Genomic DNA, 1,138,630 nt, shown 5'->3' with positions numbered 1-1,138,630 from the left:
ATACACACAGCTGAGCAGTCCACGTGTAAGTACCACCTCCTGGCTGAGTTACCCACTGACGGGCTCGTCGGCCCTTTCTAGCTCTTGCCTGTTAGAGAAGAAACAAGAAACCTGGGGTGATTTTGCCTTAATAGGTAGATGACTAGGTACAGATGACAATTGGATTCTTACCAGGTAATTTTTAATATTTTTGATCTTGTGAAATGTAATGGTGTAGTTCTTGCCAAAGTAAATTTTTTCAGCAAGTAAGATTAAGGATGGACGGTTGGAAGTGAAAAGTGGTCAGATATAAATGAAAAAAAACCAAAACAAATACTCGGAGGAGCCACAACTCTCCATTCCTCTTCCCGAGACAGGCGTCACAGAAGATAGATTCACTACTAAATCGTATCATTTTTGTAGATCTAGTACCGTTTCTTCTTCTTCCCAATAAATGTTTGTTTTTAGATAATGCAAGAGAAGACAAGAATTTTTAAATTTACATGTATTTGATAAAACAACAATTTTGGAACATTTGTGAAATGGCTAAGGTAAACTTTAAGTTACATAATCATTTAAGATAAACTTTCAGTTATGTATTTATTTTTATTCTGTTTGCATTAAAGGCCTTCAATATTATTTATATCTCAAAATTAAATATGGAAACAAAACAAAGGCTTCATTTTGAAAAGTACCTTTGTTTCTGATACATGGTGAACTTAATGTAGTATATACAAATCTTGACTTATAGTAATGCACACCTGAAACTTAGATAATGTTATGATGTCATCACTTCAATAAAGAGAAAACGTCATCTGGGTACCATGTACCTGGACCGTGTCATTCAAACCTGTGTTCTTCAGTGGCCAATCGTATTTCTAGATGGAACATTTCTGGGCAAATAATTAAATTATATGGCCTGTGCAGTTGGAGAAATTGGTCTCTATTAACAAATACCACTGGAATATAAAAGGTTGATGCGTGGTTCCTAGAAATATAAATTACCATGATACTATGCTTTGTGAAAAATAAATACACTTGAAGAAAATATGCCTTTGCATCTCCTTGATGGCCTAGGGGTTAAGCATCAGTGCTATTACCACTGCCACCTGAGTTCAGTCCCCGGCCAGGGACCTGACAAGGCACAGCAGACCTCTCCTGTCTCCCCACTGCTCCCCTCAGCAGTGTATTTCAGTAGATCTACCTGTTCTGCTCCCCAGTATGTCCCTACTGACTCCTCTCATCCCTCCTTCCCGCCCCCCCACCCCCAGCCTACACTCCAGTTCTAGCAGTCAATAAATTAAAAACAGTGTTAAGGAAAATACACCTTCAGAGCCTACGCACAAGGAAATGAGAGAATGCTGTGTGAATTATGGTGAATGTATTCTCCTTAAGGGTTCCAGATACTGTGACTTGACTGGTAGCTTTCAGGGCGACTCCACATGCTTGGCAAGGGGTGTTTTGGCTGGAATTTTGAGAGTAAATTGATATTCTCAATATTTCTAATATTACATTTACCAAATAGTTCTGGTAAAGTTGATGCCTGTGCTATTTCAAAACTTCCATTTTTCATCTTTATGCTTTAATCCTCATGTACCTGAAATATAAGATAAATAACTTATAATCCTTACTTAAAGATAAAACAGATAGAAACTAAGTATTTCTGTTGAGAAAACATTTAAAGTTGGGCCGTGTGCTAGATGAAGAGAAAAAAAAAGCAGTATAGCAAATAATTCATGGAATTCATATTTAAAATTTGAAATTCTTTAACTTACTTCACAGAACTGCATTAAAGAATTGTTTCCTTTATTAAGATTTAAATCAGACCATCCTGGCTCATATAGAACAGAGGACACATTTTTACTGCTAGATTTTTTTAGAGCTTCACCAATCTTACACATTTCCTAGTGACCACAATTATTAAAAGAGGTAGTATTCTGACTGAAGTGTTACTAAGTCATGAACAATTTTATCAAAGCAAAGAATAAGAACTTGGATCCATGTCAAGAATTGGATAGATTTTTGTGAAAATCTTTATGATATACCAATAAGCCATTATTATACAGCTAGTGAAGTTCCTGAATGACCTTTCAGATATTGGACTAATGTGTATCAAGAAGCTTGTCACCCATACTCTCACTAAACTTGAGAAAATACAGAATATCTGAGGTGAAAAATCTATGACCGATACAACAGAATTCAAACTGAGGGGGCTGCTGTGCGCTGTCCTTCCCAGGGGAGTCATGCGCATCTCCCCGGGGTTGGCTCACCTCTGTGAGTGCTGTTGATCCAGTCAAGAACAATTATTGAGTATTTCTGGGCATTCATAAGCACTACCACCTGGTTAGCAGTGGGTTAAGGGATATAGGTAAGGGTGGAGGCAGGTTAGGGATGGTGAACACCTGAGCACCCAGAGACTGGGCATGAACCAAAGGGCAGAACCCCACTCAGAGTTGGGCAAGGTAGACTTGTCATGTCCCATAAAGCTTTATGACCTGAGCAGCCGTCTTCAGGTCACGGAGCCTCGGTATCTTCACCCATTAGGGAATGACTGTTTAACAGCAGGCTTTGCATTGGATGGGAAAGTGCCTGCTATTTCTTTGCACACTATAACACTGAACAATTTAATAAGTACATGCTAAAAATCCTTAATAGTTACAATATTGTTCTCTGTAGGGAGATGGCACTGATAAATAGGTAAAGCATCGCCAGACAAATACATGGTTTTTAATAAGCCAAACTAAATGTTGACATAACTATCCACTGAAAAGTCCTAAAAACCTCTTAGCTCCCCGCACCTCCCCACAAGAGTGCTGTTCTGGCAAAGCAGCGGCGCCTGAGGAAAGGTGGTTCTGCTGAAGCCCATTTAGGGGGAGGATCCTGACCATCTCTGTGGACAGTCCACCAGCTCACGCCCCTGGCCAGCTGGCTGGGTCGCGATCCAGGCGGACACGTGCCTGCAGAGGGAGCTCCTGGCAGCTGCTGCTTAAGAGGAGGACAGGATATGGAAAGTGGTTGTTTACACAGCCCCCTGAATTTTATTGACTCCCTCCAACAGAGAATCATCGTGACAATTATTCAAGGGACTGTCATTTTAAAGCAAATTTTATGAAAATAAAAACATTTTATATTTAAAGTTCAAATAGACTTCAAAAATATGTCTGAGCACTCAGTTAATAGAGTTTTCTTCTGAGCAACAAGTGTTTGCAGGAGACGGACCTAGAGAGAGGTGATCTGGGGACAGCCAGAGGTTGTTTGTTCTGGATTATCTGAGTTGGCTATCTAGACTGAGCTGGATTCACAGATTCTTATCTGGGCATGGATTTCACTTTTGTCATGTAGCTATAAAATATGTACTAAGAAATATGTGAATTTATGTTAGAAGCTATTCATATTTCACATCATTTTCTTGTTTTAAAAAACTTGCATAGAATTAAGCCTTATGGGGCCTCCCTTGTGGCACAGGGGTTAAAATCTCAGTGCTATCAAGCTATCAGCAGCTTCTGCAGCACGAGTTCCATCCCCGGCCAAGGAGCTACCCACAGGGCACAGCAGACCTTTCCTGTCTCCCCGCTGCTCCCCTCAGCACTGGATTTCAGTAGATCTGTCTGTTCTGTCCCCCGCTCTGTCGCTGGTGAAACCACTCAACCCCTGTACCTCTGGCCTACACCCCAGTTTTTGTATGCATAAATAAATTTTTTAAATTAAGGTTTATTCATCATGTGGAGCTGTATTTTTTTAACTTGTCCCAAATTATCTCTGCCTAAGAAGGGCTTACACTCAAATTCCTCTGGGATAGGGAATGTCCACTCTTCGTGTGCATGCCTGAGTGTGGACTCCACAGTCTAGAGAAAAATGATGCAGTCACTTTTACAAAGGGAAACAGAAGTTATTGTGGGCTAAAATTAAGGAAAAGAGTTTGGAAACTTGGATTAGAAAAGGGAAGTTTAAAAACTCTGCTCTGGCATGTGCTGTTGAGCCAGCGAGTCTCTACCGTCTGCACCCCTCTTATCGCAGCTGAGTGATGCTGCACATTTTTGAAAATTACAGTATTGTACATTTCACTTAGACTCCTTAAATATTCCTTGTCCTTGGATTGAAATCTGGACAGTGGTTTGGTCTTTTTTTTTTTTTAAGATTTATTTATTTATTTATACATACATACATACAAGCACTGGGTACAGTCAGAAGCGCGGGAGGGTGAGAGAATTCACCAGAGCCAGAGCGGGGAGCAGAACAGGCAGATGGACCGAGGACACTGCTGAGGGGAGCAGCAGGCGAGACAGGAGAGGTCTGCGCACCATGTGGCCATGTGGGACCCTCACCGGCTGCGGCCAGGGATCAAACCGGCACTGCAGAGGCTGCAGGCAGCTTTGCAGCCCAGCGCTCAACCGCTGTGCCACCAGGGAAGACCCTGGCCTGTTTTTTTTAAACAGATTTTAATCTAATTTTATCAATAAATCCTTAGTACTTATTGTCTTTAACATCATTTTGAACCCGAGTGTTTACTTTCTGAAAAATGCAAGAAATATGTAGTCTTTTTTTTCTACACATCTACCAATAATATAATTTGTGGTACTTATAAAAATTTTTCCAAATGATTTTATCCGTTATAAAATTGGACAGCTACAGCACATCAATATGCTAATCTCAAAGTATTGATCCTGTCAAGCCTAATATATTTTGCCTACGTAAACCTTGCTTCTTTCAGTATTTTGTTTTCAGTAAATTTCAGCTAGTTTTAAAAGGCAATCTTTGTTTGACAAGTAAAATAATTTTATCTTTTCTTTGGCAATCTCCTCTCTCCCCATTCCCTTTAGCAAAACCTTGGTTCGGAAAAACATATTTCTCCCATTGTACTTTCTTAAAATTGAATTTGACATTACAATTCAAAGTGTTAATTTGCCTCTTAATTCTTCCCAGCTATTTCCAGACAATCCCATTGTTTTAACTGCTCAAAATAATAAACAAATAGCTTCAAACCGTACCTCAAGGATAAATTGCTCAAATAGAGTTATGGACGTTTATTTTATTGAGTAAACCAAAGTTGTGAAATAATTTCAAAGGAAGATTTTAATAGTGTGCATGTTAAGTATAAAAATGAGTTATTTAAAATTTTTCTTTAGAATCCGTATTTTACATTAATAGTCTTCTGTTAATTTGCAAGTCATTATGTTTTAATCTGTTCTTTGAATCGTTATATTTTTCTATATAGAATTTTTGAACAACATGAGACCGTGTACCTCTAGAGGATGTATAATTCATCTTATAACTAACGGTCTAAAGCGTTTAAAACCTTAACGTTAAGATGCATTGTTAATGCTGACATCTTTCATGCATTTCTGCAGATCAGATTCATAATTTGCACCACATTCCGAACAAAATTCCTCTTACTGAGATGTGTGTTGCATTTGAAATCTGTTAATATTTATAAATGTGTTTCTTTTGTTTTTCATTTTCTCTTGGTGTGTTATTTAGCTGATTAAAACATAAATACAGTCAGAAAGTCACAGGCCTTTAAAAGCCATGTGCACTCTGAGTTCTTTATCTGCGGCCCAGGGATTGGCTTTGAGGCTGCTTAAACCCCAGCATAGTCTCAATACGATTTTAGTGTCTGTGTACACCAGTATTGTGCATTGCTTTCATGACCCATCAGTAACAAACAGTCTCAGGAACAATCCGCTCGAGCACCTCACTTACAGGTAGGGAACCCGAGACTTGAGCATGCCCTCACCAGCTCAGGTGTGGGGGTGAGCGCTGGAGCCCGGCGAGTCTGTGGGTGCCTCTGAGCTTGTGATCTGCAGGACCCCACAGAAGCTGTCTAGCCAGCCAGTCCCTTGTTGCACATCTGCATGTATCTGTCTACACTCACTCCCTAGTAAAGTGTGAGTGTTAGTTTTCTTCACTTAGAATTGAAGTGTAGTGAAGGAAAACTCCCGTTTCACTTCGGACGCATTGTTGTTATGCTGACACTCTGCTGTAATTATAATGTACTGCTTGTGTTTTGTGTCTTAAAATACGGATTTATGGAGAACTCTAAATTGATTTCTCGTGTGTCTGCAGATAAATGAAGTTATTATGGGGCACGGTAACCTTGTGACGTTTCTTTTTTCTCAGTCAAAAGAAATAAACTTTATCAGTTTGGAACTTCACATTTTATCTACATCCTACATCAGTAATTTACACAAAACTGAGTGGGGTGTTCACAAATATAAAACAAACAGGAGATATATAATACATGTTTTGTATCCTGGAAACAATGAAACCTCATTGTCTTCTGAAAATTGACAATGATAAAAAAAATGTAGGTATTCATCTAAATGCTTGCTCCAATGAGCATTAAAATTGAGTCCTATTTTATTTATTTATTTTTAAAGATTTATTTATATAAGAACCGGGGCACAGGCCACATGCACAGGAGGGTGAGAGGATTCACTAGAGACAGAGCGGGGAACAGAACAGGCAGACTGACAAAGTAAACTGCTGAGGGGAGCAGCGGGGGAGACAGGAGAGGTCTGCCGCGCCATGTGGGACCCTCACTGCTGGCCAGGATCAAACTGGTGCTGCAGAGGCTGCGGACAGCCTCACAGCACTGAGCTCAACCATCTGCGCCACCAGGGGAGGCCCAAAATTGAATCCTGTTTTAATGAAGACCGAAATTTGACTGAAATGATTGGGAGGAATGGAATAGGAAATGTCCCTTCAGATCAAATAATGAGCTGGAAATAATGACAGAAGGAATGCCCCACCAGTCCCGGGCAGCAGCCAGCTTGCACCGCAGGTCGCATTTGTTTTGTGCCAGTCAGAAACGCGGGGCTATCTGAGGAGGAGGATGTGCCTGCCTCAGTTAAACCTTCATCTTACTGGAAGTGGGCGGTGTTGTACACGTTAACTCCTAGGCTTCAGTTCCAGCCCTGGTGTTCAGAGGAGAGAGGGGCAAGTGTAGACCAAAGGACAAGAGTGTGGAGCTGCGTCTCTTGGGGTGGGGCAGGCTGACTGAGCAGCCAGTCAGAGCGGCAGCATGAGACGCCTCACAGCTGCAGGTTTCTTTGAAGGCCCCAGAGAACAAGGGCAGTGGAAGGGCCAGTTAGAAGGAGAAAAAGTGCTGAAGTGTCAGTTTGAGGCCCTATAAAAACTGCACTGAAATTAATTTAGCAGGAAAGAAGAGACTTAAGGCATTGATTTAAGTAGAAAAACTTGGACAGGGTCAAAGTTTGATTTGACAGGGTCATTAAAAGATGTTCAATAAGAAAAATAGGAAAGGCGATTTTAAATGAGAATAGGAAATTGCAAATATTTAAGCATATAATATTACATTAAAATGCCACAGTAAATACACTTGTCATTGCAGTCATACAGAAGGGCATTTAGGTATTTAGTTAGTAGCTAATTCTCAAAAACTCTGTTGCTGTTATAACTTATTCTTATGTTTCCTTTATAAATAAGAATTTCAACATCTGAGGAACTCTGACTAAAGTAAATCAACACAGCAGCAACCCACTTTATGAGGAGAGAGAGAATGAATGAATATGAATGAATATGAATAAATTTGAGCCAGATGGGAATGCGAGAGAATGTGCCTGCGCAGAGCGGGCGGGTCAGTCCCTTGGACTGTGGTCCCTTCCAAGGTCATATTTGATTCACTGCCAGGAACAGCAATTGAAAGAAAATCTAACAAATCAGCTGCTCAATTACATTAACAAAGGTTTCTGCTTCCTATGTACAGTACTCGCAAGACTTCCGTGTTCTACCTCTGAAGGTCAGCGAGCATTCCCATGAATCTTTGCCTGTTTTATCAAAAGTACAGAGTGAACTTTGGCAAAGAAGGTGACTCTAGTTAGCCAGACTTTTTAGGCAGTTATTGAAAAGACAATGGAAAGCTAGCGGATTTCACTTTATTCCTGAAAAATTAAAGAATGCATTTATAAATGGCATCCAAAGAATCAGAAGTGATCTCAGAGGGAGCTGTGAAATGCCCAGACAGCTGCTGTTAGCTTTCCCCACTGAGGGGGTGCCAGGCGCCTGCAGGGCGAGCCCCGTGCTGTGCGTCCGTCCGTGCTGTTCACATTCATGCCCTGCCAGCCACCCAGCCAGTACTCTACAGGGTGACCCATAACACACACCTTCCTGTGCTGTCTGCTTAGTAAGGAAAATCTGTGTCATCTTAGGAGACGGTGTGACTTCTGGTAAAAGACATGGGCCTCTTGGGGGAGAGGTTTTGGAATTTAGTTTAATAAAGAGGTGTTTTTGAAAGGATCATCTCTTTTTGCAGCTGACGGTGACAGTGGCTAGCAGTAGCCTGCAGGGATGAAAGTCTGCTGACTCCCACTGCAGACAAGAGAAGACGCCCCCTTCTCCCCCATGCGACTCAGAGAGCTGCACGTGCGATGCGTTCAGATCTGCGGGTGCAGCCTGGCGACGCTTCTGATAAACCCGAGTATGTCTCGGGTATCTGGCTGAGATCTGGACAAGGAAGGCAGTACATGTGTTGAGGGTCTGCAGTGCGCTGTTCATTCTTGGGCGTGTCCAGGTGCCTGACAAATTAGAGGAAGGACGGTATGGCTCCTCTTCCCTTTGAGTAAAGAATCACACACACCGGTGGGTAATTTCAAAGGAAACCAAAGCTGAACTGTTGTCTTGCGGCCTTGGGAGGTCTGTGGGTGTGGTGCGCTGGGGCAGAATGGGCCGAGGGTCTTGGAGTGAAGGGCCTGGCCCTTCTGCTTGACCTTGGGGCGCTGGGTGAGCTCCGGTTTTGCTTTCTTCTTGAAGATCAGACAGAGGTGCCTTAGAAAGATAATTTTTTTTAAAGTAACTGAGTTGAGGTGTACTGGTATTCTGCTACATGCGAGAAAGTTCAAGCATATACTCGTGACCAGGTTAGCTGTACAGAGGCCTAGTTCTTAACAGTGACCTCAGCGGTAAAAGTCCTGGCGCTTCGAAGCCGAGCGTACTGTAGCCGTGGCCGGGCGGAGTGTGTCTCCCCCGCTTGGCTCTTTCCCGTTTTCATCCTTCAAGGCTTTAGTCAAAAACCGCTTTCCAGTGACGACTCTGCTGCTCCTCTCAGAGAGGATGATCGTGCCTGCCGGGAAGGCCCGTGTTACTGTGGCAGCCTAGAAGGTCAGTGCAGAAGACTGAGCACACCCGGCTCTGTGAGAACCGCAGGCGGACACTCCCTCGTCAGGGCTGTTCAGCTAGACGGACGGCCGAGCAGTCACAGGAAGCACCTAGTGCGCTCTGTGGAGAGATGTGAGTAAACGGGAGTCTCAGCTTGGTAAGAGTTGAAAGACCGAAGCGAGATTTATATTCCGAATTCGAAGGTGCTCCTTCTTACTCAGGCTGTTTCTTGCTAGTAACGCTCGGCTCGCTTTCATCCGAAACGACACGGAGATACCGTTGAGATTTTAAGCACGAGAAGTAGCAGCAAACTAGATAGAAGTGTTATAACGAAATAGAAATAATAATTCAGCTAACGCCCTAAGTGATGTCTGTGGACTGTTGCACCGTTGAACAGACACCTGCGTCAGCCTCCCGCCTTCACTTTCCTCAGGCGACAGCTGAGCTGGTGGGAACTCCTGTCTGATCTCACCGTCTGTGAGGCTTCCACAACCACTCTCGTGCCTTACCTCACCTTGGCAGCGGGCCTGGTAGGAAGGGCGCGCTTTCCAAGTGCAGGAAGTGAAGCTGAGAGAGGGGCTGCTGCAGGAGGAGGCGCCCGCCGCCTCGCCCCGCTCTGGCCCCGCAGCCCACCTTGCTCCGCTGGGCCTCGCCCTTCCCTCTGGACCGCGGGAAACACTGGCCGCCAGGCGTGCTGTCTGCCAAATGCCACTGATAAATTGTCTGTTTGCATTGTTTGGAAAACAGCGCCGTAGCTTCAAACAAGTGCACCTCGATGGCCGCTTCCCGTGCCAGCAGCAGTCTCGAAAGTCTGATACTTGAAGCAGTGTTTACTCACCTTTGCCGTCGGGAGAGTCGCTGTCGTCTTGGAGGACAGGCTGGCCTCTTCCGCGCCGCACGGGCAGCAGGCGGCCGTGCTCCCCGGAGGCCCTGGCCCGAAGGAAAGTCGAGGGCTTTACGATTCCTGCATGTTCACTTTGTTGCGGCTCCTCCAGGTGTTCCCACATGTGTGGAATCTGCATGAGCATTTCCCAGGGTCGGGAGGAGGAGCAGGTGACAGTGCCCCTGTAGCGACAGCCGCTGCGCCTGCTCTGAGGGCTGCTCGAAGCGCCTGCTGCAGGTCAGGAGGCCGGGAGGCAGACAGGCGGGGCTTGACGCAGGCAGGGCCGCCTCAGCGACTCAGCTCTGCTCGGTCCCCCGCGAGACGGCAGCTGACAGAGACCGTCAGAAATGGGGGGGGGCTCTGGAAGGGGGGGAACCCAAAGAATTCTACGAAAACATAAAGGCAGGAAGTCGTTACCTTGTGAGCAGAAAGTTTCCCTTTTTTTTCCTGTTTGAATATAAAGTCCTTTTCCTATCATTGTATAAGGAGAAAGAATCAGCGGCGTGCGGAGTTTCTTCTTCTGCGTCTTCGGAGGGGCCCAGACGCGGCACGTGAGCGGCGCCCCAGGAGGTGGACGAGCAGGCCCCTCTGGAGGCCACACCCGAGCTCTGGCCGCTCCCTTCCTTGAGGTGGCTGCTGTCTCCCCAGACCTGCTGCAGCTCACTCAGGAACAAACAGCTCCACACTGTGGGAGACGCGGCTCTTCAGAGCCGCCCACCAGAGGCCGACTGCGGATTTCAGGAGCCGTTTCCAGCCTGCCTGCGTGTGGCAGCCCTGCTGCAGTGGAGAGGCAGCAGGGATGCGCCCTTTCCCGAGATGATCTGCAGAGTAACAAAATTTTACCAACCAAAGAAACCCAGACATTGGTATCAAAATAGTAAGACAGTAAGATTTCAGTGACCGAGTTTCATGGTCTGAAAGCCCTGACAGCGACTAGGTCGGTCTTCAACCTGAGGATTTGAGTTGCTGGATATTGGGTAAAAATTTAAGTTTTAAGATTTATTTATTTATACATACAAGAGCTGGGGTGCAGGCCAGAGGTGCGGGGAGTGAGAGGACTCACCAGAGACAGAGCGGGGAGCAGAACAGGTGGATTGCCCGAAGTCCACTGCTGAGGGGAGCGGCGGGGAGACAGGAGAGTTCTGCTGCGCCTAAAATGCTAATTCGCAACATCCTAGCAGTTAGGACTTTTCTATTTAACACTTGTTTCAACTTCCATAAAATGTTGGATTTCTCTCCATAAAGTTCCTTTAACTTTCTTAAAATATGTGTGTGCATTTTACACTCTTCTGTCACATGTGATTTCCAGAATAGGACAGAAAATCTTACGTGTATATTCCCTTATCTCCAAATACCTTAACAGATTCTCTTAGCAATGCTAACAGGTTGTTTTGGGTAGAGTGCCTTGGTTTTCTAGGTATATAGTTCTACTTTCTGAAATGAAAATAGTTGTATTTTCTTTTATGCAAGGCATATACCAATCATTTCATTATTTTGTATTTGCAAAAATTCCCCATGCAATTCTGATGTGAGTAGTGAAGATCGAAATTTTATCTGGTTTGTAATTGAGTCGTAGAGATCTAGTATTTGTTCCATCCCGTGCTGGTGCTACACGGCTTTGTTGATCTGAGGCCAACAGTCATTACAGATGTGCCCCTTACCAGTCGGCTGCCTTAAGCTGCAGAGACCCTCCTCGGTCCTGCTTTCTGACAGGCCAGGTCAGGACATGCGCATCCTGGCCTCCCTGCAGCCTTAGGCTTGGTCAGTTGAGGGGAGGAGGACAGGAAGCAGGTCAGATGGAGGCAGCCCACGGCGCTCTCCTGGGTGGTCCTCAGTGGTCCTGCCCACCAGCCTCCCCTCCTGCTAGTGTCTCTGCCCCACAGGTCAGCTGCAGGCAACCAGCTTGGTCACACCCAGCTTCTGGCATCCTTCTGTAGTAGCCACACTCTCTCCTGTAAGCTGTCAGTCCCTGGGGTGGGTCTGAGTCCCTGCTTCCTTGGAGCGGTAGCCGCTTTTTCTGTCTGCTGGTGTGATCCTCAGAGTTCTGTGTGGAGCTCTTGAGTCATGAATCACCTTTGACTAGTTACTAAGGCGTTCTATCCAGCAGTGGGGTCTGCAGTAGGGGGGCCGTGAGCAGCAGCAGAGGCTGGGAGAAGCCCCTCTCCCCCTTACTTTACTTGCTGCAGCCCAGAGCTTTGTGCTTCCCGCCACTCACACTGTCTTGGGCACAGCCCAGATGGGACTCCCAGAAAAACCCCAGTGGGGGGGGTTGGGATAGAGGGGGCTGTGTGGGGCAGCCGCCTTTTGTTCTGCAAAGGCCAGAAGATTCCTCCCTGGCACTTGGATCTCCCAGAGCAGGAAGCAGTTTCTAGGTCCCCCCAGCCCCAGGTTGAAGACTGCAGTCTGGTGTCCCTCCTCCCCTGGGCCCTGGCTGCCCACGCTCCCTCCCCGAAGGGCTGGGCAGGCGGCAGCGGCCTTGAGCGGGTCTGCTCCTTCCTCAGCCCGATATCAGGGTGTCTCAGGTGAACCTCCACTGTCACCTCTCACGGGGCTGCCCCTGCCGGAGCCGTCCAGCCGCCGCTGTGAGCTGCTCTGTGCTCAGCAGTCTTGGGGCGCTCTGTGCTCTGTGTAGAGGCCCTGGGGTCCAGCACAGGAGTGAAATTCTTGGGGGTTTAGTCCTGTCAGTGGACCTTCCTCCTCGGGTAAATGTGCACGCACTGACTGGACGGACACCCTGGGAGACTCGAGTCCCGCACCCCAGGCCTTCCTGGAGACCAAGTTAAAGGCCCCGATGCTGGGGAGTGTCAGCGGTCCCTCTCTAAAGCCCTGTGGGACTCCGCCAGAACAGGACTGGCTGGGCCACCCCAGCCCCGCCGTGCCCTGCCTGTGCCCGCCTTGTCACCCCTGATAACTTTGCCTTCATTGCCATCCTTGCTGTGCAGCCCACAGGGAGCTGAGCCACATTTGAATCCCCTTAATTACTGGAAACAGGGGTCATGGCATGTCACCGCGACCTCTGCAGTGAGTCATTTCCTTGTTCTGCTCGTTTGTCTTCACCGGGGTTGATGCAATGTCGCCTCCCCAGCCTTGCTCTGCAGGGCCCTCCGCCAGTCTCCCCCAGGTAGAGCGGATGCCGCGCTCTCCTGCGAGGCGCCTCAGAGGGCCAGCGCGCGTTGGCCCGTCCTGTGCGTCGTCACAGCTCTCAGCGCCCGGCCTCACCGGCCGCATCCCCCAGCCCGGGAACCTCACTCTGCCCCGAGTCTCTAGGCTTTCGTTCCTGAGACTGTCTGCCCTCCAGACAAATGAGGACCGTCCCCTCTGCGGCTAACCCTTTCTGCTCCCTACTGAACTCTGCGGTGGTGCGTGCTCCTCGCACACTTTGCCTCAGTTGCCCTTAGCTCGTGTGTGTGGCTTTCAGCCCGGTGTCTTGTCTCCCCAGTGGCCATGCATCCCTCGAGAACAAAGACCAGGTCCAGCTCTCTCCTGAATGGTGGCCGCTGGGACAGTGCTCTGTCCTGTGTTAGGTGGAAGGATGAGGACCTGGAAGAGGCAGCTCACCCCAGCCCCTGACCTGCTGAGGGGAGCAGTGGGCGAGACAGGAGAGGTCTGCTGCACCATGTGGGTATCTCCTGGCCGGCTGGGGATTGAACTCGTACTGCAGTGGCTGAGGACAGCTTCATAGTGCTGGGCTTAACTCCTTGTGCCACCAGGGAGGTCCCCAAAATAACTTCTTTATGTGACTCATTTCATTGCTATGGTCTGGAACCAAACCCAAAGTATCTTTAGGGTGGGTCTGAGGGTTTAACCTACACTGCTACTTACTTTGTTGCTCACATCATTCCAGTCTTAGCCATGGGACTATTTGGCCAACTTACCAGTCGCAACAGCATCCATGTAGGTCTATGCCTTTTACGCAGCGTTCTTAGATGGTGCCGACCCCAGTGGCCTCACCTGACGTTCCTACCTGCCGAATTACCCTGAACCACCACCACATGAATCTTTATGTGTCATGAATTTCTGATGCTCCTTGTCTGTGAAGAAGGCTGCCCTCCCGTTGCAGACCAGGTAATGAAGCCCACGAGTCTGTCTGTGTCTTTGCCAGAGGATCTGCTATACTCTAGTAGCAGAACAAATGCACAATTCTTTTCTGATGTAGAGAAGCAAAATTTAGTCAGAAGTCAAAGTGATCAAAAGGGTCATGAAACTAGGAAACACCCGGAGGTGTTTGCCTGTGGCCCTCCTTGAGGCCCTCCCTGCAGCCCATGGGTGCTGCCTGTGGCCTCCCCTGCTGGTAGGAAGCGGCAGGAGTGACTCTTGGATGTCTCAGGAGGTGGTTGCCAATGCCGCTGCCATGTGCAGCTCAGCCATTCCCCAGGTCATGCTTCCAGTACTTGAAACTTTGCTTTTTTTCTTTATGAATCTAAGACAAAATGTGCTTAAGTAGTTTATTTTTAAAAGTAATTTAAAGTACAGTGTAAACATACATTAACGATATTGTGGCAAATTGAATTAGAAGTAACATGAGGTTATTTACATGCTGGGGTACGCCTGTGTATATATACACAAAGTGCAGATAAATACAGAAACACTACCAAATAGACAGAGAATTCAATATAATTTACTGACGATCATTTTCATATTTATTACTTTGTCATGTTAATGGCTGCAAAGAAACTCCTGGTACTGAAATATAACATCTAAATATTCAACTTTTATATAAACTATAGTACCTTACAAATCTTAGCAGTATATAAATAGAATTCTGAATTAAAGAAACAAAAAGCAGTCAAGTCTTCCCTGCCAAACTCCCTATTTATTAGTAAAAGTTCTGCTCAGAGCTCAGAATGTGGTGCTACCTTGGAATTCAAGAATCAGTCACGCGTGGGCAGTGCCGTCCGTGAGGCAGGGGTGGTGAGGCACTAGGAGCCACAGACCCTCTCGTGAGCTGGGAGGGCGCAGGCCCGGGGCCCTCCTCTGCCCGCCCTGTCTGCGTGTGCCCCTTCCCTGTCGGGGCGCAGAGCCGCCATTCGCCCAGGAGTGCCAGAAATGTGCAGCCGTGAGCTGGGGTCGTCTCATGAGTAATGGGGAGAAGGGATAACTGCTGGGCCCCTAACTCTGCAACCGCCTCCAGCCACTGTCCAGAGCGAGTGCGCCGGCTTCCTGCCATGGGCGTGAGTGTGCAGCACGTGCACGTGAGGGCATTTCAGAGTGACGCAGCTGCTCGCACAGGACCCGAGAAGTCCCGCGCGTTGATCTGATGCTCTGGGAGTTCGTGCCGCTCGTAAGCCTGAGGCCCCGAGTTACTGCGAGTGGGGTCTGTACATGAGGCGGGAGATCCGGGGGGTGGATAATGTGCTCAGGGTGAGACTAGTCGCTGGTGACCTGACAGTGGGTCTTTGAGACTGTTCGCTCCGCAGAGGTGTGTGGACTTTGGGAGGGACCCCAGAAAGGTAGGAGGTAAAGCTAAATGGGCTGCTTTTCTCGTCGCAGGGAGAGGGCTGGGCGTGCTCGCCAGTGATGTTAGGGCGCAGCGGTCAGAGCAACAGCTGCGGATCACGCTGTGTGGTAAAGCCAAGGAGCAAAGCCTGTGGTCTGCTGCTAACACGGTCAGGAACGTCAGGCCGCGGGTCTGAGCACTGATTAAGTCATCCTGTGTGCACGACCCGGGGTGGAGATCGAGGCTGTGCAGGTGTCTCTGACCGTGCCAGGGATGCCCTTTCACTCGGGCACGGGCCTGTAGAGAGGCTGGAGCGAGGGGTCTGCAGGGGGTTCTTGCCACAGCACTGCGGTGCCGGCTCTGCCACCCGTACAGCGGCGTCCTGGAAGCCTGCCAGATACGTCATCTGGTGCGTTTTTACTTCTCTTACTGGGGAGCCTGGCTAGCTGGGGGTTGTGAGGTGCAGTTTCCCCCACTCTCCCTGGGAGAGCCGGGCTGAGAAGCCCGGAGACTCCCACAGGACCCTGAACAGGGCAGCCAGCCGCACGCATCCTGCCAGAGGCCTCAAGGCGAGCCCTTTCATTGTTGAGCCATTTCTAGGAAACAGGCTGCAGGGGCTGGTTTCAGTGGCCTCGGGGCGCACACAGGAGAGCAGCTGGCGCTCGTGCTCGGCAGGCGGCTTCTCGGGCCAGGGAGGCTGCGGCTCCTCCACGCGCCGCTGCCACGGCGTGAAGAGAGCTTCCTCGCCCCGTCCCTGCAAGCTTTGAACCTCAGGCGCACCAAGGACAAGGTCTTTTACAGCGTGTTTCGAGAAAGGGACCCCGCAGGGCCGCCGGGCATCGGGCCAGGAGGACGGGGGCGGGCCTGCGCCGTGTCCCACGCGAGGGCCGCCGTTCCTCCTGGGGCGCGGGGACCGGCTCGCAGCTCACAGACACCCGGCGGCGGGAACACTCTGTGCTTAAAAAAAAAAACAACGAGGTTGAGATTTCTTTGTGCAGCAGCAGGTGAAGTAGGAGTCTGAATCTTGTCTGGAGTCAAGATGGCCTTTGAAAGAAAATTTAATTTGCCTTAAGAGGTTAGGATGCCAGAGAGGTGGGTGCGGTGTAGGCAGGGGCTGGTACACGGGGAGACGACCTTCTGTTCCAGCAGAGGGTCCTGAGGAGGCAGCGCCGCTCTTGCTGTCACCCTGGGCTCTGGGGGGCGAGAAGCGCTGGTGCCCCCAGCCCCGGCCCTGCCGCCCGCCCGCGCCGTGCTCTTCCCTGGGAAGCGCGGCCCCCTGCGGTAACTGTGACAGCGTGTTTCCAAGGCCTAGGGGTGTGTTGCTCTGGAAACGGGAACTTGGGGGGGTGCGGGGGGCGGGGGAGAGACTGAGCACGGGCCTGCCGCTGGCGTCTCAGGCCCTGGAGCGTGGGGGCCGGCGACCGGCCTCTCGGCGCTTGTACCAAGGCTTTCGTCTCCCGCAGAGGCGCGGGCAGGACTCCTGGAACAGGAGCAGCGGTGGAGGCGCGACAGAGGTCGATGGTAGAGACGCGAGGACCTATTTCTGCACCTTCTCAGGTCCCTGGGATTCCCGGGCAAGGCTGGAAATCGAATGGCAGGACAGGAAATCAGCGGATCCGATGCTTCCCCGGAGCCCAGCCCGGCCTTCTGTGTAGATTCTGTTTCAGCTCGGCGCCGACGTGAGAAGGCCGTGCCGCCGGACTCGTGCCGGGAAACACGCTCACCCCTTGTAGGATTCCTCAGAAGCCAGCGCCGGAGGGCGTGAGGCGGCGGGGCCGCACCCGCCATGGGTCCCGCCTGTCCTGCAGGAGCCGGGGGCCGCGCGCCCTGTCCGTCCCTACAGCCCCGTGACAGTGTCCGCGCCTTGCCGCTGCGGCGAACAGGACCGTGGGCCCCAGCGCTCCCCGCTGAGAACACGTACAGTTTTAAACAGGCTTCGAGAAGTTGGAGCAGCGTGAGTGATGCAGCGCGTCCGGCCTGCCCGTTCCCCAGCCGCCCTGCAGCGGGGCCCAGCAGAGGCGCAGACCCGCGGGGCTGGCGGGGCAGGGGCGGCACCTGGGGCCGGCGGCCGTGACGGGAGGGTCGGTGCGCCTCTGCCGGGGCCCTTCACAGCCACCTCACGCGTTACTCTTCTGAACATTATCTCCTCAGTAACCAAATACAGATAAAGTTGAAGAGAAATCTTGAAATGCTTAGGACCAGCAAAACAATCACGTATAAAAGCAGAATATTTTCAAGAAAAAAAATGCACAATTTAAATTACATCAAGGAATGACTTCAAGGTTCCTCAGGGCGTCAGACAGTGACGGGCAGAGCTGGGGTAGCGCCTTCGGGCCTGAGAGGGGAGACTGTCACAGCACAGACGCGCGGGATTTTTAAATAAGAACCCAGCACAGTCAAAATGGCGAACAACTTAGAATTTTGTGCTTTTCAATTCTCCAGGATTGGGAGCTACACAGGCTGCTGGTATAGACCTCGATGGGAATGCACTGTTTCCATTTAGTGGGCTGATCCCCTGTCTGTGTCAGATAAAGCCGTAGCACTTATTATGTCACCATGGATACCATGAAGATACTGCCGTCCGCTGAGTGGCGTTAGAGGAAGACGACGTAGTTTTCTGGGACTAGTCCTGTTTTGCCTTCATAGGTTGCCTTCAGCCATCCTGGCTCCACCGATGGGTACACTGGCCAAAGAAACAAAAAAACGTTAGCTTTAGACGGCGACGGCCACGCGCACACTCAGGCGATCGCGGCCATCCCGGCCGGTGCCACCGCAGTCATGTGCCCTCCTCGGTGAGAGGACGGGCCCGGGTGGACCCCGGTGCTCGCTGTGTTCCGGATAGCGGCTACGCGGGCGGGGCCCGGCGCGACACGTCTCGGGCGCCTCCCTCAGCCTCCTGCTCTGCGCCAGCCCCGCGGCCTCCCAGGGACCGTGACGCCAGCGGAGGGGACCGTCCACTCACCGTTAGAAAACACGGCCCCCTGCGGGAAGGAGAGCTCGTGGCTGTGCTCCGCTTTGCAGGAGTACATGGCCTTGGCTTGGCTGAAAGAGGAGAGACGTTTTGGTCAGCTTGAGGACACGTACACTCACCGCGGTCTTAACCGTAGTCGTCCGCGCGCGCGGGCGTTTCTCAAGAGCCCGCCGCACCAGCCGCCCGGGCAGCCGCCCTGGGTCTGAGGGATGCTGCTGTTGGCTGGAATGTCGCCACTACTTTCCATTGTGTGTGTCATGACTTTCATTTTATTGAAGAGCAGCCCCGGACGGTAAGGGCCGCAGGGGAAGTGGCACCTGTGGCAAACAGCCCGTCTCGCTGCCCGGAGGCCACACGGACAGACGGAGGGCGTCTCCTGAATGGGAATCTGTCACCAAATGGGAAATCAGGCTCTGCTTTTTAATAGAAGCCAGAATTTTAATTTCAGCCACGCTTTGCTTAACAGCACTTCAGCCAACATGAAAAGGCCCTCATGAGGCCGCCAGTCACGTCCCTGTCGGTCAGGTCTCCTCGGCGACCATCCAGTTGTCTTGGGAGATTGTGGCTGGTTCTCTTCAGTCACAGCCCTGCTGGAGAGGCGCGCTGCCTGGCTTCTACCCTTCGGGTCCTCCAGGCCCCCTGCTGGCCTGCAGAGCAGCCCGACGGCAGTGTGAGAAGGTGGTGGCCACGCGATGGCCGTGGCGAGCCCGCCAGCCCTAGCCCTCTCTGGCTCCCGCCGCTGGCAGCCAGCGCCGGCTTCTGCTGGCTTCCTGTGTACCTGCCTCTGCTCCCCTCTCCTGTCAGGGGGGCCCTTTCTCGCCTCCAGGAGAGGGGGGTCCTTGCGTGAGACATCTGCATCTTCCTCTTTCCAGAAGTTCATCGTAAATGTCCTGAACCAACAAAAGCCAGGGCCTTCCTGACCACGAGCCGGAACAAACAGCAGAGCCTTCCTCCCGCTGCCTTTGTAACTGCTGCTCTGCGATGGTGTTTCTCCCCCAGACAAGCCGTAACCTCCCTGAACAACGCCCAGTCCGTGCTAGTAACTACTCACTGAAACTGAGGGGAGAAGGGGAAACGCGCTGAGCCGTGTTTCTACTCGACAGTCGGGGCACCTTCCTGCTCCTCCCCCAGGCCCGGACGTGTGAGCTGCAGATCAGCACCAGCCCCTGCACTGCCTCCCTCTGCAGTTCCAGAATGCCCTGGGAGCCCCGAGGGTGCGCTGAGGAGGGCGAGCTCGCAGGGATGGTCATTCCCGCCCTGCCCCATCTTTCATTTGAGGCGAGTCTCAGGCAGACTGAGGAAGCTCGTAGGGGACCTGTTTCGCCTCCCCGTGACCCAGCACGAGAAAGAGCAGAGCACGGGAGGCGCCGGGAGGGCCGGCTGCGTGCTGCTCGGGGCGTGTGGGTGCACAGCAGCCCGCCGGGCGGGCACTGGGCCGAGGGCGCCACCAAGTTCTGCACACCGGGGAAGGTCAGACTTACCTCGCACTGTGTCTTCCTGTACGTCGTTAGTCACGGCTAGTCATTTGCGCTAACTGAAGGTTGCATAAGCATTTCTCTAGAGATTTCTGTAAGATTTTTGAGACCAAGTGTTCTGTTTCTCCAGTCAGCACTGCCTTCCCGGCCTGAGTCATCAAGAGACGCCTAGCCCTTGCCGTCAGGCGGTTTTTGAAATTACACTTGAAGATGCCACTGAGGTTCTTTTAATATTTCAGGCTGGAGTTTTCCTTTGAGTAAACTCGGTATGCAGGGGGAGGCGTGCAGAATAATTACATCATCGGTGTGTCAGAAATACACAGCATAGGCTTTTCAGTTCTCTGTGGTTGTGACTAGACAGGTACAGTTTTCTTCTGCTGAGACACGTAACCGCAGGTGCTACGGGCCGAGCGCGCTGACAATTTAGTGCAGACGTCTATGGCAGTGAAATCTTCTCTCCAGGGGCTAACGCTGCCTTGGTGTGCTGAAGAGGATGTGAGAAGAATACTCTTACCTATTGAATTTTCTCTCCAGAAGATTTTAATAGCCTTTGAAAAGAATTTTGAAAACCTTGCTTCCTACATGAGAGGTAGATGACGACACCCTTCCTGAGAGCTGCCGGCCCTCGTCACCTGGAGGACAGTCCGTTCCAGGCCCCGGGCCTGGCTCCGACACCACCCACGCAGATGCGGGCCCTTCCAGAGGCTTCCGGAGGTCAGTGTGCGAATGTGCCAGTACTTGTCCACATCGTGAGGGAGACATCACTCACCCAGTCAAAGCAGACATGCTTTCTAGAAGGCCACTTCAACCTATAGAAAAGCTGAAAGCAATAGATGGCTTGACAGGTGAGTCACACCAGTTCAGTAACGTGCCCGGCTCTGACAAGGGCTGCTGGAGCAGAGCGCACGGGCCAGGTGGGAGCAGGAATTTCACACAGGTTTGTCCTTGGCCAGTCCCCTGGCGGCCTGACAGTGTACACGGGACACTGCATTTGCTCCCGGGTCGCTGGCGGGAGGGTTCTTAACATTGGCTACTTGTTCTTCGGATTCTGTGACCAAACACTGGGTGTTTGTGGCTTCAGTCCCTCAGTGCCGAAAAATCCCCACTGGAGCTTGTGGAGTGAAAAGGACTTCGGTGAAAGGCGGGCAGATGGCAACTCCCTGACAGCGAAGGGAGGAAGGGGCGGTGTCTCCACGTGTCTGAGCATCTCCCGGGCTGGCCAGCGGTGTAGGAACATTCCGGCGAACCAGCTTCCTGGTTTCCTGTGTTTCTAGGGTGGGGGCAGGCAGGACCGCGGAGCCCCAGCTCGGGAGCAGCGCCTGACGGGGAGCTGCAGAAATGCAAAGCGATTCTCAAATGCAAATTCTCAGTTTAAATTTCTAACACGGTAAGTATCACTTGAACAAAAGGCCTGTAGACGTCGCCAACATTTTTTAAAATCTTTAAAGGTGCTCCCGGGGAAGGGGAGCCTGGCGGGCGGTGCCGAGCCCTGGCTTCCCGGTGACTGACAGTCGCTTGCACCAGTCGCTGGACGAGCTACTGTGCTGCGCTTTGCTCCCGTGGCTTGTAACTACACACAGAGTGCCTGGAAAGCGGACAGTGGAGATGCTTGCTGGCTTACGGGCGACCGGGGCTCCGTTCTCTTCATTCTCACGCATTCGTCAGTTGAACCTGGAGGGGCTGCTGCAGTTTGCCTGAACTGCGCTCAGTGAGTTTCTGCCAAGCGTGAGCGCCTGGGCTGGAGGCGCAAGGCATCAAGGAAACGGCTGCAATGAACAGCAGCTCCTGAGGACACGGCAGGCACCGGGGCATTTTCTTAAGCGGTTCTCAAACTTTTTTTGTACGTAAGAATCACTTGGGGGAGGCTTATAAGAAAAAGCATTTTCCAGGCCTTGATCAGATACTTTGGTTGGGTCTGCGGCACATGGCAGGGCTCGTCATTGTCTTGGGCTGAAACCAGAGCCCTCTGCCTCTCTTCTTTTGTAGGTTCTGCTGGTGACCACCGCCGCCTCCTGGCCTGACCCTTAGCCATTCCACACGGAGCACCCTCCCCAGGCAGCGTGACCGCTGGGCGGGCAGTTGAGAGGCCCTGCCACGCGTCCTGAGGGCCTGTCCGCACTCCCAGGCTCCCCACTGCTGGGCCCGTGCCTGCCTTTGCCGTGTCCTCCCAAGCGGACGCCGGAAGTCACATCATCACTCTCTCCACAGTCTCGGCGGGTGGGACGCTGTCGCCAAGGAGCTGCCTTTTTTAAAGTCTCTCCCTTCCCACCCTGGGGGTGGACTGCTCCCCCCGCTGCTCCCTGACTGGCCCTGCAATCCCCCCGTTCTCTCCTTGAGCCAAATTAACCAAATGTGCATGTCCCCTTGCCGCCCACAGCCGAGGGGGAGCGTTCCTGGGGTCGGGCATGCAGGAGGTCAGCAAGGGTTGATTGCGAGTATCCACAACACACGAGTGTCGAGTGTGGAACAGTAGAACTGTGGAGGCTGGCTGTGGAACGTCACTCCCACCGTATTCTCGCAACTGACAGCTCAGTGTCCCCTGGTAAAAGGCTCCATCTGGTGGCGCAACGCGGCCGCAACAGGCCGGCCAGAGACCAGCGTCTCGGGCACCAGGAATCCCCTTACTCACGGGCACCAATAGAAGAAGGAAGGCGAGGTCTTGCACGGTGAGCCCAAGCAAGTACTCTGGGGGCGCAACGCACTCTGAGCACCCCCCACCCCCGCTAGGCGTTGTGGAGGAAACTGTGAGGGGCCATTGCTGGCTGGAGTAAGTCCACAGAGACAGCCATAGAATTTTTATTGACCTTCTAGTAAGAGCGGTATGTCCAGTTATCGATCCTATCTTGCCCTCACATGCTTTAGGTACAGCCTGAAGGGGGATGTCAAAAAATCAAGATTTATATGTTCTTTCAACAACTAAGCATGTCATCGTTGACCAAAGGGTAGGACAGTTTGACAAGATTGTTCTGGTGTCAGTTGCTTCCCATGGTGGGGGGTGGTGAGCGCTGCCTGCTGTGGCCCTCATCATCAGGGAGGTCTGGCTAGGGCAGCGCCCCTCAACACCTTTGGTGGAGGGAGGGGGAGCGGGAAAGGGGAGGGGGGGAAGCGGGAAAGGGAGGGGGGGAAGCGGGAAAGGGAGGGGGGAAGCGGGAAAGGGAGGGGAGTAGACAAGCACCCCTGGGTGGCGCTGCGGGCAAGGCAGAGAGGCCCGCCGCCCTGTCTCGGGGTCAGCTCCCTGGCCGGGGCATCGAACTCAGGCTGCTGTGGCTGGCAGCGCTGAGCCTTAGCCCCTAGGCCACAGGGGAGGCCCTTCCACGGCTGTGTTTTTAACCAGGTTTAAGGGCTCTGAGAACTTACCGCCCAGAAGCAGCTGGCTTGAGTGAACCGACGCTTTCAAACAGTTGTGCTTTTGCCGCCACCCTGCAAAGTAAGTTTTAAATGCAGCTTCGTTAAATCGATAAAACCCAGCTCAAAGTGAAACTCGGTGTTACCAGGTAAACGCAGCCAAAGCGAAGAGTTAGACTGTCCCCGGAACGTGACCTGAATTTTGTTTTTAACTTTTCACCAGGAAAAGATCTTTAGCTCTTGTTCCAGCTCCCAGCACGGCCCCGGCGCTCCGGGGAGCTTGCCGGCCTCCACCTGTCTCGGAGAACTGGGAGCAGCTGGTCGTAAAGGGCCTTCTCCTCCCCACTCTGCTCCCAGCGGCAGCGGCATTCCTGCGCTTGTGGAGCCCGAAGAATTGCCGCTCATGCCAATAAACAAAGGCGATTCTAAACTCGCTTATCTGTGTTTCTACTTTTGAGCAGTTTCTGTAAAGTGAAGCTCAAACTAAGAATCTAGCAGTGAGTGACTCTGCACCCAACCTTGTTTTCAGATCACGGGGGAGGGCATGCTCCGCTGAAGAGGGGAGACTTGGGTAGAAAAAAAAAAAAAGAAAACTGAAGCACCCTGAGTAATTAGGAGAGTATATTTACTAGCAAAGAAATCAGATTCCTTGAAAAATGTTCTAAACTAGATCTTAAAATTTTGAGATATTCCCCCCCCCCCCCCCCCCCGGAGCCAGACCCTTTGCTAGAACACTCGGCTCCTCCTCTCAAGGCCCGGGGCTGTTGTCCTCACCTCCCTCAGTAGCTAGAACTATCCTGGCTTGAGAGCGGACAGGCTACAGGTGCACCTGCCGCTGTCCGGCGCGGCTTTCTTCCCGGGAAGGAGAATGCGGGGTGAACACTGCCTGGAGCCAGAAGGCTCTTGCCAAAGGGAGGAGTGAATAAGTGAGTTTTAGACGCTGTTTCTGTGGCTTGGTGTCCCGCTGGGCCTGCCCTGAGCAGTGAACCTGTCAGGGCCGCCAGAGCCCCCGGCGCCTGTGGGACGGAGACGCGGTCCCTGTCAGAGCCCGGCCCCGCGCTGACGGGAGCTGGCGCACGTGCACTGGTCATTACATGCGGAGTCGTTTTCTCACGCTGGTTCCTGCTCCCGGGAGGACTCACGCCCCAGAAGAGCATCCAGAAGATGCCTGGGGGGAGGCTCAGGTGGCATTGGCTCCATGGCCCGCCGGGGAGAGCGAGCCTCCCTCTCTGCATTTTCTTAGTCCAGCTTCCCACTTCCTCTCCATGTCTCCCAGCTCTTGATGAGAAGACCTCACCTTCCTGCTGCTTGTTCCCTGGGGCTTCTGAGTCCTTGGGGTGGGCGGGAGTGGGGGGAGCCCACAGCCCTGCAGGCTGGAGACCACCTGTATTTCCCACAGGCCCTGCCTGGCACGGCAGCCTGCTCTGAGAGGCGCAGCTAGGCCTTCGGGGAAGTTTCTTGGCCTCAAAGCCCAGCTCTGCTAGAACATGCTCACGTCCTTGAACCACACCATACTCCTAGCATGCTCTGCTTCTCGGGCACCCCGGCGGCGGCGTGCGCAGTCTCCAGACGGGCTCTGGCCTCACTCTGCACCTGCATTTAGCCTTGGGCTGCCTGAGGGTTCTTTCGCACTGACCCACCCTGTGCGCCCCGGGAGACAGCAGACACAGTCACTTACACAGAGCCAGGCCGCTGGTAGCCGTTACTGGAGGCGGCGTCCGTCCTCGGCCGCCTGCCCACCTTTGGAGGCAGGTCTGGGTTGGGTGGGGCTTTGGGCGTCTCTTTGGAGCCGATCGACGTTAAGCTTTGAATGGATCCACTGTAGCTCTTGTTTCCTGAAAAGAAAGGCCAAGAAGACAGGCTGGTGCTATTAGACAGAAGCAGCAGCAGGAACGCGGTGACACAGAGCACGCGCGGGACAAAAGCAAGCGTTTCTCTGTGAGCACAATGAGAAGGCACAGAACGTCCCTGAGCACAGGGACCCGTCGCGCAGGGCGACCACAATCCACGGCCGCCGTGAAACAGCACCTCGCGGAGGCGGGAGGGCCTGGGGAAAACGTCGCAGCCCACGGGAGCTTGAAAAGGCCCAGCTCGGGGGGAGCAAAGGCGGCAGCGCTGCTCGTCCCTGCTGCACGTTCCTCTCTCCCTCTTGATGGGCCGGCGGGCAGGCCCAGCCCGCGCAGCTCCGCCCCGGCTCACCTTCCGCGGCGGGGATGGAGCGCAGGGAGGAGGCGGAGCTCCTCTTCAGGCCAGACAGCCCGTAAGGCCCCTTCTTGACCAGGTCTGCCGGCGGGGAGGCGTCGCCCGGGCCGGTGACCGAGGCCACGCTCTGGCCGTCGGATTCCACGTCCGTCTTGGTCGCATCTTCTCTAGAACTCGACTCGGGACTCGTTGTCCAGAGACCCAGGCTTTTCTGTCCGTTGGCAGACGACGGGGCCGCGATCCACGGGATCCCGCTGGACTTCTCCCGGGGCTGGCCGGGGGCCGGCTTCGTGGTGCTGTTCTGCTCGGAGGAGTGTGACGAGAGCGACTCGACGCTCCCCATGGGCGTGCTGTCGGGGCTGCTGCTGTAGGAGTCACCTGCGGGCCGCGGGAGAGAGCGGGGCCTTGTCCACACCGTACCTGCCCCCCCCCCGCCTCCCCCAGGCCCGCTGACCTCCCCCGCGAGGCGACACCCGCTGACGGACTCCAGTCCTGACAAAACCTGGGGCCGAGCAGGAGCCCAGGCGAGAGGGATGAGGCTCTCGGATGCTACGGAAAGTGCCCGGGAACCGTCAGGCCGGGCCTCCCGCCAGGGCCGCCGGCCTGTTCCCGCCAGGAGCGCGGCCGCGTCAGAAGCGCGCGCCGGGCGTGTTTGTAAAGGCCGGGCCCGGGAAAGCTGCCAACACGGAGCCAGTTTGAATTAAAATTGGGTGTTTTCTATCAAATTCAGGTGGCGGGGCTCAGCGTGGCCGGCTGACTGGCTCCGGCCCCCGCCGCCGCCTCTGGGACGCGGCTCAGGATGGCGGTGGGTGAGGCCCCCTGGGTCGTGTCTTTTTCTCTTTCCTCTCCACACTCCAAACCCGCGGCGCTGCCTGGGGTCCGTGTGCCGGGAGGAGAGACCTGCGCGCCCGGGACAGGAGCCGCGCCGGCCCCCGCAGAGCTGGTCCCCGTAGCGGTGACGGCGCCGTCCAGGCAGCTCGCGGCTCCCGGCGGGACGAGGGACGCCGGCGGGCCCAGGGCCCGCGCCCACACGTGAGAGGCGCCCGGCGGGTCGCCCTGGGCCGGCACTTACTGTCGGGCTCCGCCAGGCACGGGGTGTAGCGCCCGCGGGGCTTCCTGGAGCCGGTGGAGAGGCAGATGGCGCGCGTCCTGCGGGACCCGGAGCGCGGCTGCGGCTGCGGCAGGGGGATGCTGGGGTCCGGCGCCGTGTGGAAGATCTGCAGGGAGGGAAGGCGCGGGTCGGCGGGCGGGTGGACCAGCCCCGGGCCGGCGCCCGTGCAGGGAATCAACGCAGCTCGTTTTCGGGTCACACTGAGGAATGGTTTTCCTCTGGGTTTTCCTTCCAGTCGCCCCCGCTGCGCAACAGTTAAGGTCGCATTTCCCAGTGATTTCATGGATCCTCTCGAACACGAGCGATGTCTGCGGCACGAGACGCCGGTTCTGCCTGGCGTGACACCCGCCCCCTCAGCCCGGGGCGCCTCGCTGGCCCGGCCGGGGCCTGCCTCGCGGCAGGAGCCATCGCAGGCCTGAGCTGGGCCCGAGGGCCTTTCCCCAGACGCTAGGAAGGACGGGGCGCGCAGGGCCCCCCTTCTTGCAGCACGAGTGGGCACCGCTGGACGGGCTCGGTCATCTCGTTGGGCTTTCCCAGGCCCCTGTGCCCGGAGTTGCGCTAAGGCTGCGTGTGTTTTTAAAACACACAGATCGAGACAGTGTTGACGTGCACCGTCGCGCGTGAGTCAGGGGTGCAGGCGTGGACCTCGACAGCCGTGACCACACCGCCTCCCCACCAAAGCCCGAAGCCCGTCGTCCGCCACCGAGACCCCTCCACCCCCCATCCCGCCCCCCACCGCCGGCACGCTCCGTCTGCAGGCAGCGTTCAAGGCTTGGCTGGGTTGGCCTGTTCCTTTGCTCTGACTCTGCCGTTCCCCACGCGTGCGGTGACCGGGCGCGAGGAGGGAGGGATGTCGCGTGCGTGCACACGGTGCCCACCCGAGATGGAATTTCGCCATGTGCAGCACGGGTGGAGCTAGGGGGATGATGCTAAGTCCCAGTACGCCAGAGGCGCTGGCGGATTTCCCTGTCTTGAAGGATTTACCTCATACTGGATAGAGCTAGCGCGGCCAAGCCGTTCCCTGAATCTTTCTCTTCCTTAAAATTGAGAGTTTAATTCAGCAAGCGCAAAGGTGAAACCAGACTTACCTGTAAAGTGACTGTGAAATACTCTCTGAGCAGGAGTCAAGAACTGGCTCTACCAGTGCTAAAGAAGGTCCTGGGAGGTAAACGATGCAGAAGGACACGGTCCACTCTGCACGCACTGAGACCCTGAGCCAGGGAGGGTCCCGCCGAGGAAGAAAGCGCCGAGACGGACGCGTCCCAGGACGGAGGCCCGCACGATGCTGCCCGTGCCGCGCACGCGAGCCTCCGTCAGACGCGAGCTTGAACCCCCGCGTGCGGGAAGCGCGGCCTACCTTTTCGTAGTGTTCTATGAGAATCTCCACCACGATGTTCTGAAACTTGATATTCATCATGGCGGCCACCGTCTCCTCCTGGGCGCGCATGAGGGTGGGGCCGAAGATGACACCGAGGTTGGAGACGGTCATGAGGTTCTGCTGGCTGTGCAGCGACACCCTGCGGGGCACAGGCGCGCCGCGTCAGGCGCTCAGAGTCGGCGGCGCCGGCACAGGGGCAGGGGTGCCGACCCGGCGCTGTGCCGCGCAGGGCAGGTCGCGGCCGAGTGGGTCTGGTCACATCTGGGGCCGTCCATCACTTCACTAGCGCCACTGAGCGGTACTTCGTGGACGCAGCGGCCGCCTCACCTCCGCCCTGCGCCAGTCGGCAGTGACCGGGCGACGGCAGCCTGCGTGCTGACTTGAGAATGTGTGGCCTCGGGGGCCGCCCGGGGCCGACCTTGGCGCTGTAATCCCAGGAACGATCAAAACCACCCACTCGCTCACCTGATTTGGAAACTGGAGACACTTAGGCGGAGCCTCACCTCAGTGGCCGCGCCTTCCCTACCTTACCCCGCCAGGCGTCCGCAGCACGACGCGAGGTTGTGCTCGTATCTGAGTGAGCGATGCTCACTCTTCCAGAGCCAAAAATGAAATGATACAGGGACTCAAGGATCTGGGATTATCCATGCCGCTTCTAGCTCAAACGAGAATCAGCCTGGTTCACGGCTGCTTCCCCTTCGCCCACGGGAGCTGAGAAGGCCCCGGTCAGAATCAGAAGCGTTTCATCCCCGATGTCCTTGCAGACGGCCAAACAGGACAGACTCTGCACACTGGACGCTACCAGGGAGCAGGTGTGCAGGCACCCGGCGTGGGCCCATCTGACCGGGAAGCTGGGTGCCACCAGCCCCTTCATGGCCTTCGGGCGCCTGTTTCCCTCTGCCAGACGCGTGCTTACAGAGCACCTGGAGGGAAACCACCTACTCCTTCGCCCGTCCCTAAGCTGACATGGGAGGCTGTGGGCTTAGCGGGCAGAGGGTCTAGTTATGTGATGGCATCAGCCATGCAGGCGCACACACGTGGCTGACACATGCGGTGCCGCCTGCTTGAAAGGTATTGGGGGCACACGACAGCGCCACAGCACCCCCAGCCCCTCGGGACGGCAGGCACAAGCGTAACCCTGGCGGCAGCGGAGCGGGCGCGAGAGGATTACTTGACCAGGTGCTTCATCAGGATGTCCAGCATCTCCCGGTTCCTCTCCGGCAGCTTGTGCACCAGCGCGTGCACGGCCTCCACCCGGTAGTTCTGGTCGTCGGACTCTGGAACAGAAGGCGCAGGCGGTGCCTGTGAGCGCTCAGACGTGCGCGTGTGCGCTGCTCAGCGTGAGTGCTGCTGGCACCCTCAGGCCTAGGGGAGGGGGCAGTCGCCACGTCCCCAGGGAAGTGAGACAAGCCCAATTCCTTCCCGTCCAGACGCGCGCACTCAGCACCCCCATGCCAGACTCCGGGTCCGCGGAGCCGCTGCAGGAGCAGCACCCGGGCTCGGGACCCGTCAACAACCACCAGCTGCTGCAGCCTGTCTCCAGCGCGCCAGACACTGCCCCACACACACCAGAGGAAGCAGGCGGTGCCAGCCACGTTGGACAGATTCGGACGACCCAGAGCTACTTTTCCCGGTGTCAGGGCTGCTTGCAAACAGAGGCCTAGCAGACTGCAGCCCATGCTGACCGGGGGCAGTCTGAAGGGGAAATGCCCACTTCTGTCAGCCGGGGCTGACGGGCCGGTCACAGAGCTGTGTGACACTTGCGCCCACAAGCTCTCCGCCCTCCAGCAAGCAGCCGAGGAAGCGCCTGACTGACCCGGCCGCTGGGCACGTGACAAGACAGCAGGGACAGTCTCGGCCGAGGCCCGGCTGTGCCCAGAGCACGGACAGTCCATGGCCAGGGGGCTGGAGTGAGGCTGCCCGCCGCCTCCCTGGACGTGCGGCTGCAGATTTAGGGTCAGGCCCACAGTCTCAGCTGCGGAACCAAAAGTTGCTTTGTGAGAAACGGACGGCCTCCCGTCCAGTAAAGCAGGGCTCCTCACAGCTCTCGTCACCCCCCGCTGTCCCGCCAGCCGGGTCGTCGGTGACGGAACGCTCCCGGGCTCACCCCGCAGTTTCTCTCTCATTTACGCATAAACCGCACTGCCACGCTGCAGGGGCGTGGAGACGGAGACCTCGGCCGGTCTACACCGCGTCCCGCCGAGACACAGCACGCGCGGCCGCGCCCACGACGTGTGCAGGGGAAGGCACTTACTGACGGCGATGATGAAATCTTTGTGTAACTTGTACGTCATCAGCGGTTCCGCCAGGCACCTGCAGCGGAGAGCGGGGCGCGTTCAGAGCAACAGTCAGAGCAACAGTGTCTTCGCATTCCCCGGAGCGCCTGCACCGCTGTGAGGGCGGGCGAGGGCCTGGACCCGCGGGAGAGGGCCCGGGAGGGGCGCCCGCCGGCGGGAGACTCGGGTGCCTCTAGCGCTGGAGCCCGACCCTGTCCAGGCGCCGGGAGGCAGGTTTCCAGCGTGTGAGGCCGGGGCCGGGGCCGAAGTTCCCCCAGAGGGGGACGAGTCAAGGAGACGAGTCTCCGTTCCAACTCACTCCTCAAAAGCTCACGACAACCCCGCCGTCGTGTGGGACGACGCGGGTCTGGCGTTGGTAACATGCGCGAGAAGCCAGGACGCCGGCCGCAGAGCGGGCCGCGCGGGGGAGGCCTGGCCGGGCCCTGACACGGCCGGGGGAGGGCGCGGGGCGGGGTGGGGGGAATCGGGGGCCGCCTCACCGGAGGTAGTTTTTCAGGCCGCTCGTTATGGTCTTGTTGTCCCACAGCTCGATGTCGATGTCGATGTCGGGAGGGGATTTGGGAGCTGGAAAGAAGAAAAAGCTGTTCAAACGTGGAATTCAAACCATCGCTCACACTTCGCGTGCCGGGCTCGGACACAGGTGGGTGTGGGTGTGCGCGAGCGCGCTGTCCCTCGGGGCGTGGGGGGCACACGGAGGGCTGACGCGCGCTCGGCCCTGGCGTGCAGGGTCTGCCGGGCCCCGGCTTCTGGCTCCCTGAATTGGGTGCAGGTGCAGGGGCCGCTGCACCCACAGGGGGTGTCACTACGGGTGCCCCCGTCCTGTGAGAGCGGGTCCTGTCGTCACCCCGCCCCGCGGATGGGCGGAGCGCAGAGGCCGGTCCCGGGGCGCGCTCAGCCGCACGCCCGTCCCTCCAGCCACCGAGACCGAGACAGCAAGAGGCGCTGCCGGCGTCGCCGAGGGCCGCCCCCCGCGGCAGCTCCTGCACCCACACAGCGCGGGGCTTAGACGTTATTCGAAAATAACGTTTTATTGTGGACAGGCGCGGCCTGTATCTCCCCGGAACCCGGGTTTGGGTCATTTGCGAGAAGACGACCCTGAGCGAAGGCGCCGGCTCCACCCCAGACTTACAAAACGTGGTGTTCATGAGCTTCTGGACCTTGGAGTTCACACCCCCGATGCGGTACAGGCCTAAGATGGTGATGCCTGCGGGGAGCAGAGGCGCAGAGCGGCGTGAGCAGCTTCAAGGGCAGGACGCCGAGCCCAGACGGAGGCCCGCCCGGGCCCCGGTTTTCTCTCCCTGCGGCAGGCCCGCCCGACGCCCGCGGACACGCACTCCCGGGGTGCCCTGCGGGGCTCTGCGGGGCTCTGCGGGGCTTCACACCGGCCCGCCGCCCCCCCACGGCCCGGGAGCACCGGAGGGGCAGAGAATAACCAGCCCCGCAGCAGTCTGAGGGGTCGTGCGGAGACATCGTTTCTCACAGAGGCTTCTAGTACAGTTTTTGGTAAACTGAAGCTTAAAATGCAGCTGGGCGGGGCAGAAACAAATAAAATGTAGCCTTTTATGACAGCTCACACCTTGATACTCGACCACGCTCCTCTGCGCCTGGGCCCACGTGGGGCCGCGTGGCCGCGCCTACCTCTCGTCTCCACCGCGTGGATGCATTTCCTCACGAAGTTGAAGCCGGCCTCGTTCAGGTACACTGCAGGGGGACGGGCGGTCACTGCGGGGCCCCGGCTCCCCCCTTGCCGGTGGCTCCCCAGGCAGCCCCACCTCCATGCAATCCGGGCAGCGGCTCACACCCACCGGTGCTGTCCCAGCACATGGACTCCCTTGGGAGTGTCACACGTGTCTGGGCACGGGTGGGGGGGGATCCCCACGAGCACCGGCTTCCCTGCCCGCACTGAGGCTATTCCTGGGTCACTCATGGAGTCCTGAGCAGGGAGCTGCAGCTGGGAGCGGAGCAAGGTGCAGACACCCCAGCGGGGCACGGAGGGTGCACAGACACCCTCAGAGGCGCCACTCCTGAGCCCTGGGCGTCTGGGAGGGTCCCCACCAGAAGGTGCCCTAGACTTGCGGCAGCTTTCAGGCCTCAGCCCCGACATCAGGCCAAGCCCTTGGCTGGGTGTGTGCCCAAGGCGGCGGGCGGGGTGGGGGGTGGTGATTTTGGAGTTTTCCTGGGAATCTAAAATCCTTTCCACCCTCTCTCTGCACACCACGTCTATTAAAAATCTTTCACAGTAAGATTCTGCTCTTTGCTTTCGTACATGTGGGTGGCTGGGCCCTTTTCAAGCATGCACCCCTTAATAGTTTGGGGGCCCTGCGTGCCCCTCAGTCTCACGCTTACAAATATCTCACAAGAGTCGTGGTTACAGTGATCCCAGTACCGTCCCGAGTAACAGGTGTTTTCCCAGAGTGACAGAAGCAAATGCCACTGGAACAAGCCCTTACTGTGTCCAAAAGCTCTTCACATACCCGGCCCCAGGGGATTCTCAAAACCATGTTAGGAGGCGGGGAAAGCGCTTTGCTGAGCTGATGCCCGAGGTTGCTGACAGCTTCACTTGCCTTTTTTCATAAGAACTAGAGCCAGGTTCTAACTCGGTTCTCAGAGTAGCCCAGTTTTTTCCATTGCATTTTGTACCACATTTGAAATAATTCCAAGTATGTGCAGCGCACATCCCCCGAAGGCCTCATCCTATGAAACAGCAAGCCCCTGGCCTGCCTTCGCCAGGTGTTCGGGACGTCTCTGTAGGTTTGGAGACTGATGCAGGGGGGCCCAGGGAGGGCGGCGGACACAGTCCTTGAAGGAAGGTGAAGAGAAGCAGCCCCGGTCCCTGCAGCCAGCGTCCCGCTTGGGAGGGCTCGGCGAGTGGAGTGATCAAGAGGAGGACGGGGTGCCCCGCGGCAGGGGCTGAGCGAGAACAGCCCTCGGCCCTTGAGAAGAGGCTGCCGCATGGGCACTGGCTGGGGCTAGAGCAGGCAGCCAAGCGGTGCACGGAGGACGGCTACTTGCCACTCCTGCTGGCTGGCCTGCTTGTCCTCCGTGGCTTCTCCAAGGTCCAGAGCTCAGCAGCTAGCAGGAGCTCCTCCTGTCGGCTCCTCTCCCACCCAGGAGCTCCTCCTGTCGGCTCCTCTCCCACCCAGGAGCTCCTCCTGTCGGCTCCTCTCCCACCCAGGAGCTCCTCCTGTCGGCTCCTCTCCCACCCAGCCCTGTACCCGGGGACAGGACGGACAACTGGAGGGCCCAGGAGCCCTGTGGAATCACGCAGAGCAGTACTTGGCCTTCAGGAGTAGAGGCAGAGGAAGAAAGCTCAGGAACTTAGTCAATCAAAAGCTCAGTGTTGACACCTCCCCCCCGGAAGCTATTCAGGGCTAGCGCTTTAATTGACACCCAAATAAAGTTTCTATAAGGCAGTTTAGCAGCACGAAAGCTATTAATCTCCACAGAATTCAAACAGCCATGGGGAAAAGCACAAGAAGAGTCTTCCATTCAGCTAACAAAGTGAAAGTCCTTGTACCTTCAATTTCCTAGTAATTAAAAACCCAGCGGGTCCGCACAGATGTAACCTGCGGGGCTGACAGCACAATCTGTGAAGCTGTCCGCAACCTCTGCAGCATGAGTTCGATCCCCAGCCAGCCAGGGAGCACCCACAGGGCGCAGCAGCCCTCTCCTGTCTCACCCGCTGCTCCCCTCAGCAGTGGGTTTCAGTCAGTCTGCCTGTTCTGCTCCCCGCTCTGTCTCCTCTGGTGAATCCTCTCACCCCCTGCACCTCTGGCCTGCACCCCAGCTCTTGTATGCATAAGTAAATCACAAGTAAATAAATCTTAAAAAAAAAAGAATGATTTTAAGCACCATGAAAGAAAGTAAATCAAGTTAAAGAAACTTGAGATTGCTTTAGAAGGAGACAGATAATAGCCCTCGAAACAAACACACCGACTACTCTAAGTGCACGCCACCTGCTCAGACAGTACCTGGCGAAATGCCAAAAACGAGGCACAGAAAGCAGAGGGCGGTGAGAAGCGGAGACTCAGCATGTGCTGGCAACACACGGCTGGGTTTACTGAAAGTGCCGTGATGCTAAGGATTTTAGGGGAAACAGGTTCCCCACCCGCCCTCCGTGTCGGGGCGTGTCCTTACCCTTACGTTCTCGGCACGGTCTTCTAAGACCAGCGCGAAGGGCTCGTGTTTTTAGTGTAATAAATCGGCGCAGATGCCCGCCACTGCCATAAAAAAATCAAACTAAGTCTCGGCAGCGTCGGGTCTTTCGGGCACAAGGTGCCCGTTAGTGAGGCGAACACCACGGAGCCAGAAGTCAGCCCAGGGGCCGGCAGCTCCGGCCCGCCCCGGCTCTCACCACACACCACGGCCCTGCAGAGCCGCCTCCGCTGACGATTTCAGGCCTGCCCGTCACCACGTCCACGGTTGGGCCCCGTGGCGTGCCCAGCGGGAGCTCTTCCGATCACGAGTCCCTTTGTGGTCACAATGACCACCGTAATGAAATTTAAAAGAATCATTAAAACCACTTACTTTCTTCTTTCTTGCTGATAATGGCAGGGAGGGTGTAAATCTAAAAAAGAACAAAAGGCGTCCCCAGTTACTTGCGGTCCCCGCCAGCACAGAGGCGGGGGCTCGGGGCGAGTGGGGGTGCACAGGCAGGTCGCGGCCCGGCTCCCGGCCCGCCCCGGGCGAGATCTGCGCCTCCCCATCTCGCGCCACCACAGCAAGGTGCCTGCTGGCCCTCCAGGAAGGGCCGTGTGAATCCCGCCCCGGCGGCTCCTTCCTCAGAGCACCTGCTCGCCGTCTGTCCTCAGATCTCAGCCCACCCCACACCAACCCGCCGCCTCCCCGAGCCGTCTTCGCGCCCCCTCGGGTCAGGGTGGCCTCTGATCTGGGGTGAAGAGCCAGGCTGCTCTGTTTTAGATTCTTAACCTATCATTGCTTGACATTTTTGTAAAATACAATGAAGTTAAAAATATTATTAATAAAGCAGCATCCAGATGTCTTGGACCACGTGGAATGGGGCTCCCTCGAGCTGCTGTCAGAGTTCTCTGGCGCCCTCCCCGCGACTCCCGCTCTCCTCGCACTAAACACGGGCGGTCGGGCGAGGCCTCAGCACCCAGGGCCACACCCTGTCAGCCACGTCCTTCACTCGAGGTCACAGCTGTGAGGGGACCTCCCCCACCCCGGCTCTGCTCCATGCCGCGTCCCCCCTGAGGACAGACCGATCCCCGACTGCGCATTCAGGGCCCTCCTGACGACGTGGGCGAGTGACCAAGCCGGCCTCAAAGTCAGGGCTGGAAAACCAGGGCTCTGGTGGAGGGAGGATGTCAGGCCACAGGCGGCCTCCGCCTGCGAGGGCACCTCGGGGGCGGGGGGGGGGCCTGGGCACAGTCCAGGGCTGGCTCTTAGCCGCAGCCACCGGCTCCTCAGGAAGCACAGCACCGCCCCGCAGAGAGGTGGGGTGTGCTGCCGCCCGCCTAGCTCGGCGCATCGCTGAGCGAGTTGAGGGTCTTAGGGCAGCCCTGGGTGTGAGAGAGCCGGTGTCCCGTCCAGCGGGGGAGCGAACCCCGGGACAACAGCACAGCCTCCCAGATCGGCTACTGCGGGACCGTCACTCCTGCTCAAACATGCAAACGCAGTCGGAGGCGAGCAGCGATCAGAGCACGGGAGCCGCGTCCCGCAGCGCCCCCTCTTACCGGCTCCTTCCCGTCCATGGCTTCCAGCCAGAGCTTGCGGTTGGCTTCCGAGAAGGCCTGCAGCGTGATGATGCCGTGCCTGTGCGGAAGGCGTCATGCTTTAGACAGGCTCCTGCCAGGCGCGCCGGCCACAGACCGACACGCGCACCAACAGCCTTTCCATGGAGCACGCAGCGCGCTCCGGAGAACCTCTACAGGTGACAAACCTCTACAGGTGACAACGGCTCTATTCAAAGACCTTATAAAGAGCAGGCACCCAAAAATAAATCTAAAGGAAAAGATACATAAAATCTTCAAAGGCAGGTCAACTCCCCATCAACTGATAACTTGGATGCGACGCCAGCTACAGATCCCAAAGGACAGGGGCTCCGCCCTGAGGTACAGTTTCCGTACCTGTCACACACACACATGCACACACACACGCGCACACACACAGGGCCTACTCAGGGAAGCCTGGCAGTGATGTGGGTGGACAGTGGGTCACGGGACAGGGCAGAGGTGCAGACACGACCTTTTCACACCGTCCCACGCGGACTGCAGGGTGGAACCTGAGAACGTGATTCCACCTGATGTAAAATACAATCAAAGGCAAGAGCTGATCCCTCCAGCTGATAAACGTGCTAGCTGCGGAGCCAGGCCGTCCGGCTCCCGAGCCCCTGAAGGCCGAAGAGGCCACGGCCACACACCTGCTCCTCCGGCAGTGGGCCCTGTGCCGAGACACCCCTAACGCAGCACCTCCATATTGGGTATCCCCAGATTCCTCTTTGAATTTGCTTTTTAGCACTGTGCACCCAGTTATTTCTGAAAACACCACGTGCTAAATACTCCTGAGGGAAAAGTGTGTGAGAATAGAAGCTTTTACAGGAACGAGGGCAGGCGCTCGCACAGGCTTCCCTATGTGAATCGAACAAGAGGAAAGATCACTTAGCTCAAGACCAGATAAAAGAGAAAAGCCAGGCTCAAACCTTTCGACGACTTCTATGTCGAAGCAGAACCGTTTGTCAATCGAGTCTGTCTTTCGGCGGATGCAGGATTTCAACTTAAACATTTCTGGGGAGCTCGTGACCAGGCCGTTCTGCAACGAGAAGGGGACGGACTACGGCTGTGACGACCAGGTGAGCTGAGCGGACCCCCAGCCTCCCCCAGAGCTTGGGTCCCGGGCACTCGCAGAGGGGGTGCTCCCGCCCGGTGAACAGAGGCCCCCCAACCGTCACTGCTCAGTTGTCAACACCTCAAGCTGTTTATGAAACAATCACATAAACCCATGGAGTCGCCTGCTGTGATGTGCCTGCGGTCCCCGTATCAGTCACTCGGTAGGCGTGACACCTGCCTCCAGGTCTCCAGCGACCCGCCAGAGCCACCCACGCCGTGTCTACCTGCTGGGATTCTGCACCCCCCGCACCCCCCACTCAACCCCTGTTTGGCTGGCCCCCAGCTGCTGTTCTGCTACTAGGACTAGAGCTGTCTGGGGGTGCCCACCCCGGGCTCAGGCCACAGGACACGCTTCTGTATCGAAGGCCGTCGACCTTAAGGGTCTGCATTGATCTACTGTCTGGCCAATTCGCTTCTCGTCAGTTGCAAATCTCATAGATTATTCAGATCCGTCTGCCGTCGGCTCAGACTGTCCCGGAGCTGAGTGTGGGTGTCTGTAGGGAATCCCGAGCAGAGACACAGCGGTTGCTCCGTCTCGGAGGGTCCTGCGTGTCTCCCTCTGACGGGATGCTGGAGGACGCCCAGCACGGGGACAGCCAACGCCCGTGTGAGGACGCGCCTGGGAGGCCGCCGCTGCCCGGTTACCGTCTGGTCTGTTAAGGGAGGGGCGGGCCAACCCGGCTTCAGGTGCTCCCAGCTCGGGGGATCTTCGGCGACGGCCCAAATTACTTAACCCATAAGTTCAACCATGTGCCGCAGTCACGTTGTGTAAAAGCACCACCCCCTGCACAGGAGGTGTTCGGACGGCCGCGCCTCCCACTTCAATGCATCCTGGTCACCGGCCACGCAAGACGGTCAGCGACCAGAGGCGCTCAGCGGACGCGCGCCTTCTGAGAAACCACTGGTCAGCTTTTCAGCCACAGGGACTGATGCTGACGGGGCAGCAGCGCGGGGGGGCGGGCTCCAGAGGCCCCCTGTGCAGGGGCGAGACCCCTGACCGCTGGGGCTGCTGGCCCAGGACAGCCACCCACGTCCCCGCGGCCAGTCGTCCCAGGCGAGGCCCCTACACCTGACTCACCCGCTCCAACCCCCGGCCAAGGTGGAGGGCGACCCTGGCGAGTCCTGCAAGTCACCGAGGTCACGCAGGGCAACTTTTCAATTTTTCAGAGTTGTGCACGTTTATGGGAAAAGGAAGCTCGTGATTTTTTCGGTTTCCTTTCAGTAAACAAGCTCCACTTAAGCGGCGATTTTGGTGGTGACCTTGGCATGGCATTTTCACAGTCAACACCTGAAACTAGTAGGATGGGGCGATGCCGTGCGACCTCAGAATAAATAAACGTCCCCCCAAATAACTCACCATTTTCCCGCTTGATTTCATTTCTGAAACACTCATGGTGAAGGTTTTACTTCCTTTGTCATACGTGCAGTAGTGCTTGATCCACGTGAAGCCGAGCGGCCCTGACGCAGAGAAGAGACAGCACAGGGGCTGTTAGCGGGGGGCTGTGGGGCGCTGGCCCCGCGGCTGCTGCGCTTTGACACCGCCGCTCTGTCTTGGCGCCCGCGGGCTGAGGGTCTGCCGCGAGACGGGGAGGAGGTGCAGGGGGAGGGGTGCAGGAGGAGGGGGCACAGGCGAGCATCGGGAGCAAACGACAGGCTGCGTTGCAACCTCAACACACGCTCTGCAAAATCGAGAATCCCTTCCGATCTGGCTTGAACTAAGGGGCGTGTAACGCGGCGCACTTCCTCACGGCTCTTCTTGCCCTGCTGGAGATGCCCTCCACGCGGTTTAGCCAGATCAGGTCACCCCGTTCAAGCCCCTGCGGCGGCTCCCACATCCCGCGGGGCGAAAGCCCATGCACCTGCCACCCCCACGGCCCTGTTCCCTCTCCCACTTCACATCCTACTGCCTTCTGCCTCGAACGCACAGCAGCCCTGCATGGCCCTCCCGGTCCTGGGTCCTGAGCGGCGGGACTGTGTCTGCGCCGCAGGGCATTTGCACTTGTCACCCCCCCCCCCCCCCCGCCTTCAGAGATGACCATATGCCCCGTGACGCTTCCTTCAGGTGCTTCCCTCAACGTTACCTTTGCAACGTGCCTCTCCCGAGCGCAAGCCTCGCATCGCCGCCCCCTCACCTGGATCTCCTATGCTTTGCAGTCACCACGCTCTCAAACACGGTGTATTGCACCCCTCACCCCGCTCAGTGCACGTCGAGCGCACCGCAGGCGCCAAGGCCGCGAGAGGCAGGACCCTGACCCGCGCTCGACGGCCGACCAGTGCGAGCGCAACGCTCAGCTGTTCGCAGCTGGCGACACGTGTGTGAGGGATGAAGGACGGAAGGAGCCGCTCATTTTCCTCTAAGGCTCTGCAGTGATCTCCTCTGAGCTCTGCTCGGCAGAAAAGTGATCAAAATCACTCCTTAAAATGGGAAAATTTCCACCATCGAAGGCAGAAGAAATGCGAGGAACGCTCGCCTTCCCCCATGCCGCGCCCTCCGGCACACGCTCCTGTCCAGGCAGCCCGGGGCTGGGCTGTGGCGGGAGTTCGGGACCCTGGGCCCGGCAGAGACCTTCGGTTCCCCCAGGGGAGCCACCGAGCCTGCACCCAGGTGCGGAGAGGGTTGAAGATGGGGCTGGTTCTCTCTCCTTGGGGGTCCCACCTGCCGAACACCCCAACCCCCAGCAACAGCCGTGCGCGCCGTGACTGCGCCTGGCTCAGCACCACGTACCGAGAAGCCGGGCGCTGAGCGTGGATGCGGGCCTGGAGCCCAGCATTGCACGAACCGTCCACGTTATTCTCTGGAGCAACGGCTCCCCTGGTGTGACACCCAGCTCCAACAGCACCCCCACCACAGTCCTGGGGGACACCTACATCTTTGGCACTGCCAAGCTTTGCTGCCTTGACTTCAGGGCACCCGGGGCCCTCCGCTGTCCTGTCGCCCGGCGCGCGCCGGTGATGCCCTCCCGCACGGCGTGACGTGCTTTAGGACGCGGAGCTGAGGAACGGGAAGTGGCCGGATGAAATCCTGGCAGCGGCTTTATTACTCCGGCAGCCATTGAGAAAGCAATGCTAGCAAACATTTTCAAATAAAGCTGCCGGATGCTCCGATGACATTCCAGCCCCACGATGCCTTCGCCTGCCCCCCTCGCTGCGGGGCCTCCTGCCTCTGACCGCCACGGCCGCCGCCCGCCCGTGATGCTTCCTCTAAAGTGCCGGGCACGGGGCCAGGGCAGACGTCCTCAGGCAAGCGCTTCGGGAGTCCCGAGGCAAACGCTGGGAAAAGCAAAATTTATTGCAGCTCTAAAGTTGCAAAATAAAGCAAGTTTATTGGTCTTCCCCAGAAACCAGCGGAGGCTGCTGAGAGGATGTTTGCAGAACGGGAGGAAATGAACATTTTCGGAATTCCTACTAAGTGCCAACATTTCATCGAGGGGTTTCCGAGTGAGGCATTATAAAGAGCATTTTTACGTGGAAGACAGGCGCTGGGCTGCAGCGGGCAGCGCCGGGCGTGGGCGGGGCGGCTCTTAGAGGGACAACTCTCAAGAGATGTTGGAAGAGTTAAGAGACGAGACTTGTGCAAACAGGGAGTTGCCAGGAAAGCAGGGCAGCTGGAGCTGCTGCTGGTCGAGGCATTTCACACAGGTCCCGGCCCTCCCATTCCTGCAACGCCGTCCCCGGGGGCTGTGGACGCCAGCCTGTTAGCAGGATCCCCCGTAAACTGTCTCCCCCCAAAAATGTCTCCCCCGGGGCCGGGCTCCCTGGGTTGACTGGAGTCTCAGTGTCGTCCAGGCGAGTCCCGTGGAAAGTCCATCCCTGACCGGGGGCCGAGCCGTGGGCTCCTGCCTGGACAGGCCACCTGCACCCACCACCGTGCCCACAGACGCCATCGCTGGTCGCTAACTGCGTGGCCTCTCTCCTGCCTCCACAACGGATCAAGCCTGGGGCCGCAGCCTAGATCTCATCTGCAGCTTCTCAGGGACGTGCCCGCTCGGTGCAGCCCGAGCGCCGCGCTACGCCGCAGGGGGCGGGGCGGGTGGTCCTACCGAGGCTTTTAAATGACGGCAGCAGAAAGGGCTGTGACAGCGGCCCCCGTGTAAAGTAACTCCACAGGGCTAGAATCCTCTGAGTTTTAGCTATAATCCAGAGACACGCTACGGGCTGGGGGGGAGGGAGTAGGATCAAAACAAGGGGGGTGGGGATTGTATGGGGACTACGGCCAAGATGAAAATGCATGCATTGTGCAAAAATGAAGACTGATGTAAAAAATATATAAAATTAAAACAAAATTTCCAATTAAGCTTTATAATCCAATTAAAGAGCCCAAGCACACACACAAAACTCCCCAGGCCCGGGGAAGGTGCAGACAGGGCGCGGGAGGACAGAGGTGGGAGGCGGGGCTGTCTGGGGCTAGCAGGTGCACGCCCGACAGCCCCCCAGCTGTGCATCTTGCACACGTGCCATCGCTGACACGCCTGGCCGAGGCCTGGGAGCCGGGCAGGCAGACGCGGGGAAGGGGATGACATCTGCCCACGGGCGGCAGCTTGGGTGGGGAGCCCGGCGACAGGAAAGCAGAAAATAAGCAGTGACCGCTGCACAGAGCGGGTGGGCTCAGTGTGAGCCAGGAGACAAGCGGGCCCAGCGGGGCTTGCTGGGGTTACAGCCTGGAGAGTGGGGGAGGGGGCGCTTAGGGAGGGGGGCGCGGCAGGGCCCGCAGCACCAGGGCTTTATGGTCCGTGCAGACTGAGCCGCAGAAGTCAGGTCCATTAGGACAAAAGGCACCAGCACCAGATAGGGGCCCACAGCGCCCCACGGTTGCCCCCACACGCCCCCCACCAAGTGATCGGAGGCCCCGGGCTTGGACATTGCCCCAAATGCACCAGAGCTGGGACACGCTTGGCAAACCCGGGCCGTCCGCGGGCTGGGCCGCCGGGGAGCACTGGACCCCGAGCCTAAAGATGACGGATGTAAAGACTCCGCAAGATCAAACCTCCTTGTTGCAACACACCGTAGACCCATAAAAATTTAGTAGCTGTGCAGCACTATGGGGGAAAAGACCCAGGAAGGGAAATATTTCTGAGTTACAGTGAATACAACAGTCTCCAGGCTGGAGGATCCCCAGCTTGAGCAGCCTCGCCAGCAGTGGCCCCCGCGCCGCAGCCTGCCTGGGGCCCTGGGGACCCCAATACTGTCAGGCCCCGGGTGCCGACTCCTCCCTCATCACCTGAGTCCAACAGCCACGGCCCTGCAGCTTCCCCCGGGCCTGATCCCAGTGACCGGCCGGGGCAGCACCTGTCCTTCCAAGGACACCTGCAGGCGGGGAGGTGGGGCTCCTCGCGTGAGAAGGCCCCCAGCCCGGGTCTCCAGGGGAGCTCCTGCCAGCACCCTCGGGCGGGGTCTCGGACCAGGCAAGCCCACTGCCCCCTCCTGCCTCGAGCCCTGACATCAGGTCACATGGGCGCTGGGCGCCCCGCAGCAGCATCAGGCCCTGGAGACCGCGGCCGCGGCAGGCGCTGTGCGTCCCCCAGACCCGCCAGGGCGCGGCCACTGGGGGCCCCTCGACGGGATGCGCTGGGGGCGCGTTGGGCGGGACCATTATCGGAGTCCAACCGGCCCCCTCCACGACAAGGACAGTGTGGAGAGCTCCATCCTCAACAAGTTGGGGGGCCCTTCCTAGTTTTGGGGGCACGGCTGGCCTCACGCTGCTCCCGGAGCTCAGAGGAGCCTCAGGACGCACAGCACAGGGGCGCAGGCACGCCCCACCTGAGGTGGCTCCCGCGTCACAGGTGACCCTGAAACTGAGCGCGCACTGCCGGCCCGGCTCTCCACGGACTGCGGGCCCCGACGGCCGAGCTGCCCTGGGGGTGCGGGGAGCAGCCGGCACCAGCGAGCCCGGGAGGCTGGGCCTCCCCCTGCATGGACGCCCCTGGCCCCGCTGGCCCGCCCGCGTACTCACGTCGCTCCTGGACGTACAGGTAGCCCTCCATGGTCCACTGGCTGGGCGGCCGGTAGTCAGGGTTGGCCGCCTTCATGCGCTGCATGAGCCGCTCCACCTCCTGCCGCGTGCTTTCAAAATTATTCCTCGTCTGCGGTGGAGAGAAGCCTCATTCACCCAGAGCCCCCCCCCAGCCCCCCAGGGCGTGTCCACCGTGCGGGGCACCTTCTGCGGGTGCACCTGCCGCGACCCCAGTGGGCCCAAGGGTCTCGGGCTGCCTCGGGGACACCCCTGAGCCCATCTGCTCCCCAAGGAATACAATTCCGGTGGCAGAAGACGGCATTTCACGAAATACATAGAGTTCAATCGAATTTAATATTCCTCACTAAGGTCAAAAAAGCACAGGGCCTGTAGTTCTTTGGGGAATCAAAACAAATTATTCACACGCTTTTCTTCCTGTGGCACAAATAAAAAACACTCCTTACCCTCATTCCAAGCACTTTTTGAAGCTTGGATTCCAGAAATCCTAACAGAACCAAGGGGTGAGTGTGACAGTGAGAAAAATGAACAGGCCCCGCGTTCTAACTTCTTCTATAGCAAAAAGGAGTTGAGGGCCTCCCTGGTGGCACAAGGGGTTAAGACGCAAACTATGAAGCTGTCCGCAGCCTCTGCAGCATGAGTTTGATCCCCAGCCGGCCAGGGAGCTACCCACATGGCGCAGCAGACCTCTCCTGTCTCCCCGCTGCTCCCCTCGGCAGTGGATTTCAGTAGATCTGCCTGTTCTGCTCCCCACTCTGTCTCTGGTGAATCCTCTCACCCCCCTGCATCTCTGGCCTGTACCCCAGCTCTTGTATGCATGAATAAATAAGTCTTTAAAAAAAAAGTGAATATTTAAAAAAAAAAAAAAATTGACTCACCTGACAGTGAGTTTATAGCAGGTAAAGACGTGGAAACCTGAGGTTGTTCCCTAGGAAATTTTCATTTGCATTCAGGCCACATCATCTCAGCGACATGTTTGGAAACAGACAACTCACCCCACCCCTCACGCTAAGATCTTCTCAGAGGCCAGACACAAAAGACGCAGATCTTTTGTGGTCTCAGAGTCGGTTAGGAAAATCTTTCCAATGGCCACTTTTGCTAAATTTTCCCTTTTAAACACGACTACCACAACTTTTTCTGATTTTACTCCTCTCTCCTAAGTCCTAGGAATCTTAACATAATTGCATTTCATATGGAAATAAATCATAAAAATATTTTGGCTCTTGTAAATTTCCTGTTAATATTTCCTGAAAAAGCCCAGCTGCACTCCACATTGAAAAGCAATGGCCCGGCTGCATGTGAAATCGATTCTGCCAGGGACTCGAGGCTAAGCACAAAGCTCAAACTCAAAACACACGGAGAAAAAAATCCAATGAATTGCATTTCTCCGGGGATTCTCCAACCGCAGAGCTCCACATACAAACACCCCCTGTACCACCAGGCAGGTAAGCGCCGGACAAGCTTTGAGAAGACAAAGCTGCTACTCTGGAGAGCGCTCAGCAGGTAACACGTTCATTTACAGACAGACCTCCCAGCCAAGGCCGCACGACCCGCCCGCGGGACCCGGCGGAAAGCGACCGGCCGCGTTGTCTTTGTAATTCATGTATTAGAATATATGTGATATCTGTGAGAAATACAAATGAAACCTCCTATAATTTAGAAGACCGTCGTGGGCATGGTGCCTGCCCTGCACAGTGGCCTGGGCACGCGAGAGTCCAGGCACTGCTGAATCAGCTCCACAAGCCAAGCCTGACAGAACCGATGTTTGTGGCCGACGATCGCTGAAGAGTCACTCCGGATGCTTCCACACCACGTTTAAATGTCTTATTTCAAAGGAAACACCAGACGCGATGTGCGGGGCCTTGGCCTCCACCGGGTCAGCCCCGGCATGGACACGGACGGCTCGAGGCCGGCCCGCGGGGCAGGGGAGCTGCAGCAAGGGCGAGGTCTCAGCGCTGGCTCCAGCGCAGGGATCCTGCATGAAGCTGGCTACACGGTCTGAGGGTACGATTAGCTCCTTCCCGTGTCCCTTCAACCAGCTGCTAGAAGAGACTTTTAAATACGTCTCTGAAATGGCTTTTCTCAAAATGAGCGAGCCTGTCCGCCGCCGGCCTGGGGCTGAAAGCACCACGCGCGTCCTGGCCACAGCCCAGGCCCCAGGGCCCTACGAGTCGCGGAGGAGAGACAGGGGGACGGGTGCAGCCTTACGTTTTGCAGGTTGAACTGCAGCTGCTGCTTGTAGGGTGCGAACTCCTGGGCGAGCTCATAGCCTTCGTGGTAGAAAGTAAAGAGTCCCTGCAGGAATGACAGCAGCTGCAAAAGCAAAGACAGAGGCCATGAGCAAGGGTCATGTCCATTAATTGGGGAAATTACCACATTCTAATTCTACAAACTGCTGCAGTTTCGATGGCTTTGTGAGGCCCAGAAGCACCAGCGTTCTGGGGGTGAAACCGAAACCCCACAGGGGGACAGTCCTCCGCAGTGATTTAATTTTCGAGTCCTGGCGTGGGCAGCTGCGCTATCACCTACCCTGACATTCAGAGACACGTGCAGGAGAGATCACTCGCGGGGATAAAGGCCCAAGTGACCAGGTCCTGCCCTCGTAGAGTTCCTCGTCACCACAGACGCTAAGCCGGGCACAGTAAATCCCAGATCAAAGCGCTCGAGAGATTTTTTTTCAAGTGGTGCTCAGTTTATTCACGTATGTTCCAAACGGCACAGAGAGAAGCAAAAAGGGTTTTGGTACATTTTTTAATGATGTCATTATCGCCAGACAAGAAGTGAACGATGGTCCAGATGCTACTGGAAGATTAAATTTATAAAGTCATAATGCCAGGAATGACTCTCCCTGCCTCTATAAACAGCCGAGGCCGGCCTACTGAGATGTCTGAAGTCAGGCCCGCTTGCAAATCAGTTTGTGAAAAAAAAAGGAAGTTTGAGTAGAAAATTCTGAGCTCGGCCTGAGTCTCGGCTTCTCTTGAGCATCATCTGGCTGAGAGAGAAGATTCAGCCAAAGGAAATTGAGAGTGCCAGAAGGTGGCAGCGCTGATCCGGGAATGACAGGCATCCTTCTAGCAAGGGCTGGAGGGGACAAAACCAGGAAGATTGAGAGCAAAACCCGAAGCTAGATGCAGATCTTTCGTATAAACCAGTAAAATCTTGGGCCTCCCCGGTGGCGCAGCAGTTAAGCGATGGCTTGCAAAGCTGCCCGCAGCCTCTGCAGCGCCGGTTCGATTCCCGGCCACCGGCGAGGGTCCCACATGGCGCGCAGACCCCTCCTGCCGCCCGCTGCTCCCCTCAGCAGTGGACTTCGGTCCTTCTGCCTGTTCTGCATCCTGCTCTGGCTCTGGTGAATTCTCTCACCCTCCCGCGCTTCTGACTGTACCCAGTGCTTGTATAAATAAATAAATAAATCTTTAAAAAAAAATAAATAAACCAGTAAAATCTTTAAAACACCCCAATTTATATGCGTCCCCAATTCACATACAATTTGTTATGTTCTTACTATAAAGTAAAGCTATTGGGCAGTTTTTGATATGAAATAAGCTACAACTAAAAATAACTGACACAAAATTCTTTACTTGCTGAGGTCTTACTCCACGGACGGGCCCTCCAATTTGATCTGCTCCTATAATGAAGCCAGAAAAGACTGGAGACGGGACTAATATCAATTTAAAAATATCTTCAATTGACATTGCATGGCCAGGCTTGAACATGAAGCTCCAGAGCTTTTCAGAGACAAACTAAGAAAACACTTTGAAGTTTACAGACAGCGCGAGTCTTCTGAATAGTCGAACAAGCGCCCCTGAAGTTCTTTGGAGCACTGTGTCATGTTTTAATGTCTATCATTAGTCCCCAATTAAAGTGTCTAATTGTGCGCTCAGTGCCACTGGAGGAAGATGCTGTTCTCATATCATCCTAAGTACAAAGAATTTAATTAAGCGTTATGAAAAGGAGACTTTAAGAATACCTGCAATAAATCTCCCTATAAAACATCCAGTTCCCAAGGCCCATGTAAATAAATAAATCTATACAGCAGAATCCAGACTCACTTAGTGGAAGATAAATGTTTTAATCTCACAGTGTGCGCTGAGCGCCCGCCAGGGGCGTGCAAGTCTCCGGAACAGAAAAACCACACACTTCAAAGAGCCCCCCCTTTTCCCTTCTTCTCACACGGGCTTTCGAGGCAGCTTTTGGGGAGGCGCGTGCGGGTCACGTCTCGGGAGGGCAGCAAAGTGAAAACATGGCTTAGGTTTGGGGCCTACGCGCACACGTACATTTTATCTTGCGCAGAGTCTGTGATAGTAAATTAAGGCGACTTAAAGGACAACCTGAAAAACCAGGCAGATCTTAGTCTCCCCACGTACCTTGTCCACCCCCATCCCTCCTGACACCTCTGGCCTTAGCGCGGCCGGTGCCACAACCAGGCCAGCAATGACCCGGGTCAGGCAGCCCAGGGTCCAGGGCGCTCCCGCGGGGCCCACACATGTGCATGGTGACCCGCAGCCCGGCCCCAGGGGCCTGGGGGGACCTCACTGCCCTGAGGTGCCCCGGGTCCCCCCCTTTGCTTCTGAACAGCCATCAGGAACACACTGCCTGTCCCTTCAGAGGACGCCTTGGCCCCGCTCTTATCAGGGAAACTAACACTCACCGGCTCCACGAACTCAAACTTCTTTTTCTCTTGAACCTCTTGAATTTTGAAGACATATTCGAGGGATGCTTCATAGAAGTTCTGATGTTCTCGGTCAATCTGCGTATCTGCCTTAAGAGCAAAGAGGACACGTCATCGCTGGCCGAGGCTCCCGGGGACAGACGGCCCCAGCCCCGACACCCTCACGGCCTGCGCCTCCTGCTGGTGTCCACCCACCGCGGCCTCGGCGCCCCGGAACAGACAGGAAGGGGCCGGGCCGGCGCGTGTGGCCAGCTCCCAGCCCAGGCGGCGGTCAGGGGAGCCCCTCGCTCTCCTGGAGCCCCGGGCCCACCAACACCCCGTTTACTTTAGAGTTTACATCCATGTGGAGTCGCCATATACATGTAGTCAAAGCCGTTCATTTCCCCGACACATCTGACGCAGATCAGCTCTGTCCCGCAGCAGAGGGGGCGTGTCCTCGCCACTCCTCACTGGGAAACCAACATCGGAGTTTCCAAAGGAAATTCTTTTCCCCTTCACTTTCTTTCTAATTGTAAAAGTAGCACATGCGGATCGCTGTGAGTTTACTCATCAACGTGCCAAAGAAACACCAAGATAGTTGCGATCCTACCCTTACCATTTTGATGTGGGAGACGCACACAGTCTTACTTTAAAACAACTCTCGGGGCCTCCTCGGGGGCGCAAGGGGTTAAGACACAACCTATAGAGCTACCTGCAGCCACTGCAGCACGAGTTCGATCCCCAGCCAACCAGGGAGCTACCCACATGGCGCAGCAGACCTCTCCTGTCTCCCCGCTGCTCCCCTCAGCAGTGGGTTTCAGTAGATTCGCCCGTTCAGCAACCTACTCTGTCTCTGGTGAGTCCTCTCAACCCCACACCTCTGGCCTGCACCCCAGCTCTTGTATGCATAAAGAAATAAATCTTTATCTCTAACCTCCTGCATGGTGGATAACTCTTGGGTCTACACGTTCATGCAATTTATTTCCAGGCTCATGTCTAATGATTTCTTTTGGGTAAACTCCTGCCAACGCAAGTCACTTCAACCGTCTTGCACATAAGGCTTGTTAGGATGTGGCAAATGTACTTTCAGAATGATCTGCCCTTTGCCAGGAATGCCAAGGAACGCTGAGTGTCCCACACCCTCGCCAAGGCCGGATTCTTATCTTTCAATAAATTAAAGTGGCATCCCGTTGCTATTATTGATTTCCATTGTTTTTAAACGACTGTGACTTTGAAACTTAGAAAATCCATTATGGTCTATTTCTTCTCTGACGGGAGGCCTTCCTGGCACGTTTTTCCACGGACGCCTTTATCTTTTCCCACTGAGCTCACCTTGTATGTAGGAAATGCTAATCCCGTGTCATAGTTTATATAAATTCCCTAACACTTCGCACCTTTTAATTGGAGTTAATGTCTTTTGAAATCGATGATTCTCATGCGCGCCGGCTTCCTGCACCTCCTGTGTGATCCTGTCCTTCTGTTTTATGCTCAGGCAGAGATGGGCCCTCACATATCAATCAGCCGCCTCTCCCCATCTACCGTAGAGCCTGTCACCCCGAAAGTGAGTCTCCAGCTAGCTGACTCCCTGAGCTTTGGCAGCATAAACTGACCCCAATTCCGTCCCTGTAAGGGCGGCCTCGTCCTTCCCACGAGCAGCGAGCGAGGAGCGGCTGTGCAGGTGCTGCCAGGGCTGCAGGGGCAGGAAGGACGGGTCAGTGTCTCGTCACGGAGCTGCTGTGTGGGGGCAGCTCCCTGCCAGGGGTGGGGTTCCTAGGAGGGTGGTGAGAAAGGACCCGTCACGCGTTCCTTCTTCTGCTCTGAGGGGCCACTATGTGTGCTGTGCTGTGAGCTGTGGCTCCTGGAATAGGGGTGTGTGTGTGTGTGTGTGTGTGTGTGTGTGTGCATGCGTGTGTGGATAAGCGTGCGTGAGTGTGGGCACGTGCAGGATGTTACCATGTTTCAGGTTTTTACAGCCCAACGCAGAGCCAGAAGGGGCGCCCTGCCCGCAGCGGGGTGCAGGGACATGAGTACGCCTGGACTCCGCGCCAGCTGGCAGCAGGGCAAGTGAAGCGTATGGCCGGGGTGCCCTGGGCCAGGACTATGCACCTGGGACACCGTGCCCTGTGAGGCAGGGCGCCTCGTCCGGCGTGCTCCCCTGCCGGCTCAAGCTCCCTCTGGAGACTCAACTCGCCCAACGGGAGGGGCATCGAGAGGGCCTGGCGCTGCTGGACACAGGAGGCCTCACACCGCAGTGCGGGGCTTGCCCCAGGAGCCCTGGCCTCACCCCGCACCCTCCCGGAGGGTTATTCCAGGCAGCGCTTGAAGAGCAGCCAGCGCCTCTGAGGCGCGGGGAGCTGGGACGTGACACGGTGACAGCACTGCACCCGGGAGAAGCAAAGCTGCAGCCCCCTTTTCCATAAACAAACACTGGGCTCCACTTCACTTTAGCCACAACACCGCTCCGCTGGCGGGCAGAGCCTGAGCAACAGGCTGTCTTTTTCCTAAAGCTCTTAGCGGAGGCGGACCTCGGGGTCCGCCTGTCCGCCCTGCACCCCCAAACGACGGGGACGCCTTTCTTCACTGAGCATCAAATAAACGAAACAAGGAGCACATTGCTTTGCGCCCTCCCGGCTGTGGTTTACCAAAGCCGAAGGGAAGGAGCAGAGAGAATAAGTGAAGCCACGGAACACACACACCATGTTCTGGTCGTGGCAGAACCTTCTAGAAAGACAGGAGGAAAGACGACTAGTTATAAAATTATGCAGCTGCTGCTGAAACGATTGTACATTTCATGTTTAATGTAAAATATGTCACGATCTAGTAACAGTCAACTATGCGCCATCACATCAGAGGGACTCTGGAGCTTCCTGCCGTGGACAACACTCCCAGCGAGGAGGAGAGGCCTGCCCTGCTCTCCAGGCGCGCAGGCACGGCTGGCACGTGCGCGCACAGGTGCCCCAGGAAGCTGCCTGACCCAAGCCGTGGGATCCCGAGGCAGCGCCACCTCGCAGGCGGAAGGCCCGCTCCGCCTTCCAGCCGGAAAACTTACCTCTTGCAAATGCGACTCCTTTTTCTTTGCGGACAAATTTAAATGCTTGTCGAGAATGGAGTAGTATTTTTCACTCTCCTTGTCAAATTTCTTCTTCCCATCCTTGGGGAGAACAAAAAAGCCAGATTTGAGTCACGGCATGGAGAAGACTTGGGTTTTCCTCATCTCCACCACAAGCCAGCGAAGTTATTTAATAAAGGTGAATCGAGGAAGCCACGCGGGACGGGGGAGGTGGGAGCAGCCTCGCGGGAGGCAGGTGACCTCGGGGGGAGTCCAGAACCAGAGCGGGGAGCTTCAGGGGCTCCCCATGAAAGCTCTAAAGGGTCCAGCAAGAGATTCTGATCTGCAGGGTCAGGAGAGGCTGAAGGGAAGGACTTCTTAGGGGTTTTGGGGATTCAGGTGAGTCAACACACAAATACATAAACACCAGCTGTGAAGGCGGCTGGTGTTTCCAGAACTAGCTCTGGACAAGGAGGAGACACTGAAGTGCTGTCGGCTTGAGCGACTAGAGACCACGCAAAGTCCAAACACTGGCCAGCAGCACCCGCACCAGCCCCGACCCTCCGGAGCAGCCGCTCGGTGTCCCCGACGGGCTAGTTTGCCGGGGCAGCTGTGCACGGGCCGCTTTCCGTGAAGCGTCTTCCCTGCGGAGGGGAGCACACAGGGTCAGGTCCCCAAGGGAGGAGTGTGTACCTGGGCACACCACCTGCTCCAGCCGTAATCAAGGGCCCCACCGGACACGCTTTTTGCATTTACGAGTCCACGTAAATAAACACCAGGCGGCGCTACCCCTGAACGATTCCGTCTCTTCTTCCAGTGCTTCTGGAAGCGCCGTCTCGGTAGCACTTCCGCGTCAAGCATTTCTAAGCCGATCCAAAATGCAGGTTTCCAGTTCCCTCACCCAGAGGCCCGGGCACTGCTGTTTTCAATCACCTCCGTGACCACCGCGCATCACGCTCTGCTGAGTTGTCTGCACTAGTGCTGGGAAAGCGCCATTCGGTGGGTGGAGGGCAGAGGGGTGGGGTGCCTGGCACTGGGGTGAGGGTGTCGGGTCCAGGCCGATGCAGCCAGGTCACTGCCTCGGTGCGCCCCGCGTGAGCGCTGACGCCCTGGGCTGTGTCCAGGAAGCCGTCCCCACCCAGCTCCGCGCACAGAACCTGACCGAGCCCTGGGGGAAGAGCCGGAGAAACATGGTGGCTTTGAGACGGCTGAGAAGCACCGGCGTGTGTGCACATGAGGGTTTTCTACCAGACAGCAGGGGTGCAAGGCAGAAGCCCCCAAGGATTTTTGCCATCTAGAGAAAAAACCGTCCCTGCCAGGAGCAACACGACTGGAAAAGAGAGGGCGGCCGGCTCCTCAGGCGCGTGGCTGAGGCATCACGCAAGAAGCCGGAGCGGCGGCTCAGGAGGAAGCAGGGGTGCGGACAGAGGGGCTGGTCTCCCCGCTGCTGTGACGGAGACCTGGGAAACGTTCCTCTCGCTCGGTGGGTGTTACTCTTCAGCCTGGCACCGCGTGCCCCCGGCTGGGCCGCCCGCGCAGGGCAGGACCTGCCCCCAGGGCACCCGGAGACACGGCCACCCCAGCCCCAGAACCCCAGGCGCCTGGACACCCCAGCCACAGGCCGTCTGGGATCTCCCGAGGCCCAGGAGCCTCCTGGTGTCCAGAAGCCAGCTGTCGGGATTGGACGGGTGGTCTACACAGCAAGGCCCTCCTGGGGGTGACTACGCTCAGCTACTCCCAGGCACCCCAATCCACTCCCCACCAAGCCCCTCCCTTCTCAGTCTTTGTCATGGCCATTTCCAAAGGGCTGCTGCAGGGTGGTAGCACCTGCACTTGCCTGCACCCACCAATCCCCAGTGGTGCCCCCACTACCACCACCAGCAGTAAGATGCACAGCAAGCCCTGGTGTCCAACTGGGGTCTGCAGTGAACCCCCGCAAACTGGCCAGTCAGGAGAACAGAATACGTGTGAAGGTGGGTCCAGGTAAAAGCCATGCGGGCGGCAGGCACAGGGACGGTCTTCCAGACACGTCACCGACCAGAGAGAAGGGGGTCAGGATGCAGGGACCCCCGCCCCCAGCCCTGCAGCACCCACTTGCTGGACCGCCACCCCCAGAGCTGGGGAGGCAGCAGCCGGCGGGTCTCCAGGAGAGAAACACCCAATAAAACGAACACATTCAACAAGCAGGGGCAGCTGGAGGTCGGAAGGCCTGACAGGTGGCACCCGGGGCTGACTTAGCCTGGACGTCGTCACGCTCCCTCCACCAAACCCCATCCTCACCCATGAGACCTTTAGGAGGGGATGTGGCCCCGGGAGGTGTCACCGCGGCCGTGACGCGTGGTGGTGCAGCTCACGTAAGCCACGGAGTAAAGAAATGGCAAGTTTAATTCACAAAATCCACTTAATTTTTTAAATTTATTTATTTTATTTTGATATTCCCCATACAATTGCAACCCCCTGATTTTGACCCCAATCCTTCCTTTCCCCGCCACCCCTCAAGTGTGTCTCTGGTTCATAGTTGTTTGTTGATTTTGATATTTTCTTTTCTATAATTATTCATTTTCCTGGTCCCTTATTTAGGTTTTCTAGATTCCTGCTATGAGTGAGACCATCCGGTATTTTTCTTTTTTTTTCTGGCTTATTTCGCTGAGCATGATCCCTTCCAGCGCCATCCATGTTGCTGCAAACTGCATGTGTTTATCTTTTTTGAATGCTGAGTCATATTCCATGGTGTGTATGGACCCCATCTTCTTGATCCAGTCATCTATTTTTGGGCATTTGGGCTGTTTCCAGAGCTTAGCTATTGTAAACAGTGCTGCTATAAACATAGGGGTGCAGGTGCTCTTTGGAATTGATGTTTCTGTGTCCTTTGGGTAAATACCTAGGAGTGGGATTGCTGGATCCTATGGAAGCTCTATGTTTAGTAGGTCCAGAAATCTCCACACAGCTCTCCATAGTGGCTGGACTAGTTTGCACTCCCACCAGCAGTGCAGGAGAGTTCCTTTTTCTCCACACCCTCGCCAACATTTGTTGTTGCTAGTTTTTTAATATGTGCCATTCTCACTGGTGTGAGATGGTATCTCATGGTAGTTTTGATTTGCATTTCCCTGATGACAAGTGATGTTGAACATTTTTTCATATGCCTGTTGGCCATTTGCATTTCCTCTTCAGAGAAGTTTCTTTTTAGCTCTTCTGCCCATTTTTTGACTGGATTATTTTCTTTGTTGTTGTTGAGTCTCATCAGCTCTTTGTAGAAAAAATCCACTTAATTTTTCAAAAGATTTCATTCTCCCAAGCAAGTGCTGTGCCCGTCTGAGGTTTAAACAGCTGCACCTCCCCACTTTCTCATCGCACAGACATTTCTTTGTTCTATCAACAAACATGGGACGCTTGTGAAATGTCACCTTGTTGTCGAGAGTGGCGGCTTGTCTCTTGCAAGGGTGCAGCCTGGCTGCCCACGGAGGCCCAGACGGGGTTTATAGTCTTGCCGGCCGGGCCGGGCCACACCTAACCCTTTAAAAGCCCAGAGCCTGCGAAGCCCTCAGCCTGAATCACTTAACAGCTTCAGAGGGCAGGAGAAGCGGAGTGGGTGACGGAGAAATCGCCTGTCTTTACGGCAATCCGCTCCTAAAATTCAAAGCAATCGCTCTGAAACCCGGCTTCACCCTCTGCGCATTGTGCCAGAACACCAGGGAAAACCAACCAGACCTTGCCGAGGCGCCACGTGGGGGCGGGCTCTAATCCTCAAAAATAGTTAACCGTGATGACAAGCTTATTAATCCAGTTTCGAGACGAAAAACAACCAACTTGTGAAATCGCAGTGGAGAGAAACAACTTTTTTTGCCAAGGGCTACACTGCTCAGCTTAAGGCAAACAGTTCTTTACCAGGGAATTAACCGACTAGAATTAACAAAAACAATCCGCAAAGGCTGGTCACCTGCAGTAGTTCACAGCACTGGCGCTTCCGCTAGTAACATACCAATTGGTATAAATAAATCTTCAGGGATTGTGATTTTCATTTTAAATTAATCTCCAGGGCCTCCCCGGTGGTGCAGTGGGCTGAGCACTGTGGTGTGAAGCTGTCTGCAGCCTCTGCAGCGCCAGTTCGATTCCCAGCCAGCCAGGGAGCTACCCACAGGGCGCAGCAGACCTCTCCTGTCTCGCCCCCTGCTCCCCTCAGCAGTGTCTTCGATCCGTCTGCCCGTTCTGTTCCCTGCTCTGTCTCTGGTGAGTCTCTAAACCTCCCATACCTTTGATCTATACCCCAGTTCTTGTATAAATAAATAAATCTTTAAAAAAAAAGTAAATTAATCTTCAAAGACCGACTTCTCAAAGGAAGTTCAATTTCACATGAAAGGATTAAGTTTCCGTGCAGTTAATCAAACTGAATAAAGTAACCATCTGTCCTATTTGTCAATTGTGAATCAAAGTTCTACACTTGATCTTAGCCAAAAGGCGGAGAAGCGATGTGTGAGTCAAAGTTCTTCCTCACCATTCTTTTTTGGCCTTTTGCTTATTTCCTGTGGTCAAAAAAAAAAAAAAAACCAAACCTGGAAAGTTTTACCCCAAAGTCTCTATTTTCTATATTGCCAGCAATATTTGAAAGCCAATTAGTGGTCCATTTTAATGCAGTGGCTAAGAATAGGCGTCACTTGTTCGATCCTCGAGTCAAATATAATACCAGTCCCAAACGAGGAGCATCTGAGAGAAGTTAATTCACAATAACTTGGAGGTGAAATGTCAAACCCCAAGACTCACAAGTTGATCCCATAAACAGGCACATGCACCCTCCAGAATCCTGTCTAAGAGCAGGGCTTACCCCAGGTGAAGGCGCAACCCCCAGGCACTTCAGCTCCTGGTAAAGTGGAAGCATGTTCCGTGGGGAGCCCCTGCTCCCCGCTGGGAAACAACAGAAGCAAACAGGGACTCGAAGGCCGCCCGGGTCCTCACGGAGAATTCCTAAGCCACTGGCACACCCGACGTGCCGGAGGCCATGCGCACCGGGGCCTTTCTAGGCGCTGGGTCCAGGGGAAAACATGCAAAACCAGAGGTCACAGGTGCTTCTGCTTCAAGGGCAGAACGAGCACAACAGCTAGCTTGGCAGAGCTGGGAATGACAGCGACTGACCAGACCCCCGACTCTGGGGGCCTTTTCCAGAAGCATCTCTACGGCCTCCCTTGTGGAGGAATTTTCTTTTCCACTGGGTTGAGACAGAGACACACAGTCGGGCCTGATACACCCCTGAGGACGGCTTCTCTTCATGGTAGTGGCGAGACGGGCCTCAAACACCAGATGCCCCGGGGCCCCAGCCCTCCTGCCAGGCAGGCCACTGAGCACGGAGTCGCTGGAACAGCCAGGAGCTACCGTCAAACTGCCCACCACAGATCAGGACCCACCAAAGCACTGTGTCCAGAGCGAGGCCGCCCCCAGGACTCGGCTGGGTGCTCCCCTTCACCCCAAACACTGCTCCTTGCAAAACACACACGGGGGAGGCGTATCCAGTGTGTCCACACGGGCCTCTGGGCTCAGGGCATTCTCCTGGGTGTCTTCAGAGCTTCTCCCTGGGATGATCAGGGACGGGCGACCCTTCGCTCCCAGCGCCTCGCGCATCCCTGCAGCGGTACCGAGCGCCCTGCACACGAGGGCACCGGCTTCAACAAGACTCGCTGCCTGCGCTTGGGCCCTCGTCGCCCAGTGGGAAACAGACGAAGCTGAACAAACACAAGAAAATGCAGCGGGCAGCGGCGACCCGCAGGGATGAAGGTGGATGGAGACAGCGGGCCGGGACCCGCAGGGCGGGCGCAACTCCAGGCCAACAGGCCACAGGGAGAAAACCTGCGCTCGGCGTGTAATGACATCACCGTCCACCCTGAAAAGGTGCAGCTCCCGGGCCTGGACTTCCCATATAGGTCCCTGGAGACGGTCACTGGGAAGGAAGCTGACGGTCAGCGAAAGCCCAGGTGCACGTCAGGGAGCGGCCTCTGGCAGCCAACGCAGGAGGATGTGAGGGGGCAGCGACAGGCAGCAGGTAAGACCATCAGCACAAAGGCTCTGCTCCAGAAAGCCCCGCAAGGCTTGGTGCCTGCACAGACCCCAGCTGACAGGGCCCCTCGCTGGAGGAGCCGGGACGTGGCCATGATCTGTGACTTCTCCCTCCCCGACGCAGGGTACGGCCCGAGAGCGCCCACCTTGTGGTTTTCACCTTCAAGATGTATTTCACAACTTTCTTCCATGTCTGTAGTTCAAAATCACGGCGGTCACTTAGGGCTCTGATGTCTCCCGGCTAAAGGACTTTAATGAGCACCTCCTGGCCTCCCCGGGGAGGCGCTCTGCCCCGTGTTACCCACATCCTAGTTAGAACATTCCTCTAACATGCAGCTCTTCCTCTCGCGCTGCCTCCGGCAACGAATCCCCAGAGCAGCAGGTCAGAGTTCAAGGCTCTCAGCAGAGCAAACAGGCTCTGGGTCAGGAAGCTTCGGCTTGTGTCCTTGGCGGCCCCTGACACCCCCAGCCCCGGGCCCTCCGCATCGTCATCGCCAGCTCCTGCCCGTCCTGTCCAAGCTGTTCTCCTGCCAGGGAGACCCTCCTCCCCGGCGGGGCCTCGTCTGCACAGCAGGGCTCGCAAAAGCCCGTCGGAGAAGTGAGGAGCTTCTCAATCAGGGGTCACAGTGCTGGGCACACAAACAGTCCACACGGAAACTCACTCGAAACCAAGACACCACGAAAGGAAACAGACACCAGAGAACTTTCCAGATGGCTCAGGTCTCGTTCAAGGGGGGCAGGGCTGAGGGGTTTCACCTAGGTGACACCGCGCTCCGTGTAGCGGTTCACCTTAACAACCCGGCTGGCGTCCGTGGAGTCAAGTACAGGCCCTGACCTGTGGCCTGGGATGACCTGTGGCCTGGGCCGCCGTGGGCCTCCCCGTGGAGCCTTCACACCTGCTCCTCCCCGTCCCCAGCCCCGGCCTGGCCATCGGCCACCTGACCAGGTCCCCAGAGCGGGCTGGGAAGCATCCTCAGGACTGGAAAGTGGAGGTGGCCCCTGGAATCCGGGCCCGGAACAGAGGCATCTGAGCACGGAATGGACGGCGTGGGTGTCTGCAGGGGAGGGGAGTCGGCCGGCCAGCTGTGGTGTGTCCTGAAGAGAAAACTTGTTTCCCGTCTTTAAACACCTTCATGCTCACAGGACCCGAGGCTGCAGGGGCCAGAAACCCGGCATAGACCAGGCTACAGGAGCGCGGCTGGGCTGGGGAGAGCTGTGGGGCCTCCTGCATTTTCCTCATCTGTGATTGTCTTTGTTTTTTCTATAATTTATTTATGCAGAGAAGAACTAGGGTGCAGGCCAGAGGTGTGAGGGGTAAGGGGATTCACCAGAGACAGAGTGGGGAGCAGAACAGGCAGATCCACTGAAATCCACTGCTGAGGGGAGCAGCGGGGAGACAGGAGAGGTCGGCTGTGCCCTGTGGGTAGCTCCCTGGCTGGGGATCGAACTCACACAGCAGTGGTGACAGCCTGAGACCAGGGAGGCCCCATTTGTGACTATTCTGTCCAGCACCTTCCGCCTCCTCAGTCACTCGTGAACTATTAACTGAGCACCTACTATGTGCTCTGCGCCCTGGAAGGCAGGGCTTTTCATTCAAAGAACTTGTGTGTAAGCAGAGGAGACACTGCAGCCGTGACAGCCACGCCAGGGAACCACTACAGAAGACGGGAAGACGCGGTTCTGTAAAGCACTTGGCAGCCCAGAGGAGGAGGCCTGGCTGGTGCTGCGGCGAGGCTGAGGCCTCGCAGGAAAAACACACGCAGAGCACACACGGGGGAAGAGCCGCCCTCAGACTCCAGCGCGCTGGCAGGAGCCGCAGCCCCAGGCCCGCACTGACGCCCTCTCGTCTGTGAAGTGAACCAGAATCAATTACTTTTACGATTCCAAAATGTGAATCACTCGCAATAGGTTGTTATTTTAAACATTTTTATGATAAAAACAGGAAATTGGTGTGTTTGGGTCAAAAGAGCCTTCTGAAACGCCTCGAGATGAACAGTCACTTAAATTTTCCACAGGCACTTACAATGCATCTAGAACTGACCAGAGACGCTGGTTTAGTCACTCGTTTGAAGTCCGCGACTCCGCTCTTCTCCGGGCGGCGGTCTCCGAAAATACCCGCTTTTCTCTGAAGTGAAAGTCTAGATCCTCACGATCGCTTACTGACAGGGGTTTGTTCAAGGGCTGGGAGGCCACGTCAAGGTAAATGATGGAAACGCACTGAAAAAGCAAAGGCTGCTTTTCATGCCCCTGAAGCCCTCCATGGCCTTGGGGCACTGGGCCCCGCGGCCACACCCGCCTCCCTCTCTGAAAGGCCTGTGTCCTCCTGCGCTCCCACCCTTGTCGCCAGGAGCATCCGAGGAGACGCCCCCCAGACCTGAGGCCAGAAGTGCTCCGTCTGGTGACCGCACTCCGACGGGGCGCGCCCGGGAAGGACTCGGGCGCACCCTGAAACTCGCACAGTAGGTTTCGCTCCGGTCAAGCCACGGAGGGTTGCGGATGGAGCCGGGGAGGACAGATGCTGGACTGCACCGCCGGGGGAGGCTGGGGCGGCTGCTCGACCAGCGCCCGCCAAGCTCGTGTGACTTCATCAGCCAGCGATTCCCGGCCGGGCCCTCGCTGGCATTTTTGTGCCGATCTGCTAGCGCGTATTGAACGGTTCCTTTCAACAGCTTCTGAGTTTAGGAGATTTACAGGATTGTTTATGAAAACAAATTCCTCATTACTGAATACGGGTCCCCTGAAAATGAATACGTCAGAGGGAGAGGAAGCAGGCCGCGGGCCCGGGAGGGCCTGGGGGCAGGAGCAGAGGATGGAGTCTCACTTGGAAGCGCCACCACCCACGGACGCGGCTGACGGCTGCCACGGCACATTCCAATCGTCATTACAACCGTGGGTATCGATTTTGCTGAAAGACTAGTTATATTAAAGAAAAAATCAGAGATCAACAAGCGGCTGTAGACCAGAGACACACTCCTGGGGGTGGGGTAGAGAGGAGGGAGTAGGGTCAAAACAAGGGGGTGGGAATTGTACAGGGACTATAGCCAAGATGAAAATGCACACATTGAGTGAAAATGAAACATGATGTGAGAATTACATGAAATAAAATAAAAAATTTGCTGAAAGAGTAAGTTTGGTGATTTATAACAGCTGCAGAATCCAGCTGACACCCAGCCCAGGTAGGCTGGAGCGGGTGACGGGCAGCTGGCGGGACACACCACACTCCACGGTGCGGACACAGTGGGAGGACCACGCACGGTCACTACGGCGGAAGGTCGGTGTCGGGTAAGTGAAAAAGCATCAGGCTTTTCTGTCCTCCCGCCATCAGGATGGATGACGGATCCCTGCGGTCCTGAACGCATGCCTGATGGCGGCACCTGCAGCGGGGTGTGGGCATGCGCAGGTGGGTACACCTGTGCTCAGAGACTGGGCTTATAAGGCGGCGTCACGGGGACGCCAGCAGAACCACGAGAGCAGAACCACGAGAGCCCAGAAAGAGTGAAGACTTGCTGGGGGCTGGGAGCCTGCCAGCCTGCCGGCCCCCCGGCACCCCTGCAGCCATGTACCCGGTAAATCCCAGTAGAAGCCTGCAAAAGCCCCCGAGGGCTCCAGGACTCTCCTTCACTCGTGTGCTCAAATCACAGAGAACCTGCTCTGCCCCATCCTGCCCCTACAGTTGGGGCGCAGCGGTGGAGACGCCCCTGTCTCGATCCTGTTCTCATTTTGCCTAAGGGGGCATCGCTCCTAAGAGGAATGTGGAGGAAGAAAACCATCCGCCCACTCAAGGTGTCACGTGACCAGCACCCAATGGCCAGTGTTCTCCACACACGCTACGTCCCCCTGAGTTTTGTCTTCCGCAAACCCACGGCCGTCTGAGACCCTCACTCGCCTCTTGGGCTGTTCAGGGACCCCACCGCGATGCGCAGGGGCCCGGCCTTCCTTCTGGAGGACCCCCCGCTAAGCCAGTGTCTTTTTCTGGTCTTAACAAGTATTTTCAACAATCCACGCGGTTGGCCAAATCAAGCCTCTGATGCCTTTGGGCTCCACAATTTTGCCCCTGATCAAGCAGCCGTGATCTGTCTGGTACCAACAGCTTACGGTGCTGCCGTGTGCCAGGCACAGACCCCGTCCTCCGGGCTGGGGGAGGTGGAGCGGGCCTGGAGAGCGAGGCGGCAGCCAGCGCAGGGGCCGAGCTGGCCAAGGAGAGGCCGCGAGGGGCCCCTGTCCGGGCTAAGCGGCCTGTCGGCATTCGAGCCCAAAAGGTCTTGTCGTGGACGCTGATTATTTTTCCAGATGACTTTCTCACCTGAAAACCATAAAGAGGCCGAAAGGAAGGAGCCCAGAGGAAGGAGCCCCAAAGCCAGCCCGGGAGGGCGAGCCCGGGACACACAAAGTCGGGGGGCAGCGGCTGGGGGGGCGCCCAGTGGGGCCTGCGCGGGGCCAAGCTGCTGTGAACCAGGGCCGGCGGGTGGGAGATTCAGGCGAAAGGGGAGGGTGAGGCCAAGCCGGGGATCCTGTCCCAAGAAGACCAAGCCTCCGCTGCTGGGCGCCCGCTCTCTCCGCCCAGACAAAGCAAACGCAGAAGACAGGCCCCTCGCAAGGCGGGTGCCATCGGGGTCCCGCAAAGGGTGGTCTGTGCAGACAGGCGGGGCAGCGGGCACAGAGGGGCAAGGCCTTTCTCACTTCTCTGAGCCGGTCACAAGCCCCCCAGCCCAGAAACACCCCGAGAGCGCGGCCCGCGCTCCGCCTGAACTGGGACTCCGAGAAGGGACACGGCGCGCTTCTGGGCAGGGCGAGCCTGAGAAACCGAAGCTGCTCCTCGGGCAAGTCCGGCGCGGAACCGGAGCTCTCACGTGCCGGCCAACGCTCTCTGCGGCGGGGCTGCCTCGCGCACGCTGAGGCCACGGAGAAGCCTTTCTCGCCTGCTCCCCTGCGAAATGGACGATGCTGGGGGGCGGCACAGCGGGCCCGACCACGTTACAGCAACGCCTCCAGGCCCACAGGAGCAGCCGCAGGTGAGGCCGAGCAAGAGCCACGCCGGGAAGCCCGCGGCTGGCACAGAAGGCATGTGGGCAAGTGAGGAACCATCAGGCTTCTCCGCCCTCCCGCCATCAGCACGGATGAGGGCTCCCTGCGGTCCTGCACGCACGCCTGATGGCGGCACCCGGAGTGCGTCTGGGCACGCACAGGTGGGCGCACCTGGGCGGTGACTGGCTTATAAGGGCGGCGTCATGGGGCCGCCAGCAGAGCGGCAGCTTGAGCAGGGGACGAGCAGAGAAGCAGAGGTCACGAGAGATGCCCGAGGGCCCAGAGGGAGTGAAGACTCCAGGGACCGGAGGCTGCAGGCTCCTGCCCCCCCGCCTCTCCACCTGCCATGTACCTGGGTGCCACACTGCACGTAAAAAAGCTCAATAAAAGCCTGAAAAAGCCACTGAGGGCTCCATGACTCTCCTTTACCCATCTGCTCGGATCATGGAGCTCCTGCTCTGTGCCTTCCTGCCGCTCCAAAGAGGAACTGAGATTTCCCATGCAGCGATTCTGCATGGCACCTCCACCCGCGTGAGCTCCCCTCTACCCAGGGAAGGACAGCAGGCTGCACTGTCGCGGAGCTAAGGGACTGTCCTCAGTCATCCAGTCCACGCACGGCAGAGCAAGATCAAGCCAAGGTCTCCAGGACTCAAGAGCCAGCACTTTCGTCTCTAAGCCAAGTGACTGGCAAGCAAGAGTCAGCAAGTGGCCAGACCAGAGGCAGGGATGCTGCGGAGAAGGCCCCAGGAGCTACAGCCGTGGTTTTCTGAATGTGAGGGGCTACTTGGTAATGCGAAGAAGTCTCCCAGATGGCCCCCGAAAATTCTCATGTTCAGAGGAAACGCACACGGGCGTATAACAAAAGAAAGTCCAGATGTGTTCACAGACTTGTCTCCAGAGCACTCTCCTTCCAGGCCACATTAAATCCGAAATTCTCACCCAGGAACTAGGAAGGTAAGCAGCGTAACAGGCCAGAAAACACAAATAGAAAAATGACACCTTGTCCACGCACATGAGCCCCAACTTTCCAAGCGCAAACCCCTCCTTTCGCTTTTGATGTTTTTGATGGCACATCAAGAACACCACCCGAATACGGTTTACCACTCTAATTCTAATAAGAAATAGCAGCATTTGGCTCACAGACACAATCCCGCTCGCAGTGAGCTCACCAGCACAACCAGCTGGGACCAGTTAACCACATTTACCAAATAAGGCAAGTTTTTTTCAAGGCTGGAATCTTTCTCCAGTGAGCTCACTCCTCGCCGGTCTCTGCAGTAAGCGCGGAGGTCACGGCCCCAGCTGAGCCAGTAAATCACCAGGCTCCATGCAAACTGCAGGCCCTCTGGAGACCTTTCTGGTTTGGCTCCGTGCTGCCTGTGTCCGTGCCGAGACGAGAGACGCAGAGCCTGCCTGAGGAGCTGCCGGGGCAGAGCCGGGAGCAAGCCCGCGAGAGGAAAGCCCGCGCTTTACTGCTGGGACGAAACTCGGCAGGCCGGGCCGGGTTTCCATCCAGTTACAGCCACGGCTTGCAGCCCAGCCCTGAGTCCACACGGACACGCTCACAGAGGCCCGGGATTTGGGTGGACAAATGAGTTGTCTTATCTGCACAATCCCCCAAGCCCAAGATGTTTCCCCATCTTGATGAGCCGCTCGTCCGCAGGGCAGAAATGGGGCAGAATGAGCCTGAGCACGACCGGAGCCAGCAGCTCCCCCACGCCTGTCCCCAATTCAGAGCCGAACACCGTCGCCAGCCCGGCATCTCCGCGAGCGGAGTCTGGGGATCCTGAACCCCCACACCGTCCAGGCGCGGGGCCTGCTGTTGCTGCTGTCTGGGCAGGGAAGTCACGGACCTCAGGAGGGGCTCCAAGCCCACCGGGTCTGCCACAGCCTCCGTCTCCAGCCCGCTCCCCGGCCTTCCCGCTGCGCCCCGGTCTCCAGGCCGGGCTATCACCACCCGACTCCGGGCCCGGTCCCCCAGCGGGGCCTCCTCCCCGCCCTGCACAAGGGGGAGTTAGAGCCACTCGTGAAAACCCAACGTGTCGCTCTCCGGTTACAGCTTCTCTCTGGCCCCTCGGGGCCCTTTCGGGAAGAAGCAAGCACCGCGCGCCGCTGGCCCCCGGCCCTGAAACGCCAGGCTCCGTCCTCCCGTGTCCATCCTCCCGTCCTGAAGGATGGAGGGTTCACCCCTTCCCAGCCCTGCACCCCTACTTCTAGCCACATTCTCCCTGTCCTCTTAGTCCGTCGGTCAGTGTCTCCTCAAGGCGGCTGCCTGGCTTCTTCCCACACCGGCCTGCGCGCGGGGCCTGTGCTCCACGGGCTGACAGGGACGGCCAGGCTGCGTGTGTCTGTTACGTCCACTCCCCGTCGTCTCGCTCACCCCCACTGGCCACGCGCGGCCAGCCACGGCCGTGACAAGTGCTGACCAAATTCGCTAACACAAAGTGGTCCTGATTTAGCCTCTGCCCTGATCATCGCGCACAGTTGCTGGAGAAATGCACGCAAGCCTCTGGCTCGAGCTAGTGGTAGCTTTTTACAGAAAGTAAGATGCAGACCACCTGCATCTCAAGAAGGGAAAGGAAAACTAACTCTGGAAGGGGAACGGATGAGGAAGGCATCTTCCCGGCACTGGGTAAGACACAGCCGTGGGGAGCTGGTGAGGCCGCAACAGGCCAGCAGCGGGGAGCGTGTGGACAAAGGCAGGGCGAGGGCCGGGATCTACAGAAAGGCGGGCTCCCCGGCGCCCGGCGAGGGAGGGCTGTGGTGGGGACACAGAGCAAAGGCCGCGCTGTGCAACGTCTGCATTTTGGGATCAAACCGTCTCAAGAGCCATTGAAGGTGTCGTCATGGGGCGACCAACAATTCAAGATGGAAACACGCTCCAGGTTGACCCTACCCGGCTTGTAGGTTATCTCAGCTTGAGGCCAAGGGGAGGGCAGAGAACGAGCTCTGAGCAGGAATGCACAGTGCAGCTCCCGGGGAGAGTGAGGTGAGAGGGGACTCCTCGCGGACCCGAGGGAAAACCAGACAGAAGGGGGCGGTGAGAGCTGTGTGGTGACGGGCTGTTTTTGGAAACCCTAAATCCATGGTCTCACATGATGACCTTGAGCAGGTACCCAAGGTGTGTGTCTAAGAAAGACAATGTGAGTAAACCTCAGGAGTTATTCAACCCGGGGAGATGTCCTGGATACACAGTCGATCATCTCAAGCTTTTCCACAAACACATGCTTGCACTGGTAATGAAAAAGGAAATGCAAATGGCCTCCTTGGTGGCGCAAGGGTTAACACGCAACCTATGAAGCTGTCTGCAGCCACTGCAGCAGGAGTTCGATCCCAGCTGCCCAGGGAGCTGCCCACATGGTGCAGCAGACCTCTCCTGTCTCCCCACTGCTCCCCTCAGCAGGGTGTTTCAGTCAATCTGCCTGTTTTGCTCCCCACTCTGTCTCTGGTGAATCCTCTCACCCCCCACACCACTGGCCTGCACCCAGCTCTTGTATGCATACATAAATAAATCTTAAAAAAAAAAAAAGAAAAAGAAAATGCAAAAGATAATAAATGTGCTTTTACAATTATTGCCTGAATTTTCCATGTGCCCTGTGGCTAATTTTTATTGTATACAAGCCTCAGAATTCTGCCACCCTTTCCCCGTCTCTTTAGAATAGTTTCCTGTCTTTGCCGGGAGGGAGGGTCTCGCTGATCACATGGTGGCACTTCCCCTGCTAGTAGAAGGACATCTTTTATGTGGAGCAGAATTCCAGCCTTTGTAACAGGCTCTGTGCAAAAGTTAAAAATGACGTGCAGAATTTTTTAAAAGGTCATTCTCATTTCACAAATGTTCACTTCTGAAATGATGCCCCAGTTCTTCACCAGGAGGAGATCTGAAGGATAATAAAACGCAGCACTTACTTTTGCGGCTCCTATCTGCTCTTTCCGAAATTTCTCCAGTGGTGCAATTAACACATCATTAGCGTTTTGAATCTGAAATTAAAAATGCAAATACATTAAATTCCACATAATTTCATTCCAACAACATTGACCAAGAAATGGCTCCTGTTTTCAGCTTTTTCCAATAAACAGCTTTTGTTCTTGTTTGCTTCTATAAATGAAATAAAAACACCTTGTGTGCTGCGCAGTGTTTTTCCACTTCAAGATCTTGTTACAAATCATCTCTCTTGATCCAAACAATAATGTGAATAATGTGAGAACAAGTACAGGCCATCCGATCTTGGTGCGAATATTTAAATTTTGTATTCGAAGACTTAACTAAGTAATAGCAATTGGATATTAAATTTACAAATACCTTTAATTACACTGGTGAATGCAGTCAGTTAAGCGTCGTTTTAAAAATGAACCATTTAAAAGTGCTTCCGTTTTGCCACTAGAACGCTATCATTCTCCAGCTGCAAAATAAAATACGGCTCATTTTCCCCCTCTTGAATTAGAGTCCTTACACTTGGGGTTGGCCTGAATGTCCTCATAATCTTTCTGTAACAGGGTGGTCCCCAGGAAAGGGGGAGGTTCCCTGCCCCACCCAAGGGAGGGTGGAGCTGAGCAGGAAGAGAGGAAGCTGCAAGAAGAGACTGAGGAAGGAAGCAGGATGGAGCAAGGAGACCTGGAGGAGGCACATGGAGCCTAGAGACACGTGAAGAAACTGCGCTTGTCTTTTGGTCGTGGACTGGGTGACACAGATGTGGGTGAGACCCGTGGGGAGGTGACAATGGCAGCTTTTATCTTGATGTTGATTTTGCTCTTTTCCTTCCGGGCTTGTCTGGTTGTTTGTGACCCTTTTCTGTGGGTCCCCACTGGAAGATGCTTTAGACTTGTGGCAGGCTTTGGGGCCTTGCTCTGGGCCAATCCCATATGGATGGACTTTTACCCACGAGGGGACGGGTGACTTTAGGTGCTTCATTTAGAAACTAGACTCTTTGCCTTACCTGTATTGTTTCCTAGTTTTATTAAAGTTCCTTCCCATTAAAGTCTCCTATGTTTTGTGTTGATGCGGCGGATGGCAGAACCCATTTAGAATAGGCAGGTTTGCGGGGCTTGGGCTGCCCCTCTCCCTGTCCTATAACATTTCCACCCCACTAAAATAGTATCTGCTCTCAGCTCGGTGAGCAGCAGCTCAGCACTCAGCAGCAAACTGGGATTCACTTAAACTGCAAAACACGTAAATCTTTGCACACTGATCTGTAAGAATCCTGGGGGGTGGCGGGGGGTGGCGGCAGGGCCTGCAGGCAGAGACTCCGACATTTCCAAAGACAGGATCAAGCGGGAAGGGAATCTTGATGATAAAAAAAGACTTTTAGAAAGAACTAAGGCGGAACATTCTCACCACACATGAAAGAACTGGTGCCCGTGTGAGGGGCCGGAGCTGAGGGTGTGGCGGCAATAACTGTGTCACATATAAATGGATCAAATCAACCCCGTGCACATTTCCGACCAGAACAGCCGTGTGTGTGTGTGTGTGTGTGTGTGTGTGTGTGTGTGTCACACCTCAATCCAGCTGGGGGGAGAGTACGCCTTGTTAGCACAATTGGGGTTCACGTTACCCCTGCGCTAACATAACCTATCACATAATTAGCAAATGCCAAGATGAAGACAAAACCCTCTTTTACTTCGGAAGCTTCGCCATCTACATGCACGCAGGAATCAAAGCTGGAGAGCAGGCGATTTCCACAATCCAGGCCTCCCGAGCGGAGCAAAGCGAGACGCCAGGTCTTGCAAGGAGGACCTCAAATGCCCTGCGATGAGACAGCCCGTCAACGCTTCCGCCCCCAGGGCCCGGCCTCTCTCTGAGCCGGGCAGAGACTGTGTGCCGCCCTTCTGGAAAAGGTGATGCAGCAGCAGCAGAGCGGCCCCACTTTCCATTCCCACTCTCGAGGTCCTCTTGGGGCTCATGAGCCCACAAACATCTACACAGAGACCCAGACGCTCCAGAGGAACTCAGCTGCTGATTCCGACCCCACAGCCGCGTCTGCCTGGGGAAAACAGCCAAGGCCAGAGCGCCTGTCCTCTGCCGGGCACACGCTCTGCCCAGGGGCACGCGCTGCGCACCGGGCCCACCTTAAACAAGGAGGACGTCCTCAAGAGGGGGAGGGTCAGCACCGCTGCGGTGGACGCGGTGCTGCCCAGGGAGGCCCAGGCACTGAGCTCGGGCATCTGCTCTAAGGCAGCTTCTGGGCGGCCACCGACCCACGTCAGCTGCGGCCTCTACCCCGACCACGATCTCAGCACTGAAGCGGCCAAGGTGAATTGCTCAGTGCCCTCCACGGAGTAAGTGCTTTGGCTCTTGCCAAATAAACCAAGAATCACATCCTGCATTTTCTAAATATTCTATGTTTTCAGTTTTTTTCCCATTCTGTTTTCACCTGCCGGCCTCTCTGCCTGGATCCACCACAGTGGGCATCTGTCCAAGTCCGTGTGGGTGCAGGGTCGGCGATGGCCTTTCCCCACGAGGGCCCTGAAGGAGCTGGCCTGGCCCCACGCCGGTCACTGGGCGTTGCCACACGTGCCAGGCACGCCGTGGACCTGTGAGCCGGGGGGCTGAGGGCACGGGTTACGCTCTCCAGAATGTCTGCTTGAAGAGGGAGCGAGGGTGGGGACGTGCTCACGTGCCCTAACCCTAACCCTAACCCTAACCCTAATCAGAAGCACTCGTGAGGAGCAGGTAACACTGGGGAAAGGGTGACGCTGAAACCGACTCCTCCGAGAAGAGTTTACGTGGTAACTTCCGCAGAACCCCTGAGAAGCACAACAGGATTCTGACAAGAGGGAGGAGCTATGAGAACCGCAGAAGTTACGGCAGCCTCTGGATCGTGGGGGTGACCCGGACACACAGCGGAAAGTGACTGCCCCGGGAACAGGGAACTGCCGGAATAAACGTCAGCCCGGCCCGTGGAGAGGCGAGGACACGGCAGGGGAAGAAAGCGCTCGTCAAACGCTCCAGACCGGCTGGCACGTAGCAGGTGCCATCAAATCTGCGCCGTTTCTCAACTCACAAGGACATTATCTGACCGGACAAGCGTCTACGTGGTCAGACTCATTCCGCTAGAGTAAGGGATGGCCGGATGGCCCCCCAAATCCAGCCAGAGCAGCCGCAACATGACTCACTGCTGGCTCCTGAGCTGAGGAGGGCGGCTTCCTCCCGAGCCGAGGCCACGCGTCCCGAGCCAGGGGCTGCGGGGATGTTAAGAATCGAGAGATGCAGACAGGCCAAGCCAGATCAGGGGCCGAGAGAGCAGCTCGAGCTTGAAGCCACAGGGACTCAATGAGTGTCCAGGGGCGAGTCCAGGAAAGGGCCGAGGCAGTTCTACGGCAAACACAGAGGAGCCCGGGAAGAAGCCAGGGTGACACGGGGGTCCCGCCCCAGGCGCTGACCCTTCGGCGTCACGGTGAGAGCAGGGGGAGGAGCAGGGAGGGCTTGGGCAGTGAGTTTCCCTCGGGACCTATTACGCCCGGTGCCGTGGGAAGGCGCAAAGGGACTGTCTGTCACAGCATCTGGCTTCAAAATGGCAGGACTAGCCAAAATGAGCGGGCAAGAAGTTTTAATTAGGAAGGAAAGGCCCGAGAAAGGCAGCGGACAGTTGGGGCCCGGGATCCAACGCGGTTCCAGAAGCTCCAGGCTCGCCAGTTCCCTAACGCAGCCCGACTGGGCACGGCCAGCGAGGGGAGCAGAGTCCGGGTGGCCAGCGGCGTGCCAGTTACCCCTGGGGCCCGCGCTAGTTCCTTCCCCACGTTTCCTCACTTTTCTTTGGTTTGGAGATTTTTTCAATCTTTTAATCTTTTTTTCCCCTTTCCTCTCATTCTATCATGGTGAAATGGGGGGGGGGCACGTCCCAGCGGTCAGCACTGGACAGACAAGACGGGGTGGGGTGTGGGGGGTCGTGCCAGGAGGCGAGAGATAACAACACAGACGCGGCCATCATGTGATGTGGCGGGTGCTGCTCTGGGCCCCGCACCATGCTAAGCTCTTCACAATATTGAGGCTAAAGTTTATTTTAGATGACTAATGAGGTTCAGCATCTGAAAGTCATCTGGAACGTATTAGGCGAGTGTGTTACAGTGAAGCTGCCCGAGTCCCTTCGGCTGCTGGCACCGAGGCTGCCGGGACTCAGAGTGCTTCCCTTAGCTCTTCGGGTTTTTATCAAAATTGGAAGAGGAATATGCATTTATGAAAACAAATAGAACACATGTGGCGCGTGGCAGGCTCTCCATCAATGTTCGCTCATCACAGCACCGGCGACGCGGTCCTGAGAGAGAGGACTTGGGATGCAGCTCCTCGGTGCTGGAAATTAGATCCAAATTCATCCAACAGACTCGCCCACCTACGGCGCCACCTCCCACCGAGACTACATCGAAGCTCAATCTTTCCAAAGGCCACTATCACCTCCGTGTGGTTTCACGGCTGGAGCGTCACGCCCTCCCGTGTGCTCGGCGGACAGCAGGTGAGCTTCACTTTTGAGGTCAAACTGGAAACACCCGCACGTCGAGGGCACGGAGGCCACCCACACCCGCTGACCTGCTTTGGGCCCTCATTGTTGCACCGTCTCCGGGGGATGAGGGCCTTTCAGCCCCACGCAGGGCCAGCACATGATGACATTATTAAATTCTGAAATAATCCAAGTGTGACGGTCAGAAGGTGTTAAATCCGTGGCAGGCTGGAAAGCGTTACCATGGCTGTGGCACAATCAAAGAAAAGGATGTCGGAGGCCTCCCGATGGCGCAGGGGTTAGTCTCAGCGCTATGAAGCTATCCGCAGACTCTGCAGCACGAGTTCGATCCCCAGCCAGGGAACTACCCACATGGCACAGCAGACCCCTCCTGTCTCCCCGCTGCTCCCCTCAGCAGCCTGTTCTGCTCCCCACTCTGCCTCTGGTGAATCCTGCACCCCAGCTCTTATATGCATAAATAAATAAAAAGTAAATCTTTTAAAAAAAGTAAAGAAAAGGATGTCAGAGGTGGTGGAAAGTGCCTGAGATGTGATTCCAGGGCCCCTCTGGGGACAGACCCTGTGAGTTACCAAAAATCTAGGGAAATGCAGTTTTGGCTCCGCGGAGCTCTCTGGCCCCAGACTTACACAAGAGGCTGATGAAACTCTTTCCGGAAGGTGCCAGGGGAAAAAGAGCAAGTCACAGAGTTCAGGGGGGTGCAGAGCTCATATTTGTGGGATGTGTTACGTCGCATGACCTTGCTAAGAGGTTTTAGGAAAACGACTAAAGCAATTTGAATCTTCTCGCCTCGATACTGATGACGACATCAATTCCTGGAGATGTCTCGTGGAGGGAGGAAGACGCCATCAACTGTGGAATGAATCTTAAACCATACCTAGAGCTTGCATTGAAAAAACTTATTTTTTTCAGGTTGGTTCCTATTAAAACGTCAAGAGCACCAACGACCTCACGTGTCTCCTGGAGCAGAGGCCGACCTGGTGCTGGAGGCGGCTCCGGGACCCGGCGTTGCTGGCCAGACACTCACCACGGGCACATGACATCGAGCGGCGGATGGAGCTTCCTGCCGCTGTGCTTTTGCTCCTTCAAGTAGTTGGAATAAACAGCCACAAGGGAGTGCTCGTAAATCACGCACGAGTGATGGTGAGAAGCATTTTCCTGTGGTTAGAAGAATGACTCTCGGGCCTGTTTGGGTTTTCTTCTTCAGAGAAGCATGACCCAGGACTTCCTGCGGGCCGGGGGCTTCAGACTCTCCTGCAGATTCCAGCGCCTGCTTTTCACTGCTGAGAGCCTCCTCAGCACGTGCCCCGCCCAGGGATGGAGCGAGAGTCTTCAGAAAGGGGAGCGTCCGGAAACTTTCACTCTCCCCTGTCGAGGCGTGGATGGAAGTCCAGGGCTGCCGGTGCCAGTCACAGCGTGTCGCCATCAGGATGGTAACGCCCCGTCACCCTCAGTTTACTGGACGGCTCCGGGACAGGGGGTGGCCGTGCTCCGCCTCAAGCGTTCGGAGAGCACGAGAAGGCCCGGCTTCCAAGAGAGGAGCTGGGGCATTCGCAACGATCTGGAGCAGCAGGCGGCGAGTCTGGAACACCACGCTGAGATGCCAGCAGGGCCAAGCCCCGCCGAGAGGGAAGATCACCAAGGCAGGCGCTAGACAGTGGACGGAGCGTACCTGGTGCAGAAGGCCCCTCTACGCGGACCCGGGTACGAAGGGGTTACTTCCCATTGGTGCTTGCAACTGGGAACATGAGGCCAGAGTTCTAACCTGGGGTGACGGGCAAGGCGCTTCCTCTGGGTACCGGTCAGTCAGCTCCCCCGTCGCCTAGGAGACCGTTCTCTCGGTCAGCACGGCCCACCCACAGCACTTCGGAGCAGCCCAAGGTCAGAGCGCACGGGGGTGGAGGACAGACAGGACCTTTGCCTCCTAAATCAAAGACTCAGCGCGCAGCACTTGATCTCAGCGTGGGCACGTGATGCCGAAAAATCCTTTCTTCATCCAGAAAGTCAGAGCTGTGGAGGGTGACCCGGCAGGGCAGAGCCGTGCGGATTCCCGCTGACTCTTCCTGGCGGCTTCAACAGTGTGCTCTTTGCGCCTGTCTGTAAAACCAGTGCTCCCTCCAGCCCTCCCCGACCCTCACGTGCTGAGCTCCAACACCCCGAAAGTCAGCATGACTTTCTCCTTCCGCTGCTCTTCCCGACAGGCATCCTTTTCCTGTAGCAACGTACCAGGAGAAGGAACCGAAGCTTCTGGAGAATGGTGCCACACGAAACCCCCACCTTGTGTGTCCGAGTAGCCAAATAAATCCTTGTGCCCTGTTGCAGGCTTCTCCCCGGGCAGCAGCAGGATCCTGGCCGAGCTATTCAAACCCCCCAAGACCCAGTTTTCCTTTCTGTACAATGAATATGATAAAACGCTTTGCCTCACAGCCTGTCTATAAAGATGAAATTCATATTTTGTTTATTGCTAGGAGTTTGCTAAGAGACATCAAGCGAGCGTGCTTCCTGTGAAATCCGTTCTTCGGAGCAGAGCAATTTTAATGCCTAGATTATTTTTCAAATGACTAGGAAGTTGCTACTGGAGTTCTTAGAGTAGAATCTCACCCCCACACACCGAATATCAAGGCTTCTTAAGTGCAAAACCAGCAAGCGATCCTCTCTGCTAGAACCTCTGGCTGCACCGAATCCCCCTCAAAGTGAGGTCTGTTCTTTTTCAATGAAACCAGAATGTCTGTTCTTTGAAAATAAAACCACCTCCACTCCCAAGACGAGGGAGGGAAAACCATTCAAGCAAGGAGCCTCTGACTGCTTCACGGGCCCGCGGAGAGCGTGGGGAGAGCGTAAACGTCCAATCTCATACGATCCGCTCTCCTCTAACAGCCCTAACTCCGGCTTGTACCAAATGAAATGCTCTGAAGACAGCGTTGTTTGAACCAGAGAGGAAAGTTGTCCATCTTAGGAGCCTCGCGTTGTACTTAAAGCTCCTTTGGCTCCTTCTTCCCGGCGCGCGGTCACAGGCGGCGCCGTGAGCATGTGGATCTGAAGGCACTGGGGTACCTGGGCGGCATTTTCAACACCAGAACCCGGCGCCCCCTCCACGCTGGAGGCTCACTGCCGGCCTGATGACCGCCAGTTCCTCTGCACCCCTAAGTCGTGGGGCTCAGGTAAGGGCACAGGAGGAGTTCAGACGGGTTCTCAACCGTCAATAACGGGATCGGTGAAGGGTCCGCTTGGAACGGACATCTCAAAAGTTCCTTAGAACAATCGCCCAGACAGCACAGATGTTCACCATGACAAATACTGTTGCTGGTGGCCAAGATGCAGCATCGAGGGGCGTGTCACGCAAACAGCTGGATCCCCTCCCAGGTCACACGCCAAGGACACGCTGGCACAGCCGGTCCCGCACAGGGGAGCTCAGCAGCTCCTCCCCGCTGGTCATTCTCAGGAATGACCTGCTGGACTTGGGCACCTCTGGGACCCCCAGAAGGTTCCGAGAAAGCTCACATCAGTGAAGCCACAGGAGGAATCAAAGAGATTCCTGTGCCCCAGCTGTCTGCTCTACCAGTGCTTTCTGCTGATGAAAACAGACCCCTCTCCTTGCATCCACCTCAAAACCACTGTGGATCCCAGCTGAGTTCACTGTGACCTCCAGATTCCCCCTCCCCAGCCGCCTCCCCAGGACTAAAGGGTCAGCGTGGCCTGTGTGAGGGGCCGGGGAGGGAGCTGCCGCAAGCTGACAGCTGACGTGATTCATTGCTCGCGTCCTCCCACGCCCTCTGCTGCAGCGACTTCTGCTGGTGTCAAGCTTCCTCGTCTTGATCTTGGTCACGACGTGCTCTTGGCCACTTGATTTTTGGAGAGAAAAATTTAAATCATTTCATCTATTCCCAAGTCTTCCTTTGTGAATTCAAGCAAACTGCGAATACTCCCTATGAGTTTACCAAAGAAAAGGAGACGCAGTAAATGAACTCCCGGAGGCCGTCCTGTGACGGCAACTACATTTTAGCAGCCACGTGTTAATGTCTTCTCATCAAAATTGTTCTGTATTTACGCAATGGCAGATTGTTAAAACCTTAGGGAAGATTAGAAACAACCCAAAGACGATGCCTTTTCCTAAATGGCTTATTGCAGTTTTGCCATAATCGGGTGGGAAGAGAAGGGAACTGGATAGAAGAGGGATAGAAGGAGGAATTGTGCAGGGCAGAGACACAGGCGAGCATGGCCTGACTAGCACAGGGAGCCGGCATGAACCGGAGAGACAGGCGGGGACAGTGGGGGGGGGGTCTGCTGGAAGAGACACCCCGAGAGCGGCTCAGCCCCTTGCCTTCAGCGAGCTGTGGCTGAGCTCAGCCGACGGGAGGCTTCACACCCCGGAGCAGCAGGCATCACAAATCACGGCTGCACACGTCCAACAAATCACGGCTGCACACGTCCAACAGGCGTGCACACACATGCCTCACACACCCCCCGCACACACATGTGCATGCTCACAGAGACCCCAGAGTGCCGGAGGTTAGCTCTTCCACCGTGACTGCCTACAACCAAAGGGGCACGTGGAAGGCACCAATAGTAAACTACCAATGACTGTCAAGAGGGGGAACTATGCCAGCTTCCCTTGATCTGCTTATTAAAGCATCTCTTTAGGCATCTCTGAGCTTGTGACATGTCCAATTAGCACGTCTTTCCAACACCCGAAAACGAGTAAACTCCTCACACTCGATACAAAACCTGGGCCTTGGACTTCCGAGCGCCACAGCCACACCCCGCGCAGAGTTCTTCTCTAGCAGAGACGACAAAGGTTTAGCTTCACGCGTCTGCAGACAGCAGGTTCCAGTGATGTGGACTGCGGAGGATGCTGGAGGTGAACCCGATGCTAGGAGCTACGTCAAGCGTTGCCTACGGACAGCTCTCGCGAACCAGACACTCACATGCACGTCACGCGTGAGGCAGCTCCCAACCAGCCCGAGGCAGGCTGCAAAGGGCTCTTAATTGTGAGTCTCCAAGACTTAAGCGGCCAGTTTGGCCACCACTATTGTCACCTGCAGCTCCGAGTCCCTACACGACGGTCAGGACGGCCTGGTCAAGCAGTCAGAGGAGCCAAACCTCACAAGGTGCCCTTCAAATCAACCAAGAGCAGAAAGCTTGATCACCCTGGGAGGGGCGTGCGTCGGGAGGTGTGACCGGGAATGCCCGGGGCGGGGTTGGGGGGCGAGGACCCAGGTATGACAGGGGACCCCAGAAGCTGCTCAGTGGATGCCTTGTTGATAAGCTTGGAGCCACGGCCGGGGCCTGGGGTCTGGTTCTGATGCCAACACTTGGTCATCCAGCAGGTAAGAATTATCTCGTCCGCAGACTCAAGTCCCCCCGAGGCCCTAGAGGACAAAACACGCTCCTTAGTGTCACCAGCCTTTTCTCCCCGTCCTCCTGCCCCACGGAATGATGCTGGGTGATGATTCTATCAGTAAAAAGGCCAGGACCTTGCTTGTTCACCAGCGCCCTGCCTTGCGCCGCCGCCTCCATGATGCCCGGCGCCCCGTGTGGTGCTGCCGACGCAACATTGAATGTCACTGTCAGCCGGGCGCCCGGCCGGCGTGGAAACACACGCCAGGGCTCCGTCCACAAGCAAAGCTATTCCCGAGGCACCGGGTACCTCCAACGAGCAACTTCCACGCCTCATGACAGCCCTGAGGACGGCCACCTGCCTCTACACGACTGTTTTTGAAAGTAAACAAGTGTTTCCATCACATGCGCTCTGGCAGATCCTGCGTGAAAAGGCCGCGCGCTCTGGCTAAGCTCATGGGTTTTATCTTCAGGAGAAAATTCAGTCACACGTCAAAAAAAAAAAAAAAAAAACAGCACTAATTTGCAGTGACCTGTGGTCATCAGACATGGGGGCAGAACATGAGAAAGCAAAGAGCCGTGACCCTCAAATGTAACAAACACCGTCACTTCTCGGTTCTCTCTGCTCCGTCCTGGAGGGCGATCGCACCCGGTGCTCTCCTGAAGACCGGCTGTTGCTCTCAGCTGGGCACTGGGCAGCCGACCGGGCACGGGAGTAAGGGGCGGCGTGACGAAGGCGGGGAAGAGACCAGTCACTAGGGCCCCCCGCCCGGGAGGGGAAACTGACCCTGGGGCCACACGGGACAACAAAGCAGCAGCACCTCCCCCGGGCCAGGTGCCTCCCAGGCCCGCACACCCCCAGTGAGGACGGCGCCAGGGCCCGTCCATCAGGACATGGGCCAAGTGCCAGCGTCACCGCACGGGTCGCAGACGGCCGGAGGGGCGGAGCCGGGGCTGGAAACCGGGCCAGGTGGCCGGGCCGTCACCGTCCACCCCACTGGGCCTCATGAAAGCCTGGACAGGAGCAAAACAGGCCTCGCCCCCAGGCAAGTCACACGGACATGGGCGCGGTTGAGCAAAAAGAGCTAAAGCCGAGGGAGAGCTGCAGCCTGAGAGCGAGGAGACGCCTCTCCCTGGCCTCTCCTGGTGCTTCCAGAGCCTGGAATGTGCCCACCTGGGTCCCCATCACAGGGGCGTGAGAAGCGAGACGCAGCGTCTACTGCTTCCCAAAACACGCTTCCCCGGCTGTGTGGACGCCCCATGCACGCGTGTGATCAAGCGCCACGCGGAGGGGAACGCGAGCGGGTTTTCTTGGCTGACGAAATGCTGAGTTGTGATAATTTGATGCTGAGGTGAGAATCCGCCCGGTCACGGGGGCGATCAGGGAGCCATTCCTGCAACGGCGAACGTACAGTGGACGCTTCCGCCTGCCCTGGGGGGCGAGACGAAGGGGTGGTCAGGAATAGAGTCACAGTCACGCCCCTCCTCGTGGTCCACGCTCCCGGGTACGACACTCACTTGGGGTGTTTATGTCACGCACTATCTTGATATAAACAAACACAGGAAACGCTGTCACTGGGGCTTGTTAGCTTAAGACGAGGCAGCAGCAGCAGCTCAGACACACACACGTCTTCCCTATAAACGACCCCTGTAAGGACGGCCTGGATGGGACTATTTTGAGGGTCTCTGGGGGACGAGGGTGGGGGCAGGAGAGAAAATCTTCTGCAATAAATCCTCAGTTCAATAAGCCACAAAGTGAATCACACTGTTGTTAAAAATCAAACCAGCAGGGGCCTCCCTGGTGGTGCAAGGGGTTAAGACGCAGCCTGTGAAGCTCTCTGCAGCCACTGCAGCATGAGTTCGATCCCCGGCCAGGGAGCTGACCCACATGGCGCAGCAGACCTCTCCTGTCTTACCCGCTGCTCCCCTCAGCAGTGGATTTCAGTAGATCCGCCTGTTCTGCTCCCCACTCTGTCTCTGGTGGATCCTCTCACCCCCTCCTGCACCTCTGGCCTGCACCCCAGTTCTTGCATGCATAAATAAATAAATCTTTAAAAAAAATCAAACCAGGAAACATTGAGAAAAACGTCAGAGCTTCGATATGGAATGACACAAATCCACGAGCACCCCAGCGTTCTCTAAGCCCGACGATACGGCGGCGAGAGATGGGATTTATTCTGCAAAGATTTGCTTTTAAACTTTGCCAGGCACAGGGCATGGGCACTTCGTCACAGCCAAGAATCACTTCCCAAACAAGTTCCATGTCAGGGCTTCTGTCCTGGTCTTCTCCAGAATCCGACCGGGTCATAAGCGTCCCACAGAACAGGTGTCTGAAGCGCGCCTCACCCAGCGAGGCAAGTCCCTCTTCCAGCCCTTGCCGTGGGGCCGTCACCAGGCGCCAACCCAGGACTGTCCATCCTACTCAGTCCCCACAAACGTGGCGGATAAGCCCCTTCCTATGTGGGAACAGGAGGCCCCGAGAGAAAACCCCGCCACCTCATGCATCATCAACCCCCAATCTCTTTGGGTCGCGCCCCTGGGCCACGGCTTGAGATACTTTGTTCACAGGAGCTATGAACCAGGTGTGTGAGCTGCTGCTGCTTCAGGGAATGCGGCTGGCGACAGCTGACAGGCCAGACCCGGGCCCTGCCGGTGGCAGACACAGACGCGGCCTGCTTTGTGCTTCCTCGACGCCGTGAAGAGCCACTGCCGGGGGAGGAGACGCAGCTCCAGGCCCGGCAAACACAAGCAGCAGCCCCAGCACCGGTGGAAGGGGCTGCGGGCTGCGGGTGGCCACTGCTCCTGGGCAGGCAGCCCCGCTCTCCTGCCGGAACAGGCCTCCCGTCACCCCGACATCTCGGGCTCTCGTGAAGTCACGTCGACACCGTCCAACAACTCATCAGTCCGGGAACGCCGGATGATGCAGCCTTCCGCGCCGTGCAGGGACGCAGGGGGACGGAGGCCCAGGGAGCAGGGGAGGGCCAGGCCCGCCGCCCCGCCCGGCCGCAGGCCTGGGAGCCCGTGGAGGTGAGGCTCGGCCGTCGGCGGTGGCGCCTGACCTCACAGCTTCAAATCAGACGCTGCTTCCTTCTATTTATCCTTCATTTCAAGATAAACATCGACAGCCTGTCCGAGTGTGAGCTGGGGCAGCTGCGTGCATCACAGGCCACGGGTCGGAAGTTTCCGTGATGTTCCCCGGCGGTAAGCCATGTCTGAGCTGGCCCCGCGGGCACCCCAGAGGCACACCACAAGACGGGCCAGCCTTGGGGGTCTCCCAGCAAGGGGCCCCCGTGACACCAGGATTTATCCCCGTTTCTGGCTCCTAAAACCCTTGGGACAGCTCAGAAATGAGAGCAACAGGGTGTGTCTTGTTATGCGAATGAGGTGATGTTGGGGCCCCCTTAGGAGGAGCCCTGGCTTGACCATGTGGTGGGAGGCTGGACTCTCCAGCCTGACCCCATGACCTCCCGCAGAGAAGAGGGGCTGGGAGCTGGGATTCCACCAACCACCCATGTCAAGGGACAAAATCAAGCTCGCCCACGTCTTGGAGTTGCAGCAGGACCAAAGGATGGCGCTGGGACAGCCCCCAGCTCGAGCACACGGGGAGCATGGGGTGGGGCCCCTGGAGCGGCCGACACCCCAGGCCTTTCCCTGGACCTTGTCCTTGCTCCTCTTCCTCCTGGCCCTTCCCGAGTCACGCCTTTCTAGGACAAACGGGCAATCTGGGAAGGAAAACATTTCACGTTATCTGAGCTGCTGCAGCAAACCTCTGGAGAGCAGGTGGTCACCTGGGTGTGTGACCTCCTCGGCGTCTGAAGTCCAAGGAGGGGCCTGTGGGGCCTCTGATCTGCAGCCGATACATCGGGAGGAGGACAGGTAAGAACCTGGGCTGGCACGGACGCCTGGACTCACGGGAGGGGCGGGCAGGAGGGGAGAGGAGCGGCTTTGTGGGCCTGAACTCTGACCCTGAGCAACCTGACGGTGTCCAGGGGCAGACGGTGCCAGGACTGAGCTCAATTACAGGGTGCCGGGAAGAGCAGCCCCCGGAGCATTATTTGCTGGTGTGGCGTCCTCTCCCCACCGCCTGCACATCGCAGATCAGGTCTCAGGCCTCACTGGGCGCCAAATCCAGCCAGCTGCCCCATCACATAAAACCGTGACCTTCCCTCACATTCCACAGCCAACCCGTGACCCCCCCCCCCGGCCTTGGCGTGCACCCCCTTCCTCTCCCCGGGATTACAGCAGCCTCTGCTTTAAACAGCTCCGCACCCAGTTTCGCAACCCACGTATTTAATGTTCAACACAACTGCCAGAATGTCTCTATAAAAAACGTTTTATCGCTTCCCTGCTTTCATCATCTCCCCACAACGTCCAACATGAAAGACCTTCCCCTGCCCCAGCATCTCGAGGCCTTTGACCCAGGGACCCCTCCCTACCTGCGAGGAGCCCCGCAGCCCCGCCCAGGGGGGTCCCCCTCATGGGGTGTCTCTGCTCACACGCCTGAAAGCACACGGGGGCCTCCCAGAGCGCGCCGTCCTGGCCACTGGCTCCACCCCAGCTACGTCTCCCTCACGTCTCCTTAAGCCTCAGCCCAAGGATCACCTCCCTGCTCAGGGGTCTCTCAGCCCAGTGACACTTCCATGTCATTCTCCAAACTCACTCCCACTGGGATCTGAACACGCCATGGTCCCGGGAAACCCCACGCTGCAGGTGCAGGTGCCAGGCCGTCTGCACCGCCCGACATGGGGATTTCTGGGGAGACGCCTTCCCCTGGGTGACTCCAGGGCCAAAAGCAGCAGGTGACAGGCACAGGCATGGCATCTCGTGATACCCCCTCCCACTCCCCGGCTGAGGGACGGGGTGGGTGGGTGGCGAGACTGAGAGAACAGGGGATGCCAGAATCAGGCTTCAACAAGACAGACCGACCACGCAGCCCGTGGCGCCCGCACGAGCCAAACAGCCCCGCCGTGTGCAGGCTTCCACGCATTCTGGAACTACTACGGGAAGGGAAAAATCATGCGTGTTGATTTCCGTATTACGACTCCTTTCACGCTCTTGATCTCATTTTTTGGGGGGGGAGGATTTTAATAAGTTGATACATGAAGAGCACCTGGTAATCGGGATTTTACAAGTTACAGATTTTCCTCACGCTACAGCCAGATAAAAGGTTAAGCACGTCCGTAACTTTTTGCTTCTACTTTTGAAAGGTGAGCGGATGAGATTAACGTCTCGCATTAACTCTGACGCTGCATCAGCTCGGTTACCATTTTGGAAGTGGATCATTATACCCTGGGGAGGAGGGAGAACAGACCAGCGACGTGACACTTGGCAAGAGAGCCCCGCCTGGATGTTTACGAGGGATGAGTAAGCGATGGCCTGCTGTCTTCTCGTGGATGATGGCCGCGTCCCGCTGCCAAAACTGCAATTAAGATTATAAACAGCCTGGAAAGAATGGAGAATCAACAGCACAGCGTCCCCGTGGCCTCGGAGCTGCCCAGCCAGAGGGCAGGCTATCTGCACCGGCAAGGTACTAAATTACATTCCTGTGTTTCAGTGACAGGGGATACCCCGGGAAAACAAGAGCAAGCCCGAGTCACAGAGACGTGTAAGATCTGTTTTCAGAAACTTCCACCTCCTAAGTTACCCCTAAGGGGACTTTGTTTGGCCTTCCTTCTAGAATGTCCATGCAGACCTTTCACCACCATCTTCCTCCTGAGCCCGGGGGCCTCTCAACAAGGACTAGGATTCCAGGCAACTGAGTCCTAAATAGTCCCAACCCGTATCGCTCTCCAGGCCCAATGAGGAAATCTCATCCCTCCGATGGCTTCTTTCTTCAAGACCTTTCTCCACGCTGCCGAACAAGTACAGGTGATTTATGGCAGGCGCTCCTCTGCTGCCTGCACCCTGAAGCCATGTCCCTTCGGACACTCGGGCCGGCAGGGCGACCCAGCCCAGCGGCGGGGTTTCGGGGCCCCGGGGGGTCGAATGAGCCGGAGAATCAGGCTGCAGGAGAGAAAACTGCCTGCTGTATTTGCACAGGGAGCCAAGGCTGATAGGTTTTTATTTGAGCCACTGACAACTTTATGGTAGACCAGGCTCAAATCAAGATTACGTGGTGATAACGCCTCCCCTCTTGGTTCACACACACGGAAGACAGTGGACCTTGAAAAGCATGGTGTAAAATTTAGATTTTTTTCTACTTTATCACAGAAATCAATGCAGAGTGAGCATAATGACAAAGAAACGGAAACCCTGGCCTACGCAGACTCCTCCTGCGCCCTCTCAGCTCGTGACGGCGGCTCCTCTCAGGGCCACCCCGGCCACCCTCACTGCACAGCGGAGCGAAATCCACGGAAGCTGGAGGGAAGTTCTGCCCCTAAATTGAACTCAACCCCTGCACAAACCAAAACACAGCAGCCATTTGAAGAGCTATGGAAAAACCCTTCGGTATTAACTGCCAAGAACTTCCCATCAAATAAACCCAAATACGCCTATCTTTTATCTATGGTTCCACAGAAACGAGAGTTTACAAGCTTCCAGCAACTGCGTCGTAGGGTAAGAGAGAGGGGATTTCTGTATCTTAATTGACCCGAGGGGGGACCTCCATCAATCACATTCGACGTCACGTAATTACAGAGTAAGCTGTTTACACACGCCTTGATCTTTGAGGAGACTGTACTTTATGGCATATCGACAAGTAGAATCTATTTTTCACATGTTGACGGTGAACTAGATGGAAAACATTCTAGAAGTGGGGGGCACTGAGGTGATCGCTCCTAACACTGTCCCTTCCAGGAGGAGCCTGAGCCCCAAGAGGCCTCTTTCTATATATTCTCTCTCTAGGTGAAGCCTGGGAAGTCACTCTACTCCCTGGTTTGCTCCATGTTTAAGATCCATGGATGGGGCCTCCCCGGTGGCGCAGCGGTTGAGCGCTGGGTTGTGAAGCTGCCCGCAGCCTCTGCGGCGCCGGTTCGATCCCCGGCTGCTCCCCGGCCACCGGAGGAGGGTCCCGCATGGCGCGCGGACCTCTCCTGCCGCCCGCTGCTCCCCTCAGCAGTGTCCTTCGGTCCTTCTGCCTGCTCTGCTCCCCGCTCTGGCTCTGGTGAATTCTCTCGCCCTCCCGCGCTTCTGACTGTACCCAGTGCTTGTGTAAATAAATAAATAAATCTTTAAAAAAAAAAAAAAAAAAAGACCCATGGATGGTTTCATGTGAAACTGAACACTCCTCGGTCACTCTCACAGGGACCAGCTCACCAGCCTCCACTCGGTCCTCGGACAACGGGCTTCTGGCCTGCGCCAGCTCAGAGCCTCATCCCGAACATCAAGTCAGTCCTTCTATTTCCTTCCGAGCAGATGCTGGCGAGCGTGTGTCTGTCTCGTTGGGCAAAGGAAGTGACAGCATGGTCATTACAACTAGCCAGAGAAAGACAACTCCCGAACCTGTGGCCAAAGTCACTTACAGTCATTTATAATTTTTTTGATGATTTTATTTTATTCAAATACCCGTCTGATCCTACCTGGTCAACAGGCACTCAGGTAATAAAACAGCTGTAACAAAATGTTGACGATCATGAGCCCTGGTGGCGTAGGGGTTAAGTAAGTCTCAGCACTGTGAGGCTGTCTGCAGCCACTGCAGCACGAGTTCGATCCCCGGCCAGGGGCTACCCCCACGGTGCAGCAGACCTCTCCTGACTCTCCCGCTGCTCCCCTCAGCAGTGTGTTTCAGTCAGTCTGCCTGTTGTGCTCCCCACTCTGTCTCTGGTGAATCCTCTCACCCCCCGCAGCTCTGCCCTGCACCCCAGCTCTTGTGTGCATAAATAAATACATCTTTTAAAAAAATATTGAAGAACAGCTTCAAACATTACACCTGGCAACGCTGTGCTTGCCTGGGATCTCACCCACATGGCACCACACCCACACCGTGGGCTGCCAAGCCCCCAACAAGCGTCCATGCCTGTGACTGGCGTCAACTGCGAGCAGCGGGTGGCTCTCAGCAGGGGCTGCGGGACGTGGTCAGCCTGGCTTCATGCCCATGGTGGCCAGTCAGGACCGCAGCTAACTCACGGCAGGACTTTCCAACACCAGGGTCTCCTCCGTGAGTTTGTGGACACCGGGGCCTCAGTTTTGGCAGGCAGAGTCTCTGTCCTCAAATGCCAGCCCCCTCCCTTCCTCGGGCCTGCTGCTGGGCCGGTCATCACTCCCGCTGACAAAGTGCAGGTCACGTATGGAAGAAGGACTCAGGCGTTTTCTGGAAGATCACATGACCGGGAGGAAGCGGATTTAGGGCTTGCAAGATGGCCTCATCCTAGGAACACTTGGCGGGGAGAGGTGTTTCACCAGCTATTTTCTTGACTCTACGGCCTCTGCTTTTGGCAGCTTTGCTGAGCACGATGCTTCCACAGCCCGGCCAGGGGACGGGGCCTTGGAATGAAGTTGGTGCCTCTGTGGACAGTTCTAAGCACGTCCTGCTCCGCTGGGCTCCTCGGTGGGGGGTTGGGGGGGGTCAGGGAGATCCAGGTGATGCAGCCGTCCTGGCCGCACAGGTGAGAAGGCCCTGAGCAGCCCGGGGGGCAGCAGGGCCTCAGTGGTGCCCTTCCTGGCTGCGAGCCACGGCTGAAACACGGCTCGGGGCTCTGCCTGTGGCGGGGTCACGCTACCGAAAGAAAGCAGGGGTGTGGGACCCCCGGGGCGGGTGCGGAAGACTCTGGCTTCCTGACTGGCACGTTCCAGAACTTCTGTGACTATCACCCCTCCTCCGTTCCCTTGCGCCACACACGGGGTGTTCTGAAGAGGGATAAACATGTCCCTGTGCGTCGGCTCGTGGAGAGAGTCCTCTCGGGCTGCTGAGGCTGCTGTGGACACAGTGACACGAGCCTCACCCCCTCCCGCCCTCGCCCGGCCCGTGGGGGAGCCGGCGTTCCAGAAAGGGGGGCCGCCGGCTGCCTCCTTCCCACACATCCTGTTTCCCACTCACTTCTTTGTTGGCAACCGACGGGGGCTGCTGCGGGCACTGGGTGGGCGCGTCCCGGCGTGACGCTTAGCAAGCGGGAGGCCTGTTCTCCGGAAGGGCGGGCGGCAGCCCCGGGGCCTCCCCACGCGTTCCCAGAGCCGGCTCCACGTGGGGGCAGCTCCTCTGGCCGCCGTCGCTGACCCCCCCACCCCCGGCTTCACAGCCTGTACGGCTGGGCCCTACTCTCTCGGCCGGATCCTACCCGGTGACCCCAGGGAAACATTCCCTCCCCCACGGTCTCAGCAACAGAGCCCCGGGCGCGCCCCGGGAGAACGCAGGCCCCCCTTGGGGCTGGCTCATCCGCCCCGCGGGCCACAGGCTGCTCTGGCAAACTGCGAAGGCAGGAGCTGGGCTCAGAGCACCGCGGCCCCACAAAAGCCGGGAAATCACGCCAAGATTCGGGACTTCCCAGGAGGCCCCCTCCCCGGGGACACTCGCCCCAAGAACCCGTCTCACAAACTGTCTCGGCGTATCAGGGCCGAGAGCCAACACGAGCTGCTCCTGGTTCTACAACTCATGGAGACACGAGCCTGGCACGGCCCGTGCAAATGCCAGTTTCTGCCACAGAAGCGCAGTGAGTTCCCAGCGATGCAGCTCAGCGCCCGCCACAGACGACCCACCTCCCGGGAGGCTGAGGTGATTCCGTGTAATTATCAGTTACCTTCTAGCGGGATCGCCCGCGGATCCCATGAAGACCACCCCGCCTGTTGCGCTGGGCGCTGGGCGGCAGATGAGAGAGGAGAAGCAATAAATTCAGAGGAGAAATATAACCCGAGAGGCAGGGTCCTCGGTTCAGGGTTCACAATCACACTCTAGAAAGTGCACACAGCGATCACACGCCCGGCCAGTCATCACGCGTGTTTCCCCGCCGGCGACGGTGGGGTGGGTGTATTCCTCGCCCCGCCACAAAAAAGTATTTCCTTAAAACGCTGTGTACAGAATCGTGAAGCCCCCGCGTGACACCCTCCAGCGAGGGTGCGAGAGAGAGGGAGGGGGCAGGGCGGGCGGGAGAAGGGAAAAGAAAAATTCTCTCCTAACTCGATGCACGGGACTCCTGCACCCCCTGGCCTCTAATCATCGCTGAACGCTGCCAAGGTAGAGCCCGAAGACTGCAGGGCCGTGAAACCCTGGCCAGGGATGGGTGACCTGGCCCCGCGGACGCGCCCTCCTCCCGCCGTGGGCCGGGCTCTCTAGCAATGCCGAGCATTTCAAAATAAGCAACTGAACAAACACCAAAGCCCGGATGCTGAAAACCAGCTGCCTGGGTGAGCGTCGCCCCACAGAGGCCTTAACGTGGGCGGTGCCCACACAGCAGGGCTTGTGGGGCGGCAAGAATGCGGAACTGGGCGCCCGGAGGGCACATCCCCGCAGCCGGAGGGAGCGCGGCACAGCAGGCACAGCAGGCACAGCAGGCACAGCAGGCACAGCAGGCACAGCCGCAGGCCTGGGACCCCACAGGCTGGCGAGCCAGGAGGGGCGCCAGGAAGATGCTCTCCCCGGGGCTGCACAAGGCAGCTGCCAAGATCCTCTCCCCGCGGCCCAATCCGGCACCGAGGTGAAGGTCCCAGAGCTCTCCCCGAGACGATAAAGATTCCATTGTTTCCTCTCGGGGAACGGAGGGGCTCACTGAACGGCTTTGGAGCGGCCATTTCTGAGCACTCCACGGGAAACGCTCGGCTGCCCTGCAGAGTCTGACCCTTTTGCTGTAGTGAGGGCGCCCGCTTCTCGCCAGCAGCATGGACAGGCCTGCCTTCAAATACACTGGCACGGAAGGCACCAGCAAGGCCTTATGGCGACGTGCTAATTCCAGCAGGTGCTGGCTGCATCCATGGCCTAAATAACACGTTATTGAAAACCTGCTTCAGGGCCTCCCTGGTGGCGCAGCAGTTGAGCGCTGGGTTGCGAAGCTGCCCGCAGCCTCTGCAGCACCGGTTCGATCCCCACCCACCAGCGAGGGTCCCACATGGCACACAGACCTCTCCTGCCGCCCGCTGCTCCCCTCAGCAGTGTCCTTCGGTCCTTCTGCCTGCTCTGCTCCCCGCTCTGGCTCTGGTGAATCCTCTCACCTTCCCGCGCTTCTGACTGTACCCAGTGCATGTGTAACTAAATAAAAATAAATCTTTTAAAAAAAAAAACCTGCTTCAGAACTGGCCTTCTGCGATCACCATCAGAACAGCACACTCTCCCAAAGGGCCTCAAGGTGACGTTTGTAACCCTGAAATGTGGGTGTGGCCATGGAAAAATGACTCTTATGGACAGTCAGTCCTTCTCTGACCGCTGCACACACAGAGCCTCTCCAAGCAGAACGGTCGGCAGCAGCACACACGATGGTGCGTGGTCAGTCGGCGCCGCCTCTCAGGATTTCCAGTTGGCAGCCTGCAGGACTCCCAGTTAAGGGTTAATAGAACAGAGGCCTTCTGCAGTTAGAAAAACATCTCAGACTTCCCGGCTGTGGCTCAGTTCAGTGACTTCCTTGCAGAACTTGCCACAGAAAATATTCCCTCTGGCAAGACTTGGATGAAACTGGTGACTTGGGTGTTTGGGTCAATTAAGGCATGAGGGAATGTCAGGCCCCAACCAGACGCGGCCTCTGGAACTCAAAGCTGAGCCTTACGCTGCGCAGTGGAGGGCAGGAATGCGTGGAGGGCAGCCAGGACGGAAGACCACGGTCCCGCCGGCTCCTGCGCTGCAGTGACAGAGGCTGCTGTGAGCCAGCCCTCTTCGGGGAGCGGTGGAGGTGGGGGGCATCCGCACAGCAGCAGGGGGCCCCGGGGATCCTGCCCTGCAAGCAAGTCGCCTTTCCCGGAAAGCGCTTGTGCAAGTCTTGCAGGAAAACAAACCCAGTAGATGAAGCAAACGTGGCTCCTTGACCTCAAAGGTCTACGGTGGTTTCTGCTGCTTCCTTCACCCAGAGGATTTCCGTGTGACCTACTCACTGTCGGGGCACCGGCTTTGATTTCTAAACTGAACTTGCTGCGTACCGTCTGCTGGGGAAGGGAACCGGAGCTGGGACCAGCTGGGACCGGGGAAGACGACCCGGCTGGCTGCAGTCAGAGCTGGGGCCGGGGGGCTCGGGGCCCCTCGTGGCTCTGAGGCTGGATTCCTCCTCCAGCAATTGACACTCGGAAATCATCGCTGACCCCCACTCGTTTGCAGCGACCAAGCAGATCCTCCGCTCTGGGACAGCAGCCCACCCGGCCACGGGTCCACCTGCTCCTGCGGCGTCTTCCGTGGCTGCTCCAGGGTCTGCTGCCCGGCCCCTGCCAGCGGTTGGGGAACTGCAGACCTGACCCTCTGCCCTGCCTGTTGGGGAACCACCCAATAAGGTCAAAACTATGCCCCCACCTTTAGCCCGGGGGGAAGATTTGGGAGGCTGAATAAAGGGCCTTGATAAGGTTGCCATGGGAACCAGCCCGCAGATGGAGCACAAGGAGCACATTGACCCCGAGGGCGGAAGCAGGGCCAGGCCAGGTCCTGTGTCCAAGACCAACACCCAGGACCGGACACCCAGGCACTAGCTGGCCCAAACTGACTCCCCAGTCATGAAAGGCCTCAGCCCGAAACAGGTCAGGAGCGGATCCCCAAGGCCCCCGTGCGCGGACCTCTCGCGCCTCGCCGCTGCTGCTTCCCTTGGCAGTGTCTCCCCATCACCCCCTTCTCTGCTCTCCACCCCATCGCTGGCGAATCCCTTCGCCCCCTGCCTCTGGCCTACACCCTGGTTCTTCCCCACGACACTGCTGGAGACAAGAAGATGGGGTGTCGTGTAGGGGACCCCACGCCTGGTGCCGGGAGAGCGACACGCGGGGCAGCTCCATGCCCCAAGCCTTCCCGCTCCAGCGGCCTGGGTCGCCGGTCTCCGGGCCACAGCTGAGGACGCGGAGGGGTGCCGAGGGCTCAGGGGGAGCTTGAGAGTCAGACCCAACACACTCACGCTCTTTAAACACAAAAGCAGTGGGGACGGGGAGACGACACTGAGGTGAAGGGTGACCCTGTTGTGGGGTTTCATGGCCCCACCCCCACCCCAGACCAGTGCTAGACCCAAGGACTGCAAATCCCAAAGTGTCGTCACCACCGGGGGGTGGAGGGCGGGTCAGGCGACCAGGCTTGGTGTAACCAGACACGTGGGTCTTGGGGGCGTCTGGACATTTCGCCGGCTCTCAGCGAGCTACTGGGGTTCCAGCTCGGCGGAACAGGCAGGACGCAGCCACGGATGGATCACCCCCTCTTTCTCCCTGACTTACTCATTTCCTTATTGCCTCTTCTTTTGTAAATAGGCCTTTTCTCAACCTTTTGGTGCACCTGCAGTGGAGTCTTATGACAAGTCCCTTTTAAGCGCGCGGGTGAGGACCCAGTCAGGCACCATCTCACAGCGGGTCGCCCTGCAGGAACCCCTCGTGCATTCCTGCCATAAAGGAGGCCTGGACAATGATCCGGCCCCCGCGATCCCGGCCGGCAGGTCTGTGTCTGGATGACAGACGGAAGGACTCAGAGACGTCACAAAGTACTCAACTCTCAGAAGTTCTGAAGTTTTCTATAAACACACCCTGAAATTTTAAGGGAATTCAGAATGAATAAAGGTTGGACGGTGAAGAAATTCCCAACTTGTTTCTGGAACCAAATGACTCCAGAGATCTGCGTTCTGGCAAAGTGTGTGGACTCAACTCAGGGCGCCAGGACCCCCCTCTCGGCAGAGCTCAGGACCCCGTGGGGCTCCGGCGGTGGGGGGGGGGGGACCTTCTGGGTGAAACAAATCACGGGAACGGAGGCTCCACCCCTACACGCCTCTCAGTGGCGGCCTCCGCCTGGATGAAGAAGTGGGGAGGAAACCCCAATTCCTGGTCTGCAAAGGCTGAAAACCTAGAGGGGCCAGAAGAGGCCCGTTCACCGCTGAAGAAGCGCCTGGACTCAGGCACGGCTCACGACGTCCCCCTGCCAGGCGAAGACCCTCTTCGGGCTGCATCTCCAGCGAGGAGGCGAGAACCAAGCGGGCTCGCAGGGCGAGAAATGTCTGCTGCTGTGGTTTTATTTTGCTTTTCACGCTGGGCAGGAGGAGGGCAGGAGGAGGAAAGCCACCCGCCTGGGCATGCGAGCAGAAAGCCAGGCTCCCCTCGCCTGATAGAACAATGGGACGATTCTTCCATTGTTTTGAACAGCCTCCAAACCACGCTCCCTCCACTCCCCGCCCCCAAGTCTCCCTGCACAAGCACCTGATGTTCTGGAAACTGGGAGATCAAACTACAAAGAAGCCTTGCCCCACGCCGGCCTTCCCAGCCCCTGCCCCTCGCTTCACCGCGGGCAGCAAATCAGCCAGTTCTCTGCTTCCGTGGGGCTCGGCTCCCCCCGCTGACCCAGCCCAGAACCAAGCAGCCCTGGGCAAAGCAAAGCCCCACCTGGCCGGCCCTCTACTGTCTGGCTACTCCACTGCGAGAGCTGCTTGGAGGAAGGAAAACAATCGAATGAAAATTTGAAAAAAGAAATCAAATATTCACAAAGAAACGGGAAACGCTGAGGCTAGAAGAGCATTCCAGCTGTGCTCACTACCGCAACGCGGGATGTTCCCGTTGGGAGTAACTGGGCAGGTTATGTTTTGGGGTCTGGGAATACTCAAAAAAATTTCATATAAGTTAATTCTATTACCATAGAATTCCCAGATCCCAAAAATAAATCCCCAGTCAGACCCAACAGGAATGGTCTACTCAGCAGGGAGACCCTGGATGATGGTCTTAGGTCAACAATCCACTGGGGCCTCCCCGGTGGCGCAGCGGGGTGAGTGCAGAGCTGTGAAGCTGCCCGCAGCCTCTGCAGCGCCGGTTCAATCCCACCGGCCGTGGAGATATCCACATGGTGCAGCAGACCTCTCCTGTCGCCCGCTGCTCCCCTCAGCAGTGTATTTCTTCAGTCTGCCTGTTCTGTTCCCCACTCTGTCTCTGGCGAATCCTCTCATCCCCCCGCACATCTGGCCTGTACCCTGGTTCTTGTATGCATCAATAAATCTTTTAAAAAAAGAGTGCCCTAATATCAGGACAACAAATAGCTCACTAGCTTAAAACTTCAGCTGCACACTGTATTCTAGGCCTCAGCCCCTTCCCTCTATCTATATTTGGATGCATGTTTGAAAAGCTCCAGACTGATTTGATTTGATTTAACAAGTTATCGAGCCCAGATGCAGCGGACACCCCGCCACGAGCTTGGCGAATAAGAATCCAGTTAATAATCCCCACGGCAGCCCAGTCGGTGCTTCCTTCTCTCAGACGGCTGACCACAGCCCGAGAGCACAGGCACAGACGCCGGGAGCCATGCCCAGGTCTCCCACGGCTGACCGGCCATAGGTCCCTAACCCACAGTTCCTATTCTGTGCTCTTCACCCACCCCCGCCCTGTCATGCAGCCTCTCCTGAAACACCCCAACTGACTCAGCTCTTCGCCTGTCCTCTCCAAGCTGATCCTCCTCATGCCAGGAACTGCCAGGCCCCCAATTCCATCCCTGCTGCCTCTGCCCCCTGCCGTGTCCTGCCCTGGCGCTCTGTTCCCCCCGCCGGGACTTGCGTGCGCCCCTCCCCTGCATGTCCCCAGGAGACCAGCATTCCGGGCCTCGGCTCCTCTCACGTGAACAGTCTTACGACTGGCTGGTCTGTTCTAAACGCCACCAGTAAGATGGACCCCTGCAGGACGTGTTTATCAGCCGGGGTGCTTGCTAAGTGCTGTGAAGGCAGAGGGAGCCACCCCTGCCGGCGAGTGGGACAGTCCAGGCCTCTAACCGGACGGTGGGACCCACAGGGGCTCCAGCTCCGGGCGCCACCTCCAAGAAGGGTGTGCGCGGAAATGTCCCACGCCTCTCATTTTTATAGGCTGCATGTCTGCAGCTGGCAGGAAAACCCTCTAAAACTTTGCTTGGAAGGAATAAAAGGTAACGGCTATTACTGTGGCCAATTAAAAAAACGAAGCTTCAATGACTGAACTATGCGTTGCACAAACACAGTGTAGACGCCTGACTCCACGGTCATCGCTGCTCCTGATCATCCAGGTCCGAGACACAGGAAGACACTGGCGTTCGGGCAGGGCCTGCCCAGGCCCCAGCCAGGCTCTAGGCACCTGCGCCCCTGCCCGGCCTCGGCTTCCTGGGGCTCCAGGACGCCCGCCCGGTAAACACACGGCTGCCTGCACACACCTCACCTACCCCAACCACCCCCAGCAGCAAACAAACACCCCAAAGTTGCACGGCTCACTGTCCAGCAGTCGGCCCAGGCCAGAGGGCTCTGCAGATGTTCTGCGAAGATACCACCGTGCGTGCGAGACCAGAGGCGGGGTGACAGACCCCAACATTCTCGTAGCCCTGAAGAGTGTCCTGGTAGAGGTGCATTCAGCAGCCTCTGCCCTCCTGGGCTTGGGCGAGTGGCCAAGGGGCTTTGGGCGAGCCTGTGCGGGCCCCCCAGGGTGCTCTTGAAGTCTCTCCCCTTAAAAAAAAACTCAGAACAGAGACCCAGATAGGCCCCCTGCATTGTCACCCACCACCCAGAAGCAGCCAGACACACGCACACACACACGCGTGCGCGCACATACACACAAACACACACACCAAACCAGGTTCATACACACAGGAAACTCTAGCGCGAACCCAACCAGTGAAAACTGCTGGTCAACACCAGAGTAGACGTATTTTGGAAAACCCAAAAGTAGAAACGGAAGGATTTCAGTACGTTGTGCAACTGAGACGCTCCGAGGAACGTCTCAGGACGGGGACACGCGGCCCAGCAGGACAGTGACAGAGAGGCGGAGAGAGAGCACCGGCGCCCCGCAGCAGCCGCCCCGGCCCACGCGGGCTCAGCCCTGAGACACGGATGCTGCAACATCCAAAGCCTCACGCCGGGGAAGCAATGTGGAAAAGGGACTTTTGAGTAGTTTATATCTTGACAGCAAGAAAATGCAAAGAATGTGGAAGTTCTTTATTCGGAGAATACTTTTTAAAATGGATTGCTTTTAAAATAGCACTCTCTGGTGGAAAAGCTCCCTTTAAATACTTCCATACAGTCAGGGTTAACCTTGAAAAAATAGAAGGGTCTTGGGAAACAGGAAAATACAAAGAGTAGATGCTTATTGTCACGTATCCTTTCACCAGTCTTCAAGTCTGGCGATTTGATAGAGGCCCACGAAGCGTCTGCTCTGAGCCTGGTCACAGGGAAAAATAAATGTTTTCGAAATCGGTGTACCGAAATGTCAATTTCTTTTGAAAACTGTGCCAGCTCAGCTCTCTCTGCTGACTGCAGAACCTCTAATAATAGCAGAGAGACCTTAATTGTACTCATGGAATTGTTAGGGGGAAAAGGCTGTCCTAAAGCCAATCCCATACAGGCTCTGTGGACTCCACCCCGCCCCAGGCCAAAGCCAAAGACACTGGGAACTCCACATCCCATCCCCACCCAAGGGAAGGTGGCTGGGGCCTGAGGGTGGGGGTCAGCAGCCAGGTTGGGATAAAGCCAGACACGTGGGCTTTGGGGGGTCCCCTATTTTGACTCCCCGCCAGCTCGCAGCGTCCGGCCAGCTCTGAGAGTGCCTTTGGGTTTCCAGGTCGGCGGATCGGGTAGGACGCATGAAAGACTTTATTTCCCTAGTTTCTCCCTGAGTTGTCCATTTTCCTTATTTCCTTTTCCCTTGTCAATAAACCTTTTATGAACCTTTTGTGTGTGCCTGCCGTGGAGTATTCATAAGTCCCTTGTAAGCGCACGGGTGAGGACCCACAGCCAGGAACCCGCTCAATATCGGGGCTGCCCTATAACAGAATTACCAGCTTTTCCCTAAATGTTCTCGAGCAAGGGCTACTAAGGAGCAAGACCCCCAGTCTGCTTTCCCCAGGTACTGCTCCTCTGAAGACCCTCGGGCAGAAGTGTACGAGCTGGTCTCGCTCAGCTTTGGGCCGGCACTGAGCCACCTCTGCTCGCCGATGGTCAAGAGCTGGGACAGACATTTCTAATTGCCATTGAGTGTCCTGAGGCTTTGTCAGTTTCAGAATCGAAAGACAGAACGCACAAATATGAACCTTTCAAGTATTTTCTGAAGTCCTCACCAGGGATTGACTGCAGAACCTCTAATAATAGCAGAGAGACCTTAATTGTACTCATGGAATTGTTAGGGGGAAAAGGCTGTCCTAAAGCCAATCCCATACAGGCTCTGTGGACTCCACCCCGCCCCAGGCCAAAGCCAAAGACACTGGGAACTCGTTCAAGCCCTTCACCCTAAACAAATGACTGTTGCTCAAAGGCCACATCTATCAGGCTTGCGATAACCAGGTCAAGCACCCTGAGAAATGCTGAGCATCTGGGTGTGAGCTTCTCCACACTATGCTACATTTTGGGGTGACCAAAGCACCAGTATATGTACAGACAGAACATCTAATATATGTGCGGAAAGAGTACAACAGGCACCAGGCTTCTGAACTTAAGGGATTTAAACACTCAGTAAGAGGGCCTCCCCGGTGGCGCAAGGGGTTAGGCGTCAGCACTGTGAAGCTATCCACAGCTACTGCGTCACGAGTTCAATCCCTGGCCGGGGAGCAACCCACAGGGCGCAGCAGACCTCTCCTGTCTCCCCGCTGCTCCCCTCAGCAGTGGATTTCAGTGGATCCTCCTGTTCTGCTCCCCACTCTGTCTCTGGTAGATCCTCTCACCACCCCCCATCCCTGCATCTCTGGCCTGTACCCCAGTTCTTATATGCATAAATAAATAAATCTTTTTTTAATTAATTAATTTATTTAAATGTTATTTTTATATTTCCCATACAATTACAACCCCCTTATTTTGACCCCAACCCCTTCTTTCCCCGCTCCCCCACCCCTCATAGAGTGTCTCTGGTTCATAGCTTTTTGTTGATTTTGATTTTCGCTTTCTTATAGTTATTCATTTTCCTGGTCCCTTATTTAGGTTTTCTAGATTCCTGCTATGAGTGAGACCATCCGGTATTTTTCTTTTTCTTTCTGGCTTATTTCGCTGAGCATGATCCCTTCCAGCACCATCCATGTGGCTGCAAATTGCATGTGTTTATCTTTTTTGATGACTGCGTAATATTCCATGGTGTATATGGACCACATCTTCTTGATCCAGTCATCTATTTTTGGGCATTTGGGTTGTTTCCAAAGCTTAGCTATTGTAAATAGTGCTGCTATAAACACAGGGGTGCAGGTGAATAAATAAATATTTAAAAAAAAAAAGAGGGAAGACACAGCACGTGACAGAACCAGAACAGTGAGCTGGGGGCGCCGAGACCAGAGCTCCCTGCTGGGCTCTGGTATCTGGACCTCAAACCCGTGACTCCCATTGGGCCTGAGCTCAGCTTCAGCTTATTCTGCAGATCAAATAAAAAGTGTTACCTAAAGCAACTTGTACACTTCAAAATACACCCATAAGTGCTGGGACTATTTCCAATGAAATATAAAAGCTCCTCTTGTTTTGGTCATGAGAGAATGTCACCTCTCAACTCTTTCAATATTCCACCAGGTCACCGGAGGCCGAGGACTCATGAGTAGACGCGTGTGGTCACATTCAATCGTGTGACCCCCAGAACACCGTGCGTGGAGCATCACGTTTTTTAAATTTCAGGCGAAGCCACCGCACACCTGAACTTACTTTCTAATAAAAGTCAACTCACAACAGAACAAGGATAATCCACCCTCCTGCACATGGAATGCTGGTGGTGTGCGTGTTAGTTACCCGACACAATAAAAGAAATCGGATTACTTCCCAGGCGCCCGGCGTGAGGGAGGGACAGCACCACGCCAGGGCCGCGGATTAGCGCAGACGCCGACCGAGGCAGCCCGCGAGAATCCACGGCAAAGGACAAAGGGAAACCTCTCCTCGGGAGAATGTCCAGCATCTACAACATTCTCCAATTTCACAGATTCTGTCATGAAGGGGGAAGGGCCGCACGCAGGTTCACGGAGCTGACTGAGCCGCAGGGAGGCGGGCGTGGCCGGGGGTGGCGGGACTGAGCTTCCCGGCGTGAGACGCGCCTCTTCAAACAGGAGGAGGGTGGGAAATGGGCCGCATTTCACAGCCTTTAGTGCCCACGTATTTCCTTAAGTTCTTTAAGATCCTGAAACCCAGCTCACGCCCTTCTTACGGTGTGTGCAATGCTGCCTCCACACGCCGGCTGCCGGCACGACACAGAGCACGCCGCTGCCGTCGTGGAGCAGCACACGGTCCTCATCTGCCACGTGATGGATGACGTGGCGGCTCCGCAGCCCCATAACTTAAGGTTAAGCCTCAGAACCCTGTCCCCTGAGCCTGGCTCCCATTTCCAGATGCTGCCTCCCTCTGCAGCCAGGCCAGAGGAGAGAGGGCCTCGAGCAGGCTGCCCAGAACCTTCCCCGGCTGACCCCAGTCTCCTTTGTCGACTCGGCTCCTCTGACCAAGCTCTGCACTCGGGGCCCGCCGGGGCTCAGACCTCCCACCCTTGCCCGGGCAGATGGGTGGTCTCGTGCCTCCACGGAGCTGGACACCCCCTCTGCATGTGGACGGCTTCTAAACGTGCCCCCCCGTCCCAAAGCCTCCCCGTACTCTGACAGACGGACAGATGGATGCACGCACCCAGCTGCTGCCGGGTCAGGGCTGCCCGGGCGCCCAGCAGGCACCCAGGTTTCAACGTGTCCTCCTCCCGGCGGACACAGCAGGGGCCTGGGTGCTGGGAGCCCCACCCGGGGGGTCAGGGTGTCCTGATTCCTGCTGTCTCTGCACCGCTGAACGCAGACGGTGTGATGAGAGCAACCACCTCTGCTTCAGCGCAGAAGAGCAGCCGGGGCCGTAAGGGAGCGGGACGGGCAAGGGAGACCCTGGGCTGGGGTCTGGATGAAGGTGAGGCCGAGCCCGCGAGCGTCTGGAAGAGCAGGCGGAGCGCAGGGCGAGCGCCGCAGGCCCACGAAGCTCGTGGAGACTCACGGGATGAGAGAGAAAGGCCACGCTTGGAGAACGGGGAGGGAGCTGAGGGCACCGAGAAGGAAGGAATGGGGTGGGGGGCACGGATAGGGGTCCCCCAATGCAGAGAGAAGGATGTCAAGTCCGAAAGCCTAGAGGCGGAAGAGACAAATGTAGCATGTCATACAGATGACCACGCGGAGGAGGAGGCCGTGCTCCCTTTCCGAGGACCCCCACTGAGCACGGCCTGCTTCCCGGGGCTCCTGGGGTGCGGGTACTTTGTGGGCTGGTTTCCAACAGCCTAAAACAGGGGCGCTGGCAGTGCTGAGTCGGCTGGATGAGAAGAGCTTCCCGTGCGGCCGAGACTGAAGAGCGGGCCGCGCCAGCACCAGGACCCGGACGCCCGTCTTTGCAACGGGGACAGGCCACCGGACCCCTGACCTAGGACACCTCTCACCGAGTCAGCGGCTTGCTGCGTTCCACCGGGGCAATGCCAACGTACCCAAAAAAGACGCACTTAAAAAAATCAAAAGCCAGCGTCTCTCCTCAGCACCAGATCCCGGGAAAAGCACCCCCCAGCGTTACCACAGCCCCACACGGCGCGCGCCATGGCTTCTGTTTGTCACCAACGGCCGTTCGCAACACGGCCAGGTGACGCAGGGGGTGATGCAGGTGACGCAGGGGGTGATGCAGGTGACGCAGGGGGTGATGCAGGTGATGCAGGGGGTGATGCCGGTGATGCAGGTGACGCAGGGGGTGATGCAGGTGATGCAGGGGGTAGGCACCACCCCAGAAGCTGCTACGTCGGAGAAGATGGGTTTTCAGTAAGAAGAGACAGGCTAGCTTATGCCTTCAAAACTCCCTGAATTGGGGATTTCCTACTTTTCTGAGTGACCGTGCAATTTTAGGCGGCTTTAGGAGAAATTTAAAAAAATCTCAGAGGAAGTTAGTGTGGATCTAAGAGGAGATGGTGCGGCTGAAGAGAAAATCACTGCTCCCTGGGGCATTTTCTGCAAATACCGACGAGGGCATGCGAGGGAAGCAGTCCTCTCACTGAGCATGCTAATCATTGGAAGCAAAAGAGAATTTGTTTGAACTGTTAGATGCCTCCTTTTTTTCATCTTCTCGAGATTCTTGACTCCGGTCACTATTGTGACACATGTAGCTTCAGGCAAATTCAATTAATAAAACAAGTCACGGCTTATCGCTGAATAAAGACACGGTGACTCCACAGTGTTATGATCAACTACAGAATTCCTTTCCACTTTCCCGGGCGCCTAACACTGTCTTCATCCTACGTGAAGCGCTGGGTTTTAAAATACAAGTTCTCCAGCCCGCCTTTGGACAAAATCCGCACCAGCTCTGCTGGGAGTGTGAGACCACGCCACAAGGGTTGCTGCATTGCTCCAAGGTTTACGTGTGTTTAATGATTATCTTTTTATCATCTTTGTGGAGCCACAACCAGCTGTCTCGTCACCGGTTTTCATAATTGTCCTCATACTTTTTTTTCAGACCTTCTCGGAAACAGGTTCAGCAGTGAAAACCCGCACTATGAATTCACTTGCAAAAGCAAAATTTCTTCCTTGTCCCGACACGAAGAGCAGGCGAGGCAGAGATGGGGGTCTCAGAGGCACTAAGTGCAGGGGTCCTCGCTCCAGCTCCGCTGCTGAGGACACCCCTGCTCACTCCTGTCCTTGCCGCTCCCCGGTGCTGGCCTGACACCCTCCCTGGCATAGGAGGGCCTCACAGGCTCTGGGCTCAGTCTTTTCATCTCTTCTCCATGGATCTTCACTTCACTACCTGCATGGCCCCAGGGCCAAGGTCAGCAAGGTGCAGCAGCCACTCCAGAGCAACTCTCCCCTGTGCTTTGTGAGTCCCCTGTGTCCCCAACAAGGAAAACAAAGGAACACACGCAGCTGGGACTATGAAACTAAAAAGCTTCTGCACAGGGGAAGAAACCATAAACACTATCTGCCCACCTTACATCTGACAAGGAACTGATATCCAGGATCTATAAAAAACTCATATGGCTAAACAGAAAACAAATAACCCAATCAAAAAATGGGCAGAAGAACAGACACTTCTCCAAAAACTTGCAGCCATTTTCCAGCTGCCTGTAACAAACACCGAAACTTGTCAGGCCCGCTCTGGACCCCCAGACACGGCCAAACGACCAGCCAGCTGAGCACGCCTCCCTCTAGAAGCTCCTGCTCCTTCAGCAAATGCTCCGGTACCTTCTCCGGCCGCGGGCATCCGCGCAAAGTCACCAACGTGAGCCCCGGCTCAGACTGGGCTCCCTCGGAGTCAAGTCGCCTGCAAAGCACCCTCCTCAGATTGCTCCCCCACATCCCTCAGCACAAAGCCCCGAAATGTGCTCTATTTCTGGAGTCCTGTCCGCACACATTTTCTTTAGGTGATATTTGCGTGTATCATTCCCAACAAGCTGGTGCCAGCAGCACTGGAGAGGATGCTGGAAACAGCTGGCACCTCTGCAACTGGCGCTCACCACGTCGCCACCACCTACAGTTATTCCTCACGTGCCAGGTGCTGCTGCAAATGCTCTCCACATACTCATGAACCTGTGTTTGCAGCCCTTGGTACATGGATCAAACATTAAGCATCTGGGACAGCGAGGTCTCTCTCAGAAGGCCTGGTCATCCCTCTCACACGTCCACACAGAGCAATATTCCAAAGAATCACTCACCAGCCTTCTCCTTTCTTCTTCCACTGCAATGAGGAGTCGTGCAAATTCCTTCAATGACTGAGCTGTTCAGAAGATAAATTAAAGGAAAAAAAGATTAGCTCCTTCTTCAGCACTAATTTCTTCCTGCATAGGCATGAACATAACAAATTAGTTATTACTCTGAATACGACAGCCCCCCACCCCTTCCATGGTTTTCTTTTTTGGTTTTGGTTACCTCACCACCAATAAAAATCAGAAACAAGGAGCTATTTTAAGATGGACATATAGTAGTCACGTAACTTTTATTAAGTATATGGTTACAATTATTCTGTCTTATCACTGCCGTGAATGTCTTACTGATTTAGAAGTTACCCTTCACCATGGGTAGTAGGGAGAACACTGCAGATACAGGGTCTGCTACTATCTGGGATTTGGGACACTCTCTGGGGGTCTTGGAAAGGATGCCCCTCACTTAAGGGGGTGGAACTTCTGTGGTTTAATATCTGTACAAGCAGAAAACACCATCCTCAGCGGGATCTTACGAACAGCTACAGGTGAGAGGTGTGTGCTGCTCTGTGCTCCAAACTGTAGTTCAGAACATAGCCATGTATTTTTTTCTTCAAGGACATCAAAGGGAGTATCGTTAATATATTTCATATAAAACATATATGAATAAGAGTATATTACCGAATCACTTCCAAGCAGTGTCCTACAAATAATGAAAAATATATTAAATCTTCAAGAGCAGTAAATCCAATATAAATTATATGTGCACAGTCACAGTAGCCAAACACGTCCCCCACTGAGGTCCTTCTAGACCCTGGACCCCATGTTACCCCCACAGCCAAGGTATGTTAGACCTTCTAGTCTGTGGTCAGCATAACAAGCTGCACCTATATTTGGGGAGCTTGTTAGAAATGCAGGTTTTGGGGCCTCCCTGGTGGTACGAGGGGTTAAGAAGCAACCTACAAAGCTATCTGCAGCCTCTGCAGCACAAGTTCAATCCCCAGCCTGAGAGCTACCCACATGGCGCAGCAGACCTCTCCTGACTTGCCTGCTGCTCCCCTCAGCAGTGTATTTCAGTCAGTCTGCCTGTTCTACTTCCCACTCTGTCTCTGGTTAATCCTCTCACCACCCCCCACCCTGCACCTCTGGCCTGTACCCCAGTTCTTGCATCCATAAATAAATAAATCTCTAAAAAAAAGGAAAGAAAGAAATGCAGGTTCTCAGACCCCACCCCAGAATCTGCATTTCCACAAAGTCCCCAGGGGATCCATTTGCATAGTAAAGTTGAGAAGAAATGCTGTAGCATGTTTTGAGCAAAAATATCACAAATACAGACCAGACTGAAACTGGATTATGTAATAGTGTGTTATATTTTTATACTTTTGGTGAAGAAAGCGTCCCATCATCTGGCCCCCTTTGCCACAGCTTGGGAAAAGGATCAAGTATTCAGCAACGCTGGGAGAGCAAACTAAAAATAAATGAATAAATGGTAAGTTACAGTGGCTTATTCTTTAAAAATGCATGGGACTGAGGGGGATTAGCGAAAGTAATTCACCCACGTCAATTTCCGTACCTTCTATTTAATATGAATTATGCAGTATTAGGTTAGGTAAAGGTGGAATGTTGGGCTTCAAAATAACACAACAAACAAGGTGGAGGCAACACTGTCCAGCTTTGACCCTCCTCCCTGACCACATTCTCTGGGCTCCAATGTTCTGGGAAGCCAGAAATGGACGGAACCAGCACAAAGGTGATCCAGTAAAAGCAAATAATTGAGGCAGACAAGCCAAGAGTCTCATCCACAAAACTTACAAAGGAAGTGAGGCAATATCTTCACTCAAAAACTTAAAATCCCATTCTGCTATCTTTTTTCTTTTCAGAATCCCTGAGCTTATGCTAAGCTGGTCTGAAACGCTGTCATTCAGTTATCAGTTACCATCACAGAAATCAAAGGGTTACCTGGGAGACGTCACTTAATCCGATGAACGCGTTAATCAACTAAGACGCAGTACAACCTTTTCTTCCATTTTTATAAAAGATTTTAATCCTTCCAAAAATAACTCGATGCTACAACACAACTCAGTTTGACAACAGTAAGTTGGACAGAAAATCAGTTTATAAATAGAAACAAGATTTGAACTGGGGCATGGAATAGCAGATTGCATTTTTGTATTTGGTCCGTTGTAGTTCCAGTAGCTCTCTGCTGCTACCAGACATCTGCTGGTGAGGCTGAAAAGATCTAGGGAATTTGGGGTGAAGGGAACATGAAAAAGCCTGCAGAGAAACAAGCCAAGTGGTACGTGGATTTTGGCTACGGGAGCTCGAAGGGGCAGGTGAGAGAAAGGAGCAATGAATAGCTCAAAGTCTGTGTGAGAAGTCCTCTACCCTCAGATTCTAACCCAGTGCCTCCCAAACTGTTCAATAAATATAAGGAGAAAAACTTACATTGATGTTTCCTTTTATCACAACTAGCGACTGATGCTCTCTAACAAGGGACTCACCAGGAGAGAGAAGATACAGAATCCAGAACCAGGAGACCCCCAGGGAGCAAAGCAGCAGGGGGGTTCCCAGGAGGAGAAAGCCCAGGCAACAGCTGCACCCCAGTCCTGAGAGGATCCTGCGGAGGTCAGAGCAAGAGGCTAGGGGCTCCAGGCAAAGTCTCCAGAAAAAGAAGACAGAGCTGGTCGGCATGCTGATGTGTCCAGCTGCAGTGAGAGGAGCCGTGGTGCTCCTTTCTTTAAAGAAAACCCAAAGGCCGTGATGAACTCTTGGGGGCGGGGAGAACTATACAAGTAACACAATCGAAGTAAGTTGTGGGTAACTTGTACAAAGTCACGATAATAATTGGACCTCCCTGGTGTCACAAGGGATTAAGCACCGCACTATGAAGCAATCCGCAGCCTCTGCAGCACGAGTTCAATCCCCAGCCAGGGAGCTACCCACATGGTGCAGCAGACCTCTCCTGTCTCGCCCACTGCTCCCCTCAGCAGTGGATTTCAGTCAGTCTGTCTATTCTGCTCCCCACTCTGTCTCTGGTGGATCCTCTCACCCCTCACACCTCTGGCCTTTACCCCAGCTCTTGTATGCATAAATAAATAAATCTTTAAAAAAAGCAAAGTCACAATGATAAAAATAATTTAAAAATTGCTTCCAAAATTAAGTTTTAACCAATAAGGCACCTGGGGAAAGGCCTGTAGTGAGACAGAATGAACTCAAGATGCCACAGGGCCGCAGTATACAGGGATGAGACCCAACAGACAAAAAAAAAAAGTTGAGAAGTAGAAGCAAGATAATTGTGGGCTTGACAGAAAGTGGGAGAAATGGCCCTAAGCGGTGGGCACAGGTGGGAGAGGAGACCGGATTGGAAAAACATGTGACTTTTTTTTAAGCCAATAATAAAAAATAAAACATACTCCAAATGCTTTCTTTTCTAACCAGCCTAATTCCAGGAGGGCGCAGGTGGCAAAGCACTGCACTGCCTCAGGGCTGAGCAACACCTGGCCCAGCCGAGCTGGCAGGTATTGGTGGAGTAACTGACGACTACTTCTTTTAGATGGGGCGGGGGGACGAGCCCCCCACCTCAAACCTCCCACGTGGCACCCCAGAGATGACCCGGGCCCGGCAGGAGAGTCCCAGCAGTCCAGGCAATAACAGAGGAGCCCCAGAGTTCCCCCAAGGTAACCGCCACCCCAGGACCAGGCTGCGGCTTCCCGTCCACCAGGAGAGCTCCCCGTCTCACTCTGCCGTCGACCTCTCCACAGCTGACGGTGCCATGTTCTCCTGGACTTGAAAGGTTTCCCTGTCTGTTTCCCGTAGAAATACTATTTCTAGACCAAGCACAGTAGCGAACGAGGAGGAGAATGCCCGTGGGCAGGATTTGAACTCGCAGAAGCAATCGTGGGGCTGGGCGCGCTCCCTCCAGCAGCTGCCTGCGTCTGTCTCAGCGTGACCACACGTCCTGCGCCCTCCTGTTCCTGCCCAGAGTTTTCAGGGAACGAACTACAAGAATACTCAGATTTCTCTCTTTTACTATTACCAGCTCATCTCCACAAAATAGCTACTTCTTGGCCAAAATGAAGAGATTCATGTGCGTCACTTGTGCTGGCGACAAGCGAACACCAGCCAGGAAGACTAAATATGCATGGATTTTATGAATTAGTGACAGCTGCCGCCGAACTCTCTAACGCCAGGTGTAATGTTCGCCCCTAAATCTTTTTTCAAGCGTCATCCTGCCAGAGTGTGATGAGTAGTTTTACTAACAAGCAAAACGGATCACAGAAAGAAAGCAGGAATTAACAATCCCATAAAACACATGAAATCATTCAGGGCAGCATCTGGTACGCTGGGTTTGGGGAGGACCCCGGGCAGGCGGACAGGAGCCGTGAAATATCTGCCAGTCTAGGGCAGAGAGGCCGGGACCAGACAGAGCCCGGGGCCACACCTGCCTTGACTATGAAAAGTGGGGGGAGCTTAGTCCACCCCAGGTCTGAGGACCCCTTACAGTCACATGGAGCAGCCCACAGCTCTGCAAACAGCCGTGGACTTTTCTTCAAAGATGTTACTCAAGCAAATCTGAAAATATGTCTGCTGCATGCAAATTCCTCATTTCCAAATGCTTCCTCCTTTCGACGCAATTATCTGCGATGTTCCATGCTTTAGTTATCGATGGGAACACTGACATAAACAACAATTTTATTATCTGATGTCGGGGGTCCCGGCTGATGTGGGACGGAGCAGCTGGCCCTGCAGTTGCAGGTCCTGAGCACACCCAGTTGGACGGCAGAGTCTGATTTAGGGCGAGCAGGGTTCCAAGAATAATACTTAGCGCGCAGCGGCTGTCCCTGGATGATGGTCACACGGCTGAGTGAGGTTAACAATACGTTCCCACCGCCGCTTTGCTCCGCTCGGAGGAACCTGCCAGCTCTCATTCCAGACTTCATAAAATAAATGGTAAGGACAGGCAAATACTCTGGGAAATGACGTGAGCGCTCCACATTCTTGCCCACCTGCATGAAATTTTCCTGGCTGCCTTCTCTAGGCAAAAGCTTTCCCTTTCCTGAACATCTGGACCGCAAGATTACTGGAGAGCCATCAAAATAGAGTTTCACATATAAATTGTAACTTTTCAACAAACTGAGGTCAAGGAGATGGCTATAGGTTTCCTTCTAGTCTTCACAATGTGACAGCAGGGGGGCGGGGTGGAGACAATTTTGGAATAAAAGAAATCTATTATTTAAGTGTATTTATGACAAGATTCCAGTTCACAAAAATAACAGCTGCACTGTACCCTCGTCTATATTCCCCAACCCTGTCAATTCTGCAACATTCCGAGCTGTCTGAAGTTACCTGTTTCCCAGCAACCTTTTCAGCAGGCCTAAAATTGGGCCTCCCTGATGGTGCAAGGGGTTAAGCACAGCACTGTGAAGCTGTCCACAGTCTCTGCAGCACGAGTGCAAGCCCCGGCCAGGGAGCTACCCACATGGCACGGCAGACCTCTCCTGCCGCCCGCTGCTCCCCTCAGCAGTGTATTTCGTCAGTCTGCCTATTCTGCTCCCCGCTCCGGGTCTGGTGAATCCTCTCACCCTCCTGCGCTTCTGACCTGTACCCTGGTTCTTATATAAAATAAATAAATAAATCTTTAAAAAACAAAGCAAAACTCACCCTATCCTTTTGGAAGGTGGAAAACCTGTTTCGAGTCTGAAGTAAGAGTGAAAATAAGGGAGACTGCGCTGACCATTCTGATGCCATCCTGATGCCTCTGGCCCGGGCACACCCCTTGGGCACTCACGCCCCCCGAGCTGGCCGGCGGTGGTGCTGCAGATCTGACCCCCGCAAGGAGACTAGGAACCACATCTCTCACATCCAGCCAGTCTTTAGAACATGACCAGGCAATGAGGTGTCAGATATTCCCCCAGGGGTCTTGCCTCAAGCCTCAAAGGCATAAACATACTCAAAAGCACAGATTCAGCAACGGGGACAATGACATCAACACACACCCCCTGACGGAAGTGAGAAAGTGAGAAATCGCTGACGACCTTCGGATCACCTGATGCAGGGGGCGCCTGGGCTGGCGGTAAGGATTTAGACTTTAGGGCCTCCCTGGTGGTGCAAGGGGTTAAGCACAGCACTATGAAGCTGTCCGCAGCCTCTGCAGCACGAGTTTGATCCCCGGCCGGCCGGCGAGAATCCCACATGGTGCAGCAGACCTCTCCTGGCTCGCCCGCTGCTCCCCTCAGCAGTGTATTTCTGTCAGTCTGCCTGTTCTGTTCCCCACTCTGTCTCTGGTGAATCCTCTCACCCCCTACTCCTCTGGCTAAGTCTTTTTCAGGGAGAGCCAGTACTAGGCTAAGCATAAAGGCCCCCTCGAAGCAATGCCGTCGCGACCCCCTCCCAGCAGGCCAGGCTCTGCCCCCACCACCAATTCACTCGCTCACGCGGCTGTGACTCACGGCTCTGGCAAGCTCCTCCTTACCCTGGTGGGACTGACTCCTCACAGGGTAGGAGAGAGCCAAACATCAGCACGTAGCCCGAGACGGTGAGGCCAGCGCAGGGAAATGAGCCCTCTCCTTCCTTCTAGGTCCCGCCACGTGGCGAGAACGAAGAGTTGAGGTCAACACCCGCCGCCAAGGACGGGCAGCGCTGCCCGCGGGGCACACCACGTTGGAAGAGCTTGTGAAACATTTCAGTAAGAAAAAGTCACTGAGTAGGACAGAGGGTTTGCTAAGTGAGCATAAGTGACGAGAGGAACGCGCGGCCCAGGAGAGAGAACGGGCCCGTTAGGCTCACCACGTGGCGGCCACACGGCATGGAACACCTGCTCCCCTCAGCCCTGCTCTACTCGGCCCCCACAGCACCCAGGGGCCAAACCGCCTTTCTCTTTTCAGCGTTCAAGTGACTTTATTTTACTTTTTTCATTTTTATGCAATGTATGCTTCATCCGCTCGGGTCCAGTCCCCGGGGAATTCCCACCACCCACTCACCCATGCACCAGCACCACGGTCCCTTGTGCTCGTCCAGCCCTGTGCTCGTCCAGCAACTCCTCCCCCGCTGTAGAATGTCTGGTTTAGAGTTGCCTGTTGATTTTGATTTCTACATTATTATAATTATTTTATTTCCCAATCCCTTTTTGGGATCCCCTACATTCCTCCTATAAGTGAAACTATCTGGTATTTTTCTTTTTCTTTCTGGCTCATTTCGCTGAGCATGATCCCTTCCAGCGCCATCCATGTTGCTGCAAATTGCATGAGTTTATCTATTTTGATGGCTGAGTAATATTCCATGGTATATATGGACCACATCTTCCTGATCCAGTCATCTATTTTTGGGCATTCGGGTTGTTTCCAAAGCTTAGCTATTGTAAACAGTGCTGCTCTAAACATAGGGGTGCAGGTGCCCTTTTGGATTAATCTTTCTGTGTCCTTGGGGTAGGTCCCTAGGAGTGAAACTGCTGGATCATTCGGAAGCTCCATTTTCAGCAGTTTGAGGAGCCTCCATACATCAACATCACTGGTAATCAGGGAAATGCAAACCAAAACTACCATGAGATACCACCTCACACCTGTGAGAATGGCACAGATTAAACAAACAAGCAACAACAAATGTTGGCGAGGATGTGGAGAAAGAGGAGCTCTCCTGCCCTGCTGGTGGGAGTGCAAACTGGTCCAAACCAACTTTTTAACAGGACACACTTTTTAAATTTGTCCTGGTCCAACTTTTTAACAGGGCAGAAGACTGACCACATCACCAGACGCTTCAGTTACAAGAACAGGCGTCGGACCCTAATCCACGGCCTCCTTCATGCCCTTTATCTCCATGGATTAGTTACACACCTCCTCTGCTGGCGAGCAGGACTGTCGTTTTTCAGATTCTGTTGCCCTCCTCCTTTGCCAACAAATTCCTTTCCTTCTCCTCCAAACTCTGTCCCTTTTTATTGGCTACGGGAGCTGAGAGCGGGGATTCTGACGTCACACTGGCTAAGTCAGTGCTGTCCCTGCTGCCCGAGTTCACCCTCCAGCCGTACGCCAGTCTCCACAGGGGCCGACCCGCATTCTGCCTCCAGTTCCCACCCTCTGCCTCGTCTCTCGGGAGCACCAGGGCGCTGGCAGCCCACGGATCCCCAGGGACACGTGCCCGTGTGGTGCCTTCATACACCTGTCACTGTGAGCCCCAGCTCTGCCCGCCACCACCGCGTGGTGTCTGAGTGTCAGAGCTTGTGGCCCAATTGTCCGTCTTTGCTTCTTTTCTGGTCTCACTGGACACTGTCTTCTCTGACCCTCACCAACCAAGCACCTGGTCTCAAAGGACAACAGACACTGTCCACGCCAGAGCCTTCGCCAGGAGGCACGGTGATACCTGTGGAGACAGAGTCGGCGGGACCCCACAGGAGGGTCACAACGGCGGCACAGAAAGGACCCCACGGTCTGTGCCACGGTTTCCTGGGGATATTCTCTGAAGTGACAGCACCTGCTTGGAAACTACCAAACCGCGAAGTCTGAGTGCTCGCGCGTCTATACTCACTCACAGACGCGCGGGGTTCACACAAGGTAAAGTCACAAAAAGCAAAACTTTGGCACATGAATGCATACCAAAACCAGAACACACCAAGCCGGCCTTGCCATCGCAGACACTTGCAAAACCTCATTCCAGCTGCTTTTGTCCCAGGTTTCACAATCTCATTGCTTCAAATGCATTTCACAGGATTTCCAGCAAGACCCTGATGCTATGAAACTTTGTGTTTTTTTTTAAAAGATTTATTTATGCACACAAGAACTGGGGTACAGGCCAGAGGTGTGGGAGGGAGAGAGGATTCACCAGAGACAGAGTGGGGAGCAGAACAGGCAGACAGACCAAAAACACTGGTGAGGGGAGCAGCGGGGAGACGGGAGAGGTCTGCTGCGCCCCGTGGGTTGCTCCCTGGCTGGCCGGGATTGAACCCGCGCTGCAGAGGCCGCGGACAGCTTCACGGCGCTGCGCTCAAACCCCTGCACCACCAGGGAGGCCCCTATGAGACTTAGTTAATGCAACAGGAACTGAGGTGCAAAACCAGCCTCCGATCACATGTACTGTCTTTGCAACGAAGTGTGCGATTCTGATGTTGCTGTGTTTTATTTTTTTATTGTGCTTCACTCTTTTATTGTGTTTTAATGGTGTTTGGCTTGCTTCCCAAAGCCAAAACAACCCCCAAACTAGAAACCAGTATCTCTTTTAGGGCTCACAGCTGGAGGTGAGGTACCCAGGGGTTATCTTCATTTGCAAGTGACAAAGGGGGGCTCTGTTGGCAGGAGGAATGTGCCCCAAGATCCCACAGTCAGCAGTCAGCGAGGAGGAAGCAAGTTTTCAGAGTGTTTGGTTCCAAAGTCTATTCTCAGAGCAAAGAGGGGGGTCAAAAAAAAAGGCAGCACCCGCCTACCTCCCTGCTACCTCACAGAGCGCGAGAAAGAGCTTAATGGCAAAAGGCAACCAGTTCCAGAGCTGCGTGTGATGAGGTGGCCAGGCCCAGCAGCCTGCCTTCCAGATGACCACCACAGCGCGTTGCTGCAAACCGTATTCCAAGCGCCATCTCATCACCCCGCCTCAGCAAGGGACCCGATGCCCCACAGTCTTCACATTCCACAGTCAGAACGCCCCACCCCTCTCCCTCCCCCCTGCACCCCACCCTCCCGCCACCACCCTGTGGAAGCCTCCACATCCGCTTCCTGATCCATCTCCAGCTTCTTTTCCACAACCTCTTACCCTCCAGGATCTCTCTGCTGTGATTCACACACCCACAAGGCCGCGGAGTTCAAGCTCCTGACCCCTTCCCTTTGGCTGTCTTGGCAATCCTCTCCCTCAGCCCTCATCGACTCCCAGCCGTATTTCCCACAGTGGCTATCTACAAAGAATGTTCTTCTTTCTCAAGAGCCCAGCCCCAGGCTTCCCTCACCCCCACCACATGGCCTGGCCGGCCGGCCCTGAAAATGTCAAGGCGCTCTCTGGTCAACACTGGCTCGATTCATTCTCTCGCCCTTGTCTCCTGCACCCCGAGTCAGTGCCTACCCCCACTTTTGGGCTGATCTATTTCCCCCAGTCCCACATTCCTAGATTGTTCCGTGAGGCAGGTTTTTTCTTTCTTTCTGGACCATCACTGAGCTCTCTTCCTGCGCCCCAAACTGTCCCCCACATCTGCTTCTCCCCGCCCTTCCAAGTCTCCTCGCTGCTCATGGCTTGTCCCGGCCTCTGTCCGCCCACTGTCCATTCATCTCGCGTGCCCACGTCTCAGAACAGGGGTCCCGACCTCCCAAGGGCTGAGTCTCCTTGAAGGGTCTCCTCTCCCGCTGCCATCTGCAGCTGCATTTCTCTTCCCCGTGATGTCCATCATCACCTCACAAGCTGTTTCTCCTTCCCGAACTTGGCCAGCTCCCGCCCGTGCCTGCCAGCCTGACAGAGCGGGACGGCTGGGCGCCGAGGAGGGGTTAGGTTCGCAGAAGCAGAGGCCCGCACAGCCCTGGCTCTTGGGTCCTGACAACACCCCATGAGGTCATCACAGGAAAGCACCCACATCTCCCCACTGCTCTCCCCATTTTTCAGACAAGAAAACTGAAGGGCAGCCACAAAACAATATGCAAGTTCACAAGAGTCAACGACTGCAGAACGAAATGCTGAACCCAGATCAGCATCTCGGAGACGCACACCCCCTCCCACCCTTCCAGGCCCTTCCCGCCCAGCCTGCGGGTCTGAATGCAACAAGCACAATCACCTGCAGAGAACCTCGACTAGGAATTCCGCTGCACCTCCAACTTAATGTGTCAGCATTTAACTCCTAGCCCTGTTCCACCCCAGGCATCCTGGCCCCGTGTGAACCTGAAAACAGGCTCCTAACACCTCCACCTGGTAACTCACCTGGTGATGAGTTATTCCCAATAGTGGCTGTTCCTTGGGAATAACTCTCCCCTCCCCCCAACCCACAGGACCGTTTAGCCTGCGGCTTCCAGCTGCTTAGGCGCAAACCATGAGGCGGACTAATAACCAGACGGTGATTCCTACATAGTTTCTAAAGGGAACCGTGTCTGATGATGGCACTGGCCAACTCACAAACCTGGGATGGGCAAATGCAAGCTGGACGCCAGGGTGGGAGGGAACGCCACATTCCTTCCCGAGGGGCCCTCAGCAGCCTTGCCAATAGCTTAGCCTGAGGTCCCCGTTGCCAAGCTCGAACTCGGCGCTTTGGAACTAGCAGACAACCGGGACAGTCCCCTCCCCGGTCGGCCCTTGACGCGCGTCTGCTAAGCCGCACCGCACAGCAAGCAAACCCACCCAGCCCCGGTAACTGCATTTGAGCATCTTCTGATTCGGGCGACATCCGTCGGTGTCTCTGGCTCTGCACGCCAGCGCCCAGCACACTCTCGGTATCCCAGTTGGGGGGGCGGGGCATGTACTTTACTAACACAGTAAGGATGGAAGATTCTACTCGTGTCTGCATGAAATTATCCTTCAGTTCGTTAGTGAGAAGCTGTTAGGGGTAGAGAGTTCTAGAGGCTCTGGAGTCTGTATCAGCAGTAACTGTCTTTGGATGTGAGTTTCATTTGAAACTGATCTGATTTTACATTGATCGCGACTTGACGTTTTCATCCCTGGGAGTCGGCACAGCCTCTCCCGGACCCAGGGACAGCATTTCTCACCCATGGGCGCGGGTCCATTTTTTAAAAATATTTATTTTATTTATTTATGCATACAAGAACTGGGGTACAGACCAGAGACGCAGGGGGTGAGAGGATTCACCAGAGACAGAGCAGGGAGCAGAACAGGCAGACTGACTGAAATCCACTGCTGAGGGGAGCAGTGGGGAGACAGGAGAGGGCTGCTGTGCCCTGTGGGTAGCTCCCTGGCCGGGGATCGAACTCGTGCTGCAGAGGCTACAGATTGCGTCCTAGTGCGGTGCTTATCCACTTGTGCCCCCCAGGGAGGCGGGTGTGGGTCCATTCATTCTCCATAAACTGAAACTCCTTTCGGGCTCTGGAGGACCACGTGGCAAAAGGCCACGAGGCTTCCCCACACATTCGTGGGCCCACAGCTTCGGCAGCCCCACTGGCACACCCCACTGGCACAGCCCCACTGGCACACCCCAGGGAGGCCAGGCCGCAGGGCAGCCTCTTGGAGCTGGTGCCTCCCACTGTCTGCACCTCGAGTCTGCTATTTCCAGCGGTGGTTTTCCAGAAGCTCGATCAGACACAGAGATTTCCACAAAATTAAAGGATCCGAAGAACCCAACTCAGGGGTTTCCGCCTCAGCCCAGGCTGCAGTGGGAGGGGCCGAGACCCCAGAGAGGAGCTGCTGCTTGGGAGCTACTGACTTTGGGGGAGGAGAGGGAGCCTCGCTCTATGGGAGCATCAGGGTGCAAACAACACCAAAAGAGGTAAAAGTGGGTTTCATCAGGACCCGTGCGGATCAGCCTGTCCTACCCGGAGGCTCCCCTGTGCCTGGACACAGAAGCTGCGTGCCCGGCTGCAGGTAGTGAGGGAAGGAGATGCTCGGGCCCAAGAATCCAGCGTGGCCCCGAGGCACCTCTCTGCACAGATCCCTGCACCCCGAGTCAGTGCCTACCCCCACTTCTGGGCTGATCTATTTCCCCCAGTCCCATATTCCTAGATTGTTCCGTGAGGCAGGTTTTTTCTTTGTTTCTGGACCATCGCTGAGCTCTCTTCCTGCGCCCCAACCTGTCCCCCACATCTGCTTCTCCCCGCCCTTCCAAGTCTCCTCGCTGCTCTTGGCTTGTCCCGGCCTCTGTCCACCCACTGTCCATTCATCTCGCGTGCCCACGTCCTGCCCCCACTCACTCATTTTAGACACAGTTTCCAGGACTAGTGGTTTTCTGGTGCAAAACTGAAATTAAACTTTTATTATTTCAGTCACTTCTGAATAGTGTTGTCTTCGTCCATCAAAGAGCTGGCGACGAAAGCGATTTTGACACATTGAATCTGGCAATGCGTCCACGCTGGGGCTGATTAGAGACCGGCGCCAGAATAAACCTCCTCGTGGGCAACTTCAATCAGAAGGCTTGAGTGTCTCCTGAGAACATTCAAATTAAACAGCCTCGACTACACGGCAGAGCCTCCGTGATGGCCTCTGGCTCTCGGTCCCGTGCTCAGCGGAGAGAACATGCCTCAGTTTTCTTCACCACCACACACATCAACACGATGCAGACTTCAGAGTCACAGACTGAGGGAAGAGGCCCACGGCTCCACAGCAGAGGGACGCCACTATTCACACAGAACTCGAGAAACACGCCGACATTCCACGTTTCCAAAGAAATCTATAGTTTCGTTAAAGCCAGCAAGTTTCCGAGGTGTTTGCTCCTACCCCTTCTTCCTTCCGCAGCCAACGGTTTCACATCTGGAAATGGGCCAGTGTTTACAACATCCTGTAAATCTCACTGAGTACACAGGGAAAGGAGTATAAATTTTATAGGATGCATTTTATAGGCAGTTTGCAGCAATCCTGTTATCCTAACATTCGCTATCTATGTATTAAAAACATGGAACAGGGCCTCCCCTGGCGGTGCAGGCGGTTGAACGCAGTGCTGTGAAGCTGTCCGCAGCCTCTGCAGCGCTGGTTCGATCCCGGCCAGCCAGGGAGATACCCACAGGGCGCAGCAGACCTCGCCTGTTGTGCCCGCTGCTCCCCGCAGCAGTGGATTTCTGTCGTCAGCCTGTTCTGTTCCCCACTCTGTCTCTGGTGAATCTTCTCACCCTCCCGCGCATCTGGCCTGTACCCCGGTTCTTCTATTAATAAATAAATAAATCTTTAAAAAAATATGGAACAGAAATATGAAATGCTCTTCCTTATTTGTGTTGTTGCTCTATCGCTCTTATCACATTCCAGTGATCGCTGATGAGCTTACGTGTTCTTTGTCAAGCTGCTGACAGGAATAAAAGCCCTTCAGCACCGAGCAGCGTCTGTCACCTTGTAGGTGTTCGATAGGCCTGAACAGAGTGAACGAACAAGTAAACTCAGACTCAAGCTCATCACCTCGTGTCCGGGCCATCCCTGTGCTAATATTTGCGGCTTTAGAAAGCTGTTTCGCCACATCGGAAGCAAAATGACAGCGTTAACCCCCAGGCTCTCCCAGGTCTCTCTGTACTCTCAGATATAAGCGTGGGATTCTAAGAAAACAGGTCAACATGTTTAAGACAGAAGTAACATTTTCTGACAATAAAAAACCCAATAGCTTGCCAACTGCCCACCTCCCACCCTCACACGTACATAAAACGGAACAAAACTTATCCCAAAACTAGACAGAAGACTATAAGCCACTCTGCACCAAGAAAACAGCTGTGACAAACAAAACCCTGGGCAAAAGCTTTGCGGCCTTTACATTCTATTCAGCAGGTGTGACAATCACCGCAAGGCAACGAGGAAGGTGCCAACCTCACAGGCCGGAAGACTGGCCTTGGAGAAATGCTGTATGGCCACTGGCTGTTGTCTTAAAACAGAGGTCGAATCACGCACCTTCCACCACCCCAGGCACCAGCCAGCTGTGTAGTGCTTCACGTCACCCAACAGGCAACAAAACATAGTTCCGTTCTTAGGCAAAACACACAAAAATGTGACGAAAATGTCACCAAGGGGGATGCCGTGATGACTCCGGCTTGAAATGAACCCATCAAGGTGATCGAGATCACGCTATTTATTAAATATAGAAGAGATGTGCTCGAACTGTGCTCTGCGGGTCGTGGAAAGTGAATTAAAAAAAGCCAGGCTGGTCATGTCCCACTTCTCCCTGCACACAAACCAGACAAATGGTCGAGCAGGAGAGTTCACAAAAATAGCTCCGAGTGGGCGGCCTTCCTCGCCTTCCATGGAGCGGCAAGATGAAGCTCTAAGACATGGAGACGGGCCTGTGTCTCTTCCCTGAGTAAACTGGCAATGGCTGCCCCTCGGCTCCAGGTGAGGCTGCCCCATCCCTAGTGGTGTCTTCCTGCCACCTCCCTGACCAGGCGTCCTGCCTTGGGCCGGCTCCTTCACGCCTCCAGGCGAGATCCTTTTCCCAGATCTGGATGCTCCTCCCTTCCTCCCCATCACCTAGTATTTCTCCAAGCCTGGTCTGAAAGCCACTCCTCCTGCGTGACCCTCCCAGCACCTCCCACCAACAGAGCCGCCTGCAGGCGGAGGGCCCTTAGCACAGCGCCCGCTTTGTCGCCCTCCACACCATCAGGCCTGAGCTACAAGGGGCTGCTTAACAGAGGCCATCCAGAGAAAGGTAAACGTTTAAGTCACGGATGCGCCCTCAGACCTGGTTAACAATTGAGTCTGTATCAAATCAACGAGTTTTTGCCAACAGGAAATCCCAGAGCGGGTGAGAAAGCAGGTGGAGGAAGGCTGCCGGCCAGCTCCGACTCTGACCTTCAGCCTCTGCTTCACCCCACCCACCGGCTCGTTCCGAAGAGCAAAGAACCTATCAGACCAACAGGAAACAAAAGGAATCCAAGTCGAGAAGAAGTGACACTACCATTAGTCACAGACTGTTATATACAGAAAACCACAAAGGCACCACCAAAAAGCTACTAGAAAAATAAATGACTATGACAAAGTTATTTGGTGGGTTACAAAGTCGTCATAAAAAAACCTGCAGCATGTGTATATACGAACAATGAGCAAAAAGAAATTAAGAAAATAATTTCACTCATGTTCACCTCCAGAGAATCAGATGCTGGAGTGAGCCTAACAACGCAAGCTACAGGTGTGAACACAGGACTCAGAGAGAAACAAGGGATGGAGAGACAGCCGTGCTCGTGGGCCAGGAGTCAACACACCTGATGACTCCCCCACCCACAGGATACGTGCACCCAACACAGTCCTCATCAGAATATGGCCATGGACCTCAAGGAAACGGAAATTTCTTTAAAAAATAAATTTATTTATTTATGCACACAAGAGCTGGGGTACAGGCCAGAGAGGTGGAGGGTGAGAGGATTCACCAGAGACAGAGCAGGGAACAGAATGGGCAGATTTACTGAAACACACTGCTGAGGGGAGCAGCGGGTGAGTCAGGAGAGGTCTGCTGTGCCATGTGGGTAGCTCCCTGGACAGCCAGGGATGGAACCCCGTGCTGCAGAGGCTGCAGATTGCTTCATAGTGCTGTGCTTAAAGCCTTGTACCACCAGGGAGGCCTGGAAACTGAAATTTCTATGGAAGTTTGAAAGGCCTCAAATAGCAAAAGCAGTCTTGCGAGAAAAGGGGAGAAACAGGCATTGTGTTACCTGGTTTTAATATAAAGCAACAGTAATTAGAAGAATGTGGTGTTGGCATAAAAAGACACATGACTCAATGGGACAGAGCGGAAAGCCCAGAAATAAATCCGCGTACACAGCAACACTGAATTTGTGAGGAAGCAGCCATGAACACACTGGGGCAGGAGGGTCTCTTTAACAAACAAATGGTTCTGGGAAAACTGAAAGGTGCCATGTACAAGAATGAAGATGGATCACTCGCTAACTCCACGTGAAAGTAAATTCCAAGTGTACTAAAGATAAAAGTAAGTCCAAAAACAATAAAATACACAGAAGAAAACATTGGCGATACAGTCCATATTAATCCTAAAGTTGTTCTTGCAGTTCATCCCCTATAGCCAGGGAGAGACACACACAGTTGGGGTGACCTCAAATCACAAAACCTGTACACAGAGAAAAAATACATAAGTAGGTTAGAAGAAAATATAGGTATATACCGCCCAACGAATGGGGGAAAATATTTACTCATTATACAACTGATAAGGGGTCGATCACCAGGGGTTAATATATAAAAAATGATACACCCACAAACAATTTATAAGTGGGCAGCAGATCTGAACAGACAACTCACCAAAGAGAATCTCCAAGGCAAGAGACACACGGAAAAATGTTCATCATCGATTTTAATAAGGGAGATGTAGGTGAAAGCCACAGTGGGGTACCGGCTCACACCCTGAGGATGGCATGTATTAAAAACAAACAGCAAATGCTGGGCGATGTAAACTGGTTCATTTTGCGGAAAGATGTGGATTTACTGTGAAAGAGCAAAATGGAAATACTGTGTGACGCAGCAACCCCCTCCTGGCATCGATCCAAAGAACTTAAAACATCAACTGTTATATGCTCTATAATGTTTATTATGTTAGATGTAACTTTATCTCCACTATTATTTAAATTATAAATTTAATTATCATGGTGGTGCAAGGGGTTAAGCATCAGCACTGTGAAGCTATCCTTCCGCAGCCACTGCAGCATGAGTTCGATCCCCGGCCAGGGAGCTACCCACATGGCGCAGCAGACCTCTCCTGTCTCCCCGCTGCTCCCCTCAGCAGTGGATTTCAGTGGATCCACCTGTTCTGCTCCCCACTCTGTCTCTGGTGAAGCCTCTCACCCCCCACACCTCTGGCCTGCACCCCAGTTCTTGTATGCATAAGTAAAAATAAATCTTAAAAAATAATAATAAAAAGACAAAGCTAATTGTGATGAAAACATCTTTTAAATGAAGTGTTTTTTTAAAGAGATGGCCGCCACCTGAAATGTGCACCTCCCCCAGCTGTGTCCACCCTGATTGTGGGTGGTTTCTGGGTGGGTGCAAAAACAAGGGCGATTCAAAAAACAAAAAAAGAACAGTTATTCAATTGTCCCACTGAGAGCCATTAAAAAGTAAAATATGCTTCCTCCACTGAGTTCAAAAGAAAATGTTATTCGTATAAACAAGTTAGGCATTTGGGAATGTTCCACTTGAATAGAGGGCTTCCTGACTCATGTGACCGCATCTAAGTGGCTTGTAATAAGGGTTTATAAGAACTGGTGACTTTTCTTTCGATTCCACAAGAGAGAAAGTAATTTGTTTCCTAAAATGTAATAAAGATCGCTGGTCTCTTCTCCAAAAGCTCAGTTGTGGGTGGTCACTGTCTTGTCTACAGGTTGCCATCGAAAAATGGCCAAGAGTTCCGTGGCCAGACCCTGCCGCGTGCGTCACGGCCTCACGGGACAGAGATAAGGGGTCGTGACTCGCGTGGAAGCGCAGTTTCCGTCAGAGCCACAGGAAGAAAATTTTTGGAGCCAATTTTAATATTTTAATAGTGTAAGTTTAACAGTTGAATTGTATTCGCTTAAGCTGAACGGGTGTTGTGTTTTTAGCTAAGAACAATCTACACTCTTGCAAGTGCATTCCCGGGCTTGCAAACAACACGACTCTTAGTGCCAACCTCAAACACGGGTTCCTCTCTCCCGAGGTGTTTCTACACAGAGAAATCCTTTCTCAGCACCCCAAACTGAACTGTTTGCTCTGCCTCCTCCACAGCCTATCCTCTTACTTATTGCTTGGAGAACTGAGTCAAATCACACCTTTGGGTTGGGCCTCAAAGATGCGCCCTTAATGTGAGTGTACTTATTTAGCAAAAGATTTGTGCAAAAGTCGGACCTCCCTGGTGGGGCAAGGGGTTAAGCCTCAGCACTGTGAAGCTATCCACAGCCTCTACCAGGCCAGCCAGGGGGCGACCCACATGGTACAGCAGACCTCTCCTGTCTCGCCCGCTGCTCCCTCAGCAGTGTATTTCATCAGTCTGCCTGTTCTGTTCCCCGCTCTGTCTCTGGGGAATCCTCTCACCCCCTGCACCTCTGGCCTGTCCCCAGTTCTTGTGTGCATAAATAAATAAATCTTTAAAAAAAAAGATTTGTGCAAAATGTCCCCATCATTCCTTTGAAAACCGTCTTCAGCCTGGCACCCACGGGGCAGACACTCATCTCCAGGCCTGCATCTTCACACCAAAGTGGCCGCAGGCTCCAGGGGTCACTGGCCGCTGCGTCCCCCTGAGGTGAAGCCTGCTTCTTGGAGGGCAGCAAAGCACAAAGCCTGCACCTGGGCAGAGGCCGCTGGCTGCAACAGTGACCACACTCCCGCGACTTGAAAGGACACTATTTTAAATGAGTCTCCTGGGGGCTCCCCTTTCAACCTACTCTCCTAAAGACAGACTGGGGAGGCTTCCGGGACGGACAGCGCACTCCAGCCCGCACCATGCAGGAGACACAGGCTGCACCGGGGTCACCACCCTGTAGCCTTGCGCACGCCCTTTGCACGGAGCCTTCACAGCGGCGCTGACTCCGCATTCCCGGCCCAGCAGCCGGGGAGCGCCGGCCATGGTCGCTGCTAAGTCTGCAGAGCTGCCCTCGAAATGAGTGATGAGCCCAACAGGAAGAGACTAGTTATGTCAGCGTGGTCGGGCAGGCAGGGCGGGGGGGAGGGCTCTGGGTGCCCTGCTGGCGGGAGTGGGGTGCTGACTTACATCTGAAGAGGGGGACCCTGCACCTGGAGATCATAGTGTTGTCAGCCCATGGTGCGTCCAATAAAAAAAATAAAAAAACACAATTAAAAAACAGATCTGGGCAGTTCTTATGAAATAGGTTTTGATCTGAGCGCGTTTCCCGATGGCCTCATTCTCCACTCACACTGGCCGTGACCTCTGCTGACAGGGCTGAGGGTGGCCTGTCTCCACCACAGGAATGCTCTGTTTAGGAGTGTCTAAAGGAATGAAGTCCCCACCTAAAATATTTACGACTCTCCTTCATAAATGTTTAATCTCTCAAGTGCAAAGGTCACATCGCCCACGGTACCCCGGGGTACCACGCGCCAGTATCGGGGTGTTTATGCACAAGCACATTTGGACTTTCCAAGCACAGTTGGACTTTCCAAAGGTTTCCCAGATGACACAGCGCGATCCTAGGCATGCTAGTGACTAAGCTCTGTTGGGTGCACTGTGGCTCCACAGACAACATGCAGCACATTTTAACCTAGACTTCCAAGGCTGTTTAAAGATGATCGAAGGTGTTTCTCCACGGAGAAATCCTTTCCCAGCACCCAAAACTGAACTGTTTGCTCTGCCTCCTCCTTACTTATTGAGAGCCTTACTTAAGAGCCTATCTCTTACTTATTGCTTGGAGAACGGAGTCAAATCACACCTTTCTGTTGGGCCTCAAAGATGCGGCCTCAAAGTGCATCTTAGCTAAGAACACGGGGGTTCAAAACTCGGGGACACAGCAGCGTACGCTGGTGTTCCTGCTCCACAAAGGACAGAAATTCTGAGATTTACAGCCTGAGATTTACAGCCTTTTGTCTCCCTGGGGTCCGACATGCTCACTCAGCAGCACGACCAGCCTCTCAGGCAGGTGCCGGGGGGGAGGTGAGGAGCCCCACTCGCCTGGAGGAACCGCTGTAAACGGATTTTCTCTGCAGAGTCTTGCGCTGCCTGCTAGTGCGGCCTGACGGCAGGGCTCACCGGCAACCCCGCTCGCGGAGGTGGGGACGCTGTACTCACGCCCGCACGACTGTGAAGACAGTCCGGGACCGGCCCCCTTGGGATGTAGCTGCCCACAGGAGAGCAGAACTTGAGGACTGACGCTTGCACCAGTTTGGAAGCATCCCTCCTCCCGAACCCCAACTTGAAGGTAGCCAGTGCAGTCGTCAGCGTGGACACCCGGAGGAGCTGTGGGGTGCTAAGTCGCATGGACCCGATGGGCTGTCCCCCCAGGCCAGCCCTCACCAGCAGCCAAAGGGAGCCCCCAGGCAGCTCGTGCACCCATGGAGAAGAGGGGCGCAAAGCCCTCTTGCTGCTCTGGGATGGAAAGTAGGTGCCAGACAAGAGAGCAAGGCCCTGCCCGGGACGCCAGTGCTGAAGCTGCCCTGTGCCCCTGGAATTCCCCACGGGGCTCAGACAAGGAACCCCACTCCACTTCCTTCCACGCCAGCCAGGTCTCACCAGCACCGAAACACCAACAAACAAAAGCAGCCGCGAGTGCCAGGTCGGGTGGGGAGAGAGGGGGCAGCGGAGAGCAGAGTGCATTTACAGGTCAGACCCGGAACTCACGGGCGGGCAAGCCTTGGGGCCAGCTCCCACGGCCCAGGGACCTGGGGAGGACACGGGGACAGCGCCTGCTTCTCCTGGCTGGGCTCTAAGTCAGCTTTTCACCCGGGCCCAGAGTCAACACGGTGGGGCCGAGCCCCGTCACCGACTGGCTCTGCCAGCCGCCCGCAGCACAGCTCACACGAAGGCCTCCGCAAAGGTCTCACCTTTTGAGCAGGTATTTGCCCTGGCACCGCTCACTTATAAAAGGTGGACTTTTCATGCACGTCATCGATTTTGAGTGGTTGTTTCACTGAGAGTCTGAGGCCTGGGAGTGCCAGGACTCGCACTTCATTCCTGCGCCATTAGATCACAGCCCCGCGGGCAACAGGACTGGGGGCTGAGCCCTCCCTGTGCACCTGCAGCTGCGGAGGGCGGGGTGGGGGCGGGAGAGGGTGTCTCCTGCACTCCACCCACACCAGCCTCCCCATCAGTCTCGGGGACACGGTTCTCAGATCACAGCCTTGGACCGGCACCTTCCCACACAGCCCGTGATGGCCCCGTGTTCTGAAGGACGAGCACTGTGCGTCAGCTGCTGCCTCGCGCGGCCCGGAATCCAGTCTATTTCCCGAGCCTCTGGGGCTCAGTTAAAGGACAGGGACTGTTGGGTGGGAGGACAGGAAAACATTTTACACTGATTTTTCCAGAAATAACATGTTTGCAAATCTTTTCAATAAAGCCGAGGAGGGCCTCCCTGGTGCCCGCAGCCTCTGCAGCGCCGGTTCGATCCCCGGCAGCCAGTGAGGGTCCCATATGGCGTGACAGACTCTCCTGCTGCGCCCGCTGCTCCCCTCAGCAGTGTACCTCACCCCTTCTGCCTGTTCTGTTCCCCGCTCTGGCTCTGGTGAATTCTCCTACCCTCCCGCGCTTCTGACTGTACCCAGTGCTTGTATAAATAAATAAATAAATCTTTAAAAAAAAAAAATAAAGCCGAGGAGCTTCTGTATTAGATGATGTCTTTTAACTTCAAAACAATCTTCTAGGACCCTCCACGCAGTCTTCATCCCTTGTCCTCCAACCATTCATACATCCAGCTCCCCGAGCCCTCCGAACATCGCAATCCAGTAGTGACGGTCCTCAGCAAGCCTCCAGCTACTCGGCCACCCACACCTTCCAAATCCAAGCTGCTAGTGCCACAAAGATGCCCGAAGCCACAGTGGAGAGAAAAACCAGGCGATGCTGGAACACCCAGGGCTCCGCCGCCGGGGAACCTGCCTGCCGCTGCTCGGAGGCAGCAGAACCCGGGTCACGAGCCCCAGTCCGGGCCCTCCCTGTGGCCTCAGGAAGGACTTTAAAGTCCATTTGCTGGAGGGCCTCCCCCGTGGTGTGACAAAGGGCACAGAATCCTGTGTTATTGTTCCGCCAGGAAAACACAAGCATGAGCGAAAGCCCTTTCCAGAGTCCCAGGAGAGCGATGTCTTCGACAGCAGCGCCGGTGAGCGTGTGCCCCTCGCAGGGCTGGGCTGGGCGCAGCTGAAGGGGGCTGGGCACAGAGCACACAGCCGCCGGGAGCGGCCGGGGAGCGCCTGACCAGAGCAAAGCTTGGAGGAAAAAACTGCTCACAGCAGCAGAAAATGACTCACGGCTCCAGAGGAGAAAAGACGTTTCTCAGCCTGAGCATCCGGAGAAGCCCCCGGACCTGCCGAGGGGGCTGGCGGCCGACGCCCTGCCCAACTGCAAGACGCGGCACCCTGGGTCTGCTCCTTTGCAAGAGCCGAGGCCAGTTTTAACTCTTGGTTTCTTGGGTTCTCTGGAATGTGTGATTCTAGACGGTGCCGCCCGGTTCTGCAGACGTGGACTGAAAGGCACAGAACCCAAACCAGACAGCAACGGCCTCTGCTTCCTGGAGCGCAGAGCCCGGCCCCAGTGGCCGCAGGGCCGGGACGTGAGCGGGGTGTCCCGTCCCTGAGGAGTTAGCGGACCTTAGCGCCCCGGTGCCACGGCCGAGGCTGGCCTGGCTGGCTGTGCCGCAGGGGCTGCTTCCGGCGAGACGAGCCTGCGGATGCCAGGGGATGGAGAGGGCCGTGCCCGGGACGGCGCCGATGCAAGCCGTGAGATCCCAGGTGCTGGCCTTCCCCACGTGGGAGGCACTAGAAGCTGCTCAGGCTCCCACCTCCCACCGGCTCCCCATTTGCACCCCAGAAGAGGACAGCCTGGCACAACCACCTTCACTCCCAGAAGGGAAGCCAGTGCCAATGGGCATCCCAGGACACAGCCAGCCCCACCACCCGGGAGTGACCAGGCTCCTCAAGTGGCCAGCGAACGGGGTCCCGCGTGGGATCCACTCAAAGCAGCCCCCCACTGCCTGCCGGAGGCTCTGCTCGCTGCCCCGGTCTCCCCAAAAGGCACCTTGTGGGCTTAAGTGAGACACAGCCTTTTCCTTTCACAGCGAGGCTAAGGTTTTTAAATCAACACAAGTATGCTCACCGGCCAAACCACAGAAGGAAAAGGAAGAGCAGAATCAAGAGGGGTGGGTCGGAGAGGCACGCCGGAGAGGGTAACTCCCTGCTCCTCAAAGTGTGGTCCCTGAGCCAGCAGCACGGACACCCCGCCCAAGCTCGATAGAACGTGGGGTCACACGCCAGACCTACAGGATCGGACCTGCCTGGAGTAAGGGCTTCCTGTGCTTCACACATACATGAGAGTTTGGGGACCTGTTCTAAGCCTGCTACTGCTGTATTTTTTTTTAATAGAGGCATGTTTTATTTATTTATTTGTTTGTTTGTTTGTTTTGTTTATACATGCACTGGGTACAGTCAGAAGCGCGGGAGGGTGAGAGAATCCACCAGAGCCAGAGCGGGGAGCAGAGCAGGCAGAAGGACCGAAGGACACTGCTGAGGGGAGCAGCGGGCGGCAGGAGAGGTCTGCGCGCCATGCGGGACCCTCCTCCGGTGGCCGGGGAGCAGCCGGGGATCGAACCGGCGCTGCAGAGGCCGCGAGCAGCTTCGCAACCCAGTGCTCAACCGCTGAGCCACCGGGGAGGCCCTACTGCTGTATTTTTATACCAGGAAGGTGGATGTGCTCAGTATTACTCGCTAAAATGCACAGCTGAATTTCATACAGTCTAATTGTGTGAACTCTGTCCAGTCCAGCCTTTAAAATGACCCACGTCTACAAAATAAGAAGGACTGCTAAACACAACGCTTCTTGAAGCTCCTCTGCAGACAGAAGAAACTCAGCTACAGAGAAGTCTTGGAACGCACGGCCCAGGCTCAGCACTTTCTGGGAACTGAAACCGCCCGGCTCGGGAAGGGCGTGCTGGGAGCAGGTCGCTAAGTGACCGAGGCCACGTCAGGTTTGGACTCAAGTGTCCCAATGACCCATTTTTGTTCTTTATAAATAAACAGTCGCGTTAAAAGAGAAATCAGTAGCAAGCTGTGAAAGTCAGATGGTTCTTAAAACCAGTAGCTGTGTATTGACAGGGGATGCCCACAATGCATCTGTCTGAACCATTTACTTGCGGCAGAAACAAATGATGTTATCCCATCTTCTCAGCGGGCCGAGCTGAGTAATAGAACCATTAAGTAATTTCCTTATGGGAAAACCCACAGAGCTCAATTTCAAAACCATTTCTAACCCAGTCTTCCGCGGTCACCTCGGCCAAGGCAGAGGATATTTGAGAGGTTTGGTATTTGCGTGTGTAGACGAGTTAGATCAATGAGGTCAGTATCGGCAGCAGGACTTCTGACACCGTCACCGAGAAGGTGGAAGGACAGTACTCACCAATACTGATTTCGTCATCTGTTTCGGCATCACCGATACATTCAAACTGGAAATCTTGCAGAGACTGGGAGAATTTCTGGACTGCCACAGACAGATCTGCAATTGAAAGTCAAAACCGTGAGCTGAAGGTGCCAGTGGAGTATTCGAGTGTTTCTACATGGGGTATTACGATGTGGATTGAAAGTCTACATTAATCAGAGTGTTTAAAATACCTGTTTGACAAGTCTAAGTGGAATTCAAGAGGACTGCTGAAGAAATGCTTTAGGAGCTGGATCTGCTCTGCTCAGAGGGATTTGCCCTTTAAGAGAGAATTCTGCTGCCGGTCTTGGATTATCTGGAAGCCAATTTCCAAAGTCTTTATCAAAGAACTACCATTCACTCCTTATAAATGGAGCCCTTATAAAAATGGAGGAATGCCCCCGGGGTTGCCAGTGAGAAAGAAAACAGCCAAGCTTTGATTAGAAAGGGTCGCCACGCCACTCTACACACAAGGCGGGGCAGGTAGGGGACGCTCTCTTAACAGGCGCATTCTGGAAAGAGCAGCTGTTTACAAGTGACCTGTGATTTACAGGAGACTGAGCTACATATGCGTCCGTTCAGGCTTTAGCCGGAACAAAGCCTGGCATCTGAGTAACCCCAGAAGAAGGATTCGTCCCAATTCCCGGACATTAATAAAGAAAAGCCAGGATAATAAGAAGCAAATCCCTGCCATGGAGAAGTGCACTCTGGAGCCAGTCTGCCTGGGTGGAAAGCCAGCCTCCCTCTGACCCTGTGACCTTGGGCAAAGTGCTGAATTCTACTGGGCCTGCTTCCTTCTTCGTAAAGGTGAGTTGCGGAGGCACAACCAGCTCGCGGGGCTCAGGATGGAGAAAGCTGACATTTGCCAGGTGTTCAGAAGGGGGCTGCTCTGATCACTCAGGCTGGCCTTGCCAGGAGGCCTGCGCCAGCAAGAGAGTGCTCTTATCTGGAATCCACACTACACTTCATTTAAAGCCATCCTCATGGGCTAAGCCGATCTCTGAACCCTGATGTTTAGTTCACGCAACCTGACAAAGACGCGCTCCTTGGCCAACCTTCCGCCAGATTCCTCCGAGCCTCCCTTGAATAAGCCTTGACCTTGGCTCCTCCTTGACCTCGACGCCCATCTTTGCGGGTTTTAGCAAGCATCACACCAAGTTAGTTCAAAGAGATTGCCTCCCCCTGGATATCTGACCAAATCCCGCCTGTCCCAACTTCGACTTCCAAGTCTCTGACCTGCCTTCAGCAAGAATTCTCCCCCCAAGTGATCCCCTCAGCGATTTTCCATCCACTGATGACTGCCCCCCACCACGACCTGCTCATTGGCTATACATCCCCTCGTATTCTTGTTGGGTGCAGAGCTGAACCCCCTTCTATCTCTTTCCTATTTTGACAGTTTGGACACCCCGGCCAAGACTATGGAATAAAATCCTCCTTATCACTTCAACGCGTCAGAATAAAGCGTCTTAAAGAGGATCATTGTGCCCCCCGGGCCTACACATGAGCCAGAGCTTACCACAGTCACCCACCATACGCGAGCCCCTGCGGCCGCATGCCGAGTAGAGGAGGCGGCGTGACACGTCCTCTGGGCCAGCCAGGCCGGGCGTGCGACACGCTGAGAAGCACCCACACGCCACCCCCAGTCACGTGTCTTCATGCTGGACCCGGGAGAAACCCACTGGACTTGACTTCATCAGCAAGGCTCACGGGAAAGCACGACCCGGGAGCACGTATGAGATGGTGCTGATGAAACACCAACGCGCCACTGCACGAGAGGAAGGCGCACGCCGGCATATTTACGATAACTCACGCGCAAGCCGGGGAGCTGCGGCCGCCTGGCCCTGCACAGGAACTGTGGGGTGACTCCAGAAATCTGCCTTTCTGGGGAACAGGCACGACCACTTGGTCCGCTGGCACCAGGCAGCGCCTCCTGCCAGCCAGCTGTTCGGGGATGAGGTTAAGGACGACGCGGGAGGGACACCCTCAAGCACACCCTCGCCGATCACGGGTGGCGCAAAGAAAGACACACAAGGGTGAACGCGGGGACGGGCTTCCCCCGAAAGGCACGACACAGCAGGGCACGAGGCTGGCAAATAGATGGGGGCAGAGGTCGGCGGGTACGTGCTCCAGCGGCCAACGCCACCGCCGCCGCCAAGGGCGCAGAGGGCCTGCTGCTCTTCCCACAGGAAGGTGCCTTGGATGCCAGGCAGCTCTCGCGCCCAGTGGCCCTGCTTTGGGTCCACCCTGTGTGGCCGGACATTTGCCCGTGAGGGGATGGGGACCTTCGGGTGCTTGATGAAGAAACTATATTCTTTCCTTTCTCTTTGCTGCACACTAATTGTATTACAGCTCCTTTCCATTAAAGGTCTTACACACACAGTAGGTTTTGTCTTGATGCAACGATGGCAGAACATGCTTTGTGTGACAAAAGCACCTTTTCTCAGGGTGCACACAGGTCTCCTGTGATGAGTCTGGGATGAAGTCCATCCCCAGAGTCAGGCCCAGAGGCCCAAGCAGGGGCCGCAGTCACCGCATCCCAGAGCCTGTGGCTTCCGACCCGCAGCTTCTTCACGAACCCACCCAGATCCCGATCCCTTCCAAGACTGCCGTGAACATGATGTGAAGTTGGCTGAGCACCAGGCCTGGTACAAACAGAAACTTGAAATTCGGGTGATCAATGAATGTTCACTATGAAATCACTATTTATTATGATGGGAAATACAGAATATGAAATATTTTCATGGCAGGCATAACATTTAATCCGCGTATTAAATTACCGTCTCCGGTCGGGCTTCAATGAAAATAAACAGCAGGGCAAACCTCTAATAAAGACCAAACAGTTTGTAATCCCATAAATGAGCTGTGTCTGGCAGGCTGCTCCAGACAATTCCAGTCTAAAAGCAACAAACAGGAACCAATACTTGGCTGGATTTTATCCGCCGTTTCTATAAAGCTGCAAATTCTGTAAAAATGAACAATCCAAAGCCACAAAGACCTCACGGTTACTACACCCCAAGTTAAAAATAGGATGTGCAGAGGATGAGATAAGCCTCCCTTCTTCCCAGCCTGGGGGGGGAACCTGAAGGGGCCGGAGGGGTGACAAGGGGCAGCGCAGCCTCTCGGGCCTCCTCCTGCAGCCGCCACTCTCCGCTGCCTCTGTGGGGTTTTTCTCTCTCACACCCTCCCCTTCTGAAGAGTTTGTCTTTGGCCACCTTGTCCTACCTTGATGCGTCCTGGCCTCTGAACAGGTACTGTCCACACCTCTCTGCAGCCAACTCCTACACGGCGATTTGAGCCTGGACGAGGGACTCCCAGCAACATTTCCTAACCGCCCCTTACCTTACTTTGATTCAACTGAGAAAATGGTTCCTTTCTTCTGCAGCACGCAGCCCCTGAGCGCCTCCCCAGCTTCCAGCCACACGGGCTGGGCCCGGCAGGCCTCCCCGGTTCCTGGCCCCCCATCCCACGGCCTCTTCCCTAGTCCACTCACCCACGCCCACCCTTGGCCCCGAACCTACAACTTGCTCTGACCAACAGGTTCGGTAATGGCAAGTATTGCTTGCGGCCAGGATTCTCTTGGCCACGAGAAGTATCTACTGAGCCCAAATGAGGACTCTGGGGGTTCACGTAGGGGGACCCCACCTGCCACAACACACCTCAGCCCGATGCCGACTCTGTACCCAACCTCCTTCCACCAGCTCCTTCTCTGAGGAGGCCACGCACGGCTGTGCTTACAAAACGGTTCCCCACGTCACCTGTCACAGCACCATGGCTCCCGGAGGCCGCTGGAGCACGCCGCCGGCCGGCCCTGCCCGCGCACCCTCCGCCTCCAATCAGGCCGCCAGTCTCAGCCGGAGCTTAGCGAAACTCTCTCAAGGTCCAAAGCCAAGTCATCCTCTGGACGACAACAGCCCACTGTCTTCCTTGTGACCTTCCAAGGTCTCCCGGCGTCCTCAGCGCCCCACGTGAGCCGGACCCCACAGCGGAGGGGCTGCTGTCGACACCTGGTCCTCCAGAGCAGCTGGCTGGGCCGAGGAGGGAGCACGAAGCCCCTTTTAAAGCGCCTTTAAGACCTGCCTGGCTCCAGATTTAGTTGAAAGCCATGCGCAGGGGACAGCACACCTGCCGCCACACGCCGACACCCCTCAGCACGCAGCACCGCGCACTGAGGCGCAGGGAGCAGGTCGCAGCCGCGCCCCCGCTCTCGGTGGGAAAGCGCAGAGGACGCTGGGCAGCTTCACCATCTTGCATTTAAAAAACACACATTCCGTGGGTAAAGCGCAGCTCCCTTGGATTGACTTCTGCATCTCGTCCCTTCCATCAGGCAGCAGTTTGGTGCAATCCCCACGGTGCCGAGAACCGGCAGGTACCGGGCAGGCAGCTCGCTCCATCTCTGCGCGATGCCGCGCCGCCGTTTGTGCCCAAACCCGCGGCCGTCACGGCACAGCGAGTCCCGGTGAGGCCGGCCCTTCCCATAGTCCCTGCACCCAGCAGAGGAGCCTGAACTGGACACTGCCGAGGAACAGAAGCGACGGAGGGATTTGCCTCGGGAAAGGCAGGCTGGAGTCCTCGCGGGCGCACCGGGCAGGCGGCCAGACCCAGGCATGCTTGCAGCTGTGAAAGCGCCCTGAGGAGGGGAAACCAGGGTCGCAGCTGGACATAAACCCTGCCAGAGGTGCGCTCAGGAGCCACGACGGCGGGAAGGGTCTCAGGACCTTCTGGGGGGACGGCACAGGAACGCAGAGGCCTCTGAGCCACGCGGCCCGGACTCCTGACACCCTCGCCCGAGTCTCAACGCCGCGCGGGTGAGCCTGGCGGAGGGCGGACGCAGCCAAGTACTGACGGCCCAGAAACTCCAATCATCAGAGATTCGAGGTTTTATTTCCTCGCATCGTCTTCAAACACAACCAAGTCTCATTTTAAAGAGGCATCAGGGAGGCGTGTGTGCCAGGACCAGCATTGCACGTCTAGTAAGAACTTGATCGACCATCATCGCTTTAGTCGCTGTTATTCCACGTTGAAGGAGGAAATCAGCGGCTGGAAAGACAGGCCCTTCCTGGCTCTCGCCCACCGCCCCACACGGCGCCTACCTGGCAGAACCAAGAAAAACTAATCCCGTCAGGCCACGTTCCAGATTCACAACTCAGATGCAATTATTTTTAACTTTTTTTAAAATTTTATTTTATGTATTTTTTACATCATTTTTCATTTTTGCATAATGCATGCATTTTCATCTTGGTTACAGTCCCCACACAACTCCCACCCCCTTTGTTTTGATCCTACTCCCTCCCCACCCTGTGGTGCATCTCTGCTTTACAGCTGCTTGCAAATGTAACGCCGCCCAAGTGCTGCCCATCCAGGGAAGCACCAAAGGGGTCACTCATGACATCAAACCGCCCCTGCTCCCAGGTAGGTTTGCCGAGTGCATGTCCCATCGACTGCTATGATAAAACACCCTACCGCCTGCGATGACTGCGTGAAACCCCCAAGGATCATCCCAGTGGTTAGTAAGTACCCAAATTCCAGCATTCCTCAAGAATGCTGACCCCCAAATTTCTGAACCCCAAAATGTAATGTTTAGCCAAGCCAAGAAAGGAGCGAGCACATAAAATCTCCAAATTCCTCAGGACTTCAGACGGCGTGACAAACCTAGAATGAGGGTGCAGCTTTAGCAGCTGGCCGCGTTCACTGTGACAATATACTGGGCTCTTCACGCCTGTGTTTTTACTGATCTTCCGCGGCCCAACGCGAGAGCCTAGCACCAGGTAGTATCACCGTGACACACATGGGACGCCACAAGACGTGACGCGGTGCTGCTATCATGAATCGTGGTGGGAGGCAAGGGGCTGAGCCCCGTCCTGGACGGGCTGGGAAGGATGCTGGCTCCTCGCCTGGTTCTTTCGGAGAGACAGGGTTGTGCCTGGGCCGCCGGGAGCTAAAGGCACAAAGGTCACCGTTCTCCATCGACACAGTGATTTTGCAAGTTGTTTACTTTTTTTTTAATAAATTTTTTTAAAGGTAGATTTATTTATTTATTTATTTATTTATTTATTTATTTATTTATTTATTTATTTATGCAAGCACTGGGGACAGTCAGAAGCGTAGGAGGGTGAGAGGATCCACCAGAGACAGAGCGGGGAACAGAACAGGCAGACTGACGAAGTACACTGCTGAGGGGAGCAGCAGGCGCGGCAGGAGAGGTCTGCGTACCATGTGGGACCCTCGCCTGGTGCCGGGGATTGAACCGGTGCTGCAGAGGCTACGGGCAGCTTTGCAGCCCAGTGCTCAACCGCTGCACCACCAGGGGAAGCCCGCAAATTGTTTTCTATTGACTTGTTAGCCCACATCGACAGGCATCACTTTTCTGCCGTCCCCGCCCGCTGTGCATCACCAAAGCAACTTGAGAGGATTTCAGGAAAAGGACGTCTTAAAGCTCAGGCCACGCTGTGCACCCCACCTTTAAGGCTCCACAAGAAAAATGCTGGTCTCTGGGACGCGGGGCTTTATTACTTTTCCTGCTCTTGTTTAAATGGCCAGCGTTCCACTTTTCCGACCTCAATTTTTGAAACCCAGATTTTTTGGAAACTCTCCCAAATGAACCAGTTTACATTTCAATTAGATGCATTTTATCATGTGGTTATTAGTTCCAAAGAGAATCAACTCCATGCTCCACATTCACAGCTCAGATGCTGGTCTTACATAACAAAGCCTTGTGCCTGTGGGGTTTAAACAAATGGACACTTCGGCTCATGACGCACAGCTGGAAAGAAGGAGCCAAGGGTTGTAGTCCAGGTCCTGCTGGCGTTTATTCACTACAGGACCTCGTGGGACAATAATCCTCTGGGCCGAAGGAGGTGATATCACAGATGCTATCTGAGGTCCGTTCAAAAAGACCACCGTGGGGCCTCCCCGGTGGCGCAGCAGTTGAGCGCTGGGTTGCAAAGCTGCCCGCAGCCTCTGCTGCGCAGGTTCGATCCCCGGCTGCACCCCGGCCACCGGAGGAGGGTCCCGCATGGCGCACAGACCTCTCCTGCCGCCCGCTGCTCCCCTCAGCAGTGGACTTTGGTCCTTCTGCCTGCTCTGCTCCCCGCTCTGGCTCTGGTGAATCCTCTCACCCTCCCGCGCTTCTGACTGTACCCAGTGCTTGTATAATAAATAAATAAATCTTAAAAAAAAAAAAAAAAAGACCACCTTGGCCCTTTGACCCACTGGATCTAAATAGCTTACTAATGAAAGCAATTTATGGACTCAAATCAGAAATCATTCTTCTTCCTAAGGGACCTCCAGGAACTGCGAAGGGACTGCCTCCACCCGCTTACGGTCACGAGCCTGAAACCTCAGCTACTCACGACTCTGCAAACACAGGCACTGAGTCCCGGGGGAGGAAGATCCAGGGGGGAACCCCAGTCACTGAATGAGACTCTGGGGCCATTTCGGTCCTGGGAAATGTTCTTTCGAAATTTCCAAGGAAACAAAGGGAGAGTCTGATGCCAGCTGTACTATGATAATCGGTTAACGTCACAACACAAAGGCCTAACTCTGCACTGTAGTGAAAACAGCACCGTGCCCATCCAGGAGTCACCAGCCCGGCGGGGAACACCAGTGTGAGGACAGCGTTTGACTATCTGAGAAAGAGGCAGGAGATGGTTTGAACCACGAGCAGGAACAAGTTCAGGGAAAGAAAAGGGGAGCAGTCCAACCACAGGCTTCCCCCACTATCTGAAAGCATGGTGCTCCTATTCTGCAGGTGAGTTTTGGGGTCTGGGAACGCAATGACCATTCACTTGCATGGAAAAACCTCAGCATTCCCAGGCCCCCTCAAAATGACCTACGTCACACCAAATAGAAAGTCTACTCTCGGATAATGAGGGACCCCTGGATGGCCGTGGTAGGGATGGCTGCCCCACTGTTTCCTGGCGTGATCGCCAAGATCTCCTAAAAATCAGCACAATTGAAACAGAAAGACAGGAAGCCTCGGGTTAAAGCTGACCACCTGCAGGGCTTCCCCAGGCCTGACAGCAGCCTCAGGCACACAGCGTGGCTTGGGTAAGGACAGGCAACTTCCGGATCCAAGTCAGTACTTCCCATCCAAGTTATTTTACCAAAATTATGCTCTGCTTTCGCCAGGAGACACTGGAGAAAGTCCCACAAGAAGTCTGCTTCCCGCAGCATCTCAGTAACGCGGGCCTCTCTAGAGCTTCGCTGAGACTTGGCGCGCTTGACTGACCCATCCTTCAGGTTGCCGGTCACTGAGAGGGCAGGAAGCGAGGTGTCCATCCAGGCTAGAACCAGAGCCAAGCCCAGGCCACGTCCGGTCGACGGCTCAGGCGCCTCCTTCCACTCCCCTCCATTCACACGCTGGACCCTCGAGCCCTGGGAGGAGCAGGCACCGGAGCTCACTAACGAGAGCTCTCCCTCCTCTCGACGTGTTCTCTGCACGGCGGCCTTGCACGCCCGGGGAGTCCAAGATGCAGGACGGAGGCCTGTCCCTGTCCGCGCCCCTGCCCAGGAATAACCACGCTTCCCCCACGCCGAGCAGCATCAGGCTCCTTAGAACAGGAGAGTGAGTGTAACCACAGCTGGCACCTTGCTCTGCATTTATCTTCAATAACCCAGATAAAGTCTCCAGGCCACACCCACCCTGGGACGAGCTTCTGGCTGGAGACTCTCCTGGAGGAGGCAGAAGAGCAGCGACGAGAGGCCGACCTGCCGCCGCTCTCGTGTTTTCTGGCAATCAAGCTCCTCCACGTTCAGGAACCGCGGCCTATAAACTTGGCCTTCGAGGCATTTCTCCCCCGCCCTATGCCTCCTTCCCCTTCCCCAGAACATAAAACTCCCGGATTCTAGTGCTCACAGCTTGCACAGGATTATCATCAAGTGGCAAAGGGAAGCGCTTGGGCTGCAGACACACAGGTCAGGAGCCTGGTTCCCAGAACGTCAACCTTCCCTGCCTTGAACCATCGTCTCTGCTTCCTCACAGGCTGGCTTCTCTCTCACAGCCCCGCTGGGAAGGTGGGACAGCGCCAGGAGCCCTGGGGCTCACCCTAGAGAAGTGTTTCTTGGAGCCAAGAGCGGGGGGTGGGGGGTTTTTGGGGGGTGGGCGGTGGCCCTGGTGAAAACTTATTCAGCATAAAAGTCACGGAGCCAGGGCGTCTCGAATATGTGTCGCACTTGAGATTTCGCTGTCAGAGCTGACGGTCAGAGACGACGCAGCCAGGATGAAGATGCTCCAGTTCTGACGAGTCCAAAATCGCAGGGAAAACACCAGACTATTCAAAAGGCCACTTCAAGCCTGCAGGATCTCTCTCTCTCTCTCAGAGTCTTTCCCGAGACGGCGCAGGGAAGAGCCTCAGCTGGACGCAGAGAGCCTCAGCTGGACGCAGGGTGGGGTGGGGTGGGGGGGGGTGGGGGCGGCTGCCTCAGGAATGAGGAGGTTATCGAGGCGTTTCTAAGCAGGGAGCCTCCAACAACATGAACGTGAGGGGCGTGAGAACAGGCTTTCTGCTCACCCCACTTCCTGGCAGCCTTTCAGCACACAGGCCAGCAGAGACTCGTGTTTACAGAATAAACCAGAAAAGAGGGGCTCGTTAGAGGGGCTGGGGTCGGGGGGCGCTCACATGCACGCCCAGCACAGTGCTCACACTTGAGCATTTTACATTTAAAAGCTCTAGAAAAAATAAGCGGACAGAGCATCCTTCACTGTGCAAAACACCGAATCCTCCCAGCTCCAGCGAGCGAGTGCATTTACCCAACTCCGTCACGCCAGCCGGTCTGTCCATTAACATTCTCAGGGAGAAGATGCAAGTTGAAGTTATGTTTCAGAGTCACAGCGCAGCATTTTTCTCAGATCTCAAGCTTTCCAATCCTGACGTCGTCATGTTAAAACGAGGAATGTTTCTCCCACTTGATGTAAAACCAAGAGCATTTTCATTACCGAGGGTCAACCGTTCCTTATCTTGAAGATCATTTTGCTTAAACTCGGACTAAAGACAAGCAGTTAACAAATCTCAAATGACAAGACTAATACTTGCTGCCCCCCTCGCTTTTATTTTTTCCTTAAAAAAAGAGGAAAAACAAAAAGCAGGACGGTGAATTCTAAGGTAATTCTACTGAAGAGGCTACCATGGCCACATTCGTCTGTTTCTGTGGGTTTCCTCGTCTTCACCCTGGAATTCTGGAAAATCATAAGCTCATCAAAAAGATCTCAATCCAGGTGCAGCTTCACGAACCCCTCAAGTGCCTGCTCTCTTCCCACCTACAGAGATAGTGGCCACTGAGCTGGGTGCTAGTCAAGCCCACAGCTAAACATGGAGCTGACCCTGGCCAGGAACTCCTGGCTGAGATATTCCCACCACGACCCCCACCTCCTGCTTCTTCATAGTGAAAAGAAAACATTCAAACTTGAGTTATAGGAATAGACAGATTTCCATGTGGCTGCTTTCTCTGCAACATGGACTCTTCTAGAAGTAGCACGTCTGTAGTGCACTTTGTCACCTGATGGAGGAGGAGATATTGCTTATAAGCTCACACACTATTCTTACCCACCAAAAATCATAATCTCGGGGCTCCCTGGTGGCACAAGGGGCTAAGTCTCAGCACTATGATGCTATTGGCAGCCACTGTGGCACAAGTTCTATGCCCGGCCAGGGAGCTACCCACATGGCGCAGCAGACCTCTCCTGTCTCCCCGCCGCTCCCCTCAGCAGTGGACTTCAGTCGATCTGCCTGTCCTGCCCCCCACTCTGTCTCTGGTGAATCCTCTCACCCCCCACGTCTGGCCTGTACCCCAGTTCTTGTATGCATATTTAAAAACATAATAAAAATAAATAAAAAATAAAAACCATGTCTCACATGGCCTGTTCTCAAAGACTGAGTCTTCTTTTAGCACCAAGCAAAGGCCTACTGTGTGCAAAGCAGCAGAAGGGGCTCCGATTAGGATTTCTCCCTTGGCTTACAAAGAGATGACAGTCAGATGAGAAAGAAATGGCCACTTGAGCATGTTCTGAGGAAGAGGATGAAGAAGGAGCCAAGTGGGAGGCAACTAGGGACGGACTAAATCGTGGCAGAGGACGCAGAAGCCCACGGCCACCATGGAGCTCAGCGCGTGCCGGGAGCCGGGATGTAGCCTGTCGCCCTTGTGCACCCATAGCCGTGCTTAGCTAGAGAGCCACTGCAACGTGCAGGACGTTTCAGGGTGTTCATTCGTGCAAATAAGCTGCTCTGAGGCTGGCACAGAAGGCGGTGCTCTCGGGAGCATCCAGGACGGCTGTCAGCGCTGGCTGGTGGCAGCCAGTGTCATCACCAGTGGAAACAGCAAGCGGACAACAGTTGGAAAGGACCGTAGTTGTATAATGATGGCAACGACCATAAACCTGACAGTCCCCGAGCAGACCCTGGGCCGACACCCCCTCATGGCAGCAACACACCACCCCAAGAGGCCCTGCACACACGCAGTACGCCACAGGGGGAAAAGCCGGGCCCGAGAGAGGTCACCGGACTCGCCATCTCTGGGCCGGGGAGGGCTGGGAGGCAGTTTCTCGAAGGGGAGAAAACGCTTACAGAGCCACACGGCTGTCATCATTGTAAATAAAATTAATAATGAATCTTTAACATCATCTAAAACTAGTCCATCCTCATTTCTCCACTTACCTTGAAAATCTGTTTTCTGCTTTTTTACAAGAAAGGGGCCCAGCAGCGCCTACTCCAGGTATTTATTGGTGTGTCCTGAGCCTCTGTGAGGGGCATCTGAATAGAAACAGGCCCCCGACCTGTCCTCTGCCTTCCCTCCAGCCGCTCGCTCGCTGCCTACACTGCTGCTGTTGGTTTGGGGAAGGACCCGAATTCTGGATCGGGCCCAGGGCTTCCGCAGAGTGTCCTTGAACTTGTCCTTGAACTTGTCACCCAGTCCCTGGTGTTGTCTGGAGTCAGAGTGTGGAAAGGCTCGAGCAAGCAGAGGGGGATCCAGAATTATGTCTGTCCTGCCCTTTGACCACAAAATGTGACCTTTGTTTCAGAAGAAAAACTGCTTTGCTTTTTACACAATCAGCACATGAACTTGCTTTTGGGAAAATTAATCTGGGCCTAAGTGCTTAAAATCATTCTACACCCCAGAAGGGGTGCTACTAGAATTAAAAAAAAAAAAAAATCAAGAGGGAAAACACAGCTTCAGACGGGAAAACACTCACACCCCTTCCGGGGCTGGTGGGCTCTGGCGAGCCCCGGCTCTCGGCGGGGGGACAGGGCGGCAGGAACCAGGAGGCATCATCTGTGCACCCAGAGACCCGCGGTTTCTCCAGCCAAGTTTATCCCAGGAAGGCAGCTCCGGGGGTTTCCAGCACTTTTGCTCTCAGCAGAGCCGTCCTCAGTGAAATCCAAGGATCCCCCTCCCTCGCCCGCCCCCCCCAGGAGACCCAAGAGGGAAATCTGACACTACCACAGAGAAACCAGGAGAACTGCAACGGCTGAGAGTCCCTGCTGAGCTGGGGTTCTCCCTCCCTCCCTGCTCACCCCCAGGCTCCTGAGCAACAAACCAAGCAAGATGCCGCCCCCAGAGCCCAGTTCTAGATGGTTCCAGCAGGACGGACCTCACGACTTCTCATCGCCCTGCTCTCCAAGTAAACCTTTCTTTGCTTTACGCTCTTGATGTCTGGACTCTGCGTGGCGTCCCACACCACCTGGGGGGGCAGCATGCGCCCGACACACGTCAAGTCACACTCTGGAGGCCTCAGAGAGACCATGTGGGAGGCTGCCCATGCCCGTTCCTCTGACTCCCCAGCCCTGCAGAGGCCCAGCTCTAAAAGCCCCAGCCAGACTGGAATTGATGCAAAGACTTCCCGAAGCAGCAGCAGCGAGAGGACATGGAGCGGCTGTGCCAGGGGAGTCACTCTCCGCATTTCCTCTGCCCAGCTGGGCAGCCTCGCAGGCGGCCAGGGACCAGGGGGATTCCACACTGGACAGGCCACAGCAGAGGAGCAGGGATCCATCTGGCCTGGCACTGACTTAGTAGCGTTCAACTCTAAAAACCCATAAAATGAATCATAAAAACCATTTACCAGAGGACAGCCAGCGCAAACAGCAGCCTGGGACGCTCGCACAGGTCTCAGGCCTCACAGCGCAGCGAGAAGGTGGAGCCCGGTCGCGCAGGCCCGGCCCAAGGCTCTTGCTAGGGCGACTTCACGCCGTCCTGCCAGCCGCCACTGTGCCAACCACCTCCTCACAGGAGGCTCGAGGCCTCCGGAGACCGTCTCTCTTGGGGTTCGCAGCACCCTGGGGAAGCTGGCAGGTCGGCACCGGGGAACTCCCTGGCTCTGCCTGGTCTTATGCGATGCCGCGTGGTGGCACCAGTCTGGAAGGGCCGCACCTGGGGAGACGGCACAGGTGGGGTGTCAGGTGAGGCTTCCAGCAGGATGTTTGGAAGCCATGAGGGACAAGCCTTTCCGAATGAAAGTGTCGCCTGTGATTGCAGATGTGAAGAGCAAGGTCAGCAGCCCTGTGGAAGCCCTGGAGCGCAGAGAACGGCTGGCGGAGGGGACTCGACGGCTGCCGAAGTCCCCAGGGTTGCCTGTGGACGCTGCACGCACAGACTCCGCGTCTCCATCAAAGCACAGCGCTAAGGAAGCCGACCTCCGCAGCAGACGCTCAGGAGGCAGCCGGGCTCCAGGGTCGGGCTGCCTGGGCCCACGGTGGGCTCATGTGCTGGAGGACGGGGCGCTGCTGCTATTTTTGCCAGAACTGTTGAATTTCTCCTGCTCCAAAGTCTCAGAAGCCGTGCGATGGTCTGCCCTTACCCCTATCGACGCAAAGCCCCGATGTTTGTGACTGTGTGTGCAGTGTCTGAAGATGAGCTTTTCCAGAATGTGCATTTCCCACTATGGCAAAAACTTGTGAGAGAGAGCCAAAGCCATCACAGGCCATCGTTTCTCCAGACCCTTCGGCCAGTGCAAACATCACAGACCACCCCATGCCGGGGCATCTGCAGGACACCCATGTACTCGCCTGACCAGGCTCTCAAACCACCAGACTGACTCTCAAACCTTAATGCGCCTTAGGGTCACCCCAGGGAGCCTGGGCAAGGCAGCCCCCAATTCTGCAGGCTGCAGCGAGGCCGATGGGTTCCATCCACTCAAGCCCCCAGGGGCTGCAGACAGTGCTCCTGGCCCAGCATGGACGGCGCCTCCAGGAAGCACCCCTCTTCAGGCACCAAGCTGACCTGAAAATCCTATATAAATAAGCACAACTCACTTTTTTTTTTTTTTAAACATGCAATTGGGACAGCTCCAATTACATACTTTCTAAGATTTTTTTTTTTTTTAAGATTTATTTATTTATTTATACAAGCACTGGGTGCAGTCAGAAGCGCGGGAGGTGAGAGAATTCACCAGAGCCAGAGCGGGGAGCAGAGCAGGCAGAAGGACCGAAGGACACTGCTGAGGGGAGCAGCGGGCGGCAGGAGAGGTCTGCGCGCCATGTGGGACCCTCCTCCGGTGGCCGGGGAGCAGCCGGGGATCGAACCGGCGCTGCAGAGGCTGCGGGCAGCTTCGCAACCCAGCGCTCAACCGCTGCGCCACCGGGGAGGCCCACAAACTCACTTCTTTTGAGGAATCTGGAAGCCACCTACTCTGAACACTCCTTCCCATACTCAGCAGTGGGAGGGAAGGCGGGCAGGAGACCAATAAATCCCAAAGGCCATGTCACACACCGGCCAACCCTGGATCAGATCTAAAATGAGCTTGTGGAGTCGATGAGACACAGCACAGTGGGCAGTTTTAAGTCTACACTCCTGGGAAGTCTAGTTTATCTTCTATGAAAAGTCCTATGCTAGCCAATAAATTCCTTTCTATAGCATAAGCTATCTGTGTAACAAAAAATGATGTTGGATATTAGAGTCATGATCAGAGTCAAGCAAAACTGAAGAGGTCATATTCACTATAGGGTTTTTTAATTGCCTGCTTGACAATTAATGCCAGATCGTTATCCCCACAGGCACTACAACTCTCCTTGAATTGACAGTTCATGAGAAAATCCTATATCATGATTTTCAATACCGAGAATTGAGGTGTCCTATAATTTTGTTCTCATGCATTATTACCATATTGGGTGAAAATCTTATTGCCTCACTCAGCTAATAGTTACAGAGTCGTCCAGACACTGGCATGGCAGCATAAAGCTCCCGTGTAATTTGATGCATTTAAAAAAATCTGTGCTTGCCTAGCAGGTCTGACGTAGTGGTGTCGCATGTAAGCAATCAGATCAGACACATACAGTCAGGGAAAGTATCTACACGTTTAATAATCCTTGAAAAAAGAAACGCTTCCTTGATTAAGTTTGGGCGTGAGGAAGGACAAAGAGGGACAGAAGTTATATCCACCTCTGGCACCTTCAAGCGTACTCAGACGTGCTTTAAAAACCAGAAAGCACAATCCGTGTTCTCCCAGTCTATCCTGCCTCCCAAGGCTCCAAGGTGAAAAACCAGATCGTTCACACTCCAGATTGCACCGGTCTTCCGTTTCATGACAATGTTGATAAAAACACACAATTCTAAAGTCTTTACTTGGCTGGACTAGTGTCGCTGCCGTGCAGTTTTCTGGAAGCCACTGCGCCCATCGAACTTGCATCCATCAAGCTCCCCTGACACAAAGAGGGCCTGTTCTTGCTCCCTGACTATGGTCTCCACCCAGCAAGCCATTCAAAACACCAGCTTGTTATGCAACCCTAAGTGTTCAGAACTCAGATTCGCAAGTCTTTCCTTGAACTCCGCAGCACCGCAAACCCTCTAAACACCTGGACAGGTGAGTCTACTTTCTGAGCTGACTTTTACTGAGCGCTTAGTAAGTGCGAAGCACTTTGCCAAGGGCTTTGTAAGAAATCTTACAAAATCCTCGAGGCAATCACGAGTTAAGCACTTTCATTCCATTCCATTGATAAGGAAACTTACCTAACCTAAGGACATAATAAGTTGGCCCTGCATCACTGAGCTCCTGAGTCTGCACCTAACTGGAATCCAGCAGGTGACGCAGACAACTGAGCACAGGCCACGCCCCCATCCCGCCCAGCCCAGTGTCACGCTGGATTTGGGGCGCCTTGAAATGCTTCGCTCTGAGTACTGTGACGTGCACGAAACCGTTGATGAGGCCCCGTGCCTGGCCCTGGCGGATCACCGAACAAGTATCCTGAGTGAGTCAACCTCTTGATCACCAATCTGAACACCCAGGCACCCTCACGACTCTCCGGCTGGCCGAAGAGCCCAGAAAGGACTAGAACGCATTTCCCTCGGTGACACCGGGGATCAGCTGAGTGTCTGGAGACCCGAGGGGGCCCTCGCATGACCCAATGAGGCACAGAACGCCTCCCCCTCCACCTGGTTCTCAAGGCAAAGCCACCCACTGTGTCTGCTTCGGAGGCTGCAGCTGCGGAGCTGATCCCAGACCCGCCATCAGGCCCCCAGCACACCCCCGCACCTGCCTGACATGCAGGGCCTCCCCAACAAGTCCAAGTCCCCGCGCCCCAGAGAATTCTCCAAGCCAGACGTGGCTGTGTGTGTTTTGCTGCATCGAAGGCTCACAGTTTGTCAGGCTCTGGTGGCGATGAGCTGCATCCAGGGAAGCGCGTGCAGGGGTGAACACCAAAGGCGCTGCCGGCCCGGACCCTCTGCAGCCAGCCTGGTCACTCTGCCAGCACGGGCCGAGCACGGTAGTAGCTGCCGGAATGCAGTCCACGTGGGGTAAACCACCCCCCCACCCGCCCTCCGAGCTGACCTTCCAGTGGCAGGAAGTGTGGACTAAGGACGCAGTGAGATGGTGGCTAAGGGCTGTCAGGGCGGGAGGGGCACGGAAGCTGCTAAGTTGAAGACGCCGCAGAGGGGTCTCTCTGGGGCAGAGGCTTTGAACAGGGGCCTACTGCAGGCACAACGGTCACCGAGCAGAACCAGCATCGTGTCCCGGTGAACGGTGGGGGAGCCGCCTGTGGTCATCCTCTTCTCACCAGCGGCGGGTCCAGAGACGCAGCAGCAGCAGCAGCCCAAAGTGCTAGGCGGCCCTCATGCCCCAGAGGCGTCCTGCAAAGCCAGTTTGGCCAAGTTCAAGAGCAGCGCGCCGTGAGCCCACAGCATAATTAAAAATGCCTTGCTGGGCCTCCCTGGTGGCGCCAGGGTTAAAGACAGCGCTGCCAGGAATCGCCAGCCGCTGCAGCACGAGTTCCATCCCCCACCGGCAGGAGCAACCGACAGGGCACAGCAGGCCTCTCCTGTCTCCCCGCTGCTCCCCTCAGCAGTGCATTTCAGTGGATCCGCCTGTTCTGCTCCCCACTCTGTCTCTGGTGAATCCTCTCACGCCCCCGCACCTCTGGTCTGCACCCCAGTTCTTGTATGCATCAATAAATCAATCTTAAAAAAAAAATACTCCTTGCATGTTGTCTGTAAAGTACGTCTTGACCGGAGCTCTGTTAGAAAAAGCAAAATACTCACCGTGTCTGCAGTCTGGGGTCAGACTGGAGCTCAGGGGCCAAGAGAGAGGCCTCCAGGCCCAGAAAAGGAAGCAACGAAGCAACTGGATGGAGGACCAGACTGGGACCCGCAGGCCGGGCCGGACAGGTCCTGCCACATGCTCCCGAGGCCGTGGCTGCGTCCTCCGAGACGGCCACGGCACCGCGTGCAGACAGGCAGCACTCTCCCAGAGGACGGCTGGGGGGGGGTGCCCACCCTCACGCAAACGGTGTCTGTGGACCACTTCTGCGCTCCCCCCCAAAATCATGTACGCTCGCCCCTGCCACCCTCGGGGGACTGTTCCAGGACTTCCCTCACGCTCAGGTCCCTCCTCATCAACCCGCGTCTGCGGTTCCTCAGCCCACGGCTGCCTGGCGAGCCCGCGGGCGAGGACGGGTACAGGTGCCACCCGCGTTCCCCTCAGAGTCCGGGTCTAAGTGGCCCCACGCAGCCCAACCCCGCGGCGCCCGGGCCACCTGCCCCGACTCAGCAGACGCGGCTTTCGGGGACCCAGGAGCCCGCGGGGATGTTTCTAACAACAGAACTTGCTCCCCGACGCCATTCCTGGGGGCAGGAAAACACAGCAAAGAGCCGCTCATATCGTTTCACCTCCGGCAGACCTGCCAGGCCCAGCACGCGGCCCAGCTGCAGGCAGACTGTGCTCCAGGGGCACCTCCGGGAAGAGAGCAGGCGAGTGAGGCCGCGAGGCCCGTCTGCGCCCCCGCCCACAGCTCACCCTCGACGGGGAGGAAATAAAAACAAACCTGAGAAGCAAAACTCCGGGCGGGCGCGAGTTACAACTGGAGAAGGCGACCCTGAGCTCGTCCAGGTCACCCTCGGGCCACCCGGCCTCTCCCCAGAGCCCCTCAGTCACGGAGCCACCCGGAGCCGTGGCCACTGCCACCGGCGGCCTCCGCGCCTGCTCCAGCCTGCAGGCCGTGCGGGCCGGGGCGCCGCACAGCTCGCTCTGATCAGCCGCTGACGGCACGGCCAGGCGCACCCACCCCCGCGGGCTGCGGGCTCCACACCGGCTCTGTCCTTCCTCCTTGGAAGGGAACAAAAGTAACCATGTGAGCAAAAGTCAACTTTAGCACCACTACATTACTTACTTTTAAGCTTTTTTATTATTTATTTATTTATTTATGCATACAAGAGCTGGGGTGCAGGCCAGCGGGGTGGGGCTGAGAGGAATCCCCAGAGACAAAGTGGGGAGCAGAACAGGCAAATCCACTGAAATCCACTGCAGTGGGGAGCAGCGGGGAGACAGGAGAGGTCTGCTGTGCCCTGTGGGTAGCTCCCTGGCCGGGGATTGAACTTAGGCCGCAGTGGCTGGTGATAGCTTCACAGCACTAAGACCTCAATCCCGCGCCACTGAGCACACTGTCTTGGGAACTAGCTCCGCTGCCTCTAGCACAGACTGCTCGCCCCAGCCCACATGCCCGCTCACGCACAGCGGCACCGCTCCCCGGATCCAGCCTGAGCCTGGGAGGCACCGCTCAGGTCTCTGTCTCCTTGCGCAGCTGTCACTGTGGCAGCCTGGGGCAGGGAGGCCCGGCCAGCAGAGGCCCCGCCCGCAGCACTTCCACCATTGCCGCCTGGATACCGCATTGTTCAGCGGGAGGGCGGGTATAAACAGCACACAGGCAAGACTGGATGCACAGATGGGAACAGAAGGAAGCAGCAAATTAAGCCCGCATGTGCGTCGCGCTCATAAAAATAGACGCTCTCCGCCCAGGGAACTGGTCTGCATTTAAAACCAGCGAATTCTTCTACTGTCTGAATGCGCTGGGCGCCTGTGCTGTGCAAAATGCGCTGAATGGCAAAGGTGGCTCAGGAAGTCTTTATCCCATGCGACACTGTTTATCCCAAAGGCAACAGGAGAGACAAAACAAGGACACTCGAGAGATCTGAAGTCGTGACTCCTCCAGCTGCAGCCAACGCCAGCCACGCCCTGGCCCTGGCCTCGTGCCCACCGCGCTGGCACCGAAAGCTGATTACTTCAGTTCTTATTACCTGAGACGCCACGTCCAGGTTTCAGCAGGGCCTTGAAAGCAAAATATGCTCTCGGATAGCAATCTGAGGTTTTTTTTTTAAAAAAGAAACAACACTACCTCAAAGTACAGAGCCAGAGCAAGTGACCCAGAGGCCTCATCTGTAAGTGCTGGGGACTCCGTGTATCCTGAGAGCCTCTTCAAGGTCAAGAGTTAGGCAGGTTTTCGCTTTTGTAAATCTGGAATTTTCATCTTCGGCATATTTTTCCCCAGGAGAACAAAACTGGTCCTGTTATTATTGAAAACTACTGCTATCATTGCAAAAACAATGCTGAAATGTCAGAGCAAGGTGGGAAAAAGAAACTGTCTTCTCACCATCACAGTCATCTAAGATGTTCCCAATCTTACCACAATCATTCTACAGAAATAATTTCAACAGAATCCCTGAAGGCCCACCCTATGTTTTCCCTGCTCTTAGCTCTTCAACAAAACAATCCATTAAATTATGTCAGCTCACTGGTTTCTGGGCCCCAGTCAAGAGCAGGTGAACCGGACTCGGGAGAAGCGTGTCCGTATCACCCAGTCACAGAGACCAGGTGTCCCCGGGCGGTAACTCAGCACCAGCCAACGCCTCAACGAGGGAGCTGTGCCGCCGAGCCCCTGGCCCCAGAGCAGAGATCCCGTCCCCCAAGAGTCGGGGTGGAGGGGGGACAAGAAGCCCGGCTCCAAGGCTGTGAACACTGACCAGGTGCCAGGCCTGCCGGTGCCAGGACGGCGCCACGCCAGGGCGCCCCAGCCAAACCTGTCCCGGGAGCAGAGCTGGGCAGAAGCAGGGCCTGGAAGAATGCCTGGCTCGGATGCGACGAACAGCTTTGCTGAGGATCCCCTTCCTGCTGCTCTTCCTGCTTCCTGGCACCTGTCTCCACGCAGGGGGGTGGCTTCTTAGCCTTAGCAGGCGTGGGGTGTGCCGTGGGTCTCCTCCTGCCAGCGTGACCCTGTTAGTCTGAGCCTGGGGGTGCGTGCGTGCACACACACACACACACACACACACTCTCACACTCACACTCAGAGGAATGAAAGGAGAAAAAGGAGAAAGCGAGGCAGGAAGGATGAGGCTGGCTGGGCGCAGCCAGACCAGGGCCTGTGGCAGCCCACGCCCGGCGGATCTCCCGCCTGCGGGACCAGCGCAAACACTAACAGGAGGCCCAGCTGCTGGCTCCTGATGCCCTCCCTCGCTTCTCCATCCATCTGTTTGTTTCCTCCACATGTCTCCCTGCTGCCATGGAAACTGATGTTAAGTAAGTATCAGGCCAAAACTTCCATCTGAGCTCAAGGTCACTGCACCCGGTCTCCACGGCCTCCTCTGCAGAAACCCCAGACCTGTGTGACCGGAACTACCCCTGGGCATCCAGAGGTTTCTGGCAGTGTTCGACGTGGCCCGCACCTGCAGCAGCAAGAGGAGGAGGAGCGGTAGAAGAACGAGGTGAAGCAGCAAGAAATCTGAGCGCCCGGAGCTGAACCCTGACGGTCTTTAATTTATCCAGCACCCGTATCCTTATTTTTCATTTTTCAATTACTCTCAGGGTCTTTCCAATACTTTTTCCCAGTCAACTCTGTTTTATTTGAAAGCTGACTGGTCTTGGGCCTCCCTGGTGGTGCAAGTGATTAAACATCAGCTCTATGAAGCATCACCTGCTCCCCTCAGCAGTGGATGTCACTGGCTCTGCCTGTTGTGCTCCCCACTGTGTTTCTGGTGAATCCTCTCACCCCCGGCATCTCTGGCCTGCACCCCAGCTCTTGTATGCATAAATAAATAAATCTTTAAAAAAAAAAAAAAAGAAAAGAAAGCTGACTGGTCTTTTCAATCTACCGAGGAACAGCTGCAATGGACAATGTCACAAAGTCCCGAATTCTCTGCAAAAAATTCGGAAAGTGCAGTGGGACATCAGCCCTGTCCCCATCCCCAGCACTGTTCGCTGAATAAGAATTCAAACCTCCAGTCACAGGGCTCAGGACCCACCATACACACATTTCAACAAGTCAAACCAAACACTCTGCCTGGACAAGAAGCTCATTTAAAGGCTCCATCACTTACTGGAGGAGTCACTGCCAGCTCAGTTTTGGGACGGCCCACCCTCCCCGTGTCAGCACATCCCCCAGTGAGCGCTGACCACACACATCACAGACAGCCCAGTCTTGTCCGTCCTGCTCCCACTGGGCCCGCTTTGATTTGGCTCCTTGAAATCCGCTTTTGAACAGTCGACCCACAACAACTTTAGTTCTCATGCTTCATGTGTTTGAAACTTTGTCTCGTTTATTAGTTTTCATCTGAAAACCTTACAGGATGGCCTTGCGCTCTCTGCTTGGAAATGGCTCTGCTTGGAAATGGCTCACTTCAGCACCCCTTTTGCTGCCACCCAAGCTCTGCTTCTCCAAACTGAAATAGTCTCAGTAGAACAAGCTAAAAAGACACAGTTTCTCTCAGAAGCACATGAGCTTGTGCAGAAAAGAATTGTTTTCAAGAACTAGAAAATTTCTTATTTTTTTAAGAGTTGGGGTACAGGCCAGAGGTGTGTTTGGGGGGTGAGAGCATTCACCAGAGACAGAGTGGGGAGCAGAGCAGGTGGATCGACTGAAATCCACTGCTGAGGGGAGCAGCGGGGAGTCAGGAGAGGGTCTGCTGTGCCATGTGGGTTCCTCCCTGGCCAGCCCAGGATCGAACTCATGCTGCAGAGGCTGCCAATAACTTGGCAGCGCTGTCCTTAACCCCTGCGCCACGGGGGAGGCCCAAGAACTAGAAAATTTCCTGTGGGTGTTCACATCGGCTGCTGGACAGCTGCTTACACGGGGACGGACCAGGCCCTGCTTTCGGGGGCTCCAGGGGCCTGCCCTGAGCCCCTCGCCACAAGCCGTGACCACAGACATCTCTGTGGCACCGGAGAACTTCTCTGCCCCCCTCTTCCTGAAGGCAACCGCGGCAGGCTCAGCTCACGCTAGACCGGCCTTCACTCCGCGCACCTGCGTTGTTTTTGAGCCCGATTCACAGCGAGGAGTGCATCTTACCTTCCAGCGTGATCCACTCAACCCTGTGAACATACCCAGCAGGTTTCACTGAACAAGATTCAGTGCCCGTGCTAGCTTCCTTACTCTGCTTATTCCTAACACTAGTTCAATTCACAACATCGACTTCAAGAACGTCCTGAGGTCCTGAGATCACACCCACCGTCTGCAAACCACCAGGACGTCTGGCTGGGGACGTGGTGGCTGAGGAGACCCGCTCGCCTCCAACTCTGTTCCCTCCCCACCGCGTGGAACAAAACCAGGGCTGCTTTCCGCGGTTTCTTTTTTTAAACATGTGCTCCACGTAACCCGCCATCATCCCGGGATGACAAATGTTTAGTGGTATTTGTGATTCAACAGATGTTAGGTCCCGAAATCCCCGTTGAATACGCAACGCTGCAGCTTGAAGTACCTCAAGAGTCCATCCTGGAATTTTCCTCTCTGGCCTCTGTCCCCCCAGGGCCAGGCCCGCCGCCTCTCTCTCTCTCTCTCTCTGCTTATTTAGTATTTCTTGTGGCTCCACTCACCACATCCAGCCTCAAAATAATCTTGAGATAGTTGATAGTTTAAAAAAAAGAAAGCAACAACAACAAAAAAGGCTTTCCTCTCTTTCCAGAAATGTCTCTCCAGGCTTATCTTACAAAGGTTTTTTGTCCTTGGAGCCACCTACCAAAATAAAGTCATTTGCTAACTTGTGATTTTTTTGATGCATTTTAATGATGAAACTTGGGCCCCTTTCTAATAACACTGTCTTCCTCCAGCGAAGGATGCTTCGGGCCCCAAGGGTGCACCACCCCACGTCGTAGACGAACGAGTAAGTCAAGAGAAAATGAGGCCTCAGAAATCAGGAATTCGTAAAAGCGCAAACGACAGAGCTTCTGTGGGCTTATTTCTTAAGTCCTCAATTTCGTTATCTCCACTAATGGCTCCCATCATTGCTTTAACCGGGGATCCACCCACATTTTTTCATTTATTTTACACAATTAAATTCTAGTATCTTAATTGCCTAAGCTTAATGAACAAACAGGCTGGGACTAGGAGGCACCGCTGGCCGTGCCGGGCTGAGCTCGCAGGACGCCACGCCGCCTACTCAGACACCGGAGCCCGCGTGAGTCACAGAGAGCCAGAGGGCGCGACCCCCCCCGAACTTTCAAAGACTTCATAGCACCCGTCCCCCAGAACCTCCCCAGGTCTCATCTGTTGGTCACCTCAGTTAACAGAAGATATCAAGGGCCTCCCTGGTGGCCTAGGGGTCGAGTCTCAGGCTATCACCACCCCAGCACGAGTTCGATCCCGGCCAGGGAGCTACCCCACGGCACAGCAGACCTCTCCTGTCTCCCCGCTGCTCCCCTCAGCAGTGGATTTCAGTGGATTGGCCTGTTCTGCTCCCCAGTCTGTCTCTGGTGAATCCTCTCACCCCCCACACCTCTGGCCTGTACCCCAGTTCCTGTATGCATAAATAAATCTTTAAAAAAAAAAAAAGAAAATGGACTTCACAGGGAAATATTTCATTCCTCTTAAGCAAACCATTTCATAGTCTCCAAAGCATATCAGATCTCTGCAAAAGAGATTCTGCCTTTTTCACAAAAACAGAGTCAGAAACTTCTGCCTCATCCCGCCCACTAGGGTCAGTGATGATTTAAATAACAGAGCGTGCAGGACGCTGCCACCACGTTACAAGGCGAATCTGCTCCAGGAGGCCAGGTGGGGCCCGGGAACCAAATCCTTGCCTTAGATTATTCTTTTTCACTAAGAGAAAAAGAAGGTAAGGCAATGGAGGCATAACCATTTGATTGGAAAGGATGACTAATGAACACAATAAAAATTCAAACCATGTTAAAAACACAAACTCGAGATGACCAAAGTAAACAGAAGCATCCACTTTGCTCAAATGGAACTCTGAGGCATGAAGACAGCAGGCAGCTGACGACAATCCTTCCAGGGAGCACGTCTCTGCGAAGTTCCTGCAGGATAACCAATGGAGAGCTGGTGTTTTATTATCCCACATTCCTCTCAAATAAATACTTGAAATGGTCCAAGTGTTTTCAGCAGAGATTAAACAGAAACCAAATCCTCCCCATGCCGGATCTCTGTTTAGAATGCCGTGTTCCTGGAGCAATGCTTGATCCACAGGAGGTAAATAATTATTGTCTGATAATAAATGGATTTAATTATCATAATAACTCTGCGTGGGAACGAGGCTAGCCCAAATCTAAAGTAGATGACACAGGCTCTGAGAGCTCAGGATTCGTTCGGGGCTGACCCAGGGCCCTGGGGTCGGCTCAGCCTGACCTTGGTGTTGGAGAAGCCAGTCTCCCCGGGTGGGAGATGCCAATCTTGCTCACGGTGTGAGTCTCAAGCCTTCTTCTTTACACCCTGACCCACCTGCCTCAAAACCTGTCACCTCAGAGAAAGTAAGGCCAGGTTTTCCTGCAAAGGATTTTCATGGGAACTGGACATGCTTCTGGATGTTTATAAAATGTGACAGAAATAGTCAAACTCGCCATAGGTTCTGTGCTGAAATCTCGAGCAGAGACAGAGATGCAACAGCCTTCAAACCTACATCAGTTTTCCAGGCGACCCTTGGGGGTATCGACATGACCTGTATTTAACACACAAAACACAGCCCCATGGCAAAGTATTTCATGACAGCCTCTCAAGCCCTTCCTGGCGGAGCGGAGAGAGGAACCGCGTGAGGACAGGGCGACTGGCGGAAAGCAGAGAAAGCCAGAACTGGCTAGAAACGGGCGGGCAGGGCGGCAAGCAGGGGTAGGAGGTGAAGGGGAACCTGAAGGACTCACTGGCAAACTGTTTCCAGAGAAGAGTTAATGGGGACAGAAAGGGGCCTCCCCGGTGGCGCAGCGGTTGAGCACTGGGTTGCGAAGCTGCCCGCAGCCTCTGCGGCACCGCTTCGATCCCCGGCTGCCAGCGAGAGTCCGACATGGCGCGCAGACCTCTCCAGTCTCCTGGCTGCTCCCCTCAGCAGTGTCCTTCGTCAGTCTGCCTGCTCTGCTCCCCGCTCTGGCTCTGGTGAATTCCCTCACCTTCCCGCGCTTCTGACTCTACCCAGTGCTTGTATAAATAAATAAATCTTAAAAAAAAAAAAAAAAAAATGGGGACAGAAAGGGAGTGCAAGGACACGCTGGAAGTCATCTCAGCTTCGACCTCGTGGACGCGCCGTAGCTGGCTGCAGCTGGAAAAGACCCCGCACAGGACTCCTCTCCAACACGAACCCAACATAACAGGGACGCAAGTGACCGGCAGTGACCACCCCCATGCAGCGTGCTGGACGCGGCAAGGACACGCGCCTGGAGCTGAGGGGAAGTGGACGGGCGTGTGGGCAGAGGCTCGGCCGGGGGGCACGGAACAGCTGGTCAGCGAGACCCCCAGCTGGCGGGAGATGCCCTGCAAGGCCGGTTTCTCCTCTCTGGCTGTGCAGCGCAGAATTCCTTTAAAGGGCACCATGTTGACACTGCGTGAAAGATGAAGGGAATCCTGGTTCCCCAAAACAAGTGCTTCAGGGTCTGAAAAGAAACGAGCGAGGACCCAGCTGTCCCTGTGAAGGGAGGGCAGCGTCGTCCTAACCGGGCAGCCTCAAGAAGCTTGAAAAAGATTCTTTCTGGTTTCAGTTCAGCAGCCGCCCAGGCCGCCCTGCAACTCCCCGGGCCACACCCTCTCCCGGGATGACAGATGACGCAGGTTTTCGGCAGGAAAATACTTTCAAAGATGAGAGTCTCCCGCGAGCCCATCGCTGAGATGTGACCCGATTTCCTTTGGAGAACGCTGCCCACGCAGACTTCTCTCTCCTCCAGGGTCATCCGCGCCCACTCACTGACATCTGCATGGACGGCTTCAAACTCCTGACGCAGGAGGCCGGCCCGCCGTCGGGGGGCTTGGCAGCATAAATATGCAAATAATAAAAAACACATAGAAGCTGGGAAAATATTTGATGGGTTTTATGAACTTCTACATACATGATGCCGATATCTGCTTATTATTGTATGTTCTATTAAGTGTGTTCATGAGGACATGCAGGTTCAATGAAAAATGAAATTTATCATAGAAAATCTATCCCCTTTCTAAACACGCCTCACAGGCGTGTTGCTGCACCTTCTCTGCTGGCAGATTCTCAGCATGAGTGTGTCAACCCCTGGCTGACGGCTGTGCTGGTGCATCTCACAACAGGGCTGAGTTCTCATGAGAAAAAGTGGGCATTATTGTCATCACCATGCAAAAGAAGGAAACCAGGGCAGGAGGTAGAGCAGTTTACTAGTTACCCAGCATATTCCCTGTCTGTCTGTCTGTCTGTCTAATTCTAGCTCCCTCTCTCGTCCAGGGCCTGCAGTGTGGGGCCTGATCCCTAAGCGTTTCCTCTGTAGATCCAGAAGACGGAAGAACAGGAGCTCACCGCCCCCCAGGGGTTCCCTATGCTGTGCTGATGCCAGGGCGGGGCATTTACGGGTCACTCTGCGGAGCAGGGGAAGGAAGGAGAGGGCAGGCCAGGAGACCCTCAGCCCCGCGCACCAGCTCCCGCGCACCATCAGCTCGCCCAGCAGCTCCGCCGTGCAGGCCAGGCGCGGGCCCGCCGGCCCTGAGCTTCCAGGCCCGACGGCATCCGACATCCAGCAAACGCTAAATAAAACCACCAAGGGCATGCGAGCCCCGCCCCACTGCCTTTCTCCCCGACTTGTCTCCCGCCACATTTTGTTTCCTACTTTTACCCCCTTCATTTCTCTTCCATGCTTCCCAGGTGTGTACAAACTGCTACTGGGCTGTATTTTAAAAATCATTGACCCATCTACAAAGAAAATTCAAAGGACATAGAAATGTTTCCTCCTAAAATAGCTACTGCAGGATTTTGTTTTCTCCAGGAAATACACAAAGAGTGTATCTGAGTGTGTCATGGGAAGCTCTAACTTTGCTTTAAATAGACATTTAACTCTTAGCGCTTCTGGCACCATGTCAGTGCTCACAAACCTGCGGGGTCTTCAGTTACAAACGTGAGCTCCAGCACAGATGACCGTGTGACCCAGCAACTCCACGCCTAGAGTTATAGCCAAGGAAGCAAAACAGAACCTCCCTGGTGGCCTGGGGGTTGCATCTCAGTGCTGTCACCTTGACGGCCTGAGTTCGATCCCTGGCCAGGGAGCTACCCACAGGGCGCACAGACCTCTCCTGTCTCCCCGCTGCTCCCCTCAGCAGTGGATATCAGTAGATCCACCTGTTCTGCTCCCCACTCTGTCTCTGGTGGATCCTCTCACCCCCTCCTGCACCTCTGGCCTGCACCCCAGTTCTTGTACACATAAATACGCCTTTTTAAAAAGAAATCAAAACATTCGTCCAAACAAAAACAGGTACACAACTGTTCACGGGTTTATTCCTAGCAGAAAATAATTACAAAAGGAAAACCTCAAATGGCCTTCGACTCATGAACAGAGTGACAAGGTGCAGTGGTGTGTCCATACCCCGGGGGGCTTGGCAATGACAAGGAGTAAGGTAACGACACGTGCTAAAATAGAGCTGAACCTCGAAAACATGCTAAGGGAAGAAGCCGTCGCAAAAGGCCACAGACAGTACGATTCTGTTTATACAAAAAGTCCAGAACAGGCTAAACCGTAAAAACAGAAAACAAACAAACCAGAAAGGAACTTATGTAACAGTTGGCAGGGGCCAGGGAGAAAGAGATTGTACAGAAAGAGAACGAGGAGGCTGCTAATGGGAATGGAACTTCCATGGGGCAAGAAAACATTCTCAGAGCAGATAGCGGTTCCAAGAGAGATAAAGAACTCCTGCAACTCAACAGCAAAGGAAAACAAAAAAAAAAATGAACAATCTGATTAGAAAACAGGCAGAGAACACGAATGACGCTTCGAGAAGGGGCTGAAGCCACCCATCATCAGGGAAACGCAAGTCAGCCACGAGGTCCCCCCGCACCTCTCAGCAAGGCTGTCGTGGAGGACAGCAGCCAAGAAGGGTGGGCCGGGGGTGCACGAGGAAGCCTGGGGCCCTGCGGGTAAACGGAATGGAAACTGGTGCCGCCACCACGGAAATCAGCACGCAGAGTCCTCAAAATGCAGGTAGAACCATCTAGAACTATCTGGCCCTGCAGCCCGCTTCTGGATCAGATCCTAGGAAGTGAGAACAGGACCTTCAAGAAGATGCATCTGCTACTACAACGGGGTATTAGTCAGGAAAAAGGCCCCCCGGAGGACCCCAGGCCAGTGAGTCAGCTGACCGGACAGGAAGACGCAGCAGGTTAACAATAACACATCGATGCTTTGTGACCGACGAATCCCCTGTGCCACCTCACACTCTCAGCCGTACTTCCTGTGTTTGTGTCACTGCTGGAGCGAGAACTGCCCTTTCACAACATCAGCTCCTTTATGGCCCTTCTCTCCTCAATCTCATTGTGGTGAATCCACCGAGCTGTTTGTCCTCGACGTGGCAGAACTGGCTCTGACACGGAGCGATGCGGTGACCGTGGGCGTGCGCTTCTGCAAGCCCTGGTCTGACCCAACTTCCTGAAAGTCAGTATTTAATGACAATGAGGGAAAGTGTACCCGGGGCTCAGCTCCAGAACCCCACAGGCAGGTGCCCGCGCTGACAGACACGGGTCCCCGTGCCAGGGAAACCCAGGCCAGACCGCGCGGCCACCTGCTCGGAGACGAACCTGGCAGAGTAATCACATCCGCCCTCCCGAGGCCGCCAGCGTGGCCACGCACCCCACAGGCGCTGGGCTGACAGAACACCTGCCCTGGCGCGCAGAACGCGGTGGCTGCAACGGATGAGGCCGATCCCAGGCCCCAGACTGTCCGCGTTTGCAGGGCGACGTCAGCGAGACGCAGCGGCCAGTCCCTGGCGCGTGGGGCCAGCTCTGCCGGACCTGCTCCGAGACCCCCAGGCCGGGACGGGGCCGGCCGGCGGGACGAGGACCGGCCGAGCCCTCGGCTGAAATGGCGGGCGTCAGGGGTGCCGGGAAGGCGGGCGCCAGCCCAGGAGACCGAAGCGGGCGGAAGTGACCCTCCGGGGAGCAGGGCGCTGGGCCCACAGGTGGCCGCCACGGCTGCGGGAGGCCAGCGCCCACGAACGAGAGCCGGACGACAGCCCCGTCCCTCCCCGGTGCCACCTGCCGCGGTCTGTGTTGCCGTCTGCACCGCCTTTACCCCACGTGGCTTAGCGGTCTGGGTTTTTTTAAATTAATTTCTCTTCATAAAGCCGGAGAAAGGATGTGCCCATTTCTGCGTGCCTCTGTAGGGCCAGGAAAGGACGGAGCAGGACCTCTATGGTCCGAGCAGACGGGGTAAAGGAGGCGTCCTGGAGCCCTCGGGGGCTTTGCAGGCTTTTCTTGGGATTTACCAGGTGCACGGCAGGGAGGGGAGCCGGGGGGCTGGCAGGCCTCCCAGCCCCCGGCAAGTCTTCACTCTGGGCTCTCCGGCCTTCGCTCGTGGCCGCTGCTGCTCCACGCCTTTCGCTCTCTCTTTGGCTCTGCTCTGCGGGTGTCCCGTGACGCTGCCTTCTAGGCCCAGTCTCTCGGCCCAGGTGTGCCCACCTACATATGCCCACACCCCACTCCAGGTGCCCGCCATCAGGACGGCAGGGATCCATCGTCCTTCCTAATGGTGGGCGGGCCGAAGAGCCTGACACTCTTTTCACTTACCCACAGCTGGAGGCCGGCGCTCCCGCTGGGGCTGCATCGGCGGAGGTGTCCGGGCCAGCAGAACAGTGACCGCTGCCCTCGAAGAGATGCTGATGGCCAAAAGGAAGTTGGCTGAAGCAGCTTTTCGGTGACTCGAAGCTGAGGGCTCGCTGAGTTTTCTGCCCTCCCCGGAGACGCACTGTCATCACTGTCAGCACAGGGGGGCGGCCGGGCAGCCTTGAAGCCCAGGCAGGGAACAGCCTCGTGCCCAGCGCCACTGCCCAGCCTGCAACAGCTCAGACCCCGGCCTCTGCCTGCTGGGAGAGCACGAGCAGCGGAGACGAAGACACCTCAGAGGCCACCCGTTGGGCTTGTGCCGAGGCCCAGAGGCAAGGAGGACAGGAGGGCTCGGTCAGCCCGACTTCCGGCCCCCTGGAGCCCACTGGAGCCCAGACAGGCCTGGCTGCTTCCACCCGGAACTGCCTCCACAGGGGAGACAGCCCCCATCCCTGACCCACCAGCTCCTAAAATTAATCCCAGTTCCCTGGGGAGGGCCGCTGGCGGCTGCTCATTTAACTCAAACTCCAAAGACTATAAGAACCGAATGGCTGGAGTCGTGGCCACTCACTGGGTGACCAGGCTCCCGGCACTGAGCAGCTGCTGCGGGGGCAGCCAGGCGAGCCGGAAGCCGCGGGGGCCAGTGCAGCCCAGCAAACGCCCCGCAAGCTCCAACAGGGCAAACGGCTTGAACAACAGCCGTCCTCCCTAAAAGCTGCGGCACGGCCTAGTAAACCCAGCAAGCCCCACGGACAGTCTTTCAAATGTCTTTTTTTTTGACATTTTAGAAACAGTCAGCTTTGATGGCGCCCCGGGCCCCAGAGCCTTTTAGATACTCTGGCCTTTCCTGAAAGGCTCTCGTTATGAAGCCAGATGCATGTGACAGTATTGTCATCGTGAGGCTGTGCATGTTCCCGAACCAACGGCCAGGCACAGATTTGGGGGATTCCAGGCTCAGGCCTGATCAGGTGCAGGACACAGGGGTTCCTGTCCGTGCAAGAGTCTGGGTGACTCAAGTATCTCAGCCCATTCATGTTTGGCCACTACCACCAGCTTCCCCACCGCCAGCCCATTCTCTGTGTCCACTGTAACCCCTTATTTTAATGACAGTCTCAGAGCCAATGAGGGCTTACAATTACTGGGGCAACTATGAGCTCCTTGAGCTTACGCTTCCTCATGAGACTTCGGGGTGGCCACCCCTGTAGGGGAAACCCTGATGAGGGCAACTGACCAGCTCTTTCTAGAGGGCTGATTGACATCCGTGTTTTTAGCTCACTGCCTGCGCTGATGTATTTAATTCCACATTTCTGCCACCTTCACGATACAGCTCACAATATAAAGTGCTAAGACGACAGGAGAGCAAAATATCCCTAAACAAGAACACCCCGAGAAACCTGTAGTTAGTATCACAACGAGCTAAAGACATTTTCAAACATTTCATTTCCCAGGCGCTCTTATCAGAAAGCTACTAAAGGATGTTCTCCAACAAAACAAAAGATCAACCACCAAGCAAAATCACAGGGGGCCAGGAGAGCAAATCCGAAAATATGGAGAGTGCAGACAACTCAGAGACTCTCTGGGGGTGAAGGCGGGGCTAGGACAATATGACCCCGAGAAACGCCACGTCCCGCCACACTGAGCAGCAGCCCTGGTCAGAATCGACTGGTGCTGACAAAAGCAAAGTAGCCAATTTCTGGCTCTTGCCTTCAGTCCCCTCCCTTGCACTGGACACCTCCCCTGTGCCACCCAAAGTTCTGGTGGCAAGTGGGTCCTGAACACACACAAATTGAGGCTGGCCCGGACATGAAAAGCCCAGCAGAGCCAGGCTAAGGGGAGTTTGGGGAACAGAGCAGCCAGAAAGGGGGCAGGTGCCTCAGGCTGTCAAGGACAATTCAGCGCAGGGTTCCCATCTACCGCGCACACCCACCCAGACCCCAGATCACACGGGCATCCCGGTCCCGCACTGCAGTCAGGACCCCAGAGGAGACACCGTCCCCCACCTGGACGCGCCCCCTGCTAATCATTAACTAATGGCAGGTTCTACGGCGCCAACTTGGGGCGACCGACTGTGACCACCCACACCCGTGGCCTCCGAGCCTGTGTCCCAGGGCCGGGGGCAGAAGCGACACTTCCGGGGCAGAGGCAACACCACCAGGCCCGTGTCGTGACTGGCGGAGCGGAGGCGGGCACCGGGCAAGGGGAGTTTGAAGAGCTGCAGAGCCCATCGAGAAACGTGGCCAGCAATTGAGCCCACGGCACGCAGGACGCGGCCACAGTCTTGACGTGAGAGGAGACTTCGTTTCTGCAAACTGTCATCCACCGAGGTCAGGGAGGCGCCGCAGACGGGTTTTTAATCTGTTTCGCAGTATTGCTGCGGGTTCATCTGCCAACCGATGTGCTTTCAAGATTGTACGAATAAGCATGAGAGTGAGTGCTCCATGTTTGTATGTGTTTAATGATCGTAAAAAATTCAGGAAATCTGCTTAGCGTCCACTAGCACCCCTCTCTTCCGCATCTCCCCACAGAGGAGCGGGAGCACCTGGTAGTTTCCCTCTGAGCCCCAAGAGGAAGGAGCAGAGGAAAGAAAGCAGGGGGCTGCGGGGTGCAGGCTGGGCTCCTGTCCCCACCGCATCCATTCAGCTCAAGGAGCACAGTTCTATTCTGTTCTCTTGTTTTTAGAGAAAAGGTCTGTCCATCCCTGCAAAGGCAAAGCTCGTTCTACTCGAAGGAGGTTCACTGACTCAAAGGCATAAAGACAAGAGAAAGTAAAAAAACACAGGAAAGCCATTTTGAAATGTCCTTCAAAGACATGCCCTTGAAATCCATAAAAGCAAAGAATTAATAAAAGTGAAAAGAGGCCGTGAAATCACAAGTCGCGTTTTAAGGCTGGCACCTGCTAAAGCACAAAGTTCACAGCAATATTTGCTGAGCAGGGTAGGGATCTGAGTCATGCAGCTTGAACTAAAACCCGATTCACCATATCAAACACTCTCCAATATCAAAATACCAATATTGTGCGTGACCCAGTGAACAAATAATCCTACCGATAAGATTTTTATAGATGTTCCCTCATCTCACGGGAGTGACTTGCCGATAAGCACAGAGTCTAAACTCGGGTCTAAGTCAGTGTCATTAAGAGACTGTGATTCACCGCGTCGATGCGGATGTTGAAAAAGCCAGAATTCATTTAAAAGTGTTAAGAGTCTGACATACGTGTTCAAAATGGTAACCATCTAATCGATATCTCCATTTACAAGGACACACGGGCTGACTCAGGGCTGGTGAAGTGAGGGGTGGTCAGGGCTTCCCTGGCAGAAAGGAAATCGTGGGAAGGGGTAGGGCTGGAGTTGGGGGGTGCCCTGGGGTCTGCAGAGAAGCAGCAGGCGTCCAGGCCCAGGACACATTCCTACCCTATCAGCAGCTTCCGAGAGCAGCCAGTCAGCAGCTGCAGCATCTCCTCAGCGCACCCCACCCCCGGCCCCCAGGGACAGAGGTGGCTCAGTGGGAAAAAAAAAAATCAGTGCCACCACGTCACCCTGGGGGTCATCAGTGCTGCAAATCGCTCCCCTTGGCAGCTGGCGCTGGGAATTCTTTTAACGAGGAATGAAATGTTTTCCTTCCGAAACGAGAACAGTCATGATGGGTTGTTAAAGTCGGGCATCTCAGCACATCCGAGTCCCACCCAGAGACTCTGCTGGATGCTGAAGAGCATAAAACCAGGGAACTGACTCTCAAGATTCCTGGAATGGAAGGGAAAACCCTAAGGATGGGAATCACCTAATTTTTGCCGGGCTAGATTAACACAGCATCGTAAAATCTTATTACCAGCACAAGTGTCCACTTCCCAGCCCCCCCACGGCGGTGGCAGCCTCTCCAGCTGTTTGACAGGGGCCCTGACCTCCCAGCTGAGGGGGGAGCAGCCTCATTGAAGCTCTTTCTGAAGAGGCATCAGAGCTGAATCAAGCAGGCGGGTCGGAGACCTCCGCCAGGACCCGCAGGCCTCGAGGAAGTCTCCGGCGCTTGTGTACACAGAGGCCGGGGAAACGCAGATCAACCACATTTCCCACACATCTGCTTATCAGCGGCAGCCGCAACTGCAGAAATGAGTGAATGTGGGAATCAAATAACGTCTTCACTTGGTTCAGGAACGCGAGTGATAAACCAATGTTTTAGCACTTGGGGTGGTTCAAATAAAAAAAGGTGGGGGGATTTGGTAGCACACAAATTCCAGGACATTGCTGAGCCCCAGCCTTATCATGAATCTTGCTTCCAAACACCGCCCTGATGCGCCTGGGGGGGATCTCAGGTCTCCCCACACCGCGCACCTCCATCCACCCTGTGGCCGCTGACCTCGCACCTGGCAGGTGGTCCTGGGAACCACCAGTGCCCCCAAAGTCTCCGTACCCTGGGGAACAGCTCGCTCACCCAGCCAAGGGAAGAGCTTCCCGGGCTTCGTTTCTGTGGCTAAAATATTCAAAGCCTCGATTAAGGAGCAAATGCCTGGTGGGACAGGCCTTAACCCTGAGTCATGCCAGCCCCTGAAAGGAACTCTGGAGCTTCTTCTCCTAGAAACCCTTTCTGTTAGTAACAGTAAGTGAAGATCCCGGGGGCTCCAGAGGGAGGAAAGAGAACCCCAGGAGGAGGTGCCCCAGGAGGGCACCCCCTGAGAAGGGAGCAGAGCCGCCTCTGGGGCAGGCTGTGTGTTCTGCAGATCTGGGGGGCTCGACCTGCTTTTCGCCACTGAACACTCATCCCCGGGCCAGGCGCACCCACCCAGCCACAACAGTCAGCCATCAAGAAGCGCGGAGCTGGCAAAGGGAGGGACTCCCCGGTGTCCAGCTGTCCAGCTGCCCAGCTGTCTGTCCTCCCGTCTCCTGAATGCCCAGCGCTGAGTGTGCAGAGCCGGCGGCTGTGGAGGGACGAGCTCTTGCAACAGCAGGAGCGAAACCAGCAGAACTGGATCCCTAAGACGAGCTCGGGCTCCCTCCTGCTTCGGGACTTTTAAAAAGCGTCGGAACCGCGCACCAAGAAATTGCAAAAAAATAAAAATAAAGCAGTCAAGGGCGCGCAAGGCCGTCGCTCTCCCCGGCACCGGCGGGGGCCGCGCCGGAGGCGGCCTGGGCAGCCCGGCCGCCCGCCCCCCGAGCCCGCCCCGCGCGCGCCCCCGGCCGCCAGCAGGGGAGCCCGCCGCGCCCCGCCATTCAGACAAAAGGCGCCCCGGGCCCGCCCCCGCCTCGCCCCCGCCCGCCGGCCGCCGGCACTCACTGCGGAGCGCGCCGATGAGCAGCGAGCCGTCCTTGATGAGCTCCTTGATGAACTTGTTGGTGCGCTCCAGCTCGACCTCGTGGCACTGCAGGCGCTCCCTGAAGTCGGGGCTGTCCAGGTAGGAGTCGCTGAACTCCAGGGTGGGCAGCCCCATGGCCCCGGCGCGGCGCGGTCCGGACGCGGCTCAGAACTCCCGGCGCGCGGCCGCGGGGGCGCTCGGGCTCGGGCGCGCGGGGAGGGGCGCGGGGCGGCGCGGGGCGCGGGCCCCGGGGCGCATGGCGGGGCCGGGCCGGCCGGGCGGGGTCTCGCGGCGCCTCCGCAGCTGCGCGCTCGGGCCCGGACGGTGCTGCGCGCGGGCCCAGGCGCCGGAGCCACCCCGCGCCAGCCTCCCCCCGCGACGCAGCCGAGCGCGGGCGGACCCGGCCCGCCCCCGCGGCCGCGCCCCCGCGGCCCCCCGCCCCTCCGGCGCCCCACCCACGGCGGCGCCCGCGCTCCGCCCGCCCCGGCGCCCCCGCCCCGCCCCGGCCCCTGCGCCCCGCCCCGGCCCCGCGCCCCGCCCCCCGCGCCCCGCGCCCCGCGCCCCGCGCCCCGCCCCGGCCCGGAGCCCCCGCCCCGCCCCGCCCCGCCCCGCGCCCCGCGCCCCGCCCGCCCCGGCGCCCCCGCCCCGGCCCGCCCGCGCCCCGCCCGGCCCCTGCGCCCCGCCCCGGCCCCCGCGCCCCGCCCCGCGCCCCGCGCCCCGCGCCCCGCGCCCCGGCCCGGAGCCCCCGCCCCGCCCCGCCCGCCCCGCGCCCGCGCCCCGCGCCCCCGCCCCGCCCCGGCGCCCCCGCCCCGCCCCGGCCCCTGCGCCCCGCCCCGGCCCCCGCGCCCCGCGCCCCGCCCCCCGCGCCCCGCGCCCCGCCCCCGCGCCCCGCGCCCCGCGCCCCGCGCCCCGGCCCGGAGCCCCCGCCCCGCCCCGCGCCCCGCGCCCCGCCCCCCGCGCCCCGCGCCCCGCCCCGGCCCGGAGCCCCCGCCCCGCCCCGCCCGCGCCCCCCGCCCCCACCCCGGAGCCCCGCGCCCCTTGCGCCCAGCGCTCGCCGCCCCGCCCCGCGCGCACCGCCTCTCCCCACGCCAGAAACCCGCGCTCCCCGCGCCCCCCCGTGCCTCGCGCCCCGCGCCCCTCCCGCGCGCACTGCCTCTCCCCACCCCAGAGCCCCGCGCCCCCTGCGCCCCCTGCGCCCCGCGCCCCCTGCGCCCCGCGCCCCGCGCTCCCCCCCCCCCCCCCCGGTTGCCCGCAGCCCTGAGGCGCAGATGTCCCCCGACGCGGGCTGGGGGGGCCGCCCTCTGAGCGTGGGGTGGGGGGGATCGCGCCCCTACAAAGCTCCAGGTGGAACCATCTCGCGTCCCTTTCTCCCCCTTCTCTGATCTGAGGAAGTCAGGGCTTTCCAAGTCGCGGTGAAAGTGTGAGGGCTCCCCCCCCCCCAAGTCGGCTGGGGCTCAGGTGCCGCTGCCCAGGAATTTCTGTTTCAGGCCCAATGTTGTGCGTGTCATCTGGACCCGGGCGGAACCGTCCCGCAAGCCTGGAGAGTCCAGACTCGGGCTGGCCGCCCCTCGGGACTCAGCCCAGGCGCCCCTGCTGGGAGACGCGCTGGGAGGGGTTCCCCAGGAGCTGGGTTCTCTGGAACCCCTGTTTCCCGCAGCAGAAAGGACAGCAGCGCAGGACGCCCCGCGCCTCTGCAGGATCTCAGGGAACCCAGTTATTTTCTCAAGGATCTGCTTTTAATTTCTCTGTTTTCACTGCCTTGTCCATCTGCACCATCTGTTTGAAGCAACTCAACGGAGCATGGGAAAAATTCCATTAAAGTGCTTTACATTTTTCCCAATTAAGTTTCAGGATTGTCAGGATGTTCGGCATCGGAAGCCCTCGGGCGGGCGCAGCATGGAAACCCCACACTCCAGACAGGGAAGGTGATGCCAGCGGCGTCTGTGAGGACTGAACTGCTGCTGGGCCGGGAGGCGAGACAAAAACTCTGCATCCGTGTTCACACCATCACTCCCGCACATCCACGCGCCCGGGGACGGGGCTGGGGTCGGGGTGTTCTCGGTCACCCCTGGAGTGACAGCTCCGGGCCCGGCTGTCCTGCCCCTGACGCGATTTGACATCTCCTCGTCGCACCGCCTGAAAGGCCATCGCACCGCCTGAAAGGCCGTGCCACCACCTGAAAGGCCGTGCCACCACCTGAAAGGCCGTGCCACCTAACGCAGAGTTTCCTTTCAGCTTTTCTGTGGCTGCTCCAAGCAGCCGCCCCGATGCCAGCGGCGGAGATATGAACAGGATAAAATACAACCATCGCGTCCTGTTTTCCATTAACCCGAAGTCCTGTGGCTAAATGTTTAAAAATGCACCCACAGTCTCTGATAAGCAGCACTTCTCACGCCGGGCGTCGACTTTCATTTTCCTTTTCCAGCCTCCGATGTGGGAACAGATTATTCTAGATTCTGGATTATTCTGGATTCTAAGCTTGGGCTCTCTTACCCCGTCACGCGTGTGATCTCACGCGGTGGGAGGCTCGGGGCCATGGGCTGATGCACACGGAAGGATAAATAAAGCAGAGCTGACCCCGCGCGGTCCTCGGAATAGAAGAGGGACCAGGACCTGCCGGTTCCGGAGCCACACGTTAGGGCCACGCGGGCCCTGTGCATCGTGTCCTGGGCGTCTGCACAGACTGGGCATCGGGCTTTTCCTTCCTGCCCGCCATCCTCAACCCCCACGGTGCAGGGCGCTATCATGAACTTATTTTTCCCCGTAGGTGTTTTTGGGGTTACTCATGACTTACCCCGGTGACTCACGCCTTAATTATACCTGCGAGTCAGGCTTCCTCTGGGACATGAGCTCGGAGACTCGAGAGACACCAGAAGGGGTTTTGCTTTCAGGTGGATTTATGGTCACTGGGGAACTGGGGTGCCTTCCTGCGTGATTTTCCCACCAGATTCATGGACCCAGATTCCTCCTAAGGGAACAGACTCTCCCGGGGCAGGAGCCCGGACACCGACGAGCTTGTTTTCACGGGGAATTTTACTGCACTGACTTGTAACCTCCCCCCGGCAGCCCCGGCTCCCTGCACAGACAGACATCGCGCTTCATTTTCCCAGCGCTGAGGTGGCTGTGTGTGGTTTTGTTTATTTATTTTAAAAAGCCAGTAGCAAGCTGGGGGACAGTAAACGACGCTGTGATATTTGCGTATCTGCCCCAATGTTTTGTTTTTCCCTCCGCCGAACCACCTGCGCCCACATCCCCGTGAGGTTTGCCTGAAAGCCGTTTCTTGACCGAGGCTGTATCTGACGTGCAAGCCTGGCTCTTGATACACTCGACGAGTGCTACAGCTGGGTGATTACTATTTACCTTTAAAAACGGTTTATTTATTGAGGTGAGGTATGCCTGACCGAGAACCCAGGATTAGTTCCAGGTGCACGACATAATGATTCTGTATCCGTGCGTACTGCAAACGACCACCCCAACACGTCTCGATGAATCCATTCCCGCCCATCACCACTTACAAATCCTTTTTCTTGGGGCGAAGCTTTTAAAATCGCCGCCTTGCCAACTGTCAGATATGCGAGGTCGCATCATTAAACGTGGCCCCTGTGGGTGACATTCCCAGGACTGACTTTGTGACTGAAAGTCCGTACCTGGGTTATTATTTTTCAATTAATTTTGGAGATTCAGGCCTCCCGGAATCAGATGTTCTGAAGCAAGTTTGGGCCTGGGGAGAGATGACTAAACAGAAAGAGAAAAACCTAAGCAGGCGAGCACCCTCTCTGGCGTTTCCTGTACTTGTTCTTTGGACTTAACACTCTTGTTTTTTATTGGGCATGTTTTATTGAAGCAGCATCGGTTTAGAGCACCGTCTGCAATTTAGGGGCGCCCACATAGGCGGGTGCTTGTCACCACACCCTCCACCAGAGTCCCCTGGGTCCCCTCCGCCTTCAGGCTCTCCTGCCTCCCCCCGTAGTAGCCTCCATCCTAGTCAGGGTTGGTTTTGGGTTAGTTGTGCACATGCCTGTCTTGTTCTCTGTAGTTCGCATACGAGCGACATCACCTGGCATTTCTTTTCCCGGCTGACTTAGCTCATTCAGCTCTTCTTCATTAGCATCACAGCATCATTCTCCTTCTTGGGGTGGGGTGTCAGGCTGTTGGTGTGTTACAGGGACACATGGCCCCTCCAGGTGCCATTAGCACCCCTCCCCCACACCCAGGCACCTGCAGTCTTCACCAGAGTCCACCGTTATTTCTAAGTTTGGTTTCCTCTGACCCTTTGGCTCTCTAGAGCCCACAGGTAAGTGATACGCCCAGGTTTGTCCTCCTCCTCCTCCTGACTTTGCTGGTAGGAGCACCCCAGATCCACCCACGCTGTCGTGCGTGGCAAGGGCTCACCCCCTGACCGCCCAGGCCAGGTCACGGCTCTGGTTCCTCGCTGCATTGCCCAAGGTCGGTCTGGCCCCTTGAGGCGGGCGTGCAAGGGTTGTGTGTCGTCCTCGCCGCGGAAAACAGAGTGGGCCCCAGAAGGACAGAACTCACGCTCCGCGGCCAGTGGACATGTCAGCGCCCTCGAGGCCACTCTGTGGACACGGCCCATCTCTCACCTTCCTGACCCACAGACCCACACTGTCCACAAAGAGACAGCTGCCAACGCCGCCCCGCCCAGGGGCTGCCACCCGACCCTCCGTCTCCTAGGCCCTAAGTGAAGCAGAATCGCAGTGTTTTCTCCTGGCCGGCTGAGTCAGTCCGCTTAGGTCATTTAGTTACTACAGGAAAAGCAACAAGACTTAAGAATCAGGCTTCTATTTAGAAACATTCGAACCCACATGAAATTTGGATTCGGAGATATTCCTGCATCAGCAGGCAGGAGAGCGCAGGTTAAGCCAGTCCGGAGCAGGATGGGTTTATTCTGGCTTATTTTAAGTTTTAGAAGTTTTTTTTTTTTTTCTAATTTGGCCCCACCCTGCTGCTAATACCGCTGTCCCTCGTGGGGTGCTTGGGTGTGACCCTAGGTGCTCTGAGCTCTGCCGGTCTCCCTCTCCCTCCCCACTGCTGTCCCCAGACAGACCAGGGCTGCCCGCAGCAGGGCGGGAAGGAGAAACACCGCCTGGTGCAGGGGTAGGAGCGGGGTCTTCCCGAGAAGCACAGACAGGGCGGGAGTGGCGGCCTCGAGGGCCTGCTGCCCGGCTGCCACCTGGGGCGCGCACTAAGGAGCAGAGGCCGTGACCGGCGCTGTGATGGCGGAGAGGAGCAGAGGGGACGGGCAGAGCTCAGACGGGAAGAGGAGGGAGGAGCAGGTGACATGAGGAAAGACGGATCCTGGGAGTTAGGAAGCCACAGGCCCCAGGGTGGAGACGCAGCCCGAGGGCCGTCTCCGGGACCCAGACCAGCGCCCTGGGGTGTGGGCTCAGCAGCTTGAGGGGCTTGGGGTCCGGTACAGGCAGGCGAGGGACCAGGGACAGGGACGGAGGGAGCAGGGCCAAGGGCAGAGGGCAGCGCCAGTGCTCGGGACAACGTGGCTTCGAGAGCACCCTCGGGGGCAGACTTAGTCCCAGGACGGGGGAACGGGACCGGGGGGTGTGACCCTTCGCCACGAGCTGCCTGTGAGGGCGGGGAAGAGGGCGATTTCATGTAGGAAAGCTGTCGCCTTCTCGCAGGCACAGACTTCACTGTCCGCGTCCACTGCCCCCTGGCGGGGGCCGAGCCGTCTGCTGACCGACAGGCCCACGGAGAAGGCGGCTCTGGCCTCGCAACCCTCCTGTGTCCACGCAGCGGCTCTTGACAGACCCGTCCCTTTTAGGATCATGAACCTGCCCTTGTGGACACTGAAAGTGAAAGAACTCACCGGGAAGTGGGCAAAAGCCGAGGGGCAGCATCTCCGTGCATGGGCTGGGGCGCAGGCTGCTGCAGGTGCCCACGGGGCCGCCTCCTCGGCCCCAGCCTGTGCCACAGGCGCTGTGGAAGGGCCTCCGCCCCTCTCCGGCGCTGGGGATGCACGGCCCACAGTGGCCGCCTTGCCTGAGCTCATCCAGGACAAGTCGGGATCCCACAGGCCATGGAGCGCAAAAGCCCCAGCCGAGTAAAGCAGATGCCCTGGGCGAGCCCCAACGCCGCGGCTCGGGGGCAGGGGCCCCTCGCGCCCCACGAATGAAATGCTCCTCTCCCGGCTGGCAGCAGGCACGTCGGGCGGTGGCCACGCTGAGACCATTCATGAGCTGCGTGACCGTGACCGAGGGCGCCTGCCTTCCAGGCTTGCCGGCTGCCCGAGCAGAGCACTCGCTAGGCTGACGGTGCCAAGGCCACTGCTGAGTGCTGGCCACGGGCACAGCCCTGAGCTCGTCCACCCGGCGCCCGCAGCGGGAGCCCTGCGTGTTCCAGCCCTGCAGCTGGCCCTGCAGCAAGCCTGGGCCTCCCGACTTCTAACTGAAGGCCCTGCAGCCGCGGCCTCCACTGCACCAGGGAAGGGGCAGACGCCTGCCGGGCCGCCGGTATCCTTCACCCGCCGGCCTAGCCGGCCTCACGCACCGTGCAGCTCAGGGTTTTATAGCGGGGATGAGGACGCAGAGCCCCCACAGCAGACAAAGCCTCCGAGATAAGCGAGCTATCGCTGCCTGCAAAGCCACGCCAGAGTAAACGCCTGTTTGCACACTCGGACACACTCATAGCTCCTCTTGGCACAGCCCTTTCTCCATTTACCTCCTTGGCTTTCAGACGCTCAGCTTGCAGGCCACACCTATTCTCTCCGGCACCAGCCAGAGACAGCTCGCACGTGCTTTGGAAGCACGAGAGCCTTATCTAGACTCTTCTACAAATTGCATCCCAGTTCCTTGGGTAGAGGCACCGGAGCAGATTTGCAGGGGAGCCGGGGAGGCTCCCGGCTGCGGTGGGGCCTGCGGGAGTCCTTCTGAGCGAGCGTGAGGGCGGGTGGCCTGTGCTGGCAGGTCGTGAGGGCTGGGCAGCTGCCGCCCCATCCACCAACAGGCGGCCCCGAAGGCGCTGAAGGAAACGAAATCAGGTCAACGACTCCACAGCCCGCCAGGACCCGCCACAGCTCAGAGGAGCTCGGTCCTGGCCGTGATAAGGGGGCCCCGAAACTGAGCAGAGCCACCGTCTCCACGGTGTGGGCGTTCAGGTGGGGGAAAAGACCCAATGCGAAAGAATCTGCAGCCAGGAGTCACGGTGGCGATGTCTTTTACGAGAAAGAAAGCAAAAGGCAAGTTCTCCCTTAACATGAATAGCACTGACCTTCTGCCTGTGTACACCGTATCTGATCATGGATTAGAATATTTTGCAAAACTGAGCATGATAGCAGCAGTTACTTTCTCTTTTATTTACAGCTACCTTCTGTTTTCTCTCTCCAGCCGCCAGCTTACTCGCTCTGTTGCGAGACAGGGACTCACCAAGCTTGCACTTGCGTTTACAGATAAGTAAAGGGCTGTTAAAGTAGCAGTGGGGCCGTCACACCCGCCACCCCCCCCCCGAATATGAGTATTTCATTAATTATTGTAACACTTAAAACTTGATCTTTCCCCAAATTTTGTATTATTAAAAATTTTCAAGCCTACATAAAAGTTGAAAAAAATACCACAATGGATGCCAGAAAGCTCTCCACCTGCAGTCAACAAATGTCAGCATTTTGCCATATTGTCTCTTTTAGTGTCTCTATATAATTTTTCTGAAACACTTGGACATTAGACAGGTGACACTTTAAATATTTCTAAATATGTCACCAGGAATAAGGGAGTTCTCTGCTATAACTAAACTTTAGGTAAATTAATATATGATTAAAGAAATCAAATTGCCCATTTGAAAAAATAGTCTAAAAAAAAGCTAAATAAGATCTTATCAAGGTTCCAAACTCAGTCTTCAACAATGTCCTATAACGCTGTAAAATACGACTTCAGGGGCAAAAACCAGAAACTCACAGTCATCACCCCACTAAATCAGAATGAGGAATAATTATTGAGATTAGTACGAGTTTCCTTTGGTCCTGTGCTGAGAACATGTTTGCTCATCAAATTAGCAGCAAAGATTGTATTATGCAGAAGCGTTCCCAGATCCCCAAGCCCCTGGGTTTGCTGTGGCTTCCTGAGGGGACCAATCCTGGGAAAGGAAAGGCTGTTCAAGGAGCACCCCGAATTAGCTGTGGCTGTTAAATGCTTTTTGACTAAATGAGTGAATGAAATACTAGACACCGCCAGGCAGTATCAGCATCAAAATCAAAACCTGCAGCTGGGCCAAGCTCTGGATTCATCCAGAGACGCGCTAAGGCTGCAGAACAGCCCTCAGGACAATCCTGGGGGGTGTCAAGAAGAAGCAGGGCCTTGGAAGTAGCAGTGGAGGCCATTCTCACAGCGCTCTGCAGCGAGAAAAACACTCCACAGCTAACTCACTTCTCTGCAACACGATTGTTCCTGCATTATGTGATTTTGGTCAAGCGTGTGAAGCTGGAGGAGGTATTTCGTCGGCAGTGAGAACCCTTCTAAAAGTCCAGATTCTTTTGAGAGGAAGGCAGTGATTTAAGTGTTGGCGTCTTCACCTTAAAGTTAGTCCTTGATTCTTGCAAGTGCTTTCACCGCCCCAAATCCGGGCATGCCCGCAGCGTGCCCTCTGCTACAGGATCCCTCTTCCAAGCGCACATCAAGCTGCATTTCCTGCCCTCAGGCTGGGAGGGGAACTGGACAGGCAGTCAGTGGGCGGGCCCCCTCCCTGCCATCTGTGCCCACACCCTCCTGTCCGGGTCTGCCCTCCCCGCTCGGGCTATTACAATAAGCCGGGGCCTGTCTCCTGGGCCCCAGACCGCATTCTTCATCCACGAGCTCAGCCAGAGCAATCTTTCTGAAAAAGCGAATCTTATCATTCTCTTAAGGGCTTAAGACCCTTCAGGGACTTTTCATGATTAACGGAGAGAGTCCAAACCTTGTATTTGCCAAATCAGTCCGTGTCAGCTCTCCAACCGTATCGCTTGCTCTGTCTTTAGCCCCTGGGTGAGGCTCTTCAGTCAGGCTGCATTTCTTGAAATTCCCCTAATAGGCTGGCGAGAGGGATCATCTGGAGGACAAGAGGCCTCTGAAGCTTTCTATATTAGCTTTTAACGCTGAGGATTATCTTCCAAAATGACATAAGCCTATTTTAGGTCATTCCAATCTGGGCTTTTCCAGTGAGTGCACTCGGGCATCACTGGAGATCCGGTTACCTGGGGGTGGGATTCAGTAAGTCCTGTGTGGCCTCGGGCCTTTCTAGCCAGCACGGCCAGGGGTGGCTTGCAAATTCTGTTCCGAGAGATTAGCTTTGATGGGAAAAGTTGAACCGGCAGAGCGTGGAACTAGATTTTTCTTTTAAGGGCTTAGCTGCTCCCACTTCATTATCAGAACAAGATTCTTTTGACCATAGCAACCACACAAGCCTGGAGGTTTTGGGGATGAATGGACTCATGTGGCTTTTATTGACCATTTCTCCATTTAAAATAGAGTGAACAGTCTAAGAAGACCTCGTCTCTTCCAGATCTTTCAGGCACTTATCTCACTCTCCGGCAGTATCAAACCGTATCCAGACTCGGCACGGACTTCTTACCTCTTCCTGGACTCCTTTTCCGGAAGGCCATCCCCGTCCGTGATGGTGAATTTCAGGTCAATTGGGCAGCACGAGGATGTCCAGACAGCTTATCTCTGGGTCTTCCTGGAAGAGATTAGCGTTTGAATCGGCGTCCTGAGTAAAGCAGAGAGAGGCCCCTTACCAAAACAAATTTAATTTCATCCATATGGGGAACCCACAGGGACATGGGGGGGTCTGAGGACAGACCCCCCCTGAGGAGGGAGGATGGGGCTTCAAAGGCAGGAGAGGGACATGCGGAGGATGACGAGAAGAGCAGGTGCTTGATAATCAGGTGTTTCCAGAAAGTTCACAAAAGTTACCCCTGGTAATGACACTTGTTATGGGCCAGGCCCCTTATGTAAAGTTTTCCAGCGAGTTGAGAGAGAGGCAAGAGTTCCTCTAGAGCCTGCAAGCCCTGGATTACCTTCAGCTCAGAATAATCCACACGCCAGAGGAGGCCAGTCCTGAGCCTTTCCCTGCCTGGCCCTCGCCCCCTGGCTCTGGCACAGTCTGTGTGCTCAGAGACTATGGACTAGATTATAGACTAATACCGTCTGTGTTTCACACACAGGATGTCGGCGCACCATCTCGGCCCCTTTTCCATTCGGTAAAGAGGAAAACGCAGGCTAAAAACAGATTTGCCCTGTTTATTTTCTGATGTGTCAGAAAACTGTCCAGCCCGCATGTCAGAGCAGGAAGGATTGTTCAGCCCCACTCTGCAAATCCCTGTCTGGAAGTGTATGTTTAAAGAGTGTTCTGGTTTCCCAGACTTTATTCTCCTTGATGTCTCTGCTTTACCTGGACACTGTGTTCACTTCTGACTGTTCGCTACCCTGGGAACCCCGTCATGGAGGCCGATATCTCCACAACAATCTGCATTCTGAACATCTTAAAAGCCCACGCGCTAACCACAGCTGACTGTTTATTCCCTGTTTCAACAGGGACAAATATAGTCACTCATTTTTGCCTTTTAAGGTCAGAGCCCAATTTAAAACTTGGGGGAAAGAGGAACAGTCACCACGTCATAGAAAAATTTAAAAATGCAAAGTGTCACAGCAGTTTGTGTCCCGAACATTCACATTAACTCTAGAACAACGTGCAGATGACATTATTTAATGCAATAGAAACAGTTCTATGGTAGACAGCACATCTGAATGATTGATTTCTTTGAATTTTTTTAAAGATTTATTTATTTATAGAAGCACTGGGTACAGTCAGAAGAGCGGGAGGGTGAGAGAATTCACCAGAGCCAGAGCGGGGAACAGAACAGGCAGACTGACGAAATACACTGCTGAGGGGAGCAGTGGGCGTGGCAGGAAAGGTCTGTTGTGCCATGTGAGACCCTCGCAGGAGGCCGGGGATCGAACCGGCGCTGCAGAGGTTGCGGGCAGCTTCGCAACCCAGTGCTCAACCGCTGCGCCACAGGGGAGGCCCGCTTTTAATTTTTTTTTTGCACAATCAAGAACTGGGGTACATGCCAGAGGTGTGGGGGATGAGAGGATTCCCTAGAGACAGAGTGGGGAGCAGAACAGGTGGATACTCTGAAATACACTGCTGAGGGGAGCAGTGGGGAGGCAGGAGAGCTCCGCTGTGCCCTGTGGGTCAGCTCCCTGGCCGGGGCACTGAAACAGGGAGGCCCCAGTTTCCCGGTTCTTGCAGCTATTGATTGGCCAAATTGACAGAACCTGTGAGTCCCTACAATAATAATGAGGCCGCTATTGTTTCTTTTGCTGATACTCAGATAAGAGAGCACATCAACCACTCAAAATTATTTCCTCTCTGTGAAAGGGCAGGGTAGAGAGGCACATAAATTACCATCTCAAAGAGTAATTTGGTGCACTTCATGCCATAAGAAAAGATGTGGCATATTTTGTAAGTGATTGCAAACAATAGCAAATGGTTGTTTTAAATATAGTACAGCATTATAAAAAAGAATACCAAAGTGGACAAAAATTTTGCTCTAGCTTTTTTACTTATTGGAAATAACATCCTGTAAAAAGAAACACCATCCTAATGTCAACTTTTGCTGTTGATATCATTTGAAAATTAATTTGGAAACTACTGGTTAAAAATAAGTTCCCTCAAACACAGCATAATGTGCTATTAAAAATACTCTTGCACATCTGGAAAAGTATGAACCTATAACAGAATCAAACGCAGTGCTGGTCACCAAAGCTACCTCAGAAAACAAAACAAAAGAAAAATCAAGCTTTGCATAAGCTTCTGAAATATCTGGGTGGGGCAGCAGAAAGTTGGGTGGCAGTGACAGAGGGAAAGAAAGTGGCCTCTTGGGTAAAGGTAGCCCCGCACAGGCTGGTGCAGGCTGGTTGCAGCACGGTCTGGGGCAGGGAGGCAGTTTCAAGGTCACGTTGGGTCCGGTTCCAAAGCTACTGCTCACGCTGGACGTGGGTCATCTCCTCAAGGAGATAATCTTCCCAATCCTGATGCCCAAAACCAAATTCTCCAGCAATGTTTAAGTACCCAGATGCAACACACTGATTATTGCATAATCTCACCATCAGCTTTTCTTATTCTACAAAGCAACGTCGGACGTGTGACAACAGTATCCCCTCAAAAACTTAGAAAGAAGCTGAAACTGAAAACTGGGAAGGTCGCTGATAGCAGTTTAGTGATGAAAATGACAGGTGAGCACCCTGATACTGCGTTGGACACAAGGGCGGGGGGTGATTCCCTGTCCTGGGCTTGTAGGATTGACTGTAAAGAAAAGTGAGTTGGGTTTTACGGAAAACCTACTAAAGAAACAAGTCAAGAGAAATGGGAAGCGTATCGTTTTAGGGAAGCAAATTTGTGTATCATGTCTCTTGAGGTCTAACCGAGAGGAAAAAAGACTGTTATAGAGCAGCCCCGATATTGAACGGGTTCCTGGCTGTGGGTCCTCACCCACACACTTAAAAGGGACTTATTAATACTCCATTACAGGACACACAAAAGGTTCATAAAAGGTTTATTTACAAGGGAAAAGGAAATCAGGAAAATGGACAACGCAGGGAGAAAATAGGGAAATAAAGTCTTTCATGCGTCCTACCCGATCCACCGACCTGGAAACCCAAAGGCACTCTCAGAGCTGGCCGGACGCTGCGAGCTGGCAGGGAGCCAAAATGGGGGACCCCCAAAGCCCACGTGTCTGCCTTTTATACCCACCTGGCTGCTTAACCCCACCCTCAGGTCCCAGCCACCTTCCCTTGGGTGGGGATGGGATTTGGAGTTCCCAGTGTCTTTGGCTTTGGCCTGGGGTGGGGGTGGCGTCCACGAAGCCTGTATGGGATTAGCTGTAGGACAGCCTTTTCCCCTAACAAGACCAAAAACTTAGAAACAGCCCATGAGCAATAAAAGCTTCTTAACTGCGTAATTAAGAGGTTCTCGCAGAGACGGGCTGGTGCTTAAGACAGTCCCGTGGCCTCTCGCTGTGCAAATGCCAGTTTTAAGGGAAAGAGGCTTGTGAGAATTTTAAACAACTACACATGTTTAAAGCAAACTCTATTTTCAAAATCAGCTGAAGAAAACACAGTGAGCCCGTTGTCTGTAGAGATTTGACAATGTCTTGAAGTTTATATTCAACGATAAGTAACAGATGTGTTGTTTTAAAGCTTTTCAAGCCTTTTCTAAACCTCCGAGGGTATAGCTTGGTTATTTTATCCTTTATCGGCCTTTTCAAAATATTTCCGAAATAGCTTACTTCTTGGTAGCTAACGGTAGTCCATGCCATTTCATGAAACTGGAAAACCTGGCAGGCTCATGGCTCATCCCTGAGTATCTTGACATTGGCATGTGTTTCCATCTTGGGGGGGGATTTAGGTGAACACCCACAGAGAGGCAACTTCTTTAGAGTAGAGGCAGCTATTTTAAGAGCAAGCTCCTGCTAGCTTTTGCAGGGAAAAAGTGTGCTTATTGCGATCAATTAGACCCCGTGACAGTTATGAGCTTGTCTCCGTGTTGTCTGGCTGGGTGAGCAGGTCTGGCCTCAGCTGTGAGTCTGGAGTCTCCGCTGAGATTGCTGGAAAGACCAGGATCAAGGAACAGGATGCCTTGTTTCTAGTCATTGTCCTGTCTCTTTGTGCTGGATTTCCCCGTGCACAAAAACACTTGTGCTTTTCATGGCATTTAACCAAGTCCAAACGCGGGTTCAGACGAAAGAAGCAAAACACCTTTAAAAGTTACTTTTGCATTCTTTTTTTTTTTTCAGTTTAGCAATTTTCACAAGGGTTTAAATGGCATAATGCATTTCACATAATAACACTTAATTATTATTATCTTCTATTTATCCAATGATCTCATGGGACCTGATAAACACTAATTAATTGAGATTTACAAAACCCTGTGAAGTCTCCAGCACAATGGCCAGTTTAGCTTCCCACCCTCTCTCTGAGTGTGGCTTTGAAGTCTGAGCAGTTCCCAGGTGATAATAACTCACACGCCATCTGTGAGGCTTGGAGAAGGCTCCTTTTTATCTTATTCCCAGTGTTTTCAAGTAAAGTTTTTATTCATGATTTCTGGAAAGATCCAGAGGAGATCTTACCAGTGGATTTGGAGTGGGAGGTGAAACTCCCCCTGCAGGTGTGTTCAGATGTGTGGGAAGGCACCCACCTCGCGGCCCGCATCTCCAGGGAGTGCGAGACCCTGGTGTGGAGACTTCTCCGGAGCAGGAAGGCTGCAGCCCTGGGGGGTGGACCAGCGCATCCTCTGACTTCACAGACTCCTCCTGAGCCCAGCTCTATCCCTTCTCACTTTTAATTCTCTCTTTGACCATCCATCCTGGATCGAAAGCAGAGCAGTCGTCATACTAGGACAGGCTACGTGCTGCGAATCCAGAGGGAAAGGCCTTCCAGCTGAGGGATCCATGTCACCTCTTTCAAGTTTAGTTTTCTCTAGAAAGTGCCGGTAAAACAACCCCTGTCCTCCTGTTTCTCAACACTGTTGCCCAGGCTGGAGGGGGGCCTGGCCAGCGCGGGACAGCACGGCAGCGCAGAAGGCGCTCGGGGACCTGAGGAAACTCAGCACACGACGGGGCACCTGCGGAAGAGGGGGCGTTATGTGGGGCCGTGGATTTAACCCAATACTTCAGAGTCAGTTCATCGGGGGCTAAGATTCCCGGTCTTCTTGCTGAGGGAAATGCCCACCAAGCAGAGAGCGCACAGGAAAAGAGCGTTCTGGCAAAACTAGCCCCGTAAACACCCACGCCCACACTTGACACTGTATTTGCTGATTCTGAAGCCTCCACTGGCAGCAGCGCCGCAGACGCCTGATGAGAATCCGGACTGAGTCCCAGTGCTCCGTGCCCAGGATCCACCCCCAGCAGCTGGAGCAGTGCAGGATTGTGGGGGGCGGGACCTGGCCCGTGGGGCACCGGGATCTGGAGCCTCTCCACGTCCAAAGACCAGTGGGAGATTGAGGCTCCTTGCACTACACGGAATCCTTTCATTTCTGCGTGTTCAGAAGTTTATTTTCAATGATGGAGCCCAGGAGACAGCACATGGCATGCCGGTGGTGGTGATAACAGGGGAGCAGAGCCCCTGAAGCCGGATTATAATCTGCACTGAGATGGTCCCCGCAACGCCACGCCACAGCTGCCTTGTTCTCCCCGAGAGCTGTCAGACTGGATCGGGGTGGGGCTGGGGTCCTTCTTGCGATCTCCTCTGTGTTGTGCCGCTGGGTGACCTCACTTCCCCCCAAAGAGAGAGGCCGAGACTCAGGGCTTTGTTCATAATGGAGAGAGGACAAAACAGAGAATTTGAGATTCCAGTTCTGATTGGCATGAAATGTTAGGCTGTGTACAGGTTTGGGGTGCCCCTCTGGAGGGGGGCAGCCCTGCACACAGGAGCTCTGAGAGGCGATAAGGAAGGTTCTTGACCTAACGAGAGCCAGCATAGTGTTCCCTGGAAGCAGGACCAGGTCTTCCTGCACAATGCACGCCCAGTTTGTTTTTCACAAGACTAAAATGGATGTGGATTAAAGCAAGGAGGAGTTTCTCAGGCCAAAACTCTGACTCCCACTCTTTAGAAACAACTTTGCCCAAGATTACATGCATTTCTCTTGTTGGCTTGCGTTTTCCTTTTAACTCTTCTCAAAGCAACTGCTTGCAATTAACACGAGTCCTGACAAATTCCTCAGGAAGTGGGCTTTGAAAATAAAAGATAGTAGACAATGCGTCTGGGCCTAGGAGATAGGTGCCAATTCTTTTTGCTCGTGTGTAATTTCGAACCCTTTATAATAAACATGCACTTATTTCCAATGCCATAAACACTAGAAAAAAGGAAAATTGGGTTTGACGGGCAGAACAATACCACGATGGACGTCTCTCTTTTTTTGTTAATGACACATCGTTCTTAGGAAGAGCCTCGTTCCATGCTGGAGAAACTTCTCGTGTGAAAACACATTCTTGAGCGCTCAGGACATATGAAAACACCAGATGGTTCCAGAACAGTGGGAGACGGCGGGATAAAGTGGGGGGAGAGGAGGAGGCATGGAGTATGGATATGGGAAACAGCTGGCAGCGGCAGGCAGAGGTCCAAGCGCTGGCCAGCAGGAGGCGGCCAGGGCCTGGAACCTGCTGGGCTAGTAGAAACCCTCCCTGCCTGCGGCCACGCCAGGCCGGCGAGCTCAGGGTTTTGCCCCAGCCCTGGCACTTGCCCTGTGTCTCAGCACCGAGTCTTCTGAGTCCGCAACCCCAGCTGGGCCTGGTCTCCACTGCGGAGAGCCCTGTGCCAGGCCAGGCATCAGCAAGGGCCCGAAGTGCAGTCTCTTCTTTTTCTTAAACTATTGAGATGAAGTCCACGGGAACGTCTAAGACAACCCAGAGTGGGCACGAAACCTCCTGCGCAGCTGCCTCCTGACGCCCCGGGGAGACTCCAGCCCAGAGCCAGCTCACGTTGGCCCCCCAGCCTGGACTTCTGGAGAAGGAAGAACTGCCCTGCGGCCGGGGGCCCTCTCACGGCCTGGGTTTGAACCCTGGACTCAGGAAATCACACATGCGACCTTGAGCTGGTTACAAAATCCCTTGAGCCTCAACATCCCCATCCATAAAATGGGGCTGCGAACAGCCGGACCTCCCTCGAGGACAGGGGACACACAGCCTGGACTCCAGAAGCGCCGGGCGTAGGGCTCACACTTGCCGGCTTCAGGACGTGCTAGCATTTCTTCTTCTTCCTGAACGTGACTGTCTGAGCCTCTGCTGCCAGCGGCCAGCTCCTTCCCACATCTCGGCGGGCCTGGAGACGTCCCGGGTCTGTGCAGGTGGAGCTGAGCAACCTCTGCTGTGCTCCTCTGGCCTTGCACACACATCCGTTGGCGCAATTCGAGGGGTGCAGAGAAATACATGCCCGGTTCGCAGGTTGAAACCTCAAGCGATTGGCAGCCCCTTGTGCTTGAGGAACTCGCCGGCATTGGGAACTTCTGAGTGGAAACACCCCCACATGCACGTGCATCTGTCCCCTTGCCAGGACCTCTGGTGACCGCTGGGCCTTGAAGGCTGTAGTCAGCTGCTTGCTGGGCCCTTGAGCGAGGGGCCCCTGGGTCTGGGCCCCTGGGGCAGCAGGTGGCGGTGGAGGCAGGGAGAGGCCGGGATGACACTGCTTTGTTTTTGTTGTGAAGCCAAGCGCGGTTCACTGGCGTGTGAGAGCCGGGAAGCAGGGTCGGAGGGCGCCAGTGCAGAGCAGTGCTGTGACGGGAAACACGCCCCAGGGCGGCAGCGACTCCCACTGGCCCCATCACTGCTGCGGGGAGCAGGTGCAGGCCAGGCTGGCACTCTCTGGCCGGCCGTGTGGCCAAATTCCGGGTCCCTGAGTGTCCGAGAGCAACCTCTCAAGGAGATCGGGCATAAGGAGTGCACCCCTTTCTTCCACGCTGCCCGGGAGTGGGCAGGCGAGGCTGGACCTGACGGAGGTCAGGCAGCCTGGTTGGGTACCCACAGGGTGGTGGAAACACCTAGAGGCTGAGTGAATTCAACCCAACAGGTGCTTAGAACCATGTGATGTGTTCTGTCCCCGACCCCAGCTCCTGAGAGCCAGACACCCCCGCTGGGCACCCGGTGGGCTTGGGCACCGCGGCCTCAGCCTTCAGCAGTGTCTTCCAGGGAGACACTGGCCAAGATCAGCAGTGACCGCGCGACCAGACCCAAGGTGCCTCCTGGGGTCCACCGTGCGCCCACCTGCGGGATCCCACTGAGTCCCACCCCAGCCCCTGACCTCAAGGCAGACCCCACAGCCTGTCTGTGTGCAGCTGGCCAGGCCCACACTGCCAGCCCCGTGATCTGTGCCACCCAGGCTTTCCCATCTGACCACCGACTGGGTGTTGCAGACTCCCCTGAATACCAGCAAGAGGCCAGAAGAACGCCAGCGACTGCGATAAAAGTCCTGCTCTAGCAGCCTAATGTGTCCCTTGTCGGCGCCAGACACCAGCAGGGACGAGCAGGGACAAGCACATCCGTAGAGGCTTGAACTCTGACCCCTGGAGCAAACCTGGTGTCATAAACCAACATGACCCCAATAAACGTTACCGGATAAAAACGGAATCACCAAGTGAGAATGTCAGTGAGGATGGGGGTGACCGAGGGACCCCGCTGGAAGGAACAGACATTGACGCCCCCACGCAGAGCTGGCTCCTTGCAGACTCCCCACTGCAGAGAAGGCTCAAGAGGCCCGGCCGCGCCCTCTGCAGCTCCACCAGCTGGTTAAGGCTCCAAAGGAAACACAGTGAAGCTGAGACATCCCCGGGCAAGCTACCGCAGCACCCCTGTGTTTGGGGGTCTCCACAGTGATGCCGGCTTACCTCCTCCATCAGGGATAATTCTGGGTTTTGAGACACAGGAGGAGGCCAGTGGCGACCCCCCAGAACAAACCGTTCTCCCCCCGCAGACAGCTCTCCCCTCTGTCTCTAGAGCCTGTGTTACTTGGGTAACTCAATGTCTCCAAAATTTTGCTCCACAGAAGAGGAGCTTCCTGAGGTGATCTTTGCGTGGAGTTCCGGCATCGGGTTCATTCGGGAAACACCAGCCTGGGGGTGTGCCCCAGCCTGGGGGTCTACAGTGCACAGGAGCGTGTGACCACCTCCGTGTCTGCATGTGCGAGGCCTGTCAGTGTCCTGCTGGCTCATTCCCAGGACTTACGTAGTGGGACAATCTAAAAAAATATCCCCCGATGTTTTTCCGACCTGTGTGGCCGCCTCGGGGCCCCCGGCTTCTGGGGAAGGGTGGTGTGAGCAGGCCAGATGCCAACGAGGGGACTTACGGATTCGCAACTTCGGGGTGCTGTGACGCCGACCTCGTGACCTCGTCCAGTAGCTCCTCAGCGGGGGCCGAGGGGGGACAGCAGGATCCAGGGGCGGCTGCTCCCTGTGAGGAAGGCTCGTCGGGCGCCCTGGACGTCTGCGGTGAGAAAGACACAGGTCAGGTCTGACTCTCAGGACACGCTGGGCCCAGGAAGGCAGCGGTTTTGGGCGGCAGGGCTTGTTGGAAGTGGGGGTTCCTGGTGTCGGGGTTCCTGCCCGAGGGAAGAAGCCTGAGCCCTCTGGGGGAGGGTGTGGGCCGAGCACTGGGAGCCATGCCCGGGGCCCCCGTCCCAGGGCCCGTCCTAAGCAGCCTCTGGGTCTCCCAGCCAAGCAAACCAGCAGCTCGCAACCGAGTCCAGCGCTTCTCCTATCCCGGCTGGACGTGTCCGGCGCTGGGCGCCCCCCGGCCCTCCGCCCGCGAGGACTCACCCGCGTCTTGCTGGTTTCCATTCCCGTGGCCACAGCCCTGCTTCCGGCGCCCCCGACCTCACGTCTCCGTAAGCAAAACCGTCTCCGCGGGATTTTCACTCTATTTAAAAACACTCCTTTGGTGAACATGGAAAGCAGTTTATCCTAAGAAATGCTCAGGTCCCCGTGAAGTTGTATTTTTATTTTTTTAATTACTTTGTTTATATATTTTTTACGTCATTGTTTGTTTTTGTGCAATGTTTGCTTTCTCCTCTCAGGGGTGTTCCCGTAAACCCCCCTCCAGGTGCCCACAGTCCCTCGTCTCCTCCCGCCCCCTCCCCTGCACAATGTCTCTGGCTTCTAGCGGCCTGCTAATTTTGGTTTATTATTTATTTTTATTTTTTTCCTGCTCCCTTATTTGGTTCCCCTATATTCCTCCTATAAGCGAAACCATCCGATATTTTTCTTTTTCCTACTGGCTTATTTCACCGAGCATGATCCCGAAGTTATATTTTTAAAACATTTTAGCCATAACCAGAAGGAAGCAAAGGGCCCAGCCCGGGGTGCCTGACTGGGCTTGAACACGGGCAGAAGCGGGGGCTTCCTCTCTCCCCCGAGCTCCGGATTCTGTCTGGCTTGCCTGCCCTTGACCTTTGGGGTCCAGGTGAGCAGCCCACATACCATGTGCCTGAGCAGTTAAAAATACATCATCGAGCTAATCAAAGTGATGCTTGATCCCTGCTCGTGGTTCCATCCTGTGAGGTACCTGGCAGGTGTGTCATCTCAGCCTATGTCAGAGGCCTGCACATCTCCTCCTAGGACTGTCCCCAGGCTTGCACGCACATGCACACACACACGCACACACACAACACACACACACGGCTCCGAGAAACACATGAGGAGGGTGTGTGAGGTGTGGGCAGAAGCCAGATGACCGTGTGGGCAGAGTGTGTGGCGAGGGGGCTGCAGGGACTCTGTGAGCAGAACTCACGTGGCCACGAGACCCTACAAGGTGTCTGGGGCGCTGGAGTTTTCTCCAGCAAGGGTCAGGGGGCCACAGAAGGTCTGGAGCCCAGAAATGACATGACTGAGGAGATCTGTGCCTTGGGCCTCTGACCCGGGTAGCAGAATGGACAGGACTAGCCCAGCGATGATGAGAAATCCCTCCTGATTTCCTGCCTCTAAATTTTCCCTCATAATCTCCTCACAATAACAGGATGGAAATTTTTAGCCCCAGACAGCCTGTTCCGAATCGTGGGAAGACAAGCAGGGACTTCAGTCCCGGGCCCACCAGAGCAGGCTCACACACACAAGGTCAGCGACCCTTCGCCAGCCTCTGGCCCCAGAATTTGGCCTCCGCTCGCGTGGAAGAGGACAAAGCGGGAGAGACTTTCATCTCAAGAAATCTTGGCATCAGTGTGTGTGTGTGTGTGTGTGTGTGTGTGTGTGTGTGTGTGTGTGAGAGACACTGAACATGCAGATATTAAAAATCTGAATCTTCTGCTTTTTTCAGCGTTTGGAGAGAGACAGGGAGCAAAGGTCTCCGTGTCCCTGTGTACTGTCAGATTGATAGAAAACAGAGAAGGAGAAACGCCGTTGACTTAGGATCTAATTTGGGAATCCAGAGAGCTTTGCAAAACAAAATTTGTGTGCACACGGGCAAAGGAAAACAGAGCATCTAGTGATTACATTATGTCACTCTAGGCATAATGGCGGGTTTTCGAAAGCACCTATTATTTGCAAAGAACACAGTAATTATAATCTTTCCACAAAATACAATATTTCCTGGATGGCCGCCACAGCTGCTCGGAGGGCAGCTGCGGAAGGCCCAGCACGGCCCCCACTGCCCTCCTCAGGCCCAGGTCGGCCATTTTAGAGTCACATCTGGACATGGCATATAAAGTTTGTCAACGAAAAGGCAGGCAAGTGGTGCGGGGTCGTGGCCTTATTTAATGTGTGGAGCTGAACCCAGAGCTGTTGACAGTTGGGCCAGGGCACCCCAACCCACCCCTGGTTCTGTTCTCGGCTTCCCCTAAGCGATGCCACTGCCTCTTCCTCACCTTCTCCTGCTGGCCCTGCCTCGGGTCCTCAGCCTCCCTGATGTGCCAGGTCCCTGTCCACTCGCGGAGGAGGAGGCCCAGCCAGGGCAGGAGGCCGCCTCCCACGACGCTGGCCACAGACCTGCGGGCCCATCTTCTGGCCTGGCCCGTCCTGTTTCCTGCAAATGGAGTTGGACACAGTTGACCTTGTGTGACCTCTTTAACTCTTCCACTTGTGACCTGGACAAACACAGGACATCATCACTGTAATCACTGTGGGAGAGAGAATTACAGAACAGCCACCGGGGACGAGGCAGGCTCTGGCAGACTTTGGGGGCACTGCAGATGCACCCGCCCCAGTAAGCCTGCTTGTTTATGGGGCGTTTTTCTCTCCACTACCCCCCACATTTTTTTCAATGGTGTGATTTATGCTGTTTTTTCCCTTGATCATCAGGCACTACTGGCTTCAGATTTAAGGCTGTTCTGGCCCCTCTTGATATGTGCGAATGTTTCTTGGGGAGAATATGCTGAGAGGAAGCTAGTCTTGCAGTTAATGAGTCTCCGTGGATGGGGTCCAACACAGACTGTTTTCTGCAGACTCTGTTTTATATCAAATAATGAGTCAAGAGCAGTTCTGTAGAAATCAAACATCTAGCAGGGCCTGGATTAACTGCAAAGAAACTGGGATTGGGCAGCTGAGACCTGAGTTTCAGTCCCAGCTTCAACAATTTATACCTAAGTCCAGCTTGGTCCAGTTGACTCAAAATCCTAGCATTAGGCTTACTGTCACCCCAGAAAATAATTAAAGATTTATTTATGCATACAAGAACTGGGGTATAGGCCAGAAGTGGGGGGTGAGAGGATTCACCAGAGACAGAGTGGGGAACAGAGCAGGCAGATCCACTGAAATCCACTGCTGAGGGGAGCAGCGGGGAGACAGGAGAGGTCTGCTGCGCCATGTGGGTATCTCCCTGGCTGGTGATCGAACTCGTGCTGCAGTGGTTGTGGACAGCTTCATAGGTTGTGTCTTAACCCCTTGTGCCACCAAGGAGGTCCACCCCAGAAAATATTCTTAAAAGAAAGTATGATATAATTTCTGGTAGAAATAGAGCAATAGCATTCATGACAAGCAAAGGGTATTTTAGAAAAGTTATTAAGCAAGAATCAATAGGACCCAATTGGATCTGTAGTCAAGAGGGTGATTACTTGACAAATACAGCTGCAGCTTAATGAGCCTGAAGTCTGAACGATCAGGAGCAGACATACAGTCAGAAGTCAGGGCAGGCAGAGAGGAGCAATGAGGGCAGTGTTAGGGCCTGTGACCTCATGTGGCCACAGCTGATGGGGAACGGAAAATACAGGCTGGAGGGAGCCAGGTCGGGATCACAGACACAGATATGGCGCTGAAGTCTCACCGGTAGGTCTCCGAGAAAAGAAGGTGTAGAGGACAGATTCAGAATTGAGAGGGAGCAGGACTATGTTGGGGTGCCTGGCCTGACCTCAGACATCCTTAGTGGTTGAGATCAGGGGCTGAGAAATCCATATATGGCCCAGAACCCCACCCCCAGGGTTTCTGGTGCCACCGATGGTGGGGCCAGGTAGCTGGACCCTCTCACCCGGCAAATGTCCCATTTCTTCTCTGCTCCCATTCTTACCTTTTTTTTTTCTCCATCCTTTCAGATTTCTTTATACAGACGTAAAGTTACCTATTTTAGAAACTTTATTCTTGATCCATAGGTTTCCACTACATTAATAGAAGACAGTTTTACAGGAACCTTCTGGATTGTGTTGGTAAATTGTGCTTTTCTTCAGACGTGTGACTATCTTGTGTAACATGAAATCTATTGGTGTTTATTCTCAGTTAAGCTGCAAAAGTTTGGGAAAAGTTGGAGCGATTGTGTGAGCTTTTCCTTCTAGAATTGTTGATGTGTAATTTGTTTACTTTGGAGATCTTTTTTCTACCTAGTGTCTTCCAGATGATCTGGAATCCCATGAATCTGGTATCTTAGGAGAAAAAGAAATACTCTAATCAAGGGAGCTACAGATATGGTAGGTGCTTTTAATTGCAGCAAGGAACTGTGCAAGAGGTTTTTGGGAGTTCTCTTTCCATGTGCACAATGCCAGTAAACAAAGGCTTCCCCAGACTCCTGCCCCCAATTTTTCCTCTTCCTTGGTCCAGAGCATGCGTCATGGGGTCTGCAATCAAGTACGGTCCATATAAACCAGTGCCGTGATTTGTCTGAGGCTTTTGGCCTTTTACAAGATTTGCCAACCCACAGAGATTAGTCTAAATGAACCATGTGATGATAAAAAATTGGAAGCTTTTGGTTAAAATACAGAAAAAGCAATTCACTAGCCACAGATAGGGAGATTGCATGAAAGAAACAGAGGTGTGGCAGGAGTTTATTTTAGCAAAGGAGAGCTCTGTGTGCAAGTTCTGTGTGTCATTCTTAGAGCCTGTACCGTGATGTCCACGCAGGATGCTGACCACACGGCCTGAGCCAGGAAGAAGCAACACGTAGCTTTCCCCTTGGTTGTTCACGGAAGCTCAAGGAGTAAAGGCATAACGGGAGGTGGCTGAGTCCGCGTGGGAGGACTGGCTTTGTTTGAATGCGAGGGTTCGGCCAGCACATGGCCGGTGGAGAGCATGGCACAAAGAGCCACTGAGGACAGGTGAGTAAATAGTGCCAAGGCAATGAGCCAGACTGCTTGGACAGTCTCAACTGGCTGGATCTTGATGGACTCTTGTGAAGCGTCCACACTTGTAATGGGCCTTCATGACTTTTTCACATTTTGTTTCCACTCTGCAGATGGTCAGCATCCAGGGTGATGGCCACAGGATGCAGGCGTCCAGCGAGATCCATGGGCTCGCACCCGGCCGGGTCTGGACCCACCGTGAGCCACCGGGACAGCGGGTGGGGATCAAGCTGGATGCGTCAGAGGTGGTGACAGCTGCATGGGCTCCCACGGAGCAAGCTCGAGTCACTCAGTGACAGGGGTTAGGAGGAGAACTTAGACGGAGAGAAGAGAAGACATGAAGGCTCAGAGACAGTTGCGAGCATAGCCCTGTCCCAGGACGGTGACCCCACACAGAGCGTGGTGCGTGAGGTGGGCGAGTGGGACTGGCCCGGGCTGGGCTGGGTGTCCCGGCTCTGGCATGGCCCCGCTCGAGAGCTCCTAAGCCTCGGGAGGCCTGCAAAGGGCTTCCCGGGGCAGGTGACCACACTCTCCCTCTGTCCCAAGACCCCCGCAGTTACCTGAGCCTTAGAGGCCACCAGGAGGAGCGCGGAGCACAATTCGGAGGCTCTGAACTAGTCCAGGCAGGAAGCCACAAGCAGAGAGTAACCGCAGGGTGGGTCAGCAAGAAGACAATGGCATGATTCAAGCGGACGGTGGTCGAGAGGACGGAGACTGGGCAGCACCAGCCTTCCCTCTTCGGCAACTGGGGAGCTGGTGCCGTCACCAGAGACCAGCTGGCTGACCAGGGATCCCCGACCAGCCGGGCCGGCAGGGGGGCAGGTCAAGAACGCGGGGCCCTCTGGCCCGATGGCCGCCGGCGAGCCTCAAGAGTGTGACCTCAAGTGACCGGGAGGGCGGCAGCCAAATTATAGGGGCGGCCGGGGCGAGCAGGACGGAGGGGGCGGAAAACAGGGGCTTACGCCAGTTTTATTTGTAGACTTTTGGCAGAGAGCAGAAGGCGACGGGCAGCGGCTGGTGGAAAGAATAACAGGTAAAGAAAGGAAAGTGTCATAAGGTTGACAACACGATCAATGGGCTCCCAGCGTGTTTGCAGACAGAGCGGCCGCGGAGAAGGGGAGCTGGGCCCCGAGGGTGCGAGGAGTTCGCAGAGCCGGAGGTGGAGGCAGCCGTCAAGGTGCTGGCGCAGGGTGTGGCCGTGGGGAAGACCACGAGCCTCTTCCTCTAGGGAAGGAGGGAAGGGAACGCTCTGGTGAGAAGAACAGAAGGAATGTTCTCCGGGCAGCAGAAGGCGCCTGCAGAGAGGCCCGCGGGGGCGCAGCTGGCCGGGCCCAGGCTGCGGGGCCGGCTCAGGCGGGCGCGGGGCTCACGGAGACACGACGGCGGCTGCTGGTGCGGCTGCTGGGCTGGGTGGTGGTGACCACAGCCTTGAGTGTCAGCATGAATTCAGACGACCTCGCTCAGCTACTTGCAGGACGAATGAATCCCAGAGCGGCATCTGCCAGCTGCCCACGTACCCCACCCCCGTTTCTCGGTTCTGCCCCCATCGTGTTCCGGGAGCATCAGGCTGGGCTCGGGCGGGCGCCCGCTGACAGGACAGCGCCGTGAGGGTTGAGCCACAGAGAGCCAGGACCCAGCCCGGCAGGTGCCTACCCGCACCCTCGTCCTTCCCACGCTCTGGGCACAACGTGGGGGCCCAGGTCCCGGCCCGGGAAGCCCTCGGAGCCCCAGGGGGAACAGCGCTCCCCTCCTGACCCTGGCGGTGGGCACGGCTCTCAGGGGCTGCAGCTCCCCCACCTCTCGCCAGTGCTCCCTGCGTGTCTCCTGCCTGTGAGTCTCCACGGTCCCGGCACAGCACCAGCCTCATGTGTCCCGGGGCCACCGCGCGGGGACGCACAGCCGTCCTTGATTTAAAAGACGCACAATAAACCAGGGAGAGCCGTCCCCCATCACCGCTGGGAGCTGAGCGGCCGTGCTGCACTCTGCTTCCTGAGTCCAGAGCGGGGCAGCAGCTCCCCGGCAGCCTTGTCAGCAAGGCCAGAGACACTGTCGCAGCCAGCAGGGGCTCGGCCTGCCGCACGCAGATGCAGCCAAACATGCCCTTGAACAGCAAGGGCTGGGGCACCGACCCCCGTGCAGCTGGAAATTCCTGCGTGAGTTCTGACGCCCCCAGGCCTAGCCACAGCTGCCCCTTGGTGACTGGGGGAATTGATTTCAAGCCCCCCGGACTGCCACAGACGCGCAGGTGCTTCAGAGCAGCCCTGACCCACGAGCACTGTGAAGGGGGATCCAGGGACAGGAAAGCGGCCCCGTCCGTGGGCCCAGGCAGCTCACAGCCGCGGCCGAGGTCAGTCACATGCGGTCGGCCAGTCACTGCTCGACTCCTGTTCTCTTCACCGCGAGCACGTGCGGACAGGAGGCTAGGAAGCAGCAGCGGCACTTCGTGGCCAGGTGTAGCCCGTATAACCTAGACGGGGAGGAGAGGCCAGTGACAAACCGCGGCCAGGACTTCACCCGAACTGGAAGAGGCCGAGGCCCAAGACACGTGTTCATTGTCTGGCCTGTGAGCCTGTGAGCAACTGGCCACAGCGTCCCGAGGGCTGCACCCCAAGGGTGGCAGGTGCCCCTGGCCCACGGCTCAGGACGCCACTGGCCAGGTGCCCACTGACCGCTCGGACCCCCGGCACGTCCTCGGTGCGCACAGGCGGCTGTGCCCAACCTGCCTGGGGTCCGGGCCCTCAGCAGACGCGGGAGCCGCCAAGCACTGTCTCCTTTTCTTTTTTCTAACATTCGGGCGCAGGCTGACTGTGAAAGGGGAGGGAGGGTAAGGGACGCTTGCACAGGCACGCGCGGGCAGAAGGAGCATCCCGAGAGGGACAGGCTCGCCAGGAGAGAGGCCTGCAGCGTCCCCGGGGCGGCAGGGCTGCGGCCTCTTTCCATGTGAATGTCCACACGTATTGGAGTCAACTTGCTATTAAGCAAACATCTTTCACACTCAAAATAGAGCTGGTGGGTAGTCTGGAGGCATTCTCTCTCCCAGGAGTTCTGGAATGAGCGTTGGGCAAGCAGAGGTCGGAGGGAGCCGCCACCCAAGTGAGCGCGGGCCTCGGTCCAGCAGCGGCCGCCGGGAATGGACGCGCGTCTGCAGGGCCCCGGGGTGGCCGGGCAGACTGTGCCGTGAGGGGCTGTTGAGCAAGTATTTTGGGGAGAGTGAAAAATACCCAATTCCACTTTGCCAGACACCATTTGTAAATATCCCCCCTTCCCGGGAAGAAAGCTGATATGCAAACGAGTCGGCCAGTAACTCTCCTCAGCAAACACTTGTCTAAGCTTGGCCCGGAGGCCAGCGCTGTCGGGCAGCTGTTGCGAACGAGGTGCCTGTCCTTGCTGATTTCAAACAGTCTGGGCCGCGGGGCCGGGGCCTCCTCAGGGCCTCTCCCTTCCAAGGGGCCTGGGTGGAGGCGGGGGGCAGCAAGCCGGGGGACCAGGCGGTGATGACCCGGGCAATGCAGGTGCGGGCACCGGGGCTGTTGGTGGCTCCTCCCAAAGGCCACCTCGTGGCAGCCTCCACCCTGGCTCCCTGCACACCTCGTCCCCCATCCTCTGCCATTGCACGGACTCCAGCGCCCCCTGACCCTGCTTCCCCCCGCATGCTGTGACCTCTGCCCCCATGATACTGCCTCCTGCTAAATCCAGAGTCCCTGCAGGCCTTAGCTTTTTTTTTTTTTTTAGATATATTTTATTTATTTATGCATACAAGAGCTGGGGTACAGGCCAGAGGTGCAGGGGTGAGAGGGTTCAACAGAAACAGAGCAGGGAGCAGAACAGGTGGACCTACTGAAATCCACTGCTGAGGGGAGCAGCGGGGAGGCAGGAGAGGTCTGCCGCACCATGTGGGTAGCTCCCTGGCCGGGGATTGAACTTGTGCTGCAGAGGCTGTGGACAGCTTCATAGCACTGAGGGAGGCTTCATAGCACTTGCGCCACCAGGGAGGCCCAGGCCTCAGCTTTGACATCACTTCCTCTCAGAAGCCTCCCCTGAGCACACCCCACACACCTACCCATCCTCCCACCTCCTGGTATGTCCCCAACCTGGCGCATGTCACGTGGGTGATGTGACTGTCACCTGTTTGTCTCCTCATTATCTCAGACTTCTGAGAGGCAGATGCCAGGCCCTGGTGACAGCTGAAGCCTCAGCAAGTTGCTTAGAACACACGGAGGCACTAAGTGCTGTTTCACGGGGAGACAAAGCATCTAAGAAAACAAAGAGTTGACACCATGTCCCATCAGGACGCTGAAGAAACCAGTCAGCTCAGAGGGGAAGCCACAGGGAAATGTCTGACTCTTTAAAAATAAGGGACTTGTGGGCCTCCCCTGTGGCGCAGCGGTTGAGCACTGGGCTGCGAAGCTACCCACAGCCTCTGCAGCGCTGGTTCCATCCCCGGCCGCCGGGCGAGGGTCCCACATGGCGCGCAGACCTCTCCTGCCGCCCGCTGCTCCCCTCAGCAGTGTCCTTCGGTCCTTCTGCCTGCTCTGCTCCCCGCTCTGGCTCTGGTGGATTCTCTCACCCTCCCGCGCTTCTGACTGTACGCAGTGCTTGTATAAATAAATAAAATAAATCTTAATAAATAAATAAATAAGGGACTTGAAAAGAACCTTTACGTTTCCCTTACAAGGTTTCTGTAAGTCAAGTTTCTTTTCAAATAGATTATTTAAGTACTTCATCATGCATTGCAAAGGACAGGGCTCTTCCCAACAGAACACAACTGGAGACTAATCCTCAGGCCCCCTGGGGATGGAGAGAGGGTTGTTGCACAGCAGCTTCACCCCAGGAGCAGCTGCTCAGCCATGTCCCTCCACGCCTGCATCCCCTGCTGCTGCTCACCAGCCTGCGCTGGACTCCAAGGCCCGACACTTGGGAGACAGACAGGCCAGTTTTTTGTTTTTTTTTTTCCCTTCTGTAGAAAATCCTCCCTTCTGGGTTTGCAGGTGTGTCCCCTCGCTGAAGCGAAGGTTCCATTAGGCGCGAGCATCACAGAAGGGCTGCTGCGTCTTACCTCTGGTCTCCCCAGATGCCGTGTTACTTTGATCTGCCCAGAATCAGTGTCCGTTCTGGGGCTGTGACATGTGCCGGCTGCTCTGTGGTCACATCACCCCTTGTCCCATTGCCGTGGGATGAACCGGAAGGCGCTGGGGGTGCTGTCTCGCTGCTCACACGCCTCCCGGGCACACACGCCTGCAGGCCAGTGCCGCTTCCGACTTCTCCATTGGGCTCAAACTCAGACTGTCATTGTTTATCTTGTTGGGAAAATTGCCCATAATTTTCCAGGCGGGGCCTCTTTATTCTGACTTTTGTGTCCATTTGGCGGACACAATGTTCCCCAGTCCGAACATTTCTTCATTTTCTGACACCAGGCGCTGCTCCCAGCTCCTCCTACGCCCCCTTTGCTGTGGGATCCCCAGTTCTCACGGCTGCGGTGGTGTCCCCGTGCTGGCGGTGAGCTGCCTCCGGCCTCTGTAGCAGCGTGAGTGTGCAGCTGTGCTCTCTGCGCTGGGTGCTGCTGCCCCCGGCCTCTCCATGGACAGGTAACAACACCTCCACGCCTGCCTTTATGTGCCCAGGTGTGCACAAAACTGGGGCTCAAAGTGGCATCTCCAATCGCAAACTAACAGCATGGGAGCCCACCTAGTTTTCTCCCTTTCCACATTTGCAACTCCTTTGACAACACTGAGCTCTGGCTCCTGTTACCCCAAATATGTCAGTGTAATGGGTCACTCCCCCTGGGTGACCGAGCCCACCGGCAGCAGGCCCACCGCACAGACACCTGCTGACCTAGCTCCGACACGTCCGCCCTCTGCTGCCTCCACTCCTACACACCAGGACTGGTCAGTGCCCTCCACAAACGGTGACCACATTGGGTAGTCCCTGCTCCTGTGGGACCCTAAGAAATGCGGGGACCTCTCTCTTTTGAATCATTTGCTCGGGAAGAAGCTGGTGCCGCATCATGAAAAGGGCTGTGCGGTGGGGAGCGGCCTCCAGCCAGGGGCCCTACAGGGGAGCCCCCTTCAGACAGGCCCTCGGCTCTGCTGGTGCTTCCTGCCTCCGTGTCCTCGCTGCTGCAAAAGTACCCTAATGGGTGCTCCTTGGGACACTCACTGACAGGCAGCAGGGCCTTCTTGCGCTCCGCTCTGTGCCTCTGCTCCCTGAGTCGGCCTTCAGGAGAGGCCCCAGAGTAAGAGGCCCAAGCACCTGCCAACGGCCAGGGACATGAGCCACCTGGGAAGGGGACCCTCCATTCAGGGGCCCGCAGCACTGACCGGCACCTTCAGCGGCAGCCTCGGGGTGCCCTGGGTCACACAGCTGAGCAACCCGCAAATCCTACCCAGAGAAGTGGAAACATTAAGTGTTTCCAGTTTCTTAAAACCACTACATTTTAGAGCAAGCTGTTGTGTGGCAACAGATAGCGAATACACGTGCCAGTCCAGAGGTGAAATCCTGGGCTTGCTTTAGCCAAGCCTGAGACAGAGTGTGGCTGGACTCACCCTCTAGTAGCTGCGAGTCACGTAGACCCAGCAAAGTGGGGCGATGAGGACAAGCACCCCAGCTACGGCTCTGCAGCTTCGGGAGCCTGGTCTCCGGTGTGGGGTTCTGATGGGGCAAGCCCTGAGGCCTCCTCTGGGCTCACACCAGTGACGACAGTCCGTGTGTCAAGCGAGCGTGAGAAGTGTCTGTGGAGACAAGCGGGGGAAATGGAGCTGTCAGAGGGAGGGAGAAAAGAGGTGATTTGTCCCCTCAGAGGGAGGGACACCCCCTACTGGACACCCTAGTTTTCCAGAGGCCCACGGTCTTGGGCGTTTGGGTTCTCAGGGAGCCCGCGGTGCCCTCTGGCTGCTCCCACGTATCTGAGCTGGTTTGAGCAGCTTCCTTGTTCTTGCACCAAATGACCCCTGTAGGCCGGCGGCCCGCGGGGAAGCCGAGGCAGCTGCTGATCCTTTATTTCTACTCTCTGAGAGCACAGCGGGGACAGGAGCAATTGCCCTTGGGCAACATTTTCAGCAAGATTAGTTCTTGCAACACACTGGTCCACATACACGGAGCTATTCCCAGAGCAGGAAGCGCTCTAGAGGGGGGTGTGTTCTAGAGGGGGGGTGTTCTAGAGTGGGGCATGGTCCAGAGCAGGGGCGTGGTCCGAGTGGGGGGTATTCCAGAGCAGGGGGTGTTCTAGAACCAGGGGGGTTCCAGGGCAGGGAGTGTTCTAGAGCAGGTTATTTCTGGATGGCATCAGGCCATTAAGTCCAAGGTGAAGAATACAGCCAGTGCATAGCCAAGTTTAAAGAAAATACAAACATGTTTCTCTCTTGAGTAATATATATTTTAAGCAGTCTTACATTAGGGGGAAGCGGAATAAATTATCTCAACCCAAAATGATCCAGAAACATTATCAAGCATTTGTGACTCATCAGAACATCTCTGGGGTTTCTCATCGAAAATTTTAACAAACGGCAAATATTTGAGACATGATAATACGGCGGGTCTTTAAAACGTTTGAGGGGCTTAACCTACAGTTCAGGATAAATGAGACACCGGAAAACAACAACCAAAAAACCAACTGCTCTAACCCAGATAAGAAGGCCTGTGACTCGCTCCCCAAGAACTGAAGGGGCTGCGAGTCTCTGAGGGGACAGCAGGGCCCTGGGGCTAGCGGGTGTGGTCGGGGCAAACGCAGGGCGCGTGGGAGAGATGCTGACTGGCCGTCTGGGGAGAAAGTCCCACCGGTGCATCTGGTTCCTGACACCAGAGTCCGGAGGCGGAGGCTTGTCCCCCACGTGCAGTCCAGACGAGCTGCTGAGCTCTCCAGGCTTGTGCTTACTGGTTCAATCTTGACCTGATTCTGGTCCCTGTTGGCAGCTCCGGTTGCAAATTTAATTTCAGTTCAGAGATGAGTTGTATAAAAACAGATCGTTCAGGTTGTCAGCACCATGAAAACATACAGAGGAGACACACACACACACACACACACACACACACACACACACCCCTCCACTAGGAAGACTTGGCTGCATTTGGGGTCAATTTTATCTTAAAGTATTTTTTCTGCTCAAAATGCTTTCTGTTGAAGACACGAAGTCATCCACAGTCCACCCATAAGGCGTTTAAAAAAGAGTTCTGAGATGGAGAATTTAGAGCTCAGAGCAAAGGACGCGGGCAAACAAGTGATTTCTCCAAAGATGCTACAGAATGTGCAGGCGGCCCCGGCTGCCCCGGCCCGTGGGGTGCAGGCGGCCCCGGCTGCCCTGGCTGCCCCGGCCCGTGGGGTGCATGCATCAGCCGGCACTTTCGGAATCCGGGCGGGAGCGGAGAGCACAGTGGCATTTGGGGTTTGGCAGAACCGCTCCGATTATTTTTCAAACACTTCAGGTTTGGCAGCGGCAGATGGGATTTTGCCTCTTCCTTATTTTGGAACGAGGGTGAGCTTCCAGGAAAATGTAACCCGCATGCGTCTGATTTATTTAGTCTTAAGTCATCAAACGCTTGCCTCGAAACAACGGCTTCATGCTCAAGCGAGGCTTTTCAACTCCCCAATAAACTGTCGTAAAGTCTCCCTGCTCCCCACGCCCCGCTTTGCCCCAGTCCGGAGTGATTTCCCGTCTGCAGCGTCTCAAGCCCACACCTTGGAGACCTCTGGGTTGGCGCCCACGTCCAGCCCCGAGGACGGGGTGATTCAGGCCGGCCGGGAACCCGGCCTGGGCCACAGGAGCGTGGGCTGCAGGGTCACGCCATTTTTGAATTCCACCTTTGGTCCTCGGCACAAGAGTCCCTTTCTCCGGGCAGACAGTCGCCTCCCTGCGCATCCACATACGACCCTTGTGTCAGGATCCTGCCCGGAGAGCCTGTGAGTTTCTCCAGCGAGCTCAGCGGCCGGAGCTGAGGGAAGGCAGAGCCCCGCGGGTGGCCGACGGGCGCACGGAGCAAGGGCCAGCGCGGGGGAGCCAGGAGGCTGCGGAGCTGGAAAGGAGTGGAAGACGGGCCTGAGCGGGCACCGGGAGGGACGGGAGCTGCCCAGGACCGTCCGGGACATCGAGGCCAGCAGGCCAAGCTGCAGAGGCCCCGCGGCGCCTCTTTTCAAAAGCTGCCAGACATAAGTGTAACAAAACATACATACGACACGAGCTTCTAATTACGTCTTTAAAAATACTTTTATATAAAAATGGCATTTTGTTTTTGTCAGATGCTTTTCTTAATTTTTTTTTTTTTTTTTAACAGTTGACAGCACTTAGGAGTTGATGGGGGCGGGGAAGGGTGGACTTGGGACGCGCGTGGAGCTGTGGATGGCAAGTGTCTCAGCACGGCCCTGCCTCCCTCCCCGTCTCCTGGGTGCTGTGGCCCCTGCATATCACCCTCTGGTTCCTTCCTTAGCGCCAGAGGCCAGGGAGCGTGTCTGCTGCCTCCCACCTGTGCCGACCCTCCGCGAGAGAGGCAGACCCAGCCCCTCTCCAGGGGACCGGCTCTGGCGCACAGGAGCTGAGGCATCTCGCCCGTGGCCTCCGCACCTGCAGGGCCGCGGCTCCATCCTGAGGCCCACGCTGCTGTCCTGGCGAAGGGGCGGGTGGACGGCAGGGGCCAGGTGAGAGCTGCCCAGGCCAGGAGCATGCACGGAAGGCTAGAGATTATTTTCATTTAGATCGCGGCCGTCGAGAAAGCAGCTTAGTGACGCGCGTGCTCTTCTGAGGCCCCGGAGGAGCAGAGAACGGGCTGCTCCGAGCGGCACGTCCAAAACTGTGCAGCGCCCCTGTGGGGCCCGAGCCCCCCACGCTGCCTTCTCTGCAGCCCGTCGTGGGCGACCTGCTCTGCTCACACCAGAAACACATTCCTGGTGCAGATGACGAAAGTAAAGCTGTCTGTGAAAAGCCAGTTTATGCGCTGAGACAGTGACATAGCTTCGGCTGTAATTGTGTTTACAGGCAAAAATAAACAAGGGAATAAATCATCAAATAACACTCTCTTCTCCTTTCTTCCCGACCCAGCTCTCCTTCCCCGCAGCGCCCGGCCGGCCCCGCTGCGGGGGTGGTTTATCTTACCCCAAAAGCTGTTTGATCAACTTGGAACATGTCAGCTGAAAACAAATCTGTTTGATCAGGAGAGGACTGCCCGACGCTTGGTTCCCACACAGCAGAGGGGCCCGGATGGCGCTGCAGGGGCGGGGGGAGTCCTCGCTCCCGTGCACAGCGAGGCCAGGCCTGCCCTCGTCCCCTCCGCCTGAAGGTCAAAAGTCACTGCAGCTTTTTGCTGTTTCCCAAACACAGCGAGACCCGCTAGCCTGGGACTCAAAGCTCCTTCCCCTCGCGGCCTCTCTGCCAGAGGACCCGCAGGGGCGCGGCGGGAGAGCAGGGGCAGGACGGGGCCTCGCAGGTCAGCCGCTCCCAGAGCCGGACGGGCCCCAGCCAAGAGCTCATGGCGGTTTGCTGGGTTATTTCATCCTCTGTCCTAACACAGGCAGCCATGACGTTGGCGGGGGAGGCTTGGCCCGCGAGAGCCGCTTATCAAACGTGTGTTCATCCTCACTTAATCACAGGCGCGTCGAGGATGACCTCAGCGCTCGTCAGGAGCCGGCATCCAGCTTGCCTCTGGCGTAGCTCTCCCATCTGGTTTTGGTTTGGTGGCTGCCTCTCCAGCGCCGAGCAGAGGCAACAGAACAAGAGGACGGGAAAATGAAGACATGATGTGACTTGTGGGTCTCGTCCAGCCCAACCTTGACATAAATTTATTTTTTAGGACATGAGGGGTACAGTGCGATGCCAGGCGAGAGGCCCACGCACCAACGCCCGAGCGTGTTTCCTTTCTGATGTCGTGTCCAGGGACGTTCTGCAAGCCTGAAGCTCTGGGACGACACGGGGCGGGGGTGGGGGCGGCCTGCGATGGGGAAACGCACAGAAATGTATTGGTTTGAGTGGGCGAGAGATGGAGCCGAGTTCTTGGGGGAACCATGCACGATCCCCGCCCAGAGGCCCTCCTGCACGCCCTCACACCTCACTCACCCACAGTGACGTGGGGATGCACGACTCTCTGGACGAGCCCAGGGCCCTGGGCTGCGGGTCTCAGCACCAGCATGGGAATAAGAAGATGCACCAATGACTGCGTCACGGGCGTCATCTCTGCACCTTGCGGGCGGGCTGGGTGAGCATCCACAGCGCTGCCCCGAGGGGAAACCCAAGCTTGGAGGGCCCAGAAGACCCGGCACTATCCTGAAGGTGAAGCAGGACTTGATGCCTGGCTGGATGTCAGTGCTGACTTTCTGGCCCCTGCGGACACAGCCTGACACTCTGCCTGCCAGGAAAAGGGCTTCTGGAACCCTGGAGCCCACCCTCCTGCCTTCTGGGTCGCTCCTGGTGTCCTCAGCTATGTTCCCCCCACCCTGGTGCACTGAGTCAGTCGTGTCCTCATTGTCTCCTCATCCGTCCATGTGTCTGCCTCCTGCACTGACCTTGATGAAGCATCCTGCACCCCAACAGTGCTCCAGACACGGCAGGCACCGGAAGCGCTGCTGCTGGTGATGGATGCTAAAGCTGGTCACACGCTGGACATTTAGAATCCTGAAGGTCATGTCTTTTTTTTTTAAGATTTATTTATGCACACAAGAACTGGGGTGCAGGCGAGAGGTGCAGGGTGGGGGTGAGAGGATTCACCAGAGACAGAGTGGGGAGCAGAACAGGTGGATCTACTGAAATCCACTGCTGAGGGGAGCAGCGGGGAGACAGGAGAGGTCTGCCGCGCAGTGTGGGTAGCTCCCTGGCTGGCTGGTGGGGGACTGGACGCTTGCTGCAGAGGCTGCTGATAGCTTCACATTGCTGTGCTTAACCCCTTGCACCACCAGGGAGGCCCCCTGGAAGATCACGTCTCATCTAGCATTCTTTCCTGCATCTTTTCAGATGTGCAATAGCTTGTTTGCAATTGCACACCAACTTTTAAAACGTAGGCAGGTGCAGTTGAAACTACAACTTGATGCATAATTGCCATTATTATACTTGGCATTTGCAAATTTCATTCTAATTACAGAATTAGCTGTTGCGTTGTATCAAAAAGGAAAGGAAGTGTTTTAATTTAACATTTTAATAGGAACTGTGTGCATATTTACTCAGTTCATTACAAAACTATCATCAAGTAATTTTTGACTATCTGTGCCACAAAACGCAATTAGCTTTTTTTGATGGAAGGTGTAGCTGGGCTTTAATAGAGGCCGGTTTCACTCACAGCCGTTCACTGTGCTTAGCTCGGTCCTCACATGCCCTCTGCTGGCGACACATGCTCAGTAACTCGGGAAGTTAAATAATTTCTCCAGCAGCTGCCCTTTCACAGCCAGCAATCACATCTGTTCTGCCTTTTTATGCAGAGCTAGTATACTGAAAAAAAGAATATTTGCTTTGTCTTCCCAGGTCAGTACAACACCCTTTAAAATATATCTCAGAGTTTTAAAAATAGGAGTAAAAGAAATGCACATACACACACACGTATGTAATAGACACGGACGAAACCAGGATGTGTACCCGGGGCCTGGCTTAATAAATCGAAAATAGGTAAATTGAGAGATTTATCGGTGAGACGTTCTCAGTTTTTGTTTGCATGTCAAACACAAGTGGTGTTGAGCCACTTTCCAAGAAGCAGAGCAAGTCTCCTCCCTACGTGGGAAAACCAGCTCTCGGCCTCACGAACACACGTTCCTGCTGGTGGCCAGCCCTGTAGTTTGTACCCGGGAGGGCAACAGGGTTGGCCAGGGCCCCGCACGGCGAGGGCGCCAGGAGCATCCTTCGCTTACTGGCCCTCAGTCAACGACCCTCCCCTGCTACAGCTTGACTGTGTGACTCTCTGCAAAGCTATCTCGGGGTGGGGGGCATGAACATCTACACTGGAGAAATGATCTATCTGCCTCTAAAACAAATGATTACAAAAGCAGAACCAGAGGAAACTGTTTCATTCATGTTCAAAACCAAACAAGGAGCCGCGACAGCCAGGGACAGCTCCGCCGCCCGCCGCCGGCCGGTCCGTTCAGACGCCCCGTGACTCGGGAGGATTTTCTCTTTTTCAATATCTTGGAAACCGATAGGAAATCTTGTTCCCTGAACTCATCAAACTCGCGCTCAACATTGCACATGGGGTCAGACGCTTGTTTCCAGGCTGCAAGTAGGAAAAAGTTAGGAAATACCCAGAAAAACACAAACGCAACTTAACATGTTTCCCCCACAAGATGTCACTACGGCACCTAGGAAGCGCGGTCCCGCATGGATTCTCTGTGGCCTTGTTTTCAAAAAACAATAACAAAAAAATCTACACACAGGCACACGGTCCTGAAATGAAGCACATAAAGGAAATAAGTGGGTTCGCTGATGTCCAACGCCGGCTACACGTGCGCGCGGACGTGTTCACTTGGAAGGAAACTGAAATCTGAATTACATGCATCCAACGGGAGCCGCACAACTGATCACCTCCGAGCACGCCCAGGGCTGTATTGCGCTCCTCTCCTTCACCCAGGTGGTCACCCTAAGGGCACACGCCATGCCCCTCCCTCACCAGGATGCGCACTCGGCGCCTACGCCTACGACGAGCTTCCTGGTTCATGTGTGATGGTGGGAGGACGGATGCTGTGTGATAAACAACTGGCAAGTTCACGTCTGTTCCTTCTCTCTGCTGTACGTGAGCTTGAGGTGCAGAGTCCAGAGGTGAGGCAGAGCAGAGTTCACAATCCAGCTCCAGGACCTGGAGAGCTTCCAGCCAGCCATTAACCTCCCTGGTCCTGATTTCTTCTTCTTCTTTTAAATATTTACTTATGCATACAAGAGCTGGGGTGCAGGCCAGAGGTGTGGGGGGTGAGAGGATTCACCAGAGACAGAGTGGGGAACAGAACAGGCAGACGGACTGAAATACACTGCTGAGGGGAGCAGCGGGGAGACAGGAGAGGTCTGCTCGCCATGTGGGTCCGCATCCCATCTGGGGATCGAACGCGTGCTGCAGTGGCTGCGGGTAGCTTGATAGGTTGTGTCATAACACCTTGCGCCATCAGGGAGGCCCTGGTCCTGCTTTCTTATTCATAAAAGGGGGCAGTGACAGCTACTTCTCTGAGGCCGCCGCACGCGACCCGAGACAGCCTGCAGAGAGCAGCTCGCTCAGACGTGATTATGTGCTCTAGAATAGTAGCTATTGTTAATTTCAAGAGGAAATGTTAATTAGAATCATGCTTTACGCTTTGATCACAGGTCTCAGCACATGAAAGAGTCTGGTTCACAGATGGGGCACTCTTGCATCATAAAATTCAAGCCTATCTATAAAAATTTAAATGCTTGTGATTGTTGCTAGTCCAGCCTGGTGTCTCATCAAGGTTTTGCTTGGTGAGTGCGCCGAGGTCTGGCCGTGCGTTTGGGGACTGACCCTCTTCTGCGGTGATGGGGCCTGCAGTGGTCCTCTGGCCAGTGGTCAGCAAACAGCCGGGCTCCTCCTGGGCTCCTGCCTTGGTCCTGCTCTTGGGATTGTTCTGTTCTCCTATTTTGAAGCCTTCAGTAGCTCCCCAGGGCTGGGAGAACAAGACAGAAACACGACAGATATGCACAGTTTCCCCAATTGTGGCATCAGCCGGAGCTGCCCGGCCTTGGAGACTGGCTCAGCCACCGGCTGGCACAGCCAGGACCAACTCGGGGGGCCGCCACCCAGCCCAGGTGGTGCCCCGCCCCCAGCGACTGGGCTGAGACTCAGCCCCAGCTTCTCTTCAGAACCTTCCCAGGATGACAAAGTGCCCGAAAGACCCAGAGCATCCTGGGTCCGCGGGACGTCACAGGCCTCGCTCAACCACCGCATGGACTTTGGCCGAGGGGAGTCCCGAGGCTGCCAGAGGGCTTCCTTCTGTCGGTGGCTTCTGTTCATCTCAACTGGATTTCTGCATTTAAATGGGACACTGGGTAGAACAAAGAATTCACCTTCGCTAAGCACCTCTGCCGGCGAACTGGCCTGTGAGTGCTGAGGTCCAGATTCTCCCAGTGAAGGGGCCTCTGCTACTGGAATGTTCTCTGTCGCCCAGTAGCACCCACCCTGCCCTACCCACCAGCCACGGACCCCAGAAACCCAGCCACTCGCTGTTCTAACGACTCTGAATCTGCATTTTAACCAGGTTCTCCAGGGACCAGTGTGGACGGTGCGGCCTGCAACCTGTGGAGAGAGTTCTGGGTGGGGGTGCTGCCAGGCCCCGCCCTTGCCAAGGGAGGGCCACACCCGGTCCTTGGCACAGAGGCTGAATCTTCTTCAAAATGCCCCAACGAGAGTTTTCTTCTCCCTTCTTGGAATTTCTTTTTGACTTTGCCTTGCCTGCCAATGAATTGGTTAAAAGTAAAACTAGACAAAATGTTTGACTTGTTCTTTTGCCTTGAGTTGTGGAAGGAACAGCTATCTCTGTGTCCACCCCCACCCCTGCCCCCACACACACACAGTTATATATCGATTAAGCGATGCAGCCACGGGGCTCAAAAAAAACAAAACCAGGAGAAAGTTAATAAGACACTTTTGCCCATTTCTATACCCCATGTGCTCAGCTCTGCCCGCAAGCCCAGCAATACCCGCTCTCACTGATTCTTTATCCTTCAAGAGAGATTTTCAGGATAATCAAATAGACATGAATATGCACACTTCCTCCACTCCACACACGTGAGCTGAATTCTGCAGTTTTGCACCTTCCGTGCACCGAGTTCACAGTCACCACACATCCTGCAGATCACGCTTCACTGTCTGTTTTACCGTGAGCTTTCCCTGGGTTTTAGGGTTCTCCTGGAGTCATCCCAGGTGCCCACCCCAACTCTTGTATGTGCAATAATTTCACTTGCCCAGGAGAGGCCACTGTTGCACGTCCGGGCCCTTCCTGTTCTCATCCTCACAGACACAATGATGAAGCCCTTTGCTTGAGGTTCCTGCCGAAAAGGAGCTGCTAAGAAAAAGAAATCTTTCCCTGTTAAAGAGTCCTGGACCTGGAAATGTAAAGTAAATAATACGTTTGCTTCCTTAATAAGCAGATCTAAACTAGGTCTGGCAGCTGCTAGGCTGATTGGTCTCCCAGGCCATGCTGGAAGATCTGCATCGTCCCCTTTCCCTGCGTCAAGGATGTGTACGCTAACTTGCTACCTGCATCGATGCAAAGCGGTTGTGTATAAAAGAGACTCCGTCTCTAGACCCGTGCTCAGACCTTACGGGACTACCCAGGTCTGAGGCCTCATGCCTGAGTGACAAAGCTTTCCTGGCCTCACGATTCCTAAAGAACCGCTTGTTCTTCCCCTGCCTGGGGAAAAGGCTGGAATTTACTTCTGCAGCAGTGCCACCCAGTGGGTGCCAGGACCTGGGCGAGCCGCACTCAGCACCTGCCGCTGGGATCCCAGAGCGGGGCTCCTCGCCATGCTGGCTGAGGTGGTTCGTTTTTTCCTGGACACGCTCTAACCTACTAGCGTGGTCTCTCCTTCCTCTTAAAATACAAGGAGGAGTTGCTAGCTTGCAAGCAAAAAAAGCCTTAACTAGCACTTAAGACAACGACGAGAGAGATGGGGGAAGAGAAGATGACCCCTCCGCCCAGCTAGCGCGAGCTCGGGTTTGGTAGGAAGGGAGCGCGATCACCCAGGGGCACGCAAGGTGGAGACAAGATGAAGCCCCAGGCAGCCCCCCAGCCCGCTCTCTCCTCCCCGAGGAGACCGAGAAGAGCAAGATCAAGCACGGGGAAGGGCATCCCCTGCTAGAGGAGGAAGAGCCTGGAGAAAGCGAGAGCATATATGAAGGTTTCCCGGAGCCTGCAGCTCACAGCCCAGAGTGTGGGTGGGGTGGACGGGCCACCTGCACCTCTGCGCCCCAGGCTGGGGGGGGGTCAGCCCAGCAGGGAGAGAGGATGTGCTCGCTCAGGCTGCAGAACAGGGAGAAGCACGCCTTGGACTGTAGGGTGGGGAGGACAGAGAGACCAACTGTCCGCTTCTCAAGGGAGGGCATCCTTCTTCCACCGGGACACAAGCCAGCATATCCCGTCAGGTCCCACGTCACAGTCAGCCCCAGGGAGTCAGCCCAACACCAGCCACGGGAGACCCAAGGGGTCACTGTCATGGTGGCGTCTGTAAGGACGGGGCCCACACTGTGCTGTGACTGCGCCGCTGCAGGCCAACCCGCCGGCACCTCGCTCTGAGCCGTGTCAGCCCCGCGTGGGAACCAACGCAGAGACCCAGCACACTCCGGCTCCAGACGGCTCTTCGCCGGCTCTGGGACGGGCACCAGCCCTCCTGGGTAGAGCAAAGTTCCTGGAAAATCCCTTTTTTCGTGTCTAAATATACCAAGAAGCTCGTGCGATGCTGTGCTAGCCACGATGCAGTCTAGAAGGATCTTGCGATCCCTTGAACTTCATTTTCACGTCACAGGGGTTGCACGTTCTTGGAGCTCTCAGCTGCCACACTGGAAGCGCGTTTCCTTTGCCAGAGAACAGCCTCCGCCCGCGTCCTGGAGCCATCAGGGATGGAGACGCCACGAGTGGGGAAGCAATTTAGGCCGGGGGTTGCGTATGTAGAAGTTCCTGGGTGGCTCCGAGAGAAATCTGTGTGGAAAATGTCATTTTGGGATTGCATTTTTATGTTAGGCAGGAGCGGGGAGACGAGAGGTGAATAATGGACCCACGCCGCCTCCTGTTTCCAATGCCTTCTCCCGCGGACAGAGAAGACGCACACATCCCACAGCACGCACCGCAGCTGCTCCTTGGCAGAGGCGGACGATACTCTAAAGGGACACCCCAGACAGCCTCTCCTAAAGCACTTCTGGGTTCTGCACCCCGAGAGCGCGCCTTAGACCGCCTCGGTACTGCACGTGTGGGTTTGCAGGGCCCTCCGAGACAGCTCTCTGCCCGTCCCAGCCCCGGGCCAACCTCTCTTTGAGCAAACACCTCCGCAATTCATTCAGAATGAACAAATTCGTACCTTGGGGTTGGATGACAATTTGTCCGCTAGCAAAAAAAATTCTCCACAGTCTACAAGAGTCATTACCAGTTTCCTCGAATGTTAAATCTTCTTCAGTGTCATTTAAAAATGGAGTTCGCGCAAAATTCGTCCACCCAACGCACGTTGGGGAGCTGGCATTTCCTCTGAGGACCCCAGGGTGTGTACAGTATTGGGGTATCCGAGTATCTTGGGCATCGGAGGAAGCTAAATGCAGACCCAGCCCGGAGCAGAGGCCGGCCGGGCGGGTCTCCAGGGGCTGGCCTGGAGGTCTGCAGGGCCCCACCTGAGCAGGTGGAGAAACGCGCCTCAGCGGTTTGCTTATCAGTGTTAATATCCCCGCACTGGTCCCCGCAGACGGGGGTGAGTGTGGAGGAGGAACTGGGGTCTTTAGGGATTTCTTTTCCTTTGCGTCCTATTCCTCTACCAGATTTACTTTAAAGAGCCTGTCCTGATCTGTCCTGATCTGTCAGCCTGGGCAGCACCTGCCGCCATCACTTCATCTGAACGGGGGGCATCAGGCAAGGTGGCTGTGGCTGGGGCAGCCAGAGTGAGCAGGAGGCATCTGCGTCTGGACACGCCTCAGGGGGGCGCCCTGCCCTCAGGGTGACCCGCCACAAAGGGCCAGAGCCGGCATTGGCCAACCTCAGTGTCCTCACTCTGCTCCCGGCTCCTCCCGCAGGGTGCCCGGCACTCCCAGCTAGGAGCTGCTCCACAGAGACTCACTTTGCCTCAAATAAACTCCTGAAAGGCCCACACGCCTCAGGTCTCTTTCAACAAGGCAAATAAACAAGCACCGTGGCATCAGCGTGGAAGGACAGTCAGGCGGGCTCTCCCACACAGAGGAGGGAAAAGTAAATGTCCCTGGAGCTTCGCCAAGGAGCCAGGGGCCCAGGCCTTCGGCTCACCTGCCTGCGCCTCCCTGGAAGGTTTACCCACTCCAGGCTCGACAGGTTGTCTAGGAAGCTTAGAGTCATCTGTTTGTAGCCATTACAGGTGTCTGGGAAACTGGGTCTGCTAGTCCTAAGCGGCCTGTTCAGCCACCATTTTGTTACCTACAGCTCTAAATGCTAAGCAAGGTCAGAACGGCCCGGTCAGGTAGGGACAGGAGCCCAGCCCTGCAAGGCGCCTTTCAGATCAATCACGAGCACAAAGCTGGATCACGCTGGGCAGGCTGTGCCTCCCCAGGTATGACCGGGAACGCCCAGGGGGCTGGGGACCGACGTACAGCAAGGGACCCCAGAAGCTGACCGGAGGACGCCTTGTTGATAAGACTAAAACCAGGGCTGGAGAACGAGGGCTTGATCTCCGGGACAACACCGAGTCCTCAAGCAGATGAGACGTGCCTGCTGGGCGGACTCACGACCCCTGACCCCGTGGACGACAGAGCATCTTTTCTAGGCTCACCCTCCCTTTTCTCTCTGTCCAACTTCCTCTCAACTGGTGCTGGACGATCCTTCCCTCAGGATCTTGCTCTTCAGAGCATCCTGCATTATGGCGCCGGCTGCCCCACGCCTCCCGTTTCTTGCTCAGGGTGGTGTTGCCCGGAGCGGCAGGAAACATTGTTCGTGCCATTCTGTTTGTGAATTTTAAGACCTGCACAAGACACACACGCGCCACTTAGAAGAGAGCACAGAGGAAGTCACAAAGGAGGAACTTATTCCCTGGGCACTGGCTGGAGGAGGACGGACACCTCTGTAAAAGCGAGGTTGCTCTGGCATGAAGTCTGTCCTGTTTTTCCCTGGGTGACAGACTCTGGACGTCTGTTTTGTGCGAGGCTTTCGAAGGCTCTAGTAACATGATGCCTTTCTCCAGTGCTCTGCTCAAGCCTAGATGATTCAGCTCCACCTTTTTTCAAAACTAAAATTGGTGGTTCCCTTCCTGCTGCTAATGGGTCATTACTGTTTACTGTGCCCCCAGGACCCGGCGAGGGGTGGGTTCTGCACGCGGTAGAGGGAAGAAATGAGCTCACCTGTAGAGGGAAGTGGACCAGGAGAGGCCAGCTCATCGCCCACCGAGGGGCCGACGCCCCACACATTGGGCGACAGCGGGCAGAGAGTGAGGCCTGGGGGAGGCAGCCCAGCCGCCCTCCCCTCCGCGGTGCAGGGACGAGGGGCCGGGGGCACAGGGCAGCCGCCCTTCTGCAGAGACAAATGGGCCCCCCGCGTTTGTGACGACATTCCTGGCTCCAAGAGGGAGAGCATAACCACCTGGCGTGACTGAGGGGCAGGGGCGCAAGAAGGCCGGACCCCCGGGGACAAGGGGTTGGTGGTGCAGCTGCTCCCCAGAGACCCTGCGTGAACAGTTTCTTCCTCTACCCCCGGGGAGGACGTGGTCTCCCCGGTGGGATTTGGGCTCAATAAACAGAGGATCTGCTTTTTAAAGCAAGCATTCATTCCAGAGGCTCCCCGTGTGTTCACGAGGCCGTGCAAACGCTGCCGGTGTAACCCGGGAACATGTCACGCCCACAGGAAGAAGCCTGGCATTACAGCCCCTCCCCCAACCCCGGCAGCCTGGTCTCTCTGGATGGGCCTGCTCTGCCAGGTCGGATGTGTGGACCCTCGCTAGTGACCTTCTGCGTCTCCCTTCACTCCTGTTTATGGCTGCGTAGTATTCCTTGGCGCAGACGCGTGGCATCAGGATTGGCGCTCGTGACTTGCTAGCCTGACCTGGGTGGCTTCTGCCCTTTGGGGTGAGGAGTCACACAGCTCTTGGAGCACATTCCAAGGATCACACATCAGCTCCGCAGAGCTTACTCACAACTGGACGTTTGCACCCTCTGACCAACACTCCCCCACCCCTGCACCCCCAGACCTCGGCAATCTCCTTCCCTGCTTGCTTCTAAGAGTGCAGCTGCTTCTGTCCATAGAGCCCACAGATCGGCGACTCCACACAGTGTCTGTCTTCCTGTCTCCCTCACCGTCACGGCCTCCTGGTTTGTCTGTCCACACGGCGGGACTTCTTCATGTCTGAATGATATTCCAGAGCTCACACACGCTTCCACGCACATCTCACACTGGCACATTCAGTCGTGAGCGAATCAGCCTGCATCTGCGTGTCCGTCTGTCTATCAGGATCTATTTATTTACCCTCCAATGAGCACGTAGGTTGTTTCCCCATCTTGGCCACTCTGAGTAGCGCTCAGAGCGCATGGGAGAGAGGCCCCCCAGGCCCCGATTTTGCTCCCTTTGGACAGTCCCCCAGGGGACCCCGGGCGTGTGATAGCTCCATTTTTAGTTTCTAGGCAGCTCCACGCTGTTTTCTCCAGCAGCCACCCCGATTTCCACCCCCACTGACGGTGCACAAGGGTTTCCTGACCTTCATGTCTTCCCCACACTGGTTCTTCCTCATCCTTCCCAAGAGGAACTCGGTTGTTTCCTCAGCTCCGAGGGGCGAGCAGCAGCCCGGAGGCCGAGGAAGTGTGTGTGGGGGGTTGCACTGGCCCTGCTCCTGCCAAGGCCGTGTCTCTGGCCGAATGAAACGGAGCATGCGGGGGGCCCAGGAGAGTGTGGTCGCTTCCCCCGCGGGGACTGCGTGGAGGCAGGCGGTACGGTCTCCCTGAAAACATCAGGAATCATAAACTAACATGACTGCTGTGAGAACAGGAGGGGACAGGAGACCACAAAGAAGAAAGTGACTTCTCTCCGCCTGCCCTGCCAACAGCACCGAGGACGCTCTTTTTAACCAAACAGGACGTCTCGCTGTTCCGTTTAGGTTCTGCTTTTTGCCTCTAATCAACTATATTTCCGATGCACCTGATTAGAGCGACAGCGTGTACTATTTTTCCTTTACGTTCTCCTGTAACCACATTTATCCGTATCAGTATCAAGACTTTCATCCTCCGGCGCGCCGAGGAGCAGAGCGGGGGCTGGGGTCTACCTGCTCTCTTCCTCCCCCTGTAGCCACGTGCCGTGATCATCGTTTCATCTTTTTAATATTTAAAATAACACGTTTGTTTAAGGAAAAGTAAAAACCACAAACCAGGGGACTCTGATCAGCAAAAAGAGAAAAAAACTATTCTATTCACAGTGACCCACATTTAAAGCTCGCAGCACATACCAGTGTATATAAATGCGTTCTGCAGGTGGAACCGTCTTGGACATCGCTGCGTCACCATCCTGCCTTTCCTCTTTGCAGGGACTGAGACTCTTGCCCCGGCAGCTTGTTTGCACCATTTCTCCTCCACACCGTTCTCCGACCAGCGTCGCCGCTGTGAAATTTTATGTGCCTGCTGAGGCCCATCCTCACCCCTGCCCTGTCCGTGAAAACCACTAACCAGCAGATCTCAAGATCCAATGTGCAGTTCTGGAGACGGGGTGGGGCCCTGTGGGACCCGTGGAGATGGGCTAGCAGGACGCAGAGCGAGATGCCCCGAAAAGAGCCAGCTCTCGCCACAGCAGGAAGGGGGTGCAGAGAGGAAGACCAGGCTTGCCCGAGGCTTGTGAAGACCCCTCACCTCTCAACCCACCCGGAGGAGTCACGGTCACGGCCAGGAGTCCAGGCCGCTCGGGTGGGTGATGCCTGGTCAGTTATTCGTGACCCACCACCCAGGGATGGTCTTCACCCAGGAACATGCCTGTGCTCTGCAGTGTTCTAGATCAGGCAGGGACGGAACAGGAGGCCCTGTCTTCTCTAAGATAAAATACATGCTTTTTATTCAAGTTTATTTTTTTTTTTTTTTTTTTTTTATTTTTTTTAATAAATTTTATTGTTATATTCCCCATACAATTGCAGCCCCCCCATTCTGACCCCAATCCCTCCCCTCCCACCCCCGCCCCCCTAAAAGTGTCTCTGGTTCATAGTTTTTTGTTGATTTTGATTTTCACTTTCTTATAGTTATTCATTTTCCTGGTCCCTTATTTAAGTTTTCTAGATTCCTGCTATGAGTGAGACCATCCGGTATTTTTCTTTTTCTTTTTGGCTTATTTCGCTGAGCATGATCTCTTCCAGCGCCATCCATGTTGCTGCAAATTGCATGTGTTTATCTTTTTTGAATGCTGAGTAATATTCCATGGTATATATGTACCACATCTTCTTGATCCAGTCATCTATTTTTGGGCATTTGGGCTGTTTCCAAAGCTTAGCTATTGTAAACAGTGCTGCTATAAACATAGGGGTGCAGGTGTTCTTTGGAATTGATGTTTCTGTGTCCTTTGGGTAAATACCTAGGAGTGGAATTGCTGGATCCTATGGAAGCTCTATGTTTAGTAGGTCCAGAAATCTCCATACAGCTTTCCACAGTGGTTGGACCAGTTTGCACTCCCACCAACAGGGCAGAAGAGTTCCTTTTTCTCCACACCCTCGCCAACATTTGTTGTTGCTAGTTTTTTTAATATGTGCCATTCTCACTGGTGTAAGATGGTATCTCATGGTAGTTTTGATTTGCATTTCCCTGATGACAAGTGATGTTGAACATTTTTTCATATGCCTGTTGGCCATTTGCATTTCCTCTTCAGAGAAGTTTCTTTTTAGCTCTTCTGCCCATTTTTTGACTGGATTATTTTCTTTGTTGTTGTTGAGTCTCATCAGCTCTTTGCAGATTTTTGTGATCCGTCCTTTATCATTAGTGTTGGGTGCAAAAATGTTCTCCCAGTTGGTGGGGTTTCTCTTTGTTTTTGTTATTGTCTCTTTTGCTGTGCAAAAGCTCTTTAATTTGATGTAGTCCCAGCTGTTTATCTTTGCCTTCACTATCACTGCTTTGGGTGATGTGTCTGTAAAGATGTCTTTGATGTGCAAATCACGTAGTGTTTCGCCTATATTTCCTTCTATATATTTTATGGTTTCAGGTCTTATGTCTAGTTCTTTAATCCATTTTGAGTTGATTTTTGTGTATGGTGTGAGGTAGTGGTCAAGCTTCATTCTTTTGCATGTAGCGACCCAGTTTTCCCAGCACCATTTATTGAACAAACTTTCTTTGCTCCAATGCATATTCTTTGCTCCTTTGTCAAAGATTAGTTGACCATAAATCTGTGGGTTTATTTCTGGATTTTCTATTCGATTCCATTGGTCTGTATGTCTGTTCTTGTTCCAATACCATGCAGTTTTGATGATTATGGCTTTGTAGTAGAGTTTGAAGTCTGGGAGTCTGATGCCTCCATTCCCTTCTTTTTTTTTCAGGAGAGCTTTGGCTATTCGGGGTTTTTGGTGATTCCATATGAATTTCATCAATAATTGTTCTATTTCTTTGAAGAATGACATTGAAATTTTGATTGGAATAGCATTGAATCTGTATATTGCTTTTGGTAGGATGGCCATTTTAATAATGTTTATTCTTCCAATCCATGAGCAGGGGACGTCTCTCCATTTCTTTGTGTCTTCTTCTATTTCTTTTAACAGTGTTTTATAGTTTTCTTTGTATAGGTCCTTTACCTCTTTTGTTAGATTTATTCCCAAATATTTGATTTTTTTTGTTTCAATAACAAAAGGGATGGTCTTTTCGATTTCTTCTTCTTCAGATTTATTGTTTGTGTATAGGAAGGCTACTGACTTTTGCGTGTTGATTTTGTATCCTGCCACTTTACTGAACTGATTGATGAGTTGAATTAGCTTTTCTGTGGAGTTTTTGGGGTTCTCTATGTATAATATCATATCGTCTGCAAATAGTGATAGTTTGACTTCTTCTTTTCCTATTTGGATTCCTTGGATGTCTTTCTCTTGTCTTATTGCCCTGGCTAGGACTTCCAGTATTATATTGAAAAGCAATGGTGAGAGTGGACATCCTTGTCTTGTTCCAGATCTTAATGGAATTGCTTTCAGCTTTTCACCATTGAGAATGATACTGGCTGTTGGCTTGTCATAGATGGCCTTTATGATGTTGAGGTATGTTCCTTGTATCCCCAGAATTTCAAGGGCTTTTATCATGAATGGGTGTTGCACTTTGTCGAAAGCTTTCTCAGCATCTATTGATATTATCATATGGTTTTTATATTTCTTTTTGTTGATGTGTTGGATAACGTTGATTGATTTTCGGATGTTAAACCATCCTTGTGCCCCTGGAATGAATCCAACTTGGTCGTGGTGAATTATCTTATGGATACATTGTTGGATTCTGATAGCTAAAATTTTATTGAGGATTTTTGCATCAGTGTTCATTAGGGAGATTGGCCTGTAGTTTTCCTTTTTTGTGTTGTCCTTGTTCGGTTTTGGTATTAGTGTAATGTTGGCTTCATAAAACGTGTTTGGTATTGTCCCTTCCTTCTCAATTTTTTGGAAGAGTTTGTGAAGGATAGGCACTAATTCGTCTCTGAATGTTTGGTAGAATTCATTTGTAAATCCATCAGGTCCTGGGCTTTTGTTTTTGGGGAGGTTTTTTATTACCATTTCAATTTCGCTAATTGTAATTGGTCTGTTTAGGTGTTCTATTTCTTCTTTATCTAGCTTTGGGTGATTGTAGAGATGTAGGAATTTGTCCATCTCCTCTAGATTGTTAAACTTGTTTCCATATAACTGTTCATAGTAGTTACTGATTATTCTTTTGATTTCTGCTGTGTCCGTTGTGATTTCTCCTCTTTCATTGATGATCCTGTTTATTTGTGCTTTCTCCCTTTTTTCCTTTGTGAGCCTGGCTAGGGGTTTGTCTATTTTATTGATTTTTTCAAAAAACCAGCTCTTGGTTTCATTGATCTTTTGGATTGTTTTTTTAGTTTCAATTTCATTTATTTCTGCTTTGGTTTTTATTATTTCTTTTCTTCTACTGGTTTTGGGGTTTTTTTGTTGTTCTTTTTCTAGATCTTTGAGCTTCGAGATGAGGTTGTTTCTTTGCGTTCTTTCTTGTTTCTTGATGTGAGCTTCTATTGCTATATATTTTCCTCTTATTACTGCTTTTGCTGCATCCCATACATTTAGGATATTAGTGTCCTTGTCGTTCAATTCAAAAAATTTTTTAATTTCTTCTTTGATCTCCTCATTAGTCCAATGGTCTTCCAGTAGTGTGGTTTTTAATCTCCATGAGGTAGGAAAGTTCCTTGCCTTCTTTTTATGGTTTATTTCTAGTTTGATGCCTTCATGGTCAGAAAAGATGGTTGATATGATTTCAATCTTGGTGTATCTGTTGATGTTTGTCTTGTGCCCCAGTATGTGATCAATCCTGGAGAATGATCCGTGTGCGCTTGAGAAAAATGTGTACTCCGTTTTTTTGGGGTTTAGTGTTCTATAGATGTCTGTTAAGCCCAATTGCTCTAGGTCCTTATTTAGAGCTTTGGTTTCTTTACTTATTTTTTGTCTTGTTGATCTATCCATTGTTGATAGTGGTGTGTTGAAGTCTCCCACTACGTATGTGTTTTCTCTGATGTCTGTTTTCAGAGAGGACAACAGTTGTCTGATATATTTTGGTGCTCCTTCGTTTGGTGAGTATATGTTAATGAGTGTTATTTCTTCTTGAAGTATTGTCCCCTTGATCATAATGTAGTGACCATTGGGGTCTCTTTTTATCTTTTTGAGTTTGAAATCTGTTTTATCTGATATAAGTATAGCTGTTCCTGCTTTCTTTTTTGGTCCATTTGCTTGTAGGATTGTTTTCCATCCTTTAACTTTGAGCCTATTTTTATCTTTTGTAGCTAAATGTGTTTCCTGGAGACAGCAAAAGGTTGGGTTTTGTTTCTTAATCCAGGCTGCCACTCTGTGTCTTTTTATTGAAGAGTTTAGTCCATTTACATTTAGAGTTAATATTGATATGTTAACATCTGTATTTGCCATTGTGTTTGTCTTTCCTTTGATTTTATTTATTTATTCTTTTAATAACTTTTTTTTTTTTTTTGGCCTTCTTTCATTGTTATTCGTCCCTCTGAGGTTCTGGCTTTAGGACTCCTTGTAGTATTTTTTGGAGTGGGGGTTTAGTTGCAATGAAATTCCGGAGTTTCTGTTTGTCTGGGAAGGTCCATATTCTTTCTTCAAAGAGGAAGGAGAGCTTTGCGGGATAGAGTATTCTTGGTTGGCATCTGTTTTCTTGGAGTCTGTTGACTATGTCCCTCCACTCTCTCCTTGCCCGTAGTGTTTCTTCGGAGAAGTCTGATGTCAGCCTGATTGGTTTTCCTTTGAATGTTATCTGTTTCTTCCCTCTTGCCAGCTTCATTATTTTTTCCTTGTCCTGGATTCTTGGGAGCTTTACTATTATGTGTCTTGCTGTATTTTTCCTTTCGTCGTGGAAGTTTGGTGTTCTTCTTGCTTCTTGTATATCAATTTTCAGCTCCTTCTTCACATTTGGGAAGTTCTCTTCAATTATCTCTTTGAATATTTTCTCTGTTCCTACATCTCTCTCCTCTCCTTCTGGTATTCCTATAACTCTTATATTTCCTTTCCTCATGGAGTCAGATAGTTCCCGAAGTCTTTCTTCGTTCTTTTTCCTTCGTACTTCTCTTTCCTTTTCTGTTTTGGTTCTTTTTATTTCTGTGTCTTCAAGATTACTTATTCGTTCTTCCATTTCATCTATTCTGCTTTCATTGCTTTTCCCAGAATTCTTTAGTTCTTCCATTAATTCTTTGATCTCCTGCATTTCTTTTACTTCCCTCTTTAGGGACTCAATTTCTTTCTTCTGACCATTGTTTTCCCTCTCTAGGGACTCAATTGCATTCTTCTGATCGTTGATTATTTTTCCCTTATCATTGTTTTCCTTTATGACTTCTGTCAGTTTTTTAATCACGGCAATTTTAAATTCTCTTTCTGGAAGGCTCAGAAATTCTTCCAAGTCATTGTCTTTGCAATCTGGGGGCTGGCTTTCTTTTTGTGGTGTGCTTTTTCTCTGGAGAGTTGCTAGGTTGCGTGTGGTTCTTCTCCTCCCTACTGTCTGTTTTCTAATTTGCCGTATGCGTTGGGACACTGTGTTGTTGGGACTGGCCGGCATCTTGGGTGGGCTTCTCTGTTCCCCTCTGGTTCTTCCAGGAGTCATCTGTCAGTTTCAAGCAGCCTTTAATGGAGAAAGGTCCCTGTTCTAAAATGCCGATGTGGGGACACACTCCCCTGTGCGCCTGGTCTGCCCCGGCGGTGGGTTCCTGCTCCCCTCTGGGCTTGGACTGCAGGCCAGAGGGGGTCTGGCGTGGGCGAACTTCCCCCGCTCACCTCTGGCTTCTGAGGAAGCCTTCTGCAGGTAGTCTTTACTGAAGAAATGTCCCTGTTCTAAAATGGTGATGTGGGACACACTCCCTGCGCGTCTGGTCTCAGGCACACTCTTCTGCGCGCCTGGTCTGCCCTGGCTGTGGGTGCTCGCTCTCCCTGTGGGCTCAGACTACTTGTTCGGAAGGAGCCAGGTGTGGGCTAACTCCCCAGCTGGCCACTAGCTCCTTCAGTAGCCTGTGCTGGGGTCAAGTCGCTAGGTGGCGCCAGAGATCTCTCCTGGAGCCCTTGGGGAGCTGATTTTCCACCCCGTGGGACAGGGAGCAGAGCGGGGATGGTAGGGTACACCTCAACGGCTTTGGGGTGCTGTGTCTGCCTTGTGCCCCACCGTCGTGGGGAACCCACGCCCCTAATTTCGTGCCCCGGGTCTCAGTTCCAAAGCCCTCAGTTCCAGGACGCGGGCTGTAGCCCAGATCAGTGGCGCGGGAATGGCGCCTTTTGAATCCCGCTCCCCTGCCTGGGCGCCTTGTTCCTGCTCACTCAGGGAGGGCCTCCGCCGTCTCCCCGCAAGCCTAGGTCGTCTCCCCGCAAGCCTAGGTCGCAGGCGCGGGGACCTGGGCAGCTGCAATCCGGTCTGGATCCGCGCCACTTTCCGCGCAGGCTTACCGGGCGGCCGGGGCTGTGTGCTGGTGCTGGTCTCCTCCTGGGCGGGGCTCTCTTTAATGGCGCCTGGAGCTCACCTCCGCGGCGGATCCTGCAGGGTTCGCCTCAGCTCCCGTTCACGGGGTGTGGTGGCTGCAATAGTTCCTTTCCACTCACAGTCCCGCTTGCTGTGTCCGTTTTTCTTGTTGGCCGTTTTGGTTTGTTGTTTCCTCCTCTCTGCCGGGCGGAGAGTGCCGACTTTGTGGGCGGGGGAGGGGAGCAGGGTTCTGCGCTTCCCTCCCTTCTCGTCCTCTTTTATGGCCACTTTCTTCTTCGGGCAGTTTGCTGGAGTCGTCCGTTTATCTTCCGTGTCCCAGTTCTCACTGGGACCTGCCGCTTTTCCTCCCTATTAACTTTTTTTTAATGGGAGATCTTACTCGCAGCGTCTCCTCGCCGCCATGTTGCTCCGCCCTCTCCTTTTTATTCAAGTTTAAAAGCTCACAAGGGGCCTCCCTGGTGGTCTGAGGGATTAAGTCTCAGCACTAGGATGCTGTCCACAGCCTCTGCAGCACGAGTTCGATCCCCGGCCAGGGAGCTACCCACAGGGCGCAGCAGACCTCTCCTTTCTCCCCGCTGCTCCCCTCAGCAGTTGATTTCAGTCGATCTGCCTGTTCTGCTCCCCACTCTGTCTCTGGTGAATCCTCTCACCCCCACATCCCTGGCCTATACCCCAGTTCTTGCATGCATAAATAAATAAATCTATAAAAAAAAGCTCACAAAAAATCAGTTTACAAAAAATCAGCTCTTCAAAGGTGACGTGACATGTTTCTTGATTTTTCTTTTCACTTAATTTTGTTAAAGAAGTGGGGAGCCCGTTGGGAACTGAACTAACATTTATAAGCAGATACAACTGGGTAAAGAGACCACGTGCCCCAAGCCTCTGCCATGCGAGGAAAGGACCCTGGAAGAGGCTGTTTCTGACACACGCGGCAAGTTGGCACCAACTCAGTCTCTGCTGGAACTCACTGTTTGCCCTGGAGGCCTTGGGGTCCACAGCTGTCCTGGCTTCCTGTGGGCGGCCACCGCGGGCCCCCGGGGAAAGCAGGCTGTGAAGAAAAGTTATCACAACGTGGAGATCAGGCCAGAAGAGGAGGAGTATCGTCTCCTAAGTTTGTGGAAGGATTAGTTAATTCTCTAGGGAAATATTCCTGTGCTTACTTTACCAGTTACTATTGATTAGGCTTTGAAGTTTATATAGTTAGAAGACTGAGAAGTCAGAAATGATATTTACCAGTAAAAATGTAAATACTTTCTTTCCAATAGAAAAAAAAAATAACCCAAAGATGAGGCTTTCTCACCCCGTGGGACAGCGACCGGTTGTTAAAAATTGAAATCATCTACGAGCCCTGACCGGCTGTAGCCTCCTGCCTCCTGCAAACCTTCCCCGACCTGCCTCCCCTGCCGTGACCCAGCGCCAGGGAAGGAAACCAGCCTTGGACCAGGGCCATAGTCCATGGGTAACCACCTTGGTAGAGCTGAAGAGAAAACGAATGTCAAAAACTCTCTAGTAGCTGCCACGTGCTGAGGAAGCACATTGCTAGGTGCCTGGGAAGCAAAGCAGCTTAATACAGAGACTTACCCCTCAGGAGTGCCAGGGATAAATGGAATCCCCCTCCCCCCCAATTCTGGATTCTTTATGGACTGGTTGAACCATCAAATTAACATCAGACAGATCAGTAGAGAAAAAGACATTTAATTACCAATACATGGGCCATCTACAGAGAATGTGGATTCCAAGGACAATGAAGCAAAATGGGGCTACATTTACTTAGCTAAGGAAGGGGACAGGGGCCTGGGGGTACACCGAAAAAGAAGGGGGGCTCCCATGGTGAGGAGAGGGGGAGTCACATCACGAAGAACAGATGTTCTGTGGTCAGGTGTTTGCCTGCCATGCAGTGTCACCCTTGGTCTGATGACAGGGACATGTTCTGAGAAACGCATTGTGAGGTGCCTTCACTGCCGTGAGGATGTCACACACGCGCTCACCCAGATGTAGGTGGTGTGGGCCCTTGGAGACCGAAGCACATTCTGGGGTGCACTTCTTCGTGCAGACAGGCTTTACAGATAGAGCGGTTGTTTCGGGTAATAACCCTGGTGTGGGCAAGAGCCCTAATTCCATTCTTGCAGTTGGTTCAGGGAGTGGGAAAGTCACAGGGCCAGGGCTGCCCTGAGCTGAAAATAACCCACACGCCCAAATGTGCTGTCATGGGAGGTCTGCTCTGGACATGGTGGGGGGCCTGTCCTGCAGGGGTTTTTAAGGCGATGGGGTGCTTTCGAGAGTGCTGAGTGTCAGGTCTTCAATCAGTTATTCCAATATCCTATGTTGATTTAGAATGGCTCACAGCGCTCTCTGCCTGAGCGAATACTCTGTGGACGCCAATTTATAGCCGCAGATTAGTTCCGCGGGACTGTCCGGTCCCCTTTCTGGACGTTGGTTGGGGGGCCCTCGGCTCGTGCCACATGAGCCCTCCTGACAGAGGCTGATGAAGGCAGCTGGATATGGCTTCCAAACGTGGCACTTGTTTTGCCCACAGGCAACTGAGAACCAGCAGATAAAGGAGAGTTCTCTGCCCTCCCCTGGCGGCCTGACGCAGGACACACTTTTGCAAAGATGGCCCCCCCTTCTCGACCAGAAACACCGACGTCAATCACCTAAGACAGCGCTGGACCCCATCAGCCAGCGAGCACCCCACCACAGCAGTCATGGCTAGATCTCCCCTGCCATGGGTGTCCCCATAGAGTTACCCTCCTGTAACCTGCGCCCCTAGAACCTGAAAGTCCTTTCTCCCTGTCTCACCGGTTCTCGAAAAATTTGTTCTTTTATTGAGATGCTAGCTATGTAAGCCCAAGTTCTAACACCCCCACCCCCCTCCTGGAGCTAATGTCTTAATAAATATCTGTTTTTTTCTCTTTCTCGTGAATCTGTGTTTTTCACTCTAATCAATAGGACCTCAACAGAGAACGCAGGAGGGTAGAGGATTAAAGGTTTCTTCTTCTACTTATTTCCTGAGAGCCAGCGGTGAGACTCTGGTAGCAATTCAGAAATTACAATCTCACGTAATTCACAGAATTATGATCCTTTATCTTTGCCCCATTTTATTGGTTAGAAACAAGTGATCGGTCCCACCCAGGGAGTGAAAGTGAAACCAGGAGATGCAGAGTCACGAGGGGGTGATCTTAGAGTCTGCTCACCACCACTCACAAACAGGAGAGTGTCACGAACTTTACGCGTGGTTAAACTCTAGAGGTGTCAACACCCCTCCTGATGCTTGTCCAGAGACCAGAGAAGGCGCCGCATGAAAAGACACCCGCGACCGTCTGCACGATTCAGGCGGCTTTCCTGCTCCGGACTTACTTGTGTTTCTGCAAAAAGAGATAATTGGACTAGAGGACACCCGAGATCCTGAACCTCTGTGGTTGCCGAATTGTTTAACTACTGACCTGGGCTTTCAAAGCTGTAACATCTTATTTACTGTTATGACCTTTCGGGGTGACTTCAAAGTCAGAGAATCTGCAAATAAAAGGAACTCATCAGCGTTGAGACACTCTCCTTCCCCAAAGCCACTGAAAATATTCACAATGCAATGAGCAATAATAGTTTTTTGTTTGTGATGTGTGAGACGCTGATTTAAAGTCTTGCTTCAGACGCGGCCTCCGACGTTGTGTAAACCACGAACACGGTTCTCTGGGCAAAGGGAAAGCGCTTCAAGAATTGGGTCTCTGAGTGCCTGTTTCAGGTTCTGTGCCGCGGGAGAAGGCAGGGAAGACAGGAGTTAATTATTTTCTGTTTCCTGGGCTGTCCACCCAGGAAAAAAGCAAACAGACAAACAAAACCTCACTCTCTGGATACAGGGACCCAGTTACAACCAAACTAGGTACGGAAGACGCGTCCCAGTGAAATTTAAGGTGCCATTAATAAGCAGAATCTTAACAGATTCATTGGCAATCTGCATAAAGCCACAGCATGTGAATTAGAAGGGCCTAGAAAGGCGGCGGAGACCAAAAGGCCCGGAGCTGCGCACTGGCATGTCCTGGGGAGCACTGGCATGTCCTGGGGAGCACTGGAGTCTCTCAAGACAACAGAAGACTCCACCGCTGCACAGTCTCGGAATGAGCAAGTGCAACCAAGTCTGGGAGCAAGAACAGGTGGAAACCATCCTTCGAGGTTACTCCACATATTCTTTTTGGGTGAGCTCTGAGGCTTGGAACTAACTGGTGGGAAAGCCTGTCCGCAAATAATTTCTGAAAAGTAACTCCCCTTTCAATCATCACTGTTTTCACCAGTTGCCTGTTTCCTGCGAGCCCCTTTCGGGGGCAGGCTGGCCTTCGCCCTGCCCATCAAAGCCGCTCCATCCTCACTTGGAGCTTTGATCGTGTCCTCCCTGCGAGGCTTCCTCGCTCATGCCTGGAGAACAAATCTGCAAGTGCTTCTGTGTGTGTTTTTGATCTTCCTGTCTCTTCCCTCCTGATTGATTGAAAACGTTTAGAATGTCATCCTGACCGTCTGTAATTGAAGAACCTCCCGCCTGTGTCTTCTCTGGGGCCCAGGCGGGGCCTGCTCTCGCGTGGGCGGGACCGTGGTGAGGACAGCAGAGGTGACCGGGCTGCTGCCTTCCTGTGGCCATGGCTACGGCCGCCGAGGGGTGGGGGTTGTCCAGGCAGCCTCTCGGGGTGGGGGAGCTGTAACATAGCCACATTCCTTGAGAAGTTTCTCCAGCCCCACCACCACCTCCCCCCGAGCAGGGCAGGTGGCTGATAACCTGTGGAGGTCCACCGAGCTCCTTGGGGTCAGGCTCCAGCTTGTCCGGGGTGTGCTTCAGTGACCTCAGCAAGTGGTTTGGGGAGGATCTATGACTGCGGTCAAGGTGTTGATGTGGAAATGCCAGCATGGTGGGCTGAGAATGTTGTACGGCATGAAGGATACGCGGACACCAGGGCGAACAAGAAGCAGGCTGAATGCACCGATGCTGATTCAGTGGATTTGCATCCCAAGGCTGAGCCCCCTTTGTAGGAAGTCAGGGGCTTATAGACACCTGCATTTTCTGCAAGGTCCCGGGTGGGTTTGCATTGGCAGCTGTACATGGTCAGATATGATGTGAGTAAAGGGTCAGTACAGGGTCAGCAGTCAAGGGACCCCCCAGGTCCATCCTTCCTCATGGTGGTACATGGTCTAAGGTTCATATCAGGCACTAAGTTGCATCCCAGGAACTGAGCAAAAGGCTGTTACTAAGGTCCCTGGGCTGCTTGTCCTAGGACGCTGTGCTTCTAGAAGAGGTCTTTGGAGGCCTGGCTGCTCAGACGCCCTGTGTGCTGAGCCCTGGTCAGACCTGCTAATGTCTAGATGCCAACACAGTTGGGAGGAGGTGAGGCCTGAGTCTAGAATTTCTAGCAGGATCCAGCTGACCACAGGTGGAATACCCAGGGTCCAGTTATCCTCTCCTTCTACAAGGCGGTGGGCGCCGGGGGCGTCAAGACCTTGCCTGCTCCAGGAAACAGCAACAGAGCCAGGACCCATACGCAGATGGACTGGTTTCTAGTTCAGCACTCTCTGCCAAACACTTTGTAACACTCTCTTCCCTCCTAACTCCCTCAATAATTAGCATCATTAAGTCTTAATATATGTTGGTTTTAAAGGCATCCAATTTACTACTTAATGCCAGAGGGTCTGAATTTTAATCATTGGAAAATTTTACTTCCACATTTTTTTCCCTTGAAAGGTAGAACCAAGTCTTTCTATTTTCCTTAACAAAAAGGTACTAGATTATTTTAGAGTCTCTTGGTTAATTTGAAGCGTTGTAAAAGAACGTTTGAGAACAGAAACGATAGACCGTATCCATAAAACTGTTCAAAAGCATTAAAGACGGCACCGCTCTAATCGATGCAAACGAACTTCAGTTAACATTTCACGAAGTGGCCAGTCTCCATGTGGAGAAGCTGAAAACTGGGTGGCAGACAGGAAGTTTTTATAGGATAAAGGACGAGAGGAAAATGAAAAGATCTGGTAGGCTAGGCCCACACCAGCCTTGTCTGGGGTAGGAAGGAAAAAGGAAATAAGGGCAGAGGCTTGAGCCGACGCGGGGCGGGGCGGACTGGCCAGAGGGGCTGCGTTTCTGGTCCAGTGGAGCATTTAGGGGGACACGAGAGTCCACTTAGGTTTGGGTTTGCTGGCAGAGCAACCCCGACAGGGGCAGCTTCCCCTTGGCTCTAGTGAGTCACTCCAGCGTAACTGAGACCATTGGCGCGCCGAGGGCTGCAGAAGTCCCTATTTTATGTCCACACCCACGTGAGACAGGGGCCAGCGAGAACAGCCGGGAAGAGAGGCCTGGGTGGAAACGGGCGGCTGTCCATCAGAGCACGCTCTGCCATGCCAGGGCAAATGACAGACAGGGTGACAGCTCTCAGAGCAGACAGACGGCAAGACCCAGGCAGGAGGGAACGAACACCCAGCTCCCGTCCTGGGGTGGGATCCCATGGTCCTCGCAGAGGCAGCAGACCTGCCGCGACGACTGGACTGGAGAGCAGTGGGTGTCTACAGAGCCCCCCGGTTTAACCCTTTGCATGGGGACCATCGCCAGAAGCAGAACTGAAAGTTCTTCTTGGAAAGGGGTGTCTCCCTTCCTTCTACACAAGCCCCTTTATTCCTACAAGGCAGCACACATTGGCAGGAGGGTTGCAAGTGATTTTCCGGGTCAAGTCGTGCATCATGACAAGTATGGACTCAACCAGAAAAGTAAGCCTGAAATCGCTTACTCTCCTTCGTGACTGCATTTCCTTCTGCTACTGCCTAGATTGTTACTCGAGCAAATAAATCCTTTTAATTGGCCCACCCCCGGGGTAAACCGCTCGCCCCAGTAAGTAATCGCGGGGAGAGCAGAGGCTGCAGAGATGGGGTGCTGCCTGCTGAACAATCTTTGCTTTTATTTTACCAACTGATTTTAAAAGGCGGCATTGTAACTTGGCATTAAATATTTAAGAATGATATTAAGGTAAGATTGATTCATTTAGCAGGGATAATGGAGTGGGGAAGCCGCATGGAGTGACTAAAGGGCCTCGCAGTGGGAAAGCCAAGCTAGCAGGCATCAGTCCACACCTGGTAATGGCCATGAATAGGCTCGCCGCTTGCTATTTAAATAAATTGATGTGCAATTCATCTGCTGTTCGGAGCCATTGGAAATGCGCTGCACTAGCTCTGTGCCTTGGCGGGCAGCCCGATGAAGTGCCCGGGTCATTTATCAGCGTGCCAAGTGGAGTGCAAGTTGCTACTAAGCTCCCTCCGTTGACCACACTGGCAATTTGTATGAAGAGGCTACAGAGGGTGCCAGGAGAAGGGCGGGGGCTGGCACAGGGCATGGTAGGGAAGATGCTGGACTCGCCCACCCACAGCTCCTGGACAGCAGCTACCACAGTTCTTTATCCCCACAACGGGAAGAGCGATATTCCTGCTTTACTCATCTGTGAGTCACCCTACGGGCGAAAGCACATTTGGGTTTAAAGAGCGCGGTTGAAAAGTTGGGGTCTCACTCACCGAGTCCTCGCAGGGCACCCTAGTTCCGCCCCCAACCCTCTCCCTTCCCCTATATCGGTCCCCTCTGCCTCCGCACTGTGCTGCCTCCCCCTTTTCTGGTCCTGATCAGACAATCTCAGCGCTGGGAGGTGGATAAAAGTGTCAACCTTTATAAAGGCTCACACCCTCGGAGAGACACAGGATTATGTTTCTCGGTGCTAAACTGCACCGACTCATCTTGCAGTTTTATTAGCCACTTCTTGGTGATCTATAAATCAATAAGAGAGCACTTTAAAGGCACTTAAAATAGGTATGATCATAAAGAACAGAGAGCTAATTTGAGAGTTTTATTTATTTGATGGAAAGACTTGTAATAGATTTCTGTGGGTCTCAGTCATTTGGAAACATGCGGTTCTCTCTCTTCCATCTTGCCCAGCTGGATGTGTCTGGCGGATTGGCCGCACAATACAGAAATATGATTTATGCCTTTTAATTTTATATAACTCAGAACAAATTAAGCCCCTGCCTGGCATCAAAGTGGGAGTTCTGAAAAGCAAGGGCTTTCCTTTCAATAGCGAATTATCTCCCATTGAAAAGTTTGAAACAAGCAGTAGATGGGTTCGAATCATTTAAGCAGAGTCAATTAAATGGGGAGCAAAGTGGCTCCCAGAAAACCTGCTGGTGGAGGACGCCTATTAGGAATTTGCTGCTTATCATTCAGAGTTCTTCACTGTCGATGCACAATAATCACTAACATGGTTGACTACGGTTTGCTGAAAATTACTTAATCATTAATGTCTGATATACTTCGATATTGCCTAGGATGAAACGGGCAGCGGGCAGAGCCAAGGAAGGTATTTCCACGAAGGGCAATCAATTCGACGATAATTCAACTGCATCCACTCTACCTCGCACAGCCTCTCTTCTGAGTAGCGCCGGCGATGTTCTCCACACACCCCCCGACACCCCCACTCTACTCTGACAGCTGCCATTATGTGAGCTATAACTCATCTGTCTGCTCAGCTCCGTCTATTGATTTTTATCTTTCGGGGCTAACTGTCACCAGGATAAGGCTTTCAACAAGGATCTAGTTGGTATCAATTTCTTTATGTTTAGGAACAAGCACGTGCAGAGAAGCAATGGGATGTGGACGGAGAAAATATTTTTCAAGCGAACATTCTTTGTAAGATATTGAGACTGAAACACGCTAGTAGTTGACGAGGGAGCCGGCAGAACACAGTTAAAAGAGGCACAATTCTCCCTCCTCATACCATACTGTGATCCTGTCATCACAGCTTTGTTAAACTATGGTCTTTAAAATATATCATCGCTTATCGTCAGGGAAATGCAAATTAAAACCACAACGAGAGACCGTCTCACTCCTGTGAAAATGGTCCGTATCAGAAAGACCAAAAGCAAGTGCTAGTGAGGATGTGGAGAAAAAGGAGCCTCTTCCGCGGGTGGGGCCTGGTGGAAAGCTGTGTGGAGGTTTCTCAAAAGACTGAAAATGGATCTTCCATATGGCCCAGCAATTCCACTCCTAGGTGTCCACATAAAGAAGGCAAAAACACGATTCGAAGGGAAGCCTGCACTCCTCTGTCTATTGCAGCACGGTCTATGGTAGCCAAGTTGTAGAAACAACCTCCGTGGCACAAAATGGGCAAGTGGATCAAGATGTGGTCTGTGCACACGATGGAATACTACTCGCCGATCAAAACATGTACTCATGCCATTTGTCACCACGTGCATGGAGCTGGAAGGGATGGTGCTAAGCTAACCCAGTCAGGAGGAGAAAGAACAAATACCAGACGGTGTCGCCTATTTGTGAAATAGAGAGAAACCCATGAAAGGGTCAGTCAGATAAGCTTAAAATCAAAAACTAACCCTTGAAAGTTGAATACAGAGCTAAGGCATCACAGGGGCATGGGAAGGCGGGTGCTAAGTGGGGAGGGGCACAGTGGACAGGGGTGGAGCATGGTGGGCACTTTGGGGTGGGAACACTATGGTAACATCCCCGGGAGGGGGGAGCCTGTACTTTCAAAATACAAACAACAATGGAAACCAATGTTACCTCAATAAAAAATTGTTTAAAAACTAAGAACAAAATTTTAAAATAGTAATAGTCACGCATGTATGAAATGAACCACGCCAAGATTTACGTGATGTGCCAGTGAGTGACCATGACAATGCCAGGACCCACGCAGAAGCGCATCTGAAGAGGAAAGCTGCACAGGCCCTCAGAAGGGATGCTGTGAAATCGCCAAAAGATGCACAACTCAGCCTCGGAGGGGCACGAGAGGAAGGTTTTGAACCATCTTTTCTTTAGGGTGGAAATTGATTCTACACCTGCCATGCAAAATACAATTGCATTTTTGGGGAAACATTTGCATCACTGTCAATTTTCTACAACACCCATGAAATCACAGCTCTTTGTGGCCGGAAGGGACCTTGGACATCATGGAATTCAATCCTCTCAATTTAAAGATGAGATTCTGGGACTCAGAGAGGTGAAGTTTTTGCCCAAGGTCACACAGCAGAGAGTTGTAGAGCTGAGACTCCATCAAGGTTCCCTCTTTCTGTTTCTTCTACATTTTTTAAACTTTTTTTTGAGCATTTGTATTTCATTTTATATATTTTATTTTATTTTATATATTTGTTACATCATTTTTCATTGTTGCACAATGTATGCATTTTCATCTTATAGTCCCCATACAATCCCACCCGCCTTGTTTTGATCCTACTCCCTCGGCCCCCCCCCCCCCGTAGTGTGTCTCTGGCTTATAGTTACTTGTTGATTTTGATTTTATTACAATTACTCTTTCTCCTGGTCCCTTATTTAGGTTTTCTAGATTCCTACTATGAGTGAGACTATCCAGTATTTTTCTTTTTCTTTCCGGATTTCGCTGAGCATGATCCCTTCCAGCTCCATCCATGTTGCTGCAAATGGCATGAGTTTATCTTTTTTGATGGCTGAGTAATATTCCATCGTATATATGTACCACATCTTCTTGATCCATTCTACATTATTTTTTCAGAAAAAGAAAAGAAGGAAAGAAGGCAGCTGCTGCTCAACATGTCTACTTACATGCGGGGCAAGCCCCTTGGCGAGGAACTCAGCCTCACCCGCACGCGGTGAGCAGAGGCCGACCTCGCCTGTCCCCTCACAGCCCTGTGCTCCCTGTGCTCTGGGCAAACTGTTCAGTCCCCCCAAGTTTCATTCTGCTCATTCAGACAAAACAGAAATGACACATATCTCACTTCATCCACAACTACGTGGTAAATGTGTAATTCATTTAAAGTACATGCCACCAGCCGGACACGCAGTGAATGCTTAAGAAAATACTAGCTGTTAGCTTTTATGTTTATAGCTGAAAAAAAAAATTGGATAATTTGTGGCTGGCTATACCTTCCACAGGAAAAATAGGATCAACGGTTTTGGGTCGTAAGCAATGTTGCTCTCCTGATGAGCTTAAAAGTCAACAGTCCACATACACACCCTGCAGCAGCCTTTAGAAAGATCTGGGTTTTTTGTATCAGACAATCAATTTCAGTTATTTTCCAACTGGAGAGCAAGTATAAGGGCTCAGCCAAAGGGGAGGAAATGAGGAGCTTCCCCGACTCAGCCTGTGGCTCCCCAGCCTGCGGCGCTGCTCCCCTTCCTGTCTGCCCAAACGCCACTGCCCGCGTGGCCTTGGCTTGGGGGAAGGAGGGGGTCCTCTCGCCTTCTGTGCTTGAAAAGCGTTTATTGCAGCTACAGCCAGTTTCCACGTGTCTCTCCCCGGTAGCCTCTGGCGTGTCTCATCCGTCCTCCCAGCTTTGCTTGCCTCTCTGCACCCCAACACCCGGCCACCCCCCCACTTCAGGGGGTGAGACATCGTGGCCAGAGCACAATGTCACCGGACAGCCTGGGTCAAACTGTGCTCTGCTGCATGCCAGATGCTGCACTGTGAACAGGAGACCCCTCTGCACTGTTTTCCCTTAAAATAACAAACTGGGCCTTAAATCTCCAGGGGCTATTATGGGACTAAAGGGGCTAATTCATTTAAGCCCATAAAAAATGAGGTAGCTGTTATTATTATCTCAGAGTTTCGTGATCGTCCTTTTACCTGTCTGTCCTTCTAGGTTGTCTCCTCCGTGAGGTCTGCTCTCCCGATGGGGTCCGAGTGAGTCTCCAAGGCCAAGCGGAAATATTCCCTGGTGGAATGAAAGTGAGAATGTGAGACCCTGAAAGGCAGGGATTGTATTTCATCCCTCTGGGCTTAAGTCAGGGCTTAATACAGGCCTGAGTCATTGATAATCCGTGTGTGAGGAATGAATGAATGAATGCATGCGTGCATATTCTTCCCACGCCCTCCCCCACGTCACTTGGCTGGCCTTTGCCTGCAGCGCTCACACCCCCCTGCATTATACTTGCTGGCACTTCCTTTCCCCAGCCAGGTGTTCACCTTCAAGGTGAGGTACTGAGCTCCCTGCGGATTCCCCTGGCATTTGCCCAAGGCGTGTTTACCGCAGAGTGAAACTCCCAGGCCACAGCTTGGCCAAGGGGGTTCTGGAGCCTGCCGAGAACCTTACTGATCACGGAGTCCTGCTTTCATCATGATCTCAGGGCAAAACGCCTTTAACAATGCGCTTTTTAACACACACACACACACACACACACACACACACACCCCATATATTTAAAAAGTGCCAACTTGTTATTCTCATAAAAAATTCCAGAAGTTGTTTTCTCTTTTCTCCTAACTGTATGTTCTATTATTCAGAACTTCATATTGTATTTTTGTTTTTTTATTTTCTTCTCCACACTGCAATCTACGCAATGGATCTTATTTAAAAGGGAACATGTACTTTATCTTAGTTTAAGCTCCTGCAGTTTCCCATTATTCCCTGGAGGCACCAGGGCAGCTCGTTTTAATATGGACATCATCGGGATTAAGTCGAATCAGCAACATCTCAGAGACGCGGGTGGCAGCTGAACACCACGGCTGGCGTGGTCTGTGTTTCTATTTCAGTGGGACTCGTGTCAGGGCCGGAACACACATTCCTTCCCTGGTTTGTTAATTCTGCCCAAATGTCATTCTTGTCAAAGTGTCTACAGAGGCCCACCGTCGATGTTAAAAAGGTAGTCTTATGGAAAATTACTGTTAAAATGATTTAGCTTTGAAGCCAAGATGCTTTTCTTTATAAGCGTTTTTGGTCTTTGTCATACCTCAGCATGAATACTTCCAAGTGTGTTTGCCTTTCATAAAAGAACTAATTTGTTGAAATATCGCCATACAGCTAGTAATTAGGCATTAAGATTATCCCCAATTCTGCCAGGACACCGAGGCTCACATAGGTTTATAGACATCTAGCTAATGAGTCAGGCTCATTTAAAAAAAAATCATTTGTCATGCTTATTAGAATGAACCTATATTCCTTTATTACCCTGTACAAACCCTTTGCACATCAAGCCCAGAGCATAAAATTAAAATTGCATGAAACTTTGATCTCCTTCTTCATTAATCAGGCTAGATAATTATACACAGGTGTCAGCCTCTGTCTAATGGCAGATGCTTCCTGACCCCCAATATAATGGGGAATATTTGCTGTGTATACTTAAAAGGGAACCGAGTTGTGTGTAATATAAACCACACTCCTTTCATGATGCTAGGAGTTGAAAATTTTACCTGCATTATACTTAGGGATGACTTTAATTAGGAATATCTGACAGCTAATCCGAGGATAATGAATTTAAGGACTTACATGAACAAAAGGCTAAAAAAAGTATAAAACTAGGTCAAATTAATTTTTACAAAATGAAATATTCATTTAGATAATGTTTCGAGAACTTCATTTGAATTTCTTTGTTTAGCTTACCTGTGTTACCTGAATAAATAACCAAAGAGCCATCACTGTGTAATTCTATAATCACATGGTGTGATATCTGGTAAATATGCAGCACATACACCCTTTGTTGTGTGTTGACTATTAACACAGTGTGTGTTGTGTGTTGACTATTAACACAGTCCCATGCAATCAAGGATAGTCTGCTATGAGAACAAGTCTACCATCTACTGACTTCCATCTGCTGTAACTTTAAATGTCTATTTTCTCATTTAACTTTCAGTCAGTTACCCCCCAAAGGGGTGAGATTTTACGAAGGTCCCATGAAACAATGAGTTATGACCATGTGCATTTCACTTACTGTTTGATTTTCTAGGAATGCAAAAAAAGAATCTTGCTATAGACATCAAAGATGAATTAAGAAAGCCTAAATTTAGGCTGATATGAAGGCAATGTTCTTAGAAAAAAAATTAAAATGTCAACTCATCAAATGAGTTTAGAATTGATCAGTCAAATTTATTATTATTTTAATTTGTTTGACACAGGTACCCAGTTTGCTAGATATATAATATAGAAACCAACCTTATCTCAGCTAGCATAAATTGTATGATTACATAGTAATTCAAAATTATATTTGATAAATGGCTGACTGGATCAGAAAACAAAACCCAACTTTCTGCTGTCTCTAGGAGACCCATCTGAGCTCATAAGATAAACATAGTCTCAAAGTAAATAGCTGGAAAACAACTCTATAAGCAAGTGGGATCTCCAAAGGGGTAAAGACAGCCATATTGTATCTGACAAAATAGACTTCCAGCCAAGAAAGGTAATGAGAGACAGGGATGGGCATCAGAAAATGATTAATCCACAGCAGGAAGACCTAGCACTCATCAGTCTATATGCACCAAAGGAGCACCAAGATATTGGCAAATTTGAAAACAGACACTGGCAGCAGCACAAGCGTAGTTGGGGACTTCAACACCCAACTTTGATCAGGCAAAGGATGAGCAAAACAGAAAATCAGCAAATGCTCAACAACCATTATTACTATTTATTATGCGTGGTTTTGTTTGCAAATGGGTGCAGCTACATTGTCTGTGGGGCCAGGCTTTCTGTAGTTGATGCACTTTCTGATAACAGCACTAAGTTCATCAATCTCAGAAAATGTCTGGGCATCTGGCATCAGGAAGGAAGCTGGTGTGGAGGGAGTCCTGGCCTGCTGGTGTGCCCGAGTCTAAGAGAAAGAGATTGCTGGTGACCACTTCCCAGTGCCCTGCAACACTTTTCCATCTTCAGAACTCATCACTAAAGCTCTTCACTCTTTCTGTCATTATTCATATGATCTGTCAAAACATGACGTGAGATATCAATCACTTCTTGGAGGAATTCAATAGCACTTTTGTAAAGAATGGAAATGATTACCCGGTTGATAGTGAATTTGCTATTGACAACCTAATAAGACAGGTGACTCGCATGGCAGCGAAGGCTAAATGGGCCTGAGGAGAAAGGTGAGATGCAGCATAAGCAGCCGTGGAGGACTGAGTTTACTCATGGGACAGTAACTTATGATCAGACATGTAAGGCTTCTCAGAACACACACAGAATCCATTGCTAATCTCAGTCATGGCTATTGATATTAAGGTAAGATACCCATCAGGTTGATCTAAAATCTCAACTTTCACCTCAATTTAATTTCATCAATCTAGTTGCTGCTTCAATGAATAAAATGTTAAAAAAAAAGTGTGGGCATGGTGTAAGATAGAACATTTCAAAAATAGTTTTACCTATTGTGCTTATTATTTAATAAAAGAGCATTTTTTAAAAAAAGGCATTTAAATACCAACAATGTAGGCAGGGTATAATCTCAGAATAAAGGACAGTTCTACCAATGAATAAAATGATTTTTTATAAAAACACCCACACTGTCTTTATTTTTCTCATTTTCCAGGCATCCTGGGACAAGTGGTCAGCCATGGGCGCCAGTTACCTGCTATTCTTTAGTGATTTCTCAAGAACGTGCGGTGTCTTCCTAAGCCGCTTTGCGAGGGTCAGTGCTCCGGCAAGCCCTCCTGCTTTTCCTCACTCTCCCCCTGCCCCACCCCTCCCTGCTGGTGCCCTCTGCACCAGGCTCAGAGGAAGGCTCGGTTAGGTCGTAAGAGTAACAAGATTACAGCTGTGATGTGATTGCTGACCTAGCCGTCCACTACAAGAATGTTCTGCTAATGAACTGCATGGAAGGGAACAGATTATTTTTTTTAAAGGTTTATTTATTTATGCGTACAAGAACTGGGGTACAGACCAGAGGTGTGGAGGGTGAGAGGATTCACTAGAGACAGAGTGGGGAGCAGAACAGGCAGACTGACTGAAATACACTGCTGAGGGGAGCAGCGGGCGAGATTAGAGAGGTCTGCTGTGCGATGTGGGTTGCTCCCTGGCCGGCTGGGGATTGAACTCCTGCTGCAGAGGTTGTGGATTTCTTCATAGTGTGGTACTTAACCCCTTGAGCCACCAGGGAGGCCCCGGAATGGATTATTGGTGTGTCAACAGGCCTTGTGTAGTGAGGGGTCACGGAGTGGAGGCTGAATGGCTCGTCCCATGGGTTGTTAAGTGCATTTTTCTTAATCTGGGTTTTTCATGTAAACAGAGCCAGTGGCAAAAGTTAAGATACTAATGCTTGGAGAGATGTAAGCCCTGGCTGGGGGGTGGGGGGGGGAAGGGCAGGGGGAGAGTGAGGAAAAGCAGGAGCTCACTGGAGCAACAGGAACTACATGCCAGCTCACGAGAGGCACGGAGAGTCACAGCACAAGCTGAGTGAGTCTTTGGCATGAGGAGCTTTGCAGGATGAGCAGCAAGGAGAAACCGGGCCAGATTCGTATGTGGGAGCAACAGGAAGAGGATTTACAGGTGCATGTGTGTGTGGAACTGCTCTGTTGTCTGAGGTTTGTTGTCTAGCTCCTCCCTGGGTCACAGCCCTCACCTTGGGCATTTTGTCTCCATCTGGGCATGTTGCTCTGAGGTGCCCCAGGCACGTGATCTGGGTCTGGGAGCAGGAGCCTGGGCACGTCTGTCACACCTGAGCTGACGTCTGCTTCGTGCACAGACCAGGCATCCCAGTGTCTGTTTACTCCAGCAGCCCCGGGGTCCAGAAGATAATCCTGCTAGTTAGTTTCAGAAATGAATCCAAGTTCAACCAATCAGGTGGACTATGAGCAAATAATTAAAAAACGTCAGGAGGCTGTTTTTTCCTATCTAGGAAAACAAAATAACTAGGACTTTAACATAATTAGTTATATTCAAACAACGTTTTCCTTTGAATCTAAACCTTTATTTTATTTTTTTAAATTTTTTTAAAGATTTATTTATTCATACAAGAACTGGGGTACAGACCAGAAGTGTGGGGGGTGAGAGGACACACCAGAGACAGAGTGGGGAGCAGAACAGGCAGATTGACCAAGTACACTGCTGAGGGGAGCAGCGGGGAGACAGGAGAGGTCTGCCGCGCCATGTGGGTATCTCCCTGGCCAGCAGGGATCGAACCTGTGCTGCAGAGGCTGCCAACAGCTCCACAGTGCTGCGCTCAACCTGCTGCACCACCAGGGAGGCCCTTGAATCTAAACCTTTAAAAACAAATTAAAACCAATCTAAACAAAAATATTAGTAAATCAGAATATAGAGTAAATGCAGATGTGACAACTGTTGCTGGATCGGCATTGGTGCATCGAAATAAACATCTGTTATTTCCCCTTCTTGTTAATCTGTGTTTTCTTGGTGGAGAAAGAAGGGGCAGGGTAGAGGGAAAGCGTTTTCTTTCCCTTCTACGCTTATTTCACCACAGCACTGCAGGCAGGGCCCATGCCGTGACGACGGCCCCGCACACCCCTGTCCTGGGCGCTGAGAGCCCTGGAGGCGCCGTGACCTGGGACAGGCTGCTCGCCCTCTGGTGCCCGGGCTGCTTTGGTGCATTTTTGCCTTTCGAACCCTATCATATTTCTCAATAAAGTTCTTCTAGACTCTCGGTTCAGTTTTACAGTGCCCCATTTTCTTCTTTCATTAAATATTTATTTCCTCCAGTCCCTTAAAGTAGCAAAGAAAGTAAAGCTAATGGCCATTTGTAGGGGTGCTGCATGCCTCTCTCCATGCGTGGAGAGTGATGCTACCCGATTCATCTTCATCCTTCATCGCAGCTCGCTCGCCTCCGAAAACGTTTATGGCCAAGCGGAGATGCTGGCCTCGCAGGTTCTGTTCGGGGCGGTGCTGCACACGATGTGCTCTTGACATCTCCATAAATCATGCCTTGGATTTCCTTGGTCGAATCTGTGTTAATTTCTAAAATGAACTGGTGAAAGAGAGGAAAGCGTGCTAAGAAATGAATGCTGGCGAGTGGAGTGGGCACTCATGCCTAGGGTTTCTCACTAAACACGCCTTCCCTTCCCTGCGTGCTTGAGTCACGAGAATCTTTTATTCTTCTTCAAATAGCTAATGTGGAAAATGCATGAAAGAAGATGAGGGATGGCAGATGTCTGGGGACAGCACTTCTTTACACTGACCGGAGGGCGAACTGGGTGCAGGCCAGAGGTGGGGGGTGAGAGGACCCACCAGAGACAGAGCGGGGAGCAGAACAGGCAGATCCACTGAAACACACTGCTGAAGGGAGCAGCGGGGAGACGGGAGGGGTCTGCCGCGCCATGTGGGTAGCTCCCCGGCTGGGCATCGAACTCAGGCCGTAGAGGTTATAGTGCTGAGACTTAACCCCTAGGCCACCAGGTTATAGTGCTGAGACTTAACCCCTAGACACGGACCAGGGAGGCCCAGAATCATTTTGATTTTGACAAAAGACATGGTGCCAGAGTCCTAGGAGATGAGGGTGGAAAGAACAGTTACTTCAAGAATGACTCCAAAGACGGCACCACTGGGATACAGGCAGCCGTGATAGCTCCACCTTTTTTTTTTTTTTTTTATTTTATTCTTCTCTATTTCACGCCAAATAATTTTCAGAGGTAAGTGAGCAAAAATGAAAGATGCTATTTTGGAGTCCACTTTGAGCCACCCCTCACGCAACAGACAAATACCAGCCATTCACCAGTCCCTTGCAGCGCTATTCGCCGCACACGGTTGTGACAATGGGCACAGCTGATGGTCACGTAGCAAAGTGGGGAGACAGCCCGGGAGAAAACTGCTGCCTCAGTGCAAACCCCGAATCCACAGTGAGAGTCCACACCCCACGGGCTCCTTCCCCATCAAAACAGAGAAGACGGTTCTGTGCCCCAACTTTCCTCACAGCCTCACCCCCACCACAGGCCCTGGCAGCCCGGCTGCTGGCTGCTCCTACAGCTTCGCCCTGGCTACAGCGCCAGGTAAAAGGAATCATAAACCCACAGCCCGCCACGCCTGGAGCCCCTCGCTCAGCACACCGCCTTGGGGACTAGCCGGGCGCTGCACCCCGAGGGGCAGCCCACCGCATGGGGCACCCTGGGGTGCCTGCCCACCGGCGGGAGGACAGCGGGGTGCTTCCAGTGTGGGCGACTATGGGGAAAGCTGCTTTGCACATTCGTGTGTGGGATTTGGGGTGAACAAAAGTGTGGGTAACGCCGAGGGCTGGGGTCACCGGGTCCGACAGTAAGGGTACACGTGGCTTACACAAACCCGCCCGGTTCTTTTCCAGAGCGGCTGCCCCACGTGGCACCTGGCCCAGCATCGTGCGGGACCCCAGCTGCCCCCGCGCGGCAGAGCACCACTTGACGCTTTCCACGTCTAGGAGACGCAGGTGGGACCTCACCACGGAGCCATGGCACGCGCTCCCCCACACAGTTAGACTAGGGACTCCGACACCGCACCCCGATTCTGCTCCGGACCCCTGCTCCAGTCAAGTCACCTGCAAATAGGTCCCTCGGCTCGCTAAGCTCTGGCTTCCGTGTGACCAGGACCCGCGACCCGCGGGCCTGAGGTGTGTTTCCCAGTGAGGGTATGTGGGAGGGACAGAACCGATGCCAGCGCATATTAGTCAATAAATGTCGGGGTACATGTCTCGGCCCAATTCAGTGTTTGCAAAGTCGCATATTTGAAAAAGAAACACCTTTGCACCGTGGAAGTCAGAGGCCCCAAGTCTTCCCAAGCAGACATTCGGCCACGTCCTGCTGAGGGTCCCGGCCCAGTGACAGAGGACCGGGGGCGGGGGTGTGGCAGGAGACCCCCAAGGCTGAGCCTGGCCCTGTGCCCCGCCCGGCTCTGCCCTCTCCCCTGGTCTTGCTGGATAACGCGAGTCGCGTCCAGGGTCCAGCTGCACAGAGCGCACGTGACTGACGGCCCTTTGTCACTTTCTCCGGCAGTGGCCACCCAGCAGGAAGACCCACCCACGGCGATCCAGAGACAATTGCGTCTGAAATGGTTCTTGGCAATTTAGGCATTTAATTAGGGGTGTTAAAGCTTCATTAAAAAGTTAAATCATTGCCTTTATTTTATTTTTGCAACAATGCTATTGTCGATGGTTCAATGATGTAAAATAAAACATAGTAAGACATGGACCGCCTCGTCTGAGGGGACGGCCCCGTTCTCCCATCACGGCACAGCCTCGCAAAGCGTATTGGAGAAGATGGGACCAAACTGAAATAGAGAGCCGTGAAGTAGGTATGGAAAGCAACTTCTGGTCTGTGAAGTTGGTTTTCTCTCCTTTGTGTCATGGTCCTTGCAACATGTGAATTTTTCCTCCAAAAATGTAAATGAAGGGAGGAGGGACTCTGCGTCTGCGACCTGCGAGTCTGTCAAGACGGGCATGAAAGAAACTTCTCGCCAGCCTTGGGCTATTGAGCACTAGGCCAGAGGCAGTCAGGAAAGCCCTCCGGGGCACAGATGTGCTTTCTGAACTTGAAGGGACTCCACCCAGGCCCCCAGCCCGGCCCTGACCCTCCCCATTTCTGGCAGCTTCTTGGTTCAGCCCTTCCTTCCCACAGGGTCCCGGGCTGGGATCCGCTGTTCTCTCCGCTCAAAGCTCCCGTGACTCTGTGGACCGTAGCTTGTCCCAAGACAGGCTCTGACCGAAAAAATGCACCTGGCATTACATGTTCAGGTTGCACAAATCTCGCCACTGTATGAAGTTGGGGCGGCAGGGAGGTCTGCAGTTCCTACCTGTTCCTGAATTTGGCGGGTCATGTGACAGCAACGAGATGTCACCTTGTACCAGGACAAGAACCAGACGGCGCGTGTCCTGCTCCAGCCTCCGGGGCTATTCACGGCGGATCTCTCAGCGGCCCCCTCCTCGGCACTTGCCTCGAGAGGAACTGAGCCCCCTGGGGCCACGTGTAGCCAAAGACTGGTCAGTGAGGGGCATTAAGACCTGTTCCCTCATCTCCATTCATGGCAGCCATGGCAGGGCACCCCGGCCCCAGGCCACCCTGCAGAATTGGCCGAGGTTATAAAACTTGGGGTTTAGTGTGCCCTCCCTAACGATGGAGGCTTAGATGAGGATGCACGCCTGCTCGCTGCAGCCTGTCTTTTGGACATAAGGAGCCATTTCAGGAGAATAGCACATAACTGTCCTGAGTACCAACATTGCTTAGCACGTGTTAGCTCACCCAGCCCACGGTCTGTGGGAGAGAGGTGCTTGCATGTGATGTGATTTCAGCTCCCTTGTGTTCAACTTCGTATCTTTGGCGGAACTTTTATTCACCATCACATTTTTTAAGGTTTATTTATTCATGCTTACAAGAACTGGGGTGTAGGCTAGAGGTGTGGGGGTGAGCGGATTCACCAGAGACAGAGTGGGGAGCAGAACAGGTGGATCTACTGAGATACACTGCTGAGGGGAGCAGCAGGGAGACAGGAGAATCTGCTGCGCCACGTGGGTATCTCCCTGGCCGGGGATTGAACTCACACTGCAGAGGCTGCAGATAGCATGATGATAGCACTGTTTTAACCCCTGCGCCACCAGGGAGGCCCACCATCAAATTTTTTTTTTTTCTGAATTATTATTTTTTTTTAAATAGAGGCATGTTTTATTTATTTGTTTGTTTGTTTGTTTGTTTATACATGCACTGGGTACAGTCAGAAGCGCGGGAGGGTGAGAGAATTCACCAGAGCCAGAGCGGGGAGCAGAGCAGGCAGAAGGACCGAAGTACACTGCTGAGGGGAGCAGCGGGCGGCAGGAGAGGTCTGCGCGCCATGTGGGACCCTCCTCCGGTGGCCGGGGAGCAGCTGGGGATCGAACCGGCGCCGCAGAGGCCGCGGGCAGCTTCGCAACCCAGCACTCAACCGCCGCGCCACCGGGGAGGCCCATCACCATCAAATTATTTTAATGAAAAACCTCTTAGAATACCTGTGGATAGTCTCTGCTTAGGACAGACACTCTTAAGTGTCTTGAGATTCTTCTTAACGTGAAATGACTGAACTGGCTATAAATGTATTGCTGTGGATGATGGTGGAAACTTCACTGTCTCTCTTGGTTTTATTTTCTTATTCCTATCTACCCTCTTGTCCCTGCTTCAGCTCATTATTTCTGATTTTTCCTGTTTATCTACCTGTTTCGATCCATCACTCATGCATTCATTTCATGCTTTCATGACTAGCGCACTGTCCTCCAAGTCAACCTAGAAGGAAACCTCAGAGCTGTTGCTGATTTCTTCCTTTCCTTTGTACTAAGAGGCAAGACTTTGGACTCAGCTCTGGATCCAAATGCCAGTTCTGACCCTTCCCCTGATCCTCACAGCAAGCGCTTCATTACGAGATCAGGTTGGACAGGCAGAGCCAATACCCCTGGCTTCAAATGACCAAAGACTCTAAACTCTAGTCTGCAAGTGCAATTAATCCTATGCTCGTCACAGCAGACATTTCTTTACTCCTCTCAACTCTCTGAGGACACCGTCCGTGTCTTACTCCGTGTATTTGATCTCTCGGGGCCTGCACTTTGCCCGGGACTTTCATAAGTGTCTGCCGCGATGTAGTCGGCACTCAGTGGACAGCGGATGCTGTGGAACAAAGGGGTGCGGCGGTGAGACAGACACTTGGAAAGTTAGTGTGTGGGTTGTGTCTGGGCGGGACACTGCGGAAGAGACGGGCGTGGAGGCTAGAGGGGCCCGGGGGAGTGTGGGGTGAAAGGGCAGGCGTCATTCTGGGGACACTGGACTCTGAGTGAAGAAAACGCAGTGTTGCTGCCATCCCTGTGTTGCTGGAGCAGCCCTGTCAGAAAGCAGAGGGGGCTGATGTGTGTCTGAAATCCCAGGGGAAACTGCTTCAGCATGTGTAGGCATGAGATTGAAGACAGAGCCTGGGAAGTGTCTCGGGCGGTGGAGGGTATGGGGTGCAGGGGCGGTGTGGACACAGGTGCGTGTCTTCTGCGCGGAAGGTAAGTCAGGTAATAATCGAGGCTAAGGAGTGTGTGTGTGGGTGGGAAGGGCTGTTGTAGGAGGGAAGACTGGAGCCCAATGGCCTCGATCTCGCCACCGGCTGCACATTAGCATCACTCAGGGAGTTTTAAAAAATGCTGACACGTAGCCGAGGAAATCAGCCTCCAGGCGGGAGCCCAGATCTGGGTGTTTTCTAAACACTCCCAAGGAGACTGTCACGGGCAGCCACAGTGAAAGCTGCTGGTCTGTGTCGTCTCGGCACCTTGGAGGCAGCGCTTCCTGCCGTGAGTGAGGTGGGGGTGCGAGGTTCTGGCAGTTTGGGTGCAGGGTAGCGGGGTGACGGGGAAGACTCGACAGATAGTCCATCGACGAGTGAAAGTGCCCTGAGGACTCCAGGAGGCCCGAGAGATAGTGACGAGTTGAAGCCAGAGGCTCTGGCCAAGGTGTCACTGCCGTGCTCTGCAGAGAAGCTTCCAAGGAGAAGCCACCTGAGGGCCCCACATTCAGGGTGGAGAATCTGCCTTGTTAATCGCCCCCAAATCACGCTGGTGTCCGGTTAACCCAGGAATCTTTAGAAAAATGTAAATTCCAGGCGCTTACCTGCAGTGAGCCTCTGGGGTTGCGGCTCTGCTGCACTTCAAGGCAGAGGCCTGGTGAGCGGCGGCCACGCGGACTGGAATCCGGGAGCTGAAATTGAAGACGGACAGGATGTCAAGGAAAGCAGGTGTGCGTGGGCATGGCACACACAGGGCTGAAATACTAGCCCCCGAGATGGCGCTGTGCAGGAAGGTCAACAGAATCCAAAGGACTTGAAGAAGTAGTAGCCAACTTCTCGCAGCACTGGCTGACAGGCTGCAGGTTGCTCTGCAGGCAGCCTCCCCGGCTAGCCAGCACGGCCGCAGAACGTGGGGTACACAGGCTGTGCAATTTGAGTCTAACCTGCATTTTCCACTGGGATTCAGGCAAATCTGAGGGGCAGGCCTGCCAGGCACCTTCTGGCAAGAAATAAGAACACATCCTAAGAAAAAAGAGACTTTAACCGCCACGACACCTACCTGTTGCATTTGTCTTCTGCCTCAGTTTCCTCCGTAGCCACCTGAGTGTGGCCTGCCATGATTAGTGCCCAACACAGGCGGGATATTACAGAGAAAATGGCGAACACACCACATCCCATCCAGCCTCCACACCCACTTACGATATCGCCCCCTTTTGAATGGCGGGACGTTCAAAACCTCTACTTTCTGGACATTCATCAGTGAAATAAAAGTGGTACGAAGCCTTTCTCCTCAATTCTCGTGAGTTATGTTTCTGGGATAATTTTCGATGTAATGGTTTTTAAAGTGGATTTAGTCATCAGGTCACGCTAATGATATTGGGCAAAAAGTCTAATTGTCAACTTTATTCTGATCTATTTTTCCTTTGCTAAAGGTTAAGTCAGGCAATTACTTAACCTACTAGCTAGTGCATTGTTTTATAGATAATTATGACTTCAGAGATCTTTGATGCAGTCAAGACCTGTCAGATGAAGTGAAGAAAGAATAGCAAGTCTGCTTGTTAAAAGTAAATTATCACTGCTTATTGCTAAGGACTGACAACCTTTTATTATTTCTAACATCTGTGAAGGGGTAGATGGGCAGGGTAAGAAAATTGATTTTATTACTTTGAAAAGGGAAGCCTATTATTTTCAGTCCAGTGATTTCACCAATTGGTCATCCCGTTTAAATATTTTTTTCTAAGTGAGTCCTGTCCATCCAGGCCTCTGTGTTGGCCACTGAAAGTGAGCGATGCAGCTTATTGCCGGTGTGATGTGGGAAAAGGCCGAGGTCATGTTTGGGTTCGAGAGGACGTGAGCTTCCCCTGCTGTAGAACTGAAATACGAAAGGGTGAGCATACATCATGCTTTTAATTGCAGGCTGTCAAAACAAGACCGAAAATGCTATTTAAAAAACTCCTTTATCTATGCTCGCAGCTCTTCGAAGGGACTGAGGCCACACACAGTTTCTAATCTTCTTTCTCTCCTTTCCACTCCGGTTAATTCTCTTCACATGCCTTTCCCACATTATTTATCGGCATGTTCCCGGTGATACCATCCGCGCCGGCATTCACAGCTCACAAAGCCAGGCTGAGAGCAACACTTAGAGGTGGGAAAGAATTTATTGAGAACCTCGGCATCTACGGACACATATGAATCGCTGGGTGGAGATTCCTCTGCACCTGTCGTAAGTTAAGCAGCTCAGGGCACCAACTTTCTTTGGACAGCGGATTAAAATTCAGATGCTTGCCTGGAAATTCATAGTTAACCCGATAATATATGGGGTGTCTGCAGCAGGAGCTCATGGGTTCTTTGTATTATGAATCAATGTCTGGAGAGATGTTGCCAGAAATTTATTGGCTTAAATTTTTCATTTTATTTTATGTATATTTTACATTGTTCTTGTACAATGTATGCTTAAATTCTTAATCTAGTTAGGCAGGAATCAGAAACTATCCAGTGATTTCTGACCAGGGTTTGGCCAAATATGGTAAAATCTATATTGACACACATCAATTAATGTGCTAAAGGGAGCTTCAAAGTTTGACTAGGTCCATTATCTTCTGGAGGGTCAGGCACTGTTATTCTTTTTTTTTAAGATTTATTTATTTATGCATATAAGAGCTGGGACACAGGCCAGAGGTGCAGGGATGTGAGTGGATCCACAGAAACAGAGTGGGGAGCAGAACAGGTGGATCCACTGAAATCCACTGCTGAGGGGAGCAGCGGGCGAAGCATGAGAGGTCTGCTGTGCCATGTGGGTAGCTCCCTGGCCAGCTGGGCATCCAACCCATGCTGCAGTGGCCGGCCATAGCTTAATAGCACTGTGTCTTTAATCCCTGTGCCGCCACCTGGGAGGCCCCAAGTGGAGACTCCTGTTATAGCACCTGCTGGGCTCTCCTGGGATTAAATGAGACAGTGCAGGCGCCATCAGCTCTGGCTCTGGGAGGAGCGTGGGGCGGGGCAGGGACCATCAGACAGGAGCCCTGATGATCAGAAGTAAAGGGGAAACGCTGGCAAACGAGGTGGGAGTCGGATGCACCTTTGCACCGTGAGGAGTCGGAGGGTGGTCCATGGGTGGGTCTGAGCAGCTCCCAGAGTTGAGGTCCAGTTCCTTCGTGGACAGCGTGGCCGTGCAGGGTCTAACTCGCCCAGGGCCAAGGCAAGGCCTCCCTGCGCGTGTCCGGAGGACGCAGTCCCTAGAGACCGCCTTTGAAGAAAATGGCCTTCGCTCGGGAGCCGTTTGCTGGACACTCTCCGCGTGGTCTCCCCGTTGCAAGGTGCGGGGTGCAGGGGGTGCCCCGGGGGCGGGGCAGGCAGCGCGGTGCTGCGGGGCCAGCATCACAGACCCACACATGCATATGCACGCCTTGCCAGTGATTCCTCCCAAGCTGTTTAAATTACAGGCTTCAAAACGAAGAGCTGAAAACACGATAAATATGGAAAGCTCTTGAGCAAGCGGAGATAAAAACTGAATGAAAGAGGATTACTGCAAAATCTCGTTTCCTGTCAAGTTTCTCCTATTCCATTTCTAATCACCAAATCCTGCCGGGGCCCTCCCACCGCTCCCAAGCCAGTCACCCCAGAGGCGTCCGGAGATGGGGTGCTGCGGCCTGAGGTGTGCCCGGCGCTGAGCTCAGGCTGTTGAAGACAAGCTCCTGCCCCGAACACCGCAGGCCCTTCTGGAAATGGGCACGGAGCCCGCGCTGTTTGTGCCGGGTGGCCCGAGATCGCGGGTGGGCGTGGCGGTCAGTGCAGCCTTCATGCGTGCAGGCTGCGGGCTGGGGATGGCCTCACCCCTCCCAGGGCACCCCGCTACCCGCCCTGGTCCTGCAGGGCCTCGAGTCCTAACCGGCGCCCCTTGCGGCCCGTGCAGGCCTCAGCGGCCTTTCCACCCTGAGGGGGGAGCCGGAGAGGCCGCAGACCCTGCACTCAGCTGCATCCCCACAGTGCGCCCCTCTGCAGCCAGGGGAGCCCCGAGGCCCCTCCATTGGCCTCCTCTGCCCGCAGAGAGCGTCGCAGGATTAGGGCCCCAAGGAAATCCAAAGGTCTAATCCTTGCTGAAAACTAAATCTTCTACCCCAATAATTACGTTTTTGACATCAAGGAGTCCATCCGCATCCACTGCACTGAGCTCATGATGGCTGCAATGGGGGTGCCTGTCGGACTGCTCTGAACCCGCAAGTGATTTTCTAATAAACTCTTAGTCTAACCTTTGCTGAGGTTTTTGTTTCAGTCTCACATTAAAGAGGATGGAGATTTTCAGGCTGGGGTGGGAGGAGCCGCGGGCGAGCGGGTGCGTGGACGGGAGGCAGGTGCTAAGCAGGAGGGTTTGCTCCACAGAAGGAGCAGGGGCTGGGGAGGCGGAGGGCAGAACCCCTGGGGGGCAGGGAGGCTGCCAGGAGGGGCGCTGTCCTGAGCTGCCTGCCGGGCCCACAGGGGAGGCAGAGCCGCGGCGCAGCCTCAGGGGTAGGTCTGGTGAGGGTGAGCCGGCCAGGCAGGGCCTGTGAGGGAGCACGTCTCAGGTCAAGTCCACTTGGCGTGACCCGGTCGGGGTCGGCAGGCACAGCCCCTCCATTGCGCCCTCACGCAGGCCAATCGGCCTGTGGCAGGTGGACAGCGAGTCTACACTCGGAAACACGATGACTGCTTAATCCACAGTAGCTGTTGTTCTCAACACCATGACTTTATCGAAGTGAGCGTCCAAAGTCCACCTACTTAAAGATTCCGATGTGGAGACTGGAGAGAGGTTCTGGGAAGAGTCTCAATACCCAGTACCTGCTCCCCAGTACCTCCTCCCCAGTACCCAGTACCTGCTCCCCAGTGCCCAGGCACCTCCGTGTCTGTCCCAGGCTTGCAGGGACTCGGTGTGGCTGGGGGGAGGTCCCTGCAGAGTCCCGGCCCCAGCCCCAGCCCCGCAGGCCACGTGGAGCACCGGGGCAGACCAGGGACCAGGCCACAGTACGCCCAGGCGGGACTTTTGGGCCCGAGAGGCCACTCACAGGTTATAGCGACACCCCAGGCTCACCAGTTGAGAGGCTACCTTGCCAAGCCTCGCTGCCGTGAGAGTCCAACACCAACCGGAGGAAAGCGCCTGCCCAGCGGACAGGCAGCTTGTGGGGCTGCTAGACTTCAGGGGCCGCTACAGCCGCCACCCTGGCCACGCAGTCCGGCTTTTCCAGGACAAAGTCCATTTGGCCCAGTCACTCAATGACCTAAACGTGAAGAACGCAAACACCAACGCTGCCAAGGCGCCTCTCAGTGAAGCCAGAGCAGGTGCTTCATCCCCTCCGAAGAGGAGTAACCGGCAGGAGGCGTGACCAGGACGCCCGGGCAGCCGCCCACGGGCACGGAACCCTGCCGCAGAGGCTGAGCAGCAGACGCCTTGCTAACGAGTGGAGGGTGGAATCTTAACCTTGATCTTCAAACACGGGCCATAAAACTAATCCCATCCTCAGAGTCATCTCCCCAAACCCTAGACACCCTAAGCAGACATTCGCGTCCTAACTTTTTCCTCCTGGTTCTCCTGCCCTGAGTGACTGACTCTGTAAATCATTCCATCCCTCGTGACAAGGCCAGGTTTTGCCTTCTCGGCAGCATCCTGCCCTAACAGGCTGCTCCACGGCTCCCGCTTCTGCGACGGCGTGGCATTGCCTGACGCAACATCGCCTTCCCCAGAGAGGGCGGGGTCAGGGCCAGCTGCGGAAGGGACAGGCCTGCAAGACCAGAGCACAGGGGCGCAGAAGCCGCGTCCTCTCAACACCCGGCAGGCCCCAGAAAACACTGCAACCTGACGGCCAGAACCGTCCCAGCAGCTGGGTACTGAGAGCGCAGCCCGGGGGTCTGTGACCACATCTCCAGAGTCTCCCGCAGGCAAGACACGGGGTGAATAGAGAGAGAACTGGAGGGCCGCTTGCTAACACTGGCTGCTGCCTCCGTGTCTTCCTGTATTTCATTAAAAATATCCACTTCGATCCTCTAAGATCTTGTTCTCCTACAGTGAGTTTTCCCTGAAAAATAATTCGGACCCGTTCGACCTCACTGCTCCCGTTCACGGTTTCTTAAACAAATCCTGAGACACGCTGGCAAAATTGGTGGAGACTCCGCTTGTCAACCGAATGCCCCAAGGTTATCTTTCTTGCAGAGGGGATTAGCAAACTTGCTAAATCTGTGCAAAATCTCCATTACAAATGAGCCCCTTCTGGCCACAGGGACTGGAGGAACCTGGGGGAGCACAGGAGTTTTTCAGAGTTTAGCTGTCAGTCTGTTCTCTGAGCCCACAAGGCAGACAGACATGAAGCCGCTTCTCCCACGCCTCCGAGGGGCCGCCCAGGGCCGCTCTGATCAGATCAATAATCACATTTAAGAGTCTCTAGCAAGTAAACATCTGGTTTCCAGGCAGGACTTGAAGAAGAAACTAAATGTTAGCTTTTTAAGAAAGAAAAAGACACAGCTGGAGGTGGAGGCCTTGGCAATCAGAGCTTTAGATGGTTCCGGAACAGCGGGGGTCTCGTCAACCGGTTTTCCTAAGAGGCCCCTGTTCACGGTGATTTCAGCCTTTGGGGGGCTGAGTCTCCATCAGTGTTGTTTTGCCTTGTCCAGTCTCGGGGAGAGGCCTTTAATGGCCTACAATTTCACGTCAGAGTCCATTAAAATTAAATTTGGATTTCGTTTTTGGGGTAGTTTCCAAATATGAGACTGAGCTCTAGCTGCTATTTGTTTTCTACTTGGTACCGGGGTCTCTGGGGGGCTAGAGGGGCGCAGAAGGTGGACACCCCCACCCAGAGCGAGACACCACACATGGGCCACAGGACCCCCTGGGAAGGTGGGGCTTCTGGGAAAACTTCCCGAAGCCCAAGGGCAGAGGCCAAGAAGCCGTGACCACTGCCTCCTTGGAAAACCTCGTGCACTTGCCAAGACCCCAAATAACTGACCGAATAGCGCAAGTCACACAAAAAACGAAAGCCCCGCGGGACACACCTGGGCAGGTCCAGCTGGCACCAGCTCTCCACGCCGCCGCCTGGGGCGCAGACACCCCGACATTCCCGCCTGGGGCACAGACGCCCGGCCTGTCCGAGTCGCGGGGAGGGGTGCACCTGGCTGTGAGTGGCCACCCGGAGGCCCGCGCGGCGCCGGCTGAGGGGTCCTGACACCCGTGTCCAGGCCGCGTGGGGCTGGAGCATTCGCGCGCCACGAAAAGGCTGCGGGCGCGCCGAGCCCAGTGGCTCTCCGCAGCGCGGGCAGCGCTCAGCTCTCCCGCGCCAGGGCCGGGCGTGGGCGCGGGGCGCGCACACCTGAGATTGCGCACACCTGGGATTGCGCACACCTGGGATTGCACACGCCTGGCTCAAGCACGGCGCTGCCGATGCAAAGGCGCACCCCTGTGCAGGAGGCCAGGCTAACGGTGTGTGTGTGGGGGGGGGGTTGTGCCATTCTGAGCCGGAACTGCCACCACGGGGACCACGGTGAGGGGACACCCCGGAGAGAGGCCACAGCAGAAGCTCAGCCTGCCGCCTCCCAGCGCCCGCGCGGCCGGCGCCTGCCTCTTGGCTGCCAGGCCTGTGCCCTGGCTCAGCCCTCACGGCTGCAAATTCCACTGCGGGCTCCGGGAGCTTTCACCCCTGCGCCTTGCACGGTGCGCCTGCCAGGCTGGCTCACCCTGGCGCCCAGGACTGCCCGGAGCCGCATCAGCCAAAGGCGGTCGGGGTGATTTTCCAGTCTGTACAGGCTTGCCCTCCCCGCGGGCTGTGTGCCGGGGAGGTGGTGGGTGGGTCAAGTTTGGGGTGATATGTACCATCGCCGAGGTGGCAGTTTTACTCCACAAACCTTACCATGATGTAAGCGACTGCTACTTCAATAAATTGGGAGAAGGGCCTCCCCAGTGGCACAGGGGTTAAGTCTCAGCGCTATCGAGCAATCTGCAGCCACCGTGGCCTGAGTTTGAGCCTGGCCAGGGAGCTACCCACACGGTGCAGCAGACCTCTCCTGTCTCCCCGCTGCTCCCCTCAGCAGTGGATTTCAGTAGATCTGTCTGTTCTGCTCCCCACTCTGTCTCTGGAGAGTCCTCTCTCACACCCACCCCCCCACCTCTGGCCTACACACCAGTTCTTGTATGCATAAATAAATTAAATTTTAAAGGAAAAAAATAGGGCCTTCTGGTGGCACAAGGGGTTAAGAACCACACTGTGAAGCAATCCCCAGCCCACCAGGGAGCAACCCACAGGGCGCAGCAGACCTCTCCTGTCTCACCTGCTGCTCCCCTCAGCAGTGGATTTCAGTAGATCCACCTGTTCTGCTCCCCACTCTGTCTCTGGTGAATCTGCTCACCGCACCCCCCACCCCGGCATATCTGGCCTGTACCCCAGCTCTTGTATGCATACATAAATAAATCTTAAATAAAGAAAAAAAAGAAAGGGAAAAAAACACAGGGATGGTCTCTGCTTGCACAAGGAAGACCAGATTTTGAAATTGCAGCAGGGATGCACAACCGACATTTTAGGAGGCAGAATAAGTCTGTGGTTAGGGTGGGTAAGAGTATGTGTGGCTTCTTCACAGACTCATTCTGGACCCCCAGTCTGTATTTTGGGGGGCTTGAGACCTTAGCAAGCCACCCGCACTCCTAGGCTGTTTCTTCATGGTAGAGAGGGGGGTGGCGGGATGGATGTGACACGCTATGAGGTGCGCATGCTCCGCCTGGCTCTGGCAGAGGCTTCGCTGTTATTAGTTTGGAGGAGCTTTAATATGGTGTTTATTAATAATTGAGGGGCTTGCATCCCATTAAAATCGCCAAGCCCGTCCTGCCAGCACTGGGTTTGGATTTCCCCGCCATCTTCGCATTTCTTTAATTAAAGATATTTTCTTTTTAATTACATATTCAGGATGTGTTGAGCACTTACAATGCAGTAAGCACCAGATGATGTAAGGGGCCCTAGTTTAGGGTCCTCCAGTTCCTTGTCTCCAACTTCTAACGACTCCCTGCAGCCGGCACTACCGCGGGCATCTTACACTGATCATCACACAGACTCAGAGAAATGAATGTCTTGGCCAAACGTATGCAGCTGATAACTGGCAGAGCTGGGGTTCATTGCAAATTGTGGGATCCAAGACCCAGCAGAAGAGTGTGGGGACGTTCCTGATGTCACTGCTGAGATAATTGCTGTGAAACTTCAGTTTGTCCTTCAGTTTGACAAAATAATGACTGGAATAATATATATATATATATATATATATATATATATATATATATATTTTTTTTTTTTTTTTTTTTAAATTCCATGCTTTTCCACCCTGTGTGGGGATGGGCTGAGTCACGGAGGAGTTGTGCTTGGGAAACAAGGCTTTCAATGTGACCTTGTTTCTTTGGATCACTTTCCCCTGGGGCATCATTGTCCTTGCTGCACAGAGCCAGATGCTTTGGGGCACACTGACTGCCACTCCCGGCTCCAGAGGTCAGTCTGATTGATCAAAATGGAGCTCCTCTTCCCTTTCACAGGGGATAGTCCACCTTGGGGGATGTGACTTTGTTATAGGGCAGGGAGAGGGGCAGTCCAAACCCCGTAAACCTGCCTATTCTATGTAGGGTTCTGCCATCCGCCGCATCAACACAAAACATATGAGACTTTAATGGGAAGGAACTTTAATACAATTAGGAAACAATACAGGAAAGGCAAAGAATATAGTTTCTAAATCAAGCACCCAGAGTGACCCGTCCCCTCATGGGTAAAAGTCCATCCATATGGGATCGGCCCAGAGCAAGGCCCCAAAGCCTGCCCCAAGTCTAGGGCATCTTCCAGTGGGGACCCACAGAAAAGGGTCAGAAACAACCAGACAAGCCCAGAAGGAAAAGAGCAAAATCAACATCAACATAAAGGCTGCCATGGTCACCTCCCCACGGGTCTCACCCACATCTGTGTCACCCAGTCCACGACCAAAAGACAAGCGCAGTTTCTTCACGTGTCTCTAGGCTCCATGCGCCTCCTCCAGGTCTCCTGGCTCCATCCTGCTTCCTTCCTTCCTCAGTCTCTTCTGCCGCTTCTCCTCTTCCTGCTCAGCTCCACCCTCCCTTGGGTGGGGCAGGGAACCTCCCCCTTTCCTGAGGACCCCCCTGTTACAACTTGACCCCATGTGGCTGAGACTTGAGGAGACTTTGCTGCCTCTCTAAGACCCAGCAAATAAATGTATAAATGCATGATGAAGAAACAGGACTCAGCGCTAACTTGGCAAAATTGGTAAATGACAATGTGTGACCATGTTTTCTTAACCATTTTTTCTGGATTATATTTTTTATCTAATTTCTCTCAGTAGCATGAGTCTGGTGTCATTTGTAAATGAAAATACAACTGATAAATAGAATGTGAATCTCCCACAAAAAATGATTTCAGATTTTGCCACCCCCTTGGAATTTGTTGCCCATTTTTTCTCTTTTCAGCAGAAATCGCTGCAAAGGTTCCAGTAAGTGCTGACTCCCCTACCTCATCTGGATGGTGTGCTCAGTTTTTGGGTCAAACGCCTAGGTTGGAGATGACAAGCCTTTTGCCAGATGTAAAGTGTCTTCTGGTCCAGGGAGTAATAACTGCGAGGGCTCTGTTAATAAAAGTCTCTAGTTTAGCTTGTTATTGCAGAATGATTTTTTCATGGAGTACTTATTCTCAACATTCAAGAAATCAGTAACATTGTCATTTTAATAGCTTCTTTTTATGGCAGATGCCATAAGCATATTTCCTTCCCCTTCTAGCTCACTGCCTATTATGCAGATACAACTTTAACCAAGCAAAGTTGTAAGAGGTATAAATAAATAATTTTGTATTTTCCTCATAGGACAAATGACTAAATGCTAATTTGGAACCTGGCAAACTTGGCCAGCTTGTTAGGAAATTTTAGAATAATGTGCCCCTTACTGCAATTCATGCTGTATATTCTGTTTTATATGGCAAATCCCCAAATGAATAAATGAATTGTGCCTCTCCTAATGCTATTTTCTGGAAGACAGGAAAGTTATGCAGGGCAGAGACAGAAATTTAGTGTCGCCTCCACCGAATGAATCCTATTTTTCATTTATATATTCTCACCATCCAGGTTGAAATGATATTATTTCTACAAGTTTGTCTATATGATGACCCAAGATATCACCTCTGATGTTTCATGAACAACATTATTCCATGAGATTTAAAGTGCCTGCATTTTCAGCAAGTGCAGACAGACGTGGGTATTATTGGTGGAGGCTCAGGATTTTGTGCATACTAGGGACTGGCATTCAATTCATTCCTTTTCCAAAGTGGATAGAATTAGGTTCTCCCCCGATTCATTTGAAATTCTTTCAAATTTGAAGAACTAATTAGCATGTAAAAGCTACATAGGACTTCTGGGAATTCCACCCCCAAACGCCTGCACTGGGTCCAAATTATTTTCAACAAATATCTACTGATCACCACTCCCGCGTCAGGCACTGATCTCGGCCCTGGGGGAACAGTGAAGTTCAAGCTCTGATGCAACTGATCTTCTACTTAAAAGAGAAAAGACTGGATTCACGAAGGTACTGCACGTCAGGTGTGCTTTGGAAGTGACCGGCAATGAGAGAGGGGCATTGTGGGAGGTGCTGGTAATTTTTGGGGCTGCCCGGAGGAGGCCTCTCTGATAAGGGAAATAGGGAATGAGCCAGGAGAAGTGGACTCAGGCCACTGTGAGGCCAGGGGGCTGGGCCAGCACCGACTGGCAGGGCTCGTCTGCACAGATCTGGAGCCTCTTCCTCCTGACAGACTGCTCTGAGACGGAATGAGAGCCAGCAGATTGAGGAATACATTGGCACTTACTTGGTAGATATATTTCTTCCTCCTTAGCCTCCTCGAGTGTCGAATGGATAAGAGCAGATAAACTCCAAGGCTTCTTTTAATCCAAACGGTAGATAGCCCCATAACAACCGCAGGAATCCAGCAGAGATCGTGGGTCTCACAGACGCTGAACCAATAAGCGCCTCGGAGCTATTTTACTGGAAATGGGTCTTTCGTTGCAGCCTGGGTGGGAAATAATTGTCAAACGGTGACACACATTTGTTAGAATTTTATTAATACATAGGTATTCACGCAACCAGCTCCTATGCCCCTTAGGACTAAGAAATAGCACCTCCTCTATGGGTTTCACTTCTTGAGTTTTACTCCACGAAGGAGACAAAGGCAGTTTTACTTATTCTGCAATTACCGTAGGTGGAGAACAATCAATAAAATCCTTGCCTTCCCCTGTGGTTATGCAATCCTAATAATTAAATCTACACATCTGCTAAATAACAGCAGATTCAAAGTCTAGCCATTTACATGGAAGAAAACAGATGTCATCCTGGTATAATCTCTTCACTTCCGCCACCAGTGCCGGGAACGTTGCACATCCTGCAGTGATTAATCTATCAAAATACTCTACTCCATTTACTCCATTTTATTACATCCTGTGTCACAGGAGATGGAGCAGCTGTTTCTGGAAAGCAAGCTAAGAACCGGTACAAAATAAAGGCGCCTCTGAATAGGTGCAGCAGACCAACGTTCCTCAACACTTCGGAGAGATCCAGCGCCTGCAAGGGGCTGACTGCCTGGGCAGGATCGGCCGTCCCCCGATAGCGTCCATGGAGATGACCAGATGTATGGGGGGGGGGCCTTTGCCTTCACAGAAAAGTACTTTTCAGTGGAATCCAATCTTCAGAGTTGAAAACGCAAGTTCATACCCTGTTAAACACAGCAATTTGGCTTGAAGAGCTGGTTCTTTTCTAATGAAGTTGCCCTTGAATAAAACTCCACCTCAGAGGAAACTATGACCTGTGAGATCACCCCAGATCCTGGAAACTTGTATGGAGAAGTTCAGATGGAAACAAGTAGGATTTACTATTCTAGGGAAATGTCTTTGGTCATAAAAAATGTGATGCAAGAGGATATTGAAAATTGAAAATTTGTTGGGATAAGTCACCTACTGGATTTTTATTGCCACAAATGAAATACAGCCAGGACAGAAGGTGGGGAAATTTGAAATCATACATATTTTAGAAGGCTTGCTGGGAGGAAAAGCCGTATTTCACTAGAGGAGCAAGTCTTTGGCTCACTGGGTCAGCATTTCTGGGTGCACCCAGACCCTCAGTGATGTGGATCCAGTGAGTAGGGGAGGAAGTTCAGGAACCTGCATTTTGGGGGTGCCAGCTGGTTATTTCTGATCAGGCCTTCCTTGGGCTGTTCTGGGAACAACGTCTAGGTAAGGTGTAGGGTCGCGGGTCACGGGGTAAGGGCACACCGCAGGCCTCGGCACACGCGTGCAGGATGTCAGGAGCAATGACGAACGCCATCCCGGGAGTCAGGCGTCTGTGCCAGTCCCAGCTCTTCCCCTGGCTAGCTTTTCCACTTCGGGGCTGAGCTGCTCTAAATAAAAGTCTGTCCTTGGAGAGCGAGAGCATGTGAGGTGGTGTCTCTTGGGCGGGGCAGGGCTTTCTCCCTAACCTCCAAGTCTTTGCTCAAAAGCCCCCTCCTCAGTGAGACCCCCCACTCCTCACCACCCTACTGCAAACTATAATCTCTCCCTTCTCCTGATTTTCTACCTCCCTGTATTTATTTTTAAAGATTTATTTACTTATGCATACAAGAACTGGGGTACAGGCCAGAGGTGTGGAGGTAAGAGGATTCACCCGAGACAGAGTGGGGAGCAGAACAGGCGGATCCACTGAAATCCACTGCTGAGGGGAGCAGTGGGAGACAGGAGAGGTCTGCCGCGCCATGTGGGTCAGCTCCCTGCCTGGGGATCGAACTCGTGTTGCAGAGGCTGCGGACAGCTTCACAGCTGTGCTTAACCCCTTGCGCCACCAGAGAGGCCCCATCCCTGTATTTTTATACATAGTATTTTCACTTACTATTCTCTCAGTTTACTGTTATTCCCACCGGTTGATTATATGCTCTATGATGACAGAATTTTTTCTCTTTTTTTCACTGTTGTATCCCTGGCACTTAAAATAATGCCTGATACCCGGCTCAAATATTTGTTGAAAAAAAGCTTGTGGAACATCCCTCATTTCTATTAATAGAACCTGTTCATACTCCAAATAATCATGGACATTAAGACACTCTTTGTAAAATAAAGATAATTTGAAAATGAATTCATTGGATGTGTAACCAGCAAAGCTCTTCCTTCCAATAGAACATCATGGGGGACTATGGGAGGGGACACTGACGTGTGTTTGCACACGTGTTTTGCACACATTTCCCTGCTCACTGCCACAAGTGATCATGAGGAGGGTGTTCCCGGTGCTATTATCCCGGTTTGAAATCACCCGGTCATGCAGCAACTGGGAGTCCGTGCTGGGATGCAAGAGTAGGCAGGGAGCCTTCTCCAGACTCTGCTCTGAAAACACCCACTTGGAGTCGAGTCACACAACTGTGCAGTGACTGGTTGTGTTCAAAATGCTGGTCCTGGATGGCCTGAAGTGACTTTTAAACAGATTTGTGTCGGACGCGGTTAGACCTTGATTCACTTTTCAGATGATATTTGCCCTCTTTGCTCTTTACCCAAGACCTTAACTCTATAAAGCACGAAGTATTTATCTCGATTTCTTTCATTTCTGACTGCTGGAGGCTAATCAGGTGCAAGCCCTACCTGAAAGGAATTTTATAAGGATGTATGATAGGCCTGTTGGGTGCTTCCAGCCCAACCCATTATCTCTTCTTCCGCAGAAATAACAGCTTGGCCTCAAACCCGCTTTCAAGGAGACCCAGATGGCGAATAGTCATTTTAATAGATCCATTGTTCAGTTTTAAAAAGATATCAGTCTGGTCATTAATGAAAGCCAGGAGATCGCTTGACTGCAGTGAAGTGCTGTCAAAAGACCATTTATTAATGGTAAGGATATTGCTTTTTCAATTAAATTTAAAAAAGATAATGAATGAAGGGAAAGGTGTAGCCACTGTAATTAGAGGAACTTGTCCAAACAGAAAGGTGAGTAAAAACACCAGGATTATCTAGCTACTTATCATTTCAATGAACATAGGCCTCAAGAGCTCGGGCTAAGTGACTGCCATTATATTTTAGCCCAGTTTGCTGGGTTATTTTTAATCTTTTGACTTACATTGTGGAGGTGCGCTATCTACTAGAGACCAAATCTTTCATTGAGTTCAAGTTCTGATTGAGGTCATCAGTGGTTACGGGAGGACTCATAAATAAAATTCCCCATATTCTGGGTTGAGATTGGGATTTTGAGAGTCCATTAATAATGGTTACTCTTTATATTCTCTATAGTTAGAGAGAAGCAAGGTTAGACTGTCCTGAAGAAGACAGACAATAAATGTATGCACTGACTTTGGGATAACCTGGAGCAAGTTAACTGAAAAACTCTGGTCAAAGTGCTGAAAACAGCAAATAATTTCCTATAAAAAATAGTCTTCTTTTGGCTTTCAATTTAGCACTTGACTGTGTGAGAATGCTTTCCTGTTTAGAGGTTATTTGAGATTGGAAATCAGTTCTGTGAACGTGTAATTAGATTCAGTGGTGTCATACAGGGGGTGTGATGGCTCTTTTCATCGATACATCAATATATGCAAATATCTGCAGTGATTCTTTTCTTTTGGCAGATCATTTAGTTTTATCTGCAAAGTGGAGGCTGTGCGTGAACCCCAGAGTGTGAATTCACAGGTGAAAGTGTGCCCCAAGAGTTCCGGAGACCTCTGTGCCGTAGATGATGTTGTCGCAACCTGGTATTTATGCCCCTCTTCCTCTTCCTGGCAGAGCCTTACTTGGGGCAACCCCCCCTTCCACTTTGGGGAAATTTGAGCCTATTTTAGGTGAAGTACATTTTGATTAGTCTAACCATTTGGCATAAGGACTTCCTCCGAAGACTCTCGGGCCTCGAGTCGTCACGACTTTTTTGACCAAACTGTAGGACCAGGTATGTATAGGCAAGTGTGGGCCAAGGACTTTTTTTCTCTCCTCTTCAATATGAACGAGGAAGCAAGAAATTCTATTGTCCAAAGCAGACACCTTGAAATCCTAAGAGAGAATTCTTAGGATGAAGCTGACCCTGACAGGAAGAGAGAACCTGGGTCTTTGACCACAGGACTGAACCTTCTGGTCAACCTGGCAGGTGACGCCCGCCTCTTGGCTGCGTGGCTGGTAGATGCTCGATGCCATAATTATTTCAGCCTGTTTGAGGTGCGACTTCGTTCGTCTTTGCAGCACTTGAGTCAGGTTGGGTTTCTGATACAATATACCATCTGCCGAGTGGCTTAAACAATAGGTATTGATCTCTCAGGGCCTGGGAGCTGAGAAGCCCAAGATCTGAGGCCTGGCAGAGCAGTGTCTCAGGAAGAGGCCCTCACTCTGGCTCCCAGGAACTTGCTTTATTGCTGTTTCCTCACACGGGAGAGGGAGGAAGCTCTGGTGCCTCATTCTCTTCTTATAAGGCCCTGAGTCCTAGATGGGGGGTCCATTCTTCATGGTCTCCTCTAGACCTAGGGACCGCCAAAGACCGACCTCCAAGTAGCATGACACTAGGGTTAGGGCTTCAACACCGTGTCCTGGAAGGACACACAGGTTGAGTCCTTACCAGAGGGCTGCTAACTCAACTTCAGACTTGGAATTTCGAAGCCTCACTTTCATGGCCTGCCTGGCTTGAGAGGGCCTGGCTTTACCAACCAACCTGATGGAAGGGTCTCCCCCGCATCCGCTCCCCCCATATTGGTATGGGGGCCTCATTAAAGAGACCTAGGGAAAAGTTTTGCATGGGTGGGGGAAGGGGACAGGAAATGAATCTTAAAGCAAAGTCGATCTTTGGAAGGAGAGTTTCCTGAAGGTAGAAGGAGAATTTATGGGGGAGTTTAGCTAAAGGGTGCATTAGGAGAGGTGCAAAGAGCTGTGGACAGAATCGCCTGCATCTCTGCAGGTCGCCTGCTGGATGTGTGGAGGACACAGGTCAGCACTTACACTGGCACCTGCGGGAGGAAGTGTCCGTGGAGAGCAGGTTCCGGGTGAAGAGTGGCTGCAGGTGGATAATCCCCGGCCCAACCAGGTCCCTACCCTGGACCCCTGTGTGGACAGCGTGGGGGAGACTCAGGAAAGCATCACTCCTCAGGGTATTGTGGAGAAAGCTGACCCTCAGATGGTGTGTGGGTTGTGGAAGGACATCAGTGCTGCTGTTATATGGGTGCTATCTGGGAAGAGAGTGTTTCTGTCCCGGAGGAGAGAATCTGGGTGACCTACAGGAGGTTCTACTTACTGTGTGCAGCATTAAGAGTCCCCTTTAGCTCTGTGCGTGGGAGAAAGGAGGGGTCCTGAGCTCATGCGCCCGTCCAGCAGGCCTTCCTGGGAAGTGCACACCCCAAAGAGGGCAGTGCCGGCTTGAGCGCCACCTCGGCTTGGCTGAGAAGCTCCCAGAAGCATCTCCTAGACCAGGGTCCTCTGGCCAAACACTGAACATTTTCGGTGTCACGGGCCACAGGGTCTCTCTTGCAACTTCTTGACTCTGCTGATACGACAGCAAGTCGCCACAGACGATGCAGGAAGACACAGGGCGGCTGAGTTGCGGTAAAACTTCACAGGCATGTGACATCGAAATCACATCTAATTTTCTATGACATGACATTCATTGTTCTGAGTTTTTTTTAACCGTGTTAAAATGCAAAAACTGCTTTTAGCTTGTGGGCCCTACAAGGCTACAAACTGAGCTTAGCCTGGGGACCGCAGTAGGACACGCAGACCACAGGGGGTGCCGAGGTCAGCGCCGCAGAGCAGGGAGTGCTGGTCTCTCACTTCGTTTTAACCAAAAGGGGAGAAAAAGTCTCTCTCTCTCTCTGTCTCTGTCTCTCTCCCCACCCCTGGGTTTCTGTGCTTTGTCCTTTAAGAATCTCCCACCAGCCCATTATTATGCTGAAGAGCATCTTTGCTCTTATTCTCCAGACTTGAAACTTGGCTGATTCACAAGAACCACCACACGGGTTGTCAATAACTGTTCTTTTAGGTGCCAGGAAATATGGTGCCAACTATGATTAAATTATTTTGATTTCTGGTCTCCCACTTACGAGGACAACGAGGGTGATTCTTGCCAATTCTTCCCACCACAGATACAAACTTGGTTTTTTTCCCTCCTAACAAAAAAAGCATTTATTGTACATGCTGTTCATATTTTGCAGCCTCTTTTAGAAATAAGCCACTTGACGACACCGTCAGCGTTTCCCCATATCGTCAATGACATGATTTTTAAATGGCCACACACTACTTCTTCTAAATTGGAAATTATTTGACCAAATTGTCCATTGTTGCCTTTTAACCTGTTGCCAATATTTTGCCATTACAAAAATTGTGTAATGAAATTCCTTTTCGATGAATCTTGTGCAGTTTCATGATTATTTTTTTAGGATGAGTTCCCAGAATGTTATTGCTTGAGTAAGCACACAGTGAAGGCTTTTGATAAATGTTTCAAAAATACATTCCAAAAAGAGTTACTTCCATCGATTGATATTCCCATCAGCAATACATGCAAGTATCAATTTCTCTGTAGACTTGCCATTAAAAATTTAATTTGTTGGGAAAGCACAAGGATGTAAATAAAACTTTCTATTTATATGTATTGTTCCCAATATTGTGAATATTTAATAGGACAGGTACACTGGATTCTTGATTATTTTCAGTTCCTAGCACGATGCCTGGCATATAGCAGGTATTCAATAAACACAGGGTGAAGTGGAGGAAAAAATACAAGAGAAAGAAAAAAACAATGTTGCCAACATGTAGACAGACAATGCCTGTACCTACCTCAATTTTTCAGACTGGTTATTTTGTTACAAAATATGATTTGATTAAATTGAGGAGCTCAGCTTTTCCAAAGCTATGTTTATTCGTGTACTCTTTCTAAGCAGGACTTAAAATCTAGAAGAAAAACAAAATGTTTTTAGTAGATGGTTTGCATCTCTGATTTCAGTCTTTACAGAAAACCCGATTCTATGGCCTTTGTACTGCTGATAATCTCTGTCTCTGTTTTAAAACTTAATTATGTGTCTCGTAGGATCAGGAAATATCTTTTAGGATATATCTTTTATTTGGGATGCATATATATATATATAGATACATACACACACATATAGCTATATGTGTCTCTATCTGTGTATATATGAGTTACGTCAATCAATTTATATCACCATCAGCAATATATGGCAGTATCAATTTCTATGTAGCCTTGCCATTAAAAATTTAATGGAAAGCACAAAGATTTAAATAAATTTTCTACAGCACACACACGCACATGTACCTGAAGGTTTAGAAACCTTTTCATTTTTAACATACTTACACAGGTTGGTACTCTGGACAAAAGAAATGACCTTCGAGAAGCCATAAATGGAAATTTTCATGTTGCTGGCTGAGTGCAGTTAGGATTTTGCTATCCGAGCAGTCGTGGCCGCCGTGCATTTACATGCAGACATGCCTGCAAGGAGAGCGTTCTCTCCTTAGATTGATGCCCTGCTGCTCCTTGATTGCCTTAGTTGACTTACAGACCTTGTAGTGAAGAGTAAAATAACTGTCTATTAACATAGGCAATTTCTGACTCCCAGGCCACATGCAGGCTATAAAAAAGGGAATTTGTAAAGTTTTCCTTGCACCGGTAAGAGCCACAGACTCTCCAGCAGGGCTCGCCAGGAGCCCTCACTCCATTATGAGTTTTGTGGACCTAAGATGTTCCTTTCGCTAGGAAGCCGTCCCTGGTCTGTCTGTGGACACACGGCTGCACCAGAAACAGCATCTCATCTTTTCTACTCACAATGGTATCAAAGTAGAAGTCAGTAGCAGGAGTTTCCAAAGCTGAAAATTCACAAACACTTAGAAATGAAGCCACGTACCTCTGAACAACCAACGGGTCAAAGTAGAGATCAAGAGGGATTTTTGGGAGGATGTTTGGAAGTATAAAAGCTTACATTAGGTAAAAAAAATCTCGAAAAAACAGCCCGACTCTATACATAAAGGTGCTAGAAATAAGAACTAAGACAAAAGTCAGCAGAAGGAAGCACTATGGGAGCAGAAATAAATAATTAAAAAAAAGCTACAGAAAAGAAGATGAGTCAATGAAACGAATCATCAGAAGTGAAAGGACACGTTCCATCTGATACCCCAGAGATATCGGGGTGATCTGATACTACTGCACATACTTGATGGCACACCTCGGTTCACCTAGAAGAAATGGATGAATCAGGGCCTCCCCAGTGGCACAGGTGGTTAAGTGCAGCGCTGGGAAGGTGTCCGCAGCCTCTGCAGCACGGGTTCGATTCCCGGCAGGCCAGGGAGATACCCACATGGTGTGGCAGACCTCTCCTGTCTCGCCCACTGCTCCCCTCAGCAGTGTACTTCAGTCAGTCTGCCTGTTCTGCTCCCCACTCTGTCTCTGGTGAATCCTCACACCCTCCTGTGTGTCTGGTCTGTACCCCAGTTCTTGTATTAAAAATAAATTTTTTTTAAAGAAATGAATGAACCAGAAACATCCAGCCCATTGGACCTGAATCAGGAGGAGACAGATGCCCAGGAGTGGTGAGAGACCGTCTGTGACCCCAGAGAATGCTGCTCAGATCAGGTGTGAGTGTGTGTGTGTGTGTGTGTGTGTGTGTGTGTGTGTGTGTGTGGCCTGGGGTAGGAGGGTTTCCCTGGAGGGCAGGCAGGAGCACAAGGTGATGTGGCCCCGGGCATCGAGGGGAGGAGGGGACAGGAAGAGTCTCCTGTCCTCCCTTCTGCTGTGTTGTTTTCTCACATGCTCATCCACCCTCGGGCATTCTATATGCATTTAACCTCACACTTCTCTCGAATCTTTCTCTTTCTTAGAGTTTTACTTTCTCATAATTCATATTTTTAAATCCTTAATTCCCTCTGTTAATTTTTATTTTCTATTTTGCGGGTTTAAACTTTTAACAATAACCTTTTATGTTCTTTGCTTTTATGGCTTTTGATCCACTAATCCTGGTGACCTTTATATTTAATTTCACCTATTTTATCTTATTATTTAAAAGCTCTTATCTTTATTTGCATTCATGTCTCACCCTTCATGTCTGCTTTGCATGTTTCGCTCACACCTGACTTCAGTTTTAATCCTTCCTCACCTTCTAATCCATTCTTTATTTCAAAAATATTCCCTGCCCCCATCTATCTCCCTCTCCTGTTTGTTTACTTTCACAAAAGCAGCAGGAAGGGGTGGCTGCAGGCTAGCAGGACAGCACTTGGCAACTTTGTCCCCAGCTGGGTGCCCCACAGCACCCCGATTCCCTCCATTCTGTGCATCCCGTTCCTGGTAAATCTGACCCCTTCCCTTGTCCGAGACACAGACCAAAGCCTTAAACTTGCTGGTGGTCACCCACGATCGCTTTCCTCGCAGCGAAAGCGATCTGGACCAGCGCCTTGACACCTTCCTCTGGACCAGCGCCGTGACAGCCTCAGCTTCACCTGCCCAGGTGCCAGGCGCTCACCTGCCTGTGCCCAGCGGCACCCTCAGGCCTGCCCAAGCGGTGCGATGTGGAGTCCATTCTGGTGCGCACCGAGAGTGTGCCCTTGGGGGTGAGCTGGAGGGGGAGCAGAGCAGGACCACGGGTCACTGGGGCCACGGAGGAAGGTTGAGGCCCCTCCTGGGGGCCACCCTCTGCAGGGACCCTGGCCTGGGAGCCGGGGAGACGACAGTGGTGCCTGTTCGCCTCCATTTCCCAGTTTTTGCTTTTCTAAAAGGCCTTTTCTTCATAAAGTCAATTTCCATTGTGTTCCTTCAGCCTTAAGAGGTTCAGGGTTGAAACTAAACAAAGTCAAGTTGCAGGGACACTGGGCGTCAGAAGTTCCTAGAAGGTCTGTCGAGGTGGCTGATGCCTGGTGACTGGGACGAATTCTTGTTAATAATACCGAGTCCTTTACACTTGTCTACAAACTCATCAATCATATAACACTGTTTATATGGATTTCTGGCATAAATAACAATTTTCATGATACTAGTGAATGCAGAACAGATGTCCAGTCAAGGGTGGTTTACTTAAAATGCTGTCTGTGCATCATCATTTACAGGACCAGGAGAGCTGATAAAAGAAGTAAAGCTTTGAAAGGTCCGAGTCCCGCACCTGCCCACGGCCACCACTGACCGGCCCGCTGCAGCGCCAGGCCGATGGAGCCAGCAGCGTGGGACGTCCCTGTGCCCTCGTCCAGCCCCGTCTCCTCCTTGATGTGAATAAATGTCCCTGTGAGACAGGCAAAAATTAAATAAATAAATAAATAAACAACAAACAAACAAACAAATAAATAAATAAAATGCTGTCTGCGTGAGCTGCTCAGAGTGGCTGAAACAAGGCGTCGCAAACTGGGGTCGGGGGAGGGTCACGTTACTTATTCTCTCCCAGCTCCAGAGGTCAGAGTCCAGAATCCGGGTGGGGAAATGCTGGTTCCTTTGGAGACTTGGAGGGATTCATCCCAGGCCTCTCTCCTGGCTACTGGGGGCCTGTCCTTTCCTGCAAAGGACACCGGTCACTGGGTTTAGAGCCCACTCCTAAATCCTAGATGAGCTTGTGTTAACCCCTCTAAATTCCAAATACGGTGCCCAGGTTTAGGACTTGGCTATATTATTCTGGGGGGTGAGGGCAGTGTTCTAGTCACGACACAGTCAGCGTAACTTTATTCATTTTATTCCCTCCGTTTTTATAGAAATGTTGGTTCTTCTTGAACTATATATTTTCTAGATGTCCAATTCTGTGCCTAAGTACATGTAATTAGAGTTTTTTTCCACCTGTAGTGTTACTTAGGATAATAATGTCGTACGAATATTATATCCACTCCAAAATACTCTCAAATATGATTTACTAGCTATTTAATATTCTTTTGTATAGATAAATTATAATTTATTTAAATCATCTCCAAATATTTACTGGGTAGGTCGTTTCCAACCTCTTACTATCATAATTAATACCGCGGCAAACATTCCGTATATAAATCTTTGCCCTCGTTTCTGAATGTTTCTGTAGGGAATATTACCAGAAGAATTTCTGGGTCAGAATATCTTAGCCTTATAAATTTAATTTAGGTTTCTTCCTCCCCTACCACACATTTCCAACTGAGGTTCTGGAATCACTATTAAAATGAACATTTTTACTTACATCAAAATAAAACCCGCACTTGATTAAAAAAATATCAAATCTTAGGGAAGGATTTACAACGAGAAGGAGCAGGTCAATGTTTCATTTCTCTCTCTTCTGTGTCCCCCCAGAAATGATTAATTTTCTGGTCATAGCTCCGCTAGTTGCATCAATCCTTCACACTATTGTGCATGGACCTTGTAGTTTGTGGATGGAGATTTTCACATCCTGACACGTTTCTCTTTCCCCCAACCATCTCTCACTTTCTGCTTGGTCTGAGCCTACACTGTTACTTTCAAGAGTAATAAGCGATACCTTGGTTTTGCAACCACAGTTGGGGCAAAGCCCATTCGAAGGCGTTGAGATCAGTCAGATTTACCTGGCCGGGACAGGTAACGCTGCTTGTGAGAGAGCGTAGCGTTGAGCCGATCGCACACTTCCTCCTGATGTCCTGCCGCTTTCACGGCCCCTTCCTCTTGGTTCTTTTTCATAGTCTCTCTCTAAGGTCTACGTATTGGGGGCAGGGCATGGATGGATGTTTGCTCTTAAGCCTTCCATCCTTTCTCCTTGTCACCTGACCTTTTCCCTCGACGACCACGACCGAGGCAGGTGTTACAGATTCAGTCCTGGCCAAAGGCTAATGAAGTCTCCAGAGCTCTAGGGCGAACACAGCGGGACTTTCACTAAGCATTTCCAGCTGAACACAGCTCAGTGCAGGTCTTGGTTCTGTCTGCAACTACTTCTCGCTCTTTCAGGTATCACGTTCAGTCAATCATGATTTTTGATGTCATCTTTTTCTTTACCAACATTGCACCAGTAAGACACGCACTATCAGTGGTGCCGGCCTTTGCAAAGCCACAGTGAGTTTCTAGAACTCAAGGAAGTGCTGGACCCCACCAGCACCAGCTTATCTTTAGGTCAAGATAATTTAGGAGATTGAAAGCCTTTAGTCTATAGAAAACTGAAGTGCCTTCTCCCACCCCCCAAATAATTACATTTTCCAATAGTTGAGATAGGGAATATTAACATTACATATGAAAAAAAAAAAAAACCAACCAAAAAACGACCTTAAAGAAATTCAGAAATTTGTCAAAAACTACCCAGTACTAGCTGAGGTAGAACTTGGGTTTTTCTGAGGTGGGTTTTACTCCACCAGAGCTTCAGTCTGTAACACTAGACTATTCTGAAAAATGCAGAAATTACACTGTTAGGCTTATAGAGATCAAATACCTTTGAACGCTACCATGCAGAATATCAGTTTTGCAAGTTTATTGCCTGCGTTTTTGGCTCCTGTCCTCTAAAACGGAAGCAAGATTTTTGAAGAATGTTAAAAACTGCTTTCTGGGTAGTTGGCTAGTCAAAATCACACCCATCCTCATAGTGAGTAAAAAATCACACCCATCCTCATACTGGGGAGCCAACAAGCTTGTCTTGCCTAAGTCTCTCGTGACTAAATCTACCAACCAGGCCTCGGTACTGTGGTGGGGTCCTGCCCCCCAGGAACTCCTCACTCTTCATAGAGGTAAAGTCTAGGACTCCATGCAGGACACACCAGAACCTGTAATAACAGGCGCGGCAGCCAGCGCAGCTGCGAGATCTGCCACACAAGCTCGTTCTTCTTCTGCAGCACATTACCTGCCGATCCAGGGCCTGAGCAAGCTAAAATAGTTGTGCTAACAGCGTCCTACTTATTACCAGTTACGCTGCTGCAGGAAAGCTAGTGTTCCACTACAAAACTCTCAGCTATTGATCACCTTTTATAAAGTTGTAGTTCAAACCTCAAATCTCTGTAGCTGTGTGTTCACGGGGGAGCAGGCCTCTGGCATAAACGAACTACCTCAGCTATTTCCGCACCTTTGAACTGATTTCTCAACCTTTAGTTTCCTTCCCTTCCAAGCCACTTAGCCTACTGAGGTCAAATTCAGATTCAGAAAAACACTAGTTTCATCCTGTTTCTCTGCTACTCAATTCTTCAGAGACTCTAGAGCCTAAAGGGTGGTATTGCAACTCCCTGTTTGTCCGCAGACGCCTCTGCACAATTCCCTGCACCAGACCTTCATACAAGGCCACAGTCTGCTCACGATCCCATCACCACCGGCTTCCTCTCACCTCTGGTATTTTGCTCACGCCGCCTCTCACCATGCACGCCTCCTTCCATTCTCTCCATGTAAGGACTCCTCCCTCATGCTGGCGCTGGGGGTGTGTCTATATCTTGATGCCATAGTTTCCCATGCTATCTAAGGATTTTTCTAATAGGCAAGAGCAAACCTTGTTTTCTAATAAAGTTTTGTTGCAGTTATTGGTTAAATTAATAATCAGTGATTAAGTTTTTGAACTTGGTTTATGCAAATGCTACTGGCAGTTGAGTACTAAAGTGTGTTTTGTTTCTGCTCTTTTCCCCGGGAGGCTCGAGAACATTCCTTGCTTATTCATTTGCCCGGTTTTCTTTGTACTCATCAACAATTCTCCTCATAGTTTTTAAGAGTGTCTTGGTATAATTTTCCACAAAGTTCACTCTGATCCACCATCAGTTTTAGTTTATTTTTCCCTCTGTGCCAAGCCCTCAATTCTCTCGTCAAGGGGCACTGCTTCCTGAGTCCCCGCTCTGCTTTCACCTTCCACCTCTCTTTGCTGTCATTCTTGAAATTCCCTTTGCTTTTCCGCTGGGTAGGGCCCTGGTTGCCACGATTCTGAATAATCTGTTTGCGTCTCCGAGCTTCTTCTGCATGAAGCTTGAGAGTAAACAAAATTTCCCAGACCACAGAGGGTCCTTTGCGCTAAATTCTGGTAAACACCAGGTCGACTCTGCTTCAAAAATGGAAGCACAATATCCACTTAACAGAAGGACGTTAGGTGAAAAGGGTCACTGCACAAAGGGGTTGTTTTCTACAAACCCTTGTCCTCCTATGACATAACTTCCTTATCAAAAAGATGAGATGGATTCTGTATTTACTTTAATGACTAGTGACTAAAAGAAGCAATCATAAAATCCAATGAACAAAGGAAAGATTATTTCTTTCAGTGGGACTGATCCTTTCCAGATCAGTTAAAGAGATTAATAAAAAGGATATTTACTACCTGCAATTGCATCACCTTAGCCATGACTGGGCTGGCTTTAACATTTTATGACGGTATAAAATTCATTTTTCACCTTTAAGTCTCCTTAAGTTGTCCCCATTGTACGATGAAATAGCTGAGGGATGAAATGTGTTCGGTATTTGTGTGCATGTGCGTGTGCGTGTGCGTGTGTGTTGAATGAGGGAAGAGAAAGGTGACTCTAAATGGCCTAAGTGCCTGGCCATCATCTCTCATCTTGTGCAGTTTTTCAGCTGCAGAAATGTGGATTTGAGGCCGAAGTGCAGAAAACAGGAGTCTCTGCTTCTGAAGCCATGTTATCTTATCTCTCTGTGATGTTGCCAAAGAAATAGGTGTACCATAAAGAGATGTTTTAAATGAAAACTTTGAAGAGGCAATTCTTTTTATTTTTCTCATGATCTAGATTTTGGAATCTTCCTCTCCCTCTCAGGCCTTTCTTTTCTTTTAAAGATTTATTTATTTATGCATACAAGAACTGGGGTACAGGCCAGAGGTGCAGGGGGAGAGAGGACTCACCAGAGACACAGTGGGGAACAGAACAGGCAGACTAACTGAAACACACTGCTGAGAGGAGCAGCGGGTGAGCCTGGAGAGGTCTGCAGCGCCATGTGGGTAGCTCCCTGGCTGGCCGGGGATTGAACTCATGCTGCAGAGGCTGCGGACAGCTTCATAGGTTGTGTCTTAACCACCAGGGAGGCCCTCAGCCTTTTCTTTTCACTTAACAAGTATTTGCTTAGGTTCCGCTACGTGGTATCAATGTGGTGGGATCCCAGCCCCCAGGATGGGTATATTTAGTCAGGAGCAAGGTGGAGGCTTGGGCTTGTCCATGTTGGTGGGGGTCCACCTTTATACCTTGCCGGCAAATGCACCAGTGGGTATCACCTGGGCATATGCAAAATGTATTGCCCATAAGGACTCACCTAAAAATTCTGAAATTTCTCTCCCCTTGACTGAGATGATGCTAAACTATCCCCTCTCCTGTGTCCCCCAAGGGAGGTTGTCCTTCTGACCTCACACTCAATAAGCCTGTGGATATTGGCTCACCTCACACCCAGGACAGTTATAGGGAAGCTTAATGCCTCACCTGTCAACCATGTTTCATCCAGAATTCCTTACTCTGCTGATTCTCCCCATCACTAAGTTCTGACATTCCTAGTAGATTCTCTGGAAGCACCCTTGATTCTTCATTTGTCTTTCCACTCACTAACCCTATCCTGAGCATCCTTTTTTTCATTTGTCTATTCCTTATCTATCGCTTCACATCTACAGTGGACTAGACTTCTAGTTGGTATGTCTGCCTCCAGCTGGCCCCCTTCCATCACTGAGCGCTGGCATATGTCCCGCTCCCACCAGAGAGCATCCAAGTCTACTCATGTTTCATCTCAGGATCCCACCACCGGGTTGTGTTCCTTCAGTTTCAACTTCAAACAGTCCCAGGGATTTGTCTCTTAATAATTGTTAACTCAAACATTCACTGATGCTCACCTCTCTCCCTAGTAGCCAAACTCTGGCCACGTGCCCCAGATCAGCCTAGACTCTGAGCTCTGTGCTTCCTGCCACGCCTAAGGGTTTCAGCACAGCTCCTGCTTTCTTGGCTGAGCCTGAACAGGTAGCAGAGGCTGCCTGGCCTGCTTTTTGATCTTGTGTAGACCATGCAATCAAGGACTTGCAGTGACGGCAGGTTAGGAAGTCACTTAAATTGACTCTGCCCTTGACCGACGGCAGAGTATGAGGGCTTTGGGGGCAGCTGCAGTTCTGCGGGACTCTTTTCATCAGAAGGATGTAGAAGGCCTTCGTGTCCAGAACCGAGTCTTCCCAACATGCCTGACCCAACAGAAAAATCATCTTTTCATGAAATCATTTCCCTACCCAGTAGATACTTTGTGCCAAGCAATGAGGTAGAAGCTGAAGTGACAAGGTGAACTGGGTCCAGTTCCTCCTTTTGAAACTAGAAGATTCAAAAGATTTGTATCTAGGAGAAGAAAGGAGAGATGAGTCCATTAAATGATATATATAATTAAAGCAAAAATTTCCTAAGATAGGTTTGAGGAATAAATGAATAGATGTACTTAAAAGGCTTAAAACAGTGCCTGGCAGATAGGGCACACTATATAAATGTTTGCTATTAATTTTACAATGAGTTTTAATTATGTTCAAGTGCTAGGGGATGATAGAGTTTTCCTCACATGTAAATATTGTTTGTCCATTCACAGACTCTCATGAGACTCCAACTAGGCTTTTTGTAACTGATTCCATGTTCACTCATTCAAAAAATTACTTTAGCATCTTTTATTGCTGAGGCTATGCTAGGAACAAGGGGAAAAAGAAAAATAAGACAAGTTCCTCAGCTTCAAGGTGCTCCGCTACCTCTTCAGCAACTGAGTCATGGGAACATTGGAGTGACTGGACTCACCCAATGGTACATAAGCGTGGGCATTTGGGTTTTGAAATAAAGGAAAATGCAATCAAAATCTAGGGATATCATGGGACCTAGATGCTTGGTTAAGTCTCCTGTCCTATCTACACTGATGGAACTGGAGCAGAATAAACCATGTTGCAAATGCAGCACAGAGCTCTGAAAGAGGTCACCAGAGAGGATGCACCTTCGGTTATATATTTTCTTAAATCCTTGGAAAATTGGCGACCCATAGTAAGGCTAATTTTAATTAAGCAGGTTATCCTGACTGGACTCACAACTCTAGGAGGAAGAGCACGAGATGTGGAGCCAGGAGGTGAGAGGTCTACCCTAGCTTTATCACTCTCTCTGACCATGAGGCTTTGAGTAAATCATGCAGCTCTGCCTCCCGAGGGATGGGGAGTAAAGATTACAGGGTTCTGGAGAGCTGATGTAGGACATTATGTACAAGACATCTGACTAAAATAACCGGGATGTAGTAAATGTTAATCATTTTTTAAGTGGGCGTGGATGTGAACGTAGACACGGGCACATGTAGCCAGAGTGTGTACAGATGCCTACGTGAATCTGTATTGATGTCGATTCCCCTGACTCCATGGAGCATGAGGTGCTATCTCCTTTGACGAGACATTTTTGCATCTTTTCTTTGATGTTGGCCACCCGTGGGGGGCTCTGTCTACTTTTTTGATGACTGGTTACAGAGAAAGGCATGTCACAAGCATTCAGCAGACACACAATACACTGATGAGGTCCTCGATCCAGGTTGGTGTCCTGCCCATTGGGAAATCCCGGTGGTTTCTACAAAACTCGTCAGGGCTAGATATTAATATGCTTCAGCTTCTTGGATGTCGGTCATCAATTACCACGGGGCATTCCTCCATCTGTATTTTATGCAAGCTTACTTCACACCCTTGTGCCAGCCAATTGTTAGGTGACATGCTCTAGGAGACATTTGATATAAATTTGTCAAGCATGATTCAGGGATAATGGAATCCATTTACCCAAGACGTGGCGGTGGGGTGGTGAGCGAGAGACGGGGTGTTACCCTCGCAGTCCCTTCTACTTCCACTTATTCCTTGACTTATGAAACAAGGCCATTTCTGCTGTAAATTATATTGAAGTGTGACTCGTCCTTAGTCCCTAGGACTCCCCTCAAAATAATTTAGTGATGAAAACGAAGCTGGTCTAATTGAATTCCGTATGAACTAAGAGTCATCACCTTGGGGTGGGTTTAGCCCTTAGCACTTAATATTCTGCTCAGCAGTTCAGCTTCATGGCTAAGCCTAGCATTGTCATTGTGTGCTTGAAGCTTACTAAGATTTTTTTCCTCCTTAATACAGAGAATGGGAAACCCAGCATGTGCCTGGAATTGAGATGGATGTAGGCACTCACCTCGACCACTTAGGATCTCTTAAAGCCTGACACCTCATCAGCTAGTGAAAATCAACTCAGCAGGTCTCAATAAAGCTGATCTCAAAAACTAAAAGTCAATTTTTGGCTTTGTCTTCAAAGGTTCACGTTCTTTATTTAAAGAATAAAACCAAGCTCTCGCCCTATTCTCGTTAGGAAGTGGTTTTAATGAATATCGGTAGGTTTCCCAAGTCTCTGAAACGGAATTTACTTCAAATTGATTTTTTAAAATTGGGCTGGAAGCTCTGGAGACAGAATTCCCTCACTCACCCTGCTGAGGAATACCGAGTGTACCTCTCCACTGTCAGATGCTGCCTCATTTAACCAATGATGTTTCAGGGCTAAGATTCAGCCTTCCATTTCATTTCACTGTGTCTCTGAAAGACAATCTCATGTTAAAATTGGCCCATTATCTAGGCTGGTTTAATTTGTGCCTTAAAATGACTTTGGAAATAAGTTTTGATTAAAAAGTTACACCAGTGATGCATTGTCAGTATCACAAAGCAAAACCTATTTGAAGTTATTCCTGCATGCCAGATTGAGCAGAAGCCTTAATTCCCCTCCTTAACTGCGGAGGCGAAAAGGAATTGGGAGCCTGGTGAATAAACAGGAAGCCATAAAAATCACAGACATCGTTGCTATCTGTCTTGTTTCTCCATTGAATGGATTGTGCAGTCAGAAGTTACAACCACGCTTGAATGTAAAGTATTTTAAGAATGAATACACACATCTTTCTTTTTTCTGAACTATTAGCAACCGAGAAACATATGCTTCAGTGAATACTTTCAGTTGAATCATAAACTACATTCCCAACAACTGTCTTTTCCAAGCCGGTTGAGACAGTGACACAAGAGGCTGTTAAAGCAAATCAAGCTCTTACACACCCCATCTATGTCTTCCAGGGAGTCGCCAACTCCTTCCCTCCAAAGTTACTCTAAGCTGTGCAGTTCCTGCCTTGCCAAGGGAGGCCCAATTCTCTTCCTCCGAATGTGACACGGTCCTCTGAAAATTAAGGAGAAGTTAAGACTCTTCTTTGCTCTTTGAAAGCTGGGTGTAGGGAATACACCCAGTTCTTCCTCACGGAGAAGTGACTGATGGGGTATTTTGCAGAAACATAATTTTTGGCATTATTGTATATTTGTTGTCTGCAGTGTTTAATCAAAGTTAGGAGGCCTCAGAGCTGAGGCACCTGTGATAATAGGGAAAAAAATAAAGCTGGAAAAATGGGGGTGGAGTTGGTGTTGGTGGCTGGGAGTAGACAAAAGGGATGATCCTGCAGCAGCCAAAGCTTAGTGTCCAAAATCAAACCAGAATTTTGAATGTGGAGGCAGCTGAGGTGTAAGTTCTGCTCGGCATAGCCAGGGCCAAGGAAGATAGCCAAGAGGAAAATCTGTCAGGGATGTAAGGAAATACTTGTTCATTTGAAATCCACCACGCGTGCTGCTACGAAAGGCATCTTCTGAAGACCAAGGCTCTGCCTTTGCAAGACCATATTGGCGGCCAAGGGCTCTTACTTGCACAAAGAACAGCCATTTTCTTTAAAATGCAGGGAAGGCAGCTAATCAACTCAGTTGGGAACTAGAAAACACACAAAAATAAGATTCTAATTTCAGTACAAACATCTATGATAATTTGTCTATAGGAGTCAAGTAATTTATAGCGTTAAGAAAACTATGTGAGGGCCTCTCTAGTGGCACAGGGGTTAAAGGTCCAGTGCTATCAAGCTATCACCAGCCACTCTGGCAGGAGTTTGATCCCCAGCCAGGGAGCTGACCCACATGGCGCAGCAGACCTCTCCTGTCTCCCCACTGCTCCCCTCAGCAGTGTATTGCAGTAGATCCGCCTGTTCTGTTCCCCACTCTGTCTCTGGTGGATCCTCTCACCCCCACACCTATGGCCTGTACCCCAGTTCTTGTCTGGAGATGAGACGATGGCCTGGAAACAGGCAGGCAGGGCGGCCAGGGAGGTTGTGCACATTTTGGGATGGACCTACGTGATGTGGCAGCAGGTTGCAGGCCTGAAGGCAAGTATCTCATTGGCCCTCCCTGTGCTGCACTCTCCAGAGAGTGTCTGTTGTCTGCTCTCTCTGCTAACGACTGCGGGGCCAGCCCTGACAACGCCGTGGTGCAGGCGGGACATGCGCCTGGCTGGGGCAGCTTTCGGGCCAGAGTGTTTTTGCCACGTCACTCTTTCCTCTGCCACCCGGTTGCGCACTGCCGCAGACCCAGGCCACTCCACGGGGTCCCCAGGGACGTGATGGGGAGCAGGGCTGGTCCAGAAACCAGACCAGGTTCTGTAAGCCTGTGTGGCCATTGGGTTATTTGTTACTGAAGTAAAATTTAACCAGCCCGGACTGATTGGTAGATGTGACATCCTCTCAGCTAAACAATGATTATTCAACCCAACTGGTCAAGTTTCTCTGCTAAATCTGTTCTAGAAATTTGCAAGGTTAATAAAGAATGAGGCCACGGAGCAGCTGTTCAAACCCGCCTGGCTTAGGCTAAAGACTAGAGACAGGATCAAGTTCACCATCAACCACACAGGAGGCAAAGTTTCGCATCATTTCCACAGTTTACAAGTTGCCAGACACTGAGCCTGTGTGCGGGGAAGTGAGTCCCTTTTCCAATCAGCATTTGGGGATTAACTGCTGAAGATGCTGTAAGAGCAAAAGAGACAGAAAAGGCAGATTTTATTCTTGAAGACATTAAATCTGAGATGATCACCTACATGCAGAGGACATGATCATTTGCAAGTGGCGCCAACTATATAGAGGATGTTGCTGGCAGGATTCAGAATTAACGGTAGGAAGTATTAAATGGAAAAGGGATTAATATGATATTACAAAATAAATGAAGAATGATTTAAGCTGGCCCCTGCATTGTCACTATATTCAAATTATAGCTGAAGGACTGCATTGCTATAATTAGGGGAAATCCCAAAGGAAATCAGAGCCTCACTATAATGTAAATGTTTTTAATGAGTATAGAGATCTTGTAAGTGATATTCTCATTAATGATGCTAACTGTGTAGACGTACCCGTCTTGTCACATTCAGCGAGATCAAAGTTCTGCAAGGATTGTTTCATTTAAATTTGAGTCTGCGAGGAATAAGGAAGCCGTGCAATTAAGGCCCACGCACCCTGATGGCCTTCAGCTACTATCTTTAAACGCCGCCATGGAACAACAGTCTCAGCGGCTAGGCTTGCTGAAGCCAAGGCCACGCTGTCTGCGGGGACTTCCCTCGCCATGGACACGCCCCGACTCTGACCATCCACCACAGTAGCCACGAGCCACAGGTGGCCACGGAGCCACTGACCTGTACCTAGTGCAGCCCAGAAACTGCTTTAACATTTAATTTAATTTAAATTAATTACAATTTCATTTTAAACAGCCACATGGGGTGCCAGCCTACTGGACAGCGTGGTCCAGAGATAGCGCACGTAAAAGTTTTAGATCAAGATAATTGCCCACTTATCCAAATGAGTTTTCTACCCCAAAGAGGCCGATTTCAAGGACAATCAGGCCTCATTTGTCTAAGTGGAAAATGCCAGCAGCCATGTTTCCACGTGTGAGTAATTTCCGTGGATTCTGACATTTAATTCTCACAATAACCCTGGTCTGGGGCTGCTGGCTGGGGAGTCCGGCTTCCTCTCCCCAGATTCCCGCCACGGGCTCCGATCCTTGCCTTTGCCCGGCAAGACTCTTGCTTTGCCAGAGGAGACTTACCTGCACCGAGGCCCCGTCTTTCTCTGAGCTCTGCTGTTTTCTGTTAAGTACTGGGACTGATTTTCTTTCTTTGCCTGCAGGCTGCAGAAGACAAGGTCTCTCTAAATGCTGCTAAGGAGGTTCTCAGATTCTCACACTTTGCTTTAAATTGTTGCTGGATGGATGCCAGCCTCTTCGCTCTCTCCTGGATCCGTGGCACACAGAACGGCCAACAGTGTCGGGTCCTTAGAGTTGCCGTCCCTCCCGGCCTCTCCACCCGGAGCCTGCGTGGCCAGGCCTTCCCGCCTGCCTGTGCCCCAGCTCAGCCCACGCAGGACAAAGTCTTAGCAGCTGCACCTTCCTGTACCGACAGCAACCCAACAGCCCAAGTGCAGGCACTGGTGGGGGGTCAGCGCTGAACCAGCACCCCGACCACAGCCGGCTTCGTGGAGCTCCCCCCGCTCAGGCGCTGCTGGCTGCACTGCCTTGGGGAAGCGGAGCTGGATCCTGTTCAAGTGACTCCACGGAGAACAGAAGCGAGCAAAACAGGGTCGGGGAGAAGAAAATAGGGCCAAAGTGCAGTCTCCAGGGGAGACCGGCTTCAGCCCACCCCTCCCGAAGCCCGGGGCGCACAAGTGGCCTCAGGTGGTCCTGCCTTGAGTTAGGGGCTGGACTTTGTGTCCCCTTGCTTGCCCTTTGCCCCTGGCCACACACAGGCGTGCCTGGATGAGGTGGGCTGCTCTGGAGAAGGTGCCAGCTGTGAACTATCCCCAGGACACCCCAGGCCCGGGCTTGGCTGGGGGCTTGCGTGGACACCAAACAGGGCGAGACTGGACGGTGCCAACAGCGAGCCTTGCAGGGGCAGGAGGATGGTGCGTGCCCTCTGTTCCTTGCTAGGATGCCCAGGGAATGGTCGCTTCCCCAGAGGCTGCGGGTGAAGGGCTGCCTCCGCAAGCACCAACCGTAGCGCTCATCATGCATGTGCTGGTTCAGACAGTAGTTCCTGAGAGAAGCAGAGAGCCCTGATGTGGCAGGACTCGCCTGTGCTCTGGAGAAGGGGCAGCCATGAAGCTTACAGACCACTGTGGCAGTTTGTAAGTGGTGCCGACAGGACAGCAGAAAGGATAGACTCCATCAAAGAGTGTAAATCTGTGCAAGCCCAGAGGGAAGACTAGCAGGGGAGAAAGGTCACAGCCAAGTCATGATTTGAACTAAGGTGGAAAGACTTAGGAGTGTGCAGGTGAAGTTGCCTGGTTGTGGTACCAGGGGGATTAGGGGAAAGCCTGGATCTGATTCTGTAACAGTCATGGGATGGATCCAGGGTCGCAGCCGAGATCCATGCTTGACCCTGGGACTCTGTGATGACGTACGTTCCTGCACTAACTGGAGAACAGGGGGGTATTCAGCTCCACGCACTCAGAATTAGTATTCAGCAGCACCTCAAATGAGCTCAAGTTCACTTCACACAAGAAATTCATCCCGTATGCAGGGAGCGAGACCTGCCTTCCCCACCAAGTGGAGGTAATTTGAACAGATACTCACTTTCTCATGAATCTGATTCCAAGGGCTTAACTGAGAGGCAGCAGGATTTCCTGTGATGGATTTTTCCCCCGATGGTCTGAGCTGGAAGTTTATCAGAGGACAAAGAGAAACTGTTATGAATCCAGCACAAAAAAATTCCAGTTGTGAGATCGAATATTAAAGAGCCTCTATGGTGCTCTGCTTTGCAAGTTCCCTCTGTAATTAGTTATTTACGGTTCTCAAAGACATCTGGTGTCCATTTTCACGACTAGGGTGACAGATCGGATTTGTTCATTCAATGGGCAAAGGCTAAGTCCATCTTTTGAAAACACTGTTCGAATTAATTGGGGAGGATGTCAAGGCGGGAATCTGGTTCCTCAACTTTGAAAATGAGCAATGGCTGCAGCTACAGGAACACAATTATTTTCTTCTTGCTGTTCTGGGAGTACCTGTAAACCTTTACCTCCTTTTGTATTTTAACTTTTTGGACTCAATTTAATTTTTTTTAAAGATTTATTTATTTATACAAGATTTATTTATTTATACAAGCACTGGGTACAGTCAGAAGCGCGGGAGGGTGAGAGAATCCACCAGAGCCAGAGCGGGGAGCAGAGCAGGCAGAAGGACCGAAGGACACTGCTGAGGGGAGCAGCGGGCGGCAGGAGAGGTCTGCGCACCATGTGGGACCCTCCTCCGGTGGCCGGGGAGCAGCCGGGGATCGAACTGGCGCTGCGGAGGCTGCGGGCAGCTTTGCAACCCAGCGCTCAACCGCTGCGCCACCGGGGAGGCCCAGAATTTAATTTCTTAAATGACACTTGTGTTCTGATAACGACTCAGGGACGCCTGGATGAAGACATTCCCACATTGTGTGATGACAGTGCTGTTTCTTTCAATGATGGAACAGCACTGGTGTGTGCTAACTACCCAGGCAGGGAGGGATTTCTAACTTTATAAAATGCGAGCTTGATTCTATACAGTTTCTCTACCGCATCCTTGACGAGAAATCAGCTATGTCTTGCAGGACTTGGAATATTATACTTTGAACCAATAAGTATATGTGCTGCCTCCCTAAAGTTAGTATTTTTAAGTTTTTATATGTGGAGATTAGAGATGACGCCTTTCACCATTTCACCTGATGACCCTCCCTTATGACTTAGCTTTGCTTTTTGACCCCCTGTGGTGATCCTAAGTGACCATTTCTGTTGAGCCTTACTCTCCGGGTCCTCCTTACCTTCCTAATGTCTGAAGTTTGATTTTGCATTCTAAACATCTAGCCTTTGAATTTAGTGCCTGAAAGCTACTAAATCCTCTCATCTCTCAGTGCCAAGGTAAGCCCATTTAGTCTTAGTTTTTAGTCTCCCCTAAATGCCGATCATCTACAGTAAATACATATTTTCAGCCCTGATGACCAGACGTCACGCAAGCACTAGCCTATATTCTAGCAGCTTTTTCTTTTTTCTTTTTTTCCATCCCCACAACCTATTTTCTAAGGACCGACCAGTGTCATTCCTTGAGAGCAAAACTGACTCTTTCATTCCTTTTCTCAAACAGGATGAGAAAAGGAGGCTTTGGCTGAGGCCGTAAGGCAGCAGCCATCGGAGAGGGAAGGGCGTTGGATGACAGAGCAACCTTCGGTTTTCGCGAGTCAGCAGCATGGACATGACTCTAAAATGCTTTACCTACAGTCAAATGGAAAATGTTAATTGAGGCAAGAGGAAGACTGAAGCGAATCTTGAAGACATGCTCTGAGGGAAACCTGCTGTGGCGGCCCCGCCTCCAGTGCCCAAGAGGGGATGCCTCAGGGAGACTGTCCAGAGCTCCATGTGAGTTGGCTCCAGAGTGAATGAAACGGCGAAGGGTTCTTGTTTTACTCCCACCTGACAAGCTTAAGGGGCTCAAGTGGGCAGGCTAACTACCGATGCTCGCGTTCAGCTCCCTGCGCTGGGCTGGCCTGTGCACAGAGGGCTCAACGGCACGAAGGATTCGAGCGTGCTTCTCACGGCTCAGAGGGAGACTGTGTCGGCGAGAGCGTCCTGCAGATGCTTTAACTCCTGCCCAACAGCACTGCTGAAGGGAAAGAGGTAGGCAGAGGAAAATACATCTCCCACAGCACAGGCCTGGAGCCCCACACTCCGGGTGGGCCCCCTGAAGACTCCATGCAAGGGCCCCGGGGTTACTAAGCAGCTTTCTACAGCGCAAAGCTCAAAGCGCAGGGAGTCCAAGTCACCTTTCACTAGGCCAGCTAAGTAGGATATTTGTTTGTTCTGATTTTTCCTTCCTGAGGCAAACTTTCTGAACGAGGTAGGATCAGAAGCTGAGGTTACGGAAAGCGGGAGGTGAGAGGTGAGAGCTTAGGTCCAGAAGGCCGGGAGGTCGAAGATGTGGGAACCATCTTGGACCATAGATGCCTCGTTTCCGGAAGGCTCCAGCTCAGGATGGAGAATTTTCACTTAATTAATTAATACCCTGGTCCTGTCACTGACATACAGCATTGTGTAAATCGTAGGTGCAAAACATGATTTGATGCACTTACATGAATGATCACCTATTGTAGGTGAGAAAACCCCTCTATCAGCTCATATGATTACCTTTTTTGGGGGGGAGGATTAGGTGGCTCTTCCCTAACATGGCTACTATAAATCACAGTGCTGCAGTGAACATGTACACACACGCCATGTGTTATGTATTCACTAGCCATTGCCAGGCTCTTAGGTTGTTTCCACATCATCTCTGCATATTTAGAAGGAAATCATATTGCTGAGTCATGATTTTACTTTTGCTCTTTGTGAGGAACCTCCATATTGTCTCCATGTGGCTGCATCCATTTAAATGTCCTCCCCGGTGGCGCAGCGGTTGAGCCCCAGGGGCCTCCCTGGTGGCGCAGTGGTTGAGCGCTGGGTTGCGAAGCTGCCCGCAGCCTCTGCAGCGCCGGTTCGATCCCCGGCTGCTCCCTGGCCACCGGAGGAGGGTCCCGCATGGCGCGCAGACCTCTCCTGCCGCCCGCTGCTCCCCTCAGCAGTGTCCTTCGGTCCTTCTGCCTGCTCTGCTCCCCGCTCTGGCTCTGGTGAATTCTCTCACCCTCCCGCGCTTCTGACTGTGCCCAGTGCTTGTATAAATAAATAAATTAATTAATCTTTAAAAAAAAGTAAATAAATGTCCACCAGCAACGGACAAGGGGTCCCTTTTCTCCATCCTTGCCAATACAACTTGACAACTAGGCGAAAGAACACTGTGGTTTTGATCTGCATCTCCGTGATGATTAGTGATCCTCAGCACGTTTTCACGCATCTTCTGGCCATAGACATGTCACCTTGCAAAGACACGTCTTCAGGTTCCGTGCCATTTTTACATTGGATTGTTGATAGTTTTGCTGTTGAACTCTGCACTTCTTACATGTACTTGGAGATTAACCCCTTCCTGCATTGATGATTTTACACATGTTTTGTCTTGTTACATAGCTTGCTTTTTCATGTTGTTGGTCATTTCTTTTATTGCACAGAAGCTTTTTAGTTTGATGTGGTCCTACTTATTAAAGTTTGCTTTTGTTGCTGTGCTTTTGGTGATATATCCATAATAAACCATTGCTAAGACGAACCTCAATGAGTTTTCCTCCAGGAGTTTTATGGGTTCAGGTCTTATGTTGAAGTCTCTAAATTTGTGAGTAGTATAAGAAAGGGTTCAATTTTATCTTTTGCATGTGAATATCTACTTTCCTCATTTTTGAATACCTTCCTGATTAAATATTCTTGGCTCCCTTGTCAAATAATATATTCCAGGGGTTGTTTCTGGATCCTCTATTCTGCTCCATTAAGTCTTTGTGTCTATTTTATCCCAGTATCATAACACTTTAATACTATGTAGTGGAGTTTGAAACCAGGTAGTGTGTGTCCTCCCTCTTTATTCTTCTTCCTGAAAATTGCTTTAGCTATTTGAGATCCTATATGAATTTTAGGTCTTTTTCCATTCCTGTGAAAAATGCCATTGAAATTTTGACAGAGATTGCATTGACTCTGTAGACGCCTTTGGACAGTATGGATATTTTTACAACAATAATTCTTCCTCTCATGAACACAAAATATCTTTGTATTTCTTTGTGTCTTCTTCATTTCCTTGCAAAATTTTGTATTTTCCATGTATTGGTCTTATGTTTCCTTGGTTATATTTACTCCTAAGTGTTTTATTGCTTGTTCATTCTATTTTAAATAAAGATGTTTTATTCCATTTTCAGATTTTTGGGTATTAGATGCATAATTGATTTCCTTCTGTATCTTGCAACTTTATTGAAAATACTGAGTAGTTTTAACAGGTTTCTTTTGGTGGAGTCTTTGGGGTTTTTCCTCTATAAAAGTATGTCTTCTGCGGCCTCCCCGGTGGTGCAGCGTTTGAGCGCTGGGTTGCTAAGCTGCCCGCAGCCTCTGCAGCGCTGGTTCAATCCCTGGCCACCAGCGAGAGTCCCACATGGCACACAGACTTCTCCTGCCGTGCCCGCTGCTCCCCTCAGCAGTGTACTTCATCAGTCTGCCTGTTCTGTTCCCCGCTCTGGCTCCGGTGAATTCTCTCACCCTCCTGTGCTTCTGACTGTACCCAGTGCTTGTATAAATAAATAAATAAATAAATAAATAAATAAATAAATAAATAAATAAATAAATAAAAGCATGTCTTCTGGCAACAGAAACCATTTTACATCTTCATTTCTGATATGGCTGCCTAATTTCTTCACTAAATGCTCTGAGTAGGATTTTCATACTGTGTTGCATGTAGGTGGTGAAAGTGGGTATCCTTGTCATATTCCTGATCTTAGAGGAAAAGCTTTTGACCTTTGACTGTTGAGTATGAGGTTGGCTGGGAGCTTGTTACTTCCAGTTCTAATTTATTGATGTTTTTATCATGAAAGGAGGTTATTTATGAAACACTTTTTCTGTATCCAATGAGACAATCATAGATTTTTTTCTTTTTATTTTATTCAATTCTATTCAATTAGTTTCTAGCTAATATCATATTCAATGAAGCCATCTGATCCTGTGCTTTTCATTGTTGAAATGTTTCTGATGACTGATTTAATCTCCTTACCCATCACTAGTATGCTCAGATTTTCTATTTCCTTATGATTCAGTCTGAACAGATTGCATGTTTCTAGGAGTTGACTAATTTCTTCTTAGTTATCCAATGTGTTGGCATATAATTGTTCACAGTAGCCTATGACACAATCCTTTGTATTTTGTTTGTATTTATTGTCTTGATGTTTCCTTTTTTATTTCTGATTTTATTATCTGAGTGCTTTTTTTTTTCTTAGATTATCTAAATATTTGTCAGTTTTGTTTATCTTTTTGAAAACCCAGCTCTTGGTTTCTCTGATCATTTCTATTGTTTCTCTGGTCTCTATTTTGTTTATTTCAGCTCTGATCTTTATTTCCTTTCTTCTGCTAATTTTGGGTTTAATTTGTTCTTCTCTTTCTAGTTCCTTGAGGTATAAAGTTAGGTTGTTTATTTGAGATCTTTCTTTATCTTAAAATAAGCATCTTTATTGTTTTAAATTTTCCTCTTACAACTAACTTTGCAGCATCTCATAGGTTTTGGCATGAGGTGTTTACTTAATTTTTTGTTTCAAGATATTTTGATTTCTTCTTTGACATATTGGTTGCATGTAGTGTGTTTCCACATACCTATGAATTTTCTAGGTTCTTGTTAATTGCTTTATAGTTTCATACCACTGTAGCAAGAAAGATACATAATATGAATAGTTAAAATTTGTTAAGACTTGTTTTCTGCTATAGCTTGCAATAACTTGTGTAATGTTTCATGGACATCATTTTATTGATACTATATAGAATATTCTGTATGTGTCTGTTGGATCCATTTGTTTTAAAATGTAATTCAAGTCCAACAGCTCCTTATTGATGATCTATCACATTAAGAGGATCTGATCACTATAACTTGGGTACTGAAGTCTCCTACTATTTTCGTACTGTTGCCTATTTCTCTTTTCAGATCTGTTAGTATTTCCTTAATATATTTAAGTGATTCATTGTTGGGTGCAGATACATTTATTGTTGTTAATTATCTTGATGAATTGACCTCTTTTCATTATGTAACAATTTCTTTGTCTCTTATCACAGCTTTTGGGTTACAGTCTATTTTTTTCTGATAGAAGATATCTCCCCTCGATTTCTACTTGTTTGGGATATCTTTTTCTATACCTTTACTTAAAACTGAATGAGTCTGCCCAAAGCTTGTAGATGGATCTTTTTATTTTATCCATTTAGCCATTCTGATTGAAAAAAATTTTTTAAATATTTATTTATTTATTTATTTATTTATTTATTTATTTATTTATACAAGCACTGGGTACAGTCAGAAGCACAGGAGGGTGAGAGAATTCACCAGAGCCAGAGCGGGGAACAGAACAGACAGACTGATGAAATACACTGCTGAGGGGTGCAGCGGGCACTGCAGGAAAGGTCTGTGCACCATGTGGGACCCTGCGCACCATGTGGGCTGGGGATCGAACCGGCGCTGCAGAGGCTGTGGGCAGCTTCGCAGCCCAGCGCTCAACCGCTGCGCCACCAGGGGTGGCCCCTGATTGAAAAATTTAGAGCGATTATTGATAGGTAAAGATTTTTTTTTCTGGGTGTTTTGTAGTTCCTTTGCTTTTTTATTTCCTCTCTTGCTGTCTTCCTTTGTAAACTGATGATTTTCAAAAATGGCATGATTTATTTCCTTCTTTTCTCACTTGTGTCTCTACTGCACGTTTTTGTTTTGAGGCTTACATAAAACATCTTATAGCTACAATGGATGTAGTCCATTTTTCACTGACAAAAACTTAACTTTAATCATATACTGGATAGCAGGTGGTCAAAAACATATCACTATCCTATTTTGAGTGATGCTGGTGAGTAGATCCAGGTGATGGTGATGCATTGTTTTAGTGTCCATTGATAAATGTTGTCCGCTTCATTGGGGAGGTAAAATGGTGAGTATCTAAATCTTATTTATTTTCCATGTATCACTGGAACCATTTTCAAGATAGAACCTGTGCTCATTCATCATGACCCCATTTGTCATTTTAACTTCCTCTCAACTCCTAGACAATGCAAGCTTATCTTGTACAATTCTTGCCCCAGACTTCAAATGAACTATTTTTCAATGAACCAATGTTCCCTTTAAAGGATGGTATGGATTCTCTCAGTCCAGGATATCTTGTATGTAAATTGTGGTGCAATTTCAAGGCAGCACAAGTAAGGGGAATAGAAAGTAAGGCAGGGAAGTATGTAAAGCAAGGTAAGACAATGGGTACTCAGCTTACTGCTATATGCTAAGCTTTGATGGAACCACATCCGTACCAAACATATGTCTCTGGCTATGTGGAATATCTCTAGATAGACTATATAAAACAATTAAGCTTTGGAACATCTATAGGAAAGGAAAGAGGGGAGTGAGTTTATCTATCTGGCCCCATATGGCTCTTGTTTTCTATTGGTCAGACTCCATCTCCCAGGAATTAGCTTTTTGCACTTCTGTTCTGCACCATCCGGTACCCTTAAGAGCTCATTGAGAAAACAGATCCCATCCCCTGCACTGTTACTTTATCTGCATACAGAAATAGTGAGAGGGACCAGAACCTCACAAGGCATAGAGGTATGCTTTGTTGGGCTGGCTTGGAGAGCGGCAGCCAAAGGGACGCACTTGGGGCTCCAGGTTAAGGTACCCCTGGTTCCATGCAGTGGACCTGAGTGGACCTGCAGGGAGTTAGTCAGCTGACTGGCAGCTGACATGGAGCAAGCATCCTGGGGGACAGGTGAGGTCAATGGAGCTGGGGAAGTGCATAACATATGCTTGCACAGGAGGTAATGATACTTTTAAAACACAGTTTTAAAAAGGGAGATTTATTCCTTCAGTCTGAAAAGATCCACCTTTTAGCAAGAAGATCAGTCTTAGAAAGTAAACCTTAGGCTGTGAGTCAGGCTACTGCAGACATTACTTTTATGATGCTCTATTAACTAGACTGCCATTATTGTCCTTACCCAAGATAAAGAGAGGCTGAGAAAAGTCATCTAGCTGTCTTCCTGGGGAGAGGAAGAAATGGATGTGGTGAGCAAGTTTCCATCACACAGGGAATGTCGACTACTGGATTATTTCTGAAGTATGGTGGTGATGTTCTCTTAAGTTGGTTCTTGTTAGAAGTTAATAGGTAATATGCCAGGGAGATGACTGATGAGGGGTCCAGATGCTTGGCCAGATGTAGGATTTTTCTGGTAACTGTTATGGATTTGATTCAAAATTAGAGAATAAATGAAGCAATAGAGATAGGAAATCTGTCATCTGAGAACATTTGTGAAGCTGCCACTGAACACATGCTGCTAACAGTGGGGGGCTACCTCTCTTACTACAGGGCCTCTGACAGTCAGGTCAGGAAGAAAGCTCTAGTTTCATGTCACGTTGGCGAGGCACTGTAAGTGAGGCTTAATTTGCTTATTAAAACTGCAGTTCAATTTTAAGGTGGGAACAACCAGCTATTTAGTGAATTTCATTTTGATCCATTTAATATTGTTCACTGCAAAAATTTATTCCTGCATATTTCTGACTCACTAGCAATATGCATTTTACAAAAATCAGACTCAGTATTATTGCTACTGGATGAATGCTGGATTCAAAGGGGAACACATGTGTCTTGTTATAATTGTGGTATGCTACATTTTTTCCCCTGAAAACAAAAGTTTTTTTAAAAGCATAGGAAATTAAAATAGGTTGATTTGGTACAGGTTTTACGTTTCCTAAAAGGTATAGATTTCCCCTTTCTCTTAAATGTTATATTAAGAGAAAATTATCTGGTATTTCATTATAAGTAATATAGATCAAGACCTAGAAATATATCTATGATCCCTGTTTAAAGTATTTTATGGGTAATTATTTCTGCCAAGGAATCTAAAATAAGTCTTTCCAAGCTTTTATTATAGAAAATATTAAACTTAAACTTATGTCAATGTTGAGCATAGGATAATAAATATTTACTCACCCATCATTAGGTTTCAATGAAAATTATCTTCTACTTTTGTCTCATATATTCTACTCCTCGAATGTTGTTTATTTTAATATTTTAAGGCAAATTCCAGATATCATTTTTTTTTTAGTATGAATCTCTAAATGACAATGATTAAAAAAAATAAGGGTTAGTATTGTTACATTTCAACCCCTCTTTCGTCATTGGATGTCTTTCTGATATCCAACCCATATTAAAATTTCCACATGATCTCATGTGTATTTTCTTTACAGTTGGTTTGCCTGGATCAGGATCCTAACACTGTCCACACATCACACTCTGCTGATACTGCTCCTCAGTGTACTTTAGGATCACTGTTCCCTTCCTCACCTTGAATGAGTCTTGTCCATGGGATCCCCTATACTTGGGATTTCACTCATTCCTTCCTGTGGTTTTAAATTCTTCTACTACCCAACATTTTCTGTTCAATGGTAGTTAGTCATAGAGTTTTAATAAATTCAGGCTCATGATAAAAACTTTTAAAGCAAGAATGTTAGGGAGGAAGTGCTGTGTACACCCACTTCAATGATCAGGGCGGAATCAATGTCTGTGTGTCTCTCTCAGGGGTTTAAAATCAGTGGGTTCAAGATGGGGGCAGTCTGACATTTTTACTGAAATGTTTTTCATCAGCATTTTACTTAATGGTCTTAACTTCTACTGCTAGTTGTTGCCTGAGTAAATATTTATTATTTTCATTTTTTTCCTTTTGCATTTATAAGTTGTGATTTTTTTAATAAAGTGGTGCTAGTCTTCATCAACAATTTGATTTTCCTGACACACCCTCCTTATAGGAAAGGCAGGATATTTAATTCTGTCCCTTTTTATGTTTTTAAAACATTATTCTGGATGATGAATTTTGCAAGTGCAAAGAAATCCATCGATTTGTGTGGATTAGGATGAAACCATGCATTGTTTTAATCTATGACTACCATGGTTTTTTATGAGTTGAAGTTATCCCACTTTTGCTAGTGTGGGATGTCTGTTGGACTTTGTCATGACCATGCTGTTTTTAATAGGTACAATAAGAAGTTCCAGGCTCACCTTGTCCGTCTCCTACCTAAGACCTTAAATCAGCCATCTCTCCAAGAGAGTCCTGATTCCTTTCAGTGGTAAATGGAATCTGAAGACGACAATTTGCACATCTAAATACATAACTTGTATTAATTGTCCAGTAGGGGTGTTCATTGTTCTTCTAGATCTTTCCAGTGAACAGAGCTAAAAAACAGGTAATTTTAAGGAAAGAGTTTAAATAAATTATGATTTCATACTGATATTTCTAAATCAAAGATTAAGGGATATATTTAAGTTAAAAATTTACATATGCATATCTTTAATATTGACAATTTATATTTTTAAGACTTTTAACATTTATATATTGGCTGGTTTAAAAATGTTCTACCAGTTATATGACTAAGCAGAAGCCTAATGAATGCAGCTTAAGAACATTTTGGGGCTATGTGTGTGCTTTGTCCTTGGTAATGTAAGTTTCATTAGGTATGTATTTTAAAACTACTGACTTGAAAGACTTATCCATGTGGTTATAATTTTCCAATAAAGAAAACTTTATCAATCTGGTTGATACACAGTTAGGTTACTTATTTTCCATTTATTTTCAGTGTTTAGAGTTTGCTTTGCTTTTTCCTTTAGGTTTAAATTTTAAATTAATGCAAACCATGTAGATAGTTCTAAAGTCAAAACTATGGAATAAAGAAACAGTTTGCTTGTGTTCCCAGGCAATTTGGATAAATAACTGTGCTCTGGGAACCCACTCTAAAGAGAATTTTAAAGGACAGCATTAAATGAAATGTAAAGAATTGCTCACTTGATAATTGCTACATACTGTGGTCAGCACAGGTCAGAAAGATCCAAAGACTCATATGGATCCTCTCTCTTACAGAATTTCACAGCCTAGACAGTGTCGGCCGAACATTCAGAAACAAAGCAGCGTAACTCCACGCGGCTGTTGATACAGACATGCATCGGCGCTAGGGGAGCAGAGAAAGTGAGCGACTCCGTGTACAAGATCGTACCATCATAGACACGTGATTTACTCAGGAGGCCCCTTTCCTGAAAAAAAATAAATCATGGATCTAATGTTCAATGCACCCCATTTGCACTTGCTGCTTTGCTTGCTTTATTCTTTCACATAGTTTTGAGTTTCCACATTGGGGCTAGCATGGACATTGACAGATTGTTGAACCTAAAATCTTAGCCACATGGAGAGCCCTACCACGATGCTATTTCTAGCACGAAAACTACCCTACTCATTAACATGCTGCGGTCCGTGTGAAATAATGTCACCCATGTAGTTGACAGGACAGAAGATAAAAGTCAATAAAAAGAGAATTATTTATTAAAAAGATCTAATGTTACAAGAACAGTACACAGAACTATTATCTGACTGTGCCTTCACATGGTATATCCCATTATATATAGTATATATACAGATTGTATACAATATATTTAATGATTTGACATGGGGTCCACAGTACCTTCAGTGGGGTATGCAAAACGTTCACTTTCATGAAAGTTTTAATTATGAGGAGTGTTTTGTTCTTCATAGAGCAATTGACATTATACAAAAATACAGTCTCTTTAATGATTTAAGACTGTGCAGTCACTATCCCATCCAGAAAAAGCTCTCTCAGTACTGCAGCTGAAAAATGATGTCCCTTGATCAGGAATGCTGTTCAGCTTTCTGTAAAGTAACAAGTATGTAATACAGAAGTACATAAACATTGAAAACCTGTTTTTTTTAAATAGGGTTGTGATGCAAAATACATATTCTGTGCATGTTAAATAAAAACACCCCGTATCTTGGCTTCCCGTAGGATACAGCCTCAGACATGCCGTAACTGCTCTGTCAGATACGTCCCCTCCATCAGCTAGTGCGAAGTGTTGGTTAATTAGAATTTGCCATCTATTTTATTGGGCTTTGTTTTCTAAGAGTATCAGTAATAATTTGATTCGTAAGTCTAGTTGGTTTGCTTCACTAAGTTTAGTATAAAATACCATGGAAAATTAAGAAAGTGGTTTGAGTCGCCAAATTTGAAATAAAAATCATTGTCCATTTTTTAATACTCTTGCAGCATTTCTGCCAGAGGCACGATGTGCTCCTGCAGGCTACATGATACTCAGGAGAAATCAGTTTTGTCTGCCAGTCAGTCTGCTGCCCAGCTTCTCCCGCTTAGAGGTGCTGAGGAAGGCCCCACGGGCATTATTTTCCAGAGGCTCGGTATGGTATTCACTCTCTGCAGAGGTTTCTCTAATAATCTGTTAACTCACTAGTTGCTTATTTCCCCCTCCCCACAAAGAATGAGTAGCCAACAAAAATAGCTGTACCGTGTCTCTGAAACCAGTCTTCATGATGTCCAAAGAGCAACTCCACTCTGTCCTCTTGTTCTACAGGGATTAACCTCCAGAGCCCACCGTTTGAGCTCCATTTTACCTCATTTTCCTTGTTGTTACAAAAGCAAGTAGAATTGACAGGTTTAGATTTTATAAAAGACACAAAGCTACTTTTTGTTCCCATGCTAATGTCCCCTGCCCCACCGTGGCGTCGCCAGCTTTGGGGGCATGCGACTGCCATGACTGTCCCTTCAGGCATCGTCTTGGGAGTCATTTGACCTTTGACACGTTCTCATGTTTGCTAGGTCTGCTGCCAAATAGCATCACAGAGCAATCTTGCATCTGACTTTCCAACAGCTGTCTCAGGTTCAAGCTGGCTCCTCGCCACGGCCAACGTGGCTACTTCCCAAGCAGGATGCAGTGTTAGACCAGCTGGGTCCAGCACTGAGGTCATGTTCCCACAGCTTAATTAAAAAACTACCAATTTACCCAACAGGTCCTCTTTATTTTAATCCTTGGTAAGATTTTGTAAGTGGTATGTGATACATGGGGCCGCTCAAGATTCAAAATTTATTTGTTATGCTTGAGCCAGTTTCACCCCCAGACTATCTATGCATCATTATTTGCAATTAGGAGAAAAACCGGACCTTTGACATCTGTGTTGGCTGTGGGTGGGGAAGGGAAAGCTGGGTCCTATATTTATTTGTCAAGTTAGCACCCTAGACAGCAGGTCAGAATCTCCAGTTTTTAGTGATTATATATATTTTTCTGACGGTTAACTCTCTTTCACTATTGAAAATACACATTTACTGTATCTGCAGCTGGATAAGCATACTTGAAGAAGAAACAACAGACTTAAACTCACTTGGGCTCACCTTCTATTCACCGTGCACACAAGTCAATAGCTTAGCACCCCCTCTAGTACCTTGGATCAGGGGAGCACACAGAATAGGATCCTGACAGATCCTGCTACTTCACTATGCAATCGTACCATACGGTGTGATGACAATTTGTGTACTTATCCGACAGCAGACCACACAACTGATGTCTTTTTTTTCCTATCTCCTGCTGGTCGGTCAGTTGGAATTGTCAGCTGAAAGGCAAATGAGAAACACTAGACTCGGAGCCTTAAGAAGACTTTTCATTCTCAGTTTTGTATTTTGTCGGATCTGCGAGGACCAGTTCCTTAACTAACGAATGGGCGCGCCCGCGGAGTCATCGGCCATCGTATCAAATTCCAACATATTGAAAAAGAATACGTTTGACAGAAATTACAAGTGCTTACAAAATTGCATTACATACAATCTGCATATTTTTATTCGAACAAGAAGTGTCTTCTCCTTTTACAAAAATCAAAGAGAAACCTGGTGGGTAAGTCGAGTCCCGCTGACCTCCTGTGAGCGCGCCCTGGGCCGTCACAAGTTTTCAAAACCCGTCTCAGTCCTGGATCTCCACGGACACTACACGCTATCCACTGCTGTTATCAAGCTAAAGCAAAGAAAAGCAAATGAAGTCTGCGTTTTCACCACGAGGTGGAAGGGATCACCAGAGCCAAGAGCAGCGTCACTGAAGAGGAGGACGTGGAGAGGCTGTGGAGGGACGACTGGGCACTCGTGATTTTCCCACCTGTGAGGAAAGAGAAACAGCAAATGGAGCAAATGATCTGCTTGAGCCGGGAGGTTATTTAGGTCTGGAAGACCATGAGTGAGTGACATCCTGGCTCTGTTTCTGATGACGGTCACCCTCACGTTTAGGCAACAAGACGTTCTCTGCGGTGTCCGAAAGTTATCCGGAGGGCACAAGTGTATATGGAATGTGACGTCAAAAAGGAGACACCACGTGTCACAAACACATCTGATCAGGACGGTCAGAGTAATTCTCACCAAGGCTGCGTGATGGAAAACATCCCGATTTCCGAGGGTGAGAAATAAAAGAATTTCCACGGTACATAGTTCAGGAAATTGAGCACAAATAATTCACAAAAGTTTGTGGCAATGAGAATTGACACTTTACTTCAGTCATTTTAAAAGTTTACTACTAATAAAATATTCTATTTCTCTAATTTACTTAAGGGTCCTTAACTGGTTTGACTGCTCAGTTGAGTGGGCTTCAATTCTAGATTCTCACACCCAGTTTGCAAAGGAGCGCCTCCTTTCACCGCTCTTGCTATGCTCAGTCTTGCTTCTGGAGACCAACACATTGTGCGTAGCTCACGTATTACATGCTTGCTTGCTTAAGCGGACTGATTATATTGATTAGGCTGACCTAGCTTGATAACTCCATATAACCACAAACAGCCCTACCCTTAGGTAACTTCCGGCATAATTCCTCAAGCCAGAAGTCTTCCGGAGCAGCAACATGCCTGATATTTAGTGGATGTTTACTGCATGCCATGTTACGTCATACTACGACCTTGACACATCTCATCTTGTTGACCCTCACGACATTCCTAAGTGGTAAGTGCCACTATTTCTTCCCCTGTTGCAGATGAGGATCTGGGGCTTAAAGAGATTACAGGCCTTGTATTAATGTCAGAGACAGGGGCTATGTATTGTGTCTCTCTTCAACAATGATTTGCCTTTGTTCACACCATAATGATACATGGATAATAAAATCATCACCCAATGTTTACAATCATTCTTCTCTTATTTTCTCTGGCCAGACTGAGTATAACAGGATTCTGAGTATGATTTTTTGTTGCAAAAACAGTGTCTAAATTTATTTTCCAGGTGCCCACTTAAGAGCTGAAGAATTGGGGGCCTCTCTGGTGGCACAAAGGGTTAAAGACACAGCACTATCAAGCTATCAGCAGCCACTGAAGCCTGAGTTTGATCCCTGGCCAGGGAGCTGACCCACAGGGCACAGCAGACCTCTCCTGTCTCCCTGCTGCTCCCCTCAGCAGTGGATTTAAGTAGATCTGCCTGACTGCTCCCCACTCTGTCTCTGGTGGATCCTCTCACCCCCCCACACCTCTGGCCTACACCCCAGCTCTTGTTTGCATAAATAAAAATAAATCTTTAAGATTAAAAAAAAAAAGAACTGAAGAATTAGTTTGGTAACACACACATACACACAGAGAAAAGTTTTACAGCAAAAGCACTAATAAAACCTAATGAAACTAATTAAACCATGGCCAGCAGCGAGAGGAAGGCATGGCGGGAAGCCTTGCTGGGGGACGCACGAGCTCTGTGAGTAAAGCTGCAGGCGCGTCCTTTCTACTTAACTGAGAGTGACGGTGTCTGGGTTGAATCTACTCACGTGAAACTTTACAAACACATCTCACTTTCAAAACGGTAAGTAGGGCCATGTCCCACATTGCACATAGAATTCAAAAAGCAAAGGCTGCGGTGTTGGCGGAACAAAACAGCGAGTTCTAATCCCAGCTGTAAAATTAACTCGGTGCTTCACTCCAGGCAGCCATTCAAATTTGCAGCTTTTAGTTCTTGGGAAATGATAAGGATGAAACCAGTTGTTACTCTAAGAGGGTCGATGTGATTTCACTTTATCGAAACTCAGGAAATGGGTGGCTCTGGCCCCTGAGTTCTACCTAGAACCAAACATGATGTTTTTCCTCATGGAATAGAAGTTTCGAGTTAATTAAAATATCAAGGGGAGAATCAATGTCTGTCTGAGTACGACTCCCGAGCTTGGGGCTGATGTTAATTTAGATGGTCTTTTAGAGTAAAAGGGTCAGAGAGAAGGGGACCGTGCAGCGTCAGAGAATCACCAAGGTTTCCAGAAGGATAAAATAGCATGTGGAAACTGATGAGTGCTCAGGAAATATGCCACATGCTGTTATTATAAATTTGGGTCTTATGAAGTGAGGAAAGAGGAGGGCTGCCATTTTTTCTGTTTCCAGAAATAATCTTTGGCCTTTCTTGGTGCTTTGAACATTTAATAGCCACATCAAAAGAGGGAGATTGTGAAACAATCAGTATGGGGACATTATTGTCCTTCTTGGAACTCTTCTTTTATAGATGAATCATACACGTAGTGAGTGTTTGTGTGTCCATGATGCTTTTAAATTCTTAAGATTTTTCACCTGAATTTTTGAAAAAGATTTCCTGAATCTTAGGTTTCTCTTTAATTTCCAACTTTTCTTTTTTGAAATTGATTTTTTATGTACCAAAAAGTTGTATGAATAAAACAAAGAATTGCCCAGATTCCTTACGTGTTTACATTTTATCATTCTTGCTTTATTATTCTTCCTATAAAAATATATATACATTTTCCTGAGCCAGTAAGTTGCAGACATCATGTACCTTCACCGCTAAATGCTTTAATGCTAAAAATATGACATTTTCTTAATAACCAAAGAGCAACTGTTAAAATCAGGAAATGTGTGTTGATATCATATTGCCTACTCCACAGACATTATTCAAATTTTATGAACTGTCCCAATAATGTCCTTTATTTCATCCTGTATTTTTATGTAAGAATTTCCGTCTCAAGTATTATAGCTTTCCCTCAAACTTTCAGTCATCTTACTATTTTTTTCCACTGTATTTGTCTTCTGTGTCACTTTGCGGCATCACAGTAATCCATAAGCAATGCCTCTGATATTAACTCAAGTTGATAAGCAGCTGGATACGAGAGAGCCCGCATAGGGGTGCAGGACCTTGCCGGGCTCTCCCCCAAGGGCTGACAGTTGTGCCGCGGGGGTTGGGGGGCGGGCTGCTCAGTACATCATGCTCAGGATCACCCACTAACTCCAAGCACATTAAACATTTTTTTACACAAGGTTTTAATGAAAGTTGCCTAAATACTTTTTAATGAGATATTTGCATGTTAATTAAATGTCAGCTTCCTTTTTGGATACCTCACTGAAATGGTTATTTTCTTCTAAATTTGTAAAATCTGGGCCTCCCTGGTGGTGCTGGGGTTAAGTATCAGTGCTATCAAGCCATCACCAGCCACTGCATCCTGGGTTCAATCCCCGGCCAGGGAGCTACCCACAGGGTACAGCAGACCTCTCCTGTCTTCCTGCTGCTCCCCTCAGCAGTGTATTTCAGTGGACCCATCTGTTCTGCTCCCCACTCTGTCTCTAGTGAATCCTCTTTCCCCCGCACCTCTGGCCTGTACCCCAGTTTTTTAATGCATAAGTAAATAAAAAAATCTTTAAAATAAATAAATTTGTAAAACCTCCCTTCTTTTAATGAGTTTTCCCTTGCTGTGTGGTAATGATGGCTGTGATGAAGATCCCTGGTCTTGGAGACAAGCCAGCCTGGATTTAATTCTGGGTTAATACATTTAGTAATAGTGTGATCTTAGGCAAATCAAAGACATTTTCTCTGTGAAACAGGAATAATACCAGCCACCTCCTAAGGTAGATACTAAGACTAAATGAGATGACATATATAAAGAGCTTACGGTGGTGCCTGACACAGTAAGGACACATTGAAAGCTAAAAGTTATTAATATTGCTAATAGCAAAGATGCTTGCATAAGTCTGAGCTCTAATGCAAAGCGTGGTGATTAAGTTAATCACACTGCAGGATAGGCTTGAAAGTCGCTAAGACAGTAGATTTTGAACACCCTCGCCACAAAAAAGAAGAGGCAGTTATGTGACACAAAGGAGGTGGCAGCTAACACTATGGAGCTAATCACTTTGCAGCAGGTAAGTGTGTAAACCAAGACTCTTAGATTACATGACATTATGTCAGTGAGATAGCAACAGAGCTGGATACGACAAAAACAAAGAAAAGAGTGATAATATAGACTTACAATTTATTCTGAAGTCAATAAAAATGATCAAATTTTAATTATAAAGAACATACCTATCAGGGCCTCCATGGTGGCCAAGGGGTTACGTTGCAGCACTATGAAGCTATGGGCAGCCACTGCAGCATGAGTTCAAGCCCCGGCCAGGGAGCTACCCACAGGGCGCAGCAGACCTCTCCTGTCTCCCCGCTGCTCCCCTCAGCAGTGGATTTCAGTAGATCTGCCTGTTCTGCTCCCCACTCTGTCTCTGGTGAGTCCTCTTACCTCCTGTACCTCTGGCCTGCACCCCAGTTCTTGTATGCATAAATAAATAAAAATAAATCTTTTTTAAAAAAGAGCATGCCCTTTAAACTTTCCCGCCCCCGTTCTGGATGATCTAACGACAAAGGCGATCCAGAAGGCTGAGAAGTAGGTGTGTTAATCTAGCGCAATATCAGTTGAAAACCACATTGCAAAGCACAGATGACCAGCCAGGCACCACACGACACCAGCCGCGGCAAGAGAATTTCAAAAATAAGGACACTTTAATGAAAACCTCAAGTCCTTTCTAGGGTTGCAGAGATTCCACCACTGTGGGCAGACTACCAAGTGTCGCGTCCGGGGGAAGGCCTGGAAATCAGAGTGAGAAAAAGACCCTTAAGAGTCTCCAGACCTTGCCATCCATCATGCTGACTGGGCGGAAGCTCACACACCTTGACACTGCTAATATCTAATTAAGCGGATGACGTCAAAACTCACCTGAGTAAGATGGTACCCTGATTTGGGAACTCGCGGTCCCATCGCCCCCTTCACTGTACGCCCGAACCTCGATGATGTAGACGCCGGCTTCAGGGAGGGGAACCACTGCCTGAGGTTTCTGAGTTTCAATGACTTGACTGCTGCTGTGACCCTCTTGCCTGTAGAACACCTGGGGATAATAACAGAGGTTGAAATACTTGCTCCTGACTGGAGGGTTACACGTGTGGACTGACTGCCTCGACTGTCAGAAGCGAAGCTAAGCCCAGAGAACTTACAGCCTAGACAGCTCCTCAAGCAGCTGCGACGTGTGTCTGCCGTGGCCGTCTACCTTCAGCGTGACCGGAGCCCCAAGCAGAGCTTAATGTTGTCTGCGGCTTAGGGGCGGGTTTTCAGAGGAGGTGATCTCTGAGCTAAGTGCTTAAATATGACCTGAGAGTTCACCCGTTGAGAAAGGGGAGCAGGAGAATTCCAAGCAGAGAGATTAAAAAAAAAAAAAAAACAACAACATGCATGTAAGCAGTAAGAAACAGCAGCATGAAGGTACGGGATGGAGAGGAGACATGTGGGAATAGTGAGGACTGGGGCTAGAGAAACAGGTCGTGAGGGGGCTGGTCGTTGCAGGTTCCTCGTCCTGATTAGGGGAAGAACAGGATCCCGCGGGAGGACTCAAAGCTGTCATCTAAAGTTGCTTGAAAGGAGGGAGAGAAAATTGGTTAAATATCTCAATGATAAAACCTTAATGATGTAGGGAATGGCTGAAGAGTTAAAATTTTATTAAAATTTTATTTATTTGTGCTTTTGTGGTTACTTTTTGGTGAGCTGGAATTCGGACACAATAGGGTGGCAAGTGAAGGCTTGTTGTCATCTGTTCAGGGCATTAGCCATGAATACTCACGGCAGAATTTGGGAACGACACACAGGGCAGGGAATTATCCTGTATTTACATATCAGAAAGCTACGGGTATAAAGGCGATGTGATTTCTGCAAGACTATGGCGCTCGAGAGGGAGAGGGTAGACATCATGAGGTGAGTGTTCTGGGATAGAGCTGTTGAACATAGCTGTGCTGTTCCTAGTCATTTGCCTCCAACAAACCTGTTTTTGTGCGATGGTCAAGTTGCAGTAGTTAAGACATTTTAAACACCTTTTTACTAAGTTTCGCTGCTTTCCACAGTCGTTGGGATCAGGATATGACTGCTTGGCATAATGGGAAGAGGGACGGATTTGCAGTCATAGAGATCTGGATTCAAAACAGTCTCCTACAAAATATAATTTCCTACACCTTCCTGCGTGGCACATTTCAAACGCTACTCACTCTCTAAAGCTCCAGGTCCCCCTGCTGCAGAGGAGCTATAACAACACCCATGTCACAGGTATGTTAGGAGAATGAGAGAGAATTGCCCAAGCTGCAGGCCCGCCGAGCCCAGCGAGCGTCACGAGAAGGCCTCTCGTGCAGCCAGCGCTGTCCACGGTCTGGTCAGCATTCCCGTCGCCTCGCGAAAGATGAACCGTTTTGGGGAGCAAGACTAAAATTTATCATCCTTTTTTTCTTATAGAAATGTATTCTGAGCCTGAACTAGCCTACGACAAGAAAAGGGAACTTTACAAAACCAGTATTTTCACGTATCAAAGCCTGAGCTCACGCCTCCCCCCCTGCGTGCTGGCGAGATCTTTGTCTTCCTGTGACTTCACACACTTACATTACTTCGGGGTCTTGGGAAGGCGGGAACTTCTCGATAGAACCATAATGCACAATCATTCTACCCGGAAATTTTTATAGGACAGGAGGGGAGAGCCTCAATGTAAGTGAAGAGTGATGAATATTTGTTGTTCATTAGGCAACAAGACCAGGGGTTTCAGGCCTCGTCTCACTACGGGGCAAACTGCGATGATGCATGGTGGTGTGTGCTGTGGCGGGTGCTGTGGCGGGTGTGCACCGCGTCATGATTTGGGGGACTTGCAGGATGCCTAGAGCAGGTTCTTTTGGCTTAAAACATGACAATCGTGACGGAGTTCAAGCTTCTTGTTTGACGGCAGCTGTGCCATTCATTGGGATTCTGGTCATCCACGTGAGGTAATTAGAAACCAAATTTATGGCAACGGGAAAGTATGTAAATCGGTGAGGACTGGCAGGGGAGTGACTATTTTAGAGGACATTGTTATTATGGTTCAATAAATTACAATTCTGTGACAAAGAAAAATGCAGCCGGCAATGCATCTCTAATGCTGCTGTAAAATCTAGACTTGAAGAAAAATTTGTGGATCAGTTGAGATTCAGGCGCGAGAGATAAAGGAAGGAAAAACATCGTGGATGTTAGCAGAGGAGTCGGCCATGACGTGCGACTTTGACCAACACATCCAGGGAGAGGAGCTGCGTTGAGTCGCCAAGTGGGGAGACCGAGAGAAAAGGTATATTCAGCTGATGGCTGGTCGTAGGTGCTGGAGTGACTTCGGGCTCATTTTAAAATTCTGATTCGAAAGATGGATGAGAAACGGGAGAGGTTAAAGAGTTGTCAAGACATGCCGGAGAGGCTGATGGGCAGTTAGGAGGCCGAGGCCTCCTCCGAGCGTCTGCACGGTGAGACGGGCGGCCGCGGGGACAGCTGCCTCCGGGCGCGGAGGAACCGGCCCCGGGGTGGTCGAGACTGTTGTCCAATGCTGCTTGCAAAACTCAAAGTAGCGGCTTAGCCCGGCGACCCTCGACAGAAACACTGAGCCTGGTGCTGTTACTCTCCGAGGCACGGTCTGGAGAGGCCCAGCTCTCCCTGCTCAGGGGCAAGGCACCAGCCAGGCACAGCCATCCCGGAGCAAGGAGAAAACCCCTGTCAACCTTTGCCTCCGCGTCACCATGCAGCTCGGACGGGCCGGCCTGTCCCTCCTTGCGGGCGGGGGCTCCGGGGCGCTGGGTCCACCAGGCGGCCGGCCGGCGGCGCTGACAGGCCAGTCCCTTCCGTGACCGTGTTCTACAGCCCGGGCAGTGCTCGCTCTCCCGGCAACACCCAGCGGGCACCTTCTACGCCACACAGCTCACACAAGGGATGTAGTCCTTAGCGTCATCCCGGAGGGCAGGTGCGGCTGTGGGTGCTTTTGACATCTTTGAAGTCAAAGGAATGAAACCCAGACAGGCCAAGCCACTTGCTCAGGCCGGGATCTGAGGTGAGGTCTGATGGCCGTGCTGGGGCCCGTGCAGCGTGGATGACCTGGAGGGACCCACGGGGCCTACGAGCTCACTCATTTCTTCTAGACACATGAGGGGAAGAGCAGATGGGACGGAGTCTTTGCCGTCAACCCCGCACAGTCTGGGGGTCAGGGGGGTGCTTATGAGGAGGAGCCATGACAGCGACCAAAGGGGCAGCTGTGAGCCCCGGGACCATGGCAAACTCAGGCCGTCTCTGGTCACGTGGCTTTTCCCTGCTCATCTGAGGGGGGACCTAAGGCCTGATGGTTCTTCCAGGTTGAACTTCCTTGGGTCCTACTTGGCCTCCCCAGTGGCCACTGGGTGATCTGGCGCCATTTTGGGTGAGCCCAGCCCTAATCATGGAGGGGCGTTGCCCGAGGAGCACAGTTGGGAGACAGCGGAGTGTGCAGGGGAAGAGGACTGACTCAGGGCAGGGAGGTGACCTCTCTGTGTTCTCAGAAGGTCAGCTTCCACACCCCGCGGATGAGGACAGATCAGAGGGCCCGGGACTCACACTGATCATTGCGTGTCAGAAGTGCTCCCATTCGGGGCCTCCCTGGTGGCGCAGGGGTTAAGCACCACACTATGAAGCTATCCACAGCCTCTGCAGCATGAGTTTGATCCCCGGCTAAGGAGATACCCACATGGCACAGCAGACCTCTCCTGACTCGCCTACTGTTCCCCTCAGCAGTGGATTTCAGTCCATCTGCCTGTTCTCTTCGCCACTCTGTTTCTGGGGAATCCTCTCACCCCTGCATCTCTGGCCTGTACCCCAGCTCTTGTATGCATAAGTAAATAAATCTTTTTAAAAAAAAGTGCTCCCATTCATGTCTTCAAATAGTCTCAGTGGGAGTAACCTTGAGAGATATACTCCACTTATAACTTTTCCAGTTTTTAGCTTCAGAGAATTTTAGCACTTTATATACAAAGGGCTGTGTTACCACCTCTGATCGCTGAAGATCCGCCTAAATGATGCTTTTCTGTCTAAATATTATCGTTGAAATATTTTAAATGCTGCCATAAATAATATTCCACTAATGACCGTATGGAGTTTAAGACAATAAATAGAATCTGTCGTTACGGAACAAAATTTGAAATTCAGCCAACTCAATACATAGACTCATGTATTTTTTGACATCGGAGACAAAGCTGCCTTTCACAAACAAGCTATGGAAACATTTCCACGTTCCAGGTCTCCTGCTGGCACTGGCGGGGAGGCCGTATGTGGCTGCGCATCTACGCTGCCGGGGCCTGCTCCCTCCAGACTTGCGACCCTTCTCCTCCTGCTCCCTTGCTAACAGAGGCTCTACTCACACGCGGTCGCCTGGCCTCTGCCATCTGCCAGCACAGTTTCTCTGGGCAGGAACACCCCGACTCCGCTCTGTCCTTCAAGTGGCGGAGGCTGCGCCACGCTGAGTTCTGTCTTTCTCGCTTTGCCCACCTCTCACCTCCCCGTACCTTGTGCAGTTGAGAAAAACTTTGACTGCCTTGGTTTTCGGCTGCAGGAAGGCAGGCTGTTTCTGAGACACGAGGAGAAAGGGACGGGGGCTTCCCTGGTGGTTCAAGGGGTTCAGTCTCAGCACTATGACACTGTCTGCAGCCACTGAAGCATGAGTTTGATCCCTGGCCAGGGAGCTACCCACATGGCACAGCAGACCTCTCCTGTCTCGCCCGCTGCTCCCCTCAGCAGTGGATTTCGTCAGTCTGCCTGTTCTGTTCCCTACTCTGTCTCTGATGAATCCTCTCACCCTCCTACACCTCTGGCCTGCACCCCAGCTCTTGGATGCATAAATAAATAAATCTTAAAAAAAAAAGAGAGAGAGAGAGTGATGGGGACAAGCAGGTTGGCCTCCAGCCTTCTCATGTCTTACTGACCGTACGGGCTCCCCAGGGGCTGTCTCTGCAGGGGAGGCACTGACCTTGTAGCCCAGGACTTCAGACTCGTTGAGCAGTGGCTGGACAGGTTCCCAGCCCAGAGACAGCTGAGAGCCTTGCTGCTCCCACCGGAGGTTGCCAGGGGCTTGGCTGGGGGCTGCCAAGAAGAAGAGACACAGGAAAGGGGGTGAGCTGACGAGGTATCTTCTAGGCGTTTCGTCCCTGAAACCCTCAGTTCCAGCTCCTCGGGTGCAGCAGCTGGCGGAGCCACAGGCCGGCCTCCAGCTGGAGTCAGATAAGGAGGGTTTTGCTCCGGGAGTGTCACTCTGATAGCTCCTCTGCTGAGCTGCTGAACCTGAACCCTTTTATCTCCTCCCGTGTCAGCATCGCTTAGCCTCGTGTCTTCCTCCCCGTGCATGCGGCCTCCTGAGCTCCCCTTCGGAATTCAGATCTGAGCTCCGCAGCAAGGCGGGAATCAGAGCCCCCTTCCGCCCGCTCTCAGGACGGCGCTCGGACACGGGAGGGCTGCCTCCCTCGCGTGTGAGACAAACAGAAAGCCCGGGCCACTCACGGGATTTCTCGGTGGCGGCGCTCACTTGGCTGCTGGGCGGCCCGTACCCGGCTCCGTTATACGCCCTGACCGTGACGTGGTACAGCGTGTTTCCCTCCAGGCCCGTCAGGACCACGGACGACTCATTTCCCCTCGTTTTGACGGTTTCTGCTGCGTCCTCTGGGTCCGTGTCTTTCCAGTAACCAACCTGTCAGCAAATGGTCACACGACAGGTTAATTGTATTCTATTCTATTTTTTATTTGACTCATTATTGTTTTATTTCTAATGGAGGCCACATCGGGTCCCCACACTGCGACCCTGAGGCGAGGATCCCACCTCCTCCGAGGCACCCGCCGCCCCACACCCACCGCCACGTGGGGGGAGGTTTTGGGACTTGGGATATTTTGGCCATTTCTAGTTGTGGCCACAGGGAGTCATTGTTTCTTATGGGGGAAAAAGCAGCCTTGAGTCACTGCACCAAATGTAAGGCCCCCCAGGACTCTGGAGGACAGTGACGGTAAGAAACAGAGGAGAAAGGAAGTTACAAGTGGCAACTGCAGCCTGACGGAAGGAGGTCTGCAGCAGCCATAGTGCCTCCCTTGTGCTAGTTTGGATGTAAGTGTCACACAGCCCCTTCCTTCCTGCCGAGGCTCTATGAGTGTGTGTGGGTGTGGGTGACTTCTAACGTAGGCACCAGGGGAGCAGAGAAGTTCTCATCCAGAGGGGCTGACTCATGGAAGTCCCTTGGCGCTGCCTCTGAGGGAAAGGCTGGTGTCCGTCCACTCCTGTAAGGCATACAGTGCCTGTGTAGGCAACCCCGTCTTTGCTAGTTGGGGCATCTGGGGAGCCTGAGTGCAGAAGAGGGTGTGCATGCATGCTGAGTAGCCAAGGGGATGCAGCCTGATAGCGCCTAACACCCGGCTCCCCTGCCCCCATGGTGTCTCCCATCCTGAAGGAGAGGAAAGACACACCCCACACCCCCTCACACTCCCTGGCAGTCCAGACTATGCATATGCATAAGGGGCCCCAGTGGGTGCAAGAGCCTGACGTTTGCAAGTAAAAGTGAGAAGAGAAGTTTCCTCAATCTGCTAAAAATGGAGCTTCCATAGGACCAGCAATTCCACTCCTAGGTATTTACCCAAAGGACACGGAAACATCAATTCCAAAGAGCACCTGCACCCCTATGTTTACAGCAGCACTGTTTACAATAGCTAAGCTATGGAAACAGCCCAAATGCCCAAAAATAGATGACTGGATCAAGAAGATGTGGTCCATATACACCATGGAATATTACTCAGCATTCAAAAAAGATAAACTCATGCCATTTGCAGCAACATGGATGGCGCTGGAAGGGATCATGCTCAGTGAAATAAGCCAGAAAGAAAAAGAAAAATACCGGATGGTCTCACTCATAGCAGGAATTTAGAAAACCTAACTAAGGGACCAGGAAAAAGACTAATTATAATAAAGTAAAAATCAAAATCAACAAGCAACTATAAACCAGAGACACACTATGGGGAGGGGGGTAGGGTCAAAATAAAAAGGGGGAGTGGGAATTGTATGGGGACTATAACCAAGATGAAAATGCATACATTGTAGAAGAATGAAAAATGATCTAAAATATATATACAAAATTAAAATAAAGAAAGAAAGAAAAAAAGGAAAAAATCATATATAATATTGTGAACCAATGTTCTCTCAATAAAAGCAGATAAAATAGGTTTCCTCCCCTTGTGGCTGCACCTGTAAGCGACCACTGGAGATGGCACACTGTGCCCAGCACCGGGAGTCGGGAAGCAGGCACAGGACACATGCGTGAGGTTGTGGGTGCAAGTTGCACAGCAGTGGGGTTGCACAGCAGTGGGATTCCACAGCTGGTAGGAGGGGTAAAGTCCGCCTGCCAGGCCCCGGACCTCCCGCACAGGGCCACGCTGAGGGCCCCAAAGGACACAGGACGCTGAGGGGGCTGCCGGCGAGGGTGCCTGGAGGGGCTGCGTGCCCATGGAGGACACTGGTCCTCTCCTTGGTGGCTGGGTCCCAGAGTTTAACTGTAATAGTCGTTTTTTTTTTTTTTTTTAAAGATTTATTTATTTATGCATCCAAGAGCTGGGGTGTAGGCCAGAGGTGCGGGGGGTGAGAGGATCCACCAGAGACAGAGTGGGGAGCAGAACAGGCAGATCTACTGAAACACACTGCTGAGGGGAGCAGCAGGAGACAGGAGAGGTCTGCTGTGCCATGTGGGTAGCTCCTGGCTGGGGATCGAACTTGTGCTGCAGGGGCTGGTGATAGCTTGACAGTGCTGAGACTTAACCCCTGCACCAACAGGGAGTCCCTGGAATAGTCATTCTTGAGAGGCCGCCTGGGACTGTTTTTTTAGCTCATTAACTCTGTAGATCACTGAATACTTACAACAAAATATTTCATACTTGCACTAGTTAGAGTAAGTCAGTTCTTCGCAACTGAACCCTGCCGGCACACCCACACAGGTGTCTGATTTACATATTTTAGAAAAGCTAATAAAATAATCATATTCCTCCTTTTCATCCCTGTCTCTTCTTTGTCAGATTTGAACTGACACACAGCAGAGAGGCTGAACTTCAGAAATCTGATTAAGTTGGATCTTCTAACACTCTGCTTTAGTGAGCACTGCCCCTATTAGTCCTGTTTCTGAGAACAGCTTATGTTGCTGGGCGTCCCAGCACATTTCACATGCAGAAGTCTAAGATATTTCAAGCTACTAAATAGACTGAGAAGTCACTGGATGCATAACACACACGCAGTGATATATCTGCTCTGTGGTTCTGTTCAATTTTCTTTAATTGGTTATATTATTTTAAAATAATTGAATATATTTTTTGAGGGAGTTGAGTGTGATTAAATTAAACCAATTACAGATTTCTATACAATACAGATTTCAATATACATTCCGGACTTCTAAATATTGAATGTTTAATGTTCCGACTAATCAGCACAAAATTAAACATCCTAAGTAAAAGATAAAATATATTTCCTAAGGAACTGATTACGAGAAAAAACAAATTCTAGCTGCAGCAGCTAAAACCCAGAGGGAAATCTAAAAAATCCACACGTTATTTCTCTTCCTCGCCTGTAAAAATTAAGAATAGGAAAAGCTGTTATTTCACAGTGAAGTGAAAATTATTAGCCTTTCTTTATGTGGGAGATGATAAAACAGGAAAACAAAAGTTTGAGGTTAGCATAGAGCTTCTTTAAATTGGGACTGAGGAAATATAGTGTTCACAAGACACAACAATCTTCCAAAAGTGAAACTTCTTCACGCAGTTTCTTTCCCCAAAGATTTATCAACCCATAAACTCTGAACTCTCTGTAAGATCATTTGAAATGAGGTTAGAAACCTTATGAAAGATATAAATGCACAACACTGGAATTATCTCCCTGCTATTTTGGGGTTTGTCCCTTCCTGAAAATTTATTATATATATATATATATATATATTTAATACAATTGTGTATCTTTACATTGCCATCCTACTTTTATTCCCTAACAGTATCATGACATAGAAGTATTTTCCTATTTTTTAATTAACATGCTATCACGTGCTGGTGTGCTACATCTTACATAACCACGGTTCTATGGTGGAATATTTGCATATCTTCGAACTTTCACTCCTTATTTTTTTAAGATTTATTTATTTATGCATACAAGAGCTGGGGTACAGGCCAGAGGTGTGGGGGTGAGAGGACTCACCAGAGACAGAGTGGGGAGCAGAACAGGCAGACTGACTGAAATACACCGCTTAGGGGAGCAGCGGGAGAGACAGGAGAGGTCTGCTGCGCCACGTGGGTATCTCTCTGGCCAGCCGGGGATCGAACTCATGCTGTAGAGGCTGTGGATTGCTTCATAGTGCGGTGCTTAACACCTTGTGCCACCAGGGAGGCCCCCAACTTTCACTCTTTTAATAAAAAGTTGCCATGAATATCACTATGTATTTCATTTTCCACACATTGAACTAATTTCCCCAAATAGGATCCCAGAAAATTATGGGGTCCAAATTTATATAATATTTTATGGTTTTTTTTTTTGTTTGCTTTTAAAATTTATTTATTTATTTATTTATTTATTTATTTATTTATGCATCAAGAGCTGGGGTACTGGCCAGAAGTGCAGGGAGGTGAGAGGATTCACCAGAGACAGAGCAGGGAGCAGAACAGGTGGATCTTCTGAAACACACTGCTGAGGGGAGCAGCGGGGAGACAGGAGAGGTCTGCTGCACCATGTGGGTAGCTCCCTGGCTGGGGATCAAACTCACGCTGCAGAGGCTGTGGACAGCTTCACAGCATGGTGCTTAACCCCTTGCGCCACCAGGGAGGCCCCTATTTTCTGTTTTTTGATTAAAAAATGCCATATTGATTTTCAAATAGTGTTTAATAATTTTCATTTTCAACAAAGGAGTCCAGGAGATGCAAGGTCCTGTGCAAGATGTAGCAGCCATTGTTGGCTCAAAGCCAGAGGCCGGGCATTGGAATCTTCCCTCTGACTCTTGCAATCAGCCTCCGAAGGAAGAGCTTACACAACCTCTCAACCTCTACCCTTGTTTAAGAAGGCGGTAAATCACTACTTAGCCCTTTTTTTGAATCCTTTTCTAGATAACTCCCTTCTTGTACTCGATGACTTAAAATCTACTATTCCTTGATATTTCAATACTTCTTTTATTATTTGTAACTCTTCTTGCTACTTATTACTTCGATTTATTACTAGGATTTTGTATCTCAAAATCATTTTCATTTAAAATCAATTATGATAGGGCCTCCCTGGAGGCTCAAGGAGTTAGTCTTAGTACTATGAAGCTACCCGCAGCCTCTGCAGCACGAGTTCGATCCCTGGGCAGGGAGCTGCCCACATGGCGCAGCAGACCTCTCCTGTCTCCCCGCTGCTCCCCTCAGCAGTGGATTTCAGTGGATCCTCCTGTTCTGCTCCCCACTCTGTCTCTGGTGAGTCCTCTCACCACCCCGTATCTCTGGCCTACACCCCATCTCTTGCATGCATAAGTAAATAAAATAAATCTTTTTTTAAAAAGAAGTTACAGGGCCTTGGCCCATGTTTGCTGCAGTCGGGGCTGGCGGGTAGCGGGGAGCACACCCCTTCTCTGTCCTCGTTCACTCATACACGGGTCATTGAGGAATCCTCCCGCTAGTTTATCTTCTATTTGATTTTTATTTCCTCTTAGATTACAAAAGCACAGCTCTTTTCTCAGCTCCTGCATTCATTTATTTCTGTGTCTTCAGTTGCTCTCAGCTCACACTGCTCATTCAGTGGGTACTGCACAGACACAGCTCTCTTTTCTGCTGTTACTTAATGTTGCAAAAGAGAAATCTGATTTTTATACCTTTGAAAGTTACTTACTCTTTCTGCTTGGGAGCCCAGACACTTTGAGCTTTTTTAAATAGAATGTGACTACATATTAAAATGTGAATATTTTACCAGGCTGTGAGATCTTAAAAATTATTAATTCAATTATTCATTCAAAAATTTTTAAAATATGTATTATTTACCAAGCACCATAGCTTCAGGCTACTGGGATTAATGGTGACCAAACACGACTCAGTGGCACAGGGGGAGCATGGAGGACTCTGGGGCTCTTTGCTAAGACACCCCAGCGGCGCACACACACCACAGACATTTGCTGAGCCCCACAGAACACACAACAGCAAGGGTGACCTCATGCAGGGTCATCAGTTATAATAACCCGACCGGTCTGGCTGGGGACAGTGACACTGGGGCAGGGTGTGATGTGGGGGGGGCACACAGGATAGGGGAGCAGTCTCTCGACTTTCTGCTCAGTTTTGCTGGGAACTTACACTGCGTTTTAAAAACTTTGCTAATTGAAGGAATAACAGTGAGCATAGCTTGAATGAAAAGCCTCCAAGTGTGAAATCGCAGCTCTGAGAATCTACATCTTGCTGGGGAGTGGCCTGAGAGACAGTGTGAGCAGAGAGAGGCCGCAGGGGAGTCCTGACCAGGGCAGAGGCAGGCGGGCTGAAGGGGGAGGCGGAGGGCAGGCCGGGGGCAGCGTGCCCCTCTGGAGTGAGGGGTGGTGTGGACACACAGGCCTGCAGAGACCGGGCAGGCTGACCTGGAGGCCGAGGGTGAGAGCGGCTCAGTCAGATGCTAGGACAGGCCACAGCGAGACCCCGTAGCTGGCCACGTTAGCGAGGCAGAGCAACTACCAGTAAACACCCGGAAGGCTCTGAAGTGGGGTGAGGAGGTCTGTGCGCATGTGACAGGATCAAAATGGTAACCTAAAAAGATTCACACAGCAGCGAAAAATTGTTTTTTTCTTTTTAAAGCACATAAATCTAAGCATTCCTTTGCTGAAACTCCCCTGCATCGCACTAGAATAAACCCCAAGCGCCTCACCTTGGCTCACAAGGCCGCACCTGATCACTTCCCTGTGAACTGCAACAGCACGTTGCATTACATCCTGCCTCCCCATGGTCAGCCCCTTCCAGAAAAAAGGGCCTCAGACATTCTCACCTGACTTGGAGCCTTTGAATTATTTCTGGTGTCCTCTGTCTGAAGCTCCTTTCATGTCCAGATGGCTGCATGTTTTTCTTCCTAGTTTCGGCGGAACTGAGAAGTCTCCCTCCCCACTTGCCTGAAGACCCACCCCTCGTTCAGTCCCTCTCCTCTGTGTGATTCCGAGCTTTATTATTCTTATTCTTCCCAAGAATTATCACTGTGTGGAACGACCTTCAACTGTTCATGTCACTATGGCGAGGCACCAGGTCCCTGTCTCGAGATCAGGGGCTGCAGCTGGAGGAGGGAGGGGCTTCAGGCACTGCGGGATCCAGCAGGAAGCCAGGGCCCTGGACTGGGCTCGCGTGGAGGACACAAGACAGGGAGGTGTGAGTGTGGGGTCAGGAACCATTTTTCAGATAAAATCCCTGGACTTTGGTGATAGGTTAGTTATGGGGCTGGTAAGGAGAGAGTTGTCAGGACTTAAATATTTCCCGAAACACTATAGGATTTCTCGGTCTCAAATACGGGGATATTTTTTGGTTCCTTTGCTTTTCAACTGTTGTTTTCACTGGGTTTTTCCTTTGTTGTCATTCCTGCTGCTGGTGCCTGCATCCTGTCTTGGCGGAAGGCCAGAGCTTATTGACCAAATCTCTCTTGTCCTTCACGTCTGCCATCTTCTCTCTCATCCGAAAATAAGCCTTCCTTACTTATTTACTTTGCATCCTGGTATTAATTCTCAGGTTTGTACTCTGAAGCACTGATTTAAATATTTAGTAGTATCAAAATGTGCATTTCATTGCTTCTAATGAATATTTTATCTTAGTTACTTTAGTTTTTATTTTCTTGCATTCACTTCACATTCTGGGTTGTTCTTTAAATATAGAAGAAATATTCTCTTTCACTTCTCTTTGAGATCCAGAACTATGTATTTAAAGCTTCTCTGTTGATTTACAAGAAAATCCTCTGTAGGGAAAGATATTCATACTGAGCTTTATCTTCTTTCTAATATTTTTCTCCTATCAGTTGTTTTCTTCATTTACAGCGTGTTCTCCTGTGTGACCACACTGAGATCTTACCTAACTGATCTTTACGGGTCCTCTAAAAACGCATGGACTGTCCATCTGCATGTCTGGACTGGGCTTCCGGGGCCAGGGACCATCTGTCTAGGCAGAAGTTACCCTCGGATCGCGCCTCCACCCATTCTCCAGGCCACGCAAGAACACACCCAGGCTGCAGCTGAGAGACGAAGCTTCACAAATGTGACTGCAGTTTATTTCATTGAAGAGAGAGATAAAGGGGAAGGAGGCCAGAGGCGATTTCATTGCTTGCTTGAACTTAGAAAATGGGATTCTGAGGCTGGGTCATCGCACAAAGATGAAAGGAAAGAAACACTAGAAAGTAGTACTAATAACATTGTTTTGCAGCTCTCATCGTGATTGCAGTAAGTACTGTCTCTTTCCCTCTGGTTTCATGACACCGCTAAGGGAAATTGAGAAAAGCTGGTTTTATGTGCTTCCACTCAGTTCTCTGCCATTCCTATGTTCAAAAGGTGTAACTAATATAAACTGCGGGGTGGAAGGCAGATTCATATTAGCCCACACTCTCTGGCTATTCCTCACCTCCAGATAAATACTGAAACACTCCGCTCTTTTCTCTAACAACGCCTAAAATGCCTCTCACGTTCCTCTTTTCTTACATAACCCCTAAGTTCAGCCATGTCCTTCCAGAAACTTTCAAAATCCAGGCTGGCTGATCCCAGCTTTCTGATCCCGGGAGTTTAGCAATAGGTGTCGTTATTGAGTCAGCTATTGGCAATCGATACTCTGAGACACGCAGAAACTCAGTGTTATTAGACTGCATGCATATTAGTTGCTTTGTGCCCAGAGGTTAATTTTACCATAAAGGATGCAATTTAATGAATCAAATAAGATAAATAAACAATGTTTAGTTAAACGTTTGAATATTTATGAGGCATTTCCACAGTGATTAGCGGATACTAGGTGAGGAAGTTTAAAATCCATCAGGAACATAATAATGGAAATAATTTACTAAATGGATTTCTATTTCTTTTCTTCTAGAAGCTGTCATTAGTATCTAGAGAAAAGATGTGAAAGAAGATTGGCTATAAATATGCTGAATTTGTCCTTAATCCATATGGCTAATAGAGGTCTTTGGCAAGTGCTAGTTATCTTCCCTTATTCACCTTTTTGTTGAAATGTTCTAAACTGTAGTGTACTAGATAGAGAAACAGCTCAGAGCACTTTATTATAATTAATTTTCTTGAATATGTTTTGTGAGATGAACTGTAACACAATTGATTCTTAATACATACTAATTAAATAAAATATTAAATAAATAAAACCATGAAAGTTGATAGTTTGAGGTTAAAGAATATTAATATTGAAAAGATTTACTATGCACCTCATTGTATTATATGAGTCTCTCCCAGGAGCACGAGATACTAGGAACGCAGAGTTTGGGAGATGGACAGTCTTAATGTATGAGAAAAGTAAAATATCCAAAAAATCAGTGACCTAGTCATCTTCAGAGATTGAAAAGAACAGCAGTAGATTTCAAAGCCGAATCATAAGAAAGGACAATACCTAGTGAATTCAAGATCAAACATTAGAATAAAGAAAATGATTAATTGAAGAAAAAGGATTACTTCTTTGGAAAGACCCCAACACGATGGCTCCCCTTTGATGAAGAATGAGCAGAAGACAGAGAGAGAGGAGGGGGGAGAGCGAGAAAGAGGACATATAGATTATTGATAGGAAGTAAGCGCAGGTCTTGGAGGTGTCAAACAGACAGTGACAGACGCGGTGCTGAGGACAGTGGTGTGCAGACGCTGGCCCAAAGGGCAGAAGCTGGAGAAGAATTTACTCTTGGAAAGCGGAACCTGCAACGGGCGAGTTTGGGCTTTTTTTGTTTGAGGATGCACACGTGGTGCCAGAGACTGCACTCTCACCACCTGGAGTAGGAAGGGCTGGGGTTTAATGCAGAAAGAATGATTAGAAAGCTCCAAGGGAAACATAAGCAGGGACTGCAGCAACGCCAAGGCCCCGAATCTGAACACAAGCTCCGTTCAAACTGGGCCTTCCTGGTGGTGCAGGGGTTAAGTCTCAGTGCTATCAAGCTGCAGTGTGGCCTGAGTTCGATCCCTGGCCAGGGAGCTGACCCACATGGCGCAGCAGACCTCTCCTGTCTCCCCGCTGCTCCCCTCAGCAGTGGATTTCAGTCAGTCTGCCTGTTCTGCTCCCCACTCTGTCTCTGGTGAATCCTCTCACCCCTGCACCTCTGGCCTGTACCCCAGCTCTTGTATGCATAAATAAATCTTTAAAAAAAAACAAAACAAAACATAACAACAACTTCTCAGCTGCATGATAAACTCTGCTGACCGGGGGGAATGCTGCTAAAAACGTCGGCAGCAACCAAGAGAAATCTCTCCTGGAAGAGCTGCACTGGGTAAGCTTTGAGTTTGCTGCTTGGAAAGCTGAGTGCATTTCCAACCGGGGTGTCCTCAGAGGAGAGTGCCAATAGGCAGGAGCGTATGTTTCGGAGATGTTATGAACTGTGTTGGGTGAGATGATGTAACTGACTGAGACCAAGGGGTCAGCTGCGTTGTGGGGGCTGTGGGAAGGCAGAGCCATCCTCACCTCAGGACGGCAGTGCAGAGAGGCAGGGGCAGTGCTTCCTCCCTCTCCAAGGCCTGCCCCACGGCCCGGACTCCTGGGCCATCCCCTCCCATCGGCTCTGGGGTCAGTCACCCCATTTGGGGAGGAGGCTTCAGCCCACACAACAGCAAGCACGTAGTTTCCAGAGTCTGTTTCGCTGCACTGTACAAGTTTGTTTTCTTTGCTGCTCACATCCCATAAGCGGGATCAACCATCTGGTACTCGATTCTTACTTTCTCACTTATCTCACTTAGGGACCCACCGCCACAGCCACCCAGATTATCTCAAAAGGCATGATTTCACCTTGTTTTATAGCTGAGCAGGGACAAAGCCCCGTTGAGTGGTCATGCGGTAAATCCACTCACATTTGTGTCCAAGTGAAAAAATGGGAAATATTTATGACAATGATGAAAGATGGCACCAATGCCCTTTTGGTTCCTCTTACGGATAAAAGGATATTTTGGGGGCATATATTCTAATATTCTTGAAAATAAAGTGACTTATTCAAAAACCTCGAAAATAAAGTGATTTATTCAAAAGTCTTAGCAGAATAAATTTTGCAAGTGGCTGGCGTTAGAGAAATTTCTCCACAAAGCAATGCATCTAAAGGCAAATGAAACAATCGCAGTAAACAGAGGAATTAATAGCTTTCTGAAAGGAGTCGCCTTTTGATAGGACAGAGGAAGGGACGAATTAAGCAACTGAAATGTTACTTCTTCAATTTCCTTTTGGTCTGCTGAGTTTTGAAAAATATAAATAGTTTCAGTTAGCTTCCCAGTCTATGAAAATAGCCCGAGAAGAAAATCTAATGACAGGGCACGAAAGCTATTTGATTTAAATCAGGGTCTGCAGAATTTCAGAAAAGAAAGGGTAGAATTGGGATTTTATTTTCTTCTTCCTGTTCAGTTTGTTATTTTCTTATTTTTATATAGTCATAATAAAAAAGCAAAGAGAATCTGTAAAACAGCTGCTACCCACACACCATATGGAAAATAAAACAGCCTGGCGATGGCCTTTTGGTGACTGGCTGCATTTCGGCTTCTTTCCCTCCTTCAATTTATATCTGAAGTTCCATTTTTCACACATACCACCCCCGACAAATTAAATGCAATCTGTCTGGGATGACTTATTGTCAGAAAACAGTGACTCTCGTTTGTTTTTGTCTCCTGCTCTGATGATTAGTGTCAGATCATAAAAGGCACAGCAAACAATCCCGGCCCGTCTTCCCTTAAGAAATTCCCACTACAACTTATTTTATAGAGCAACACACAATTGGTGTCTTTCCAGCGCAATCAATAAATGGAAATGGCCTTAGTGACAAGTCTAAAATGAACTTCTGAGTTACATGGCCTCTGGAAGGCCTAAGAGAAACACATTCCAGCCCGGATCTTGGTGTAGCAAAAGGAGTCGCGAGGGGAGCCTTTCGGTGAGAAATGTAGACTGGGTCGAGTCCTTCTGTCTTTTGTTCTTAATGATAATGACAAAAAGTTCAGAATTGAAACTGGGATACGGTGTGCTTGGCCGCTTGCTACAAAAGTGTATATTGTGGCTTATTATCCAAATAAGTGCCGCCATTAAAAAGATAAAATTGCATTCATACAACCCTTACAAGAAGGTCACAAGAAATAGAAGCCCCCTACACTTGGCAACATGGGGGACTTGTACCACAATTCACATGCAACATCATGTTCTTAAATTTATGTCACTGAAAAGAAGAATTTTAATTGTATTCAATAAATGAGTATTTTAGTTAGGAAAACTGAGGACATTTTATGGGCAGAAGTATATACTTATGCAAAGACAATGTATGTATTTTGGGCATTGGCAGGGGTTTAGTCTCACTAATAGGGCTTCAAAGTGTCAGGATGCTATGAGGACCTTGCAATACTGCAGATTTGGGAATTGTCTTGTTTCCAAGTCTGTCTTTTATTTACTTAAATTTTCCATAAATATCCATCAATGCTGATCTCTGTAAGAGCAGGAGCTGGATCTTAGTAATTCTTACACATCCATTGGCTAGCACCGTGCCTGATACTGCACAAATACTTGAGAAATGAAGGAATTTAAAAATGAATTATCCAACACTGTATTATCGAGTTCCCTTCATTATTCTTCCTGATCTGGAAAATCAGAGAAGGGATGGTAAAATTGGGCTTTGTCCTTCTTTGTTTCTGCTTCTTTCCAGACTGGCATCTGCTTTGAATTTTTAGGATTTATTTATTTATATGAGAACTGGGGTACAGGCCAGAGGCGCAGGAGGGTGAGAGAATTCACCAGAGACAGAGGGCGGAGCAGAACAGGCAGATGGAAGGCCTCCCCTAGTGGCGCAGTGGTTGAGCGCTGGGCTATGAAGCTGCCTGCAGCCTCTGCAGCGCTGGCTCGATCCCCAGCCACTGGCGAGGGTCCCACATGGTGAAACAGACCTCTCCTGCCGTGCCCGCTGCTCCCCTCAGCAGTGTATTTCGTCGGTCTGCCTGTTCTGCTCCCCACTCTGTCTCTGGTGAATTCTCGCACCCTCCCGCGCTTCTGACTGTACCCAGTGCTTGTATAAATAAATAAATAAATCTTTAAAAAACAAAAAACAACAAAAAACAAATAAACAAACAAACAAAAACCAGGCAGATGGAGCAGTGGGCACGACAGGAGAGGTCTGCTGCTCCATATGGGTTTCTCCCTGGCTGGCTGGAATCGAACCTGTGCAGCAGAGGCTGTGGACAGCGTCACAGTGGTGCGCTCAACCTGCTGCACCACCAGGGATGCCCCTGCTCTGAGCATTTTATGCACCTAAAAATCTTGGTGTTCTTCAGGGGGTGTATACTAGGATTCAGCAATTTCCACACAGAGCACTTAAAGCTGGTGGGTTAATAATGTGAAACTAATCATTTACTCAGATGGACCAATGACAGGGATGGCAATTCAGATGCAGCTATCACGGTTACTCATGAATTGAAGTCATTTGGTGAATATGTACCATCTTCAGTTTTTAATCTGCCGCTCGTCATAAACTAGTCACCTATCTCAAAGCCAGCGCTTTCTTCATTCAGTAAATGTAGCCTTCCAAGTGACAAAAATTCCTGAATGTGCGGTTCTAGTAGAATGTCAACAAAATTGTTCAAGTATTTGTCAAATACAATTGGATAGGTTGATGTCTACTTTGGGATTTCTTCTTCTTTCTCATTTCCTCAGATGGTCATTTTTGTAAGGCTGCACTAGTTTGGTACAAGACAGTCTTAAAGTTTGCAGAAAACAAAAACCCACCTTTTTTTCTTTTTAATGGCAGCTTATTTGTGACAACTAGAAATGTCCATGGTGGACTCACTTACAAATGAAGTGATGATATCACTGCAATGTCTTGACACTCGCTAACATTGAGGTCACGTTCTGGTGGGGTAGGGGATGATCCTGACTTCAGGAATAGTTATTTCTACCACCTCAATCGCCATGCCATTCTAGCAGAGCCATCAAACAATTCAATAACAAAATTAGTCTGATCTGAATTAAATGACGGAGGTATTTGAAAGTGTTGAGTTAGTTGAAAGTGAACATATAGTTGAGTCAAAATGCTTGGTTTATTATTTGTTAAACAAAGAAGACATCATGGAGGCTTCCTTGTGAAAGATGCATGCACCAAATAGCAGACTATTGTATGAAGGGATTCCTGTTATCGAGGTCCTCACTACAGCCCTGTGGGGCTGTCACTTCCAGAAACAAGTCCAAGGATTGAGCAAACCTCAGGTTAGGACTGAGAGACAAAAACCCAAACCAAAACAACAAAGAAAGAAATAGAAATAGAGTGTCCTGCGTTCAACCGTGAACTTCATAAGGGCAAGAGCTTTGTCTATTTTACTTATTAACCCCAGACACTGCACCAAAGCATAGCAAGCGGTCGACGAATATCAGGTGAATAAATAAACGAATAAATGATAAATGAGATTCAGATGAAAACACAGCAGGGATCCAAGCCCCAGGAGATCTGAATTGGACTGCAATCCAGGCCCCCGTCTGAGTCCGGCTGACAGGGGATGTGTGCAGGCACAGTGAGGACTGGGGAGGGGGAGCCAGATGGGGGGTGAGGGTGGGGAAGGACATGGGAGTTTTAGGATTTCACTGCTCTAATGAGACACATCTTCTCTTTAAAACACTCTGGCTTAAGGGCATTCCCTCAGGATTAGCAGATGAGAAAATACCAAGATTTCAGCATCGTGAACGACAAATAGGTTCAAGTTTGATGATTTAGCAAGGAGAATGAGTTGGGTATTTTCACTGGTTAATACCACATGATGCATTCCAGAGACCCAGATTCATCAATACCAAAATGCAGGTGACTGTACTGGGAGGAAACATATCCTGGAAGGAAATCGTTCTGTGCACATGACTTCAGAAGGGAGTTTTCCCCCTCATTTACCTTCCCTATTATTCTTGGAGCATCAAGGGAAATTTCCCACGTGACAGTCTCATCTTGACTTCTCTTAACTGTTTTCGTCTGGCGCTAAAATAATTTTTTGCAGTGGTTAAATAGTCTCACGTACTATATAATCTTTGACTAGTGCAGAAAACATATCTCGAGGAGTCTAACTCTTAATCATTTCTGAGACCACACTGAAGAACTAGACTCTCTCGTATTCAAAACACTTGGCATCCTGAGAAAAGACTTAAGATATTTCCACAGCAAACAAGGGTGTTGTGATGCTGCGAGGTCTGAGTCGAGGTTCTCTCTTCCCGAGTTGTTATCACTAATTAGTATTCGTTTCTTTCCTTTTTTTTTTTTTTTTGGTTTAAATTGAAGCAACATGGCATGATAAGATTTAGAAGTTCAAAGTGTGCATCATTGAAAATCAGCATCTACATTTACTATATTAAGTTTGTTACAGGGCAGGGAGGGGGCAGCCCAAACCCCGCAAACCTGCCTGCTCTAAATGGGTTCTGCCATCCGCCGCATCAACACAAAACATATGAGACTTTAATGGGAAGGAACTTTAATAAAACTAGGAAACAACACAGGAAAGGCAAAGAGTCTAGTTTCTAAATCAAGCACCCAAAGTTACCCGTCCCCCCGTGGGTAAAACTCCATCCATATGGGATCGGCCCAGAGCAAGGCCCCGAAGCCTGCCCCAAGTCTAAAGCATCTTCCAGTGGGGACCCCCAGAAAAGGGTCAGAAACAACCAGACAAGTCCGGAAGGAAAAGAGCAAAATCAACATCAAGATAAAAGCTGCCATGGTCACCTCCCCACGGGTCTCCCCCACATCTGTGTCACCCCGTCCACGACCAAAAGACAAGCGCAGTTTCTCTACGTGTCTCTCGGCTCCATGCGCCTCCTCCAGGTCTCCTGACTCCATCCTGCTTCCTTCCTTCCTCAGTCTCCTCTGCAGCTTCTCCTCTTCCTGCTCAGCTCCACCCTCCTTTTGGGTGGGGCAGGGAATCTGGACCCTCCCCCTTTCCTGGGGACCCCCCTGTTACAAGTTCACCCTGACATCCCCAATTCTCTCCTTCAGTGTGTACTAGTCATTAGACCACAGCACAGAAGCCTCCAACCTGTAGTGACTGAACGGCCATCAGGGACACCGCTCACTTACTTGATTCTGAGAAGTCTCTGAAGGTCACCAGTAAGCACTTGGCACTTTTCTCCCTCCATCTCACTTGGTCTTTGAACAGCTTTAAACGAAACTGATTATTTCCTATTTCTTTTAGTTTCGTTGACACCTCTCATAATTGGTTTTTCCTCGACCAATCTACCAGGTCTTTCTTGCCAATCTTACTGATTCCTTTCCTTCAGCTTACCTTCCAGATGCTGAGTGTACAGGACATAGCTTAGCTGCCTCAGAACCATGCCCCCCACCCCAGCCCACTGTCCTCCTGGCAATTCTGACCTTAGGAGGTTTCACCAGAGAGCCCAGCTTAAAACATTACCTCTGTGACCCGCACATTCAGTCCGTCTTTAATGAGACTCCAAACTCACAAATCCCATATCTGACCTGACTTACCCTCTTAGCTTTCAGGCAGGCATCTCAGAGTTAACCGAGCCAAACAGAACCCTCGATTTCATGCAACTGATTCCCTTTTTTGGGGTAACTGGCACCCCCATCATCCAAGCCAGCGATGCAGGAGTCACCATCCCCTTGTTTCCACACCTGATCAGTCACAAATCCTGTCTGTCTGCTCTGTCTCTAAAATACGTCTGCATTTCTCCTAGCCCACCTTTGTGATCTTATCTCGGTCATCGCCACTTCTTGCTTGGATTATTGCAATGACCTCCGACCTTCTGTATCTGACCTTTCTCACTTCCCCCTTTCACTCCTCACATAAGAGCAAGCAGAGTGACGTTCTGAACAGTGTGAATCAGACATGCCACTCTTCTTAAATTGCCCTGGTAGCTTCCTGTTGCATTTGAAATAAAATGCAAACTCTTTGCATAATCTACACATCCTGTCATTACCTCAGGAGAAGGCACCATTCCTAAGCGCAGAAACTTTTCTTATTCACAATTTTCAATTCAGGGAAGGTCAGAGAGGAGGCCGAGACAAGGTCGCCACTATTTTCAAGATGGCGCCTCGTGCCTTCACAGTAACTAGCTCTTTCCGACACAGCACATACAGTTAAATGATGAATACAGAAATGACCTACAGGACCGATAGGATTAGCACGTGACATTTGAAATTAATCTCGCTGGATTTAGTGACAAAACATCTTGTTTTATTGTCACCATAGCACCAGTAAATATAGCGAGGACTGTGGTTGGCACAGAGGAGAGGGAGCAGGGACATGAGACAGTAAACTCGAGAATTGAGTTGCTAATACTAACTTGGGGAGAACTTTTACTCAGTGATGAAAAGAAAACAGAAAAAAAGAACAAAGTTGAGGAGAAGCAGGCAGCTGTCAGTCTCCGGTGGGGAAGGGGAGGCAGGGTGGACAGCTCCTGAGCGGAGAACAGAGCCTTATTTATAGCATAAATATAGCATAACTGCTAATAAGCCTTATTTATAGCATTTACTATCTCCATGCAACTCTCTCATTAGGAGACACAATAAATTAAAATTAGTCTTGGATGACTGTATTTTACTTAAAATAACCAAGTTATGTTTGGTCACTGAATTGTCTAATGTTTTAATTATTTTCTGATTACAAAACGTAAACATTTTATTTTCCAATTAACAAGATAGTGATTTTTCTTTTTTGGTAACAAGAGGCTGTATTTTTCAAACGCCAATTTATCGGGTACTATAAAAAAGTACAACTGCTGCTACGCCATGGTTTCTGTCCTGTTTCTAGGTATAAAAATAGTTTCCAGAGTTTGTGTTGATTTAGTGAAAAAAACATGGTTGTAATGAAGATTTTTCTAGATTTTGATTCATTCCCGGCAACATTTCATCTTTTCGAAACATCTTTGCCTGCTGCTATGGCAATCACTGTCCTGAAAAATAAGTCAGCTAATGAGCCACATTACATGTGTCAGTACAACAGAAAAGTTCTTGCTTTCTTTGCCATAAAGCAACATTTCAAAGGAATGCACTTCTTTTGGCGTGTCACCAAGCCATCTCTCCAGGAGAACACACCGCCAGCGGAAATAACAAGGCTTGTTTTCCACCATTCTGTTCCTACCTCAAATCCCTGTGGTCTTCCCAGGCTCTCTTTAATATGTTTCCACGCAACGAGAATCTCTGACACAGACATGCTTGTAGCCCGGACGTCCGTGGGGGCAGCGGTGGGCTCTGCGGGAAGGAAATTGGAAATAATCAACCGCCAGGTAACAAGTTATGTCTATCAAAGTATCGCGCCTGCATCTGCCAGGTGCTATTTCCTTCGGCCTTATTTTTGAAATGAAGTACTGCTGCAGTTATGAAAAACAGAACAAAATGAAACGATGATATTTCTGGGTTTCTCTGCTCGGCTCACCTTGCCAACAGCAAATGAGAAATATCACACGCAAGGAAAGCTGATCGTTATCCTGAGATTAACTGGGATGGTTCCGGAGAAAACTGATTTAAGTCGTGTGCAAGTCTAACATGACGGTCAAAAGGCTGCACGATGGAGGCAAGCTTGGCTTTTTTTTTTTTTCTTGTACCTGTTGGTTTGATTCTTAAAAAAAAATATTTCCTTATTTATTTCCTTTTATGCAAATTACATCATCGGCCCTGAGCCCTGGTTCTTTCGGTCACACGAGGCTGAGAGTCCTTATTTCGTAGATTTTTAACGTTAGTTTTAGCTGGAATAATACATATAAAACATTTAGCGCCATGCTTGGCACTTAAACATTCATTGACAAATATCACTTCCTAGCATTTTATTTTCACCTTGTGCTGGTAAGAGTCTCGATTTCATTAGTTTTGTTTATGTCGCTCTTACCACGAACTACATTTCCCCGATGTACGAGGACCATGTGATGAACCATATGATATTTAAAAGGCACGTGTTGACTTTTAAGAACCGTGTGGACCGAAGAGGAATGTACCCGAAGGTCTCAGCGCTGTTGCTCATAACCACCTTTTCATTTGCCCCCTGCTCAGCGACCTTTCCTACTCCTTTTCTCCAGGACGCCGTGTCTGACTGGCATCCGTCAAGAGGTGCACTTTGTTCGAAGTTGCACTCCGTGTGAGGAACAAAAAATCGCAGCTCTGACACTGCCGAAACATAAATCCGATGTCACCGGCACAAGTTAAATGAAACAGTAGAAGAAAGACTCTGCACTGGTTCAAACAGTTCTAAACAATTCGATTAAAAAAACCCTACCCTGCACATATTGTAGAGACTCGATGCTGATTCCACATCACTGCTAAGAGTTCAGGTTCATCCGTTGAAAATGATTTTTTGGATTGAGGGAACCATATGACAAAGACAGAGTATTTCAGTAGATCTGCCTGTTCTGCTCCCAATGCTGTCTCGGGTGAGTCCTTTCACACCCCCCACCCCCCGCACCTCTGGCCTGCACCCCAGTACTTGTAGGCATCCATAAATAAAAATAAATCTTTTTAAAAAGATTTGAGAAAAGAGTATTAGAAATATTAAAAGAATTGTAACTGTTTTTTTGGGGTCTCTCCCTTTTTAATGGAAGATGGTCACGAATCTATCTAGAAAAACTTTGTATGTTATTAATTGAAAAAAATCAGCCCCACCCCCAATTTTTTCTTATTACTATTCAAGAATCCCACAAAAGACTTTTTTTCAAAGGTACATGTGGCACCGAGCAACCATTTGCTTTTAGTTAAGCTTTCATTAAAATCACATGCTATTAATTGTGTAAACTCAGAATATTTTGGCAAATTCACCTTAATCTTTACACAGAAGCTGACGTTAATTCCTGCCATGCTCTAAATCATAATTTCTCATTCTGTCACCCTTTGAATATCTGTTATGCTTTTCTTTTGCTCTTTTGTTATGCTCATTCTTTTGCTTTTTTTCTTTTGCTCAAACTTTTCAGTTTCCTACTATTGTGCATCTACCTGATTTTCGAAAAGCATCTGAAAAATGTTTCTGCTTCCATTTCATTCTAGAATTTGCATCAACAGACTTGAAACAAATGTTTTTTTCACTGCTGGTTAGCAGGAGTTAAGATTCTTGATATTGTGAGAAAATGAAAGGAAGTGTGATGGCTTTAAGGCGCACACAACGTGACCTCAGGTTTGGGACCTGACTTATTTGAAAAGGACCAGACACAGGATATCATTTGCTATTTGGAAGCAGCTCTGTGTACCTTTTGAATGAATTCATTGCCCAGATTTGTGTGCCAAATGTCTTAGCTTGGCTTGTACATTGTTGAAGCAATTACATCTCTGTCAAAGAAGACTGCAGGGAGATAAATACTTGCAAAAGCACAAAATAAATGGTTGGGCAGCAGTTTTGCTATAACTCTAAAGAAAAAACAAATATTTATCAGCTTTCTGTATCACTACACAAGTTTAGGTACTTCTTAAACAGAAGTAAGGAAGCTAAAAAATTAAAATAAAGGAATACGTTTAAAAAATTGTGAAATCTAATTCCCAAGCAAGTGCCCTAATTTCTATTTAAAATCTCTGAGAATTTTTAATCAGCATCAGGCACAAGCCAACATTCCATACTTGCATTCTTACTGTACATGACAGTTGCATCTCACTGAGGGTAAATGAATCAAAATGAAAAAGGAGGCCTTCCTGATGGCCTAGGGGTTAAATCTCAGGCTATCACCCTTAAGGCTTGAGTTTGATCCCCAGCCAGGGAGAATCCCACATGGCACAGCAGACCTCTCCTGACTTGCCCGCTGTTCCCCTCAGCAGTGTATTTCAGTAGATCTGCCTGTTCTACTCCCCACTCTCTCTGGTGAATCCTCTCACCCCCCGCACCTCTGGTCTATACCCCAGTTCTTATATGTATAAATAAATAAATCTTTAAAACATTAAACTGACAGCAAGGAAGCAGCTGATTCCTGCTCCATCTCTTAAGAGCCAGTTTGGGATAAAAAGACATCCTACTACTGAATGGGACAAAACATTTTCACACCATATATCTGACAGGGGGCTGATATCAACGATCAACAAAGAACTCATACAACACAATAAAAACAAAACAAATAGCCTAATAAAAAATTGGCAGAAGAACTAAACAGACACTACTGCAAAGAAGACATAGAGGCTACAAACAGGCACATAAAAAAATTCTCATCATCACTTATCATCAGGGAAGTGCACATCAAAACCACAATGAGAGATCAGAAATAACGAGCCTTGACACCATTGGTGGGAAGGCAGACTGGTCTGCCCTTTGGGGAATCAGGATGGAAGTGTCTCGGAACGCTACAAATGGATCTGCCATATGACCTAGTGATTCTACCCCTAGGAATTTACCTGAAATATTCAAAACCATTAATGCAAAAGGAAGCTTATTGCAGCAGTGTTTACTATAGTTGAATTATGGAAACAGCCTAAGTGTCCCCAAACAGATGAGTGGGAAAGAAGATGAGGTGTGTTCACACAGCAGAGTGTTACTCAGCCAGCATGCTGCCATTTTGGCAACGTGGATGGATCTGGGAGGGATTTAGCTAAATGAAATAAGTCAGGAGAAAAATAAATACCAGGTGGTGTCATCCATTTGTGGAATATTGTGTTATAAAGCAAAGAGTCCGATAAAGACAAGCTTAAAATCTAACCCTTGAAAGCTGACTACAGAAATGAGGTGTCCAGAGTGGGGTGCATTGGGGGAAGGAAGCACAACGATGGTGGATTAGGGGTGATTTGGTGGTGGGTGCATTATGGTGGCAATGATGGGGGTATCCAAATATTACCTCAGTTAAAAACAAAAAAATTACAAATAATAAAAAATAAATTATGAAAAAATTAATGTACATTTTTAAAGTATTAAAATAAGAATGTTAAACAAGTGGATACAATGCATTCATGTTCTCTATTGATTTTATGGGCAGCTGATAGTGGTTTTATGTCCTTTCATCAAAAAGAAGATGGAGTCTATTGAAATGCTTTAATTGTTGGGTTAGGGATAAATTTGCTCTTACAGGATTGATACTGCTTTGACCAAATATCGAGTCAACTGACAAGGTTTCTACTACTGAATGAAGGAAGGGTTTAATCAAATTCCATTCTCTTTCTTTATAATAAGGGGGCAGAGTTTCAGTGTTTGTTATCTTTTTGAATTACACACGGATTGCGATTTAGAAACCAAGGCTGAGTCTTACGTTAAAGGCACAAAGTAAAAAAAAAGGAGTCAGTTTCGGTGTACAAAAGAGATTTTATAGGGAACTCATATCATTCATCTTCTTGTTATGGACAAATAACTGGCAGAGGAAAAGATGAAACAAGATTAAAGACAAAGAGATAATAATATAAAGAATAAACAAAACAGATGAGGGAACAACCAAGAGGAATAATTGCCATTTAATGTTTTTTTTGCCAAATCCTATTTAAAACTCATTATACATGTTGCTCAAGCCTCCCAACATCCTTACTATCACTATCATCACTTTCCAGATGAGGAGACTGAGGGGTAAAGGGGGCGATAAACAACTAGCAGCTGTGAAAGGGTGAGGCGGCTCTGAGTGGACAGTCCAGGCCTGGCCACACGCCGTCCTGCTTCTGGGCAGGTGTTTGTGTCAGACGCACCCGGTGCTGTTCTCTCTGTGGCAGCTCTTTTTCCTCCTTGATCTCCACCCCAACTTCTCCCAAGAACCCTGCTGATGCTGGGATCCCCACCTGAGCCCTCCAAGCCTTGCCAGAAACCACCTAAATGTCCAGCCTCTCCTGTTTAACCCTGCCAAGGTATACGACCTACTCCTTTTATTCTTGCTTCATGAAGGTTTTGATCATTTTGAACAACAGTCGCACCGCCCTTCACAGGTCCTGGGCTGGCAGGCGTCTCTGGCCTTCTCCTGATCTGCAAACCACAGGACACGGTTGCCACGCCCGGTTGTGTCTCAAGCATTTTGACCAGTATTTGGGGATCCATGTTTGAGATTGTACCGGCGCTACGTCTACCAGACTCGAAGACGTACGAAAATCTCTTTTTTCTTTTCCTTATGATAATATTAATTGGGGCATGGCTAACTCCTTCCCTCCAATCTTGGGGTATGAAGTGGAGAGACTGATAATAGATTTCAGTCTTTAGATTAAATTTTGGAGCCGCATTACCATGCACATGAATTTAGACGATACACTTGTGTTCAGCAAGCTAGCAGCTGGAGTCCTCCAAGTAGTGTGGGGGGATGAATTTGTAATATGGAGTACACATCTGACTTCCCAGGAGGGGTGGGCAGCAGCATTAATCAAAGGAGAGTTTAATAAACTCGTTGGGAGAAGGGTTATGGCTTCATTACTTAAAAATTCGGCAACGGCAGCTGTAGTTGAACTTTTACAGGCACTAATCCAAATGGATCATCTGGCAAAGACAGGAAATTATTCCTTGTATTTTACAACTAATATGCCAATTTATTAATTTTCAGGTTCACATAACTCCCACTGAGTTCTTTTTCAGCTAAGAACTTATCTGGAGAGTAACACCTTATGAATGTGTGGTTTTAATTTGAGCTGAGGTAGCTTCGTTTGCCAGGGGATAATTGCTCATCATTTTCTGCAAACAAGGAGAGGCTTTTGGGTTTTAATAAAAATAAAAGCAGCGTTCTTTTTACATATAAGACAAAAGCCAAAAAAAAAAAAAAACAACTTAGAAAAGTCTCAGGCACAATCACAAATAAACATATCATTCAACTTCTAATGAATCAATATTGAATTTTCCTCCATTTTCCAATTAAATGTAATTGAATGTTCAGGTTCTTTTCCCTTCCAAAGCTGCAGTCATGAGACCTAAGTGGAAAATTAATATACGTTTGGCTAATAAGTAGTCTAGAAATCTGTAAGTGAAAGTCTACTCGATTATTCATTTTGAAGAACCAATGATTTCATCCCCTTTATTTGCATTTTAAAATCACTTGTGCTGAAAATTCGCTATTCTTAAAAAATTAGGATTGTTTCCAAAATGACAGTCCCATACAGGATTACCCACAGAGACCTGAGGTCAAACCAGGGCTAGGATACCCAGATTCTTGCTTGGCTTAAAGGGGACAGATTGACAGATTCGCAGGTGCATGGTTGTCCTGGCAGGCGACTACCTCTCCTTCTTGGGTCACGTCAGACGCTGCTTGGCACTGACAGCCATTCAGGTCCACTTCTGTTGTGGAAACCTTGAAAGGCTTCAAAGGCTCCAGGGTGTTCACAAAAGAACCACGTGCAGCTTTTCTGACAATGCTGTAGGGTGGAGTCAACCTCAGACTCACAAAAGCCAAGGCCTTCTCCCAAGGAAATACCAAGTATCAACATTTATAAAGGATGAGCCCTTCAATAACAGGTCACATAAGGTGTTCCCTATGAAAATGCAATTTTCATTTGCGCCCCAACAGCTTTCTTAAGAAAAAGAAGCAAAGCGTGGAAGGCGTGGGGGATGCCCAGCCCTGCGGAAGAGAGTTCTGGACTCGAAGGGCATTGTGCATAGGGTGCTGGAGGAAATAGGCTAGAACCGCGGAGTGAGCTTTGGGGTCCTGGTGATCTACGCTTCCCTGCAGACATGAGTTCTGGGGACTGCATTGGTTAAAACATCTTCACGGCCCACGTCAGCTGTGAGGAGGAGGCAGGGATTGAGTGCTCCGGGTACGACCAGGAAGAACGTTGCCCAAGGACAGCCCTTGAAAGCCAGGCCCACGCCTCCTGCTTCACTCTCTGTCAGAACACGGAGGGGTGTCCTGACCAACAGGTGGGCTAGGCTGGAGCAGGAGCAAAGTCGTGGAACGTGTGTCCTGGACACACACAGTCTCACCCCAATGTGCTGGGCCTGGCAAGAGCGTGACTTTGAGGGCCTGCGGCTCTGTGCAAGCGCCCACGGGCACGGAGGAGGGTCTGCAGGGGAGGAGGAAGCTATTTTCTGAGTTTATTCCATGTCTTGACTCTCAAAAAATGCTGCAGTCTTGAAAACATTCCCTTTTCTTCAGGCACAGCAATTTGTCGGGCCCCTGAGAGGGATGCTGATGTCCCACCGTTTAAGACATAGCGAAAGGGGTTCGGTTATTCCTGCCTACCCTGGAAAGATTAAGCTACAAAAGAGTATTTTAGAACAGAGAATGAGCTGACAAAATTTCAGTGTGAGATCTGCAGTGGCTTCTAAAGATGTTTTAGTGGAGACTTTGATTTTTGCAGCGGAGGGGTGAGGCTCAGCCGGGTCCCGCCGTGAGCGTCTGCAGAGGACACAGCTTCTGCTTCAGGCAAAGGTCCTTCTCTCCACGGCCTGCCTTTCCCGGCTGATGTATAGTAACGATGCTGAACCTTTACTCAGGCTTGCACAAACGCTCCGAATGAAATGTTTTTTTAGTGAGGAAATGTGAACTATCTGTTTGGATCTCATTGCTAGAACAAAGGTAGACTGGGTCCAGATTGAAGCTGCCTGGTAGCTTTCACATTTAATCTACCATCATCGTATGTCAGTATGAAATATGTTATAGCACCAACTGCAGTGTCTTTTTTTTTTTTTAAAGATTTATTTATTTATGTACACAAGAGCTGGGGTGTAGGCCAGAGGGGCAGGGGGTGAGAGGACTCACCAGAGCCAGAGTGGGGAGCAAGACAGGCAGATCTACTGAAATCCACTGCTGAAGGGAGCAGCAGGGAGAAAGGAGAGGTCTGCTGTGCCGTGTGGGTAGCTCCCTGGCTGGGGATCGAACTCGTGTTGCAGTGGCTCCAGAAAGCTTCATAGTGCTGAGACTTAACTCCTTGTGCCACCAGGGAGGCCCAACTTCAGTGTCTTTGAAAGAAGATGTGCATCTTGCATGCCCGGCTGAAAGAACCTCCCCCCAAGAGCAGCCCATTCCAGGTTTCAGGAAATGCAGCACAAACAAGGCATTATGATCTGAGCTCAGAGGCACACAGCAGGGAGTCAGAGGCAGCGTAGCACTCCCTACAGGACACGCTCACTGTCCTCCAGCTCACCTCACATGGCTGGAGCTGGGCACTTGACAGTAAGGTTGATGAAAAATAAGGAAAGAAAGAGAGAGAGAGGAAATCTGTACTTTCTGAATAAACATGTACTTATAAATAAATTTTTGGAGTAACAAATAATAGAAAGCATCACTATTACGGCATACATTAATTGTATTCACTATAACAACAAAACACCATTATTCCATGCATTCTGCTGAGATAGTTCAGGGCCGCGCGTGAAAGCACGAGCTGGGGCGTGCTGATCTGGGTTAAAGCCCCAGCTCTGTAACTTACTATGGTTACTTACAAAGGGCGCTGACTGGTGTGAATTTGAGTTCCAGCTTCTGGAAAAGCAAACGGGGTCTTGGATCCCTAAGTCCGTTGGTTGTAAGCATCAGATCGAACACTTACTTTATGACATGCGAGGCAGCTGCACTGTCCCACAGAAATCAGTCACTACCTCTGTGCTTCCATTGTTCAAATGACCTAATTTATCCTTCCCACAGTACTGAGAATATTAGCCATTCTCTTGAGCTCCTCAAGTCACACATGTGGCCACAGAGGCAGTAAAGGGTCAGTTTAGATCGACAATAATTACTACAGAAGTCGCCTTTGGTGGAACATGCCAGCTTCAGGGAATGCAGTGTTGTTTTCACTTGTAAGACCAATCGAAATTCTGCAACTGAGGAGAAAAAGTTCTAAAAGGAAAAGCTATTGGGCTTTGCCTCGCTCATAAAATTGAATCTCTATATTAAAAACTTCAAGGCACTTAGGATTTTGGTGTAGAAAGTGGAGCTTGCACTTAGCATTCTCCCTACAGGCTGTGACCAGGAGGGAGTCACTGACTGCTGGTCGACTCACACGTAGAACAGGCATCCTACCTGGAGGACCTCCTACCTGCCAGCTTTATCTTAAAATGGAATAAGGTTACACCTATGAAGGCAGCATGTTACGGGAAAATCAGGGATTTAATGGCAAGACGGACCTACAGCTAATTCTCAGTTCAAGCTGTGTAATTGAGTAAGTTCTTTAACTCTCTGAACATGAATTTCTTTCTCTGCCTTGGGGGTGACAACATGCCTATTAGATAGGATTGTCATGAGGATTTAATGATGTCACGTATGAAAGTTTCCAATGGAAACCTTTGTCTGCTACTTCTTGATCAGCACAGTGTTGTGGTCATGAGATTAGAAAGCAACATTTATTGTCACATAAATGAGCTTTTGTTCACATTTATCTGATGCACATTTAAATGTAGTATGTTACAACGTTCTCTGAATTTCTAACAGAAGAGGATTGAGCCAGGGTCCACCCAGAGAACAGAACACTCTGCAGCCAGTACTAATATTGTGCTCCTTACGGAAAGGAATTTTGCCATACAGGGTCAGGGAGTGAAGAACATAAAGCTACATCCATGAATGATTCATTCTTTTAAATAAAAAATGTTTTGGAAAAAGTGTAAAGTGTAATGGGCCTTGAGCTTTATTTTCTTTTTGGCATATCTGTGTTATGAAACACTGGAAGTCGAAAGACAATAATGCGGATAAGGAAACTGACCTCCTTCTGCTGAGCAGATGACCACGATCTGGCTGAAGGGCCCGTCCCCTTTGTTGTTGTAGACGCCGACCTTCACCTCAAAGGGCGTAAGCGGAGGGACGCTCTCATCGCGGTAAATGAACTTGGAGGCTTCCGAGGATGTCACCATCTTCTCCTTCCAGCCTCGTGTTCCGTTGGGTCTGAAGGCCACGATGTAGCCAAAGCCCTCCCCATTCTGGAACTCTTCAGATACTGGCTAAAAGAGAAGGATGCGATTAATTACCAGAAAAATAACTGGCTAAAAAGACACAGCTTCCAAACCTTTATTTAAAAAGTATGAATAACTAGGGGCCTCCCTGGTTGTGTAAGGGGTTAAGATGCAACCTATGAAGCTGTTCGCAGCCTCTGCAGCACGAGTTCGATCCCTGGCCAGCCAGGGAGCTACCCACATGGCGCAGCAGACCTCTCCTGTCTCCCCGCTGTTCCCCTCAACAGTGTATTTCAGTCCGTCTGCCTGTTCTGTTCCCCACCCTGTCTCTGGTGAATCCTCTCACCCCCACACCTCTGGCCTGTACCCCAGCTCTTGTATGCATGAATAATTTTTTTTTTTTAAAGTATGAATAACTAGAGAACAGAAGCATGTTCAATCTTTGTACCACACTGGAAGCCAACATACCCCGTCACTTAGAAGTCCCTGGAAACTTCAAAAACTTTAAAGGTAAATGATGAGAAATAGCATCTGTTGGTATTCAAGAAAAGTATCGAGAGTATTGAAAACTTGAGGGAAAAAGATTTGCTCCAGCTAGTCACATATATAAAGTGAAGGTGTCTAGTTCTGCACAGGAATTTCACCTGCAGGGGAGGCAGCACCTGGCCCAGGCGTGAGGAAAATCTGGCCCCTGGTAACGTGGCTACAAAGGCCTTTGCACAGAAGATTTAGCAGATATCAGCGCAAAGTCACTGCATCCAGGGCTTCCGTGTGGTTTGTTGGCTTCCAATGTGGACTCATGGGGTAGTTCTTACTGGGGGAGGGTTTTTTCCGGTATATTTTTTCATTTTTCTGAAAAACCATCATGGATTTCTTCCGTTGTCTACCGCAAACATTTAAATTTCCAAATTCTAAAGCATTGCTCTGTGAGCTCCATGGTATGTTGGAAAATAAGGCAAGTAAACATTAAGAAAGGAAAGTAGGGTCAAGGAAGATAAATGTCCTCCTGCTTCCTTTCCTGTGACAGAGGAAACTCTGGGGAGCACGTGATGAGGGAGACAAAAGAACACAACTTTCACAACCAGGTGCCAGTTGCGCTGCTTACCAGAGAAAGGCATAAATTTCTCCGCTTCCCCAGTGGTCGTAGCCTCCAAACAGGCCACTTAACTGTGAAATAACTAAATATCAAAAACAAATGTCCGAAGTAATTTGTGAGAGGTTGTGTCAGTTCTTCAAACATTGTTCTGAGGCCGTGTGATGGGACGACACCCTCAGACTTGCAGAGAAGTTGACAGGGCCTGGTGTGAACGGAGGACTCTTTATGTCGCAGCCTTTGCCCGTGTGGGCGACGGTAGAGTGAATGCCTCCCCACCCCACCGAAATGAACTAGTTGGTCTCTCTGCACAGCACAAGTACACACATGCGGCCTTGTTTTCTACGGAACCAACACATTCTGACATGGAGCAAAGACTTTCTTACCTCCCAGGCGATGACCAACTCGTGTCTTCTTCCGCTTCTTCCACTCACGTTGGTGGGGGCTGTCTTGGGAACTGTGGGGGGAAGTCAGCTGAGAGTGAGGACGATGCTCAGGTGTGGGATTTAAGTGTCCTTACAAGTCACATCATAACGGTGCTCAGGTTGGGTAAAATCAACAAGCAACTGTAAACCAGAGACACGGTACGGGGGTGGGGAGGGAGGGGGTAGGATCAAAACAAGGGGGGAGGGAATTGTACGGGGACTATAACCAAGATGAGAATGCATACATTGTGCAAAAATGAAAAATGATGTAAAAATATATATAAAATAAAAAACAAATCCTGAAGTAAGCAAATAAGTTTGAGGTTAGAATGGCCATATTCAATATTCAAACAAATGGTGACATTCTCCACTTTTAAATCTATGATGGAGTTTATACACACACACACACACACATTCCATATATTATACATATTATATATATATTATATATGTATATATTCCATATTATATATATTATATATAATTATATATTCAATATATTATACATGTATTATATATTATACATGTATATATTCCATATAATATATGGAATTATATATATTCCATATATTATACATGTATTATATATTATACATGTATATATTCCATATAATATATGGAATTATATATATTCCATATATTATAGAATATATATTCTATATATTATAGATATTCCATATTTATACACACACATATATTTATACACATATTTACACATACACACACGCATATATATATTTATACACATATTTATACACACACACACATATATGTGTGTGTGTGTATAAATATGGAATATCTATAAATATGGAATACACACACACACACACACACACACACACAATATCTTACAATGGCCATAGTCAGCGCTTCCAAACCAGGCCTCTTGCAACTGGTCTGTGGAAGTGAGGTAGCGAGGCCTAAATAAGAGTTAACACTATAGACCGAGCAATGGTTGGTTAAATTTCATCTGACAAGTTTTCTTTTTCTTCGAGACTCTTTTCTGTGATCCCAGGAAGAGCAGAGACCCTGGAAAATCCATGGATGGACGTCGGCCTCACTGCCTTAACCAGAACTCACAGGAGCTCCAGTTCAAAGAAAACTTACCAAACACTTCCACAGAGTGATAAACTATAGAAATGAGTAAACATTAGAAAAACCCAAAACAACAAAGCACAAAATTATCAAGAATGAGTCTCTCTGCAAAATGCAAAACACGGGCACTCTGCGAAACTTTTTCGAATGAATAACTATTAACAGAATAAATGTGTCAAAGGAATAAATTTCCCCTTCACTGCACCAAATCACAAAATCAGTAGTTGAAAGAGAACATTTTCAAATGAAGAACTGTTAAATGAAGAAAACTATTAAAAGAAATCATTTTCCAGGCTATGAGCCTGCATTAGCAATTTTACACTTCAGCCTCGCCTTCATGCCCAGCACAGAGTTTTTAAACGCTATTGATATACTCATAAACAATAAATTCACTCCCATATATTACCTACTTGGATGAAAGGCTATTAATTACTGGTAGACAGTCACACGGCATTTTAAACACCAGGAAGCTGATGGGGAATGTATATTACTAGAAAGGAAAAAAAGTGTTTTTGAACCAGAAAGGTGGGAGAGGAAACGTCAGTGACTACTGAATTAAATGGTCTTTTCCCGGAAGGCTCCGTATTCAGTGTTTGGGGGGTACGTGTCTTCCTGAACACGTGTTCTCACGCTTAGGCACCCCCAGAAGGAAGGGTGGAGGGTACTAGCAATCTTTCTTCTCTCACAGTTACGTGCATCCTCAGAATCACACGGAACTGGATGTCCCTTTGTCTCTCACTCAGATGATTTCAAGGAATTCAAGTGAGAAAAATGGCATTAGAGGAATAACGCTGAGTATGTCCCGATTTATATGAAGAGCAAGCAAATCATTTACGAATGTGAGCTTTTTGTTAGTAGTCGCAGCTCTGGAGCCACCTGGGACATCCTGGTGGGCCTCCTTGCTGCGCCTCAGCCCCGCTGCCGTGTGGGGCAGTGTGAACGCATCTCCTGGCCTGTGGTATGCGTAAGGCACACAGAGGGGAGCTGCTTCCACTGAATGTGTAAAAGGCAGGGATAGTCCCTCAGTGACTAATTTCAGACTTCTGAATATTGTCACCATCAATACACAGACAAACAAGTAGTGGGACAAGTTAATTTGTTGATATTGTGCCATTATGGCTTGTTTAGTACCTTGCGACTGTTTAAAAATAAGTGTATATACATTTACATGCTTCACACGCATCTCTGACAACTAACAGTTAAATAACATGATGAACAAGCTCTACCAGAGAGGTCTACGCTGCATATCACACTCAAGGACATGCAGTCATACCCCACAGGTAGGAGACAGAATTGACGTGAGGGTCTTGCTCTGCATCAGACAGAGGTTGAAGGGAATGTTGGGTTTGAGCTCCCCTTCACTAAAACTTTCTCCACATCAGAAATAAAATTGTTTCGCCATCATATCATTTGTTAGCTCGCTGGGGTAGCACTTTACCTTCTCTCAAGAACATTTCCTTGCGTTTACATTTACAGCTTGGCTAAGTGTTTGGCGGCCCAAGAGGCCGAGCTTTCGGGCCCTTGTGACTTTGACAAGCCTCCCTCAGGAAGCGGAATCATTTCTAGAGAAACTCTCGACTCTTCCTTGTACTTGAAGACCTTGAGGCCACTCTAGTATCAACTGGTCTAATTTCAATAGTGTATCTCAGGGAAAAGGGGGGATCAAAACAGGGGAGACCCAGGGTAATGTGAGATGGGGTAACGGCCAGTCTGTGGAGTGGTGAGAACACACACACATTTATCCGTCCAGTCTCCATCCCATACGGGTGCATTCCCTGACACCCCAAAGCAACCACAAAAGTAACAACAAAGCTACCTGATGACAGATCAGCGCAACATAAAAAGAATGAAGACACTTGAAATATTGCGAGAATTACCAAAATATGGCTCAGAGACACAAAGTGAGCGCATACTGGAAATGGTGCTGATGGACCTTCTGGACACAAGGTCACCATGAACCTTAAGTTTCTACAAAACACATTATTTGTGAAGCGCCAGAAGCAATGAGCAACACAATGAGGTGTGTCTGTGTACACAGTCATACGCTGTCAACTAGCTCAGTGCTACGGCAACATGATCTCAATAAAACTAGGAAGAACCAACCAAGTAACTGAAGACATCAGCAGCTGTGACTCAGGCACTGTGTTCCGAGTTGGGGTCACCATGTTTGAGCTGAGGATTTGATCTAATTGGTTTAAAATTCCGAACCCCATGCAGGTGATCAAGGGGCTTACACTCATTCATTTGCTTTTCAGTTGGTGGCACACAGCTATTATTTTTCCGTCAAAGCTTTGGAGTCCGCTGATTTTAATTATACCCTTTTATTTATAAAACAACCTATTCATGATTTGTAGGGATTTGACTTAATTTCTCATAGCCCTTCTGGTGTAAAAGTTCTGTAATTCTTGTTCAAAGCATAAAATTAATACGATCAAACCCCTAATAAATGTTTTCACTGAGTTCACAGAAATACATATTTACTTTAAAGCCAAATATATTTTCAGCATAATTATGATAACCTGATCTAGAATTAAGCAGCTCCATGCGTTTCTCCCTTAGTCAGCTAATGATAAATGTCATGAGCTTATTAGCTTAGAGAATCAAGCTTCTCCGCATGGTGAGCAGGTTAAACTCTGCGCTTCCCAATTTTCCTCAACATTGTTCTTTCAAGAACAGATAATTTGATTAATATTTTGGCCACAGCTGCAAATTGCCTAGCTGCTTTATGGTCTTGGCCGGCGTGCTGAAATGGAGACACCTGTCTCTGTTCGCCTCGTACGTGGGAAATGCTTCTGTAAACATGTGGCGTGACCCACTGTAGTGCTCTGCCTCAGTGCGGGCGTGCACGGCTGTCCACGTGGATGGCAAGAGCTTTTTTTCCATGTAACAGTGCAAGCAACGTCAACCCCACCACCGACAAGCTTCACCCAGAGTTCGGCTACACAAGACGGGATGAAGTCATTTACCAACTTCTCTTTTCTTTTCCTAGAAATAGTCCCAACATCTGTAGTAGATGTTTACATAGCTCATTAAACAAAACAGCTGTATAAGAGGCCTGTGGGAGGTCATGTAATTTAGGAGCTAGAGGCAATTCAGCAACTGGTTTGGAAAAAGGCACAGAGGAATGGAAGAAGGTGGAGGCTGCTTAGACCGTAAGGAGGAAAATTCTGAAATCATTTTCTTCCTGTTTAACTCAAGTATATTGCACAGAAGTGTCTCAACTACCTGATTCGATCATTTAAACTCACTTTATAGAAGGAGTTAAAGTTAAAGAGTTTAAAAAAAGTAGTGGTGTTTCCTAAAGGGTTCAAGCAATGCTTTTATTCCCATCAGTATGATGGATAAAGTGGTTTGTAAAAAGGCTAAGAGGAAGAAAGACCTGGGCTGGAATATCGTTGCTACCCTCCAAGGTGACTGGCTAAAAATATGCCCAAACCTATTTGTCCTTCGGTCGCCTCATGGAGATAATAATTGTACCTATGTTTGAAGGTTATTTTTATGATTATTGATCACAGTGCCTGGAAATATCCTGATTTAACATTATCTATTGTTAGTATCTACTTCGATTTGAAAAAGAGAAAATGGTGAAGTCTTGTAGGATAAACGGGGCCAACACATCTGATCTGGAGACAGAATTTCCTTTTTGGAAATCTGGCTAACACTGTTTTGATTAGTACCATGGGGATGATTTCAGTTTTGGCTCAATTTGTTTTAATTTGGAAGTCGAGGGAATATACGATTTTTGATGTCGCAGATGTTTCCAGGCTCTCTTAGGCAATGTAAGATTTCCCTGGCATGAGTCCTGTCATAAATGGTAACAGTGAGGAGCGCAGAGGAGCATGGGCGAGTGGGGTTCACAGTCTCTTACTCTATTGATGGAGCCCTCAAGGAAGTAGAGCAGAGGATGATAAAATACTATTTGATTGAGTAACTGCTGTACTTAGCTAAAAAGAGGAGACTGAGGAGACAAGAAGGGAGAGGGAGAAAGATAACGTGGTAGACAGCATCTTGCAGTAAGAGCTGGCTTAGGATTTCAACTCTACCACTCGCATGCTGGGCGACCTGCCTCAGTTTTACAAACGCTCTAATTCTGTCTTCTTGTCTGCACAGTGGTGATAAACCCTTCCTACCATGGTGATGAACCCTCCCTACCATGGTGATGAACCCTCCCTACCATGGTGATGAACCCTCCCTACCATGGTGATGAACCCTCCCTACCATGGTGATAAACCCTTCCTACCATGGTGATGAACCCTCCCTACCATGGTGATAAACCCTCCCTACCATGGTGATGAACCCTCCCTACCATGGTGATGAACCCTCCCTACCATGGTGATAAACCCTTCCTACCATGGTGATGAACCCTCCCTACCATGGTGATGAACCCTCCCTACCATGGTGATGAACCCTCCCTACCATGGTGATGAACCCTCCCTACCATGGTGATAAAACCTCCCTACAAAGGTGATAAACCCTTACTACAATGGTGATAAACGCCCCCTACTGTGGTGATAAACCCTCCCTACAAAGGTGATAAAACCTCCCTACAAAGGTGATAAAACCTCCCTACAAAGGTGATAAACCCTTACTACAGTGGTGATAAACGCCCCCTACTGTGGTGATAAACCCTCCCTACAAAGGTGATAAAACCTCCCTACAAAGGTGATGAACCCTCCCTACCATGGTGATGAACCCTCCCTACCATGGTGATAAACCCTCCCTACAAAGGTGATAAAACCTCCCTACAAAGGTGATAAACCCTCCCTACCATGGTGATGAACCCTCCCTACCATGGTGATAAAACCTCCCTACAAAGGTGATAAACCCTTACTACAGTGGTGATAACCCCCCCCTACAATGGTGATAAACGTTCTCTACAATTACACAACAAAAGCCAAGTGCTTAGAGTCTGTTATTTGGTTTGTGACTCATGACCACTCAGGGTGTCACATACGATGTCACACGTGAAAGACATTATGGGAACCAGAAGACAAGGCAGACCTTGAAGGCCTCGCACCTACTGGCTGGCCGGCAGCCTCTTAGTGGCCTTTCCTCGGTCGTGCTGTCTACTGCTCCTCCCTCTCTTCCCAACTTTCCAGAACACGACGCACCTCACGATTAGCCGGGTTTCTCTCATAGAAGCAGCTGTTAAAGCCACCATCCCTGCTTGTAAAGTGGCTCTGAAGCTGAAGGCCTGTTTCTTGAATATACTTTGTAGAAAAGACTTGTCTATACCGAAGTGGGCTCATGATTTAAAAATACTGCCTGTGATATGAGCCGTGCTCTTATCTTCTTTTTCCTAATTGCTGAGATCTGGTCTTAGAGGTCTGGCGCTTGCCATGATTTCTGCCCTCGTAATGTTACCGAGAACCATTTCTTTTATATAATATAATTAGATTACTCATTGGGTTGAAGAAAGCTGTAATGTCCATTTAATAGTATTTTCTTTTAGATTTTCTCAATTATTTCAGCTGAATGCGTCAAATTGTCTACACAACATTTTCTTAGAGACACAGACTGAGAGACCTTTAAAAGCCCTATAACCTTCTGCCTTTTCTCTGCACACCCCACTGTCTGGCCACGGTGGACTTTCTAATCCATCCCCCTATAAATTACTCTGTCTGAGTCCTATCTGGCGTGACCTTCAAAGCCCCATTAAATACCATTTTCAAGGCAAACCACATACCCCCAGAGAAAGCTAATTTAGTGCCATCTTATGTTATAATAGTATTTTATTGTGCTCCGTGCATAACTTTTGAACTCAACGAAATTCCTAGGTGATTATGGAAAAGACTGTGAAGATACAAATGTGAGCAAAGCAAGACCCATTCGGAGGGGGAAGAGAACCACAGGGAAGGAGGCCGTCACCGAGCCTCAAAGGCGTTTTCCTCTGGGCTGGGGATGAGTCCCACACCCTGGACATGCTGAGGTGGGGCTGGCCGGCCGGGACCCAAGACAGCTGGACACAGAGAAGCCCAGCTGCCCGGCCTTGCCTATCAGCCCCGCAGCGCACATTTCGAGCTGACACACCCGCGGTTCCCTCAGACTTTAGCCCAGGAATGCACATTTGAGGATGAGGCTGTCGCTTCCTGCGACCCTGCCTGTGGTTCCCCTGGCGCGTCACCTCCTCCTCCAGCCAGGTGGCCAGGGCAGGGAGCCACCGCCCAGGACACTGCCCCTGCCCCCCACGGGCTGGACACTGGGGGTGGTAGAGCTTCAGGGCAGCCCCACGCTGTGCTGTGGGAGCAGAGGCCGGCGTGGCTGTTGGGAAAACCCCGCGCGTGCAGGGCTAGCCGGACAGCAGGGGATTGCCTGCTGGACACCCGGGAGGCAGCCTCGCGGGCTCGCTGGCCTGACAGCCGCCGCTGCCCACTGGGAAGGCCCAGCCAGGGGGATCGCGCAGGGGCACAGCTGCCCACGCGATGCCGCAGCCACGACCCTTGCCACCGTGACCCGGGAGGCTGTGGGCGGCAGCTGGGAGGCAGGGGGTGGAGAAAGCAAGGACAGGTCACAGCCCTGGAGTCAGCCTGCGCTGAGACGGGGGGAGAGGAGCAGGGGATCGGCTGGACCTCCGTCTCCTGAATGGAGGAATGTGTATTTGCTTGCGTGGCCACAGGCAGGGGTGACAGTCTCCGCCTGGGTCACGAGACTGTCCTGCCAGGCCAGATGGCAGCGCTCCCAGCAGTTGGGACGTGGAACCCTCGGCACAGCCTGGGCCACCAGGCCGCGTGTTTCCTGCCCCTTCCCGCCGTGCCCCCAGCGCCCAGGCAAAGGCTGCAGGTGGGCGCAGTCACCAGTCCTCTTAGGGATGAGGCCTGGCCGCCAGGAAAGCCGCATGGAGAGAGGTCAGCCCAGAGGCTGGCGGGGGGCATATTTGGGGGAAATGCACACTCTGCTCTGAGCACCGCACCCCAAAAGGTTCTCTTGAGCCCAAGCCACGCGGGCTGGAGGAGAGCTCCATGGCGCAGGGCCAGGCCGTGCCTCCTCCCCGAGACCCCGCACCAGCTGCTGCTCATCCAGCGCGATGCCACTCACCGCATCAGCGGCTGTCCAGGAACCTGGAACCCTTCCTCGGGGTGAACGATCAGCTCAGTCACAATTAAGATGGTTTAAATCTCCATTTAATACAGTAATGAGGCATTTACCGCCCCTGGACCGCCCACCCCCCATGACAAAGACAACAGTAATACTAGCCCGGCCGCGGGCCTGACCTGCACCACCGCGTTTGCTACCACGACCCTGAGGAGCAGAATGCGGTTATCTCCGTCTTATCTTAGGTGAGAAAACATTTTTGAACAAAGTCTAACTCATACCTGTTTCCGCTGGTGGCCAGAGGCAGAGCAAAGCTAACAGATCAGCCAGCCCTCCCCAGTTACAAGCTGCGCAGTTATCTCGACTCCCCTTTTCCTTTGTCTTCCAGCGATGAGCGTCATAACTACGGACCGCGTAGAATATCAGAGTTCGATTAAATAAATTAAGTGCTGTATCTCTTCTTCCATAGCTTCCCATTTCTACCAGGGTATATTCCAGATTCAAATCCTTAATATGAGCCCCTCTTTGCGAGTCGACTTTTTAAATGGCAGAGACGTTTCTATCATCCTACCCCAAATCCACACACTGGTTGGATGACACCATTTCCAAGGTTACACGCAAGGTTGTGTGTGTAGGTCTAGATCTACAAATATTTCTACCTGTCTGTCTAGCTCTCCACCTGAAACTTGCAACAAACTGTACTATACACATAATGAATGAAAAGTACATATTAAGATAAAATACCTATTTATTCACTATTCTGACATCCTAACAATCAGCTCAAACAGAACCAATTAAACCTGTGTTTGTTGACTGCTAAGACTGTTCTGTCACTGGAAACTTCAAAGAAGAATTAGCTTTTCTTGGCATTTGGGAAAGGAGTATTTTTAAGGTAAAAATGCTTTACGAAAGCTGCTTTGGGATTTGGAATATTCTAATAAATAAGAGATTTTTAAAGGGCCCTAAACGCTTGAACTCACGGGCCCAAGTAGGAGACTCTTTTCTTTTGCAAGCAGCTGTGTTTCCTTGGCCCATCAGAGCCGGGTCATCTTCTGAAACAGAGAACACCGAGGTAAGGGAGGCCGAGTGTGTGGGCTGAGACGCTCAGGACAGGTGTGTCCTCTAACCTGGGCCCCCTGACGGACAGGCGTGGACTTCAGCATGTGGGCCCAGCACGGCCTCCAGCCCCAGCATCCCTCGGCTCCAGAATGAGAGGCAGGCAGCATTTCCATGCTCTTCCTCTTGTGTTCTACGAGGGTCTCATGGAGCGAAGCCTGTCATGTACACAGAACCCCCACAACCTCATACAGGCGCTGCAGGACTGAGGACCTGAAGCAGCAGGTGAGGGTGACGTCTCTCTAACACTGAACCAATTCAGCTTGAAAAGAAGGTGTTTGCTTAAATGCTTTTTAATAGCGTGAGATGTATACTATAAAAAGTTTAAAAGGATTATTCATCCCAAAGGGATTATTTACTTTCAGAATGAATTTTTATAGAGAGGCTCTGAAGGAGACCATGATCTTCACCTTTGTTTAAACACAATGGACACTAAGCAAAGTCTTCACCCCAGCGAGCGCGCTGAGCGCGAGACCTGACCGGCCGCCGCTGCTCCTAATGAGGGGCCACCTGCACGCGGGGCACAGAGGGCACAGAGGGCACACACGGCGTGGAGGGGGCCGCTTTCAAGAATGCCGGAAAACACAACCAGGCAATGTTCAATTTGAAATCCACACTACTGAGAAAGTAGCAGGAAACGTGTAAGAGGCAAACCACAAAAGCAGGGAAGTTGGATTTTCTGTGACGGAGTCTTTCCCAACACATTTAGGCTATTTTAGCTTTCATTTTCTTGGCTGCTCAGTTTTATATGGAAACAATTTTAACACCTTTTTTATGGTTATTTGCACCTAAGGCAGTTAGTTGACCCACTTGGGATTCTCTCTCTCTCTCTCTTTTATAAAATTAGACCTAATATTGTTTAGGAGGGAAAAAAAAAACCTTCTGATTGTTTATTCTAATTACTATCACCTTTGCTTAAGTAAGAAGCCACGAGTCACATTTTCTGCCCGTTCTAGAATGGTGGTAGCACATGGGCGCAGTTAATTCACAATCCTCTACACACATGTGTCTCTGACCTTGGTCTTGTGGACAGGAGCATAGAAAGGAAACAAAAGGAATATTCCCTTTTAACCTTTCAACAAAGATATATGTAGAACTAGTCCCACACGTTGTTCTAGGTGTTGAAGACAACAGCGAAACATAAAATAGAATTCCAGTATCGGATCACTTAAGTTCTAAGTGTATTATTGTTATGGGGTTAGCTATAATTGACTGTAAAGACATTGCAATTTGTCTTTTCCCCTCCCCATATGTGCAGTGTATACTCCAAGCCCCATTCTCTATTGTTTTCACATTGTTCTCATCCTTATTGACTTCATATGTGTGCCTAAGCTAGTGCCTTAAGCTTTCTTAATATACAGTTTTATAGCGACATAAAAGTTTAGTCAATACAAATTTTACCAACACAATGAAAGATTACAACAAATCCCTTTATTATTCTTCTAGGTGATAGGGATGATACACTGGAATTCATATTTCACTAAAACCATTACCTTCCTCTAGGTAGTCATTAGAGACATGTTACTGGAGTTTCTGCATTCTAACAACAGACACATTAAGGAAGCAAGCCGAAGGGTCTGTGTTTTGCACACAGATTTCCAGAAGGTAGTCGGCTGAATTAAACTACGTCTCTGCAAAGTGTAGCAAGGTTAGATCGTGGAGGGCTCCACGAGGCCTCTGAGGCAGTGCGCTATAATTGAAGGTGACTAATCTAAAAAAAGTGAACTAATCTCTCTTGAGTTTCATGGGATTGCTGTAGTGTGTATAGGAGCGCTGCAATTTTATGATAATTTGAAGGAGGGTGCAAGAATCAGTAGGAAATTGAAGCATGTGGACACCTATCTATGGGAAAGCAAGGAGAAAGAATCTCAAAGCAAGTGAAGTAATTATAGAAAAGGAAATCATCTTATGATGTCTAGTAAATGAATCAGAAAAGTTATAGGGAAGCCAGCACCATGGTTAATTCAATTCCCTTTCCAAGTGCTCAGCGCAGGCCAACGTGAGCCCAGGGTCTGGTTCTCACCTGCTTCGTTGGTGCGGATGAGGCGTGAGGGGGTGCTGGGGTCGCCGGTCCCGATCGGGTTGGTGGCCACCACCCTGAACTCGTATTCCACCCAGGGGTTCAGCTCCACGGCCATGGCTGACTCCATGTCCCCGGTTATGACTTCTGGGACTAGGGAGAGAAAGGAGATATAGCACATCATCGGGAGGACCGGAAAGCGGTCCCCAAGGGGAGTCAGGATGTCCAGGAGGCTGAAGCTCACTTCCTCATACAGCATCATCGTGGTGTCACCTCCAGGCTCATCTGTAAGATCCACGTCCACCTACAGGAAGCAGGCATTTGCACATGGCTTAGTCTGTTGTAGCTACTTGGCATTTTTCATGTCCTTTTAAGACATAATTGCCATAATTTGCCATTAGCTACACTAAAAAGCACTTTGTCAGCCCTCAGCCTCAGATAAGAAACCAATAAATGATCTCATTGAAGCAAATAGTTCTTCAATTTCTAGGGAAGTTTGCATCCCCATTCTGGCAAACATGCTTAGCCCCTTGGCCATTCCAAATAGCAGCTGTAGCATGCGTACCTCTAATTTAAAGACCTAGTTTCAAAGGTGCAAACATCCATGGATAAAACAAATAAGTCATGGGGATAAAATGTCTAGTGGTGACTGTTTATAAGGCTGTATTACATATTCGAAAGCTGCTGAGAGAGCAGATCTCAAAATTCTCGCAAGAAAAGATTTTTTTCTTTTGTAATTTATTACTAAAACCTACTTGATCTAACTCTGACACCGTTAATCATTCCCTTCACTTTGAAATCCTTTGCAGAAGGTAACTTCTGCTTTCCTCCTGCCTGACTATCCTGTCCAGCCTCCACGGCTGGCTTCCTTTCATCACCCAGGTTATCTCAGTTTCTGCTGATTCCTTCCTGTGTTCCTACGCCACGGTTCTTTACCCACTTTCAAGGTTTTCCATATCCTTTATATGCTGGTGCTGCTAAAATTTTTAGACACAACTCTGTTTCCTAGATTCCAGACTCATCTGTTCAATGGCCTGGTATCAGCGTCTCAATCTTAAATTCCCCAAACTACTTCTGCAGTGCTTAACAGCCAGTGAATGACAGCTGCATTCTTACAGATGTTGCAGCCCAAATCTTGGATTCAACTTGAATTCCTTTCTCCTCTGTCTCACTCCAGTCTACAAACCACGTTATGACATCTCCGACTTCAGAGTACTATGTTTTTACCACTTCCCCTTTGTAGTACAACTTCTTAAAAGAATTGTCTATTTTAACTTTTCTCCCTCCCTCTCTCAAGCCCTTGTGTCAGGCTTCTGCCCACTCTTTTACTCCAACTGCCACTTTCAAGGTCCACCATGACCCACTCTCTTACGTGACACTTCAGCAGCACTTCCCACTGGTAATTCTCTTTCGTAATATACTTTATCCTTTTGTCTTCCAGGATTTCACATGGTTGAGGTTTTCCCTTTCACCAAAATGGTTGCTTTTTCTCTGTGTCCTTTGGATGATTCCTCTTCTCTACAACTCTTTATGTTGGAAGGCTCCAGGGCTATATTTTTATACTCTTGCCTTCTTTAGACATATCTCCTTGGAGATGACAAGCAGTTTCATGACTTTGAAAGAATTTATAAGTCAACAGTTTCTTAATTTACATCTCTATCCGAAACCTCTTTTAAACTCTAGACCCTTCTGTCCAGCTACTTGACATCACCATTGGGATGTCTAATATATGCATCTAACAGAATATGCCCCGTACTGACCTCCTCATCTCTCTCTCAACCCATATCGATTCCAACCATGTAGGCTTCTCTGTGTCAGTAGAAAGTAACATTATCCTTGGAGTTGATCAGGTCAACATTCTTGTAGTCATTCTTGAATTACTTTTCTCTTACCCGCCTCAATGCATTTTTCAGGAAATCCTGCAGACTCTTTCTTCCAAATATTTCCAAACCCTCACTATTTCTACCACTGCCATTTCTGTCATTCTGAAATGCCATTGTCTCTCCATTATAATAGCTCCCTAACCAGTTTATGTGATTCCCCCATAGTCTATTTGCAATATAACTTCAATGAATATATTAAATGATAAATCTCAGAACCAACCCTCCAGTGTCTCTCCATTGCTCTCTGGCTGGAAGCCTAAATCTAATATGACTTGGTCCAGCCAACCTCTCTCCAGACTCATCTCCTACTGTGCTCCCTAAAGCTCATGCTGCTCCTGCCCACATGGTCTCCTCAGCTCCTGCTTCAAATGCTCCCAATGCCTTTAGACCTTGTCGGTCCTCCAGCTCCTGGAAGTGCAAAATCCACATTTCCCCCACGTGTTCACTCAGATGTGCGCTCTCAATGAAGCTTGTCCTGACCTCTTGCTTTGAAATGCCACCAGCCTGTTATGGACTGACCTGTGTGCCCGCTAAATGCATGTGTTGAAGCCACATCGTCCGTGTGTGACTGGATGTGGAGGTGGGTCTCTGAGGAAGTAATTAAGGTCGAATGAAGTCACAAGGGCAAGGCCATAATGTGGTGGGATTAGTGTTTGTAAAAGAAGAGACACCAGACAGCTGACTCTCTCTCCCCACCAGAAGGCTTTGGTCTGCGATGGTGGAGGACTGCTCTAACCAGGAATCAAATCTGCTGGCTCCCGGATGCGATATTCCTAGTTGCCAGAATTGTCAAAAAATAACATTTTTATTGTTTCGACCACCAAGTGTGTGGTATTTTGTTATAGCAACCCAACCTGACTAATACACTGCCCCTACCATTGCGCTCTGATATCCTTACAAATTATTTTTATTCTCCATTCATTAAATTCTATCAGAGAATTTAATAGATGTTTATTATGGTCTCTGTAATTTGTCCTAATCCATGAGCTAATAACCTATACGAGGGTAAGGGGCTCGGTCTGGTTTGTTCACTGATCTATCCCAGGTGCCTAGAACACTACCTGGAAGGTGTTCTATCAACTTCTATTGAATAAATGAAAGTAACGTAAGTTCAAATTACCAGCTGTGATCAGAGCTGGCATGGTTAACTTCTGTTTTCATCTTGATGCAATTACTTCAGGCTTTATGTTAAAAAAGAAAAGTTCTGGGGCCTCCCCGGTGGCACAAGGGGTTAAGATGCAACCTATGAAGCTATCTGCAGCCTCTGCAGCATGAGTTCAATCCCCTGCCAGGGAGCTACCCACATGGCGCAGCAGACCTCTCCTGTCTCCCCACTGCTCCCCTCGGCAGTGGATTTCAGTAGATCTGCCTGTTCTGCTCCCCACTCTGTCTCTGGTGGACCCTCTCACCCCCCACACCTCTGGCCTGCACCCCAGCTCTTGTATGCATAAATAAATATTTAAAAAATAAAAAGGAAAAAAGGATTTATAAATTCCAGATTCACTGATAAACTTAAAAGGGCTGCAAAATAATTGTAAAGGCATGAGTTGAAAGTATTAACACTTTTGAAAACATGTAAGGTGAAAAAATTAAAAATAAGAAATAAGGGATTGAATCTATGCAATTAATCTTCTTCAGAACTCTTGGTTCATCTACCCTCTTGCATATTTTTTTATGTAGTTTTTGAATTTGGACCAGTGGGATGTTACTTTAGATCCTTTGCTTTTATACATTGGCTATTATTTTCAGACTGGTATGGGTTATTCATAGTCCCCCGTATGCACTCTTCTCTATTAACGTAAAGATAAAATATATTCAGGAAACAAAACAAACAAAACCTGAACTCTCTTTGAATTCATGTTGGTACGTCAAGGAATTTTAAGCTTTTTATATCACTAGCTTATGAACTACATTGCCTTTATCAGAGAGCTTAAACTATAAGCCCATCTTTTCTTTTTCCTAATAAATATTTCTGCATTAGAACTATTTCAGAATTGACTTAGATGAGGAATCAGGGATCTCTTTTATACCACAGATTCAAAAGAAGTTGAGATCAGATTGCACCCGGGGCTGAAACCAGGCAGCTACTTTAAGAGCAAACAAAGGTGACTTTGTCCTTGGGAGGCCGCCAGCCTCCACCAGCAGGTGCTCGAAGTGCTGAGATTTGGAGAAATGAGGGACCTCCGCAGGTGAGGCGATCTCTTGCTAGAGTCCTGTTACTATCAAGGGTGAGTGCAGAAATGTATTTTTGAAAAATCCCTGATTCCTTATATACAGTACAACAAAGAGACTTTTTAAAAAATAATCACCGTACTTGCTGAACTGAATTAAACAAGAATGTGCAGCTTAAAAATGTTTCAGGCATTCAAATTATATTAGAAAGTTCAAATTGCAACTTCATAGCAGAGACTTTTAAAACATAAACAAACCCCAAAAATAACATTTAGTGTAAATGCCTAGGCCCTCTCTGTTATATATACACACCAACACACACATGGTTTTCAATTTTTCCTAATTAAAAATCTATCTGTGTATATATGCTTATATATTACCTACCTACCTGCCTACCTGCCACCTATCTCTTCATCTGCCTACTCACCTGTGTATTCAATCTCTCTATTCCACCCCCCCCCTCCAGAAGTAGAAAGAGATGGACCAAGGTAGATGCAGACCAGGAGTAACTGGCAGTGGGTAGAGTAGGTTTAGGGCTAGATGTCCTTTCCTGAATTATCCATGGAACTTAGGGGTTCCTCAATTTCTTGGGTTGCAGAGGTATCGCAAGGTTAAAACAGTCAGGCATGAGGGTAATGCTTACAATTTCTGGTTAAAATAAATATGCACCATACGCAGCACAGTGCCATGGTAATCAAATTGAATTCTACAAATGAATGTAGGATCCTAAATGTCAAGAAAAACCTGAATATTTTGGATAGAGGTGAATATATTTCCTTCCTCTAAACTGTAAACTTCATACAACAGTAAGTTTCTACTCATATTTAATTTCTTAAGCAATAAAATGGGCACTTCAGCCTTGTAACCGTGTAATTATTTGAGTTTTATGAGTTACTGTGCTCAGTTTACACTTCACTTCTAAATAGGTAAATCAAATTTATATTTAGACAGACAATAAAACAAAAGCACAAATTCCTGCTAAGTATAGACAACGGCTCTGAAGACCACGTTTTATAAACATATTGTGCACATTTTAAATACCAGCATGTCAAATAAGTAACTACTAACTATCAAGTAACTATAATTTCACCAGCCGTGCACACAGCCATACTTGGAGAGACAGAAGGTTTAGTTAAAACATGAAAAGAAAACCATCAGGAAAGAAAACAGTTTTCAAAATAACACAATGCTAATACAGATATCTTAATGATGGATATTAACTGCCACATTATTTTAAAAAATAAAACCTACTGCCACATTATTTTTAAAAAATAATAAAATTTTATCTTAGATTTCTTTGTATAGATAACACAGGTAAACACAAAGAAAAGGCAACACAAAGAACTGGGTAGTGAACTGGAATAGTGTCTGATAATCTTGGTGATTACTTGAATTTAAGTAATAAATTTCATAGAATTTTATTGCACTGGGCCTCCCTGGTGGCAGAAGGAGTTAAGTTGCAGCACTGTGAAGCTATCTGCAGCCACTGCAGCACACCACGAGTTCGATCCCTGGCCAGGGAGCTACCCACATGGCGCAACGGACCTCTCCTGTCTCCCTGCTGCTCCCCTCAAAAGGGTATTTCAGTGGATCCGCCTGTTCTACTCCCCACTCTGTCTCTGGGGAATCCCCTCACCCCCACATGTCTGGCCTGCACCCCAGTTCTTGTATGCACAAATAAAAAAAAGAATGTTCTTGCACTGTATACTAACAAAGTGCGTATCAGACTGGTGAACTCTGAAGTTTAGTCAATAATATTATGCCAGTGCAAGAGCTCTGATTTGATAATCGTACCATTATTACGTAACATGTTATCACTGGGGGAAGCTGAGGGCTGAGACAGAAATCTTGGTACTATTCTGGCAGCCTCTATGTGAATTTGAAGTTATTTCCACAAGCAACAGCAAGCAAGCAAGCAAAAATAATGTGGTCCCTCCTTAGGGAAATAGAAAGAAAGCTAGGGAGCAGGCTCTTGGGTTTTGAAAAAAGAAGCAAACGATATTTAACATACCCCAGTGGTGAAACCTAACAAAGTTTCCAGAATCCAGAATGACCCCAGTGCCACAGCCAGCGCACACCGCCTGTGCCTGTGCCTGAGGTGGCTCCGAGCCCCTCACCTGTTCTGACCGTCTGCCAGCCCAGCGAGAAGGGGCTGCGGGCCTGCAGGTTGTAGGAGGACACTGGGCTGTGGTTATCGGCTGCAGGGCCCCAGGAGAGCGTGGCCGTGCTGTCTGTGATCTCCTCGACGATCACGATCCCTGGCGGGCCCGGGGGACCTAGAGGCAAGAGCGGGGAGATAAACTTAAGTACAAGTGATGAGGAGAAGCGACGAGAAATTCTATTTCCAATAAGGACCTAATCAAAGTATGTAATTGTCTTAATGAAATACATATTTAGTAATGAAAATTGACCGTAAAAAGTCAAGGGACGCAAGTTGATTTTCATGATTTCTGGGGGGTAACTTAATTATAAATTTGATTTCCCCCCCCCCAACATCCTGTGCTTGGAGGCAGTGACCAATTAGCACTCTATTCTACAGGAAAAGAAGAAACAATTAGAAGCACACGAGGATATTAATGTCAATATCAGCTATGGCTGTGGAAATCAATCATCGCTTCCAGAGGCAGGAACAGGGGCAGAGGCTCTGCAGTGGGAACGAAACCAGCCCCGTCCTTACTGGAAGTGACAGGTGTAGAGCATTTTACTGTCGTCCTCGCGCTGGGGAAATCGACGATGTGTCAGCACAGTGATAAGACGATCAAACCGCCTACGCTCCAAAGCGGGACACGGAAGCTCAACATAATAATAGTTCAGGCCAACGAATGGTGTGTATGAGACATGGGAATATTTCATGGGGAATTAAAAGCAAGACGTAATTAAATTCTTTTTTTTTCCCCAGTGGGAGCAGGAGGGAGGCGAACAGAGGTGTCTGTTCCCTTTGGGTCATGAAGGTGGGTATAAGAACATCTGCGTGTTGCAGGCTCCAGATTCAAGAAACAGTCATATCCTGGTCAGAGGAGAAATCTACTCTGTGTCATTACTTCTAAAACAGTGATTTCTTAAGAGTCCTTCAAAGTACGCAGAATTGTGCACATTTCAGTGGCTCGCAAGAAACGCCAGTTTTCTCACTGGCTTTTTTTCTGTCCTCTAGTGTGGACAACTCACGCTGCAAAGATGCTTTTATGTTAAATGAAAAAAAAAAAAACAAACCACAAACCCACACCCTGGAGTGCTCTCAGGTGCCATTTGCTAAGCTCGCTGCGAGGCGGCGGTTGCCCTGTGGGCCGGGAGATCCCGAAGCCTGAGCCAAGGGCCGCCCTGGTCCTGAGACACAAGACGCGGCGGGGTCTGCGCAGTCACAAAGGCCCCTGCCTACAGAACCCCGAGCAGGAAGGGGCCACGAGATGGAGAAAAGAAAAAAGCTTGTGGAGCCAACGCCATTTGTAGGACACGAGAAAGGAGCCTTTCACGAGGCCCGAGGACAGCCAGAGGTGGTCGGTGGAGACGCAGGTTTAGGAGACAGTGGGGAGTCTGTCAGGACAGTGGCCCGGGTGGGGACGTGGGTTCAGCCTCGTGGGAAGCGCCGGCAGCTTCATCTCTAAGGGGAAGGAAGAAACAAAGCGAAGAGAGTTTCTGAAATGCACGAAGGAAGGTTGAGACGAGCTCCTTCTGGAAGCTTCTCCTTGTCTCACTGAAGAGGGAAAACATCTGTGCTTGATCTTAGCTAAAAGGTGAAGAAGTGATGAAAAATCTACAAAAAGTGCAGGTTCTTGGATGAGGCGGGCCTGGGGGCTGGAGAGAAGCGGGGAGGCTCCGGAGCAGCACAGCGCACAAGAGCAAAGCCGAGAAGAAAGGAAAGAGCAGATGTGCTGCAAGAGCCCGGAGCTCCAGCCGGTGGACGCGTCATTTTGAATCGGAACCTACCGGCTCGGCAAGGTCCGAGGAACAGGCCTAGGGCCAGCGGGGGCCGTGAGGAGGGTCTGGCCAGGTTGGGAGTTGGCGTCCCCGGCGTGGGCCAGGGGCATGGGGTGTCACGGCTTTGGGGGAGAAGCAGGGGTCAGCGAAGCCAGCATGGTGCTGGCTGACTAGACTCCAAGCAAATCCTCAAGGAAACTGGGTTACTGTGAGGGAAGACAGCGGACTAGGACCCCGTGGGGTGGGGGTACAGAGTTTGTGATGTGAGTATAAGATGCTTTTGAGGGAGAATTTGTGTTTATCGGGAGAGGAGCGGAGGTATGATTATTGGCGTTGATGAGATCAGGGCCCGTGGGGAGTAGGTCTGCTGCACCGTCTGCAGGATGTTCAAAGCATTTGAATAGTGGGTATTGCCAGGTGAAGAGAACGGATGATGTCCCGGTGCTGAGAGGATTCCTCACAAGCGTGAGACTGTTGTGACAGGGGTATGGGACATAATGATAAAAAATATTAACAACAACAATAATAATAACAACAGCAATCCTATCCTCACCGAATGAAGGCCCTGCACCCAGCATTTTGCAAATATCAATTTGTTCCTTCATTGCTACGTCACTGTGAGGCGCGTCATAGGATCCCAATGTTATAGAGGGACTGACACTTCTAAGAGCTTGTTCAGTAAAAACAATCAAACACTTTCACGAGTAATCTCATTATTTGTTGGGTGTGGAGCTAGGCAGTGGGTATCAGAGAGACCATCTCAGGGAGAAGCGATCTGCCCAAGTTACTCTAATGACCTTGCCTGAGATTTGAATTCGCCTGAGGAAAGGCTGCTGTGCCCGGGGAAGCCAGGCATGCAGCTCCGTCTTTCATCACTGCCTGGGAAGGCAAGAAAGCAAGTGTGTGCCGGGAAAAGGCAATTCACTCGTGGGGTAGCGACGGGGATGGGGCTGGAGAAAGTGCGGGGACCTCGGCTTCCCCATACCTGGCAGCCGCGTGCCCTCCCGTGCCCAGGGACTCGCCCTCCTGGAATCGGGCTGGGCTGTGACACGCCGTGGGCTGGAGGGAAGGCTCATCCCAGGTCTCCGAAGGGGCACACAGGAAGAGCCAGCTCCCAGCCAGAAGTCTGAGGAGGCTGAGGCTGCTTTTCTCCAAGCCCTTTGGAGATGGGGGATCCCACACAACCGCCCCCCCAACACTCCAGTCAACCCAGTGCAGCCCCTGACAGGTGAGTGATAAAGCCTTCAAATGACTCCCCTTCAGGCCTCGGGGGGCTCAGGTGTGGGGGAGCAGCCATGACAGGACCAGGCTGGGCCAAAACTGTGGGAACAAACAGCAGTCGGATGTTGAAAGCCGCTGAGTTTTGGGGGCAGCCGTGGGTAAAGGGAGAAACTCAGAATAGCTTGGGCTTGCCACAGACAGGGACTATGTCGGGGGCCCTACAAGATGCTGTGAAGATACAGAGGAAATTCAGCCACTGTGCCCGAAGGGGATACCTGTCAAGACAGTCATTGATGAAGCTCTTTACACTGTTCCACGTAATCCAATCTGCTCATTTATCTCTTCAAAAGCCTCTAGTAACACCTCTGTGTGAGGCCTCATGGGAGACACTGAGGAAAGCAACTATTCATTCAACCAAAACTATTTGCCTTTCTGTGTATTTTTCTATGGAAATGCTTAAATTATAAAGAGAGGTCTATTTCTTTTAATAATAGGTAATGATTATTCTAGATTTTTTTTAACCAAGACTTCATCTGGAGCCAAAAATGGAAAACAATACAATGAACAAAACCCCAAGTATTTCCCCCTATATGTAACTATTTTCTCAGATTTAGTCATTAGCAAAATAATCAGTGACAGAAAAAAAAAATTATGTACCCGGGATTCTGATTGTTACTCTGCAATTATTTATAATTACAAACCACTGTAAATAACTAATTGTCCAATAATCATGTAATGTTTAAAGCATAAAATCTTATGATAAACTATTAGGCAGACACTAAACAGCTTAATATTTAACACTAATAAATGAATGTTTCTACAAGAGATGAAAGAAGAGGAATGCAAAATTATATAAAGATAAATATACAAGTAATAATTTGCCAAATATGCAAAGACAAGGCTGGAAAGAAATGCATTCATGTGTCCGTGGTGGTTACTGCTTAGAAGTATGGATGTAATTTAAATCTTTTTCTTTAGTCCTGGTTGGGTTTTCCAGTTTTGTATCATAACTATTTCTTCTACAATTATTTTTAAATGCCATATTGTAAAGAGAGTGTCCATACTGTGACAGGTATGTACTCTTCTAAGTCTATTCTGTTTAAACATTTCCCGGATGCCTAGTGTGCACAAAGCACTGGTCTGAGTGGTGGGAGATGGGGCGGGGGGTGAGTTCTAGGACAAGGCTGGGTTCCAGTCCCCATTGTGGCACAGACAGAGCTTTCACACAAACAAATGCCAGTCCCTGATCATGTGATGCTCAAGGGCTTTAGGAGTCTATTTTACATCCCAGTAGAAGACTTGTGACTTTGGGTATAATTACTTTTCTGTAATTTCCATTTGTCTGAATACCTAAAATGATGCTTGGCATCTATCTATCTATCTATCTATCTATCTATCTATCTATCTATCTATCTATCTGTCTGTCTGTCTGTCTGTCTGTCTGTCTGTCTGTCTGTCTATCTGTCTATCTAAAACAAATATTTACTTTAAAGGTGAAAGGAAGAAGGCTGAAGACAGCAGGGAGGAGGGTGAAGGATGGAAGGAGATAAGTTTTGAGTCTGGAACGTTATATAACAAATGAAAGAATGTTCCAAAATAAGGTCATTATATGCGACAAGATCCAATATGATAGCCTCTTATTTTTTATTAAATCAAAATACATTTGAATTAGCAGGGCCTTTCACTTAAGCTTGGAGTGGGATGATAACAGAAATGACAGAAGAGCTTCATGATGAAGAAAATAAACCTTTCATGTGATTGAATAACAAAGCTCCTCATTATCAGAAACAGAGCATTAAAACCTACAGACAGATGATTTTTCTAAGTCTCTGTGTCAAAGATTTATGATGAGAATGCTATTGTAAAAATATTCTAAAATTAATGATGTGATTTATCTTTTTAAGTCAGATTAAATACAACCCTCAACACAATAAAAGTGAACGCATGATTTATGGCTATTATATTATTACTGGTTTATCAATGCTTTATCTATGGAGAAAAAATATTTTTAGACATTACACCCTGAGTGTTGGCTTCAGTTTTCTTTCTGTTTATATTGAGGAGTGAATTAGTAAGTCTATTAATTGAATCACTCTATTGCTTTTAAGTCCTGTTAACTAACGATGGCTGTATTGTTGCCATCTTTTGACTTTTTCAATCAGGGAGTAAATTTTCTTTTCAATGGTTTTTACAGGTAATTTATTCACAACATCTTTGAGAAATAGATTGATGAGATAAATGCCTTAGATATGACAAATGTGTGACAGTAGCCAGTGTCTAAGTGTTATACAGATGCCACTCATTTAGCAGAAATCTCATCAATTTTATATTTAGCTATAACAACTTAGTGTCAGATGGGCAGGGATTGGGAATGCTCTCCCCTCTCTGGGATATCGTGCTATTATGTATAAACATTAAGATAAATATTTTATTTGAAAATAAGCAATTTGGAAAAATGTTCATAGACTCTTCATTTCTTCATAATGAGGCTAGCTAAGCAAAGGATAAACTACAAAAGTCCCAAGAAGTTATGTTCTCATGAATGCAATTTATCTTCAGTCAAGACCTTCCCAGCATGGCTGTCAGATCAAGTCATGAATTTATGTTCAGTTAGGTAATTTTCTTCTCTTGGATATCTGCGCTCCTCTGTTCATCACAGCACTGCTGACAACAGACAACTGATGGAAATAACCTAAGTGCCCGATGGCAAATGAATGGATGGAGATGTGGCATATATACACAATGGAATACTACTCAGCTACGAAAAAGGCTGAAATCTTGCCATTAACAACAACTTGGATGAAAATAGAGGGGATTATGCTCTCCAAAATAAGTAAGAAGGAGAAGCCAAATACCACGATTTCACTCAAATGTGTACAGAGAAACAAAACCGAAATGGACCCCAGAAATACGACTGTAGAATTGAGACCATAAGAAGGATTGAATGGGGTTGGGGAAGAAAAGGGAATAAATGAGGATTATGGGGACTTTGGTGCTATGAACAGATATGAACACATACTCCTAAAAAAACATGCAGTGTTATAAACAGACACTACCACAGTAGAAAAGAAAAGAAAAAATACAAAAAAAAAAAAAAAAAAAAAAGAAGAAGAAGAAAAAGCTCGACTCTTGAGAAGCCACTTACTTTTAAAGCCAAAAATCAAGTAAACTATATCTGGTAACCTTAAAAGATGTTCTGTTATGTTGGTGACATGAAACAAGAACATAAGATGGCATATAACAGTCAGGCATGGAGCTGCCGTTTTTTAACTAGTTGAAGTCCCCTAGTTCAACCCTATTCTTTTTCAGATGAGGAAGGAGTGCTTGAGGCAGGAAAACTCCTCCCTACAAAATGAGTCCAAAAGAGTCCTCCGGCCTTAACAAGAAAAAGAGTTGAAGTTAAAATTGGTTTTAGTCTTAACTCGTGGGGGGCTATTTCCTGTTCAAAGCACCTTATGGCAAAGTATGTGGTACAGACAAGAAGTTGAAGGTCTATCACAATCTTGTGAGGTTATTCCCCATTCTCCGGAAGATGGTACCTAGTAGGGCCAGACTTTAGAATTCCTGTGCATGACTGTCCAGCCCTTTACGTCAAGTCAGTCTTAAAAAGACCTCCCTAGTGCCTCCCTGCATCTGGTCACGTTAAAGCAACATTCTCTGCCTAATTCTGACACCTACTGATTCAACAAATATCCCTGTTGGTATATATTATTTTTCAAAACATCATACATCTATTTAGTTTGTTTTTGTCTTTATTTATTTTGGGGGGAGCTTTCTTGCAATTTTTCTCACACAGAATTATAAATGAAAAATTAAGCTTGTTGGGATTTGAAACATTAAACAGGTCTTTGCCTCAAATTGTTTAAAACTAAAGTGAAAAAATTGATATCAAATATGCTACAGTACACTGAATTGGTGCTATTTTTAAGCCCGTAAGTATTCTTGGGAACAAACACCTCCCACTTCTAAATACACGTAGGAACATGTTATTAGAAACAGGAAACAGGGCCTGGCAGTCATTTGCGGAAGCAAAAGCTGACACACGCCCTTCTGAGGCTGAGGGGATAGGGCTTAGCTGCTGTCTGAAGACCAGATTGATGCAGGGAAATGAACTTAATAACCCAGGCTGCAAAGATATTTTTTACTTTTAGCATGTAGTTTAATCATTCACAGTGAACTGTCCAGTGGAAAGGACCATTCGCAGAGACCCAATTTGTAAGTTCTTTGAGGCTATAGATAAATAATGACAAAGGACTTCATTAAAAATAGTCAACAATGTGAACAGACTCTTTATAGTACAACACACTGATGCCTACTGAGAACTGGTTGCTGAGATTTGCACCTTTTGAATAAAATACAAAGACCTAAGGTACACTCTTATTCAGGAAGCATGGTGTCACTGACATTATCTTTATTTTATACAAGAAAGTGTCCCCTGACATGCCACTGACATACCAGGCTGGCAGAAACCAACCTCATGTAGAATTACGTCTTTTCCTCTTCTCAGATACTTCCTTACCATCATTAAGTTCCTCAGGAAGTCTAACAGGCATGCTACGATTTGTTTACAATTTACTAAGCTAATATGAAGTGACACCTGAAATGCAAGTTGAAACCACAGTGAGATATCACCTCACCCCTGTGAGAATAGTCCACATCAAAAAGCCAAGAAACAAGGTGTGTTAGTGAGGGCGTGAAGAAAAAGGAACCCTCATGCACTGTTGGTGCGAAAGGAGACTGGTCCAGCCCCTGTGGAAAACAACATGGAAGTTTCTCAAAATATGAAAACCAGATCCGCCACATGATCCAGGAATTCCACTCCTAGGACTGAAGAATGTAAAGTCACTAGTCCAAAGGGACACGGGCAGTCCTGAGACACCGCAGCAGTTTGTATCAGCCACGCTATGGAAACCACCTGCGTGCCCAGGACAGGGAGCGGATGAAGAAGATGTGGTGTGAGCACACAATGGGCTATTCCGCTATTAAAAAAAAGGATGAGCTTTGCCATTTGTGAAAACTTAGGTGCAGCTGGAGGGGAGGGTGCTAAGAAAAGTAAGTCAGAAAGAGAAAGACAAACACCACATGACGTCATTTACACGTGAGCTACAGAGAGAGCAGAGCAAAGCAAACCCTAGAATTATGACTGCAGTACTGAGGCTACTGATGGGGGCGTGTGGGGATTAGAGCATAAAGTGGGGTGCGGCCAGTGGCCCACGGTGGAGGGTGACAGTTGCTCTGGGGCTGGGGGAAGTACGGTAATGGGCATCTCAAAAGGTATGACCCTGCACCCCCAAATCATATACAGTGTTCTACAATGTCACCTCAGTCGTAATTATACAGTTAAAAAAATTGGGAAAAAAAGTAACTTTCTCCTACTGTTTTCAGTCACATGAGAAGAACCTTTTTTTTTAAACCGAGGGCAGTAAAGATTGGGAATAAGAAAAAAAAATTCTAATCATGTTCTTCCAAAACCAATTTTATTTTCCATTATTTGGTAAAATTCAACCTGTCCTCCATCTCTGTCATCATGATATTTGTGATGACAACGGTTACCTGTTTTCTGCCTCACCTGTTTCCTCAGCAGGAAACCGCTGCCCTTTGATTTATTTAATTAGCATCCATTTAGGCTTCAATTTTCACTTCTTGAGGTGGACTTCTCGGCCTGCCTAGCCTTGGTGACAACTGCTCTGTTACGCACACCGTGTGCCTCGTAATCATATTTGAAATCAGCTGGAACTTATTCCCTATTTGTGGCCCTGGTGGATGGCAGCTTCCCTGCTGGAGTTTTAGGTTCGGGAAGCCTGGGCTTGGCTCGCTGTCACAGGCACAAAGCCCAGTCCAATATGTGGCACATAGATTTGTAATGAATGAATGAATGATTTTGATGAACTTGATAGACTAGTATAGCTGTTGAACTGTTTTGCACACATTTCACTTCTGACCAATCCAAATACAAGAGTGATATACCTTTACAAAATCACAGCACTATTCTGAACAAACCCAACATATATTAAAAACAGAACTAAATATGTTACGTTCTCATCTTTTTTGAGTGCTATAAGGATCCACCTTACGGTGTGTTTCTAAACAACTGAACAACAGGCTACTGGGGTCTTTCAACGTCAGTGAGCAACGCACACTCCGGCATGTTTGTTGGGGAAAAAAATGTAGATTGCTGAAGTGACAAAAACTACTGAATTTCCATTTCTGACCACAATCTCAGAATTGTATTTTGTGTAAGATGCATAGGAAATTTTTATGTCATCTATATTTCAAGACAAACTGATAGAAAGAGGACAGATTTGTAGAATGAGAAGAACCTTATTCCAGTGGAGAGAAAGAATCAACCTGGTCCCCGAAAAAGCTCGAGACACTGGGTGAAGCAATGGAAACACCTGTGTTGGACCCGTTGTGAGAGTCAGTGTCCTGATTGCTGAAGCCAATCTGAGTCAGGCTTCATGCTACCTGCAACTGGAATCATCCTAAGAATACAAAGGATAACAGAGAACACCTCTGGTTACGAAGGATTAAACTTGGAATACTTCCTTATCTGTGCTCAGACTGGCTACATTTGCATAAGCAACTCGCAAAGAGGATCGCTAACAATATCTAATTATCCAATAAATCCCTTGGAACCGAACAATGACAAGTCAATGGGAAATCTGACAGAAGACGGCAGGTTGACTAGACGCCAACAGCCAAATCAATAAACACAAAAAACAACGATTATTTAAATGATTTAAAATTCACCGATAAGATAACGGAATCATCACTTTTGGACAGAGATTTGGGATTTAGTTAAAATGTACTGTTGCAATCAATGAATATCAGAGAATTTTAAACTGAAAATTCCATTTTGAAAAACCCATGGTTAAACACGAGATGTTCTCATCGTCATGTTCATGATGAAAAGAAAGAGGCCTGGAAGGATTAAGGAAGTGCCAGGTGAGGACAAGACCACAAAAGCTCCAGGTGACAGCTCTGAATGATGACGACTGAGCAGAGACCATGAAGCCTGGGATGGGGTGTAGCTCTTACCATTCTCTGGTCAGGTGACTTAGAATTCACTTCTTTCTCTCGGACACGGCAAGTTCTTTTGACACTGAAGCTGGAAGGGTGGTTTTCTCACTGAGGATTCCAAGAAAAAACTCTTGCGCTTGTGTATTATTTAAAGATGGAACAGGTGACTTTTTTTTTTTTTTTTTGTGGTAAGAGGCGATAAAAAACCATGCCAATAGACTGGAAACTTAAGGCATTATTGAAGAGAGAGAAGGCAAATGGTTTAAACTTCATAAGAGTGGCTGGAATTTATAACAGTGGAGAAAGGGAGGCTGAGGGAAAACCTTGATGCCAGGGTAGTAAGTTCAAGCTTTGCTATGTGGGTGGAGGAGAGGTGTGAGTAAATGCCTTTGAGTGGGAGGAAGCCTGACGTCAGATACCATCAAGGAGTCGAGTGGGAACGAACATTACTCCATAATTTCACGCATGGATAAACTGGAAGAATGATGGTAAAAGAACAGCAAATCTGCAGGAGGAGCTCAGAAATTTTCTTTTAAAGTTTAATGAAATTAATTCCAATTGAAATAAGTTCTGAAGATAGGGCCTCCCTGATGGTGCAAGGTGTTAAGACACGACCTATGAAGCTATCCGCAGCCTCTGCAGCACAAGTTCGATCCCTGACCAGGGAGATACCCACATGGCGCAGCAGACCTCTCCTGTCTCCCTGCTGCTCCCTTCAGCAGTGCATTTCAGTCAGTCTGTCTGTTCTGTTCCCTGCTCCCTCTCTGGTGAATCCTCTCACCCTCTGCACCTCTGGCCTGTACCCCAGCTCTTGTATGTATAAATAAATAAATCTTTTAAATAAAAGAAATAAGTTCTGAAGACAACACCCAAGTGTAGAGGTGAGACAAAGGTGCTAGTTTGGAGCATGGAGAGAGTTGAGAAGGTCAGGAGTAGCCATTGTGAGGCATGCGGTGGGGACCAGTGACAGATGAACACTGGCACTGCTCACCGGCTTTGAGAGCTTACAGGGAGAGAAGAATTTGATTGTATAGGGGGTGTATCCACATGGTTTCTTAGATTTTGGAAATGACCTGTGTTTGCACATAACCAGAGGTAATGGAGTTTAAAAGTTGGCATAGTAGGTATCAAGGAAGCCACAGACTTTTGGTAGGAAATGTATTAAGTAGAGATGGTGACCCCAGAGATCAAGTGCAATCTCTGTGAAACTCAGGGCAGACCCCGTGAATGTGGGGAGGCACCTACTGCAACAGACAGCAGCTGTGTCAGAGGCGTCACCCCCACATTATAGGACAAAATAAACATGGCGGAGACTTCAGGACACACGCTGGGGCTCCTACAGTTGCAAATAGGAGATAATAAGGTATTGGATCCTCAACTGTTACATCAGCTCTTAAGAGTTGTAATTCTTTCCTCTTGGAGATAAAAATCTTAGTGATAAAAACATACAGGTTTTTTCTTTAGCTTTCCCAGTTAATTTATTTCCCCTACACTCTCTGTAGTTATACTTAAGCATATGAATTATTCTTTATTATCAGCATTTAATTTTTAATATTTAGATCATGTGTGTGTGTATGAGAGAGAATGAAAATCAGGCACAAGAATAGGGTGGGTGGAAGGTCGGATGGAGGAATGAAAAATGTTGAGGGATACAGAGATGGGCGTGGCAAGCTTTAAAGACCTGTTTTGTGATTGCAGCCACAGGAAATTTCTGAAAACTTTCCCACCACCCCATCCCCAAATATATCTTTCCCTTCTATTTTATCATCGCTCTTTGATTTATTGATAGTTAGGTGACATGGAGATTTACTACTAAATAACTATGATTATTGTTTATTCGGTTACTGTATGTTCTTTCCTATTTATCTGATTAAAATTATAATTCCTGGGCCTCCCCTGGTGGCACAGCGGTTGAGTGCTGGGCTGCGGGGCTGCCCGCAGCCTCTGTAGCACTGGTTCGTTCCCCAGCTGCCGGCGAGGGTCCCACACACACACAAAAAAATAATTGTAATTCCTCTCTTTTGGGAAAAGAATGATATCTCCATCTATCCACTCACCCATTAATTAATTAATTCATACATTCAATAATTTTCTCAACAATATGGAGGCAATATCTTCTGTATGCCAGACTCTGGAGAATAAGATAGTAGACAAGGTGAAGAGATTTTTGTTCTAGGGAGAAGACAGTCAATGAACAAGTGAGTGAGATAATTTCAGATAGTAAAAAGCACAATGAAGAAAAAAAATGGGGTGAAAATCATGAGTAGAAATGGGAAACAGGGAGGTAAGAATAACTGTAAGGAGAGAGCAGGCTACATGTACATATTATGGGCAAGAGTTTTCCAGATAACATCAATGAAAAAAGCCCTCGGTGTTGATGGGTTTGCATATTTTGTGGAACAGAAAGGTTCTGGTAGATAGAAGCAACATAAAGAATATGATAATGTCAGAAGTGGCTGGAGCCAGAAATAGAAGCATTTGAAGGCAGCAATGAAGTTGGATTTCAATCTGAGCATGATGGGCAACCATTGGAAAACACACAAGGAAGATCAAAGAAAAGAAGCTGCTGAGAACTAGATGCAATGTAAGTCCTCAGAGTCTGCAGGAAATCTTGGGGAAAATCCATTGAAATTATAAAAATGTTTGAGTATTTTTTTCGCAATAAGATTTCTTTTGTGGCAAATGTAAATTGTGATGGCTCAGGAAATCACTTTCCCAATGTTGTCTTCATGTAGTTCTGTGGGTGAGTAGCTGCTGGTGTGGGTTTTTGTGATAGTCCTAGTCTCCAAGGATGCCTTGTTTACTGGTCTCGCAATCTACTTTACTGTCAACAAATCCAAAAGCACCACCGCCTCTTCCCCACACCAGTCTTACAATATTGTAATTTCATGATAGTGATACTGCGTGAACCGGCGGCTGCCAATGGGATGCTGACGCCTTTGGGTTAGATGGGGCTGTGTGACTGGTTCACTCACAGTGAGCTGTGAGTCAAATGATATGTGCCATTTGTGGCTGAAGCTTTTAATTACCAATCTGAGATGCTCCATCTCACGCTGCATAAAATGTTTATTTAAAGTCGCCTTGTGTTCCCTTTTTGGAAAAATACAAACATTTCTTGGTGAATTTTCACAAACTTCAGGTGAAAGGTAAATTAACCAGCAATTCCAGGCAGGTAAGTAGGCATACATATTTAATGCAGTTTACATGAGTTGAAGTTGTGCACACTGTATATATTCCAATATAAAAGGAATACTGTCCATCCATCGAAGGAATACTGTCCATCCATCTCTGAAATGGAAGATAGAGATTTCAGGGTCTGTTGTATGAGCTGGCAAGAATAATTAAAAATAATTAACTTGTTTATTTAAAACCTCAAGCAAACCAGATGCTATTCTGAAATTAATTTATTAAACTACTATTACATAAATTCTAAGAACAGATGAGTTAAAGAAATCCTGTAGGAAAATACCATATGGGGTGCTAAAAAATGCAAGGTACCATGTTTCTGTGAAGCTTTCTATAAATCCAATATTGGGTTTATGGTGTATGACTCACTTCAACTCTGCAATGCAAATTAAGATCAAGAAAATAATGTATGACTATATGGACTTTCAAATTTGTTCAGTCTTACTATTCACTATGAATAATTTATAGATATCCCTGTGACTTATCTTTCAAATATACCATGAGGGGAATTTAGAATTGTTACTTCCAGTGATATATTATGGCAACACATTTATACAGCCATTGTGTTTAGACAGGTGCATATTTGACAACAGTGTGGACGAAATTGTAAGTAGGGAATGTTAACATGCTTGTTTTCCCTTAAGTGTAAGTCTGCATTTGTTCTTATTTAGATTTTCTTTCATGATTTATTTGGATACCGACAAATTCTACAAGATAAATACCTGTGATAAAGGACGTGTTTCATGGTCATGGAAATGAACAAACGTTGACAAACTTGTATCTGGAGTCATTAATTTTATATTTTAACTAACTGAGTAAATCAATAGCCCCCAACAGACTTAAAGAATGAGCATTACTCCCTGTGTGCTTAACTTATCGGGCGATGGCTGAGACATAATGGAGAGAGAACTGTCTTAATGGTTGCTTGATGGCTGTTGGCTCGTACGCTGAGGATTTTTTGCTATCCAACTGCAAGGAGACATTCACCATTCTGCAGTGTACCACAGGAGCTCAGCACTGACTGAAGGATGACTACTGTCACATGGTGACAGTGAACTTGGTACAACCTCGATGCCACCATCTAACTCATTTGGAGAAATGGAGACAGTGGGCTCTTGCAGAAGCACTTAACTAGAGCAGTCCTGGAGGTCGGGTAATTTGTAACAGATGTTCCATATAATGGATGGCTCACGGAGAGAGTGTCTGTAATGCAGACTATCTCATTCAGTGGGGCATGATCGATGCTGCTTATTAGCTTGACTTAACATTCTCTGAGCGGAGGTTGCGAGACAGATATGTGAGCTTTGGTTTACTGATACATACAGATCAGGTGATAAACCATCTTTGCAACAATGATTAGGTATTTCAAATGATTTTTACTAATAACAGTTCTATCTCTTGAGTTGGCATGGATGAAATAATTGCGTGAAACAATAACCTCCTGACCAAAACATGTAATTCAAACAGACTTGTTTTACGCCATAGCTTCCTGGAATTAATGAACACTTAAATTAACCAAATCAGAACTCTGACAAGTGAGACACTAACACTTCGGTCTAGACAATTACATGGTCTACAGAAAGTTTCCTTTGTTTGAGATCTTTGTACTTTTGACTTAGGATGTTTTAAAATCGAAGGCACAATTAGAGAGGAACTTGAAGACCATTCACACTCTTTGGTTTCAATTTTTAAAAATTGAAGTGTTTGTTTCACAAGTGCTTCCAATGGTTCTAGTGTCCTCGGCAGTGTCTAGGAAGACTTTCTACTCTTTGATTTGTGCAGGGCTCTCTGCCAACTCCACTGAAATTATGGCAAAGTCCTAGGTCTACACTGTAGAACACACATACACACACACGAGATTTAAAACATGTAATATGAGATTTACATCAATTTGAAATATATATATATATTTGGTGTTCATTTTCTATGACATACAGCTTATAACTCTTGGACATGCAAGTGTGATGACTGTCACTGATATGAAAGCAGTTGCCTTAGAACGATGACCTCTGTAGCAGACTCATCTACGCAGCTTATTGTGAATGAAATACAGTTTTTGTCATTTGTGCTTTCTTTCTTCAGTCTTATCCTCTTGATGACTGCATAATGTTTTTGAAGCCCTTCAGTGTTTATTTCACAGGTGGGAAGTTCTTTTGCACACTAAGACAGCTGTAGCCTTTTGCCCAATGGATCCTCAATGCTTAGGAATGTGTGTTAATATAAGCCACTCACTCCAGGACAGCACTGGAAGATTCGCTGGCTCAGTGAACTGAACATACTGTGAGTGCCCTGATGGTGTGTCACGGCTCAGCCTTATGACAGTAAGCTGGCAGAGCACACGATATACGATGTCTATCAACATGCCAATTTGACCCGGAGGAAGAAGAGACAGTCAGAATGTTCCAAATCACCTTCAGAATGCATCATCTAATTGTAATTGCACAAAACGAACAAAGCAAGCGTAATTTGGATTTTTCAATGGACAATAGATTGAATCACCTGTTGGACAAATGCAGACTATTTTCCTGCCCATGCATACTCAGATAAAGGACTGAGGGCCTTAATCTTAAAAATCAGGGAAATGGAAATTCTTCCCTTTGTTAAGAATATAAGCAACAACGTCTGCCATTTACAAAGCATTCTACTATTTCGAATCTCATTTCGTGTTCTGAGTAAGCCTACAAATTAGAGGTTATTATCCCATTTTACAAGTGAAGTCACCAAATCCAGAAGAGGTAATAAAATGACTTGCCACAGTTGTCCAGCTAGAGTCAGAGGGAAATTCTCACCCCAGTCTGGGTCATTTTGTGCTATGCCGTGTGGGCTGGTAAAGCTGGCTACTATCACAGGCATCGGAAACAGCTCCAGTCATTTTTTAATTGGGCTACTGAGATTCAGCTAATGCTTATTGAGCATTGGCTATAAACTAATCCAGCATTAAGTGTTCCGGTTGTCCTGAGATCTTGCTTAGGGCAAGCTTTTCCACGCTAGTTTTCACACTCCTTGAATTTATGCAATTTTGCTTTCTCACTGCAATAAATATCCCTGCAGCTATCATTCCTATAGCCAATCTTTTCCATGCCCACTCACTTTGAAAGTTATAGAAGTTACTTTCTGTTTTAATCATCTATCAACTGTCAGTAAACTATTTTCTATTTAATGAATTATTTAATGTTCTAAGTTTTCCCTTTCTCCCTCAATTTTTAGGTAGTTCACAAATGCAAAGGTAAAATCTACTGATAATCAATGCCAAGGGGCACTATGTACCCATGACTGCCAGCGTTTGCCAATGATAAGTCAAATGAGATTTTCCCCACACATCCTGAGCAATAAGCCCTACACACACTTTAGTTTTAAAGAAATTAAAAAAAGAAGGACAGCTACTAGAAAGATTTTTTTTTTTCTCCAGAATGAGTCATGTTAGTCACTTTTCTTTTCTTGGCATTAACAGGCATCATCTGGTGTTCGTTTCTTCCCTACTCTTTCACCTCAGTTGCTCTAACTCATTAGAGAGCTAATTGCCTTTGTAATTTCAAATTAAGAAGTACTTAGTGTAACGGAGACATTACCTTTGCCAGGTGTTTGGGAGGACAAAATCCAATCTTCAATAGAAGTCAGCAGAAGTTTCTTCCAATCAGCGCCAGGCTCTCTGTTCAATCTGCGTGGATTTTGTGGTGTTCAATGAAGAATCATTCAGAAACCAGGCTCGGTGGGGTTTAGTGTCTCACAAAATTAAGAAAATAATTAAGACTTGAGCATTTGGGGACACTGGGTAAAGTGAAACAAGATTTTGAGACAGGGACTAAAGTGAACTCACCATTTTTCCTTTGTCTTCCTTGGAGATGGGACCCGCCATTAGGTGGATGTTCGGCAGGAACATCTGCTTGGAAGTGGGTTCCTGGTCGTCATATCTGGGTCACCACAAAGGTCTGTATGCGCATGTGCCCTACAAGACTATGCCAGCTTTCACATGAACACCCGTTACTTCCCATCGCTCAAGGCACGCGCGGGCAGCCTGGGTTACAGGCATGGAAACACAACTATCCAGGGAAACAAAAGGTCAGATTTTAGAAAGGATTGGGGGATGGCCTACGAAACATCCACACAGAGTGTGCAAAAAGCGAGTACGGAGGATGCTTTTTCTTAACAATTCAAACAAAGGAACAGGCAGATAAAATACCCTCCTAATACATTGCCTGGGTCATACTGCAGAGTTTAAGAACCTCCTCCTGAATATCAAAGACCATGATTTGGTTTGTGTTGTTTTCCTGTATGACTTGGCATGAATTCACCCATAAGCAGGTAAGGAACAAGGAATAGCAAAGGGCTGAAAGCAGAGTAGCAGTGATTACAACGAAATTTCAGATACTTTTTAAAGCAACTGAGAGTTCTGTTCTTGATTCATCATTGGGGCCATCAGAAGAAAGTTTAAAATAAGCGAAGAGATCATATAGAAAGAGGCCTACTAGGGCATGATGCTTAATACTTCCAGGGAATTTTGTCCAGAAGTGATTCCTTTCTATCCAGTGTCTGGATAAGAAGTTGCACAAGATGTCCTGAGAAAACAGTCGTCAGCTTTTGATACTGATGTCACTGACAAGACAGGAAAGTCAGAAGCAGTTCATACTTGTAAGCTTAGTGGTCTTTCAGGTCTACATGTAATATAGAGATTGGTGGTTAATAATGGTAAATCTCCGGGTCATGTGGTCACAGATTAGCTGCTTCAGAAGATTAGCAAGCATGAGGGCTGACAGCAGAGGAGTGAAAAGGTGCTGTGTTTGCCGACAGACACAGAGAAGCTTCTGTTCCCTTCTGGTTTAGCAAATGACATCATGGCTTTTAATTCAGCCCCAGACCTACTCCTTCATCAACTTCCCTGACTCACAGGAAGAGCTTGTCCTGCAATTGTCTGGTTTCTTATAGTATTCCCCTTCCCTCCTCTCAACTACCTCCCTGTCCTGTCTCCTTCCCTCCACAGACATTTATTAATATTTTTTCATGACAAATAATGTGTCAGGAACTAAAAAGATCCAGAGGATACAACGATGGATAAAATGGAAACCTTCTGGCAATTGACCATGGAAGGCAGTGATTTTAAATGCTGGCTTTAGAGTCCATCAGCCTGGACTCTGTCTCACTTATTAGGGTGACATCTGGCACATCCTAAACTCTGAGCCTTAGTTTCCTTTTATGCAATAGGAACTGAAAATAGTTCTTCTCTTATCCTTTTATGATTTGCTTGATGGGTAAATTAAAATGATTCACAGGGAGCCTTTAGCACAGAGAAACTTAATAAATGTTTTTATCATGACTAATGGAGCTGATGGTAGGAGGGCAGGAGGTGCCGCTCATACACGGGATTGCTCGCATTACATTCCCTTCTAGAAAGACGTGCCCTCCACACTGGGGACAGAAGTCGTTCCTGCTTAGCTGGTGCTCAGCACAGCGCTGGCCACATCTGCGGCTCTATAAACGTGTGGTGAGTAAGTGTGAAGGAAGGGATGAAGGGCGAGCAAGGTTACAGTGAAGCAGCTTGTCCAAAGTCAGGGCATGGCGAAGAATGCACAGTCGTGCAAGAGCCAATTCCCAAGGCCCTGTTTTTCTCAAGATGCTACTCCACCTTTCACATGCTCCACCTACTATGATTTGGTTATTTCATCCAGCATTCCATTGAGTTTGCCCCCTTTCAGGTTGGCTATTAATTTCAGATCGCTCAACGCATGGTGTGACAGGTGCATTTGGCACCTTCTCCTTCCCAGTCTCTGCAGATCCCGCATCTTTTTCTACATGAGTGTTCCTGGACATCGCACCCTGAGCCTGTCCCCTCTCGCTCTCCACAGCTGTCTCTGTGGTTTCATCTCCACGTGGCGTTAGTAGGCTGACTGCACAAAGCCACATCTCCCAGTGTACCTCTCCTGAACTCCACGGCCACAGCTCTGCCTGCACGTAGGCTATTCTCTCAGGAGAGCCTCGTCCTCAGTGCTGCTCCTTAAGCCTCAATCCACCTCTGTCCTGATTTCCAGAGGATATGAAAATCCCGGTCACTCTTCATTAAGGTGGCCTTGTAATTTCTTATCTAAACTACAACAATTTTGAGAGTGAAGGGCCTCAGGAGTAATGAATTGCTCTGTTGCTACGAGAAGAGCTGTCTCCCTCCCACTCAGCAAACATGACCACCGCTCCTCGTCCTGGCTGCCTCTTTCTCATCCTGCAAAGCCCCTGAGCTACCAACTTCCTTTGGGTCTGCCCCCTTCCTAGTTTCTGAACACGCGTATCAACATCACCTTTGTCCAGACACGTGCGTCTTGTCAGGATTATTGCTACGGTCTCCCATTTGGTCAGCTGGCAAGCCACTGGTCTTACTCTAAAAGACCATTTTCAACTTTGCAAATGACCTTGAAGGGCATATAATCATGTCTCTTTCCTGCTTTTGCCCTTTGATGGGTATCATTCACTTTCAGCATAAACATTAATCTCCCCCTCATGGCATCAGGCGGCACACCCGCCCTGTGCCCCCGCGGGTCCCCTCGCACTCCAGAACTGTCCTGGTGTGAAGTAGGCGCTCGCTGGACAGCGAGTGAAATTAGCATTTAAAACATAACTTCATTTGGGTTGTTTCCAAAGCTTAGCTATTCAAGAAGATGTGGTCCATATATACCATGGAATATTACTCAGCATTCAAAAAAGAAAAACACATGCAATTTGCAGCAACATGGATGGAGCTGGAAGGGATCATGCTCAGCGAAATAAGGCAGAAAGAAAAAGAAAAATACCAGATGGTCTCACTCATAGCAAGAATTTAGAAAACCTAAATAAGGGACCAGGGAAAAGAATAACTGTAAGAAAGAAAAAATCAAAATCAACGAACAACTATGAACCAGAGAAACACTATAGGGGGTGGTGGGAAAAGGTGGATTGAGGTCAAAATAAGGGGGTTGCAATTGTATGGGGAATATAAAAATAAAATTTAAAAAAATAAAACATAACTTCATACACCAAGAACAAGTCTGCACAGACGTGAAGTGATAGCAAATGCCATTTTCATAGTAGGATGGGCGTGCCTTTTTGAACAAAATACAAAGTGAAAGGTGATCCTCTTAAAGCTTGTTACTCAAAAATATGTATGTTATAAAACCCAGTCAATTTGAGTTTTTGTCACAGTGGAAGCGGGGTGCAAGAGCACTTGTTCTAAAACAGCAAACCACTTCCTGATAAACCTGAGACAGTCTGTTAACTGACTGACATTCCTGCACCTAACAGAGAACTTGGCGTCTATCTGGCCTCAGCCTTTGTTGAGTGAATAAATATAAGAAATTTAGGCTCAGTCAATTGGTTGTCTGCATACAATGGCAATTCACTTGTTCGTATTTCATTTCTTTGTATGTATTTCGACAGCTTTAATCATTTCGTCAGTCAAGGGGTTTCAGTCAACTCTCACGCAATGACCCAAACTCACTGGTGGAGGAATCAAACACATGATTGTCACTTTTCAGTCTGCCATTAAAGAGTTCCATGGATGAGCAAGGAAATGTATGAGAAAAAGAAACTTAAACTGCTATTTAGAGGCTAAAAGACATTTTATAGTGTCAATCAAAGTAAATATAAAAACGTCTAAGTTGGGAAACAAGTGGCTAGTATAGTTATTTTAAAAATCTCACCCAGAATCAATGATAGTCGTGACTTAAAATTTCTGTAATGAGGCAGGATATCAGAATAAGACACCGCATAGATGGGGGAAGGTTTTCTTCAGAGGGAGGACGTTGTTTATGTCTCCAATTTTTTATCGATTGTAAAAGCATATATATTAACTGAATGACTTTTGCTCTCAACAAATTACTTGTTGATGGGTTTAATGTTAAAATTAATTAAGAATAAAAGTGCAGGGGCCTCCCCGGTGGCACAGCGGTTGAGCGCTGGGTTGCGAAGCTGCCTGCAGCCTCTGCAGCCGGTTCGATCCCAGGCTGCTCCCCGGCCACCAGAGGAGGGTCCCACATGGCGCGCAGACCTCTCCTGCCGCCCGCTGCTCCCCTCAGCAGTGTACTTCGGTCCTTCTGCCTGCTCTGCTCCCCGCTCTGGCTCTGGTGAATTCTCTCACCCTCCCGCGCTTCTGACTGTACCCAGTGCATGTATCAAACAAACAAACAAACAATAAATAAATAAATAAGACATGCCTCTAGAAAATTAAAAAAAAAATAAAAAAAAAATAAAAAAAAAAAAAAAAAAAAAATAAGAATAAAAGTGCAATGAAAACATTTGTCATCGCCCTTTGACATCTAAATACCAGCCTACTGACAAATCCAGCTGTGTCTTTGAGACAACAGGTTCTTTACTTTTCCTCCCCGGGCTCTTGAGTGGGACGTAGTATTCCACCACAGGAAGGTGGAAGGTGGGTGCCGTCCCCATGGACATGGTAACTGCAGAGTATGTCAAGAGTGGAAAAGAAAAATCTGTGCAAACTCTGTCTTCCAAAAGATACTGTGATGAGCACTTGTGCATTTTAAAGCTTTGAAATAGTCAGAAGTGACCAGATGCCTAAGACAGGTGTTCACACCTATGTGGACTCTGTAGGGCACGTGAAGGTGTGCAAGGTGTGAAGACAGTGCAGGTCAGTGCTGCTTTCACGATCAAATCAACAAGAGTAGCAATATCTTCCAGGTTCTTCTTGAGCGCGAGCTTCCCCTCGTATTTGGGAAAGCCGTAGTATTTGATCCTTCCAAGGACAAAAGGCAGAAAATTCTCAACCTTTCCTTTCGTGCCAGAGAGGCCTCTGGAAACGAGAGTGTGGGCGGGTTGGAGAACATTTAATTAAACATTCCAAAGTGGTTTGCATCAGATAGTAACTGGCATCTTTCAATTATTTGCAACTATTTGAAAAGAAAACAAAGCAAATAAGTTCATGTCTCACCACTAGTGAGAATGTAAACTCGTTGCTATCCGTGGAATCATCACAGATGCCTGTTCACTTATTTAATTGACAAAACACGCAAAGCTTTTAACAGTTTTAGTTTGGTAGTAAAAAGTGGCAACTTGGTGGATTGCGAGAGGTTGAAGTTAAAATGTTCAAGGAGAAAACCTTTCTCGGAAATAATAAACGGCATTGAACTGAAAGTTGAAGCCAGTGAGGCTGCAAGACAGCTCGAACGCCACGCGCGGGAAGCGCTGGTGGGTGGGAGCAGCGGAGGACGCCGAGGAGCCTCAGTGTCTCCACTCTCACCTCCTGACCTGCTTTCCTTCTGCTCCAATTCAGTTTGATACATGTCAGCTTTACCTCGTAGACTGTAATTCTGGAAATTAAACCTGTCCAAGACCGTGCACTCCCCAGGAGCCAAGAGATTATCGATTTCTCTTGGACTGTCCCGAGAATGCTTTGACCTACCAGTTTTCATGAAGAAGCGAAGTCATATAAGAACGTTTATGAAAAAGTGGGTTTTTAAATTATTTCCTCTGTCTCTGGACAGAATAGGCAAAACTCATGCCTTGGTTCCTCGTTGCTTTGGCTAAGTACATTTTATTCTTTAAACCATGACACCTTCCTACGCTCATATTTGCTTTGGGGAACATATTTCTAACATTTATTTTTGTAAAATAAAATAACAGAGGGGAATACTCCTTTCTCTGGAGCCTTTTATTGTGTTCGATCACTTGTCATATTGCTTGGGATGATCAGTTCTTTACAAATAGCTGAGCCCCGCTCTGCTCTCTCTCCACCCCCCCAACCTTGAGGTTCATCCTTTCAGGGCCCATCTCTCTTTCCCTTCATCTCATACATGGTTCTGTTGTCTTTAGAGAGGTGGCAGCAGCATCATCTAGCCTCACTCTCTACTCTCGCTACATCGCACTTGACTAAGGGACTTAAATTGTGCACAGATGTCCAGGTGTGGCTTTGATTTCCTTTTATATTTCTGCAAAATCATTTCTTTTAACATATTCATTACTTCTATTATCCTTCTCCAAATTATGCACAGTGCTGCTATAATGTTAGTTCACTGAATATTAAAGACTTGCGACCAAGTGATTTTATGCTTCAGATGATTATTTATGGAGAAATTCAATTTTTGGAGGATGATAATGATGGTGAAACAGAGGTGAAAAATAGCACTGGCATCCACAAGGCAAAAAAAAAAAAGCCACAGTGGAAACAGGCATTTGGGTGTGTGGGGGGGAACAGCCCCACAGCAGAGAGAAGAGAAACAGGTGGTGTCGCCTCAGAGTCTAAAGAGGCAGAGGAGAGGTGTTAGCCACACAACTGCTCTCCAGTTCAGCCTGCGTGTGGGCCCAGCACTTGGTGAGATGCACAAGAGAATTTTATAGACTTTCTGCCTGGAAAGGAGATGATAAAAAAGTAGGTTCCATCACTCTAGGAGAATGTTTTTCCTCCCTAAATCTGCATTGTGGGGTTATGAAAACATATTCCACGCTACCCAAAAATGTTCTTTAGGCTCAACATTAAGCACAGTGAACCACGAAGCTATCTTTTTAAGAAACTATTCGTTAACAAGGCAAACAGTGGCGCCATCTTTGCTGTTCCCATCTTTCCAGCCACACATGAAGATGCCTGTGGGGGGTTCAGCTACTGGGAGTCACAGGCACCTGAAGTGACCCTCACTTAGAACGCTCAGCTGTCACCCCCTGGCCTGGACAATCTCAATGATCCAAGTTCACAAATCAATAACAGGTGGAAGAATTTGAGCAAGAAGATAGCAGAGTAAGGCTGCTTTGAGTTTTACTTCACAAGTCAACCTTAACAACAGCAATTTTCCAAGTATCCTCAAACACCAAGAGCTGCTAATATAAAAAATATATATATATAATCATAAGGAAGAACCAGAATCCTTAGTTCAGCTTTTAGATCTAAGACCAGCCAAATAGAAGAGGTAAGCTATTTTCACTAATTTTAGAAAAGTAATGCAAATCCAGAATAGAAAATTGGTGACTTGATCAAACTCACTTGAAGTGAAAACTTGAGCTGAATGTTACATGAATATTCAGGGAATAGCAACCTGTTTGAAATTGCTATTGAGTCTAATTCCAAAATTTATGCATTTTATCATTTCCTAGGCATGAAGCCAAAGGCTAAAAAGAGAACATGAAAAAGCTGAACTGGGATTGTGTTCTGAACCCTGTTGAGTTTAATTTTACTTACAAAGCAGAGTGTTAGCTCGCCACTTAAATTTGCCCCTCACAAGCTTGTGCAAATACCTAGTTTCTTGTTATCAGCCTCCAAATTGTATTATTCATTTGGAAAGCTCCCATTTTAGGAGCATCACTCTAAATTACTGGCGAGTGCTACACAATAAATACACATAATCTAAAACAGACCGTAGCCAGAGAAGAAAGCAATTTTCTATAAATTTGACTGCAGTGTGGGGTTTGCAGTTCCACAAGCCTAATAACGTTGAAAAGCATAAAGGAGAATTTTTAGCTGAATGGAATATCATGAGAAAATGGGCACTTAAAAAAAAAGCTGATGTTCTATAACAGGGCAACACAGATACACAGTCTTGAGATCAGCTTGGGAAAATTCAAATAACTTGGGACAAAAACAAACCGCAGAAAGTGAACACGTTATGACTCACCCTTGTTTTAAAACACCATTTTTTTTCATGGACCGGTGATGGATGCACCATCCCAATCAACAAACTTTTGGCGACACATACAACGAAAATAAAGAGGTGCTGGTTGACCTTACTATATGCCTTCCCGATCAAGGCTTTTATAGCAATGAGTTCTAAAAATTGTGGATGGAAAACACTGAATAAAGGGTAAGAGATTCTAAAATATGCATGTGCCACGCACTGTGGACATCCTACTCATGGAGATGGTGCGGGGCCTGAGCGCACGTGCTCACACCACTCAAAACAATGTTGTTTAAGATCAAAAATGGAGAGGTTGGGGGGAGAGGGGTCCCGCCAATGTTCTGGTTCTGGTTTCAATGGCAGTTTTGTAACAGGGTGGCCCTGGTAAAAGGGGAGGTTTTCACTCTGTGATTATTCATTGAGTTGTACATCTGTACACTAACGATGGGTGGAAATGTCTGTAGACATACTGTATCTGAATAAAAAGTCAAAAAAATAAAAAGAGAGAGAAAGAATGAAATAAAAGAAGTAAAGAAAGGGAGGCAGGGAGAGAAGAATGCAAACATGCCAGGAGCTGCATTTCCCCTCCACCCCGGGAATAGTGCGCCCCAAGAAACTGGTGCTATAACCATTTACTTCATTCAAATGAGAGGTGGCTTCATAGGGTCCCAGCATTTGGTGGCCTGGGTCATAGCCAGAAACCACATTCCTGTCATTTCTGCGTGCACGGGGTTGGCATTTTCAAACATGAGGAAATCTCTGTGACTTAACAGTTGCAGTTTTCTTGTTTGGGGAAGTGGAATCTAGAAGTTAGCAGAGGGAGACAATTGCCTTGGGATTGCACTAACTTTGCATTTGAAAAACACACACATACAAACAAAGTTATCACTGTCATGCGAGTGTCCTTGAGGCTCAACTTGTTGAAGTCGGTTGGGTGTTAAGGTGGTGAAACACTCACTTCGTGCTCAAGGTGACTTGGACTCTGAAGTCGGATCAGGAGGTTTGGTCTGTTACTAAGGAGCAGTTTTCCATGTTATTTTTCCAAAGGCAAAAGGTTAAGCAAAAATGACATATATTGTAAAATTGAAAGTAAAATGCACAGCACCATGTGCTCAAAGTCCATGCATTTAAACTCCTTTGTATGATAATTTATGGTGATCATGTCTTCAGACTGCACTATTAGCATACTCACCCCTAACAAGAAGTTCTGCCTCATCTGACACACTGTCTGCTGTGGTCTGCACCCTGCAGCCATATCTCCCAGCATGCATCAGAAGGATGTTCCTGATCATTAAATCTGCAGAGGATGCTTGCTGAAAGAGGGATGAAGTGCCAGTTTAAAATGTTGCAAATCTGCCTAGTTCAAGGTGGTTTAAGGGGAACTTTGCATATTCAAAGGACCCATTTTTGGCCTTACAACTTCTATGACAACAATTCAGAAATCAAACATGCCCTATTTTAAAGAACACATGGAAGTTATGTTTTCAACAGTTGTTAATACAGGGTTTGAACATTTAATATTGTATATAATGATTTAGCAGCTAAATATTAAAAAAAAAATCTTTACATATGCACAAACATTCACATCTTTAAAAACACAGGTAAATTATTCAGTGAGCAAAGATGATCACTTTGCTTCAGTGACAGACCTATTTTGCATTGAAAGGACTAGCAACTTGTGGAAATTAATGGTGAGATGATAAGCATCAAAGATTCTCTCACGAGGCTTTGTTGAAAGGCTCCTCTGTAAAGCACACTGGGGGCAAGAGAATGAGCCGCGCTTGGGTGTGGTCTGCTGGTCCGAGAAAGCTCGTCTTGTTCCCAAACGAAGATGTATTCCTTCCACACCCACACCACCAGGGATGAGGGCAGCCTCATCTCAGTTAATCAATGCAGTTACCAACACAAAAGAGGCTCAAAACACCCCATTCTTGTTGGGAACAAGGTGATTAGAGCATCTTTGAGAACAACTGCAGCTAAGGGGGCTGATGAGTACCGGGGAGACTATCTTTTGGGTGGATCAGTTCATGGGGTCACGCTGATCCTGCCCCTCAGGGGGCTGGTGCAAAACTCTCTCACAGAATCTTATCTTTCATTTTCTCTACGAGGAAAGAGACATTTCCTTTATTGTGACTATGGTATTTACAACAACTCATAAGGAACTTTTTTCAGTCCAATACCCTCTTCAGTTTCCATGTTGTAATCAGAAACAATGGGCTGGGATGACAGCAGAAGCATGCGATTTGAAATAACATCTTCAAGGAACTCAAAACTTCTCTCCAACAGTATTTGAACAGGCGAAAGGACATTTAAGCCTGGGACACACACTAGATTAGAGATCTTTTATTTTAATGGAATGGGTGAATGCCCTTAACGAATGATCATCTAAGAGTTTAGCTGATTGCCTTTAATTTGAAATAGACCAATCAGTTGTACAAAATCACTAAAGCAAGACAAATTTCTAGAAACCCTTCAGATGCTTATTTTATTTTATTTTATTTTTTTAGCATTCATAGAAGGGTGTGAAGTCATTGGCAGCTTCCTAGCTCTCCAACGATCTGTGCTGCTTTGAATCACTCAGCTCTATGCAGTTATATACTAGGTTTTAGACCATTTCTTTCTGCTATTTTTTTTTTCTTCCTTAGTTTTATGATGGAAACTTCTAAGGCTATTGGAGTTTTCTCTCATGATATAAATGTTAAGACATGGTCTGGTTTAGACATTTACAAGGAAATGCTTCCCAGGGAGAATGCACTAAAATGTCATAACGATTATTTCAAGGCATGTGAAATTGTGTTTCGAGAATGTCCTAAACTGCTAATTTCCTTGGCGAAATTGTTACTCTTTAAATTCTAGCAAAATTCACTTTCTCACCTCTACTTAGAACTGCTCAATACTTTCAAATCTGAAAAGGAAACTTTACACTTTAAAACCATGATTTAATAGGGGGAAACAAAAGCAAAGGACAGACATGAAAGCCATAATCAGTTTCAATCAATGTCATTTAATACCATATCTACGAGCTTCCACTTATCCACTGCTTTGTTATGTGGACCCGTCTTAGATGGGAAAAGCTCCCTTTCCCCGTGGATTTATAAGGAGGTCTTTTAACAGGGTTTTCAATTAAATTAATCAGGAACCAATACGCACATGTGGGCCCTCAAATGGGGCCGATAGCTTACGGAAAAACAAGGAGAGACCCCAGAAAATCAGAGAAGATTTGGCTATTTCTGGAAATAACACTTTTGCAAGACTATTTCTGGTGTTTTCTGCTTGTTTTCCTCTTTTTAACTTGGTTGCTTTTTTGAACCATCACAAACGGATTGGTGTCGTGTAACAGCAGACACAGTAATGACTATCAGACCTGTCTCAGACACACATTTAAAAAAAATATGGTTAAATCACATTAGCCATTACTTAATTGTCTCATTTCCCAGTCTTTTTTTCTCAATGAATTTACTTTTCTGTCCTAGAGAAACGTCTCAAAATCTTTGTCCTCTCTGTTGAATTATAGTGAAAGAAATGCTCAATGCAATTAAAAAAAGACTTCACTGAAAATCCCATAGAGGTCCCAGGAATTCAGGAGGGCGAGGGATAGCTTAGCTCTCCTGTCTGCCCTCGCTTGCTTTCTGCAAACGTGGAGAGCTCTACAAATGGGCGGGAGCTCCACCACCAGCTACCAGGAATAAGTGTCCACGGCTACTGCGTATCTGTCAACACAAAGACTATTCAAGGAACCGAAACCATGTCTTCCGAGCCCAGTCCTTCTCTCTCGGATTACATCTGCGTTCCATTTTTACAATTCTAAACAGAGAAGATTAAAAGTAAAATGAATGGATTGTGAACACTAAACCTAAATTACCCCTTCAGTAGATTTACTGATCTTTCAAGAGAAGTAATGAGGAGAATTCACGTGGGAGACCATTATACTTAATCTCAGCCCACAGTCTGCAGTTCCTGAGAGAGAACCTTCAAAATTTAGTGCACTTTTAATGAAATGGTTACTTAGGGCAGATGCTTGCTTTCTTAAGCTTAAACCTCATTGTCAAGTTCTCTCTCTTAGGAGTCCCTCTCTCCTTTCTTGACACTTGCTTTATGTCCTATCTTGTCTTTGCTGCTTCCTTTGGCTTTATGAATAAACTGGGCTACACGTTGCTGCCAATGCACTTCTGCACAGCAGGCTGAGGCCATGCCCGCCACCCAGCTCAGAAGGTGCCCGCACCCGGAGCGGGGAAGCATTTGCCTAATGGATGGAAACACTGAGCTCTTTAAGAAGCGGGCTGGTGTCCACTCTTGGTGAGAGTAGCAAAATGGTTGCTTCATTGACATTTGTGGTAACCCTGTCTCCACAGAGCAGTGGCTGGATTATTGCCTTTTTTTATTTATGACTCTGGAATGAAGCACAACTTCCACGAACATAGTTCTTCACCGGCTTTCACTCTGACAAGGCCTGCTCACCCACGGAGACTGCCCGCGGAGACTTCTGAAAGGCAGAAGCTCATGGCACATGGCTGTTCAAAAGTGTTCACTAGCTCTTTGTGTGTCAGGATCAAGTCCAATCTCCTTATTTCAACACAGAAGGCTCCCAAGAGCTGGATCCCACTCTTAAGCCTGAGCCCCGAGCCTCAGCAGCACCTACCCACCTTCCTGCCAGGGGGATGCTGCTGCCCACCTGCCAGCTCCAGCAGCCGTGCTGCCTTCTTTGCCTGGAAAGATCCTTCTAGACAGAGAGCACATTCCTTCCCTGGGTCTCTCCCTCAGCCTCACGAGCTCCATTACTGTTCAGGCATCGACAGGACATTGCTCCTGTCTCTGAACGAGCACTTGGCATTTCTGGGCAGCTCCTACAAGGTCACTGTGGGCGTCCCAGAGTCAAGCTGCCCTGGGGGGACCTTTGGGTGAGCTAAGGAGTGTAAGCATCACCTCCTTCCTTCTTTGAGCCGGCCAATACCTCTCTTTACCCTTTTTTTTTTTCCCTCCCTCTCAAAGAAATCAGTAAGGGAAATCGGAATAGGAGGAAGACAGTAGAAATTAATACTTACAGAACATTTACAGGTTTTGGAATGACACAGTATTGCGTGAACCCAGGTCTACCATTTATTAAATTTGGAACTTGGGAAAATTACTTTCTCATTCTCAGAGCTTGTCTCAGAGCTGCAATGTGATAATTCAAGGAAAGCCCATAGCAGTGTGCCTGGCACACAGTAAGTGTTTGATAAATGTTATCTGTTAAAGGGCACTGAAATTACATTCTTAGCCAACAGGAGTATTTCTTTAATTGGTATTCACTCCTTCAACAAACTGAATATCAACATTCTCCACAGCCGCAGTAAGTTTTCTGTAAGTGCCCAGCTTAATGTTAGGTATATGTATTCACCCCCTGCCTCCTTCTCGCTTAGAGAGAGCTTCTGTCCTCTCAAAAAAAAAAAAAAAATCAGACTCCACCTTAGCTCTGCACCTTCCTACTCCGTGACTCTGGGAAAGTGGCTTTTTGGGCTAACCGAGGCTGCCCGGTCTCATGAGAGCTGAGGGAAAGTGAATGAAACAAGGTGCACACATGGATGAGCTTTTCAGAAAACGCTGCAAAAGTGTAAAGTGCGCTATGGCATTTTTTCCCTCCAGCAAGATTCAGCAGAATTCTGGGCTTACCGTACTCACTCAGAGTGTTTGAGGAATGAATTATCCAAACAAGATCACTTAAATTGAGAGTTGTCATTCAATAGTAAACTCATGTGAATGACCCAGAAAGGGAAGCTGCGCTCCCTGAGATTTACCCTCTTCAGGGACCCATGCAGGGCCATCACAGGCAAAGACCCATCCACCTCCCCTCTGCGTAAAGCAAAGTCACATGGCACAGAAATTCTACAACACACATTTATTTTTAACCTCTTTCCTATAGTAAAAATCTATATATCGGCTATGAGCTAGATTATGAAACATGATTAATGTTGCTGCAATAAACTCTTGGGTAGCTAAAGGGCCTTCCTGATAACAATATCTCTTTCTCCCAGAGAAAAATTTGCTTAGAGCACTCTATCATGCTCTGGAAGTAATACACATAGATTGTTACAACTCTAACGGTATATCTTGTATAACTGTTCCTTCTTAAACCTTTATATGATGGGATTGGCATTCATGACGACGTGGCAAACATACTTTAACGGAGAAAAGCTGGTGTTAACTTACATGCTCAAATAATTGCACATATTATCTGCAATAGATAACAATTGCTATTGGTGGAGAAATTACTAGAAAAATACTATTTGACAAAATATGTCTACCATGGAAAAATATTAAATGGATCAAAAAACGCTCTAAAGACTCAAAATAGGCAAAAATGACTCTAATATGCCATTCCTGGAGAATGTATTTTTAAGTACTAAGAAAAATACAGAAACAAAATGCAGAGATTAAAGAGGAAAAATAAGCGATGACTCGGTGATGAAGTCAGGAGGACTAGATCTCCACACTGGGTGAGCTAGTACTGGAGACGCAGACTCTTGAGTTCCTGGAAGAGTTCACGAGCTTGGTAAAAAGGAATATGAGGCATCACAAAAACCTGAAGGCAAGACTAGGTAGTACCGATGAGCTGATCTCGGTAGCGCTCCAAGAGCTTCTCCTTCCCAAGTAGACATACTGGCCTGGGTGGATGTTTAACACACTCAGTGGGTGCTCTCCTTAGGGGGTGTGTGCCCTGATTCTTAAAGGTTTCTCTGATTTGATCACAAGCTTGATGACTCTCTCTTCTCCAGAGATAAGTAGAGGGCGCCCCCTTAGCTCAGATGAACACAGTGGCCAGGAGAAAAAGCTGCTGCTCTAGACGGAATGCTTGACTCCCCTCAAAATTCATATAAGGAAGCTAAATCCAGAACAAGGACATGTAAAGGCAGAGTGACTGGGAGGTAATTGGGTTATGAGGGTGGGGCCCTCACAGAAGAGACGCCCCAGCATTCTCTCACCCCTTCTCAGCCAGGAGAGTGAGAAAACCTGTCCTTCCACCGGAAGTGGGCTCTCACCTGACACGGAATCTCTCAGGGCCTTGACCTAGGATGTCCCAGCTCTAAAACCATGAGAAATAGGTATTCTTTGCTTGCTTATTTTCAAGCCACCTAATGCATGGTAATCTCCTACTGCAGCCTGAATGACAGGCTCTAAGGGCACACAAGTATCTAGATTCACCTCATATTTCTAAGTAAAGAAAGTATGGGATAGATAAGGGCACACAAATTTTATCAATTTATGCTTTCTTGAACTTTGTCTTAGCTCCATCCTACCAGCTGGAAAAGGTTTGTCTTACATGGTTCCTGAGAATATTTGACACACCCTCTCTTTGTTGTTTATTCAATATATAACTCACTAATCCAGCAGGTATTTATTTCAACGTGCTGTGCTAAGCTTTGGGTATGGTGGAGTAGCCAATTGCGAACTCTTGGTAGAGTCCGATTGCAGATGCTATACGGCAATCAAGGAGGTGCGGTCTAATCCAGGTTACATGGAGGAAACGCGGGGGGGGGGTGTGGTGGAGGTTTACTCACAGCTGCATCTAGGTTTGGAGGTGATGAGGAGAGAGCTGATTATGTCATCTGATAGCACAGTGCTCACGTCAGGTCCAGAGAAAAATGTTTTCTCTTTCCGTTCACCTCATATAGTCTTAGCTATCATTTCATCAGCACTGACTTCTAAATGTATGTTTTTAATTTAAGTAAAGATTTTTATATCCTCCATATTATCCCCTCTCTGCCTCCAACTCTTGCCTATCTGATATGCCGCCGCTAAGTCAGTCTTTCTTTAAAACTGACTCTAGTTACAACCTCAAAAACCCTCACTGGCTCTCTTTATCCATTGCCTACAAGGAGTCCAACTTCTTAATCTTGCATTTGAGGATAGACTCAACCTACTTTATCTCTCAAAAAAAGTAGAAAACATATGCTTTGCATCTTTCTTCAAGCGTTTCCCCACCATCTGCCAAAGTCTCCAAATTCCCATCTTTTATGTTAAGGCCCACTCAAGTCTGATCTCTTTTGGAAAGGCTCAGCTGACCACCAGCACAAAATGAAAATGCGGGGACCCTGGCCCAAAACTTAAGAGTTTCAAAATGGAGATGGCCACACATTCCACCAAGGTGGGGGGCCTGTGGGCAACGCAGGTGAAGCTGGTTCTGGCCAGACTGTACCCACTGGTGCTGGCTGTGTGCTCTCTACGTGCACCTTCAGGAGATGACGCTCGCTGGAATAAACACTGCAAAAGTGGCATCCGTCTCTGTAAATTGTGCAATGCCTACCTGTCCTTTCCTACCTTAAAGTTAATACCTTCTCTCTTAGTCTTTACTGACTTACAATCTTTTCCTCAATGCCTGTTGGCATGAAAATAATAAAAGCAGAGTAGATTGCTTCTTTTCAGGATTGTGTTAAAGAACAGGGATTAACTTCATGTTTTCTACTGAGTATTTGGTACAGGCCTACCCAGACATTAGTACCTTAGGTATATTTTATTAATACGACATTACGACATTAGTACATTTACGTGTAATTCCATCCACATTGTCTTTTTCTTTTTTCTTGCATCACCAATGTAAACACAAAGCTCCCTGTCATTCCTGTCAGCTTTAATCTGTTCACTTTATACTTGGTTTGTTGGTGACGAACAAGGAGACAACATCTCACACTCTGCAGAACAGAGATGGGGACTCATTCCAAATTTGACAGCGACACACCAGAAGGGGACTCTCACCTCACTTAAGAGGGCACAGTTTTGAAAGTAAAGTGGCAGATCAGTTTTAAGAGAATTCTAGGCAAGAGTGTATTTAAACTCACATCATGAATGCTATAAGACAATCCTCTCTAGCGCTTATAGGATGGATCAACTTCATGATGGGATGTCTTCATTAATAAAATTTCATAACCTGAGTAACACCTGCCTCATCGGTTGGCTCAATGAGGTAACAGCGGTAGGTAAGAAGATGTTAGCAATCGTGACAATGAGCATTTTCCCTTGGAGTGAATGATCCCCTGTCTAATAATGGAGTGTGACGCCCTCTCCCTTAGTCTATGCTTCTTAAATTACCTCTCACTGACATTACATAAAGATGTAGGAAAAAAACAGTTAGAAAACTTTTGTTTACTCATGCATTAACTTGTGCTTTGTAAACAGCTAGTAATGGCATGACCACTAAGAAAGCTTCAGAAAAATAATATTTTATAGTAGCTATACATTTTATTTTAGGAGAGCTTGCAGCACAGGTAGAGAATTGCTCATTAATCACCAGTCATTGTTAGAGTAGCTGTCCTGTCTAAATAGAAACTGGCAAATATTTGGCACTTTGGGAGTTGTGTCTCCTCCTCTGCTCACAGTAAGCACGGCTGAGCTTCAACCCAACCTATGGACTGTCCTCAACACATTGCTCCAGCTGACCAGAGCTGGCACAAGAAACAGATCTATTTGTCTTCCCAGACCCATTTAACTACAAGATAGAAGGTAAATCATGCCATGAGAAAATCACCACACGGTGCAGATGGCCAGCTAGCTACGATGCAATGTGTTGTGCCAAAACAGGTAAGAGCACAGAAAATCGCTGCAGAAAATGTTTGTTTTAATGTGGAGAGAGAAAGAACAAACCATCTGGCTTAATTCCTGCAGCAGTTGAGAACACTGAGGACTCAAGAGGGAAGGTGGCCAATTGAGAGCGAGTTCAGGAGGTAGTTAGGCCTTGGCGGTGGAGCCAACGGCTCTTACCATCCTAATCTTCTAGACGCCAAACCTTGTCCTGCCTAAACCTGTAGGTAATTAGATCCATGAGCACTTATTAAAGCAAAATTTGACGTGTATAAAGATAAAATGGTTTCCCTGTCCAGTAAGAATCATAAAAATATCATTAGAAATGAGACATCTAAGTGAGCACAGGGTTATTTGGAGAGCTCGGGCTCATCAGCCAGGTTGAGGCATGAGATGCCGCCTCTTCCTCTGAAATGCTGGACTAACTGTCCTGATAACCACGTGGCCCATTAACCTACTGTGTTTGTGCCATCCTTCACCTTCCTGTGGCTGTTTATCCAGGATAAAGAGAAGGCTCACGCGAGACCCTCAGCTGACGGGTCATTTAGCCACATGCACTTCATAACAAAACAGCTTCAGGCACGGAGGTGAACAAGCCAGACTTAGTAACCTCAGTGAATACTTTATATGGGCCAATATTTTACTGACCCCAGTGTTTCCCTTCTCTGTCTTTCACGTCCTTGCCATCATTTTGAAATATCATTCAAGGTTAGCACTCAGTACATGATCATCTCCGCCTCAGGATAACATGTTCATTCTGCCATGGTCACAGCTGCGGAGCCCCACCCAGCGTGGGAAGAGTGCTCAGACGCCTGCCATAGAACTTCTAGTTTTTCTCTGACATCAGAGAAGCCAGGCCGGATGGAATAGGCAAGCTCTCACATTCCGTATCATTTAGGGTCAGTATTGTTGTAAAGTCTGGTGTGGTTGTGAAGTCCCAAGTCTTAGAAGGTTGTAGATTACTCAGTGCCTCATTGACTGTGCAGAGGGCTCTGAGACTGAGCCTGGGATGAGGCCATTTGTTTGTGGGTCTCTTTCTTCCTTGTGTCTCTCAGATCCAGACAATTTATTTGTGACTTGGGTCTCTGGCATCATGAGGCACAGAGGCCAATGTTGAGTCTAACAGACTAGACTAGAAGAAATCCACTGGTTCTTTTCTCTGGCTTCTTTTTCTCTCCTTCTCTGTCATTGGTTAGTGACCCATTTACTTATTACTCCTTCTGGGGCGTGGATTCTGTCTCTGTATTCTGGTCCCCAATGTCTCTCTGGAGTATAATACCTGCCAATAACTAGAACGGAGCTTTAATGGTCCATGTGAATTAAATTTAACATCTTCTGATTCTCTTCACTTTTTCCTAGCTAATGTTTATTCTTCCCGATAAGTCATGCCATCCCCTTCTGTCAAGGTGACAAAACATAGCACTATGAGGTATTTGAAATTTGTCCAGAGCCAAGGGTGAGACACAGACTCGGTTGTGGTTAAACTTGACACTGACCTTTAGAGGCTCTCTCATAATGTGTCACCCGCAGTGGGTGCTTTGCTTTGTGGTCAAATCCAGGGTGTTACAAATGAAGTGTGACCCCGGGTAAAGAGCTCAGAGTAGCTCTGTGACCCTTTGTTTATAAGGGCACTCCCCCACAGGACCCAGACTCTCAGTCCAAGATGCAAACAGCTGGTAACAGAGGGTGGAGAAAAAGTGGGGAGACTGTAGCTGCAGGCTGGAGAAAAGGGAGTTGTAAACTTGCTGGGAATCAGCAAACACTGCCTGGGGCAGGAAGGAAGACAGAAAGGGCTCCAGCACCCAGGTGAGTCTGACCAAGGAGGTTGGCGGCAGATGCCAAGTACTGACTGTTTTGACGACTGTCTGGCTGCTTCCAGTGTCTGTGCTCGCGGTGAGAGGGATGATGCAAGCTCAGAAAGGACCTTCACTTCCAGGAGGAGGTGAGGGGATGGATTTCCCACTCAGAACTTACTGGGATGAACAGTAGACTGCTTGACATTCTGTCTTCTTCAGTTATGAAAGAAATGAATAAAAGAAAAGACCTTTATACTCTCTGGGTAAATATCACTGAAAGTGTTTTAAACTCTGTTTTAATCTTGTATGTATCAACCACATTTGAATCATTCTTATAAAAAAAAGATGATAAAGAAAGAGGATCTGCAATTAACTACTCTATCCAGTGCCTAGCAGAGGCTGGCGCATAGAAGCTTCTTGATCTCTATAAGGAATCTGGTTTGTTATGGAATAAATGTGTTGACAGACATTTTAGAAGAAAAAGATGAGCAAGAATGGGAAAGACTTTTACACCGAACCTTTTTTTCCCCAGAACAAAACATTCCTAATGGAATAATTAATTTTATATAAAATTTCTAAAGATGAAGCTGTCAGTTAAATATCTGACTGAAGTTTTTTTTTCAAAATTCAAGTTTTTCAGGTATTCATGTTGTTTTTGCAATATTAGTAAATATTTTAACAAGTAGTTTATATTATTTCAACTCTCTGCTTCCTGCCCAAATACTGAGTTTTCCCTTGTCAAGCCGAATTTGATTTGGTATTTTTTTTTTTTTTTTTTTTTTTTTATAGAGGCATGCTTTATTTATTTGTTTTGCTGGTTTCTTTGTTTGTTTTGTTTATACATGCACTGGGTACAGTCAGAAGCGCGGGAGGGTGAGAGAATTCACCAGAGCCAGAGCCGGGAGCAGACCAGGCAGAAGGACCGAAGTACACTGCTGAGGGGAGCAGCGGGCGGCAGGAGAGGTCCGCGCGCCATGTGGGACCCTCCTCCGGTGGCCGGGGAGCAGCCGGGGATCGAACCGGCGCCACAGAGGCCGCGCGCAGCCTCGCAACCCAGCGCTCAACCGCTGCGCCACCGGGGAGGCCCTGATTTGGTATTAATGAGTAGGAACTAATGAAGAAGAACCTCAAAGCTATAGAAGGAAATTGGGACACAGCCTCCATTAAACACTATCATGAAGTCATGAAGATTTTCATCAATATCCAAAATAGTCAGAATTAGGGATTCAAACACATCAGTGTCAGAAAAGACGAACCACTCAAACCACTGTTTAGTTTTTGGACTGCAACAGCAACCATCCGTGAAGATTCACTTGGAGGAAGAATAGTTCAGTTACAAGAAAAGGTCAAGTTGAACAACTGAGTCAATCATAAGTCAACTATGAAAAGTTCAAGGTCAAGGACTCTCAGTCAAATTAGCTGATATTTTGAAAGTGAGTAGAGACACCTTTCCACAGAAAACCCATTTTTAGTAATAAGTCTTAAATGGGCGTTCACTTTTATTACAGAGAATTTACTGATGATTAGATTTATCAGAGTTCACTCAGAATGAGACAAAACTGTCAATGAGGCCATATTGCACCCCTCTCCTCACTTTTCCAATATTTCAATTACAATTTATGGGAATCTTTAAAGCTGCACATTTTTGAACTTACTGCAAAACCAATGATTATATATGCACAAATGCTTGGTTCTTAGATTTCTTACTGATAGGCTCTCAATTTTTCATTATATGTGGAATTTTGTGTGTGTACTGGTTATACAAAATTAGTAATGCTTTATTCTTACTCAGAAAAAAGGGACATTGTTCCTTTCTATAAAATTATTCTTCCTTTAAAAGGAAGTCTTTATTATTTAACTTTTCTAAGATAGTATAGATATCTTTGCCATAGGAAAGAATTCTGACTTGAGATTATTTTTCCCAGTTTAGAACAACTCCATTGATAATTTTCTCATTCTAAGGACATCATGAGACTTTGAAATATCTTCCCTGAATCAAAGGGGTATAAATCAGAGGGAAATGTGACTTTGGGGTGATAGTGCTCCCTTCTAAAAGTAGTTAGTGTTCACTAAAATATTTAAAATGATTTTAAGGCTATTGGATGCCAAATCTGGAGAGTTCCTTGGGTTTTAGTCTTTGAATATAATCTTTAAAAATCATAGGATTTAAGAATTAGGCAGAAAAATTAGGTTAAATCTATTTTAACTTCTTGGTTTGGAAGATAGGGTCTCAAGTGATATGACTCACTCAAGGTCATACAGCTAAGTAGGGACAGTGCTGGGCACACTAAACTCTTGATACCAGGAGATACCAGGTATCTGGCATCTGGTAACCTTTTACTATATATGATGTCACTGAGTAGCATACTTTGAAATTATATTTCTGGGAAAAATATGGTGGCGTTAAACATAGTTTTATTCTTGGTCTCTTCCCTTCCTGGAAATGCATCCCATTAAAAACTAATTAATGCATAGGGATACAGATGTTTAGAGATATTTTCTGTATCTTTGCTCATCAATCTCTCAAAACAGGAAAAAAGTTAACATTTATTAATAAAGAAATGGCTAAATAAATTGAATTATAGTCACACCATGGACTATTATGTACCCATTGAAAAGAAAGAATTGGAGCTAAACCATGTGACATGAAAGAATCTTCAAGATTGCTGAATAAGAACAATGAGATGCAGAAGAAGTATGTAAAACATGTTTCAGGTTTTTAAAATAGTGATAAAAACATGCCTGTCCATTGTTGTGCCCAGGATCACAGCAGAGCAGAGAAAAACATATTTCTCCTAAATGTATCGGGATGTCACAAAGCTTGACTGGGAGCGGGGTACCTGCTGTTAAGGGAGAATCAAAGTAGGCTCCCCAGCTGGGCTCCCTGCTAGAAAGCAGCATGGGTGATATGAACTCCCTGCACAACATGCATCTGTGTCCGCTTGGCCAGAGGAATAGAAACATGATTAGAAAAATTCATGGTGATTATCTCAAGGTAGTGCTATTCCCAGTGACTTAGCGTCTCTCTTTCTGGTTTTAGTATAGTTCAAATGATGCACCATAGGTTTGTGTTACTATATAGCTAGAAACAGTCTACTTTCATGCTACTCCAGGAAACGCTGACTTTGACTTAGAACTGAAAGATATGGTTACCATGGAGAAGCAGTAAACTTTGTGTTTATTGTCCACTGTACAGTTATAAACTATTCAGCTTCTGTGGCTAAAACAATCCACACCTGTCCTTCCTCTGTGACTTCTGTTTTTCTCCAGGCACACGCTAACGGAGTCTTCAGATGTTCTCTGGCTGACTGTGAGACTCGGCTAACAGTGTGGTTGTCTATGTAATCTGCACATGCAACCTGTTAGTCTCTATGTGATACACTGTTGTTGTTGCTTTTACTTTTTCAAAGTCTCTTTGCACAGGTTCTCTTTCCGTTAACCTTGGGGGAGCTGCGATTATCTCTTGCTATTATCTTTTCACTTGCTATTATCTGTTCTCCATGCATGCTAATCCAGCAGAATTCTGTAAATGTTGACAACTACCTTTCAAGCCTCAAACACATATCTCTTATTTTTAAAATTAAAAACAACTGGTGGGTGACATTGATGACATAGTAGAAGTAAAGCTTGTGGTGCTAGGTAAGACCTCAATGGCTTGTCAAGAACTTCTAGATATACGGAAGAGGACATTTTACTATCACTTTCTAGATCTCTGATTTGACTAGCTCTTGATTCATTAGAATGTTCTAACCTGATAATCTTAGTCTTTATTTTTGATTTAGTAAAGCACTTTGTACTGGATGCCAACTACTTAGGAATACTCAGTTATGGTCCTTGAAGTTTATCTTGGCTGTACTTGGTATTTTGAAATTTATCTTGGCTGTACTTGGTATCCAGGTCGTGTACAGTCTATTAGGTATAAGCCATACTGTTGAGTTCATTTTTCAATTTCTTTCAATTTTGTAATTGAGGTTATAATCATGACTAGAAAAGATATTCTTGGGAGGGTCTCCTGAAGGATTTTGGTCACATTTATGGCATTGCATGGTATTGCCAACTAAAAATCTACATAATGGAAAATTAATTTTCTGCCATTGTGGTCACACATGGAAGCTTAACCCCTGAGTTCAAGGACACCAGTGAAACCGCCTAATGTGAACTATACTCATTACAATTTTGTGAACTATACTCATTATAATTTTGTCAAGTCTTATATGTCTTAATATACTAAAGACATCTTTGTTTTATCTTCAAATGTCTTTTGGAAACTCCAAAAATCTTTTGAATCATGAAGCACAATATTCCTGAAGGAGCACATCATCCACATTCTACAATCTGTATTCCTTTGCTGTCACTTAAATTCACAGTCACAAGCACAGTAATCCATAGAGATGTTATACTAGAAACAGAATTATTAAATGTAGAAGTTGAAAATGATACGAATTTGGATTAATTTCTCACCTCTACTACTTTCCTTAGATTAGTGTACTGTCATCACAGCTTCACTAATAAACTTTTAATTTAATTCTAGCTTGTGAACAACTTTATAAATATTTCCATTCTCTCAATTAGTTTAAGCTGCAGCAAAATAAATGGTACCATGAGTAATTATACCACTATTCACTCACTCACAACTGGGGCATGCCATGCTGACGACAGGAGCCCAGGAACTCATTTGGGGTATGAAAACTTCACTGTATTTCATTTTCTTTAAGACATAGCCATAATCTGTTTCTAGCTGTTCATTAATAAGTATATTAATGAGTTTTTTCTTTGATAAAAGTTATTTGATAAGAACTTTTCTTATCACAATATAACTAAAACAAAGAAATCACTACAGCCAATTTTTGTTAGAGACAATTAACATGGATTATTTTAGGATAATTGTGGTAGCAATATAATTGTCTTCAAATTTTTCTGAAATACCAATTAATTCATTATTTTTGAATTAAAAATTAGTTCTCTGTTAGTTTTTTTCTAACTGCTGCTCATGTCCTACTAATAAGCAAGGAAAATTTCTTAACATTTTAAAAAGAATGCGAACCATATATGGAAAAATAACTCTCTCTAGCCAAACTAAGTGCTGTCACTGGTTGAACAATTCAATAAAAACAGCGAACTCATTGGTCAATGAGACATGAGGAAACACACAAGCAATGCTTGCCAGGTGCGTGCGTCTGGGGCCTCTGTGTGGAGCCCCTGACAGCTCTGTTCCAGCCTTGCCAGCCTGCTGGAGGGGCAGCCACTCTGGGCAGGTCTAACTGCCCCACCCACACAGCAACTGAACCCCAGAGGTGGCATTGGCTTTAATGAGCCCATCTGAGGCCAGCAGAAAAACAAACCCAGTGCAGACCAGCATACTGTCTCAAAGAATCAGGTCATACATTTTGCAGCAAAATCTAGCAGAAACAGAAATTGGACTTCTGTGGATCCTGAGACAAGGGCTGGTTGCTAGTTGGAGAAATCCTGTGGCGAGAGGTCAGCAGCCACAGCTTTTTGCTTCCTCCCCACCCTTTGAGTATAATGTGGCTCGATGGTGTTTTAACCAATAAAACATGCTAATTCTGAGCCCAGGTCTGGGAGCTCCTGCTGCTGCTGCTGCTGCTGCTGCTGTTCTGGAATCTCAGAACCCAAGACCTCCATGGCCCCACTCAACAGCCACTGACCCAGGAGATGTCCTGCTGTCCTGCTCTGACAGCTGACTGGGGGTTCTCCAGGTTGTCACTAAGACCAGCAGATGATCCAGCAGGGCTCAGAGAGTTGCTAACCCACAGAAGCACGAACTACATAGATGGAGGTTTGAAGTCACTAAATGTTTTCAGGTGGTTTATTTTGCAGGGAAAACAAACTCCTGCAATGTTTTATTGTCACCTCTGCATATTTAGGGTAATTGCCCCTTACTTCCTCTAAGCTTTCATCAGAAGTAAAGGGAGCTGTGCAAAAGGCAGTCATTGATATTTAAACTTGTCTCCTCTCTAAAGATATTTAAATCTCAACATCTAAAATGCAAAAATGAAAGTGACCAGTGAGTGGGTTATTCCAGGTAGGAATTTGGTAGGAGACCAAATGTGGTTAGAAACAGAAAGTGGGCAAAACCTTAAGAAAGTTAGCTAAGGGAAAATGATTTATAACTGCTTCTGACTGATGAATTTTAAAAGCAAATGGAAACATTTTTATTGAAATGCTCGAATCTGTAAAACTGAGGTCACGCTAAACATGGGAGCCACTGAATAAGATTTAGTGATGAACTTAGTTATATTCAGTTGAACATTAATTGTGAGAACAAGTCTTTCTGCCAATGACGGGCGAGATTAATAATTCAAGTTTCTCCTCCAGAGCTTATATCTCTGAATAGTGTAATGTCTCAATATTGTAACACTTATCACATTCAATAGTTGCTCAAAAGTCTGTCTAGATTAATAATTCTAGAAGAGAGAGATGATGCTTCACTCAACCATATATTCTATGTCCCAATATATTGCCACACACACTACACACACTTATTGTAAAAAAAAGTTTGTGAAGTGATTAAATGTCTTAACTTTTTTTCTTGATATTGGCTTATTCCTATTTTGGGGGGTGGAATTGTAGCAGATGAGCCAGAAGGTGAGAAAGTGACATATATAGGAAGATAAAAGTGTATGTTTATATAATAATTAGTTTAACGGATATTTTAATTGATACTTTATTTAACAAATAAACTGCTGGGCATCATGTCTGGTGCTGTCAACAGACAGGTATGATTCTGCCCTCAAAAATAGATAATTTTGTAAAGGGATAGATTTGGAAGGCTGTGGAAGCAGAAACTCTGATTTTGCCTCTGTTTTTCTTAACTGCATTGTATTATCCGAACAGTCTCTAGAATAACAAGCAGTCTCCTGAAGGAAAAAAAAAAAAAAAGCGCATAATGTTTCTCAGGGAATTATCTAAATGACCCTGAATATTGAATCTTAACATTGCAATACTTAATTTCATTTTTATATACCCCACAGAAAGCTTCAAGCAACATGTAAATTTATGTAAAACACATATACTTATGCTAAACAACACACAATTTATCCCTGGATTTAATTTAGAAAAATCTGGCAGCTTTGCTTTTGCTAGGAATATGTAACTGGCTATAATGGGAACCGAGAATAATCATGGCCACTTACTTCACTCTCATAGGTGACATGAGCTTTCTTTAAAATAAAATTACTCTAGCCATGTAGGCAATGAGGTTTACTTGAACTGTAAGAGCATCATTGTTACTGGGATTTGGAAGACAACAGCTCAGCATCCTTCACATTATTCTCTGGCTCAGTCTCTACCTGGAATGTCTGTTCCCCTTCTGTTTGCTCTCCTTGCGTTGCCTGGGAAACTCCTCCTAAGGGCGGGCGCAGTATTGTGTGGGCTAGGGAGTCTGCAAAGCTCCTGAGGCGGGGGACAGGGTGTGGGGAACTCGGGGCTGAGCACCCCACACATGTCTCACTGCTCTGTCTCTCAGCTGTTTGTTGGCTCTTCTGGGAGACTCTAAGCTTCCAAGGGGCAGCGTCCTGCCTCAGTTGTATTCCTGTGCCTCCCTCAGAATGCTTGTTACCAACTACTACAGGATGCCCAGTTCCTGAACTGGTGCCTAGTGTAAAAGTGCTCCATTAATCCTGGGGGACTTGAGAGAAATTCAGAGTTGATGTATTGTACAGTCATTAATTATTCGATAAAGGTAAAAGTATCATTTTTCTCTATGTTGATCTTTTCTGCTCCTGTATAAGGAAAATCAGATGAGGGAAGGAAGTGAATAATAATAGTCTACTAGTTATTTCTGAAATCTCTTTCTCCTCTTCTAAGACAGAAAACATCTTTGAGAGGCTACCTACTGAGTTCTTAATTCTAGACTCTCAAAGTTCACTTTTATGTTGTAATATAATAAAAATAGTGCATGAAAGGAACTAGAGGATTTTGAAAAGCTAAAAGCCAAACACATCATAACACTTAGGCACCCTTTGGAATTGAGTACAAAACAGATGCATGAAGAGAAATTGTGAAATAAAGGCAGAATTTCAAAGATGTCTCAAAAATAATAGTCTCTCAAAAAGTCAACTCTTTGAAAATCACTTTGAGAAATAATATATGAGTCAGTCTAAAACACAGTACTTACATATCAACAGTAGTTCAAAATGGAAAACTGAACCATGTTTGCTTATACAAATCCTACATCTTCTGTGGTGCTGGATAATAAGTACAGCCTTTTATTTATCCAGGCTTTCAAGAACGAAAAAGAAAAATCCTCTTTTACATATTATCCTTACAAGTTAAAAATTCTGGTATAAAGGACCTTATTATACTATGCATTTCATCACTGTGTAGGTTAAATTATATTCCCTGGATGCATAGATTTATGTAGGGCACTCTTCCTAAAATAACAAAAAGCCTGTGAAACATATGAGTATTGCTTCAATAAGGTAACTAGAATCCATTGTATTTTTCTTTTGTATTAAGAACTCCTGTGATTCTTATTTCCAGAGAAAACTATTTTCTGCACAGATTTTTCAACACATTTCAATTTTCATGTGAAATAAAATGAATAAAACTATAGATCATTATAGACAATGATCTATAATGACAGCAGAAATTAGAAATTTTCCTGTTAACAAAACATTAAGACATTCAGATGTTCTAACCAACATTTATTTCTAAGGGGCCTGCTCTAAATGACTGTTTTTTAATTCATATACTTCGATTTTACTGACCCTTTAGCAGATCTCTATATTTCTATATAGTCTTTAATGTGCACCAGGTACTGGGTGGAGCTCAGTAAATAAGCCTGATCCTAATAGGAGACGCAGAGGCAAAGGGAGGGCCAAGCACCAGTGACAGCAGATTTTGACTCTCGTTTTGGGGGCGTGGGAGAGTTCAGTGGGAGTTCTGGGGATACTGGCATGAAGAGCAGAGCAGAATCTGAAGCCCTAGCAGTTATCTGACTTCCAAACTGGATTTGGTGGTGAACAGCCATGTGCTCCCAACGATGCTCTAAGTACTCATGCAGGCAGAACAGATAGGACTTTAAATGTCTTGAATGTGGAAACCGTTTTCTCTGACTCATCCTCAGCAGTAGAAGCAATATAACATATTTTATCTCATACCCATATTCAGAGGATCTTCAAAAGACTAAAAAGGGAAGTTGATCAAACTGGGTCCACACACTAGAAAATGAAACAATTATGGAGAAATAAGCCAGAGAAATGAGCTTGAAGTCGTGGGAAAACACACCCACAGGCCATCTGAAGAGGCAAGTGTAGTAGGGTATTTTAAGATGTTTTCTGATTCAGGCTCAGAAAGTTTTATGGGGGGATATTTTCTAACATTTGGTAACTTGATCTTACAGAACACAGCATTGTAATGTGTTAATAGTGATCAAGGTTAAGTGCGGGCTGAGTGATCAAGGTCATCCATGGTGATCAAGGCGAGCACGGGCTGAGTTGTACAGCTATAGAGATGACACTGAGCAGCGGAGACACAACCTGTGTCTTTGGTTTTCAAAAGCCACGGGGAAGAATGACATCTCAATTTGGTTCTCCATACCTCCACTTAGAAACATCTGGCCAGATGTGAAGTATCACTCATGGCATTGAGGTTTTCAGCTCAAGGAAGAGTGAGTGATGATGTGATTGTCACAAACAAGCCCGTGGTGCCCAGCAGCTGTGAGATGAGGCCCTTAATCCTTTTTCTTCCCGGGGCTCTGTTTATAAGTAATTGCCTGACTCGCCTGGGCCACTGTGGGGATCGAAGGGAACAATACTGACGAGACAGGGAGAGCTGGAGTTCTCTTCATTATGTACAATTCTATTTATACATATTAGTTTAGCTCTTAATCAGATAATGTTTCATTTTTATTCAGAAATGTTTGAACTTTGAAAAGCCTGCTTTGTAGGGTTGCCTTTAAGTATATATATATATAGATATACACACCAAAATATATATATTTTACCAAAAATATATTTTCGATAAATGGACAGGAATTTCTACATGATAGTAAAATATCATATATTTATAAAAATAGGGGAAATATATGAAGAGTGTAAATAACCATATAATCACAGTATACACTTTATAGGAATGAGTGATTTTATATGAACACATGAAAATCTTACCAGTCATAAAAATGATTGGCTCGCAAATTCAAAATTTGGATGAAGGATCCTTATCTACATTATTCACAAGATGATATAATTTAATGTTAAACTTATTGAGAATGCAGGAAATCTTAAATGCTGTCCTTAAACAATTCTAGATATACTCTGGGGTTGATAAGGGATTCTGAGGCAGTGTTGGACTGGAATTCAGACCCCCCTGGGCAAATGACTGTTCACAACAACTGTCTATATTTGGGAAAGTTGTTTTTCTTTCTAAATTTCTTTTGCTCTTTTTAAAAACCAAAATCCAAACCCAAAACAATACCAATAACTTCATCAGAGTGTATTTGTGGGAAACAAATGAAACAGTATCTGAAAAGACCAGCACATTGCCCGGGATCTAGCAGGCATTCGGCAGAGGGGAGATATTCTTACTTCTCACACCTGTTTTCCAGCGCTTTCTCAGTGGTGGGATTTGCCATTCTGTCTGATTTAGGTCAGGGTTTCAGAGAAACAGACTCCAAGGTGGTGTGGCTACTGGGAACCACCTTTGGGTTCCATATTTGTGGGGACAATGAAGAAAGGAGAATTAGGAAGAAGAAGTGTTCACCTGCGCTGGAGCCACAGAGGGGTTAGCCAGTCCCAACCATGAACTCCAGAGCTGAGATGGCCCTTCAGAGTTGTCTGACTTTGGGTTAAGGGCCTCGGTCTTTATGATCACCCTTAGGCATTCATCACTCCTTGACTGGGGTGCAGCCTGAGTTGGCTATAACCAACCTGTGTCCTTGTTTGGCTTTGGGCCACTCCCCGGGGGGACTCAGTGGCCAATGCTCCGAGTGGCCTTGTAGCCTCAGATAAAATTGATGCAATTAGATTTCACTTCTAATTTACCTCATTGGAACAGGCTCACAAATCAAGATGAATAATGAGGGGGAAAGCAGTACTAGAAAACAAGAGGGAGCTAGAGGTATTTTTTAAAAAAAAAAGTACAATCTGAATAACAGCTCTGAAAGAAGGAAATAAAAACAAACTCTGGTAACGTGCAAATTTGGAGTATTGTGAGAAGATGACTATTAGGCTATGAAGATAATTTAGGTGCTCATGTCAGCAGCGTGACTTGAACATTTGATATAAGTGCAAAAGTGTAATTTTATAACTGAAGAGTGGGTTTGATGTTATGCATGTATTTTGCTACACACGCACTCATGTTACACCCTTTCCAGTCCAGATATAATTTCTAAATTGTTTTGCTGTCTTATAAAAATCAGTTTTTGCCAGATTGGGACAGAGAAGTAATTCTAGAGTCAGTATCCACTGATGGTTCTTCAGTGAACAGTTGAAGGATATTGGATAGAAATTTAGTGACAGCGAAGAGACATAACAGAAATTCTGAACTGGACCAGGGATATTTGGGATATTACTTTGCATGGAAGTTAATGTTCGAAGTCTTCTATGCTTACTAGAAAGATTCATAAGTCTAAGTAAAAATGACAGAATCGGGCCAGAATCTGTCCCGAAAACAGCAGTGACAGGTCAAGGGCATCAGCCACGCTGCAGCCACTCACGGGGGCGCCAAAGGCCACATTTCCCAGACACGGGCTCTTTGTTCCAGATTAAACTCATCTTTTGGTTCCATTAAAAACCGCCAACCCAACAAGCAACTATAAACCAGAGACACACTACGGGGGGGGGGGGGGGTGGTTAGGAGGGAGTAGGATCAAAACAAGGAGGGTAGGGATTGTGCGGGACTATAACCAAGATGAAAATGCATACATTGTGCAAAAGTGAAAAATGATGTAAAAATATATAAAATTAAAAAATAAATAAATAAAAAATCCAGTGGGGGTTAAAAAATAAAAGTGTAATAATTAATAAATGAGCATGAAGAAAAAAAAAAAAAAAACACCAACCCGAAGAAAACATAGTATTAGAGGAATGCAGTGTAAGTTTATATATGACAAAAAATGGGAAAATTATTCTGGAGAAAAATAAAATGTGTGAAAGGGGAAAACATGGGGTCCTAGTGGTAAAAACATTTTTAATTTTTGGAGTTAGTTTGCTAAAAGCATATTTAATTTGTCAAGTTTACAATCTGCGAAAGAAAATTCCATTTAAAGGTATGATGTGTTTCCTACTTCTGATTTCCCACTTTTTCCCCATCCAATAATGTGAACCCTCCCTGCTGGCTCTGATGAGACTCTGGCAGTGTGGGACTTTCATCCCCTTGGAGATGCCAAAACACAGGCTATTGATCAGATTTTTCCCAGCATGGCCTACACTAAAATTGCCTTTCTCTGTAAAGAAGCTTTATTTTTCCCTTTTCTCTCTCAGGAAAACAAAAACAAAAACAAAAACAAAAAACAAAAACAACAACAAAAAACCAAAAACCAAAAACAAACCCAAAACACCAACCCCCCCCCAAAAAAAAAAACAACAACTAGAAATAGACCTGCCGTTTGCACTGCAAAAACAGTGCAGAGAAACTGGTACCTTTTCATATCACCCATCTGCTCTGGAACTGCATCATTAAGAATAAGAGAGCCGTCAAAAGTGGAGCCGCTAAAGAACACGCAGCTGTGAGCCTCCCCACGACACTGTCCCGGAGGCCTATTTGGGTGGACGGCGTTTAAATGAACAGCGTGAGCCTTGTGACTCGAGTGGCTAAGCCTGTTTGATACGTGACGACTCTGCAGGCATTAGCTGATTTTACTACATTTGAAAACGTCCAAAAAATGATTTGCTTTTTGGGACCATTTGCCAATTTGATTAAAAGTGGAGGTCAAGAGTTAGCATGATCCCCCCAGCTCCCGCCGGACAGGCCCCAGACCACAGAGACTCACAAGAATGGAGGGGGGAGTCCTGGCTTCAGTCTGTCTTAGACAGCACTTACGCAGCCACCGTGCGTTCAGCTTTAAATTGTGCTAAAATGAAAGTGCAACTATATATAAAAAGTAAAAGAGCAAGGCAATAAACAACTCTGTTACGGTAACAGGTTTCACAGAAATTTGTGCAGTTTTTAATTCTATTAAAACCCCTGAAACAATGCAGTCACTGACTAAGCTGAAAAAATGCTTTATATCAAGTTTTTATTTTGTGTTTAACAGACACTGACTGAGTGGCTATTCCGTGGACATCCTTAGTGCAAAGCAATCAAAGAATAAAGGAGGGAGTTCGCTTCAGGGACAACCAGGGTTTAGTTAATCTCATTCATATACAAAATGTTATAGAAGTGAACTGTGGATTTAATGTCACATTTTGCTCACATTCACATGACTACGTGAAACACACCGGAAAATACGCAACTTCTACTTCTGTTATGGAAACTACAGTAACTGGAGAAGCTAGTGGGCCAGGCACACTTGCTAACCCCAAGTCAGGAACAGTAGATGCTGGACACTTTCCTGGAATGGTCAGAAAATTCTAAGGTGTCCAGGAGCAGCCTCTCTCCTTTGTAGGCCCACAAGCTTGACTCCTCTTGCTAAGTCCCGTGGGGGACTGGAGAGAACGGCTATAAAGCAAATAGGCAGCAAAGATCACAGCAGAGAAGAGAATGTGGTGCATTATCAGGTGGCCAGGATCCAGAGCAAGACACAGATCCAGGAGGCAGGAAATCAAGTCAGTGGAAGGGCGAGCCCTTGGCGAGGCGGGGGAGGGCAGGCTCAGAGCTCACGGTGCATGCTTCTCAAGAGCATGGATACACTGGTGAGCAGAATGAACTAAAGAGGACACGTGACTTCAGTGCAGCCAAGGGTCCTTTGCCCTCTGGCCCAGGAAGTGTGCCCAGGGCTGACCCCGCTTATAAGATGAAGAGGCTGCAACAGATGCCCATGAAGCCCACAAAGATCTGTGCCTTAGCACCCCGGGCAGAGCGTCTGAAGAGCTCATGCATTTTAGTGCATTAACATTTGCCCATCAGGAAAGAGAAGGGTGCCCATTAAGCACTTACTGTCTTCTATCTGAGGTTTTCACTCCTTAGGAAATAGAAGCTAAAGCCTAAGAAGAGAAACTGTAGTTGTGACAGGGAAACTGGCATAGGCTAGAACTTTCCAGCTAACATAAAATACAAAGGCCACGAGGAATTTTTATTCTGGCCACTTTTCTCCTCCTAACATTGCACAAAAACCATGGATAGGATAAACATATTCTTTCTTGATTCCTATGTTTGCCATGAGTTATCATAATGACTCCTGCTTTCCAGCTTCCTGACGTTCAGATACAGTTGATCATGGGATGGACACCTCAGAGTGTGAGTTCCTCATCACTGAAAGCAGATACTAATGCTCTGGGAGGAGAATCCATACATCAACCTAGACCAAACACGGTAATTGCCAAGATCCCTCATAACGCAAAGATACAGTATCTTGCCCCATCTCAAGCTACCCTTTTCTTTTCTTCCTTTCTTTCCAAATAATATTACTTCATATGACAGTTATGAGGAATTGATAAGCTATCACATATATATGGATTGAGCACCTGCTATATGCTAAGCACTCAGCTAAATATATAGATATATATTTATACCTCTGTAGTCCTTATCTTGCTTTCCTTCATAATGATTAACCATTACATTAATCTTTTTCTGCTCTCTAATAATATTTGACTATAATAAAAAATAGCACTTTTTTATGGTCCTATTTTCTTGGATTACTTAGTGTTGTACGCCTTCCTTATGTTTACTAAAGACTGCACTACATCCCCTTATATTTTGATGCCCCCAAGTGGATTGGCAATGGCTGAACACATAATAGGTGATCAATAAATACCAAGCGGGAGAAACGACATAGGGCAGCTTCAATCTCACACCGCCTTTCACTGTGTCCTCAGATTTAGTATCATGTGACCTGGAAAAGTCTTCTGCTTCAGTTTCCTCATAAAAAAACTGGGGTCAAATATCCCTACACTGCCTTGCTGAGGACATTTTTAAGCCAGAGAATCAGGGAAGCAGGAAGGGTGACTACCAACAGCACAGCCACGCAGCGCCCGGACGGGGCTGCCCATTTAGGTGAATTTCAGCAAGTTTGGTGAGTTCACAGTGGAAAAGACAATTTTTCAGTTGACCATCTTGATGACAAATGTTTGATTTTTTTCTTTTTCCTCTGCCAAAAAACAAAGCAAATTGCAGGCTTCCATGCCATCAGTATAGCTGCTCTTGATATATTATAAGGATGAATATGTGGTCACATCTTGAAGTGACAAATTTGGGGTTTCAAGTCTGGAAAACAAGGGATCATCACAGTCATTCATCAGGACTGTGGCTCGGGGCCACGTGGTCCCGCTCAGGTGCTGGTCACACATCCTGAGAGGCTGAAGAGGTTCCTGCAGACCTCTGACCAACACAAGCAGTTGTGGAAAAACACAATTGTAACTGCTTTATTTCATCACAGATGGTTGTTTAAAGCCAAAGTGTATAATGGTTGATTCCTCATTGTAACCTCTGTTTAATCAGCGTAGAGTGAATATAAAGTCCACAAGCTATTCAATCCCTGTTCTATACAGCTGTCAGAGTTATCTTCCTAAAAAGCAAAACTGAATCACACGACTCCCTGATGTATCAGAAATCAGCCCAAATTCCACGGCTTGGAAATCAGTGCCTTTTACAATGAAGCCTCTGCTGTTTTCCTTTACATTTATTCAACAAATATTGATTTATTGTCTGCTATGTGCCTTCACTGTGCTGTCAGTGCCAGCACCTCCTCCCTGTTCCTGAAACCTCCTTTAATCTCTCTGCCTTTCTGTCTTTGCTTGACCTGTTCGCTCTGTCTGAAAGCAGCTTCTGCTCCTAGCACCTGGGGTCCTACCACCCAGCTCAAGCTCCAGTACCAAGCCCCCCCCCACCAATCCTTTCGCAGAGTTCTCGGGGGCAGACCACCAGCCCTCCGTAAACTGCTCCCCCTTAAGGGTGAAGGGGGTGTTCTAATTTGGAGCTCTTGTAGCGGTTGGCTTATAAAATTGAGTTGAACTATATCTGAAGAAAAGCCACATCAATTTGGCACATTCAGTTAATTCATATCCTTGCTTAAAAAAAAATGGATGAACTGGATCAAATGTTTATGGGCTAATGGATTGCTTAGACCCCTTTAACAATGGTTTTTAATCCAAATTGGTCAAATTGATGGGTTTGGAAAACATGGCCTCAGTCTAGAGGGCAAGAGAAATAGAAGCTTTATCGTTACTGATGTTCTAATGTAAATTTCAAAGCCACAGCTATTGTTATTTTTAACCTGATATGGTTATATGTTTATCTATTTACTGCCCTGAACGTAGTCCAAAAGCACTCCTTCATTTAAAATATAACCATGTACATTGTCTATAGATGCTTTAAAAGCTTCACATAAAGCTTTCTAGAGCTTTATTTATAAACCAGTGGTGGTGTGTAAAAGTTACCTGTAAAGTTAGTTGAAAAGGAGGGAACTTCTTTAAGTGCATTTTGAAATCTACAAGATGCTAAATGTTAACACCATTGGTGACTTTTCTTTTTCCCCAGGGATCTGGGTGGCTTGCTTGGCAGAAGGCAGTGTCCATGTGGGGGGGGGGGGCGCAAGCTCTCCTTCTGCTGACTCCCCCTTGTTAACCACCCACTGGTGAGTTAGGTCCCAGGACAGTCAGCCTCTGCGTGACACAGTCCCAGACACATTCTGTGTTAAGTCCCTGAGTCCTGTTTGGTTTCTTACTCTGCTGGACCTGCCTAGACCCTTATAGTGCCTCCCATGTCTATGCTTTAAAACCCAGAGCAGGCCACAAGTGACCACCACAGGCTCCCCTCTGAGTCCCGGCCGGCCTCTCCTATTCCCAGGGTCTTCCACGGCCTCTTAAACAAAAAGCATTCACACAAGCAGCGAAGCTCTCCTAAGTCTCCCTTCTTCACACAATTTATTTATTCCTAAAACATCTTTCTCAGATACACTATTTCACAAGAGAAGGGAACAGAATGTTTTCTCCCCTCCACCTTTTCACCGTCATGAAGGATTCTCATCACTGTATGTCTTCAGGTCCGCCAGGACACGCTCAGTGTTGGAGGTAATTGAGAGAGAGGTGAAAAGATAATTTCTTTTACACTTTGTAGCTTTGAAGCTTCCAAATATTTTAAAGTCAGATGCATTTCTGTGAATTATTCTTAACATACTGAAATTGGTAAGTCCTACATTACCTTAGAGCTAAGTATTTTTCTCTCTTCTCAGTATAATAACTGGCTTTATTCTTCTATGTCTGGTTTTTTTAGCAGCATCTACAATCCACAGCCCAATTTTACATGACTTGAAAAATAGGGGTTTGCATGGAGAAAGGGGTCAATGCTGTACTTCTCAAGGGCAAAAGCAGCTTATATGCAAAGAGGGAGACAGCAGGTATCATTAACTGCCAAGCTTACGAAAAGGATTATAGGTCTTTATTGATAGAAATGATTGAAATCAACCTAACGTGGCAATGTCTAAAAGATAAAAACAAGAATTCATATAATTTTACCAGGGCCATTAATTTCTCTATTGGTACATTAAAAACAAAGAGGGGCTTTCTTATACGAAGAAAAACCAACATTAATTTTAGACACTTTTTTACCTTACATAGCTGATCACTCAAAATGAATGTTTATAGCTAATCCTAAGAAGATAATTTTGGATATATTGTTTGTATTCAAATGTGATACTTGTGCATCATGTTTATTTAATTGTGTTTTATGACATTCCTGGCATAAAATTGGCTCACAGTGTTGAAGGAATTATCAAGTCAAGGTAAAGGAAACAGGAAAGTCACAAATTAGAGGAAAATGAGTTTAATGTGATCTAAATATTTTGCATATAACATAACCATTAATAATGAAAAATAAATTTATTTAATGAGATGAGAATAAGGCAGTTGGTAATGATTTCATATGTATATAGTCTCTCCCATTAATTGCAAAGAAAACCAGGATAAAAGGAATGATTTGGAGGAAATTAAAGTTTTGCCTACATTGGCAAGAGCAATATAGAAAACTCATTTTTACTATTCTAGTAATATAAACTTGATAATAAAGTGAGAAGGAATCTTAGAAATTATCTTAACTCTTTCAGTTGACTTCTCTGTGAGATTAGCGCCCTAGCAAATCAAGCTGACTGGCCTTAGGTTGCACAGCTGGTTAGGGTCTGAGCGGGGACCTGATCAGGGACATTTCTGACTTTGGATCTAGACCATTTTTCACTGTGTCACATGACCTTTAAGATGAAATTCGGCCCCAAGTGAGTATTATGTTGGGCTCATTACAGCTGGGGTGTTCCCGTGTTTAAAAGGATAAACTGATATCGATACTTGTGTGGCAGCATCTTAAATTGGATTTGCAGCCATAAATTGATTTTGGATCTGTCTCATTAGCCAATCTGGAGGGATCGTCCAGCCAATCCATGAAGTGCAATTGTTCCTTTTTCTCTGCCACCTTTATTCCACCCATATTTTCCTCTCTTGATTCCAGTACACTTTTCACCTTTCAGTTTAAATAAGTGGAGAAGGTTTTTTTTTTTTTTCACTTCTTGATTAAGACAATATGATGATTTATAGGATTTGATTCAAAAGCTTTCCTGCTCCATTCAGCTGATTTCCCATACAGATATGTACATAAAAGAATATGCTGAAAAGAAAACATCTGGTGGGCATGAAACGGGTAGGTCTATGGAGTTGATCGAAGGCTGATATGTATTTCTAACCACGGCTGCATGTCTAAGCTTTAGAGATTTTTGAGAAACTATAATTAAAACTATAATTAAAGAATTTCCCACTATTAGTATTTCCTGAGTTGGACAAATCAGCTTATTTATTTATTGTATTATAATTACTGTTAAGAATGCTTGAAGTAAAACAATATGCACTTTATGTAGCAACATAACGACATGTAAAGTGCAAATATTGATAAAATTAAGCAAATAAAAGCTGCAAAGCAATCAGATTTGTCCAATTTCTCACTGGGGTTTTAAACATAATTGCTATCATTGACATAATATAAAATAATGGGGGAAAGTGATTTTTTGAATTAAAATTTTCCCTATTTTTCTTATCATTTTATAGGTAAGAACATTTTTATACTTGAATATAAATTCTATATTATTACTTAAAAAGTAAAAGTGTATTAACTTACGGCCCTGATGCTTTCAAAATGTCCACCTTCTTTCTCAAAATCGATAGGTTGGCCTTTCAGTGTCCAGTAGAAAGTGACATCCAGACTAGCATCGTGAATGGCTTTGCAATTTAGGACGATACTTTCTCCTACTGTTAACTCTGTTCTTTTAGGAGTAAGTTCTATCCTCGTAGGTTCTGTAGAAATTAAAATATGTTAATTAACAACCAGCACCAAGTATTTCCTTTCAGTCTGCATTATCTTAAATAATCAAAGAAGAAATTAAATAAGGAATCCATGCAGTACAATTGTTTCAGATACATGGATTAGATTTTCCACATGTTGAGATAAACTATGAAATATTAACTCTTTGGATGCTGGGCATGTCACTATTTTTTTTTTTTCTTTCTTTTTTTGTGGGGACCAATGATTTAAAAGTTGCTGTTCCTACTAAGGCGTTAACGTGGTCTAAAAAGATGAGGTCCTGTACAACTGGGAAAACATTTGACATTCTGGAGAGGGAAAGTTATAAAGAAGAGGTCGTAGCCTCCCTGTCTACCTTCAAGAAGCATCACATATAAATAAAAGGATCTTTTTCTACAATTAAAATATGCTTCATATCTAAGGAGGAAGCATTCAGGTGAGTTTACTTCTTTAGGGCTCTTGGGAGGCACCTGCCTCAAATTACCATCTTAATAGAGACAAAAAATGAAACCTGGTATCTGCTTCATACTCTACAGAACCTCTCATGAGTAGAAAGGAGTAGAAGAGGCTCCTTCTGGCTAATTATAAAATAGCACTTTTGATAAATTGTGGATGATGTAATTGAGATCTAAGGAGAAAAGAAAAATATTGCATGGATTTTTTTTTTTGAAAAAAATGTTAATGTTTAATGACAGTGATTCAGTTAAGTAAAAAATTATACATTTTTACTGGATTTAGACAACTCTGAACTAACAAAGGCTAATGCCAGTGGCACATTTAAGGGTCATTTGAGCAATAATCAAGCAACTGTAATACGATGTGTTTTTGAATCAAGTAGGGAGGAGATGGAGATAGCATGTTGAGTTAATCTTTTTTTCCTAATGAGATTCCTGATCGTAGATACCTCAGTAAGACTAACAGAAATGATTAAAAATTAGCTTAATGTTCTTATTCTAGCTCTGCTGTTGGTAATAACAGTCTGATGAAGCACATTCTTAACCCCGTTAAGACCCTTAAATATGCACCTTCCTTCTTAGCACCCCCTGAGAGGAGGGGCAACGCCAGGAAAGGAACGTCACTGCAAGTAGCAACAATTTAGAGTCAGCCTTTCGGTGGCCCCCCCGAGTTCCAGTGTCCTCAGTGCAGACAAGTGGTGACAGTTGGTCCGATTGCAATGCTGAGTAACTAAATATTCCACTGAACTCATCACGGACAGACACCATCTTTGTTGGTGTTTGAAAAAAATGCCTGTGCATTACATCCTTCCTCAGTTTTTCATAGAAAATTTAGCCACAGAAGGGATCAGACACAGTCTAGAGGACTGAGTTGGAGCTCAGCTATCTATGCTATTAAATGAAGACGTCTTTCAAATTACGTTCCTCCCACTGAAGTTTGTTTCTTTTCTAGAGGTATCAGAGTGCTGATTATTTAGTTACATTTCTACTTCTAAAGAAAAGGAAAACGAACATTTCTATATTTTTATGGCTAAGGTTTGATTCACTCTGTAATGCATGCACAAATGGAAAGCAAATCATTAAGGATATAACTCCATGGCAAAAAAAATAATCCTTTACCAACTGAAGAGATTTTGGCACTGAACATATGAGATTTTCTTCGTAAGAGCCAATGACATGTAATCTCCAAAGAAGGCTCTAGGCTTGAAATCTAGTTCACTTTGGAACTAGAAAACTACCAGTAACATTTAAGCAGTGATAATTCTCATACTAAAGCATATAAAGCACCCACTGATGAAAACACCAAGGGCAGCTCTGGCCTCCGCCTGTCCGATGCACACTCCAGCCTGCCTCATTCATGTCCCCCTTCGTGACTGCTTCCTGCCCAACCCTAGCTGAGGTGATAGCAAAGAAGTATTACTGACTAAATGCTAAAATTAATCTTGGTAAAGGGAAAAACAATCTTTTTTTCCAAATATTTATTTATTTTGCATACAAAAACTGGGTTGCAGGCCAGAGGAGCAGGGGGTGAGAGGATTCACCAGAGACAGAGTGGGGAGCAGAGCAGGCAGATCAACTGAAATGCACTGCTGAGGGGAGCAGCGGACAGGACAGGAGAGGTCTGCCACGCCATGTGGGTCAGCTCCCTGCCTGGGGATCAAACTAATGTCTCAGTGGCTGGTGATAGCTTCATAGTGCTGAGACTTTAACCCCTGCCCCACCAGGGAGGCCCAATGGAAAAAAAAAATCTTAATACTGTGGACATACTTTTAAATTTTGAGACACCAGCTAAAACTTGAGAAAGTTTCCTTTTTCCTCACATATTTTGTTCCAAATGTAATATTTAAATGTCTACCAGCCAGGGGAGCTTTCTTTCTTGCCCCTGAGCAATGGCAAGAGTCGGCTGGGCCGTGTTAGCTCTCTGTCTGCAAAGCTGTCACCAGCAGGAGCATGCACACACGCGTGCAAACACACATAGATGCACATGGCAGTTACTCGCTTTCTGATGAGACCACGAAACTACGCTCACACGACGTTTAGCCGCATTTTCTTACCTTTTACAGACACTGAAGCTATGATTTCTGCAGAACCAAAGACATTTTCCCCTTGGCAAACATACTTCCCCTCATCTGATTTAGAAGCATTTAGGATCCGTAGACTCCCGTCTGGAAGAATAGCTATTCTGAAAATTATTAAAAAGTTGTTTTTTTTTCCTGTTTTACAGCAAGTCAGTAAGTGGTAACAAACCCATGAACTCTGAAACCAGTTCCGAGGTAATAATACATAAGACGAAGGATCACTGTGAACATATGCATTGGTAGCAGGAATGTTTTACCCTTCAAGAAATTATCCGATACACCCACTTAATATCTTCTTCTGTGTAAAAAGGGCTAGGGAGTTACAGGTTGTTTTTCTTTTGACACTTTTTTGACAGTTATTTTTCGAACTTGTGGTGGAAGGTGACCCTGAATTTGGTTACTAAAACTTAGACTCTACTGTTGCCGAGAGAGATTTGAATATAAAGCTTGGGTATTGCACCACAATCCAAGAGTGACCTCAACAATCAAATATAAAAAGCAACAGCACACACGCAGAGGAGGACACGGAGGCAGCACGAGATGAATTGTGCACAGCCATGAGATGATTTATGGGGGTTCCTTCCCAGGGCGCAGTACAGAAGGTACAGAAATGAGGCCGGGTGCCCGAAGCGGGGCTGTTCTCACTGCACTTGTTCAGCATGTGCCTGTGGTAGCTGAGTTTGCACGTGAGCTTTTTCGAGACCTTTTAAAAAAGTGCACCTTGAGTCTTCTATGAAGGAGAAAAATTAAAGCATTATTAAGAAATTTTAGAAGTTCAGTGCAAATGAGGTTGACATTTGGGATTATACCACATTCTCTGTGTATTCATCTTTCCAGAAGTATATGGGTTTCACATTTAATTAATACTTTGGTCCTTTTTTCTCTTCTGTGCTTCTGAAATATAACCTGCTATTTGACCAGCGCAGCCTGAATCACACAGAGCAGCTGTCTTGGGGTGATGTGGCCGCCCCTTGAGTTTGGACTGACTGTTTTTAGGGATGAGGGAGTGAGACGGAGCAGTCGCCCCACGAACTTAAAATCTTACAGTGGATTCTCCCAGTCCTGAAAATAAACCTTTATCCCATGGCAATACATTGAACCACTGAAGATACAAGAGTTAAATCTGTTTAGTCAATAGGCTTCATGTGATTTGAGAATGCAGATCCAATTGTGCCAGCTGCCCAGGACTGATGGTTATTGAGAGGCCTGGACCAGGTGACAATTGGATTAGCTGCTGTGCGGCTGAGCACCGCGTATGAATCTGTATGTACATATCACCATCAATAAAGATGCCAGTTTGAAAACATCATTGAGTTTTCAATATGGATCAAATTTGATTTACAGTGAGTAAGGAGGGGGGCGAATTTAGAAACAAGCCAAACTGGGATAGATAATTTGATTTTGTAATGCATGTCAGGAAGAGACACTGACTTAAGATGTTTGGAGAACATAGAGCCCTCAGAAGATATAAAATCCATGCGAGATGGTCAATGAAAAATTTTGCTCGTTATTTAGAAGTGTGCATGTTCTACAGAATCGGACTATCTGTTCCATTTCAATCCCAAAGACACACCCACTGCAAAAAGACACATTTGAAAGGAAATAATTATCCTTGTTATAAACAAACAGGCATTCTCTTATGAGGATTACAAACCTTAGTGAAATTTAGTTCAATTCCACACACTCGGTAGATCATTAATACCTTGAAAATATTTGTATTTTACTGACTGGCAAATCTAGCAGGTAAGAAATTTGTTTCAAAAGAATAAATAGCTCTTAGACACTGATAGTAATTTTGCTCATGTTTTAAGATAGGTCTGTTCTTGCCGACGGGGACCCACATTTTATATCCCCTTTTTAATATAGTTTATAAAAGCCCTCTTGCTTTCGGCCACCAGTCCACTGGGGGTGAAGAACTGTGAATACTGTGGTGTTTTTATCTGTTGAGTGGTGGAGTCGTTTGACCAAAAGCCTGTCTACAGATTCAAATTGAAAATCCTGATCAAGTGAGTCTTTTTTTTTTAATTTAGTAAAGAAAAACAGGTTAGATCATGAATGACACACATTATAATGCTTGGTTATTGCACACATAATTACTTGAATAACTGAATAATGATTAATTTTTCCTTGCAGTTTCCAGTTTCTTTATTTTTCTTTTACCATTACCACGTGAACTCTCAAATTTTGGGGTTAATTATGCTACGACTTTCGTGAATGGTGAGGTTAAGCTGCGTTGGGTTTAGGGAGAGAGTTTACAATCATCAACTAGTATCTAGCCGTCAGCACCAAGTCATGCCTACTTTATTCTGGCTCCTCAACTTTTCTAGGGGTCTCCGCCTAGACCTGGAGAAGTCTTAGTTCTCACCTTGGACCTAACTACTGGACTGCAACCCTGTGAATCTGCCCGGTACCCCAGTTTGCCTATAGTAACACTGTGCTTAGCTCTATCTTGGAAGATTTATCACTAAATTCTTTTTTTTTAAGATTTATTTTTATTTATTTATGCATACAAGAACTGGGGTGCAGGCCAGAGGTGCAGGGGTTGAGAGGAATCCCCAGAGACAGAGTGGGGAGCAGAACAGGCGGATCCACTGAAATCCACTGCTGAGGGGAGCAGCGGGGAGACAGGAGAGGTCTGCTGCATCCTGTGGGTCATGTCCCTGGATGGAGATCGAACTCGTGTTGCAGCGGCTGCGGATAGCTTGACAGCACTGAGACTTAACCCTTGTGCCACCAGGGAGGCCCCATCGCTAAATTCTTGGTACCCAGCCTGAGTTACAAACTTCAGGGCCATTTCCTCCACTTCCCGTTTTCATGTTCGGTTTATCTGCGAGACACCACATAACCAGCTCAGACCTTTTCAAGCAGACGCCTTGCCTGGGAGTACCAACTTTCCTCCTCCTGCCATGATTAGAGATCATGCTCTGACTTCCACATGAGATTTATTCCTGGCATCATACCATGGTGACTATCACATTACAGAATCATCAGTCACTCACGCTACATGCTTTGAAGTCAGAGAGGACCAAGTTCCAGTCACTGCCATTAATCAGAATGTGTGTGATCATAAGCAAAGTTACTAAATCTCTTTTCTACTTTTGCAAAACTGTCATAAATTATATAAACTATTTAAAATATAATTTGTGACAAATTTTAAGAAGGAAAAAGTAGAGCATCAAAGGATATTCTTCCTACACAAACCTCTGCTATTTAGGGCATTTGCTAAGTCTGTTCTGGGCAGTAACATTTGAGCCGAGGACCAGGGGTGAGAGAGTAACTACGGTTTACCTTTTTGCGTAAATACTAAGATAGTGATGACTGAAGCATCTGGTTTATGTTTACGTTTAACATTTTAAGAAACTGGCTCTGCAGGTCTCCAACCTTATATTGCATTCTCAGTCTGTATTTTATTTCATTTGTAATTTACAAAGGCATCACACACAGAAATCTATACTGATATAGCAGGTACATTCTAAACAGATGATAATTACAAATTAGAAGGAAAAGTCAATGAATTATACCATTTTTTTCTTCCTCCCACCTCTGAGTGGGATTGAATTATTCAGACATCTATTTGGAGGCCAGTGCTTTAGTCTTATAAAATCATGTATCTTCCACTAATCGCCACCTACCTATTTATCATTGCTCAGATCTACCTGAACCCCTTGTTGATCCTCTGAAGTTAGATTTATTTCTACCTTCGTATTTTTTGCTTCTTCAAAACTGCGTCATAGTATTCGCCATATTTTTCCTTATCATTCAATGAACAGGCATTTTATCCACTGAGCATATAACTCCATCATTTTCAAGAGATTACATAAAGATGTAAGGCCTAAGCAAAATTATCGATCCAACAATCAAAAAATAACCAATGTTGAAAATAACACAATGTAATATTGTAACAATTAGCCAAGCTCGAGTTATCTCTTCCTTCACTGTAGGAGAACATTAATTACCATCATAACAATAGGATAAACATTTTACTATTAGATTAACTTCAGTGATTGTTACACACATTACTTTAAAACAGTTTATAGCAAAAGTATCTTCCATATGGCTACAGGTAAGCTCATGATTTTTTTTTTTAAAGATTTATTTATTTATTTGTACAAGCACTGGGTACAGTCAGAAGCGCAGGAGGGTGAGAGAATTCACCAGAGCCAGAGCGGGGAGCAGAACAGGCAGAAGGACCGAAGTACACTGCTGAGGGGAGCAGTGGGCGGCAGGAGAGGTCTGCGCGCCATGTGGGACCCTCGCCGGTGGCCAGGGTTCAAACCAGCGCTGCAGAGGCTGCGGGCAGCTTTGCAGCCCAGCGCTCAACTGCTGCGCCACCGGGGAGGCCCAAGCTCACGATTCTTGATAAAATCTGGGATGAGATCTTTTAAAAATAAGAGATGCTGGGATGTGTGAGGGCCTCACAATGGTTCTGCTAATGATAAACACGCCTTGATCATGTATGATGTATCAGGCGTTGCACTAATCTTCTTGCACACTTCATTCATGCAACGCTTCTCGTTCCTCTGTGAGCTGAATTTTGTTAGTCTCATTTGCAGACAAGAAAACTGGTTCATCATCATTTGCCACTTGATGCCAGGCAAGTCAGCAAGCGGCACAGCCCCAACTGCCGCCAGGCACCGTGACTGGCTATTGGCTTCTCTGTTGGTATCTTCCTGACTAATCTGTGACCTCCGTCGTGCACTGTCCTGTAAACTCCACCATAACTTGTCCTCAGCAAACAGGGGCTGAATTAAACCGAATATACTTTAAGCATCTTATTTTACAGATGCAGAAGTGGAGACCCAGTCATTCCAGTCACAGTTTTGCTAACGCTTAGCAAGCCCCTACTATTTGCCGAGCCCTACACAAAACTCTTTCAATAAATTACCTTATTTTAATTCTTACAAAGACGCCAGGAAACGAAGAAGAGGAAAATGAGGCACGGAGTTGATATAACTCCCAGGACTTGAGCCCAGGCTTGGGCTGCGCTTTCAGCTGCTTTAGGAGACCCAAAGGAAATGTGAAAGAAGCTTGGGGAGCCCAAGAGTGTGTGCGTGGGGGGGTGGGGGAGCCCCGACAGCCATGGAAGCTGACAGAGGGGGAATCTAGAGTAAGAAGAGAAGACGCATCCAACAGATGATGGAAATGAGAGTTCATATTCGATCAGTAACATTTTTCAAAAGCCCAGGGCAACACGCTCTCCGGGAGGCGCTGCGGTCCCCACGCTCTTCCCTTCCGTCCCATTAGATGCGCTCAGCTGGAGGAGTGAGGTGACCCAGAAAGCCCCGCCTGCAGCCTGGAGAAAGCGAGAGGGAACGCTCACGTGCAGAGGCTGCCTCAATGAATGGGCCTCCCCTCCAGCCCTGAGCATGGTCAGGGAATCAGAAGATGCACGTGATTAAACCGCACAGCAGAACAAGCGCCCCTTTCTGAGGGCCTCCCCACCAGGGTGCACGCGGCAGGACAGCAAAGGCCCCCCTTCCCCCTGGAGTCACCTCTCACTGCAAGGGCCTGTTTTGCATGAGTTTATTGGCACATTCTCCGCGTGTGCCCCTATCTCTGTGGGGAGGCAGCGGGTAACTTTCCTCGGCTTCTCCAGGGAGTCTGCGACAAAGGGTAAAGAACCACCCTACAGTCCTTTGCTTCACAGATGAGGTAACAGCACCGGAGGAGGAGGAGGAATGTCTCCAGTATTTCTTTTTCAAAGCTCAGGGAATAACTCAGACCAGTAACCCCGGAGTCGTCATTTACCCATTTACCTCTCCGCACAGCAGCTGGCCACACTGGGCCTCGCGCGCCTTTCAAATACCTCCACGTCAGTCACCGCGTGTCTGGCCCTGGCGAGCCTCACCGCAGAAGACGGCGTGCAGTGGGTGGCCAACATGACATGACGCCACTTCGCTTTTCCTCATCCCTGCCTTACCCGTGTTCTAACTCGTTTCCCTCCCTCCTGCGGCCATCCAAGAAGGAGCCGCGGCCTTTAGAGAAGTTCCAGCTGTTGCCAAGGCGAACTTCATCCCCGAGTTCCTCCTCTTCTCCCTCCCTCAGCGCAGCGCTGACAGGTCACCTCGGAGCGGGCAGCTGCCAGGAGAGCGGCCTCTCCTCACACCTCCTCTCTTCCCTCTTGCCAGGTCTTCCGCTCCGCGTGGCAGAGAACGCGCAAGAGAGCTGGCGAGACCAGTGTCTCCTTCTGCCCGACTCCCGGGGACTCTTCTGGGCTCTGGCTGCCCCTTGGCGCCGCTGGCACCCACCCAGCCCTCTGCGGAGCCCCTGGCTGGGAGCGCGGGCGGCAGGGAGACTCAGGGAGACTCTGAGAGGCCCTGATGAACCTCTTCCCAGCTACTGCGTCCTCAGCCCTCGTCCAGCATCGCCCCCCGCAGCAGCCTGCTCAGGAGCCCAGGGCCCAGGCCGCTGACCTGCGCCTGAGCCCGTGCAGCCCCGACGGGCCCCACACGCCTGCTGTCTCCGCGCAGCTTTCCTTCCCGCCACGCCTTCCTGTCACAGTGCCTCTCTCCAGAAACGCCGCCGTCCAGTCAGCAAGTCGGCTACCTAAGCAAATGCTTGATGGAAGAACAGGATGACTTCTACGAGCAGAGAATGTGGAGTTAGGAAGGACAAAGCACAAGCCTTGCAACCCCTGTGAAGCCAAAGCCCGCAAAGCCCGTCTTCCCTTCTCTCTCGAATTTTCTCTCACACAGACAGCGCTGAGCAGTGGAAAGGGGTGGGGTGATTATTTGGACGAGCAGAACTGGTTCACTACGCAGGCTCTGGAGGTGCTACCTGATTTCTAAACTTTCGGTCATCTCTTCAGAGGATTGGATGCGGATGTAGCTTTGTTCTCCGCTTCATTCTCAGACTGAACATGCAGTTATCACTTGCTCTTTACCACTCCTAAAATTCCCCTGGGCTGTTGCAATTTTGCTACCTCGACTTTCAATCAGGGCATGGCCTATTCCAGCACACGGGGCCCACCTCCCCACAGTGGATGACATCGCCATGTGGATGACGTCACCTAGTGGATGACATCGTCACATAGATGACATCACCATGTGGATGGCAACGCGGTGTGGATGACATCGCCGTGTGGATGACGTCTCCCCATTGCATCCGACAGGACACGTGATGCGCTTCCCCGCCTTAGTCCCGCTCTGCCTTTCCAATGCCATCCAAGCTCCCAGCTGCTTCTCACATCTATCCCCGACGCGCCTCCCGTTCACAATGAGCCCCGTGTCTCTGGAGAGTCCATTTCCCCAGGATCTTCAGTCTCTGCAGTTTCCTTCAATCGTGAGCAAATTAACCAGTCTCATAGTTTCTGGGGATTTCTTATCATTCTCTAACTTTTTGACAGTTGTTTCTCCGGTCACAACTGGGCGATGTTCTCTGATCCTCACTTAGTATCTTTTCCCCCAAACATCATCACTTCTCTGTCCTCTTTTACTTCTAGAACATTCCTCAGTATCCCAGATTCCAGCATAGTTAGGATGTTGTGTTTTCCCAAGCTGGAAATTTACTTGAGGAAGGAAAGGAGCATCACAACACGATAACGAGTCAGCAAATGGTGGTTAAACAGCACTCAATTCTACATTAGTGTAAATTAATTTATCAAGCCACGCTGTTTTCATGAGTCCTGATGAGAGCTCTGGCTACCTAATGGCTGTGGAGGTAAAGAGTAAATCCATAGGCGAGAGCCAGCAGAAGGCACTATGAGTTAACTCTACTAGACAGGATTGCGATTCCGATCTTGTTTTCACTGTTAAAATGTTTTCCATCCTCCCTGGTTTGGGGCCTTTTCAAGTGCTACTGTCTGTCTATTAGCCCGAATGTGTCCGTTTCTCCTTACCGGCGATACAAAGCTATTAAAAACGTAATGGCTGTTCTTCCTTTGAACCATACTTTGAAAAACGCAATTTATTAGCCAGATAAAAACCCGTGCATTTATAACATTGTCTCTCTATTATATATTAAAGCCATTTCTTCATCATAGGCTCCCAAATAGTTAGGCGAAGGCTGTCTCAACTAACTGCAATTCTCCGCTTTCCCCTGGAAGCATCTGGCTTAGCACTAATGAGAAATTGATCTTACAAAGAGAGAGAAATTAAAACCAAACACAATAAAGCTTGGTAAATGCTTTCAGAGTGACTGTTCCCTGGACTTTACACTTTTCCACTGAGTTGCTTCTAAACCTGAAAGATGCTGCGGAATTGGATACAGCCCCAGAGTGAAGCCTTTTTTATAGAAAGCACAGATGAGGTGGCATTGAATCACTTACCCTGTAGCTTTTCACAGTGTTCTGAATGGAATAATCTGTCATTTCATGTTAAGTTGGGCATAAAATCTGTCAGTATTTAATTCGGACTAACAAGAAGAAGGACAGATATTTATAAAGAATTGAAATCTTCATTACTTGTGAATTTGTCTGAGGTTTTGCATTTTCTTTTCAGTCATCTGCTTGTGTAAATATCTAAACCTCAGAGGAGGTGGGGATAAATTATTGCTCTTCTGAAACCTCTAAGGTCACCGAGATAGCATCCAGGGCAAAATTATGAATTTGTGATATGCCCACCTGGGATGGATCATGGTCCATTTTAAATTATACTGACCTAATTAGAAAGCCTGACGGCGGCAAAGCTCTTGAATATTAAAAGAATGCACTTCATTTTTTTTTATTAGTTCTGCTTCATGAGCAGATCTTCCACTGTTTAGCTCAAGTTACTTTTTGGACAGAGTCAATCCACATCAGTGATTTTGGATGGCCTTCTAGGGTAAGGTGACTTAACTTCAGCAGTAAGTGCAAAACCCCACCCCCCATGCCTCTTGTTAATCAACCTTGACTTTAATTCTACACCTCATCTCCCTCATCCACCAAATGAAGAGTAATAGCTAGATTTCCCAGACACTCTTCACCTACTTACCCATAATTCCAAAGATTTTTCTTACTATTTTGTATTCCATAATTTCCTTTCTATCTTACAGTAAGCTCCAGACAATCTCTCAGTGTATAATTTTTTCCCTGCATTTTGTTTTGCTTTTGGAAACTGCCTTGAGCTTATTTTTCCTTCAAGATTGTCTCAGACAGACTTGTTTGACTTGATCATAAAGTCTAATAATACGATTTTGTGTATAGTCTTATGCAAAAAAGTATGAATAGCAGCAGTGCACAATGTGTGCAAATGGCTAGACACACTGAAGAGCACAGGCATAAGGCTAAAAAAAATGTGTCTCAGAAGACAGGTTCCCCATATGCGACTTCCAATGTGCACTGGACATGGTCTCCAGGCCACTGGCCTCTCTCTCGGATGGCACATGTCGGCAGCAAGGCCCAGATCCTGAAATCCCGAGACCCACACTGGCCCCTGTGCACGTAGGCAAAACCGCCTGACTAGGACAGGGCTCAAGAATTTATTTGGGTGGTGGCAAAGAAGTATTTGAGGAATTCTCAGTCAGGACTGCCTAGAGCATAGGGAGAAATCAAGGATAACTTAAAATTTCAGTTGCCTTCAGGGCTAAAGTGGTGCCACATAGAAAGCTCTGGAGAAAAGCGAAGCTACTGTGGGGATGTCAATCAAAAACTACATTAGCCCAACAGCTTAATTGTTTAGGTGTCAGCCCCATCTCACTGCACTGTTTGCTCACCTGCTCTTTTAATGAAGAAGTATATGCTGCCAAAAAATCACACACAGGTCGTTTTTATTTTAGACAAACTCTGCTTCTTATGGGCTGCATGGTTTTGGGCAAGAAATTTAGTCTCTAACTAATCCATTTGTAAAATGAAGCATCATGATATTTATCTGGTAGCGGTAAGATTTACAAATGTATAAAGTGGCTACCACCGTGCCATTGTTAATAGAAGGCATCAATCGGCATTTTTTTCCCCTGAATTATTTTTTTTTACTTTATATATTTTTACAGCATTTATCATTTTTGCACAATGTATGAATTTTCATCTTGGTTATAGTCCCCGTACAATTCCCACCCTCCTTATTTTGACAGTAATCCCCCTTTCCCTCCACCCTTCACCCCGTAGTCTGTCTCTGGTTCATAGTTGCTTGTTGATTTTGATTTTTACTTTATTATAATTAGTCTTTTTCCTGGTTCCTTATTTAGATCTTCTAAATTCCTGCTACAGAAACATTAACTCCAAAGAGCACCTGCACCCCTATGTTTATAGCAGCAATATTTACAATAGCTAAGCTATGGAAGCAACCCAAATGCCCAAAAATAATGACTGGGTCAAGAAGAAGTGGTCCATATACACCATGGAATATTACTCGGCAATCAAAAAAAGATAAGCTCATGCAGTTTGTGGCACTTGTTTTTTAACATTAAAAAATAATAAGATACAGCCCTATTTATAATAGCCTGTCATGGAAATAGCCTAGGTGCCCAGGGGCAGAGAAGTGGATCAGAAAAATGTGAGATATATAGAATCTTACACAGACACACACATACACACACACACACAGAGCTATATACTCAGCTACGAAAAAAAGATGAACACTTGCCATTTGCTACAATGTGGATGGAATGGAGGGGATTAGTTGAGAGAAATAAGTCAGAGGGAGAAAGACAAATACCAAATGGTTTCCACTATATGTGGAACATAGAAAAACAAAACAAAGGTTCAGTCAAAAAAAACCAACAATAAGCCTGTGACATCTGACTGCAAAACTGATGCATGTTTTCTCAACTTCCTCCAGTTATTAGAAAATATGGATTTTTTCCTATTTAATTGATATTTTCATGATATTTACCCGGGATGGTATGAGGTTTGGAAAAGAGAAAAAAGAAGTCCTAGCTACCGCTTTTAACAAGGCTGCATTTTAATTTAAAGCAAAGATGCATCAAAGAGCACCTTAATGGCTAAATAAGTATCAAAGAACTGAGAACTACAGTCCTTGGTATACAATCCAAGCTCATAAAAGATATGCAATAATCTACAACATGCATAATAGATACTTTGTCCTATCCTTATATTCACCTTTTGTTATCAGAATAAGTTTTTAGACTGTTTGTCATGAATGCCAAGAGCTGAATGTTGAGAACCATCTGAACTGAATCTTTCAGACTCATGATTTAAATTAGGATCAATGACTATTTACAGCAATGAGCACAGCGACCTATGAGAGTAGGTTGACAGAAATAGGCGCGTTCTCGCCCTCAAGAATTTTCCAAACTTAGACTTGTGCTTAAGAGTGTTGATTTAAGTCAGGCACATTTGACCTTGGGTGACTTATTCAACTTTGCAGAGCCTTCGTTCTTCATCTGTAAAATAAGAATAATAATAAAACTCTCATTTCATTGAGTGGAGATAAACGAAATAAAGCATATGAAATGCTCTTTGCAGTGGCTGGTGAATAACAATAAGCAGCTATTATTATGGCTGTTTTCACTGGGTAAAGTTCTTCAAGATAATGGGAAGCTCTAGAGAGGCAAATATTCCATGCAGGGAAGACTAAATCAGAGACAGTGGGACAATCAGTGAGCTGGGAGGAGATTCTTAGTTAGAGGGTAAGTAAATTAACTTGGGTTAAGCAACAGGGCCAGGAGAAATAGAAAGTTTGGAGTCGGCAGTAGGTCAGGAAGATTGATTGTGGGACTGTTGGTTTTTGTTTTTTTTTTAAGATTTATTTATTTATACAAGAACCGGGGTACAGGCCAGATGTGCGGGAGGGTGAGAGGATTCACCAGAGACAGAGTGGGGAGCAGAACAGGGAGACTGACGAAATACACTGCTGAGGGGAGCAGCAGGGAGAAAGGAGAGGTCTGCTGCGCCATGTGGGTAGCTCGTGCTGCAGAGTCGCAGACAGCTTCACAGTGCAGTGCTCAACCACCTGCACCAGCAGGGAGGCCCCAGGACTGTTGGTTAAAAGTCAATTCTAAAGCAGCAATGCAGGGAGTTGTACACCATATTTGTTGACTTCAAGGGCATGGTGGCTTGGTAGGTATTAGTAGCGACAACATCTAGGGGAATTTTTACTGCAAGAAATATTTTCATATGCCTCTAAACTTTTATCTATCCAGATTGTTTACATCTGCAGATAAGTTGCTTTGTGATATTAAACATTCATTTAAACCACTGACATTGCAAGAAAAGTATATGCTCTGGGTGGCACAACATAAAAAATATATATAAATGGTTTTAAATAATCATCAACTATAAATTAACAAAATAATCTTTATAATGAGCTTGGATTGTATACCAATTCCTTATTTTTATGAGCTATTATATCGCAATGTAAGTGTCTTCAAGTTAATTTTAACAAAGGATGCGTCTAGTTAAACTCTTAACATAGAAATCTATTTTTTGTATTGTTTTCAACCTGTCAAAATAATGAAATGGCACACACATTTGGAAAGATAATTTTTCCACATGAGCTACAAATAATGTTTTTTAAAACTTAATACACTAACACATTTGTAAGGCTGTAGGAGGCATGAAAGCAATAGTGAACTAGTGTCTTATTTACATTCCCTTGGCTGCTTTGAGTGTGAATAAAACCTCATCTGGCATTCTAGAAAGGAACTGAGTTATCTGATACCCTGACTTGCAAAGCAGATTAAGTACCATCTATCTTTCTCTTCCATGAAAGGTGAAATGTTACTTAGCAACTGGAAAAAAAGATAGTTACTAAGTAACATGCATTATATTCAAACATCTTATAACTATTAATATTAAGGGTGAAAGGCATGAGGCACACTAGCAAACAAGAAATGCACAGCATGTTAAGCTCTTTTTTAAAAAAAAAGATTTATTTATTTACGCATATAAGAGATGGGTGCAGGCCAGAGGTGTGGGGTAGGGGGTGAGGGGATTCATCAGAGACAGAGTGGGGAGCAGAAAAGGTGGATCTACTGAAACACACAGCTGAGGGGAGCAGTGGGGAGACAGGAGAGGTCTGCTGCGACCTGTGGGTCAGCTCGCTGGCTGGGGATCGAACTCATGCTGCAGTGGCTGGGATAACTTGAATGTGCTGAGACTTAACCCCTTGTGTCACCAGGGAGGTCATTTCTGAAGTTGATGGTTGTGTTTGTGATTGTCCTAAGTATGTGTGTGTGTGTGTGTGTGTGTGTCCTCGTGAGACTACGCTCCTACTGGAAGTCCTGCACAACCATCTTTCTCCATAAGGCAGCAATATGCATGATGGGATGAGGCAGGTCCATGTACAGTATTAAAAACACTGCCCAAAGTAACAGTGCCCATGGCCATTGCTTAGAGTCTTCTGAACCCAAAGAATCCTGCATATTTTCAGCAAGTTCACTGGAAAAAGCAGTAACTGGCCTATGCTCTACTGTCAACCCATTATCTCTCTAGAAAGGAAACCAAATGACCTTTGTCACCTTGGTTTCTTCTGCAATAACACAAAAATTCAAAAGGAATCAAAGAGCTGAACAGCAGCAGCAGGGTGGAAACTCATTCTCATCGTACACCGCACACGGGGAGCAAGCTCGCAAAGCCAGCGCGCTCCTCGTGGCAGGTAGATAATTCAAATAATAAGTAAAAACCAGTCCTGTTTTGTCACCGCAGCATGCAGTGATCACATGCATACACTTCAGGGACGCACGAAGAAGTGGAGGCATCTGTCACCCTCACGCAGGGCGGGAGCTGCCACCCTGAGTGCCAGTGCACGCATGTTCCGGAGTCGGTGAGGATCGTGCTGCTTGTTCTTGTAGCCCTGGCATCGAGTCTATGTTCCTCAGCATCATGGTTCAGTGTTGCCCATTTTGTTCAGTTTTGTTCAGTAGTTTACAGTGTGATCCAGACACAAAAATAAGTTCAAAGTGGATGGAAGCCTTAGCTAGAAGACCCAGAACAATAAACACAGAAGCAAGCACCAGGTGCGCTTCACGACAGCGATGATGGAGATGTCTTGCGGACCCAACCACAGGGAAATAAACACTTGGGAGTACCTCAAATTCAAAACCTTTTACACAGCAAGAGAAAGTAGTAGCAGACTGAAAACACACGCTATTAAAGGGGGAAGCTGTTCACACATCACACGGCCAACAAGGGGTCAATGTCCAAAGCAGACGAAAACTAACACAATTAGTAACAGGCCAACCCAATGCAAAACATGGGCAGCCAATCTGAACAGACAGTTCTCAAAGGGGACATACAGAAGGCCAACAGACACACGGAAACACAGTCATCATCGCTTCCAACAAAGGGTGTGCTTCTCAGAGCCATGCTGGACAGGATGTGGCCAAGAGGAGGCCTCACACGGTAGGGGGGATGTGACTGGTGCAGCAAATCACTGAGCTTCTGAACTTGCGTTTATTTGTAAAATAGGGGTCTGATAACCTCCCTGAAGGGGTTTGCATGGCAGAGGACATTACTCACTCACACGGCATAGTCACTTTAGAATAATCATGGCTCAATCCTTGCGATAATAACAATGAGTAGATATTGATTTATAATAGCATTACCAACTTTCTGCCAGTTATTCATAAGAACTGACGATTTCACATGCATTTAGGAGGAGGGACCAAAAACTACCATTTATACTGGGGGCGAACCACAAAGTCCATCAGGAAATACACTGTGACCGCACAGTCGACACCTTTCTTGGCGCATCAGTCCGACGGGGCTGCACAAGTTCAGGTGCGCATGGCCTAAGGCTGCTTGTTTGTTTCTATGGAGAAATGCTTTTAATTTACCGGGTTCTTTTGATGGGTTTTATTTGTTATATGTTTCCATTTTTGGAAGTAAATAATGCAGAAAATGCTTGGAGCAGGGAGGGGGCCAGGGGGCTGAGTGCCAGGTCTGCTTCTGCCAGCAGTGAGTCAACCCGCTTTAAGCGGACGACGCCCCAGCATGGCTGCTGCTAAAATGCTTCCTGCGCCTTCCCAGAATACCGGGAGCCTGTTGGAAGAGCCTTCCTGAAAGCAAGCACCAGCTGAAAAGAAGCCGCCGTTGGGGTTAAGGAGGAGAGGGAGACAAATGAACAGCTACAGAAATGACACTCAGGTGGGCAGCGAGACAGCCAGGCCGAAGGGCGGGAGGAGCCTGATGGGTGATTTCACTTAGAGGGTCAAGACAAAACATTGTTCATTTCCTCCAGGGATAAAATTGTGGCTAAAGGAGATGTGATTAGTGTCACATTGTGAAGGGTTAAGAGTTTCCGAAAAACTAGCAGACAGGACCAGGAGACAATTCTGACTGAAAGATATTATTAAACAGCGCTGAGGCCAGAGGACCGGCTTTCACCACCTGCCAAGAGCTTTTCACGGAGGAATAAAGACATACTTTGCCCAGGAAGCCAAGAGACACCCGAGCCTATTATAACGTGGCTGAAGATATTTCAAAATCTTTTAGGTGCACAAAAATATAAGCAACAGTCAATCTGTTCTGGCAAAAAAAAATATATATTCATGTAACTTTGAGTTGAGGAAAAGCATTTTTATCTAAATTGCACAAGACTGTTTAATAAAATCTGGGCAAAAGGCATGGCTGGAACGGATTGCAGGGCCTAGTGTGAAAATAAAAGTGAAGAAACTGCGTGGCTAACATCTGTGCAAATTAATGTAGGAAAACCATTGAAAAGTCTACAGATACTGTAGCAGGAAGCTTGCCCAGTCGGTGGGGAATTTACTTCCAGAAGCTTTATTGAAAGGGGGTTTTCGTTACATGCCTTGCATTTTGGGGTTAAAAATCTTCACTACAAAACTCAGTTAGGGGCCATGGTCCCCCAGTTTCAAGCAAACAGCCCTCCGTCCACCATTTTTCCTTCCAGCTCAATCTCTCTAAATTCCTCTATTCTCTCCACTGCACGCACAGATTTCTACGCTACGTACATCCGACCAACCTGCCACTGTCTCTGCCACTTCTTTTCTTCACAGCCCTTTCTCTCCCAACTCAAATATTATGATCAATTTTTATAATCAGTTTTTTAGAAACTCACTAAGTCCCTCTCATTTTATTATGCTGCATACATCCATCCGGCTTCTGGTTAAATCCAATAACTCTTTGCCCACCAAACTGAGCATAACTGGCGTCAAACACACCCATTTGCCACCTGATGTCACCTTGAATCCATAACGCCCTCTTTTAAGTGGGTCCTTAAAACCATCTGGTCCCCGGCCTCCCCTGGTGGCGCAGGCGGTTGAGTGCAGTGCTGTGAAGCTGTCCGCAGCCTCTGCAGCTCCGGTTCTACCCCAGCTGGCCAGCGAGGGGCCCGCATGGCACGGCAGACCCTCTCCTGTCTCGCCCGCTGCTCCCCTCAGCAGTGTATTTCGTCAGTCTGCCTGTTCTGCTCCCCGCTCTGTCTCTGGTGAATCCTCTCACCCTCCCGCGCATCTGGCCTGTACCCCGGTTCTTGTATAAATAAATAAATAAACAAACAAATAAATAATCTTAAAAAAAAAAAAAAACCCTATCTGGTCCCTACTTTTTTTATATACATTTTTTTACATCATTTTTCATTTTTGCACAATGTATGCATTTTCATCTTGGTTATAGTCCCCGTACAATTCCCACCTCCCCTTGTGTTGATCCTCCCCCCTCCTCTCTCCCGTATGTGTGTCTGGTTTATAGTTGCTTGTTGATTTTGATTTTTACTTTATTATAATTAGGTATTTTCCGGTCCCTTATTTAGGTTTTCTAGATTCCTGCTATGAGTGAGACCATCCGGGATTTTTCTTTTTCTTTCTGGCTTATTTCGCTGAGCATGATCCCTTCCAGCGCCATCCATGTTGCTGCAAACTGCATGAGTTTATCTTTTTTGATTGCTGAGTAATATTCCATGGTATATATGGACCACATCTTCCTGATCCAGTCATCATTTTTGGGCATTTGGGTTGTTTCCAAAGCTTAGCTATTGTAAATCGTGCTGCTATAAACATAGGGGTGCAGGCGCCCTTTGGAATTACTGTTTCTGTGTCCTTACTTTTAGTAAGGTTAGTAACCGGTCACTTGAAAAGTTCGCAATAGTCTAAAACATCACTTTATAGCCTCGCTCTAATCTGATGAACTTGCTTCTTATTTCATATCCCTCCCCGCTTCTGCCTTCCTCCCTGGGCCCTGGCTGCACCGTCCCAGCCTCGCTCAAGGGCGGGCTCCGTGCCTGCGCCTTCAAGTCACCCCTTTCCCCAAACCAAGGACAGGACTCTGACCTCCTTCCCTCTCGCACCCTCAGTTCTCTCCCCTCTATGGGTTCTTTCTTATCAGTCTATAAACATTGTTATTTCTCCAATTAAAAAAAAAATGCCAAAAATCCCTTCTCAATTCCACTTGGTCCTTTTGTTACTGCTCTATTTTCCTGCCTCTCTTTGTAACAAAACTCCTCAAATTAGTTTCCTGTCCTTTCCGGGCTCCTATTTCTTTCCTCCCCTTCTCTGAAACTCATTAAAATGAGTCTTTCCTGCAAGTCTACCAGTAAAAATGCTGCCGGCAAGGTCACTAATGAATCCCACATTATTAAATCTGAAGCGCGAGACTCCTTCCTCATCCCGCTTGCTGTGCTGTCGTTGGACACGGTGATTACCCCGCGCGGTGACACGGTTCCTTTTCTGCGCTGCCAGGGCCTGCAAGCCTGTTTGATTCCGACTCTTTCAGTCCCTTCTACTGGTTTCTGCTCATCTCTCTGAACTCTGTTGGAATCCCTCACGGCTCAGTGTTTGATTCTTTTCTATCTACATCCTTGCACGAGTTTGTCTAGGGCATTGTCTAGGGACAACCATGCACAAACCCTGAACTTGGACACTGTCTAGAGACAACCGTGCACACACCCTGAATTTGCATCTGCAGACTGGACCTTCCCCCTGAACCCAGTGTCGTCTGCCCATGTGGTGGCCGGACCTCTCCACTTGCCTGGCCGGCGGACCTCACCGTTGTCACTTGTCAACACTGAGCTTGATTCTTGTCACACCTGTGCCTCCTGCTGCCTTGTTTATTTCAGTGACATGTCAGTACCATCCACCTACTTTCTTAGCTCAAGTGGGTGTGAACCTCTACTCTGTTGTTCCGTAGGAAACCCACGGGCAGATCCTAGCGGCTGATTGTCGATTAGAAGCAAATCTGGAAGCTGATTACTTCTCTTCACCTCTGCTGCCGTTAAAACCACCACAGTCCTCAGATGCTTCTAAGAGTGTCTTCCTGGGTCTTTCTGCTTTAGCCTTTGTCCCTTCAGTTTATCCGCTTGGACTGGAAATTTGACAATATCACCCCTTCTGTCCAAGGCCTGCTGTGGTTGCAGCCTCACGCACGTGCACGATCAAGTCCTGCCCAGACGCCACTTGGCCCCCTGGCCACCGGGCAATACCTTCTCCTCTCTCCTCAGAAGCTCCACGCCTGCTCCGCGGGTTCTCTGTATTCTTCAAGCACAGCACATTCTGCCTCAAGGCCTTTGTATTTGTTCCATCTGCCGGGGTCTCTCTCCTCCAGAGAGAAGAAGGACACCCTCCTTTTCTCCTTTAAGTCTGGTCAGTTGGTGCCTCAGCCCCAGCTTCCCCTGCCGATCTGTCTATAAACCCCACCCACCCCCAGGCTTCCCACCCCTATTTTATTTTTTCCATGGTTTGCATTGTACTAGACGTGCTCTCTACTGACTCTTGTTTTGGTGATGATCTGCCCCCCTCAGCCCTTTCACAGACGAGACTGGAGGGAGGCGCCAGGGAGAGACTAGGGAGGGTTGGCATTTTCTTCTCTGGCTCGCTACCATAGTACATGCATCGTGGATCCATTTACAGGCCACATAAGAATAATGTGCATTTCCACAGTCACGTAATTACATGCAGCAGCCATATTTAGCATAACTGCACGTCTTGGCCAGTCAGGACTGCTAGAAGAGAGCGCGGACGCCGGGAGGCTTCCACAGCAGACTAAACCTCTCACGCTCTGGAGGCTGGGAAGGATCAGGCGCCTGCAGATCTGGTGCAGGGTGAGGGCACGTCCCGCATCACAGGAGGCTCCCCCTGCTGCGTCCTCTCAAGGGAGGAAGAGACAGGAGCTCCCGGGCCTCTTCTCTCCCTCTAAGGACACCGGTCCCGTGGCGGGCGCTGTACAGACCGTAAACTGCTTGTTTCTGTCGCTCCCAAGTTTCATAGCTTGTGGACCTCTGCGAGCATGAAGTTAAATGAATTTTTTCTCTTGCTGATCTTTCTCATGCCAATTTATTACTGGGCCAGCTGAAGGAAGCCAAGGAGGTAAGAGGGGGATCCCTCCCCAGGACCCCCCTCCCAGAGCTTCAACATACTACCTGGGGGGTAGGAGGGTGGGGGCAGCAGACACACATGTTCAGGGCATGGTAATGCAATTCTGTTATTCATCACCTGCCAAGGGTAGGTGCAAAGCCTTAGTCAACTGCAACCAGGGAATTACGTTGATTTGCTAATTATTCTTGGGTTGAGGTCATGCTCATGATTTTGAGCATCCCACAAGTGGGGAGATAACCAAATAATTTAGAGTTTAAATTACAACAGTTTTGAGAGAGAAGAAAGGCATGAAAATGATGAAAGTTACAGAACTTTTGAAACATTGATGGATTAACTAGCACATTGTTTTTTCTTATATTGGTACGCCTATAAAATCATTCTATTTGAAGGTCATTTACAAAATGAAATTCTTTCACACATCAAACGTAGGCTATGACCATATATCTTATATCGATGTTCAAAAAATAACGACTTTATGGAAATTTAAAGATAACAAGCAGAATAATAATTCTGGGTACATATTCATATATTTGATTCAATTTCTAGGACACAGCTATCGCTTAAACTTTTATGCTTGCACAAGAAAACGTGAAACAGCAAATGAGCAAAATTAATTCAGAAAAACAGACGTTTATCCAAATGAAAGAGATGCTCAAAGACTGAGATGCAAATGCATTTAGCAGCTTCACATGTGAGGTTGTCATCTGTGATCTCACTCATATGTGGAGGATAAAGAAACCGAGGGTAAAAACCAGACAGCACTGGATGGAAACCAACCCTAGAAATCTGGCTAAGGAACTGAGGCTCCAGCAGCAGACGTGGGGGTGGAGCAGGGGGGGAGGGGCCCAGGGGGTGCTGGTGGAGGAGTTGGGGGGGGCTGGCAGCGGTTGTGCAGTGGTGACATAGGCCCTCAGGAGGCGTGCGCCTCACACAGCAGGCTTACCTTGGTAAAAAGGTCCAAAGATAAAGAGTGAAACGGTTTTACACACACCGACACACACACACACGTATCTTTATGCTCTTTCTATATATATTTTTTCTACAGAAACTGTGAAATTTGCTAGTAGAACTGGGTTGGGCAGGAGGGGGGTGACAGGAGTACCAAGCAGGGCATCTCAGGAGAATGACCCAGTTACAGGCTAAGCTGAGGTCCCGCTGACTCAGGTTCAACTCAGGGGCATGACGTTGACCGAAAGCTCACTCCATCAAGGGCGCAGGACGGGGAGGCCAGTCACCGGGAGACAAGGAAAGTCGCTTAGACCAGCGACCCTAACACACTAAGCCTGGGCGTGTCTGGCGTGCATTCGTCTCAAAACCACCTTCTGAAGGGGGTAGAGAAGGGACCAGAGGGGCTCAGCCCTCCCCCTCATGTGTGGGAAGGGTATTAAATTACATCCTGAGCCAGGAGAAGCCAGCTGCACAGAGATGCGGGCCTGCCTGTCAGAGCAAGTTGCCTTCAGTTCGCCTTTTGCCTTCCTCCTGAGGAAATCTCCAGAGAGGCTGGCAAAGGTGAAAATCAAAAAAGGGTGAATCAGAGGGGATCTTGTTGCCTGCTGGGGTGTCTGGATGGTATCCTGTGGGACAGGAGAGATGAGGCAGTTTTGAGAGATCTGACCACATTTACGTTCACAATAGCTCCCGGCTAGCAGCCGGGCCGACCAGAGCTACCGGCCCAGGTGAGGCTAGGTCCGGAGGGTCTGGGTTACAGCGACAGTGAGGACACAGAATCTAGCATCTATAATTCTGCACGTTGTTTAGTGCAGCACCTTGTTCAGGGCGGGCACTTGAAGATTTCCCATCAATATGTGTTACTCCAATATTTTTGAATGTAGTGCACACACTTAAACCTCAACTTGTCTAATCATCTATATTCCTTTACATTAGCCTAAGGGTAAAACTATAATAGGAAAAAGTGAATTTATCTTGTATGTAAAATGAGCCTTTCTAACTCAGTTGATATTTTAAACCATGGACACGATCTGTTTATTGAGGATAGTAATTACATAGTCTGGGACATGTTTATTTGACACTGCAAAATTTGTTGCAAACTGACATAAAATCGTGTTTCACCTATCATTAAAAACCTGAGATTTATGATTTTAAACAAAGTTTAATGGCGAGAATGCTTCCTAAAAGAAGCTGGCAAATGGTTTCTATAATTATAGTTTTAGCTCTCCTTGAAATAAAAGCAATAGCTAAAAAATACAGCATATTTAAAAATGGTGTGTGTGTTCCCTACAAAATTTGCAAGTAATTGATGTTCATTATAATATATACAGAAATTAAAATGTATAGATTAAATAAGAGTTTCTATAATCTCCCCTCTAGATTCAATCAATGTCTATACTTTAGACTACTATCTTCCAGTATTTAGTAAAAGATAATTTTATGAAGAAATAGATTATATAGTCATAGAGTCATTCTTAACTAAGTTCAGAATTAAAAAAAAAAAACTAAGTTTAGTTTCCTTCACAAGGAGCAAAATTTCCTTTAGTAAGCTGTAAAATGTCCATGTTTCTAACTTCACTCTGATTCCATATTAACAGTGTTTATGGAGAGGCTAAAAATGTCTTTCTCTATGAAGGATTCAATCTTATGATGCTTGTGCTAGAATATCTCATGGATTGAAATGAGTCGTCTTCTCCGTGGTGCCTGATTCTGGTGGAGGTGAATAATTTAATGAGCAAGTCATTCCAGAAAAGCTATTAATGGAGTGATTTGGGGACCATCACAGAGCTAATTCACAGCCCCAGAGCCCTGAGGCCCTCAAGGTTTGTGGCCAGCCTCTTCATTCCCAAAGTGCATCTACTGAGAGAGCCTTACCCTGTTTGCTTAGAGTGACAGGATCCTTGAGATGCAAATCTCAAGAGAGTCTGGAATTTCAAACCATGGAGTCCAAAGCAAGTCAATAAACCTTCCTGTATCTCTATTTCATCAATAAGATGATAGCAATGACTCAGAGAACCGAAAGAAAAACAGTGATGGCAAAGCACTTTGCAAACACAAGCTCTTAATTGACTGGCCATTAAGGATGCCTATTAGGCAGTGATGAGTCCCTGGAGGGTCCTGTCAAGTCACACTTTCCAACTAAATACAAGTCGCGTGTTCATGCATGCTGCTTATGTGTGACACCAACACCTCTCAGGGTAAGAGTGACTCTTCAGAAGCTGAAACTCATCAGCATTTGCTGAGCCAAGACCAGTGGTCAATGAGTAGATGGGGCAGAGGTGTGAAAATGCCACCCCAGAGCACACCCCAAATAAGACTTTCTTCAATAAGGACACATGTGATTGCTGACAGGTGACAGGAACTAGCAGGGATGTGGTACCGAGCACTGGCATTCAATGGGGAGGGTGGTAACAACACTACAACTAATAATGCCATATTATGTGCAAAGTGCTTAATGAGCATAATTTCATTTAGTTGTTATAACAGTTCTATGAAATAGGAACTATTATGCTCATTTTACAACAATGAGGTCATTACTTGGCCACGATGACACAGCAAGTTAATAAATCAAAGCACTGACAATGTTGGTGACAAAATGGAGTTTGAAATGATGGCTACAGTGGGACGGCCCCCAATTCACCACGTGAAGCCGACAACAAAAATGCCTTAACACCCAAACTTGACAAAGACAGCATGAAGATCAATTTTAGTGCCTGAGGATCAATTTTAGAGAGCTAGGTAGATGATAAATAAAAATAAATAGAAAAATAATAGGCAGATAAATGGATCGATACATACGTATTTACATGCATGCATACAGACGTGTTACCAGCAAATTGAGTTCTGAAGAATAATCAATGTTTCGAAACATCACCAAATAGAAGACTCTGCTAAGAAATACAAGAATAAGGTGACTTGTAAGTCCCCACTTCAATAGATGAGCATTTTCCAAATCGATGTGACATATGACATCCAGATTGTTAACAAGCATTTCAAGAAAGGATATTCTGGGCTTAAATAAATTACTAGGTAAGTATTAGTTAAGTAAATATTAGAAATTCATGCCATATCTTTCTCTTGAGAGTTTTAGAGCAAATGCATTTATTAAATGTTCCAAGAAGTTCTGATGTCAAAGTCTGTTTAACTCAGTGTTTTAAGTGTGTTTAACCATGAAATCAGTTTGTTTTACCAGCACACATATCAACACTCTGCGAAAGGGCCTAGGGAGCACAGATCTAGGGAGATGCCACAACAGAATTTAAGAAAATCCCTTACTCATTCATGATTGAGCAAGAGTCATAAGTGAACATCATTTAGAAACATGCTGTCCTTAAAATTTAGTAGGCAATGCCCACAGAGAAGCCGTAGGGAGAATAATGTACAAAGAAATGCTAATTTTCTAAATAAGATAAAAACCAGAAATACACAAAACAGGCATGAAGATGAGAATCGGCCAGATAATAAAAGTCTTTGGATGATTTGTAGACTGAGATCAAGCCTTGCTGAGGAACAAAAGCTAGAATCACACATCTGACTTTCCCCCTACGATGCCCCGACTTCGCGGAACCCTCTCCCTTGGAAGCTCTGACTCCCGCCTGGGCAATCATGCCTCTCGCTGATTCTTTTTGCATCAGTAGAGACAGGTTCAAATGTTAAAAACATATGTAAAGGACAAAAGCAAAATACATTCAGAGGATGGCTGCCAGACCCCTGGCAATCGGTGCAGAAACACAGTGAAGTCTGGGTTCACAGACACTGGACCCCCCCTTCTCCAGGGGCGGGTCTAGCGTGGCCTCCGTCTGTCGGGGAGACCCATTTGCTCCCTTTCCTTGCCTCGCCAGACTTCTGCCCTGTGCGTTCTCGTTTCTACTTTTAGTTCTTACCTATCAGTGGTACAACTGGCTCGGAGGAAGCGCCTGACTTTTATTTAGGGCTGGAGTTTAGCCTTTCCAGGTTTTAATCAGCGTTAATGACCAGAATACTCTTGGAATATGTTGAACACTCAGAAAAGAAACAGGAGGGGGGTGATGTTTTCTTACAGATGTTGTCAAGGAAACATGCCTCCATTTTCAAACACACGTAGGAAAAGCAGAGAACTAGGCTGGAATCACTCGCAGGCAACACTGCAGCGCATACCTCAAGCCATGGCCAGTGCCCATAAATCACACATACACCATCTAACTGCATAATCCAATAACCTGGCAGGCTGGCATGTTTGCTGCACTTTATTCCCTTATGCAATAAAAATTGTTTTAGGGGATAAGCTACGCCAGATACTTCGGCAAGCACTGGGGAGGCAACAGGAACAGACACGCTTGCTCTCAGGTGCTTCACGGGACGACACGCCCACCACCCCGGCTCCTTGTGCCTTCCCCTGGAGGCTCATCTCATTTTGCCCCCCACAACCCCAAGGTTCCCAGGTCTTATCCCTTGGTCTCTCCCCCACCCCCACATAGCTCCAGACACTGCCCTTTCGGCCCCTCAGTCCCCCCTCTCTGCAATTCCGAAACCCCTGACGCGCCCCATGGAAGTGAGCAGCCATCACCGCGCGCCCGCCTGCATCTCCCATGTCCCCACTTCTCCCTTGACGTTTCGTTCCAACAGAAAGTTGGGTCCGCCTCGACACTACTTCCCCTGGGCGGTGGGCTGGGGAAGGGAACTCCAGAACACCTCATATCTCCAGGGACCCCTGTTTCAGTCACACGGTGGCGTCTCCGCTCAGTCGTGCTCATCTCTTGAACACGTCAGCTCCTGGTTCAGCACGCTTTGTAGCACTGCTACTCGGGCATTTTTATATTTATATTTAACCCATGAGGACACTTCTCTGTGCCACTGACCTTGGCGTCTTGCCCCTCAGCTACTGACCTGCATGGGATGGACCTGCTCATCACGAATGACCCAAGCACCCCACAATCTCAACTGCAGATATCCCGCTCAGGAATCTCAGCTCCGGCCCCCCAGCTGACTGCTCACCCTCCTCATCACCCCAACTCCAGCAAGACTGGAATCTCACCTGGACCAGTGATTCATTTATTAATCCAGTGTGTCTTAGTGATGGTTCTTTTTTCCCTGCCTCCCGTTCTCCTCTTGTTGATACAATAAACCGGGGTAGCTTATAAACAGCAGAAATGTCTTTCTCACAGTTTGGGAGTGTGGACGCCAAGTTCTCCAGGATTGGGTGAGAGCTCCCTCCAGCTCACACACTTGTACATTCACGTGGCTCAAGGGGTGAGGGCGCTCCCTTGGGTCTCTTGTAAGGGTGTCAACCTGGTTTCTGAGGGCTCTGCCCACATGAGCCAACCATCGCTCCAAGACCCCGCCTCCTAATGCCATCACACTGGGCACTGGGATTTCACCATAGCAGCTTACCAGGGACAAGTATTCAGACCATAGCACTGTCCTTGCCTGGCCATTCACCTGGCGGGAATTACCTGGCCATTTCTTAGTTACTTCTCATCCTGTAACTCCCTCTCTCACCTCCTCCTCCTTTCACGTGCTTTCTCTAAAAACTCTCCTCTCATCCTTTCTCAAAACTGCCCCTGTCAAGGTCATCACTGAATTACATATACATAATTTCATGTTCAAGTCATGTCCACATCTTACTTGACTTACCAGCATCCCTGATACCGGGGATCATATCTTCTCTTTTCTTGACTTCTGCTGCTTTATTTTTCACATATTTAAGTGATTAGGCCTGATTTCTTGGTCTGATTTTTTAAAATTCCCTCTACCTCCAAATTTTGAGTTTCTATTACAAACTCTTTTCCACCTGCACTGCTAACTCCATGCTGAGCTAATCCAGTCTCATGATTTTGATGACGATTTATATACCGATGACCCTAAATCTCTAGCCTTAGACTTCATTCCTGTTCCTCTTTCACACTGAACAGTCTCAGGTAGTCTCATTTGTGGGGAGCTCTCGTTTAAACCCTGAGGCTCCCAAGCCTACTTTCGCTGCACATTTTGCCATTTGGCAAAGTCAATTCTGTTCTTCCAGTTCTTCCAATTTTTCAGCTTAAAGTCATCCTGTATTTCCTTCTTTCTCTCAAACTCCAAATCAATCAGAAAATCCCGCCATTTTTACTAGCAAAGCATGTCTAGATTCACGCCACTTCTTACCACCTCTACACATCTCACAGACACTGGTCCACGCCACTCTTTGGCTTTATACACTAGCATTTAACTGGTCTCCCGGCTTCTACCACCGCACACCTATACTTCATTCTTTACACAGGAGCCAGACCAATCAATTAAAAAAAATCATCATTCTTTTCATCGTCTCCAAAGGCTTTGAATCTCACTTCGGAGTCACAACTAAAATACTTCAACAACCTGTCAGACGCGCCATATTCTGAGCTCTTAACATCTCGAAGCCACATCTCCCTTCATGCCTCCACTCTCACGCCACCTCAGCCACACAGATCTCGCTGCTGTTTCTCTCACGGAGAGATCTTCTCATGACTTTATATAAATGAGAAATGCTGAGCCCTATTTTCTGGCACGCTTTTTTCCGGTCTGTTTCATTTTCTCTTTACTGCACTTAACACAATTTGACAAATTGCATATTTCAAAAACTTCTTTGTCTGGATTCCCCCAATAAATATAAAGTATTGGAGGCCAAGACTTTGTTTTCTTCACTACTGACTTCCCAGAACTGAGAAAAGTGCCTGCCTAGAGTAGGAACTCCAGAAGAATTTGTCGGATATATATATGGATAATACCACAAAGTGTTTATTATTATAAGTTTTATTCTCTCTTCTCCAATCTAGACCTAATTAGACACCTAGAGCTAACGAATTGCCTACCGAATTTTTACAGGTGGATATTCCAGTGTCACTCATAAATCAAATCCCTTCCTAGTTTTCTCATTTTCTTATGTCTCTAATTTTCTTTTCTGTTTCCTCCTTAGTTAATAGCACCTGATCCAAGCTGAACCTGCACGACACACTCTCATCTCACTTGCTGGCATCTAGTTTATCACCTCAGTTCTGTCAATTTTAGCACTTCAATATCCCTCGAATCAGTCTTTTACTCTGCAAGTTCACAGCCAGGGTTAGTGCTTAGAGACCTATTATTTCTCGCCTCGTTATTTATAATACCCTTTCAAGTGGTATCCCTGGCTCTCCTCCCAACTATTTCAAATCCATCCTTCACCCTGTTGGCAGAATGGCAATTATAAATACAGCCACTTCTTTGCTCTCTTTGCTCCCATATCATCCTTGGCATACTTTCGTTAAATGACTTTTGACAGCATATTTCAATTAATTGTTTCCCGATTTCATTTTCCCATCAACCTGATAATGCCTGGTAATTCATCAGGGAGTTGAAGCTCAGAGTGACAAAATGACTTGCTAAAGTCCCCAGTAAGTGACCAGGGTCAAGGTTTGTGGTTGCTACTGAATGAATAATGAGATAATAGGTTTTTAATATGTTTCCAGTTTTAAATAAATTTCACACTTGGGACCTGTGAGTTCTAGAGATTCATTTTAGGTTCACTCTAGGACTTGCACATTCTAAGCCTCCCATACAGGAACAACAGCTTGGATACTCAAATGGAGATTTAAATTCTGTTTTACATAACTTTCCTGCTACACATATGGATTGAGATAGTGTTTCATAGTCGAGATACTTTTCCTCTATGGAAGTAAATTGGAGAGTAAGGAAGATACTTTGTAAAATATGAAGTTCCTCCATCCCTAATGTGACATACCATATGCATATATTTCATTGCATCTGGAATATATTTTAAAGTGTATAATATAGGCACATGCATATATATATATTAAATAAATATACTTCAGTAATAAATGCTCAATTTGATCAAAATATCCATATTCATTTATAATATATATATGGAGTTGCATCATTATAGGTCGTTCTTGGTGTGCAAGTTAAGAGAGAACACAAACATGAAAAAAATCTAATTTTTCTCCTTTTCCCCCCATTTCTTGGTTTCCTATGTTTCTCTCTTTCTCTTTGAGATTAGGGAACTAGGCTTGTATTTCTTTTCATGCCCTTTATAACTGTAAGGTGCTGTTATAAATCCTTCTGGTTTAAAGAACGCACATTTACTTGTTCAAACAAGTGGCCACCCTCATAACTGTGTTTAGGAAAAACTCTAAAAGCTCTGAAAACATACCTGTGACTAGCCAGCTATTAAAAAAGTGTTTTTGATATGATTTACTATGAGGTTGATTCATGATGGTAAAGATAGCTGAGAAAAAATGAAAAGAAGAATATGCATCTAAATTCATTATTTTTCCTCCAGAATTGAAGATATAAACCTCAACAGAAGTAGGACAAAGTTCATTTTATTATTTTCAAAGTGAATTAGGAGAAAAGCAAAAGGACTGGCATAAATCAGACTTTTGGCAGGCTCTAAGTTCAAATACAGATGAATATGTTATTTTTTAAAAAGATGGGAAAATGACACTGTCATAAGGAGTGATGTATGAAGAAATTTTATTTCCACTTATATGGAATAGAGGAATTGAAATGGCAAATCTTGAATACTATATTCAAGGGCAAGGTGTCTCGAATTCCCAAAGCTAGTATTATCATTGATGACGGTTGTTTTGTACCTTTACTTGGATAATTCTGGGTTTCATCTTTTCTTTGTTAAGATGTGGATAATTTAGCCACATGTCTTTTCCTAACGTAACAAAACACTAAAGTTAAGACAATACCGAGTGATCTATAGATGCAGAGTATTGTTTTTATATGCTCTGAACATAGCAGATAATAGTGACAAATAATGTCACTAGCATTCAATGCATTACAAACAGGAATGAATCCAGACCTAACCTGGATGACAGCAGCGATAATCTAACAAAGTGGCTGATGAACTACTATTTAGAACCAGCTGATAAGCGATGATTGAAGTCAAATGGAAACAAGATATCATAAATGCAAATGGGAGATGAAAATTATAAAATAATCACAGCAAGTGCATAGCCATATTTATTATTAAGCAAATAGCCCACTGCAATTTTAACCAATATTAGACACCAGTAAAAAGGATAACAGTCTTGGGCAATTTTACTCATATTTGCCTGGATTGGTCAAATAGTAGATGTTTAGTAAATGTTACTTTTTTAATACAGAAGATTAGTGATAGAAGGAACTTACAAAAATGATCAAGGTAGTTCTCACAATTTTTTGGTAAAGGCACATTTGTTTCATCTGGGAGATTTACATGTAATTCCTTGTTATCTCACACCTAATATGATAAGAGATCTTACATCCAACATGAGAACATAAATATTCCTCATTACAACTTGAACCATGTTGTCTCTTTATGTCTTTAGTATCTATAGAGAAAATACAGTAATTAACTTCTGATAAAAATGAATCAATTAACTAATCAACAATTAAGTAAACCAACTGACAATTCTCTACTTGTCAGACACACTATGAACAAGTATTAACTATAAAGAGATGAATTGATTGGAGGAAAAACAAACACTTAATTACAATGTCCTCCTACCTGGAACAGTGTAGCAGACGATGAAATAGAATTTAGATATAGCGGAAGCAATTGGCTTTGCTTGTTTTGGGCACGTGCACTGGAGGCTGACAAACCTTTCCTGAGGAATGGTCATGTAGGCCGTGTTTCAAAAGTTAAGTCAAAGCCAGGCAAATCCGCAGGTGCTTGTAGGGGCACGCCAGCCTAATAAGGGTCAGAATTGCGCTGAACATCTACCATGCATGGAGCACCATGGATGAAAGATGGTGCCTGACTTACAGAAATTTCTAGTCCAGTGAAATCAATTGACTAATAAACACATGTATTTATGGGCCTCCCCGGTGGCACAGCACTTGAGCGCTGGATTGCGAAGCTGCCCGCAGCCTCTGCAGCACTGGTTTGATCCCCAGCCACTGGGTGAGGGTCCCACATGGCGCGCAGACCTCTCCTGCCGCCCGCTGCTCCCCTCAGCAGTGTACTTTGGTCCCTCTGCCTGCTCTGCTCCCCGCTCTGGCTCTGGTGAATCCTCTCACCCTCCCGCGCTTCTGACTGTACCCAGTGCTTGTATAAATAAATATTAAAAAAAAACACATGTGTTTATTTTTATTTTTTTTATTTTTAAAAATGTATATGTTTTTACATCATTTTTAATTTTTGCACAATGTATGCATTTTCATCTTGGTTATAGTCCCCGTACAATTCCCACCCCCCTTGTTTTGATCCTACTCCCTCCTCTCCCACCCCCCCCCATAGTGTATCTCTGGTTTATAGTTGCTTTTGATTTTGATTTTTACTTTATTATATTTAGTCTTTTTCCTGGTCCCTTATTTAGGTTTTCTAAATTCCTGCTGTGAGTGAGACCTCAACCTGCTAAAGATGGAACTTCCATATGATCCAGCAATTCCACTCCCAGGTATTTACCCAAAGGACACAGAAACATTAATTCAAAAGGGCACCTGCACCCCTCTGTTTATAGCAGCACTATTTCCAATGACTAAGCTATGGAAACAACCCAAATACCCAAAAATAGATGACTGGATCAAGAAGATGTGGTACATATACACCATGGAATATTACACAGCAATCAAAAAAGATAAACTCATGCAGTTTGCAGTAACATAGATGGAGCTGGAAGGGATCATGTTCAGATCCCTTCAAATAAGTCAGAAAGAAATAATATAATAAAATAATATGACAAATAATATAATATAATAAAATAATATAATAAAATAATATAACAGTTCAAATAAGTCAGAAAGAAAAAGAAAAATACCAGATGGTCTAAACCAGATGTATTTAATGATAAAACTACAATTTATCCTTTCCAAAATATTAGCTGTATGCAGGCGCTGGCAAAGATACTCTACTCACCATGCCACTTACACACCTACCCACCATCTTCATAATTTGTTTACCTGAGGCTTGGGAAAGTTAACTTACTCAAGGACAAAGACCCAATAGGATATGGAGACTACTTGGGAACACCAGAAAAAGAGATATTCTGAGCAGATCATGAAGGGCCGAGAGCCTGCCCTTCCAAGTTGACATTTCATTTATTGTGGTGCAAACTGAGTTTAAAGGGAAAAGTCGTGCTCAGTAAGTTCCTTTTGCATGTGATTGGCTAGCTGGAAGCAGAGATGACCCCTCTTCTCTTCCCACCATGAGAAGACACATCTCCTGTATCTCTTCTGCTGGTAGGAGCTTAAACTTATCTATTATTTCTGTCTTTTGCAGGTTTTATCTCCTTTTTCTATTTAGCTGCTATGATTTCCATCCAGAAAATCCTTAGTTATTTTCTGACATTTCACCCACTTCACCAGCTTTTGCTTTTGGTGGTCCTCCCATATATGAATCCAATTTTGCTATCATTAAAAAATAATCGACATCAAATGACATTATAAATTGAATGTGAGGGTGAGCCATCTTTGAAATTAGATACAAAATTGTATTGTTCAATTTTTAACTCCAGTTACCAGCAAACAGCTGATTACACACTCCCAGGGGAACTAAAATCAGTAAGAAAAGGCCAAACCATTGCTCCTCCTGGGTTAGGTGGAGCAATGAGGTCACGCTCATTGCTGTTGAGAAAGAGGTATAGCTTAGAAAATGTGCGCATGGGGAATGTACGGAGGAGACACATCGTGGCAGGATTTTTGACTTAGCGTGGTTATTGGTGAACTGTATCAGGGTGATATGATCCATCCGGGCTCCAATATGCCCTTGTAAATACATTTCCTATGTCAAAGTAGAACTCTATTTTCTTCGTAGCGATCCGTGCTACTAGGGCTAAACAGACTATGGGTCCGTCAACTTTTCACATAATTGGCATTATGTGAATAGAATCTCTATGAAAAACTATATTTTCAAGGGAAGAAAGATTAAACATGCTAGACTGAATCTGGACAACAAATCACAGTACGTCCCATTCGCCAGCTGGACCTCCTGAATGGAACAGTTAATCCTCTGATGTTGGCGATTCTTTCCATTTCTGCTGGTGACAGTCCATTTTGTGCAGGGAATATGTAAAAGCAGACTGCCTGTGAGAAGGGTGGCGGTGGCTGGACAGGCCATTTATGGCACATGCACATGGCTATTCATCTCTCAGTCACGGCCAGTGACTACTCATGAACCTCAGTGTATACAATTTCTTCCTATCTGTGTGGTTATCTTTGGGAAATCACTGAAGGATTTCCAAATATCTTTCATTTATGTCATCCATTTTGTAATACAGTTAAATTTAATTATAAAATATGCTGCTATATTTTTTAAGATTTATTTTTTATTTAGTTATGCATATAAGAGCTGGGGTACAAGCCAAAGGTGCAGGGGGTGAGAGGATTTACCAGAGACAGAGTGGGGAACAGAATAGCAGATCCACTGAAATACACTGCTGAGGGGAACAATGTGTGAGGTCTGCTGTGCCATGTGGGTAGCTTCCTGGCCCAGGATCGAACTAAGGCCGCATTGGGGGCCGATAGCTTCATAGTTCTGAGACTTTAACCCCTGCACCACCAAGGAGGCCCACTGTTATATTATCTTATAAAGGTGATTAAATAATTTATACCATGTAATTTATGTCCATAATAACCATGAAGAAAAATAAATGCTGAAATAAGACAATTTCATTTGTTTCTGTATTTGCAAATATAAACACCAGTTTTATACCACATTGAAAGTAAAATTTGGTGTATTTCTATATTAGGTTTATCAAGCAGATTATTTTCAAGGAAAATACTTTCTTTGAAAAGTGGTCCTCTTTCCTCAGCATTAGGATCTCTCATTATTAACAATAATGCCTCACTTGGTTTCAGATGTAAAAAAATGCACACTTAATATTTGGGGATTTTATTGCTTAGTGACTCAAAATTTAAGCAGATCATTGCATGGTATTCTCAAAAGAGATGTACGATTCATCCAAATGGCTAAAATGTCTTCACTAGCAAGTTTATTTTTAGAGTGAGCATAATGGACCAATCCATAAAATCTATATGTAAAAATAAACTACTAGAGCCGAGAAGCATATTTAAAAACTCCAGCGTTTCAGAGAAAGCATTATGAAACAGGCAGGAGCAGCTGATCCTATGTTCTCAGCTAGGAGCACAGTTACCCAGTTACCACTCCCACTGGCCCACACAGCCCCTCCCCCACCACGCCATCCTGGCACACACTGTGCTGTCAGTAGGTGCCAGGCAGGTGGGCATGAGGTGGGCTACATCCAATATCATATTTGGTATTTAATTCTCACAGTTATTCTATCAAATGGGTGTCCTGGTTCATTTGACCTTCTTTGTAAGAAAATATCACAAACGGAGTGACTAGAAACAGTACAAATACGTGCTCGCTGTCCTGTCTTCATGGAATCAAGCCTCCTTGATTGTGAGGTCAGTTCCGGCTCCCTGTCACCTTCCAGTTACAAGAGGCTGACTTCTTACTGTGCCCCCACATGGAAGAAGGGTGGGGAGCTGTTGGGGTCTCTTTTACAAGGGCACTAATCCCATTCGAGGGGGCTCTGTGCTCAAGATCTAACCCCCTCCCCAAAGCAGCACCTTCTTAGTACTAAAAGGCTGGGCATGAGGTTTTCAACACGTGAATTTCGGAGGGACGCAGACATCCAGACCATAGCAATGGGTATTATTTTCAGAGGTGAGCAAGGAGGTCCGTGAAGTGGTTGACAAGGCACGTGCCTGGAGTCAACAGAAAGCTGAGTAAGCTCTGCTCCTGGCTCTCAAAGGGTTCTCAGTGTATTGGGTGAACTTGTCCAATGTTGCCAAGCAGAACTCAGCCGGCAAGTCAAATTTACTCCAAAAGATTTGGCTTTTCCTCTCCTCTGCACCCTCAGATGATCAGGGTCCTGTCTCCAGGCCTCCTCTCAGGAAAGAGTCTGTTGAGATTGGCCTCCACACTCAGTGCCTGTGGACCTGGACATGCTAGTCCCCCTGCCTGGGGACCCTCCCTTTCTCTGCCGCACCACTTTTCAGGTCGAAGTCAACGCTCCCTCTAAGGTCACCGGGATACTGTCTATGGACTGACGTGTTACTCTCGTGTTGAAATTTGCTCCTTCTCCCTTTATCCAGCCTCTCTGTCTGGAATGAGACAGGGATCTAAATTTTCAGATTTTTAGATCCCCACTGCGGAGAACATTCTCATAGATGACATGTTTATTTCTTGAAACATTCTTATCCTTTGGTTTTCTTGTGAAAATGCCTTTTGTCTGCTAATCCCTGGTCTGTTTCCTTTTTACTCTTTCAGTTTGTTCCCTTCTCATCTCTACCCTCCACTGGGCAATCTTCCCCACCTGTTTTGCTTCAACGACTGTCCACATGCCAAACCCATCAGCCAGCCGTGACGGCTGCCCCCTACCAAGCCATTTGGATAACTCGCTGTGTCTCGACAGTACCAAGTCCAGCCCTTCACTACTGAGCCTTCTTCCCAGCCCTCCCAGGAGTCCATCATCATCGCATCTCCTCACGTCAGTGGAGGGCACATCCCCCTGAGGCCTTCCATTCCTCACACGCCAAGTCTGCGTCCAGCCCTGGGGTGTTTGCCTCTGGCATCGACCTCAAATCCTTCTTTCTTTTATGCCACCAGCAGCACTTCAGTTCACATCACCACCTGCTACGCTAGCCTTTTGGTTAGTGATTCTGTGTAGGCTTTGCCTTCTTTCCCACTCATTTCACACGATGCTTAAATTGTAAATAAGACCAGGTGACTCCATACTTATTTCTCTTGCTGTTGCCCTTGGGATCAAAGCAAAGTCATTTCACATCTATATTTGAATTTAAGTGCAGTTCCTCTGACCTGTTCTTATCTTGATACCCACAGCACACTGCAAATGGCTAACACCACCCAATTCAAACTCCAAAGGGATTGTTTTTACATATTATACGGGACGTGGGAGACACACTTACCATACCAAATCTGTTAGCAATGTTTTAAAAGTACATACATTGTCCAGTTTTCTCAACCAAAACTCCTTCCTACAGAGGATGCTATCCTTTTCTCTCTCCAAACCCTACACAGTAACTTTTCCCCAGCCTCTCCAGGTTTCTTCTGCACTCCAACTCACACTTTAAAATCATACCTAGAAACATGCCCCTGCCGTAAACTCAAGAAGGTCAACTCCATGGCTCCTCCAGAAACAACTTAGTTCACCAAACTAACTTTATTTTGAATTATCTGCCTTAAGGAAAATGCAAGTATCAATGGGAAAGTGTTATGTCGCATGTACTTCTTTCTCGTCTGCCTTCCTCCTTCCTTCCTCTGAAGAAATGTCACCTGTTCTACTTGTGTATATCCATGGCCCTGTGTGAGCCAATGGGGCAGCATCTGGGAAAATTAGATATATATTCAATTCATAATTTCCAGATTCTTGTTTTGGGAAGTTGCAGAGCTGGAAAGAGGATTCTCTGTTACATTCTAATTGTAGGTGTCATTCGTGATTGTGGGAAGAGAGCACGGATCTGAATTGTGGTATTTTCTTCAGTAATGTAATAATCCTCTGTGATTTGCAACTTTTGTGGTCTTTAACAGCTTATTTTTTGGGGAAGGCTTTTTCATTGGGTGATTTAAATGCCTGGAGAGGGACCAAAATAACTCTGTAGCTCCCAAGAAAATCAGAAAATATTCATGTTTAGAGAGCTACGTTTTTATGCCACTCTTCGGAAAGTCCTGATGAAAATGGGCCTTAGTAACACTTCTGAGCAACTGCAGTTTTCTCTGTGATTGCAATCTGTATCAGTCTTCAAAGGAATTTTGATTTGATGAGTGCCTGTGCATAAGCGCAAAAACGGAAGCACAGAAAATGGCCATAGAATGGCAAATGAGGCTCATGGATTGGGCATTTACTGATCTATTGGCCACAATTAAGACAAATGTAACTTGAAGAAACATTTTTTAAGTTTCTGTCAAATTTCTAGTTGTGAGTAGAAAAGAGACAATCCAACAGGGTACAGCCACATTAAAATGGCAAGGACTCTCCACCTGCCTATTTTTTAACTTCATCCATCCATCATCCATCCATCCATCCACCCACCCACCCACCCACCCATCCATACATCCACCCATCCACCCACCCACCATCCATCCATCCATCCATCCACCCACCCACGCACCCACCCAGATGGACAGACATTTAATTATTTGATCATTCATAGATATTCTCTGTGAATAGAACCTATGCTATTCCAGAGATATACAAGTTACCACATTACAATAACAAGTAAGAAAAACATATTTCTTGGCTTCAGTTTCCCTGGTGCTCACAGGCTACTGGGAAAAGCATAAATCTTAAATTTTTACATAAATATTAATCAACTCAAAACGGAGCAAATGGTATAACAGATAACTGGAGAGCCCCACTGGCATGTATGATGGGGAGCGAGACCCAACCTGGCCTGATGCAAATTCAAAGAAATTTTCCCTGGGCAAGAGTATTTTCCATGAGCCTGGGCAGTCCAGGAGGAATCAGCTAGGTAAAGGCGGTGGAGAGGTGGAGGGGTGGAGAGGTGGAGAAGGTGCACTCCAGAAGACAGGATAGCACACCCAACATCTCTTCGAGTCAGGAGGGGCATGGCAGCCTCATGGTTTCCTTTCCTTTTAAGCTTCTAGAGACTACACCCATATTTAATGGCTCCAGGTTTCCTCCACTCTCTCCTAAGGCTGCGAAGTTTATTTCCTGTACATTTCTCCTAGCTCTCCCATTCTATCAGTCTCTCCTACTTTTAATGACACTTGTGATAACACTGGGTCCACAAGGATAAACGAAGAAAAATTTTCCCTAATTCAAGGTCAACTGGCTGCAGCCTTATTTCCATCTGCAAGTTTTTGCCATGTAAGGTAACATGGCCACCGACTCCAGGGATTAGGACCTAGTCCTGGCTACCACAACCATGAAACATCTATAGAAAGAAGATTCAAGTGCAATGACCGATTGGTTAGATATGGTGAAAGATAAAGAGGGAAGTATGGAAGATGTCTTAGGATACACATAAGGAAATATGGTGGCTTCACTCGCTAGCATAACAAGAATGGAAGCAAAGTCAGTCAAGGAACGATTCTAAGATTATGAGTCAGGTTTGGGCCTGGTAAAGTGAGACAGCCAGTGCAGTGGAGGGAGTTAGCAGGCGTTTGGACATATGGGTCTGGAGGTCAGAGTAGATGTTTAGATTGAAGTTACACATTTTGAGCGACAGGGGCATAGATGATAATTGATGAAAGAGGTCCCTGCAGGGTGGGTAGGAGAGAGGAGAGCTAGGACTGGCGGTGGTCACTACCCAACCTGAAGGAAGTCTATTTGCGGGCCACTAAGATTCATCTAGCTTTCTGCTTGCTTGACTTCTGGTAGGATTTCAGGTAAAGTCTTAAAAAAAAAATGGTTACTCATCTTGACCTTAGTAATTCCAGGGAGTGAGACTTCTGCGCGTGAACACGGTTCTGTTCTGCTAAACACCCACATGACTAACCTTTCATGTAAGGCGGGCAATTTCATCTTCTAAGCAGGGCAACATAGAAAACCATGGTGAGCACCAGGGGGTCACCGAGCAGGAAGCTCTGATTTCTTTCAAGAAGGACTGGGGTCACCACTTCCGGAATCTACCAGGAAGTCTGCACAGAGGAGGTGGGTGGGGTGGAACATTTTCCACTTTGATCTCTGTCACATTTTGCCTTGAATTCTCAGCAGCATAGTAAACTCTTAGAAGCAGTAGTTGCCCAGATCAGCTAGGCCTTTTTGAAAAAGCCGATTCTTGGGCACACGCCAACCCTACAGGGTGTGAAACTCTGGGGTGGGGGGTGCCCAGGTGATTCCTGGGTACAGTAAAGTGTGAGAAACGCTGGTTTAGATTTTAAAACTCACTTTATTAGCATGTGAAGGACCTTGGATTATAAAATATATTCAAGCGAGTCCACAGGGTCATTTCTCACCGACACATCTCTTGCTGGACATGGGTTTCTTCACATGACCCCACTCTCTGCTATCAGATTCTCAGCTTAATTACCATTTCTTTCAGGACTCTTGAGGAGTGAGGATAACAAGTCCTTTTTGGGTAGCATCACAAGCACTGTTGCTGCATCCTGCTAAGTCACAACACAGTGTACTGTGTCCTGTGCTCCCTGGAGTTCCTTCTCCTCCCAGGGCTGAGAGTGGGGCTTCCTGAAGCGCCAGCTGTCAGCTAGTCCTGCAAGAATCTCCCTGGTGTGCTCCCCTTGCTCTCATCTTTCAGATTTTTTTTCCTTTAATAATGGTTACCTGTCTCCTTCCTCTGACTTCTTTGCCAATTTCTTTAACAATTTTCTTGACACATATTTACGACACTTTCCTTTTTCATATTCAGGTAAGGCTACTCTTACCTACAAAAAAGAATGGATAAAGGAGGTTTTGAATGTGAAAGGAAACAAGGGGTATCAATTCTACATTTGCCAATTTTTTTAAAGATTTATATACTTATGCATACATGAGCTGGGGTGCAGGTCAGAGGTGTGGGGGGTGAGAGGATTCACCAGGGACAGAACAGGGAATAGAACAGGCAGATAGACCGAAGTACACTGCTGAGGGGAGCAGCGGGTGAGACAGGAGAGGTCTGCTGCCAATTGCGTAGCTCCCTGGCCCGGGATGGAACTCGTGCTGCAGAGGCTGCGGACAGCTTCACAGCGCTGTCTCAACCCCTTGCGCCACCAGGGAGGCCCATACATTTGCCAATTTTTAACTGCTCAATTTTTAAGAGTTGGGATCGAGAAGCAGGATATTTGGGCTTAAATTCTGCCACTTGATGTGGGACCTTAAATCACCTATTTAACAATTCCAGACCTCACTTTCTGTATCTTTAATATGGGGACAATAATAGTCCAGACTTCAGAGGGTTTCTGAGAGTATTAAAGAAGGTATTATGTGTAAAGGACTTAGCACATTATGTGATAAAAGCAAATAAGAAATAATTTAAGGGGGTGGGAAGCCGAGATCAGGCTCCTGTGTGGACAGGTGAGGGCGCTCTTATGGGCTACAGAGCACCCACTCTGTCCTCACACTATGAAGCGGGAAGGGCTCTCTGGGTTTTCTTTCATAAGGGCACTAATCTTATTCACAAGGACTCAGCCCTCTAGAGCTAATGAACCCCCAAAGGCGCCAGCTCCAAAGACCCGATATCATCACCCTGGGTACTAGGTATTCAAGGCATGAATTTGGGGGACATACAAACACTCAGACTACAGCAGTTTATAAGCTTACTTTGATTTCTCCTAAAGACATTCTCCTTTATTACTTAATAGCACTTCACTGCTGATTCAAATTAAACTGGGGCTAACATAGTAATTGGCAGATTTTAATTTTTTTCCTGCCATATGGCATCACAGCAACAACTACCTTAAACCTAGTGGATGCTAATAAATACTGACTAAAGCTTATTCAGAAATACTTTTCTAATCTTTTCAGTTTGCAATCTACTGAACCTCTTTAATTGCATTTCAATCACTCCTTGTTGTTAACTTTGAGTATTAATACTCTTAAAGAGGAATACATTTCTCTGCCTAATATTTTTTCTGTCCCCTAAAGCATCTTGTGTTGCATAATTCGTTTCGATTATCCAGTCTAGATTAGAGTGCAGAAATGATCTCTGTTTGCCTTAGGAATTTGACTAATAGAAAAATACAAACTTTGGGGAAGAATTTTGAAACTAGCAATGATGATTAATTTCAATATTTAAATGAACTACTGGTACTTTAATCAGTTAAATGTCATCAAAGTGTGTTTGATACTAAAGCTACACTACATTTGTGATTAGCATGACAACTCACTATATTATTTATTCCACCTAGGAGGTTAACATGTATTATTTATGAATTTGATTCCTGTCTCTGCATGAAATATTAAGAATATATATACATATATACATACATACATATATATATCACCTTAATATTTTATGCAGAGACAGGGTATCTATATCTATTTAAAGGCAAGGCAAGGCATATACATATATATAAAATAAAGGCAAGTGCTGATTTTCATCTAACAGTAATAGAAAAACCGAGTGGCTAAAATATTTCATGTTTAAAGGGTAGAAATTGTGATGGACTGATATATAAAAACTATTTCATAAACTTTATTTTTTTAAGATTGATTTTTATTTATTTATGCAAAGAAGAGCTGGGGTGTAGGCCAGAAGTATGGGGCTGAGAGGATTCACCAGAGGCAGAGTAGGGAGCAGAACAGGCAGACTGACTGAAACACACTTCTGAGGGGAGCAGTGGGAGACAGGAGAGGTCTGCTGCACCCTGTGGGTCAGCTCCCTGGCCAGGGATCAAACTCGTGCTGCAGTGGCTGCTGATAGTTTCATAGTGCTGAGACTTAACCCCTCGCGCCACCAGGGAGGGCCCTATTTCATAAATTTTAAAGCCGGATAAGTAATTCTGTCAAACTTCAAAAATATGAGACAAAAATAAGACTGTTGTCAGGAAAAAACAACCCAAGGCAAGAGGTGGCAATTACACAGTCATTCTTTATGCCAAAAGCTGAATTAGGGGTGAAGCTCATAGCGGTTATTTACCAATGCCACAGTGAACCCTGACTACCTGGGAGTGCATTAACTTGTTTGTGAATTAAGTAGAGCAACAAATAACATATTAGGTTTAAAAAATGACCAAATAGAGAAAAACAAGCAAAGCGTCTACTGAAAGTCTCTGGGCACCACACCATATGGACTGCAGTGCAGGGGTACCAGTCTTTTTTTGACTATCAGATTTGCTCAGTGAATCAGGACCCTGTCTCTGTGCAATGGTCCTTCCACTGAACACAGACCATGCAGCACCAGGAAGCGCGAGCAAGGAGGTGGAGAAGGGCAAGAAAAGTAAAGAATCGCAAGATGTGACTATTTCTCTGCCTGGCTCACCTAATATTGGTCTTAGGGATGGTGGGGGAAGAGCTGATGGAAGCCAACAGTGGTCTATTTTAAGCAAATATTTTTTTTTTTTATACAAGGTGTAGGGTAGAACAAGTAGGAGGAAACAGTCCATTTCAGAAATGTTAAAATGCCAAAAAAAAAGTGAGTGTAAGAATATAAATATATAAGATATAATATATAAATATTAGTAAAAGGAATGCATCTAGTATACTCATACGATGTTTTGGTCCTTAAACTATTATCTTGAAAATGTTTATATTTGAACAACGCACTTTATTTTTCTCCTACTCCCTATCCAAGCTAACAGCAAATCACTCAACATTATATTAAATATAAATATAATTTCCCCTGGGATATTGCAAAAGCCTCTGAATTGATTGCTTACTTCCAACATCATTTCCTAGAATTTTTCTCCACAAAATAGGGTGACTTAATATCTTTTTTATTTTTTTTTCATATACAAGAACTGGGGTGCAGGGCAGAGGTACAGGGAACGGGGCTGAGAGGCTTCACCGGAGACAGAGCAGGGAACACAACAGGCAGACTGACTGGAGACACTGCTGAGGGGAGCAGCGGGGAGACCGGAGAGGTCTGCCTCGCCATGTGGGTAGGTCCCTGATCAGGGATCAAACTCAGGCTACAGTGGTGATAGTGTGAGACTTAACTCCTAGACCTCCAGGGAGGCCCTTAATATCTTAATACGAGTAAAATGTCCAACCTTCAAACACAATCAGGAAAAAATCCAAAGTCATTTTGTTACCTCAACAACAAGGCCCTCCATGTATTCCTAACATGCCTCTTGGACCTGAGCTTCTCCCACAGTCCTTCCACCTTCCCCCAGAATACCCTAGTAGAATAGCCCCTTTGTTGGCTCTGAAACACATGGACACATTCTAGTCTTGGGTCTCAGTTAAAAATACTAAATACTAAAGGCTATCATTACAAAAATAAAAAATATATTTTATATTATACTCTGATTAATTCCTTTTTAAAAATAGTAATTTGAGGATATCTATACCTTTCTTTGTTCCTCGTTATTCTGGTGAATATAGAATTGGCCGTATTTAACATGAATAAAGTAAACGTAAGTCCAAGTCATTACTTTCAAACTATTTACATATAATCTACAAAATCTAGAAAGTATATTTGAAAAAAAACTTTGATGTTACGTTGTTTCAAGTGTTCATAAACTTTGATTTCCTTTACTCCAGATCTACAGTTTCCAATCCTTGGCAGCCCAGTATTGAAAAGTCAGATAGATTCCTGGATTAAACAGGTTGACTCTTCCGTTGAGTCAGGTACCTTACATTCCCCACCTTTTCCTGACTACACTAATTCAGCGTGAATGTTTTTGGGTTGATAAAAATCCCTTGGAACATACATTGGAAGAAGAAAAAGAGCCATTATTTAGGTAGAATATTGACACTCTGATCAGCTTAAATGGAATCAAGCGAACTAGCGGATACTGTGTCACACTTATCCTGGGCTGTAGGTTTAATCCATCCCCTGCAGATCAACTTGTCATAAAAACCCTCGGTCACATGTGTATGTCCCCTGCAGAGTTCAGACTCCAGGGAAGTAACTGAACAAGTGAGGTAAAGATGTATTTGTTAAGTATTTCCACTTTAAAATGGCCTATGTAGTGAAAAAGAACATACATTTTTAATTTAGCTCTAATAATAATATGGAAAATGGCCCTTGATATGCTAGGCAAAAAACTAAATATATCAATATTCATATCTTTTAAAAATTACCTTCCTAAGAAAGCAGCATCAGTATTAATTGACTCGTTCACATTGATTTATTTTATGCACAGTCGTGGCAGCTTTGTGATCACTGCTTTCATGGCACTCTTCCTGCGGGAGCGCATAAGGCAATTTCAGAGTCTGACCCAGAGATAAAATTTGGAAATAAATCAACTTAATCTTTGATCTCATCATCTGTCTTTAAGTATCTTCTCTGGCTTCTTGTTTTCTTTTTTTTTTTTTTTTTTTCTTTTGCCTTTGCATTCTTTCCAATCAGTTCTCACAGCAAGAAGTCTCCTCCCACATGTCCTTCCACAAATTCCCCTGAAATTGTCTGTTATAGAGATACTGTCTCAGAGTCAGGGTGATAAGAGACGTTTTTCTCTTATATTTTATTCATTCCAAGATTACTTGCATAGGAAATGCAGAAAAATACTGTAAAGAATGACTCCTTTAGGAAGTATTTTTGAGTAATCAATCTCGGAGAGCTTACTCGGAACTGTGTTGTTGTCTGGTCACTGGTGAAGAGAACTTGTACTTTTCTAAGTAGTAATTTACATGTAAATAGCAATCACCAAATAGCAACAAGATCGTAACAATAATCTTGCAGCTGTTTGCATATCATTTGCTTCTTAGGGACCCCCAGGGAGAAATGTAAATGAATAACCATGGACAAATCGATCTATTTTCTTTTGCTGGAGTAATACGTGTTCCTAACTTAACCTGTTTCCAGCAGAAAATAGAGTGATATTGTGTTTATGCAACTGGACAGTTCCAAGTAGGAGTTTAAAATAATTTCTACAGAGGCTGTCCCGATGCCTTTTGTTTTACACAAGAGATCACCAGGTAGGCACACGTATTCCTTAGGGAGTGAAATTCAGTGAATGTTTGAAATCATTTTCTTTTTGGAAGCACTTATTTCAAAACAAGAGGGAAAGCTCACCCAGTCTGATGTATTTAATGAAGAAAATGTCTGTGGTTTATAAAATAAAAATTTTAAATGCTAGTCACAGGTTTTCAACTTTTCTCTAGGTAAACAATATAATTTGAAAAATATAATAGCATTCACGAAGAATGCTTTCTAGTTACTGAAAGCCATTTTCATGTCCTTTTTACAATTTTCAAACAGACGTGCTTAACAATTATACATAAGAAACATTTAAAGACAAGATGAATATTCTGGAAGAGAGAAAACACATTCTATCCATTAAAGTGGCTATTGTATTCCAAAGCTTTTGATTAGGGTCAATTCTGTCAAAGTTTGTATGGTAGGTAATTTTGCAAACTCTAAAATATGACACTAATATAAAATAAATTTCCAAATGAAAAAGATGTATTAGTTAAAATTCAAAGCAATTACAAATCCTCATTAACTCAGCACAGCTGAAGACAATAGATAAGTCTAAAACGCAGCCTCCTTTCAAATCAATTCCCTGTTATTGAACAGTTCGCATCCAGTAATTTATTATTGGCTCAGAGTCGTTTGCATCTTATATCAATGGCATTTCCTAATGACTATGACCAAATAATAACAGATAGGCATGGTCACAAGATACCACAGTCCAATGAGCAGTACTGCCTTACGCCAGTTATTATGGTGCAAGTTCCATCCTGTTTTGTGCTGACATGAGAAATTTGGAACCACAGTGGAGGTGAGTAGATTTCATTCTGTGTTACTGTCAGCCTGGTTCCATGGCAGTGAAGGACTCTCCCAAATATTATTACATAAGCAATTCCACAATTCAAAACGATTATTCTGAAAAGCACACGGTATCATCAAAAGCAATGCAAATTGTAGAGGTGGGCTACATGTTACTCATCCCATAGCTTGGCACATGTAGGGTAAGGTAAAAAGTATCAGGCTTTTCTGTCCTCCTGCCATTAGGATTGATGAGGGAACCCTGTATGCATGCCTGATGGCGGCACCTGAAGTGGGTACACCTGGGCTGAGGGACTGAATTTATAAGGGGGGCGTCATGGGGATGCCAGCAGAAGCCAAGAATGAACGGAAGCAGGAGAGCAGAGAAGCAGGGAGAATACGAGAGAAGGCCGGAGAACCCAGATAGAGTGAAGACTTGCTGGGGGCCGGGAGGCCTGCCAGCCTCCTGGCACCCCAGCACCCCTGCCTGCCATGTGCCCGGTAAATCTAAATAAAAAAACTGCAAAAGCCACCGAGGACCCTGCCTCCTCCTTTACCCGGTCTGCTGGATCATAGAAAACCTGCTCAGTGACCCTGTCCTGCCTTACAGCACATTAGATATTATCTTCGATGTTGCCAAACCCATGTAAGTTAGGTATTATTATGCCCATTACACAGAGGGGGAGACCCCTGAGGCGCAACACTTTAGGTAAGTGAATTCAAATAGGATTTTGTTAATAGCCAAGAACAGTGTTGGAGAGGTGTGGGGTGTCACAGGTAGTCTTACTAATTATGCAGCCTGAGGGATGCTGCATGTTATTGCTTGCAAGGAGAGACCTCTATTCAATCCACTCTTTCGTCTCTTAGCCAAGTGAATAAGGCTCACTATTCATACCGTGTAGATGCTGTTTTAAGGACACCTGCCATGAGGCACTCTGCTGTAAGAGAAGCCATGTTTACACTAAAACGTCCCATCAGAGTCAGTGACCTCACTTTTCAACAATACTTGTAGGTTCTGGGTACTCATAATCCTGCAATTTCAACCCTAGCAATCATAATGGAGCTGCTACATCTCGCACAGAGAGATTTTCAGAAGGTAGAAGAGATTTTGCTAGAGGAAGACACTGGGCGTGATCCTGGGTCAAAGATCTGACCTGGCTGAGCACGCGCTCTGTGCTGACATGTAACTGTCAGGCCGCGCCAGCCCTCGGGAACGCTGCTGGGTGCAGATCCCATCCGCTTGGGGGCTGCTCAGGGCGAGGGTTTTGGTGTTTTGCTTCTCACAGCAGAATTCTATCACATAAATAGGACAGGGGACCCATCACTCGTGGCAGGTGGGAAGAACATTATTGATTTCCTTCATTTTGCAGGACAAGTAAGGGAAGGCCCAGGACGTGATTTTCCGCAACAAAGCACACCGGCGCTCAGGCCAGAGCAGGACCTATGAAAATTCCGGCCTCACCTGCAAAATGTCTAAGGCGCTGTGCACAGTGATTCCGAGAGGTACACTATGCTCGTGCCTGAAATCTCTCCAGAAGAAGTAAGACGGCAGTTCTCTCTGCCAAGAGAAAACAAGCAGGTGCTTATCTCAGAATCCTCTTATTTCGCCTTCCCCTGAATACAACTTCAGCCAAGCGAGTAGTGTGGACCCTGTGACTTTGATGGACACATTTACGGGCTGGAAAAAAGTCAAGGAGGCTGAGAATCTCTTCACCTGCCACCCGTGATGTGCTTTCAAGGCAGGCAATTCAATTTGCTCCATTATCCAAAAGAGCCTGGGAAGCTCTCACCCAGGATTTCACCACTTTGCTGTGTGCCAGTGCGCGCTCTCAAGTGACTTTCAATCTTCTATTCCAGTTTCTATCAACCAGCCAAACTTGCAGGAAGAAATGTGCAAAATCCACATGTAAAACAATGTAGGGCCTGCCTGCCAGGGATGAGATTCATCAAGAATTATAGGAGAGGAATAAAAATACCATGATATCCCTTTCCTACTGTAGAGAGAAAAAGGTTGTAGCAGCAATTATACTTTCCACTTGGCTCTCGGAAGATACTTTTTCTTCCTACTTGGAAAACAAAATCACTCTCGTCTTTGTTCAGGTAACCCAATTCCTAACAATTCTTTTTTTTTTTTTTTTTTTAAATTCCCTTTGGTGCTCCAGACAGCGACCAGTGATGCCTGAATAAACGATGTTTGCACCCACCCCGTCCAATCTGTAGCCATTAATGTTTCACCAGAAGGGGGGACTCCCCCACGCGTCACGGGGTGTCTCACGGTAGCGATGGCATCTCGTGAATACAGTGAATGGCTTCTCTTTGTTCAACTGGTTCATCGATAACTTCAGTTTTATTCTCAGCAAGGTGATCCAGACTGTGCTTTCTCCTTTACTCAAAAATGCTGTTGGTGACTGCATGATGGGGGCTCTGCTGACCGGGATTCCAGGGGACTAAAGCTCTCATGCTGTGTCTGCTCTTGGTCCTGAGCCACCCGCCTGGGGTCCAGAGCCGGGGTGGGGGGGTGCTCCTTGCATGCTCCCGGCCACTGCCCGAGGGTGCTGGAGAAGGGGGGGCGTTGTTCTCTCTAAAGTGGTAATGGCTTCGGACTGACCCATCCGTCACCGTCTCATCCTCATGTCTCTTGGCCACTGGCCTGACACTTTCACGTGAACGATTTGAGGCTGTAGAGGAATTTAGAACTAGATTTTTCTCTATGCAAATCACAGTGGACCACTTAGGAACAGATTCCTTGGCTTCTGAGTTTTAAAAGCAAAAGCATGTTAAAATTTCAGTAGAGTGAACATCTGAGCTTCTCGGCGGCACTGACCACATCCAAGTGCTTGCAAGCAGCCGCACGCCGAGGACACGGCGCTGCCCACAGAAGGGTGTGTTGGGGGGACAGGACCAGACTTTAACACAAAATAACTCAAATCAGGTTAAATAAAGACTAAGGCCCTCCGATGCGTCTCTGCTGATGAACTTGGAGGCGGATCCACAAGTTGTTAGGGGGCTCTTCAGATTCACTGCTGGGCCTGGTCTCCCCAAAGGGTCATAGGTTGTTCTAGGGACTCGCAGATGGGCTCCCCCATGTTGCCTGGGTGTGGGAGCTGAAGGGTCAGTCGGGGCCCGAGGAGTGACCGAAGTCTATGTCATCACTTGAGGAAAGATCAGTTTGAGCCTAGGGGCAGGGCAGGCGCAGGGGAAGCTTCTGCCCTTGTCTCCGCTCCTCTGTCCTTCCCGAAGCAGAGCAGCAGTCACTTTCCTCTTTATGATGCAGGAGAGAGTAGCCGAGGGGGGAGTGATCCAGGTACAGGTTGACCTGTGGACACGTGCTCTCCAGCTGAGGAACCATCTTTTTCCCCTTGGAGCAAAACGTAAAGCCACCCCCTTCTTGTGACGTCTCCCCTTCTTTCTACCTGACACCCCAGCACCCCGCACAGGATCTATAGCCTCGGTTGTCCCCATTTTAGAATTTGTAGCCATTTGGAGCCACATTCTCCACACATGCTATTGAAGTGGGACCCTTTTTCTGTTTGATGTTACTTTGTTCGTTTGTCTAGCCCCAGAACCACCCAGAGGGGTGGAGGAATTTTCTCCTGCACCCGACACTTTTTTTAAAAAAGATCTATTTACCACTTGAGCACTGAAGTGCTTTTAATGTTTCAGCTCGAGCGAGCGTCACTGAGTGGCGGGGCTGGGGGATCCCCTGTGCACACAAGCATTCTTACCCCCTTAATTATATTATTTTTCACTCAGCTTAAAGTTACGCCATAGCCATAAGTTTCAAACTCCACCCTCGGGCTGCCGTGGCCATTGACTCCGTCTCACGGCGAGCCGGGTGGTCTCCGGCACAGGAGGACACAGCCTGCCTGGCCTCCAGCCTCTCGCGCTTCTAAGACCCTGGCTCCCAAGGGAGTGTGACGCCCCGTTTCCCTCCATGCGGGACGCAGCCTGCACAGCTCCGGCAAGGTCAGGGCCCACGCGGGCCGGCGCCAGAAGTCACCAGGACGGCCCTGGGCGCGGGCGGCTGAGGGTGGGCCGAGGCCTGGGGTTCCTCTGCTGCTGTCACGCCCTGCTGGTCACCAACGCGCCCAGGCTGCGGCGCCAGCTCGGAGCCTCGGCGTCCGAGAACCACACCAGGCTTTTCCCTCCCTGCTCCTGAAATGCTCGTCGACGGTCAGCTGGAGGCTCCCGCCCCGGCCGCCGGGCAGCTGCCGTCTACTCTGGCAGCCAAGGGGACGAGGCAAAGCGGCTGCCTCTCTGCAGCTTGGCCCGTGTGACGGGGACACAGCACCCTGCCCCGCCCTGCTCCCAGCTGGCCCGGGCCCGCCTCCCGCCAGGCCAGCAGAGAGGGGTTCCCCGCCGTGGGCTGAGGCTCGGGATGTTTCTGAGCCTCCAGAACGACCGCTGCTGGGAACCCATCACTGATGGGCTGCACCGCTTTACAGAAGCTTGCATAACAGTGAGAGGAAGAAACGAGCTCACCCCTAGACAGGCACTGGGGGAGAAAGGAGGGTCATGAAGTAACTTGCAGGAGGTGAACAGAAATGTTATCGCATCTCCCGTTCAATGAACCCTAGAAGGAGGTGGGGGTGCTAAGTTCTCTTTAACTAGGAGTCAAACTTTTCTTTTTGAGGATGGGCTCGGGGACAGCTACGTGTCTCTCCGCCTCGCCTCCGGGTCTCCAAGAGCCTCGCCGCGGTGGGCTGCTGCATGCCTTCCGTTGCTCCGTCTGTCTCTCTGAGATGTTGCCTTGTCGGCCCGTTTCATTCAGCCTCCCTGTCCTTGCAATTCTGTCACTTTCTGAAGTGAACTGCTAACTGGATAATTGAACTGAAACTAAAAATGGCCCCAGTTTTGAGACCAGATCTGCAAGGCCTGCAGAAGTCAGGAAGCTGGGAAAAGACTGGGCCAACCGTTTTCCTTCTCAGCTCACTCCCGCGATGGCTGACCCTGGGGAGTATTTATAACTGGTCCTGGTAGGAACAGGTCTTGCACTAAATCTCACAGATTTCTCTCCCCTTCTCCCTGGGGACACAGATATGTTCCCTTATGGAGGAATCTGGGGACCAGTACACTATGGTGTTGCGTTTATCACAGTGATGCTCTGGGAAGGTCTACGCTCTGGTGAAGGTCAGAGCTTCAACCCCCGTGACATTCAACACCCCACGGGCTGCCTCACTTCTGGGAGCAAATGCACAAGGGCCGGGGGGATCCTAAGACGACGCCGAGATGTGGCCAGCGGTGAAGCATTTTCATATAAACCCTCCCGGACTGAAGAGATGTCCACCCCACACTCGGCTCTCTGGGTGGAACTCGCTGCCCTGACCCAGTTCCTCTGTCCATCTCTGAAGCTGAAGATGCCATCATGGCAACCCTCATGCCAACCTTGGACGTTTACTTAAATACAGAGTCCTTGAAGGTAATATTTATAAACAAGTATAAGTCATTTTTCTCTGTCTATAGAAAATTAGTCTCCATTATGGGTTGCAAAGTAGATTAAAAATATCTCATTGCACATCCCATGGTTTATAAACAGATTGTGAGGAAATCCATAGCTAAACTCACCTTTACATTGTGAACTGGAAGACATTTTGCTCTTTCAGATTTCAGGAAATATCTTAAGTACTTAGCAGGAAAGGCAGTAATCTTACTTTATTTAAAATATCCATTTGGATAGAGTTCCTTAAGCTGCACTGAAAATACTACGCTATCCCCAGAAGCACCCGGTGCTGGGAGAGTGGGTCTGCGCGCATGGAGCACACCGTGGGGACACAAGGGGCACTGCCCCCATGGGGCTGGCCACAGCTGAGAGGGTCACGAGGTGCGGAAGGAGCTGTGATAAATAAAGATGGGTTGCTTGCTCGCTGGAGCTTTGTGAGGGAAATGCATCTCGCCCACCTGACCCTCCGTTTACTTCCCCTGCCAACGACTCTTCCCACCACACCCCCGAGTTACTGTGTCGGTTTCCCGCACATGTCCGACTGGCGAGAGCCTCAGAAATCCATATTACACCATGAGATCTGTGCCACCATAGATATGGTGGAATAAAAATTAAAAGGGGGGACTGTAACAGGGTGGTCCCCAGGAAAGGGGGAGGTTCCCTGCCCCACCCAAGGGAGGGTGGAGCTGAGCAGGAAGAGGAGAAGCATCAGAAGAGACTGAGGAAGGAAGGAAGCAGGATGGAGCCAGGAGACCTGGAGGAGGCGCATGGAGCCTAGAGACACGTGAAGAAACTGCGCTTGTCTTTTGGTCGTGGACGGGGTGACGCAGATGTGGGGGAGACCCGTGGGGAGGTGACCATGGCAGCTTTTATCTTGATGTTGATTTTGCTCTTTTCCTTCCGGGCTTGTCTGGTTGTTTCTGACCCTTTTCTGTGGGTCCCCACTGGAAGATGCTTTAGACTTGGGGCAGGCTTTGGGGCCTTGTTCTGGGCCGATCCCATATGGATGGAGTTTTACCCACGAGGGGACAGGTGACTGTGGGTGCTTCATTTAGAAACTAGACTCTTTGCCTTACCTGTTTTGTTTCCTAGTTGTATTAAAGTTCCTTCCCATTAAAAAGTCTCATGCTTTGTGTTGATGCGGCGGATGGCAGAACCCACTTAGAATAGGCAGGTTTGCGGGGTTTGGGCTGCCCCTCTCCCTGTCCTATAACACTTTTATGCTTTTATGTGATCTTTTCCTCTGCAGCACTAATTGATGGCTTCTTTCCAAGCTCCACGAAACCTGCTAGACAGTGCTGAAAATCCTGTGACATCCCCCTGTTCTCAGGGAGAGCAAGTGCAGTGCTGAGCGTGGTCTTCAGGGCCCCCCCCCGCTGTGGGCTCACCCTCATTCCACCACAGTCAAGCCGACCTTCTCGGACTGTCCTTTCATGACTTCACTTAAAATATTTTCTAACAAGGAAACGTCGTCTCTGTTTAGGTGAGTTCTACTCAGCCTTGCAGATTTCACCCCAAACTTTGCCTCCTATAAATGATGCAGCATTGATTTTTAAAAGAATGATACTGAAAGCACATACACACTGCAGTCATATACACGCATGCATCCATAAGCTTACATGTCTGTCTGTCTGTCTGTCTGTCTCCCTCTCTCTCTACATGTATCTCCCTACATTACTAGTTGTTTGAAAATGAAGACCTTATTTTACAATTTTATGTCCTCTATGGTTTTACACCTAAGGTTTTTCATAAGTATTTATTTGTTAATTGATTAATTTTTGATAAAAGGGAGGAAAAGTAAATTATCAATGTGATAATGTCACTTTTTAGCCTTCCATTCGGTTCTTAAAATTATTTGTCGATATTGCTCTTAAACCTCTGATTCTGTTGCACTTTGAACTGATTTTAGCAACCACCGAGAGATGTATAGGAAAAAAGGATGAAACTAGAGTCGAAGCATCTGGAAAACAAGTCTTTCCGCTATAATCCAGTGCATTCTGGGATTTTGCTGGGATTGTCATAATTAGTATATTTTAATATTGTTTATACCATGAAATTTTTTCATTAAGTCTATTGACCTCATGCTAAGAAAGAAATTATTTTTAATAAATAAGAATTTATCTACTAGTTGTCAGAAACTCTTGTATTTTACACCAGAGGCTTTTATTTTCCTCAAAATCTGCAGGATACCTGATGTGAAAGAAATTAAACCCTAATTTACTGACAAGTGTGTGAGCAAGGCAGGAGTGAGGGAAACGTGGTCTTGGGGATACTTTTATTAGTCTAAGTTTATTAGTAGTCTACTTTATTAATATCTAAGTTATGTTCAGAAAAGAGGTAAATCCAAATCTATTAAATCTACTTTTAAAGTCAACTAAATCTGAGGGAATTTATTTAGTTGTTGAACGTTTAGACTTAGGCATAAATGGGGGTGACGGTGGGTAGCGTGTCCTCCAACTGCCAAAACACTCAATTGCTTTCAGAGTTGACTGGCCTTCAAGGTGGCTGAAGAACTCCCTTGAAAGTACGAAGCTATGTGGACTATTTCCGGGGGCGAAGACAACAGTGGATATTTGATTTTAGGTTGTCTAGTTGGGCAGCATTTTATAACTGCCATACCACTTTGTGATATTCTTTACTAGAGCGAGGGGGGCCATTATCATTTCCTCTTCTTGTCCCCAGAAACAGACAATTAAGGCAATTTCATAGGCAAGTAGACAAATAACATATTGTCAAATCTAGACGGTCTGAGCATGTTCCAAATGCATCATCTTTCTACATTTTCCAGGCAGTGATGGCCCCCATTATTTCTGTGTTACAGGATGGATTTATCCACACAATGCACAATTTAAACTGAAAGTTTACTTTCAAAAGCGATTCCAGCATTTATTTCAATATTGAAGTGTCTTCTTCGTTCCTCGTTTTTTCTTTCTTCTCCATCTTTACCTCCAGATAACCCCTCCCCACCATTGTAAAGGCTCCAAATTGAAGGAGTAAGGCTTCAGAGAGAAAGGTAAGGCTTTAGAGAGAAGCAAAATTTGCATCCCACTGTCGTTCTTAGCAAATCTCTCGCCGTTTCATCCTGGGCGCCCAGTAAGATGGCATATGATGAATACATTTTTTACCATGCTGTGCCAGTTGGTAGGCCTTATTCTCTGATTTCCTGGCAGGGAGGTCTGGCCAGTGACCTGCGGTGGACAGGACAGCTGTAGCCCATTCAAACTTCCCAGCCATTTCTGCTGTGCAGCTTGCGTGAAGATGGCAGGCACAGCTTGCAAGGGCTCCGAGTCCCCGAATCACCATTTACGGCACATCCATGTTCTCATCAGCAACAATGGTTTGAATTGTATATGAGCCGAAATCATGTTCATTTGTGGCAAACCTTGTGATGTGAGGGCCAGCCTCTGTTGTAGCCAATGTCCCATTAAATGCTCTGCCTTGTGAGCATATTGGAGCCTCAGAGTTCCGCTCTAAAGGGGCAGTGCTGTGAGAGAAAGGCTTGCTTGGCAAGAGAAGTTTCCCTTTGCAGAAGCGCATGTCTATGGCACATGTCATAAACTCCAGGATCTGCTTGTGTGCGGCTCCCTGGCACTGCCTGGAGGCAGGGAGGCCCGGCGGAGGGGACTTTTGTCTTGAATTGGAACCAGCTGAGCCCTAGAAGTCTGAAAAGGCTGAGTGTGGTGGATGAGGACAGTGGAGGCAGGAAGGCGACAGCAGGGCCAGGTGGAGACAAACTCATGGGGACTCATCGCGGGCAGACTCAGAAGGCCAGGCGATTCCCAGGACAATGCCCAGGACAACTACATCCTGTAGTTTGACCCTTTTCTTTCTGGAAAAGGTTTACAGAAGGTCTCCAGGTATTGTGGACATATTTGAGGAGACACAGAAGACAACGTGACACTGATCCTGCAGTGTGGGAGGCGAGTGGACCCAGCAGACAGGCAGACAAGCGACAGGGGTCACTCACCATGCCGCAGCACCGGGCCCTGGCCCTCGCCTGCACATGGAACACGGGGAGACTAAGGCCCGTCACAGTCTAAGGTCACGTGTGTCTGCCACGAGCACTGGCTGCCTGAAGTCCCCCTCGTGACAGGGGGTCCCACTAGCACGGCGAGAGGGAGCTGCCTCCAGCCTGTTCTCGCTCCAGTAATGAAGCGCTGACGCTTCCAAACTGCTTTGCTTGTTTCGTAGATGTAAGGGGGTACTTATTTTGTCTCTGAATGATAACGAGGATGAGAATTGTTTTTAGGTTTAGTCATGATTTTTATATTTCGTCTCTTTTGAGTGCTTTACTTGTTTTTCTTCCAAGGTGTGAGCGATTTCAATTTGTGAAAACTTTCTACATCTTTAGGGTAACTATTTTCTCAGGATTTATCCTAGCAGTCAAAATAAGTTCCGACTTTGAAGCCCTTGGTCTCCTTACCCCAAACTCACCCCCTCACATCCTATTCTGCCGCCTCCCTCAAGCATCTGGACCTCTGCAGATTCTGTGTGTGAGCTTCTGACTGAAATACTTTCTCCCCCGGCGTGTCTGGTGCGTTCCTGCTCATCAGGGACTGGTGATGTCCTCCAAAGAGGCAACTGGGACTGCATTTTGAGTTTTCTCATTAACTAGTCTCACTAATTAGTTCCAGTTATTTAATTTCATCTCAGTTTCCTTATGTGTAAGACAGTTAGAACCATTCCTCACACTCCTCAGTGAGGTCGCGTAACAGCGGATGACGCACGACTAGTCCACACCGCCCTGGCTTTCTACGTGTTCCCCCTCAAGAGATCGTGGTGCAGACTTGTTGTGTGTGGCCATGCTAGAAGCCCTGCAAACTATATTTTTTAAACATGACACTTTCCAACGTACCTCTCACGTGTTTTATTTTAAAGTCATGGATGAGAAGCTAATGATTTGACAAGCTCCAATTCTATCTGACAAAGTAGGATAAAATATAAATTCTGTGACTTTGCAAAAAGTTTCACATGTCTATTTTCTTCAGAATCGTAACCTTCATATGCATTTGCTATAAGTCAAAGATCTCTGTAATATCTTGCAGATATGTCGGAGAAAATCATGATCAGCCTAGAGAATTGCAAAGTGTGAGCGAGGGCTCCTCAGGGTGCAATGCCTTTCCAGTAGAAATTTTCCCTACACTGAAGAGGCTTTTTTAATTTTTATTTTTGCATAGAAGAACGGGGATGTAGGCCTGAGGTTCGAGGGTGAGAGAATTCACCAGTGAGAGTGGGGAGCTGAACAGGAGGATCTACTGAAATACGTTGCTGAGGGGAGCAGCAGGGAGACAGGAGAGGTCTGCTGCACCATGAGGGTCAGCTTCCTGGCCGGGATTGAACTCAGGCTGTCCTGGTGATAGCCTGAGACTTAACCCTTAGGCCACTAGGGCGTTTTCATAACAGCTACCTGGTCCCTGGAAGCACCTGCGAGCACTGCCTGGAGCACAGAGGTAGTTAACAGAGCTTGCACTGGCAGGGCCCCGTGCCCCAGTGGGGGCTGCAGGATGGTGGCTGCTCCCCGCAAAGGTGAGTGAGTTCACAGATGGAACACGCCGCCCCAGTGTAAAACTGTGCAGTTAAAAATGAGATTTCAAAGTAAAAGAAAACGGCGACATCAAACTTCACCTCATCGAGCCAAGGTTATAGAGCTGTAAACACTTGGAACACTTTTTTTTTTCTGGTTTTAACAAGAAAAATGTAATAAGTGTTCAGATTCCCATTACAAGGTTGTCAGAGCAGAATTAGTACGCGATGAGCTCCAAGACGCGGATTGTTCAGAGCTCGCCCAGGCGTGAAATCAGAATTAGGCAAAACGCTGGAATCAGGAGGCAGCCTGGCAAGGACTCATTTGCAACTATTGAAGTGTCAATAAAAATATTAATATTAAGTAAAGTCTAAAAGGACAATAAGAAAGTACCCATGCTAATTACTGTCTACTGACTTTGCATTTAAAAACCTTTAACAAATATTTAACTTTAAAAATAAGATGCGGATTACAACAGCGCAGTGTGCACACCGAACGTGAGTTGGAGTCTCTGACTCTGTGAGTTCGTTTTTTCACTCATTTCATCAGGAGTTAGAGCGGGCAGGTCAAGTGCATTATTGCAGACACAAGGGGATGCCCTCTAGGAAGGAGAAGCAAATTAATTGTCCAGGAGGTTCTAGGGGAATTCTTACACTGGGTGAGAGTAAAATGACCTTTACACTTAAAATTCGATTGTTCTATGTTTTGTTCAAAAATCACACCACTAGTTGGAGATAGAAGCCCTGTCCCCTAAGGCATCACGGTGTGTCTGGGCTGATGCTGGGACGACGGCTGGCAGTGGCCAAGGCGGGAAAGTCAGCACTTGCCCAGAGGTTCTGCTTGGGAATTCTGGCTTTTGACCAGAAATCTCAAGATGCAGTTTTTGCTCCCAGCTTCTCCCCAATATCCTGGGAAACTCGTCACATTCTCTAGCCAAACAACACGCTTTCCGATTGTGCTCTTTGAAAAGAGCAGAACACATCCATTTAATTTCCTCTATGACTCTGATTACTCTTATTAGTCAGAGGCAGTGAGTGAGTTGCAGCCACTTCTGTGGTCCTGGTTATAAACACAGTGAGAGAGACACTGTGATGGCCCTTGAAGCAGTCTGGAGATGGGGTGGGGGATGTGGATCACGAATGGTCAGTGGAGAGAAGCGTACGGATCCGAGGAGACCACATGGACACAGACAGTGGAGTCCGAGGATGCAATAAACCCTGTGGCATAGCATCCCTGTTACAGGAACACCTTGTATTGTTTCCATTTCACGCATTAGATTATTTCTCCCTCTTATCTGAAGTGTTTTCTCCTTTTCCTCTGCCAAAACCAAGTCCTACCTCTCATTCCTGGGTTGGCAAAAGTGCCACATCTTCCATGGCATCTTTTTTAACGATGTGTTGATGTCTTAGCAGTGTTGCTCTAATCAAAGTGGAAAATCCATCCTGCTTGTAATTTAGATTCAGTCTCCTTCAGGGAGATGTCTGAATTTAAGTTGCACTATTTAGGTAAGCAAATTAGAGAGATTAGCAAGCCAGTAGCTGGATGTTTCCTCTGTTCACATGCCAAGTCTGGTAAGCACGCGTGCCCACCACGTGCCAGGGCAGACATAGGCTGTTCTGAATATGCAAATGTTATTAAGCAAGTAACACAAGCCAAGACGAAGTTTGAAATATTCTCTTTAGATAATGTTTTCCTGTGAAACTGTATTTTTGACTTGATGCATTTAAGAATACAATTTCAAAACATTAAAGTATATGGGATATTTGAAGAATGGCAATGCAGGCTTTGATATTTTATAAGATGTCTTCAACTTTTTGGAACATTGCATGACATAAGCAATGAGCCAGCTCACTAAATATGCAAGTACGCTAGTGGAGGACACAAATAGGATGGTAGGCTGATCTTATGCTAGTAGACAGTCACACAGATCAAGTGTCAAGGCCAATGTTGGCTGCTAAAAGAGTGCTGGACCAGGCGCCAGGGAATCCTCGACCTTCTCTGGGGTGCCTGTTCCTCCCTGCATGCCTGGGAATTGGATTTTCAATTCTGAAACTGGCACTGAGCTGGGAAAACCAGGTGGTTGGTCACCTTGACTGCATCATCAACCTACTACAGTCACCCAACCCCTTTGGGCATCATAGGCTTTTGTTTGCAAAATTATTTTTTTCTGTGGAAATTCTCTTCCAGATCTGTAATAAATTATATTCAAAACTGGCAGACCAGTCCCTCTTTCTCCATTCCCTTTTGCACTGTTGTTTTTCAGTCCCTCCCACTCCTCGACTCCACTCTCTTTGAAGCTGGGCTGGTTCTATGGCCTTTTTTAACCAAGAGAAAACAGCAGAAGTGAATCGGTTCTGACATGAGAAACCTTACTAGATTTCCGCTCATTCTTTGGATCCCTGCCCATGGCCAGACAGGCAAGCCTGCTCATCTGCTAGAAAACGACGGAAAATGTGGGCCAGAGTCAAGGCAGCCCAGCTGTGCAGGACAGATGTTGCAGATGGGATGAGGGATGTATAAGAAACCAGCTAAGAGCAGAGTCACTTCCAACTCATTCTGCAGCTGAGAGGAGACAAAGAGGGAGGCTGGAGAACAGCCGCCCTGCTGACCCCCAAAACCACTGAGTAATAACAATGACCTATTCAAAGCCATGGGACCGTATTTCAGGGTGGTTTGTCGCACAGATAGTCTTAAAAGGAACTTCCAAATTCAAGGTGAATAGGTGCCAATGAACATTAATGTGCTACCAAGTAGGTGATATTCCAGCAAGGAAAATCGTGGGGACAGAGGGTTGAGACTGTTTCTTACAAAGAGAAAATCTGAAATACCAAATAACCGACAAACAAAACCCAACACGAAAACTTTTGCTGAATTTGGGAATCCTAGTCAGAAGAAGTTTCTCTATCTGAGAAAACCATGGCTTTGGGCTCCTACTGGTACTCATATTTGGCCTATACACTGTAAGTCAGGACTAATGATACGCATTTATCCCTCTATAATACAAATAATCACTAACTCCTGATGTCATCTGCGAGTACTAAAACATGAATCATATTACACTCATTTCATAATCTCATGACACATAACCCCTCAGCTTATAACAGCTGTAATTCATGCTGGGGTGCTCCTGTGTAATTGGACAGAAGCTTTAAAATCCTGCAGTAGTCCCTCTAAAGAAAAAACGAAAGCTCACAGAGCAGAAAGGGTGCACATGCATTCTTAGAAGAAGACTTTTAGCTTATAGAGCTAACCTGTCCACCAGCTCACCTAACAGAATATTGGTCATTCTGAAAATGGGACAAATGGAAACCTTTACAAATCTTCTCCAATTAAATTTCTTCTGCAAGGCTCAAATCTGTCCTTTGGCATTCACTCACAATTTCAGCTGACCTCACATTGACAGAAAATGCATAGGAATAACTGAGGATTTAATTTTGCCTTCAATATAAAACATGCAATTTTTGTCTCATTATATGAAAAATGAATAGCTATTTTTTAATGACATCTTGTGACAATGCCTGCATGTCTCCATCCGTAAACATTTAAGTAACACCACATTTATTATTCCTGGAGAGCTTTTTATCTCAAGTTTTCTAAGCGATTTCCAAGTGAATGCTGAATCTCAATATCATCTTTCATTCCTTATATCCCACACTTCCTTTTGATCTCAGAAGTACCCAAATTTATCTCATCACATTATTCATTTACCTGGCATTCAAGCCTTTTATGATTTCTCTTCTTTCAGTCAATTGCTGGGAATAGCTTCTTTTATGCTGTGTGTGGTTTTCTTTCTCCATTTTCACAAACACACCTCTCCAAAAGCAAACTGACTAATGCAACCCAGAAAACCTCTTCTCATTCATCTCCAGCTTCCTTTGTCCTCATGGGACATAAACCGAATTCTCATTATCCAAGGGTATTCAGATTTTGGGAAGACATTTGGCTGAAATTTAGGAAAGGCAGGCTCATGAATTTGGGCAATCTGTTTTATTTCTCTGATCTTCAGTTTTATTATCTATAAAACGAGGATGTTGGCGTGAATGATCGCTAAGATTTCTTCCACCTTGAAGAGAATCGGCTTTATCAATATTTTGGGAGGCACTGATGGGGGTTACGTTTTATAATGCATAGGTATTTCCTGCCCCAGAGTGGTTTAAGAAAAATTGCACTTCTACCATATCTTAGTTAGTGGTTGAGGGATTCTAATCTACCATGTCTTCATTTAATTATTTTTTTTTTTAGTTAAAATTGCTTTCTTTTGGGCCTCCCTGGTGGCACAAGGGGTTAAGATGCAACCTATGACGCTGTCCGCAGCCACTACAGCATGAGTTTGATCCCCATCTGGCCAGGGAGCTGCCCACATGGCGCAGGAGACCTCTCCTGCCTCGCCCGCTGCTCCCCTCAGCAGTGTATCTCAGTAGATCTGCCTGTTTTGCTCCCCACTCTGTCTCTGGTGAATCCTCTCAACCCCCCCCAGCCCCGCACCTCTGGCCTGTACCCCAGTTCTTGGATGCATAAATAAATAAATCTTAAAAAAAAATTGCTTTCTTTCATTTCCCTAAGAATGCGGCAGTGTTGAAATAGGAATGAGGTGAGAGCAGAACCTAGGGGAAAGCTGGGTTTTCCTGCTGAAAACCCCCAGCATCTGGACACCGCTTGTGCCCCCTCCCTCCCTTGTATTCATTTTAGCAATGAAAGAGGCTTTTCCCATCTGCTGGGACTTAGCCTAAACCAGCTTGGGGCTGCAAGGGCCATTTCCCATCTTTCTCCACGTGGCCGTGAAGAGGGACCCGCCGAGTGGTGGGGATTACTGCTCTGGGAGACCAGCCAAGTTCCAGAGGAGACCGACTCCTGACAGACCTGACTTCCTAAGTAGGTTCCCTTGGCACGGGGTCCTGGGCCCCTCACATCTTAGTAAGGGGACTTGGAACTGAAGTTAAGTCAATGGCTGAGAGAGTCCAAAAAGGGCGTAGTGGTCAGGATTTACAGACGGTGATGACCAGTGAGGCCCGGGACACTCGGCCCCCAGGACCACCGTGTCGAGCCTGCGAAAGGCAGGACGTGGCACGGGGACAGAGCTCCAGGCTGCGCAGAGACGGGCTTCGGGGCAATGCGAGGACAGGCCTGCGCGGCAGACAAGGGCAGGAGCAACCAAGGAGAAGCCCGTCCCCGCGGGCGGTGTCGGTCACTGTGCTGCGAGCGGGTGTTGAGCGCGAGCTACACCCAGCATGCGAGAGACCAGCTCCCTTGAAGATTCCTGCAAAAACGGAAGCAGGGAGGACTGTGCGTCCGTGCAGGGAATGAAGCTCGCGGAGATGAAATAACCTGCTCGGGACCCCACACAAGCTAACAGGCTAGGGACTGAACTGCACGCATAATTTGGGAGGCCCAGGAAACACTGAGAACATGGGGTCCTTGTTCATAATGCTGAAAGCCTCCATTCGGCGACAGCAAAAGAGGAACGCAGCACGAGCCTTGCTCAGCGTGGCTCTCCACGCACCCCCAGACAGATCGCCCCGCGCACCCCACCCGGTGACCGGGAGAACGGCTGTGATTTAAAGCTTAGTTTAAGTTGTAAAGTGTTTCAAAATACACGGATTCTTTAAAAATTAAGGACAGTGAGAAAACGAACAGATTTCGCTCTGCTGAGCAGCTCAGGGCTGGCTGTAACCACGCAGCCAACCGCCACTATGCGAGAAAGACTCACCAGGTCCCCCCCGGTGTAAAAGGAAGGGCTCGTGACAAGTCATGTGCGAACTGCATCATTGGAGTTAATTGATACACATCAGGAGAGTGAAGCCCTGTCCAGTCACCCTTGGTGGGGGACATGCTGATCCTGAAGAGCTGTGCCCCACACCCCGCCGCTCGGAAAGGCCTCCTGGGCACTCGCATGATTCTGGATAATGGGCCGCCCCATTCTGCTGCGTCAGACTTTCCAGGGGGAGTGTCTGTCTGTCTACACTCCTACTAAGATCCATTTAAGGCTCTTATGATCGAACCACTTTCAGAAAAATTATTGCACAATGACCGTGATGTCACGGTCGCCCCCGAAATTCAGCTAAAGGCTGCACAGACTGCAGAACTCATGAGAACACCCAGATTTGTCTGATTGTCTCACCTGTCATAAAAGGCACCAACTGAAGTGTCGCATGGACTCAGAAGCCCATGTCTTTCAGTAGCAACGAGCAAAAAGCTCTGCTTGGGGAGCGCTTGGACCAGGACCTGCTGCCAGGGGCTAGGCCAGGTGCCTGGGGAAGGAGCACCCCACTGGGATCCTCTGGGGCTGCCGTGCAGGGAAGGGGTACAGCACACAGCTCCTGTCCATCACTGCTGGAGAGGCTCCCAGAGAATGCCCCATAAGTGAGGCAGGAGGGTGCATTTAGACTTTTATGTTAAACATAACTGTGGACCCCCCAAAACTCCCCATGATGAAAGAACCGAGTGGAGGTCCTGAGAAATCCAGAAATCATGTCGTTTAAAGCCTGCAGGCTAGATGACACATCATGTTTCAATTTCATAAGCTTCAGGGCCCCTATGCAACTTGAAGAGACAGCAAGTTGGAAATCACTGCATTAAAATTGGACACACACTAGGCCTCCCTGGTGGTGCAAGGGGTTAGTAGTTCAATCCTAACCTAGGCTGCAGCAGGAGTTCAATCCCCGGTTGGCCAGGGAGCTACCCACATGGCGAGGAAGACCTCTCTTGACTCGCTGGCTGCTCCCCTCAGCAGTGTATCTCAGTCAATCTGCCTGTTCTGCTCCCCACTCTGTCTCTGGTGAATCCTCTCACCTCCCACACCTCTGGCCTGTACCCCAGCTCTTGTATGCATAAATAAATCTTTAAAAAAAATTGGACACACAGGTGCATGCAGGCATACCAGCCCCCCTGTCTCTTCTTCCCGACATGCACACTCGCTCTCTCCTTCACTCTCTCACACACACACACACACAGACACACACACACACACGGGCCTGCACACGACAATAATTAAATTTTAAGTGCTGGTCTCAGTATGGGGGAAGAACATAGCCCTATTCCACACACATGATTTATACAGAGAAAGCCTCTCAAATGTGGTGTGCCACCCTCTAAATTTTTAAAACAACTTTATAATAGCATTTCAAACCAGATAGGGACAGTTTGGAGAGGAAAACTACATCAAAGGGTTTAGTTAAAATGATTTACTTGTGGGTTTTAAACAGCATTAAGTGGTTTGTGAAAAGTGTTCTGATTTGTGCCTAATATGGATGGTGCTTAAAAGTCTGGGCACCAGAAAGGTGCACCCCGAGAGACACATTCTCCAAGAAAATGCAGCCTTAAGTACAGCGGGGCATTTGCATCCATGGCTGCATTTTGGAATATTCACATTTAAACCCCCCCCCCACCCACCCAGGGGTTTTGCAGATGCTTCACGGGGTGAAGGAGGGAGGGGGAAGCTCACTTCCCGGGGCGCTTTCCATGGAGTGCGAGTCCTGAACACTGGGTTGACCTGAGAATCAGATGCAAGCCAGCACGCAGGAGCTCTCTGGGAAACCCAGCTCCGGTGAGCCATTTCCTTCATAAACGGACCACGCCCTCCTTCCCCACGCAACTTCAACTTCCCGACTCAGTTCCAAGTTATGTTAATTGTACCCCGTGAGAGGGAAGCCTCTGATCTTTACATGCCTAGCCTGCGAGAAGTAGTGCTTTCAGCGCGTTTATGGGAACATCTTTCTTCAAAGACATGTACGGGGGCATCTCACGCGCTCTCCTCCAGTCCTCAGAATATCCTGAATAATTTAGCCTGAACTGTTACCATCCTCACTCACATGTGGGCGTCTGAATCTTGGAAACAGAAAGGTAAGCGCTGCAGAGGGCCTGGGGGCACACATTTTTCGACAGATGAATCTGAAGTGCGTTTTAGTCCCTGCAGGACACCACGCCCGGCTCCGGGGTTACGCCACAAGCCAGCGAGGCACTGGTGCGTGGAGGCCGTGCTCCAGGCGGAAATAATGGAACAGTGAAGGGAAAATGAAGAACCTTCCCGTGGGATGGATGCTGTGAGGAGCACAAGGTGGGGAGATGTGAGGGGGAGCTGGGGTGGGTCTCCAGTGCAGGCCAAGGGTCAGGAATCAATCCCACGTGGACAGAGATGAGATCAGGGCTGGGGCAGCGGGCATAGGGCTGGGGGGAGTGGGCAGCAGCCACACTCTGAGCGGGGAGGAGCAGAATATGGGCAGGGAATGGGGCGGGAGGGTGTGGGGTACTGGGCCTTTATGAGGAAGACAGGGAGGAAGAAGGTGGTGGTCAGCTCACCTGGGCTGCACCTGCCATGGGGTGGGGCATTGCTTTATTCTAAATAGAGGAGGAAACCACTGGGAAGTTTCAAAAAGTAAACTGACCTGTTTGAAGTGAACATTCTGCCTGCCGGAGAGAGAGTCCTGTCTGGGGACGAGGCAGAGGCTGGGCAATGAATGTGGATTCTGGGGGCAGCTGGGGAGACAGAACCACTTCAAGCAATTAAATTTTATTTTTTAATCTCTGTGGCATAAAATGATTAATGATTGGCTGTGCACACAGTGTAAATAAATAGTAGATGATAACATCTGGGCAAAATAAAAGGAGCTGATTTCTCCTGTTTTTAAGGCTGTGACTCGAAGGTGAAGAGGAGGAGCCGTGCCCTCCGGCAGGGGCTGCTGACTCCTGAGGCTGCCCCGCGGGACACACACAGCTTAGGACAACATGCAAAATCTTAGTGTCCTCCTGGGGTTATCACAGACCTCGCCTTCACATTAGAAAATCGAGTTTCAAAGAGATTGTGGGGCAGCTCCAGGGGGAGAGAGACAGCAGCACGTCTTCAGCCTGTGCATCAGACAGAGCTGTGGGGGGGCCTGATGGGAAGCCCTGGCCCCACCAGAGCCACCGCTCAGATCCTCCCGCCCCCAGCTGTTTCCAAGTCACGCTGGGGCTCAGAGGAGCCCACACGTTGTTTCCAGCCCTGCGTTGCTCCACGCCTGCAGCCAGCACTACCTCGTATCATTGCGGCTCAAATCACACAGCCAGTACATGTCGATGTTTACTTCCGCTGAGTCTTGTGTTTTCAGTACCAATTACACCAACAAATAACAAATGAAAAAGCTGGAATCCAACCAACACCTCACAAATAAACACATAGTTGTTTTCACATTTATTTACTTATCAATAACTACCAGCAAAGCGGAGGCCAATGGTTTCCTAAGCGCCATTTTGATTCTTTCTTAGTTTTTGTGCTAGTGAATTTTAAGGCGTATAGGTCAACGGGTGTTTTGGAAAGATGTTAGAAGCTATGTTTCGAAATATGCACGAGAAATGATTAATTCCAACAGAGGAACTGGTAGTGCAGAGAACAAAATTATAGATACGCGATTAAGATTTACGTATTTTTCTAGAAAAGCACAAATACCATAATCAGATCTATACCTTGACATGCTCACTGTCTTCTTGTACTAAGTTTCCACTCACTTTTATATGCACACTCACACTCACACACACACCCCCACACAGCGCACAGACAATGCCAGTAGAAGAAATAACCCCTGGTGTGTGAGCTCACGCAGCCAGCACACTGGTTTTCAGTGGAGAACCATCTCTGTTAGCGGCTGCCTCAGTCCAGGGACCCTGCAGGTGCCGCTGATGGACAGCGCAGAATTTCTACCAACCCACCGGCAAACCCCAGTGCAGTCACCTGTCACTGTACTCGCTTGTATGGAATCCCAATAAGGAGCTTCTTTCCAAAAGTCTTTGAGACCCTGACCCTTACATGCCCTCCCGGCCTCAGAAGAGGAATGAGCAAGCGCCTTATAGAACATGGGGTCTCAGGTGAGGGCGAACTCAACTATGTATTTTAACTAAGTGTGGATTCTAAAATTAGAGCATTACTATCCCAGAGTGTACACTCATCTCTCCCTAAATAGTGAACAGTTCAAGGCATCCCATTCACAAGTAACTTCCGACCTCACTGTTAGTAATTTTGACGTGATTTTTGTTTCAATATGCGGAGATACAATTTTTTTTTTTTTTTAGTTCTGTTTTGTATTTAGAAACCTACGTAAGTTCTCTAACAATTCAAATTTTTTTAATGGATTATTTTGGACTTTCTACATACACAATGAAATCTTTTGCCAATAATCAGTTTTATTTTTTTTCCCAGTTCTCTTACTTTTTCTTGTCTTCCTGTGCGCGCTAGAGCCTCTGTGTCAATAGGTTTAGGAAATGTCCTTGAGATGAGAGGTGGTTTCTGATTTAACCTTCAGGGTAAGCTAGATCTCAGTGGTGGCATCTCCTGAATTTTTGCCAGCTCATTGATAAATAAAAAAAAATTAAATAATGTTTATTTATATATTTTATATTTAAGTCTTCATCTTTTTTTGGGGGGAAATTGGTGCAATATTTAGTGTGCATTTTTCAATTACACACGTAGCATACTCTAACATGGTTCTTAAAGTTATATAACAAAATAGATGCCTAAACAGAAGTGAATTGAGTCTTTCAAATATAACTATTGGCTACTAAATTAAGCAGAAGCTCAAATCTCTGAAAATTCTTCTCAATTTCACTCTTTCCAGGTTTATTTCCATTCCTATATCTAATCTGTACCACGCCCAAGTTACAGTGACGTGTCCTGGACTCATGACTGGGTTTCTGTAAGCTCTGAACTTGCTCTCTAAACTGTATTCTTCCTCCACTTGTGAAAATTCTATCCAAGGATCGTGCCAGAAGGCATCTCATCCCACAAGTTTTCCCTCATCTTCCATCTAGATTTTAGTTACGTCTTTTCTTAATTCTCAAAGTTTGTCTGTATGTGAAACAGATCAAACACTGGTTGGGGATCCAGAGAACGGACTCATTCTGAATCTAACATGCTACGGTGTGTGACCTTAGGCAATCTCCCTCGTGACTCAGTTGCTTTATTTAAAACAGGGATGATGATATCCGCTTATGCTATTTACATTATTTTGAGGACTGGAATAAAGTAATACATATAAAACAAAGCCAATCCGCAATAATGGCAGTTATTTTTGTTGTTTTCTTAACTAGCCTGTTGTAACACCAGAATATCTAGCAGGCAGCCTGTGTTAACGACTGCCATAAATATCTGTGTTTTAGTTACAGACAGGGTTAGTTTTATTGCCCATGAGGCAGGTGCTTCCCTGAGGAATGGGGTTTTCTCTTACTGGTCCTGGAATCAACTGGCATAGCGGCTGACATTCAGTATATGTTGAATAAAGTTTTGTTAGCTTGAAATAAACTGCATAGACTAGAACACTCTAGATAAAATAGCATTAGGGGCAGGAGCAGTAGCGCTACCATTTGCAAACAGAAACAAAATGAAACTGGTTCCCTGAAACAGGCAAATGCAGCCAAAAATATAGTGACCATCTTAGATATGTTTTCATCTATTTATCTATGTACCTATCTGCCTACCTTTTCTTTTCTTTTTTTTTAAGATTTATTTATTTATTTATACAAGCACTGGGTAAGAGGGTGAGAGAATTCACCAGAGCCAGAGTGGGGACCAGAACAGGCAGACTGACGAAATACACTGCTGAGGGGAGCAGCGGGCACAGCAGGAGAGGTCTGTGTGCCATGAGGGACCCTCGCCGGCGGGCGGGGATCGAACCAGCGCTGCAGAGGCTGCGGGCAGCTTCATAGCCCAGTGCTCAACCACTGCGCCACCAGGGGATGCCCTGTCTACCTTTTCTTAAATTACCCTGTCAGTTGAGTAACATACATCAGTAAGCTAGTAATAAAATTTGTTTAGGCTTTTATGGAAATAATCTACAGATTGCTTTTCACTGTCATCAAGGTTAGAATATCTATGCCCTAGTTTGTAACCAGTCCACTAATTGCCGTTATAAATCAGCCATAGTTAAATTACATCACGATATACACACAAAACTGAAAAGGAGTGACTAAGTAACTCTCGGAGTAAACTAAAAAACTGTCGTAAAATACTTCTTTTCTAATCATCTTTAGAATCTTCTATTTTATATTCACTGAAGAGTCACTTGGGGAGGTAGCAGGATCAGTCAGTAGCATGTACTTAGATGCTTGAATTCCCCAGTACTTTAGATGTTGTTTGTATTAAGGACAAATTAAGCTGAAAGTTGTAGTCTGGGGGGCTTTTGGAAAAGAAAAGCCTTTAAGCAATTAATGACTTGTTCGAGTTGTGCCTATGCAGAGAACATAACCAGGCAACTCGTGCAGCGATTTATAGTAACTGGGGTAAATGAACCATAGTTAGAAGTAGAATTTATGAACTGTTTGCTAAGCTGGTGATTAGAGTGTAAAGCCACAAGCTGAAGGTGCTCACAGCACAACAGAACCAGAGTTATCTTGTTGTCATTTACAGCTTAAATTAACTGACTTCCTTGGTATTATCTCCCCACTGGGAGTTCAGGCCTGTTTTGCTCTATTTAAGAATTTTTCAAAGAGTGGAAATGAGAGGAACAAAAGTTTGATGATCTTTGTGTTTTGTGTTTAACTGGAAGTCATTAATTTGAAGATTTGTGATCATAAACGGAACCATTTAAAATGTGAGAATGCTCTGTTTTCCTACTCCCATGCAACTAGTTGGCATGGTGTGAGCACACTGTCACTCAGGACACATATTATTTGGGGGTTACTCATTGTCCAAGTTTGGAAACACTGACTACCCCTCAAAGTAATGTGGCTCGATGAAGGGAATAAAGTTATAGCATAGCCCAGAAGCATCATGATGACGCCATCTTTGCAATTGTTTATAATGTTTGATCAGTTGATCAGTATGTCGCTGAAAACAAAACAAAAAAAAAAAAACAGTAAATATTTTTTATGGTTGGATTTTCAATCAACACGAATGTGGTCCAACTTATCATACAGATGGAGAAAGAAGAATAAAGGCAAGATGATTTTTGTGTCTCTTAGTTTTCAGTTATGCTCCAAGACTTCCTTGGGAGGGGAAACGAGAATTTAGTTGTTTGGTTGAAGGGTTTTTCTGAACATTTGTGAAGTGTATATGTGTGTGTGAAAAAGAGGAAAAGTGCATAGAATATAAAGTTGGTCATGCAGTTTTTGAATATAAACTGAAGAACTGTGAATCCTTATCATGTATATCACAGGCACCCAGAAGGAATTCCACCACTATCCTCCATGCAGACTGAAATTCGACAGCACCACTAACTTTACTATTAAGATCATCACGGAATCATTGACTGGCGCCAGACTTGATTTTAAAGCTTGGCTTCCTGATGGATAACCTTGGACAAATCTGTTAATCCTTTTAAATTTCAAAATTTTTATAGTATAGTTGACAATACAGAGTTGTGCGTTGACATGTGCTAGAAACTAAATTTAAAGTTAGAAGTTGATTTATATCATTCCTCTAACTTCCACTATAGCTTCTTAATAATTGAGAGAACTTAAGAAGAGTCTTTCATATGAGTAGGAATTTCATATGTTATTGAGGTTGACCAGTATGCTACTGGGAAGTAGAGAAGATACAAAATTTGGATGAAGGTTACAAGGTGAGAAAACAAAGGACTGGTTTTGAGGAATTGTTTGTCCAATGTAGTTTGGAGTCAGAATACTTTGGGGGATGATTGTATGCGTGTGCGTGCTTTCAGGGAATGAGATACATGGAGAGAGAAAGATAGCTGAACAGTTAAGCAGGCAGGTGTGGACTTTAATCCCATGTTAAGTACCTTGTATATTTATTCACAACTCCATTCCTGGCAGCAAGCATTGCAGCACTGAGACACTTACAAATATTAGATAGGCCCAAGTAAAATTCATGCTATTCATTTGTTTTTAATTAATTTTTAATAGAAGTAATATTTGGATACCCCCATCAGCTATTAATTACCACTGTAGCACAACCACCAGCAGCTAGAGGTGACTCACTTATTTTTAACACAAAAATGGCAATTTCATTTAATTGAGCTTAATATTTGTTGAATGAATTAATAAATGCAGAGAAAAATAAGGGGAACCTTTAAATACGCTCACGGATTATGGTCATATTCAGAAGAAAATTCATGGTCCTCTCTGGTGGCACAGGTGGTTAAGTGCGGCGCTGTGAAGCTGTTCACAGCCTCTGCAGTGCTGGTGCGATGCCTGCCAGCCGTGCAGCAACCCACATGGCGAGCAGACCTCTCCTGTCTTGGCGGCTGCTCCCTTCAGCAGTGTATTTCGTCAGCCTGCCTGTTCTGTTCCTCACTCTGTCTCTGGTGAATCCTCTCACCCCCGCCCCTCCCCGCACATCTGGCCTGTACCCTGGTTCTTGTATAAATAAATAAATCTTTAAAAAAAAAAGAAAATTCAGATTAGTAGTTTCGGCAAGGAGATGACACAGTTACAGTTGAGCTTTGGGAAGATTCCTTTGGCTATGGAGGGGACATGATGTGTACAGGGAGAGCAAATGGAGGTGACTGAAAAGCACCATTCAGGATGTTTGCACCTCAAGAGACTTTAAGTGCTTAATCTCAGGTACTGGGAAGAAGAAAAAGAAAGGTAAAGTTAATTCAGGGAAGAAAGATGAACTATATGTTCTAATTAATTAAAAAATAATTGTTGTTTGAAGGTTTGTTCAATTGGCCTGTTGATTGAAAAGATGGTAGAATAAGAGAGAGATCAAGTAAACTAAAACTGAATCTCTAGGATCAGTAACTTTTTTCTATAATTCATCTCTGAAGGACTCGGACAAACAATTGGAATTGTTTTCAAAACTAGTAGTTTCTCTCCTTGAAGATGTAACCTAGACAGTGAGGCGTGTCCCACCTTGTCTATGTACATGATGAGTCTCTATTAAATGAATTATATTACAAATATAAGTGATTTTGTCTTAAGAAAATTCCTTCTACAAACTTAATGTTTACCTGAACTTTTTTTTACTGATTATAAACAGAGTATATAATAACTATAGTTTGTAAAACTGAAAAAAAACACAGAATTAAAATTATCCACCAGCCGTCTTTTAGAGATAATCTGTGGCTAATTTGGGAGCTCCACAAAATATTTACTCATTTATACACACATACACATATGTAAATATGTAATTATTATCATACTTATGTTTCAGCTAAACCATTTACATTTCCTAGATTCCCTTGCTCAGACATCAATCTCCACGCCAGTTAGAGGTCAGTCAGGGGCACAGCCTGAACTCCAATGTCCTGAGCCCCATGTGCTGCTCCCAGATGGACTGACCGAGAGGCACATTTGTGGAACTGCACCCTCCCCTGTGGGTGTATAGCGGGATGGCCGCTCTTGGGAAATTTGAAATATACTTTAATCTTTTTTTTGCTGGAAGCACTAGACAGAATTATTTAATTTTTAGAATTTGTGGATTTTACTATTCTTCTATGTTACTTTTTATTGGCATTATTTATTTATAAATGGTTTCAAATCCTAGGATTTATATCTTTTCTCACACAACTATTGGATTAATAATTTCCAAACTCACTTTGTATTAGTGTTGACGGGGAAGAGCAGAGAGTGACACCTTCCCCCTTAAAGGGTGGCTTCTGTGTGGTAGAGGGATTCCAGTCATCTTTTTTTAAAGAGGTCCAATTTTTTAACTTGGTTGGTCTACCATAGAGTAGAGGTTAGTGGGGAATTCCCCCTGTTGGCTTATTTTTCTTATTTTTTTTTTTTTTTTTTGCATAGGAGAACTGGGGTGTAGGCCAGAGGTGTGGGGGGTGAGAGGATTCACCTGAGACAGAGTGGGGAGCAGAACAGGCGGATCCACTGAAATCCACTGCTGAGGGGAGCAGCGGGGAGAGAGGAGAGGTCTGCTGCGCCATGTGGGTAGCTTCCTGGCTGGGGATCAAACTCAGGTGGTAGTGGTGACGGTGCTGGGATGTAACCCCTAGGCCACCAGGGAGATCCAGCTTCTTATCTTACTTTGTTACAGTCTCAGAGGTCTAGGCTTCAGCAAGCCACTGATCATTTCTTAGTTGAGCCCATTTTTACCCCAAGGGACACTTCCTCCTAAAGGCTGACAATTTGTCCATCTATCTTCATCAATTTCCAATGAGTCTGTGACTCTGCATTTGTCTCCCTGAGCACAGCATTTTAAAGGGAAGGTGGTGGTGGCTAGTCAGGCAGAGCCGAGCACAGTTTTCAGGGGAGCCTGCACCCTAACCCCACTGTAACGAGTAAGGCTGCTTCCCTCTCATCTCTGCGAGCTGTGGATGGCTGGGAGCACAGGTGGCCACCAGAAGCCCTAGCGCATGGCGCCCTGTCAGCAGTTCATAGGCATTAAACCGTATGAAGTTAGTGATTAGCCTCCTCTTCCCTTAGCTAAATGTCGTTTTGATCATTTCACTTCCTTTGAAAGCTTAGACTTTAACTTACAAAGAAAGTCAGCTGATAAATTCCTGATTTATGCATGCTTATTTCCCCTCATTACACAATTTCCTAGTACAGGGGAAAAAAGCAAACAAGATACCTAGGGTTTACATTGTTTTATGTTCTTAATATGTAAAAGACATTGTCACAAAGGAAACAACAGAACAGCTTGTTCATTAGCTAACGCAGCATGGAGGTGGAAGCAGAGGGACAGAAACAAGACCCTAATTATACCCATGAATTCCTCTTCCTTAGAAAAAGCAAGAAGACTTTTCCCTTCAGTAAGAGTGTCCTTCAGGGCTTGTGCTGAGAATATATTTTTCCATATGTCTGTGAGTCAGTGTGTGAGCCTGATCATTGTTGCCTAATAAACACAACATGAATTCCCATTAGAAGTCGACTAATGGGTACTTCAAGTGCAATTTTCTGTGCGTGTTAAATGAGTAAGTTGAAAACTTCGCTGTTGTGAAGCTCCTTGGTGAGCAAGGGAATATTAGAAGGGACTTTGGACAAGTCTTAATGTAGATTATAGTTCCATAAAAGAAAAAATTGTGCTATAATACTGCCCTGCCATAGGATCATTTTTATTTTTTGAATGCAGGGTTTCTTCAGCGCCCATTTGAGTTACAGTCCATTATCCCTGTAACTGGTACCCCCTCCGTCAAGCAATGCAAACTGGTATTTAAACTACTTCGAAATTTCAATAATCATGCATAATTTTTAAACATACATGGTTATTTTGTGTGGCTCAATAACAGTTATATATGTGCAGCTATAAAGGAAAAAAAAACAAACTATGCCTTTGCTGAAAATCACATATTCTTCATTTTAGCCAAGATTGTCCACAGAAAGTGCAGGAAATTGAACATCACTAATGAAGGCTTAATATTTGTGCACTGCTGGAGTGCTTCTGGGTGATTATATTTTAACAAAAGTTAATGGCCAAGTAATGGAAATAATGAGCTGAAGTGAAAATCCAATATGCATTTGATGAGCAGAACGTCGAGAAAGAAAGCAGACTAGAGGAGAAAATCCCTAAGGAACGTTTCACATCTTAGTTCTCCTGAAACTTGTTAGTTTTAGTACAAAAATGGGCATGACAGATAAAGGAAACCAAACGGAAACATGCTGTTGATCTTTACAAATGATGAGGCAAAATCCAGAGACTCTTAAAAGAAAAAAAAATAAGAGAGCAATCTGTGCATGATCTATGATGCTGATCATGGAACAAGTAAATATCCAACTTCCTAGTACAGAAACGATCCTGAAGATACTGAACTGGGAGGAGGTAAGGCTGAGAGAACAGACATGCTAGGGAAAAATGGCAAGTGGACGTTTGGGGCTCTGAGGGACCAAAACAATGTCAATTGAGGGACAAAGATTAATAAATAACAAGTGTATCACACAGCAAACCTAGAGATTGCTTTAATACCAAATAATAATTTAAATCTTAAGTATCTTTCTCTTTAACCTCTTTCACCTCCTCTTTCTCTTTGCCTCCTGGAGAGGCAAAGAGGATTGGCAAAAATGTTTTGAAATTGAAGCCAGTATTCGAAGACTTAGGGGTTGCAATAATGCCACCATCATACCACCATCCGCCACCATATTACTCTGCCACAGTAGCTACACTGTCATCCAGGTGATAGTCACTGATCACCACTAAGTAGCAACATCAGTCAATGTGATTTACATATAGAATTTCATTCAGTCCTTACAACCTGAGGAGGTTGCTCCGTTGAATTTCAATTTTACAAGAAAACAAATTAAGTAACTTGTTCATATCCCTTAGTCTACAGGATAAGCAGGCAGTCAGGTCCTATTTTATATACTGGGTTAGAATGTAACTCAAAATCTTTTAAGTGCTCTGTAAACAATAAATTCTGTAGACATAAAAGCAGCCATGATCATTAACAATAACATGGTTTACTGTTTGAGCAGCAGTCACGCTGACCATTCTCTGATAGAAACAACTCATCCTGTAAGATGAGTAACAAGCGACCACAAACCAAGTTCCAGTGTAATCCATATTCATACAGACTTTAGGTGTACCATTTTGGGCCAAATGGTTGTAATCTTTTGTAATATATAAGCAGTCAACTCATTTGTTAGATTTTTTAATTAAAAGTCCTATTATGTTCTAGTTATTACTTATCAAACTTTAAACTGTAGGATAGTGATTTATGCACTTCGTGAAAAATACCAAAGACACTGTGTTTGCAGATCTCATCCCAAATAAACAAAACCAAACCTGGATGATTCAGTCAAACTTTGGCTGAAAAGTGTGAGCCAATGAGTTCCTTGGCTTTCGGCTGATTGTCTATCACCCATCAGTTATAACAATGCATTTGTGCTGTAGTGTCAAATTGTGGTTAATTCTAGATAGAAATTTATTTTTTTTCTGAGTTTGTGGCATGTTTTTAGGTGACTACAAGACATTCATTCTAGAATTAAAATTGTCTATTGCATTTTATGCCATTGCTCTGGATCTAATTTTATGCTGGATACAATTTTATATAATACTAGTCTTTATTTGCCCATATAGGGAGCTGTCACTTAGTGTTTCAATCTTTAATTTGGAAAGAATTGAAAGTAATTGTGAAGATTGTGAAAAGAGAAGGCTAATTCATTTAACATTTTTTCCCAGTTGTAGGTTGAGAGAATGGGGAACATATGATTATATGTAATTTCAATAAAATAAACCATGATTTAAATCTGTAGCTCCATTGTGCAATATACATGATAACAATTTGCAAAGCCTTACCAGGTTTTTGACAACTCCCTTTTCATTTGAATTTACAATGATTGGTGTGCTTCACAGCAGAAAGGAAATCTAAAATTTCTATAAAAAATTAGTTGTCAAGTGCAATTGAGATCGATTTTAAGGAATTTCAAAGATTTATTGGAAACTTAAGTTTCCATTTATATTTTTAGAATGCAGAGTTTCCAAATAGCTTTCTATGTCTTCTTATAATGCTTTGTGGAATTCTTTTCATTGTTACATAAATCTTGATCTCATTTTTTTTTAATTCAACAAGATTGTTCTCTTTGTGAAACCTGGCCTGTCCAGTATGGCAACAAATCATACACCACAAATAATGTTTTTTTTTTTTTTTTGGCAAATGTGTGTGACATTTTAATAATAAAAAATTAATAATTTTTTAATAAAAAAACTTTTTCTAATAAAAAAGTTTTTGGACTTTGTTAGCAAATAAACCAGTTTACAGACCTAAACATAGAGATAAGGATAGGCAAAATGCTAAGTAAATGTGGACTAGTTTGCTTTTGCATGAATAAAATGAAAATACAAATACTTCACACTTTAACCTCTTTCTTGACTGACACTTTGACCAGAATATTTACATCTGGAAAGAGATTAGCACTGAGGAGTAAGGGGGACAAGAAAACTAGAAAATACACAAACTCTGTTTTTCAACTTCTAGAAAACAAAAGGTTTATCACGTTCATCTTTGTTGTAATAGTAGACTCATAATCTTGCTTTCTCTCAATACTTTTGCTATGACAAAAGAGATATCACCGATTTATTTTAACTTATAATGTGGTAACTATGAATAATTGATGGAGAACATTCTCTCTTGAGCTGAAAGAAATAGGACAAGGCTCGCATGCTCCCCATAAGCACAGTGCAGTGTAATGTACTTAAAAGAGGAATGGCTTGCGCTGGTCTGGATATGTATTTTGATGATATAAAATTTTTCAATACATTCTAGGAAAACAATAACCAAGCAATATAATTTTTTTTGTTGTTGTTCACTATACAAATTTTTTCTACTTTAATAAGATTTGTAACAGGTTTTTCTTTTCTCCCTCATATTTCTAAGAATGGTAATTCAAAATATCGCAATTCAACCACATGCAACACTGATCTCACTTGTGATTTGTGCTCCCACCCTCGGCAAGAAAGAGAATTCTTTGAAAATAAATGTCTAGCATGACCATGTAATTCTACATGATCACCTTATCCAGGTAGCATATATACTTTGGCCTGAAATGAACCCAATTATTCCACAAATTATTTCATCTGCAATAGGTCATTTAAATCAGTGTTTCTCACACTTGACTGGGAAATAAAAATATTCAAAAGAAAATTTTCAAATATTTCATAATATCCCACAGTTACCCAGAGAACTGTTCAAACAGACCCCCGATGCTGACTTAAATCATTCTTAAATCATTTTAGCTATCTAATTATATATAAGTAACATAACGGATAAATATATGTCTATGATAACACGACAAATACATGACAAGGTATAAATTCCGTATCCATGTAGATCCAAGGAAAAAAATCCTCTAAAAAATAATATGCAACATTATTTTAACATACTGGAGGACGTTATTTTGTCAAAGTAGAATCATTATTTGCAGCACCAATATGGTCAGTGATTGGTGGAGCATAGACTTTTCAAATTTGGCCTACAAAGACTTGGTTATGACTGGATTCTTCAATCACTTTTCATCATTTCTACAATTGTGATTCTTTTGGCTTTACTTGCCAAAGACAAATATTTACACATTAACTATTACCCTGAACATTTCTCATTTTCCTGTGGCAATAAAAGCAATCCTATACTATTTTGCATCAACATGATTAAAAACAAGAAGGCGACATAGGCACGGATAGCACTTGGACATACTTCATGATAAAGTGGTTACCAGAAAACCCCAGGGTATGTTTATATTATTTACAAAATTAATGTTGAAATGAAAATGTAACTCTTAAAAATGATCATAGATAACTTGTGGACTGATGCCCAAATATGTACACCTAAATGAAAACCAAAAATAACTAGCTTAATGGAAGTATTTGCTTTCTTTGTAACCCTGTGAAACTCCCAGCTGGTGCTGGAACACCGAGGAGGCAAGGAAGTCTGACCATACTGAAACAGAACTTTGGGCTCTTCTGAAATCAAGACAAAAGTGTATTTCAATCAATTCCTTAAATATCTCTCAAGACTCTTACATGCTTTACGAATCGAATTATGAAAGAAATTCCTAACCTTTTGTTCTCTCTAATGGCTTTGTCTCCTTTCTTCCAAGAAATGGTTGGTTTTGGAGAACCTTGGGGTTTGCATTCTATGGAGACGTCGCGGCCTTTGGTAACAATGATTGTCTTCTTCAGTTGATTTAATGCAAAAGTGGGAGCTGAAGCTGTTAAAAGAGAAAGTTTTACATAAGTAATGACCAAGGTCTAATGGATGATTCATCACGATTTCACAATGTTTTCTTTTGGGACACATTTCATAAAATCATAGTGTATGTATCCATGGCAAAGGCACTGCAGCTTAAAACTTAGCATCTTACTAACAACATATTCGACTGGCTATTATTTCAATGTGGGCTCACAGACAAAGGCTGTTTGAAAAAAAAATGTTTCAATTGTGATTATCAACTTCAATTGTAATGAAAATTCTATCAAAATTTTATTTCATTGATTGCAGTTACTCACTAGTTCCAACCATATATTAACATTCCAATTGTTTTATTATACTTTTAGCAAGACTCCAGCCTACGCGTGAATCTGAAAAGCATAGCATCTGCAATTCTACTCTGAGACATTCATTTATACCAATTCATACCAATTCATAGATATTTCTCAGTTTTTTAATGTAGATGTTCGAATCTATTGAAGTTGTGAAATTACCATGTTAGCTACTCCAATGTTAGAATTCCAGCAATATTGCAGATTTAATCCCCATGTCTGTAAGTTCCCACTTGAAACAATGGACTAAACAAAAATGAAAAGATCTTTAAGTTAAAGTCAGATAAGCATTTCCAAAAAAAAAAAAAAAATGCTACATTTACTGAGAGTCACACAGCATTGTCTACAAATTGAGGAAGAAAATAAAGCAAGTCACAGGTTGCCCTTTGAGTCTGTGACCGCAAAGACTGTGTGAGGGACAGAGTCTCTCCCACACAGAAGTCAGGATTCGGGACTCGGGAAATGCATCCAGCTGGGGAGGCTGCATCCAGCTGCAAGAGGAATCTCTCCCAGCTCCCAGGACAGGCAAGTGCCGGCCCCTCTGGACTTTTCTGTCCGCTCCTGAAGGTGGAACAGCCACGCGGCAGCCAGCCAGCCACCTCTCTGCAGCTGGACGGGCCGATCCTCTCCCCCCTTCCCGCAAAGGGGTCGTTCCACACCCACTAGCCACAGCTTGGCCACACACTTGCACGGCCCAGTGAATGGGAGGCGGCTTCTCCCTGGTTGTTTTCTGTTCACATGCGACACTGCGTCCCCGCGCAAGCAGACCTGTCCTTCCTTTCCCAGAAATGCCACCACCCGCTGGAGCCCGTCAGAGGCCAGGCCAGTGGGAGCACCTGGATGTCGCTGGGGGTGACCACGAACTGTTGCTTTGTCCTCACCAGAGTTAAACTTCTCTCCTGGCAGACAAGCAGGCTGGGATGCGCTGTTTGGGAACCCGAGGAATGTCCAACGTTCTCTTTAAATTTCTGTCACTGTCTGTGGAGCCCAGCGCTGTGGTGCTGGCCTCCCCCTGCGTACACCCTCCTTCCTCAGCTGGATGGGGGAGTCTGGCGGCCCCGCGGGCCTGTCCACAGCAGCTGCACACCCCGTGGCACCTCTGCCCGGTGTCGCCTCTGCGCCCTGTGCGGTGGGAACGACCCCTGATGCTCACTCAGTTTCTGCCCGGCCTCCTCTTGCTCTTCTTCTGCCAACTGGTCCAGCTGCCGGAACCCAAGGCTAATTTCTGGCTTTCGCCTCCTCTCTCGGTTCTCAGCATTTCCCCTGAAGGACCGCTCATGTCCGGGCACCTGCTGCCTGCTCTTCAGGTGCCCTCAGGGCCCGGCCTCTGCTGGGCCCCCTCCCGCACTCCCGTCGTGGCCTGAGGGCGCGTGGGGTGGCACCAGGGGCCCTGGCACCTCCAGGCGGGACCTCGGAGGGGCTCAGGTCTGGCCGGCTCCCGCACAGACGTGGCCTCTCCTCTTGCCTCTGCCTCCTGCCCCGGGGCTGGCAAAGGTCGGGGGTGCCCGTCACCCCGCGCGTGCCTTGGCGAGCCAGGCCCAGAGAGGGCCAGGGCGTGTCCCGCGTGAACTCGGCCTCCCAGCCCAGGTGCCCCCGCTCCAGGTGCGCCCTCAGGCTGCACCTGGGCCCGCAGGGCTCCCACCTGTCCTAACGGCGGGAGGGCAGAGAGCCTGACTCTTCTTCCTCACCCTCCGGGGGCGTCTGCAGGGACAGCCAGGGCTGCGGGGTGGGTGCCGGCGGCCGGGCAGCAGCGCCGTCCACTCAGGCCTGTGAGTAAAGGAGGGTCCTGGCGCCCGCGCGGCTCGTCCAGGCTTTGGCCCATCTTTCGGCGCCGCCTGCAGCGCGCAACCGGCTGCGGGGCCGGCGGGGAGGCCGGGGCGCCAGGAGGGTGCGGGCCCCCACAAATATTTACCTTTCTGGGCTTTCCCGGCCTGGGCTCGGGGTCTCTCCCGCACCCCGCCGGCTCATCGCGGCCGCCCAGCTGCTGCCCACGCGCCCGCGCAGCCGCCGCCCAGCGCTTCTGCCCACGGCCCTGGCCAAGGCGCCAAGGCCCGCGCGCTCCTCCCACGGCGCGGGGCCACGAGAGGCGCGGCGGGTCCACGCGCTTCGGGCGCAGGACACTGAGTCTCGGAGCCGCTGCGCCTTCGGGGGTGCCGGAGCGGGCAGAGGCGGGCGGGGCGGGCACGAGGAAGGCGTGAGCCTGGGGAAGGCTGGCGGCCAGCCCCGCCCCACCTCCCGGATCCTCCTCTCTCCCTCCGCTCCCGGGCGTGCTCTCGGCCCCCCTGGTTCTCCGCCCGGCTGTCCACACCTGTGGGCGAGTGTGCCCCGGGCTCACGCCCCGGGCTCGCATTCCCGCGTGCTTTGTGCACCAACGCGGGCTAGACGACCCCGTGCGCAAGGCCGTAGAGTCTAAAGCAACATGGGTGTATCGCCTCCGACAAGCCCTTCACTACCCAGTCAGATCCGCGGTGCTCGGAAGGCCCTGCACCGGTTACTGTAGCAATTATGTGAATGACCTTTCCAGATTCACCTGAAACCTGAGCAAAATGCAAATCAAAATGACAATGAGCTACCGCCTGGCGCCTGTGGCCATGGACAGCATCCAAAAGACCAGAAACCGCAAGTGCTGGGAAGATGCACAGAAAAAAAGAGAGAGAAAAACAAGAACCTTCTCACACTGTTGATGGGACTGTAAACGATCTATGCTAGACAGTATGGAGGGTTCTCAAAACACTACAAACAGACCCGCCATATGACCCAGCAATTCTACGAGGCATATACCTGAAGGGCATAAAAACAGCTATTTGAATGGAATGTACACTCCTGTGTTCACCGTAGCTCTGTTGATAGCAGCCAACCCATGGAAACAAGCTAAGTGCCTGTAGGGTACGGAAAAATGTCAGGCTTGTCTGCCCTCCCGCCATCAGGATAGAGGGTGGATCCCTGCGGTCCTGAGTGCAGGCCTGATAGCGGCACCTGGAGTGGGGTGTGGGCCTAGGTAGATGGGATTCACCTGGGCTGAGATTGGGCTTTTAAGGGCGGCGTCACGGGGACGCCAGCAGCAGCAGAAGCCGAAAGAGAAGCCGAGAGAAGGCCGGAGAGACAGAGTGAAGACTTGCTGGGGGCTTGGAGGCCTGCCAGCCTCCTGACCCCCCAGCATCCCTGCCTGCCATATGCCTGGTGAACCCCAATAAAAGACCTGCAAAAAACCACTGAGGACTCTGACTCCTCCTTTACCCGGTCTGCATGGGATCCGAAAACCTGCACTGTGGTCATTCCGGCTCCTTACAGTGCCCAAACACAGCTACAAAAAAGACAAACTCTTGTCATTTGTGACTACCTGGAGGAGATTATCAGACGTGAAATATGTAGAAAGGAGAAAGACAAACCCCAAATGAGGTCACTTAAATGTGGGGTACAGAAAAACAAAACAAAGGGTCAGCTAAAACCAAACTAATCACAAACCCTAGAAATCTAACTGTGGAACTGAGGCTACTGGAAGGGGAGGGGGAGGGAGGACCATGGACTATGGGGTGAACTCGGGTGCTTGGGTGATGGGTGTGGTGTAGTTACAACTCTTGAAGGGACGATCCCGGACCTCGAGAGTACAAACAGCATCGTGTTTTTAAAAGTTTTTTTTTTGTATCCCAAGTCCCAAAGTTTAGGAAATCTCCAGAAGGAAAATGGAAAATCCATTCTTATGTTCCAAGATTATGGTTAGTCTGGGTATTCTACTCCACTGCTTGAATCTTTGCTGCATTACTTGGTCGGTTGCTGCAGGTATATCGAGTGTAAACTGGGATCATGTTGGACTGGCCTCAGAGGCTTTCCCTGGTGTGTGAGGACTGTCATGGTTGACCCCCACAGTGGAAGGGTGCTTGACCCTGGAGTCTTGTCTGGCAGGAGTCACAGTGACTGGTAGGTAGTGGCTGCTTGGGGGAAATAGTAAGTTTTGCTCTGGAAGCAGGGAAGCAGGAGAGGCTGGGAAATGCACATTCTTATCTGCTATCCTCAAGACGTTCTACCTTGAAAGCTAACATATATTCCCTACAGATTTTTTAAATGTCAGAGAAAAGACAGAGTGTGCACATCTTTTAAGACTAAACCTAAAGTTAGAAAAACCTTATAAAAAAGTTGTGGGACAAGCTATCCACAATATAAACTTGTCCCTTAAAGCTTACAAAAAAGTATATCAGCAAGACATTTCTTCTTTTCAAGACATAAAATAGGTTTTTACAATCACATCATAAAACTTTCAGTGTAGTAAGTCTTAGAGCATGGAAAGAAGCAGCCCTATTTTTCTGTTTATTTACTTAGAAATTGCTTACCTAGAATCTTCAGCTCAGCACTTGCATAAATGGCTCCATGTTTATTTTCAGCCACACACTGATACATCCCAGCATCGGATTGATTCACATTGTGGATCACCAATACTCCATTAACCATCTCAACTCTACTCTGTAATGGAATTTCAAAAATTGGATGTAAAAAGTGAACAAATCAAAAACAACAACAACAAACTCTTATTAATGCAGCTGAAAATTATTTGACAACTTAGCAACACAAATTTACTGTTCACTATTGTATTATAACAGTTATCTTATAAATTATAACTATTTCTTAGAAAAAATTATGAAATGTTTTTCTGCAGTTCTGCGTTTTATTTTCAGTTTTGTTTGAGGCTCAGCTTTTGTTGTGTAGACTAGCGGCGCCTCTGAAGTACAATAGCAGATAGAGCTTTCATATGAATTTTACAAAAATTTTACAAAGGAGAAGCAGGTGTTCCCCTGGTAGAAAGCACCAAGGGGGTAAATGCACAGAATCAAGGTTAAAAATAGCCCTGGTCAGAACAAGAGTCCCTTTTCTATATTGATCAGTCACGAGTTTGCCTTTTCTCTTTCTTCCAACAAACCCACACAAAAACAAGGCTGTCAGTGAATTCCGTATACAATTATTGATCAGAAAATGTAAACTTCATGAGGAGACAAAGTAATGTACAAGACAGAAAATTGAGGATGTGCAAAGTGAGGTAAACTGAGACCCAGAGCACATTTCCAAAGCGGAATTTAAAGTTTAAAAGCCGTTAAACAACTAGTTGTCTTGTGTACTTCAGGCCAAGCAAATCATTCTCTTAATTTTATTTTTTTATTTACTTTTATTTTTATATTTTTAAAGATTTATTTATTTACACATACAAGAACTGGGGTGTAGGCCAGAGGTCAGGGGGTGAGAAGATTTACCAGAGACAGAGTGGGGAGCAGGGCAGGCAGCTCTACTGAAATCCACTGCTGAGCGGAGCAGTGGGGAGACAGGAGAGGTCTGCTGCACCATGTGGGTAGCTCCCTGGCCTGGGATGAACTCAGGCCATAGTGGCTGCCAATGGCTTGATAGCCCTGTGTCTTTAACCCTCACGCCACCAGGGAGGCCCCGATTCTGTTCATTTTAGTGAGCAGTGCTCTAATTATCTTTCAACAGAGATGCCCAGTGAGGACATCATTTTCCAAATAAAATTCACTTAGCAGATGTATTATCTGCCAGTGGAATTTACCTTACTTGGGTGCTGGGGGTAGAAAATAGGACTAGCGTCATCCCTGCTCAGGGTTTATCTGGTATCCGCAGGAGAACTGGAGGCAGAGGCAATGAATCAATGTCTCTGGATCCCCATCCGCTCCCTCTCAGTTATCTTCAACAGCTCAATAGTTCTCATTTGTGTCTGTCTCACTAAGTAATTGTGTTTTGTTTTAGCCTCACTTGCCTCAGAATAAGGGGATGCTGGGCTGGGTAGAACTGTGGGGGCGATAGGCTCCAATCTCCGCATTTCACAAAGGAGCAAACTGAAACCCAAAGAGGTTAAGTGACGGACAAGCGGCAGAGTCAGAACCTGTGCAGATACTACTTGGAACCTGTGCAGATACTACTCAACCTTATAAACTTCCCCTACATTTTGGTCAGAGTGAGCTGTTCCCTCTCTGCCCTCCATTTTGCAAAGACCACAACAAGGCAAGTAGTTAGTTAAAATTATGATCTATTATTTGGAAACGAAATAGAATTGGTTTGTTTTCTACTGCAGCACCTATTGTCTCAGAAACATGGGGTGGATTTGCTGAAAGGACATTCATGTCCATGGCCAGCGGGCTGTCACACACAGGACTCTGCCCAGAAGGGGAGAGGTCGGAATTCCATTTCTGCTTCACCTTTTGACACATATGTGACCTTGGACCAGTCACTTCACTTCTGAGGGTTCATTGTTATCACGAAGTGACACCACAAGCCAGATTATATCCCAAAGTCAGCTAGAAATAGCAGTGAGCTGGCAAAAAACACTGATGTTTTCCTATGAATTTATAGGATTGAACATAAAGAAACAATATATTACTGAAAAGGTAATGAATTAAATAAAAAGAAAATTTGGATCGTATGTTTGCTTCCTTTCTCACTCCATTACATTATGAGGCGTCAGTAAGAAAAGGCTTCAGTAAGACGGAAGAGAAGTGTCTGTCCCCCGTGGAATTCTTCTGTGGTGACACAGAACAGGTGGAGAATTCCCACAGTACCTGAGGCAAGAGGGGGCCTCCATTTTTCAGCCAACGGTAGGTGGGTCTGGGTTTCCCCGTAGCTTTACATTCCCAGCGGAGAGGACTCCCGCTGTCCAGCTGAGTGTCGTTCAGCTTCTCCACCCAGTGCGGGTAAGCTGGAGGGAGTTAAGCATCGAGGAAGGGTGATTTAATTTCTCTTTACCAAGTTCCAACATCACACAGAAACAGTCAGTGTATTTTTTTTTTTTAATCATTCATATAACTGTCGGATTTGGAAGCAGTGTGGGGCTGCGTTACATAAAACACTATTTTCTATGTAAAAAAATAATCAGTAAAACTATTTTTGTAATTGAAAACACCTTTGTGAACTAAGTAAACCCTATTTTTTTTTTTTTACCCACTGTTCACAAGTGGTTAGTTTCTCCCCAAGGCAAGAGATCTTGTTAAAGAGCTCATAGATTTAAGAGGCATTGCTTTTTCAAAGCATTGGGGCAGTGTTAGCACAGGTTGAAGTAATACAATATGCCCACTTATTGAATAACTGCTCTGCTGTTTTCTCCCAATGTAAGATGAATGACTTTGGAAAAATAATTTGTATGTTCAAATTTTACTTGGTGTGAATTTTTTCTATATTAGCTGGTACTTTTCAAATATATCTTTAGAAGATATTTCAAAATTACAAGAGAAAAATTGCTTTATTGAGAGACCTTATATTGTAATTGCACAAAATCTATTAAGATGCAGGTTAAAGTGTCTGTTTTTCATTGACTGATTGGTAAAATAAAAAACTTGAAAACGAGTGACTCTTTGTCCACAAATACTGTTTGAAACAGTTGAAGTGAATATTAAAAGAAATCTGAACTAAACTGATTGTACCCCTCTGGCAACAATTTGGGCACAGAACTATAAAACAGTTTGCTTCTGCTTCGTGTACGAAGACTTTGATCATTCATTCATTCATTTCATACTATTTAGTCTTTGCTCACTGGGATACAGCAACACCTAAGTCCTATAGCTAAGAAGTTTGTGCTGTGGTAGAAGAGGTCTAAGTCTTACTAAGGGTAAGAAGAGAAAAGATGTGCTACATGAAAATAGCCCATGAACATCAGAGCCTCACTCTCTGGGTTCACAGATGTCCCAGAGCTAAGCCAGTTAAGAAGCCTGGAGAAAAAGCAAGAAAGAACTCCCATTTCTGAATTGCTTGTCTTTGACACCAAGCTGAATCATCAATGAATCCTTGTAACATCGAGCCAAAGGAAACACTTTTCATTTTATGAATCAGAAAACATTGCCTCAGAGAGGTTCAGGGAATATACCCAGTGTCACACAATCTAAGAGCTAGAGATGACTTTCAAAACCAGGTATCTTTCACTGTAAGGAGGCTCTGTCCCACTCTGCTCAGACAGATCAAAAAAAAAAAAAAATTGATCGCATTTGCATTATTCGTAGCGTGCTGCATGTTCTACTGTTGCTAAATGCGAATTTTGTTTTTAGGATGTTGCATGTTCTACTGTTGCTAAATGCGAATTTTGTTTTTAGGAACTCATTGTCTTCCAGGCAATGCAGTCTGGTCTTTAAGCAGCCTGACCAAGGTATAATTGGGATTTGCATACATTTGCATACATTCTGTCCATTCACTTCTAAGCCTCTAGGTAGTCATTCAAAAATCTTACAATGGTGATCTTCACACAGTGATCCTGAGTGTTGTGCCTGGCTCCTGAATTCAGTGTCTTTTTAATTAGAAGTCATATATTCAAAAGCTACTGATAAGAATTGGTGATATTTAAGAGCAATATGATACTTGACTTGCACATTGCATTGGGCTTCGGCTGCCTACTCTCCACTGCCAGATCACCTCAACCCGTTCAAGGTCCCTGTAATTCAAGCCAGAGGGTTTGCTGACTCCCAAGCCTGTACTGCGTCTCCTCCAAATTGTTCACTCATTCGGAATATTCTGCTTCTCTGTTTCTCTTAGTTCTTGTACGTCAAGGTGTAGTCTAAATTACATAAGGTTTATTAATCCAACCTCAAAGGGGAGTCATTTGCACCTTTCTGGACACATAGTTCTTAATCACTTGGAAGACACATGCAGTAGCTTGTTCCTCCCTGTGATGCTGAATTAGACTGCCACTGAAATTTTTAATTGGCTATGGCTTCACGCGCCAGTGAGACAGGCGATCAGAGAAGCAAATCTGACACAACAGCTACATTAGCTTTAGGTGAAACATGAACAGCATGTTATGTTGATCTGAAAATATTGGCTGGTTCTATCTGCATGTTTCTTAATGTATCACAGCCAGTGCTGGGATGTGCAGTTTGTGGGAGTTAAAAACAAATTGAAGATAAATTTTAAAGTCACTAAAATGAAAAAGTAGGAAAGAAAGATCTATTAAAACAAAAAGAGGTTGTGTCACCTGGAAAACAATTTGGAAAATGAAGTAATGTTTCTCCAAACATAATTTGGGTTATCTATAAAAGAACCTAATTAGAGTCTCGGTTCCAGAATGAATTTGTCATAGGAATCAAGTTATCAATGAAATTAAAATGAATTATTCTTGCTGCTCTTTCTTCAAATATTTGTTGGGCACTATAATTGTCACCGCTTAGCAATGAGAATACAAAGATAAACATACTGCAATGTGTTTGCTGTCAGCTTAATCTCTGGTGGGTGTGACAGATATGTAATTGAAATACTGAAATATTCAAATTCCTTTAACAACAATTCTGCAAATAAAAATGGCCTACTACATTGCTCTCCATATGTAAAAAAAAAAATAGCTAGTAGATTTTATTATCTAAACTTTGTCAGGCCACCTATTTTAGGGTGTGGAAAACTGAAGAGGCTTCTAGCATGTAAGCCCAGAAACAGCTCTGCTCTCAGCAGATATATATCCCCAACTACATAGGGGAGACACTTGAGCTTCTGAGTTAGATCTCTAGGTTATATTGTTAAAATATTAAGCAGATGTACTAAAGAAACACTTGATTATTATCTCTCATCATTAGAAATTTTGCAAATGACTGATAAATGTGAGTTGTTATAGGCCTTCTTCATTGCTCCTGTACTGGGAAGTATCGAACAGTCAACATATTTTATCCCCATAGATCATTTTCAATGTCAAGACTCTAATTTGTGGACCACTGGGAGGGAACATGGGTTATTAGAAAAATCATAAAGCTGGGGGTGTGTACTTCAATCCCAGTGCTACCTTGCCCTTGGTCTAATAAGTGTTCAGGACTGAGCTACATAGTGAGTCTCATCTGTGAGTTTTAGATGCTAATTCCTTTAGACTACTAGGATGATTAATTACAATAAATATTATACTTAATATTAACACTTATATATTATACTTAATACTTATACTTAATAAATATTATGCCCCCCTAAATCCATTGCTCATGCATTACTTGAATGTCATATTTAACAATTATGATCTCTCTCTCACACCTATATTTATGTATCTGGCACCATTTTCTTAACCACTGAATCTGAGAAATTTTCTCCAAGGAAATAACACTGAAAAATTTTTCTCTATGTAGAAAATTATCAATTAGGAATCTATAATTTTATATTATATTCTTTAGTAAATCTTTACTGTATTTTAATAGTTAAAGTATCTTTAAAATCTTTCCTAATATAAATACAACTTTGAGAAAAGAAATAGGAAATTAGAATGAATGGCAAAGACTAAAAATCCGTGCATAAACTTCAGTTTGGGAAAAAAAAAATAGGAAGCATAGCACAATTAAAAAAGTCTTTATCTTGAATATGCCTGTAATCAAATTGCAGTTATTGGAAGCCACTAACGTTTGTAAGAATATTCATTTTGTAATGATTTGACAAAAAACATGAAACTAGAAAGGTTGCCTTAGAGTCACCTTTTGAGTCTCTAACTTAGCATGTACACCTTTGCCATAACTACTGTTTCCAGAAGAAGATGAGTCACCGAAAGACCCGGGTTGCAGTACTCTGCAAACACTGACCATTGGGATTAAAAAGGTCAGCTTCTACTTTCTCCAGCAGGTGAAGCTCAGGTCACTGAGCGACCAACACAGTCCATTCGACTGAGAGAAGATTCTAAATACATGCCCTGGATACAGTGGAATATTCATGCATGACGCTACCCTGTATTTATGCCAGTCAGACAGAAATGGAAGCTGAGACTCTTTCGACATTTTAGGGCAGGTAGCAAAGACCTCATGTCAAACACAACAGTTTTAAGTGTCAAAAATTGGATGCATTTGTAAGAAACAGCACACTTCTGGGAGTGAAGGGAGCCACGGTTTATAATCATCTCAGTGTGCCAGACTCAAACTGGGGCTAGTCAGGACAAATCAGGAAAAAACCCTAAATCAGGGCTACCATGAAAAGGACACTTTCTTCTGAAGACCTCCCCAGACTTTAAGAAACACGCGCCACGGAGCTAGCCGGCCCAGTTTCCTTTCTGGACGACAGTCACGATGATTTTCAATGCACAGCAAGGGGTGTTTGGGGCAGCTTTGTCCTCACCCAGCTGCCCGGGGCGCACACCCAGCTGTGCGTGACGAGGGCCCTCAGAGTGCTTCAGGCCTTCTCAGCACAAGGCGCCAGGAACATTGTGTGAAAGCAACTGTTGTCTAATTTCCGGACCACGTTGCTACTGCCTGTGAATTGTGTCGCTGGGTGTGGAGAGTGGCAAGTGGGTCAGTGCTGTGGGGTCTCTGCCTCAGACCATGTAATCTGCCTCTTTCTTAGGTGTGGGCCATTCTCACCACACAGAGACTGTATAATGGCCTGAAGAGTGACAGGCATTCCTGGCATTTTGTGTGTGTGTGTGTGTGTGTGTGTGTGTGTGTGGTTTTAGTAGCCAAGTTCTGTGAACATTGTCTCTCTCAGTATCAGGTATTTATCTGTAAAGAGGGAATATAACATTTTACATTATTATATATTTTCTAAATTTATGCAGACAAGAGCAGGGGTACAGGCCAGAGGTGCGGGGGTGAGAGGATTCACCAGAGACAGAGTGGGGAGCAGAACAGGCAGATTGACTGAAGCACCCTGCTGAGGGGAGCAGCAGGGAGACAGGAGAGGTCTGCTGTTCCATGAGTGTAGCTCACTGGCCAGGGATCGAACTCAGGCTGCAGTGGCTGCTGATAGCTTTATAGCAATGAGACTTACCTTCTGTGTTGCCAGGGAGGCCCAACACTTCACATTATGACCATGAGGATAACCCGATATCATGTACTTGTGCTCGAGTGTTAATTCCCACTCACAGTGGCACAAAAACAACCACTTTTTCCTAAGGCAAGAGTGTGAGCTACATGGCATAAGAGATTGAGCAGTTGGCTTTGGGCATTGGATTCAAATATTATATTCATGGCCTATAAAACACCAAACTGGTGCTAGTGTTTCCATCTTACAAATTTTCAAGTGACTCTGGCCCCTCCCTTCCAGGATGCGCTCCCCGTCCAGATGTCACGGGCGCATTCTATGTAAAGCTTTCACTGTAACGCGGAGCTCAGCCTCCCACAGGCCTCTGCTCCTGCCCGCATCACAGCTTAGCTCTTGGGGCTGGCCCTGGCCACCAGCTGACCACGAGTGCCCGCCAAGCTCTCCTGCCAGCCAGCAGAGCAGTAATAGGCGCTTAATGCACATTAACTGAATCAGTAAATGAATGAATCGAATGTGCCTGGCATGGTCAATTTGGCTGAAGTGCTGAATTCCTAAAGGAGTTATTAGAGATAAAGAAAGAAAAGCGGGTTGAATTCAGATAGTAATATTTCAAAAATACTCTGTAAGGGTCCATATGCTCTTCGGAACCGAGCAGGAGATACAGTCACATAGTGGCTTGGTGGGATCCGTTGAATCTGTGATTTGGAAAGGTTCATAGGAAAGCAACAGCAGTTGCTTCCATCCATGCTCTGGATGACTAGCATCCAGAAACATAAGACTGTACTGGGAGATAAGAAAACTATCACTTATCATTGTTTATAATGTAGGTGACAAAAGCAAATATGAAAATCAGACACATCTGGGATCCTCAGAAGCAACAATGAAATGGTAGCTATTTCTGAAGTAGTCGACGTTCTGAATATTTACATACAACCTCCGGGGCTTTTGGCATTTGAGGCAATATAAACACCTGCAGGCTGGAAAGGTTACTTGCCATACAGATACATTAATTTAGGCCAGCGGTCAGCAAATTTTTCTGTAGAGCACAGAGCAAATATTTTAAGCTTTGCAAGTCAGCTGGTCTCTTGTCTCAGGTAACTTAATTCTGCCCCAGCAATGCAAAAAGCTGACAAAGACCATATGTAAACAAATGGGCGTGGCGATGTGCCAGTAAAATTGTATTGACCAAAAAAGACAGCTGGGTGGGAGCTGGCTCATGAGTAATACACTGTGATTCCTGATTCAGGCGAAGGGGAGTAAGAAGTTAATAAAGTCACAAGATTTTTAACTTTTCAGAGAATGGCTTTGGTGCTAGGGAATGACCTCATTTTTAAGGCTATCAACTCTCTGCACTGTCCAAAGAGCCTGATAATATCCCATTCATGTTTAATTTAAAGCATTTCTGTGCATAGGCTAATTTTACACGATGCTTTACCATGCAAAAGAAGTAAGATGATGAATTATCTATCGTTAGCTTTCTATGCACTTAACAAACGATATTTAGTGGAAATTAATTTGCATCTTCTCTTTGATCTTTAGGACAGGGGCACAGCGCTGGTTGAGGACACTTACTGTACACTTGCAGTAGTCCCCGAAAGGAGTTTTTTCCACGTGTGTTTTCTGCTCTGCATTCGTAAATGCCTGTGTCATCCAGCTGCACGTTGGGTATTTCCAGCACTGCCTGAGACTTCCGCAGACGTGCCTTGCTAGGGATGTAGCCGTTCACCTTCAGCCATGTGATGGTTGGAACTGGACTACAGAGGAGAGCAAAAATATCATTAATACGCTTTCCACTATTAGGGACATCGATTCTGGTATGTGGTAATTTAAGCACTTAATAGGCTGAGTGCAATAAAGAGTAATCACAATTAAGGCCCAGGCACGGGTTGACAGACTCCCTTTCCATGAGGATTGCCTGGTAAGTAGATTCCAGGGAAGGCAGATTCTTTCTCGTATTTCAGGAAAGCAATCGAGAGGCGGTCTGTTACACATTTTAACACATTACACTTTATTTTTTCTCCTCTCCCCACAGTATTGGGGAGGCTGTCTTTGTCATAATTGGTGCTTGCATACTCGAGTGTGTTTCAAGAGTATCAGCTCTGTTCCACTGATTTATTCATTATTATCTATGGTTAATGCACTTGACGCTCCGATCCCATCTACTTTTTCTATTTGCTTTCTCACTACTTCCTTTCATAGCCCCTGACCCAGAAACACATTTCCCCGTGTTTCCAATCATATCTGTTAAAATCCTGCTAATCCTTCGAGACCTGTCCTAAATGCCTCCTCCTCAGCAGTCTTTCCTTATTTGTGTGGTCTGCTAGGATTTTTTTTTTCTTTTAAATGACAAAGTGTTCTGTGTCCTTCTTGCATCGCTTATAACAATCTACCAGGCATCACCACTGCAACCGCAGGCTATTTTCCCACTAATTATCTAATAGGAGTGACAGCGATGTTCACTGTTACAAACAACGACAGGATAAACACCCTTGTATGCTTTTGATTTTCTGAATGTTCCCTTGGAATGAATTGAAAATTGCTGGATCAAAGAGTTGGCACCTTTTGCATGTTTGTTTACATCCAAACAACATCGGGAAGACTGAAATTTACATTTTGGAACCCTGACTTTGGCATCTCGTATCGTTCTTTTAATATGTGCCAGAACGGACTTGTGATTTAAAAGAAATTATTTACTTTTTAGTAATATTTGTTTTCAACACTGTATATGATTTAGGGAAATAACTTCACACCTCTTCAGACGTATGCTATCAGACCGTGTCCGCCACCAAGAGTTCTCTACCCAGAGTTCTCTACCATACACCATAGAGGCCCCGCCTCCTGAAATTTAAAAATTTTAGGGTATGCATCCAAAGGTCAGATAGTAGGTTATTAGTATACTGGTTTGTGTATGTATGGGACTAAGATTTTTATAAAAATATTTTAAAATAAACTCTCCTTGGAGACATGACTTAGATAAAGTAAAATGAAACCACTTTCAGTGCATACTCTAAGAGTCTTGACGAACATACATGCCTACAGAACCATCATCTTGATTAGGATAATGCTTTCTTTTTTTTTTTTTTTTAACCTCAGAGAGTTCCCTAATGCCCAGGTGATCTGACTTCTTTGATTTAAGAGTATTCTGTCCTTTTATGGACTGTCATATACATTGAATCATACTCTTTTAATTTGGCTTCTTTCTCTCAGCATGAGATTTGTAAGACTCATCTATGTTGTGTGGGAGCGACAGCTCATGAATTGTTGAGCAGTAGCATGATACTCAAATAAGCTACGATGTCTTTATCTAAGCGTATGTTGACCTATTGTTGAACGTAGGCTTTTAGCTTTTAGCTATTATAGCCAAAATTTCTTTGAATATAATTGAATATACAGGTGCAAGATTTTGTGGACACAAGTTTTTACTTCTCCTGGGTAAATAATTTGAAGTAGAATCTCTGAGTTATATGATAAGAAAAAAATGTTTGACTAGCAGAAACTGCGAGACTAATTTATAATCTAACTTCATATTTCTACCAACAATGTATGAAATTTCCAGCTGTTCTACATCCTTGAAAATATATCCTTGAAAATATTGTCAGTCTTTTCAATTTTACTGAAGATGAATATCGACATGTTACTGCACTATTTGTTCCAAATATTACTCTAGCCCTTTGACTTATTTGCCATTTTTATGACAAACTAATTGGCCTTAGAAATGTGGGTCTATTTCTGAACTGCCTTCTGTCCATTAATCTTTTAGCCTGTCATCTCAATTCCTCACCTTTTTATTGCTATTTTCAGAGAAAATTTTGAAATTAAGTGTACAAATCTTTTTGTTTATTCTATGATCTATGTTCTTTGAATTTTAATGTAAATTGTAGAAGTAACTTGCTAATTCCTTTAAAAATAAGTCTCCTTCAGTTTTGACTGGATTATATTAACTTCATTCATCAGTTCAAGGGGATTAGACAAATGAACGTCACTGCATCTTCGTGCAGAATATCCTGATTTATTTAGATATTGGCTCATTTTCTCAGTAGTGTTATGTGATCTTTGGTGTATAGGTCTTATGCATATTTTGTTTAGTTTATTCCTAAATATAACATTAATTTTGGTAGAGTCCATAAAATAGCTCACACGCACTGTCTATGGCATCTGCAGAGACAGTTTTTCTTCTTCCCTGTTCATCTCTAAGTCAATTTATTTTGTTTTGTCTCTTACTTTACTAAGAGCCCTTTAAAAATTGGACAGAAGTGATGAAAGGAAAAAAAAAAACAAAAGATTTATTTTCTACCAATTAGTTTTTTTTTAATATTTTGTTCTGATATGCAGCTAATTTACTTGTAGTTCAGTTCAATCCCTCTGAGGCTTGACTGTAATCTAGATCAACACTACTCCTAAGGCCTTGTCCTTTCATAAGGTCTTTGTTGAATGGCCTATTTATTGAACAAGGTTTTACCACTCTGGTTGGTTGGAGTTTGAATTGCTCTTGACCTTGTGTATACAATATTATTATTTTTTTAGCTCCTGATTTTTTTTCCCTAGTAGTCCTTCTAAGGGTATGAAATCTCACCCAACACACACAGAGCCCACTCAGTGGTCATATGCTCAAGGAGACCCCAGTGCAGGTTTCAGGAGGTCATTCTCTCTACTATTCTCCTGTCTGTTATTCCTCCCCGTACATGGGGTTCCCTTAGCCCTTCTGCCTTGTTCATCTTACTGAGACTATTGTGTCCTTAGGCTCATCACACAGAGATCAGGGGAGGCAAATGTTTCCTGGCAGAAAGCTGGAATGATGAGCAAGTTACCCTGTTACTTTTCATTCTCTGAGGGACTACATTTCTGCTCCGTTATCAAATAAATGTAAAGAATTGTCCCTTAAATTTTGTTCATGATTTTCATTCTTTAGAGGCAAAGTCTAGTGTGATATCAATTATTTTAACATGCATCACATGCTCTTCCATGGTATTGGAAGTCCAAATTAATTTTAATAAGGGAAAAAAAAAACGGGTAATAATCTAATCTCCCTAACAGAAGAATGTGCTTTTTGTACTTTTTGTATTTATACATTAGCTTACTATTTATTCACACTAGAACAACTTTGACATCATGGACAAACTCCAAGAAACAAAGGTTGAAGGAACAAAAAAGCTACAATGAGTACATTAACTATAATTTTTTAGTAATGTCCAAATATCAAGCAAAATTAAGAATTTATTTTAAAAGATATATCCACATGTCAGGAAATAATTTTGTTTTTAAAAAAAATCACCTGATAAGCTCACACTTCAGGCTGCTGGATCCCTCTTGGGTGGGAAGCAGGTGGATGGAGGAGATTGCAGTAATTTCAAAATTATTATCATTGTACTGTTTTGATTTTTAAGTTGATTCCTGGGTTCACAAGAATTATTCTGAATTAACCACATATTACATTAAAATTATAGAGACCAGAATGTGTTTAATGTCTATATTCCTCACTCATATATTGAGCTAATGGCCATCTTTACCAAATGTGAATTTTATAAATAAAACAAACCTTATTTTAATATTTCAATTTCTTTCATATTCATTCTTCTACATGGGGTTTTATAATCTCTACTTGTTTTTGTGGTGGTGATCTCCAGTAGGCCTCTGATTTTTGCTTTTTAAATGATAGGTGTATCTTTAAAAGAATTTAGGTAGTCATCCATATTTCCCACTGACCTATATGAAAATCATGGTTTTCAATTTGATATTAGAGAGCAAATGATTTCTGACTTTACATTAAGTTTCTTCATCTTCATCTTCAGATGAAGTTATTTAGTTGACACAAAATTATTTAATTGACACAAAAATATATTTAATGCAGTGGAGAAGACCCACAGAACAGTAAACTTTTTTTACATGAAAATAATCACTAGGTGACATCACTTTATGGCATCTATAGTTATATTTTCCCTTCAATAAATTACAAGATACACAAAGTTATTGAGCCAAACACTTATTTTACATGATATATTTTTCTTCTGTCTCTAATCTTCACATAATTTGTGTTATTTTGGGTGTTGGAGCTTACTAAATGTAATTTTTGCTAACCTTCAATTATTAATTAACAACGCACCCCTCAAATAGTCGTGAGCAAAGTTAAAATGGCTATTCTCCACCCCCTATTCTTTTTTTTTTAAAGATTTTATTTATTTATTTATACAAGCACTGGGTACAATCAGAAGCGCGGGAGGGTGAGAGAATTCACCAGAGCCAGAGCGGGGAGCAGAACAGGCAGAAGGACCGAAGGACACTGCTGAGGGGAGCAGCGGGCGGCAGGAGAGGTCTGCACGCCATGTGGGACCCTCCTCCGGTGGCCGGGGAGCAGCCGGGGATCAAACCGGCGCTGCAGAGGCTGCGGGCAGCCTCCAACCCAGTGCTCAACCTCTGCGCCACTGGGGAGGCCCATCCACCCCCTATTCTTTAATGTCTTAATTTTCAGTGGTATGTCCACTGACATTCTGACTCCTGATTGAATCATTTTAAGCTACTTAGTCATAATAAAATGTCAATTCCCATGTACCCCATCATTCAATCTTCCATGTAAAGGGATCTAAGTATGAAGAGAAAAAAGTGTAAAGCGGAGGGCAAAACTGTGAGGTATGGATGAGTAGGTCGGGGATATGAGGTTGCAGGGGGCGTGAGGAACTCTTCTGCTGAAGGGAAGACAAAACCGCACTTTGATGGCATAAGAAGAAACGAAATCAAAGAAACAAAACATCAAGGACACTTCAGTAGTGAGCATGATTATGATGAAGTGGTAGGATCAGCTGTGTCAAGTACATTTATTAACTCCTCAAGGAAAACTTTCCTGTGACCTCACTATACACCAGACCTGTATTTGAAGTGAACATCTATGAAATGAATAATACCTTAAGGTATTTATGACTTACTTAGAAATACAAAAAAATGAACCGGATGATTCAAGTACAGAAGGAGGTGGGTTAGGGGAATGAAGTGAGGAATACATTTACAGACCCAGAGGAGCAGGAACGCCACCCAGAAGATTTGACAGATAAAGCAGCCTTGAAGGATGAAGGAATTTACCCACCAGCAAAAGTATATCCTTTGGCAGTGACATCCATGGATGTGAACATGAAAGAGCAGAGGGTAGCATGGATGGCTTGTGGAACTCTCAGTAGCTTGGAGTGTCACTGCAAGATTTGCACAGGAAGGCACTGGCAAGTTTCTGGAAAGTAGTGTCTTTCCTTCTATAACAAAGATATCTTCAAATGATGAAAATTTTAATATTGGTTACTCTCATTTTTTTTTTCTTGCTATTTTTTTTTTCCTTTACATTGTTTGGAATTTTGCAAAGCACTGATGGAGTCACTGAAGACTGTGTAACGAGACTGCTGTGTGCAGTGACAGACGAGCTATTATTAAATAGCAGAAGTCCTCAGCCTACTGGCTGAACTAACTGTTTACAGGCATATTTAATACACCATATTCATTTATGTTGTCCATGAATAGGAGACATCAAATAATTTTTGTTGTTCACTTATTTGTATGACTTATTTGTAATCAAGGATTTTTTTATTCCTATTTTGCAGCCATGTGGGTTTAAAAAATATCTGAGAGTAGAGAAAGATTTCAATCTCATTAATATAATTATTCAAGGGGAATTTCTTTTCAATAACCATCTAAAAATGGGGTTGTGGCTTAAAAAGAAGACGGATTTTAGCGATACTGAAAGGATGAGCAATAATGTCAGCTTTGACAGGAAAGCACAGCACAGTTGTATTTTCCCCTATTTTAGTCTGCTGAAATTATATCTGTTCAACTACACATTTGATTTCCATGTAGAATAAGCAATGCAACTAAAGAAGATAAAGGGTTGTTTTTTTCCTGGTTAATGTTACATGGAGGATGGCACTATTCATTTGGCTCAAAAAATATCTCTGTTAATAAAAGTAAAAGACTATGTGAAGCCACATTGAAATTCTGACATAAGCTTTTTGTTACGTGCTGTCAAAGTGACAGGATAAAAAGTACCTCCAAATGTAATTCTAGGAAGTGAGGAAAGTGTTGGATGAACTTTGGCCATTGTTGAAGTCATTAAAGGTATTTTTTAAGATCATTTTATACAAATGATAAAGTCATATGTAGAATCTGTCAAGGCAGAAGGAATACTTAGCTATAAAGATTTAATGATTTCAAAGGAAAGTACTCCCCAACCGCAAATCACCATTCATAGACAAATTGTAGGTCTTTCTAATGGAGCTTCCTATTTTTCTTGCATAAGTCACAAGTGAGACATGAATTTTACATCTGATGTGAAAATATATACAGTTATGGTTCCTTTGTGACTTGCACAAAAAAGGAAGGAAACATTGTATATCTTTGATAGAAAGTGAAAGAACCAAGTTTTATAACTTTTCTCTAAGAAAGCACATAAAAATCCATCATAAAAAAACTACTGAGCCAAAGGTATTCTTTTTTCTTTTATGATCCTGTATCTCAAAAAAAAAAATAAAAATAAGAAAACTCAACCACTAATGTGGGTGATTACTACTTGGCACATAATAAGCACAATTTCAAGGCAAAAGTTTTTTCTTTTGGTAAATGTTTGAAACTTTGAAGGGCAGTGAGTGTGCCTGGACTTTTCTTAGAGGGTCTCATGCTTGAGGAAGGAGACTTGTCAAAGCCACCAAGTCATTGGTCTGATCGTCATTAGGGAGGAGATATTAGCTGCATATAACCTGAGTAAAAAATTCCTCAATGACACTGACAGGTCTGAGAAACTGTGTCTTGAGTAAAACAACATGGACGGAAAGCTGGTCTTCAAATATCACCCGTTCAATGTCTGCTGGGATTGTTTTTCCTCATCAATGTTTTGACAAAACAATATTAAGTGAAATGTCATTATTTGGGTTTCCCTGGTGGCAGAGAATTAAAGACAGCGCTATCAAGCTCTCGTCAGCCACTGCAGCACAAGTTCAATGCCTGGCCGGGGAGCAACCCACATGGTGCAGCAGACCTCTCCTGCCTCGCCTGCTGCTCCCCTCAGCAGTGGATTTCAGTAGATCTGCCTGTTCTGCTCCCCACTCTGTCTCTGGTGAATCCTCTCACCCCCCACGTCTCTGGCTTACACCCCAGTTCTTGTATGCATAAATAAATAATCTTTAAAAAAAAAGAAATGTCATTATTTGAGGACCAGTTATAAATTTCAAGCCTCTCTGCTTTCTGATTCTTGATTGATATATTAACTCAGAGCCTTCCCATGGTTTTATGTCTGCATAGGACCTAAGTGTCAAGAGCTGAGAATATGTCCCATCACCTTTGATTATCTTAGGCTAAGAATCAAATTCAAGTAAGTCTTGGTAGTCTCTGTGAGATTACAGCCTCTTATGGCTTCTATGTTATAACACTGTTTATAAAATCTACTAATTTTAGTTCTATTTAAAGAAATGGAATAGTGAGAGCAATTCTAAGTCTAGCCTATGTTCTAAAGATAAGCAACCAGATGCCTTCCTTTTCCACATACTTCTGTCCAGGTGTTTCTTATCCTAAAAACAGAGGGACCCCCAGAATCTAGTCAAAGGAAAGGACTCAGAAGAGTCACATACCGACTATCTTTACCAAGAAAGCCAAGTTTGCAGATAGCCGAAGAAAGTTTCTGGAACCATGTTACATTCACTCATTCACTAAACAATTAACACGATATACCCTTCTTTTGGGATTATAATGGTTGACTTGACGAAAGACGTGGGACTTTCATACAATTAGTTAATGACTTAAAGAGTAACAGGCATGATTGAGAGGAAGTATAGTGTATGGCTCCCACCTGGTGTGGCATAGGGCAGCGCCTGTTTTCTTAAGCAAGGGACATTAAGTTCACATTCGAAGAATGGGTAAGAGTTACTCAGGCAGAAATAAAAAATCTTCAAGGAAGAGTTAATAACAAGTATTGTCTCATAGGGATAAACAGAAAATGGTATATTTAAGGAACTAAAAGAAATTAAGTATGGTGGTGCTTGCTTAGCAGTGGTTAGTGACAAGGCTGAAGCAGCAGGCAGGGGTGAGTGCCATATATATGAACGCAGTATAATGAAGTTCCATAAAAAAGGTAAGATGTCATTTTAAAGTACATGGATATTTCTTACTAGATACTGAAAACCTTTGAAGTATTTTAAGCAGGAACAGAATGATCACATTGGATTTTAGGACAGGACTCCACAAACTTCTTTTCAAGAGTGTATTAAATAATGTAGACTCACAGACCAGATGACCTTGGCTTTGATTTTTTTAATTTATATTTGCATAGAAGAACTGGGGTGCAGGCCAGAGGTATGGGGGGTGAGAGGATTCACCAGAGAGAGTGGGGAGCAGAACAGGTGGATCTACTGAAATCCACTGCTGAGGGGAGCAGCAGGGAGACAGGAGAGGTCTGCTGTGGCACGTGGGTCAGCTCTCTGGCCAGGGATCGAACTCGTGCCTTCACAGTGATAGCCCTGAGACTCAACCCCTAGCCCACGAGGGAGGTAAGTACTGTCATGTGCTGCTGCCTCACCCTCAGTCAATATCAGAGCGCATGCTCAACGGCTGTGAGCCATGGCCTGGTGTGAGGGAGGCCTCACCATCCACGTCTGTGTAACTACACTCTGTGGCGTCTCACAATGGCTGAAATCCGGAACTGCACCTGTCTCAGAACACATCCCTGGTGTCATACCCAGTTTTATGGAATATCTTCCCCGTTCCTGCATGTTCAGTCTCTGTGTGTCCTTACGTCAATTTATGTCTCTTGGTGAGCAGTCTCAAGGGCCCGCGGAAGGTGAGAGACACGTAGCTATGGTGGGATCATCCTGTCGATTTCTCTGCTTTCTTTGGAGCAGAGCAGAGAAGAGGCAGACAGACACGGGCTGATTAGATGCAGAGAGGATTTGAAAAGTGTGCATAATGAAAGAACACTGAGGCAAAGGAGCTACAGACAGAGAGGAAATGCTTAAAGAAGTGAACCAGATGCTCTAATTCATAAAAGTAAGAGGAGATCACAGAGGTCCTAATAAAAAGGAAGAATATAGAGATTTCGGATAAGGTAAGTAGATGCAGCTGAAGACTGAATGGGGTTGCGAATAATGTAGTCAGATATTTGTAAGCAGGGGAAGGCATAGTCAGAGAGTGTTATCGATTTTAATATTTCAGATGCAATGTAATTCCACATATGAAAATATATCTTGGTCATAAACCTTCTGTTTATATCACCCTTTATTTTGTTATCATCTTCTACTATAATTTTCAAGTTTCTGTTAGAAAAGTTGACTTGTTATCCAGTATCTTTCCCCAATTTGATGTTTCTACTTTGGAGCATTGCAAAGTCTGCTTGTCTAGGTCCATCACAATGCATTAGCTTTAAAATTGTGTTTGTGCTTTGTAGAAAGTGCGTATGTTGATTGAAATTTACGTGGACAAAGGGTCTGTTGTACAAAAAAGCTTGTGATCATTAATTTTCCATACTAATGTTTAATTTTATTTTCATCTGCACCAGGTTTTATTAAAGTACAATAGCCTTTTAAGTTACGGCAAAGCAATAAACATTTTATTGAAACAAAAGGTTAGACATAATTTAAGAGCTATATTCTGCTATCAAAATAATAAAGTTGAAGCTGAATACAGACCAAAAATATTCACTCATTAAAAATTCATATTTGTAGATTAATGTGAGAAAGAAATGTCATTCTTTTATACTGATTATACCTATTCTTTTACAGGGAATATGTATGGGTCAAATAAAAAAAATATGCAGTTTAATAAATCTACTTGGAAACATCTTCCCCCTTAATATGGTCAGGAATAAGAAAACACAATCAGTGTTTAAAAACAACATTCAGAGGCAAATGAGTATTATCGCAAGTTTCTATGATAAATTAATGCAAGAATTCTGTTTTGCTGCAGCAATGCTGGCATAACAAAACATTCACAGACAGTCCTTTCTTAACACTCTTTAAAGTTTCATTTTTCATAAATATATAATCACAATAAATCCATAGGATTAGACTTATCCTTGTGATAAGATTCTCAGTAATGGTTATTCCAAGCAGTGCATTACTTACTAAGAAACCTGAAGCTACTTAATATATTTTCTTTGCTAATTAAATTTACAAAGGTATAAGAAATGTAATGTCTTTCTCTCTAGAACATTTCAATTTATCTGTATTTATAATCCTGTCATCTTGAGTCATTTCTTTTTTTGGCTGTGTTAAGGGATAAGACTGAAGTTGATAATAATATTGAAATAGTCCATAGTAAAATAAAATTCCTTAATATAATAACACTAGAACTACATCAACATAATAACTAAATGCCATAGCAGAAGAAATAGTTTAGAACACTCATATAGATAACCTGATTTGCTGTATCGAATGATGTTATTACAGTGACTTCTTAGAAAGACTATCCTCTCAGGTATTTCGTGGGGCAAATATATCAAAATAAACCATCCTGCAGGTTCTCAAAGCATTATTACAAGTTGATTTGAGTATATGATTAGATGAATTAGAAATTAGATGATATTTAAGTATATAACTCTTATGTTAATGGTTGACCCCATGGATTTTGTCAGCAAATTCTCCAGTGTATCTTTTCATTGATAAGTTAAAGACACATTGACACTGATGTTGGCAGACAGCAGCGTTTTATTTAAAGCTTGTATCTGTATACTATGCATGACAAGCATAATTGGTAAATGATACTGACACAGGGAATCTAGACTAGCTTGGAAAATTAACCAAAGACTCTTTAATTCCAATCTAGACCTTAATTTGTAAAGATTGTGTTTGGGAAGTATGCCTTTCTTGGCTCTTGTTTCATCATACTCAATGGTGAAAAACTGAAAGGTCTTCCTCTAGGATCAGGAAAGAGACAATTGGTGTCCAACCTCACCACTACTATTCAATGAAGTATTAGAAATTCTAATCAGAGCAATTAGGAAAGAAAAAGAAAGAGAAGTAATCTAAACTGGAAAAGAAGTATTTCTACAGGATGGCACATATAAATAAAGACTCCACTCAAACATGATTAGAAACAATAAATCAGTACAGTAAAGTCTCAGACTACAAAATCACTATACAAAACTCTGTGGTATTTCTAAAGATGAACAAAAAACTAGAAGAGAATTAAATCAAGAAAATGATCCATTTATTATTGCATCAAAACTTTAAGCCTTTGGAAATAAAGCTCACAAAGGAGGTGAAATACATGTGCAATGACTACTAAGACATTGTTTTAGAAAAAAAGAACAAAGGCACAAAGAAATGGAAAGATAGTCCCTGCTCATGGATTGGAAGAATTAATGTTATTAAAATGTGCAGCTTATGCAAAGCAAAATACAGATTCAATATTATCCCTGTCAGAATTCCAACGGCATTCTTCAAGGAAATGAAACAAACATTACTAAAATTTTTACAGACATACAAAAGGCCCTAAATAGCCAAAGCAATCCTGACAAAAAAGAATGGAGGTATCACATCCCCCGATGTCACTGTACTTCAAACCTACTGTAGTGATGGCACATGAGTGCAATGGGGAAGGAAGTTCTATGGGGACTACGCCTGGGGGGAGCAGATATTGTTTAAAAATAAACAATGATGTAAAAAATAAATAAAATAAAGAAAACAGGTGTCATTAGAATAAAAAAGAGACATATATCAATGCAACACAATTGAGAGTGCAGACATAAACCCACACTTACAGACAATGAGCTTAGGATAAAAGAGTCAAGAGCATACAGTGAAGAAAAGAACGTATCTGAAACAAATTGTGTTGGGAAAACTGTTCAATTACAAACAATAGAACGAATCTGGACCATTATCTCAACCCATACACAAAATTAATTAAAAGTTGATTAAAAACTTAGATGTAAAACTTGAGACCACAACACAGAAAACACAGGCAATTGACTCCACGACACTGGCCTTAGATATGTCTGGTGACTCGACTCCAGTGGCAAGTGAAACACAAACAAAAATAAAAATATGGGACTACATCACATTAAAAATCTTCTGCACAGAAAAAGGACCCGTCGTCAAAACGCAATTACATCCTACTGAGTGGGAGAAAACATTGGCACATCAAATGTCTGACAGGGGGTTAATAACCATATTCCACTTTAGCTTTAATTACTCGAATTCATAATATATAACTCTTATTGTAAGACCTACTATTATCACACCATCATCTTAAGGATCGCTAAGGAACAAATCATTACCAATTAAGCTATGACACATGATCAATGATAACATAACACTTGATTTCACAGATGTGAAATAAACAAAAAATGTGTGCACTGGGATATATTTTATCTAAGCTTTCTCTTATAGAATGCACCTCAGTGTACTGGATCACATGAAGGTGGAGACAGGAAGATGGTCTTCCCCTATGTGTCAGCGGACGAAGGACTGGCGTGTGCTCTTCTTTCAGAAATGTTGAGATGGCTACATTTCTCTGTAGAGATGTATAAAACAAGTGACCTGATTTCATAATGTACCTTCCTTAGAGAAAATAAGACATTCTAAAAGTTGTACCCTGACTGATTTGCTCCCAAAAGAAAAAACAGAATAGAAAAGGACCAAAGTGCCTACCATTTGCCATTTCTACAACAAAACACAGGTTCCTATTGAGTATCATTTTTGTATCTATTTCCTATCAGGTAAAATTATCCTACAGGCCAAAAAAAAAAAAAAACATTATTATAAAGATTTGACACGAAAATTATTCTACACCATATAGCTATCAGCAAAAACAGTGACAGGAACAGAAGGTAGGTGTTGCTTTATTATGTTGTAAATAAAAATAATAAAGAAAAAAATAGGATGGCAGATGTTTAGTCTATGTCTTAGCATTTTCCATCCAGTTTTCTTTCTGTGAATTTAGCCACTTATTCACACGTAGAGGAACATACATCACTTTAACTTGTATGGGTGACACATCAAGTCTGACTGCAGTGGCGTTGTGTATGCATGGGATTCTACCATCGAAGACAAGCAGACAGGTGGGGACAATGGATGTAAAGCTACCAAGTCAAGAAAGAATGAAGCCCTCTATTTCACTGTCATATGCAATGCTGAAAAAATACTTAGAGAGAAATCATGAAATGATTTATCAAAGGGAACAATGTATGGGTTATAAGAAAATTTAAGGCCATTTTGATTGCCATTGCATATGCAGAGGCATTTCATTTGGTTGCACAATTGAAAGGTACATTAAAATCCACAACATACAAGAGAAGAATATGAAGTTACAACGTTTTAACTTTTACGGTTTTTACCATAAATACTACTGCAGGAATTAGTAATAGGTAGTTAATATTACTGGTACGACAGAGTCATGCAGATACTTTTGAAAAATATAATTCAATTAGCAGCGTTTCCCTGTGATTTTGCCCTCCCTTCCCTCCATCTCATAGGGCACTTTTTAAGTTTTATGATGCCCTGAGAGAGAGATTCTGAAAACAAAGATGAAAACTACATCTCTTGTTAGTCATTTCCTGAGAACATGAGAATGAAGAAGTAAACTTTACAGGTAGTCATCTGTGTGCTGTGTGTTGCAGGCCTCAGAGATGTAAGGGAAAGTCTGTTGCTATAGCAAATATTTGGCAAAAAAGACTAAAGACATATATAAAATGCATTGTCTGTATTCCAGGATAAATTCTGAATTGAGAAGAATCAGACTTACGCTAGTATTGATGGATGGCATTAGCTATTTAGAAGTGATGTGTCTTAAATATATATATATATATGTATGTATATATATATATATATTAAATCATTGTTCATTTTTGTACAACGTTTGATTTCCCTGTAAATTCCCACCACCAAGTCACCAGTGAATCAAAGGCAATGCTTCTTACAGCAGAGCCTAGGAGAGGGTTTCTAAATATGTGACTAGAGGCTAAAGCACCTGCCTGCTAAAAACCTAAAGGAAATTGCCAACTTAAACATGTAATTCATAAAAAACACTATGTTTTTGGAAACTATTATATCTAATCATGATGTTAAATATGCCAAAAACTTTTGCATTATGAAAGTTGATATAAATTATTTTTATTATTGATGAAGTATATTAGAAAAGTAGAGACTAATAATAATGATAAAAATAGACTCAATTTTTCCTTAACACTAACAGAGATGATTTCAATCTTCTGGCAAGGTGTATACATATATATATATATATATATATATATATATAAATAACCAGATGTATGGTAAGAATGACATAAGTGGCTTAATTCACAGTAGACTGAATCAGTAGGATACATGCCCCTTTCAAGAGTTTCTTCTCTGTGATAGCTTTGAAATTAAGATGGATCATGGGTGCTATGGTGGTGGGAGAACTATGAGGACTACATCTAAAGGAGAAAATAAAGTATTGTACAAAATCAATGATGTAAGAAAATAACTAAATTAAAATTTAAATAAAATAAAAATATATCAAAAAAAAAAACTAGTGTTGTCATCAAATATATCAGCCAGAATGAGACTTAAGATAAAGACGGCCCCGGCATATTTACTGTCACATATACAAACTTTGAAAGCAGTAACATGGCTATCAAATCACTGTTAGAAGAGATTCCCATTGGGTATAATATCTAAGTTCCTAGTAGAACATCCAAGCAGGCTTGAGGGTGATTAATTACATACAACTTATAGAAATCCAATACTGAGGTAGTTCAAAAGAAAGCAACTAAAGTCAGAAGGATAAAGGATGTACCTAAATTCACTCTGGGTTTTAACCCATTGAGAAATAACATGAGATTGGCTAGAATGTAAATCAGACATAGAAATCATCAAGTACAAGGAGGAAGTAGTCTGAGATTGTTGGCAACACTTTGGCTAAAATGTTTTCTTTTGCTCTCCTGAAGTCTCACTTGGATATTAAGATTATGTATCTGCTGCATTTTTACGTGGTGTGGGATAGGATGGTGTTAGAAATACTGATTTTTTACAACCAGTTCCTGATCCCACAATCGACATCCAGTTAGTCTGTGAAAACTCCAGGGAGATTGACTCAGAATGAAGCTATTGGATGAGTTTAAACGAATCCTAGCAAAAATATCAGCAAGTTTGGGATTCTCTCTCGCTTTATGCCCTTGGTGCTTTCTTTTCTGTATAATATACCTAATTCTCCATCATCAAAATACTTCAGGGCATTCAGAAAAAAAAAAAAATTTCAAGAGCAGAAATTATTATTAGCGAAAGAAAAGTAGTGTGGTAATTTTTGAAATCAGGGGACTTGGTTCTGCCTCTATAGCTGCTAACTGTGAGGCCTGTGAAAGTGTGTCATTTTTCCAGCGACGTAGATTAAGAAATCCTAAAACAGTCCTGGAAAAGTTGGAAATGTAGGTAGAGTTAAGTGACTCCAAGTGAATAATAAATTAGTCCTGTTTCCCTAGAAACGGACAATGCTTTCAAGTGCCAAAGTAAATAAGATGCTCCCTCTATCATGGGCATATAGCAGAACATCGAAAATACAAAGAGCACCAGAAGGACAAGCACTGATGGAGCAGCCTGGCCAGCAGGCCCCAAGTCTGGGTCTAGCTCTTTCCTGCACAGTGTTCATTTCTCATCTATAAATTAGCATCAGGCTATGTGACCTTTATTTAAAATTCTCTTGGTGTCTCTCTCCCATGGGTGCCAGCTGAAATGAAGATGCATCCTTGATCTCCACAATATTAAAGCAACTAATATCTCACAAGGGTAATTTTCTTGACTCCATAATGTACCACTTTCCGGTGAGAGCTGCACACTTATTGATTCCTCAACCCACTGACTGACTCCTATGCCCAGATCTTCTGTCAATCTAACGATTAAGTAATTCGATTTTTGGTTTGATAGACAAACACCACACAAGTCCAATTTATTTTTAATTCCTACAGCCCTCAGTGACTGGCAGTTCCAAATAAACAGTATTAATAAATCATCAATCTGTAACTAAAGAGCAGGTTCTTTCAGGAACATTTGCAGTTGCAGACTCTGGGAAGTCTCAGAGGAATATTTGTCATTCTCACAGTTACAATGGGATATAAGAGCAGCCATCTGAGACAGTTTGGCTACGGACTGGGGAAAAGAAAACATAAACTACAGCAAAAATGACTTTATGAATTGATAACTGGCACTTTCTTATTTGCAATAAACATATAAAAAGAGGAAAAAAAAATGACTTAATGTTCTGGTACCCTAATAGGCATTTGATGGAGTGTAACAAAGGATGATTTGTAAATGCTATCAGAAAGAGAGATAAGCAGGAACAAAAAAGGGCAGGAAATTGAATGTGTTCTTCCCTCCCACCTCAGCACCAGGTTTCAGATGAATCTGGAAAGGTCATTCACATAATTATTACAGTAACTGGTTCAGGGCCTTTTGAACACAGCTGATCTGATTGTGTATTAATGGCTGCAGAAGCAAGATAAGGGACATGTAAAGTGAAGGAAAAAAATCTGCCTGCGCCACTACTAGCTCGCGGGATTGTCATAGTAGATAAACCGATGTTGCTTTATAGTATATGGCTTTTTTTATTACAGAATGACCCCAAGTTTGCCCTTGTGCACGGGGTCATTTAGCCTCAGTGACTAAATTTTACTTCTTTGTTGTTGGTGGCTATGTGACATATCTGGTGATCTTTCTGGGGTCTGCAAAAGGTTATATGGTGAAATGAAAACTGCCAGAAAACTGTAGCTTATATAATGTGGTCAAAATTTTCAGGGCCAAGGCACGTGAAAGGCATCTGTAGATTTCTGTCTGACCAAAGCAAGACAAAGGATTGGCCACATTACTGATACCTGAATTCAGTGCAGGAGACTGATTCAACACGCCATGTAGATTGACTACCTTGCTGCATATAAGACTACCCTCCGGATCAAAAACTTTAGTAGGGTAGGGAGGGTGAGGGAAGGTGAGTAGGGACAGCTAGCTGGCTCACTAGGGTAGGCCTAAGAGAAATATGGGTGAGCATATAGTTCCCAAGGGCAGAGACAATCTCAAGGCAAGCCAGAAGGATTTTATGGAGATGTGCCCTTTGATTGCGGCCTTAAAAACAGGCTAGGACTGCAAGGGCTAGATATTTCAGACTGAGGTCTTCAGGTTATAGAACCACAGGAACAGAACACGCGTGGACGAAGTACAGGGAGGGGTGTGTCTGATGAAGACATGAGTGTGAAAATGTAAAGTGAAGCCTGTGCTAGTTTTACATTCCCATCTCTCAGCTCCACCCTTACTCAGCGTCGGAAGGGTGAAGGCACAGTTGTTCACGTTACGCTTGAGATTTCTGTTCCGTGAACGGCTCCTCAGCAAGGCTTTCTCCTGAAGCAACCATGAAAGTTTCTTGCACACAGTAGGACAGCTCCATTGTGGCCCGCCTCAGAAGCCCTGCAGAGCCTCCTGTCTGGTGTCTCTTCAGAGGTCCAGAACCTTAAGGGATTCCTCTGAGCTTCCAATTTTTTAATAATTTCAGCTCATCTCCCCCCATCCCGGGCCTAGAGATGGTAGCTGCTTCCTGCAGTTACTAGTTCAACACATTCAAGATTTCGCTTTCCTCTGCTTTGCTTAGTTAACAAATTATACCAACTAGACTTAAAAACTGAGCACAAACAACTGAAAACATCACCTGTTTCCAATGACGTACACTAGGAGAACCAATGGAGCAAGATCTTTATTAGGGCCCTAGGGGATTCCTTCCTTGCACTGTCCTTTCACCTCTGGGCCCTCATTTCCCATCAAGGGTATTGTGTTCAGTGTCTAAAAGCAGAGCGGGGAAACACCAGACGCCCCTTCTTCCCTGAGCAAGGTCTCCCGGGGAAACGCTGAGCAAGAACAGGCGACGCTCTTCACGTCCACGTCCTGCACAGGCCACCCTCCGCTTGGAGAAAGATGTTACATAATAATGGAGTTGCCAAGAGGCAGCTAATTAAGTCAGCCTGCCTTTAGTCTCCCACTTTTAATATTCAGTCCGAGTGGGTGGATGAGGAGCCAGCCAAATAAGAATGTTTAAAATTTTCATTTCCAACCCTGACCCAGACCATTTTTCTCCTTTCAGGAAACATTACGTCTAAATTATCAGAAGATAAATGGGATTATTACATCCTTCCAGCGCGCGGGGAAGAGCTGCTCCTGCTCCTGCTGATGACCCATTTTCCTTGTAACAACTTTTTTCATCGAGAACTTCTATATTACACCCAATCTAATTCTGCTAGTTTAATCCCATTCTGCTGGAATCTCACTCCTCCATCGTGCTGAAACTGGAGAACAGCTTGAGAGCAATCTCTCGACAATCGCCTTCCGTATGTCTAGAACAGCATTTTCCTCCCAAAGTAATTCATTCCCATCGTACTTTTTGCACTTGACTGTATTTCTGAAGCCTTCGTACACCTTGTTTCCCCTGTGGGTCCTCTTCAAGCATCTCTCATTTTTCTGGGAAATGATACTTTTGGAGAATTGACCAACACCCGGCAGCACGTCAGGTTGCTTCATGTGTCAGCTCTGTGCCCAGTCTTGCCAACGCCGTGGGCACGGAGACTTCCAATGTACAAACAGTCCCCTCCCGTGTCCCAGGCCTGCGGCAGCCTGGAAGAGACCACCTGATTTTTGCTAAATTCAGATCTAGGCAGAGGTCTCTTTACAAGGAAGCTTGCAGCGTATAGCTTCCCTATTGGATTTTCACTTAACTTCAAATTGGGCAGGTGGGTGAGCTTGGATACTATCACGAGATAGTAAAATTCGATACCCTAAAATTATTTATCTTCTGCCAATTTCCTTTAAGACTATAGAAAAAGTGCCAACTTAGGTGTCTTTGATCTATCTGTGCAACCAAAACCGCATTCAATTACTTCCTCTAAGAAACTGAGCACCTCTCTGACAGTCCTATAGAGAGAATGTGCTTTTAAAGAGGAGTAAAAACAGAGTTTGTGAGCAGTGGAGCCATAGTCTGGTGTGTTTTGAAAGAATGAGTCTTTAACAATCAAAGGCCTTTCTCATTTTGGCTTATCAAAGGTTCACGAGATCATGCCACGGGTGAGAGAAAATTCAGGGGGAAGAAAATTGGCCATTATTGTTCTTTACTGTCAGTTTTTAAAGTTGGAACAAAAAAAAAAAAAGCAGTAAATGTCTCCAGAAGACACTTGTGCGAGGACCTGGCCTGGGGGCGCTGCTGTGATGACCACGCTTGGCTCTCACCCCCCACACCTCTGGCCTGTAACCCAGTTCTTCTATGCCAAAAAAATATAAATAAATAAAATTTTAAAAAAGGAATAGTCAAGAAAAGGTGGGGGCAACTATACAAATTGTAAAATTGGACATAAAGAGAAAATGGTAACAGCAAGAGACAGAGGTATGGACTGGACATTGGTGGATTTGTTCGGAAGAACAGGAATTACGAGTTCGGAGGTTTTAGGCATAGGCCTCCCTGGTGGCGCAGGGGTTAAGATGCAATGAAGATGTCTGCAGCCTCTGCAGCACAAGTTCGATCCCTGGGCCGGTCAGGGATCTACCCACATGGCGCAGCAGACCTCTCCTGACTCCCCGCTGCTCCCCTCAGCAGTGGATTTCAGTAGATCCACCTGTTCTGCTCCCCACTCTGTCTCTGGTGAGTCCTCTCACCCCCACACCTCTGGCCTGTACTCCAGCTCTTGTATGCATAAATAAATAAATCTTGGGAAAAAAAGAGGTTTTAGGCACAAATAAGCTATTGTTCATTACTTGTTAATTATACAATGCTGCTTGGATTGAGCAGACACGAATATTCTGAGTCATTCGTTTTGTCAACAATCATTTCCTGAGGGCGGTGTGCGCGGCAGGCACTGGGATTGTGCATTTGCAGAGTGCGGTCCTGATGCTGCCTTCCTGGGGCTTCAAACAGCCACGGGGACTCCTGGCTCTTCCACGGGCCTCCCTTGCCTGTTCCTCACTCCCGTCCCAGCACCACCTACCCTCCCCTGCCCCCCAGATTCTCTGCTTCGCTTCACCGACTGTCAACTGCATCCTCTAGACTTGCAAACCCCCTTCTGGCTTCTAGTTGCCCTCAGCAGTGGAAACCACCGGAGGTCCAAGGGCAAAAGCAAGTGGACGCAGGACACGGATGCCTGGCCCTGTCCTCGGCTGTGCCGCCAGCTCCACTCTGCCCCAGCAGGACCGCAGCTCCTGTGTGCTGCCGGCTGCCCACGTCTCTCCGGGCGCCCTGGTGCTGCTGCCACGACTTCCTTCTCCTGACCCCCAGGCTTCAGGGAGGGAGTGACTTCCCACCCTCACTAGGCTACAAGCACCTCCATTTCTTTCTGTGGTTCGTTTCATCCTCACAGAGCGACACTGAACTCTTCCCTTTCCTGAACTCTTTTGAACCATTCGAGGTGCAGCCTATGTGCAGCTGAATTCCGAACTGATACAGGGGAAACTACAAGTGAGAACCCGCACGTGCAAATCAGCTAGATCTGTGGAAAGGGTCACGGTGTAAAGCACGCAGGGCTTAGAGAGAAGGTAATGGCTGTGAGCCGGATAGAGCAGCCCCACTTGGCTGCTTTAGAGGTGACATTTATGTTGAGGGCAGGGGAGAAATGCAAGGCAGCATGGGAAGTGTAGGGAAGAGCGTGCCTACTAGAGGGAACAGAAAGTGCAAACGTCACAAGACAGAAAAATGCTTGCAGGCGCCATGCCGAAACCTGGCCAGGGCCCTCTACGAGGAATGTTGGCTTAAAACACGGCATGTGCAGAGATGAGGGGACAAATCAGTTTGAGTGGCCACATCTGGTGTATGCCTAGGGGCAGGAGCTGGGGTGCTTGGCTAGATAAAACCCACCCAGGAATAATCACCAGTTGTTAGAATGGGAGCAGCTCAGGCGAGCCCTGGAAACGGAGCAGGCACCACGTATTCATTCGGAATCGCTGTGGTGGTGTCAGGACTCAGTGCTGGTCTGCTCCATGGGGTAATGTGCTGAGAGGCATGGACACAGCGAGGATGTTAGCTCTTTGATCTTTTTACTGCCGTCAGGATGGAAGGCCCATCTTTAGTAGAGGCAGAGGGAGGTGTCTTCATCACATGCTTCATGATAAGTGTTTGTCCCCAATGATTGTGACACTTCACAGAAAGGACAGTAAAGGAGCAACAGAAAATTTTTTGAGAGGCTGTGGTTTTTCTTTATTATATTTATTTATGTGTTTCTATCTTATTTTTATTATGGGTTGGGTGAAGGAGTCGCAGAGACGGAGTGGAGAAAATGGAGAAAACAGAGTATTAAAAGAATGTAATTTGATTATTCGATCCTACCTAGAATGAAAGGGATTTTAAGGATCAATTTACTAAGCATATTTCAAGCCTTCCAAAAGCAAACACATCTATCTTATTAAATAAGGCTGCCTGGGGAAATATCCCATATTTTTTTTTTCTCTATAAATCTAGTTCTCTAATTTGTTTTACAATACGACTTCCCTTTGTTAGTGCAAACTCTGGCAGTTAAGAATTATTTAACTGTAGGATATACTAAAATCATTGGCATCAAGGCTATATATACATATACACACACACATATATATTATTTTTGTATTTATCAGAATTCAGTTTCTTAGTAGGGACATTTTCAGGCATACTCGACAACATGGCATGGGCAAATGATGAAAAAGAAAACATTTAAGAGATTATGTAATCCAGATAATCTAGATAACTAATACTTTTGGTTTGGAAGGCCTCCTCAGGTAGCTGCCCAAATAATTCCTTGTTGAATTTGAAGTTCTTAAAATATATTTTTACTTGAAGCATCTTTGGCTTGAAATATGAGCTACACAACAATTTATTTTGATTTTGGTCTCTTATAATGCTGCTTCTACTTACATTTAAATGGAGTTGCTCATATGTGCTGTTTCAACCAGTCTTGAAACTCGTCCATGAATTTTTCATACTTACTAACATTTCTCTCACCCACAGGCTAAATCTACTTTAATAAGCACATTTATATAGCATGTTCTATCTTCAAGTATTTTGTGGTGAAGCTGTGGGAGTTAGATCACCGCAACTGAAGCTAAGTGATTAGTAACTGATAGAGATGCATTTATGCAAATTATAATTACAGAGTCTAGAAAGGACCCTGAAGTCTTATCACCTTAAAAGCCAAAATAACAACACCATTTAAAATGAATCATAATACACTAATCAAATATAATCAAAATCCCACTCTGGCCTGTATGCCCAATGCTTATATTATAAACATCATTGACAAGTGATTATATATCAGGGGATTTAAACCCTCAGAAATTGAATCTGAATAGCAGGCATTAGAGAGTGGTGTAAATCATCTTTCTGATTTGGGAGTGATTACAGGTTGTACTTATTGACAGCTGGTGTTGCTATTATGTCACTATTTCAGGAGATATTCGAATAATCAATTGGTTCACTGTAACCAGTTGTCTTATAATTTTTTTAAAGATTTATTTATTTATGCATACAAGAGCTGGGGTGCAGGCCAGAGGTGTGGGGGGTGGGAGGATTCACCAGAGACAAAGTGGGGAGCAGAACAGGCAGATGGACTGAAATCCACTGCTGAGCGGAGCAGCGGGCGAGACAGGAGAGGTCTGCTGCGCCATGTGGGTCAGCTCCCTGGTCGTGGATTGAACTTGTGCTGCTGCAGTGGCTGTGAATTGCTTCATAGTGCTGACGCTTGACCCCTTGCGCCACCAGGGAGGCCTGTCTTATAATTTTTATTGCTTTGTTATATCTTATCAGAATCTAAACCTTATACATGAGGACCATACATCACCTTTTCCTTTTATCGTCCTTTTGTTTACATCATGCTGAATGCAATAGATGAGTGATCCTGAAATTTTAAGCAAGTCGATAAAGAGATACGAAGCTCCACTTTTATATGAAGAAGTTTTCTCTCTGTGAAAATAGCCTAATTTTATGCTTTATTGTTCATAGAAATGACTAGAAAGATAATTCTAATTGGCTACTTCATCAATTCCCATTTGCTTTTTTTAAAAAACGAATAGCCACTAAGGAGCTTCTGGGAAAATGAAACCTAACAAAATAAGTGATTCAAAAATAAGATATGTCACATTTTAATAAACAATTGTGTCTAATTATGAAAGAATATGTACTTACTTGCCAAGTGCAAAGCACTCCATCTTAACAGTTGTTCCCTTAGCAGCTGTAAGCGTGAATGGAAAATGGACCTCAATTTTCGGCTCATATTCTCCCATCACACCTGGGAAATAAAGAATAGTCTTTAAGCATAAAATGAATGACACAATTTATTTCCAGTACCGAAGATGTTACACTGCTCCACTACGGCTTGGTTGTTAATGTCTATTTGATGACTGCTAAATTTTTGATGCATTGAAATAAGAAGTACCCTTAGACTCAATCATTACGATAAAATTCTAGTCCTTCTTTAAAAACTGCATCGGATGTATGTTCAGTACTATCTAAAATAATAATTATCAAAAGTGTCAATTAACACTGGTATTTCACTCACTGATGATGCACCAGAGGAAATAAATATAGACATTCTCCATAGTTAATAATTGTGTTGATTTTCTTAAGAAATCAGAACTTTATGTTTACCAAGGAAATAAATACTTACCTATTAAATTAACATACAGTTAGTGGATATCTATAATTTGCAAGGTATTTTGCTAGGCATTGTAGGAATAACAATGTTTTATTATTCAATATTAAAATATTAAACAACATTTAATGTAGATAAACCAGCTATGGACCATGCTCTCAATCTCTCACCTGGTCTGTACTTAAAGAGAGAAACAATGCAAACTCAAGGATAGCAAGGGAGTTATATGTCAGAGTACCTGTGATTCAAGACACGAAGTGATGAGTGCATGAGAGAGGAATCTTTAAACTATTATGTGCATATGGGTAGATTACAATTATCAGGGATACGTGGGAAATATAGGGAAGAAAGTGAATGGAAATGTGGGACAAAGAAAAAGAGATGGAAGTCACCAGAAATGAGAATATCTGTTTTTCTGGCATGCTGGCATGTAAAGGGAAATAAAGAAAATTCTGAAGTGCAAATGGAGTCCAAAGATTAAGATGGTCTTGATAATCAAAGTAGGACATTCAAACTTGAATCTGTAAGTAACCTGGAGCCACTGGGATTTTGACTAGGGCACTGCCATGTTGAGATGTGTGCAGTAGCTGGTAAATCGATGACTTTATTTCAATAGGCAAGTTAAAAGTTTCAATAGGCAAGTTAAAAGTAATAAAGACCTGGGAAGGAATTACTGTAGTAATAAGAGAGAAAAGACACTTGATGGAAAAATACCAGAGAGTGAACTGAGTCTGGCGCGCATGGGTGGTGGGGGTGGCAGAGATTAGGCAGTGGGTCTCGTAAGAATGATACTAAGATTTCCAACTTTAGGGGTAGCTGATGTCACTAGAAGAAAAAAAATAACTAAAACAGGAAAGCTGATGATTTTTATTTGAGAAGTATTGAGTGTAATAAAGACATGGTGCAGTTGAAGATACCAGTTTAGGTAGAGCTTTTACACATCAAAATACAATGAATGTACTAGGTCAGGTCTGGTGAATTTCTCAGCTAATAACCTTAGGTAGTCCTGCAGCTAATTTTCTCCCAAAAATAATTTTAGAAGGACACAGTTATGATTTAGCACATATGCTTCTTTGAAGAACTTGTGTATATGTTTAAAAATGACCCAGCAATTCTACTCTTAGGAATCTGCCCAATGCATTAATTAATAATTAATTAATTAATAATAAATAAGTAATGTGCACAAAAGCATTAATTCAAAAGGACACCTGCACTCCTACGTTTATTGCAGCACTATTTACAATAGGTAAGCAATGGAAACAATCCAAATGCCCAAGAAAAGATGACTGGACCAAGAAGATGTGGTCTTATACACAATGGAATATTACTCAGCAATGAAAAAAGATAAACTCATGCCATTCACAGCAACATGGATGGAGCTGGAAGGGATCATGCTCTTGAGCATCAAGAACCTGACAGAGAGCAAGAGAACTGAGTGCTCAGTGCCGCTACACACTAAACACAGATGTTTGAGCTCATGTTTTCTCTTTCTCAATAAAGTTTTTCTTCTACTTTTTTAATATTTTTCCTCTCCCCTCACACTTTCAAACTCTCTTTTATTTTCTCCTCATGTCTTCTTTGTTTCCTGTTTCTCCTCCACAGCAGGAACTGGCCTATAATGACACTGTAAGGTCAGCTTAGTGCTTCCACTGAGGCTGGATTTATTGTTAATGCCTTTCCTCTGAGCCCTCTCGTGCAGGCTTGCAGACATCCTGTTTGGTGGCTGTTTTCACAGCTTACTTGAAACTGTTCCCAAAGTCAGTTTCTTCTCTCTCCATCTGCCCGTGAACTTGATCCTGTGTTGTTCTTGTTCCTTGCTTGCCTGTTTACCTGAAGCTTTAGTACTATATAACTGAACATGGCACTTACTGAATGCAACCCTATTAAGCCCGAGGCCCTCACCTGCATAGTTCCTGGTGAGAGCCAGTCGTTGGTGAGCTCTGTGGAGTATTGCAGAAGGCACGGAAGTCAGACTGAATTTAGAAATTATTTTACAAAAATTATTTTAGTGAATTGTTTAAAGAAATCTTAAAAGTTTTGATTTCTTTCCTTACCCTAAATAAGCATTCCCTTTAGGATTTTACACTAACACCTTTGTGTTCTTTTCATTTATTTATTTTTATGTCTCTTTTTATCAAAGACAACCCCATAATTATACGTTTCAAAACCTTGGTATGTCTCTTACTGACAACAAAGCATTCTGACATTAATGGTTAAACATTATTTTGTATCTTCAATCCATAGCATAACCAGAAGGATGGACACTCGTGGAGTATTTGGGAAGTTATTTTGTCCAGATAGACCTTCTGGTGCTTCTCAAATGAGTCCCATTTGGCCAAAGATGTCATTCAGCCTCACCCGAGGGTCCAAGAGATTTAATATCCAAACTAGACTTTAAACATAAGATTGGAAGTCCTGATAAGGCAGCTTCACGCTTTATTACCTAATTTGAAATGCACTGTAAGAAATAACTGGTTCTTTTTAATTTACTCTGAGAGTGATGAACACTGACAAACAAGAAAGCTCTTTCTTTAGACACGTGTTGCTTTCTAACAATTGAGTACTTTCAGCAAAAAAAATTTGTTTTACATCTCGTGGGATAGCTATTTTAGAGCTGCAGTTCACGTCAGTGTATAGCACTTAGTCGAAAGGGCCAGGTCATTGGCCCCAAGTTATATACAAAGCTGTTGGTTGAAATTGGCCAAAAGGACAAATTTCCTGGCCTTAAACTCACGGCTGTTTTCTTGACATCTCTCTGCTGAGGAATTTCAATCACAGAGTATAAGAGCCCGGGTGAACTGCATGTACTGCATCAATCATTGATTGTCTGCCATGGTTACTTGGCTTATTTCAGCTGCTGTTTCTAATACCTCAAGTCAATGCAGCTTAGCTTGCCATTTTTTGTTGGCTAGGGTTTGGTGATGAAAGCAAATGGAAGCTGCCTTATAAAACACACAATTAAAGATCAAAATAATAGGTTTATCCCCTCCATCAAGGAAGCTCTTTTTTGACAGCCCCTAGTATTGAATTAAATATTGCTCAAAGGACTTCCTCTTTTTCCTCACACCTGTCTCTTCTGGTTTCCTTGGTTGCCCTACTTTGGAATTACATGCCATTAGAGGATGAACCCAAATTACCTAATTCCTAATAAACAGGAACCTTGAAGCTCACACTGCATTATGCTCCTTCTATGTCTTTATCGTTGTTGATTTTCTTATTTATTCCAATTACTTACAGAGAGCTACGGTGCTTTTCCCTAAGTGGAAGGAAATTTAGAGCAGCCTTTCTCCAAGAGAACAGAGATCCTCTGCACCAGGAAAGTCAGTATACACTACTAAAATTTAGGATTTAAGATGCATTAAAATTTCCTAGTCAGCTGAATTCAGCTGACTGAATTCAGCTTCATGCCTGGTGATAAGTAGTCTTTAAAGGTGGGGCAACAGCTTAAAATTTAAAATATTCTCCAGGAAATTTTAGGTACATTAAAGAAAATGAAGGTTGGACCTGTCTTGATTCTTGATTTTACCAAGTCGACTGAAATATCTGGGGGTCCGTAATCATATTGCACTCACTGGTGACTCGTCCTAGCACTTGGGCAAATGATATTCCACTTGTACGTGCTGATGCTTACGCTAGGGCTGGGATTATTTTCTGATTACCTGGCCATCAGTTCTGACTGGTCAATGTTCATGTGATGGCAGCCACTGAATATTTCAAATAACATTTCTGTTATAATACTCATAGTAATAATACTCATTTATAAGGTTAAAAATTCATGTCCAATAAACCTTAACATTTTGTATTAGCTAATAAGTTAAAAAGATTCTTGATTGATCATTTTCTTACATCCAAATAATGGGCATTTACATTTTTACTTTTAACATCTTTGACAAGTTTCATTCACTATCTGGGGTTTTTTTTTTTTTTTTTTCCAATTATAACAGCAGCTCTGACCACGTGAGTTGAGTAGGGGTCACTATTTCCCCACAGTTCTGTTTTCCTGGCTGTAGTCACTAACTTGGCCCAAGGTTGGCCAGTTAGATTTCCTGACTGTCTTGGATACAATGTTTGAGTTGAGTTTGGGATTTCTGAAGAAGGTATGAGGGAGTCTAAGTCTTAGCTCATCCATGGTAGCAAAAAGATCCTGCCAATCCTGGAGCTGCTGGAGTCTCCATTATGTGTAAAGAGGTGAGCTGCCCCTGAAGAGAGTTTTGCGAGCTTCTAGAATCAAGTCAATATAGGTGGAGAAGAGAGAGAGACAGGGCTGGTAACATGTCAGTGTTACCTGGGATTTAGCTTCTTGCTTCATCTTGAATAGCTGAAAGCTACTTCAGTTCAATAAAAGAAATACCCTACCTTGTAAATAGTTCAAGTAGAGGCTTCTCAGTGCAATCATAAGAGTTCTAACTGATCGATCACTGGGTTCAAGCTTACCAGTGGTGACCCAGTGTCAGCTTCGCTCTCAAAACTCATATGAATTTCAAGTCAAGCATATTGAAGGTACAAGGCAAACGACAAGACACAGTAGTAGTGATATAGGGGCCATCACAGATCACTAAATAAGATTTGCCCTAATTTTAAAGATTGTCATTTTAGTAGGCATTGTAAATTCTAAAAGAGGATATAAAACATTATATATTTTAATCTATGGATATATAGAGCTTAAAAAAAGAGGATAGTGAAAATATAAAAATACAGATAAAGCACTATGGGAGTTGAGGAAAAGAAAGGATTCTTTGATTAGGAAATGGGGGAACTGCTTCCAGTGGATTGTGAGAGGGGACTGGATTGGAAGATGTAAATGTGGAAGTTAAGCACCTCTCGGGTGGGAAGTAGAGTGTTCAAAAACATGGACATGATCTTCTCTCTGGAATTTTATCAGGAATTTAATTTTACTCTACTGACTGTAAAGGAATACTAAGAGAGAAACTTCAAATCTAAGTATGGGTGAGAGGATAAATAATATCTAGGGATATTATATTTCATTACTTATATATTAAGATACCTTCAACAGTGGCTTGATAGCTTCGTAGGAGTGCTCGTTTGGAGATACAATTTCAACAGCTGATAGGCATCTGATTTTATTTAGAGAAACTGGAGATAACATTACACAGACCCATTGTGGTGAGTCACTACATGGCAAACCGAACACACAATATGAGTAATGAAGGTGCACCTGGGATAAATATCAAAACAAAGGCCCTAAGAACTGAACTACAGTTAGCATGCTACCTGAGCTGCAAATTTTAAGATGCATTAAAATTTCCTAGTGACATGTCTTGATGATTTCATTTCCACCAAAAATATATGTGATGTCTGTTTGCAATATTATTTTTATTTTATAGCACTTGAATATCCATAGATGGTCCACTTTTTTATTTTTTAATTTTTTTTTGTTTTACAGTTTCTATTTCTATTTAATTTTTATTTTAATTTTATTCTATATATTTTACATCATTTTTCATTGTTGCACAATGTATGCATTTTCATCTTGGTTATAGCCCCTGTACAATTCCCACCCCCCCTTGTTTTGATCCTATTCCCTCCTCCCGCCCTATAGTGTGTCTCTGGTTTATAGTTGCTGGTTGATTTTGATTTTTACTTTATTATAATTAGTCTTTTTCCTGGTCCCTTATTTAGGTTTTCTAAATTCCTGCTATGTCGAAACAGTACATGACATACACTCAGTAACATCTTTACAGACACATCACCCAAAGCGGTGATAGTGACAGCAAAGATAAACAGCTGGGACTACATCAAATTAAAGCGCTTCTGTGCAGCAAAAGAGACAGTAACCAAAACAAAGAGACACCCCACCGCCTGGGAGAAAACTTTTGCATACAACACTAATGATAAAGGGCTTCTCAGAAAAATCTACAAAGAGCTGACGAGACTCAATAACAACAACAAAAAAAACCAAAGTAAACAACCCAGTCAAAAAATGGGCAGAAGATGGTCCACTTTTAATTATGTTGTTACTATTTTTAAAGAAAGCGTAAATATGTAGTTATTTTGCTAAGAAAACCCCCCACGAGGAAATGAAAGCCCAAACAACAGATGATAATGATCATTATGCTAATGTTAAAAAGGAGAGCAGGAGAGACGGGATGACTGAGTGGTGCCTGGCACACCAGAGGCACTGGACTGTGTGAAACGTGTGTCCTCGTCCTTCCAGGACACGCTAAGTACCCACCTGTGACTCAGAGAGAAGGGACGCACATCCCAACCCCAGCCCTCGCTTTGCTGAAACACGGAGGCAACCACAGAACCTCCGGGACCCCAGTTTTCTCTTGTATCATGAGAATGTTGATGCCATTGATTGTGGGTTCAGAAATTTCAAGGTCTGTTAGGGAATCTATATTGTGCATCACTACAGCAAAGCGCTGTTTGCTTACTATATCGGAATAAATGAGGATTTATGATCTCTGGAAATTTTACACACTTAGAAATGTGTCTAAGTTCTTCCTTTTCAATGCCCGTATGAGCCACTGTTAAGTGCCAACTTCAGGAGCCTGGGTAAAGAGACAATATACTACTTTCTCACCTGAAAAAGTGTATATTATCCTGAATCATACTTTCTTGATATGAGTCATCGTTATATAAATAAAGGGATTAGAGAATATGCTGACAAGAGGAAACAAATGACTTATGTTATCTTCAAATAAATGTGCCACTATGAGTAATATTTATCCTGGGAGGTTGAGAAGCACTAGAGAGCTTTATTATTAGGAGTTGTTTTTCATCACTATTATATATATCTTGAAAATCTGAGAAACCAATAGTTGTTCCCTTGTCCCTAAGTATCAAGAATAAATAGATCAAGGGGTTGTTTCACAATGTAATTACTTTCCTTTGATTACTGAATTTTTATTTTCTTCTCTTGTTCTTGCCACTATGATTTAAAGAAAGGGACCCATCTCTTTCCACCATCCATGCCATCCATGCACATCAACGGCTTAGAAAAATAACTTACAGAAAGTACAGTTAAAAAATTTATGTGTTTCTTCCAAACAAGCACAACAGCCCTCTAGCATTAAGTAGGCCAGAAAAAGCAAATTTGAAAAAATGTATAATGAAGGGTTGGCTAGTCACTTTGGATGAGAAGTATTTGGAAAATTTTTCCTTTTTTAGAAAAGTAAATATGATTGCTATTTTCATAAATTTCTATTTGCAAATAAAATTATAGAAACTTCTTTGTAAGTAGATACACATAATAAAAAATACATGATTTATTGTAAGTTCATTTTTTTTTCACGTGTATGTGGAATACAAAGAAACGAAACAGAGAAACAGACCAACTAAACGAAAACAAATCGTAGAAATCTGACAGCTGAAGTGAGACTGTGGGGAGAGGCTGTGAGGGGCCAGTGTCTGTGTGGGGGGCTGTGGGTGCTTTGGAGGTGGCTGGGTCTGCTGAGGTACATCTGCAGAGGTGTGATCCTCGTCCCCTAAATCATACACTGTTCTAAAACACGGTTACGGTTACCACAATCAAAGGCGTCAATTCATAAAATTCTTATGGGTGAACTTATTATTTTATTTTTAAATATATTTTACATAATATATTTTTAATATATTTTACATAATTTTCCATCTTTTTGTACAATGTATGCTTTCTCCTCTCAGTTATAGTCCCCATGAAATTCCCACCACCAGTTCACCCGCGTCCCATCACTATAGTCCCTTGTGCTCTTCCCAGCCCTGTTTTGATGCTACTCCCTTCTCATGGGTGAGTTTTTAACTTACGTTCTCTTTGACTCTGTGAAGGGCACGTGCCTGTGAGTTTCCGTGTGTGCCTTTCCAACATGGAAAGGAAAAGACATTTTTGGCACTTGCAATAATTTTGAAACTTTACCTTTTCTGAGATGACCCTGAGATTCATGTGAGCAGAACGACAGATCGGCCGTAGAATTAACTGGAGACCTCATGGATACAACCCAGGGTGACTCTTGTAAGCTAGTTTGACTGGGCCGAGGGGTACTGGGTGAACAAGCACATAGACTCAGCATGAAAACTGAATAAAAACATACGTTCTGAATATAAGATGTAAAATAATATGTTCTGAATAACATATCAATGCTTAATCAGGCATTTATTGATGCATGTATTTATGTTTTGGAGTTGACAGTGCAAGTTATTTAAGTACAAGTTTTTGTTTGACCAATCTAGCATTTTTAAAAAATTATGTTTATTGAGATAACATTGGTTTACAATGGTTCAGGGTTTAGGCTCACAGCCCCACAAACACATGTTACCACCCAAAGCCCACCCCCAAAGCCTCAGGAATCTTTCCCCACAGTCTACTGGTTCCCCTCTCCACTTTGCTTTCTTCGTTCCCATCTCTCTAAGTAGCCCTAGTTGGGCCATCAGGTTCCCCAACACTTATTTAAATGCTTTATTATCACTTGGAGAGATACAATGAGCTATACATAAGATAAAGGAGGGGCAGGTACCCGTGAGTTATGATGAAGCAATTTCCACAAATACACCATCTGGAAGGCAGAGGGGGTAAAACTCAGCCAAGTGGAGAGTAAGAAGCTGTGGGTAACAACTGACTCGCATCGCTGGGGAGGAAGTAAAGGGAAAAGTCATACACTCCCGCGGCTAAGATTCTTAGAACTATTTGGAATCATTGACCTTCCGGTATCATCCCTATGAAGTCACGCCAAATTACAGACCTTACTCTGGGATTTCTCTGATGTCGCCTTTCTTTTATCACACCATGTATGCCCTGAAAATATTAATCTCTTATCCGCTTACTCGAGTGAGCTTTTGTTCCTTGCAACTACCTACAACAGTCATCCGCCTTGCCTTTAATTTCTAAATTTTTAACATTCACCAGAGAAACAGCTCTTTCCAGAAAAGTTGCTTACCCAAAGCTGTCTGTCTATTCACACAATAATCGCCAATAAGTCAAGGGACTTAAAATATCCTGCGGGAATAAGTTCTGCCAGCTCAGTTGATCAGATGTCTGATTGCATAACTCTGGGAGAAAACGTGACAAATGAGTTGTTTTAAAGTATTGTTAAAAGTTTATTTTTGCACTTTAATCGGCACAGATTGTTTTCTCACTGCAGTCTTGTTACTGAGAACGCCAGCTTTCCTGCTGTTAGCACTCGCATTTAAAATACTGAACTTACCAGGCCCTGATTTGCTCTGTAAACAATTTCACCACGTATTTTATTTTATGAACTCTTACTGATTTCAGATGTTCTATGGATGATATGGTTCAAAAGATACATTTTTCCAGAGGGGGAATTCAATTATCACAGCCTCACCACAGGGCTTTCTGCTCGTTAAAGACTCTACATGTGAGAGCGAGAGAGTAAACACAAGCTGAACACCTGTTTTAAGCTAGGTGCTGTGTCAGGTGTGTGCGACTAAACTCATTTAAATAGAACAAGGTAGATACCCCTATTTTAAATAAGAGGACGGGGTATCAGAGAGCTTAAAATTTACCCAACATCACTGAGCTATCACCTGACAGGTAGGTAAGTGGTTCAAACATAGGACTTCATTAATTATGAAACCAATTTCCCCCATTACTCTATGTTGTTCCCCAGGAAAAGTTCTTCTTGTCTGCAAAGCAGAATTCATTCAGTCATGTCCAATTTTGTAAACAACTAAGTTCTACCTCAAATATTACCTTTGCAGATAAGTCTTTCCTGCTGCTAATCTCCTACCCCTCTCTGCTCTCACCCTTCCCTGCCAAACAGGTTAATCTATTAATCTCTCTAAAATATATATGTGTTTGTACGCACATAGTCCTTCTATATACACACACATGTATATATATAGTTTACTGTACTTTTTCTTTTTTTTTGTAAACTTAATCACAATTATAATCAGGTAATTATCTCATCTGGAATTATAAAAATCTATACTTTGTATTAAATTATTGGAATATGGTCATGTGACAATGAAAAGGTTTGTGGGTGAGTAAACTGATAAAGCCCCTCCACAGTCAATCATCAAATTCTGTCAGTTTGAACCCTATAAAATCTTTGTTATCCATTCCTTTCCTTCCATTATGATGGTCATTACTTTGGATTCCCTTTTATATAGTCCATTAGCTTTGGCATTGTGGACATTCTTTTTTTTTTTTTTTTCAAACTGCTAATTTTGTGGTGATTTTCTATCCCCTTATAAGAACAGAAAAAATGATGTAGTATTAAGAAGGGTACAAGAAGTACTAGGCAAGTACTTTACAATATCTACCATAAATAATGACAGTTACAAATACTGGCAAACATTTCAAGTGAGATAGGGTACTAGCAGAGGATTGTAATACTAAAATTTCAAAGCACTTATTTTATTATCTAGTCATTACAATTACCAAATATGAGGTAGGTAGGTCATCTGTTTTAGGTTAAGTATTTTACTTGTTCTCAGTTCTGCTAAATACAACATACATTTCTACAAATTATTGCACCATGTGAAATTATACAAAGAAGAAAAAAATGAGTCTGTATGGAAAAACAGGGTAGGGTCACAGGTGCTTGTGGAAGTGATTATTGGAAGAATAATAGTTTACAGTTTGCAAGTTATTATAAATTTATTTATTTTTTTTGAAATGCATACTTTTTATTGTTTTAATATTCAAATGTTTTCTTTTTTTAATTTAATTTTTTTTAATTTTATATTCCCCAAGTAACTGCAACCCCTTTATTTTGACACCAATCCCTCCCCCTGCCCCCCTCCCCTCATAAAGTGTCTCTGGTTCATAGTTGTTTGTTGATTATGATTTTCACTTTCTTATAGTTATTCATTTTCCTGGTCCCTTATTTAAGTTCTCTAGATTCCTGCTATGAGTGAGACCATCCGGTATTTTTCTTTTTCTTTCTGGCTTATTTCGCTGAGTGGCAACCGTTAAAGGCTCCTAGTAGTAGATATAAGAAAAAATAGGAGAGGAAATTGAGATATAGTTTAGACAACTTTGGAGAAGTCTTGTTATTAGTAGAGCAGAGAAAACAGAATATGGTACTGTTTTCTTGATTTCTTTCTCTACTAGACTGTTGTTTCCATATAAGAACACACCAAATATTTGTAGATTTTGCACATTTATTTTGTAGAATGCCACTTCATTGTACTGATTTATTTTTTTCTAATAGCTTTTAGGGAAGTCTTTATGGAGTTCTATGGTTATTATCATGTCATCTGCAAATAGTGATGTCTTATTATTTCTGTCAAAATTTGGATTCCTTTTGTATATTTCTCTCACCTAAATGCTCTAGTTAGGACTTTCAAAATATGTTGAACAGTAGTATGAATATGGGCACATGACTAAATGGATTGATTCCAGGGATGCAAGGATGGTTCAAATTCCACACGTACAATTCACCAAATCAACAAAAGAAAATTAAATCTTATGACCATATGAAAATAGATGCAAAGAAAGCATTTGAAAAGGTTCAATATCTATTCATGAGAAAAACTCTCAAAAAATGGTGATAGAAGGGACATACCTCAACATAGTAAAGATATACATGAAACATCCACAGCTATCATCACACTCAATGGTGAAAAACAGAAAGCTTTTCCTCTCAGGTTAGGTACAAGAAAGGATTGCCTTTCAGACAGTAAATGTCCTAGAATGATTACTGATGAGGATGATCATTACAGAAGAAACATATGGAGCTCATAGGAGAGTAGGACTAATTGCAGAAATTAACACCTCCCTAGGAATAGGTAATCAGTTATAATAAGAGGCTAGACATCATAAAAAGATGCATGCACAGGTAAGATGTTTTATTTTTTCTAAAATAAAGTCTGAAGTCCCAACCTTACATTCAAAGCTATTCACAATTCGGACACTGTCCTCTGGTTAATCTTATATTCAGGTACTACTTTCCTCACAATCTCACCATGTACCCACACAATACTTTCACTCACTTCCCAAATGAACTCTGCCACTTTACAATCACATGATTTTACTTCTCTCTATAATTCTTTCAAAATTTGTGTCTATTTAGTAAAATAGCATTCAGATATCAAAATTATATTCACATTTCATCTTGAGAAGTGTTAATTTCACTCTACTCTTTGTTTTCATCATACACAACTCAAACTATTATTTTTGTGCATATCTTGTAGCACTTTAATGATATTTACTTCTTTATATTCCTCATTGCATTGTGGTTTCTGGCAATGAGGAAATGAAATTTATTCTTCCTACGTGCAGTGTCTGAACATTTTTGTGTTAACTTGTATCTGACTACACGTGACTCTTTGGGTCAGCCTGGTCTCCACGGTCTATACGTTTCTCCCTTTAAATATTTGACTTAATTTTCCTCTTAATATACTAACTTCAGTTGGCTCTGATAAATATTTTATCTTACATCTCATCTGAATTTTGAGATTGTTTCAAGAGCAACTCCCAAAAGTTCATAATATTCTTCCTATTATTTCTTATACATGTTTCTTCCTATTTTTTCTATAGACATACTTTTTTTTAAATGATAGTTTTTTTTTTAAGATTTGTTTATTTATTTATACAAGAACTGGGGTATAGGGCAGATGTGCAGGAGGGTGAGAGGATTCACCAGAGACAGAGCAGGGAACAGAACAGGCAGAATGATGAAATACACTGCTGAGGGGAGCAGCGGGCGAGACAGGAGAGGTCTGCTGCGTCATGTGGGACCCTCGCCAGCTGGCTGGGATTGAACCCACGCTGCAGAGGCTGCAGACAGCTTCACAGTGCAGCCATCAACCGCCTGCGCCACCAGGGAGGCCCTATATACATACTTTTAATTCAAACTGTCTGTACTTGATTTTGATCACTGGTATACTTGCCCTGATTCTGTTGTTTTTTCATTCAATTCATCTCACCCCATTCATTTCCATTTGATTGTAAAATCGCATAATTATTTGCCACTCTTAAAAAAAATTAGTGAGTCTCCCATTGCCTTATTGATGAAACCCAAAAACTTATTTTGGGGATAGAAATAAAGATCTAAAATATTACCCCCAAATAACTTTACAATGCTTGTTTCTACTCAAGTATACTAGGCCCACTGTTTTTTTTTTTTTTTTAAGATTTATTTATTTATTCATACAAGCACTGGTTACAATAGGAAGCGCGGGAGGGTGAGAGAATTCACCAGAGCCAGAGTGGGAAACAGTACAGGCAGACTGACGAAATATACTGCTGAGGGGAGCAGCGGGCGGCAGGAGAGGTCTGAGCGCCAAGTGGGACCCTCTCCTGCGGCCAGAGATTGAACAGGAGCTGCACAGGCTGTGGGCAGCTTCGCAGTCCAGTGCTCAACCCGCTACGCCACTGGAGAGGCCCGTGGGCCAACTGTTTAGTATGTGAGACTGTCCTCTGAAATGACACTCATTTATTCACTTATTATAATGAGGTTATCAACCTGTATGTCCAGTGAAATGTTCTCCATTATAAGACTTGATTAAATTCATTTTCTTCAGGAATAACTTCTGTAACCATTGTAGCCCACAACGATGGAACCATCCTATAAATTCCTACGGCAATATATAACAGAAGGACTAAAATAATGCTTCCTTATAATCCTTCTTTGTTGAACATATTTACCTAATATTAAGCTGAAATAAAGGACAAAAAAGAATTTGACCATTAAATAAATATTGAATCTAACCATATTAAAAAGCAACACTAATGGCAATGGGGGGATCACTTTATAAACTTTGTTCTCTTTGGGGGTGAGTAAATGGTTTCAGAAGAAAGTCCAAAGCTGGACTGTAGCCATAGTAAGTGTTCACTGCAAATACACTGGCTATATGAATGCTGAATTCTTAATACTGGAAGTCTGGAGATCTGTTCTCTTTTTAAGTTACACATAACCTTACCCCAGTTCCACATATCTCCTTGCTTAAATAGCATAAATAAAAATAGTATAAATAAAATCAAATTTGAGCTCATGGAAAATGCAAATATCTGTCAAGTCTTATTTCTTCTAGTTGTGTGATGATATTTTTTATATTGCTGGTAATTCGATTTGTGAATGATTCTTGTAGGTATTAAACCACTTCATTCTTGTTTTCAGGTTACCCTTTAAAAAGGTTTCTAAGATTATGGAAATAAATAAAAGTTTAAAATGACAATGAAAGGTCTAGTGTGAATTTCAGATCACGCACTAAGCATTGTTACATGTCTACCAGGTACCCATTTAAGAACATTAGATTTATCACCTCTAACCTTCACAACCCTTTGAATTGGTCTAACAGTTATCCCTATTTCCCTTGGAGGAAACTGACTTAGAAAGGTTGAAGACTTGTGTAGACTAACACTAGAGTTAGGGTTTCATTCAGGAAGTCTGGCCCCCACATCTGTGCTCTTCTTGATGACATTAAACAATGAATGGATTATATTCCCTGTGGGCGGCAATAAATCATTGCTTTGCAGCCAAAGCCATCTGCCCATAGAAAACTGTTAAATAATTATTTGGTTGCTATTTAACACAAAATACTACCTAGATCATAACAAGTTATCTACATCACTGACATTTGTGGTTGTGGATCCTGGAAGGAAGGGTCCTTCTGGTTGAGAAGAAAAAAGAAAATAAATCACTTCTCCCTGCATGTTTTCGTCACAGATACAGATAAAAACTTGAAAGATAAAGGTTTTTTTTTTTTCATATTCCAATTCCTTTTATTTATCTTTCTTCTCTAGGTTCTTCATATGTTTTTCCTTCTGTCTATAACGCCAGGCCAGAATTGGGGCAACAAAGCAGCTCCTTTTCTTTTTCAACTCTGCCCTCAATTGTCAACTTCCCTGTGCAAATGCTCCTGATGGTGTCTTGGAGTTAGCCCTGTTTTCTTTGTACCCTCGACATATGACCCCTCTTATTTGACGCTTCGCACATTGTAATGTGGCTTATTTTATTAAGACTCTCACCTTTACTAGCTCCCCTCCTAGTTCTTTGACATCAGGATATTCCTCTTGTATCTCAGTAGTAAAAGAACCAGATTCTTTCCATGTGTAATATACTACTGGGTGCGGCAATCTCACTGCAAACATAATCACCATTGCATGAATCATGAAACCAAGGTAATAAAATGGTGGCTCACAGTTAACATGAGGCAGAACTGCTATTACAGTCTAAGCAAGAAGGACCCAAAAGCTTTTGCTTTACTAAATATACACATATCTAAAAAGTGATGCCAATTTTTTTTCTGTTATCCTTCACAATCCTATTCTACCTCTCTTACTACCCACATAACCTGTATCCTTTTGCTCTGGAAAGTTATCCCAGTAAGATGCTAAAAGTAAAATGATATAATTTAACTAATATACACCCAAGTAAAAGTTACTGATCTCTAAGTCTCTCTGTGGCATCTTACTTTATTTTAAAGATTTATTTATTTATGCATACAAGAACTGGGGTACAGGCCAGAGGTGGGGGGTGAGAGGATTCACCAGAGGCAGAGTGGGGAGCAAAACAGGAGGATCTACTGAAACACACTGCTGAGGCGGGTGAGACAGGAGAGGTCTGCTGTGCCATGTGGGTAGCTCCCTGGCTAGGGATCAAAGTTGTGCTGCAGTAGCTGCAGATAGCTTCCTAGTGCTGATGCTTAATGCCTTGCGCCACCAGGGAGGCCATGGCGTCTTATTAAAAAAAATATATATATATATATATATATATATATATATATATATAAAAGCTTATTGATTCAATGACTGCTCAACTGGTGGACTTTTTGCCTCAGTGGCATAAGTATCATGCTGCAGGGGAGGGACTGGTTTTAGCCATTGGATTTGCTCCGACAGGCCAGATGTACTAGAGTGCACTCCTAGGTTAGACACTCTAAGGTGCTCCTTTTCTCCTCGAAATCTAGTTTTCTGTTTTCACTTATGAATTTAAAATTCTCTAAGAGCTTCTTGAGGCTATGCCTTTCAGTGAAACAAAGGCCAAGTGTGAGGGGCAGGTGACTGGTGGTGGTGACCAACATAGGTAGGGCTGCTAGTCATGTACACAAATCACTGGTGAACTGACCGCCCGTATGATCGCTATTGCAGGCATCGATCATCACGATGTCAGGGCGACAGCAAAGTATTTCCCTATGTTGGCTTCCATTTATTTATTAAACCTGTGAGTGACAGAAATATTTTTTAGTATCCTGGGTTTGGCACACTTTCCTTTTTTCTTTCTTTATAATTAAATTTTTAACACTCTGACATTTAAAAGGAAACCCGACATTTAAAGAAAAATGTGTGCTGTAATATTAAGTAGATCCTACTAATTATTAAGAAAATTAGGCTATGTATTCTCCTGACAGATATTTTGACAGATAATTAACACACTATACAGCAGGCAGCCTTATTTTCTCTATAGATGAATTCTGTCATTCCCAAAGATCACCATAACCTCAATTTTACTTATGTGGGTTACTTCATACACACTATCTAATTTCATAAATTTGATGGATTCTAGCTTTCTTGATGAATTGAGAAAAACATACTTCTTATCTACTCCAGTGAAACTGAATGGGAGATATAAATATTGCTTCTATGATGGGCATGTATTTATACCCTGTGTCATCTCTAGCTGTACTCTTGAAATTTGATTTTAGGTAATCTATCAATATGATAGCAATTTTGGGCATTGATACCGTAAGGGAAGCACGGAGTGGGGAAACATTGTGACTAACAGCTGTGGATGCACATCTCCCACTATAACCTTGGGTGAGTCCCTCAACTAGTCGGTGACTTAGCAATAATAACGTGTAACACTTAGGGCTGTACTCTGGCGAGTAAGACAAACAGGTAAGTGGACATGTCTAAAGAGCAGACTCTTCATCTATAAAGGAAAGATAAGCTAGTGCTATTTTGTTGAGGGCAGAATGAAAGAATTATAAAACGCTTTCGGCTCCATGCCTGGTGCCCAAGAAAAGTGTGAATTGTTATCAAGCCACTTACGCAGCTGCTACCTCCCTCCACAGTGCTGAGACAAGAGTTAGAAAACAGTGAGATGAATCATTGTGTTCTAAAATACTTTGGATAATGGCGAGATTATATTGCTCTGAGTAAATTGCCTTCCAGGATGTCTACTTCGAAGAACGCAGCTCTCATTTCAATGGATTTCAGTAAATTTGTTTCAAAAACCGTTCTTGTTATTTTATGATAAATTTTCAAAATATCTTGGGGTGAACTGTGAAAGAAATGCTTTCAAATGTTGTAAATTAGTTTCCAAAAGACCTTGAGGCCCTAAATGTGATCCTTAGTATTAAATAATGAGTGATCACAAAATAAGAACGTAATTCAACAAAGATGGAGCTAAGTAAGGATATAAATTCAATACCCTTTTAGGATAAGGGAACCTTCAAACACTTACTATAGGCTTACTAAATTTTAGACAAGTAAACTGAGACAAAATACAGAATAAGTTCAGGAGAAAAAAATTGGGAGGAAATAATTTTAAAATTTATATGAATTCTTAAGTTTATATTTAAATATTTGATACACAAGAGAAAAGTCAAGTAGATCATAATAAGGATGGCAGTGCAAGGGAAGATAAGGAAAACTGGAAACCATAGGAAAACAGGCATCATAATAATAACAGGAAGATTGTCTAAATAAAGTAGAAAGACCTGATACCTATGACAGCTCAATTATAAGTACACTCCTTCAAAAAAGTATTAATCTTAATTTCAACAATTACCTTAAAAAGTTACATAAAACTACAAATTAAATATCCTTTAAAATATTTCAGAGGCAGTAGACAATGATAGAAATATGGTAACTGCTTGACAATCTCTCTAACATCACAGTCACTTATTGAGATAAATAAAATGCCAGGCAGTCCCAACCTGACTGAACATAAAAATTCTTAGTGATGCTGGTCACAAATAAATACCTCTAATCTCCATTTTTGGGCCCATTGAATTAGAATATCTGAGGAAGAGACAGAATTTAAATGTTGGCAAAACTCTCCAAGCACTATTCTGTCATGAATTTTGTCTACCTTTTGTTGGAAATCCTGTCTGGTGTGAAGAGGCATGTTAATGCTAAAAAGGAACTTGACAAGTACTGATTAGCAGAGAGATTCTCAGCTCTACTGAATATATGAAATATCTGGGAAGTGTCAGTGGCAATGCCAATTTCCAGATGAAGATAACAGATGAAGACTTTAAATACCTCTTTCTTCCAGTCCTTTCTCTGAAGGAACACCAGAACAGGGTGGACCTATTGGTGGCCCCAGGATCTTCTGAGACCTCCCAAAGAAAGAGAAGATCTAGCTTTATTTATTCATTTTTTTTTGGAATTGCCCTAAAGGATGTGGCCTTTTGAGACAGACACACATTCTCAAGGGCACTGTGATAGGCAGCACTCTTGTACCTTAGGGAGAGGCATCACTGGGATTTAATTATTTCTAGTACATTCAGTTGGCAAGAGCTATTGAAGTCTTCTGGGGAGGGAGTAGTCAAAGACACTTCCTGTGTCTCTAGAGACAAGTGTTTATGGATCATTTGTTCAACTGATTTCCAGGAACACTCCAGAATTCTGACTGGGTAGATCTTATCTATGGTCCAATATCTATATTATCCGCAAACACCACAGATTATTTTGATGCAAGTTCTAGAGGATGATACTACTAAATGATGACTTATTAGATGTGGTTTACGGACTTTCAAAAACTTTTGAGAAATTTTATTATTAATGTATTTGAAACCAAACAAACTGAGTCAGACTATGGAGGAATTATGTCTTGTTGGATAGTGAAACACCTTATGTTGGCAAATGACATAGTCCTCCGGGCGTGAGTTGAGGCTGAGTTGCAGTTATTTTGCAAAGTTTCTTAGTATGAGAAATATCTTAATATGGGAATAATAACATCTCCAATCTTTCAGGTGATACTGAGCTCTACTGTGTAGTGAAATATCAAGCTGGCAGACATGATTTGCATTAAGGTACCATAAGGCTGTGTGGGTGGGAATTATGAAAGTACCAGAAGATTTTCAATATGGACAAACATAAGGGGATGCTTTTGGAATAACATCCAAACTGCCTTTATTATGTGATAGATTTTATTCCTAGTTATTGCACGATCTTATGCAAGTCATTCAAGTACTTACAGTCAAAGTTGGTTGTTTAGAGGGTATCTCCAGAAAAGAAAAAAATGACAAGAAATAGTCAGAAATATCTGGAGAAGGTCTTCAATAAAGAGTGACCAAAGAAAAGTGATGGTTTCCCAATGCTATTACCCACCCCTCCTCAATTCTACTTCAATTTCTAGACAAAGGGGCTTGAATTTATATAGTAAACAACCACAACGGATATTATTGTATAGAACTAGGACTGTTACAATCACTTTCTATGTATTAAAGTATTTATACCTCACAATAGCTCCATGAGACAAGTATTCATGCCACTATCCCCGTGTGTAGATGAATACATTGAAACACAGACAGGGTAAGTCCTCTGGCGAAGGATAAAGTAGGTGGAGGTGCTAAACCAAACCCAAGTTTTTGATAAATTTACTTCAAACAAAGTCAATCAAAATAGGTTTTAGTTTAAATTTCTCATGAGCTTGCTTTCTGCTTGCTTTCACTGATGGCGAAGAGGCAGCACTTCAGCTAGCTTACTGTCCTTGCATGGGCAACCTCTCTTTTCCGCAGCCTAGAATGTGACGATGGTCTTCAAAGTGAGTTTTGAGTAAGAAAACTGTTTATGAACTGAGAAAAAAGGCCATTGAAAGCCACTGATCTGGGCCAAAGGTAAAGAGTGCCAGTAATAGGTGGGGTGGGGTGGATGAAAATGAGCATGACACCGCAGACATAGATTTCACAGTGCTTGTCACATCTACGGGGTATGAGATCAGGCAGATTCTAACTCACCCAAAATGTTTATATTACATGTTTGGGAGAAAGGCGATCTCACTAACAACACAGATAGCAGCTGGTGAAGTCAATTGGTGGGGAGATGCTAAGTTGGAAACAGAAACAGAAGTGCTCACTGAAGAATAATATTTATGCACAGACAATGGTGTAGGGTAAAGGATTATGGGTGCTTTGATGGAGGTGTGGTGTGGTGTCGTGCATCAGAGGAGGGGTGAACTTCTTCCTCTAAATCACATGCAGTGTTGTAAACCAGCAGTACGTCAATCAAGAGAGAAAGAAAATAGAGCTGGGCTAAGGAGCAGGATCCTGGACAATCTACATTTGAAGGACATGTCTCCTTAAATCCTTCCTGGAACAAAGTGAAGTGCAAACAAGTGACATGGTGAGTGGAAACATGCAGATGGATAGCTAAGTAGAGTGACTGACTTGGGAGGTAGATGGAGAAAAAATAGTGAGAGGTACAGATGAAGCTGTTGGGGAAATTCTACCTCCAGGTGAGCCAAGAAATAGAAATATACTCTGGCTTAAGCACAGACTGCAAAGAGGTCAAGAATGATGAAGCTGAGAAAACTCTGATGCATTTGACTAACAGATACTTGAGTGCTTTTGAGAAAACACCTTGAGTGGTGTGGGTGGGCTAACGCCAGGGTGCAGGGCAGTAAACAGAGAGAGGGAGCTCAGCAGTGCAGGCAGCAAGAACATGGGGTCCGGCAGCAACACAGGCAGTCAGTCAACTTACAGGAACATAACATTTTGCTCTCTGACAAAAATCAACTCAAAATTCACTTTCCTTTCCATACTTAAGAGTGTTACAAAGCCAATGATAAAAAAATTACATCCTTCAGGATTTTATTTCCTGAAATATCACAATTTTTCATGTAGGAAATCAGGACAAGGTCTCAGTTAGATTACATATATATCAGATATATCTGTTATTAAATATTTTTTCAAAGTTTCTAAGGTATATTTATTAAGAGAGCTAATGAAATGATACACATTATTTTCTTGATCAAAAGTTTTTAGATCCACAGATGGGAGTTCAAGTTGTTCCTATAAATCTGCTTAAGAGAAAGTGCATTATATGGAAAGACTGATTTTCAAAGCCAACAAGCAAACTGAGTTTTCAGTGTATTCAAAAATGATCTGATGATTTCGGAATGTGTTTATTTAGGTTGCATCATTTCAAGATGACAAGCTTTCCAGGGAGACACACAGCAAAATAAATAGAAGATTAATAAAAGTCAAGTAATGTTCTGTAATCTTGTACAGTTGGACACAAAGCTTTAACATTATTCATCTTCTTAAACAGAGATGAATACACCCCAGTAGGAGTGTTATTGTAACACATTTCCAAGCCTCTAGAACCATCCATAAGCTGAAAATATGCACAAAGATTAGAAGAAGAAAACATCTCCTGGGTTTAGGGTAGGACTTTCAATGCTCAAGAAGCAAATTTAGAACATCCAGAGCCATCCCAATCATCATATCCCTTTGTAACAGACTGATCAGGAAACAGCGTGGACTTTGCCACCTCTCTCCGAGTGCCAAGCCAAACCTCCGCCATCAGAGTGAGCACAACAAAGGATCCATCTGTCTGTGCATTGACAGGGAGAAGCAAGTGGGACTGGGGGGAGATGGGTGCATTGCATTTATGTTTATCCCATCAACTGTTGTTATTTCTGATTCAATGGCCGCGAGGCAGGTGCTGAATTAGCGGTGGAATGCTGTTCAGCAGCAGCTCCCTGAGGTTGCGGGCATCGGAGCCCTGATATGCCGCCTTTGCTACTTTTCCTGGAATAACTGCATGAGGATTGAGCTCTAGCTACCAGGAAGGAAGGTGATGCACATCAGCAACTGCAAATAGCAACAAGTTACTCCAACACAGTACAAGAAAAGTCACAAGTACCCCAGAAGGCAAGACCGCGGGTCTGGGTGTGGGTGTAGTGAGAGGACATCATCTGAAGAGTGCGATCCTATGCCTCGGAATCACGGACAGTTGCCTCAATTAACACACAAAACCAAACCCTTGCTGGAGATTTCTGTTTGGTCTTTGTATCAGACTTTTACGGTTGCTGTAACAAAAATAAACAAACAAAAAAAACCTAAAAACCCACAAACTAGGTAGCTTAACACAAACTCCTTCTCTTACGGTGCTGGAGGGCAGAAGTTCAAATCAGTTTCACTTGGCCTAAATCAAGGTGTCCTCCCTTTAGGGCGGACCCTGCCCCACTAGAGCAACTCACCAGACTCCAGGCCCCTACTGTTTTCAGCTTCTAGAGCAGAGGACTTTAGGCAATGCCCCTCCGTCCTTCTTCAAAGCACATCACTCATTTTTCTTTCCATCTCACATCTTCTCCTCTCCTGTCAGATCTTCTGCCTCTCTCTTGTAAAGACACGTGTAACTACATTTCGTGCTTACCCTCCTCAGCCAGGCGGGGTAAGCCAGGGTAGTGCGCCAGGTTAAAACTCTTAACCTAATCACATCTATATGTTTTACACTATATGCGGTAACTTCAAAGATCCCGGAAATCAGGATGTGGATATTGTGGGGGTCATTGTTCAGTATACTACAGCCTTCAGAGACATTCTATTTTTAAAATTTTCCACTGCTTCTAGGACCTGCATTATTCAGTAATAGACTAATGGGGTTGATTCGTGGATTATGTAATGAAGTAATTCTCTGCATAAAATCCATGTGGACACAGTTCTTGCCTTAAAAATAAACGTGTTGTCTGTAGATACATTCCTGACTGGTGACATTACCTGTAGGTCACTGAAAAGCCATCAGACTTCCCACCACCAAACAGTAGGCTCTCTGCCCTGGGAGTCTTTTACTTCTCCCAGCACTGCCCACTGATGAGTTCTCCATCAAAGGGCAGTCTTCATGCACGCACTCTGGGTCTAGTCCCACCCACTTTCTGAAGTTGCTTCCTCCAGTCTTCTCTCTACTGCACTATTCAACTCCAGCAATGGACAAATTTCTCTCTTTCCTTTATTTCATTACCCCCTAAGACGTCATTACCCCCTCATGGAGGGGGCTGGGGGCAGGATACCCTGGGAGGAGACTGTCTTGTAGGAGAAACTCCATCTGCCCTGGAGGAGGAACGAGAAGTCTGGTTTTGCACACAGAGGACTATGGGCAGAGCTCTGCTGTCTCCTTCAAGCACTGAACCTCTCCTGGTGATCCTCTCTACCTAGCCTAGAAGTGCACCCAATAACTTGTATAATATTAGTTAAAAACCCTCAAGTTCTTTTTCATTACTATTTACTTGTATGTGTTCTCAATCTTTTCACTTTAATACTCGTAAAATTTTTACAATAATGCCTCACATGTAGTAATTACCTGTAAATGCTGACTACATAAAAATGAAATGAAAATTGAACTCTTCAGAATTGGTCTAACTCGAGAGGAGAATTAAAATATGACATGTAAGACAGAGACAGTGAGACTGTGAAGGGAGGGAAGAGGCTGCTCTGTGGGGGGCAGAGGGGGCTGAGGGTGTGACGTGACTGTTGTAGAGTTGAAAGTCTGACAAGAGAAAGACATGGGCGAGAGGGGGTGTTAATTTTTCTGTGTTATGTGGAATCCCAACACCTCATTCTTTACCCACTGGTCCACCGGGGAGACGTGTATTACTCACGAATGTCTGGGGTTAGATTTGTTTGTTTGGTTTTTGTTTTTTTTTTTAATTTTTTAAAGATTTACTTATTTATGCATACAAGAGCTGGGGTGCAGGCCAGCGATGTGGTGGGGGGTGATGGTGAGACACAGTGGGGAGCAGAACAGGTAGAGAGACTGAAATCCATTTGCTGAGGGGAGCAGCGGGGGGACAGGAGAGGTCTGCTGGGCCATGTGTGTCAGCTTCCTGGCTAGGGATGTGCTGCAGAGGCTGTGAATGGCGTCATAGTGCTGTGTCTTAACTCCTTGCACCACCAGGGAGGCCCTGCTCATTTGGTTTTCAATGCAATAACTGACACCCTCATGGGGCACTAACACAGGGCAGGTAGACCCTAGAAGGAGCAATCACAGACAGTATTGAGATTCTATCCCTACTTCATCAGGTTTTAAACTACTTAAGTGCTTGATTTGCCATCCATTGTATCCTAACAAAGTATCTTAGGCATCGTAGGTCTGCAGGACACATTTGTGAACACATGAGGCTCGTTCTTCCAGTGCCAGCAGAGGAAAATCGGCTCATGGCACTCCGGCACTCCGTATCTTCCAAAGCTTCGCCAGTGCCTTGGTAACATGGTCTGGCTGATGCAAACTTTGCTCCTCTCCACATTCATATCTCCTCATTGCTCACATTTCAGTCCTAGCCAACTGATAAACTGCCAGTTTATCTTCAAAATGCAGCTCAGATATTACCTCCTCCAGGAAGCATTCCCTGATGAGTTATAAGAGTAGATCTTCCTATGGGTGTAACCACAACAATACAGGCCTCCATATCTATCACAGCACTGCACTGTAATTATCTGTCATTCTCACTAGTCTGCAAACTTTTCAAAAATCTTATATATGTATCTGTTTATAGGTCATAGAACCTAATACAATATTTCACAATGGATGCAAAATATTTGCTAAATAGTAAATCAATAGCACAGTCTTGAATTATAAGAAAAACAAATCTTCAACATCAGGGCACTTGCATTTATATAAGTATTAGATAGAGTTCCTATCTGTAAGCAAAAGTTCCCAAGGCTGAGAAGACTCTCGATACTATCGTCCGTGCGTCAGACACCGCTGTGTGCCGGCTCAAACGATCCTGGCCAGAATGTTTATTCCCACAACTGCCACTGCAAACAGGTCTGTGCACATGCCACCAGCTTCACACAGTTGCAAGCTGAGGGCAACCTGCAAGTCCACAGAGCTTCACTGCCTGGGGACAAACCCTGGGAACAGGAGGGAGAAGCCCACTGCTGCCCCCCTCAAGGGCACGACTCTGAGGCCTTTCATAAGGCTGTGGTGCTGCAGAATCCGTGTCCAGCTGCCTGTGGGAGTGGTGATCTCCGTGATGCAAAGCTCTTTCCATGGTATCAATCCTCAAGCCCCTCCCACTCCTCTGCCCCACTCTGTGGATGAATTTCTAGAAATCTACCCACAAACAGAATTTATTTTGAGCGTTGCTTTAGGAGCTGCAGAATGTACATTCCACAATTGTTTATTAAGTAAAATTTAATTTTTACTTGAAGAAATGTCTTGCTTATGTACATGTTCTCTATTATTTTTCCCCAGAAGTACATTTTTTCCTCCAAATGTATAAAAACACAGTGCTCTTGAAATGATTTTTATAGCTTACTCTATGGTCACAGCAGATTAATGGTAATTTTTATGTTCAAACCCCTGCAGAGATGCTTGCTAAGTTTGCAGAAATATCCATTGTAATGCCTGTGTCTGCATTGAGAGGTTTGTAAAACTCAGCAGGAACTGTTGCTGACTATGGTGCAATAGATGGATTCACCCACAATCATATTCTATTTTCATTTGCAGATGAAATGTTCAATATATGCCACCTGCTTGAGAAAACATTCAGGGATATGTCCTTCTGATGAACACACTTTCCAATTACATTTTTTGAAGAGAGATCAAATAGTGATATGAAAGTTTTTGAATTAAAAGTTATTCTACTCTATTCTTTTCTTGGAATAATATTAAAAGCTTCCTGTTTTTTCACTCATTATCCTGGTATGAATTCTATAAGCATTCAATAAAATAAGCTCAGTGATTTTTTTAATAGAAACTGTTAACTTAGAATTACATATAAATGCTAAGTCACAGAAGCTTAAAAAGAAGTGAAAGAGTTGTTCTCTCTCTTTCTCTCTCTCTATACATATATACTTTGCAATTTCCTTTTCTTTAGTAGTATTTTTATATTTTATTTTATATACTTTTTACATCATTTTTCATTTTTGCACAATGTATGTATTTTCTTCATGGTTATAGTCCCTGTACAATTCCCACCCCCCTTATTTTGACCCTAAACCATGTTTCCCCCCCTTAGCTCGTTTGATTTCAGAACTTCTTCCTTTGGGAACATGGTCATTGACCCCCCTCTTTAGATCCCTTAAACTTGATTTGGGGTTTTAGTTTTTTCTGTCCTCTTAATTCTTTACCTCACATCTTTTCTTATTCTTCCAGAAACGTATCAAAATGGCTCATTTGTTAGCAATGTGCTTCTCTCCTTCTGTGTAGTCACTAAGGATATGGATTTCTTCTTGGAGGGTCTCAGAAGGGAGACAGGTGACAAATACACCCACGCAGCCCCCATCGTGAGTGAGTGCTCACTTCTTGTGGACCTCACTTCCACACTTGGCTTCCTCGACACTAACCATCTCTGCTTTTCACATCATCTTTCTCACGTCTCATCATCTTTACCCTTGCAAGACAATTTGGATCATGCAAGGCTTGGTCCTAAACTCACTTTTCTTTATCTCATAATTTTTTCATGAACTTTCTTAACCACACTAACAATTTTATTTACCATTTTCATTGTGATGACTAATGTTTCTATTTAAACACTATTATTGAAACTATTAATTGTATTTCTACATAAAAATTTTAAGAAAAAGATGTCTAAAGTATATCAGAGTGTTATTCATGTTATTAGCTTTATTCTATTCATTTCTAACTTTCCCTTAATGAAAAACACATCTGTCTAAAAATGGTTTTAAAGTCTACCACAATATAGTGATAATAATAAACATAATATGAATATCTGTTGATTTTCAGCCTTTCCCGTTAGTCTACAGGATAGTTTAGCACTTGGTTTCATTGCAGGAGAGACTATCGTGAGGAATATCCTGAGGAAAGGAGTTAGACCAAAGTGAGGAAGGTGAGGAAAAAGTAGGGATAGAGTATCTTTATTTTATATAACAGAAAGTCAAGAATTATTTTTAGTAATTAAGAGAAGGTTACGGATTTAAATGAATTATCAACTTTGAAAAGGTAAGCAGCAGAAAATATTATATAAATATAAAACAGCTGAACAGAAGCAGCTTATGAGGAAGTCTCTTTTGTAGTGATAGTTGACTTAAATAGAAAAAAAAGTTAGCAATGGTTTTTCTCCAAACACTGCAACTATTTTTGGAATGGATAAATAACTTCACACTCTGACATTTAAAATGACACTTTCTGAAAATCAAAATCAACAAAAAACTATGAACCAGAGACACTCTATGGGGGGTAGGGGGCAGGAGGGGAGGGATTGGGGTCAAAATAAGGGGGTTGCAATTGTATGGGGAATATAAAAATAAAAATTTATTATTAAAAAATAATAAAAAAATAAAATGACACTTTCTGTGTCTTTTACCAAAATACATCTCTTAATGATTTTGGACGATGTTCTTTAGCCTGATACAAGTCTTGTAAAATTTGACAGTTAAATTTTATAACCTTATTTTGTAACAAAATTGATATCACCTCTGCTTACATTTATTGGCATTTCATACTAGGTATCAATTTTGATGATTAATTAACATGGGGAATGATTTTGTTCTGAGACCAACATTTATTAGTTTAGAGTTATTAATACAGTTTTATCAGAGTCTCTATCTAAACACCATCAATATGTTTTCTTCTTCATGGTAATTAATAGTAAAAGAGTAAAAGTTTAATATCAGGAAATCATTTAAAATATTTCTGATATATGGACATGAAGAACTTGTTTGGGATTAATTGGTATTCTGATTCCATTCCTAATATGCTGTTATTCTTTTGTTTGAAAACAAATTTAGAGAAGAGAAACTGAAAAAAAAAAACTCCAAAAAATTTTAAAAAATGATGAGCATAGAGTAATCTTAAATATGCATTTATCTTTTCACTTTTGCATTCCACGCTATGGACATTCTTAGGTAAAGTTAAAGTTCGCATAAAATATACACACACATAGCTGTAACTACAGTTATGTAATACACAGTGATGACCTTTAAATCTCTTTCTTTAATCTACCCCTCTCCTTTGCATTTGAGGCATACCTATCTAAATACCTCCGAAATATTCTGATATGGCTTTCTCTTGGACATTTCATTGCATCATATCCCCAACTGAACACCACATGTTCATTGACATTTCAATCTAGTCCTTCACCTGTGTTATCTCTTCTCCTGAAGAGAAACATCTCCCCTTCCATGAACTATATCAATGCTTCCTCCCACTCTACAGTCCTGCATTTAACTGATCATCATATCTTGGTAATTCTGTATTCTTAATATCCCAGGCATGATTAATGCCTTCCAAGGTTATTACCGCTGCTTTCATTGGTCTTGCATTAGCTTGTTATTTAGTTTCAATAGCCCCTGAATTGGTCTCCCAGTTTCCATTTGTATTTCCCACCTCTTGCTCCATTCCATTATCCAGCTGTGCGACCTTTGACAAACACACACACATGCATACATATGTAATACACACACACACTATAAAGTCTAAATACATGAGAAACAAAATAGTCAGCAAAATTCTTAAGCTGTAACTCTGGCTATACATTCCAGTAGCATATACTCTCAAACTAAGCATATGAAAGAGTAGAGTTGAAATAGATCATTTTTTAAGCTATATAATCAATCAAGAGTCTCAAGCTCACTTCTTAATAATGTCTTCATAGATTTTTTATTGCATGACAGAGCAAGACACATATCATATATCAACTGTGCTGTAGCACTTGACTTTTTTAATGCAATGCTTAACTGTAAATGTCTATAACTACAAATGAGGTATTTAAATTTGAAGATACTTTAGATAGATGGTGATACCTATAATTATAGAATCATCATTTCTGCCTGAATTGCACTTAAAAGTTAGAGCTCTAACTGCTTCTATCATTGGAAAAGTAATAATAACAATTATAACATGAAGTATTGAAGACTGAACATTCAATTTGAAGCTGGCTAAAATAAAAACGTAATGAAAAGTGAATCTATAAAATGCTTACAATTCATACACATATGCTAGATGGAGGCAGTAAGGATCAAAGAAAAGAACTGTGGAGTCTTTATTACACTTCATCCTTCTCCTTTTTACACAGTACAGTACCATTTATGGTTAATATTTCTCATTCATAGAATATCACTTGCCCGTGTCAAAATTTTTATTCTAAGGTATGCAAAATCTGACTTAAAATGTGGCATTTCTAAATATGATAAATGACTTTGTATTTTATTCATACTAGGTCTAAACACGCTAACACTTGTTTATTTTTCACATTCGAGGCAACTGACCATTCCACTTACCATCATTACGCAGCGTGAGTGGTGTTGGAGGACTAAGTACTCGCGCATTCGTCACTGTGTTTTTCACCAGACAAATATAGCTGCCAACATCTGATGTTTGGACTTTAGAAATATAAAGGTTGCCTGTCTCCTGGGAAATGAACCGCCGGCTGTCTTCCGCCACAAAGGATGGGAATTCATTAAACACCCAGCTATAGATGATCTCTGAAAAAACACAAAATTCAATTGTTGAAAGACACATTATTTTACTAACAGTGAAAGGTCAAACAACAGAGACTTTAACAAGTATTTCAATATTGCAAGACCATACCTATCTGATACAAATATCTCTACAATTTTAGTGTTTTATATTCAAAGGACTGTTATCATTAATGACTACGGACCATCTCAAACAAACATAGGGATGCTTGGTTTTATCCCTTCATGCTTTCACTTAATTGCAATGGGTGTAGAATGTGCATTAGATGATTGGCACTCTACTAACACAGAAATTAAAGAGAAGATATTTTCTCCCATTCTTGAAAATCAATCTAATGGGAAAGATTTACCTAAACTTATGAAGGAATGTAGAAGAGATGGAAATCTGCACTCTGTATCAAGAAAACATAGGGGAGGGACATGCTGGCAATCAGGTTAACCCACGAAAATTATGAATAAGAGGAGACACGGAGCTACATTTTTTTACTTGTTTGGTCACCCAATATTGGCAGAGGATCATGATTGGCCAGGCCTTGTCCTAAGTGGAAAAAAAAAATGTCTGCACTTTCAAGGAGCTTTATTATAGTGGGAAAAAGCCAAGAACACACAAGTATGTGTCAAGCAGTGATAAGTGCTGTGAAGAAAACTAAAGCATGTTAAGAGAGCTAGAGATGACAGGGATGAGAAGAAAATGTGAATTCTTATTTTAAAAGCTCTCTCTTACTGCTGGGTAGAGATGACAGTGCAGGGAGGGGGAGGGCACGTAGGGGGAATAGAATAATGTGCACTAGCCTCAGTGGTGTTTCAAAATAGCCATGAACTGAATAACATAAACGATTTGCACTAGAATGGTAGTGACAGTTGTGGTGAAATAGTGAGAAGTGACAGGTTCTGGTAAAAATAGTAGAGTCTACAGAAACTGCTGATTATGTGAAGAAAAAAAGAGGCATCAAGGGTGAATGCTTGGGGTCTGAGCAAAAAGCTAGAAGAATATATTTGCCTTCAGTGAAATGGGAAAACTCTGGAAAGACAGGTCTTCTGAGATGTGAGTTGAATAAAACCAGGAGTTTAGTTTTGTCAGATTAAATTCGACACACTCTTTGACATTCAGTCGGAGAAACTGGGAAGGCTTTTGTATATCTGATATGGTGGCCAGGGGAGTGATTGTGTTGTTATAAACATGGAGGTGTTAAAACAACAGCTGGAATTCACCAGATGTAGAGTATATGGGTAGTGAAGGCCCTCTAGTCAGAGAAGGCAAAGGATGAGGCTCTTTAGATAAGGAGTTGGACAGTCTGAATGGAGCACAGCAACAGTTTGGTGCAATTAGAAAAATCCAGGGATGGAAGCTGTGAGAGAGGAGGCGGCTGGAGAGACTGCAGACAAATTCAGATGACTACCCTCAAATTACCATCACGTGTGTGTGATATGAAGGAGCATGCGCTCTAAGGGGGCACCATTGGCTGTTTTCCAGCAGGGGGTTGACAGAGCTGTGTGCAGTAGTACGTTACCCTGGAGACTGAACAGAGATTAGATTTAATAAGGACAAGGTTGCAGGAGGCAACCACAGAACACTATTGAATACTGAAGAGGAGGGTTGAAGAAATCTGAGTCAGAACCGTGATTATAAGGAGAAGTTTTTGGTCAAAGAAGTATGTCGGTGGTAAGAGACAAACAGCAGGGAAACTCTCACTTGAGTGACTGGGAAGCGGATGGTGCAGGATGTGCAAGATGGAAGCACACGAAATCAAGTAGGTTTAATGAGAAAGATGATTGTCTCATTGTTCTCACATTTTGAGAAGAATAAAATATCAGGAAAGTTTAGCACTTGGTTTCATTGTAGGAGAGACTACTTGGTTTCACTGTAGGTGTGTGAGGCGAATCCTCACTCTCAACAGGAGTTTCACATTTGACAAAATGCGTCTGAAATTGAGGACTATTAAATTTGAGAGCTGTCAGTTTACTGGAATAATTGAGTATATGATATTAATCAGGGAAATAAAGAGCTCCAAGAACGACAAACATCTAAAGATGATAAAAAAATTCACAGGGTGAGAGGAAGAAACTTACTGGAGAGACTCAAGTGAAATAAATAAAATAGAGTCATAGACATAACGACTTAAGCATTCCAATATTGGTGACTTTAGTAGGGCAAAGCACCAGGTAAAATAAGGAAAACTGCTGTTGAAGATTGGCCAGTGGGAGATCACTGAAGGGCGACTTCATACCAGACACAACTGAGCTCACAGAAGAGGAGCAGCAGACCCACTGCACTGACCCTCACTAATCTCACCGAATCCCAGTAGCATTATAATAATTACGTTATAGTTGAAAGAGCAGATTCCAAGGTCCCCTTCCCCTGAGTTATTTCTTTAGTAACACTAGTCATGTGTATTCACTTATATTGAGGACACACTGGCTTACAACACTGTGTATGATTTCGAGATACAGAATCACACCCTGCAGGTGTGTGTCACCGCGCCACCCCGGTCCTCTATCCTGGCCCACTGTGACTCCCGCTTTCCTTTAGGAGCCTCTTGGTTAAAACCAAATGGCTTTAAGAATTTATACTACATGGCATCCCAGGGGGTTAAGCACAGCACCGTGAAGCTATCTGCAGCCTCTGCAGCATGAGTTCGATCCCCAGCCAGGGAGCTACCCACATGGCGCACAGACCTCTCCTGTCTCCCCGCTGCTCCCCTCAGCAGTGGATTTCAGTGGATCCACCTGTTCTGCTCCCCACTCTGTCTCTGGTGAATCCTCTCACCCTCCCACACCTCTGGCCTGTATCCCCGTTCTTGTATGCATAAATAAATCATAAAAAAAATTGACACTGCAATCATTCTGTTTTCAGAAAGTCTTAGCTGATACTATAATATTGGTTTTTTTTTTGAAATTAGGAACATCAGAATAAAAAAAAAAAACAGCATAATGTGATACAACCTGAAATTAGTAGGATTTTTTTTTTCACTTTATTGTTTTGATATCTCCTGTGTGATAGAAAATGTCACTATTGCTCATCAGATACTCTTGGCAGGGCAGAGCCAAATCTATTTTCTTCACCACCTTATTCTTAAAAACTAACAGATTGTTGGGCCTCCCCTGGTGGCGCAGCGGTTGAGTGCTGGGTTGGTAGGCTGCCCGCAGCCTCTGCAGCACCAGTTCGATCCCCGGCCACCCGCGAGGGTCTCACAAAAACAAAACAAAACAAAAACAAAAAAAAAAAAAAAAACAACTAACAGATTGCTGGCATATCGTTGCTTAATAAATATTTGATGAATAAATGAATGATTATGATAAAATATGCATATGTGTTCATAAATCTCTCTAAATTATAAGAATGTGAGTGGAGTTTTTTCCTCACTTTTTAAACTTTATTGCAAATTTATTGCAAAATATCTAAGATCCACATCATCGAAGATGATGTTTGAAGATGGCTTAAATACAGACACTGAGAAATAATGTAGGCAGTTTTAAGAATCTCTTGTACTGCCAATGAGTGCAAGAGAAAGGTCATCTCTACAAAGTTATGATGAAGTATCTTCATGATTTATTCTGCTAAGCAAATTAGACTGAGGTCGAAGGGGCATTAAGTTTTAAGGTGACCCAACCTCCTCCTCAGGTTAGCAGCCTCCGCGAGCGAGCCAGTCATTTTGCTTTTGCTTAAATGTGGTCACTGACACTTCACAGGAGCTGATTTTGGCAGCTCAAGTTATTAAATAAAGATAATTTTCCCTGCTAGATTTAAGATGTGGACAGAGATCAAGACAACTGGGAGTATCAATGAGTACTGATAAATTATTGCATGCAAAATGCTATTTAAGGGTATTATGTAGATGTAGGGTTTTCTGGGAAAGGAACTAACATGGGGATTTGCCATGAGTCACAGGACTAAGTATCTACAGACCACGTACCTTTGGGCAAGCTATTTAACTTTTATAAATCATTGGTCTTCTCCTTTATAAAACGCAGTTAATAGAGGAAATTGTATGTTGCATGAGATATTCAATGTAAGGCTCATAGAATAGAACCAGATGTAGTAACTACAATCATTATAATTATTTTGTACATCAAAGGTCTGAGGCTCAAACAGTTGAAGGAACTGATGCAAAATTATAGCTAATGCATGTCCAGAAAAAAAATCAAATTTGTCTACTTTCTCTATTAAGTCTATCAGGAATTATATCACATTGCTTCAGTATTATATTCGATTTTTTCAGGTCTCAAATGTAGTATCCATGAAATGGGCTAATTAAAAAGTGGTGCTGGGAACACACTTGCCACTTAGAGGAGACTGTTCAACCCACAGGAGCTTCTCAGCAAGACTAACCGTAGGCTCACGACAAATGACCTTGGATAACGCCAGATGTGGCACAACACAGATTCACCTGGAACCGTGTACCACTGGATTTAATTTCTACAAGTGTCACGATTTTCACCTGTAAAACATAGTCAGAAGCAGGGATCCTGAGAACAGCAAGAGAACAAAGCTGTCTCGCTGACACTTGGTGCTGAGAGAATCGAGGTATTTTTAAAGTGGTGTGAAGAATGCAGCTGAGACTGTCTGTTCTGTTTTAACAATGACATTGCCTGGCGACCACGGCAGGTTGTGTTATACATTAAGGTTCAGTTATCGTAGTAGAACAAAACAAAGTACTAATTCTCTTATTTTTTTATGTTTTTGAGAGATGTATTTTCATTGTTTGTTACCTGGCATCAGAAGCAGCAGAGTTCTGCTTCAAAATTATGTCACCAAGACAAAATAAAATTTTATGTGCATATAATTCAAAGTGCCTTAGCAAGACAAAAAAATAAAGAATATTTATAACAGAAACTAGTAAACTGGTATTCGCTCGTGATCTACAACTCGCATACTCCAAGTAAGTGAAATCCAAGGTCTAGAGTTCAAGTGCTTACACCACCTGGGGGATGGTCGCTCTTTTTATTTTGTCTGAGGAACATTTCCCACTGCAGAACACGCGCACACATGCGAGTGCATGCGCACACACACACACACACACACACACACACTCTCTCACCCCTCCCAGGAGTCCTGTGTCTAGATATAAAGGTCACTGCTAACTCTTTTCAAAATGCAACCTAAATTTCTTGCTTTGCTCAGGGGTTTTAAAATTAACTTATTGAATTGGAAACTTCATTAGGTCAGCGACAGCATTTACTGCAGCCTGGGTGGTGGTCAGCAGACAAATCCAACTTAGGCCTTGAACTCGCTTTAAGCTACATTCACTACAACCTGCGCACAGCTCGTTGTTGAAGCCCACAGATCCCAGCCCTTTCTCAACAACAGCATTTCTGTGCCCCACGATCTTCCCAGGCAATGTGTCCTCAATGAGCTGGACACAATGATGAAGAACATAACCTACAGACAAGATATGCAGGGAGACCTGCTGGGAAACTGCAGTCCAGCCCTGGGACATGACCAAGGTCACCTAAAAGTTTGTCCGTTCACATTAGAACATTAGATTAACCACAGCACAGCAAACCTTGGTTAGTAAATTTAAATATTGCCATTTTTCTAGGTTTTCTTTAGCAAAATGTTATCTTTAGCCAGTAGACTTTTTATATACAATAATTAAATTTTAATCTCGATCTATGTTTTGAAAACCAAAGAAAAATTCACATGGCAAATCTTTAAAATGCTCAACATTTTTTATTTACTGAAAACTTAAAAAAGTATCTTATTTTATTAAATTACTTTTTTTCTTACATCTTTGTTAATGTTTCAGTAGGATTCAAAACAGGGCAGGGAAGAGCACCCGGGACTCTGGAGATGGATCACTGCGGGGGTGGTGCGAGGACTACAGGGACTCACGGAGGGGATAGACCCAGTATCTCCTTTGAATTTCATGTGATGCAAATTTTATGGTGTAAATTTGAAGGTTTATTGCAGGGTAAATATTAATAGAAACAAACATGAGTTTTATAAATTATCCCCCTTCTAGGTAGGTGAGTCACAGAGAACAAAGCACTCTAGAGTTATGATTTGTCTGAATTTCATATGTTAAATTTGGAACTTCGGTTGCTTTTGGGTCACATTTATCATATAAGTGCAGTGGAGAATCTTCAGGTAAGATAAATTATTATAACGAGAATCTCTGCCGTCCGACTTCTTATATTCATGTAATTTTTCATAAACGTTCTTTGTGCTTTTACGGCTTAACTAATGCTCATTAATCCTTCATGCAAATCTTTAATGAAGGTAATTTACTTGTCACATTGCTATGCTCCATATAGTAACAGTGGATATTGTCTATTTATCAAAAAAGGCAATGAAATGGCTTATTTTCTGCTCTGGGGATTTGTCCCTATGGCTCACCTGCATCAGAAAAAAAATCCTAATAATAAAATACATATTTATCTCTGTTGATATGTAATTACTGTAATAAATCTTCAACTTCTTATTCATATTAATTCACATAGAGTGACATTTTGGCTAGACCTTTGTTAGTGAATTTCTTTGAAAATACAGGAAAGTTGGCTTGATCTACACTAATAATATAAATGACACAAGAACTACTTAGCATTTATTTTCTAATAATACGATGAATTTTTCTGCAAAAATCAGACTGATTTAGAATTTTGTAATTGTATCACAGCCTGCAAATAGGTAATAACTTCTAATTATTAAAATATATTTGTGAACTAGACTTTATGACAAAGTCCAATGCTGAATAATATGGAGCTTTTGAACAATTAAATAATATATAGAAAAGAAAAAAATGTGCCTTTAAAAATTTATAAAGTGATTAAAAATGGCCATTATACTGCACCTAATGTTCATAATAAATATGAATGATACTATTCAGATACACATGCCACACATTTATCATGATCCCTGTCCCTCCACCTTCCCTATTGAATGGCTCCAATTTATAGTTGCCTGCTAACTTTATTTATTTATTATTTTTTCCTGATCCCTTATTTTTCCTGATCCCTGCATTCTTCCTTTAAGTGAAAGCATCCAATACTTTTCTTTTTCCTTCTGACTTATTTCCTTCTGACTTATTTCGCTTTTTATTTACTTCTAAAAGCAAACCTGTTCAGACTTCTTTGTTGAATACGATTACTTGGATGTATTCTATGTACGCTTCACAAGTGCAGATTCTATGATATATTTTTCTCTTAAGCTTCTGTTCCTAGTTTGTTGGCTTAATTAATAATTCTGGTAATTACTCTGTGATATTTTCCAAAGTCACACAATTACTAGAAACAGTTATAGGTAAAATAAAAATACTATAATTGTCTCGGAACCCAAGAGGGTTAAATAATAATATAGCTTCAGAACTAGGGAAACTACATCTGTGGGGATTGCTACAAATTTCAAGAATGCAAACTGGTTATTAGGTTTGTACTAATTCAGAAACCACTGATGGAGGAGCTGACTGTTACAGGTGAAAATGAGAGATTCAGACTTACATGGATAATCTGGAGAAAATCTCACTACATGCAAGCTGCTTAAATAGATACCAATAAATATCCAAACACACCATTGCAGACCATGGGCAGAGCAGGAAGGTAGAGACTGTCTTAATGCTACCACTTATCCTTTTAGTGGAAGGGAAAGCTTAAAACATTGCTGGTACAGACATGAATCATATTATAGTGGAGTGTAATATCCTAGCTCCCTGTTCCAGTCAACTCCTCTGTGCAAGAACTGACCCACATGGGTTCACCGCGCTGGACACAGGTATAGGTGCACACAGTAACACAGCAGTGGAAAGATCCATGGGTTTTATATTGGGGCAAACACGTGTTTGGATCTTTGTAGCATCACCTCGTAGCTATGAAGAATTCAGTTAATTGTAAAACTTCTTCAGTTCTGATTACTCACCTGTAAAATAATCACAAAAACACCTAACTCAAGATTTAGGGAATTTCAGAAGTGTTAACATAATGCCAGGACTACAGTAAATGTTCATAAGAGGTCATTTTTATCTAAAATTCTCACATATGTATGTATATGTGTGTGCCTATTTTTGATTACATACATATGTAATTTTTGTCTTTTGCTTCTTTGAAGAATCCATCTAGTAATCATCTAAAGACCACATAAACACTGTTTCTTACTTAAAAACACAATTACCCATGACCTTCCATGTCAGCAGTATACTCGTATGATATTCTTGTTTGAGCAACATACAGATTACACAGAATTAAAATACTGGTGCATTTTATACTGAATATTGTTCCTTAGTATTTACAACTCCTATCAAATTCCAATTGAGAGCAGTTTTACTTTATTTATATCATATGCCTTCCGATGGACCTTAAGTAATTCTTTTGCATGCGACCCTTTTTCATGGGATTTAAAATCTCTACAGTGTTCTCTGCTCTTGTATCTCCTTCCATCTCTTCCTTAATCGTTCAACATCATCTTCACTCTTCAGTCATCAGCGCTCTATCTTAGGATGACGGTCAAAGTAATTTCTCTCGTAACGTTAGTTATGATTAGTTATTGGGTCAAGCGCCAGAACACATCCCTTCTCTTCATCTGCCCAGTCACGTGCCTAGACTCAAGCCAAAGGCAATTTTTCCATTTTCCCGAGAAGTTTTCAGAGTCGCTTCAATTTATAATTAACTATTTTTTTTCAAATTCTATAGACATATCATTAACTTGTGTCATAATTTGCTTAGCGCAATGACAATGTATACCATTTTTTGATTATTTACTTTCACTTTCAAAAATGTCCCGGTTTAAGTCAATGCCTTGTTCTTCCTATTCCCTACTCAACACCCAACCCTCACTTCTCTTCTGCAGGCGCTCAGTTCTCTCATGGTTTTTGGCTCTATATGTAATGAATAATCTCCCCTACCCAATTATATATTCATAGAAAGCAGGGGCTGGAATCTAGGCTTACATTACGGGTGTGGAATCCACTTAAAAACAAAAAAAAATCAAGTTAATGTAACTTTAGGAAACTTTAAAAAGAAATATTAGCACTGAAGCCAGTTGAAGATATCTTAAGTTGCATGAAAGTGCCAAATGCACATCACTGTCTTGTCATTTCCAACTCACTGCAGCGTAAAGGGAGTGTTTAATCTTTCTGATGATAAATGCAGTGTTTTGTTGTTTCATCATTACTGAAATGAAATGTTTTCTTACATCCTCAACTCTTAGTAAGTAATAGACTAGAATTTTATAAATCCTCTAAGGCTCAACATGATTTTGCCCCTGGCTGGCTCTTCAATTTTAACGCTGTCTTACCTTTCTCTAATCCACCCAGCCACGTCGATCTTCTTGCTGCTATTTTTCAATTTAAGACGTGCTCATTTTCGTGTTAGCCTAAGATATGCTTCCCCCAGACACTTGCATGGATCCCTAATTTAACTTCTTTCAAATTGCTGCTCCAATGACGCCCTCTGGGAGGTCATTTCTGATCAACCAACCCTAAGCCAACCCTGTCAATACTCTGCCTTTCTCTCCCACTATCGAGATATATATCTGGTTATCTTCTTATTGGTTTCCTTCTGTATAACAATGTGCATTTTCTTATGGTGGAAACCTTCTAATGGTATTTCATTCACCATTATACTCTTGGTATTGTGAAAAAAAAAAGACTGTCACAATCGTTGAGTAAATAGAGAATGAATGTCATGATGAGATATATATATATATATATATGTGTGTGTGTGTGTATATATATATATAACATATATTTTTTGGAAATAATATATAAGATAAAGTTTTCCCCTTTACATGGCAATAAAAATAAAACAAATAAAATGATTTATATGAAGGTTTTTTTCCCCAGCACTCCTGAGAATGCATTTTTGTGTCATGTAAGTAGATATGCTGTGAGAAAGACATAAAACTTGAACAAATTCCAGCCAGTTATCTGGGTTTTATAGGGTCAATTAAGTTGATATCAAATAAACAGAATTTAATGAAGTAAAAATTGATTATTAATTGCTTTCAAACATGTTGAAAGTGGAAGAGAAAATTAATGAAACAAAAAATTAAATAATGACAAGAGAACCTATAAGCACAGTAACATTTCTTTTGTCTTATTTATTTCATTTGAGACTACTGATTCAAAGTTAGTCATGAAGACTTGTTAATAAAAACCATGTCATCCTTGTTTGTTTGGTTTTTTTACTAGTTCTTTGCTTTCAGACCATCATTTTGAGGTTTTGCCTATTTGTGTAATTTTTGCATTATTACTTTTACTGAACTTTTACTTTAGTTACAAAAAAATGCTATCAAAACAAACACTTTAATCTATCTGGTGGGGGGAAAGCACATATCATTCAGTGGTGGATCTTTGCTGGACAAAGGCAGCAACAGAGTATTGATTTTATTTACTATCTAATGAACTCCTCAGATACAACTGCTACAGTTTTAAAACACAGCAGGACAGCTGTTCCTTCCAAGTGGACAAGTAATCTTCTACACCAGTATTTCTATCAATTATTGCATCAGGGGAAAACATGAAAATGCATACGTGAAAGGTGACCAAGGAGATTCTAATAATGTTGACACTGTCGCTACACTAGGCCTAAATGAACACATTATGATTAGATGGTGTAGAGTGTCTTTATGAGAACACGAGGGTGCTGGCCTATATGGGGCCATTCCAGTTTTAATAACTTCCAAGCACCATACTCTTCTTTGCTTATCTCCTATGGCTTTCTTTTCCAATTTTACCATTTGCCAAAGTGTAGTTCATTAGGTTATTCAGGATCTTCATTTCTGGGAGTGAGTTCTCTCCAGTAATATTAATATTTCAAGGATCTAAAAACTAAAAAGTACAAATTACATGAACTTATGGCTGATATAAAGTATTATCTTAATGCAGTTATCTTTCTTTTATCCAAATCAAGGTTTCTAAATCTCAGCACTATTCACATCTGAGGTGTGAGAGAATCCTTTGTAGGATGTGTCCCTGACATCTACCCTTTAGGGTATTTCTTCTTCTTTCCCCTTCCCCACCTAGTTATGGCAATTATAAATATCTCTACACATTGACAAATGTACCCTGGGAAGGTCACCTATATTCACCTATATTCCTGTGATGAGGATTAATATTCACCTATATTCACCTATATTCACCTATATTAATTCACCTATATTCACCTATATTAATATTCACCTATATTCCTGTGATGAGGATTAATCTAGAAGTAACATATTCTGGTTAACCAACTACTTGAATTATTAGGTGATTAGTGTGTTTCTTTATATTTCCTTTATAAATAATCAGGGTAGGTAGGTAGGTAGATGAAAGCTAGTGTTTGGTTTTTTTTAAGACAGAATAATATGTATCTTTTATGGTTTTATTTCTACAACATACATATATACTAATAGGTACTGAGTATAGTTCACTGAATTGAATTATAATTATTGCCCAAATATATATAAAAAAGCTAAAGGGACATTGTTTACTTTTGATCTAAGGAATCAAATGTATCATTCCAAGATATCCACCTGAAGAATGCAAAAACACTAGTTCAAAGGGACCTATACTTTCCTTTGTTCATTGCAGCACCTTTAAAGTAGCCAAGTTATAGAAGCAACCTACCCGCCCAAGGACAAATGCGCGCATTAAGAAAATGTGGTAACATGTACACAAGGGGTGCTAGTCAGTTACAAAAGAAGATGAACCCTTGCTATTTGCAACAACATGGATGGAACTGGAGGGCTTTACGCTAAGGGAAATAAATTAGAAGAAGAAAGACAAGCACTGGATCATTTCACTTGCACATAGAAGACAGTAATGCAAAACAAAGGAATTGATAAAACTAAATCAAAAACAAACCTTAGGAATCTGACGATAGCACCAAGGATCTGAAGGCAGAGGGCAGGGTTGGGAAGTAGAGGGAGGATGAGGCCAGTGGACAATGGAGATCAATGGGTGCTTGGGTTGTGGGTATGTATTCAAATGCTCATTTGAAGAGGTGTGAACAGGTACCCAAAATCAGTTATAAACCAATGTTGCCTCAATTAAAAAAAAAAGATATGGACTGTTTCTCCCAAAGCCACACAAAACTCCGTGTTTATTAAGAGTAATAAATTATAAGAACTCACAATCTTGGGTGAGTCGGATCATGTACTCACTAATTCAGACACAAAGCAGATACAATTTCCTTCAGCTCGAGTTCATTTTAATTTTTTAAACCTTGGCTTCACCAGTTCTTATCTACAACCTTGGGGAAGTTACTGAATGCACCTCAATCTCAGCTGCCCTATTTTGAAAATGAAGATACGCTTTCCTTCACGTTGTTTGTAAAGATTAGAAGTGACTTAAACAAAGATCAGAGCTTTATGAATGGTGCCTTGGAAGCATTCCACAAATAAATTTAAGATATTAATTTATATTATCTGTTAGCCAAAGAAGTTTTTTTAGAGTAAAACGAATCTATAGATATGATGAAAATTCCAAGGTTATATAACTGAACCGGTATTGAGCTAATAATCTGTTCTTCCCATTTGGAAAGGCTTAAAACAATTCCGGGCTATTGCTTGCTTCTTTCACTTTCCATCATACGCCTTGATTCCCTAAGGAGAGAAATGTCTTGACGGCTGCAAAGAATGACATTTCCTCATGTCACATAGTGTTTTAGTAGCTGTACAAACATTAGGCAATTTTCGGTGTCAGAATTTTGCTAAATACTCTCCATTATTTGTAATAATATAAGTGGTTATCTCAGTTTTATAGAACTGAAACCAAGATTCTTAAGGTTGGGCAGCTTTTTCTGTCACCAGACCCAGCAAAAGGGGCATCAGAATCACCCAGAACCCTGGGGTGTGTGTCCTTGAGCTGTGAAGAGTTGTCTGGCACAGGGAGCCACCTGGCCATGCCACTGGAGACTTGGAAGCTTTTAACTGCAGAGACTATACCAGCACAAATCACAAATCACAGAGAACAAACATCTCCTGGGTTCTTTGTTGATTTGTTGAATATCATTCTGAGAAAAAAAAAAAGGCTGTTTTTAGTTTAAACTCTGTGGAGCCCATTTCCAAGATACAAATGCTACCCAAAGCCAGACAGCAGAATTCTGCATCCTGAATAGCAGGCTTTGGGAAATTTTCATTTTCTTTTATTAAACACAAAGAAAGATATAAAATGTAATGGAGTATATTTTCAATGCATGCAGAACTTTCTCAGTGTGCCGCCGCCTGGTTCAACTTCTAGATTAAAGACGTTCTATTAGCTACACTTCAGACTGGAGTGCTGTGACATTTAGGAGTATCAGCCTCCCCTGGAAAGCTAGTGTGGCAATGACAGCACTGCCCCATCTTGCCGGTCTGTTTGTCAAGCTCCTGGCGCCGTGCACAGGCTCAGAAAGAGTGCACACCCGAAGGGAAAAGCCAAGTTCTCCAGTACTGAGAAGAAATAGCCCAAACTTTCCCCTTATTTCCCCCTCTTTCTCTTGTGTCCAATACAGAGGCGCTGAGAGGACCCGGAGTGATGCTGTTGACATAACCTGGACCGCAGCCCGGAACGCAGCCCCGAGCGCAGCCCTGCCTGCCTCGAGCTGTGTTAATTGGGCGAGGTCAGCCAGCTCTCTGCTGCAAACTCTCACTCTCCCCAGGGCCACAGCAGTTCCAGTGACTGATCCGCCATGTCCAAGGGCGCTCATTCTCGATGCTTGTTAGCGCCAGACCTTTTCTGCTACATGTAAGAAGAGCGTAAGAGAAAGCATTTCTATGCGGACCTCCAGGCCCAGGCAGCACAACCTAGGGGCTGCAGATCCCAGCAGCTGACTTGTCTTCTCCCCAGCAGACAGGGCGCATTCTAATCACAGTCTCTTTGCTTATTACGTTATTATGTGTCCAGACATTTCTACCTAACAAGATGTTAAAAAAACAAAAACAAACAAACAAAAAAAAAAACACATTTGAAAAGGCCGTCTTAACTACACAAATGCAATCAGAAAGAGCACAAGCTAGCTACAGAATCCTCATCTTCCCTTTCCCATTGGCGGTTTCATCTGAAAAACACAATAACATGAAGGCATCTTGGATGTCTACTGTGTTAGCTTGAGCAATCCATGCATGAATGTAGCTCTGCTCATGTCACGATGGAGCTCTGTAAATACTGTTTCCCTTGAATCTTGTTCATTAGTTGTTGAAAGAAGAGGGTCCATAACATACACCTCTGTGTGATATTTAAGGAGAACCCCACATCTAAGACAAGGGGCTTCCATTCCAGTGGGACATTTTGCTGACTTCTCTGGTGAGACAATGCCCGCAGCGGAGGTGGCTGTTCTGCTTTCTTCACCATTAGCCAGATCTGGCTGCTTGAGCCTCAGAGACCGTGACTACCCCTGTGTCTCGAGCCTTGCTGGGATAATAACTCAACAGCAGACTAGAGAAAGATAAGGCTGTGAGATTTGATATTGCTTTGCCTTTTTAATAAGGTTCACATATTAACACTTTCACAATGATGGGAAAGTCTGAATTGTTCCCTTCTAGTGCAAAAATGCTTCTTGCAGTTAAGCACTTAACAGCAGGCAGTGTCCTTTTGCAAAAAAGAAACGAAAAAGGTGAAACCATTTGGAGGATTAATTGGATAATGCATGACTCATTCCTATTACTCCCAGAAAAATAATAATAAAAAAAAATAGCAAACGGTGTGTAGTCTTAGAACTTGCTAAGTTGAAACCTCTGAAAGAAAATGAACTGGTTATTTGTTTAGGCAACATGTTAATTGCATTTTAAGTGAATCAGCCAATGAGCAGGTGGATGTGTATTTCTGCACACCTTGCTATTTATTATCGTTTGGTAAAGATTTTTTTTTCGACCTCTGCAAATGTCTTCAGCAGGAGGTAAAAATAATGACTGTGCCTCACGAACATTGAAGGAGACAAGAGCTGGGAAGCTGGGGCCCCTCTACTTTGCAACGTACTTTCCTGCGGTAGGTTAGATGGAGGATTAAGAATGCTATTCCTGATGGAAGGGCAGACGGCATTTGAGAAGAGCAGCCACAACGCAGGTAGGGAAAGAGTGAATGTCCTTTACAAAAACTAAAAGAGAACCAGACTCCATGGAGGAAGAAAGACAGGCCAGGGAATATACCTGCTCTTCCTGATCCACCTACACCTTCTCCACAGAGTATTAGCTGCACGTCCAGTGACTGGAAGTTCAGAAGTCTGGCAAAGGGCCATTGACACCAAAGAGGGCACAACTAGTCTAAGAAGACAGCTTCATGATGAGTGCTCAGATGATATGTGACTAGCGCACGTGATCACACATTTTTTGGAGGGCATTTTAACAACAGTTATCAAAACTATTCTGACTGATTCTTTCATAAGGAAACTTTAGTGCAAAGATGCTAATTTAGAATACACACACATGTCTATCTACTAATGTTCATTGCAAGGATATTGAAAACACCAATGAAATTTTATTAGTTTAAACATCAAACATCAGGTAGGGGTTAAGGTAATTATGTTATTCTAGAATAGTATGTAGTCCTTAAAATAAAATTGGAGATTAAACATTTTTGAGATGCAATGATATTTTCAATATATTGCTTATTAAAAAAGACCTAATCCTTACTGCCCTAATGCATATATTGTATATACTGCAAGGAATTAACTTGTTCTCTACTCATTTAGAACAGTTCTCACTATGTTCGGAAGCTCTGAAAAAAAAAATCACCACTCAAATTGTTATAGTGCTTAATTTCCTTGTAGAATTTTGGTTGAGAAAGGTCAGCTCTGTATACTACTTCCAGATCACATTTACATGAATCTGGAGACTAGCAATCTTTTATCGATTTATTAATCTCCTTCTGTCTTATAAGATAATTACAAGTATATACTTAATTATATTACATTACTTACATATGCACATACATATGTGTTTACATACATATATGCATGCATGGATAGACAAATAAGATTGGAGACTCAGTTCCTCTTTTCTTGATATCATTGCTTTAGCCACACAAAAAGCGCATTCTTCATCATTAACGATATATATAGCCCTAGTTTATTTTTCAATTTCCTCATAATTAATGTCAATTCTATTTCAATGATTGTATATATATATAACAATTATTTCTTCTACCCCTTCGAGAGGAATAGGGGAAAAGTGTTAATAATTTTGATAGTGATTATATGGACAAATATAACAATTATATCATGATGGCTTATAGTATATGTGCATGATCCTCTCATACAAATCAAGATTTACACCAATTCTCACCTGAAAGATGTCAGTTTGTTAAATTTTCAAATCTAACAAATTTGAAAAATTTCGAGTGATTCTGACTAGATACTACATAGACGTAGCTTATCTCTCTGGGTTGAAAAAAAATTTTTCAAATGAATAAAAAGAGAAAAGAAATATAACCAGTGTTTTTGCATGAATCTTTCATCAGTATTAGTCATCCTGTATTTTGTTTTCAAGTGGAAATGGACGAAATCTTAACTCTGAAATGAAGAAAATGTATGTTAAAAAAACTCTTCAGAAAAGAAGGATGTGCATGTCATTCTAGGAGGTAAACAAACTATAGAGACTAGTGTTCAAGTTGTGTATATTTTTTAAGCATAGAATGATAACATAAAAAAGGAAGACTTCCAGATAACTTCATGGAAATGTACAAGCAAGTTACATTCATGGGAAAAACAAAGCTTATGTATCTACCTGCACTATCAGACATATATTCTTCACTTAAATATTCATACTCCAGGGCTCTTGGAAGATTTACTTACGATAGCCTAAGGTACAGAACATCCCACCATCACCAACTAGTGAATGATAAGCCTAGTGCACAAGACAATGGGATACTAATGTAATGCAACATAATATAATAAATAATGTAATATTGGTATAATAATTACTGACTCAGTATCATGGGTGAGTCACATAAACATTCTAATTGAAAGAAACCAGTCTCGAGAGATGACGTTTTTATGATTTCCTTTAAAATCACATCTGAAGAAGACAAAATTTAAGAACAGAAAGTAGATCTCTTGGGGAGGAATTTGAGGGGCAGAGACTTTGGGGAATATATTGTGGTTCTGAAAATAATTTTCTACGTGTTGATTATGATTGTGGTTACATGGCTCTGTTTTTTTCCCCCCAAAGTTCATTGAATTAGACAGAAAATTGCTAATGTTCATTATGTTTTAATGAAACTAATAAAAACAATCCATATTTAATAAGTGATATAAAATAAAGGGTACATGTACTAATGACTCAAACGTTAATTTTCCAATTGAAAGTATTAATTAAAATTCCTAAATGAAGGTAATATTTCCTATTTATTTCTATATCTCGATAGTAAAATTTACATTATGATTAAATAACTATTTTGCTCTATTATTTTCTTGAAAATAATAAAGGATGATAATATTATCTTCTGAAAGATACAGAAACGAGCAATTTAAGATGGTTCGGGTTTATTGAACCAAATTTATGTGTAGGTAGGAGAAAATAATTAATTAACAGAATCTATGGAGAAGAGCAGCTTTGCATTTAATCCTATGTCAGAAGCCATAAGAGATCCAAAGATGCAAGGTCTGCCTCAGCTGTGGAGATGAAGCAAGGGAAATGACATGTCAGAAATGACTGCTATGTATTGGGATGGATTCCAGGAATTACATAAGAGAAGGCAGAAGGACTGCTGAAAAGAGACTCGAGTAGGGAAGAATGAATCCTTTCTTACTAAGCAAAACAAAAGGTGAAAGGGATAAAGTGAAGTTGAGGTTAAAAAAAGATAACGTGATGCTTGAAATATTTACTGTGCAGCAGGCACTTTACATATATTATCTCATGGTATTCTTTCAACAACCATAGACATGTGTGGAGTTTTAAAAATGAGTAATTACTGTGAGAACTGGGTACATACCTTCTCCAAGGTCACCCTGACCCCAGTGCATAAGAGCAATACATTCCCTGTTGAATTAAATGTAAACTATCCTGAGTTGGGTTTCTGGGTTTCAAAGAGTGTGAAATAATACATGCTTCTTCTCTACTCACATCCCAACAGTTTTACAATGAATATTGTAAAAAAAAAAAAAAAAAAAGAAGAAGAAGGAAGATACATGAAGAATCAGGGAGAAAATGACCTTGTCAGAGATCCTCAAAGAAGAAATAGACCCGGGAATAGAATTTGTTTAGGTCAGGTATTGGCGTACCCTAGTCATGGATCAAATCTGAAGTTTGCTTGCTTCTTAATAAACTGTGGGCTAGAAATGGATATTTTTAAATAATTGAAAAAATTCAAAGGAATGCAAAGTGTATGGGATACAAATGCCAGTGTCCACAAACACTTCATTGTAACGCAGGCACCTTCATTCACTTTGCAATGACTGGGACTGCTTTTATGGGACGGAGGCAGAGTTGAGTAGCTTGACAAAGACTGCATGTCCCACAGAGCCAAAACTATTTTGTATTTGGATTTACAGACTTGTTGCTTGACCACGATTGAGAATTTATTCTGATGAAACTGTGCTTAGTTTATGAGTTAGTTACAAGATGAACAAACAATAGTCAGATCTCTCACACAAGAAAGCAGAGACCTGGACTCTGGCATTATTGACTCTTATTTTCTGGGCTGATAAATCTTCATTTAAAACCAGCATCTACTATTTTCTTGTTTTGGAATTTCTTTTTTGAATCAATGTGATTGCTGTCTGTTCTTCTTAAAGACCCTTTGTGCTACAGATTTACCTAGAACTTGGGGGAAAATAATACCAAATAATACTTCAAAATATTATAATCAGTTCAGGGTGCTTGGAAGCCCCATTTGTCATGGCAGATGCTAAGACTAGAGGGAATTTTGCTCCTTCGCCTTCCAACCTCCAGTCCGGCAGATTAGTGTAAGCAGAGCTCACACTCAACAGTCTGACCCCACTCAGCCTATCTCTTCATCGCTTTTCCTTATTGGGTCAGTCACGGAGAATGTGTGGTTTCTTTGGTATGTCATAGCACATGAGGAGAAAGAAACATTACAACTTTCAGAAAATGCGAGGTCTTTTAATTTATAAGCTCATTAATTAACTCTAACTTGGCTGTACTTCATCACACTCATTTGACTAGTTGTCCAACTGCTTCGCCCAAACTACATGAAAATGGGAATTCACAGTAACACACCATAAAAACAATAGTTACTGCAAGTAATGTGACCGATAACTGAGGTGTAAGCAGCTTGTTCGCCGGCCTTTAGTTCCCATGCCCTTCTGTTTAGAGGAGATCACTCATAAGAGGGGATGATAGACTATGTTAAAGGAGTTTGAGAAAAATGGCCATATTCAACTAAAAGACAAAAATAATTGAATAAACTGGAACTGCTCTACGTAGACATTTCAAAGAAATATACGAAGCAAAAGAGAAATTATTGCAACATTCTAAATCATTTCTCTTCTGCGGTGTCTAAATACTCTAAAACAACCCGGAGCTGAAGTGTTTGTTTTGTGATAATTAGCTTTCCAAGTGTAAATTTAGTCAGCTACAGTTAAAAACCTAATACTCCAAAACACGTTGAGCTCTCCTTTCTAGTGCTACGTAGAGAACACACTCTCACAAAGTGCAACTCAAGCAAGAAAATAATAAAAGCACATGTTTTAAAAGAAAGTAAAATGTATTTGTTGACAAACAAGTTTAGAAACTATCAAACAGCCGGTTCAAGTTCATGTTACAAATATTTCTGTAGAGAGCACAGTTTAGGTTGAAATAGCCTTACTGTGTAATTTAAGGTATAACCCTTGTATTCTTTTAGTCACATAGGAAACATGCATAATAAAAAATAACATTTATTTTTCTATCATTATATTCAATGCACTTGTATTCTCACCTATCTGCTCTGGCTTGTATATATTAATAATTATTGAGGTAGAAACATGACTATGCATTCATTTATCTACTTGCTAAAAAGGAAAATTTCATAAACACTATTTAATATACTGTCTAGATACTTGGTTTTGGCAGCAATGAATGCTCAGTTCAGTTAACACTTTTGTCAAGTCAATAAAAATAATGAAATTACTTGTTTACTTAAGTATAACAAACATGTTGACAAACACATACACAAAATAGAAATTTTCAATAACATTTCTGAATGATGTTGTGGGAAGATCATAGGATATAGTCAAAGGATAATGGGGTTGGAATTACACAGTCTTCAGTCTGTCATTTGTTTATTAGATATAGGTCTTTAGACAAGTTTCTCTTTGAGTTTCAAAATTTCCATTTACAAAATAAACTTATAAAGCAGGGATAAAGATGAAATAAGATACTATATGGAAAATGTAAAATACTGTTTTACTTCCCTTTTCTTTATCCTAGTTAAAACTTAACAATGGATAACCTAGTTAAAACTTCACAATAGAGTTCTTGGGTCCAAATAATGTAACTCAACTTACCTTGATACCAGATTTTTTAAAAAGATTTATTTATTTATTTATACAAGAACCGGGGTACAGGCCAGATGCGTGGGAGGGTGAGAGGACTCACCAGAGACACAGCGGGGAACAGAACAGGTAGATGGACTGAAATACACTGCTGAAGGGAGCAGCGGGCATGGCAGGAGAGGTCTGCTGCGCCATGTGGGACCCTCGCCAGCCGGCCGGGATTGAACTGGTGCTGCAGAGGCTGCGGACAGCTTTACAGCACTGCACTCAACCGCCTCTGCCACCAGGGGAGGCCCTGATACCAGATATTTTTGAGGAAGAAAAATCATAATGACAACTATGGCAAATTAATTGATTACAAAATTAATACTCTTCCTTTTGCAGAGTATTGATTGCAAAATGCAAATACTATTCCTTTTGCAGGAATAAAATCTATATCTTTCCCAATCTCTTTGGGTCAGTTACCTCTAACAAATAAGAATGCACAGTCATATATTGCACGTCTTGCAAAAATGTTGTGGAATTCACGAAGTTAATAAAGGGACATTTGGAAAGTGGATTCAATCCTTAGAGTATAATTACAAACAAATGAAGATCTATTGAGTAGCCAGAAAGTGCAAGAACGTTGAATCTTACCTGATTCAATACCCTGTGATCTGAAATCAAATAACAAACAGAGGACTTAGGAAAACAGCTATGCTGTCAAATATTTTTGGGATAATGACTTTTTGTGATCTTGTACGAAAGTTAAATAGGAAGCCTTGATTTACATGCTATGCTGTCTTGCTGTCTTACTATTTTATAACTTTTTTCACATAGCTGCAATTATGACAGAATTTTAAGTTGAGACCTAGATTTTATAATGTCAATTCATTTTTTAGGAAAAATACAAACAAAATATTGATTTCCTCTAAGCTAATGATTTTTGGTAGCAACTATCGTAGGAGAAACCATGCCCTGAAAATAGCTAAGACACCTGTGTCTGTCCCTTCACCGTCAGGCTCATGTTTCTGCTCATTGATCCGTTCTCTCAAGCCCTCAGATTCACATTTCCAAATGCCACTCACCTTCCAGGTACTTTGCTATCACTTTCTTGTCAACTAATCCAGCCAACTGGTAATTACTGCTAGACGTAATGATTTAAGACGTCACCTCTCTCATAAGCATTTGCATTTTAAAGCATATTCCTGAAGACAAAGCTTCAAGACAAAATTGAATTCAATGTCTACTATCTCACCAGCCTTGAGCTAATTATTTCACATTATCTATCTCTTAATTCTCACAATAATCCTGATGTAGTTTTTATGATGCCCCCTTTACAGGTGAGATATGGTTTAATTTAACAAACATAGATGATGATAAATGCCAGAGGTTACTAGAGTCAGTGGCAAGTGTCAGAGCCCAGTCCACTTCCGTGTCCAGAGTCTGTGTTCAAATCCCAAGTGAAATATTCAGTGGAATATAGAAAAAAATCAGCTCGTACTCCTCACTGCACTGTTTAAGAGGCCACCTATTTGCAACCTCTAGAAATTCATACTTATCTAGCATTTGGTTCCATAATGAGCTTCAGGCTGGCAAACCTGTTTATTACCTGCTAAAATTAGGTAATAAATTAAGTTGAGGTCAAAATTTCTCAATCTATAGAAAACACATTCTTTTATTTTTTTCTTTAATAGCAAACATCTCAATCAGAGCATTACATCTCAGACACAAGGACTAAAGGCCTCCTTAGCTCCATTCCAACCAGTGATTCACAGAAGAGGCATCTCAGGCCAGGGGGAATGAATTGGATGCTCACACTTAGCATCAGGGCCAGGAGCAGGCTGTTAGTCCTCTAGTGTTCACTGCCACTTAAATATTTTTCCAAATGGAATAAATGATGTATTATAGTTTCTAGTGAGAAACTGTCAGAGGAACAAATGCCTATTGCTCATATGTTTGCTGTGTGTTCAGGCATCAGCTTTGTTATAGCTCATTATTTCATAAATTCAGCTATATTCTATGATAGCTCAAAACATATATGGAGCTATAAAACAAATTTAGTTTGTAAATCTTCATGTAATGTCCTGACTCCAGATTCTTCTGTGTTTCTATATAACCAATTATTACGGCTTTATTTGCCTTCAATTTGAGATCCAGTTTATATTTAGCAACAGTGTTCCCCATAGTAAAATGAGTCTCACCACAGTCTTGTGGTTGATGGAGTGCGGGTACAGAGACTCATTGCCTTGAAGAGCGCGGTAATTTTGAGGGATCTGGATCTGTGGTTTGAATTTTTAGGAACCAGGTATATCAACGACTGAGGATTTATTTTGCCTGGGACTCAATGCCACATAATGCCACAAGATCACAAAGGCAAATCAATTATTAGGCCAGCAGAACTGAGAATAAGCTAGGAGTGTAGGCAGTGGAATAAGGACAATGACGACAGTTTTGGAAATAAATTCTTACATGTATGTCGTTTCTCTGGATGGGCACGTTTAAGTACCCCAGAGTTTATCCTATTGAATGTTCTGGTTGTTAGGACACAGTTTGCACCTATTATACTCTTTTCCACCACAACTCAGGGCCCATTAGAATTCTCCAGAATTAATGAGATGACAAATAATGATTCTGGCTCCTTCTCCTGAGGATAGACGCTCCTCTCCTTGACAAGCAGAGAACTCCTGGTGTTCCTGGAAGCTGCACTTAACTTCGAGGACTCCAGGACTTGAACCTTTGAGAACTAAAGCAGTTCAGCCCTGATGAGTCGGAGACACTTTTGCATCTTAATCCTTAAAACCATTTAGAAGTAAAAAATGAAAACTAAGGATTTTATTAATTTTAACGTAGAGATGAGATCTGCTCAAACTGTGCCACTAAATGCAGATATTTATCAGTAATTGGAAGCAATTTAAACTAGTTGGTATCACAGAAACAAATTCTCATTTCTTTTCTCCCCCCACAGTGCTTGCTATTGAAAAGGAAATATTTGATGTTCACACTGTAAACACTCTCCCTGAGATCCCAGCCAATCTTCTAATTACTCCGCAGATTAACTCTGCTGATTATGCACAAAACTATCTTCTCCTACTATCTTCTCCTACAAAACTGTCTTCTCCTCCTACTAGGCCCCTTTCTCAGACTTCAGACTTACAGACCCAGCACTCTGTTATACCTACCACTTGGTTTCTACACAACTCAACTAATATTACTCGGTCCCAAATCAACTTTATTTCTTATTTGATTGGAAACAGAGCAGTAAATTTGAGTTCTGTTTATCCCTCAGATTGACTAATAAATGATCATTCAACTACCAAGGACAACCATATTCAAAATGATCAAAATGATTTTATATAGGCATTTTAAGGTCTTATATATCATTTCTAAATTAGAACTAAAATAACAAAAATTTGAAATGACAAGAAAATACATTTAAAATCCCTCCACTAATAATTTTAAAATGTCAATGAAACTGAAAAGGATGCAAATGCATCATGGAAAAGGCAAGTGTATGCAAGATGACAGAAATAAATACAGACTCAATTCATTAGTTTAAATTCAACTCATTAAAGGCAACCACTTGGTGAATGAAAACAGAAGTACAATACTTGATATAGTAAACTTAGCATATTGTCAAGAAGGTGGCAATTCCATTGTTAAAAAGTCTTGTTTGTATTCATGATATAAAGGTTTCAGTATGGCTTTAACCCAAATGAACATCATATGGTATAAAATGTGTCAATTGGAATCCTGGTTTCATCATTTACTAAGAACTTAAGTATTTCATTTAATCTTTCTGAAGCTTAGATTCCTCATTAACATAGCAGAGATGACAATAATTTGTAACACCTAGATATTTAATAAGTATTACATGGCACAGGGGCCTCCCTGGTGGTGCAGGGGTTGGGATGCAGCCTGTGAAGCTGTTTGCAGCCTCTGCAGCACAAGTTTTATCACCTGGCCCAGCCAGGGAGCTACCCACATGGCGCAGCAGACCTCTCCTGTCTCGCCAGCTGCTCCCCTCAGCAGTGTATTTCGGTCAGTCTGCCTGTTCTGTTCCCTACTCTGTCTCTGGTGAATCCTCTTACTCCCCACCTTTGGCCTGTACCCCAGTTCTTGTATGCATACATAAATAAATCTTTAAAAAAGTATTACATGACACAGTAAATGTAAAAATGTGATTGTCATATTGTAAAGTTGTCTATATATTGCTCTATAGACTGACATTTTGTACAAAAATTCTAAGTCCCGTTTCTATGGATGCATCTGAGATAAAGTTTTTGCACATAATGGGGCCAACTGAAATATATTTAAAGCAAAACAGTAATTACTGACATTTATTAACCTCTTAACCAAAACTAAGTCTATATAGTTATATGCTTTATAAAGATTAATTTCTACATTTTCACAGAACTTTTCTTTATAGCATAATCCTGAATTTCAAAATTACTAAATTACTTTTTGGCAACTAAATTCATTTTGGGCAAATGTGCTAAAAATATATTTATTTCCTCGCAGATGGATAACTACTCAAGTATCCAATCAAGATGTTGTCATTCACATTGGCTACTGACAGGAATTAATATTGATCTCTTGGGAAGCAAATAGGGAAAATTAGTACATAAGTTGATCTGAGCTTTTGCTTTAATTCTCAGGAAAAAATGTGCATTACACTTCCATTTGAGGTAATGAGAAAATGGATCTTTGGGGTATTTCTGAACATGACTTAATCTTCTCTAGTGTCTAACCTGCTCATCAGTTCATACAGTTACTATTGAGTCATTGTGGCTGCTATCTTTTAAAATAGTAATATGTGAAGATGATATCAGGTCACACAAATATATGTCATGAATATGGATTATGGTAACTAATAACAGGAGACTGACAGAAACTGTCTAAAGCTCTGTATATCTCAATTATTAAAATCAGTAAATCTATTTAGCATGCATTTTATGAATACCTACTAAGAGTCATATACTGTGCCAAGCACTAGGAATAAATAGGAATATGACAAGTTTCATGACCTTGAGGAAGATATAATCTACTGGGGGAGGGGACAAACATATTAGTAAACATTTATTTCTAATACTTTACTTAAAATTATCCTAATAAACCAGAACAATTAATTATGACTTGAAAGAAGGAAATAAAGTGGAGAACACAATAATCAGTTAAAATAGGTGTGCTTTGGGAGCTATATGACTGTTTGGATGAGACAGTAATTTGGATCTGAGATTTCTAGCATGTATCAGGTTTCTTTAAATTCCTTTTACAATATGAAATCTCATTGCAACAAAACTAAGTTGAGGTCATGTCTAGAAGGTGCTTGAATAAGATCGAAGACCCAAGGTCTCTCATTAAACAGCTCTGGCTTATTTTTCTACAATTATCTTTGCTTTCCAGCAAGAATTTTGACTTGACTTTCCTGAGAATTTTTAAAGTTCTCCCTTTAATTAGTCAAGCAAGGCACTAGAATTAAATTACTACTTCTAAATACAATTTTGACTTCAACTAAAAATTCCAATCCTTCAGACTTAGATAATTCGTTTAAAATATAAAATATTTATATTTTATAAATATAAAATATAAAAGTACCAAAATACAAAAGTACCACATTTTATTCTTATGTATTAATGTTCAAAAGCATATTTCATTTATCTAGGCTACTATTATTTTTGTTCACATCATTCTGAGAAAGAGGTAAGAAAACTTTTCTTACTACATAAACTGTTCTTGTTTATTATTTCTCTCTTAATATCTCTGATTGTTATTTATAGGCTAAACAGGTTTTATTTATTAATACATATTATGCATAGATCCACTCAACAAGTATTTCTCAGCTATTCTTCTGCTCAGACACTGTTTTAGGCATGGAATACAACACTGAACAAAAACTACAAGAATCCTGTCCTCGTGGCATTAAGCTGAATAGGGTCAGGCAAGCAGTAGACTGAAGTTGGATTTACAGTAAGATAATAATTTTGCCAACTGACAATTCAATGAAGGACAACAGGGATGATAAATTGAGACTGTATGCAAGAAAATGATCATCACTGGAGAGAAACATGAGAATAAAAGGAGAGTAAGAAGGGTGACAATGTAGAGGCATCAATCATTTGCACTCAGCAACAAAAACCAAACAACCCGGTAGACAAATGGGCAAAAGACCTAAAAAGACATTTCCACAGAAGACATTTAGATGACCTCCCTTCTTATATGGGGAACACAAATCAAAATCACCATAAGATAACCCACCACGCCTGCGAGAATGGCCCATATCTAATAAGAATGGAAAGAACAAATGTTGGTGAGGATGCAGAGAAAAAGGAACAACTGTCATTGGTGGTGGGAATATAATTTAGTGTAGCTTTTATGGAAAAAGGTATGCAGATACCCGAAAATAAAAAGGAAATACCATATGATTCAGCAATACCAACCAACCTGGAAACACTCATAGGAAAAGACTGATGCACTCCTATGTTCATAGCAGCATTATCCAAAAGATTCAAGACATGGAACCAACGTAAGTTCCCAACAGTAGGTGATGAGATGGAGGGACTGTGGAATGTATGCACTCAGTGGACTACTACTCAGCTATTAAAAAAAAAAAAGATGAAATGGGGTATTTTGAGACAAATGGATGCATCCTAAGGTGATGATGCTAAATGAAATAAGTCAGAAAGTAAAAGACAGATGGTTTCACTTATTTATGGACCATAAATAACCAACGAGCACAGACTGGCAAGGCACAAAAACAAAAAAAAAATCTTAGACTTTGTGAAAAATGCACTGCTTACTAGGAGGAATGAGGAGACAGGGAAGGGAGGAGGTAAGGCGTTGATAAGGGCATTTTGGAAGACAGAAGCATCTACACAGATGGCGGTGTGAAAATGGACTCCCAAGTTAGATAGATATGTAAATGAGTGACTAATAAAATTTGAGGAAAAAAATAAATAAAACAATCTTAAATCTTCTTTTTTAAGATTTATTTATTTATTTATTTGTTTGTTTGTTTATTTATTTATTTATGCAAGCACTGGGTACAGTCAGAAGTGTGGGGTGTGTGTGTGAGAATTCACCAGGGCCAGAGCGGGGAACAGAACAGGCAGACTGACGAAGTACACTGCTAAGGGGAGCAGCGGGCAGCAGGAGAGGTCTGCGTGCCATGTGGGACCCTCGCCGGTGGCCGGGGATTGAACCGGCGCTGCAGAGGTTGCGGGCAGCTTCGCAGCCCAGCGCTCAACCACTGCACCACCAGGGGAAGCCCCAAATCTTAAATCTTTAAACAAAATGAGGTCTCTCTGCCCTTTCCTACAAAAAGGAATCAGTGATCATAGGTTTTAACGAGGTTACAAAATTAATTCCTGTGTGAGCAGAAGATAGTGAACGCTTTTCAGAGAATGGAATGATTCTGTTGAGGGGATGGGGTGATTCTACGAGTGGTACTTGAGAGGCTGCAGTTATTGGTGATAACAGATCAAGGGGCCAAGGCTGGTTGTTAAACAAGGTCCTTCAGAATACAAAACTGAAAGGAATGGAGAGGAGTGGCTGTTGTCTGAGACCAGCTGAAATCACCTAATATTGAGACTGGTGTTAGTGCTGGCCACACCTAACAGTGACCCAGGAGAGCAGACCTTCAGGGAGGAAGGGCGATGAGCTGGCAGTGTGCTAATGGCTTGGGGAAAAACAAAACAAAACAAAACAAAACAAAACAAAACAAAACAAAACAAAACAAAACAAAACAAACACTGTAGTAGTGTCTGCTGGCTTGAAATTCAAAACTGGGGGTAAGGAAGAGACGAGAATGGGCAGTGAGGAGAAAGGAGGCTGGGTGCTCCAATGTTATTCTAACTTGGGAGAATAAACAACCATAACTCTAAAGAAGTCATGTCGTTAGTGGGGAGGCAAGTTTCGGTAAGGCAAGAATACAGAAGGAATGTTCAAAGATGCTGGAGATGCAGAGGGTTTGGCTGATCAAGTGATGACTGCCCAACTGGTTTGCGTTAGACTTTGGCTTGGATACTGAGCTGTTCCTGACATTTGGGGCCAAACATGGTCTCCTAAATCTTTACGGTGTTAGCTCTGATGTTTGAGTGAATAATTTAGCATAAAACTGCAAAATGAGCATCTTGTCACATACACGCTCTCTTACAGGCCTAAAATATAGCATCGGTCTAATATTTCTTATAACATATAAATATACAAAAGCAATTGCTTCTGCTCTTACTGATCTCAGCAATCACATTATTAATCAACTATTAATAAATATTCTTATCTCATGCTCTTCAAGTGCACAATTCATTACACTATTTTCTACCTATCAGAAATCTTACACAGCTTTCCACTGAGTAACTTGTTTACGTATAATCTTTTATGGTGTGTCTCCCATTTCATTTTATTTACATCTCAATGACAGCCTGCAATACAGATTGTTTCTCAGAAAATCTTGCTTTTCCCCCCAAGGGACCAGTCCCATTGTGAATGCCTGTATCTGATGAGGAACATGCCTCTTCTGTGGAGCTCCCGGCTGCTTTCTTCCTTTTTTTATCTTAATTTCTAACAAATATTCCTCTGATATTGCTCTTCAAATTCAATCTGTATAACCACATACATTGATGCTATGACCTTTTCCTAAACCCAGTAAAATATTTTTGTATTATCCATAAAAAAGTTGAAATACATTTATTTGAAGGGATCTAAATCATGATTCACATGAGGGTAAGACTAGGTATATTTGCTGAGAAGTCCCGAGTCTCTCACAGGACTAGAATGACTGAATTGATACATAGAAATTAGGAGCGTACAGCTCAGAAATTATTCCTAAGAGTGATTATCATTCAGATTTCAAAACTAAGCATTTTCTAAAATGTTTTCCTGGGCCTCCCTGGTGGCCTAGGGGTTAAGTCCTAGAGCTATCACCACTGCCACCTGAGTGGCCTGAAGTCCATCCCTGGCCAGGGGTCTGACCCACAGGGCACAGCAGACCTCTCCTGTCTCCCCGCTGCTCCCCTCAGCAGTGGATTTCAGTGGATCTGCCTATTCTGCTCCCCACTCTGTCTCTGCTGAATCCTCTCACCCCCCAAACCTTTGACTACACCCTAGTTCGTCCATAAAATAAATAAATATTTTAAAAAATTCCTATTGAAATGTTAGTTTACTTTTTCTTTCAACTAAAAAATAAAAGTTCAAAGGAAGGTGAGAGAAAGGTGAGAAACTAGGACAACTGATTGTTGTTCTTCTGTAACGTAGGGAAAGAATCGTCTATGGCAGAACCCAAGTGGGTCTCCTTACTATACTGGTTATACAGCCTAGAGACAAATATGGTTTCACAATAAGCAAAGTAGAAATATTGATGAGCTCGCAGGACACTCACTTTGTATCGATTTTACCTCTAAGTCTTCCTTATTTCTCAGATAGAAACAGACCTCTCTCTCTTAATTTCTCTCTCTACTTGAGATCTCTCTCTAACCTACTTTCCAGATTGTATTACAGGAAAACTATACTGAGGTACAAAGAGCCCCTTATCTCAAATTATAGGACTCAAACAAAATTAGTGTAATTAGCTATGAGTTGACAAAAGGGAATATAATTAATCTGAATAGTTTACTGTTCTGTTACTTCAACCACCATCAAGTACTTACCTATTACCAGCACTTACACACACAACGATTCAAGTAGCCAAAAATAATAAATAAATTACTGTTTTCTTGGAAAATAAAAATAACTATTTCTTAGTTTTTCTCCAGCATGACAAATAGCACCATAAACTACCCAGCTCCTGGTTTATATAAGGAAGCAAGTGGCCCACTGGCATTCAGTGAACTCAACCCTGACAGGCCAGATCACTTCGAGAAGTTTTCGGGTCTTAGCTTGTCTTTTCCCTGGTGCTGCAGGGAGCAGATTCCTCACTGGTGGCAGGAGGAAATCCAAGCACAGCGCCCACAGTCAGAATGGCGTTCAAGCCATCTCACCACAGGCGCTAATGCCCCTGTCCAGCAGGATTCAGCATACGTGATCTTCCATCATGCTCGGACACACGTCGAGAAATCCATGCATGTTTCACCTGGAATGTTCCCCCGCCAAAAGCATGAGCACAGAGTCAAAGACAGCAGCAGCAATAGAGAATGGACACTACCGTACCTGGTGAATGATGCGGAGGCGAGCACATCAGAACAACCCCCTGGCCTTCCCTCACAGAGACTGCGCTTCTCGTCCGGCCACTAAAATTTCCCAGATCTGTCAACACAACACAGCATTCAGATGCAAGGCAAATGGAGTTGAAAGAAGCACTACTTTTATAACTTTAACTTACTTTTCTCACATTATAAATTTCTTTTGTTTGTTAAGTAGTGATAGGAGGGCCTTTTAAAAATAAATTCATACCATCCAATTTTAAATGCCATGCTTTTCCGATGATATGCACAGTCTTTGTTTCTATTCATAGTGCAAACCGTTGCCAGTGTAGGAATAAATTACACAATACAGTATTTAGCACGTATTCAATAGTTCTTGTATTTCTTTACAATATTTTCTGCATGGTGATTCTCCTATTATTAATGAAAACAATTCATGCACAGTGAGAAGAGAAACAGAGGTGGTTTGGGGTACTAGTGTCCGACTACTGCCTCATCTGTCATGCTTGGGGGGGTGTGAAAAACGGGCACGGATTTGTTGTGTTATAGAGACTTATGCCTCAACAAAATATGAGTATTTAAAGTGTTTTTATTCTACAAATGTGGATGAGAAGGTCATGTTACTTTCATTTTATAGGAGCCAGGACTGGCCTACGTGAGTTAATTATATCACTGTGCTTATGACTTTGGGAGGGTGGCAAACTTGGTTGGGTCTAGTCATCTTCCCTTACATTATGTTGCACTTGTGCAAATTGAAAAGACTTCCCTCAAAACAACATGGCTTTAAAAAGTCAGCTATCATTGTTAACCAATCTACACCCTGTCCTGCACACCTGCCCTGTGCCCTATCTCGGGCCAGGTGATCAAAGGCATGATTTTCACATTAGTCTCTTCTAACTGGTAGCAGTTCCATATTTTTATAAATATGCATTAATCCAGAATTTTCAGTCTGTGAACACAAGTTCCTATGGTGAGAAATTCTACTTGAAATTGTTCTGCCTTCCCTTCCATTATTTACGAAAAGAGTTTTCTTAAAATTAAAAAAAAAAATTTCATGGTAAAATTCCATGCTGCATAGTAATACAATGGACACTCTCCAGTGTAACGTCTGTTGACCTGACAATTGAATTGATGTCATCAAGGAAGTATTCTAAATAGATTGGAGATGAATGGCTAACTTTTATATCCCACAAGGGATCCCATAATTTACCTTTTTAAAGAGATTAACACAGATTTATTTATTTGCTAAATTTACAAGAAAATCTTAAATGCATTCAAAATAAATGATGAAAGCATACTTTCAAAGAGATAGAGAAGCCTTCATTATTGAAAAAAATGTTTAGGATTTTACACAATTCTGTGTCATTGCAAAGAAAATGTTTTGCAAAGTAGCAAGACTAAATAGAAAATATTGTTCTATTTTGAGCTTTTTTAGTTTAAAAACATACATTAACGTCTAGCAAAAATCAAGTTTCATAATTTTCAAATATGTATGACTCACGGAATTTATAAATTCTAGAAGACCCTTTGGACAAAATTTTTACTGAATTTTTAAATGTTTTCTGAAAAGTATATGCGTAGCTCGTAATACAAGTACTACAAGCTTATTTTATGTTTATTATGACATTTTGAATCAACCTATTGTAGTTTTAAGAATAATTTAATAGGAAATGTTCTGAATTAATGCCTATTTCTGAGAAATTGAAAGAATGGCCTGGAAATTAGATACAAAAAAAGAAAATTATAGAATAATTATGACCTGAATTGTGTTTTGAAATCACAATGACCCAAAAGATAACACTCAGCTATAATTGTTTTATTTTGTGTCAACTGTTGAGACAGGTACAATCCAACACTTCCTCATGGAATTGTACCCATAGTTTATTTCCAAGGAACTATAACACCAGAAGCACAAAGATAAATGGATTTCTTCCCAGTTGTGAATAGATAACTTTTCTGTCCTACAAACACAGAGAAATTCTAAAGAGAGTCCCCACTCTCATGGAGGGCATACTTTACTCATTTACATCCTCCTTCTAGGGAAAAAAAGGGAGACATTGTTTATAAAGTAAAAGTGGTAATTGTCAGACAAGGCTCTTGCTGGTCTGAGGTATGTTTTATGTGAAAAAATTCATGGTTGAATTGAGGATGGCAACTAGCTGAATAGCCTGAATGAAAGTTATTTATATTTCATTGTGCGCAGAAAGCATTAATTTCCTCGGAAGAACCCATCTGAAAACTCAGAGGCCTTTCCGTGGACATGCCTCCAAGTTTCAATGCTTACTGCATCACTTCAAAAAATTACACGTTCTATATATTGAAGAGAGAAATAAAAAAGAGCAACTTTTATGAATGGGGATTTGATTATTTTATTGCCACTTACATAAGGCAAATCTATATCTAGAAATGCTCTACTTTTGTCATTGAAGGAACAAATGAGTAAACAAATAGAAATAAAAATCTTAATACAAGTATTCCAAAATTCACATTCAAATTGAGAACTACAGTGTCTCTCTCTGCATGTCCTACAAAGCTCATGGGCCCATAAGGAGCAGACGAGAAGTACCATCAACAGCCAGTAGAGCTGGTCAGAGGACTCAGGCCTTGTCTTTGCTCTGACCCTTTTTCTGTGTTAAGAAGCTCGTACAGAACTTAGTAATGAGCTGTCACTAGAATGGCAGCTTACAAAATCATCACACCTATTCATTCCAGATCAACCATGAGAAGAAGCAGGTGCATACTAAATGTGATGAGAGCCTAACACAACAGGATGTGCATGTCTGATGCGATTTGAAGAAATGGTGAAATAGAATACAGTCAATTGTTAATTCATTTAGCGAATATTTCTTCCATGCATACTGTACGTCAGACACTACACCAGGTGCTGGGGACAGAGAAACGCTGTGAAGAAACGATGTAGTTGTATGAACTCATTCTACATACTTGGTTCAACTCTTTGTAGACCTGACACAGGGGAGTCTGGGCCACCAAATCAACATAACTCCAGCTGGTCACAGCCACACTCATTAACTACCAGAATTTACCATGTGCATTTCCATGCAGGGCTTCAAGCTATTGCCCTATGAGTTACACACATGCTGAGTTCCTTCCTCTCTCCCTCCCTCCCTCTCTGCCCCTCATGCTCTCTCTCCTTCCTTCTTTGCTTCACCTCTGAGACTTTAATCATCGCCCCCCTGCATTTTTCACAGAGGATTTGAGGCAGCTTACATGTGAGTGTGTGTGTGTGTGCGTGTGCGTGTGTGTACATACATATATTATATGAAATGGTAAAACAAACAGCTAACAAATTCCAGGTGAAGGTAAAAACGGATATGGTAAGAATCCTATAAGTCAAGATAAGCACTTAAAAGTATGTCATACACTTTCCTAAATTACTGGAAGTTGGACGCAAATTTTACTCAAAATATAGGGCCGGGGCCTCCCTCGTGGTACAGGGGTTAAAGTCTCAGCGCCATCAAGCTATCCGCAGGCCACTGCAACATGAGTTCAATCCCTGGCCAGGGAGCTGACCCACATGGCACAGCAGCCCTCTCCTGTCTCCCTGCTGCTCCCCTCAGCAGTGGATTTCAGTCGCTCTGCCTGTTCTGCTCCCCACTCTGTCTCTGGGGAATCCTCTCACCCCCCGCACCTCTGGCCTGCACCCCAGCTCTTATATGCATAAACAAATAAAATAAATCTTTAAAAAAATGTAAGAGGGCCAAATTGAAGATGGATTTGTCCCCAGAGTTAGGATTCATGGTTATCGTGAAATGAAAACCTTCCGGGCCTCAGGAGGAGCGCAGTGTTACTGGATAATGTGGTCTAAAGCCATTGCTCCTGGAACACTTCATAAAGCTCACACTGGGTGGTGGAATGAGTTAAGCAACTTGGCAGACCAGTTAGGAAGATTTTTCACCCCTTGAGACATTTTAGTGGATGGGGTGTAAATCCCAAGACATACTCTCTCTCTCTCTCTCTCTCTCTCTCTCTCTCTCTCTCTCTCTCTCTCTCTCTCTCTCTCTCTCTCTGTCTCACACACACACACACACACACACACACACACACACACACACGAAAAAAAATCAAATACCATTTCCTAGAAAGATGACTTGTTTTGAAGTGTTGGAGAGAGAGGCAGGATTATAAGAAACCAGTAAGAAGGAAAGTGCTTAAGGGGTCCCGGATACTCATTTGATTTATGTTCAATATAATATTTCGGGGGACCTGAAGGGAACGGGCCAGAGCAGAGGATACATGGTGCAGAATTAGGAATGAAAGCCTGTGATCATCTGTCTCCTGGTTTTAATTCCCTATTCTTAATTCTGCCCTGACGAAGTGCAGATATTTGCGTACGGGAGCTGTGTTTGCCAGGTGCTGGCTTAGAGTTGCGCTGGGTTACACGTTTATCCTGCAGATGGTGCTAGCAAGGTTTAGACTGTCCATGCTCCAGGCTTTCTTAATTCTCGAAACTTTAAAAAATGCTATGAATACAGACTTAATTCATTAAGAATTCTAAACTTTTTCATAAAATTGGGCTTGAGTATTTACAAAAAGCAAAACCACTGAAAAAGATAAAAGCATTTAGTGTCAGAGACTTAAGTTTTGTTAATTATTAATATGTGGGTGTCGGATGACTATGTAAGATTGTAAGAATGAGGAGCTACACCGGAAGCTCATTCTTAGTGACCTCATGTCTCTAACGTCTGTGATTTCTAAAAAGCAATTGGCAGGTTTTCTAACACTCGTGCTAGAGTGTTAGTGTTGCTGTTACGATTATTATTAACATCAGAATTATTCACATGATTGTTATATTTTTTGAGTTCCGTGCAAATACTCTGTAATGCAAATTGTTCAGACCACATTCAGAAATGATCTTTGACATTCTGAAATGTTCAATAATAATTAAGAGTTAATGAAAGTAGGGCCTCCCCGGTGGCGCAGCGGTTGAGCGCTGGGTTGCAAAGCTGCCCGCAGCCTCTGCAGCGCCAGTTCGATCCCCGGCTGCTCCCCGGCCACCGAAGGAGGGTCCCGCATGGCTTGCAGACCTCTCCTGCCGCCCGCTGCTCCCCTCAGCAGTGTCCTTCGGTCCTTCTGCCTGCTCTGCTCCCCGCTCTGCCTCTGGTGAATTCTCTCACCCTCCCGCGCTTCTGACTGTACCCAGTGCTTGTAAAAATAAATAAATCAATCTTAAAAATAAAATAAAACAAAAATAAAAATCAATGACTGAAAACTAAAGAGGAAAAATTATTAAAAAAAAGAGTTAATGAAAGTAAATGGATGAAGATAATCACAGAGCTATTGTCATACCTACTCTATGCCAAGCATTCTGGAAATTAAAAATGAGTGCCACCATTTTAAAGGTTACTAAATATTTGAAAAGCAAGGAAAAAAAATAAAGACTTGGCTATGGTCACTCAAGTAGTGAGCTGGCAAACAACTCAGTGTGGTTATTTAAAAAGATTTTAGGACAATAGCAATTCACTATGTGGAAGTAAGATAAATTTTTTTGAAATAATATTCATAAAGATTGCTTATTAATAATCATTTTTGACAGATGAAAGAGTGAGGTGTGAATGAAAAAAATAATTCTTATTTAATTTGAAAGAAAATTAAATTAACATTTTTCAGTCTGTAGTTGTTTGCACATAGAGCCTTCTAGAGACATTGTACAAGAAATATCCTAAGAAATATCCTAAATAATAAGTTTTTTTTTTTTAAAGTAATTGTTGGGCATGTCTGAAAGTCACATAGACGTGAACTTTGTAGCTCTTGATGGCACACGTGAGCTCATGAGATGTGATCGACTTGTAAGCAAATGTGCCAGGGTTGACAGTGCCCACCATGGTAATATCTCTGGAAGGGGGAGCCTGTACCTCTAAAATACAAATAAAATTGTAAATCAATGTTACTGCAATAAGGAGATAAATAACTAAAAAAAAAAAAAAAACTCAGTAGGATTTGAACCTTCAAGATAATACATTCATGGAGATTTAAGATTATGAATTCAGTTTTGGAATAAACATGCTTTTATTGTAGATTTATTTGTTATTCTTAGTTTAAAAATGTTACAATTAATGATTTCTTTGAACATATTCCTATTATATTATATGTGGTAATGCTACACTTCTTTAAAATATTTGTTATATGTCATCTGTGAGAGGGAGAGCATATCCCCCTTTAAAATGTTAGGTATTTAATGAAATTAGTCTTTAGAGACTATAAGTTGAGCTAATTAGAAGTTCCTCAAAAAACCCACTCTCTATTATAAGAGGAAAAGAACTAAAACAAGATACAAATAGAGTTGGGTAAAGAAAATCTACAGGATAAGGCCTCGTTATTATGAAACTTTTTTCAGTACCATTTCTTCCTTGGTTATATATAATAGATAATAAATTATGCTATCATTTGCCATTTTCACTTTATATATTATCATACCTGTCTAACCCAAAGTGTGCACCGATTAAGAGGAAACCAAATCAAACCAGTTCATGTTCACTTTGAAAGAAACAATTTTAACTATAAGTGGGACAGTACATTGTAATTGCTTTTATAGAAAGATAAATTATCCAAACAGTATGAGAAAAATGTTTTTGATCTTAGATCTTTTTTTTTTTTTGGAATCTTGACATCTGTTATAAAATGTTACTCCAACAGCAAATAATATGTATGGTGGAATAATCTCAAATGCAAAATAATCTCAAGTGCAAAAACTGTATAAATTTGTTTAACTAATGTGAACATGGTCTATGAACTCTGACAGAGGTTCTATACATTTAGCTTAATTGTCTATACTCTGGATAAGCGATTCCACAAATAATGCTTAATGACTTGCTTCTGTGCCTATCTCCCCCAACCTACTAGAATGCAATCTAGAAAATACTCTGTTTTGCCACTGCTTATGATCATGCCTAGTGCATTAAGTTACAGGTGCCTAAAAAAGAGCTAATGCATAACTGGCAATAAAACAATTACATATTTATCTTCATATTTTTTATAATTGAGGGATTTTAGTTTTGAAATTTCTGTATATTGAGAAATTTTCCAAATATTATGGCTTTATATCTTCTAAAATGAGAATACTTTGAGATTCAAAATTTCTGGTAAATAGTGAGCCTGACAAATAAAACTGAAACATATATGCATTATAATACTATGTCCTTAAGAGAATTTCTACACAAGATGAAACTTTCCAACAGTGAAGGAGCAAGGTGTGTGCCATTTCAACCTTTTGCTGAAATGGAAGGTGGATGGCAGAAAATTTTTTAGAAAGGTAATTTATATTTTGGGGTATAGTAATTCTAAAATACAATATTTCTAAGTACACAGGATTATAATATTTCTGTAAATGATATCTGAACATATTCCCAACAATCTTGTTTACACGGAGGAGTCCATATAACCAAATTCTGGAAATTGTTCTTACTACAGGTTATGATGAAAGGAGATAAGTTCTGAAGAACATTCAATTAATTTGCTTGAATTATTTTAAGATAAATATTGAATTTCTATGGTTTCTCATAATAAATTACTTATGTTACTAATTAAACAGATAATCTTAAAATTCTACTGTGCTTACAAAGATTGCTAAGAAAAATAAGGGCTTTGAATGCAAAAGATCTTGGTTCAAATTCTAGCTTCTCTATTTAATAAAGGATATATTTAGTATATATAATTTAATATGGGATATATTTATTATATACAATAAATGATATATATTTAATAAAGTATATATATCTGAAGATTTCAGAGAGGCGTGGCCTATCAATTTCTACTTATAAGCCCCAATAACTTAAACTGTTTTCAAAATAGTTTGAGCATATAGAGTGAAAGCTTCTCAAAATACTTTGCTTGGGGAACATCTATAAGGTTATACAAATTTAAGAGAATATACAGCACTCATTGAGACAACCTCACTCAGTGGGAGAGGCAGCTGAGTGAAGCCATTACAAGCCGAGCAGCAAAGTTAGGCAGGCTGCTTCACCTTTTACATCTCCACTGCCATGCCTGTAAAATCATGAGAACAATATCTATGCTAGGAAGTATAAGATGTAAATACAATAATGGAGATATAACAGTTAGTACAACACATAGTGCAACACAATGCAAGCCAATATCATCATAATTATTGTTATGAATAACATGAAATAACACTGTGGGAACCATGAGATGCCATTTTGAAGCATAACTTTACTACTAGTTAGCCATACAATTTGTGGCAAAATTTAACCTTTTGATTTTGCTTTTTCATCTATATATCAGGGATTTTGGTCAATGAAGAGAAATGAATCCAGATGCCTGTGGATTTGCAAGTATAAGATAACTGTCATGTTGGAAACTAAGGTAAATTGGAGAGTGTGTGTCTCACATGAAGGCATTTACATCTGTTTTAATAAATATTATTCAGGCCAGTGGAAATACTTATGTAGACAGATTGAGCCAAAAGTAGAATAGTATTTCAAACATGGACAAGATGATTTCTAAAATATTACAATTTCATGATTTTAAATTCACAGCCTATTTTTTTTTACTGCAAACTATCATTCAGGACTTATTTTTAATATGTAATTTTATATTACCTATCACTCAAACTATTTAATTCTGCACATATATATATATATAATATAATATATAATAAAATACCCCCAAAAGAATATTCCTAATACCCATTACTATAATGAATAGAAAATGAAACATTTTATATTTATAGTTTAATAATTAATGATAAACTGAATAGGAAAACATTCTTATTGGGATAAGAATATATATAATACACTTATAAGACTACATTTTTCTGTAGTTTTATGAAAATTGATCTAAGGGAAAGGAACATAGGAGAAAGTTGCTGAAATGAATATTCTCTTATCACAATTATGGAGAATGTGTCAAACTGATCTGCTAAATTATACATGACAGGACTTTATATTCAAGTCATAATGAATTATATGTTAAAATCTTTTACATAGTGTCTGACATAATAAACAAATGTGTTTTAAAAGAAAACATATTGGCTTCTTAGCTCAGGGGCCATAGTGCTGGTTTTGTAAAATGAACACAGACACACATAGAGTCATGCTCCCCACAGTTATGTTTTAGACGACAATGGACCGCATATACTAACACAGTCCCTATAGAGAGACTACATAGGCTATACACTTAGGTTGGTGTAAGTACAATGCATGACATTTGAGCAGCAGAATCACCCAGCGATGCTTTTCTCAGAACATATTCCTATTGCTAAGTGACATGTGACTATCTATCTATCTGCACATGTGCATGCATATAAACCCCCAACTCCAACATTTGTATTATAGGACATAAGAATAAAATGAATCAGAGGGATAATTCCATTTCTACTTTGGGAAATAAGCAGTTGGAGATCATATCTTCCCCATTTGCAAAATGTGGAGATGACTAGAGTGCAATAATACCTCCAAGCCACCAGATCGTTCTACTAGTTTAAAGAACTATAGCGGAAGTCATGCTTCACAAAAGATGTCTGCTTTTCTATTACATGTGACTCCAAGGTGGCTCCATCTGATTTACGAAATGTAATTTATTTCTATTAGTACATGGACCTCTGGAATACTGCCACGTTTTTATAGAAAACTACCCTGTGCTATACGTCTGGCTGTTCCTCCAAGGCAATTTTCAGCTCCTCTAACCCCTACTTAGAGCAATACCGCTGGACAATACAATTATTTATTTTCCATACATAATAAGTTGATATATTATTAACTGGTGAGTCTATTTTTTAAACAATTTCTTTGGCTCTGAGTATAAAATGATACTTTTCCATCTGTGCATTGTATATTTTATCAAAGCAGTAAGCTTTTTCCCCTAAACTCAACCCATTTCCAAATAACATGAGCAATTCTGTGCTGGTCTCTTGATTTCTATCTTAGTGACACCACTACCTTCCATAATTAGCTAATGTGTGTGTTTGAGTGTTTTGCGCTGCCAAATTTGTTTTCAACTACTTTATGTATTTCAGAACACTCAGAACAGTCCTAGCTCCCTGATCAAATACTTCAAGATGTAAATTACTTGCTTTCTTTATTCCCTTAGCTCATTTGCTGTTGTACAGTTAAATCAACTACCACAGATTCACTTCTTTTTTTACAACTATAACCTCAACAATTCTATCTGAATAAATTACACCCTACTTAATTAAAAAAAACTTCGGAAGCTGCTTTATTTCATAACTCAGCTGACTAGTAATCAATTTTCAACCTGTTTCAGGCCTCAATTTAAAACCTTACTTTCACAGTAAATATCTCCCCTCTGCCCTGCTGGCAATTTTTCTTTTTCCAAGTGCTCAGTTATCTCAGAAAATATTAATTTGTGAAAGTTTAGGCTGAACTAATATATAAGTGGTCTTCGGACAATAGCCAATTTTTTTGGAGGATTCAGTGTGTTGTTATGGGCAAAAGCTCACATATTGCAGAGCATGCCGATATGAAAAAAAGTCAATAGCAACTTCCTTCATGTCAGAAAGTAGGTCATCAGCAGCATATCACCTATGCTTCGTCCAGTCCAGTGTCTGATCACCATGGCTGGCCGGTTGAGTGAATGGCACACATCTAAAAAGGTCATTGTTACACCCTGAACTATAGAAATCTTGAGAGCTATTCTCTTCCTACATGATTTATCTCCATGAAACTAGAGATGAGTTTTTTTTTTTTTTAAAAGGCTGAATACACATGAAGTCATTTGCTGAAAACATTACTTGAGGGTGGAAATTTTAATAATTGGATGCATAATTCTTCAGAGAATTTAATTGGTTTTCACAATAAGCATCAGTTCAATATCCTAGTATTCTTTTGATTTTTCTTTTTGATTATTTTTTCTTTTTGTTTTGTAGTTGCTCTAGTTCTTTTGCACCTAAATAAAACAACAACAGTCCCCAGACATTTTACAGGGCTGATATGTCTATTTGCTAGTGGCACATCTTTCTGTATGTTAGCTGTGGCACATTGCCCACATTGCTGAATGTCATCCAACATAATTTAGCTCAAGGAGAGGAAGACATTTTCTGAAAAAGGTCAGATAGTAAATATTTGCAGGGCAAGAGGCCAAATTGAAGACACTGTATAGGTTTTGCCATAAAATTTTCATGTCTCTGAGTATTATTCTTTTTAATTTTTCAGCCATTAAAATGGTGAAATTCTACCAGCTGGTGTCACCTATATGTAGTATGCAGAGAAACCAACCAAAGGGTCAGATAAAGCAAAAATAACAACAAACCTTAGAAAACTGACTATAAACTGAGGCTCCAGAGTGGGGGGAGTGCAGTGGACCATGAGGAGGGACAGTAGACGCTTTGGCTGTGGGCGTGGTACGTACTGACAATGTCTGAATGGAGATCCCAGACTCCGAAACACAAATGATGAAGGAAACCCATGTTACCTCAGTGGGGGAGAAAACAAGAGAAAATAAATACTTTGCTTGTGGGCTGTACAAAGAGTAATTTAGTTTTTGGACCACAATTTGCTGACCCCTGGTTTACTGAAGGAAGGGGAAACTGGATGGTTAAATAGCTAATATCCACTGCCGGAGAGTCAGTGACTTTTCAATACAGCTGTCCAAGCCATTTTAGAGAAGAAGGATTATTTATAAAACAGGAAATGTGAACCTCCAAAATCAGAAAGGCATGGATTTGATTCTGTCTTTTTCACTGTGGACTGTCACTGTGGACAAGCTTCATGTAACTGTGGACAAGCTTCTTTGAGACTCAGTTCCTTCCCTGTGTTACAGGAATGATAATATTTCAAAATTATAATCAGAGGAACAATGTTTATAATTTATCTAACAATAGGCCTGAGTTTACAATGAAGCCTCAATAAATGTTAGCTATTTTAATGAAGAGGCGCATACATGCCCTGGTATTTAGCATCTAGTACCATGTTTACTACATAGCAGTTCAGGCTTTTAAAAATCGATGAACTTCTTTGACAAATATTCGCTGGCACTACACTAGGTACTTAAATGTTGCACGAATAAAGCCTGCGCAGTGGGCTGCATTTAGAACTTGAAAAACAAGCTCTTCTGTGTTCTTGAAGAGAAAAGATAGGATCAATACTAGTTTTCAGACATACTGTGGTTATTTTAGCAGCTTAATATTTCAAATGGCATCTCAAACCATTTATATATACAGAATCTTCATTTTCATTTGCTTGTTTTCTTCAGCCTGTACCTTCAATTATCCTCTTCATTCCTCACGATTTCCCTCCTTTTTCACAGATGGCCTGTTGTGGCATTCTATTGCGACTGCCAGGCCATTTTATTAAAACGTAGAGGGGAAGAAGCTAAGTGAAATAAATCAGAAGGAGAAAGAGAAATACTGAATAATTAAACTCATTTTCTTTATTTCCTCTTCAGAAAATTCATATTCATTTTATCCTTTTTTTGTGATAGTTTGTTTCTTATTAAGTCCTGTACTGTCAAAAATTTCAATTCTCTATTCTTTCTGGAAGAGCTATCTTCACACTTGATATTTGCATGCTGATAGAGTACATTAATTTTTCATTCCACTTGCTGTTCAGAATCAGCCTTCCCCTCATGTTGCCCTCCCTATAGGGCAAGCTGATGTTTACAAGTCTTTCCCCAATTCTCGGGTCTAGCAGACTTTCGTCTAGGGTTGCTTCATAGAATGGAGATGAAATCTACACTCTTTCCTTAGCTGCCTGATTCTGATATTGAGCTGATGGGAGCAGCAAACATATTTAATAATGTCAAGTTTCTTAACATCTATATGTCCCACCAACAATACATTCTTTATCCACAGGATTATATAATTTAGATGTAGTGTTCCCCCTCTAGGCCTCCTTCTATTTTATACTTTTTATAGATTTATAGAAGATGAAGTCTACAAATTAATGCAAACTCTTGGGCATGCAATAATAAACACTCTGGGCATGTTGGACAGCAGTAGTGACACAGTAACATTATCCCTTGGCAAAGGTACAGCACATTCTCCTGTTCTGTCTTTAGTAAGCAGGACCACTCCGTGAAGTGAGTCTCAGGCATTTCAAAGGCCTCCCTGGTGGCACAAGGGGTTTAAGCGCAGCCCAGTGAAGCTGTCCTCAGCCACTGCAGCATGAGTTCCCTCCCTAACTAGCCAGGGAGCTACCCACAGGGTGCAGCAGACCTCTCCTGCTCTCCCACTGCTCCCCTCAGCAGGGTCTTTCACTTAGTCTGCCTGTTCTGCTCCCCACTCTGTCTCTGGTGAGTCCTCTCACCCCCCGCACCTCTGATCTGTACCCCAGTTCTTGTATGCATAAATAAATCAATCTTTTTTAAGACTGAGCTTTTTTTTTTGGAGGGGAGGAGGGAGTAGGATCGAAGCAAGGGGGGTGGGAATTGTATGGGGATCATAACCAAGATGAAAACGTATACATTGTGCAAAAATGAAAAATGATGTAAAAATATATAAAATTTAAAAAAATAAATCTTAAAAAAAATAGATCTTCAAAAAAACAAACAAAGTAGCACCATGATGCTTGTATTTCATGGAAATGAAACTTGGTTTTCGGATATTAAGGTATTAGACTTACAGCCAGCACTTGCGGGTTTTGTTTTTGCATAATCATTACTACTTTGGGCCTCTCCGGTGGCGCAGCGGTTGAGCGCTGGGCTGCGAAGCTGCCCTCAACCTCTGCAGTGCCGGTTCGATCCCTGGCCACCGGCGAGGATCCCACATGGCGCAGACCTCTCCTGCCATGCCCGCTGCTCCCCTCAGCAGTGTCCTTCGGTCCTTCTGCCTGCTCTGCTCCCCGCTCTGGCTCTGGTGAATTCTCTCACCCTCCTGCACTTCTGACTGTACCCAGTGCTTGTATAAATAAATAAATAAATCTTTAAAAAAAATCATTGCTATTTTACCAGGAAGGTGGGAAAGGCTTTTAAAAGAACAGCTAGTAAACAGTCTTGTCAACATTGGTGTGTTTAAAAATGTTCAATTTTCAAGAGTTATTGATCCAACTGCTGTGAATTCATCTTTTTCTTCCTGCTAATATCTGTCACAATACACTGGGAATTCTTTTATTTTCTCCAGATTTAGTTACATTTTTGCAGTTCATGAACACAAAGAAAACGGCTTCTAACAGTTGAAACTCCCTAGCTGGCTCTTTGGTTTGGGGTAGCCAGAGCGATCCACTCCACATCATATCTCTGGAAACTTCAAGGTCCTCTGGCATGAATGGGGATAAACGATATTGAAATTACACTTGAGTATTTTGATGATTGATAGTTCTGAGTCTAAAACTTTATTTTTTTGAAAGAAAAGAAAGAGCACCTTCTTTGTCAACCCTGAAGAATTGACTGACAAATGAAGCATCTGTGTGAAATGTGAACTATGTCACCCTGAGGACTAAATTTGGAGTCTGGGAAAACCTACATCCCATCTAGTAGGAGGTGGGTGGAAATGGTAGGTACAACAGTCACCATAGCAACAGCAGCAAGAAGAGGTAATTTTGTTTTCATCTCACTTAATAACAGAATGCCACTGGCTGGCATTAAAGATACCAAATGCTGGCAAAGCAATAGCAACAGCTGCACAAACACCAGAAAATGAAGGAAGTGCTATCTCTTTTGATCCCAGCCCCACATGTTTAAACTATGTAAAGCCAGACAAAAAAATTAAAAGGTATTATCTGCTCTAGCCAAGTAAATGACAAAATGTACATCTATATGTTTACACACAGAGATATGAAAAAAAAATGTGATGTCAGATCGCTTAATGTGCAGGCGAGAACGGTGCTAATTTTATTCTCAGAATGCATACCGGCACAGTTATTTTAGTGGAGACAAATCATCCTATTTAAACTCTTGTGAGCCAAAAATAATCTAGTGTTTGTCTACCTCGTCCTGTGTCCTACTGCAATGCCCTCATGGCCATGGAAGAACACTAGCTTGAGAGAAACTGATTCATTAGTTATCGTGGTGGTTTCTAAACTGGTCTCCAACCCCATCAGGCACTGAGTGGGATGTAATATTGCTGGTTGAATAAAGTAGTAATGCGATGCTATTAATAAACAAAGTAAATATTGTTGTTAAATTTTCTTAAGGTTCAGTCAGAGGAGAGAGAAAAAAATTTAAATACTTTTACTTGCTGTCCACTTTCTGGTTTTTACTTCACATTTATTTAAGTTTTGAGTTTCAGTCTTACAGTCATCTTATTACCTAATAAGGGGGGCTACTATTTTTCATAAAGGTGACTTTATATGTCGTTAGAGCAGAAAAATAGCACTTTGGTATTTCTTGCTCATGTAGATTTCACCATGAAAGAGTGGCAGTCTTCCGACCACCAAGTCTGTCTCTCCGAACAAAAGCCTCTGAGAAGTCGTTAATTTTCATCCAACGTTGAGTGCCATCCTCACGACCTCTGATAACCTTGGGCAAGCCTGCCCGCTCTAAAGATCCTGCTCTCCTTCTGAATGCAGCACTTAATGCCCATCCCATATATTTAGCATTTATATTAAATTTACATTAATATGAAATAGTGAAGGTTTATTTTCTAGAAACCTCTACTTTCAGAGAAGTTTGAGGTTTCATAGAAGTTGAGAAGCTGGTCAGGAAAGTTCCCTCCCTCATTTAATAAATGACAAAATGGAAACAGCCATGTTTCTATGTCGTGCAGCTCCTTGTACAAACAGGATTCAAACTCAGTCTGTGGTGTCCTGACTGTGGAGCACGTGTGCTCACCCAGCCACGGCCCTCCCCCGACCACTCTGGAGCACATCTACACTTTGATGCCCCTTTTCTTCTCTCTCTGTTCTCTCCAAGGTTTTCCTTCCTGGGATGTTGCCCATGGCGGACAGCTCACAACTAAGGATGAATCGAAGTCTAACAAAAGTGCTCAGCCTCAAGCCCTTTGATCTTAGAAATAAAAATAAGCCAGCTGAGCAATCCCATGAGCCCCAGGTGTCTCCTGGAGGTGTCCTGCCCCTCCATGGCCAGGCCGGTGGCAGGCGACTGTCCATCTTTTTTAACTTCTCTGTCTCTGGGCTCTTTCAAGGTATCTAAGTGAACATATTGTTACAGAAACATCACAACGGCCACCTTGTCAAGGAGTGTTAATTGAAAAGAAAAATGAAAACACTGCAGCTGTGCATTCCTTACGCTTAGCAAGTCAGGAAGAGGAGCAGGCATCTGTCCCCTTGTGTGATGGCCGATGCCTGCCTGAGACAGCGATGCTGATGCCTGTGCCTGCCTGGGACAGCGATGCTGATGCCTGTGCCTGCCTGGGACAGCGATGCTGAGGCCTGTGCCTGCCTGGGACAGCGATGCTGAGGCCTGTGCCTGCCTGGGACAGCGATGCTGATGCCTGTGCCTGCCTGGGACAGCGATGCTGATGCGGCCACTGAACCTGACTGTGTGCCCGGCCCTGCGCTCAGCACCTCGTGGACACTGTCTCCTTTAGCCCAAGAGTAGCCCTGCATGAAGGAGCTGCTGGGAGCCTCATCGTAAAGAGAAAACTGAGCCTTAGGAAAGTAAATGGCATCCCCTAGGATGCCCTGCCACTGAGTTACGGAATGGGGATGCCGATCTAATTTATTGGACCCTTGTCCACACTGCTAATGAGTGAGCCACACACTCTCACTGGCAGAGTAACGGTTTAAAAGGGCTGATAAATCTCAGCTCATATCTGGAGAATTTCCATCTCTGCCAATCTTCATAAATGATTCTCTCTCTGGTCCTATTAGCCGAGACCACAGCATTGGTCACACCCAGGGTAGAAATGCTGGCAGTGGTGTTATCTATCGACAGCCTCCACGAAGACAGGAGGAGAGACTGTGGAGCCGCTGCTGATTCATAGTCATGTCTACAGAAACCAAAGTGTTGATGTTTTAATCAACTTAACTTGCGATAAGTATAATAATAAAATCATATATATGTGCAGAACATAGAACCCAGGAACCAGCAACTCTCTTTTAAGAAGCTTCACTTGACCAGCATGGCTGGGATATTTTCTTCTTTTCACTCCCTGTTCCGTAGTAACTCTCCTGCACCACCGTAATAAACATTTTCAATGTTGTGCATGAAAAATCTCCTCACAAGCTTATCGTAAGATATATTCTTGCACTTTTAATCTAAAGGACATGATAGGAAGCCAGTTGCCACTTGCTTGCCCAACAGTCTGTAAGGCCATCCTCACTGTTTCTGTTACTTGAGGTTATTAATTTTCAGTGGTGTAAAATATCGCATTTTTTGAATAAGCCCTACTTTTTCTGTTGGTGGACATTTTTGTCATTGCTGTTTTATTATTAATACAACCAGCGCTGCTGTGAATACATGTAAGATTTAGATATTACTTGGAGTACATCTTCAGGAGTAAAATGCTGGGCTGCAGGCTCTTCAAATTTTAAGTTTGCAATTTAGTTAGAAAACTAAACTCTTTTCCTCGATGACATAACCAACGATTGCCTAAGAGTTCTTAATAACCACTCATCTCTAGTATTTTATGCTCTCGGGCTTCTAAATTTTTGACTATTTGGGCACAAAGAACATGCAATATGGATTTAATTAGAATCTACTATTGCTTGAGCATCTTTGAATTTTACTATGCACATTGCTCTTAAGTGAATATCTACTAATGTTTAATATTTTAACTATGTCATAAATTATAGGAGTGTAAACATTTACAGCTTTAATCATACAAGTATTTTGTAGATTATATACATTACATATCACATATATCCTGATTTCTAATCATTTTTCAGTTATATTTGCTCCGGTTTTGGCTTAAATCCCTTATGTTGAATTTTGAATAACAATTGAAAAAAAATAATCAACTGGTAATACCAATATTTTATTTTAATGTTTATATTTTTTTAACAGGACAGGTTTATTAGAAAAAGGAAAAGGAAAAAGAGAAGATATTGCATAGTCACAGGTGGGCAGGGGAGCTGCCATGCCTGCTTGGCAAAGGGAAAAGATTTGTCTATTTCAACATTTTAAGTGACAGTCGGTAACATTTTGCAGGTAACAAAGGTAATAAAGCTATTTCTCTACATAGTTTCTAAAAGTTTTCTACTTTTGATATTCACATTGAATTCTTAAATTTATCACAGGTTTTTTTTGTACATAAAGATGTTCATTTTTTTAATTCATCTATTTATTGTCCTAGTGATCAATTCTTTGCAAGTTTGGTAGAACTGATTTAGAATCAAAATCACCCAATATTTTCTTTGTAGGGACATTGAAAACTAATGATTGATTTTTAATGTTCATAATTCTACTTAAGCCTTCATTTCTTAAGCCTTCATATCTCCCTGATTATGTTTTAGAGACTTCAGCTAGTCTAGAAATTTATACAAAATTTTTAGTTTTGCTAACTCCTTTGCTTGTCATATCTTCTTTTTTTTTTTTGAAAGATTTATTTATTTATTTATTTACACAAGCACTGGGTACAGTCAGAAGCGCGGGAGGGTGAGAGAATTCACCAGAGCCAGAGCGGGGAGCAGAGCAGGCAGAAGGACCGAAGGACACTGCTGAGGGGAGCAGCGGGCAGCAGGAGAGGTCTGCGTGCCATGTGGGACCCTTGACCAGCGGGCGGGGATTGAACCGGCGCTGCAGAGGCTGCAGGCAGCTTCGCAGCCCAGCGCCACCGGGGAGGCCCTGTCATATCTTCTTTTTAGTGTTTAGTTCACTAATCAATCTGAAGTTACATATAATTATTTTTTTTTTCCTGATTCCTTATTTGGATCAGCTACATTCCCCCTATAAGTGAAACCATCTGGTATTTTTATTTTTCTTTCTGGCTTATTTCACTGAACACGATCAATTTCTTAGAACAGTTTTAGTTTAGCAATACAATCAAGGAAGTTGGGCCTCCCTGGTGGTGCAGGGGTTAAAGACACAGCTAGCAAGCTATTGCCAGCCACTGTGGCATGAGTTTATTCCCTGGCTTGGGAGCAACCCACATGGCACAGCAGACCTCTCCTGTCTCCCAGCTGCTCCCCTCAGCAGTGGGTTTCAGTAGATCTGGCTGTTCTGCTCCCCACTCTGTCTCTGGTGAATCCTCTCACCCCCCCACACACCTGCTCCATACCTCAGTTCTTGTATGCATACATAAATAAAACTTCAAAAAGAAATCAAGGATGTTACAAATTCCTAACATCCCCTGGCCCCTACCACACATGGTTTCCCCATTAGCAAACTCCCTCACCAGAATGCCCTCTTCTGTTTGTTTGTTCCTGTAAGGATGAATATACATGAATGCATTATAATCACCTAAGTTCATAGTTTACATTAGGAGTCACTCTCGGTGTTAAGCATTAAATATGGGTTTAGACAAATGTATAATAACCTATATCCACTACTATAATATCACACAGAATATTTTCAGTGGCCTGTGTGTCCTCTCGGCTCAGCCTGTTTACCCCCCACTACCCTGCACACACTCCATAGCTTTGCTTTTCCCAGAGTGTCATAGAGCAGCCGTCCTGTAGTGTGTAGTGTTTTTAGAACGCTTTCTTTCACTTAATCATATGCCTTTAAGATTTCTTCCATGTCTCAAAAGGTCACTATTTTAGCAGAGAATAGTATTCCATTCTCCGGATTGTACCACAGCTTACAAACCATTCAACTAGTGAAGTACATGACGGTTGCTTCAAGAATTGGCCATTGTGAATACAGCTGCTATAATCCCCATAAAGCTGCAGGATTTTTTGTGTGGACCCAAGTTTTCATCTTCTTTGACTAAACGCTAAAGAGCATGATTGCTGCCTCAAATGGTAAGCATGTTTATTTTGGAGAGAAACTGCCAAACTGTCTTCCAAAGTGACAGCAAGACTGTGTTCTCACCGGCAAGGAGCGAGAGCTCCGAGGCACCACATGCCACAGTATTCGATATTTTCAGGGCTCCAGATCAGGGCAGCCCATGGACGGGTGGTAGCGTGTTCATTCATGTGTCTCCAGATCACAGCTTTTGTTTCATCTTTTTATTCACCTGCCTTGCTAGATGTTTATCTACTTTATTAATTGAAAATTGTTATGATTATTTCATAGAGAAATATGCAAAACATGTCTTTCAATTTTCTAAAATTCTGATTTGATTCAATCAGTTATATAACTGATTCTCAGTTTGCTGCAATCTTGAACACCATCTCTTCTGGCATCTTTGATCTTCCTTCTACGATTATGTACTCTCTTTTTGGAAATATAAATTTCATTTTTTGGAAAAGATTACTGTATTTATTTATGCATATACACACACTGGGGTGTGGGCCAGTAGTGCAGGAGGTGAAAGGACTCACCAGAGACAGAATGGGGAGCAGAACAGGTGGATTTACTGAAATCCACTGCTGAGGGGAGCAGCGGGGAGACAGGACAGGTCTGCTGTGCCTTGTGGGTTAGATCCCTGGCTGAGGACTGAACTCAGCCTACAGTGCCTGCAGACAGCTTGATAGCACTGAGACTTAACACCTGCACCACCAGGGGGACCTGGAAATACACACTTTAATCCTTCTTTTAGTGTAAAACCATGGTGGTAAACAGTTTTTGTTTAGTTGCAAAGTACTTTTACAACTGCTATTCTTGACAGCTAATTTTTCTGGGCACACAATTCCAAGTTGACAGATATTTTTTGTTCAGTACTTTGAGGATTTTACCCCTCTGTTTTCAAGTTTCTATTGTCACTGTTAAAGAGTCTAGTTGTCATCCTCTATAAAGTACTTCGTCTTTCCATTTTTAAGATCTTTGTAATACATGTTCTGCTGTTCCATGACAGCAGGCCTACCGGTGGATTTCTTTCTTATTCATACTCAGACTATAGACAACAGCTCTGGCATTGTGGAATCTTTATTTTAATGAGTTTTGGGAAATTCTCAGCCATTGTATTTCCAAATATTTGTTCTCTTCTTATTATTGCTATTCTGTTATGCTTTAATAATAGCTATTTTACACTTTAACCAATGCACTTAATATATTTCATTTGAAAAGTTGTTTGCTTATTTTTTTTAATAAATTTTATTTTTATATTCCCCCATACAACTGCACATGCCCCATTCTGACCCCAATCCCTCCCCTCCCGGCCCCCACCCCCCAAAAAGTGTCTCTGGTTCATAGTTTTTTGTTGATTTTGATTTTCACTTTCTTATAGTTATTCATTTTCCTGATCCCTTATTTAAATTTTCTAGATTCCTGCTATGAGTGAGACCATCCGGTATTTTTCTTTTTCTTTTTGGCTTATTTCGCTGAGCATGACAATTTAGATAGCATTTTTGGTTCTTATTATTATATTACTATACTCTTTGAACAGCTCATCTGTAGTTGTTTTATATTCTGTAAATGATATTATTTTAAATATTAAGTGTAAAAAATCAGATATTTTCCTAATTGGACTTTTTATTCATTGTAACATTTCCCACTATGATCGGTCACACTTGTTTTTTAATTCATATGTAGTTTATGTTAAATTTTTCAAATCTGAAGAACTCTATCAAAGATGCTAACCTCCAATAAGCTTTTTTGCTTCTGTCAAGAGCCAAAAGATACTCCTGTTTTGGGGCCATTTCCGTCCCCTTCCAAGTTGTTTTAACACAATGGGTTAAATTAGAGTCACTCAAGTTATAGATCTCACCCAATACCAACCTCTACTAATAATTCAAAAGATACAAGCAATATCCTGCAGAGAATTAGCTCTTCTTTTTTGAAAAGAATGAGTGTATAAGACACAATTTCCTACCTATAATTCCTTTTTTTTTTCCTGCTAGAAGATGTATTCGCTTTCTGATAACAGACAGTGAATCTGGAAAGTGTGTGGAAATGTCGTCCTTTAAGGAAGTTGATTCATTCTGGAAGCTCACAGTTTTATATTCAATTACACAGATAGACTTTCTTCATTCCCCACCCAGCTATACTTCATAAAGGCACACATTCCAGGTTGATTTGTAATAAGTAACCTAGAAAGCACAGGTGTAGCCTGACAGAATAGTGACTTTTTAATTTTTTGGGTTTGTTTTTCTCTTTCTTTCTTTCTTTTTTTTGATAGGGACCCTCCATTACTTTTGTGCTAGTAAACACCAGGAGCTTGTTTACAAGGAAGCTGGGACCAGGCCAGTCATTCCCTCTAGGATCTCCTTGTGCAGGAATGAGTGAATTACAGGCTGCTCATTAGCAAAGCTATTTCCAGATCTATTCAGAAAGTCTTGCTGCTGGGCCAAAGTTGGCATCCTGAACATATCACCCAGTGCAGCATGTGCCTTCCAGCCAAATCTCCATCACTGGGTGCTTATTGCTCATAGCTCTTGTTTTTTAGCAGTTTTCCTTCCTCCTTTTATTTTGGAGGGGGAAGTGGGTTATCCCAGTGCATGCAAGTCCACCATATTGGTATTTTATAAGAGAACAGGGGCTTCTAGTGGGAGAGCACACAGGAGAGTCTAGGACATGGCCTGATGAAACTCCTAACTAAAATAACAACGACCACTAAGCGTGTGATGTGAGAATGACATCACCTGCAGTTAAAATGACCTCAGCATTCAACATTAATAGCAATTTTTCATTTAGAAGGGTCTTGATGGCTTTTTGCATGGTTTACAGTTTAGTGCTAAACTGTATTACATGTGTTTACATGGCAGGGTTCTTTTTGTCCCATTCTGGCTAGTCAGAGAGGTGATGAACTGGGTGCTCTTTTTGATCACCTGTACCAGCTAGGGCTGTGGTCCACTGTGGACTTGCTGGGGAGCTGCGGGATGTTACCAGACAAGACTGAGCATCTCTTAGACCACAGTCTGCTGAACAAACTGCTAACTCCGCAACGCATGGCTGGAGGGGGATCTGCCTTTGCTACAAATCACAGTAATGACCGAAAACATACTACCAGCAGCTTCTGTACCCGTAAAATATCATTGCTTCAGGGCAGATTTAGTTTATACACAGCACTTACCAAGCAAGCTTTCCCCTTTATTTTCTTTAAAAAATAAAGGCATCGTAATCACTATACCCTACCTGAGGAGTCAAGCCTTTCTTTTTCTGCAGTACTTAAATCCCTTTGACATAATGCACACTTTTGATATGAGAACAATGATGTTGTAATTCATAACAACGGATTTCAATGAATTTTTAAAAAGCATAACTAATGTAGAATCAACGTGACTTTCCCCAGGAAATGTCCCACGTATTCCCCATGTAAAAACTGTGAACAATACTCACACAAATCATTTCATAAGGACCTAAAAAACATTCTCCTTCCTGGCCATAATTTTTAAAAGTTAGGAGCAGGAATTTTGTTCTGTGCAATCATTATATTTCAACTGTTGAAGCTGAAAAACGGTTTCATATCTCATGCCTGCTATTTTACAGTATCTGTGTGGTGTAGATCACATCCGGGTCTTCTAGTCACTGGTTTCTGGACTGCCTTTGGCACAAAGGAAACTCACTCATCATACCTACAAATTCCAAGATCATAGCCATATTCCTGCTGCTGTACAATCTGTCAGAATTTCAGAAAAGTCACAGATGTGTGCTAAATAATTACTGCAGGTTTTAATTAAAACTAGCTTGCAACTCTTCAACTCAATTAATATCTTCATAGTTGGCCTTAATTTTCTCACTGAGTAGCTTCTAATGAAGCAGGGAAATTTTTGAGTACTTTGTAAGATTTGTTTTAAAGAGCGACATTTGTTCTCTTTAATATTAAAAAGTCATTGAGTCTCCCCATGCTCCCTCACAAATAGATGGCTGAAGTGGTAGATGCAGTTTTTTACTATCTGTAAAATAACAACATTTCACAAAGTTCAAATCCAATTTCCATTTGCTGCCTACAGGGTTTTTTTTAAGCCCTTAATTTCAAGAACTTTTGTGAAATTGAGCAAACAGTTTAGATAATTCTCTTCCACACATTTCTGACATAAGGACTTCATCAACTGAGGAATCTTGAGCCTTATTCTAATTGTGGTAGATCATCTGTCATGTCTGCCTGATTTTGTTGTGCTTTGTCATGAGTGCAAAAGCATATGAATGAGTGGAACATACTGATTCTTTTCAGTATTTACTTTTTTAAAAAAGATTTATTTATTCATGCATATAAGAGCTGGGGTGCAGGCCAGAGGTGTGGGGTTGAGAAGATTCACCAGAGACAGAGCGGGGAACAGAACAGGCAGATCCACTGAAAACCACTGCTGAGAGGAGCAGCAGGGAGACAGGAGAGGTCTGCTGCGCCATGTGGGTAGCTTCCTGGCTGGCTGGGGATTGAACTCTTGCTTCAGTGGCTGGAGATAGCTTGATAGCACTGTCTTTAACCCCTGCAGCACCAAGGAGGCCCCAGGATTTACATTTAATATTCTCATTACATGAGCATTATTGCTGAGACACCTGGTAGCTCTGTGTATCTCTAAAGATTTTTTTGTGAGAGGAAAAGAGCCAATACAGCAGTAAACATGCTATAGTCTTACCTCATTTATTATATTTTATTAGTTTCCCTTGTTATAGAAGCCTTTTCAATGACTTCACAAATCATATATGGGGCTGAATAAACTCATTCCACACCCATGTGGGGAAATGCCATGTATAATAAAGTACAATTACTTATTCAACTGGGTATGGACCTTAATTTAAAACAGTGAAGAGAGTTGGGCCTCCCTGGTGGTGCAGCGGTTGAGCGCTGGGTTGCGAAGCTGCCGCAGCCTCTGCAGCGCTGGTTCAATCCCCGGCTGCTCCCCGGCCACCAGAGGAGGGTCCCGCATGGCGCGCAGACCTCTCCTGCCACCCGCTGCTCCCTTCAGCAGTGTACTTAGCTCCTTCTGCCTGCTCTGCTCTCCCTCTCTGGCTCTGGTGAATTCTCTCACCCTCCTGCACTTCTGACTGTACCCAGTGTTTGTATAAATAAATAAATAAATCTTTAAAAAAAAAAAAAAAAAAAAAAAAAAACAGTGAAGAGAGTTGGGCCTCCCTGGTGGTGCAGGAGTTAAGCCTTAGCGCTATCAAGCTGTCCGCAGCCTCTTCAGCACGACTTTGATCCCCAGCCAGGGAGCTACCCACATGGCACAACAGACCTCTCCTGTCTCCCCACTGCTCCCCTCAGCAGTGTATTTCAGTGGATGCCCCTGTTCTGCTCCCCACTCTGTCTCTGGTGAATCCTCCTCTGGCCTACACCCCAGCTCTTGTATGCATAAAAAAATAAAAATAAATATTAAAAAAAATAAAACAGTGAAAAGAGAAAGGAGAGAACTGGTCAGTGAGGAACTGACATCAAAACCAACCTGGCCCCATCATGGGTATGTAATGCACTGGTCTGCAGCTCTTAGAGCTAACTGAGGAAGATATTTTACATTTTTTCTTATATATGCATCAAGATTTATCTTAGAATGTTGTTTCATAGGATAAGTGACTGAATAACAATTGTATTTAGCTTTATTAAAAGTACAATTGTTCTTGTATCTTTCGAGGAAAAAAATCCTACATCATATTGAGAGCCACCAATATGGTAGATCCCCTAACAGCCACCAGAGTGTGCTATCTGGCCTGGGACATGTTTCACCAGTACCACGGAAATCGAATTTTATAATGACAGGCCAGAAGAGCCTTCACACAATATTTTTTAACTTTCTGCTTATGAAGACTTTTCCATTTAGTTATACTTTTTCCTGCTGCTTTATCAAAATCATCATCAGCACCACCATTTGGAAGTATTTCCTCAACTAATCAGAACCAAAATATTGTTTTTTGGCAGAAACATGTTTCTTTAACTGTGTTGAGGTTTTTCGCTCTGCTTGTTCCTTGCACTTTTGCGATGCACCCGATGCACCCTCTCACCGTGAATAAAGTTGTCATGCTATTGTTGTTTAGAATCTCAAACATTCTAAGTTGTGCGATGCAATTCACCCTCAGTTTTGGTAAAATGAGCAGTTTTCTCTTAATCAAAGTATAATCAGCTCATCCCTCTTTTACAACAAAATATACAGGGGAAGCTGTGTCAAGAAAAGCAAAAAGACTAGAATAGGGGCCAGGAGAATTCACTGATCTCAGCATTCTTCACAGTTAGGTCTGATATCTTAGAAAAGACTTAATTTCTTATCTCTAAGGCTGTTTACCTCTGAAATAGGAGGTTGGAAGAAATAATCTCAAAGTTCCTTTCCACTCTATGATTCTAAATCGGATCATATTTTGGTGCAGTTATAATGTATGCTACTTATTTAACAGGAAATGACTGATGTGGAACTTGCGAAACTTCTTAGCAAGTAATTATTAAGGTAGATGCATTGAAGTCGACTGCTCAATAAGTTCATTACCATGCAGGGTCACAGAATGCTACCCTTCAAAGTAATAAAACAGAAGATGAGAATTTTGTGAATATTCTGGAAACTCTTGATGGTGAAATAAATTCATATTTTACTGACACGGAAAAGGTACACATTATTTATAAAGTCAATAGGCAATAGGAACAGATTTAATAGACCCGAGACAAGTCTAATAAATAGGCGGAGTGAAAATTTGAAATGCAAATGCAGGATCTGTGTTGCATAAGGCTGCATGGAGCCCTGCACTATTACAACATGCCATTTTGAGCAATTAGGCAAGATTCAGTGATGCAAAAAGTACCCTGTCCCTGCATTGGTAAACTACCATTGCCCCCATTTAAAATTAAGTAAAGATCATTAAAAATCAGCATAAAGATAATTCATTTTTTGAAAGACAAATATGAATTCACCTTGTGTTTAGATATTTTTAAATGCTGTGAAATCCACAAAAAGGAATTTGCTTATCATTTGGGAACAGAAAACTTGTATGTGGTACATTTAGAGACAGAGTACATGAGCAGAAGGATGACTTTCCACTGGGGTACACATTGTTGATCCAGTGGACTGGAATTCAGAAACAAAATTTCCAATAGCTTTGAAAACAACTATTTATTCCTGAGGAAGTGTGGTTGAGTGGTGCCATTTGAGATAGGCAAGTCCACTGGCAAAGTGGTCTGTTTAAGTTCTTGCTTATCCTTTTGGGTTTCATGAAATGAACATTTTCTGTTAGAATTTCAGAGGAAATGAGAATAAAGTTCTTTTTTCGCACTATAAAAGAGGGAAAACACTTTTCAGGTTAACTTCCAAAGGGTATTAAAAATCCATATTAATGAAAATATGGAAAGAATTTTATTCCATGAACCTTTCAACTCCATTTAAAAACATCTATAATACCATGGCATCTAATTATCACTCCTACAGCTCTCTTTTTTTTCCCTAGGAGTTAAAAGTAATTTACATAGTTAACTCACTTTGACAGAGAAAGTCATTTAACAGCATAAAAGAAACTGAGGCACAGAGAAGTTATGAAGTTGGGTCACTAGAATGAAACTGATGATAAAGGAATGCAATCTATTTCTTTGTGTAGGAATGAGGTGATGGGGTTCAAGCATGTTCTTTCACTTAAATTCTGTGTAATCTTGAGAAATTACTTACCGTTTCTGAGCCTCATTAATTCTCTGAAAAACTGAATAAGCTTTCTTGTTCAGGGTTGCTGCAAGGTTCAGGGGCATTGGAATTATAAATATAAGGTTTGCTAATTTTTCATTTATAAAATATATTATTCTTAATTCTCATCCTGGTTTCTTAAAAAGGGTCAGTTATACATTTTGATACCTGGATAGAGACACTTGGATGTCTCATGCTTATTATGGCATGATTTAAATGCAAATGCATTTATATCATTTCCCATCATTTCCTACTGCATCTGGATCCCAGTATTAAGAATAGTGTGGTTGGATCCTGAGGCTGTAGCTGAACAGGGCTTATGTGATGCCCAGAACGGTGGTGAGACTCAGTCGGTTGAGTTAATGCACACCAAGTTAATGCACTCCTAGGGTAGTCAGGGTTCACTGTGGCATTGGTAAATAACTGCTATGTGCTTCACAATCACCGAGGAGGATCAAGGAGTAGGGTTAGAATGAAGTAAGTCATCAGGTCAAGTAGAAAGACATTGTAAGGAACAGAGCAAGAGTTCAGGACCCGACAGTACCAGTAGGTTAGGAAAGCATATAAAACAAGCTCCATAATGGAAACAATGTAAACCAACATTAATTTAATAAAAATATTCTTAAAAATAAGTTATGGAGGAAGATTTTAGGAAAGTATTTATGGCTTTTCTAGCCCAATGGAATGATTTCTCATTAAATAAATTATTCCTCTAAAAAATGACAACAACAAAACGAAAATAAGCTGAAGCAATGGGGCTGTAGATGTTGGCTCTGAACCACTTAAGAGGTCAAGAGGTTTTAATAGATGATAGCTGAAGAGCAGATACCTATGCTCAGTTCAAGGTATAAGAAGACCCAGACAATAGGGCTCTGCACCATAAACCAGAGATGGATGTGAAAACTTGTTACTTTTTTTTTTTTAAATGAGGAGTGAGATGCAGTCTTTGACTACTCATAATTTTGTGAAAGCAGTATGTTATCAGTGGCCATTCAGGCAAAGAATTACAATAAAAACAGAATTACAATAAAAATATGTTCAACTATACTATTTATTTTTCTGAGCTGAAAGAGCATATAGAATATAAACATAGAGTAAATATAGTAAGCATAGAATCTAGTAGATATATAGTAGAGACTGTCTTTATATCAAAAAAGATAAACTCATGCAATTTGCAGCAACATGGATGGAGCTGGAAAGGATCAGGCTCAGTGAAATAAGCCAGAAAGAAAAAGAAAAATACCAGATGGTCCAACTTATAGCAGGAATTCAGAAGACCCAAATAAGGGATCAGGAAAAAGACTAATTATAATAAAGTAAAAATCAAAATCAACAAGCAACTGTAAACCAGAGACACACTACGGGGGGTGGAGGGACGGGGGAGGGAGTAGGATCAAAACAAGGGTGGTGGGAATTGTACGGGACTATAACCAAGATGAAAATGCACACATTGTTCAGAAATGAAAAATGATGTAAAAATATATAAACTCAAAAAACAAAAAATAAATGAATAATGTAGAACTTAAAACATGAGACATTTTAATCATGTTTTATAGTTTTTAATCTTTTACTGGGATTAAAATGAGAAAATTTATGACATCTTTATTACTCTGTATATATAAAAGAAACAAATAATCAAATGGAAGAAAATTGTTAATTGGATCGCTACTTTGCTCCACTTCAAATGCAGAAACACAAATAATCAACTTTCAGTATATGAATAAACCTAGATTTAAACAAGTCTATGGACTAAGTCAAAATCAAACCAACAGATGATAAAAAAAACTCTCGGTAATTACTTTTGAGTAGGAGTATTGCTATTCTGAGGCTCTTGAGTGAGTAATTAGGAGAAACTCTTATTCTAGCAACTCCAGGTAGCAGCACAGAGAGCGCCTGAAGTCCAATGGGGAAGAAAGGAGACACCAACATTCAGAAATGGTTAAATGGAAAACATGGTAATCCTGGATTGGGATTGTATCAGTATAATCCACTCCTGAGATCTTTTATTCTTAGTAGCACTGTAGCAATGAGCACTTGTAATAATCTGTGCGCTCCAAATATTATTTACCACTAAAAGAAACCAGAGTTTCTGGTCAACTTGAAGGAATCAACTTGAAGTAAAATCAAAATAGTCAAAACAGGGAAATTTGAGCTTCAGAAAAGATAATAATTGCAAATGGTTGAACTTCATCAATAAATTTCAAACCATGGATTCCTCTATTATTGAAAAAAAATTGTGCATATTCAAAGAATAAAAGAGAACCAATTTGCTAACTTGCAAAGTAGCCAAAGAAGAAGAATCAAGATTTATCGTATTTTTTTTTTCCCAGTCTGAATTCTACCACTTGGAAACTAATAGCAGATAAGGAGGAAGTATTGCAACTAGCAAATAAAAGACAAGTGATTTCCTGAGAGTGTTATCACTTTGAAAAACAAGTATATTGAAGGAGATAGACATTGTCCAGCAATAGTTACTAACATCACAAAATTAAAGACATCAAACACAGTCTACCTTCTGAAGAGAGAATGGCCTACCATCATTGAAGGAATCAAATCTGTGAGGCAATGGACAGGAATTTGTAAACTTGGTAAATTTTGGCAGACGGTAAACTGAGCCATTGCTAGTTGTCTCAGTCCCACAACCATATATCTAGCCTTTGTTTTGACTTAATCTTTTCAGTTCCTTTTTCAAAATTCTCTATATTCCACATGAGGGTAATCACCAACATTTGTCTTCGTCCTCCTGACAGGTTCACTTAGCGTCATCCTCTCCAGTTCCATTAATGTCGTTGCAAATGGTGAGAACTCATCTATTTTTGTAGCTGAGTATTCCATCATGTCCATACGCCACACATCTTCTTCATCCACTGCTCTAGCATGGGGCACTTGGGTTGTTTCCATATCTTCACTGTTGTAAATAGTGCAATGAACAGGGCCTCCCCTGGTGGCTTAACAGTTGAGCGCTGGGCTGCGAAGCTGCCCGCAGCCTCTGCAGCGCCAGTTCAATCCCTGGTCCCCGGAGAGGGTCCCACATGGCGCGCAGACCTCTCCTGCTGCACCCGCTGCTCCCCTCAGCAGTGTATTTCATCAGTCTGCTTGTTCTGTTCCCTGCTCTGGCTCTGGTGAATCCTCTCACCCTCCCGCGCTTCTGACTGTACCCAGTGCTTGTATAAATAAATAAATACTTAAAAAAAAAGTGAATTATTTAAAAAAATAGTGCAATGAACAGAGTGCAGGTATCCTTTTGAATTAGTGGCTTTGTACTCTTTGGATAGATGGTATATCTATTTTTATTATGTCAAGGAATCTCCATGCTGTTCTCCATATGGGCTGAGCAAGTCTACATTCATAGTGGTGTATAAGGGTTCCTTTTTCTCGCTACCCTCACCAACAGTTGTTGCTTCTTATGTCCCGGGCTACTTTCTCAGGTGTGTGGTAGAATCTCAGAGTGGTTACGATTTGCATTACACTGATGTTGAACGTTTTGTCATGTGCCTGTGACCATCTGTATGTCTTCTTTGGAGAAGTGTCTATTTAGCTCTTCTGCCCATTTACTTGATTGGGTTCTATGGTTTAGTTTTGTTGAGTTGTATGAGTGCTTTGAAGATCTATAATAGGAGTTTCTTCCAGATGTATGATTTGCTATTATTTTCCCTATTCAGTGGGTATTCTTTTGTTTTAATGATAGCTTCTTTCACTGTAGAATAACTTTTTAGTTTGATGTAGTCCCATTTGTTTAATTTTGCTTTTGTTTTTCATGCTGGTGAAGTCAAGTCCCCAAAGACATCACTGTAGTCAATGTCATGGAGCATTTTGTCTATATTTTATTCTATCTGTATTTGTAATGGTTTTTGGTCTGAATTTATTCATATTTTTTTAAGATTTATTTATTTATGTATACAAGAACTGGGGTACATGCTTGAGGGGTGTGTGTGGGGGGTGAGAGGATTCACCAGAGACAGAGTGGGGAGCAGAACAGGCAGATCTACTGAAACGCACTGCTGAGGGGAGCAGCAGGCAAGTCAGAAGAGGTCTGTTGCACTATGTGGGTAGCTCCCTGGCTGGGGATCGAACTCGTGCTGCAGTGACTTGCGGACAGCTTCATAGGTTGCGTCTGAATCCCTTGCACCATCAGGGAGGCTAAAGAACTTATTCATCTTATAACCAGAAACCTGTATTCTTTGACCAATATCTCTCCATTTCCCCTACTGGCTCACTGGGGAGTGGGGTGAGGCTTGGGCAATGTGCTGGGTCTGTTTCCAAGTCCTTCCCAGGATTTGCTAGGTCTGCTGCAGGCTAGTGCCAGTGGAACTGCTTCCAGGTCCTTTCTGGGTTCCTTGGGGTCTTCCGGGATCTACTGTGGCTGCTTGTCAGTTCTGCTCTGCTGCTTTGCAGATTTGTCAGACTACCAGGGCTCCCCTTGTTTGCCTTAGTGGGCTACCTGCTTGGCCTGTTCCATGGCTCCCTGAGTCCACATCCTCTTACTCCTCATGTGTGCAGTAATCGTTTGTTTCTCCTTCAGGAGTGATGGTTTTTTCTGCTGCAATTTAGCTGCAAATGAGCTTCTCTCTGCCACCACCCTGTCTCTCTCAGAGATCATATCCTTTCTGTTAATTAATTTTTTTATTTTATACATCATTTTTAATTTTTGCATAATGTATGCATTTTCAGAGATCATATTTTAAGTTGAAAGTTTTGAGAAACTGTACATATTCTTTGTATAATGCCACCCTGGACATAGAGTTTTCCCAAACCCAACCTGCTTATAACTGGAAGATGACCTATAAACAAAACCACAATCCCACCAGAAAGGGCAGGCTCTGTGCATTATTTCCAAAATAAAGTCTACTGATGGTAGGTTACAGATAACCATCTTCAGAAAACTGAGGGGCAGCAGGCCTTTTTGTTTCTCTGTAAGATAACTTTGATTGTGATATATTTTGATTACACTTGTTTAGCAAACTCTACTATCCTTAGGGTAGGGAACAGGAAACTTTCTTTCAAATAGGTGTTTAATATTTCAATATTAAGGTCAAGGCTCTGCTTGTTTTCATTATTGTTTCATATTTTCATTAAATGTGCCTTTGCAATCAGGATAGAAATTTATAAATCAAACATATATTTGTTTGATTTTCCAATATGTTTTATTGGAAATGAAAAATAACTTCGATGGGTAAATTCAATCAACAAACATAAAAGCAAAGAAACAAAGGCTAAGTTCCAAGATATTTTTTTCATTCTATAGTGTACTGTTTTATTGGCAAATAGTAAAATGAAGTGCTATAGAGATGGGTGGAGACTTTGGCACTAACAAAATTATTTCATGGATTTCAAAAGTATTGCTATTTCTGTGACCCTAAAGATGACAGACCAATGGGACATGAAAGTAGAATGTCTTTCAAAACTTTTGTTTTATTGGGTATAACCATGGTCTCAATTTTGTGTCTAAGTACTATATCTATTTTAATTAAAGTACACATTAAATAATTTGTTTAGTGATGTTTATCATCTCTCATAAAATTATATCTGTATTTAATATGTGAAAAATAGTATGGCAGGAACAGAAATATATCTACTATGCAAGTTAACCAAACTAATAATTGAGCCCCTGAGTTTAGTCAGAAGCAAATACCAGGTATTCAGACATAGATGTGTTGACAAGGAAATTTTTCCACCTTATTCCAGATAAAACAGTGAGTCCACGAAAACCTGTATAGCCTTTCCTTTCAATTTTATCTATAAATCCTCTTGATGTTTTTTGGACCATAAATGTATACACAACGTGTTTCCCTGACATTGAGCACATGCTGGATGGTTGTAACTATAAAGGTGATAACTGTTTGTTATCACCAAGAGCTAAATTCTAATCAATTTTGAAGGAAAAATATCTTTTTCCTAAGTTAATGGCACTTAAGATCAGTAATTATTTGTAATCTATGCCACCCCAATCCAAGCTAGCTAATGTGAAGATCATCTGAATAACAATTATATTAATCAGGCTTTGTACTGTAATCAACCTACATTGCTCATTAAAGAACTTGAGAGCTCTGGTTTTTAAAATCTCTACTAGTTACAAATTTAGAAGGTTAACAGTATTGTAAACACTGAAAACTACTATTTGTACTCAATTTTCTTCAGCTCTTGACCTGTTATTAGGGTCTCCAGGTATTATTCTCCTTAGTTCTGGTCTGGAAGGGTCAATGTTAATGGCATCTATTTGCTAAATTCTTTGTAGTTTATTATTTTTTTGGTTCTACTAAATTTTTATTGCAACAATTAAGTTCACAATGCTAAAACTAAAACTTGAAAAGTTTTCAATCTATGACATGCTCCACTATTTCTTTTGTTGCAGTTCCGATATAAATGGGGTAAATACGCCAGTAGAAATGCACTTATCATAGGTCATTTTTCACAATTCTACTTTCAATTTTGTGGAATACTCTTTAGTACATAGTCATCTTTTTCAACTGCAATTATTTTATAAAGATAACTTTAAATGTTCCTAGGTTTTTAAAATATTTACTCATTTATAAGTTTAGGCATATCTATTGAATTTTGCTTTGGTGCTTTCTTAAACTTAAGAATTTTAAGATATCCTGGATCCTATTTATAGGACCCTTGATCCTATTAGCTAATTGCTACTTACAAAGAAATTATACATGACAATTGATGTTTCTATGTTTTAAAGGAATAACCCCAGACTATTCTAACTATAGTTAGGTCAGATCCCAAAGAAGGAAAGCAGGGAGTTGGGTCTAAAAACTAAGTCATCATTGCAAACACATTGTCTTCAGTGTGTGCACTACTGCTGTGATACTACGCTTGAAAAATCAGGTAACACTTGTTAAATATAGTAAAGGCATTGGATTTCTTCAAAAGGTGGCTCATGTCACCACTTAAGTCATTCCAGCTTTCACACTTGCTGGGAGATATAATGAAGAGGTTTTTTGTTTGTTTGTTTGTTTGTTTTTTTCCTCCTCCAAATGCAGTTTTTAATTTATGTGAATTTACAAAGAAAAGGTGGGGAAAATTCCTAACTGAAATGTAAATTTGAATTTCTGACCCAGAGGGCTATGTCTAAATACTTAAAGGTAGAATGTAGAGTGTTTACTTCTCACTAAACCTAGTGATTGAACTTACTAGTTTGAATGTCAGACACTAACAATATATTGGATTTTGTCATTATGTGTAAATACGATTCCTTTGTAATTTAGTCATCTTTTATTATGTCTAGCATTTAAAACACAAACATAACAATTATAACATTCAAACACGCCCTCCTGTAACAGAAGAGTTTCTTGTCTATTATTCTGCTTTCACTGCTATTGTCAAACTCATATTGAAGGCTAGGGTTGAGGGGGTTAAGCAGTAAGGAGCCAGTGACTGTGGTGGCTTACAGGTTATTATTTATTTTCCCTTGAACAAGGTTATCTCTCACAGCTGAGTGATGAAGCATGAGGATAAATGATTACACATTTTGCTATGAGTTGAAAAGAAAATCCCACTTTTCTTCTTGCTACATTTGTGCAATCAAATTTATTTAGAGAGCAATTAAACATTTTCCTTCTTCCAAATATAGGCACAGCATATACCCCAATCACAAAGCCATTTATTTATTCGCAGTTCCTCTGGCAAAATCACGTATCGGTGTGTCTACCACTGAGCGTGGTGTCTTCCAATTAGCTGGCATGGTAGGAGGCAAAGGGAAATCAGCAGCAACTTTTCCAGATAGCATCCTTCAGCTAGCAGTGCTACTCGATTCTCTGCAGCAGCCAGGAGGCTAAAATTGCTTGAAACTTCCTGGAAAATTTTAATTGTGACATTTTAAAACAGCTCCCTAAGGGAGCTGCTACCCTTTCCTAATCATCTTTGCCACACAGATCTGAATTTAATACTTTCAATGCAGAAAGCAACTGAACAGAGATAAAGTCGAAGAAAATCAACATGTTATAGTGTCCCTGACTCGCTCTCCATCCAGGTCAGCCAGGCATGTATTATCAGCATCTGACATTGTGTGTGTCAGGGAGCTGCAGCTGGCGAGCCTGTGTGCTGGTGCGCAGTTTGAAGAAATGAGTAGCGCTCAGTTGTGTACTTAAAATGAATGATGTTGTTTTAGGGAAGTAAAAGAGAGAGCAGCCATGGCAGATGGAAGGGAGACTTAGGGAATGGATGGTGGAAGAGGTCATTTTTTTGCGTAGCTGCAATTCTTACATAAAGAATCCACATTTAAGATTATACCAATGTCATAAGAAACAAACAAACAAAAATACTTAGGATCTCTTCCAACAGGATATGTTAAAATATTATTTGTTTATTATTTATGGACAACACAAGAACTATGCAAGAAAAGGCGAAGTCTCTGCAATAAGGTCAGAAGTGAGATGATTACTATGGATTTTGACATTTCAGAGTTTCAGTTTCTTCTCTACAATCTGAGGAGGAATGTGGGTCTCATTGAGTTCACAGGTATGATATGCCAACATACTTAATAAACAGTTAGATCTCCCTTGTGAGGATGGCCATTATCTCAAAGACAAGAAAATACAAGCACCGGAGAGCATGTGAGAGAAGCAGGCCCTTATACACTGTTAGTAGGAATATAAATTGATAAATTTATTATGGAAAGCACCATGGAGAGCCCCCCACAAATGAGAGATAGAAATTCCATAAATCTAGTTTTCTCACTTCTGGGCATTTACCTGAATATACAGAAACACTAATTCGAAGAGCTGTATGTACCCCATGTTTATTACAGAACTGTTGACAATAGCAAAATCTGGAAAACAACCATTGGAAGTGCCCATTGACTGATGAATAAAGGCATGATACACACACACATGCATGATAAACACACAAATGATACACGCACACACATACACACTCTAGAACATTAAGTACAAAAAGGATGAAATCCTGCCATTTTCAAAAACAGGATGAAACTAGAGAGTTGGTGAATAAACCAGAGAAGAGAATTATCATATGATTTCACTCATATAGAAAAAATGTTGAGCTGAAAAACTAAAATAAACTCTTTGACTATCACACCAACTAGTGGTCACCAGAGGGCAGGGGTAAAAGAGTTGGTAAGTTGGGTAAAAAGGAAAACTGCATGGTGGAGGATAGAACTAGAATTCTAGTGATCAACTTAATGTAGTATATACAGCTGTTGATTTTCAACATGGAACGCCTGAAAGTTAGATGATGTTCTAATTCAATATTCAATAAAAATAAAGGCGTAATGAGGGTGATAAAGACAAGAGGAGCAGCTCTGCAGCTCTTAATCTAGAAACAGAGATCCTGATCTCAGTGTGATGTAATGTGCTTGTTGAAAACTATTTTGAAAAGAGAATTAGTTGGAAGGACACAAGTCGTGGCGCCACTGAGGTTTCAAATCCCAGGTTTACTTCTAAATATCTGTATGATCCTTTGGGCTTGGAGCCTTCTTAAATTTATTTTTCACCTTATCTATTTTCCACCCACATAAATGGTAAAAATCTCCAAATATCTGTATGCTTCCCTGCAGTCTATGAATCTGTCTCCCAAGCAGCCATATTCCTTTACACAGATGTTAGAGGACAGTGTGGCATAAAGCAATGTCTGCTGAGGAAGGCTCCCAGCAGCTGAAATAACTTGACCTTAGTACCCAGGGGTGAGCCCAGCAGGTCCCAGCTAGGCTGACCCATTACTTGACTCACTTTAGCACTAGTGCTGGACCTCACCTCTGCTGGCTTCCAGTAGCAGAGAGGCACAGATGCATGTGTCAGTGTCAAGGAGTCAAGAAACTTATACCACCAGGGAGGCAGGAGCCCTGAGTTTTGGAAGACTTTAAACAGACTGAGAAAGAACCTAGACATTGTTGAGCCTTAGTTTTCTCAGCAGGAATCTATAATAAAAATGACCTTCCTACAAGGTCATGCTGAGAATGAAAATTATATAGAAAGCACCTAAAAAGGTGCCAAGCCCGATGTAAGTAATTAATAAAAGATCAACTTTTATTTCAGATAAAGTCAATACTAATAACCCAGGAGAAGGTACCACTCTTTCTGTGCTCTTCTAAAAGGTAAAAAAGGAAAATGTTAAGCTACATCATTCCCTAAATTCTTTGAGTGCCTGAAGAAAGTAGAGCTTATTGGTTTTCTGTACTCAAAGGTGCACTTCTGAGCAAGACCAGTCCCGACAAGGAACTTGGAAACCACCCAGATAGTCTGCAAGATCACATTGCTTCTTATTACAAATTCCATCATCAGACAATCCAGAAGCCAGATAGAGTACCCGCCCTCACACATCCCTGGATGGTGCTGATGTGCGAAACTGCTGAACTATGACAGCATAAAATAAAAAGCCAGTAGTAAATTCTAAAGAAAAACTATTGCCTTAAAAATATACATAAATAGGAACAGAGATACTAGTAATAGCTCCACTACGGTGTGTTGCTGGAAAAAGAAAATAAAAACAAACTTGAACCCATATGGCTATAGTCTTAAATCATCAAAAAATAATTAAAACAAGTGAAACCAAAGCAGGCTACAACTACATATAATCCCATATTTAATGAGTTGTGGAAAATGCAATAAACTAAACAAATCACATATTACCATTAATTAATGGGCTGTAAAAGACTTCCAGGTGGCTTAGGCAAATGATTTTTATTTTATACTTTAGAAGGAAAGTTTTTGGTAATTATGAGATAAAGATAATTTATCTTAGCTACTAATTATTTAAAAATTCTGACATTCCTGCTTCACCATAAATGATAATTCAGATTATTTAAAATATGTATTTTCTCAGCTCCTTTTATGAAATTATATTCACATGTTCATTTTTATTTTTATTTTTATTTTTTTAAAGATTTTATTTATTTATTTATTTATTTATTTATTTATTTATTTATTTATTTATTTATTTATTTATCTATTTATTTATTTATTTATTTATACAAGCACTGGGTACAGTCAGAAGCACAGGGGGGTGAGAGAATTCACCAGAGCCAGAGCGGGGAGCAGAACAGGCAGAAGGACCGAAGGACACTGCTGAGGGGAGCAGCGGGCGGCAGGAGAGGTCTGCGCGCCACGTGGGACCCTCCTCCTGTGGCCGGGGAGCAAACCGGCGCCCAGACAGAGGCTCGCTGTGCCACCGGGGAGACCCCACATGTTCATTTTTAGATGTAAATGTTATATCCACATATTAAGCCATAAAGATTTTTTTTCAAGGTAAAATGAAATAATCTGATTAGGTGCTATAATTTTCACAAATATTATGAGAAGTTATTGAGTTCCTCTTTTAGTTTCTCACAATCTTTGCTAATACATATATACTTATTATATCTAGTTACTGACTAGTCTTCATTCCTAAAGCTTCAAAGAATCTGTCTCAACTTTTAAGGCATTTATACTCTTATAATGGCGACATATTATAATGAGACTAAAGGAAACTTGCAATATGGGAATGCATGTTACTGACATATAAAGAGGAGTCGAGGAGGAGCTAGAGAGGGTATGGAAATAAGGTGACCTTTGTAGCAAACCTTAAATGAAAGTTCTCTGGACAGACGAAGAACTGGACTATGCCGACTACAACACCTGATGCAAAATTGTTATTGTTTGCCACACAGATCAAGGCAAAAACAACTGATTCTTTCCCTTTAACTGATATTAATTTAATGCCTATTTTATCATGCCAATGATTGTGTGCATGCTTAAGTGTTTACAAACATGTATTTTTTTCTCTTAGTTGAGACATGCAATATTTTATGGTAAATGAAATTGATTCAGTCAAAAGTGTACAATTTCATGTTTGTGTGTGAATCATTATAAGCACAGCGTTTTATTATTCTTTGTCGCTAAAACCTTTGAGTTTTAGCTTCATTGTTTTAGCTTCATAGCTTCATTGTGATATATATGAACAGGAAGTAAGCGATTGGGGTATTCAGGGTAGCTCTCTCTAGGGAGAATGACATCAGAGATGCAATGACAATATGCAATGACGAGAGAGGGAAAGTTGGGGAGATCCGAGGAAAGAGTGTTGTAGGCAGCGAAGATGACAAGACTGCCTCGAGGCAAATGGCTGTGTGGTGCTCAGGACAGACTCAGTGTGACTGGAACACAGCACCATGTGGGAGCCAAGTGCAGTAACACCACTCAAGGGGACTTCACAGAATTAGGTCAGCAGAAGGCTACGGATGGAATATTAAAAGCTGACTCATGCAAGAGCATAGCAGAGACGCAGGGGCCAGAAGAGAAGGCACCGGGTTGGGAGCAGTAAGAGAGCACAACAGTATCTATTTCACGGCAGGTACTGGCAGGTACTGAGTATCTAGCAGGAAGATAAACAGATTTATTTCTTTAGTAAAGGAAACAAAACAAGCATAAATCGCCAACAAACTGAAGATTATATTAACATCAAGTGTATTTAACATGTTTATACTATTTTACAGATCACTTATTTACCAGGCTATGCCTGACACACTTTGAAGTGCTTGGGGTACATGAGTGGGCCAAAGCAAAAGCACTGATGTCATGGGTATCAAGAAACAACCTCACATTTTCCTCTAAGTGTTTCCCTCTATTTGTGTGTGTGTGTGTGTGTGTGTGTGTGTGTGTGCGAAATCGATGTGAAAGCAATGCTAGAATTACCCCTATTTTACAGATGTGAAGACAATCTTTATCTTGCCCAAAACATTCCTCTAGGAACTTGTACTCAAATGCAGTTTCGGACTGCAACTCATATCAACAGAGAGAAAGAATTTGACATTATAGAGGGCGCGCTCTTCCAAGGAAACACAGGTCAGACTTTATGGAATACACATCCCGAGGCTTAAACTTGAGGTATTATGTCAATATACAGTGATGTGGCAGCAATAGCCACAGAGAAAGGAAGGCCCACAGGTGGCATCACCGCATGATGCGGGCAGGACAGTGTGGGCTGCAGGTGTCAGCGCACGGGAAGTGGGGAGGGTGTTGGCGAGACAGTGTCGAATGTGCTGGCCTTCACTTTTCATTCGTATGCAGTGGAACAAGAGAGGCATCCTGATAAGAAGCGAGGTCAGTAATAAATTAAAAAAATAAAAACAATAATGCCATTAAAAAAGAAAATATTTTTAAAGGAAATTTAAAGAAATACAATTCAGAGGTACAGGCTCTCACCCCGTCAGAGGCATGTCACCACCCTACATCCACAACCAAGACTCCTGCAGTCACCCACCGTCCCCCACTAGGGCCCACCCCTTCCCTCTGTTGTGGCCTTAATTCTACAGACTTAAAGGCCTGTTAGACGTTTGTTTCTGCCGGAACCCTCGTTTCTGTAGATGCTACGTATAAATGAAATCATCTGGGAATAAAATAGAAGTGAGGCCAAGGACCACAAGGGGGTGTGTAATGATGGGAAGGTACGTTAGAGACTTCAGTGAGGTGGCCATGCCTTGGAGGGAAAGGTTGCATGTGTGAAAATAACTTTAAATTGACTGGCTACAGAGAGAAGTAAAAGATAACGGTGAACATTCAGAGATGATTCCAAGTTTTCTAGTCTAGAATAGAAATAAGGGCATGATTGAGGAGATGAGGATTTTTCTTACGTAAGAAAAATAGAAAATGAGACAGTTTATGAGATAATTTATGGGTGGGGAGAAGAGGCGAGGGGAGGGAATAGCGACATGCATTGTGAAAATGGACAGAACAGATCCGAAGATAAAGGGTCTGGGGCTCTAGGGGGGATGACCCTAGGCATGTGAAATGTCCAGAGGCCCAGAGGTGTAACGCTGACCGAGGGCTGAAGCATTCAATATTTAAGTATCCTACAGAAAGAGATATCAGGGCAGTGCTGCCAGCAACATGAGGGGCTACGCGGGATAAAGAGATTGTCTCCAGCACAGCAAAGGGCCTCTAGCGAACCTTGCCCTCAATCTTCTGAAGTTGATTCCTAATTTTCATCAGAATTAATATATAACAGTAGTTGTAGATGGATACACAGTCCTTTTAATATAAGCACAGCCATTTCTTAACCAAACACTCACATATTCATATCAAACTTCAGAATTTATTATTAAGGTAAACTGCATCATCTGGTTGTTTGCCTTTATGAGGCCCCCAGGACAAACCACTCACTTATTACATAAGGTATTAGGAGGCACGTGTTTTTAACAATCTGTTGCATGGACGGAAGGGTGGCATGTGCAGGGATGCTTTACTCCAAGATCCTCCCAAAACTGACCACTGGGCTTGTCATTCTTGCCTTGCGTTTCCTGTCATCACCATTTATCAGTGACTCAACCCCGACTTGAAAATAATCAATGTGATCAATAATTATTCAAATATTACGCAATGGAATATATTTTAATTTCATTTTAAAAGGAAGAGATAATTTGGTAAGTTAAACTTTAGAAAAGGTTTGTGTAAACAAGTACGTAAGTTTTTTGTTGTTTTTCTTTTTCTTTCCCTTTGTACAAGGTTGTAAATTTTAGGGAAGAAGAGAGGCTTATAAGTCTGTATAATCTATGAATAAAGTAAAGCAATTCTGCTCTACAGTTTTATAGGGAGATGGTCATTTGTCTCCATGGCAGAGGCCAGGGGGAAAAAATAACATCTGTTATAACAAAGATGAAGGATACCATTTTGTGACAGAGGATTTTCAATGGACCCTGTGCAAGGACAAGTATTTCTAGTTCAAAAGACCATGTAGAATGCATGTTCTGAAATATTTTATTGGTGCTTAGCCAGTTATGCCAAAGTGCCTATGGCAACATCAAAGAAAACATCATATTCAAAATGATGTGGAGTTGCAAAGGTAAACAAGATTAGGTTGGCAGCTAATTTTTATGCTTCATCTTAAATACTTATTTAGCCTTATCCATATTTATGATTGCATCCAGATTATGTTAGGGGAATATGTACAATATGCAATTAGGTGAATACCATAAATGTTATATTACTAGTACTTTCAAAACACAGAAACTCAAACCATAAAGTTTGAACTGCATAAAATTTGAAGCTTGCTTCCAAAACATTAAGTTGAAGGTGAGCTGCTGGTGTGGTGGTATCACACAAGACTCCCCAGATAATATCAAGAAACAAATCTTGATATTATTAGCTGTTCAACTGATTTTGGTTTAGGTCTACAATAGTAACAGTAGCTATAAGCTTTAGGTGCTATCAAATAGTTTGAAATAAAGTAGATTATCTGGACATCCCTAATTTCTGAGGATAGGCCTACTTGCAAGGTGAGAACCAGTAAAATAGGCTAAATTGAGCTTATCTGGGGAGCTAAGTCTTGGCAATGTGCATGACCCAGATCTCCAGAGTTTCTATGTATCTCCTGACTCAAGAGTGACCTGATGATACTAATAGTCGAATTGCATGAATTTTATTTACTTCATCTATTTTATAATTTTACCTCCTTTATAATTATAATTAGAGCTATTCTGAGTCTCACCTGCACATTAGTGAAAAACAATGTAAAGTCCTCAATATAATATAAGACTATGTATCACTGATTATTGGAAAAAATAACAGTAATGGGATAGCAGCTGACATGCAGACTCTGTGGCTCTGTCTAACACACCTGGGTATAGCGGACCAAGGAGCAGCCATGTGAATCACTGGAGCATAAAGTAAAAGCCAGCGTGATATGAAAGTGCTGAAGTGTAGCAGGTGTATCTCACAGGTAGAGCTCACATCTTTAATCTGACTGTGTGTGCAGAAGTGGGTGGGTAAATTTTATTTCAACTTTCTGATCTCAGAATTAGAGGTTGCAAAACCTATCAGCATAACCTCAGGAGTGTTCAGGCGATATCATGAGATACCTCATGTGAAAAGTCCAAAACATTTGGAGAACACTATTCCCTTTATTTTATTACGAGATCTTGTCTAGAGTCAGATAGAACAAGATCTGAACTTCAGTCATGTCACCTTGGGTAGGTGCATTACCTCCAAAGACAAGTTTCCCAATTTACAATCAAGGGGTTTATAATTATGATTAAACTACAAAATGTGTACCCCAGGGTTTAGAAGATAACAATCACATACTAATCCTTAGCTGGTATTATTAGCATTGATGTTAAATATTATCAGTGTTTATGTCATGAAACATAAATACAATATAAATTTCTAACACTAAAAGAAATTGATTATCCAAATTGGTAAATCTAGTTACTTTCTTTATAGTATTTATTTTATTTAAAAACTGGTGTTTCTTTTAATGACTAAAAGTGACTGATTCAATTGAGATCAAACATGTTTAGAGAAAGTTTTAAGAAATAACTTCGGAAAAAATCTCAAAAATACAAAATTTAATAAAAAACATGGCCATAGATTGTTCTTTACTGGAAAGGACATACTACGATTTATGTGACAAGAGTGTCTTTAAAAAGCACAAGACATATTTTTTTTAGCTGTTTTGCAATGGAATTTTCAAATAATTATAATTGTAAGTAAAGCTTTCTAGATGTGCTTGCACTTTGATGCCCAGGGAATCAGGAATTTTGTTAAATAAACAAGCTAGTTCCATCCTAGCAATTGTATTATTTATTATTTTGTGAATTTAATGACTGTTGATGAAATTTCATGAATTATAATTTAAATAAGTCTGTTACAGTTGTGATTTCTTAGGTGGATGATTTACTATGTTTATGAAAACAGAATTGATATTAATGACCTCATTTGATGTTCTTTACTGACAATTTGTAGACATATTTTTGGTTATTTTCTTGTGATAGAAGTGATTCTTTAAAAACGTGAACTACTTAGGGAAGAACAATTCTCTAAATTCACCTACCTATTAGAGTTAGAAAGTAAATATATATATTTTTAATGGTGGGCTGAAAAAACAAAATTTCAAAATAACTGACTCAAAGTAGACTATTGTTTCTGCATCTGTTGACATGACTCATAGCAGCGGCACTGGATAGACGCCTTAAGTGTCCACAAGTGAAACAGAAAACATTTGTACAAATATCTCAAAGAACTTAAGAACAAGGTCTGTTACCAAGTTTGACAAATTCTATATCCTGACCCTAGGTTTGCAATCCATGGAGGCAACAAAATGAACAGAAAACTTTCATTGCTACCGGGGTCAATAGAGCAATGTTGATAGAATTCTAGAATTAAGTTTGAAAGGGAGAGCTAGAGAGAGTTCTGTCTGCAGTCAAGTATGGATCTAAAATTAAAAAGTAATTTTTCCATATTTTGGGGGGATACCTCCCTTCGTCTTAAACAGTGTCATAAAAGTGCAGTGTTGAAATAATAGGTAAAGGTGTTATTAGTAGCTTTAAACTGCAAACACCTGTTTTGATATTAATGCTAATTATAAACATTAATTCCATCACATGTATTAATATCCATTGTAAATTTAATAATTTCTCTAACAACTATGTGGAGCTTTGTAATTATCAAATGTCTGTGCATAAATTGCTTATTTATTTTAATTTTCCATTATAACTGCTAGAGACAACTGTGCATGTACTGTCCAGAGAACCACTATTGTCATAGTTCTCAGAAGGGGATTCTTTTTCAGGGCTGTGGCTTCTATGGTGCTGGAGGATTCAGTCGCTTTATCTACTTTGCAAATATTCACTGAGTGTTCCCCTGCATGTTAGACTGGGTTTAAACTAAAAAGAAAATTGGGGCCTCCCTGGAGGCACAGGGGTTAAAGTCTCAGTACTTTCAAGCTATTGCCAGCCACCATGGCCTGAGTTTGATCCCCGGCCAGGAGTTGACCCACATGGCACAGCAGACCTCTCTTGTCTCCCTGCTGCTCCCCTCAGCAGTGGATTTCAGTAGATCTGTCTGTTCTGCTCCCCACTCTGTCTCTGGTGAACTCTCTCAACCCCCTGCACCCTGGCCTGCACCCCAGTTCTTGTAGCATAAGTAAATCTTTTTTTTTTAAATAAATGAAGTAAAAAAAAAATGTACGAGGCATACAATCTGCCTTCAATGAATTGCCCAAGCTTGGAATGGTTCTTGGGAGCCAAGAGTAATTATCCAAAGTAACTGCACGATCATTTAACAAGAAACAAACAGAGGGACCCAAATGGAAGTCAGAAATAAAGTAAGGGAGAGCATCACACATAAAGACATATCCCAAACAAGAATAAAATGCTTTGAGACTGTATATAGCTCAATACAGTCTGAGTCTCCGAAAGCTGGAAAAGCAAGCAGAGTTTAAATAATAAATGCCCTTGAGGTCTTTTGCGGGAGTTTGCCCTTTAGTCTGGAATGGATTGAAGACCTTTAATGTTTTAAGAGGGAAGACAGACTGATCAGATTAGTGTTCCCTGGGCAGGAGGAGAAATAATGCTAGAGAATAACAATTCTTTGTCTAAATACATCCAGGGCTATAGGGACAGGCTTAAAGGCTCATGGGGTGCTCAGCATGCACCAGTGAGCTCCCTGCTTACCCCTCAAGTTCCGAAGATAGGACACACATCGCCGCGATAGAGCTGAGTCATGCTTGCCCCACCTTACTGTAACATTGGAGCAGAAATGACCTCAGCGCAGACATGTTAGCCTGTCTGCAGACTAGGTAAAATGCCCATCAAGCTGTGAAAGGCCATCAGGGGGTTTTCATCTGAGCCTCCTGTGGAGATCCATAACAGCATCATCTGCAGTTTAAACAAGGCTCTGTGGCCCTGAAGTATAGGGACCTTTACTTAAAAACTGTTCCCATTTCACATACACGGATATACATTCTGTGGTCTATACTGAGAAATCTATGTGCATCCAGAATCTATCCAAAGAATGAAATTTCTTTTTAATTGAGATAAAGTTGGCTGGCATGATTCTATTTGTTTTAGGGGTGATAGGCTCAAACCTCTACAAATGGATGGTTCCAGACCACCTGAGTCCCCATAAACCTCCACCGTACGCCACGGGGCCGCCTTCCTGCCGGGCTCTCCACCCCCCATGACACTTCCCTTCTGTTTGCTCAGTTTTGAAGTCTGATGTCAAGGGTTTGATATTGCTTTGGTTATTCTTTGGCTCAAAACAAAAACAACATACAAGTGAAAACGAAAGATCCTACAGAAAGCAGGACAGTGAACTCACAGGTGCTGAGATCCTTCTGAGTAACACACAACAGATTAGATGTTCTCAGTTAAGAGTTCTCCTCCATTCCTGCCCTCTTTATTTTATTATTATTATTTTTTTTTTGTGGGGTAGGGAAATAAATACCAGTTTAACTGCACCATTATGTGATTCTTCCAATGGGTGTTATAAAGTATGGCGAAAGCAAAGTGGTTTCTACTTCTCAAGATAAATGCAAGATTTTAGTGTGTTTGGAATGTAAACATTACTGTTGAACGCATCCGGAAAATATTTAAGGATCTTATAGCTCCCTAGGTGGTTTCAAACTTTTCCCTTACTTAAAGTTTGTAGGTCAAGATGTAGTAGATTGTACCCTAAATTTTTACTAGTTCAACACATTTACAACGTTGATTATTTTCTTAGATGCAGATTACAATATAGAGGATACCTATTCCTTCCTTGGAAAGCATGAATTCATTTTACTAATTAGGCTGTTTCTATTTTATATTCTCAGCATCTTCCTCTCCCCTGATTCCCTTCATCCTACAGTCAAATACCGACATGTCCCACTGTCATGTCTTGTCAACAAGACTCCGTTATACACCCTTTCCCCTTATGGCCAAAATAAAAAAATCTGCTATAATATCTTTTATTTAAGTGCCATGGATTCTGATTTGTCTCTATCTTTAGTGAAATTGGTTTTTAAAGGTCTCAAAATCCAATGGCTTTTTTCTGAGTGTTATTTATAGCATTTGACTGGAATGAGTTTCTACCTTAAAACTCTGAATGTCATTTGTATTTCACTCTGTCTCTGCTCTCTCCTGTACCTTTCAGCACATTCTTTTTCTTTTTTCTTTTCTGTCTCCTTTAACTCCTTTCTTTCTGCCTCTCCCTGTGTTTCTACCAGAGAAATGTGCATATTTCTAAAGACTAGTCTGAAGTCATTTCCTTTCCAGCACAAAATCTCTCCCGGATATATCCCTACTGTTTGTCTTCCCTGAGGATTAAGCAATATTTTTAAAGGTTGGTTAATTTTCTCCTGGAAGTGAGAATAAAACTCTCTCAAACTTATGTTACTGTTCCAGAAACTTGCTTCGGTAGTCTACGCTTTGCCTAGACTCCATTATGTAAAATCTTTGTGACTGTTCAACAGAATCGATCAAGGCTCAGTATCATCCTCACTCCTTTTTTTTTTTTACACTTCCACACATATTCATTCCATCATCTGAACATTTTCATTCATTTTGGAGCCTCCCATACTTTTCAACACCCAATATTATTTTTATTTTATATTTTTATTATACCCAATACAATAAACAATTCAAGTCCTCCTTACCCAGATTAGTTAGGTGGCCTCCAAATTTGACTTTCCATATAGAGTTCTTTTGGATCCACATGCCTAGAGCAGAACCTCTGATTAACTCTGCCCCTGCACACTTACAGGGCGAAGTCAGCAATGAGTGACTGCACAGGGACAACATGGTCAGAATTATATTTTCCATAGGTAATTTCAGAAAACAATACAGAGGTATTTTAGTGAGGCTGGGGTAGAGTAAAGAAGAGAGATGTTAATTTAGGACAGGATTTCCATGTAGATTATTCATCTGATAATTCAGGGGGAAAAATAATATACATACAAACTGAGGAAACTGATATACAATAGAGGGATTTGTACTAATTTTGCTAGTCTCAAGCTCTGTGCTTATTGTAGACCCCCTAACATCCAGAATAATTTACGAGGAAGAGGAACACATGTTCTATGAATAGGAGACTACCCACATGCTAAATTAGACTCTATGCAATCATAGAGTCTGGTTAGCAAAACACAGATTATAAGCATTGTCTGAAGTTAGATCTAGGTTATATATATATTTTTTTTATTTACTTACTATCTGACCTTGGGAAAATAACTTGTCGCTTTTGAGTTTCTTTTTTTTTTTTCATTTACTAATTAGGTCAAATAATATAACCTCTTTTATAAGGTTGATGTAAGGATTAAAGGGGGTTAGGATACAATAAATATATTCAATAGTCTACTAGAATTTTAAGGTCTCATAACTATTATTCTTGTTTAATTTTTATTAAACTCCCGTGCATACATATATACTCATGCATACATATGTTATAAATATACACATATACATATCTATATGTCCACATTTACATATATCTTCATCTCTATCTCTCTATCATTTATCCATCCATCCATCCATCCATCCATCCATCCATCCATCCATAGACATGAATAAGTAGGAAAGTTTACCAATTGTTGTGAAAATGCCTTCAAAATATAAGAAGCACAGGCTGGGTAGGTAACACTTATTCCCTTCTTAGAAAGTACTCGTAGTCTACATCTGCCTCTTTGTTTTTTGTTTTACATTAGTATCTTTATATTCACTAGGATTATAAATTCTGTCCTGAGAAGAAACTGCATTTTATCAAGTAATGAATAGGAATCACACTCAAAATTCCATTGCACTTTTATGTCTTAGAGTTCTTAGTGTGCTGGGGAAAGGTTTCTAGAGACATCTTGACAGGCCTTAGGGTCCATGGCTAGGCAAGTGTGCTGAGCTCTGATGGCCAGAGCATTTGCATGCTCTCAGTCAAGGTCTTTCCAGGGTGTTTCACAGGAGAGCAGAATTACCTTCCCTTGTTCTAAAAACAAGAGGAGGACCCTTGAAATCAAGTGCACTTTGGGTTAGCCCCATATCACATGCAGAATTATTCATGATTTCCAAAAAAAGTGAAAGCACGTGTTTGGATGAATTTTAATAAATAAAGTATAAATTATTGCAAGTTTATAATGGGATTATAAAGTATAATTTAATTTACATAATGTTTTGTAATAAGATTATGAGGGCATTCTGCCATACACTTCAAATTTGATTTATTCAATTGCTTTCCCTTAAAGGATGAAATTATGTGTTTTTTTAATTTTTTAAAGATTTATTTATTTTTACAAGAACTGGGGTACAGGCCAGATGCGCAGGAGGGTGAGATGATTCCCCAGAGACAGAGTGGGGAACAGAACAGGCAGAATGACGAAATACGCTGCTGAGAGGAGCAGCAGGCGAGACAGGAGAGATCTGCTGTGCCATGTGGGATTCTCGTCAACCGGCCGGGATCAAACCCGCACTGCAGAGGCTGTGGACAGCTTCACAGTGCTGCGCTCAACCGCCTGCGCCACAAGGGAGGCCCTAAAATTATGTATTTTTAATTAAAATATATTTTTTCTGTGACCTCAATCACAGAAAAAAATCACTATTGTTTAATCTTCATATGACTAACTTAAGAATCCATCATGTAACTTATCAAAAGGTCACGTGATCATAGTTACTATTCTATGAGGATCAAAACGATTGTCGTTTTAAAGAAAGCCTTAAACCCATATTCTTTGAGCAAAGGTTTTATCAAAGAAAAAAATGTTCTTATTTATAGAAGGCAATAATATGAACCAATAGTAATTTATATTGTAATAAAACCTGAAAAATTGTAAACAACAAATATTACCCAATCACCCATGCTTATGTGACTCATTCAGAATAAAATTGAAATTATTTCATACAGTTATTATGCCAAAGTTTCATAAACTAATGAAAACAAGTTTTGGACACATCATTATTTAAATAATTTCATTAGTTATTAATGTGTGGTTTTAAAGCAAGGTCAATTTTACTTAAGGAGAAAAAGTTATGAAAAAGCTCAGAGAAGTAATTTTTTAGTTTTATATGGAAATGAAAGGTTAAATTAAAGGGCTTAAATACAAAGTCTATAAAAAATCATATAATCTCCTAAAGAGTTAAAGAGGTTATTTTAATCAACTGCTTCAAGGAAAACTAATGGAACATTCTGCATCTAAATCATCTAAATGCCTTGAAAAGCAGTATGTTCGAATTTAGATATGAACTATCAATTTCCCAGGGATGGTGTATAAAGATATTTTTGAAGCATGAGGAGATTTTATTCTTGATTCATTTTATGTTTGACTTGCTGGTATGAGTTATTTCTCAAAATCCAAACTTTAGAGGAATTGCTATGAGTGCTGGGTTTCTGAAGGATGTGTGAAAAGTGTACAGTGTCACATTATCAATCCAAATCCTCATCAGCATGGTAATAAGCTAATAGAGTGATAGCTTTATGCGGTAGATTCTTGCTTGTCACTGAAGAGAAATCACTATGCGAGGTGAGGAAATGGTCTTTGTGATGAACATAAGCTACAGGAATAAAATATACTTTGTCAAAAATAAGCTTATCGATAACCAGTAACAATTGCCACTAGCAATAATACTCCAATTATTTATGTCTCCAATATTATTCCAATCACCACTCCAATAATACTCCAATTATTTATGTCTTTCTTGCCAAAGTGGAAAGTCAGTTGAGAGATGGGATTCCTCCACCTCATTAATGCTAACTCTGTCCTCACGCGGTACCTAGTTTATTAATGGTAAAGTGTGTTATTAACATCAAGCTGAGCCATGTTTATAAATACTCATTTAGGAAGAAGTTAAAATGAAAGCTCTGATGAGCAGACATCTAGAGACGTGAGGGGCAGGTTCGAAGGAAAAGATGGGCCTCCCCAATGCACCCACTGATCAAATCAAAATGCAAAAAGGGTTTATAAATGAATGAAATAAATAACCCATGACTAAATTATAGTTACACTTAAGGAATTGGTTTGGTTTTGTGTCCAGCTAACTAAACTTGCTATTGGATCGATGTTGCTGAAATCAAATTAGAAATGTTTAAGGAAATTCTGCTCTTTAAAAACCCAGTGTTTCTTAAATGTGCTTCTCCTAGTACTGTAACCACTAGGGTTCCGAGGTCATATTCATGTCTCTACAATAATTGTGAGACTTTCTGCCCTGTAATATCACAACCTCTCAGACTTTAAGATATGTATTCCCCCTCCCCCCCACCCCAGTGTTATGGAGTTATTCACTTATTTATCTTTTATTTTTAAATTTTTTAAAATTATTTTTTATTTATTTATACAAGCACTGGACACAGTCAGAAGAGCAGGAGGGTGAGAGAATTCACCAGAGCCAGAGGGGAGAGCAGAGCAGGCAGACTGATGAAATACAGTGCTGAGGGGAGCAGTGGGCGGCAGGAGAGGTCTGCGCGCCATGTAGGACCCTTGCCCAGCCGGCAGGGATAGAACTGGTGCTACAGAGGCTGCAGGCAGCTTCACAACCCAGCGCTCAACCCCTGCGCCACCAGGGGAGGCCATAAAACACATTGTTTCTAAAAATCTCTTTCAGTGAACTAGTTTAGTAACAGTGTCATCCTCCCACCACCAGAATTTATCTGGGACAATCGTATTTGTATCTCTAGGCCCTAGATTTTAGTCTCTATAGCATTATGTATTATAATCAGTGAAAAGTCATTAATCATATGCTTGGCTAGAGAGTGTGGCAGGAGATCAAGACATTATTAGAGAAAAACTAAAATGGCTCAAGGTATAGTTATAGTTACTAAGGAGAAAAATAATATAGCACTGAAGAAGTCCCCATAGCCAAATGGTGACATTTGTATATGTGTAAAATTAAGTTGGATCTGCAAAAAACTCATGCGCCTAATGAGACTCAAAGTCAGAAAGCTTAATATAATGTAATTATATTACATTCACAGTTTAATATAATGCAATTATATTAATCATATAATATTAAATATAATAAAATTGCATTACATAATATAATTATATTTAAAAGTAATAACATGTATAATTTAATGTCATGCAAACAGATGTTAAATCTAATAGGGTATGTTTAAATTTCATTATCTCTAATAAATATGAGATTGATAGTATATGGCTATCTTGATTCTTTAAAGATTTATCTGTTTATAAAATATGCATAAGTGCTTTTTTTTTCTGTGAATACAATTAGGGGAGACCCATTTGATGTTTACTTAGCACTGTCCAATAAATCTTTGAATCTCATCATTTTAAACAAAGATTTAATACTGCAAAAGGCAAAAACAACGTAAAAACTATAGACCCAACATGTCATTGATATAACAAAAATGACATCATTGATATTAAAAAATAAGAGACTGAGTCTGTAAAATGGGTCACATATTTGAAAGGAAGAACAAGGCAATTGGTTGATTATGCAGGAACTAAGCCTGGAATGGGTAATATGATCCTCCTTTATATTCGATTTCAAAAGATCACAACACAGTGTAGAAAAATATATCCAATAAAGTGGTTGAAAACTATATGATAAAATTAATGTATACAAGAAGAATATTTATATAAAATATTGTAAACTAAGTAAAGCATAAATGTATGCTTCCGGAATAGACAGAGTTTAGTTAAAAATATCATTAAAAAGTTCTGTAATCATTTTAATAATTTGTAACGTTATTTAGTATTAAGACATAAAATATTTAAGAGACTTGAATGCTAGACTTGAATATTTAATTTGATTAAACAGGTCTTAATAATTATCTGCATTTACAAAATATACTAGTTTTGAAATATTAGTTGTGAAATGAATATTAAAATTTTCAAATAGTGACTAATGGATATAAAGGATTCATGATGTTAGCCTTAAAATGTATAAAGAGTAATCAGCATTTCTCTACCCACAAAAATCCTTCAGATAGTAAACATTTGATTAACAATAAATCAGATCATTCTGTAGTAGCTATTAGAATTGAACACAGAAAATCATGATGTAAAGGAAAATTCCCACCAACTTTTAAATCTCACTTGATATTTGTATCCCTTTATTTTCTTTCAGAAGTTCTCCTTTTTTCTCCTCACCTTGCTACCTCCTTTTCTCCCACTAATTCCCAAAATATCTTGATTCTAGAATCTGAGAGTACCCAGACTTCCACTCAGGTAGACTAGAAAGCAAGTTGATCTAAACTTCAAATATATTAATTACACTGGTAATTTTTTCCCAAAGATAACCTGGGCAAAATGATAGAACTAAACCAATAGGACTTAATTGTTTTATAACAATTGTTTTATAACAATACAGACTCCCCGCGCCTTGGAGCGCGGGGAGTGGGGCAGAGGAAGGGTCGGAGCAGAAGACATTATCAATGAACGCATCACACACACGTCTACCAGTAATGCTTAAGTTAAAAACAAAGCGAATAGTTCTCTAAACTAACTTCAGGGCAGCTAGATGCTAAATAGGTAAGACAGACAGTAGATGACAGATTGACAGATAGACAGAAAGACAGACAGACAGGTAGATAGGTAGACAGATACCCTAGTCTAATCATTGAGCCGTCAGTGCTCTGTCAATGTGTCCACACCAGGAAGGCTTGCGTATTTAATAGCTGTGACTGGTATCTGCAGGGATTCTAGGAAGGCAGTCTTCCAGGAAATAGATTTCTGCTATAAAGCATGCAAAAAACTTTGCATTTTTTTTTTCTCCACGTCTGACTTGGGGGGAAATCATGGGCACATAGCCTCTTGCCATTAGTGTACTTTTGTCATATAGTATAGACTGAAGCGAAAGGTGTAATATTTGTATACCAGGTTCTCTGGATTTGCTGTATCTGTCTTGAAAAGACTGCTCCATTGGACAGAGGAGTGATTAGGGAGGGTTATTTATTTTATTAGGTTATTTTTAAGAGAATATAGAAAAGTGTAAGTTCTATGATACCCACATAACAATCTTGGTATGCAGAGTACCTATCTGAACTTCTTAGCTGAATCTGATTAAAAAACAATATTTAGATTTTCGAGGACCTAGCTCAATATTCTCCAAAATGATTCCATTATCATTCCTTTATTCTTTCTTTTTTCCTTTACACTCCTATAATAGGGAGTCTGGATTCTGGGTTAATTAGAAATAATATCTGAGGAAGGTTATACTGAGAAAATCAATTATCCCATTCTTCAGGGTGTAATTTTAACTTAAAAATCATTTTGTGAAAAATTATGTAGCCAATATAGTTACATATGAATTATTCACATAAAGATTCCTGGCCCTTCTATCTGTTTTTTAGAGATTGTAATCCTCAAAAATTTAAAGAAAAAAATTAAAAAGTCATTTACATTTAAAAATGAAAAAAAAAACCAAGAATTTAAATTCACGTACTATTGCTTATTAGAGATAATAATAAGATTTTCACCTAGTAGCTATCCTTGATTTTGGTTTGAGCTCTCACAGTGAAATAATTTCAAGAGTTTTAAGAAATCAATATATTTAGTTAATTAGACATGAGATGTTTTAGGAAATTTATATATTCTAGTAGATATGCATGATTACATGTGGTTTCTTTTTTTCTAATAAAAATGGAGATATCAAGGAGGAAAGTGATAAAATTGGAAATATTAGACTTTCAAGGACGTTTCTTTAGTTAATGATTATAAGAAGAATTTTTAGAATATATTATCTAATGTTCAGAACAGTCTATAGCAAACACTGTAAGAGTGAATAGTATAAAAGCAGGCAAGTAGATACGTTTTAAAAGCAGATGAATAATTACAAATCTTTTTTTAAAACACATTACAAAAATACTTAAGATTCTAAAACGTTATTTGCTTTTATGAAGAATTATCAACTTCTCAGGCAAGAACAGTTATTTGAAGAGGACAAGCTTGTAGGGAATTTTCAGTCTCTTGGGAACAAATGGATTGTTCACATAGTTTTAACTCTTACCTAGGTTTTACCACTATTTTTAAACTTGAGGCCTTACGCTGTTGCCTAATATAAATTTTATACATACACACATTATACACATGCACATGGGAAAAAGCATATAGTTTACTCACAGGCAAACTGCAGGATGGCTTCTCTGCTAAGAATACTTCCAAAAGTGTTGGCTGCTAAACATTGGTAATGACCGGAATCCTTTGCTTCACTCGGATTGTTTATAATGAAGTTCCCATCTATCAAACTGTATCGATAATCACTTTCCAAATCTATTACTGTTCCATTGCGAAGCCATCTTAGGAAAAATCAGAAGACAAACATGTAAGAATTACTTCAGACATTTTAATACTCCCTGGCAGTGCCTGAATCTCAATGAAAGGAATTTTTAAGACAAGAAAATGATTACTAGTGAATTTCTACCTGTAATGGGGAGCCGGGTTGCCACGAACTTCACAATTCAGTGCTACTTTCTTTTCATCAGAATCAGTTGGGAAAATTATATCATCTGGTTCTTGCACAAATATTGGCCCATAATCCACACTTTCTGTAAGGAACAAAGAGGAAAACACTTTAAATTTTCCTGAAATTCCAAGACATTTTTATCTATAAAATTCATATTCAGAATTCTTGTTCTTTCCTTATAATCAATAAACATTTATTTATTACCAAAAGAAAAATTTAGCTAACAAATCATATTGCTTTCATACATTGCAGATACATTAATATAATTCTTTTTTATAATTTACTGATGCTTTAAAAAGGATATATGTAATGGAAAAACATCTTAAACATTAGTGTGGTACAATAAGAGATCTTGGTATTCATCTAAAGCAGAGTTAAGGAAAAGAATACTAAATGAGAACTTTATTTAAAAACCAAAAAAGTTTATACAACTCTTAGAATGTTAAAGATAACACACAATTGTTAGACACGGAATGGAAGCCTGCTGGAGCTGAACAAAGCACATGTTGGGGTTTCCTGCTTCAGCCTGAGCGGTGTGGGCTCAAGAAACACTTGGCTGTCTCTGCACTGCCTGCTGAGGCGGGGGTTGGAGACACAAAGAGGAGGTTGCATTCTTCACACTAAGGTCCACTACAAAGACCAGGCTAGATGCTGGAAAAATACCTATTGGTACAATAATAGGCAAGTTGGGTGAAGGGTGTGTCAAGCTGTGATTGCTTGATTTTTTATCCTGGGTGGGCTGTTGCTGCAGGCTTTGCTTCAGTTTATTCTTGACTCTAGAAAGACTGCCCCAAAGCAAGTACTGAATGCTATTTTCTCTTTTAACCTTTCGTGTATGAGTGAAAATCCTCATCCTATTTCTTTCAGTTGCTGAAAAACAGGTAGTAACATAGGTCCTTTATAAAAGCAGTGTGAAAAATGAACTTCTGAAAAAAGGGGGCACCTGTATAGTGCTTCAGTTTTCATAATTGGTTTTCTTTTTAATCCTAGAGCAACACTTCTTCATCACATCCTCCATCTCTACTCCTAAATTCTATTATTTTTAGTCCTTGCAGAAGATCTAGAGCTGTTTGTTGGCATTTATGTTATGTGGATGCTGGGCTACGTATCTGGCAACTCAAACGGTTGATTTTCACTAGACTGTCATACGATCAAGAGTCAGGTTCCATTTTTGCTCTTTGACTGCTAACGGCTCTCAGAATCATTAGACTCCAGCAATAAACCAAAAGCAAGGGCTGCCAAGAGTTAGCCAGGTGTTGGCAGTAGCCTTCCATGACTGATACCTGACCAGGAATATCAAGCTCTACTGAGAAATCATTCTGGGCTCTTTCTCTCAGGTGAGATTATTGAGTCACTGGCGTGCTATTTTGTTTATAAAACCACTGACTTTCCCTGAAGAATTATATCCTAGGATCAAGCTGGTATCTGTTTTTCTCTAGCTTGTTTCAAAGTTGCTGACACTTTCTGATAAAATACCCAAATACATATACCAACTTTCTTCCTGCCAAGATGTTCAAAGTGTCGCCTTTCTGGAGACTCCTGTAGCTAGATTCTCTAATGAAGTCTAGCTTCTTGGTGGTGAATTGTATTTTCCATTGGTACTTGGTTCTGCTTTCCAGATGGAAATCCTTTTCATACCTCTGTTGGTTGATACCATCTCACACTTGTGAGAATGACCCAAATTAAAAAGACCAGAAATAATACTGTGTTTGGGAATGTAGACTCATCCAGCCCTTGTGGAAACTGAATGGAGGTTTCTCAAAAGATTACAGATGAATATGTCCCATGTTCCTGCAATTCCAATGCTAGGTATCTCCCCCAAAACACAAAAACACCCATTCAAAAGGAAAATTGCCCTTTCATGTTCATTATGGCGTGTTTACAATCACCAAGATAGGGAAACAACCTAATTTCCCCAAAACAGATGAGTGGACCAAGAAGATGTGGTGTTTATACAGTGGACTGATACTCAGCTATCAAAAAAAACAAATAAATGTCTGCTCTTCTGAGCAACATGGATGGAGCTGGAAGGGATTATGCTAAAGAAAATTAGTCAGAAGTAGAAAAACAAATACTGAAGTGTTTCTTGTGAGTAGAATATTGAAAAATGAAACAAAAGGTCAGTTAAAGCCAAACTAATAAACTAACCCTTGAATGCTGACTGTGAAGTGGGGGTGACTGGAGTGAAGGGGCAGGGAGAAGGGGAGGCAAAGATGGTGGTAGGTGCACTATGGCAGGACACCTACCAGGATCCTACACTCCTGTAAAGCAAGCAGTGATGAAAATCAATAGTAATTCAATAAAGAATACAAAAGAATTACCTCTTTACTTCTATACTCATTTTTCTCAAGATCGGGTCTAATTCTGGACCCTAAACCTTGCTGGCTAGATGTAATTTATATACTTATCTAATCTATTCACTAATGCAACCTAGCTTTATCACTCATATAATGTAGAGGAAGTATCAACCTATTATGTCCAATATAATTACAAGAAATTATCTTTTAATGAGAATTAGCATAATTTATATAATTCCTAGAAATTTTGAGCTGTTTAATGAGAAATTATATTTTATGACATTCACAATTACCATGTGAGAAAAAATACTACACACCATGAGAACATCTAAGATGAATTCTTAAAACATCTAAACCTTTTTTTTTAATGTTGCCTTTCAACATTAAAATCATTTCTTTGTGTTTTTTTAAAGATTTATTTATGTATCCAAGAACTGGGGCACAGGCCAGAGGTGCAGGGGGTGAGAGGATTCACCAGAGACAGAGTGGGGAGCAGAACAGGAGGAATGACTGAAATCCACTGCTGAGGGGAGGCGTGGGGAGACAGGAGAGGTCTGCTGCACCATGTGGGTAGCTCCCTGGCCGGGGATAGAACTTGTGCTGCAGTGGCTGCAGATACCTTCATAAGTTGCACTTTAACCCCTTGAGCCACTAGGGAGGCCCTGAAGTAATTTCTTTGTAAAAGAAACAGGTATAAACTGTCATTATAAAACTTGCAAGGATTCCTAAGAATGGAAGAGCATTATTTATTAAAAGCTTTGTGATGAATATTTCATGATAGTGGAATAATGTTGTACATATAATATAAATTGAGGATCTTAATAGATTTTTGGGGATCCTTTTCTAATGTAGCTATAAAGAGAGGTGAAATGACTCCTAGATGTTATCACTTATGAGGATGACCGAGTGTGCCAACCCCATATAACACTCATACGATGCCAAACCAGTAGGGCCAGCTTGTCAACAGAGGGAGGACATTGCTCCTTGTTACGTAAAATACCAAGTCTAGTGAAAAAATAAATACTTGATCATGGTTTAAAACGTCAACCTACATTCAGATTTCAAGAATTAGAGTGGTGTGCCTTAGAGTAGATGCCTCTTTAGTTAAAAGCATTTGTTCAGCCCCAGTAAGCATGCACTGCTTGGCTGAGGGAGGGCAGGGGTGGGGGGAGTGTATTTAAAGATACTGGTTTATAGCATATAGTTATGTCAAAGAGTAGACGAACGTAAAACATTAACATTACCTCTACAACTTAAGAATACAATAAAAGAATAGAATCACAAGCTTTCTATGAATGCTCACGATCTTGTATGGCTTCTGTTAGACTATGGTTTCTATTGAAAAACTGAGAGATACTGGAGTGATCTGGCTTATGTATAGGAGCGTATCACTCAAACACCCTTCTCCCCTCCCCCCACCTCGGAGAGAAAAGTTGGTCTCATAAAAGATCATTTGCATTTTGTACTACAGCCTAAAAAACAATTTACTAGCAAACACTATTTTGAGAAAACAACAAATAATTGTCAATACAGAGATGGCTGTGAGTCATGATGCTACTGCCCACAAGCCAAGTCAAAGCTGGAAATGAGCCATGTCAACAACAAAACTCAGCCAAAAAGAGGAGGATCTGAGGCGACAAATCTGGTAGGTTGCAGGAATCTTCCGAGTGTCATAAGCCAGTGGTCGGATCTTCAGAACCTGAGTTGATTCAGAGGGTTGAAGACTGTGCTTATGACGATGTTCAAGAGATCCAAAAACATACGCTAAACCTAGTTGGAAGTAATTTACTTCAACTGACTCTAAGAGCCACCTTTATCCACCTGACCATTTGTAGTCTCTGTATCTCAGGGACAGGCCATCTGGCTGAATTTTCGAGTCAGAACCACTCCCAATCCAGACTATCTCTGTGCAAGGAAGATAAATGATTCTTACCATCTCAACACAAATGGAGGAATTCAATGCACCCTGCATTTAATTAAGCTTACACCACTAAAACTTTCACCACAACAAAAAGAAATGAAGCCAAAGACTTCTTCTTTTTTTTTTTTTTTAAGATTTATCCATTTATACAAGAACCGGGGCACGGGCCAAATGCGTGGGAGGGTGAGAGGATTCAGCAGGGACAGAGCGGGGAACAGAACAGGCAGACTGACTGAATACACTGCTGAGGGGAGCAGCGGGCGAGACAGGAGAGGTCTGCCACGCCATGTGGGATTCTCCCCAGCCGGCTGGGATTGAACTGGTGCTGCAGAGGCTGTGGACAGATTCACAGTGCAGTGCTCAACCTCCTGCACCACCAGGGGGGCCCAAAGACAAAGACTTCTTCATTGGCTTTTCATTTATAAAGGAAAAACAGGTATAACGTCAGCAGTAGTAATAAGTAATAAGCCTTGTCTACATGGCAAAATCCAAAAACAGTTCATATGTTCTACTGGTGCTCAAGTGCTGACTCCAAAGGGTTTTCAATTAACCTATATGATGATGTGAATTTACAATTTAAGCCATAGTCAATTTTTTTTTAAATCTGTTAAATGGCACTCCTTGATTTCAATTGACTTCTTTAGAGTAATTATTAACATCTCAAATTTTTAAAACTTAAGTAATGCCTTTCAGCTCATAGAATTTGCACTCATACAATCTGAAACAATCATAGTCATTAACCAAGATAATAATATCAGGTTGAAGGAAAAATCACTTTGAGGACTTCTCTCATTGCTATAGTCAAATAAGCAACATTCACTTTCCTGGTATTACCCCCACATCTCTTCTCCCTTTATGAATCCTTCTCAAAATGTTTTATCATTCACTGTCTCCATTTCTTAAGTCAAGTGTCAGTGGCTGAAAGTCACATTCTTCCTGAAGACACTAGGCATGGCTCTCTTGCTCTGGATTGCTCCTGTGGTTGAGGTCAGCTAATGTGTGAGCTACCCTATGAAGATATCCAATGAGAATGGGCCCTCGTCAACAGCCTAAGAGGAACTGGGGCACTCAGTTCAACAACCTTCAGCAACTGAATCCTTGCAACAACCATGTGAAGTGAGTGAGCTCTGAGGTGGCTCTGCACCCATTTGAGCCTTGAGATGTGACCTTAGCCCCACCTCTCGAAAAATACAGAACAAAGAGGGCCTAGTGACATCTGGTCTCCTGACACAGAGACTGGGAGACAATGAACTTACGACCTTTGTTCATTCTGTGGATGTTCTCATCATAGTTTATAAAGAGGTTTCTTCTCATAATATCATAATTTTAAAGTGTTCTTCATAAGTTTCACCAATTTCAATTTTTGTATTAACTTGAATAATCTCAAATGTTTGGCATTCTTTTCTAGGAAGTTGGTTCCTTCAGTTAGCCAAGATTTTTTTTCTTTATTTAGGACCTGATTATGATTTGGATTGGAAGTCACACAGAAGTCAGAGCTTTTGATGAAAGTCGTCATGTTCAATTACTTTTGCCGAGATCTGTTCTCCAGAATCAGTTCACTTGCTCAGTCCACACTATCGTATTTATACTACAGTATAAATACCAGGAGGTACGAATCTCTGAGTCATTTTAGATTCTACCCACTACTTGTATCCTCATTAATTTCAGATTTTTTTTAAGTAAATAAAATACCACACAGGTGGGGTCAAAGAGCTTCCCTGTCCATGTCCTCATTCTCCCTTTGTCTTCCGAGGGCCATACTATAGTCAATTTGCAGACTCAAATCCAAAATTACACAATTTTCAAAATTGTGTAATTTTAAAATAGTATATAGTATTTTAAGTACTTTATATAAATGATATGTTATATGTAATATAATTTTCCTTGTTCCCTAACCAGCATACCATAAAGTGTAACCATTTTGTTTCACAGATATAGTTAATTCACTTTAATAGTCTTAAATTTTCCATGAATGAAAAACTACAATTTATGTATAAACTCCCCTTCTGATGGACAACTGAGTTGTTTCCAATTTTTTGCTATTAACCAGATACTGTGCTGTACATACTTCTGTATTTCCTTAGACGTGTGTGGAGAGAATTTCACCAGGATGTGTGTGAAGTGGAACTGCTTTCCAAATTGTTTTGCAAACTGAAATTTTATATTTCTCAGAAAAATCTTAGCTCTATCTAGAGTACTTTTGGGTTTAAATCTCAGCAGAAGCGGGATGGCTTTCTATTCAAGCTCTGTTAGGTTTCTCATTTTTCACAACAGCATGTTCAACTCCAGCTTTACTCTCTATTAAGGCTAAAGGGAATTACCTGACAAAAACCATATGTCAGGCTCTTGTCAGAGAGAACAAACTCAAAGTCACATCTAGCCAAGATCTATCAAATGTTCATATGAGAAAACAGTAGTTATGGAAGATTACTTGGAAAACACCCAGACTGTCTGTTCCTCCAGATACTCTAAATATGGATTAAACTAGATCAGCAGAGGACTTAAAGAATATCAAACTGTCTCTCAGTCTAGAGCCTCGCCACAGATCAGCAGCATCAGCTTGGCCTGAAAACTTCATACAAAAGCAGATCATCTGGCCACTCCTTGTGAAAAGGGATCTATTTCGACAGATTCCCAAATGATTTGAATGTTTACTAACAATTAGGGAACACTATTCTAGAGGATCACTTCTCTTTTTTTTGATGTATGGATTGCGTCTTGTCTTTCCATTGACACTTTAAAACATAACACACAATAGGAGTCTGGCAAGATGGCAGCAGAGTTAAGATGCTCACCTCCTCTGTATATTCATTATCAATTCCAACATGATAAAGATAATGGTGAAAGATAAACGGCATACTTTGGGAGCAATCTAATGGCTAGAGGGGGTGGGGGTAGGAAAAACTGTAATTGAGCTATGTTTAGAGTAATAAAGGGGCAGCAGAACCTATGAGAAGGAGGGACAGCTGTTGTATGGAATCCCTCTGGTATTGTTGACTCAAGGGCACACACTAACATCAGGAAATTAAAAACCAGGTGCTACATGGGAGAAGGGTTGCACTTGGTTGGCGTGCAGGGCAGAGGGTGCGTCACCAGAGAGCTACTGTGTTAAGTGTCCACAGTGAGGGCTACTGACTTGAGCGTAAGGCTCCTAAACTACAATAGTTGGATCCAAACTAGATGGGAGAGTTCGATGTGATCACCTGTGTCTCAGCATAGAGGAGGCTACCATCTGCAGCCTGAGGATGGGGTATATAAAACACCAGCCTTATCCCTGCCCAGCGCCAAAACCTAGACCATAGCTGAATGCTCTAACTAACCAGACTTAAGCATGTGCATCTTAACAGAAGCAGGTACCCCAGGATAAGGCTCCATACTTGAATAGCAAAGAGAACAACTCCTGGTCGGTGGCCCTATCTTGACGACAGTGTTGACCTAGTGTTAACTGTAGCCTAGTCATTTCAGCTGACACAAGACTGGAAGAGACATTTTAGGTGAAGAGTTGGCTTACTACTCTCTCTTGATGAAATATGAAATGTTGCTGTTTACCACAAAATGGAAGGAGTTCAAGGGAATTACGTGTAGTAAAGCAAGTCAAAATTACAAAACCAAAGAGCAGATGATTCGACAAAGCAAAATAAATAGAAAACCAGTGGGCACTAACAAAGGAAGTAAGGTTTCTGAAGTTGAGAGGGAGGGAGAAAGGGTCATAAGTGTAGAAGAGGAGGTGGTAGAAAAATAAATATAAATAAATAAGCACTTTGTACAGCAAGAGTAATGTTCAGGTCTCTGATCATCACATCAAACAATGAACTCATAGTTAGGACCCTCCGAGATAGTTCATCTCTTGTTGATGTCAGGAATAGCTGAGTTTCTACTGAATAATTAATTTTAATCTTCAAAACACTGGGAAATATGTAACCAAGCAGATTTTCTCTTTCCTTGACTGCTAATTACCCCAGATGGGACCAACCTACAGCAGGTATATAAGCAACTATCGCAGACACTTCAGATTAGTCTCGTCTGGCTCTATTTGATATCCCCAAATTTATTCTTTTCATCATTTTCATGTGTTTTACACAATATTTTCTAGCTGTATGTTATCTATCATAGTGAGATAAGTTAACACACACAGAACATTAGTTGCTGCCAAATTATGCAAAATACAACAGTATCCCATAGTTCTGATCACTCAAAACATTCAATTCGATGCATTCCATAACTAATGATGCTTAAACAACACAAGTCCCATGACCCCTGCCTGATTTAGCTTGGCATTACAGCTGGTGGGATGGGAATTATTAATATTTAAAAAGACTTTTTTTGATCAGTTTTATATTTACAAAAGCATTGAGAATAAGATAGAGATTTCTCATATGTCCCTTGCTCCCATACTTGCACACACTCCACTGTTATCACATCACTACCCAGAATGGTATATTTTTTACCACAGATCAAGCTACCCTGACACCCCACAGTCACTGAGAGTTCGCAGTCTACCTTAGAGTTCTCTCTTGAGTTTCACGTTCTATAGACTTGGACAAATGTATAATGACATAGTAACATTCAGTATATTTTTAATGCCCTTAAAAAGGCTCTGTGTTCTCCCTATTCATCTCCTCCCGACTATCTTTAATGACCACTGATCTTTTTGTTGTCTCCATAGTTCTGCCTTTTCCATAATGTCATACGTGTAGAGTTTAGTCTGTCCAGATGGGCTTCCTCTACTTGATCATATGCATTTAAGTTTCCTCCATGTCTTTTGGGGCTTGATAGCTCTCTTCCCTTTAGCACTGACTATCATCCCATTGTCTAATGTACCAGTTTAGTTATCCATCCACCTACTGAAAGACATCTTGGTGGCTTCCCAGGCTTGGCAGTTATGAATAAAGCTCCTATGTGCAGGTGCTTATGTAGATATAAGTTTTCAGTTTATTTGGATAATACTGAGGAATTTAATTATTGGATCACATCATAAGAGTACAGCTTGTTTTGTAAGAAGCTGCCAAACTGTCCTTCAAAGTTGCATTCCCAGCAGCAACAAATGAGAATTCCTGCTACTCCACATCCTCTCCAGAATTCGGTGCTACCAGTGTTACCGATTTTGGCCATTCTAATAGGTGTGTAGTGGTAGCTCATTGTTGCTTTAATTTGCATTTCCCTGATGGAATATGATGTGAATCACATTTTCAAGTCACCATTTGCTATTTATATAACTTGTTTGGTGAAGTGTATGTTAAGGTCTTTGGCCCATTTTTTAATCAGGTCGATTGTTCTTATGCTGAGGTTTAAGAGTGCTCTGTTCACATTTGATAACAATCCTTTATTAGATGTGTCTTTTGAAAATATTTTGTTCTGCTCTTTCACTTGCTATCTAATTTTCTTGATTTCTGTCTTTGACTACCAAAGGGACTTTGGGACTTTTATACTTTATAATAAGATAAATACTGGATTATTTTACGTTTATGTGGAATCTAGAGAAAATAAACAAAGGATCAGATAAAGACTGATCCTTGAAAGATGGCCGTGGATCTGAGATACTCGGGGGGCAGGAGGGAGGGGAGCATGGCGGAGTGCAGCAAAAGGCTATAGGCCTATAGGCACTTTGGTAGTGGGAAGACCAGGGTGGTCACACCTGAGGGGAGAAATTAAATGATATTAAAGTAAACGAAAATGTTTTAAAAAGTAAATGACATAGTAAGAACTGCATATTCATACACAAAAAAAATAAGTATTTTGTAAAAATAAAACATTTTGGGAAGCTAACTCTCTGATTAAATAAAATGGAAATGCCAACACTGAAATGATGCTCTGCATGGCTACAACTGGCACAATCATGAGGCGTGCATTTGCCTGCTCTTGCCACCCCAACCTAATTCAATATTTCTAAAATCTTTTCAGACTTTGGTGTTTACAGAACACATCTTTGAATATTTAATCCTCTACCAATTGTAACTGAAATGCAGCCCAAGGTGTATGGTACTTCTAATCAGTAGATAGGTTAAGAGAATTGGCCATAGTACTGACCAGCAGTGCGAATGACCTTGTGACAGATACTTGGCCATTTAGTTTCCATTTCTGTGGAGGGCCGTGAAAACTCCCACACCTTATATATGTGTTGAGAGAATTAATGAGATCATCTGTATAAAAGAGGCTAACACAGAATCTTGTACTAGTCAGGTGCTAATATGTCTCTCAGTTAGTTAATCCTTTCTTTTTTTTTCTATATATCCCAAAATGACATAGTTATGGGATATCCAGAAAATGTTGTTTAAAGCATAATGTTATAAGTTGCCCAGTAGTCCTCATTACTGATTTCTTAGTGTTGGTCATTTATTTCTTATTTTCTACTCCTAAATAATGCTATATATGACATATCTTTGTGTACTATTTTCTATTTTCTCACTCAAAGAACATTTCTAGAAATCATACCATGAGAATGAGTATAGATATAAAACTCGCAGAATTCACACTATCACATTTCTCTTCAATAAAATTTAATATTTTTTTTTCTTTCAGTTTATGATTTAATCATAACCCTGAATCAGGATGGCTGTCAGGAGTATCAGGTAAAATTAAATAATAATTGAATTGATAAAACATCTTGGAAGATGTATAGGGCAGAAGACTCACTTATGACAAGATGGCTGAATGTTTCCTTCTGCTTAGCTAACCTTTAGATAGGTTTCTTCCTGACTTCAGTTCTTTACTCTCCGTTGTCTTAGAACATTTACTTTAGAAAATTTGTAGTGGTTAATTCCTTCTCTGTCCCTTTGAGATTTAAATCTTCTCCCAGTCTCCACTCATTTACAACCCTAAAATGCTTTCTTCAAGGACCTGAGAGACATTCCTTTGAAACGCAGCCATCAAGAAAGAGTGCCTATCTTCCAGTCTCTACAAGGCGCATAAGAACCTTCTCTTCCCAGCACCAGGTATTAAACACAGACTGCCTAACCTTATTGACCAACTTCTCCCTTAACACTCTCACTTTTCTAGTTCATAACATCTCTCCCACTTTCTGGCTGAAGGAGTTGACATTAATTTCTCTCCCCTATTACAATAGTCTTGACCCTTCCTGGAATAAAGTCTTTGTCTGTTCAACTCCAACAGATGCAGTTTTCCTTGGCACTTACCATCTTGTTTGAAGGCATCTGAAGAATGATAGAGATTCACTGGGGAAGAGTATTGCTGGGCTGCCCCTCGCCAGCTGGGTGAAGAAACACTCAGAGTTCCTAACGAGGGGTTGTTATATCGTGATCTCGTTTTTGAACCAAAGAGGGACGAAGATGAACTCTTCTTAATCCTTAGCAAAGCAGCATATGAAGTAGGCAGACTTGGAAGAGCTCCAGAATATTCTGTAAAAGAACAACAATGTTAAAAACTGCATTCTGAGGAGACTGGTTTATTTTTCCCTATAAAAATTGTCTCTTCTGAAGACATTGTTGAAATCTTCCTTGAAGCTACATCCAAATGCAAACTGTAGGGAGAGCAGGGAAACAGAAATGTTTTATTTATAATTTAAATATGTTCTGTAGTTTTATTTGTTATGATATTGGGGTTCCACAAGAAACAAAAAATAAGCGTGAAGGAAGAAAAGCAGGGAAAAAGGGAAGGGATAGAGAAAAGGAAAGACATAAAGGAACAGAAAGGGGGGAAGCTGGGGTGGAAGAATCAAGGAAGAGAAAAAGGAAAGAAGACATACAAAAATTCAAGCCATTTTTTATCAAGAATATTTAGAGTTAACTTTGTTGAGCTTGCCTTAATATTAAAATATCTACTCTCATACATTAGATCACGTCTGTATTTTAAAAAAAAAAATGAGAAAAAGGAGAAAAACAATACACTCAACTCTGTCTACAATGGGCATTGGATTTTATCACCTACAATTTATCATGTGGTAGGAAATGCATGTAATGCAAGAAATATATTTTGACAAGGCAGTAAGTTATGATTCATGTTCTTGAAAAGTTATGAAATTCACCCTGGGACATAAAATTTGGAAACATTTTGTTTTGTAGTGTTTGTTGTATCATCTATATAAGTTGATGTTTTCAAGTGAGGATACTATTATGAAATCACTAATTTTACTGATTATTGTCTATGCAGTATATTACTTTAATTCTTGATATTTTTCATGTAAAACGATATGCACAGTGCCTGCGATAGCTTGTAAGAATTCTCCTTTATGTCTACAGTGGAGCATACCTTTAGCGCAAAGGTCAAATTCTTAAAAATGCAAACTAAGGTGAATTCTAAGACAATTAGGAATTGTAATTTTTTCTTTGTTGAGTATCAGTTAAATCTGCCAATTCAATCATTTGGGAAACACTTTGTAAGAACTAGACATTTCTGCTCGATAGATCTGATATTGGACCCTAATAGGCCCCAGCTTAAATTTAGGTAAAAATAATTTATATTTGCAAGTGTTCCCATAATAATTATTTTGAGTCATTATGCTGCCTGATACAGATACTTTCAAATGCAAGAAGCGTTTCTGTGATTTCAAGATAATACATTAGGTGTTAAATGCCAAATTACATACACCCTTTTACTGTAAATACTATTTCTCTGAAACCTGGAAAAAAGCATGCTTTTAGAGGTTATCCACATTTAAAATGTGCATGATATGTGCAGTCCAAACCCATCAGGAGCTGTTAAGAGATTCATGACTTTAGTCTTTGCTGTTCAACCACAGGTCTGGTGATGGTGGATCAATTTTAACTGAAAATAGCTAACCTCTCCTGGGCAAACTATATGAGAAGAGATTATAGGTAGACATAAAATCTCCTTTAAAACCTGGAATTAAATGCAAGTTTTGGTACCTGGAGGTGTAAAGTAATGAAAAGAGAATGAGTTTTCCTTTAAGGTGGTTTGTAGCTGGAGCTCTGAACCTACTCATTTCTCATGGCGATGCACTGCGGTGTTCCAGCCACCTCACCTGCTCAGACAGGAAAAGAACAAATAGAACTTCCCCGTGTGGAGTGGAGCAGACAGACCAGGAGAGGCGGAGGGCCTGGGCCGGGAGGCTGGCAGCAACCAAGCCTCCAGCCTTCAGCAAATCTTTACTTTTTCTCTGGGCTCTCTCTGGCATCCTCTGTGGTCTCGCCTTTTCTGTGGCCAGCTGTGTGTCTCCTCAGCACGTCCTCCTGCAGCCATAGTTGTCCTTATAGCCCCGGCCTCGGGGCACAGGCGTGCCCACTTACGCATGCCTACACCCGCACTCCAGGTGTTCACAATCAGGCACTCGTGCCTGCGCCCACGCTCCCCAGTGCCTCCTGTACTAGCGCAGTCAAGGCTGCAGGTGATAGCCACAGAGGCTGTGGCACAAACAGCCTGATGGATCCACGTACCCTACTCCACGCTCATGGGAGAAACGACCATGAGCTGTGAGAAGATGGTATTTAGGTCTGAAAAGCTAGTTTAGTAAAATTAGTGGAAAATCTGAAGGACCATGTTGAGGCTGAACAAAGCCTGGAGCATCATCACGGTTTCAAATCGTACATATACAAATACATGGACACACACATATGTGCTGTCCAAGCAGCGTGGAGACTGGTTTATGCCTCTCTGCATAAAGAGGAGCCGACCGCTGATGCGCTGAGGGCTCCACACTGGCTTCATTGGTTATGCAATCGGTTGCATTGGAGATTCCCTTTTCATTAATTAAAGTAAACCCAACGCTGTGACTAGAAAACTGACAATTTATCCATCATTTATGTATCTGACAAATATGTAACGATAACTTAGTATGGGCTAAAGGCTGTGGGTACAAAGGTAACGAAGACACTGCACTAGCCTTCAAGGAGCTCACGTTCGCGTGGAGAAGCGATAAAAGATACATGTGATTTTAATTCAATGTGATACAAAAGCAAATTCAAGGGACTAGGGGCTCCTTCTGTAGATGGGGCCGGGAGGGGGCCAGGGGATCCTCTCATTCAGTCTGGGACAGTCAGAAAGTGCTTTTCAGGTGAAATTCTATCTAAACTGAGTCCTGAAAAGCCATTAGTGATTCGCTCAGCCAAGCTCTGAGTAGGACAGAGAAGATATTCTCGATGAAGGGAAGGCACTGTAAGAGGGCCTGGGCAGGAAGGCGGGACTGCAGCCTGGGTAGATGAAAATAATGAGGAGCGAGGCTGGAGAGAGAGGGCGAGAGGAGCGGGGAGCCTGGCGAGACAAGCCAGGGACCGCAGACGCGATGCCGGGCGTCACGCTGACACGGTGTAAGCTTGAGGGAGTAAAACACGGTGCGTTGTAGAAAGACAACCCCTCTCAGCACGTCACAGGACAACAAGACGCCTGGGCAGAAGAGTCAGAAGCTTCCCAGAGGCCGAGATGAGTGAGGAATGAGAAGGCGGTGGTCTGAGCGGAGACGAGATCAGCAGGATTGGGGCTGATGAGAGCGGGGTCACGGGCGGGGAGCGGGTCCCGAGGCTGCTCTGTGCCCCAGGGGACGCATGAGGTGACAGGAACCTCCCATGCTCCGGGAGGGCTGGTGGCCTGGGATTGCTGCAGGTGGAGGCGTGATGCGCCGCCTGGGCGTCCATGCTGATTGTAAAATCCTGTAACGCAAGGGGAGCAGGCCCGTGAGGGAGATTATTAAATGATCATCAAATCGATGGTTATTAAACTGACGAAACGGCTGCGTTTGCAGGACATCTGTAAGCACGGGAAGCAGCTGGAGGAACCCTGGCGTGGAAGGGAAATGCAGAGGTGGCGACACCTGGACTGACAAGAGGGCGAGCAGGCAAGAGAGCGCTCCCGGACGGGAAGGGAGGGCTCTGCATGCAGGCAGGGGGCAGTGGGCCATGTGCAGGGCCAGCGTGGAGCTGGGGCCAGAGGCCGGCCCTGCTGGAGGGGCCCCCAGAGGGGTGGAAGCCGCCCCGAGCCGCAGACAGCGCAGGACCGAAAGTGCAGTCAGGCCCGGGGGTGAGGATGACTTTCCAAGCACAGGAGCGCCTGAACCCCACACCGCCGGGTCATGGCTTTAAAGGAATATACCCTGGCCCGGCCCGTGGCCTCATCTCCTAGTCTGAGTGTTACTGTCAGTTCCCTGAGCTCGGTTTCTCTCGGGATTTTTAACACATCTACTGAGGCCTCCTTGCTGTCCAGGTCCCTTTTCTGACCTTCCTACATTCCCCACCTGTAGGGTCAGGAATGGGCCACTGAGCAGGTTTCCTGATCCAGCAGACCGGGTAAAGGAGGAGGCAGAGTCCTCAGTGGTTTTGCAGGTTTTTATTGGGATTACCAGGTACACGGCAGGCAGGGGTGCTGGGGGGTCGGGAGGCTGGCAGGCCTCCCAGCCCCCAGCAAGTCTTCACTCTGGGCCCCCCCCCACCTTCTCTCGGCTTCTCTTTCAGCTTCTGCTGGCATCCCTGTGAGGCCGCCCTTAAAAGCCCAGTCTCAGCCCAGGTGAATCCCATCTACCTAGGCCCACACCCTACTCCAGGTGCCGCCATCAGGCCTGCACTCAGGACCGCAGAGATCCATCACCCATCCTGATGGCAGGAGGGCAAGAAAGCCTGACATTTTTCTTTACCCTACACCAGGTCTTAGGCCTAGGTCTGGGGATCTTTTGCTTTGGAAATTAGCTATATTAGCGTAAGTCAGTGGGGAAAAGGTGTTTTGATCATAGGACATTGTTTAGCCCCAAATAGGGGAGGCTGGATGACATAGGTAAGACTCTGCTGAGGGTGAAAATTAACTGTCTTCCCTTCCTAAATTTATATTCAAGTATTTACATTTCCATCTCTTCTTGCTATTTCACCTCTGTCTTTCTAGGGTCTCAATCCCCTTTAAGACTTACTGAGGGGCCTCCCTGGTGGCTGGGGGTTAAGTTTCAGCACGAGAACTGGAATTGCCTGAGTTCGATCCCCAGCCAGGGAGCTGACCCACAGGGAGCAGAGGACCTCTCCTGACTCACCCGCTGCTCCTCTCAACAGTGGATTTCAGTAGATCCATCTGTTCTGCCACTCATGCTGTCTCTGGTGAATCCGCTCACCCCAGTACCTCTGGCCTGTACCCCAGTTCTTCTACGCATAAATAAATACATCTTAAAAAAAAGACTGATATCCTCGCACTGACCTGCACGCCTCTCATTTCCTCAATTCCATCTCTATCCAGTTTAGATTTTGTCGTTCGTTCCTTCACTCACAACCTTCTATGTACCTTCAACCTCATTTTCCCTTACCCTCTATTGCTTTCACAGGCTCATCCCCTGTCTTTCTAAGTACCCTCTCCAGGGATGCAGCTGGAGAAGTAAACAAGCATGTTCAAAGGTCCTCATGCCATGGACCACAAATGTGATCGCCAATCCTCCCAGCAGTACTGCTGCATTCCTCCGGCCAGTGTATTATCTCACCAACCCAGATAGATAGTTTACACCCGATCCTCTGGCCTCAAGCTCCACCCCTTCTTGATCTTCTTGATGCGGCTGCTTTCTTTGTCATTGAGAAGGTGGAAGCAGCCAGAAAAGAGGGTCCCTCACGTGCTCCCAGCACATGTGTTTTCTGCTGTTTTCACTGATAAGTTACGAACACAATGTGCAGCTTTCAAAGGGCAAAGCCTTACTGATATGCACTGAATCCCATTCCATTTCATCTTGATGTTCAATGACATCTTTTTAGAGAACCCCCTCTACTTCCCCTTCAGCATCCACTTTTGTCTCCTTATTATCTCATTTCAAGCCTTATATAAAAATATTTCCAGTTACTGGAAATAAAAATTCTTCTCTTACCTCTGGTACCTGCATCTTCCTCTTACAACTTGGCTACTCATTATATTGATTGAGAATTTTGAATGAAAACAGCTCAGTCAGTTAATCTGTTGACAACATAGGTTCAAAGTCAGGTGGCCTGGATGGCGCCTATCTCAGAGCAGCTTTGTGATTTTGGCCAAAATATGAACAGCTCTGTGATTTATTTTCTGTGCCTTTAGAATGGGATTAACAACAGTACCCTCTCGTAGGTCTTGTGAGATCAAATAAATTGAAGTACACATAAAACACGCAGAACGTTGTCCATTTCACAGGAGAAACGCAATAAATATAATGCAACAAATAATAATATTGATTTTTATTGTTATCTGCACTGTAGCCACTGCCCTGTGTAGCTCTCTGGTGGACACGATTGAACACCAGGCTTGTCTGCAGAGGATTTGATTGGATTAGAAAATGAAAATATAAGTGCCAAATTTGAATACTTATGCCAAGGAATTAAATGTATAGAAAGTGGAAAGGGAATATTTACATTTTTATTTCCCTGATGGACATATTCCCATAAGTAAATTCTTAAGAAGAAATGTTGGCCATTCATAGAAGCTACTCACTACAGAAACCTCAGTGCCTACATATTCTTGGCTAAAGCAAGACCTACCCACCTTTTCTCCATATCCCTGTCCAGGATTTAGAAGGAAAAGTGACTCATAATTCCTTTTCAGAAAAATCATCAGTTGCTCCAACTTTAAATGAATATCTGTGCTAAAGATGTCAGCAAAATCTAGTTATACATTAATCATTTTTTCTTCTATTTTCTTACTTCTCATAGATCAGACCTTAGGGAACATGCATTACAGTTATTTCTAAAGTGGTCTAGAGATTTTGTGATAAAACTCAATTAACCTGGTGCTCTCACACTATGAAATTCCAGCTGGAGGTTGGGTAGGAGTAAATATTAATGCCTTCATTAAATATTTCCTAATCAAATGACCTGGGACCAGTGAACTTATATTATTTAATAAAATTATAGTCTATTAAGTCAGAATGACATTGCCACCACTTGCAGTTTTGGAAATAATAGCATTGCTTTTTCATTTCTTAAAAGGTCACTTTACAGATATACCATTGCCATTGAATATAAATAATATTCATGAAATAATGGATTAGAATTAGAAGAGCTGGGATATTTCATGGCGATATTTATGAAGAAAGATAAAAATGTCAATGTGGTAAAGGATACATCTTAAACTATTTAATCCATTACTGTATTTAAAATTTCCTGAATTTTCTGATACCAAGGAAACCCCAGAATTCTCTCTCTGCCCCTAAATGTGAAATTCATGTTTACAAGTATCTTTAGAGTTCTTAAAATGCTGCTGATGAGACTAGAACACCTTTGGATCCTGTATTTGAATCTTTTCTGTCAATTCCCTATACAATGACATTAGCTTTAACAGCCAGGAGATGAGCAACACCAACAATTCATTAAGCAACAAATCTTTGAATAAATTAATGTATTCCATTTAGGTCTAGATTAATTTAAAATATTTATGTAAGCTCTTATATATAAAAATAAATAAACTCTAGCACCAAATGATATGTGATGCTGTGAAGAATATTAATGCTTAATCACTGACTCATAAGTCAGGGGAGCAAAAAGTGCCACCACATATTGATGACCGCGTGCACAGAAAAAGCAGAAGTCATACAATATCCAAGCCTGCAGTGTGACTCAATTTGGCATCAAAGTCAGCATAAAGAAATTTGATATCTGACCTTTTGCAGGGCAATTGTAATTGCTAAGGCTGTCTTCTCTTTGATGAAAATTAATGTTAACTGTGCAACTTTAGCCTGCTACTGTTTTTTGAAGCTTGCAAGGATGGATGCAACACCTCAGCAAAGCCAGTCGCGTGAAGCATATTTAGAAATAGTTAATAATTTATAAATAATGTGCATCATTTTAGTTGGGTTGTCTGCATCTATGGCAGAGGAGTACAAGTCAGATGCATGCTAGCTATGCCTCTACTCAGCATTTTCTTCAAGAAACGTTTTATAGGTAGACTTTACAGTGTTTTAGCCACAGGAGTGAGAAAGGATGTGCAGAGGATGAAATTCAGTTTTTAAAGCACCCAAACAGGCATAGAAACTGGAAAGCCTCTAAGATATACAAAAAAGAAAAAAAAAATAACAGCACTGCATTTCTAGTGTTCTTCGTGTAAGACTGAAAACCTTACCTATTTAAAGGGTAAAAAGAAACAGAGATCTAAATTGTTTCTATCGCTCCTTCTCAGGCACACAGTCTACATCTGAAGTCTCCATAATTTAAGATGTGGAGAGCTTTGCCTGCTTCGCTAAGTAGAAATGCTTAGTTGTTTGCATAGAGAGATTATGAAAGTCATTGCACCTTAATCTGGGTATTATACATGCTTCTGTTGCAAAAAGAGCTTCCTGTTCTCCTGTATTGTATGTTTTTCACCACTTTAAAACTTTAAAAAAATCTTTAGGTGCTATCTCTTTAAACAAAAGCATGTAGGATTTTTTAAAATTGATATTCCCATATATTGTTTGCTAATCACTGAGGAAATTAGTAAGGACAGAAGTTAGTTGTGAACTGTAACCAAATTAATTTAGTGATTAAAGAATTCCCTCTTGTTTTGGATAATTAAAGGTTTCAGTGAAATTTTATGTCTGAAATGATTATATTACCTTTTGCCTTCCTGGTCTCTCTGTATTTAAGATAGGTCAGATAGTATTTGATAATAAATCAAATAGAGTTGACACTGCGCTGCTGTGCGGACAGCTGCTTTGAGCACCTGCTCTGAACAAATCAGTAGCTTTATATTTTGCCATTGAAGTAATTTCATGTTCATTTTCTTTAGCTTCTGGTTACTCTCTTTCCTTGGTGAAAATGTCAGTGTGATCATCAAACCACAGACCGCCATATTAAAAAGGAAAGGGAATACTGGATAATAGGATGGCTCTTTAGTCTAACTTGCCTGAGAACATCTAGAAGAAGTAATTGAAACCAAACAAAGAGGATTTGGTGGCCTCCCTGGTGGCACAGTGGTTAAAGACACAGCATTATCAAGCTATTGCCAGACACTGCGACATGAGTTGGATCCCCGGCCAGGGAGGTGACCCACAGGGCGCAGCAGACCTCTCCTGTTGTGCCCACTGCTCCCCTCAACAGCGTATTTCAGTAGATCTGCCGGTTCTGCTCTCCACTCTGTGGTGAATCCTCTCACCCACCACACCTCAGGCCTACACCCCAGCTCTTGTATGCATAAATAAAAAAAAAATCTTTAAAAAGAAAAAAGAAAAAGATGTGGTGCAAGAGATGTATTTCAATTGAGGTTTTGTCATATCAAACAAATGGAAAAAAAACATTTTGACTTTTATTTTGCTACTTAGCATTTGAGAAGTTGCTCAGCAATCCCTTCACGTGGGATTGCTATTAAAGTCCCCAAATGACCTCATGATTAGACAATCTTTCTTAAAAGGTGGTCTCACAGTTTTGACACTAGTAAATATATGCCAGTGAGCCATATGCTGGAATGATTGGAAACTGTCAACTAACAATTTCTTCAGAGAAGACATCAGAAGGTAATTTCTCCATGACATTTCAGCTAAGTTACACGAATTCTCATTTAGCTTTAGAAATACCTCCAAACCATCCAAATTCTCTCACATGTTGTGGCTGCGGTATTCGAGCCTAAACTGACAGCTCATTGGGTCTAGTTACTTAGTTAAATGACCATAAAGAAATCGAGCAGCTAAAATGCTGCAGCCTGATTTAGAATGTCACTTTCACCTTCAGTACCTCCATTTCTGCTTCATCTGTGCCAATTACTCAATAGTTAGCAGAGTCTATGTCCACAAAGCAACTCCAGATGTGGAACTCTTACTTCTCAGGTGCACAGAAGTCACAAACTCCACTTACTACTTCCCAAATTGAAAGCCTCACATCTGGATTGTTTCAAAGACACAGGTATCTGGGACTTTTTACATCTGCCTTCATGGGTAGGGGCTTCCTTCTCTTAACCCTTCCCCTGACAAAATAAGCCAGGTGTTCAGATTCAACTGATGTCTTCAGTTGCCCTTGACTTCTCATTCTGTGTCTTCTGATGGTAAAACAAATAAATGCTCATTGCAGAACCAAAGATATCTTTGATCTTGCTATCCAGAAGTAGCACCTTTAACAAAAACAAACTCTGATGATTTTTCATTTGATTTACAGACAGCTATACCAACAGAAAAAGAGACATATTTTGTTAGTTTGCTTTAGTTGAAGGAATCTAGGATCACTGTTTAGATGTAATCTCAAATTTTTATTTAATATTATATTGTGATAATTCAATCCTATTATAAATGTTCTTCCAAAACACTCTATTGATTACTGGACATTCGAAGATGTGTTTTGTCATAATTTATTTAATCATGTCATTTTGATTATTTGTTATGTACAATGTAGCAGGGATATCATTATGCATGTAATTTTGTCTGTGTGGGTAATCATTTCCTTAGAAGAACATCACAGAAGTAGAATTTCTGCATATGAAAATGCAACTTGATAAAGTCTTCTAGGAATTTTGCCTTAATTATATTTCTGCTGGCATCATGAGAGGAATAACATTTTAAGATTTCATTATATTTTGTACACTATTTAAAGCAGATGATTGTTAATGTTAATTATCCTTTTACTTCTGACAGTGAAAATGCTATTTCATCATTACTTGGATTTGCATGTCGATTATTAGTGACATGACTCATTTTCTGCTGTGTACATATTTCCTCATTGAATAATACATAACACTTCCTTTGAATTGCGATTTATTTTTCTTGATTCTTAAAAGTACTTAGTACACTATGACCATTAATGATCTTATTAATTATGATATAATTATATATAATAGCAATTAAAATTTGATGATCATATACCATAGAAAATTTACATTTTTGTGTAGGTAAATTTATCAATCATTTTATATATGGTTTCCTTCAATTGTTTATTTTGCCTTTTAATTTATTTTTAAATTACTTATAACCACTTTCAACATCTAGATTTAGAAACATTAGTGAGATACCTAACACCATTTCCTGTGTCACTTTAAATGTCAATTTAAAATAAAATTTATATTAACCTAAAATGAGGCAAGTTTTATTTATTTTTCAGGGAAGATGGCAAACAATTTTGAAATATTGCTGTAAAGTTTAAAATATTTTTAGACTATATAAGAAATGGTATCAATTTATTTTATTCTCATGACAGGTACAGATTTACCTGAGGTTAAGAAGATTGATTTGCCAGGGGAAGGAGAAAGTCATTGAACATTTAATTCAAATTTATAAATAATGAACGTAAGCCAAACCCACATGCTAAAAAATGCTACTTAAACTGTTTTTTTTTTTTTTTTTAAGATTTATTTATTTATTTATACATGCACTGGGTACAGTCAGAAGCGCGGGAGGGTGAGAGAATTCACCAGAGCCAGAGCCGGGAGCAGAGCAGGCAGAAGGACGGAAGTACACTGCTGAGGGGAGCAGCGGGCGGCAGGAGAGGTCTGCGCGCCATGTGGGATCCTCCTCCGGTGGCCGGGGAGCAGCCGGGGATCAAACCGGCGCTGCAGAGGCTGCGGGCAGCTTCACAACCCAGTGCTCAACCGCTGCGCCACCGGGGAGGCCCCCTTTTTTTTTTTAATAGACAGTCCTGACAGTCTTGTTTTTCTACCCCTTTATGTGAGGTGCTTCCTTTCCTCGAAAAATATTGACACTGCGTCTCTCTAGGGGCAGAGAGCGGCCCGCTGGGCTGTTCTTAGAAGGGCCTGTAAGAGCAAGTGAGGCTCTGTGTTTCAAACTGTTTTACAGAAGAATCCTCAAAAATCTGTATTGCTAGTGGCCTCTTTCATGCTGTCAATTATCTTTATAATTTTTTTGAGATTATCCCTCAGCACCCTGAACATCTTAGCGTTGAACATACTTTATTGTGGTTACGAATTTTAATTTCATGACAAAGCAAAAAATCTGAGTTTTGAGGTGACATTTTTCTTCTTTTTTTAAATGACAGTTGGTCAGTGGCTCAGGCTCAATGACATTTATCAGCTACCTAATTAAAATGTAGACACTTTTATAATAATTGCAAATGTGACCTTCATTTGTGTATTTTTGCTAGCTAGCATGTTTAACCAAATGTCACAAAGTACCCTAATCCATTCTTTCCCATAATGTTTCATTATTTCATATTGTAAGTATTCATTCTTCAGTTGCCATGGTTTATGAAATCACACTGCCTCCCCGGAGACCGGAGCACTAGAACTCCAATACCCTAATTGCAAGGCAGTGTCTACAAGCTGCCAACACAACTAGCTGAAAAGTGAAAATTCATTCAATTAACGAGTTGGTGCTCCTTCACGATGCCAAACAATAGCTCTGATTTGTTTTTCTCTGTACAAATGAGGGATTTATAGATGTGGGCGCAAATGTTTTGGTTTTCTGTAAAAATAGCCTAGATCCCTCCTCTGATCTTCAGATCTTTATAGCTAAGCGCTTGGATGGAATCTCTTTCTGATGTCCCACAGATACTTACAACTTTCATCCGAACTCCGTACTTCCAAGTACTACTTTCTCCAAACCCATGTGCACCACTTTAGTTAACTCCCCCTATCCTAAATTCTCCCCAGTCAATGCTTCACAATCCCATAAAAGTAATATTTCTCACAGGGAAATCTGATCATGATACCTGCCTGTCCAAGTTACTGCCTTGAAAGTGCAAGGCAAAACAAACTTTTTTCTGAAAGACAAGGTCCTTCTTATTTTTTGCTCCAAAGCATATCTCTTTGTTCTGTCCTTCTTGTAAACGTTAATCAGTCCATAATGAATTACCTACAGCTTCCAAATCAATCAGATCCCATATCCTTTGCACTTGGCTATTTCCCTAATGCTTTTATGTGTTAATTATGAAGCAGTGAATATTTTATAAAATATAAAAAGATAAAATGTAATTTCTGGTATGATCCACTTATAAATAGCAGATCAGTGATTTTTATAGAACTGAATATTCATAAAACATATTATTGAAGTTTATAAAACATAACTGCAATTTTAAAATAAAAATATTTAATAAATACATTTATTTTTATTATATTATTTTAAAAGATTTAATTGCCCAATCTAAAGGACTTTATTCTACTGAAAAATCTGTGTGGAATTATATGATTATAAACATGGAATTAAATACATCAGTATATCAAAGTGTATGCTTCACAGAATTTTCTGCAACTTATAATATTAATACCTTAAGTGAACACATAAAGATGGGAAAATTGACCTATTAGGTAAAATTTTAGAGTTTAAAATATATTTTTGAAGAACAGGAAAATGGTTTAACAACCTAAATTCTTGTGATTGCTGTGCTATTTATAAATGTCACGCTATTGTTTAGTAAAACAGCAGAGCCAAGATAAAAATTTTCACTAGACATATTGCAAACTAGAGCCCACATTTAGTCAATTAAGTTTCTTTGATAGATTTATCAAATATATTTTCCCAAGTGAATGCATTTACAATATTGTAGACAAAATTAAATTCTTAGTTATATTTAATCTTGTTAATTATGCTTTTAGTTAGTAAAGGCTGCCAGTTTTTCAGTACTTCTACACAAGTGTAAGTTTTGGGCAACTTTTTACTCAAAGTTTTCCTGAAATTTTCTTGGGTGAAGGAAAAGGATTTCAAAGGGTTTTCTCAGTTTCTTAGCTCAATGTAGGGAAAATGTTACTCTGAAGTTGAGGAACTACCTGGTAAGTCCTGATGGGTGAAGGATAGTAGATTTAAAACATTTCAAACAATGAAAAACAAACAAACAAAAAAAACCTTCCATCAAATCTTACAGAGTTTTTTGGAAACAAAATAAATTAAATGATGGTTATGCCCATTATTTTTACAGTAAAATGTATAGTATTTTAACGACAATTTTCTTATTTTACTGTTGTATTTTGTAAGCTACACTGCTGAATATAAAGACATTTCTAAAGACTTCGCTTCCAACTCCTAGAGCCTACTCTTCTCAAGATCAAATTCCTACTTTGACATCATTATCTGCTAAAATCAGGATAATATTACTTACACCATAGTGGCTATTCTAAAGACTGAGATAACATGTATGAATTGTTAAGCATATTGTCTGGTACAAAATAGGAAGTCTACACATGGTATCATTATCATTATTTATCATTATAAATAGCATTATAAATATAATTGTTACTAAACCTATGGGTACTATAGTTGCTTGAAATCAAAATGGTATACATCTTCTGACTCTTCGAACTAATATGAAACTATTATTTTTATTTTTTTCTCATATCACTATAGTTCCCCTAATTCTCCCAACACCATATCACCCACAAACCATCACCATAGTTCTTTGTGATCTTCCCTCTTCTGTTTTGAATCCCCGCCTGTGCTGCAGGCCTCAAATCTGTGGTCAGCTTGCTAGTTTTGGCTTTATCTTGACTAATTCTTTTTTTTTTTTTTTTAAAGATTTATTTATTTTTATACAAGAACCCAGGTACAGGCTAGATGCGCGGGAGGGTGAGAGGATTCACCAGAGACAGAGCGGGGAACAGAACAAGCAGACTGAAGAAACACACTGCTGAGGGGAGCAGCGGGTGAGACAGGAGAGGTCTGCTGCGCCATGTGGGATTCTCGCCAGTCGGGCTGTGGACAGCTTCACAGTGCGGTGCTCAACTGCTTGTGCCACCAGGGAGGGCTGCTTAACTAATTCTTAAATTACTTTTGCTTTCTGAGGACCCAGAGATTCTTGTGTTAGCTAGCATTTTGGAAGGTTAGATGCTATTTTATAACATAATGCTAAAGAAAAGGCTTTGAAAGAAAATATTAAGCCACCAGATGTTACGGGATGGTTAATTGAATTTATAGTCAGAGACTGATCTTAAATATACTATTACAAGTTATCTGCTGATGGAATCTGAAATTGTGCTCCTAAAGTAAAAGTGTTCCCCACATGTAAAGGAGCAGGGTTTTCAGAACTAAAAGACAAAAAACAAAACAAAACAAAACAAAACAAAACAAAATAACATGGCAGAAGTGAACTATTTTCTATCTCTATTGAGGGGAAATTTAATATCGTCAAGAGGTAGTTGAATAAAATTTTAATAACTACATTTCCTAGTGATAGTCATCATATGCGTTTTCTCGCAGGAGTCTTTAGAAGAATCTGCATAAACAGTAGAGTTCTCCTCTGCTGCAATAATGTAAAAAGTTGAATTAACCCCCCACAGGGCCTCCACTGCGCCTTGCATGTGGTCAGTACTGAGAAAATATTGAATAGAACGAAATCTAACAGCTAAAAGAATGATTTTTTTTATAATTTATCATTACAAAAGGGAATAATAAAAAAAAAAAGACAACTTGCTCATGAGCATTACAATGAATTAAAGAGATATTACTACAGTTTTAATAAAATTTATATATCCAAGTATGTCCTCTTTTCAAACATACACTGGCTTTTATAGTCAGTTTTTGAACATCTCTTTTGAGTCTTATGAGTTAATAGCCAGACATTATTAAAAAGCAGTTCTATTTATGATAATACATAATAAAATAAATAATAAAAGCAGTGAAACTTAGTAAGTGGATACTATTCATTGAATGAATGTACAGAAAGAGACAGTCTCAGAAATGGAGAGAGATCTGAAAAGCAAGGCAGAGTTGTGGAAGGTTTTGTGTTCTTTAAGGCATATTTCTTGAAGTTGTACTTTTATACTCAACTACTACAATATGGTTGAGTGTGTTTATATAACAAAACTAATAAGCAATCAAAACCCCTACATCTTCAAGGAACATAAATTTCACTTAAAACTTAAAGCATAGGGGCTCCCCTGGTGGCACAGGCTGTTGAGCACCACACTGTGAAGCTGTCCGCAGCCTCTGCAGCGCGGGTTCGATCCTGGCCAGCCAGCGAAGGTCCCTCGTGGCACAACAGATCTTTCCAGTCTCGCCTGCTGCTCCTCTCAGCAGTGTATTTCGTCAGTCTGCCTGTTCTGTTCCCTGCTCTGTCTCTGGTGAATCCTCTCACCCTCCAGCACATCTGGCCTGTACCCTGGTTCTGGTATAAATAAATAAATAAATCTTAAAAAAAAAACCAAACTTAAAACATAAAGGTAATCTAAAGTATAAATTATTTATCCTTTCTATTCCTCATTTTGATGATTTGTACAGTAGAGATGATAACTCTATTATTTCAAAAGTTGCTGGGAGAATATGAAAATCTAATACATGTAAAACATTTAAACCAGAAATAACACTTGGCATATGGAAAACAGACAATAAATCTCAGCTAACATTATTCTAAAAAAAGCTTCAAATTTCTAGGCTACTGAAAAGTAAACTGAATCAAAGTTTGAATCACACATTCTAAGTAAATGTGACAAAAAAGTGATGGCAATTTTATTTGGTTCATCAAGAAGGGGGATTTGTAGACCTCGTGTTATATTCATGAGACAATTTAATTTGTCATTACTATAACTGAAATCCACCCCAAATCCTTGCCTCTCATATCTAAATTCAGTCTGAATTAGAGAAGAATTGAACAAATATCTTAGTCAGAGTGATAAACTCAATTATTTTATTTCTTCTGTGGCCTATAATCTGCAGATTAAAAAATACAGGAAGTATTTATAAAACAAAACTGTATTTTTCTTCAAAATATGTATTTTTTATAGAATTCACAACACAATAATGAATAATTATAGATTAATGAAATGCTTTAAGAGTTGGATTAAGTGATTAGAAGGTAATAGGCAATGGAATCAGTTTTCATTTGCTTTATTTTATCTGTTAGAAAACACATTTATAGGGACTGCTGGTGGCAAAAGGGGTTAAGTCTCAGCACTATGAAGCTATCATCAGCCACTGCTTCACAAGTTCAATCCTTGGCCAGGGAGCTGAGCCACAGGGCACAGCAGACCTCTCCTGTCTCCCTGCTGCTCCCCTCAGCAGTGGATTTCAGTGGATCCACCTGTTCTGCTCCCCACTTTGTCTCTGGTGAGTCTTCTCACCCCCCACACCTATGGTCTACCGGCCAGGTTTTGTGTGCATAAATAAATCTTAAAAAAAACATATTTATAGTCTCTCCTGTTCACTTAAATATATAGGAACATGACATATCTACCCATCCAGAATGCTTTGTTAGTTAACCAAAACAAAGTAATAAAAATTCATTTTCAAACCCCTTTCTGAATTTATCAGAGAATTAAAACCATTGATATTAATTTCAATGAAGTTTAAAACAGTGAAATTTTTATTACTTTAGTTGTTTTTGAACACATTCTTAGTCAATACCACACAAACTAATAACTATAATTATAAATTTAATCAATTTCTAACTTAATACCTGCTCTTGTGGAAGTTCTTAGGTTACCTAATACAACAATAAGTTGATTTTCCAATTAGACCCTTAACCTATAGTGAACTTGTGTTTGGTTGCCTTTTTCTGGCACATAATTACAGTAGCTGTGAACATGAGAGGGAGTTCAATGCATTTAAATAGTGCTCAACAGAATGATTCTTTGTCTCCACAATTTAACAGTGCATGATAAGATCAAGCAACTCCCAGAGCAGACACAAAGCTTTTATCTATCTAATCCAACGGGTATTATTTTTTTAAGCAATGTGCTTGTTAAGAAGAGGCTGTTAAATATCGGAATGAATACACTGATAGGTGAAATATAGAGAAACAAAACAAAAGAGCAGACAAAATGAAACCAAAACCAACCCTAGAAATATGACTGCAGAATCGAGGCTCCTAGATGGGTGGGGGCTTGCGGTAAGAAACAAAGGGTGAGGGGCCCAGTGGGCTACGGTGAAGGACTATGGGTGCACTGATGGTGGGTGCGGTGTGGTGACATGCATCTAAAGAGGTATGAACCTGATCCCCTAAATCATACACAGCATTGTAAACCAAGATTGCCTCAAAAAAAAAAAAAAAGGATAATATAAAACAAGAACAAAGGGAAAAAAACAAAGACGAGTCTATTGGACACTCATCAATAAACATGAAGAACATCACAGAATAGTTGAATTAACTGCATTTTTTTTTGTATAAAACAGTTGTGAATGTACACCTGATCAAGGCTCAAGTTGAAGAAAAGAAAACTCCTTAGTATTTGAAAGATTCAGCTAAAGCAATCTGAAATCTTGCATGGTGCATTCTTTCCAACACATCCAAAGACTGCTCCCAGGAGGCCATCACCGCTGAAGGTTCTCAGCTTGAAGAGCAAGAATTTTATCATAGAGATTGTTCTACAAGAGGGTCAAATTGATCGAACACTGCCATGGATTTGGCTTGCAGGGAAGAAACAGTTGCAACTCTGGCTGAATTAGACAATAAAGCCACGTATATGGCTGCACAACTTAAGGTAGCAGGCCTAGAGCCAAGATAAGGGGCATTCCAGGGCGCTCACCCATGTCACAGAAATCCCAGCTACTGTCTCTTCTCCTTGTGTGATGGTGCTGTCAGTCAGCAAACTGCTTTCATATCATCCAATATAACATATAGTATGTATGACAGCTGTGTATGAAGTGGTCATGTATACATGTTTACACGTATGGGAAAGCAATCCATGAACTTTCAAATGCCGTGTAAATGTAAGATGTATAATTAGCACTATTATTACTCAGTTTGAAATGTGTTGGCAGTAAAAATCAATTCTCCTACACATGAGGTTTCCTCGGCATTCAAAGAAGAGACATTTGAAATTCTCAATTTAGAAGCATACCCTCGGCAACCACACATTTACTACTGTAATAGAACAAAACTGTCAAGAACAAGGATTTTTGTCTTTTCTTTTGAGAATTAACACTTTTTGATTGAACTTGTACAAAAATTACCATCAAATCTCTAAGAAGTAGTTTTTAATAGTGAAAAAGTTCAGTGGCGAAGTATAAATTCTAAACGTGTCATTTTTAAAATTGAGACCTTGGTGTGGCATCATTTATTTCCTTGATTTTGTATTTATACATTCATGATTTATTTTGTCAGATTAGTTCATTTAGTATGACTTGTCAGGCCTAAAGATTTTTAAAAAGCCAGAATGTAAGAATTGGGCTTTTATTTCCATGAAAAAAAGATGTAGATGGTTTTAACCGTGAATAAAAAAAAATAAATATACAGGTACAACATGTAAATGAACTATTTAAAGAACATTGTGAAGTTCAAAATATATTCTTGTCTTACTGTAAGCCTCTCTTGAATATAAAATTGTCAAATATTATAAATATTGCAGTGAATCAAATAGTCAATGTGATAAAAGTCTGCTTAATTTAACAATAAAATTATTGTGACAATCACCAAAATTTGGCTAGTGGAAATAGAATGGTAGTTGTTCCATCGAAGAACATTCTAAAGGTAAAGAAAACGAAAATATTCAACATAATATTTTTGTTGAAAAAGAAGGATACATTTCCAAAAGAATTCAACTTGCTGGAGAAAGTGGACCTCTCTTTTGCCCCAACTTCATGTTAGAGCACAACTATTTTCAGTTCCTAGGAGGCCCTGGAGTTTTCTTGTAAAAACAGAGAGTTCAAAGAATATTATTTTTAGTAGGCCCTTCTGATATATTTTATTGGTCACCGAAATTCCTGTAATATGATAAACCTCTCATGCCCTTCTACCCTATACAAAGAAGCAGGGCTGACTGGCTTCTGTCCAGTAGAGGGCGCTGCTGCATATCTATCCACGCTCCTTGGACATTAAAACTTGAATGAAAATAAAAGTTAACAGGACAGTGTTTTTTAGATTATTAAAAAAAAAAAAAAAAAAAAAAAAAACCTGGAATCCTAGAAGAATTAGTATGGAGAGGAAAGGGAATTCCATTGATAATAACAATTTACTTTTAAACAATAATATTAACAGACATTAATCTCAGTGCAAATTGTATAAAAATAATTACTACTTAATTTCTTATTCCAACAAATGGTCTGGGAGAATTAAAACACATTTGAAATCTATAGGGAATATTGATTTTACAGGCATTTTCTCCCCCTTGTAAATAGCTTGTAAAAACTGGGTGTTAATTTTGAAACTGGATTCTTTAAAATTTATTTATTTTTTTAAGATTTATTTATTTATTTATATACAAGCACTGGGTACAGTCAGAAGTGAGGGAGGGTGAGAGAATTCACCAGAGACAGAGTGGGGAACAGAACAGGCAGGCTGACGAAATACACCGCTGAGGGGAGCAGCGGGCAGCAGGAGAGGTCTGTCATGCCATTTGGGACCCTCACCAGCAGCAGGGGATCGAACCGGCGCTGCAGAGGCCAGGGGCAGCTTTGCAGCCCCGCCCTCAACCTCTGCGCCACCAGGGGAGGCCCTGGATTCTTTAAAATTTAAATTAAATATTTCAATTTACTGAAAATCTTTCTTTGCTATTTTTACCTCTTGTAAGAAAGGTAATTTCTTCCTTCTGTGCTCCTGTAGGATGCTGTATGAGTGTGCATTTTAGTTTTAAGTAGTTAGTCACAGGCCCTGGGCTTTACTAATATGGACTTTATGAAGTGAGAGCTCGTCTCATTGTTCTACCAAGGTTTGGCATAGAGTGTTTTTCAATAAATATGTATTAAATAAGTGAACAAATGGCTAACTAAGGAAACTGAAAATCATTTCAAGAGCAGAGAAGGTTATTACTTAGAATTTCAAATTAGCAATAAAAATCTAAATTCTTAGGTTGCTATGACTAAGAGAGCTGCTGAATTATTTCCATGTTACCTTCAAAACAGATACATGTAAATGATTTACCATCAAACTGCAATATGTAATCTTTATTTATTATTCTTGATTTAGGATTTTAAAGGTATGCTCCCTTTCCTTCTTTCTGGATTTAAAATAATTGAAAATGACGAAGAAAAAATAATTATGAGACAATCGAGGGCATCTCTATAGTGAAAATTTAATTTAAAATTTGTCAATGCTTTGCCTTATTCACTGTCATTATGCAAAGAAGCAATTCAATATTCTTCTTGTAAGTACACACATATATAATATATACTCACATCTGAATGATATATACCAAACTTTATCTATCCATCTGTCCATCCATCCATCCATCAATCATATACCATAATTATATATATCCCAAAGGAAAACTGCTTTAAAACACATTAGTGTATAAAATATAAAAAAATTATAAAATAATTTTTAAAATAATTATTTCCCAGTTTCTGTCAAATGATTTGGTTATGCTTTTAAAGTTTTTTTAATCATTGCTTACTAAAAATTCTTGGATATATAAAATATTAATCACTAGGTAATTTTGTTTTTTAGTTAGATATTAACCTTCCTTTCCACATGACATGAAGAATCATTCTGAATAGTCTGACAAACAGATTTTTAATCAACTCAATCAGTTATTCCCAGGAAATATGCATTTCATATATATATATATATATATAAATTCTGAATGACTTCCTGTTGTTAAAAGACAATAAACAAAATCATAAATGAAAATGACCATATTAAAAAGCGAGATGTTTTATTTCCTAATGTCACTGGAAATGGAAGATGATGCTGGCAAAAAATACAACAATATTAACACTTAAGGACAAGGCTTTGTGGAGCCAACTATCAGACCAGTGGCACAGTTAAACCACTCAGTGTTGCCTCAATAACAACCAGTTTGGATTGATTTAGTCACAGGGCATCTGCAGTGATTTAAGGGATCGGCCAAAATTCCCTTCCCATGGCTTGCCAAAGCATGGTCAATTTATTTCAAGTCTATAGACATGATCTGAGCTAAAGAGATATTTCAAGTGACTGTAAAATATATCCTGAAATAGAATTCCCTAAAAATGCAGACAGATTACCAATAAATACCTGGATTTTGAACATTTTAAAAAATAGTTACTTTGTTTAGATGACATTTGATTACACTGGGTTTAATGCAGAAGAGATCACATCTGGAAACCAGATTTGTCATGGGTAGTCATAACAGATGCATGTTTCTCATGGAACTGAAATCTTGCTCACCTATATAAGACAACACTATTAGAAAGCATGGTATAGGGAAGTGAAGCAAAGAAATAAATGCATGGAACAAAAGGACAGAAATGATGATTTCAAGGACTGCCTCTCCTAAATTTCTTTTGGGACAATCAGGGACACTATTAAGGCTTCACATTTCCCATGTAAGGAATACAAGAGCACTTCCATATAGAACCAAGGATTTCTATATATAACAAAGAACAAATTCCCTTACTTCTGTGATCAATCTGATGAAGGTTTTGTCTTGGATCACTAAGATTTATAGTAACACTAAAGATTTCATGAAATATGGAAACATTAATAAACAAAAGGGGAAAAATCAGAATCAAATTATGGGGGCAAACCAAATTTAGTTTTAATACCCCAAAGAGCCTGAAGTTCTTCAAAACTAACCAATTAAAATTACAAGCTGTCTTGCTTTTTCCCTGCCATTGTGATAAATACCATGGAGATTTATTCATACTTAAACAAATATGTGATAAACAATGTACCAGGCAAAGGTAATAAGAAATACTCCTTGTTCCTTAGAAGTACATAATCATGTAGGGGTGACTCAGAAGTTATCATTGTTAACTCAATTGGGAAATGGAGGACAAACTTCCAAACGCAATTGATGAAGTCAACATTACTATTACTTTGATTCTGGAGCCAAGGGAAGACAATACACAAAAGAAAAGTATAGGCTATACGGAAGGGTATCTCTGATGAACATAGATGAAAAATGCTCAACAAAATACTAGCAAACCTAATTAAACTATATATCAAGGGTATCATACACCAATATCAAATGGAATTTATCACCAGGATGCAATAATTGATTGTTCAACATATGCAAATCAATAAATGTGATACACCACATCAACAAAAGGACAAAAATCAAGTGATCATCTCCTATAAATCAATATAAAGATTCAATGCAATCACCATCAAAATCTCAGTGGCATTATTCACAGAAATAGAACAAAAATATGAAATTCATTTGGAACTATGAAATACCCCCAAATAGTGAAAACACTCTTGGAAAATTTTGAACAAAAACATAGATATCATAGCCCCTGATTCAAAGTGAAGTACAAAGTGAAAATAATTAAAATGGCATGGTCTTATAACAAAAACAGACATTAAATCAATGCAGTAGAAATGAGTGCCCATAAATATAACCACACATCTATGGGCAATTAACTCATAACAAAGGAGTCCACCACATACTCTGGAGCAAGAAAAGTCTGCTCACTACATGTTGTTGGGAAAACTTGAACGTACATTAAAAAAAATAAATAAACTAGACAACTATCTAACACCATACACAAAAAAATGAATTTAAAATTGATTAAAGACTTCAATGTAATCCCTGAAACCAAAAAGTACATGGGAGAAAACATAGGTGATACACTCCTTGACATCATCAGCCTTAGAGCTGAGTTTAGAGCCTCAACTCCAACAGCAGAGGAAACAAAACCAAATGTTCTCAAATGGGACTAAGTCAGATAGATTATACAGTGAACTCATGCAACTCAATAGCAACAACAAAACAGCCCAATTAAAATATGAACAGAAGACTCTCATTGTATAACGTCAATAGAGTCATACATGGAAATGATCATTTATTTTCTTATGTGTAAGGTTAAGTGAGCTTGAATATCATTTCAATACTAATCCTTCAAGAAATAATTTCCAATCTAAAATATCTTAGAATAATACACAGAGCTATTAAGATACACAGAGCTGCACAGTACAAATGATCTTATAAAGTAAAAAAAAAAAAAATTGCTGATGCTCAGGATAGGATTACTAATAACACCTATAAATTTATAAAAGGAAAAGCACAGAGAATATTTTATTTGCAAAATCTTTAAGCTTATAAAATGTAGGTGATATATAACTAAACACTAATTGGAAATGTTCTAATCAATACCGTTAGGGTCTCTATAAAAAAAGAGATGATTTCTTTGGAGATTTGAATTGATGTTCAGTCATGGCTGCCTAGTATTTTCCCTCACATTTGGGGTGTTTTAACTTTTAAGATTCATATCATCTTTGATAAATATTGGAAGCTATGCACTCTTTGAGTGTAAATTAAAATTCAGATTGATTGACTATAGTGGTTTCCCTGAGTGATTCGAGCCGGAGTCTGAGGGGCACAAGAACATCTTTCTTGAATACTGAAAATAATCCATTCCCTGATCTGTTCACAGCTTCCATGATTATGTTAATTTGTGACAATTCACCAAGCTATACTGAAGATCTGGGCACTTATTTTTTTTTATATGTTTAAGGTATTCTGGTAGTGCTGCTTATTTATAAATACAAAATTTCAAATCCTGACAACACATCAAAATAATGGAACAAATTATAGACTCATCATTCTCATTCAGCTTCCGTCTCCCTGGGTCTGTGTTTTGTATCAGGGATGGGGCATAAATCAGCATCCATTTTATCCCACTCTCTTAGTAAACAATTATTAAATCTTTACAGGTTTGATGATTAGGGAATAAAACACTATGTTCAACTTCAGTGAAAATCTATTATTTGAAATGTTTTATTGTATGTTGAAGTGAAAAATAGAATAATCCATTCCTATAAGCAAACCAAGTTCACCTTCAAGAGTCCCCTGAGACTTGGTTAGGAGGATAGTTCCTATTAATAGGCACAGTGTTTGCTTTGGCCAAGTGTAGCTTCAGGATCAGTGAAAACAGAAGGATATGCATAGCCTTCCAGCCAGATCAGCTGAATCAACCCTGGAACTCAATGGAGAATTTGAGAGGAATATGTCAGGAGCAAATCCGAAAGAACTTATTTTAACACAAGAAAATATTTAGATAGTGTTTCATGACAATTAGGTATCTTTCCTCTAGAAATTAAAACAAGGAAAAGCACAAAACAAGGCATAGGCTTTGTTAAATCTAGCTTACCTATATTACCCAACATTGCAATAGTTGATGTGACTGGCTGAATACAATTCATTAACCTTGGCTGATTAAGGTGAATGATCCTAGAATCACCTATTCCCAGTGTTTGTTGAAGGAAAAAAAAAAATAAAGTGATCAGTGTAGCAGAACATTTCTTAAAATGTTCAGGTGATTGTTCATGAGAACCATTCTATTTGTTAGTAAAAACATTTCTAAGAAGTTTCTAAGACTCAGTTACCACAAACCCATTGTCCTTTCTTAGGAAACTCCCTGGGAGCCCATAATTTTTATTAAAGATTTTTTTTTCAGGGAATTTTTTCCCATGCATTCATGGACAAAATACAAATGTATAAAATATGAGGATACTGTAGATATGTGATTTCACAATCACTTTCCTTTTGGGGGGCTATTTCCCAACATACTGTTTCCAGAGCTCCCTGGTGGCATGTCTGTGGATAGAAAATGTGGCTCAAGAGTGTGGTCTACACCAAGCTAGACCAGTCAGGTTCTTTTTCCTGAGAACTGCAAACTTGAACAAAGAAATATAGAAATTAGAAATTGGTACAGTGCTCTTGTCTTATGGAAAGTAAGAGCAACAGACTTCAGCTCTTTGTCATAGTTGCCTGGCTCACATTTTCCCAGGGTTCTAATGCAGAGTTTTTCTTGGCTTCTATGATAATCCCATATTCTCCTAATAAAGCTTGTTTTTAAAGTTCCTGATTTACTTCTTAGAATTGCTACTATCAACCAAAGCTGGTAGGAAGATAAAGAAGCAAGTTGAAAGCAAATAGTGGGCATAATTGAATATCTTAAGTGTTTTAAAGGTGAAGAGACAAGAGACTTCAAGTTTTAAGCAAAAGCTCAGTAGGTTCATGAGTGAGGAACAGATGTGAAGTAAAGGTGAGTCATTAAAACTGCACCCCTTCCCAAATACTGCTAAACCCAGGACTGATTTGAAAGTGATCATCCTCTTACTCCCTGTGCCTAGCAGAAGAAAGGAAGAACTATTCCTAGGAAAATAAAATCAACTACCACACATCCTGTTGCAATCTTAACATTATAAGGAATATTCAGTGAAAGAAAAAATATGATCTTTGTTCAAGAGATACAACAGAAAATAAAAGCAAGCCCACCAAAATCTAGGTATTGGAGTTATCTCCCAGGACTTTAAAATAATTTAAAAAATATTTATATTAAATGGAGGCAAAGACTTTTACAAACAGGTGGAATATCAGAGAAGCTATATAGAAAACCAGAATCTATAATAAATAAATTGTTGTTCAATACTAAAACATTCCATGAGATATCTGAAATTAAAAGCAAGTTGGATAACTCAACAGCACACTGGACAACAGCAGACATGTTATTAAACTTGAAAATATGACAGCGGGGCCTCCCTGGTGGTGCAAGGGATTAAGATACAACCTATGAAGCTACTCGCAGCCACTGCAGCACCAGTTCGATTCCTGGCTGGCCAGGGAGATTCCCACGTGGCGCGGCAGACCTCTCCTGACTTGCCCACTGCTCCCCTCAGCAGTGTGTTTTGGTCAATATGCCTGTTCTGCTCCCCAATCTGTCTCTGGTGAATCCTCTCACTCCCACACCTCTGGCCTGTACTCCAGTTCTTGTATGCATAAATAAATCTTTAAAAATAAGAAAATAAGACAACAAAGGAACGAAATGAAGCATAACATCAATGTGTATCATAATAAAGGAGTTTAGATAGATAAATATGGAGTCTTCAAGAGACAAAAAAGTGAACGGCAGAGAGGAACCATTGAGGAAAACATGCCTGAAAAATGTCAAAAACTAAAGAAAGATATCTTGCAGATTCAAGTAGCTCATAAAACTAAAGTGCTCAAATACAGAGAAAAATAATAAGTTACTTATCATAGTGAGACTACTGTTAAAAAAGCCAAGCAAATATTGGAACAACAGCCAGAAACAAAGGCAACCTGACCTTCAAAGAGTTGACATGAAACTGGTAGCTAATGTTTCAAAAGGCACAGAATAAGAGAGGAGCAATGGCTTCAGTGGAGTATTGAAAGAACAAAGCTGGGACAGCATTCTATATTCTTCAAAACAACTGTCAATAATGAAGGCAAAATAAACATGTTTCTAGGCAATAAACAAACAAACCAAGCAAATGTATTGCAAGCAAAATAGTAGTCCAAGAAACAGAACAAGAATTTTTTCAAGATGAAGGTACAGTATCCTTGGTGAAAACCTGGAATTGAAGAAAGGGATGAAAACACTAGAAAAAGTAAATATGAACACAAATAAAATAACATTAGCTATAGTAATGCTGTTTTGTGAAGCTAAAATGTTGAAATATGTATCTAAATACATATTACAAACACAGTGAAAGGACAAAGAAGACAGATTTAAGATACTGTACATTTCTTTCATTGTTTATGAAGTTATGAAATAAATCATTTAAGGCTGCAGTAAAGAAATAGAAATGTGTATTGTAATTTATAAATTAACCACCAAATGGAAAATTCAAAGGAATGTTTAATATATATATATATATATATATATATATATATATATATATATATATATATATATATAACTCAAAGCTAGTAGAGTAGAAATTGGAGTAATGTTATAAAAGCTTCACTAAAAAATAATGCAAGAGAGTAGGAATAAAGGAAAAACAGCTACGCAGATGGCAGAATTATTTGTTACATTTCATTAATCACATGAACTAAGTGAAAAAGATTACCAATCTAAATTGAAACATAGAAACAAAAACAGCTAGATCTCACAAAATGTTGACATCATACTTAATGCTGAAGTATTGAATGGGAATTGATTCATTTTCATAGGGAAATGAAAGCTGATAAAATTTATACAAGTTGTCAATAAGAAGTAAAACTTTCACTATGTATGGATGCTATGCTAGTTTGCAAAAAAACAAATCTTAAGGAATCTAAAATAAAGTACTTCTAGTGAATTGGGCACTGTTGTTAATATCCAAAAGCTGTACAGTTGAAATTTGTATACCTTACTACACACATATATGTGTATATATACAGTATTCTTTTTTTTTTTTAAGATTTATTTATTTATACAAGCACTGGGTACAGTCAGAAGCGCGGAAGGGTGAGAGAATTCACCAGAGCTAGAGCAGGGAACAGAACAGGCAGACTGACGAAGGACACTGCTGAGGGGAGCAGCGGGCGGCAGGAGAGGTCTGCGCGCCATGTGGGACCCTGGCCCGGCGGCCGGGGATCAAACTGGCACTGCAGAGGCTGCAGGCACTTTCGCAGCCCAGTGCTCAAACGCTGCGCCACTAGGGGAGGCCCTATACATTATTCTTAAATAAAAAATATAAATAAATAAAATGTTCTTTACTATTTGAAAAGATGCTGAAGTTTACCTATAACAAGACTAAGATAATACTACTCACCTATAAAATTGACAATTTAAAAACTTAACAATGCAGTGGTGAAGTTGTGGACAACTGGACATTCTTATGTATGGATCATCAGATTTCAAATGAATAAATGATATGGAGAGAAATATGACAAAACCTAAGAAAACATACTTTGGTGATCATGTAGAGTTTCTTTTAAGAATTTATTTGAAATCTATAACTCCATAAGTCTGACATAGAATACATTCTACTAGTTTAATTGCTGCACCATTATTTAAACAGCAAATGTTGGAAATGACCTAAATGCCCACTTATGGAAACGATGGTGAATAGACTATGGTCCATCCAAACATTTGAGTTTTGTGTAACTGGAAAAAAAAATCAAGAGTAAAGAAAATTCTCTATGAGCAAATATGGAGTTATTTCCAAGATATCTTTTTAAGTGATAAAAGCAAGATGAAGTACATTTAAAATATGCTATTTTTACATAAAGGCAGAATAATACATCATGAACTATTAAAAACTTTCACATCTGAGGATGTGTGAATAAGATGGAAGGAATGGATATGAGACTCCTTAGGAGCCTATTTTTCTGGTTTTGACTTTTGAAGCACATAAACATTTTACATCACAAAAAAGGGTAAAATTAAATTTTTTAATTGATATAACAAACCCTAACATTGTATACCAACAAAAAATACAATGCAACACACAGTATAGTGTAGAAAAAGTAAAGACTGGTTTTAAGTAACTTATTTTTCATTGGTTCATTTTTTAAAAATTTTATTTATTTTATTTTTTTATTGAGGAAACATTGGCTTATAACACTGTACATGATGTAGGGGAAGAGGTTCACAACTTCTCAGATGTATGGCATCACGCTACGCCTGCTGCTTTTGAAAGAGCTGTGAGGCTGTTAGATTGCCAATACTCTGCAACATGTTTCATGAACAAAAACAGATGTAAAAGAAACTTTGAACTTTACTGAATAATTTGGTTTTGGAAGTGGTTCTGATACAATGATTCAAAATTTGTCTATTTTGGCCCTCCCTGGTGGCGCAGCAGTTGAGCACTGGGCTGCAAAGCTGCCCACAGCCTCTGTAGTGCTGGTTCGATCCCCAGCTGCTGGGAGAGGGTCCCACATGGCGCGCAGACCTCTCCTGCCGCCCGCTGCTCCCCTCAGCAGTGTATTTTGTCAGTCTGCCTGTTCTGTTCCCTGCTCTGGCTCTGGTGAATTCTCTCACCCTCCCATGCTTCTGACTGTATCCAGTGCTTGTATAAATAAATAAATAAATAAATCTTTAAAAAAAAATTGTCTAGTAAGGTACCTTAAAATAATAAATAAATATTGGGCCTCCCCGGTGGCGCAGCGGTTGAGCACTGGGTTGTAAAGCTGCCCGCAGCCTCTTCAGCGCCGGTTCGATCCCCGGCTGCTCCCCGGCCACCAGAGGAGGGTCCCACATGGCGTGCAGAACTCTCCTGCCGCCCGCTGCTCCCCTCAGCAGTGTACTTCGGTCCTTCTGCCTGCTCTGCTCCCCGCTCTGGCTCTGGTGGATTCTCTCACCCTCCCGCGCTTCTGACTGTACCCAGTGCATGTATAAATAAATAAAAACAAATCTTTAAAAAAAAAATAAATAAAAAATAATAAATAAATATTGACTTTCTGAGAGTCAATTTAAGAAAGTGTAGATGAAAGTTTTGAATGGGAGACAATGAGGATTAACCATATACTATTGGGTTCAACTTAGAGGTAATAATTTATAATTAATAAAAAATAACTACAATTATGTAACTAAGTTTCTATTTTTAAATATCCAGTAATAGTTGGCAAACCAGATATTGGGGTGTAAATTCCCTTCCTACCAAAACTTGAAGGAATGGCAGACACCAAGTTTGGAGCAAAGGAATTAAAAAGTTAGGCCTAAAATTTATGGGTTGTCTCAGAATTCAAAGAATAACAAGTGAATAAAAAAGACAAATGGACAACAGTGTCTTCTGAAAAGGTTTCCAATAACTAATTTGGTACAATTTAATTACCAAAAAAAAAAAAAGTCAATTAATGTATAATCTCACATGAGCACATTAAAAATCAGGAGTTCACAATAATAGCTTGTAAAAATAAAGAAAGCATGGGGACGAGGAAAGCAATTTTTGTTCTTTTAATATTTTAGTAGGAAACAAACCGAAAACACCATTACCAGGGAGAACAGACACCTCTAAAGATAAATTTCACATTTCCCAATCCTGATTTTTTTTTCATTTAAAATCTGAGTATTAGCAGTAACAGATGATAATAATCTTTCCAGAGATATATAATTATTTGAATATTAAACTTAACACATGTACAATTTTAAACACTAAATTTTATCAAATGCATAGAAAAAGAAAACTCAACTTTATCAGTTAGACCGTATGCGAAGTCACTAACCTTGTGATACTTAACACTTCACTATATATCCCTTATCAACATCCGCTTTCTCCTACAGACTCTTTGAAATTAAATTGCCTTAATGTGTGTGATTGAAAATAACACAAAACAAATTCTGGCTGGATAACCAATACTGTCTCTCTGATTTAGTGACTATTTTTTGGTTGTAGTTTTGCAAGTGATTTTTCATTTTTTTGTCTTTTTTTAAGATTTATTTATTTGTGCATACAAGAACTGGCGTACAGGCCAGAGGTGTAGAGGGATGAGAGGATCCACCAGAGACAGAGTGGGGAGCAGAACAGGCAGATCTACTAAAATCCACTGCTGAGGGGAGCAGCAGGGAGACAGGAGAGGTCTGCTGCGCCCTGTGGTAGCTCCCTGGCCAGGGATCGAACTCGTGATGCAGTGGCTGCGGACAGCTTCATAGGTTGCATCTTAACCCCTTGAGCCACCAGGGAGGCCCTCATTTCCTTTTCTTACCAGTAAAATACTTTTGTAAATATGCATATGCAATTAGACAGATTAGGTTGATTACACATGGATGATGCTAGGAAGATGATGATAGATGGATGTACAGATAGATGGAGATAGATACAGAGGTAGAGGTAGAGCTACAATCAAGCGGTATCACTAATTTACAAAATCCTTGAATAACTTCTAAGAGAACAACCACATATGTCAGAATGGTGGGAGACTATGGAAAAGGATTTGGGTGATTTCAAGTCACTGAACAGTATTAGAGTCACATGGGGACAGTATAAGAGAAGCAAAAATCCAAAGAATTAGGATACCTAAAAGGTTTTCTTTTGAATGAAAAATAGTTCAATCTGAGATAGACTTAAAGCTCTAGTGTTTGTTCTTTTCAGGTATCTGAGTTGTTCTTGACTACAAATGAGTCAATGCTGATTCACAGAAAGAATTAATGAATGCAGATTTTAAAAACAACTCAGTTATAAGAGACATAAATTGGCATAAAGAACATCTGAGTCAAAGTATGTGAAGCTCAATACAAGAAATAAATCTGACAGAGAAACCATGAAGAAGGAAGTTACATGATAGTGACTGGACTAATAAAGAATGACTTATGGCAACGCAGATGATGTTTGGGAGACAACATGGTCACAGACTCTTGAAATAAGTAACTCAAGCTGTATATTATTGATATATTTCAGTAAAAGATGATATGATTTCATTTCAGGAAAGTGGGGAATAAAAGAGTTGTCCACAAGCCTTCCATACTCACAACACTACTGCTATCGTCTTACACAATTCAACCCTGCATTTATTTTACTTAGGGAATCATACACACACAATTATTGTGATCTGGCATTGTAAACATTTTATTTGAAAGATCTTCTAATGGGAATGGAATTGTTCATTCAAAATACATTTTTGGTAGTTCTCTCTGTTCTAAGGACAATGGAGAAAATGTATTTGCATTACAGAGAAGTCAATTTCCTAAACTATCTTGGGGAACTGCCTCTAGTTTTAATAAAATAATTATTTATCATCTGACATCAAGCTGTGAGGTTATAAATTTCTAAAAACATATTTGCCAAACAGGCAAATCATAATAGAATGATACACTGTCAGAGGGAAGCACTGTATCTTTTGCAATAACATTTGATTTCTAGGGGAAATATTCATGTCTCTAATCACAGATGATAGCCAAGATGCTAGTAAAATGTTCAGAGTAATGAAAACATAAGAATCTAGAGGTTGTATTTGACAGAGACTATGTACTTTACCTACTTTACCTTGTTATGTGCTATCTGCTTCCAGGCTTCGCTCATGTAAGGCAACTAGAAAAAAACACAAGTCTAGATCCTTGATGTCTGATTACCTACAGAGAAGTGGAGATCAGTCATTTCAAAATCTATTATTCCACATCTTTCTGGAAGTTCCTCTATGACTCATATACCTCCTTCAAAAAAAGAAAAAAAAAAACAAAACATCCTCTTCTATAGACATCACTGACATAAAAAATAGTCAGAATCCCTTAGATCTTCTCTTTGTAACAGTATCTTAAGAAATCAGAGACCAAAAAGTTAGAAAAGCTTGACAGATCCCAATAAAATATGATAAAGCCCCCGAACACAGAGAAACGTAGAAATACCACAGACTTGAAACAGTTATGAGTTTTAAATCCTCTACATCAAATCCAATCCTGGAATTTTTTTATTTACTTTTTTTTAACTTTTGGGAGAGGTTGCCAGCAAAAAGTGAGAGAAAAAAGCATAAAGAATCAAGAGCTGACCTGAGCAGGAAAGGAATCTGGGAGACACAGAGTAAGAGAAATCAGAGGAGTGTCCCTCAAGTTGGGGAAGTCAAAGGGCCATTTTTTTTTTTTTTTGAGCTTCTTATTTTTAAATTTTTTATTTTATATATTTTTACATCATTTTTTTTTCATTTTTGCACAATGTATGCATTTTCATCTTGGTTATAGTCCCCATACAATTCCCCAAAGTCACGGAAACATTAATTTAAAAGGGCACCCACACCCCTATGTTTCTAGCAGCACTATTCACAATAGCTAAGCTATGGAAACAACCCAAAAATAGATGACTGGATCAAGAAGATTGGGTACATAACACAATGGAATATTACGCAGCAATCCTGGAATTTAAATGACAGTCACCTGAGTGAGTTATAAAATATACTGTGCCCTACGACTCCTGCTCAGCACCAGTCAAGCTTTCCTAGGGATTTGGCCCAGGAGGGACCTCTGCCCACCGAGCCACTAAGGCTGCAGCTGGCCCTGGCACTTTGAAGCAGTGCTGGCAGGAGCACCTTGTTTTGTCTTTAATCCTGAGTACTTCAACGGAAAAGTTTGCTGCATTATACATTCTTGAAACAACTGATGATCCCCTCCGTCTTTTTAGCACAAAAGCTGGCTTCGGTTCGATTGGCTAAGCGAAAATATCCACATGAGTATGACACCATTTTAAGTTGTATTTGTTTTTATAGTTGCCTGCTATGTTGGCAGGTGAAAAATTGATGCATCTTTTAAAATTAGTAAGAATAAATTCAAGCAAAACTAATACAATGGTTCAGTAAAAAAATAACATCAATATAGGCCATTTAATATGAAAAACTGACAAAAAGGAAATGCGATTTCTCTGGCACAGAGATGGAAAATGAAAGCGTGGTACATGAATGACTAAAATTCAGGAAACACTGGCCAGAGAACGTGACTTCTCTAAACTGAGAATGGCTTCTCTAAACTGAGTACAAAACCCACTCGAATTCAGACATAATTTTGATATTGATTACATGTTATATTTTTAGTACATTGCATTAAAGTGCATTTTATCAAAATTGATTTCATCTGCTTGTTTGTTTTAATATAGTTGACTATAAGAAAACATCAAGTTACTCAAGAGACCCATTTTGTGTTTTCACTGGAGCTTTCCAGGAATATCACAACTTTTCAAGATTTCGTTTCACTTGTTTTGTCTCACTCATCAAACAATTCAACTTCCAGATCTCCATCCTTCTTTAATTAGGCCTTTATTCTGAGAATTGATCTTTAAGTTATTTAATTCATATAATCCAGAAAGAAAAAATAATAATCACTTATGTTATCATATGTTGTTAATTTGATATATGAAAATTTTCAGCAGATTTAAATAATTGTTAATGAAAAGTTTCCAACACACTATTTAATTACTTTTTTGAAAAAATAGAATGTAAATATCATGGATATTTGAGTCTTCCATAATTCTACAAAAGGTATTTTGTAGAAGCAGGGGTTTTACATTGTCCCTGTGCCTTACTGAACTTGTATTTCCCTTTTACTTAGCCTACAGATTTTTTTTTCCATGTGATATGTAACTATGCTTGACAGTCTTCTATGACTACCCTATTATATTTGTCTGCTAAAAAAAATGCGTGTGCAAAGCAAACTATTTTAAATTTACAGATCATAAAGCTCTTTAAGTGTAAAAATCTTTTTCTTATTGATTCAATTTTCATAAAGCTGACTATTCATACACAGCTGGTAAAACAAAAATAAATATGCAACAAATATATTTAAATGAAACAAAATGTCATTGAAAGTATCTCTGAATGAGATAAACATGGTTCTTTCATCTTTCACTTTTTAAATATATACATAAAAATCTTGCTTACATATTAAGCGGATGGGAATAAAATAGTCTTTTGTTTAACAGTGTTATTTAATATTTTAAGCTTCATCCAATTTATATTAGAATAGCAGTCATCAGTAATCAAAATGATTCATATTATCATTAATAATTGAGTATTCATGTTAATTTATATTAATTTATAATACATTAATTCATACACAATCTAAAACTAGTCTGATCCCTCTTTAATTTTGTTAAAACATAATTGATAGGAAGCTAAGTGGCTCACAAATGCAAACGCAGTAGAGTCTTGTCCTTTCGTTCGGCATGTTGGGTTCTCCACACCTTTGTAAGGTAAAGAACAGGCTCTGGATGGATTTTATATTTGGTGAGGAGTTTCACGGGACACTGTCACAGGAAAACCACGCATGAAGTTTTCACATCAGAAGTGACCCCAAGAAGATGAACTTTAAGAAAAAGCTCCTGAGGGATTTAAAATATCTAGAAAATTATTGCCTTTAAAACTTGCTCTGCTTTCCTTCCACTTGGAAAGTGATTGTGCACAGACAGTCCAGTCGGGAGCTCCCGGCTCTAGAATGGTTTCCTTCCCATATCATTCAGTCAGTGAAGGGAGGAGACGGGGGGAGAACACTTCATGTTGTCTTTATTGCTAATGCACATGAAATCTGTGCATTAAACTTAACTTGATTCGCACACCTAAAGTGTGTTCAGCTCTGAACACCTTTAATCTTTTATCTATAGAATTCTTTGTACATCTACCATTTAACCCAGCTAATAATTCTTTTCAAATACACATTTTCCCTGAACTATAAGAACCTTCCCTAAGGATATGGGTTTGTAATTCCTCCGTCTTTCATCAGATCATAATACAATACCTTCTTCATGAATTCAAGAATTAATTGAAATAATAGGTGAACATTTTACAATAAAACAAAAACAGATCATTCAAAAACATTTATTTTTTTTCTTTTGAAATCAGACTTGAAACCGAGGCAGAAACACATACAGTGATATTTACTAGATGCCTGTTCTCAGTTGGGGTTAACACACAGAACCAAAGTGCATTATTACTTCTCCTATCACCCCACACCCAAGCAGACTGCTTGTTACAATCAACTAATGTCCACTGACACCCAAGGTCCACAGTTTACCCCGGGACACTCTGTAGGTGTTGTGCAGCTGTGGCCTTGAGCCGTGTATAACACCCCTTAGCCAACATTCCAGCATTGTACATAAAAGTTTCCCTGCACTAAACATCTCCCGTGTTCTGGCATTTCATTCCACCTCCTCCCCAGCTCCTGGTAATCACTGACCTTTTAACGATCTCCATAGATTTGCCTTTTCTAGAAAGTCACATATTTGGAATCATACAACATGTAGTCTCTAAAGATTTGCTTTTTTCATTCAATATTATGCAATTGAGCCTATTCCATGTCTTTTTCTCAGCCTTGTTAGCTCACTGCCTTTATTGCTGAATGATATGTGATTGTCTAAATGTGCCACAGTTTTATTTAATCCATTTACCTACTGAAGGGCATTTTGGTTGCTTCCAAGTTGTGACAATTATGACTAAAGCTGCAATAAATACTCATATGCCGACTGTTGAGAGAGTGTTAAGTTTTCAACTCATTTGGGAACATGCAAAGAATTACCACCGCTGGATCATATGGAAGGGGTATGGTAGTTTTCTTTTTTTTTATTTGCACACACAAGAACTGGGGTACAGGCCAGAGGTGCGGTGTGGGGGGGTAAGAGGATTTACCAGAAACAGAGTGGGGAACAGAACAGGCAAATCTACTGAAATCCACTGCTGAGGGGGGCAGCAGGGAGACAGGCGAGGTCTGCTGTGCCCTGTGGGTCACCTCCCTGGCCGGGGATCGAACTGGTGCTGCAGTGGCTGAACACAGCTTCATAGTGCTGCATCTTAACCCCTTGTGCTAGCAGGGAGTTCCCATATTAGTTTTCTAAGAAATTGCGAAACTGTCTTTTAATGTGGCTGTGCCATTTTACACTCCCCTCAGCAGTGGATGAGAGTTCTTCTTACTGCACATTCTAACCAGCATTTGGTATTTTCATTGCTTGGGGTTTTACCATTATAAGAGGTATGTAGTGTATCTCATTGTTTTAATGTGTAACTCACTGATGACTTATAATGTTGAGCATGTTTTCATATTCTAGTTTGCCATCTTTTTATCTTCTTTGGTGGGGTATCTATGCATGTCTCTCATTAATTTGTTAATTAGCAAATTAAATGATTTTCTTACTGATTTTTAGAAGTCCTTTGCATATTTTGGGTAAAAATCATTTATTAGATATTGTTTTGAAAACATTTTTTATTATCTTGGTTTTATCCTCCATTTATCTTCACTGTCTGTCATATTTTCTATATTTTTAAAAAGATTTTATGTATTTTTGCATAGAACAACTGGGGTGTAGACCAGAGGTTTGGGGGGGTGAGAGGATTCATTAGAGTTAGAGACAGAATGGGGAGTAGAACAGGCAGATATACTGAAACACACTGCTGAGGGGAGTAATGTGCAAGACAGGGGAGGTTTGCTGCACCATGTGGGTCAGCTCCCTGGCTGGGAATCGAACTCAGGCTATGCGGTGGTAGAGCTGAGACTTAACTTGTAGGCCATAAGGGTGGCTCTATTTCCCCCCATATTGTTACAGTTGCATTGAGATACCTGGTATGGAAGTTAGAGTTCTTAAGAAAAGTTTACTAGATTATTTCTAAACTGCCTTCTACTCTTAACACCTTAAGAAGCATATATTTCCAAGGACATTTAGACATCATAATTTGTCACAAGGTGTTAATATGCTAATATGAATAAAAGATAGCAACTCATGGACATAGGTAAACCTTCAACAACCTATTCAGATTTTCAAGATTTTGTTTTAATCTGGTAGGGAAAAAATGAAAACAAACATCCCTCATCCATATAGTAATATTTAATCACATACAAGCATGCAATTAACTACAGGAAACTAAAATTAACCAGCAAGAATGTTCTAGGCTAAAGAAAGTCTATGGTTGAGAGCTCATTAATTTTTCAGGTTAGTAGTACAGGACAAGAATACTATGGATAAGATCAGACTGTCCTATTTAATTTCTGTCTCAGTGAGGAAGTACTGAATCTTCTAAGAAACATAGGGTGGAACTTATAAAAGTAACTTATTAAAGAGAGATTAGTATAATGGTTATATTCAATAGTTTCCTCTTTCTAAGCAAAATATCTACCTGCATATTTTCACCTGTCCCCTCTAAGCATATGATTAAGCACTATATGGGTAGTTACTTCAATTTTGTATTATTTGAATAGTTTAGCATTCCCTCTTCACAGGCAATTTTCTATTATTTTCCTGCTAATATAAATAGCAGAGGATAAGAATTGTAAGGGAAGTCAGTTTGCATTTTGTCACAAGTTGAAGCACAAAGAGTGAAATGAAGATATTTCTGTCTGCTAGGATGAGTTGTCCCATTAAATAAACACAAAAAGAATGTTCTGTTCACCAGTCTTGCTGTGGTTAAGACTTTTGAACATTTACACAGCAGCTTAGGTAAATTTCAGCATTGTCCCCCATTCTCAAGGTATTTAAACTTTACAATTTTGCAGCCCTTATAGAAGTAGTATCATTAACTCCTTCAAGGATATACTTTATGTAAGAAAGAAAATGCTCAAATCATCAATTGTGAAAGTATGATTATTTTTACTGATGAAAGAGGTGTTTGGCATTATTTATGCAATGGCTTATGCAAAAGGAATGAGTTACACCTGATACTTTTAAACTGATGTTGCCAAAAATAAAGTGGGAAACAATAGTGTTTTCCTAAGTTGTATATGATTGAAATTGTTAGTGGGACGACTGAGGGGTAACCCAGGAACCCAAAACTTGGATGTGCTGAAGAGATTCTGCCATCTGCCATATAAAGACAAAGCTTACTCTGAATGTGGAAGATCTTTAACAGAACTGTTGTGTATAGAGAGGGAAGAAGAGAAAGGTTAAAGTATAGTTTCCCAGTAAAGCAGCCAATGGCACACATTTCCCTATGGGTGAATGCCCAGCCAAAAGTGAGGCTTCTGAGGTCTGAAAACTTGCAACAAGTCTAAGGCACCTTCTGGCAGGGAACCAGTGGGAGGAGGCAGAATGGCCAGGTGAGTGTGGAAGGGGGAAACAAGAGTGCAAGTCAAGACAAACGCTGCCAAGTCAGCCTCCCATGTGTTTCTCACCCACGGCTCTCCCGAGGGTCTTTCCTTCCGTGCCCCCAAGTCCCTGGTACGAGTCCGAAGTCCAGAAGCAAGTGACCTTCCTTCACGTGTCTCGTTCTGCACGTGTCTCTCTGAATGTTCTATATCCACACCTGGTTGCTCAGCTCTGCCCCTCATTAGGCAGGGCAGGAACATGGAACCTCCCCTTTTGGTAGATTCCTCTGTTACAAACAACATTTAATATCAAACTTTCTTAACTGTATTCTTTTTTTATTACTTCCCACCCTGTGTTTTAGTTTCCTGGGATGGCAGTAACAAGTTACCACACATTGGTTTGCATAAAAAGTCTCCAATCGAGGAGTCAGAGGCCATGTTCTCCCTGAAGTCTTTACCACAGAATGGATCCCATGTCTTTCTCTTAATTCTGGTGTTGCCAAGGTCTTTGATGTTCCTTGGCTTGTAGATAAACACTGAAATCTCTTCCCCCACCATAACACTTTAGCATTGTGTCTCTACTTTCTCTCATTTTAAGGCCATGAATCATACTGGATTAGGTCCCACCTGGATTAGGCATAATTTCATCTTAACATGATAACATTTGCAAAGATGCTATTTCCAAATAAGGTCACATTCTGATATTCCAATGGCAAGAAACTTGGGGGAATATCATTCAACATGGTACACAATAAAATTGAGTATTGACACTATGAAGAGCTGTGTGATCTCAAACAAGTGTTTTGGTCTTTCTTATTATAACCCAGTCTCTATTTAAAAAGGATGGTAAATACCTACTTCACCAGGTTGTTGTAAAGTTTAGAAATTATATTTGTAGACTGTCAAATAAGTATATGCCACATACACAGAAGTTTCTAAAAATGTTAGCTGCAATTATTTTTATGATTATTGGCACACAGAATCACAGCAGTACATACTGTGTATTGTAAGTATAAATACTTAATTGTAAGAGCAGAAATTTAGAAAGGAAATGCACACCTCTACCTAAACATAGGGAACATTTCATAAAAATGCAGATACATTAGTAATTTGATGTTAAATATAACAATTTTTTTCTTCAGCTTTGCTAGAAATATACTTCTGAGAGATGACATTGAATTGATTATTGGATGAGTAATGGTAGAGTGCATCAGAGAAAGAAACAGAAGACAGGATAAGAAATTTTGAGAAAGAGATAATTGCATTTGTGAGAAAATGCACAGGGGCAAAAAAAAATTGCAAGCATTTTGAAGTTATCTGCAGATCAGATTGGTAGAATTGAAAGACACTACGAGAAACTTTATGAGAGACAGGGAATAGCATTACATACTCAAAGTGCTGAAAGGTAAAAACCTTCAACTAAGAACCCTCTTCTCAGACTTACAGGAGTGATAAAGAGGTTTACAGACAAATAACAGTTGAAAGAATTAATCTTCTCTAAAATGGCCTTGCAAGAGAAATTAATGGAATTTCTATAAAAGGAAAAGAACCCTCACTTGGAAGCAATAAGACACCAAAAGCATAAAATATTGTGGAGGGGGAAAGAGGAAAAAATGTGGAATGATAGAAGGAACTCAAGATTAACTTGCTGTCAATGTAAGATAGGATATAAGTATAGAACGCTATATATCACCGCATGGTATCTTCAGAACAAAAAAAAATACCTGGTAGAAATAAAGAGGATGTAAAAAAAATAAACAAGCAGGACTACATCAAATTACAAAGCTTCTGCACGGTGAACAAATCTATAATTAAAACAAAAGGACTACTGAATGGCAGAGATTATTTGCACATCATACATCTGACAAGGGAGGGGCTGATGTCTGAAATCTACAAAGACTCATAAAACTCAACAATATGAAACGCAAAAATGCAATAAAAAATGGGCATAAGAGTTAAATAGGTAATTCTCCAAAAAAGACATAAGGATGACCAAGAGACACATGAGCAGATGTTCATTATGGTTTACTGTCAAGGAAATGCAAATCGAAACAACAGTGAGATGCCACATCACACCCCAAAGGATGGCTCATATCAAAAAGTCCAGCAACAACAAGAGTTGACAAGGGTGTGAGGAAAAGGGAAGTCGTGTATCTTGATGGTGGGAATGTCTAATGATCCAGACCCTATGGAAAATAATACAGAGGTTTCTCAAAATATTAAAAATTGATCTACCATATGATCCAGTAATTCCACTCCCATGAAGAAAGCAAAAACACTAATTGAAGGGATACCTGTATCCTTACGTGCATTGTAGCACTACTGAGTTTCCAATGACCTATGAGTGGATAAAGATCATCCAGTCTGAACACAATGAAATACTGATCAGCTACTGTTTTAAAAGCTGAAATTTTGACATTTGCACCAACATGGATGGAACTAGAGGGGATGATGCTAAGTAAAATAAACCAGAAAGAAAAAACAAATTCCAAATTATTTCACTCATAGATGAAATATAAGGAAGCAAATGAAAAGAACAGACCCAATAAGAACCGAAACAAACCCTTGAATCTAAGAGCAGCACTGAGGCTACCAGAGGGAGACAGAGAGGAGAGGGTGGAGGGGAATCAGTGGACTTGGGGAGAGGATTAATGACACTGGGGTGGTGGGTGTGGTGTGGCCAAACACATTTGAAGAGCTGTGAATGTATATTTCTAAAACATATACAGCGTTGTAAACCAGCATTACCTCAATACTAGTTATATTAATAGTAATGATAACAACTAATAAAAGAAGGAACTATTAAACAGGTCAATGCCCTTTTGAGCAAAAAAGTTAGGACAAGATCTTAAATTATTTTCAATAAATTAAGATTTGATTTTGTATTATCTCTGTGGATAAACCAAACTGCAACAGAGTTCCAAGAGATTTTCGTGAAGATAAAGGACTGAGGAAATGAAAATGTAGTGATTCCACACCTTATGTAGATGCAAGGGGCTTTGATGTACGTTATTCCATGCAATAAACAATAGGTATTAATCTGTGTTTACATAACTACAGTCATATTATGGCGCATACAAGCAAAAACCTGGACACAGATCTGGAGAGAGTGAAAATTGAGAATGATGAAGATTTGTTACAGGCAGTGATGCTATTAATATAGATTTTAGCTCAGTTCTGTTTGACTGAGATAAGAGAACACTAACATTTAGTAAGGAGGTCATTATGGACCAACTCAGGATTGAAGTGATGACCCCAAATCTGGGATCACATCAGAAGTGGTACGGGTAGAAAACTTGTTGGCAATTGGACTAAAACGGGATTTTTTTTCCAGAAAATAAGGTCTAAACATTGAAAAAAAATTCTCATTTTAAAAAATTGGCTGGCTATTGGAATATGAAATATTAAAATATTTCAAGACAGGTAGGACTAAAGAATAGGGGTGTAAGGGGCAGGGATAGGAACTTTCCTGGGGGAATCTGATTTAGTGAGCCTTTCAGAGGCCAGAGAATTTATATATTCAATTTTAGATATCCTGAGTTTGAGATGACAGTGAAATATCCAAATACCATCTCCAGGAGTATCTAGATATTGCATATGAATCAGAATACATTAATAATGTGAACTTGGAGTAGTGAGAGAAAAAATGCACTTGTAATTGTGTCTCTTCTTTTTCTTCAGATCATTTTTCCAAGACTTGAAAATCTGATTGTCTTCTTTGTTCTTCAGATCATTTTTCCAAGAGTAGAAAATGTGATTGTGTCTCCTTTTTTTCTCAGATCATTTTTCCAAAAGTTAGAAATGCTAAAATAGAGGATTAGTTGTAAATAAATGGGTGATTTGAAGTGACAGTAGAAGTTTTATTTACTTTTCTTAAGGATTGGTTAAAAGAAACAGTGTATTTGAAATAAACAAAATTCCTTCCTGTGCCCTGTGTTCCTGAAGCATCACAACTAATCTGAAGTCCTTTTCTTGGAGGTGCATAAGAAAGTAGTTGAAGACCGTGTGCTATGAGGAAATTATCTGTTTGGTCATTTCAGAAAATTATTTCAAATTGACACTAAGTACATATGAATATCGGCCTCTTAAAGCAACACAACAAATACCTGTCACCATCCCTTTGCATTATAGCCTGCTTTTTGCCTTGTTGTCACATTCGTAGTCATGGATTGTTTCTATCAAAATCCAGATTATATATTGATAGCGGTGGAGGCTCAGCGTGCGAACAGGGAGGTGTAGGGGGTTGATGGAATATCGCTGTATTTTTATTTAGATCAATTTTCTGACATCATAAAGCTCTTCTAAACATATTAAGTCTGTTAAACAAACAAAGAAATTATGATCCTTATAACTGATATTCTAATTATTCTAAAGGAGGCAAATATCCCTGTGTAGGAAATTAAAACTCCCAATCTATTTGGGAGGAGAAGTTTGACCCTGAAGCATGTGTTAAGGGAAATCAAGACACGAAAGAAAGAGATGGCTAAACTGCTCGATATTATAAAGCATAATTATAGCTGCGGCATTAGAAATTAGGGGTGAGGAGAAGAGATTCTTTGCGGCAGGGTGAGCATAAGGTGGAATGTCAACAGCATCAACAAAGAACCTGCGTATGTCCAGACACGAAAGATCTTTCCCCACTTTTCCCTGGACCTCATCCTCCAATCCCTTCTTTTGTCTACGGACAAGGAAACTGGACTTCCAAGTTTATCTTTTTGAAATTTTAAGAAACAAGGGTTAGCTGACATTTTGATCATATTCAAAGTCCACATCGTGAATGCTTGCTTTCTCAGTGTCTGCAAAAATAGAATTATTACCAAAAAATAAATATCAAGAGAAATACCACTTTGTTATAAATCTCTCCGAGGATCTCAGAATCTGCACATTCATTGGCTCTTTCTTTTTCTTGAGACTCTACAGCAGACAAGGCAATTACAGGGTGTTTTGCACAGCTCCTGGTTTCCTCCAGATTACAGGAGAGGGAGAGAGGGAGAAAGTGGGGGTGGGAAGAGAGAGAGAGAGAGAGAGAGAGAGAGAGAGAGAGAGAGAGAGAGAGAGAGAGAGAGCGCGCATGTGAAGGCAATTTCCTCTAATGCTGACAACTACAAACTCTCCTCATATTAACCCCACAGTTACTTGTGGCTTATGGCATGACTAAAATTTGATTCCAATAGTCTTAATTTTGTTCAGATGCAGCAGGTATTTTGCAACATGATGCTATTTAAAAACTCTGAAATGGCAAATATTTTACAATAACATAAGACTTGTTTTTGTAGGTGTAATTCACTACAAGAAATGAAGTTTAAGAAGTCCTTAAGAAAAAGTTATTTAATAATATAAGAAAATAAAATAGCAACCCAAATCATGGATTTAAAATAATGTTAATAATACTAATATATTTAATATGTTTAGTGTCAAGGCAGGAATTAAAAGTCAAATTGTGGCATTGACTCATTTATGGCTTGTTAGATCATTTATTTTAATCTCTAATATTCAGAGAATGTTATAATCCAAGAACCTGGCATTACAAGAAAGTCTGACATTGTGTTTATAACTTAAACTATGCTTAGCTGCCTATTGAACTATTCATCAGTTTATCTGTTAACTCATTAAATTATTCATCCAGATATTCAGATTAGATTGTTAATGATGTTTAACTTTAAATCTCTCTAGTGAGGATGAGAGAAAAGGTCAGTTCAATGATGGCCTAGGTAGGTCTTAAGTAACTGCACAGAAGTATAAGATAATTCTAACGAATCAGCCTCAAACAATTCCCTGGCAAAGAACTTGAAGCAACTCCTCAGTAAAGACTGTCATTAGGATCATCTTTGCCTACATGAAGTAGGAAATTTTTATTTAGTTCTGTGAGCACAGAGGGGCAGTTTTATTCATATGGCAACTGCATTTTGTTATAGGAAAAGCTGGAAAATATTTTTGCCTGTAAATGAAATGCAGCCTGTATCATTATGTAGTATGGAAAGTGTTTAGATAGTAATAACTTACTATGCTGCAGTAAAAATGCGCAGGGTGCAGGGATTTTAAATGGTGTTGTACAAGAAATGGTTTACCACCTGCTTTACAAAGGTAGAGGTGGATAAATTCCCCTTTGGGCGAAAGTAGAAGTTATTGAAAAACCCAAGAGAAATTATTATATTAAATTGGATACACCCATATTTTCCATTTAGATGTACATTTCTCTTTTGGAAACAGTACATTAAATTGATGACGAAAACTATGAATCTGTCTTAAGCAAGTTTTAAGTTATAACTGTAAGAGACAAACATCTCACTTCTTTAATATTGTAAGAGGGGAGGTTGGTTAACTAATTGAGAGGTCACATGAAGTTTGTGTAGAACAGCTTTAAAGCAAACTTTGATAGCACAAATAGCCCAATTTTGCTTTCTAACTGCCTCACCAGAAGCACAGGCGGATGCTCCAGGCTAAAGATTGCTCACAAAAGATTGTAATGAGGTGAAAAAGTATGAATATAAATTGCACCTTATCTCTGATGCTTTAAGAGGGAATTTTCTCACAGATTATGTCTAGAACGATATTGTTCTGTGATTAGCAAAAATATTCACACTTAATTTCACTTATTGAAAGTGCATTTCTATTTCTTGTCTCTCAAGAAATAGTGATAAAGTATATTTACTTTGATTTGAGCAATATGTAGTCTTTCTTTTGGGGAAAATATAATGTCATATAATATCAGTGTTGATTTCTTTTTTCACTGACAGAAAACATAACAGTGTCTCAGCTACCTGGCAGAATCAACACCTTCAAGCCTCTCATACTTCAGTCACATAATTCCTGGAGCCTGTATTAGATTGTGTATGTTATTAGATTATGGAAATTTTACATAATTATGATATTGTTAAAATGGCTGCTTTTAGGTTTGTACTTTGTTAGTAAAGTGAAATAGCAGTTAAGGCATAACATACTTAAGGTGTAAAGACTGTACTGACTGAAATTATTTTCATCCAATCTCAAACATTTCTTTTTTTTTTTAAGATTTATTTATTTATATAAGCACTGGGTACAATCAGAAGCGCGGGAGGGTGAAATAATTCACCAGAGCCAGAGCGGGGAGCAGAACAGGCAGACTGATGAAGTACACTGCTGAGGGGAGCAGCGGGCGGCAGGAGAAGTCTGTGCACCATGTGGGACCCTCGCTGCAGCCGGAGATTGAACCAGCGCTGCAGAGGCTGCGAGCAGCTTCACAACCCAGCGCTCAACCACTGGGGAGGCTCCTCAAACATTTCTTATTCACAAGTAGGACAGATAATAAATAAATTGTTAAAAGTTCCCTATAGTTTATTTTGAAGAAACTCAGAATATTAATATAGGGAGGTAACTATCTCAAATTATACTAATTCAAGGTAAATTTATACTTACTGTGGAGAGTGAATTTTTTCCGCACAAATTAAAGATTTGTGTTTAACCACAAATAGGCTAAACTACTACAATTATGAAGTCAGAACTGAAGCTTATTATTTATTTATATATCAATACCAAGAGTGGGGCAAGATTTTTGAGACTACATGGGTATGCTATTCTTAACTTCTGACTTTGATTGTACATCCATCCATGGCAGTTGGTCCAGGTTTCACCATCTGCAGTCCAGTAGGAAGGAGAAAGGGATCAGAGAAGTCAACATCCTGTGCTTTTAAGGTCAAGAACCAGCAGCGATATGCACACACCATAGGCAGACAGTTACGGGACTACTTTTGTCAGTGGGATGGCTGAGTTTGGTGACAGCTTCTAAGACCCTCCCTATTCACTGCCACTGGGGGTCATCATAAAATAGTAATAACTAATAACACTTACTTTAGATAAAAAAAAAAAAACCACAACAACAACATGCCATATAGAAAGACAACTGCTCATATACTCTGAGTTTTGAGAAAGTTCTGTTGAACTTAGAAGAACGGTACATGATCCAAACAACTTTTTACGTTATTTCAAATTACTCTCTGAGTTTTGAAAGAATAAGTCACAAACTAGAAGCTTAAATGGTAAGTTTGGGTCACTGAAGTGTCAGGTGCTTTTGAATATTTTATACTTGCTAATATTTATTGAGTATGTACAATACACTGTTCCAAGAACTTCCTACAGAGTAACTACCTTAATCCTCACAGGAACCCTTTGAGGCAGATACTGCTGCAATAAGATTAGAAAGGAGAGATTAAGAAATTGCAAGATGGAGGGAGAAGATAGTTTCAGATAAAACATTTAATAAGTGAAGTTGATGAAATAAATAATAATAAAATCTGTTAATTCTGAGGCAACATTAATAAAAGAAAAATGTGACCATGGGATAATCATACAAAAGATTCCTGTGTAGTGTAGGAGACTTTACAAAAACCCATACAGAATATAGTAAATAGGAGGGCTGGCTGAGAAGTTGAAGAGAGAATCTACCCACTAGCAGTAAAAGGAGTTAACAAGGCAAAGGGCAGAGTGGAGTCATAATTACTCTTCAAGAGAGGTAAGTTCCAAAGATTAGCCCACAATAGTTGTTAAAACTTGAGCATTTCCAGGAAATCTTGATGGGACAGCTCTTTTGATCTTAAAGAAGTCAAGTCCTCTAATCTTTCTGAATTCACCTTATGTTGCTTTCTGACAATGCTTTCCTGCCACCTCTCACTTCCACCTATAAACACCTTCAACCATCGCTTCTTCTCTCGTGCATCTATAACTCCTTCACCTAGCACACTTGATTGCATTTCTTTTACATAACTACCTTCCTTAATTGATTCTAAGCTCCTTAAAAACAGAACTCAGGTCTTTTTATTTTGTGCTGCCTGAGCCTAATAAAGTACTGAACTTTCCCAATAAATTGTTTGTGGAATTGAAGTGTCTCCATGACATATAGGAGAGTTGGCTGAGGTCAGCACAAGGAAGCAGAGCAAAAACTTGAAATGTGTGGTGCTGTTCTCTTGTGGTACTCACAGTAGTAGACATAAAAGAACTTTCATGTTTTTTTTCTTTTAGCTAAGCCCAGAGAATCTTTTCTCACACAGGTAGGTGTTGTCTGTCAATAGAAGCTGACATAAAATGAAAGCACTTTCGCAGGGCAGCCACAGAGGTCAGTACTCAAAACCCTGCTCCGCTGAGCACGCCGGTATGCATTTCCTTCCTTAACCAAAGGCGTTCAATTCAAGCTAAGAACACCAATGTACCTGGTAAGAAGCTCTGTAGAAAACACAACATTGACTATAACCAAGATGAAAAAGCATACCTTGTGCAAAAATGAAAAATGATGTAAAAGTATATAAAAGAAAATAAAAAAAAGAAAACAGAATATTGAGATCTTTGGAAGGAATAAAAAGTAAATTTGGGATAAAAGTGTTTGCTGGTCTCTCTAGGAGGGTTACGGAAGTTCAGAGGCAGTGAACATGGATATGAATGTAGTTCCGTGTTTCTCCCTCTGGCATTCAGAAAGTTGCATGACTCGTCAATTCTATTTCACCACTGTCCTAACTAAGAAATTTATAAGGATGAGCAGAGGGATGATGCACAATCTATGCCCATCAAGGGAGCATTTCCAAGCTAAGCTCATACATTTTAGGCCTGCCAATGCAAACACTTAATGAAGGGAATCTGCTGAAATGCCGAGCAAGACTTATGTGTGTTTTTTCCCAACTTCTGTGTACAAAATCAATAATGGCAATCAATCAACTACTTGAAGCACTGATCTTTGTAATTGTGAAATTGAATAGTAAGGGGAATGAAGAAATAGAAGGGTAAAAATAAGGTCTCCCTTAAAGTTTTGGAATTTAGCCTTTGCTCGGCAGTTAAGTCAAATCCAAACTATCCCAGGCAGAGGGGCAATATTCACCTTAGTGATTTTCTGCTTAAAGAGCCTCGGTCTGAGTGCAGGGCTGGCATCTCTATAATACAGTAGACACCCCTGTCTACTGTCTCACCCAGCAGCGAGACACCCCTGATGCTGTCAAACAAGCCACTGTCTGCTGCCTGAACAGGAATGTGTTGCTCTTAGTCTGTTGTTTGTGTTTGTTACAGGTTCATCATCTTTATAAACCAGAGTAACTTTGAAAACTAGTTTTGAAGAGTGGATAAAGCTTGTGTCTCTGTAAAAAAGGGGTTAGTTGGCTTCACACAGCTGAAATGACAATTAGTCAGTCTGGTTCCAGTAGTGACTGAAAGTTCTAGTATACAGGCGTTAACCTGACAATCACTTTTATGAATATGGAGGTCTACTCCCCTCTGTATTACAGCATGGGGACTTTTTCTTTTTTATAGGTCACAGTTCTCACTTTACCTGCTAAAGTTGACAAAGGTACTAAAGTCGGATGAAAAAAAAGGTCATTTGCATGCTTTTGTTTATATTCTATTCAACAGTAGCCATTTCTGTATTACTATGCTCTACATGTTTGAATAATGGAATGAGAAGAATTAGAAGAAATTAGCGGCTGAAGTGGAAAACTTTATCATTTACCTGGATTTAGGTTAGAATCTCTTAAGCTTTCTTTGACTCATTAAAATATATCTCTATCTTCTGTAAGTTATTTATACCTTAATTTATGATTTTACAAATAGCTAATAAGCGGGCTTCACATTTCTAGAGCTAAGCAGCCAGTTGCAGATTAAGCCCCCATGAGGATAACACTGTCTGCATCTCGCCACACACAATTAGTAAGAGGTTATTCACAGCTCTTTGCTAGACACAGTCATGTCTGACACGCAGGAAGCATCCGTTACCTAACTATAATGTTACATATCCTACCACGATTTTTAAAAGCTCTTTGTATAATTTGGCTTCATAGGCAAAAATACCCCTGAGATTTAGAGAGGCTATGTAATTTGCTCGGATACATACAACATTCATGGGACAGATAATTCAGGATAATTCAGTGGACCAAGTTGTGTCCACTATTATCTGTTCTTCTCAAGAATTTACAATTTAATGAAAAAGACAAATAGCAAAATTATATGCCCTGATGTATGAACGTTAACATTATCATTTATATTAGAATAAATCTATTCCACAGGTTTGTTATAAAGATCAAATGAAAATATGGATAAAGAGAATGATTTCTACTTCTTATAAATGCACATAATCAGGCATAGTATTTAAAACAGTCACTATGCAAATTCCTATGTAATTGGGATGCCCTGTTGTTCTCTCAGGATGTTGTATTTCTTTCCCCACCATAGGGTCAGAGAGCAAACCTTGCCTTCCTGTTGACGATGTCGAAGGCAGCCACCCATTTCTAACTGCCCAAAGCACGCCGTATGCCACTACACAACCCAATAGAGTAATGGCAGAAGGACAGTTCCTCTGCCAGGAAACTGAGTCTCCTGAAGTCAAAAGCTGTACCTTATGTTCCTGCTTGTTGCAATATACCAGGACAGGGCCTGAAACATCGAATGGAAGTGTGCTCAACATATCACTATTTCACATAACGATTTTTGTGACCATAATCAATTAGATTCCAGTAACTAGCGGCATTATTACCAGACAGAAAACTTCAGTAGAAGGGTCTAGTCAGGAGTGACAGATTCTGGGCACCAGTCTAAATTTATCTTAACACACTTGCTGATTTGCTATGGAAACTTGACCAAGTCACAAATAATTTCTTGAAATTGTTTTTATTGATCTATAAAATAAATATAAAAAATCTGTCTCATCATTTAAAATGAAGCTAAGTAATAGTATTAGTCTTCTAGGTCTAGGAAAAAAGCCCAAAAAGATTTCTTCCCACTCTCAGAATTCCATTTAAAGCTGTCAAGCAAAAATATTGAGTTAACAAAATAGAGAAAATTATGCTTTCCATCCCATCTCTATATTTACTGTAGTATCCTATTAAAAAATACATGTTAATAATTACAATATGATGCACATCATATCTGGAAAATAATCTAGGACTTACAAAAATGCATGATTGTCAATCATCCTATAAAACAGACAATGCTATTCCCACATTTTATATAATAACTTTAGAATCACTTAGTCAAAGTTGCACAATTTACAAGGGGCAGAGCTCGCATTGAAGTCGCCACCCTATCTTTACGCTTTGTTCTGCTTTGAATAGCTGTCTCAGGACCTGCTGAATCCCATGGTGGGGTTATGCTGCAATGAAAGATTAATCTTTACATTGTTTCTCATAATATTTAGCGGTTACGTTTCTGTTTTTTTTCTTTTATAGATACTATGGTTTGCTACTGAAAGTATTCATTTCCCTTACTTGAAATTAAGCTGTTCTTCTCCAAGTTAGTAAAATGCTGCACCTTCAGTGGCAGCTACCGTGGGGAATTCATAAATAGAAGAAATGGCTCAGTCTTATCAGACATAGTTTTTCAAAATTCATTCAATAGACTGTATAACAGTTCCTAGTGGCAGACAGTAACATGTCAGCAGGATACTCTATTTAAGTATCATAAAAAAGAAAATACTTAACCTGACTTCAGGTAGGTAAAATTTGTGAAATTCCCGTTTAATAACATTTTCTAAATTGGGTAAAATGAGAAGTAAAGAGCTTAAGAAGGGCTTATTTTTAAGCTACAAATTAAGTGTAATTTGGACTCTCCTGGCAATTTAGGTTTAGGGAAAATTTGTCTCCTTTGTGACCAAGCTTGTTGGGCAAATAAAGTGGCAATTCAGATACCTGGAAAAGGGCGAGATTATTTTGTTATGTGTGTCAGAGAGATGACAGCTGGAATGATTGGAAAACTACATATGAACTTGGCAAAACAATGGCCACAAACATTCAGACCATAGCATGGATAAATTCGACCCATGTAACTACTCAGTATACTAATTTCTCTAGATTTTTCAGTTCCCTTTATACACTATTCTTATACCCCTTTAGAAAAGGAAACTCTTCAGTTCGTGAAATTCATATAGGGCCTCCCTGGTGGCGCCAGGGGTTGAGCACAACACTAAGAAGCTGTCCGTAGCCTCTGCAGCACAGTTTGATCCCCGGCCAGCCAGGGAGCAACCCACATGGGGCAGCGGACATCTCCTGGCTCACCCGCTGCTCCCCTCAGCAGCGTGTTTCGGTTAGTCTGCCTGTTCTGTTCCCCGCTGTGTCTCTGGTGAGTCCTCTCACCCCCTGCACCTCTGGCCTGTACACTGGTTCTTGTATGCATAAATAAACAAATCTCAAAAAAAGAATTTCATATATATATATATATATATATGCATGTCTGGTTAAGAACAAAAAATAAAACTTTTGTTTTGCATCTATTATTTAATTTTTGCTTTATGATTAGGATTTTTCTTTATCAAGGACATCAAACATCAAATGATATTATTTTCAAACAATCTATGAGTATTTCACATATTTGGGGATTGGATAGATTTTTTTAATCACTAAGTGTGAGAAAAATAGTAAGTGGAATTACCTTTGCCAAATGCAAACACTATAAATTTTAGCCTTCAGACAACACATCAAAGTTACGATCACAGTTATTTACCACACCCAGTTGCTTATGACTGCTGAAGTTTGTAAGAGCTTTTTGCTTAGACTTAATGCTTCCATTGTAATAATCTACACATTGCATGCTTACTTATGTGTTCCCTCTTATTCTAAAGAAGAGCTGATTCATGCCCACAAAAATCCCGAACAGAAGCAACAATGAAGACAAAGCCATGCAGTCTTGACTGGTGAGCAGGTGCAGGCTGGATGTTCCCAGAGATGCGGGTCTCTCTGTCAGAGGGTGCTGAGGGCAGGGTCCCTGCTTCCACTCTCCACCTTCCCAACAATAGATCTATGTTCAGGTCAGGCATGAACAGGCGTGAATCCCCAGCATCCTTTGGTGGGAGACATGCTTTATTTGTTTTTCATTCAAAATGGTTTTTTTTTTTTTTAGATTTTTATTTATTAATTTATTTATACAAGAGCTGGGGTATAGGCCAGAGGCGCGAGAGGGTGAGGATTCCCAGAGACAGAGCAGGGAGAAGAACAGGCAGACAGACCGAAGACACTGCTGAGAGGAGCAGCGGGCGAGACAGGAGAGGTCTGGCGCGCCATGTGGGCAGCTCCCTGGACGGCTGGGAATCGAACCCGCACTGCAGAGGCTGTGGACAGCTTCACAGCGCAGCGCTCAACCCGCTGCACCACCAGGAAGGCTCTCACTCAAAATCTATAAATATTTTAATATTTATGTCTTCCAAGCTATAGTTTCCTGATCTCTGCTAAGATAATGTAAATCTGAGGTGTGAAAGATTCCCCGATAGTGTTTTGAAGTGACAATTTCTTCCAAGTATGTTTATTGAGGTAAAAGTGTTTTAAAAAGTGAACTTTTATGTAACTACCCACACTTCCCCTAACATGTACTTTTTCAAAGTAGATACATTTTATCTAATATATAGAGAGCGCTATATCTTTTATAAAATACATTTTCTATGTTTAAATACTACATGTAACACAATACATACTTATTATAAAATATGTTGTACAGCACATGCATAAAATATTAGTGTATATATGTAAATAATAAATATTTAGTCATTAAGCACATACGTGGTTAATAATTGTTGCATCCCTTTTTTCACTATTAATAATGTGAAGTGTACTGATAAAGACACTGTCTATGTCTCTGATTTCCAAGAGAGGTAGCTTTAAACTTTAGATGAATTATGTGCACTCACAAATTTGTATTCTCTAAAATGAATCTTTAAAGCCAGGGAAGGAATAACAATTATGTAATGTGTGAGAGGAGCGGTAAGAAAAGGGAAGGGAAGGACCTGTAATGACAGTGACATCTAAATGAGAGTGAACATCACAGAAGAAGGTGGCAAAATCAAAAGACGGATGTTTCGTGGACTCCAGGAGACTAAAAATGTTTGAACTCTTAACATATCTGTTCTTATTATATCTGAACCTTGCAAATCAGCCAGTTCCTTACACACACACACACACACACACACACACACACACACAATTTATTATTTATTCCCTGATGTGCCAAATGTTGTGGACTAGAGAAGATTCTATAATTTAATAACTTGCTTCAGGGCCACAGAAGGCGGCCACCTTCAGATACGTTTTGGACAAAACCACACATACCTTCTTAGTGAAATTCTTCTACATGCCTGAAGTGTGCTGTTGCCTATGACAGTGTAAACTCCATTACCTGAATTTCTCTACTGCCCAGGAGACAGAGTCAGATGTCTTTACCTTAATGCCTTTGCTGAGGCCATTTCTCATCAGCACTTGTCTGCCTCTCCGGTTTCATTTCTCACTTAGCACTTCCTTCTCTTCCTTGCTACCCCACAATTTCTGTGCCCCAGATTACAGTGTGCATCTGTGTGTCGATGTTGCTGAGCTGTGAATGCACCATTTTCCCTCAGAGCCTGCCCCACAGGGATTACTGCTACCTGCTTTGAATCCTTATCTCAACAATATTGACATTGCACTCATCCCAGTCTACTCTCCAGGTCTCCCGTGAGACATCACCTGTCTAGGAGCTCTCCTGGGTCCCTGGCATTAGTCTGCTAGGGCTATCATGACAAAATGCTATGCACTGGGTGCAATTCAATAATAGAATCACATTTTTTCAAGTTCTGGAGGCCGACAATCCAAGAAAAAAGGGTCAGCGAGTTGGGTTTCTTCTGAGATCGCTCCCCTTGACTTGCAGATGGCTGACTTCCCGTTTCATTAAATGGTCTTTCCTCTGTGTGCATGCCTGGCCAATCCCTGATGTAGCTCTGTGTGTCCAGATTCCCTGTTCTTACGAGGACATCATTGTACTAGATTAAGGTCATCCTAATGCCCTCATTTAAATTATTACCTCTTTAAACGTCTTATCTCCAAATACAGTCACATTTAAGACACTGAAGGTGAGGACTTCAACATACAAATTTCAAGGGATATGATTTAGTCCTCGACATCACCTAAATTGAATTTTTGATCCTATAACATGTCCTATATTTTTATAAGGTTACACAGACATTTTTATTAGTTCTGTGAACTTTGTTTAATAACTAAACTAGAAGGCAAACAATATGCATTACCGTATTTCACTATGCATCACAAGTTCAGAAATTTTAACCTAAAAATACAACTGTTGCTAGTCATAGCACATCACTGATGATAAGATATTTGATGACAGTTATTTAAATGCAAAAATATGCATAAACTGATAAAATATTACATTTATTGTTCTATCTTCAAAACCTACTTGAGTGGCTAATCTCTATTAGGGGATCAGGAAAATGGTTTTTGAATGCAAAGATTATATTTATAACACACAAACTGGGGAATTTGGAATTATATCAACTTCAAATAATCTAAATCATGTTTCATGAAAGATATGTATTCAATTTACACAACTGAAAAGGATCCAAAATTCAGAACCCAGTAATTTATTTTTTCGGCTTGCATTTTGCGTTACTGTAAATGTATGTTTTCCCTCCCTTTATAATTCATATGTTGAAATTCTGAACCCAAAGTTGATGGTTCAGTAGGTACAGCCTTTGAGAGATGATTACATAACGGGGTGAAGTTATCATGAAAGGGATTAGTATTCTTCTAAAGGGAGCCCACAGAGCTCCCTAACCTCTACCACAGAAGGGAAAATGCAAGAAATCTGTGACCCAGGAGAGGGTCCTCATCTGTCTATTTTAGCACCTTAACCTTAGACTTCCAACCTCGAGAGTGTGAGACATAAATTTCTGTTTTATAATCTACCGTTATGTGTTATAGAAGCCTCAGCGGACTATGACACTTTTCCAATATTTCAGAGCTAATAAATAGTAGAACAGAGGCCAGAAATAAAGAGTTCCAATTCTGAGTGTAGAGATCTGGCCACTTTATTAAGCTACTTGGAAATGTTGTTCATGCTCTCCCTTCCTTGAATTCACTGCTAAGGAGTAAAGCAGTAGACGACTTACTTCTCGGTTCTAATATATTTTTTTTTTTTTTTTTAAAGATTTATTTATTTATTTATTTATTTTTTTATTTTTTATACAAGCACGGGGCACAGTCAGAAGCGCGGAGGGTGAGAGAATTCACCCGAGCCAGAGCGGGGAGCAGAGCAGGCAGAAGGACCGAAGGACACTGCTGAGGGGAGCAGCGGGCGGCAGGAGAGGTCTGCACGCCATGCGGGACCCTCCTCCGGTGGCGGGGGAGCAGCCGGGGATCGAACCGGCGCCGCAGAGGCTACAGGCAGCTTCGCAACCCAGCGCTCAACCGCTGCGCCAATGGGGAGGCCCCTAATATATTTTTGACGCATCACTACCGTAACATATATTCCACTTGGAGTTATAATTACCATTCAAATAGAGGATGACTACAGTAGTTCCAGGAGATCTCAAAATACGGTACTGTAAGTCATTTGTAGTGAGTTGACTGAGCAGATGATGAAGGAATTCATGGTCGGAACAGAACTTGAGTTAGATTTTGAAGGCTCCATTGGAGGAATGTGTATGTCTGCAAGCATATGTGTCTAGGACAGTAAGTGAATGGATGAGTGCGTGTGTGTGTTGAAGTGTTGGAGATAGTTGAGAAGCTTTTCCTCTTTGACAAAAACATAGTGTAGGAATACAAAATGTGAAGATTATACTGAAACTTGAAAACAGGAGGCATTATTTGTCAAAATATGAGGCTTAATGTGATAACTCTGCTTGAGATATTGTAGAATTTCTTCATTTCACAAAGTTCCATGATTTTGTTATATATTTGGCAGCAGTGATGACAAACTTTGTAATTCCCCATAGATGATGCATTTGTTTATTGAAGATGGTGCTGGAAGAATTAGAAGATTGGGTAATTATTTGCATTTCTACTAGAATTGGAAGGCTTGGTAGCAGCAGTTATTATCATCCAGAAATGTGTCGTAAAATACAGTAGACAGTAGTCATAACAGCAACAGAGTACTTGAAATGTGACTAAGCTGAATTGAAATGCATTTTAAGTGTAAAATCTTCATCAGATTTAAAGGATTTGGTCAGATAAAAATCATTAAAACATGTTGTTAATGTTTCTATTGATTACATGCTGAAATAATATTTTTGATACAATAGGTTAAATTACTAAATTAATTTAATTCATTTATTTCTATCTTCTATGTGGTTATTAGGAAATTTAAAATTACATGTGGCTTAGATTACTGAGTTAGGAGACTTAGCAGATGAGACACAGGTAGGAAAAATATGCCATCAAACAGCTCTCAAAGATCTGTTGTCAACTGACCTTGCTGTCTCCAAAGAATTCATTAGAATGTAAGATGCTTGAGGACAGGAATCTGCCTATCTTGTTGACCGCTTAATTCCCACCACCTACAACAGTTTACCCAATATGTTTTTGGAATAAATGAAGGCCGTATCTTCACAGAGAGTAGCCAAGAACATGGGCTACGACATCAGGAAGCCTCAACTATGCCACTCACTGCGTTGACTTGTGTAAGTTACAAAGCATCCTGGCTTCAGCGTTCTCATATGTAAGATGGAGATATCTACTCAATAGAATTATTTAAGGATTAAGTAAGACTACACACACACACACACACACACAAATGTCCAATGTATGTAAGAAAACCAAAATATATAATGATGGATTTCACTCTCAATGTAACCCTCCTCTTGTATTGCTTTTGTGCTGTAAGAATTATGTATGGTTAGCTGATGTGGTTCCTTGAGCTTGAAGTGAGCAATAAATTTACCCCCGCTACATTGCTACACCGTGGGTGAAAGAACACTGTACCTTCCATAGCCCTGTCAAGCACATGTGGTACACTCGCACACTATAGCCTTTTTTATTATTATTTTTAATACTATCTTGACTCAGGTTTCAGGTCCTGGCTACAAGCCAGTCAGTTCACTGTCTAGAGCAGCTGACTGAGCCCAGACTGTACAGGTTTTATATTCCAGGTCACTATGCACCGGCCCTGAACTCCTCAGGGCCAAGAACTTTACAACTAGAAATAGCTTCTATACTTCTGCCAAAATTATTCAAATTAGCCAACATTCAGGAAGCCACAGGGACCAAGGCCAGGGTACCCACCCATGAGCCACACAGAAGCCACAGCTGCTTGTTGCTCTGCCCTGCCAGTGGCCCTGCGCTGAGGCCTTGCCAGGCAGGCTTCTCTCTTTCAAAGCTTCCATAGTTACCGTTCACCTGTACAATTCCAATGCTTTCTGAAGCCTCTCATGCGCTCTACCCTACCCTAAAACTGGTCTCACTTTCCGTATTACCCACATGAAAGTTTAATTCTTACATGTTACCCTTTCATATATGTTTTATACAAAACTATGAAAGCGTCTGCCCATGCAGTGGCTGCTGTCTGTGGGTGAGGAGGGCGCCTTGCTCACAATGAACTTCCCTCCCTTAGTCACCATGGAGGTGCTCCGATGAGAGAGAAACTGTTCCCTGAAGAGCCTGGTGCTCGGGCTGAAGAACCCCTGAGCCAAAATATGAAGCTATGTTTCTCCTAAACATGCGCCAGCTGGATGTCGCTAAGCCTGTCTCCAAGCGCACTCCTGGGCCTCTGTGTGCTCACGTTTGTCTTTGCACGCTCACCTGCCAACAGTGGATTCCATTAAGCACTACGGGGCCTCAAACTTTTCCCTCTCCTCTGCAATTGTTCAAGGATTCCACCCAAAAGCAACTCACATCTACTCGGATGGAAGTGGCGTGCCCACTGCTACCCTCTTTAAGAGTTGAATGTCTCCTTTCCCCTCCTCGGGTGATGATCTGAAAAACTCACACCACCCAGCAGCCTCCTGTCCTGACAGCTTTCTCTGCAGCACCACGAGGAGTGTCTGTGGCAGCTGAGTGTGATCTATGGGTTCCTTAAAGACACCTGTTTTCTCTAAAATTGACCCAAATTTAGAAACAGCAACATAGATTTGTATGTTATAATTCATTATTACTAAAAACAAAAGTTTCTTGTGTCTTTGCTACTGATTTTATAATCCTCTCAGAATACAGTACATTTGGTTAATTGACCTGAATTTCACTTGGAGTGGCAGTATTTTTAGGGCTTGGTTTCTAAATCAAAACCTTAGATAAAATTTACGCTTGGAATCCCTCAAAAGCCTGAGAAATAATTCATACATTGTTTGTACATAATACCTTGCATACATATGCATGAATTAAAAACATTACAATGTAATATTTGTATTCATGAGTTAAATCAATTCAGGATTTTTTACTTAGGAAACATTTACAGAATGTACCAGAACACCAACTTGCTGATTTTTCTTATTCATGGTCATCATCTGTGTCCACAGACAGTTTATCAGCTCTCCTAAAATTTCCCGAGCTAATGTTTTTGTATAGCCTTTCATTAATTACTCAGTTTTCAGAAGTTATAAACACCATCGGGCCAACTGCACAGTGGCTTGAGTCTCATTGTCAGGGGTGGGGCAATTTTACTCTCTCTCTCTCTCTCTCTCTTATCTTCACCTCCACTTTAGTATATAATCATACTCCACTGTGTGTCTCTTAATATAATATATAAAAAGATATTTTCATTTTGTCATGGTATTTGCAAATGTACTCCTTTCTAAAAATTTCTCTTTTCCCCCACTGATTCTAATCCATAGGAGATCAAGTTCTTAAATGTTTTAACTTCAGATGCCATTGATTGTGAATGTATGAAATGACTGAACTGATAGTATGGCGCTCAACCGCCTGCACCACCAGGGAGGCCCAACAATGTCTATTTTTAATGTAAATTCTTTCTTCAAATTTGTTTCCAAAACAAATTTGCACTCCTCTTACTTATAATGCTATATTTCATGCTATACAATTCACATAATCCTGTCACAAGTAATTTTTAGATTAATGGAAAAACTATATACTTAGAGTAGGGGGGCGGGTGGTGTTCACAGTGGTTCATGTTCTGCCCACTCTGCTTTGTATGCTCCTAAATGTCTAAAATAATAGCCCATGGTGATATTTTAAATAAAATCAAAAACAACCCTGGGGTAAACATAACACAGTTCACAGAGGGTAAGAACAAAAATTAATATTTTAACTATTCTGCTTTGTCTGTTAACTCTGGCACATACACAAACAAGACTATACATCAGAGCTCCTAGGAAAGTAATTTCCTGCCTTGCTTCTATTTCCTTCAACTGTGTTAGGAATCCTTGGGGAGGAGGTGAAATCCTTTTCAATTTACCTCATACTGTACTCAGAAGTGATTAAATAGGCAGTAGAAGCAGAGGCCCCGGAGATGAGCAGGGAAGCCCGAGGTGTCACTGACATCACGTCCAAGAGGAAATAATACCTCAAAGAAGCTTCACATTCCTTCACCTCACAGTGTGCCCTGGATTTATTTATGAGGCTCTTGGAAGTAGCCCATATCTTTAAAAATAGCCAAGAAGGAGGGTTTCAGTACCTCCCATCATCAGATCTGAAAGACTGGACCATTACAGAAGATCTGGTCATCAAAATTTGCACCATGTGTTGTGTTTAATAAAGCTTGTGCAGATTTGCTGCTGGAGCATTCAGAGCAGCAGAAGAGCAGGGCACAGCTAATGACCTGCAAGGAAATTGTTGAACAGTGGGGCCTGAAGGACACATGCATAGATGAAGGGGGCTTATGTCACACAATGCATGTTTCTGAAATACAAGAAATATTCAGCATTAAAAAAGTAATGGATTGGGCCTCCCTGGTGGCACAGGGGTTAAAGATGGGGCCATCAAGCTATCACCAGCCACTGCAGCATGAGTTCAATCCCAGGCTGGCCAGGGAGAAACCCACATGGCACAGCAGACCTCTCCTGCCTCGCCCGCTGCTCCCCTCAGCAGTGTATTTCGGTACATCTGCCTGTTCTGTTCCCAACTCTGTCTGGGGAATCCTCTCACCTCCCTGCACCTCTGGCCTGCACCCCAGTTCTTGTATGCATAAATAAATAAATCTTTAAAAAATTAATGAATTAATATTTATTTGGCCATAGTGTTTTAAATAGATGTATTCCTTTCCTCTTTATTTTTCTAAGTAATTAAGGGAAGAAAACTTTTAAAGCATGAGATTAAAAAGGTGAGTAGTGACTTACTGTGATAGTGTAGAACACTCTTGTTTTATTATTTAAAAAAAAATTATTTTATTTATGCATCTAAGAACTGGGGCATAGGCCAGACGTGTGGAGAGGTGAGGATTCACCAGAGAGAGAACAGGCGGGTCCACAGACATCCACTGCTGAGGGGAGCAGCGGGAAGACAGGAGAGGTCTGCTGTGCTGTGTGGGTCAGCTCCCTGGCCGGGGATTAATCTCATGCTGTAGTGGCTGCCGACGCTTCATAGTGTTGAGACTTCACCCCTTGCGCCACCAGGGAGGCCCAGAACACTCTTGTTTTAGATCCCAGTACTAACCATGTATACAGAATCCAAATTTATTTTTCAAAAAGCTAAGTTTAATATAATCCATTTCAGTGAAATATGAAAATAATGTTTAAACAGAGATACTTTGAAAATGACACCCTAGCGCAGTTTCTTTGGAAAGGACTCTCGAGCATAGTTTTCCACTGATGATCTACTTTCTCCTTTAAAACAAAAATCAGCACATGCCTTTACTTCATTTTTGCTTTTCACTCTCTGCAGCTGGAACAGTGTCTCTTATACAAACAAATCTCAGAGCTTCTGGAGTCAGGTGCGGAGGGCACCGGGCCATGCTGTTTTCTGGTGCCTGGCAGAGGATGCCAAATGATCGTAAAAGGCAAGTTTCATATGAATTTACACCAGCAATAAAGCATTCAGAAAACCAAAGTTCCCTCTCGCCCTCTGGTCCGCTTTGAGACGACAATAGATTCCCCCGCTTATTTCTACATGATCTCATATTCTGCTTTATTTTGAATGCATACTTAAAAAAAATTGAGACTTGCCTAATGCAGGCAGTATTTTATGACTTGATATACAACGCAAATTCCATCTTAATTCAATATAATTAGCTTTAATGAGCCCTTTATGATCTCTACTAATAGGCGACATATATAAGGCCTGTAATTACAATGACCTACTTTTGTCAGCCAATAGTCAGATAAGATACCACAAAATGACATCTAATCCCGCTGTCTCCTTTTTTGTTTTTTTTTGTGATCTTATAAAGATGTTGTTATTCGACCTATTGAATTCAACTAATATTTATGATGCAGTTATCAATTGGTAGCTGAGAGACAGCATCTCTTCATGCTTAAGTGTAACTCCTGGGGAATCAGAGCTCCAAGATTCAAATGGCAAATCAAATAATTACAGGTTATGAGATTCTGAAAAGTTCACTGTGCCTTTCTCATTTGAAAACTAAAGAAAATGGGCATCGGTACCTGTCGTTGCAGGATTGTGAAAACAGCATTGATTATCGTGTGCAACGACTTAGGGGCAGTGCTTGGCAGTAACCATTGAAAGTGTTCGTTATAATTGTCAGGCGAAAATTACGCAGTGATGTTGCTCTGGGGAAACATAGAATGATTAAGAATTTGAAGAAATTGCATCTGTGAGGGAATCCAGAGGAACTTGAGATTGAGACCCAGAGACCATGGATGTCTTTCTTTGCTCTGTGCTTTAAATAGGTATTATAAGGTAGAATCTGACATTGTTAAGTGAAGAGAAAGCCAACTAAAGAATGAGTTAGGAGGAAAGACAGACATGGAGGGAGAGAGGAGAGAGAGGAAGGAAGAGAGAGAGAGAGAGAGACAGAGAGAGAGAGAACACATACTGGTCCTGAGGATGCAATAAACAGAAGGAAGAACACATTCCAAGTGCTAAAGGGCTGCCTGAATACATGAAGAGCTGTGCAGTTTAAGACACCTTGAAAGAGAAGAAGTTACTTAGGTTGAATGAAGAGTAGGGTATTTGTAAAAAGTTAGAATAATATAAACCTGGAAAGATATTTTGAGGCATAAGCATCATGAATTCAGAGCATCAGAACTAATGGTTTTGACTTCATGGGGCACACACTTAACAGGCTTAAGAGTCGGGAAGAACAGTGTGTGGACACTGAGCTCACTCAGAATTATGACAGGGGCGTTGCTGGAAAAATGTAGGAAACCAGAGGCTTAGACCTCTAAGGTAGGCACACATGGGGAGCTGGAATTTGATTGCAACAGGAGTAATGACTAGTGTTGCATGATGTCATCACCCCCAAATCTTTATTTTTTATGAGAATGAGAAGGCTACGGAAGCAGCTAAGAGAAGTAATGGAGGTGAAGACGACACTCCCTCTACTTTTATGTCATCATGTTCGGGGCTGCCTCTGTTAGCAAATGAGACAAAAGATTAATAATTATAATGATGATAAGGGTAGTTAAAACAATTCAGGGCTGTGGGGGGAAATGTGTCCTTAGGAGACAAGCGTTCGGCTAGAGCAGGGAGATTAAGGGGATATTTAGGAAAGAGGTTGGCGATTTAGGACTTTGCTGCTCACTCTGAGCTCCATGGGTCAAAGGGCTTCCTGAGTGTGCACAGGCGGGAAGCAGCGCAGTCTACATGGGGACAGGTGTGCAAGGGCACTGCATGATCAGGAAGGCGGCTAGACTCCAGGGACATGGGGAGGCGTGTGGGGGTGCAGAGCTCTGAGCACCGGGAGCGTGGAGGACACGGTCTTTCTTACTAAGAACGCCTGTGATTCTGTGATTCTCTGGCCAAAACCTAATTCTGCTTGAGTTAGCACTTCAGTCTTCCTCATACTTTAAAATGATGAGCGCTGACTCGAACCTCTTTAAATTTCAGACCCCTATAATAAAAAATAATAAAAATTAAAATAAATAAATTTCAGACCCTTTGCCTCCAAATCTTGCTTCATATTTGTATTTTCTCTCCTACCCACTTTGGTTACATAAAAAAGAAACATATTTCACATCGGTATATATTTTACCTCTAAAAACACATTTCCACACACACTTTCAATACATCTTCATGCAAACTCTTCAGGAAAAAGTAACTTAAATATGATTTTCTATTCTATCTCACTACAATTCCCTTCTCTCTTCCTTGGAACTGCACTCTGTCAATTGTTTCTTTTTTTTCTCAAGTATAAACCTATTCATCTCTATTGTGGCTAGAAGTCCATGAGGAGAGTAGTGTCTGAAAAACTAACACTTTGGCAGTGAGGGGGCTGAATCCTGATCTTATTACTGTAGGACAATGGACATGTTACTTAATGCACCTGAACTTGAGTTTCCCACAGTTGTAAAGTTGAAGATGTCCGTGTCTGTATTTGGCTAAGTGACATCTCAGAGATTAAAATCATCTTGGCTCACTGTGTGGACTCTACAGCATTTGATGCATCAGGTCACTGTCCTCCTAGTCCATCCCTCGCTGGCCTCTGACCAGTACAGACAAGCTACATTCTTCAGTCTTGCCTATTTTCTCTTCACACTTTCTCTCCCTCTCGGCTTTACACACATGCAGCTATAAGAAGCATCGCTAAGCCGATGATTCCCCGATTCCTCTTCCATGTTACAAACACATTCTACTCATCTACATTTGGTTCCCAAACTGGATTTTGTATAACAAAATCACTAAGGAAATCTAAATATGCTGGATGCTTTCCCAGCACAGAATCTTTGAGAAAAAGATCTGTTATATTAATGCTAAGGCAGATTTGGAAACTAGCTCTATGTTATGAACAAAGCAGTTTGTCAAAAAGTGCACATTTTGGGGGCCTTGTTGGTGGCGCTAGGTGTTAAGACACAACCTATGAAGCTGTCCGCAGCCACTGCAGCATGACTTGGATCCCCATCCAAGGAGCTACCCACATGATGCAGCAGACCTCTCCTGTCTCCCCGCTGCTCCCCTCAGCAGTGTGTTTCAGTAGATCTGCCTGTTCTGCTCCCCACTCTGTCTCTGGTGAATCCTCTCCCCCCATACCTCTGGACTGTACCCCAGTTCTTGTATGCATAAATAAATCTTTAAAAAAAAGTACACATTTTTTGTTTTTGTTTTTGTCCACTGCCCTACATCAACCTGGTACATAGCAAGTGCTTAAAAAATATTTATTGGCTAAATAAAAGAATTATTAAATAGAATATATAAGATGCCATTAAAGACTTAGAAGAATGATCATGAAGAATGAGGGTTTAACAGGAAATAAGAGACATGATTCCTGCAGAATCATGTTGACGCCTGAAGACGATTTGCTGGCGTAACCAAATAGTAGTCCATTGAGATAGCCAGAGGATATTCTTCAGTAAAATCTGGCTTTTCACAATGAAGGAATTAATAAAATGCAAACAAGAAAGCAAAAAGCTGTGAGTTAACAATGAGGAACAAGAAGGGAAGAAGGGAAAGAAATCCTCAATGATTCTGAGTGTTGACTTCTCCTGGCTTGAAGTCATGTTGGAGCCACACAACTCAGATCTCCCCAACTATATTCTGCTTTGTATAATAAGGTGTTCAAATTTCAGGACCATTTTGATATTTTCCAGAAGCGTTCCTGTCAGAATAATATGTAAAGTACTCACACCCGTGTAAATTATGATAGTTTTTCTCCTTGGTATGCATTTGAAGAACACCTAGATTTTGGATTTACACATTATTCCATCATCTTGCTATCATTATTTTTGAAACCAGATTGTAGACACATCCATATGTTACTTCCAATTCATTTGCATTTAATTGAATAAATGTTCTATAAAAGCGTATATTAAAAAGTTTGATTTCGAACACATGTTAAATTAAAAAAATACAAATCAAACATGAAACAAACACACACTTCTCATCCTCATCCAAAGGACACAATGGAAAAAATGTACTCACATTTTCTATGTCATTTTTCTTTTTTTTTTTTAATTTCTAAGAGCACTATATTGGTAGTGCAAATACACACACACACACACACAGCTATATCTCTACTGCAACTTTAGTATGAAATTTTAAATATTTAAAAACAAAAAAATATGGGTGTGATTATCACCAATGTGTTCCACACCCATATGTATGTTCAGGAGTCCAGTGACTATCTTGGATTTATTCTTGCTCTAGAAAGTTCAACAAATATAGCAAGTTTACAGAGTAAAATTACAAATGGTTCAGGCCTACAAGTGTTATTACATAAGAGCAGAAAAATAATTGGTAAGCCACGTAAAAATAACAAATACAGATATATAATTTGTAGGTTTGAATTCTATAGGGTGATAAGCAAAGGGAAAAACAACTGAAACACTTGGAAGAAAGAATGCTCACCTCTAATTTCACCAATGCTACTAAATAAAAAAACAAGTCACACAAATGAAAGCATAGTGGATTCACTAAGCGGCTCCCCTGGCATTTTGCTCGTGTGGAGCCACATCTTAGATATTTTCAATTTCACTTCAACATACATTTCATTTAAAGTAATGCTTGGACATACAATATTTCTATTTAAAAGGCTGTTGAGTGAATCTCTAAAAGGTAATTTTTATTATAGACTAACACATTCTTGGGATATACCCTCCCTTTAGAGTTAGGAAACATAAACCATTTGAAACACATTTCCTAAATTATTGAGTCCAACCCTATCCTCTTTACACAAGTCAGTTGCAATATTAATGCTGTGAACGCTGTGGGTGGGAGGCTTTCCGCAGTCTGTAAGGGCTGCATAAATGGAGAATGTTTAAGAAGAACAAGGAAGAGGCTGGAGCTGATGAGTCCAGCCGGACATGTTGAGATTAAATGGCTTATGCGGCTTGCACGGGAGTAGTCTGGAAGACAGATGACAGATGCCAGCATCCAGACAAGGGCCTAACTGGAGATAAAGGTATCACTCTGGATGCTGAGGAGAAATTGCAAACCAGCAGGAGGCAAAGAAGGAGCCTAATATCATTGAAGCCACAGGAGGCTTCCAAAGAGGAGAAAATTTTCAGAAGTCATCAATTTAAAATGTCACAGTAAGGTTCAGTAAGAAGAGGGCAGAAAACTGGATAGTATCTCATTCACCTAATGATATTGAATGTATTTTTTATTTAACAAAATCTTTCATTTCTTTTCTTTGTATGTGTTTCATTTCAGTTTTTTTTTTTTTCTTTCTGAAAAGTAACCAAAAGATTTCAAATTGCCATGTTGAGCATTCCTAAAAGGGAACAGAACAAAATAAAATTTACTTTTAATTAAAATGAAAAATTAACAGTTCAAACTTAACTCTGTACATTGAAAATATTCCAGAATCGAACTTTTATATTTTTTCAAATATCACATTCTACTTGTAATTTCTGCTTGGCTGATGCTGACTTGTTACGGAAAGAAAAGCAGCAAAAGTTTAAAAAGTCCTACAAAAAATTCTGCTTGAATACATTCATGTTTACAAAGAATATCCTGAGGAGTGAAGGGAACAGCCAATTAATTGCTTTCAACTCCAAACTATATAAACAGACGAAATATTACAGTTTCCAGAGATTTTATATCATCACTTCAGTGGACATTTCACTTTCCAAGGGCCTATTGTTTCACTAAGGACTGTTAGGGACTTCCAAGAGGTTAACGAAGTACTTACAGACCCAAGACAGTTCACAATTGGAAGATCGAAGGCAAAAATACCAAATTTTAGTGATTGCAATATGCTAAGATAAAGAGAATAAATGCTAACCTATCTTCTCAGGGTCAATTTGTTAAGAAAATCTTCAAAGCAGTTTCTCTCTCTGCAATCAGGTGACTAAAGCCATGTGTAGAATAATGGTGTGACTACCTGGGAAATCAAGCTCTATGTTCCTGTGAATGATTTATTGTTTCTCTTCACTTGTAACAATCACACATAAATGTGGAAGTCAATGCAAGTCATTTAATTTTAACTTTGCTTGACAAAATACACCTTCCCAACACATTAGATGGTGGTTTTATTTTGAGGGGGATGGGACTAATCCATGATCAGACAGAATGCAGACATTGTGATTATCTCTTTATTGTGATATCACATATATAAATAATATTAACATTAAAATCTACCAGTATTAGATATTCTTAACCTAAAGGTTTAATTTTACACCGTGTTAAAATCAATCCTCAAAATCACAGAGTGCATCATGTCCATGCACTCTCTCTTGAGTGGGGGCTCCAAATTCTGCCTTTGACACTGCAGTATGATTTCTAGGGTTTATTTTGGTTTACTTTTGCCTGTGCCTGTGCTTTGTTCTTTATATTCCATATATGAAATAAAACATCTGGGATTTGTCTTTCTTTTGATTTATTTGCCTAGATAGCGCCTCATTCTTAAACTCCAAGATTAAAAGGGAACATGTTGTAAAAAGTGTATTGGGTCGGTTGTAGTACATGCTATTTTGTGTCTAGGAAATTTCAGTGTCATGCATGGTGCTAATTCTGCTGATAAAATACCAGCATTCTGTTTTTAAGAGTTGACTCATAATCAAGCAGAGAATAGCAATTCTTTGCTCAGCTGTGCAGTTCACTCAATTGTCTAGCCTTGTTCCCTTTCAATGTACATAGACAGCGATACCTTCTTTCACTAATGCATCCTCTAACACTGAGGGGAGGGGTGGATTGTTTACTTTCCACCATAAAACTCCCTGGGTTTGGCTGCACTCACAGTAAAAGTACAAGTATTTGAATTGTCTTACTAGTTGTGAAAGTGTGTAGTTTATATTCTTGAATGAAAAAGATGAAATCTTAACAGTTAACAGTACACTGGGTTCCATATTCCATCTGTGGACACAGACACATTAAAGATAGAGAAAGCAATTTCCACCCCAACAATTTGTTCAGCAGTTTACTCTAGCCCTGTTTTTACATGGAGGATGGGTTCAAAAAGTATATCGAAAAGATTAATAAGAGAATATAGAATATACATTTTCTAAAGAATGTCTTGTATGAAAGTAACTCACTTGTATGTCTTGCTGAAATTTTAGAACATGTGAATATATAAAGAGTTTTAGTGGGGCTGAAGCATGGAATAACAAGGCAACCACCAAAAGCATCTCTATCTCTTGAATGTATTACTTTAATATATATATATATAAAAATTAAAAAAACAAATATACTATAAGAATTTTAAAAGGTCAGATGAGATCTATCATATCAGTATTTCTTATCTCCATATAGTTTCTCTGGTCTATCAATATACTACATTTAATTTTATATAAAACTATATGAAAGCTGATTTTTTTAAAAAATACATTGTTTTAAGATGGAAGAACAATTAAGACAGTTTTCGAAGACCCTATTAGGAATTTTAGAAGTTAGACAGGGTTTATTCAGCTAGTATTTTTAGTATTAACAAATAAAGGACTTCTTCATATAAATAAGTCACAAGCAATACACAGGAAACAAATTAAAAAATCCTTTCTTGAAATTCAAAGTTAACTGGGTGTAATATATTTCAGACAAACCTAAATTCAAACTTACCTTTTAGTAGTATTCTAAGTATGTTTTTAATAATTTATCAATATAAGCAAAATTTATTTATTTATTTTTTAAGGTTTATTTATACAAGCACTGGGTACAGTGAGAAGCACAGGAGGGTGAGAGGATTCACCAGAGCCAGAGTGGGGAACAGAACAGGCAGACTGACGAAACACACAGCTGAGGGGGAGTAGCGGGCGTGGCAGGAGAGGTCTGCACATTATGTGGGACCCTCGTGGGTGGCCGGGGATAAAACGGGCACTGCAGAGGCTGCAGGCAGCTTCACAGCCCAGCGCTCAACCACTGTGCCACCAGGGGAAGCCCAGCAAAATTTACTTTAAATTGATTTTTTACTTATTCAAAACTATGAGTTCCTGACTTTCCCTCTCTTCTCCTTTGTTGAACAAATCTATTATCCCTTTAATAATCCAGAACACTGTAGCTTCAAATCACAAAGAGTAGGAAAGAAAAGCAAGTTTACGAGAAAAATAAAGAATGAAACAATGTTTCATTATGTTAAAATGCCAGTCTGCTTAAGCCCTAACAAAGATGAGACTGGATATTTTCTGATAACTAATTAAAATCATGAAAGCACCTTATTAAAAACAACATACACAGAAGGGAAAGTTAATGTATCTGTCAACTTCTATATTATTATTTACTTTGATCTTTTAATCTTCTAGTTTAATGTTGATTGATTGACTGTGATATCACTAAGTGGTATGAATGTGTTTGTATATGTCATACAAATGTCAAATGTAAGAATTTAAAGCATTTAAATTATTAAACAGATACATTTATTTAAGGTATCTCTAAGTATTTGCATGTGAAGACAGTAGTAACTCAACTGAAGGGTTAACATCTATTTTATTAAAAAGTCTGAAAATCTAAGTTGTGCAGAATATTCTTTTTTCATAGCTAATATTTTCCTTATACTTCATATAGTAGAAGAAAATGTGAATTTTATACCAAGTCAAGGAACATCACCCTATAGTTATTCATCAAAGACATTGGTGGAGGTTATAATTTATTCTCTAGCTTTTAAAGGTTGCTCTCTGAAGTTGCTCACTTCCACAGTTAAAGTTCATTTTTAAAAAGTGTACAGAAAGGTTTGGTGGCAAACCAAATATATTAATAATAGCTCTAGACCTATATAGGGTAAACACTTCAAGGATTCTCTTAAAAGGTCTCATGGAAATTTTTTATGTCTCTTAAAGTACTTATCTATGCCATTATTTTATTAACAATGGTAAAATAGTAAGTTTTCCATTTTGGTCAAAATGGGGAAATTTCTGGAACTTTCTTTAATATTCATTGAATATTATATCATCATACAGAATATTTTAGACAAGATTGCTGAGGGATCATAAGGAAATACATTAAGTGTTAACAAGGAGAATAAATGTTTCTTGGCATCTTTCACAAAGACATATTTCACACTCAGGTTAATAAAAATTGAACTTTATTCTTCATTTTCATTGAGGTGATTAGCTTTAAGATTGAAGAAGACAAGGAAGCTAAATGTAAATTTTACCCCAGTCCTATAAAAAACAGAGAGCCTATGTGACTAGCTCTACATTACTCACTTAATAATAGAGTTAAGTCATTATCTTCACTGTAGTGTGTTTCATTTTCATCCGGCATTCATGCACAACTAAATGTACAGGTTATTCAGGAGTCTTTAATTTTTAATAAAATTGAAAGGGAAATTAATTTAGATACTTAAATGGGCAATGGTTTTGGAAGTTGTAACCCTTAATTATTATTTTAGTTTAGGTTCATTTAACAATATGTTAAAGTGAACACACTTATGCTTTATAGGAAAACTTGATCACTTTGGCCTTTATCACATTTCACATTGAAGGCTTAAATATCACTTATGTTCTCCAGTGCATTTAAAATCAGTGAGGGATAAAGATAAATTTCACTTGACCAATAGAAAAAAAATGACTGTAAACTGGCTCTGAATGCACATCATGTAGTTTTCATCTTCTGGCAGAACAGTATTTCAGAAGATAACAGAAAGGGGGAATTTATGGCAGGTGCATTACTACTTAGGAACTAATCTCATCCACATGGCTGTTAACGTGAAATATGGATTTTAATAATCCTGGCTCTATGAGTTGTGTGATCCCGCCTGGTGGGAATGTGATTAGGCACAGCCTGCAAGATTAATTGAGATATATAGTGCATGGCTACATCGCGTGAATTTCAAGCTGCCCTGAGTATGCTAAAGTTTGCATAGTTAATGCTGTACCCTTATAGTTAAGAAAAACAAATAAATCAATATTCTTTTATGACAAGAAGGAGAATTCTTTTTTCCTTGGGTCATCAAAACAGGTCAGGTAAGTGGAGGGCTAAAAACTTTAAAAGTTAGGAATAATTTTAAAAACTGTAGGTAGAAAGATTTATAGTGATAGATAAATAGGTAAGTAGACTGATAAATTGATATAGATCAATAAGATCAATACATTTATAATAAAATAGATCAATAAATAAAATAGATCAATGAATAACATAGATCAATAAATAAATTTCATGCAGTTTTTGAATCTCACTCCACCACTACATAAATTACTTAGAATTTTAGGAGAGAAAATAATTTCTCACATCAACACACAAATTTAGGAAATGTGGATTTTAAATAAAGAAGTTTAATTAATGATAAAAGAAATTTTTGGTTGCTGTTATATTCCAAAATTGGTTAGGGGTATTTATTTACCACTAAAGAATGGGTATTTCCAAACATTGATTAATAAGTAAAATATCAAGAAAACTACTCATCACTATCTATGAGTCTTTAACTCTTACTAGATTATTACAATTACATATTTATTTTTAATGATCAAAAATGAACAAGTTAAGACTATTTCATGTGCAATATGAAAGGGATACATATTTTATTGAATATAATACTTAAACAAAAACATCTTCCAACATGGTGTATCATAAAGTTCTACATAGTACACATAATTGCACACACATACATATACATACAATAATTATTTCACTTATTCTCTATTGCTATTATTATTTTCTATCAATTTTATTTTTCCCATTATACACAGTTCTGTATACTCAGGTGTGCTTTCTATGTCTTTCTTTATTTTGACTCCTATACTCAACAGAGCTCAATTACTATTTAATGAGTGATTTATATGTTTCTCTCAAACCTCTTCTGTGGGAAAGCTTTTATGGGATCTCTCTCGACACACTAAGGTAATCTGGCCAAGCTTTCCAAATACTTTACTGTGGTTTGGTATTTCTATTACTCTAATTTATCGTTAATAAAATCCCAGCAAACAGAATTCAACAATGCACTAAAAGAATCACATCAAGACCAAGTGGGATTCATTCCAGGAACACAAGGATGGTTCAACATCTGAAAACCAATCAATGTCATTCGCCACATCAACAAAAAGAAAGATAAAAACATATAATCCTATAAATAGATGCTGAGAAAGCATTTGATAAGATCCAACATCCACTCATGATGAGAACCCTTAAAACATTGGTGATAAATGGAACATACTTTAACACAATAAAAGTCATTTACAGCAAAGCCACAGAAAAAAGGGACCCTCCTCACTGCTGGTGGGAATGCAAGCTGGTCCAGCCCTTATGGAAAGCAGGACGGAGCTGCCTGAAAACATTAAACATGGATCTGCCATAGGACCCAGTAATTCTACTCCTAGGCATCGACCTGAAAGAATTCAAAAATACTAATTCAAAAGAAAACTTACACTGCGATATTTATTGCAGTGCCATTTACTGTAGCTAAACAATGGAAATAACCAAATGCCCAGAACAGATGAGTGGAGTATTACTTGGCAATCAGTAAGATGAACACATGTAATTTGTGGCAACATGGAGAGATAAAGACAAATTGAAACCTAACCTTTGATAGCTGACTAAAGAACCAAAGCGCCAAGGTGGGAGGGTTGGGGGAGATGGGGATCTAAGAACAAGAGGGAAGGAAGCACAGTGCTCCCTGGTGGTGGAATATGGGTGGGTTGGTGGTGGTTTGCACGATGGCGTTGATACCTGATGGGGGATTCCTGCTATTACCACAATTTGAAAAAAAAAGCAAAATAAAATAAAAAAGACTTTCTACACAAATGAATAAATAAATGAATTAAATATATGTGCAAATGGATAGAAAAAGGCAGAATTTTATATCTATGTATATGATAAATTAGATAATGTATATAGATTATAGATATATATTAATCAATACATCTATGTAATCTCTCTATATAAATATAACACTAGTTTATGAAAGCACTAAAATACTAAACAAAATCCTCTCCATATATAAATATATAAATTAATCCTCTAAATTTGTAAAATAATCATTTAATTGCCCTTATCTTGGTCAGAAAACACAATCTGATCTCTTTGACATGTATTTAGTTTTGTATGAAACCCATCAATGTTTTAAAATTTAAATATCAAATAAAGATTAGAATACACAAAAGGAAAGGATTTAAAAATGAGCCAGAGGCCTTCAAAAGGTGAAACTTTCTTTTAGTGTAGAAGAAAAATTCGGTACAGTGTCCTTTTAAAGAACCTCCCTCTCTGCATGCATTTATGTATGGCTTAAGTGCACTGAAGTTTCCTTATTCAAAAAGGAAAGGACAGATACTGCACACTTCATCCTTACACCTCATTGATTCAATATTATTTCCTAAGGTCATTGCACAAACAAAAATGAGCAAAAGTATCTCTTCCTTAGTGCACAGATGGTGCCTACTCTGAGCCTCAGCAAACTGCTTTTTCAAGCCAATGTTTCAACACTTGAACAGGAAACAGCTGGATCTTCTGGAGAATCCACGACTTAGCCTAAAAGTTAACAAACCAAACAACTTGGATATAAAGACACAGGATGGATTTTGAATACTTAAATATTCTGAAACATATTGATAAATTATGATTACATCCTGCTGCCTTGAATTTTCAACTAATTGTTGTTAAAGATTACAAATAACAAGAGAACGAGTATATCTAGTTTTCTTTTTGTATATGGCATATTTCATTTTGAAATGAGCCATATTAACATCTTTCTGATATGATTACAATTTATTTTGTCAGTAGCTTTATTATTGACATTTATATAGGGCACGTTTTAGAACAGAATTTTATTTTATTTTACTTTTTTATATATTTTTACATCATTTTTCATTTTTGAACAATGTATGCATATTTTCATTTTGGTTTTAGTCTAGTTTTGAATTAGAGAATGACAATCAAAAACATTATAACAAAATCATTTTGAAACTGATAATTATATGGCAATTCCATAATGATTTTGTAATGATATTATTAGGCAGGTCATTTTTTAAATATATGGGATATTTTACATTAGAATAATTTATTACTTTTCATTCATTTTAACATCTTCTAGCACATTGCAAATTAGCTAGAAATGGGAAACTGAGATACAAGGCTAGGTGCGTTGGTGGCAAAAATAGTAATAGAAAGTGGTAATTCATATTCCTGAATTTTTAATTGTTGCTAGTCTTGGCTACCCATCTGAAATATGTACCTTAAAACATACAGTTGGGTGATTGTAGCTTCTTTTATAATGCAGTGGGATAGCAAACAACTTTTGCAAGATAAAAATGAATAATTAGAATTATCACCTGCATTTGCATAATATTTTTAAAAGATCACATTTTTGTGAACTTTCATAAGATGAGGAATTAATGGGAGCCCATTATTTTTTCTGATATTAATAGCCACGTTTCTATAAATGAAAAAACCCCAAATCACAAAAATACTGTAAGTAAATGGGGACGATAACTTGGTCCTCTGGTTCTGTGTTCATATCATAAATTAATTGGTATCCAGTAACTACGGAATGATTCTTAACAGTAAAATTAGACAGCGCTGGATGAAGAAATCAGGAGTGAAATAGAGCAATATGAACAAAGCAACTGCAAAATCCAAGTCAAAAAGAAACAAAGGCAACTGATTCCATTAGTCATCTTTACAGTTACTCTTTGTCTAGCAAACTCTGTTGATGATATTCAGAGAACGATTCTAGACAATGAAGATAAAAACAAATATTAAACATTTTCTATTTCTTTTTAATGTAGGTAACCCATGTGTACTTTAAATATATCTAGTACTTATGCACACAAAATGGGATCATAGATTACATACAGAATTTATAGTATGATTTCGGGGTGCCTTTTTCCTGATACATAAAACTGTTTGTACTTCGTGTTGTTAAAAGTACCTACCATGTGTAGCACTTTGGAAAGAGTTGGCTATTTGGGAATGAGACAGACCAAGAGAATTAATTAATTCTGCTCTTCTTTCTCTGCAAAAGCAGCTTATTTTTATTATCTAATGAAAAACAGATGGTTATGTCAACAATCTGTACACAATAAAAAAAAAGAACTGTATTTTTTTTCTCTAAAACATCTCATAGCTCAACTCTATGAGATGATTGCAAAGGTTACATCTTTTCTCCTTTGCTCTCTACTATTTCCACTCATGAAATTCATTTGCAGTATTTGTGTCTAGGTCTGATTTTTAAATAAATGTTTTGTTTGCCTGATGGAGTAGACCAGGAATTTCCTTCAGATTTATATTTGGCTTTGACTGACCTGATGTATAGTTAGCTTTACGAAAGTTTCTAGAAGGAATTGCACAAGATGGCAGCACAGTGAAGATGCTGGGCTCTCCCTAAATTCTCAGCTAAATTGCAGCAGAACAAAGTCAATAAACCCTGAAAGAAGACCGACTGTCACAGCACACATCAGGAACCATGGTCTACTAGAAAGGGGTAAGATAAAAGAATTCAACTGTGTTGACAGCAATCCCAGGGGAGCACAACTCACAGGAGGGGGCACTACTTCACCCTGACATTATATAATGCTCCAAGGTAACAGATGATTTTTTTTTAAAGCACGGATTGCTTTCTTAAAAGAGTAAGATGCAAACAGCTGAGATATACCCACAGGTAGAAAATGCTGGATTTTAACGTCAGCCTCATTTTCAGCACCTGCTCATCATTTTTCAACTTAGAACAAACATCAATGTATGGGATAGTGAGCAAATTAAGTTATGTAGAAAACTCCTATTCGAATATATATTGTATTAAGGAAATTACTGTTCAGTAAATAAGTCAATGTGATGCTTACCAAATGCAAACTTTATTTTTAAACCCTTACATGTATTAACTTACTTAGTCTTCACAGCATTCTGATAAGCCTTGCTGCTAACAATCATTTTACAGAAGATAAAAATGAAGCACAAAAAACTAAAGTAACTTGCATTAGGAATTGGGAAAGACAAGATTTGAGCTTGGACAATATGCTGCCAGAATGCTCAGAAACACTACAATGCAGTGTCTTTTATAATGAGCTTTCAAAAATAAGTAGAACATGAAATTATATAAAAGGAGACTGCTGTACTCATGTATTTCTTTCTAAAATTGAATAAATGTCTTGCACAGGCCCTGTGTCGCTTCTGAGTTTCAGCCTTTTATCGTCAACAACCTGGTGTCCTACTTAACTTAAACCTATTTTGGGCACTTCAAAATATACACAAGGCACCAAATGTCACCTATGGATCTGCTTTCTGTCTTGCATTCTCTGTACCTATAAATGAATGCAACATCCCTCCTGCCACCCAAACCAGAAAATCTGGAAAAGGTATTATGCTTTTCTCCCTTCCTTCACCAAATCGATCAATAATCAATAATTCAGTCTGAAAGGTCAACTTACTTTTCATATTAAATCCTGAATTTATTTTTATCATTCTTCTACCTCATTCAGATCCAGATTACAACCTGACGGGATTTGGAACTAGACTTTATGTAAGTCTTGTCCTTGTTTTTTTCCAACATGCTCCCAAACTGGGGAGAGGATTCGTCCTTCAGTCAGACCCAGTGTCTAGAGTCAGACCCAGTGTCTAAATCTGACCTCAAGATGTCAAAATTATTGGGTGTTAGCAAGTTACTTCCTAACTCTCAATATTCACATCAGTAAAATTGGAGATTTTAAAATCTACCTACGATGGTAGTTTTGAGGCATAATTTGTATGCACAGATCATCTAGCCTGGTGCCTAAGACATTAGAGACACAAAAGACATGCATTTCAGATAAAATGAAATCTAGAATTAACACTGTTTTGGTTGAAAAAATGTATAGAGCACATTATTTATAGAAGGGGTCAGCAAACTTCCTCTGTGAAAGACTACATAATAATCTTTGCCTTTGCGGGGTATGATATTTCTTTCAAAAACTACTCAACACGATCATTCCAGGGGAAAGACAGTCAGAGACAAGCCCACGGAAATGGGTGCAGTTGTGTTCTGTTAACACTTTATTTACCTAATAATGGCGATAAGCCAGATTTAGCCCCCTGGCTGGCTTGCTAATCCCTGATCTATAAAATTCAAGTCACTTAGAATGGCTTTTTAGAGCTTTATGTGATATACATGCTTTTTGCATGCTGCCCCTATGGCTTCCTCTCTTTGCTTTTTCCCTGTTCACATTAACAGTCAGCAGGGCTAACCTACTGTGGTTCTCTGGGACACTGGTTTCCCATGGCTCACATGACAGCTCACGGGGTTCCTTCCATCACGGCAGCCCTTCATGTCTCAGATTTCAGTCCTGTGTGTTTATTCTTCATCTAAAATCTTAGGTACATGAGGATTTCTGTCTATCTTTCTCTTTATGCACGAGGGACTGTATCATATTTATTTTCCTACCTGTAGAACCTGAATCAGTAAATATTTGTGATCTAAACAAAACTTTCACATTATCTGATATTATCTATTAAAATACCAAATATCATGTCACAGTTCTTAAAATCAAAATAACAATCTAATCTGCCAAAATGTTACTATATATTGACAATCAATTATTTTCTTGTCAGCTACTGAGTTGGGATGTGGTGTGTGCAGAGTTCGTTTTCTCCCTGCTCTGCTGCCCCAGTCTCACCGGACTTTACCTGCTGTTCTAGGGCACCTGTTTCACCCTCCAGCAGGCCTCTGACTGGAGCATGGAATCCCTGATTCTACAACCTTCCCCTTGTTAACTCCTGCCTATCTTCAATCTCAACTCAAGACCCCATTCTTTAAATACAAATATCATAGGTTGTATCTATTGTACCATGCATCACACTTTTACATTTATAACTATAGTTATTTGATTAAGTTGAACTGGGGACCTCCCTGGTGGCACAAAGGGTTAAGTCTGAGCACTATGAAGCTTTTGGCAGCCATGAGTTAGATTCCTGGCCAGGGAGCTGACCCACAGGGTGCAGCAGACCTCTCCTGTCTCCCCGCTGCTCCCCTCAGCAGTGGATTTCAGTAGGTCTTCCTGTCCTGCTCCCTACTCTGTCTCTGATGAATCCTCTCAACTCTGCGCACCTCTGGCTTATACCCCAGCTTTTGTATGCATAAATAAATAAATCTTAAAAGATGAACTAAAGTTTTTTAAATTTTCATTTTGATTCACTTGGGTATCTCTAAAATCTGAAAATTTACTTGGCATTTAAACGCTCAATACATATCTTGAATAAATAAATCAATGACTCAATTTAGCTTTGCTATACTTTTATCATATATTTTTAAATCAAAATAATTCAGCTATTTTTCAGGTAGCAATATTATCTAGAGGTTATTCTTTCCTCTTCAATGTCAAATGCAATTCTTAAATGTATTTGTTTTTAATTATGTACATAATTAATATTTTTTTGTTCTGATGACCACTTTTTAAAAATAGCTAAAAGCACACACTTATCTCTTATTTTAGGATTTTTTCTTTATATGCTTGCTTATGTGATTAAAATTTGAAACATTTTATATTCTTCACATGTTATATGCAGCTCTTATTTATAGACTACTTATCAAACTATCCTTCTTACTCTTTTCTTGTCCAAAACCACTGAATGTTATGTTGCCTGTGGTTGACACCATCAATATTCATTAGAGTATAATTAGTTTTCCTATATGTAAAAATTACCCAACTAAGTGTTACACAAAAGTGTAGTTTTAAGAGACATTAGTAGGTGTTTTGGAATAAATACTAAGTCAAGATGAGGATTCCGTAGTCAATAAAGTTCAGTGTTAAATAAGGTAAAAGATTTTCCCTTCCAAAAAAGCCAAAAGTTTTCTCGTGAATTGTCATAAAAACAGTCGTATTTCCCAAACTTATCTGACCTTGGAAACATTTTATTGACCACCCATCTATTCAGGACTTTTATCTTTATGACTATCGTTGTTTTCATAACTGACTTCTTACTTAACATTAAATTGCTTGAAAATAGGATTACTCTCCTTTATTTATCCCTGTTTCAGGACTTTATAAATAATTCATCTTCAGATAAATGTTGCAAACTGCAGTTGAATTGAAAAGGTTCAGGATATTTTCAAAATAAATTTATATTAGTTTTCTTATTATTTGGTTTTACTATTGTGTTTCTCCTTTCATACCCATGTAAATTATAGGTTCTTCAAGTCAGGAAAGAAAAACCATGGTGATGATTTTACAACCTGAACCCACTGATGATTTATAAAACAAATAGAGTTTAATAACAATTAAAATATCACTTTAATCCATAAACCTCTTGGTAATCCTGAAAGAACTCCAGTTGCCAGAAGATTACTTAAAGCTGTATTTCAGAACACTGCTGCTGACCAAGGGCATTCTTATGGATATTGAATACAGACATAGACTAGAAATATAACTTGATTCCTGTTACACCGCAGGACTTTTGCTGAAATGTAATATGCAATATCAAGACATTTTTAAGACTTTTGCAAGCATCTAAATACATCTTGTGAAAAATGTACATGTGCGTGAAGACAGCAGAATCTTATATTCCCTATAATGTGTGTCTCTGATGGTGTCAATTATCACTGAGTTACCTAAGAAGACCTAGTATTCTTTTCCAGGAAGCCCCAGGAAGAATACCATGAAGTAACTACTATGTCACTTGAGCGATTAGAATGAGCTATAGCCCATAACATATAGCTAAGTGGGCATTTTGAAAATTCAGTGTGTGCTTTCTTGTCTTGACCTTTAAGATGTGCCATCAGACAGAACTATGATACTACAGTTGGATAAGAAGCAACTTAACTATCCAGAAGAGTTCTTCAAAACATTTTTATTGCTTTTAAGAAGACTTCACAAATACCATGATTTCACTCTCATTTGAATAAAAAAGAAACAAAGTAAACACACAAACCAAAAGCAAACTCTTAGACATAGAGTTAGTGGTTACCAGAGAGTGAGGGGGCTCCGCGTGGGTGAAAAGTGTTAAGGGGCCAAATGTCCTTGAACGGGTAGACACCAGACTTTGATGGAGATCATGACAAGGTTTCGGCAGTTGTAACATCACAGTGCTGTACACCTGAGGCTCATGTTATACACAATGTGTGTCAGCATGAAATAAATTTGGAGAACAATGTTGCATATTCTATATGCATATGCAATATTTACAATTTTTTTCTTATACTCAGTCAGAAGGGGTTAAATAAATATCTAAACAAAGTTAACTAAGCCTTGAATTAAAATAAGGAAAATTAAAAAATAGAACTGAATAGAAACTGAATAGAAATTAAGCAAGGCCAAAAAAAACTATCATAATGGAAACTAAAAAAAAATAAAAAGCAACCACCCACCATATATTAGATCGAATGAAAATGAAGTCTGACACAAATATTTGCTAGAATATCTAAATGATGCTACATGAAAATGTATGCTTAAATGCATTAGGGAAGAGCCCTCCCTGGTGGCAGCACAAGGGGTTAAGCACCAAACTATGAAGCTGTCCACAGCCTCTGCAGCACGAGTTCGATCCCCGGCCGGCCAGGGAGAAACCACATGGCGAAGCAGACCTCTCCTGACTTGCCTGCTGCTCCCCTCAGCAGTGAACTTCAGTCAGTCTGCCTGTTCTGTTCCCCGCTCTGTCTCTAGTGAATCCTCTCACCCTCCCACCCACACATCTGGCCTGTACCCCGTTCTTGTATAAATAAATAAATAAACAAACATGTCCAATGAACAACAACAACAGAAAAACCTGTGTGCACTGCACTCACCATTGTGTCTGAGCAATTAGCGAAAAAACATCAATGATATGGGAGTTTAATAAATGCATCTTTGTCTAATACTTTAGGTGGCTTAGTATCAACTGATTGTTGTGCAACATTGTAAGACATAATTTTATCTCATAAAAACTTGTTCTGCTAGCATTTTTAATATTTCAATTTATTAAAATATGAAAATATTAACCAAGATACAGAAATTTAAACAAATTTTCAGCCTGAGGATGAGTCTGAATCTCTAAAAGTGGAGTTAAACCTGCCTTCTACATATTTCAAAGACCTCGTCCCAATCTTGCATCCTGGTTAAGAGCTTTAAACACTGGATTAGCATACAACAAGATCTCAGGGCCATAAAAATTCATTTACTGCAGAATTCCTTTATTTATCACACTTTTATATAAGTGATAAATTTTCCTTTGTAATGATTTGTGTTTAAGACGCTGGTCTCTAGATTCATTTTTCACAATGGCAACAAGAACTTACTATTTCCCCCTCAGTTTCTTTTTTTAAAAAAGCACCAAGTTATGAAGAAAAATCCATTGCTTCTGCAAAGCAATGCAGATTCAAAGTCTGCAGTATATAAAATTTTATAGGCAGAAGCCCTTGTAATTTTATTGCAGCAGGCTCTCCACACGTGCCAGCACAGGCTCCACTGACTGCACAGGCTGGCCGAGGGCCTGGGAGACACAAATGTATTTCTTGGAAAAATCCTGAGACTTGACAAAAGCTTGTAATATACTTCTGCATCATTTTAGCTTTTCAGCACCAGCTGTTTGTGAAATTTTACCTTTTCTATCGTTCCGCTGTGATACTTGCTTTATTCCCTTTAAATATTAATATGATTATTAATGATGGTTACATAAAACAACAACAATCTATTAAGTCTTTACCATAGTCCAGGCACTAGGGTACAAAACTGATTAAAATAAAGTAGCTGTTGTATAAGAATTCATGGTCTAGCTTGGGAATTAGGTCATTAAATAAATAATTATAAATCACAATAATGCTAATGGCAAGTAATCATTTAGCGTTTATTACAACAGGATACTTTGTAGAGTTTTGCATATTTATTATTCCATTCAAAATCACAAGCTCCCTGGGAGGCAGAAATGAGAGAGGAGTGGAATCTCAAACACTGACAGAGCTCTGAGATGATCTGCTGGAAATTATTATTAACAATTGTGTCTAGAGGAAGCATTAGATTTTTCAGAGTATCTTTTCTTAGGTCACTTTATCTTACACAGCCCTGTGTGGTTAAGAAACCAGATGGAATTATTTCCACATGCCATGAGCTCAAATATTTTTTTAAGATTTCTTTATTTATGCATACGAGAACTGGGGTGTAGACCAGAGGTGAGGGGGTGAGAGGACTCACCAGAGAGAGTGGGGAGAACAAAATAGGCAGATCCACTGAAATCCACTGCTGAGGGGAGCAGCGGGGAGACAGAGGGGTCTGCTGTGCATGTGTGTCAGCTCCCTAGCTGGGGATCGAACTCATGCTGCAGTGGCTGGCGATAGCTTGACAGCTCTGTCTTTAAACCCCTGTGCCGCCAGGGAGGCCCCTGGAATGTTTTCTTAAGGTTCTACAGCCAGTCGTTGGCAGAGTACCCACAGGCCATAGACCTCTTTTCTTTTGCTTCCATTGGTTTATAAGGCTTTATTTTAAAGACTTATCACTTGAATTAATCTGTTTCTATTTTTATTTGTTGTTGTTTGTTTTCAACTCTCCTGAAGTCCATTTATGACCTTAGGGTGACATGGTGCTAGTTTTATTCCTCTCATACAGATGACTGCTGTAGTGGGAAGACACTAAAATCCTCCAGAATCTACCAAAAATAATCCTCAATAGTCTAGCACTAGTAGGTGAAAATTCTAACATGAGGTTAAGAGTTTTATTTCTATTTAATGAGTCTCCTAAAAGATCACATCCGTTAAGCAATTGTTAGCCGGTAACCTCTCAGAGTATGCTAGGGCATGCAGCCATTTTGACGCCAGCAATTAATTAGTAGGATGGGCAACAGAGCTAACCACCCAGAGCAAAGGACACTGCAGAGGCGGCATGGAACCAGAGGTCAGCACGACGGGACAGTGTACTGGGAGCCAGGAAAACATGGCGAGAGACTAGTAATCAGTAGCACAATAATAACAAATCAAAGAAATACCCAAATAGTATCAGATACTTGTTCTTTGTACTTTACACTAATTGTTGCCACAACTCTGTGCACTGTATTTATTATCTCTCTTTGCAAGGGAGCGCAGGATTGCTGGCACGTTCTGGGGCCATCTGACTCTAGAATCTGTTATCCCAACCATCATGATATGCCGCTCATGAAGTCTTTTCATTTTTGATGGGGCTGTCTCTGAAAGGGTGGCCAAATGTTCATCATCTTGCTGAGATAGATAGCTGCAGTTATAGCTAGAAACACAGCAAGCTATGAGTGGGACCTGATATTCTAGAACTGCAGCTGCAACTATCAGCTAGGATGGAAAGCTCTTAGTGTCTCACATTCTGTGCTCAGGGAACCATTCCCAGCTGAGTGGTGGGATCACTGTGGGGGCTTCCTGGGCAGCCAATCTTGAGCGAATTGGCCCAACCACAAGCCACCAGCTCCTGAGTCCACCCCTTCCACCTCTTGGCAGTTCAGTATCAAAGAAGAGGGAACTAAAATAATGTAGAGTGAAGGATTTATGAAGAGAAGTCATCCTTCCTCTTTGTTTTGGGGATTGTTTTTTTCTTCCCCATAGCTGAAGGACAGCCCTCCCCCCCCTAAAAAAATAGACTTGACAGGCCTCAAAGAAACTAGAATTTCATTTTTTTCTAATGAATTTAGCTTAATCAGAGCACTTGGTGACTCTTCCCTGTGATACCACTGGGGAAGGAAAGAAAGACCTGGGGGTAGGTGACAAGGAGGGATGGATCAGGAGCCAAGATTCCAGGATATTCTGTTGGAATATCCAACAGAAGACAGAGAAGTTCCCAGCAGAAGACAGAGCTGGGACACACTTGTTCTTATGCAGAGAAGGTGAGCCTGTGAGTAAGATTTTGCTTGGAAGATTTATGCCAGGAGTACATAGCAAAGGGAAGAGGCACTGAGCTCTTGTGGGAGTGCTTAGGACTCTTGCATGAAAAGGGTCCAGGAGAACCCCACCTCGCAAGGCAGCCAGCACCCCAGTGATGAGCCCACAGGCAAGGCGATGCACTGAATCGGCTAGTCAAGCCTAACTGGGAAATGATGACCGTTAATAATGGAGACCCTTGCCTTTCTCTTCTCCGTCAACCTGCCCTCCTACCAGAAGTGGCAGCACACTTAAAAGGTGTAGAAAGAAATACATTTGCGTGCAGACTACAGACTGGTGTTAGTGCTGCTTGAGAGAGGGCAGATTCGAGTTTTGAGTCTGATATGAGATTAAAATAAAAAAGACAAAACACAACTGAGCCATTATAATCGGAAAGGAATCGTTAGAGTAAGAAAGTGATGAAAAGTGAGAGAAACTGATTACATCTCCATTTAAGGTATTGCTGACCAAGAAGAAAGGGATATAAGTGATGAAACAAATGGTTACCAGGAAATAAACATTTTTCACGTGTACACATGAAAAAAATAGATTTTTTAGTAACCCAGGTGCATCTATGTTCGTGTATAAATTACACATATAGTATTTCTTTAACTTGGAGAAGCAATTTTATTCCTTTAAACTTAATAATTTCTTCTTCACCCCAATATATTACTATTATCAATGAGCAACTGAATTTCTCAAGAGTGATTTTTATTTTTATTCCAAAAACATAAGCAGTAATTCTGAAGAGTTATGTGGACCACCTCAGAGGTGTGACAAAGCTAGGTAATAAGCAATATTTTCAGCAAGTTACTTTTCTGACAGCATTTTTTAATGTGTTCAATAAAACGAGAATTCAGGAGTGTATATAAATCTTTCCCGCAGTAAGTTTCTTCAGTTCTGTGTGTTTGGATATGACTTTAGAAATCTTTGCTAATTCCTGCCTTCACATGGCAGGTGACCTTAGGGTATGCTTCCAGACCACTAGCAGATGGACACACCCACATATTCATTAATGTGTCACTAAAGGCACAGGCGTTTACGTGAGTGTTTCTATGGATGTGCACGTTATTTTTCAATAAGTTCAACAACTGCTATTAATAAAGTCACTATTCATTTAGTCACAGCTGCTTTTATCTGTCACACAGGTCAGGCACTGTGCTGGGCACTGGAACTACAACCGTGAGCAAGATAAACTGTTCCAGTGTTCCAAATTTACAATTTCTTGGGAAAGACAGGTAATAAAAAATTATTCTCCCAGTGGTTTGATAAGTAAAGGTAAGACAGGGTAAAAAATGGGGGAACTCAGTCCAGATGGGGTGGCCTGCCATTTTAAAATGTGTGTGTGTGTGTGTGTGTGTGTGTGTGTGAGAGAGAGAGAGAGAGAGAGAGAGAGAGAGAGAGAGAGAGGATGGTATTTAATGAAAGTGAAAGGAAGCTGTGGAGGGTGGAAGAGTATTCTAGAAAAAGGAAAATAATAGGAACCACAATTACATAGTAGCCCATCTATGCAAGGCAGAATTCTAAGCATTTTACATGCATGCCCTATCAGGTAACTTCCCTTTAATTACCACTTTAGGGAGTAGGAAACTAAAGCCAGAGGGAGCAAAACTTTCCCAGTAGCACAGTTAGGAGGAGGCACAGCCCAGATTCAACCTAAGGCAGGATTCAGAACTGAGCTCTTCACCACTCTGCAATGCCCTGTCCCCAGGTTTCTGAAACCCTGAGCCAGTGTGAGTATGTGGGATCTTTCTCAGCTCAGCAAGTGGAGGGACAGCGGTGGTGGGAGCCAATGAATGCAGAGGCGGCAGAGCCAGAGGGAGAACGGGCTGCACGCAGTGAGGTGCCCTTCTCTGCAGTCGTCCAAGCCTGCCATGCAGAGCAAGTTCACGAGCCTGTGGTCTAATCTCCAGGCTGCAGAGTATATATCCGAGGCTGGGAGCGGTCCGGATGGCGCCGGGACACCGATTAAGAGTTCTCTTCAGTAATCGAGGTGAGGAATGCTGGTGGCCTCAACAAGCAATGAAGATAAACAGATGACACCTAGCTTTTCAGGGAGACCAAATAAATGCTTATCATTTTTCTATAGAGATTTCTTTAAAGAGCATAACGGCAATTAGACTTGCATCTGCTCATGATGGTCACAGCAGCCCCAGTTAGGTGACGTACTTGAAACTTCTTATAGGTAGATGCCGCGAACTTAAAATAATAATTCCCACTAATTTAATGTGTAAGTAGGGAGCAGTAAGGTGGAAAAAGATAAATAACAATACCTGCCTTAGGTGATTTTTTAAAATGGCATCTGGAATCCCAGAGTAAGGGTTGGAGACTTTTATAGAATATTCTTATAAAAGTTTAATTTTCACAAACATGGTTCATAAAAAGAGACATTCATCCTCACAGAGAGGTATTTAAAGAATTTGAAAGATTAATATTTAAGAATGTCTCCTTACATTGTCAAAACAATGAATAGACTTTATTTGTGCAATTCCCAAGACTCTTATTGGAATTAAATAACTATGTCATCACTGCTTATTATCGATGCACTAAATACATGAACAGGGTATTGAAGGGGATATGGCGTTCTCTAGGCCAATGATTTAGCGAGGAGTTTAAAGAAATGGTTTCGGTACAAACCTTCTGTTAAGAAGGCAGATGAGGGCCTCCCCGGTGGCGCAGCGGTTGAGCGCTGGGTTGCGAAGCTGCCCGCGGCCTCTGCAGCGCCAGTTCGATCCCTGGCTGCTCCCCGGCCACCGGCGAGGGTCCCACATGGCGCGCAGACCTCTCCTGCCATGCCCGCTGCTCCCCTCAGCAGTGTACTTCGGTCCTTCTGCCTGCTCTGCTCCCCGCTCTGGCTCTGGTGAATTCTCTCACCCTCCCGCGCTTCGGACTGTACCCAGTGCTTGTATAAATAAATAAATAAATCTTTAAAAAAAAAAAAAAAGTAGGCAGATGAGGCCTGCCTTGTGTGCAGTGGGTTGAGCTCAGTGCTGTGAAGCTGTTTGCAGCCTCTGCAGTGCGGGTTCGATTCCCAGCCGGCCAACGAGATACCACATGGCGCAGCAGACCTCTCCTGTCTTGCCCGCTCCCCATAGCAGTGCTTTCAGTCCATCTGCCTGTTCTGTTCCCCGCTGTGTCTCTGGTGAATTCTCTCACCCTCCCGTGCCTCTGACCTGTACCCAAGCTCTTCTATAAAAAAAATGTTAAAAGAAAAAAAAAAAAAAGGCAGATGAGAATCACAGAATTCTATACCTGGATGATAATCCAGGGAAGCCAAATCATAAAAGTGTGGTGGGACAGTTGTATTTCTTTAGTAACAATAAATTATCATGAACTGTCAGTCATTTGTTCTTTTAAAATATGAATCAAATAAGGTTATCCTTCTATCATTTTCCCTCTCCCTTTTCCATGTCTATAAATTTCCCTTACCCCACGGAACGCTATCAAGCTTATGAATATGATTTGGCATATGAATGCTAGAGCCAGTAAAAATAAAAAATGTCACAGACAGCAAACTTAGGCCAATCCCTATTTAGGTAGGAATGAGAAATTGCAGGGTTGTGAAAACTTAAGTTGACTATGATAACCTAAGTCGCAGTGACAGGACTTTGTTAATTTTCTCATCTCCATTCTAGGGCTCAATGTCTTATACTTGTCCTACTTATGTATCATCCTACTCTTAATTTCCTTGATTATAGCATAAGTAAATACCTCCATGCGTCTCTTTTTATTGACTATGGAAGCATTTTCAAACCATGTCATGATAATAACAAAACCATAAAAGTGGAAGTTGGCAGAACTGAAGATGCTCTGATGAACTAGACAACATAATAGTAAAAACAATTTTAAAAAGAATATATAAATACATGAATCAAATTCCATTAAAAAAGGCAATGTACATTCTAAAATCATGATTGTGCTGGTGGGAGAAAATCAGCTTCCCCACCTACTGAGGACTTTTTAAAGTTGATGATGAGGTATGTGGTATGAAATGAGTTGAGGCAATTTACTTTGATCTTCGTTTTTATCCTTAACACTGCTACCTGGTAAGTAATAAGTAATTAAATGATAGAATGAGAATATAAAAAACATACAGTAATGAAAATGAATGCAACATAGTATTCTCCTGGTTCAAACCCCTTCAGCAACATGGTGGTAATAAATCGATTTCTTCTAGAATTTCCTGGCTTGCCCTTGAGTGGCTGAAGACCCGGCCCTTCCACAATATACACAGGGTCACACTTTCCACAAAGTCAGCCCGACTTCCCTTCTCACAGACAGACAGGGCCGGGGATCTGGTGCTGATGAAGGTCGTAAATAGGAGAAGCCGATATAGTTGACACTCCCCATACTACAGGATTATGAAAATAACGTGTAATTTAATAAAATAGTTGAGAAGAAAGTCTCACCAATAGCACATAATAATCTGTCCTGAGAAAACAGTAAACCGATATTTCCATAGTATTGTCATTTTTCCAAGGAAGAATGGAAGAAGAATGAAATATTTTACAAGATGCCGCTGAAATGTCTTTCAGGTCATCTGTGAGCAGGGAAATTAATTTTCCAAATAAAACCTCCGCTGGCATACTAGTATAGAAAACATGACCTAACCAGGACACGACATGGGAGGGTATAGAGAAAGAGACCTATGAGTGAGACTATTCACTCAGCTTGCATTTCCACTGTAGCTATTATTGAGCCTTTTCTACAGAAACTGGAATCCCACAAATACAGTAAGTATTTAAGACACGGAACAACTATTTACCTAGTTCTCAATACTTAAACCTAGGAGTCAGCCTTTATACCATTATCTCCTTTACTCCAATGAGCCTGGCTTGCTCCACCATAAAAATAAATCTTTACTCCATTATATTCTTTCCATGGTTCCTGTTACCACTCATCCCAGGTAATCATCATTTATCATTTAGGTTGGTCTCTCAGGTTGGTAACAAATTTATTGAAGTTTAATAGACATAAAACAAAGTTGCACATATTCAAAATGGACAATTTGGCAAGTTCTGATCGATGTACGTACCTGTGAAACTGTCATCGCCATGAAGTGAGCGAACTTCGCCATCGTGTTAGACATTTCCTCAAGCCCATTTGTAATTTCCTGACTCCCCGTCACTACAGCTGGCACCCTCTCGAGCTTACACAAACAAGTCAAATCGTACATACTCTTTGAGTTTGATTTCCTGCACTTAGTATGATTATTTTGAGATTCAATGTTATTATGTGTGGCAATTACTCATTCATTTTTATTGCAGAGTAGCAGTTTACTGTGTGAAGACGCCACAGATATTTGTTCTCCTGTTGATGGACACTTGGGTAGTTACCTGGTTGGGTGTGATATAAATAAGACTGTTATGAACTGTAAGTGTACATCCTTATATGGACATATGGTTTCTTTTCTCTTTGGTAAGTGTTTGGAGTAGAAACACTGGACGTTGTGCAAGTTGTATGTTTAACATTTTTCAAAAATGGTAAACTCTTTTCCAGAGTAGTTGTATTTTTTTTTTCACAGAGCAGAAGGTGAAAGTAAAGGTTCCTCCATATTCTCTCAGATACTTGATATGGTCAGTCTTTCAAACTTTAATCATTCTAATAGGTTTTTAGAGGGACTTCAATGTGGTTGTAATTTTGCCTTTTTCTCTACTGACAAATGATGTCAAGGCTCTTTTAATGTGTTTATTTGTCATATCTGTATTTTTGAAAGTGTGTATTCAAATCTTTTTCTCATCATCACCTTTTTAAAATATTGGGCCATTCCTTTTCTTCCAATTGACATGAGAGAACTCCAGTCAATTATCAGATGTTGCTTTCCTAGTATCTCTGCCAGTCATAAGATTTTTTCATTCCTTTAAGAACATCTGAAAAAGGAGAGATTCAATTTTCGAAATCCCAATATAATATATATTTCTTTTGAATAATGCCTGTGTTGGGGCATAATGTTGTGAGGGCATTTTATTTTATTTTTTCTTATGAGCTAAACATGTTAATCAGAAGACTCTGACTAAGGCTGATTGTTCCCCATAATATGGATAGGGTTCATCTGATCAGCCGACGACATAAGTGAAAACAGACTGAGTTTCCCAAAAAAGAGAGAATTCTGCCTCCAGACTCGAGACACAGCCTCAGCTTCTCCCCAGGTGTCCATCAGATAGGCAGGTAGATAGATATGACTAATGTAATGATACATACCCTCTCTATATTTATCAGGAAGTTGTTTACAAATACCAAAACCTAAGTAAACTAGTTGAGGCCAAAACAAAAAAAAAAAAAGGCTATGTTCACTACTATGTCTCATGGTGCCCAAAGACAGAAAATGCATTTGGTCTCAGAACAGCTGGAGACAAAGATACAAAAGCCACCAGGGCTTTCTTTTCACTTTTAATGACTCTTCCTTTCATTAGCTTTCTTTCACTGCTCCCTTTTTCTCTCATCCTCTCTCAGTCTAACTTTCTCTGCTTTGCTGCAATATCCAAATAGATATTGGTAATCCATTAGGATGATGGCTGCTAGATAGTCCTTGGAATTTACATTTTTTTTTTCGATTTCAAAGAATGACTGAACAAATCTCTTCTATCCCTAACTCTGGAAATTCCAAGAACAAGTGTCTTCTAACCTGGGACAGGTGTCAATCATTAGGTCAACCATGACCGAGAGGGAGGTAATATAGAAGATGTCTGTTCACACCGGAACCGTATGTTGGTGGTGTGTTGGATAAGCCTTATGCTAAATGAACAGGGTCTAGACAGGCAAATGACATGCAGTGTATTTTTTTTCATAAGTACTGAATAAGCTAAATTACCAAAGTAATAGAGAGTAAATAATATATTATAAATGCTCTAGTTTTGACAGCTTGTTGAAAGCATCAACTCTGTTTGCCTGATACATTAAAATCAAATCAAAATATAAATTTTTAATTCCATCTAATCATCCAGAGATTCATACAAAATGTTTCTCCATCTGAATCAGACAGTTGGTACTCACTTCTCCACACAATTGTTCTATAGAAGAGTAGACGGCTTCATTTTTAACTTTCATTTCATTAAAAGTTTTGCAGGGGCTAACATAGAGCTCATATTCTTTGATAACCCTAAATAAATTGGCTTATTCTTCCTCCTCATCTACTTACTTTGCTCTTCTTCAGATTATTTATCACAGCTTGGTGTATTCATTTATTATTTCATATATTTTCTTTTGTTTTGTGTTTGTTCACTTATATTTTGTAATATAAACTTCACAAGAGCTTGGGCTTTGCTGTTTTCTTCAGATATACACCAGCCCTTAAAAAATGGTCGGCATGAGTCAAATAATCAAAAATAACTTTTTAGCAATGAAGTATAAATTATGATCTGATCTTGGCATTGTTTTTAAAGTGCATAAATGCATTTGCGAAGACAGGATCCATTATGGAGAGATTCTGATTAATTACTGAAACAAGGCCAAATTGAGGGGCTGCTGCTTTTATGATACATTCTGAAAGGGTCTAGTCATCTTAACTATCTCATCCTTCAAAAGCAATGATCTAGCACTCACATTTACAAATTTTCCTTGAATTTTTCATATACTCCTGTTCAGTGTGTCAAGTGTGACAGAACAGATGTAGTGAGTGAACGCTCGGGCAGATGTTTCATTTGTATTACCGTCTTTACAGTGTTTCATAATTGACAGCACAACCATGCAACTTGTCAAGTATCTGCAAACTATTCCAGTGCTCTTTCTTAAGAGAACTCATGGCTTAAAAAAACAAAACAAAACAAAACAAAAGAAAACAAAACAAAACAAAACAAAAAAAACAACAACAGCAAAACAACTATAAAACACATGGGAAAGTTGGGACTATTTTTCTAAAAGAAATTGTCAATACTGGGTAGTTTTAAGCAGTGGCATGAAGCTTATTTTCAAGTGATAGTGATTTGGAAGGAATTTTTGTCCATTTCCATAAAGCAACTTTGGGGACCATAGAATGTGTTTCCATGGAACCTTCACCAAGCCTAGCCAGGTACTTACTTCAGTCCCTTGGCCATCCATGTGTTAGATATGGAAAATCCCAAATATACAAACCACGAGGTAGATAAAGGTATACAATTTCACAGGTATGTTGTATTATTCGTTATATCTATTATGCTTTTCGTGATACATATCAGGGTTTCCCCCCCAATATTTCTAGGCACATCTTCACAATGTCCAAAAACTTAGTAATTCTCATAGTGAGTGTTATTTTTGTAAATTACAATCTTATAAGGTAGGTTGTAAGTCTCTATATAGGTTTTGTTTATTGGGTGTTTATGGTTTTCATCAAGTTGGTTGTTTATGGTATTTATTGAATATTTATTTAGGGATATTTCTTCAATTGATCATTGACTTTTTTGATGGAATTTTTTTTTTCAGTGCACAAACTTAACTGTGTAAGAAACATTTATTTTGAAAAAGGGTCTTTCAATCAAATTAAATTAGATATTAACTCCCTGACCTTAAGATATGGCAAAAATGACTATACTGAGTATTTGGGGACCCTCTACAGAATCAAGGTACCTGAAAATCTAAGGAAGAGCCTTTGCTCTCTAGCCCATTGTGGCTATTGCTGACCTCCTGTTTTTTTTTTTTTTTTTTTTTTTTGTGTGTGTGTGTGTGTGTCCCCATCAAGGCACAATTCTCTGGCTCTCTGAGCAGAAGGTCTAGCTCGCCTTGACATCCTGGGCAACCACACCCTCTGAAATGTTCCCAGCTCCCTCTTGCAGTCCGTAGACCAAGGTATGTGTCCTGGTGCATCTAGCCACTTGCTAGATTTTGTCTAGCTTTGTCCCTACTTTGTCCAAATTTTGTCTAAACTTTGTCTTTTTCCAATCTCCACATTTTCTTCTTCATCTGGTCACCCAGATTTACCTCTACATTTCACATCATCTTTTCTTCAATCTTAACTTTATGGACTTGAGGGACTTTTTATCTTTTATCATTTTCTATTTTGTGTTCTTAGAATTTCCAAAGGAAAGGGAATATAAAAGTTCTAGCTGTTGGAATAGGGAAGAAGGAGGTAGTCTAACAATGCAAATTAATAGCCCCAAAGCTTAACCAGACATACTCATTTTTATCTATCTCCTTTTCAAACTTCATTTTTCCACTTTTAAATGATGAAAAGCTTATGACAGGATAAAGAGGAAGGATGGAAGACAAAATGTATTTTTTTTTTAACTTCATGTGGCCCCTATGGGTCCTACAACAAACTTCTGTACTTTTTAAATTAACGAATGAAATGTGATTGATCATTCAGTGGAATCCTCGGTTACTTTAATCCTGCAGGCCCTTGATCAGGTTAAGGGAGTGATTGAAATCGCCACTGGTTGCTTCCAAAGAAATTCACACCTCTATGAGACGACTATGATCCCCAGGCCTTGAGGGGTTGGAGAACTAGACTGTAAGGAAGTATGCAAGACATTTTTCCCAGCAAAGAAGGACTCCCTAAGAGTCTAAATATTAAGTTTTTAGCTATAGAATCTGGCTATTAAAAAATAATCTGGCTATTTATAAGACCTAGAAATAAATGCTTAGGTTTTTAAAGCAATCCAGTCTTGAAAATTCATTTGATAAAATTAATTTTCTTCTATTACATGTAAGCATTGTAGAAAATGCTATTATTATTCAGAACTTTTCATCCTTAAGAGTCATTAATTTAGGGGCCCCCCTGGTGGTGCAGTGGTTGATCGCTGGGTTGTGAAGCTGCCCACAGCCTCTGCAGCGCTGGTTTGATTCTCGGCTGCTGGATGAGGATCCCACATGGCGCGCAGACCTCTCCTGCCACGCCCGCTGCTCCCCTCAGCAGTGTACTTCGTCAGTCTGCCTGTTCTGCTTTCCGCTCTGGCTCTGGTGAACTCTCTCACCCTCTCATGCTTCTGACTGTACCCAGTGCTTGTATGAATAAATAAATCTTAAAAAAAAAAGAGTCATTACTTTAGGTAGGAAACTGGCTCACAGAACAAGAAGTTTAATATATGAAACACAAGAATTCATTATTACTCATCCAAGCCAGTAACCACCAGCAAATACTATCAGAAAATTAGATGCACTTGAAAAAGCCAATATTCAAATACCACTCTTATAACATGATACCAGGAGCCATTTGGTTTCCCTAATTGCCTACATAGTGTCTCTTTTAGCTTTTTTCAGAAACCCTAAATGGAAGTCCACCATTATCAAAGTTTACCCTGCTATCCTCTGCAGAACATCAATAATTTATTTGTAAGAAGATGATGAGCTCTTTAGCAAACTGCTTCCTTGCTAAGATTTGGTCTCTCATATATTTTTCCCTATAAACCATACAATCAAATATATTATGTGTGGATACATGCAATTGTAACTGGAAAAACTACGAAGCTTTATCTTCCACCAGGCTGAGTGCTTTCTGAAACATCCAGCAAAGACTCAGAATGCATGTTTTTGGTGAGGTGGGGAGGTTGTTTCAAAAGCACAATCCCTGCTCTGATAACTTTCACCTGATATGTTGACATGACAATGAAGTATTATATCACTATTGAAGAGTGAAAATCCATTAACAGCTTATTTTCTGTTTTGTATTTAGGTTGATGGATTTATTTCCTTAATGGAAATAACAGTAGTTTGATTGAACTGACTTGACTGACTGAATGCTTTGGCACTATTTAGCAGAGAGATATATATCATTTCAACTAGCAGTTTAGAAGCTGCGTATCAATCCATTGCAGAAATGACATTAAAGAAAATACTTCTGTTAGATCGCTTTGCTAATTATAAGGAATCCAATATCCTGAATTAAATTCTCAAAGTCCAACCTGACTACAACACAGATCTAATGAGATCTGTGCTCTCCTAGGAGCTCATTTAATTAAATCAAGCATTGCTTTCAAGTGCACATTATGCGTTGCTTGTAAATTCACATATATTACATGTAAATTATAAGGCATTTCAGAGGACAGAGAATTTGATGACAGTCCAATTTACATTTCCTTCTTGGGTATAAGCATTCTTTTTTCTTTTTGCTTCTCATGTTTTATATTTATCACTGATAACAGATTGGACACTTTTGTTTTCCTAGCTATTGTCACCAAGATATATATTTGTTCCTTTAAAATATGGTAATTTCTTTAGCAAATAAAACTTCTTCAGCAAATAAGGTGGAAATCTGGGGGGAAGGGAGAAGTTATAAGCATATAAAATTTTTATTAGTTGACTCAAAAATCTGGATGGATAAATTGGACTCTTAAGTGAAACAGGTTTACTCCCGAGAGTCAGATATTTTACCTGAGGGTAAGAAATGAGATAAATAAGCTTATAAAACATTTTGCTCTTAACATACCATATATTTTGAAAAAAGAAAAGAGCTGATTCTCCTTTGTTCTACAGTTTGGTACTACAGATCTATCTGTCTTCTTATGAGGTTATTCACTGAATAACTTGAACAGAGTAGTAAATTTCCCTCACCTGGTATGTAATATATATATCTTTATCTGCTGATACTGCCCTGTTTTTCATATAGGTAATCAATGAAATTGGAATCAGCAAATTCAGAGTTGCAGTATAAACACACAATACTGATTTTTTATTTGGCTTTCTCATCCTCATCCTCATAAAGTTCATATCATTCAACAGATATTGAATATGTTCTGAATTTTATGAACTTGAAACAATCCCTTCCCCAGTGAACTACCCCCCCCCACTCCTTTTGTAAAGGGAAACAATATATTTGGCCAAAATCTAAAAGTTCCTTATCAGAAATCCTTAGGGCAAGTATGTTTCAGTATTTGCAATTATTTAGATTTTAGAAAGACAGTAATACTGCACATATTTAGCATATTCATAAATAAGGCATGTCCCCTAATACATGTAGTAGTATATGTTGATGCAATAGTATATACAAAATGTCCTTTATACTCAGACACATTAATGTTTTGAAAATAACCATGCATAGCTATTACTAAATAGATTGAGTAAATTCTGTAAATTACATATCACTTTTGCATAGATTTTTGTCACTGTCACCGAATGAGTTAGGAAAGTTTCAATTTTTAAGTATTTATGCAATTCAGGATAAGTGACTGTCTGATGGTGTACATGTGTCCTCCCTGATGTCACAGGAGCTGTTAATAAGATTGGATATCACTTCTGACAAGATTATGTTAGGGCTTCCCTAGTGGCATAGGGGTTAAAGTCTCAGCTCTCTCAAGTTATTGGCAGCCACTGAAGCATGAGTCCTGGCCAAGGAGCTGACCCACAGGGCACAGCAGACCTCTCCTGTCTCCCTGCTGCTCCCCTCAGCACTGTATTTCAGTAGATCTGCCTGTTCGGTTCCCCACTCTTACTGGTGAATCCTCTCACACCTTGGACCTGTGGCCTACACTCAGTTCTTCTATGCATTAATAAATAAAAATAAATCTTTAAAAAAAGATTATGTTAAATGACAAAGAGTGTGGGGCTAGGCAGTCACTCCTGTGATTATTTTAGGTTGCTTAAGGCTCTATCCTAGTTGCCTGGAGAGTGGTTGTACTGCTGATTATGAAGAGGTCATCTGTCATAAAGTGAGCATGCGTGGCTGGGGCCCAAGGTTGGACTCACAGCTGAGCGAGGGCCACCCTGTGTGACAGCTATCAAGAAGATGGAGAAGCAGTCCTACAACCGCAGGGAACTGAACTGTGGCAACAGTCAAAGCAGCCTTGCAGAGTACTGCAAGCTTCAGATGAGAAGTGAAACTGCAGCCTCTACCGGCAAGGTAATCCCATCCTGGTGAGACTGTGCAGAAGAGCCAGCTGCCTTGTGCCTGGATGGCTGATCCACACAAACTGCGAGATAAAATATGTGTTATCTTCTTAAGCTGTAAAAATGGTACTAATTTGTTATGCAGCAGGAGAAAACGAATACTATTAGTGAATTCTTTTTTCAATTCTCATTCAAAGCTTCTTTCAGATGCTCACCCATAATCTAACCCACATTTATAATTCCTAAGTCATGGTTCCAGTCTTATAAAAAAATTAGAAGAAAAACACATCCTGATAAGGATTTTAAAGTTAATATTCGAGTTAATTTTCATTTTGGAGAAAGTTTACATGCAATACAGAGTGATTTTTTTTTTTTTTATTTAAGGAAGCTCTTGGAACATATTAGAGAAGTAACGGTTTTAATTTATAAAACATTTCATTGTACTTTTACTAGAAGGGTTCTGGAAACAAGTGTGTTTTCAAAGATGAAACATTAATCTGATTTAAAAAAACACAATATTTTACAATTTGGAATATCATTCATGAAAGTCTAATAGGTAAAACACTTTATACCTGTCACTTCAATTCTTACTAGGGGCAAGAAAAGAGCTTGTTCTACGATATTAAATTTAAATGGGCTTTGGATCAAATTGCCTACCTGCAGCTCAGAATTTCTATCAGAGTTTCCAGGGTGAACTGGTTTTAGGGGAGATATTGTTCTCTTTAAAATCACTTTAGCTTTCCACTCTCCATATTTTAACTCGTCAATCTTTCTTCTTTCTGAACAATCCAATTACTAGGAGTAATCAATATTTAACAGGATAATCTAAGAAGCTATCTTATAAAACTTGCTGAATGTGATAGTTGTTTATGGCATCTGTTTCACTTTCAAATTTCAGCCCTCCTAGCAAAGATATATATGCTCAATTTATTCATCTATATAATCTTAGAAGTTTATGTTAAGCAGCTACTTTTTTTAAAGGAGGGCAGATCCCATCTTGATTGTACTTGCAAAACAAGTAACTATTTAAAAGTTTACTTTAAGTTGAAGCACACTTTTTAGGGAGAAAAAAAAAAGAAAAATGACAAGGCTCTTCTTATTTTCTCCATATAATATTATCTCTGAAGTCAGATCTTGGTTCCTTCATAGCCTGAAGTAGGGAAGTGTACATGAGATTGTTACTTAAACTGAGCTGTGAGTCTTATTAGCATAGTTTCTCCCTCCAGCCGAGAGCAGGATTGACAACTCTCTTGTATACACTGGCCAGCCACTAACCAAGATGTGACATAATGAGTTTCACTGAGGCAAAGTCCAAGCCAGATCTCTGAGCAGATTTTAGTAAATTCTCTGCAGAGAAGTATGACTATATTGGATAGTAATTCAATACGAGAAATGGATAAGAGGAGGCCATACCTCAAGGAAACTGTGAGGCCAAGGAGTTAGTGGCCATTTTAGCCCCGCCCCAAAACGTATTTTGAGGAAAAAATGTCCATTCTTCTCATCTATTAACATTTTTTTTGGAAATAGATCTTGAGAGTGAGGTAGTGTCTAAAAACAGTCCAAGTTGAATTGGCTAAAATCATGAAGACAGTTTCCAGAGAGTAGAAGAACTAGACTTGTACTTGGGTTGAAAGGCCATGGCGTTACCACAGATACTCCCAAGGGAACGTGTAACATTTCACGTGGTCACATCTCATGGTGCAATGACCAGTGATCCTGGAAGAGCTTTCCTGAGGATTAGCCCTGCTCTGCACATAGCAGCTAAAGAGTGGATGTGTCTCCCTTCTCCACTGTTATTCTCCCTGCACTGGCTTAGAGAGGTGGGGGAAGAGAAATATACAATATATTTGCTTCTCTTCCCTTCGTATAATCTTAGAAGAAACTATCCGACAATGAGGTAATTGAGCAAGCCCTCTAATACATTTCAGATGTCAAAAAGTTTTTGCCCATCACTTATTCTCTCAAATGGCACATGCATATTCTCAAATATAGATTTGCTAAATGAGGGAAATATCTACATCATTGTGAAAATTGTGAAAAAAAGAAGCACATGACACTTTTAAACATTTTTCATGGCCTAGAAGTATTCTCCTTAAATGTACTGTTTGATTATCCCTCTTTTAGCTAAGGTCCTACAACTTTAGACCTATATAATGTCACTTCAAAGCTAAAATATTCAACCCCTGCTGGGCATTATCTCATTTGGAGTGAGTGGGAAGAGTCATCCCAAAGGACTGCCACCTAAAGCCATAATCTGAGAAGAGTAATTAAATTGTTTCTTGTAAGTAAGAACATGATCTTGGAATATTGCTCTGTGTTTATTAAGGAATGAGTGAAAGCAATGAAAATGAATAATCTACATGTCCTTACAGGGATTTATGGGTAGTCACTAAGGCCTGGGTCTTCTGCATGTAGCACAGATGGTAGTGTAATAGAGGACCGAGCATTCTGCCATGACTTGGCATTATCAATGGTTCAGCTGAATGAACTAGACCACACTACCAATAGCCTACTGAATAATATTTAAGTTCCCACTTCATTTGCTGTCCAGGAAGGGAAACATTGCCCCTGAACATAAGTAATCTATGTGATAGTTATTTGCTCATTGTTAATTAACTCCAATACCACAGTTTCAACCTCCTCTTGTAGCCCTGGCATACTAAGTTTCAATTTGACTAAAAATGCCCCCTACTGAAGACTTGATTACAGAAATTAACTCTCATTTTTCAAATAGGCATATAACTTACTAATTAGTAAAAAAACACTTTTTAAAAATATTCCATGCATGTTTCAAAGGCAAGGAAATAATGCAAGACAGGTAGGTTACAACTCTTCTTGATAAAGAAGGGGATTCTGATATACACACATGCATTCTAGAAATCACTCCTATAGGAATGAAAAATTGTTTGCATCTGCTATAGGGAATACAGTCCTGCAAGACTGAAAATACAGTCTTGCAATCAACTAGTTATAACCTATGTAAAGAAGTAACGATACCTCAGATAACTCAGTAAACACAATCAATTGGATCAAATTTCCAGACTTTTCCCTCCAAAATTTCTTTATTTGCTCTATAGAAGAGAGATTTAATTATTCATTAAGAATTGTCTTTTAGATCAGAAAAACCAAACCAGTAACAAACCCTAGCAATCTGACCAGAATTGAGGCTCCCAGGGGGCAGTGGGAATGGGAGGCAGAATGAGGAGAGAAGATGGTGCAGGAATTTGTGGAAGACCCTGGTGGTGGACAAGGTGTGGTAACATGCACCTGAAGGGTGTGACCGATACTCTAGATCATACACAGGGTTGCAAACCAATCTTACGCCAATTGAAAGAAAATAAAGAGTTGTCTTTTTGAGTGACCCCTTTTAAAGAAACTCAATTCATTTCAGGATAGAGGTAAAATGCTTGTCACGAGATATTTTCATATGTTCTAAGTAATAAATATCTTATAATGTTCTAGCTATTCATATGAAATCAAAGTAAATTTACAACACATATTGCAGTTTTGTTAGTTCTACAGCTTGCAGAGAAATAGGTTTCTTTCAGTATCGGTTCATTATTTTTTTTTTAAATTTTTTTGGGGGGTTGAACAATTTTTATTTTTTTAAAGGTTAACAAAAGGTTTATTTGCAAGGGAAGGGGAATGAGGAAATGTACAATTCAGGGAGAAAAGAGGGAGATAAAGTCTTAAATGCGTCCTACCCGTTCCGCCGACCTGGAATCCCAAATGACCTGCCGGGACCAAACCTGCCTGGCCAAGAGCACGAGCAAAGCGTGCCCGACCCCACTAACATGACTGGTTTTATTTACAAACAGTGAAAATGGCTGCTTAACTCAGCCCTTAGGTCCTCGCAACTTCCCTCTGTTCATTATTCATATACTTCTGTGTCCACTCCTAAGTATAAAACACATGAAGTTTATTCTTGGGAAAATGAGATTGAAATATTGATATTTTATGTTTTTTATACTCAGTCATTATATTCATGTATTCTGAATTTTCTACAAATAAATACTCCACCTTATTTATATTTGCGTTGTTTCAAAATTCCAGTGGGACACTCATTGATTATGAGCAAGAGTAAACTAAATGACAGAATAAAAATATCCAGATTTTTTAATTAAATTAATAGATGGAACTTGGAAAATAATTTTATGAAAAGAATGGAAATTATTTGAATCAGCAAATCTCTTCTTTCATAGGAGAACTGACTTTAATAAACTCTTAACATTTGACAACAAAATTGAGGCAACCACAGGGGGAGGTTGTTGGGGGTAAGAAGCCCAATGGAACATGGTGGAGTATGGTTTGGGACACTGATGGTAGGCAGGGTATGAAAGTATACACTTGTAGAAGTTTGACTCTATAGGGTCTCCCTGGTGGTGCAAGGGAGCACAGCACTATGAAGCACTATGAAGTAATCCACAGCCACTGCAGCATGAGTTCGATCCCCAGCTAACCAGGGAGCAACCCACATGGCGCAACAGACCTTTCCTGTCTTGCCCACTGCTCCCCTCAGCAGTGGATTTCAGTAGATCTGCATATTCTGCTCCCCAATCTCTCTCTGGTGAATCTTCTCACCACCCCCACCCATACCACTAGCCTGTACCCCAGTTCTTGTATGCATAAATAAATCTTTGTGGGAAAAAATAAGTTTGACTCTATAATATCAAGCACATAAAAAATATAAATCTATTTTACTGCAATAAACATAATTTGGGAGAAAAAAAGAATTGACTCCAATAAGAGGCTTCATGATATTTAAAAATATGTGTATTCTTTTGTTTAGACTTTAATAGGTATTCCCAATTACTTATTAGTTCTGTGTTTTTCATTGATTCTTCATTCATTCAACACATGTGTTTCCAGTATCTATTTTGTCATGGAAAACACACCTGATGGAGAATTAGAGAGATAGTAGTCTCAGAGTATTCTTCCTCACAGAGCTCTCTGAATATTAGGAAATGCAGACAAAGACGTAAATAAGTACAGTTTTATGTCCTAAATAGCAGTCAGACTGAAGAGTCCACTAGACAGGTGTGTGAGCAGATCCACTGCATATTCTGACACAGATGTGGAAAATACTGCCTTGAATTTTTTGCATGTTGCATTTTGGTTGATTCTTGTGTACGATATTCTGGATACTATTCTGAAGGCATTTGTCTCTCTAGTTAAAGGTACTTGGAAAGAGTCACGCTACATAAAATGAGCTTCCCCCATTCAGTGATATTAAAATGAGACATCAGGCTTATTGCCTATACGTGCTGAGGTAGATGTAGGCCCTCTTGATAGAAAATAGATGCTAATCTACTTTTCTATCAAGCTCCTTCACTTTTTACAAACCTTTCCAATTTTTTATCAGGCAGTTATTGTACATAGACATGAGCTGCCCAAAGAGGTAAACAACATAGAGCAGATGTTTTCAGCTGCAAATAACTCCAGCTCCTGGCAAAGAATTGCCCAGATCAAAAATCAATACTGAGAAATGGACTCTGCAAAAACAAATTAACTGCACTACTGACTTGCACTTGTTCTGCAAACTTTTGTTCTTCTGTTGTTTAACCCTTATTGTGATAGTAATCCAATCAAGGGATAGTTTATGCATTTACCCAGTTCCTTTATCAGCAAATTTCACATGTAAAACTACAGGTAGTAGAGGTCTCAGAAATCCAAACCCTTTAACGCAAATCGTTTTTATTGTTGGAATTTTGCTTGTAATAAAGTTTCTGAGACAAACTTTATGGGATATTCCTAACTATAAAGCAGAATTTTGCATTTAAGAACCTGAGGAGGCATGACTGTACATTTATTGTTAGATAAAAGAATATGACTTTAAAAAGAAATCTGTTGCATAATTTTATTTAGTCTCTACCCATTAATAATATAGCAATGAACATATTAGAGCGATAACCCTACTTACCAAGGGAAATGTTCTAATGCATCTAATAAACATTAATATGCAATATGCATTAAATATAATATACAGTGTACTTTACTCATTTTATTAGCAAATGTTTAATGAAGTTTGCAGTAATAAAAGGCTAAAATGACAAACAAGCAAAACTGTTATAAGTGCCAAATTTTAGCTGATCTTGACATAATATTTGTAACTTTTTTTTTTTTTTTTTTGTGGGACCCTTGCCGGTGGCTGGGGATCGAACTGGTGCTGTAGAGGCTGCAGCAGCCTCACAACCCAGCGCTCAACTTATGCACCACCAGGGGAGGCCCTATAACATATTCCTGAAGATCTTTTACAGTACTGATAGGAACCTGTGTTTGAGGTTTTTTAAGTCAGTTCTAATAATGGCAAAGTTTATCCTTTTGAACTATTATCGGTAGAAAGGATCAATTATTTATGCCACATTACTTATTAGATGAGATTATTTGCTAAATTATGATTTACAAAGTGATATAGGACAGGGTCTGTCTCTATCCTTCCCTCAACTTATCCTAACTCTCAAGGCTATGCAGTCTAAATGTATTATACGAATGAAACTAATGCCTTGCTAACTGTGAGGCAGCTGATAAAAAAAAATAAAGCAAGAAAAGAAGAAAAAGAAAACAAACGTTCAGTTTCCTTCCTCTCAAATGTGCTTGAGAAGTTCTTGAAATCACAGCAAAATGAACAGCAGATCATTCTTCAGCCGGATGTGTTGGGGAAAAACAAGACAATGTGTGTGTTCTTCTAGTTCAGCCATTATGTAAATGTGCCCAACTGCCATGTGGTATCAGCTTCCTTGTGTTTGTTAAATATACATGTGTAAGTTTTATTCTGCTCTCGAAATTCTTTATAATCTACCTTTTTCTTCAATATTATGCTCATGCATAATATACATCAACACAAACCTCAACCATGTTGATTTTTGTAGACTGATTTTATTCCTTTTACTGTATTCTACACGGCTATTATTCATGTGGTTGCATGATATTTTATCTATCTAACTGATAGTGGTTTAGCCTGTTTCTAAAATTTTTCTACTATAAAGTGCATCATAGTTTGGACAGAGTAATATAGGATCATTAACAGCTAAATTGGAATGAATTTTTGTTACTTTGAAATAATGTTACAATTTGCCAAAGAGTGGAGTTTAGGGAACCCATCAAAGCAATATTTTGCAGACAGTGCAATATTTTGTAGGCAGCAAGCCTGGGGAGTCATTTACCTTCAAATCTACCAGGTTACTGTGCTAGAAGGTGCAGCTTATGAAGAGGGTTGCTGACGGAGCTGTGACCTTTGGGAGAATACAGGAGGAAACCGAGGCATTAATACTCTAGATTTACTATTGTGGGTCTGATAGTGTCACTCCAACTTGAAACTAGAGGAAGAGAAAGTTCTCTGGAGTACCCCCAAAAACCCAGCTTCACAGAAACCAAAGAGCAAATAGAGAACACTGGGAACAGTTGGGAGGGGGAACTGGAAGAACAGATAAAAAAACAAAAAACACTTCTCTAATTAACAACTTTCTTAGTGAGAAAATAAGCCAACATATCTAAATAGATAGTAGGGAATGGGCTTTTTCAATTTTATTAGACACTTATTTAGTTGGATCGCCAACATCCTCCAAACAGCTACAGAACTAAAAATGTGCACATAGTTAAGAATAAGAATAGAATTTCATTTTTTTTTCATTCTTAGATAAAGTATGAGGTGTTCTATTGGTACATGCATGTGTGTTTCTGATTTCCTGAATCAGCCATTTATGGAACATAAAGCTTTGTAGTGTAGTTCTTAAGTAAGGATAAAATATATTCAAGAGAATAAAAATAAAATTGAATTTTATCTACTTTAAGAGCTTTTAATTTTTTAAAGTTTACATTTCTATTGAAAAGCAGTCAAAAAAAGCAGACAAAAGCTTTTCCTTGTTTCAAAACACGGTTTTAGCACACCGCTTGGGACACTCTTCTTTCCTGGTTTTTATACTTTTATATATAAAGTGACTGTAATAAAATGAAAGCTGTGAACCCCCAAGTGCCAGCTTGAAAATAATAGTAAAACTGACATGAACACACACATATATAAACATAATTTATTTACCAACCTGGAGCGTGTCATTTCCCCTAGGGATGCTGTCATTTAAGGGGCACTTTTCCTTCCTTTTGCTTTATCTCCATAGCTATACACATAACTGATAAATAAATTTGTAAAAATAAAAATGTTACCACATCATTGGGATTCAGATTCCCTGCAGAGGTTACATCTCAAAAAACAAAGACATCCCTAGCCTCAGAAGCTAGCAGGTGGAAGAATGGATAGCATGGTAATAACAGCTAGTGAGCTCCATTTTTATACTCTGTCTACTGCTCTGATTTCTAGTTTTATCGTCTACCATTTACTAAGCTCCCATTCTAGGCTGTCCAGGCTGTCTGAAAATACATAATCTGGAATCTTAAAAGAACTACAGAATTATGATAGTTTTATATTGATGTAAAGAAGAAGCTGGGCCTCAAAGAATCTGTCATTTGCACAAGGCCAAATAGCTTAATCTAATATTTAATAAAAGACGCTGCTCTCCATGGCTGTTGAGTTTATTGTTTTCAATTCTCATAAAATATATGATTTTCACATTACACACCTATATATATAACCGCATGTAGAACAGTTCCTCATTGGAAAAATACTGAAAAATAAAAAAGGAAAATGTTCCTTGACCCCCACATACTTAAAACAAAATGGAACAAATAAACAATAAAAGACTTCGTAACGGAACTCATGCCCCTCTGTCCTTCCACCCAGGAGCCATTATTTATAGTGTGGCAGACATACCTTCCTATTTTTCTCCAAATCTACACAGACATGTGTATATTCTGATTTCTATTCATCTATTTCTTATTAGCATTGTCAATGCCAAGTCATCTATTACTTGGTGAGAGATGAGATTTCAAGGTCGGTGAGGTGGGTACATGTTTGAAGTTAGTGATGATGACAGATGCGACTTCACACCAAAACACCTTTCCCTTGGGAAGTGTTTGTCACTGTTCCTGACCAAAACTGGTGTTTGACAGAGGGAGGGTGCTTTTAGGTCTGTATCTGAGAAGCGGTATCTGCATTACACAGAGTAAAGGACAGTGGAAACGGAAAAGTCAGACAGGAAGCAAACAGACCAACTAAGAAGTATCAAAGATAAGGTGAAGATTGTGAAATGCAGTAATAGAATCAAGGAAGCATTGTGAGTGACTAGATATACCCTCATGAGAGAAAGAGAGCTCAACATTTGGAAAATAGACTTTGGTGTGTATTGCTACCAGGGGAGCAGCAGACTGAGGAGTGAAGTTGAGAGTATAGAAATTCAATCTATGAACAGACGCGCAGTCTTAGCCACTCACAGTCTCTCCCTAAATTCACATGCTGCAGTTCTAACCCCGAATACCTTATCACATGACTATGTTTGGAGACAGGGGCTTGAAAGAGTGAACTGGGTAGAAATAACACCATCAACTTAGGCCTTTATCTAATGTAAATGATGTCCTTGCAAGTAGAGCGTATTAGGACGATGAGGGTGTGTGGGTACAGGGAGAAGATGGCCATGGAGACACCAAGTAGGGAGGCTTCCGAAGGAAACTGGTCGTCAGACTTCTAGCCTCTAGGGTGTAAGAACATACACTGATGTTTACCTCACCAGTCTGCAGTACCTTGTTGTACCAGCTCTAGACCTCAGAACTTCCAAATCCAATGGCACCTTCCTAATTCTACTTCATTTGACTTCTTAGTGGTATTTGTACTGGTGAAGACGTCATCTCTGTACATTTTTCTCACTTTCTTCACCTTCTTTGTTCTTCCCTGGCCATTTCTTTTTGCTTAGTTTTGTGGCTATTCATCTTCCAATTATCCTTTCAGTAGACATGTTCATCAGGTTTTGACTTCAATCCTTCAGACTCTTTTGTGGACCACTGCAACTACCTTCGAACCGTACTTTTGTCTCTAAACTGCCCAAGGTCAGCCTCCCAGCACTACTATTCCCTGTAAGTCACTATCTGATTGACTTTGTACAGTATAGATATGATGACTTCATTTGGAATTAAAGATCTTTGTTGTTTGGATTGAAACAAAACTTATGCCAATCCCTGAGCAATGTCAAAACCTGACCTTGCTCTAAGTCTCACTGCCTCCCACTTTGACCTGACCAGTCGCCTCCCCAGCACACCGGCCTTCTGCTTCTGGCATGCCAAGTACCTGCCTCCCATAGGGCCTGGCTTTCCCAGACCTGTGCCCATTCTAGACACTTTACAACTTCTTTGCTTTGTCCATTTTTCCTCAGTATATCTAAAGATCTACACTTCCTATTTGAAATGAAATACTGCTAAAACACCCTCATACCACTGCCTTTTCCCACCTTGAAGGGATCACTGGGTTTCTTCTCTGTGGCTTCTAGCACCAAGGGCCTATGTCTTTGAAAAGGTTTACGTTTCCAGGAGGTATTTGCTTGGTATTTGGCTCTGCAAAGAGCTGATGAGACTCAACAACACAGAAACATCAATTCCAAAGAACACCTGCACCCCTATGTTTATAGCAGCACTGTTTACAATAGCTAAGCTTTGGAAACAACCCAAATGCCCAAAAATAGATGACTGGATCAAGAAGATGTGGTCCATATACACCATGGAATATTACTCAGCATTCAAAAAAGATAAACACATGCAATTTGCAGCAACATGGATGGCGCTGGAAGGGATCATGCTCAGCGAAATAAGCCAAAAAGAAAAAGAAAAATACCGGATGGTCTCACTCATAGCAGGAATCTAGAAAACTTAAATAAGGGACCAGGAAAATGAATAACTATAAGAAAGTGAAAATCAGAATCAACAAAAAACTATGAAACAGAGACACTTTTGGGGGGGTGGGGGGCGGGAGGGGAGGGATTGGGATCAGAAAGGGGGGGTTGCAACTGTATGGGGAATATAAAAATAAAATTTATTATTAAAAAAAAAAAGAAACCAGATGTTGACACCTTAAATAAAATTCCATTTTTTTCCCCCTGCAAAAAAAAAAAAAAAAAAAAAAAGATCTTGTTTATAGAGGTTATTCGATAAACATATTACAACACTAACCTACACTGGGTAAATTTCAATTTCTGATTAAAAATGTAGCACAAATCTGCTTGTAACTTTCCATCAAGAAATGCCTCCTCTTTAGGTCTAAAGTTAGGGGCATATTTCTATTTTACAATATTTCTAAGCATGCGTTTCCTGTGCAATGCAGACACAAGCAGGAGCAAAGTCTGTGTGAGTCAGTTTTAAATAGAACACTTGGTGTTCATAAATGTGCCAAATTGGCAATGCTAGGAATAGGTGACTACTCTTGTTAGGTTCATTACACACTTCCAAATGGTCACCGAGAAATTGAAGTGTCTCCTCTCTGTGCTTTTTAAAGAATATTCAGTCATTTACTGAAGAAGAATGATTTCTAGAGGTTTCAAATTGTAGCTGATTTCTCATTCACCCGATGTTTGCCCATACTTCTTCACAGTCCGATTTCTGAACTACTTGGGTGGTGCACATTTTTTAGAATGCAATCAGTTACATTGCCATTCAGGTAAGGAATATAAAAATGGTGATTGCAATATGCTCTGCCTCAGAACTGAAAGAAGATGAACATTTTTAAGGTACCTAGGAAAGACCCTAAATGCTATATATTTTAGTTATGGTCTAAATAAAATCTTTATAATGTAAGAACATTTAATTGCATGAAGACCTAATAACTTTTGAATGTGAAAATCTATCTAATGCTGAGCAAGATGGAGTGTGTGGCTGCGACTTTCGCCTGCATTCAATGTGAGCATCAAGAACTATGAAATCCTGAGACTTAAAACCCGTGGCTTCCAATCGGCTATGAATAATAACACCGCTAAATATCTGTGCAAATCTAAGTATTTTTCCCCAGAATTAACTGCTAAAAATTTTATATTTTTAAGTTTTGGGAAGCTGAAAGTTCGGGTGTTCGTTGGGGCACTAAAATATTAGAAGGGTGGAAAGAACAGAGGAAGCCTTCAGCAGATCCACCCATGGGTATCTGGTGGCGTCATTCTGGGCCTTTGGAGTCATTCTGCACCACCTTTCCCTGTCGACAGGCCGCTCCACTTCCTGTGCCGTGACTATGACCCGGGGAAGGTGACGATATGACCTCGGAGAAATGACAGAACTCTAGTTGCCGTTCAGTTGAATAAAGTTGGAAAGTTACTTCCACCATCATAAATTTAATGATTATAATAACAACGAATACAATTATATAATTACATTACATTTTGGGCCTCCCTGGTGGCCCAGGGGTTAAAGACAGCTATTAAGATATTGCTATCCCCCGCTATCCCCGGCCGGCCAGGGCCAGGAGCAACCCACATGGCACAGCAGACCTCTCCTGTCCCCCCGCTGCTCCCCTCAGCAGTGTATTTCAGTAGATCTGCCCGTCTTGCTCCCCACTCTCTCTGGTGAAACCCCTCTGGCTTACACCCAGTTCTTGTATGCATACATAAATCAATCTTTAAAAAATAATTGTATTACATTTTAATATATTTATTTAGTGACATGAAATTATATATATATGATTTATGTGTCATTATTTTAAATGCTGAGTCCTAAAATTACATACACAATGAAGATCATAAAAAGTTGATTTTTGCAAACAGACAAATCTTAGTTTGTATTTTTAGATAGGCCAGAAACTTAATACCGCCTAGCAATGTCAAATCATTAATTATGACAAAGCAAATATAACAGTTAAGGGAAATGAATATGGACAGAACCTAAGCTTTTCTTCTCTGTAATAAAGTGATAGGTTGACTCCCCCTTACACACCATAATTATATAATTATTAAAAAATTCTATATTGATAAATTGTTATTATAGTAATTTTAATCTATCTTTATTAACTCAAGCAATTTGTTTAGTGCCCTCATTATAAGCTGGTAAAGCATATCAGCATTATTTAAAGTAAGAGGAATAGTTATAGCTTTCATGCTAGCTTTCAAATCAATTATTTTAATAAGTATATGTATCATATATCTCTCTAGATATTTACTAAACTTTAGTATCCCAAGCTCTTATCTTCCACAAACATAAAAAAGTAAGCTAAACTTTTATTTCAATGTTCTGAAGAACACTCGGTGTGTTTTCTCCCCTACTGGTTTTGAATGATTAATTTTATGGGAGGTAAAACCAGTGATTCTGCAGGATAAATGAGTGAACATGTTTTGTGCTTTTAATCAGGAGAAATAACCCAACTCTATCTTTTCATGATGTGAAAAATAAAGGCTCTCTGATTTAATAGATGCATTGATGCTGAGGGTGGGAGATGAGGTAGAGAAAATAACAGCCCACAGTGCTTTTCAATGTACACAGAAGGAAGTAATAAAGCTAATTTATCTTCAAAATAGCAAATAGCTTTTTAGCAAATGGTCCACAAGGGTAAAATAAAAACAACAATGTTAAAGAATCTTTGACATGGTAAATAATTAAGAGATTGGTCAAGGACTTGATATAAAGTTTCTACGGTTTAATCTAAATTTCTGAGGCCCCGAAGTATGCCTCTGGGTATGGGGGATTTGCTACTCTGTTATATTGTTTACCTGCCAACTCTAACACATGGAATTAATAGTTATGTATTAACAGCATAGCTGAATAGTAACTAAGAAATAGGATTATTCTTGTCTTCAGAAAATTCCTGTTCTCTATCATCTGTTACCATGAACTTTATGTGCAATGGGTAATAAGGCTTACTGCTGGTGTGTATATGTGCATGTGTGTTTGTGTGTGTGTCTGTGTGTAAGGAGTAAAAAAAAAAATGTTTACATACTCATTTGGGTCACTAATGGAAATCAGAAAATTAAGGCACATCATGTTTACATGATTAAAGCTACTCAAACAATAGCAAAATGTAGGTGATGCAGCAGAAAGTCTTCCGCATGCCCCTGCCACCCTGATAACCTACTACTTCTTCCCCAAGAGTAATCATGTAGGTGATTTCTTACGTACCTTCTCATCAATATTCTTTTTTTTTAAAGATTTATTTATTCATGCATACAAGAACTGGGCTGTAAGCCAGAGGTGGGGGGTGAGAGGACTCAGCAGAGACAGAGTGGGGCGCAGAACAGGCAGATCCACTGAAATCGACTGCTGAGGGGAGCAGCAGGGAGTCAGGCGAGGTCTGCTGAGCCATGTGGGTCACCTCCATGGTCAGCCGGGGATTGGACTCATGCTGCATTGTCTGAGGATAGCTTGATAGCGCTGCCTTTAACCCTTGTGCCCCAGGGATGCCCCAATATTCTTGGCATAAATATCTATGTACATCTAAAACCTGGACCCCTGAAATTTTTAATACAACCAAATATTTTGTTCATTCTTATTTTATCACAATAAAACTACTGTGTTTTCAATAAATCATTTTATTGTAATAGAATGTATTAATTGTGTATCTATTGATTTACATTTGCGTTGCTCATGTTTTTCAGGCATGAATGGAAAATATGAGTTAGAATAATGTCTTTCCAATATCCCACAGTGTAGAAATATCATCAATTCATTTCAATTAAATACCACTTGAAAATATTGGAAAATTTTAGTAACAATCTGAATTTAAATTGGATACTGTGTATCAAACATATACGCAATTGTAATAAGAACAGCCAACTTTTAAACATTTATATAGTTGAATATATATTTTATATATTCAATGTTATATATATTGTAAGTTACATAATGTTCTATAGATTATAACAAGGTTATATATTATAACCTTCTTATAATATATGTAACATTTATAGATAGTCAATGTTATGCATATTCAATGCTATAATCTATAGAACATGTACGTATCACATCGTTGTTGGCTTTTGTGGCGTGCATGCGTGCATGCTGTCTCCTCTCAGGTGTCGTCCCTGTAGATTTCCCACCACATAGTCCCCAGGGCACCATCACCACAGTCCCTTGTGCTCTTCCCGCCCCTGTTTTGGTCTCTCTTCCTCCCCAGCCAAGAGCAGGCACCAGGATATCAGGAGCATGTGCTGACTGACGGGGCAGGTGTCTCAGGGCACACTGGCTAAGGGAAACAGGCAGAGGAATCTTCTCGCTCTTTCAGGGCCATGCTTGAAGTTGCTGGACCAGAAAGACGTCATTCTTTCCCGCAGCACAATGCACTTGATTTCAGAAGCTGTCCAGGAGGCACATGCGCCAGTTTACAAGAGGGTAGTCACTGTCACAGGGGTGGCCTGAACAATAATTCTGGGGGCCCTCTGGGGTGTGGAGAGGTCGGGTTCTCTTTCTTGAGCCAGGGACAGAGGATGCTGTTGGCTGTATCTTTACGCTGTTATTCTGAAAAATGTTATAGAGGAAATATTTCAAGCAGCTGCCTAATATAGAAAAGTGTGATTTTGAGGTACAGTCTGCTGGCAATTCTGAAATTATTGGGGTGCAAATGGATACCCTGTTTGGTCATTTATTTATTCATTCCTTGGCTCTAATTGCTGCTGTTGCCTGAGCAATCATTCTCACGCACCCTTGCCACCTGGGGATTCGGGATATTTCAAGCATAAAAAGTTTGGTGAAGTTTTAAATCTGAATTCTACTCCCAGTATGACAGACATCTTGTAATTGCCAGGGCCACGGAAGACGCGCCCTGAAACCCTGAGGGGGTCTTTTCCTTTATTTCTCCTCTGCCTGTCTCTCCTAGAGTGGAATTCTCCTGAGCGGGCGAAGGGGAAGGGAACATGACAACTGGCTTCCAGGTGATGGATGCTGACAGAGCCCTCTCTAGCTATGAGGACGCCTACCAGCAGGCAGAGCTCCTGGGTGTCTCAGGGGGTCCCCCAGCAGTTTCTTCAGAGACATTTGTGGGGACTTCCCCAACGCCTGGCTCCTAACTTTGCCTTGACGCCTGCCAACATTCCCCTTTCATCTCCTACCCCTGGAAGCTCGCCACTTGCAAACCCGCTGTCAGAGAGAGTCCCTCCTGCCCAGTGGCTCCTGTGTGGTCTTCTGCTGAATGTCCACCTACCTCACCTGATGGCGGGAGCTTCATGACAGACATGTCTCTCTGCATAATCACTGTTTTCCATTTCTTTGCAAATCCTACTTGCCTGAAGTTACAGAGATGATATGCAAACTAGTTGCAAAATTATAGATAAAAAAGGGGAATAGGAATGTGATGTTATCTTCAGCTTTTGCAGGCATGACTAAAAAACATGACTGTTCCTTTCCGTGAAACCTCTGTAACTTCATTTGAATATACTTTCCCATAAATCCTCTGCTGCTAATGACTCCTCACAGCTCATTTCATTGATATGTTAATATTTTACTATGTAGGCTGGGGATCAGGGTGTGGAGATGATGGTGGGGTAATGACACCATTTAATATGTCCTGGGGAAATATCTGCCCCCAAAGAGTGATTTTGTTTTGTACAGGGGATCCTTTTTGAGAATTTAGAGGAATGCTGTTATTAAACTTTTCAGTTCATAGGACTAGTTCAAGTAGAGACCAAAGGAAAAATCTCATTCTACATGGTAGTAAAATATCATGGCTTAAATTATTTACATTCCCCCAAGCAAAGTAACAATCCAAATGCCTGCATAAATCCAATCTCTAATGCTCTGTTCTTTAGTTACTATTTTCTATAATTCTGTGGTCAAAATAAAAGTTTAAGAGTGATTGCTATTTGGACCACTTACTCTCCTAATAGTAATAGACTGTTCTTTTCATTAATAGGCCTGTACTTTTCTGGCATAGTCGTAACCTATGTATTATTCAATCTGTGATTATTTAGTAAGGCGTATTTCAGAAGCAGTGACTAGCAGCAAGAAGTCGACTTTTTGTTTGTTTCAGTATTCAATTTGTACTGTGAATATGTGCTGAGCCCATGGATTTTTTCCAATAATGCTGTCACAAGCAAGTGCCACTATCTCAATTATCTTAACAGTAAACTGTCTACAAATTAACTGGTCACAGCTTTTACTTGTTTGAGCTTTTGTAAACATCTCTGCTTCTAAAGGAAAAGTGTGGGCCATTATTCAGCTGCAATTTCCTTTCACTGACAACACAGGAAAAAAAAAATGAAACAAAAGTACGGACGCCAACATAGTTTAACCTTTCTTCATGCCCTCTGTTATTTCTCTAGGTATTTTCCTACCTGTAACAATTATTTCTGAGCAGTTATATATAATTGCCGAAATGGTCTGCTCGCTCTCCATATATATGTCTTTATATATGCAAAGTATTTAGCTCTTTTGCATCTTGGCACATGTAAATGTATGTAGATAAATAAAACTCAAATTGTTATGCAGATCTTTTGTTTCCATTTTGGGTAAATTAGTAACATTTACATTTGGTACATGCTGCAGTGTGCCCAATGTGGAGAACAATTTAATATTACAAACATTGATACTGATTGAATCTTAATTAAACAACCATTTACTTTCAATTGTGGCACGATTTTCCAAGTACCAGACATAGCAAGGTTATGTTTTCATTAAAGATATAGTGTATTAATCTAGAATTATTTTTCATGCCAAGCAAATGTATATCAAAAACTTAAATAAGACGCAATGCAGAGGCCATGCCCTTTCTTGATAGATCAAATGTTTACCCTAAAAATGTTAATATTAAGTTTCTTAGATACACTGTGAATGATTACAATGTTGACAAATTATGAAAGAATAAATTAGGCCATAACGTGCTTGCAATTTGAGCGAAGTGTAAATACCCTGCTTGCCACTTTTAAGGTTGCAGAAGTGTAAGCACTGAAAGAGAAAAGACTTCTCCTGATCAAAGCTAGGGCAGATTCTCTGGAACAAATTTGCTTTAAGTCAAGCCAATTCAACGCAGGTAAGAATGAAATACCTGTGTTATGTAGCTGAATGTGCTTCTCTAATTCAGATGCCAAGGCAACCCACCTGGTCCAAAACTTTATTTCTGGGAAAGGTCACCGAACCAGGGGACGGGAATAGTCTGAAAAATATGCGGGATCCTGAGATAAACGTAACATGCAACTTGGCTGCACCAGATTTGTCACTGCCCTATTTATATGCTCTGAGGCTTTACCATTTCAGTGCCTACCTGGCCCAGATGTCAAAGACCAACAAGTGCCTGAAGGCTCTGGCTGGCCTTGGACGGCCTTGTGAGCAGGGCTTGGTAATTAGTGTTCCCAAGGTCACCTCGGGCCTGACAGGAAGTGGTGTGCAGCCATCTCAGCTTGCCCTCCAATTAACGTTGAGGAACTTCTTTCAAAAATTCCCCAGTGGGGTCATTCTCATGCACACACAATAGTAACATGCTTGATAAGAATTTCTTCCCAATATTTATAGATTCCTTTCTTTACCGTACTAAATCTACTTTGTCCTATTGGGAATATGAAATCGTCTCTCAAACAAACTATCTAAACCATTTAAACTGAAATTCTCCTCTTGGGGTCTTCTTTTAGAAGAAGCCAAACTAAGAACTAACATTTAAGAGCAGGGATATGTAACCTAAATTTTTTTTTAAAGAAAATTGGTAAAAAAACAAAAAGAAATAGGTAAATCCAATCACTTAACATACATGAAATACAAAATTGTATAAGTACATTACAGAACATTGAGGAAAATATGTATTTATGAAAATATAAACAATAATATATGGCATTCTATTATGCTTATGAAAATTAAGTTGTTTAAAAATTGAGCTATAAAACCAAAGAAAATTTTATAATAAAATTAAAAATAACTATTTTTTTAAAATAATAAAAAACCCTCAATGATGTCATATTTCAGTTCTAAGTATTTTTTTATGCACAAATCACCAGTTGCTAGATTTGGGAGACTGTCACGAGCTGCGCCACACCTCAGCAATTCCAGGGAAGCAAATGCCACTTGATTTTCTGCTCTCTGTGACACAGGAGAGAGAGCATCAGAGGAAAGCTATTTTACCTATGAATGCCTAAAACTGATCTTTCGTCCTCTTTTGCCTCCCAAATTTTCCACAAGTGTTTTTCTTTTCTTTTCTTTCTTTCTTTCTTTTTTTTTAAAAGATTTATTTATTTATTTATACAAGCACTGGGTACAGTCAGAAGCGCGGGAGGGTGAGAGAATTCACCAGAGCCAGAGCGGGGAGCAGAGCAGGCAGAAGGACCGAAGTACACTGCTGATGGGAGCAGCGGGCGGCAGGAGAGGTCTGCGCGCCATGTGGGACCCTCCTCCAGTGGCCAGGGAGCAGCTAGGGATTGAACAGGCGCCACAGAGGCTGCAGGCAGCTTCACAACCCAGCGCTCAACCATTCTGCCACCAGGGAGGCCCTCCACAAGTGGTTTTCTTTGGCAAATTTTGGCCTATAATTATCTGAGAGGGAAGAGATTCTAGTAAAGATATTTTCACTATTCTTTTTTCTTTCTTTCTAATTTTTTTTTCTCTAATTCTGTTTATTGAAGTTGGTTTGTTTTAGGGGTTATAGGTTCAAACCTCCACAAATGTGTGTTTTCATTACATGCCCACTCTAAAGCCCCTATGACCTCGCACCATGTTTCCCTGGACCCTCACCCTCTCCTACTCTCACCCCCCCAAACTCCCTTCTGTTTGCCTAAGTTTTGCAGTAAGGTGTCAAGGGTTTCTTATTGGCTTGGTTTGTCTGACCCTTTACTGTCTCTATATTGTACATATAAATGAAGCCAGTTGCATTTCATAGTATCCTTTCCAGTTCCACCTGTGCTGCAGCAAATGGCACAAGCTCATCTCTTTAATAGTTGAGTAGTATTCTATTGCATTGAAATAATTTACAAAACAATCTTACCCAAAGCAACATTCTCTGCAATCCATATTCAGGCTTAAATGACATTTTTCAAAGAAATATAACAAATGATACTGAAATTTATATGGAACCACAAAAGATCACAGATAACCAAAATAATCCTGATAAAAAAGCAGAAAAGTAGTGATATTGGACTTCCAAACTTCAGACTATGCTACAAAGATATAGGAATCAAAACAGCATGGTACTGGGACAAAAAAAAACAGATACTTATACCATCTCCAGGAAAAAAAAATAAATAAATGGCACATCTATGGGCAGTTAGTTAATCTACAACAAAGGAGCCAAAAGTAAACACTGGAGAGAGGAAACTTTTATCAACAAATGATGTTGAGAAAACCAGGATGGTCACATGCAATAGAATGAAACTACATCATCTCACACCTTAAACAAAAAATTAACTCAAAATGGATTAACAGCATAAACATAAGAACCAAAACTTTGAAACACTACTATTCCTTTCAGTGCTGTGGAGACAATAGGGCATGATGATACTGGGTAGATGACAGAAAATGCAGAACAGAGCTGAGCTTTTTTTTTTTTTTTTAATAGAGGCATGTTTTATTTATTTATTTGTTTGTTTGTTTGTTTGTTTTGTTTATACATGCACTGGGTACAGTCAGAAGCGAGGGAGGGTGAGAGAATTCACCAGAGCCAGAGCAGGGAGCAGAGCAGGCAGAAGGACCGAAGTACACTGCTGAGGGGAGCAGCGGGCGGCAGGAGAGGTCTGCGCGCCATGTGGGACCCTCCTCCAGTGGCCGGAGAGCAGCCAGGGATTGAACTGGCGCGGCATAGACCGCGGGCAGCTTCTCAACCCAGCGCTCAACCGCTGCGCCACCAGGGAGGCCCCAGAGCTGAGCTTTATTGATCATTTTTTCTTCCTTTTGTGCATTGTGGAATTATTGCGCCTTTCTAAATAAAAGTGTTTTCTAAATTTGAAAGCTTAATATAGCACAGTACTTCCCAAGTGTCTCTTAAGATGTAAATGTTTTATATGCACAGATATAAGATAGATAGATAGATAGATAGATAGATAGATAGACACACAGCTTTTTTTAAACCCTAATACAAATATGGTTATTTTACACTAGAAAATAGCATAATATACTTCTTTTTTCTTCAAAATTAAATGTAGAAAACCAGCACTGTGATTGCTGGGAGTGATTACTTTAGTCTGGATGGATGAGGGGAGACTTATTTAAGTGAAGTGTAAACACCAGACTTGAAGTATTTGTACTGGACTTGAAAGACAGACAGGATTTGAAGGCAAAGAAGGAAAGAAGAGGCATTTCAACCACATTAAATAAATGAGCAAGGGCCTCCCCTGGTGGCAAAGTGGTTGAGCACTGGGCTGCAAGGCTGCCAGTAGCCTCTGCAGTGCAGGTTTATTCCCCGGCTGCTGGCGAGGGTCCCACAAAAAAACTAAACAGACAAACAAACAAACAAACAAATAAATAAGCAAGGTGAAAGCCTGGCAATAGTCTTAATGCTGCTGTTAAAATAATCTTCCTGTGATCATATCATTCACTGATGTTAAAAACATTCAATAGTTTCAAATATACCCAACACATTTAGCATAAACTTCTTAGCATATCTGAGGCACTGCATGACGTAGACACAAGCAAACTTCATTTATCAGTTCTAGTTAATATCTTAACAGGAATATTGTTTCCTTCATGATGAATGAATCTATATAAAGACAGCAAGCTGCAGTCTCACTTTGTGTCCACGTCTGTTTTGAGAATTCTTCCACACTTTGTGTTTTGACTATGCTTATCAATAGTGACTTTTATTAGATTTGTTCATGTCTATATTTCATTCCTATAATCATCTCATATAATACTATGAAAACATCCTATGTTACTCATCTTTGTACTTCCGCCTCACCACGCAACCTCTAAGAAAGTGCTTTGTATGCAACAGGTTCTGAGTAAATATATTTTATCATAAAAGGAGTCAATGGTTTACTGTTTCTGAAGGAAAGCAACAGGATATATACAGAGAGGGAGGCCTTTATCAGATTTAATTATGTATCACTATATAAATTTATTATTGATAGCTATTAAGTCACTTAGGGTATGAAAATGATTCTCAATAAATAGATAAAATATGCCCATACTTTTGTATTTTGGCCATGAATCGAGAAATAGTTTGGTGCAATCTTTACAATTGTACAATACAGATTCTCTATAATGAATGTCACAGAATAATCATAAATTAAATGGTCATTTAAATGTGGCATAAAATATGAAGAGTAATTATAACCTTTATGGAAAAGACAGAATCTGGGGATGGCTCTGTTCTATATAGTCTCATGACTCTCCAAAGAATGTTCTCTTCCTGCAAAACAATTACTTTGAACCTTAGTTCCTATAAGAGGAAGAAAAGTACTGTTCCACTTAATTTACTCATGGGATCCACCTGCTCTTTTCCATTAAGTTAACCCCAATCATTTGGTAAAGTAGTCAAATAAGAAATACATTTTGAATAAACATTAGATTCACTGGGGGATTCAGTAACAGTTGAGTGTAAAAGAAAAAGGCACTTGGAAGTCCATTTCCTTTCCCTCAAGATGGTTTTAACAGATAAGCATCCATTCATTAATGCTGGAACAATTACTTAATTATTCTACTGATGTCAGACACCGGACTAGATGCTTCAGAGATAAAATGGCAATTATGTGGCAAAACAGAGCTCTTGCATAACTGAAATAGCAGAGTTAGCTTGTTCAGTAAGAATAACACTATGGTTTCAGCACCAGCAGGCTTATATGTAAGCTGATTTTCAACATTTCCCTTTTAGGGGTGATGGATTTCTAAACCACTTCCATATTTTCTTCCTTGGACTTTATTTCCAGAAATGATAGGCCATCGTTACCTAAGGATAAAGTTTGTGTACACAGAAGGAGCATCACATCAGCCAGAAACTCTGTTGGCTGAAGTAAGGAAATTCCCCGAAATGGACTTCACCATTATATATAAGGAATGTCAAGAACAGTTTGTTGAAAATGAGAAAATAACTTATTATTATTGATTATTACTCCATGCAACTCTTAATGCCATTTTGGCTGCATTATCTAGAGCTAAACACCTGTTCTGGGAACGTGGTCAAAGGCTACTTTTTCTCGCGAATCTTACAGTCTCACCTGCACAGTTCACGACCTCATCTACTAATTTTCCTTGAGAAGATCTTGTCAGTAATGAGACACTGCATTTAATAAACATATTTTCAGAAAAGGGACATGAAGTTCAAAATATGTAAACTGATGTGAACTGTCAATCAATTCTTACCGAATACCATCAAGCAAAAATAACAATTTATTATCTGGCAAGGCAAATTAATGCTCACCTAGAAATTAATATACATTATTTGAAGTGAGCTCAATAGCAAATGCATCTGCAGATTGTAAGTAAACAGGAAATGTCTGTTTAGCTGGTCAGAATAACTTCAGAGAGGAACTGCTCAAATGTTGTAAGGGAGACTAAGGCAGAGGAAAACAGTGATATTTTTTAACATATTTTTTTTTATTTTTATATTCCCCATACAATTGCGACCCCCTTATTATGACCCCAAACCCTCCCCTCCCCGCCCCCCACCCTCCATAGAGTGTCTCTGGTTCATGGTTGTTTGTTGATTTTGATTTTTACTTTCTTATAGTTATTCTTTTTCCTGGTCCCTTATGATCGAGCAATTCCACTCCTAGGTATTTACCCAAAGGACACAGAAACATGAATTCCAAAGGGCACCTGCACCCCTATGTTTAGAGCAGCACTGTTTACAATAGCTAAGCTTTGGAAACAGCCCAAATGCCCAAAAATAGATGACTGGATCAAGAAGATGTGGTACATATATACCATGGAATATTACTCAGCCATCAAAAAAGATAAACACATGCCATTTGCAGCAACATGGATGGTGCTGGAAGGGATCATGCTCAGCAAAATAAGCCAGAAAGAAAACAGTAATTTTTTTTTAAGGGGATAGTACATTCAAAAATCTATTTCATTTTTGTAACACTGGTTTTCAGTTTTTAAAGTTTTACCTATCTATGCATTAAAGGGATTAAAGCAACTACTCTGCCTGAGTTAGACACTGAGCGCCCTGAGGGGCACAAGTAAGCAGGTTCGCCCAGCTCCCATTATCAAATACAATATGCTGATTACCTTACTTTAAGGAAATAAGCCAACTGAAAGACATGGTTAATCAACAGCCTTCCTTGGGGCCTCCCTGGTGGTGCAGGGGCTAAAGACAGCACTATCAAGCTGTCACCAGCAACAGCAGCATGAGATTGGCCAGCTGGCCAGCCAGGGAGCAACCCACTTAGCACAGCAGACCTCTCCTGCCTCACCCGCTGCTCCCCTCAGCAGTGTATTTCAGTCAGTCTGCCTGTTCTGCTCCCCGCTCTGTCTCTGGTGAGTCCTCTCACCCTCCTGCGCCTCTGGCCAGTACCCTATTTCTTGTATCCATAAATACATTTTTGAAAATAATTAAATGGCCTTCACATATAATAATCAATATGTCCCTTATTCTTTGTTGTATAAACATATCTTTCTGTGACCTTTTTTTTTTTTTATCACGTTAGAGTTCTTTAACTCAACTCCAATATATTTTTATTTACATTTAATTATAACTGGCAATTATATTAGATATTAAGAACACTGTGACTCATTCTAACTCCTTGTAGAGGGAGGTTATGGGGCAAGGTTTGATCAAGTAACACTTGAGCTGGATATTAAAGAATAGGTTTTAATGCTATATAGAATGGAGCCAATTTCTACCAGAAGGAAGAGGTTGTGGAATTATGACCCTCTTTAAGGGCAAGTGGTTCTGATTAGATGAGGGAGAGATACTATAAAGGCTAATGGGAGTAAATTCTAAAGGATCTAAATGATACAGCAAAAAGAATATAACGGTTGCCACAGGGAAAAAGGGGCGGGGGGAGGCAGATGGGTGGTATGTTGGAGGGTGAAACAACAACAACAAAGTGCTGGGTAGGACTTCAACCATGGTGAAAGTTTATACTTGCAGAGACATTCGAATTTTTGAAAGAGAGTACCAAGGTTGTACACATGTGGGTTCATTTGACATTTGGTTTTCTGAGTCTTTCAATAAAAAGGTGAAACAGAACACCAGGGAGGAAAAATCAATTAGCAAGTTAGCAAAAGTCCTGTGCATAACCTTTCCAAGGAACTGGCCTTTTCATTGAATAATCAATGCTCTAACACCTGTTCTCAAACCTAAGAATACAACGAAATTTAGATTACCATCTCCCTGCTAATTAGCATTCCACTAAAAACAAAGCTTAGAGAAGGTGGGTCAGCATCTATTCTTGATTCATGCTTTCACTGAGTGATTGATATTCTACAGCTCAATTAAATGTATAGGAGGGACTACAAAGTACCTAAAAACACATCAGATGAAAATGCAACCTCTAAATCTTCCCCAGATAAGATAATTAGAATTTTCTACTTTGTTGATTAATACAGAATAAATCTTTTTTTAATGTTTTGGAACAGCCATGTTTCTCATGATCTATTTAGACCAGAACAGTTGTTTCTATTATGAATTCAGCAGAGAACCAAAGGCCTTCTTCTCTCTAGTCATACTGTATGGCTTTAATTTCATTAAACCAAATTGATTGCTAGCTCGTTTACATTTAAGACAGCAGGGTGTTGTAAATTTTATTTTAACTGGTTGGAATATGTGATCCAATAAAATTAGGGGGGAAAGCCTCCTGCTGCCGCAAATATACAGTTATTAACTTGCTAAATCCCGCATGCCAATGAAATGTTATGTAAATGAAGCAGGATTTCCAAATATCTAGGAAAGAGGCAACGGAAATCAGATTTGTTCAATGAGTGCCTTGGTAGGGGAGAAAAGTACACAGAATACTCTTTAAAGATTCATTGTGTAAGTGCCTGTACTGAATTAGGTATAAACCATCCAACTGTGTGTACTTCCTAAGTGCTCCGGATAAAATAAGTCAGTTTTTATTCATCATGTTAGAGAAATCAGTCAGCTGTTCATCTACTCAAATGCTGAATAGATAGCAGAGAAAATGTTATCAGTATTTCCATACCTTAAGAAAGCCATGCTATAGAACTGTGCCAGACAACACTGGGCTCACTGATAAATGGTCTATAATATCTTCTTCTAGACACATGTGGGCATGATAAACACTGAGGGGCTGGTGATTTTAAATGTCTTACTCATCAGGTTTTCTAACTTGCCTACTGTAAGTATACCTGATAGGGAAATTGTGCATTTGTGATTATAAATATGGTTTTGTTCTTTTATGAAACCAGTGCAATGCATAAGAAAGGACTGATGTTTATTCAATGAATGCCCTGGGAGGGGCAGTGATTAAATCAAGATCTCTAAATAGAATATACTGCAGTATAAAAACATTACTCCCAAAATCGAAAGAAAATTTAAATCAATAAACATTTATTGACCACAGAATACTTCAATATTAAAATATGCTTTTCATTGTTCTTTGAAATGAAAACGTCTTCATTAATTGAAACCATTTAGATAAATTTGGCATGTTTTTCTACACTAACATTTTGTTAGTCTCCATTTTACAATGCGACTTCTTCAGCTTACAATTTACAATTAAAATCTCTTTGAGCTGAGATAATAAAATCGGTTCATAACACTGTATATGCTTGAGGTGTACCGTTTCTCACTCCAACAACTACATATGCATTCACACCATGTCTACAGACACCCTGCACACCACTAAACATCCAGTTGCTATCCACCAGCAATGAATTGACCCCTTCCACCTGCTTCATTCATGACCTCCCCTTGCCTTCTGGCTACCGACTGTATTCTGTTGTCAGAAACTAGGGATTTGGTTTGTTTTGTTTGCTTGCTTTGTTTCTTCATATTCCGTATTTTGATTCTAGACTCGTTTCCACAATGCTCCCTCTGCCCGGCCTGTACTTTTCTGCTATGCCATGTTACCCTGAAGATAAGGTCTCACATTAAACGCAATTCTTCTGGGTAGCCTTTCCATACTAACCATGATTGAACCATGCTTCCAATTCCATGAATGGGAACCCTGTACCTGCTTTTTTTTTTTTTTTTTTTTTCTTTTTAACTCAAGAACCACTGTATTGTAAGTTCCAGGTTTTCAAAGCTGAAAATCAGCATGTGTAAATATGACATTAAAGTCACCACCAGGAATCCAAATATATCATTTATCAGGTCATTCTCTCCTTTTCCTCTGGGTTACCCACCTTCTTTCCCATCAATTCATTACCATTAACTGTTCTTAAAGTCCAAATGTTTATTTTTGTTTTATCTAATTCAACAGTTTGCTTTCTCTTTACCATATCTTTACACTGATATATGCTTTCTTTAAAATTGAGATAGAGTTGACATATAACATTGTGTAATTTTAAGGTACACAATATTTTGGTTTGACACATTTATATACTGCAATGGCTGCCTTTCTAATTGTCTCATATCAACCTCCAGACTCTGCTTGGTTGTTTTTTTAAGAGTTATTGATTTATACAAGCACTGGGTACAGTCAGAAGCTCAGGAGGGTGAGAGAATTCACCAGAGCTAGAGCAGGGAACAGAACAGGCAGACTGACGAAATACACTGCTGAGGGGAGCAGCAGGGGTGGCAGGAGAGGTCTGCCGCGCCAGCGGCCAGTGATTGAACCAGCACTGCTGAGGCTGCGGGCAGCTTTGCAGCTCAGCTCTCAACCACTGCGCCACTATGGGAGGCCCCAGACTCTGCTTGTTAAAGGTAGAGACTATATCTTTTCTGGCATTTGTATCTATTTTGCCTAACAGCCTTTAATACCAACAAAACATTCAATTTAATTCACTAGAAGAAAATTTAAAGGAACAATTTAGAGAAACATAAATAAGTGTATTTAGATGCTTACATTTTTTTGTGTTCTTAAGATTTTTTTTTGTTTTTTTTTTTCCTATTTGTATTGGTTCACATTCACTTGGTATTCTCTTTGATGAATTCACAACTTTCTAACTTGAGAATTTATATACTTAGAAATTTGTCTTCTGATTATTGGGAGATTCTGCATCGGTCTGCAGAATGAAAAGCACCTTGAGACTGTGGGCCCAGAGTCTAGTTCTCTATGGCTCAGCTTTTCAAAGGCTCCAGATCCTCCATTGATTTCTCCTGGAAATAATATCTGGGTCATTAGTCTTCAAAACCAGACATGTAATCAAATATTTTAAGAATAGCTTTATTTATTCACTTAATGCTTATGTGACAAAAATTCAAAGGAAATAAAGGAGCTTAAAAATCTTAAATCAGGGCCTCCCCTGGTGGTGCAGGTGGTTGAGCACAGCAATGTGAAGCTGCCTGCAGCCTCTGCAGCACCAGTTCGATCCCAGCCGCCAGCAAGGGTCCCACATGGCACGACAGACCTCTCCTGTCATGCCTGCTGCTCCCCTCAGCAGTGTACTTCGTCAGTCTACCTGATCTGTTCCCAGCTCTGTCTCTGGTGAATCCTCTCACCCTCACGTGCATCTGGCCTATACCCCGGTTCTTGTATAAATACATAAATCTTTAAAAAAAATCTTAAATCAGTAACTTTTCATTCACTCAGAAGACACAATTTCAAAATAAGAGCATGCGATTTTTATACTATTATAATAAGGCACTGCATAGTAGCAAATGATATATGTTTAATTAATTATAAGCTATTGTATATTTTAAAATGCGTATTTTGAGATACAATTCAAAATAAAATGAAGAAATACTATGAAAAGATATAAACTATCTTAAAAATGTAAATATAAAAGACAGACATTATGCACAATAAGTCTGACTGATTATTTCATACTCTGACATCATGCACTACACAGGGTTAACCCAATAATTCATTATTCAAACCCAGATATTTTGAGAGTGAAAGGAGTAGTTGTTAATAATTACCCAAGTATAAGAGATTCAAACAAGAATAGTCTCAGGCAAACCATAATATATGGGCATCTTATTTATGGACCGTATTTTAGAAGGTGGTGACAGGCTAAGCCACTATAGTTTACCGTAATAAATCAGTGTGATTGAAAAATAGTAACAACAACATGCGCTCAGTAAAACTTTGTGCTGAAGAAAGAGATTTTAAAGATATTACCATTTCCTCTGCTCTGAGCTGCCAAAGAACTGTTAAATATAGTATCTGCTTCACAGAGTTTACAGAGCAGATTAAGATTAGACACATAAAGAAGTGAGTGAGGAATCAAAAGGCCAATATGTTGTGAAATGACTGGCACATGAAATCGCTTCTTAGTAGTTCAAGATAATGAAATGAAACCACTGCCTCTACATTATGCCTCTCTATTCAATTATTTTACAATCTAACAATTTCTTCTGCAATATTAAATTATAAATTGTTCTTCTAAATTGACCTCTGCCAAGTTTAGGTTATTGTGTGAGATACCCTATTAAATGGCATTACCGATAAATATGATTTAAATTGTTGAGTAACTTGTTCTCTACTACATGGTACAAAAAAGTAAGTCAATGTTAAACACAGGTAGATAACAAAGTCTGTAATAAAACTATGCAGAGGGTACTAGGGAGAACTGTTAGATCTGATACACCGTTCAGTACTCCTATCGGCATTCATTTCACCAGACTGAACAGGCCCAGAGGCTTCATTTTTAAAATTTATTTATTCAAGATTCCTTTGGGTTTATCTTCACATGTTAAGTTTATTCAAATGCCCAAAGGCTAATACGAAAGTTTGGGTGATATGTTGATCTTAATATCGCTTAACATACACAGAAAATCCATACTAGAGCTATCAGATCCCAGCTCCAATTCCAAATTTCTCACTGATGACAATAAGAGAGAATGTTTTTTCAGAGGAGAACTTGACATTAGTCTTTGCAGAAATTTATATTCAATTTTCTATCCATTTATATAGTTCAGTTTGTGGACACTTGTTTAAAATCTTCAGGAAGATAGTGGATAAATTATGTATGCTTTGCAAGTCAAAAGTCATATAAAGGCTATCTGCTCTGAATATTCATTGAAGATTGAACATTATCTTCCATAGAATCATATTCCATTTAAAAATAAGTTTGCTTATCAAAGCAAACTCCTCACTCAAATAATAACTTGCATTGAGGATGATCACTCTGAATCTTAAACCTGATCTAATCTTGTTACTCTCCTAATCCTTCCAATATTTTCACTATGAAACTTAGACTTGGTAACACATATGGTGACTACAACACTTGGAGTTATGGTCCTATCAAACGACAGTCATCCAAAAGGTTATGCAGTGCTCTTTAATTCTGGTCTCTACCCTTCTTACAAAGCACTTCACCCTCTTCATCAGGCTTCATCACCTGTTCCTTTAAATTTCAATATTTTGTCACTGTCTTCAAATCTCTGTTCCTACAATTCTTTTCCCCAATTATATTATAGGTTAGATTCTTCTATAGGTATTCTTATAGTAATCTCCTACTAGCCATTAAACTGTTTTATTATATCCTAGTATATGTATTTCCTATTAGGTAGTAAATCACACAAATACAATTATAATTAATAATTTTATCCACTAGACTAAATCATCATAACACCATGCAGACTTGTTATGATGTATCCACATTTTAAACGAAGAAACTGAGATTTAAGAAGGTTAATATCAAAGGCCCCTAAACATCAGATGATAAAGCCGCAGAGTAGAACCAAGTGGGCTGACTTCAGAGCCTATTATTTATTATTCTTAATGGTCTGTCTAATTTGCCATTTTATCTCTAGTGTATGGCACATTAGTCATTGGTAAGTGCTAGGGGCAATAGCTGGAAAATAGGACAAAACTATGAAAGGTTAGCAAGAGGGATCCTTTAGGTGATGGTTTATCTTGATCCTGGTGGTGATAACATTTATCAAAGTGCATACAGCTAAATACACAGTCACATGCATACATGGATATATGTAGAACAGGTGAAATCTGAATAAGGTTTATGGGTTTTAGCAATGTTACCTTCCAGGTCGTGATATATACTATACTTACGTTATCATTAGGGGGGACTGGATAAAAGGTACTATAGTTGTCTCCAAATTATTTTCAAAAACTTCTTGTGAATTTATAATCATTTAAAAATTAAAAGTTCAAAAACAAATACAAAATAAGTAAAGCAAGTCACTCTCAATAGTTGGAGTATATTATTGAGAAACAGGATTATCACTATTCAATCTAAAAATAAAGGTAGGAAAATTAAGGATGATCTTTCATAAAATCACTATTAATAAATGAACCATTTAGTTAAACATGTTTAATTAAATGGTCTTAAAGACATGAGTTAGGCTACTTGAACTCAAGGTTAAATTCTAATTTGGTGCTTTTATCATAAATCTATTAAAAAACAACAATGTTACTTGCAGTCATAATAATAGTCAACTAGTTTAGAGGTCTAAAGTAAAAAAAAAAAAAATAAGAAAAAGTTAATGAACCAGGCCCTCTACCTGACAAAATAAGCCTTTTATCCCATACTTATAAAGACTTTGGGATCTCTTTCTGAGTTATAAAGTTATAGCATCATAAGGTACACAACTGTTAACCTGGACAATTGCCTGCGAATACAAGTTCCTCACCTATAATTTTGCTTCCTATTCAAACAGCGCTGTCAGAAAAATGGTAGATAAAAAAAGCAGCTTATCTCTGTACAGCGAATGCTATGCACATCTCCCACCTTTCTCAACGGCTTAGGTAGATTATATTTTAGATGCATCATGAAAGAATTGAAATTGGCAGAGTCATTGCTATTGAAGACAATTACTGATTTAACAATATCCTTACAAAGAAATTGAACACTAGCCCACTACCCACTGTTTACTTACTCTCAACCACAGACCCTATTAATAGCAAGCTTAGAGTATAGGAACCAACTTTCATATTTAACTTTTCTTAGCTGCTAGATAAATACAAGAAGTGCTGTGATTAATTTTATGTCTTTACGGAGATTTATCTTCCTGACTCAACCTGATAAATTACAGCTGTATATATTTTACTCAGGTGAATTATATCTGCATTTAGGATCTCTAAATACTGGTGAGTTTAAACAGCCTTTGAAATGTGTCTGGTGCTGAACTGACAACACTGCTGGAAGGCAATCTACCACAGTTTGGTGTTCTTTTTATATAGTTACTACGGGTTCCTGTGATAAGATATACTGTGAATATGAAGAGGTGTTTCTTTTTTTTTTTTTCCACAATGATCATGAGAAGTAAATACTCAAACAGAATTTATGATACAGGAAGGTAGAGTAAAAACGTCAGGAAAAGGACCATCTGCATAGTGTTTACCAGACCTAGAAAAATAAAGATTTGAGATCGTTAGCACCACTTCAGAAAAAGCAGTGAGCAACCTTATTGCTCAATCATCCACTAAGTAACCACGTAGGTTCAGCCACAGTGACAAGCAGCTTCAATCATGTGAACTCACAGGCCCAACCCTTGCTTCACTCCAGCAGCTGGTTCTCTTCCTACTGCTTTCATTAACCACGATTTTTGCTTTGCTTCTTAACCCACTGCTTCCCCCATTGGCCCTAAACACTCACCCTGGGCAAACCTCCTAAGCTGTTCCCATTGCCTGGGACGTTAGTGAAAACCATCTACATGAAGCAGCTTTCACCAAACCCTCTGTTTCCATTATCCCCTCAGGTGTGGCCACTGGAACCCCTGCCTTGCTTAGTGTCAGGGACTGGTGCGTGCCCCCCTGTAGTTCTTTTCACCCCCACATTGAAACTACACTGTCACCTCACAATTTATAAGTGTCACTGTCCTTTCTTACAAAGATCTACTTCCCCCCCAAAAAAAAAAATTCTATGAAAAAAAATAAATAAATGATTTGGTTTTGGTGTGGGGGAAAAAAAAAAAAAAAGATCTACTTCCCCAAATGATGCAAGCCCCACCTCTTATATGCCAGTTTTACTTCTAAACCCAAGCTCCTACTATGCGTAACCGTGTCTTTAGTCCTTGTATTTTATTATAGGACTGTCTGATAAAATAAGATATGGTCTAGGAGTCACATCCTTTTCCATATACTCAGTGTTTATAACTAATGATTCCTCATGACAGTATCTGTATGAAAAAGATTGGTTCTAAATTTTGGTCTGAGGCCAAAAACTTCTACCTGGATAAGAAATAATACTGGTGACAAGGAGTAGGATATATCAGGACCAGAATCAGACTATTACATGAGTATAATGATTGATCCAAAAATTCCATTCTAAGTTATTTGATTCATATGTCGCACCAATGTCAATCCCAAGAGGAAAGGTAGACATTTAGGAACAAATAATTGAAATCAGCTTAGGACACTTTATCAGGGACATTTTATCAGGGAGAGCAGAGAACATTATTGATAATTATTTTAACAGATTCTATAACAAAGTTTATTCCCACTTTAAGACTATAATACTCCATTTTAAAATCATAATACTCCTTAGTTTATAGGCCCTGCTTAATGAATATTCATTTGCTACTACCTGGGGACTCAAAGCTACCTAGAAGCTCACTGTCCCTGTCATAATAATCTGTCATATATGCATTAAAAAAATGGAAAGCGTAGTTGGTAAATTTTACTGTCTGTATAAGCTTGCTAAGGCTATTGTACAAACGGCTACTAACTGGGTGGTTAAAACAACATAAGTCTCACAGGCCCAGAGGACAGACCTCTGGAATCTCAGAAACCAGTTGGTTTCTCTAAGAGCTGAGAGAGAGCTGTCTGCTCCAGGCCTCACTCCTTGGTTTGCAGATGGCTGTTTACCTTGTGGCTTTCACATCATCTTCCGTGTATATATTTCTAATTTTATGTCCACATATCCCTTTAGATGAGGACATCAGTCATACTGGGACTAAGATCGATCCTAATGATCTCATTTTAACTTGATTCCCTCTCCAAGGGCACTACCTTACCTGGAAAGGTAAGGTCATAGTCTGAGACACTGAGGATTCAGCTACTGACGTATCTTTTCTCGGCTGACACAATCCAACCCAGAGCACTGCCCGGATTCATTTCCTATTATAATCCAATTGTTTCACTAGATCTGGTCTTTTTTGCTTACAGTAATTTTCTGGGCAAAAAACCAAGGCAACAATTCACTGCAATTGCCAGTTAACACAAAAGACTTCCAGTACCTAAAATAGATTCATTAAGCATTTTATTTAAGGTTAAGGCTATTCAGCAAATATTACAAGAGATTTGTGATGGGGAGGATGGTTTGATTTCACTAACACTATGATCTTTTGACATTTTTGCCTGACACCACACAGACACATCCCCAGACCTTGTCATAGGGTGGTGGCACCAAGGTCAAATATTGCTCTACCTTCTGCAGCTGTAGTTTGTTTTGTGAAATTTTTGTTGTTATAATGTCATTTAAATATGCATAGGATATTGCATTCATGCCCATATTTGAATGATATGGACATGATATTGACATTTGTATGTGAGCTTCACACATACACACTTAAAAATTAATTTAATTTTAGAAGCATGTCCTATATGTTTTTATTTATATCATGCTAAAGACTAGCTAATATCTATAAAATGCACAGTTCCTTATCCGATATACTAATAACTGTTGGAAAAATATGACATATATTATAGATGTGTATACATATAAGGTCACTTTTACATTCTTCTCTTCCCTAAATTGACTTTATTCAAATGCTGCCATTCAAATAAGCATTCAAATACCCCTCCACTGGGATAACTAGAAACGATACCAGGTCAGCACAGTCTCCATGGAACTCCTGGTCCTGTTGTGTCCTTGGATGACCTCATTCTTTTTTTTTTTTAAGATTTATTTTGTTATTTATGCATACAAGAACTGGGGTGCGGGCCAGAGGTACAAGGAGGCAGGTAAGAGGATTCACCAGAGACAGAGTGGGGAGCAGAACAGGCGGATCTACTGAAATACACTGCTGAGGGGAGCAGCGGGGAGACAGGAGAGGTCTGTTGGACCACGTGGGTCAGCTCCCTGGCCAGTGGATCCAACTAATGCTGCAGTGGCTGCGGATAGCTTGGTAGTGCTGAGATTAACCCCTTGAGCCACCAAGGAGGCCCGGGATGTCCTAATTCTTAATCTTTGTTTTCTTATTTTTTTATTATTTTGCATAGAAGAACTGGGGGGTAGCCCTGAGGTGCAATTGGGTTAGAGGGATTCACTAGAGACAGAGTGGGGAGCAGAACAGGCAGATCCACTTAAACACACTGCTGAGGGGAGCCGCGGGGAGACAGGAGAGGTCTGCTGTGTCATGGGGGTAGCTCCCCGGCCAGGATAGAACTCAGGCCATTGTGGAGACGTAACCCCTAAGCCACCAGGGAGGCCCCCTGTCGTTCTTAATCTTAAGAATGTAAAATACTATACTTCCCACTTAAATATCACCCTTGAGTTCAGTAAACCACAAATTTCTATTTCTACAAAAAAATCCATTTCTATTTTCAAAAAATATACATATTACTACTTTGATTAATATCACTGACTAAATAATCATAACAGAAATAAGATTAATATGCAAAATGAGACTTTCAAATTTATTTTGTATAATATATTCCAATAAAAATTTGTCTCTGTCTCATTGTAATTTTCTTGTTTACATTTCTTCATTTATCTACATGATTTGTATCTGTTAATAGAGAACTTGTATTTCATTTGATAAATTTGGATTTCTATAACAGAGTGACTATAGATGCATATATATCTATAATACATGGCATTCTCAAAATATTTATTAGTATACAGGATAAGAAGCTGTGCATTTTAAAGATATCAGCTAGTCTTTAGTGTGATATCAATAAAATGGTATAGGATATGCTTCTTAAATAAAATTAATTTTATGTGTAGAAGTGCAATGCTCACACAAGGATGTAAATATTATATGCAGCTTTGCTTGGATAATTGACAAATGGCTGATTCACATTGAGAGAGGAAAGTGATTCAGAGCAGATGCCAATATTGCAGGAGGGGACATGAACCATCTACTCTGATCTTATAATTTGTTAATAGTCCTAATATTTAGAGAATTTTTTTCTTATCAGTCCTTAAAAGTCAATCTTAAATCCTGCCATTATGTGGAAGAATTTTTCCTCCCTAATTTTAAATTGGTATTATCTTTATTGAACTTGCTTTCATCATATGTCTAATGTTTTTAGGCACAAAACATTAAATATTATCCTTTTCATTGATTTTCAAATATTTTATAAATCTGTCATTTTCCCATATGGATTTAAAAATCTTTGACAAAGTGTCTATCCTTAATAAATCAAATAGCATGCCATTAAGTAGGTTGGAGACATTCAATAAATTCTTGTTGCCTGATTGAGGCAGTAAATATGGCTCCCTAAGGACTATGAGAAACGTGCACTTAGGACTTGGTGTGGGTGTAAGGACATTAACATTAATATTTGGCAGGAGGGGAAATGCAATAAGAGATTAAAATACTTTATAATTAGCATAACACGTTTTTCTTTAATTCAAACTAAAATGATAACATCTGTGTGTTTTAAGACAAAATACTGTTTTAGGAAACAGCACCAAAAAATCTCAAATTGAAATGTTTGTTAGTAACCAAGTGTCATCTTTAAAGCATGTTAAGTTTTTGTCAAAATATCTTCAGATAGTCTATGTAAAATACTAGATTAATCAATAACAGGTCAAAATCCATTTCTTACATGGGTAAATCAATGTTAAAAACCTGTCAAGGAACTGTTTTAAAATTTTATGTCGATAAGCAGTCTATGAAAGGTGGAGGCATTTTTTAAAAAAATCAACTCTGAAATGATTAGAGTTACTATGGTATCTGAAAAGCATCCAATTCTTTCAAAGCCTCCAGAATGTAGATGTCTTATTTATATATATAAAAAAAATCAAAGTGACCAATTGAGATTTAAAGATACTTATTTTAGACAGTCTATACTGTGAGAATACAATGTTCTTGCTGCTTTGAGAACCATTAACCATCCATGTGCAGCATTTCTGACACATTCCAAGAAATGCAACTATGACCCATACTTTTAATTTTCTTAAATGTTACCTCAAAACTGAATCATATTCAATTTTCCCAATGCTACTGATTAATAAAGGGCACTCTTCAAGACCTATTTGTCATAGGCATAGTTCTGAATTTTATAGCATTTTGAAAATTATCTTTAACTAACATTTATCATGGACAAAAATGAAACATATCACTGGTTGTCAGTAAAAATGATGGTTTACATGTATATTAAAATATGAATTGTTCCCTGCTGTGGAAGACTTAAAGTTCTATAGCAATATTAGCAATATTTTATGATCACATAGAATGTGTTGATGTGAAATATCACCTAGACTTGTCCTTTCCTGCTCCCCTAGGTTATCCAGCATCCCTGCCTATCTGAGTGCTAAACAGCAAGTGCTAGAGTTTTAGTTCACACTTGAGAAAAATGAGCTATATTTTAGATTCTAAATGAAAAGGAAGTGCCTTTCCAAAGGGCACACATTCCTAATCTGCCATGAAGGTATTAAAGAGGCAGAAAGACTTCTGTCCCCTACTCCCTACACACCATGAAAAGGGCCCAAAGATAGAACAGGAGTGGCACAAAGAGACTAGTAGAAAACAGTATAATTGGCTGATCTAAAATTATGATTCTTAACATATTTCCCCACAATATGCAGAGCTGTCTGGCATCATGGTCCCTGCATGGATTCTTGAAACCAGCACAAGTCCAAATATAGACTCGTGGCTCTGACCTGGGTACATACCAACAAGATGTGGCTCATTGCCACAGCCAGGAGAAAGACACGAAGACAAGTCCCCACTCCTGAAGTCTTGGCCACATGCACAGATGGCATCCAGAAGGGGGGCATTCCTCACAAAGCAGGAGGGGATATTACCCAGTGGGAATATGGGGAAAGGTGGTCATTTCTCCAAAGAATTTCTGTTTAGAAGGCTGTTGAGGGGGTGACCAGTTGGGTTTTAAGAAACATTGTGTCCAGCAAGAGTAGTTAGTACAAGATGGTGTTTGAGCTGAGAAGGTCAAGCATCTGGTAACAACTAGAAAACAGACTGGGTGAGGACCCTGGAATTGGCAACTGACTATCAGTAGAAAACTGAGCAGACATTAAGTATGTGGCCTCAGAGAGTCATTGGCACGAAGGGAGAAGCTTCTCCCTCCAATTTCTTCCCATCGCCTTCCTTAGATAAACGTGAAGCTGGTTGAAAGCTTGCAGTCAGCACCAGGAAGGGGGAGATAAAAATAGCTGATTTTTTTAAATCTCTGTTATAGATGAGACCATTATACATGAGATCATTCAAATCAAAAAATTACTGGGGCAAACTCAATTTCATTGATTTGTTCAGGACCAATCATTTGCTATATAGGAAGACAGGTCTCAGAGCCAGGAAGAGGTCATGGAACACAAGTTTTATATTTAAATGAACCTGACAGTATTTATTCAATTCTACCTGCTAATCACATGATTCCTATTATATGTATATTTTAATATATCCTTTGTAACAATAGGAGAGTCTTGTTAACGCTAATGCATCATGCAGTTGAAGTCTTAAAGAGAAAAACTTTACTGTGTATTGCATCTAAAACTGGGGAAATAAAAAGAAAATGGAAAATGTCTCTAAACAACTAAGACCTCTTCACTTTTCCTTGCAATTAGTTGAAGAAACATCTTCTATACAACATGATCAATATTAGATCAGAGCCTGTATATCATTTTTCTTTTTTTTTAATATTTTATTTATTCATGCATACAAGAAACGGGGCATGGGCCAGATGTGCAGGAGGGTGAGAGGATTCACCAGAGACAGAGCGGGGAACAGATTAGGCAGATTGACTGAAATATGCTGCTGAGGGGAGCAGTGGCGTGACAGGAGAGGTCTGCCTTACCCTGTGGGACCCTCAGTGGCCAGCCAGGATCAAACCCGCGCTGCAGAGGATGTGGACAGCTTCACAGTGTGGCGCTCAACCGCCTGCACCACCAGGGGAGGCCTATGATTTTTCAATTATATTAGTTTATATACACAACTCCACCAAATGTATTTAGTTGTGATTATTATGATTCACCCATTTATTAAATTTTGAATATTTTTAGTCTGATGGGCATGTTTACTTTTACAGTTTGGCAAAGCATTATTGATGAAATGGGTCTTCCTCAATATACAAAAGCAATTTATGTTTTATAAATTCATGGAAATAATCAGTTAACCTCTAGCATTTTAGCAAGAGAATTCTTCATAGAGAATTAGTTACTAATATTAAAAAAATCCAATTGAAAGGAGTCTTTCTTTTTCCCTGAATGTTTATTTAATACAATCTCCATGGTTACCAAATATACTAATAAGCATGCTATGTTAATTTGACTTCTGAATCAAAGTCATCCAAAAAATGCTTTCTTTGCTTTAATCCATTTCTGAAATCTTTAGTATTATATCTATTAAAATTTATGAATTTCCGAAAATTTCATGATTTTGGTTGGTATTTATGAAATGTTAAAAAACATTAGTTATATATATATATGTGTATAGATATACATATATATAACATATATATATATATATATATATATATATATATATATATATATATATAAAATGAAGGATTCACAGAAGAAATGGACCTTGGTAGCTCTCTTGTTCACATTGCATCCATGAGAAATCTACACTTTCTTCAGAATTTCCAGAAAATTACCCTTCATCTGGAGAGAAACTTCACTGAGGCACAGCCCTAAAACTATGGTATTCATTTAATCAGTGTTTCTCATATTTAAAGGAATACCTGAGTTGGGTGGCAGGGGTGGGGGGTTTTGTTAAAAATGCAGATTATGTGTCAATAGATGGGCCTTAAATTCTGCTTTTCTAACACCCTGCCAGGAGAAGCAGATAACACTGTGCCAGGACCCATAGTGAGCAGCACCGTCTCAAAAGACCCGAGGCCCTTTACAGGGACTCAATGTAGCGCACCAAAGCTCAGGATTTAGTGATTTTACAGATACAAACGACAACGTCTTCTGCAACTAATAGTACATGTGTAATGCAGTACATATTTGGAAGAAAATGAAGGAATTCAGTGAAGCTTTAGAAACGGGCATTCATAACATTATGACTTAGTTAACCTTTATTTAGAAAATGATTTTGGAGAAAAACATTGATAATTCATGCATCTACTAGTTACTCTACAGCTTATCATATGTGCCTATTCTTGCTGTAGAGTTAGTTTTGCTCTTCTATACATTCCTTTTCCAAAATTGTACTCTACCTATTATTTTATGATAATATTTGTTTTAAAAATATATGTTTGAGAGCTATAGATTACTTTTACATTGGATTTATTTTAAAACAAAGAATGAGCGATATGTGTAAGGAAACACTGGTATTGAGAGGAAACTCTTAATTAAATTTATTCATCTAATATTACTTTAACGTACTTGCTGACAATGGTAAAGAAAACAGTTTATATATATATATATTATCACCAATGTGTCTATCAAAAATCAACTGGCAAATGAGGATAACCATGCCAGAGTCTTTTTGAAGGAGATGAAAACATCACCTTTTACATTGTTTCACTGAGTTTAAATGTTACCACTTACAGGTTTGTGCTGATCTAAAGTGCTATCATTAACAGCAGTGCGGCCAGCCATCATTAACCACCTACAGGTTTGTGCTGGGCAAAATTGATGCTACCTATAGTGTTGTAACTAAAGCACTTCTTTTCACAGTTGCATTCCAAGTTCAGAGCTCACATTGTTAGAACACGTATGGGGAAGCCCAAAACCTCACTAGAGCCCATTATATGGTGGGAGGTTTGCTCTAGCTAACCTTTGTCCCACCTAAAGTGCAGCGCCCTTCCTAACAGTGTACAGGTGAAGAACAACTACATGATATGAATTGAGCTCACATAGGATATGAACACAAATAAACCAACCAAGGCTACCTTTTCAGTGCAAGCTTGTCCAGACATCAGCAGCATCCCCTAGACAGGCAGAGTGTTCAAGCCTCACTTGTCTGTATTAGCTGGAGCTTTTCACACTACTGCACTTAATGAAAAAAAGCTACCAACCAAAGCACTCCACTCCAGAAAGCTGTTCTCTGTCTAAGACTTGCAGCAAATAAAATAAACACTGGCTTCCACAGAGCTAGAGGACTGGACAAGGCCAGGTCCTGTAAATTTGAGACTAAAATGCTTCTTCACAATGGAGTAAAATGGTCCGCTGAGTCCAGTGAAAAAGATGCTATGGTACTGTATGCAGCACATACAAATGAGGGACTTTTAGTTAGATCAACAATCAAGCCTTTGTAATAATTACGATTGTCTTATACTTCTACAAGAAGTTCTGGTCAACATGCTCTGACACTGGAGAGAAATAATCCTAGTCACCCACAATGTTGGCATATAAAAATTAGAGGATGAACTTCACTCTGTGTATACGTGGCTCTCTCTCTCTCTCTCTCTCTCTCTCTCTATATATATATATATATATATATATGCTGATATGATACATTTATTGACCTCATGTTGGCCTTAAGCTGAGCATAAGAGATTCTGAAAAGTAATCGAAAGTAGAAACCAGTATATTCCAAAGCGCAGCGATCTGGCAGAAACTGTATATGCATTGCTGATCCTCTGTAAACATAAATAATGGAGAGGAATACATGAGGTTGAAAACAACTGTACATGGACAGCTTTTAGATGATGGATTTTTTTTTTTTTCTGTCTGTCATGGGGATAACAAAGGAACCTATGTTAAAACATGGTGTTGTCTAAATCAAAAACATCGTCTCTATTATTAAAGCCACTTCATATAGAATTAGTTGGCTTCTGCACTCACAACAATACAACTATTTCCTAGGAAGAAAGTAGACAGCGGATCTAAGAGAAATAAATAGTATTCTGTTATACCACCCTTTGTGACTGCACGATGATATGTGCTTTTAATAAAGGCAGCTAAAGGTTGAAGCAGCACTGATGGGGTCCCCCGTGTGTGGCAGAATCACTTAAAGAATCAGCACACAACTGACAGGCCCTTTCATACTGGCGACAAAGTTTACATTCATTTTTTATGTCTTATGCGTGCCTTGTTGGCCCATAACATAAAGTTGTTTTTTGATTATGTACCCTTTGGGCATTCTGGAAATCAAGGGGATACTGCACAAGAAAATAAAAAAAAATCTTTATGTTTTTAAGCCATAAATACCAAAACCGCATTCAGGTCTGGCATTGTAGTTATGGAGAAAGTACTCCTCATGAGGAATGAAAAAAATATGCCAGGAATCCGAGAAATATCTAAATCAGTTGTAAAACTCTTGGTAAAACATAATCTGTTCATTCTTTTTTAAAAATGTATTTGTTGAATGCGTATGTTGTCATGTTTTGTTCCTCCTTTTTTTTTTTCATCTCTCATGCTCTCATGCGGTGTAGTGTTGTCTTATCTCTCACACCATATGTTGTGGCAGCAAATTTACAGTACATCGCCTCTCTTCAAGTCACCATCACATTTTTTTTCCGTTATTTTAAATACTTTTTATCATCACCTTTTACCTGGGCCACTAGATTATCCTCCTTATACTTCCCCACTAAACCCCTACAGTTCCTTTTAAATCAAATTTAATTGTGTCCTTTCTTTGAATGAGATCTGCAATGGATCCACATTTCCTTCAGGGTAAAGCTGGGTTTTTCACAGTGACTTACAGTGCACGGTGGCCAGTGTTCTTCAAGAACAAATAAAAGACTGAATAGGTAGGACCGAGTAGGAAAGCTGCATGTCAAGGACGTGAACTGGAGTGTTCAGTGCAGCAGAATAGAAATGTGGCTGAAAACGGTCTTTTGGGTAAAGCTAAAGAAAACTAGAAAAATCAGGAACAATTCAGAGATAAAGGCAAAAATCTAACAGGGACAGCCAGGAAAAAATGTATCCAGGAAAAAAATGCCCAAGAAATCAGCATTTCTTCTTCCATACTAAATCAGCAACATGTCCTTACAGAGATAATTTTGAACTTGATACCAAGTAACTATTCCTACCTATCTTTCTTTTCTTTCCTTTCTTTCTTTTTTTCTTTTCTTTTCTTTTCTTTTTTTTTTAAGTATCACTAATGCAATGCACATTCTGTCAATGCCATTTTCTACTCTGGAATTCTGGCCCCAAACAAAATATAATTTATCAAGATACAAACAATACTGCTGTTTTAATTTCTAGGGGAAAAAAGAGTGAAACCTAACTATACTTGAGGGAAAAATATATAATTACTTCATATAATTAATTACTTTTCCACAACAGCAACTGTGACAATTACTCATTCTAAGAAAGTCTAATCACATTACAGAACTTGTTCCAAGTACTTAACTCCCAACGCAAGCAGGGTCCGCTACAGGTTATTCTTCATGGAGGACTGTTTCATTGTCATGTTGTATGGCTTATATATTCTTAGATTTCCCTAATTTTCTAAAACTAAACAGAGGTCAACTACTAGTCCAGATGTAAACTCCTGAATATCGACACATTCTCTTACAAAATTTCCTTTTTCTTTTTATGTTAAATTAAATGGCTGGAAGACCCACCCTAAGCAGAGCAGAAAGTTTAAATTCTCCTAGCTGCACCCCACCCCCTGCTCTCTGAAAATTTCTGCTTGCCCACTGGGGGTTAGTATCATAGTATTACATCTTGTTCCAAAGTCCTAGTTCCACCAAATCCCTAAATTTATCCATGACGATATTCTTTATTTTTAATTTCCTCTGAAATGAAACAATCATTTTAAATGGTGTATAATTTTAAATATACATACATGTATATGCATGTATATATACACATATATTATATATAATATGATGCTACACATACTAAACTGCTCTTTTGCCTTGACATCTACAAAATATCACTTAGATAAAGTGATTATATATGGTGCATATAATCTTTAGCTTTTAATTGTTGGCAATGGGGCAAGGTTAGTAGTCCCAAGACTTCCTCACTAGCCAAGTATCTCCCTTCAGTTCTTGTCCTATTGTTCTATTGTGCTTCTCTGCTTTTTCCTTCTCTAGGTTGTCTGAAAGAAAATGATAATTAAAAAAATGCCTACACTTTATTATGCAGAAACATTCACCTCTTTCTGTCTCTTAACGACCCATTTTGGCCAGCGTTAGACATATTCTTAAAAACCAAAACAGTCTATCGAAGTGTTTTGCTACAAATCAATTTCATTATGTCAAGAGAGTTCCCCTACCATTTTTAAAACTGACCACTGTTTTTTATTTCCCTTATTGTTTTTCCTTAAGCAAAATCCTTATATTACCTGCAGGTGACTGCCAACTTGAGACAATAAGCTCTCTCCTACATGCAGATTGAAAGTTCTCCAGGCAGTGTTTCAAAAGAGATGACTTGCACACCATCTAATGCAACTATACATATGATTATCAAAACTAATTACAGAGAGAGAGGCTCCTCTTTGGTGTCAAATATCATAAAAATGTTTTTCTTAATGTTATCTACTAACTGATCAGTGGGTCTTCTTTTCAAGGGACTACCCCCTACACCCCAGCTAATCTGCTACTGACTTTCTACCTCTTTTACGAGAAACATTGTTTCTTTCAGCCAGTTCCCCTTCTGTGTTAGCCTATGTGACATAGGATCTATGTTCAGATCCTTTGCATGTATATTTGCTCACAAAAAAATGTTTATCCTCCTTATGTCAGCAAGTGGAGTTGTGTTTCTGAGATGTATTCCACAGGGAGATCCTTGAGGCATTCAATAAACTTCTTCAACAGTTCCTCCACTCTAGTGCCAGAAGCATAGAATCAGAATTACCCTTACAAACCTCTCCTTTATGGGTCACTTTCTTGATAGTCACAGTAATCTTCTTGTTTGTGATACTAAATAGTTTTTAATATATAATGTGAACTTCAAAAGTAGCTAATTTGACCTGTGATTGAATTTTGCTTATTTAGAAATAGTTGGTGAATGAGACTTTGCAAATTACTAGACATTTATTGATGATTCTCTGCCTAGGTGATGCACATATGCAGTTTTACTAGACAGTTACATGCGTAGCATTTTATGATGCCCTGATTTTGAGTATTATATTTTATTCTGATGTGTATTTGTTAAAATCTTATGGCTTTGGGGGCAAATTTTGCTGGATGAGTTACTTTTCCCCAACTTTAAAGAAAGGTAGTCAACAAATGTGTAATTGTTGTCATCAACCACACAGATTTTGCATATATTTTGTGAACACGTGTGACACTGCTGAGGGCTGACATTCCAACCAATGAGCCTGATTAATGTTCAGTAATGCTTCTAATTTTTCTCTCCCGGGCTACTAATTCTGCCTTGGCCACCAGAATTAGATCAATTTGTAATTCAGTCAACCCTTTGAGGTTTGGATTTATTCCAAGGCCTACTCTCTACACTGTATTCCCACAGTTGGTAAGAGGAAATGCTAAGTCAGACTTTTGTGCAGGAGACTACATCTTAATGTTTATCTTCCTTTCCCTTTTGTATACTCTCTTGCCCTCATCTTAGATCTACCTATTCACACACACATTCATTTATTTTGTTTACATTACACAAGAAGTATTAATGAGGACCTATAAATAATTAATGTGATCCATACACACATGCATATATACACACACACATGCATGCAAATATATATGCTCCCACCACCCATTAAAATTACACATGAGATCTACTTAGATGTATGCTATATACATGCACATTTGTGGGTGTGTGTACATGAGAGTAAAGATGATGGCACTGATGAGGCAAGGCCTGTGGGTATTTCAGTTAGAGAGCATGTTATAAGAAAATTTCATGGTTAAAGTAGATTTGGTGTCTAGTGAGAAAATGAATAAGTTTCTTTAATTGGGCTAGTTTATAGTTAGAAAAAGAGTAAAATATATACTATGAGAGGTAACTATTGACCTTTGGCCATTATGTTGAGAAGTTTATCATCCTAATGTTGCTTAACACTAAAGGTTATCTTATATATGATTGAATTTAAGGGTTCATAGTATGTCACCAGACTGGTGTTGAGTGGGTTACTCCCTTCACAGACTTTAGAATGGATTGACAGAAATAAGGGCTGATGGCACAAAAAAAAAAAAAAAAAAAAAAAAAAAAAAAAAAAACAGAGAAATTAGCAGACTAGACATTGAATGGTTTGAGACTGAATTAATTAAATACATAGAAACAGAAAGGATAGGATAAATGATGTGTAATACATAATAGAAAAAATATAACTAACTTGATAACTAAGCGAGTTCACAGGAAAGAATATGGGATTAAAGAAAATGAACAATTATTTTACCTTTGCCATTGTCACCCTGGAAATTTTTAATTCTGATAACTCACTTATATCAGTAATTGACATGGGATAGAGTCCAAATTCTTTATCATTTCTGTATCAATTCTTCATCAATTCTCTGACCTACTTCACAACCTACTATCATAGGTTACAAGAGTTTACAGATATGATTTTCTTCAGTGTACATTTGACTACTTTTCCAGTCAGTATCCTGCTACTTCCAATGAACAGGTATGTTTGAGTGTCTACAGTGTGCTCCATTCTTTAGTAAATAAGTTGATCTCAATCTTTTGATTTTTAGGACTCATGTAAAATTAAATTAAGAAATTAAAAAACACGTATTGGGGCCTCCCCGGTGGCGCAGCGGTTGAGCGCTGGGTTGCGAAGCTGCCGGCGACCTCCGCGGCGCCGGTTCGATCCCCGGCTGCTCCCGGGCTACTGGAGGAGGGTCCCACATGGCGCGCAGACCTCTCCTGCCGCCCGCTGCTCCCCTCAGCAGTGTACCTCGGTCCTTCTGCCTGCTCTGCTCCCCACTCTGGCTCTGGTGAATTCTCTCACCCTCCCGCGCTTCTGACTGTACCCAGTGCATGTATAAACAAAGAAACAAACAAATTAAAAAAAAAAAAAAATGCCTCTAAAAAAAAAAATAAATAAATAAAAAACACGTATTAATTTGTTTAAAACTGTAATAAACCCTCAATGGATTATTATGACAACAGATATGTGCCAGCTATATCCCTTGAAATGGCAAACCACTTAGTACATTTTTAAAAATTATCTGTCAGTATATGAAGTTGAACCACAATTTGTCTGTCACTCCTTTTACCATGTATCCGTGACAAAATGAAGTTTGTCTCAAAACTCAATCACAACATCACCAACAAAAACACAAGATTTCCTGAAGCAAGTATCCTTCAGTTTTCCTGAAGTAAGTATCCTACCTCTTATTGCAACAGAAGTTCTTTGTGCATATGTCCTATTCTGCCATATCAATGATTAAAAGATGGACATTCAGGGTTTATTTAATACAATTGATATTTGTATGGTTCCATCAAGGACCTTAGGAGTGAGACTTGATTGATTGATTGATTTTGTTGAGGTAACACTGGTTTAGGCTATTGTTTGTGTGTTAAAATTATAGGATCACCTGCTTCAGGTGTTGTTACCACACTGCACCTACCACCAAAATACCTACAGTCCATCATCATAGCCTATTATGCTCCCTCTGCACTTTGTTCTTACTCTGGTAGCCTCAGTTCTGTAGTCAACTTTCTAGAGCTAGTTCTTGGGTTGGCTTGATCTAGCTCTTTGTTTGATTTCCATATATTCCACATATAAGTGGTAACATCCAGTATTTGATGAAACTAGATTTTAAATAGTACTTAGCACTGTTTGATGCCTCTCTATATACTGAGCCAGGGCTCACCATTGTGCTGCTCATTGCTTCTGCTGCACCTGCAAAAATACCAATGCAGTGAAAGGACTCAGCAATATATTTATATAATAATAAGATAGTTTTGATGCCATGACTCTCTGCAGTATCTCTACGATTCTGTTCTCTATGACTCACTTTGAGGAGTCAAGTACTAGAAATATAGGAGTAGCCAAGGTCAGTATGACTAAAACACGGCAAGCTAGGAGGAAAGGAGTTCAGTTATTGTTCAAGTAGAAGAATATTAAGGCAATTTTAGGGTAGAGTAAATGACCTGAAGATACACCATGTATTTTTTTCGTAAAAGAGAGAACAAAACTGAATAATTTCAATATTGAATTTTAGAATTAACAGTTGAAAATTGAAAAACTAATTGGAGTAACTCAGTACAGAACACTTGGTATAGGAATCATATCTTTCTCACTGCCTTCAATACCAGTAAAGAATTCTTTGACCTACTTCACAAGATTAATTCTATGATTATTGCCATTTTTTATAACAAAAATGAATGAACACAGTGCAAACCCTTGGGAATTAATTCATCACTATAAAAGTTTTCAGGAATGCAAAATCATCTTTAAATATTTTAGAAGCAACAACTGAAGGACTGTTCAAACCTTGTTTTGAATATATGTCTACAGTTATTATCATGTGATACTCCCATGGGCTATGTTGAATATTCTATTTAATCTTATTTTATTTATTACACTGAGAATAGATTTTTTATTTTCTCTTTCAAAAGAGAAAAAAAAAATCTGCCACTCATGTTTTTTAATTAAAGGAAAATCATAACATTCTATAACAAACTACTGTATTGACATAAGTTACAGCAATAAGCCTAGTAGAAACATAAATGTCATAACTCTGCACATTAATCTCATAAAAACATCTATTTATTCTGAATTTCATGCTTTTCCCAAACATTAAGATTAATCATTTGTACATCTGCAAGTCATAGACTCTCAATTTATTTTCCTAAGTGTAAAGAGTCCATTCAGAGCATATGGTTATGGAATATGAGCGCTTGAGGGGAATTGGGCAAGAACTTAGTAATGTGACAACAGACACAAGTAGGCAGAGCTGAGGAGCTGTGCACAAAATGGGAGTACATTTCTCTCTGCTGTAATGTACCACTCTAATCTTGCCACCATCCTAATACCCTCAATACCATTCAAAACCTGTCTCTTGAAGTCTTTTGGTATGAAAGGTGCCAGGAGAAGGTTCAAGAATGACCTCGAATGAAACTATGACTGATATAAAGAATGCCACATTCCATAAAGACAGGGTCCTTTCCCTTCCTCAGTGTGGCTCATGATTTGATCATCAGTCCAGAAGTCCGCAGCCTCCGTGAATGAGCACTGTGTGGAATGCCCTATTTCTCTGATTTAATCCATAGTGTCCAGGACATCGCCTGACTCAGAATGGCATTTAACACTTTTTTATATAAAGAATGATACCAGTGAAAGGCTACCAGGAGGCTTATATGTCAATAAGGAGGGAATATACAACTGTATATAATGAGTTTATAGCAGGAACTAAAAAGTTTTATTTCTCTCCAATTATTGATTTTAAGCATCTCCTGCCAGATTTCGCTTCTCAAGTCCTGGATGGCATTCTCAGCAGGTCCCCAGCTTTCCAATCACTTTTAAGGTATTAGAAAAGGTATGTTTGAAAGATACGACTCATATTAATATCTGTCTCTGACTAGACCCAAACTTCAACCTGACATTCCTCTTCCCCGAGTTGAGTTTTGCCCTCTGGCCAGGAGAGCTATAGAATGAAAGGAGTGATTGTTATTTTCCTCCCTTCTCCTAGTGGATAGTTTAACTACTGTTGTAAAGCTAAAAACACAGCATCTCAGTTGACTTATGTGAGTGACACTGGCGTGATATGGTCACGACAGCTGGTCTGCATGGCAGATATGTGCATGCTGATTCTCCCCTGGGTTACACATGATGCTTCCTCAGCCGGTCCTAATCCATCAGGTTGCCCAGATCACAGAGTTGCAATTTACTGTCTGATGTTTTATGTGGGTAGCCCTCTCCAGTCTACACTCAGAGAACTCCTAGCAGCCTACTCTCCTTTTCTTTTGTCTAAGGTCATCTACTCCCGTCAGGTAGCACTGACCAGAATCCATCAAAATGGCTCAAGCTTGGCTCCCTCCCTAGGATCGACTTCTGTGCCACAGAAGTTCATTAACCTTTACTCTTCCAAGTGCTATGATTTAGTATATCCTCTGTGACCTTTAAATTTCATTCAGTCTCCCAGCATTACTCTTAGCAACTTCATGACTTTAAGAAGGGGCTGGTTTCCTGGGTTTATACTACCTTGAAACCTGCCCTCAAAATCTAGGCATGTTGAAATTTCCTAAGATTTTCCCAGCATGCCCTGCTCCACCACGCTCCATGTGCTGGACATCTGAATTTCTACAGGTTAGGAAGCATTAAACTGGGGAGTGAAAAGCAAGTCTCTTCATCCTGAGGACACTCCAGTCACCACAGACAGTTCTCTTGTCTTGTGTGACAATACCTTTCTTTCCCCTAATGATAGGAAGGGGAAACTTGGATCACTTCCATCAACTTTATATAGTTGTTTTTGTTTGTTTGTTTGTTTGACTTCTCTTACTTTCTTTAAATTTTCAAGTGTCTGATTGTTTAGTCTGGTTCATATTTGACAAATTTCAGTAAATAATACATGGGTGTGTTTAGCACCATTCTTTCAAATATCGGAATGATTAATGTTTTTGTTATCAATTTTGAGCATTAAATATATTTTGATGATTGGAAAACAATATGAGGATATAGGAGAGGATTTAAAATGATGTAGCCTAAACTACTGCGTTAAAAAAAAAAAGGAAATGATGACTTGCTTAATGTACCACAATTGGTGGCAAAGTTGAAATTGGAACACAGCCCTCCTGATTCTAGAACATTTTGCCCAAAAACTGCTCTTTTGCATTCTGAAAGGAAATATTTTTGGATACTTATTAGAAACCTGTATTTAAAATAATATTCAAACAAGCAAAATTGATTCTTAGAACAGAATCATCTGAGTTCATTAAAAGGCTATTTTATAATCAGTTCCATTTTACTACTTTAAAAAACAATTTTCCTTGGCTGGAATCCAAAATAAGATTTTGCAACATCATGCTCCACAAAGAAAAACATATTCTAATGCATTATTTTTTCTCCCAAATTCACTTCATTTTATTTGACACTACTACTTACTTCTAAAGTTCAATACTACATGGTATTTTGCCTTCTTTATTTTCAAACTATTCTCCTTTTTTGCCTGTATTGGTATTGTTGGCTCCACTCTTCACCCACATGCTGGCTCAAAACAACAGACAGGAGAATCTTTTATTCTCTCCTTTTTCATCCTCATATCCAATAAGTGAGTTCATGGATATATTTATACATTGTTTCTAACCTCCACCTATGCTTTCAACTCTCAGTTCTTCTACCTTTGATGCTTTACAGTTCTCTCATTCAGTAATCCCCTATTATTAAACATTCCCTCTTACTAAAAATATATATTTAAAAAAAAAAACCTTGTGTTCTTAAAGTTCACCATATAAAATCATAGATCTAAGGATTAGGGGAAAAACACTTCTATCATCTGACTGGGTAAGCCCTTTGATGCTAAAATCATCTTACATAATGATCATTTAGTTCACGCTTGAACTTTCTTTCTAGAGAACTGACAGACTCTCTTGAGAGAGTCAGTTTTATCATCGAGCAACTCCGACTGCTTAGAATGATCTTTTTAGAAAATTAATTCTTCCGCTCACTTCTCTATACTTTACTTGCTTTGTCCCTTTGGATTTTTTTATGTGAAGATTAAGCTGCTTATATATGACAAACTTTTAGCTATTTAAAGACAGCCTTGAATGTAATATTAAACTTCAGGAAATCTGTCTTTTGAGCTGAGAATCCTTTTTGCCACATGCCATTTCCTTCCTTGCTATGGGAAAAACAGGCTGATGCATCTGAACAAGAGTGTAGGAAACAGAAAATTACATCTATGTATGGTACATTAAGAAAAGCAGTTACTTTATTCAAAGTTTTGTATCTTATTTTATTCCATAAAATTATAGTTGCTTGTTATTAGAGAATGTACAAAGCTCAGCTCTCAGTATCTGCAATTAAAAGTAATTACTGGGCCTCCCCGGTGGCGCAGCGGTTGAGCGCTGGGTTGCGAAGCTGCCCATGGCCTCTGCAGCGCCAGTTCAATCCCCGGCTGCTCCCCGGCCACCGGAGGAGGGTCCCACATGTTGCGCAGACCTCTCCTGCCACCCGCTGCTCTCCTCAGCAGTGTACTTTGGTCCTTCTGCCTGCTCTGCTCCCACTCTGGCTCTGGTGAATTCTCTCACCCTTCCGTGGTTCTGACTGTACCCAGTGCTTGTATAAATAAATAAATAAATCTTTAAAAAAAAAAAAAAGAAGTAATTACTGCTACTCTGGATATAAAAGAGACAATCTATGAAGTATGACCCAGGATATATACCCAGATCACAGAAAACCTTTTTGCCTGTTTCTCCCAAAACATCCATACCTTGGAGTTCTAAATATTTTACTCTTTGGTTAGCAAAAGTCATTCTATTAATTCAGGGAAGACCTTGCAAGAAGAAATAAGTCCCACATGAACCTTTGGTGAAAAGAGTCTTTCAACATTGCTGGGCTTTAATTTAGTTCTCATTCCTTCATGCTTTTTGTCACTTCAATTACAAAATGGTTTCAAGTTTTCCTTACCTTGCTCTCTCTCTCTACGGAGTATTATCATTACCAAGACATGATCAACATGGAACTGAAAACACAGTTTTGGCTATCGTGACATATGCAAGCCAGATCTAACCTCTTCCTTATTCCACATGTTGTTAACACAGTGGGAGATCATGCTAACTCTTTGCTGGTAAGCACCTGCCAGCTGACTCCCACTGAAGCCAGTAAATAGACACTGAATAGCTGCACATACATGCTGGTTCTCTACACTGAACGCCTGGAATTTACATAATGTTATAATGCAGTGGTACCTCAGCTAAACAAATCCTGGTAGCCATCTGTCTCCCACACTACTGCAATAGCATCTCACCTATTCCCCTTGCTTACATTCTTATCCCAGCTCTATAATGTACTTCCGTAAGGTATCTGGCATGATCTTTTAACATGATGTCAACTTGCATTTCTCCTGTGCTTATAGTGCTATCTAGTCATTGCTTGTCCATTTCATTTCTTGTTACTCTTCTTGTCATATACTCTTTGGCAATATAGGTACTTCCGTCTTTTCTATACTGGCTCTTCTGCAAAAAAGTAAACAACTTGAGGGTGTTGACACTTGCCTTTGTCTACTCTTAAAACACTCCTCCATTCACATTGCTTGTTTTTCCAAATTTGGCAGGTCTTTACTCAGTAAACTCTTTACAATGAGCTTTTGTGAACATCCTATGTAATTAACACCTTGCTGCCCCATCACCACTTATTATGCCTTTCCCGTTCCTAAATTTAATGGGGATGATCCCTCTCAGATCTCATATTATTTCTTTTTTGCTGAGTTATCTACCTTTCTCCTACAGTTTGAGTTCCTCAAGCACAAGTATGTTTTATCCATTTTGTACACTGATGTATCTTTAGTGACTAGAATTATATATAGTAGACACTGAATTAATCTTTTTTAAATTAACAGATGAATTGGACTAAAAGATACTTGGAATTTATTAGGATAATGATACTGGGAATGAAAATATCTTTTAAAATGTCTTTTGTTTCTATAAACTCTATGCCCAATACACAATATCTCTGGCAAATTATACACACACACACACATACATACACACAATATATAAACTAATATATACACATATGCATGTATGCATATATAACTGTGCCTGCATGAACTTTTATCCATAGCTATAACATGCTTCAGAGGACAGACTGAAACATAAATGAAACAAATGTTGCATCTCTAGTTCTCCTGAATCCATTTTTAAAAACCGTTCCTTCAGGTTCATGTGGGAGCAAATATGGATCCAGGAGCCAGGTTGAAATCGTTCTTTCCTTTCAGGCACTAAACCAAAATAGCTCGAGGCCATTAATGTCATTATCCACTGGCTGAGCTCTTTGAATTATCACAGAGGAGTGAGTAGAGAGGCATGTGCAGCAGGCCTCCTAAAGCCAAAGTCTACCAGGGTCTGTGCTGAGTGGAAATGAGCATATGAGGCTGAGCACTAACTAGCACACGCTGACTGTTCAAAGAGTTTAGCTTTTGTTTCTTTTTCTTTAATTTATTTCTCATCCTCCATCTCCTCTTCTCTCTTTCCTTTTTATTTTATTTTTATTTCATTTTTACTGGTTATTTTCACAGCCCCCTAAATTAATCTAAGAAAACTGGCACTTTTAAATTATTTTATATGTTCATTATTATTTTATGGAGGTGTCATTGGTTTACAATGATAGTTATAATTTAGGGATGTTAACTCATACCTTTGCAGATATATGCTACCGCCCCATGCCCCCCACTAAATAACCCATAAGCCTTCACCCTAATCCACTGGGTCCGCTCCTCCCCTTAGCCCGGAATTCCAGGACTTGCAAAGAAAGCTCAGATTAGTTTTTGATATTGAAAAACATCGGAATGGTTCATATTAGGAATCCAAAAGTTTCATCCTTTTTGGATGGTCACACCAGAAATTGCTATAAACAGAAAAAGCTTATGTTGCTCTTAACAGAAGAAACAAATCAAACAATTATTTAATTTAATTCACTTAAAAAATAGGTACCCATGCTTTTTAGAAAGTGCTGTGCTAGATCCTGTAGGGAACATCACATAGAACAGGCACTGTCTCTGCTTTTACAGACCATTCTTTTTTTTTTTTTTTTTAAACTTAAGAATACAAAAAAGTATAACTGCAAAATATGCAGATCATAAATGAAAACCATATTTATCCCTCATCTGGACCATTTGGGTGGTTCTACCAAACTCTAAATCCACCCAGCGTGATAAACGGATCATTGGGAATAAAGAAAGTTCTCTGACAAATTGCAGTGATAGAGCTACAATGAAAATTAGACTGACAATTTTTTTCCAAATGCTAGAATAGAACATTATTGTAGTTGACACCTATAGCAAATAAATATCACCAAACACAGAAGCTGACAAAGTCTCAAGAAATCTGTAGTTATCTTGATTGATGGTTAGCAAAATAAGATTTTCCCAAAGAGCTAAAATAAACAGAAAACAACATACAACAGTTAACCCTTTTTGATTTTCACAGCTAGCTTTATATATACATATATATATAAATATATATATGTATATATATGTATATACACACACATACATATACTTTTACGCATGCTATCTTTTCAATATCTGGATCCTGAAAAACTTATAAATGTATTTATAATCAAGAGGAGAAGAGTATTTTTTCCCTACATTTCTTCTGCATTTCAATTATGTCCAGCTTGCCTGGAAGCTCACTAAAGGTAACTGTCTCTCCATTTTATAGGCCTATTTGAACTCATGAGATACAGAATAATAGTTGCTTTTTTTTGCTGCTGAATTACTCAAATTGCAACATAGGGCCAGCTCCCCAGAAACTGAAGCCATAAGCAATTACTAAGCAATAAAACAATCTCCACAATAAGTAGACATATTTCACAGGAGCATTACTATGGTAGGTGTTTATCACTGCATAAATGTGATATTATGAACATTTGCTCACAAGTTCTTGTGGACACATGGTATATTGTGAACTCTTTGAGTTTTACTTAATAGTAATAAAGACAACCAGTGTACATGATTAACTTCAATTAGTAAAGATGTATCATTATTGAAATTAACAATACCAGCAAGATTTGGTCCATTTAAAAAAGCAACAACGACCATGGTACTTCCCATATTTCATGATATCTATTGATATCTGTTGTATATATATTCACTTTAATATATATTTATATATATTGCCTACTCCTTGATTATACAGCAGTGGCAAAATATTTTACCACTTTTTATTTAAGAGAAATAACATTTAGCTGATCTATAAATTAGTTAATTATCTCTATAATTTTCAAAACATTGAGAACACTTATTTACTCTTTTTTCCCTAGTATGCTCAATCAAGCTGTCTTTAGTCAGTGGTTTAATTTTATATTACTCCAGGAATTGCTTATAACTTTAGATATCTTTTAGCATTTTCTTAGCCTTTAAGATAAAAACAACAAACGCAACTCACTAAATCAGTTGACTCCCCTCTCCCGCTGACAAGGAGAAATTAAATTGTCTTCTGATTAATTGCACGTCCAATATCACCAGTGCACAGCTGATAAGAGCCAACATGGGTCCCTGCATTGAGGTGGGCTCTGTTTTCATCATGACTTCCTGGGGGACCAATACAGTGTGCACATACATAATTTCAAAATGATCATGCAGGAGCCATCATCCATTTCTCTTTCTCAGCTGCAGTAGGCCAGTCAGATTTAATGTTGCCAGGCACCTGTTTTCTTTAACACTTCTGTTTTCATTTTCCTTTTAAAGTTCTAAGGCTGCATGAGCTGGCGGTGGCAAAGTTCTGTGCTATTTACCATACTGCCCCTAAGAAGAAGAGCAGTATTTGTATAAGCTTATCAATGACATACATTCTCTGTTCAGTAGTCTATCCTCCTCTTGTCAGAAAGAACAAACTGTCACCTGTCCACTAAAATAGACTGAACCCCATGGAGGAGAGTGGGGTCAGAGTAGAGGGGAAAATGCCTTTTTGTAATTGTTTTTAAAGCAATATAGCTTGCATCACAGCATATGAAAGTCATTCAGGAGAAAATAACTAGATGGACTTATGCAAAGAGGTCAGTTTATTTCTGAGCAAAGGGATTCCCTCACTTGTCTCTTCCTGTTACTTGGTATGTTGAAAGCATTGCCAGAGAGACAGTCTCCTCATTATTCTCCCATCAGATACCATCTTCGTACTTCACAGAGCCTACCTGAACCTCACACCCTGACCAAGAATAAACAATATTTCACTTGTCCGAGTATGAGCATTGGATTGCACAATCTCTAAATTATTTTCGATTCTGAGATTGGTAAGCTGAAGGATTTTTTTTTTTTTTTTTTTTAGTTTAGGAGGTATATAGATATTTTTAGTTTGAATAAAGTCAGTTAAATATTATCCTTAAGTTTATAACTTTGGGAAATTGATAAGCAATTGTGACACTGGAAAATGCATGCTGGTGATGGGGCATGCAATATTAATACAAACAGGGGCCTCCCTGATGGTGCAGGGGTTAAATTCTCAGTGCTATCAAGCTGTCTCTAGCCACTATGGCATGAGTTTGATCCCTGGCCAGGGAGCTGACCCACATGGTGCAACAGACCTCTCCTGTTTCCCTGCTGCTCCTGTGGATTTCAGTAAATCTGCCTGTTCTGCTACCCCACTCTGTCCCTGGTGAATCCTCTTAACTCCCGCACCTCTGGCCTATACCCCAGTTCTTGTATGCGTAAGTAAATAAAAAAATAAATCTTCAAAAAAATTCATACAAATAAATCTTCAAAAAATTCATACAATTCATCATATGTTGATGAGTCTAGTAGTGACTGATTTAAAGCCTCTTCTAATAAATACTAATAATTAATACTTGTGTATGACAACTTTAACAAGTACTATCATCATTAGTCTCAATATCTTATCAGATTGTTCACTGAATTTCTCAGTAGAAGCCAGTTTGTAATAAATATTATTGCAACACATTTCTCTAATTAAGATTATACTTAATGTTAAGATAAGACTTCTATTTTAAAGAGGTTAGGATAATTATTAGTCACATTGCAAAAGGAGTATGATGAATAAAAAATATCCAAATGAATAGAATATGGAGAAATTTAAACCTTTTAATTTATGTTGCTATTGTTTATTTAAACATGGGGATTGAATGAAAGAATTTTAGAAAAAGTCAAGGAATGTCAGCAAAGATGTTTATAATTTCAAAGAAGATAGATCCTGAACCATATTGTTTCCTCCCAATTGTTATATTCATACATATTTGGAGGATAATATATCCTTGGAGAATCATTGTTAAAGAAAACAATGGCATAGATTTTGACAAGCAGAAGTTGAAAAGTTGATGCATTTTGTCACATACATATTGATAACTAGGCTAAAGTAATTGTGATTCTTTCCCCAGTTGGTTTCACACATTCTATTTTAAAAAGCTTAGATTCCGTTGAAGTTAATTAATTTCATATTGATAAAAATATTATTGACTTGTACTGTTGATGTTTTTAAGCTCAGCTAATGAATTCAGATCACACTGCTTTTACTGTCATGGTGCCTGAAATGAGGACATAGAGATACATTCCATTTTCCTTAGTATAAACTAAAACAGCATTGTAGTCATTTGCATGTAAAAAACTGCAGAAATAAATATATCATAGAGCTCAAGCTCAACACTCGTTACAGATATTTCTTATTGCTGTATGCATACCTCATTTAAATAATTTTATTGAGGTATGACTGAGATAGAATAAGCCGCACATACTTAACATGTAGAACTTAGTAAGCCTGGAGATAAGTAAACAAACATCCAAGAAGCCATCACCACAATTGATCCCAAAAACATATCCTTCATCTCCAAAACTTTCTTCCAGCCCTCTTATTATTGCTATTATCATTATTTTGTAATAAATTCACTAAAAATAAGATCTACCCTGTTAGCATATATTTGCGTAAACCAGTTATACTAGTCAAAGGACACAGTTTCAGTTACGGCAGATGCATCAGTCTTGGAGAGCTAGTCTGCACCATCATGCCCATAGTTAATAATAAATCATTTACAATGTGCTTCTGCAGCTACTGTCCTCAAGAAGCAGAATCTGTTTCCCTATACCCCAAATAAGTTCTTTGCTTATGCAATTTGCTTTGACCCAAAAGACATTAGCAAACATAACCCAGAGGGCTGAACTGTGCTTAAAAATCGGGATTTATCCATTCCCTTGCTGCATATGGGAACCCTGCAGGGGTAATATATAGGCTTTTTATAAAAGAAAAGTTATAAAGAGGATGGCAGAGAGGTGTCATTCAAATCACATCACATCAATGACAACTGTTGATGCTGACCTTGAATATTACCTGGCTGAAGTAGTGTTTATCATTTACCTTTACTATAAAGTTACTCTTTTTACCCCTCTTTTCTGTACTCTTTGGAAACAAGTCAAGATGCACAGCACATACTTAAGGAAGGGAAGTTACATTCCAGCTCCTTTAGAGCAAAATATCTGTTTTTTTTTTTTTTTCATATATGAGGGAAATTTGTATATTATTTTGATTCACTTTTTTTTTTTCAAACATTTATATCCATATGAACTTATGGACATCTATTTCATTCTTTGGGTTACAGCAATACTTCTTATTTGCTGGCTCGAGTTTGTGCCGTTGGGAATACTTTCAGTGGTTCTTGTGGATTGTTTGTGACCATTAGCTAATTTCTTTTAGCACCTCCTTACATACTGAATACTACACGGCACTCTAGACTACTCAGATAGGTTTCCTGCCCCAGTCCTATTGCAGATTCCCTGAATTGGAGAATGATATTAAAAACCAAGATCTTAGCACTTTCTGGTTTCTATTGCAGTACCTTGTTTTAAGTCATCTCGGATGCCTGAGCAAGCACATGTATGTTTGTGCACCTAGACATGTATATATAGCAATAGGTATCTATATCTCTATCAAGTTAAACATGAGTTCATACAGCATTCCCCCATGTTAGAATGCTGAAACTACTCTATATGGAATTGAGCAGTTAAGACAGTGAATGGAGAAGGGTGGGATGCTCTCACATTGGGAGTTGGAGGTTATAGGGGGCTTCCCTGGTGGCCTAGGGGCTAAGTCTCAGCACTATTACTGTTACGGCCTGAGTTTGATCCCCGGCCAGGGAGCTGACCAACATGGCGTAGCAGACCTTTCCTGTCTCTCCTGCTGTTCCCCTCAGCAGTGTATTTCAGTAAATCTGCCAGTCCCCCACTCTGTGGTGAATCCTCTAACCCCCAAAACCTCTGGCCTATACCCCAGTTCTACGCAGAGATAAATTAGAAAAAAATTAATCAGAAGTAGGCGAGAGTATTGCATGTGATAATGGGTAAGAGTTGGGGACTTCAGTATGCAGAAAGAGCATAAAAAAGACTCATGACTTCTAGCTTAAGTACTTGCATTATTTGTATGAGCAATCAACCCACTGTACTAAATATGTCCTATAAATAAAGGTAATAAGCAAAGCAAACTAAAAAAATAAAAAATCGTGAAATATATATTGAATGTATTACCAAGTAACAGCAGCAGAAGAGGGTTTATCTCTCCTGAATAATTTGATAGAATAAGGAGTTGAAGGTGAGAAAAACTTTTGAATTACCACTGATAACAAATATTTCAAGTACTAATCAATTTCATTTTAAACATTTATGTAAAAAGAATATTTTTATAAAAACAACATGCGTGCTTCATAATAAATGGAGATGATTAAAAATCAATTTCCACGAAAAATGTAGCACTGTCTTGTTTTTAACTTTTCCTTCTGATTTGTCTTATATTATATTTGAACAGCAATTTATTTCCAAACTCAGCTTCATTAGTTCTGTCTTCCAGTATGTCATTTTACTCCATCTAAAGATGACCATCTGATTCCCTTAGGAGTTGGGAATTTGACCATATGAATAGCAGTTCAAGCTGTGTGTTTTTAACTTTTCACATCCACATTGTACTATCTCCTTTAAAATGACTAATGACTTTATTTGACATGATAATGTTGACCAGTATAAGAAAATAAAACTTTAGAGTGATATTACAAACTATCATTCTCCCTCAACTTAGTATTATCAATTAAAAACTAAATATAAAGGCAACATTTACATTCAGTTAGGTAAAATAAAATACAATATTGCATGGGACATACTATTATATACATACACATAAACCAATTATTCGCTATCCACTTGAAATATAAATTTAAGTGGGCCTCCTTTATTTTACCTTGCAACCCTTCTTCTATGCTGTCAGTTTACGAGTACAAGTGAATGATGAGAAGTTAATAGAACAAGTTAGAGCAGCAGGAAAGATTTACTACTGCACAAGAAGAAGATAAGATAGGAAAAATATATGAAGACTACTTAAACATTCTTAGTAAGCCATAATATTGAGGGGCCAATGGTTTCCATTTAACTGAAAACTATTCGCTCCCCTTGGGTTTTCACAAATATTTCTATGAACACTTTATAAAGGTCTCTTCCCACCCTTTCATGTCTTTTTCAACCTATTTTTTCTGCAAGCAATTGTGATCAACACCTACTCTATGCCTTCTCCATGCTGTTTTTGTAAATACATTAGAGTTACACATTGGAACACATCATGACTGACATAGTGATTCTGTATCTGTTTATAAACGTATGCCTTTGAATTCACATGATGTTTTTGAGCCCAATCTAAGTGGTGGAGGATTACCTTGTTCATATAAATAAGATTCACATATGATGCATGGCTGACTGCACACTGCTGGTAGGCACGTGACTACGCAATAGTCATGGGTTGAATCTGATCATGTGTAAATGTTACCTTTACAAGCATGTGCATCATCATGACCATTTAATTTCTTACATTAAAGCAAAAAAAGGCCCTGAAATCATAATTCTTAGCCTTATGATAGTGTTATTCCAGAGACCAAACTACTTTGCTTAGTGTAGAGTAAAAAAATATCATTTTAAACCAAGACATGGACAAGATTGCTCAAAACAAAGTCAGAAAAGCTGAGATAACCAGGAAATTACATTATGTTACAAAATGTCTGAGATGAGTGTGTGTGTGTGTCCGTGTGTGTGTGTGTTTAAAAAAAGACAATGTGACTCTATGTCTCTATCATTCTGTTTTTAAATGGTGAATTTTAGCATCAAAATAAATTTTTTATAGTTACCTGTTATTCTGTTATTGGTTGCATTTTATGCAAATGTATGCATATATAAAAACAATTCTTTTAAAGGCTGACAATGGTTAGATTGGATATTGATTTTATTAACATTTATATAGTATTGTTCTGAATACTTTATTATATTGACTTGAATATGACTTTCTGCAAAGCTAATGGAGATTTAAGCATTGTTTTCTATTTCTTTTGTAGGGAAGTATGAATATTGATCTAAATTTAAGTGAACACATGAGAATATTCTGACATAAAGACCTTTATATATTTTTGTTACTTGATCTATAAGACAGAACGTACCTGAAAGACATCCAGTGACTGACAGGAACAGAATTAGTTTCCAGGCAGAAGCCATCCTTGGTCACTAGGCTCCCGCGTCGAGGTGTGTCTAGCAGCTCTGATGTTTCTTCATTAAAGAATGCCCTGTTGACATAAAGAACAGTGTTCAAAAGCAGAGAAAGCAGACCGGCAAAAAAGCAAGTAAACTCCAACTCAAAAATCTCATAATAAAATTATTGATGGATGAATATCTGTAAAAAGGTCAGATGGATATATTCTGGTTATTGATAATAATAATAAAATTTTCATTAGAATTTATTTAATATACAACACAAAAATTTGGAAGAAGTGATAAACTTTCCTATCACATTTATTTATATTGAATGCTCCCTTACAGATAATAAAAACATCAGGTTCTAATGGGGATGATTTTTCCTCACAGGGAATGTATAATAGCTGTATTTATTACATTAGACAAATTATTGGACTAGAAAAATAGAGTAGAGGATGGAGTTACATTAATATATACTCCCCTGGTCTAGAACATAACTAATGATCAGTTAGCCAAGTGATTTTACAGATTGTGCCTGTAGCTCATCTAAACCTCCACAGGGAATTTTTCTCATTTAATTATTAATGTCAACTGCCTTTGTTTATAACTCCTGTGATTATCTGAACTGTGTTATATTTCCCTCCTTTGGTGACTTATTTCTCTCAGCAACTTTTGCTAGCTGGAACCTAAGGGAAATAAAGATTTTCATGAATATTTAACATATTTGTCTAATGCCATTTTATAGCAATAACCAGTGTAACCCATTAATATCCTTTATTTTTCCTGATGATAAACGTAAAAAAATTAAATTTGAGCACAGAACTTGTGAGAACTTGAAACATGCGTATTAGAAATTCCAATAATAGACAAGCAACTTCTGAGTTCTCAGTTACCAGTTAGCCAGCTTCATCCTTTGACCAAAGTGATTAAATTGAGAAACAATCATACAGTGTATTAATGATGTTTAAATAACAATTGCTTCTTGGCAACTGGTTCATCCCTATAGATTTAGCAGTTTAGATTATTTCCACCTTTTAGGAAGCATCTTAAAAATATAAACAAGCATTTCCTCCCCTACTTAAGCCATAATTTAGTACACTCATTGCTGGAGAAGAAATCCCTGAATAACGTGAATTCCATTTTCTTTATATTTTTACCATCTACATTTCGATAATATTTTTAATAACATGGTTATGGATCAGTAATGGAGAAGAAAGTTAAGAGTTAATGGTTACTCACAGCTACTCCCTTCAAAACATTATATTTTCCCCATCATCTTTTTTTTCTTCCAAGTAAACATCAGGAATAAATAAAGCCTCATGCACAAGAATGACCTCATTTTTTCTTACATTTCAAAACATGTTTTATTGTTTATATACTGTTTTGTACCAGAAAAAAAAAACCAGCACATCACACATAATAATTAAGAGACTTAAAGTTGGTAGAACCACAATTACGTTTCATGAGAACTGCATATTTCATCTGAGGCAAATACTTTACTTTTGAGTGGGGCGGGGCAGGAAGGCTGACGAGCACATGGATAAATAAGATAATGTCACAGAGTGATACACACTATGAAGAAATAAACACAAGCTAGGGGCTCCCTGGTGGCACAGGGGTTAAACTTCAGCTCTATGAAGCTGCCCACAGCCACTGCAGCACGAGTTCGATACCCGGCCAGCGAGCTACCCACAGGGCGCAGCAGACCTCTCCTGTCTTGTCTGGTGCTCCCCTCAGCAGTGGATTTCAGTCAATTTGCCTGTTCTGCTCCCCACTCTGTCTCTGGTGAGTCCTCTCACCTCCCGAACCTCTAGTCTACACCCCAGCTCTTAAATCGTAAATAAATAAATCTTAAAAAAAAAAGAAAAGAAACACAAGCTAAAGGACAGTGAATTACTAGAGGACAGAGAGCTATTTCAGTCCAGATTCACATATTCCTGATGAGACAGCCGCTAGGCGCAGTGGGTTTTCAACACACCATTATGGAATATTCCATATGTGCGTATTCCAGGCAGTTATTCAGTTCTCAAATATAAATAGTAAACTGAATTTCGTTGATAAAATAATCTATTTTTAGGTTAAAATTTCTTCAAATAAAAGAAGTGCATACATGTGTGCATGTTCATTTCCAAACATCAGTGCTTGGTCCTTGGGGTTTAAATGCAATAAAATAATAGTTTTCTCAAAAGCCATTCTTTTAAAGATATCTAAAGTACATTATTCTGTTTTTCTTTTCTCTCTGTCATAACATAAAAAGTAAATAAAAAAAATCCTTAGGATTCTGAGATATGTAAAATTTTATTATATGACTTTCTTGATAAAGGCAATCATTCTATGACTAAGAAAATCTCTGTATCTAGTGCTGCAATAAACATAGGCATGCAGGTTTCCTTTTGAATTAATGTTTTTGTGTCCTTTGGGTAGATACCAAGGAGTGGAATTGTACAAAAATAAAAAAATGGTGTAAAAACAGAAAATAAAAAAAGTAAAAAAATATCTGTATCAAAATAATAAAACAATGCAATTAGATATTTCAAGTTCCTACTACATACTAGTTTATATTATGATCAGCTAATAAATGTTACTAAAATGTTTCAGGATATGTAATTTAAATATTTTTATAAAAATTGATATTTGTACAAAGAATTTGTTGTTCAGTAACTAACTGAAATGTTAACTATTAACATTTTTTAATAGACCTTATTACACTGCTTAGAAAGTATGTTTATTTTATTTTTAAAGATAGATTTATTTATGCACACAAGATTTGGATGTTGTCCAGAGGTGGGGGGATGAGGAAATTCACCAGAGACAGAGTGGGGAGCAAAACAGGTGGATCCACTGACATCCACTGCTGAGGGGAAGCAGTGGGCGAGACACGAGAGGTCTGCTGTGCCATGTGTGTCAGCTCCCTGATTGGGGATTGAACTCACGCTGCAGCGGCTGCGGACAGATTCCTAGTGCTTAGACTTAACTCCTTCTGCCACCAGGGAGGCCCCTAGAATGTATGTTTATTATCATTTGTATTGAAACAGAAAATGCATCATAAATGCATCGTATTACTGCACAGCTTATTCTCGATCCAGTTGTAAAGCAAAGATTTCCTACAATCTGACCCCCCATAGCTATACATACAACAATCAGAATTATATTTATTTTATTTTTCTTATAAAGATTTATTTATTTATACAAGAAATACGGTACAGGCCAGATGCACGGGACAGTGAGAGGATTCATCAGAGACAGTGGGGAACAGAACAGGCAGACTGACGAAATACACTTCTGAGGGGAGCAGCGGGCGAGACAGGAGAGGTCTGTGGCGCCATGTGGGATCCTCACTGGCGGGCTGGATCGAACCACCGCCGCAGAAGCTGTGGACAGCTTCACAGTGCGGCACTCAACCACCTGCGCTACCAGGCAGGCCCAGAATTATATTTTAAAACATAAATCTCACTAGATTATTTTTCTGTTTTAGTACTTAATTCTTAAAATTAAATGCAAACCCATATATAATCTAGAATACAACACATATTATGTAGTCCCTATCTTTTTTCATTTCATCTGCTAGCAGTCTAGAATACATTTCTAACAAGTTGGCTTTCTTGTTACTGAAATCTGAGAAGTATCATTGTTCCCTCTGGCTGGACTGTTCTCCAATCATTTCTTTTCATACCAGATAATTTTAAATAATTAAAGACACTACTTCTTGGACCTTAAAGTTCTCATTTAAATAACAGGACTCCTGGGGCCTCCCTGGTGGCACAGGCGGTTGAGTGGAGCACTGTGAAGCTGTCCACGGTTCCAGTTCAATCCCCACTGGCCTCAGAGCAACCCACATGGTGAGCAGACCTCTCCTGTCTCGCCCGCTGCTCCCCTCAGCAGTGTATTTCATCAGTTTGCCTGTTTTGTTCCCCGCTCTGGCTCTGGTGAATCCTCTCACCCTCCCGCGCATCTGGCCTGTACTCCTGCTCTTGTATAAATAAAATAAATAAATAAATAAATAAATAAATAAATAAATAAATAAATAAATATTTAAAAAAATAAAATAAAATAGCAGGACTCCTTTTCCCATCATCCCTGTCACTGCTTTTCCGGACACTCTCCTGCCATCATGTTTTCTTATTAAACATCAGTGCTTGATGTTATGATCTTTATTAATTTAATTTATTAAATAACTCTCTCTACCTTCTACTAAGATGTGATATCCAAGAACTCTTGTTTGTTCATCTTTGTAGATCTAGCATCTAGAGCCATATCTGCCTGATTTTAGTAGGTATTCACTACGATTTTTTAAAAAAATATATTATTGATTAAACTAGAATCTCTGGGACCTCCTCTTTGGCGCAGCAGTTGAGCGCTGGGTTGCGAAGCTGCCTGCAGCCTCTGCAGTGCTGGTTAGATTCCCGGCTGCTCCTCGGCCACCGGAGGAGGGTCCCGCAAGGCGCGCAGACCTCTCCTGCCGCCCGCTGCTCCCCTCAGCAGTGTCCTTCGGTCCTTCTGCCTGCTCTGCTCCCCGCTCTGGCTCTGGTGAATTCTCTCACCCTCCCGTGCTTGACTGTGCCCAGTGCTTGTATAAATAAATAAATAAAAATAAATCCTAAAAAAAAGTAAAAAAATAATAAACTAGAATCTCTGGTAAGTAAATTACTTTACAAAAGATTTTATAAGAGGAAAATTAATCATCACTTCTTCGTAGATTTCCTTAACACTAGTAACAGCTACCAGTTATCGCAATCTACATGCCAGGTACTGAGTCATGCATTTTACCTACTCAAACACTATTAACTTGGCATCTCTTATTGATGAAGACAACTTACACGAGATCACTACTAATAAAAGGCAGAACTGGAGTAAAAATAATGTTGACCTTTAATGTAAACCTTTAAACACCTCTTAAGCACCTCCACAGCAATCTCTATGAATCCCTCCATAATATCTCTGATACATCTGGGATTGGAGCTGAGTTAATAACAAGTCATTTTAAAAATAATAAACAGGGGCCTCCCTGGTGGCACAGGCGGTTGAGCGCAGCGCTGTGAAGCTGTCCGTGGCCGCTGCAGCGCCGGTTCCATCCCCACCAGCCATGGAGCAACCCACATGGCATGCAGACCACTCCTGTCTCGCCCGCTGCTCCCTCAGCCATGTGTTTCAGTCAGCCTGCCTGTTCTGTTCCCTGCTCTGTCTCTGGTGAGTCCTCTCACCCTCCCGTGCATCTGGACTGTGCCCCAGCTCTTGTATAAATAAAATAAATCTTAAAAAAATATATAATAAACACATACCTTACATGTTGTCATCAAATTAATGATTTAACTCTATATACTCTGGCTAATCATATAGAATGAGACCTTCTGATTATCAACATTCTCTGGAAGATGTGTAACAACATGTAGCTTATGATTAAGAAGAAACAGTATTTCAGACATAGGCAAATAGATGGAAGATGTGAAAGGAAGGTAAACAAAAATGAAATTATATAGTAAGAATGTCACATATGTTTAATCGGATGCCCAGAACGATGAGCAGGATGGGTGAAACACTATGTGAAGGAATAAATAATTGCCAACATTTTCCAGAACTGATAAATTCATATTTAAGACTTTTCACCTTCAGGAAGAGCAGCAAAATAGCAAGAAAAGAGGAATACCCAGTCAAACCCTAGTGAAAATGCTGGACACTAATGACAAAAAACAAACAAAAAATAGTCATTGAGAACAAGAGAAATGACTCAAAAAAGTAAGATAATCAGCTCTAATGACTTGATGTTAGCAATTGTGGGATCCAAAAAGACTGGAATAATGTGCTGGTAAGAAACAACTATGAATCTATATTCTATATCCAGTCAAAAATCAATCTGAAGGAAAAGAGTAAAATAAAGTTATTCCTACTCAATCAAAAACTGACAAGTCAACTATATTTAATAAAGCTGGAGAAAATAACAATTTGTCAAAGAATCTTTGTTGAGAAAAATAATGAATGTTATTCATCAGACAGATGGGAGAAAATAATTGCAGAGAGAGGCTCTGAGATGAATAAAGGGAACATAACAAAAGCTAACTCACCCCGTCTCCACTCTATGTTGGGGACAGTTGTACATGCTTTATCTATGAGAACTCATTTAGCACATGAACCTCGAGGAGAGAAACCAATTATCTTTACAAATATAGAGGAAAAAAATGAAAGAAGAGACAAGACCAAACCAAGACAAATCCTATAAATCTATCTGTATAACTGAGGTTACCCAAAGGGGAGGAGGTGGGTAGGAATTACAGTGGGGAGACTTCACAAAAGATTGTGGTATCAGACTCTGGGGGCCTTGGCGTTGCATGTGGTGTGATGACTACACCTCTATCTCTGAATCATATACAGTGTTGCAAGTCAATGTTACTTCAATTTAAAAATAACAAAAACATAAGACAAATATTGGGAAGAAGAAAGGCAAAAAAGAGAAAGAAGAGAAACAAGACAAAAAAAAGGCAGAGAAAGAACTATTTATCGCAGAAGAAATGGAAAATAAATATAGGTCATATATAAGGAAGCTTATTAAAGTATAGTTGGATGCAGAGAAAAACTAAAAACATATGCACACATCCAACTAAAAAGGTACATTTTGTAAGAATGTGAAAGAAGATAAGGAGGTAAATGATGGTTATTAAATTACCTTAAATAATTTCTCAGATTTTACTGTCTATTTTAAGTGATTTTAGCAGGAACAGAGGTTGTATACCATAAAAGAAAGATAAAGGTGACAAATCAAAGGTATCAAGAGATTTAGATTTTAAGGTTGTAGAGTTTGAATAAATTTGGGATTGAAATCTAGATAATCTGATTTAAATCCCACAGCCTGAAATGTCAATGCCCGAAAAATTAATAAACAAAGGGCCTTCCTGGTGGCGCAGAGGTTGAGCGCTGGGTTGTGAAGCTGCCAGCAGCATCTGCAGCGCCGGTTCGATCCTGGCCAGCCGGCGAGGGGCCCACATGGTGCACAGACCTCTCCTGCCACCCGCTGCTCCCCTCAGCAGTGTACTTAGTCAGTCTGCCTGTTCTGTTCCCTGCTCTGGCTCTGGTGAATTCTCTCACCCTCGCGCTTCTGACTGTATCAAGTGCTTGTATAAATAAATAAGTAAATCTTAAAAAAAATAATAAACAAAAATAAGGTATGAGGGCCAACTTAAGGAATGACTGACTTTATAAAATAACAATAATCATGAATTAATGAGGGAAAAAGTAAGGGAAATATAAATTAAAAATCATGAAAATAGTAGCATATAAAACAGAGCATAATGATTCAAGTAAATAGTTCAGCAATTCATGTATATTCATAAGGCAGATAAAGTCACTACTTTAAATTTTATAAAATATCCATGTTAAATTTTCTAATTTAAATGCTGAAAAAATAGAAATTTATCAGAAACTAAGCCTATGATGATTTCAAATATTTACCACATTTTTTTTTGTGACAGAGATAAAATATATATTTAAGAATACTGTACACAGATTTTTTTAAGATTGATTTATTTATACAAGAACCAGGGTACAGGCCAGATGTGCAGGAGGCTGAGAGGATTCACCAGAGACAGAGCGCAGTACAGAACAGGCAGACTGACGGAAAGCACTGCTGAGGGGAGCAGCAGGCGAGACGGGAGAGGTCTGCCGCACCAGGTGGGTATCTCCTTGGCAGGTTGGGGATTGAACCCATGCAGCAGAGCCTGCGGGCAGCTTCACAGTGGAGCACTCAACACGCTGTGCCTCTGGGGAGGCCCTGTACACAGAATTTACTACATGTACATATTACCACATCTTATGAAATAGAAATCTAAATTATTCAGCCTAACATTAGAGATTTCCCCCAGTCTGATCCAAGCTACACATCTTGTCATATCTTCTATTCCTTTTACAAACCTAACTTTTGTTTTGTATCCTCCAGGAAATATTCACACTTACACGGGTCAACTTAGAACTTACAATATTTTCAATTTATGATTAGTTTACAGTTATATAACCTCACTGTTCATTCAAGGAGCACTTGACACCAAGTGTCTTAGTTAAGGGCAAAATGTGTGACTAAAGAAAAAGGAGATTTAGGTTATTGCATCCTGGAAATCAAACCAGTAAGAACAGGTGTCCAGATTGCCCAAAATCAAATAAGTTAAATTCTGTCTAAAATATTTTAATGTATAATTTCAGGTATTTAATCTTCATAACCAGATAATGGGAGGTGGTAAAGATTATGATGTGTATCAAAACTTATTTTCTGATGAATTAAACTTATTTTCTGAGAGGAATGTCAAATAACTTGATTCCAAAGGATACTGAGTCCTTGAAATCACTTTTCTAAAATAATTCACTATAAATAGATTCCAGAGTCATGGTCTCTGGCAAGAAAGGTGGAACCTTTATTCATCCTGGAATTTAATTTTCTTTTAATTCATTTAAATATGGAAATAAGGATCTTTTCAAGGCAGTTAAAATAAGAGTAATTGTGCTCACTTAGTCTTGGTTAAATTCAGTTTTTAATGATTTATTTAAAATTTAAGCTATCTCCTTAGACAATAGGCAATTTGAATCGTTATCTTCATCTGGCAGTTGATACCACAAGGGCCAAATTGCCTTTAAACAATGCCTTGTTATAGGCACATGGCTACACTGGGGATACCTGATAATTCTAAGACAATGTTGGAAACAGCTAATAGCAATCCCCTCAGGAACTGTGTACATATTTGTTCTTCATTTTTATATTAAACCTTTTGACTGAAATATTCATATTCCCTACAGACAAGGAAAATAGGGCTCATAAAGTAGAAAAAACTGAACAAAACAAACAAAATCTTGGGAACGCATATGACATAGTACTGCAAAATATTAGGCCGCTCCCTGGTGGAATTTAACTAGCGATATGACAAGAATCTATAAATGTGGTCTATGTCGTTGACAACAGAGTTATAAAGGCATCTCCATGAAAGAAAAAGAGAAACTACAGAATTGTGTTGCGTGGATGTTTTCATACCATAAACTTTAAAACAAATGACTACTATTGATTTTTTTTTTTTTTTAACACAGTGACTCCTGAGACATAATGCAAGCAAGGCGGTGGAGTTGGTGGGGGGTGGTGGTCTAGGAAGAAAATAAAAGAAACTGAATTTTGGGTAAAGCGAAGTTCCTGATAAATTGGTTATTTGCTCAGTGTTTTCAATCCGTGTTTTGTCATTGTCTTTCCTCTCTCTCATTGTCATGTTACTTAATTTTATTAATCTTTTGACATTTCACAGGGAAAAAAAAGTCTAAAAATTTAGAACGGACATTATGCTTTTCCTATGTTATTTCTTTTTATTAGATGAATGGGTTGCGGATTACTAAAATTCAGTCTATTGTTTCAGAATCAAGTATTCAAAACCATTCACAAAATGGCCAATATAAGCAAGTTGTGAAAGACAAGATCTTTATTGATTAATTCTACTTGTCACCACTAAATACTTCAGCTGTGAAGGCATACAAGTTTCTAGAACTTGCCAGCACTGTGAGATTCAGAGCACGTCTGGACAGCACTCTAATCACAGAGGTCCCCAGGACCCACATAATTTCAGTTTCCATCAAATAAGTAAAACAGCTTATTGTAGTCTGGTAACTGAGCGAGCTAGAAAGTGTAAGATGGGGTCATGTAACTTAATTTTCATAGCATTAAGGAACAATGCTTAGTATTTAAGACATTCATATTTACTCTAGACTAATCTAAACCCTTAAAATATATTACATCCAGAAATTTTTCACCTTCAAGTCTGATAATAACTTGCCTGTTCCGTATTTTGTATTGAATGAGGCAATAAGATACCACCTTAGTGTTTGAGGAAGACATCCTTATATTGAATTTTCATATAAATGAAATCAAGACATCAGGGATTAAACAGATTGATTTTATAGCCTAAGGTAAGTATCAGATCACGTATTACAGCTAATTTTTATACAATATTCATTTTGAAATAATTACGGATTCACAGGTAGTTGCAAAAAGTCTTATGCAACGCTTACCTCTCCACTCTGAATGACAGCATCTTATATAATATAGGATAATATAAACATCATAAGCCTGGGGTGGGAGCCCTTCACAAGGCTTAGTTTTCATCACTTTGCATGCACTTATTTGTGTATCAGTGCATGCATGTGTGCATGTGTGCATGTGTGTGTGTGCCGTTTGTACAATTTTATCACAAGTGTAGTTTCATGTAACCATAACCTCAATCAAGATTCAGAACTGCTCCATTACCACAGGTTTCCTCATGCTACCTTTAGCTTCTTCCCCCATCTCATCCCCAGGAATCACTCATCCCTTTTCCAGCTCCATAATTATATTATTTCAAGAATGTTGTATAACCAGAATCATGAGCAGGTAGCCATTTGAGACTGGCTTACCAGCCAGCACACTTTCTTTGAGACTCCTGTGTGTTATATGCATTTCCTCCATTGCTGAATTACAACCTATGGTGTGCATTTAGTATACGATTACTTAATCACCCAACCATTGAAGAACATTTGGATTATGTCCAGATAGTAAAATAAACTACTATTATCATTTATACATGCTTTTAAATGAAAGTAAGTATGAAATTACTGTGTCATCTGGTATATTCACTTTCAGATTTTAAAGAAAAAACAGTCAAAATAATTTTCCAGGTGGGGTGAGAGAGAGAGAGAGAGAGAGAGAGAGAGAGAGAGAGAGAGAGAGAGAGAGAGAGAGAGAGAGGTTCTCCTTGTGGTTCTCCTTCTCTATCAAATTTTGTAATGCAGTAGTCATTGAATAGTAACTCACATATTCATTATTTCACTTTATTTCACTCTCAATAGGGTGTGAGAACTAAAAGCAAGATAATTGGTGAATTAAGTGATTTGTGCCTGTTTTATATTTTCTGCTCATGGCGACTCTATTCTTAAAGGGCACTAACGAAGAGACACCATTTTCCAAGTTAGATCTATCTGTTTTATACATCCAAGTTTCTTGATATTACTCAGCTATTTGTGACTAATAAAACTTAAAAAGTTTTTTAAAGTTTTCTTCTAAATCCCTTTCCTTCTCACAATATCACAGCTGCATTATTTTCTCAACACAGTAATACATAATCTGCATAATAATTTTACATTGTATAAATAGTACCTCTTATTTACATGGGTTTAAACAGAATTCCTTTTATAGCTGGTTGTTTCACAAAATGTTAAGAAGGTTTTAAAATTATTGCCTCTGTAGTTTTTTATATGATATCCAAGGGAACAACATTAAGCAGATAATTTTTTTAAAGATTTATTTATTTATGCATACAAGAACTGGGGTGCAGGCCAGAGGTATGGGAGATGAGAAGATTCACCAGAGACAGAGTGGGGAGCAGAACAGGCAGAGCGACTGAAATCCACTGCTGAGGGGAGCAGCGGGGAGACAGGAGAGGTCTACTGCGCCATGTGGGTCAGCTCCCTGGCTGGGGATGGAACTTGTGCTGCAGTGGCTGGTGATAGCTTCAGTGCCCCCTAAGGACAGTTATTCTTAAAGCATGGGATTGACATGATTCTTCATGTTAGACCAGGCAGCTCATGTGTGCCAGTGGGGCGGGTTGGGTAAAAGTAGGAGCAGCCCCACAGAGTGGTGCTCATAATTTGGCATTGCTTTTGCTTTAAAGCAAAAAGTGTCATTTCATAATAGATTTACTGGAACCCTTTGAATCACAGAATAAAAGCCATAACATTTCATGTGTTATGAAGATCCCCCTAAATTAGCTACAATTTGTCTTTCCAGACTTATATTATACATCTCCCCAACACACCCTAGATTTCCAGTCATTCCTCATTGACAAACTGTCTATCACTGATATTGCAAGATTCTGTGCTAATCAGTGTTGATTGAGTATGAGCAAGATGAATGCAGTCCTGACACAAAGTTTGCTTAAAGTCAATAAGCACAATTTGTCCTATCTTCCTTTCCAAACTTACAAATAATTCTTTTTTGTCCATGTTCCATCCATGACTAAGCTGCCTTGAAATCCCCTTAGAATTATGATTTCTTTTCTACATTTCAAATTTTAATCTTACAAAAATTTTCCCTTGACTTCCACGTTAATCTAACAGTTTATTGTGCTTTTGTCATGTTTTGTTTCTATTGCCATTCCAACCCACATTGTAATGCTTCTCCAACTATGAGTTTGTTTCCTGATGCAAACTTGTGACTACTGGGATGTAGAAGCCATGCTTACCTGTGTTTGCTTTCAAGATACACAAAAAAGTATGTGGCACAGGTAGACACTCAACAAATGTTCATATTTGATATATTATCATCACTTGCTAACAAAACAAGGGATAACAAACATCCTAATGTCAAACGAGCGTTGTATGTCATTGTAATTGTCAAACATGCACTGCACTTCCTCATGTTGGGTGTTGAAAGCTCAGCACATACTTAATCATCATTAGTCCTTGGACAATCTCTGTGTATGCTCACGCTCCCTTCTTTAGATTTGTCCAACAGAAGCTTTCCACTGTGCAGACATCTCGTCTCTTTAATTTATTTCTCCTAACATCCATCAAAATAGCGCACTTCACTCAAGGGCAAAGCATGCTGAGGAGGACTTTTTGTGGGACTGACTCATTTTTTTTCCCATTTGAATTGGGAGAGCTAAGTATCTATAATCAAGGCAAATTCTCCAACTTGGATAATGTATGGTGTGATTAGTTAGACACATTTATCAAAGACAAAGAATCTAAGATATCATATATATTATGAACATGAGCATATTGGAATAAAACTTCTAAATTAACAGCTTTAGTTATGATTAGAACAATGGAATGATAGATGTTAACTTGATAGAAACTCTGTTCAGCAAATTACCTATAAAATTTTAGAAAGTTTTTAATACCTTTGCTGAAGTGACTCTAGCATGGGAACTATTTTGAATAGTATGGAAAAATATAAGACTTTGCAAAAACCGACATGAGTTTCAAAACTCAGCTACTTGTATGATATTGTGACAACTTTACAACTGCTTTGACACTTAACTTCCTCATATATAAACAAAAAATAATAACTGTTAATGATATATTATATATATTATTATGATACTCAAATGAGATAAATGAAAGAAGTCAGCAATATAAAAGGCATTTGATAATTGTTTATTGATCCAAATAACCCTTGTGTTTTTCAGCTGAAGATCTAAGTATAAAAGAACAGCTATAAATGTTTAGAGGGAATTTAGGTCAATAAGTTCAAAACAATGTATGATGCACTTATAATTTGAGTCACGAGGGAGATAATAAAAACTTGTTCTCTACTTCAAATGCAATGTTTCAGTTTAATAGAAATGTATAGACTTAGAATACCATTCTTTGAATTTTACTAAAGGGTGTTTAATAGTTAAATAATGTCATAAATAGTTTCATAACAAAGTTTAAATGCTAACTAGCAACATAAAATTGAGCTTCATTTTGTAATGAGCTATTACATGGTGATAAAACTTAATTTCAGACTTATCAGTTTATAATTTATGATCGATCTAGACCATTTATGCTACGAAGTTCCAGTTATCAAAGAATAAAACTATCAATGGCATCTATCTTAATGTGCCTTTATTATTGGCACAGTGGTGCTGGACAGTCAGAAGACTTTTTTTTTTTTTAGTTCTAAAGTGGCAAGGTTGTTGGCAAAATTAAGTAAAACGATTTATAAGACAATGCTTTGCCGGAGCTTGGCTTTATTATATTCAGAGGCTGGAGGTAAGGGAGGCGGCAATGTGTTCGAGGTTGTGCACCTCACCTGACATCCTATCAGGCAGGTTTGCTGCCTGGAGCCTGTGCCTTCGCGTTTATGGCCTTCCTGTCCCCCCATAGGATGCCCAAAAGGATGCTTTCAGGTTAACCTGGGTTTGCCTGCTTTGTGGAGGAGGAGATTTGCCAAATAGTATATTTTTGAAAGTAAAGTATCACTTCCTTCGCATCAGGGAAATTTAAACATATTAATATTTTCTTTAAAAATTATGTTTGCAGGGTCTCCCCAGTGGCGCAGCGGTTGAGCGCTGGGTTGTGAAGCTGCCCGCAGCCTCTACAGTGCCAGTTTGATCCCCAACCCCCAGCGAGGGTCCCACATGGCGCACAGACCTCTCCTGCTGCCCGCTGCTCCCCTCAGCAGTGTGCTTCGTCAGTCTGCCTGTTCTGTTCCCCGCTCTGGCTCTGGTGAATTCTCTCACCCTCCCGCACTTCTGACTGTACCCAGTGCTTGTATAAATAAATAAAAATAAATAAATCTTTAAAAAAATAAAAAATAAAATAAAAATTATGTTTGCAGGGCCTCCCCAGTGGGGCAAGGGGCTAAGACACAGCACTGTGAAGCTATCCACAACCACTGCAGCACGTGTTCGATCCCCTGCCAGCCAGCGAACAACCCTCACAGGACAGCAGACCTCTCTTGTCTCCCCACTGCTCCCCTCAGCAGTGGATGTCAGTAGATCTGCATATTCTGCTCCCCACTCTCTCTCTGGTGAATCCGCTCAAACTCTGCACCTCTAGCATGCACCCCAGTTTTATATGCATAGATAAATAAATCTTTAAAAAATTATGTATGCAACTATAAGTTTCTGAAGTTAATTTTATGATAACTCTGGGTACTTTCAGGACAAACTGAATTGCTCTTAGAAACAAGAGGTACAATAAACTAGGCCAGCAGTTAACTTTACAATGTGATTGCAAAGCAAAACAGCTTTTGCAGCGATGCAGTAGCACTCACTGTTCTAAAACAGTTATGGTGGTTTAAATGCTAGTAATTTTCTTCTTAACCATTTTCCAATTGAATTACTCCAATGTTTTTAAAAGTGCCACACTGAATGATATTAATTGTACAACAAATTGACTAGTATTTTAGGAATGTATCTATTATTTTTATGGGCATATTTAATTGTACGTGTTTCTTTAGGTTTCTAATTAAAACAGGCAGTAAAAATGATGTCTTCGTGTTTAAGCCTGCATTTTTAGACTTAAACATACCTCATAATTAGCACTAATATACAGATAGTTCAGAAAGATATAATGCTAACACATTAAAGTGGATTGGAAATCCTATTATTAGGCCTATTATTAATACAGACTCTGTCAGTAGAGGAAAAAACAAATAAATAAGCCACTATATGTGCAATATATGCTGCTTCGGTATCTTTCACAAATTTCCTGACTTTATAGACTAACTGTCAGAGAAATCAGGACATAAATGGTGGTGTGATCCCAAAGGAAAGAGTTTATCAGTTCCACTGTATTTAATACACCAAACACCTCACATTTTAAATACTCTTAAGAATTTACTACAAAGTGAAAGAGGTAAAATTCCCCACATTTCTGCAGGCTGGTGTAACAATTCATCAAATAATGATCTCTAACTATTTTTACTCAGTATTAGCCAGCCACCAATTAGAGGACAGAATTCTCAGAGTCTCTAAGGGCAGTTCCACACTTCACATTTTCAGTGGCAAATTGTATTTGACATTTAATTTAAAACCCAGGACACCATAACATGAAATCTTCTCGGCCATTAATGATAAAGCATTAGGATACCCTCCCTCTTCTTGTCGCCTGAGGCTGCCTCTGCTATTTCCCAGAAGGCTGTGCCCTTCCCGCTGCATCACTCCTGGGGGTCCTGTGTTGCTGACGCTCATGTATAATCTGAATACTGGACATGGCTCTTAGATGCTCAGTTACACACTTCTGGATGCTCTCCCCAACAGAAAGCCTAGCACAACATGAGCACTTTAAGCGATAAGCTATGCGCTGATTATTGTGTTGTTTGTGTCTGGAGGTAGCAGTGGTTACATTTATGGCTGGACAGGAGAGTTCAGTGATAAGAACAGACTGCTTTGTTTATCACTGTGATCTACATATCCATGGGGAACTTGCTCTCCTTCTGAATTCCTTCTTCAGTGAATTCAATTTATGGTTGTGATGTGGTTGAACTATTTGACAGATGTGGGTTCAATAATTGTATTATCTACTAAATGTGCAACTTTCAGGATTTTATTTAACCTATTTGAGATCATTTCTTTTCTTATGCAATAAGAATGCATATAGTTCTTTGAATGCTTTTGAACCTTCTGTATTCATGAGATCACCTCCAGTTGATTTATGAATCTAACCCATCTCTTCCTAAGCATCACAGGATAGTACTTAAGAGCTCATACTCTGGTTTAGACCACCCAGACTTGGATTTAAACTCTTTTCCGATAACTGAACCTTAGACAACATTTTTAAAATTTCTAAGTTGTGGTAGCCACTGATTACCGTATGTGACTCTTGAGATTTTCTGTAAGTGTAAAATTCACATTGGATTTCTAAGGCAGTATGAAAAAAAGAATGTAAAGAGATGTAAACAGTTTTACTAATTTGTCTTTTTATATATTATCTTTTGTAATGATTGAATTTTAAATTACATATTTTGGATTTTATTACTTTTTACTATAATTAATTTAATGTTTTAGAAAATGTGATCACTAGAAAATGGAAAGGCATGCTCTCATAGCTCATTTTATATTTCTATTGGATAGTGCTTCTTTAGTCTTATTTTCCTCATCTGTAAAACAGGGTTTATAAAATATATCCTCCAAAGATTTCATATAGGTATTAATGATAGCATGTGTCCAAAGCACTTACTCCAATCCTTACAAACAGCAACTATTAGCATCCTCAGTGTATGGTTCTTCTCTTTGGAGAGAGAGCAAGTTTCCCTAAATTATGAGGTCTTGCTTGCTGCATTTTTCTGACTCACATCCTTAGACTAGGACATACAAGGTTATCCAAAAATTTTCCATGTTACATGACACTCTAAATAAATTTAACAATTTGTTGTTTGTATGTATTGGCACTGATTTGTCTTTCTTTACATTTAATGATACTGAGAACATAAAATATGACATATCTCTTACTACCTCCAAGATGAAAACTTGAATATTTAGTTGTTATGTGATAATTAATATTCACATATTTATTTTTACAGATTTTATAACTTAAATATTTTACTGAAAGGCACATTTATATTTAATGCTATCAAAGCTGGTTACTAACTCCGGTGAGATTTGTTTATGATTTGAAGGTTGATAGACTATTGTATCTATTCAAATAATGCCCCAAACTGCAGAGAATAAATTGATAAATGCTATTATTACTTGATTAAAGTCCACTTTATTTTTGTACTGTTGCAAGTTTTGTCTCCTTCGTCCTTCATTTTTTTTTTTTTTTTGAGATGATACTTTCTAAGTACTTAGATTCTGAGACTGCAAGACATCACAGAGAATCTTCCTAGTTAAATTCTTATGAATAAAATTGTTCATTTATGCTATCTCAATCTCTGTCTCAGTCCCTCACATACATGCATTCTCCCCCAGGCCCAGATTCCACCTGATATATATCTTTTTACATTAGGCCTGTTTTGGCACATCCAAATGACAGATCTATTTAGTCCTGTAATGCATTGTTCAGTGTGATTTTCAAATATGTTTTGATAATCCACTTAACAACTTGAGACAGTAATACAAACAATATGCAACACATGTGCATGAAATTCAAATATATCCCTCATCTCCAAATAAGCTAATACCCATATATGTGCATTTTTGTATATAAACTATCATTTGCTAAGTGATCATTTGCAGCACAAATTGTTCATCAAGTTATTCCAGCCATGCTCAAATTATTTGCTGATTTTTAGAAAACATGTTTGTGATCTTTTGTTTAAACAAGCTGTCATGAGTTAAGTAAAGCTCTTTACTAAATAACAATTCGACATAAGGCATAATATAAAGCTCTTTGAATGACGATTCCACTAAAATTATAGTCATTAAGTGACAATATCCATACAGACTGTCTAATTCAACAATGGTATGCATGGACTTGAATTCCGTCATCTAATACCAAACTAACATCAATTACACTTTATTTATTTTAGCACTTATAAGACTTATGAGATTTTTTTATATGTTCAATATCTTTAATCATTGGCAAGAGTCAATTATTGGAACATCTTATTTACCTGAGTTTAACCTAATCCTCAGGTCAAGGTAAAGTACCTTAAGCTAAAAGAGTGTGACAGTGAACTCCTATTTATATTTGCAAATTAATTTAGTTATTGACAAAGAAATCAGGCATTTGATTGATTTTAACAAACTACTAACATAAAAGGTAGAAATTAATAGGGATGGTGATAAGGGGGACTTTTCAGCATCTCTGGCGCTAATCTCTAAATCAAGCTGGAGGGAACTTTCCGGTGTGCACAGAGCCTGAGGCACTTCCTAGATGCTTCCCTGCTCCCAATAACACCTGCCCCCTGCTCTCTTGAGCTCTCCCAGGTCCTTTCAAAGCTAATATTCTAAGTAGGCACTGTTTTCCTGGTGATGATAGGAGCGGTGAGGGTGTGGCTGGCAGTGATTGTCCCCTCATATTTGGCCACTGGAGTCCCAGTAGCCAGGGCTACCTTCCTTGCCATGCGTTGTGTCATTGGTCTGGGTGAAAGCCATGCATGGGTGGAGATGTGCTAGTTTCAGGCTGACAGCATGAGCCTGTCCCCTGCTGTGGCCTTTCCAGGGAACTATCACTCTTCCTTTACTTCTCTGGATCAGATGTCAGCCAGCCAAGGAGATGGACTCTGGGGAGAATGGGCGGTTAGTTTCCTAACCAATAAATCAGCCAACCATAGAAGTGTGTAGAAGTGGAACTGGGTACTAGACACCGATTCTGTGCCAAGAATAATGTGTGAGTGGTTGGGTAGTAGGAGACAGGCAAGTAGCAGGCAGAACTTCTGGGGCAGCAGCTACTCTTCCATTTTACCACTTGAAATATAAAAATTTTAAAAATTGGGGCCTCCCCCGTGGCGCAGGCAGTTGAGCACTGCACTGTGAAGCTGTCTGCAGCCTCTGCAGAGCAGGTTCGATCCTGGCCGGCCAGCAAGGGTCCCACATGGTGCAGAGACCTCTCCTGTCACGCCTGCTGCTCCCCTCAGCAGTGTATTTCGTCAGTCTGCCTGTTCTGTTCGCCACTCTGTCTCTGGTGAATCCTCTCACCCTCCCGTGTATCTGGCCTATACCCCAGTTCTTATAAATAAATACATCTTTAAAAAATAATAAAAAAAAATATCAACTACTTTATCCTTATTGGTGTGCGGATCAGTTGAATACCAGATCTGTATAATTATTCCTTTGATTCCAACTTCCTACCAGAGTGGAAGTTACATGAAGTTCAGGGCCATGGCTAGTTTGGCTCATCTTTTCTTGCTCATTTTTTAGCTTAAAGCTGTATCAAAAAGCAGATCTTTAATAAACGTTATTATGTGAATCAATGAGAGAAAATCATAATCAGAGCCATAAAATCTGGCCTTTCCTTCAGAATTTTATACTAAAGTGACAAAATCATTTTACCCTGTGAAATTAGACTGTCAGTAGCCTGCAGCTTTTCCATTGTAGACTGATTTAAAAAGATGATTGGGGATGATGAAAAATATGCTTTTTCTATTTCTATTCTTTTAAGAGGGTATAACTATACAGGAGCCAGTCAAGGAGTTGGGTTTCCACTGTAGAAAAAGAACATGCAATTACAAAATATTAGGTACACAATATTTTATATGATAAATGTATGTATATAGTCAGAGAAAAATGCCACATATTGCAAATTATACAAAAACTGGAAAATACCCAAAACAAAATGTTCAGAAAAAAATAGCATAACACCATTATTACATATTTGACACTCCTCTAACAATTGTACATATATTTGAATGTTTTATAGAAAACTTCTTTTATGCAATTATACTTTGCTTTTTGCTTATGAATATAACGATATCCAGTGCTACTTTACCTTTTTCGTTCTCATATTCCTTTCTACTTTTATAATCCATGGTAATTGTATTTTGCACCCTGTCCATCCTACCTTGTTAGTTTTTGCTATTTTGACAGTATTACTGCTCTCAATTTCATTTTACTATAGTTGCTTCACTATCACTTCCCTGAATTCTTACATTTCACTTTTTTTTTTTAGAATTCGCTCATTGAAACAATTATTTTGTTACTTTAGGTTGAGCGAAATTGTTTGGTCTAAATTTTGTTGTATGGCATCATCAATCTAGTAAAGTTTTTCTTTACTAATTTTATACTGATTCTTTTTCAACGTCTATAGTGCACATCCAAGAATGAGTTGGATTTCATGAGCCAGTTATTTGTGCAACTTTCCTTCAAAGGAAAGTGTTTAAGTATTTTTTTTTTTGCCCTTTTCTGAAATCCGCACCCCTGGTTGTTTGGTCATTTTCTGTTGTAACTTCTTCCTATCCAACTTTTGCTTGATGCTGGATCCTACTCCCTCCAGACCCTGAAGCTCCTGTTTCATCTAAGCTATGGCATTTCCAATTCTGAATTTGTGTTATGCCTTCGTGACAATGCATTTTCTTTTCTTTTTAAATATTTATTTATTTTTATACAAGAACTGGGGTACAGGCCAGAGGCATGGGAGTGTGAGAGGATTCAACAGAGACACAGCAGGGAGCAGAACAGGCAGAATGACAAAGTACACTGCTGAGGGGAGCAGCGGGTATGAAAAGAGATATCTGCCACGCCATGTGGTTATCGCCCTGGCTGGCTGGGAATCAAATCGGTGCTGCAAAGGCTGCAGACAGCCCAAGCACTGCACTCAATCAGCTGTGCCACCAGGGAGGCCCATGACAGTGTATTTTCACCTGCAGTTCCTGAGAAGTTGCTGACATTCTAGCCCTTGCTGCACTTCACCGCAAATGGCGTATGAGTCACACCTGTATTAAGCGGGCTCTCTGTGAGTGACGCCTGTCTTCAAACTTCAGCGAAAAGAGAGAGCTTTTGGTTTGGTTTGGTTTTTCCCTGTCTGTATGGTATGTAGATAAAGAGGAAGTTGCTATGTCCCTCGGTCATGTTCAAATTAGAAGCTCTGTGATTTTTTTCTCTACATTCTTTTGTATTGCTAGAAGTTGTGAAGGTGATCGAGATTTGTGTTTATAATTTTAAATAAAATATATTTACAAGGCATGACATCATTGATTTTGAGGCAACCGATGCAAAATGGGATTAGGAGGGTATTTAAACTACTTATAAAGTTCACATCCCTTGTGTATACACTTTGGGAGTTACTTGAAAGGGACCCAAGGTCACCCAGAATTCCAGACAGCAAACCCTAAGGGTTAGGAGCACTGGTTCTGCTGAATAAACGTCAGAAAGATTATAATCCCTGGGGAAAATCTCAGGGCAAATCTGTCATAAGCTAAGGCCCAATCAATGGATAAACAGTGAGCAGGAGAGGCATTTAGTCTGAAAACAAACAATCACTTATTTCAGACATACCAGCTTTCCCAGAGGACACAGGTGGTTTTACTCTTAGTTAAAAGGGCACTGGATCTCAGGAGATATTTGAGATGTTACAGGCTCACAATGAGCACAGAGGTAATTGGGTACTTTGTGATTTTCATGCATATGCTTAATTACAAATGCACAATCTGTTTGTTTAGTCAAACCCAATTGTGGGTCTGGTGTAAAGGTTTCTCTCTGTGACTACAACGTCAGAACAATTTCTTGATTTTGGAAGTAGAAATTGCAGCAGCACTGTGTTTCTCTGTGTTGACTGAATATTAAAATCTGAATTCATGCAGCATCAAGTACACTTTGGAATCAGAATAATGCCATCATGATGAATATGTGTGTGTCTTGTGCAGAAACAACCATTAACACAGATCTATACTTTACCACATTTGATATATAGTACACATACGAAATAATAGGTACTCAATAAGCGTTCAGTGATATAACTTAATAATGTATCATTATATATCAAAGAATCAATGATCATGGCTTGAGACAATTTGCTGAAGTTTCTTATTCATTAATTCATTTTAACCTAAGCAAATACAAGTCCAGACCGTCCATGCACCACGGGGCCTGGAGCCACAAGCAATCCAGAAAGCTCTGCGTTCCTTTGCAGCTATTCTTGCAAAAACCATTTCATCTCTTTGTAAAACCAGTTCCGGACTTCTCTGCTTTCAGATTTCAGTAAAAAGAATGATTTCTAAGATGAAGTCATCTAATGAACTGAAGGAGATATTCTGGGCAGATCTAAGTGTCAAAGAAGACCACACACGGAGGCAGGCAGGGCTGTCTCCATAGTCAGATAATGTAAGGCAGTGGGAAGAGCTCTATTCTGCAGCGCTGGAGGGAAACCACACCATTTCTTTCTTTCTTTTACCTCATTTCTTCTTTTCCATATACTTTTCTTTCTTCTTATTAAATCAAGTTACTGCATAGCAGAACCAGAAACCCTACTGAGTACTAAAACTCCAGCAAGCTCTAATGTAGCCTTCTAGTTAAGTACAGAAAAGAATTTGAAATTGCCTTTGTTTTATTTGCAAATCCAGTGAATTCTACTAAGTCTTCATTAAAAGGAAGATGGTTACTCACATTGAAAATAAAGAATTCAATGACTTTTCCAATAATGAAACTTTAAAAGATATCTTGCTTTAATGTAATTAAAGCAGATTAATTTCTCTTGTTTTTCTCATGAAAATTCTCTAGAATTTCTGTAGAAATATGATTTTTAAATATATGGGTGTCCCTAAAACTTTTGACTGCAAAGTATGATTCTCAAAAGTCTTATTTTCATGATTACTACTTTTTGAATTAATATCAGTAATTAAATTTAATTAAATGATACTTTGAATATATTAAATGATGATAACCAAAACAATGGGAAAGACAGGTAATAACATTATAAAGTGCTAAGTATCTACATACATTTTTTAAATAACACAGTTTTCTTAGTGAATTTCTCTAGAGAATTCCTTTCCTTACAAGCATCTTTTTCTTCCTTTTCTAAATCTTTTCATGTAAATAGAATATAACTTTCCTAGAATATCATTAGAGTCCCAGAGGTACAGAAGAATAACCCTTAACATATTTGAAAAAAAAGTTTAATATTTTGTTCTCAGTCTTGTTATTAAAATAACTGCTTGTATATCTGAGGAGGTGTAATCCTAGTCCTCCAAAGCACATTGGTTGTAAATCAATCTAAACTCAATTAAAAATAAATGAAATAAAGCAAAACAATCACTTATTTTGTAATATCTCAAATACACTGGGTGATCTCAATTAATGATGAAAATTCATCCATTAAAGTAACCCACTTTAAGATATCTGCTGACTCCTTGTCTGTAATAGGTATAACTTAGCAGGAGATGATGTTTTCAATACAACCTATTTCCTATTAGTTTAAATTTAAACAGTTTGCAACCATTTCATGAAATCTTCGAGCACCCTATGGGGCTGGTCTCCCACCCAAAAGAGTCTGACAGACTTTTCTCAGTGTTCCAGAGGTAGGCCTCCTGTGACCTTGAAATGGGAACTGGAGGAACCTCAGGAGGGCCATTGCTGGAACAACACAGCTTTGTGTTGAGACCACTAAGGGATTGGGAGGCTCACAAGCTTTCTCTTTGCCTGAGTCCTTCATCCTTTCTCTTTAATATGAGAAACAATCACTGCTCCCCCTTTCTAGGACCTAGAAGAATGCACTTTGGGATGGGGGGGGGTCTTACCAGTTTATCATTGGACATGTCCTCTCTATCCGAGAAGCTCATCTTTACTCTCAGATTAGGATGAGGTGATCAATCCCCTCCTTCTCTGTCATGTGAATTGTTCCCTCTTTCTTCTTGATGCCCCAAGTGCTGTGCTTAAGGATGGAATACATAGCCATGGTTGCTCCATTATTCTTTAGAATTTATAACCATATGTAAATATAAATTCTCCATATATGTGATATTATATTTTTACCTGTTCTCCCACTAATCTGTATAATATTAACTTAATCATCTGCCCAGTCTTTGAAGAACCTGGATTGGATGAAGGAAATGTCCTCTGTGTCCCAACAACCTTCATAGAGACTCAAGTCTGAAAACACTAGAGGGGTTTTATTTAAAATAAGACAATAATGACCACCTACATAGCCATTTTCTAAAATTGCTTACTTCAAAGAGAAGACTTACTCTTCATGTTTAAGTAGACAAAGTCCCCTCCCTGTGCAGTAGATGCTAATATCCTCTCTTGTCACCTCCAATTCTTAAGATAAAACAAGGAGCAGCCTCCTTCACTGTGCACCTGCCCAAGGGTGATACCTCATGATGTGACCTGAGCTGCTATGACCTCATTCTTGACAATCTCATCAAAGGCTAAATTCAATTGTTTGTCTTCATCCTCCAAACTCTAAATCTTCACAGCCCGAGATCATGAGGCTACTCACAGAAGGAAATCTATTGTAAGGGTAAAAAGAGAACAAAAATTTCTATAAGTTGAACATGTTGCTTATTCTTCTTATAAGACAGAAACTAATTCCAAGCTAGTTCACATACAAATATGGTTGAATAAATTTTGTTGTGAAGCAATGGTTAGGTACTAGGAAAAGAAAGCAAACACAAGGAGGAAATTGCTGACACTGGAGTACTTCTTGCATATGTTAAGAAAGACTTATTCACCCACGGCCAACTACAGAGATACATTCTGGACATGGTGCCTGAGTTATTTTGGAACTAGCATGCTCAGTTAGAGAAAATTTAATTCATGAAAGGTGCAGCTTTGTGCTAGCTTAATATTTCTTCTCTAGAAAGAAACAATGACTTTTTCACTCATTATTTGAAATTTTTAGATACTGAATGGTATTAGTATTGCAATGATTTTCTTTGAAAATGACAAAACTAAAATAGGCAACTTGAAATTAATGTAGTTTTTAGAACTCATAAAGTGCTTTCCATAAATTGTTTTCTGCCAAACCCAAAAGAAAATCTGTGAGTTAAGAAAAAGAGATGTTTCCATATATATATATATATATATATATATATATATACACATATATTTACATAAGGAAACATTATTATAAAACTCAGAGATACACACCAAACAAGTTAAATGTCACACCTAAAGTTGGGAAGCTGACTGAACCTTAAAGGAATATTTTCATCTACTCTCAAACACATCTTTTCCTGAGTTCCATTCATGCTCTGAGATCGAAATATAGTTGTCAGAAGGAAAAGGAACTGGTTTTACATCTCACAATGGAATGTTTACTGGAGTTAGACGAGAAAGTCTGGATTTTAGCTCTGCCACTTAGATTTCAATCACATAATCTTGGGTGTAATGAATTTGATAGAGCTATATAGATTGTATATTACTATATAATTGAATGTTCTTATTCAGATCACATGGTGTTATTTACCTCCTATATGAATCCTACTTTAATTAATATTTATTGGTGTTTTAGGCATATAAGCAAAGGTTTATAGTGGGCATACTTGAACTTCTCAAGCCATTTACACATCTCCATGTTGTTCTACATAAATTCAGTTTTTTGATTCAAAGTAAATATTTTTGCTTTCCCCTAGGGTTTCAAAATATATACTGAGAAAGAGAAGAATAAAACACCTCCGTGTTTTCATGCGCCTTCCTCATAATATCTCTTTATCAGTGCAAACCCTCTTTCTGTTTCAAGCAATTAGAATGCTGCTGAAGAACTGTCTTCTCAGCAGCAGAAATTGTGAATGGCCTGGAAAGAACTGGAAACCATCTCATCCTGCCCCAATACTCCTTCAATGACTGTCAAAAAGCTGGAGGCAGATTCAGAGCATGAAGTCACTTTAATACAGTTTTAGCAACACCTTTCTCGCAAGGTTTTCCTCCCTCAGTCTAGTAAAAAGGCCCCTATCTCTTTTATGTAAGAATTTGGATTTTGCATATAATTTCACCTTAGTATCACTGGCAGGGCAAGGGGAGGGTGAGGGGCGGAAAGGGAATGAAAAGGAAATAATTGCTAAAGATACTTATGCAGAAGAGATAAAATACATTTAGTGCTATTATTTCATCTATTGTGTTTAGATTTTTTTTTTTCTAAAATCTTAAACGTCTAAAGAACTCTCACACTTCACATTTACAGCATTTCAATCACGGTATATAAACCCAAACAAATGCAAATACTCGGCAAGAGAATCCTACATAAATGCTTTAATTTTCAATTTACCAAATGTTTTTCTGGTTGTACTTAATTCTCATAAGCTGTAAAAACCAGGGTGGACATAAAATAAATGCTACACAGAAACATTTAAATATTCTGGTTCAATGAACTGGCACAAAAGGCTGCTGCAGAAATGGCAGATAATCTAAAGCAACTAAGGGAGCATGAACACGGTAAGAAATATAGAGTAAATTATTTATTGACTATCTGCTTAGAGTCTGGAATTCTGCAGATTGTTTGGGGGTAAAACATATTAAACTCATGGTCTCTGACACTGAAACTTGCAGCCTAGTTAGGGTGAGAATTAAGGCATATCATCTCTGCTGATAATACAAAGTTCTAGTCTACTAGCTTTTTTCTAATACCTGTGAAACCCCTTTGGAAGGTGTGGGACTGGACAGGAACATGTTTATATTTGCATTTTCAATAGTTTTAGATGTAGTATGAAGAAAAAAATGAAAAGGTAGAAATGAACACAGTATAAATTTAGACTAGTTAGCTATAGGTTAGCTAACCTCATTAGTACTGATGAAAAATAAGGTAATTTGAAGTAGAGTTGCAGGAGAGGTTGTCAAGAGAAAAACTGTTAGAGACCTTATGTACCTAGAATTACTAGATTTGGGTGACAAATACAATATGAGATGGTCAGAGTAAAGAAAACACTAAAAATGACTTGAAAATTACTGGATTACTAACAAAATGGAAGGCAGTTCAATTCATTTTGATAAAGAAACAAAGAAGACTGTAAGCTTATAAAAATAAACATTATTACAATGAGAAATAATAACTTTATTATTAGTACTTTCATTTGGAAGTAAAAATTTATATACTTGAAATCTGTTCAGTTATGTATAATGTAAGACCATTTTGACAAGATTTTGAACCTTTTTGATGTGTTTTCTCTAGTTCTTTTAGCTGCTAAAATCTTAAAAACATTACAGGTTTTTTTCCTGCTGGAGTTACTTCATTCGGTGATAAATAATTTGCACATATGTCTGCTCTCCTTTTCCCAGTTAGCATTACTAAGTCAGCTAAAATTAACAGAGTGACTCTCAGTAGACACCTCGAACAATGGCGACTGGATTCTCAAAAATTCTCCTTTCTTGGCTTGGTCACTTAAATACATGAACCTGTTACTGTTAGTGATTCACTTCATTTTGCTTGGCTCACTCGGGAAAACCAGCTTAGGTCCGCTGGAAATGTGAATTCTGTAAGACACCCAGGGAGCTAGTGAAGTAGAGATGGGGAGGGGGTTGTGAGAGAGAGAGAAATTAGAGCTGAGCCAGATTGATTACAAAATGTAAAGAGGATGCATAACTGACAAATGCCTGCAAATGGTAATTCATACTGCTAATTCACTCCCTTGTAGGTTGTTGGTGACTACTGAACCCTTCCATTGATTGAATGCACTAGTCTTCACATCTGAAACAATACACTTTCACACCCAAAATAATACTGCCTAAGATGTCCAAAATACTGTGCCTATTACCCAAATTGCATGCAGAATATTGCACGGTTCCTGTCCTCAAGGGAGTTTCACAGTCAGAGAAAGACATGCAAGTTTAATACTTAGACAAGAAAGTTAGGGGGCCTCAGTAGAAACATGTATGTGACAGGAGTTGTCAATTCACACAAGAGAGATCAGAGTCATGATAACTGGTGATGAAAGGCTTTATTTAGAAAGTGATGCTTTAACTACCTTACAGAAAACTATTAGGTAGAAAACAGGACTGGGAAGGGACAACGTTAGGGAGGGGCCAAGAAAGACAAGTGACAAAATACTCGATGTAAAGAAGCAGAAAATAGATACGGAACTGCAATTATCTTGAGATGGTTAAGAAGTCTGGAAGAGAAATAGATGAGAGTGCAGTGAAAATAACCTTGAGTGATGAACAGGGAGCAGATTGCAGAGAATCTTACGGAGCATGCCAAGAGTTTCAGACTGCAGCCTATGAAAAATGGAGACACCCTGAAGAATGTTAAGCAAAAGCTTCTCATGATTAGTTGTACACTGTAGGAAAAGAGAGGCAGTGAGGAAGGTCTACTGCATTTTCTGGGGACTATTGCAGGGATTCAGGCTAGAGGTGTTGGAGGTCAATGGCAATAATAAAAGAAATATAGAAAAAAATGGAGATGCTATAAAAGACTCTAAGGAGGAAAATTTGATTGAGCTTGGTGAGTGATTATATTTGCAGGTAAAGAGAGGAGTGTGCCTACCTCTCATATTTCTGACTCTGTATTAACCTCTCTGCATTTGATAATTTTGTCTTTAGAATGAGATTAAAAACTATCCAGAGGGGGTTGTAAGAAATAGTTTCTGCAAAATATCTATCCTGGGTATGTCATATAGAAGAAACTAAAACACATTTAGCTTCCTTCCCCATTTCCTTCAACTTAACAGAAAATTTAAAACAATCAGTGAAATATGCTTAATGCCAATCACAATTACCATCAAACATGTTTTATTCTATTAACTGCTAATTATTTCACTTGTTAGGACTAAAACAAACCCCTTTAAAAATGCCATGTAACATAAATATCTCAAGGACTAAATTTTTATGTATACTCCAAATGCAAAAACAAAAAGATAGTATATAGGTTCTTAGATCTTTTAATGCAAACATTGTGCATGTGGGGATAAATTCTTTCAAAAGTAAAATAATCTACCACAAATCTAAAAAAATCAGGATTGAGTTGAAACTAAAACTATTTTCCTCATTCTATGTTAAAAAGAAGCATATTTATTATTTAAAAGTCTCCTATGAAGTACACCAGTAGCAACAAAAAGAAATTCACATTTTTTTTTTAAAGATTTATTTATTTATTTACACAAGCACTGGGTACAGTCAGAAGCGCAGGAGGGTGAGAAAATTCACCAGAGCCAGAGCGGGGAGCAGAGCAGGCAGAAGGACCGAAGGACACTGCTGAGGGGAGCAGCGGGCGGCAGGAGAGGTCTGCGCGCCATGCGGGACCCTCCTCGGGTGGCCGGGGAGCAGCCGGGGATGGAACCAGCGCCGCAGAGGCTGCGGGCAGCTTCGCAACCCAGCGCTCAACTGCTGCGCCACCGGGGAGGCCAAGAAATTCACATTTTTGAATCATTGTCTCATTGCTGTCATTGACCCAAGGTTATTCATTTGAATGACAGGGGGGTGTCCGTGTGTACGTACCTGCACACACATGCGTGTGTTTTGTGTCTGTGTGAGCCATTCTTAATTTTTATTTTGTTGGCCACCCCACTTTTCAATAAGAAAAAACCTGAAAAGAATACAACAAATTATTTACCACAGAGATATACCACTGAGACTGTATGGAGCTGGCTTCTTAGCATATAATTTGAGGCACATATTCACTTTAATTGGACAAGGCTCTAAAAGAAAATGCTCTCCAATGTAAAATCTGTTAATTTGACAAATTTCAATATCTTAGAACATTGATATGAATCTATACCATAAAAATGGTAAAATGACTTTTCATTGCTATTTCTTGCTTTTGACACATCTCATTTCAACTAAGAATAAAAGACAAGCTGGTCTTTTTATTTTATACATTGCTAAGTGAACAATTAGTAATTTATTTTTATTTTGTTCTTTACCGTATTGCATACTTTGTAGTAAATACAGAGTTCACAACATTATAGGTCACCGGTGAGTCACTTTCTCTTATGGGGAAAGTATCCAGAAAAACCTACTTGACCAGAAAACTTTCAATTTAGCAAGGTAAATAGCTATGATTTTGCTGTTTGTTTTACAAAAATATTATACAGATGTGCATTTGTGTTGACTCAATCATATGCCTTTCTACAACATGCTTAGGAAAATATCGTTTAAAGTGTAGCTAGCATTTATGCATTATGCGCAAGGAAAATAATGGTTAATATAAAGAATATTTACTAACCAGGGGATTTTAAAATTCAATATTTTGTAGACATTTTAATAAAACATCAGTGTATCTAGAAAATGTATATACTTATGATTGAGTGCCGGTCCCCAGCACATAAATCAGAATTCTAATAGAAACAGTACTTGAGGGGAAGATTAAGGTTAAGTATTCACACTTAAAAGATGTTTCCACTTTGAACATTATGAATTACATCAGTTTTCTCTAACTGAATCTCATGATCTGTTAATTGTTTCCTATAGAAATACACTATGAACATCAACATAGGGTGAGATAAAATGGTGAAAACACAGTGTTCTCACCAGTTGTGGGAGCATTTATCTTATACTGCATAAAAATGCTGCTTTCTTCTGGATCCCAGAGCATGAACTCCCTTGTTTTCAAGAAAACAAGGCTACTTTTCTCCAATAGGAATTCAACTAAATATATTCAGGGCTTGAGTATCAGTTTTAATTTTGCACATATTTTATCAAAAATATGTAAATAACAGGAACTTCGACTACAGTTAATTTTTTTTCTCTGAGTAGGCCCCTTTCAGACCCAGTGTTATACTTTCTTCATTGCTTCTTTAATGAAAAACAAAATCAACAATTTATATAAATTAAGCCACAGCTGGTGCCACCTGCCATAGTCCCACTTATTCCAAGAAATCATTATAAAATGTTTTCAGTTTATTTTTCCAATAAATGATAGATATATGTGTATGTAGAACATGTGTAAATAGATAGCTTCCTCCTGTATTTCTAGTAGGCTATGTTTTTATTTTCTGGCTTTTGTCAATTTACTATTTTACAGTTCATATGATTATATTTAAAATTTCATCCTGCCTAAAACCAAGTGGTGGGTCAACATAAAAACCTAATTTCTAGGGCCTCCCCTGGTGGCACAGCGGTTGAGCGCTGGGTTGCGAGGCTGATTAAAAAAAATATTTTTCAAAAGGCCAACTAGCTGGGAGAGAGGTAAAGAATGCACTTAACCTATTTGTTAGGCATGAACTTAAGTATTTTGCATGTGTATTCAAAATGATTTGAGGCAAATGCTACCCTCTGTTTACAACAGAGGAGGCACAGGTTCAGTGAGTTCAGTGAACTTCCAGTGACATACTAGGTCACTGGATGCCAAGGTCACTGGATGCCAAGGTCCACTCTATGGTCTGTCCTGACACCAACAACTGTTCCTAGTGCAACAGTGGACATTGATGCGTTAGCTCTAAAACTTTACTCTGTCTTAACAATGAACACATTCTGAGTGAGAGTTTGTTTTGACTATGAAAATGTCTTTTAATTTGACTGTGTGAATCCCGTTTTTGTTAGAATTCATGTTGTTTTGTAATAAAGTGAATAAAATATAAAGCAAAGTTAAGAATTATTTCATGAAAGTATATTTGGGTTAAATTTTATAAGCCATTCATATACTTATCCATTCATTCAATTATGCATTATTTATTTACCTTAAATTTAAGAAATTACTATGGGATATAAGATCTAGCTTGACCTTAGCACAAACAGAAATGTAAAAGAAAATATTTTGAAATGTAAAACATATTGACACAACAAAATAAATGTCAACTTAAAAAATAATTGTAATTTTTAAATATTTTATCATCAGCAATTAAAAAAACAGAACAGAATAAGGAAAAATTAAAATATCCTCAATTCAAATGCTCTGATATAAAAAACAGAATTAGATTACATTTCTCACTACAATAATTTTAAAACAAATTATTTGCATGGTTCAGAGGAGTCAGGTTAATCACATGTCACAAGTCATTCACTGGTCAAGAAATCACTTCACTGGGTCAAAAGATTAATTCTTTGAAATATTAAATTTAAACAAATTAAAATAAGAAATTGTCAGTAAGCATGTGTAGTAGGATGAGTACTGTCTTGAAAAACATTTTTGATGTATATATTTTATGCATATGAGGCTCAAAGCATCTGAATAACTGAGTTAGATCAGCTTATATGTTGGACATTGTATTTTGTCTTCATATATATACAACACTTTCAGATTTTTTAAGATTTATTTTTTATTTATTTATCCATACAAGAACTGGGGTGTAGTCCAGAGGTGGGAGGTGAGAGGATTCCCCAGACACAGAGTGGGGAGCAGAACAGGCGGATCCACTGGGATCCACTGCGATCCACTGCTGAGGGGAGCAGCGGGGAGACAGGAGAGGTCTGCTGCACCATGAGGGTAGCTCCCTGGCCAGGGATGGAACTTATGCTGCAGGGGCTGGTGATAGTTTGACAGTGCTGAGACTTAACCCCTGCATTACCAGGGAGGCCCCCACTTTCAGATATTTTTAATAGACACAATTCCATGGCCCTGGAGAGGCACTGTCAGCACTCTATTTGAGGGTATTCTGGTGTCACCATTTTCACCACAATGAAGAATCCAGTGAGTGTCTTAGATTTTCCACTTATATTATTAAAGCACATTCCTAGGATCACTATTATGAAGTGAATTGGAAAAATGGCATTTATAACTCTTGTTCATTTAATTATTTTCATGTAATCACTATATGAAACCTCTAACTTTTATAAAGGAAATATGACATATTACAGAAAATACAGATGAGAAAACATAATCTCCCTGCAGAAATATGCCCGCTAGTTCATTTTTTATTTGCTTACATTTTCAGTGACAGTTATCTAAAACACACATTAACCATCTAAAGAAATAGCAGCATGGGATTTGAAGAATATATTGGAAGTATCGGAATCTAAAAAGTAGATGGAAGACAGGAGAAGTGAAGCTGCTTTCATTTAAAAAGGATAATAAAGGTTTTATTTATAAAAATCTGCATAACACACATTTTTAAAGGGAGGGCAAGATGGCTACAAAAATCAATAATTATATTACACCATCACATCCAGAGAGAGCATTTTTCCTTTTATAAACAATTATTCCAGGGCCTCCCTGGTGGCTCAGGGGGTTAAGATGCAACCTATGAAGCTATCTGCAGCCACTGAATCATGAGTTCAATACCAGTCTGGGGAGCTACCTACATGGTGCAGCAGAACTTTCCTGTCTTCCCCCTGTTCCCCTCAGCAGTGGGTTTCAGTCAATCTGCCTGTTCTGCTCCCCACTCTGTCTCTTGTGAATCCTCTCACCCCCTTCACCTCTGGTCTGTACCCCAGTTCTTATATGCATAAATAAATAAATATTAAAACATAAACAATTATTCAAAAACATTGACATACTTAGTTTGAAGAAAGTTCCGTTTTCGCCGAGTTTCTGAACAAAGCTCCGAGACTACTTCGCTAACCAAGGAATGATGAGCAGGAGGACAGGCCATGGCAAAGGGATTCATGGATCAAAAAGTCCAAGATCAACCCCCAGTAACACATGCTTGAGCTGTCAGAAACGCTCAGAGCGACATGCTGGAATGCATGATGCAGCCGGCTAAGGTGAGGGATTCCTTCCTGTTTAGTCAAGCAGCTCAGACATGGAAGCAGAAGTCACTGTACCTGATCTGTTATGACTTTGAAAAGTGAAAAAAGCACACAGGGGTAAACACACACAGGATTCAGACTTGCCATTATCTAGCTCTTGGCCTGAACAGTGTCATTCATTTATGGACCAATGGCCAGGAGCCTGGCCAAAGGTTCCTTGCTGATTAGGTTCAGAAAGTTCTAAGTGAGGAAAAGAGGAAAATCATTCAGCGGTGCGATGGGCCCTGTGCTCTCACTGACTTGTAGAAAAGCAAATATGTGTGTGTATGTATCTGCATACATATAGACACACACTATATAATCATACAGTAATACAAACCAGATTAATACTATACTAACATTTATGATACATTTTATAGTAAAATATCCAAGCTTGGAATTCTGTGCTACTTAGGGAGGAGGGGAATAACTAATTTTCTTATCTTCCAGCCTAGGAGCCTTGCATATATTAAGAAACAGATCGGCAGCTAAGAGCACCACAAAATCTCCCAAAGGCTGGATTTAACTTGCAGAGCAAACTCTTTGCCAGCTTTCTAACCTCAGTGTTTGGGCTTGCTGCCTAAATGACCAGAGTGAATTATTCAAAAGTTATGTTGAAAAAATCCCTGACACTCTCAAACACAGTCTCTCTCTATATATCACACTAGCTTCTAACATTAGCCAGCATAATTTCTCCCTTCTGATATTAATCACAGCAGCACGGAGACAGGTACTGATAATCAATGTTCTTCAATTCCAAAATTGCAGAGATAATTTCTACAATTAAATATTAGCATGCTCGGAATGTCTGTGTCTCCCAAAGATCTTATGTTGAAATCTAAGTCTCAAGGTGATGGTGTAAGTGGGGCTTTTGGGGGTGATTAAGTCCTAAGGACCTAGTGTCATGACTGCAAATACTGTCCTTACAAAACATACTCCACTTTGCTCCTGGCCCCTTCCACATCACATGAGGGTCATAAGAAGTGTTCAATCTGCAGCCCAGAAGAGGGATGGCACCAGGACTCTACTTGCCGTCATCCTAATCTCGGACTCCATGGACCAGGACTGTATTACATTTCTGTTATTTGTGAGTCGCTCAGTCTATGGTATTTTGTTGTAGCAGCCTGAAAGGACTAAGACAGAGATCGACTGCTTTGTGTTTACACACATTTCTTTAAAATGCTAACATCTTGGGCCTCCCCTGGTGGCACAGCAGTTGACTGCTGGGCTGGGAAGCTGCCCGCAACCTCTGCAGCACTGGTTCAATCCCAGGCCGCTGGGCGAGGGTCCCTAATGGCGCGCAGACCTCTCCTGCCGCCCGCTGCTCCCCTCAGCAATGTACTTCCTCAGTCTGCCTGTTCTGCTCCCCGCTCTGGCTCTGGTGAATTCTCTCACCCTCCCGCACTTCTGACTGTACCCAGTGCTTGTATAAATAAATAAATCTTTAAAAGAAAGAAAACACTAACATCTTAATTGGATATTATATGAAAACCGCTTACCGTTATTCCATTCATAATAGCAATTAAATCAAATGCTTCCTTACAAATAGTGAGTTTATAGAACTGTATGAAGGAGATAGGCAATACCATAGGAGAGAAGAAAAATGAATTGGAAAAGAAACTCACAGGCAATATCATGGGAGAGAAGAAAAAAAAAATGGAACAGAAACAAGTTAGAGTAAGATGACTTTCCAGGAGTTACAGAGTCAATCAGAAGAGAGTAACAGACGTGGGACTGAGATAACAGTTAATTAGAAGACTGAAAAATATTCAGAGACTCCATTACTCATTTTTGCCTTCTCCCTTGCTTCTTACATTCTCGCCTTGCTTCATTTTGTTGTTGGGAGCAACAAACTATGCTCCCTGCATTCAAGGAGTTCGTAGTTGATTAAGAGAAGTCGCATCAAAGACAACAATGTCAATGTCAAGGGAGTCTCCAGCGAAAGTGAGCGAGTCTAAGGGAAGAGTGCACAAAGCAGAGATTCTTTTATTTGGAGCCTGCATAATGCCTTCAATTCATCTGATCTCACGGTAGCTTCCTGTTTAAAAATTCAAAGTTCTATTAAAAATATAGAGCCCATGTAAAATATAAAGAATAGAAATATTGGAGCAGGTTACTGAATGGTTAATAGGGCCCAAATCATATGACCGTCTTTTAATTTATTTTTGTCCATATAGAGGAAGAGCACTTGTCTAAACCCACAAGATCTAGAGTTATCACAAATGTGTTCACTTATGTTGTAACCATTTTTTCCCAAAATAAATTGGTTTGTCACATTAGACTCTGTTCAACTCTTGTTCACTACACATTTATAATTCAAGTCCATTAGCCTGTATAGCTGTATATAATAACACTGTGATAGCTATGTTTGTAAACAGTTATCTGTCTATCAACTATTGTATGACAGACACAATAATAGCAGAGCCTGGGGGCAGCAATACAAAAGATCCAGTTTCTCTCCCTGAGCAGTTAGTAGTCTAGTGAAGGTGAACAGCACGTCAACCATCATGTGCTATAACAGAAGCGCCGTAGTCCCCATCAAAGGAGTCTTGAAGGATAGGATCATCCCAATCAGGTTAGCACATCACATCCAAAACACCCATAGTCCTCCACTAGAGTCCATTATGCTCCCCCCTGCCCAATTCCTTCTAGTTCTCCATTCCTTTTTTGGTCCCCCTATTTACTTTCACATACCACTGGGTACTTCTTGTCACCTGGCTCATGACTAGATTATCAGGACTATCATCAACATTGATCAATGATAGAAGAGAACAGAAAAAACGACTAAGTGCCTATTCATTAGGCCTTCTATATGTTTTCCTGTCAAATACTGAAAGTCCTGCAAGCGAGGAGATTTTTGTCTGCATTTCATAAATGCATTTGAGAAACTGGATTATATAAACAAAGTCAAAGAGCCAGAGATAAAATTAGTTTCCAACTAGCTGTGCCTTATTTCTGAGGAAGGATGATGGCATTCTCATAAAAATAACATGCTAAAAAGTGTTTGCTGAGCAGGTGACTGAATGATTGGTTGAATCACTGATTCCCTTGTTAATCAGAATATCTTATTTAAAATGCAGAACTTTTTTTTTCTAAAGAATGTGCCCTATTGCTGTTGAAAATGCAAATCAGTTATTTTGCAACTGCAGCATTTTGCTGGATGCCAGAAGAGAAGCTTGCTGTGTCAGTGGTTTCCTGAAGAATGCATCTGCATTTCAGGTTTACTTACTTGGAAAAGGACTCATTGTGGAAGTTGAATTTCAAGCATTCTTTAAATTAAGTGTTAGCTAAACATATCTAAGGTTATTTAAACCTATTTGGAATGATTTGCATTAACTTCAATGTCTCTGCCTTCATAATTGACTTGACCTGGACCTCATTTATCTCATGAGGGAGCATGAGAAAAATCATTACTTGTGTAGCAAATTGTTGAGGAGAAGCTTGTCACTGAGCACTCCAGCTACAACGCAGTGAACAACAGATTCAAGAGGGAATGTCTACTTTCCATTTTCCATTCTAAGAACAGCACAAGAAAACAGTGTGCATGTCTGTGAGTACATATAAACAGAATAGATTACATAGAACCCATATAAAATGCATTTTAATAGTGCACACAAATCTCTAAAGTACTTCTTTTCCAAAAGACAACTATATTTGCATGTAGAGAAAAAGTACCAAAACATGATTTTGCTATATTTTATGCAACATGTTGGTGGGAATTTGTTAATATCTAAAGCATTAAATAAACATACTTTTGTCAATTTCAGTTCAGTAATCTACACACACATAGAATGTAAAAGACACTAATAAATTGGAATATAATTATCGCTATTATGTTTGTATGAATACAATTCTGAAAATATCACAAATATGCTTAAATAAAAAGTAAATTACAGTACGTATGTACTATGTAGATGAAATGGGGGGCAGCAATTTAACTGGGAGAAATGATAAAGCTCCCCTCCAGCCACAATCATAGTTATGCATGACTGTGGTAAGTGGAACAGGCCAGAACATCCTGCTGAGACCGCAGGCCAAGGAAGTTATAGGTCCCCACTAGACCACTCCTCACCCCTTATGTTTTTGCAAAAACACACTGCACTGTCCGTATCATGACTGTCCCTGGAGGCATCAGACGATGGAATGTGTATTTTGAACATATTCCAGGCATATGAAAGAAATTCACAAGAACACAAACCCAGAGAAGGGTAATTCATTGGCTAGAGTGACCAGTGGGTCTGACCAATCAAAGAAAATAAAAATTAATGAGACAAGGCAGAGAAAAAGGTGGCGACAACCAAGACCCTTGCACTTATAATCACGAACTGGAGCCCAGATAAGGTCCACTCTTTGAAGTAGCCTCCTCCTGGAGCTCTTCACCTTTCAAAACATGAAAATAAAGAAAGAAGGAAGGAAGGGAAAAAATACAACATTTATTCTTGCTCTTTTTGTGTATGTATAGACAAAACATTCACACAATCTGGAAAGTATTTGAAAGAAAGAATTTTCTGTTTCCATTTCATTTACTTTTTAATATTTTATTTTATATAATTCTTACATCATTTTTCATTTTTGCACAATGTATGCATTTCCATTTTGGTTATATTCCCCATACAATTGCACCCCCCTTATTTTGACCCTAATCCTTTCTCTCCTCCCACCCATGTTTTTCTGGTTTATAGTTGCTTGTTGATTTTGTTTTTTACTTTGTATTAATTAGTCTTTTTCCTGGTCCCTTATTTAGGTTTTCTAAATTCCTGCTATGAGTGAGACCATCCAGTATTTTTCTTTTTCTTTCTGGCTTATTTCTCTGAGCATGATCCAAATGCCCAAAAACAGATGACTGGATCAAGAAGATGTGGTACATATACACAATGGAATATTACTCAGCAATCAAAAAAGATAAAAACATGCAGTTTGCAGCAACATGGATGGAGCTAGAAGGGATCATGCTGTTTCCATTTTAAAGCGTTCAGGTCTTTTCAATTATATGTTTATTTTTTATTACAGTGAACATTCTTTAGTTTTACAAAAGTGTTTATTTTTTATTTTTGAGACATTGTCACTATTAAGGTGTATTAAAAGGGAGATAAATCCCTATATATGCTTCTAGTTATCATCACTGCATATGAAGTAACTTCTTTCTGCTTTTGATATAAGCACAAACAAGAACCTCCTAGACAATTTTACCTACGGAAACATTTAATAGCGAGGGATACTATTTTTATCTCTTTGAATCTTCTTTAAAGAACATGCACATACAAAGATATTGTTTTTCATTTTAGTCAGAACATTATGTCATAAACTTTTTCCTTCTTCTCTCTCTTCACTAAAAGCTTGGCTTTAATGGCCTTCCAATTAAAACAAACAAAACCCATAGTTTAATGCAATAACTCTTTCCTGTTGGGTAAATACAAACACCCATGGATAAAGTCAATTTTGTTTTTGTCCACTTTTAACTTTCCTTCACCAATCCTTATGCCACCTAGAAGATCTTTAGCTTCCATAAAAACCTATCTAGTTTGGGTCTCTTGCATTAAACGAGTAAGTTTAACAAACTGAATCTTTGACCTCATTATTACTGGAGTACCCTATAAGAAAATATAGCAATTTCTAATTCCCAGATTTTTAATTTTCATTAATAATTTTATTTCTTGCATCCCTCTGGTAACATAAGAAATACTAATTAACTATGCAGTAAAATAAAATAGTTATGGGGACATTTATTAGAATATAAGTGCTCAGTCATGATTAGAATAAAAAATATAATATCATCTGTACTATATGCTATATACTTAAACCAAAACATCATTTGTTGCTTGTCTGAAATGAAAACATAACTGACAGACCTGTAATTTCATTTGGTGAATCTGACAACCATATTTTTACAGTGTTAGTGTTAGCATTCCAAATGAAGGTATGAAGCAACTTTACTCAGGAATAGTTGATAATATTTGAAATTACTTTGCCTGTGTTTCTTTCATTACAAAAAAAATCAATTCCCATATGAAATTTATAATACGATATGGTAAAATATTCAGTACTAGCCAGTTTTGCTATTCTTTTTTTTAAAGATTTATTTATTTATGCATACAAGAGCTGGGGTATAGGACAGAGATGCGGCAGGTGAGAGGAATCACTGGAGACAGAGTGGGGAGCAGAACAGTCAGACTGACTGAAATAAACTGCTGAGGGGAGCAGTGGGGAGACAGGAGAGGTCTGCCGTGCCATGTGGGTATCTCCCTGGCCGGCTGGGGATCGAACTCGTGCTGCAGAGGCTGTGGATTGCTTCAAAGTGTGGTGCTTAACACCTTGAACCACCAGGGAGGCCCAGTTTTGCTATTTTTTTTTTAAAGATTTACTTATTTATACAAGAACCAGGGTACAGGCCAGATGTGGGGGAGGGTGAGAGGATTCACCAGAGACAGAGCGGGGAACAGAACAGGCAGACTGACAAAATACACTGCTGAGGGGAGCAGCCGGCGAGACAGGAGAGGTCTGCTGTGCCATGTGGGATTCTCGCCAGCCAGCCGGCAGGGATGGAACCCGCACTGCAGAGGCTGCAGACAGCTTCACAGTGGGGTGCTCAACTGCCTGCACCACCAGGGAGGCCCCAGTTTTGCTATTTTTACTCAAAGTAAATCTAAGCATATTAAAGGAAATAGTAGTCACACATACACTTAACTTCTGCCTATGTTGTTGGATATCATTTATATAGAACATTGGGGTCTTGTCAGGGATTGCAGAGAATCTATAGGTGACTTTATATATTGTGACTATTTTAACAATATTAATTTTTCAAATCCATGAAAATGAGATCATTTTCCATTTATTTGTATCTCTGATTTCTTTCATCAATGTCCCATAGTTTTCAATGCACATCTCTCTCAGTTTATTTACTTAAATTATTTCTAAGTATTTTAATTTTTAATAATATGGTATATGCCACTTTCTTCTTAATTTATTTTGCATATAATTTTCATATATAGAAATGCTACAGATTTTTAGAAGAAAACATGAGAATAGAGACTGGCATTAGTCTTGGCAATGATTTTTTGTTTGGTGATAAAATACAACTGACCTAAAACACAAATAACAAATGCAAATATGAACAAGTGGGATTTCATCAAACTGAAAAACCTCTGCACAGCAAAATAAAATGTCAACAAAATAAAAAGATAAACTATGAAACTTGAAAACATTTGCAAACTATTTGTATGATAAGAGATTAGAATTAAAAAAAAAATAAGGAAATCAATCAGCTCAATAGCAGTAAAAAACAAACAAAATAAAAAATCCAGTTCATAGAACCTGAACCTGAATAGGATCACAGAACCTAACAGACATTTAGCTAAAGAGCATATTCAAATATGAACCATTACTTAAAATAATGACACCAGCATCTTCCTGGTGGTGCAAGGGGTTGAGAAAAAACTTATGAGGCTGTCCGCAGCCACTGCAGCTCGAGTTCCATTCCCGGCCAGAGAGCTATCCACATGGAGCGGCAGACCTGTCCTGTCTCCCCGCTGCTCCCCTCAGCAGTGTGTTTCAGTGGATTCACCTGTTCTGCTCCCCACTCTGTCTCTAATGGGTCCTCTTGCCTCCCACACCTGTGGCCTCTACCCCATTCTTGTATGCATAAGTAAATAAATCTTTAAAAAATAAAATAATAATGACATCAATAATCATCACAGAAGTGTAAATCAAAACCAAAACATAGATTAGAACAGCTATTATCAAAAATACAAAAAGATTATTGACAGGGAGGATGTGGCAAAGACAGAGTCATCATGCACTGCTGGTGGTGACATAAGTTGGTGAGTCCACCATGTGAAAAACTAAAAACAGAACTGCCACATGATCTAGTAATTATACATTTGGGTATTTTCAGAAAACAAAAACATTAACTTAAAAATATACATGCACCCCCATGTTCATTTTCACATTATGCACAATAGCATAGTTATAGGAACAATCCCAATGTCATTATACTGTAATGAATCAAGGATATCCTGGTACAGGGCCTCCCTGGTGGCACAGGGGTTAAGTCTCAGTGCTATCAAGCTAGTGACAGCCACTGTGGTCTGAGTTTGATCTCCAGCCAGGAAGCTAACCCACATGGTGCAGCACACCTCTCCTGTCTCCCCGCTGCTCCTCTCAGCAGTGGATTTAAGCAGATCTGCCTGTTCTGCTCCCCAATGTGTCTCAGGGGAATCCACACCCCTCCCAACTCTGGCCTATACCCCAGTTCTTGAATGCATAAATAAATAAAAATAAATCTATTTTTTAAAAAGAATATTCTGGTATACAGTCATGTGTCACACAGTGACATTTCAGTCAACAAGGGATCCCATAAATGGTGGCAGTCTCAATAGGCTACACCATATGCCTAGGAGTATAATATAATATACCCCATTTAGATTTGTGATTACACTCAGCAATGTTTGCACAATGATGAAATCATCTAACAACACATTTCTTAGAGCATATCCCTGTTGATAAGTGATTTGTGACTGTATATATGCAGTGGGATGTTGTTCAACCATATAAAAAGAAGGGAATTTTCTCATTTGTGACAAAACAGATAAATCTTCAGGACATTATTCTAAGGGAAGTCAAACAGAGAAAGAAAAATATCATAACCTTTTTCTATGCAGAATAAAAAAAAAAACACGAAATCATTGAAATAGAGCATATTACAGGTTAGTAAAGGGGTGGGTAAAGGATACTGGGTGAAGGTTTTAGGAGAAATAATTTATAAGTTTTGGGGATCTATTAAATAGCATGAAGATTGTTAATGATACCACATTGTACATTCGAAACTTTCTTAGAAAGTCTACGTTAAAAATTTCAACAGACGAAAATGATATCTATATTGAGGTGATAGATATTGACTAAACTTGGGACAATCATTTTGCATAAACATACATATTTGTAAAATGATTATATATGTGTTATAGATATGCTATATATGCATACATAAAGCAACTAAGTCATATGCTATAAACTATGCTATATGTCAATTATATCTCATAAAATTGGAAAAACTCATTATCAACAAAAAGAAATATGACCACAAAAAGAAGTATGTCCAGTAAACATCTGAATTGAACTGACTTAACTTTTTCAACAAGATCGATTAGCTGTTATTATAAGAGAAAACTTACCAGAGACACATGTAAGGATCTAATAAAACACCATCGAGACCAGTAGTTGTAACACTTTTGTTAAAAATTCAAAAGAAACGTGAATTGCAGGTAATAGCCCAAGTTCAAATTTTAGCTATTAACTGTATTAGTAGAAGAGAATTCTAAGCAGCACTGAGAAATTTTAGATGCGATAATATTGACCAAAAATATCTTCCATCTGATAAAATGCTTTTGATAAGGAAGGAAGGCAGAAAGTCAATACTGTTTTAAGCCAACAAGGGAATTTATTGGTTTGTGTGATTGCAAAGATCAGAGGATGAAGTCACTTTAATCATGGCTTCATTGGAAGCTTGCTATATCAATCAAAACTCCATCTCTTAGCTCTTCTTACTTTATCGTGTCAGTTTCATCCTAAAATTAGTTCCCCTGATAACAAAATGGCTGCAATGGTTTCAGACCTCACACACACTCACTGTAATGTCTACAAGGAAGAAAATCATTTTTCTTTTACTTTCCTCCAAAGGGAGAAGAAACATTTTCTCTCAGAAATTCTAAAGCATCAACACCTGACACCGCATGGTTTCCTGCTGTTGTATGTATTCGTTGTTATGTCCATCACTGGGGCTGAGGTATGAGGGATAATATAGATGGCTTCAGGAAGTCAACTTTATTCCAACCCTATTTCTGCACACAGAGGGCAGGTTCTCTACAGAAGACTGTGAGAAGGGGAGAAAGGCAGTGGAAGAAGTTAATACAATTAACGTAGAATTGCTTCAGAAAGATTATCTGTATGGTGAAATTATATTGAGAACAAATAGTAAGAAACAATAGCAATAACTCAGGCACAAGATAATACAGTTTTGACCAAGAGATTAGTTGTGATAATGAAGAGATATACTCGATGGGGGGCTAAAATTGTAACAACAAATGGCACACCTGACTCTACCCTGACCTGCAATAATGATGTTAAGGAGATTTACATAGAAAAACAGTGAATTTTTTATATATTATACCTTATTATATAAATTGATCCTGTTTAGAGAGCACAACTTTAAGAAGGCTTAGAGAAAAGCAATGCAAATGGGGGGAAAATAAAACAAGGAAAATGTGATTAATCATCTATTAACTATATGCCCATAATGGATGTATGGGAACTCATCAGGTAACTAGAGAGATTTATAAGGCAGCAGGTATAAAATAACCAAGACCATGAACCTGAATGCACAGCAGCTAGAATTTCAGAAAACACAATCTCTAATCAAAATCAACTTTAGGATAATTTATCAGATATTTTCATTATAGTTATAACCTGCCAAGTAATCCCATTTTTTAGACATGTATGAAGAAATCTCCTAATTCAAACAGCAAATAAAAAGTTGAGTATACTTGTTGATTTTGATTTTTACTTTATTATAATTAGTCTTTCTCCTGGTCCCTTATTTAGGTTTTCTAAATTCCTGCTATGAGTGAGACCATCCGGTATTTTTCTTTTTCTTTCTGGCTTATTTCACTGAGATAAAAAAGCATACATTGTGCAAAAATGAAAAATGATGTAAAAATAAATAAAATAAAATACATAAAAAAGTTGAGTATATTTCCAAATCCCCAATCCCATGGTTATATACTGGATTGGATTATAAGCACATGGTGCCAGGTCTTCGAAGATATTCTGAAGAAGTGTTTGCTCCCACTGTCTTCATTAGATACCTTTGTTTTTGCATCCTGGCTTGTGTATTGTTGCATTTCCTAGCAGGTAAGACTAAATAATTTCTGGGTGGTGCTACTCCTAAGTGCCTAGAGAAACGGTAACTTTCTGACTGTGCTCACTAGCTTTTTCCATGCCTTGTACTACAATCACTGCTCCTGGCAGCCAGAACACCCATGGGAGGCAGTATTCTTTTTTTTTTTTTTTGATTTATTCATATATTCTTATAAAATTGCAGTGGTACAGGCCAGTGGCGTGGGAAGGTGAGAGGATTCAGTAGCATCTTTATAACTGAGTCTAGGGAAATGGAATTTGTTATTGCTTGCCTTTTACTTTCTCAGGATTTTGTTAATCAGACATTGGTCTGATATGTAGAATCATGTCTATGCCTTTGCAAATGTTTGTTTATTTCCTATTTTCATAGGGAAGCATCATTGGCTATTACTGACTGTTAACACGGGGCGGGATATGATACGACATATAGGGCAATTTTTAATATACCAAATACTATACCGAATATTAGCAATGAGAAGATAAAAAGAAACATTTTCTTTCTCTGATTTATTGGAGATCAAATCCCACCTTTCAGATACTTCTTAAATATCATTTTCATTTAATCCTACTCTGCTACACATCCATTAAATGTTAAATTCACAGGGTTGGACGTTAGTCCTCTTTTCTCTCAAAATAAAGCTGCATGGATGTTTCCACTGTTATACTTTAATAAATGCCCAAGATCCATGGCAACACAATCTCTCTCAATCCATTTACAGTCTAATATCCAAGCTAATTTACACTGGATACACCGGAAACATCTCCAATGAACACAACTAAAAGGAGAAGTCCTTCTATTCCCGCCCACATTGCGCACCCTATGTATTCCCCCCAGGTAACCAGCTAGAGTCCACCTAGACATCCAAGCATATCTCATCCCCCTAGTCCAGTCTCCAGTTCCACCAGAGTTTTCTTTGTACTATCTTTCAAATGTCCCCCCAGACTTCTAGCTCGTATAGAGCAAACCTTCCTAACTCTTTACTAGATTTATACACTATCTTCTTAAATGCTCCCCAGATTTAAAACTCTATCACTTCTCCAATTCATTCTCAACTGGGGTATCGGAAAGGTCTCTCATAGGGATGGACCTAGTCTCTGCTGGCATTAGTGTTGTAGTCACTCACTCTCTCTGTCTGAATTTCTGGGTAAATGGAGCATAAGAAAGCAGTATAGTTCATGAGATGGTACATGACAAATGGTTTATTTGTAGTGTATAAGAAGGTAAGACTTAAATAAAGACATAATATTTATATATAGTAATTTTGGTAAGGATGTGTACCAATTTTATAAAAAATTTAATTATAAGATTTTTATATCTTAAAAACTTTGAAGTGAAAATGTTTTATTCAGTACATCACTAAGATTTTAAATTGCATAATGTTTATCTTATACTAATTAGAGTTAGCTATAAGATAAAACGTGAGCCAGCACCTGACATCTTTTCAAATGTGTAAAAAAATCAGACATTTGCTTTTACTTAAAAAAAATAGGCTTTTACTTATAATGCCTAGTTTCCTAAGTTCAAAAAGATTATCCTTGGAGTAAATGAAAAATAAAAAGTACAGAAATATTATAAGCCCATCAACTCTATTAGTTGCATTTGTTCAGCTAATAAAGAACGTATGTGGCTTCACCACAGTTATCTATAGAACCTAATTCTCATAGACTACCTTGGACTAACAGACTGGAAAAAATTGTGTAAAATATCTATTTTCCACAGTAGACATTTTCCCCCGTGAATCCTTGAAGTGTTTTTCTTCAAGCTATTAAAGTTACATCAGCTACGTGGACCCCATTATCAGAAAGTAACAAGATTTTCTTCACCTTTAAACTCAAGATGTAAAGAATGTTAGTGTATCATGAAGCAATTATTTATTCCAATTAAAATAAAAGGTGCACAGTGCAAAGGGTTTAGCACTGCCATTAAATATGCTAGACAAATAGATGTATTTACAGATTAAGTCTATTCAAGCTCTATTAGTGTGATAGAGCGTGGCAGGAAAGCAAATGGGCACTGCAATTCCATTATTTTGGAGTTAAACCTTACACACTGAGCACCCACATCCCTCTAAAGATTAAGAAGTATTTCATTTAGTCCTTGGTTTTCCACATGCAGTTGATTACTTCTAAATCTAATAAAATCCTATAGAGTGAGCCTGATCAGTTCCAGGGGTGGCTTTCAGAGTTCCGACTTCAATGTCATAGAATGATGCTGCATCACAATAAAAATGATGTGTAGGTACTTCTATAGATTTTATTTTTTATTTTTTTAATAATAAATTTTATTTTTATATTCCCCAAACAATTACAACCCCCTTACTTTGACCCCAATCCCTCCTCTCCCGCCCCCTACCCCCCGTAGAGTGTCTCTGGTTCATAGTTTTTTGTTTATTTTGATTTTCACTTTCTTATAGTTATTCATTTTCCTGGTCCCTTATTTAGGTTTTCTAGATTCCTGCTATGAGTGAGACCATCTGGTATTTTTTTCTTTCTGGCTTATTTCGCTGAGCATGATCCCTTCCAGCGCCATCCACGTTGCTGCAAATGGCATGTGTTTATCTTTTTTGAATGCTGAGTAATATTCCATGGTATATATGTACCACATCTTCTTGATCCAGTCATCTATTTTTGGGCATTTGGATTGTTTCCAAAGCTTAGCTATTGTAAATCGTGCTGCTATAAACATAGGGGTGCAGGTGCTCTTTGGAATTGATGTTTCTGTGTCCTTTGGGTAAATACCTAGGAGTGGAATTGCTGGATCATATGGAAGCTCTATGTTTAGTAGGTCAAGAAATCTCCACACAGCTTTCCATCTATAGTTTTTTATCCCAGGAAAATAACTTCTGCAACATTTCTTTTTCCTACATTAGATGACCACTAGGAAGTTTACATAAACCTGTAGCTACTGATCACGATAAATATAAAATTTAATATAGTTGTCTAAAAAATGCTTTTGAAACTTAATATAGTTAATGAATCTCATTGAAATTTTACAGACATTTAAGTTTATATTATATTCCATGATTGCAATGATGAGGTACAAATCATATGCAAGAAAAGTGAATCCTTTAGCTCATTATTATAAAATTATAGGTCAAACACCTGTTCAAATTTAATTTCCCCAGTGGAAACTTCCCGAAACAACCCAATCCTCCTCCTCTTTCATTATCTATCCATTTACCTTGATATGTTTTTTCCTCAACACTTTATTTTTACTGATATTATATTATACCTTTATTTGTTTATTCTGAATCTTGCTGTGATAAGACTTTGAGTAATTGCTGTATTCCTAACACTGAAGGTCTTAATTAATGTTAGCTAAATGTATAAACTCATGAAAATATATTTTCAAAAGGCTTGGATTTAGCATTCGGTAACACTGGTTATAGTCTCAATAGGTAAAGAATTATTGAAATTCAATATTATTTTCTATAAAACGAAAATGCTCATGAATGTCACATACTTGGGTTGCTACTGCATTAAACAAATACAACTGAAATTACTCTATTCAGTGCTCCAGAGATTAATAAGATTAATTGTTATAATTATCACTGATATAACTTTATTATTTTGAATCAGTGACTTCAAATACCTTTGGATTTTATCATATTTTAAAAACTACTTTATTTTCTAACTGTTGCCCGATATTCTCTGTTCAACTTGTATATTACCGCTATGTCCATAAAAAACATATATTTAAAAAAAATAAACTCATACTGAACAAAAAGCTTAGAATCTGGATTCTATCACATCTCTATCATATCAATCGCCTCCCTTAGTGGCATACGTTTTCTGGATTATTGTCACATACATGTTCAGTATGTTATATTACTCATGAAAGAAAAAAACAAATATTTGCTGAACTCAATTCCTGAACATTGAAGAACGTGCTACCAGTTTAGAGACCTGAAAAGATTAAGACTGGAAGAATGGAAATCGGGAGTGGTCTAGAATGGTCATTGTAACTACACATAAATCATAGCATGTAGGGCCTGTCCGGTGGCGCATCGGTTGAGTGCTGGGCTACGAAGCTGCCCGCAGCCTCTGCAGCACCAGTTTGATCCCCGGCCGCTGGAAGAGGGTCCCACATGGCGTGCAAACCTCTCCTGCAGCCCGCTGCTCCACTCAGCAGTGTATTTTGTCAGTCTGCCTGTTCTGCTTCCCGCACTGTCACTGGTGAATCCTCTCACCCACCCACGTCTCTGACCTGTACCCCAGTTCTTTTATAAATAAATAAAATCTTAAAAAAAATAAACTGAGAATCAGTATTTTTTAGTTCAAAGGGGGACTCCTAGGGATTAAACAATCAGTTAGCTGCAGCCCACTTGCTAAAATACCCTCATATTGATTCCCCCTTTCTAATTTATTGTACTTTTTTATCCCTCACATTTTTCCTAGGATTATACTATCAAATAAAGTAAGAGCAATTAACATTTGGCCTCAGTCTATGCTTTCTGGGCAACCAAAACTAAGATAAAAATTGCTTCTTGAACTATATAATATTTCTAAAGTAAGTGACATTTTAAACATGTAAAAACTGTGACTAGAAATGGCACATATGTCTCTACCAAATGTTATTGTATGAACTCCTATGTTCAGAACAATATTCGAAATGTAAATAGATTTTTATGTCTCTAATTTTATCAATTTATTTAATAACTAAAGTTCCAAATAGTAGGGAAGTAAATTATGCTATTTCCATTAATCAAAATTTTTGGAATGATGGCCACATTTAGTACTTACATATTTTGTAATAATATTTTGAGATTATTTAACATCACAGAATGACATAGACTTAAAAGTTATAAATACACTAAATGTAATCCTTAGTACATTTTTGAAAGAAAAACTTAGTAATTCTCACTCTGTGCTATGTCATATTACCAAGTAATAAATCTGAGGTGAGGTAATATGTCCAAATTCTTGGAGTGAATATGTCCAGGTATAATAAAAGATTTAAAGGTTAAATGTTGACATTTAAGAGCAAGATATCTGTTTCATTCCCCTGATAGCACACAAAATTGTCTCTCTTCCTTTTTTGAGGTTTCCTATTTTAAATTCAATCCCACTTTCTGTCTCTCTCTCTTGCTTTCACTCTTGTGATTTCATTTCTAGCACTCCTACACTTTCTGGAAAAAGTACAAGTATAAAATGACATCAGGATTTTCCTGATTTCCTTCTGTGCTTGTATCATCTCTTTCTTTATTCCATGTTACAGAATGCATATCTCTTTTTCCACAAATCTTATAATTATTACGTTAGATGGGTCCTCATATTAACATAAAGCATCACAAACTATGTATATATTACATATCATTGCAAGGTATTCAAATGGGAGGAAACTATCTCAGATAATATGAATTCATTAATCATAGGTTTTGTTTTGCAGTTCTTTGTAGCTTTAAACTTGTGCATCTTGTTTAGGAGAAACTAAGAAACAAAAACAAAAAATTCACAAATTCACAAACAATAAACTACACATTCTGAAACAACCATGGTGTAAAAGAAGAAATCAAAATGGAAATTATAATATATATTGAGACAGGGATGAAAACATAACCTACCCAAATTATGGGAAGTAGCAAAAGCAGCCCTAAGAGAGAAGTTTATAGTAAACATCCACATGAAAAATTAAGAAAGAAAAATGAATGAAAGAAAAGTTTTCCAACATCACTAACCATCAGGAAAATGCAAATCAAACCCACAGTGCAATATTATCTTATACCTGTTAGGGTGGGTTTTATGAAGAAAATAAATAATAAGTAGAAAGGATATAAAGAAAAAGGAATTGATTCACACTGTTTCTGACAGTGTGTAATTGGAACAATAATTATGGAATACAGTATGGAAGCTCCTCAAGAAATTAAAAGTAGAGCTACCATAATATCCAGCAATCCCACTAATAGTAAACACAGAAAAAAAATGAAATTAGGATCTCAGAGAGGTAGCTACACTTCCACCCTTTTTGTAACATTATTCACAATAGCCAAGACGTGGAAACAACTGAATGTCCGTTAAGAGATGAATGGATAAAGAAAATGTAGTATATAAAATGGAATATTACTTAGCCTTCAACAATGTTGCCATTTAGGACAATAAGGTTGAAACCAGAGGCTATGGCATTTAATGAAAGAAGTCAGGCACAGGGCTGATACTACATCTTACTACTTACTTGAGGAATCAAATATAATAAATAAATAGAAATAGAGAGGAAAATGATGCTTGTCATGTGGCTGGGGCTATGAGGACACAGAGAAGCATTAGTCAAAGGGTACAAAGTTTCAAATACATAAGATTAATATACTCTATAGCTCTACTATACAGAGAGTCTATAGCTAATAATACTGCATATTGTATAATTAAAAATCTGTTAACAGAGTAAATTTTACACTAAATATCATGATAAAATAAAGAGGGAAGAGAAAACATTTTCAGGTGAAGGGTATACTTATCGTATACATGGTGGTAATGGTTTAATGAGGGTATACTTATCTCCAAATGCATCAAGCTGTATAAAGTAATTATTTATAGATATTATTTGTATGTCAGTCATACCTCAATAAAGTGGTTTTCCAAGAAAGGCACCATGATATATGATTATTGAAGACCCGTTGGTAATACACTTTGAATGCATATGGCCAATAAAAATAAAGCCATCACTGACATATTTGTAGGGAACAATGACAAGCATATATGGAGCTGGGAGAGAATATAGGATATAACTGTGATTCTCAACCAAGTCTCATGATCACAGAATACAGTAAACAGAGTGAAGGTGAGTGGACATTCTTCTCATAGGTTTAAAGATTCTTGCCAATGGATTTCATTGTTGCCTTAGTTTGACTATATTCCTGATTAATTCTTACTAAACCAACACTTTCCATGGAATATTTTTTGAGACTCTCACAGAGGGAAAGATATCCTGACATTGCACTAACACTATTGATCATGAGTCAGTCACCAGGTATCAGTTTACAGGCAGAGAAAAGAAAGTACTTTATATATTAGAAATTATAAATTTAGATAGTAAAAATGGTTAGAAACATATTAGATGTTAGGAAAATAACTCATAAAACAAGGACAGAAAAAAATCACACATAGTGAATTTTAATAAGCAAAAGTTCAGAACTCAAGTACGACCAACAGTGCATGCTTACATAATACTTACAATCATACCAATCATTATTTATTGCATGTGTTTTAACAATATTAAATCATTTAATTTTTACAACAATCCTATAATCTGGAACTTTTTCATATCACTATTTACAAATGAGGAAAGTGATGACTAACCAGGCAGAGATTGTACTCAAAAAGAGTAAAATGGTTATATGACTCCAACATCTATTTTCTTTACCTGCAAAATGGCTAATACTATATGGCTAATACTTATTGTTCGAAAGAAGAAAGGGTTCCTCATTTCTAGTAGTGAAAATTGTCATAACAAAGGCAAGTAGAAGATAAAAACAAAAGAGAGCAAGTATTCAGACTTGTGTAGAAGATATTTTATATCAGCAGTCATAGTTTCAAAGACAATTCATATTTCAACATCTAATTAATGTATGCTAGAAAAATCACAACTCCAATTTATGGTCAGAGTCAAATGCATCCCAAATCTAAAATGTTATTTGTTACCTATTTCTTATATCTTAGTCTGTTTTTCTCCTTTTTAACCAAATGGAAGTTTTGATTCTTTTAATAAAAGGCATATAGATAGTTTTTTGTGTCTGGGAATGAGCTTGATCTAACAGGCCTTTATCTAGTTCTGGTAAGTAAGGGGAAAATGAAGTGAACAGAAAGAGAGCAAAAGACTGCAAAACTTAAAAGGCAAACAACTAAAATGGTCTATGGATATTGATGGAATTTTCTGTGTCTCAAAATACATACATCTGTTAATGTAGATTAAGGAATAAAATTTCAGTTTGCAAATGAGACAGGGTGTTACTACACATATTTTGAGAAACATTCTGATTACTTAAACTTTTTAAGAATGAGCTTAGAAATGTAAAGTACATTAGAATTGGTATTTTTATATCTTTATATAAAGTAGTATGCTGAGTAATATATAGTTCTAGATTTAAAATTTTAAGTCAAGAAAATTATGGTTATTTTTTATTTCTGATTATATTATTCAATTGTATCTACCTTTGAAATTGATTCCTAAGATATCATCTATCTTCCTACACTAAACAGGTTTAAAAAGTTTTAAGCCCTGTTTATATGTTACCCAGAATGAAATAAAAACAATATTTACTAGGCCTCCCTGGTGGCCTAGGAGTTAACTTTCAGAGCTACCACCAGGATGGCCCTCCATCTGCAAAGTGGCCTAAGTTCAATCCCCAGCCAGGGAGCTGACCCACTGGCCCAGCAGACCTCTCCTGTCTCACCCGCTGCTCCCCTTTACAGTGTATTTCAGTGGATCTGCCTGTTCTGCTCCCCACTCTGTCTCTGGTGAATCCTCTCAACCCCCACACCTCTGGCCTTCACCCCACTTCTTAGGTGTAAGTAGACGAAAATAACTTCACATAAATTCAATTATTAAATTATATCTTACTATCTTCTAGGTAACATTTAATTTTGAGAAAGAAAAAAAAAAAGTGTGATAGGGATTCTTAACCTCAGATTAAAGGCAATTTGTTCCACTCCACTCAATATTTATATTCTTAAATAATTTTTTAAAGAGTGATTAATGAAACTTGAAGAATATGAACTTGCTGACCTCAAGTTCTACTTTCCTCAGAAAATAAGAAATATGCATCTTGATAATAATTTTAGCCATTCTTTTACTTCTTATTTAAAACAACATATGTACCTCTTATATGCCATTAACAGTAGGGTTCATTTTGATGAATTGATCCTATTTTCTTTCTTTATTCACACAAAAAATTTAGTGTTTAGGGACTAAAAGAAATCCCAAGCTCAATTCAAAACCTTCTAAAAGGAATCTGAAACAGTAGACAGGAAATCTTTTCAGCTTAGCTATACAATGATGTATGTATGTGCATTCAATGAAATAAAGAGATTTCTATTAAATAGACACATTCTAGTTTTTTAAGTAGGGAATGCCACTCTGACTGATGCAAGCCACACATATTTCTTAAAATATAGCTTATCTTCAAACAAATTAATCATGATCTTAGGTTTAAAGAATATTTTAACTACCTTCACTAAGCATTTCATAAGTGGTATTGGCTAAACAAACTTTACAGAAAAAAATAGAAAAAAAAAAACAACACTGTTAGAAGTGCCTATTTCAGAGAAAGAAGCAAATGAAATACATTGTAGTAGGCTGGCCGTAAATGGCCTCAATAACCCCATCCTGTTTACATTCATGCACTTGCCTATTATCTTCTTTTTGGTTGTGCCCTTTGTTTTTGTTTATTTTTTTAAGATTTATTTATTTATACAAGCACTGGGTACAGTAAGAAGCACGGGAGGGTGAGGGGATTCACCAGAGCCAGAGCAGGGAGCAGAACAGGCAGACTGACGAAGTACACTGCTGACAGGAGCAGCGGGCAGCAGGAGAGGTCTGCGTGCCATGTGGGACCCTCACCCGGTGGCCAGGGATAGAACCGGCACTGCAGAGGCTGCGGGTAGCTTCGCAACCCAGCACTCAACCACTGCACCACCACGGGAGGCCCTGGTTGTGCCCTTTGAATGACAGAACACAACAGGAGGAGAGGATGCTTCTTCTCCGACTAGATTACAAGAGACTGTAACTCATTTTGCTAGTAGATTCTTGTTGCTGACTCTGATGAAATAAGTTATTTTGGGTAGACCCATATGGTAGGAAAGTAAGGGTGGCCTACAGCCAATAGTCCTAAATCCAATAAGCCTGGAAGAACTGAACCTGGTGATGAGCTTGGAATGTAGTCTTTCCAAGTTGTGTCTTCATATGAGACCACTGTCCTGGGTGACACCTGGATTACAATCTCGTGAAAGATCTGAAGGGGAGGGTTCAGCTCCACCATGCCTGGACTTCCGACCCACAGAAATTAGGATAATAAAAATGTGCTGTCTTAAGCCACTAAATTTGAGGTAATATGACAACAGATGATAAATATAAGAAGGATGTTTGAAGTATGCATTACATATATTTGATTTCACAGATTTTCCTGAAGAATCAACTCTAGGCAAATCTTTAATATGTTTCCATACTATTCATTTACCTTTTGATTTTGCTTGTCAGGTAAATAAGTTGTGGCAGAGATAATGCTATGTATTCCACAAACATTCATTTCCATCCAGGTTTATAGGAAATCTATATTTTTCATTCCTCTTTGCAGTAAAGACAAGTAATTGGGCATGGGCCAGGGAATGGTTTAGTGGTCATGTGGATGGCTTCATCACCGAGTTATAAAATCCCTGTATTAAAAAATAATAACAATGTCCTTAGGTTATCAGCCAAGTCCCGTCTTACCTGTTGATGTGGTTGTGGAGGTTATGACTACAATGACACAGACCGAGGAGCAAAGGGCTCTTATTGGCTGGAACAGAGTCTTGCAGCCCTTATTCACACATTTTTACAATGGCAGAGACAATTAGCTTTCATTATAACACTGTAAGATTTGGGGATTTAAATTTTATTTTGAGGTAGTCTTGTGTAAAGAATAATGTCTGAAAATTGTGCCTCCCTCTTAAATCTTTGTAAGGATATCATAAAAGAAGCCACACTGCACTGACATGAAGGGATGATGACCACATCACAAAGAAAACCATACAGGATTCTGAAAAGAAGGATTTCAAACATGTGAAAGAGGTGAAGTAAACTTCCAGGATAATCTATATCCAGAAAGCTCCAGGAGTGGTGTTACCCCCAAAATGATTATTTTATTTAATAAATATATACTGAGTTTCTACTATATGCCAAAAACTACTATAGAAACTGAACAAACAGGGAGCTCCCTGGTAGCACAAGGGGTTAAGATGCAACCTATGAAGCTATCCACAGCCACTGCAGCACGAGTTTGATGCCCATCCAGGTTGCTGATCCTCATGGCATGGCAGACCTCTCCTCTCTCACCTGCTGCTCCCCTCAGCAGTGTGTTTCAGTCAGTCTGCCTGTTCCGTTCCCCACTGTCTCTGGTGAATCCTCTCACCCCCCACATGCACCTCTGGCCTGTACCCCAGTTCTTGTATGCATAAATAAATAAATCTTTAAAAAAAGAAACTGGACAAACAGTATTGAATGAACAGAGTGCAATCTGTGGAATAATGCAATTCATGAAGCATGAATTCTAGGAATAAGGGATCAAAGCATTACTTGGGACTCAAATTAAATACAGTAAAACAAAACAGTATGCAAAATATTATGTAAACATTAAATTGTATACACTGAATAGTGATTACTTGATGCATAATGTATTATCTCATAAAGTTCAGATACATATTTTCTCTTTAAATAAAAAAAAAATTAAAAAAGACAATCAAAAGACAATGAAAGTTGTCCACAGCACTGGAAAGATAAAAGGAAGCTGTGGGGACTGAGATGAACTGAAGAGCACAGACCTGCTGTGAGACGAATAACAAAGCATCTATTACCAGATTCCAACTTGGCCCAGGAGTCCACTACTTCTCAATGACACTCTTGGGGTAGCTTACTAAAGATCTGACTGGTCTTACATATGAGCACTTACATTTTCTTCACACAGAATATATTTTCTGCATGTTCCCTGTTCCTCAAGCTCCTGATTTATTAAATTTTCCTAACAAAACACCTCTGAGAGTCTTAATCATGGATCTGCATTTATTGCCAAATATTCTAAATAAAAAAATATAAAGCAAAATGCAAATTTTACCACAACTGGATATACCAGGGCAGCTGTGGTAGGTAGTAAACTATGGCTGGCATCCACACTGTCAGCCAGGGTTCGTGCCTTTTGAGGTGAATGAATGAGTGATCGATCTCTAATACCAAACATATAATTAATAATTTTTGAACAAATACTATGGCATATTCCCACAGGTCACTATTTGGTTCATTCAGTGGGTCAAACACTCCATATCCAATCTAGTTTCTTGAAATCTATATGGTTTCGATTTCCATATCATTTGTAAATGTTAGTAAGAATAAAACTGAATAACTAAAGCCAAGCTCTTGATTGGATTTTATTGGTTGTAACCTAAAGAAAGAGCCATCATCTCTGTTGTAGTTTAAAGAATCAAGAACTCATAACTACAATACATAGAGAACTTATTTTTTTAAATTCTCACTTTGACTTGTGAATATATTAAAATGTATTTGATCCATGTGTTCATAGTGAATACCTGGAAAATATACCATCATTAAAATGTTTGATGGGTAGGTTTGTGATTTAAAATGAAAGCTGACATCATCAGAAAAAATGAATATCTAGAACTATATCAACCACTTCCAGTGCTGAAATGTGCTCATTTATCCTCAATTCCCCTGGATGGAACAGCTGTTTAGTCTCATAAAGTGAACACAATTAAAAAAACTTGTGATTATGTTCAAAGGCAGAATACCATACCCCCAGATGTATACACTGAATACAGAAACTGGGAATAGGGGCCAGGGAGTGCTTAGCACACTTCTGCAGGGGAAGTCACATCCCCCCTAAGTCTTCTATCAATAGCTGCATCCGTCTGCTATAATGTGGAGAAAATTACAAACCTGGTTAAAGAAATCAGTAAAATGGAGTATTAAAATTTTACTATGATATCACAATTTTGTATTTTTTTAAAAGATTTATTTATTTACACATACAAGAACTGGGGAACAGGCCAGATATATGGGGGTGTGTGAGAGAGGATTCACCAGAGACAGAGTGGGGAGCAGAGCAGGCAGAGTGACTGAAATGCACTGCTGAGGGGAGCAGTGGGGTGTCAGGAGAGGTCTGCTGTGCCATGTGGGTAGCTCCCTGATGAGAGATCAGACTGGTGCTGCAGAGGCTGTGGACATCTTCACAGCGCTGTGCTTAACACCTTGCGCCAACAGGGAGGCCCTGTAATGTATTTTGTGTTTGGAATTTCTGTCTATACTTCTGCAATCTCAATCTCCAAATCAATGATTCACCAATGAGGCAGCAGGCAGTGCATGACAATCACATATTCCGGGGAGCAGCAAGGGATGGGCACATTCAATTTTACTGAGTTCCCTTGGAAGATGTTCAATCTAGTATTCTCTTCACTGAGTAACAAAGATATGACCACGATCTTGTTCTTCAAAAAAAAAAAAAATACACTCAAATATTTATGTTCTGCTCATCACAACACTAGTCGGAACTAGTAAGAAGCGACCTCCAGTAGCAGAAAACCTGGAAAGCTAGGGTTTCTCCCAGGGCACATCTATATTATGCTTATTTCATGTCAGGTAAAGACCTGAAGATGTTTCCCTGGAATTTTTTGCTAACAAAGTAAGAAATGGAAGAGGAAATCTTCACTTTTTTATCTGCTATTGTTTCTTCTTCATTTTCTCACGGAACATGACACAAAGTTCTATCACTTTATAGTCTCACTAGCAGAGACGAGAATCCAGTTTGCCCCTTTGGAGGAGTCTCTTTTAAATTGTCTGGTATCCAATATCTGAGAAACACTGATTTATAAGTCTTGTAAAAATTTTAAATTGTTAAGTAGAAGAGTAAATCCATCAGTTACCACATTTTGGTCAGAAGCAGATGTCTCGATGATCCTTTAAAACCTACTACTTTCTGTTGATTTGTCTGTCCATATTCACTTGCCCTTTAGTTTTAGAAAAGTTAGCATCCACCTTAACACAACTGTTTCAAGAGATTTAAATAAAATCCAGAATTTCGAAAACTATCTGAATGAAAAGAGGTTAAAAAGAAAAGTCACTAATGGGAAAGTTCAATGAAAATCGTCTTTAGAAAAATATAGAATTGACTTTTTGCATTAAATGGACCAGGGAAACAAAACGACCTCTGTGTTGACAGAGTTCCTGGTTGTCATGACAACTACTCTGAGAAATGGGCAGAGCCACAGCTATCCTTTGGGAATGAAGAAAGTGCTGGTCCTGAAAAGAGGATGTAAGACAAATAGAGCAAAACCATATGCTTAAAAAGTGATATGATGCAGAAAATAAACAGCATCAAAATGTCCTCTAGAGGCTTGGGCTAATGTGTTCATTTGAATGACGTCTCCTCTCTATTTTTTTTTAATGTTTTCTTACTACCAATAATTTTCAAGAGGCGAATTCAATGTTTCCATCCTCTCCCCGCCCCCAGCTCTTTCCTTTGTGGCCGCTTTTGTTGGCAAATACAGAAGTCTCTGCAAAAGTCACTGGGAAGAGAGAGGAAGGTTAAGTTAACTTCAGTATTAAATCCAGTGGCCATTCTGCATGTGTTCTTGAGTTCCTGTTGCAAGAAATTATTAGCCAAGTCTTCCCTTTTGAAATTCTTCCCTTGATTTCAGCAAGATTTTACTCTATTTCTTTCTGCAATTTCTGTCCCATCCCTACTTGGTTTTTTTGTTCCCTTCTTGGAGAGCTCTGTCTTTTACTTTTCTTTAAATGCTTGATATTTTCCAGGAAAATAATGTATTTACCACTCTTGCAATCTCCTAGCACACTGCCTTTAATTTCTAATTGCCTAGGAAAGTGGATATTTAAGTGATATTTTAGTTAATCATTGTCTAAAGGTCTTCAGGATTGGGGACTGAAACTTGTGAATCTTGTTTCAGCCTTTGCTTTTTGTCTTGTTAAAGACAGAGTGGCACTTTGGATTTTAGGTCATAATGTCATTGATCTTTATTGTGAAAACCTTTCGGACCAAGTCTGGAATAACTTTTCTCTAGAGAGGATTTGCATTCCTTTCGGATTGAGCTAAAGATCACTTTTAACCATGGACCATTTGAGAAGCATCTCAGGTTCAGCAAATCCACCCATTATTTACTAAGGTTTAGATTCTGTGTGTAGTGCATTTGCCCTCAAATAACAACCAGACAAAAACCAAAATAAATGCCTTTGTGTTTTCTTTTATTTTCTTTTTTTTTTTTTTATTTGAGGTTTGATGTCTGGTCTTATTTATTTGTTACTTTTAGAAAATCTCACTTTTGACTAGACTCAGACTTGGAGGTGGAAGCTCTCAGAGAAGACAGCCTCCGTCTCTTGGCAATCTGTTCCTGGCGTTTGTCTTTGGCCTCCTTCATTCTCTTGGCCAAAAGTTTAGCATACTCTGCAGCTTCTTCCTTATTTTTCTTAGTAGGCTGTTTCTTCAGAGCAATACGCCGACGTTTGTGCTGCAGAACGCATGGAGTAACAAGACGCTGAATCTTGGGTGTTTTGGTCCTGGGTTTCCTACCTTCTTTGTTTAGGGGCTTCCTCACAACATATTGGCGGACATCATCTTCTTTAGAGAGATTGACAAGTTTTCGGATTCTGCTGGCTCTTTTGGGCCCCAGGCGGCGAGGCACAGTAGTATCAGTGAGCCCAGGAATATCCTTCTCTCCTTTTTTCACAATGACCAAGTTGAGAACAATGAGGTTGGCATCCACAGTACAACCCCGAACAGATTTGCGCTTTCTTTCACCAGTCCTCCTCGGTCTGTAACAGGAATGGCCCTTGCTCAGCAGCAGGCGAACCCAACCACGGGTCAAGACACCCTGCTTCATGGAGAAACCTTGTCTGTCGTTTCCACCACTGATTCGAACCACACAGCCCTTCCGTTCTTCACCCAGAGCGTCTGCAGCAACCTCTGTGGCCATACGCTTCTCATAGAAAGTTCGAAGTTTGCGCTCATCGTCCACTTCAATGAGTTTTTGGCAGCCAGTGGCTGGGAAAGAGATGTTCAGCTTCATGTTGAAGCACCCGACTGCCTCTCAGGCGCCACGAAAAAAGAGCTGTGTTTTCTTAATGTTTGCGACTTTCCCCTATGATGTTAATGGTTTCCTTTGTTGTTGTTCTTTTTTTTTAAGATTAATTTATTTATGCATACATGAGATGGGGTACAGGCCAGAGATGCCAGAGATGAGAGGATTCACCAGAGACAGAGCAGGGAACAGAACAGGCAGATTGACTGAAACACACTGCTGAGGGGAGCAGCAGGCGAGTCAGGAGAGGTCTGCTGAACCATGTTCATTGCTTGCTGGCCGGCCGGGGATCAGACTCAAGCTGCAGAGGCTGTGCATTGCTTCATAGTGCGGTGCTTAACCCCTTGCACCACCAGGGAGTCCCTGTTGTTGTTTTTGTTGCTGTAAGTGTGCAACTGAGAAGGAGGCTCACCTGTCAATCAGGTCATGAATATATTATGTTTTGTATAAGATATAAGTTATTCCAGAGTATACTTCATAGCACTCAATCCATTATGGTGCCAAAGTCTTGTTTTCTTTTTTTTTTTTTTTTTTTCTATATGGATGATTTATTTTTTTTTCTTTTTTTTAATTAATAAATTTTATTTTTATATTCCCCATACAATTGCAATCCCCCCATTCTGACCCCAATCCCTCCCCTCCCGCCCCCCACCCCCCAAAAAGTGTCTCTGGTTCATAGTTTTTGTTGATTTTGATTTTCACTTTCTTATAGTTATTCATTTTCCTGGTCCCTTATTTAAGTTTTCTAGATCCCTGCTTTGAGTGAGACCATCCGGTATTTTTCTTTTTCTTTCTGGCTTATTTCACTGAGCATGATCCCTTCCAGCGTCATCCATGTTGCTGCAAATTGCATGTGTTTATCTTTTTTGAATGCTGAGTAATATTCCATGGTGTATATGGACCACATCTTCTTGATCCAGTCATCTATTTTTGGGCATTTGGGCTGTTTCCAAAGCTTAGCTATTGTAAACAGTGCTGCTGTAAACATAGGGGTGCAGGTGTTCTTTGGAATTGATGTTTCTGTGTCCTTTGGGTAAATACCTAGGAGTGGAATTGCTGGATCCTGTGGAAGCTCTATGTTTAGTAGGTCCCAGCGACAGAGGGGGGAGCAGAGAAGGTGAATCTACTGAAATACACTGTTGAGGGGAGCAGCAGAGGGGAGACAGAGAGGTCTGCTGTGCCATGTGGGTCAGCTCCCTACAATGGCTGGTGATAGTTTGATAGTGCTGAGACTTTAACCCCTGCACCACCAGGGAGGCCCACTTAATGTATTTTGAATGCTCAACCTACGGGTCTCAGAAACTTTGCTGAGACATCAAATTTGGACAGATATGCTGAGGGGAAATTTTCTGTGGTCTGTACATCTTAGCCCTTTCAGCTAAGTTTTAGATCTGGGTATTTCATATTTTATCTGTGCATCTATCTATAGTCTAAGTGAAGGTAGGGCTACTGGAGAAGTAAGGAAATGCATTATATTGAGGTGCAGCATATCTTCTGAGAAGTTCCTCATTGCTTACACTACAGTTTACACCTTCCTGAAGAGGAAGTCACAAGGCTTACTCAGTTCCTTAGGCAACCTTTCATTCTTCTCTTCTATCAGCCAGTAAGCTATTCACTGTGTTCTTTCTGTCTTTCTTTGCAACAGCTGTTTCTATTCATTACACAGAATAGACCTAAGGACATACGCTTACAATTCTCTCCAGGTTTGGGGCAGTATATATACTATTCAAGATTGTGCTTAAGGGTTTTCTATTTTCTTGCTTACAAGTTTTGAAATTTCTTACACTAATTTTAGTTTAAAATTGTATTTGGTACTATTATTAAAGATTTTTTTTAATGATTCATTTATTTATTTATTTATTTATTTATTTATTTATTTATTTATTTATACAAGCACTAGGTACAGTCAGAAGCACGGGGGGGTGAGAGAATTCACCAGAGAAAGTGGGGAACATAACAGGCAGACCGATGAAGTACACTGCTGAGGGGAGCAGTCGGTGGCAGGAGAGGTCTGCGCGCCATGTGGGACCCTCGCCGGTGGCCGGGGATCGAACTGGCGCTGCAGAGCCTGCAGGCACCTTCGCAGCCCAGAGCTCAACTGCTGCGCCACCAGGGAGGCCCATATTATTAAAGATTTTTGCTTTTATGTGTGTTTATATTTTGTTTCATTTTAGCTTTTGGTTTTTGTTAGCTATTGGGTAAAAGGGAATTTGTAATATTCAATCTTTCATTTCTTTTTTACTTTTAATCATATTTTTTATTTTTTTTATTTTTTACATCATTGTTCATTTTTAAACAATATTTGCTTCCCCCCACCCCCTCAGGTGTAGTCCCCATAGAGTTTCCTTCCCCAAGGCACCCGGGCACCATCACCTCAGTCCCCTGTGCTCCTCCCTCCCTCCCTCTGATCCCTCTCCCTCCTCCTCCCCTGCAGGATGTCTCCGGTTTATAATTGTCCATTTTTGCTTTGTTGTGTTTTGTAATGTTTTTATTTATTCACACTGATGTCTTATTTGGTTCCCCTATATTCCTGCTATAAGTGAAACCATCCGATATATATATATATATATATATATATATTTTTTTTTTTCTTTTTCCTTCTGGCTTATTTCACTGAGCATCATTCCTTCTAGTTCCATCCACATTGCTGCAAACACCTGTACCCCTATTTATTGCAGCACTCTTCATAATAGGTAAAACCTGGAAACCCAAATGTCCAAAAATAGATGACTGGATCAAGAAGATGCAGCATATATACACAATGGAATATTATTCAGCTGTCAAAAAAGATAAACTCATGCCATTCACAATCTTCCATTTTTTAAACCAAACATTTATCTCTTAATGAGTTGCTAGTAACAATGGAAATTTACATGAAGTGATTTCAGTGATGAATTAAATGAACTGCTTCAAGTATTTTCTCAAACATTGTTTTTATTTTTACCTCAGTTTCTGCCATTTCCTTAACACTTTCATTTTTCATATCATTCACAATTTACTTTTTGCCACTTTTATATGTCCAAATCCAAATAAGTGAAAAAAAAAAAAAACACAGAGGCAAACATATTATATAAGAAGTTCCATACGAAGGAGAGACAGCACACCATTACATAATCAAATACGGACCATGCAATTTCTTAGATTTATGATGTGTGCAAAGTTTCATGAGATATCTCTTTTTTTTTACTTAAAAAATAGGGATGTTATAATTACTTCTCTGGATTGATTTGTAAATTACATAATAAAATGTCCTATTTTTTAAGCAACACTCTCTGATGCTAAATCTAATTATTTTACATTTCCACTTATAGTCAATTCTTGACAATCATCCCATAATTATCACTTCCTTGTTTCAGTTATTGTGTTGTCAAAACTTATTTGGGTCCATTACTACAACAATATAACACAATATTTAAAGAAGCACTACAATTTGGTGATTATTTAAAATCTTCTCTTTGGATATCAACCTTAATTTTTTTTTTTTTTTTTTTTTTTTAGCAAAGAAGAGTCTAACTGGTTTAGGATTAATGTCTTTGGATGGAAAGTTGACAAATTTATGTCAGTTCTTATACTCACTGCCTATTTATGTGAGTTTCAAATGAATAATTATATCAGTTTAAATAGTATTTCATAATGATAATTGATTTTTTTATCTACTCTACACCAATTACATGTCAACAAATGTTCCTGATCTTTGGCTTAATCATTTAAAATTCAGAGAATTATGACATATATACCCTCTAAAATTACTTCTGATTCTAAGACCTTTGAAAAATTGGCACTTAATATTATATAAATGCATTAGAACATTACTGCTAAGTTACAGCACACAGCAATTTTTACTTTTGGCCACATTATGCAAATAAATAAATTGCATAATTACAGGAAACTGATTCTGTTTGTACAGGAAGCTGCCATTTATGGAATTAGTACTTCAGTGCAAATGGAAATAGTCTAGTGATTTAAAATGGTGATGTATAGGGCCTCCCTGGTGGCCCAGGGGGTTGGGACTCAACCTATGAAGCATTCAGCAGCCACTGCATATGAGTTCAATCCCCTGCCAGTCAGGGAGCGGGCGCAGCAGACCGCTCCTGACTCGACCACTGCTCCCCTCAGCAGTGTATTTCAGTCAATCCCCCTGTTCTGTTCCCCACTCTGTCTCTAGTGAATCCTCTCACCCCCACACCTCTGGCCTATACCCCCGTTCTTGTATGCATAAATAAATAAATCTTTAAAAAATGGTGATGTATCATCCAAATTTATTGTAAATTTGTCATGCAAAATGCATTACATGGGACAATTAAAACACAGGAATTTTATGGCTCCAAAACTCAAATTTAAAAATTTAGTATGTACAATATATCAAGTATATTTTTTCAATCTCAGCACATGTCTAAAAGATGAATAAAATATTATCCATACATCAAATTCAAGTTTAATTGTGTTGCTTATATCTTTCACCCCGTCCTCCTGACAAAATAATTCTGCCATTTTGCTGCTTTCCTATATGTAAAAAGTTCTTGATTAAGAAGAGAAAATCTCTGGCATTTGATTAAGTCTGATTTGCAGCAGATACATATTTCCCATTTGGTAAATTTTATTTTGAATTTTTGTGATTTGAGAATTTAGACAAATTTCTAAATAGAGCTGTTTTTCATTGCACAGTCCACGAATTTCACATCTTCAATATTTTGATAGACAATTTGACCATTTTCAAGCCCTCTTTAATTTCTTAGTGCATGTAAATCTGAATTATATCATATGAATTTAATTTATCATGGACTCTTAATTACTTTATTTCAAGTAAACACTACACTCTGGTAAAGTTCTATTCTAAGAAAATATTGGGGTGAGAATAATCGATACACAATTATTTCAATACAGAATGGTTACACATAATTTCATTTGGATAGTTACTTACTCAACTTCTTAATTTTAGGCTTTCCTTTGAGTTTAAGCTATGATCTCAGGTCTCATGAAAAAGGTCATACTTTCTTCTTACCCTACAGTTAACTCCTTTGACAAATTAATGCTACTTTAGGGACTAGGAAGGGAAAACTGGGAAAATTCTCTGAGATGATGCTAAAACATAGAGAGTAAATGTTTACCACTTCCCACTATGTTTCTTTTATACTTACTACTTCTATTCCGGTGAGTATATCGATGATAGTTTAACCTTTACTATCTAGATATAGTCAGCCATCATTTGCAGATTCTTTGAGAGTTTTCCTGCTCACTGAAATGTATTTGTAACCCTAAAACCAATACAGAGAGTACTTTCCTAATTACTGACAGACATATCGAGAACAATAAATCTGAGTCACGCCGCAAGCACATTCCAGGCTAAGGTTAAATAAGGTGATCACATGCCTTGCTATCCAGCTCTCACATACAATGATGTCATGGGAATGACAGAGCAGTCCAGAGCATGGGTCAGGGATACCTAGTAGAGCTAGAAGCCAAATCCAGGCAAACTGAGTTGTATTATTTTCTTTTGTTTTCAGAATTGTGCTAAATGTTCAGGGATATAAGAGAATTGCAAGATATAAACTTTTAGTTAAAAAGGGTCAGAAAGACAAATGGCTGAGAAGTACTTAATAAATATTAAAATTTATGTACATAAAAGAAATTATTAAGTTTCTTAAGTTGTGTGGTAGAGAATAATTATAGCAAATTATTTTTAGAACTAAGTTCAGCTTTTTTTTTTTTTTTTTTACATACATGGGCATTAATCCCTACCATGATCCTATGAGGTAGATATAATTATCACCTTTTAATGAGTGAAGAAATTGAAGTTCATAGTTGAAGCAATTTACTAAGGGCTGTGCAGTCAGGGATGTGTTGTGCTTGTGTCTGTGTGGATGTGAGTATGGGCTGCTTTTATTTCAGCACAAAGAAGAGAAGAACAAGAGTAAAAGTGGGCCTGAGGAAGAGGGGCTGGAACTGTCATTGACCTTAAATCACAGAGAAGTTTTCAATAAATTCAAGAGGGAGGGAGGTACACTCTAGAAAAATGAGGGTGTGGGAATTGTATGGAGACTATAACCAAGATGAACACGCATACATTGTGCAAAAATTAAAAATGATGTGAAAATATAAAAAAAAAAAAAACTAGTGAAGGAGTAAAAAAAAAGAAAAAGAAAAATGAGGGGAGAAACCTTGATAAATCTGATTTTGAAAAACAGGCCAAGGAGTTAGAGCTACGTACTGAAAATTTTTGTAGAAAAGGATAAAGGTCAATTTGAATTTTTCAAAGTAGGCTATACTGTATTACTGACTATATTTGAGCAGAGAAGCCATCTGTAAGACTGTAGTCCAGTGAATTAATAGGCAGTAGTCCTGATGACGGAATAGAAATGTAAAGAAAGATACAGACATAATGATTTATATTCCTCATGACAAAATCTTACTAATATAAAGCACTTTTACAAGGTGCATTAATGTAGTATGTAGAACAGGTTGACTGAATATAAAAATGAAAGAGAAAACATAAACACAGATTATTTCAAGGTTAATTTTTAGCCTTTATTATATGCAATCTGGGAGTGAAATAAGGAAGCTAAAAGCACAAAACAATGAATGGGTGAAAGTGATAATGGAATAAGTGGTATTAAAATTACTGAAACTGAAGGGATACTGAGATCACCTAAAATACACACACACACACATACACACACACACGCACATCTCTCAAAGAAAATTAGGCATAGCATATTTGGCCATGCAGGCATGTAGACGGAACCTAAATAATGTGATTAACAGCACATCATCTAAAGTTGAACTTTTAAGTTAAAAAAAAATGCCACTAAAGGGGCCTCCCCTGGTGGCGCAGGCGGTTGAGTGCCATACTTTGAAGCTGTCTGCAGCCTCTGCAGCACGGGTTTGATCCTGGCCAGCTGGCGAGAATCCCACATGGCGAGGCAGACCTCTCCTGTCTTGTCCACTGCTCCACGCAGCAGTGTATTTCGTCAGTCTGCTGTTCTGTGGTCAAAGCACTCAGTAACACCCAATAACATGAAGTTCCAAAATCCAATGAAGTATTTTAAAAGACAGGGGAACTTCCTCAAACTAAATATAAATATTAATTTTACTCACTTTGAAAATGGGAAATAAGGATAGAATGGATGAAGGATGGAAGACAATTAATTTCCTGAGTAAATATCTTGTATAGCTTGGGTGCTTTATGCAGCAACATCCTAATTTTTTGAAAGAAGAATAAGAGGGGACATATATCATAAAAAGAATCAAAGAAAATGATTTTTTACATTAGAAAATATAGATACAAAGCCAGCAATAAATGCATAAGTGCTTACTACTAAAGATATGACAGAAATGAAAAAACTTGGGCCTCCCCTGGTGGCGCAGCAGTTGAGCGCTGGGCTGGGAAGCTGCCCACAGCTTCTGCGGTGCCGGTTCGATCCCTGGTCGTGGGTGAGGGTCCCACATGGCGCGCAGACCTCTCCTGCCGCCCGCTGCTCCCCTCAGCAGTGTACTTCGGTCCTTCTGCCTGCTCTGCTCCCCGCTCTGTCTCTGGTGAATCCTCCCACCCTCCCGCGCTTCTGACTGTACCCAGTGCTTGTGTAAATAAATAAATTAAAAAAAAAAAAAAGAAATGAAGAAACTTAAGCCACCATTTGAACAAATATATTTATGAAGAAACGAAGGAAACTGACCTTTAAAGAAAGCTATATTTCACAAACCTTCGTCACATTAAAAAATTGCCACATAATATAAACTAGGCTTTCTTATAGAACTTATTGATACTAGTATTATAACATCCTCCCTCATTAGCTAAAGGAAAACTAAAAAAAAAAAAAAAAAAAACTATGAAAACAAAAACTGGTTACTTGAAAAATTAAACAAAATAGACAATTCTCTGACTAGTCTGCCTAATTAAAAAAAAAAAAAAAAAGAGGAGACAAGTAGAATAAATAGAATTGGACACAAACGCAGAAAATTTGTAAGAAATATCTCAGAAATAGAGGATCGTAAGAGTCTATTATGAACATCTTCATTCCAAAAACATTGATAACCACGAAAAACAGGCAGATTCTAAATAACACACAATCTTCTGAGAGTAGATCAGGAAGAAATGAAAAACCAACTAAGTACAAGCAAAGGAATTGAAATGGTAATCAAAATCCTCCTCCCCAAAACAAAAGATCATGACCAGATGGTTTCACTCCTGATTTCTACCAAACCTTCAAAACAAACCTTTACCCTTTAATTCACTTCAGCACTGTTTTCTGACAAATAGAATACTTCGGGCAATATAATTTTACAGGAATGGCTTTGTGATGAATACACAAAATGTCCCCAGTAAAATTTTCTAAAGTCTTCCATGAAGTTATCTGAGGTCTAAATAGAAAAAGCTCCAAATAAGCTTCTTTTTTGTTCCAAATTGGATAAAATTTGAACTGGTAGTTCTCCCTGCTTCAGATAGAAAAAAATAACAATTTATAAACAAGTACTCTAATGGTACAATATATTTAGGTCACCAGACTATGACCCACAGCCTGGAAAATCACCTAATAACACCCTGTATTTAGCTCTTTAATCCATGTAGCACTGTCTCAGAGAAGCTTCTTCATATATACTCCATGCAGAAGCCACCATAAAGTCTATGGGAAGAACAAATTTCTGTTTGACCTATCCCTATTAAATATTTATAAATTCATAATTCTCGAACCTCTCACAAATGAGAAGTGACGTCTATTTGCATTTTTCTTAGAGTTCTATTTCTGGTTGTCAGCAAAAACTCACTTGTGACACGTATTGCAAAGTTTTTGCCAAAATGCCATCAAAATTTACACAGGTTGCCCACTATTAAAAATATCAATATTGATGTATTTACATAATCAAACATCTATTAAAAACAATTTGCTTGAGACTGTGAAGCTACTTTCTGAATAATGTACCTCAATTACATCGTAAGATAAAAAGGAGAAGGACAGCAGATAACTTTTCTTGAATAATTTGTAATTCACAGCTAACTGTTAGAAAAGAAAATATTTCCATGGTTTCATTTAAGCATTTTGATGAGCAGATTCAGACATTCTTTTATACTATGAGCCACCAATGCTTTCCATCCTTGACTTTCTTCCATCAATTATCTTTGTCTATTTTTGCTATTTCCAAAACATTTCAAACTTATGCATTAGTTTTTTTTTGTAAATTGTATTATCAGTTTACTCAACCAATAAACTAATAGCTAGATACCATAAAGGAATAAGATGTGGGGACATGTTAACAGCTTGCACAGGCATAAGGCATGAATAAGACGGGACAACCCCAATGCCATCCACATGCATCAACCCTTCCCAGGAATTACCCTTGCTGTCACCTTAACCTCTGGCCATTCACAAGTCATATATTGTATCACTTGATTCTCACACTGGGTCATAGAGTTCCCATTACTTACTACTGTTGTATTATCTTCTTCCTGCAACCTCTGCCCTTTGCTATAAAATTCTGAAATACAGTTATGCTTTAATTTTTCAATGGGTAGGATAAGTGAGGGGACAGGAAATTATGGTCCAGCACTAAAAATTCAAAACACTGATTTTGAATGTCTCTGTTCTGACTTCAATTCTAGCTACACATACACACACATGAACTAATAAAGAATCAAACAAGGGCCTGCCCAGGTGGCGCAGCGGTTCAGCACTGGGCTGCGAAGCTGCCCGCAGCCTCTGCAGCACCGGTTCGATCCCCGCCTGCCGGCGAGGGTCCCACATGGCGCGCAGACCTCTCCTGCAGTGCCTGCTGCTCCCCTCGACAGTGTATTTCGTCAGTCTGCCTGTTCTGCTCCCCGCTCTGGCTCTGGTGAATTCTCTCACCCTCCCGCACTTCTGACTGTACCCAGTGCTTGTATAAATAAAATAAATAAATCTTAAAAAAAAAAAAATCGAACAAAACAGGCTGACGAAAGTGTCCATGAAGTTCTATGCCCATGATATACACAAAAGTTGGTTATTTAATGACACAGGTATAGTTAACATAAACCCTTCAAAGAGTCCAATACTTGCCATGGAACAAGTCTAGCAAGGCAGATAACAGAAGTAACTACAATATAGAGAAAATGTGAGAATTTCATAAAAATGTAGGAAAGCAATTCTAATAAGGATGATCAGAGAGCCAACCTTAAAGGAGAGAGGAACTGACTCAATATTTAAAGGGGAGTGTATTTCTGAAATTCACTCCCTACTTCAATCAGAAAGAAAGGTAGGGAGGAAGAAGGTCTCCAATACCTAACCAATTGTCTGGTTTGGCTGGATGTTGATAGATGATTACGGGGATTCAGATATCAAATACATTGAAATATGATTTTAAAGATTTGTATTTTCCTAGAAATGCATATTAAAAAGTAAAAACCAGACTTCAGAGCCAAGTTGTATGATTATGCAGTGTTTCAGAGTTACTGATATGAAATAGATTCCTTCTGCTCATATCCCAATTCTGATTCAGTCCAAATTTTATAGTTTAATTTTTTGATAAGACAACCTGAATGACTCAATTCATATTCTGCGTCAAGTTCTTAGTAGTTACAGTAACTTAGTAGTTACTGTCGCTCACCTGAATCCAATCATCAGGAAGGAAAATTATTTTAGGGTTGCCCCTTCAGCAGGAGTCAATGATTTGACAGTCTCACATTGAGGGAATCGTGGGCTACGTCTGAACATTATTCAAATGCTCCATGTAAGGACTGAGAGACAATATCAGCTGCTGCATAATAGTGTGAAGAGTTTCATAGTTGACATAGGTGAGAAAGTTCTAGCAAAGAGCCACACAAAAATCAGGGCAAAGTAATCTTTGCTTATGAATTAAAAGATCACTTAATTCTTTGTATGAATCTCTGGTTAAAACATACAGAAAAGAAGCCTATTTATCATTGTTTAGAGGAGCATAAGAATAGGGAATTAGATTGAGTTATAGTACCCAGAAATTAATTTCAGTATCTTTCTGTCCTTTTGCGAGTCAGTAAGACACATTTTATAAACTGATGCTAGACAGAAAACACCTAACTTTACTACAGTGTGTAATTAAATACAAATTATTGTCTAAGTTGCTCTGCCATAATACTGTGTAGAAGTAGAAGAGGCCGAAAGTGGTTGGCCATGATAAATGTGTTTTTCTCGTCTCACTGAGCACACAGCTAGCTATATTTCCCAGCCTCCTTTGCATAGGAGTGGTGATTCTGTGATTCAATTCCAGTCAATGGAACGTGATGTCTAGGCCTTAAGATCTGGGTCCTCTTCTACATCCAAACTTACTCTCCATGCTGTTTCCTCTTTCACTCATATTTTCAAGGTACACACTTTGCCAAATATAACACATGCGGGGGAAAAAACAAAAAAACAACTAGAATGTTATATTGATAGACTTACAAAAGTTATCCTAACTAGTGAGATACAATTTTAAATAGCTATCTAGCAAATAATTTGGAAGTCTTTGCAGAAAGTATAGGGGATCAGAACACATAGGCTGTGTAAGCATTTAGGCACAGATTTGTGTTCCATTAATAACATTTTTTAAATAAATAAAGATATTTCTCAATTACAGGGGTCCTAACTAAGTAAACAAGAAACGGTGTTTCATGTTCAAAGAAAACACTTTAGATTTTAATGTTAGTGATAATTTCAGTTGTCATTTTGTTGCACAAGAAGTCATTAACTTAATAAGGAAATTTCAACAGAAAAACATACCCCTTTTAACTCAGCAGTGTCCCAATAAACCTAATTCACTAAAAATTAGCTGCTGTAATTTATAAGAGCACTTATCAAGATGAATCACTTCTAGATGTAATTATCCTCATTTACTGAAAGTTATGGAAAAAATGTGAAGGATACATTTTTTTAACTGAAGGAAATATGTTGGAGTGAATTAAATCCTCAGCATAATTACAAAAAATATATATTCATTGCTACCTTCAATCATATTAATGCTTTAACATTCACTGTTTTTTAATATATTTTAATTATCTACATTGCTCTCTATATTTTATTTTTCATTTCACCTACATCTACATGTATCTAGATGTTTCATTTATCTAGATGTGTGTTTTAAATTCTATTCCAAATGCTAGGAATTTTCCTTGCATCCACTGACTTAAGAATCTTAGTTGTTGAAATATTCAAGATGGATGTACCTTATCTACTCCTGTATGCATGCATGTTTATACACACATATGCATACATGTATCTTGTTTGAGATACAAATGTGTAATGTTTCTAAATAGGACTTGGCACATTTGAATCAGGTTATTTAAAAATGGAGTCCCTAAATTTAATCTGCAAATTTCTTTGCATTTCAGGTGCCTTTCTAGTCCCTAGAATTCTCACTCATTTTGAGGACCTACACATCTACGGGAAAGAACTCATCCCTGCCTCCTGTTTTCACCTCTCTTCTCCCACAACTGTCTGCAAGAGCCATAGTCTCCTTCCTTTTTTTTTTTTTTTTTATTTTTCATTGTATTTATTGCCTACCACAGCTATAATTAGTTACCATAAATTACATGGGGACTTAAAACATCACAAGTTCATTGTCTTGCAGGGTTTTTTTTTTAATTTTATTTTTATATTCCCCATACAATTGCAACCCCCTTATTTTGACCCCAATCCATTCTTTCTCTGTGCCCCCCAAAGTGTGTCTCTGGTTCATAGTTGGTTTTTGATTTTGATTTTTTCTTTCTTATAGTTATTCTTTTTCCTGGTCCCTTATTTAGGTTTTCTAGATTCCTGCTATGAGTGAGACCATCCGGTATTTTTCTTTTTCTTTCTGGCTTATTTCACTGAGCATGATCCCTTCTAGCTCCATCCATGTTGCTGCAAATTGCATGAGTTTATCTTTTTTGAATGCTGAGTAATATTCCACGGTGTATATGCACCACATCTTCTTGATCCAGCCATCTAATTTTGGTCATTTGTGTTGTTTCCAAAGCTTAGCTATTGTAAACAGTGCTGCTATAAATATAGGAGTGCAGGTGCCCTTTTCAATTAATGATTCTGCATCCTTTGGGTAAATACCTAGGAGTGAAATTGCTGGATCCTATGGGAGCTCTCTGTTTAGTAGGTTGAAGAATCTCCACACAGCTCTCCATAGTGGTTGGACCAATTCTTAAAGCTCCCTGATTATGGCTTTTGATCTTTTAATGCAAGCTTCTTTCTGTCCTTTGGATATTCTTCATGGACAACTTTACATGTCAAGTCCTTCTCATCATGTAGGTTATTCTACTGAAAATGCAATCTGCTCACTTATCAGTGTCTGTCCCATTTTCCACTTGCACTTTCATTCCGTAGGGCTTATTGCAGTTATGTTATTTAACTTGTCATGAGTTACTTAATTTATGATACATATTTATTTCTTATTCTTTCCACTACCTAGTATCAGATCTGTGGAGTTCTGATACAGTCTTCACAAACTCTATTTTGACATTATGCACAAGGTTAACATACCCTGAAGCCAAACAGCCAATGTGTAACATTGGTTTGTCATAAAACAAATTCTAGCAGCATACACACATTTTCATTTATATACATAAAAATATTGGAATAAACATTCACAATTAAAGATGGCTAAAATGGAAGTAATGATATCCAATACAAAAATAATCATATCTAAAATGAACCTGTATCCAAAACTAAATTCTGACATTGGTGGACGACCTCAATGGATAAAGAATTAAAGTTTTCAAGGAAAGTATATTTTTTAGATATTTTGTTTTTAAAGCATGCTAATATATAATATAATCTAAACATATGAAATGACCTCTAAAAGAGTTTTATGTAGATAGAGAGAGAGAGAGAACAAGAGAGGGGGTATGAAATGGAGAGGTTGTAGGGGACTGGGAGAAGGAACAGCGTGAAACAAAAAATAAAGGAAACAATGAAGTGGTGAGAAAATATCTGAGGATTGTTTAGGGGACATAGGATGATGTGGTTGACTCAAGTAGTTGAAGTCAGGGAGAGTGTCAGAACCCAATTCCCAGTTACTGACAGTGAGACCCTAAGCGTGTCACATATTCTCCTTTGATTTCAGTACCTTCACAGGTAAAATGAAGATGAGATATTAATCTTCCTTATAATAGACTCAAACCTATAAAGATAAAATAAATCTTCATGTATTGTTCAATAGTCTTCATTTTAGCTGAAATATTATTTAGTATTTTCATTGTGTTATATTACATTTTTTTTTTTTTTTCCATCAACCAGGATTTGTGAAGTTGAGGCACATCTTAAGGACACCCAAAAAATCATTTAATTATTAATCTCTTACCATGGATAAACCTTTTTGTGTTATAATTATTAATTTCTTACCATGAACAGACCTTTACCTGTTAGTTAAATGTGACATTTGATATATAAACTCTTATTTAAGCAACAAAGATAGAATGTTCTATTGTATATTGAACATGATGTAATTCATAAAAATAAATAATAAAAATAGGAAAAATTAAATAGGGAATGTGTTAGCATTATAATACTGATTATCTCACAGCATTGAAATTTAGGAGGTTTTATAATTTCCTATAGCAGTTTTAATATTTTAAATCCATTTCTTTGGATATATTTTATGGTCACATAAAAATGAAAAACATATGGAATGAAAATTTTGTTTAGGGGCCTCCCTGGTGGCGCAATGGGTTAAGACGCAGCATTATGAAGCTATCTGCAGCCACTGCAGCAGGAGTTTGATCCCAGGCCAGCCAGGGAGATACCCACATGGCACAGCTAACTCGCCCGCTGCTCTCCTTAGCAGTATATTTCAGTCAATCCATCTGTTCTGTTCCCCTTTCTGTCTCTGGTGATTGTTCTCACCCCCCCCACACCTCTGGCCTGTATCACAGTTCTTGTATACATAAATAAATAAATCTTAAAAAAACAGAAAATTTTCTTTAAGTATTTCACATTAGTGAATTGCACTAGTAATGCTAACTTTAAACTAAGACATACATTTACTAAATATTATAGAGTGAATAGATGAAATCACATTTTAGATGATTATGTAAAGCAAGAAGATTCTTAGACATACACAGCATGAAACTCATCTATAATTTCCATGCCTGTCATTGTTAGCAGTTGGCCTTAAGGAAATTACATATTTTCATCACTGACAATCATAAACATTTATCTGGCAGAGTCTTTGTGAGCATACTCTTTGCTAACTAAAGTACTAGATTCCTGGCCCTACATATCTTTTTTATTTATTTTTTTTATTTCCTTCCATTTACTTAAATGATGAGAGCTTCAGAATGGAACCTGGGGCTTCATCTTTGAAAAAAAAAAAATAGTGTGAGATACCCTTTTAGGTCTCCAAAAAAGATGAGAGTGAGTAGAAACTGGATTGATATCCAATCATACTAGATGAAAGATAAATCTAGTGTCAAATCAGTGCTAAAGGTGCAAATCTGGAAGATTTAGCATATCAGTGGTAGTAACACATGCAGGTACAGAAAAATTCTGGAGAGGTAATGAATAGAGATGAAAAGGGAGCTCAGGATGAAGTCTTCAGGTACGCAAACATCTGGAAGGTGAATACTTGAAGGAGAATTTACATTAAAACATGAATGATTATTGAAGTAGACTGAAAACAAGCGTTAGGATCATGGGGCGTATAATGAGAATTTCTGCGGGGAGATAATAAAATATTGAATTTTAGAGTATTTTGTAAATGTAAAGTGATATACACAAAACATACTTATTGCCTTTATAAATTAAGGTAGAGACATGTTGCCAGAAGTGATATGGAGGTGATGATAAGGTTTTTGGATAACAGGTCACGGGATCTGTAGGGTAAAGAAAATGTCAGGCTTTTCTGCCCTTCCGCCATCAGGATAGATGATGGATCCTTGTCCTGAATGCATGCCTGATGGCGGGCACCTGGAATAGGGTGTGGGCATAGGTAGATGGGATTCAGCTGAGCTAAGACTGTGCTTTTTAAGGGCGGCGTCACGGGGACGCCAGCAGCCCCAGCCAGCAGCAGCAGAACCTGAAGGAGAAGCCGAAGCAGAAGCAGAGAACGCCAGAGAGCCCAGATAGAGTAAAGACTTGCTGCCAGCCTCCCAGCCCCCCAGCCAGCACCCCTGCCTGCCATATGCCTGGTGAACCCCAAATAAAAAACCTGCAAAACTACTGAGGACTCTGACTCCTCCTTTACCCGGTCTGCATGGGATCAGAGAACCTGCACTGTGTCCAGTCCTGCCCTTACAGGATCTAAATTTAACAATGTAGTATTTATCAATGATGAAAACATGGAAAACATATACATCACTAAGCAACAATAGACACAAGATGGGGACACTGCACCTTAGCATCACATTCTGAAAGAATATTGTGAAAATTAACATACAAGAATGCTGACACTATATGAGATGTTAGGAACCTAGTAATGACTGGAATAATAAAGCATAGCTGCAGGCAAGACCTGATGTCCATCCAATATCTTTGTGAATCTAGTACAAGTAATGTAATCTGAGACTCCATTTGCTCATCAGTGAAATGGGAGTGATTATAACACATACATCATGTGTTCTCTGTAGGAATACTTAAAGTAATACTCATGAAGTGCTTTTTGCAGCCTGTGTCACAGCTCTCAATATGTGGTAATTGACAGTGCTGTCTCCACAACAGTCAATTAAGATTCAAAGCAGGTGTCACTGCTTCTAAATTATCTGTTCATAGTCATGTAGAACAATAGCACCTTTGGCAGTTTTGTTGGAAAAGGAGGTCATGAGTTAATGGGATAGTATGACCTTCCAGGACATCTTCAGTCCTGAAATGTATATGAAAATTTCACAGTAATGAGTTGTTTCAAAGTCATATTGCATCTCTTCCTAACAGCTATAAAACTGTACGCTATAATTCTGAATATTGCTGTAACAGATGCAGATTTTGAATTTGTAAGTGTCTTCTGCACTCATGTTCTCATGTATAATTTCATGGTGCATATGTATATGCTGTAACATGAGAATAAAAAAAATTTGCAGCTTCTCCTTGTACATCGCTCCCCAATAAAAGGTAACGGATCTACACAAGAAATAGTGTAAGCTTGCTCACAGAAAGACCTGGCATTGATGCCAAGTGTTGCATTTTATTCATTGTCCACTAGAAACAAGTTATTTGACCTATCTGAAATTTAATCTTTTTCACTACTTGACAGAGTAGGCAGCACTCACCAAGTATCCACAATTTTCTCTTACACTTCCAGTGTTATTTGTAATTTTGTAAATCCATGTGACTAGGTGTGGATAGTGTTGGTAACAAGATACCTGCAATTTCTAGGCTGAAACACAGAAATAATAGGTTGAACACAGAAATAATGGGTTCAATGCAAGCTGTGTTCTAGTCCCTCTCCTCACTACTGTTGAGACTTATTGTTGAAATAGCAAAAACATAAAATCCCCAGAAAACTTAATCCTTGAATCACTTTATATGCAAAATAATAAGGTGGTGCGTCAGCTAGATACAGCATCAGAATTTATTTGATCAAGTAATAAACTTTTATTATTATGAAATATTAGAAATTAGGAGATAACTTTTTAACATTATATAAATATGCTACCTTGAAAAATATACTTCTTATCTCCAAAACATTACATCTCTTTGGGGATATTGTAAAAATAGAGATAATGCACATGAAGAGCCTAGAAAAGTGAATGTGCTAAGATATAATTATGAATATTTTAAATTAAAAATGTAATTTTTGAGTTGTCATAAAATTTTCAAATTGTCTTACAAATAGTGAAGGAAAAAACATATTAATCCTTCTAGTAGCACATTACAATATTCTATTTATGAGCAGCACTTCAAACTTTCAAAGAGTATTGAAGCTGAAAGGCAATTTACAATTAATTGCATTGATAAATTCATTTTCAATGACTTAAGTCTTAAGTCATATCATTTTCAAGAATTTTGATTACTTGTTTGGGATCATATTCTTTATTAAGAGATATATCAATTATAATGTTGAAATTGAAGATGAAATTAAATTTTAAATAATATATTTGCTGAGAAATTAAGAAGCATGGCATACATTTTAATTAAATTTTTTTTCATAAGTTGTCAAAACAACATGCCTGATAGAATGAGGACTTTTAAAATATGTACACCATTTTCTCAGCAATTCTGGGGCACCTGTTATATAGGAGCATGCTTCTGGAAATGAATAATAAAAACAAACACAGCTGTTAAGGACAAATCACTTTATGTCTCTAGTTACCAGCAGCAAGCAGTACAAGTTCTTATGAATAAAGAAGGGATTAAAAATGATTTTGTTTGGAGAAGTGGCCTATGTTGGAATAAGTTCCCCTTAAGCTATTTCTTAACATAGACTTTGAAAGTGTGGAAAAAACCTGAATTATTGTAAAGGGCTCATGAGCAGAGCAAATAAAATTAAAAGTTATATATCTTACTTTCTGTTTCATAGAAACAGAGAAAATGATTTAAATGATTTAGTTTTACCTGCAATATTGAATATAATGTGGTATGTTGTTTCATAAAACAAAAAACCTCCAAATCTCTACTCACTTCACTGAAGTAGATTTACTGCCCTAACTTAAGTATGCATAGAGCCAGTTTCTGTACATCATTTTAGAAATGGCAAGGTATTTCCAAAAGTAGGAATGCCATCTACTGCATTTTTCAGAAATATGTTGGATGACAAATGGACATTGATACTGTATCAAAATATACTTTTTTTTTCAATATTTCTCCTAACATTAGAGAGGAGCTCAAGAATGGAGTAAAATGCACCATATACTCCTAATTCCACTTCATTCACTACCTTCTTCAATGAACTAATTAAAAGATAAAACAAATCAAACTATCTTATTACTTCTTGGAACACTGTATATGTCTGTGTCTGCAAATATATTCTTTAGAATAGGTATGATGATAAGCACATTGGAGCATTAAATATATAACAAACAAAAATAAAGATGGTAACACTATCACCCAACAATCCTTTTTGCTCAGCTTCCTTGTTTTCTGAAACAAGCTGGCTTCTGGCTTTTCAAGCCTTATTTTAAAAATACAGTTAATAACACACAACCCATTTTAGGTTAATTGCAAAACTACAGCATCTCTGCACCATCAAGCATAGGGGAAGTTTCATTCCAGTTTCCTCCTTTTAAAAATTACTTCAGGAAACAGTATTCCATACACCACTTCCCTCAGCATCTGTCAACACCTCTGTATTGATCAAATTCACTTCACACTATTTTCTAATCTTAATGATTACATAAATATAAGAATTACATAAATGCAAAATGGTCTCTGCTCATTGTCTTGAATATTATTGTATAATTCCACTTAATGATACTAAAGATCAAATATTATACTTGATAACCTCAACAATATTTTAATTGAATACCTACACTCTTCAAGCATTAAATCAAAAGAAAAACGTCTTGAACACTAAGCATATCATTGTAGATGAGAACACAATCTGATTTACATTAAATACCATGATTATAATAATAAAATTCAAATTATAACACACATTTTCCATTTTAACAAATAAGCTCTAAGGAAAATTACAATTATTGACTTTCTTGTGCACCTTAAAGATCAGCTAGTCATTAGCAAGATTATATTTTCAACTATTACATTTATCTTTCTTATCCTCCACTTCACCTTTTCCTAAACAAAATTGGGTTTTCCTCAGAGGACTTGCTCTCTTTACAACACTCCTCAGCACACTGGATTGACAGGTGAGGTAAATGTCCTCCTTATCCCTCGGTGCTGCTTCCAGAACCCGAGACTTCCATCCTCTCTAGCAAGCTCAGGTTTGAAGGTCAGCCCATCAATCTACACAGCCCACAAAACTTCCCACAAAACTTGCACAGTCAGACATTCATGCCTGGAGTCACTGCTAAATCTTTGGAGACTCACTTAGCCACTGCGGCCTCCTGCCCACGGGAATCTGTGCACCCCTGATGACATCACTATCAAAGCAGTCATCACCCCAATACTCTCGCCTCTCAATTACAAACCTTCTTTAATAATCCCGCTACTTACCGAATTCAGTCAACCACTCCTTATCATATACCAAATTATGCCATTACCCAGGACTTCATTCTCTTCGTCAGAGCAATTTTATACACCTCGCTTTCCAGCCTCCACCTTCGATTTGTCTCTTGCATTCCAGAACTCTGATTCAGGCAACGACTTCTAATCTACAGACCCTAGCACCTCACGTTCTACTCTCCCCATCTCCACGCCTGCAGCCGCCCTCTCCTCGCCTGGCTGAGATATTACAGATCTTCTTTTTTTTTAAGATTTGTATATTTTTATACAAGAACCAGGGTACAGGCCAGATGTGCAGGAGGGTGAGAGGGGAACAGAGGCAGAGCGGGGAACAGAACAGGCAGACTAACAAAATAAACTGCTGAGGGGAGCAGCGGGTGAGACAGGAGAGGGCTGCCGCACCATGTGGGAATCTTGCCGGCTGGTGGAGATTGACCCCGTGCTGCAGAGGCTGTGGACAGCTCCACAGTGTGGCACTCCACACGCTGCACCACCAGGGATACCCAGATATTACAGACCTTTATCCAAACACTCCCTTGCACATTCTCATTATTTCCCTTCTTTATTCCCTACAGCAGAGCCCCAACTCTGGTTGGATTCCCTACCTCCAAGAGGGTGGGACAAGGTAGTGGACTGGACTTATCACTTCTTCCATAGACAAAGATGTGGATCTGGCAGGAGCACAGCTCTCAGGGAAAATGCTGTCAGATGGGTGTGGAGTTGAAGATGGACGCTCCAGGGGCTGCTTGACGCTGGGCTTCCCAGGCTTGCTGGCCTGCTGTCCCTAAGAGAAGAAGCATTACCTCTAGAGACCTTAGGCTACTGAACTGATGTGTGCAGATGAAACCAGGGGCTGTTTGAGGCTAGCATGTGGGCCCCAAGAAGCACTTGCTCTATCTCCTGACCAGACCTGCTAGATTCTGGACTGTCTAACTATTTTGCAGATTGCAATTTTCCCTGGACCTGCCTGTGGCCCAATACCACAGACCCCTGGTCATCTGCTGAGCCTGAGATTCAGGCAAAAGACTCTGCCCACAAAAAAATTAGGTTGCAGCTAATGGGTCAGTTGCAGTTGAGGGCTTCTGGGACAGCACATCTGGTGAAGTCCACCTGGACCAGATGGTGACTGCTCATCCTTCCCTCAGTTAAAGCTGCAGCACCCAGGGAGGCTGATGCCCTTAACACTCTACTGGCAAACTTCTCAGGACCCATCCTCCAAAATCCCAACACCTTAGAACAAAAATATCTAGAAGAAACAGAGACAAAAATAGGATCTAATCACCACAGAAAAGGTAGCTATCAAAGTAAAACTGGAGAGAACAAAAGAACATAGACAAATTGCAAAAACACACAGAAAATAGCAAAACAGCAATACATCTGTCTATCAATAATGTCCCTAAATGATGTGGTGTGGACTCACCAATGAAGATACAGAGTTACTTTGTTTCAGAAAATAAAGGACACCATTCTGCTGTCTCCAGGAGACTCATTGGAGCTCCAAAGATAGAGCTAGGCTCAAAGTGGAAGGTTGGAAAATAATCTTGTAAGTAAATTGTTTTTGAAAAAGCAGGGACACCCATACTTATACCAGATAAAACAGACTTCCCGATAAAGAAGGTAACGAGAGACAGCAAAGAATGTATACCGTACAATGAATAAGGGGTCATTGCTCAAGAAGACATAGCACTCATCAATATACAGAAAAGAGATAAAAGAGCATCAAAAACTCTTAAAGCTATTATTAATTAAAAAGAGACACCAGGTGGGCCTCCCTGGTGGCGCAAGGGGTTAAGCACAGCACTATGAAGCAATCCGCAGCCTTTGCAGCACGAGTTCCATCCCCAGCCAGCCAGGGAGCAACACACATGGCGCAACAGACCTCTCCTGACTCACCCGCTGCTCCCTTCAGCAGTGTATTTCAGTACATCTGCCTGTTCTGCTCCCCACTTTGTCTCTGGTGAATCTTCTCACCCCCCGCACCTCTGGCCTATACCACTGTTCTTGTATGCATAAATAATCTTTTTTTAAAAAAAGAGAGAGAGACACCAGAAGTAACACAACAGCAGTAATAGGGAGGGAGCTCAAAGGCCTCCAGTGGAGTATTATTGCTGTGTGGGTGGTAAGCACTTAACTTTGGAGAGATGTGAAACTGTACTAACACACACACAGTGCTGTACTCCAATGTCACTGCAATAAAACAATTTAATTGAAAAATAAATAAATGTGGAAAGTAAACACATTCTCTACATAGTCACTCTTTCTGTATCTTAGCAGTTGATTGTTATCTAGGGACAAATTATAGAGATCCCCCAAATCCTATATCTACCTCCCTAATTTATATCTCTTGATTTTTTCTCTAAATTTTCTCCCTCTGGTTCACTTTTTCCCATGGAAAATATAATTTTTAGTTAGACCAAAATCTTAGGAGTATCCACCTCTCCCAACTCTCTCACATCTCACATCATATGTAGCCCCAGCCTACATTTCACCACCTCCACAAAGCCCTAGGCCCAGCCATTACCCACTCTCATTTGGATAACTACACTGGCCTTTTACCAGGCCCCTCTGCCTGAAGTCTCTTTGCCATGCTGCAGTCAGAGCAATCCTTTCAAACTCAAGAACAAGACATGTGTTCCTTGGGTTCAAACACTTCTCATTCAAAACAGAAGTCCTATAAATGGTCCCTAAGAGGCTACAAGCTCTGATCTTACCATCCACCCTGCATATTGGTCCTAGTCATTGCTGCATGTTACTTCTACACTCTGTCATCTCACCTAGTCATTCAGTGCATTCCTCTGACTAGTACCATTGGCATCCCAGGAGGTTTGTTCAGAATGTGGACGTTTAGGCCATACAACATATCCACTAAACAGAATCTGTGGTTTTAAAAGACCATTAGGCAAGGTTATGCACATTAAAAGTGAGGAAGGTATTACTCGCGTAAGAACAGATACCTAATAAAAATAAGAGGCTTAGTCTCCCCTGTTGAAAATAAGGGGATATATTTTCCTCTTCTCCTTTTCACTAGGACATTTACCTAAGAAACCTGAATCATGTAAGTACTTTCTCTCTTTGACACACACATGAATCTATTTTGACACTAAAGAAGACGTTTCAGCTGTCTGACATAGGAACATCTTCCTCAAGTATCTGTGATCCATTTCTTTAAAATATAAATACCAAGAAATATAATATCCTTATCTCTTAATTTCTGTGGGACAATAGGAACCTAATTTCCAAGTTGCAAAACTGCTTGCTGTCACAAAGACAGAAATTTGTTTTTTCTATGTATAAAACCAATAAACTAACACAGGAGATCACTCCCATTACTGGGGAAAGTTAGGATGTACTATGACAAAATATGCTGTTAAGACTTTTTTCAAAGCTAGTTCTTTATCTGGGAAAATAGTTTACATAATGAGCTTTATTTGCTTGATTATATAAGGAGTCATAGATTCCTTTCTGCTGTCCTTGTGAAACATAGCTCTTCAAGCTCAATGCTCACTTAATAATCAACATGTTTTCTTTCTCTACTACTTCTGTGAAGATGATTTCTGGATTAGAAGATGACCGTTTTTGGTAATTATATTTCCTCACATTCAGAAGACTTAATTGGGAAGTTATGGGGGTGTACTCATTAAATTGCAAAAATCTAAATCATATTCCTTGCCTTCACACTACTCTTAGCCACACTGTTGTTTTTTAAGGTCCTTAAACATTATGAAAACTTTGTTTCTCTGAAAGTAAACTCCTCCCCCAAACGAGTCTCACTTAAGAATCATCAACTCTCTGAAAATCTATTCTTTATGGTTCTATTTATTAATAGAACAGACATGAAGTAATCTCTGCTTCTAAATAACTGCAGACATCCCTTTTGGTGTGTTTTTCAATCATAAGAATGTAAACTTTGATAGAACAGAAGCAGTCTTTATTTTGGTCCTATCTCTTTCTATCCCATTCCCTAGAACTGTACCCTTTACATGATTGTGTGATAGGAATATCTGTACATTAAATTAGGAAGTAAGTTGTCATACATATGAGTCAGTTAATGATTCTAATCAAATGCTTAAACATATTTAGTTTTCCACCTCAAAAAATAAAAGTACCAAACCAATTAACCTAGGTTGTGCATTATGGTGATTTTAATGACTCCTACTATTTAAATTATTACTGCAAAGTAAACTACTAGATACACATTAAACCTCTTCTTTCTTGTTCTTCCTTAAAATTTCTATACATGATTCTTCCCTTTGTCTCTTTTCTACTCCAGATTTCCACCTCTCACTGCCTTGATTGCTCTGATGACCTCAATCAAAAGGCAATTACCTAGTGAGAGTAGAAGGTAATTATTCCTATCAAGTAGTGATTGAACACACCTGAATAGACAGCTGCAGTTCTTTTCAGGATGACATTATTACCACAAAATTTGACTCTGGAAATTTGTGATGCATGTAAAAATCCATGATAAGCTGTTGATGTATTTTAAAGATTTACAGGACAGCTATATTTTTCCATTAAAATGTGTATTTTTAAAAGAGAAAATAAATAAGGGAGTTGGATTTGGAGAAATCAGAAGATTTACTCAAATTTCTAAATTAAACTTAAAAAGGAAAACACATTCTGGACTACGAAAATCTTACAAAATTTATATGTATATATATGCGTATCTATACTCTATATGTATATGTATGATTATATAGGTACGTATGTGCAAAGCTCATAAAATTCTGAAACATGCAGTCAAAAGATCTGCAGTGAAAAATGACAAATTGTTTTCACACCTCAAGTTTGTCATAAATTCATTGCCATGCAATGTAAAGCATATTAATTAGAATCTTGAATATACTTGGATTTTTTGACATGGGATGTTTTTTATTTGGGGAGTCTCTAACAGCTACTTGCAGCAGAAAAACAGAAAAGATGCTTTTGTCCTTGGATTCTATTTCTAGTCTTATAACTCCCTTTGAAAATAAGGATACACTGACTATACCCTTCTTCTCAGTTCTTGGTAGCTTCTTTCAAGTGAAATTGGAGATTCTGTATTGAATAATTATAAAAATGTTTTACTACTAATATTTTACTATTTTTAATATTAAAATTAAGTTCTGATTATTTCTTTCAACTCTGCTCTATAATATGATCACATTATAGTTATTTTGTTGACCCTATTAGCCACAAATTGTAGAAAGCAGGCATTCTTTAAATATTAGGAGAAAAATTTCATTGAATAACATCAGCTGAGATCATGCCTTTAATATAAAGAAAGTGCTTCCTATATTGCTTTTGAATGCTCTATCAGATGGAAGGCATATTTCTGATGAAAAGAATAAATTATCATTTTTAGTCAATACATGAGAAAGTGATGCAATATTGACAAGACATCTGCCAGCAGAATCCTGTTGTCCACACTTCCCTGAACTACATTCTGGTACAATACAACTGGGGGCAGTGCTGCCTTTCTACAGACATGGATGACAAGAGTCCTAAGAAATGTCCAGCCCTTGTCCTCACAAGGATAGAAAATAAAAAAATTCAAATAGGAAATAAAAAATACTACTGGGCTTGCATTTTGAAGAACAGCTCTGTCTTGCCTGTATTTTCTAATGTAATGACCTGATGGTTGTAAGAGTGGTAATTTCTTTTTAAGCTGCCTTTAATTGACTGCTTTGAATTGATCAGGTATTCAATAAGGTACTTTTACATCATTATCTTATTTAATGCTCTCCACAAACTAATTATGTAATCATTATGCAGCTTCTCAGGTATGGCTTCTGAAACTCTGGAGGATTCTCTATGTTCAAGTCACGGAACTGCCAGGTTTTGAGCTCTAGAACACAGTTTGTTTTTCTTGCGATGCTGGGGTCTCTTTGATGAGGATAGTCTTATGCATGTGAACTGCTAAAATTTTTACCATTAACATCAAAATACCTTCAAGCTAAAATTTCTAAAATCTCAACATTTGCTCACACTCTGAAAAACACCCCTGTATCTAAATGGACACACAGTTGATATATCCTTTGGGGATGACATTTTCTCTATGTTTTAAACTTCTTTTTTTTTTTCCCAAATACTTATCACTGAAGTAAATTTCTTTCTCTCAAAGGAGACTGGATGACTGATTAAGATTCACTAAGGGCCGTGGGTGTTAAACTAAACCAAGACAAACAGTGAATGGAATCATGGTTTTGCCTACGTAATTAAATAGGGAGTTGCATCAAATGGCTTCTAACAATCTTCAAGCACTAGTAACCTTTCTCCAGCAAAGTAGTATTTTCCCAGACAACGACACTCATCCTGCTTTTGAAAAAATGACCTGTCTTCTTCATTAGAAACTTCATATCCTATGGGCAGATGTAAGTCTACATCTTGTTCGTTAGCACACACCTCGTAAAGATCACAATGGCTACATACTATTTTCTCAGAATTCACCAAATAAATAAAGTGAATTGAAAAGTCTGTAAGCTGTACAGAGAAGTAATTAATTGGAATATCACAAGAATTTATACAACTGCTTAACGGTCAAGGAAACATCACAATAGAAAGATCTTGAAACACCATTTGCCAATCCACTACTAACTTAACTTTCCCCAGAAACTAACATGATTTCCTGCAGACTCCCCTCTCTCCACCCCTCTGCACAACCCAATCTACTGTAAGTAATGGTACTATTTAAAAATTGGGCATGATATATACCATTCATTAGCTACAGTCCATATAACTCTGGCTTAGTATCATCCCTAATTTCATTGCTGTCAGGCTCTGTATTTAACACGTCCGGTCCTAATAGGCTAAAACAACCAATTAGCCCTCCTAGGCACAGCATGGTTTCAACATTCATTCAGTTAGAGGATAAAAGCAGAGGTAACTATTTAACTCAGAAATAAGGTATAATAATAATTTTAAAAATATTTAGGGCCTCCCTGGTGGCGCAGCGGTTGAGTGCTGGGCTGCGAAGCTGCCCACAGCCTCTGCAGCGCCGGTTCGATCCCGGGCTGCCAGCGAGGGTCCCACATGGCGCGCAGACCTCTCCTGCCGCCCACTGCTCCCCTCAGCAGTGTACTTCTTCAGTCTGCCTGTTCTGCTCCCCACTCTGGCTCTGGTGAATTCTCTCACCCTCCCGCGCTTCTGACTGTACCCAGTGCTTGTATAAATTTAAAAAAAAATAAATATTAAAAAATATAATGATTTAACATATATCTTTCAATGAACACAAATCCTTCAACTTGTGAGAAATTCAGTTCATTTCATTATCTTTCAAACCAACCAACAAGCATAGAGTTTATAGAACACACCCAGAGCGTGCAGGACAGATGTTCTGCAATAGAAGGTGGCCTGGGGAGAATCTCTGCATAGTTGATGAGGTTTTTCCCAAAAAGGGGATATGGGTAAGTAGAAACAAATTTTGCTGTTCCCTCTCTTTGATATTTACTTAATGGCAGATATGACGCTACGTAGATGCTGAATGATAGCAGAAGTTGCCACCTCAAAATCTGTCGTTTTGCATTAGACACTATTTTAGGCTAATTATGACACAGCAGAACAAGAATTTCTTAAAACTGAGTAGAAGTTACCCTTTTGAAAGAGACATTTACATTTGTAGCATCAGCTCTCTCTCAATTCTGGAAAAGGAGATTGAATCAAATCCCTAGAAACTCTTATTGATGGAAAAAGCAGGACATAAATCCGCAGAAATCATACTCTCATTTACTGAGCTTTCCCTGCTAACGAATCAGAGCTGTTTCCCTATCCCCTCAGCATCTTTCTTTTGCCTTTAGCTGAAGACAGTATTTAAGGTGATGGCATGGACCATTTGGGAGGGTTACTCAGTTTCCATGGGTATTTCCCAGGTATGTCAGAATTATACACACTGTTAAACTTCTGTTTGCCTTTCTCCCGTTAACCTGTGTTTTATGATAAGAGTGTCTCACACAATAAACTAGAAGGGTAGAGGAAAACTTATCTTTTCTCCCCATAATACTCTGTATTCATTATCATGTAAAATCTTCGCTTTTTACAGTTGATGACACTGAGCTTTATTCCATTTTTAAGCTGTTTCTGAATTGCTTGTTTAACATTTTGCCTTTTCATTCAGACTAAAGACTATTTCTTTTGAGTAGAGTGTTTATTCTGACAGGCTTCTTTCAAGATTCTTCCCTAATGTTTTTGTTTAAACCATGTAGAAATCCAGAAATTGAAAGTGTAATATCAGATTAGCCTTTGCAAGACTGATACTTTCAAGCAGTTTTGTAACCAGAGAGAATACAAGAGCAAGACATCAGATACTTTAAAAACCATGAATAGTTTAATCTGTAAATTGCTTTTGTGGCTAAGGTTACATTTTCATGAATCTAAAATATAGTTGCCCCGCCGATGCCAGCAACACTTAACATTCACACCAGCGACTTCTCAGAGATACTGTTTAAACACAAAGATTTTCTAATGATACCACTATTGAGTCTATCTTAGTGCACTCATTTGATGCTTCCTTTCACTAAAATAAGAATAATAAATTCTATGAATCCTAACAATACTTAGTTATGGTTTTAGTATTCAACGAATGCAATTTATAATTTGTTTTTGTTGAAGATTAAAAGTAATAAATGAAAATTCCACTTATGCTACAATTAATTTGCAAAAGAATGGAAATGAAGAATCTCTGCCTTCAAAGTATTTGTAATTGTGTATACACAAGATTCTTCAACTCATCCTTTTATCTTCTTGATAATAATAAAACACTAAAAAGTGATAGGAACAAGTGAGCACTTCAACTAAACAGTAGGCATAATAAAGACTTTTAAGACTCACTTACAAATAAAATATACTTTACCCCCTCAGTGAAGTATTCCCTATGCATTTCTGGGAACAAGCTAACATTAAAGCCCCACTTGTTGCATGAATATTGCTCATAGTGTTTCCTAGGGTATGTGTAGATTAACAGACATTAACTCATGCCATTACTTTACACTTAAAATTTATACCCTGGTTGGGTCTCCCTGGTGGTGCGGGGGTTAAAGACATGCTATGAGGCTATCACCAGCCACTAATTTGTTCCCCCTGCCTACCAGAGAACAACCCACATGATGCAACAGACCTCTCCTGTCTTGCCCACTGCTCCCCTCAGCAGTGTATGTCAGTAGATCCACCTGTTCTGCTCCCCAATCTGTCTCTGGTGAGTCCTCTCACCCCCCACCTCTGGCTTATACCCCAGCTCTTGTATGCATAAATAAATAAATCTTAAAAAATACATACCCTGATTATAACCACTGGTAAATAAAAATTTAAATTGAATGGATTCACACAGAGATTCTGATATCATACTATAAAAAAGATTTTAAAATCTATTATTTTTGTGTCTGTTTAGATTGAGTTAAATAATTCTATGACATAGATAAAGAGAAAGATAATATACAACAACTTTTCTGGCCCATGATGAAAAGGAATAAAAGGCAGAATTTCTCTTAAACCCTTCACAAAAGTATTGGAGATCACTAAAGTTTCTTCTGCTTTATGTCTCTTTGTTAAGTAAACAAAATATGCAGTTATTTGTATTAATTTGTTTTCTAATCCAACAGCCTGGATATTTGCCCAGGTTCGATCTCCTCTGCAGCGCCGGTTCGATCCCCGGCCACCAGAGATGATCCCGCATAGCGCGACAGACCTCTCCTGTCGCCCACTGCTCCCCTCAGCAGTGTATTTCATCAGTCTGCCTGTTCTGCTCCCCGCTCTGGCTCTGGTGAATTTTCTCACCTTCCTGCACTTCTGACTCTACCCAGTGTTTGTATGAATAAATAAATAAATCTTTAAAAAAAATGGATAGTTGAAATTAAGATGGAGAAATTCCATACTGTGTTAGTTTTACCAACTTTGTATAGTATGAGTTATGAATATATGTATATATAGATTTAATTGTCAGTAAAATAAGGGCTTATGATAAAAAATTGGACTTCAAAATAGGATTACTGATATTTTATCCTTCCTAAAACAATAGTAATAACTTGTCTTATTGGCACTTACCCTTTGTCATATCAGGTTATTTTGTGACTATGTCTCTGGCTTGGGGGTTAGTTTTCAGCTGTGCATTAATCTTTCTTTTCCTCATTCCATTTAAAGTTATACCTTCCCCATTAATATTTGACTCAAGATATCTTCTTCAGGATGCCTTGATGTAGATTAATTTGCCTGCAGAGAGAAAGCAGACGCAGATGCTTCTCTGACTTCTGAGTTCACACTTTTAAGAATAGTGAAAGAGGTTAACAAGGTGCAAGTATATAAGCTATGTCATCGGTCTGGAATCCATCTGCTACTGCAGTTTATAATAAAGTAAAACTCAAAAAGTCAAGTGTGCAATTTGTTGTTCAAGTCTGCTTGCTGATTTAATTTAGGTAATAAGAACAATTAAATTTGTTATAGCCATCCTACTCTGATTATTTTTTGATAATTTTCTAATTCAAATTTTAACACCGATATTCCTATAGAAAAGGGACAATAATGCTGTCTAATATATGTGGTAAAATGTTACAAAATATTAAATATTCTAAAAGGGGAGTGTTTGATAGAGAATATGACATGGTGTTGCGCTGAAGACAAGGGTTATGTTTATGCTAACCCTGAATGGTAAGCCTGGGAATTTTATGACATTTTTAAGGCTCAGTTTCTTCCTTTGTAAATTAAGCTGAAAATATTATCTATTTCACAGAATCATTGTGAGGATTAAATAAAAATATTAACAGTTTTTTGAGCAGCAACTGGCACACAGCACTATATATAGCCTGATGGTGATGCTGATGGGAATGGGAGTAATAACCAAATGGTGGCATTCATAACAGTGATAAATAGTCTTCATTGTTTAAAATCAGTCTTTATAATTGGCTATTTGAGTAAAGCTTATTGAAAACTTCATATTTTGGGTAACTTGAAGGCAGTGTACGTCTGTATGTTTCCTAGAATTGCCCTGATGAGTGTGGTTGATACACAGAACATACTCAGTAAATGATGGGCCGCCTTTTGAGATCAGAAACTGCCCATCCATCTCCATTTTCTGCCCATCCCCCTAACCAATGGCATTGCCCTGTAAACATGGCATTGCCCTGTACTTACAACTAAACTAAAATGATCTAAGAAGTCAGAAAATTTGGGGGAAATTTCCCTTCTTGCAAAGGTCCAGATAATGACTTTCTTCTATATAAAAAATCTCAGAGAAAATGTTATACACTTATGAGACAAATTATAAATTGTAAAAGTCTCATTTCCAAAACTTTGTCTTTACTGTGGCATGCTTCTTAATGCAGCAAATACAAGTACACAGTGACACAGGAGTCTGGCCCAGAGGTCGGAGCTAAGAGTCCATACTTAGGAGACAAACGTCTCGGCAACATTCAAAATAGAATTAATGATTTAATTCTCCTGATGCACACTGAATGTAAAATTTGTTTTACAGATAAATTCTAAGAGATTAAACTGTTAAACGTTTCCACAGTTTTGCAAAATGGCTGTGATTTTTAGCATAGTGAGTTGTATACATATTTATTGCTTAAAATCCTCGTCTGAAAAACTAGAGGCTGGCAAGGAAAGGGAAGACACTCCAATTCCTGGGGCTCTAAGTTATGGAAATCATTGTAATTTGAAATAGTGTCATTCAAATGAAGGGGGTCTCTTTGGTGGCATTTTTCCTGGGGTTCATCTCCGTGCCACACAGAAGTCTGAGGGAACCCCTTTTTCCCTACTCGTCTTTGTCTTCCGCAACTGAAAATTATCACAAAAGATTGCATGCATCTCAATAGCTAAGGGGAAACCCAGCTATTTAAAAATTAGACAAGATGTATATTACTAACAGGTTTCTGGAAGTTTTACATGTATTATTATATGAACCAAACTGTTTTGAATGTACACGGAATTCATTAAAAAAAAGGGGGGTCTCCCTGGTGGCTCAAGGGGTTAAGACTCAGCACTACGAATTTATCCGCGGCCACTGCAGCACAAGTTTGATGCCCAGCCAGGGAGCTACCCTCATGGTGCAGCAGACCTCTCCTGTCTCCCCGCTGCTCCCCTCAGCAGTGGATTTCAGTCAATCCACCTGTTCTGTTCCCCACTGTGTCTCTGGTGAGTCCTCTCACCCTCCCACCCCGACCTCTAGCCTATTCTCCAGTTCTTGTATGCATAAGTAAATATTTTTTTTAAAAAGTAATGAAAGGGATGACTTATTCATTAAATTTAAATAATATTTGTAAAATGTGCAGCTCACTTTCTAGAAACAAATTTGCGTAATCTGCTTGTTTTTTATTACCATGTATCTGCCTCAGAAACTTCTTAGATTAGGTTGTTAGAGGAGAAAGTATAAAATTGCTGATTCACTACTTTTCTAATAATAAACTGTGACGAGTAACTATAAACGATTATCAGGGAACAGAGTGAGCAACAGCTATAATGAACACAGAGGGGGTACATCTCCAAAATAGCATGTGCCATATGTACGCACAAAACCAATTATGCAAGTAATGTACACATCACTCATGCCATGTTTCGCAAATCAGCAAACCCTTTAAAGTTGCTTCTAATGAGAAGTTTGCTGATTGTTGCCCAGGGAAAATTAAGGAGGCTTGAGTAGGACTTTCTAGGGGGATTTACAGTTGCTTCGTCCCTTCTATGCCCACTCCCTCCCTCCCTGTCCACTTCTCTCTGTCTCTCTCTCTCTGTGTCCTCTCTTTAAACACCAAGAAAAATATTAATTGGGAAAATATATTTAGAAGGCTCTTATCCCATAGTTAGGACTCACATCAGGTATCTACTGCATTAGTTATAGGCTCTTCCATGATTCCAGAAATATGAAGCTAGTGTGCCTGTCTTTCAAGAAAAAAATAACAAGTACATTCATTTTTCACCTACAAATTCATTCTTAGAGCTGTTTTCACCTAGTGCTTTAACCATGTCAGTTCCTCTGCAAACGCTAAAGGAATTTCCCATGATACATGTTCTTAAAATTGAGAAAAATAAAACAAGACCACATCATTTGTGAATTGAATTTAAATTTTAGCTGTCTCGCTTGCTGCCAAGAAACTCTACTCTACTTTACAACCTGAGGTTACTATGTATATTCCTTTAATCCCCCATTACAATGTGATTTTACTATGTATGTGATCTCATCATGCTATTTATCACTCTTTATCACTCTTTTTGTTACTGTTTGCTTAAAAGTTTGTTTTGGGAACTAGACCTTGAGCAAGGCTATACTTTTATTAATTAAGATATTCCATCACCTTATTACTCCTAGGAACTTTAAATGTTTGGTAAGAGAACAAGACTTCAACATTAAAAATGTATTACAATGAAATTGATTTCGCTGGGAGGATATAGATACACTATGGGATACTACTAAGAAATAAAAACAAAAAAGAATTCCTGCCTTTGTGACAATACGGATGGACTTTGAGTGTATTTTACTAAGTGAAATATATCAGACAGAAAAAAGAATCAATATATGATTTCATGTATATGTGAAATTGAAAATGATAGAACAGAGAAGAGATTGGTGGTTATCACAGGAGAGGGGTTTGGGGGGATGGTGAAATGGGTGAAGGCACAAGAGGCACAAACTTCCAGCTATAAAATAAATGAAGTTATGGCAATATCACATACATCCTGGAAACTACCGTCAATAATACTCTATCACAAACTTGAAAATTGCAAAGAGGAGGTGGTAAATAGACATATCACGGAGATCCTTTTGCAATGGATACAAATATTGAATCACTAACTTGTGTATCTGAAACTAATACAATGTTGTATGTCAATAATACTTCAAGTAAAAAAGAAATTGAAAATGATATTTTTCTGTAGATTAAAGAAAGTGCATAACAGTTCCAAATTTAAGAGGCAAAAGTATCTTCCAGGCATTTATTTATTTTTTTTTAAAGATTTATTTATTTATTTATTTATATTTATTTATTTATACAAGCGCTGGGTACAGTCAGAAGCGCGGGAAGGTGAGAGAATTCACCAGAGCCAGAGCGGGGAGCAGAGCAGGCAGAAGGACCGAAGTACACTGCTGAGGGGAGCAGCGGGCGGCAGGAGAGGTCTGTGCGCCCTTCCAGGCATTTAAACATATACTTTAAGTGCTATGTTTACTCAGAAAATCTAAAGGTGTCTGCAAATACGTTAGAAATTTTAAATAGATATTAAAAACCTCTATGATTGTCCTCCAAAACCATAACTCCATTACCGTGAAGAGAGAAACATCAAACAAATCTCAATGGGGAGATATTTGAAAAAAGACCCGATCAAACACTCTTAAGAATGTTAAGGTCACCAAGAAGAAGGAAAGATGAAGAAACTGTCATACCCTAGAGGATGTTAGCCTTGGTCATCAGAATTCTAGGCTTAAATATTGACGTTGTACCTTCTGAGTTATTTAGATTTAGGAAAGGTGCCTAACTTACTCAATTTTGGCATCGGTAAAGTTGGACTGAAAACACCTAGTCGAAGTTTTCAAATCAAATGAAATACTCTAAGGAAAGACTTAGCAAAAGCTTAGAGGTACTAAATAGATTCTGCTACTCTTTTTTTCCCCTCCTTCAGTACAGCACCGGAGTGTTCATCCATTCTAAAGTGCTAAAGGATGTCATTAGGTATCTGATAGCCAGCTGCTATTTATAATTTTTCTCCCTTATTGAAATAACATATGAAAGGTACCCTATTGTTTTAGTGTTGGGCTGTTTCTCTATTGAAGCCTTAAATCTGTATTGAATTTATGACAGAAGTAACATTCCAAAAAAGGCTCTCTAATTAAGAAACTTCCACAGTTTTATTTTGTTATTTACTCTATAGGTTCATATAGATACCTAATTTTCTAATGCTACTAATGGTAACTTATTTTCCCATACTTCAAATATCTAATGTATTTATTAATTCAGAAGGGAAATATTTTATCTTTTAATGTTAAATTTTAATTTTGAGGATACAGATTGAGGTTTAGAAAGATGGGTTGCAGTTTTATAACCACAGGTGCAACTGATATAGCTGAATATTTACTGAATTTGAAAAATGCCAGAATCAGAATCATCTGGACTTTAGATAATCAGAATTTTCCTATATCTAATTTAGAAACACAGATCACTGTAAGGATTTCAATATCCTTAGGGATATCACACAATTTTTATGCCCTCCATATATGTTTTTCTATATAGTTTGATCTGCTTTATTGTGCCCATCTTCAATGCAAGATTATCACCAGTTTAAAAATTATCTTGTATCAAAGTTTCTCATAACTCATGATAAAGTTTACCTCTACTTTGATTCTGGTATAGGAGAAAGATAAAATTATTCTATAATTTTATGCAACTGCTTATTTTACAGTTTGGAGGATTTCAATTTTAATGGGAATCATAGGTAATTCCTTTGTTTGCTGTAATGTTACACAATCACATAAAAACTTTATAATGAAACAGTTCTTACACTCCTTCCTTTAAAGCATTTTGTAGAGGAATTATGGAAAACAAACATAACACAAAATATTTCTAACCAAATTTTCCCTTGCTTGTTGTTGACTTTAATTTTGTTCAGCCAAAAATATACACAAGTTGATATTCAATAATACTAAATTGACTACAATTTCCCTTTCTCCAGAGGAATATGTTTCATTATCCACTTACACCCATCATTTGTGAACAAAGAGGGTATTTCATATATTGGCAAAGATATAGAACCAGGCATGAAACTTCCCTAATGTAATTTCAGCTAATTAAAGACTCGTTAAGAAAGAAATAGAAATGAGAATTTGCCTGAGAACTTGCTTAAGTAGTTTTAATTTTTAATCATTTTATCCTTTCACTAATTAAATTGTTTGATGGGTACCTATAGGCTATTTACCTGTTATGTGTGTGTGTGTTTTATACCACAATAGTGTGTGCCCACAGATCAAATCATGATAGTTTTTTCAGGAATTCAGAATTTTGGGTATACTGTTTTGTTTTCCAGTAAAATGCTTGTATAAGTCACATAATTTTTCCTATAGAAATGTACGTTCGTTCTATAAACATGGAATTCTAGAGAACCTCATTATTTAAGAGACAGATAAGGCAGAGAAGTAAAAGGAAAAAAATCAGATTAATGGCAAATGACAGTGCAAGGCAGAAGAGAAATGTAACATGACTGAAGTTACAAAGCATGCTCAGAAAGTTCGTATCTAGCTTTAGGATTTACAAGCTGTGTGACCTGCCTGACTTACTGAGTTCTCTGATCTTCAATTCCTCTCTCTATAAAGAGGTGAGGGACCCTCTTTGTCCACACCTCCTGGGCTTAGCCTTTCTCAAGAATGCCTCTGCCAAGAAGCATCTACAGCCACCAGGGGACTCACAATAGTTCTGCCCCTAATAGTATGCCTTCGTGCTTAACCAGGTGATGGCGTCCCACAACTATGCAGGCGCCACTGAAGATGACAGGAACACGGCTGGTTCGCCCAATAACACCCAGGACTCTAGGGTCTAAGATGGGCGTGGCTGAAGAAACTCCTAGTATCTCCACTGACAGAGGACACCGATACTAAATGCCCAAATGAAAATGTGAAAAATAAAAATATACATATATAAACAAAAAAATAGCTGTGGAATGAATATTACCAAACAACATGGGATACTACTGAGTGCTGATTTCAACTGGCACATGATTTCAACTGTCAGCCACCCTTGGATTAATCTTTAGCTTAACACTAACTTAACTTTTACTCTAATCCGTGTTTGTCTTATCTTCACACATTCTCCTTCCTCCAAGTCTCCCGGTGTATACTTCTGCAATATCAAACTTCACATTTCCATTTACATCAGCTTGCAACTTTGCAAAAATAATTTCTGGGTTTCCTTCCATTTTTTTTTTATTACTGGGTAATTGCTATTTTTCTTTTGATGCAATGTGAATATTCCTTCATGATAAAGCTTTTCTTCAGTCAAAAAAAAATGTAATGTTTTACTTCTGGATTCTTATAACATTCGACTTAAACACTGAAATTCCTTATCATTCATTTGCTGTTTGCATATGTTTCTCCCCTCATTGCTTTAAAATTAATTTATTTTTCTTCTATAAGTAACGTCTTAAAAACAGAGATTCTATTTCTTCTTCCATTTGAAAGCAAGGGTTTCATTTTGTTGAAACATTAAATGAGTCAACAATGTAGATCAGATATATACTATATATGTGATATACTGTGCTATATGATAGCACTAATTACTTAATTAAGGTATGATTCAGCATCTGATATCTAGGTCTGGCCAGCCTAAGTCTTAAGATTTTTTATAATAACTGGCTTAAATTTCAAATTTTAACTTGACTCCAAAAGTAATCAAACTTTCAGGTTCGATTAAAGAAAAGGCCCATTCTGGTTAATATGATTTTCATTAATTAAGAAATCACTAAGGAATAACTTAATGAAATCCTGCACTGTAACTTTCCAAATTAACTTAAATCTCTAATTGTATTTTGTTCTTACTTCTTGGGGTAAATTCCAGATTCTGATTTGCATCTGCCTATATTTTGACATTTCACAGTCCATTACTCAATCTGCTACTTATTTTCCAAATGTTATTATGCTTAATATTATAAACAATTCCACTTGTATGTTTGAGTGTGTAAGTAAATAATTTCATGAACGTAGTGTCTTACAAGGCTGATTCCAGTATGGAAATAAAAAATAATCACCCAGTTGCTTTCATAATCCTGAGAGGGGTACTATTGAGCTACCATGTTACCTTCATCATGTACAAGTCCAGATAGATTTTTTCTTCAATAAGTGGTTATTTCAACTATCCATCCCAGTGAGAAGGGATAGAAAATAAGGACTGACAAGACAGGCATTTTAAACTGGATTAAGAATGAATTTTTTTTTCATCTCTCTGAGTTTTAGGCAACTCGTTCTACCTTTCACTAAAAGATATACCCAGAACACTTTAGGGGTGTGTGTGTGTGTGTGTGTGTGTGTGTGTGATAAGTAATAGCTAAGAGGGAAACCTTTTCCTGTCATAAAAAGGGGACCAGCACTTTCAACTTTGTGAGTTTATACGCAATTCTAACTGGATACTTAGATCTAAGTGTTATGAACAAAGCTGTAGGTTATAGTGGTGGTTGTGAATGTTTCCTGTTACTTCTTTCTCTCACTCAGAGCTTTAAGCACATACTTAGAATGTGGCGGTAGCCTCCATATTGAAAGCATTACAAACAATAGTCTGGTTTCAAAAGGCTTCTCCTAGTAAGTAGAACAAACCAGTCCATATTCTTGGCTTCTCTATCCTTCTGGGATCCAAAGACACACTTGTGGACAAAATCAGTAACATGCTATTCTCAAGGAGCTTGCAAACGTGCAAAGTGATGTGAAAGAGAATTTCAGGAGCTGTGAGAAAATCTTTGGGAGGACTGCACCGCATCTGCAATGTGAGGGAAAGTTTCTCTAAAGTTATTTAGGCAGAGATACAAAGGGGAACTGAGAGTTGTGTAGCGGAAGAGAGGGTCTTAATCTTGACCACAGGTGGAAAAGCCTGAGGAGTTTTTGTTTGTTTGTTTGTCTGATTGTTTGTTTTAATACTTATACAGAAGGCTCAGCCTCCATATTATGATTTGTCTTGGCTGCTATTCTGCCAAGTTTGTTCAAAGTTCCCTCAGCAATTTCAAAGTACAGCCAAAGTTCTAGGTAGTTGTGACAGCCTAGAAAGGATAAGGGTTGGACGGAGTTGACATGCTGAAGTACCTAAAAATACCCCCGCATGGAGTCCAGGAAAAGAGAGGTAGATACAGGAAGATGGAGCCAGAGATCCTTGGCCCTGGGTGCAGCTCTGCAGCTGAGCAGCAGGAGGCCAAGAAGGAAAAAGAGGCAGAAGGAAGGGGTGTTTCTGCTGATGGGATGCACATTTCATGATTATCAGGGGTTAAGTTCACAGAAGAACCAATTCTAGTCACTTAATAATCACTTCTATAGATGATTATATACTATTGCTCATAATAAATGGTTTGAAGTACACTCAAAAGTTAAAGTATAGCTAATGGAAACGGAGTCTAATTATGACAAGATATTTATGAAAGATTCATCTATTTAAGCCCAGATGATTTGAGACTAATTTTTTTATTATTCTAGTGTGTTAACAATATATTTCATGCAAAAATAGAATCATGTCAGTTTGGTTATACAATGACATGTGTACTGGTAACAGAATGCAGAAAATTTCAGGTCTTGACTTTGAAATAATGATGATTTGGTAATATATTTTAAAAAAAAAATGTTTATGCATACAAGAACTGGAGTACAGGCCAGAGGTGAAGGGCAGGATGTGAAAGGATACACCAGAGACAGAGTAGGAAACAGAACCAGTGGATACACTGAAATACACTGCTGAGGGGAACAGCAGGCAAGACAGGAGAGGTCTGCTGAGCCCTGTGGGTCAGCTCCCTGGCTGGGGATCAAACTCATGCCACAGTGGCTGGCAATAGCTGGAGAGGTGAAACTTAACCCCGCACCACCAGGGATGACCCCACAAGATATGAATATTTTTACAGAACTTCATGATGCAGAATCGTCAGCACAATCCCCTTTGACGAAGGTCCTGTGGTGCTCTGACCAAATCTCCGCATGGAGAGCTGAGTCTTATTGCCCGTGTTAACCTTCAGTAAAGTACGGCTCATCTCTCAAATTTGGGAAAAGCAGTACTCTGAAGCACAAGGAAGTGTGGGAAAAGACAGAGAGCTAAACACATCTCAGTCTTTATTAAGAGCCAGCCAAGAGGAAACAGATGATGGATAGACAACCAACAAGGGCTCACTGTTGTGGGTCATCCCTCTCAACGTTCAATATTTTCTTACTGCCACTTTAACAGTGATAGTTTTTAAATTCTATTACTAGGGGCCTCTCTGGTGGCGCAAGGGGTTAAGACACAACACTATGAAGTTATCAGCAGCCACTGCAGCATGAGTGTGATCCCTGGCCAGGGAGCTACCCACATGGCGCGGCAGACCTCTCCTGTCTCCCCGCTGCTCCCCTCAGCAGTGTACTTCAGTCAGTCCGCCTGTTCTGCTCCCCACTTTGTCTTCTATTTATAAATAAAATATATCTTAATATATGTATGTACGTATGTATAAACATCTTGTAAAATAACTTTACCAGCGATGTTCCTGCCTTTTGTGTGGATGTGCACTTGAAATTGCCATAGTCGTTTTGAAGACATATGGTAAATAACCTGTGTAAGGATTAAGCTGACTGAGAACATAGAGCAAAAATTTGGATGACATTTTTTAGCTAAAGTTCCATTTAATTGTGGATCTTCCAGTTATATGATCCTCTGTATAATACAAGCCATTTTGGAATATTTTGTCTGTCACAACAAAAAATAGCCCAAAATGATACTTAAGAAATCAAAGAAAGGAAGGGAGTTCAATATTCTGACATCTTTTCTTCCAAATTACTGTTCTCTACCAGGCCATGCCCTATAGATTACTTCTCTGTGTAAACTGCCGTAACTCAATTTCTTACCAAACCACACAAAGTATTTTTCTCCTTTGCTAACACACTACAATAAAATGATTGGTTTATGAATAAAACACAACTATCATTTTCTCTCAGTCAATTCCAAGTTAGCAGGTATAAGCATGTTTTGACTCTAAGTAGGTTGAATTACTTTTGGAGAAATTGACTTTCCAAATTTTGAAATTCTTATTTTAATAAAAATAAAACCTTAAAAATAATCCTCAGGTGTTCAAGAAAAATGCCATACTTCCTAACTTAAAAAGCATTTTTTAAAGATTTATTTATTTATGCATACATGAGCTGGGGTACAGGCCAGAGGTGCGGGGGGTTAGAGGATTCACCAGAGACAGAGCGGGCAACAGAACAGGCAGACTGACTGAAATCCACTGCTGAGGGGAGCAGCGAGGCAGGAGCGGTCTGCTGTGCCATGGGGGCTGCTCCCAGGATAGAACCCGTGCTGCAGAGGCTGTGGATTGCTTCCTAGTGCTTTGCTTAAACCCTTGCACCACCAGGGCGGCCCTTTAAAAGCATTTTAATTGAGAATTATAACTGTTTTTTTTAACCAATAACATTACTAGAGTGTCTTTGTAAAACAGAAGCATAAAATAAAGGCAGAGGGCAAATCAAGATTAGGATAAATTTGAATCAGTTATTTTTTTTTAAGATAATTAAAATAGTTCATTGACAAACTCAGAAATCTCTCACTAGTAACTGGAATGTTTCCCATGATAATTTCAGATTATAAAATTTGGATATAGTTCTAAACTGAAAACCACAAATCAGTTTTATCATTGTCCACTGTGCACTTTTCTGTTGTCCTGAGTCTATTGGTTGCGGTTGAAATGTACTTGGGTCCCCATTATGGCAATCATACATCACTTGGATTTAGAAAAGTATATTGGCATATGCCAGAATGTCTGCAGATCTATTATTATGTTCAAGGAGCACATTTGTATTTTTACAACTTGAACCAGTTTGCCCAAATTGTTTAAAAGTGAAGGATGCCACCCAGGGATGCATTATTTACAGGGGTTGTGAAGGCATTAGGAAAACAGGTTTGAAGTGCTGCATTTGCATTAAAACCTTGCTTTACTGCCACACAAACAGTGCCTCTCTTGAAATGGAAATTGTTAATAAATCTACCACTTTATAGCTTTGCCTTGTAAAAAGCTTTCTGAGAGGAGGAGGGATCATTTTCCCTAGATAGAACAGCACTATCATTGTTCAGCTACAGCAAATGGGGGGCTGACTAGGGAATCAGCAACCTACTAGTACTGTTTCAGATTGATGTGTTTTATCACCCATGGAACTCACATGAAACCCTTCTGGTCTTTTTAATACTCTTACTTGGAGACTGAACTTCAAATTTACTCTTTTATGTGAAAGGAATTTAAAGAGACTTTGGAGTCTGGGTGCATCGACCATGGCAGTGCAGTACCCAGCAGTCCTGACATCTGTGCCGTCCTTCTGTGTCCCTGCTAGCTTCCCTGCTACTGTTGGAAATGTGTCATTATCATCAGATGATTATCCATGTGGAAAAGCCCAGGGTGATGCAGCTTCTGCCTTGTTAAGGCAAGCTTTTCCAAACACTGTACATTAAACATTACAGTGATCATGGAAAATTTAAAAAATATTCTAAGTAAATTATAGATACTCCTAGAAAAATAGAATTATAATGTATAGAAACATGTAGAATCAATATAAAACACACACACACACACACACACTCACTCACTCACACACAAACATACAACACGCAGCCTGCACATGAGAATTCAATGAGTACCAACTGTGGCCAAGCAATAATTCCCCTGAATAACTTGTTCGCTAACTCTGATATCATCATTCTTCTATAGAATCACATAGACTTTAAATCTGGCCAAAGCCAACAACAGCACTAGAGGTATATGATATTCTGTGTCTTAATATTTTCACAAAAGAAAATTCAATTTCTAAAATACTTGGCATTTCAATGTTTTTCCTGATCAGCACATATAGGACCAGATCTAGAAAAACATGAATGCTAGTTATCCATCATGGCTTTAGGTCTTTTATTTCCTGTTTTGAGAGATTAAAGTATTCATATACAAATGAGACTAATGACAAAAATGAAAAAAAAAATTCATTTTCGAAAAGATAACTTTAATGAATAAAATTTATTTCCATTAACTAGTGAGACATGCTTTGCCTGGTTCCTTTGCCTTGTGTGAGAAAATAAAATATATTACTGAATCTTGTTAGGATTTGAAGACTCCACCAAAATAAGAAAACAGTAAAGGACAGCAAATAATCCACTGTTATTTCTAGATGACCTGTCTCTGATGGTCTTCAGCATCACACATTCATGAGTTAACATTAAACCACTTGGCTCTTTTTATCATACAAGACATAGCATGTGTAAAAGGAAAGAATGAACAAGTGAGCTAAAGGTATGGAATACAGGAAAGAAACAGAACCATTGTGTCAGCAGGTCACATCTTAAATTGGGGCCAGTCAAATTTACAGCATGGTGACAGTTGCCAATTTTTACTTTACAAGTGTTATATCATCCCTTCCCCTCAGTATCTTCATCTGTCTGTGCCTCTTATGAGCTCAACTTTGAGATTTCTGTCTAACAGATACAATTTTTAGGTAATAATTAGTTTCCATAGAAGTTAAAATTCAAGAGGGTTGTTCAGCACCCAGCATCTTCAAGGGCTGTGCTGTGATTCCTCTGCATCCTGGCTTCTCTTCCAGGTTTTGCAACAAGTTCTGGGAGAAGCTAAGGTCTTTCCTCGATTGAGCCATACTTCAAGGGGAGAGTATTTCAGTCAATCTTAGATGATGGTTGCACTCTCAAGCAAAGATGTATGTCTCGTGTCTCTGTGCTTCTGAAGACAGTAATTAACTTTTTTTTTTTTTTCTAACTTCAAATGCATTTAGTTTCTCTTTATATTTCATGGATAGACCAAGACTCATGGCACTAGGCAACCGGGACTCGTCCCCTGGCCCATAGGGTCATGTCACATGAGGCTGGGTCATTTTCCAGGTAAAGGATCCACCATTACCTAGGTGAATTATTTAGTCTCTTCTTCTGCCCCTGTTGAAAACAACTGCTATACTAAGTCATGATTTCAAATATGTTGGATTTGAAAAAAAAAAAAAAAAAAAAAGTTGACAACCCCTGACCTAAAGCTCAGGAAATCAGGTCAAAGAAAATCATTAAATTCAAGGCCTCCCTGGTGGCACAAGGGGTTGAACGCAGCACTGTGAAGCTGTCTGCAGCCTCTGTAGCATGAGTTCAACCCCCTACCAGCCAGGGAGATACCCACATGACACAGCAGGTCTCTCACATCTGGCCTACTGCTCCCCTCAGCAGTATATTTAAGTCAGTCCACCTGTTCTGTTCCCCACTATCTCTGGTGAATCCTCTCACCTCCCACACCTTTGGCCTGTACCCAAGTTCTTCCATAAATAAATAAATAAATAAATAAATAATCTTTTAAAAAAAAAATAAAATCACAGCTTTCATATATAATGTAGTCACAGGAAGATTCTATTCATGAAGCTTAGCTGTGCATTTGTCCCTATGAAAATCAGAAACACTACATACCTCATATATTAAAAGCATAATTTTACATTACACAGGGAAACACACTTTGAACATAAAAAATTAGAAACACAAAAGCTAATATCTGATGAATCTTGAGAATTAAGAAAATTTTCTGCATTCTACTTAAAATCTGCTAAGATCTCTCCATGGCTCTTAGAATGGGGTCCATATTTCTTAACAAGAGACATAAGCTGTGAATTGTTTTTTTGTTTTTTGTTTTTTTTTTTTCTGCTTAAATCATCTCCATTGACTTCCACGAGCATTTTTAATTCTTCAAAACTCAGCATTAATTATGGGAATAATTCCTATGGGAATAATTTTAGAAGTATCTTTCCTGATCTCCCTTCTTGACAATCCTCTTAATCCCATTGGTTACATGAAATCTTATATTAACATAGCCCTTATCAAGCTAATTTGGAATTTCTTATTTGCCTGTTGTCAGTACGGGCACTATAATGTCAAATGCCTGAGTGTTACTCCTACTCTGGGATGGGGCACAAGTTTTACTATTTCTTAAACACTTCAGAAATTTGTAAGATTTAATGAGGTTTGAAAAAAGCTGGGCTAGATGCAAACCAGGATTCTGGTTGTTGTAACTCCAGTGTCTAAAAAACGCACAATACTCAGGAAATACTAGAAAGTAGTACGGAATGAGCAGATTTGAAGAATGTTTTTGCATGAATAACAAAAGGGTTAGAATCTGATCACTGTGCTTTATGAATGGGTTTTATAGATTACAAAACACTTTCATTTCTATTTCTTTGAGAATATTATGGACAGATCAAACATTTAAATTAAATAAAGGTATAGATGAAGCAAGATGCTGATTTTCTGCTGATATATTTTATTCCTTGAAAAATGTAGAAATAGGGCCTCCCCGGTGGCGCAGCGGTTGAGCGCTGGGTTGCGAAGCTGCCCGCGGCCTCTGCGGCGCCGGTTCGATCCCCGGCTGCTCCCCGGCCACCGGAGGAGGGTCCCACATGGCGTGCAGACTTCTCCTGCCGCCCGCTGCTCCCCTCAGCAGTGTACTTCGGTCCTTCTGCCTGCTCTGCTCCCCGCTCTGGCTCTGGTGAATTCTCTCACCCTCCCGCGCTTCTGACTGTGCCCAGTGCATGTATAAACAAAAACAAAAACAAACCAGCAAACAAATAAATAAAGCATGCCTCTATAAAAAAAAAAAAAAAAAAAAAAAAAAAAAAAAAATGTAGAAATATCACTAGCTCCTTTGTAACAATGATAAAATGTTTATTCAACTTATCATTTTGTTCATAAGAATGTACTTTGATGGTTTTCAAAAGCAGTATTTACTGTCTAACTACACTTCTACATACTGTGCCTATATATACATATGACAACACATGTATCTTTTCTATGTTACCATATTTTTTTGAGGTAAGGTGATATTTTTATTATTTTATGAACAACATTTAGAGTAGATCACGCTTGAGGTTAATAACATGTACATAGCTGGTAGTGTTTCTTCTGGGTTATATGTAACATTAAGTCATTGATATCTCTTTTCATGTCACATTGATTATATTCTATTCAGTCTCAACTGGTACTTGAAGTGAAACAATAATTTGAATTGACTTCTCAATTGAGAAATTTATTGAACCAGAAATCAATGACTCACTGATAACTTCTTAAATGTCTTCTCACTGCCAACATTAACACCCATCGCAGATTCTTTATTTTTTTTTTTTAATTTTCACTTAGACATAATAGAAAAAATGAGGGGTTACTGAATGATCTCAACTTAATTAGAGAAATGTATTTAGTTCATTAACTCATACAAAATATTTAAGTATGAAATAGAGATAGGTATTTTCTTAATATTGGGGACATAATAAAATAAAATTTACAAAAGAATGAAAGAAAATAATTTGCCTTATTAAGGCAATTACCTAATCAGAGAAGGTGGGCAGAGGTTTACAATCAAGAATTAATAAACTCTTTTATTAGGAGACCACAAATACTAAGAAGAAAATAAAATAGGCAATGGAAATTGAGAGCAACAAGTACTATCCTATTAATTTATTTTTTTGGATATTATGTGCAAAGGAATAATTTAAAAAATCCTTCAGTTTCTATAGAACTATTGTCATTAATAAGGCCTTGCTCTATTTTGAGTATTTATTATCAGTAATTTATATTATTTATTATTTATTTGTCAATCCCTTTCCCATCACCTTATCTATCATTCTTCACATGAGAGCATACATGAGGTGCATTTTTATATCTCTGAATCATGTACAGTGCTATAAACCAGAATTACCTCAATTAAAAATAAAAAATAGTTATGTAATAAAGACATATCTTCAAACTAACAAAAAACTATACTGAGAATTCTAATGTACTCAGTATATATTATAATTTTTATATATATTATAAACTTTTTGTTTGGCTGGATTAATTATAGGGAACCTGTAAGTATAATTTTTATTCTCTTAGTCCTATGCTATTCTAAATGTCTATCCAGTACATTCCTTATTTGTTAGCATATTACACCAGAAACTGCATTCACTACATTTTATTCTTTTATTCTGTGGATGCTACTTAGCATATGATAATCAGCCAAAGGTCCTTAAGATTGGGTGCTAAACGACATACTTTAGGTCATTATAAACTCAAGTTTTTTTTCTATTGCTGCTCTTTGAATCATAGAATCTCAAAGTTGGAGTTAAAATCTGGTATCCTAAAAAAAAAAACAAAATCTGGTATCCTACGGTATAATCCATTCTTCAGTGTCTTCATTTCCTCACATGAGCAAGACTGACACATGTGAACACAATATTAAACACATCCACTGATGCTGATTGGAAAATAACCCAGTGCAGAGTTGGGAAATTCTAACTGAACTATCATTAGAGGAATAAATCTGGTGAAAATGAAATCAATGGGATAACTGGCAAAAGAGTGGCTATTAAGGTTGATCTGCTCATAGGGAATAACTTCAGAAAAAAACAACAGAGGAAGTTTAGTAGGAAACAGAATATAGACTAGGAAAAAAGGCTCTGTAATTAATCACTTAACGTATTGTAAGAGGAGGGTTTCTATTCTCTTTCCTTAGCTACTCCAGGAGTTGTGGCCCAAGCTCTTCAGACCCACAGCGTAAAGTTGGAAATAGAAGACTGAGAGAGACATTCTATTTCATGTTAAAATAACTGCATCGTTCAAGAAGTAGATGTCAGAGGAGGTCCCACACTTCACTCCTGGGAAGATAATCTAAACGTTGTCAGTCAGGCCCAGGGCCTGGGGTTGTGACTTGGAGTGAAACTACTGCACCTCATGGATATTGAATAAATACTAACTGCTCCAAAGGGGGCACTGAGGAAATTCAACTCCATATAACGAAAGGTGAAGGGGCGAGGCACCTGCAGACAGCACCGAGGCAGAAGCCTCCCGTGCAAGTCTCAGAGCTGTGTTCCCTTTGTCTGCCTGGTGGGCTGAGGAGGGAAACTGAGCAGTGCCCAGGCAAACCATTAACTGAAAGTTGCTGGCACCTCACAGGAGAACCAGCTCCCTAGTGAAGAGGGTAGGACACAGAATTGCGCCACCACCCCCACCCCTCAGCACTGAAGCTGATCTTATGAAGCAAGAGGCACTGTCCACAGACTGCAAGGACAGGAGCCCAGGCAGAAGAGCATCAGCAGTACCACAAACACAAACCACCCCCAAACACCACTTTCACGAGATTATATTTTCACTAATTGAATTTTGAAAACCAGTCATGTTTTTGTGACAAGTAAATTCTGGAGATCTAATGTACAACATGGCAACTACAGTTATCAATACTGTGTGGTATATTTGAAATTTGCTAAGAGAGAAGATCTTAAATATTTTCACCCCCCAAAATATCAAAAAATGTAACCACTGGGGAAGGATAGGCATCTATACATACATACACACATGTTATAAAATGACCACCATAATTGAACTAGTTAAGATGCTCAGATAAATTTACATGTATAAATCAAAACATTAAACTGTACTCCTTAAATATATACAATTTCTTTTTGTCAATTATATGCTGGAATATCTTGAAAATAATGTACAAAGGTCACCATGATTCTCTACTTGTAAGGTAGATGCTGGCAATAAAAAAATTAGCACAATATAAATATTCTGACATGGTAAAACTCATAATCCAGTGGGGAGAAATAAATGTAAACAGATACAACATAATATGATCTGGTAACTGTTATGATAGTAAAATAAACAAATTACTGAGGGATACTGAAGAGTAACTGAATAATTGCACAAACAAAAATTCATTATCTTGCTACTAATTACTTTATGCTCCTTTCTTTCACAAGGCCCCTGAATTTACAAGATAAAATATATCTATCCAAACACAGCTAGTCATAGATAAGCTGTTTAATATTTTTAGAACTCAGTAAAATATAGAAGATGGCCAATCTTTTTAGTTATATTTCAAGTGATTGGTAAAAAGTACTCTATACCTTGGGTGATCTTAGGCTTGGAGATGTTAGGTGTCAAAGTGTTTGACAGAGATTTTGGAGTTAAATCTAGCAATCGCGTGTAGAGACCACGAACTGGACATTTGACATCAAAGCATCACAAGTTACTTGATGAAAAAAAGTATTTGAACTTTGACCTGATCTATGACTTCATTAATCCTTGATTTCTAGCCAAGCTTTTTTCATTTATTCAAATGGATTTTAAAATTGAAAGCCTGCTGGCATCACTGGTGGACTTTGGATTTAATAAAGAACAATCCTCGCTCTTCGCTCTCCGAGAGTTTCTCCATGGTCTCAGGTACGTGGTATATCTATTTTCTGTCTTCAGAATGTGTTAATGATTTATATATGTTGGTGGTCATCACCTTTATATGTTGTTGTTCAAAGAGATTAGTGCTATACTATAAACTATTAGTCTCATTTTCTTTGCGCAATGGGATATATAGCACCACAATGATTTGTCCTCTAAATATATGCTTTCTGGTGATGTAATGATGATCTAAGAACTATTAAAATAAGGCAACCAGAATATTTTAAATGGGCGATAAACAACAAAGTGGTGTAAAATCAAAACTGAAACAGAACTTTGGGATTGTTCTCTCTAAGCAAGCACACATTTGTGAGCATGCTGTGAACTGCTCCGAAATGAAATGAGTTTCCTGTAAGCATGTAAAGCAGAGCTTCCTTCAGCCACTTACCATATTAACAGTTAACGTGTAATTCCCCTAACTTTATCGTCCATTGCCTCGCTTCCTGTCGACTATCATTAACACTTTCAGTGAGGTCTCATTCTTTCTGGCTTGGTACTTGACAGTGAAATATGCATACATAAACACATAAACGTGCACACACAAAGATATAAGCACTCACCACGGAAAATGGATAAGAGGCTGTTTGTACTTAAGGTGCCTGAAGGGAAGATGATAGTAATTAGGCTGCACAAATTATGCTTCCTGTTGCTCTACATCCTTCTTTTGGTGAGAGGTATTTTTTTTTTAACATTAAATGTATGTAACTAAAAGCATTATTAGGAAATCTAAATATAGCTTATAATAGAACATAAAAAACACTCAAGCCTAAGACAAAATTTGGAAACAATCTGAGACTGAAGGTCGAATTCCTGTACCCAGAACAATCTCACTCTTGGTTTTCTTTTTTTTTCCTTCAATCTTGAATAGCAAAATAAAGTTCCACCAGCTACTTAACCTCATTTTAATTTTTCACTAAGAAATTACTTAATCTATTTCTCACCTTAATATCACTGGAATCAGGTAAGAAAATTGAGCCATAACAGCATATTTTTATATATTTCCATAGCCCTATGATCTGATCTGACTTACTCTGAATAATTACACAACAAACATTCATTGCAATAAGTGAGCATAGGTTATTATATAAATATTATATAAATATGTGCATATATGTGTTTATATATGTATAGGGGTATACACCTGTGCACATATATATATATATACACACAATCATTTCACAGACAACCGCATACATAGATCAAGTATGCATTTATATATGAACATATTCATACAATCGTCACAATGTTTAATATCTGTATATCCTTAAAATGGTTAGAATTTGAATACAGAGTGATGCACATTATATTCTGAGATAACTCCCAATACTAATTATTATTTTTCTTATCTCTGTCAACAAAGATTACTTCACTACATAAGAATACATATGCAGTGTAAAAAATATGCATTTTCATTCTCGAAAAAACAAACAAATGAGCAAGAATAGAAATCTCAAGAGTCAGACTGCTTCCCCTCAGCAGAGAGCTGTGGAGCCAATTATTGGGAGCACAGCAAGTTAATCCTGATGTGGAGCAGTGCCCTGCCTCTCTGACAGCTGCTGGAAATCAAGCACCAATGATGCCCTGGGGCCTGTTCTCCCAAACACTGCCCAAGTTGGTAGGGAAACAAACTCACCAGCACTAGTCTTTTATGATTCTTTGTGATTAGTCTATGATTCTTTGTGATTATTTACATTTCATAACATCCCAATCTTTTCAAAAGTTCAGCAACTCTTTTCATCTTTACAACAGGAGTCTTGCACAAGCCAGCCGTGACCAACTGGACCTGTTAACGTGTGTGTACATTGCAATGCGGTCCAGTGACAACACCCCTTGTCCTCACCCATGACCAAGTCTAGAGGGCATTTATCCCATTTCTGAACTTTAATGCCAACTCGCTGACCCAAGGAATGTGTCAGGTATGTGAAGTAATAGATGTCACTTTTAATCTCAGTGAGGTGACCGTGATAGCTGCTGCTCTCAGAGCTTCAAGATGGTACCCAAGGATGATCGGAAGAAGAAAGCTGGCAGGGAGTCAGCCAAGAAAGACAAAGACCCAGTCAACAAATCTGGGGTTTGGTCAAAAAGAAGACCTGGCTCAAAGGCAAAGTTTGGGACAAGCTCAATAACCTAGTCTTGTTTGACAGAGCCACACATGACAAACTCTGTAAGGAAGTTCCCAACTTAAGGTCGGAACCTCAGCCTCTGTATTGGAGAGACTGGAGATGTGTGCTTCCTGGCTAAAGCAGCCCTACAGGAGCGCCTCAGTGAAGGACTTAACAAACTAGTCTCAAAACACAGAGCACAAGTAACTTACACCAGAAACACCAAGGATGGAGACACGCCGGCTGCCAGTGAAGATGCATGGATAGCTTCCATCAACCGTACATTTTGAAAAATGAAGTTTTATTAAGTCAAAAACTATGTGATTTTTATTTATAAACAATTTCAAATATATTGTAACTTTTTATAGGATTTTTATTGTATTGTATAGCACAAACATTTGAATTTCTCAATAGTTACAAAGTTTTATCCTTTAAAGGTAGATTTGCATTTTGTAAGTACTCAATGCTTCTTCAGAGGGGGAAATAAGACATGTAAATAAGGGGGGAAATAAGACATGTAATAATTTCATAAACACTATGTTCAGTGAAAACTGAGGAGAGGCTATAATTTTTTTCTGTGTGGTCTGAAAACCTATCTCTCCATCAATCCAAGAGTAGATTATTGCAACAGTGACATTCCCAAAATTAATCTGAAGATAATTTGTTGTGTATGTGAACTTGATTCACCATTGAACTAACTCTAGGATTCCTGACTCCCAGGTTTTACTTAGTTTACTAGATGTTTTGATGATTTCTCCAAATAATCTAATTTTTTTTTTTGGTTTATTTTGCTGTCAATATTAAATGCCTTTCCTTCTTTCAGCAAACACTTTCAGATCTTCACAGGTGCTCTCCCAGATTCTTTCTCTATCTGGAAGTTTCAGGCTCTTAGAACAGCCTTAGGGAAATCTAGCTTGTCTAAACTTGGCATGTGTGGTATATGTGCTTAGAGAATTCTTCAATTTTCTTTTATAGTACATGTCACAAGAATAACGAATAATTTACATCTGTTTCTTTCTAGATCATAAATTCCAAAAGTAAGGGATCTTGATTTTCTTGTTCACAGATATATATCCATAACATACATAGTGCCTGGCAGATATTCAATAATTATTCATTGAATAAAATAATAAACTCCAATGTACTTTAGATAAGAGGAGATAAGGAACACAGTCTATGAGATTTTGGGGAACTAAAATTTTGTCTTTTCTCTACCATTACTTAAGTGTGTTTTTGCAGGCAAATCTCAAATATCTCAACTATGTTTTGAGATAATTTACCCAAATATTTACTAAAATATTTTCAAGATATCTTATATTCAGAATGCATGTCAACTGAGAGTATAAATATCAACTGACAATTACATAATTATACCATAATTTGATGGGACATATCAACAAATCAAGTACCATTCTATGGGAAAAGTTATAGGATAAACAATATTGACATTGGAAAACCAACCAACACAAACAGGACTTAGTATAAAAGCAATGTTTGGAGCTCCTGCTTTGGCAGCTGACAGGCATTGAGTTTGATTGAAAAGACCTTAATGTTGACTCAGTATGACTAACTGTAAAACAGATTTCTATCTCATTAGAGCCACCTCCCTAATCTGACTTTTATTAGAGCATTTAATTTTGAAAACTTGTAATTGTAAATTATTTCTCTGCACAATTGAAATGTACATAAATCTTTTCCTACCTTTTTTGTCACTTTTATGACTCACAGAATGCATCATATCATCCCTATTCCCATTCTCTGTGGGAAGGTAGGAGTCTAACCTTGACAGGTGACAATTAATCAACACAAAACCTTTGCACACTCAGAAAAAAAAAAAAAAAACTCAGTATGCTCAACACATTCCATTCATCAATCAACATCCTACCTAATGTCCTTCAGTAATTTTGCATTAGCTTAACTAGTACTTTAAACCCGTCTTTTGTTTCAGTAGATGTGAGATTGGTCTCTCTCCTTTATTGCAATAGCCTTGAATAAAGCTTCCACCACCTGTGTAACTGTCTAATGCAATATTTGCTTTGACAACTCAAATGCCATATAAGAAATTTGATAACCATAAGACCTAGATTGAGTTTTTCTGCTCTTTGATTGATATAATGGAAAAGTATGCACCTAGCACTACAAAGAGAATTATATAAAATCCTCATTACAAAGGATGTGTAACATAATTACTTGTTAATTATTAACAAATTAAATAAAACATAAATTATCAGTGTAAGGTCTTCAGTTAGATATTTGATTATTTTAGGATCTCAAGATAAAATTAACATTCTCAAAATATTTTGAAATTAAAATAACTTTGGGCACTTAACTGAAAACTAATCTGGAGACCAATTTTTTTCTTTAGCTTGATCTCTCTGAGTAGCCTACACGGGGTACTCCTGAATGGTTCAATAAATATTAAGTTCTTGCAATTATCCTGAGTTAATGGAAAACAGGGATTGCGGGAATAGTAAAATGAGAAAAAATTAAAATTAATTACCAGGGTATATTTATTTTTGCCATATGATTTGGGTAAACATTAAGTTTATGATCCCAGTTTTTCTTGTTGTTGTTGTTGTCTTTCCAAGAGTTGTAATCATATTAAAACACACTGAAGAACTGGATCTTGAGATATAAAGTGCATGTCTATTGCAAACTGCTGTCATAGTATGTCATCAGCTTTAATTTAATAGAAAATTCAGAAAACTGAATTCAGTAATTAGGATAGCACCTTACTGCCAAGCCTAATACTGTTTATCTCAGCATTGTGACAACAGACACTTTGAAATCTTCATATTCCCACTAATTGCCTAACATGGGTTATAGGCCATGATACTCAGTTTGGTATTGATGTTCTTTTTTTTTTTTAAGATTTATTTATTTATACAAGAACTGGGGTATAGGCCAGATGTGCAGGAGGGTGAGAGGATTCACCAGAGACAGAGTGGGGAGCAGAACAGAAAGATCCACTGAAATCCACTGCTGAGGGGAGCAGTGGGGAGACAGGAGAGGTCTGCTGTGCCATGTGAGTAAGCCACTGGCCGGGGATCTAACTTGCGCTGTAGTGGCTGCCTATAGCTTGATAGTGGTGAGACTTAATCCCTTGTGCCACCAGGGAGGCCCTGGGAAAATGCAATCTTACTACATAATGGTGCACCTGTGTTACACAAACAGCAACGTGTATATCAGATTCATATTTCCAGATGAGGACTGTCTTTCTTTCCACATGCCACTACATTCAGTTACTCACTGTGTGTTAATTTACATTCTACAAAATATTCTCTCTACACTAGAAAATGTGGAAGAAAGCCTTATTTTCTCTTAGCATTATCAGTTTCAAGTTCTAGATCAAACCTCTTCACATTCATAGAATAGAATGCCAGACAAAGCTATAGAGATTCTTTTTAGTGTTTCATTTTTTAATGCTTCAGACTTCATGAATAGATCTGTTTAAATTTTCCAGTTTAACGCTGTCAATGCAGACCATTCCCCAGCATAATTAAGAATTGTTTGAAAGTGGTCTGAGCTGATAGCTGTCATATGTTGACTGACGAGGCAGGTTCTGTAAAACAGCAAATGTATTATACGGGTAATTTTTCTCATTGTGTTGAAATTTTCAGTTGATTAAAGTCTTAAAATGTATTTTAGAATTGAATGATTAAATCTTGTCAGGTAATTTTAAACCTTTAGAGGCATAATACCATAAAAAGCATTTTAATGTATTTGATTTTACTCTATCAAAAACAAATTACTTTTTCAGTATAAATATCCCCAGCTTACTACAGGTCCTATCTGTCGATATCACACTATGACAGCATTCAGACACTTGTTAACTGCCAAGGCAGCGTGTCGACTATTTGTCACTAAGCAACATTCAGAAACAATTTCCCCTTTTCTATTATCATGCAAAACACATTCAGGACAAGAAATGCACACAGAGAAAATTACTCCTCTGGTGAGATATTTTGACACAAAAAATCTTTCCTTATCAAAGATGAAAAGCACCTTGTCACTCACTTCTAATTATTGCCTTATTTCTGTAAATGCAGAGAGAAGCCAGCTCCCTGCAGCGACGTCACTGAGCATTTACCAACATGCAAAGCTGGACTCGGCCTGTGAGCGGGATTCACGGAGCCCGGCCAGGTCTGTGTCGATCCACATTGATGGGGGGGGGGGTTGAATTATAACTATTAATCTTCTTTAAAGTCAAAGAAAGGACATTTTCTCTTTTTTCGCATGAATAGTTGCTATTTCATCTTTGGTCTCTGGATACCTTCCTTCCCCAGCGTTTTCTGATATGCCTCGGGCATAAAAGTGTAACGATTATCAACATTCGCAGTGCAAGAATCAATTTGAAGAGTTGTAAACTTATTAAACATTAAAGTTAAGCATTTCCTGTCCCGTGATTATGATTAATATCCATAACCAAATGAGTTAGACAGGATTGAAGGGGTGTGAAGCTTGGGCTGAGCAGATGCAAAATCATTAACTATGTGTGGAAATCATTTCCTTAGAAGAATTATAATTCCGGACACTCACTAGCAACAGATTTTCCAGGCAGGGCATTATGAAACAGAGGAAGAAAAATAATCATTAGTGAGCAAACCAGCAACAATATTACTGCTTCCAGTAATTCCACTTTGTATCGAAGCCAGGTTTGTATGGAGGATCCGCTAATAATGAGGGTGGATGGATGCTGGACCTCAGGGCTTTCCTCTGGCAACTTACATTCATGATGCTATTTCTAAAACCTTCTATAATATCCTTTCCCCAGGCTGACCTGACAGAAAAAAATTTTTAAGGAAAAACATCCACAATATATTACCATAGAAGAACAGAGAAGAATTACTTACACTCTCTGACCAGTCACTCATTGTTATTTGTACTGATTTGTTTTTTTTTCCCTTAATTTCAAATCAGTTATGCTATATTTGATGAGCTGTTACTCAAAAGGAGCCACACTATTTCATTCAGTAACCCTTTATGGATGTGCTCTAATGTGGCAGACACTCTACTAGGCACTAGGGTTGCTAAAATTACTCTGTACACTTGAGGAGCTAAAGTTGTTCCATAACATGTCTTATTTATCTAGAGACATATCAGAGTTAGAGCTCAGATCATAATTAATGTTGGATTCTAGGAGACACTTATCAGAATAAATTAAATGAAGTGAAAGTCATTGTGTCAAAGTCATTGTGTTTCAATACTGGACTGACTCTATAAGCTTCTAAAATTGTTTTATTTTCTCTCAAAATATTCTCTGGAGTAATATGGTAAAGAAGAAAATCCATAAAAGGAGTGAGAAGACCTAGAGGCAGATTTGTACTACGCCACTTTCTTAAAGTATATACTAGAGGGCCTCCCTGACGGTGCAGAGGTTAAAGCCTCAGCACTATGAAGCTATCAGCACCCACTACAGCATGAGTTTTATCCCAGGCCAGGGAGCGACCCACATGGCGCAGCAGACCTTGCCTGTCTCCCCGTTGCTCCCCTCAGCAGTGTATTTTAGTAGCTCCGCTTGTTTTGCTCCCTACTCTGTCACTGGTGAGTCCTCTCACCACCCTCTGCCCCTCTGGCCTGCATCCCAGGTCTTTCATGCACATAAATAAAAATAAATTTAAAAAAAAATATACACTAGAAAATCATTTTACCTATTGAGGTAATTTTGAACTCATTTAGTAAATATTGAAAATATCTTAGTCATAATACTAAACGCATATGTATCTTACTCGTTCAATTTATACAAATCTCCCATGAGGACTATACTGGTATCATACTCATTTTGCAAGTGAGATAGGTGATTGAGGATTAAGTAGCAGCGCGGAAAGCAGGGCACAGTCAGGTCAGTCTGACATCAAAACCCACATTCCACCTCTAGTGTAATTTAGGTCCTCACGGATGTCTTACTTCCATTTCAACTAAACAGTTTGGCAAGTAGTGTCTCCACCTCCAGCTTTTTTCTCCCCTCAAAGCTCTTTCTTCAGCTACTGGAGTGTCTATTTAAAATATAAGTCTGGGGGCCTCCCTGGTGGCACAAGGGGTTAAGCACAGCGCTGTGAAGCTGTCTGTGGCCTCTGCAGCACAAGGTTGACCCAGGCAGGCCAGGGAGCAACACACATGGTGCAGACCTTACCTGTCTTCGCCTGTTGCTCCCTTCTGCAGTGTATTTCAGTCAGTCTGCCTGTTTCGTACCCCACTCTGTCTCTGGTGAATCCTCTCACCCCTGTCACCTCTGGCCTGTACCCCAGTTCTTGCATGCATAAATAAAAATAAATCTTTAAAAAAAATATAAATCTGACTATATCCCACTGCCATGTAAAATCTCTCCGTAGTGTCTATGGGTCTTTCAAGAGGAGGTCTCTGAAGCAAGAATACTGCCTCCAGCCTGGCTGACTTAACTCCTGCTCTCAGCACACCTTCCTCATCCTTTATAGACGGGAAACTCACTACCTCCTCAAACAGAGCTCAGTTTCATCACCCTGGCACGTGAAGGTATCTTCTCACAAAACGGAGAGTTCTGCTCAAATTTGAATTGAATTGTTCACATCTTTTTAGATATTTCGAGTTTTAATGTATTTCAATTTAAATTGATTAAATATATATCAGACACAAATAAACATTGTTCCACTGAGTAGATTAGCACCACCAGAATACAGTCCTTTAAAATCAGGTAATTTAGGTATATTTAAACAAAATCTTTATACTCTGATATAAACTCAATTAATGGTTAAAATAATAGCTAGTGTTGTGCCTTTGCTGTACTATTGTTTTGCAACCATCCCAGGCCAGATTGGTTTATTGTTGATTCGGACAGACTAAAATTTTAGAGCCTTTGTTATCTCCAACATGCATTTAATGCTGAAGCAGGGAATGGGACACAGGCTGACCACCAGGCAGGGAGGCAGCATCTGAGCCTCCAGCCTTGTGACATTGTGACATTGTCAACGCCAGCGCTGAGGGGCCCCTTTCATGCCTTATTTCTAGACCCAGGTGTCCATATTTACATATGCACACACTCCTGCTCTCTGGTGTCGCTGCCCTTCTCTGCCCCTTGTCTGCAATTGCAGGTTCACATGCCCCGCGCTCACGCCCCCAAGCATCCTCTGAGACATGTTATCACAGGTGGGTAATGAAACCTGGGAAGAAAGCAAGGCCACAGGCGGTTGCTTAGAAGCTGGCAGCCAGAAGGTGGAAAAAAACTTCCCAGTCTTATAGACTTGATTCCGCCGCCAGATGTCTAAGGTTTTAAACAAGATATTTATTGCTTTATTGGGATCCTTACCTGGAAAGTGGAGGAATTAATACTCTGCTTAGTCTGTTCATGGGTATGGAATGAACAAACACCAATTGCAGTAATGTATGTGAATGAATAAAGAACATTGTTTTGAGAACTAAAATAATAATAATAATAATAATAATAATAATAATAATAATAATAATAATAATAATAAAACAAGATATTTAAAGCAAAAATGGGCAACGGATTGGAACAAACCATTTTCCATCAAAGATATGCCAATTGCCTCAATGTTATGAAAAGATGTTCATGATTTTTAGGGAAATCACTTAAAGGACAATGTCAGCAAATACTAATAGCCTTTAACCACTGCCTACCTGGTAGGATGGCTATTACCAAAAAATGGGGGGAAAGTTTCTCAAGGATATGGAGAAGCTGTTACCTTTACACATTGCTGGTGGGGCTATAAAATGTGACAGCCATTGTGGAAAAGAGCTTTGTGGTTCCTCAGGAAATTAAAGGTTGAAATACTAACTGTGTGATTTAGCAATTCTGCTCCTAGTTATACAAGCTGAAGAACTGCAAGCAGAAAATTAGATACTATGCACACTGATGTTCACGACATTATTTGCAATGTATCATGGAAAAGAAAAGAAGCAACCAAAGCCTTTTCAACTGCACTGATACTCTGAAAATTCCTGTCTGTACATGAGACGGTCAATTTAAAGATTGAAATACTTCAGCTATAATAAGCATCACGAATAGATAACAATCACTTCGAGACTGACTTTTAATGCTATTAGGTCACTGCACAGCTTTTCAAAAAGGCAGGGACTATAGCAACACAACACGCTCTTTCAAGAGTATCAGGTCTGATCATATTTCTGGATATGCACATGGCTATCATGGGCAAATCTGACACACTGAAGAACTGTGAACTTTCTAGTGTCACTGAAGGCTGGGCATTTAATGTCTCAATCTGTGTGGAACATGGCACGCATCCCTCTCTATTAATGGCATGTGTCCTGTCAATGCCATCTGCTTTTGAATTCCAATTCCTAGGCAGAAATAAAGAGAATGTGGCAGGAGAGTAAAAAGAAATATTATAGCCCTTGGTACATTCTAATCAGGTTCTAGCTTCAATGAATATTTAACTCTATATTTCCAAACTAAACTTAGGTTCCACTGGAGATGCATGCTTCCTTGGCAAATGCTTCGTCTATTTGGCAGAAGAACAAAAGAGATTGTAGCAGTTTTTTTGGTTTTCTCCTCAGATGATAGCCTCAGCAACACTGAGCTCTATATTTCCAAACTTGATTTATATAGCACTTCACTGGGGAACCTGGGAACCTACATTCAAGGTGGGGATCTAGCTACACGGATTTCAACTTGTTTATCTATTAAAGGTTCAATGAGTAACAGAATGATTTCTAGTTTTAGGCTATTATGAATGAACCTGCTGTGGCTATTCTTATATATGCATATTTTATAAATGCATGTTTTATTTGTCTTGGGTAAATATTTAGTTACAGATTGGCTAGACCACAGAGTAGAACTATATTGATTTTATAAGAAATTTCAAGATTTTTTTTCCCAAAATAATTGGAAAACTATTTTACACTTCCACCAACAGAAATGAGAGCTCTGCCAGCTAAAATTCTTTGCTGATATTTGATATCTCTATTTAATGTTTCTGTATGGGTGTGAATTTGTTTTAGACACTGAGGTATCCTTATACAAAGGAATTTTTGAAAGTGAAAAGTAGAAAGAATGTGAGATCACATATAGGCTGAAATACATTATAAAGGTTTTTAATGATATAAAAAATAAACACCATCAAAACATACGAAGTATATTTAAATGTATCTCAGCAGTATAATATATACACACACACACACACACACACACATATACACATACATTACTCTACATTTAGCTTTTTTTTTTCAAAGTTTAATCACTTTTCATTCCAATTATGAATACAGACAGGCTCTGGGATCCTTATGCCCACATCCAAAAATAATTTTTAAAAACAAAGCTTTTGCTCATGTTAAAATAGCTACTTTCCCACAATCTAAGAGACAAGGGATAGCAAGTTGATGGATTACTATAAAAATGCAGGATTCAGAGTAAAGGGGTATATTTGATTTATGACATAACTACACATCTATCCACCCTTTTCCATTCATCTATCTGGAATGCTGCAATAGCATATTCTTAAGCATGAGATTATTACAAAATGTCCAGTTATTTTATATAACTCCCTCTGGAAGGAAGCTTGCTCCACCAGACATTCCCTTCCTTGACATCTCTAGATGGTATCAAACAGAGATTATCCATTGCCATTCCAAGTGTCCAATATCCTGAAATAATCCATTCTTCATGGTATATATGCAATTAATAAAGGTTGAAAGATTCTAAAAATAAGACCATGTGCCCAAACATGTCATGTGCAATTGTCATTGGGAATATAAGGATTGGTTTAGAATATTTACAGGTAAATGGATCAAAAGCAGGGGAAAAAAAACTGTCATGTGGATGAGGAAGCCAAATAGCAGTCTCTTTCAGAGTGGAAGCAAGAACAGTGGCCAACCTATAATCTATCTGTCAGATATTTTTCCGAACTCCCAGTAAAAAAAGATGTCTTCAGTTGTACTATGGGCGAGTCCTGAAAGATGTAGGTTTCCACAGGGCATGCATGGGAAATACCATTAGGAATCCTTCCTTTCCTTTAAGCTTTACCTTCACAACCAACATGTGAAATTTAGGACTCTATAGCCATTCATTTACCTCTATATTACTTATAACTTCTATAATCATGCAATTTATTAATGCTGCTTATTTCCTAAATCCACACACTATGATAAAAACTTTGTGATGGCAGGAATACTTGTTGTGCATTTTATTTGTTTGACTGACCTGCTGAGCCTGTGGTACAAGGTCCTTAGAGTACACTTGCAGAGCACATATGTAAGTGAATGAATGTGTGAAGCTTATTCAGACACAAAGTGGGTCACAGTGAGAAAAATAAATCAATTCCACTCTAAGCACACTCTCAAAAGTCTCCCAGAGCTAAAACTAATATATAAAAGCCATTTGGTAAGAGAGAGTTAGATTTATAGTGGTAAACTTGATGTAATATATATATATGTTGATTATAATGATCTACACCTGAAACCTGTATTATATTATTAAACAGTATTACTTGATTATTTTTTAAGGGACCAATTCAGGAACCGACATAAAAAGTTTATTAGAATATGGCAACTGCTTTCCTCTGGATAATGCATAATTAAAAAATGCACACAAAACATGGCATCTACATAGCAATCACTTACTGACCATATGCTGTATTTCAAAAAAGTATAATTTGAATTGATTCATTCACAATTACAGTATATAATAAAAAGCTAATGATGGAAGTTATAGCAATAAAATTTCTACCTCAATATAAGGAACACTTTCTAACATAAAAATGAGAGCAATATTTTTATTTATTTAGAGAAACACTGAAGTTTGGGGATATTGTGAAGACTATTTAATAGTCCAGTGAGTGGATATTTTTGATAGTATTTGAAAGCTTAAGTTCAGAGATGTTATGATTCTAGAACCTACAAAGGTTCTATTCAAAATTTGTATTTTTAAAATTTAGAATATGTATAAAACATATCATAAGAAAACCATACTCAGATAATCTATGTGTAGCTATACCTCAGCATGGCTTGTCAATAATGAAATGTCAAGTCAACAGAAGAGATAAAATAACCTAAATTTGAAGTACAAGTTTGTTCAAAACAAATAAATTTAACATTGAATGAAACAAAAATATGGTAGAAAGCAAGTAAATCATAAAATTTGTATCAGAATTCAAAAAAGTGATTTAAAGATGATTAATATTTTTCTTTATCTATTCCAATGCTTACTCACAGTAATGTTGGCTTGGAAAATATGTATTTAATAGCGCATTTTCAGCATATGGCAAACTTTAGTTTTCAAACTAACACAGCATCTATATTTTGTAAAGTTATGAAAAATAGAGAAGTAGAAATATCAAGAGTCAATCTGAATTACTCCACAACTACCAGCATTAAGATTCATCTATATTTTTCTCAATGCTAAATATAAAAGCATTTATCAGACACAATGACAATCATAGTGCAATTAACAATATGCTAATTCCATCACTGTCTTCAACAAAAGCAAAGGAAGATATTTCCTTCACACAATCTAGTCGGTACCATCTCACAGCGGAGCCATACGTCACTGATTAATACTTTCTGTTAAACACTAGGAGTCTGGGGTACAATAAAATATTTTATCAATGTTCACTCTCCTTCTAAAAGTTGGCTATACTCAGAGTGATTTACTGAGTGGAAAAACTATATTTAATTTGAACTAAATATGTTAAGAGGAAGTCACATGATGAAAAGAGGTATGGTTTCACAGACATTTAAAAAAATAAATTTGTTCACATCTTTTGCATTACACCTTCAAAACTTACTCAATTCCCTTTCTGTTTGATTAATTAAATAGTTATTGCCCTGACTCACATACTTCTATGTCAAGCTAATAAGCTATATTTAATGTAGAAAGTCAATATTTAAAGGCAATCTTCACATGAATAATAAATAATATGAAGGATAAAGTCAAAATGCAGAATTATTTCTATGTCATTATTATAGCTTTGTGAACTTATTTTTGGCCACAGATGAGAACTAAAGGAAAACACAAAATTTAAAATGTATTATGTGGCACCATGTGAACAAGTGTAAATTTAAATTCTCATCTTTATTTTGTTCTTTCAATATTTTGATATATACATTAGTATATGCAATGGATTTCTACTGAATCTTTTCAAAATTTTGATTTAAATGCTTGAGGTTTTATACTGTTAATAGTGCCTTTGTAAACAATGCGAAACAATTTTAATATTTATATATAAAAGAAGTTAGGATAAAACAGACAAAATGAACAATAGTTTATAGATACTAAATAATTTTATATGTTACATATGCTCAGCAGCAAATGTATTAAATTTATACTTGAATCAAGCTTTTATATATTTTCTAAGCATATTATACTGTCAATATAGGTTATGTGAAAAAAGGCATAGACTTTGACATCCTTTTGACATAAGATCAAATCTTGAATTTTTGCCATTTTGTGTGATTGTGCACATTTCTCCTTTTAGCTCCAAATTCCTTATTTACAAAATGGGTGTAGTAGTAACACCATTACTTAGTTACATTGAAATTTAAGAATTGAATACAATATATTAATCAGCCACACGAGTGATGCTTTTTTATGGACATTTTTATGTCATCTTTGACACAGTATATAGAGAGAGGTAAAATTGACAACAGAATAGTTCAGAGAGGACACAAGAAAAGACACTATCCCAGTAAGTAGTCAAGCCCAGTTTATTCCACTAAAAGTACAATATGTCATTCACTAAAAAGACCCACATTTATGGGACCTGACTGTTTCCACTGCTATTTTCTCCTGTATCACAGATCCTAAAGGTACAGAAAACTACATTTTAAAAAAATTCTTTTGTATCTATCCAATAAGAGGTCCAGAATGTCTCACCTTGTAAGTGCTGTGATTTAAAACATATTGAGATCTTGAGAAAACAAGCAGTTAGCTGCCTGTAAAAGAAACTTTGTAACAAGTGTGTACTTAATCTTTATCCAAATGAAATCACATTTTACCTTTTAAATTTCTAGCTTTTAAATGTTGGGTTTTTATGAGGTAATACTTTCATAAACATGTTAATTATCCAAATGTCACTAAACATTTTTCTTGTAGCACTGAAAATACTCACTAATAAATGAACATTTTCATGACTCATAATATTACCATATTCAACACATTACTTATCTCACGGTATTTGACTGAACAATAAAAATGTGTTGGTTTTCTGGGTCAAAATGTGACCATTTAAAAAAAAAATGATCAATCACTGTTGCTTATTTTTTTTCCATTTTAAGACTATAAGATTATCAGAACATGTTCTATTAAAGTGTTTTGTTTTTGCACAGATTAAGTCATGGATGGTTTGATAACACGAGATCGATGGATGGATGGATGGATGGATGGATGGATGGATGGATGGATGGAGATAACGCAGGAAGAGAGACATATGGCATCATAAAATAAAAAAAAAAAGATATGGAAAGTTTCTCACTAAAATTTAGAATAGGGATTTTGAATACGCTTTAATTTACAAAAATTAAAGATTCTTAGTTTGGAATTGACCTTGAGAATAATATTAATTTCAAAGGGCAGGATGTTTCTTACAATGAAACACTCACTGACATCATATAATATTGTCAAATATTACATTTTATCCTATGTTAAGCTGAAAAATATTTCCTTGGATTGCTAGCTTGGTTCAGAGTCCTATTCTTTAAAGATAAGGGATATTTGTTCCAATCCCGCTTCCACATGATGGTACTGTTCAACAGCTGAGAACATGCATATTGTCTCTTTCTCAGTCTCCTTTCTCCAGACTACACATTGCCAATTTCTTTCTTCATTTTTTCAAGTGATAACTTTTTACCTAGTTACTCTAATTGTCTAGTGTTTTCTTGAATATAGATTCTGACCAGAACAGAACAAAGTGATGATCCAAAATCACCTTTCTTTCTGGATACCAACATTTTTAGTAGTTGAGTTTCATTACTACTGAATTATAGCAATCTAATATCCCCTCTTCATTTTATTTTTGATTTTGTCTTTGGTTTGATATATAGCTTCCTCTTCCTCTGTTAACAGATGGTCCCGAGAGGACCTGTTTTCAATAAAGACTTAATAAACTGACTGATACCACAGAGAAAACAAACATTTAAACTTCCTTGGTTCTAATTTATTTTATACACATACTTGTTACATCCCTAAAAATTAAAATACATGGTATAATAACTAAATTGAGTTCAAAGACTAAATCTGCCTGTTTCTTTAATAACATGAAAAAGTTACAGTTTAAAATTTCTTAACATTAATATTTTTGGAAGGAGAACGATAATTTATTTTAGAGCCACACTATAACTATGACCCCATTTCAAAAGCTCTCTGCAAAGTAACAACGGAATAAAAATAAAGAGAAAGCCAAACTTAAGTTCTCATTCCATCAAGCCTGTATCAACTTTCTTAATGGATGCTCATTTTCTCATTCTTTAAAATTATCCTCACAAGGCATTTGAATCACCAGTCTTCAGTTTTTCTTTAAGTTTCTATGTTGATCTCTCTCCAGCTCTTGTGTTAAGTCCCCGCAACTGCATCTTTTGTTTTAGTCCATACAATAATTTCTTTCCCTGTCTACTTTAAAATTATTAGCAGTTGAGCACCAGTATAGACACCCCATGTTATATCTCCAACCTGAACTTTCTTAAACTCCAAAGTCATGTGTCCTGTTGCCTATTTTGCATCTTCACCTGGGTGTTAAGGAAGCATAACACTCTTGTCTGCAATGGGCAGAAGAGCTAAAAAGAAACTTCTCTGAAGAGGAAATGCAAATGGCCAACAGGCATATGAAAAAATGTTCAACATCACTTGTCATCAGGGAAATGCAAATCAAAACTACCATGAGATACCATCTCACACCAGTGAGAATGGCACATATTAAAAAAACTAGCAACAACAAATGTTGGCGAGGGTGTGGAGAAAAAGGAACTCTTCTGCACTGTTGGTGGGAGTGCAAACTGGTCCAACCACTGTGGAGAGCTGTGTGGAGATTTCTGGACCTACTAAACATAGAGCTTCCATAGGATCCAGCAATTCCACTCCTAGGTATTTACCCAAAGGACACAGAAACATCAATTCCAAAGGGCACCTGCACCCCTATGTTTATAGCAGCACTGTTTACAATAGCTAAGCTTTGGAAACAACCCAAATGCCCAAAAATAGATGACTGGATCAAGAAGATGTGGTACATATATACCATGGAATATTACTCAGCATTCAAAAAAGATAAACACATGCAATTTGCAGCAACATGGATGGCACTGGATGGGATCATGCTCAGCGAAATAAGCCAAAAAGAAAAAGAAAAATACCGGATGGTCTCACTCATAGCAGGAATCTAGAAAACTTAAATAAGGGACCAGGAAAACGAATAACTATAAGAAAGTGAAAATCAAAATCAACAAAAAACTACGAACCAGAGACACTTTTAGGGGGGCGGGGGTGGGAGGGGAGGGATTGGGGTCAGAATGGGGGGGCTGCAATTGTATGGGGAATATAAAAATAAAATTTATTATTAAAAAAATAAAATAAAATAAAAAAAATAAATAAAAGTCAGATTTCTCAGATTTGCTATAAAAAAAAAAAAAACTCCTCAGCCCCCGTCTCAATCTGAGTACATAAACACTCCCTCTCATAGATGCCCTAGCAGCTGCCACCATCCTGTTACCTAAGCATCAAACATTGATAGCATCCTTTACAATTTTTATTTACTTCATTTCACATCAGATCTATCAACAAATGCTTAAAATTAGATTAAATCATAATGTTCCTCCTTTCAAAACCTACCCATCTCATAGTATAAAAACAAAGTTCCTCACATTGATATATTTGAATTTTTTTTTTCCTACCAGTTCTCTAAATTTATTTTTTCTGTTCTTCCTCTTACTCATTCTTTTCCAGACACATCAAACATACTTCTGCCTCAGGACATTTATATCTGCTACTCTTCTGCCATCAGAAAAATCTTGGCTGGCACCATTACTTCCTTCACTTCTCAGAATAAATAGATCCTCAAGAGAGAAACCTTCTGTGATCTCCTAGAAAAAGCCAATCAACAAACAAAATAACAGCCGAATCCAATATCCTCTGTCCTTTATTTCTGATTTATTTCTTCCAAAAGTATCGGCACTTCAAAATACTTTATTTTTTTCTTTGCTCTTTCATTCATACTTTTTCACTGTATTAAAAAGATGATTTAAAAAGAATGGGGATTGTTAAAAATAATTAATGTCACATTCATATATAATTCATAACAGGCATTCCTTGCAACACTGTCAGATATGGTAGTCTATATGGTCAACTCAATACTTTAAATTTTGTGTATAACTGATTCTGATAAGATTCTTCAATACAAATTAATTATAAGCATCAAAAGGCAAATCAACACAAGCGATTTTATGAAAGAAAAAAAATGACATTCAGTGATGGAGCTACCTGATCAGGATGAAAGTAGGAAAATTTAAGCATTCTTTGGTCAAACATTTTCAAGTCACTGAAGATATATGTTACATATTAGATATGTTGCTATGTCTTATTGTTTTGAAAATGTGATAACTGTAAAATTAACATGCATACTAATATGAAAGTCAAAGGGGCTATTTTCACAAAAAGCAAAGAAAAAACAATTTTCTCTATGATATCACTTCAATTTTCAGAGATACTTTTATGGATTTAATTAAACTGAAGCCTATAAAATGACAAGTGATATTTGAAATATAAATACCGCATTTTGTTACTCCATTATTACAAGACAGCCATTTAAGTAGTAAGGAACAGAAAAACATATCACTTTTATTCTTTTTAGTTTGACTTTCTTAGAACACAGAAATAATTATTTTCATGATACATTCAATATTCCTGAAATTATTTCTCACACATATTTGGTTTTATTTTTCAAAAATCCTTAAGAGAGAAAACAGATATTGTATAACTTGCTGGGCTTTGCTATAATATTTGTAAAGAAATTTAAGTTTTGTCTATATAATATGCATTTTAAAAGTTTGAATTTCTCATGCAAATACATATTAGTAAAAGGTTTAATATAAAGTCCCTTCTTAAAACAAATTACAGAGAAAAACCATCAAAAAGTTTTAATAACTGCTCTGTAAATTTCCTCATTTGAGTTTAAGATTACTCTCCTTAAGGACTAAATTGAAGTAACTTTAGAAACCTACTAAATTTTAAAGTATAATTGTAAACACATAAAACACAATGATTTTACCTTCTAGTAATTCTTATAAAAAACTGCACCCTTAAGAAATTTTCCTTTTACTAAGGCATTGTCAGTTTCTATACCCATTGTTTATCAGAACAGTTTAATTCTTGTTCTTTCGTAATTGTTTAGTTCATAAACATTAATAACATTATTTAAAAAAAAGGAAAATAGCCTTTCTTTCACTGTATAGATAATAGCAGGGGGTATTATTTAAAGCATTCCACAGCAGATTCTATCCTGCTGGGCACAACAGAGACTACATCAATGAAGTTTGATCCCAATGGTATCAAACTAGATGTTTGTGTGCTGGTAAATGGGAGTTCGTGAAGTGGAGAGACTAAGACACAAGTTTTTTATCGCTCAAGCCTTGCACATGCTGGACTTTTTGCTTGTGTTTATTTCCTAGCTCTTGATTTTGTTCTTGATTATTCATACTTTCCAAAAAAATGCCACATTACACCAAATCACATGACATGTGTGTGCACATGCTTGAGAGAGAGAGAGAGAGAGAGAGAGAGAGAGAGAGAGAGAGAGAGAGAGAGAGATTGATAAGTTGATGATAACTACATTTTTACCCATAGCTTTGAGAGTACAGGGTTTTTATCTTCTCCCCAAACAGGTCATCACGAGGACTGTAATGTGGCAATCTGTTCTCATTAACTCTGTTGGAGTGTCCTGAAGACACCAGAGAGGATTAAATGACCTGGAAAACTCACTCTATGGACAAGTCTATTGTACTCATCTCTGTTATTTCCACTGCTACGCATCACTGAAATCTTAGAACAATATGATTTGCTCTAGTGATATACAAACACAAAGATCATGTTTTCACTTTCTTTATTCCAAATAAACCTGATGTCCTTTAATAATTTCCAATTCACACATTAGCTTAATATCAAATGTTAAAATATTATTAAAAGTTACAGTTAGGGTGTGATGATGAAATGTGATTATTTTATGGATTGACCCATTTGAGAAGTAGATGGGTTGTATAAGATTGTAGAATAATAATATATGTTTTTGTAGACTAAATCTATGAGGTGGTTATCAAAGTAATCTTGCAGGTTTTCCACCATTACATAAAGGTGTAAGAAATAATGAGTAATTATAAATAAGTAATATGGGCAACCTCAAATTAGCTTCTTCATTTTCTAGACACCTGTCTATTCCATCTTAAATCTAAGTAAAGTCTTGCATGGGGTGATGGTAGGGGGATGGTGGACTTAAATCACACATAATTTAAAACTTTTTACTGAAAATAATGTTTCCTTAATTTTTTTCAACATATTATAAGCAACTTAGGTAAGAAAAAAAATGTTTGTAAAGTAACATTAACTTTTCCACAATACTATTTAAGTAAAGGCGTAATTTTTTAAATGACATTTGCAATTGCAATAACAGGATAGACTAGCAAAAGATACATTTTCACTGTCTGCCATTTAAAAACTATCAGAAAATTCTTATGGACAATTTATTATGTTTTCCACATACATGCTAAGTACTAAAACACACATAGAGATACCAAATTCTAAATTACAATGAAAGAAAATAGAAATCTTAAACCTATTTTCACAGGAAATAACATTCTACTTTTGAAAACCAGTCTCTTAAAGTTTACTAAGCCAAAATACTTGAAAATCAAGCATAGTGTAATTACAGCTAGTATTTTAATTTGCTAATATATATCACATGTTAACTGTATGGCTTTTCCTAATTTTGACAAGTAAGCACAGAGGATGATAGATCATCAATTGAAGATTACTTAAACTCTGTAAAGGTCTGACTGTGAACTCCCCATATATTTGATCCCTCTCCCTTAATCATAGTCAACATAGAATAGTAAGAGGAAAACTTAAATATAGAAGAATAATCTGCAAATGAAATTTGCCTCTCTAAATTAAACCTTTCTTTGGAATGATGAATATCAGTTTTATCAGTAATTACCTATTTTTTTGCAAATATTAAGAACACACTATGTGTAAAAAGTCTATGGTGGATGCAGTTTGGTATAAGAGTCAAGTGTCTATCTTCAAAAAATATCACATAAGAAACAGAAGCAGATGAACAAACATTGATAATATCAGATAATAAATGTGGCATTTCATTTCATACAGAAAGTGACTGAGACATAATGTGGAAAATTTGTAACACTTGATCTTGAACTTGAGAAAGGGAAAATGGGGAAGGGAGGTACAGGGTTTGCCTGACAGGATTAATGATAAGGACAAGCCAGACAGGGTTAACAGCAACAACGGAATTAGAGATGGACAGTCTAATGCATACTTAGGAGTAATGAGTTGTCAAGAATAAGAGAACCACAAATTTCTTACTGGATAATTTATGACATTTAGTCATTGGTGAATAACACACCATCCATAATTTCAGGGTTTAAAAAAAAACAAGTTTTAATTTTATTATTTAAATGATTTATTATATACTTATTATCCCAAAAATGGGTGGTTGAGACTCAAATGATTAAAGTTAAACTTGGGTAAGATGGTTCCTCTATAGTGGTTCTACCCCACAGATTTCTTTTTTTTTTTTTATTAAATAATAAATTTTATTTTTATATTCCCCCATACAACTGCACATGCCCCATTCTGACTCCAATCCCTCCCCTCCCAGCCCCCACCCCCAAAAAAGTGTCTCTGGTGCATAGTTTTTTGTTGATTTTGATTTTCACTTTCTTATAGTTATTCATTTTCCTGATCCCTTATTTAAGTTTTCTAGATTCCTGCTATGAGTGAGACCATCCGGTATTTTTCTTTTTCTTTTTGGCTTATTTCGCTGAGCATGATCCCTTCCGGCGCCATCCATGTTGCTGCAAATTGCATGTGTTTATCTTTTTTGAATGCTGAGTAATATTCCGTGGTATATATGTACCATATCTTCTTAATCCAGTCATCTATTTTTGGGCATTTGGGTTGTTTCCAAAGCTTAGCTATTGTCAACAGTGCTGCTATAAACATAAGGGCGCAGGTGTTCTTTGGAATGGATGTTTCTGTGTCCTTTGGGTAAATACCTAGGAGTGGAATTGCTGGATCCTATGGAAGCTCTATGTTTAGTAGGTCCAGAAATCTCCACACAGCTCTCCATAGTGATTGGACCAGTTTGCATTCCCACCAACAGTGCAGGAGAGTTCCTTTTTCTCCACAACCTCGCCAACATTTGTTGTTGCTAGTTTTTTAATATGTGCCATTCTCACTGGTGTAAGATGGTATCTCATGGTAGTTTTGATTTGCATTTCCCTGATGACAAGTGATGTTGAACATTTTTTCATATGCCTGTTGGCCATTTGCATTTCCTCTTCAGAGAAGTTTCTTTTTAGCTCTTCTGCCCATTTTTTGACTGGGTTATTTTCTTTGTTGTTGTTGAGTCTCATCAGCTCTTTGCAGATTTTTGTGATCAGTCCTTTATCATTAGTGTTGGGTGCAAAAATGTTCTCCCAGTTAGTGGGGTTTCTCGTTGTTTTTGTTATTGTCTCTTTTGCTGTGCAGAAGCTCTTTAATTTGATGTAGTTCCAGCTGTTTATCTTTGCCTTCACTATCACTGCTTTGGGTGATGTGTCTGTAAAGATGTCTTTGATGTGCGTATCACGTAGTGTTTTGCCTGTATTTCCTTCCATGTATTTCATGGTTTCAGGTCTTATGTCTAGTTCTTTAATCCATTTTGAGTTGATTTTTGTGTATGGTGTGAGGTAGTGGTCAAGCTTCATACTTTTGCATGTAGCAACCCAGTTTTCCCAGCACCATTTATTGAACAAACTTTCTTTTCTTTTCCTCCTTTTTCTTATGATGATGAAAAAAGAACAATAGTGGAAATACGCATTTTATCTTAAAGCCTCAACTCTTCGCCTCTTTCTATTGACGAAAATAAATCACATGGCTAAGCCCAAAGCCAAAGGACAAGATAATTCAGTCCTTTATGATATTACTTGGCAATCACTAATTCTATGCCAAATAGTACAAATGCAGAAAGAACAGGAGAATAAAGACAATATTGCAATCTATTACACTATAAAGCACACATTTGGAAAGATATTCCACAGCAGATCCATAAAAGCATCAATTGCCAACATCAGAATCTGTCTTTTATTTTATATGCAAAAGAGAGCTATTAAAATTGCAGGTACCAAGATGTTTCAGCACAATCTAATTTTCTTTCTTTAAAAAAATTTGTAGTCACATCTGTCATATTGCTCATTCATAAACTGCCTCCCATGTCTAAAAATACTATTCTCTGTTGTGGAGGTAATAAGATTATTACTAACATTTTTGTCCTAGCATTTAAATGTAGGTTCGAAATCTAACTAGATTTATTTATTTATTTTGTGAGTGGCATGCTGGGAAATGTAATTTTGATTATTCTTCTATGGATAATCTTTTCTTCTTGAAACAATCCATGTGATACCCCATCCTTTCATCATTGCTCTTCACTATTACATCATTTACTTATCAAAATTTTACAGATATAAACACTCCCTGTGATCTGTTTTCAATGCCAGAGTTCTACCTCAGGAGTTCAGCCCACCCCATTAGCACACTGTCTTAATCATTTGTGAAGTTACACCAAAAGGAAACTAATTGATGAGAATCAAAATGTTTTTGAAATTAAGTTTTCTCACATGTGAACATGCTGTACCTGTATTATGCATTTCTTTAGACTTTTACAAATGTCTGTTATCCATGTGTGTCTATTACCTTATTTTTACACTTTTATCTGTCAAATTTAGATCCCCAAACTATTATAAAACACATGGTATTTGAAGCAGAAAGAGATTAGGTGCCTATAAACTGTTAGAAGGGCTGACGGAACAAATGTCAGAAAAGACCAGCACTAAATCTTAGACTAACAGCCAGCTTTCAAGAGTTAGAAACTGTAAAAACCAGAGCAAACTGGCAGCGCCAATCTTAGCTCTCAGCACAGACATATCAGGTACTAACTAAGAAAAGCATTTAGGGCCACTGCAGCTGGGAGGGCGATGATAAGCTGTCAGATTTTCCAACTCTTTTGCTATCTTGTGTTTCTAGTTGAGTGTCTCCTAATTCTGAATCTTTCTGGCAAGTTTGCTAAAAAATGCAGTTATTTGGCACCTAGACCCTTGAATGACTAGAGAAACAAGAAAGAGGAAACAATGCTTTTGGCCAACACAAACCATAGTGCAGTTTTAGTCGTTTTTTCAAAAAAATAAATACATAAATTATGAATGGGAGGTATTTTATTATTATTCCATTCTCCATAACTTAGAAAATTGGACCATTTTTCTATGTTAACCTTACATTCCACAACAGTCCCAGGATGCATATATATTTGACACTGGGACTGCCTTATTCCAAGGCCTGCAATCTTTCCTTTTGTCGAAATCACCTCAAATGACTTAGCAAATGTGACAGTTTTTAGGGAAAAGTCTGTTTCTTGTTAATCATTTGCCTAGGATTCGTCCTGTATATTAGACTTAGTACAGAAAGACTAACTGAATTTCAGACCCACTTACTGATAGAAACAGAGTCCCTCATATATTTTGCAAGATAGCCTTGAGGTATCTAGGCAACTGAGCATTCAGGCTGAGGGCTTCTACTGCTGGCATGCAAGCAACAGAAACTTTATTACGTTTGAAAACTGCTGCAGAAAAGTAATTTTGGTTTTTGTTTTCCATGTTCAGTCTTCCTTGGCATTTAAAGGTATCAGAAAGCCTGACACAGCTGAAATGTTTCTATGACTCTCGAAATAGGGATATTTAATAGAAGTTGCTATCTGCAGGGCAAGTGTCATATATGAGGCATTTGCATATATTCACATTATTCTAAATACCTGAATATTTGCAATGTGTGAGTATCTTGTAACATGCTAGTAAAACTCAATAAAGCGTAGGCAGTGGCACATTATCACACTGAATATAATTACTTTCCCCCACTCTTGCTCTAGGCAAACAGTTTCATCTCACATTCTTAGGGAATCCAACTTGAAAAATATTAATTTCCAACATGTCTTCATTAATAAGCTGATATTAAAAATAATCACTGGTAGCCACTTCAACCCATCCTTTAAACTGTAAGCTAGAGATGAATGCCATCTAAGAAATTCATGCAACTGCAAATTATACAAAAACCCATGCCAACTGATAAATCACTGAAGTCATTCCTCTTTGGTTCACCTATGCAGGTATTTTTGTATAAGACATAAATCAAATTCGCCTATAAAATATTTTAAAATAGCATATTGCAAATGGTAACATTAAATAATAAGTTTTTACAAATGGTAAAATGAAGAAGTTCACAACAGACAACTGAAAAGGAACTAGGATTTATTATTTAATAATAATTTTGGAGGGAACCATCCCTCCTTCCTTGCTGACATTGCGAAAATGTATGTTTTCATTAATTTAGACACAAGCCCCTGAAGGACCATAGTGGGCACTTAAATTTTTAGAACAAGATCTCCAATATTCAGCCAGAGCTGTCTCCATGTAACTTCCACATTATTTTAAGTGGGGACATTATTTTAAGGGCCACGCTGTCAATATAACAAGCTGCAAGGCTGTTAACATACACAATACACGCTGCAACTACTGTGCATGAAAATGTTGCCTTTTATTTCAAATCCCTGCAATTTTCAAGACCACTAGTGATGAAAATTAATTTTTTTTTTAAATTGGCAGGACATCTCATTCTATTTTTATCAGCTGTATACTCTATAGTTGCACACATTGATACCAAGGACTAAAAACTTTTTTTTTCTTCATTAGCTGATAAGAATTCTGCCAATTCTGAAAATCCATAAACCTAGAGTCACTCAGCTCTTCTCTAATGGAATGAAGCTCTTTGTCATGGAACTGAGCCAGTGCTTACCAGATAGAGTTATGGAAGTTATTGAGTGAAACATTTCATTCCCAGAGACTGAACTCAGGACCCCTTTTAATATATGTTGCCTTTTATTATGGCAGGAATTTAGTTGATTGTATCAAGATGAAACTGTCAGTGTCTCCCCTGGATGCTTTTAGTAGTTGTAGTGACAGATTAGGTGCAAGTATAGTACATGAATGAAATGGGACTTTATTTAAAGTGACACTGTGAGTCCACGCTCATCAGAGTCATCAATTCTAATTCACTTATGTCTTTTTGGAGTGCTCACTCTATCTCATTTGATTCAATCGCTTCCCATTCTACCAATATGCTTTTCAATTAGCTGGATAGAGCAATAGCAAGAGTGGCATAACAAGAGTGAACCATGCTCTGCCAAACCTGTTCCTATAGGTTCCCAGTACAGTTAAATTAACTCTACATCTTCAACTTGAAACCTGGATTGATTAAAAGGTTGACAAAAAGTCTCTTCTCAAAAATTAATTAGAGTTCTGTTGAATGACATAAATTTAATATAATTCAGCTGGTAATTGATAGAATGCACCATTTCACAGGTGGCACAGACATTTACCCCATTCTATTTCCATCTGCTGGTATGTCTACCATAAATTCAAATTGTATATCCATCATCCATCTGGAAGTGAGCATTAGATCCCAAATCCTTTTACCTACAGCTGCTATGCTGTACTCAGTTGTCTTTCTCTGAAAATGTCAGAGAAACCATAAATAAACTGTTTCTAACATTGAAAAATTCAATTAAAGTGCTTAAATATATTTATCTCTGGTATTCACAGACATTATAGCGGTAGAAAGTTAATACAGAGTATGGTTTGTTAAAAGTGATATAGTCATTAAAAGTTAAAGAAAAAGTCATTACACAGAGGAAAAATACCTTCTGACATAAGTATACATCATTTGTAGACAGATGAAAATCGATATTTTAATTACATTTTGTATATGTAACCTATTCTGAAATAATTATTGCTCTAATAGACCATGATGGCAAAATTTGGCTGAAAATCTGCCTACTGTCAGAATATCAAAGGGATTATTTACAGGGAATTTACTGCTATTCATGATTTAGGATTTCACTGTCAAAGACTTTTATCTATTTCCTTATGTTATCTCTCCCTATATAGTCCAGTTTTAGGGAAAATGTAAAATTCATTTTTTTCATAAAGTTAATTCAAGGATACCTGGTGTAGTCAGGATATTCGACAAAAATAACTGATATTATTTCATGCAGTGAATTAAAGGAACTTGAAATGAAAAATATTCTGCATCAAACTCCCAGTATTTGTATATGACTTACTGAACTGTTGTATATGACTTATAGACACTGTTCCCACTATTTCATTCTCCCACAGAACTGCTCTCAAATTTAGATAAATTTTCCTTCTTAAACTACATATTCAAGCCTAAAGAAACTGAAAGCATGTAGTAGGCTGAGGAAAATAGTTTCCAATATTTTTGATCAATTAACTTGAATTGACATTACAAATAAGTAGATACATATTTGGCAGCTTTTACATGGAACATAATATTGTCAATATTTCATAAACAATCAACAAACCAGGATAAATAATTCTATATCTAAAATAGATCGATCTCCTTGGTTGATTATTCAAAATTACATATAAATATTGTAAAGTAGCACAGTCTATATGAGATAATCTTTTGGTGTGCATAGTCATGAATATTAAACATGTACATAATGAATTTAACAATATTTAATATACCAATATTAAAGGACTATTGCCAAATTATGTAATGGTCAATATGATTCAAAAGAGATGCAATTAATATTACTGGTTTCAGTTGTTTTATATTTTTTGAGAACAATATCATGAAATAAGAGGTTATATCAGAGTATTTTTTCCCTTACACCTTTAGCAATTTAATACAATTTGTGTGTACTTGTCATGCTTATACCAAAATAAAAATTTAATGGGAAAAATATTTGACTATCTAATTTTAATGTTATTTACGGAATATTGTAAACTATGTTTCCTGACACAAATCTTCCATGTAAATCTTCAATTTAAATATAAAACACTTACTTGAGTATATAAATATTAAGCTTTAGCATATTGAGCTATTTTTAATGGCTTCATTAACGATACTAGATTTTATGTTTTTTGCTCCATTGACATTCCTTTCAATTTTAAAGGAAGATTAATAACAGACGAGTTTTAACTACTTACACCAAACAGGGTCCGAATAACGAACTTCAAAAAGGACTTCAGAAAGGATATCTTCTTGCAGTAATCATGCAAAAATGATGCTTAGTAGATCTTCAATGGCACTAAATGGCAATCCTATAAGGTGACCTGTTAAGAAAAGGATATACAAGATAGTGATTACATATTTCCTTTCTTGGGCCTCGCTGGTGGCACAAGGGATTAAGCACCACACTATGAAGCAATCCACGGCCTCTGCAGCATGAGTTGGATCCCCAGCCGGCCAGGGAGCAACCCACATGGCACAGCAGACCTCTCCTGTCTTGCCCGCTCCACCCCTCAGCGGTGTATTTCAGTCAGTCTGCCTGTTCTGTTCCCAACCCTGTCTCTGGTGAATCCTCTCACCCTCCTGTATCTCTGGCCTATACCCCAGCTCTTGTAGGCATAAATAAATAAAGCTTTAGAAAAAAAGTATGTTTGAATGAAGTCCACCTTTCATATTAAGCATTTTTATCAAGTTTCTATTTAGTTATAAGGGAAATGACTATGCTTAACTCATATCAACATAATTGTAGCATTTCTAATTAATTTGTTTCTTAACAATTATTTTCCCATTGCATTTTGTATTTATTAATAAACACCTAAGCATGTCACTCACTAATCATGTCACTCACCTAAGCATGTCACTTAACATATCATCCAAAGTCAACAAAAAATATTGTGCTAAACTACGTTATGCCAGAGGTACTTAACAGAGATTTGCAGAACAGACTATCCAAAAGCAGCAAAATGCACATCCTTCTAAGAGAACATAGAGCATTCTCCATATGAGATAAAATATCAGCCCACAAAACAAGTTTTAACAAACTTAAGAAGAGTAAAATCATATCAAGCATGTTGTGCAGCTACAATTGTGTGAAGCTACAAACCAACTGCAAGAAGAAAACCAGAAAATTCACAAGAAAGTGGAGGTTAAATGACATACTTCTGAAAAAAACAATAAGTCAAGTAAGAAATCAAAAGAGATATCCCAGTAGTATCATTATTACTTAGTAATGGTGTGGTGTGACTTCTTTTTTTAAATATGGACTCACAGAAAATTAAATGAAATAATGCATAGAAAACTTTATCAACATGACTAACATATTTTGAACATTAATAGATATCAATAGCTATTCTATTATGATTCCCACTTTAATTATCAATTAATACATCTAAAGAAGAAATTATAATGAGCAGTAGTACGGTTCTTGTTTTCAAATTTCCTCAGATTTGTTTCTCTGGAGCAAAGCCTTTGAATCAAATGTTCTTAGTAAGCTCATGTGTGTACTTAAGCTAGCATGTTGTGGTGAAGAAACTACTCCATCTGCAGTAAGTCAGATTTCCTCAGGCTTCTGCCATTAACTTTGTTCTTGAGCAAGCCATTTAGCTTGTCTAGCAGGTGCCTTCAAATGGGAATAATGATGCCAAATCCTCTGTCTAATCCAAGGATTATAATAAAACTCTAAAGAAATAACAGGTGAGGAAGTTCTTTCTAAACTTACTTCCATTTATGTTATTCCTGTATATCTCAAGATGCACTTATGAAAGACGATGGCCTTTATCATCCTATATTTTTCTTTCCAGTTCATCTGAAAATAGAGCAAATTTCAACAAGAAATTCTAAACGACTCGTTAGTCAGGCTGGGGACTATATTTTTTGCCTTATTGCAGAATGACTACAATGTAATTAGCTTTTAATTTTGTATTTCTAACATGCTGATGACTAGGAAAGCAAACAAAATTAAACAAACAAAAAACAAAAAACCCTGATTGAACCTTAAACTAATGTTTAATCTTTGTGAACAGCATATTAACTCCAAGGCAGTTCTGACTGTCCCATCCCTGTCCACCTACGAAGATCTCATTTTCATATTAAAATTCCCATTGAGACATGAGATAAGTTTTACAGACAACTCCAAAAAGATTTAATGAATTTGTGCTTTTATTTCTTTGGAACCTTATTAACACTCTCTCATTAGAAGTACTAGCTGGCAGGAAATAATATATCAGTTTTTTTCCTGGAATCCTTAAGCCATCTAAAGTAAGAATTCTTATAATGCAATTTAAAGTACACATTAAAATACACACAAACTCTCTCTCACATACACACACAGGAAGATAGAATTTAACTGTGTGGCACAGGCACCCACTTGTGAGAATTTTAGAAGGAGTAATTAATGAAGATTCAAACCTCACATGTCTGGGATGACTATAAACAATAGCAGGATATTCTTACTGTCACAAACCTAGTCTTTCAGACTGTTTAACTCTTGAAATATCCTTACTTACACGTGAAAAACTCAGTCGACACTTCTGGTCTTGCTATTCCCAAGCTCAAAGCCCTCTATGGCTTCCAGTACAATATCTATGCCCTCTTTATTTTTTTTAAGGATTTTTTTAAAGATTTATTCATTCATTCATTCATTTATTTATTTATCTATTTGTTTATTTATTTATTTATGCAAGCACTGGGCACAGTCAGAAGCATGGGAGGGTGAGAGAATTCACCAGAGCCAGAGCAGGGAGCAGAGCAGGCAGAAGGACCAAAGTACACTGCTGAGGGGAGCAGTGGGCATGGCAGGCAAAGTCTGCGCTCCATGTGGGACCCTCCCTGGTTGCCAGGGATCGAACCAGCACTGCAGAGGCTGCAGCCAGCTTTGCAGCCCAGCGCTCAACTGCTATGCCACCAGAGGAGGCCCTCTATGCCCTCTTTAACTTGCCAAAGACCACATGCTTTCCATGCAACCACTCAGTCTGGGCAGTGCAGATGAAAAAGTTGGAAATAATTTGTGTTGGCTCCAGCATTTGCCATGGACAAAAAAATCGGGACCTGTATGCTTTAGGCTGAAATCCTCCTGACCACACTTCTCCCTATAGATGGATGTGCCACCATCTAAAGATATGTGGAGTCACCACCCTACACATAAACCCTGGAATAATTTTGTGAAAGCAGGCACCTTCATAACCAGATCCAGTGCTCAGAGCATGACCCTATTTGCTGTCTTTGGAATTTTGCCTGCAAGAGACTTGAAGGAGACAGGCCCAAGGGATCATCATCAACAGCCATGCCCCATGTGGCAGAACATGGTGCAAGTCACTGAGCTGTGGGACATGGTACATGGCAGCATCTCCAAGGCCACATTCTTCATTTTCTTAACCCCGCATCATCCTTTAACTTATGCCCTATTTTACTCTCACACAATGAAACTATATGCTTCTAATGAGATTTCTATTCTGACTGTCTCTATTTTCACAGCTCCCATTCACTCTTTTTCCCAGGGATAGCTACCTTCATTCACAATATTCCATTTGCTTTCTGGACTTTCGGCATGATTATATTCCTCTCTTAGACTCTTCAGTATGGGATTCATCAAAAATTGATACTAGACATCTTTAACTTCCACTCTGTAATCTCTTCCTATCAAATCCATGATTTCAATACAACACCTATACACAAACAAATTACAAATCTGTAACACTTTGGATTTATCCCATGGATTTCCCAAAGTCAGGTGAAAATCAGCATGTTTAGAACTGAAACCAGGAACTGCATCCACTTTCCCAACAACAGTACAAGAACCCCAGAAAGTTTCCCCACACTCAGCAAATGATTCCACCATCTTCCCAAATGAATAAGACACCTACAGGTCTTAAATCCACTCTGACATATCATTCTTCCTCACTGATTAATTCTGTTATTTACCAAATGATATTTATTCAGTCTCTATTCATGTTTCAGATGTTTGCCTTCCATATTTCCATTATCATGCATGCTTAAAATGAGCATATTTTCTATATTTGCTATAACTTTGGTCTCCCTGAATTGGCCCTGCAGATCCACTTTAAAGTGTTCTTTTTACTGAAGCCAGAATGACAGTTCAAACTGCCAATGAGAAAAATGACTGAATATGAATGATTTTTCCCATATCTATGTTCCTGTACCTGAAATAAATGCAGGAAACCATCTTCAGTGATATGTACACTTTCTGTCCCATTGTGTGCTAGACACGGAGCTAGTTACTGTAAATTTTAAGAATAAGAGAAAGACCTGTCCTTAATCTCTTCCAGTAAGGGAGCAAAACTGGTGAACAGCCAATCTCAGAGCTAAATGGAAAGAGTTATAATGAGGCCATCCGAGCACTATGCAATCACAGGGAAGGCATCCGGCCCATTACTGAATGTTCAGGAGCAAGTGCTTCCAGGCTGAAGAAAATAGAACTGAATCAGGTCTGAATAGCCATAGTTGTGGTCAAGGTGATGAGTTGACTCATGTGGCTAAGGTATCTTTTCTTGCTCCATTCCGGAACTTAAATTTGTTTTCCAGCCCTTTCTGAGAATTAAATTGATTCCATGAGAAAAATAAGAATGATAACATTGGTTTGGAGACTTATAGATACATTAAGTAATATGGTTTACAAAGCACTTCTATCTTTATCATCACTGCTTTTCTGATGAAAACTTTTTTTTTTTTTTCAGAGCACTAGTGAGTAAATAGAATGCAGAATAGTACAATCCAATTTATTTTTGCTATAGATGTGATAAAAGTGCTGTCATTTCTAAGTAGACACTGATCTAGTACCGTGTGGAAGACTGATCAACTAGTCAATTAGTATCAAATATTCTTATCTGTCTTTTCAAGGACCTTTAAAATCTTAACTTTTAAGTGTTGATTATGCTTTAGGGAACTACTGATGATATGCAGTCAATATTTCATGGTAGCAGGTGGATCACCCTAACTCCAGATTAACTACATCCCACTGACACGATTTCTCCCCCAGCCTGCTGCCACCTGTTTGGTACCAAACGCACTCATCTGTGGAAGCTGACAGCTGGTTCTTCAGGGGGAGTGATGGGAGCAGAAGTCAGGTGAAAATGACTCATTAGCAATGAAATGGAAAAAATGTGCAAACCTCCCAGCGGACCTTTTGGATGATGCATAGTTCTTTTCCCCAAGCTTCTCTATCTCTGTCCAACTGAGAGTTGGTAGGGAAAAAAAGTATGTGTTTGATTCTCAGAAGTTTTTGAAATTACTAATATAATGTGATACCATCGTATTTAATCAATTCATTTATATATTGCATAGTTCTCTTAACTTCTTTAGATATATTACACATGAAGAAAACAAAAGGTCACAGTGATTAAATTATGCTGATTATATTTTGTTTCCCTCTTTTGATCCCGTTGGGTTTATTTATAATACTTAGGGTTATAAAAAGAATACTATACCGCTCAAATATCTTCCCATATTTGTGGATTTTTTTAATATTTAAATATTTTCATTGCATAAATGGAGGATTTGAATATCAATAAAGACAAAGATTTATCTTTAGATTTTAAAATGTTGGTTTTTGGGGCCTCCCCGGTGGCGCAGCGGTTGAGCGCTGGGTTGAGAAGCTGCCCGCGGCCTCTGCGGCGCTGGTTCGATCCCCGGCTGCTCCCCGGCCACCACAGGAGGGTCCCACATGGCGCGCAGACCTCTCCTGCCGCCCGCTGCTCCCCTCAGCAGTGTACTTCGGTCCTTCTGCCTGCTCTGCTCCCCGCTCTGGCTCTGGTGAATTCTCTCACCCTCCCGCGCTTCTGACTGTACCCAATGCATGTATAAACAAACAAATAAATAAATAAATACATAAATAAAAATACATGCCTCTTTAAAAAAAAAAATAAAAAAAAAATAAAATGTTGGTTTTTGGAGAAGTATAGAGACATTCAGTTATCATACAATTAAAAATACAGACTTTTCACAAAATAGTCCTCATTACTATAAATTGTCAGGGATGAAATATGTATGGGAAGTTTTCTTATAGTTAGTTAATTATTGTAAAATGTCTCCTAAACGCTCTTCCAGGTATGCAAAGTTAAATATGTTTAGCTGAAGATTTTTTCCATTCCTAAGATGAAAATAAAAGTGACACTAAAATGATAATAACTCAGCTTAATATACCTAAAAAAGGGTTCTCAGTGCATAGTGACAAGATAGGAAGTCAGCAGATACACCTACGAAGACCTTGGTTCTCCAGAGTGTCTGAAGTGCCAAGAATAACCACCCCGCACGCACTAAGACAGAATGGCAGAGTTCCAGAAATAAACTTCTCTAAAACCGCATCTCACCTTTTATCATTTTAACTCCTTTCCCACATATGTGCATTTGTCTTCTGACCTTTCTCAGATCCTGACAGCCTGCAGCTCCTCCATTAGTAGCAGCCGCCAGAAGTCACCCTGATACACCTGTCACTATTAGTTAAGGATACCATTCAACTTCAAGATAACTTGAATTTTCCTCCTTTTTGCTTTATGGCTCCCTCAATGAAGGGTCAAAAGACCACTTGTAGCAAATAACCAAGCGCAGAATTGGTTGCTGAAATATTTCATTTCACTAAGCCATGAACTCCCACACCAAACTTGTTACTGCTATTTGTCACACATTTACCACATGGGTCTCCCATCTCAAAAAACTCTTCTCTCCCCTAAGTCCAATGTTGTCATGAAACAAAACTGTTTGTCAGATCCCACACCACAATCTTCAGAGGATAAGTAGGCTGAAATTCATTTTTATAGGCCTTATTCTCTTAGGGGACTGAGAATCCGTGAGAGCAACTAAAGCTGAAAAAGGTCTCTCCTGCCTCTCCACCACCGGCACGGCAGCTGTTAGCACTTCTGGTGTCAAGGTACAAATGTCAGGAAGGTACTGTCAGTAAAGTAACACCCATGGAAAACAGTCTGGCAGTCTGGCTGGCCGCCAGAGCCTGTAATCATCTCGTTATACACTGCTTGGAGCTGGACTTCTGTTATCACTGTTGCCTCCAATGGCTCTTAATTGAAGCAGAGGGATTTGTTTCACATCAATGGAATGAAAGGGTATTTTTTGATTTTGTTAAAAAGCATAATTTCGAACTTGAAGACTAACTGAAGTGCTTAGAATATTACGGTTCAGCTTTCAGTAATTCATAAACAAGTGTGTCTGGGGAAGAAAGAGTTCAATTATAATGTGTTCCCCAAATCCCCAACCCAGAGTTTACCTTTGCAAAGAGAGTGCATTTGAAAATGTCTTCAAATAGGTGAGAACTGTAAAAACTAATACTTTGATTTTATGAGTCTGAGATGAAATTAAATAAAATAACATTTTAGGTGGAAACTATCACTGAAGTTTTAAGAAACTCCAGAACTTGCTATAAAATGGATAATGTTATTATACCTTGTCTTTAGTGAAACACTGATTTCATTTTCCTATAATGTCACAAAAACTAAGGAATGGTACAGAGATGCCATTCTTCAGCGCTTGAATATGGCAGACAGCCTGGCATCATCAGTTGCTCTATGACTTGCAGTTATCACTGGCTTTAATCTTGCATGTGGTAGTTTACCAACCAATTTTCAACATCTACAGAATATGCCCTGGGCCTTAGAGCAAACTTGTGGACACTGACTGGAGACACTGTGTCCAGAGCACACAATCAGAAAACATTGAGGTCCCTCTAGAATAAAAATGACACTCACTTCCTTTATCATCATATTAAAATAAAAAAATATGGATGTTGCTTTTTCAAGTTCTTATTTCATACTTCTTTATGCATATGTACACATTCCCATGAGGTACCCAAATCCATTTATTTCCCTACTATTTTATCATTCTGCCAAAACTATTGTTAAGGTTACAAGCAACCTTCTAAGTGAAATAAGTAAATATGAAAAGACTAATTTTGAAAAGAACATGTCCTTGCAGTATACTGTCTGTCAGTGTGGCCCCCTCCACTGTCTAATTATGAACGTCAGGGGTCTTTTTCAAGGATTTAGCTTCTAAGCTCCTCAGCATCTGATCAGTATGTCGACATGAGCAGCGCTGGCTCTGATCCTCATTATTTTCACATTACTTCATTACTTTCACTTTTTCACCATTACTCGTTTTTCTTATGGCTTCTTCATCCAGGAAGTTTGTAACAAAAGCATAACTAAACAAAATAAAATATAATGCTTACCCATTTTTAATTTGAACTATTTCCATGAGACTTACTCTATCCTGAAATTATAACCCCAAAATAGGTGTCTAATCTGCACCCTCTTTGCCACCTTTGTCACTAATTTTCTGCCTGGTGCTTTTTTCTCCTGACAATGGCATCGGCTTCTTGATGGTTTTTCCTGCCCTTTTTTCTCTCACTGTCTCAATCAGTGCAGTCCTTTAAATTATAACAAGTTTTCTTCCTGAATAACAAACTTGCAGGGCCATGCTTGTTAACTAAGTTAGCTGTAGGACTCCCTTTCCCAGAAAATAATGTTCAGAAACTTAACCAGAGGCTACTTATGATCCACATTTTGTTCCCAACTTCATTATCTGATAGTCCCCTACGTTCTCCATTTAACATTCTCTTCATTTCATTCTTCCCTGACAGAAAAGTACTCTTCACCCTGGCTAGAATAGACAACAGCATCCCCCAGATTTATTCACTCCCCAGTGGTTTGTGGTCTACAGAACAGTAGCAGCAGCGTTTCCTGAGAGAGAGTTAGAAATGCAGACTCTCAGGTGGACCTTAGACTGCGTGACCTAGAAATCTCTATTTAAAATAAATAAATAAACAAACAAACAAACAAACAAACAAACAAACAAACAAACAAATAAATAAATAAATAAATAAATAAACAAACACCGCCCCTCCCTGTGGCACAAAGGATTAAGTCTCAGCACTAGGAAGTCATCTGCATTGGCAATAGCACTGCATGGAGTTTGATCAGATCCCAGGCCAGGGAGCACCCCACACGGCACAGCAGACCTCTCCTGTCTCCCTGCCGCTCTCCTCAGCAGTGTATTTCAGTGAGTCTGCCTGTTCTGCTCCCCACTGTGTCTCTGGTGAATCCTCTCACCCCCGCCCCTCTGACCTACACCCCCAGCTCTTATATGTATAAATAAATCTTAAAAAAAACACCATTTTTATTTTTATTTTTTACATTTTATTTTTATATTCTCCATACAATTGCAACCCTCTTATTTTGACCCCAATTCCTCCTTTCCCTGCCACCCCTCGCCCCCATAGTGTGTCTATGGTTCATAGTTGTTTGTTGATTTTAATTTTTTCTTTGTTATAGTTATTCATTTTCCTGGTCCCATATTTAGGTTTTCTAGATTCCTGCTATGAGTGAGACCATCCAGTATTTTTCTTTATCGTTCTGGCTTATTTTGCTGAGCATGATCCCTTCCAGCGCCATCCATGTTGCTGCAAATTGCATGTGTTTATCTTTTTTGATGGCTGAGTAACATTTCATGGTGTATATGGACCACATCTTCTTGATCCAGTCATCTATTTTTGGGCATTTGGGTTGTTTCCAAAGCTTAGCTATTGTAAACAGTGCTGCTATAAACATAGGGGTGCAGGTGCTCTTTGGAATTTATGTTTCTGTGTCCTTTGGGTAAATACCTAGCAGTGCAATTGCTGGATCATATGGAAGCTCTATGTTTAGTAGGTCCAGAAATCTCCACACAGCTCTCCATAGTGGTTGGACCAGTTTGCACTCCCACCAGCAGTGCAGGAGAGTTCCTTTTTCTCCACATCCTCGCCAACATTTGTTGTTGCTAGTTTTTATTTGTTTTTGTTTTGTTTTTTTTTAATATGTGACACTCTCACTGGTATGAGATGGTATTTGTAATAAATACCTGTTCCACAAAGTCATTTTTTTAATGATCCCACTGTGTTCTATTCTCAGCAGAGTTTGTGTCCATTCTAAAGTATTAAAGTATTCTGGATATTTTAACTACACGTGCACACTTGCTTCCCTCCTCTCTTCTGCCTTTCACCCCTCCTTTCTCTCTACCTACCTCTTACTCCCTTTTCCTTCTCTCCTCAATTTGACAGCGTGAATCTATGACAGAAGTCGAAAAAGTTATTGTATATCATATTTTTTTTGCTGTACCAATAAATTACTCAGATTTCTCCTTACACCCTAAATTTCCTTCCAATCTTGCTCCAGTGAAGGCTGAGCTTTCTCTTTTCCTGGAAATTAAAAAAAAAAAATCTTTCTTGCTCTTTGATGATAAAGTAAACACAGTCACTACTGAATCAGTGAAATGAGTTACTTGGGATGAGATGCTGTATATCCAACCACATGTGGTTTGGAGAATCCAGTGAAATGAATGAAACAATAACAAGATAAAATCTTCCTATCAAACTAAGTCTACGTACTCGTAAGACTTTTGTAGATCACTAAACCATTTTGGCTGCTGAGAATATTTTATAATACATACAAGTAAACCCCCTATACTTAGACTAGCAAAAATCACTATTAGTTGTACAATGAATGCTATTCAGAAAACATGCATGACACCTCATATATGTTCCACCATTGAGATGCTGTGCATGCCTTCAAAACTGGCATTATTCAACTTATTAAATATTTGTTGACTAACTGAACCTTGAAATTTATTCATTATACACAAGGGTTTTCACATGTCATGTGTTTCTTTTTTTTTTTTTTTAGATTTATTTATGCATATAAGAACTGGGGTGCAGGCCACAGGTGCAGGGAATGAGAAGATTCACCAGAAAGAGTAGGGAGCAGAATAGGCAGATCCACTGAAATACACTGCTGAGGGGAGCAGCAGGGAGACAGGAGAGGTCTGCTGCGCCCTGTGGGTAGCTCCCTGGCCTGGGACTGAACTCATGCTGCAGTGCAGCTTCATAGGTTGTGTCTTAACCCCGTGCCACCAGGGAGGCCCCACTCATAAAATCTTAAATAAATCATTTTGTCTTCTCATTCAATAGGTGAGAATTTTCCTGCTGTTTCAATGTTAACACATTCTTAGCACAGTTTTAGCTGTTCATAGAAGACTTGAGTCTAGAGTAAATTAGTGGAAGGGTGAGTGTCTCTTGGAAATTAAAAGATTCAAGTAAAAATGGAGTAATGGACCATCTTTTATCATAAAAAAGTAAAGATCTGTGTCAAACTACAAATAATTCAAGTTAAAATGGGTCACAATGATTTACCTATTTCAAGTTAATTTGCTTTTATTCAAATCATGCCCTACATTCATGAAATTATTTTGCTGGGATGATTTTATATATTGTGATTATTAAATCTTATTTGCTTTATCTCTGATCCCCATTCATTGAGTTTACTATCCTAGAAAAAATAACAGTAGTGTGAAAAATACCTTGAAACCATGTGACGATAGCAAAGAGAAACACTAAGCAGTCTATAGAATATTGGGTGTAGTATGACTTCTAATAGTACTGGATGTTCCACTTCTTTTATCTCTTCCTTCTGCTCTCTTTTTACTAAAACCATTCTTTATTTCCATCTATGAAGAGAATGAGCACACTCATTAAAATTTTGTCTAGTAGATTTATTCAAGGAAATCTACTAAATCTCTAGAAGTGCCAGAGTCTATGGTTCATGAGTCACATCTTGGTCTTTCCCAATGTGATGAAAAACACCACTCTGGTGGGGATGACCAAGAAGACTGGATTCATTTTATCCCACGTCTTTGATGGTTAAGGTATTTCACCCCCAACTCATTTCTTGAGGTCTATTCAAACTTGAGATAAACCCTGAAAAAGATAGTCTAAAAAAATATAAATAATACTCTTCCTAAATATGGATACAACATTCATTGATTAAAAAAAAAAATAACAAGGCAAATCAGGCAATATATTTTAAAAAACAGTATGTCCTTACACTAAGATAGAATACTAGGTGGATTTCATCTTGAGAGATGCAGAAAACAATGTTTGACAAAATTGAACAAAAATGAAAAATAATTAAATTTCAGAAAATTAATTAAAATTAAGTAAATATTAAACATATGTAAATGAAAAAAATCTAAAACAGTATTTTAAGGAAGATTTCTAGATGCAATGACATATATGCCATTATATAATTTATGTTATTTTTAGAAGAGGAAAATCCATGTGTGTGATGTAAATCAGGAAATAGTGACCTATTATGGGACGAATTAGATGAAATGAACCCAAGGTGCTTCCGAGGTTATGGGAAAATTCTTCCCTTTGAAATTATGGTTAAACAGAAATATCTTTCCAAAACTCCTTTAAAATCTGTAACTATATCGTCGTGATCCAGTCATCTATTTTTGGGCTTTGGGGTTGTTTCCATAGCTTAGCTATTGTAAATAGTGCTGCTATAAACATAGGGGTGCATGTGCCCTTTGGAATTAATGTTTCTGTGTCCTTTGGGTAAATACCTAGGAGTGGAATTGCTGGGTCATATGGAAGCTCCATCTTTAGCAGGTTGAGAAATCTCCACACAGCTCTCCATAGTGGCTGGACCAGTTTGCACTCCCACTAGCAGTGCAGGAGAGTTCCTTTTTCTCCACATGGGGACTATAACCAAGATGAAAATACATACATTGTGCAAAAAATGAAGAAAAATGATGTAAAATATATATATATATAAAGTAATAAAATAAAATCTATAATTATAACAGATGCATTTAACTACATTGTGATGTGCCTTGATATAAATAAAAGGGTAAGTGAAGGCAAAATTAAAAGTAAATTGTATTATGAATTTTTGCTAGTGTGAAAATTAACACTGTAGTTTAGTTATGGCTGTGTCATTACTTGACAGTGTCCTGTTGCTGGACTCTTATCTTGTAAGATTTTTTTAGATTTTAAATAATGATGTTATAAATGTCATTCAGGAAAAAAAAATTGTTTAGAGTTTATTCATTTATTTGGGAGTCACCTTCTAAGAACTTAAAAAATAATTATTTTAGGGCCTCCCCAGTGGTGCAGTGGTTGAGCGCTGGGTTGCGAAGATGCCCTCAGCCTCAGCAGCACCGGTTTGATCCCCGGCCACCAGCGAGGGTCCCACATGGTGCACAGACCTCTCCTGCCACCCGCTGCTCCCCTCAGCAGTGTACTTCGGTCCTTCTGCCTGCTCTGCTCCCTGCTCTGGCTCTGGTGAATTCTCTCACCCTCCCGCGCTTCTGACTGTACCCAGTGCTTGTATAAATAGATAAATAAAATAAATAAATCTTTTAAAAAATAATTATTTTAGAAAATTTCTACATAGAATAATGATTTGCTGTATATTTTCATGAGCATCATGCTTAATCTCTCTAAGATATATACTTATCTCTAAGATATATACTTATATATGTAAAACATGCATATAACATGCATATAATACATATATAACATGCATATAATACCAGATACATGTGCATTTACACCTTTTGATGTATAATGGAAAAACACTAAACTGTACATAATAAGGTATATCATTTCATGTTTTATATATGTACAAAGCTATGAAACCATCAACTCAAAGTTAGTGAACATTCCCAAAGCCTTTAAAAGTTTCCTCATTCAAATTTTTAATTGTTCTTCTAATAGCATTACTAGTAACAGCTGATTCACTTTCGTCACTGTAGATTACTTTGTGTTTTATAGCTTTTATATTATAAAATCATGTACTGTGACAATTTTTCTGTCTCACACAACACAATGATTCTGAGATTAATCTATGCATTAAATTCTTAATAAAACTATACCAAGCAATCGTTTTCTGAGTGTCATTAAATGAAAATACCGGTTGCTGGCATTGGTCAATAGTCAGTGCCAGATTCCTTAGAAAGGTGAGGGCCCAAAATGAGTAGCACCTTGACCTATGCCTTGAGATATTTTCCGGGATATACTATAGGAAGATAAGGCTCCAAACGAGAGCAGTGGTCTTGATAAGTAATGGCTGTCTTACAGGTTGGAATCGCTATGGGAGCAGCTGTGATGTAGGGATAAGGTAGTGATTAAAGGCAATGTACAGAGGATCCCATTTATTTGGATGAAAATAAGTCTTGGATCTCTGGCCAATTTCTAGATTGCAAACGTTCAGAAAAATTATGGACATTCTTAGAGACAGCAGCTCCTGGGAAACTGAGAGGAAATAAATAATCTGGGTCTCCTTGTGCTAGAAGATGCTATTTCCTGGTCCAGTCAGAATGTAGTGTTTGTAGTGAATACCCTGTCCTTTCCATTGGAATCCCACAAAGGTGAGACAAGTTTGAGTATGAACTATGGCATAAGAATAAGAGCTATGTTTTAAGATTAATGAAAAAATGAGTGCAGACCCATCATAAGGGCAAAAAAAAAAGTAGAACTCTTTAGCAGAAAGTTTCCTACTAGAACAAAGTGCAATATTTTTTGAGGAGCTGAAGTTAAACCAAAATCACTAAAAAGAATATGTACTGTTTACAATGTCCAGCATACAAAACCAAACAAATCAAAGCAACAACAAATAAACTATATAATTAAATAAACAAGAACAACACCTGATGGATAAAAAGTGATTCAGTAGTTGACAATGCACCCCCAAAGGATAGAGATATTGCAGTCAGGGGGAACTAATTTCAAGATAATTATGACAAACATATCAAATACAATTAAAAATAGGGAAAACACAAAAGGTGAGCAGAGAATTATTATATATAAAAAATAAAGTCTGTAACTTAGAGTGGTAAAATACAAGATCAAGAATTAGTAACTCGGGCCTCCCCGGTGGTGCAGCGGTTGAGCGCTGGGTTGCGAAGCTGCCCGCGGCCTCTGCGGCGCCGGTTCGATCCCCAGCTGCTCCCCGGCCACCGGAGGAGGGTCCCACATGGCGCGCAGACCTCTCCTGCCGCCCGCTGCTCCCCTCAGCAGTGTCCTTCGGTCCTTCTGCCTGCTCTGCTCCCCACTCTGGCTCTGGTGAATTCTCTCACCCTCCCGCGCTTCTGACTGTACCCAGTGCATGTATAAACAAAACAAACAAACAAACAAATAAATAAATAAAACATGCCTCTATAAATAAAAAAAAATAAAAATTTAAAAAAAGAAAAAAAGAATTAGTAACTCACTGAATGGATTTAACAGTCAACGATAATATTAGTTAGTTGAAGACTGGTTGGTAGAAAATATGCAAATAAGCTGAGCAGGAATAATAAAAATAAAAGCATAAGAGAGATTATGTAGTCACGAAGGCAGTATTCTAACATAAATTTAATAGCAATTCCAGAAGGAAAGTTACATGATTGAGGGAAAAATCAATATTTAAAAAGGAATGGAAGAGCATTATTGTGAATGGGACTCCCTCCTAGGAGAATGCTTTATTTTTGTATTTGATCTGCTTTCCTCTGTATTTTAATGTTTTCTTTCCATTTGTCAAAGTTCTATATTTCATTATTATCAATTTTACAGTACACCTAGCTTCAGAAATCAATAGAAAATCATAAATAAGTTCTTATTAGATTTTTTTTTAAGATTTATTTATTTATACAAGAACCGGGTACAGGCCAGATGTGGGGGAGGGTGAGAGGATTCACCTGAGACAGAGTGGGGAACAGAACAGCCAGCCAGACTGACAAAATACAGTGCTGAGGGGAGCAGTGGGCCAGACAGGAGAGGTCTGCCACACCATGTGGGTAGCTCCGAGGCCTGCAGGGACCGAACCCACGCTGCAGAGGCTGCGGACAGCTTCACAGTGCAGTGCTCAATCACCTGCGCCACCAGGAGGCCCCTTATCAGATCTTTTTATAAAATTTTCAAAACCAATTTTTGTACAGTAGAATCAAACTCACCTCAGTATGGTTTATGAAAAAAATCCCTAACCCTCATTAGTACAGTTCACCTTTTCCTGCTTTTTATCTTCTGAAACTGGCACTATACCTATTTTACAATAAATGTTATGCTTTTGTTGTTTATAGGTTTATTTCTTATACTACAATGAGACATTTCCAGTAGAATTTACTTGTGGGTCTCTGTAAAACATTTTAAATAACATAGCATAAAGGAAATATTTAATAAGACGGAGTAAGAAATTATTTTCAGTTGGTACTAGAAGGAAACCAAAAGGAAGCAAATGCTTCAGAGTTTGGGTTGGATGTTTCCATTATCCGAACAGTAAATTAGCTTTTCATTTGGATGTTACTTTCTTTCAGAAGAGTTTGATTCATTTTAAGTTGATGCAGTGGTGCATATTATTAAAACCAGGAATCATAAATTATCCCTTAAAACTTTGAGTCTTGGGAAAATAGAAAGCCAATGAATCACATACCATTTGAACATTGATTTAGTTTCTGCATAGGCTCAAGCTGGATTTGGTGTATGTGTTTGGCTCCAGCAGGTCTGCATACTTTCCAATTTGCTTGAAAACTGCGTGAAAATACTCCCATGGCCCTCTTGTAAAATATGACAGTCTGACATTTTCTTTAATTACAAGACCTGATCTGTTTAATAGTACAAAATTGGCCTCCAACTTGACAGGCCTCCCCTTTAAAATCAATGGTTAGACTCTAGGGCACCAGCTTGGTCATCAAGATCAATATTAGAAAAAATATAGCTTGTCAAGACCTCTCAGCCTTTTATTGATTCAAATGGGGAGCAGCCCACAGATTGAATCATGATAGCAGAGCTCAGATCCAACAAACAGAAGCTTCATACATTAATTTCAGTAAAGGCAGATAAATCTGTGATAAATGACACACACATAATATAATTATCCAAACAATGCAGTTACATAGCTGAAATTTGGGGGGTATTTAGATTGATAGATAAGATAGACATACATACAGACAGACAGGCAGACAGACAGATATTTAGAATTCATTTCTTTATATTTTTCAGTAAGAGACCAAATAACTAAAGTATTACCTTGGTTCTTTCATAAACAAAACAAAGCAAAAAAAAAAAAAAAAAAGTCACCTTGTCATTACCAAAGGCTACAAGGGAAATCTATAAGAAAATAAGAGAAAAAGAATTACCATGAAAAGAGAAAGAATCCATTAGTTTCTCTTGAGTATGTCTTTTTTTTTTAATTTATTTGTTTGCTTATTTATTTATTTAATTTTAATATTTATTTATGCATACAAGAACTGGGGTACAGACCAGAGGAGTGGGGGGGTGAGAGGATTCACCAGAGACAGAGTGGGGAGCAGAACAGGCAGACTAACTGAAACACACTGCTGAGGGGAGCAGCGGGCGAGGCAGGAGAGGTCTGCTGCGCCATGTGGGTAGGTCCCTGGTGGGGGATTGAACTCATGCTGCAGTGGCTGTGGACAGCTTCAAAGGTTGCATCCTAACCTCTTGTGCCACCACAGAGGCCCAGTATCTTTCTTATTTATTTAAATAAAAATGTGCTATGGTTTTATAAAGAAATTAGAGATCAATGTTTTAACTAGAAATCATTTTTCTCAATTCTAGTGCCAGATAACTTCCTGTTGCTTAACTAACGTAGGTCTTGATTTCTTCCCCTGTCATAACTTGAACTTGAAAGATAGCTAAACATTATTCTAAAACTCAGGGGAAAACACATAACAGTAAATGCTAATCACTTTTCTATTTTATTAGTGATTGTAATATGTCTGTACGGTTATTTCATTTTGGCTTCTAATTTAAATGCTAACAAAGTTTTGAATAAATATCACACCTACAGGGATTTCTTACCCTACTACACACAAATAGTCAAAAAATCAGAAATGAGGGTCTGTGATGGCATTGTTCTATCAAAAGTTTAAAGATTTTGTACTTTGAAACTACCAAATTGTAGACTTTCAAATAGTTAATTGTCTGTTTGTTTATGTTTTGTTGTGTTTTGTATTGTTGTATTTTTCCCCTGATGTCTTATTTGGAGGAGGAGGGAGAGGGATCAGAGGGAGGGAGGGAGGAGCACAGGGGACTGTGGTGATGGTGCACAGGTGCATTGGTGAAGGAAATTGGGGACTACACCTGAGGTGTGGGGGAAGCAAACATTGCTTAAAAATGGACATTGATGTTAAAAATAAATAAATAAACAAAAAATAAATAAACAAATGAACAAATAAATAGTTAAGATGGTAAATTCCATGTTACTGCATTTAAAACTTTGTATTTTAACAGAGGAAACATTTTTTTCTTATATTATTATTCATTTTTGGGCAATAAATGAGTCCCCATAAACCTCCCACCACCTTATCACCTGTGAATCATCACCACGATCCCTGGATCTCTTCCTTTTCCTGTTTTGACCTGTCCCCTTCTGTATGCCTTAAATCTATAGTTTGCTTGCAAGGTTTATCTTTTTTTTTTTTTTTGACCTTTGGTTTTAATAGGGAAAAAAAATGAAAGATTTTAGTTTATTTTGTACTAAATGTTACACAAATACACATCACCAAATCATACTCTAAAATATAACTGGGACCAGAGATTCCTAAAATCACTTATTTTGCTACCTAATTGCTACACCAATAAAGACATTTCACTGAGTAGCCACACATCATGAGACCCTGGTGTGGGCCTTTTATTTCCTTTACTTGATTTATATATTTCATATATACTCTTTATTTACCTTCTATTTATAAGTCTCATGCATTTATTATATCTGCTACTTTATTTTGTCCTGTGGATGCACAACAAACATAAGAGATAAATGCTATTCTTATCTTTCATCCTCTCATACATATGAGAAAACTAAAATTTATTTGATATAGTAAATCCCTCAGTGTCTCAGATAATGAATGTCATAGTTTGGATATTAAATCACTTCCTTGACACCTAAATTCAATTACAAAAGCTTAACACCATGCTGCTTATCTTCAAGACTTATAATTTTCCCCTATAACTTGTTATATAATTTCCTAGACAAATGTGAGAGTTTTGAATTAAATTTCTACATTAAATCCAAAATTATATTAAATCTATATTTAATATAAAATTTAATATAAAATTTGATTTCTGAGACCTCCCTGGTAGCTTAGGGGTTAAGTGTCAGCACTACCACTGAAAAGGCCCATGATGGCCTGAGTTCAATCCCCAGCCAGGGAGATGTCCCACCTGGCGCAACAGACTTCTCCTGTCTCCCCACTGCTCCCTTCAGCAGTGTATCTCAATAGATCTGTCTGTTCTGCTCCCTGACTTTGTCTCTGGTGAATCCTCTCACCACCTCCCCAACACTCACCTCCGTCCTACATCCTAGTTCTTCCATACAAACAAAAATAAAGTCTTAAAAAAAAAAAAAAACATACGATTTTTTTAAAACATAATTTTTGTTTTTAAGATGTATTTATTTATTTATACAAGAACCCGGGGCACAGGCCAGATTCGTGGGAGGGTGAGAGGATTCACCAGAGACAGAGCGGGGAATAGAACAGGCAGACTGATGGAATATAGTGCTGAGGGTAGCTGCCGGCACGGTAGGAGAGGTCGGCTGCGTCATGTGGGACCCTCACCGGCTGGCTGGGTTCGAACCGGTGCTGCAGAGGCTGCAGACAGCTTCACAGCACTGCACTCAACCAGGGGAGACCCCAAAACATAGTTGTTTTTTTTTTTTAGATATCTACCAAAGATAAAAACCTTTCAAACAGAACCTATATAATTTTCAAATGCATTTCCTATTTTAAAAGCTCTAATAGCAATGCTGACTACTACTAATATCTTTGTGAATTTTAAAATTTGCAATTTATTTTACACAAAATATTTGTCTCAATTTTCTGAAAGACTGTATCTAAGAAGCCTAAAGACAGGATATTTTTTAATATATTACATGGATGAAAAATTGACCTATAATTGCTTTTCTGATTTCCATAAATTTCAGGTATGAATAAACCCAGAAATTTTACCAACTCCCAAATTATTTTTGTTTCCTTTAGTTAAACTTTTATAAACTGCCAACTTTTGCTGTTTGTGAAACTCTAACAGATGTTAATGATTATGTCCTGTGTTAAGAAAATATACAAAGAGTTGAGGTTACCTGTTTTCTAACATTTTAAGTGTTACTGAGTGATTTATTTATGTATTCATTGATTTCTACTTCATAATTCATTCAAAGAGACAAAGCCTTGGAAGGTGGTGTTGTGGCCACTGCATTTTATCTTACTTTTGTCTCAAGGTAAGTGTTTTCTCCTAGAGTCACGTGCTTCTTTCATTAAAATTATCTTGATTGGAACCCTCCCTTGAATCAACCCTCCTAGTGCTATTCTTTAAATTGCTATTCTTCAGGGGTAACTGGGTGGGCACGGGGAAGCTGGGTGGATCTACAGTATTCTTATGACATCTACGGACTATCGGATCTAATAGTACCCAATGCTGATCATATCCTTCTCTTTCCCACTCCCAGGTAATAGATAGGGTCAAGTGGAGCCATGATCGCAGCAAAAGGGAGTGGCCACATCTCAGGGTTGAAATGACTGATTCTTTGACAGAAGACTTGTGGCCAACTGTTTGTCTGTTCTCAGAGGTCAGCAAGGTATCTGGCCAAAGTCACAACACTGAAACCCATTTCAAAGCATCCTGCTCCAATGATAATCGAGCTGTTTCCAAACCTAAGTAGTGAGTCTGAGGTTTTCTTGTTTTATTGTGAGTCAAGTGTAGTCAGAGTTGTGACAGTGCCTGGAAAATATGAACTAGAAAAATACGGAAGAATAACTTTCACATTATTTTCAGCAGAGAGAAAGATATTTTGTGAGAATCAGTCCTAAATTATTTAGAAAAAAAAAGTGAAATTGTTTCTACCCTCAGCTAGTGAACAAACTGATTTACATGTGAATGATTTTAAAGGGATTACAACCTTATACAATGTAAACTAAGATTTTTTTTTTTTTTTTTTTTTTTTTAATGAAAGTGCCGCAGTTAGGAGAGCTATCTCCAGAGCATGTTCAAGTCAGGCATGGGAAGGGCAGTTCATGTGCATGTCTGAGTGAAGCATCAGACTGATGAGGGTAGGTGGAGTGAGAACAATGGTGCTGGAAAGAAGTCCAGGCACTACAGAGACAAATGTAATTTGTGCCACGTGTTCCCTAGTATTCCTCTTTCTTCCTTGACCTCACTTTACAACAACTCTCATTCAGCTTTAACTCACTTTAGATGTGATTTCCAAAGCAGAAGGCAGACGGAGATTGGGGACTTTGTGTTACTATAGGAATGAACCTGGAGGAAACTTACAGGGACAGCAAGCACATGAAGACTGCATTTAGAAAAATAGATTTTATTTATTTTTTTAAATTAATTTTTTAAGTTTTTAATTTTTGTGTAGAAGAACTAGGGTGTAGACCAGAGGCACAGGGGATAAGGGGAGTGAGAAGATTCACCAGAGACAGAGTGGGGAGCAGAGCAATTGGATTTACCAAAATACACAGATAAGTGGAGCAGCTGCGACACAGGAGAGGTCTGCTGCGCTATAATTGGGCCAGCTCCCGGGTCGGGGATCTAACTCAGGACTTAGTGGTGGGCCATCGCGGTTACAGTACTGAGCCTTAATCCCTAGGCCACCAGGAAGTCCCCAAGAGAAGAGTTTATTTTAAATTGCATATAAGTATGCTCAATTGTGGTGCTTATTAGAAAGCATGGTGTGACTAAAGAGCAAGTGTTCAATTCAAAGAAGAAATTATTCAGCGACATGGTTACGTCCTCAACATAAATGTAGTCACCTCATTGTCTTTTTCAAATTTTAGTAACACCTCAAGGAATTCTGATACAATCACTAAGCATGTGTGTCCCAACCCCGGTGTGGTCACCCCCAGGACTAGGGGTCAGTACTACTCAAGCACCTTGAGCACCCGATGACTGAAATGAGCATCTCCCTGAAGTTCCCCAACGTAAAGAGAGCGGAGGTCATAGATGACATGTAGTGGCATGTGAGATGCAGAGATGACCATTTGGGTCAGGATTTCCCATTTCTTACCTCCAGTTTTAATCTCATGTGTCATTTCCTATCTTGGATAGGTCACAAGGTAGATATAATTATGCTGCTACTTATCATTTGATCTAATTTGCATTAAATTGCTTTGAAGATAAATGTGCTTCAAATTTGTAACACTAATTACTACTGTACAGTGATCCACTGTCCAAACTGTGTGTTCTGATTCTAAGTTTTGCATTTTATATTGCAACATTATCACTTTAGGACATTCTACAAATAGAGACAAGTAGGGTCCAGTGCTTACAAAAATTATGAGCACAAAAACCTATTTCAACATATATATATATATACATATATAGTAATACATTTTCTTATTTAAAATTTTAACATCTAAAATGAACTGTCTTGTGAAATCAGCAAGCGCTGAGGCACATGTAGACTGCAATAGGATGTTCATAGGCAACATGGCTAGAATCTGAGGTGACTGTGCCATGTGAAATAAGTCAGAAAATGCAAGACAATTACCAGATGGTTTCACTCAATGTGAAACTAGAGCAAATAAACTGGGAAAGCACATTTAAAAAAAGGGCTTAGATTCTGTGGGTAAGATGGTACTTGCAGAAGGATAGAGAGAGAAAGGGCACAGGCACAACAGTGTGTTGGCACTCGAACATTAATGGCACTAGAAGCTTACACACATTCTGAGGTGTAAAATTGTATTCCCAAAATTATATGTTTGTCGATGAATGATAAATCAGTAAAATTTGATTAAAAATAAATTTTATAGTAGCCACATTTTTAAAAAGAAAAGGAGAAAAAGATGATGTCAATGGGGTTCATGTAAATTAAATACAAATTATACAAAATGCAAAACGTGTTCCTGTCAGTGCAAAAATTAGCATATTATTATTATTCATATACATTTGTGCTTCATCTTTTTTAAGAGTTATAAAGCATCCTGACAACTGTTATGTGTATATTACAATATACACATATAATACATTAAATGTGTATATTGTAATATATTCAAAGGTATATTTTGAATACTGTATATATTCAAAGGTATATTTTGAATACTGTATATATACTAGGTACTTATGTATATAGACTTATGCACATATGCAGTGTTATATATCTATTTCTCAAGTATAAATAAAGCACAGTAAATATAAAATAGTCTAATAATATCAGTAAATATTATAATTTATAATACTTAATAATATCAATAAATGTTATAATTTACTTAATTACAGTGAATATTAAATAAAGTCTGTAATATCACTAATAACAACATTTGCAAGAAAATTAATTCTCAACATCATAGCTACATCATCCCTCTTTGAAAAGCACAATACACTCTGGTGCTCCATTCCATTTTGAAAAGTTCAAATCACCAATGAGATCCTTTTCAATGACATTTTGATACACTTCTCAAATACAGGATTATTAACTGTATTTTTAAATCTTAACTGAGATACACTTTATAACTCTAATAGTCATCCATTTTAAGAGCAGAGTTCAATCATTTTAGCATATTTACAGTCCTGCAACAAACACTAATTTTAGAAATTTTTCAGTTTCATTGGAAACCATTTTTAGCATTAAATCCCATTCTGTCCTCTAAGTTACTTAATACACTGATACACATTAATTGCTAATAATATTATCTCATTATCATTTATACCTGTGAGATCAGAAATGGTAACTCTTCTTTCACTCATGACTTTATTAAACAGTGTCTTCTCTACTTTATCTTCATTTCAGCTAAAAGTTAGGCTATTTTTAATGCTCTTTTTAAAAAACTTTTGTTACTTTGCTTTATTGTTTATGATTTTTATTTCATTTTTCCTATCTAACATGACACGTAACCGTGTCGCTGAATAATCTCTTCTTTGAATTGAACACTTGCTCTTTAGTCACACCATGCTTTCTAATAAGCACCACAATTGAGCATACTTATATGCAACTTAAAATAAACTCTTCTCTTGGGGACTTCCTGGTGGCCTAGGGATTAAGGCTCAGTACTGTAACTGCGATGGCCCACCCTCTAAGTCCTAATCATTACTATTCAATTATCTATTTTTCCCTTTGAGTCTACTATTTTAGGTCATGTACTTTGGAGGTCTGTTGTGAGAGGAAAATATGTGTATAGTTACCATATTGTCCCAATGGATTGACAAATTTTTATTATTAAATGCCCACCTTTGTCTCCAGTAGAAGTTTTTGCCTTGTATTCTATTTAATCTAATATTAGTTTAGTCACTCTACCTCTTTGATTACATCTACATGGTGTATGATTTTCCATCACTTTTTTTAACTCACTGATGTCTTTGAATCTAAATGTGCCTCTTATGTAAATAGCATATGATTGAATCTTGTTTCTTGTTCATCCGTTCTGTCAGTCTCTGGATTTTGATTGGGGCATTTAACATCTTTACATTTAATGGAATTGCTCAAATTTAGGGATTACAGCCTTCTACTGACTATTCGTTCCCTGTATGTTTTATGTATTTTGTTCCACTATCCCTTGATTCTTACCTTCTTTTGTGCCAAATATAGATTTTTAAAAATGATTTATGAGGAAAAAAGAAGGTGCCTTGGCTCTGGAGGTGACTGGGAGTTGCAGCTGTGGTGGTCGTTTGAGAGAGGTTGCTGGAGTCATGGGCGCATCTCAGGTTGGGTTCAGGTATAGCCAGGTGTGGCATAAAGTGGTATGGAACCCCAGGAAAGTGGATGAGAAAATGGTGCCCAGTGATAGGACAGCGAAAAACACAAGTAATGCCACATATCTCTTCCCAGGGACTTGGGCGTACTTGAGGTCAGTTCCCCCTCAAAGATGCAGACCCTGAGGCCAGCACACAGGGAGCTGACCAGATTCAGCCCTGAGCTGACCTTCATCCTAGGAATTGCACAATTTGCCCCAGCGATCAGAGTGGCTGCTCCTACAATGAGAGAAGCATTTACCACTCCTCTGGCCAGCAGGAACCAGCAAGTGGCGGGAAACTCCACAGATTTGGGGGCAACAGCCAGGAAAACCCACAAGACTGAATCAAGCCAGTCAATAATGATATGCAGGACTTCCAAATTAGTTGTCAGTTCCCAAAATAGTCCGTCCACACTGGGGCAGGTGTTCTCTAGGGTCTTGGGCTAAAGGAATGGGTTCTGGGCTCTGCCATGGCATCCCTGGGGTTTCAAGTAGGTGTTGCACTTGGCTAGTCAACATGGATGAGCTGACTTCTGAGGGCAGTGGGCTCTGGCCTGGACTGCTTCCTCATTGCTGGAGGGCATGGAGGTCAGTCTCCGCAGAGTCACAGCCATGGATGTGTCCAACAATTTTCTTCTTTCCAGCAGTGCCCTCTGTTAGAGTAGCTTCTGCTACTGTAGCTGAGCTGAATTAAATCAAACAATCACACTGTGATGGTTGAGATTTCTCAGCGATATTCAAGTTTGGAAAAATATTGACTACGCTCTGTGAACGGGGCTTCTCACAGACCTGTAAATGTGATTAGATTCCTCCTTCATCTGCAATGCTGGTGGCTTTTGGTTTCTGTGCCAAGGAACTGGGGAGGGAGGTGGCATGGGAACAGCCCCAATTCGAAAATCAAAGACCACTCTCTGACTCACTGAAGTTCTATTGTTTTTGTTTTTATAATTTTCAGTTAGTTCTGCAAAGCTAAGTACCAGAATTCTGAAGTCACTGAACTTCCCTTCTGTTTTCACTCTTTCAATGAGGTAACAAGTCCAGAGATTCCTCCATTCCAGAGTCACTGTCAACATCTCACTTTTGATTTGACACTCTAAGTCAGGACCTCCTTTCCTAATAACGATCATCCTAGGTAGATTTTCTTTGTCAGACTTGTGTGTAATTTGCACCTCGTGCAACATCTTACTATCCCTGTCCCTAAATCTGGATTTATCTCTTTTCACATCATAATTTCTACATTTCCTCACCTTCAGTTCTTTTCTTTAATTCCTTACACATAAGAATTTCATTTTTCTTTGAGTTCACTGGGAATGTCCTCTTCCTTTATCCTTCCATATTTACTTTTAGCTTGGTATTTTCACAGAGTATTATCTTTAAAGGACTCGGTACAATTAAGTACTTGTTGATACGGTAACTCTGTATCTAACCTTGTAAAGTTTTCATATTTTTCTCTTCTAAACAGTGTGACTTTGCCTATTCACGTCTATTAATTGAGTTGCTCATGACTATGTATATTATTACTTTTTGTTAGACTGAAAGTGTCAGCCCCATACAAATGTAACATTTTTTTAGGATTATTTACAGCAACTTTTTGACTTTATGAATCTGATATTTTTGAAAGTACCTTCCTGTCCATTTCAGCAAATGTAACAACAATGGAAGCTAACCATCAGCTTTTATCGTTCAAACGCTGTAATGGTTTTGAAAGCAACAGTAGCATTGATCCACTTGGCAAAATCACAGCATGATTCAGAATTTAAGTGTTGCCACTTATTTGCATTCTTTCTTCTCACCTGCCTTTTTCTTTGTATGAATAAATCTTCAGAACAGATGGTGGAAGATTATCAATAAAAGGCGTTGTTAGTCTCAGTGTGAATCCACTATGCTCAGTCAAAATGCATTGCTTAGCCACCTGCTCATTTATAAAATTCACAACAACTCTTTCCTGTTTTACGTACTTTCTGTTAAAGCAGATAAATTCGTTTTTTTAATGGATTAAAGAATAGAGATGTTATTCAATGTTCTAATAGCTGCTTGTACAATACAGTACGAAACCATACATTACACAATTGTAACTATAACTACTATAATTATATATTTTAATGACATATTTATCTTAAAGAATCATGTTATTTATAATTCTCATGTTTGTATGAAGATTCATGCATTTGAAAGTAAAGTTATGAAAGAAAATCAGAAATTAATTTCTAACTAATATATAATAAAACTGGACCAAAGGAGATGCAGTTAATATTACATATAGCAAGCTAAATGTTGGTTAAAAATTTACTAACTATTTAATAATATGGGTTGAATGCTTATGGCCCCCAAAATTCATATATTAAATTATTAACCACCAATGTGCTGATAGCTGGAAGTGGTGTTTTGGGAAGTTAAGTAAAGCCAGGTTAGGTCCCTCAGAAATGGGAATAGTGGCATTACAAGAAGAATGTGAACCTGGACCTCCAAGTCTACATAACTGTGAAGGGGGTATCTTTTTATGGTAGCGGGAGGAGACTAAGACACAATGTGCATTTACAGAACTCATGATTCCAGTGCCTGAAAAATTTAGTTTCAATAAACCACACTATTGCAAAATCATCATCCTTGGTGAAGTATTAAGCAATAAATGATATCCGAATACCTCCATTCTAAACTCCTAAGCAAATGAATAAAGTCATAAAAAGAAATGAGGTATGGGCCTCCCCGGTGGCAAAGCGATTGAGTGCTGGGTTGCGAAGCTGCCCACACCCTATGCAGCACCCTTTCGATCCCCGGCTGCCCCCAGGCCACCAGAGGAGGGTCCCATGTGGCACGCAGACCTCTCCTGCCGCCCGCTGCTCCCCTCAGCAGTGTGCTTCGGTCCTTCTGCCTGCTCTGCTCCCCGCTCTGGCTCTGGTGAATTCTCTCACCCTCCCGCGCTTCTGACTGTACCCAGTGCTTGTATAAATAAATAAACAAAAAAAAACACAAATAAATAAATAAGCAAACAAACAAATAAATCAAAAATAGCAAATAAATAAATAAAATAAATGAGGTAGACTTACCCACTTTTTACTGAAAGCATGCTAGTTTTTACAAAAGAATCTCTGTTTTCATATTTATTTGTTAAATACATTACAGAAACACATTTTCAGACCTATTATTTTTGTAATGTTCAATATAGAGTTAAGCATTTGTATAGAGAGCTGAGTTTAGTTTGTATATAAAATTAGCAAGCAGGAGCTTAATGGAGTGTTCCATAAGACAACACAGACTATCTCCAAAGGATGCCAAGAACAGAACGGTTATACTATGATAATAATATCATATAAAATTTATATCAAATTATCAAAGTTACTGAATGCATAAGGATCTTTAATGAAACTAGCAAAACTTGGAGAACTTTCATTAAGGCAGCATTTCATCAGTGATTACAGGAAGAAGAAGTTTTAAATAAAGAAATGAAATGCCAAATATAAGAAGTATCTGTATAATACAGAAGAGAGTCTGTAGGAAACCTGATGGAGATGTATCTATCAATTCTACTGATTATAAAACTACCTGACAACATTTGAAGTGAATTTTCATTTTCTCCTCCTTGGAAAAGGATTCTAGCAGCAAGTAAAGGGATCAAATGTCCCGTCCACTCTACTTAACTCTCAATCTCAACATACAAGTGATGTGATACTTCCCTGTAGGTAAAGTAGAGTTAAAAAGATAAATCCTAACTTCATTTATTTTTTTTTTTTTGTTACCTCCAGATTTTTTTGGCAAGACTACCTATGGAAATTTTCTCATAACCATGAATGATACTGAAGATTACTGATGCTTACTTGATTATGAGAGAGTTCAACTTTCTGGTCATATGTTCAACACCAATTTTAGCAAAAAGTAGGATAATGATGATTGTATGCTTTAGAGTCATAAGAACAAGCATTTGAATTAGGCCTCTTAGATACAAATTTATGAAACTGTGTCTTCAACTTGAAAGCAAGGATAATTATGGCTAGTTTCCCTGGAATTTTATGAGGATTATACAAGATGCCAATACTTAAAAGTTCCCCAGTAAACAGAGTTTCTAGTTTTACATATGAAGGACAGTAAGTATGAGTACATTGAAAAACATCAGAGTTAATTTTATTAATTATAGCAGAATGTCACTATTGTGTAGCAAAGAAAGGAGTGATATAGCAATTAGAAATGAATCTTTATATTATATATACTTATGATGTAACTCCACAAGGAAACTGCAATCATGCATATGAGAAAATACTAGTTGCCAAACCAAGATGACTGTAAATGAAGTGCTAGGTCATTCACAACAATGAATCACAGTTTTGTGAACAATAATGAGAAAAGACAGTCATTCAATTTACATATCTAGTTTTCTATCAGTTCATTCATGAACATGTAAATTTTAAATATGTATTCTAATGATTGACATTTGCTGAGAAAACCTTTTATATTTGAAATATATATTAAGAAATAGAATTGGTTCTCACAGATTAAAAGAAAGGAAGGGAGAGTTTTTCATTAAATCAAAGAAAGTTATGATGACGTACAGGAAGCATTAAAAGAAAACAAGTTCCAGATAATTGAAGCAGAATGGGCATAATTTGGAGAAGGCTGAATTTATGGAACAAAACAAGATTACTTCTAATGTTACAAAGAGAGGTAAGGGAATCCAAATATTTCCAGCTGAGCAATGGCTGCTTACCTAAATAATTAAATGTTTTTCAGCAAAGAGGGAGAGTGAAATGATATAAAGTAGGTAACTAGCAGGGTCAACCACCTGATCTCTCAATAATGCAATCATCCTTCTAAGAATTTTACAGTATGCAAGGTGTACGTGTCCCAGGCACAGTAAAAAGAAAAAGGGAGATAATTTCTTCCAAATAATCTGCCCCTAGTTAATCCTAATTAAGAGGAATTTTGAGAATATTTTAACAGCATCATTAACATAAGATGGCAAAGAAATAGCTTGATACAATTGAATAAGATAACATCAATTGCTACTACATCAGACAGTATGTTAGTTGCTTTCATGTATACTATCATCCCACAGGACTCTAAGAACTTGATGTCATCTCCACTATATAGATTAAGAATTGGAAATCAGAAAATGAAGATGTTTTCTAAGAAAAAAGGTAGTAAGTGATAAACTGGGAGCACAATCTAGAGCTGACCATGTATATGCCACTGTTTCATGAAGTCTCCATGAGGATCTGGGAGCAAATAACTCCAAGTACCAACAAATATATTTCTGTGCTCTGGAGATTACAGATAAGGATACATGATATAAAATTGCTTGTTTTTCTTGATTTTCTATTCATAAACTAATGAAGCTGACCTAGCTGTATAAGCTTTTTAAACTACCAATTAAGGATTGTTATTATTCTATGTATAATATTTCAAAATAACAGCTTGTTTTATTTAAAGCAGGGGTGATTCAATGTAACTTGTTTTAATAGACTCTTTGAAGTGAATTTAGTTTTCATGTAAAGTGTTATGACTTGACAGGCATAGAAATAAGACTCTTCCATCTTCTGTAGATAATGAAACCTAGAAACGACATTATACTAATCAAAAACAGAACTACATTAAAGCTGTAGTCATCATCCATGATAATTATAAAGTGTGATAAATGACAGTCAAGCAAATTATGTATCTTGAAATTGACATACAATAACAATGAGATCAATTACCTCATTGTAGAGTTCAAAATGATACCAAATAGTGTGATAAGGATCTAATCTAAAGGTTATCATTTAAAAGAGATTAAATTACTCCATTCTTTTAATACCAACAGATGAACATCATGATGATATATCGTTTTCAAAACCACTTTAACATTCTAGAAAACTAACTGTAGAAATCCTCACATATTTGACTTCTAATTGGCTAAATTTCAGTGAGTGTCCTAATTGGCTGTCTGTAGATGCTTTAATGATAATATAATCTTACCACAAAAAAAAAAAAAAACTACTTATATATAGCAAACAATTTGCTTGAATATATTCCGCTAGCTAATTACCCATAATTATTTGGCTCATTTGCTTACGTGCATTTTTGCTTATGGTTGGATGTCAGCAAGGAAAAATACAAAGAAAACAGATTTTTCCTGTTCATTTCACCATGCAAGAATAGACATCTACAGCACTGTGCTGACAAAATACAGAACATACTAAAGTAAAGAGGGGTATAAAGGACCTGGAGACTGTTTATTAAATTAGAAGGGAATATATGAAAAATAATTCTCATCTGCTTCTCCACTTCCTTATCTTCTTTCTGTCTCAGCTTCCTCCTCTCTTCCTCTCTCCACATATATAATTAATATTATTGTTATAATTATATTTTACTTTAGGTCTTGAAGACCTATGAGTTGGTGGTATTAAAGTGTTTATTAAAAGAATAATGACTTTCTAATATGAATGATTGCTATAAAACTGTTTTCAATAGTTTTTCATGAATGCATATTTTCAAAGTACAGAGAACATAATGATGCAATCACTAATATATTTAATATGATATTAAATCTTTCATATATTGCGCTCTTAGTCACATATGATCCACTTTTAGTGAAAAGGAATTAATTGAACAGTATGATTTAGATAAGCAATAGGTCTAAGAATGGCAATTTCTCAGCTTATCAGTGAGATGCTGGTTTTTGTGGATAATGAGAAGGAAATACATTTCAATGATGGGAGACAGACTTGGATGTAGAACTGAATCTAGAAGGCACCATCTTTCCCAGATAGAATATTCCTTCTCACTCAGCTATCTCTATCTTTTCTGGTCAATGTCCAGAAGCACAAATAATATTTTGCTCATCGTTGAGAAAATGCATTCTCTAATTGAGTGCATATGGAAAGAAATATAAATTTCTACATGTTCACTCACCTCCTTGAGAATTCTGTTACAGTGCCTGGACTTTTACTTAGCTTCTACTTGAAATATTGGGAGGTGGGGGTGAAAAGTTTCCAACAAAAGAGAACTCCTTAGCTTACTGTCTCAGCTCTTGGAATATTTAAAGACAATTATCATGACTTTCCAAAGCATCTCCTTCCAGGAAATACATATATTTCAAAAAAAAAAACATAAAAATTTTATTGAAGATGTTTTGGACATATTCTATTTTTTAAAAAAATACAATAGTAGCATATGTTCCACAATTATTAGAATATAACTTTGTGAAATGTGTAATATTTAATAATGACTTGTTTTTAAAATAATTTTAAAGAAAATTTTCATCTTAGATAATCTAATCTAATCTTTTGGAATTCTATAGACAGTAATATTTTTTAACATGTGAATAAAGATGTTCTATGAAATAACTCTTATTTTTATGGACTGTTTAAGTTAGTCCTAGGAACCACTACAGCATTCTTATAACAAAGATTGATAAGTATCTCTTGTATTTTGCTATTATGTTTGAAAATATCTATTGACCTAAGATATTAGGGTCTTTGACAGCATTGATAGCCTATCAAGTTTAAAGTATTTCCCAAAGGACTAGAATCATTTAATTCACATTTTTAACCTTAAGTCCATTACAGCACCCATGAGGTAGATGTATAAATTTTTGATTCTCTTCACCTATCTTGAAAATATAAGACAACTCTCATTCGAACAGCTGCACTAGTTTGTGAAGTTCAAACAGAGCTGAAGCTGGTCTTACTCATTCCACAATTTTTTTTTTTTTATTTCTGTGGGTTTTATTCCCTTAGCAAGTCATATTAACAGATGAATTAGATATGGGATAACAAGGATCTTGCATAGAGAAAGTGCAGAAAAAAGTTGTATGTGCTACACACATTCAGAAGAGCAGAACCAAAGTGAAACAAAAAGTTTGTCTTTTTTTTATAAATATGGAAGATTTTGCCAAACCTCAGACAGTAATAATGGAAAGTGGGGAGAAGCCATGATCATATTAAGATAAAAGGGAAAATATAAATTGTGGTGTCTTATTTTCACTGTTTTCCATATGTATATTAGGTCCCCAATGAGACCCCACTGTGTCCATTTCCCACTACAGTATATGATTCAGACTGACCCCTACCATTTCCTAAATTCTATGTCTCTTCAAGACCACAATATGAAGTCAACCTCATCTCTTTGCACTTTTTTTTTATGTTCCTTGAATATACCTCCACTCCATTATTTTTTTGTTTACATCCTCCAGATATATTAAGTTGGTCTTTCATTTTGAATCACCATTGAAATTAATGATTTACTCTTTTGGTAGATATCAAAACAAGGACACCTTTACAAATATGAGGTAATGTTCCCTTCTCCTTAAACCTTGAAAGTTTTCTACTACACCAAGTTACCTCTTGACTTATGGAAAAAGTGAGATGAAAAGGAGATAAATAATTTCCCCAGTAATAATAATTATTTCATGGAGAGATTTTAAAACTTGAAGGAAATTAAGTAACTTAGCTGTCAGTTTCTATTTGCCTTAAACCTCCCTTAAACTTTAAACCTCAAACCTCTTGCCTTGATATGATAGCTGCAAGAACAAGTTATGCTAGTATTCAAAAAAAGATTGAACTTATCCTTTACAGCTGGGTAATTTATATTTTCTAAAAAGTTTTTATATTTTTCCTATAAAAATGCTTATACATTAAAAATAAATAAATATGGGTGTAAATACAGACATGCAAGAAAGAAATATTTAGTATATTGTTTAGTAAAATCTTAACTTGTTGAATTTATAGAAATATAAAACAAAAATCAAGACAATCAACGTGCTCAATTATAAAATGACTTATGCTTTTCCCTTTGATATCTATCCCTAGAGTTAGTCTATCTTGCGTAGCACGAATTCAATGTGGAGTAAAATAGCTGAAAATATAATTTAGCAGTCCCACATCTGGATATAGAGCTGAAGAAAACAAAATAAGAATCCTGAAGAGATATTTGCATTTCCATTTTCAATGCACTTCATTTTGCAAAGACAGACAATTAAGTGTCCATCAACAGATGAATGAGCAGAGAAGATGAGATGTGACACAGACATGAAAATAATTCAGCCATAAAAAAAAGAAATGCTGGGCCTCCCCGGTGGCACAGCGGTTGAGCGCTAGGTTGCGAAGCTGCCCATGGCCTCTGCAGCGCGGGTTCGATCCCAGGCCGCCGGGTGAGGGTCCCACATGGCGCGCAGACCTCTCCTGCCGCATGCTGTTCCCCGCATGCTGTTCCCCTGTATTTCGTCAGTCTGCCTGCTCTGCTTCCCGCTCTGACTCTAGTGAATTCTCTCACCCTCCCGCGCTTCTGACTGTACCCAGTGCTTGTATAAATAAATAAATAAACAAACAAACAAATAAATAAATCTTTTAAAAAAAATGCTGCCATTTGCAACAACATGGATGAGCCTAGAGGAGATTACATCAAGTGAAATCAATTAAAAAAAAAGGCAATTACTCCAAGTGTGATTTTTTTAAGTAAATAAAAAAAAATAATAAATCTAATAGAAAAGTTAAACAGTGGAATGGGCTGGGGATGGGAAAAATTGGTAAATGCCGCACAGAGGGGACCAATTTTCAGTTATAAGATGAATAATTTCTGAGGATTGACTTACTGTACTTAAAATGACTAGTGAATACTACTAGAAATTTGCTGAGAGTTAGAAAATTCTACACAAAACAAAAAATAGATATATAAACATATAAGATGATGGTTTTGTTAACTAACTTGATTGTGACACTTATTTCACAATGTATATTTATATCAAATCATCACATAAGTACTGCACTTTAAAATTATACAATTGTGTCAGTTATGCATCAGTAAGATTGAAAAGAAAAAGAAAAAATGAAAAAGTCTCAAAGGTCTTCTTTTTTCTCTCTCCAAAGCAACTCACATTATTTTCTTGCACCTCCTGGGAAGTAGCAAAATGGGGAAAACAAAAGCACGTGTGTGCAAGAAAAGAGAATAAGGAACATACCAGAACCTTTCGACACCTTCAGAGGCTTATTTAACTAACAATTTCTAAGTTAACACTCAATATTTTTGGCTGTGAAAACATCATGTAAACCCTTTAAAACAAGGGTAGAATCATTCTTTCTAAAAGCTAAGCAATCCGTTCATGAGGACTCAGAGGACACAGCTCCAGCAGGTGCCTTAGGTTGACCAAACAAATAACTGTTTCCAATGGGCGCTTTTGTCTTTCTTTCCCTGTGGGATCTTAAATCAAAATTGGTCATGTGATATATCCCTGGCCATAAAAAACATAAACTGTATGTGTGATAAGGTGAGGACACTTTTGTTTGTTTTTGGGCCAATTGGATGAAATCATTAATATCCTTCCTGTGTAACTGGAGCTGTGATTCCCAGGATTGAAGCCATCATGACCCCATTAGGGAAAACTTGCTACTGGAGGTGAGAGGTGACAAGTAATAAGTGACATGGATTTTCCGCATGTAAAGTAATCTAACAGCTTCCTATTTAAGTAGCTAATAGAACACCATTCCTAAAGACACCGCAGAGAGCGAGATAACTTCGTAATGGTGCTTCCTTTACTTGAGGGTAGCATGTGACTGAATTTCGACAGTTGATGTTATGAAAGCAAGTTAACATTTACCCAAAATAAATGAAGGAACTTCTTATCAAATAATAAACTGAAACACATGTTCCTAAAATAATTCTAATTAAAATAAGCAGAACATCATACATTTACAAAATCAGTGAAATATTGGTGGACAAATTTTTTTCTGAGTTTACAGATTTTTCTCTAACAGGAAAAACATATTTTTACATCTGACAAAACATATTCCACTTATATTGGCAAACCAGGTAAAGTATAGTTCCTTAGAAAATTTCTTTGAGAAGGATGAGACATATGATATAATTTTAAGCACATGCATTTCCATCCCTACAGTAATATTCTATATGAATTTATTTCAATAAATATTTCATTCATAACATGTCCAAGAATATTTAAGAAAAAAAATCTACCTTAATGTGGTCACAATATAATATAGAAGTAAAAAAAATCTTATGATATTTTGCAAAAGAACAAAACCCACAAAAAAACTCCATTTTATCTGTAGATGAGACAAAAAGGAAACATCAAGGAATCAAGTTCTCAAAGGAAATATCTAAGCTGTCTTGATAAAGATGAGTTGATCAGAAAAGGTTTCAAAAGGAGCAATATTTATATATAATTATTAACATAAGGTGACAAAGAAAATTATTAGTTGGGAGATAAGAGGACAATAATTAGACTCAAACTGGATTCAGTTACATGATAAATTATGCAGAATATAAATAATACCTAGGATTCTTAGTACCTGCAAGTATTCAGAACACTGATGCTCCAAGTGAATTTAGCAATGATAGTAATGAGCTAAGATTAATAGTAAAAATACTATTAAAATTGGGCAACATATAGAGGACATATTTCTTTCAATAAAACCATAATATTTACCAATATGACAGAATAAAAATAAGTATATGCTATTGCATAGTAGGTGTATACTTTATATGAACAAGGATGCACTTATTAAAATTCTAAATATTTTAACCTGAACTGCATGCATTAATTTTTATTTAAAAGGCTTAAAAATCTAAAATTTAAGAAAGATCTTTGACACAAATGTGGGAGATTTTTACAAAGAATATTGGCTTTAGAATTTTATAGAAAAGCCAATTATTCTACCATATGGAAGGGCAGAGTTGGCATTAAATATTATTTATATTCTACAAAAATTCAGTAGAGTTTTATTGCATATCGAGGAAGTCTATTTGAACTATGACTCAGTCAGTAGGCAATTTTTTTTGTCTTATTAGAAATGAAGGTCTAAATTTAATGATCCTGAAATAAGGATGGGCAGTAAATAATTATATTATTTGTTTTTATATCAAGAAAGAACACCTGAGGCAGAAATGATAAGCATGCCTCTTAGCCAGGTAAGGAATATGTCAAGATCCACTGCAAAGACTTACAGTATGTGGGAAGCATTTATCCATTTTTTTTTAAATATGCTTGTGAAGGTTCACTCAATTTTATTTCATATCACTGATTTAATCTACATTTCCAAATATTTCTTATTCAACTTTCCCTGTGATGTCCACTCACACTCTGGCAATCATTTATTATAGTATTCTAAAAGCAGCAAATATACACAAAAACTAGACATAACAACTTAGCTTTGTTGCCAAGGCTAGGACTATAACAAAGTTTACATTTAAATTTACCTTACCTTCTGTCATGGCATCTACTTAACTTCTTCATATAATTTATGTAATTGTCACCCTGCAGCCCACTCTTCATCAAACAACTGAAATGATTTATGTGGGTGAATGTGCAGGCACATGTCTGTGTGTTTATGTCAGGCCAATCTACCCACCTAAGTGCCTGGCATTAGATATAACTAAGAAGAAACTTTCTGAAGATATATAAGGCTCCAGATAAACTGACATTCATTCTATTTCTGAAGGTACCTCATGCAAATTTTCATTTTCCTTATAATTTTTCAGACTACAATTTCCTTTAGAAGGTATACGCACGCACACACACATAAACAGACACACGTGTAGTATATGTGATACATATGTTATACATAGCATATATGGTATATATGGCATATATATAGCATATATATGTACTATTCTAATTGTTCTACCTTGGTATTCTCTTCATGAATATATTTTCATACTCATATTTTGTTCATCTCAGTCTTCAGAAATTGCAATATAATTCTCATCCTGCACTGATTTGTTTTACTGTGAGATAGGAAGATTTTCTTATTTATTTTATAGCTTAATTGTAATTTTTCCCTTTTCTGTAACTGGAACACTGAGGGTGGAAACTTATGACCCTTCTCAATTATTGGCACTGGGTCATAAAAATATTGAACAAGGGGCTTACACTCTTTTATTGACTTATTTTGAGTAACTAATATCCAGCAAGACTATCTAATATTTAGCATAAATTAAAATATGGCTTAAAGGTCTTAGTATAATACTTCCTAAAGTTAGTTTAAAAACTGATGCTGAGAAAAGGAGGTAACAGCAGGATGACTGAGCAGGCAGCAGGGTGGCCCAGGCAGGCAGCAATAGCCTGGGGGCAGAACCAGCTGGAGGCCTGACCCTACCCTACAGGCCACAGCAGAACTCTAAGTGGTGGACCACACCTGGCAAACTGCCCAGGCACAGGTGCTTGGTAGCTTCCAGGCAGGACCAGCAAGCACCCTGAGGAGGCAGGCCCTGCCAAACAGTGGAGAGAACTCCTTTCAAGAGGTGCAGACGTAGCAGAACATGACAGAAGCAACAGCAGGGCCTAATTGCCACTAGCTGTGGCTCCTGGGGCAGTGAGCCAGAGGGAAAGTGGTCACAGAGACAGTTCTTTGGAAAGAAGAGGAACTAGATTATTTCATGGACAGTGAGGACCTGTCCAGAGATTCCAGCTACATTAAACAGGAGATGGCTAGAGTGGGATCAAGAGGGATGTGGTACAGAGAAGATGATGCCCATGGCAAGGCTGTTACTTCAGCTGGGGACCCTGGGGAGGGCTGGGCATGGAGGTTGTGTGGGTGCACATGCCTTTGGAAGAAGGGAAACCTGTGGAGAAGCTGGGGTGCACCATATAGACTGGATACCTGGTAAAGGTAAAAGCAGACCAGGCACTCTGATCTGCACCCCTCCTTGCCCTGGGACTGGCGCTTACCTTGTGAGGTGCACTGAGAACATGAGGACTGCAAACTTCTCTCATTCCAAATACTAGATGAGAGATATCAGGGGTGGCACAGATGTAAGTGGGCTCCAGACCGACATATCCATACCAACATCTGAATCCCTAAAAGCCCCTCCCCTTCATCTGCTTTCTCAGCAACTACAAAAAGATGTGATTACGTACAGAAATCAGCAAAGGTTGAAATAAATAAATAATTAATGCATAAAGCCATGGATGTCAAAAAATCAAAAACTACAGTCCAATATATCTGATGAACACAGATGCAGAAATGTTCAACAAAACCTTAGCAAACCTAATTCAAAAATACATTAAAAGGATCATACATCACGACCTAGTGGTTTTTATGCCAGAGACACAAGGATGCTTCAAAATAAGCAACTGGATCCATGAAATTTACCAAAGGGAAAACAAAAATGGTGAGAATATCACTAGTTGTAGAGAAGGTACTTGATAAGATTCAGTACCCATATATGATAAAAACTGTATGCCGAGGAGTATACCTCAACATAGCAAATGTCATATATGCCAAACCACAGTCAGCATCATACTCAATGGTAGAAACTGAAAAGCTTCCCGTTAGATCAGACACATTGCAAGGATGTCCACTCTCATCTCTACTCTTCAATGTAATATTGGAAGTTACAACTAGAGCAATCAGGCAAGAGAAAGATGTAAGAGGAATCCAAATTTGAAAAAGAGTGAAACTATCACTATTTGCAGTGGATATACATACAATATACATAGAAAACTCAAAAAATCCATTGAAAACCATTAGAAAGAATAAATCAGTGCACTAAAGAGTTAGGCGATAAAATCAATATCCAAAAACGTGCTGCATTCCTAAATTCCAGTAACTAACTAGAAGAGAAATAAATCAAGAAAATCTTCCCATTTAACAGTAGCATCAAAAGTTATTAAATACCTAGAAACAAACCTAACAAAGGAAGAGAAAGAGATATTCAAGAAAGACTCAAGCCCTTGCTGAAAGAAACACAAGAAGAGCCTCCCTGATGATGCAGGGGTTAAAATCTCAGCTCTTTATCAAGTTATCACCAGCCACTGGGGCATGAATTCAATTCCTTGCAGGGAGCTGACCCACAGGGTGCAGCAGACCTCTCCTGTCTCCCTGCTGTTACCCTCAGCCACGCATTTCAGCAGACCTGCCTGTCCTGCTCCCCACTCTGTCTCTGGTGAATCCTTTCACCCCCATGTCCAGCACCTCTGGCTTACTCCCCAGTTCTTTTATGCAAACATTTTAAAAAAATACACAATGAGATACCACTTCTCTCCTGTGACAATGGCTTATATCAAAAAACCCAGAAACAATGACAGTTGGCAAGGGTGTATAGAAAATAGACTGGTCCAGACCCTTAGAAACTGTATGGAGGCACCTCAAAATATTCGAAGTAGATATATGCCTATGATGTAGAAATTCCATGTACCCAAAAATGCAAAAACTCTAATTCGTTGGGATATAAGCACTCCTACGTTCACTGCAGCACTATTTACAACAGCTAAATGATGGAAACAACATAAGTGGAGGAAGACAGATGGGAGGATTAGGAAGATGTGGTGTATATACACAATGGAATACAACTCAGCTGATGAACTCTTCCCATTTGCAACAATATGGATGGGATGGGACAGAGCAGATCACCACTAAGTGAAGTAAGTCAGAAGGAGAAACACAAATACTAGATGGTTCTACATATGTGAAGACACCCTCATCTGACTTTGCATTTACATGAGGTTGAGAGTGTGCCCTTAGTTAAAATTAATTTTCACAAATAAAAGTCCATTGACTTAACAGTATGTTGTTACCACACGTAACAGTTGATTGGGCACATTTACATAATGACTGCCATTGCAATGGTAACGCGTGCCTCTCTTATGTTACATAAGCAGCTTTTCTCTTTATGGTTAGAAAAGTTAAGATCTAGCCTCTTAACAAGTTTGATGAACACAACATCATATTATTGGCCATATTCATTATACTGTACGGTAGATCTGTAGGATTTATTTACTACTCATCACAAGTGCATACCCTAAAACATCAGTCCTATCTTTGCACTCCTGTTTTTATGTTTGTCTTCAGGGATTTCACATGTAAGTGTTATCACATAGTATTTGTCACTCTCTGAGTTATGTCACTTACATTATGAGCAATGAGTCTTATTTACTAAGTCTTGCCTCTGCCTTACAAAGTATCTTTCAGGATATATTCATTTCTAAAGTGATTTTGCAATTGCATTTTATTGTTTTTAATGCAAGGATTACTTATTTGTCTTGCTTGGGATTCATGCTTCCCAAATCTATCGGACAACCCTTTTGCTCATTCTAAATAATTTCTAGCCACCATCACTTTAAATGATGGATGGCCCTTAGTGTTTCTCTCACTGTCTCTTAGTGTCATTCTCCCTCTCTCTCCTAATCAGAACTTTTAATTTTATTTCCTCAAGTGTCCTAATGCACCTTTGAGGTTTTTTTCTTTATCTGCTCTTATTCTGATATGTTAATTTATGTTCACTTTTATCCCTGAGCTGTTAATGTAATATTAGATCAACAAACTGATTTTTAACTTATAGTGAGTAATGAGAAATTTTCTACTTGATTTCTTCCTCCAGTCTTCCTATCCCTTTGTCTTTGTCTGTCTTCTAAACTTCACATTATATTTTTAAACACTGCGATCAATATGATTAATTATTAACTAAAAATAATTCATTACATGGAAATTTTATTTGTCCTTATGTTTCTACCTGCTGAATTCATAAATAGTTAATTTTGGTGCTTTATTATTGTTATTATTAATTTTAGATTGTGGATTCATAGCTCGATTTTTACTGGCTCATATCTGTGGAAACTCTATGGGACCTGGATATATTCCTCCAGAGAGTATCTCTAATCTCAAATCACTTTAAATTAAGAACTTGGAATTTCTTAGACTATAGTGGGTAGCAAGAAACTGAAGATGGTGGAGTGAATCTATGATTACAAAACTTCAGGTAGAGACTTTGCTTTGTTAAATGTTTTTCTACCTAGACCCCAAGTTAAGAAAGCCAAGTTGTTTACTTGCTGGCGATTGAATGTATTTAGTCAACACTTCCCCTAAATGCACCCCTTTAATTTTCCTAACTCCATGTATAGTCCAGTGCTAACACTCTACCTTAGGCAGACCCATTCACAGCTGTCTGCTAGAATAACCTGATTAAGTGTTTTTGATAATATTAAACACCTTTTAAACTTAGATAAAATAAGTCCCTCCTATTTCTCAATTGCAAATGGCTCCTTCTAGGCTTACCTATATGGAACTCATTAAATTACTCCTTATTAATTTGTTTCTTGAGGTTTCATTTTCTCTATTCCAATTTAAACTCCATGAGGGAAGATATAATTTTGTCTCCCATATTTATATCCCCATAGCTTAGCTGATGGTATAAAATAGATCAAGCACAAAATATGCTTTGTAAATGGATCAACAACTACTGTTGTAAATGCTTTCCGTTTTTTTTCAATTGAATGTTTATTTTACACTTACAGAAAACTATGTTACTTTTTAGAAATGACTTATTAGGTATTTTGAAGGTTTTCTGCCCTCTGAGCAGATTTTAAAGAATAGACATGTGCTATGTTGTTGCCTAGTAACATAAGAGTATATTTCCCTTTTCATTCCTGTGAGACAAATATTTAAGATGTAAGCCCACCCTCTGTGCCTTCTACTGAAAACAGTGAACTGCTTTCCTGGCAATATGCATCTTTGTGCACATTGTGCTTCCTTCAATTGAGGACAGGCATTAACAAAAAAACTGTACAACATTATTATAGAGACGAAAGGAGAAATATTTCCAGAATTCTAATCTTCAGTTTCATAAATCATCAAGAACTTTCAAAATACTAGTTGGTAACATGAACCTATTCAATTATTAAGACATCTTTTAAGGTTTACTGAGGTGTAAAAATCCCACATGAAGGAGTGGTTAAATGACAACCATATCAGTTCAATGCAATACAAAACTGCCCCAACAAGCAAGTTAAACTAATTTGCAAATGTCAAGCATGTCCCTTTAAATTGGTTCATTAACTGACTTTTGGAGAGCAGTGTCAAGTACTAGGAGCTACTGGCATTCCTCATTAGCAGATCTCCTGGACAGGGTAAATAGGTTTAGACGGAATTAGATTGATTAGTCTGCCTTAGAATTCGGTGCAGCATAGCAAGCTCCAACTGTTTTTTCTCTGGTGGATAAGACTGAAACATTTCCAGCTATCTAGGTTTCTAATAAGAACCAGAATGTCTCGACCATTCAGCAACCTGAGATTCACTGCCCAGACACACATATGTATTTCCACTCCAGATTTCAATGACATCGGAAAGACCTTGATAAAAAAGCAATGGAGGAAGTAAATATAAGAGGTTCGGCAAGAAAATTAAATATAACTAAGATTAAAGAAAAAAAAACACATTAAAAGGTAGTATTGAAGAACAAAATACTGAGTTCCTGAATGCAGGAGTGGTAAGAAAACAGTACATTGAGAGAAGGGAGTTTTTATCAAAAGTAAAAACTTTTTTCTCTTTCAAGTCATTGTCAAGAAACAAAAAAAGACAAGCCACAGACATGGAGACAGTATTTGTACAGCACATATCTGATAAGTGATACCCAGTACATATAAAAAGCGCTCAGTACTCTTAAGAAAATAAGCAACACAATTTAAAAATAGACAAAATATTGGAAACCACAATTCACCAAGTAATAAAATCTAACCACACCGGCTCCCCGTTCTCTCGTGACAGCAACTGGCTAGAGATGAGGAGAAGTTGTCAACTTAGATTCCTCATGTATTTTCCAGTTTCCCTTGGTCCCTGCCTGATATCTGCCTGGTCCTCACAGACATCCAAGTCACCTGATTGATCACTGCTTTAATTCATCAGGAGAGAGAGAGCTATTTTTTTCTTTACAAAGCTGCTTCTGTCACTGTCCTTTGTATTTCACATTATTATTTAGAGTAAAATTGGTTGCCTTCGCATCTTTCTCCCTGTCCCCCGATTCCAATAAAAGAGTAAATCTCCTGAGGTCTACTTACATAGCTACATGCTGTTCACCATGGCTTTGAAATTAACAGTTGTAAGGGCTTGATGAAATACTTTTCTATTGACCGTCCTTATCTCTATCTCTACCAATTACAGTAAGAATGGTATGAAAAGACAAGAATTTCATAAATAAAAATGTATACGCATTAAATTCACCAGATTCAAATTAAACTCCTAAAATTGAATAAAATCACATTTATTTATTTTTATTATATATACATATATTTACATCATTTTTCATTTTTGTACAATGTATGCCTTTTCATCTCAGTTATAGTCCCCGTAAAATCCCCACCCCCCCCTTATTTTGATTCTACTCCCTTCTCCCCCACGTACTGTGTCTCTGGTTTATAGCTGCCTGTTGATTTTGATTTTTACTTTATTTTAATTAGTCTTTTTCCTGATCCCTTATTTAGGTTTTCTAAATTCCTGCCATGAGTGAGACCATCTGGTGCGTTTTTTTTTTTTTTTTTTTTTTGTTGTTGTTGTTGTTGTTGTTTTGTTTTGTTTTCTTCCCTTTCAGGCTTATTTCACTGAGCATGATACCCTCCATCCCTGTTGCTGCAAATGGCATGAGTTAATTTTTTTGATGGCTGAGTAATAATCCATCATGTAATGTCCTTGTTTAAAAGTGATTGTCTTGGGGGCCTCCCCAGTGGCACAGCGGTTGAGCGCTGGGTTGCGAAGCTTCCCGCAGCCTCTGCAGCACGGGTTCGATCCCCGGCCGCCGGGCGAGGGTTCCGCATGGCGCGCAGACCTCTCCTGCTGCCCGCTGCTCCCCTCAGCAGTGTACTTCGGTCCTTCTGCCTGTTCTGCTCTCCGCTCTGGCTCTGGTGAATTCTCTCACCCTCCTGCGCCTCTGACTATATACCCAGTGCTTGCATAAATAAATAAATCAATAAATTTTTTAAAAAAAGTGATTGTCTTAAGCTACGTGAGACATTAAGCCTTCAGTGGAATGTATTATTTGGAATTAGTTATATTAAAGAGGTGGGCAATTTTTGAATGATAGCTAATCCCCAGGACTCTAGAATACATTATAATGATATCTTCACTGACCATTGTACCTACAGCCCTGATTTTTTTTCTTTGAAAGGTTTGAGATGGAATCCAAGTTATAAGGGAGCCATCCATCAATGACAGGAATTCTCTGATATCAAGAATTTGCAGAAATAGTGGAAGTGACATGTGGTATGCTCTTTGCCATGTGATACGTTTTCAAATACATGTGTGAAATATATTTAACCAGTTTAAATACAGAGCCATATTACTAATGATCTTGAGTCGTAAAGTCATACATTTTAATTTTGGTTGAGATATTCATTTGGTAGGATGACCTTGGAGAGAGCATGTGAGCTCTTGTGTTCATCATGTGAAGTGTATGTAAGAACAATTTTGTTACAAAACATTTTCACAAATTAAAACACATATTAATGTGCCTATGATATAGCAGGTCCATGACAATGGAGCTCTCCTGCTTTTCCTCCTGCTCATTTCATACTCCTCTCTCTCCCCCCATCAGAATTACCACTGCCATCTTTATATTCTATAACAAACTCGTTCTCAAGGAAAAGACTTTTGAGATATTTTATATAAAAATCTCTTAAGTTCTATGAAGTATTTTACTTTCAAGGAAATGTGATACATTAAGAAAAAAATGAGTTTTGGAATAGGGAAAATGTGATTTTCATGATTTTCATGCTCATTGTTTTGAGATTGATATTTTGATCACTATATTGTTAAATATGCATCACTTACAGGGACACATTGTTGTAAATGAATCACATTAAAATGTGTGCCCAATGCCAAAAAATAGTACACACATAATAAATACTATGTTTAATGGCATCTTTTAACAATAGATTCTCAATACACTAAAGAAAACACTGACACTATATGAACAATTTGTGAGGTAATAATGGAGCAAACTAGATTCCTGAATCTGAGCACAACACTTTGCCTTCTTTCTGTGTGTATACACAACTCACATGGAATATCATATATTTTAACCCATGCTCAAACCTACACCTGTCTCTATGAAAGACGTGCCTTGACTCTTAACGTCCTTTCCTTCTAAATCATCTGTGGATTAACCTAACACTTTATTCTAGAGAAATGATCCAGGCACTTTTAGTAACCCCTTTTTTCAGTATTATAAATACTAATGAGTTAGAAACAAGGCAACTCTTAGCTTTGCATCCACCATTGATCCTAAAATTACTTTATTTTTTATCATACTAAGTCACTGTAATGCATGATGGTTTTCAGGAACTGATATTTAAATAGGAATCAAAGCAGTCAAACCTCCTTTAAGTTATACAGCAGTTCTTCCTTGTTGTCTAGAGGAGCTATAAATACATTTCTGTACTGCAAATATCAAGGCTGTATGTATAAAATGAGGTAAAAAAGGAAACATGTCTTCTCTTGTCATGAACTACAAACACAATGTCCTAGAAAGAAAACAATGGTGTCAGCACAATTCAAGAAATAAAACAACAGGCTGTCACTGTTGTTCCATAGTAGTGTGGTAATGATATAGTGAACAAGTCTTCTGAAAGGACCATTCAAAGCACAGCAAGTCTGCATCGTGGTGCGGGTGCATGCATTACAAAGAGTAGAAAGCCCAGGAAATGACTATATAAAATATTGACATCAAGGTGAGAAATAATATGAAGCAAGAGTATTACTTTTCAAATGCAATTCTGCAGTACACAAAGAAGCAAATGGTGCAAGTAGTTATTTCAGAATAGAGAAAACACAGCTGTCTAGGAAGTATATGGAAAAAAAATATCTTAACTAAGATCATTTTTAAAATGAGACTTCTTAGTACAAGGACTGCATGGACTTGCACAATACAAGGAATGTTATTCTGTCTACAAGACCAGCAAATGACAACAAATTGCGTCGCCTTTCTGTAGGTCTTTTATACTTTAGTCATACGTGTTTAACAAGGAAATGAAAGTGTAAAATAATAGGAAGACATGCGCAAGACATTTAGTATTATTTTTGTTCTGACAATTATAGATCTCTGGCTTTTTTAAAAATACAAAATGGAAGGATTACCGTATATCATTAAACCTTACACCATTCAATTTGATACAGTTGACACATTCTTATAATATTTATGAAAAGCACACCTCTATATACACGCATACGTACTCACACATTTTTTGAGGGAGTATTACCACTAATGCAATTACTACTGTCGCTATTGGTATACTACCAGATATTACTTGTGAACCACCTAAAAGTTTTCAGACATTTCAATTTATATTTTATATTGCATATAAGTGTCATGGCAAACCTATAAGGTGAGGCACAATTAGGTAAATTAGGAAATATAGTTATCACAGGTGTCACAAAAAGTAATGGACCTGAGATTTGAATCTACTGAATTAAATTATCATAAACTATTTCTGGAAAAATGGAGGTACTCAACAAAATGAAAATCTGTAAGATCCCATTTTAGGTGTTAATACTGAATATTTGTCAATAAATATTTGACTATTTTGATACATAAATGTATTTTGCTGTATACTTTGTGATTTCAAGACTTGTGAATTCCAAATCAACATTTAAAATCGTGTCATGTTAATTTTTGACTAGATGCTAATTTCTTAAATAAGTTGCAATAAATATTTTAACTTTCAAACAATATAAACATTATACCTGTATTAGCATTTTGGCATGAACAAGTAGTATACTTTTTTTTTAAAGATTTATTTATTTATTTATACAAGCACTGGGTACAGTCAGAAGCACGGGAGGGTGAGAGGATTCACCAGAGCCAGAGCGGGGAACAGAACAGGCAGACAGCCATGCAGAAGCACATGTTAACCCACCAGGTGATGAGAACATATGACTAAAGACGAGTAAAGTTAGTTAGCACAATCAAGGCCCAAGTATGTCATTCTATTCAAGAGGGGAAATCCACCCACCCAATCCACAGGTGCCCACACTGGCATAAGGAATCTAGCCTACCTATAAACTCATGAGCAACATCACATAGTTATTATTTTAAGTTATTTAGTTTTGGGTGTTTGTTACTGAGAGATAGTTAATTCATATACTACCCTCATTAATGCGTCTACCTATTCAAAAATGATTATTACATATGACACCAGCAAGCGCTGTACTAATCATTACATTGAATGATTAGATAGAATCATATATAGCTTAATTATAGGATACAATATAATTAAAATGCATAGTGTTTTATCACACAAGCAAATTAAAGATATGTTGAGTTCTTGGTTATCAACTAAAATAGTTTTTTCTATAGAGTAAATTAGAAGGAATAGTATTTTATGTAGCTAGGAGTCTTAATGAAAACTTTTCCATCTATGATACATTTGTAAATATTTTTATAACTATGTCATATGCATAAATCTAAAGATATACATTCATGCCCAACTACATGTCTTAAGAAAAAGTATATAAAGCCCTGGATATAAGCATGATGTGTAAGCCCTTATTATAAAATGTTCATAATATCATGGCATGCCATGATTTATTTGTGACTGTAATAGTTAACAATACTACCACTGATAATAGATAATAATACATAGTATTTATTGAACATTGCTGGCACTGTGCTAAATGTTTCAGTCATTTCTCATATTAATTGGGAGGCGGTATTGCGTTCATTCATCAACATGAAAAAGTGGAGTTTAGAGAAATAAATAACTTTGTCCAGAACTTAAAGATATGAAGTGGTGAATTGTCATTAGAATAACCCCCTCTCTCAAACACACACACACTCACACCATCTAGATAGATACACACATATATTCAAATGTATTACATATTATAGTTTTTATATATAAAGTAATTTCTAGATGAGGATTGCTACCTCATTATTATGAAATCATACAAAAACAACTATTTTTATTTCCATAATTGTAATTAGATGTTTAATGAGGTGTGGCTTTTTTTCATAGTGAATCATGATAATAAATTACCATTAATGAAATAATAAATAAAGCAAATGATACCTCAAATTAGAAGTTATCTTACATTCCCTCAAACAAAATCAAAAGAAAATTTGAAACAAGAAAAGATAAGTTTGAAAACAATTTATTTCTATAGCACAAAAGTGTGACATCTTAGCTAGGAAAGGACAGAATTTATTTTCTCATTCAGATCTACTTTCACTTCAGTATGAAACAGAAGATAGACAAACACCAGGAAAAAGGATAAATCAATACTTTTCATTTCCAAGAGAAAAATGATCCTCTACAATAAAGCTGACTTCTCCATTTGGAACACACTAGAAAAATAGGTCTAGTGTTCAACAACATTGTAAACTGGAATTAGTATAGAAGCTCCTTCTGCTTTAGGTTTTCTAACACAATCCATCTAGGACAACCTTCCTCAGTATTCCAGGATTCACTCTCTGATGACTGGTTCCCTTACACCCGGAGCCAGGTTTCTTATCACAAACGTATCTATAAAGGAATGCCAGTCATAATATCTTATATTGAATTAATTAAAAAACTATTTAAACATGACTTCAATATCTATTTTAGAAACTTAACATGCATTTACTCTCTGAATATACATATCCTACTGAGATTATTTTATAGATTTATTTTATTTATTTATGCATAAAAGAACTGGGGTGCAGGCCAGAGGTATGGTGGGTGAGAGGTTTCACCAGTGAGAGTGGGGAGCAGAACAGGTGGATCTACTGAAATATACTGCTGAGAGGAAAAGTGGGGAGACAGGAGAGGTCTGCCTCACTATGTGGGTCAGCATCCTGGCCGGGGATCCAATTCCTGACTCAGTGGCTGGTGATGGCTTGATAGTGCTAAGACTTAACAAACCCTGCACCATTAGGGAGGCTTCATAATGGGAAATTTTATAAGAAATATCTTCTTCAAATATTGTTGCAAATTTCTTCCTCTTAAGTCAACATAAGGGCATAATCACTGATAAGGATACACTAGGCTATTATTCTGCTGATAGTAATATAAATTTTATCTAGTTTATGTTAAAAATAAGTATTGAGAAAAACGGATTTCATTTGGCAATCACACTGTAATGACACAGTGTTTGTTTTATCTCAATAAGGTGAATGCTTTCTTTAAGTCACATGGTAGAGATTAATTTCTAAGATTTTGAGTAGTTTATCATAGCTTAAGTGAAATGTAGGAGAATGTCACTGAATAAAGATAAAAATTATTGATATTTTAACTAAAATTAAATAGTATTCAGTAAAAATAGCATTTTTCTGAAATTAAAAGTTTGCATTAGTTATCTTTTTCTAAGTCCTAAATGGCAACATTTTAAATAGGTTTACAATTCAGTGAACTATGATTTGCAGTTTAAAAAGTAAAATTATTGTTTGTGCAAATAGATCTCCACTGATTATACCAAATGCAATCACAGAGGCAGCGTAGGGCAGAGTTAAAAGTGTACATTCCAAAACCAGTTTACCTGAGTTTGAAATGTGACACCCACTTAATTTTGTGACTGTGAGAAATTTTGAGAATGAGGTTCTTTGAACTTCAGATTTATTATGTGTAAATGGACTAATAACAACACCTACATAATAACGTTGGAGTGAGAATTAAATATGTTTTCCATGAATAAACCTTGGCAGATGGACTGGAGCATATAAAATAATATGGGTTTTCTGGCAGTTTTAAAATACAACCGTAGTTGTTGATACTCTTAATTTAATGGAGCTTAGATGTCCCTCCCCCTTGAGCGTAAGCTGTTTCTCGGTGAGTTGCATCCACCAGCAGAACATGGTAGAAACAACTGAGTTTGATTTCCAAGGGTAGATCATCAAAGGCATTGAGCGTCTATATTTCTATCTTATGTCTCTTACTCTAGGGAAAGTATCTGCTACACTAATAGGGCACTAAAGCAAGAAAACAGAAAGGTCCCTGGGAGTCTACTGGCAAGTCTATAAGGACTTGGGACCATTTGCTGACAAGGGAATGACCATCATGGAAGTTAATCTTCAGCTCCAGTCAAGTCTCTATATCACTGAACCTCCAGTCAATATTTGAATACAATTTTTTGAGCAACAATTTTGGTGGTGAACTTAACCTAGTACATAAAAAATTGATTTATAATTTTGCACACCTTAAACTCATATAATGACGTAGTGCAATGTTGCTTCAATAAAAATATGTAAAAAATAAGATATCAACAATATTTTAAAAATATAATAATGTTTTACAATAGAATAAAATATTCATATTTTAGAAATGAAATAGAAAGCAATTAAAAAAAAAAACCTTTGTCAAAAATACCTAAATGAAGTCTCCACCCATTATATACACTCAGAAAGTGTAAAATAATAAATAGATGTTTCAGGCTGCTAAGTTTCGGTATAATTTTTACCCCAAATTATGTAACAAATACAATTATCGGTTATTATTATTATTATTAGAGATTCCACATTGCATTTAAAATATTATTGTAAAAATGAACAAATTTTGTTAATACTAATTTCCCATTCTGTAAATATTTCTGGTGTTTTATAATAAGTGAAAAGTAGAACTAACATATGTTGGAATAAAATATTAATATAATACCAATTAAATTATACTATTTTATTTACTAAACGCGTTTTATCAAAGCAAATATTTAAAACAAATTAAAAAGGTATATTCTACTAATGGTTTACATCATTTTAGTAACTACTTAATTACTCTCAGATAAGAGTCATATCTGATTAAATTGACTTCTTAATAATCATATACCTAATGAACTTTATTTTTTCTTATACAGCAACTTAGTTTAGAAATGGACACTATAAAATAGGTAGTCAATTTGAACACTCATTCACCCATTTATCAAGCACAAATATTTATTTATCATGTTTCAAACGTAGTTCTACACACTGAAAATGGTACTGAGCTTACAGTCCAGAAGAGTGTGGTGGCAACAGCTCAGATTTTCATTTTAATGATACATAGAAAGTTTATCAAAACACTACCATTATATTAAGTATGAATGAGCACTCTGCAAAGTTCCTTCTCACAGAGAAAATTAATTCATTGGCTACAGCAGAGGACACCATGGTTGCATGGTACTAGATTTCATATTGGATATGGATTTAGTAATATGTCTTCATAAATATATGAAAGACAGCTTATAGGTTTAACATTAGGGATCCTGGGAGAAACTCCTGCCTATAAATTATTTCATTTCTACAGACTTAATTCATGAAATCCTATTAGTAGGAAAAAACTGTGTTTCTAAAATTAAGATGAATCTTGATAAATAATGTGAGAAGTCTAGTGTAAACTTATATTTATATTCAGAGAAAACACCAGCCCCAATCTGTTTAGAATGCTCACCCTGATGGAAGGCAGCAGGAAAGGGATAAATCAAGGGCAATGTGTTATTGAAGGCATCAGTGTTATGTTCCCAATAAAAATTCATGTGGTAAGAAGGTGCTAAAAACATTATTTTATATGCAATTTTTGAGAAAGTGGAAAGGACTCCTGCTTCAATGATTGTACAGATCAATTTTTTAAATGTATACTTTTATTGATAAAATAGGTTAAATATGCTGATGTGTTGTTAAAGTTATTTACAAACATATTTTTCTAAATAAATGAATCTTAAACTATTTTATAAAATAATGGGGTAGGTCATTTGGAGGCCTAGAAGAGACAGAAAGGCATGAATATATAGTAATAATATAAAGGATTGGCAACTACAAAAAGAGATAGAGACAGATAGATGACCTTCATCAGTTTTAGGTAATCCTGGTCTGCAATAGCCAGGCATTAATTTATCAAGTTAACACTTTTCTTGTGATATAAAGGGTTTTATATTTCAGAAAGCATAATCATTAACCAAGTTAGCAAACATATATTGTTATTTATGAAATGGAAACATGCCAAATTGATCATTTCATATTTGATTTTTAAAAGATTATTTTCCTGCAAGAGACACATATTTATGAAAAAGTCCTCTCATAGGAGTTAGTTTATAATACATTATTTCTGTGATATACCAATATTTATATCATAGAAATATTTAAATTTTAAAGTGTACTCTTTTTGGATATAATGTAGGTTACAATATCAAAAGGAAAGTTATATATCTTCAGTCAATATCTTTGTTAATATGAATGTGTCTCTGGATGTGTAGGAAGGCACCCTCTCCATATTAAGACAAAAGTAAAATGGGTTTTAAAAAATGATTTTCCTGCCACACACAGTGAAAACATGTATGTTTAGAAGAAAACTGCGTTCTCTAAGTATTACAGATCAAATAGTTGAAGTACACTATTTTTCCAGTAACTTGTATTAATAGTTTGCTATTTTTCTTCTCCACAATTAAAAAAAACTTAGAAGAGAAAATAATATTTCAGGTATATATCATTAAAATACTGAAGTGATAAAACAGCATGAATATAACATAGGGCATGGATATTAATTATTCTATTAAAATCTAAAATCATAAAGACAAAGGGTTTAATAGAGAATACTTAGCAAGTGTCTAACAGAGTCGAAAATGAGGCTACAACACCAGGTAGCTCACCAGTGCTCAAATGGTGGTGCTTTGGCACTTTGACAGGATGATTAACTTTGACAGGTTAAATTAACACAAACATAAAACAGAGGAAATCTATCCTTGCTTGTCTCTCTGCCAGGAAATACAAGCCTGTAATTGCTGCGATCCAGTTCCTCAACATAAAACTGGCCAATGCTTACATCAAGAGATTGATTTTGCAGAACAACATACTACTCTGATTATAGGGTCATTGGAGATTAGCATCCTGTTCACAACAGAGTTTTCTCTTTAACTCTATCCAGGTTAAATATAGGTACAAGCAAATGTCATGGCTTGTTTAAGTGTATGGTTTAAAAGGAATTAGAAAAACAAACCAGAACTACCAAAGGAATTAACCATCTCTCTAAAAGTCTTGATTTTTTTTTTTTATCTATATACTCTTCCTTTTTTTTTTTTTTTGGTAAGGGAGAGTAAGATTGAACATATATGTGTTCAAAATGTATTTGATTATATTAATCTAAACATTCCTCAGTGATTATGGAGAAGAAAATACATTTTTAATTTCCACATTAAAAATACCACAGCTTCTCTCTTCTTTACAAAAAAAAAAAAATACAAGAAGAAAGACATTCAAGAGTCTTTGTTTTCATGCCAAAAAATACAGGGGACTATTGCAGTATCTTTTCAGTAGTCAACATAGCTTTCAGTTAGCTTGAAAGCAGACTCAGTAAACTGACTGAAATCTTTGAAAATAGTAGAAATAATGTAGTACCTCTTAATTTGTTTTATTCCCAGCTTTGTCCTCCTGGATTGTCCAACTGCTTAATTCTACTTCCCAGTCCCAAGATTTTGACTTCTAAGCATCTTCATTTAACTCTAATACCTACTTTTATTCTAGGTTAACTACATGTCTTAAATATATTATATGAGCTATATCTTAATCACATAATGATTCTTAGTTCAAAACATTGAAGGTCAAAGAAATTAAATAATTTACCTAAGACCAAATAGCTAGAAGAGGAGGTAAAAAAAGATATCTCAGACACTGAGGAATATGAGACTGCTACAAATATCTATATGCAAATAAATGGAATAATCTAAAAAAATGGACACATTCATAGACACATAGAATGTTGTGAAAATAAATCAGGACGAAATGGAGAACCTGAATGGATGAATTATTAACAAGGATATTTAAAGTAGTATGTAAAGTCTCTCTCTCTCTCAAAAAAAAACAAAACAAAAAAAACAAAAAAAAAAAACAAATAAAGAAACAAATAGGCAAAAGCCCAGGCCAGATGGTTTCAATGGTGAGTTTTACCAAACCTTCAAAGAGATACTAATAGCTATTCTTCTCAAAGTCTTCCAAAAATCTGAAGAAGAGGGAATGCTTCCAAATAGATTTTGAGGCCAACATTACTCTGATACCAAAACAAAGATATCACACGAAAAAACTACAGCCCAATATCCCTGATGAACATTGATGCAAAAATTCTTTTTTAATAGAATTTTTTTAAATATTTATTTATTTATTTTATACAAGAACCAGGGTACAGGCCAGATGCGAGGGAGGGTGAGATGATTCACCAGAGAGAGACAGAGTGGAGAACAGAAAAGGCAGACTGACTGAATACACTGCTGAGGGGAGCAGCGGGCAGGATAGGAGAGGTCTGCTGCACCATGTGCGACCCTCACCAACCAGGCGGGATCAAACCAGCACTGCAGGCTGTGGACAGCTTCACAGTGCGGCGCTCAACTTCCTGCACTACCAGGGGAGGCCCTCGCTGCAAAAATTCTAAGTAAAACCTTAGAAAAACATATTCAACAACACATTAAAAGGATTATGCATCATAACCAAATAGAATTTATTCCAGAGATACAGGATGATTCAACATTTATAAATTGATAAATGTAATTCACTATATCAACAAATGAAAGGTAAAAATTATATTATCTTATCAATAGATGCAGAGAAAGCATTTGACAAGAATCAATATACATTTATGCAAAATTTTTCAAAAAACAAGGATAGAAAGAACATACCAAAGCATAATAAAGGCCATATATGACACATCCACAGAAAACATCAAACTAATGGTGAGAAACGATAAGAGTTTCCTCCAAGATCTGATATAAGAGAAACATGACCAATTTCACCACTACTATTCAGCATAATATTGGAAATTATAGCAAGAACAATTAGACATGGAAATATATAAAAGGAATCCCAACTGGGGAGAAAAGGTAAGAATATATTTGCTGACATCTTGATGATATCCACACAAAACAGTATAGATTCCACTAAGAAACTATCATAGACAAAAAAAAAAAAAAATCAATGTAAAAAAATCAATTATGTTCCTAAATGCAATGACGAACTTGAAGAGAAAGAAATCAAGACAATTCCATCCCCTAATGCATTAAAAAGTATTAAATGTCAAGGAATAGCCTTAACAAAAGAGGTGAAGCAACTGCAGAATGAAAACTGTAAGAAAGACGTTATTAAAGATCATAAAGGAAGACACAAGGAAATGGAAAGACATCCCCTATGTGTGGATTGGGAGAATTAACATTGCTAAAATGTCCATCTTACACAAAGTGATTAGCAGATTCAATGCAACCCCCACCAAAGTTTCAATGGCATTCTTCAAAGAAATGGAATAACTATATTATCCGCACAGAGAGAAAGAGAGAAAGGGAAAGTGTGTTCTCCCACACTTCAAAGTACACTACAAAATACAATCATCAAAACAGTTTAGCGTTGGAATAAAAATAGAAACACAGAACAGTGTAATCAAATTGAGAGCACAGGAAAAATCACATTTACATGAAAAATTAATCTAAGAAAAAGGAGCCAAGAGTAAGTAATGGAAAAAGGAATTTCACTTTAAAAAATGGTGGTGGGAAAACTGTACAACCATACACAAAAGAATGAAATTATACTACTATCTCACTTTGTACACAAGCATTAACTCAAAACAGATTAAAGGGGTCTTCCTGGTGGCGCAAGGGGTTAAGGCACAACCTATGAAGCTGTCCACAGCCTCTGAAGCACAAGTTTAATCCCTGGCTGGTCAGGGAGTACCCACATGGCGCAGCAGACCTCGCCTGCTGCTCCCCACAGCAGTGTATTTCAGTCAGTCTGCCTGTTCTGTTCCCTGCTCTGTCTCTGGTGAATCCTCTCACCCCCCCACACCGCTGGCCTGAGCCCCAGTTCTTGTATGCATAAATAAATAAATCTTTAAAAATCATATTAAAGAAAAGTATGAAAAGTTATGTATGCATCAATAAAATACATTGAAGAATACAGAATGTTATTCCCAGGGAAACAAAAGGAATAACAAACAGGTGGGACTGCATCAAACTAAACTGCTCGGCACTTGAAATGGAAGAATGGAAACAGATTCAAGGACATAGTGCACGCTGGGTAAAAACTTGCACCAATAGAGGACTGAGTCCTTCAAATTTGCTTCCAAGTTCCATATTAGAGAGGCTTCAGTGGAGGTAATCACACCAGTCCTCTCTGTGGGAGACACATTATAGATACAGAAAAGAGTAGAATTTAGACTAAAAATAGAAGTACACATGAATCTTTGTTCTGTGTCGGGCTGCAAGTATGTATTCCTTCAGTTGTACAGAAATAAACATTTTACAGAATCCTTGTTGAAAACGCAAATGTAAATTTGATATATAAAGCTTGATGAGTTATGAAATATAACAACACTTAGGTGGTGGGTGTGTGTGTGTGTTTGTGTGTGTGGGGGGGAGAGAGAGAGGGAATGCAAATGAGTATCTGGAATTCATAGCTAAGTCCACACACTTTAATGTATTCGTACCTTAGAATGTTAAACAAATGGGAGCCAATGAAATGGATACTAATTCATTTATTAATGTTTTCCATTGATTTTATGGGTGGCTGATAGTGATTTTATGTCCTTTCATCAAAAAGAAGATGGAACCCACTTAAATGTTTTAATTGTTGGGGTTAGAGATAAATTTGCTTTTATCAGATCAATACTTCTTTGATGAAATATCAATTAAACTGACAACATTTCTACCACTGAACGGAGGAGGGGGTTTAATTAAATTCCACTCTTTTTCTTTCATAATAAGAGAGGTTCTGGTGTTTGTTTTACTTTCGAATTGCACATGGATTATAACTTAGAAAGCATACGTCAATTTTACATTAAAGGAACAATGAAAAAAAAGTTTTCTACTCTATATTATACATATTATATTTCCAAAATTATTTCCACAATTTAATTATTTTATCTTAAAATGTAACTAATAAATCCAAAATACTTGCTGTAGTGTTACAACTTTGGAAATCTCATTTATCTATGAATACCTTATCTCTGGGAATTCTACTGCAAAGAGTCAGGGCTTTACTTAAATGCCCCATCATCCCCAGAACAATTTCAATCCTTGTCTATCTGGCTTCTTGTCATCAATGTGGCATCTTCCCCGTTCTCCCTATTGCTAATAAATGAGATGGTTTAGGTTTTTAGTCTTATTCATTACTCTTCCCCCTTTATAAAGCCTTCTATTATCCTCCACTATTGACAGAATGCACCTTAATCTTTCCTCAGCATTAAGTAGAATTCCCTTTCAATCTGCCTTTGGCCCCTACTGCTCTCTGAACTTCAGTTCTGTGAAATTACTTTATGTCTCTTGTTTTTGTTGTTATTTGTGTGTGCCCATATTTGTTTATCTGCTGAAAGAATGACTCCCATTGCATTTGCCCAGCCAAGTAGTTTTCTTTCATCAAGAAACAGCACAAACACCATCTTTTCTGAGTTTATTCCCATAGTTCCCTGCTTCCATCTCTCTTTATCCAAAGTTAGTCACTAATATTCCATTTTCCTTGCGTGGAAGGAAGGGGCCAAGTGGAACATGGAGGAGGATTACTGGAGTTTATATGGTATGAAAATATATGTCTATAGAGGTTTAAACCTGTAACTCCCAAGACGGATATAAATATGTACCACTTTACCTCAATAAATAGAATTGGAAAAAATAAATAAGAATGGTAAGTTAAAAAATATTATGCTATATTGTTATGACCTATTTATGCATCTTATTACATCAGTTTAAGTCAGAATGAGTAATATACAATATGCAACAGGACTTGTATTCATCTTTCTATTACTTATGCCGTACTGAGAGCTTAGTGTAGAGTGGACACTCGAACACCTTCTAAAGTAAAGAGATTTTACTATATGTTCAAAGTTTACTTCATTCAGTAATATAAATATAGTAGAGAGGGAAAAATCAGGAAGTACCACTCTCCTGATTCATTTTGTAAGATATATTTTAATTCAAGTGCTAGTGTGGTGGGACTGTGATAACAAAGTTGCACCTATTCTGCTAAAAATTACAAGACAAAGTCAAGCATAATTCATTTTCAACATCGGGGAGGAAAAGTCCTTCAAGAAAGATACCAAATATTTCAGCATTTTTTTTTCATGCAAACTGCAACACCTCTGATCATTTTGCCTAGAGCTTCAATCATTCCAATTTTCTGACCTGTTGTCTTCCCCAATTATGTTGCCCCGAGGCTACATTATGCACTAAGCCAAGTAATTAGAGTGCCAAATAATAGGGCCATAGTCCCAAATTAACTTCCAATATTATCATCTTGTTGCCAGTGGCAAAAGCCATGATAACAATGATAAATCTATATTCTTTCTTGCTAAACACCTATTAAATATATGAATCAGTAAAACTCATATTTGGACTTTTTTCTACAATATGCACTGCTTTTCCTATTTTTATAGAGTTGCATGAAAGAAAAACATTTTTTCTAATATTAACCTTTCTCCAAAATTCTAAACAGTTTTCTCTTTCAAGTACTCTTCAAATATTTATTTTTGTTTTTAATTCCTTTGGAAATGACAGTATCAATGTATCATTTGAATTCACCGAGAATGCTCTAAGTTTTAAGTGTTTGCCTTAATTTATTTAAGTTCATTAAATACATTTATTCATGGGATTTTGTGTCCTTTGTTTACTTTAGTAGTTGACACTAACAATTATTGCAGTAAAATTTGCCTAAGAATATTAACCAAACTAAGATGTCATAGAAACATAAAATTAACTGATAATATTTCAAGTTAATAATATTACCTATATGGCCATGTTAGTTAAATTAATATGCATTTTTCAGAAAAAGATAGGAATGGAAAACATCATCTTATTGTAGAAACTGTTCTTGGACAATACTATATTTATCCTTTCTTCTCGAGTGCAATGGATTCTCATCTTCATCCCCAAAATATAGTACCTCACAAAATTATCCACCCAAGGTTGACCAAACTTCTCTAACTCCATGTTTGTCATAAAAATCTATGTTTTTAAATTCATATAGTATAGATGACTTTTGTTTTAACATTATATTTAATTAATTTCAATAAAATGAGGAATATTTAAATGTATAAAGTTTGAATGGTCAAGCTATGTTCAAACAAATCTTTCATATAAATTATTTAGCCTATAACTTTCAACATAACATACATAGGATGACAAGCAGGAATAACTAAATAATGCCTTCCTGTATAAAATGCAAAATAATCATTAGATTTTATTGCCCATAAATATAGAAATAGAGTAAGAATTAATCTTATTTTAAAACTGGAGTATAAGCAGGTTATATTTCATTTGAATATTTAACTAATATTTTTTGCCTTTACAATCCCTGCATTTTCAAGAAGGATCTATACAAATCTAACCACAAAACACATCAACTAATAAAGAGTATCAATTAAGGAAAAATAAATATTAGGTGACTGACTTTATTCTGTTAACTTTAAATGTTTACAGAATTGTTGCTTCAGATAAGACTAAAAGGTAGCATTTTAAGAAAAGAAATAACAATTTTCCTTTTTTCTACAGTAAAATCTTTAAATCATCTTTATCAAATTACATATTTCCTACATGTTCATAATACAATGTATGCACACATATATATATATATATATATCATGATTAGAAATAACTTCTGGAAAATCTGATTTGATAAAATCAATTATTTCAGAAGATACTGAGGCATACCATGTACAACAATATTATATACAACATTAGACATATTACTGTAATGTACAATTTATAAATTTTGCTTTTGATTTAAATATATTCAGACGGTAAAGTTCTACTGGCACACAAAATTGCAGAACCTTAGACACCAAACGACTTTCATCCTTTTCGAAAGATACTCCTCTGTTCCCATGATAAATGTGACAGAATGAGAAGCTAGGTAGTGTCAACAATTATGCTCATTAGTGACATATATATTACATAGAAAAAAAACTTCCATTGAAAGAAAACAGATGATTCATAAAAGTTATCCTACACCGATGCTTATTCCCAAAATCACTCACCAAATTTCAGAAACTCAAATTAGGAAAGTGTTCAAAAATCTTCTTAAGATGATAGGATCTAATAGCTAGGGATAATATAGCTGATTTATTTTATGTAATCAAAACCAAAACATCCAATAAAATCCATTTTTCAGTGGGGAAAGAAAAAGGAGTTTTGATATATTAAACCATCCATCTGCCTTTATTTATGTAATGCATTTAACTTTAAGAAGTGTTTGTTAAAAAATGATAAAGGAGACCTATGCTAGGTACTGCAGCAGCAAGAAAAGAAGAATAAACCAGTATTGTTATCCTCAACTACCAAATGTATGTAGAGATACAAAAATAAATGTTTCAAGCAATAAAATTAAATGCTAACATTTCTTAATTAAAATGTGTCAAAAAACACCCATCACAATAAACCATGGAATAAATTGTTAGCACAATTTAAAAAAAAAAAGTATAATTTTCTGTTTTTGTTCATTTATGGTACTCATTCATATGTATGAGCGAGATATGAAGAAGAACTACAAAAGAAAATGAAAGAAGGGAATTACAAGCAATAAATGTATTTTTGGCCCAAAGATAAAGTTAGTTATGACAAAATTAGAAGTAGTTTTATAAAGATGATGTTAAGCTGTGCCTTGATAAATAAGTAGAAAGGAAAAAGTAATGGGAAGAAGTAATCTTAGAAGATTCTAAATCAAAAATAAAGATAAGAATATAATTATTATCATCATGATTACAGTAGTAAAAGAAAAAAACTTTAAGTTTATTCCAAGTGTTATATTAAGGATCGATAAGTTATTAAATCTCTCCAAGTAGAGTCTATTTTATTCTATTTTAAAAATGGGGCAAAGGCCTGGATATTACTGGAGATTACGTCACTTTCCTAAGGCCACAGAGTTAAGAACTGTCAGATGCAGCATTCCTCACTAGGAGCTAGGTCTCCATAAGTCATGCTTTCAAATAAAAGAATTACTTCCTTAAAAGGAAATACTGAGAGATGGAAATGTGTACATGAATCTCAGAGACCAACTTCACAGGAAGCCTAGAAAATGGAAATTATAATAAGAATTTTATACCACCAGTCTGGAAGAAATAAACAAAAGCTATACAAAGTGTATTATTTTCAGAAATGGAGAGTGACGAGTACTTTCATTCAATATTACTAGAAATGCTAGTCTTTCAAAAGCAATTTTAGAAACCTCTATTAAATATCACGATGTACATAATAACACACAAACACAAGAGCTAGGTGTATTCCTTTCAAAGCAGACTCAAGAGTCCTTATCCTTGGAATCGATAACATGAAAATAAAAACACTGTAGTTTAGGAGAAAATATGTAAAAATAACACGCATGGCCCATCAGCAGAGACACGTGACTTGTCTGGTCTACGTGATAGTGAATTAAAACTATACCAGCTCACTACTTCAGGTAAGTATTGAGTAATCAAGGCACAAAGAAAGTGTAACTACTATGTTCTCATTTTTAAGCAAATAGCATCAATGTGCCAAAACTCAGCCTATGTACATTACTAGTAGTATTCATGTACGAATATACTGACATAAAAATGCATAGAGTTTTAGGAGTAAAAGCATAGAGGAGAAACATTAGATTGCTGATATGGAAAAGAAGAGGCATGTGCCCAAAAAATCACGGATATGTGGTTATTAAATTCATGAAAATATGTCTGTATGATCTGTATTTACATAATAATGCAATATAATAATATATTGTATTTACATAACAATGTGATATACCAAGCATGTCTACTGCATACATATATATATACACATAAAATATATATGAGGTATATGTGAAGATATATGCACACTAACTTGTGTATGATTAAATTATTTCCATTTATTTTATTTATTTTTGCAAAGAAGAACTGGGGTATAGGCTAGAGGTGTGAGGGGAAGTGAGAGGATTCACTAGAGACAGAGTGGGGAGCAGAACAGGTAGATCCACTGGTAAATCCACTGCTGAGGGGAGCAGGGGGGAGACAGGAGAGGTCTGCGCCATGTGGGTCAGCTCCCTGTCCAGGGATTGAACTCAGGCCACAGGGTAATAGCACTGAGACTTGATCCCTAGGCCACCAGGGAGGCCCCAATAAATTATTTTCAAAAACAGCTTGCTATATTGTAAGTTGAAGATAATACTATATAGTCCTTTTATTAGTATTTGCTTTTTATTCATCAATATTTTAATTCATGAAAAGACATTAATTAGTTAGGGGGAAAAAAGAGTTAGTATAGTCACTGGCTATGATTCATTTTGAAATCTGAAATATACATGCTAGCATGCTTTGTAGTGATTAAAATTATTTCATTTTTAAGTTTTTTTTCTACTCTCCAAATAATAGCTTCATCTACTGACAACCTAGGCAATAAAATTGATAATTGCTTTTCCTTATCTCTGAAATTCAAAGTAGTAAAAGATACAAGAAAAAAGCCTGAATAAATCTTGGCATTTTATTTAACACTGTGTTATCCTAACAGTTAATGTATTTGTTATTGTTACTCTTGCTCAAATTGAATATTAAATATTATGTTCTAGATGTCCAGAGAATGAAAAAAATAAATAAAAACCCCTTAGTTGTGTAATTAAATAGAATATGCATAATATAGTTATGGATAAACAAGCATAATTAAGGGATTTTTAACATATGACAGGTATTACAAATAATAAGTATTACTTGCTCCAATAATAAATTGTTACCTTAAACTGTGTTGTCAGAAGGAAAAAGACAAATATCAGATGATTTATTTCATAGGTAAACTTAAAGAAACAAACAAAAATAAGGAAAAGACAAAACTAAACCAAAACAAACCCTGTAACTCTTACAATAGAATTGGCTAAGAGAATGGTAGGGTGGGGTGGGGAAAAAGGGCAGAGGAGGTACAGTGGTGTAAGGTGGAGGGTTGCAGGTGCCTTGGTGTGTTGGCTGTGGTGTGATAACATCCAGCTGAAGCGGTGTGAACTTATTCCCCTAAGTTATACACAGTGTTGTAAACAAGTGTTGCCTCAAAATGTTATTTAAATAGGTCAATAAATAAATTATACTGAGTCTTCTGAACATAAATAAAGATTGTCTGCATTCACATGATTTTGTTTTCAAATTTCAATGAAAATTTCAGTTTTCTCAGTATGAGATGAAAGACACTATGTTACAGCCAAAAGAACATGATTAAAGCTTGGCCTATTTATATTCTGTCCCCGTGGGGCCATGGGAACGTCTTTCAGATGTAAAAGCAATAGTGATTCCTCTTCCAAAGGCTTGACAAAAAGCAATGAGGTGACGTATCTGAGAATTACTTCATAGATACAGCACTACATAAAATTATGATAAATAGGTCCTCATAATTTTGTTTATATATAGCCAAAGACATTATAGTTCAATGGCATCTGTGATCAAATTAAAATACAATGCATATGCCTAATAAGCAAAACTAATATGCAGTTATGTTTCATGTGTGTATATGTATGTGCAAGTGTGTGTGTGTGTGTGTGTGTGTGTGCGCGCACTTTCCCACAATGCTGAATTCAAATTCAATAACTCTTCACTCTTAATAGTTTCAGAGACGGCTTTTGGCAGCTCTATCAAATATAGCTGCAGGGACCACTCAATTTCTAAAGAACACTCAAACTCTAAGAAATTGTACAGTAAAAGCAGAGAAAGTGCTTATTTATAAAGACTTGAATGTTTGATTTATATACACTATAGACACCCAGATGCCCAAATATACAATGCACCTGAGTCACAGATAACTTGGTCCTCAATGTCTATATTGATTAAAATTCCAGTGAATCTGGTTTTCTATTACATTCTTAAAAAAAAAAAAAAGTAAAAATGTTAAAAATACGTGAATTTTTCTAGTCACAGATTTTCTTTAAAGGAATAATAAAACAATAAAATACTGCTGTTATTTATAAATACAAGAATTTCTAGACGAGTGACAATTATTTTCTACTCTAGAAATTCCATATATGTTAAGAATTAAAACTTCTGAGTGTTTACCATGAAATTGCTTACTTTCAGTAATAACTGTTGCTGATAGACCAGTGATTTCCTTAAATATACTAGAGAAACAAGAACCACCAACAGGATATCAATCACACAAGAACAAAAAATGAGACTGAACACAGTTTTATTTTGTAAAAATATTCAGCTGTTGGGGTGAACACATATTACACAGACTTTAGATTCAGTAGCATGTTCTTTTTTATTCACAGAATAACAAAGGAATTTAAATTTTTGCTGAGACCTGATAATTTCCTGAATATCTTTTTGCAGTTTTTAATTCATATGGTAAAAAGCTTTTTAATTTGGGCCTCCCTGTGGTACAGGGGTTAAAATCAGCACTATCAAGCTATCACCAACCACTGCAGCACAAGTTTGATCCCAGGCCAGGGAGCTACCCACATGGCATAGCAGACCTCTCCTGTCTCTCTGCTGCTCCCTTCAGCAGTGGATTTCAGTAGATCTGCCTGTTCTGCTCCCCACTCTGTCTCTGGTGAGTCCTCTCACCGCCCCCACACCTCTGGCCTACACACCAGGTCTTGTATGCATAAATAAATAAATCTTAAAAAAAGATTTTTCATTTAAATTCACATCAACTTTTATCTCAATACATAAATCTAGTATATTTATGTAATGTATTTGTTGAGACTATCAATCAATAATGTATTTGTTGAGTCTATATTATTAGTCATTCTCAAATGTTAAAACCAAATTTTACTGCGTGAAAATTTTCCTCAATTTATCCATTGTAAAACATTAACAGGAAATATCCATGGTAACTCTTTTTTCTTGTTATTCACTCACAGTACTATCATATATGCTCAATTACTCTTCATCAACTGTTTCATTATCTGGCTGCATTTTTAAAAATACTTCCCACCAAATCATCCGACTCATTCTGGCATTAATATTCACTGCATTATTCAACTAACAAAAGTTAAATGCTTAATTCTTCTCAAGTGATGCATGAATGACTCTCCATATAAACTTTGCTAACGGTATTATATGTTACAGAAACATTTTCTTGACAAATATAACTCTTCGTTCTTTTCTTATTTTTTCTTCTAGGCTTAGTATCTTATTTTTTCTCCTGTAATTTAACACTGCAAACTCTCATTAAGTAAATATCAGCTTCTTCATTGTAGTACATTATTTAAAGAAAATTAAATTTCAGCCAAATCAAATGCTCTATTTTTCTTTAACAAGAATAATAGGAACTCTGCATTCTTCTTATATATTGCTTTTTCTTACTTTTTATTAATGACATTTTAGTATTTATTAATATTCAGATAATATGTCATCACAGAAAAATATATCATGGTGGTAATAATAAAAAGCTGAACAAATTTGCAGCTAATTAGAAACTTCTGTATCACTTTTAGGGCAGTTCCCCTATACATATAGAAATCTATTGCTTAAAACTGTCCCTTATCAGATTGAAACAAGTGATACTCTGAGACAAATTTTATGTTCATGAAACTAAGATTACTAAAATAAGAACAGAAAAAACAGCTATTCAAGGTAACAACCTAACAATTTGACTTCAGTAATAAGAAATCTCCAGCAAGTACAGTTCATTTTATTACTTCTCCTACCATCTTTAAAAAGAGCAGAAAATGAAATAACAGCCTCCCAAGCAATAGCTTCTTTGTACACAAAGGTAAATTTTTCCATCACAAAACCTAGCTTCTATTTTTCTAACTAGGATAAAAACAAAAGGAAGAAACTATTTTTCTCATAATAAATACTTTTTTTTTATTTTTAAATTTCTGACCCTAACTATAAGCACAAATATCTTGCATCATTTTAGATTTTTTTTTAAGAGGCATGAATTTTTATTTATTTGTTTGTTTGTTTGTTTGTTTATACAAACACTGGGTACAGTCAGAAGCGCGGGAGGGTGAGAGAATTCACCAGAGCCAGAGCGGGGAGCAGAGCAGGCAGAAGGACCAAAGTCCACTGCTGAGGGGAGCAGCGGGCGGCAGGAGAGGTCTGCGCGCCATGTGGGACCCTCCTCCGGTGGCCGGGGTGCAGCCGGGGATTGAACCTGCGCAGCAGAGGCCGCGGGCAGCTTCGCAACCCAGCACTCAACTGCTGCGCCACCAGAGAGGCCCTCATTTTAGATTTTTAAGATATTATTACAATTGTTGTGTTTGGAATGAGCATTGCTGTCAAACTTTTATTGTTTCTTTCCCCATTATTAAAGAATTAGGAATTTACTATTCCAAAGAAATTTTAAGATCTATCATCCTTCATATCTTTCAAGGTATCACATTGGGCATCGTACATTAATCAATAGCCAATGCATTCCTCATGTATAGTAATGACTATACCTTCCCAATTAAGGACCCTGTTCCATAGCAATTTCTGCTGAGGGCAGTGGGGCAGTGCAGAAGTAAGTTTATTGATCATTGGAAGACAGGAGACAACACTACTTAGAACTTGATCAACTAATTACTATAGTTATGCCAAGATAATATTGATATTTGCATTGGTTATCATAAACTTATAAAACATTGTTTGTAACAACTTCATTGAAAACCTACCTGCGGGTCTATATGGCAGTATCACCACTACAGTCTGAGTTCGATCCCTGGCAGGGAGCTAACTCACATATGGCGCAGCAGACCTCTCCTGTCTCGCCTGCTGCTCCTCTTAGCCTTGTATTTCAGTAAATCCCTCTGTTCTGCTCCCCATTCTGGGTCTGGTGAATCCTCTCACCCCATGCACCTCTGTCTTACACCCCAATTCTTCTACAGAATAAATGAATAAAACAAAACTTTCAATTCCAGTGGGGTCCATTCCCAAATTCTACAATAGTAGGAGAAATTAATGTTCTGCCTTATCAAATGAAAATCTCAGAAATGAGCCTTTTCAGGATGTTTTATCTCCTATAAAAGATGCAAATTTGTTGAGAATGAAGGAAAGGACACCCCATTTGTGACTTGCTGTTGATGGAAAATGAATTGATATTGAATATGTTTGGAATGTTCTTTCACAAGCACCAGGAGGATTTATATGTTTGTAAAAATGTTGAGTAGGCCGGAAGTATATCCACTGTAGTAAATAAAAATGTGAATTCTCATACCTCAATTTAAATCTCAGGTTCCCATATGTTAGATGTAAATATTAAACAAGTTTTTGTCTCAGTTTCCTCATCTATAAAAATGAGAACAAAAATCCCTACATCACATAATAGTTTTACTTTTGAATATTATAATCCTTTTAAACAACTTAGAATGTTACCAGCATATAGTTTGTGCTGAATGAGGTACATTATTAAACTATATGCACTGAATTTTTAGCACACTTTTTGGTTATTAAATTTTATCATTTTTACCAAAATATGTTAATTTATTAACTGACCACTTTCACTGAATCATATACACTACTAGACACCTATAACTCTCAGCAAGTACTTCCCACATTTATTTTCAGATTTTGAAGATGTAGCGGGACATCCTTGAATTACATTATCTTAATGAAGTGAAGGAAGAGAAGGAATTAGCATAGATTGTGTGCTTATGACGCCTGATATTTTGGATGGGTTCTGTACATGTATCATGTTACTTACTTGTCCACAAACAAATTTTACTAATAAAGAAGTGAAGCAAGAAAAAAAAATATATACCCATACACACACATATTAGGGATGGATCAAAATATCCCAATTTCATTAAGTCTAAGTTTCTTGCTTTGTTGTTACACTTGTATTTTTACCTTATTTTAACATCCACCGTGATAATAAATGTTAATAACACAATAAAATGTGCAAAAATTTTTCTGAATTGTTTTTACTTTATTATAGAAGACAGCCAGGCACATATATATTTCTATGTAAATTTCTGATTATATGATTAATGAATTTCATTTGGACTTTATGATTTTTTAGTAAAGATATAAACTTCTAAGAAGATTAATTCTGGGTGAGGGCATCATTCAATCATTTTTCAGCAAAAAAAAATAGATTGTAATTAACAGTTTATGTATGTTTATACTTACGCTCTAATTCTAAGCTAGTGCTTTATAAACTTTTTTGTATCATATGTATAAAGAGACAAGGCTATGATTTGCAATTATCTTTGCTTTTGCATCAAATACTGCTTTTAGTTGCTTTGATACTTCATAATATGAAAATTGTTTATACCAGGAGAAAAACTACTTATTTTATAAAAATATCAGATTGGGGTGGTTAGTCTTTCTGAGTATTACTATGCTAAACCTCATTTCATCAAGATATTTTCAAAGTACAGTGATTTCACACTTGAGTTTAGTATTTGGCAGCTGCAGGAATATACTAACATAATCATCCTGCACATAGTTTTGGGAAGCATTTATAGGGACAATCAGAGCTTCAATTCTTATATCATGGCTGCATACCAGAACTTGTGACTGGTATTAAACTGTGCTTCTACTTAATGATGGCTCCTGCCCTACAACAATATAAAAAATGCCCTTCTACCATTCATCTCTAAACCTCTGGCACTGAGGCCAACTCGACTGTATAGTTAGTATGCCAGTTCTCCAAGGTCCTGCTGGCGTACAGCCATTTTCTTCACTGCCAGTGCCAGTTATTATATAATTAGATGAAATAATGTGTGCAAAGTATAATTTAGATCACTCTAACATTTATGATGATGAACAGCTCTAGTTCTTACAGTATTACTCACATTGGCTAAGAGTACAAAATATATTCATTGGGTAACAACGATGTCTCCAGTTGCATTTGAGATATGAAGGTGTGGTCTTAGAGCTCATCTTTCCTAATAGGTGGAACATAGTAAATTAATTACTAACCCACAATAATGCACAATAATTTGGGCTCAACTTAGCAGGTTTATGAGTGATAAGCTCCCATTTTTTCTTTCAATGTCATTCAAGGTGATATCCTGGGAGTAACAGATGCAGTCAGATCCGTTTAGATAAGCATTGCATAACTGGAGTGAGTTTGTCCTCCGTAAGGCATTAAGAACATATGAAAGCATTTTTGACTGTCACAATTTGAGGGGTACTACTGGCACCTCATGACAGAGGCTGGGCATGATGCCAACTATTCTGCACTTCATGAGTTAGTTTCCTACACTCTCCAACAAAATCTAACTGGCCCAAAAAGTCTATTAACAATAGAGTGTTGATAAATCTCAGTAAATAAGTTTTTTCCATTTTTCTATTGGAGCTCAAGATAGTACAAAGAAATCCAGTATACGCCTAGGAATAGGACAGAGTGAAATTCCTCGAAGTTCTATCTTAGAAGGGCGTAGTTCTTAGAATTTTACATGTCTAAGAAGCACTTGAGGGTACATTTTTTTTCATATTCTTGAACCTGAGCACCAGTGATTCTGATACAGTATATTTGAACTAGGATCCAGAAGTAGGCTTTTTAAAACTCTTCTGGTGATTTCATGCAGATGGTTTCGGATCATCACTTCAGAAATACCAGCTTAAATCTATACTTCACTAGGCACAGCTTTAAGTCCCCAAGGAATACAATTTGAAAAAGGAATGATATAATAGGAAAGATTATGCAGAAAAGTTCAACAAGTTTAGAGGTAAACAATAAATAGTTACTTTGTAATAAAGATTCATGGTTACATAAGCACCTATTATCTGCAAGGTATGGTTGAGACACATACAGCTACAAAATAAAGAGAAACATAATATACCAAGATGGAGTCAATATTCCAACTGGAGGAAACAAAGATTGCTAACACAAGGAAGAAACAATGAATAGCTGTCTTCATATGTATAATTTAGGGTAATTTATAAGTTAGTTCTTGAATAACATTCAAGAATTGTTTTCATTTGAACTATATTCCTTTTCTACTTGCCTTCTCCCTGTTAATGGGCCAAGGCTTACCTTCAAAGCAATGGCACACCTTGTTTTCAAAACCTTGTCGCAGGCCTCCCTGGTGGCACAGGGATTAAGACGCAACCTATGAAGCAATCTGCAGCCACTGCAGCATGAGTTTGATTCCTGGCTGGCCAGGGAGAAACCCACATGGCAGGACAGACCTCTCTGTCTCACCTGCTGTTCCCCTCAGCAGTGTACTTTGGTCAGTTTGCCTGTTCTGTTACCCGCTCTGACTCTGGTGAATCCTCTCACCCCCCACAGCTCTGGCCTGTACCCCAATTCTTGTATAAAAATAAATATTTAAAAATGAAAAAAAAAAAAAAACCTTGTCGTCCCTCTGACACAATAACTATAAGTAATAATTTGGCAAATGTTAAGTCATGTTTTGTTTTCCATTTGTGAAAAGTATTACATATATTTTATTTTTGCTGTCACTATACCTTAAGTTAAAATTGCACATACTGGGGCCTCCCCGATGGCACAGCGGTTGAGCGCTGGGTTGCAAAGCTGCCTGCAGCCTCTGCAGCGCCAGTTCGATCCCAGGCCACTGGGCGAGGGTCCCACATGGCGCGCAGACCTCTCCTGCCGCACCTGCTGCTTCCCTCAGAAGTGTATTTCATCAGTCTGCCTGCTCTGCTCTCCCCTCTGGCTCTGGTGAATTTTCTGGGCTCCCCCGTACTTCTGACTATACCCAGTGCTTGTATAAATAAATAAATAAATATTTAAAAAATTGCACATACTGTCAAAATTAAACTTTTTGTGTAGTTTAATGAGGTGTTACTACCTTGATATCTAACAATACAATCTGTCTCTGATTAGAATGGCAAAAGAAAATACAATGTGTGCACTTCTATTTTCATGTTATTCCCCAACTATCTGGAAAACTAATTTTAAGAAATTTGAAAAGTAATTAAATCAACAAAAATACAATGGAAAACATTGAAAAACTAGAATATGAAATTCAAATATTTATGCACACAAGGACTGGGGTACAGGCCAGAGGTGTGTAGGGAGTGAGAGGATTCACCAGAGAGACTGGGGAGCAGAACAGGCAGATCTACTGAAATCTACTGCTGAGGGGAGCAGTGGGGAGACAGGAGAGGTCTGCTGTGCCATGTGGCTCACCTCCCTGGCCAGGAATCGAACTCATGCTGCAGTGGCTGTGGACAGCTTCATAGTGCTGAGACTTAGCCTGGATAACAATTTTTAAAGACCTGACAGTTTTTAAAAAAATCCCTCTCTCAAAAAAAAAAAAAAAGAAAAAAAAGAAAAGAAAAAGCAATATATAGTGAAATATTTAGGATATCATTCAATTACTATACTACCAAATGTGTAATAGTAAAAGTGGTATAAAATTCAAAAAATAAATTTATAAATAGCAAAAATAATAAACAAATTTCTCTTCCCATTTATGCACGTGTATATATAGATGTCCTTCCACACTCAAATACTCACATACACACACATATAACTATTGATAATTACATAAATGACATTTCATTGGATATGAAAAGTTTAATCAAACAAATCCTTGTACTTTGAGTTGAAATTTAGTGATTTGTTGTGTCTGCATTTCAGCTCAAAGAGGTCATTTTCAAATTAGGACTTAGGTATTTAATGAATCTCCTTTCCCAAGAGAGCATATATAGTCCCTACCATTAAAGAAGTAGAAATAGTGGTATGAAAGGAAAAAATACATGCAAAGGAAGGAGCACTCAGAAAAAAGAATGCCATTTTTTTGTTGGCAAATTTGTAAATATTGCCTTGGATTTTGTAGGATATTTTGGAGGGAGAACACATTAAAGGAAATAAATTCCTAAATGTACATAAACAAAGATAATAATGTGTACACCTTAGAATAGATGGAAAATAATCTTAAGTAACGTTCTGAAACAAAGTGAAAAAAATCTCAACTCCTGATAGGTTTTTATTTGTAAAAAACTTATACATGATGAAAAAACATCTATTACACCTGGCATTATGTATATTATACAGCAATGTGTTACATAAAAGATTTAGAGTAATTATTACATAAGGCCATTTTTATTTGTATATTTCATATTATCTTTATGTTACAGTTTTTCAGTAGTGACTAATATTAAAAACTCTTACAATAACACAGTTTGTGCGTTTGGATTTAAGGGCCAGATACTATAGTGAGAGAAATCTAGACCCAAAAAGAAGTGATTCCCTCAGTTAAACTAGCCAAGGATTTTGTTTGGTTTTGTCTGTGAGGCAAAACGAAAAAGTAAAGTGATTAACCATTATTAATCAAAAATGTATATGTGTTATGTGTCAATTAAATATATAAACTTCATGTAGTTCTCATTTATGGATTTAGTTCTATGAGCTCACAAACGACATCTTGTCATCATAAATTTTCATTCCTTGATTGATTCGTCTGACAAATATTTAAAGCTTATTATGCACCTAAAGTTATAATTCTAACTGCTTACCTATGTATACCCATAGATTTCAATGGGAAAATGTATTTTATTTTTAAAATCCCATATTTATCCATCATTTGCATTATCAAATATTTTGTACAATAATTTCCTTGAACTACTATTATGAATAAATATTCAAATAAATGAGAAGGTATAGGAGAATGGAAAAATAAACTACTGCACAAATCTACAATGAAATAATAATAGTCGGCAAAATGTATTCCTCAGAATTAGCACTATAGGTAGTTTTAATTTACTTCATTACTTTTTTGCATTTCACAGTCACAAAATTATATAAATTAAAAATGATTTTAACACATTTCCATATTTATTATTTGTCATATTTTAAGGTTAATTCACTCATTATAAGGCTCATTCCTTTTACAATTATATAAAGTTCATATGAGTTACATATCACACACTTATTTCTAGATATAATATATTTATAATCACTTACAACATATCCAAGAAACACATTAATCTTTATGAGAAAACAGTGACAAATCTGACAAAAAATATTTTAGCATAGTAACAAGTTAGAATTCTTATTCATAAACTGTTTCTCTTGCCAAGTTAGGCAATGTTCCAAAAATCATAACGCTTCCAAACCGTATGATGCTTGCTATAAAATTTTCACTTAACAAAGCCATACTGATTTTCTCAACTGAGTTGATTAAATAGATTTCTTAATTTGCAATTATAAATGAGTTTCTGAAATGGTTTGTAGACCTAGCAATGGTAGATGTTTGGGGAACATTTAAGAATGAATCCAGTAATTGAGATGATGTAGACTCAGATTCCAATTTATATTTGATAAAATCAGACCTCCCAGATTTAAAAAGGTCAAATTCTTCATATTTTTATAGGTGTAATACCTTTTTAAGGCATCTGACTAACTCCATTACAAGACATTAAGCCAAAGATGCCCTCCATGTGAGAATTCATTTGCTATTATAGGCAATCTAGGGAAGTTTTAAACACCTTGTTCCTCTTTGCAAGCTCTCTAGCCACACTGATGAATATATAATATGTTTCAAAGATGGAGTGCTCTATTTTCCCTATGATAGATTACTATATAATTTTCCTGTGCGAAATGCCTTAAAAGATAGTATTTCAACTTACACATTTTACAAATTATATAAGAAAAATTTTCTAGCCTTTGATCTGATTATTCTACCATACAACTCTGTTATTTATATAAGGCACCACTTTAGGAAATATACACCAAGAAAAATGTGGCAATTTACAGCTTTTACTGATTTTTTTCTTGGCTTTTGTTCTGTTGCCAGTAATCAGTAATGAACAAATTGAATCAGATCAAAATATGACCAACAATTGTTTTTGCTGATAAAGATTAGCCTCATGATTTTCACATGAAATTTGAAAAAAAAGTCTCTAGAATTGTATATTCATTCTGATGAAAACATGAGTTGCATTTCCAAATGAGAAAGAGAGGCCTCACTTTTCAAACAGTTCTATCTTTTGCAAACATACAAGTCTTATATTGATGACTAAAGGCCACTCCACAATAATAAAGCAAGTTTACATAGATAAATATTACATTAAAAAGGAACATGAGGAAAAATACAAAAAGGTGAGATACATATTAATTCGCCATGGAACCATTCCACAGAAAGGAATAAACAAGTAAACAAAAGAAATATGCTTCTATCTGAGGAATAGCCAGTTGGATTTGGAAATAATGTGTCAGATTTCAGCTATTTGTGTGTGTCTTGGGAGTGCATCTAAAATTTGTAAATTATAGTAATAATAAATATTTTTTTAAATTTTTTAAAGAAAGTTTAGAAGTCCTCTGAAATTTCACTGTTTTGTTTTTCTTAATTAACTGATTAAAATGATGAAAGTATATACTGCTATTCTTCCTCTTGAGATAGAAAACCAAAAACTATATTTCTTGCTATCCGCAAATGCTGTATTTTTAATATCTTAAATAAGATGGCCTGAAAAGAAAACAAACTAGATTTATTACTACAACACACGTAGAAAATACCCAAATATTATTTCCAAAGAAAAAAAGAATGTAGGGACAGTAAAGGAGAGGAAGACAGGAGGCAAAAGCAAAACACACAAAGGTGATAAAAAAAGGAAGAGCCAACCAGAGTTCTCAAATATTTAAAACAGTAAACTAAGTTAACTCAGCTAGCTGATTTGAGAATATTCAGCACTAGTGTGGATGGTATACCAGAATTCTAGTACACACTGATGTGCGCTCTATTATAAAGGGTGCATTTTTTACCAATATCCACATTTTGCTTGTCTGGGGTTAAAAAGAAATTACTATAAAAAAGGGCAGTTTACCACTTTATAGTTGTAGTATATTTATGCTCATTAACTGTGCACTGCAATAGATAACTTTTTTTTTTTTTTTAAAGAATGTCAAGTCTATGACATGAACCATTTGCCTCACTCCACAGGGCAGACTCCTTGCACTTTCTGTCACTCGGATGAACGAAGTCTAATCCCAGTGGTCTGAAACATACACTTTCAAACTTTATTCAAGGAAATTCTGGAATTCCTGATATTTGCCTTCCTCAGTTAACTATTCATCATACGATACATTCAAAATTCAGCAGAGATAAAATCAATTAAGTGAATATAACTCAAAGTGATTAAGTCCAATCAACTTTTCAAATATTTTTGGATCTAAGCAAATCTGGATAAAGTGGTGCAGTCAATCATTTTATTAATGACTGCTATAAGAAATATCTCTATTTGGGCCTCCCTGGTGGCCTAGGAGTTAAGTCTCAGCGTCACCACCATCAGGACCTAAATTCAATCCAAAGCAGACCCCCCATTTTGCCCACTGCTCCCCTCAGCAGTGTATTTCAGTAGCTCCACTTGTTCTGCTCCCCACTCTGTCTCTGGTGAATCCTCTCAACCCCCACACCTCTGGCCTACACCCAGTTGTTCTACACACACACAAAAAAAACAAAACTTTGAAACAAAACTCTATTTCACTAAGTTATTCCAATCTTAAGGATGTTATCAAGGAAAAATTTCTCTATTATTACAAGGACTTTTCAACATAATTCAAAGATAGCTAACTAGAGGTCATTTTATTAAGAACTCGATGATCTTTTGTTTTTAATCTTAGAGATACTAAATTATGTAATTGAAAATATTTTTTCACTTCTCAGTAATTAGAGATATTTGGTTTAAATATGTGATTTTTGAATAGATGACACTGTGTATCTGTGAAAACAAATAATGCATATTTATATTTATATTTGATTACTTTTACCTGCAATGCTTATTTTTTTCTTTACTTTTTGTTTTTCTTTCACCTTCCTTTTAATATATGCTTTAGTTTGATACGTTATATCCTCTGTTAAGCGCCCTAATTTTTTCTTCTGAAAGATTATACAAGATAATTGATTTAATAAATTAAGAAATTTCCTAAATCAATAAAGCTAAGTGTTACTGTCGTGCATGTATGCATAAATATGTATGGGATCAATTTAAGTAAAATTGCGAATATAATTTTGGTTTGCTTATTCTCAGAATAACATCAGCATGTTTTATCTGCCTTATTAAAAAGCATGACTCAGAAAACCATTAGGTATTTGATCCTTGCTCCCCAATTGAATTGAAAAATAACTTTAGATCAGAGATGTAAAATACATCTTTTTTTTAGGATTTATTTATTTATTTATACAAGAACCAGGGTACAGGCCAGAGGCGCAGGAGGGTGAGAGGATTCACCAGAGACAGAGCGGGGAACACCGGGCAGACTGTCGAAATACACTGCTGAGAGGAGCAGCGGGTGAGGCAGGAGAGGTCCGCCCCGCCATGTGGGACCCTCGCCGGGCAGCTGGAATAGAACCGGCGCTGCGGAGGCTGTGAACAGCTTCACAGCACTGCGCTCAACCTCCTGTGCCACCCGGGAAGGCCCAAAATACATCATTTTTGTTTGCCCATATAGTAGATATGGCAAACTGAGTGTATCTCAGAACTGCTTCTGTTGATAATGGTACTTATTAATGACCTACTGTATTTGTGTCAGTTGAGACATGTAGCACATGATTGTCTATAAGACACAAGGATTCTATAGGCAATGCAAATAAAGATCAATTATGAGCTGATCCATGAGTAATGGTGAAGACATACACCGCAAATCATTCCAATTATGTAATGGGTACAGAACTAGGGATCACATATGGTGTTACTGATGGAATTAAGTAATAAACTTACAAAAATAAGCTCTGCAGTATCTGCAAATAGTCAGCAATTGCTTACTGAGCATCTCTACATATAGACATGACAGCTCTACAAGCAGAGCACTGTGAATCACAGGATTCTTTTGTCTCTCTTCTACCTTTAAACATTTCATACTGATCCCTCAGTGTCTTAGACAATTCCTTACCTTCATTCCCACCCTTTATTACAACATACAATTTATTTTTTTTTTCCATGGGAGGAAGCTATTCTACACACATGAATAAAATTTAAATGAGTGTATACTCACTATCCCAATTTACCCTCTCAATATGAATGTCTATTCTTTTTAATGTAGAATGCAGTCATGGACTATCACCACTCATGAACATGAATGCTGTTAATTGAGAAGATTGGAAACACTGTTCTAACTTTGTATCACGATGTTAGTTGTACCTGCATATCAGTCAGTATTCAACCTAAAATTAATGCCCCATATAGTGTGTGTTTGGGAAAGTTTTCATTTGATTTGTTGAGGGTTTTTGTTTCAAATAGGAAGTTAGGTAAATATTCTTATGCGGTTTTCATTGACCTCAAGACAGTCATCAGATAAAACAGTTTACAAGGAAAGTGTAATATTTCTTCCCTTGCGAGTGAGTGGTACATTTCTCTGGGTTTGAAAACCTGTTATCTGGGATACTTCAATTCAGCTGTGAGAAAACACTATCAAAAAGGTCTATATTATCTGAAATTAAACTTAGTCAAGTAGATGTGTAAGAGAAGACTTGAACCACTATTTTAAGGAAAAAAAATAGTAGAAGATGGTTTTCTTCAAGAATTATTTTCTTACCACTCCCTCCCTGGATGGACAAAAGGTCTATGTGTGCTGCCACACAGAACTTAAGATTCTCTTTTGGACAGAAAACACATTGCCATTGGTCCATCTCTTTAAAATTTTCTATGCTCCATATCTTAGATCCAAAATAGACACAAAGGAACTCACTTTGATGAAATGAATTGGAAAATGAACATATCATCCAGGAATTTAAGAGGGGGAGCAAAGTTATTAGATCACAGTGGTAAATACACATTGGTTCTAATTAACCCCAGTTTAGTACTCTGGCATTTTGGCAATTAATAAATACAAAGTTGAAATAATAAAGCAACTGCATTCCACATTAAGTTATAAGATTAAAAATAAAAAGGGAAATGATTACCGGCAAAGAGGATATTTCTAATGTCAAAAAAGTTAATCATTGATCTGCTCTAAATTGACATGATAAAATTTTTCATATATCATCATTGAATTTTTGGTCTCCTTTTCCTGAACTTTCTTCATTAAATGTTAAAATAATAAGCAGCAAAAATGAAAACGAGCAAAGTACATATAACATGGGATTTCTTATCTCAAAATTAAAAATATATTTTCTGTCAATTTGACATTTTGTCAAAATTAAATGCATTTAACTTCTCCACAATGAAGTGAATTTATACCCCCAAAATGAGAGGTCTGGTTTTATTATGAAGTGCTTTAAAGTTTGTTTTTTTTTTTTTTTCAAAAACACTGTATGTTTGCTATCACATCCTGCTATATGAGAGTCAGCATGAATGTTCTTGCTAGAATTTATAAATAAATAAATATATATATACTCTTTCACCTCCATGGCCTGAGTTTGATCCCACAGGGCACAGCAGACCTCTCTTGTCTCACCCCGCTGCTCCCCTCAGCAGTGTATTTCAGTAGATCTGCCTGTTCTGCTCCCCACTTTGTCTCTAGTGAATCCTTCAACCCCTGCACCTCTAGCCTATACCCCATTTCTTCTATTATACCCCAGGTCATCTATGCAACAAATAATAATTATCGTCATTGAACATGAATTTGATTCCTTTAGAAAACAATAACAAAAAATTAGCATTTGGAAATTTCAATTATATGCATGTTAATTACAGTTTGTAGCTTGTGTTTTTTCTGAAAACAAGTCTGTATTCTTGTAGCAAGAGGAAATGTTTCTCTTATTTCCATTAATATGAAAGCTGTCAATTTTTCTATACAAAGTGCATATATAGTATGCATATAATATATATTTTTAAGAAAAGCAAACAATTTTGACAGATATAGAATAGTGATCACTGCGGCCAGAAAGTTCATTTGCTCCAGTTATGATGACACTGTAGCATGAAACTGCTCCTGTACTCAAAGTCTTGATAAATGTTTCCTATTTTAGAAACATGAATTCCTCCAAGGTGCCCCTGGAGGAAGGTCCTTCAAGCTTTCATGATTTCCTCTAAATGTTTAAAATCATGTTCTCCTCATGTGTTCTGAGTAACAATTATTGGCTTTTTCCTGGAAATAAAATGTGCTTTATGCTTTTTTCTCCTTATTAGGTTCATGCTGTGTCCTGTTTTTTATAAGATGATGATTTAGTTTTATCACTCAAGGGATAAAAATAATGATTTGAAATATAGTAGTTACTTTCTTAAACTTCATGACTGAGATATGGAAATAACAAGTAATAGTGAAAAAAATGTATACATTATTTAACAACAACTATTCCTACTACTAGATATTACAATGACCTAAAATATGATACAGACATATTTCATTAACTTAGGATATATTCAATATATATATCTGTATACCAATATACATTATTAATAGTACATACACTTTATTTGAAATTCAAAACTAAGAAAAGCTATTGTATAAAACATTAAATATTATTATGAACAAATTTTGTGAATTCATTTTTGCACATAATACATTGAATTGTGCATCCAAAAACCAAAGAGCTAATTTTAATATTTAAAAGCAAAATAAACTGTTCACTATATATGAAAAATTGTAAACTGAGCCCATGCAATATGTTCCTAATAATGTCAAAAATACTGTGATGCATAGACATATGCGTAAAAAAACTGGAAAAATGATTTTGATATGGTATTATTACACACAAATGTGTAAACATACCAACAAGAACTAAATACAAAGGCAAACCAACCATAAAAATAAAATTAATATACTTGCAAATATGTAAGTGTTACTTTGTTCAATACAAATTAACTTAAAAAGAATAACGTAGAAACATGTTTTTCAAGATATAAGTTAGCATATATAATTAAAAATATTTTCTGAGATTTTATGAGTAAATAAAAATAGCAATATTAAAATAAATACAAATGTCACATGAATTTATGAGAAAAAACTAACTTCAAGGAAACAAATAAGTTAGAGGAATATTTAAAATAAAGTAATATTATATTCTGATAAGGGTTATTTAAGTCACCTTCCTATAAATGGGAATTTACAGTATAAAAATCTGTGTAAAAAACAGTATCTCTGAAGTTCACATATTCATCTAGATCACTCAATTTCATGAAATCAAAGAAAAAAAAGAAATAGACTGTGTCAATGCGGACTGTGTCAAGATGTATAATGCAATTCTCTTCATAATTTCAAAAAAAAAGAAAAGAGAAAATATCCAATAGTTGAGTAATAGGAAAAATCTTAAGTAGGAATGTTGTTTTATGGAAATTTTTAATGATGTGAAAATTCTGTATTTTATTTTAAGATAGAAGTTGAATACTGCAATTAAATACTACAGATATATGCTCATGCACATGAGCATAGTCATGTTTATATATAAACCAGATAGAAAGAACAATAAAATATCCACATTTCACATCCCCAAGTGGAAAGATACATGATTTTCTGCTTCTGCATCTACTTCTGTATTTTTTAAGTAGTCAGAAATTTTTTTATAGTCAAAAGAAAATGCTTTTTAAAAAGAATATAGGGCCTCCCTGGTGGCCTATGGGTTAAGTCTCAGTGCTATCATCACTGTGACCCAAGTGGGAGTGGCCTGAGTCCAATACATGGCCAAGGTGCTGACCCACAGGGCACAGCAGACCTCTCCTGTCTCCCTGCTGCTCCCCTCAGCTGCATATTTCAGTAAATCCTCCTGTTCTGCTTTCCACTCTGTCTCGGATGAATCCTCTCATCCTCCACAACTCTGGCCTATACTCTAGTTCATCTACACAAAAATAAATTATAAATTAAAATATAAATAAATAAGAATAGAATTTTGTACTCAAATGATACATTTTTATCTCAAGCCCTTCTTTTTTGTTATTAATAATTTAAGCACAGTGTTCAAAGTTGTTTCAGCAAGTTAAAGACTTTTCAAAAGAAACAGTATATGAAATTTTCAGAAATAATTGTGTTAATTTCTGTTACCAGCATGTCAAAATCTTTACCTTCCCTACAGGTAAATGGAATTCCTTTCTGACCACTAGAATTCTTCTACATACTAGTGTATTTTAGACTCTTTTACTAATGTGAAAATAGATGGGCCTTCAGACAATTAATATAATATTATTGACACAAATAATATTGTACTTCTATTTAGCAAAAAAATTTAAGAGCTCTTTTTATTTTTTATAAGATTTATTTATGCATACAAGAGCTGGGGTGTAGGCCAGAGGTACAGGGGGTGAGAGGACTCACCCAAGACAGAGTGGGGAGCAGAACAGATGGCTCCACTGAAATCCACTGCTGAGGGAAGCAGTGGGGAGACAGGAGAGGTCTGCCGCACCATGTGGGTAGCTCCCTGGCTGGGGCTTGAACTCAGGGCTGCCAATAACTCTATAGTGCTGCGACTTAAACCCTTGCACCAATAGGAAGGCCCATTAAGAGGTCTTTTTAAAAATATAGAGGCTTGATAAAATACATAGAAGAAAATATAGGTGAAAAACTACATGACATGCACATCAAAGACATCTTTACAGACACATCACCCAAAGCAGTGATAGTGAAGGCAAAGATAAACAGCTGGGACTACATCAAATTAAAGAGCTTCTGCACAGCAAAAGAGACAATAACAAAAACAAAGAGAAACCCCACCAACTGGGAGAACATTTTTGCACCCAACACTAATGATAAAGGACTGATCACAAATATCTACAATGAGCTGATGAGACTCAACAAAAACAAAGAAAATAATCCAGTCAAAAAATGGGCAGAAGTGATAAAAAGAAACTTCTCTGAAGAGGAAATGCAAATGGCCAACAGGCATATGAAAAAATGTTCAACATCACTTGTAATCAGGGAAACGCAAATCAAAACTACCATGAGATACCATCTCAAACTAGTGAGAATGGCACATATTAAAAAAACTAGCGACAACAAATGTTGGCGAGGGTGTGGAGAAAAAGGAACTCTCCTGCACTGCTGGTGGGAGTGCAAACTGATCCAACCACGATGGAGAGCTGTGTGGAGATTTCTGGACTTACTAAACATAAAGCTTCCATAGGATCCAGCAGTTCCACTCCTAGGTATTTACCCAAAGGACACAGAAACATCAATTCCAAAGAGCACCTGCACCCCTATGTTTACAGCAGCACTGTTTACAATAGCTAAGCTATGGAAACAACCCAAATGCCCAAAAATAGATGACTGGATCAAGAAGACGTGGTCCATATACACCATGGAATATTACTCAGCCATCAAAAAAGATAAACACATGCCATTTGCAGCAACATGGATGGAGCTGGAGGGAACATGCTCAGCGAAATAAGCCAGAAAGAAAAAAGAAAAATACCGGATGGTCTCAGTCATAGCAGGAATCTAGAAAACCTAAATAAGAGACCAGGAAAAAGACTAATCAATACAAAATCAAAATCAAAATCAACAAGCAACTATAAACCAGAGACGCACTATGGGGTGGGGGGGACACAGAGGGTAAAGGAAGGACTAGAGTCAAAATAAGGGGGGCGAAATTATATGAGGAATATAATCAAAATAAAAATGCATACATTGTGCAAAGACAAAAAAATATGTAAGAATTATATAAAATAAAATATTTAAATTAAAAAAAATTTGTAGAAGCTTGGGGGTCTCCCTGGTGGTGCAAGGGATTAAGACTTAACCTATGAAGCTATCTGTAGCCACTGCAGCAAGAGTTCAATCCCTGGCCAGGGAGCTGTCCACATGATGCAGCAGTCCTCCCCTGTCTCCCCACTGCCTCCTCAGCAGTGGATTTCAGCAGATCCCCCTTTTTGTTCTCCACTGTCTCTGATGAATCCTCTCACCTCCTACACCTCTGGCCTGTAGCCCCATTCTTGGATGCATAAATAAATAAATCTTTTAAAAAATAAAAATAAATAAAAATATAGATGCTATTTATATATTTATTTTAGTTGGAAATTAAGATAAGCCTTCCCTTTATTGAGGTATCGTGGGTTACAACACTGTATATGATTTAGAAGAGCAGGTTCACACCTCCTCAGTTGTATTATATACATCACCCCAACATCATAGTGCCCAGGTTGCCTCCCCCACTTTATTGCTACCCCCATACTACCTTTCCCTATAATAGCCTCAATTCTGAAGTCATTTCTAGGCTTTGTTTTCATTTTTTTTTCATTTCCTTTTTCTCCTCTCTATATTACACATATCAGTGAAATCATCCAGTTTTTACTTTTCTCCTTGTGATTTATTTCACATAGCACAATCCCTTCCAGTTCCATCCATGGAGTGACAAAAATAAAAAGAGTTTGTTATTTTGCATAGCTGAATAGTAGTCCTCCGTTCATATATATCACATCTTTATCAGCTCCTCTGTCAAATATGTAGTTAGGTTGCTTTCATAATTTGGGTATTGTAAATAGTGTTGCAATGAACATAGGAGTGCATGTATCTCTATGTATTAGTTATTATGTATTATTTGGGTAGATATTTAGGACTGGAATTGCTGGATCACGTGATAAGCCTATTTATAACATTTTGAGAAAATGCAATACTACTTCCCATAGGGGATGGACCACTCTATACACACACCAAGTGCAAGTGAGTGTTCCCCTTCCTCCATGAACTTGGCAACATTTGCTTTTTTGGGTTGTTTCTGTTTTTTGTTTTTTTTTTTTTAATATGTGTCAGTCTTACTGTTGTTTCAATTTTCATTTCCCTGATAAGTGATGCTGAACATTTTTTTCATCGCCTGTTGGTCATCTATATGCCTTTTCTGGAGTGCAAGACCACTTTTCAACATTTGACTTTCCCCCATTAAGTTAGGCATTTCGATAATCATTCCATCCTTTATTACATTATGAAATGCCTGAAGTAGGTATTCTAATTCTAAGTAGGTATTAGCAATTTTATCTGATAGATGAGAAAATTAATGCTCAGAAATGTAACTAATTTACCTAATGTCACATAGCAAGAGTAGGTATATTGGAACAGAGCTCTGTTTTGCACCCATTTAATTGGCACTAATTTAATTTATTAACATACTATGTTGATCATCACTAGCATTATAAAATGATTTGAGACACAAAATGGAGAAAGAATGTGAAAACACCATCTATGAATTATGCTTGTATATCAAGGGCTAATATTTGGAGGAGAAGAAGGTATATTTACACTAGTTGAAGGGTGAATTTTCTATAACAAAAATACCACATATGTGTTAAATAAGTGAAGTGTTACTTTCATTTCAAAAAAAAAAAAAAAGACTTTGTGATAGAGATGTCCTGTTATGGAGGAGGTACAGTTGGCAAGCAGATTATTTTCATGGAGAGATGCAAGGAAGGACAAGGTAAACATGAGGACAGGTACAGGGCTGGAAGACAGAAGTCTAAGGTGATCGGCCAGTTGTTTGTGGAGGAAGTCACTATCACTCAAAGTTATGTGTCCAGAGAAGAAGAATTGTCCTAAATTTTCTAAAAAATCAATGTCGAATTAAGAGTTATTAGGTGTCACATCTATAATATGCATGTGTATGTCAGAAGTATATATAAAGGAATTCTACAGATGCACACATTAGTGTTCCTTTAGTTTGGTAGTGTACTTTTAAATTTCACATTAACGATTGACCTTCTTTGCTAGATTTGCTGGAATTCATTATAGACCCAGAAGAATATTTACTAGATTATGGCCATATATTAAAAACGCTTATGAAATTCTACTCATTATTTTTTTAGATAAAATACCATTAACTGTTAAATTTATTGAAGAGTTTGTAAGACATAATTATATGCATAATGGCTTCAAATGATTTTATATACATTAGTAAAATGATTATTAAATCCAAGGCTAAGTGGTCTTTCTAATATTTCCTTATTTATTCTGAGTGAAATATATCTCTTATGAATTTATGATTTTACATGTTTCGCTGTAGAGCAATTAACCTGCCATACCAATCAGCTTTTCATATTTTAAAGTAAAATAAATTAAATGTTTTATTAAAATTATATGTTAAATGTCTATATCAGTAATAATTATTCTTTCATCAACACATTCTAGTATTTAATGGGAAAAGAAAAACTCATGAAGTAAATTGCTTTAAAATCATTAATGAAAAAGCAATTCAATTTTTCATCTGAATCCCACATTAGCATGCTTTGACTGTTGCTGCTTTGCAAGGGAGTGAGAATTTAAGGTGTCTAACAGATTTTAAGTTTTGATAAATCAAAAGAAGCATGAGTTAGAATGTGTGGAGCCTACCCAACAAAGTGAAGGTCCTGTATTATTTCAGGAAGGCTAAGCAAACCCCACCTCTTGAATGCTTTGGAAGTGAAAGTCTAAACTTCTGAAACTGTCCAAAGAAATTCATTGCTACAAGATGAGATCTGTTGCACAGGTGATTTGTGAAATATAAAAAAAAAATCTTGTTTCTGTTCTCTTTTCCATTGTAACCATTCTCTCCCTCTTTCCTCAGACCTTTATTGCCCTGTTTCTGACATTGTCATATCTATTCAATTTTGGTTGGTACTGTAATGATTCTGTAATGATTCTGTAATGTTTATGGAAGGAATGATATGTAAACAGGCATGCAAAAGGCAAATACAACGACCTGACTGCAGAGAGAGGTCCTGCCCGCACAATATAAATGCACGGTCTTTAATATTTTGCTTCTGAAAAGTGTTATAAATAGAGGCACCAAATATAAGACAACAGCTTGAGATGCTTATGAACTCTATGCCAGTTCCTAGTCCTGAAATATCTATAGGTTTGAGGGGGGCAGAGAAGTGGTCTTCCCCTCTGTACAAACAGAAGACTGTCAGGAAATCTCTGAACTGGGTTTTGCCCACATGTGTTCCAGTCTTGTGACCTTTACCAAGAAATTTGTGACTCCCGTTTGCTGCCAACTGGATTATATGCTAATATTACTACAATGTCGCTTCCCACTTTCCACTTTTTCAGAGTAAGTATCTTTGACCTAAATGCCAGTAACATCCTGAAAGGGATTGGATCCATATAGGCACTATAAATACCATCTAGAACAACAGATAATTTTGTGCTGTTACAGAGAAGTTAATTTCATTACTTTCACATAGGAGTTATGTCATATTTAGAGAAGTAGCTGAAGGTCTAAGCTTACAATTTGGGCATAGATAAGTACTTTGGTATCTACCTCTGCTGTTATATAATAAAAAAACAGCATGCACTCAGTATCGGAAGGGTCAAATGCATAATCTAATAATTTATTATATTGGATACACTGAGGATTAGCGTAACATTGTAAAAATGTTGAAATATTTGAACACCAGTAAAGAACAGAAACTTAGCTCTGGGTTTTAACTCCTACAAAGAATGTTTCAGAAGTCCTCTCAGCTAATTGTAGGAAGAAAAGCAAAACATTTGCTATTTTTGATACCTTGCCTGCAGTTTTTACTGAACATCCACTAAATTAAATAAAAGTAAATATTATAATAATGCTCAGGTATTTCTTTTTTTTTTAATTTTTTTTTTTTTTTTTAATAGAGGCATGTTTTATTTATTTATTTATTTGTTTGTTTGTTTGTCTGTTTATACATGCACTGGGTACAGTCAGAAGTGCGGGAGGGTGAGAGAATTCACCAGAGCCAGAGCAGGGAGCAGAGCAGGCAGAAGGACCGAAGGACACTGCTGAGGGGAGCAGCGGGCGGCAGGAGAGGTCTGCGCGCCATGTGGGACCCTCCTCCCATGGCCAGGGAGCAGCCGGGGTTTGAACCGGCGCTGCAGAGGCTGCGGGCAGCTTCGCAACCCAGCGCTCAACCGCTGCGCCACCGGGGAGGCCCTCAGGTATTTCTTTACAAGAAAGGAATGAACTTTAAAGAGAAATCTTTGGGTCTGTTATCTTTGTGTCTGAGATAGTATAATAAAATTTAATCAGTTCTTCATTTGGCAATAAATGGATTAAAACTATTTGAAGATGTAAAGTGATCTATTAATGAGTAAAAATTGTCTATGTTATATCAACTCGCACTCTAGAATTATACAGGCATGAAATCTAATATTGGATCTTTCCTAGTATTTAATTTGCTTATTTCTTTTTGTTTTCTTTTTTAACCACCTAGATTTTATTTACTTGAATTTCAAGCTAATGGAATCATTCCAGCCTGCTAAACTTTTAGGTTCAATGTAAATTACATACATTTCAGGACAAAGGAAGAGCCCCAATAGTGATTATCTAGTCTGTTTATGTGCTGAATTGTTGATAACTATGACATTGATATTTGAAGAAAATCATTCTAGTCGCCATTTGTGAACTTAGTGATTTCAGACCCTTAGATTTATTTACACATTTTTACTGTCTCTCTAATGAATCAGATAGTTTCAGAGAACATACAATAATGTTTTACATATAGAGAGTCTTTAGGTATTATCTGACCCTATTCAAGTTTTTGGATCTGTACCACTTAAAACGAAATACAGCAAAGTGATATAAACCTTTTTCAAATATAAATTTTCTACTGTACTATGTGCTGGGAAAATGTTAACATAAGTAATAAAATCTTTAAAATACACCTTTGGTAAATGGTTGCATTCTAGTTAATGGGAAATTGTGAATTTTTTAATCTTAAATTATTTTATTGTGATTTATTATGTCACACTCCAGGAAAATAGTACAGTGCAAATAAGAGGTGGTGACAAATTAAAAGGGGTGTGTGCACTCCTATGCTCACTGCAGCACTAATTACAATACCCAAATTTATGGAAACAACTGAGTGCCCAAGGGCATGTGAGTGGATTAGAAGATGTGGCACATATACACACTGGCATGTACCCAGAGATAAAAAGATAAACCTTTACCCATCTTCAACAGCATGGGTGGAACAGGAGATAAAGCTAAGCAAAAATAAGCCAGAAGGAGAAAGACACATATGACATGGTTTCACTCACAGGTGGAATATAAAGAGAAAAAACAGTCAGTTAAAACCGAATCATTGATAAACCTTAGGAACCTGAATGTAGAATTAAGGCCCCCAGAACCAAAGGGAGAGGATGGAGAGCCAAGTGTGGAGGGAGCCCGTGCCACTGCTGTGTCTGTGAGTGCCTGGGCTGCGGGTGTGGTGTGGTCACCCACATCTGATAAGATATGAGCCTCTACCTATAAATCACAGCATCGTAAACCAATGTTACCACAATATTTTTTTTAAAGCCTGCAATGTAAATTTGTGCCCACATTTATTTCCTAGTGTTTCTTTAGTGAAGCAAAATTTATATAATCAGCAAATGAAAAGCATTGATGTCAATTTATCTTTATTTATAAAAAAAGTTTTTCATCTTATTTCTTAAAAAGATTTATTTATTCATGCATACAAGAACTGGGATATATGCCAGAGGTGTGTGGTGGGGGGGTTAAGAGGATTCACCAGATTGGTTAGCAGAACAGGTAGATCTACTGAAATACACTGCTGAGGGGAGCAGCAGGCGAGACAGTATTTTAACAACATATACTAAAACAATCACCACAAAATGGAAAGAATGTAATTGTAAGAAAGCACTATATGCTATAGTAGAATGCTTTACTTTAAAGGGGGGCAAAAATGATACAAAATTGAATATTATTTTTTAATTAACTAAGGATATATTTAGCATGTCAGTCTTCTAAAAAGAACAAATCAGTACAATGTGAAAATAGAGCGATGCTTGAAAAGGAGGTAAAAATTACGAGGGAGATGCCTTTGTGAAAAGTGAGAGGGAAAGCATCTAGCACATAAGCAAGAAGATTGTTATATATAAAGTCGCTATTGAAAGAGGCAGCACCCAATAAATGAATGGGTTGATAGATTTAATGACGAAATCATGTGAAATATTTCCTCTATTATCTCCTTTAAAAAGGCACAGTATCATCCATTGAGAGTAAGCAAGAAGCATCAAGAAATGTTAAATTAAACAGAAGTGGCAAAAAGTTGTCAACAGACGACCTAGTTACTAAAGTGCATCTGGGGATTAAGAGCATTGGTGTAGACAAGAGTTTATTAGAAATGCAGATTTTCAGGTATCTCATCAGATTTCTTGAAAATACATTTCAACAAAATCTGCAACTGATTTTGTGTATGTTGACTTTGAGAAGACCAGTCTAAGAGCAGAAGAACCAATTGGGAAATGTAATTTGATCATCCAAATGACAAATTCTTTCACTGAGGTTAGTGGTCATGATTTGAAGGGAGAATAAGTTTCCTGTTAGTTACCTTCAGTAAATACCCAAATTAATATCTCCTCCCAGATGCCTTTTAATCATTTTAGACTAGCAAGTCAAATACAAAGCCTGTTCTCACACTAGTCTTCCCCATCTCAGCAAAAGGCACCACAATCCCAGCTACTGCTCATTTCAAGTATCATGGAATCAAATTTGATTCCATTTATTCCATCCCAAATATACTTTAATTCATTTGAAAGTCCTACAAACTCTATTTCCAAAATATACCAGAAAGCCTATTTCTTTCATTATTTTCAGCTGCCACTCCAGCCAAATCAACATCTCCTTTTGGATGATATCAACAGCCTCCTCATTGCTATTTTCACTTTTGAAGTCTGATAGTCACTTCTCCATACTTTAAGATTGATTAAAAAAAAAAAAAAAACAGTCCAAGATTTTGGTGGACTTAAAAACCCTTTAAAGAGGAGCATAATTACAGAAATTCGGGTTGGTTCACACTGAGAAGATAAGCCTAAATTGGGGGGCGGATAACTTGATTTGTACCTTCCAGTATTTGAAGGGTAAATAATCAATAACATTTTCTAAGTGTCAAGAAAACGCACACTGGGACAGGAACTGGAAATCCTCTATCTCCACTTCTTAACACTTCATGATAGTTTCCACTCACTCGTACTCTATCAGGTCATGAAAATTAGAGCCATAAGGACTGAAAGACATAAGAAATAGCTTTCTCTCACAGCTTTGTGAAGCAAAATAGAGTCAGACATAACCAATCCAATAGCCCACTCTAGAAATGTTATTGCAGAATGAAGGCCACCAGACCGGAAGGGGGAGGGTTCACAGCAAAGTATGGAAGTTGCCCTGCAGACTCTGGTAGTGGCCTGTTGTATTGTCCTGCTCGACAGTGGAAGAGTCAATATTTTTTTACTCTTTTGCTGTTTTAATTTCTTGGGAGTTCTTTGCACAGAACTTATTCTACATATTTATTCTACATATTTATTCTTTATTTATTCTACATATTTATATACTTTATTCTACATATTTAACTTTTTTATAATGTATGACCTTTATATATATATATATATATATATGTATATATATATATAAACACATGAAATGGTATGCATTTACCATCCCCCAAATGCCATCCCCCAAAACTGATCTGTAAAATCAGTTTTTAGGTCATAATTATAGAAATGTTTTAAATAGTGGAGTATAATGTCCTATAAGTAAAAAAATACAGCAAACATTGAGAAGGAAAGTCACAGCAGTACAAAGGAGAACAACGGAAGGCAAGGGTGAGAAGTCGCCTATGCTATATATAACTTGATACGAAGCTTTCATTTTTAAGCAGAAATTACTTTAAGAATAGCTCCTTTGTGGCAACCTTTAAAATTACCTATACACAAATTTCAAAATAGTCAGCTATGCATAGCTCAATAATCCAGAGAGTCACAAATACAAATCTGAAACCATTCAGAAGGACTTCATTATTTTTTTTTTTTTCTGAAGCCTAAGAAGGTCTCTAGTTATCTTTAGAGTTCAGACTATACAGCTAGGTCCTTATTATAGAGTAAAAATAGACAGTTCTCTCAGATTTTATGTATTACAAGAACAGTAACACAAGCATTTTGAGGCTTAATAAATCTGCCTTTCTACATATTAAATGTTTAAATTCTGAGTCTTATAATGATATAATAATATTTTCAAAATTATTCAAATAAACCATTGTACATTGTGACTTCCAAATTGAGATACATATAGAAAGATTTCAATGTAATACTTTGATTTATGTAATGCAAACACCGTTGTTACTCTTAATCCATGAAAATCAAGCATTTAACCCACATGTTTTCAAATAACATCCTTGAAGAAACTTGAGTTTTCTCAAAATCTTAAAAGGCAAAATATTTTAAAAGTCAACTAAATTGTTTAGGCTGATTTCATTATAATGTTCTCATGTTTAAATCTCACACTACTGGAAGATCTCTTAATTGATAAATCAAAAATTGAGGGTTTCTTAGATTAAATAAAATTGTGATGGCATGCCAAAAAATTGGAAATAAGTCTGTTTTTACAAGCAATGCAATAAAACTAGTTTACTTTCTTCTGTTATAGAAAGCGAACTTTAATTGAAATCTTGTTTGTAAGCCTATTATAGATTTGTTCAAGAAAGATTATATTATTATAATGGCTTAGTAAAAAATATGACACTCTGCAGGTGTATCCTTAGGGTATTAATTTAATTTTCCCATAAGCAGGATTACAGTCTATATTTACCTGATGGCACCTTTTATATCGCCAAAGATTACAGTTTGTCTAGGCAAAAGCATAATTTAGATAACCATAGGAAGAATATTGTAAACATCACCTCTGCCTTTGTTGAAAAGCTTCAGTACATAATATATGCCATTAAAATCATCTTCTTTCTCCCTTCCCATATAGAAAGGACACCATCTGAATGGCATGCACTAACTGCTTAAACTACAAAACCTGTTTATAAATGCTGTGATTTTGATCCATTCACTTTTCTACACACCAAATGATCGTTCAGGGATCGAGTCTGGCAGCTAACAATTTGTGATTTAACATTCTGTCAATAGATCATTCTTTTTATAGTGTGGTGCATTTCAAAAAATGATTGAGCTAATTAAAGTCAACTCTGAAACTAAGCAGAGATTTAATTAACATTATTCAATGGCTTTCAAAAGGACATTATTATTAACAAAGACATTTGAAATAATTTAAACCAGAGTTAATTTCATAAGCCCAGGCTTTTAGTGTTACTGCAGTACAACTTCTAATTTTATATACAGTTTACATATGCTTTTAGCAAAATGCTGAGAGTTACAAAGCCATATGTCAGACTGCTTGAAAATGTAGACATTTAAAGTTAAGAAGAGTGTAAATATGATAAGTAAAGCGCCTTCTAAAAATGTTTATATTTTCAATTTCCATATTTTTAAACATTCTTAATTCTTCAAGAACTTGAAATTATTTTATTATGGTAAACAAAAATACATTATTAGCAAAATGTATCTAATTAAAAAGATTAACCTAAAACAATAAGAAAAAAAAAGGGAAAGCAATAGAAATGTTACCTATGAACTGGGATCTCATGATTTTCTATTGATCCTGGGCCTGAATTTCTGTCACAGCTTAATAAACTTCAGTCATTGTAGATTCAGCAGATAGGAAAATTGTATTTCTTGGAGTGTGCTTCAGCAATATGATACAATTATTACTGATTACTGGAGACTGGTACATGAATCCTCTGAGTATTAATTTACCTGATTGCAGACTGGTGCAGTACAGTTTCTAGTGCTTTAATCCTTTGAGAGCTGCTACAATAATTATTGCATGTTGTGTGACCTACAGATTCTTCCTGTGCAATATTGCAAATTTTTATTCATGTCAAACTTATCCAATTCATTTCAAATTTACTAATTGAAAATATTTCACATATCCCCCCATTTCAGATTTTGATGAGTCATGACATTTAAACTCCACTTAAACACTTTCAGAGTGAGCACATAAAAGCATTTAAAATATAATAGGGGTGCAAATAATATTGCTTTGAATAAGATTAACTGCCAATAAATATTTTTTATCGATTCTTAAGTTTTTACATATTGACAATTGTAAGTTGACCTCGGTTCATAGAAAAAGATAGTAACTTCACATATGGCCACATATGGAGGTAATTTTTTGGAAAAAAAATATTGAATTAAATTCTTTGCATTTAAAAGTATTATCCAAAGTCTGTATATCTCTGTTAAAGGTATTTAATGAGATTCAAAAGTCACAGAAACCACACAAACCAGGTAGAATGTTAAGGCCAAAGCTCTGAAAGTTAGAATAAACTATTGATTGAAACTAGGCTTAGATTAAACAAAGACAAAAAGGAGGTAAACCTTCCTTCATAATCTTTTATAAACATTACATACTAGTGGGAAGAGGGTAAACAGTAGGACAGAGGAAGGGAAATTTACAGTTGAATGGGACCTCCCATCTTGGCTTACAGAGTACACTTTACTCAGTGTTTAACCTCAGACTCAAAACCAAAGGAAAAAAAAAAAAATAAAAACACAAAATAAGTGATTTTGATTGAAAAAATAAATAAATAAACCATGGAGGAAAGTGAAAAGCTTGTCTCTGGGAAAAACTGCCCTAGAGCTACAGCTGGGGTTTACCTCACAGAAGACTCATCATGCATCATAGATTGAACCCTCTCATAGACCCCTCTCAATTGCATAAAGTTCCTAGGCAGAAAGACTTTCCATTTGCAAAGAAACCTTTCTGAAATATTATGCAATATCAGAGGAAACCCATAGTAGGTGAATTTAGTATCAATGAACAGACAACAAAAGGTCAGCAAACATATAATGAAAGCAGACACATCAAAGAGAAATATTAAGATAATCTGGCAGATTATAAAAAATAAACTGAGCCTAAGGGAAACAAATAATTCAGGGTTTTGAAGAGAACTAAAACCATAGGGACATTTATATTCAGATTCTAAAAGGTGTTTTCACCAATAAAAAATAATTCTGAAAAACTAAATGAATCAGCAAAAAAGGCTACTAAAAATAAAATGATTGCTAAAATATAAAGGCAATATGATAGGCTATCTCTAGATAATAAAATGGAAAATACATAATACAGAAAAAAGTACATATATAAAAGAAAAATCCCTAAAAGATGAATCCAATGAGCAAAGGTGAAAAAAAAAAAACAAAACCTAGGCAAATAATTAAAAGAGAAATAGGAAGGGAACATTACCAGCACTAAAGTTCTCTAAACTTAAGTGAGTAAAATTAATCAAAATAGCAAAACCTAGATGCATCGCCATGGGGTTTTAGACTACTGAGGAAGTAAGCAAGATGCACTGACTGGTTAGTCAGAGTCACAGGCTCTGGCCTTGAGACAGCACTCTGAAACATGCTGAACAGCACACATTCCATGAGCTGCCGTGCACATAAAGAACACGTGTGGGTCAAAGCCAAGCTGCCTGCAGTTTCCAGAAGACAGATAGCCTCTGGCTAAGAAGACCCTGGTTCCTGGACCCCATGGATGACCAAAATCGACTAGATGAGAACCTGTCCAAGATGACACATCACAGAGTAGTAATCCCCAGGGGCAGAACAATACGCCACTTTATCTGAAATAAAATATTTAAATTTATATTTCTTGGCCTTAGTGATCTACCACTTGGGACCCCTCTCTTCTCATAGAGTTTTGCTGTCCTTTTTATCTGACAATAAACTTCTTGCTTTTCTACCTAATTCTGGCCTCAATGTTGAATTCTTCCCTTGCTGTGACAGGTTCAAGAAGAGCCAACTTGGGGGTCCTCCATGGTGGCTCAGGGGTTAAAGTCATAGCACTATCAAGCTATTGCAGCCACTGTGACATGAGTTTGATCCCCGGCCAGGGAGCTACCCGCATGGAATGGCAGACCTCTCCTGTCTCCCCGCTGCTCCCCTCAGCAGTGGATTTCAGTAGATTGGTCTGTTCTGCTCCCCACTCTGTCTTTGGTGAGTCCTCTCAACCCCCACACCTCTGGCCTACACCCCAGTTCTTGTATGCATGAAAAAATAAAAATAAATCTTTAAATAAAAAAAGAAAAGCCCCAGGCCTGATTCGCTACCATTCAAAAATTTGTTAGAAAACAATACTGTAAGTTCCCATTAAGAAACCAAAGAAAAAAAGTGAAGTGTTTTATCCAAGACAAAAACGAAAAAACAGATAAAGTGTTTCATTTCAAGATTTTAATCCTATGCATATAGGAATTGATAGAACAATCAACTTAAAGAAAATCTGAGCTAAAAAACAGAAATAGCCCAAACCAGTGATGCTTTCTCTGAGTAGTGAGACTAAAGTATCTTTAACTACCGTATCATTTAAACTGTACATCTGTGTTTACCTATGTAATTTAATAAGTTTTAAATAAGTTTTTATATGTTCCAAATAAAATAAATAATTTCATAAGTTTTATAAGGTTTCGTCTTGCAATATAGATAAGGGCACTGATTTTTAATCTCACCTAAACAAGACAGAAATCGCTTTGCCCTCATAAAGCACTGAGTAACTCAGAACTGAGGTTCAAAGATGATTTGAGTGCAAAATTCTTTAACCAGATAAACTAAGACTCAAATGGTAATATATAAAAAATAAAACATTTTAGAAATGCAAGGATTTAGAAAGTCTTTAATTCTTCAATAAACCTTTTCATTGGCAGTAATTTGAAACTGATCTGGCAAGACAGAAAACAAAGAGGGAGTAAGAAGGGATTGCTGAACCAGCAGGTGCTATCCTGGGAGTTAAGACAAGTCTCGGGTAAGCAGCAGCAAAGCCCTGGACCTTGAGAGGAAATAGCTTCTCTAGCACAATAAAGATGGCTCCAGAGAGAGAACCAGGGAATGGGCTGACTTGCACAGTAACTATCTGTCTCTTCCAGAGAAGAAAACATGATTCATTTGAACCCTCTTTTTCAGGGAATTCGAGAACCTTTCACTAATTAGGACAATACACACATTCCAGAGTGGTTAGTTGGTGGGGGGAAGCTGTTAGTCGTTCATTTGCGTTTGTCCAGTTCTTACTTCTACAGCAAAATCTTCAGATCACTCTTGGAATTCTGATTTAAATTATAAGTTTTCTTTTAAGATAAAAAGAGTTAGTGAGGAAAATGCAATCCTTTGAAATGTGGACACAGTGACCCTAACGTCATGTGATAAACACTTATTTAATAGAAAGTAAGTTCACAACTGTTGGGTCAATATTTTCCAGAATGTTAATCAAGCTGAGAAAGTACAACTGTTCAGCACAATGAACCAAAAATGCCTCAGAAATAAAGCTGCAGGGCCTCCCCGGTGGCGCAGCGGTTGAGCGCTGGGTTGCGAAGCTGCCCGCGGCCTCTGTGGCGCCGGTTCGATCCCCAGCTGCTCCCCGGCCACCAGAGGAGGGTCCCACATGGCGTGCAGACCTCTCCTGCCGCCCGCTGCTCCCCTCAGCAGTGTACTTCGGTCCTTCTGCCTGCTCTGCTCCCCGCTCTGGCTCTGGTGAATTCTCTCACCCTCCCGCGCTTCTGACTGTACCCAGTGCATGTATAAACAAAACAAACAAACAAACCAGCAAACAAATAAATAAAACATGCCTCTAAAAAAAAAAAAAAAAAAAAAAAAAAAAAAGAAATAAAGCTGCAAACAACCAAAGGCTGAATATTTTGAAACAAAGTCGGTTCATAACTGAATATCCCCGTGACAGCTTTCATGCAGCTACATTCTCGCTGCTGCAGAGGTTTCTCCAGACCGGCTGCAGGTCATTTACTTTAGGAACCTGAGCAGAGCATCTGACATCATAGAGAAACATTTCAGTTACACACTCAGTTCTGGCTCTTAAACCTCTTCCATTCTGCACCAGTCACAGGCATTACATAATGATACATGGAAGAATCTACTATTTGTAGATTCTGAGAATTAGGATGGGCAGCCAATATTCTGCCTAACTACATTAAATACCTAACATTTAAAAAAAGGCATAGCCTGAACCAAGGGCTTGCATTGGTATAATTTTTGGGAGATCTGACTCCAAAGAACACAATTTGAGGACCGGAAAAGATGAGGCAGATCAGGAAATAAAACCAATCCAAGAGTGTGTTAATGAGTTGGTCACCACTATGTGCAACTGGGCCTCAGTTTTGCTTGAGATCCTTGAAGAGACCATGGGAGATGCACACTAGAAGTGCCTGTCCAAGGCATGGAAAAGAGTAGAGTTTATGCACCAGCTGCTATTCCTGACAGTGCTAGCCAGTTAACATTCACATGGCTGTCCCTGCATGATAATGGCTAATGGCAAGCCAGTTCCTTTCAAAAATCCGTTCCATTCCAGAGGAGAAGCACTGGGCCAAAAAGCTACAGATACATTGTGCAACTTCAGCCAGTTGCTGACAGGTTACATAGGTATGTGGCCACAGCAATAAGAAGGAAGCTGTGTTTCTCAGTCGTGCATAGTAGATGTTAGGTACACTCATAGAGAGGCTTATCAAGCAAGATATATTGGGGTAGTGCAATCAAAGTTTGTAAGTCTAAACTGTACTTTGGATATTGAAATACATCACTTGGCTATTATCAAAAAAGGAGCATATGGACAGGAGATGAATAATAGAAATATCTAAAAAGGCATTTATGCCCCTGTTGACAAAATCCATCATAATATTGTTATTCACAGAAAATAAAATCCATTCTAGGGACTATTGTTTGGCAGCTGTAATAATTCAAAGTCAAACTGTTAATGATAATATGATTCTGGTAAGGGGTCAGTTCAGGGCAGGGACTTGGGCAAATGCCATGCTAGCTGGAGTTACAAGGAAGATTGTTCAGGCCTCAAAGGAGTTTGACAGTATAACCAAAGTAGACTGAGCAAACCCAGGTATCTGTAGGGCAGGGTTAGTAATGCTGAAGCAAATAGGCTAACATGAAAGAGAAGACCTGTATCACCTGCTGTTGATGATGATAATGGTCATATACTGGCTTTATTACCCTTTGCATTAGAGACTACTTTGTATGGTTGATTTTATCCCCTACATTTTATATTTATTTCAAGAGCATGCATTGGGGTTTTTCCTTAAAAATCCAGTTGTTTGTTTAAAGCTAAATACAGGTTGGGGCAAATTGTTAATCTTCATCATTCCCAATATTCACATTTTTTCTCAAAAGACTTTGTTGGTTCCTCTGAATGGAGTTTCTTTCACCCGATGTATTATGCTATCTAGGTTAAACAACTTACTTGCAAAGTTATTAATGGGAGAAAGAGACATTAGATGAGTGATAAGACGGGGCTTTGAAAGACACTGTATTTCCACATGCATTTTTGTATTTGTTATTTTCATGGGGAAAAAAAAAAAAATTGCCTGAGCTGGTCTGTAGGCCCCAAAGGAACAAGAGATATAATACAGGTCTGACCAAGATCCATGGCCCTGAGCCACCTCCAGGTGAGATTAGCCGACCTCAATTCAGCTACAGATGACCCACGATTCCATGAGCATTTTTTTAAGGAGTTTCAATTTCTCATGTTTTGTCACACAGCATTGTTATAGCAATGGCTGGCAGGTAAGTTATCTCTCACAAACTTTTTATGATCATTTCAGTTTTAGTGAAGCTAAATGACTATAAGATTTAAGATCTCCTCCATGTTTTACCTTACTCATCAGTGTATTTGTTTCATCACTGCTATAAACATGACCATAGCCCTAATACCTGAAAACTGGCAGCTAAATTTGACTTTTCCCCTTCATTTATTTACCAGTAGAAATTCAACAAACTGATCTGCTCAATCTCTAAATCAACATTCTAGGTATAGATTCTCATCATTAGCAAACTTGTCTCTTAGGTCCTATTTTCTGTAGCTTATCTCTCTTCATAAACATTAAAGGCATCACCTTCAATAACATTTATTCCTTCTCTTATTCCTCTTTTTCATATGATTTCAGACTTTTCAGAGGTATTTATGAAGTATGTATTATGCATTAACATCATAGATGGCACTGGAGATAGAAATTAAAATATTCAAGATTATTCTTAAGCTAAAACAATATATATTTTTTTCTTTTTTAAAACTGCATCATATTGAGATGAAATCTGACAAAGACAGTTCCAACAAAGAAAAATTAAAATAAAAGAAATAAACAACCTTTCTGCTAAACAAGAAAGTGTAAATTCCTTTCAGGGTAATATTAGTTACAAAAAAAAAATGACTCTTTTTACCGCTTTTAGGGGAAACTGAAATATTTTCTGACACACAATGCATTCAATTAAAATTATCAAACCATTATAAATCTTATGTTATATAGTCTAGATGCACAGGATTTTTATATTTGTCAGTCATGCCTTTTTCAATGTTTGATTAGTTTTCCCTTAAATTACCAGTAAGCATGTTTAGAGACTCTAGAACCATGATAACTAGAAGTTATGTGAAAGTTTTAGTTATACAATTTAGATCGCATGTGGAATTTTGCCTCATTTATCATTTAGTTTGCCTGTAATAGTGCCCTTGATTTGTTGTTCTCTTAAGGTTATAACACAACAACCATTCTATAACATCTTTTTTTCTTTTTTTTTTTATCATGATGAGAAGGCCAAATTCATCTCATGTATTCAGAATTTCTTAAGTGTTTAAGTGTACAAGTTTATTACCCTTTCTGTGAAAGGTCCTTACCTGGCACAATTCTTTCTTACAATTCTGTATCTCTCCTTAGTTAACTACAAAGCTTATATTTTCTGATTTCACCATTAGAAGGAACACAGAAACTTAAACAAATGATTTTAAGTGCAGAACAAATAATACACAAGGGACAGTGGGATGACAAGAAACCTTTAATTCCATATTGAGGTGAGGACAGAGAGACAAAGAAAGACATCTACAACCACAGGGGAAATCTCAGTCTATAGAAACCTATAGTAAGTATTTTTATGATTATATCCTAATAAGATACATTTTTAAAATGTAAAAAAAAATTCTGCTTGGAATTGAACAGGTCTTTGATTCTTCATGACCAGATTATCAGTCTGCTTTCTTCAAGTGTTACACATAGCTTATAATTATGTACAATATACAAGTGCCAAAAGATATAAATGCCAAGAACATATGGAGATGGTCATTTATGTTGGAGTTAGCATTTTGGTGCTGCTATATGTGCATCTGTCTATAGCAGATGCAAGTTAATAATTACTTTTAACTAAAGTCCCAGAAAATAAATATAACGGTAAGTAAAAAATCTGCCATTCTATCTTTAGTATTTATACAAATGAAGGATGTTCTTTTTACATATAATATTTCCATGTGGTAGATTTAAATAAGCATATTTTAGCTGAGCTTCATAAACTAGATATTTTGTAGGCTGTTCAATATAAGAAGTCCATGATATACATAATAATACTTCAAGTCTGAGTTTCAATTTATTTGCAATTTTTAAAAAGTAATATAACACAATGATAATTTAATTTACATTATGCCATATAATATAAAGATATGTTATTAAACATTTACATGCTGGTATATCTATTGATGTTATTTTTTATATTTTCTTTATTTTGCAATGCTTTGAAGTTTAACTTAAATTAAAAAGAAAATCTCAAGAAAACAGAAAAAAAATAAAGAAAAACATAGCTTAAATGTTTGGCTAATTACCTCGCAATTAAACAGTCTAATTATTAAACGGATTGTGGTCATTTCGTATAATGATATAATGAGGTATAGGAGAAACATGAAACTCATGTTACAAATAATCGCTAAGTGTCAGCAAACATTTAAGTTGTTTAATCTCACTCTTAAAGAATGATATCTCAGCCCATATATGCTGAGTTATCATTCCAATGAAAGTATTGTTCAGATAAAAACTTTAAGACTAATAAAAATTATGTAAAAGTGGATTTAAAGCAAAAAGTGTATTTTTATTGTATTTTTAGGAGCCATGAGTGATTAAATACTTCCTCCTTCTGTGGTTTATGGTAAAATAAGTACATTTTACTACATTAATAAGTACTTAAAGTGAAAAGTAGGTTTTAATTTTGAATAATGATCTCTAAAGAACATTTCTAAAATTTCTCCTTGTCTCTGTTTTATGTGACATGCATCACTTTATGTTTGTGAATCGACCTATCTTCTGATATATTTATAAATCTGCTTTGAAAGATTGTTTTGGAGTCATAAATTTCTCTTGATATTTTCTCCCCCATTTCTTTACCAAGGATAAATGGATAATACATATATGGATTTATATATATAATCCATATATATATAAATTATATATAAATGGATTATATATCTGTAAATATATATATTTATAAAACATATATAAATGAATTTATATATATATATATATATAAATGGATATATATACACACACACAAACGCACACGTATTTAACTCCTATGAAGAATGGAGTTTGAATAATTAGCTCATATTGTTTAGTCACTGAAGTTTTTCAGTTCAGATTTAATGCACTTACAACTTTAAGAGCACATTCTAATAGACAAAGGGTGAGGAAAAAGTTCAATGAGTTTCACAATGATCATAATTAAGGTCACAGGAAAAGATTATTTTCGGAATTTTCACTGTAAATTGTGTGGCTGAAGGCAATCATCTCAGAAAGAAGTGGCCATTACTTTTGAGTTCAAGAGATTAAGTCATTTTATTTTAAAGAAATTGTCCATTTCAGTGATCATTTTCTTAACTATCATCCATACACCCTATCAAGATTACTTTTGAACTCACCATGCTCATATTTGGTTTTAGATTTTTCTATCACCCACTTTTACCATAGTGCTTCAAGTATTTGAATGAAGGCATCAAAGGATCTTAAATTATTAATTCACCCTAATCAGTCAATTCATGTATGTATCTTATAATACCATATAAATAAGATGGGCTTTCATTTCTGGATTTATTTATATCTTACTTTTATTATTATTTTTTGATCACTTTTTCCTTGTATTCTTGCAAAGACAAGATTGAAGCAATTTGATTTCTGGGTTCACATTTTCTCCCTTTTCTTCTTATGTATTTTCTTAGATATACTTAAACTAATTTCCTCCTAACTTCCTTTAAGAAGATTTCTCTATCACCTGGAATTAATTTTAACTGAATCTGGGTTTAATTACTTAAACATACACTGTCAAATAGAATTCCAAAACCAATTACTAGTCTTTTTATTTCTGTGCTACAAAAAGTGTAACTTCTAATTTAAAGTGTTAAATGTTATTTCATCGAGTCACTTCTATTTTAGTGTTTTTTATAGCTCTAGTAGGACTAGAATTTTTTCTCAAAACAGGTAACTTATTCTATACTCACTAAGTAGCTAATGTTTTGTTTTTTTGGGGTTTTTTTTTTTGTTTTGTTTTGTTTTGTTTTCAAGTAAAGCAATATACTTGAATTTTTATGGCAGGATACTGTTTTTTTTATTTTTGTAATAATTTACTTTGTAATTTTAGATAATCATAAAGTTATTTAGTATAAATAATTTTTAGTAGTTAAGATTCCACAAAATTAACTGAATAACTTATCAAAAATGAGCTCAAACACAAATATATTTTCTAACTTTAAAAAAAAGATAAGATTCTATAATGGTGATGAAAGATAGCTACCTGAATGAAGAGGGTTGGCAAAATTAGAGAATGTTTCCAATGGAGGTTTAATTTGAGTTCATTTTCAAGAATTGGAAGTGCACAATGTTAAATGTGGGAGCAGGAAGTTTTTCAAGCAGAAGGGGCAGCAAGTTATAAATTTTTGGAGTTTAAACTGAAATTTCAGGTTCAGTTCAAGTTCGGCCAGTAGTTCAGTATAGCCATAGTATAATGTTTAAAGTACGTGTGCAGAACTTACAGAGAACGCACAAACCACATAAGGACCCATCCTAAGTCCAAAATGAAAAAATTTGAAACTTACCTTGATTTCTAGTCAGGGAATGACAAATTTAGTCATTCTAAATTTGAATAGATAAATTTGAATTCCAGTTAGGGAATGAGTTTTACCTTTCAGAAGGTATGTAGTAACACAGGAAAGGGGAAGAGAATAAATTAGAAGTTTTAAACAACAGAGATTAGGAAAACAATGGATATCTTTAAAAGCTAACCAAGCCATAAAGACATGACAGAGACAATGAATGAGTATAAAGTGGACAGATTCAATACATAGTAAAGGAGAAAAATTAATAAGTTTCCTTCATCTACTAGAAATGTAAGAATAAGAATGACATATTTTTAAGTGATTTGAGCAAGAGTGTGAGTTGTTAAGTTATTTAATAAATGAGTTTCAAACTGAATTTATTGGGTTCAATTTCAGACAAGGAATTTTATGCAAAATCAAAAATAGCCAGTAAAAATAAGCTATATGGGTTGGAGTTTATGTAACTGGGTTGGAAAAGCCAGTTTTAGAGTAATCCACATATTGGTGGTGCCATTTGCATCAACTTGGAGGGACCTAGAGTGTATTATGCTTAGTAAAATAAGTCAGATGGAGAAAAACACTATGATGTCACTCAAATGTGGTTTAAAAAATATAACAAATGGATAAACTAAATCAAACAAAAATAAATCAAACAAAACAAAAATAATCAAACAAAAATAAAGCTTAAGAGTACAAGACCATTTTTTTAAATTTAGTTATGTCAGTTCCTTTATTTTGTTTCTATAGTCCACATGTAAGTGAAATCATCTGATACTTCTATTTCTCTTTCTGACTTATTTCCCTTAGCATAATCACCTCCAGTTCCATCCACTACAATAATGGGTGTAACATGTTATATGTAAGATCTGTGCTTCTTAAAATAAATAAAAGGATACTCCTAGTAGATATCTACAGGAAAAAAAAATAAAAGAAAGAGTGCAAGACCAATTTGTAGTTAGCAGAATAGAAGGGAGTAGAGAGGTACATACAGTGGGCAAATGAATCAATTTTTTGGTGAGGGTTAGAATTTGTCAGTGTCAAATTTAATGTCATCTGTAAATAGGCTGAGTTTTAAAGATGTATACTTAAAACATATAATGTTACTTCAGTAAATACAGAAAAAAACCCGGAATGAAGGGTCTATGGTGTTACATTAGGTAACAGTATATCATGGGAAGAGAACTAAAGAGTGAACTTTAGAGAACACCGCTATCTAAAAGCACTTAAGAAGAAAATTTAGCAAGGAAGACAGACAGGGTTATTCGGTCATAAGAGGCAAATCAGGGAAATGAACACCACAAAAACCAACAAAGAAATAAGGTGACAGGAACAGATATTAACGGTGACAAACATACCAGGAGTTTAAATAACATACTACATTCAAAAAACCACTGCACTGAACAACAGTGCACCAGTGTGTAATTTTTCAGGTTTTGGCTCAAGTGGCACTTCCATATTCTCCAACAAAGCCAAATATCTGTTAAATGTCCTTTTAGTAGTCAACTTATTGTCTTCAAAAGTCTTGCTTGCTGTAGCTATATTCATTCGAGAGATAGATTAATATTTTTTTCTCTACTTGGTAAATTCACAAAATTGACCTATTTTAAGTATTACAGTGGTAAGTTGAGAAATACTGAAAATAAACATTTTTTTTATTAAATAACACTCGTTTACAACATTTTATGTGACGCTGAGGTATAGAACCATACCCCGTCAGATGCAAGTCACTATACCACACAGCCCAGCTTAAATTCTCTTCTCAGAAATGAAAGTTTTCTGACCAAGGGTCACAGTTTATTTCATTTGTCCATGACTGAATACAATATCTCAAGCACCCTCTTCTTCTATTGAAAGGTACAATATATATTATTTTTGGATGATACAGAAAAGACTCATTCAGTTAATTGAACTTATTAAGCAAAAAGGAAAATTTTATATCTATGACTCTGTACAGTCAAATGTATCCCAACAGACAAGAACATTTGCATAAACCACTTGCGTTAGGTTTAGCAAACATTTTCAAATAGTCTCTAAACTTCTTAACAGTTACTCAGAGATAATATTTTGGTATGCAAGGAAATTGAATCATAGCAATTCTCAATGATTCAACCAGTATCACTCACACAGACATTGCAGCAGAACTGGAAATTGTATCTGAAGTTTTGGATATACCACAGGTCTGCAGAGCGTCTGGATGTTTACTCTTTTAAACATCTCAATTGCTGATCGATTGCTACTTCAACAGACAGAAGAATTCATCCTCTAACAAATCACGAAGAATGGGGACTTAGAGCAGATTAGTTTTGATGAGAAAGGTGATTTTTTAAGTAAAAACTCATGGATATGGGGCTTAGTAACAAATGGGAACTGGCCGAGAAAACAGTGAAGAAAGAGGAGGAGCTAAACGATCAGATGAAAGAGTGTTGAAGACAGAACAGATATAAGAAATGAATATAAAGATTAACAAAACTGAATCAGACAGCTGATACTTTTTTTACTATGGAAATATGTTTCCTTATGTACATATATATATATATATATATATATTTAAGATTTATTTATTTATACAAGCACTGGGTACAGTCAGGAGAGCAGAAGGGTGAGAGAATTCACCAGAGCCAGAGCGGAGAGCAGAGCAGGCAGACTTACGAAATACACGGCTGAGGGGAGCAGCAGGTGGCAGGAGAGGTCTGTGCGCCATGTGGGACCCTCACACAGTTCCCGGGGATCGAACTGGCGCTGCAGAGGCTGCAGGCAGGTTCACAACCCAGTGCTCAACCGCTGTGCCACCCCACCGGGGAGGCCCTATACATATAAATTTTGACAAATTTCTATCTAAATGTTACAAATGAACTAGTATATTATGTTGCATGTTTATTATAGGTATATTAACTAGTGATGTCACAGATATTTATGAAATACATTTTAAGTAAAAGTAAGGATGCAAATGTAAAATGCAAAATTCATGAAATCCAAGCTAAAATTTCTGTAATGAAACTAAATGAAGTTGTATTCATGCAATACTTTAGATTACAAATCAGGTGGAAAAAACTATTATAAACAGGAATATGGGATGCAGTCATGTTAATAATGATAATGAAAACAATAACTTCTGTAGGTCTTGACTTTTCTATTTTTAAAGTTGCAGCCTTAATATTGCATTAGCATATTTTTCCATTTAATTTAAAAATATATTTCTAAAGGTTGTAAACTGACATGACTTTATTATTTTAGCTTGGTGGTAACACCATGACTACATGATCACTGACTATTTAGCACCGAGAAAACAGGATTTTAAAAGAAGTTCAAGCATATATTAGTGCCTGCAAAATGCTAACACAGCAGTTGCCAACAACTGGCAGCCTCCTTTGGATTTGGGGATAAAATAAAATCGAATGGCATCTCCTCAGTATTACTTAAATGGCTTATAAATAACTTTTAATAGAAAGCAAAAAAGAAGGTTCCGTTTTTATTTTGCAATCTAGACTTTCTTTTAATATTTATTTATTTAGTTCTTTATACAAGCACTGGGTACAGTCAGAAGTGCGGGAGGGTGAGAGAATTCACCAGAGCCAGAGCGGGAAGCAGAGCAGGCAGAAGGACCGAAGTATACTGCTGAGGGGAGCAGCGGGTGGCAGGAGAGGTCTGCGCACCATATGGGACCCTCCTCTGGTGGCCGGGGTGCAGCCGGGGATCGAACCGGCGCCGCAGAGGCCGGGGGCAGCTTCACAACCCAGCGCTCAACCGCTGCACCACTGGGGAGGCCCCTCTCATCTTTTCTCTATACAGATATTTATTATATTTTTAGTATATAATTTTAAACTCCAAAAATAGCATAAGCTGGTACAATTGGGGATCTATTAATTCTAAGCATAGCAAGACAACTTAGAACTAGAAGCATTCTTACAGATCATCTAAGTTACATATTTGAAATCAAGAAGTAAAACCCCTGGGAGCTGAAGATATTTGTTCTTGGTTACACACCTTATGGTATGGTGAAGGTAGAACTGGTCTTTTAGGGATGAATTCAATGTAGTATATACAAAGTCTGCACCTGAAACTTATACAAGGTTATAGTGCAGTATTAGAATTTCCCTTATTTGATTATTGAAAGAATTAATTGAGTTAATATTCTATAATATTTAGAAAAATGCTTAGCATGTAATAAATGCTATATAATGTTAATTATGATCATTTTGGGGGGAAACAAATATTTTATTCTTCACCACATTATGAAAAAAATCACATTTACTATTAATTGGTATTATGCTTAACACAGTTTATCATATTTAAAGAATATTCAATCACTTAACCTAAATATTTACATGATATTTCTTCAACTATTTAAATACTTGGACAAGTTATATTCCTACCATTGCACATTACACCATCATATTTTTTTTATATATTACGTTGTCTTTGGGGTAAGGATAGTATATAACAAAACCCAGCATATAGAGATGATTTTTTACATTGTAAAAGAGAACAAAACTTCAATATATATAAAACTATAAATGTACTAATTTATATACAAAATAGATCTCTCACACACTCTATCTTGGTCTTCCTCACTCTTTATTACTGTATTATTTGGGTCTTCGCTGCCTTGTAGGAGGCTAGTTCAGGACATAATGATATCTAGACTGCTATTCCTTCCTTCCCTTAGTGGATTAAATACATGCAACATTTATTATTTTCCTTATTAATGGCAGATAGATGGCACTGACATACTATTGCTCTTGTTCCTCATTTGTTTCTTCTTTACATTTCTTAGGAGTTATCTCAAGAAGGGATTTTGTGTGTGTGCAAAAATATACTAATTACATACATTTTTATACATTTACTTATTTACACCTACAAATACAAAATAGGCAGCCAAGAATACTAATTAGGACAGAAATTCAAGGAGCCCTAATTTTTTACTAACTACCACCACGTGCACATTAACATATTATTCTGGAGACCTAATAAATATTATCATATATAATTTGTACAAAACAGAAAGTTTCTAAAACAAGAGCAAAGTACAGATATGCTGTTTTCAGATATCAACAGCCACACTTCGATTGTGTTGTTTGCTGTTTGTAGAAGTGATAGACTACTGTCTGTCTTGATTGGATTCCTTAGCACTAGTGCTAATGAACAAAACTCTGAGTATAAAGTTTTGGTTCACAGAGCTCTTTAATATTTTATCTTTACAACACCTGTGTGAGGATTACATGATGTTACAGATGTGAGTATGAAGTTCAGGGAGCTTCGGTTACTTCCACAAAAGCCCACCGGTCTTGAGTGCACACAATCAAATTGAAACTCAATTAGCTAATTAGAATTCAGTGCAACGTTCACAAGAATGTGGACCACTAAGACTTCACATAATGCCTAGAAATCTTTCCGACATTCTACTAAAGATTTCACCTATCTCTTTGTCTTCCACTAACTGCTTTTTTCTTAAGCAATAATCACTGAAATATTTTAATTGTTTTTAATTCATGTATGTTTTTGATTTGTTGGTTATTTACATCATTATTTCTTCATACTATCTTTGTTGTCTGTGATATTTCAAAAAGACTATGCATCATTTGTATCTCTTTTTCTTATCAAAAATGTTTATGATTTAGTCAGAATCACTATCCACCACTAACAGATTTAGTTCTGTGGAAAACACATTCTTGACAAGAAAAAAATGTGAATAAAATAAACCTTATGCTGTTGACATTAGATATTGCTGTTAATGTTCAGGGCTCACCTCATAATTATATCAAAATATTATTGAGATGGAGAAGGTTTATGATGAATCTTAGTCAAGAATTACAGTGAAAATGGATTTGATGTAGATATTCTTTAGAGGTGTTCACTTACTTTGTATTAATTATAAAATGAATAAATTGACAAGTTCTTTTATATCCAGTGTCACTTATAAACCCCATCCATAAATTTACATATTATATAATGAATCACCACTGAGAAACAGAAATTGTAATTTTTGGTTTTAACTAATGTGAAGTTTTATGTTTCTGACTCTAGAAGTAATTAAATTTCAAGTACCCTATCAACTAAAATTTAATTTAAATAAAATTGTAAGTTTTGTGATTATAATTCAAATAAAAAGTTACAGGTTAGACGAGCATAAGTTCTGGAAGAGTTAGCCACTGATAATAATAGCAAAGATTGGTGTAGCTACAACTTTTTTTTGCATACCACCCAGAAGTAATCAAATTATCTACATAATTCCCAAAATAAATTAGATACCTTCTTATCCATACCTGTTAATTTACCTCAGTCTCTTACCTTTTAATACTAAGATGTAAACCACTATGCAGAAAATTTATCAAATCAAATGACACTTCTAAAATAACTGAAATACAGAGAATGATAAGATTGAGACAAACACTGTATTAACCACATTTCACAAGATTAAATTTTCTTTCTAAGAGTTATGATTCCACCTTAAATCTTTGACAAACAAAATCAAAAGATTCATATATCTACCACATGATTCTTAGCTAATACAAAAGAAAAACATATTTTCCTTCAGAGGTAGAAAAGCATTTAAAGCAATTCTGTTTAGCAAGAATGAGGAAGATAGGGCCTCCCCTGGTGGTGCAGGCGGTTGAATGCTGTGCTGTGAAGCTGTCCGTGGGCTCTGCAGCATGGGTCCGATCCCCACCGGCTGCGGATATATCCACATGCTGCGGCAGACCTCTCCTGTCTTGCCGCTGCTCCCCTCAGCAGTGTATTTCGTCAGCCTGCCTGTTCTGTTCCCCACTCTGTCTCTGGTGAATCCTCTCACCCTCCCACACATCTGACCTGTACCCCAATTCTTGTATAAATAAATAAATCTTTAAAAAAAATTAAAAAATGAGGAAGATAGTGTTTTCAAAAATATTTAAGAATGAATTACCTAAGGTTATTGTAGAATTTTTCAGTGAAAACTTATGGAATTAAACAAAGATGGAACTCAATGAAATATGTTTTTAAATGGATCCAGGTATTTGCAGATCACCCTGGGCAAAAATTCAAAGAAAAAAAACCCTAAATTGTGACCACTGTAAATATGACACACATATTAAGTTATGTCAGTTGTGTAAGATTAGATCACTTTCTACTTTGCCATAGCTTGTGAATTATTTTATTTTTTTCAAAATCAATATATGATAGAAAATAAAAGAAAGTCTAGAAATGTCTTACATACACTACCATGTCATTCAAGTTATCTATATTCTCCATAGTGTAAAATGCTCAATATTTTGGCTCAAACTGTAGGCTCTGAACCCCTTCTTTTGGTTTGGAATCTTCAGAAAAAAAAATCCTCATTTGTACACTATGTTTATTTTAAGAGACCAGAAATCATGGTTTGGCCATTTATTATTTCTTATTTTCCCGTCTGCACAAAATAACAATTTTAAAATGCCAAAATGAATGGATTGAGAGCCAACATATTTTATCCATATCTAAAGATTTAAAGGTGAACTATGCTGAATAGTAATGTTGAATCCTCAATGATCATTTCACTCCAGACGATGGATCTGAGTCTACCTCAGCTATTCCATTTCCATATCCAATGATATCTACAGGGAGAGACAGAGCCAAATCTGTCCAATATGATATGAAGGTCATACATTAGAAAGATCCTAAGGAAAGTTTCCTCACGGAGAAGAGAGGAATCACTCCTAGAGGTGATCTCTTCACTGACATGAGAATGAAGCTAACATCAAAGATGGGAATGCAGAATCAAAGTGGAAAAACGAAAGGTGTGTGTAACATCATTGAGACATGGAGTCAAGCAAATCTCTCTTTGCTGTGGAGTGGTTTTATGCAAGGGGATTAACTTTTACTTTGATTTTTCTTTCTATTTATACCAAAATTATCCTGACTGGTGCCAAAATAAATATTCATTTTGAGATCAATGTCCTGCCGTTCTACTCTGAGAAATACAGTAGCACATTTGTAGACTTCTAAAATAAAACTAATTAATAACCAATTCTAACTATGACAATTAATATGCTACCAAATGCATGAAATGATAGATTAGATTTTCTTGAATGGTAATATTACTGGATTCTACCTAATAATTATAATTTACTAATTTGTTTCTGAAAAATTGATTATTTAGTGCATTTAATAAACATACTCTTGATTGTTTTCAGAATGACAGCCTCTATAAACAAAAAAGCTTAACTTCCAACTATGTTTTCTGAATACTTATTAATGGTTTAACAAGATGTGAAACAATCACAACTATTAGATTTACAACCGCATTAACTTCTGGTTGGTAAATATATGTTAATATGTTTGCTGCAATAAATTTCACTCTACTAGCAAAAACAAATTCACTGAACCACTGATATGATAAATCCTTTTAAGAATGTGTATGTGTTACTCTACAAGATCTAAAAAAGAAAAACATTACCTATGATTTTTCATATGTTGCCTATATAATTTTTAAAAAGAAAGAGAAACCACATGTTTTTCCAAGTATGTACATTGATATATACAAATACACATATCCCATGTAGAAAATTATTTTTCATTCTTATTTAAATTTACATATGTACATATATATGCAATGCGTACCAGGCATAAAATTATGCATTTTTTCATATACACACATAAACCAACGCAGAAATATGTCAACCCCATTCAATTTGTGTTTCATAATAAAAGATTAAATGTTTGAAATTAACAGTGATCATCTAATTTGTATTTATTACTTTATGTTTTCATTTTAAATTATCAGACTAATATTTACTTACAGTTTAATAGACACTTTGCATATTTGTATATGTTAGTAATTACACTAGATTTTGTTTTTCAAATTAATTTTCCAATTAATTTAAGTGTACTAAGAGTAAATGTTACTCAGCAGACCAGAATTATACTACATAAACAAATGAGTGGAGAAGTTCTAATCATTAAATAACTAACTGAAAGTTTATATATATTATAAATCCTTAATTTATTCTTTGTACTACTTGATTTAATTTATTTAATTTATTATTTGTACTACTTGATTTATTACATATAATTATTATTAAAGAAGTTTGCAAATAATATTTGAACTGATTTTTTCATGTGCAACACTTTTCTTAATATGATTTCATTATTGATATTAATTGGAGAAGGTAAAATTTGTAAAATCAAGTTAATATATCACACAAGAATACAACAAACTTGCAACAAGCTAAGGCCCAATTTGCAACTAGTTTCAGATTCCACTTCCAAACAAGAGCTGCACTAACAATCGATTACTTACAGAAAAAAAGAAGTGGTACAATCAAGAAAGTCTCTGCAGGAAACAAAAAGTAGGCAGAAATCAAATGCTGCCTTCAAATCAGAAAATAATTTTTAATGTATATCAAATGTATATTCCTAGAGACTATTGAAATCTGAAATTTCCATTACTATCTACATATTATGGCTATCTTTATAGCATTCCTGAAAAAACAGGATTCAGTGTTATCCAAATGGAAAATATATAAAGAAAGCCTACATAAAAATAAATAAATAAATAAATAAATAAATAAATAAATAAATAAATAAAAACATGATGGAGGACTATGGTATCTTGGTAGGGGCTGCAGTATGCTAACAGCACCTGAAATGGAGATCCCATATTTTTAATACACAAAGATGCAAATCATTATTACCTCAATAAAAATAATTAAAAAACTGAAAATAACTCTCCATCTAACAAAGATTAATTAGTACAAACCTCTCCTAAAGACCCAGGATAAATAAATCTATTTGTGAAAGCATTAAAAATAAAATGTATTAGAGAGTATATAACGTAAACCATGGTATTGCTCAAAAATCTATTAAAATCCAGAGTCTAAAGATAATAATTCATTTCATTGAATTTAAGTGATAGATATCTGGAAAATGTAAAATTATCAAAATAATTGGAGCAAATTACCACACATGCTCAAAGAATTTTATTCCAGTGAAACTACGATACCAATCTCCTTATTAAAACTCAATTTAATCAGGGCCTCCCCGGTGGTACAGCGGTTGAGCGCTGGGTTGCAAAGCTGCCCGCGGCCTCTTTGACGCAGGTTCGATCCCCGGCTGCTCCCCGGCCACCCGAGGAGGGTCCCACAAGGCGCGCAGACCTCTCCTGCCGCCCGCTGCTCCCCTCAGCAGTGTCCTTTGGTCCTTCTGCCTGCTCTGCTCCCCGCTCTGCCTCTGGTGAATTCTCTCACCCTCCCACGCTTCTGACTGTACCCAGTGCATGTATAAACAAACAAACAAATAAATAAATAAAACATGCCTCTATTAAAAAAAAAAAAAACTCAATTTAATCAAAAGAGCAGATGGGTTGAGTAAGAGCCCAAAAACCTTTTTTGTTTTATGTTTTAAATAAGTTAAACGAAGTGTATCCTAGAAAATAATCTAAATCTATTGTGCTTCTGCAAAGTTATATTCCAATAAAAGTAAAACAAAATCACGAAACATTTCAATTAGAGTATGTCTGTTATTTCTGAATTTGCATTTTGCAAATTACCTGAGTCACTGTGATAAAGACTGTTGAAACATCTGTGAAGTTAATAAAATGATGTGTCAGATGCAACAAATCCTATTTTCATTCTCCTATTTACAGAATTTCTTCTGAAACGACAATTTTTGGTGTGAAGAGAGAAGCTAAAAGCAGAATTCATGTATCAAAATAAGAACTCTTAAAAATGAAAAGAAATCTACAAACTGATCAACTTCACTCTATTTCTAACAATAAAGGGTAAAACCTAGCTATTTAGATTGACAAAGGATCACATGGCTATTTCTTGCAGAATTGGGATTAAATAAATTATCTATCTCTACTGATAAGATTCACTGGCCATTTATTTCTAAAATTTCTATATAAAAACATAACTTTTTTCTTTTTTTTTTTTTTATGATTTATTTATTTATTTATTTATACAAGCACTGGGTACAGTCAGAAGCACGGGAGGGTGAGAGAATTCACCAGAGCCAGAGCAGGGAACAGAACAGGCCGACTGACGAAGTACACTGCTGAGGGAAGCAGCAGGCGGCAGGAGGTCTTTGTGCCATGTGGGACCCTTGCTGGAAGACAGGGATTGAACCAGCACTGAAGAGGCTGTGGGCAGCTTCGCAGCCCAGTGCTCAACCACTGTGCCAACAGGGGAGGCCCTCTTTTTGTTTTAATAATGATGTATTGCTATTTTACATCCTTGTTTGTTTGTTTGTTTATTCATTCATTCATTCATTCATTCATTTATTTATTTATTTTTGGCTTCTTTTCAAAAACTTCTGTGAATCTTAAAGAACTTTTTTTTTTATTTTATATACTTTTTACATCATTTTTCATTTTTGCACAATGTATGTGTTTTCATCTTGGTTATAGTCCCCATACAATTCCCACCCCCCCTTATTTTGACCTTAATCCCTCCTACCCACTCCCAACCCTTGCCGTAGTGTGTCTCTGGTTTATAGTTGCTTGTTGATTTTGATTTTTACTTTATAGATGACTGGATCAAGATGTGGGACATATATACAATGGAATATTATTCAGCAATCAAAAAAGATAAACTCATGCAATTAGCAGCAACATGGATGGAGCTGGAAGGGATCATGCTCAGCGAAATAAGCCAGAAAGAAAAAGAAAAATACTGGATGGTCTCACTCATAGCAGGAATTTAGAAAACCTTGTTTATTTTTTCACAATGTAGGATTTCTCCCCTCAGGTGTGGTTACCATAGTTTTCCTACCTCCAGGGCACCACAGCCCTCCATAAAGGCCATTGTGCTCTCTTCACCATACCCTGGTTAAAAACAGTAAGTAGAGGACCTCCCCTGGTGGTGCAGAGTTTGAGCACTGGGCTGTGAGGCAGCGCCAGTTAGTTCCCCAGCCACTGGCAAGGGCCCCACCAAAAAAAAACAAAAACAAACAAACAAAAAAAAAACAGTAAGTAGAGATACTATTCATAGGCATCTTTGACTAAATAAAAGAAACTAGCTCTACTATGTCAAGGAACATTTGCTATGGCTGTGCAGCTTCAAACCTATTAATATGAAAGTTTGGTGCTGTCTTTATTTGTATATGACACAATGTGAATATTAGCTAATATAGAAAGCAAGGAATCACAGTAAAACATTCATAAATACTTGTTTTCTATACTACACAGAAATCTTAGCAAATAGCAGGTGCATTTTCATACAAAAGATGAAGTCTAGAGTTAGATGGTTTCAGTCTTTGATTCACCAAACAGTCCAGCATTTTCCCATCAACAGCACATTGGCATTTAATGCTTAGATTTCTTGCCTCATAGTCACCAGATGATTGCTGTAGCTTTAGTACCAGGCATTCACTTAAAAGCAGAAACAAAAGAGTGAAGGGAAAATCTTCATTTTTTACATAGGTCCTCTTATCAATGAAAGGAAACATTTCTAGGAAATGTCAACACACTCCATGTCCCTGGAGTTTGACTGGCAAAAATCTGGTGATACAGCTGACATGCTGTATGCAGAAACCAGGGGCACAAATATCATTCAGAACAGAATAGGATTGCTATTACTGGTTTAGACAAACCATGGCACACCTCTGAGGACACATTTGCTTTTTATGGGAAAAAATAAGACTCTGTTCACCAAGGAAGGGAGTTTTGGGTTTGGAGTAGCAATAGTAATATGAGCAAAACAAACACAGGGAGAGGGGCTAATTCTGAACAGAGGGGAGGCGAAATGTGACATCATACAAATGTGACATCTGACATGGACTGTGAGTGGTGCTTCAGTTGGTGGGGGAAAGGCAGTTTCAAAGGGGTTAAAGAATAATTAAGTCTTATATAAAGTGACAATGCAAACTGGCCAGAGTTCAAGACATTTTTTTTTTGATGGAGGAAGAGAAAGTTCCATTATTCTTTTTTTTTTTTAATTGAGGTAATGTTGTTTTAGACTGTTGCTTGTATTTGGGAAGTATAGGAACTATACCCTGCTTCCAGCACTGTTCCATGGTGCCTCAGGACCAAAGGACCCACACTTACACTTACCACTTACAATGGTATTGACTTTCTCAATACTTCACTCAGTTTCCACATAATTTCAAAGTGATGTGTTTCCAAGTAACTGAAACATGAAAAATGGCTTAAACATATTTTTTTATTTTTTCTCACATTAATAAGAATTTGTGAATGTATCATCTAGGGCTGAATATATCGATCTATACAGACAAAAAGCTAATTCTCTATAGAGCTCCATGATGCGATATTATTCAAATACTATATTTCACATCTGAATTTGGCTTAGAAATTATTGTGTATGTTTGAGCATTATTATTTGTGCATATTGCAATACCATCTAGATAATATCTTGAACAGAACTGCATCCAACTATTTATTTACATGTACTGCATTTATTACTATAAAATATATATAAATATATGTGACATATATCTAATTTTTTATTTAAAAGACAACATTGACAAGTAATTATTCTCAGAAAGATTAGGATAATGAAGCATCTTATCTGAGGATAAGGTGAAACAAAAAAACAAAAATTCAGGGACAAAATGTTCCATTGAATATTTGTCGTCTGCTATATGTATTTTTTTCTTTTTAAAAAAATACATAATAGACATATGTCCCTCATAGTTTTGGGTATTAGAATTCAAGATCAAGGTGCCCGTATGATTCAGTGAGGCTCCTTTTCAGAGTTGCATACTTTTCACTATATCCTCACCTGGTATAATAGGCAAAGGATGTGGGACAAGTTTATAAGGACACAGACCTGCTTTCATGAGAATACAGTCTCCATGACCTAATCCCTACCCCCAACCCATCTCTCAATACTATCTATCATTATGGGTCAGATTTCAACATATGAATTTTGGGGACACACAAAATTTCAGGCCACAGCTACCTAAAGATTGATGAAGTCCATAATGGATCACAGGGCAATGTTTTTTAACAAATTTCTTTGCTGACTCTGATGCACATTTAGGAATGAGGTCCATTCTTCTCTATTCTCTAGAACAAGGTCCTCCCAACTCCTCTTTAGAGCTCACTAGACAGTATTATTCAGTATTTTTGCATTTGGTGTCATTTATTTTATTTGAAGCATTTTTATTATTCTTTCATTCAGGATACATATGGAGATAGCTGTACAGAAAAAGTCCTAAAGATTGAATTGCTAGGTAAATATGTGTAGTTTCAAAATTTTGATAGTTATAATATGCTCTAAAAAGACTATTAACTGATATGTTCAATAGACTATAAGAATGCCAGTACCAGTGCATATACCTTAAAATGAGCTGTTATTTATCTTTTATTTTTTGCTAAATGGTGAAAAAATCTGTGCTGTTTTAATTAGTATTTTCTGATTCACACCTGAGTTTTAAAGTCTATTCAAATATAAATTAGCCATCTGTATTTATTCTCTTATATATTTCTTATTTATGTCCCTTGCCTATTTTAATTGGTTTTTGAAGGTTTTAGAAGCTTTTTTCTTACCATATTGTAGTAGTTTTTTTTTTTTTTATCATTAATGCCATCTCTTTTTTTGCAGTGAATGTTTTCAGTCTGTCACTTATATTTTATAATAAAGAAGTGTTTTATCATATGTAGTCAAATCTGTCTTTCTTTCATGATCCCATATTTAGATGGGAATTATATCAGCAAGAAGCAACAGTACAAACATCGAAAATCTCTGATGACTATAAAAAGCAGGATTTAGAAAAACAGGATTTTCCTTACTAAAGACTTTTCTTTATTCCCCTAAATATTAAATATTTATTCAGCAAATATTTGAAAGCGTTTATTATATGTCAGCCATATTCAAGGTATTGAAAATGCAGAAGTAAATAACACAAACTCACTCATGGAATGAATTATTTAGTAAATGTTTTGTTGCCTAGGGACAAAAATCAGAATGCACTCATATCTCATACTATATGTCAAAGTAGATTCCAAATGGAATACAGTGCTAAATATAAAGTTAATAGAAATAAACAAGTATCAAATTCTGGGTTGGGAAACCTAATTATAAAAGCTAAGGAAAATACCATTATTGGGGGAAAAAAAAAAAAGACTGTTAGATTTTAAAACATAAAAAGCGGCACCAACTTTATATTTAAAACACCATATAAAAGGCTGTAAAAACAAAAGTACATGTACAGTAAAGGTATTTCAGAAGGTCCCTCATCTTCATTTTATATGATATAAACAGATAGGCCTAACCAAGATAGTCAACACAGGTCTTCCAAGAAGTGTCAAACTGGCATGTGAATTATTTTGCTTTAAGGACAATCAGGGTCCTGCAGGCTTCAAAAGAACAATGGTCTATGATAAAGGACTAAGGGTGCGTGGATGATGGATGTCGTGTGGTGACATTCATCTGACAAGATGTGAACCTATTCCTCTAAGTGATGTAGTGTTCTAACCCAATATTACCTCAAGAAGAGGGGAATGGGGATGGGGAAGGAGAGGGAGAGATAGAATATTACCATAACCTTAACTATCTAAAAGAATGAAGATTAGGGGTATTGCCCAAGTTTAGGGGAATATCCAGAAATGACCTTTCTGTTGGAGAAACCTATTGATATTGCAAGACAAACATCTAGTCACAGGGCATCTGGCTTCTGGCATGAGTGATCCATTTCTCTGCTCAAAGTCCAGGGCCCCATGCCATCCCTTAGCTCAGGATGAAAACCCTTGGTTTCTCCTCTTTACTCCAAAATTTAAAGTCATGGAGATTCTCCATAAATACAAAATTAAATTTGTTCTCTTCTCCAAGTAATCTTTTAGATGTTCACTGGATTGCTCAATCAGCCCAAGAAAGACTCAGAGGGGTGAGGGAAATTTCCTCTCTGTCCCTACACAAATAATCTATAAATAAAAAATATTTTTTTTTATAGAGGCATGTTTTATTTATTTGTTTGTTTGTTTGTTTTTATTTATACATGCACTGGGTACAGTCAGAAGCGCGGGAGGGTGAGAGAATTCACCAGAGCCAGAGCGGGGAGCAGAGCAGGCAGAAGGACCGAAGTACACTGCTGAGGGGAGCAGCGGGCGACAGGAGAGGTCTGCGCACCATGTGGGACCCTCCTCTGGTGGCCGGGGAGCAGCCGGGGATCGAACCGGCGCTTCAGAGGCTGCGGGCAGCTTCGCAACCCAGCGCTCAACCACTGCGCCACCGGGGAGGCCCATAAAAAATATTTTTAAAATACTAGAAACAAAATTTAAAATATGACACAGTTGCAGCCTTATTATTATTGTATTTATCTGCAACTAAGTAGGAAAATAAATGTACTTACTTAAAAATAATAAAATTAGAACCAACTGCATATTAAAACTAAGTTGTCCTTGTTTCTTCAAAATCAGTATTTTCACTTTTTAAAATCATTACTACTTCTCTGTAAAGAAAGAAGAAAATTTCAATTTTTTATGTCACAGATATACTGAAACTATTTACATTATATAATTTGGCCTCAGTAAATATGGCAATGATCATGAAATATTCTATATTTTAATTAAAAATAATGTTTTGCTTTGTCTCCCCTTTATTTTTCTTTCACTTATCAATAGTCAATTCTGCATAAAAAAACACAAAATGTTCTCACAAAATATCCAAACTACATGGATGGCTAAAAATGAACCATCTTGCTCACTCCGTTCTTAAACCCAGGTTTGAATGCTTTTGATAAAATATTGAACCAGAGACACCTTCTGGAATTACCATTAGAGATGACTTATTTGATAAAATTTAAAAATCAGTGTCCTGTGTTCGTCAAATAAATGTTTTCCTTTGAACTCTGATTTGTGTTTATAAGGTGTGGGGTCAGTCATTCCAAAAGGGCCAGCTAGGTGTTCCTAAATACACTCAAAATGGACCTCTTATCACCTCCACATGGGAAGTAGAGGTCAGACAAGACCATGTGAGCCTCTGTCAGTCAAGTGCCATTAGAGAGAGCAGATTTGCACATAGTTTTAACTTTTCATAGTATTATTTTTTGTTGAGATAACATTGATTCACAATACTGTCTATGATTCAGAGACAGTTCATATTCCACATGTATGTTACCACATCATAGCTCAATGTACTGTAATCTGCCACTACTGTCCATGGTACCACTCCCCGATTAACTTTCTACTTCCCCGTTATTATATATACACATTTTTTTAAAGATCACTCATTCGCATTTAACACAACTGTAAGTGCATGCCATCAAGTTGCCAAATAGGGACTTTTTGTGTTTTGCCTCTGTTTAACATGTCATCCATCTCCCTGATGGGCTTGAAAAGATTTATATTCAGAAGAGAATAGGCAATAAGAAAAAAAAAATAGTGTAAAAGAAAAAAATGCTAATAATAAATGGAAACATCTAATACCTATCATGTTGAATTGTGGCATATGTGTACATATTGATTAAAATATTTCTGGGAAATATATTGAGATAATAAAATGAGAAAGGATTCACTTTCATGAATACAATATAAAATGAAACGACCTCACATAAATAAGTTACTCTTCAAAACTTTTGCCAGCACAAGTGTGAAATAATTTTTACACTAATGGATTATATGAAAAAGTGCTTTATAATGAAGGCAAGACACAAGGCTGGTTTTATAATACAGAAAGAAAAATGGCACAAGTGAAATACTCTCATTCTCTTTAAGGCCAAGAGAATGTCCACAACTCAGTCTCAGTTTTAAGGAAAAGAGAGGGAAAGGAACTTCCTTTTTTTTTCCTCCCTGATAGGCTTCATGTCTGGCAGATTTATGTATAATCATAAAGTTTTTACAGATTAAAAAGGGAACACAGACAAAATTAGTGTTCTAGATCTGGCAGACTCCGGAGTGCTTCAAATTTTTAAATGTCAAGTAAGGGTATTTTAAGGTGAAACTACTTATGGAAATGATGACTGAAAACTAGTGGCACAATGTATTTTCTTATAAGCAATAAGCTCAATTCTTATTTTTTTTTAAAAATAGATTAGGAATAAATAAAGTGAAATCAACTTAATGAAATGTGATGATATTTTACAATATTTCTGTTGATTTGTCATGTTTTTTTTTAACTTCTGCTTAATTAAAACTATTCTCTCCATATTTTCTTACTTTAGTGGTCTGTAAACTACTGTATCCAATGAGAGAGAGGTAATAAAGAATTATAAAGTACGTCACCAGTATAAATTTGATAGGCTGGAATAGCTGTAATGGAGGTGAAGACTTTTTGTATTTACAGAGGTATATGAGGTTCGTCTTGGTTTAGAAGATGCAAGAAATCTGACTGCAGGATTGAGGTTACCAAAGGAGGGGGGTAGGGGTAGAACAGGTTAGGCAGGGGACAATATGGACTACGGTAGAGAATGTGGTATAATAACATAATCCTGTAATTCATATACAGTGTTGTGAACCAATGTTGTTTTGACAAAAAAAAAAAAAAAGTATTTAAAAACCTATCTTCTTTTCCATTGCTTCAATTTAAATGTCAGAATTCTCAACTAAGAAGGTATTAATGATTAGTGTATCATCAAGCATTGAGGATGGACGGAATTTCAATATACAATAGGTACACAGTCTTGCTAGGGACCATTCCTATAAACCTTAATAAGTAAATACACATGGCAAGCCAATTTGCTTGCCATGTATAGATAGCTTTGTATAATGATTATACTACACAATTATGGTCACTCTTAAACATCAGCATTAAGTCAGTAGTGTTTTTCACAGGTAGGCACACTGCTTATTCAATATATAACATAATAATGTTTCACTGTGTACTTTTACTGGTTAGGAAAGTATTTTTGACTGAAATATTTCATTTCTAATTAAGATGATACATTTCAGGGTATATATTTGTAGTGCTGATTAATTACACAAAATGTGTTTCTGGTAAATTGTTAATAAAGCAAAAACTGTCCTTCAAAACCTTGAGAAAATTGCCTGACCATATTTTATGTGTCTGTATCTCTGACTCAAATTTTGTGATAAAAATAAATGTCTAATAAACTACTCTGACTATTGCAGATTGTAGTTTACTAAGCCTTATATAATTACTGGATTAAAGGCTTATACTATGGAGTTCTATCAGAGACAACAGGACATAAATATTTAGTGAGAATATGTTTTAATTTTGGTATTAAATAGTTTATATCAAAACAATGATATATAAAAATGATCCAAGTATTTAATAGTTACGGAAATAACTTTCCAACATGGAGTAGTGACACAGAAGCCCCTCATTTGTAAGCCTCTCCTTTGTAGTCTTTCTCGGTGTCTGGACATATGATGAATTTAATTATCACCACATTGACAACACAGAGACTATTTAGTTAGTAATATGATTGTTAAAGGTGGAGTTAATGAAATTAAAACATGAATTATTCATTGTAACACCTTAATATGTTTATTTTAAAATGTTTCTATTAATATATAAATGAATAATTTGTAAATTCATTCATCCAACATAATTTTTATGACATTTATAAGAAAGAGTTAAGTGGTGCTATGCCTATTTTTCCACACTGTTGGGAAATCAGGTTAAATTCTGGTGATTCAAAATTTAAAGAATATTTGAGGGGCTTTGCTATTCAAATTTGCTTTTCAATTTAATTTACTTCTATATCATAACTGTTTTAGGAATATATAATTTTGTAAGATTCAATTATGGAGCTTTTACTGAGGTTTTCACTTGGTGAATTTTTCTGCAACTTTGTTCTTTTAATAAAATGATATTCTAGAGGCTCCCTGATGGCAAAGGGGTTAAGTCTCAGCACCATCATGCTATCACCATCGTGGCCTGAGTTCGATCCCTGGCCAGGGAGCTGACCCACATGGCACAGCAGACCTCTCCTGACTCACCCGCTACTCCCCTCAGCAGTGTATTTCAGTAGATCTGCCCATTCTGTTCCCCACTTGTCTCTGGTGAATCATCTCACCACCTGCCCCCCACACCTCTGGCCTACACCCCAATTCTTCTAGGCATAAAGAAAGAAATCTTGAAAAAAAAGAAAACGCTATTCTATATGTTTTCCACATATCATCCGATATATGCTGAATCTGTGCACACAATTTCAGGAGAACCCTTAAAACACAATTGATAGACCAAAGAAAGAAAAACCCCCCAAAACCCAATGGGTATGTGACATGGTGATATATGGTGATCTCAAACTCCATCCATTGTAAACTAATGAATAGAGCTACTAAATTTAAGGAAGCAGCATTGAGAGAGGCGCATAACACATGATTTGAAACAAGTCATACTCATATACTGACCTGTGCACATAAATTGGTACAACTAGGTTCAAAATATTGTTTCTAAATGTAATAAAGTTCAGTATTTGTCCACTTTATGATCCACCATTTCCAATCCTATGAATATATTAACAGATATTTGTGTGTGTGTATTTCCTAAAAAAACAATGTAAATAAGTTCTTAATAGTGCCATACATAAAGTAGTAGAAAGTTTTTAAATTATAATGTCAAATAATGGTAAAAATATTCAGAAATTATAATGAACAAACTATAGCTACAGGCAACATCAGACAAATCTCATGAGTGTAATACTAGACCAAAAAAAAAACACACACCTAGACTCAAAAATAGACACAGAGTATAACTGCAGCTATATAAACTTCTAAAACAGGACACAGAAATTATGGTATTAGGAGTACAGTATCAGTCAGGATAGTGGAATCCCTAGTTGTAGTGTGCAGAAGGGGAACACACAGGGAATCACTCAGATGCTGGCAGTGTTCTGTGTCTTAATCATGATGTTTCCTCAAGCCCTGTTTCCAAGGCAAATGAAACAGAGATAGATGGTGTAGAATTAAAAATAAATTCAAGAAAAAATTAAATAATAAAATGATTATAAATGAATTGTGATGCTAACTCCTATATTCGCCATAAAAACTGAATACCATGTGATAGATCCCAAGTATGACCACATACAAGGCATAATCATGACCTAAAAAGGACACACATTTGTTAGTTTGATGACACAATGCTTCTACACGCGATGGGTAATATAAAAAAAGTCATTTCAATTACGTTTCAGTTAGTATAGACTTTTTTCCCCCAGAATGTGAAAATATCCATTAATATGGCTGCCTGTCATATCACTTTGAGGCAAACTTGAGATTACTCTTTAACATTGACATTTACAAGAGATCTATGAATGTCATTTGAAAATCTCATATCACTGTAAAAGTCTAGTGCAATTCACTTCAAATTACAAAGGGAGACAATGGAAAACGGATAGTAAAGAGAACGCAGAGTCAGCACAAGTTTCCATACTTGACTTGGAAGTCAGTGTTAGTTAGACAAACTTTCAGTGATGCCCATCTGCTGCACATTGGTAAGGGACTTTTTATTTAGCATCAGAGTAAAATAAACTAGCACAATCCAGTTAGTAGCTTTAATTCTTTTACAATACTGAGATTAGTTCTCGGTTTAAATCCCTGAAGGGCACTTAAAAAACTTTAGTTAACTATTTCCCTTAAAACTTAATGTCATTCACAGATTTTAGGCTTTCAGGCAAGTGGAAATGCATGATCTCTATAAAGATCTTAGTCAATAATTATGCTAACAAAAGAAGACTGTAGGGCCTCCCATGGAGGCTCAGCGGTTGAGCGATGGGATGCGAAGCTGTCCGCAGCCTCTGCAGTGCCAGTTTGATCCCCGGATACCGGCAAGGATCCCACATGGTGCACAGACCTCTCCTGCTGCCCGCTGCTCCCCTCAGCAGTGTACTTGGGTCCTTCTGCCTGTTCTGCTCCCTGCTCTGGCTCTGGTGAATTCTCTCACCCTCCCGCGCTTCTGACTGTACCTGGTGCTTGTATAAATACATAAATAAATCTTAAAAAAAAAAAAAGAAGAAGACTGTACACCCAGAATCTTGCCTTCCTTGATAATTCTTTCTACAACACACACATTCTTATTTAAATTATTTCTATTTTGATAAATATTTTCATTTTGATATAGATTCAGGTCATACTGCTTTTAGTCAGAATTATGGCTTGTGAGATTAATATTCTACTACTTGTATTGATGGAAATTTGTTCACTTCCTATAAAGAGCATTTCAAATTAAAACAAAATTCTTGAGAAAACCTCTATGTGACTGAAAAGCTAATTTACAGAATCAATAACTCAAAGGAATAGCATAAAATTCAGTGTGATAATGAAATCTTTATTGTTAACATATGTCTTTTCTATTTTGTTCAACATTAGTTGTAGGCTATGTGTAGTACAGATTCTATGAAAATATTTTACATTTTATTCAATGAAAATTTAGGTGGAATATTAATATATTATTAAAATTATTTTCATTACTTCCTTGTGTGAGAAAGTAGAATTAACAAATTTCCTAGTAAGAAGGATAAGTAGCATGCAATATGCTCAGGGAAGTAACTGAATAAATTTTGTTGATAAATTTTTAATATAATTATTAAGTGCAGGTTTAGATTAAAGTGTTTCTGCAACAAGAACAGAAGTCTTATTGACAGTACAAATTAAGAAATTCAAATGATTTTCATAAAATACATTAAACCTATACAGAAGATTCATGAGTATTGCAGGCTAATGCACACTTACCTATTTTATGTAAAAATGATATATGATAGATAGATAGATAGATAGATAGATAGATAGATAGATAGATAGATAGGAGAGAGAGATTTTCACATGGACTTTACAAACACCAAAGTAAATTTTTCAAAGCACATAAAATGATTATAACTTGATGTGTAAAAAGAAGTCAAAATCCAATATGTATATCTCATGCAAGACAAGAACTCCTGACTGCATTACTGAATTTCATATTGCTGTTAGGTGCCCCGAGTGACTTACTACTTAACACCAAAACACCAATATCACCTCAAAAGAAGAAAAAAGTTTAGCAGATATCATCACCACCTATAATTTGGGAAAATGGGAGAACATCCTTAAAATATTCCTTTTCATAAAAGAAAGCAAAATTAGAAGAGAAATTATACTTCTTTCTTGGCTAACCAATTCCTAGATTCATAACCCCATACATAATGACGTGTGTGTGTGTGTGTGTGTGTGTGAGTACACAGGCATTTTCACCCACACCTCTTATACGAAAAGACTCAGCTTCTCATAGACACAGGATGGGTGTGCAGCCTGTATAGGGCCACATGTTAAGAACTCATGCTTATTTTAATACACTGCTGTCACCAACTGGAAGTGTTCAATAGTATTTTAATAAGGCTATTCTCATTTTTTCATTTTGGTTTCTTTCAAAGATTTATTTATTTATGCACACAAGAACTGGGGTACAGTCAGAGATGCAGGGGGTGAGAGGATTCACCAGAGAGAGTGGAGACTGACTCTGACAGGCGTATTGACTGAAATACACTACTGAGTGGAACAGTGGGGAGTCAGGAGAGGTCTGCTGTGCCATGTGGGTAGCTCCCTGGCCTGGGATCAAACTCAGGCTGCAATAGGTGATAGCTTCATAGTGCTGACACTTAACCCCTTGCACTACCAGGGAGCCCCTCATTTTTTCATTTTGAACTGGACCTTGAAACTTCTGTAGGAGGTCCTTAAAAATCTCTCTCTCTCTCTCACTCTCGTTCTCTCTCATTTTATTAATAAAAACTTATGAAACTTATTAATAAACTTATGAAAATCTAGACAAATTAGACTTTGCTATTTGAAAACATCCATGTTGCTAAGGAGCTACATTATGCAGCAGTAGGTATAAAATAAAATGTCAGTCCTAGAAAAATAGTAAAAACAAAAATTGCTTTCTTGGTCATACTCATGTCCTTCACAGGTCACCTGAGGACTCTGTTTCCCATCATCCTATTATTCCTGATTTCTGTTTCTAAACATTTCAAAGTAATTGTAAACAGGATTTGGAAAGCAGAGAAATTAAGAGTTATAGTGATCAGAACACCTTGCCGGTAGGAGGCTAGCTTTTTCAAAAATGAGAAACACCAACTTCCTCTTATCTAAGTTTTTATTCCAGATTTTTGCTAACAAGTGAATAAAGAACGAGGGGATTTTCTCTTATAACCTTTACTGTTGAAGATGGTCTAAAATGCTAACTTACAGACTATTTGTAAATCATTACAGCCCAAGTACATGCAAACATAGTTTGCAGTATCTCCAATAGGAATATTAGTCAATATCACACAGTAACCTTTGGTAAAGTTGTATATTCCACACTAAATCAGTCATTAACCTGACTTCTCATTTACTGCTCTTCATGATTCCTCAGCTAATAATCCAGCCACTAAACACTGTTTTTATCTCAGAATTATGGCCCTTTTTGCCTTCTACATTCTATTTCCTGTCTTACTACTTGTATGTCCCTTTCCTTTCTCTTGACACACCCATTCATCTTGTGTGGATACCACATTCTTTTATTTTTTTAATTTTATATATTTTACATTATCATTTCTGCACAATGTATGCATTTTCATCTTGGTTATAGTCCCCATAAAATTCCCACCACCCTTGTTTTAACCCACCCCCCCAGTAGTGTGTCTCTCGCTTATAGTTGCTTATTGATTTTGATTTTTACTTTATTATAATTAGTGTTTTTCCTAGTCCCTTATTTAGGTTTTCTAAATTCTTGCTATGAGTGAGACCATCTGATATTTTTCTTTTTCTTTCTGGCTTATTTTGCTGAGCATGATCCCTTCCAGCTTCATCCATGTTGCTGCAAATTGCATGAATTTATTTTTTTGATTGCTGAGTAATATTCCATTGTGTATATGTACCACAAAAATCAAATACTTGGGAATAAACCTAACAAAAGAGGTAAAGGGCCTATACAAAGAAAACTATAAAACACTGTTAAAAGAAACAGAAGAAGACACAAAGAAATGGAAAGACATTCCCTGCTCATGGATTGGACACTGCATTCTTTCAGGTTCCAATTAAAAGGTTATTTCTTTCAGTAAGGAGCCTCTGCTCCAGGCTGCTATCCTATGGAAAGCTATTCGAACCATAGCAGGTGTTTTCTGATGTCGACAAGCATTTGCTTACATGCTTATGTTCAATAGGATATGAACTGTGTAAGACAAGTGTCAGATTGATTTTATCATTAAATATCTAGCATTTATTACAGTGAATATTATTTTTATTTAATTAAATGGATAAGCTTATGAAAGATCCTCAATTTTAATAGAATAAATCATTTATAACTGAGAATAGTATTCATTATCTGATTTAATCCTGTGTGTTCACACTTATAGGGGGATTATACTATAACTAAAAAGAAAAAAAGAATTGCTTATGACCATTTTTATGTCCATTACATATATGCAATGACACTATGTTTTACTGGAAGCCATTATGCCTAGGGAAGCAATATCCAGCAGCAGCTTGGAAGTAAACTGATAATTCAAACGTTGATGGTTCTATTACCTCTGCTTCTAACGTGATCTACAACTTTCTATAATCACTTGGAATTTTTCACAAAGATTTTGCTTATTTTAAAAACGAGAGTGATGGAATGGGATGCATGAGTATAGTGGCATATCTGGTCCAGAAAGACAACTGCAAGTGTTGAAATTTTCTTTGTTGTGACCTTGGAAAGTCCCTTATGTATCTTCATGTTTAGTTTCCTTTTCTGTAAACTAAGTATAATGATCTCTATACCACAGAGATATTATGAGCACTGCACAGAAAAATAAGCATGGGCATCGTGTATAAACTGCAAGAGTTTTATACAAATGAGAAATAATTAAAAATAAATTTCCTAAAATACAGCCTACCAATCTTGCATTATTCACTGGGGAAAAAACAGTTCTATATTTCCAGGAGTATAAAATTTATAATACTGGGTTCATATATGAGGGAAAATATACACACATATATATCTTATATACATGCATTTGTGTTTATGTGTGTATATATGCATATATATATACACACACTGTGAAAGAGCATTTACTGAAAAAAAGTACAAATAGTATGTGAATATACATACATATATATGTCAGTTCTTTGTAGTTAGATATTTAATAACTATTTTGGATAATGATTAAGTAATAAATTTACTCTTGTTCTATTTACCTATTATCAAGTTTAAATATTTCTATTGCCATCAAAACTGTATTAATATATTGAAGTATACAATAGCAACACAGATTTAATTTTCTTATGAAAACCTGCATTTCCAATCAGATCAGCACAAAATCTACATTATTTTTTTTCCTTTTCTATATAAAGGTAATCAATGATTTAAACAAGCATAAACTCAAAGATTCAATCAAAATTTTCACTTACATCATTTTTTAATTTCATAAAAAATAATGTGAATGTGAAGAATTGGCATTGTTGTATTATTTATAATATTACATTTGGGGAATTGTGTTTATACAACTATGAGGTATTTGTTTGCTAAGAAGCAGGCATGCCATGAGGTATATAGTTTAAAACTAAGGTGGGCCTCCCCTGGTGGCGCAGTGGTCAAGCACAGGGCTGCGAAGCTGCCCTGTGCCTCTGCAGCGCCAGTTCGATCCCCAGCTGCCACCGAGGGTCCCACATGGCGCGCAGACCTCTCCTGCTGTGCCCGCTGCTCCCCTCAGCAGTGTACTTCCTCAGTCTTCCTGTTCTGTTCCCCGCTCTGGTTCTGATGAATCCTCTTACCCTCTCATGCTTCTGACTGTACCCAGGGCTTGTCAAAATAAATAAATTAAATAAATAAATAAAATCTTTTAAAAACAAAAATAAATAATAAATAAATAATAAAACTAAGGGAGGTAGTAGTTGCTATATTTCCAGAACTGTTCCATGATCTTTCATACATATTACAGAGAAAAAGGTTAAATCTTAGGAAAATTTATATTCCCTCCTAGCTGCCTGAGGCCACACCAACTGTACACCTTTCTGCAGCTGTGTCTGAAAAAGTAACCAGGAAGAGGAACAGCCATATTGTTGTCATGCCAGCCTGTTATTTTATCTGAAGGTCAGTATTTTTAGGTTGTGAATCAGATCTTAACCAGCTCAGAACTTTAAATTGTGCTTGTAGCATTATAGTATTGTAGAGTCAGTTGGCTTTTAAGTGAGAGGTAAAATCTCATTAACAACTTTATTCTATAGAAATGTAGTCCATTTTAATCTCTTTTGCTGCTACCTTTCCTTCCAGGCAATCTACTGCTAATCACAACTGAAGAACTACATTTATAATTCAAAATTATAAGGAAACTAAACTTATTAGAAGGAATATAGTGATCATGCAATGCAAACTCCAATCACATATCTTTTGCATAAAAACCTGAAGGGCATAAACCTATATCTCCAAATTATGTACAGTGTTATAAACCAATTTCATTATTATTTTTTAATCATGACAGTGACTTCTTTCAAGACCCATATTGTGCTGATCATACCTGCTGTTCTTACTTATATAATATTCTGTGGGAACTCAAAAATTAATTTTCTTAAAGCCTGTTAGATATGGAAAATAGCTAAGCATAATCATTTAACTACATAAAGTCTAAACTAAAACAAAAAATGGATAGAAAATTGTAAAAGCCAAGAACCTATAGCATTCACATGCAATTTGCAGTGAATAAGCAAAATGTCTTTAAAAAATAAAGAAAGAAAAAAGTAAGGGGCCTCCCTGGTGGCCTAGGGGTTAAGTCTCAGTGCTATCACTGCTATGGGCTGAGTTCAATGCCCAGCCAGGGAGCTGACCCATATATGGCACAGCAGACCTCTCCTGTCTCCCTGCTGCTCCCCTTATCTGTGTATTTCATTAAATACGTCTGGTTTTCTCCCCACTTTATCTTTGGTGAATCCTCTCACCTCCACACCTTTGGCCTACACCCAGTTCTATGTAAAAATAAAGAAGTAATATTAATATTAATTTAGCTTATATTTTTCATATTATAGATACACTTTAATTGAGTCAATTAAGTTTGTATATACATTTCATCAATTTTTGCACCAATGTCAGTTTTATTAAACAAGGTCATAACATATTTCTTTTTTATTATTCTTCAATAAGCTAGGGACATCATTTTCTAGCATTCCTAGCAAATATAATGAAAAATCCATATAGTTTTATGAGTTAGAAGAAAGACATGGATAATAAAAATGGGAAACATTTATAGCCGCCACTTATTTGATAACAGATAGCAATTTGGATAGATATTGTCTAAGGTGACATTTTTGTTCTCTAGCTGAGTTTTATGAGGTTTTGTTTTGAGCTTGTAGGACAAATATGGCATTGCTGATGTCAAAAGATATGCATATGATAAAGTTTTGTCATTGAAAAGTCTGTATATACCTGACACATTATAGTGGATAATTGCAGTGTTCTTTAGGAGAAAGGTCATGATATGATTTCAGTGCTATCATATTCTTTGCTTTCAACTATAAAGGGAAAATGCAAATGCAGCAACATCTCCAGTAATACTGATATTCAATGCATTCAACAACCGCAGGCATTAAAATTCAATTGTCAGGCCTCCCTGGTGCACAAGGGGTTAAGACACAACCTATGAAGCTATCCTCAGTCACTGCAGCATGAGTTCGATCCCAGGCTAGGGAGGTGACCCACATGGCACAACAGACCTCTCCTGACTTGCCCGCTGCTCCCCTCAGCAGTGTATTTCAGTAGATCCACCTGTTGCACTCCCCACTCTGTCTCTGGTGAATCCTCTCACCCCCAGACCTCTGGACTGTATCCTGGTTCTTGTATGCATAAATAAATCAATGTTTAAAAATAAAAAATAAAATCCAGTTGTTTAAAACTGGAAAAATTACAGGCTTGAAGTCACTATTTAATCTTACCATACATTAATTCACTTCAGGTTAGGGCCTCCCTGGGGTCCTAGGACTCTGCTGAGAAATCTATAGTTATTATGAACTTGGTTAATTACAAATGGTTTTGAAAATCATTGATTTGGGTGATTCAATAATCAGACCTTATGATATTTAAGAGAATATCTATTTCCATTTTACCAAATAGAAGAATTTATATGTCCTTTCTTCTTCTCTCCAGTATGCTGTGATGTTCATTTTGAATGTTTCCTTCTATGCATTTAGAGATCAAACCGCATGTATTTGTTTCTTAGAACTATGAAACCAAATTGCCACAAACATCGGGAATTAAAATACCATAGTTATATTTTCTTATAATTATGCAGGCCTGAAGATCAAAATCAAAGTGTCAGCAGAAGCAGTTTTTCTAAATGTCCTAGAGAAAATTCCTCTCTGCCTCAGCTCTCCTCAAGCGTGACTGGTTTTCCTTCTCTGTCCTCTCTTTTTACAAGAATACTTATCATTGGATTTAGGGCCCACTCAGTTAACCCAGGATGATTTCATCTGAGATCTTTCCCTAATTACAACTATAAAGACTCTTTTTCCAAATAAAGTCACAAGCCTAGGTCTAAGGGCTAAGACGTGAACATATCTTTGGGGGACACAATTTAGCCTGCTACAACAGGAGATTCATGAGTGCAAAAATTCCTTCATCTTTCTATGAGCCCAAAATCTGGAATTGATTCTAACTTGTGATATTGAAAGAAATGCTATAAATCATCTAAAAACAACATCCCAAGTATATATAAGAGTGATGGTAAGAAACTTCTTGCAGGATTAAAATAGCTAAAATATTCTAACCTGATCCAAAAGATTATAAAGATTAAAATGACAGGCAATAAAAGCATGCCACGGGGTTAGAAACAGCATGGCCAACACCAGTTGTGTGCTGCACTCTTCTGAATATATATAATGCCACTAATTCCAACAGTTAAGTTAATAAACTAGTTTGTTCTTTGATGGCAGTGATAGAAATGTATTAGTAACTTTCATTACCTTTGTAAAAGTCATAAGGTTTTCAGTGCACTCTAGAATTCTAGACTCAGTTTAGATTAGAATTAGTTTTACATTTTGGAATATCTAAGCACAGTTTATTTTACTTTGCATGTTATTTAGTTTATATTTTATATATTTGTCAAATATATGTATGAGCAAGGTTTTGGTTCATATTTCCCCTTGGCTTAAACTTAGCATGAACAATTTTTACTATTGATAAACAATATATTGTGAAGAAATCTTTATGCAACATATTTTTTATTTTTCCCTTATGTAATTTAGTTTTGACCCCAAGAGATGGATTTTATCTTTTTCCTCCATTTGCTTCAGCTTCAAAGATCATGGTAAAATTTAACAATATACACTACATGTCATACTAAAATATATCCAATTATTGCATCTCTAATTTCATTATTTTTAATTAAACAAAACAATTTCCTCAGAGAAAACAGACACAGAATAGAGAATAAAGGAAAGCCAAACCCCAAAGACATTTAGTATATAAAGTTTGCATAAACCCCTGTTTCAAAATAAGCTGTCATTTATTTAATCTTTATGTTAGATCACGAAGTTCCGGACATTACCCTTACATAATCCATTTCTTTCATATCTCAAACTCCCTGAGCCTTAGGGACTCAATTTACACTACTTCTTAACCATAGTTTTCCTAGGAAGCAAGACTGGCATGAAAACAGAAAAAAGAGGAAGAAAGGGAAAGGAGAGAGTAAGGTGAATGAGAAGGAGGAAAGGCAAAATAATATATAGATATATGTAGATATAGATATAGATATAGATATTTACTTAGGAAGCCAAGCCACCTCTCTAAAGATCCTGTTTGCAGGTCATATATGGACCAGAAATTTGATTCATCTCTTCTGTCACTGACTTATAAACTTTTGTTAGCAAATGATTCACTAAATTTGATTATTTTAACTCAAATATACACTTTCATATTAAAAAAAAAGTCTTAAACGGTGATTTAATTTCCCAAGATAGCAAAAAACTTGACACTTAGCAATGAAATAATATAATCCAACTTCACCTAACCTGTCGAAACTTGACATCTATTTTTCTGTCAAGAAATATATATTTGGAGCTCAGGTAATACATTGCAAAATGCCTCAACCTACTTAGAACACAGAAATAGTAACATCAGTAACTGCTAATGATCACTGTCAGTTTATTAAATGTCAGATTGTTTCTACTGGTTTATATGTATACTGTCATTTATCTTCACACCTTATGATTTTCATATATTTATCCCTATTTTATATAGGAAAACAACAAATATTGAGACACCAAGATGTTAATAGCTTGCCCAAGATAGCTTAGCTAGGAAGTGGTGGAATATAAATGGTATCTCTAAGACACTGCATGATATTGTAAGGGGGAGTGTGTGTGTGTGTGTGTGTGTTGTCTGTGTTTGTGCACGCACATGTGTTAGTTATAAGGACCGGACCCTGCTAGGAAGATATGTGACTCTATGATGGAATTAAATTTTCTTTTGTAACAGTATCTTTAAATTATGAGTCAGTTCTTTAGTATTACACAATGGAAAAGACTTATGTGTCAATTAGTATCCAGGCACTTGGAATTTGGAATAAAGAAAAGCATGACTTTCAGATCCAGAGTTATGGGATATATAAGGCTATAAATTTGTGTGTCTTGAAAGACTTTTTAGCAGAATATACTTTTATAGTCATAGCCTTAGAACAAATAATTTCTCTACTTGTTTTCCCCTATATTATAGATAGTGCACTTTTTTAATCCTGATAGATAAATGTCTGACTTACTGTAAATACCTTTTGATATATATTTAAATTTATTGATTTTTTGTGCAATATAATGGGTACCCACAATTCTTGTACATAAAAGTTCACAGCTGGTCCATGCAAAATAAGTCATTTTGCAGTCCATCTGTTCTAAGGAAAAGAATTGTAACAGTGCACAATTCAGACCAGTACTGTGTTATAACTAGAGTTGCAGTTTCTAAATAGATTTCAAAAATAATGATGTTCAGTTTCTACTTTTAGATACCAGTGAGATAACACCTGTCTAGCCAGATGGTCTCTGGACTGTGAAACTAAAGACAGCTGATAAGCAGAAAAAAAAATCAAGTTGGTGACTAGTGTGAAACCATTAGTATCTGTTGTGGAAACCTTTTAGCTCCTATAAAACACTTTCTATTAAATACTTATGGGGAATTTAAGTATGCTATGAATATAAGGATGAAATAATTGAAAGAAAATATGCATACAAGATGAGAAGTGACCCATTGTTGTACAGACTGAACTCAAGAACCAGTCAAAGAGTGTTTTCAATTAAATGACCCAGGACTATTAAATCCAGGATTCTATTAAACAATCTTCCCTCAGAGAACAACAGTAGTTATTAGCAATTATTTTGCCACAAAGACTAGAAAATGTCACAGCACAGAGCTGAGTTTTTCCCTTTTCACCTGGCTGTCCCCTGTGGTGTAGCTGAGCCCATCTTAAAGTCTCAGCTCTTCAGCCTTCTAGTGTTCTAGTCTACGTAAGTGGGAAATTAGTTTTGGTTACCTCAAGGAAATAAAGCAGACTTCCAACCTGTGCTGCTCTGATTATACTGTTTCACACGGCCTACTTTGTCAAGTATGTCACTCTCCAAGGTTAATACCTGCTTCTGCAGGGATGATACCATATGCATGATGGAAATTCATCTGTTCCAATCCAGATTGCAGGTTTAAACACTCATCAATAAATAAGCCAGTAAATATTTCTTATGATCAAAAAATCTATCTCCCTTGATATCACTGAAGCCATAAATGATGAATGTGATAGATTGAGACTGCAGATGCTTTTTAATTATTTACTTAGAAAAGGACCACTTTATTTCCCTCATAAGTATGTAAAAGGGTAAAAGTGGTACACAGAATTGTTCATTTTTAATAAAATCCATGTATATCAAATTTACTGTATCATAAAAGACATCTTTCTCACTCAGAAAATATCTAATGAGTGTAATTCCTTAGAAATTGTTGCCCTTAAGTTTAATGTTACCTTGATTTTTAAATCTAATGTCCTTGTTTCCCTGACCTCCTTAATAGGTAAAATGATCTTTTATCTTCAGCTTATACAGATTTCAAACCCCAATTAAATTATGTATTGATTTTCTTATGTAGGAAAGATATTAGCTTCTACAGTAGGGCGATACTTATTACTAAAACTAAGTAAACACTGTTCGTTTTAAGCATCATGTCTCATAATAGTTGTATTGGCACTGACTTAAGTTTTAAAAAATAGAGGAATACAAAGGTTTTGGCTACGTATTCTAATATGAATTCACTCAGTGTGAAGGACTGTTTAGGTACTCAAATATTAAGAAATGTGCTTTCTATATATAAATAGACAGATATTATAAAATGGCACTACCTTTAGAACTCTGTTGCTAATTTGATTTCAAAACTATACAAATATCTTAGAATGGAAATTCTTTATGATTTTGGCCACCATTTAAATAAATGTAATAGTGTAGATGAAATTATAGCCTTAGATTATTCTCAAGTATTTAATTACAGTGATTTTTTGTTTGTCTCCTTTTGTGTTTCTTTTCTGGTGGAACATATATAATTTCCAAGTACATCTCAATTTCTTACCATTCAAATGAAAATGTGCTCAACACATTTTCATGGCTAAGACTAAAGAATTATTATAGTACATGTGCCAGGGATACTTGACTAAAGCTCAGCAAGTGACATTTAGATGGAAGGATATTCCAATGGTTTCCTCTATACATTTATTTGAATCACTTCTGTGGATTAATGGAAAATCAAAGTTACTACAGACTGTGCGAAGGTTTTAATTGTAGACACTCTACTTGCAAATAAGCAAATAAGCAGTGCTATGCAAATAAGCAGTGCTATGTAATGAAATGTACCAGTGCATACACATACACAACACATATAACTGTGGCTTCATAATTTTATAATATCCACAAAGTATTCCTCTAATTAATTTTAACTTGAAAATAGCAATGCTTTTGAGATAGTCTTAGAAATCATAATCTATAAGGTGTATCATCAAAGAAACTGAAGTTTGCCACATTATAAATTTAGGACTAAATAAACACACAGCTTATTCAAGCATTAAGACAGTGAGAAATACCTGATAATCCATCCACATTTATTCACTGAATTAGTTTTAAATGTCTTACTAAAAAAAAAAAAAAACTTATTAACAGTGAAATATATTTGGTCAAAAAATAGTCTACTAATAACCTAATCCCAGTAAAGAAGTTGTGAAAAAGAAATATACAATGGTATTCTAATTCCAAGCCTGAAATCTAGAGCAAGCCATCAAAGTAGTAAGACATTTCACTTCTTGCTTTTGTACCTTGAAAGATTACTCTGAAGATCAATGAAAACACTTTGAAATCCATAGAATACTAAACAATATGATGGTGTTATATTGCATTTTTTGATGGAAACATATATATATATATATATATATATATATATATCCCATCTTAGATACTTTTAAATTACTGATCCATCAAATTTATGAATCTTAACCATTCTATTTTTCCTAAAACATAGGTTTTATTGTCACTAAAATAATATTTTTGTTTTCATTACCAGTACATTCTAAGCAAAAGTAATTGCATAGGAATGAACAAATTTTATTCTAAATTAGGCATTTTTACTAATTCTAATAGCTTTTTATCTAAAACCAACTATTTTTCAAAGCCAATGAACTTTAACATATATTAAGATATTTTTATCTCATTATTTTTACAGTTGGATACATTCATTTAACCAGTAGATATTTTTCAAAGTAACAAAAGCATTTCCACCAAAGATTACAAGTTGTTAATTCAACTAAAACATCCCTGTTTAACTGTTCATGTAAATTAAAGACAATTTAAATATTGATGCTATTTGAATAAAATTGAATGAATATCATTATATTAAATTTAAAACCACTGCATTTAAGCAGAATAGATGAAAAGGAAATGAGATCTGTTTCTATGTTGAAAGACTATGAATACTTAATATTTTTGTAAAAAAAAGTATGCTTTCAATAAAAGTTATCATATTCTAGTCACTCTTCTGTACAGAGTTCATGGCTCCTAAACGTTTAAGAGTCCAATCCTGTCATCCAAATTGTTCTACAAACTACAGTTCCATGTTCACTTGTCAATCCCTGCCCCTCCACTCTTACACAACTAACACACTATGCATCCAGATTCCACCACCACACAGATGCCTACTGGACACCTCTGATGTTAATGCACTTCATGGCTCATGTCCCATGTCTATCTTCTCGAGAGTTTCTTGCTCTTATACTTTCTTGATTGACATTCCATTGTTATTCAAGGTCCATGACACATGCTGGGATTACAAGATTCCCCTGGTAAAATTGATAACATCCACATAAACAAATAATTATAATGAAGTTTAATCTAACTACATTATTGCTGGTTGGATACCCTTTTTATATACTTGAGAATGGTGTAGACAAACTCCCTTTATAGAGTCAAAAATAAAGGACCAACACAAGTTGTCTGAGGGAGCAGGGAAGTAGAAGACAAGAACCCTAAGTAACTATCATAATTAGGTAGGACACTTCTAGAGTACACTTAGGTTAATGATGTGCTTGGTTGTAGACACTATGTATGACACAAGATGGAATGTACTCTAAGTATTTTTACTTATTATGACTCCACTTTTTCTGAAGATGGCTGTATTACGTACAACTGCAATATAATAACAAGGGGATGTTTTCTGTAACTCCTGGAAGGAGGGATTAGTACAATCTCTCCTTATTTTTTCACCTAACCATGACATTCTTCAAATTGCCATCCCTTTGCTATTAATAATGCTATCAATATTGTGTTTTTTGCAATTTTTTTGGTCATAGCTGTTTTCTGCCATGTGTGCCATTTGCTTAAACTGCCTTAAAAAATACTGTCTTTTAAAATTACTATCTTTCTATCTTTCTCAACAGAGCAGCGTTTTTATCATGAGTATTTTATTTATATTTTAAAATGGACAGTTGATCAGAAAAAGATTCTTGATAAAAAGAAAGATTGTTGTATTGTATTTGTTTATTGATAGCACAGTCTTTCTGGAATTCTCTCAAAAGACTAGGATCTGGATGTTAAGGTTTTATGATTGCTTTAAATTCCAAGTTCCCTAAGACTGGATCAATGGTTTAGATACATATTAAGTTTTATATGGACGGTACTACTATCAGTAATGTCATTAACGAGATTAATCAATATTGCAGTATGTTGACAACAAAATGTTGTGATTATTATTATTACTCTTATAATAGTTGGAGAAATTAATCAACAAAATCACTTATCCATGTAGGGTATTCAATAGATCATGACAATAGATGCAAATTCATAATGGTGGAGGGTTCATTTGAAGCTATACTTTTAAAAGATAAATAGATGCATTGACAGTTTCTAATTGGGCACAACCATTAATGTCAGAAATCTGCTCTCTAATTTTTATCAATATGTTATTTCTAAATTACTTCAAGTGTATTAAATAAATACTCATATGAGGTGATCAACTGTGGCCCTCTAGCATGAAAATCATAAGGCACAATAAAAAACACACTGATTTCAAAATCAAAGATTTAGATAAGTTATTAAATCTGAGCCTTGGGTTTCTCATAAAGATAATTGTGCTTGCCATGACCTGCATTTTCCTAACTTGTCTCACCTGGCGATATAAAAGAAAAATACAATACCATATTATACTGAATAAAATGCAGATTACCATAAAATCAGGGGTAGTTAATATAAATTGTTGCTACTTTATCGCAATTAATTTCACAGAAGATTCATTTCACATTATCTATCTATTCATATTTGTCATTTTCATGGTGTGGGGCTTTTTCTGACCTCTTTTTCTGACCTCAGCACTATAAATTCAGCTGGCATTTAGTGTTCCCTAATAAATCACATTTAAAAAGAAAATATAACGATTGGTTACAAATTTAACAAAGTCACATATTAATTACAAAAACAAAAAAAATGTAAAAAAGGGGGGGAAGGAATAGTAACATATTTTTATCTTCTTATGTACTTTACAGTAAAAATGAGACACTTTTTCCCTCACACCTCCAGACCACTGACAGCCTACTACTTTATAACAGATATCACAGGGAAATATCCTGCTTAACGTTAAAATCTCACTTCTTTATTTTACTATCTATTAAAGCTAAGTTTAAAAAATGACCACATCTCAGGAGAATTAAATCTGATTTTGTTTCTGTTTCTATAAATAATTTTATAATTTTAAATTGGAAAAAAATGTGGACTACGGTATAGGACTACAGGTCCCTTGGCAGTGTGTGAGGTAGAGGTGTGATCCTACACCTCTGAAGCATACACTGTATCGCAAAGCAATATTACCTTCATTTAAAAAAAAAACAACTGAATGTCATTTTCTTTATTATACATTTATTTCAGTTTGTGTTAATGAAATTCAAAAAGAAAAATTATTATCAACACACCATTTAGTCTGTCTCAGGCATATTATACTTGATGAATGTTACTTTGTGTTATGTTAATAAACGTGCTGTGATTTGGACAACATGGGCCCAGCCAAGAGAAGAAATGAAGACTTAGGTGTTTAAACTGCTTGACCAATATCATCGAGTTGGGTGTGTCAGTCTTTTGACTTTTTCATCTCATATTAACTCTCTACTTTCCCTGCTCTGTTGTGTATCAACACAGGGCTGACCCTGCAAACCCCCTCATTCAAGGTCAATTTCCAACGAGACTTCAATCAAATAGATGCCAGGCAGGAGACTGGAGGGTAACAAAAAGGAGGAGCCAAATAATTTCTACTCTTGGCACATCCACAACCCTCATTTCACTGACTCTCCAACCTTTGGATGGTAACATCTCCCTACTCCAGGAATTTCTGGATTGCCTGAATTCCTTTTTCCTTGCAGGTTTTCCAACAGCTGCATCATTAGTTTCCAGTATTAAATCAGCACTACACAACTATTTTACAACAGATTCTGTTTTCCTAACTGGATCCAATTATGAAGCAAGTAATCAAGTCCAGGTCTGTATGAACCCAATGCAAACAGTCATTCCAGTTTCTTATGAGGGATTCCTATGTAACTGCTAACCACAGACGCACCATGGGAGTGACCAAAGTAATACCAGCATGACCACAGTGGGATGGAGTATTTGTTCAGTCTATAAATTATTCAACAAAGAACCAGAAGATTCATACAGAACACACAAATGTCACTTCTGATTACTTTAGTTTTTCTCTATTTCATTTCCTATGTTTCTTATAAAATCAGGAAAATTCTGGAGCTTTTATCTGGTTAGCAGAATAAGTTAGAAAAAGCCTTCCTTAAGAAGCAAGGAATTTGTCTGCCCTTTTGTGAACTTTTCATGCTATAACCTTTCACTTTCCCCAATAACTAAACCCTTAATATACAGGGAACTTCCAACAGGCTATATTCATAACCTGCTCTGCCTGATGCATAAAAATTGTTGAGGTTTCATAAGTTATTTCACTCTGCTGACATTAATTAATAACTCGTAAGTTGCATATGACACTTGAAAATATTGAAGGGTTAGTGATGACAAAATTATAGTATCTAATAAATATTTTCCTTCTACTTTTTCTACTTTTCCTGTGTCTCTTCCCACCTTTCTATTCTACAAGCCTCAAAAGATACACAATGATGCCTGCGATTGCTGGCCTAGCGTTACTGTATAAACAGCCATCCATATAAACAGAAAATTATATTGGGAATTTAAAGAAAAATAGTTTTTAATGTAATGAATATCCCTATTCCCATTTTTTTCTATAACAGTGAAAATTTGCAATATGAAAAAAAAATTATGTTCTGATGTTTAATTTATAAGTATAATTATCATAGTCAAAAATGTTAATTTATTGAGGACCTACTGTATCCCAAGGAATTAGATTCCAGTGACTTAATAAATAGCATCTTCTATTTTTAACAGTAAATTTCCATCCACTTAGAGAATGGATATAGGGGAACTTCATTGAAAAACTGGCATTTAATCATTGCTATCAACAACCACCTGGGAAGAATAACATGTAAACAAACACATATTGTATCAAACAACAAGGCTGATTCAGATCACTTCATGACTTTAAGAGAGTTTCTGCTCATAGGCAGAATCTCAAATTTAAATTTTAAATATTTATTTAATATAAAAAGTAAAGTTACATGTCAAATGTTTTAGTATACTTATTTGCATTTGTGTTGTTTTCAGCTTATCTTTGTCTTGTAGTTAAAAGATCCATTTAAATTCTTTACTCTAAAATTGCAAGTGCGAGGGGGCGGAGCAACATGGCGGCGAGGAGATGCTGCAAGTAAGATCTCCCATTAAAAAAAGTTAATAGGGAGGAAAAGCGGCAGGTCCCAGTGAGAAGTGGGACACGGAAGATAAACGGGTGACGCCAGCAAACTGCCCGAAGAAGAAAGTGGCCATAAAAGAGGACTAGAAGGGAGGGAAGCACAGAACCCTGCTCCCCTCCCCCGCCCACAGAGTCGGCACTCTCCGACCGGCAGAGAGGAGGAAAACAACACACTAAAACGGCCAACAAGAACAAACTACGCAGCAAGCGGGACTGTGAGTGGAAAGGAACTATTGCAGCCACCACACCCCGTGAACAGGAGCTGTGGAGAACCCTGCAGGATTCGCCGTGGCGGTGAGCGAACGGCTCCGGGCGCCATTAGAGAAGAACAAAGACCCCGGGAGACCCGCACACAGCCCGGGCTGCCGGTAAGCCTGCCAGGAAAAGCAGCACGCTTGGCGCGCTTGAAAAGCAAACGCGGACCGGGATCGCGGCTGCCCAGGTCCCCGCGCCTACTACCTAGGCTTGCGGGTTGACACGCGGAGGCCCTCACGGGGGTGAAAGTCCCTCACTGAGTAAGCAGGAAACAGGCGCCCAGGAACGGGAGCTGGGTGCAAAAGGCGCCATTCCCGCACCACTGAACTGGGCTACAGCCCGCGTCCTGGACCTGAGGGCTTTGAACTGAGACCCGGGGCACGAAATTCTGGGCGTGGGTTCTCCACGACGGTGGGGCACAAGGCAGACACAGCACCCCAAAGCCGTTGAGGTTTACCCTACCATTCTCTCTCTCTGTTCCCTGTCCCACGGGGTTGGGGGGGTTGAAAAACAGCCCCCCAAGGACAATAGGAGAGATGTCTGGCACCACCTAGCGACCAGAAAAAAAGTCACTAACACCCCATAGAACAGGGAAATTTCTTAAGACTTCTTGAAAAGGGCAGAAGGCTTCTGGAGGACCCAGTGGCCAGCTGGGAAGTTAGCCCACGCCAGGCCCCTTCCAACCAGCAGTCTGAGCCCACAGAGGGAGCAGGCACCCACATCCGGGGCAGACCGGGCACGCAGAAGAGTGTGCCTGAGACCGGATGCTCAGGGACTGCGTCCCGCTTCGCCAGTTTAGAACAGGGACATTTCTTCAGTAAAGACTGCCTAAAACCAGCAGAAAGCTCCCCCAGAAGCCAGAGATGGTTCCTGGAGGAGCCAGAAGGGAGCGGAGAAGTTCACCCAAGATGAAGGCCAGTGCGAGCAACACAGTGTCCCAATGCATACGACAAATTAGAAAACAGACAGTAGGGAGTAGAAGAACCACACGCAACCTAACAACGCCTCAGGAAAGAAGCACACCACAAAAAGAAAACCACCCTCCAGATTGCAACGACAGTAACTTGGAAGAACTTCTGAGCCTTCCAGAAAGAGAATTTAAAATTGCCCTGATTAAAAAAGTGGCAGAAGTCATAAAGGAAAACAATGATCAGAAGAAGGAAATTGAGTCTCTAAAGAGGGAAAACAATGGTCAGAAGAATGAAATTGAGTCCCTAAAGAGGGAAGTAAAAGAAATGCAAGAGATCAAAGAATTAATGGAATAAGAGAGACTAAAGAAACTCTGGGAAAAGCAATGAAAGCAGAATAGATGAAATGGAAGAACGAATAAGTACTCTTGAAGACACAGAAATAAAAAGAACCAAAACAGAAAAGGAAAGAGAAGTACGAAGGAAAGAAGAACGAAGAAAGACTTCGGGAACTATATGACTCCATGAGGAAAGGAAATATAAGAGTTATAGGAATTCCAGAAGGAGAGGAGAGAGATGTAGGAACAGAGAAAATATTCCAGGAGATAATTGAAGAGAACTTCTGCCGAAAGAAGGAGCTGAAAATTGATATACAAGAAGCAAGAAGAACACCAAACTTCCACGAAAAGGAAAAAACACGCAAGACACATATAATAGTAAAGCTCCCAAGAATCCAGGACAAGGAAAAATAATGAAGCTGACAAGAGGGAAGAAACAGAAAACATTCAAAGGAAAACCAATCAGGCTGACATCAGACTTCTCTGAAGAAACACTACGGGCAAGGAGAGAGTGGAGGGACATAGTCAACAGACTCCAAGAAAACAGATGCCAACCAAGAATACTCTATCCCGCAAATCTCTCCTTCCTCTATGAAGAAAGAATATGGACCTTCCCAGACAAAGAGAAACTCCGGAATTTCATTACGACTAAACCCCCACTCCAAAAAATACTACAAGGAATCCTAAAGCTAGAACCTCAGAGGGACGAATAACAACGAAAGAAGACCAAAAAAAAAAAAAAAGTTATTAAAAGAATAAATAAATAAAATCAAAACACAATGGCAAATACAGATGCTAACATATCAATATTAACTCTAAATGTAAATGGACTAAACTCTTCAATAAAAAGACACAGAGTTGCAGCCTGGATTAAGAAACAAAACCCAACCTTTAGCTGTCTCCAGGAAACACATTTAGCTACAAAAGATAAAAATAGGCTTAAAGTTAAAGGATGGAAAACAATCCTACAAGCAAATGGACCAAAAAAGAAAGCAGGAACAGCTATACTTATATCAGATAAAACAGACTTCAAACTCAAAAAAATAAAAAGAGACCCCAATGGTCACTACATTATGATCAAGGGGACAATACTTCAAGAAGAAATAACACTCATTAACATATACTCACCAAACGAAGGAGCACCAAAATATATCAGACAACTGTTGTCCTCTCTGAAAACAGACATCAGAGAAAACACATACATAGTGGGAGACTTCAACACACCACTATCAACAATGGATAGATCAACAAGACAAAAAATAAGTAAAGAAACTAAAGCTCTAAATAAGGACCTAGAGCATTTGGGCTTAACAGACATCTATAGAACACTAAACCCAAAAAAAACGGAGTACACATTTTTCTCAAGTGCACATGGATCATTCTCCAGGATCGATCACATACTGGGGCACAAGACAAACATCAACAGATACACCAAGATTGAAATCATACCAACCATTTTTTTCTGACCATGAAGGCATCAAACTAGAAATAAATAAAAAGTAGGCAAGGAAATATTCTACCTCATGGAGATTAAAAACCAAACTAGTGGAAGACCACTGGACTAATGAGGAGATCAAAGAAGAAATTAAAAAATTCTTTGAATTGAATGACAAGGAGGACACTAATATCCTAAATGTATGGGATGCAGCAAAAGCAGTAATAAGAGGAAAATATATAGCAATAGAAGCTCACATCAAAAACAAGAAAGAACTCAAAGAAACAACCTAATCTCGAAGCTCAGAGATCTAGAAAAAGAACAACAAAAACCCCAAAACCAGAGAAAAAGAAATAATAAAAACCAAAGCAGAAATAAATGAAATCGAAACTAAAAAAACAATCCAAAAGATCAATGAAACCAAGAGCTGGTTTTTTGAAAAAATCAATAAAATAGACAAACCCCTAGCCAGGCTCACAAAGGAAAAGGGAGAAAGCACAAATAAACAGGATCATCAATGAAAGAGGAGAAATCACAATGGACACAGCAAAAATCAAAAGAATAATCAGTAACTACTATGAACAGTTATATGGAAACAAGTTTAACAATCTAGAGGAGATGGACAAATTCCTACAACTCTACAATAACCCAAAGCTAGATAAAGAAGAAATAGAACACCTAAACAGACCAATTACAAGCAGCAAAATTGAAATGGTAATCAAAAACCTCCCCAAAAACAAAAGCCCAGGATTTACAAATGAATTCTACCAAACATTCAGAGACGAATTAGTGCCTATCCTTCACAAACGCTTCCAAAAAATTGAGAAGGAAGGGACAATACCAAACACATTCTATGAAGCCAATATTACACTAATACCAAAACCGAACAAGGACAACACAAAAAAGGAAAACTACAGGCCAATCTCCCTAATGAACACTGATGCAAAAATCCTCAATAAAATTTTAGCTATCAGAATCCAACAAGGTATCCATAAGATAATTCACCACGACCAAGTTGGATTCATTCCAGGGGCACAAGGATGGTTTAACATCCGAAAATCAATCAACGTTATCCAACACATCAACAAAAAGAAATATAAAAACCATATGATAATATCAATAGATGCTGAGAAAGCTTTCGACAAAGTGCAACACCCATTCATGATAAAAGCCCTTGAAATTCTTGGGATACAAGGAACATACCTCAACATCATAAAGGACATCTATGACAAGCCAACAGCCAGTATCATTCTCAATGGTGAAAAGCTGAAAGCAATTCCATTAAGATCTGGAACAAGACAAGGATGTCCACTCTCACCAATGCTTTTCAATATAATACTGGAAGTCCTAGCCAGAGCAATAAGACAAGAGAAAGACATCCAAGGAATCCAAATAGGAAAAGAAGAAGTCAAACTATCACTATTTGCAGATGATATGATAATATACATAGAGAACCCCAAAAACTCCACAGAAAAACTAATTCAACTCATCAATCAATTCAGTAAAGTGGCAGGATACAAAATCAACACACAAAAGTCAGTAGCCTTCCTATACACAAACAATAAATCTGAAGAAGAAGAAATCAAAAAAACCATCCCTTTTATTATCGAAACAAAAAAAAATCAAATATTTGGGAATAAATCTAACAAAAGAGGTAAAGGACCTATACAAAGAAAACTATAAAACACTGTTAAAAGAAATAGAAGAAGACACAAAGAAATGGAAAGACATCCCCTGCTCATGGATTGGAAGAATAAACATTATTAAAATGGCCATCCTACCAAAAGCAATATATCGATTCAATGCTATTCCAATCAAAATTTCAATGTCATTCTTCAAAGAAATAGAACAATTATTGATGAAATTCATATAGAACACCAAAAACCCCGAATAGCCAAAGCTCTACTGAAAAAAAAAGAAGGAAATGGAGGCATCACACTCCCAGACTTCAAACTATACTACAAAGCCATAATCATCAAAACTGCATGGTATTGGAACAAGAACAGACATACAGACCAATGGAATCAAATAGAAAATCCAGAAATAAACCCACAGATTTATGGTCAACTAATCTTTGACAAAGGAGCAAAGACTATACATTGGAGCAAAGAAAGTTTGTTCAATAAATGGTGCTGGGAAAACTGGGTCGTTACATGCAAAAGAATGAAGCTTGACCACTACCTCACACCATACACAAAAATCAACTCAAAATGGATTAAAGAACTAGACATAAGACCTGAAACCATAAAATACATAGAAGGAAATATAGGCGAAACACTACGTGATTTGCATATCAAAGACATCTTTACAGACACATCACCCAAAGCAGTGATAGTGAAGGCAAAGATAAACAGCTGGGACTTCATCAAATTAAAGAGCTTCTGCACAGCAAAAGAGACAATAACAAAAACAAAGAGAAACCCCACCAACTGGGAGAACATTTTTGCACCCAACACTAATGATAAAGGACTGATCACAAAAATCTGCAAAGAGCTGATGAGACTCAACAACAACAAAGAAAATAACCCAGTCAAAAAATGGTCAGAAGAGCTAAAAAGAAACTTCTCTGAAGAGGAAATGCAAATGGCCAACAGGCATATGAAAAAATGTTCAACATCACTTGTCATCAGGGAAATGCAAATCAAAACTACCATGAGATACCATCTTACACCAGTGAGAATGGCACATATTAAAAAAACTAGCAACAACAAATGTTGGCGAGGTTGTGGAGAAAAAGGAACTCTCCTGCACTGTTGGTGGGAATGCAAACTGGTCCAACCAATATGGAGAGCTGTGTGGAGATTTCTGGACCTACTAAACATAGAGCTTCCATAGGATCCAGCAATTCCACTCCTAGGTATTTACCCAAAGGACACAGAAACATCAATTCCAAAGAACACCTGCACCCCTATGTTTATAGCAGCACTATTTACAATAGCTAAGCTTTGGAAACAGCCCAAATGCCCAAAAATAGATGACTGGATCAAGAAGATGTGGTCCATATACACCATGGAATATTACTCAGCATTCAAAAAAGATAAACACATGCAATTTGCAGCAACATGGATGGCGCTGGAAGGGATCATGCTCAGCGAAATAAGACAAAAAGAAAAAGAAAAATACCGGATGGTCTCACTCATAGCAGGAATCTAGAAAACTTAAATAAGGGACCAGGAAAACGAATAACTATAAGAAAGTGAAAATCAAAATCAACAAAAACTATGAACCAGAGACACTTTTTGGGGGTGGGGGCGGGAGGGGAGGGATTGGGTCTGAATGGGGCATGTGCAGTTGTATGGGGGAATATAAAAATAAATTTATTATTTAATAAATAAATAAAATAAATCTTTAAAAAATAAAAATAAAAAATAAAATTGTAAGTACATTTCTAATGATGACACAAGTTGCTAATTCATAGTCCACTTCATTTGTATGATGCTAAAAAAATCTTCCTCTAGAAACACAGGAACACAAAAGCACAGCATGTGGATCTCTGCTGACTGGGACTAAATATTGGCTCTGTGTAGGTATAATGAAATCTCAGGTACTCCTGAAGAACTTTATAACTTGTTTTCTCAACTAAACAATGAACATAATGATAGCACTTAACTAAGAGCTAATAACTGGATACATATAGTGCCTATATTTTCATAAGGTGATTTACTATATATAAGGTGCTGGCCAGGTCATAATAAATACCAAACAAGTAGTATTTATAATTTTTACAATGACTAAAGAAAGTTGGTAGGTTATCTACTGTAATACAGACATGTTTATGTAATGTTTGAAAACTAGATGCAGAAATAACTTAGTTTTATGTTGCCCTCAATGAAACTATAGATTTAAAACAAAGAGCTCATGATTATATTCAATATAATTTCCAATTTATCTCATTAATTTACTACTATTATGAGATTTATACGACTTATCAGTAGGCTGACATTATTCACAAATGTTATCAGTTTTAAGGTTAAAATGTTAATTCAATGTTTACAATCAGTTAAGCTAGGAATAACATCATTCCCTCAAAGAATAAATGAAGTTTTTGTTTTTGTCTTGATTTATTTTCATAGACACTAATAACCATGTCATATATGTCTTTCGTGTATTACATTCTGAAACTGAAAGACTATACAATTAATAAACACTGATCTGAGTTACCTAAGAGAACAATTAAATTTATAATAGATATTTTACATAGAAAAATGTGACTAAATTTAGGGGCAAGCTATTGTTCTTCCTCAGTCTTCTTTATACTAAAAGAGTGCTTTCTTGAATTCCCATTAGTCCTCATCATTCGGCACCTACATCCCCTGACTCTTCTGAGCTGCCTCAATGTACAATTATTACTTACACTATACATTTACTTCTCTTTTATCAAAGGTCATTCTTAATCATCAGTTCTGCGACTGTTGCTGCTATTGCATCTCTTCCACCTTCTGCATATCATTACCCTTTGGTGAGTATTTATCACAAGCTGAAACCACCTGACAAAATCAGCATTACTTCTTGATTCACTATTTTTTTTGGGGGGTGGGTGTCTCATGCTTTCAATTGTTCTTAAAGATCACAACTTTGATCTCGAGGTCACAAGAACAATTTCTTAACATGTGAAGTTACACTTGAGCCCAGGATTCACTATTTCTTTATCAGTAATCAGCAACTTCCCTCCAAAAAGGTTTTCTTATCAACCACATGGTTTAGATAGCAAAGAATTATCAGCAGCAGAACTAGACAGTGCCTAGTCTCCAGGCTCAGCGTCAAATATAAATGCAGGACAACTAGTAAAAAATTAAGGGTTTCAAGCTGGTGGCAGAGCAGCATTAAACAAGCCTAGAGTTTTTTAGAGCATGGAGGCCTATGTGACAGCATAGATTGCACAGCCCTTGAAGATAACTCTGGTCAGAGGAACAGTGGATTACAAGGGGGAAATAAAAAATTCCTCTATTCTATTTTCTTAACTCTGCAATATACCTAGTTATTCTGTAGTCATTGATAACAGACAAAACTCTAATGTCTTTAAAATTTAGAGCTCTCACGGAATTGCATTCACTTCCACTAATATTTATAGAGCAGTTTCTTTGTTTAGGAATTCACAATCATTTATTATTGGAAAAGAAAAAGGTACACACCTCGCCCTAATGGAGATCAAAGAGTACATGGAGAAAATCATATACAACCACCTGAAATAAACATTAGACTGTGGAGAATGCTACAACAGAGTCATGAATATTAGGTGACCCTTCAGTTGCTCCTGGCACACTGCAACTGCTTGTGGGCTTATCAGTAACCCTGGAGACCTCAAGTGCTGCTTGTTAGATTAATCACAGGGCCTCACATCAAATCTTGTGGACAAGAAAATTTCAAACTTTTAATTTATTAGTAAGTGGTCCAGAGAAGAATCATATAAATTTGAGATTCTTTTCACAATGAGTAGAATTTTTCAAAACAAGTTTATTCACTGTGAAGAAGCTTTTTAGTTTGAGGTAGTGACATTTGTTTTTGCCTTTGTTGCCTTTAATTGGAGCTGGGGTTATTATTCAAAAGATTCAAAGAATATGTAAATTCAACAATAAATGAAACCCAATTAAAATGAAAGAGTCACATGAAAATATGGGCATCACCTTTTATTATGAAGATGAGAATCAAGCTCTCCTGAAGAGAAGGAAATCTTGTTCAATGTTGTTGGAAATGTGAATTGGTATAGCCATTTCAACAAATAGCCCTTATGGAAAGAATTACAGAGATTCCTCAAAAACCTAAGAACAGAAAAAGCATATGATCCAATTATCCTTTCTGGCTATTTATCTGAAGAATATAAAAAAATGCAAATTAAAAAAGGTATATGTAAACACACAGATTTTAATTGAGGCATTATTTAAATAGGCAGTACAGGGAAAAAACCAAAGTGCACATCACAGTTGAATGGATAAAGGTGTGCTACATATATACACAATGGCATACTACAAAGTTGTTTTTCTTTAAATATGAAATCTTGCCATTTTCAATAACATAGATGGACCTTGAGAATATTATGCTTTGTAAAACAAATCAGACAAGGCAAGACAAATACTGTATGATTTCACTCATATATGTTATACAGAAAAATGAATAAACTAAGGGGAAGTAGCAGGTAGAAATCAATAACTAGACATGAAGGACATGGTGGTTTCTAGAGATAAGAGAAGATACAGGAAGAGATGATGCCAATGTGGAGAATAAAGAAGAAGCAAGTCATTGAAAGAATACTGGGAAATATCTAAATATAATAGATGAGAGAAGGAAGAAGCCCAGTAGTAAAAGCACACTCATTTATATAGGAAAAGGAGATGATGAGGTTAAGGAGGCTGAAAGCATAAAAAAGTAAAAATTTGATGGACTAAATCTCATGTCCATCCTCTTGTTTTATCCAATGTTTTATTCTTTAACTGTTGTTGTGATATTTGTGAAAGCATAAAAAAAAATAGCAGGAAAATATAGACAGATAATCAGTCCAAATCCTAAAACCTAGAATTAATCTATTAAGATTTGGGCATATTTCCCTACATGGCATTTAAATGTAATTTTGCTCGACATGAAATCATACCATAATATTTAATGTCAAATTTCAGATTTTTGTTATTTTATAAACTTATTTCAATGAAAACTATTCTAAAACATTTAATGTGTACATAATATCCATTCTAGTTCCATAATAAATTATTAATAGGCAATTATTTGCATTTTTTCATAATCTACACTAATACATATATATATATATATATTTAAGATTTATTTTATGCACACAAGAGCTGGGGCACAGGCCAGAGGTGTGGGGGGTGAGAGGATTCACCAGAGACAGATTGGGGAACAGAACAGGCAGATTGACCTAAGTACACTACTGAGGGGAGCAGCTGGCGAAACAGAAGAGGTCTGCTGCGCCATGTGGGTTTCTCCCTGGCCGGCCAGGAGATCGAACTCATGTTGCAGAGGCTGTGGATAGCGTCATAGGTTGCGTCATAAACCCTCGCACCACCAGGGAGGCCCTAAAATATATTTCCTTTTTAGTTTTTGTGAAAAAAAAATACTCAGAGGTATATATATATATATATGTGTGTGTGTGTATATATATATGTGTGTGTGTGTGTGTGTGTGTGTGTGTGTGTGTGGTAAATAAAAAAGATCAGCAACCCTAATTCCATAGGCTAAAGAATTCAGTGTGTAAATTACAGGAACTTTTTCTTTCTAGATACTTATTTTTTTCCATATTATATCATCATTCCTAGAAACAAGAATCTCAATGTAAGGTAGTGTTTCTCTTGGATGTTGTATTTTTGAGTATCTGATTTGGGGGGACATTGGAGGCAACAATGATTAGGCACCACTGGCACTAACACCTGTAGCCCCATTGTAGGAACAAACATCACCTCCCCTAACAGGACTTTTCACAGATTCCTGCTGAACATGATTCATGCATGCTGTATGTGGAAATGAATGTTAGTTTAGGATTGCACTCATTTTATTTATCCTTTATGTCACAGTTTTTTAATTCATTTTATTGATTTTAATTGGTGTGAATAAATAGGTTATATTACCTGTGAATTTCATTTTAGGATAATAAAGTAGATATTACAATTATTTGATATGAAAGGTGACACTGGATCTGATAAGCAATAACTATTAGTCTAATTTTCTTATATTCTAAACCTTCTTATTAATAATTGATACAATCTCTATCTTCCTGCTAACTTAGCAAATGACTCAGTGTACATATTTTTACACTAAGTGCTATGTCATATGCATTTAAACTAGTCCATGCTTATTGACTTCATTAAGTCATAAGTATAAATTTTTAAGGAATCTTGATTTATTAAAATGTGATCATTTTAAGCCAAGTGGTGCAGAGTAAGATAATCAGTGCAGTAGCTAACAGTGGTTTATTTCAATTTGTGGGTGTTATAAGGATCAATAAATAGACATGATATCATCCTAAGATGATTGTTTAGGTATGATGACTAAAACTTCTGAGAAATGCATCTGTGATTATTTTTTTAAGGTTCATATACTGAAAAGAAAATTAACTAGACAAATTTCTCTGCACAAATGTAAAATATATCATTACAGATTATGTGTTTCAAATAATGAAATTTTAGAAATGTTTTCCATTTACCTACCTATTCTTTATAAATCAATGAGTTTGCACCTCACATTTAATTCTGAAGAGTTTCACTCAATACAAGGGACCAAACAAGCTGAAGAGACTGCAAGATGGGGAAATTTTTTTTTGAAGTCAGTCTTTCCAGTCTATTGGGAAATGAAAAAGAACATATAATAGGGTAATTGTAAAATAAAATGCAGTAAAATGTATTGCTAGCAAAATTTTTAAAAATATTACATGTATTTACATTTATATTTCAGGAGACTACAAAGCATTTAGAAAGTAAAACTTTCCATTTTTACCGTCCCCTCATAGCTTCCTGGCAACAGTATATATGTTCTTCAGAAAAGAAGATATTTTTCTCAAGAGGTACAAACATTTGCAAGACATTTTAGAAAGAGTTAATGCAGTTATCTCCTAAAAAATCTTCTGCTTCAATAGAAGTTATGCACATTATGTAAAACTTTCAGTGGATTCTTATTTTCCATTACATGAAGCCAATATTCCTCCCAAAATTGTTCTCATCATATTTACATTTTATATTTCCTCCAAATGTTTTTTTCCAAAACTGTTTATAAATGTCTTGCTATTTATCCAATAGTCATCTTTCTTATTTACTTTTTCAGAATTGTTTGCCCCCTCCCATTATGACATTCAATTAAATCACACATAATAGTCAGTTATGGTAATCATATTCCTAATTTCAATGAAGGTTGTGACTTAGTTCTGATAATTAGGGGCAGTATACTGAGGAGAATTTGACAACATGATTCCTCACACCGAAAACAAGGTCATTGGGAAATATACTCCTGTTTTCGGCCGAAAGTCATATCTAAATATGTGGCCCCAAACTATGGCAGAAATCTTGCCATCTACTCAAGCTGAGGACCAAGTTCACCTCTTAAGCGTGGAAATTCAAAAAGAATGTACCTTTCAACCTGATGCCAAATATAGACCAGGGCTTTCAAACCCTCTTCCACTCAACACCACTTCATGATAGCTAGGAGAGTGATTGTTAAATAAAGTAATAATTGCCTTTATATTTATACTGATTTGATAAAGATTCTCTGTCATTTCTACCATTATCACTTGGTTTTCTTTGTCCTACATATTCCTGCAAGCCTATTCATACAAGCCTATTCATATTCTAAATAAAATCAAGAAATAGCATAACAACCACCTCCTCTATAAAATTATGCGTGATGCAATTGTCCTCATTCTTCTCTTATTTCTATAAATCTGCATAGCACTTAAGGTTAGTGATACAAAATTTAGCACAAAAGAATATTTTAGTGTTTAGTATTTGTTTTATGCTATTAAGCAATCTGCATTTATTGAGCATGTATAATGTGGCAGAATAGTGTTACACATTTGCAATAAAAGTATAATACTACTCTGTTCCTATATTCAAGTGTAAGGCTAGAAGAAAAACTAAATATAAATATGAAAAGTCTGTTCCTGCAATGACTGGAATACAGGTATGTTCAAGGTACAGTAGTGACAGAAAAGAGATAATAATCTGATCTACCTGGGGGCAGTCAGCACTCTGATCTATGTCTTAAAGGATGAGTTAGAGTTCACCAGGTTGACATGGGTGATTAAAGGCTTTATAGTGAGAAAAGATAGGATGCACAAAGGCAAGAAGTGTGAAACAGTATGACACCTTCAAGGACATGAAGTTAATTTGTTTTGGTTTGAGAATAAACTGCAAGGATGAAAGGGCTCATAAATTAACCTGGAAATGTAGGCAATGAATATATCATAAAATATTTGTATTCCATATTTGTTCTCCAGTTAAATTGTGAGGTCACTTATGTTTTTGCTGCACATATTCTAGAATTTGCAAGAAAATATTGATTTCAAACTTCCTGCATCTTTGGCCAATAGATTTATTTGAACTTGTCTGACAGTGCATATTGATTCTTGGGATGGATAGCAAGGCATTATATGCTACTTCACTTTTTTAAGAATAGCACCTAAAAACTGCAGTGGATATTGCAAGCATTCTACTTCTTTATGGATTTGTCATGTTGGTTATATGGACAGAACTGAAAAAATCAGGAAAGTCTTAATACAGAATTTCCTCTTTACTTGTGATTTAATTTTCTTTTGTCAGATTAACTTTTGGGATTCTACCTTATACATCTGCCTCATAAAAACGGTTTTGTTATACCTGGATATGTACCATAAAATTCCCCAACAGAGCCACCAAAAGTTCTCCTTCAATTGAGTCTTTTTTATCTACGTTTGCAGAAATATAGATTATTATTAATCAACCATACATATCTATTTAACATTTTATTCCTGAAATAGTATATACAGAATCAGATGAAATTCAAGATTTACATTTAGTTACTTAGAAAAACTACCTTTTGCAGTAAAGAAGAAAAAGTATGTGTCTGCAGAAATACTTTATGTCAAATTACTAATAAGAACACAGGAATACAATATTGAGTTAATTCTGTTAATACTTTGTTACCAAAGTGTAACCAGGATTACGTATCAGTAAAATCAAAGTTAAGAACTCAGTCATTTTCTCATGATCAGGTGGGATTTATCTCAGAAAAAACAAGAATAGTTTGCTATACATCACGTAATATGACATATCAGTTAAACAGAAAAAATCATGTAAAATAAAAAATATGAAAAGACAGAATTTGACTAGATTCAGTACCCCTTTCTGATGAAAATCCCTAATCAAGATGGAAATAGAAGGAAGCTACCTCTATATAATAATCTAATATTACAAACCAATAGCTAATATAATACTTGATAGTGAAAAAACTCAAAGTTTTCTCATTTAGATAAGGAATAAGAAAAAGATGTCCACTGTTATCACTTCTGTTTAGTTTAATATTACAGGTTTCAGTTAGAGCAATCAGACAATAGGGAATAAAGAGGATTCAAGCGGGAAACTCGCACTATTGCAGAAAATATACATAGAAAACCCAAAAGACTCCACCAAAAACTTATTGGAAACAACAAATGAATCCAACCGGCTGGAAGGTTATAAAATCAACATACAAAAAAATTCCATAGTTTTTTAATCCTTAAGCAGTTAATATACAAGATATAAAAAGCTTAAACAATGAAAAAATAAACATTAACAAAGGGGCAGCAGATATGAACAATTAAACAAGAAGGATATCTGAAGACCAATAAACATATGAAAAAATTATCTTCCTTTCAACGTGAAAGTTGTAGGATAAAACTACAATGAGATGCCATCTCACAGCTATGATAATAGCACTTATTAAAAAGAACACAAACAAGTGCTGGAGAGGATGCTGGAGAGAAAGTGGAACCCAATTACACTGTTGATGGAACTGTAAACTGGGCCGGCCATATGGAAATCAATTTTAAGCTATATTAAAAAAACTAAAATTGGAAATACTGTCAGATCCAGCAATTCTACTCTTTGGCATCTATTCAGAGAACATAAAGACATCAATGCAGAAAACTATCTGTACTAATATGTTTATTGCAGCACTATTTGCAATAGACTGAACATGGACACAGCCTAAATGCTCATCAGTAGATGACAGAATCAAGATGTAGCATATCCGCACTGTAGAATACTGTTCCGTCATAAGGAAAGATGAAATGCAGCCATTTACAGCAAAATAGATGAGAATTTGAGGGAAATATGTGCAGCAAAGCAACTCAGAATAACAAAAAAAAAAAGAGGACATTGACAAAAGGGACAATTTGACAAAGTTAAATATTTACAAAAACTAGTGGATATTAGTAAAATTAATGCAGGTCCTAGGTTTAGAGGGAGGTAGGTAGGGAAAGAAGTAGACTATAAAAAGGATGGTGGCAGGGAAAAATAAATTAAAAACAAACAGAAAACACCAGAAAGTTTATTTTTTTTAATTTAAATAATAAATTTTATTTTTATATTCCCCCATACAATTGCAAACGCCTCATTCTGACCCCAATCCCCCCCTCCCGCCCCCCACCCCCTAAAAAGTGTCTCTGGTTCATAGTTTTTTGTTGATTTTGATTTTCACTTTCTTATATTCATTTTCCTGGTCCCTTATTTAAGTTTTCTAGATTCCTGCTATGAGTGAGACCATCCGGTATTTTTCTTTTTCTTTTTGGCTTATTTCGCTGAGCATGAGCCCTTCCAACGCCATCCATGTTGCTGCAAATTGCATGTGTTTATCTTTTTTTGAATGCTGAGTAATATTCCATGAACACCAGAAAGTTTAAATTAGAAAAATAAACTGGTAATAATAAAAATGAGTTTACGAGAGCAAATTTTTTCTACGTTTCTTATATAGTTCAGAAGGAGATTGTATATTAATTAAATAATAAAGATTAGCACAAATATAATAGAAATTTAGTATTCAAAAAAACTAAAAATGGAAGCACCATATGCCTGAGCAATCCTGCTATTGGGCATGTATCCAAAGAATGCAAAACCATCAACTCAAAAAAAACATATGATGGGGGACTGGATCAATAGGATGCGGTATATACACACAACAGAATATAATTCAGACATAAAGGAAGACAAAATGCTTCCATATACAGCACAATGGAAAGAATTCAAAGGAATTAAGTGTAGTAAAGCAAGACAGAAAGACAAAGGCAATTATTGGACCACAGACATAGTGGATTATTCAACCACAAAACATTCATAAAACTAATAGGTACCAGTTAACAAAATGAGGTTTCTAAGGTTAAGGGGGAGGGGAGATAAAGAAAGGGTAAAGGAACTATAAGTGATGGTGATATGGAAGAAAGAGTCATCATAATAATGCCGGCATTTAAAAAAATAAGAATTTAGTTATTTTGTGTCTCCAAAATAAATTCAGACATTTAAACATATATTACCACTGAGATAGATAATACACAATCTGTATATATAATAATTGTGTTGAACCTTTAGTGATTATCACCATATGTAATTATTTGTTTGTAGTGATTCTATCAAATATGATCATCATCCCTATTACTACATAAATAGCAGCAGCATTGGGTTTGCAATTTTTCTACCCCTGGAACAATATATCACTAACATTTATCTTAAACTTTGATCATTTATTAAACCTTGTATTCTGTAACAGTGTTAAGAATATCAAAATATCCAAACTCCTTCTCCTTCTAACTATATGAATTTGAAGTCTACATATGCCACAGAAGGTCCCATAAAGTCCAGACCATCACTTAGTTTCATGAAATGCAATATACTATCAGAGTTTACCCTGTCTCCTGAGTACCAAAGAAAACGAACTGCACATGGGACTTCAAAAACCATAGTGCTACTCAATTCTTATAGATAATGGGTAAAAAACAATGCATGATTTTATCAGTTGGAAGCAGAGAATAATAAAATAAGCAATCCTTTGAGAGGAGGCAAAATTATAGGCAATACAAAGAAACGAAAGTACACAACGAGTTACAATTTTCATTCACTGGAAAACACAGGACTATTTCCCCTGATGCTTTTCCATCAGACTCTTTCCTTTAATATCCTACGTGCCCTGTGAAAAACTTCATCTAGATAAGATTCAATTTCCAAATACCAAAGGAAAAGAGATGCTGCACTTTCTAAGGAAAATATCAGAATACTTTTCCAAGTCACATCATACTAAAGCAGACAAAGAATTCCAATTTACTTTACAATGTACCTGCAGTATGATAAGAATTGGGGTAGTTACCAATTCATCTATTTCAAAAAAAACTCAATGTTTTGTATTGTGTTTTATTAAATGCCTGAGAATTGGGGTAAACTGAGATCATTATCTGGAATTCTCATATTTCACTTCTTAGCACATTCAGAGTCCTTTAGACATGTGCACTTGCAATTATCTATCTGCATTTGGGAATGTTAGTAAGTAAGCTCTCTTTATCAATGGAAAACTCCTAAAAAACAGCATTTCTAATTGGAAAAAAATACAATATGCCAAATTACAAAAGTAAAGTGCATGGTGGTAATATTTCACCGAATGACATCTTAGATAACTAAGTGCTACCTTATATTAGTAGTAAGTTTGTGTTTTTGTTGAGACAAAATTCTTAACAATTGTATCTATTTTACTTATTGAAGGGAATGCAGAAGACTTTTAGCAACGATTACATGTACATAGCATTAATGATTAACTTGTGAAGAATGGCTAGCACAGGGATGCCACCATAACTCACTTCCATTCCTGAACCAAAATTCAGTGATCTGATCATACAGTATTTAATGAAAGTTCTCTGAAGTTCTCTGAACAGTAGTCAGTAGACATTAAGTGGAAAAAAAAAAAAAGGGCAATAAAGATATTAAATAAGGGCCTCCCTGGTGGCGCAAGGGGTTAAGCACTGCACTTTGAAGCAATCCAAGCAATCCAAGCAGCATATGTTCACAAAACACAGGATCATTTATTAATTAACTAAGCATAAGGACTGGTTTGAGAACCAGCACGAGTTTGATCCCTGGCTGGCCAGGGAGAACCCCACATGGTACAGCAGACCTCTCCTGTCTCCCCGCTACTCCCCTCAGCAGTGGATTTCAGTATGTCTGCCTGTTCTGTTCTCCACTCTGTCTTTGGTGGATCCTCTCACCCCCTATTATAAATAATATTTATTTATAATAAATAAATACTATATATAGGAAAGAAAACAAGAAAGATCCCCTGGGTAATGGAAGAAGGAAGATTATTGCATTTTTTTCCTTTTATATGTTCATGACTGCACTACCCTCTGACTTAAACAGTTGTGTAGAATCTTCCCTTTCTTTTTATTTGTTTTATCAACATTTATGTCCAAGTTTTGATGGTAACCAGCCAAACTCAAACATAATTATTTTACTTAAAACAGATCTAAAATAAAAGGAATGTCCACACAATTCGTATTTTAGTCAGTTATTGAGTATGTATTTAGAGCCAATCAATCTTTCTAATAGTTCCATCTATTCCATCAGAAATCCCTGTTTACTGTTATTAAAAATAGTGCTACTTTTCCTTCAGCTGACATATCAGAAAAATATGCAAACCATTTTTGAACACTTCATATACTAATTTAAAATATTATGATTTATTTGGTTACAAAAACAAAATATATTTTCGAGGTTGTTGGAGAAACTTAAAACAAGTACTTATAGTATATTGATGTGTTACCAGAGATGTAAAAACAATGAATAATTCATGAAAGTGGAGAATCTATAACCAATTATAAATTTTGTTCTGGTTTTCACCTGGATATCTGGCTTGAACATAAATGAGAGGGTCTGGTTCTTCATTTTTATGTAACATCATGTTACATAGCAAAGGGATTGCATTGTCTTTGTGTGTTTTTCAATGACATGTGTTTCAGACCATCCCGATTATCTTAGTTCATAGAAACATCATATAATGGCTGGTGTACATTCTAATTTAAGGATATTATGCCTTGAGGCATGTGTCTTGTTTTCTTGATATATTTTTTTTTTTTCCCTTTGAATCCACTGAGCGTTTCCTGGGACACAGTAGACACTAAAGATATGCTTACTGGAAGAAAGGAACTAGAAAACACACTTGAAAAATTGCTGTGTTGTTTTTTAAGTACACCAGCCTCTGAGGATTAGACTAGGTTCTTTATTAAAAGTACATTATGGAAAGCAGACATAAAACTTCAGTAATATCTAGTTTTAATTTTAAAAACTTAATAAGCATGCAATATGAAAAAGTTAACTCCACACTGGAACAATTAACATTTGGGCGAAGAAGACAAATTCCTAGTAATGGTAAAACTACAGAATAATGAAAAATACAGCATGAGCCACAATTACAGAATAACACACCTATTAAGTATGTAAGGGCACATTTACATTCAAATGCATTCTCTTTCAAAAAGTGATCCTTTTAAAAAACTACCTAATGCTAATAGCAATTTCCACATTCAAAATATTTTTAACTCCTGTTTCAATAATATTAGATTGAACACCCTCAGGGACAGCATATGTTTACAAAACACAGGGTCATTTATTAATTAACTAAGCATAAGGACTGGTTTGAGAACCAGAGACACTTTTAAATACTTTCTCTCCCTTTTTTCTTAAAAGAAATTAAATTCCCTTTAAAGAAATGCACAATTTCTTGGATTCCAGAAAATGGATATACTCCTTTTCAAGAGTTCCCTCACGGCTCCTTCACATTAATTCCAAGACACTCGCAGGCCATCGTTGGACCTATTTCCCAATTGCTCTGATTCCTATCATCACTGATTGGATTAGCCAGTTTTTTTTCAATTTTATGTGAGCAGGAGTATATTGTATATATGCTGGCTTCCTTTGCTCATTTGTCAAATACATTCAGATAGAGTTTGTGTAATTGTGGTTTTGCTTCAAAATTTTGAAACGACTTAGTGAAAACAACTTAACCCAAAGTTTTCTTTGTAAAAACATGTTTTGTTGTTTTTTTTAATAGCAAATGTAACATATTTCATAGATTCAGGGATATTCAGATATCATTTTTCTTGTGCCAATTATTTGTGTTTTTCAAGGAAGTTTCCATTTTCTCTATGTTGCAATGACTCCAAATTCAACCCTTAAAGTCAGTTTGTTTTAGATATAATGAAAAGTTCCTCAATATGAAATCTGGGTATATAAACAAGATCAATTATTTGACTATTTTCTTCTATGAATTTTATGGTTTCACATATTAGATGCAAATCTTTAATCCATTTATATTTCATTATTATTTATTGAGGTCACATGTGTTCATAACATTATAAAAGATTTAAAGATGCAGGGTCATACCTTAAATCTGTATGTTGCCACAGCATTGCCCACTACCAAAGCACCCATTTTGAATTTGTATTAGATAGTAGTCTAGTTTTGTCCTTTTACAAATGGATGTCCATTTTTCTCAACAGCATTTATTGTAGAGACTTTCATGCTCCATTTTAAACTCTAGGCTGCTTTCCTTTGTCATAAATTAATGGCGTCTGCCTGATCTTTTCTCTGGGTTTTCAACTCTGTATTGATGTGTTTGTTTCTCAGTACTGATATATTTTAATTATTATAGTTTTATAACATAGTTTGAAGTGAGAGAACATGATGCTTCTACTTTTGTTTATTCTCAGGAGTCGTTTATGCTATTCAGGGTCCCCTATGGTTCCAGAAAAATGTCATGATTTTTTGTTCTATACCTGCAAAGAAAACCATAGGGAATTTGAAAATATTGAACTGAGTTTGTACATTTCTTTAGGTAATACGGCCATACAATCAGTGAGCATGGGATTCCCTTCCGTCTCTTTGTGTCTCTTTAAACAATGTCTCATAGTTTTTAGTGTGTAATTCTCTGATTAAATTTATTCCAACCCATTCAATTATTTTTGAAGTGAAGTAAATGTGATTTTTTCCCTGATTTCACTTTCTACTATTCACCATATTTGTCTAGTAACACAACATATTTGTGTATATTTATATTTGTAGCCTGCCACTTTACTATATTCATTATTTATAATATATCTTCACTGGAGTCTTATATAGTCTGTATATATATATATATATATAATTATTATCACATCATCTGCAAACAGTACTAGTTTTATTTCTTTTTCAATTTGGATATCCATTTCTTGCCCAATAGTTTTTGCATGGAATTCCATCCAACACTATACTGAACAACAGTAATGCATGTCCAAATTTGTATTGTTCCTCATTTTAAAGTTTTCAGTGTGTTGTTATTGATAATGACTGTATTTGTCATAAATGGCCATCATTATTTTGAAGTATGTTCCTTCTATATCACTAGGATGATTTTGAAAATAGCATTTTCAAACACTATTGAAAACATTTGACTTATATTTTAAAAATGCATTTAAGGATTAAAACCTGGCCACCCTGTTTTGAAAGGTGTCTAATATAGAAAATAAGATAAATAAAATGAACTTTCACTTAATTAGAAGCAAACATATAGAGATCATATTTATTGTCAAAGAATATTTGTCTTGGGGCCTTCTTGGTGGCATAAGGGTTAAGTATCAACATTATCACCACCATGACCTGAGTTCGATCCCCAGCCAGGGAGCTGAACTACATGGTGCAGCAGACCACTCCTGTCTCCCCGTTGCTCCCCTCAGCAGTGGATTTCAGTAGATTTGCCTGTTCAGCAACCTACTCTGTCTCTGGTGAATCCTCTCACCAATAATAAAACAACAATAAATAATATTTTTTATTATTATTCTTGAGCACAAATACAATTAAAAAAAAAAAAAAACACACCTCCAAAAAGCCAAACCAAAACTCGGGTTGCGTGCAAATCTCCTTGAACTAAAAGAGGAGAAAGATTAAGATTCACCATTCAGTAAAGTAGAATAATCAGCCACAGGAAATAGATTTTGGAGTTAAAAAACAGTCTGAAGTTAGCAGGGGTAAGATAATACCTAGAGTATAGCCAGGACAGCTTTTGACAGAGACATTTTCATGCCAGTGGGGACTAAGTGGTCATCAGGAAGCCAGCTTGCTAGCTGTGTGGGAGAGATTCAACCTGAAGAGAGAAACCAGTGTGGCTGGCTGGCAGCTCAGACCTCATTAGCAGAAGAGGGAGATCTGTCCCCTCTACCTGAGGAAGTTAAGTGCCTAATTAAATCCTTCCCTGCTGACACCAGGAAGCAAGCCTGAGGGCGAGGCTTTAACCCCCATTGCACAACAGTAAGCAGTAATGCTTCAAGAGCAATGATCTTAAAATCCACTGCAGAAAGTAAAGGATAAGGTGAGGTTTACATTTTTAGCAGAATAACTCCTGAAAGACAAGTACAGCAAAGGACATTTAAAAAAAAAAAAAAAAGCTTATAAATAAGGTCATTTCAAGGTATCTAAATTATTATTGAAAATAACTAATCAAATTATATTCCCTGAAAACAAATATTTACTAATTATCTGATATAATATAAGCCAAATACTTATTCATACTGCTGGGAATGGGTACAGAAAACACCCAGTACCTGTTCTTTTTAAATGTATGGTCTTTAGAAACTGAATTGTAAACTAACAATCACAGTACAGGGCAATCACCATAACAGACATTTACAGCAAAGCATGGGAGGGAAGTAATCACATATGTGGTGTCAAGGTACCACCAATCTGACCATTCACTTGCCTGTTTTGAATACAAAAATGAAGGAAGGTATATTTGATCTTGACATTCAGACATTCTATTTAATGCAGCCTTAACCCACTGTTTTTTTTTTCCTTAACCCCAACTTAAAGGTCATTTAAGGGTCACCTGTTCCATTATCCTAAGCTCAGGTTTTATATAAGTGATAAATAATTCTAGCAATATTTCACATGAATATATATTAAGGAATTACCTGGAGAGGCACATTTATAATCCAAGAGACAATTTGGGGGGAGAAAACCCTCATTTTCTAGAGGATCAACTGGAAAGCTCAATTTTCTATCAAATGATTCCTCACTGATGATTTACCACTAAATCTGGCAGTAACCCTCACCATGTCAGTTTCCTATTGCTGCTTTCATATTAGAATAAAAGTGAATCACTACTAGTTACCATGGATGATGCCCGCTGAGGAGGGTACTCTGTTGAAACAATGGTTAGCACAGTATATGAATCCAGGGAAAGAGTCAAGCAAGATTTCTTTTTCTAATTACTAAGGGATACTTTTTCTTAGGGAAAACTGATTTTTTTTTTTTTTAATTCTATTCAACTTCTAGAACTCTAAAGTCCTGTTTCTTCTTTTTTTTTTGGCATTAATTTTCCATTTATCCAACCAGAATATATTTAACTTATGTGCCACCTTATTTTATAGAAAATTTAACAGATTTCCATCCCTTGTCTTCATTCTAATTTACTACATTCAAAGTAATATCTCTCAAATCCCACACTGAGTATGTGCCTTGTAACTTCTTTCAATAAAAACTCTTCCATTGCTCTTCATTGCTGTCAGGATGTAAACCCTGTTTTCCCAAGACCTTTGAGAATTGGCTTGCCTATTCTTGCTTTACCCACTTTGCTCCATCACCTGTTTTTGCAGGTGTATTATTCTGGTGTCCCTAATAGGTAGCATCACTTGATGCTCTAATATTTTTAAACAAGTTACTGTCTGAATGCAAATTTTCTGTTCTAGATCGTCTAAAAACAACTCATGTCTTATTACTTCCTGTGCAGTCTCTCAGGTGAGATTTAATTGAACACCTCTATCCTATACGTTACTACATCCCAGACAGAACTTTTTACAGTATTTATCAAAATACACTGCAATTGTTGGTTACCTGTCTATATTTCTTGTAAGAAATCTATAGCTTAGTGTCCAGCATATAATAGACATACAGTGTACATTGTGTAAATAACTCAATGAAAGATTCATAGAACATTATTGTAGTTCCCCTTTATATTTAGACATTAGAGATAGTATGATATTTGATTATTTTACAGAGGTAGAATCTGAAGCTTTAAATATGGTTTTCAAGAGTTAACTAATATGGTTTGACTTTCACGCCAAACCTTCACATTCTTTTTATTTTACTTTTACTCTTCTGATTATAAATCTCCCCCTTCTATACTACAATGCTTCTTTGTTCCTATAGGTAGCACTTCTCGATGCTCTTTTCCATGCCTCATATATATTCTTGTATTTCAATCTCAGAGATGACAGTTAAGTCAATCTCCCTATTCTCAGTGTTTTAAGGAAGATTTCAGGTTTTGTTTAGTCAACATCGATTGCCTGCTTCCTCTGCTCATCTCTCCATTGGCAGAACCGCCAATATTTATTCTAGGAGAACAACAGCTCTTTGAAGATAAGGAAAATAAAAATATGGGTTTTCCCATACCTGCATTAGAATCTGGTCATCATTATAAATACAGCTCATACATTTTCTCACTAGGCATGCCATTAGTATTTCAAAAACTAAAAGGATGCTTTTTAGTGTTAAAATAAAAATCCCTAGAGTCTCTAAGGAGTTTTCCTTTGTGAAATTCCGAAGATACTAAAATGTTTGTTAAGATCTTTGGGAAAGCAAAGGCGAAGATGTGCAAGTGATTTATTTATTGGAAAAAAAATGCTTATGATGGAAAATCAAAAGAAGGTGGGAAGGAACTAGAAGAATGCAATAAGGGTTGATCTTTGGAAAGAAGGGAGGGAAATAAGTGAGTCTGAATGAAACATCTTAGACTGTATGTAGGGGAAGAAAGTTTAACAAAGTCAAGAGGGAAGCTCTAACTCGTAGCCACCATCAGAAGAGCCTCAAGCTTCCCTACGACAGATCTGCTGCTCAGTGACTGGTGTGGGAGCTGAGCCACTAGCTTAAATGCAACGATGGTCTTCAGTGAGTAAAAACTGAAGCCAGTGGTCTCCTACACTCTGAGAGATCTGAGAAGCAAATGTTCATGGCTGTCACAGCATGTTTTACTTGGCAATATTTAAGTCACTGGGAAATTTTCTTGATGCAACACTAATTAGTGTCTCTTATCTATATTTGGCATTTACCTTACCTATTGAAGATAGGTCTTAAAAACAGTTGCAGTTAAAAGGAGTAGACAATTTTCATATGTATTCAATGGAAAAAATCGTGTTATCTGTTTAGTCATAAACCTCACTAACTGAAGATACTTAATATCAGCAACAATGACAATTAAATTATGTATTAGCAAGTTGTATATATTGTAGGTATACATATTTATTTTTTTAAAGATATATTTATTTATACAAGAACTGGGGTACAGGCCAGAGGCTCGGGAGGGTGAGATAAATCACCAGCGACAGTGGGGAGCAGAACAGGCAGATGGACAGAGAACACTGCTGAGGGGAGCGAGCAGCAGGCAAGGAAGGAGAGGTCTGCTGCGCAGTGTGGGTTTCTCCCTGGCTAGCTGTGGATCGAACCTGCGCTGCAGAGGCTGTGGACAGTTCCACAGCGCTATGCTCAACCTGCTGCATCACAGGGAAGTCCTATATATATTTTAATAACAATGTCTATATAGCTTTTTATCACTTTCCATACAGTAACTTATAAAATATGGACAACTATTAATGAGCAGAGTGAAAAGCTAGATTAGATTTCAAGAATACAATCAAGATCACTTTAAAATTTTTAGTGAGTTTCCAGGTCTCCCTGCTAGCACAGGGGTTAAAGTCTCAGTGCTATCAAGCTATCACTAGGCACTGTGGCATGAGTTCAATCCCCAGCCAGGGATCTGACCCACATGGCACAGCAGACTTCTGTCTCACCTGCTGCTCCCCTTAGCAGTGTATTTCATCAGTCTGCCTGTTCTGCTCCCCACTCTGTCTCTGGTGAATCCTCTCACACCCACACCTCTGGCCTGTGCCCCAGTTCTTGTATGCATGGATAAATAAAATCTTTTTTTTTTTAAAAAGGAACGAGGTAGCTACAGATGTAGTCATGTTTTAAAATTTACCTCTGCCACACTTGTTAAGTCTCACTGTTGTTTACAGATGATTGTTCCCTGATTCTAAGACAGGTCCTTTCTATATTGGGGAGCACCATCATTCTATATTTGGGGGTATTGTCTCTCTATCTTATTTTATTTTATTACATGTTAAAAGGACATGTTTATTAGGAAAAGGAGAAAGAAAAAGAGAAGCACCTGCATAATCATAGGCAGGCAGAGAGCTGCTTTCTCTGTTCTTTTAAAGATAACTACCAGAGTGATTTTTCCATTGAAAATCTGCCTTCTTGTCTTTTTGCCTCACATATACATAAAGAAAATTGCGCGCATCTAATATAGGCCGACTTGCACATGATCACTGTGAATTTAAAGATTTCCCATTAACTTGTATGTTTCCTACTCTTTTATGTCAAGACTTACTTTGCATTTATATTTTCATCTATAATGGAAAACAGACCATAACAGACATTTAATTGAAAAGTTAAAGTACTTTTACATTGCTTTCATTCCGGTTTTTCACTTTATTATGAAAATCAGCACTAATGTTTTCATTATAGGAAGCAAATTAAAAAGCAAACATTCTCTTTGCTAGGAAATTACCATCAAGTTCAAAAATCTGAGGTCAAATAATTTTATTAAAAGCTAGAAAATAAGGGCCTCCCTGTCGGCACAGGGGTTAAATCTCAGCACTAAGAAGCTATAAGCAGCCACTGCAGCACCAGTTTGAGCCCTGGCCAGGGAGCTACCCACAAGGCACAGTAGACCTCTCCTGTCTCCCTGCTGCTCCCCTCCCAGTGTATTTCAGTAGATCCGCCTGTTCTGCTCCCCACTCTGTTTCTGGTGAATCCTCTCACCCCCTTGCTTCTGCCTTACACCCCAGTTCTTGTATGAATAGAAAAAATAAAGCTAGAAAATAACATCTTATTCCACAAAAAGTATACATTTTAATATTATCAAATTAATGTGTATACATGAGTTATTTAGAATATATATAACTTTAGAAACAAAAAAAAACATGATGTGGTTCAGGACCCCATAATATCCCAATAATGGCACACTGGCAGGTTGAAGATATTAGGCTGAATGTTTGAGAAAAATGGCAGAAACAGGAAGGTTACTCTGACCTCCTCCCATCACCCCTTTTTTATCTTAAAGAGATCACATAACACCCTCATGTGATAGATGTCCATCCCCTAAATGCTGTCCTTTTTACCCGTGCAAAAGAAAGAACCTTATATCAGAAGTCAAAGGACAAACGGACACCAAGAAAAAAATCCCAAGAAGCAGGTCTTGCTAGGTTTCCCCGGTGGACTACGAAGACCTCAAACTCCTTCAGCCCCATATTCGTCCACAGATGTGCACGCTTCATTAAACCTAGAGGAAAACTCAAGCCTGTTTCTGGGGGATCTTCACTTCCTACTGAAAGCTCCTGCACGCTTCAAAAATTACACTAAAAAAAACTGTACATGCTTTTCTCCTGTTAATATGATTTTGTCATTTTAATTCTCTAACCCAGTAAGGAACCCTAAGATGGTTGAGAAAAGCCTTTCTATTCCTTACAAATATTTCTCAAAAATATAAGATAATTTTAATGGAAATAATACTTTAAGTATTTTTCACATATTTTTTTTTATTTTTTTAAAGGATTGATTTATTTATTTATGCAAGCACTGGGCACAATCAGAAGTGTGGGAGGGTGAGAGAATTCACCAGAGCCAGAGCGGGAGCAGGGAACAGAACAGACAGACTGACAATACACTGCTGAGGGGAGCAGGGGGCGTGGCAGGAGAGGTCTGCGCGCCTTGTGGGACCCTCGCCAGGTGGCCAGGGATCGAACCAGCGCTGCAGAGGCCGCGGGCAGCGGGCAGCTTTGCAGCCCAGCGCCCAACCGCTGTGCCACCGGGGAGGCCCTCCCATAATTTTTAAAGTGCTAATTTGCGGTTCAATTTTTGACACCACAAACTTTGTGGAAAATATGAAAGCAGTTTTGATATACTCAAAATTTATTATCAAGATTGTGATATTTTATATAAGTATCATTTTGAAAAATTTGGGTAGAAGTTTGTTCAATACTAACACACTAAGAACCAGAACTTATAATTTTAAGGGTGAATAAAATAATCATTAGCTCTTCCAACAATTTTCTAACTTTTATTTATTTTTGAATAGAATATCTGGGGTGCAGGCCATACAGGTAGGGAGGTGAGCATTCACCAGAGACAGAGTGGGGAGCAGAACAGGCAGATCTACTGAAATCCACTGTGGAAGGGAGCAGCAGGGCAACAGGAGAGGTCTGCTGCACCGTGTGGGTAGGTCCCTGGCCAGAGATTGAACTTGTGCTGCAGAGGCTGCCCATAGCTTCACAGTGCTGAGATTTAACCCCTTGTGCCACCAGGAAGCCCCCATATGTTTGTACTGTATTATCTCTCCTCAGGCACCTGCAGGACAGTTTGCCATGATTTCATTAATTTAACTTGGTTGGAAGTATACTTTTTGCATCCCCTACTCAAAAATCAGTTTCTCGTTCTCCCCAATCTCTTTTCAATCCTTGTCATTTACAATTGTCTTGAGATCCTTGACTTCATTATCCGTCTAAGCTCTGTGGCACTCTGCCCATTCCTTTGTTTGCCTTCCCGTCTGCTCAGGTGACTAGAAAAGTGTCAATCTTTTATTAACGACAATGAAGAAAGATCTGGGGCAAAGCAAGGAAGCTAACCAATTAGGATAAGCAAGCAAAGACAGATATCAGCAGGCTAATGAGATGTAGAAAGAGCAGAGTGCTCCAGAAAAATGCTTAGAATGCAGGTCTGTCTAAAAGAAGGAGCTGGGCAGTCAGATGCAGAAATCGCTTAGTTAAGAAGCCAACTTAAAGGTACTATCGTTGTGCCACAGTAGATTATAGCTTTGAATATTATTTGTGTATGGGTTCTGGTCATCTAGTAATGTTGGTTGATTAAAGTGAATATCTCTCTCTCTCTTTCTCTCTCTCTCTCTCTCTCTCTCTCTCTCTTTCCCTGCCCTCCTCTGGTGGCACAGGGGTTAAAGTTTCAGCACTATCAAGTTATCCCAGCCTCCCACCTACTGTGGCCTGAGTTTGATCCCCAGCTAGGGAGCTGACCCACATGGCACAGCAGACCTCTCCTGTCTCACATGCTGCTCCCATTAGCAGTGTTTCACAGTAGATCTACCTGTTCTGTTCCCCACTCTGTCTCTGGTGAATCCTCTCAACCCCTACCTCTGGCTGGTAACCCAGCTTGTATGCATAAATAAAAAATAAATCTTTAAAAAAAAGAAAAAAATAAAGTGATCCTCTCTGTCTAGAATTATTATTCCATCTTTACTTACAGGCATACTTGAAAGGACCAGAAAGAATCAGACCTCTGCTGCCCTCAAATAAATAAATGATGTTATTGATTACAAGGCCAAACTTTTAACATGTTTGTGGGAAAAGAATTAATAAACCTAGTCTGTGTTGGTAATTTATGAACTCTGGGATAGACACAGTTCAAAACTATCATATGCCAGAAAATCAGAAAAGATAAATGATTTTTATAGAAAATATTCTGGATCAACTGATCAGGTTCACTGAAGGCAATAAAAGAACTTAGAAAGTGTCCCGAATTCTCCAAGCATTTCAGTGGCAACAAAACCATCAATCCCAAGAGACAGCACAATTTAAGTTATCTCTAACCAGATTAAATTCTACTTCTTGAGGCTGTCCATGCTTGTCAGTTCAGTGATAAGCTGAAATTTGGCCTCCAGGTACTGCCCATAATTTACCTTACATTCCAGGAGAATTGAGAAAAATGACATTAGAAGATGAGAAATTATCGCTCCACCAGATAAAAAGTTAAATTCCAAAATTAATAGCTGCCAAAGCTGACTTAATATGCTATTCATAGGCATAAGACAGTGACCTTGTAAATATATTCCATGATTTCAGAATCATATTTTCTTTGGCACAATATCTGAATCGCTTCCCATGTTGGAGGTGAGGAAAGCTGCCATCATGTATGTCTTGAACTGAATGGCAGCAGGGCCATGTCCCTCATTCTGTAAGCCAAGAGGAGTGACGGACTTAGTTCGGCCAATCTGATATTCTCAGTTGGGACCTTGAAGGTGAAGCTAGTGACTCACTGGGACAAATGTTTAGTAATTATTTCAGTAAAATGTTGGCAGTGCCTGCAACTCCTGGATCAGTTTGAGGGTTGGACTGAGGTCCAACATCTGCATTAAATATTCCCTACCCAGGCAGATCTGCTGGCATATGCATGGCTGTATTTCCAGCTGCTCAGCTTTCCTTAGCTCCTGTGACTCTCCCTTCATTGGTATTTTTTTGGAGTATAGTTCTTGCTTTTCATGTTATTTGTGTGCTACCTGAACACCCTCCAATAAGCCCATTTCTGCTCAAATTAAAACAAGTATGCAACTTCTGTTTATCACCAATATCTTAACTGGTTATGATAGTGTAGGTATAGAAATGATCTTTTCTAGTAGAAAATATTATTTAGTGAGATGACTGATTACATCCTACATTGCTTACCACTGAGTAAGTCTAATGTTTGAAATAAAGTATACAATTTAAAAAGTAATAAATAGGGCCTCCCTGGTGGCTCAAGGGTTAAATGCAACCTATGAAGCAATCCACAGCTACTGTAGCATGAGTTCGATTCCCAGCCAGCCAGGGAGCTACCCACATGGTGCAGCAGACCTCTCCTTACTCGCCCGCTGCTCCCCTCAGCAGTGTACTCTGTTCCGTCTGCCTGTTCTGTTCCCCACTCTGTCTCTGGTGAATTCTCTCACCCCCCACACCTCTGGCCTGTACCACAGCTCTTGCATGCATAAATAAATAAATATTAAAAAAATAAAAATAAAAAGTAGTAAATAAGTAAAGGGGATATTGAAATTCTTATGTGGGAGCATCTGATCAATGACAGAGCAGTCCACATCCACATTACTGAAGCATGAAACAGAAACACTGCAATGAGAGAATGCTTAAAGCCACTAGACTTTTAAAACCTAATACAGAAACTGAAAAGGGAAAACCTGAGGGTGAAAGTAGGCAAGCCTTGAAATTGAAACTGAAGGAAACAACCCAAAGGCAACATTCACTGGAGCCTGGATGATCAGGCTGAAGGAAGAGAGAGGGCCTAAGGGCAAAATGCATTCAGGCCCAAAGTGAGTTTGAAAGGATCCCTTCAGGGCAAGACTCATTCTGGTTCTAACAATAAGTCAGAATGGACTGAGCTTAGGGGCAGCATGCTTAATGCTCTGAATTGAAAAAAGTTAGCACATAACTAGGGGAAGCCTGCACTTTTTATAAAATGATAATGAGTCTGATTGGTAGAAGTTGGGATGTGGCAAGCATTTAAATGTGCATCATGGAGCTTAGAAAATTTGACAGTGAAAGAGAAAGTGGGATTGGCATAGAGATGCACATTTTGATAAAACCTGTACTGAGTGTTACACTGTGTGCCAGAGCCAATGTGCACATTCCCTCAATCACTGTCTATTAACACTTACTCTCTGATCTATTTTCATAATGTAAAAGCTATCTGGGAGTTGCGAATGAATCATACTGTGGTAACTGATGCAGACTTAGTAATTAAGGTTAGAGAAACCACTTTCCCCTTTAGAGGAAAGACACTGGCGTATCTTAAAATTACTTACAAAGAACAGTAAGATTTCTTTCTCTTAGGTAACAAGCATCTAGAATATTACAAACCAACAAAAGTAAGCGGTGTTGACACAATTTTATTGGCACTGATAGTTACATTTAGTTTCTCTGAAACTGTCGCCCAAGTCACAGCTTAATTCAATTAATGAGGAAGACTGTCCACATCATAGCTTCTCAAAATATGCTCACAGGTCAACAACATTAATATCACCAGGGAACTTGTTAAATTGCAAATTTCTAGGGCCCAAGCTCAGAGGTTTTGAATTCCGGGAATGGGTCTCCATGTTTAGCAAAAGAAACTAACCAGATGATCGTGATTTAATGTAAAGTGTTAGAATTACTGCTGTGCGTAATATTAGCACAACTACTATTCCAGAAAAATGTATCCCAGAAAATGTATTTGCAAATATCTTTTATTTGTTTCAGGAATTCCCTAATATTTCTCTGAACAATAAACTACATATTAACTCTTATTGTGTTATATTTTCTTTTAAGAAAAACAGTTTAATTGGGTTATCTAAATATCTGTTCACTCTTAAGGCTTCCTTCAAAACCTCTACATGAATGTCACTTCTTGGACATTGGTGATAAGGTGAGTCTTGTGTTGGATTAGATTAGAATATTTATTTTTTTGCCAAGCTTCACAAATGCATTGAGGATGAAGAGCATTATATTAGAAATACTTTTTTTAATTCAGCAGATCCCTTTTGAAAGCTTTTATCTCAGTAAAAATATACTTACAATTTATTTCTATAAGTTATCTTCATTTATGTTAAGTAGATATTCATAAATTAGAGGACAGATATAGACCCTAGTATGTTTGTACCGGAGCCAAGGTCAAAGGGTCAATAAGCTTAGAAGACTCTCTGAATTGGCCTCATTATAGAACAAATCTTATAATATATCCCATAACAAAAGTAGGAAATTTTTTCTCAGACCTGTATTATTTTATCTGTAAAAGTCTGGATCTAAGAGAGCCCTCTCCATCCAATAACCTAGCCATTGGGCATCAACATATTATCAGATCTGCAACTGTCAATGAACACATAAATTGATGACTCGGACATTCTAGATTCTCAAAGGTTTGACACAGTCCAAATTCTTGTCACCTTCAGACTAAAGCCACATACACATATATACTTACATATAAACAAAACTTTGTACTATATGTATATATATATATATATATATAAAATAATCCAAATTTTTGTACCTTTTTTTTTCCTAAATGGCATAACTAGACCGAAAAAAAATTATAGTGGCCACTATGGGGAATTTTAGACATGAACAAAATTATTCACTTGAGAGACACCTTAAAATGTAAGGAAGCAAGCATCCAATGATTGTTTGACTATTTGTTTGTTGGGATGAAGAAGTTTAAGATTTACTTATGCATACAAGAATAGGGGTACAGGCCAGAGGTGCAGGGAGTGAGAGGATTCCCCAGAGACAGAGTGGGGGACAGAACAGGCAGATCTACTGAAATCCACTGCTGAGGGGAGCAGCAGGGAGATGGGAGAGGTCTGCTGAGCCCTGTGGGTCAGCTTCCTGGCCAGGGATCGAACTTGTGCTGCAGTGGCCAACAGCATGATAGGGGTCTTTAAACCTTGTGCCACCAGCAAAGCCCTGCGATGAAGAAGTTTCCAAGGGAAATTCAAGGCCCAAACTGTTTAAAATATTCCTTTGCTAAGATAAAAATAATAATAATAATAATAATAATAATAATAATAATAATGGGGGGCAGAAAACATTACTTAGATTCTCCAAAACCTCAACTTAAACCTAAAGACTTTATTTTATTAACCTTCCCCCCTCATCCTATGTCCCTCTATTATTATTGGCTTCCCATATTCTCCTTTTATGTTCCCCTACTCTTATGACCAGTCATAAGTCTACAAAGCTCAATCAAAAGTTGAATTCCTTTTAGGATAGGAAAATACCAATGGCAAAACTTTCAAAAACCTAAACATAACAACGACAATGTTAGAAAAGTACTTAGAATAATTTTACAAAGATATATTCTAGGGTTCTCACATCTACTGTCAACTAATTCATATATTAGTGGAAACTCAGATGAAGATATAAACAAGAAAAAAAGACTAGAAGGCAGAATGAGAAGGCCCATATGAACTTAGAAGTGCTTCAAAAAAAGTGTATATATTTGCTATTACCCTAAACTATGGATTTTAAGAATAAGGTCTTTGAAAATTTAGAATATAGGAGTAGATCTGAAACAGGGTATGATTCCAGCCAACTCCTCACTTTTGTAAATGACTGTAAGCCAGAAACAGGGGGTGTGATGCATAACAAATTTGTCTTAAACATTCAAATTTTTTTTAAAGATTTATTTATTTATTTATACAAGCACTGGGTACAGTCAGAGGTACGGAAGGGTGAGAGGATTCACCAGAGCCAGAGCGGGGAGCAGAGCAGGCAGACTGACAAAGTACACTGCTGAGGGGAGCAGTGGGCGGCAGGAGAGGTCTGCGCGCCCTGTGGGACCCTAACCCAGCAGCTGGGGATCCAACCAGCGCTGCAGAGGCTGCGGGCAGCCTCGCAACCCAGCGCTCAACCACTCTGCCACCAGGGAGACCCTAAAACTTTTTTTGTCCAACAAAAAAAGATCATTGCACTGAATGTACTGAAATGTAAGGAGTATCGACATGGGGGCACAGTCGATTTTGAGTAGGATGAACTTGTATGTCATACTCTGAATTTGGGATTCCACTATGTACAATGGTCAAATGTACTGGAAGTTTAATTTGTACTTTATTTAAATTTAGATGTTAAGGCCATCAGATTTAAGAATTTGAATTTTTTTTCTTGTGTTGGTATTAGGATAAACTGAGAGATTTTAAGACGAGACTTACAGAATAAGTAAAATTCGCATGAGTTAGAACATTTTCACACATCCCCCCTCACACACCAAACCCGCTCTCTTCATACATGTTAATATGTTACCACTTCTCTGTGATATGCCTGTGAATTATGAATGGCACAAATACTTTCTTGTGTATTTGTATTAACTCCAATACCTAAGAAAAAGAGACAAGCACACAGTAAATGTCAATAAAAGAAGGAATAAATAGTAAGTAGATGGACTGACTGATACCTGATGATTTGCATAAAGTTTTCCGTTTTCTCTTCATTAGATGATAAGTGATTCTCTGAGCAAATGTTACTTCCTATATAATGACTTCCTCACAATATGCAGTACAATACTCTCAACACAGTGGGTAATCAATACCCGCTGTTGACTGTTGAAGTAAAATAAATTTACAAAAATAAACCAGGCTTGTTTCTAGTAATGGAACTTCCCTTGGTGGTTTTTGGCACGGTAAATGAAATCACCACAGGAAAGTTTACAAATGATACAATGAATATTCCAAACAAACGTAGTACTTTCAGATACAGTACCACTGAGTGCAGTTACAGATATTGAAAATTAAGGAAGTCTCAAAAGGGGGGGACATTCTGGATGGCATTAATGATTCAGTTATAGGTGTCTTTTCCTTTGGGATCCAGAGCACCAATGCCATTATACCGAATTAAATAAAATTCTAGAGTTAGAAAGGCAGTTCTTCAAATACATTATGAAAAGGTGATCTGACTTATAATTCGCAAGCAAAGTATCTTGCAGAGGAAAGTATACATGATTTAAATCAGGAGACAATCATTTCTGCAACATTTTTTGTGATTAATTTTCCTATATCACTGTGGTCATGTTAAATTATACTATTTTGAACTTGAGTTATGATATAATTGAAGTAATATATACACATGTATTCATATGAGTAATATGTGATTATGTGATATACATACATATATGATACCAATAATAATTATTACACACATTCATTTAAGGGAGTAAGCTATGATCCAAAAAGTATGTTGTACTAAGCACTGCATACAAAAAGCATTATCTAATATGAGAATACATTCATTTTTCATTCCCTAATTATTTTTTGAGAAAGGAATGAAAATGTGGATATTTTAAGAAACCCCTTAAGGAGAAAGACGGATACTCATGGTTCCACTTGAATTTGCAATTCACAGAAACAAAACAAAGGGTCGAATTCGAGAAATCTGACTGCAGAGCTGAGGCCACAGAAGGGTAGGAGGAGGCTGCAGGTTAAGAGGGCAGAGGGCAAAGGGCACCATAGACTGTGGTGGGTGATTAAGGATGCCTGGTGGCTGTGGTGTAGTAGTATATATTTTAACCCTTTGCACTCCGCTGTCCCTTCTCAGGGGACATTGGAATTCTAGCATATCACTCAGATGTCCCCTCTCGGGGGACATTGCAATTTATTAGTGATTATGGGGAATTGAGGTTATTTCAACGCAACTTTTTGAGACATGCATGTTTGCCTGAAGTTTTATCTTGAAATGGCACAAGAAATTAAATCAAAATATCGTAAAATGGTTCGGAGTGCAAAGGGTTAAGAGATGTGACCCTATACTTCTAAATCATATAAAGTATTGTAAACTAATGTTTACTCATTAAAACAAAGTATGTAAAATTTACAAAGAGAAACAATCATATTAAGATAGTTATCAAAATATTTTCCAAAGTAAAAAGAAACTCCTCAAATTTATTAAATTCTGAAATAGATGCAAAGCACTTAAGTATTAACAATGCATCTAGCACTAAAAATGTATCAAATTGCTATTTTCTAAGGCACCTTTTTTCATGAGAATACAAGTATTATGATTAATTATATAATACATTCGGATGCATTAAGTCGTTCCTTAAGCTATGACTTTGCTTTAAAAAAAAAAAAAGCTTTATTTATTTATTTATTTTTAGTTATTTACACAAGCACTGTGTACAGTCAGAGGTGCGGGAGGGTGAGAGAATTCACCAGAGACAGAGCAGGGAACAGAACAGGCAGATTGACGAAATACACTGCTGAGGGAAGCAGCAGGCACCACAGGAGAGCAGGAGAGGTCTGACGCCATGTGGGACCCTCGCCCAGTGGCCGGGGATCAAACCGGCACGCAGAGGCTGAGGGCAGCTTCGCAACTCAGCGTTCAACTATTGCGTGACCAGGGGAGGCCAAGCTATGACTTTGTTATTCTATATTTTCTAATTGAAATATCATTTTTGATATAGGAGAACTCTTTTCTTGTAACTCTTACAAAGAGTTGAATTACTCTTAAAAAAGAATAGGATATGTAATACAAAAGTTTATAGATGTCAAATGATAGATATTATATAAAAATTTCTTTTCCACCTTTCGTCTTCATTAAACATTAAAATTCCAGAAATTGCCTTAGTTTTTCAAATTATATTCTCTAAAATACATATTCTCCTCATGTTCTCATAGTCTACTTTTCTTTCTCCTAAAGTATCAGTCAATACATCTCATCAAGAGTTGACTATTTTTGTTTGGCAGTAATTCTCCACACTCAAGAATTATGGAAGTAATCACACTCTAAAAGAATGTGTTTCTACTAGCTGTACTGCAATAGTCCCCAGATTACCAACTTACAAGTTTTAAATTAATGGCTGTTTACTCTGCTATACAACAAAAAGTAGTTATCATAGAAGCTAATTCATTGTATAATACTCTCACCATCAACTAGATTCATAACATCCCCCAGTCTCCGGGAATAAAACAAGAAATAGAATGAGCAAGTTTTTATTCTTTCCTTTTTAAAATGGGAAAGAGGGGACACAGTGATCAGATTTATAAAGGGCTGTGACAAAATAAATATATAAAATATTTGATTTTGTTCTTTATCAGTGTTATTAATAACACTGGGGCTTGAAGAAAACTCATACATTTACTTCTGTTATCTTACTTTCTATTCTTTATCTGGAGAGTTATTTTAAAATGAGATTCCTGTGGGTTTTCATCCTACAATGACAGATGACTTTTGATAGATTGCTCTAGTAACTGGCCCAAGAAGGAATAAGTATGACCATGGACTATAGTCAGTAAAGGAAAATACATTCACTTAATAATATTTCAAAAGTAGCAAGAGGTGAAAATCTGACATCTTGTGATTTACCTATTTGTTTCAAGTACTCTAACTAGCTCAGCTGAATATGAAGTTGAGCGCTAAAGTTAAGTCAAATGTGAAAGCCACCTTTAATAATCTTGTTTACCAAGTGTCATTTCTGTTATATTAATCATATATATTACAGAACACCTCAACATTTATTAGTCTTCTATTCATCACTTAATATTGGAGCTAGAAATTCTTCTGGTACAATCACCATAGTAGTATCTCTAGTAATGATACTTCTACCTAGTTATGAGATACATGATAAAAATTTACTGCATAATTTTTTAAAAAATTGTCTTCAGTTCTTAAGAAGACTTGTAGAACAGGTCATTTATAAGGATACGTAAAATACTTTCTAACTTATTGAAATTCTAATTTTCCAATAAATCAGTGCATACAGATTCAACTACATTTATTTACTCAGACAACAAATTTTATGGGACCAGATTAACAACCTCCATAGATTCTCATGTGCACTTATATCAAGAAAGGATGCATCATTTAATTTTGGGAATTACATGTGGTAATATATAGAGTATTTTTAGCATGGGATGAGGCATCTATTACTCAGTAAATATTATGTTTGTGCTGCTCTGATATATGTGTAATTATTTGGGCAATTTTTAAAAAAATTATGCAGTAAATTTTTATCATGTATCTCATAACTAGGTAGAAGTATCATTACTAGAGATACTACTATGGTGATTGTACCATAAGAATTTCTAGCTCCAATATTAAGTGATGAATAGAAGGGATTACTTGCTTCCTTCTTAAATCTGGAAAATTAACCAGTTCATACCTTAAATAGGATGCATCCTGAAATAGAGTATCATTTAGCACTTCAAAATAATAATTGTTAATATGTACTAGAGTTTACTATATGCCAAGTACTGTTTTATGCAGTTTGCAGAGTACCTAATCTTCACAACAACCTCATGAGGTAAGTACTATTATTATCCCATTGAGGAAAAGGGTGAGGATTAAAGAGAATAAATAACTTTACCTAGAAACTAGCAAGTGGTAAGGTTGGTTTTTGCTACATTGCAGTGAGCTACTGTGCTGTGTCTCTTAACAATATTTATAACAGATTTTTCTAAATTTATTCATTTGTATACAAGAACCAGTGTATAAGCCAGATGTGCGAGTAGGTGAGAGGATTCACCAGAGACAGAGAGGGAAACAGAACAAGCAGACTGACGAAATGCACTGCGGAGGGGAGCAGCAGGCGAGACAGGAGAGGTCTGCCGCACCACGTGTGGATATCTCCGCGTCTGGGGATCGAACCAGCACTGCAGAGGCTGCGAACGGCTTCAAAGCACTGCAATCAACCACCTGCACCACCACAGAGGCCCCGTAACAGATATTTTGAAATGTCCTCAAAATAGTTTCATTATCATTTACCTGAGGTACCTACCACATTGTAGGAGGCCTCCTTTGCCTTTCCTCCAGCTATGCTCCTCCAGCTTTGACAACCAAGAGGAATTGCCCTGATAAAATCTGTGCCCTTTGTCACCAACGTCAGATGGCATTTAGGATGCTGGAAAGCTCAGAATTTTCAGGTTAAAAAAAAATTACAAAAAAAAAAAAAAAAAAAGGCTATCTCCAAGACCTATATATGCCTCTTTCCTGGGTCTCTCTCCTTGAGCAGAATGGTGTGTATTCCTATAAACAGAAGACATAGCCAAGATGTAGAGGAGGTGATCAAAGCTTGGAGATGTGGACTGAAGTGTCCCTCTGAGTGCACAGAGCTGACCAAGCACGTGAGCAGCTGTCAACTAGTGCAAGGGGTCTATAGTCAGCTTTCTTCAGACTCCACAGGTTTTTGCACCAAACTTCAAGAAGTCTTAGAATATCTAATTTACAACTGACTTTTCAGGATTTATAAAGGGGTATTACAGTTGGAAAACAGAAATTCATTAGTTTAGTTGAAAACATTAAAATATTTACAGATAATACGTGGGCCGCTAAATATATTCTTGTTCCAGATCCACCCATGTTAGGGGATAACCTGGTTTCAGTGTATACAATAATTTCAATTTTATGTGCGATATCATAATAAAGTTGATTGTCGATTAATATTCTTTACCTACTAGGTATAAAAAAGACTTTCCCAGGCCTCCCCAGTGGCACAGCGGTTGTGCGCTGGGTTGCGAAGCTGCCCTCAGCCTCTGCAGCACCAGTTCTATCCCCAGCCGCCGGCGAGGGTCCACATGGTATGCAGACCTCTCCAGCCACCCGCTGCTCCCCTCAGCAGTGTAGTTCAGTCCTTCTGCCTGCTCTGCTCCCCGCTCTGGCTCTGGTGAATTCTCTCACTCTCCTGTGCTTCTGACTGTACCCAGTGCTTGTATAAATAAATAAATAAATCTAATAAATAAATAAATATTTAAAAAAAGACTTCCCCCCACCTTAATGAATATTGATATAATTAACTTTTAAAGAGAAAGCGTAAATAGCACATAATGTCATCTGTTCATTGAACAAGTTGCAGGTTATGTTGAGAGACAGTAACACAATTTTTCTCATGTTGTCTTGTTTGTCATCAGAACATTAACCGAGTTCAGCTAGTCATACATTGAAAAAGAAGAGAGAGAGAAAGAACAGGCTACTCTGGGTGGCATTTTGAATTAATGTGAGACAAAAAGTCTAGATACTCAGATCTTTAGTTCATGCTGTCTAAACATAGATTCTAATATCCTTTCTGTCTTTAAACTAAGACTCTCTTAATTTTATCATTGTTAGAGTGATTTAAGTCGAAAACATGAGTGTGAATAATACTTAGAATTAGGAAACTATTAAGATTTAATCCATGGTCATAAAGTAAATTGAGCTTTTTTAGGTTAAAGGCACTAAGGAATTAAATGCTAACAATATTTTACATACTTTCTAAAATCTCCCTATGGTGTATTTTCATTTACATTAAATGACTATCCCTTAATTATAAGACATTTATAGTTTTATAACGTCTTTAGTCAAGCATATTTTACCTGATCTTCGTGCATTTTCAAATTATGCTAATACAATAAAATAATGAAGTTATAAGTGAATTCCTATGACATCTTTATTTTAATCCTTAGCAACATTTTAGGAAGTAAGCTTTGTAAATACTGTTAAAAAACAAATTTTCCCCCAACTCATTTCCTAAAATGTAGTTCATTCTCCCTAATCAAGGATAAGGGAATGTTCAAATCAAATTAATGTTCAAATCAAATTAAGGAGATACCTCTTTGAAAAACTGGAAGGTGTTATGGTTAAAATCGTCCTGGTCCTAACAACAAAGAGAGCTATACTTCTTGAGAAATTTAAATTAAAATGTCAGTGCATAAGAAGGAATCATAGTCCCTAGCTGTTATGGCAGTAAGCTAAGGAGATCAATGCAAACACTAATTCCTCAATTAATGAAACCACACATTAAACATCTGCCCCAGCTGCATTTGTATTCATTCATTTATTCATTAATTCAATAAGTATTTATTGAGAGCCCACTAAATCCCAGGTATTGTGATACTTGCTAAATACATTTTAAAAATTTATCTTTACAGAATTTGAAGAGAGCAGGTATACTTTATTCAAGGAATTGTAATTACATATTATGGCATGTTATTAAGGTAGTAATTTTGCTAAAAGAGAACATTATTAGAGACATATTAAATGGTAGTCTCTCTGAAGAAGTGCTATTCTAGGTCTAAAAAGATAAAAATAAAGGAACATTCCAGGCCAAAGGAACAATATGTGCAGTAACAGGACAGCGGGAAATATGTTAGCACAGATCCTTATGTCAATGGCTATTTATATTGTTTCTATAAAATCATCATTCCCCAAACTATGCTAGTGCCACAGATAGATTATGGAATTTTAATCTATAAAAAAAGTTTAAATAATTGTGATTCAGAGCCATCAAACTGTCGTTCAATTTTATAAGGATTCCTAAATTTCGGACCAAAGAAATGTTAATGTTAAGTACTTCAGATATGTGATTTTTTCCTTTTTTTTGATTAGAGGTATTTGGAAGGATGCACAATATCTCTGAAAATCAATCAGTTAAACCACTTACTAATGGATGTGAGATTTTGAGATATACATAAAATTTTTAGAGTAAATTTGATACACTGCTAACCTTTTTTTTCTGCTATGTAAACGTCAATTTGCTTTGTACACACATAAATTTAGCTTAACTGAGTTATACTCATTTTTAGTTTTATTTTTGCATGACCTCAATATTACTTTTATTTCTCTTTCTTTTCTTTGAATTTTCAGAATTTCACTTTTAAAACTATGTGGAAAGAAAATGTGCTAACTGGTCAATACGAAGCCAAATACAATGTGTACCAAGTATCATCATGTCAGTATTATGCCAATTAGCCAGGTGAGTGCAATATTTATCTCCTATAATTTTGTATACCTAGTGTGAACAATTTTTTTTTATGATACATTTTGCTGTAGCAGTTTTCTCCAAATATAAGTTATACAGTTGGTCTCGGAGACTTTCTGTAGGATATTTAGAATTTTTAAAAAGCAGATAGATATAAAAAAATAAATAAAAGTCTTTGATTCTAATCATACCATTTCCTTATTTTTCTCTCAAAATTTGCATGTGTCTATGTCATGCCTTATCATCTTTTTCCTTTTTCCACTAGTGGTATATTGGAATTGGTATCCCAAGTTTCCAAATTCCCATTCATCTTACACTGAGCAAATACCTGCTAGGTATCACATTGGTGTTATGCTTGGTGAAACAGGGAAGCCAAATGGAGGATAAATCGCCACTCTACTCCACCCTAAAATTACTGTGTAATTAAATTGGGTTTATGAAGTGTGATTTTTATTTGATATTCTGAAATATTGTGTGTGTATAAATATTAAAATCTCTGAATTTTTTCTCATAGAAGCTCAGGAATGCCAAAGAATGTTCCCTTCAAACATTTGGCTGATTCCTCCAGGTCACCTATATCTCAATACAAGGACCACAGAAGCTAACACAACAATTGGTTTCTTTTCTTTTAGGATTCAGAACTCAGCAGCAGGTGCAGATACATTCATTCTATCCCTTGTTAAGCATCTGCCCTATTCTCAAAATCACAGAGATGAGAAGGTAATTTTAATAGTTCACACTGGAATTTATGTGACTTCAGCTAGTGTCTTTGTGCTTAACACCTGGAAATTCTATTTTTCCCTGCTCTCAAAAAGAAATCTTGGTCTTCTATTTGATTTTACTTTTAGTATTTTGTACTGAGGTTGAAAGAATGCAATGAACAGCACCTTGGCTTTTCTAAGTTTGTCCAGTGATAAAAAAAAAAAAATAAGAATGTGGGTCCCTTTTGCATTCAATAGCATTTTCTAATGATGACACTGAGCTCTTGTTCAGAAGGAATTTGTTCAAAGAATGGTGTCTTAAGGAAGAAAGAAGCACAAGGAATAAAAGAGGTACTAGCACACCCACAGACTAAAACATAGTCAATGATCTGAAAAGCTGAGAAATGCTGTTAGAGTTGATGGCATCAAACTTTTCTCTAGGTTTTTTCTTTCTTTTTTCTCCTAAAACGCATTCACTGTATTTTTATAGCTGTTGCTTCTATGACCTTATGATACTGAGATTATGGACTCTATTTTTAATCCAGTTATCTAGAATGGGGAAAAATTATTTTAAGAACAGGATTTAACCAATGCTTGATTTCAAACTAGATCCCCAGCAAGTTAGCTAGGAAATTTAAATTATACTGAAAACATACAGGAACTTCCTATTTTCAATTATTTTTATAACATTGCTATCTGACAGAAAAATATGGCATTTTAGCTAATTGTTTGTTTGTTGAATCAGAATAATATTATATAACTAGAAGAACTAAATTTTTATTTTAGTTTAAAATGGGGCATTTTAATTAGTGATATTTGTGATTTAATTCAATGGTGAATGAAATTCATACAAAATGCATGCTAATTACTTTCATTATGTAGTTTTTCTATATATCACAATGAGCTATAAACTAATAAATGTGCTTGATTTTTTATACTAAAAGTTTTAACTTTGTGGAACTGCTACTCATTTATAAATGATACAGCAAATGAAAAATATCTGCCCATGTTTCAACAGTGCTAAAATAAGTATTGGTCTACTGCCCATGTTTTTATAACAAGCAAAGTTAGATGTTTCATAATGAGCAATGCAGATATAGCAAAATCCAGAGAATCACTGAATCTGAAAATTTGAAATTCTTCATAACAATTTATTCTAGTACAATTTTAGCTTCTTCATTACAATTGGGGAAAGATATTTTAGACAAAGAGTAAGTTTTACCGATGTTGTCAGGTCAAAGCAGGACCCTAAGCTGTGTAGAGCAACACTGTGTAGCAACACTTGCTGAGAGTTCATCCTATGTTACACTAAAGATAATTGTTTCTGATACAGTATTTCCGAATGCTGACATCTTCAGAGCAATAAATTATTGAGAGAATTATGAGTTAAAACAAGGGTTAATTTAAATCAACAAGCATTTAGTTTCTAGTGTTACACAGATTAGCTTATAAAAATGATCAAAATATATTTCTATCTTGAAAACAGCCTGTGATATCCTGGTGGTAATTTCAGCATGAACATATTAGAAGTATTATTTGGAAAAGAAAAAAAAAAATGTTAGCAAAATACAGTGATGGCAAATTTAATGACAGGTTTTGGTAGAAGTTTGGTTCTGTGTGGCTCAATCTAAAATGTGAGGGCTTCTAAAAGACAGTTATGGTGCTCCTTAGTGGCATGTGGCAGAATCTGAAATGTGTTCCTCAGTCAGAAACATTTAAGCTTTCAGAGCAAAGAAAAGGCATGAGTATTTGAAAGATTATTCTATCAAAATGATTGATGTGTTGCATAATAGAGGGGAAAAAACAGTCTGGAGATGTTATTCCAGTGAAAGATGCCCTGAACCAGTATGTTGGGTGAGTGAAATTTAGAAATTGTTTGGAATACGAAATACCCAGAATTTCTCAGCGTGAAGCCTTCTCTGCTCTAACCAAGTAGAATTACCTTCTCTTCAATGTACCTCCGCTGAATCGTTTGCATACAGTAGTGGGTAAAAGCAATACAGCGCTCTTTATGCAAAAGCTCTGACTTTTCATAAATGCGCATTTTATTTCTTAGAAAATGTGGCAATACCTCAAAGCATTTTTCATTGACTTCTTGCCGTTTTTTGATTCGGGTCAATAGACAAACAGAATAGCGAAAGATCAACTCAAGAGAGCTAAACTGGGAATGGCAGAAATAGTAGATTAAAAATGTATGAACATTTGAAAACTTAACAGTCATAAAGTAAAACAAAAATCAGATTTTTTTCCACCTCCTTTGTAAGGCATAGAACAAGAAGTTTGGTGACTTCTTGGTTATGGAGTAGAGATACAACACAGTAAAGCCAAAAACTGTATGCACAGTTTCTCTGATCTAGATATTTTACTAGATCTACTCACGCTTATGTAAAGGTACATATATATAATGATCTTTCATATTTAATAAAAACTCATATAATAAAATTTCATATTTAATTTTATTCACACATAAAATAAATTGATAATCTTAATCGAAAGACTATTAATATAAATTATGTATCTTTTAAGAAAAATAAAGGATATAGCATTTCATGGAAAAATACGTGTACAGAAACCTATTGATGATGGCTTATTCTGAGCCACAAAACTAGAAGACTAGTTTAGATGAGAGATTCAGTTCATTAAATTCTTTTTATACTGCTTATTGTCAGTTCTATAATGCCAGGATAAGAGAGAGATAATGACAACAGTGTTCACTGATAGTTGAGATTCTGATAGTTGGGAGTTGCTTTATCATGCGGTGATTCGGCTTACAACACATACACTGGAACAGACCATCAGAATGTATCTCAGAAGCGTATCTGAAGCAATTTATAGACAACATTTTGTTATTTTTTTAATAAAAGCTAGACAATTTTATAACTATCTTTTGTTACTGGAAAGCAATTCCACTACAAAATAATACAATTTTAGATTAATCCACCAATGGCATTCTTTTTTATCGAGAGTAAAAAGATTTATAAGAAAATGGACCTACAAAAATGTATCTATTTGTGTTTGCTATATTTTCTTCGAGAGAAAATTGGAATTACGCTAATGTGTTAGAAATGAATTAATAAAAGAATGATAGAGTAACTTCTTCAAGCAAAAAAAGACACTGATCTTAGATCAACAATTTGCATAAACATTAGCTAAAGACAAACACTGACTGATAGAGATTAACATTTAGAAAAGGTAGTTAATTTAAAAATTAAGCTAGCTCTCTTAATTTTTAAGCATTGTTAAATATCTAGTATATAGGAAACACCTGATAATATGGAATATCTAAGTGGAGAAGTATAAGAACGAGAATGAGAACACAAAGCCATTTCCTCTTTCAAAATTAGTATTTATCAAATGATATTTTTACTAGGTGCATTTCAATATTCAATCTGGAAAATCATGTATTTATACCTAAGTCTATTATAAAATAAAAACAGGCAAAAAGACTAAAATATATCTTTGTTTGAGGTGAAATATGAACTCCTAGATTTTTTTAAGTATTTTATGAATATTTGTTTAATTGCTTCCTCATGGAACAGCATAAAACTGCTATCAGCTCCCTCTCCTGACAGCTTTATGGCTTCTTCCACCTTTCCCCCCAGTTTGTATCCAGCATCTCCAGACCCAGTACTGTCAGATCAAACTTTTCTGAAAGACAATTCTATTTGACAGATTAGCTGCTTTCCTTTCTTTTTACTGTATTGAAAATTTTGCAATAATCAAATAATCAGTAAATATTTGAGGAAGGAGTTGACTGTACAGAGACAAGTGCACACTTGTGATCACATGCATACACACACACAAACACACAGTGTGTTACTTTATAGCCTTTATCATGAAAGTAGCCAAGATACAAAAAAGTTAATTTATCTAAATATCACTACATAGAAAATCATGTAAGAAAAATGTTTGCAAACTGAAATCTTTCTTGTTTTGATCTAAACTTTGAAGACAATTCACAATTGTCATTAAAAAATTCAGCTCCTGGGCCTTCCCTGGTGGTGCAGTGGTTGAGCGCTGGGCTGGGAGGCTACCCGCAGCCTCTGCAGGGCCGGTTCGATCCCTGGCCACTGGCGAGGGTCCCACCCAAAAAAAAAAAAAAAAAAAAAAAAAAATCAGCTTCTGTTTGCTTTAATGAATTATCATTACACACAATATCTCTACATGAGCGACTTTCATAAAATTATTTTTAAATAACGAAACATAATAAAAGTGAGAGAACAAAATAAAAGGGGAAAACTCATTATTTTCACATAAATATATTCTATACCATTTTGAAAACACATGGGCACTCAAAAACAATATTCACTGAGGTTATAACATACTGAATATCATTAAAAAATATCTGAAGCATCCTTCAAAAATAGAATCTATGTTGTAAATAATTTTGTAAAGGGACATGAAAGACTTCCTTTTTTCAGGAAAAGCAAAACAAAAATAGCATAAAAAGAAATGTAAAGCAGGTAAATCTCTTTCAATATATGCAATTAAAATTAAGAAAAAAAGGGCCTCCCCAGTGGTGCAGCGGGTTGAACTCAGCGCTGTGAAGCTGTCCACAGCCTCTGCAGCGCCAGTTCAATTCCTGGCTGGCCAGGGAGATACCCACATGGCACGGCAGACCTCTCCTGTGTCACCAGCAGCTCCCCTCAGCAGTGCTTTCGGTCCATATCCCTGTTCTGCTCCCCACTCTGTCTCTGGTGAATCCTCTCACCCTCCTGCGCCTCTGGCCTGTATCCCAGCTCTTGTATAAAAATCAATAAATCCTTAAAAAATAATAAGAAGAAAAAAATGGCCTCCCCGGTGGCTCAGCGGTTGAGCGCTGGGTTGCGAAGCTGCCCACAGCCTCTGCAGTGCCAGTTCGATCCCCAGCTGCTCCCCGGCCACCGGGCAAGGGTCCCACATGGCGCGCAGACCTCTCCGGCCGCCCGCTGCTCCCCTCAGCAGTGTCCTTCGGTCCTTCTGCCTGCTATGCTCCCCGCTCTGGCTCTGGTGAATTCTCTCACTCTCCCGCGCTTCTGACTGTACCCAGTGCTTGTATAAATAAATAAATCTTAAAAAAAATAAGGAAAAAATGGCATTATCAACAGATGTAACTGAATATAAAAAGCTGTGCAAAAAATAATGTTTCTCGTATTTGCAAAACTGGTGTGATTACTTACAAAAAATCCAAATGATTTTTCTGCCCTGAAATAATTCTTGAACATAATAAAATAATTTTGAAAGCAACTGTACCTAAAAATATGAAAGAAATAATTTTGACCCCTGAATCTGCATAGCCTTATGTCCTACTTAAAAACGAAACAAGCAACTAACAACAACAACAAAACAACTATGAGACTGTAGTAAACATCAATCTTTAAAAGCGAAAGAAATGAAAGCTAGAATGGTTATTGTATTTCTCAGGGAAACATGGGGAAAGTGTTAATTCAGGATTATGCCCAGCTATAACAAGTCTATACCCTCCATGCCCTCCCCATATGTCACAAGCGTGGTCTCTTGTCTAGCATCTCTGGTGGAATCCATCCTACACTCAGCTGTCAACACCTACAATTCAATTTTCTTCATCAAAATCAATGCACACAGCTACTGAATTATAATGAATCAAAATCTAAAAAATCATTTTATGTTTATTGATTTTAACTCTGGAGTGAAAGATTAATAAACTGAGACAAAAAGGAAAATGACTTTTCCAAGTGACAGTAAGGGGTAACAACGGGATGAACCTTACTTTAATACAATGTAATTTGAGATGAACTATTATCCTTTGACTTTTACACAAAATTCCAATTTTTCAGTTGTCTCTCAGAATATATTTCCTTCTCTGACATACTTTAAAATCACTTTTGGTGTTACAGAGTTCTTTCCTTGCATTAATTAACTTTCCTAGTTCCTTCTACACACCCATCTGCCTCTCTTCCCACCAACTGAAAAGAGATTCTGCCAATCCACTGAAACGTCCTTCAACTCCTAGTGCTTCTTGTTCTGTCTAGGAGGTGAGTATAATCGAATCCCACAACAATTATCTCTGTTCCTTCAAGATATTCAGAATGCGTAACCAAGATTTCAATAGTTATGTTCACTAGTACAGAGTCCTAAGTGTCTTACTGTGTCCTGACTGACAATGTTCCACCTCTTCATTGTCAGCAATTAAACCTTCTTTGGATCTCCAGAAATAGGTGGGTAGGTTGTGGGTCCCTTAAGTACTAATTTTGTAAGAAATGCTTATCCGACTAAATTAACTGAATAACAGAGAAGGTAGACTAGGCTTTATCTACATGCACGTTCATATTCTACAGATCTCAACAACCCTTTCCACAATTACGACAATAAGGTGCTCATACAAATACAGAATGTTTGGGTGGATAGAAAACTTAAACTTATACGTTAGAATAGGAATTGGACTGAATCAAAATTTCTTCTCAGATTAATTATTTGATGTTTCCAGCACTGTCATATTTTGTCACTGAAAGATATATATTTTTCCTTTACATATTTATCACATCTGTATGACAGTTATTTATCATTCTTCAGGTTACAAAAAAGTTTTAACTATCTTGCTTAAAATTACACAGCTAATATGTTACAGAGTCAAAACTGAACACTAAACTCAAATACGAAATCTTCTAATACATTCCACACACCTATATTTTATATTAGAATTATGGAAACAATTATGAAAGCAGTTTCCTACCGCTTCCTACCGCTCTCTTACTCCTATTAGTGCTAATATCTGAGAGGGTAAAGATTCGTCAGTTTCGCAATTAATCCACCCCATAAAATAAGTATCATCAGCACCATTAATATTTGATACTTAATAACTGAAAAAATTCAACTTATTTATAAGAACATATAGGAACCGTGTTTTCTCGCAGCATCTAAGCCACTTTCATTTTACTTCAGATTCAACTGTATCATCAGATTACTATACTGAGGTGTTCGAGAAACATGGGATTCATTTAAAGTGGTTAGACCAATTTTAAAACTAAAGGCACTTCAAATAACTTAGGCACTGGGAAGGAAATCCAGCAACAGGAAACCAACACTAGCTGGGAAGACTGAATAGGAGAAAACTAACATCAGTCTCCAAAAGGAGAAATATTGTAAATTTACATCATAGCTGATATAACTCAATTGCTGCACATTACATACTGAATTACATTTACCGTGCATGTTTGTTTCCTCCACCAGTTCATGAATTACTTATGTCCCTTAATATTCTTAGTACTAAAACTGCCCACAATGAGTGTTTGAAAAAAATCTTAAGAATTGCTTTAAATGTGAAAGGAATTACCTTTTGTAATTTTACTGACAGAAGTATATACTAATAAGATGACATAAAAGAATCAGAAACAAACAAACATAGTCAAAATTCTAATTATTGTTAATAGAGTACATTTTTGTAAAATAAATTCTGGACCACTTTAGATTGAATCCTAAGTAACTATTTTGTCCTATAAAAACTATTCCTCTTTAAAATACAGTGGACAAATAAGTATCCAAAGGAAGTGAAAATTCAATGACTATTAAGGGTTATATATTCTTTGGACTTGGTAAATATATTTATATTTTCTAGTAGTGCTATCTGCATATTTTGACTATTTGCAAAGGGTAGAAAAGACTCCCGAGTAGATATTAATTGTTTTAGCGATAGGCTTTTACCTCCTCTTTATCATGCTTCCCTTGTTACATTTAATAATCAGCACTTAGAGGAAAAGAGTCTTAAAATGTGAATTTCTCTTAGAGGGACATAAAAAAATCTAACAATGAAAACTTCGAGAAAAGCCATCTGTAAAAATAACTTTATAACAGAAACCCAGAAATACATAACCACATTTCCTCTGGGTTGTATTATTCCAATTTTATGATTTATTCAGTAAAGGTTCAGATATGCTGAAGAAATATTTTAGCATATACTTTCACTGTAAAATAATTTTACATCGTGTTATTAAAATTAATCAAATAAATTTTGATTCAGACACAATGATAACTAAGTACTACTACAGACTTAAAGTTGTTTTTAGTCACTTCCTTTAACACTGTAATAGTAAAACTAATATATATATATACAAGTTATTGTTTGAATCCTAAAATGCAGAATACTCCACACTCATTTTTCACTTTGAATTTTATTAAACACTCTACAATAATTACTAACCTAAGGAAACACAAGATTTAAATTTTACCCAAACTTGGCAAAACACAGCATTATTTTCTCACCCACATTTCTCAATGAGTTTCCATTTTATGTAGTGTTCCACTGAACATCATTACTGAAAAAAAAAAAAAAATTCTGCCAATCTGGGAATACACACACACACACGTTTATATACATACAGATATAGACGCACACATATTCATACACACACAAGAAGCGATGTTCCTTTACAATGACAGTGAGAAAAATCACTTAAATCCTTTCACTGCTTGAGTTCTCAGGTATTTTAACTACAATTTTCAAAAACATTTTCCTACTTGATTTAGCTGTTCAGTGCACAGTAAGTTCATTTTGAAAAAGTTCGCATCTAGCAATTAAGTTGTCTAGACTTTCAGCTCTTGCTTAAGAGAATGTGGGTGTAGCTGTTTCTCTAAGTTAATATAATTTGATTTTAAATTTTCTAATCTTAAGGCACTGTTTTAGAGATAATCAATGGCAACAAAGAAAATACATATACTTATGTCCTAATTTTGACTGTAATATATAAAAATAAGATTTTTACAACAAAAAGGCATAAATAATAAAAAAAAAGCTCTAACCTAGAAATTTAAGAGATCTGGGTTCTATCTTATTCATTAAGTTCAGTGTTAAACACATCACTTCACCTTTTCAAGTTTTCTTTTATTATTCTATGACAAACACCACCTTCCAATACCAAATGATATTATTCTGTCATTTTTTCCAAAATGGAAAATGATTTTTTCCATATTAATTTACCATCAACACCATTCAGACCTTGTGAGATTTGCGATTATTTTCTGTAGGATGGTTATTTAACCATCAGAAGTCTCACTGATGAGCTCACACACTACCGTTACAAGGGTGTGAAATGGAATTACCATTTCAGAATTTAAGATTTAAATTCTGTATACATAATTTAAATTTTGAAGTGCTTATCATCAAATATACTCAAAATCAGAAAAAAATAGTAACCACTAGCAAACTTTTGTATTAATTACTGCAATACGGAAGATGAGATTAAGTTATTCTATACTTTCAGAGAAGAATCATAAAGTTTTAAAATGATGCAAAATACAAAATCTAACTAAGGTTATATATGGACTTTTCATAATGTTTTAGAAATACCGGGGGGGCAGGCATCTAAATGTGTTTAGGTACCTAGGAACTATCTCATGCTTAATGACGATGAAATACTAATTAAATAAAATTTATTTCTGAAAAGAATTCTTAAATTCCTACTGCTACTCACCCATGTCTTCTAATTAATAGTAATCTTAATCACCAGGGATTTATTTCATCCACGTCTATAATTTCAGAGACTATAAAATATAATAGTATCTCAGCAAGTATTACATAATTAAAAAGGAAATTATTGTGTAAGAATGACGTGGGAGAATCTAACAGAATTAAAATAGTTTAGCTAAACTCTTTGTGTCCTTTATATTTGGTTTAGCTTCAGAGTAAGTTTTTATTATTTATAAATAGAAAAATAAATATTTTAGAAAATAAAGATCAAACTTAAGGTGCATTTTTCATCAAATAAATGTATCATCTCACTAATACTTATCTCATAAACACAAACTCCCATTACTAGTAAAATATTTGTGAAAATACATTAAAAGATACATGTGGTTCTAGACACATTATAACTAAAATTAACATTATAATATCCTCATGATAAATGTTTTAGCCAATGTATGACTATGCAAGAAAAGAAAATTTCAACCCACCTTTGATCACCTAAGAGAGCAGAAAAAATTTTCTTGGTAAACCTCATATGCTATAGTTACTACTCGTTTCTAACACAAGATGGGATGTTCTCCTGGAGCACATTATAAAAATAATACGGAGTCTATTCCCACTCCCCTCATAAAATATTTCTGTTTATAAATGTACTTTTCCACTCACTGAACACAAAAGAAAGCTTTTGATCACTCAGATAAATGGAATACTTTTATCTTTCTTCTTGCCTGATGTACAATTGCTTAACTTTTTGAAAATGTTCAGCATAGTCACTTTAAATCTACACCAGGCCCATATTTCAGAGGAAAGACACAAACTGTAATGTCGTCACTGTTTGAAAGGATATACACATATTTTCATAATTTGCTTTATAGCAGCACTGTATTCTTTTCCTTACAAGTAAATACAGGAAATATTTGGAAATACGATAGGCATGAGAGGACATATATAAATGCCTTCAGATATTTTAAAAGAATTTGTTAAAAGCAAATTAAAAAGTGGTGTCCACTGACTAGCACTGGATGTAAGGGACCACTATGAAGACCAGGAAAAAAATCAGGTAGTGCCTATGTTGTCAAAGGTATCCAATGAAACATTTTTGGAACTATTTAAAAATTACAGTAATCACAAGGAACTCCAACTTAAGAAACACGTGTAAAAAGAACCTGATTGTTTTCTCACAAATAATAAATCTCATCTTATTTGATATTAAACTAAGAATTGGTAGACTCACTGAATTTCTTATTTCCATAAATAAGACAGAACTTTTATGTTTTTTTCAGAATTATATTACAGTTTTTTCTAGAGTTCTCTTTTCCTATACTAGAAAAAAGAAGACCTTCCATAGTTTGACTGGCCTTTAAAAAAGTCTAAGTCTCAAAAATACAGCATGTAATATTCTGGAATATAAAAGTTAAAGACCAATCTTTGGACCGAACGGACTGATAGGGATGAAAAGGCTCAATATTTACTTTACGCACATATTTATAATAGGTAAAATGCGAATGAAGTTAAATATATACTTTTGTAGGAACTTCACGGGTATAGTTTTATATTTCAAAATAACTGATGAAATAATTAATCAGTATGACCATATCTTCCTAACAAGTATACATTAATAAAGCTATTTAAAAATTCTTCTTATATCCATGATATCAATGAAATGGTACCAAATTTATTTTGTACATTTTATTGGGAATAATTAGCTAAAAAAAAAGTTCAAGTGTCTTCAAAATACATAAGCTGAGAGTATCCCATTTATCATACCCTTTTAATACCACACAATTGAATATGGAAAAATCATTAAATTCAATTAAGGGTATGATTAGGGAGATGAGACATTGTTCCAAATACTTTTTCATACTAAATCTTAAGTGTTAAGGACTTTTTATACTTCATTACTTTTTAAAATGCACCCGTCTCTAATGTAGAGTTATTGATCACAAATGGTCAGAAAATAGACCTCTGCAAAGATTCTACTGCTTTGAGCTTCCGACCAGCCTCTTTCCTGCTATAAAGTGCTAAGTTCATGTAACATATAAGCAGTCCTATAAAACTAATCTCAAAAATATCTTCTCAGAAACACTTATTTTAAGTTTTTATCTTACTTTATGTCTGTATCGTCAGTGAGAAGAGGTGAAAAAATATCTGAGTTCTTGATGTCAGAATTTAGACACCATATTATTTAAATGCGTGGATACACTGAAAGTAAAGGGAATGCATGCCCGGCCTCTTAGTCAATTTTTAAAGTATATTTTTAAAAGACTATAGGTAATCCAAATATGCATGGTAGCATCGAATCAGCAAATCACCACGATTTAAACATCTTGATCTCATAAAGTCCACTATCAGTTTGTTTTTTACAGGTAAGGGCCACTAAGCTCTGCTATAACACTTTGAGTTGGCCAGTGGCACTTAAATGTAGTCAAAACATCTTTAAAGTATTACAGCATCTAGACAAGCTCACACTTTTTTTTAATTTCAAAAAACTTACCTTGGATATTATCTAGAAGACAAACACCAAAATGAAATAAATGGCCAGGAGAGCATCCTGTTAGCGTCTTCATCTGGAGAGCCCTCTACCTTTTACTGACACCCTCTGGTCCTTCTCAAATAAGCCAGTGTTTAACTGAAACCACTTTCTAAATCTCTCCCCTGAAAGCGGTGAAGGTCTTCCGAACTATCAGATCTTAAAAGGATTTATGGAAATACACATGAGCTAAATTTGATAGACATTTTTAATAGACAGTTTTAGATAACTGGATGCAAAATTAAATTTTCACAAGCATGTTAATTGCATTATTTCTGAAAAATAAACACATGCATATGATCATGGTTTCACTTTGGTGTGTTTTCTGAACTTGATGAAGATTTCAGACCACCAAAGAGTTGATGGGCTGCTTATTTGGGGAAACCTGAGAGCAATTGAGCCATCCTTTTAAAAATTTCACCACCTTAGCTTTCTATAAACACATGCTGTTGTGGGTGCATCACAACTAATTCATAAAGTCTGGTGTTTGGTTAATCTATTGTGTGAATGTTCTTTTCTCTAACTTTTGAGAATTCAGTTCTACTGTGTACAGAGTAAATAATAAATTATAAGTGTTTCTCCTCATTCCTTAGCTTCAAGAAGTTTTACATAAGAACGAGAACTCAGCCTGTCCCTGCTCTCTCACACACAAAACATTACACTTCTTTTGTAACAAGCAAGCCACCAATTCTCTATTTTCAAATCTCCTGTAAAATCATCCCACCACTCTGCCTAAGTTCCTTTCCAAATTCTGTTTTATTTTACATCACATTTCCTCTTTTATAACTTTGAATTATGTGCTTTGTTTTCATGGCTGCACTTAGTTGTAATAAGAAAAAAATATTGATATAAAAATAAGAAACATTTATTTTTTAATCATGTCTTTCATAGTCATACAGCATTTTTTTTTTTTTCTGTTTTCCGTCTGAACCAGAGCAGACCTATGTGTCCCGAACTTGAGCGGCAGGACCCTGATCCACATAGAATTTATAATAACTGGAGTATGAAATAGGAAAAACCAAGGAAATGCTGTGAATGGCTTGCAATGAACTACAGGCACCCTGAAAAGCAGAGGGATCTGGCCGTGCTGAGGGTGTTTGGGGTCACCCGCCCCATCCGGCTGAGCTGCTGGGGGCTGCGGGGAGCGTGGGATTTCTGGGGTTCTGCTGCACTTTGCTGCGCTCCTGACACCCCCGCTGGTTCTGCAGCCGGACTGCTCACCTGCATGTGCGATGTGAACCCCGAGAACACCCCCTGGCTCCAGCCCGTCCCCGCGGCTGACATGGAGCGACGAGGCAGGACTATGGCACCCCCGAAAACCAGTCTCCTGCTGCCAGGGAGCAGGGGAAGCGGACGGACGGACGGACACGGGCGAGGCCCTTCCCACCCCAGAGCTGGAAAGTCGCCGGCCCCAGCTGCAGGGAGCCCCCCGGCGCCCCGCGGGCGCACCCCGGCACCTCCCTCCAGCCTTTCGTGCAGGGGCGCTCGCGAAGCCGAGCAAGAGCCCGACGCGAACCCGTCAGCCGCTTCTTGCTGTTGCAAATGAAACCAGTTGCAACAACTTAGTGACTGAGGCGCCCCGAGCGCGCGCCCCGAGCGCCCCGCCCGGCCAGGGCGCCCCGCGACAGCCGCCCCGGCTGCCCAGGAGCGCGGCCCGGGCGCGGCGGGGCTCGCGGGGGTGCAGCCCGCGCGCGCGACCCCGGGGGGCCCCGCTCCCCGCCGCAGTTCTGCAACTTCGCGCAACTCCGCCGCCCGCGCGGCCCGCGGGCCCCCCAGCTCCGGGGCGCGCCCCCCCGCCCCGCCGGCCCGAGGGCGCCCCGTCCCGCGCGCTCCTCCCCGCGGGGCCCGGCCGGGCGGCGCCGAGGCTCGCGCAGGTGCGGGGCGCGCCCGCCGCACTTTCCCGGCGCGCGGCGGCGCCCTCCCCGGCCCGCGGCCCCCGCCGCCCCCCGCCGCCCCCCGCCCCCCGCCCGCCGGCCGGCGCCCCACTCACCTCGCCGCCCGGCTCCTCGCCGCGCCGCTCCCGCGCTCCGGCCTGGGCGCCCTCAGCGCGAAGCCGCCCGCTGGCCCCGCCGCGCGCCCCGGCGCCGGCTCAGGTGAGACATGGGGCGGCCGCGAGCGCCAGCGCCACTTTGGCGGCTGCTCGGCCGCGCCGCGCGGCTCCTCGCGGGCTGGCAGGGCGGGCGGCGCCGCGCCTCCTCGGCCGGGGTGGCGGCGCGCGCTGCCTCAGGCGCCCGCGCCCGCGCCCGCGCCCGCGCGCTGACTGGCTGCCCGGCCGCCCGGCTGCGGAGGACCGCGGCTCCCCGCGCGCGCCCCGCGCCCCGCGCTCGCGGGCTGACGGGCACAGACGGGCTGACGCGCTGGGGCGCGCGCGCGGCCCCGGACTGACTGGCGGACGGGCTGTGTCCTCGCGCGCCCGCGAGCTGACGGGCCGGCGGACCGACCGACCGACTGACTGGCTGACGGGCCGGCTGGCTGACTGACCGACCGGCTGACTGACCGACCGACTGACGGGCCGGCTGGCTGACTGGCTGACTGACGGGCCCGCTGGCTGACTGACTGGCTGGCTGGCTGGCTGACGAGCCGGTTGACCGACCGACCGACCGACTGACGGGCCGGCTGACTGACTGACTGACCGACCGGCTGACTGACTGACTGGAACGCTGGGCCGACGGTCGGGCTGGGTCCTGGCGCGCGGCCCCTCCGCCCGCGTGGCGCGCCGCGAGCTTCCCGCGCCGGCAGCCGGGGCCGCAGGGTCTGTTCGCCTCCGCGCGGCGCGGGTGTCGCCGGCTCCTGTCACGGGCCGGCCGCGCCCCCCCGCGCGCCCCGCGCCCCGCCCCGCCCCGCCCCGCGCCCCCCGCCCGGACCGCGCGGCGCCCAGGCCGAGCCGCGGGAGGGGCGCCCCGGGAGCGCGCGGGGCTCGGGGCCCGACTGCGGGCGGCGGGGTCCGGCCCGGCCGGCGGCGGAGACGCGCCGGCGCGGCCGCTCCCTGAGGGCGTCTCGCGGGAGGTCGCGGGCGCCCCCTGCCCCCGCCGCGCGCCCGTCTGCCCCGGCGGGGCGCCCCGCCTTCTCTTGGCCGTTGGGGGCGTCCGCGGGCACCCCGGGAGGAGCAGAGCCCCGCGCGCGGGGTGCTCTTCCCCCCCCCGTCCCCTCAGCCCGGGGCGCCCCCTCCCGCGTGCGGAGAGTCGAGGCCCGGCAGCCGGGGGCGGGGGCGGGGGGCGCTCCCGACCTGGCGGGTCCCGGGGTCGCGCCTTCCCGGCCGCCTGAGCCTCCGCGCGCGCCGGGGCCGGCTCCAGGCTCCGCTGCTGAGGGCGCCCCTACTTCGGGGTCCCCAGCACCCGCAGGCCTGTGGCTCGCCGCGGCCCTCCCGCGCTCCCCACTTCTCAGCCCCGCGGGCGCGCCCCTCCGCGCTCACTGAGGGGCGCCTGGACGCCGGCCCCGGCCTTCCCCCCGCGCCCGGGCTGCTGTGGGGGAGACGCGGTCACCCCCAGTTCCACTCCGAGTCTCCGAGCGTGGCATGGTTTGGACCGTGCGATGCGGCGGTTTTCTTCTCCTTTGGGCTTCCACTGGGCTCGGGGTGGCCGCCCCGTGCTCTGTGCTCGAGGACACCCCGTTACCGGTGGCTTCGCCCCGGGCCTGGCGTCTAGTCCCGGTTTGCCTCGGGTTTCGGGGGGGGGGGTGCGCGCTGACCGGCGGGCATGCAGGAGCCCCCAGGGAGAAGGGGGGCAGCGGCGTGCGGGGAGCGGGCGCCAGGAGTCACCCCGTCCTGTTGCACGAGGTTCCAGGCAGCGCGGCGGGGGCAGGAGGAGCCGCCTGCAGCCCGGGGGGGACAGCCCGGCCTGGGGGGCCGGGGGAGCTGCGCGTCTCCCCTTCAGTCAGCCCCTCCGCGGGCCGCGCGTGGGCTTGAAGGGGACCGCGTGGTCCCGAGGCCTGGCCTTGCACGCGTTGTAGAAGTAGTTGACAGGATTATGATGGCGCCTTCCCTTTGAGGGTACCCGAGAATGTGGAGGGAGCCGAAAGGAGATGTGGGGTCCGGTTGTCATGCCCAGGTCTGCGCTGTCAGTCGGAACATGGGATGCGGGCCTCCAGCCGCTGTTGGGGGGTGTCTGTTCCGGAGCTGCCCTTCAGCGAGAGTCCAATGAGTGACTATGGTAGCGGGTCTTTTCCCAGCTGACGATGCTGCATTTTGTGACGTGCAACTCTGTAGTCTACGTTAGCAGTCAGATACAGACTGTGCCCAATGTTAGTCTTTCTGACTTCTACAACTTTCTGGAAAATTTTGAATTTTGCTATTACTGAGTTTATTGTCGTGCCATATATATATGTGTGTATATATATATATATATATATATATATATATATATTAAAGATTATTTATGCATACAAGAAATGGGGGTACAGGCCAGAGGTGTAAGGGGTGAGAGGACTCACCAGAGACAGAGTGGGGAGCAGAACAGTCGGATCTACTGAAATCCACTGCTGAGGGGAGCAGCGGGGAGACAGGAGAGGTCTGCTGTGCCATGGGGGTAGCTCCCTGGCCGGCTGGGGAATTGAACTCGTGCTGCAGAGGCTGCGGGCTGCTTCATAGGTTGCATCTTAACCCCTTGTGCCACCAGGGAGGCCCCTTATATATTTAAATGGATGCATCTGCAAAGAGAGGGGGTTTAGGGCATCTGCACAACTGTATCTTCTGTCTCCAGAGTTCCCCTATAAGCAGGTCAACCTGTGAAATTAGAAGGACATCAGTGAGTAAACTCAGAAGCGGAAGATCTCCTTGTAGGCGGGCTGCCGGGAAGAAACAAATGGACTCCTATTTTCAGAGCATCATCCAATCTATTCAGGACACCAAAAGTAATGATTTTTTTGTTATTTATGCAAAAGTGGTATTTTAAAATATTGCCCTGGCTTAGAATTATCTTAGAGACTTGAAAGTAAACATGACGAGGTATAAAAAGCCAATGCTGTTTACTTTGAATAGGCCCTTAGTGAGGTCAGTACTTTCTCTCTAGTTCAGAATCGTCGTCACATTTTTTATAAACCGGTTCACTGTTACCCTGATAAATTATCTTTTTAATATTAAATTTAAAATATTACTTGCAATGGGTCCTTTTCTCCATCAGGACCTTGCTGTGCTGACGCTTATCTGATCTTGTTGTCTAGGCTATGGTTCTCCAAATGTCTCAATCCCTTTATTTCCAGATCCCTAGTGGCACATGAGCAGATGTAGCACATCTGTAGCTGTTGAGTTGCCTCTAAGCTTTTGTCTTCTTTGTGCTGCAGAATTTTTTTCTTTAAATCATGGCCTCCTTTTTCTGTCTTTTCATTTAACTCATATGAGGATCTCGGTTCTAGTCAGGAGTCCATAGCTGCTGTTAGAGCCCAGCCAACTACACCATAAATTGTAGGGAGCCATAACAATATCCAATTCAAGTCAAGGTCAGTCATCATTCTTAGACCACTTGCTTTGCTTAATGGAACCACTTTCTGTTTTGCTATAGCCATCCTTTATGTTCCATGTGGGAAAGAATGATGTGCACGAAAGTAGTCAGAAACACAATGAAATAAAAACCTTGCCTTGTCCATACACACTGGTATGCCATATAAATAAAATAAGAAGATCCAAATGTAAACTTTTACTTAAACTGGACAACATCTGGTGATTTTGATTTTATTTTGGGTTCCTTAGAACATCAGTTTTATACTTATATCGCAGCTGTTTTGTGAAAGCAGAAATAAACATATCTTCATCAGACTTGGAAAATATACTGACTTAATTAATTTAACAGCTGCTTCAGAACAGATACTGCTTTGTGGTTGTCTTGACAACATCTGTAACCAAAGCCATTAAGAGATATTAAAAAGGTATTCTAATTTGGCTGTTTTGGTGTTCACTTTGCCAACTTTTGCTTTCTGAGGCTGTGGACCTGAATGACCTTGAGTGTTCCTTGTACTTACTCTGACATCTTTGATGAAAATTGTCTTCCCTAGTAAAGAACAAAAAAAAAATGCTGGTAGTTAAACTAAAGTTTTAGAAAAAAAGAGTAAGCGTTGAAATCTTATTCGTTTACAAGTAGAGTTTACTTATTAGTTTCCACCCACTAGCTGCTTTTAGATAAATACTTGTTTATTTTCGATCTAAGGATGCCTATCAATTTTAGTACACTTACATGCTTCAGTGTCTAATTTACGTTTTTATAGGGCTCTCTCACCAAGAACTTCTCACATGAAGTTTCTGTAAGGTAATAAAACTTCAGATTCATATGTTCATGTCTCCTCATAGTCTCTGTTTATACACAGTCTTCTCAATCTGGGCTAAATATCTCTAGTGTCTTCTTATGATCTCCCTGATGAACAGAGTGTGCATATATATTTTAAAGAATATATATATATATATATATATATATATATATATTCTTACCTCTTCCCTATCACCCAAAACATGACCTTTGTCTAACTTTTTGCTTTAAATCAGAATAATCTTCCTTCCCAAAAAATGTGCTCTAACATATCATATCTGTTCCCCAAATCCACCTCGCCTTGATCTCGTTTATATCTGGAGTCATATTTGTTCTCCTAATTCCTATTTATAATCAAGTTTAAGCATTTTATGTCCATAATACATAGAACTAGATTGTATGCTTCCTGTGGCCCAGCAATTAAATCTCCAAAATATTTACCAAAATTTTGCATTTAAACCAGCTTGTCGGTTGAGTAGAGGACATTTGAGAATTCTCTTTTGCTTGCATGAAAATCATTTATTGCACAGCAGAAGCAGAACATTCTCACCACCTACTTTCTCCTTCATTACTAAGTCTGCAGTTAGTTCTTGTGAGCGCTAGATGGCAGTGGTGTTCCAAATAGAAATGGCACTTAAGCTCTGCCCTAGGTAGTCTCCAAATTTTTAGGGAACTGGGGGAACCCCCAAATTGGTAATGGAGGCTATAATAATAGTTATATGTGAAAACTGACATAAAATATGATAAACATATTGGCACGTTGCGAAGTGTCAAACAACAGATGATCTTGTATTTAGAGGCAAAATGAAATCATTTGCATTTGTCGAGGGCTAACTACACACTAAGCATTGAATTAACTATGCTCTAGGAAATCTTTTATCTACTAGTCTAGTTGAAACTTATTGATCTGCTTCCACCGAATGTTCTTAATCAGATTACTAAACCAGTCCTCATTCTGATGATAGTAAATCAAATCAACAATTTGAAGGTAAGCAGATACAGTGAACAGACATCATGCATAGTGAATCCAATAAATGGAAAATACTTTTGGCACAATGCATCACAGACTAAATTGCCATATAATACCTGGTAGGTGATAGTTCAGGTTTTGTTTTTGTTTTTTTGTATATTCTCAGGCACATGAGATTCATTCCAATAACATTTATTAGGGACTAACTATCTAAACACTATGCAGAAATAAATGAATTCAAACATGAAGTTTTAGCAAAACTTTTTTTCATACACTTCAAAAAAGCAAAGAAACTTATGTTTTTTAAAAAATTAT

General features: G+C 41.7%; 3 protein-coding genes, 1 long non-coding RNA gene and 1 pseudogene across 6 annotated transcripts; 2 read left to right on the top strand and 3 right to left on the bottom strand.

Annotated features, from left to right (window-relative positions):
- Positions 1-14,412: 14,412 nt before the first annotated feature.
- On the bottom strand, positions 14,413-159,460 carry ARHGAP42 (Rho GTPase activating protein 42). Of its 2 annotated transcripts, XM_037504781.2 has the most exons (24): positions 159,270-159,460; positions 123,765-123,860; positions 99,170-99,231; positions 65,679-65,750; positions 50,709-50,810; positions 47,660-47,770; positions 45,217-45,321; positions 42,991-43,120; positions 38,398-38,498; positions 36,854-36,963; positions 35,889-35,967; positions 34,720-34,759; positions 31,831-31,893; positions 31,322-31,396; positions 30,672-30,756; positions 30,150-30,208; positions 29,067-29,172; positions 27,875-28,034; positions 26,479-26,623; positions 25,404-25,784; positions 24,883-25,039; positions 23,217-23,279; positions 18,376-18,455; positions 14,413-18,096 (listed from the first exon to the last, which is right to left on the bottom strand). In XM_037504781.2, exons 1-24 carry the CDS (start codon positions 159,421-159,423, stop codon positions 18,008-18,010), a joined length of 2,625 nt encoding a protein of 874 aa, XP_037360678.1. In that variant the 5' UTR covers positions 159,424-159,460; the 3' UTR covers positions 14,413-18,007. The 2 variants fall into 2 exon arrangements, with proteins under 2 accessions (XP_037360678.1, XP_054548945.1); XM_054692970.1 differs by lacking the exon at positions 50,709-50,810.
- Positions 21,797-23,634, top strand: LOC119240410 (uncharacterized). 2 transcript variants are annotated; one of them, XR_005124132.2, is made up of 4 exons: positions 21,797-22,525; positions 22,722-22,801; positions 23,194-23,286; positions 23,428-23,634. It is a non-coding gene; the product is annotated as an uncharacterized LOC119240410 (long non-coding RNA). The 2 variants fall into 2 exon arrangements; XR_005124131.2 differs by having other exon boundaries at positions 21,797-22,626.
- Positions 159,461-281,395: 121,935 nt separating the features above from the next.
- Positions 281,396-939,019, bottom strand: CNTN5 (contactin 5). Its single transcript, XM_054692969.1, has 28 exons — positions 938,851-939,019; positions 937,064-937,150; positions 935,544-935,669; positions 888,320-888,484; positions 827,421-827,508; positions 798,171-798,293; positions 639,729-639,950; positions 628,336-628,459; positions 628,035-628,210; positions 572,888-572,983; positions 542,243-542,446; positions 512,737-512,839; positions 489,211-489,392; positions 482,505-482,641; positions 480,279-480,408; positions 475,469-475,619; positions 398,779-398,906; positions 396,087-396,262; positions 366,716-366,836; positions 340,723-340,881; positions 334,554-334,703; positions 323,249-323,319; positions 321,583-321,817; positions 312,185-312,294; positions 294,435-294,621; positions 293,908-294,020; positions 288,813-288,981; positions 281,396-283,979 (listed from the first exon to the last, which is right to left on the bottom strand). Exons 6-28 carry the CDS (start codon positions 798,223-798,225, stop codon positions 283,876-283,878), a joined length of 3,303 nt encoding a protein of 1,100 aa, XP_054548944.1. The 5' UTR covers positions 798,226-798,293; positions 827,421-827,508; positions 888,320-888,484; positions 935,544-935,669; positions 937,064-937,150; positions 938,851-939,019; the 3' UTR covers positions 281,396-283,875.
- On the bottom strand, positions 857,479-858,303 carry LOC119240406 (40S ribosomal protein S6-like). The gene has a single exon (XM_037504779.2). It carries the CDS (start codon positions 858,267-858,269, stop codon positions 857,520-857,522), a length of 750 nt encoding a protein of 249 aa, XP_037360676.1. The 5' UTR covers positions 858,270-858,303; the 3' UTR covers positions 857,479-857,519.
- On the top strand, positions 909,170-909,571 carry LOC119240284 (40S ribosomal protein S25-like; annotated as a pseudogene).
- Positions 939,020-1,138,630: the final 199,611 nt, after the last annotated feature.

This window comes from Talpa occidentalis, unplaced genomic scaffold, assembly GCF_014898055.3.
Source record: "Talpa occidentalis isolate TD23 unplaced genomic scaffold, MPIMG_talOcc4v2.1 talOcc4.12, whole genome shotgun sequence".
Classification (NCBI taxonomy): Eukaryota; Metazoa; Chordata; class Mammalia; order Eulipotyphla; family Talpidae; genus Talpa; species Talpa occidentalis.
The sequence above is the reverse complement of the archived record's forward strand: the minus strand, read 5'-3'. Positions and strand labels throughout refer to the sequence as shown.

Bases quoted from the DNA above. Each gene is read 5' to 3' on its own strand.
- ARHGAP42 (XM_037504781.2), bottom strand. From the start codon at position 159,423: ATGGGGCTGCCCACCCTGGAGTTCAGCGACTCCTACCTGGACAGCCCC. The intron at 99,232-123,764 runs GTGAGTACTGTC...TCTTCTGAACAG, and splicing joins AGATGACGAAATCAGTATTG to CTCAGTCATTGAAGGAATTT. The intron at 28,035-29,066 runs GTAATCCTCTCG...TGTGCCCCGCAG, and splicing joins CTGATGAAGCACCTGGTCAA to GGTGTCGCTGCACAGCCAGC.
- LOC119240406 (XM_037504779.2), bottom strand. From the start codon at position 858,269: ATGAAGCTGAACATCTCTTTCCCAGCCACTGGCTGCCAAAAACTCATT.
- CNTN5 (XM_054692969.1), bottom strand. From the start codon at position 798,225: ATGGCTTCTGCCTGGAAACTAATTCTGTTCCTGTCAGTCACTGGATGT. The intron at 475,620-480,278 runs GTAAGCAATTTC...CTCTTTTAACAG, and splicing joins TGCTGAGCTGAAGATTCTAG to CTTCAGCTCCCACTTTTGCA. The intron at 340,882-366,715 runs GTGAGTATGCTA...TCTTGCCTCTAG, and splicing joins GGCAGAACTTCTTGTTAGGG to GTCCCCCGGGCCCGCCAGGG.